The sequence below is a fragment of the Lissotriton helveticus genome, chromosome 9, assembly GCF_964261635.1.
Source record: "Lissotriton helveticus chromosome 9, aLisHel1.1, whole genome shotgun sequence".
Taxonomy (NCBI): domain Eukaryota; kingdom Metazoa; phylum Chordata; class Amphibia; order Caudata; family Salamandridae; genus Lissotriton; species Lissotriton helveticus.
The window spans coordinates 223,334,561-224,339,590 of NC_136070.1; the positions used below are offsets into that span (position 1 = coordinate 223,334,561).

Consider the following 1,005,030-nt stretch of genomic DNA (forward strand, 5'->3'; position numbering starts at 1 on the left):
ACAACCACACGTCTCAATTTTTTTCACTAAAAAGGGGCACGTGGCAGCGTTGTCCTCTGTCCCCCATATCTTCCACAGATGTTGGAACCACTAGCCTTGTGGGTGAAAAGGGATGTCATGCTGAGAGGGTGGAAATGGGAAGAAGGACATGATGACGGCATATCCTTATATGCGGATGGTATCCTATTGTATCTCGCCTCCCCATACAAGTCTCTATACTGTGTTCTCAACATATTCACTAACTTTGGGAAATACGCGGGGTATGCGATTAACTGGAGTAAGTCGGTGCTATTTGTCCGTCGGGCCCGGTTACCCGGCTCCCCACTGGGTGCAAGGTGGAGGTAGCCCTCGATGGCTTTTGTTACCTGGGAGTCTTCATAAGTCCGGATCCCCAACTCTCCTATGAGCATAACCTAGCCGCTCCCTTAGACAGACGGCGCAACAATGTTAAACACTGGCGGTCCTTGCCTCTATCACTAGTGGGCCGCGCCGCTCTAATTAAGATGTTGACCCTCCCATGTTTCCTCTACATCTTGCAGAACTGTCTCAATAGAGTCCAGATGTCTGTTTCGTGAGGGTGGAGAGTGAGGTCAGAACTTTACTATGGGATGGTGGATCCCAGCGTATAGCAATGAGCAAGTTAACCAAGGGGTGGTACGACAGGGGTATTGCCCTCCCTGACATTAGACATTACTATTGGGCATCACAGTTAAGGGCGGTAAACCACTGGATATAATGTTCTTCTGTGGATCCAGCCTATCTGCTGGACAGATATCAAATGTGTACAGAGGGGTATATGGAGGGGCTGTATTCGAAGGCCCGGAAGGGAAATTTATTTCGGCCCCAGAGCTCACACAGTTGCAATTTGGCACCAGGTGAACACCCGTTTGGGCTGGTCGAATGTACTGACCAAAGCCACACCACTGTGGTTTACCCAACGACTTGGATTACTGTGTCATCTGACTGGGTTTGATAAGTGGGACACCATCGGTATCTCCGTAATTGGGGACTTGGTGAGGAAGGGCACAATCCTTAAATTTGGGGATTTAAGAGAACAATACGAGAATGCTCCAGGGGAGGTATTTAGGTACCTACAGATTCGACATGCCCCTACCACAGCTCTTCCCGACATGAGCGACATACCAGAGTCGTCCCCCTTGGAGGATTGGCTGCTAGATGGGCCGTTGCTCACTAAAGCCACGTCACTTACATTAAAAAAAACTGTGCAACAACCTACCAGACATGTTTCACAAACTCCGAGGGAAATGGCAGATAGATATCGGGCCCTTTGATGACAAGGACTGGCAGGCGGCACTGATGTCCCCGAGGGAGGCGGCCATCATCCTTCGTTTCCGACTAATCCAACTTAAGATCCTACATAGATCATATCTCACCGGGATAATATTGGCGAAGATAGGCTCGAGACCTGATTCGCTCTTCTTATGGGGCTGCCATCAAGCCTCAACCTTTTACCATACAGGACTGTCCAGTGGTAAGACCCATATGGGAGGTGGCCAAAAGACATATCCAAGATGCACCGGGGAAGGGACTCACCTTCACACCATGACTGGGCCTTCTCAACGTATGGGAACAGACTGACCTCAATGAGGTGGAACAGCAACTAACCACACTAGGCTATACCTTTGTCAAATGTGAGATTGCGAAAAAATGGGGAGTGGCGGATAGGCCTTCCCATCGAATATGGGCAAAAAAGGTCGATAAGTGTATGATAGCTGAGAAGGAGGTATTTAAATCAAGGGGATGTCCAAAGAAGTGGGACAGAAAATGGGGCAAATGGATTGTATATAAGGGCGACATGTGTTTCCCCATCTGTAGAAATGGAACTGCAGAGCACGGGAGGGCGGTTTTTGGAGATGACGTCACTGCACCTCGTTTATTCTTCCTAATGACTCAATGTACTGTATAACCTGCTGAAATGTTGATCAAGTACTGTATGTGACTTTTAACACTGAAATTAATAAAAATATATATTAAAAAAAAACCTCTAAAGAGATAAATAAAATCATAAGAAAGAACTGGAAAATTCTGCAGATGGATGAAACTGTGGGGAAACTCGTAGAAAAACATCCAACGATCACATATCGAAGAGCCAGAAACTTGAAAGATCGTCTTGTATATAGTCACTATACAGGGAAAAAGAACACTCAATGGCTTAATACGAAAGGGTTAGTCAAATGTCACAACTGTAAGGTTTGTCAAATCGCCAAACCCACAACGGAAAGCAAACTAGCAAACAACAAAAGATGGAAAATCAAAGAATTAATTTCTTGCAAAAGCCAATTCACAGTATATTTCATAGAATGTCTGTGCCAACTAAAAAATGTCAGCAGCACAATTTGCGAACTCAAAAAACGAATATTAGAACATGTTCGGGCAACATCTAATAAGGACAAAACAAACACAGTGGCAAGCCACATGAGCAGTTGGAAACTCGTGAAATTCTATGGCATAGAAACAGTATCACTGAATGACAGGGGTGGCAATAGAGAAAGAACTCTATGCCAGAAGGAATCACACCACATCATAAACCTCAGAACGGGAACACCCAACGGGTTAAATCTAAGTGAGGAGCTGTATAGTCACCTCTGAGAAGAAAAGAAAAAAGAGATGAGAAAACAAGAAAGAAATAACCAAGCAGAGAATTTGTGTCAATCCTAAAGGCTTCGTGTACCAAATGAAGACTATGTGCAGTCAAAAACACCATGAACAAAACATGATCTCATTGGGACAAAATGGATATATGAACTAATTGGTATCACCCTACTGGAAGGGATAGTTTCTACCTATTTCATTTACTTTATTTATTTTTCTTTGGAGGTTGTGTTGAAAAAGAAAAAAAACAACTTTGAACTCATTCGTGTTTTAATGGATATGATTGCAGAACATCAAAATTATGGTTTATAAAGAATAATGATTTGTTCTCCTTTAAACCCCCCCCCCCCCAAAACCCGAAGGTTTCCTAAATAAAAGGATAAAAAGAATTGCCTCTTTTTGTGCTCACGTTCCTGTTTGCCAGAAGATCAAGCAGTCTCTGGCTCTTAAAAGAGGGAACAGCCAGGCAATGTGCAGGTCACCTGGTGGCACTGATTTTCACAGTCCCCCCCTCTCCTGTGGCCTCAGCCTCCAAGCCACTTTAGTCTGCCCTTAGCAGCACAAAATCACTCTGTGGGAGGCAGGATTCAACACTTTCTCCCAAAGTGGCAGTCCATTGCACCTGAGTGGGTCCTCCAGATCATCTAGCAGGGCTATGTACTTCCGTTTCTTTCTGGACCATCACAGCTTCCTCCCACATCACAGCGTCTTTCAGAGGAGTACCTACCTTTCTTTCAGCATGAGATTGAGCAGTACTGTTCAAATGTCAAAAGGTGCCCTCAAGAGGGTACTGGCCACAGAACTAGGGGCAATTTGTTACTGTTACTTCACTGTGCCAAAAAAGGATGGTAGCCTTCGTCTTATTTTAGATTTTCACCCACTAAATGCCTTCCTGCAAAAGGACAAATTCCAAATGCTCATACTCACCCAAGTTCTGTCTGCACTGGATCCGGGCAAATGGATTGTAGCCTGGACCTGCTGGATGTGTACTTTCATGCGCCTTCCCTGCAGAACCACAAACATTACCTATGGTTCAATGTTGGCCAACAGCATTTTCAGTATGCTGTGCTCCTCATCAGCCTTACAAGTGCCCCTCTGGTGTACATGAAAGTGATGTAGTGGTCGATGCCCATCATTGATGGTTGGAGATACCAGTTTGCCCTTACTGCAACATCTGGCAATTGAAGGCAAGCTTGCAAGTCAGAGACCACTACAAGCCAATGACAAACTACCTGCCATTGTTGAGGCTCTCAATCAACGATCCAAAGTCACATGACTCCTTCACAGAGGTTTCCATTTATAGGAGTTATTTATTTTTTTGATAATCAAATTTTATTAAAGTTTTAGATACATAGAAAATCATTGGCATTAAATCACACATTATATAAAAAACACCCCATTCCCTCCAGCAAAATCACAGCACTTAATAGACTTTTCTGAATAAAAACCAGCTCTCCTACAACCGACCAACATGGCGGACTTGGGCCCATCACGACGGAAGCAGGCCAAACCATTTGCCCCACATTTTGTTGAACATTTCCGGGCATCCTCCTGTATCCCACACCAGTCCACACCCCTCCGCTATTTCTGCAGTGTTGGAGCCTCGGCCTGGGCCCATCTAGCCGCTATATCTCGTTTTGCTACTGCTAGTGCAGTACCCAGGAAGCGTTTATCGGCCCGGGAGCCATCCAGGCCGTCGAACACACCCAACAGCAAGTGTCTCGGATCATGGGGAACCACCCATCCCAAAGCCTGCGTGAGCTCCCGCTACACCCCTCCCCAAAAGTGGTCCAGTGCCAGGCAGAGCCAAACCATATGGTAGAAGTCGGTAGGGGCACCAGAGCAGCGCGCACAGTCCGGGGAGGCTCGTATGCCCGCCCAAAAAAGGCGCGCCGGGGTGAGGTAGGCCGCGTGAAGGTAATATAGCTGGACCAGGCGTAGCTTGGAAGATGTGGTCAGGGTTTTGGGTGCCATAAGGGCATCCCGCCAGTCGGCCTCGTCTAAAGGGCCCGCCCATTCCTCCCACCTCTCCCTAAGCCGGTCCAGGGATGCGGGACAGTTGTTCACCAGGGCACGGTAAATACGGGACACCCTCCTCTCCCCAGTTTACCCATCATTACTTGAGTTTCAAGGGGGCTGAATTCCGGGAGGGAGGTGGGCGCAGGGAGGTGTATGTGAAGGGCATGGCAGAGTTGTAAGTATTTATAGAACTGGGAGTGTAGGAGAGCATGCCTGTGTTGTAGGTCAGAAAAGGAGCGCATGTGGTCCCCCACCCATACATCACCGAGTTGTGTTATCCCCACCAAGTACCAGCGACGGAATCCCTCCAGGGAGGAGACCTCATTCAGCCAGGTACCATGCCAAAGGGGTGTCTGTCTAGTCAGCTTCCGGTCCCAGGACACCAACCAGAGGGCAGCGCGCCAGGCTGTAAAAACCATTCTGGTGATAGGTGGCAGGGTTTGTGGTACCGGGGAGCCGTAAAGTAGGCTTTGAATCTGTGGGAAATCCAGGGCGGCGAGCTCCACCCGGTAGGCTGGGTCCGACCAACCGCCCGCAAACCAGTCATGGATCACTATGAGTTTGGTGGCTAAATAGTAGAAATGGAGATTGGTGACTCCCATACCACCATCGAAGGGGGGGATTCGGCAATGGGACAGGGACAAACGCGACCTTCCTCCACCCCATAAGAACCGGATGAGTGCGCCTTCCACTTCTCAAGACCAGCCACCGGAGCGGGGGATCGAGGTGTTCTGTAGGATATAAAGAAAACGAGGGAGGATCATCATTTTGAAAAGGGCACTTCTGCCCAGCGGGTTAAGGGGGAGAGATTGCCAGTTCCTAAGGTCTCGCTTCATCTGGGCGACCAGGGGAGTAATGTTAAGGGCCCATTCCAATTCTGGCAGGAGGGTCAGCCACACTCCCAGGTACTTAAATGATTGCCTCCGGAGGGGAATCATCTCTTGCCAATCGAAGCAATCCCGGGGGGGATGAAGGGGAATTAGGGTGGACTTTGCCGGGTTGAGACGAAGGCCAGAGACCTGTTCAAACTCAAGGAGAGCAGCTAGAGTCCTTGGGCCAGAGTGTTCCAGGTCGGCCAGGTAGAGCAGAACATCATCCGCATATAGGGCAATTTTATCCACCTGGCTCTGGTCCCACGCCCATCCCCGGATAAGGGAGTCCTGCCGGACAAACGCCGCCAGAGGCTCCATCGCCAGGGCGAAAAGGAGTGGGGAGAGGGGGCAGCCCTACCTAGTGCCTCGCCGGATCGGGAATGGATCGGAGAGAGCACCATTAACAAGGACACGGGCTCTAGGACGGTTGTAAAGGACCCGGATCAGGTGGCGGAAGGGGAGGCCGAAAGCCATACGCTCCAAGACATCCCCTAAGTATCCCCAGTCCACCGTGTCGAAGGCCTTTTCAAAGTCTACAAGGAGGAGGGCCAGGTACGGGGAAAGCCGGTGCCGGTGGGCGAGCGCCAGTTGGAGGCGGCAGATGCAGTGACGGGTGCCTCTGGCCAGCATGAACCCACACTGGTCAGGGTGGACCAGGTCGGGCAGATGGGGCCGAAGTCGCTGGGCTATAGCTGTAGCGAAGATCTTAATTTCGGTGTGCAGCAGTGAGATCGGGTGGTATTCAGAGCAGTCTAGGGAAGGTGGGCGCGTCTTGGGGATGACCACGATGGTCGCCACATCAGATTTGGTGGGGAAGGACCCGTCCTCCACCACCTGATGGAAGAGCTCTGTTAAGTGGGGGACAAGATCGTCGCGGAACGTGGAATAGTATTCTTGGGGGAATCCATCAGGTCCGGGCGTCTTGCCAGAGTGCAGTAGGGTGATAGCTCCATGGATTTCCTCCGGGGTGAGTGGGCCGTCTAGGGAATCCGCGAGTCCACGGGGAAGGCAGGGGAGACAAGTCCCAGAGCTCGTCAGCAAGGGAGGCTCCGGGGGGGCGCGACGCGTACAGGGCAGCGTAGTAGTGAGTGAAGGTCTGCGCGATAGCCGCTGAAGTCACCCGGCAGGTCTCGTCGGCCGTTCGAATCTCTGGAATAATGCGGTGGGCCATAGGGTAGGATATCAGATTGTGAAGTAGCTTGCCATTTTTGTCACCCCAGCCATAAATGCGGGCAACAGAGGAGCGCCACAGCATTTTGTCCGACTCCAGGGAGTGCCGCCGGATCTCATCCCGGACCAGCGCCTATTGCCTGGAGGAGTCAGAGCCGTCCCCGGTGAGTTGAGCCTGCTCCAAAAGAATAGTTCGGGACTCCAGCTGTACCAGTTGGGCGGCCTGAGCCGCACACCGGGCATGCACTAGCCCCCTGGCCACCCCACGCACCACCGCCTTACCCGCCTCCCAGAGCGTACCCTGCGAGGGGACCGAACCCGCGTTAGCGGAAAAGTAGTGGCGGAGCTCCTGGCCGAGGGACTCCACCAGCGCGGGATCTTGTAGGAACCAGGCGTTCAAGCACCAGGTAGACCTAGGGCCAGTAGGGGGAGACCTGAGATGGACTGAAAGGGGGGAGTGGTCGGAGATCCCCAGAGGGAGGATCTCGACCCCGGACACCAACTGGCAGTCTGTGGCAGGCATCAGAATGAGGTCTATGCGGGAGTGAGTATGGTGGGAGGCTGATGTGTGTGTGTGTATTGGTCTTTTCGGGGGTTCCACACATCGCAGAACCCCATGGCCGAGGTCCAGCCCGTAAGGCTCCTTGCAGAGGTCAACCGGTGTGTCGAGGGAGGCCCATCACATCCTGAAAGGGTTGCAAGACGGCATTGAAATCACCTCCAATGATAGTGAGGCCCGGTGGCTGGGAGGAGAGCGCCTGTGTAATTCGCCGAAGGGTGGAGGACAGGAGCGTGGGGGGAACATAAAAGCAGAGGAGATTAGGAGGATTGCCTTCCACCAACCCGGACAAGGCCACAAACGTCCCCTGCGGATCAGTGACAACGTCAACTACAGTGAATGGGAATCCTCCGCCTCAGAAGAATGGCCACCCTCCAGGAGCCTCTAGCAAAACCAGAGTGCCAAACTCGGTCAAACCCGTAACGGGCCAGGAAGTGGCATTGGGAGCCCAGAAGGTGTGTCTCCTGTAGAAACAGGGCATCGGGCGTGTGTCGGCGGGCTGCATGGAGCACCACAGTGCGTTTAATGCTGTCTAGGAGGCCATTCACGTTTCAGGAGAGGATGTGGAGGGGTGTATTAAATATGTGGGTCATTCGTGAAGGGGAGGAATGGCGTGAGGCAAGCGGGGAAGAAGAACCCCCCGCGGTCAGGAGGAGGGCCCGAATCAAGTCCGGTGCCACAGGGCATGGTTGAGTGAAGCTGGAGCGTAGGTGACAGCAGAGGGGGGCAATAGGACATGTGACTACCAATGCGGACAACACATAGCGGCCTGTGGGCGGCCAAAAAGAACAAACTCTGGAGAGACAACGGTCCCTCTTCCCTCCCGCTCCCCCCAACACCCCCACCCTATACTTCGAAACAGGAAGCATCTGTCACTCTTAAACTAAGCACAAACCCCTCACAGAGAGGCTAACAGCTAAACTAAACCAGTTAGCAACCACGAGATTGGGACATGGCTGAGTTGAACCCCCCTCCATGCGTTCGGATGAAATAGCAACTGCAGGTTAAAGGAAAAAAAAAACAGGATGAAACATGCATCGGTGGAGTAAAATAGTCAGAATCCAGAGTTACATTAATGTGAGGACCCCAACAGGTCAAGTTGGTGAGCTCCGTGTGAGCCTGATCACAGAGCCAAAGACGTGGCCATGAGCGGTGGATCCCGGGCCGGAGCACCTGGTACTGGCGATGAAGTCGGTCATGATCCGGAATCCCCATCTGAGCCGCGAATCAGCGGACTACCGGACAGGTCGGAGTCTGACATGGCACGTCGTAAAGTTTAAGTAGGTCCGGGGACGCTGCTCAGGTCAATCAGAGAGGACTCCGGCGGCGGGGGAGCAGGACCACGCTCCTGGGTCCGGAGCGAGGGTTGTTTGACTCGTGCCTCCGGCGAGTGAGAGCCCCCCCCCCCCTGGTGGGCAGCCCTCCACCGGGATCCAGTCCTGCGGCGCCTGGGCTTCGGCGCGGTGTCTTCCGCTCGTGCGGGGGCCCTCTAGGACGGGGAGCGAGCCGTCTGCAGCCGGAGGGGTCGCTCCTCCGTGAGCCAGGTCCACGCCGCCTGCGGGGAGTTGAAGAAGAGGGTCTTGCTCTGAAAAATCACTTCAAGCCGGGCCAGGAAGAGGAGCCCATAGCGAAGGCTCAATGCTCTAAGTTTCTGCTTGACTTCGTCGTATGAGTGACGCTGGGACTGAACTTCCCTCAAATAGTCCGGGAACACCATTATCTTGGAGTCTTGGTGGTGCAGCGGCCCCAGCTCCCTGGCCGCCCCCAAAATTGCATCCCGATCGCGGAAGTTAAGGACACGGAGGATGAAGGGACGGGCTGGGGCTCCCGGTGGCGGCTTAGGGGCAAGGGAGCGATGGGCTCGCTCCAGCACAAACGAGGGAGAGAGCCTCTCCTTGGGCATCCAGGAGCGGATCCACTTCTCCAAAAAGGTGGCGGTGTCGTTCTTCTCCACTCCCTCCGGGAAGCCCAGGAGGCGCAAGTTGTTCTGGCGCGCCCTGTTTTCCGCGTCCTCAGCCCGGCGGTGGAGCTCCGAGGTCTGCGACTGGAGACGGGCCAATTGAGACTTGAGGGTAGTGACGTCGTCCTCCATGGTGGAGATCCGGGATTCAGCCTCTGTGATGCGCTCCATGGCCTTGCGAAGATCCTGATGGATGAGAGCCACGTCGATGCGCACCTCCCCAATCTTGCTCTCCACAGATGTTTGGGATGCTGAAATCGCTTGAAGAATGGTCGATAGATCCTCCCCAGCTGGGCCAGAGCCAGGCACCACTCCGCCACCGGGTCCCTGATCCGATTTCGCAAACTGGTCTATTGTCGTTTGAGATGTGGTGCCCGGGGCCGGGAGTGCGCAGGGCTTGCCCATGGGTGCAGGGAGTCACTCAACACAAGGTGAGTAGGACGGGCGCAGGATAGGCGGCCCCGGCCACCCGGTACAATGAGCGGACCTTCTTCAGGACATCCGGCCCACCCGTATCAGAGTTCCGCAGGCAGGGGGAAGCAGAGATGTCGTACTATCGGGGGTTAGGGCACCCCAGCCCGCACCAGGTCGCCAAACGCTGAGGCGGCTGCCGCAGCACCCCGGGGAGGCGCGGGCCAATCAGACCACCAGTCGAGCCCATGAATTGAGCCACCCGCAGGCTCTCGGCCGAGGGAAACCTCAGCACGGGGGGGGAAAGCCCGCAGATCCACAGACCGCTGCTCGGTCGCAATGGTAATCCAATCACACCGCTGATCGAAGGGGGCGCGTAGGGGGAGGCGCAGCAGCACAGCCCGCCACCCGGTATGGTGGCCGAACCCCCAGCCCACTCCAGGGAAGACAGACCCGACTCACCAGTTCGCCGTCAGAGGAGCAGTCCCGGGGGCGGGCGTGTAGAGTCACCTGTGGTCGGGCGAAGGACAGGGCGGCTTCAGATATGCCTCTGGAGGAATCGAGGTGGCCAATGTTCGTATGATCCAAGCCTCCTGCAGGCTGGCCGCCGCACACTCTCCAGCCCGCGCGCACAAGATGGCGGTGAGCGTGGGAATCCCTAGCTGTAGAGACGGGGCCAGGCCACTCGGGGCAGCCCCCCCCGCTAGGCAAGGTGGGGGGAGCAGATGACCGGCAAGCCCCAGCACAGGCTCGCGGGCCCCCAGGGGGACAGACCTCCTTCCTCCTCCGCTCAGGCCCCCCTCGAGTGGAGATGACAGTGCCTGCAGTAGGTGTGAGCGGGGGCCAGAGAGGTAGCCCCAGGCCCGGCCGCCCCGCCGCTCCCCCGCAGGGTCAGAAGGCCCACACACGGCCCCACACCAGGTCAGCAGGAGACCGTCCACCCAATGGGCGGAACGGCACGTCCTGGGAGCAGTCTTGTCTTCTGGGCAGCCCGACCCGGCCGCCCCCCCCGTCCCTCAGGCAGCAGCTGCGCCCCCGGTGAGCACACTGGCCGCAATCAGCTCCAGGGGCAGCCGAGGATCTTCTCGTGGCCGTAGGTGCCCCGGGGGGACCAGCGCGGCGTCCTCCGCTGTCGTCTCCGCCACAGGTCTCCGGAGCCCGCAGCAGCCTCCGATGCACGTCCAGGTGGGTAGCGGCAGCAAGGCAGGGGAAGCGTTGGGCCACCAGACAGGCGAAGCAGAGCCCGGGAAGGAGCGCTCAGGGGGCCACCATCTTGGGGGCAAGAAGAGCCGCGGAAGGAGAGAGGTCCAACAGGGGCAGGGGAGGCATTGGGCAACCCCAGGGTGGAGTCGGTGCACCGCCGGGAGGGAGGTGAGCCTCAGCAGCGTACTATGGAGGCTCGATGGTGGCCGTGAGAGGCAGGAGCTAGGCGGATGACAGAGGGGGTCCAGGGCACTCTTAGAGTGCGACCGCCATCTTGACGCCTCAGCCGGAAGTGCCATTTATAGGAGTTATTGTGGCCAAGGTGCAGATCAGGGCCTTTCCTTCACCACAATGAGTCGAGGACGTTTGGGCTATGATGTTTCAGCCTCAATCCTGGATCTAGGTGGGAGCAGCTCTGAGACTTCTTGGCCTTATGCATCCTTCTTGCCCACTTCGCCAGATGGCATAGGCAGCTTCTGCACTGAAATCTGAAGTCTCGGTGAGCCCTGCACCAGGGAAACCTGTTGAAAGTCATCCAAGCTTCGGAGGAGACTGCATGAGATCACCAGTGGTAGCTGCTTGACCGCACCGGCCGGTGAGGATTATGCATTTAAACGAAGGCTGTAGATTTAGAGAGAAAAAAGTGGGGAAGCAAAGAGAGGATGTTGAGATCTAGTCCTTGTGTGAGTGTGAGGTGAGTCGGGCATGCATCTCATTTGTGAACCCAGTGATGAGCAGACAGTAATGACTTATTGCTGGGGGTGGAGGGAGCTAGTGAGGCAGAGCACTCGGAGGTACTTTGGGCAAGTGAGTTCTGTAAATTCATTGGACAAAAATTCTATGATGGACCCCCATGTTTTATTGAACTTAGGGAGGGAACGTGTGAGGCCTCCTGTGATCATTTCCATTCCCAGTAGTTACCACATATTATACGGCCAATCTAAGTGGGATGAAACCCCTTCAGTGCCCCATCTAGCAAGTAATACCTGCTTGGCTGCCCCTCATACCAACTCAATTGCTCTGCCTCGCCTTGATTTAAGGGGGTACATCAAAGCGTTAGGTAGTCCAGAAGAATAAAAGAAGGAAGTCTTGGCAGATCTGTATGATAAATTGAGTCTATGTCTCGGAGGGTTGCCTCCCAGAACATCTGTATTTTTGGGCAGAACCACAGAATGTGAGTAAGAGTGCCCAGCTGCCCACAGTTGTGCCAGTATTGAACAGTACCTTTTAGAAATGCAGGGTGTCGGCGACCTCTCGTTGAGCCTCTGAAGGCACGGCGTCCGCAGGCGTCGGTTCCGGAGGTCGATGGTCCTTGAAGTCACACGCGTTGCAGATTGAACTCCTCTCTGTTGAAGTCAGGAGAGCTGGCGTCGGATGCTGTGGTGCAAAGTGCAGCGGTGCGTTGCCCTCAGGTCGCGGTGCGAGCAGCGGCTTGTTGGTGGTGTCAGATGGCGTCGTAGGTGAGACCAGGGTCGCACTGCTGGCAGGTCGCAGTGCAAGCAGCGGCGGTGTTGTTGCTGAAGTGCTGTCGTCAGCTGACGAACTGGAGTCGATGGCGCTGGTGTCGGTAGGCCAAGGCTGCGGTGCGGGATGAGAGAAGTGCGTTGTGTAACTTTATGAGCGTTGCCCTCGAACCACGGTGCAAGCAGGGGCGTCAATTTTGGCACGAAGCGGCGGGGATACCAAGGCGTCGTCGTGAAGCAAGCCGGTGCGGAGTACGGGGCTCACAGGTCACTGTGCGAGCAGCGGCTCGGTGGCGGCATCAGCAGGTGTTGACGGTGAGACCAGGGTAGCGTTGGGATGGCGCCCTCTGCGCTGCCTTCAGGACACAGAGTCAGCAGCAACGTTGTTGAGTTGCTTTTTTGTTTTTGCTACAGCACAAAACACACAGTGCCCAGTGCTGAGGGCAGAAGAGCTTGAAGTATTTGCTGTTCCTGAGACTTCTTGAACAGGGGGCAAGCTCTACCTCAAGCACTTGGAGAATCTCACAAAAGTAGATTACAGAAAGTCCAGTCCAGTCTTTTCAGTGCCCAAGACAGAATCAGCCACTGCAGGCCAACACAGCAAAGCACACAGCACAGTGGTAGTTCCTCCTCACAGCTTCTCCAACTCTTCTTCTTGGCAGTCTTCCTTCTTGGCCCAAAAGAGTTCTAAAGTTCAGGGGTATGGGCCCCAATATTTATATCCCAAAATCATTTGATCTCTTAGGCAGAGAGTGTCTGTGCCCAGCCAGAACCAGTTCTGCCTTCTCTGGTGCGACTTCCTGGCAGGCGGTGGAGACTCCATTATCAGAGGCAGACTAGGTCCTTTGAGGTGCAAGAAAATCTCCTCCCCTTCCGTAATTGCAGCCCAGGTCTATTCAGCCCTTTCCTGCCCCACCTAGACTACCTGGAGCCACTCCCAATCCCCAGCCTTCTGTCATCCAAAACACAGACAGGCAATCCACATTCCAGCAGAGGCACACAGGTTGACTACCTTCCAAAAGTGGTATTTTCAGACACAGAAGGTAAAAATCACCTTCACTAAAAGATGCATCTTTAGATTCTGAGTCCAGGCATACTAAACGTTGCTTTCCTATCTAATTCCCCAGGCCAGTTATGTTTATAAGATGTTATAAACAAACTCCCCATTCTGTCCTATGGGGAACAGGTAGCCTTACAATACTGAAAAACGAAATTGGCCGTAATTCACTATCAGGACATGCCACACACACCAGGGCATGTCCTGCCTTTCACATACACTGCACCCTGCCCACAGGGGAACCTTGGGGAACCTTGCGCCTACCTTAGGGGTTGCTGACATGTAAGAAAAGGAGATGTTATGGACTGGCAAGTGTGTGCACTGGCCAAGTCGACATGGCTGTTACAAACTATTTATTTATTTATTTATTTAAGTTTTGTATAGCGCTAGCTAGACCCGAAGGTATCAGTGCTCTTCACAACGTATACAAATAAGCAACAACATAACAGGTAGGTCGAAGCAGGGTAGGAAGAGTATGAGAAAACATGGTAGCACGTAAAAGTCTATACAGTATCAGCATGAGGGCGACATGGCGGAGAACAAATGAGAGTCATCAGGTTTTCGCTAGGACCAGAGAGTGAACTAACAAAGTCATACGATGGTTCTCGTTATGGACCAACCCGCTCAAGAAAGAAGGCTTTGAGTAGTGTCTTGAATTTCAGGAAGGAGACGGTCAATCTGATGTGGGGGGGATAGAGTTCCGTATCTTAGGAGCATTTCCCGCAAAGGACCTGTTAGATCTTTTACGTTTCTGTGATTTCAGAGGTATGAGTAGTAGCGTGTTTGAGCTTCTGAGGGTCCTGGACTGACCGTCTCTCTTGAGTTTATTGGCCAGATATTCCGGTTTACCTGTATGCAGGGCTTTGTGTGTGAGGCAGGCTGTGCGGAAGTTTGCTCGTAGGTTAATAGGAAGCCACTTCAGGTCCTTGAGAGCCGGGGTGATGTGCTCATATTTCTTAGACTGCACGCAGACTATGCAATGGCAGGTCTGAGTTACCTTTTCAGGGCTACTCATGTGGGTGGCACAATCAGTTCTGCGGGTCCACTAGTAGCATTTGATTTACAGGCCCTGGCATACTCAGTGCACTTTACTAGGGACTTACAAGTAAATCAAGTATCCAATCATGGAAACACCAATCCATGACACAATTTACCACAGGAGCACTTGCATTTTACCACTGATCAGCAGTGAGAAAAGTGCGCAGAACCACTAAGCCAGCAAAAACAGAGTCAAAACCGGGAAGTCAGAAAGCAAAAACTTTGGGGAAACATGCCAAAAGATGCCAAGTCTAACAGTAGACTGGCCTAGAGTGGAGTAGATTGTGAGAGTGGAGTGGTGTAGCAAGGGGTAGTTTAGGACAGGGGAATGGTATGAAGTGGATTAGCCTGTTGTAAAGTTGAGTGGCGTTGAGTCTAGTGGAGTAGCATAGTCTGGTATAGTGAAGTAGAGTGGGGTAGTGTGGATGGGTAGAGTTTATTACTGCGATGTAGAATACAGTGGTGTAAAGTGCCATGATGTGCTATAGAGGGATTTGCGTAGAGTGTTGTTGAGTGGAGTTGTTTTGCAGTTTGGTAGAGGGTGAAATAGATTATTGTTGAGTTGAGCAGTATTGAGTGGTGTTGAGTGAGTGTTATAGAGTGGAGTAGAGTGTCACAGTGGTGTAAGGTTTAATCGATTTGAGCTTCATAGAGTGTAATTTTGTAGGTTTTTTTGGGGGGAGTGAATTTAGATTGGAGTTTTGTAGAGTGGAGTGTTGTAGTGTGGACTTAGGTAAATTTGTGTAAAGTATAGTGGTGCCAATGAGTAGTTTTGATTTGACTGACGTGGTGTTGAGTGCATTGTTTTTTAGTAAATCTGTAATAATAAATTTGACTTTTGTATTTTTGTACGACTCATGTTTTTTTCTCTTGGTTGTTTTATTGCATATAATTATATTATCATATTAAACATGCACATTTTTTTCATATGAATAATTTTTTTAATTTAAAATCCAAAATTATTTTATTTGTTTTGCTGGGCTAAACTAACTGCAACGTTAAATGTTGAGAAAGCTTTGAATACAATACCTCGAGACTGACAAAGCAATTAGGTGCATAGCTCTTATTGGTAGAGCAGGTGCAGTGGCACCGGGGAGCTGAGGTGTGAGGGCCCATCTCATGTCAATAGGTACTGTGTTTTACTTCCTCACAGGTAGGTGTAGGGCCTATTTACTCCTGCTTGCATTAGGGCCCATGGTGCCCTTGCTTCCCTTGGAAAGCAAAAAAACAGTAAAGAGCTATTGCAATAAAGTCATGAGTTTCAAAGCGCAGCCCAACTACAAGGGAAACAGTCCACCCTGGCGGATCAGAAAGTGGCCCAAAAGGGTCCAACATTAATGGACATACAACAAGGAACTCACCAAGAGGGTAACAGAGAGATCACACGGTACACAATAGTGTTAAATAAGAAAGTATAAAATCTTTATTTTCTTTCTTTTTGTCATATTTTATCAGTGCGACTTTAATCCATGGTATTTCATATCCAAATGTGTAATTAATTCAAAAAAGAAAGAGTCCCAGCAGCCCCATCCTCCACTTCAACAAACCCCACAGAAAATGATAGGCAGGCTGGGGTAGAGCGAGAGAGAAATCTTCCCACACACTCCAGACAGATGTTGTGTGAAAGAGGGGGAATTTTGTTATTTCCCCATGTATTTGCACCAGACTGAGAAATACTAATATTTGGTCAAAGAAAATATTACGGTTATACAAAACAAGCTGCCAGAAAAACAAGGAGTCCCATTCAATGCAAAGTGCTGCTTAGGATAAAATGGATTACGCAGGAGTTTGGAAATAGTTTTTGCCAGGCAACTTTAAGCAAACATGCTTTGATAGCCCACTGTAAGAGTGCAATGTCTTTTGAAGGACCACCCAAACACATACCCAATATTGACTGAAAGGAAACCTTGGGGGACAAGCCTTTGCCTCTACGTGACCTGGTGTGGTTGAACGAGCAGCCAGCATTATGCCAACAGACCTGGTTCTGGGGTCTCGAGAAGCCCCTACTGCCTGAACATTTCTGCTTCACCATCCAGTCTTCGATCCCCTTGTGAGCCAGGCAGACTTTTACCGCAAAACTGTCCCCTGTGAGGAAACAAAGAGACAGGCACTTCAGGACTTCGGTGAGGGAGACCATGAAAGCAGAAACACAACAGTGAAATGTAGCCCTCCAGCTGCAGACCTCGTGGCTCTCAATGAACCCACACTCTTTTTTTTTTTTTATTTTTTTTTATTGTTCAGCTTGACAACTTAATTGAAATATATCATAGAAAACTTACGGCAATCATAACACAGTATAAAGAAACAAAATGTTTACACTATGACAATATACAAAAATAATAAAAAGCAGAAGGAAAGAAAAAAAGAAAAAAGAGTCAAGTCAGAACAGCAAGGTCCTAACATTCAGTTATTCATCCAATGTACAAATGGAGCCCATATTTTCAACCCCCTCTCCCGCCTCCTCTTCCCCCCTCTTTGAAATACTGCTGATTCCAAGTTATGAAGGGCAAGAAACCTTGCTCTCCAATTAACAAAAGTTGGGGGAATGGGGTTAATCCATTCAGAAGTTATAGTTAATTGAATAACAGACATAACAATACACAGAAAAGCAGTTTCATGCGTTGATCTAGTAAACATGCAGTCATTTTCACACCCTGTTATGACTAACTCAGCTGAAATAACCACAGGGATCTTAAGAGCGCTAGAAATGAAGCATTGAACTTCTTGAAAAAAGCAACCCAATTTCGGACAGGTAAAGAACATATGCACGTCGTTAGCAGCTGATTGGCCACATCTTGGGCACACATGTCCCCTAGACCCCCCCCCCCCCATTTAGAGATCTTAGCCGGGGTGACGTAGAGGTCGAAAAGAGTCATGTAACTTTGAGAGCGTAAGCTCCCTGAAATTAAAACTGAGTTAGCTAACTCCAATATTGATGGAATATCGATGCCACTCTTACCAAACTTAACATCCAATCTCGTGTTTTGAGAAGAGAGATCATCTGGCAACCCTGTTAATAAATTCTGATACAAATCCCCAATGCGTGTTTTCCTGAGAATAAGTTCCATAAGTAAATTTTTACCAAGTACAGTGGGGGTATGTTGCAAAAGTTTTTCAATATAACTGCGTATCTGTAGGTATTTGAAAAATTCATGTATACCTAATCCATATTTTTCTTTTAAAAATGAAAAAGAAGCCATATTACCATCAACGGCTAAGTCCCCCAGAATACAAATTCCTTGCGCTCTCCACCTAATAGTGACACAATCCTGAAAAATTGCAGGTAGCAACCTGGCAGCCGCCAAAGGTGTATAAAAATTATAATTAGAAATTGCCCATTTCCGCCGTATTTTCCTCCAAACTGAATGCATTGTTTGAATCACCTTGAACTTTGTTTTTTTTGTAATAACTGGGTTCCACCACTGAAAGAAGAATCCCCTTAGCGTCATCACCCAACCCTATCTCAAAAATAGAGGGGGAACAAGCTATTGGAATTGAAGCTCTTGACCAAACAAAGGTAGAGTTAGATGTTGCAGCAATGCTGACCAGTTATAGAGCAGCAGATCGGGAACTGCCCAACCCCCCCCCCCTATTTAGTGGTAAATACATCCATTTGGCCGCCCTGCGAGTGGAATGATAACCCCAGAGAAACCTATTACAACAGCTTTGCGCTTGACTTATACTAGCCTGAGCAAATTCCAAAGGGATTGTCCTAAAAATATACAAAAACTTAGGTAAAACAAGCATTTTCAAAATGTTCCTCCTACGAAATAAAGAAAGATGCAACTTATCAAATCTGGTCAGAGTGGTATTAACTGTTTGAATAATTGACAAGATATTGAATTCCGGTAGGAGTTCCACTGCTGCTATAATTTCAATCCCCACGTACCACTGGGGCGTCCGAAGGGCCCATGTTAGCTGTTTGTATGACCTGAGTTTTCTGAATGTTTAACTTATATCCCGACAATTGACCATAAGAATCTGCCAAGCTCTTTAAAGCTGTAAATGCAGATGACATATTGGTGGTTAAAACAGCAATATCATTGGCATACACCAATGCTTTAAATTCGTGCACATTGACCTTAACAGGGGCTATATTTGAGCAAGACTCTATTTTATTAATAAACGGATCAATGTATAAGGCAAATAACAGAGGTGAACAGGGGCACCCCTGCCTGGTGCCCCTGCCTATGCCAAAAGACCTTGAAAGGAGACCTGATATAGATAACATTGCACGTGGAGTAATATACAATGATTGTAAGGCATATATGAAGCTTGAAGAGAAGCCCTTCCATTGGCGAACCCTCCACAGAAACCCCCAGGCAACCCTATCGAACGCCTTTTCGGCGTCCAATAGGATTAACCCTAAAGGAGAGTCTGTGACTTGGGCCCAATCCAGTAGAGCTATAACTCGACGTACATGGTCCGCCGTATCCCTGCCCGGGATGAAGCCATGTTGGCGGATTGACACCAAAGGGGATAATGCAAGCCTAGCAGCGAGAATTTTTGAAAATAGTTTACTGTCCGTATTAATTAATGAAATCAGACGTAATGAGGCTGGGTCCAAATCTGATTTGTCCTCTTTCTTGATCAAAATAATGGTTGTCAAGTGCCAAGAATCTGGAGTAGTCCCAAGCTGAGCTTGCCTCAAGGTTTTTAAGAGATCTTCGCGAATCTCTGCCCGGAATGTAGAATAAAATTCTAAAGGAATTAGGTCAGGACCAGCCGCTTTATCCTTAGCCAAAGAGTTCAAAGCTGATTCCACCTCATCCCACTCTATGGGAGCAGCGAGAAGGGAATTCTGAGAATCAGAGATTTTACTCGTATTGAGATCGGCCACAAAGGTGCCGAATTCCTGATCTATAATAAGGTTGCTAACTTCCTCAGTATATAAAGACTGATAAAATTCCACAAAAACAGATAGTACCCCTTCTGGAGTGTTGTGAATCTGCCCTCTAGTGTCTCGTATCTTAACAATACGGTTGACTAACCCCCGCTGCTGAAGCCGCTTGGCAAGGACCCTGCCTGATCTTTCCCCAAACTCAAACATTGTTGATCAGTACTGTAAATATTTAGCAGCGAGGTCATGGCCCAGAAATTCAAGAAGAGAGGACTTAATACGAGCAACAGACAGTTGAATAGACTCTATGTTGTGACCATTCCTAATCGTGTTAGTGAGCTGAATCTCTGCCTGACGTAATTTGTCAATACGGTCATTCATCTGTGCATGGACTGACTTCTGACGATGGAATGAGACACTCTTGGTCTCACCGCGAAGTGCGGCTTTAAATGAATCCCATTGGACCTGACTAGAAGCTGAGCCTCTATTAATATGAAAAAAATCTGTTATCCAGGACCTCATATGGTCAATATACAAATTGTCCAATAGCAATTTTCGTTCAAATGTCCATGATTTTGGAGTGCTTACTTGAATTTTTAAAGTACACCTAATTGTTAGCAAATTATGATCTGAAATGATTCTAGGCATCATTGTAATTGAAGTGGAGTCTGCAATTTGATCAGACACAAAAAAATAATCTAGCCAAACCATTTTTTTATGGGGAGCTGAGAAATAAGTTGTACCGTCAAAATTTTTACAATGATAGAACCAAAGGTCAACCATTGAGTGTTCTTGTACCACAGCTTGCAAGGCCCGAAAGACCCTAGGATTCAGGCCCACGTATTTCTGACCCTCAACCAAATTAAAACTAGCAGCTAAATTGATATTAAAATCCCCACAAAAATACACAGGATGCGGCCATAAGGCTAACTCTATATTTAAATAATCCAAAATCGTGGGATCGTCAGAGTTTGAGCTGTATACTGTACATACCGTAAAAGATGTACCATTAATCACTAGCTCTGCTACTGCCCATCTCCCCGCAGTGTCCTGTTTAGATCTTGTACAAATACCCACTCCATGTTTTAACAATATAGCTACCCCTCTTATCATGGAGGACTGTTGAGAACATGCTACTAAGTCATACCCAGGGAAATTTAAGCAACTTCGGTTATTCCATGGTACATGCGTTTCTTGTAAACAAACAACCTCCAAACGAAGACCCTGGATAATTCGAGAAAGCAAAGCCCGCTTCTTACCGTTATTCAGGCCACAGACATTTCATGAAGATATATTTATTTTACCTGACACCATTAAAGTACATATGCAATAGCATCACTATTAAAGATAATTGCTGTTTTAATACAAGATTGCCTACACAAAAAATAAATTTTTCAAGCTGATTTTTAGGTTTCGCCTGGCGTTTACTGCGCAAGCGAAAAACTTTTGTAAACAAGTATGGGGCTTCGTTCCGCCTCTCTGTCCCATTGGCTATCTCCATAAATGGAGGCTAGCCATTGGAACAGAGATGCGTCACTCATTCCCCGAGCAGATTCGTGGGCGTTCCCATGATTTTTACTCATCCCGCCCATTTTCGTGCGTCATTGCGGCGGTGGGCGGATGTTATTTTTTTTTTTCTCGTCCTGTTTTGGTCAGTTTCAAAGTGTCCTTTGCAGGAGTGGGCTGCGAGATTGAAGTTGCCAGGATGCGGTGGGCTGCGCGATTTCTTTCCTCGCAGGTAAGCGGCATTTTAAAATATTTTTTTATCTGGTTTTCGCCCCCCCCTCCCGCTGTCCGTGTGCCCGTTCCCGCCCCCTCCCGCTGTCCGTGTGCCTGTTCCCGCACCCCCCTCCCGCTGTCCGTGCTACCCCCTCCACACTTAGCTCCCCATGAGTGGCTTGGTGTTTGGGTAGATATTTTTCGGCCCTGATTAAAGTCTTCCCGACTGGGTCAGACCTGACCATTACCACCCGGCATTGGGGAAAACCTGTACTGCCCTTCCTCAAGCTTGAGAGACACGCAAGGGTTTCCCCCGTCACCCAGGTCCTTGGCGTTTCTGCCTTTGACTTAGTTTATAAGCCCCACTTGTACCCGGCTGTCCGTGTGACCGCCCCCCCTCCTGCTGTCCGTGAGCCCGCCCCCCCTCCCGCTGTCCGTGAGCCCGCCCCCCCTCCCGCTGTCCATGAGCCCGTGTGTGTGTGTGTGTGTGGGTGTGTCCATCCAACTGCCTGCAGCTTCCCCCTCCAGATCCTAAAACCTGTGGGGAGTGCTCTTGAACTCACTAGGCCGGAGCCCTGCTGCAGAACAGGACAGTGAATGCCTCAAAAGATGTGGCTGCCCCCCCCTACTTCCCCCCCCGCAGCACTCATTTCAGACCCCCCTCCACACTTAGCTCCCCATGAGTGGCTTGGTGTTTGGGCAGATATTTTTCGGGCCTGATAAAAGTCTTCCCGTCTGGGTCAGACCTGACCATTACCACCCGGCATTGGGGAAAACCTGTACTGCCCTTCCTCAAGCTTGAGAGGAACGCAAGGGTTCCCCCGTCACCCAGGTCCTTGGCGTTTCTGCCTTTGACTGAGTTTAGTCGCCCCACTTGTACCCGGCTGTCTGTGTGCCCGCCCCCCCTCCCGGCTGTCTGTGTGCCCGTGCCCCCCCCCAGGCTGTCTGTGTGCCCACCCCCCCTCCCGGCTGTCTGTGTGCCCGCCCCCCCTCCTGGCTCTCTGTGTGCCCGCCCCCCCTCCCGGCTGTCTGTGTGCCCGCCCCCCCTCCCGGCTGTCTGTGTGCCCGTCCCCCCTCCCGCTGTCCGTGAGCCCGTGTGTGTGTGTGTCCATCCAACTGCCTGCAGCTTCCCCCTCCAGATCCTAAAACCTGTGGGGAGTGCTCTTGAACTCACTAGGCCGGAGCCCTGCTGCAGAACAGGACAGTGAATGCCTCAAAAGATGTGGCTGCCCACCCCCGCCCCCCCCCCCCCCCGCAGCACTCATTTCAGACCCCCCTCCACACTTAGCTCCCCATGAGTGGCTTGGTGTTTGGGCAGATATTTTTCGGGCCTGATAAAAGTCTTCCCGCCTGGGTCAGACCTGACCATTACCACCCGGCATTGGGGAAAACCTGTACTGCCCTTCCTCAAGCTTGAGAGACACGCAAGGCTTCCCCCCGTCACCCAGGTCCTTGGCGTTTCTGCCTTTGACTGAGTTTAGTCGCCCCACTTGTACCCGGCTGTCTGTGTGCCCCCCCCTCCTGGCTGTCTGTGTGCCTGCCCCCCCTCCCGGCTGTCTGTGTGCCCGCCCCCCCTCCCGGCTGTCTGTGTGCCCGTCCCCCCTCCCACTGTCCGTGAGCCCGTGTGTGTGTGTGTCCATCCAACTGCCTGCAGCTTCCCCCTCCAGATCCTAAAACCTGTGGGGAGTGCTCTTGAACTCACGAGGCCGGAGCCCTGCTGCAGAACAGGACAGTGAATGCCTCAAAAGATGTGGCTGCCCACCCCCGCCCGCCCTCCCCCGCAGCACTCATTTCAGACCCCCTCCACACTTAGCTCCCCATGAGTGGCTTGGTGTTTGGGCAGATATTTTTCGGGCCTGATAAAAGTCTTCCCGCCTGGGTCAGACCTGACCATTACCACCCCGGCATTGGGGAAAACCTGTACTGCCCTTCCTCAAGCTTGAGAGACACGCAAAGGTTCCCCTGTCACCCAGGTCCTTGGTGTTTCTGCCTTTGACTGAGTTTAGTCGCCCCACTTGTACCCGGCTGTCTGTGTGCCCCCCCTCCTGGCTGTCTGTGTGCCTGCCCCCCCCTCCCGGCTGTCTGTGTGCCCGCCCCTCCCCTCCCGGCTGTCTGTGTGCCCGCCCCCCCCCCTCCCGGCTGTCTGTGTGCCCGTCCCCCCTCCCGCTGTCCGTGAGCCCTGTGTGTGTGTGTGTCCATTCAACTGCCTGCAGCTTCCCCCTCCAGATCCTAAAACCTGTGGGGAGTGCTCTTGAACTCACTAGGCCGGAGACCTGCTGCAGAACAGGACAGGGAATGCCTCAAAGATGTGGCTGCCCCCCCCGCCCCCCCCCGCAGCACTCATTTCAGACCCCCCTCCACACTTAGGCCCCCATGAGTGGCTTGGTGTTTGGGCAAGAGTTAACATGCAGCAATGTGTGTGTATGGTTGCATGTGCGACGAGTGGGTGTGTAGCTTCATGTGTGTGTTTGACAGTGTTGATACGAGTCAACGTGATGTTAAGTGTGTAACATTTGCAGTTTCTGTTGCCTGCTGTTGGTGGACCCGAGTAGCGCTTGGAGATTAGAACTTTCCCTTGATCTATGTCTTATTTATACCATCTACTTGCAGAATAATAGATCCACTTCCTTGTCTCCGTCAGGAGAATTTATTCAAAATCAATAAGGGAAAATAAATGTATATTTTAAATGTAAAACTCAAGTAAGTAAGCTTCATTCATCAAGTGCAAAGGCGTACCGCAGTCCTCCTGACATCCCACTCCGGCTATCAGCCTCTTCACAAATCCTCTTCCTGTCTTTCTTGTAGATCCCTCTTTCTGCCACTCACTCCTTTGCACTTTTCCCTGCACCCTCTCGTCTATCTTTTATCACTTTTCCCTATTAATCCTTTGCGACACTCCCTCTGTTCTTTATATCACTATTACATCTATTTCTTGTCTCTAATTTCCTCAAACTCATTATCTTTTGCTACTCCTAAATGTATGCTCCACAGCACACTACCCCTTTCTTTCGCCCTCTCTCTTACATCTATTTCTAACGTCACATTTATATCACTTTGTCCTATTTACTGTTTTTCATATTCCCATATCTCTTTTTTCTATATTAACATTTCTACAAGCTTTCTATTCTACTGCTCACTTTTACTTGCAATAGAGAAATATTACTGAACTAAATGTGTATATTCTGTTAATATCTCATATCAGCATGAAGAAGGAGGGGTTAGAGAGCCTGACAGCATTTTCATTTAATGGTTTATGAGTTTACATCATCGTCTACGTAGCCTTTCAGGAGCTAATATTCACATCTATAACAATCATCTGAGAGCCTACATAATGCATGGAACTGGCAATAATAGAAGCCATCCTTGCTGACAATTAGTGTTCAGACAAAGAACTCAGTAGGGATTTTGTTGGCTGACATCATGATTTTTGCAACATTTCAGGAGCTTACATTCACATAGATTTGAACTTACGTTATTAATTAATCAGCATTTCCGGAGCTTAGATTGTCATGGATCAAAGAATTTTAAAGCATCATTTGGGATCAGTAATCAAATTACCTATTTCAGTTTCAAGTCCTGTTAGTGTCACATGAGACTAGAGGAGAGAAGCAAAGGCATTTCTGTAGAAGGTGATTCTTCAGGCACCTTATGGTGGTTGAACGAGTGGTCTAGTCTTAAAGCGAAGGTTAGGGATATTCATAACTCTGGAGCCTCACCCGAGAATCTGAATTTATAGGTAATAATTACGTATGCTTCTTCTCAACCTTATATGGCCATGTTTTGGGATTTTATCCTATGGTTAAATATTTTTGTGCTTAAATATGTGGTAAAAGTACACCATGAGCATGCATAATTTGCCTTTCAGAAGTCCATGCTACACATTTAAACAGAAAAAAGGAAAACAATTACTAGTGTCTTCCATTCACTATGGGCCAGCTGTATGTATACATTTACTGGTCACAAACCTCGGCGATTGGTAAATTCTGTGGGCGTTTACTTTTTTTTCAGCCGCATATTTTACTCCCGTTCCAGCCCCCCTCCGCTTGAGCCCGCCCCCCCTCCCGGCTCTGTGTGCCCGTCCCCCCCTCCCGCTGTCCGTGTGCCCGTCCTCCCTCCCGCTGTCCGTGAGCCCGTGTGTAAATGCATCGTAAATGCTTGTTTATGTGTGCGTTTGTGTTTACATGCGCATCCGTCTTTGTGCGTGTATGTGTATTTCTAAGCACACAAGATGAGAGGTACGGTAAGGGTCTATTTTAATGTCTGTGCATCTTCCATCAAAACACCGGACAGTTTGGTGCTTAATCAAGGGATTTTCAGTGACTGCCCAACTCTAAATCAGGTTGAGTCTCTTTCGCTGGTACCAGCAAGGAGCAAATACATGAAAACATGCCATGATAAGTGACTTCAACTCAAAATGTTGCGGAATCCCCCAGTGCTCCTCAAATTTTTCAAAACAGTCTGGCTCTGTGTGTGTGTGCGGCTGGCTCTGTGTGTGTGGCTGCTGTGTGTGTGTGTGCTGGCTCTGTGTGTGTGTGTGCGGCTGGCTCTGTGTGTGTGTGTGCGGCTGGCTCTGTGTGTGTGTGTGCGCTGGCTCTGTGTGTGTGTGTGCGGCTGGGGGTGGCTGTGTGTGTGTGTGCTGGCTCTGTGTGTGTGTGGCTGGCTCTGTGTGTGTGTGGCTGGCTGCGTTGTGTGTGGCTGGCTCTGTGTGTGTGTGGCTGCTCTGTGTGTGTGTGTGGCTGGCTGCTCTGTGTGGTGTGCTCGGTGTGTGCTGTGTGTGTGTGCTTGTGTGTGTGTGGCTGGCTCTGTGTGTGTGTGTGGCTGGCTCTGTGTGTGTGTTGTGCCTTGTGTGTGTGGTGCTCTGTGTGTGTGTGCTGGCTCTGTGTGTGTGTGTGGCTGGCTCTGTGTGTGTGTGTGGCTGGCTCTTGTGTGCGGCTGGCTCTGTGTGTGTGCTTTGTGTGTGTGTGTGTGTGTGGCTCTGTGTGTATGTGTGGGTGCAAATGCAATAGGTCTCACATTTGTGAGAGATTTAGCTAATGGCAATGTAAATGACAATGCCATTTATTATCTGTTTTCAAAACCAACACCATAAATACAAATGTTGAATGGCAATGTAAATGACAATGCCATTTATTTATCTGTTTTCAAAACCAACACATAAATACAAATGTTGTCATTTACAATGCCAATAGCTCTAACTTTTCCAAAGGCGAAACCATTGCATTGTAAATGCTTGTTTTAGATGTGCCCCCGTCCCACCCCCCAGCCCCACCAACTCCCCCCTACCCCTACCACCTACCCCTCGCCCTCCCCACCCCCCCCACCCACCCCCAATCTAGGCAACAGGACCTAAGCCCAAGTGATGGAGAAACTGGTGTGAGCAAAAAAAAACACTCCTCAGAGTCGCCACCCAAAAAAGGACATTTTTGTTTTCCAAAAAAAAGTTGGGATATGCCCCATAGAAGTAAACATAGCAATACACTTAATTAACACTTCAAATACGATAATTTTCCCCTACAGAAACCCACACCCAGGCCCTCTAAAAAGAGAGAGAAAAGAAAGAGAGAAAAAAAAGAAATTATACTGTACAATCATACTCATACAATTGACAACATTGCATCAATTCACATTGAGTCCAAAAACAGTTTAGCCTGGATTTCAGATTTAAAAAATGTGGTCTTGGCTTGATGGATAACCTTCAATTTAGACGGGAAGAGCAGAAAAACATGCGCCCCCTTTGACTGAAAGGGGACAATAAGCTGACGGAGCTGCCACCTCCGTTCATCCGTAGTTGGGCAGAAATCCGGCCTAACAAAAAATTGGCAACCCTTTCCTGATCTCTGTTTGTCTGGCCTGACCAGATCATAGACTCTCTCTCTCTAGCAAGAAAATTTTGAAAACAAATTAAAATTGCACGAGGTCTGTTGGTAACTTGACCTGATCTTGGTTTAATTTTAAAAGGAAAACGATGGGCACGTTGGATCTCCAACTGCCAGTCCCAATCCTTCACTTCCTGGGGTGCGTCTACAAAGAGATCCACAACAAACTGCCGGATATCTGACCCTTCCGTGCCCTCGGGTACCCCCAAAATCCTTAGGTTGTTTCGTCGTGCACGATTTTCCATGCCCACTAATTTCATCTGGATGTCAAGCCTCTGGGACTGAATTGCGTCGATTGCTGATTTTTGCGTGACTACTTCGTCTTCAAGAGTCGAAATACGAGTTTCCGCCTCAGTAATCCTAGTTGCAATATCCATGCAAGTTTTTATCACTCTACGCAATTAATTTTGTACTCTGCGACATGATCCCCGTGCACGGGCACTCTCCTCCCGATGGGCCATTATCGTCTGATATAATACAGCTAATGTCATCTCGCCGGGGGGAGATTCGCGGTAGGATCCTGACTACTTAAGGCCGGGAAAGAAGAGTTCTCTTGTGCTCCAGGGTGACCGGAAAATGAATAGTCCCAAGCAAGGGGTCCAGAATTTAAAGAACTACCAGCCTCCTGCGGCAATTTGCGAACTGTAGGTAGCCCAATACTGTTCAATGCGTCATTTGTGAGCCAGTCCCCCATCTCACTGCCTTCCTCCTCCGACCAATCTTTATCCTGCCCAACTTCGTCAGCGGATGATTCGGTATGTTCAGAAAGAGAAAAAAAATTATCTATCTCTGATTCAGGAACATTGTTTGATGGAACAGGGACTACATCTCCCACAATCCCGCTGGAATGTAAGGTAGAGACCGGAATGGAGTCAGATAATGCGCCTTGCCCCCCTGCACCTACAGGCACCCCCTCTTCCTCTTCCTGAGCCAGTAGGCTTGGAGTACCCCCCCCCCGCGATAATTTTGGGGGTAGCACCAACTGAGGATACAATTAGCAAAGACTTATCAATCACTGGCACAGTGGTGTCCAACAGCGGAGCTGTGGGGGCACTTGCAGAGTTCAGCGGAGCCGGGTTCTGTTGACCTTTAGCTACCGAGCCTCCGCGAGCTTTAAACATCGCTGGTACCGGGGGAAGGAGAGCCTTTACATTCTTTGCTGGCTTGCTGGCAGCATCACCCTGGGGCTTCTTAATGGAATCCGCTTGCGGTGATAGTGAAGCCGCTGCTGCAGCTATTGTCGACTTGCTCTGCACCCTCGGAGCATTCCTCGGCGGATTCTGTTTGTTTGGCGGCATTGCTCCACCGTAGCAGCACTGAGGACGTTGTTGAAACTGGAGCTGCCAACGGGAAACTGACGCGCTGAAACCGGGGAGACACCGCGCTGATAGGAGCCAGAGCGGTAAGATATTCTGGTAGGTATACAGCCGCCAAAGCATCCTCCTTCAAAACAACCAACCAAGGTGGTGGAAAATGTAGCATGAACCACTACTCAGCCCCACGCAGGCTATATCACAACGGACAGCTCATTCCTGAGGAGTGCTTGCTGAGACCAGCTCACTCAGCCAGCGTTCTGGCCAGCTTTCTGGCCGCCATCTTGCCCCGCCTGCTGGCCCACCTGAGACCTTCCAACATGCCTTGAAACACAGCCCTATGCTCACCCCACTAGATGGACCCACACTCAACTTGCTAGTCACAAGTCACATTAAGAAACAAATCTGTAAAATTAACTATTATATCCTGCACAGATCATACCTTAGGCCTGAGACGATCAGGAGGTATTTTCAGGTGCATGAGGCAGCTTGCCCTAGAAGTGGGGAGAAAGAAGCGCACATATTGCTCATGTTTTGGGCGTGCCCCTTCATGCTCAATTTTTCAGAGGAGATCACAACAACGATGAAGACTGTCATTGAGATTTCCCTGTTCCCCGGGCCATTGCCTGCTAGGGTGGTTTACACATACAGCTATAACCAAAGTTACTGGCAAATTTGAGGACCTAGCCTACGTACTAGCCAAACATTAAATTGCAAGACACTGGAAGTCACCAGGTGGGCCCTGAATAACTGCATGGAGGAGGGATATGGAAAAATGGGTGAGATATGAGGGAAGGGTACTACTGAGGGAGGCTAGATGTGGCATTGGCACACTAGAGACAGCCAGTGCCTGGAAAGTGCTGGTGGACGGTTTTGTAACCCCGGATTCTGAAACACCCATGGCATTGCCTGCTCTCTGGCTGCTACTGTCCAAAAACTATTCTGGATAAAATAAATTCAGTGTATAAGTTTAAAAAATCGGTTAAACTATATACTGTAAAAAACTGTTTAAAAGATTGCCAGGATAATGCTATTAATGTAGTCACACAAATGGGTGCAAGTTCCCATGACCACGGGGTCATTCCTCCAGAGAAAATTGTATGGCTTAGCTACCATTTTCAGGTAAAATGACAATGTTACATCTTTGACAAGCGGGGAGCCAGCGTAGGAAATAGTGTTCTTAAAATGAGGACAGCAAAAAGGGGTAAAAAAAAAATCTAACTATTCTAAGCAAAAAGAAAAGTTTGCTAAGGTGAATAATAAAGATATTGTACTTTCAGGACTTTCTCTGGGTTTCCACACAATAGCTGCCCATCAGGTCCAATGGAAGAAGGTGTAGTGGTTGAGATATGCCAAAACAAAAAAGATGAGGGGGTATAGTTAAACTTGGTTTACTGAATCCATTATATGATGAAAGACAAGGGAGAAGACTGGTAAAACGAGAAAAAAACACTGACTATGCTTGAAATTAAGTTACCCCATGTCTCTGTAATGGTTCCCAGTTGAGAATTATTGGACACCTCTGCTGTGGATTATACAGTCAAGGATCCCTTCACTTTCCTTTCCCGCTTTGATTTCTTTCAGTTATCCATTTGGACTCCCTTCGTTCTGATCCAGCGAGATTACCAGCTTGGGTTATTCTAAAACACCAATCTCACCTGGGCCCATAAACACGCATACGATAAGCTGATAATCACCGCTGGTAATCAGGACTTGTGTTATCTTATAGTGAATTATACCTGTACACCATTTCTTACCAATACCTTATCACCTTAGTTCTCAATTTCCTCTGGTCAATAGACCATGTTGTTAGCATAATAGGTAGAAATTACATTTACCTTTATTTCTTTCAATGACTACAGACTCTTGAGAGTTTTAAAAATGTTATCTATGCAAAGATGTTGTGAGTCAAATGCCAATACACGTCAAACACCAATTTTTAAAGAGAAAATGATCAAATGAAACATACAGACTTAATAAGATCTCATGACGAAGATACCTGGGAAGGGTGGGAAAGGAAAACGGGAGAAGGACATACCACACAGATTTATACTTACCTAGAATGGTGTGAGGACCAACTCCGGGCCAAGGAGCTGGAAAAGGGACTCCGCTGTAGTCAGGAGCCAACGGTTCTTCTAAGTGTAACACCAGTGTTACACCACTTTCTTGTGCTACTCTTCTCGATTCTTCCCCCTTCTGGATGTACAGATTTTTCTCCTTCAGCAATCTCTCCGACTCTTCTCTCTCTCTCCTTTCTCGATTCTTATGTCAGAGTGCTCGAGCAGCGTCTCTGACCTCTGTGGCCTCCGCCGTCTTCTGCAGCACTGATGGGTCGGTGACAAGTCTGACAATCTAACTGACTGATCCTACCTTAGTTATACTATTCTCAGTGTATGTACCACACCCCCAAAGTTTCAATATTCTTAACATACTAAATTAATGTCATTTTCTTAGGCTTATTGTTCTATGTTCCCTTCCCTTATTTTCCCAAGCTTTATTTTCCCAAGATTTATTTTCCCACCCGCATTTCACATTAGGATTAATACATTGTATGCGAAATTTGACTTCTTCCCCTTCCCCTCTCCGGGTCAAGAGGTGGTGTTCCCAGGCGCGTCTTCTGGTCAACTGTACTTGGCAGAGTTTCAATGTCACAGTTCGAGGTTTTACAGAGTCCAACGCGCTTGCGCCCAACTAGGCAAGATGGAGATTTCAGTCACCCTCCAGGCCCAAATGTGAACTAATAACAAAGTCAAAGAAACACATATTAGAATATAAAAATAAATGAATTCACTGTATACCACTTATTCCTACTCTAATTCCCTTAATTTATTTTAGCTATTGCATTAGCAGTTTAGTAGGACATGTGAGGTTTAGTTTAACCATAGCCATGTGCTTTAGCATGTGAGGTTCAAGTGGCTATCTTAATACTACTGCGCAGCTGCAAAGAATTCCCACCATAGCGTAAGACGTCATACTAAGTAGATGTGACCACCAGGGAGGTCCGGGTGGGACCGGACCTCCCTGAAGCGAAACCACTCACCTGCAGGAGCAGCCCGTGGATGGGCTCCCTGAGCTGCCATGAATCCCCTGGGGGTCCGGGTGGGACCGGGGCCTCCAACGAGCCGCATCCAGTCACCTGGGGGTCCGGGTGTGGGCTTTAATGAATGCAGTCAAGGAGGGGGCGCGTCTGATGTCGATCGGGAGCTCGTCGGACGCTTCTCAGCACCTGAGCACCACCCGGGGGACTCCTGTAGTTGTCAAGTTCAAAGATGCTTTAATCGGTATGTAGAAATACAACCATATAGCAACATACATAAAAAATAAATACAAAATACATATGTATCAATATGGTTTGCCAAATACCTTGGTTGCTTGAATACATTATACATTAACAACACATATCCGACAACCTTTAAAGTGCTTTTTGGTACATTTGTCTCCTAATGTATGTGCAAGATTTGATAAATATGTCATCCTTACAGATGCATAGCTTCCATTTGAGTATATTTCCACTAGAACATGTGCAAAAAAATAGCAAGATAAAGTGCAAAGCAACTATACAGTTCTTTCTGTCTGCAATATACAATAGCAGCATTTGTCCGGCATTAGTAGATGTGCAAATTAGCATAATAAAGTGCGGAGTGACAATACCATCCTTCCTAAAGTGCGATATGCATTTGACAGTACAAGTCCGAATACTTTAAGAATCTAACTCACCACGTTCTATTAGCTGTAAGTGGTATAAGTGGTAAAAGTGTTCAATTTCAACATGTAGTTGTCATAATGGGGGTGCACTGGGCAGCGGATGGAGGCCCTCACCCACCCCAGGCCCCCAGAGATCACTCCTCATCGGAGCGGCCTGTCCGGCCACGGATCGGGGGGCGTAGACGTTCCCGGCGGAGGTGCCACCACCGAGGAGTCTAAGCACACAGCCCCCGCTTCCGGGACTGGAGGCGCAAGGACAGCTGAGCCTGGTCTTCTTTAAGCCCTTCTACCCCTGTGTGCCCCCTCTCCAACAACTTCTGTTGCAGTCAAAGTGCTGCTGCAGCCGGACAGGAGCGAGGAACCAGTGAACATTTCCCAGGTATGGGGGCGCGGGAGCCACGACCGGCTGATTCTGATTGTCGTCGACGTTACTCCAGTGGAACCGAGCCTACACGCCTCCTCTCCCTTCCTGACTTTGATTTTTGAATTATGTACCCCCTGACTTCTTTTAGCACTCTAATTCATACTCACTGGGTCACTCTCATGGACTTCTTTACTTTTGTCCTGCCCGCCATTTTGCTGCTGTTCTCGGCCGCTTTTCTCTGGACCCTGGCCCGCCATCTTGTCCATTCCCTTGTCCTTTACCCTTTTCCCTCATTTCCCTCTTCCCCTCTTCCCTCATTTCCCTCTTGACGATCCTCTGATTTGCCTTTTCTCAATACCCTTTATCCCTCCCACCCTCCCTTGGTGCTGTGACTGCGTGTCCCCTCTGACCCCACTTAATGGAACTCTGCTCTCCTGGTTTTTTGGGTCTTGACCTGAGAAAATCTACTATTTGTATATATGTGTATATAGAGATAACTCCAATCACTAGTATATGCAGTAGACCTTTGTACTCTCTGCCATTCCTATGTGACTCTTAAAGTATATCCATTCGTATCCCTTCCTTGAGTGACTTTACTACTTGTACATTTGCAATTTTTTCTGTTTATATCTCTTCCTTGAGTGACTTTTTAACTTGTACATTTGTAAAAAAAAAATCTGTTTGTATCTTTTATGTAACGCATGTAATCCTACATCCTTATGTATCGCAACTGGTTCTTATGTAAAGCGCTCTGACATCTTCGGGTAACGTTCGCGCTATATAAAATCGCATTAAATAAATAAAATAAAATATATACCGAGAGGTTTTTGGGTAGGCATACCCCGCCTCCTGCGCCATGAAGCCCTGCTATGCAGTCCTTCGTTCATTTCTTACGACGTCACAATTTCTATCATCCGGAAGTGAAGATCGCTTCATCGAACTGACGCTTGAGCTCCGACAAACAACAACACGCCCATCTACCAGGCCCAACCATGTCATCTCAGGGGAGGCGAGACAGATAGCCTGAAATTGAGCGCCTTGTTTCAGTACAGCGTACCAGGGTGCCTGGCACACATTTAGTGTAAATATTACTAAAGGAATTATGAAGGTAGCCGGTCGTGGAGTGCTTGGCAGAAGAGTAATTCTTATCTGAATCCTTCTGTCGTCCCCTCGGCTCTGAGTGGATGCGCCGACAGGGCAGAGAGGAAAGGCGGCCACGCCCCTCTTTGGCCGCTTGTCATTGAATGTTGTTGTTGTGCTCTCAGCCCGGAGCCCAGCGGCAGCAGGTTGTGGCAAAGCCGGGGGTGTGCGGCAGTCGCGGGGAGCCCATGGCCGCGCTGTGCGGGGAGGTGGGCGCCGCATCGCTGCCCAGCGAGCTGATTGTGCACATCTTTTCCTTCCTGTCTGCGCCCGACCGGCTTCGGGCCTCGGCCGCTTGTTCGCGCTGGCGGGACTGTCTCTTCTACCCGGCGCTTTGGCCCGAGCTGCAGCTCAGCTTGCGGGTGTCGCCAGCCGAGCGGCCGCGCCTGGAATACCTTATGCGCAAGTGCGGTTGGTTCGTGCGGGAGCTGCGGGTGGAGATCGCCGCTGAAAACTATCCGAACGCCACTTCCACGGGTGGCGGGGACCTCGCTGGCTCCGACCCGCAGCACAGCTCTCGTTGGATGGACGTGTTGCGCACCTACCTGGAGCTGGTGCTGTGCGTGCTGAGCAGCATCAGCAACAACAGGTAGGCACGATGCGGCTCGGTTGCCCCAAACCTATTATTGCCACACCTGTTACGTTTCCGTTTGATGTTACCTGAGTGTGTTTATCTCACGGTTCTGATTGCGTGCATTGTAATGTTAAATATACGTAGTTGTTTTTCTCAACGTTGTGACTGTTTTTTGCATTTGCGCTGAAATATTCTTCCTAGTAGGTTTACGAGGTGATACAGACGACAGGAATTCGATTATTGGTGTATTGGAAGCAAATGCGCCTGAAAGTGGGAACATTCTCCTGCCTGTGTCTGTCGCTGATGCTCTGGGTCCAGCTGAGCTGGGCCAAACCCTCTTGCTGCCAAGAGTAAACACCACATATATTCGATGGGACGAAGAGGCTTTTTAGCAATGATTATACTCGGCAGCCCTCAGCATCTTAGTTCTAACGAGGATCGGTACATACCCTCTGCCTCGCCTCCTACGTAAGACCTTCAAATGGATTCCCCTTGAACACAAAGACTGTCACTCACGCCCTGGTCACCAGCAGGCTCGATTACAGCAACGCACTCTCTGCCGGAATAAACAACCTCACCCGCAAACTACAGAACATCCAAAATGCCGCCGAAAGACTGGTCCTCAACCAGTCAAGACACTGCCACATCTCCCAGCACCTGCGCACACTCCACTGGCTCCCCATCGAAGCTAGAGTCACCTTCAAAATGCTAACCCACACTCACAAGGCCCTCGATGACACCGGACCATCATACCTGAACAGCCGACTCAAATTCCATGCATCCCAAAGGACCCTATGATCAGCCCAGCTCTCCTACACTGTGGTCCCCACACCAGAAAGCTTCCGTGCGACCAGAGCCTGGAACAACCTTCTGCTCCACCTCAAACAGATAACATCGCTCCCCATCTTCGCAAATAACCTCAAAACCTGGCTGGTCGACAGACCCCCCTCCTTGATGGACTGGAACCTGCGAAACCCCAGTGCCTTGAGACCCTTACGAGTGAGTAGTCACGCTTAACAAACACCTGATTGATTGATTGATTGATTGACTGATTGGAATGCAGGCTCACCCTCGACTCCTTTTTCATGAAAAACAATTTTTTGGATGCATTGTGAAGGGTAACAGGCACTAAATAGCAAGCATTTGAGAGAGTTTGAGTCATTAGCATTGTAAATGAAAAAGCCTTTTATTTTTGTTTTGAAAACCTGCAAGCAGTGCGTAAACGCGTACTTTGTTCTTATAGTTCTTTGTTACGAGAAGCAAGGCTTGTCAGTAACTGCGCCTCTTTTACTGTCAGCCTTGCCTCTTGTGAGCAAGGACTAAAAGTACAAAGTGAGTGTTTACGCATTTCTTGCAGGTTTTCAAAACCCATAAATAAAATTGGGGAGAGGAGTTGGCCTAACGGCTAGGGCGGTTGACCTCGGAGCTGGGGAACCAGGTTCGAGTCTCGGCAGGGACGCACAACATCCTGTGATTCTGGGCAAATCCCTTAATCTCCCCGTGCCTAACAAAAAATGAATGTGTCCTCATGTAACGCAACTGGTGCTCATGTAAAGCGCTCTGATACCCGATAACCTTCGGGTCCAGTTCGGGTTATATAAAACTGTGTAAAATAAAGAAGAAAAAAAAGATATGTCATTTACAATTCCAATAGCTCAAACGTTCGCAAATGCGAGACCTATTGCATTGCAAATCCCTTTTTGTTTGTTTTTCTCAGTGAGAAGCTCTAAATGTAACAGGTATACTTCGACCTTGGTCCAGTGCATTAGGACTCAAGTCGCAACCCACAGATGAGGCCTAACAAGGTGGAACAGGTCTGACCGGGTTTTTGTTCACTTTCGGGAGGAATGCCAGCTAGAATGCCAGTTTGCAATTTGGCTTGGCTAGATTTGTACCACTAAGTCTAGGCCATGGGAGGTTAGCCTAGTTACATAGGCGCAATGGAATGGAATGTATCCTATAGGAATTGCCAGTGGATGACCTTAATTTAAGAATTTTGCTCATAACATCCCTTTTAAGAAAACAAAATATTTTTCAGAGTTAAACAATGTGAGACTAGCATGTCCAAACATAGGTCATGGTCGCCGTTGTGCAGGGCTCAAAGAGTTTTTCACTGATGAAACCCACTAAGGGCGAAACTGGTCTGTGGTTCCTTTTTGTTCCCATTTAAGAAGGATATAGCCTGGTAGTTCAGGCTGGATATTCCCCACTGGAGAAGGATAAAGACTGATTTGCTGCAACCATGCCCCCGCGGATTTCTGTCATATGGTGTGGCAATGCCCTGCCATGGCTCACTTCTGGGCGGAAGTGGAGCTCTCACAGACCCTGGGGTGGATCATGCCCCATGACTCTTTGCGCCTGGTTTTAGATGTATTCGATGGTCTAGATGTCTCTCGGGCCGACAACGTTTCCTCGGGACAGCAGTGGCATTGGCAAAGCGGGACATAGCAGTGCTCTGGTCCCAGGCCAAGCCCACCCACTGTGCAGAGGTGGAGGCGGGGGGGGGGGGGGGTGGACTGGTGTGGGACTCAGGAGGAACCCCTCTTCGAAGCTCGGGGCTGCCCTGAACTTTTTCAAAAGATATGGGGCAAATGGTTCAACCTGTGCTCCTGAAGAGTGGGTACGGACTGGTTGTCTTCTGGGTTAACCCTCTGTATGAACTTACCCTGTTATTTGATTCGCCAATGTTTCTCGCTCTACTTATGTATGTACTGTATGATACTCTGCTTGATTGTGATGCCTTTATGAATTTGTGCTCTAAAATTTCAATAAATGTGATTATATAAAAAAGACTGATTTGCATATATCTAGGCCACTACTAATTACCAGTGCCTGAGATTATAAATACAATAGTTCACTCCTCAGTTTTTTGGTTTTCTTGTGCATGTTAGTGACACCTCGAACCAAGCCAGCCATGGTATTTTTCCAAATACGCTATTTAAGCTGGGTATTTTAAGTCTATATACAGTGCAACTTTAAGTCCTGGAGTACAAATCTGTTGGATAAAACGTCAGGAATGACTGAAGGTGTTATACTAAAGTTGGTAATGTTCATACTTCAATACACAATTCTGGAATAAACTGATTTGATGCGAGCTTTTTTAAATTGAAACGTATCAATGGTACCTGTATTTTCATACACGCTTTGCAGTGAAATGCTTTGTATCTCCATGCATGTTATGCTGTAGATTAAATGAAGAGCAGCGACGATAGCTAGGGATGTGAAGGAAATGTATTACAGCAAGAAGATGGTGGTGTAAAGAAGGGTAAGGATAGCTGCCATCAATCATTCATTCAGATCAGGAAGGGTAGGCCCGCTATTGTTAACCAGGAAGGAGTACCTTTCTAACTTTCCAAAACTTCCATTCTTGCCTCAGACATTTGCGACCACAGTATGCTTTTGTGCCTGTATCTCAACCAGGCTCCAAATTTAATAGAGGTGCCCATAAAATAACACCATAGCATACCTATATGGTACTTATTTCATGAGTCAGACACCGTATTGCGTGTGGCCGCCATTGCTTAAGGGCAGCGTTCCGTGAGTGGTGCGGGGTTGGCCACTGCCATTGTTAAACAAAAATGAAACTGAAAGCGGTGCGCAGAAAATAAAAAGAAGCGGCTGCCACAGCCATTGTGAAACAAATAAAGTGGGCTCAGTTTTATTTTCATTTATTAAAACAGGTTGACTTTTATAATCCTCCTGCTTGGCAGCAGCGCAGGTGAAATAATTTTTATTATATTAAATTGAGGGGGCGGCATAATAATGCGCGGTATGATGCCTACCCTGTCAGTTGTCCCAGGCTAGTGTTGTTGGCACGGGCCCGCCCTCAGACAGAGCACTGGGATGGCCGGGTTTAATGATTTCTAAAAAAAACAACAATGATCAAATTGGTGCTGCGTGCCTGTGCATATTAAATTATGAAAGCACTGTGATCATGTGTGGCACCAGTGCATATTAAATTAAGTGGGCGTCGTGATCATGCATTGCGCCTGTGCATATAAAATTAAGCGGGCGCCGTGATCAAGTGCGTTGCTCTTGCATGTTAAACTAAATTAAGTGGGCGCCATGATAATGCACGGCGCCCGGGCACACAAAAGTAAAGAGGGCGTCGTATTAATGATGATAAAGCACGGTCTGGCGTGTTGTGAATGAAAAACAATGTTTTACGTACGCATGGCCCCTCGCATCACATGTTATTCCTTGTGAGCGTTTGGAAACAGTGAAACAAGGCTGGGTTTAAAAGACGGTTGTGGGAGAGCCTGTCTTCCCTGCTTGCAACAGCTGGTAGGACAAAGTCCTTTAAGAAAATAGTGCCCACAGTCTGTAATTAAAACATCTGAGTAACAACACAAGTAAAAGGGCCAGTCCTCATGGGAGAATACAGAAGTAGAAAAGGCGGTCCTAAGGAGGGACTACTAAGCCTATTGACTAATCAAAAGCAACCATTTATATAAATATAACCTGGTATTTGTAAACTGCGAACTAATCACCCCCAAGGGTCCCAAGGCGCTTGGGGCCATTGGGGTGATTAAGCGAGCTATTGCCCAGAGTCACAGGGTGCTGGACTGAGCTGGCGCCAGCAATCGAACTGTGAGGCTCGTGCTCTGGAGTCAGCCACCCTGGCCGCTGCGCCACACCTCTCCTTGAGAAAGGACAGTTACAGGAGCCAATTGAAAAGATGTGCGGAGCTTCAAGTCCAAACCTGAATACAGGATGTCTCGAAGAGACATCGCAAGCGCTGCCTAGGCAAGATCTAAAAACTGTTCTTGACAGGCCAAATGAAGGACCGGTTGACTTGTGCACTGAATTCATGCAAGAACGTTGTGGCCTTTTATGTGTTCTTGCATAATGCATTGATACATACATTTTGTAACGAAGAACCTATGACTTGGAAATCCTTTAACTTTCTGTTAATCACTTCGCTTTTCCTTGTCGCCGTATTTACATATGAAGTATTGTTCATGTCTACAGAAAGGAGCTCTTGGTTCGAAGTTAAAGGGATGTGTTTTTTAACTTCATCAGTTTTAGAAGTACAAAAACACGTTTTGGTGTGCTTCTGCATAACAGACCTAGGTTTATTTTTGTTTTTTTCCCTCCAAATATGGATTACCAATTGAGCTGGCTATGGCATGGTCTTTACAGAGAAATGTTTGTTCATTCCAGTTTAGTGGCACTGCGGAAGGTTGTTATAGGTGCTGTATTTATGCTTTTAGATCCTTTTAGGGCTTGCTTGAATTTTCGACATTAAGAGTTGCTGGAGTGGGAGCTTTCATTGATGATAGCAATTAACATCTGTTTTCGGTGTCAAGAGAGCTTGAACATCATGATTCTCGTCTGGCTTTACGAGATGAAAGCATAGGTCTGCAGCAGAACGAAAGAAACTGTTGCCACTTCTCCAAACACAAGCTTGGGAAGTGGGTAATTGTAATATAATTTTAATGGGAAAACGTTTTAGATGGTTTTGGTTGGGCCTTAACCTGAAGCTTCTAAGAGGCCCAAACATATGATTTACCGTCTAGCCACTGGTCCTGCAGTCTAATCTCAAAAAGTACTGTGATATTATTCCTGGTGGCGAGGATGTTTCATTTGAGAGACATATATGTTCTATCCTATCAGTGAAGTTTACTGACGTATGTATGCTTCATCTGAAGCGATGATTGTTGTTTAACCTTGGGGCCGGTACATCCAGCTGTGGATATGGGAATTATTTCCAGTGGTGACCAGTATATGCTGAACCGTTCATTGTGTCATCGTTCCAAGCAAGCTGTGGGAACAGTATGTTTTCCATTGCTCTGGATCCAGTGTCTCCAATACTGACAGTGCTTGTCACACAAAGTTGCCTTCAGTTATAGAAGGATATAGCATTGCATATAAAACTGTTGGGAAATCTCGTTGTGTGTCCGTGAAATCCCTCATGTTTAGTTACACTCCGCTATCAGCAACTTGGTGTTTAATTCTCTGGTCTGGAACCGCTATCCCTTCATGGTGGAAGGCAGGACTGGGACCCAGACCTTGTGAAAAGTCAATTCAGAGTATATGTTTGTTAACCTGTGGTCCTTGGATTCTTTGGGGTGCCGCAATGCCTACTCAGTGGATCGATGACAGTTTAGAAAATGTAAATCATTTTAGTACAATAATGAATTGTAATTACATAAAGCAAAATGTAACACTGAAAATTGTAAACACTAGTTCTGAAGTAACTTAAAATTGGAGGCTAAAAATGAAGGGGCAGATGTACAAAATAACAATAGCAATTGTGACTCGCAATTAAGAAATCGATTATTCCTAATGCATGCAACTCTGGAGTTTAATTAGTTATTCGTAGTGGGTCGAAAATAGACCTATCTCATTAATATTAATCTGGTAGGTTGCGATTTGTGACCCAGTGGGATTCACTGCCAACCATGGGATGGTGGTATGCTGGGGTCAGCAGACGGTCATTTCTGTGATTATGTTTATTATTTATTAATATATATTTTTTTCCGCACAGCCCATTTTCCTTAAAGGAGAACAGGAAGCATTTAAGAAAAAAAAACTTAACTTTGAAGTTCAATTATTTTAGAGTAAGCAATAGTCACTTTATGCCACTACCTGCAGGTAAAAAAATTCTTCCATCCTTTCTCAAAGTGGATAGGGGTCCATTTGCGAAGGGGCTTCTACCAACTTTGAGTTAGCGGTAAATTGCAAAAGTTTTGCAAGTCCATTTTGGTCATAAAACATTGGTACATAACACTGTGATTCAATATTAGGAATGGACCCTTCAACACGTCTCTTCCAAATACCAAATTGCAAAACTCAAATTGCGTTTTGGTAACAAGTTACTGAATCGCAATTTGGGCTTCGTATATCAGAAAGAGCATGTTTGTGGTTTCAAACGGCCCGATTTCTGTGGATCGGGCCGCTGCACACTCAAAATTGCATATTACATCTAGCCCTAAGTTGGTATCTGTAGCTTGATTTGTGAGGCAGTGCAAGTACAGAAAACTGAATCTATTGAAGCATGGGTATACTCTGTCCAAAAAAAAGCATACATTAAGATAAAAAAAGGGCAGTGACATGCTAGTCTAATATCACTTCTTCCGTTAGAAATGAAACTACATTTTTAAAAGCTCCAACCTTTTTTTTACCTTCCTATTTAAATAAAAAGTTTGATTTTTTTGTGTGAATTAAATAATTAATTTTTATTGCTGTGAACTTTAAATTTTAGAACTTGTATAGTCTTGGCTTTTAATAGTGATTCATTAGGGGTCCTCTGGAGTCAAACATTTAAGAACTGCTGTGCTAGTCCTTTGATTCATTCAGTTGGTTGAAATTAGTACGTGTACCACACAGGTTTCTAGTCATCCATATTGTAACAAGCATTTGCAATGCAATAGGTCTCGCATTTGCGAGAGTTTAAGCTATTGGCATTGTAAATGACAATGCCTTTTATTTATCAGTTTTGCTAATTAGCACATAAATAAAAGGCAATGTCATTTGCAATGCCAATAGCTCATACTCTTGTAAATGTGAGACCTATTCAAAGAAGTGCCGCCATTGTCCCGGGCTGCTCAGAAAGTTAAAGCAGGCATGGCACACTGAATGTTGCAGGAAAGCATGTCGTGCCTGCATTAGGAGAAAATCCTTCAAGGAAATGGTGCTTATAGACTAAACAAGCATTTATAATACAACAGTCTCGCCTTCGGAAAAGTTGGAGCTATTGGCATTGTAAATGACAAACTTTTTATTTATGTGTTGGTTTTGAAAAAACAGATAAATAAATGGCATTTTCATTTACAATCCCAATAGCTTAATCTCTCACAAATACGAGACCTATTGCATTTGCACCACACCCAGAGAGCCACACACATACACACAGAGACACACACACACACACACACGCAGACACACACACACACAAAGCCACAGAGACACACACACACCCTCACCCCGGGGACTCTCCTTATTTACAAATGGGTCATTTGAGGCCCCCACCAACTCCAAGAGCTCATCCGTTGCTTCCCTCAGTCCAGGTCAGCCGGTGCGCTGGCGTCCATGCCCTTGGCACCCACTGCCCCTCACCACACGCCCACCTCTGCCCAGTAACGCCACGGTCGCCCCTTCACACTGGCGTGCCCTCTCTTCGCCTACCCGGTGTACACCTCGCCCCCATGCATCCCTTGTTGAGCCTTCCTTCTTCGCCCGTCATGCAGGCCCGGGGTGGCCAGTAGTGCAAACGGGCACTGCCCGACGGGCGGGTCTGTGCGTGGACCGGTTTTTGGGCTGTTTGAGGGCCTGCTCTGTGGTATGCTGTGTTTTTCTGTTCATTTCCCCAATAATGAAACAAACGTTGTTCGCTACAAGCTCAAACGTCTATAGCACAGGACGTATGCCTGGGCATACTTAAAGCACCTCATTACAAAAAAATATAGAAGTTGCCCCTCATCCTTGAGGCCAGAATTAGGTCAAACCCCTTCTGGAGTGTGTTGCTTTCCATTATAGAGGGAATTTAGCCAGTGCGTTTGGACTGAACTGTTGCTAATGGAGCAGAAGCAAGACTGGGCTCTGCTAAGAGCGGAATGGAGGCCAAAACTATGAACTGGAATACAGCCCTAAGTAATTTCCAGTGCGGAGTTTAATTCAAGCATTCCACACATCACCTTATATGTTTTCCTCAGCGTGCCCTGTACACCAGTAAAGGTATCAAGCTGATTTTCACTGATTAGGCCCCCTTTAAGCCAAAACCGGCCCACAAGTAGTAATACATATCTAAATACTTATAACACATTTAACATATATTTAGAAAACAAAACAAAATATGAACGTACTTTAAAGTATTCCCACAATCTGTCCATATTCCATGGGGCATCCTGTAGTCCGCTTTTAATAATGTTTTTAGTATACGTTCAATCTGTGCAACAACAAAACAAGCATTTGCAATGCAATAGGTCTCGCATTAGGAAAGTTTGAGCTATTGGTATTGTAAATGGCAAAGTTTTTATTTGTTTCTTTTTTTTAAAATAGCTAAATTAATAGCTTCGTCATTTACAATGCCAATAGTTATAACTTTCGCAAATGTGATGCAATATGTTTTGTATTTACAAACCGCGAGAGGACAAAAAAAAGCTCCGGACCACCGCCTTCTCCCAGGCCTTCAAAAGGGACCTCAAAGTTCTCCTCCTCCTCCAGAGACACCTCCAAAAGTAATTCACGTCCTCTTGCTATTTGTGAGGAAGACTTCCCACTACTGATAATTTCTACTTTCCATGACCATGGAAGTGCCTTCCCAGTGTATGCCTGTGATTGGAGGGTCTGCCTTTTTGCAGTATTTTCCATGTACTGGTGTTCGGTGCCCTTTTGTAACATGCACACACCACTCTGCCCTTGCAACACACGGCTGCTACCTCTCACATGTCTTTGCCTTTGATACTTGCACAAGTGCCACCTTGCCCATGTAACGCTTGTTCCTGAGCCTGAGTGTCTAGCACTTATTGCAGGACTATACCTCTAATTATACTCTGTTTTCTCTTATAACTGCACACTTGTCACTTTCATTTCCTCTTGTGCACTTTTGACTACCTCATGTATTTTGGTTGCTCACAATTTTTACTCAAGTATTTTGTTTGCTCACGATTGTCACTATTACCTTTACTACCTCATGTATTTTTGGTTGCTTATAGTTTTTACTACCTCATGTATTTTGTTTGCTCACAATTGCCACTATTACCTTATGTAAGTAACGTATGTTTTTGCAACCTGTTCTTTTGTAATGGTTCTCATTATGTTTAATTTCTGTTCCTAATGTGAAGCGCTCTGACGCCTTCGGGTAAAGTCCGCGCTATATAAAAATGCATAAATACATAAATAAATAAATACCGCCTTCGGGTAAAGTCCGCGCTATATAAAAATGCATAAATACATAAATAAATAAATACCGCCTTCGGGTAAAGTCCGCGCTATATAAAAATGCATAAATAACTAAATAATTAAATACCGCAAATCAAACATCCTCGTTACTCTGCCGGCCTGCGACCAGGAAGTCGGGCAGGCCGGCGCGACAACCGGAAACAGGAAGTAGGAGGGCGGGAGCCTACCCCGCCTCCCACGGAAGAGTCGCGAGTTGGAGCACCGGAGCAGGCAGGAGCCTACCCTGCGCCCCGGTGCCGAAGGAGGGAAGAAGAGTCCTGCTGCCGGGCCCTGCAGCTGAGGAGAGCCGCCGCACGAAGGAAGCCGGTGAGTGGGTTGCTGGGGGGGGGGGCAGCGCATGTGTGTGCGCGCGCGCATGCGGGGGGGGGGTGGGCTGTGTGTGTGTGTGTGTGTATGTGTCTTGGAGTGCGTGTGTGTGACTGTGGGGGAGGGGGGGTGTGAGCGAGTGTGTCTGCGCGCGCATGTGTACGGCGCGGGACACGACGTGCGCGTTCGCGCACACGAATCCAAGCTCGTACACCCTCTTGTCCTCCTTCCCCCCCAGACTGATCGCTATACGTCTCCAGCTGGACACATGCATCCGCTTGCGGATGCATTGCCAGCGAGACCCAAAAAGCAGCAGATATTTTGCCTCTGATTTTGTTGAAGAGTGAAATGGGCTTTGCCCCAAGCCTTTTCTGCTCCTCCCCTGAGGCAGACGCACACGGCCTAATTATGATATTGTGCAGACTTAAGTCTCCCGACACTGTTTGCCTCATTTCTACATTTCCCTTTTAGAGAATGCATTACGGTCATAAACCAGCCCTAATACATGCTTCCATAGTGAAATGGGAGGTGCTGTTCATTCCTGCAAACTGTCAAAACACAAAAAAATGACTGCCCCCAAGAATTAATTTTGCGGCTCAATTAATGTCCCAAATTTACAAAATGCAGAGGTGAGCTCACTGAAACCAGAAGCAGGAACACAATTTTAAGAAAGTACAAATATCATTTTATTTCTTTTTTGTACAAAACATTTTTTTCTTCAGTATGTTATTTTATTACAGAATGAATCCAAATCAAGCAATAAGGCAAATACAATAAATAATGGAATAAATACCCCACATACTTCTACATACCTTCAATCAAACAATACAACAAACACACGCCTTTCACACATTCTCTAGTGTCAAACATACCCAGACTTTCTTAATTTGTTACAGGCTCATCATGCTTCCAGAGTCAGATGTCGCACAAGTATTCTGTCCCAGTCGTCCTTCCTGTAAAAGAATGGGGGACCAGATAGTAAGAAATTGACGGGACAGACTACAAAACGCCAACGCGCGTTTCGGTGCAGTGCCAGGTCTAAGGCCACACCTTCATCAGGGCTATCAGAATGAGGAGGGGGGGAGAGAATGTGAGAACACGGCATACAGTCTGTAATAAGTGAAATAAAGATCAATTATAATTTTATATATACATTCAAAAAATATATTCCACAAAAGCATTTTATCAAACAATTCAATCCAAACCATTTTAAATAGCAATTCTGGTGAAAGACAGTGAGCTCCACAACATCCATCGAAAATAGTTTTCCAAGATATGGTTATATGTTACAACAAAAAACCTCATGGGCAGGAATCAAGATGGACCACACAGCAAAAGACAACAAAATATAGCTCACAACATGTATACTCCCATTCCATAAATATAGAACAAGAGGTGGGTATGCAGGTCACGATTGTCCAGAGCTAAAGACCCCACCATTCACTGTTCATAGACCCACACAAAAGCTTCATTAGCGATCTATTTCTCACGAACTAATGGACTGGCAACAAAGGGGTTTTAAACAGAACAAGGAAAAAATATGCATCATGTCACAATTTCCCATTTATCTCAATCCGGAGATACATCTAGATAGATTTACATAAGGAATGAGCAGATACTTACGGGCTAGGGAAAAGTACTAAATTTCCCAAACTCAGAAGATGGGGCTTGCTTTCAACAATCCAAGAATGTCGAGACAGTCGTAGGGATGGGACAGCAGCACGGGCTGTGTGTCGGAAAGGAAAAGAAATTATAAAAACACATAAAGCCAGTTTTTACTTTTCACAGTTCACTATTCCTCTATGCTTTAAAACGAGCTTGGGATGAAGTTTTCCGTTTCGAAATCAAAAGCCTGCTTACCCAAATTGCAAGCAGCTGCGTCTCAAGCGGTCTTCGCTATATTTCAAGGTCACAATAAGTTCTGTAGGATGGGACCCATCCGTTTGAGCAAACGGATGAGAGTCAAGCCGGATGCAATCACCAGTTCGCGTGTCAAAAAACAGAGTCTGGAACGACATAGCAGAGATATAGAGGGCAATAAGAAGATGTAAACTTCCCATAAGCGAGAACATTACCTCAAAACTGCCTATAAATTGCAGTCAGGGGCAAGATCACTTAATCGTGCTGCTAAGGGATATCGGGGCAATAGGAAGATATCAATTTCCCATAAGCCCTGCGAAACATGAGGCAAAACCAGCAATGGATCTACCTGTTTCAGTTCATAGCAACGCCGTCAGTTAGACAAGTTTCATGTCGGCAAGAATCTGCATTCGGAGCTTTTCACTCCTATAAAGCAACGAAAAGATGGAATTTCAGCATAACAATAACAGAGAATAACCAATTTGTAAAAACAGGCCTTTTTGTGCTCCAATCCGATCCTTAGTAGTTAAAGAAGATCGAATAGCAAAGAAAACAAAACAAGCGTGCAGTGATGGAATTACGTGCTGAATTTCGGGGGCTAGTCCATCTATAGATTATCCCTGCATTCTACATACACTGTATTTCCAAACCGCTCCGCCGAGAGAGGTAGGACAAAAAGGCTCATGCTCGCAAAGGATGCCAAATACACAGGGAACCGGATCAAGAAACCACTGAGAATCCCATTTTTATTTTTTTAAATTTTTTTATTTAAACAGTTTTTATTGCAATAGGTATGGTATACACAGCTGGTGATTGCCTACAACCCTGGGGCCGGCAGCTTATAGTAGCCACTGAAACACAGAATCGGACACAGCCCGCATGCCGACATCCCGGAGGCTCGGCGGCAAGTACAGGTCAAGACGTGATGATAAGACCAGGGATGCGATCGTAAGGCAGTATAATCAACTGTTCAGTATTTTCTATTATAAAAGCAACAACAACCACAGAAGTGAAACATGAAAATAAAATAAAAATGAAATGGAAAAAAACAAAAAAAAAAGCAGAGTCAAATAATAGTCACACTTGTAGTATCAAATAGGAAGGGACATCACAGTAAGGACGCAGCAATAATTAATGTCGAATCCTTCCCACCGGTCCAGCACGTAACATAGCCAGTTCAGCAGACGGAGAATCACACAGTTCGCCTCTGTATACATTCCAGTGCCCCCACTTCCTGTCCCACACCTTAGGGCAACCCCGTATCTTGTAGACAGTCTTCTCCGCTATCATGCATCAATCCATCTCAGCCACCCATCCCACCACTAAGGGTCTATCTCGGGAACCCCACTTCATTGCAATGGAGCGTTTGGCTAGTAGAAAACCCAGAGTCGCCCATTGCAGTTCTTGAACATTAAGGTCGTTGGCACCCCAGACAGAGAGGACACATGGTCTCGGCAGCGGTGGCAATGGTTTACCCAAAGAGTCGCTCATTTTCGTGAGAACGCGGCCCCAGAACTCCTGTATTCTTGGACAGTCCCACAGTATGTGAAAGAAGGTGCCAGGTAAGTTACAGCCTCGCAGGCACAAGGGGTCAGGGCGCCGTCCAATTTTTGCCAAAGTAAGAGAAGACATGTAAGCCCTATGCAACACCTTCAGTTGTATCAGGCGAAACCTATGGCAGATAGCCGCTTGTCTAGGGGACATGAGGGCCGAACGCCATTCTTCCTCATCGAAGGGGCCCAGGTCAGCTTCCCATTTGACTCGCAGTGACGGGAAAGAGTTGGGAATGTTATTACACAGTTTCCGATAAGTGTAGGAGATAGCCTTCTCAGGGAGCGGTTCTGATAACAATCTGTCTTCTTGGGGAGAAATAAGAGGAATCGAAGAGAGGTCTGGAATGGCGGACCGAATGGCAGGAGAAATTTGCAGATAACGAAAAAATTCAGTGGACGCCAAGGAGTACTTGGTCTGGAGAGCCTTAAAAGACAGAATAGAACCTTTGTGGACCAGATCCCCCCACCTCAGAAATCCCTATCATGTCCCAGTTACCGAATCCCTGGGAAAAGCAGAGGGATCCCAAGCGTTGTAACGACCACAAGGGGGTAGCTTTAGTAAGTGTGTCAGCCCACCCCAGATTCTTATTGGCTTTGTGCCACAGTGCAACTGTGTGGGCCATAGGGCCGACGTATCTATGTTTAGCGGGCTTGCTGTAGAGGGCTCCCAAGTAGCCCTCCCGTCCAGTTTGGATTCTATCAAGGAGGAAGGCCGGATTAAGGGGTGAGCCGTGTATCCAATGGTTGTCGGCCACCAACTGTGACGCCCAATAGTAGAGGCGGAGGTTGGGCAGGGCAATGCCTCCGTCGTACCAGCCCTGAAAAAGTTTAGACAGGGCAATCCGAGCGGCATCACCGTCCCACAGTAGAAGACGAAGCTCTCCCTCCACCATGCGAAAATAAGAGTCTGGGATCAAGAAGGGGCAGTTTTGCAGGGCATAGAGAAAGCGCGGAAGAGCTAGCATTTTAAACAGACCCGCTCTGCCCGGAAGAGACAGCGGGAGGGAGCGCCAATGTGCAACGTCGCTGTGGAGTCTGCGTAGGGGGCCTAGCAAATTCCGGTCATGAAATACCTTCGGGTCAGGTGTGATGAAGATACCAAGATATTGAAAGCCATCAGTGGCTATCGCGATGGAGAACCCCTGGGGCAGTCGGGGAGGAGGGCCATGCAACATATATAGCGTGGATTTAGTCCAGTTAATGGAATAACCCGAATATTTACCAAAATTAGTGAGGACGTGAAACAGGCTGTTGATGGAAGACCGTGGTGAGGACACATAAATCAAGATGTCGTCGGCATAAAGGGAGATTTTGTCCACCACTTCATCCCTCCACTGGAGACCCCTCATGGAGACGTCTGTGCGGACCCAATGCGCGAGGGGCTCGAGGGTAAGAGCGAAGAGTAACTGGGATAGAGGGCAGCCCTGCCTGGTGCCCCTATGGAGACGAAACTGGCGCGAAGTGTGGTCGTTGACCCTAACCTGGGCAAGGAGGTCCGTGTATAAAAGCTGTACCCAGCTGATAAATTGGGGCCCAAAGCCAAAGCGGGTTAGGACCTCGAAGAGGTAGGGCCATTCGATCGAATCAAACGCCATTGTAGCGTCAAGGGATAAAATGGCCGCATCCTGTTGGATAACCGATTGACGACTCATGACATTATTGACTCTACGCAGGTTCAATGCTGTGTTGCGGCCTGGAAGAAAACCAGATTGATCATCATGGATAAGGGAGGGGAGCACTAGAAGTAGACGAGTAGCCAACATCTTAGCCAGGACCTTCGCCTCTGCGCTAATCAAGGAGATAGGTCGATAAGATCCGCAACAATCGGGTGGTTTATTCGGTTTGAGGAGTACAACAATGGAGGCCAGCCGCTGAGCCAGTGGGAGGACACCATCGTCTCGACTTCGCAGAAACATATTTCTTAGATGTGGGGTAATCTCTCCGGCCATGCCTTTGAGGAATTCGATTGGGACTCCATCTGGGCCCATAGCTTTGCCGGAGTTAACGGCAAATAGTGCCGACGTAAGTTCTTCCACTGTAATGTCAGCGTCCAATGCTGCCCTATCTTCATCAGAAATAAGCGGAAGACGCATCTCCGCCAGGAGTTGTCTAGATTCTTCTGGTGTGTAGGAGGGACCCGCAGTATACACCTTCTCCAAGTGGTCTGCAAAAGCCTCCGCAATATCTTGCGGGTCATTAACTGTGATCCCATCCGGCCTAAGGATGGAGGGTGAGAATCCCATTTATTAATTAAACCCAGATGTCTTAAAAAGAGCCCAAATAGCCTGTGCCTCTCACCTAAGAATTACCCGCCCACACGGTGTCCAGAGTGTTCAAAAGACGGAGTCTAATCGTGCAGGTGGGAAATCATACCTGACGGATATAGAGCTGCAGCACAAGACTGGCATTCTCAGATTTCGGGCAGCACACAGGTCAAAAATATTCCCGGAAATGACCAACAAGCCAATTCGTGGGATTTAAATATATAATCGGAGGGCCAGAAGGAAAAAAGGCACAGACTCGATAAAGTAACGGGTAAGACCCGTGATGGACTATCAAGGCATGCAAGAAAGGCGTGCATATAATGCGCTAGCAGGAAAACCAGAATTCTATCAATAAAAGCACAAGAAACATGTGTCAACAGATATAGAGCAAAAACGGGGCATACAAAATTCCAAGGCCCAACATAGTGAACGAAGAGCTTCAGATCCGGACGGTACGACGGGGACGCCTAACGGGAACAGAACTTCCTGGGGTTCCAATAGGCGAATGTCAGAAAGGCGAAATACAGTCAGCTAAGCTCTCAGTATTTCAAAACTGAAAACCCAGGATCAGGAGATAGAGGCTAGGGCATGGGCCAATTTAGAGACGTCATATCAACCTCGGGGCAACCCATCCACAGGCTAGGACAGAAGAACGAACCGTAGAAGCGAAAGCTAGCGTGTCCAATCATTTTCAAAGCAGAAGTTTTTTCGTGTGATTGTGTTCTCCCAGGGGCAATGTTCATTTAGCCCCTTATTCACAGAATTGAGCACAATGATCTAAAATACCTCTTTTCTTTCTGACAGAGGTGCTATCCTTCCCTGCTGTGGCGCGTACCTTTTCGAGAATGGACCATTTAAGGTCTGATTCAGTATGTTTGGTAGTAATCCAGTGTTGGACCAGTGGGTCCCACTTTTCAAGTTCCTAATACTGGATTTGTGTTCGCCAATCTGATATCTACATTCACGCCCTGTCTCGCCCACATAGGGCAATCCGCAGGGGCACAGAATGACATAAACTGCATTCGTTGAGCGACAATTGCTCATTCCACTCAGTTTCACAGTGCGATTATCAATCACCAGGGTGTTTCCCACCAGTGCTTGTGGGCATGCCTGGCATGTACCACAGCGTTGGTGCCCCTCAACTGGGGGGGAGACCTAAAATTCCAGTCTGTCTCATGCTCCCCGGTGGTGTTACGACACCACGAACCAAGTGGTTACGTAAGTTTTTATTCCTGCGGAACGCGAAAAGGGGTTTGGGTATCATCTTTTCTTGATCTTCAATATTGAGAAGATACCAGAGCGAGTTGACTGTCTGTCTCAATTTATGATTGATGGTAGAGTGTTTGGTAATGCAAACCAGACGATCATTGACCACACGATTTCGGTCTTGGAACATACTTTCCCTGTTGAAGTATCTAGCGTGTTTAAAAGAATCGCGAATCAGTCGAGGGGGATACCCACGCAGGGCCAGTTTGTTTTTTAGCGTATCGGATTGAAGCAGGAAATCCCTGGTTTCCGTACAGTTCCTCCGGAGACGGAGGAACTGACTAAAGGGAATGGAGTCCCTTTGGCATCGCGGATGGAAACTTCCGTACTCGAGTAGGGTGTTTTTGGCCGTAGGTTTGGTGTAGAGTGACACCAATAATTCGCCCTCGGCATGTTTGACCCAAATGTCTAGGAACTCTATTTTGGGGTCACTAGAGTTCGCCGTGAACTTTTAGGTTCGGGTCAGCTAGATTTATCCATGACACAAATTCATTCAAGGATGCCTGGTCGCCGCTCCACACGAAGAAAATGTTATCGATGAAGCGCGACCAGGCATGCACGTTTTCAAAAAAAGGTGCCATTTCATTGTAAATGTTTATGTCCTCAAAATTGCCCATGTAAAGGCAGGCAACACTGGGGGCACAAGAGGCCCCCAAGATGACGCCTTGTATCTGGTGAAAGTATTCCTTGTTAAATTCGAAGTAGTTCTCACTCAGAACTATCCTGACACAGTTTAGGATTAGGGGAGCATTGGGGAGATCATTTTGGTTCATCAAGATCTCCTCTAGGACGGGGGCGTGGCTAAGCACGCAATGGCGACGGACGCTCTTGGGTAGAGCTCCGCTACCGGCTCCCCTTCCCTGAGCCAATTATCCGGCAATACTGAGCGAGGCCGCCCGAAACCTTGAGCGGACCCCCCCGGGACCCGCCACGGCGCATCTGGCGAACTTTTGTGTCCGAGCTCCGAAGGGCCCGACCCCGACCTCTCCCACAGCCCTCTTGCGGGGCGAGGCGCTCCCGGGCCGGCGACACAATCAAGGGAGACCGAGGCTTGGGCCCAGGGAACAGGCCCGCCAGCCCACCCTCTCCGAGCTGCCCGGACCTCACGAGCTGCCCGCTGCCTTGCCGGGTGGACCCGCCGGTGGCCCGGAAGACACCCTGAACTACTGCGGCCCGCCAGGGACGAGCCCAGACAGCGGGGAGACCAGGCGTCCCCCGTTCGCGCCGAGGACCCCAAGCGCGGCCTGCCCTGGACCGAGGTGAGGAGTGGCGGGGCAGTGGTCGACCCGGGGGGGACGCAGGGGAGGGCGGTTGCCCCAAACAGCGGACGGCCCCCCCCCAGAGGGACCACACAGCAACCGGCCCCACCCGGGGATCCCACCACGCTGAAGCGGATATCGAGGGGCCGGCAAGAGGCGGCAGCCCCCGCACTAGACGCTGAGGGCCTGGGACCCTGTCCGGGGGGCTGCGTTACCACCAAGAGCAGAGCGGCCGTCCCTCCACCCCTCACACTGTGGACACACGGAGGGGAGCACTTGCGGACCCCCCCCCATGGAGGCGAAGGCTACCAGAGTGGCAATGGGGCATGAGTGAAGTGAGGCCAGGGCCCAGACCAACCTGCCCAGATCGCACGGGCGTGCGTGTCACATACGCCCCCTCGGCCATTGCAGCATTCGGGTCGGTGTGGTGGGGCGACAAGGCGAAACACCCCCTGGTGGACCCCCTCCCCCCCCCACGGGGGCAACAACGACGGCCTAATCTGAGGGAATAGCTGACACCCGCAGAGTTCCCCACCCAGGAGTGCAGCGCATCCGGGGACACCATCACTGGAGCGGCACCGGGGACTACCCTGCTGGACAGGCGCCACCCGCACATGTCCGGGGGAGTGCGGACCCGCACCGGGACTGGTGGGGCCCTGCCGAAAGGGAAAACGGGCAGACCGATACACAAAATGGCCGCCGAGCAACTGGCTTCGAGGCTTGACAGCGTGCTGGCAGCGGTGGAACGAATGGAACAGTCCCTCCAGCAAACTAGAACCTCCCTGGAGTCCAAAATAGATGGGGTCGCAGTGGACCTGACCCTCCTGCGCGATGACCACAGGAAATTGTCCGACCGAACCAAGACCCTGGAAGGCGCAGTGAAGGAGATCGAGCCCAAAGTCACTCAGGCAGACAGGCAACTGCAGGACCTCCTGAACACAGTGGAGTTCCTGGAGGACAGGGCTGAGGACGCAGAAGGGAGGGCGAGGCGCAATAACATCCGCCTTGTGGGGGTTCCTGAAAAATGGGAGGGGGCCCGCCCGGCCCAACATGTGGAAGACTGGCTGCGGACACTATTGCCCGAGGGTTCGCTGTCGCCTCACTTTGTTGTGGAACGCGCACATCGGGTGCCAACGCGGCCCTACACCACCGGCGCCAACCCGAGGCCGCTACTCTTCAGGATACTGAATTACAGAGACAGAGACACGGTGCTGCGAGAGGCCCGGCGATTGGGTGAGGTACGCATAGACAATGCGTCGATCATGTTCTTCCCCGATTACACCCTCCAGGTACAGCGCCAGAGGCACGACTTCATGGAAGTGAAGAGGAGGTTGCGCACCGCAGGCCTCAAGTACTCCCTCCTATTCCCTGCCAAGCTGAGAGTAGTGGCGGGGGACAACACTTACTTCTTTAGCACGCCTGTGGAGGCCAGTGAGTGGCTGGACGGGGGCACGGACACGGCACCCAAACACTCTCGCGGGGGCGAGACGAGGACCAGGCTACGAGGACCGCGCCGCCGCCGCAGACACAGGACCCAACAGTCCCAACGCGAGGAGGAGGGGGCGAGACACTCTCCCCCACTGGACCAGATGCTCCGAGAACAACGCGATGCATTACAGGCGGTTTCTCAAATGAGCAACCCACCCTCCCAAGAGACAGCCCAGGAGGACGGCCAACCGCCGGTACCAAGCGACGACGACGAGGCCATATATGGGATCCCGAACTCACAGATCTCGGTGGAACTACCTATAGTCACGCCGCAAACCTCTGACTTGGTCCACTGATTCTGGAGGTACCGTTTGTTTTGACCTTGCCGAAACGAAGGGGGGGCTGGCGGAGGTCGGCTGGACGATGATGCGCGACTGGCGCCCGCCGCCGCTGGGGCCGTCTCCCTCCCCCCCCCCCCTGCCAGCTGACCGAACAGTGGACACCTGGAACAGTGAGTAATGCCCTTGTGGCACTGATGGTAAGCAGGGTGGGATATACAGGGGTGGTCATTCAGCACACAACCGCACCTGGCTACACGAAGGATGGGTTACTCGGAGTGTTGGACCGTAGTGGGCGGCCACTAACTCCCTGTATCGAGTGGCTCAGGGAAGAGACCTGCTTCCCCTAACTGACTATATATCCTTTTTTGCCGAACTTGTGCTTAGCACGCACTGCCCCTTAGATAAGTAAGACTGTTCCTCTCCCTTGAGAGCATGGACGGTGGCCCGTTCCGCCACTGCCCCTTTGGTATTTTAGTGGGGATAGCCCGCTGTTGGTTGTTGTTCTTCATTGTTTTTTTTCCCTGTCCTAATGTCTTCCTGAACTTTGCTGAGTGTGCTGCGAGGGGTGGGAACGGGAAAGCTGGGAGGGCCGCTGCTGGGACAATTGGTGGAGCCGCTCCTGCTGGGAATGTCAGGGAGGGATGTATATTGCCAAAATGTCTACCATAAAAATATGTACATGGAACATTAGAGGTATGCACACTCCCGCGCGCAGGTATCAGATCTATTCCTACTTGAAAAGGCAGAACGTGCAGGTCGCGCTATTGCAGGAAACACACCTGAGTGGGGCGGAGGTGACAGCGCTGAGGCGAAGATGGAGGGGACAACTGTACGCCACCGAGTACTCCTCGTATGCCCGCGGAGCACTGCTGTGGGTGAAGCCGGGAACTCCCTTCGTAATGTCAGAAGTACACTTGGATACGGAGGGGAGGTATGTCCTAGTGAAGGGTCGCATAGACGGGCAACCAGTGGTCCTGGCGTCCATTTACGCTCCAAACACGGATCAGGGCACCTTCCTAGCGCGCATCTCGGAGAGATTGGCGCCCTGGCACGGCGTCCCATGGATACTGGGAGGCGACTATAACACGGTGCTAGACTCAGTGTTGGACCGCTCGGTCCCGCCGAGGCCGGAGGCAACGTCCCAGGGGGCCACGAGAGCACTCACACAGTGGGCGGCACAGTGGGACCTGAGGGATGCATGGCGCGCGCACAATCCTGACGCTCAGGTGTACTCTTATTTCTCGGGAGCACATAAGTTACACGTACGCCTTGATAGGTACATGGTATCCACGGAACTGTTGCCGCACATTACTGACTCCCAATACCTGGGTCGGACGCACTCGGACCACAACCCCCATACACTACACTTGGCCTGGGAACGCCCGCGCCCACCTATCCCCACATGGCGACTGCAACCTGCATTACTGCTAGATGCCCCCTTTAGAGACTCCCTGCATGCCTGCGTAGCACAATACTTCACTGACAACTGAGATACAGCATCCTCCCCAAGAGTAGAGTGGGATGCATTCAAGGTGGTGGTAAGGGGACACTGCTTGAGCACCCAGGGGAGCATACGGTGGAAGTTGGAGGAGGACTTGCGCAGGGTGGAAGCGGACCTACTCGGTGGGGAACGGGAGGCGGTGGGGGGCGCAGGAGACCGGCTGCGGGCGGCCCGGGCGGAGCACGAAACACTACTGGAACGGCTGCGGCACGTTAACTTTGCGGCCCATTCGGCGCGGGTACATCAACACGGTGACAGGCCCGGTAGGCTATTGGCCTGGTTAGTCAGGCAGGAGGAACGCACGGAGCCAATATCCGTCATCCGCACGGCTGAGGGAGAGCTAGTGTACACCCAAAGCAGGATCCATCGAGCGTTTGTGGGGCACTATCAGGCCCTATACCAGTCGCACCTGAGAGTCTCCGCGGCCTACATAGCAGAATACCTGGCGGATATCCCGCTGCCCTCCCTTATCGGCTCGCAGCGGGACGCCCTGGGGGCGCCCTTCTCCCCGGAAGAAATGCGCGAGGCCATCTTCGCACTGTCCAACGGCAAATCGCCTGGCCCGGATGGACTACCCGCCGAATTCTTTAAGGCGTGTTCGGACGTGCTGGTTCCGGACTGCTCAAATTGTACCATACTGCGATGGAGGAATCAGCACTCCCGGACTCGCTCAACGAGGCAAACCTCGTCTCGCTGTTGAAGCCGGGCAGGGATGGCGCACTCATGGGATCCTATAGGCCGTTGGCCATGCTGAATACCGATTATAAAATATTCACCTCCCTCCTGGCCCGCCGCTTGGCCCTGGAGGTACCAACCCTGGTACATGAGGATCAAAACGGCTTCATGCCGGCGCGGAGCACGTCTCGTAACCTACGCCGCCTCTTCCGGATTCAGGAAGCAGCCTTGACACATTGGCCTAGATCGGGGTGTCTGGTCCTGGACCTGGAGAAGGCCTTCGATTCAGTTGAATGGCCATACCTGGGAGCAGTCTTGGACAGATTTGAGGTGGGAGATGCCTTTGCTGACATGGTCGGACTGCTCTACCAGAGGCCCAGTGTCCGAGTGAGGACGGGCGGGCTGTTGTCGGAGCAGATCAGAGTGCGCAGAGGCACCAGGCAAGGTTGCCCCCTGTCGCCCCTCCTTTTCTCATTGGCCATTGAACCACTGGCGGCTCTGCTGCGGGACAGGGGAGCGGAATGGGGGATCCCATTGGCTGACGGAACGCACACAGTCTCACTCTATGCAGACGACCTGCTGCTTTATGTGCGGGACCTCACCGCGGTACCGACCGAGCTATCGGATATCTTCCGAACCTTCGCGGAGGTCTCGGGCCTCAGGGTCAATTGGGCCAAGTCCGGAGTATACTCGTTCAGCCGAGACCAGGAGGAATGTGATGTGCACCTTGGAGGGGCCCGGCTCGCTTGGTACCCGACCACGTTTAAATACCTGGGGCTGCACATCTACAGAGACCCACAGGACATACTGGAGGGCAACCTGGTGCGCGCCATTTCCTCCCTGCGAGCCCAGATGTCCTTCTGGAAAACTCTGCCGCTGAACGTGCCCAGCCGAATAGCTCTTTCCAAAATGATAGCGCTCCCCAGGTTACTCTATCACTTCGCGAATATCCCTACTTATGTCCCCGCACGGATATTCCGCGACCTGGAATCGATGCTTCGCGGCTTGATCTGGAACGCGGGACGACCACGAGTGGCGCTGGCTAAACTGTACTCCCCGACTGCGGAGGGAGGATTGGCTGTCCCCAACATGGAGCTGTACTACCTGGCTGCACAGCTCCAATGGGTGACGTACTGGCTCAGTGATACGCATCTAGACGACACGGCCACTGCAGACCACCAATGGACCCACCCTCGGGTTTGCGCCTTGTTTCACCCATTAACCAAAGGACCCCGTCCTCTACCCTTGCATTTGGCCGTGGCCCGCAAATGCTTTCTCCGGAGCCTGAAACTGACACGAACTGCCAAACCATATGCTCCTGCCCTCCCCCTGCTGGGCACCCCAGGAGGAGTGGGATGGTCACGCAGCGCAATCTAGACCGCTGGGTCACAGCCGGGGTAGAGACCATGGGCGACCTTTATGCTGACGGGGCCCTTCTCCCATTTGCGGAACTATCGGAAACCACGGGACTGCCGGCTGGGCAATTCCTACTCCATGCGTCGGTACTGCGGGCATACACTGATTCCTGGGGAGACATCCGGGATGAGCCGCCGGTACACCACCTGCTCCAATATCTACATGTAATGGGCAGGGGCGCGCACATCACGCATTGGTTAGCACAGGCGCTTCTCATACACACGCAAAAACCCACAATACAGATTAGGGCTAAATGGGCGGTGCACCGAGGGAGGGAATGGACAGATAAGGAGTGGAACCTGATCCTAGCCAGTCCCGTGAACGTCCCCCGCAATTCCCGCTTTCGTGTCATTCAACTATACATATTGCACCAGGCATACCTAACGCCGGATAGAATAAACAGATACTTCGCGATTGACACTGCCGTTTGTCCCAGATGTGACCTGCTGGGTGCGGATATCCTACACATGCTTTGGCACTGCCCAACCCTGACCGCGTACTGGGGGGAGGTGACTTCACTCCTGAATCACAGCACAGGCCCGGGTCTGCCGGACACGTGGGAGGCGTGCGTTCTCGGACTCTATAAAAGAACCAAACTGAACAAACCACAGGCACGGTTCTGGGATCTGGGCCTCATCACGGCCAAGCGCCTGCTTACAAGGCATTGGAAACGGCGAGAACCGCCTACCCCGAAACACTGGTTCACATCCTTTACTAACTGGGCCGGGGCGGAGGGCACGGCGCTTCACAGGGAAGAAATAGCGGGCCTGCGGCAGTTCCCGATCGCACAGCTCTGGGATGGCTTCCTGGGGTCCCTGCGGGGGGAGGGCGCTGTCAGGGGGCTCACGTAGGATGGGCGACACCGGAGGTGAGCCACGGAGGCTCCAACTCTATTGCAGGGACCACCACCCACGGCAGCGTCCCCCCCACCCCCCGACACAGACATGGCTCACCCAGCGCGCAGGCCTCAGACACGGTTCGACGCCCACGCAGGCGCCCACTGGCGGTCATCGCCCAGCAATACGCCCACAGCACAGAGCTGCCGACATTGCCCCCGCAGGCGCACTCCACCCCCCCCCCCCCTCCCCCACCCCCTTCCTCATATTTGTTTACATGTTTGTAGTATCGGACCCCTGCTCACCGGTGGTGGCCTTTCCAACCCCCCATTTTACGGTGGGTGGAAACCGTCAACGGCGCCCCAGGTGGCGACTACAGGCGTAGACGCCGCTTGATACACCGACAGCGAGGCCACTACACCTGACTGCTACATGCTCCGCTAATCAGGCCGGCGACCGGCGAAATACCATGGCCCCAAAGGAGCTGTCCCACTTTAGGTCCGAGGACACTTGCACATGTACACCACTGTCCCCCGGCCGTACTGTAACATCATCGGCACATACCACACTGTTCAGAGGTGTCTCCTATCTCCACCGTGCGACTGGGACGGACCTGATGTGGGGAAGTCACGATAGGAAAGTTGGAACATGCCGATACGAACTGTTTTGTTTAGTTTGCTGTATTCATGGCTTAGTTCTAGAAAAACTGAAAAATAAGACGTCATTTATGGACCTATTCTTTTCTTGATTTCTGGCAATGTGACTATACTATTTATGACCTACTGTACCGGGGACAAATGGGGCGCAATGATACGCCCTCATATGCAGAATTGCACCCTCACGATTTACAGTTCCATTGCAGCCGGCCCGCAGGGTTGTAGGCTTTGCTATGTGTAATGCACCCTTGAGCATTAATAAACGTCTTCAAAAACAAAAAAAACAAAAAAAAGATCTCCTCTAGGACCCGGATCGCCCCATCCTGGGGGATGTTAGTATAAAGGGGCTCCAGGTGCATAGTTACCAATAGTTCAGTATGGCAATCAAAAGACATCTCCTCCACTTTAGAAATAAAGTGTCCCGTGTCTTTCACATATGATTTGAGTTGGCTTACCAGGGGTTTAAGGAACTGGTCAGCATATTTGGACAATGGCTCCGTGGCCGCCCCAATCGTAGATTCGATGGGTCGCATGGGCGGGTCCACGGTGTCCTTATGGACTTAAGGTAGTCCATAGATTATCGGCATTCTAGTAAATGTAGGGGTCAGGTATTCTGCTTCCTTTATGCAGATATATCCGTCCTCTACCGCCGAATTAACCAGAGTCAAGATGCGCTGTTTCAAAGCTTCCTCAGGACATATTATAATTCGCCGATAGTGGCTGTTCATCCCTGCACCCCGTGGCATTCACCTCAAGGTGTCTGTCACGAGGTGCAGGGATCATTAGAAGGGGCACCATAGGGTGCCTTCCGGCCATAGGCCGCACACACAGGGGGGCCCTTCTGGGGCCCCTAAACCCTCTTTCCAACAGACCAGCATGGAAACCATGCTGGAAACCGTGCATCATAATCCCAAGAGCGGAAATGCCCGCTGTTTGGGATTACGAGCCGGTTCCGACTGGCCGATGGGCTCCTCCATCATAATCGGCCCGCAATGTCTGTTTTTGTACCTGTGTGACTATGAATGGATATGCTCCATTAGTTGTTGCATTCCCCTGAGTGCCTATTTTAATGAACTTTAAAACAAACCCTAGTAATCAAGACTCGTGTCCAGCATGAAAAAAGTGTGTAGTGTCTTCTTGCTAACAATACTCTTCTACACTGTTAACTGTTTAATCTGGTTCTGTAGGCTAAAGTAGGCCTCTCAGGATAGTTGGTCAATTTATCATATTGTCCCTTCTTTATTTCCCCCTTTTGTCCTTCTATGTGTACACCTGCAATGAACTCTTTTCACCCATACTTTTTAGCCTGTACGTCTCCACTCTTTACTTAGCACCTTTAGGCTGGATACTGCAGAAACCACAAACCAGGATTAGTCATGGCTGCTTCAAGCTCTCTTGACGAAAAAATCTGTAACGGAAACCCAATATGGTATTCCTGGAAGAAAAAAAAAAATCCCTCAAGTTTATCACTCATAAAATCTGCCAAATTAACAGACTGCAAATCTGCTGTAATCGGCTCCATATTCATGAAGATACAGTAGCCTATTTATCAACATTTGATGTGATGCATCTTCAAGAAACAAGGACAATTGATGCTCCTTATTGGAGTAGGCCATGAAGTACTTAATATGCCAGCAGTAAAACTTTCACAATGTATAGGCCAGCAGGTTTCTGGCTATTCTGGTGTGAACTGATTTTATTATCAAAATCGACAAATTGCATCTAAATCTCCTGGTTTCGAGGAGCAAAATTGTACAGGGACTTAATTAGTGTGCACAGCACCCGACGAGCAAGTGGCGCATGCTAAGCAGGAACTTCCCCAAATGGGCAGTGAATCGGCAGTAAAGTGGTGAGCTGTGTGTGGCGTTCCCAACTGGGAGTGACACGGAGGTGGCCCATTTAAGTGTATGCTCCATATAGGGATATTCAATCCAAAGAACCTATCCGCTCCTCATTTCCCCGCTCCTACCATACTTCAGAGGCAGCACCAAAGATTAGAGGACCCCCCGCTGTCCCCCCCCCCCTTCCTCTCCTCCCACCTCCCTTACCCTGCTGTGGCAGCTATGAGACTGGGTGGGAGAATCACACCAGGGGTCCAAGATCATCAAAATCGGGTAAGTACTTTTTAAAATACCTGGTTTAGAAAAAGCAGGTTTTTGACACTTTAAATCGTAATTGAACCACTTCGCAGAAATGTTAACCTAGGAAGCAAACATACGCTGCATATGGTCACTTAACAGCAACTTGCAGGATCCTTCCCCGGGACTCAAGGTGAGTATGGGACAAGATCCAAGGCAGCCCCAACCTTGGAAGGCAATGGGGTGTCCAGGTATTGGATGTCCTGGTGCAGAGGTGTGTTTTTCAGCATTAGATGATTTTGCTACTTTAAATCGTGATTGAAGCACCTCGCTGTAATGTAACCTTTGGAGGAAACCATGTTTTGCATTCGGACACTCAACAGCGACTTATAGCCCAAGTTTTGGGACTTGAGGTGAATATGGGGCAAGGTCCAAGGCAGCACCAACGGTTCACTTCAGGCAGCACTGTGGCGGCCGGGTGTAGATGTGCCTTACAGCATCTGGCGCTCCATTCAAGTCCACAGAGATGGGTCACTTGGAAAAGAGGATGCAGGCTCGGACTAGGGGACCAGTCGGGCTGAACCAACAACGGAGCTCAGGCCTCACAATGCTTGGGGACACCTTCAGTCCTCTTCTCCATGGGCCAAGGGCAATGGGTGTACAGGTGTCCATAGGCGTTGGGTTTTTGTCACTGGTAGCAGTCGTGGTGGAGGGGGCCTGCGAACAGAGGCTGTCAGCGGTGTTGGGGAGTCCACAGTGGGCAAGTCCAAGGTAGCTTTGTCTCTGGAGTGCAAGGGTACCACGCTGGCACCGATTGCCCACTTCAGCTCGGGCTAGGAAGCGTGGGTGTAGTGGTGCTTTGCGGTGTTGGATTTTTGCATTTCCGGAATCTTACAGTGTTAGGGATGCATCCTGGATGGAAGGAAACAACTCGGCTGTTACATGTGGATGCATCCTGGATGGAAGGAAACAACTCGGCTGTTACATGTGAGTCTTTGGTTCTTTGTTGAAGGCATGCAGACCACCCAGGCTTTGGAGGCACAGCAGCTTCAGGATGAGACAACTTTTGGCTCACTCTGTCGTGGACAGCAGATTGGCATTAGGTCAGTTGTTTCTTTCACAGTCTGTGCTTTTTCCGGCTCTTCAGTGTCCTTCGTAGTTTAGCAGGAATCTGCTTCTCTGGTGGCAGGGTCTCCCCATAATACTGAATTACGTGGCTTTAGGGGAGTGTGGCATAGTAGCCAAGGGGCTACCTATCCTTGGGGTCAACACGCCCCCCTATATGAGCACTTCCTGTGGGAAGTGGGCATAAATCTGTCCCAGAATTCCTAAGTTTGCCATCGGCAAGATGTCCAACTTTTAAAAGTTGCCTCCACTTCAGGTAGCCCACCTGAGGGGTGGCAAAAGCCTAAGGGTGGACACGCCTATCTGAGTATCTAATTTCCTCCCCAGTACAGGTGCAAAGCACTGTGGACATAGGGGGGTCGTCTTCCTCTCCTGTGAGAAACCAGATTTGCATACCACAGGCGGTGGGCACTTTGAAGATCCCTGCCTTGAAATGCTAATCTGCAGCTCATCAGGCTTGGTTTCTGGCCTCCTGAGAGCAAAGGCCCTCACCCCTGGGAGTCAGAAACTTGTCTTTGGTGGCAGGCTGGTGAAAACCATTCATTCAGCACACCAGTAGCTGGTAGGTCTTCAGGGACTCTTCTAATGTGCCCTCTAAGTTCATGTATTACTATATCCAACTCTGGCATCAGCGTGGGTACATTAATATGAGATGTTTGATAACCAACGTCCCTATTGTCAATCAAGCCGTCATGTAGCTGGTGAACTCAGTTTTCACCAGTGTCCAGAACATGCCAAGACACACTACCTGCAGTGACAGGTTGCATGAGCTTGGTGAGGAGTCTCTTAGGGTGGCACAATTTGTGCTGCAGCCCTTGGGAACCCCTGTAGTACTGCAGGCCCTGGGTACCATTTACTAGGACTTACAGAGGGTTCTAAATATATCGTCAATTGGGGTAAACAATTGCAGCGTTTTGGGAAAGCGGGCTGGCCTGGGGACCTGGTTAGCAGGAACAATGTGCACTTCCAAGCAAAATCACATCATATACCAGGCAAAAAGTGGGGGTGGCCATGTCAAAAAGGGCACTTTACTACACAGGAGATCAAAGGAGTGCTGGAATCTAAAATAATCATTCTTGGTGGAAATGTCTCTTCTACCAGCAGAAGGCAACAAATCAATGACTGATTAAAAGACGCAGAGGCAGAGGTGACTGATTTCGCAAACTCCACCACTCTCGGCCAATTGGTGGATCGCTTACTGACAGACAATACAATACCCTAATGCACGCCAAGCTGGAAGACATTGAAGGGCAATCAAGGTGAAATAACTGGCACTTGGTGGGGGTGCCTGAGTTGGTGGAGGGCCCCAGGGTAGACCTTTTTGTGGAACACCTCATCCTGAACATCCTGCAACCCCGGGGCCTCCAAGTTTTTCTCTGTTAAAACCGCTCATACAATGTCTGGACCTCCTCCCAGACCAGGAGCACCCCCCAAAATCAATAATAGCTTGTATCTTCAACTATAGAGGCTGGGATGTCATCCCCCAGGCGTCCCGCCGGAAACCGGCACTAAAATTTTAAAACGCAATGATAAGCCTCTACCGTGACTTCCCCTCAGGGCGCAAAAACAAAGACGGAGCTTTGCAAAAGCGAAGAAAGAACTCCTCACCAGGTACTTAAACTATAATGCTCTTCCTGGCCAAGCTATGTGTTGTTGCGGAAGGTAAAACCTGGCACTTCCTTACCCCTGAGGATATTTGGGAATAGTTGGAGGGATGGCACCTAGCGCCTCACAAAAGCAAATGTCCTGAGCCAAGGGGTGCAGGGGAACGTGACGCTTCATGCCATCAAAAGTGCCTCACAGAGAGAAGCAACACAAGAGCAGCACCTGGGACGACTGCAACATGATCCAGAGGACAGTGGAGAGTAAGGGGCAAATGTGAGATCATTCATGCATATCTGTCTTATGGACTTCTTAGAGGGGGGAGTGAACTTGTCCAATTGGCACTGCCAACAAGACACGCCCTGAGTGGAGGCTAGCACTCACATTACTAGACATGGGCAAGGCCTTTTGGAGCCTTAGTCGAATTGGCTCAGCTCTACCCCAGTTAAAAGTTACACTACCAAGTTTATTGGGGCGACAGGTCCTCTGCAAGTTGAGGGAAGGTGGGCAGTTCTGAGCTCACTGTGCAGCGTGGCAGTGTGAGGATGTTCCTGGGAAAGTTTGAAATGTAAGAATACAGGCATACATGACCCATTCCACATATGTTCTTGCTTCGGAAAGGAAAGGAACCCACTAATGGAAAGCAATAGACAAACACGATGCAGAAAACTCAAATGCCCACAGCTTCACACCGCCCATCAATCAATTTGTATAGCGCGGCTAATCTCACCCCATAGTGTATCCAGGGGCTATGCTCTTGCTGGGATCAGAGGAAAAGCCAGACCTTGAGTTGCTTTCTGAATTCCGGGAGAGAGTTTGATGTTTGGAGGTGAAGGGGAAGGGGAAGGTCGTTCCAGGACATGGCGGCGAGTTATGAGAAGGAGCGTCCTCCAGTGTAGCTTCGGAGAATGCATGGGGAGTGGGTGAGGGTGAGGGAGGCAGAGCACAGGTTTCTGGAGGGTTGGTGGTAATTGATTCGGTGTTTGGTGAATGCTGGACTTTGGGTTGTGGAGGGCCTTGTTAGCATATATAAGGATCTTGAATCTCTTCTGGATGGGGAGCCGATGGAGATTCCTGAAGTGGGGGGTGATGTAGATCTGTTTGAAGAGGTCTAGGATTAGCCTGGTAGCAGGGTTCTGTGTGTCCTAAAGAGTTAGTTGGTGATTCCTGTGTAGAGTACGTTGCCGTAGACCAGCCGGCTGGTGACTTGGGCTAGAGTGACGGTTTTCCTGGTGTTGACTGTGATCCATCTAAAGTTCTTTCGAAGCATGCAAAGGGTGTGGAAGCAAGCGGAGGAGACTGCATTGATCTGTCATTTCATGATGGGTGTGCTGTTCAGGATGATGTAATGTTAGCGGGCGTGGTCTGCAGCCATCAATGTGGGTCTGAGTTTGGAGGGTCACCAGGTGCTGTTCCACTGGGAGGTGTTGTACCCAAAAAATCAGCAGTTCAGTGTTGAGCTTCAAGCAGTTGGTCTTTATTTAGTAGCTGACACTCGCCATGCAGTAAAGGAAGTGGAAGTAGTGTGAGTAACAGCCAGAGCCCATCCCCTGCCTAGAACGTCATCTGCCAGATGCTTAGAAATACGGTTAATACTGGCGAGAGGATGGGGGGATCAAAACCGCCGCCTGTCATTGGATGGGCAAAAGAGCTGGACAGACGCATGGTGGCAGAAACAGAAGTTTTTATGGCTAGGGGGGTGCCCGAAAAAGTGGGTTCGCAAGTGGTCCATGTGGAATAAGTACCGTGAAGATATTTGTGTCCCCTATGGTGAAATTTGGCGACGCGGAGACGTACTAACCGCGCTGACAGTTTGTGATGTATATTATGTATTAATGTTTTGCCGAAAACGATATATTGCTTGATTTGATAATGTCGTCAAATTGTATCTGTATGGTTATAAATGAACCAATAAACAAATAAAAAAAAAAGAAATACGGTTAATAGATGTGACAATTGTTATAATTTTTAGGTTTCGCCTGCGTGGGCTGCGCACATGCGCAGTCTTGCTGGCGAGATTTTATGTTTTTAGGTAGCTTTCAGTAACGGGCTTTAAGCCCAGCCCCTCTTTCCCATTGGCCGACGTCATTGGGAAAGAGATTCGTCTTACATAAACTTTTCTCTTTGTCAGACGGCCCACTTGGATGGGCTCGTCTGCCTTCCTTCTGCCGCAAAAGGTTTCTTATCTTTATGGGGCCAAATGCATGGTCCCATAAAGACAAGAAATCGGCATTCCGTGCTTGTTTAATTTTTGGAAGCACACCTCCCTCCTTACCAGCATTCTTTACTCTCTCCTTACTATGCTCTCCTCATAACGCCCCTGCAGGTTCTGAAAGCGAGAGTATGACCGGCAAGCCCCTAGAAATAGCTTGGAGAAATGGAGCTTGAAACAATGTGACAGCCTTCATAGTTGTCAGGGGAGGGAAACAAAACCTCGCCGCAGCAAGATAACTTCTAGCAAGCCTGGGCTGGCTAGGACAGAAGGCTGCTGAGCCTGCCGGCGCGTAATCATCAGCTAATGTGTTCCTTTCAGCAGTTTAAGTTCATATTTATTTCCAAAAGTGTACACTGCACATACCACGCAGCCCGTTGTTTTAGTTGTCATGTTTCTTGCAGAGCAAGGAATGCAGCAAATGTGAGCTATATGTTTATATTCACAAACAGATGCACATTTTACTGAGACTGGCTAACACAAGAGCCACCCACCACACTCCCTTCCGTAGCACCAGGCTGTACAGGCAGTATTCCTCCCAACGCACTAAAGTCATATTTACATTCCGAAGTGCTTCATAATTTATAAATGCATGCAAGTGATGAAAAGAGAGACACACATTCCAGATTTCTCAGTGAAGCTTCTTATAAATAGCGCTACCCGAGTTCAGCAATGCTTGAGTCTTTTAATCGGAACGGCGGAACCAGTGGTAATTAGAGTTCCTCCCCTTCCTGCTTGCAGTGGCAGAGACTTCATGCACACGTCAGGCCATGTCATAGGCCCCCGCTGCACGTGGCATCCCTCTGCCTCTTGCAGGTCCGTGGACAGACCAGGGGCATTGAATATCTCTCTGTGACGGTCAGCCTACATAAAATGTGATGGGTAGACCGCATCATTTTGCGTTTCATCCTGTCCAATAAGAACATGCGTTCTCTTTTAATCTCGGTAAGCCAGTGTTCACGTCAGAGCAAACACCACCTCTTGCGGCGTATACCTTGTTCGGAGCTGGAAACAAAAGATTGTGACTCTCCGTCGTCTATAATATGTGCAAACATACTGTTTATTCTTTTAAATAGAAACTATAAAACACAACCACTGACTTAAGAGGCCAAACCAATTCTAAATATAATAAAAGCTACTTACGCTATCCTAAATCACGGTAAGGCAGTAATTAAGTCGCTGTATAGAAAAGCAAAACAAAAAGGCTGTTTGTTATAGGTTTACTCCTAGGAAATTGTCAACTTTATATATTTTTAGACTAACAATTTTTAATAATATTACTCTCGTGGGAATTCCCCATTCCTGAACAAACCTGCCAGTGGCTGCAAAGTGTCTGAAGAACACCTATTTGGTATAGTAGGGCTACATTTTGGACCTCAAAGCTCGCTGGATGGAGTTGTGTCCCCGGAGGGATACCGCTCGGTCTGACTACAAGTGCATGGTGCTCCCTACCGATATTACGAGGTGCAGGAATACGGTTTCCACCTAAGTTTCACCTGGTTGAAACATTTCTGGTGTAATCACGAGCCCAGGCACAGGCGGTAGGTTCCCCTCCTAGAGCAACGGGGGAGCATCGAAAGCTCCACCCGCCTGTCATAGCCTTCTCTGGGTCCGGACGACCTTCTTGACCTTTGCTCACAACCTGTACTTACCCCCGTTTACCACCTGCTCAAAGTAAGTTGTAGCAGGAAAGGCTTGTAAAACCAGGGCGGTATATTATTCCCCATTCTGGGCGATATAACGAAACAATATCACTGTGCACCGGTCCTTTCACTGTGTGTGTTACATGTATTTTTGGCGTATTTGTATAGTGAATCTGGTTAATGTACATTTCCTAATTTTGCCGCTCCTACTCGAATGAGGGGTTTATGATAATCACTTGTACCTTTCCAATATGGCCACTGCCTGTTCATGCACGCTACTAATCATATGCGCATGCGTGAACCCTACGTGCGTATGTCTATCACTCTCTCGCAGTTGTTGATTGTAGACGCTGACTGAGGAAGACGAGGGAGGTTTCCCGTCGTGAGCGGAGCATACGAGTGAGTACCACTGTTGGGCACGAGTTTGCATTAAGTTTGCATTAGAGGTGTCTTTTGAAACCTGAGGTTGGTTCCACAATTATCTGATAGTGGACGCCCCTGTTTTTATCTTGTAGGTGAGATGGTATGCACATGAAATTATATAGCGGACTTATACCCGTTTGATCCGTACTACCCTGACAACACTGTGGAGGTAAGCCATGCTACCAGTATTATGGTGGTATCGTATGGGTAGACGTAAGCTGGTCTAAGGGCATACTGATCCGGCATACTTTGATTCTGTACTTATACAGGAGTACGTCTGAATTTGATTGGTCTTTATTGAGAAGCCTGAATTCGATCTGGAAGACTTGGGAGATTTATATCTGTTCAGTGAGTATTGGACACCCCGATGGGGCTGGATTTATGTAGATTAGTTTAGATTGTCACACTGGGTGTGGTGACGGTTAGTTTAATGTTAGCAGACAATCAATTATATTGGACATAAGTAGTAGGGTCTAATGTACTTATTGTGTATATATTGTATATTTTTGTAGATATCTTGTGCAACATATAGTCCTGAGGATGGTCTTGGTGAGAATTGTACGATAAAGACCGAAACGTCGACGCCTATATACCGTTTGGTTTACAATCACCAACAACAGGATCTGTAAAAAGAATTTATGGATTAGCTGACTGATGTTTCAGGAGCACTTTATGTATATATATGTTTAATACATATTGTACCAACGGTATAATGCACTACTAAAAGATGTATTGAATATAGTAGTGTTTTTTATTGCCTAGTCTTTGTATTAATTTTTGTAACAATTCGTGACATATATTTGTTCCAGGTGTGATATAAAGCCTAACAAAAGATACCACGTTTCTTATGTTCCTTTCAATCAATGTACATATATATGACTTGATATAAAATGAGTAATAATATGAAATAATTCCTCAAGGCGTGTTTTTTATTTTAAGCATGAATTTTCTCTTTTTGAAATATTGCGTTTCTTCTTCTTGAAGATGATTGTTTTGAACATACATTGATTTTATGACTAGTGCAGTTGTTGGCATAGAATTATTCTAGAGCTGAATATTCCTAGCTAGTTCTTCTAGCCAAGATTCCCCTTGATGCTGGTCTTTTTGTAGTCTTAGAGATGTAGGGGTTTTCAGACAGCGAGAGGATATATGAAATGATATAACCAGGATTTCTATAGAGCAGCAAATGCCCATAGGCGTCTAGGCTTGTTGTCTTCTGCGTAAGGCATGATGTTGAGGCCAAGAGCTCTGACGATGTTGGCCAGGGGTGTCATGTAAGTGTTGAACAGGATGGGGCTTGAGGGACGCTGTAGATGATGCTCTTGAGTTCTGAAGTGAAGGGTGGTTGATGCAGTCTCTGGTTTGTCCTGTGTGGTAGGATGCAATCCATTTGAGGGCGTATCCTTGGATCTCCCGATGTGGCGGAGTCTCTTGATGAGGTTGTGGTGGGATATGGTATTGAACGCTGCGGAGAGGTCGAGGAGGATTAGGGCAGTTTCTCCCTGGTCGAGAAAGATTCTGATATTGTCCGTGGCAGCTTAAGGTGATGTCCTGGAATGTTAAAGGCCTTGGCCATGAGCAGAAAAGAGGTATAGTCATGCAACACATCACGCGACAGAACCCCAATATCGTATTACTCATGAGAACCAGCAACTTCTGCAGTTCATGCTGGCCTCCCCTCTGACTCGCGAGGCTTAGCCATACTACTAAACCGCAAGGCCCTGTTCACGCCCTGTAAGACTTGAAAATACTGGCCCAGTTGGCCTCCTGGGATGGGGTCACTATCATTATTCACCTGATATATATCCCGCACTGCACACCAGATTACCTTTCGGACATTGAGTGCCTTTATACTGCAGTTGCCAGTGAGCATGTTAATTTTGGGGGGCGACTACAACGCAGTAATGTCCGAAGAGATGAATAAACACTCAATGACACAACAACCCCGGACTGCAACATCACTGGCTAAGTTTACAGGAGCTCTTGGTCTTGTAAACACCTGGCATCTCTTCCACCCAGAGGTATGTAAGTATATGTCCAATCGTAAGTAAACAATAGTTCCTCACACCTTGAACACATATTCACACAACACTCCGACATAACCCAAATAGCTGCAGTTAAACACCTACCCAGGGGCATATCTGCCCATTTGCCAGCATGGTTAGATCTATGGGGGGACTCAAGCCCAAGAACCATCAACACATGGTATTTGAAAGATCACAAGGTAATGACAATCTTAGGACAAGTGGCAGATGAATACTTCTCTAATGTGGGTTCGGTAGGGTCAGCCGTAAGTATTTGGAAAGCCTATAACATAGTGCTCCTGATCAACAATGCCCCAGAACATTACAACAGCTCAGGGCTAAATTGAAACCAGTGGTAATGGGAGCGTTGGGGATGTTGCCATCAAGTCAGGGTTCTGATTAGTGCAACTCCACATACTCCACAGCTCCTACTTCTTTCCAACTGCCATCCATTCCATAAGACGACTCCTGACGACATATGCTGATCGCGACTTGAACGCTAAATCGCTTATAGAGGAATATTGATTTACGCTGTGTGGGGGGTTATACAAAAGCGGAATTGCCATTCACTAATATTAGCCTAGTCCTCACCTGCTATACTCCCGCATTGAGCTGTGTTTATCTCGATCACAGTCTCAGAGAAGCGGTAACGTTTTAATTCTGTTTTATTGTGCACTGCGGCGACTGATCATTTTAAACATCACACTGTGTAAATTGCATGTACCTTTGTTCCTCTGCAACCCGATCCACCGCAAGCACTTGGCTTGTTAGTTGTGGCGGGTGCAGGGCGGTACTTACTTCCGGCTTCCCTCTGAGGCAGGCTCTCATTGGGCGAGTATGTAGAGGCAGTGCTGTTATGTTATGTTATTATAGGTCTTCTATAGCGCACGGCTACTCCAAAGGAGTGTCCCGGCGCTTTATGCTCCAGACCAAGAAAGAGAAAAGAAACATACACCACATAACAATAAAGAACAGAACAACAGGGTCAGAACAGGAGAATGAGAGACTCTAGCCAGTAAAGAGCCAGGTCTTTAAGCTCTTCCTAAAAGCAGATAGGTTGGACATGGAACGCAAGGACAGAGGTAGGGAGTTCCAGAGCTGAGGGGCCAACAGCCTAAAGGATCGCCCTCCGATACGGGCTTTCTTGATGCGGGGGACTACTGCTAATGCCAATGACTCTGATCTTAAAGATCGTGCCGGCAAGTAGAAAGCCATCCTCTTTTGTAAGTATTGGGCCCCCGCGCCATGCAAGGCTTTATGAGCCAATGTCATAGCCTTGAACATTAGCCGCTTCCGGATGGGGAGCCAATGTAAAGTTCACAGTAAGTTTGACGCCCTCACTCGCCGATGCAAGCCGAAGATGGCACGTGCGGCAGCATTCTGGGCCACCTGCATGCGCTGTAAGAGGTATTCCGGCAGGCCCAGATACAAAATATTGGCGTAGTCGAGTCTGGACCCGATGAGGGCCTGAACAATTATTCTCCTATGGTCCTCCGAGAGCAGCGGAAAAAACTTCCGCAACGTCCTGAGGATACCGAAACATGTTCCAGTAAGGGTCAGCACCTGGGATTTGAGAGTAAGCCCATTGTCTATTTTAATTCCCAGGTTCTTGGCTGACTCGGAGGAGTTAACTGGAGGGAACATGTCAGCCGGCCACCATCCCTGCCAGTCCGGTTCCGAGGGGCATCCGAAGAAAAGTATCTCAGATTTATCCGAGTTGCACTTGAGGCTGTTCAGTTGGAACCAGTTAAAAACAGCCCCAAGGCACTCACGGATACTATCGCCCTCGAAATCTTCGCCCTTCCGGCAGGTGAAGAGAAGCTGGGTGTCGTCAGCATAGGAAACGATCTGGGCCCCAAAGGATTCCAACAAAGCCGCCAATGGGGTCATAAAGATGTTAAAAAGAGTTGGGCTCAATACTGAGCCCTGAGGAACTCCGACTCCCAAAGGCGACATTTCGGCAGATCCAGGGGAGGCCCAGACCGTTTGTCGGCGGTTGGTCAGAAATGAACAAAACCAACTGAGCACAGACCCCCTCAGACCGATGGCATGTAGTCTTATGAGGAGATCCTCATGGGGGACGGTGTCGAAAGCCGCCGGCAGATCTAACATCACCAACATCACCCTGCCTCCGACATCCAACGCCTCCTTAACAATCTCTGAAACCTCAAGGAGTGCGGTTTCTGTACTTAGGTTAGGTCGAAAACCTGATTGAGACGCGTGCAGAAGCATGTTGGATTCCAAAAAATTGGAGAGTACGACATGAACATGTTTCTCCAAGATTTTCGTGAGAGCCGGGAGGAGCGAGATAGGCCTATAATTGGCGGGGATGTCTGGGGCAAGGCTGGGCTTTTTAAGAAGAGGGATGACCATAGCCTGTTTCCAGAGGTGTGGAAGGGCCCCCTGACTTAAATAAAGGTTTAAAATGGGGTTAGCCAGAGGGTTAACAACTTCTGCCATTCTGGCTAGAAATTTGGCAGGGCAAGGGTCACGTGGTGATCCAGATTTCAAACTCATCATAAGTGCTAGTGAAGAAGATTCCGTAAGAGGTGGGAAGGCCGCTAGCACAGGGCCGGGAGTAGGCAAATAAGCTGACTCTTCCAGTGAGAGCGGGATGACAGTTGTTGGCCTCGGGGGAAAGGAGTCCTGTATCTGCCTGATTTTGGTGGTGAAGAAATTGGCTATGGTGTCAGCCCAGGTGTCAGCAGGGGCTTCCTGTGCTAAGTTAGATCGCTGAGTAGTGAATTCTCTAACAACCGCGAAAATCTCCTTACAGGAATTGGCTGCTTCCTCGATTCTTTTAGCGAAGTAGCCTTTCTTTTCCTGGAGGACTAATCTATGGTAGGTTTTAATCATGGATCTATAGGTCAGTTTTGCCTCGGTCTCGTACTGTGCTCTCCATGTCCGTTCGGCAGCTTTACATAGCCTACGGGAATGAGCTAGTTCCACAGTAAACCATGGTGCTGAGACCCGTTTGATGGCGGTCCGTGGGGGCTGTGCAGGAGCAAGCTCATTCAATCTGGCTAAGAGCCAGGTCTGCAGGGTTTCAAGATCCTTATCCAGATCACCAGTATAGGACACGGGATGGTTCACGAGGGCCTGGGCAAGCAGGTCAGGAGTCACCCGATGGTATGCTCTAAAGGCAGAGCCCTGTTGTCTCAGAGCGGTGACTGCTGATTTCTCAGTGCCAAGTATTTGGAAATGGGCTAGTCGATGGTCGGACCATAGAACCGGCAGCATTGCAGTCACCTCAACCGGAAAGGTAGAAAAGATCTGGTCTAAGGTATGGCCCTTGTCGTGGGTCGGGCCGGAAAGATATGGGAACAGGCCCAAAGAGGATGTAATATCTAGCATCCTAATAGTATCCGGATCGTGGCTATCTTCCATATGGAAGTTAAAGTCCCCGGCAAGCACGCACCTCTCCGTTCTCAGCACTAAAATAGACATGACTTGTTGAAGTTCTTCAAAAAAGGACCCCACAGGCCCCGGAGGTCTATATACCAGGAGCCCCTTGACAGATTGTTGAGGAGACCGGGATAAGGAGAAGGCAAGGGATTCGGTGCCCGTGATAGATTCTGTGTGAATGGCTGAACACGCGATAGTTTTTTTCACAACGAGGGCCACTCCTCCCCCTCTACCCTTATCTCTGTCTTGTCTAAGAATGTTGTACTCAGGGGGGATAGCTGCAGCAATGTCAGGATGAGAGGACTCATTGAGCCATGTTCCAGTAAGCATCAGACAGGCAGGTTTGTCAATAGTCAGGAGATCAAAGATCTCCTGAGCGTGTCTGTGCATAGACCTAGTGTTGAGGAGTAGGCAGCGGTGTTTAGTATTACACTCCTTCATATGAGAAATAGGCGGACGTGCACTAGTAAGCTGCCAGTTGCACCCTGGACATTTATGCTTACCCCTATAACGTCCGGGAAAAACTGAGTGACAGGACTCCGCCGCTTTGTTGATAGAGTGGAGCTCCTGGGAAGTGTATGATATCATGATGATATGTGTAGGGGGAGAGTAGGGCCTAGAGGGCCTGCCGCGCCGGGCGCCTCCGGGACGCTGTCGGGTGCAGACGGGCAGACTCTGGCGCGACGCAGGCGCAGGTCAGGCGCATCCGCAATACGCGTCCGCATACGCGGAGGAAGAGGTGAGCATTTATAGCGCTACTAGAGCGCGAGGGCGGCGAGTCCTACCCCCAAGATGGCGGCCAAAATCAGATCCCAGCCCTCGGCGTCAATACTCGGCCGAGGGCGGTCTGAATACCCAGGCAGGGTGTGCACAGGCTGTGCACTAGCCCGTCCTCTACATAAGCCAAATGGCCTCTTAGACGCGCAGCGAATACGCGCTGCGACCGCGCCAAACCCGCGCCAAACCCGCGCCAAAGACATGCCTAAGACCTGCCCGTCTGGGCCCGTCCGGGCCAGACCGGGACTAGGGCCAGGAACCTATGCCTCACCAGCCCTACGTCGCCCAGGTATGTCTTCCCAGCTGCTTATGTCCCTGCGACCGAAGGCACACATAAAATGTAGTACATTGGCGCCATCGCAGAGAGACGAAAGTAGCTGCCCAAACTGCCACTTTGCCCCCATGAATTATCAACCGTACCCCGACCCTGACAACACCAACGCCTGTTATAGAAAGCGACCAAAGCAGGTAGACACTACCTTTACTTTCTATAGTATAAACTGCAGATCGTTTCCTCAACATAAATTGGATATTCTGAATGTTCTGTTGGATAACAAACCCAGTGCCATGTTTCTCACCGAAACTTGGCTAACAGAGAGTTCAGGACCTGATATAGCACTAGCCCTCCCACCTGACTACGCCATCGTTAAGAGAGACAGAGAGGGAAAAATAGGTGGGGGCATTGCTGTTATCTTTCGTAGATTGTTTACCTGCAGTCTGGAACCAATTAGTATCCCGGACTGTGAAGCTGCAATATTTAAGATTACACTAAATCCTAACTTTACATTCTCCGGTGTCCTGGTATACAGGCCCCCCTCCGGGAATCTTAACAATTGGGCAGCCGATTTGGCCAGTTTTATCACCCCCCTTCACCTCACTTCTAAAAATCTCACCTTGCTCGGTGATTTTAATTTGCACTTTGATGACCCTAACACAGCCTGCTCCAATTTACTGGAAGACTTAGCAGTACTGCAACTAAGACTACTAAACTCTGGCCCCACTCACAAGGCGGGACATTTACTAGATCCCATCATCTCAAACATCCCTGAACTTAGATGGAAGACCACGACTCCAGTTTGCTGGTCAGATCACCACCTTATACATTTCGACCTAACATTACCTACACCTACTCTAACAAACTCTGTATGGCCGGTTTCGTCCATGCGAAATTGGAAACAACTAGATGTTAGCAGACTTAACGAATTTCTGGCCATCAGTCCTCCGGCTCCTGCCTCAGACATGGAAGTTATAGCCAATGCAATGCAATCCTGGTTGGAAAAGGCCGTTGTTACCCGTCTCCCCCTTGCTCAAACTAAAAAAAATGTACATCGACCCCCAGCCCCCTGGTTTACTGAATGCCTGAGGATGGACAAATCAAGGTGTAAACACCTTGAGAGGCAATGGAGGAAGGATTATTCTACTGATAAAAAGAGGGAATATCAAATCGCTAGAAATAAATACCATTCTGCATGTACCAAAGCTCGCGCCCTCCACGTTGCCAATACCATCAATTCCGCATCGAGCAAGGCAAAACCACTTTTTAATACTGTTAAAGAACTCGCAGGTGCCAACACAACTGCCAACGCCCTCCCGTTGAACATCAAACAATGCCAAGACTTAGTGTCGTTTTTCACTGACAAAATTGAAAGCATTATTCATGTCATTAACTCTCAATCTCTCCCCAATGACCTTCCAGTCTTTCTGCCACCAAGCCCACCGGTTAAAAATATTCTCAAACATTGGCCTGAAATTACCTTGGACTCACTTAAGTCCTCTCTTAGGTCCATCAAATCCGGCTCCCCCCCGAGACCCCCTCCCGGTAGGTGTTTTAAAAACCCTTGACGACCCAGCCCTGACTATTGTTGCCAACACTCTCAACTCCTCCCTTACTCTTTCCACGGTACCTTCACTGTGGAAGCACGCCATGGTCAGTCCCTTATTGAAGAAACCCTCGGCAAACCCAGAGGTGCTGGCAAATTATCGGCCTATATCCCTTCTACCAGCTTGCTCTAAGCTTCTTGAGAGACATATTCACTCTGCTCTCACCCTATTTACCGAAAACAACGCCCTCCTCCATCCATCCCAGTCCGGTTTTCGTGCCGGTTTCTCAACTGAAACTGCTTTATTAGGTGTTACGGAAGCCATTAGGAAGCACCTAGATGGGGGCCAAACTGTCGCACTCATACTGTTGGATTTGACTGCGGCGTTTGATACCATCTCACATGCCAAACTGCTGACCACATTAGATAGAAATGGCATTCGAGGTGCAGCACTTGAATGGATTAGGTCTTTTCTAATGCACAGGACCTTTCAAATCACCTCATCCCTTGCCTGTTCCGACACCTTCAGTGCACCACATGGAGTCCCGCAGGGCTCCATTTTAAGCCCCCTGTTCTTCAACATCTACCTTCGGCCATTGGCCGACTTAGCGGACAGGTCTGGTCTTACCCTTATGACCTATGCTGATGATTCTCAAATCATCTTTTCTTTGTCCGAGCCAAAATCCCCAGCCCCTTCTCTCCTCAGACAGGGGCTCCTGAACATCTTCAGTTGGATGTCCAACAACCAACTGAAATTAAATGGAGATAAAACGGAGGTCATACTCTTAGGGAAAAACAAACATCTGTGGAACCCTTCCCACTGGCCAGCCGAGTTAGGGATCATCCCAACCCCAGTTGACCATGCAAGAAATCTGGGTGTCTGCCTTGACGACACTCTATCCATGAGGCAACAGGCCAACAAAGTAGTTGGCCTTTGCTTCACCATAATGAAATGGTTGAGGAAGATCCTCTGGATGCTGCCCCCTGCAACCCAAAAGACCGTAGTAAACGCACTGATAACCTCGCGTCTCGACTACGTAAATATTCTGTACATGGGATCAAATCAGGCCGTGATCAAAAGGCTGCAGCTTGCTCAAAACTCAGCGGCAAGACTTCTTTGTAATATCCCCAAATTCACCAGTATATCCAAACATCTGAAGGATTTACATTGGCTCAGGATTGAGCAACGCATTAGGTTCAAAGCTCTCACCTTTATGTTCAAAATTAAAAATCTCACGGCCCCCAAATATCTGCAAGCACTTGTCACCCCTTACACCCGTGGAAGGATGCTGCGCTCCCACTCAGGAGCATTTTTTGTGATCCCAGATACAACTTAGCAAGAATGGGGGGAAGATCTTTCTCCGTTCTGGGGCCCACTCTTTGGAATTCCCTCCCAGCCAATATCAGGACAGAGGAAAATTATGCCAGATTTAGAAAGAATATTAAGACCTGGCTTTTCAATAAATAATTCTCTGCAAGCCTTCCTGCGTAACTTCGTCCAGCAACATGTTGTCGGCGCCGGGAAACCCTTTTTGGGTAGCTGTGCGCCATACAAATGTAAAAAATAAAATAAATAAATAATAAAATAAACAGTTGCCTTGCAGTTACCTGCCTGAGGGGATGTGGGGACATTCCTTCATGTAGCGTGGAGCTGCCTCAGGGTACAAACATAGAGGACATCGCTTAGGGCAATGATGAGAACCGTAACAGAATTCCCCCATACCAGACACAGCTAAATGCTGTGTATTGAACATTTGGGGAGATGACCCTCCGCCCAGATACACAAACTATTGCTGTCCTTGGGCTGAGGAGTAGCAAAACGGAACATTGCACAAAAGTGGGGGGCGATGGAAGCCCTGGCATTGCAGGACTGTAAGAATTATATGGACTGATGCATGCTGGCTGAAAAGACAATCTACCAAAGCGGGGGATGCCCCTAAAAATGGGAGATGGAATGGTCTCCCTGGCAGGACTGCAGAGGGGTTTGTGGGTGGGGAGGGGAGCCCGAAGCATTTATTATGCCGAAGGCTATATTTTACCTTTTTGTTTGTGTTTAAAGCCAATAAAAATAATAACAACAAATTTACATTCAAATACAAGGGCACAGAAACTGCAATTAAATGTTTATATAACTTAGGATTGAAGCCGCATCAGCAGTGTGGACAGGCTTTTGGTGGAACCTCACGATTCAAAGTAGAGCTTGTTTTGGGGAGGTGTCGGTTGGAGCTGTAGTGACTGTTGGAGGCGGGGCCAGCCCCTACAAGCATGCGACATGCCTGTACAGGATGCCGACAGTGGTAACAGTGTTACCGGGGCTCGAACCATGTTCTGACCCTTTTAGGACCCATTGGTCACATTTCCTGCTACATCCCTTGCTGCATGCGCAGCCAATTTCTGCTTGGGCCCAGAGGCAGCAGGAGTGCTGAGCTCCCTACATGCCTTATTTGTTTTTCTCCGGCAGTCTTTGGTCTGCGCTTTTGTCGCCAGGAGGGCTACAGTGGTGAGCAGTAACTTTGCAGTGTCCCAGGAAGCGGCTGGCACCTGCTCTGCATGAGGAGCAGCTTGCTGCTCAATACATGGTTTATGCCTGGCCCGAGGAGGGATTTATGGACACAGTCATAGTGCAGGCCTGATGATTGTAGGCCCTAGTTTAAATCGGGGTAGTGACAGCAAGGACAGCCTCTAGTTTTTTCGAAGCACTGTTGTGGATGCTTTGTGAATGTGCCTTTAGTTGTCTGTTGAAGGAAGTTTTTGACCCACCTGAATAATACCTACTTAACTCCTACCCCCCTTCCATTGTGACTCAATTAAGTTTCAGAGAATAGAAGTGGGGGTTAGAGCAGAATTCAACACTTCTGCATGGCATAAGGGCAGGGAGCAGAGCTTGAGAAGACTGAGCAGATGCCTCAGATAATTACACTTATCTCTGAAGTGGCCAGGGGAGCTCATGCCATGGAATACACTGTCTGGTTTGGTGCTACCCAATCTTCAAAGTCAAGGCTCCTATCATTCTGTGAGGCTCAGGCTCAACCTGTGCTGCAAGTGAGCTCAAACCAGAAAAGAGGTTGGCAGCAGAAAGCTTGTGAATTGCAGGGAGCTTTAATTACCAGCTTGTGGGTTTGGAAGGGGAACCCAGGTGCTGCTTGAGATACCTTGTAAAGACATGCCATACCCTGTCCCCATTAAAGAACTGGGTTCATCATAGTTTTTCACATCATGTTTTGGACTCTACATTGACAACAAGAAAGCTGTGCTCCAGAAGATTAATATCAACAAGATCATGCAGTACGACAGATTAATCCACTTCGAAATAAATACCCTTGTTAAAATATTCTAAAAGGTATTGCGTCCATCACAGCCTACTTTTTTAAATCAGAAGAAAAAAATGGGTTCCCCCTGTACTCTGCTTTTTCTCAGCAAAACTCTGAAGTTAAACAATTTCAAGATCTTAAAAACTTAAATAATTTGGCTGTGATTAAGGAGCCTCCAATTGAAGAAATTTCTTTTTCTAAGTGTGGGACCATCAAACCATCTATTGCTGACTTTACACTGCCTGATATTGATATTAGCAGTGCCGCTCACTAGCCGCAACGTGACCAGGAGAAGCTCACCTTCTGACTCCCTCAGCCTCGGGACGCCTTTGGAGCATTTGGCAAGCGGTTTTGGTGATTTTGGACGGGCGCGGGACTGCGAGGTCCAGCATCCTCAGCGGCTTGACACTCGCCGCAGCTGGAGCCTCTTCCCGCCCCGCCTTCTTCTACTTAGCTCCACCCACATCCGCGCACCGCGGGACGTGCGCGGGCGTTCCAGACCGATCAAGACCGGACCGGGCCGCCCCTCTTGTGCGTAAACCCTTGTGGGACCAAAAACTGTATGTACTCTATATTAAATTATTGACTACGAGTGTCTGCATACTACTATAGATCAAGCGTTTTTCAGGATGGCCACTCATGAAAGTAGGAGCAAGGCAGCAAGGGGGGGGGGGTCAGCTAACGGGTACCCATGACAACTTCATTACCAGAGCTAACTCGGTAATAGATCAGGGCCTATGTTTAATGGAGCAAAGAGTGTCACTGGACCTAGCAGTGGCCAGCAGAATGTCACAAGACCCTGTAATGGCTAAAAGATCGTCCTTGGGTCACATAGCATCTGCCAGAACCCAAGAACACATTGACTGTCCTACTCTCATTGTGTTACAAGCAGATGTGCACCACACCCCTAGCTCACATACAAGGCCAGTTGCAGTGGACGATATTATAAACTGATCCATAGAGCTAGAGGTTCAGGAAGACGAGGCTCATACAAGACAGCTACGTGGGAGACGGGAGGGTGCCATATCGAAACGGAAACGCCCGACCGCTCCTGCTCATGCTAGGAAAAAAGTAAAAGTTACAAATGCACAGGGGAATATGGATACAGTGAACAAAGAGGGGGAGGAAATAGGGTTTGCTCCACAGAATGGGCGGGACGAGGATGATGCTCAATTCGTTGCTAATCTAGATATACTAGAGGAATCACATGATTCTTTAGTACGAGACGAGGTGGGAGACAGTAGAGCAGGGATGGCTGATGAGGGGACTGCAATCCTGCTAAAGAATATGGGGGAAATTTAAAAAAAACTTCTAACCCCACTGGAAACCAGATTGGCACGCATAGAAAACCAGTTACTAGAGGTTGAAAAAAGTATTATAACACTGGCTAGCCTCAGTATAGTTGGATTACCTTCTAAACCAACCGGGGGTGCTGCCTTAATGGCACCAGCACTAGATACGAACATACCCCAGCCTTTGCCCAAGGGAACGAGTGAGAACAATATAAATGCAACCATGGTAAATCCAGTAAGTTCTGTTGCAACAGTTAAGGAAACCCCAGCACAGGGCACTAATGTTATTAAGTCCAACCAGCAGGATCAGAAAGGGTACCAAACAGAGAGAAAACCGAGGGGAGGTTATATCAATTTACCACCAGATGTAAGCCCCTATGTAATTGTCCTGACAGGGGTCCCTGAGCTAGGCAATCAACAAGAAGTATCCTTTTGGACACTTAAAAATAAAGTATCTTATTGGCTAAATGAAAATAGGCCCTTACCCACTCACATAAAGAGTAAAACCTTAATGGTTTGAAGGGTCCCTTGGATAGGCCCCTCAAGAAAATCAACTACTGGTGATTGTGTGGTAGTTAACTTTGAAGACCCACAAACTGCGTATCACATATGTTCGTGGAACTCTCACGGAGGGAACTCCGCAATCGAAACCAGACCTCTTTCGTTTTTTTATCCACCCAGGACGTGTCCTGAAGGTGGCGGAAGTTGGATTAGGGCCAATTATCATGCTCGGAGCAGGATCCGTGATAGGGGCATGGGCAATCCAAACCAATGGGTAGGGGCACCAACTTCCATTAGATTTAGCTGCTTAGAAGCAGTAGATTGACTGAAGCCAATTGTGGGTTGTACATCTAGCACCAAAGGCAGACCATGTTTGCTGAGTCCTATGCTCAATCATGACCATGGGAAAGGACATACAGAAGTCCCTAGTATTACTAGCAGCAAAGGAGTAGCTGTGGCAGCTTGTGCCCAGGGGGACGGTCCACAGGACCCATCTACATATAAACCAGGGTATATAAATAGTGTCAACATACAGGGAGAGCGAACTGAACTCCTGGAAGGACAGAACTCCATGGGAGAGTTATCTATGGGAGCTATCGCTTTAAATATCAGGTCCCCAAACTTGGAGCTACTACCCACGAATAGCAGTAATGATAAGATCCTGAAATTAATATCATGGAATATAGCTGGTGTAATAAAAAGAACCTGAAGGATCCCGATTGGGCAAAGTATATAGATTCTGGTGATTTTTGCCTTCTTCAAGAATCATGGGCACTCGACACGCCTCATAGGGTAGGCTATAAGTCCTTTGGAATTGGTGCCATCCCCTCTGTAAGGGGAGGGCCATCAGGCGGTTTAATCACCTGGGTCAAAGTAACTTTGAGGATTAAGGTAGAAGTCATAGACACAAGCTCGCTGGACATACTGACACTAAAGATTACAACTAGCGAAGGGAAAACACTCTATTTAATTAATGTCTATTATAGACCCGCTCCAGTATTCAAGGAATCATTAACTTTGGTAAAGCTGGACTCCTTTTTAAGTAGAATAGTTGACAAAGAAGCTGTTATTATAGCTGGTGACCTAAATTGCAACTATGAATCAATCCTAGGGCTGAGTGATGTTTTTGATGAAGAAGATCAGGCAAACAACATTCCCTTGTTGGACAATAACGATCCTGTACATTGTTCAGCTCTGGCAGTTCAACTAGTGAAGTTGTCCGCGGAACATGGTCTTAGGGCCTGCAATGGTCGTCTCCCGTCGGATACGTCCAAAAAGCCAACATTCATTAGGAACAACTGCAAAAGCAACTTAGATTTTGTAATCGTTTCCTTGACTATTTTGCAGCATATGATCGACTTGGAGGTGAAGGAAAGGATAGAGAGTGATCACCGTCCCTTGGACTTACAGCTAGAAGCATGTTTGGTACAGGAGGCTTGGAGTGCAAAGATAACTGATCCACATAGCGGTTCACATGACTAGATTTTCGTTAGTAACAACAGACGAGCCCTAAAGTGGTCTCATATACTGGAGCATGGCGACATCCTTGCAGAAATTTATTTACAATTTGCAAGTTCATTGTCGGCCTTCATAGGTTCCCCACCTGAGGCCGATAATCCTGGATGCTTCATTGCACTTCACAATGAGCTTTTCACTACCCTGAAACTCCTAGTCACAAAAATGCCAAAAAAGAACCATCAGAAATTGCAAAATCTGTCCCATAGTAAGCCATGGTATGGCAAGACATGCAGGCAGTATAAAGAAAGGCACAAAAGAGAGAACTGGGAATCAGAGCATACTTCGCCTGCACTAGTCTTAGAGTCCCTGTCAGTTTTTGAAAAAAGGTGCAAACAACGGGCTGGAAGCACAATTCCCTATACTTCCATTAATTTAGAAGCCGATTCAGAAGAACCCAGCATTCATCAACCAAAAAAACACATAATAGCCCTGCACACTTTGAACACAAATTATAGCAAATTACACAGTTCAAAAGGAATCTGGTTCCATAGGCGAGTCGATGTTCGTTTTCAATTAATTCTTTATTTTTCAAGCTTTAAAAACTTTCAAACGCAACACTTTTGAAACCGCCAACGCGTTTCGTCCCATCCAGGGACTTCTTCAGGGCTTGAAAAAATAAATAAAGTTATGAATCTTCCAAAAGTACGTAATCCTTCGTGTATTACAAATGTTGATTCTTTGAAATTTAGTTTTTATGCGCCACCTTATGTATTCAGGGTAATTTTTTTCTCTCAGGTGACAAGACTTAATTACGGGTAATGTCCCGGATATTCTGGTACGAATTCCACCGAAAAGGTCCTCGATCACGTCCGCCTCACATGGTCGCCAAGGTGCATGTATAAAGAAAGCCTTTTGTTGGCGATCAAAACTAAATCTCCGGACGATGTTAGGCTAGCAAGAAAAGTTTATAAACAGGTGCAGGCTGATTCAAGGAAAGCTTGGGAGGAAAATAACTGGGCGGATATGCTGGTAGCTGCAAAGGCTAAGGACAATATAGGTTTCTGGAGGTTAGTTGCCAATGGGAACCACGGAGGGAGAGTTGTTAAAGATGTTTATCTTGACGAACTCACGTGGGTTAACCACTTTACTACCCTATATAAAAAATACAATGAAGTCACTAACGTTATTAGTGAGGAGGCTCCATGGTCCACACCTTCCAATGTTAACCTGGAATTCACAATAGAGGAAACTGAAACAGCCATTAACATTAATGCAGTGAAAAATGGTAAAGCACCTGGCTTAGATAAAATTCCTGGTGACCTCTACAAGCACGATCTAAAGGTATGGGCACCTTATATAAATCATTTGTGCAATATGCTGTCTTGTAGTGTAGATTTTCCGGAAAGTTGGCGGGGAGCTGAGATTGTTTTAATTTTCAAAAAAGGTGATCGGTCGAAACCCTCTAATTACCGACCAATTAGCCTAATGGATATTCTTCAGAAAATTTATTCTAGGCATATTTTATATCGTGTAAACTTGTGGTTGGAAGATAACTCGGTCCTCACGAAGTTTCAAGCTGGGTTTAGGAACAAAGTGAGCACCATCAACCAAGTGTTTAGATTTTGTTGCCTTTACTGGAAATATGTTCAGATTAAAAAGGGACATTTATACGTTGCTCTTGTAGATCTCAGAGCAGCTTTCGATCTAGTGCCACGAGATCTTTTATGGAGGTCCCTCCATAAGGCAGGGCTACCCAACTGCCTGTTGGTTCAGATAATCGGGTTGCAGGCCAAGAATTTTGCTAAAGTGAGATGGGGCCCCAATGGGAATTAACCCAGAATATACCTATTGAGCGTGGCGTTCGCCAAGGCTGCGTCCTGGCCCCCACCTTATTTTCCCTTTTTGTGAACGATATTCCTGCACACTTAGAGGGTTGTAAAAATGACACCCCAAAATTAAATGGGGAAAGGGTACCCGCGTTATTATTCGCGGATGATACCATTTTAATTTCTCAAACAAACAAAAAACTCAAAAAAAAAAAAAAAAAAAAAGGCCTACATTCATTTAGTGACTACTGTAATCTGAAAGGTTTGGAAATTAATGCCAAAAAAACTAAATGTATGGCCCTAAAACCTATCAAACCACAAAAAGGCTACCTAACATTAAAGGGCCAAAAATTGGAATCGGTCCAAAACATTTCCTACTTGGGGATCACCCTTGACTCTAACTTTTGGAGGCCCCAAATTAAGAAAAGCAAGCTAATATTTACTCGGAACACTATACCCATCCTAAGGAAGCAGGGTGCAAGCATCCGCAAAGCTGTGTAAGCAGCATTAGAACTATTCAAATTCAAAGTTCAATCGGCAGCTCTTTATGGTGCTGAAATTTGGGGGCCAATGTCAAAGGATGTTTTTGTAATTTTGGAGAACAAATTCATGAGAAGCCTTGTAAGGGCCCCAAAAGGCACTCCTTTAGTACCACTTCAGTTGGACCTAAATGTCAAAAGAACCGACCATCACACTATTGTTCGGCCTCTAATGTTCTGTGTGAGACTTTGGCAAACACCAGAATTGCTTGACTATAGAAATGGGTTAAGAGAGTTAATGGGTATGGATGTATCGAATTCCAATGTCTGGCTAAAACATGTTAGATTGTGGTTAACCAAGATAGGTTTATCTCAATTTTGGAAGAATCCGAAAAGGTTGCCGTATAATTCTAAAAAAATGGTGAAAATGGCTTTTTGGGGTTTTATCAATAACCAAATGATAAATGGAAATAGTGGTGGGACTTTAGTAAACAACTTTCTAAGCTTCAAGGATGAGCCTCTTTTTGAGAATTTCCTAGATGAAGTTGAGCCCCCGCTAGCTAAAACCCTTTTTATGAAACTAAGATATGGTAACCTTTTGACCAACTCAACCCTGGCACGCTGGTCTAGAAGGAGCAATGTTGTTGATGACCCAACGATCAGCGAAACATGTACTATGTGCGAGGGTAATTTCAAGGAGGATGATCAGCACATCCTTTTCTTCTGCCCAGCCTATGTGTCGGCCAGAAGAAAGTGGATCACACCTTTATGCAATCTTTTGGGAATAAGGTCATGTAAGACGGCACTAAGAATGATCAAATCTGACACAACTCAAACAATAGTATTTAGTGTCAGCAGATTTTTGCTTTCAATCCACTTTGTGCGCAGGAAAAAAGGCCTAAAGCTATAAGGTCAAAATTGTATACCACTTGTTCACTTGGTTTTATTTGTTTAGTGGCTTGATTGTATGTATTTGTATGGTAACTTTTTTTCTGCTCCATGTCCAAATGTTCATTAGCCAGGCATGCTACTATGTTTCATACTTGTCTTTTTTAAAAGTGTATTGATTTTATTAGCAATAATCGTAGGTTGTTTTAAAAATGGGGTTTGACATGTATTTCATTTATGAAATGTGTTGCTGTGCAAATCTTTTATGGCCATGTAGTGCCGAAATATCAATTGAATTGAATTGATATTAGCAGCAAAATGTTGTGCTTTCAAAATCAGCCACATATTACTCTTATAACCAGTGAAAAAACTTCAGTGAAACTGTTAAGCAGCACCCCTAGTTTTAAATAGTCTCTGGTTTTAGATATCTGATTCACCTGTTATTTGATCTGATATATATATTTTGAGGTTATAAATCTGTTTATTAAGTTTTACCCGACAAATACTGGCTTGGAGAAACCTACTGTAGTGTTGAGGCCCACTTTCACAGCCCAGGCCCTCCTTAATCCATGCACCTTCTTCACGAACAAATCTGAAGCAATCTGACACATCCAGCTCCCCCACCCTACACTCAAATCTAGCTTTTCAGTTGGCCGCAGTAGTAGTCAAGTAGTAGTCAAAATACTTTATTCGGTTTTACAAATAGCAAACCATAAAAGCAATGTTTCAGCAATAAACGGGACTATTATATAATTAAAAATATGTACATTAAACTTGTACAAGTAATAAAATGATTCATTCAAATGTTAATACAAAACGTGTTAAAAAGCTTTCATCCCTATGAGATGTAAAACTTGGGACTAAAATTTAATTGATACCATGACTAAAGTATGAGGGTCCATTAGTTCGGAAAGCTTTTTCTCAGTCTCAGTGCGTATTTTAAAAAACCAACCACAAATAAAGTGCTTTCTGAACTCAACATTTGCAGAAAGCAAAGAGCCGGACGAACCTGGGTAAAGTTCATCTTTTTTAATAGAGGTTTTAAAAAGAATCTACGGGGAGCATCATAATAGTGGCAAAAGAACATAAAGTGCATTAGGTCCTGTGGAGATGATACATCGCAGCCACAGGGCGGCAATACCTGCCCTTTATGGCTTCCCGTTGGGACAGTAAGTAAAAGGTGATAATAGTTAAACCTAAATCTAGTTAACAAGAACCGCTCATGGGAAGAGATGGACCACGTGAGATATGGTTCCAGCGAGGGGAAGTAACATAAAATTACGAACGCTGGGTTTAACCAATTCTGCCCCTTCTCTATTACATTTTTGCCATAGAGAGAAGGTTTTTTAACATAGGCCACGTCCCCGGTGGTGATCGTTTCAGGGCTTAAAAAAGGTCCAGTCGCCCAGGTCATTAAAGCAGGATTTTAGATATTTTAGCCAGGGGATTTTAAGCATGTTACCCAGAGTCAGGACCTCTTTAAGTAGCTGGTGATTAAGGGTGAGATCGTTGTTTAACCAGCATTTCAGCCAAAAAAGCAGAGGGCGCATAGCTAACGTGTCGCCGATGAATGGGAGCCCAGTTTCTTCATGAATGATTAGATTTGAAGTTCCCTTTGGTACTCCCAATAATTGTTTAAAAAAATTATTCTCTGCCACCTGGATGCCCTTCACTGCTGCATATCCCCATAGCTCACTGCCGTAGCTACCAATTGCAACGCTTTTTGCCTGGTATAACTTCAGCATTGCAGCAACTGGGCGTTTGCCCATTTTGCTTGCGAAGCTGAAGATGGCGGCATTCGCCCGTGTGATCTCCCCTCTTTTCCTCTCGACTAAAGCAGCCCAATTTAAATGGTCGTCAAACAGAACTCCAAAGTAAGAAAAAGTTGTGGTTATGGGCACTTTTCCGTTATTTATCATGAAGGGTTAGTTGCGTTTCAGGCGGGTCCCGACCTGCAGTATAAAGGATTTGGAGTTATTTATGGCAAAATCACGTTCAGCCATGAAGCTGCGGAAAGCATTCAGTAAAGATTGCAGGCCTCTGGCTGTTCTAGCCAGTAGGACTGCATCGTCCGCATAAAGGAGGACGGGAAGGCCCCTTCGCCCTACACAAGGGAAACCCACCCCGGTTTCAATCAGAGACTTCTCTAGCTCATTAATATATAGGTTAAAAAGAAAGGGCGCTAAAATGCACCCTTGCCTTACTCCCCGAGTAACTGTAAAATCCCTCAATACTCCAAGGTCTTGTGAAAATCTAATGTTTGCCCTGGTGTCCCTGTGTAGATCCCTTAGGAAGTTAACTAGAGTGACATCCACCCCCATGGCGTCCATGGACTGCCACAGTTTCCCCCGATTGACAGTCAAAAGCGGAGGAAAGGTCCATGAACGCCATGTAGATGGCACCCTTGCGGGCAACAGTATACTTCCCAAGGATCATATACAGGTTAAGGCATTGTGCCAAGGTAGAATGCCCAGGGCGGAACCCGTACTGAATATCAGAGATGACTCTATTTTCTTCAGCCCAAGTGGACAGTCTGTTCAGGACTACCCCTCCCACTACCTTGATAACAGAATCAATAAGGGAGATCGGTCTGTAGCAACCAGTGGTATTGCGGTCTCCCTTTTTTAAAACAGGGACGATCGTGGCGGTACCCCACGACTCTGGGCAGCCTTCCAACACCGCTGCATTGAGCACAGCGGTGAGGACTGGAGTCCAGAGAGTCTGATTTGATTTAAAGAGGTTTGGAGGCAGGCCATCCGGACCTGGAGCCTTGTTACAGGTCAGGCCGGAGATGCCTTCCTCAACCTCACACAGCGTAAACGGGGACAATGTTTCATTACTACTTCCCAATTTCGGGTATGACTTTGACGTGGTGCTGGTAAATATAGACCCAAAATGATGTACCCAGTCATCTTCTGTGATATTTGTGCCAATAGCGTCCGCCTCTTCTCTTTCAAATAGGGGTTTGTTAATTATTCCTCAGAATTTCAAGCTATTACTTAACGTGTCCGGTTCAAGGAGCTCTTTCCACATATTATCCTTAATTACGGATTTCCGAGATGCCAGAACCCGTTAATAATTAAGGCGGAGAAGCCTAATTCGAGATTGGTCTCTTGGAATGGACTTCAAACCCGCCTTTAACTCTCTCGCCGCTCTCGAGCAAGAAGTATCAAACCCCTTGGGGTCTCTGAGTAGCGATTTTTTTTGGGAGCGAATAGACAGCAGGGTTCCCGCTCTATTGACAATAGCCTCAAAGGCGTTAGGTACAACCTCTGGAGAAGAGTCAAGTGACATACATGCTGCTAAATCAGGGGCACAAGATTCCTGGATATTAATATAAAATGCTACACGGTCCACCTGGGACCACTTAAGCCGGCGCCTACCGTCCGTAAGTTTCAACACACCAGGCGCTGCTTTCTTCCCTTGTTGAATCATTAAATCACCCCCAAGACGTACACACACAGGGTTATGGTCGCTAAAAATGCTACATTTAATTTTAAACTTTGTAGGCCAGTAGATATAAGAATATGGTCAGTAAAAGAACCCCCATTATGACCTTTAAAAGAAGGAACAGGCTGTTTACTAGAGTCATCTACCAAGGACATAGCTGAAATCAGATCAAATTCATTGAGTAGGTTATTAAGCGCATCTCCCTGCATTGAGTGCTCAAAATGAAGACCCCCCCACATCTTTGCACAACCCAGTTCTCCCATGCGAGTCAATGCCGGGTCTCCGCATGGTCGCAAGTTAAAATCACCTAATACCATAAGGCAATAAAGAAAAGAACCGCAATGTTGTTTAACAAATTCGCCCAGTAGGGTGATCTTGCAGGATCCCACAGCATGTACTGCATTATAAAAGTCAATCAAACAGAGATTTGCATCCCCTTGCTTTAAAAGAATAGCTTGGAGATCTGGGTGGGGGGGAGCAGATTCCTTTATTTTACATTTCAGGGCTAAAGCTATATAAATAACCAAACCGCCCTTCGCTCTACCCCTCATCGAGGGTGATGCGGGGGCGATGAAAGCTTTTTAACCCTCTAGGAATAAATTACATTCCACCATCCAAGTCTCCTGTAGACAAATCACTGGGAATTGCTTAATAAACCGGACCCACTTTGGGTCAAGGAACTTCCCCGCCAATCCTGCAATATTCCAGGAGATGTTATGTACTGCTGTCTCTAGGGAATCCTCCAGGGGGACAAGCAATTGATCCTCTGGTGGCGCAGGGATACACACCCTTGGGGATGGCTGCCTATGGTGTGAAGATGGTGTAAGTAGCTGTCGATCCCGAGGTGCAGCCGAAAAATCGATCCCAGGACTCAGTCAGTCACACTCTTCTAGTCCTGAAAGGGCAGCAAATCTGTTTGACCCCTGGGGAATTGACGAGGGGGGGAACCCCTCCAGGGTAGGATCTCTTGGGATATGTGGTATTACGTGTGGTCTCTCATTATTCTCATTCTGGATATGTTGATAATTATGGCCATAGCGGTTATCATTATGAATTGACACAGGGTTGTAAAAACAGCCCAGAGGGAGAATCTGGATGTTTGATCCCCTATACGACTGGTCAGAACGAGATTCTCTCAGTATTCTTTCCGCTATCTTACAATCATTAAAATTTAGGATAATGCAGTCCCCCTCCCCTATTTTTCTGGTGTTGCCCACGCGGCGGACCATTAAGATGTTTCGGTCTACCGCCGGGCCCACAAAGGTGTTACCCGAGAGCCAATGTGTGACCTTATTCTTGAGCTGGCTAACTACTTCATTAGTGCCTCGGGGAAGAGGTGGAACGTTCCCTAAAATCACCACCAGAGGTGTCGATTCGGGGGGTAGATTGATGGATGTAAGGTTTGAGGAGGCAGCAGAGTGGTTACCTGCAACATTACTAGCATTGTCGCCCAGGCGTCGGGGAGCCTGGGCCTGTTGTGGGGCTGGAGGAGTCCTGGCCCTGACCCGACCTTCCCTAGATCCACCTGCTACTTGCCCTGTATGATTTGAGACCAGGTTTCTATGTCGGTTGGAGAGGGTTGAAATCCCCTGATCTACTGTGCGGTGTTGGGGACCTGCAGTAGGATCTAGACTAGTTGGGTCAATATTAGTGTTCTCGACAGTAACAGGTGGTGACACGGGTTTCATGTGGGCTGCTAAACTTTGCTCTATATCAATTAATTTAGACACAATAGGGGCCAATTTGTCCTCCAGTAATTTAATTAATAGAGATTTCATAGATTCTAATAGGGGGTGTATATCCGGCGGCACAGTTACCACCTGGGAGCGCCTTGTGGCTGGGGCTGGCGATGATGGATTATTGTTTTTTTTTGCTTGATTGGCAATAGCTTTACACTTTCTTTTTCTTGTCCCGATAGAGCTACAGTCATCCCTTAATCCCTTCGCAGTGATCAACCCATTATTGCCGTCATTAAGCATAGCAGTGTTCTCTTTGGTAAGGCCACCCTCCCCTGGCGTGTCGCTGAAAGAAGTGACCTGCTTGTTAATTATTGTCACTTCGGGGGATAGGGGTCTATGCAGTGGCTCCCCTGCACCCTCTATATCAGGGTGGGGGCCGCTCCACCACGGGGATGTCTCCTTCTGCAGCTAAGGGAAGTGAGGTACCACCTAGGATCAAGGAGGAATCTTTAGTGCCCTTGTTACCATCGTTAAACAAAGGAAACAGGGCACCTGTGGGAGACTTAGATAAACGCCTATTAACCATCTTGATTTCCTTATCGATGGCCAACGCGGCCCTCGAGAGGTCCATTGTTGTAACAGTGAATTTGGCAGCTGCTATGGGCCCTGTACAAGGTGCCTGGGTCTTTCTCTTCCCCATATCCGCACCGTTGAAGAAGTCACCTTACAAATTAGAAGTCAGGGAATTAAATCACAGCGGTCAATGGCAAATCAGGTTAAATGTACAGCTAGCGGGGGGTACAATAAATCACTAACAGTAGATGAATTATAATAACACGGACAGAAAGAAAATAAATTCAAATGACCTGGCCCAGCCTGGCCTCTTACGGCCCCTGACTGGCAGAGACGGGCCCGCCCTTGGCCCGGGCTTCGCCAGGGGAACAAACAGGTCAGCTACATCCTCCTAGTGGGAGTGAGGGAGGGGCTGACAGTCCACACAGCGCCCCGCTGGCTCCTGGGGCTTGATGTCCGTCGGTCTCAGCGCTGGCCCCCTGCTGCCACAACAAATAGCGCGGCGTTGGCCGCAGTAGCTCTACCCCTGCTACAGGCAATGTTACATCAGCGGGTCCTCAGCCCTGTCTCATTCCAAGTCATATTCTGCTGTTCCTCGAGGGGCGCCCACACCTTTTCAAATTTGTGGGGGTTTCCGCGGGCCAAATAGACCAACTCCTCAGACTTCATACACCAGTTAAATTTCTATTTCCACTCAGCAACCAACAGGACCGATGCCATCCTGCAGTATCGGACTATGTCCCACCTTACCACCATCCATTCTACTTTGCAGAAAGACCGTGTATATCTGCCCCGTGTTTTGTTATTCCCAAAAACCCAGCAATATTTGTTGGGGTGCCTGTTCTAAAGTGCCTTCATTAGCTGATGTTATTTTAATGGGGTCCGTACCGTCTCAGTATCCTTGTACCCTTGGGCAATCACATGTGGTGTGAAGCAGCATAGCTCAATGTCTACATCCCGTCAGACAATGGTGCATCATTCTCATCCTTAATAGCCTAGTTCTCATAAAATATTCCCTGTGGAGTATTTGTAAGTGCACTAGCTGGAATATTGCACATATAGCTACCTCCTAGGGGTACCACCCTCACCCCCCCCCCCCCCCCCCTATGCATCGTCTCTCAGTCTCTTTAGGTCCTGCTCCCAATTTCTCAGCTCAGCGAGAATGGTAGGGCATTTGGTAAATAGTGTGACATAGATCTGCAATATTGTGTACTGATCTGAACTCTATTTGTAATATTTCTGGTAATTATGCTCAATGTTTAGAGAGAATTTATCTACTATCTTAACTTTACTTAATGTTAGTCAATAATGCAGAACATATTTTAGATGAGCTTTTTGAGACCCTTCACAGTTTGGCCCATAAAGAGGGGAAGATCATGGACAATGACTCTCCTGAAGTTTAGAGGCAGAGGGATATTTAGTGGCTTGGCTAAAGTTCTTGAAGATCATTGCCAAATACCTCAGTTGAAGAAGAGTCTTTAAGATGCAAATAGGCCAGGCTAATAGTGTAAAAAGAAAGGAAAAGAGCACGGTCAATAAATAGGGGTCTCAAAGTTACTCTTTAAAACATCTATTTGAGGAACTCTCAGATGAAGTCCCTCGTTTTTTCAAGTTGTTCTCTTCCCGGAGTATTACCTCAGGATTTGTTGGCATTCTGCTTTTCCTATTTTACTTTCTGACCAGGAACTTTCTTTTAAATTGGTTGAGCGTTTCCCTGGCTCAGCGCGGCGCCTGTTAAGCTGTGCTTTATCTTTCACGGACACTCGCTGCACGTTGCTCTCATTTACAAAACTGTGCATAGGATTGATGTTGCTACACTGTTGGCGGATATTGAGCTGTTTTGCAGGTGGTGGGACACAGGGTGTTTTCGTCGCCACAGTCGCCCCCTCCTTGCTCTTCATGGTGCTGGACTCTTCTGCATTGTGGCTGCTGCCATGTAAACTTATCTGCTTCTCACCTGCGACTCAAATCCAGTCTGCAGCTATGGCACTTGCCAGGGTTACAGGGCTTTTCAGCTCCTGTGCCAGGCACAATGGTTTTCCCAAGATGGCCCCCATGTGGGTCCGTCTTCTATTTCTACCCAAGATGGCCCCCATGTGGGTCCGTCTTCTATTTCTATCCCAAGATGGCCCCCATGTGGGTCCGTCTTCTATTTCTATGCCCTGTCCTGTCCTCTCACTACCCTAAGATGGCACCTATGTTGGTCCGTCTTTTATTTCTATGCCCATTTCCTGGTCCAATCCGAACTAAGTATATTAGACCCTGGCTACCCTGCGTGCTGGACGCCAGGGAATCATTCTAGCCGACTGATCCGGTAAGTGGATCCTCCTCTAGCTCTTCGGCTGCGTGGTTATTTTATTTGATTATATTCTGTATATGACTGATGCGCCCCCCTCTTGCTAGGTATCCTGGCCAGCCGACGGAAATACTTTGTCCGCGGCTCCCGCATCCCGATTCTGGTAAGTGGCTGCACGCCTTGACAGAGCCCTCGCGGCTCGTCAATTTCAAACACCGCGCCTCCCGGGTCCTGACCACCTTTTTACCCTTGCAGGGCTCGCGGCTGTAACTGTTGCCTAGGAGTCAGCCTCTCCGTCTTGAGGCGACCCGGTAAGCCTGGAATCCCTCATGTATTCCGCCCACGCCCACACGGCCGACGCTACGGTTTACCATTCCCTTCACTTTTGACTCCTCGATGGAACCACGTGCGCCGTTATCTCCTCACGCCCGCATCTGGATCTATTTTCACCATTGGTTATTAATTCCTTCACTCATGACTTCCTCAAGACACCACTTGCGCCGATATCCCCTCACGCCTACGCGTTTTTAACCAATTTAACCACTTTTACAGACAATACAGTTATCAGTCACTGAAACACCTTCACTGTCCATATTAAGTCTCCACCGATTGGATCAGAGTTATTAGTGCACATCACCAGCACTGTAGTCCACGTGACTTGCTTGACCAATACGTCGTTGTTCACTGGTCTCACTCATGTCACCAAGTTTTTAAATCTTATTCATTGTATGTTTTGAATATCTTCTTTTTCTCCCCCCTTTTAGGCATTTAGAGGCTTAATTAATCTAAGGCTTTTCATTGTATTTGTCCTGATGATGGTCCCTGATACTTTATAGGGGTCCGAAACGCCGTCGACTATTTATGCACTTGAACTGAAATGTGATTACTACTGAAATGTCTAGTGCATTTATGTTATACTCTGTACAATTGTACTATTTATAGAGTAACGCTGTTTTGCCTTACGAAGCCCTTCTCTGCTGTCTACATCACCACTTGTACTCGCTCTGTCAGTACTGGACACAGGCTTGTTGTCCACTTTGGTTGATTGTTGGAAGGTATTCTCTATGTGATTTCAATACATAAATACTGAGTAAAATCTCTGGAAGACCCCTGTCCGGCTGGACATGTCTGTCCTATAAATATAGATTGACTCTGTCTATATGTTATTCGTTCATTATTACTTTTGCTTGGGACCATTGTTGTTTTTCAAAAGGCACAATGGTGTGGGTGCCCAGTTCTTGGGTAGCTGCTGGACCAGCTGTTGGTCAATGGAGACGGAGAGACCTTCTAGCCAGAGCCCGGTTCCATCGTGGTGCACGGTCTCTGCCGCTCTGCCTGGCGGCTTTTTTGGAAGCGTTGAAAAATGAGCTCCGACAATCCCCAGTTCTGCATGCCCCACTTGCACACTCCTGGTGTGTGAACGAAGTCATTCCTCCCTCTCTCGGTTCTGCGGGGCTGCCGAATCTGTTCAGTTGCGTGACATGATATGGGTGCTTCACTGCCCGCTTAGCAATGATTTCAAAACCTGCAGTGCATGCAGATTACCTATATCATCCCATGAACTATGTGGTTCATCTTGAAAGTTAAGCTGCGTTAGCAGACTGCAATATATGATCACACTACATGCTCACTGTGTTCTTTTGTTAATGTGTGTGTATTCACCATGTTTCAGGCTGCGGTTTGTTTAGTTTGAATGGAATGGCGGTTTGTTTAGTTGCCAATTGAAATAGAATTAATATGTTTATATCGCATGCGTGTCTTGTGATGCATTGGTGCCAAAGCTTCGTGCATGAGGCTCAGCTTCCCCTACTAAAACTATAAACTAGGAACCGGATCAGAGTGGGAGATTCTACCTCTGTTTACTTTTCAGCCCATGGCGCGGCAGAGCGTTTGAAACCAGGGCACACCCCTCGCCAGCATACATTGGTGGAATGCTGTTTGGACGCACACCCCCTCCATGGTGATTGGTAGTACAGATTGTTGTTCTTCTTCTACCCTAACCAACCATCACCCCCCTTTGCAGTTTTTTCCCTTCGTGAACAATAGCCGGGCAGAATGCAAGGTAGAAGAGTGTGACTATTTGTTACCCGTTCAGTAGATCTACGTATGTTCTTGGTGAATTTAGTAACGGACAAAGCTCACCCTAATGCCAAGAACGTCATCTGTCGGAGACTTAGAAATACAGTTAATAGATGTGACAATTGTTACCATTTTTTTATTTTAATCCTTCATTTTCTCTTTTAATGATATTGTGTACTTGTTGAAGCTGATTATTTTATACATTGATTTTATGACTAGTGCAGTGGTTGGCATAGAATTGTTCTAGACCTGAATATTTATTGCTAGTTCTTCTAGCCAAGATTCCCTTTGATGCTGGTCTTTTGCAGTGTTAGAGGTGTAGGGGTTTCAGACAGCGCGAGGATATATCAAATGATATGACCAGGATTTTTAAAGAGCAGCAAATACCCATAGGCGTCAAGGCTTGGTGTCGTCTGCGTAAGACATGATGTTGAGGACAAGGGCTCTGACAATGTTGGCCAGGGTTGTCATGTAAGTGTTGAACAGGATGGGGCTTGAGGGACGCTGCAGATGATGCTCTTGAGTTTTGAAGTGAAGGGTGGTAGATGCATTCTCTGGTTCGTCCTGTGGGGGAGGATGCCATCAATTTGAGGGCGTATCCCTGGATCACCCGATATGACGGAGTCTCTTGATGAGGGTGTGGTGGTAAATGGTATTGAACGCTGCATCCAACCCCTTCCCTTCGTTTCACCATAGGTGCAGTCCTCCTGTTCTTCCTCTTCAGCACCAGTGTAGTCTTCTTCATCCTCATGTTCCCTCTAGAGCAGCCCTACTCATCCATGACATTACCTTTGGTACACACAACTTCAGCCTTACCTTCACCTGAAATTCAGCCCTTCTCATATTCAGCACTAGTGGAGACCTCCTGTCTTCACTCTAGTGTGGCCTCTTTACCCAATCGGTCACCACAGGTGCACCCCTCTTAAGGTTTCCCTTCACCACTAGTGCAGCTCTAACCATCCTCACTTTCGCCCCATGGCAACCCTGAACAAATTCACCTTCACCTCTAGTGCAGCTGTACTCCACCTCATTTTCACCAGTAGGGCCGCACTACACTTCTTACCTTTTCCACTGCTGCAACCCCCTTCACCCTTGCCTCCGCCGCTTGTGCAGAAACAGACTGCAATTGGTTTGTAATAGGTAGAATATGCAAGCCTCACAACATTGTAACTGATTTTTATTTCTCAGATGCTAATTAGTTATTTACTGTTGGTTACCCACGAACAATAGCTTTAAAAAGAAAAAGAACATTAAGGTAAACACGAATTGACGTAGCTACATGGTCCTTAGCAGTGTATCTAGATGATCATGTTAACACTCTTGTGTTCAAAATAGGGCTCAGTTTGTTGAACCTTTTTGCCGTTAGTGATTATTTGTGTAGCTCTAGTGGATGGCATGTAGAAATACAGATGCAGATAAACAGGATAAAAGAATGAAAGACATTTTGTGATGTTTTCAAGTTTTTTATTGTCCCATAGCAAAAGTACTACAGATGAAAGCAGGAACATGAAAAGAAATAGTTAAAGAACTCAAATTTCCTTGTCTTCCTTTTTTCTTTTCTTTTTTATTTTTTTAACACCCAAAGACATTTGGAGGTTAGCTTCCACCTATATATATATTTTATTTCGGCACCATAAAGGCAAAGCTATCCAATCGATTCCATGCCACACAATTCAACTCCGCGCATTTCCAATCCACATCACACAATCCGACACCAAACCAAATAATTTAACTCGGCAACACAATTGCACAACATACCACCTACATCCAATCCCACCACAGAATTCCACATTATGCCACTAAATTCAACTAGAGTCAAGCTATCCTGGCTGATGAAGGCTGATAGCCAGAAACCGATCCTAGGATGCTTGATTTCAGTCCAGGGAAGACATGGCTTGGCAGTTCGGTCTGAACTGTTCCCATGAGGCACAGGGTCAAGACTGATTTGCCTATGGCCATGTCTGAACTGGGGTGGTTTGGTGAGCAAAATAACAATGGATTAAACCCAGATCTGTGACTGGGGGTGAATGTTTTGCCATTGTGCAACATTCCGTCCATCATCTTGTGTGTTTTGCTGTTCACCCTATGTGGGAAGGGTATACCCAGACGTGGGTCCCATGCTCACTAAGCCATTGGAGTCAAGCTATCCTGGCTGGTGAAGGCTGATAGCCAGAAACCGGTCCTAGGATGCTTGATTCCGGTCCAGGGAAGACATGGCTTGGTATTTCGGTCTGGACTGTTCCCATGAGGCACAGGGTCAATACTGATTTGCATATGGCCATGTCTGAACTGGGGTGGCTTGGTGAGCAAAATAACGATGGATTAAACCCAGATCTGTGACTGGGGGTGAATGTTTTGCCATTGTGCAACATTCCGTCCATCATCTTGTGTCTTTTGCTGTTAACCCTATGTGGGAAGGGTATGCCCAGACGTGGGCCCCCGTGCTCACTAAGCTACTGGAGTCAAGCTATCCTGGCTGATGAAGGCTGATAGCCAGAAACCGGTCCTAGGATGCTTGATTCTGGTCCAGGGAAGACATGGCTTGGCAGTTCGGTCTGGACTGTTCCCATGAGGCACAGGGTCAAGACTGATTTGCATATGGCCATGTCTGAACTGGCGTGGCTTGGTGAGCAAAATAACAATGGATTAAACCCAGATCTGTGACTGGGGGTGAATGTTTTGCCATTGTTCAACATTCCGTCCATCATCTTGTTTGTTTTATTCAAAGTTTTGCAGGAAGGGGAAAGGGAGGAAGGTGAAAGAAAGAATAAAGAAAATCACACAAGCGACAATTCCGCCAAGATCCCTCACAGGGGAAGCCTCAATAAGCACTCGAGGACATAAGTGGGAAGTTGCCGGGTGCGGTGGCAAGCATGATAACAGAGTTCAGATGGAAGTCCAAAGCATGCTTGGGAGTTCTGAGGCATAAATCCAGACGTGGCCCGATGGCTGGCAGAAGAAGGGTGCAGCAAATGACACATAATCCCAGCATCCCCTTAAAGGTAATTAGCGTCGCAACAGTTAACAAACCCCGTTCCCAACTAGGTCCCCCACCCCCCCCGATGGTCGCAACACAAACCCTCTCACGCCATACAGAGCTTCAGAAGCATGCAATCTGATTAAACTTGGAACAGGTGGAGCGCACGGAACGTAGGCGGGCACACCGCAGACGGCAGGCCACTAAAATTGCCCAGGAAGATGTCCGCCATTCTCTCCATGCTCAGTAAGCCCCAAAGTCTCGCATGCCACAATGACGTAGCCGGGGCATGTGGGTTCTTCCACGCTGCCGCCAACGTGAGTTTAGCGGCCCCCAGGCAAAGCCACAGAATGCGTTTATCCGCTTTAGTTTGATGCTCCAATATCGGATCTCGGAGACCCAACAGGACATGAGCCATGGAGTCCGAGATAGGGTACCCCAAGATATCCTTGATGTGGGAAAGAATTTCAGCCCAGAAAGGGCGAATGACCGGGCAGTCCCACCAGATGTGGTGGAAGTCCCCCAATAGGCCACAACCCCTCCAACACCTATCCGAAGAAGTTGGGAATATACGGTGGAGCTTAGACGGGTAAAGATACCAATCGTGCATGGTCTACAAGTGGGCTTCCCTAAGGTTCACCGAGTGATTGTGCGTCCTGATGTCACTCCAGAGATGCTTCCATTCATCGTCAGAGACGTCACGGCCCAGAAGGACCTCCCATTGTTCCATATAACGGGGGCGCGGGGAGACTGCAGTGGCCAGAAGCAGCCCGTACAAGAAGGAGATCGTCCCCCGCATAGTGGAGGTGCGGAGAAGAAAGGACTCAAAAGGGGAAAGCGGTCGGGTAGCGGCCTCACCATCTTGTGTGTTTTACTAAATTCAACAGCACACCACATAATTGACCACCACTACATACCTCTCTACAAAACAAAATACCATTCCACTCCATAGCACACAATCATACTCCACATATTTCCACTACCTTTAACACCACATAATTACTATCCACATATTTCTACAACACACCATGCCACATAGCACACCACAAATCCACTCCACACAATTCCATGCCGCAACTAACTAATCCAACCCACATAATTCCACCACACACACCACATAAAATAATGAAAGAACATTGCCATTTACAATGCCAATAGTTATAACTACAAAAAATGCGAGACCTATTGCCATTCCAATGCTTGTTTATTTTATAGCCAAGATGGTCAAAATGTAAAGTTTTCAAAATGTAGTCTTGATTGAAGATTTCAACGCAAATGCTCAATCGTTCTGTAAGAGTTTTTGTGGACACAGGAAGTTTTTAATATCCTCTCAGTGACACTTCCTGTTAATACGAAAACGGATTAACAAGCAAATATGCTCTTGAGAAAATATGAATGCCTGATTGCGAATGGAAGAATTGACTGTGATATTCCATTAAATTACACCAATATTTCCACCCCGGTTTCTTCTCTTAGTGATTATCTGACTGCTTCTTATTCCCTTTTTACCTCACTTTCTGACTTGAATGTGATAGCCCCTTTGAGTGACCACAAGTTGCTTTAATCTTGAATTGATTTCCCGTTGGTAGGATCATGGTCATGCAATGTCTAAGGGAGGGTTGTGAATTGTAATTGGTTAAATGGGAGAACTCATTCGAAAACCAACAAAAAAGTTATCTTAAAAGAAAAGCTCTATGTAAAAAATGAGGATATTCTAGCTTTATATCCAGTCCTTCTTTCACGTGAAGTCATTTGTGTGCACACCTGACTTCTTGTGCAATAAAAAACCTTGTAGGAAATGGTCATCAACTGTTGAATTCATAAATTGGGAGATTCATAGATTAGTTAGATTTGAAGACAGTTTCTGTATGATTACTTTGAGACCCGGGTCACTGTTTATTGCATTCATGGATCTGTCCTCTGCCTTTAACAGGGTGAACAGATCCAAGTTGTTGCCCATTTTGCTGCATATGGTAATGGAAGTAGGCATTGCCTACTTCCTTAGTGAGCTGCACTGGGTAGTCCTTTTTTTCCCCTCTTGAATCTATATTAAGCCACTTGGCGTATTGATAACGATTTAGCAGGCCAAATCGGTCTCAGTAGCCACATATGACAATAATGTATTGGGATATATAGATTCACTGGAGCTCCAGGTGGAGAAGAATGGGTTCTGTGGACGCCTTTTGGCAGTCTCAGCATCTACCCCTGCTTTGATGGTTCATGAGGAGCTGGGGCTGTGTTATTTGTCGGACCTCATTGCTCTGCGGCCCTTGATTAGGTGGCTTACCACCTGGAAAAGACCTGAGAATCACTTTAAAGAGGAGATACTTATTGATTATATGCAGCTTCAAGGGTGGCAGTTAATTAAATGGCTAGCATACATACGGGACGTTAAGCTAGGTAGAACAGCTTTGTTCGATTCTCAGCAAAATATTTTTGAGACAGACTTTTCTTGGACACAGAAACTTCCTGCCATGATGGGAAGCAGTGAGAGGGTGTAAAACGTGATAATCCTTCGGTGCGAGGATAGGCTCAGATCTTAACCGGGTCAGTTATTGAACCCTGTTTGCTTAATGTATCCATCAGTAATCATCTGTTTCTCACTAGATTTGGATTTAATCAATTTCATCTGTTACTGATTTTACCTCGGCGTATTACTGGGAACGCGCAGTTGAGACCCTGTACATGTGACACATTTTTTGCCTAGGATCTTGTGCATTTTATGTACTTGTATGGTTTTTATGATCTTGTAAAATGTTTTATGGTACCTTTTTGTTAAACATCTCTTAATTTGTCCAGGTTAATCCTTTTCTTTTGTATTTTAAGTTACTTCCAGACATTCACGTCTTAAGCTTTTGCATGTTCTTGGCCTTGTCGCTGAGTAAGGCGCTCGATTCGTGTCTGGGCTGACCTGATCTGTTATTTAGTACGCACTTTATTGTTGCCACAACATTTTTCATGACTGTTTTATGCCCTGTAAGGCTAGATGTACCCAAATGTCATGCACTTTAATGTGATTTGTTGCTTCTTTGATAGGTTTTAGGAGGTCTTCTTCAAGAATGTACTGTATTGGCCATTATTTGCCCGGATGGCATTTACATTTGGCTAATTTGCACAGTCAGTTTTGATTTTAACTATGTAAAGTACAGGAATAAATTGTCTTAACCTTTTATTTGATTGTACTGTCTTGTATTCATTTTTTTTATATTGACTTTGTTTCACAAATGTTGATGCACTTTGTTATTATTGTCTGATGAATTCAGTGATGTTATTGTGTACTTTTATGGTCCAGCTAATACCAAATAACGTTTTTTTAATGATATGGTAATAGCTAAATTAAGCATGAATTAGCAGAGCCCTCTCCTTTGTCACTGATAGTTAAAGGTTGTAAAACCTTGTGACACCATCGTTGACTGAAAGGTATGATGCAGTGTTTTGATTAATTTATGCTATTTTATAGATTTATCCCAGTTGCTTACCCTGTGCTCGGACTTTTGGCCTATTCCATTCCATTACAAAATGTTTGCTTCTGTTTAATATCTGCTTTCTGTGATTGAAAGCTGAAGGAGACTATTTTGGACATAAATGCATTTTAGATGTGAATTGTGGCTGCCTTGTCGCTTAAGATGTACTTCGTTGTGTTTCAGAAATCTTCAGAAGCTGAGTCTGTTTGGGGACATTGGCATTCTGCAGCAAAATGGTAACTTGACAAATTCTTACTTTAACAAGGTGGACCCCGGCAGCAAGAAAATTAAGCAGTAAGTATACGTTATATAGCGTCAAGTACGGGTCGGTGCAAAAGTAGTATGAAAACATACAGAATAGTTGAAGTGAAAATTAAACCTGTGGATTCACATAAACAGATGAAATCCGACTCTGCCTGTTGGTGTCACTATAGGTTGGACACCTACAAGCGTCGGTTATGGTACTGTTTAGAGCCATTTGACGTCTGAGGGAAAGTTGTGGCACATTTGCAGCAACAGTTGCAGCCACAGTGATGCATGTTAAACAACGCACATTTGAAGGTTTCTGCAGTTGGTACTTCAGCTGTCGATAAAGACACATGCTATGTTGTGGATGGTGAAAAAAGGCACTAAGATTCCCACAGTAGCTGCAAGACATGAGGAACAATACAGTATACTGGGTCTGAAACCAACAGGAGTAAATCAGAGTAATGCATCAAATAGATGTATATTGACTGATACGAATATGGTTGTGTTCATAATGAAGACATTGAACTGATCTGATGCAGTCGCTTGGCCTGATGACGGAGCCACCTGGTTGCCTTACTTACTGTTGCAATGCTAAATGTAAGTATGTTCACATGGTATTAGCATGAGGAGATTATCAGAATGTTTGAGGGTTTTTTGTTTTAAAAGCAGCACAAATTGTGTGTGTGTGTGTTTTTTTTTTTTTTTGCCATTTCCCTCCCCTTTTGCCATTTTTTTTCTCCCAGGTTTGATATATAGGTTTACGGTACATCTGCATCATTACATCGAGCAACAATTACTATAACTCTCAATAGAATTAGGATTGAACAGCAAGCCACGCTAGCTTCCTAGCCTCTGTGTCGAAGAGTGTGCAGTTCCTACCAGCCTTGTCGGTCGGGTAGCCAGCGGTCTGGTCTAGCCACCCTCAGCAGCTGCAGCCTTCCAACTTCCCTAAGCTGTAGATCACGAGCATCCAATTGGTGAACGGATCTGCCGTCACCTCCAGTACTGGCAGTCCCTTACATCGGACAGGTGGGTTCAGCAGATCGCCCGAAGGGGCTACTCCTTCCCTTTTGAGACTACCCCTACTTCTATACCTCCATCTTACGACTGGCTGACTGAGTATTATATGTCCCTGCTCTGTGAGGAAGTCATGCCTCCTTTGGGCAAGGGGGCCATAGAGAGGGTTCAAGTGCCAGAAGTAGGCTGTGGTTTCTATTCCCGCTACTTTCTGGTCCCGCAAAGGGACAGGGGCCTTCGTCCTATCCTAGATCTCCAAGCCCACAAATAATTCCTCATAAGGAGAAATTCAAGATACGCACATCAGCTCAGGTATTGTTTACCCTGGACCTAAGAGACTGGCTAGTAGCACTGGACTGGCAGGACACCTGTTTTCATGTTCCCCCTCCTGTCTGCCCATCGGTGTTAACTCCGGTTTACAGTAGGCCGGAAGCATTTTCAGTTCACTGTGCTCCCTTTTGGCCTTACCAGTGCTCCTCAAGTATTCATTAAGGTGAAGATAGTGGTTGCAGCTCATCTGCGTACATCAGGGGTGCCAGTCTTCCCCCATCTCGACGACTGGCTGCTGAAGGCAGGCTCGCACCAGGCTATCTTCTCCCACCCTCCAGGTTATGGCAGACCTCCTTCATTCGCGAGGGCCTCTTTCCTGCCACAGGTGGTAACACCATTTCATGTGAGCCAATCCCACTTTCCCACTTTCTACGTTTCTCCTTATCCGTCTAAAAGAGCATTGTCCTTCTACCTTGACCGCACAAGGGAGTCCCGGTTGATGACCAACTCTTTGTGGGGTGTTGGAGTGCCACACAGAGCCGATCAATGACACCTACCGTCACATGTGTGCTGCTCATGAAAAATCTTCTGCATCCAGTCTGATGCCTGGGGAAATTCAAAGGTCCTTATCTGGGGCTAGATATTGCCTCTACCAGATAAGGCGTTGGCGAAGGTAAATAAGTTGTTCAACTGTACCATAGTCCTCCAAAAATACAAATCTATTAATAAAAAGGATGACATTGCAGATGTTTTTATATTGATCATGTGAGATTTAAAGGACCCCATCTTAAGGTTCTGTGGCTCTACATATCTCGAGACTTCTAGCTGCATATTCCTTACCTTAGAATTATCCCCAGGAGTCAGACTGGATCCGGAAAGTTTTTTCACGAGCAGTACACCTGCGCGCCGGTACTTGACATCATTCGACACTGCATTATTTTGCATCGTCTGCACCTTAAGTGACATGTGTGTAGTGCCTAGCTCCTTGCCGCTTGATGTATGACAGTCTTGATTCCAGTCGAGAAGAAGGTCCTGGGATTGGCTACAAAGCCCAAGATCTTCATCACACTAGAAGTCATCCACAGGTAAGTCTCAAAGAAAAGTAAAAAGTTGAAGAGGGCTTTGACCCCCCAACCATCCCACACACACACGATTTCCCCCTTCCCTGTCTGGCGTAGTTATCTGACAAGGCGAGTAAGTGCGTAATTAGAGGTCTCCCTCCGTGGTTGATTCCGCGCCTGGGCTGGCTCCACACCTTCCGGAATTTCCGGGAGCAGCAGCGACCCCTCCCAACTTTGTGAGTTCTATGAGCTCATTCTACTCAACTTTGGGTAGCCTGTTCCCGCTGGCACACTTTTGGGCCCGGGGGTGGTTCGGGAGGTGCCCCCATTGGTTCTCTGCCAACAGCTCCGTCCCTGGCTGCAGCCTTGCCCCTTGGATCCACGGATGGTTCCCTCCTTGACCTTCCCCGGGACCTGCCCCGATTCTGACGCTCTCTGCTCCATCTGGTGGCAATGTCCCCATTCCAGACTCTGACATGGAGCCGGAGGGGCTTGGTGGACTGGAGCCATGCCTTCCAGGCTGGACCTCAAACCCTATTCCTATGGGCTAGGATTCTGGGAGAATTTAGAGGGGTACTTGGACCATGGCGAATACCAGCCCCTAACCCCAAAATGGCCAGATACTGGCATGGTCACTCCTCCTTATGTGTTTACAGAGGAGGGAGCCTCTTTTGCTATCATGGGGAAGAGGGCAGCCGAGGTGCAGGACTCCCTCAGTGGCAGTCAAGACTAACATCTTGACAGGGGTGCCCCCCCCCCCCGCTTCTCCCATTTAATGACTCCTTCACAGATGTCCTACTTGGGACTTGCCTGCCACCGCCCTGCACTAGTGGACCCCAATTTCTTTACACAACACCATACCTCTGAGAGCTTGGTGGTCCAAGCTCCACCTCCAGTGTAAATCCTGGCAGATTCCCTTCCACTCCACCAGATAGGGAATCCAAGAGGCCGGGCCCCTTACGAAAGAAAATAGGTGCTGCCCATGGTCCCGTAGGTAGCTCTGGCCCTACTTTCGCAAGCTATTGCAGATGGGAGAGATGCAGCCAAATTCATGATCCGATGTGGTCTGCATATAATCGCCACGCTGGCCAGTGGCCTTAGGGCGACACTTCTGGCTGAGAAACACTGACTTTTTCTGGGTATGTCCAAGTGTTGCTTATGGGTTTGCCTTTTGATGGCTCATGTCTCTTCGGAGACCAGATGGCATCACAGCTGGAGCACTTCAAAGATAGCAGGGCTGTTGTCAGGTCCTTGGGCCTTTCCATGGCCCCTCGTCAACCCCGGTCCGCCTTTCGATCATTTTTTGTCCACGTAAGGGACTTCCAGCCATGTCTTATCCACCCAGCCACGACAATGCGCACGCTCCCCATCCTCTGTGAGGATGCAGGACTAATCATACCTGTGATGGAATTTTCACTAATAATTCAGCAATAAAATTTGAGAAAGCATTACCTTTGACATGGACAGACCTCCGAGCAGTATTTTTTAAACTAGCTGTTCCAGCCAGCAAATCCTACCCTTTCAATTTGGGAAATCCATTAAAAATGCCCTTGGAGGATAATGTATAAACATGAGTACGAAACTGCCTTGAGAACTCACAGCCCAGTATTGGAAACTAATATTGAAACTGCTGTTTCTAACTTTTCTGGTTGGAGAGACTCTGGAGTTACTCAGCTAGCCCCTGAAATAAACATTAAACGCCATAGGAAAAGGCCATCTACTTCCTCTGAATTAAAAAACTGAAACACAAATGTAGGGCACAAGAACCGAGATAGAGGCAGGATTATGGCACAGAAGAGAAAAACAAATATACAAATATAAATCTGTTATTGAAGAGTACAAAGCATTAAATATTACAAAAAGATTAAATATTTTTCAGAAAAATTAAACACTGCTAAAAACCCTACAAGAGAGCTGTTTAAAACTATCAGGAGAAAAGCGATCCAAACCTGCCCGAAGCCGAGTCATCCCGAGCGCCGAGGGCCGGTGGCGAGCGAACCGGAAGTAAGGGGACTGCAAGGGCGCCATTGCCGGAAGTCTTCCCCGACTTCAGGCGGAAGGTGTGCAGGCAAGTGACCCGGAAGCGGAAAGACGACGGCCCGAAGGGGAGCAGACAGAAAGACGGAGAAACGCGAGCACCAGCCTAACAGAGAGGCAGGAGAGAGGGGTGGAGAGAGCAGCAACCGACCGACACACGCTGGAAGCGCAGCGAGGCACTCTAACCCCCAAGCAAAGGAGCAAGCAGGGCTGAGAATAAAAAACGCAGAGAATGAAACGGAGGCTAAAACTAACATAGAGCACCCGGGGCCGGCGTGCAGACCGCTGACTTTGAACAGAAAGAGAGCGGAGAGGGCAGCGGGCGCAACGTGTGTGTGGCTCTGAAGCCCCTAAGCAAAAGAGCACGGCGGGACACCGGAGAGGGGGGGCCAAACTGCCATATAGCACCCAGTGCAGAGGTGCTGATTTGAAGGCAACGCAGAAGGGGGGGAGCAAACGGGACAACAGACAGCGGAGACAGAGAGGCACGAAGCGAGCACCCCCCCAAGTACCCCGAGCCCAGGCGGCCACCAACACTCACACCTGCAGGCAAGCAAGCAACCCAGAGACCAAACAGCTCTCGTGCACAACCCCATATACCTCTTACCGAAGGCCGGTAAGATTAGAGAGCCAGTGGCTTGCAAGCCACGAACAGGACAAATCACACGCTGGCAGGACCTAAGGCAAAAACAAGAACAAGACATATCAGAGAGCCGAGCAGATATAGGCAAGCCACCCAACCACCTGCCCCAAAGGCGACAAACGCACCAAAGGTGGCACAAGCAGGTGGGAGGCTGGTCAACATCCTATCAAGAAGGGGCATTCGAACAATGGCAGGCAGCGATGGGAAGCCGGCAGGCGAGCAGCAGAAGAAGCCAAAAATAGACAACCAAGGGTCCCCGTCCAAAGCAAGAGGCGAACCCGTCACTCTGGAGACCATCCTGCGGAAAGTAAACGAAGGCAATGAGGTGGGGAGAGAGACGAAACTCAAGCTAGAGAACATGCAACTTGAGATGGCGGCTATAAGAGCGGACCTCCACAAAACAAACACAAGAATAGAGGCCGCAGAAAGCCGAATAAGCTCAGTGGAAGACAAAACAAGTAAGCACACCAAGGCCATAACAGAGCTGAGAACAGCCACAAATGCCATACAAAGGCAGCTAGCGGAGAAAGACGATAGGGCAAGAAGGGGCAATGTAAGGATCCTAGGTGTGCCGGAAGGGGCAGAGGATAAGGCAGGTTCCTGTGCCGCCATGCTGGAGGAGATGATCCCACAACTCACAGGCATCACTTTCCAGAGAGGTTTCGAGGTACAAAAGGCATACAGGGTACCAGCAGGAAAACCGACCACAGGCAGAGGCCCGAGAGCAATAATCTGCAACCCACTGAGATTAAACCAGACGGAAGCCATCTTCTCCTTCGCCAGGAAAAATCAGAATCTGACGTGGGCCGGAAACAAGATAGTACTGACACAGGACTACTCAAAGCCGACAGTTGAGTTAAGGAAAGGCTTCTTGGCGCAAAGAGATACTCTCCGTAGAAGGGGCGCCACCTTCAGCTTCGTCAGCCCAACCAAGTTCAAAGTAACAGACAAATGGAAGACGATGTTTTTTGAATGCCCAGGAGAGCTAAAACGGTATTTGCAAGGACCACCGGTGGAGGACATGGAGGAAAACAAAAGTCCAGGAGCAGCAAAGAGGAGCGCATCACCAGGACTGAGTGAGCAATCGGAGTAATAGACGCATGTAGAACTCCAGCGAGGGAACACAGAACAGCACATCTACCTCAACACACAATGCTTAGATTAAAGGAAGAGCCCCTGCAAGAAGAGAGACTGGAGGTCGAGCAGGAGACCCATGCAGAGAGGCGGACCAACAGCCAAAGAAAAAGAAGAAAACAAACTCTACCTCAGAGATGATGCGAGCAGAGGAACTTTGTCGTCGCACACCCACTTAGCGAGTAAGGGAGGGAGGGGGGCGGGAAGGAGGGAGGGGGGGAGCAGGGTGGGGGGGAAAGGGGGGGGGGAGGTTCTATACATGGGCTTACTGACTATCTTCTTCTTCTTTTCATCTTTTACTTCTCTTTCATCGCACTCACATATGGTAGGAGCAAAGGCACGCACAAAGACATGAAAAGGCACACAACACTAGGAACAAAAACACCTAGAGAAGGGCCACTGGCACAGCGAACGCATAGCAGCATTAATGACGTACAATAGCCAGAATAGCATAGCGTCGGACATCAAAATAGTTTCCCTAAATGTCAAGGGGCTCAACAGCCCGGTGAAAAGGCGGAAAGTGCTCGAACATCTCAAGAAACTTAAAAGCGACATATATGTGCTCCAAGAAACGAGACTAGAAGAGTCAGACATCCCAAGATTGAGAGCCAACTGGATAGGTGAGGTGGTGGGATCTCCAGCCCAGAACAAAAAGAATGGGGTAGTAACAATAATCAGCAAAAACTCGAACCTGGCAGTTGTTAATTACCAAGCAGACACCCAAGGCAGAACACTGGTGACCAGCCTCAGGAGAGCAGGAGAGACCTACCATGTCGCGAATATATACGGCCCTAACAGTGAGGATAAACAATTTTGGGAGGGGGTTGGAGCCCAGTTACACACCCTGCCACTGGACGATCTGCTGATCGTCGCCGGAGACATGAACCAAGTTCTCGACCCAGCGATTGACAAACACCCCAGTAAACGCCACTCAACAGCTAGCCCTAACATCCTTAAAAATCTATGCTCCAAACTGAGAATGAAGGACCCATGGCGCCTAAGTAACCCAGATGCCAGAGAGTATACTTTCTACTCCAACCGGCACAACTCCTACAGCCGAATAGACTATATACTAATGTCAGAAACACACACCCACCTCATAGACCACACAGAAATAGGACCCAGAACAATATCAGATCACGCACACATAAGTCTATCCCTATCGGGCAGACACAACGAAAAGCCAACCCGTAGGTGGCGATTCGACGACGGCCTTCTCCAACAAACATCAGCGAAGGCAGAGATAGAGACAGCGATCAAAGAATACCTGTCAATCAACGACACACCAGAGACACCCAGGGAGGTACTATGGGATGCTCTAAAAGCCACCATACGGGGCACAGTCATGTCAATCAAGGGCAAATTGAACAAAACAAGGAACAAGAGAATAGCCGACCTTGAGAAAGAGATCAAAACACTAGAGAACAGCCACATTGCTAGACTAGAAGACAACAATACACTCACAAACCTGACTAGACGGAAGTATGAGCTCAACAGAATACTGAGCGAAAGAGCGGGGACATGGATCAACAAATACAAATCAGTAAACCTATGCACTGCGAACAAAGCGGGGAAAAACCTAGCAACCTATCTAAGGGGGAAACAAAAACAGCACACAATAGGGGCAATCAAAGACAAACGCAACAAGGCCCAAACTGCTAACAAGGACATCCTGGAGGTCTTCAGGGACTTCTATGAGGGCCTATACACAAGAGATGAGGCGCTAAAAGAGGACGGGGCGATGAACTTCTAAGAGACATATCCACACCCACACTAACAGACCAAGAACGAGACAAGTTAGAGCTAACTGTAACGGAAGAAGAGATAAGGAAAGCCACGGCCGGTCTCAAGGAAAACAAAGCACCTGGACCAGACGGATTCACAGCAGGTTTTTATAAGCAATATCTAAACACGCTCCAACCCACAATGAAACAGGTATTTGAGGAATGCATCCAGAAAGGACGCATGACCCCCTCAATGGCTGAGGCAAACATAATAGTTATACCGAAGGAAGGGAAGGACACGACAGAGGCGAGGAACTTCAGGCCGATCTCACTAATAAATGTAGACTGCAAGATATACGCGAAAATACTGGCCAATAGACTCAATGCATATCTTCCCAAGCTCATACACAACTCCCAGGTAGGATATCTCAAAAACCGCATGTCCCACGATAACACCAGACTACTATGCCATATAATCAACCACTCAGCCCGAAGTAGCAACGCGGCTGTGATGATAGCCCTGGACGCTGAAAAAGCGTTCGATAGAGTCTCATGGCCCTTTTTAGATCGCTGCATGGGAAAGTTCGGGCTAGGACCTAACTACAGGAGGATGGTGATGGCGCTATACAACAGTCCCAAAGCGAGGGTGGTAGTAAACGGCGGCACCTCAAACATACTAAACCTAGGCAGAGGTACAAGACAAGGCTGCCCACTCTCACCTGGCCTATTCCTACTGGCAATAGAACCGCTCCTAACAATGATAAGAACGAACGACGACTTAGCAGGGGTCCCGATAGGGGGGGAAAACTTCAAGCTAGCAGCATATGCAGGCGATGTTTTAATAATGACAGAAGACCCAGAAAGATCCATCAAGGCACTGACAGACACCATCGAGAAGTACGCCCAGGTCTCAGGGTACAAACTCAACAAGGACAAATCAGAATGCAAACCTCTAAACATCCACACAACAAGCACAGTACTAGGAACGTCAGGCCTAACGTGGCAGCAGAAACCTATTAAGTATCTAGGCATCCTTTTTGAGAGAGACCTGAGAACAACACTAGAACATAATGAGCAAGCAACAATCCAGAAGATCAGGGACAAAGTAGACGGGTGGTCCCCCAAATTCACAACATGGTGGGGAAGGGTAGAAACAATAAAAATGATGCTCACACCAATGGTGAACTACATGCTAACCATGCTACCACTAACCAACACAGAAGACTTCCACAAAAAGGTAGACAAGATACTAAACAATTTCTTATGGAGAGGGAAGAAGCCCAGAATAAGCCTGCACAAGCTCAGACTATCAAAAGAACAGGGGGGTCTAAACATGACAAACTTCAAACGCTTCCACGAAGCGTGCATAGCCAGACAGGGACTGCACTGGCTAGACCCAAGACAGGACTACACCCCAGCGTGGCTATCACTTGAACAAGGGCTGCTAAAGGGCATGAAGCCCATCACCCTCCTAACAGCCACCAGACACCCAGCGATTAAAGACAACCCCGTCCTTAGAAACACAAAACGAGCTCTGCTGAAGGTAGACAAACTATTAGACACGAGCATCAGAGGGGGGGCTTTTGAATCCATCTGGCACAACCCCACCCTTAAATATAGGGGTAAGGTTCTAGACATGCACGATTGGTACAGCCAAGGGATATCCATAGCCAAGGACTTCAAGAACAAGGGCAAGGACATAACGTTTGACACCTTAAAGGGGAAACACAACCTACACAGCATAGAACTATACAACTTCCTGAAGATAAAAGTCGCAATAAGGAAGGCAAACCTCAACAGCCAGACACCATCGATAATACAGCTCGCTGCCAGCCTAAACGCACTAGGACACCAGATAGCACATCTATACAAGATCCTCCGTCCCAAAAACAGCAAACTTAATGACAAGGTCACAAACTTCTGGGGGGAGGCGGCAGGGAAAGAACTAAATGAGGGCGAGAAAGCCGAGCTATGGAGATCCACAACTAGGAAAAAGATAACGGCTACACTTAATCAGACGAAATTTTGGCTAGCACACAAGGCATACTGTTCACCGGCCCGACTAGCCACCCTGGGTATTAGAGACAGCGATGCATGCTGGAACTGCGACAAAGAGAGGGGAGACTTAGAACACCTCCTGCTAAAATGCCCAAAAATAAAGGACTTCTGGGGGAAAATCAGAATACTTATCCGCGAGATCACAGGCATAGACATACAAATAGACTTTGCGAGCCTGGCCCTAGGCTTCACATCCCAGGCCATCACAACGACAGAGGATCGTGACCTCATTGACCTTCTGCTGACGGCCGCAGTGAAAATAGTCCTAACTAACTGGAAGGACACATCGAAAGTGGCACCCCAAGCATGGCTCAACTGGGTCACGTTCCTAAGGGGGGCAGATAACATCACAGCGAAACACTCACCGAAAACGCACAAGCAGTCAACAATGTAGGGGTCTTTAGACCTCTACCTATCATCACACAAGCCGCCATAGACGTTTGAACAAGAAATACCTGAGGGCGCAGGCTGAGACCTATGCGTCAACAAAAAGCCCTGCACACCGCTTATCTCCTACTATATCTCTCTACTGTTCCCTTCGGGCCCGGGGCGAGGGGCAAAATACGGGCGATCACAGAGAGGTGACAAAATGCCGCGTGGGACATCATATACGATGGAATGCGAACTATGGAATAACGAACTATCGAACAACCTCAAGAATACGGACTATCGCCCACCCCCCCGCTCCCTCCCCCTCTTCCTTCCTCCTTTTTTCTTTTTTCTTTTTTCCTCCTTCGCCTGCTTTCTTCTTCCACTCATGTATAAGCCTTCAACATGTATGTAAATATATATTTTTTATATACAATAAAGAATTTCAGAAATAAAAAAAAAAAAAACTATCACTTTGCTTTTAAATTTTGACCAAAATAAATCCTTTACCCTGCATCAGGTTTTCTGTGATAAACTTGCTGATTTTTTCAGATGAAGGTAAACGGCTACTATGACAGATTTTCGCCCAATCAAAATGTGATCCTTGGAGTTAATTCTTTCAGCTCATCTTTTGTGGGGCTGTATGATAATTCCGTTGATGTTCCAAATGGTCTTGATAATTTTGCACCTCTAACTGAAGACAAAGTGTTAAAACTGCTAGAAACTACCAAATCTGGTTCTCCTTTGGACCCCTGCCCTCTGTATGCCTTACAAATTATTGCAATTACAGTACATCTGGTAAAACTCCTGAATATTTTGATTTCAGGCCAATTTACAGCAGCATGGAAAAAAGCATTGGTTCGTTTAATTTTTTTTTTTAAACCTTCTTAGGATTTGTTACCATCAAAAATGATCTGTCTATTCCCCGCTTACCGCATCCCTCAAAAATATTGGAAAATGCCCAAAATGAAGATCTGATGGCTTTTTTGGACACTTTTTTGGATCCATCACATGGTTTCAGACCGAAATATTGCTCTGAATCAGCCTTGGTTGTCTCCACTGAGGAGATTTGACTGTTGGTAGACAAGGGAGGAAGGGCTGTGCTTATCCTGTTTGACCTGTTGGCTGTGCTTGATTCCGTTAACCACTCAGTGCTTATTAACCGGCTAGGGAGGGTGGAGATTGAGGGGCGCAGCCCTTGCTATTCCAAGTTCCTTCCTATCCAACAGGGAACAAACCATTGAGTTTGGTGGTTGCACCTCAAATTCATTCTGTCTTCCATGTGCCCCAGGGATAATTGTTCTCTCCCACGCTGTTTAACATCTATGTCGCCCCCTGGTAAAACATATTCAATCACATGGTTTTTCTGCGATATCCAACGCCGACGATACTCAAATTGTTATATCAATCTCATCTGACGTAGACATTGTTGTCAAAGCTTTTAACAACTGTTTGGCTCATATTTCAATCTGGATGCAGGAAAATTGTTTTACGTAAAATACTTAGAAAACAGAGTCGCTTCTTTTTGGAAACCACTTTCTGTTTAGGAACGATTCGTGGTGGCCTGCTAATCTTGGCCCGCCACCACCCCCAGTTCGGAAGGTGAAAAACTTGGGGGTCATATTTAATAGGCATCTCTGCTTTCGGAACTAATAAATCACATAAACTCTTCTTGTTTTTATCAGCTTAAGACACTAAAAAAGTATTTCCATTTATTCCCTCTGGCATGCAATAAATCTACGATAGACCACTGCAACGCGCTTGACTTGGACATTCACAAACGTCTTCAATCACTGCAAAATGTGGCAGCCATCTTGCTCTTAAAAATGCCCAAATTTATTCCCATCTCCAAGAGTATACGTGACCTTCACTGGTTGCATGTCTCTGAAAGGGTAAAATTCAAGGCTTTGTGCATGGTTTAGAAAGCATTGTATGGAATTGCCCATCATTATTTTCAGAAAGCTTTTAAGTGATATATTCCACGTCGTGATTTAAGATCATCCTCATCTAGATTTGTAGACATACCTAAAATAAAAGACCAGTTGGGGAGGCAGAAGCTTTTCATACTTAGCTGGCAAATTCTGGAAGTCTTTGTCCTTGCCTATGAAATGTCAAACAAATCTGATATCTTTCAGGAAATCTGTGAAGACACGGCTCTTCATTTCTTGTACTAAGTTTGTCTTTTGTCCGCTAAATTGTAGTTCTCTAGCGCAAGACACCTCGGTATTTGCATGCTTTAGAAACTTTTTACCTATTCTATTCTAAGGTTAATAATCCTTGGTAATTTATCTCTGTCAGATGAACAAGTTTACCTTTGATAGACTCTCTAGCAGATAAGGCATTACCGATCTGAAGATTCCTTAGTGACCCACCCATCCTCCCCACTCTGTGTTCAGATTTCTAGGGACAGAGCTGTTCCCCTTTCAGGGCCCTAGTTTTCCACATCAGTGGTCAGTGTTCTTTGTAACTCCATGCTCCTGGTGTGGAAAGTCGCAAAAACTGACCTTTGCTTGTGGGGTGGCGCCTATATAGGGACCACATACGCCACTTCTAGCGTGGACGGCGGCATGCAGAGCTGAACGACGCCACCTACCAGCATGCAGTGGCACTGCTCACAAAAAAAATCCTGATCCAGTCTGAACCTGTGGTTAATTGTAAGGTAAGGAATCTGCGGCCAGATAGTCTCTACCAGATAAGGCTTCATCGAAGGTAAGTAATTTGTTCATTAAGCCATATCTGACATTAATCTAGACCCCACCAAGTCCTAATAGTAGATAAAACTAACCTCATTGACAAATAACTCTTACCAATGTCACATAGTCTTTAATTATTAAATAGAAAGATCGGCTGCATTCAGGAGTCTTGTGTGAAAAAGTGCACCCAGTGATTGAGTAACTTGTGAAATTCCCTCTTGTAGCAATACTTTCAAGTAGCTGTTTCATGTAAGTGATCATCATGTATTCACATTAATGAATTACAAAGTGAAATTTGTGTTTGCTCTTTGTCACAAATGGTTTTCGATTTTAATTACAGTTAGGATTAAATCAAAACTTGGTGAGGTTAATGTGTAAAATCATTCTAAGGCTGTGTACTTTCTTTTTTGCATCACGTTAGTTTCACATTCTTATTTCTCGGTTTCATGCCACACATGAATGTAATTGGGGAACTTGAGTACAGTTATAACAGCAAAAAAAATAAAAAATGTAGTACTCCAAAAGTAGTATAACAAATTAATATTCTGTATCCTAGGGTCTTACTAACAGATGAGATACCTGTGTCCATGTAGTTTTAGTCCGTATTTGTAGAGGTTTCCACACAATTGTCCCAAAATAACATCCAACATGTGCTTTGTTCCATACATTAACGTTTTGAACGCCCTTGTTGATTGAAAAGGAAGAGAACAGTTTTATTAACTAGCCTGATCTTAGTGGTATGTGAGCCTGTGGTTTCAAGAAGCCTGCTTCATTATTAGTAAACATGAGTAATTATATGCAGCAGTCCACTTTGAGGTATCAGTGTGTAAATAATATTGATCCGTGACAGGTTTGTACTATGTCCTAAAGCTCAGCAACATCTCACATAAGTAGTGTAGAGCGCTCGCAACAACAGTAGGTTCTGCTCTTTTTCCTGTCTGGTAAGGCCTTATTATGGTATTGTGTATTGCTCCAGATCACAGGTTGGTTAATCACTTGTGTTATTAATGGTATGCCTCCGTAATTGTGTAGTCGGCATGGAGCAGCTGTATGCTTGAGCCCTTGTTTAAACTTTGGTAACTGTGTTGGTGCAGCTCTGTCACAAAACTGGGCTGGGGGGAGAAGGTAGTGGATTTTTCCAACTTATATCGAGTCTGGCCTCAGGATATATCAAATGAATTTGTTATACCATTATTGGTCTTTCTACTTCTTTGGGAATTTTGGTTTATGCAGATGAAGTTATTGTTGCACTATAATTTTTGTCTAATGGAGACCCAAAGTTAGGGTGATTGCACCATTTATATACATGAGACTCTGTTTAGACATTAGGGACTTGGAAAACGAGTAGCTGTGTCTGAGAAGCTTTGTTTTTGAAATAGGAGTCCACCGTGTTTGATCTGAAAGAAGGTTGCTGTTTAATTGAAATGTTTTTTTAAAATTTTATTTGTAACCTTTAAATTGCAAGTTTGTAATGTAATATTGTCCTGCCCCCTTTGTTGCCAGCAAAGCTTCTTTACTTTGTAAGAATGATTACCAATGTAAAAGTTTATACTGTAAAGAAACTGCCTCATATATTCGTATGTTCAGTTGTATAGAACATGTCTATTTAAAATGTTATTTTCCACCAGGATATCTAATTTGATTATTTTATGCTTGCAGAATACAGCAATTGTTTGAAGAAATACTGGGTAACAGTAGGCAATTGAAATGGCTATCTTGTGGGTTCATGCTGGAAATTGTGACACCCACTTCAATGGCATCTCTGTCAAATCCCGTTGCCAGTACCATAGAACACTTAAGTTTACTTGACAATCACATCCCTGGCGACACCACTCTCATCACTGCAGTAGAATTGGAGCGATTTGTGAACCTCCGCTCTCTTGCCTTGGACTTCTGTGATTTCACTGCTGAAATGGCACGGGTCCTGGCCAATAGCAACCACGTGCCTTTGCATCGCCTGTCTCTGTTGGTTCACTATATTTCCCTTCAGAATAAGACTTTGGTCAGGATGCCAGAAGATGAGGACTGGAAGGCTTTAACACGAAACAGCACTAATCTTCGGGTCTACATGATGGCATTTGACATCAAGAGCGAAGACATGCTGAGAATTCTTAAGCCTAGCATTCCACTGGAGCGAATTCATTTTGATACCAACATCACTTGTGTGTCTGGGGCTGTTGTTGACCTTATTTCCAGACAGTACAAGACCCTCACTCATTTTATTTTGATGAATGACATGCTAGACGTGTCAGGATTTCCTGATCTCAATGACAACCGGACTGAAGATCCATTGGTTCTGTTATCTTGGAGGTGCACAAGGCTATCTCTGCTAGCGATTCATGGTAGGTACATTTTATATTTCAATGCATGTCGAAACTGATGTTTTGTAGTAGGTACTGCACTACATTTGAGGGTGGGATGTCTTTGCATTTCCAGAGTTTACTTTTTTATTGCATTCCTGTTCAGAAACTTTTTTGTATAGTAGTAGTAGCGTATGTGTATTGTCATGTCCATCGTGCGCATTTGCAGCATATCAGTGCTTTGTGTGTACACAGATTCTCCGTCTTATTGATGAGTTCTGTTGAAGTGCTGTGGGCAGGAAATTGTAAACCTTTTTGACCCAGAGGGGCTCTTCGATAGGAAGGTGAGGAGTAGCAGTCTGACAAAGAATGACATAGGGGAACAAAGTAAGCTCTGTTTCAGAGTTTAGGCCAACATATTGTATTTCCTTTCCGGGGCAGGGACCAGTGGTCTGATTTTGTTGTCATAGATACCAGAGATAAGGGCTGATGACCCTAAACTGATTGGAAAAACCTTGAACCGGGAAAGAGCTGTGCCCACAGTTTTAGGGGGGACTTCTGTCTGTGGGTTAATCACAGAGATATAAGACTGAGCTCGGCTCATGAGCTTTGCTCTTATTTCTCATCACATTTGTGCCATTGTCTTTTGTGTTCAATACGTTTGTGCAGAGTCATATTGGATTTTGTGTAGGTATTTCTATGCTAGCAACATTCCTCCATCATGATGCAAAGGAATCATCTGTACTGTGTGAGGGGAAGCAGCCTTGTACACATTCATATTCTGAAAATTCTTGGTAAATTGGAAGAGGTGCTGTGGTGAAGAGGCGATACCAAAAATGTTGTTTATATAGCTCTTTATCTATTTCTGAGTACTGTAAATATCCCGTGTACTCCAAGAGTTGCTGTTAATCGGTTTAGCTGTAGCCTTCTGGAGAGCCACTTGCAATGTCAGGGTTTCAGATAGCCTAACCAGGGCCACTGGACTTATGCAGCAGGAGAGGGCTAAATTATGCAGCTGGATTGACGGACTAATGCGGCAAGAAAAGGGAAAGTATGTGGCGTGATGCAGCACATTTTATGATAGTATCACTTCATTATTTTGTCATTTGTACACTTATTAACACTGTCTGGGCATAGGTTGCACCTCATTAGTGCCAGTGTAACCCCTAAACCTAGTCATAAGCAACAGAAAGGAGACCAACCAGCGTTTGCAAAGGTCCTTCCACTATACAGCAACGCGTGTCACTGCATTTTTTTAACCTTTGGACCATTTGAGCTAGAAACATAATGTTTTGTTGTTAAAATCTGCATGTTATGCAGTGGAAGATGGATTATGTGGCAAATGCAGCAGATCCATAACTATGCGAAAAACGCAGCGGCTGCATAAACACATATTTCCAGTGGCCCTGGCCTTAATCCACCCATGGGAATAACTCCTAAAGTCTGACGGTGAAACTGGGGGCGGGTCTGACTCGAGAAAACCTGCTCTAAGGGGCTAAGAGAGCCTTACACCACAATACTCCCTCCCTAGAGTCCCATACCTACAGTTTCTCTATCTGTCTCTAATGTTACTCACAAGGACCTCTCTGCCCTGGTTTGTGAGTGCCCTCTATACAAACACAGGTCCCTTAGCAGATTTAAGGACAGGGTGTCGGGGTCTACCTCCACTAACATGGTATTCACTGCAATGTGCAAGCCCTAACATGTACAAGATGAACGTATTGCTCTATTTAAAGTTGAAACAGGCTTATGCATCACCGCTGGGTGGCAGTTGTCGGAACAATTCCCAGGGGCCGAGGAGCAAGCAGGAGCCCTGGGCCACAACCGTGGGTTTTGAGGTTGTTGGTCTCCGATATGCCAGGGTCTGCCCTACAATGGATTTGCAAACTGGGCCAAGTACAGCCCCTCCGCATTTGACTCTGTGGCATCGTTCATGATCTGTCACACACAGACTTGGCTGGGATGTAGCGTTGGGGCGCTCAAGCGGGGTTAAGCGATTGTCCAACCAGGTGTTTTACTTTCAAGAAGAAACTTACTATTTTGTATACTAGAACTAAGTACTTGTGTGATTATGATTTTATTCCCGTTCCAAATCAGGTTTTGTATCTTCCTTGCTGTGGCGAAAATTGCTTCTGTGTGGTGGCTGCGTAGCGGTTTGCAGATGATTGGGCGCGGCCCTCGGCCATGCTGGGGTTTGTGGGCTGGTATTCTGCACGCCTTATCGATTTGAAATTGTCTATCAAACGTTATTCCTGTTAGTTGTGGCAGGAGTGTCTCTAATAGGGCTGAGCAGGACCCGGTTTGGTCCTCCTCTCCTTCCGGGACGCCCAGGAGGCATATGTTCCCCCTCCTGTTTCTGTCGTCTTGCTCTGCCATCATTTTCTGGAGGTGATCTGTGGTCTTTGCCACGCGTGTCAGCTCTCTACGCATTTGTCCGCTGTTGTCTTCTAGATTGCTGATCCTTTCCTCTGCTACTGTCAGCCTACCATTTGCTTTGCTCTGTTCCGCTCTTATGGCAGCTAATTCCATCTGCATAATGTCTATTGTCTTCTTTGTTGCTTTAGCGAGCTCATTCCCTTCAGTGATTTTTTTAACGAGTGTGTCTAGTGTGGTTTCGCTGTTCTGATTGTTCTTAAGCTTTGACGGGGATTCCAGTGTGTCTTTCCGCACCTTTTTGATGTCGTTGGAGGATTTGCCATCCTGCCCTGCCATCGTTGCGACCCCTCTTCTGGCTAGATATGTATGTAGCCTGTCGACCCTTTGTTGTGTTGAGCCTAGTCCTTCCAGCCGGAACCTGCAGGGCTCTCTTATTGTCCTTGTTCTCGTTTTTGCTCCCGCCAGTGCCACTTATGGGTGAGCGTCTATGTGGGCTTTGGTTGTGCTGGCCCGCGCTCTAGTTGTGGGTCTTTTTGATCGCTTTTGTGGGCAGACTTGCGTGCTTTGTTGACCCCTTTCACCTTCCTGCTTGCTTAGTTTTGCCGGAATTGGGGTGCCCTCGTTTCTGGGCACAGCCCCCGCTTGCAGCACACCTGCGCGGTATTTGAGGGTCTTGTGTTCTCACGGTTTCTAGCCTGTGTCTGGGCTTGTTTGTTGTGGTGGCTGGCGTTACCCTCTGTTGTGTCTCTCCGTTGCCACTCGCTCTCGTGTCAGCGCAAGGCTACTTCCTCCCGCTAAGTGGCTCCGCCTTGCTCTATGTGGCTTTGTGTGCTTGCTTTGTGCTGCAGTACTTGTTGTTTTGGGACGGGGTGGGGTGAGGCGCAAGATGGCCGCTCCCGTTTGTATTGGTTTCGGCTCTCCCTTTACGCTGCCCTCGCTTGCTGGCTGGCGCGTTTTTTTGGATGCGTTTACCCCTTTCGCCTCTTGTCGCCCCTGATTGTGTTGCTAGCAGTGATCTGCAGATCTGCGGAGCTTGTGATGCGGCTGAGCGCAAATGGCCGCTTCGGTTCTGTATGCCCCGTTAGTTGGCGGGGTAGAAGGAGGGGCGATGCGCAGGAAGGCAGCTTCTGTCAGCTTTCCTTGATCGCTGATGTTATTGGCCTCTAGTCAGCCTTTTGATTTCGCCCTCGCTGCTCTGTCCTAATAGCGCGGCTTCCTTACTTTTAGCCGTGGCGTTGTTGAGGAGCCCCTCGTCACACCAGTCATGTGCCGCCCTCCTGGGCTCTCCGCTGCGGTTCCTACTGATCTTCTTTATCCCTTCACTTTCGCTCTTTTGTTTCCTCTGATCGTGTTCCGCTCTACCTGTAGCTCTCACAGGCGTGTTAGTTTTGCGGAGGGGGAGGGGGCGGGAGCCGGCAGTGCGCAAAATGGCCGCTTGTTTTTCCCCGACTACACCGTTTTGGTTTCAGTTTCGATTTAGATCGGATCGATCGATCGATCTTCCTGACCTTGATTGGCTTTTTATCCTGCACCGCTTCCTGTATGGGTGCTCTTCCCGTCTTGCTCTGCGTTCTCCACCCCCCCCCCCCCCCCCCGCTGCCTCTCTCCTTACGCTTGCAGCGGTGTAGTTGAGCCTCCGTCTCCTCAGTAGAGTGTCGCCATCTCGGGCTCCTCCCGCTCTGCTCCTGCCCTCGCTTCGTCTGCTGCTGGTTACTCCTTTCTCCTGCTTCTTTGCCTTGGTTCGTGTCTGCCAACTTGTGCTCTGTGTCTTCGCACGCCGGATTCTGCCGCTTATTCCTTTTTCTTTTGTGTGCAGGACCATTGCTCGCCGTTATTTTGTCTCGGGGTGGCGGCGGTAATGGACTCAGGCGCCCGTCCTCATCACCGTCCAAGCCACGCCGGACACCTGGTAGACCTCCTCCTCACGGCAGCAGTCAAAACAATTCTAGCAAACTGGAAAAACACAGGGAAGGCCACTTTCAAGGGATGAGTCAACTGGATCACCTTTCTAAGAGGGGCCGACAACATAGCGGCAACACACGCTCCCAACCACACAGCGAGAGGCGAAATGTGGTCATCCCTAGACATACACCTGGGTACGTACAAACCTCCATGAGATGGTCCTATAGGAGTCTCCACTTCACCACCGACCACCTGTGCATGGCACAGCACAACCATGCGATAACTCATCTCTATCTCCACCTCATTTTCCTTTTCACCCTCTTCTCTTCATCTCTCACTCACCTTCTTTTTCAACAAGGGTGCAACAAGATTTTACAATGTGCCTACACTACCGATCTTGTGATATACGCTCCACCATGAAGCCCGCCAAGCCCGTTGTAACCCTTACAGAGTCCGCGAGGCAATGCATTCAGTGACAAAGTTATGGCATAAGTGTCAAGGGCAGATTTGCGAATCCCCCCCTCCCCCCTCCAAAAATATTGAAAGTGTGCTCAGTCTGTCAGTGTTGTAGGTTTGTTCGCACAGAGGGTGTCTTGGCAGCTGAATTTTAGTGCCTCCAGCATGGTTAGTTGCAGTCCAACTTTGTCTGTAAGCTGCCTCTCTGGTGAAGATGTTTCTCGGCTCCAGGCACCCATGAAGATGTTGCATCTTTGAGGTTGCTGCTGCCAAGTGGCGGTCTCACTTGGTGGTCTTTGCTGTTGTCAGCTTGTCCTCTGAATGGGTGAGCATATGTTTTGTTTGTGTCAGCCCTGCACTAGTGGTCTTGATGTACCTATGCAAAGACCTACTTCAAAGGCAGTAGGGCACTCACAGACCCTACATCTCTTGGCAAGGTGGCTTGATTTTCTCTTGGCAAAACAGTGTAAACCCAAGGTGAACATTAAAGCAAGGACTATACTTGTGATGTCTCCTCACCTCTGTGAAGCTGTCTGTCTGACAGACAGCAGCTTTGTTTGCACAGCAGTTCTGAGTACTCTGCCGTGCACTCCCTTCCTTGGTCATAGAGAACTTGGAACTGGAATAACAGCTCCACTCTATGCGTTGCTTTCTCTACTTGGCTGTTATGCCCCACACTGAACAGTAATCTGTAAAGAGACCGAGGGCAGATCTCTCGAAAGTGGCCTTGTTCATGCTGAACAGAGGCTGCATTCCCACCTTTGCCCTCAGCATCCCTCAAATAACAGTGCTACAGGAAGTTGAATCCGTGGTCATTCTCAGCAAAAAGGCTAATTTAGTTTCAAAAGGATCCTTGTCTCATTTGTCCCCACATCAGTGCGTAGGTCTCCTCCTTCCAACTTCAGGAATGTCAGGAGTGCACTTGCATTCGCTAATAAGGGTCATTCTAAAAATCGATCCCATAGGCCTCCATTAATCTGTTTTACTTGTACGTACCTGTATCACATAGACCGCATACATGAATGTGCACAACATACGGTTTCGATGTTAGCGATAGGATCTGGGTTATTGTATAGAAGTTGAAATTTACACGAGTTGGCCTGTAGACCACCGTTTCTGTGACCCAGATTATAAGGTCTGGCCACAACGATGAATGCACAAAACAAGGTACGCTGCCACCGCTGCTCTATTTACTTAACATAGTATAGGAACGGTAGTCCACTGTCAGTGCAAAAAAGGGCATGCTTGTTGTGTCCCTCCAAGTCACAAAACAGATCCCGAACCTCATTTATGTTAATGGCGAGCCTATGTCTCTGCAAACAGACTAGATTAGTGTGAGGTGAGGCCAAAAATAAAGATTAAAAAACAGGATAACTGATATACACAGTCGGGCATTCAGGGCAGCGGGACTCAGCTGTTCACCATGTAGGGAGCATTCCCATCCCAACCCAGCCAGACTTGCTTAGGTTTAGTTACAGCACCAGCAGAAATGGCAAACCAGTATTACCCTTGTTCTAGTGGGAGAAGATCATTAATCAAAATGTGTCTACCCTTGATAATGGGAGAATATGAAGGTATTAAACTATGTGAAGTAAATGATGACTGTGTGAGAGTAAGGGATTTTCAGTGACTGATTCCTCATAATTCAGTTCAGATATATAGCTTGGAGGTACATAAAGCATCCCTTATGCATATAAGATAATAAAATATTAGTTATTAAGGGAATATGTACGAAAGGAGTTAACATATAATGGACCGAATCGCAATTTTGGTTTAAGAAATGCTAAATTGCCTTTCCTAATATATACAGAGGCATATATGCGGTCGTAAAATTTGATTTCTATCCAGTAGAAATCGCATTTAGGGATTTCCTATCTGTGATGTACTAAGCACACGTACAAAGTAATTCCTAAATACAAAATGGTACCGATGGCCTTTAGGCCCATAGGTAGGAATGTTTTTGCATTTCCTAAATTGCGATTTCCTAATAGCGATTAGAACTCCATAGGAATCGATATTAGGACATCACAATTTTTGTACATTCCATTTTGCATTTCCTAAATAGGGATTCCTTAGGATTCGCTATTTAGGAAATGCAAAATGGAAATTTAAAAAACTCTACAGTCCGTAACACAAAAACTAAAAAAGAAGTTAAGTCACTGCTTAAAGTTAAAACAATTTACTGATCAGTTAACATAAGAAATATCAAAACAAACATACACGCAGCTTTGTTTAAATCATCAAAGCGATCAGGAGTTCGCTCACAAAGAGTGCACCCCCTTCCACATTCGTTAAAATAAAAAATAAAAATATGTTTTTCCTAAGTCCCAGGAGGGCTTTACAGATTCAGAACATGTTAATCCGAGAGGCATTTTCTTATAAGTTGCCTGGTTGACAAATTGATGCAACAGATAAATAACTTCCCCTCCACTTAAAATCTTAGTTGCCTTGCAATCTAAGATTCAAACGTTTCTGCCCAAGAATAGGTCTCAAACATCTCTGAGATATCTCTGTGGTTGGTGAAAACACAATGGGTCCAAAGGAAAAGCCATACAAGGGCACACCTTCTCAACCCAGGTTGGTGTAGAAAAGTAATCGTGACTGTACAGGGACCCTAAAAGGACCTCCTCAACCTCCCAAATGAGACTAAGATCCACATCATTAAAATGACGATTGTTGGGAAAATGAAAAGTCATAAGCTCAAAGTCAAAATGGGGGCGCATCTGAAGGGAGCAAAAAGGATTTTGACTAAGGTCACAAATTAACAACCAGGGAACAAGAGCAGTAACAACGTGAGCTTTAACCACATCCTATGTCTTGAACCCTAAGAGTAGGGACAGAAGGAATTCTACTAGGTGGAGAAACTTTTCGTTAACTCTGTGGCTTTCACAGCACAGGCCCTAGATACTTGGATGCTGGATGCAAAGAACTACAAGCACAGAGACTATCGCCAGTTGTAGTAAACAAATCGCATTATCAGTTCAAAGTACTGCCCTTTTGGATAAAGTCGGCATCAAGGTTATTCACAAAATGCCTCACGTTGGTGGCAGTTCACCTCACGAGGAAGGGATTATATGTGTACCCCTCATCTAGACGATTGGATCGTAAAGGCTAGCTCCATGCAGGAGTGCATGGACAACTTAAAGTACGTAAAAGACTTCAGTCTCTGGCACACTTCAACAAGCATTTACAATGCAACGGTTTCGCCTCTTGAAAAGTTAGAGCTATTGGCATTGTAAATGACAAAATTTTGATTTATGTGTTGGTTTTGAATACAGATAAATAAATGGCATTGTCACTTACATTGGCAATAGCTTAATCTCTCGCAAATGTGAGACCTATGGTACCCTACTGGACGAGCTCAGCAGGCAGCAATTACTTGCAGACGAGTTCTATAACACAACAGCGCTGTAAATGACAAGCGTTATTATCGCGGGCGGTTGTGGTACTCATTTTATCCAGTCAAGAACGGTTTGCTTTTGTATAAATAAAACAAACAAAGCCGTTGTAATTGTGTAGCAGATCTAAGCTACCAGACAGGACGCACTGGGAGAATAAACTTTGAAATAGTTTGAAACTTTAGTATGCCGTTGGCGCAAAGACAGCCAGCCCATCTGCAGATATGTTGTGTCTGTCGCGTTGTGTGCAACTGGAAATGACATGGCATGGATGTAACTTCTGCAGCAAGTATTCAAATCTCAATATATGTATGGATTATTCAGACATACAGAGAGGGGAGGCTGAGACTTACACCGAGTGTATATATAGCTATATAGGCGCATACACCTATAGATCTGAGTGGTAACCTATGTGCCCCATTAGCTAGTCAAACATCTCATTTATTTCCTGACTCGCGTCTCTCTATGATAATCGAGTCAATTTTACAGGTTCTGGCACGACAAAGACATTAGCGTTAAATACTTTGCGGCTACATTCGCCCCCTTGCCACGCAACCTGCTCGATCGAGATTAAGGAAGGGGAATTTCTAATGTTTTCCCCATGGAGGAAAAAAGCACAGGAGAAGTTACACGATTTATACTCTGGCAGAGAATTCTTCCACTAGGGAGAAATTCTGCGTGTGCCCGTTGTACACGTGTTGTCACACCTGGGAATATGAAACCAAGATATATTTTAGAAAATACTCCTTGAATAGCCTAAAAAAAAATCGGAAACAGGCTGAAAATATGAGAATCGTTCTCCGTTGGTACATTTCCAACTTGTTTCCCAAATCAATCAAATGAATAAAATCGAATATCAGAATAATCTATATGGCAAGAAACTGAGCGATGTAATGGAAATAAAAAAAACTGTGGAGCTACTGAGGTCAGCTTTTGCGGGCTCACATCAGATGAAAGAAGCCACATTGAGACATTGAAAAGATGTAATACTGAGAAACTATTATGCCAGGGGATTTTACCACTATTGTCACATACCGGTTGTAGGCCAACTACCTTTTATCCAAGACACAGAACAGAAAACAATTACGAGGAAAGAGCACAAAGCACACACAAAACACTTTCACGACGCTACAAAATGCAATCTAAATCAATGAAAGGGAAACAAATGGACAAAAAGAACAGACTGCTGCTCCTGGGAAGCAAAATAAAGCCGGTGTTCAAACGTTTCTGTATTTATTTAAAACACTGACCAGATGAAAAAATAACTTGCGGTTCCTACTGACAGCTGAAAATGTTTCCTTCAATCAAACTATATCAATGAGCTTTAAGTACTAAAGGCAAAAATCAGACAAAAGTAAAGCATATGTACAGTCTGATCCTCAGCGCGGAACAATGTTGAAGAATCCTCTATTTCTGGAGTCTGGAGGGAAAATATTTAATTGACATCAATGAGTGATACGGAAGAAGGCCAACGGCCATTGATCATAGCGACTGTTCTTTGAAAGAAGCTAAAAGAAGAATCATACTGTCACCTTGCACTCATATCCTGCATGAAAACACTATGGTGGCAACATCTAAAGCGTGAACTTTCTTAGGTTACTGCTTGAAAGCAATAGCAAACGCGTAACCAATTAAAAAATAAAATAGTGAATCAGGAGAACATCTCCCCAGTCCAGGAAACTAAATCTGCTTGTTAAATTAATGTCAGAAAGACTAAGAATAAGCTTGCATGGTCCCATTTCCGAAAATATACGTGCGGCTTTCTCCAAGGAGGCATTACATGCTGTGTACTCCACAACTATTCTAAAACGGACCTCATCTACTCAAATGAAGGCTTAAAATGAAACCCAACAACGCCGTTAGACCACACCAAATAGCAAGCCTGGGAAATGGATATTACAAAAGCCGCAGCTCGAATTGACTTTCTTGCTTGCATTGAGCGTACAGCAGAGTTCAGTTGCTGTTAGGTGCATAGGTGTAACATTGATTACATTACGAAAATGTATGAATACATTGTGATTAGAGCCTTATGCGCTCAATGAAAAGAATAGGAAGACATGCACAATGAAAAAGAAAGGTGAAGCTAAATAGAATGGATGAATGGTGGAGGGGTAGAGAATGTCAGAGAGATTGCCACATGGTTAGAACAGATCCTTTACGACAAGAGAATGTGGTGTCTAATTCAATTACACTGTCAAATAGACTGGCGGGTGAGTGTGGCCGTGTATCTCTGTGTGTGGCTGTCTCTTGGGCGTATCTGTATTTGTGCGGATGCCTCATGCATATCTGTATGTCTTTTGGGTGGCTATGTGTGTGGATGAGGTGGGTGGGGGCCAGCAGGGCGAGCTACAGTGCAGGGAGGATTTAGATGGAAATGAGGGAAGAGAGACGATCGAAAGAGGACGAGAGAAAGATGTGCCGAAACAGACTTCGAAAGAGGGGAACATGAAGGAGAGAGAGTGATTGGCGGAATGAGAGCCATCGAAAGGGGGGGGGCATGAGGGAAAGAGAGAGTGGCACAGGACGAGTGAATGGGGAAAGGGGTACTAGAAAGGGTATTAGGGGGACTCATTCTGAGAGAAGTGAAGGGAGAGGTGAGGGGCAGGAGAGAGTGGGTATCTCGAGACAGCGTTTCTCAAGCTGCTGATCCGGTCGCATAGCTGCCGGTGGTGCAGCGGCACTGGAGCCCCTCTGTGCACTAAACGATAATTCATACACTCATTCTTTGCTAAGGGAGATAGTAAACACGGCGAGTTGGAGCAATTTAAAGGCACTGTGCGACGGCGTAAACCTGGCACCATGCAATGTGCTACATTAAGGTTTGGCCAGATGTACATAAGCTTTCAGACGGGGGCACGGGGCAATGTCTGAGCAGTCTGTTTGTCCCTTACTGTGGAGAAATATCGAAGCGGACATCCCGGTCCTCCCAGAGCGCATCAAGCACGGACAGCAAAAGTGTTAGACGTCGTTTGGATCAGCTACATCAGTTTTAAACTGCTCGCGCTACAAGTCTCTTTCCTGGCTTGCTTGACAGGAAGAAAGCATAGAGTACTAAATCCCAGGAAAAAGAAACCAGTGGACACCATGAAAACAAGCACCTACGGGCACACGGGGAAGGGGGGGCGGGTACGGACAGCGGGAGGGGGGCGGGCGGGAACGGCGCATGGACAGCGGGAGGGGGGGGGGCGGGAAAGGAATGCACTCACCTGGACTTCTTGCGGCGGCCGTGGTCGGCATAATGACGGACACAAACACCCAAAAAAAAACGAAACTCCGCCCACCGCCCGATGACTACACAGAGGGAACGCCCAGGGAAAAAATCTCGGGAACGCCCCCGAATCTGGTCCGTGAATGACGGACAGATCTCTGTTCCAATGGCTAGCCTCCATTTATGGAGCTAGCCAATGGAACAGAGGGCGTATTCAAGTGTCCCTTACTGAAGACTACAGATTTCTCTGGAGGCGGAGCTAAAGCTCCGTGCTCCAGTCGAAACCTAAAAAGGAGGCCAAAACTTTCCTAATGGGCAAATTCCTCTCCTAACGCTCGCATTGCTATCACCTCAGTGACTCTGTTTCACATACTACTACGACATTACCCACAGCATTTCAGGATGATATTTGCCAGGCACTTCTGGGCATCCCACCCGGGAACTGAGACTGCCTCTCTTGCATAATGTTTTTATCTGTTTTTATCACAACATGTATCCGGGATTTGTTACTGCTTATTAATTTATTTAGTTTAATGCAGCTACCTGCTCGTCCTCAATTGTATCCACCCTTCCTAAGTCATGTATATCACCTGTCAATCCTGTAAAGCGTTCTGATACCCTCACGGGTTTGGTTTGCTCTCTATAAAACTCAAAATAGATAAGTAAATGCACCCTAAAAGGGTTAAGTGCCACTCTGAATATGGAGAAATCACCCCCAACACTGAGGAACTGAAGGTGTTCCTAGGGGCGTATGGCAACTCTAAAAATGGGAGGTATTTTCTGGTACAGTGGTGAATTGGTGATACAAAAAAACAGAACAAGCTCATCTTAACTGGAAAGGACAATCTCCAATAGAGAGAACAGAGACTCAATTGAATATGATAGCCCCTTCTCCAGGTTGCACATGAGACCAGTCCAGGAATAGTTACAAAGTCAGTGGTCGAGGGACTTGGAGGATCCAGTGGTTGTTACAGAGTTCGAAGGGAAATTCAGTTATGGAATGTTCAAAATATTGAAACAACCATCTTTCTCCGTGACCATCATGACCGATTCATCACACAAAGGATGAGTAGCACACAGTGGGATAGTAAACATCATTGGCTAGAGGACCTCTGAAGAGATAATCAAGCATATAAACATCATGGAACTCAGAACTGTGTTCCTTACTTTACAAGGCTTTTATATGAATATCAAGTGGAAGACAGCACTGCTCCATTTAGACAATACACAGCCATAGTTTACCTCAACAAGCAGGGAGGGCCGAAATCGTATGCCTTATGCAAGCTAGCACAATAGATTTGGTAATAGGATGTAATGTTATTAGCCACTCATCTGCCAGACATCCAAAAAAAGAGACAAACAGATCAAACGGGCCAGGAGACTTGTCATACGAGTAGAAACTTAAACAAGGTATTCAAAACATTTTCAAGAAAAGGTGCATGCCACTCATAGATTGTTTGCCACACTTCACCTGCAAGTATCAACACCACTAGTTTTAGGGAATGCCCTATCTACTGTTGGGTGAATAACATTTGCAGGCACTTACCCACCGGTTGAACTAATACCGTCAGTCACAAGCCAGTACAGACAGGCCTACATAACGATGATACTCGTAGCCACACAATGCACCAGACTGACATGGTATTCAGACTTGGTGGGAATAGCACAATAAGGAGTAAAAAGGCTGCTAGAAGGGGTCAGGTGTGTCACCCAGAACCAAAAAGCCTCCACTTAACAGCATGACTACTGAAGAAATAGTTTGGACATTGGGGCCTATCGCAGAAATGCAAGAAAGTGCTAAGGGAAGACAGTAAACCAATGGCGGCGAAACGTTACAGCGCCAGGTGAAACCGGTTTCAACACTGCTGGAACAAAAGGGACACCACAGTGATTAGGTACTTCACACGTTTATTCGTGAGAAAAATAAGCTACCCATCTTTAAAAGAACACCAGGTGCCATTGTGACAAACAGCAAGTTTTTTTTTACCTCGACAGTTGTCAAGATGTTCTTCAAAGGGGTGAAAATTCCACAGCCAAGGTGTGTACTCCCACATCCATGTGGAACCATAAGTTGGTATTCACAAAACTGCTGAAAACCCTATTTGAGCCTATCCAATTAAAATTACTACTCCTTGAAACATGTTTTCTATCCTGAATGAATAATCATCATTATTATCGGTTTCATTCTAGGTTATTTCTTTAGTTTTGTTTTCATTTTTTCTGGGATATTATGGCAGTACACAAACTAGTATGCAACACAACTAGTAAACACATTTAGAATATAGACTAAGTGTGAAAATGTAACTAAGTTAAGGTAAATATGGGAATCCTTTAATATCTATGAGTAAAGAGCAAGCGGTAAACTGCCTATAACCAGGAGTCTGGCAGTACTGTCAAATTCTGTGTTAACATTTAATTTAAAAAAAATGTGAATCCGTAGATGCTCATAGAGCCTAGCCTGTCCGTTTGACAATATTGCCTGATTCCCACACCATCTTTATACTGCCAATGTCCCCTCCCCCACCCCCCCCCACCCGACTCTCCCACCCTGCTTCAAAGACCCCAAAACGCCTCCCTTTCTCCATTAACCCTTCTGACTTTCCCAGATGGCAATCAGCTCTTTGTCTACCACTTGGAATTAGTCTTTGAACTTTAGGGGCAGCTACTTGTGTTTTCTTTCAACTTGATCTCGGTACTTTGTTGCCAGTCATTTTTTTTATGTGTCTTTTGGTCCATTTTTGTGGAATTAATCCTTTTAAAAAAAATAGCACCATGGTTCTAATAACCTGTTGCCCTTCTGTATTAACATGATTATTTCAGCTAGACACCTAAAGTTGTTTACATCCGTGGATGAATATTTGTCGTGTCTGAGCACCATGTCAATTTAGTGACTTTGGCTCATGAGGGGATATGGTAAGTAGACCTGCTTTCTCGTAGGTACCTGGTACCAGTAGACGAAGTCTGTTTCCCCAGCAGTGACCCAACTATGAAAGCACCCAGAACTGGGCAGGGAGTTGGGGTACTGGGATTCATATACATAATATGAAGCTCACTCAACAGGTGAGCTGCCAGCCTCTCTGATTGATGGGTCCACATAATATTATAATTAATGGCTGAAGACTCTCCTGTTGAGACTGAACACGACCTTGAAATAGTTTTCTTCGTTTCAATGTAGAAAAGTCAGTAGCAGTTAAATCCGGGGTCACCAACCTTTTCTGTAACAAGAGAAACTTGTTCAGTGATAATTATCTTGGTGACCATATCAGGTAAGATTATATTTGTGGCCATACCATGGCAGAGTACTGGCAGTGATCACCTTAGTGCATCAGGCAGGGTTGTCAGTAGTAACTTAAAGGTTTGTCAATTTTGAATCCGCTACATGATTTATCACTCAGCTTTCAAAAATATTTTGGAAATTCAGCCATTTTTCACAAATTATATTCTTCTGAGTTTTGGAAATACAAACATTTTCGTCTCAAACACTTTTGAATTTTGGTACAATTATATTACTTCTGCCAAGTAAAAGCTTCTTAATTAATAAGCTGGGCTGCTTACAGGAGAGCTACTCAAAGATCGCTGGAGAGCTACCAGTAGTTCAAGAGCTACTCTGAGAAGCAAGAGTTAGAACACTCTTCCCTTTGGGCTCTGTAAGCACCCTTGTTGCTCACAAACTGCCACATCAGTGGTAGTGTACCTGCTCAGGCTGGGGATCCAGCTCTACTCTTATTTGAAAAATTGTGTCACAGATGTGAAAACGCACTCACTCTTCAAGCCCCATGAAGGATACTTCGATAGACATACTCTTCCTGGAAATGTATCTCGACTTCTGGTTCATGCTTGTTATTGGCCCTTTGCCAGTGGTATCAAGTCACATATTTCACAGGAAAGAGGTATAACTGTAAATTAGCTGCAGTAATTCAATGTGCTGAATCCATATAAGTGATATTTATCTTTCCTAAACATATTAAAAAGTTAAACATAGCATTTCGTCTTTGTTTTAGTGATGGTAAAAGAACATAGGGCCAGATGTAGGTAGCCAAATACCGGTCGGTAACGGCCGATTTCGGCCGTTACCGACCGGTATTTGGCTTTTGAGATGTAGGGGGATTGCAACAGGCCATTTCGGTAATTTTACCGATTCGGTAAATATACCGGTCGGTAAATTTACCGACCGGTATTTTTACAGAATCGGTAAAATTGAGATGTAGGTGGGACTCTTCTGAGTCCCACAAGCCCTACAAATTCGGTATTTTACCATCAAATTCAATTTGATGGTAAAATACCGATTCAGGTGTGCATGCACATGTGTGCATGCACACCTGTGCCATATGACAGGCAGACCTGCCCTTAGGGAGGTATGCCTGCCACATGGCCCAAACCTTTTTTGGGGGTGCTAGAGGGTGTCAAAGTGACACCCCCTGCACCCTTGTCAAAATCGGTATTTACTGATTCGGTAAATACCGACCGGTAATGCCGGCTTCAAAGCCCATAGGAATGAATGGAGCATTACCGGTCGGTATTTATCGAATCGGTAAATACAGATATTTACCGATTCGGTAAATGGAACATCTGGATGTTCCTACATACCCCCCCTTCTTATTTACCGATTCTGTAATTAAGAATCGGTAAATAAGTTCTACCTACATCTGGGCCAAAATGCTTTCACAAGACCAGTGCTGCTTTGCTCTTAGAACATTTATTGGCACACCTGACAAGCTCACCCTTGCATGCTCATTCTTGATGCTTCCATCTACCATTGACCCTTCCCTTTTTTGTGTTGCATAAAATACATTTGAAATGTTAACACTTTCCCAACAAAATCACACATTTCTCAAAACATTTACTAACACACGTGCAGTCTGAGACAAATGATGAGTAGTAAATGGATAACACGTACGAAAATCGATTAATCATGTCATATTAAAAACATAATGAATAGATTTAATATGGGCCTAAATTGCCATCTTGGGGTTTAGGTTCTCTCTCTCTCTCTCTCTCTCTCTCTCTCTCTCTCTCTCTCTCCTCTCTTTCTCTCTTTCTCTCTTTCTCTCTTTCTCTCTTTCTCTCTTTCTCTCTTTCTCTCTTTCTCTCTTTCTCTCTTTCTCTCTTTCTCTCTTTCTCTCTTTCTCTCTTTCTCTCTTTCTCTCTTTCTCTCTTTCTCTCTTTCTCTCTCTTTCTCTCTTTCTCTCTTTCTCTCTTTCTCTCTTTCTCTCTTACTCTCTTTCTCTCTTTCTCTCTTTCTCTCTTTCTCTCTTACTCTCTTACTCTTTCTCTTTCTCTCTTACTCTTTCTCTCTTACTCTTTCTCTTTCACTCTTTCTCTCTCTCTCTCTTTCTCTCTCATTCATGCATTCAGTGTATTGACATTGCAATTTATAAATATGTATTCTACTAACACATGCCTACTTTCATTGATACTTAACTAGTATCTTGGGTGTCTCACCAGAGGCTTGAATCCAGTTTCATTTGTAATATGCAAGGAATGCTATCAATCCTGGTTTATCATGAGATTTAATTTAGATAACCTGCATGGGACTGCTCAAAATCTAAACTCAGTATGTTGATCCTTGGCGTGAAATTGTCTATCCCGGTGAGACTTTCGGACTACAATCTCATTATGATAATGTAAAGTACTGTACACAAGTCCACTGTGAGTGTAAGGTCATGTTCTCCTTCCCTTCCCCCGGAGCCTGCCTTTGCAGCTATATGTCCTTGTATATACAATGAGTTGATCACACAGGCTATGCTCTTTGGGATTTTGTGTACTAGGAGGATGTGTTCATTCATCCAGTCCAATCCTCCTGTAGTACATGAAGAGAGTCATGTCCCCTCTTTCTGAATGCAATATTCCAGTGAGATTCACCTTCCAGAGGTCTGTCCAAATCGTTTCACTGCAGGAGCATAGCTCCAGAACGTTGAGTGTTTGCGCATCCATGTGCTGAGATATGTGATCATCATACCTGTTCTGCTTTACTCTCCCATACAGAGACTATTAGAGTGACTGCGATCAGTCAATGGCCTGATACATACGCAGGTGAATTAAATAGTAGCTTGTTTTAATTGGGCACACCTATAAATGCTGTCCATGTGATTAATCCATAGCAGCCAGGCTGAGACATCGTCAATGGCATCACTCCTGCCAAAAGTAATCCTCCTTAACTTTGTGTTCACCCATGTTGCCGTATGATAAAGAATCAAGAGGCAATTCATGTCTCTGGAGAGTTTGCTACCCCTCTCTACAGGTAGCCTCTGTGCTGATTATGCTTTGTTGTATTTGCATGGTGGTATTGCAACGTTTCATGAAAAGCATTCACATTGCATATAGCTGATGGTTTGATGCTTTACCTACTTCTTTTGCCAAATTGTTGATTCTTTTTTTTCAATTACGAGCCTATTGAATTGCCAGTTACCCCTCCTGTATTGTGTACATTTTATAACTCTTTTTCTTTCCTCCCGGTTTCACTTTCTGGTTCAGGTATTTGATGTAAAAATGTAGCTCTTCTTCCCATATGCCTTTTAAATGCCTACACTTATCAGGCGTATTATGCATAGAAGAATTGAATGCTAGCAGTTGTATGTACATTAACCCATGTTAAAATATACAAGTGCTTGCTTCCTTAGACTGATCATGTCATTCTCTGACCAAACATCCATTACCATGCTTTTTATCATGGAGGGTACTGGTTCAAAGCAGTATAGCTATTTTCAAATATAGGTAGTTCTTGTTCCCGATCTGTCAGATGTCAGATTGTGAAGGTATATACCCTTCCTTTACATAATAAGCTACATATTTTTTTCATTTAACGAATCAAATCTGTGAGCCTTTGCTGTTGCCATGGGTACATCAGGTGAATTTGCTGTTACAGCAGTACACACTCAGAATAGACATGCAAACTACAGTGAAAATAGAAAAAGGTTTACATGTGCTGGAGTCCATTTTCTACTTATTTATTTATTTTATTTATTTATTTATTCAAAGTTTTATATAGCGCGAACAAGATCCTTACAGATATCAGAGCGCTTCACAAAGACAGGGAAGGGGCAACAGAGTAAACAGAGATAATGGGAACAGTATAATAATCAGTGACAAGGTAATAACATGGGTGATAAAAACAAACATAAAACCAATCCATATATGATCAGGTAGGTAACATGGTAACATGGTAATAACATGGTAATAACATGGTAAGTAACATGGTAATAACATGGATGAAAAAACAAACATAAAACCACTCCATATATGATCAGGTAAGGGAGTATTATATAGCAGCACAGGTCATTGATCCCACTACCATGGCGTACAGGTGGATCAGTAAACCAACGTGTATCATATCTTGGTCGGTAGTAATAGAGTAGCGTAATAGTGCCCCCAACAAGTCGAGGATAGGCAGAGCAGCGATACAAGCAATGCAGAGTCTCTGACCCAACATCTGTAGCGATCAGGAAATATTGGCCAGAAGCATTGTTTTCACCTCTTTCTTGAAGAGTGCAGTGGAGGTGATTAGCCTTGTTTCAGGAGGGAGCGCATTCCAGATCCTGGGTGCCATTCCTGAGAAGGAGCGTTTGTAAGTTTTCGCTTTCCGAAATCTACGAGGTTTCAGGAGTAGATTTTTAGTACTCCTATTGGATCTCGACCCTCCTGATATAGACAGCTTTTGAGCGAGGTAGTAGGGTGCCTTGTGGTGCACGGCCGCGTGTGTCATAGTTGCAATTTTTAGGTGTATTCTGGCTTCAAAAGGCAGCCATTTTAGAGACTTTAGGTCTGGGGATATGTGCGAGTGCTTTCTTGAGCCAGTAATGAGTCTCGCGGCAGCGTTCAGGGAGGCTCTTAAGGGTGCTGTTGTGGATAGCGGGAGACCGCTGAGGGTCGCAATTCCGTAGTCTATTCGAGGGATGACTAGAGCTTGTACAGCAGTTTGGAAGTCTTTGGCAGGGAGGAAGGGTTTAATTTTCCTCAGCGTGTTAATTTGGAAATTAGCTGCTTTTGTGGCTTTGCTGACGTGTTGCTGCATGTCGAGCTTGGCGTCGAGTGTGATGCCTAGGGATTTCGCCGAGTCCACGATGGTAGGTTGGACATTGAGTGCTGTTAGGTTGTTGAGCCAGGTTTGGGTGGTGGAGATTTTCGCCGGAGGTGAGATGAGTAGGAACTCAGTTTTTAGAGCATTTAGTTTGAGGTGATTATCGGCCAGCCAGGATTGGGCGTTAATAAGCGTGGAATTCAGCTGTTTGATATCTTCCGGGGACTGTAACTTTAGGTAGAGTTGCGTGTCATCAGCATACATATGGAATTGAACATTGGATGCTTGAAGCAAGGTGGCGAGGGGTTCCATAACGAGGTTGAACAGTGTAGGAGAGAGGGTGGATCCTTGTGGAACCCCAAGATCTGCAGGCACCGGTGTAGATAGTACATTGTCGATCTTGAACCTCTGAGACCGGTTGTGAAGGAAAGACGAAAACCATTTGAGAACAGTTCCCGATAGCCCCATCCTAGTACTTAGCAGCTCCAACAAGTTCTCATGTTTGACCGTGTCAAATGCTGACGAGAGATCAAGAAGGATGAGGAGGCAGGACTCATTACGATCCAGAATTTGGAGGGCGTCATCAATTATGTGTGTCATAGCTGTTTCCGTGCTATGTTTCGCTCTGAAACCTGATTGATGAGGGTTGAGGAGGTCAAATTTATCAATGTGTTTTGTTAGTTGGAGTTGGACACATTTCTCCAACAGTTTGGCCAGGGTGGGGATATTGGTGATGGGTCGATAATTGTTTAGGTCAGACGGATCAGCTGTAGGTTTTTTGAGTATAGGCGTGACTTGCCCCACCTTAAGGGAGTCTGGAATGTGTCCTTGTCGCAACGAGCTGTTAATGATCTTGGTCCAGAGAGGGAGGAGCAAGGGGATAAAGTCTTTTACCGCATTAGCAGGTAGAGGGTCTGTGAGGTGATTAGAGGGCTTCAAAGTGCAGAGCAGTTTGTGTATAGCTTCTTCCGAGTAGGTATCGAAGTACTGCCAAGATGCCTTGTTTTTAGGTTGAGTGTCAGCCATTCTGGTGTAGTTGGAGTATCTATTTACATCCATTATGAGGCCATTTCTTATGTTGTCAGTCTTATGTTTAAAGAAAGCAGAGAAGGCTTCACAGTGTGGAGTGTCGTTTGTTGTGCTATTTGCTTGTGTGGGTTGTGCCTTTGTTTGGGTCTTGATTAACTCGAACAGTTTTCTTGGCCTATTCTTCGCTTGGTCCAACTGGCGGCTGAAGAAGTCCGACTTTGTGCGCTTTATTTTCCTAAAGTAGGCATTTCTCTTGTTCTTGAGCTTTTTGAGATGCAGTGCTGAAGGGACCGATCTCCAGGTGCGCTCTGCCATTCGCATATTACGCCTTTCGTCATTGAGACTGTCATCATACCATGGGTTAGAGGTTTTGGTGGAGACTCTCTTCAGTTGCAGAGGGGCGACTTCATTGACTATTGTATTCATCGAGTCAAGGTAGTGGTCAGTCAGTGATTGAACATCTGAGGCACCTGAAGGGGGAAGGAGGAGGTTGCCGATGTGGGGAGGTAGGGTGGAGGGGTTAAGATTCTTCAGATCCCTTTTCAATGTTTTGGATTTGATTGGTTGAGTAGAGTTAGGTTTAACTTTTTCGTTGATAAAGAAGGTGATAATGTGGTGATCTGACCAGTCGCAGGGTAGAATCGCTTCCAATAGAATAGCGTTCTCTTTGGCAATGATGAGATCGAGTATCGCGCCTTTGTCGTGTGTTGGTTTATCGCATAATTGGGTGAGGTCAAGCGCGTTGAGGAAAGTTTTTAGACTATTCACTGCAGTGTCTTTCTGATCGTTCCAGTGGAGATTGAAGTCACCCAGGTAGACTTGAGTGGTCTGCCGACCGGCGTTGGAAGAGATCAGGTCCATGACTTGTTGGGTGAATACGAGATTGTCACCAGGCGGGTGATAAATGAGATGTAAAGTACATACTTGTTTGCCCTCACTGATGATGTCAAGGCAGAGAAGTTCACAGGAGGAAAGGGAGGGGGAGGTGACTTGAGTAACGGAGATGTTGCTCTTAACAATGCATGCGATTCCCCCGCCCGTCTTGCCAGGAGACCTGTCCAACCTAATGATGTGATAATTGGGGGGGACTAGTATGTCCATAATCGGGGTGGAGGCTTCAGTGAGCCATGTTTCCGTTAGAAAGGCTAGGTCTAGCTCCCTATTTGAGACAAGATCCGCGATGTCGGAGGAATGTCTCTGGGCCGATCTGCAGTTTAGTAGGATGCATTTGAGTTTGGGACAGAGAAGGGTGGACGAGCTTTCTAGTGTGATGGGAACTTTCCTGAGGTTGTTAGGGACGGAGCCTCTGTTGTTGAGTGTTGGGAGCCTCAGAGCGTTTGTGGGAATTGTGGGTATGGGGATGTGGGAATTGGAAAGACCTTTTACCGGACCTGGGCCATAAGAGTGTAGGAGAGAGCAAAGGTCGAGGTCCGACAAGGGGCTGAGAACACGACGGGGGCGGTGGGAGTTATTGCGAACGGGGATAGTGGACCATTGCTGGAGTCGTCGGGGGCGAGTGTATGTAGGAAGGGTGCGTCGTTTGTAGGGTAATGGGATGGTGGGAGGTAGACTGGGCTGTGAGGAGAGAAGGTCTTTGATTGCGTGGATGTCCTTTTTGATTTGTAAAATTTCTTCCTTGACTTGTTGGAGTGTGGATAAGGTCAAGTCAGGAGGGTTGTTGAGGCGTTCCGCGGTGCTAATGGGTGGGATGGTATTCAAGGTGTGGACGTGTTTGTGGGCGAGGGGTGTGAGTGGTGAAGGTGAGGCAGGCGGTGGGTGGGAAGCATAGATAGTGACTTCAGTGGGAGACGATACAGGTGAGTAGAAGAGTGAGTGAAGGTTGAAGACAGTGGGGGAGACAGGAGGGTAGTGAGGGCTAAGAATAGGAGGTGGGAGAGAGGGGGGTGCTAGGGTAAGGGAGGAGGTATGTTCTGTATCTTGTGTTGGGAGGGGGATGACGTTATGAGTGGGAGTGGGGAGGGAGCGGGGAAGGGAGAGGAGTCTGCCGTGGGGGGGATGGGGTTGTTGGGTGGATAAACTCCGCGTGATGGTGTGTGCAGATGTAGGCGTGTTGTGGGTGGGAGTTGTTGTGTCGGGTGTGAGAGATACGTGGGTGGGAGTGGAGAGAGAGATGGGGAGGGAAAGGTGTCTGTCGAGGGGGGGATGAGAGGGGGTGGATAAACTTTGGGCGATGGCTTGTTCAAATGGTGGAGTGTTGTGGGTGGGGGATGATCTGTCCGAGGGGAGATGGATGGAGGGGGTGTGGGTGGGGATAAGAAGTGTCGTGTTGGAGGGGCTACTAGTATGTGCGGCGGGGATATCCGTGACTGTCCTTGGGGAGTGGCGTGCGTTAACAGCAGGTGGGCCATTTACTGGGGTGCTGGGGGTAGAGGTGTAGTAGGTGGTGGCTGCGAGGTCGGGGGGGATAGCGCTGGCGGACTTCTGGGTTCGGGTCCGCAGCTTGGAGAGGTGCTCTTTGAACTTGGGGAACAGGTTGTCTAGTAGTTCCAGGTTCTTGTCCGTGGCTTGGATCAGGACAATCCCGGTATTATAGATTGTAATGGTAGACCTGCCAGGGAAGAGGTGGGAAGGTGTGATGGTGAGAGTTGAGCCATGGGCTGTTCTCTTGGTGATGGAGACTGTGAGTAGAGATAGGAAAGTTTTTCTCCATTGGGCTCTGCGTGAGGTGTGGAAGATGAAATCAGTATTCAGGGCTCCATTGCCCGATGAGAAGTAGGTGTCGGCAAAGGGTGTTTCCGGGTGCGCCCTCAAGAAGTTGTGTTTGAAACGTTTAGTGGCATTTTTGGAGAGAGGGGTGGAGGGGTAGTTAATTCTAAAAGTGTGCTTGCCGTTGAGCTCCATTTTAGAGAGGCTGTGGTGTTAGGTGTCTGAACTAGGGCGATAGTACACGCTGTCAGCCGCTAGTTACAAGGCCAGGGAGGACACTTGTGAGTGAGCATAGATGTAGGGGGTGGAGGTCAGTGTGATCCCCGAACAGCCAGTGCGTGGGAGCATCTTATCAGATGTATCCTATATACAAGGTAGCAGTCAACTTACACCGTATGACCAGCTATGCGAGGTAAGGCCTATTAGGTGGAGGCTTAGTTACATATCAGAGTGTACATGGTAGCAGCAATGTAGTCTGGGCTTAGAAAGTGGCTGGGCGCGGTTTGCCTACCAGAGAGAGTTGGATGAGGTAGTAATAATCAGTGCAATATCATGACGTAGCTTACAATGAAAACCCAATAAGAAAATAAATAAATGTGGAAGCGGACAGTGAATGATGGGGATAGAGGTGAGATATGTGCAGCTTGTCGCATATAAAATACAGGCTAGAATAGAGCTAGACTACTAAATAGTTACTAAGTCCCCTAAATGTGCATACTTATTGCAGTAATAACAATATAGCACTACAATAAAAAATACAATAACATACAGGCTGTAATAGGGCTAAACTACTAATGAGTTACTAAGTCCCATAAGAGTGCATATATATAGCAGCAATAACAATATAACACTAGAATATACGATGGCAGTGTGAAAGCAATGCCTAAAGCCTAAGGATGATCCAGTAAGTAATAGGACAGTAAGATAAAATACTTGAAATAAAATTGGAGCCAAGACTACACTGAATGGTAAGAGGTGTCTCCCACGGGCACTTATATTACCATGTATAGCCTGTACTCCAATATCTATATTTCAGGTTAACTGACACTGGGCCCTTCCTCACAAAACCACTGCTCTAGGCTCAAATAAAATATTGTGTAACTTCCCTCAGTAGATGAAGAACATTTCACCCCTCAAACTGGTGTATTTGTAAAGGAAAAACACAACTATTTCTATTCATTTCCCTGTTGTCCGTTTTCATTGCATATGGCACATACCCAAATAATGTTGCTTCTATCTTCATTTTCAGTGGTACTGTTATTTAATTAATGTTGCTTCAGTTTATTTAAGCTTGGCTAATATTTTTGGAAAGACAAGCAGAGAATTCAAATGTATATATTGTTTGCAGCTTACTGAACATTTGATTTTTTTATTTCATTTTTCACAACAGACGTTATTGGGTTTTTGCCAGCAAAGTAGTAAACAAACATCCTGAACGGACCACAGATAGCCCCAGGATTCTGTAGGATAATACCCCCAAACCGTATAAAACAGAAACATATGCACAGAATGCACTAGTGCCCCTACCCCTCCCACCCCAATGTAGCAGCTAAAATCTTATATAGTTGCATGTCTCGGTGCATCTTCCTGCTTGTCTCGGCCATATTATCTAAATTTGGCATCTAAATATAGTCTAACTGTGTGCACCAGCTCTAGGAACAGGCCGTGGTAATCTGCTCACCTCTGCCAAATTTTGGAATGTTTATAGGGACATCACCTGGCCGGGAACACCGCTATCTCCAACCCCAAGCAGAAGTCCATCCCGTGCTTCCATTCCCCCAAGGATGGTGGTGTGGTAGCCTTCCACTGTCTATCTCTCTTCGCTAATGTGAGCCCAAGAAATCATAAGTGACGTTTATAACGCCCCCTCCCTCCCACAACTTTCCTCCATCCTTTCAGTGCTGTGAAGGCGAAGCAGCTTTGGAGCAGACGGTATAACCCATGCCAGAACCTCACTCGAACAGGACACCACTCCTCTCCAGAATCGTGCCAATACACTGCAAATCCACACAGTATGCATAAATTTGCCTTCCCCAGCGCCAAACCGTAAGGATACGGGGTATTCGATGAGACCCATTCTCCACAATCATCCTCTCGTATAATATGCTCTATGTAGATATTTGAATTGGATTAATCTAAGGTGGCAAGAGATTGCGGTGTCTCGGGGAGAGGGGGGAGTTCTCCAAGGCCTCTGTCCAGTTATCGTTGTCTAAGTCATCAATGTCTGCTTGCCACGCCGCTCAGAGGGCAGGCAGTGTTGTTGAGCTATTCGTGACTAAGGATAAACGTTATGATTTTTAAGTTGAATTTGTTAACTAGCACCCTCGAGGTTCTCATTTGTAGCTTCATCAGTCTAAATTTTCTTTGCTCTCGTTTAAACTTTTAGATGGTCCATGACTGTATTGCATATAATGCCTCTTATGGCCGCAATACTGCTTTAATTACATAGACCCACTGCCTGCTACATTGTACAGTTAGTATGCATTTACTGTTCTTAATTTGTCTTGTACTTACCTTCCAGGGTAAGGATGAGTGGAGTTAACACTAGTAAATATAGACGTACCTTAAAATAAAGCAGTATCATGGAGGTCATGGCCAAGCAGGAGAGGAGTTGGCCTAACGGCTAGGGTGCTCGACCTCGAACCTGGGGAATTGGGTTTGAGTCTCGGTAATGACACTAAAAACATCCTGTTATTCTGGGCAAATCACTTAATCTCCCCTTGCCTAACAAAAATGAATGTGTGTCCTCATGTAACGTAACTGGTTCTATGTAAAGCGCTCTGATACCCGATTCGGATTTGGGTCAAGTTCGTGCTATATAAAACTCTGCAAAAAAAAAGCAAGATGGCCAACCGGACATAGAGCACTTTAGTGTGCCCCACGTTTAATCCTACAGTATTCTGCATGTGAATGAGACCCTACTCGAAGTCAATGACGGAGAAAAGGATCTGCTGGAGGAGATAAAAAAAATTGAGAGGGCAAGGGGCTGTTCTGACAAGGGTTGCCACCTTTCTGCAGTACTGCTCGGAGGACTTGGTGAACCGATCCAGGTGGAATAATCTCAGCTTCCTTGAGTTTCCAGGGGAGACCAAAGGAGCCAATGTGGAAGCGTTCCTAGAGGACTGGATAAGATGGGAGCTTAACCCAACAGGTCTGTTGCTCGTGTTTGCAGTGGAGAGGGCACATAGGGCTTTAGTGGCCCCGCCAGCCAAGAGCCTTAATAGCTCGTATCCTAAACTACAGAGACAAAATCCTCAGGGCAGAGCGACTCGCAATGCAGAAAAGATTTGAGAATCGCACCATTCGAGCCTACTCTGATTACACTCATAGAGGGTAAACCCAAAGAAAATCCTACCTAGAAGTCCAACAGAAACTGTGTGTGTTAGAGCTACAATATATGCTGCTGTTTCCTGCGTACCGCAGGATCCTGCTGCAAGGTAGGAGTCACTTTTTTGACAGTCCGGAGGAGATGTGGACCTGGCCAGGAGGAGGTGTGGACCTGGCAGGGTCTAATGGGCGTGGTGCATCTGGGTCTCACCCGGCTGGTGCTACTTGGAGCGTGCTCTGCAAGTGAAGGAGAACTGGCAAATGTCGACTGAGCTCATCCCGACAGCCCCACCGGATCACAATCTGGGAGGACGGGACAATGGTGAGGGCGGGGAAGTCCTCGTCAGAGGACTCTGTGGCGCTGTTTATGAGTTCGGTCCCATCCCCGAGGGATGATGTGGTCTCAACTGGGATGGGAGATGCCCTAGAGACAGTCTTGGCCCATAAGGACGAGTTGCATTGTTTTATGACGTTCTATGGTCTGGATGCTGCGGTATGTACTGCTAAAAGTGGGGGCTGCCCGGTATAGACAACTGGGGCCCGCTCCGCTATAAGCTCTAATCTGGGCCCCTAGACGTTTCCTTGAAGAGAGCAGACTTTACACAATCAATTGAGAGGATGTAGCCTTAAGGCTAGAGCTGTCGACCTCGAAGCGGGGGAACCGGGTTTGAGTCTCGGTTACGATGCTCAACATCCTGTGATTCTGGGCAAATCAATTAATCTCCCCGTACCCAACAAAAATTAACGTGCCCTTCTGTAACAAAATGGGTGCTCATGTAAAGCGCTCTGATACCGATTTCTTGGGTCTAGTTAGTGCTATAAACTCTAAAAAAAGAAAATATTAAAAAATTGCCCTCCGGGGTAAGCAGGCGGGTCTGACCTGCTGGGGAGTTCTGGCTCCTGCCGGACCTCTGGTGGTTCGGGTGATCCGTAGGAGCTGCATATTTGTGGACAACTTAAACCTTGGATGAGTTGCCTAGACCAATTTCATGCACCCATAGTATATGTTGACCTAGAAACCAGCTAGCTCACAGTACCCTATAAGTCCCCCTAACCCAAGCTGGGAGCGAATTCGTTCTGGCAACCACTGAACATGACAACCCTGACCCCTCCGGGATCGGGGTAACAGATCTAGAACCCTTTTGCTCAGTTACTTCTGCACTCTTATTCTCAGAGAATACACAATGGGACGTTTTCAATATATTTACTGAACCAACGTTATTCTTGTATAGAATACATGTGCTGCGATAATCAGTTGAGAAAAGCAGATGAAAGTGATTACAAACCCCAAAAGAGTAAATAGCAGATATAGGGCCAGATGTAGGTGGCCCAATACCGGTCGGTAACGGCCGAAATTACCGAATTTCGGCCGTTACCGACCAGTATTGGGCATTTGGGATGTAGGTGGCTACATTTCAGATTCGGTAATTTACCGAATCGGTAATTTAAGGAATCGGTAAATTACCGAATCTGAAATGTAGGGAGCACTCAAATGAGTGCTTTTCTCATTTTAGGATTCGTTATTTACCACCAACTATAAGTTGATGGTAAATAACGAATACCTTTGAAAATGCAAATCTGTGCATTTTCAACTGTGCCATGTGGCACACATACATGCCCTTAGGGCATGTATGTGTGCCACATGTGCACACAAACACGATTCAGGGGTGCAACAGGGTGTCAAAGGGACACCCTGGCACCCTTGAATGTGTTCCCCATTTTACCGAATCGGTATTTACCGATTCGGTAATTGCCATTCATTCCTATGGGCCTCCAGGCCCATAGGAATGAATGGCAATTACCGAATCTGTAAATACCGATTTGGTAAATACCGAATCTTACAGATTCGGTAATTGTTACCGAAAAATTATCTACATCCCATTTACCTATTCTTAAATACCGAATCGGTAAAATTCGGTATTTAAGATTAGGTAAATTGAGATTACCTACATCTGGCCCATAGTTCCACCATGGATATATGGAGGCATATTGTACAAGCTAGTAATCTGGCGTACTCCTACTATACAATACCTACTCTGTGTGTGTAGGTGCAGAGCCAGGAATCCCCCCCCATGGGATGATTCAACATCATTACCTGATGGCCAATAATGTAGGACCCCCCTCTTGGTCACGAATTGAACACCCCTCGCGGAGATGTTAGGCAGCTGCTTGGCGAAACCTCCGCATGCAGGGACCCCTCGACATCAGCTGAGGTGTCTCCTCTGCTAGCCTCCATACATTTTTCTTTATTATAAAATGCATCGTTGCTATCGTATGCGCAGATTAGCATTGTTATGGATATGTAGATAGCCCTGTGGCCCTGCGGATGTAAGTAGAACGACAAATGTAGATCGTGTGTAAAGGCCCTGTACGCCGTGTTCTAGGCATCACGATAATGTTATGCGTAGCCAGATGTATAAGTAAAGCAGTTTCAGAGAAGCTAATCCAACATTGTCACACACGAGAATATGTGCAAAAGGTCACAGCATAAATGTTATTGTGCTGTAAGAAGGCCGTGTAAGAAAATGCGCAGCTTAGCTACATGGGGCTCACTCGGGAACATAACACTGGTACTGGCTGCATTTTCCTTTTTTGAGATACGATCGTGTTTAACACTATCTCCAGTTGCATACAGTTGAATTCTGTATTTGGAGTTCTGTGGGGAGGGGATAGTTCAGTATGATGTGTTTGCTTGACAGAAGGGTGCAAAGGGAAAGAACTGGTTGTCCTGCCCTAGGTGGTGGGTTGGAGATGTTGAACAGGCAGTTTTGCAAGCATGTACAGAGAGTTGTGGGGGTCAGGGGGTCATTCCTCCAAGAGGGTGGGGGGAGACTGCCTCTGTTTACACATATATGAGATGAAGCATTCACTTATGTCCTGAAATGTTCATGGAATAAACGGCTGTCCTAAGCGCTACATAGTGCGTTCATATCTTAAGCACTACAGAGGAAACTCATCTGCTGGCTGCAGAAGTGACTTAAGATACAACAAAAATGGAGAGTGTCACTGTATGCTGCTACATTTTTAAAATATGCCAAGAGTGTTTTAACATGGATTGCTTCTCGTGTCCCCTTTTTGAAGAGAGAGGTGGTTAAGGACCCTAGCAGAATCTATCTGCGGGTGGCAGGGTTGTTGGATGGAATAGAGATCGGTTTGGTTAATATGTGTGCACTGAACATAGACTATAAAACCTTTTACTCTGAACTGGAAAAAAATATGGCCCCAAGATGAGACTTATCTTGGTGGGGGACTTTAACTGTGCGCTGGACTGGAGGATGGATCAACACCCCCTCAGACCGAACATCAAGACACATATAGCGATTGCCCTCCAGAAAGTGATACAGGTTTTACAGCTCTTTGACGTTTGGCGATTTCACAATCCAGGAGACCGGGTTTACTCCTATTACGCTCCGGTTCATAGGAGGGGGGGCATAGCTGGTTAGATTATGTGCAAGGAAGATGTGGAAATGTATCAACATTTGCTGTACTTGAACCACTACCTCTCTGATCACTCCCCGGTGCTTGTCACAGTGCTACCTAGGAGGTCCAGGTCCAAGATCCTGTTGTGGACGCTGCAAGCTGAGATTCTGACGGATGGTGAATTTTGAACTCGCACCCGGAGCTTTAAGACCCTGTTTTTCCAGGATAATTGGGAACTGCTGCAGATAGGGCCGTGGATTGGGAGGCCTATAAAGTGACACTGTGCGGAGAATGTATCACAAATGTGTTTGAAGTGCAACAGGAGTTAGAACAGGAATTGCAGGCACTAAAGGGGGAGCAGGCGGGCCTGGATACAAAAGCTGATCTGGAGTCATATGAGAGACTTCAGTTGATAGCTCTTAAGCAACGAATAGATGAGGTTTGAAGTAAACTGGAAAGATACACATATGTGACCTACCGCCAGGAGTTATTCCGCGAGAGAGATAAGGCGGGGAGGATGCTGGCGTGCCTGCTATGGCAGGAGCGCCCACAGACACACATCCGTAGCCTACGAGGGGTACAGGAGAAGATATTCTAGACCACAATAGAATAAATAGGGGTTTTGCACAGTATACTGACGCTGGGTTTGTCATGGCACCTGCTGTGATAGAGGAGACACTAGAGGAGTATCTTATAGAGGCTGAATTGTGAGGCCTGACAAAGGCAGAGCAACAATTAGAGGCACCGTTGGTGGAGCTGCAGTAAGGGCTTGAGACTCTGCTGCCGGATAAACCCTGGTATCAGATGGCTTCCCTGCAGCAATGTATCACTTAATGCTGATCAAACTCCTCGAAAGTCTGCTGGAAGATTACCTTGAGGCGCAGGAGACTGTGACACTGCCCCGAAGTAAGCGGGAGGCATTGATGGTGTTGATTCCAAAGGCAGGGCAAGACCCCACTGATCTGGCTTCCTACAGACCATTGTCTATGCTAAGTACTTATATTAAACTGCTCTGCAAGGTGCTAGCAAACACACTGCACAGGGTAGTGGGTACTCCTATACTCTTCGATCAGACTGAGTTTATACTCGGACAGAGCACAATATTCAATATCCAGAAATGCACGTTAAGGATTTTGCGGTACATAAAAGATATCGCCCCTTTTGCCATGTAGTTGTCCAGTAGTCTGTCCTCTAGGGGAGAGGATTCCGGGAGTTCCTCCCCGCTCTGCAACGCTCCCTTCAGCGTGTTGCTGGTCGGGAGATAGCAAAAGGCTTCTGATTTGTGCCAATTGGTAGTCTTTCTGGAGGTTCGTAAAGGGAATTCATCTGTGCATTTTTACGCGTCTACACACAGTCAGAGTGAGAATCTTTACCTAGTATTAATGTTGTTTTTGTTCAGGTTCTACATGCTTTTAAGATACAGAACACTTGTACAGAGGTCTTCTTAGGATAAATATCTACTGAGGCTTCAGTCACTTATGCACAAGGACAGTTCATAACCATTTGTTTCTCGTATTATCTAATAACCCGTTTTATTTTTATCTATATAAATCTTTTTATTGCTGTTTTATAGAACAAACCCGAGATATAATACATTCAATTGTCAGATACACTGGAGGTGAAAGTCAGGAGCAACCAACATCTCTACTGTAACTGCGACCAAACATACAAATTATCACAGTTTGACATAAAGGGTAGCAAGTCCGGCCCAAGTCAATTTACTGATGCACTATAGCGACTCCACTTTCGCCCTCAAATCCTATGCTACGTCTTTATACAGCCCCAGACCTTATAGTCTTGACTCCTCCTTTTGAACACCAATCCATTCCCCTGACCCAATCTTCCAGTGTTAAGGGCTTTTTAACTTTTCACATGCAGGCTATAGCTCTCTTAGCCACCAGCAATCCCTCTCCCAGGAGAGATCAGGCTGCTTTTGGTTCACTGATTCCGCCATTGTTCATAACTGAGCAACTTTGGGGGTAGGAGTGATAGACTGCAAAGTGCATCTGCCTGTAACTGGTGGACTGACTTCCAGTATTTTTTGTCAAACTTGCAGTCTCAAACCACATGCACAAAAATGTCAATTACTGTTTTACAACAGAAGCAGGTGGGTTTGGGTGTCCTACCCATTTGCCACAGCCTGCTGGGAGACAAGTCGGCTCTAAGTATTTAAGCTGCATTACTTGTATTCAGGCAGATATCGCTAAGGTGTGGGAGCCATCGGCTCCTTCTTCCAATCTCAATCGGCCTGTTTGCTCCCTTTTCTCCTGCAGATTCATTAAGGGATTGTGATTATTGATCATTGGAGACCTGTAGATACACTTCTTGCCCAGCCTCTCCTGTGTTATTTTTGTTTCTGAAAGACTGCATTCGGGAGCAGTGTTACTTTACTGTTCTGTCTCCAGGGTATGGCAGATTTTTCAGTTGTAGGAATGTGACATAGAGCTGAAACTCAGCGGACAACTGCTTGAATGATTTTAGGTAGTTAGAGGCCCACTTCTGAGAAACACACAAGATCCCCGGAATAGAAGCCCTGTTGTGTAACCTGTGCTACCGATGAACCGTGCCACATGGGGGGGATTCTCCAGTTAGGGTTTTAAACCACTTTCTGTACTGTTCTGCTGGCAGTAAAGCATCGGTAGCTTTGTAATATAAGGAAGTGGTTGGGGGAGTGTTGTCCCATAAAGTAGCGATAGCACTCTTGTGGTTCTAACCGTTCAAATTCCAATCTAATTACCAGATTCTCTTGGCTACCCATTAATCGGGACCGACTGGGAATCCCAGTAATATAACCTAATATTTGGGTCCCCAAACCACCATCGAACTATGATTTCAATTATTTCATGCATGAAACACTTGGTTTACCTCCATCTCATATATATATATATATATATATATATATATATATATATATATATATATATATCTTATCTTGAAGGGGTTTAGGAATGCCAGTATTGATGTAGAAGTCGGTCATATGGACGTCATGAATTAACCCCTAAGGAATAGATGTTCATGCATAATAAATGAGTTCTTGGAGAAATCAATATCCAAGCCAGGGAAAGTCCTAAAGGCTTAAGAGTCTGGTTTTCCAGGAACTCGTTGTGACGTAGATGAATGAATGTAAGTAGCCATGCCTGTATTTGGGTAGCATGGACTATGCCTAAATAAGGACTGGATTTCTATGCCTATATAAGGGCAATGTGAAATGTACCTATATAAGGGCATGAATCGGGAAATTCATACGGAATCTAAATCGATACACAACACCTTGTTGACAGCAAAGGCTGTCCTCAGGGAAGGTGTGAAGACCGTGTTCCCTGCGAAGGGCAAACACCCAGTGTGTCAGCAGTTAGTTAGTCTTCCTCTGGGATGTGGCTTTATCAGCAACAGGCTTAGGAAAGATGCAGCATCCGCCAAGTCTGGAACGCGTTGGCAGCAGGTGAGACCGTCTGTCAGAATCACAGGCGATAATCTGGGCAAATGACCTCTCCTAACAAGTGGTGAAGTGGCAGTCCTTATATTCTAAATCTTATCAGAAATTGGAATTCCTGACATAAGTTTAGGAATGTCTGACATAGATCTGAGGTGGGGCGCAGTGTTTAGTAATAACTTACGATTTAAAAGCAGCTGATGCAGAGTTCCTTATGCGTCTAGATTTCAGGCAGGAATAAAAATGTTAAGATAACTCCTGTGATTATTGTTCCTGCTAGAGAGGGAGAGTTTTGTCTAGTAGCAGTTTCGAATTACCATAAAGTGGCACAGACTGGTAATATGCCTGCTACAAAGAAAGAACAGAACTGCATTTAATATGGATAATTGAGTGGATTAGTAATGCCAGACTTTACCAGTACTTTGAAACAAATGAAATGTATGCGAGAGAGGGGATATGGAGAGAAGAGAGGCTCTTTTCCCTGCTGGTAGCGAGGGAATCTGTGGGGGGAGGGGTAGGTCTGGGGTGCTATAAAAAGATGGCCTCACCAGGCACCACCAGCACTAAAGCCATAGTCTCGGACTCTGAGATGAGGTCTCAAGGATTTGTGGAGTCCAAGACAACTGCTGCAGCAGGATCAAGTGCCACTGAGGCTCTCTTTAACTTTGCCAGCAATACTGTGGGTGAGATGTTGCCTTTCCCTTGACATGCACTGTTCCTCTTGGATCATGTTTTTTGCCAGTTCCCTGTGAAGAATGCCCGGAGCGAGCCAGTGGACTTTTCAGGGTCTTCCACTCCTCAACCCTTTTCCACAGCAGCTTCAGGTGTCTCAAAGTTAGTCTTGCCCTGGGAGATCACCCGGAGTTTGGCAGCAAGCATCTGAACATATTCTTGCTAAAGCACTCTGAGCTTTTGCTGGACTACCAGAAAGAAATAACTATGTTGTGGATCGAGGTGTTTTGAGGTCTGGGAAGATGGACATTTACAGGATATTGAATAGTACTGCATCTCTGGTACATGTTTCGCTCGAATATCATCTCTGTCAAAGTAATTCAGAAGGCTGGCAATAATGGGTTAGGCCGGGGCGCCTGGGCATCCAAGCGACGGGGCCTGTTCAGTCAGGAAGCACAATGAGCGAACTTGTTGGCAGGATTCCAGGTGTGGAGCTAGGTCGTAGGAAGCATTCTATCAACATACCCTCAGGAATGCCCAATATCCAGACTGATTCTACAGGGCTGTTCCCTCTGCCTCCTCCACCCTCTGTTCCATGTGCCTCAATACCTTCATTCATTGTGAAAGCAAGGTTTACATTAGCTGTGTTCTAATTCCACTGTTAAAATATGGGTTTCAGCCTCCATAACCCTTTCAGTTGCCTTGCGCAAGTAGTGTCACAAGAGTGAGATATCCCCTTGGAGCTGGCAATTTCTCATCCACCGTTCATCACGGATGACTCTCCACCTACACATCTTCTCTTGGGTTCCCGATATACCTCTCAATTTTGGCTCATGACTGGTGAGGTGCTCTACCCTGGTCTTTCACCATGTCCGCGTCATAAGGGGCTCCAGGTAGACCTCTGTGCCTTCAGAAGGCAGCTGTCAGAGAAGAGGAAAAAGGGGGGGAATCCCTGTGCAGAAATCCAATCAGGCCACAATAGCAGCCTTCCACCTTAGTGCAGAGGTCCACAGTAGTCAGGCGGAACGGTAAGGCCACTGTTGATGGAAGAACCAGATCTACACACCTGCTGGCTCACTGATGATCATGGGGAGGCGCCAGCAGGCGAGTTCTTAGTTTTTCCACAGGCAGGGCGTTAGTTGATGGGAATGTGACTGCACCCCCAACGTCTACCCCACTCTAGACATACTATTAGATCAGGTACTCATTGCTTCTGCTCAGTCTTGGCTGCTATTAGAACCAAGTTTGGGCTGGGTTGCTCCCCTCTGTGATGCCCATAAGTCCTCGGGAAGTGCGGGGGATTTTTCACGCCCTCCGCAGCGCTCTCCAGTCTGCTGTGACGTATAACCCTGAATTGGGTCCCATTCACCACCTCTCTGCCCTCCAGTGAAGGGATGAAGAAGGCCAGGTGTGCCCTCTGTCTTCCTGGTACCGGAACCTCCCTCGTCTCTCTGGTCCCTACTGGACTGATTCAGCAAAGTGGGGGAGCACCTGACTGCGCACAAGTGTGCCCACCAACGCAGAAAGAAGGCACGGGGTGTCTCCTGAAACTCCATACACAGGGGAACAGACTCCTACTCTACGTTGAGTGTTTTAATACACCAGAAACCATGCCAGTGTACTTTTGCAATAAAGGCGTACTTTATTGTGGCACAGAGAGTGTTTTGCATTAAACTACAAAACGATTGTTTATAGTGTTGCAGGTTAGTAAGGTTTTTCTGCTTGTAGCATGCATGTGTTCCTGTAGATCACATGGTGTGCACTGACTGACTGTAAAGCACAAACATCTCCCCTTTCGGGTGGCAATATGCACACAGAATCTGGAGAGGAAGCAAATTAAGCATTTACAACAGCCTGACCCACCTCTGCCTCCTTCCTAGCTTGTATATCCACATAGTAGTATCTTATAAATGTGTGGCCTGGCCTCCATGTGGCTATTCTGCAGTTACCAGGTTGTAGAATGTTACCTAAGAAAGCCAGTGTAGCTCATTTCTTATGATAGAATGAAGCCCGAGTCTCCTCTTTCCCAGCAAGATTGGCCCATGCACGCTACTCGGTCCGTCCAACACAGCCAAACAATCTGAGGAACCTTCATTGTCCAGCACGGCAGCAAACAAGCCCATTGGTCCACTTTGCCGTCTCTTGGACCATAGCAGTGCTGCTTGTTTAAGGCTGCATAATCACAAGGATGTCAACGGATGGTGAGGAAATCGGCGGTGACACAAGGTTATGCTTCTACCATCTTGGATATGAAAGCGATGACCTGTATTGTGACACACATTTACTATAGCAATCAAAACATTATGGTAATTTTGCTTCTTTCTTAAGTTGTTTTAGCTTTGCACAAACCATAAACTTCCTCGGCTGTTACTTAACAGAGGATCTCTGATGTTTTATGAAGTTGATGATGTATCTAATGTATTTTTATTGGATTTGTTATGATACATATTTGGGCAATTATTAAATAATGAAAACTCATAATGTATGGCCAGGTTGTCTAGAAGTACAGCGTGGTTGATTAGGACGAGATTCTCTTATTGTTAAAATGATAGAGCAAGTATGCATTTATTACACTCGATGTCAGTTTTTAGGAACACGTTTTTAAGTGGTTCTTTGCAGGCATCAATTATATATAGTAATGCGTTTAATAAAACCAAAGTCAGTTTCCCAAAGTAAAAGCAAAACTTAAAACAAAATTTCAGCTAAGTAAAAAAAAAAAAATAGTAAAAATCTTTGAACTTTCAAAGCATATTTGGCCTCAGGACTCGTCAGTTTGTGTTTGGGGGAGAGGAGTGTTAGGAAATCCATTCTTGGATATTAATTAGGTGACCACACACCTTCAGCATGGTGCTAACTTTTACAAAACTGTTGTCTTTATCATAAGTAGTGTAGTGTTTGTTATTAGCCCTAAGGTCAACCATTTTGTTCATATTTTTGACATTGATAACTGATGAGTAAATCGCCTCTATGCTGAACGATTTTTTTTGTATAAGTCAAAAAAGCTTCACGTTCCAAAAATCTGCTTGTAAAAAGGTTTGTTTTTTTCCTTCGTGAAAATGTCTTTTTCTCTCCGATCCCTTTCCGATTGTGCTTGCATTGCTCTGATGTGCTGTTTGACTCTTTCTTCCAGGTTACACGGTCTGGGCGCACAATCTGATTGCGATCGCCCGCCTCCGTGGCTCCGACCTGAAAGTGCTGGAGGTGACGGAAGACAGCATTGATTTCGACCAGGGGGAGCTGACCGACCAGGACGTGGACCCCGTGCACAACCTCATAGAGCAGGTGTCCCTGGGGCTGGGCCGGCCTTGGCACGCCGTCATGGACATCGAGCTGCTCGGCGTCTTTGCCGAGCCATTCCGGCACTTCTACAGGGAGATGCAAAGCTTCAGCGAAGGCATATAGCTTTCTTTGTTTTTTTGGTTTTTTTTAGTATTATTTAAAGTTCCTGTGGTTACATAAGCAAGTAGGGTCCTATTATGTTTTCTCAGTAGTGTGAAATAACCCTTTGTGCTGTGTTTATTCAGTATTAGCTATATAGAAATATATATGTATATTCTACTTCTTGATCAAAGAGTGTAGTCGGGTATTGGTTTAGAAGTCGAAAGTGACACTGTTTAGGGCTTTCACGGATAATGGACGTGTCCACCACACCTTTGGAGAGATCCACCTGAAGGTTGTCTGAGATTGTATTCTATTTTTTACCAAGTAATTACGCGTAAGCTGTGTTTTTACTATTATGTATCAGAATGCTGTGCTCAGGAGCCAAACCTTTTATTTTAATGAAAAGTAGTCCAGGAGGTTTATCTGCAATCCACTGTTGCCATGCATTCTAGTAGCATTTTATCAGCTTGGTGGAAACGACGACAGCACTTTGTAAGGACACATCTTGACCTCTGTTATCAAAGAGATATATATATCTTCCCTTTAATAATCAACTTTGGACAATTAGTTCCACCCTCCCAGTACTCTGATTCGGCCATTTGTTTTCACGCTATAACCTAAGAAGGTTAGGCAGCTTTTCAAATGCTTCCATTAAATTCCCAGCCTGTTGATTCTTAGGTTCGATTTTGTAGCATTATCAATTGATCCATTCAGATTAGCTCAGGACGTAGTCTTGATATATATAAACGTACAGATAGAAAGAAATACTCCGAGGGGGTATTCGTGTTATGTGAGCTGAAACGCACTTGCTAGCAGACATTAGTCGTGAAATCCCTAGCAACCAAGTCACTGGATTTTCTCTGTCAGCGCCTGTGTCAGCTGCCAAAGAATAGGTTAGACATGAAGAAGTGCCCACATGCTGGCAGGGAGGCGGGCCAACACCTGGCCAGCTGGATACTGCTGGATTGTATATTAGAAGGTCGACTTTCGACCTGTGGTACACAGCTGTGCTGTGGCTCAGTCACAACCTCAGAACTCTAAAACAAACATGCACCTGTTTCACTGTGACTAGTGAATGTAAGGAATCGAAAGAGGGAAGAAAAAAGCTTGTTCTATCACAGGTTTGAGCTGCTATGATGCATGAAGAACATTCCATGAAGTTTGTTTTAAAATCTCGTTATATCTGAGAGGCTTTAAAAGCCGATTTAACTGTTTCAGGGCAACCGCGGTACAGACGTGGTCTCTGTGAGACTTCCACCTGACCCCAGTTTTAAGTGGTACGAATGTTGTGCATTTAATGATAAAAGGACAGTCTGCAATAATAACAAAGTAAAAGTGGCCGACGTGGGTGCCCAGCAGTGCTGAGACCTGGCTGCTCTCTTGTAAGCTTTGGAAAACATTTATGCAACAGATGTCCAGATATGATTCTATTTATGGAAAAAGTTTATATGTGTTTTACAAATGGTTTTACCATCTTATATTAAAATAAAAGACCTTTGACAGGCGTGCGCTGTTTTGTCTCCAGTGAGCACATACCATGCGGGTTTTATATGTACATCAGTAGAGTGAAGCCACTGGCACAGAGTGTGAATATGCCAGATGTGGTGAGATTTTATCTAAATGTGATCAGATAGCGTAAACGAACTCCTGACAGAAATTATATGGATACCAGCTGAATGTTTGAAATGACTGATGCTGTATGGTTTATGTTAAATGTATATTTTAATCAATGAATAAAGCATTACAAAATGTCTGTTTGCTATATATTTTATTGTATGAGCAGAAGATTTTAGTTTAAAATAAAAAGTAGCAATCATGAACATTGTTTTTTTCGGCTTTCTTGCGTTTACCATAGAAAATCAAAAGGGAGAAGATGTGTTCTGGTGTCTGTGCTTGCCTTCCTTGTATTCTGGGGACCAGGGGTTCAATACCGACCTCAGAATGACAGAAAATTTTGTTTTTGGGCAAATGACTTAATCTCCCTGTGCCTGAAGTGTAAAAATGTCGGATACAGTTATACATAAGATGTAATTCAAATATATAAATCTCCACTTAAGGTACACAATTTTATTTCGTCTGTGAACACTCCCATAATGTAGAGCAGTGTATTGCTCACGAGTTACTTTTGTGTTATAGAAATACTTAATTTATTCAGCCAAGATCTAATGGTGCTTTACCCCACGTGTTTGTTTTGAATTCTGTCATGAAAACTAGTAGAGAGGCAAACATAGGTAGGAACTTACTGAGGAAGAGTGTTCTAACACAATAGGTTACCCTCTCGTAAAATGCGAGATTTAAACTACAATTTAGATTCCACCATCAGATGTATATCGCCCTGAAAATGTTGAAGAATATACCTAGGGGTGCAAAAGGTTTTTTCAAACCAACGCTTATTTTTATCATATGGCATGGCCGTGCCCAATCATATCGATATTGTGAGAGATGGTCAGAATTAATGGCGTTTTTGCTTTGTAGAGTGCCTAAGTGTGAACTGGTGAGGTATTTGCTGGGAATATTATCAATACCCAAGAGTGTTAAGGCCAAACTGAGATTTGTAGACTTTGGGTTCTTGCATTTCAATAGCCTGCTGGTTGCCAGTGCCCCTCAGCATCTGCTTATCTGGCACAAGATGCAAAAACAGGCAACAGGTAAGTGTTCTGTTGTGGAAAGTATGGCACCAACCCGCAGTAATGCAAAAACAACAGTTGATGGACAGACTGCAGAACAAAGTCATACATTCACCCCAGTACAGAGATCTGGGCCTAAATCCATCATATTTTTGCACTCCACACCACCCCAGTTCAGACATGGCCATGTGCAAATCAGCTTTGACCCTGTGCCTCATGGGAAAAGTCCAGCCCGAAGTGCCAAGCCATGTCTTTCCTGGACCGGAATCAAGCATCCTAGGACCGGTTTCTGGCTATCAGCCGTCTTCAGCCAGGATAGCTTGACTCCAGTGGTGTGGAGAGCATGGGACTCACATCTGAGCATACCCATCCCACTCGGGGTGATAAATGCAAAAACAACAGTTGATGGACAGAATGCAGAACAATGTCATACATTCACCCCAGTACAGAGATCTGGGCCTCAATCCATACTTTTTTGCACTCCACACCACCCCAGTTCAGACATGGCCATATGCAAATCAGCCTTGACCCTGTGCCTCATGGGAACAATCCAGCCCGAACTGCCAAGCCATGTCTTTCCTGGACCGGAATCAAGCATCCTAGGACCGGTTTCTGGCTATCAGCCGTCTTCTGCCAGGATAGCTTAACTCCAGTGGTGTGGAGAGCATGGGACTCACGTCTGAGCATACCCATCCCACTCGGGGTGATAAATGGCCTATATTGGCTACTGTGCCAGAGATAGTAACTTGCTTAAACCTGCAACTAGGTCTCACCTTCACCCAACCTGAATGACATGACACAATGATTTAATATTTCTGGAATGGTCAGTTTCTTAATTACATAAAGGTATTGCACTTCCAAATTAATTGTTTGCCGTTGGTACGATATTATTGTATGTCTGTTTCCCTTAATGCAAATAAAATTGACAGGTTATTTCTTGCAATTTGAGTTCACTGACAAAATAACACCATAGTTCTATAGGTGAAAGTTTGTTGTGAATATACTGTTTAGTTCATTAGCTCGATTACAATGATGCAGCATATTGTGTGAATTTCTGGTTCTTTATGGCAATAAAATGTAAGTAGTTTAAAATAAGGGTTGTTGGGTATTCTGGCTTTCCATAATTTTTCCAGCTTGGAAATTACCAGATGCTCATGGAGATAGGTAGCTTATGATAACACAGATGATCGAGTAGTATTTTTCCTGATCCCTACAAATGCAGTCTTTCATCAGAAGAAAAACTACTGCTTGTAGCACAAGCTGTTGCAGGCACACATGCTCTGTAAGCCTCTGCCATCTGGTGTTGGTTGCAGGATGTTTAGAAGTGTTTCTTCTTTAAATAAGTCTTAGGTCTCAAGAACGTATGACTCCTCCCTTAGCCCACAATGCACCATTGCAAAGTTACCCCCCTCCGCCCCCCCCCCCCCCCAAACACACACTATTCCGTTTGTATGTTTCAGCTCGAGCTCATGGACCGTTGACCACTACTCCTATTTTTTCGGTTCCAGTCTTTGAATATCCAGATCTGTCGTTGGAAGACGTATCAGAATCATAGTGGCTTTGAAGCCCAACTGCACTGGATGAGTTTCTTTGCATGAACTAAGGTCGAATGAGAAAGACTGTGTCTGTAAACAGGTATAGAGAATACTCCTTTCAAATTTTGTTCTAAGTGCAATGCAAATTCTTGTGGTCAAATCAACGAATGTTCTGCAACCTTTGACTTTCTCGAGACCACAAGGAATTTAAATACATCGGGTGCCGAAGAGAACATCGATGGGCACGCTACAAAATGCAACCCTGAGACACCACCAACATGCCTCCCATCTTGAAGACATAGAGGAAGCCTTCGAGGTATCCGAGTGTCTATGAGACATTCCACCAGCCTAGGAAGAACAGAGCCCCCAAGGTCTTTTCATCTGAGGGATCCAACGTTGAGCTTGTAACTCCTCATGCAACCACAGGACACAAAATATGCCCACATCCTCCGTTCCTCGACCCACACATGAGGATTTGACCCTTCGGTGTTTGACTTTGAAAGCGCTCTCAGCCAGAAGCCAAGCTTTGCTCCCGGAGGAGTCCGGCATCGTGCCTCAAAACTGCCCGTAAAAGGCACCAATTTTCAGGTGTCCCCTCCGGCTCGGAGCCCATTGTGCATTGAGAGCCTACTTTAGCTGCAGATAATCTTTGAGTCAAGGGCTCAAGCCTCGAACTTTGCTGCCTTCATCTGTATCTGTAGGGCAAGACCACCTGCCTTCAGAACTGATATTTGCTCTGAAGTCGATTTTGAAGCAAACATCCAAACTGGCAGTGAAGAAAGTCCCAACACCAAGATCAGAATCGAGTGAGCCTTCCCATTCTGTTAAGTTCCCAGAAGATACTTCAGCCAATACCCTAAAATAAAAGGGAGCTCTCCTTTGAAGAGGGGGTATCAGAGGGGCTATGGAGTTACACCATACCCAAGAAGAGCAGGACCCTTACCACTATTCATGGATCCAGCTTCTGTCATACTTCCTCTGTTATCACCAGCACTATGCCACCCCTCACCCCAACCCACTCACGACTCAAACAGCCCTAATCTGTACATTCATACCATACTGAATTATGTAATGAAAGCCAAAACGCCCTTCAGTATCCTTATTGATAACCTGCACCACTTGGGGATGACCTGTGGGAGGATTATCGTGTAGATCCACAGAAGGACACTATTGTAGAGCCTAACCCAGTTAAGGCCTCTTCCCCAGTGGATGATAGCACAGCATCCCATGCCATAATACAAAGGGCAGCTGACCGCCATTAGGTCTAACTTCATGTGGTGGAGAAAGACTGCTTTCTCATTGAAATACTATCCAAAATGGAAAGGGCAGTGCCGTATCTATACATGCTAAAATACATATGACCAAGTGTGTCACAGATATTTACAAGGAACCTGTCAAGGATCGGGTGGTGACACAAAGAGTGGAGAAATAAAAAGCATGTCAACTCCACATAATGCCAGCTAAGCCCCAACCCCCCAGCCCCAATTCAGTAAATTAGGGGTCGTGTTCTGCAATACTCTCTCCTTGGTCATCCACACACCCAGAGTTTCCGCACAGGGTATTGGGGATGCCTGTTCCCCTGACAAGAAGAGTAAAAATATCTATGCAGCTGGCAAGTATGTTGCTGTGGTGGACATCGACTCAATGGATGATTGCCAGTTCTATCTGGCTCCTTGCCCAGTACCACTGGAAGGGCATGGAGCAGCTGGTAAAGCACCTGCCTGAGGCACACTGAAATAGAAGGGGAAGTGCTGATCCAGGAAGACAAGATCTCCAATGCCAACTTTCGATGTGCAGTGGAGGTAGTGGCAAGCATCCAGGGAAGTCAACATGGGCATCATCCTCCAACATCATGCATGGCATAGGTGGCTGGATTCTGCACTGTGGTCCAACAGCACCCCATAATGTGGCTTTTGATGGAGAACACCTATTTGGACTCGGATGGATAGTGTGGAGAGAATAACAATACTGATACTGTTAAAGTTGTAGGCCCTTGCAATCCCAGTCACCCAACACTGGGATTCATAAACCTCAGCCTATAAGGGGAGCCAAGTCTGCCCAATGTAAAAACTGAGTAGCAGCTGTCCTTTCAGGCGGGTCACACCTTCCAGTCCTACGGTGAGGTGGCTTTTCTGAAAAAAGATACAAAGGTAGAGACTGCTCTAACAAGGCTGCTTCTTCTCAAAGCAGTGACTTGTCCTCCCTCCCCCTAGGTCACATAGCTCCCATTTCACAAAGCCCACATCTCCCACCGGCGACATCTCCCCCCGAACCTCTTCCACTACTACCAAGCACACTCCCCTCAGGGCTTCCACCAGTGTCATTTGAGTGCTCTGCGCTTTCCTACTCTGAGCTAGAGAGTCCTTATGGTACTCCTGACACCTATAACCAGCTCTGCTGGCTCACTGGTGATCCCTGTGATTTTAATGTTGACCGCCTTGGTGATTTGGACTTTGAGAACTCCCCAATAAAGACATCACACCCTAATGAAACGACAGCCTTTCATGAGGTTATACAAAGGCTTTCACAAGGTTGCTATACAGGTCACCCTTGAGGAAGATAACACATCTGCCAAAGAATATAAAAGTGGGGGATGTAATAGTGTCAGAGGGCAAGACGATCTCGAACGCCAGTATTTGCTGTGTATTAGATGGTGCGGCACAGCCTCTAGAGGCATAAATCCCAGTATCATTCTCCAGTACCACACTTTGCTTGACCTCTGTGCTGCCCAACCATCAACCTTCCTTTTAATAAGGAACATCTCTTTGGACCTCAGGTTGATGAGATACAGGAGAAAATAAAGATAAATGCGGAGTCGTTGAAATCTAAGAGGGTGCTGCAAACAATACCATACAGGGACTTTAAAATACATTTTTAAAAAACATCCCAAGGGGAGTAAAACTCACCTTGCCCAAACAGCCACACTCTTATCAGAGGCAGCAGCAGCCTTTCCTCCAGCCATATATGGGGGTGAGGGGGTGAGGGGGTGTTGGGTACAACAAAGACTCTTACAGGGATAAGAAAAGGAGTAAAGGCAGAGATGGCTTCCATAAAGAAGTTGCCACCTCCAGACAGCGACGCCCTCCCTCCCACCTGATCAAACCTCACCTGTAGTTTCCCACAATGCACTAGGCAATTTACTTTACTTTTGAATGATCCCTCAACAGGCCCGTTGGCCAGTGGTTCTTTGGTTCCAGGAGCATGCTTTACCTCTAGGCTGCCGGGACTAGTATCACTAGTCCAAAGCGAGTTCTGGAGTTGCCTTTGTGCCTTTGGCTCTTAAAGGTGTTCCTCTTTCCTTTGGAGCCAATTTCTGGTCTGGGACAAGTCGCAGTCGTGCAGTTGCTGGATGGTTGCCACAGGAGCAGGTTATCGCACCTTTGCTTTGTGCAGGTCCTGAGGTCGCAGACTCTGGTCTTCTCTTTGTCTTTGGTAGCAAGTGGATTCAGATTTGAGGGTCTGGTGTCAGTGGTACCCCTTAAATCCTAGATTTACAGGTGATAGGGGTGTGGATGCAAGTAGCCAATGCTGCTAGCCTCAGCAGTTAATCCGCCCCTGAGGGGACCACATCAGGGTGTGTTTGCCACCTTTCTACCCAGAACCCTCTATTTTGCCACTTTTAAAAATGATGTAAACCTTCCTTGGCTGTACAGACCAGGTAGCCCAACCTAGGGGTGTCGCTAGCCTTCTGGACGTGTACACCTCCTGACTACATCAGTTTCCCACCTGCTTGGGAGCAAATGTGCCTGGGGCTGTTTCCTCCTTTGGGAGGTAGCCTGGTTGCATATCAGAAACCGTGTAAGCTTTGAAGCTCACCTCCTTGATGTTCTGCAGGACAAACTCGAAGCCGGCCAGCAGCTCATCATGATCCACCCACATACAGAACAGATCCTTGCCCACCCACCAGCTCTCACCATGCACACATCTATCCGACAACCCTGTTTTGAGGAGGCTCTAGAACTTCCACCACCAAAATAGAAAAAGAGGCACGACAAGGCTACCAGCCTTCTTCCACAGCCTCAGTCACCTGTTCCCTCATTGCCTTTTCCCCAGCCGCAAAGCTCACCTTTCTACCTTCTCTCCCCACTGACCCCCTTCTTTACACATCAAGGCCCTTTAATTTATAGGGCGCACTTTCCCTGTTTTCGCCTGGCGCCCCTTACAACACGTGTGACGGGCTCAGAGAGGGAAAGTTCGCCCTATTACATCGAATGCGCAGATCCCAGGGCAGCTGCAAACTTGTGCTGCCCTAGGGGCAACGCAATCATGTGAAAAACAGAGCAGCTTTGAAGCCGCTGCTCCATCTTTCTCTCTGCAGGCGGAAACGCTTAAGCACTTTTAAGGGAGATTAGAGATCTCCTGACAGGTGTGTGCAGTGAATGACTGCACCCACCTGCAAGGGGATGTGATAGGGGTCCTATGGACCCCTTTACCCTCCAGAGTGCTACCATCTTTTAGGTGGTGCACTATCAGTGTGCCCACTAACCGCTTCTTTGCTTCTGTACCCGCGTCTATATTACGGCGTGTGCGCAGAGGCAAACGGATTCCCTTAATTGCATGGGGCCATGGCCCCATGCAAATGAGGGAATGCCCTTTTGAGAAAGCGCTGGCGGTGTATGTGTGCCAGCGGTTTCAGTATTATAGTAGGTGCCACACAAGCGTATGCGTCCCCTTCTAGAATAACAAAGTGCCCCAGGAGTGCGCAAAGAGGGCATTTTTGTGTACTACGACCCCACAGGGATCACCATACTGACTTTGGGGATAAACATACAAGGGATGCTTATGACATGCCCCACAGGATGACACCTGGGATTTGTATGATTTGGACCCTCCAGGGATCATGTACCCCAATCTTTTCCCCACTTGGCCCTCACCACGAGTTGAAACCACCATGAAGCCCTTGGTAGGGCTGCCCATTTCATAATGTAGGCATGCCTAGGGATTCCATTGAGGAGTATTTTCTGCTAGAAACCATATTCTTCTCGACGCTTCATGCAGTACCTCCCGATGCTCAAAGGCATGCTTAAACCGGCCTCAGACATCCTGGGGAAGAAATATTTCCTGGGTAGAGACGAGGTCTTTCTTGAAAAAACTTGGCAGACCTTAATAGGCTGCCAAGCCCACTCGTTCTCAAAGACTAATATCGTCCACAGCGAGTCCCCCGTGTCAAACGCCAACGTCTTCTTCAAGAATCCCATATTTTTGTTGCCTCAATACATTCCAATTGCTTTGGAACCTGATTCTACGCGAATTGGTCCTGATTGCGCTCAGTTCCTGCACTAACTTGTGTGCGATTCTCTTGACTTTGTTTACTGTATGTCTATTTGGACTCTGGCTGAGCTTTATACTGCCTGCTTGGCCTGGACCAGTATATTACCGCCTGTGTAATCTCTTTTATGACTTTGCCCTGACGAAGCTCCCAAGGTGGGGAGCGAAACGCGTTGGCTGTCCTGTGCACTCTTAAAATAAAAGATCAATAAAAAGAAGAACTTCCAGAATATTTTGCCTTTGTGAATTACTTCATAACTGGTGCTGCCTCTACACCCTTTTTTCCCCTCTACATGTAGTGTCGACTCCCTTCAGACTCTAGTGGTCCATATGGCTCGCAAACAAGACAACACACACAGTACCGGAAACGCTCCACTGCCGGACAAAGAAAGCCAGCGCATCAAAACTGTTCGTAGGTGCGTCGCAATAGGCCAACCAGTGGCACAGCACCAACTCCATCTGCCTGCTTTCCCGATACGACCAGGTCCACTGAGACAAGATGGAGCTCCTTCAAGATCTCACCGGAGTACCACAAAATTGGGTATGAGCTAGTGTTAAAAGGCCAGGGCATTTCTAACCCTACAATATGATGTACCTTTAATGCTGCTGACTTCACTGCTTGTGGCATCAATTCGAGCGTGCTTCTACGCAAAGACGATTGTCTCCATGTCTCTGGCTTCAAGCTGGACGTCCAACAGCATCTCCTCAACCTGCCCTTTGATGGGGGAGCACCTATTTGGCCACAGGTTGATGAGATGCTGAAAAAGAGAAATAACAAGCATTTGCAATGCAATAGGTCTCGCATTAATTAAGTTTGAGCTTTGCTAAATATTGCGACAAAGGTCTATAAATTGTATGCCAAAATGTTTTATTTATTTTTGTAGCAATTGTGGCATGCTGCGCTTTAGATGAATATGTTTAAAAGTAAAGTGCGCCATACTGCGATTGCTACAATAGTTAATTGTGGATGCTTTAACAATTGATGTGTGCACTGATGGCTGGTGGTGTGTGTGCCTGTAGAAATTGTGCACTGATGGCTGCTGGTGTGTGTGCCTGGTGGAAGTGTGCACTGCTGGCTGGTGGTGTGTGTGCCTGGTGGAAGCATGCACTGACGGCTGGTGGTGTGTGTGCCTGGTGAAAGCGTGCTCTGATGGCTGGTGGTGTGTACTAAGCATGCGCTGACGGCTGGTGGTGTGTGTGTGTGCCTGGTGAAAGCGTGCACTGACGGCTGGTTGTGTGTGTGTGCGCCTGGTATTTATTTTTGTAGCAATTGTGGCATGCTGCGCTTTAGATGAATATGTTTAAAAGTAAAGTGCGCCATACTGCGATTGCTACAATAGTTAATTGTGGATGCTTTAACAATTGATGTGTGCACTGATGGCTGGTGGTGTGTGTGCCTGTAGAAATTGTGCACTGATGGCTGCTGGTGTGTGTGCCTGGTGGAAGTGTGCACTGCTGGCTGGTGGTGTGTGTGCCTGGTGGAAGCATGCACTGACGGCTGCTGGTGTGTGTGCCTTGTGAAAGCGTGCTCTGATGGCTGGTGGTGTGTACTAAGCATGCGCTGACGGCTGGTGGTGTGTGTGTGTGTGCGCCTGGTGAAAGCGTGCACTGACGGCTGGTTGTGTGTGTGTGCGCCTGGTGAAAGCGTGCACTGACGGCTGGTTGTGTGTGTGTGTGCGCCTGGTGAAAGCGTGCACTGACGGCTGGTTGTGTGTCTGTGCCTGGTGAAAGCGTGCACTGACGGCTGGTTGTGTGTGTATCTGGTGAAAGCGTGCACTGACGGCTGGTGGTGTGTGTGTGCGCCTGGTGAAAGCGTACTCTGACGTCTGTTGATGTGTGCCTGGTGGAAGCGTGCACTGACGGCTGGTGGTGTTTGTGCCCGGTGAAAGCGTGCACTGCCGACTGATGGTGTCTGTGTCTGGTGAAAGTGTGCACTGACAGTGTGCTTGTGTGTGGGTGTGGTTGTGTGTGGGTGTGTTTGTGGTTGTGTCTGTGGTTGTGTGTTTGTGGTTGTGTGTGTGGGTGTGGGTGTGGTTGTGGGTGGTTGGGTGTGTTTGTGGTTGTGTGTGGGTGTGTGTGTGGTTGTGTGTGGGGTTGTGATTGTGTGTGTAACATTACAGTGCATTCATTATGTAAAGCAAATCACCACGCTGCAGTGCTATACACTGCAATGACAGCACTTTGTCTGGCAGCTATAGGGATTTGGCACAGGCTTGTCACTTTTGCTCCTCCTGGTCCCTAATTCTGCCAACATCCTGGCACTCTAAAGTTCACAGAAAATGACTTTTACACTCTGTTGTCCCCCAAAGAAACTGAACGCGAGGACATGCAGCAGGCCGAGAAGTAGAATAATTAGAGCTCAGCCCCCACTGAACTCTAGCCCTGCCCGCGGAAGTCAAAATATTCAGAAAAACAATATTCGCAGGGATATGGAGTGAGATCGAGCCAACACGAAAGCAGGAGCTTTTATTTCTACAGTCTAACTTAAATTGAAAAACGAACACGCATGGAAAGTGCGGGGTGGAGGGGACGGGGGAGAACAAAGAGAGGGGGAAACTGGCAGCAGGAGGAAAGGGAGGAGAATTAAGTGCGAGCTTTCTAAACACATGGAGAGAAGAGGAAATTAATGAAAGCTCTTTCCCAACACAAGCAGCGGTTTGTAAAAACAAATAAAATATTTTAGCTACAACATGGCCCCTCGCGTCATGCCGCTTCTTTTGCATGTTGGAAACTAAAAATCTACGCACTCAAATATTTACCAGTAGTGACTGAACAATTACAAACTGCAAATGCCTAAACATACTATTCTTTTGAAAATACATATGCTGCAGCTGCGAAGCCCTTACCTTGTAGGCGCCCATAGGACCTGTGCATGGGGGTGTTGGGAGCGAGGGAGGAGGTCGGGCAGAGCATGGCTGAGGATGGAAATGCCTACACATGCTACCTTTTTAAAAATAGAAATGCTGCTGTGAAGCCTGTACTTGTATGCGCTCGTGGGACCTATGCATAGGGGTGTTGGGATAGAGGGAGGAGGTCGGGCAGAGCTGGGAATGGCTGCGGGAGGAGGAATGAGGAAGAGTTGCAGTTTGATTGAGAAAGGCTCCGTTTGTGCTCAGAGGATGGGGGTGGGCTTATAATGCGAAGCAGGGGGGGCGCAAAGCTTCAATGAATGTGCTGCACCACGCAAAACAAAAGAAAGGCGGCGCGGCTCAATAAGTTTGTTTACCCACGCTTCTGTTGAAAGTGTGCGCCTGTGTTATAAATAAAGCACGGTATGAGTTCTGGGTAAAATAAAATGTTTTTTTTTAAAAAAAAGCAGTCGCAATGTTAAAGAAAAGCACGGTGTGCGGTTTGTAAAAACAAATAAAAGGTTTTAGCTACAAGATGGCCCCTTGCGTCATGCCGCTTCTTTTGCATGTTGGAAGCTGTAAAAATCTACGCACTCAAATATTTACCAGTAGTGACTGAAGCACCGTCGGTGCGTGTGCTGACATGACAGTCGTGTTTTTTTCTGCAACTGATCCAAGTTGCATTGGTAAAGAAAAAAGAAGCTAAGGTATTTTAAAAAAAAACAATTTTAAGTGAAAATAAACGGTAGCGTGGGGGGAAGCAATTGGCTAAAGGTATTAGGAACAGGGCAGCAAATGTAGGAGAGAGTGCAATGTAGAGCTTGGAGGAGAAGCATACAGGCAAGAAAACAAAGTAGGGGAAAAGCACACAAGGGCGAGCACATTACAGAGAGAAACACGTGTGCAGAGTAAGAGCAACACACCTCGAAAGAGCAGAATGTAATGGTAATTAAGGCAAGTGGTTCTGCGACTTACAGAATCCTTCGGATGGCAAATGGTGATCACTTTTGCGGCCGCTTTGATGTTCTCAGTGGCCACGCGGCTCACTGAGAACTTCAAAGCAGCCGTGAAAGTGATCACGCAGGCTGACAAATGGTGTGCGTGCCCGGCGCACATGCACTGTTCTCGATCCGCCTGCAGACTTTGGGAGCACTTTCAAAAGCCCCTTACTAAATATCTCGCATAGCATCGCTTACGAGATAGCTAGGCGAGACCTAAAAAGTAACAAAGAAACCGGGAAGGCCATGGGTGCCCTTCAGACACCTTCGCCTTGTGGGTCCTTTCGCATGTCAGCCCACCGAGACTGCTCCAAAGCCACCTCCCCAGACGCCTCCACTTTAGTTCCTTGTGAGCAGGCTCAGTATCTTTCCAAAAAAGGCTACTTCTGACGAGCATACTGGGGTAATAACTCCAAAGGTACAGGCGAGGCCAGCTCCCCTAAAATAATTACCCACACCAAGCGCTCACCTCACCTTCATCCCAACCACACAACACCTGTTGGGTGATGACTTCAGAGGTTCTTTCCCACGTGGCAACATGTCTCCTAAGACCATTGGGTATTGGGTATTGTTCAACAGAGTTAACTGTTTGGAGCTCACCTCCCAAAATACCACCACCTGTTTTTCCTCAGAACACCGTCTGCTCCTGGAAGAGGTTCAAGCACTCCTCACAGGGGGCATAGAGCCTGTGCTCACTCCTTGAACCCCTCTCGGTGTTCTGCGATCATTACCGTAAACCTTTAATACAGAACACCTCAACTTATCTCAAAGATACAAAAAACGTACTACAATTGCTGGAAAAATTTACCTTTGAGGAAGGCTCAATTATCCTTGTCACACTAGACATAGAAAGTCTATACACAAGCATCCCTCAGAATGACACTCTCAGAGTCCTTGGAACAGCTTTGGACTCAATTGTTTGGGAGTACGCAACACCCAAAGACTTCATTTTACAATGTGCTACTATGGCCCTGAAAGAAAACTACTTTGAGCACAAAGGAAAACTATACCTCCAGAGCACTGGGACTTTAATGGGCAGTACTTTCGCTCCTAGCGTAGCAGGACTGTACGTCCATGATTTTGAATCCAAGCACATCCTACCCACCAGTAATCAGTACTCATCCTCCATAGGACTATGGAGGAGGTACATTGATAGTAACAACAGAGAAAAACTAGGAGGTCTATTGGGTGAAAGAGAAGTGACCAACGAGAAACTGACACACACCACTGTCACGACTAACGGTGAGGGTCCATCAGTGATGAAAGAGTCCTATCGGCCCACCCATTTGGCGGAACCTCGTCATCTAGGACCTTATCAGCAGGTACTCATATGGCCAAGCTCAAATGTACTCGCTTGGTACCAACAGTTCCCATACTGAAAGAAGATGAGTCCTCACTGCGAGTGGTACTGATAGGGTGCAGTGCTCAAGAAAAAGTGCGTGGTTAAAATGGCGGTCAAGGTAGAATTTTTTTTTTTATTGGTATCTCCCTGGACGTCCGATTAAAACAGATGTGACAACAGTGTGACAATATCACTGTCAGGTAAGCATCTAAGAATTAGGCCAACATGTTTCTGCCTTAAGTGTATAATTTTACAGGCATTCGTCAGGGCCAAGCTGTAAAAAATGGCTACTGCAACATCTATTGTATTCACTATGTGAAAAAAAATTAGGAAATCAAAACAAACTATATGGCATGGTTTTTGAGGTAAGTTGAGTCATGTGGCTAGGTCAGCCACCCTACCGTATCTGGTAGATAAACCATGCAGAGACTAATCCTTTCCTGTGGAAGATAAAGAAAGAAAGAAAAGGCTGATATTGCATACATTGTACAAACTTCTGTATCAAAAAGGTGTGGAGATCAAGTACTCGTGGTGTTGGTACACTTCAAGCGACAGCTCAATGAGAGCCAGTCAGAAACGTGACTTAGATGAAGTCAAAATCAGGTAATCTGAGTGATACAATATTTAAAGAGAAGAACAACTCACCCAGCGCTGTGTGGGAGTCAAGCCTCACCTCACCCGGCAACGGCTCGGATAGAGAGGCCCCGCTCTGTGAGACATACGGAGAAAGACAGATTCAACATTGATAAATGTCAGACTCTGTGTATGTAATGATATCTTAAAGACAATCATAAAACTTGTTTTTTAATTTACAGGCTCCATGTCCCAACTCAGCGAAGGCATGAAGAAGGTAGGGTCACCCTCGACTATGGTATATGATATTCATTACCTCGGATCAACATGCTGGTAGACAGCGACTTAAGATAGAGTTTGTGGACAAGTGTATAATCCAGAACAACGGGGCTAACATATTTCAAAAGATGCTCCTGGCCCTGTTGTGATATCAGCCAAGGGGAGGGAGGGACATGCAGTGCCCTAGACCCTCCGCCTGATAATTATGCAGCGCAAGAAGTATGCTATTCTCAGTCATCTCTAACTGGAAAAAGACTGTCAATAAAGAAAACGTGACCACATATAGAAAGCACACGAGTAGAGCCCTGCACTAGGAATAGAGCCACAAGGGGATGTCCTTACCTGTCCGTCGGTACCTCCAAGTGTGACCGGAACCGAAGGGGAGGCGCCGACGGACAGGAAACACTGAACTTAAATACCCACGTTAATTGGGGAATAAGACGCTAATACAACACACCTGCGAGACAATCAGAGCGTCGGCGCAGTGCGTATCTGGCGTTGTAACGCATGACGCGAGAGAGGAGTATCACTGACTCGCGCATGCGCCCTGGGATCAAGGGCCGGAACCGTCATGCCCGGAGCACCAAGCTGAGGAGGCTTCACGCCTGCGTGAGTATGTATTGAAGCGTACAAACTCTGACGCATGCGTGACGGACGTAATGCACTACACTACGAATCTCTAGAGAGGGAAAATCGCGCTTGCGCGAGTCCAGAGACACTGCCAGAACCAGTCTCGGCCGATCTTCGTCTCTTGAAAAACAAATGCAGACTCCCAAGCGCCTACGTAATAAGACTCTAATGTGGCTACTCAGATAAGGGAACCAGAGGCGTGATGGTAATAAATTAAATGTATTCCTTCGTACACCCGTTAGGAGTCAAGTGAGTGCAAAAGTAGACTAACACAACCAGTGCTATTATATATACTCTGACCAGGCGTGTAACTGCCTAAAGTGTTGTTATATCTAGGATATATATACACTATTGATCTGTTGGCATTATGTTTCAGATAAAAACCATCTTTAATCTTATTGATCCGAGGTAATGAATATCATATACCATAGTCGAGGGTGACCCTACCTTCTTCATGCCTTCGCTGAGTTGGGACATGGAGCCTGTAAATTAAAAACCAAGTTTTATGATTGTCTTTAAGATATCATTACATACACAGAGTCTGACATTTATCAATGTTGAATCTGTCTTTCTCCGTATGTCTCACAGAGCGGGGCCTCTCTATCCGAGCTGTTGCCGGGTGAGGTGAGGCTTGACTCCCACACAGCGCTGGGGGAGTTGTTCTTCTCTTTAAATATTGTATCACTCAGATTACCTGATTTTGACTTCATCTAAGTCACGTTTCTGACTGGCTCTCATTGAGCTGTCGCTTGAAGTGTACCAACACCACGAGTACTTGATCTCCACACCTTTTTGATACAGAAGTTTGTACAATGTATGCAATATCAGCCTTTTCTTTCTTTCTTTATCTTCCACAGGAAAGGATTGGTCTCTGCATGGTTTATCTACCAGATACGGTAGGGTGGCTGACCTAGCCACATGACTCCACTTACCTCAAAAACCATGCCATATAGTTTGTTTTGATTTCCTAATTTTTTTTCACATAGTGAATACAATAGATGTTGCAGTAGCCATTTTTTACAGCTTGGCCCTGACGAATGCCTGTAAAATTATACACTTAAGGCAGAAACATGTTGGCCTAATTCTTAGATGCTTACCTGACAGTGATATTGTCACACTGTTATCACATCTGTTTTAATCTGACGTCCAGGGAGATACCAATAAAAAAAAAATTTCTACCTTGACCGCCATTTTAACCACGCACTTTTTCTTGAGCACTGCACCCTATCAGTACCACTCGCAGTGAGGACTCATCTTCTTTCAGTATGGGAACTGTTGGTACCAAGCGAGTATATTTGAGCTTGGCCATATGAATACCTGCTGATAAGGTCCTAGATGACGAGGTTCCGCCAAATGGGTGGGCTGATAGGACTCTTTCATCACTGATGGACCCTCACCGTTAGTCGTGACAGTGGTGTGTGTCAGTTTCTCGTTGGTCACTTCTCTTTCACCCAATAGACCTCCTAGTTTTTCTCTGTTGTTACTAATGATTCAGTTGGGGGTGTGGACTTGAGAGGTCGGTAAAAATTGTCCCCTTGACCCTTTTATAACAGTTGTTTTTCCGGAGGTACATTGATGACATTCTCCTCATCTGGAAGGGCAATGAATTGTAGTGTGTGCCATGTAACGACACACACCAAACAACTTACCCTGGAACCGGGTAGAACATGGACACAGAGAACACACACAAATTGCAATTCCATCAACGTGGTTTATCTCATCACGTGCCCCTGCCTGAAAAGATATGTGGGCATGACCACTCGCAAAATTAAACAGCGCATTTGCGAACACCGCAGTAACATCAGGTGTCGCAAGGTAACAACCAGAATGAGCGAGCGAGCATTTCCTCCAACAAAACCATACCCCAAATGATCTCCACTGGACAATCATCGAACAGATCCCCACTGGGAGACATACCACCAGTGTCCTTTTTGAAAAAGAACAACGCTGGGTGTACAGATTGGGGACACACCTCAATGGTTTAAACGATGTGATCCCTTGGTCGTCAGTACTGAAACGCTAAATACAGTTGTGCTGCTCAGGTCTGTAAAAGCACTGCCACTATATCAACCCCCATAGAACATCCTCTGTTTGCTAGCCACACTTTTGCGCTTTGAGACCAATTGTCATCTTAGCACCCATTTCTTACAATGACTAATGCTTACTGATCCTAATCAACCCGTGTGTACATATATATATATATCTATAGCTATATATATATACACATACATATCCATGTATTTATATTTTACTATGTCCTTGCGTTTTCCAAAATGCCCATACGGTCAATTTCTACAACAGCTTCCTTAGTTGACACCCGTCCGCTCCAAATTGAGCTCTTCTTAACCTTGTCCATCATCACAACCAATAAAGTTTTGAACAAGCCTCCTACTCGATACCAACATAGCTTATGTTTCAAGCCTCGATCACACCTCGACAGCTGATTGGACAATCTTCCCTTCCATGACGCTGCGCGAGAGAGCTTGAGTTCCAAGCCTCTCTCCCAACCCTTTGTTCTGATTGGCCACACGTCTACGGACTGAAGCGAGGCAACGCCCCCGCCGGCTCTCTACTTTAGCGTTTCTCCTTGCAACAAGCGCCATCCACGAGGTCCGGTTGAGGGAGAACCTAGGTGCTGAGCGGGTGCCAGGCGTCGCGGGCATAAGACTCGTTCCACTCACCTCTATACAGCTAAGTGCTTTGCGATGCCGCAGGCATCTTTTTCAACAATTATAACGCATTTGTGATTTTACTGTCCCCCCCTTACAGGGTGTGCCATTTTCGCATCCACCCCCCTCCCGAGACCTATGGGGTGTGGATCTTTTATCTAGCAAGTGAGAAATCCTTACTACATGTTATAATATTTGCCGGGTCAATTTACGATTATTTGCATTATGACTGGCCCTGCATTTTGGCCCATTGATCGCTAGCCACAAATGCTGTTCTACATGCCACCACCGCCGTGGAGAGCGACCAGCCACGCCTCCTTGTCATAGTGCATGTCCACGCATCTGTCTGGTATCCAGACCGGTGTTTTCCTGCACAAATCTACTTCCTATGACACCATGGTCACGCATATTGACTAGCCCTAAGCACATTTACTCAGAGATTGGTCTTGCAGAAAACTCAGTAGACTGATCTTATTAACTAAGTGTTAGACCTGTTAGCCCTTTGGGTGGTCCCTCCTATCTTTTGGTTTTTTTTTCTTTTACTCCCCTTTCTGCCTCCTACATTTTATTTCCCCCTTTTCGTCCACCATACTTTTTATTGGTGATGTCCTTAGAGCTCTGGGTGCCTCATTATTTTTACACCATGATGGGGCACAGGTGTTCTTTTAAAATGGAGGTGGTAGTGAGGTGATCCTTTACAAAATGGTGGCTTCCAACTGCCAAATAATTTTACCTCAGGAACTGGCCCATAGACTAGTGAGAGGGATCTAGAACCTTCTGGCCCATTCTAGTGACCTGGGTCCTGGGGTATATAAGGTCAGCACCTGGGCGGCCATTTTGTGTCATCAGAGAGCTAGCTGGAGTGCAGGCTGAAGCGTCAGGGGAGTGGAACACTTAGGGGGTTGACTTCCTTCAAGGGTTGCGTCCTTTCTGCTGTCATCACACCCGGCCTTAGACCTGACCCGGTGTAGACACACCTTTATCGAATTCTGCCCTGGGAACTCCACAGAATAGGAGAAACTGACACTTTCCCTGAATCAACTCAAGTGACTGCTGGGGCTCGTGCTGAATCAAGAGTACTGCCCCCTTGAGGTCCCTCAGTAAGAAGAGCCGTTCTTTTTCCGACCCTGAGAAACCCCCTCTAGAGAAGGAACGGTGAACCTCTGTCACCCCCCCGTTTCCTGAACGATCTGAAACCTGAAAAGAGCTGTCCCCTTACCTGCGCTGAGGAGCGCTGTTCGAGAGCCACTTCCCCCCTCCTTCCAGGGACGGGACTGCCGGGGACCTGTTGAGCGGCATCGGAGTTGGAGGTGCCCGGGTGGAAGTTGCGCCCCCTTTTCAGATAGGGAGGAGACTGTGTGAGAGGTGCCGCAGGAGCGGCTGCTGACTAGCTCCAAGGCGGCCGCATAGCTCAGAGACGTCACCCTCCCGCGCAGGCCCAGCAGGGATCTAGTCAGCGTGTCAGAGGGGCGGCGCCGCAGAACAGCCACTTCCCTCCCGCGCAGGCCCAGTGAAGCGAGGCTTTTACCCGAGAGGCGGAGGAAGTGTCTTGGGGGAGTGATCGTGCTGAGGAGGAGTCAGCTGGAAGGTGAAGTGGTAGCGTCTTCCCTCCCGCGCAGGCCTAGAGAGTAAGTCGGCCTGGCTGGGGAGAGAGCGGACGCTAAGAGAAGAGACTGCCTGTGGTGAGGTGACGACTCCGCTGCACGGGTTGGCTGAATCAGGACAAACATCAATTCTGCCATAAGTAAGCCGGGTTCTGGGAGCTGGGGAAGGACATCAAAACGGAGGCATCGCCACAGGGTATAATAAAGGAACTATTTCCTGGAAACCTGAAGGGAACTGACAAATAGGCCGGGGGAGCCTGTACTGGAAAGAATAACATTCTGGAACTAGCGAGCTACCATTAATAGCACTATTGCTGGCTCATTACTCGAGTAAACTGGTAGCCAGAACACCACGGGTGATCTACTTAAACGCCTGATCTTGCTGGAATTTAATGCCTGTTCTTATCTGCTTGAGGGTAAACCGACCTGATATTTGTCAATGCATTCTCTGAACTTATTATAAGGGAAGTGTCAAATGTTTTTCAAGGTCTAAGATTGTGCACTCTTGCTTCTCTGAATTGAGGGGGGGGGTGTGTTCTTACTGCTAACTTGAAATTCAAACCGCAAAAGTACGTACTGAAATATAGCGCATTGGAGGGGATTACTGAATTCTTGCCAATAGACAATAAGGCTCTAACACCAAATATAATGATGAATTTATAAGGATACTGGAAATCAAATGTGGAAATGCTTGCTATATGTAAACAACCCCTGGTTGACGGGGTAAGACCATTCAAAGAATTTTTATAAATTATTCCGTATTTTTCTAATCTGGTGTAGTGTCATTTTTAGTGGATGGGCGCTGGATTGCTGTGTGGAGTGGGACGCAAGCAGAACACAATTGCCTTTGAGAATAGACCTTCCTACTCTGTGCCAGGCTACCCTATGCAGACTGGTAATCCCAGGTCCAACATAATTGGTGTTCAGCGGTGGGATGAGAGCTTGTGCTTGCGTTCACTTAGCAGTAGCTTAGTGTCCACCACGTACCTACACCTGGAGTTTTCTCCTGGCAGACTCCCTAATTAGAAGTTTTGTTGGTCCAAATTCTTTTCTGGTGGTGGGTGGAGGTAGCCCTTAATTAATGTCTCTTCCTTGAATTTTTCAAAGTGACTGTCTGGGACCCTGTTGGCAAAATGGAATTTGAATTGGAGGAGTTGGAGACCTTTACTGCGGCCCAACTCAGGGAATTTTGCCAGAGAAAGGGGGTGTTCTTCAAGCGTGGTGCGAAAAAGGGGGTACTCCAAAGCAGATTGAGAGCATGGGTGGCAGCTCACCCAGATGTGAAGGAGGAGGAGGAAGAGGGGGATAGGGACACTGTCATTGGAATGGATGAACTGTACGAAACCGAAAGGTGGAACCTACTACAAGGTCCTAGGACACTTTCGAGGGAGGGCAGTAGTGTCTCTGTATGGAGCTTGACCGAAGCCGAATTAGCTGACCGGAGAGAGGAAAGGCAGTTGAAGTGGGAGTTAGCTAGGTTGGAGAAGGAGAGGGAGGAACAGAGGCTGGCCCATGAATTGAGTTTAAAAGAGTTGGACCTCAAGGCCCTGCAAATAGGGACTCCTAGTACTCCTGTTGGTGGCAGCATACCTAAAGAAATAGTCAGCGAACCCAGACCCTACTTGCCAAAAGACTTAGTCGCCAGTTACAGTGTAGGGGACGACATTGCTAAATGGTTGGCTGCCTATGAGGTCTCGCTAAGAGCCCATGGGATATCAGAAAGTCACTGGGGGGGTGGCCTGTACAAATATATGCCTCCAGTGGGGAGGGATGCACTTTTAGCCCTAGAGCAGGAGCAACAGACTAACTACCCCACTATGAAAGTGGCGCTGATCAGGAAGTTTGGGCTGACTCCTGAAAGGTTCAGACAGAAATTCAGGAACAGCCACAAACTGGCTACACAGAACTGGGTGGATTTCCTAGACTATGCCAAGAAGGCCCTAGAGGGTTGGGTGCAAGGCAGCGAGGTGGGGGACTACGAGGGGTTGTATGATCTAATCCTAAAGGAGCACCTACTCGAGAAATGTTTTCCAGAGCTGCGACAACACCTGGTGGACAGCAAGCTGACCAGTCCCAGGAAGCTTGCAGAGGAGGCGGACATCTGGGCTAGTACCCGGGTGTCCTCAAAGGGTACTGGAGGGGATTCCCAAAGGACTGGCCAGGGTACTCCCCAGAAGAAAGAAGGGGGAGATAAGAAGAGGGAGTTCTCAAAAGGCCCCAAAACAGTTTGCAAGGAAAGGGATCAGGATTCATTCCTAGGCCCAACCCGCCGAAAAACCCTCATCCTGACCATAGTCAGCAGCCAAGGGTTGTCCGCTGTTATGAATGTGGTGGGGTTGGGCACTATAAAGGAGATGTCAAGTGCCCAAAGAGACCACCCCCTCCCACTGGACGAAAAGCCCCGGGAGTAGCTAGTGTAGTGCTCGGGGAGGAGTTGCCCTTAGATAAGGGAGGGGAATGGGCGGGAGTCACCTTAGTGTCCCTGGGAGATCGGGAGATGGTTCCTAAGATCCAGGTGCCCCCAAATATCACCAAGTATGGGCAGTTGGTCACCATCAATGGCCAAAGAGGGGAAACTCTGAGGGACACAGGTGCCAGTATGACTATGGTAAGGAGTCATCTGGTGCCCCAGAGAAGGTGATCCCAAACGTACTCCACCCCGCCGCGATGGCTGACGGCAGACTAGGTCACTACCCTGTGGCTGAAGTTCCCTTTGAGTAGGAAGGGGTCGCAGGTCCTCTTTGAGTTGCCGTAAGCCCTGCCGTGCCAGTCGATTGTCTGTTGGGGAATGATATGGAGCACAATGCTTGGAAGGAGGTGGAATACCGGACCCATTCGGAGATGCTGGGTACACCTGATTGGGCTTGTGTAAGCACACGGTCCGTGACTACCCGGAGGGGGAGTTCGCAAGGGCTGGAGCCTGGAACAAAGGCACAGCCAGCTGCCAAAGAGGGAGAGATCCGGGGACAGGAGAATCCTGCCTCGGCATCCACACCCCGTGAGATGGATGGGCCACCTGTGGTGGTGGACCCGGAGTCCACGGAGGGGAATGTTGTCTCCCTGGAAAACCTACCTATCCCTGCCGAATGGCATGTGGAGGGGGCCTACCAGGGAAGAGTTCTGTCAGGGCCAGAAGGAGTGCTCTACCCTTGAGGGTCTGAGGCGTCAGGCCGAAGCCCAGGCAGCAGGTAACATTGAAGGGAACTTCCACATTTACTGGGAAGATGGTCTTCTCTACAGTGAACGCAAGGCACCAGTGCACGGGTCGTCACGGGCCTTGGTAGTCCCCCAACGTTACCGAGCCTTTCTTTTAAAATTGGCTCACGAAATACCCTTGGCAGGACACTTGGGTCAGGACAAGACCTTTGCCCGGCTTGTCCCCCATTTTTACTGGCCTCAAATGAGGGTGGCGTCCGACACTTACTGTAGGACGTGTGTGTCTTCCCAAGCCAGTGGGAAAACAGGGGTTAAGCTAAAAGCTCCCCTGGAACCACTACCTGTCGTTAGCACCCCCTTTGAAAGGGTGGGCATCGACATTGTTGGGCCATTGGATCCCCCACTTCAGCTGGTCACAGGTTTATCCTGGTTCTGGTGGATCATGCCACTCGGTACCCAGAGGCAATTCCTTTGAGGACCGTTACTGCACCTGCAGTGGCTAGGGTCCTGATGGGGATTTTTACCCGAGTGGGTTTCCCCAAGGAAGTTGTGTCCGACAGGGGGACCAACTTCATGTCAGCCTACATGCGGGCTATGTGGAAGGAGTGTGGGGTTACCTACCGGTTCTCCACCCCTTACCACCCCCAGACCAATGGTCTGGTGGAAAGGTTCAATAAAACCTTGAAGGGCATGATCAGAAGTCTGCCTGAGAGCCTGCGGAGGAAATGGGACGTCCTCCTACCCTGTCTGTTGTTCTCATACAGGTAAGTGCCACAGAAATGAGTGGGCTTTAGCCCCTTCGAACTTCTGTATGGGCACCCTGTTTGTGGACCTCTCAGCCTGGTGAAAGACGGATGGGAAAAGACTCCCAGGAAGCTTCCCAAGGATGTGGTGAGCTACATGCTGGCCTTCCGGAGCCAAATGGCTAAGTTGTGGAAGCAAGCTTCTGACAACTTGGAAGCCAGCCAGGCAGTAATGAAAGAATGGTATGACCACAATGCTCACCCAGTGGAGTTGGAGCCTGGCCAGAAAGTGTGGGTGATGGAGCCTGGAGAGCTTAGTGCCCTCCAGGATCGCTGGACAGGCCCCTTTGAGGTGATTGAGAAGAAGGGCAAGGCCACTTACTTAGTGGACCTTAAGAACCCCCGGCAACCCCATCGGGTACTTCATGCCAACAGCCCCAAACCCCACAATGAGAGGCCCGAGGTCATCTTGATGATGGTGACTGATGGAGCAGAGGAAGAGGAAAGTGAACCTCTCCCTGATCTATTTTCGTCTCAAGAAAAGGATGGGTCGGTGGAGGGAGTGATTCTCTCACCATCCCTAACTCCTGAACAGCGGAAGGACTGCCGCCAAGTCCTGGAGCAGTATTCCTCGCTGTTCTCCCTTATCCCGGGAAGGACCCATCTGTGTACCCATGATGTGGACACAAGAGACAGCCCACCTGTGAAGTCTAAGACCTACCGGCTGTCAGATAAGGTGAAGGCCAGCATCCACAGTGAAGTCACTAAGATGTTGGAGCTAGGAGTGATTGAACCTTCAAGTAGCCCCTGGTCCAGTCCGGTGGTTCTGGTACCAAAAGCTGCCCCACCGGGCACCACTCCGGAACTCAGGTTCTGTGTGGATTACCGGGGACTGAATTCAGTGACAAAAACTGATGCTCATCCAATCCCTAGGGCAGATGAGCTCATTGACCGGCTGGGAGCTGCCCAATATCTAAGTACTTTTGACCTCACATCAGGGTACTGGCAGATCTCCCTTACAGATGGAGCAAAGGAAAGGTCAGCCTTCTCCACGCCTGAGGGCCACTACCAGTTCTGTGTGATGCCCTTTGGGCTCAAGAATGCTCCTGCCACTTTTCAGCGGCTAGTGAACAAGGTCCTCTCCGGAATGGAGGCCTTTTCTGCTGCTTACCTAGACGACATTGCCGTCTTCAGCAGCAGCTGGGAGGACCCCTTGTGTCACTTACAGGCTGTTCTCCAAGCCCTGAAGCAGGCTGGCTTGACAATCAAAGCCAGCAAATGCCAGATTGGGCAGGGATCGGTAGTGTACCTAGGTCACTTGGTGGGCAGGGGAACGGTGCAGCCCCTCCAGGCCAAGATTGAGGCTATCATGGCCTGGGAGCCCCCCAAGACTCAAACCGAGGTCCAAGCATTCTTGGGCTTCACTGGATATTACCGTCGCTTTGTGAAGGGGTATGGCACAATTGTGGCACTCCTAACTGAACTCACTTCCAAGAAGCAACCTCGACGGGTAGTCTGGACGGAGGCCTGTCAACGAGCCTTTGATACCTTAAAGCAAGCAATGTGTGCAGCTCCGGTCCTAAGGGCTCCTGATTTTTCCAAGGAATTTATTGTCCAAACGGATGCATCGGAGCATGGCATTGGGGCAGTGTTATCGCAACTCAATGAAGAGGGTCTGGACCAACCTGTTGTCTTCTTGTCGAGGAGACTGCTTCCCCGGGAACAGAGGTGGAGTGCGATTGAGCGGGAAGCCTTTGCGGTGGTATGGGCTCTGAAGAAGTTGCGGCCATATTTGTTTGGCTCGCACTTCCTTGTACAGACTGACCACCGGCCCCTTCGTTGGCTAATGCAAATGAAGGGAGAGAATCCCAAGTTGTTGAGATGGTCCATCTCTCTACAGGGAATGGACTTCTGGGTGGAACATCGCCCTGGAGTGGACCACGCCAATACAGACGGTCTCTCAAGGTATTTACGCCTTAGTGATGAGAACTCCCAAGGGGTTGGGTAGCTCTCCCCACTTTCAGCTGGGGGGGACGCGTGTTAGACCTGTTAGCCCTTTGGGTGGTCCCTCCTATCTTTTGTTTTTTTTTCTTTTCCTCCCCTTTCTGCCTCCTACATTTTATTTCCCCCTTTTCGTCCACCATACTTTTTATTGGTGATGCTCTTAGAGCTCTGGGTGCCTCATTATTTTTACACCATGACGGGGCACAGGTGTTCTTTTAAAATGGAGGTGGTAGTGAGGTGATCCTTTACAAAATGGTGGCTTCCAACTGCCAAAGAATTTTACCTCAGGAACTGGCCCATAGACTAGTGAGAGGGATCTAGAACCTTCTGGCCCATTCTAGTGACCTGGGTCCAGGGGTATATAAGGTCAGCACCTGGGCGGCCATTTTGTGTCATCAGAGAGCTAGCTGAAGTGCAGGCTGAAGCGTCAGGGGAGTGGAACACTTAGGGGGTTGACTTCCTTCAAGGGTTGCGTCCTTTCTGCTGTCATCACCCCCGGCCTTAGACCTGACCCGGTGTAGACACACCTTTATCGAATTCTGCCCTGGGAACTCCACAGAAAAGGAGAAACTGACGCTTTCCCTGAATCAACTTAAGTGACTGCTGGGGCTCGTGCTGAATAAAGAGTACTGCCCCCTTGAGGTCCCTCAGTAAGAAGAGCCGTTCTTTTTCCGACCCTGAGAAACCCCCTCTAGAGAAGGAACGGTGAACCTCTGTCACCCCCCCGTTTCTGAACGATCTGAAACCTGAAAAGAGCTGTCCCCTTACCTGCACTGAGGAGCGCTGTTCGAGTGCCACTTCCCCCCTCCTCCCAGGGACGGGACTGCCGGGGACCTGTTGAGCGGCATCGGAGTTGGAGGTGCCCGGGTGTGAGTCGCGCCCCCTTTTCAGATAGGGAGGAGACTGTGTGAGAGGTGCCGCAGGAGCCGCTGCTGACTAGCTCCAAGGTGGCCACATAGCTCCGAGGCGCCACCCTCCCGCGCAGGCCCAGCAGGGATCTAGTCAGCGTGTCGGAGGGGCGGCGCCGCAGAACCGCCACTTCCCTCCCTCGCAGGCCCAGTGAAGTGAGGCTTTTACCCGAGAGGCGGAGGAAGTGTCTTGGGGGAGTGATCGTGCTGAGGAGGAGTCAGCTGGAAGGTGAAGCGGTCGCGTCTTCCCTCCCGCGCAGGCCCAGAGAGTAAGTCGGCCTGGCTGGGGAGAGAGCGCACGCTAAGAGAAGAGACTGCCTGTGGTGAGGTGACGACTCCGCTGCACGGGTTGGCTGAATCAGGACAAACATCAATTCTGCCATAAGTAAGCCGGGTTCTGGGAGCTGGGGAAGGACATCAAAACGGAGGCATCGCCACAGGGTATAATAAAGGAACTATTTCCTGGAAACCTGAAGGGAACTGACAAATAGGCCGGGGGAGCCTGTACTGGAAAGACTAACATTCTGGAACTAGCGAGCTATCATTAATAGCACTATTGCTGGCTCATTACTCGAGTAAACTGGTAGCCAGAACACCACGGGTGATCTACTTATACGCCTGATCTTGCTGGAATTTAATGCCTGTTCTTATCTGCTCGAGGGTAAACCGATCTGATATTTGTCAATGCATTCTCTGAACTTATTATAAGGGAAGTGTCAAATGTTTTTCAAGGTTTAAGATTGTGCACTCTTGCTTTTTTGAATTGAGGGGGGGTGTGTTCTTACTGCTAACTTGAAATTCAAACCGCAAAAGTATGTACTGAAATATAGCGCATTGGAGGGGATTACTGAATTCTTGCCAATAGACAATAAGGTTCTAAAACCAAATATAATGATGAATTTATAAGGATACTGGAAATCAAATGTGGAAATGTTTGCTATATGTAAACAACCCCTGGTTGACGGGGTAAGACCATTTTATAAAGTATTCCGTATTTTTCTAATCTGGTGTAGTGTAATTTTTAGTGGATGGGCGCTGGATTGCTGTGTGGAGTGTGACTCAAGCATAACACAATTGCCTTTGAGAATAGACCTTCCTACTCTGTGCCTGGCTACCCTATGTGGACTGGTAACCCCAGGTCCAACACTAAGTGTTTGTCTCTTTACATGTACGTGTGTCTTTTTCTCTCCAGACTATACAGGTTCCTCTGATTTTGAGGGAAATCCCACAACTTGTTGGTTTGTTTTTTGCACTTAAGGGTGGGCCTTAGCGTGCCCACACCGCCGAGGTACACTCCCCACGGTCCTGAAGAAAGCCCAGTAAATCACACATAACGGGCAAAAACATGTTGACCCCACTTTTTTTTTTTAATGTTCCAAGACCTTTATTGAGATAATACTTCAGTTTTACACGGCATTGTGCCTAACCCAACATGGGCCGGCAGCGTATCAATTCGTTGCAGAAATGGTACAGCGTAAAAGTGTCATTTAGTCATACAATATACACAGCAAGTCGCCTACAACCATCTCTGGCCGGCCGCGTTAACAGTGAAATTCGGTCTCAGCTTTTTGTGTTAGCTACTACAGAACTTTCTTAAACCAAAACTGGATCTTTCCACTACCGCACTCCTCTTCCCACCGACATGTAAGTGTAAATAAACATATAATGCCTTAGCTTGTCAATCATAAAGGGAGGTTAGCCTAAATAACTGTCTTATCAGATTCACTCAATCATCTATGTGTGCATTCAAATAGGTGGTAAGGTACACCCAGTAGTCCTTAGGTCTGGATCTAGGCGGTAATGTTTCTTCATAAGTACGGAGCGTGTCTTGACAGTGCGCCATGTCCTTCAGCCAGTGCTTAATCAATGGAACCCCAGTGCTCTCCCAGCACATGGAGATTCTCCGCTTAGCCAACAGCAAAGACACTGCGCAGAATTTACGTTTCGCTCAGGTATTTAAAATGTATTATACGCAAATTTCCATTAGGCGTGAGCATCTGAGTGAGTGAGCAGGCCATCTCCCAGTCTTTATCTGTGAGGGGTGTCTCCAGTACCACATTCCATCTATCCTGAGCCCTGGTCGCTTTACAGCCTATTTCAGCCTGTGCCTTTTTGTAGAGCCGTGAAACCAAGTGTGCGTTGTTGGGATTTGTCAGAAGGAACTGTAAGGTATCCATAGTGAGTGGTTCATTGGGAAAGGTTGGGTAATGCTGTTTGATCGCCCCCTTCAGCCTGTGGAATGTAAAGCGAAACAACAACGTTGGGTTCTGGATATAGGACAAGTCTTGTTCCGTGACGAATGTCCCGTCTGTATATAAGTCACCCATGGAGACTATCCCCACCTGTTTTAAAAGACCCACGGCCTCGGTCGTGACCGACAGGTTCGGATGATGGTGCAGTGGCAGAGCAGGAGCGTACATGGGTAACTTGTGCATCAGTTGCCCCAGTTGTTTCCATGCTGCGTTCGTGGCGTCAATCGTGTTAATGTCATTGCTGTGGAGTGGGGGCCTGGTATGTGTGATGATTGCGTTGAGTGGGACTGGGTCCGCATCCCCTTCCTCAACTGCTACGTGTGTCAAATATGGGGTTTTGTGATACCAGTGTGCAGCGTATTGGGCCTGAGCGCATAAGTAATAGAGCAAGAAGTCAGGCATTCCCCACCCACCCTTGTCATAGGGTAGCGTCATCATGGCCAGGGTAATACGCGCTTGCTTTCCCGCCCATATAAGCCTCAACACCATTGTGTTAAGTCGTTTAAAGACTTCCCTTGGTGGTTGGATGGGGATGTTATTGAAGAGGTAAAGGAGTTTGGGAAGCACTATCATTTTAACGACCGCAATTCTGTCGGCCAATGATAATGGGAGTTGAATCCACCGTTTGACTCTGTCCTCTAAGACATCTATTGTCCTGCCATAGTTCATGCGTATGACCAATTCCGGGTCCCTGTGGAACCAGATGCCCAGGTACCGTATTGGGTCTGTCTGCCACACTAGGGGGTATTCAACCGGGTGCGGTAAGGTAGTGTCAGTCAGTGGAAGTATAAAGGATTTGTCCCAGTTTATCTTTAGTCCCGAATACCCCCCAAATTTAATGTATGCGCGTAAAAGTGAGTCCAGGTGCTTAGCGGGGTCACGGACATAGAGCAACATATCGTCCGCATATAGGGATATATGCAGGGGACGACTCGAAAATTGGAGCGCCAAGTGATGATGGTTCTGCCGTATTATACAGGCCAAGGGTTCCAGGGCCAGAGCAAATAGGAGAGGGGACAGGGGGCAGCCCTGCCTTTTCCCTCTTCCTATATCAAAAGTCTCCGAGATATAACCATTGTTCTTTACCCTAGCCGTGGGTTGAGTATATAAGAGTCGAATCCATTGAATGAAAATTAATGGGAATCCCATTCTGTGTAGTATTGTGATTAGATAGGACCATTCAATTGAATCGAATGCCTTTGCGGCATCAAGCATTACCGCCACGGCTTTAGTGTTGGGGTTCAGGTAGTGGGAGACCGCGAAGAGCGTTCTGGTGTTGTGCGCGGTATTTCTAGAAGGTATGAACCCCGACTGATCCGGGAGGACCAGATTCACCATTAGTGGTTGCAAGCGCGTGGTAAGAGTTTTGGCGAGTATTTTCGAGTCCACATTTAACAGAGACAAGGGGCGATAAGAATTGCATCTGTCGGGGTCCTTGTCAGGTTTAAGAAGCGCAATTATCATTGCGTCGCGCAAGGTAGCTGGGAGTATCTGATCTTCATGGGCCACGCCAAACATTGCAACCAAACGGGGCGCCAGAATATCTTTATATGTTTTGTAGAATTCACAAGTGAATCCGTCAGGGCCCGGAGATTTTCCGTTTGGCAGTGACTGGATCACCTCCGTTACCTCTTCCACAGTTATCGGCTGAGAAAAGTATTGTCTCTGAGCATCTGACAGCCAGGCAATGGCAATGTCTTCTAGATAGCGTAGCGTGTCACTTTGTGTAGCTACCGGACGTGGTGTATACAAGTCTCTATAGTTGTGGACAAAGCTTCGCAGTATGTCCGTCTGGTTTGTGTGTGTAACACCGTCGTCCCCAGTGACCTGTAGAACAGTGTGAGTTTTGCGGCCAGCACAGATTTTAGCCGCCAGCACTCGCCCCGGTCGCCCTCCTTCCGCGTACGCTCTGGCTATGTGATGTTTAGTTAAGTATTTAAACTCATCGGTTGCAAAGGTCTGATGTTCCCTTAGTGTGCTTCTAATTTCGCTAAGTATCGACGGATGTGGTACTTGCTCGTATTGATGTTCTAGTGCGCTAAGTTTGGTCTCACAACGCGTCAACTGCGCCCTAATGTCACGTAGTATCCCTGCAGTCGTGCTAATGCAAACCCCACGGATTGTGGTTTTAAACTCTTCCCATAAGAGGCCAGCGTCATCCGTCGAGGTTTCATTTAGTTGAAAATATTCCTTAATTGCCTTTGCTATGGTATCCGCATAGAGTGCGTCAGTTAGTGCCGTGGCATTGAACCTCCAGCTATACGGCGGTGGTGCATAATTTGGAATTTGTAAGGACAGTTTAATGGGGTTGTGATCCGAGAGAGTTTTGGGAATGCGTGAGATTGCCTTGGTCCACAATAGCAATTCGTCTGAGCCCAGCCAGTAATCAATGCGCGACCAGCTGCTATGTGCCGCTGACGTGTGTGTCGCTTCTGTAATTCCCGGATTACGCGCTCTCCATATGTCTTTTATGTCCAGATCTGTCATGACATCTTGTAACGTAGCTCTAGCTTGCGTGTGGTGTTCGGTCGTGTTACCTGATCTGTCCAGCTTATCATCTAAGGCAATATTCAGGTCACCCCCCCCAAAGCAATAGCTGATCAGCAGTAGAGGTCAGTTTCAGTCCTAGGTCATGAAAGAAATCAGGGGCGTCCGTGTTTGGTCCATATGTGTTACCAAGTGTCAGTGGTCTACCTCGTAGTCTACCTCTCAATATTATGTACCGACCATTCTCATCGAGTCAATTTCGAAGTTCGTGCCTTTCTTTACTAATATGGAGACCCCTCTAGAGTAAGACGAGTATTTCGAGCAGTGTGTCGATTCCGCCCATCGCCGTCCCAGCTGTGAATATGCATGCGGAGCTTCATGTGTTTCCTGAAACATAACAATGTCAATGTGCCATCTATCTAGGCAAGCAAAAATCTGGCGAATCTTTCTAGGATTGGTATAACCTCTGATATTCCAGGTGAGGAAGTTTAACAATGGTGTAGTTAGTGTAGGCTGAGTCATTGTGTCCGTCTATGTGACTTGAAGACGTTTCCTGTCTGAGCCAGACAGTACCCCCTTGCGAAGTATAACAGAGAATACATTAAGGCACAAAAAAGCAAGCAGTAGGTGTATCCCGGTTGGGCGTAGGCAGTGCCTCCTAAGCAGTCTGATCCATAAACTAGAACATCAACCCCCCTTCCCCAATGTCGACCCCACTTTAAGTGGAAATACCCAAACAATTTATTTGGTAATTTCCCAACACATACTTTTAAATATGTCAGGTTGACCACTGAATAAACTTTTTGCGTGGCACACAACCTTGACATTTTTAAACTCACATTTTTTTCACATTACTGTCACGAAAAACCAGCTCCGCAGTATCCTGGCGTTGTAACACACCAGGGAGGCGTCCGGCTTCTCCTGGTGGGCCCGATGATGAAGCATGTCACCACCCAGGGTGGTGAGTGAGGGCTTCTTGTAAACTCCAATGTGATTTACTAGTTTCACCTATCTTTCGTATCTGTGCTCACACACTTAGTACGACTGACACTCTTTTGTTGTTTGATAAAGATTTACCCGGGGGACTGAGAGTGTTCCTATTTTTCCCCCTCTCTCTCCCCTATTGTTGAAACCTGCACTCAATCTCAGCCACCTACTCCCACAACCCCCATTCATTCAGTGCATCATCACTACCTCAAGTTTGTGGTAAGGTGTTGTTGTTAGGAGTTAAAACCACACCTCCGTACCTGGAGTGAATTGGCCGACGCAGCAGACACACGCAGCAGACACACACACAGACACACACACACAGACACACACACACACGCAGCAGACACAGACACACACACGCAGCAGACACACGCAGCAGACACACACACAGACACACACACAGAGAGCCACACACACAGAGAACAGAGACACAGAAAACCAATCACAAGCAGAATTTTCGCCTACATTTACAAAATCGCGTATGCTACCAGTAAACAAGAGCCGATATCATAGACCCGCTGGTGGGGGGGGGGGTCGCAGTTCATCACACCGCCATTGTGTGTCATGGCCACTGTTCCCTCTAACGTTCCCTCTATATCTCCTGGAGCGCGCACTGTAAAATATAAAGCGCGCACAGTCACCTGAGGACCGTGGCGCCACGACTTTCAAATTGCGTGCGGCGCAAAAAAGGTCCGATTAAGTTCCTTTGTTAAAGTAATCATGGCTCTGCGCCCGCCAAGCGCTGCAATTAACGTGATTACTTTAACAAAGGCACTCAACTGCCATGCAGATGTGCCCTATCAAGAAATCACAGTTATGCAGCAGTGTTTCGTCTTGAGATGGTCCGCAGCCCCAGCAACAGCCCAGAGACCAGGTTGGGTCGGAAGTGTCTGACTCCGACACCCAGAGCAGCTTCAGCTTCCCCAGCAGCCGAGGTCTGGACTCGTTTACCAAGCATATGATCGGAGACTGAAAAGCAGCAGTTCAATCTGCAGCCTGGGGGTGGCGACGTGTCTGTGATCCAACGAGCTGGGACTGGCACTTACAAACTGACACAGACAACCCCTGCCCTCGCCTCGCTCTGCTCTCGCCCCAGATGCCATCCCTGAGCTCGTAGTGGGCGGGAAGTTTCCCTTACATAAACAGATCAATCTGTGTAAACAAGGGGGCAGGCGAGTCCCAAGGGGACGGGGTCTGGGAGATACACCGGACCTGATTTGGGATCGTCTTCCCTGCCAGTCCCCTCGTCACTGGCAGATGGATGGGAGAGTGAGCGTCTGGCACCGTCTCATCAACTTTGTAACCCAACCGATCACCCACAGCTCACCCCTGGGGTGCTGTGTCCTCGGACCCATGGTCTAATGATTGCCCTCTGCAGCCACGGTCTTGGAGCCCTTGCATATACTCAGCCCTCTCACCCCATCTCAGGATCTTACTGCTGTCCCATGTACCCAGAGGGGGCCTCCGGGTGCGGGAGGACAGTCCTGCCCTCATGCTCTCAGCAGTGTCCACACAACCCATCCATGCCCTCTACCAGAAGGGACGGCGTGCTGCCCCATGACCTCACTGCTATCCTTCTGAACCCAGTGCTGCCCACACGACCCAGAGATGTAATCTGCCCCTGAAGCCATAACCGCTGCGATTTCTTTAAGATCAATGACCATCATGCAGCCCCTGATCCTGGCGCTGCCTCCCATCCTGGGGATCCTTGTGCTGCCACCTGACTCTAACATAACAGTTCTGTTCTTTGCTACCAGGGTTGTGGTGCAAACTTATGTGTACTTATCCAATGCTCTCACGTGGAGGTGTGGTTCCATATCCTCATGATTGCAGCGCACTCCATTGCAAAGTGAACCCCTCAAGCAGATAACCCCACGACCATAGTGATGTTTCCCACGTTCTCATGATCTCTGTAAAGCCTTTCACCCTCATAATTGTGTTTTTCCTCATATTCCCCTTGACATTGCGGAGGCTGTAAAGGGCGGAGATGTATCAGATATCTGCAGCCTGGCCCAGCTCATAACGAGCACCTTCTCCAGGTCTCAGAACCCTTCATTCACCCCAATAGATATTCGATAACCTGGGTGAAGGAATATCACCAAATTACAGAAAATAGCAGAACATCATATTCCAGTTGGTTGATGAATGCTGTAGCTGCTCATGGGACATAAAGCACCGGCTAGTCATTAGCAGATTGTAAATAAAGTTATCTGAACTTATTGTTCTCTTGATAAAAGGCGTAAAACCACCACAGTCACTCCTCTTTTCCACTAACTTAATGACCTGTCTTTATAGCGCTGCGTGTAAAACGCTCCTTCTGCATTTTAACTCTTAACATAATTAGTTTATTTTGTTTTGCGCCGAGCGATTGCGCTCTTTTATTTTACTTGCCGCGCCGCTTAGAGGGAATTTTAGGGAGCTCTTACCCACATTTAAAGTGTTGTACACCCACATTTTGTGGGATAGAAGGGACTCGGGGGCACTGCACAAGATTCGCGCCGGTTTCGAGCGCCATTTTGGAGTGGGGAGAAGGTCCTTCCACACTGAGCGCCATCTTAGGTGCCAGGATCCACGTGATACCCCCGCAGGCCATTTAAGATGGCCATTAAACAGGTGCGCAGCAACGGTGCGCAGCGGGTGCGCCGTAGGGGCGCCAGAGGTAAGCCCGTTTGCGCCCGTTCGCCCAACGGACGCGCATAGGGCCGCTACCTCTGGCCACCCGCTCTCCCCCCGCTTGGTTTATTCTCGGACGGATCTGCTGGTTTTGCGATCGTCCCGAGCTCCCTCGACACTGAGACCCACTGTTCCATCTCCGCCCCAATCTCTGTCGTGTGGACTACTTAATGTCCGGTCGCTCTGTAAGCACCACACGGAGATTGCCTTTTTGGTTGATTCATCTGGGTTGGACGTGCTGTTTTTAACGGAAACGTGGACTCGAGAGGATTGCCTAGTTGAACTAGGCTTGGCCTGTCCCCCGGGTTTTAAAATCATCCACACCCCTCGACCGAAGAATCGTGGCGGTGGAATTGGCATTATTTACCGCGAACAGCTGGACGTCTTCCAGCTTAAAATCTGTGAGGTCCCGGGTTTCGAGCTAATGGGGTTCTCCTTCAGAAATCTGGAGAGAACACTGATTTCGGGGGTGTTGTGCTATCGGCCGCCGGGCTCGGCCTCCTCTCTGCCAGAATTCCTGGACTTAGTATATGATCTATCAAACACTCACTCGAATCTGCTAGTCTTGGGTGACTTTAATCTATGGCAGGGGGGTCCTTTAGACGGAGCGTTTACTTCACTCTGTCAAGCCCTTGCTGACATTCAACTGCAGCAACTGGTCTGCTCGGCGACTCATAGGGGCGGTCATGTTTTGGACTTGATTTTCGCTGGCGTTCATTCGGCAGTGATTAACGACATCTTAGCCCAATGCTGGACCGACCACGCGCTCGCAGTCTTTTCCTTATGTTTAGGGGACTATTCTTCTGAGGCCGCCGGGGTGGGACTCTCGAAATTGGGTCGACCTTGGTCTCGACTGATCAGCGCATCCCCTTTGCCCTCCTTAATTCCTGCTAATTTCTGTCTGAGGAATTCAGTGGAAGAAAGCTATTCCTCCTTGTGCCGGTCCATTACCGACACGCTCGACAAAACGGTGCCCCTCCGTAGTGCGAGAGTGAGGGTGAACCGGGCGTTTCCTTGGTATACGGAAGAGCTACGACATCTGAAGCTGAGCTGTAAACGGGCGGAGAGAGGATGGAGAAGGGAGTACTCCTCCTCGGCTGAAGCCTCGTTCAGACTCGCATTGAGAGGTTATAAGGATCAGATCAAGCAGGCTAAGGCGACCTTTCTAGAAACCTCTCTGACGCAGGCGCCTAATAAATCTCAAGCCTTGTTCAAAATTGTCAAGGACCTGTCACACCCTGCCTGTGCGGTTAACTCGGTTCGGGCGTCTCAGGCTCTCTGTGACTCGTTGGCACTTGCTTTCGAGGAGAAGACCGCTACGATCTTGGAGGGCTTAACACACCCCCTACTTGCGGCTTCTGGTCTGGGTGCTCCGGTCGACATGCTTAATCGCCCTCGGACAAGTGTTGCTGACCCGGGTCTGGGAGCTCCGGATAGTTCACCCAGTCGACCCCAGCCGATCGGTGTGGGAGCTCCGGTGGAGCAGCCCAGTCGACCCCAGTCGGGCATTGCTGCCCTTGATCTGGGAGCTCCAGGCAGCTCACCCAGTCGACCCCAGCCGATCGGTGTGGGAGCTCCGGTGGATCTGCCCAGTCGACCCCAGACGGGTTTCGTCGCCCTTGGTCCGGGAGCCCCGGACAGTTCATCCAGTCGACCTCGGCTGAGCTGTTTTCCCTCTCCTTCCTTTGAGGATTTCTGTAAGGTGGCTCATTCGGTGTCCTCAGGGTCTCCGCTTGATCCGCTGCCCCCCAAGTTCTGGAAGGCCTTTCACGTAGAACTGTTTCCGCCTTTGTTCTCGATCTGCCTCCAATCCTTGGAGTTGGCGTCGGTGCCAGAGTGCTGGAAGCTAGCAGTAGTGTCACCTCTGCTAAAAAAGCCTACTTTGGATCCGGCCTGCCTTTCCAATTTTAGGCCGATCTCTCTGCTCCCTTTTCCAATTAAGATCCTGGAAAAGTGGGTGACTCGCTTACTCTCTGGCTTCCTGGAGAACATCGGGTGGTTCGATGAGGCCCAGTTTGGCTTCCGCCCTGGACACGGGACGGAGTCTGCGCTGGTGACCGTGTTGGACAATCTTCGTTCGCGTGTCGACAGTGGTCGGGCAGCCTTTTTAGTGCTGCTCGACATGTCGGCCGCGTTCGACACGGTCTGCCATCGGACCCTGGTCAGGAGGCTGGAGGAGTGCGGGGTCACCGAGGGGGCTAGAGACTGGTTAATATCCTATCTTGGTGGTAGGCAACAGTTGGTCTCACTTCCGCCATTTAGCTCCGAGCCAAGGAGTATAGGCCAGGGGGTTCCACAGGGCTCGGCCATCAGCCCTATACTGTTCAATCTGTACCTTCGGCCTTTAGTCCAGCTAATAAAATCCTTCTGTGTCTCGGCATGACACCCAGCTGGTCTTCTCTCTGGAAGGGAACAATGCGGTCTCGCTGGATACTTTCCATCGCTGCATGGCAGCCACAGCGGACTGGCTACGAGCTAACTCCCTGCAATTTAATAGCTCGAAGACGGAGGTGCTCCATTGTTCTACTGACCGGATTCCGCGGGTACTTCCTGAGAATTTTTGGCCCAGCACCTTCCTCGAGCCAGTGCTGGCATCGGAATCAGCTCGTAACCTGGGGGTAATGTTTGGCTCCAACCTACAACTCGACATACACGTCAATAAAACTACTGCGACGTGTATGATGCTGTTACGCATGCTTTGCAAAGTTCTGCCTCTTCTCCCCGCCCAAGCCAGGCCGGAAGTAGTCCGTGGGACCATACTAAGTCGTCTTGACTATTGCAACGGACTTCTTCTGGAGGCCCCAAAGAATTTGATAGGGAAGCTACAGCGGGTGCAGAACATGGCCGCCAAGCTGGCCCTTTCCCGCCCCAGGTCTAGCTCTTCCACTCTTGCTCTTCGAGATCTGCACTGGCTCCCGGTAGGTCTGCGGGTACAGTTCAAAGCGGCATGTTTAGTGTTTAAAGCTGTGCACCTTTTGGGCCCCATCCCTCTGCAAAATATGTTTGCGTGGTACTCGGCCCCACGGCTCCTGCGGTCTTCATCGGCTCACCTTTTGGTGGTGCCAAGGTTTCAAAGAGTGAGGATGGGCGGCTGCTCCCTTAGCGTGGCAGCAGCCAAATTGTGGAACTCCCTCCCTCTTTCTCTGAGGAGTCACAAGGACTATTTTCCGTTCAGGAAGGCTTTAAAAACGTATCTATTCCCTAAAAATGCTTGAGCGGATATAGCGGTCATAGTACATGGTTCCTTGATCAAAGCGCCAGGATGCCCTCCGGGTGACAGGTATGCGCTGTATAAATATATCAAATAAATAAATAATAGTAAAATGCCACTTAGTTACATTGGGCCTTGATGTAATTCAAATTGTCAACAGATCTTTCAAAGGAGGTGTAGTGCACAGTGCTAAAATCGAACAATGATTACACGTTTTGAACCACCAAACTGCCAATGCTGCTTGAGCTGTCTGAAAATTTCAAATGAGAAAGCTCCAAGCGGCTCAAAATATGCTGAAAGAGAGCTACATTATATGAAGTTATCAAGAAGCATTAAAATAATAACTTGGTTTCATATATAGTGCTTAATTTCACACATTTGTGGTTTCCAAAACCTGTAAGTGGCGGGGCTTACTCTTACTCAATTTAAAGTTTCTGAATTTGCAGATATGGGAGGGATGGAAGGCTGGATTGGTCTCGTTGGCATTTAAACATGTCATGAGCATTACCATCAGATGTCAGCAGCGCATATTTAACTCAGTGAACCATTTGCTGTCTGTGTGACACTAGTTTGGCTTCAAAGGGCGCTCTTTTCCTTCTTTCCAGGCTCAGACGTGCACAGATGACACTTTATCATACTCTGCTCCACATCAGATTCCAAGCCTTTGTACCCCCCCAACCAACTGGGGCAAGTAATTTACCCTGCTACCCAGCCAAGGGAACAAAGACCCCTCCACACAAAATGGTTGCTCTGAATTGCATTTCTTTATTGACAGCATTAATAATGAACAGTGCAATGCCTATACATTTTAAGAACACATTTCAAAATGTTTATTAATTCCATTGGTTTAAATTATGATACAAGGGTAAATCACAATATAATGCTATTTATAAACATGGTGAAATCGTGACATCGTGACAAACCTGTAGGCCTGCCTTCTACCTATTGACATCCCTTTTAATGTATAGCCTTTACACAGTATTACATGGTTACTGGTATTAATGTGGTAAAGGTAATAACCTGGTCATACCAGTCATCCTGCTTTATATATAATGATACTACCTTATAATGTGATATTATAACTGACACAAGTGGAGATGATTGTGATTATGTGGTTCAGTACCCACAAAGGTTAAAATGTGATGTGCGAATGTCACCACAGTTATTTTCATCAACCTGATGTATATATTCATCAGTTAATAGTTGCGTATGGTTGTGAAATAAGTGTACTTTTCCCTTTTAAAAGAAAAGGCACTAACTGGAATTTTCTTTTGAGTATTGTTGTTGCGTGCAAGAAAATTGGTATTTCTAGTCCACACCATCTCTTCTAAATAGGCCTTGAACTAATCAACATTGCTACCCTAGCCAAGTGCTACAATGGGGTAAAGGAAGGTGGCTGGGTATGTAGGCACACGCAGTTCACTCAGTACAGGTAGAATATATTCATAAGTGCCCGTTTCTTAAATGTCCATGTATCATTTGGTGCTCTGGAGGAGGGAGAGCCACCTAATCTTCCTCTATTGGAAAGAGAATTTTCCAAATTGAATTCAAAAGGGTTCTCGGAGCATTCAAAGAATTGATTCGAGGTTGCTGTGTCAACAGTTCATGCCCTGCAGGAACTAGGGGTGCATGGACACAGGGGCGCATAACATGTGCCCCCCTGCATGTGTCCCCAGTTATGCGATGCTGTATAGGCTCCCAACATTTCCCCACCCTATGAACAGACCTCTAGTTGAGAATCTTTAGTGAAATCTTATCTTTGTACCACCATTGGAGTCTTGTGCTTTTGCTAAAGCCAAAGTGAGCTTGCTTGTGTAACCAATTCATGTCATGGTGTGTGTATGTGAATTGCAAACCTGCCTTAAAACCCATCATGTGGCGCTTTATGTGCGGAAATGAACTGTATTTTAACTTTTTAAGCAAAATGTTTGGAGTGATTTTTGCACTGATATTTGTCGCTGCACCCACATGCGCGGTCTGGTTCTTGGCGCACATAGCATTGGCTGCAGCGCACAGAGACCTTACACTGCCGTACATAGAGGAAACAAATTAGAGGGAACATTGGTCATGGCTATGAATACATTACCGCTGTCTGCCAGGGCTCCGCGCGCAAATGGCCGCCCTTCGCGGCTGCCTTCCCGGGGTCTTTGAATTGGCCATTGTGTCGGCTGCTCAGGTTCTTCATCAACAACTCTTTTTCAATGTATTATTTCATTATTCAAGTAATGTTTCTGCCCTGTGCTATTTTGATCTAAAATTAACCAAGTGGTAACCTAACTGCTCCTGCTCCTGGAGTTACAACTCCCCCTTACCCTTGCTCACATGAAGTCCTTTTGTTTTCATACATGCAAAATGTGACCTTATTGCTTCAAGTGCCATTTCTTGTGCTCGTAGACTGTGTATAATCTGGTTTTAATTATGTATATATTGTGATGTATTTTTTATTGTCTGTATATGTTAGTATATGTTAATAATATATATGTATATCTCACGTTGTTTACAGCCCTGACGAAGCTCCCATGGTTGGGGAACGAAACGCGTTGGCTGTCTTTTGCACCTTGAAAAAACGAAAATAAAAAGAAAAATCTATTTTTGCAAAACTTTGGTCTCTTTCAATTTACTTTGCGACTGGTGCTGCCTCCATCTTTTCTTCAAGTCGTCTGCTCGGGTGGTCAAGCGGACCACGCCATGACACCACCATCTTTCACCGAGGCCATTCAGAAATGCCTCAGAGAAAGGCAGCGTCATTTTGGGATTCGGGGGCGTGTTTTTCTTTCTCTCCTCTTCCCATTAGCTGAAAGGTAAAATTCCAGCCAATGGGAAGAAGAGAGAAAGAGAAGAGAAAGAAAGTAAAAAACACCCCCCCCCCGAATCCCAAAAAGGGGAACCGACCCAAACCTCTTTGGAGGAAGTAAACCTGTAATACGCATCCTCCATATGTAAAACCAGTATAAAGATGGGAGCTCAAGATCCATCGTTGTTGTGGTCTCTTCTACTAAGGAGAGGGTACTCTGCAGAGGACTACTGTGCAGCCAAGTGTTGGTCTTGCACTGACAGTCAACTCCTCAGAGGTGAGAGAACATTGCCTGGTTTCGGATCTGAAGGAGAAATTACTGGACAGACCTGGGGGCCAAGATATTCTAGCTGTAAGCAAGGTAAAGAAGCGCCAACCCTGCAGGAGGGGGGTTGCTGGAATTGACACTGATGTAGGGTCCGTCTGACACAGATAGCTAGGAAAGTGTTTTGAAGCCACATGTGGTGCTGCCTGATTGGGCAGTGTGACGTCATATATCCCTTTTGTTGCCATCAGGCACCTAGAGCGGTGTTCCAATATGGTAGAATCGACTGAAGCCGGGATAGGTGCCTGCTGGTGGCCTGTGCGGTGCACAAGTGGACTATGTGACCACACCTTTGCCAAAAGTGTAGCTGGGTAGGAGCCAACTTGGAATATTAAGCAACCCAAGACACCTCATGAACTGAGGTTGTCACCTCGAGGCAGTGTGTGCTGAAGATAGCATCTGGTGTGCCAAAGAATTACCTGTGTCTCTGTGACCGTCACTCTCAAGAAGTGCTGCCTGGGTACTAAGACTTGACCGGGGTGGGGGGGACCGCCCCCTTGGTTCGAAGTAATGCAAAGCTGCACTCAGCACTGCTTTACGCTACTTTCAGGTGAGTTTCCAGTACATAACCTCACACAAAATCTTAATAAATAAACCCCTAAGACTCGCACCTGCAAAGCAGGTATTCGTGCATTAATAATTGAGTAGTGGAATTCTAGGTTTTCTGTGTAATAAAGTACTTCTCATTTCTACAAAGAGAAGCACTGGGGCATTATCTTGATCTTATTGCACTGCTGGGGGAGGGTAGTATTGATGTTTGAGTAAACCCCCCACCCCTGCCACCGCCACTCCTACCCTTCCCCAACCGACCTTTTTGGGAAACCTATGGTTTCTTTTCTTCACTACTACTGAGAGTCAAGTGTGGCAAGGGTTGTATTTGGCCCTGTCTCAGAGCCATGGCAGGCCACAGGACAACAGTGGTAACATGCCTAAACCCCTACAATTGTGGTCCAGTTACCCCTGATTTCCCAATGGCCTCCTGAATAAGAGGGTATGACTTCCTCCTTTCTCCGGTACTATCTTTATAGGGCACCTTTGGAAAGCTACAGGTGTATCTCCTATAGCAGGATGAACAGATGCTCTATTGAAATTCGGTCTGGTGTGGGAGAGATATTGGGCAGGGAGGAGACAAAGGGCAGGCATAGCCTTTCTGCACAGTTTGCAAGACCCATCTGTTGATCATGATGAACAGTCAACCTGGGAGGAAGTGCCGGATCCAGCCTTCCACTGGCTCAGCCTGCACCACCAAAGGAAACTAAAGCGGTTTGCTGGCCACCGTAGCAATTGAGGAGCAGTTGGATGACTGGTGTGCCTTCTGGCCCGCACACTGCTTGCCAGATTAGTGGCCCTGAAAGGACTAGGCTACATCACTCACTGTCTCGGTCTACATGACCACTCTACTGAGTGACCTCAAAATTTCCAAAACTGGTGTGGAAATTTTTGGACATGGGACAACAGTGTCTCTAGCAACATGTTGTAGCACTACTATCTTTAAAGTGTCCCAAAGCTGAATCATCCTCCTATGAGGAGGTGAGACCCATCGAAAGGTATGTTCACACTGCCGGAGAACCCAGTGGACGTCATCCAGGCATGTCTAAAACAGACAAGGTGGTTACTGGCCTCCCTGCCAAGGCAATCTGTGGTATCCAAACTTGTACTGATAACATACTTGGCCGTTTCCTGCTACTCATGTATCGTCTGGGACAAATAATCCTTTAGAGGCTGCAGGCAAATCTCACTGGCCATGTCCCAAAGGCCATGTGGATATCTGCCCAACTGCATTTTTTGATCGCAGTGTCAGACAGTTAGAAGAAAAAATATGTTTGAAAATGAGTTGGGATTCATCTTACTGGCTGAAGCTTGTACAATACATATGGGTCACCTGGCACTTGTTTATTAGGTCTGGCCGCTTACCTGTTCACAGGCAGGCAAGAATATGGTATGGACCAGGTAGTCACCAGAGAATATGTGAAGGCATCATTAAATAGAATTATTGGCTCCGATGCTGCTGCCCTACACTTCAGAAATTGTCGAAACATTTGTTTCAGTCTCAGGGGGGCAGTTCTAATTCTAGTACTTGAGCTGCACTCCAAAACCACTACTACAAATGAGGTACTTCCTGCAATTGGTGGCCCATGTGGCAAGTCAAGCTCTGAATCAGGTGAGATATCTGATCTTCTTTAAATTAAGGTATAAGGCACCATCTGTGGAATGAGGGGGCACTAGACACCCTCTTCACCATCATCATCAATCTCCTGGGATGCACTGAGCTCTGGCACAAGATCAGAGAACGAAAAGAGAGACAGCCTGTATAACAACTGATGATTTTGTAATTTGTAGAGTGACATTTGGTCGAGCTCGAGCCCATGTCTGTAATGGATCATCTACTGGGCTCCAGTGGCGTCGGGAACCAGCATGGATCCTTGACCAGGAAGGGAACTCTGTACGGCCTGCCAATGGGTCCCAATGCAGAAGGTGGTGTTGGGGAAGGACCTGCGGGGGTAACCTGACTGGAGCCCCTTCTGGTTTCGTGGGGCCGAAAGGCACAACAGAGGGAGAGGAGGTGCACTGAAGATTTTAACATGGCCTCTTTGAAGGCCTCGGTCTGCTTAGGGTCGATGGCGGCCCTCAGAACTCAGTGCATATCTAGACCAACTAAGGAATCGGTTAGATGGAGTGCAACTAACATCTTGAAACCCTTGCGCCTGCTCTTTGAAATATCTGTGGTGTGAATGGGTCAAGTACTGTGTTGCTTTTTTATGCTTAAATTTGAGCCTAGCAGAGAATTTACAGTGGGAAGTTGAATGGTCACTGAAATGGCCCCGAGACTGGGACGTAGTATGAGCTCACGACCTGGAGCAGGATCTACATTAACGCTGCAACATTATCTTGCGTTCAGTTAAAAATAACTTCACCTCCTGGTCTAGAATCTCCTTCGGGAGCATGAGAGTGCACTCGTCAAACAACTTAGTTGTATCTCAAGCCCAGCAACGAGGCTTACTTAGGATTCCAGCTGTCATGAATGTAGGAAGCAGGTTGTTTTTGGTGGTGGAATCGTTCCTTAGCACACTGAAAATGTTTATCTCTAGATTATGTGGGAATACAAAGAAAGAAAAAGGAACTTATTTCAGCACCAAGAGTTGGCACTTATATACAAGGTAGCGTGGAGCCACACTATTCCATCTAATGGCGTGTAGGAGCACTGCTACAAAATAATCTTCAAATACAGTCTGATGCCTTGGGGATTTTCTAAGTTGAGGAATCTGTAGTTAGAAGTAGTCATCAGAAAGGACGTATCATCTAGTGCTGAAGGTTTAATGGGTTAGGTCTTCAAAGATTGGTCATCTGGAGGGTCCACGTGGTAATCATGCCTAGGGCATCCTCATCATCAGTAGGCATTAGGTCTCCATACTGGTTTGTGATTTGACTATATGCATAGACTGTGCAGGTTCCCTTGTATTTTTCTTTGGAATTTTAAAGGAGGCAAGTTCCTGAAAACAGCCTCTTCAAAAGTCAGTCATTGTATTTTTGTTTTTTGCCAAGGACTGGTGTGATTCTGGAAGCTGTGCCAAGGTGTAGCCGAATACGGTGTGGATATAAGGAAAATGCTACTTACCAAGTAAGCATCTGTTTGTGGCACTACTGCTGTAGATTCACATGCTTAACATGAGTACGCCATCTAGTGTTGGGCTTGGAAGTGTACAAGTTGTTTTTCTTCAAAGAAGTCTTTCGAGTCACGAGGTATGAGGACTCCTCCTGTTGCTTGCAATGTGCACAGTCCTCAACTCTATTTAAATATTGTTTTCTGTATGGCAGGTGAGGATGGAGTGTGAGTATGATGTATCCTAGTCTGATGATCTTGCAAAATAATGTAATGTCGATATATATTTGTAATTGCAATCCATACTCGTATCGAGGGAAGAGGGTGGGCGCCTGTGAATCTCCAGCACTACATTTCACAAACAGATGCTTATTGGGCAAGTAACATTTTCCGTTTGAGGCATGTGTGGCTGTAGATACACATGTTTACCATAGACTGTAAACCCACCAGTTTTCCTTCATACATGGTTGCTAGCGTGTGAGTTGCAGTTGTTTGAAATAAAGTTCTTAGAACCTAATGGTCTTCATTGTCTTGTTGTCGGGCCATGTAATGTTTTGTAGATCCATGTAGCTGCCTTACATATGTCAGCCATGGGTATATTCTCTTAAAAAGCCATAGAAGCACCCTTTTTGCGAGTGGAGTGAGCTTTTGGAGGAAAAGGTAGATTTAGTTTCGCTCTAGCGTAACAAGTTTGGATACATTTTACAATTCAACGTGAAATACCTGATTTTGAAATGGCTTTTCCCTAGTGTGGTTTAGAGAGCACAATAAAGAGTTGTGTTTTCCTGAATGATCGTGTTCTGTCACTGTAGTACAGACGAGCTCGTTTCACATCCAGTGTGAGTAAAGCTCTTTCCGCAACTGAGTCTGGTTGGGGAAAAACACTGGTAACTCAATAGACTGATTTAAGTGGAAATGTGAAGCTCGAAAAAGGTTTTTCTAGAGTTAATGCCTGAAGCTCCCTGACACGTCTGAGTGACACACCTGAGTGAAGTGATTGGAATGATAAGCATCCTTTTCCAGGATAGAAACTAGAGAGGGCATGAGTATAAAGGCTCAAATGGGGGACCCATAGCCTTACTACCACAATGTTCCAGTCAAGAGTTTGGGGGTACCGTAGGTGGAATGACTCGTTTGAGGCCCTCCAAAAATGCTTTGATTACAGGGATTGTGAATATAGAGGTGTGCTCTCTATTTTGAATATATGCTGCTTCTTCTGCTAGATGTAAACTTATGGAAGTGAAAGCTAATTGAGAGGTCTGTAAGTGAAGTAAATAGCAGGCAGTGTTGAGGTTTTGCTGTTAAGGGGTCAATTTGTTTAGAATGGCAATAATGAATAACATGTTTCCATTTTGCCGCATAGCAAACCCTAGTAGTGGGTCTTCATGCTTCAGGAGCCAGATTGCAGGATTGAGAGATCTTGGGTTGGGATGCCTTAGTGCTCCCTGGTGTTGAGTCAAAAGCATTTGCCAGTTAAGAAGTGTTTGGTGTGGGATTACTGAGAGTTTCAGTAATGTGGTGAACCATGGTTGCCTTGCCCATGTGGGAGCTGCTAGGATACAGGTTAGAGATGTCTGCAAATTACAAACTGAGGCAGTGGGAGAGTTAGAAAACTGTAAGCAAATTTCCCTGATCAGCTCATCCATAGTGCATTGCCTTTGGACTTTGGAGATGCAAAGTTTTGGTATCTGAAAGAAACTGTTAGTTATAGATTCCTTACCTTAGAATTACCCCCAGGCGTCAGACTGGATCCGGAAAGTTTTTTGTCAGCAGTTGACCTGCGCGTCGGAAGGTTACGTCGGTCGACTCCGTGGTTGTCGTCGTGGTCGCCGGAATGACGATGTGATAGCTATATAGACGCCGCCCGCGCTTACGTCAGTTCTTTCTTTTTCCCTGCCAGCAAGCGCAGATCCGGAGACAGAGGTACCCCAGTCACTTTTTGACTCACTTTTTTGCGACTTTTGTCAACTTTGTTTTTGAGTTTCAACCAACACCTGGTGCACTAGGGATTCCCGGCTCTTCAAGGAATGTGGTTCCTCTACCCGACCGATGTTGGTGATGGATCCGCACCCCAAGTGCCCCTACTGCCTGGAGTGCGACCATGACCCAAGTCATGCTCCGACTGCCAAACCATGGCCCTGAAGTCTTTACGGGAGCGGTCCCGAAAGCTCCTCGAGGCCCGGCAGTCCGCTCTGTGTCGCTCAAGGTCCCGGTCGCGTGGGAGGTCGAGGGTCCGATCGCGGAGTCGTCATCATTACTCCTCTTCTAAGTCTTCGCACTCAGGGTCAAGTAATTTGAAGCACAAAAAGAGGTCGAAGAAGCATCGTCGCTCTTCGACTTCCCCTCGTCCGTCGGCCAATGCGACGAAGGGTGCGGGTGGTGCCCCTCCTGCGGCGCCGCATGCGGAGCCTTCAGGGTCGACTCCCTGGCCTTCCCTTCCTTCCCGGGACCAGGAGCAACCCCTGCCCAGCGTAGTCAATTTTACGAAGAGATGCACGCCATCTTTGGGCAGCCTGACTCTACCGGCGTGCCTTCAGAACCCGCACACTCGGCTGGGGGCCATAGGCCTTCAACTCCGGCAGCTTCGGCCTCGGCACCGCAGGGCCCCCTTGGATCCAGGCATGGATCCGAATCGGGGCCAGTTGACCTCGGTACACCTCCACCGACTCCACCGGCACCACGTCCGCAGCCAATGCAGGCTGGTCCCCCAGCCGGCGTCGACCCCGACTTCCGCCCCGATGTGGACACGGTGCCAGACGGCGCCGATGGGTACTTTTGTCCCTGTGTTCCACCCTAGCTATTTACAGCCAGATTGGCAGCCAGAGGAGGGTGAGGAAAACTGGGAGGGTCTGGTGACCTTTTAACGGACCAGTTAGAGTATGATCCTAACTGGAGAGAGGAACTGGGGGATGCCAGTGGTCTGGATACCTCCCCAGACCTAGTCATGTTTTCTCCTCCTACCTTGGCTACAGAGGAGGGGGCGTCATACACACTGGTGTTGCGCAGGGCGGTTGAGGGTCTCCACCTCGAGCTCCTCACGGTGGCAGTCAGGACTATCCTCCTGACAGAGGAGCTTCAGCTGGCAGCGAGCTCTTCGGAGCCTCTGTTGCCATTCAATGAAGCCTTAACAGCATCCTTTTGGGCACCAGGTCCCGGCCCAACACAGGGGCTCCTGTGGATAGGATGATTGCCCAATGCCATCGCCGAGCCCGGGCGACCCCACTTTCCTCTCCCAACACCCACCCCTGAGAGCTTGGTGGTCCAAGCCTCTACCTCCAAAGGCGCCTTCCCTACCGCTCCACCTGATAGGGAATCCATAAAGCTGGATCAACATGGGAAGAAGATGTTTTCTTCCTCCAGCTTGGGACTGTGGTCGGTAAACACCGCTTGGCTGTTGGGCCGCTATTCTCACTCTGTGTGGGATAAGGTGGCGCAAGTGCTGCCTTCATGCCCGGAGGAGGCCCAGGCCTTGCTCTCCCGTGCAGTTGCAGAGGGGAGAGACGCAGCAAAGTTTACCATTCTCTGTGGGCTGGATAACGCCGACGCACTTGGCAGGACAATTTCCACACCAGTAGCCCTTCAACGCTACGTCTGGTTGTGTTCGACTGGTTTTTCCAGGGGTGTCCAATCCAGCCTTATGGACATGCCCTTTGATGGCTGTTGCCTTTTCGGCGACAAGGCAGACAGTGCGCTAGAGCGCTTTAAGGACTCTCAGTCTATGGCCAGGTACTTGGGCCTCTCCACCATCCGCCCTGCGCTGTCTGCCTTTCGCAGCTATGGAAGGGGTGTCCCACTACGTCCCGCCCAGAGCCACAGGCCAGCACAGGCTATTTAGCCCTAGCGCGGCTGGGGATGTGGGAACCATCGGCGTGGTTGTGGGGGCCAGCGGGTGGCATAGCCCCCTCTGCATCAACCTCCAAACCCTCCTAGTCTGATCTTCCAGGGCCACCTAATGCCAGTGGGCGGCAGGATCCGCCATCACCTCCCCCACTGGCGCACCATCACGTCAGGCAGCTGGGTTTTGCAGATATTCTGAAGGGGCTACCCCTCCCTCCATGCCACATCAGTACCATCGCATGTCAGAGGATCACCTCCTTCCAACAGGAAGTTTCGGCACTCTTGGCCAAGGGTACCATTGAGCGCGTTCCTGCCCCAGAAGTAGGTTGTGGTTGCTATTCCCACTACTTTCTGGTGCCCAAGAAGGACAAAGGCCTGCGTCTTATCTTGGATCTCTGGAATGTCAACCGCTTCCTCCAGAAGGAGAAGTTCAAAAGGTTGACGCTTGCTCAGGTCCTGTCTGCCCTCAACCCTGGAGACTGGATCGTAGCATTGGACTTGCAGGGCGCTTACTTGCACATCCCCATCCTACCAGCCTACCGACGTTACCTACGGTTTACGGTAGGCCACAAGCACTTTCAGTTAACCGTGCTCCCCCTTGGCCTTACCAGCGCCCCTCGGGTGATCACGAAAGTGATGGCGGTGGTCGCAACTCATCTGCACAGATCAGGGGTTCCAGTCTTCCCTTATCTCAACGACTGGCTGTTGAAGGGGGGCTCGCCCCAGGATGTCGTCTTCCACCTCCAGGCTATGGCCGACCTCCTGCATTTGCTGGGGTTCTCCATCAAGGTACTGAAGTCACACCTGACCCCCTCCCAGAAGCACCTCTTCATTGCAGCAGTTTTGGATAACGCAGTTTTGGGTTTATCCTCCCGAACAACGATTTTGGGATATTTGGGCTATTATTCCGATCTTTCAGCCTCTATCACGGGTTTCGGTCAGGATGACCCTGAGGCTGCTGGGCCTCATGGCCTCTTGCATCCTGCTGGTCGATCATGCCAGTGGCATATGCGGGCTCTGCAGTGGGACCTGAAGTTCCAGTGGGCGCGGCATCAGGGGAATATGTCCGATTGTGTCCAGATCTCGGAGGGCACTGCACGACAATTGGAGTAGTGGCTCACGAACCAGGATTGGGCCAGCGGCATATCCCTCTCCCTTCCCCAATGAGAACACACAGTGGTGACCGATGCATCCCTTCCGGGATGGGGTGGTCACAGGGGAGAGGGGGAGATCAGAGGCCTCTGGTCTCCTTCGGAGTCTGGACTCCACATCAACCTTCTGGAGCTTCTGGCGATTTGTCTTGCACTCAAAGCATTCCTCCCCTCTGTCCGGGGGAGAGTAGTGCAGGTGTTCATGGACAACACCACCATGTGGTACTGCAACAAACGGGGTGGGGTGGGGCCATGGACCCTGTGTCAAGAGGCCCTCCACCTCTGGACATGGCTGGAACATCAGGGCATATCCCTGATGGTTCAGCACCTGGCAGGTTCACTGAACACCAGGGCGGACGAACTCAGCCGCAGGTGCATGATGGATCACAAATGGGGTCTTCACTTGGAGGTGGTGCAACGTCTCTTTCAACAGTGAGGAGAGCCTAGGTTAGATTCTCCACCGAAGAGAACGTGCAACCTCAGCAATTCTGCGCATTGGAATTTCCAAGGCGGCACTTGCTAGACAACGCTTTTCTTCACGAGTGGAGCTGCAGTCTTCTGTACACATTTCTGCCTATACCACTTCTGCCCCGAGTGCTGAAGAAGATCAAGCGCAACCGGGCCCAAGTGATTCTTGTGGCTCCGGATTGGGCACGAAGAGTCTGGTATCCCGAGATGCTCAACATGGTCATCGATCCTCCGATCAGACTGCCTCTTCGGGAGGATCTTCTGTCGCAGCAGCAGCAGGGGACGGTCCTCCACCCGAACCTGTCCAGCCTTCAACCTGCTTACGTGGAGATTGAGCGTCAGAAGTTGACGTAGTTTGCCCTGCCTCCCGAAGTCTGTGATGTAATCTTGGCAGTCAGGCGTGTCTCCACTAAGACGTTATATGCCTGCAGATGGAATACATTTGTGGCATGGTGCACAGTAAAGGCTGAGGATCCCGTTTCTGCCCCTCTTTCTGAGGTTCTCTTGTTCCTCCTATCTTTGGCCCAGCAGGGCTCTGCTCTGGGCACTCTTAAGGGCTACCTCTCAGTCATTTCAGCCTTCCTCAGGCTCCCTCATTAGCCTTCTCTTTTCAAGTCCCGTTGTGAATAATTTCTTAAGGGCATAACCCATCTGTTTCCTCCTGTTCCCTTCGTAATGCCCCAGTGGGACTTGAACTTGGTTCGGACATATCTTATGTGCGCTCCCTTTGAGCCACTACATAACTGTCCTCACAGACTCCTCACTTTGAAAACTGCTTTTCTGGTGGCCATCACCTCTGCGCGCAGGGTGAGTAAGCTACAAGCTCTGTCTTCCAAGCCTCCCTTTCTGGCTATCCATCCGGACAAGGTCGTGCTTAGAACTAGACCTTCCTTTCTTCCCAGGGTGGTTACTTCTTTCCACATTGACCAAGCCATCACTTTGCCCACCTTCTTTCCGCCTCCGCATCCTTTAAAAGAGGAAGAGAGGCTCCACCGTCTGGATCCAAAACGTGCGCTTTCTTTCTACTTGGATAACACCAAACAATTCCGGGTGGACGACCAGCTCTTTGTCAATTACGTGAGCGCTAAGAAACGTCGGGCCGTGCACAAACGGACCATCTGCAGGTGGGCCGTTCTGTGCTTCAAAGCCGGTTATCCTTAGGCTAAGAAGGAGCCTCCAGTGGAGCTGCGCGCCCATTATACCAGGGCGATGGCAGCTACTACTGCTTCGGGACGGGGAGTCCCCTTAATTGACATCTGTTATGCAGCTATGTGGGCATCGCTGCACATGTTTACGAGACACTACTGCCTGGACAGCCAAGACCGGAGAGAGAGCTTCTTTGGCTGTTCTGTTCTTCAGCACTTTCTGGCGTGAAGTTGATTCCAAGACCCACCTCCAGGGTGGGTATTGCTGGGGTATCTATTCTAAGGTAAGGAATCTATAACTTGATGTCAAGTTACTTACCTTTGTTAATGATATAGCTGTAAGAAGCACAAGTTAGTTATAGATTCCTTACCGCCCCACCCATCCTCCCCGTTCTGCGAACTGACGTCTAGCATTAAGGACATCCTTTCATGGCCCAAGTTTTGTGCACCAGTGGTCCATGTCTTGCATGACTCTGCACGTCTGGCGTGGAAAGTTGTGTACAGAACAAACGTGAGCGAGGGCGGCGTCTATGTTGCTCCGCGACGCCATTCCGGCGATCACGACGCCAAAGACGGACGCAGAGTCGACCAACGCCACCTTCCGACAGCCAGGGGTACTGCTGACGATAAACTTTCTGGATCCAGTCTGACGCCCGAGGGTAATTCTAAGGTAAGGAATCTATAACTAATCCTATGTTTCTTACAGATATATTGTTACTGAAGGTAAGTAACTTGTTCATTTGGCTTTTTTTGCTGTGGTGAAGAGGTCTACGTCTTAGTGACCCCATTGTTTGAAGAATGGGAGGGAGGAGTACTTGTGGGTTGAGCCCCCATTTGTGAACTTGTTCACACCTCTTACTAAGGAGAACTGTAAAGTTGTTGTCCGCTTCCAGTATGTACTCTGCTAATAGATGAATGTTGTGTTGAAGAGCTCATTTCCAAATGGTCTGGGCTAGATGAGATAGTTGAGGTGACCTGGTGCCCCTGTTTTTGCAGATAGTACATGGTAGTTATGTTGTCTGTTTTGATAAGAACCAAGCGCCTTGATGCCCTTGGGTTTAGTCTGCACTTAATACATCTCACATTCATTCATTCATTCAACTTGTTAATGAGGAGATGAGGAAGAAAAGCTTCAACAGCTAGCAGCTCAAGGTGACTGATATGGCGATGGGTTTGACTAGGCGTCCAGCGACTCTGTATAGTTAACTTCTGTGAGTGCCCCCCCAGCCGGTAAGTGATCGGTCTGTCATTATGGTTCTCTGTGGTCTGGGTTTAGGGACGGATGTCCTTTTAGAAGATTGTTGGTATTCCATCACTGCATAGTGGGAAACGTAATGGCTGAGCAACACTAGTTCTACTTGAGTCTATTGATGTGCTAGGCATTCCTGCAACTGGCGCATATTGAGTATGGCACGAGGTACTATGGCTTTGCATGATGCCTAGCAGACCCATGAAAAGCTCTTACTGTTATTTGCTGAAGAGGCTGGAATTGTGGAATTAGTGTTTGGGAGGACCGAATACTGGCTGTATTTGGGTAAGCTAACCCCGTCTATAAGTTGAGGATGGCTCTGAGTTAAGGTTGTATTTGAAGAGGTTGTAGATGGGAGTTGACTGCATTGACTGTGAAACATAATCGATCTAGCAAGTTTATGGTAGTTTGAGGGTGTTGAAACTGCTTTGATAGTTTGTGCTTTTGATGAGCCAGTTGTCCAGTTAGGGGAAAACATGAATGTTTTGTCCGAATAGTTGAGCTGCTACTACTCTTCTAGACATTCGGTGAACGCCCTGGGGGCTGTAGTGTCCCCAAAAAGGAAATACTTTTAATTGAAAGTGTTTTCAATTTAGTACAAATCTGAGGTACTGTCAATGTGCTGGTTGAATTGGAATGTGAAAGTACGCATCCTTTAGGTCCAATGCGGCCATGAAGACGCTTTGTTGTAGTAGTGGAATGATATCTAGTAGAGTGACCAGGTATGTGGAAGTGCTCTGATAAAATGTACCTGTTTAGGGGTCTGAGGTCTAGGATTGGATTTAGGGACCTGTCCTTCTTGGGAATGAGGAAGTAAAGTGAGTAAACTCATTTGCCCTGTTGGTGTAGTGGTGCAGGCACTCTTGCTCCCTTTTGTAGAAGAGCTTTTACTTCTTCTTTGAGCAGCTGTTGATGGTCTGTTGGCAGTCAGTGTGTGTGTGGGGGGAATGGTTGGAGGAGTTGAAGTGAGCTCCATGGAATAACCGTGTTGGATAATATCCAACACCCACTGGTCGGACAGGATATTCCACCACGCGATAAAGAACTGTTGTCTTCCCCACGACAGGTGTGGTTATGATCGGAGGAATGGGAAGTAAGTCAAGGCTCTTTTGTGGCATCTGTTGGTTTATTGAAACAACCTCTACCTCCGGAATTATTTCTTTTTATAGGAAATGCATAATATCCTCTCAGGGATGTATTTTGTGAAGGGGGACGCTGATATGAGGTGGAGGTGTCTGCGATGTATCTTGCTGCGCCACAATAGGTGGAGATACGAAAATTCCCTCTTTGCTTAATGTTTGTAAAACCCCTATAGCTTTGGCCGTTTTATTGTCTTTCTTAATTTTCTCAAGTAAGGTGTCTAGTTGAGGGCAATAGATTTTCACCATCAAAAGCAAGTGCAATGATATTTTGTTGCACTTCTGCCTTGAAGCCTGAAACCTTGAGCCAGGTATGTCTTCTTATGAGGACACTGGTGTTAATGCCTCCTGCTGCTGTATCAGCTGCATCTAGTGCACAGAGGATCAATGTGTTAGCTATTAGTTTGTCTGCTGAGGCAATCTCAAATGCTCGTTTCTTGTATTGTTCTGGGAGATGTTGGGGAAGTCCGTCCATTTCGTCCCAGTGGGCCAAAGTCGTAACAGGAAAGAGACCAAAGGAGTTGGCTATCGATCCTCCAATGGTTGGCTGATTGTGCTGTCACTCTTTTCCCCGCAGCAGCTATTTTCCTAGCCTCTTTGTCTGGTGGGGGTGCCTCACCTGATGTTTGTTAGTTCTCCCTCTTTGTTGCTGTGTTGCAACCATCAAGGAGTCTGGTAGTCTATTTAATTGGGTAACAATAAACATATGTTATTCAGCGCCAAAATGCCCACAGGTGAACATGTGCTTTACAAATACACACTGCTATTTTGGTAGTTGAACTTTTATGTATGTTGGGTTGGTAGGGGAAAGCTCTATTTTTTAGCCACTTTTACTAGGTCCTTAAAAATATCTGTTGTCTGTCTTCGCATACCTTTAAGCATCAGCAGGTATTGTGCTTTTGAGTGGATGAAAGTGTTTCAAATATGAAATCATCCTCCAGTGGTTCAGTGTGGAGCTGATCCATATACATAGCTGTCCTTGTGAATGAATGAATGAATGAATGAAATGATTCTTATATAGCGCATGGCTACCCGAAGGCATCCCAGCGCTTGCAGCTACGGACAGCGAGATGAAAAGAGGTTAGTTTATTGGATAAAGCCAGGTTTTTAATTTCTTGCGGAAAGAAAGATGGTTGGGTTCTTGTCTAAGGAAGGGGGGCAGAGAATTCCACAGCCTTGAGGTGTTGTGAGAGAATAGACGACCCCCTGAACGGGCCTTGTTGATTCTACTGACCTGTGCCAAGTTCTGGTCATTCGAGCGAAGGTTTCTGGGGGCTTTATAAGGTTTAATCAAGTTGGCCAGGATGGGAGGGCCTTTGCCCTGAAGGTTTTTATGGGCAATACAGAGGGCTTTGAAATGTACCCGTTCTTTAATGGGTAACCAGTGGAGTGATCTTAGTGCTGTCTTTGCTGAGGAGCGATGGCTAGTGCTCGTCAGTAGTCTGGCGGCAGAGTTCTGCACCACCTGTAGTTTCTGGGTTACTGAGACCAGAGCTCCCAGATAGAGCGCGTTACCATAATCCAGCCTCGGCAGGATGATGGCTTGTACCAAGATTTTTTTGGCTCCATCAGGGAGTAGAGGAATAATTTTTCGTAGAGATTTAAGTAAACCAAAACAGATCGCAGCGGTTTTTCTGGCTTGAACTTTAAATGTAAGATCGTCATCAAGCCAGAATCCAAGGCTCTTGATAGCGTTCTTAGGGGTCGGGCTAGCACCCATAGAGGGGGGGCCATAGCGCGGGGGAGTTAAAAGATGCCTTCCTGCCCAGTAACATCAGTTCAGTTTTTTGATTATTGAGCTTTAACTGGGATAAGCCCATCCATTGTGATACCTCTTCGAGACAGTTACTCAGACTCGGGTGAGACAGATCAGTCTGATTAAGAGAGACCACGAGCTGAGTATCGTCAGCATAGCTGACCAGTTCAATTCCGTAAGGGGCTACTATCTTGGCTAGAGGGGACATGTACACATTAAAAAGTGTGGGGCTGATGGAGGAGCCCTGTGGGACCCTACACTGCAAGGGGAGGGGCGAGGAGTGACAGTCACCTTCAAATACTTGTGAATGTTCAAGTACCGATTTCACAGTTTTGAAACTGGCCTTCAGTTTGGCTGATGTGGGTGTCTCTGGTCCAATGTACTTGGTTTCGGCTCCAGGACTCTTTATTCAGTCTCGACGCCAATGACCGGTGGGCATGGGCCTTGTGCTGTTGTTTCGGTGCCGCGGCATGGTGTCTTCAGAACAGCTGTTTGGTGCTGACCATGGCCCTAAGGCAGTTGTGGCCCATGCGTGGGTTTCAGACGGCCAAACCAGATGGTCAACCATTTGGGATGGTTGATGGATGGGGCACAGTACTTACGGTTTTCCCTGTGAAACGTCCTGGATTTTGAGCTTGGAACCCAAACTGTCACCATGTGAGAAGGAGCCCTCATCCGCTACTGAGGCCTGAGTGTGTGTGCCTCGTGATGGTAATGTTCGGATTAAAAAATGTCTGGACTGTCATCTACTGTGCGCCTGGACATTGTGAGGCATCTTTCATATCAATTGCACAGTCTTCTTTGAGTGGAAGGACTTACATGCCTCACAAATGGAATTTTGATGATAGAGAGAAAGACACAAGTTACACATCAGGTGATGGTCGGTGTGTGGGCAAAAACAAAAGGGTGTCCGTTCCATCACGAGATGGGCACGGTGTGAATGGAATTTGAAGAAGAAAGATCTTCCCTTAAGGGCGAAGGCCCTACAGGCCTCGGTCCGCTTGCACGGGTCGACGGTGACCGATGTAAGCTATGAGTAATCGCGATTGATGACAATACCAACGGTAAAGACCTAAATCTTAGTTTTTTGATGATGTCGAGATGAAGCAGAGAAGTCCACGACTGAACCCGACAGCGGAAAAAAAACTATCTTGTAACAATCAAGTAGAGGACAATGTGCATTGCAAGCAAGAGGAGTCACCATACCTCGTGACTCGAAAGACTTCAAAGAAAAACAACTTGAACACTTCCGAGCCCAACGCTAGATGGCAGACTTTTGCTAAGCAAGTATATCTACAGCCACCCAGGCCTCAAACATCCTCCTCTGCTATACATCTGTTTGAATCCCTACGTTTTCAAAAGGACTGGTCACTACACTGACCTCAGTGTGTCTACTCTACTTCAAATCAGAGTCAAGCTGGGCAGACTCGTGGTGCTCAGGTTTGGTATTTAAGCAGTGAGGCTACCGCTCTAGGGTCTCTTGGTGACTATGCTGTAGATCTTGCCCTCAAAGCTTGGTCTGTTGTGCATCCAGTATCGAAACCTTGTTTCAGGGCCAAACTGCCTCAGGAACAGTGGGCGGAGAGTCTGTTTCTTCTGGGTTGGGCTTAAGGCAGTGCTGTCTTTGGACCATCTACTCCAGTGCAAAGAATAGCACAACCGAGATTGAATATCCTTTGCGCATAGTCTGTGTAAACCTTAGTGTTGTCTTTCTCCTCTAAGTGGGTATAATAGAGGGCCCTAGAAATGGCTGCTCTCTGCGGCCAGAGTCATTAGTGGATACATACCCAGTGCTTTGCTCCCCACACATCTTCAGACGTCCCACCCCTTTCCCCATCTGAATTAAGTCCTCATGACACCTTGTCTAGACTGTGGCTCTGGAAAGCTTCAGTGCAGTATCCTGTAATGCACCCCTGTCTCTCTCTTCAGTGCTGGATAGTTTTCTTGCACCAAAAAGCCTTGCAATCCAACAGCAGACTTGTTGTCATCTCTCGTTAAACAAAGGTTCCAGATCTGCTGCTGGTATGACCACAGGAATTTGCTGTTAAAATCTGGACAAAATAGTTTTCTATACCCTCCCCCTGAAAGTGTTTGTGATTGTACGTGTCCTGCTGAAGTGGTTACTATCATTTACAACAAGGGGTGGTGATGGACAGAGAGAGGGGCAGTGAGATAAATAACGGTGATGGATCAAGCCCTGATCTTTGGACTGGGTAAGAGTGGTCTGCTTAATTCAGACACTCTGTTCATCACCACCCCCTTTTCTGTATCGTTTTTGGCCACTATAGGTGTGGCAGGGTATACTCAGACATGAGTCCCTTTCTCACTGCTCCATCAGGATTCAAGCAAGCCGGGCCGAAGAGGCTGAAATGCCAGAAACCGGTCCCCGGTAGCTTGTCTCCTTTCTGGTGAAGAATTGGCTTGGTAGTTTGGTCTGCCCTGTTCCCATGATGCACTGGGCCAGGGACAGACTAATTTGCATATAGCCAGGTTCTGAGCTGGGATGGGGCAGTGAGATAAATAACGGTGATGGATCAAGCCCTGATCTTTGGACTGGGTAAGAGTGGTCTGCTTAATTCAGACACTCTGTTCATCACCACCCCCTTTTCTGTATCGAAGTGGTTACTATCAGCACAAAAGTCTTGTATGTGGGAGTTTTTGGTTGTTGATGTTGGTTTTCTTGAGCTATTGTCCAAGAGAACTTGAAAATGTATGTATGGAGGTATTCCGCATGCCTTAGGGACACTCTTTAGAACGAACGTGTCTTTAGCACACATTCTTTCAGCACGCAAGTCGTTATAACGACTTGCTATAGGGGACGTTGTATTTTGGAATTGTTTCATTTACTATTCTAACTCCAGTATGCACAACAGTACAGAAGGTGTTTGACTTTAAATCCATTTCATCAATGCGCCTCCCTAAAGCAAGTCGTTGTAACAACTTGCGTGCTGAAGGAATGTGTGCAAAAGACGAGTTTGTTATATTGCCGGTGCTGTGAAGGCACAGCGTTATTCTGGCTTTGTCCTAAAGAACGTTTCCCCTTGAAAATGATGAAAATACATCTCAACCCAATAGCAGAAGAAAATAGTTTAAGGTATAGAAATCTATGTCGCTGTGCATTGTGGGTTTCATGGGAGGGATCACAAATCACCTCAAAAGCATTACCAAAACTAGCCAAGTCCACAACTAGCAGTAGATGGCTGGAGCACGCAAAGCATGTGATCTTCTGCAGCATATGCTCCAAGCATTTTTCTTAATATATTTAAAGTTATATTTTCAACAGTCCAGCAAGTGCTATGTACAGTAGGTCAAACACCTTTACGGACAAGTTACTTACCTTCGGTAATGCCTTATCGGGTAGAGACATGATCTAGCAGCAGATTTCTTACTTTTGAACTTTAAGGCGTAAGGCTGGATTCGGAAGATTTTTGCGTGCCGATAGGTGGCGTCAGTGGCCACCATGTGACGTCTTAAGAATCAGGTTTGTTGTGACGTCCGCGTCGTCTATATAGGTGCCACCCCGATTTTGACATCAGTACTTTTCGCAACTTTCCATGCCAGATGCGCGGAGCCATGAAGTCACAGACCATGGTGTGTCAAAAAACAACTAGGGCCCTGAAGGGGAAACAGCCCTGGCACTAAACCAATTTGCTGTGCGGGTGAATGGGTGGGTTGGTAAGGAATCTGCGGCTAGATCATATCTACCAGATAAGGCGTTACTGAAGGTAAGTACCTTGTCCATCTGATAGAGACATCTAGCCGTAGATTCCTTACCTTTGCAAAGATACCCACGCAATACCAGCCCCAGAGGAGGGACTGCAGAAAAGTTTCAGACTTAGAAATCCTGCAAGACAGAGTGGCCAAAGAGACCCTCCTAGTGAACCTGAGAATCCAGGCAGTAGTGTCTGACGAGCATGTGCAGAGATGCTGTGGTGGTTGCCTTTGGGCTGGTAGTATGGCCTTCAGGAGGTTGTTTCTTCGCCAAGGCGTAACATATTTTTATGCAGAGGATGACCCATTGTGAAATGGTCCTCTTATGAGCAGCTCGCCCCTTCTTTACTCCAACGTACCCTACGAAGAGTTGGTCGTCTATCCGGAACTCTACAGTGCGATCAAGGTAGAACGATGGCGCTCTTTTTGGGTCCAGATGGTGGAGACACTACTCTTCCCTAAAAGGAAGGATGCAGAGGTGCATAGAAGGTGGGCAGAGTAACATACTGGGCCAGATGGTAGGCAGAAAAGATGCCCTAGTGCAGAGGACTACACTGTCCAGAAAGATGATCAGGTAAGGAGGCTGAGATGACAGTGCCTGCAGTTGGCTCACCCTCCTGGCAGAAGTTATTGCCACTAAAAAGGCTGTTTTAATACTGAGCAGCCAGAGGGGGCAATTGTGCAGAGGTTCAAATGGGGCACATTAAAAGGAGAAGGGTAAACCGATGGGTAGGCCCCTCTCTGTACAAGAGGTGATTTAAAAAGCGATGGCTGATCTGGCAGCCGAAGAAAAGCAGACATCGCTGTAAGATACCTCTTCAGAGTGCCCAGAGCAGAGCCCTGCTGGGCCAAGGAGAGAATGAAAAAAAGAATATCTAACAGAGAGGTAGACAAAGGGTCAACAGAAGCTTGCACGGTACCGAAAGCCCATCCTGCTGGGGGAGTGGTACAGGGCTGCAATCCGCGAAATCCTTACAGACCGGACCAAGGACCCTTTCTGAGAAAACAGACAGACCCTCAAAATACGACAGACCCTGAGAGGCATAGTTGTTGCCGTCCTGCCTCTTGTTGTTGCCGTCGTGCCGCCGCAGAGAGCGCTACACTACGCGCAACGTTGGAGCGTCGTAGGAGCCCCGCCCACTCGAGAGCCCGAGCATCAGCTGCCGAGGTACGGGGGTACAAGGAACGCGAGCAGCTTGCTGCACTGCGTCGCACCGCACCCGCGCCCCCTTTTCCAGGTTTTGGGGAAAGTAAGCGAGCCTGGGGCCCCTGCGGGCTGTGACAGGTACAAAAGAATCGCGGCCCCGCGATACAGGAGGAGGGAGAGTGCCGCCTGATAAGGAGCAGGAGAAAGGAGCAATTATAGCCCCGGAAGTACAGGGACGAAGGGAACGTAGAGACTTTGCTAAAGCCTGATGCCTTAGTAACCACAAAAATAGCCAAGAATGTGATTCCGTTAAAAGTGAAATGTAAATGGCTTTTGGTATGCAGATTGTCCTTGCTGGTTTTAGATAAAAAACATATGAAAATGTAATTATTTTAAATGTGTACATGCAATGGCAGAATACTAAGGAGTATGAAAGTGAGTTGGAGCATTTTAAAGATGATCTAGACTCCCTATGCAGAAAGTATGAATCCGATTAATTTTTTATAATGGGGGATTTTAATCAAACTGTGCCCAAAGAAGATAAACCTCTTGTATAGGGATATACTGGAAGCATACGAGATAAAGGAGGCAACCTTTCCAGTCTGTGAACCATTAAGACGGGATGAAATGCTGGGAAACTACCTAGGGATGAAGGGTCTGTTCTGCTTGAATGGTAGATTAGATTCATATTGCCCAGCAAAGAAAACATTCAAAATAGACACTCAAAATTGCCCAATAGAATATCTTTTTCTGTTTGCATGGAACTTCCCTCTTATAAGTACATTTAAGATACTCCAGATAGAAGAGAGTGACCATAACCCCCTGCAGTTGACAATTAAAGGGGGAAGGCCGAAACTCCGTGATAAAGTAATCGCACAACAAGTTGAATACCCAAAAAGAATGACTACTAGATTAACAGAAGAATATATAGAAAAGATACCCTTGGTGGAAATAGGGGTCAAAAATCTGGAATGGTTTGAGAGAAAAATAGAGCAAGTGGTGCAATGTCTTCGATTCGAATTAAAAAGAGGAAAAGTAAATCAACAAATAGCCCCAGCAAGACTATCAAAATGGTTCTCGGTAGAATGTCAGAAGAAACAAAGGAATTTTGAAAAATTGAAAAGAGAATATAAAAAGTTAGTTGCAAACTCCAAAAAAACGTATAAAGATAAATGCTGGGAAAATCTATTGGAAGCTATCGAATCGAAGAACTTAAGACAGTGCTGGAAACTGGTAAAAGAAGCAGCAGACCACCCAGTTGGGGCAATGAATTGTGTGGTAGACGAGGCAGTATGGGAGAAGTATTGAAGGAAATGTACGGCCCACAGAGAGTGTTAGTAGAAGAAGTGCTAGAGCCATGGCAAGGGTTGATAGAAGATCTAAAACCTGACTTTACAGAATTAAATGTAAAAAATACAATAGCTAATTTAAAGTTAACACGAGTCGCTGGCCCAGACAATCTCCCAGTGATATTAATAAAATCAGAGATGAAGTGGTGGGCGATCTTCCTATCTCAGATGTTCCTGGTTATCCTTGAAGGAGGGAAAATACCTAAGAATTGGAAGGGGGCAGTAATAAGGCCAGTACACAAAAAGGGGATGTGAATGCATCACAAAACTATAGGTTAATTAACCTGTTAGATAAAGGGGTGAAGGTTTTTTCAAAAATAATCTTGAATAGAATAAATAACTGGGTAGAGGAGTTCGCAATTGTACCAACTGTACAGGGGGGCTTTAAGGAAGGCCACTCCACGGTTGACCATTGCTTTGCCCTGTGGGCAGCGGCACGCAAGTCAATGGAACAAAATGGTAAGCTGTGCTGTTGTTTTGTTGACTTTTGAGCCGCATTAGACTCAGTTGATCGGAACTGCCTCTGGGAAACTCTAGAAATTAAAAAAGATCCCTGCGGGTTTGCTGAGGATAATAAAAGAGCTACACAGTGGCAATTGGGCCTAAGTAATTAGGGACACAGAAGGGTCATTGACTCAAAAAATAGCTATAGAGAACAGCCTAAGACAGGGCTGTGTGCTAGCCCCTCTGCTTTTTGCTATATTTTTGGCTGATTTACCGGCAACCCAAGAGGTTGAAAGAAGTGCAAGCCCGAGAATGGATGGGAAGAAAATCTCCTGCCTGTTGTACGCAAATGATTTGGTGATTTTAGATCAGACTGAAATCGGTCTACAAAGGAAATTAAATGTTTTTAAGGAATACTTTGATGCGAAAATTTTAACGGTAAATATGGAAAAAACTAACATTTTATGTTTCGGGAAAAAAGAGACAAGTTTTAACTGGATGTTAGGAGATCTGAAACTGGAAATTGTAAATGAGTACCGTTATTTGGGGGTGTGGTTCGACAGGACGCTAAAGTGGCATATTCACTTAGAAGCTCAGAAGGCTAAGGCCTTCACATCGATCTGTGGTTTGAAGAAATGTAATCGAGATTATAGAGCGATGTCACACAGACCGTTGTTTAAGCCCTTTAGCGTAATGATTCCCCCGCAAATACTATATGGAGCCAAGGTACTTTACCTAAGTGGGAAACAAGCTTGGGATTCAGAGGAAGGAAAGTGTCTGAAAAAACTGCTGACACTACCTCCCTCATCGATGATACAAGCAATAAGAACTGAGGTAGGTACAACTGCTTGGAGTATACAGGCACAAATGATTTTACTTAGATTTTGGTAACGAATGGATATAGAGACAGGCCAGAAGGTGTCACAATGGTGTAGGAAAGAGATCCAATTAAGCAGCCTTAAATGGGCTAAAGAGATAAGGAAGAAAATATCACATGCCTGTGAAAACTTAAAGGTAAACATTTCCAATGATTCCCTGCAGGTAGAATTCTCTAAAAGTGAGCTCACGAAACAAGGACAAGAAGTCTCAAGAAGAGCAGATATGGTATACCTAGAGAAGAAAAAATAAAAAAATAAAATCGGTGCAACAAATGAGGGATTCTTGGCAAAAAGAAAATTGGTTTCCTTATCTGGACGTCTTACCTAATTACTGGTATAGACAGGATATCTTAAGACTGAGAATAGGTATAAACCCCTGGCTAGTAAATGAAGAATTAAAAAGGAAAATGTTGGGTGACGTGGCCAAGTAAGATGGCGGAGCAGTCGTGATCCTGCTCAGCTCCGCACACTACCGATCAGCTAATGAACTTACTTACTGCCTAGGGATGGTGTTCTTCGCCTCTTAAGTGTCCGATGCCTTTTGAGAGCTGTTTGGCCATCGTGTGATGTTTGCAGCGCTGGGGGACAGGAGCGGCGGGGCCCGAGAGTCGAGTCGGAGTGGTTCCTGGGCTTCGGGCACCATTTTGTAGGTGCCTGAGCCAGGGGTCCCGTGCCGGATCCGGAGCTCCGGTGAGGACAGGGGGGTCCCTGATTGACATCCGGGGGCCTCCCATCTGGGCGTGGAAGAGGTGACCGACCGCTAAGCTGATTGGCGCCGCCATTGAATAACAAAGCGGACAGAGGGACGCGAGCCAGCAATGACGCTTTCCCTGCCGTAACGTGCTGCGGCGGCTCTGCCGGGGTGAGGTGGCAGCGGAGAGATTCTCATGGGCTGGCAAGACATTGCACTTGTGCCCCCTCGACCCCCCTCCGTTTCAATACAGCGCAGCATAATGTCCTTCTCAGCGAGCTAGGAGCTCTGATTTAGTTTGCCTGACCTCAAGATGGCGGCGGTTTTGGATCCAGTAATGGTGGCGGCATGGGGAGCGTGTCCCAGACGGAGCAGCAATTGAAATAAGGCGTGAGGAGACGAGGCAACGGTCATTGCCAGAGGGTTAGTCCAATGTTTTAAAAGAGGACTGTGGTACCAGAGGGGGCTCCGGCGGGCTATGCTTTCCATGTGGGTGGCCCCATAGCGCTGTTTGCTTTGAAGTTCCCACCCAGTGCGTCCAATGAGGCTTTGAGCTACTTGACCATAGGGAGCTCCCCTCGAGCCATGGACTCCTCGTCATCTAATCCCCTGCCAGGGTTTGGGGTTCTCTGGGAAGCAGGCAGGTCTGGGGAGGGGGCCCTATGCCTCCTAAGAAACACTCCAACAAAGTTTCCCAATACTTAAGACCTCTGAGAAGACACCTCCCCTTTGGAACACCCGCCTGAAATGGCACTCACGTGAGACGACCTCCGTGATTTCAAGCTTGAGTTATGCCGGGAGTTCAAACAGGACCTTCGATCCTCTGTGGACCAATTGAAGGCCGATCTTAATGAGAAGCTCACCACTCTTCGGCAAGATGTGGACGCAGTGGGAACCTGAATCCTGGAGGTGGAGGGGCAAACGCAGGATTTGGTGGCGGCTCAGGCCAAAGTGCAGGATAAGCAACAGGCCCTTCAAGCCCAGCTCCAGCAAGTTATGCTTAGAGCGGAAGACTTGGAAAACAGAACTCGGAGGGAAAATATTCGAGGGGCCAGACCTGGAGGCCTTCTTGCACCTCAACAGCTCAAACCAAAATAGACAGAGTTCATCGTGTGGGATCGCTACAGGCTGTGAGTCGCAAGCGCCCTCGAAATGTCCTGGTCAAGCTCCATTCCTTCGGGGTGAAAGAGGCCATCCTCTCGGCCGCCAGGAAAAAGAAAGAGGTGTCCTTTCAGGGCCATAGTTGTTCTCTCTTCCAGGACCTGGCCTCTGCGACCCTGGCTCGCCGGCAGGCGCTGAGACCTATTACCGCCAAACAGCAAGAGGATAACATTCGATACAGATGGACCTTCCCCTTTGGTCTCATCTTTGAACACGGCAACAAAATTCACCACATTTCCGACCTTACAGAGGGGCTGCAGATTCTGGGGCTTCCCCTTCCTGAGGAGTCCCCTGATGCGGGGACTTCGGCAGCGGCAGCACCATCAAGGGGTAGCCCCAACCTTGGCACACCGTCACGAGAAATCGCAGAAGTTTCATTGCCCTTTGAGGAGCTCCTGGCCTCAGGGATGCCTGTTTTGTGATTGATGGGCTCTCCAGGTGGATTCTGGTGTCGGCAGACCCATGGATGGTTGGTTCGTCAGGTGGGGCCCTGGAGTTCACTGGAGACGCTGGATTTGCTTATCACGACCTCTGACGTTTCTCTCCCTGGGTCTGTCCTGGCCGGAGGGGGTTTCCGCTTTGATGTAGTCAACAGAGACTCAGCCAGAACTTCAGTTCTTGGCGCACGGCCTCGAAAACTCACTGTTGTATCCTACTCTCCTTGGGGTTTTGAGTTACCCTGCCTGCTCACCGCATGATTCTGAGGCTCTCCATGGCGCAGTGGAAGATGGCGGCGCCGCTGTTGGGCTCATCGGCAGGAAGGGCCACTGGGACGTTGGTGGCCGCCCAAACTGGTATACCAAGGACACTGAGGTTTTTATTTTTCTTGGTTACTTGTCACTATATTGTTCCCTAGTTTTCATGGCTTTACGGTCGGGAGGTGCGGGCCTTGTCTGTGTTACCCATCATTCCTCTCTTTGGGTTTGGGCCGTGGACCTCCGGGTCCTACGACTTTGGGTTTTTGGGTTTGTTAGGGGGGGGGTTGGGGAGGGGGAGGGATCCCGGTGGGGACTGTTGGGGGTGTTTTTTTGCAGCTTATAACCTTCTTGTGATGGGAGGGGTGGGCGGAGGGCTTTGGCAATGGAGTTGGTCCTGTGATCAGTGCAAAGCGGCTTGTTCGGAGGGGTGGTGGTCAATGAGACGGAGCGGGTTCTCTTTTTTGATGGTTAAAGTTGCCTCCTGAAATTTTAAGGGACTGAACTCCCCACAGAAAGGCCAAAAAATTAAGAAGTACTTGAATGAACGCAACTTGAGGTGGTAGCATTGCAAGAGACTCATCTCAAACGTGCAGAGGTCACTAGGTTGCGTCACAGAGGTTATCCGATGATCTATACCTCCTCGGCCGCAACGAAACACAATGGGGTGGCTCTGCTCTTTCATGTCTCAGCGAATTTCCAACTCGAGGCTGTCAAATCCGAGAGGGAGGGGAGGTTGCTGTTAGTTAAATGCCGATTGAGGGGCAAGCTCTGCACCTTTGTCTCCTTATACGCTCCTAACTCGGGGCAGTCTGTTTTCTTCTCACACGCTCTTGATCAAATAGGGGGATTTGCCGAAGGTCCCATTGTTCTTTTGGGGGATTTTAATCTTACATGGCAGGGGTCTCTTGATAGTTCTAGTACCAATAGGGCTTCCACTAGTACCTTCTCTAGCAAAGTGTGACGGAAAATCACTGACCTGGAGTTACTTGATGCTTGGCGTTCCCTACATCCAAATACCAAAGATTATACACATTTCTCCCATGTTCATAGGACGTACTTTAGAATTTACTATATTATTATTAGCCAATTCCTCTTAGAGTCTCTCCAGGCTGCCCAGATACTCCCGATAGCAGTCTCAGACCACAGCTTGATCACCCTGGGCCTTCATTGGAATGGGACCTCTCCAAGGTCTCCTCGGTGGTATTTTCCATTAGCTATCACCCGAGATCCGGTGGCCAGAGAGGGCATGAGTGCGGCCATCGCTGACTTTTTTGTGCAAAATGATCCGCAAGACACATCCCCACAGAACACCTGGGATGCCTTTAAGGCCGTGATTCGAGGGACTTGCATCCAACTTAATTCAACACTAAACAAACAAAGGACCACGGAAAGGGAGGCCTTGGAGAAAGAATTGGAGACTGTGGAACAAGCACACAAGGCCAACCCAACCAGAGTTCTTCAGAAACAACTCACTGCTCTTAGGGGCAAACTACGATCTATATATTCTAATCGGGCGGAATTCACTCTGCTAAAAATTCGTCAGTCTTTCTTCGCACAGAGCAATAAGGTAAGCTCGCACTTAGCACGCCAGCTTAGGGTACAAAGGGAAAGGGACTTCATTGGGGGTTTTTTAGACCGTCAGGGACATCTCACACACTCCGACACTGCTAGAGCAAACATATTTGGGGAGTTCTATGGCCAGCTCTATCAAGGCAACACTCCGGACACGGCACGGCACCAACAATTCTTAGATAACTTTGTCCTCCCGCAATTATCCAGGGCATCAGCTGCACAGTTAGATTCCCCCATAACGCAGGTGGAGGTCAGGGAGGCTATCTTGAGACTTAAATTGCATAAAGCCCCGGGGCCTAACCGCCTTACAGCACATTTTTACAGGTGTTTTTCGTCAGAGCTCCTTCCTCATCTTACAGCCTTATTTCAGGCTATTGCCTCCGATGCGCAGGTCTCCAGCTCCATGGCGGAGGCAGTAATTTCAGTAATCCCCAAACCTGGTAAGGATCTGCAACTCTGCGGCTCCTACAGACCCATCGCGCTCCTAAATTTAGATGCTAAGCTTTATTGCGCAATTTTAGCGGCGCGCTTGGAGAATCTGATGCCGGAATTGATCCAGCTCGATCAATTGGGCTTTATAAAAGGCTCGCTCAATCGGGCTTTATAAAAAGCAGGCAAACGCACGACAACATCAGGCGTACAGTCCATCTGATCGCGATGGCTTTGAGGTTTCGGATCCCCGCAGTATTAGTGGGCCTCGATGCGGAAAAGGCCTTCGATCGGGTGGACTGGGCCTTTCTCTTTTTAACCATGCGGAAGTTCTGGTTTGGAGACACTTTTCTTCATATGGTGAAGGCCAACTATCGCCATCCCTCCTCTCGCGTGATGGTAAACGGTTGCTCCTCCTCCCCCTTTGCTTTGAGCAGAGGCACCCGACAGGGGTGCCCCATCTTGCCCCTCTTGTTTGCCCTCAGTATCGAACCCTTGGCGGTCAGGTTCCGGTCTTACGACGAGATCCGGGGCATCCCTTTTGGAAGTGTTGAGCATAAATCCTCCTTGTTTGCCGATGACAGCCTCCTTTCGCATGTCCATCTGGTGAATTCGTTGCAGGCGGTACAGGGAGAGCTACGCAGCTTTGAACAGGTAGCTGGGTTCAAGATAAATTACACGAAATCCTTCATACTTAATCTTACCCTTTCTCCTGCTGAGGTGGTGCGCCTGAAACACCGGACGCCTTTTCAATGGGCTAAGCACTCTACTCTATCTGGGAGTCCGTCTCACGGCTAGACTGGGTGACCTATATAAAATGAATTTCCCTCCTTCGCTGACCCAACTTCAACAAGACTTTAAACGTTGGTTGCCCCTTTACATTTGTTGGCTGGGGCGAATTCATGCAATAAAAATGACGGTATTACCTACATTTTTATACTTATTCCAGGCACTCCATATTGAATTGGAGAGTACTATGTTGCCGTCCCTCCGCACTCTAATCACCAACTTCATCTGGCAGGGGGGGAAGGGCGCGCCTGCCCCACCATGTGCTCAGACGCCCTCGCAATAAAGGCGGATTAGCCCTGCCTGACTTTACTTTATATTATCAGGCTGCTCAATTACGAGTCTCAGCTGAGTGGTCGGCCAGGGAATCAGACAAGCATTGGCTCCACATGGACCGCTCCGTCGTGTGGCGCTATATACGGGATGTGCTGTGGAGAGCCAGGAGCGATCGTCCTCCCAATGCATATCTTAGCACCCCCACCCGCACAACTGATCATTTGGGACAAGGTTACACATAGAGAGAGGGCTGGACTTCATTCCCTTCCCCCGTACACGCCGAATTCATTTTAATCCGGATTTCCCTCCGGCGTTACACGAGGGGCCCTTTGACAGTTGGAGGAAGGGTGATTGCCTCAAGATATTTGATCTGTTCCGCTATGGGGAGGTCCTGATGTTTACTGAATGTAGGAAAGAATTTGCGCTCCCGCAGAGTGAACATTACCACTATCTTCAGCTCAAACATTGGCTCTCGACACCTCCCATTAGAGAGGCGGCTACTAAAGTGCTTACAAAAATGGAGAAGTTTGTGCCCCTTAAGGCGGGTTCCATGAAAGGCGCTATTTCGGCTCTCTGCGACATGTTGCTCCACAATACACATTCTCCACGGGCACGTTACGTGACTTTTTGGGAGCAAGTTTTAGGTAGGGACAATTCAGACGGGGAATGGGCACATATCTGGAGAGACATCTATAAGCACAACAAGTCCATGGCTCTCCGGGAAGCTCACTATAAAACCTTACATGATTGGTACCTATACCCTTCTAAGCTACGGCAAATTTTTCCCGACACCTCAGATCTCTGTTGGCGGGGATGTGGGCTACAAGGGGATTTCAGGCATATATGGTGGGATTGCCCTAAGATTCGACCTTTTTGGGACGAGATTTTATCTCATATCAAAGACATATTGGGTTACCCAATTCCGGTTACCATTGACTTTGCTCTCCTTGAACTTAGAGACACTATTCTGGTCAGGCAAACTAAGACTGATAAAGCGATTATGTGGATGTGTTTGGGGGCAGCCAAGCTCACTATAGCAGCCGCATGGAAGAAGACAGATGCCCCGGCGACATTATTGTGGCATGCCAGACTGTGGAAGATACTTTTCATGGAACGTCTCTTGCGGACATCTTCCGGGACAAAAAGATTTTGTGCTCCGCTGGGGTCCTCTGGTGGATTTTCTATCTCAGGGCCTGCCTTCTGCGGTTTGTCCTCCGACGGTGCGGGCCATGCACCTCTTCCAACTATAGGTTTTCCTTTTTGCCCCGTTGGCTCCAGGGGACTTCTAGACCATTTTGTTTTTTAGTCTGCCTTAGTCTCTGCACTTTTCAATATGCCGCTGTTAAAACTTGCCTTCGATGTATTATTCTTATATATTTTTTGGGCACCACCAGGTGGAGAGGGGGTTGGGGGGGGGGGGGGGGGACTTATATGTTCTTTAATCCAGCATCATTCATTCTGTGCAGGCCTGGGGATTTTGCAAAGCTAAACCCACCATAGCTATTTGTATAGCAACCCCGGACACTACAAGCCCTCTGGTGCCCTTGCGGTCACTATCCTCCATGTTATGCTTTGTTTGATGCTCAATAAAAAGAAAAAAATGTTTTAAAAAAAGGAAAATGTTACACTGTGATGGTCACTGTAAATGTAGTTTGGGCACCAAAGGAGATATATTGCACATTTTGCTAGACTGTGTAATACTACTAGAGCAGCGTAAATGTTATCTCCGCCCAATATTTTTAAAATACGATATAAGACATTGGATCAAGGCAGTAGAACTACTTACAGAAATGCCAAACCTTGACATAGCGATCGCAGTGGGGAACTACATGAAAGAAATCAAAAGTTTCCTTAGAGAAAATTAGCGGAAATCTGTAGTAATCTTAACTTTCTACTAGGCTAAAATTTAAAATAAGGAGGATTGTATTTGAAATGAATATTTTATATTGTAGTTTTATAATGTATTGTGCCTTCCCGAGTAAGAGCTCCGAATTATGCACCACTCATTGAAAACTTATCAACTTTCTTAACATTGAGAATGTATAAATTGTGATGTTTTAATCTGTGTAAATTGGTTTTATATCTGTTTAAAGGTTAAGGTCTAAATAAACATTGCTTTGACAGTGACTGTTCTGTACAGTTGTACAACATTTTTGCCATTGACAGGCGTATACCGATTTAGTGGAGGGACTCCCGGGTGCCAGAATAACCCTCACAGACTTCGGCAGGAAGGTCAAAAGCTGTTGACGGTTGCCGCTCAATCTCCACGCAAGGCGGCGGAGAGTAGACAGGTTCGGCTGAGTTTGTGTGCTCCGACGTTCAGAGAACCAGCGAGATGTTGAACCACCAGGGAACTGTCCTGCGGTTTCAGCCAGGTCCAGAGACACAGGGCCTCTTGACAGAGGGTACATGACTCCACTCTGCCCTGCTTGTTGCAGTACCACATGGTGGTAGTGTTGTTTGTGAACACCTGAACTAGCCTGAAGTTAAAGGCTTTCAGTGCCATTGGGATCACACAAATCTCCAACAGGTTAATAAGGAGCTTGGCTTCGGCCTGAGACCAGAAGCCTCTGATCTCCACCTCTCCCAGATGGCCACCCCACCCCAGAGGGGACGAATCCGTCACTACTGTGAGATCTGGGTGGGGAAGGGAGAGAGGTCTGTCTGACCCAATCGTGGTTTTTCAGCCATGACCACATGTCGTTGCTCTATGATATCTGAACTAGGTGGGTGAGATTTCTCCGGAACTTCAGGTCCCACTGCAGAGCCTGCATGTGCCATCTGGCATGGTTCACCAGCAGGATGCAGGAGGCCTTGAGGTCCAACAGCCTCAGTCATGCTCACCAAAATCTAGGATTGAGGCTGAAACATCTGTATCATAGCCTGAATATCCTGGACTCAGGAGAATACGCCCGAAACTGCATTGTGTCCACAACTACTCCGATGAAAGGGAGAGTGAGAGGGAGTCAGGTGTGACTTCGGCACATTGATAGTGAACCCCAGCGTATGCAGGTTTGGCGTGGTCTGATGGTGGGAGACGACTGCTTAGGACGAGCCCGTCTTCGACAACCACTCATGCGACCATAGCCATCACCTTGGTGCACACCATGGGGCACTGGTAAGGCCGAAGGGAAGCACGGTAAACTGAAAGTGCTCGTGGCCCACCGTAAACCGCAGATAGCGATGATGGGCTGGCGGCATGGGGCTATGCAAATAGGCTTCCTGCTAGTCCAACGCTACCATACAGTCTCCTGGGTCCAGAGCAGACAGGACCTGCATCTTAAACTCATCCTTTTTGAGGAAGTGGTTGAGGGCCCTGAGGTCAAGGATAGGACGAAGGCTGCTGTCTTTCTTTGGAACCAGAAAATAGTGGGAATAGCAACTACAGCCTATTTCTGGCCCGGGAACCCTCGCTATAGCTCCCTTGGCCAAGAGAGTCTTGACTTCCTCGCAGAGTAAGGCAAAGTGATCCTCTGTCAGTTGATTGTAAGTTGGAGGCATGGTTGAAGGGGTAGTCTCAAAGGAGAGGGAGTTACCTCTTCAGACTATTTGCAACACCCACCTATTCCAGGTGATAACTTGCCAGCGGTGGAGGTGATGGCGTATCCTGCCACCAAGTGGACGTCCATGATCCAGAGGGATAAGACTCGGAAGGTTTTTTTAGCTGGGGAGGGGTTTGTGGCTTGACTCGCTTCTGGCCACCCAACCCACGTGGTTGGGGTGAACCACGTCCGTGGCCCCACAAAGATTGCTGAACTTGCGGGGTCCTCTGTCTGGAAGGGATTTGGAACGGTTGGAAGCTCCTTCCGTAGCTACAAAAGGGCTGAAAAGCAGACACAGGCTAGGATGATGTGGTGAGGCCTAGGGACTTGGCCGTAGCTCACGAGTCCTTAAAGCGCTCAAGCGCTGCGTCTGCCTTGTCTCAGAAAAGACAGGAGCCATCAAAGGGCATGTCCAATACAGTAGCTCGGAGATCCCCTGAAAAACCAGACATCCTCAGCCAGGCTTTTAACCAGCGTTGAGGAAATCGCTTTACTTAGAGAGTCTGTCATGTCTAAGCCACAGCCTATGGCAAACCTTGCTGCATCTCTCCCATCTGAAATAGCTTGGAAGAGGATAAACCTGGTCCTCCTCCAAGGCTCTTGCCAGCATCTGCGCAACTGTATCCCATCTGCACAACCGTACCCCATATCAAGTGGGAATAACGGCCCAAGAGGCATGCGGTGCTTACCGACCGCAAAGCTAGGCTGACGGAAGAAAATATCTTCTCACCAAAGCTGTCCAGCCTTTTGAATTCCCTATCCCAGCGAGCGGAAGGGAACGCGCCATAGGAAGTGGATGCTTGAGCCACCAAGCTTTGTGGTATGGATGGAGAGGAAAGCTTAGTCGTCCAGTGCAAGGCGGTGGCAGCGGGCAATAGTTCTATTCACAGAAGCCCCTTTGCTGGGCTTGGACCAGGTGCCCAGTAGAACATCTCTCAAGGCCTCATTGAAAGGCAGCAAAGATTCCGAGCAGGAGACACCAGGCTCCAGGAACTCCGTCAGGAGTCTTGACTGCCATCGTAGTAATCTGCAGGTCCAAGACCTCCACAGCCCTATGCATCACCATTGCAAATAAGGCTCCTTTCTTCGTAGTCAGGAAGAGACAGCATGCAAGAATCTGGAGAAGTGTCCAGGCCGCTGGCATCCCCCAGGCCCTCACACCAGTCTAGGTCTTGATTGGGTTGCGGGACAACATCATACATTCCTAGCCCTTCAGAATAAGACAGATTGAACAGCATTAGTGTCCGACCAGCTCTGTGTCGTCTTAAAGGACGATTGGGGAGGTGGCGCTGGTGATGCCTAGACCCTCAATGTCGGATGCGACGCCCTGAAGGTTGCAGAGATACAACCAGCGCCGTTCCGGATCCAACAGGGGCCAAAGCCAAAGGCGCGGAACCTACAGGATCTCTTGAAGCTGAGCCTGCGGGGCTCAAAGGCAAGCCATCAGAGTTAGGCCGCCCAAATATGGCAAACATGGCATCATAAAATTCTTTTAATAGGGCAGGGGCCGCTCTTGGCCACGGAGAGGGACGAAAACGCGGAGCCATCCCAGACAGCGAGGCTTCGAACGCATAGGCACCTCCGTCTTGTTGCGCTGCACACAGGGTGAAGTTCTTGTGAATTTTATTGTGCTTCTTACCGGAGCGTGAGTACTTGCAGGAAAAAGACTTTGCCCCCCCGGAGAGGTGCTCGGACCTTCCTCTCGCCAGAGACTGGGACCGAGATCAACAAGGCGGTCTCCGTACGCCAGGCAGCGATTGGCAATAGGGACCACTCCCTCAAAGCCTTCGGTGCCATGGCCCAGCAATCGGACTATCTTGGTCATGCTAAGGGTACTAGAGACACACCAAATGGGGGTCCGTGACCGACATTGCACGGTGACAGGCGCCCCCTACAGCTTGAACCGTGGGGTCTTTTTGGATATCCCTACACACAAAGGACTCAACCAAAGTCATACCAAGTCTATCAAAAAGTGAAAATGCCTCCGCCCGACTGATTGTCAACGTTTGCTGCCGCAGCCACATCACTCCCCACCTGAGAGACCTACACTGCACTAGCTCCCCGTCGACAATAGGATCACCTTCAAGCTTCTCACCCACGCACACAAAGCACTCCACAACGCCGGACCAGCCTACCTGAACAGCAGACTCAGCTTCTACACCCCCACCCGCCAGCTCCGCTAGCCTCACACTCGCCGCTGTCCCCCGCATCCAACGAACGACCTCCGGCGGCAGATCCTTTTCCTACCTCGCCGACAAGACCTGGAACACCCTCCCTACCCACATACAACAGACCCAAGACCTACTCACCTTCAGAAGACTCCTCAAAACCTGGCTCTTCGAGCAGTAGCAGCACCCCCCCCCCCCCCCCTCCCCTCAGCGCCATGAGACCCTCACAGGTAAGTAGCGCCCTCTACAAGTACTCTGATTGATTGATTGATTGAAGGGGGTAGCTCTCGACAGATCTGCTCTGGCTGGCGAAGAAAGAAAAGAACTGTGAGCGCCGGAGTGGCGTCTATATAGAAGATGCGGATATCATGACGTCGACGAACCCAACACCTATAAAGTCATGCAGAGTTTACCGACGCCACCTACCGGCGTGCAGGGGTACTGCTATCAAAAATCTTCCGGACACAGCCTGACTCCTAGATGTTTATAGGTAAGGAATCTGCAGCTAGATGTCTGGATCAGATATTTCCAATCTAAGTTGTCATCTGTAGCTCAGGAACCAGATTTTGGAGTATTTATAATGTTACCAGAAAAAAAGAGAAAGGTTAAAGTAAAGGAAACTGAAAAATACTTTAAAATAGCATCGGTTTATTATTTTAAATACACTTTGTAAGTTGGGTATGTCGTAACCTATTCAATTACATGTTAACAATTTGTACAGAAATACAGCAGTTAGAATGCAGAGGAAACTCTCAGCAAGTATATTCAGAAATCAGCTTCCCATAAAACAAACTTGTTTTCTCTTTTTGTAAACTTCTTCGATCCTTTACTCAAAATAAATTAATTTTTAAATTTAAATTAATAAGCAACAGAAAACAACTTGTACAATAGAGATTATTTATTGACAATATTCACAATTAAATCACCCTTATGTACAAACTTCTATCCTGAGAAATATTCTATTTTAAGCTTCAATTTGAGCAAAAATATTTGAATTATATTTAAGTAAAATGTTACTTAAATTTAACAAAAGGCTTTTTAGAACTATAGAAAACTACTTTCTCAGTCTATTTTCTCTTTATAAAAAAAGTCAAGTTTCTTCCTGAGGCTTTGAGTCTTCTGCTTGTAGAGCTTCAGGTGGCTGCGTTAATCCAGCCATTGGCTCGCTTCGAGTCTCTGGAGGCAGTGGCGGTGGAAAATATCCAGGTCTTTGAAGAGGAAAAGGAAGATAAGGCCGAGGTGGGAAAGGAATCCTCACTATATAAAAAAAAGATCATAAACATATTTCAGTGTGAAACAGTATGACATTTAGCAATCATAGCAACTAACATAAAAATGAAACCTGCCTTTTCATAAGAGAACCCCGTTTTGTTCAGATTAACATTTCTTCCAATTGGGTATTGTATCAAACTGTGAAATGTTCTAGAATTACAAAAACTAAAACCGACATGACTGTTTGTTATCCCACACGAGCAGGAAGAAACCCTTCCTGCCATTCTAAATAGATCTGCCACATTAATCTGAATGATATTATTACACATCTGAAATTTCCTCGGCAATGGGTTATCCAGAACCACTGAGATGTTTTTATGTTTCACTTTTTTAGCACGTTACCGACGGTGTACAGTGGTCCCTCAAAGGTTTACACTCTCAGAATATCTAACCGTGAAGGTCTGCGAATACAAGAAGTACGGCTGGCACTGGAAAATGTTGCAGTGACCGCCATTACCCAATGTGAGACATCTGTGATAATGAAAAAATAAATGAATAGGAAGGGCTGTAAGTGGATGGGAGAGTATTCCCTGTATCCAGGAAAAAAGTTTTGAGCGGAACGGGAGAGGATTCATGGAAGGGCAGATCCAGCCTTGTTTTTTTGATTATTTTGTGTCAAGGGATCTAGTGATCCAAATTAGGAGAGGTCGATAGAAGTGCTGTCTGGGGGATCCCATGGATCGGTATCTTCCGGTGTATTCCAACAAACATGAGGCCACCATGTGGATCTTGGAAGTTGATTTACTGATGAAAAAAATTATCTAAACCCGTCCTGATGAAACAGGCACTGAGAGCAAGGAGACTGGCGGCCTTTAGCTGAAGGCCGAAGGTTGCATACAACACATTCAGGAGGCTCAGGGCTGCGTGCATGAGATGGCTGGAAGTCAGCTGTGCACAGACTGTCTGGGGCAAAAGGGGTATGTATAGTGCACAGATCCAGCGGACAGCCCACAAATTAAATTTAAAAAAACCACAGAAAAATCTTATTAAAGTTACACTATAGTTCTTTATTTAAAGATAAAATAAAGTCTATGGTTATTAAAACAAACTGAATTTATGCTACAAATCCTTCGTTGACCAGATTTAATGATTACAATGGTTAATGGCTACAATGAAATAATACAGAACTTCATCTGTTGCAGATAGCAGCACAACCACAACTCCACTGAATGCACGGCTCATGATGCGACTGAAGACATGCCATTGTTAACATGAAGTGAACTTCTATTGGGGCTCAGGCACACAGATCTTAGCCAAAGGATGAACACAGTGGGCTGGTGGGTAAAGAGGGATGAAGATTGTGCTTGAATGTACAATCTGCACCCTGAGCTCAGTGGGCAGAGCTTGATGCATTTAATCCTAGATTCTGAACACTCAAGCAACGCAGCCTCCTAAGAGGCTGCGCTTTGTTGCATGACAGGGAGAGAGCAGGAGAGCGTCATATTCACAGAGAAATGGTTCTCTTCTCCCCACTCACTGGTTTCAGCCACAGTGCGCCAAGCTCGCACCTTAGTGCCAAGGCTCTAGGGTGCGTTCCTGAGTCTAGCACAAGTTTTGTGCAAGAAGGGTACCTTTCCTGTACAAAATACTATGCCTAGACATGTCCAAAAGCATTTCCTACTTTGTATGTTTGCTGCACACTGCAAGACGCATACAAAGTCAGAAAGTCATAGAGAAATGTAAACATTTCTCCATATAAACGCCTGCTTTCAGCTGCGTTAATTTTTGGTGCTAAAACCTTTACACCAAAATTAGTTTATCGGGTTTAACATCCAAAACCAAAGGTGGCTGTATGGGAACCACCCATGTAACACGCAATTAATGCAAAGTCATGAAAAGTAGTGTATCACGCTGTTTTTGTTACTTTTGGTACAAACTAATGCAAATATTTTATTGCGTTGGGAAGTGAATCCCAAAACGGGTTTAGCGTTCAAAAAGTAACGCTAAACCTTTCAGATCTTTAGGCGCTGCAGTGGGTCAGATTTCTGCAAGCCACCAGGAGTAGTCCCAGGGAGCGATGTGTTTGCCGAAGAAGAGGATCAGCGGCTGAGGAGGTTGGAGGGAAGTGGTCGGTGAGCGCGTCACAGTTCCTGTCATGCGGGGATAATGTTTTCTGTATCAGACTGGCAGCTGAACTCCTTGATGGTGGTGAAGAGTTCCTTTGTCTTGGTTGGCGCTCTATCCAGAAGGATAAGGCCTCTTTTTTTACATCTTTGTTTTGTGTTTGGGAGTCTTTAAGGGCTGATTTGAGGGAGCTCCGCCTGTGAGATTCCTGCTAGTGCGCCATCTTCTTTCAAGTGGTTTGCTCCTGCATTTTGATGTGTGGAGTTCATAGGGTGTACCAGAAGGCTTGTTTGGAGGGTCTGTGTGTTTTGGCTGGTCTGGTGGGGGCGACTCAGTCGGTGGAACTGGTGATCCTGTGTTTCAAGTTCTGTACAGCCTGGTTAACGTTGGTGGTGTCTTTGGGCTGTGTGGTGCAGAGGGTGTCGATCCATTGTTGCTGGGTGACTTTTGACCAGCTGCAAAAGGGGGCACTGTGTCCTTAAGGGGGGTAAGGGCAGCTCTGGCGATGGTTAAGTGTACGATGAAATGGTCTGAAAAGGTTAATTCAGAGCTGTGGTGGTATTTGATTCTGTTGTTGAATGAGAAAATTGGGTCCAGTGTGTATCCTGCTTTGTGTGTGGGGTCCATGACCAGCTGCTTCAGTCGGAAGTTGTCCATCCTTTCCAGGAGGTCGGTGGCGCTAGTGTTGGTTGTGTCGTCCAGGTGGAAGTTGAGGTCTCCTAGGAAGATGTGTTCGGATTCAACGGCGAGCACAGTGATTAAGTCAGTGATGGCATTGCAGAGGTGGGTTTGTGGTCCTGGCGTTCTGTATGTGAGGGTGCCCTTGAAAGTGGTGTTATTGTCTGTGAGGAACTGGAAGTTTATGTGTTCCATGATTGGTGTGAGTTCATCATTGGAGATGGTGCACATGATTTATTTTCTTGTGTTCAATGGCAATGCCACCTCTGGGTCTGTTGGTGTGAAATTTCATTTCGTATCCGCAGCGATGTCTGGGTTGGCTGCGGGGGTGAGCCAGGTGTCTGTGATGAACATCATGTCGGGGGTGAGAGTGGAGATGGTGTCCCAGACTTCGGTGGTATGTTTGCATAACGATCTGGGGTTGAGCAGGTGAGTTCTGTCGGTGGGGTCTTCTGGTGCGGTGTGGTGCGGCGCTGGTTGCTGCGACTGGGATTGATGTTGGGATCGAAGTGAAAGGGCAGCGAAGGCAGGAGAAGGGCCACAATGCAGAGCAGGTTAAAGCGAGGCAGCAGTTGTTGTTGCATCCGGGTATCCAGTGTACGAAGATCAGTGGAGGAGTAAAGCTGGGAGTGCTAAGGTCCAGGGTTCCTGACACTGGGCGCAGTCCAAGAGCGGATTGGTGCACACAGGCTTGCCTTTGGCAGAGTGCAGATTAGTTTGCAGATTGGCAGGGAACAAAGGGCCAGATGTACAAAAAAGTCAGTTTGAGATTTTCGAATTGCTTATCTTTCCAGTTCGTAATTAGGAAATTGCAAACAGCTATATACAATAGTGTCTCAGACACAGTTTGCGATTTCCAATGGGTTGCAAATTGACCTGCCTCATCAATATTCATGAGGCAGGTCAGAATCTGCCACCCTTTGGGAATAGCTACAGTCACAGGGATGGTGGCCCGCCGAGGTCAGCAGACAACAAAGTCTGTGATTGCTTTTTAAATAAAGCGGTATTGTTTTGTAATGCAGCCTGTTTTCCTTAAAAGAGTAATTACAAAAAGGGGGTGGTGATGGACAGAGTATCTGAGTTAATCAGAACACTACTACCCAGTCAACAGATCAGGGCTTGATCCATCACCGTTTTTTAGCTCACTGCACCATCCCAGTTCAGAACCTGGCTATATGCAAATTAGTCTGTCCCTGGCCCAGTGCATCATGGGAACAGGGCAGACCAAACTACCAAGCCAATTCTTCACTGGAAAGGAAACAAGCTTCCGGGGACCGGTTTCTGGCATTACAGCCGTCTTCGGCCCGGCTTGCTTGAATCCTGATGGTGCAGTGAGCAAGGGACTCATGTCTGAGCATACCCTTCCACACTCATGGTGGCCAAAATAATTACAAAAAGGGGGTGGTGATGGACAGAGTATCTGAGTTAATCAGAACACTCCTACCCAGTCAACAGATCAGGGCTTGATCCATCACCGTTTTTTAGGTCACTGCACCATCCCAGTTCAGAACCTGGCTATATGCAAATTAGTCTGTCCCTGGCCCAGTGCATCATGGGAACAGGGCAGACCAAACTACTAAGCCAATTCTTCACTGGAAAGGAAACAAGCTTCTGGGGACCGATTTCTGGCATTACAGCCGTCTTCGGCCCGGCTTGCTTGAATCCTGATGGTGCAGTGAGCAAGGGACTCAGATGTGACTCAGATATGGCCCAAAGTGTTTGAGATGTATTGTTACTCATTCTTAACAAAGCATAACATCAGAACATCTAGGACATATCCGGTTACAATTCGGTTAGTTATTGTAATAGAGAGCACAAAAACAACTGTACAACAAGAACAGGGTTACTGGAGCCCAGGTCAAGGCCGGTAGTGTGCCTAGATGTTGTATCGTCAGTAAGGCAGCAGGGGGCAACATGAGTGCTTCCTACTACACAGCAATTCTGTGCTAAGCAGTTAATCAGGGCGCCATCGAGGGCGGGCCAGCAAAACAGCTGAAGTGCTCTCAGTTTTGGCAGATTAAAGCAGGTACATTCAATTCGGTTGAGGTACTGTATCAGGGGTCACTGCACAGATTGGAATTTGGATTTTGTTCTATCGCCATAGGCGAGAGAACCATTGTGCCAAGGAGGGGGGAGTGGTCTTCTTCCATGCTAGGTCTACAAGCTGTCTGACTGCCGGTAGCATATAATAAGTGTCCAATCAACATGGGCCATCACTTTTAAGTCTAGTGGTCGAATCCTCCAGGACGACCTTAGTAGAGGAAGTCAGGAGGGGGTTCTCCACAGTGGCTTTAATAGGACTCAACACTACCATCCAGAAGGGAGCAATGAGGGTGCAGGACCACCAAATATTACAGAAGTCTCCTTGGTCTGTTTTATAGCACCAGCATAGATAGGATGTGCCAGGATAGATAATGGAGAGTCAAGTAGGTGTGTAATACCATTGGAACATGGCCTTATATGCGGTCTCCCGGAGGGAGATGCTATATGTTTTGGGTATGTCCAGCCACAGTGTGTCTCATTGTTTCGGTGATATGCTCTCCGTGGTGGTTGACTGCCATGCGGTCTGGTAGGTGTGGGTGTGGGGTGGTGTTGCAGCGTACAATAGGTGTTGGAGATGCACTCTCGTGAGCCACACTGATGGGTGTAGTGCCTAGTGTCATAGCTGGAACTATTGTAGTCTGGCTGTCTCAGGAATGTTATATTCTTCTTTGCACTGCTCAAATGTTTTGATGGTGGTCTATGTGTAGGGGTCATGTAGAGTTCTGCAGTCACTTGCAGACCATACCTGAAAGGAGTGAGCAGGCAATGCCGGGGTAAAGTTAGGATTGCATAAGATTAGTGTGTTACGGAAGGGAAAGGTAGTCAGTCCTTTTGTAGTGGCCAATTTATCCCATATGTCCAGCACTGATTTTGTAGGGGTGGTGAGGTATGCGCAGCATGGCCTAGCATATTTGAGTAACCAGGGGAGGTCCCACAACGGTCTACAAGCCACTGCCGGGTACATATGGAACCAGTGCTTCTCGCTTTCCCTCACCACCCACTCGGATATGTAACGCAAATGTGTGGCCCAGTAATATTCTAGGAGCTTGTGGCACACAAGACTCCCTTTTATCCTGGGTTGCATCATAAGCGTGTTGGAGATTAGGGGTAGTTTCCTATTCCAAATAAAAGTGTGTATGCGCTCATTTTGATGACTGCAGCCTCCACAGCCACGAGATGTACAGGGGTTTCCACTGTCAAAGGTACTCAAAGATGGAGCGGCGGAGTGGGGGCCACTATGCCTATGTCCAGGTAGAGAGTGGAGGTTTGAGACTGAGGCCCAGATATCTAATGGTATCAGAGTACCAAAGGACGGATGCAAGCTCTTGCAAAGCAGTGAGGTCCTGGTCAGGAGTCGTCAAGTTGAGTGTACTCAACATTCATATATTGATCTTGAAGCCAGATACCGCTCCAAAGTGGTCAGACTACCTACCACGGCTGAGAATGAGGTGGCGGGTTTTGAAAGGGTAAGAGGTCATCGGCAAACAGACTGCTCTTAAGGGTCTAATCTCCAAAAGGAATCCCTTTTATTGCGGCCATGTGATAGATGGAAATAGCCAGGGGCACGACCCCTAGAGCAAACAGGGGCGACAGTGGACAGCCCTGCTGTGTGCACCCACAGATGGCTACGGGATCTGTGCGGAGTCAGTTGACCCGCAGTATGGCTACAGGGGCTGTATAGAAGCCTGTAATTTTGGCAATGATGCCTGGGCCCATCCCAACTTTGTGCAGAACAGTCCGGAGAAAGAGCCAATGTACTCGATCAAAGGCCTTCTCTACATCTAGTGAGAGAAGGCAAGCAGAGATGTGATAGCGGTGCAATTTCTCAACAAGGTTTGCTATGCGCCGTACGTTGTCCGCTCCCTGTCAATTACGGAGGAATCCCACTTGGTTGGGATCAATAAGTCTTTGGTGGTAGCTCCAGTCTAGATGCCAGGATCATGGTAAAGACTTTATTTAGGAGGGTGATGGAGTGGTACGATGAGCAAAGAGTTGGATCTTTGCCTGGCTGTGATATGAGGGATATCTCCACTGCTGCCCTAGTGGGTGTGAGGCCTGTGGTTTGTGTGAAAGAGTTAAATAAGTGCAGCAAGTGGTCTCGCAGTTCAGGCAAAAATAGGCACTAGAAGCTAACTGGAAGACCATCTGGTCCTGGGTTGAGGGTTTGAACCACGCTGCAGAGTTCCTCGAATGTGACTGGGACATCAAGGGCTTCCGAATGTTGAGGGTGTAGAGGGTCCCATTTGCATGCGGCCAGATAATTGTCTATCAAAACTGTTGAGTCCACTTCATCTTTGTAGAGGGTCGGATATTATATGTGCGGAAGATCCGCTGCTTATCGCGTTCCGTGTTCACCCGCTTACAGATTGGAGCTTTGCGATATGCGCCTTAGCATGGCCCTGGTGCAGTCTATGAGCCAAGAGCGTACCTACTTTGTTTCATCCCTTGTAACAGTGCTGCTGAAGCGCTAGGAGGGAGCGTTCAGCCTTATTTGTCCTCTGTGCCCGAAGTTGGCCTGTAAGGATAGAAAGATGTTGCTTATTTCAAGGACTGGATGCAAGTTAATCTTGCTACTTTAGAGCTTTAACTTCAGCTGTCAGCTTAGATTCAACCAGTTTGACTTCTATCCCCAGGCGATCCCCAATAAGGAGATAACCCCCTGGATTGTGGCCCTTAACCCGTGCCATCTTATGTGAGATGATATGTCCAGCAGAGAGTTAAGTGTGAAATATTCATTGATTCCCTTACAAATCTCCACTACATCCACTGGGTCGAAGAGGAGTCGCGGGGGTTAGAACCATCTCAGCAGCTGTGAGGAGAGGTCGTTAGACCATGTCGCTTCAATATGGACATGGTAAAAAAGAGATATCGGACTTCTCTACTAAAAGCTGATTTCGAAGGAGGGAATGAGTTAGACAAAGTCGATGAGCGAATATGATGTGGTACATGGGAATAGAAAGAGTAATCCAACGTATTGGGATGCTTATAATGCCAGGCGTTTAGGAGTCCCACCTCCGCTATGTCTTTCTTAAAATGCGGTGACATAGCCCCGGTGCATTGGTAAGTGGTAGTGCTTCTGTCCATTTCCAGGTCCCATACTAAGTTAAGGGCACCACAGACTACTGCATCACCCTCTACCCCTGCTAACTGTTCCTGTAAGATGAGCTGGAGATAATGATCTTGGGCGGTGTTTGGAGCATATATGTTAAGGAGAATGAGAGGTTGCTTGCCACGCAGCATACGCATTGACCGGTAGCGGCCTTCTATGTCCCTCACCACTTTGGTTATGTAAGTGCTAAAGCCTTCTTTACAGAGAATGCCACCCCAGTGTTTTTGTGTCTGTATATGCCAAATAGCGGGTGGGGTATTAAGAAGATGCCATTCTAGGTCTGTCTGCTCCCCTAAGGTGAGTTTCCTGTAGGAATAGGATGTCAGAATCATGTTGTAGGATGTACCTCCAGACTTCTTACGTAGATTCTGAGAGTTTTGGCCATGAACATTAAGAGAGAGTAATGTGAAGTCAGCCGTCTTGGTCAGGGATCACGGAGGTGTAGGACCATGGGCAGCGTGGCTCTCCCAGCCATGGAGGTCAGTGTTACCAGGGGAGCGAGACTGGGCTATCACCCCTCCATTCCACTCTGACCTAAGCGTGCAGGTATGTGGCCACTTTCCTATGAGGTGGAACCCCCGGTGATCAATAGCGAAGCTAGGTGTGGTATGCAGTTACTTCCCATTGTTGTGGAAATGTGTAAAACGACCTGCCTTCCAGTGATGCGTCTCTTGGTGGCAGTGATTAACCTGGAAGAAAAAGGGAGATAAAAACCATTTCAATAACATGGACCAACGGTCCCCAACAGTTTAGTCCGTTTCTCACGGTAACCGGCAACCCGCTGGAGGAGTTAACCTCCTGGGTTGTGCAGCGTGGGGGGTTGACCATAAGGCAATGTTCCAGTTCCAATGTAAGATGTTAGAGGAGTGTGCTCCTCCAGTCCCCCTCAGCCCCATCCAGCCAAAGGCATCTGGGCAGGTGAGCAGTCAACACCTGCGGCTGGGGAAGCAAGAGTGAGGGCATCTAAGTGTCCTCTCTGCTACAGGGTATCTACTGTAGAGGGTGCTGAGTATGTGTATTTGCCCTTGTTGCAAAGGCGTATTGCATTTAGTCTCCTGAGATAAGGTTTCAGCAGGTCGCTTGTCCATGCGATGCGAGCATACTGTTGTCCATTATGGCTTAAGTCCCTCCCTAGAAAGCCCTCGGGTCAGTGAAGGGTCCCTGTCCCGTGAGTCAATGTCCAGGCCCAATAGCTGCATCACTTACAGGAGATATGTCTTGGTACAAGTAGATTGTATGTCCCCGAAACACTAAGTCAGCTTTGGTCCTGACACCTTTGAGGATAGCCTCTTTTTCGGTGAAAAATTAGACGTGTGTCAAGATGTCAGGGAGGGTGGAGGTGCGTCATCATCCCCCCGAATGGTTTGGAGTTCTGCCATAAACGTCATGATGTCGCTCCGATGGAGCAGGGGCTGTCGGAGGTAAGGTAAGCTGTCCTTCCCTATTTAGAGTGGACCATCAGAAGGCTTTTTACTGTCCATCACCGTCAGATACACCATGGCGGTGAGGGATAGTGAAAAGAAAAAAAACCTCTACACCGTGGGATAAAACTTGATGGTGTGGGCAATCATTAGTTTTCTATTTTTCAAAAACACATTCCCACTTTGGCAGATAGTGTCTGAAAAATAATAAACTTTGGAAAGGTTTGACAGACGGCCATCATGTTTGATGGAGCTGTCCGTCAAACATTTCCTACGTTGACAGGAACCTCTATGACAATGATCCTGCCAATGTATAGAGATTTCTGTAGGGTGGACGGACATCTTAAAATTTGGAGGGACGAGTAAGGGCAGGGTGGCAGATGTAAAGTCCCCTGCCACACTGTCTTTACTCGATATACCAAACCTAATTTGCGACCTCTATCAAGTGAGGCACAGTCGGTGATAAACGTTGGGTTGGAATGCTATCCTGAGTGATTGCCTGTGGTTAGACTATTTGTAAGCATTCCTCCCATTACCTTTTGGGTGTTTGGTTGTGAATAGTATGCCCGGAAACCTAAGACTAGTGCAGCTTTTTCATAGCTTCTAATGACAATGTTTACGAATTCCAAAACAAGGAGTATATTTTCACCCATTTAAGGAGTAATTCTCTGGGTAATATTTAGTACTTTTTTCAAATAAAGTTAAAATCTCTTAGTGAAATCAGGACAACGAGATAAGACAACAGAGACTCGTCCCAGGGCCTCCCGACCTAACTACCAAGCGAAGAAATCAATTATTTGGGGGAGTCACGCCCCCCGATGTTACACCTTTGGACGCCAACCACCATCACCTTTGTGAACACCCATGGGAATCTGTTGAGGCCAAAAGGAAGCACAGCAAACTAAAAGTGCTCACAGTGAATCACAGGGAGTGCCTATACACCTGCAGGATGGAGATGTTAAAATAAGTGTCTTTCAGGTCTAAAACTACATTTAGCCTCTGGGATCAAGGGCATAAAGAACCTGGGCCAGGGTAGGTATTTCGAATTTATTCTTGTGCAGGAAGGCGTTGAAAGGCCAAAGATCTATGATAGGGCACAGGTCTCGGTCTTTCTTCGGCACAAGGATGTTGCGGGAATAACACCCATCCCCAACTTCTGAGGTCAGGATCTTTTTATGGCTGCACTTCCTAGTGTAAAACTGGCATACGGTCCTCTGAGAAGTGGTCTGTAGGTGGGATGGCAGGGCATAGCCTGATGACCAAGCTGCAGCTCCCATTTGACGGATATAATTTGTTGCCACTCCTGCAGGATGTGGCTGATCCTGCTACCCGATTGGCAGTGCACAGCTAAGAGTGCACTAATGGGCTTGGGAATTGTGACCAAAGAGGCAGAAGATTGAGGCAAAGGTTGCCCCAGGTGGCCAGGTTTTGTGGCCAGGTCACGTGGGTCTAGGCCTGAGCGGATAAGAAATTTCGCCACATCCTAACCATCTTGAATGGTTTGGGCTAAAAAAGCCTGCAAGTCTTTGGGGACTAGAGGTAAGATCTCACTCATGTCCCACAATGCGTGGTTGTAGTGACCTAGCACATGTCTTGCACGGACCGTCCACAAGGTGAAGGTAATGGAGAGCAATATATGCTTTCTAAACGGGTCAGTTAGTTTTGACTCTCTGTCAGTGTGTGTGGTTGGAAAGGTGTTAGGGTTGACTCTAAGACACCTGTACCACCATACTTTCAGGTGTTGGATGCTGCGTTAGAAAGTTCAGGCCTCTTGGAGCAGGTCTGTGGCAGGGGGGCCTGTTGGGTGACTTGGGGACTAGAACGTGGTTGACCCTAAGTGCCCAGCAGTCACTGAGGGCTTCTTTGAAGGGCAACAGAGGTTCTGTTGGTACTTGGCCAGGCTGTAGGACCTCTGTCAATATGTTTTTTTAACCTCTGTAGTGAGGATGTGAAGGTCCAGGAGCTCAGCAGCCCTCCTGATGACTTTAGAAAATGATATGCTTTCCTCTATTTGTGGCCCAGACTGTTAAACCAGCCCAGTAACAGGGGAGGTCGCCAGCCCACTGGCATCCTTCAGATGTAGCCATCATAAAGTGGGGGAAAACTCATCTCTGTCCCTACCATTGCCATCTCCATAAGGCTGGCCCTAGTCAGAGTCTGAGCCAAACTGTTAGTGTAATATCTGTGCTTAGCAGCGTGGCAAAGGAATTGTGTCTGAGTCAGATAGATTCAGTAGAGGCCAAGACACATCAAGATTTGACTGTCGTCTTGGTGAATGTGATGTCAACTCTGAGCCAGACACTACGATGGGTCGCTGCTCTTCATCTGGCACCAGTGGAGTCTGTGCCGGCATTGAACCAGAGCAGATATCAGCACTGTTCCTGTAACAAAACCTGAAGCAGGTTCAAGGGGCCCAGAAGGCACGTGAGCAAACCTGCCAACTGTAGCCAGATGGAGTCCCTGCGAATCCTTGGGCCCGAAAGGGCACCAAGCAGAGCTTGAAGCTTTTCCAAAGATGCGCATCACTGCCTCTCGAAAGACCGCGACACGGTGCGATGTTGCTCATGGACCAGGAAACCCGTGGTGCAACAGGACCAGAAATTAATTTGGCTCCTCATTGCAACAGGAGAAAGACCTTGAGGCATGGTGATGCCCTTAAGCCTTCCCTGCAGAACAAGAGTAGAAGGGAAAGAGCAGTGTCACGTTTGGATTTCTAATGTTTCTTGAACTTACCTGAAGACTTTGACTGGGAGGAAGATCTGCCTCAGGCAGGAGTTTCGGAGAGGGGTCCTCACCTTCAACTTCAAGTGGGATCGGCACAGAGCCTTCTGGTATTTCACAATGTACAGCTACGTCTAACGCACTCAAATCGCCTTGGGATTCATATGCACAGTCGTCGCAGACCTTGGAGTTGGTGAAGAACCTAAGCACCAGATGCACACCTAATGTCTATTCGTCACAGACATTCAGTAGTGGTTTCTGCAAACATTGTAGCAACCTAGAAAAAAGAGATCTGCTATCCTGAGAGTTAACAAGCCTCATTAATGGGATCTGTTGATATTCTTCTTAAGTCTTCCTCAGATGATAAAAGGGAATGGTGGATTCAAATCATTTGATTAAAGTGGTGAGAATGGGCAAAATGTTATTTGAAAGAGGAAAATGCTACTTACCAGTATGCATCTGTTTTTGGCATGTTGAGCTGCAGATTCCTACACTTTGCATTAGATCGCCACCTGTTGTTGGGCTCGGATGATTGCATTTTGTTGTCGTCTTGGAAGAAGTCTTTGTAGTCACGAGATAGGTGACTCCTCCCTTGGACGATAGTGCGCATGGGCATCGGCTCCATCCTTATATTGTTTTTCGCCATGATGGGAAATGATGGAGTTAGTAGAAATAAAGAAGGGATGTCCATGCGTGTATATCTAATTAAGATAAACTGGAACAGATACAGGTCCCGAGGAGGCGAGAGGGCGTGTAGGAATCTGAAGCTCTACGTGCCAAGAACAGATGCATACTGGTAAGTAGCATTTTCCATTCGAGGCATATGAGCTGCAGATCCTACACTTTGCATCGATTGTGCAGCAGTATCTCCCTAGCCGTGGTCACCTGTATCCGTTGCAGTAGTTTGAAAGAGAGTTTTGAGGAAAGCTTGGCCTACTGAAGCTTGCTGCTTCGCTTGCATATCAACACAATAGTGTTTAGTGAAGGTGTTTGTTGTAGACCACGTTGCTGCCTTGCAGATGTCTTCTAGGGGAATGTTCCCTAAGAAAGCAATGGAGGCACCTAGTTTGCGTGTGGAGTGCGCTCTAGGAGGAACTGTTAATGTGCGTTTTGCCTTGTGATAGCATATTTGTATACATTTAACAATCCACATTGCAATTCCTAATTTAACAAATGGGGTTGCCTTTATGTGGTGGAGAGAAAGCTACAAATAGTGGCTTTGTTTTGCGAAAGGATTTGGTCCTATCGATATAATAGAGAAGACCTCTTTTTACATCTAGTGTGTGTTGAGCTCTCTCTGCTACAGAGTCTGGGTTTTGAAAAAACACTGGTAACTCTACTGATTGGTTTAGATGAAAAAGACTCATTACTTTAGGAAGGAATTTAGGATTAGTCCTTAGAACCACTTTGTTACAGTGTAATTGTAAAAATAGTTCTTGTATAGTGAAAGCTCGAATCTCACTAACTCTACTAAGAGATGTAATAGCAATGAGGAAAGCTGTTTTCCATGTGAGAAATTGCAGTTCACACTTATGTAAAGGTTGAAAAGGAGGCCCCATGAGCCTGGTAAGAACAATGTTTAGGTTCCACTCTGGAGAGGATGGTAACCTAGGAGGAATAATTATTTTTAATCCTTCCATAAAAGCCTTTTTTGCTGGTACTCTAAACAAGGACATATGTTGTCTGTTTTGTAGATATGCCGCAATGGCTGCAAGATGTAAACGTATAGATGAATATGCTAGATTACATGTTTGTAAATGGAGAAGGTAACAGATAATATTTTGGATGGAAGCATCTAAAGGATCAATTTGATTATTAGTGCAGTAAATGGCAAATCTCTTCCATTTAGCAGCATAGCAAGCTCTAGTAGTCTAGTCTTCTAGCTTCTTTAATGATATTCATACAGTCTGGTGGCAGGTTAAGGTAACCAAACTCTAAGACTTCAGGAGCCAGATTGCCAGATTCAGTTAACTTGGATCTGGATGCCTGATGTCTCCATGGTTCTGCGATAGCATGGATGATGTCAGAGACAGTTTTTGGTGTGGAACTAGAGAGAGTTCCAGCAGTGTGGTGAACCACGGTTGGCGTGCCAATGTGGGAGCTACCAAGATCAGTTTGAGAAACTGTGGTCTGAGCTTGCGTACCACTAGTGGAAAAGCATACGCAAATCTGCCTGACCAGTTCATCCATCTTGCATTGCCCTTGGACAGCGGGTGTGGCAATCTGGCGGCGAAGTTTGGGCATTTTGCGTTTACGTGTGTGGCAAACAGGTTTATGTCTGGATGACCCCACTTGTGAAAGAATGGTTGAAGAACTTGCAGATGTAGTTCCCATTCGTGAATCTGTTGTGTCAGTCGACTTAACAGATCGGCTCTCTGATTATGAACTCCTGGAAGGTGTTCTGCAGGCAGATATATCTTTTGTGGACTGGCCCATCTCCAAATGTTTTGTGCGTGCTGGGACAGCTGCAGGGAATGTGTGCCTCCTTGTTTTAGTATGTAGTGCATGGCTGTCATGTTGTCTGTCCGGATTAAGACAGCTTTGTTCCGTATGTGCACTTGGAAGAATTTAGTGCTAGGAAAATCGCCAGCAACTCTAGGTGATTGATATGAAGCACCTTTTGTTGAGCGGTCCATCTTCCCTGAGTTGTGTGGTGGAGCAGATGTGCTCCCCATCCTGTCAGGGATGTGTCTTGTCAATACTATCTGTGGAACAGGCTCGAGAAACGCCCGCCCTCTGGACAAGTTTTTGGTGTTCCACCACTGCAGAGAGATGTGTGCAGCTGTCCACCAACACAAGGTCTGTCAATTATCCTTGTGCCTGATTCCTTTGATGTGCTAGACATTCCTGCAATGGGCGCATTTGCAGTCTTGCATATGGTACAATAAAAATGCAAGATACCATCATGCCTATTAATTGCATGAGCACTCGGAGAGAGTGTTGGTTTTAAAACCTTGTGACTAAGGCTTGAATGCTTTGTATCCTGGCTGGACTGGGATAAGCTAGAGCTGTATTGGTGTTTATGGTAGCCCCTATGTATTGATGTACATGAGAGGGCTGTAGATGTGACTTGGTGTGGTTTATTGTAAACCCCAATTTGTGCAGTGTCTGAATTGTTTGAGATGTGCGTTGAACACACTGGTTAAATGACTTGGCTTTTATGAGCCAATGGTCTAAGTATGGGAAGACATGGATATGTTGTCTTCTGAGATGTGCTGCTACTACTGCTAGGCACTTTGTGAACACTCGTGGTGCAGTTGTGACCCCGAATGGAAGGACTTTGAATTGATAGTGTTGTCCTTCTAGCACAAACCTGAGATACTTCCTGTGGGAAGGATGTATGGGAATGTGAAAGTATGCGTCTTTGAGGTCTAGTGTAGTGAGGAAAGCGCCTTGTTGCAACACTGGGAGCACTTGTTGTAAAGTGATCAGGTGAAAATGATCTGAGTGTATATACAGATTGAGAGGCCTTAAATCTAGAATTGGCCTTAGTGTCCCATCCTTTTCGGGTATTAGGAAGTAGAGTGAGTATACTTCTGTTCCTTGATGTTGCATAGGAATTAACTCTATTGCATCTTTTTGCAGCAATGAGAGAACCTCTTGTTGGAGCAGCATCAGATGTTCTGTGGAGATTGGACGCTGTCTGGGTGGTATATTTGGAGGGGTAGCTGTAAGCTCTAGGCAGTAACCATACTGAATAATCTGTCTTACCCACTTGTCTGTTGTGATGGAATTCCAGACAGGTAGGAACTGTGTTAATCTCCCCCCTACAGGAGTGGTATGCTGTTGGGGGAGCTGAAGGAAGTCACTGTTTAGTGGTGGAAGAGGATCGATTGTTGTTATTACCTCAACCTCTTCCCTTATTGTTATTACCTCTGTAGCCTCCTCTAAAATATCCTCTATTGGAGGATGTTTGCGTATTGTTTTTAAAGGAAGTTGAATTGTCTGCTCCTGTTTGTTTGGAGCCTCCTCTGTAATAGGAGCGACGAAAGGAGCCTCTTGCTTGAGAGGACTGCAGAGCTCCCATAGATTTTGCAGTATCAGTGTTTTCTTTCATTTTCTCAAGTGCGCGGTCTACCTCTGGACCAAACAAATGTTGTTGGTTGAATGGTTGATTTAAGATGGTTGTTTGCACCTCTTGCTTAAACCCTGAAATGCGTAGCCACGTCTGTCTTCTAAGGAGGACACTAGTGTTTATTGCTCTAGGTGCAGTGTCTGCTACATCAAGAGTGCACTTGAATGAGGCATTTGAAATGAGCTTACCCTCTTGTACAAGGTCATTTGCCTGTGCCTTATATTGGTCAGGTAGATGTTGTAAAAGGGTTTCTAACTGGTCATAATGAGCCCTGTTGTATCTTGCGAGGAGGGCTTGTGTGTTAGCTTTACGCCATGTATTGCTAGCTTGTGCAGCTACCCTTTTGCCTGAAGCATCTATTATTTTTGATTCCTTATCAAGAGGTGGTGCCTCATCTGATGTCTGTGAATTTGCTCTTTTTCGAGCGTTGGAAACGACTAGGGAATTTAAGTGTAGCTGTCCTTTAATGTAAGCAGGATCCCCAGGAGCGGACCTGTACTTTTTTTCTATTCTTGGGTTTATGATGCTAGCTCGTACAGGATCTTTAAACACTTCTGGGGCATGCTTAATGACCCCTTTAATCATGGGTAATATTTTAACAGACTTTTGTGAGTGTTCAAAAGTGTCTAACAAAAAATCTTTCTCTGCCTCATCTGAGTGCATTATTACATTATGATAGATGGCAGCCCTATTGAGTAGATGTCCAAACCCAATATTATCTTCAGGAGGAGATGGTTTGGATGGATATGTATGTGGGTCAGGGATATCCGGTATATCTTGTGGGTTTGGATATTCCCAATCTGGTACATCACTAGGGTATGGAAAGGGCTCATCTGGGTCTCCCCCATCCCCTATGTTATACTCATCATCATTCTGAGGAGGTGTTTGTGGAGGTGAAGATTGAGGTGGAGAATTTTGTGGTGAATGAGCAGGTGAAATTTGAGGTGAAATGTTAAAAGGAATAGGAGGTGAAAGAGGAGGTACAGGAGAAGAAGGGTGCATAGGTGATGTAGCAGAGTCCTCCTTCTTGACAGGCACTGGAGTTGAAGGTACTGTACCTAGCTTCCTCTTTCTATGTGGCATAGTGGAAACATGACCTGTTTTTGGATCTATGTGTATCCTTTTTTGCAAAGGATCAGGTCGAAATAGCTCTTCTTGAGAAATCGCTTTCGGCGCCGATTTCTTCGGCTCCGGGCCTGGTTTCTGCTTGTCTTTAGTCTTAGGAGTGGTTGTATAGTCATTTGGCGTAGTTTTTGGCACCAAAGGTAATGTTTTCTGAGTCGAGGCCTGGTTCAAGGGCTTGGAGGCATCAGAAGCAGGCTTTGTCGGTTTCGGCATAGAAGATTTTGGGCTGGAAGCTGTTTTGGTCGGGTTTTAAGCGTCCGAAACAGGCTTCATTGGTTTCGGTGCCGTCTTGTCTTTAGGAGTCAACGGTTTCTGAGTGTTCTTCGGAACCGGGACTACTTTCGGTTTCGCTACCGAGGGAGCTGGTAGTATCGGCACGTGCGGTTTGCTCGGTATGGAGCTACCGGAAGGCTGTAGTATTTTCTTCGGAGCTGGGCTCGATGGCGGGGCTTTCGAAGCAATGTTTCGGTCTCGACTGGGCCCCGAAGGTGAAGTTTTGACCTTAGCCTTTGGTTTAGGTGTTGGGGCTGGGGTTGGGGCAGTCGTACTCACGCGTTGACCTGATGGTATGGAGTCATCAGAGTCGTCTGCCTCAGATACGATTTGGAGATCATCGGAATCTTCCTCGGGGACACATGGACCTTCGTCGAAGATATCCACCGGTTCCGGAGCTGATCACTGCATGTCGCGTCGACAGGCCCTCCGATCTCGAATGGTCTTCTTGGATCGAAAGGATGCACAAGCTGTGCAGCTCGACTCGTCGTGTTCTGGTGATAAGCACAGGTTACACACCTCGTGATGGTCGCTGCGTGGAAATTTTGCTCAACACACGGGGCATTTTTTGAATGGCGTCCTTTCCATGAGTTGTAGGCCTCACCGCGTGGGTAGGCCCAACGGCCCGTGTCGACGACCAGAATCGAACTGATGAAGTCGAGTCTATGGATATTGATGTCGAAAGTTGTTTTTAGAAAGTTTTGCACGTCGAAGTCCTTGAAAAGTAGATTTCGAACCCGAGCGGAAAAGTTGCATCCAAACCCAGTGGGGGAAAAAAACGATCTAAGGATGGAACGGATGCCTATGCGCACTATCGTCCAAGGGAGGAGTCACCTATCTCGTGACTACAAAGACTTCTTTCAAGACGACAACAACATGCAATCATCCAAGCCCAAAACCAGGTGGCGATCTAATGCAAAGTTGAGGATATGCAGCTCATATGACTTGAACACATATTTCTTGATTCTTACTAGGGAGCCGGAATATTCAAAGTGAATTGAGATCTTCTGAACATAGCATGCACCTGCAAAAGAAACCGATGTGCTAGAAGAGAGGCACAATTTAAAGCAGGCACCAGATACCAGAATCAAATGGAAACCATTTACCTTGCACATAGACTCCATTCTATAAACAGTTGGTTGGTAACCTTCATATTGTCCTATAAAAGCATCTCATGGGTCAAGTGATTCAACAAAAAGAGCTTCACTTTTGTCCATCGATCCATTTACACTGAATAACTATTTTAAAATATCAGTAGGTCTCAATTTGGGAAAGTACAAACACTTCAATAATCTATTAAAGAATGTATACTATAGAGAACATATAAAAAAAGAAATCAAATATGAAATTAAATGGTGGATAGCCTCTAAAATTAGAGTCAGTAAAAATTAAGATACATTGTTCTAAAAATAAAGTACAGACTAATAAATGGAGAACTTACTTTCTGCTGGATGCCGTGGTATGCCAGAAAAATCTGGCAGTGGAAAATATTCCCGAGGCCCATACATGTCCATCATACGAGGAGGAAAAGGAGGAATTCTCATAAAAGGTCCTCTGGGATCCATTGGCAAAAGAGGGCCTCTCATAAGAGGGAGTGGAGGAGCAATACTGGACCTTACTGCCTCATTGTCAGGATGGAGAGAGTGATCAGCAATGTTTACCGGATTCTACAAAACAATAATTAACAATTAATACAATTAGAACCTGTTGGTTTTAGACTTTGGGAGTGAACCTCTCAACGCATGCTGAGGGTTTGACTTCCTAGAACACCTTGAGAGCAGTGAAATATTTCATGAATGTCCCTTCAGAATTGCATTTAAAAGCAGTGGCTTTTTCATTTCATTCAAATACACTATTTGCCCTTTTTCTCAAACCAGGTTCTGGATGGTGTGGATGGACTCAGGAGGGGTCGGGAGGGTAGGTGTGTTTGTTTGGGGATTTGTCATAGGACAGCGCTTCCAAACACTCCTGAGAAAAGTTGTACTCTGGTCCAGTTCAGGGCAGTTGATTGTTCAAAAGTCACCTCTCGTAAAGACTGAAGAATACAAAAAATAGATTCTACATATGACACATTTTGCGGAGCCATAGTCTATGTAAGCGAACCTAAAAACCTTAACAAGATACAATGGAATCCTGGTTGGTAATCATTATTTTTGTCAAATCACACCAAGATCTAGCCTATACCTTCCTACACTGGCATCAGCAGAACCTTAATACCTACGATAATCAGCAGTTCAGATGATTACAATTAACTGGATTCTGTTCTGTCACTGCAGGACTTATATCACCCTAGGAACTCAATGGATATTTCAGTCAAGTTTCCTTCCTTGCAGCTTGTAAAACATTTGAGAGTGTGGAAACAAGCAGGAATACATTATTAACAATGCATGATAAAAAAATATCCAAAGCGAAATGGAAGCCTTTGAACTCTTTTCTATCAGACGCATTTCCCCTACAAGTCATGAAGAACCTAGTAGTGCCACTGAATGTCTTGAAGAGGTCCCTGTAATATCACAGATCATCCCTTTCATTCTGCGTTGGGATTTCTTTGCCCTAAACATGCAGCTGTAGAAAGAAGACAAGTAGAAAGATGTTCTGTTTTAAATGGAAATATGCAGTGATTGCAAAGAGGTACAAACACCCATTATATCTGTGTGATTATAATAATTTCTCAACAGCATGATGAATTTTACAGGTCAATTACAACTTTACATAATTTTCCCTCTCAAAGACAGTTAAGAAACTATGTGTGTTAGAATGGAGTTTCTGGTTGGTTAAGGTATACACCTAAGCCAGGCAGACCTGACCTCTCTAGTGAGTGTAAGGGAGTTACACACCCAAGATAACCCCTGCTCACCCCCTTGGTAGCTTGGCAGAGCAGTCAGGCTTATCCCAGAGGCAATGTGTAAAGCGTTTGCGCAACACATTCACACACTAGTGAAACACAAAGCACATCACAAAAAGAGACTCCATACAAGGTTATATAAAATATCCTTTGCATTACTGATAAAAACACATTAGACCACAATCACCTAAATCACGGTGCCACTAGTCGCTTATCATATTTTCACATAAATCATAAATTACTTGGTAGTATGTAAAGCATATTTAAAACACCACTCACATAAATCACTGTGCCACTAGGCAGGTGTCATAATACATGTAGATCATATAAAACACGAAGGCAATTATCATAACATCACATTTAGAGAACTGAGGTAAGCATTCCTAACTTGCACAGGTCATAAAAACGTTTGTGAAAACATCATACAGGTCCTGAACATAATGTGCGTTATTTTGGCCAGTATAAGGCTTACACCATACCATTATGATCTGAAAATGTACAGTTACCCCACACATAATCCCCAGATACCATTGGGCAAGTATTACCATCTTGTACCTCCAAATATGCAGCTCCAGCGCTTCTTGTATAGGCTGTATAGTAACTGCCAAAGAGCATGAGCAGGATCAGGACCTCTGCTGAGGATTGCCACCCAGAACAGCTATCGGAGTTTGTTTGTCAAATGCCCCCAAAGGCAAGATTGCATGGTGCAGCTGAAGATTCAAGAACATGCACAAGACCTATCCCGGGATCCAGCACCCAACCCCGACAATGCCTGCCCACCTGTGAGGCAGCTGCCTGTGATTACACAGTGGGGCAGCTGCTACAGGGTAACACAGCCGCAGCCGGTGAGAGGACCTTCCCAGGTCCCACTTTCTTATAAAACAACCAGGCTCACCCACAATCCGGGCAAGTCGGAGTTGAGTGTGGTCGAGCAACACAGCATCAGGAGTCTCCTGTGCTTCTCCTGCTTCGTGGGTTTAGGCCTCTGTGGAGAAGGCTCCGGGGGGGCGACAAACAAGTAGCGCCAGTCAGCCGGGCATTGGCCTGCTGGGGTGACTGGTGATCTTTCCTGAAGTCTTTTGTATCCCTGACACTTCCAACAGGAGGCTAGAGCACACAAGCCCTTGGAGATTCTTCACAAGCAGGATACCACAGCAGGGCAAAAAGAGTCAGTCCTCTTCCTCCACAACAGACAGAAGCAGCAACTGCAGGCCAACCTACACCTCACTCAGAAAAGGCAGTGCTCCTCACACAGTCCTTCCGCTCTTCTTCTTGGCTGGGTCCTCTTGTTCCTTGAAGTAATCTAAAGTCCTGGGGTTCTAGGTGTAATAATTATACCCCAAACTGTCATTGTTCTCTTTGCTGTAAGGGTCTCTGAAACTAGTCCAGAACAGTCCGGTCTTCCCTGGTGCAGCATGACCACAGGGGGGTGGAGACAGCATTGTGAAAAAGGAGAAACAGCCTATTCAGGATCAAGCAAAACTCCTCCCATCACTCTAAATGCAGACCAAGTCTATTCAGCCCTGCGATGTGTCACCCAGGCGAGGCAGGGCACACCTCAACCCCCCAGTGACTGTCTAGAGTGAATGCACATCCGAGCTCCTGTTACTCAAACACCAGACGCTGAATACACAAACAGCCAAAGGCACTCAGAATGGTAAAGTAAGAAAATTCCCACTTTCTAAAAGTGCCCTTTTCAACCTCAGAATTTAAAAACCACCTTTACCAAAAGGTGCGTTAATAAATTCTAGTCTCTATTGAACGTTAAGCATGTAAAAAATATTACAGTACAAACCCAATGATAAGGCTATGGGACAGATGGCCTTTCAATAGTAAAAAAAAAAACGAAATACACAGTATTTCACTATCAGGACATGTCACACACACACCAGTACATGTCCTACCTTTCACATATACTGCACCCTGCCCATGGGGGTACCTCACATAGAAGGAAAGGGAAGGTATGGACCTGGTAAGTGGGTGCACTTGCCAGGAAAACATGGCAGTTTACAACTGTGCATGCAGACAATATAGTGGTAGGCCTCAGACATATTTACAGGTCTACTCATGTGGGTGGCACAACCAGTGCTGTAAGCCTGCTAGTAGAATACACACAATTGATGGATGGAATGCAGAACAAATCAAAACATTCACCACAGTCAAGAGATCTGAGTTAAATCCATCATTCTTTTGCTCAACGTGCCACCCTAGTTTAGACCTGGCCATATGCAAATCAGTCTTGACCATGTGCCTCATAGGAACAGTCCAGCCCGAACTGCCAAGCCAGGTCCTCCCTGGACCGTAGGCAAGCATCCTAGGACCGGTTTCGGGGTTTCACCCCTCATCAGCCAGGATAGCTTGAATCCAGTGGTACAGAGAGCCAGAGACCCACGTCTGGGCATACCCGGCGCACTTAGTACAAGAAAGCAAGAGACACAATGCTAGAAGCTTTTGATTTACAGGCCCTGGCAGACACTGCACTTTACTAGGGGCTTACCAGTAAATCAAATATGGCAATCATGGAGAACCAATCATATCACAATTTATAGATGCACTTTAGCACTGATCAGCAGTGGTAAAGTGCCCAGAATCCTAGAGCCAACGAAAACGGTGTCAGAAGAATAGAAGGTAATAGGCAAAACGTTTGGGGATGGCTTTGCGGAAAGGGCCAATTCTAACAATGTGTCATTGTAAAGTCCCATTTCCAATTGCAGCAAAAACAACTGTGGGTATGGGGGTCAAACTGCTCATACAGTAAGATCGCCACTGAATTCTATATGTACACTAGATTAAAGCTTCTGATTGGGTATTGTTGGTAAAGGATAGTCCTTGAAGTTGGGAAGGTATTATTCAAAGTTCATGATTAGGATATACATGGTTTACTTACAGTATTCACAATTTGATACTGCTTTATGTCCAAGTGGGCTGCAAATGCTCACTGACTAAAAGAGAGCTGGTGCAAGAGGACCTCAAGGTCACACATTTTGTACTAAATGGCTTGATTAGTGGCCCATATATTTTTAAGATGTACAGTTAGAGGCAAGATGAGACACAAAGCAACATCACTTGCTTGCTTACATTAACAAGTATGGCATCCAAGGGAATTTTCTGTAGGCGATGCGCCCAACCTTGAGATGGAGATGGGATAATCTTTGATTCAACCAGATTGGAGGTTTAGTCTTGGGTTGGCCGTCACTTGATGGCCCTGCAAGTACTGGATGCTACAATTGAATTCTGGGACGTCCTGGATCGACTAAGGTGATCTGAATTCTAGGAATACACTGCCAAGGCAACATGGTAAACCCGATGTCTGCTGGCAATTAATGATTTGTATTGAGGTCTTAAGATTGAAATCACATGCCTGTTGCTTCCAGAAGTCACATGCCAGGGCACTGGAAAACATCACATTTTTTTTTGGTATACTAGAAAGTGTTTTGTGTCCAACTTTTAATTATTTCACACAAATCGCAGTGATGACTACCTAGAAGTCTTGACTTCACCTAAATATCAAAGTCCTCAATAGGATCATGCTGGCTAATGAACGACTGCAAAATATAATAGAATTCGGCTTATCACTGGAATAAAAAGAAAAAAACAACAAAACAAAAACACCACTGTGCCCATATCGCCTACAGTTATTTCTACATCCCTGCACCGATTCCTGGCTCAATTATTTGGAGACGGAGGCTATAATAGTGGTATGGTCTTTGAACACATGGGAAACCCAAGGAATTGTGCATCATGTAAGCCACTCCCCACTTTAAAGCATGATAAAGATTTAGAGCGAGTTAATGGCTAATAGGATTTAATGGGTGGTTAGTGGTGTGGTCCCTCAAGACTGGATATCATCCACATAACAATTCCCACTGTGCTGTAGTCAACCGATCAGAGAACGAATCAGAAGTGCAAAAGGCAGTATATAATGAAAACCTGAATCTGATTGTAAACACTTTAAACCTGCTAATTTAGCCAGCCCCAAAAAGCCATTTCAGCTAAGGAATGGACAAGGAAAAAGCATTGATATCCTGAGCCATCGTATTTCTTCTTTTACCATGGCCAGGAAAGGAGACATTTTGTTTGAGAGACTCTCATTGATTCAGATGATATACAAATCACTAACTACTATAGTCAGGGCAGGATGGACATTCTTGGACTACTGGCTGATCCAGAGGGGCAGGTATCTGCCCTACATGGTCCGTTCTGGCAATGGAGTCACGTACAGAGGAAAAATAGTGGGAGCTGTATTAATTTAATTCATGTTTACACGGCAGTACAGATTAGAGGGTGACAGTGCTGAAAAAGAACCAAGTCTTAAGAAGGTGAGGAAAATTAAGTGGTTTGGTTGGTTAAGCAAGCAGAAAGGAGGAGGAGCCAAGCCGGCGACCGCGATGGCCGCCTAGTCCCTCGGCTCCGAGTACCATCTCCTCCGGTGCTTTCATCCTGCTTATTATCCTGACGCAAACTGGCACAAACGGATACATGAACACGACCGATCATCGATGGCGCAATCCCGAGAATTTTACCTGCTTTATAAAGGGAGAAACAGCCAACGACGTCTGCGGCCCGCAGCAGCGTTATGACAGGGGCCTCGATTGGACTGTAAGGCCGGTCACCAAGTGCACAACAGCGGCCACCGGAGGCTGGGAGGGACCGGTCGGCTCCGGTGTGGCAGGGAATGACCGATTTTCTCAGCGCTCGCACTGACCGATTGGAGGCACGAATCGAGTACCAGCCCGTCGTTGTGCCCCTGTGTGGACCAAGTGATTACTAATATTTTGATCGTTCGCCGCCGGGAAGTGCTTGAGACTCGTCCCGCTTTCGGCGAGAGGATCCCGAATTTGCACCGAGCCGCGATCGAGCAGGGCTGACTCCATCGGTGGCCGCGATCTGGTCACATTGAATCGGTCTTGGTGACCCTGACTGTGGTTACATGACGTCCGGTGCCCCATTGTGTGTGCCTCGGCCCCATTCCGGAGTAGTGCTGCCCCGGAGTATAGTGGGCAGGGAAGAGTGCAGCTTCTGGGAGATTGAGTCTCGACCTAATGCGGGACATATGAAGAGGGGGAGCATGTCAAAGGGGGGGCACGGGGCAGAGCTACACCTTGGCGATCTTGTGGCTGCCCTAACTGCCCTTCACGACTCCTTGGAGCAGGATGCCCGATCATTGGGGAGTAAGATGGATGATGTTATTCTCGCGGCTGGGCGAATGAGATCGGCTGGACCGTTGATACACAGCGAGATGCCTTACTCAATACCCAGATGCAACAAGATGGCGTCCGTCCTTGATACTGGAGGGCCAGAGACGCTGGTCTTCGTGCCATTTCAAGCCTGCGATGTCGGATGCCTTGGACAACCTGTAGGCTCTAGATTGGACCTGAGTGATGGAACCTCTCTCCACGTCATGTTGCTAATGACTTTGGTGCTACTCCAGCTGTGTTTGGACATTGAGACATTCTCCCCCTGCGCTACCCCGCCGAAGGAAGTGTGGAAGATCTGTTTCTGTGCCAGATTGGGTCCACCGTACCTGCAGGAAACGGGATTGGATGAGGTCCGGTTGCGTCAAAGTGTGGCAAATGTGTTGCTGCTTGGGCTTGCCTTGGCATTCCGATTCCCTACAGCCATGGACTTGGAGGATGGTAATTTGGTGGGCTTGGGCGGTATGAGCAAGACTGGACAAGGATAAAGGATGCTTCCTCCGTGTTGACATTTTCTGATTTTAGGGCTGTGGGGGATATGCGATACACTGTCTTGGGCTGAGTCTGTCCCTTGTAAATTGTTCTATTGTATTGGCTCTTGCTGTTGTAGGAACGTGAGGGTTGGGGTTAAACCTGAACAGACTTTGATGCAATGTTTCTTTTGTTTTTGCTGGATTATATCTGTGGGAGTGCAGGCCAGACGTGGTTCTAAGTATTTGATATTTAAGTGTCTGATGTGTTCGGGACGGGATTTGCTGCCTCTATAGTGCCGGGGATCGGGCGGGTTAGTCCTTCTTCTGCCTGCGGCTCCCCTGCGAAATGCCTCTTGATTTGCTATAATTTGCTTAACATTATGGCGGGGAATGTCTGCTCTTGGCGGGGGGATGGGACTTCGGGAGCTCGAATTGATTTGTTATATTCTCCTCCTCCACCCTTTTTCCCTTCCTTGGGGTGTAGTTTAGGGGGCGACAGGCACGCTGCTAGTGGGGTTAGGTCGTAGCCGTTGGCAGGGGTGTAGGGTGGGGGGTTGTGGGAGGGTTTTTTTATTTTTCCTTTGTTATTTTCTATGACCATTCTATCTCCCTTTTCCTATATTTTTCCCTACTTTGGGGCAGTTCCGGGGCGACAGGCACACTGTTAGTGGGTTAGGCCGTAGCCATTACAGGGGTGCAGGGTGGAGGGCGCGGGGGGGGTTTGTTATTTTAGTTTGTTTTGTTCTATGGTCCCTATCGCTCTTTTCCGGCTTTGGGAGGGTTCTTCCTCTTTAACAGGGTTGGCTGTCTCTGGGTCTCGCACCTTTTTTTCTTTTCTTTTCCTGCGTCTCAATTAACCTTTATTTCCTGTTTTTGGGGGTGGGCTCTCTGGGTTCATATTTGAAATTGTTGCTTTCTGTGATGCTGCTTATTATCCAGTCTTATTGTTGTGGCTGCTTATTGTATAGTTGCTGTATTCGTAGCCTATCTCCGATTGTACATGGGGTGCGTCCGCCTTGTTTCTTTTGTGTCCCTTTATGTAAGGTGTGTAGTCCTGGTTGTTGCAGCCCCCTCTCTTCTTCTACATTTAAAAATGAAAACCTCATATCCTGTGTTGCGCGCCCCGCAGTCACGTCTGGTGTACTTTGTAATATCCTGATTATAGATTGACCTACGGTTCTCCTGTTTCTATTGACTGTCTTTGCGGCCGGCCATGTTGGTTGTGGGCTTGCGCATGTATCTCCTATTTTTCTCAATAAAGGTTTTCAAAAAAAAAAAAAAAAGCAAGCAGAAAGGTAGGACATTCAAAAGTTTAGAAGACAAAAAAGGAATTGCCATCTATTCCAGCACAACAGGTGCCTAATTTAAATCAGACCAAAAAAAGACAGGAGAGAAAATCTAGGATTACAAACTCGAAATGATTTCTTGTAATTTAATTTCATTCTTTTACTAACATGAAACCAGTGTAGTCTACTTGATATGAGTGGACTTGATTACAAAAAGTAACCTGTCTGACGCACTATGTATACTTTGAAGGCTGCATAATAGATATTTTACATGTCTGTATTGTGAAAGGGGAAGGATTTCCCTCAACATTTAAATGCTAATTAAACAGGATGAAGTCAACTGTTTTGGGTAACAAGCTGAAACCAAACAGGATCACGAGTATTACAAGATGTTGGTGGAGATCCAAATGAAGGCTGCCACCAAGCCAAAGTGCCACTAAGGATGAGGATTTATATTTCAGTCTCATCAATCTCCAGTTTTAAAGAATTGGAATTCACATTGTCCTTGGATTTCAGTGTCGAAATCATCGTGTCTTTAGAATGTTTCAGCTCCGGAGCATGTTTGTGTTTTGAAGTGGAGGGTTAGGCTCCAACCAGATTTGTCCTTGGAGCCGGATGATTTCAGATCCGGTGGTAATTTCGGATGACTCGGTCCCGCGCCAGAAAGCTTGACGGTCTGTTTCGGTGCCGAGCCGGAAGGCGGGGAGTCAGAAACATTGTTTCGGTGCCGTTCTTGGCCAGAAGGCAGAGGTGGTGCCATAGCCTTATGAGTTTTCGAAGAGGATTTAGGGGGCAAGGAGTCTTTGGTACTCATGGCGCCCTGTTCCTGAGGCACATCTTCAGACTCCAGATTGATCTCTGAATCGGACTCTGGAACGGAGAGGGCCTCTTCTTCTGTGGCATACGCTTTGACCTCTCCTTGGTCGAAGATATCCAGAGAGTGTTGGATGCTTTGTCGCTGCATCTCTCATCATCGAGTTAAACGATCGCGTAGAGTCTTCCTGGACCAAAATGACTTACAAACATCACAAGCTTCCTCCATGTGCTCTGGAGGGAGGCACAAGTTACAAACTCGATGTAGGTCGGTGCGAGGGTACTTGGAGTGGCACCCAGGACAGAATTGGAATGGAGTCTGTTCCATCTGCAGAAGGCTGGCTCGACGCGCCAAGGCCCAACAGCCGCCCACAAAGTTTTCGATCGAATATGGAGTTTGTTGAGCGATCCGATATGCGGAGAACAGGGAAACCCGTACGGAAACAAACCATTGAGGGTAGAGTGGATTGCGCACCGAGGGGAACCCAAAGCACGGTTTTCGAATCAGAAAAAAACAATCTAACAAAAGAGTAAATGCTCATGCACACTTTCACTGAAAGGAGGAGTCACCTTACCTCGTGACTGGAAAGACTTCTTCGGAGAAAAATAACTTGCTAATATCTGGACCCAAAAGCCTGTGTATCTACAGCACACATGCCTCGAACACAAATTTAACCATTTTGAACAGTGCCTCTAACTATAATCTCAGAAAGACTGTCTAGGAGAATAGGGGCAGTGTGGGAGGCAGGAGGAACCAAAATAAAATTAGGGTGTTACTAAACCCCCATATCAAGCATTAGCCAAAGATAGGCAATGGCTGCCACTGCTGCGGAGTCCAGTATGTGGCGGGGACAAACCCCAACTTGCATAGAGTTGAGCAAATGTTTCTTGTCAATAAATCTACAGGCCTCTGTGTCTACAGAGATCTGAAGGATTGGAGATGTGCTGAGTAGAAACAAGACATATTGATAACTGGCCAGCCGGTGGGGTCTGCTTTGGGCTTCTGATGGAAAGGGCTAAAACCCACTTTTAAGCATTGGGCAAAAAATAATTCTCTTATGATAGGGGAAACAGTAATATCATATTTAAGATTGATGACCGAGCAGACTTCAAAGGTGGAGTGGTCTCTAATGTCTTAGGCTTACTTTCTGTAAAGATGACGGTGAGAGGAGAAAGATTCAAGAAGTAGAGGGAAAAGTGGGAATGGATAGCTAAGAGCAGGTGGGTGTGCAGAAGACAATGCTAGTGAAGAAATAAGGTAACTTCTAATCTTGTCCAGTTTAACAAAGATGAACACGGACAAACAGCCACATAGAGCTTGTGATCCCGGAACAGCAGATTGTCTATATGTCGAAAATGATAGTCCTTGACTACCTATAATATTTGGCTAGTAAAATTGCTTTTACTGGAGAGATGTATTTCTGATGTTGGCATTACAAATTTTGTAATTCATTTTGTAACCAGTCTTTTTGGCAGGATTAGCATAATATGTATGCCAAGTGAGACAATAATGATGTCTGGAAAGAAACTTGTGCCCCTTTTTGTAGAGGATGTGTTATGTGTCAGTAACCCTGGCAGCAGTGCTGTGAAGGAAGTGCAGTAATTTGGCAAGTTTTCTGGAAGAAGAATGAACTGGCAGGATTTATATAGTTTTTACACCAGGCGATCCAATTATGCTTTCTGGCAAGTAAATCTCTCCGTTGGTAGAGGATGCATTTAGCCCTGGCTGCAGTGTGGACATGCTGAGGAAGAAGTGCAGCAACAGAGTCTGCTTTGTGGAATAATAATCAAATGGGGTAAGTGATGTCTTTTCTTAGGTCTTGTTTGAGTATCGTTGAATGGGAAAAGCTGCCAATCCTCCAACTGTGCTGAGGCCAAATATCTGCCACTGCCTGGGTATACAGATATGCCATCTGGATGAGACGGTTGGATAATAACACCTGTTCAGAAGCATTTTGTAAATTAAGTTTGGTTGAGGTGGCCAGTGTCAATAAAGGGTAGAGGGTGATGCTCTTAAACAATACTACACACACATAACATAATTAGTTTCAAGTACAGATGGAGTAACTAATGACTGTGAAAAATGAAAGTGTGTGAAGTGCATCACTGGTGCACTTCTCTTACAGATTAGGGTTACTGAGAAAGTAGACATGTAAAGGTCATTGCAGCTCCCTGTATTACTCTCATCCTTCCTTTGTGGTTTCAGTAAATGAATGGCATTAGGAGCAAGAGCCATCTAAGCTAGCTACACTGTAAGCAAAGAGGCTGAGTAGGACATGAGAAACCCGGTTTCACATTTGCTGGAGTCATAACGGTTGTAGACTACCCTCACAGCCTCTGTTACCTTGTGGGTCTCTCAACTGGAAGCTCCTACAATTGTATAAGAGCTCTGTGTGGAGCAGGTCATGTGCAGTCAGCAGTCCTTCTGTACCAGTTAATCAGTTACAAATGGAAGCACAGAAGTAAAAGAGAATGAGATCAAAAGGCTGGAATCTCTTCAATTTATACTAGAGTACTTCAAATCAGAGCACTTACTATTCCCTCCCTCCTTACTTCCCTCAATTATTCTTTGTCTACCTCCCCTGTTCCTTTCCTGCCCCCTCCCCCCAAGTTTCTCTCCCCTTGCCTGTTCTTCTTTCTAATGTTTATACTACGCTTTGGTAACTCATGGAACTACGTTCCTTGCAACTGATGTAACTTTGTAACTATGTTCTGAAACAATGCTCTTTCTCATGTAAAGCGCTCCGATACCTCCGGGTCTAGCCAGCGCTGTATAAAACTTTTCAAATAAATAAATACTATCAGTTTGTGCCTGCTGAAGAGACTACTAGCATTTTTAATCATGTTCAAAATAAGTGAGAAAAGTATTTATTGTTCCTTTCGTATTATTGCTTTGTCTGGGTACTTACACTGTGGTTTTCATTGGCACCATTTCTATTTGAGTCATTTAATAAACTACTTTCCATAGACAACTGTCCATCTGTAAATAGAGAGAGAAAAAGAGACCATTTAAATGCACCTGTGTTTAAAATGAGCTCATGTATAGAAATACACAGTAAAAGCCATGCACCAGCCAATTTGTTGCCAGATTTAAATAGCGAACTGAATGCCGCACTTTAAGGTCATAGGACATAACGTGACCAGAACAGCTTTCCCAATTAAGTTTAAAATTCAATAATTTTTCATATGAAGCATAAAAGTGCCAGCTGAGATTATGGATGCACTACAGTTAACAAAAAGACCTAAATCTCAAAAAAAGAATCAGATTAATAACCAATCTAAGGTTGTTTTGATCACTGAAAAGAGAAATATCTTACCTGAAGATAAAAATGTTTTTGATCAATCCTCTGCACGCAGAGAGGTACAACAGAACCCAAAATCTCAATGGAGGAATCCACGGTGGCTCAACTTGCACCCCTGTTTTTTAAGAACCCCCAAAAGGCGCACCTATCAAACCCCCATTACTTTTCAAGTTTATTGCATAGTATTCATTGAAACAAAACCATCCAGAACAGAATGGAGGGAACCTTACATTAAAAATGCTATCTCAGCCAGACTAGGCTGGCTGTATGGGAAATACTCTGCGAGGCTGAGAGCATAGTGGGGTGTTTAAAGGTTTGAAGGATTCTCAGCCCATGCAGCCCTAAAACAGCATGTGGGACTGATGCACGACTTTACACAATGATAGGTACTTACTTGATTTGCTACTGCACAGAAATGATGCTGTCCAGTAATGTGGCAGGATTTGAAGTATTTGAATATTATAGTTTTCTCTTTAAAACGGAATGTAAAACATACAGCTTTCTAAAACTGGATTGTAAAATGGAGACACTATCTATCAATTTCTGCCAGTTCACATGTTCCGCCTCCAGTACTGATTGTATTTATGGATCTGAGTGTAGACAAGTTGTACTCTTCTTACAATTTTCACCTTTACTGTGTCAACAACATAATCCACTTACTTTGGAGATTATATATATATATATATATATATATATATATATATATATATATATATATATATATATATATATATATATATACACACACACACACACACACACACAACGAGGAAGACTGACAATGTGAATAATGGAACTACAACTGTCATTGTATCCTGCCTATGATTAAGATGCTGTTGCATTAAAACGCGTAAGGCAAGGAAGACGTTTTGTTGCACAGCGAGGGAAACGGATAATGACAGCCAGATGGCAGGAACCCAGCCGAGTGCCCTCCTAAGCTCTAGGGCAATTGGATAACAAAAGTATTCACAGCGGCCCCGTCGTAGAGGGGCTGAGGAGAGAAACCCTTCTCACCGAACAGCGCAGGGAGCTCTCTTTAATGGATTTTCCTCATTGTGCCAAAGCCTACAAAGGTGACAAGCTGATAAAGTTATTAAATGTTGCAGGACCCTACGAAGGGAACAATTAATGCTCATAAAGAAATACATGTCCCTTCATGCACAAGGAATGGACTGTGTTAAGCCCACTGTTGGCGGGTTATCAATTTGAATAATGAAAATAAAAAGAGCACTTCCTACAACTGTCATTATATAATGCCTATGATTAAGATGCTGTTGCATCGAGACGTGTAAGGCAAGGAAGAAGTTTTGTTGCACAACAAGGGCAACGGAAAATGACAGCCAGATGGCAGGAACCCAGCCGAGTGCCCTCCTAAGCTCTAGGGTATATATATATATATGCATATATCTGGAAATGTCCAGCTAACTATAACATGTGTGAAACCTATGGTTTTTTCAGTGAATATCTAAGGTTTTTTAAATGCTACTTCCTAACTATAACATGGCTGAAACCTATGGTTTTTTTCAGTGAATATATATATATATATATATATATATATATATATATATATATATATATATATATATATATATATATATATATATATATATATATATATATATTCACTGAAAAAACCATAGGTTTATATATATAATTTATTCACTGAAAAAATCATAGGTTTCAGCCACGTTATAGTACATACAAAACCATTGAAATTCCCCCGTTATAGTTAGTTCAGCCAACTATAACTCATGCGACCGCAATGCACTGCTGATGTCACATTAAATCACTCATGACATGGGCAGTGGCATCACTGATGACATCATCCTTGTGAAAGAGTGGCAGACCTCCTCTCACCGTACTATAAAAAGAAGCCCCGGGGGTGGCGGTCCCCGGGGCTGCGCCGGAGGGGGGAGGGGGGGGGGAACTGGGAGCCCTCCCGCATTCATCATGTTAAAGCCCCGGGGGTGGCGGTCCCTGGGGCTCGGGGGGCCTTAGAGGCCCCCCATCATTATACATTTAAGCCCCGGGGGGTGGCGGTCCCCGGGGCTGCCGTGTGCCCCCGCTATAATACATACTTTGCCCCGGGGGGTGGCGGTCCCTGGGGCAGTGTGGGGGGGGGATTGGGTCCCCCCCACACTTTATTTTTATAAAGCCCCCGGGATTTGCCCCCCCCCCCCGGGGTAGCGGTTCACGGGACTCGGGGGGCCTTAGAGGCCCTCATCATTATACAGTTAAGCCCCGGGGGGTGGCGGTCCCTGGGGCTGCCGTGTGCCCCCCCCCGCTATAATACATACTTTGCCCCGGGGGATGGCGGTCCCCGGGGCAGTGTGGGGGGAGGGATTGGGCCTCCCCACACTTTATTTTTATAAAGCCCCCTGGATTTGGTCCCCCCCCCCGGGGGCTAATTAACATTAAAGCGCAGGCTCGTTTTTTTGGGGGGGATTGGAAAGATACGCATACCCTACGCGCATCCCGTGATTTTTAAAAAAAAAGTACATTTTGTGGGGGGCCTTGGGAGTCCTTGTGGGACCCCCTAAGCAGGCCTAAGGGGGCAGGGTGTTTCTACCCTGCCCTGTTTACTTGTTTTTCGCGTTTCTTTTTCTGTTTTCTTGTGCCTCGGCTGCCAACACTTCCTGGTTTGGAGTGTTGACAGCCAATTAGCATAAAGCTCGTGCTCGGGAGGGTACACGTACCGTACTTCGTCCACAGATATATCTATGATTTTACTTTTGATTTTCTCAGGAACTACTGCACGGATTTACACCATTTAACAAAAAGCGTAATCTGCAAACCAAACTCTACCTTTTTGCCAAATTTGGTGTAATTCCGTTCAGCAGTTCGGGCTGTAGACGCGCTTAAAGGTCCCTATGGAAAAGTGCATGGGGAAAACCTGTTTTGGGACCCCCCCTTTTTTCTCGGCCCCCGCTTCACGAATCACCCTTCAGGGAAGGAGCGAAGTGGAGCAGGCCATCTTCTTGGAGAATTTCGCGAAGATTCGTCGACCGGCGCCAAAGTTATTCCAAATAGAATGTTGCGGATTTCCTATGGAAACTAGGTCCTAACTATAACTCAACAATCTAAGTAATGTTTTGGTTAGCCATGCAAAGAAGGAGTCCAGGGTTACATAGTGGTATTTTGCATCACATACAACAGCTGAATAATCATTTTAAAAATGGCTGCCCTCCCTAATATGGTGAGAGGAAGTGTATGTCATCTGTTTGAATGTCTTGTAGGACTACCTCCGGATTTTCTCCCAGAAAGTGTGCAGCATTTAATGTAATATTTATTCCCAGGTACCCAACTCCTTTATTGTAACAACAATGTCTACGGGGGCAACTATTAACATTATACAGGACTGACTTTCTCCAGTTTTTTTTAACCTAGCGTATTTTTTGAATTCTTTAAAAAAGGAGAGTACCGTAGGGACTGATCTCTTGGGATCTATTAGCTAGAACGGGACTTTTGGGCACATATGATGTCTACTCTAGCTCTCCGCATGCTTCACGGAACTCCCTTAGGTCTGAATGAGCTATAACCCACCATGCACGTGGAGCTACACAAATGGCTAATAGCAGATGCAAGAGAGTGTATCCCTGCTTTAACCTGTGGTGTAATGTTATTCCTACGTCTCTGCAATCTTAATTCCTCTAACTCGAAGTCTTTCTCATCATGTTACCTATGACAGAAAGCAAATCCTCATCCCAGTGATTGGCAACTCTCTTCCCCTTTATTAAGTTTATTCCATCTGGTTTGGTATATAAACCCACAAAAATCACTCAGTAATCCTGGTTAGAAAACAAAGCAGTACATCGAGAAACCTCACTTCTTGAGAGGAAAAGAATCTAAGGACTGTTGCGAGTATTAAGAGAGAATACAAGAAAGAAAAGCAAGTTACTTTGGTAACGCTTTTTCTGGTGGATACGCTATTTAACCAAGGATTCCTTATTGCTCGAATATCCCCTAGCGCCAGACTGGATCCGAAAGATTTTACAAGCATTGTTCTTGCACACCAGTAGATCGCGCTATGCAGCTCTGCGTTGACTTCGTATCACCCCGGAAGAGACAATGGAGCCACATATATGCACCATCCCTGCGCATCGATTTCAGTTTCTTTCTTGACCCGCTCAATTCTCTTGGAAGTGGAGACCAACAATATTCAGAGATACCAGTGTGCAGATCTCTAATATGGGACAGTTTTAGATTAAATATCAGATCATTCCACAGAACAGGGAGAAGGAAGGGTGGTAAGGAATCTGCGGTTAGATAGAGTATGGCCCAGACAGGGCATATACTTGTCACCACAGTACTTCTCAAGGTGGTGGACCTGTGTAATGGGTCTTTCCAAAAAGTCACGAAGGACCAAGTAGGAAAAATGCCCTACCTGGCAATCAAGGCATTAGTGCTTTGTCAAAATGTACCAACATCATGTTGTAGCCTGACAAATGTCAAGGACAGGCAATACATGTGCCAGTGCAGTGGTAGCAACATTGGTCCTGGTTAAATGACCCAATACCTCCTGAGGCTGCTTCTTGGCAAGTGCATAGCAGATTTTAATGCAGGGGACTATCCACCCTGATGGAGTCCATATTGCACTGCCTTGCCGTTCTTTGCCCCACAGAACCCCACGGAGAGAGGATTGCCCATCTGATGGTCTTTGGTACCGATGGATGTAAGGGGGTTGGGCAAAGAGAAAAACTTTGGAAAAGTGATTGATTGCCCACTATGAAATGCTATAACTATTTTTTGGCAAAAGTGCCACCCTGGTCCTCAACACCACTTCACCTGGGGAAAAGGTGGTGTAAGGAAGTTGCACCAAGAGAGTTTGGAGTTCAGTCACTCAGTAGGCTGAAGTTACCAAAAACACAGTCTTCAGTGTTAGGATTCGTAGTGGACAGCTGTGCATTGGTTCGAATTAAGTGCACATTAATAAAGTGAGGACCAAATTAAGATTCCATTGTGGCATCACAAAGAATTGTGGAAGAAACAAACAAGTCAAACATTTTAGAAACCTCATCACACAGGTGATTTGAACAAGGAGGTTTGGACTGGTAAAGGTTAAAAGGCTGTTAGGGCCAACAGAAAAACTTTAGAGAAGCCCACTGCAAGTGCTCGCTAGGCCAGCGATAAAATAAACAATAAGAAAACTAACAGTTTTGCCTGTAATGGATCAATACTGTGGTTGGCATACCAGATGACAAACTTGTACCAGTGCCCGGCGTGGTCAGATTTTGTAGAAGGATACCTGGCAGCCAGGATGACACACACAACTTTGAGAGGAAGATCAAATGTAGTCTACTGCTGCTGCTCAGTCTCCATGCCTGGAGGTGCAGATTTGGTTGCAGAACCCTGCTGCTGTGACATGAGGTCATCCCAAAGCAGTAGCCTGATCAGAGGATGAATGCTCATACTTAAAAGTTCAGGTACCACACTTTCCTTGCCCTAACCGGAGTCACTAGGAAGGCTTGGGCCTGGTTATTCCAGATCTTCTTCAGATCTCAAAGCAGGAGAGGTAGTGGTAGAAAGGTGTACAGGAGACCGTGCTCCACTTTATCCAGAGTGTGTTTCTTAAGAGAGCCTTCAGGGACACTTCAGCATTCATAGGTTTTGACATTGCACATTTTTAATGGTGGCGAAAAGGCCAAGCTATGGTGTTCCCCACCATTGGAAGATGCCCAGTGCCACCTTATATGTAATCGCAATTTGTGATCCACCAGCCATCTCCAACGGAGTTTATCCGCTCTCGCAATCAAAGACTGCACCAGGTGTTTCACAATCAGACCCTCCAGACATCTCCAACAACGAAATGCCTCCTGGCACAGGATCCGGGACCTCACCCACTCAGATTGTTGCAGTATCAGATGGTGGTGGTGTTGTCCACGAGAAGTTGAGCCCTTTGATGGAAGATAGGAAAACTCAGTGCCAGGTGAATGGCCCGAAACTCCAACAGGTTGATGTGGAGATAGGCCTCTGCTGAAGCCCAGAGTCCTCTGATCGGCACCTATCCCAGATCTTCGCATCCCGTAGTGGCACATCTGTCACCACTGCCAGCTCTGAGTGAAGAGGGTTTTGCCGCCAGTCAGACTGCAGCTGAGCTGACCAGGCTTTCTACTTTCTCCTCTAAAACCTGGATGGAATCAGACATGCTCTCCTGGGGCTGGTCCCACTGATATTTTAGATTCCACTGCAAATCCAGCATATGCCACATGGCATAGCCGACAAGCAAGTTGCAGGATGCCAAAAGGCCCATAATCCTCAGAGCATCTCTAATTGAGACGCAGGACCAATGCTGTAACATCAGGATAACAGCCCGAATGTCCTGGACTCGTAGTGACAGGCAAGGTGCAAAACTGCACAATATCCAGGATGGGTGCAATGAAGTGGAGTCTCTGCAAAGGAGTCAGACGTGGTTATGGAATCCCAGCGATGTCAGGAGGTTCACCATCATCTGTAGGTAATCCACGACTGACTGTGGTGAGCGAGTCTTCAACATTCAGTTATTGAGGTATGCGAAAACTGGAATCCCCAACCTCAGAAGGTATACTGCCATTCCTTTTATGAACATCAGTGGGGCACTGGAGAGACTGAAGGGGCGCACAGCAAATATTCCTGGTTCACTCTGAACCGCAAGTAGCATTTTTGGGTACATTAAAATTGGCATCCACACACACCATCCAGTCGCCTGAATCCAGTGCAGGCAGAACCTGGGCCACTGTTACAATCTTGAATTTTTTATTCTGCAAGAAGGTGGTCATTGGCCGGACATCTAAAATGAGTTGAAGGCCTCTGTCCTGCATAGGCATGAGGAAATAGCAGGACTAACAGTCAGTCTCTATTTCTGAGGCAAGAACCCAACTATTGGCTCCTTTGTCCAAAAGAGGCGGCATTTCTCAGAGCAAGAAGGACAGATGCTCCTCCGAAAGATGCTCTGATATGGGCTGGACATGATGTGCGTCTAAAAGTAATGGCAGGTCAAAGCCTTGCTGAACCATCTGAAAGACACACTTGTTGGATGTTATATTTTGTCACCCAGCGAAGAAATGTCTGTTCCTGCTTCCCACAGGATGGCCGTGTACCATTAATGGTAACTTAAAGTGGCTTGGAGGCTTAAGCTGCAGGGGCGGAGGACTGGGAAGTGTGCTGCTCCTGATGGACTGGGCATGGTCTGTTTAATCCCCGCCCCCCCAAAAGAATTGGGGTGCCCTGCATTTTTTAATGTGCTCTAATGCTGAATTGGCCTTCTCACCAAACAGGTGAGTTTCCATCGAACGGCATGTCCATTAAAAAGGCTTGCATGTCACCTGAGAAGCCTGTGGATCTCATCCAAGTGTGCCGCTGAAACACCACACCAGTGGCAACTGGTCTGCCTAAGCACTCTATAGTGTTCAGCCCTGACCAAATTATATACTTTGCAGAATCCTGACTGTCCTGGATGTTTTGAACCAGGTTGTCCTGAAAATCTTTTTGGGTAGCAAGATCTCGTCAACAATGTCTCATACAGCATGACAATATCTTCTCAGCAACCAGCTGGCAATGACTCATCAGAGAACTAAGCTGGCAGAGGAAAACACTTATTTCTGAATGAGTAGATTCATTTAGTGTGTCTGGGGAGTCTTAGGGTATGAGTTGGGGCTCACCCTACTAGTGGAAGCATAAACCACCAAACATTCTGGTGTAGGGTGCTGCATCAAGAAAATCAGAGTCACTTGGTGTGGGTTAGTGCTGCCAGAAAACCTGCCTGTTTACTGGAGGTCATGAACAAGGCTTAGATAAGGTGCCCATAAGAGTATCAGTCAGGATTTCATTAAATGGAAGTAAAGATTTGGATGCAGTTTGTCCAAGTTGCAAAACTTCTGTCAGTACATTAGTTTTGATTTCCTTAACTGGCAGTTGTAAATCTAAAAACTCTGCTGCCCGTCGCATTAACACAACAAAGGACACAATCTCTTCCATTATTGGTCCAGGGGACGAATAAAACCTAGTGTCCAGGGAAGTGTCACTCTTTATTTGATGGTCCAGGTGACAAACACAATCCAGTGCTCAGGGAAGTGTTTAACCCACTGGCCTCTTCTATGTTCATAAATAAATTGTCATCATCATAATATGGGTGGAAATAATCCCTTCATCTTCATTGTCATCTACAAGGGCTGGTTCACTAAGATCAGCTTGAACCAAAAAGTTGCTGGTGCATGGGTGTGCAGCTCCAAGACAGAGATATGGTTCTGTAAGAGTCAGACTGAGCTGCGGCCGGGTGCACTGGCACAGAGTCTGGGCAGGCCTCGGTTGAGGCCCAGATTAATTAATTGAGCTTGGAGTTAGAAAGGTCTAAGAAGAGGATCTTCTTCTGGAGGTGTCAGCGCCGGCATTGATGTCATGGGGACATTAGTGGATTTCGGTGCCAGATTGGAAGTCTGTTCCTGTAGGGAGCGGAACCTGAGATGGAGTCAAGGGCACAGTTGGCACTAATGGCAGACCTGCTTGCAGAAACCCGACTGGAGGACTAATTGGGTTCTTGGGGATTGAAGGCACACCAGAGGCAGCTGGAAGAGTACCAAAGATGAGCAGCATGGCTTCTTTAAAGGCATCTGTTGCGACAACCCAGGAAATTTGAGGTCATCGAGATCAGCTGTGGAATCAGCTACTTGGTGGGCGACCGGGGCAAGACCAAGAGGCACCCTGACATCCTCGCACTTTCTCCATCTTTCTGTGCTGTTGTGACTTCGCCTTACTGGAAGTCTTCGACCTCGACAAGGACTGGTCACGGAAGCAGCCCCAAGAGCGGAATAGGTTCTACGTCCTCTACTTCCATTACTTCTTTCGACGTTTGGCGACATACAGAACATTACCTAATTGCCTTGGGATTTATAAGGGTACACGCCTCACAGGACTTGGGAGCCAAGCCCAAAAGCCAAACACCAAAGGCACACTTCATGGGGACCCGTCACAGATATTAACTTGCAACAGTTCCTGCAATGCTTAAACTATGTCTTTTTAGGAGGGAGCATAGTTCCCTTGCACACTGGAAAAAGTAGTAATCTCAGAAGAAACTCATCAACTGATGGGGAGAAAGTTAGGCACAAGATCTGGATCTTCGTACGAAGGTTCAGAAAGAAAGTAGCTGCCATCAACTCTCAGGATAAGCAGCTGATAGTCACATAATCTGAAAGAAAATAGAATTAATAACCAAGACCACAATAGGCCTATTTGTATCAAATCCTGAAACTGGCAGAAAATAGCAGCATGAGCAATGATAAAGGCAAAAAGCACTTAAAGTGTCCACTGCCTCAGACAAAACCCAACTCCAAACACTCCAAATCTACTGGATGATTGAGAATCTGGGGTAATTCAATGACCCTGGTCAAAAACAAACAGATGGGAGGAACAAAAGATGGAGTCATGGCTATCTACATCTCTAGCCCTTTAGTTTGTTGTCTGTAAAGCACTGGATCAAGGAAGGAACAGATCTTCCCCCAAAAGAAACCTGGAAATAATGAGAAAATAACACTATCATTACAAAACGCCCTAAAATGCTAAATGTATGCCGGTGCCAGATAGAGGTCCTCTGAAAACGTTATGGGCCCAACTTTATATTGTCGTGTTAAAGTGCTTTGGGGGAAAGCAAGAAAAGTATCCTGATGGCTGCACCACATGGCTTGCAGGCCATCTTTCACAAGAAATGCCTATGTGTTTAAACGATGTTTTTAGGATGGGAAAAATTTCCGATATTCAATAACATGGTTATCCAGTAAAGCCTATGGTTCTGCCTAATAGTCTTAATAGTCCAGAGTGTGATTAGTAAATGGGAGGTCAAATCATAGCAAAAGGTGTAGCTGGTGGTGAGTCAAGGGCCATCTAGTCTCAAGTGTAGGTGTAGTCTGGGATGATTAAGAAAAGAGATGAGAAATCCTCATGTAGTGTTTTAAGATCTGGGTAAAGTGGAGTCAGGAGATGGAAACTGTCTGCCATTTTAGCTAGCAAGTGAAATCATTACAACCATGTTCACGGTATCTTGGTCTCTGCAGTTGCCAATGATGTTCTGTATAAGCACAAAAAAAAGGCATCCTATGAACGCATGCATGTTGGAGTGTGTCAAGACACTGTAGGTTATGTATGTACGTGTATGCTTATAGACTTCTACACATGCCGTGCATGCATTGCAACGCATGGACGCACATACGGAACAATGTAGGCACCATTTTGTTTATTTTATTAACCATTCCAGACGACACTTGGAGCACTGAATTTTATTTGGGGAAGGGGTGGGGAGGAGTCAATGCCGGGAAGGGAGAAAAGTAAATTGGGCGGGGAACCAATTGTGGAGCTTGAGGTGGGGCAATGGGAAGAAATTAATTTAAAGAAGAAGCCTGAGTGGAGGGAAATAATGGACAAGCTGGGTGGTGAGAGGAACACAGAGTGTTCTTGGTGGTGGAAGAAAGGTGCATGCAAGAGGGAGAGTCAGAAAACCCATGAACGTTCATAGAGTGCTTAAAAAAAATGTAGGTGGGCGGTGGAGGAACCAGGAATGTACAGTGGAAGGAGTGTGGGCCAGGAATGAACGCAAGCGAAACCAGAGGTAGCCAGCAGAAGTAGACCACAACAGCAATCGTTGTAAGGTAATCCCTTAGGCAGTTCCAAGGAAGCATTTGAGTCAAGGTGGAAAGTTTTACTTTATACTTTTCTAGGCCATTGTGAACTTAGTTTATAAAAGTATCTTACAGCCACTAATGGGGACGTACACCATGAAGTGTAACCGCAGTACCAATGATGATGTATGCACCATCATTCCACTCTGATCACCCACTGACATTGTTTCCAGTACAGTATTGTGAAATTGCATTAAAGGAATCAAGTTGGCCAGTTTATTTTACAGAAAGGATGATATTGGATAAATACCTGACCACCTTCCGACAATGGACGTATTGGGATGATTTGATCGCTTCATAAATGTTATGTGGTAAAATATTAAAAACAGCCATGAATACACGGCCACTGTAAATGTATGTAGTAAATTGAAAAATCTATAATCACTGAACTGGTTCCCTATAAACCGCAGCCAGCATCCCGAAGATGTGGTCTGTAGTATGGAAGGGAAGCTCCACAAACCAATCCACCTGAGCTGCTGCCTGTGCTCTGGTCATTCACCCAGAATGAAAAATACATGTTTAGTTAGGAGTCAGCGGCCTCCATAATAAATAGCTGGTGCAGTACAATATGGAGTTATTTGAGCTATTTTGCTACGCAATGCAGCAAACATATTGACACTCTTTGCAGATTAAGTTATTTTTATAGTTGAATAGAACATTGAGTGGAAGGCATTCATGTGGTGATCTTGGTGTTGATGGCACTTTGTGCACGGGCTAATGCCATACACAGTACGTCGCCTACTCAGACAGGCATGTATCATAATGGAGCATTGTGAACTGAGGGTTCTGCTGTGTAGCCTCTTGTCAGCAACCTTGTGTTTGCAAACGTGTCACAAAAAGCACCTGATCCAGTAACAAATGGTAGTCACAAGCTCAATTTAAAATGCCTCGTTATCACTTTCTCTGTACTGCTCGATGCGTTACCACGTTACTAAAGCCTAGCTGTTCTCTTAATGACATCCATTGACAGATCACCCTGCAGGCAGTACTGAGGAGTGAAAGCACACCATTTTGAATTGAGGGTTTTGTTGTTTAGCATCGCGTCAGCACCCTGTGTTCACAAACTTATGCCAATTTCAAATGTGAGCATCTTGCAAGTGCAGGGATTACATTAATTTTCACTTAATGCAGCTAGAATTGACATCAGGGACGAGGGCACCCTGAACTTCTCTTTATTCACAGCCCACAACTCCCCAGTTTTCCTTTATACAATAAGAACGTTTTGGGGGGGGGTTCCAATGAAGGACAATTTGAAAGAAAACTCTTGAAAAGCCTACTGTAGCCAATTTACACTAGGGCCCATTTGACCAAGGTCAGTACTTGTCATTCCAAGTGGAAGTTCATCTGCCTGTCTCCTCCTGGTGCCACATGCTAGAATATCATTATAACCAAAGGAACTGTAGCTCTAGCTATACAACTCTTCTGTCTTTCCTTCGCCCCTGGAAGGACACGGATATCTGGTTGGTCTTTGAGAAGACTGGCCACTGCCAAACCTTGGCTTCTGACCCCCCTCCTCACATCAAAAAAGGCATTTCTATTTAACACCCATTGAAAAACCAGATGTCTTAAGCTAAGTACAACTCCTTGCTGCTGTTGAGCTATCCATCTCTCTTGTAACAAATGAATTAGGTATCGAATAACTAAACATTACCACAGACTCAGAGTTCTCGCTTGATAATCAGGCACATATTTCACTGCTTTTTCAATTAGTTGCCACAATGAATATTGATACCAGGCCAAACCACTGAGCGCACTGAGAGATGGTTAAGCTAAAACAGCCAAATGCATCTATTTTTAGGCTCGCTATTAGAGGGCGTGCTCAGGAAAGCATTAGGCCCACCTGAGGCATGCACAACAACAGTCTATCATCAGGGGATTCAAAAGATAAAATGAATGACCTGTGATACACCGCAATTTCCTTAGCATTGCTCTTGACACAGTAGGTATTGATGCTTCACTTTCCAAAACATTGATCGTTAGACAGGTTGTGCAAAAATGTGGGTGATATCATTGTGGGACCGATTTTTCTGTGAAGATGGTGACTTCAAACTCAAAGTGGAAGACACTAAAGTGTCTAGTATGGTTCCAGCAGTCGCTTCACACTGCCCTGTTTAAAGATGCTCAGAGTTTGTTTGCTACCCTTCCTCTCACCAAAACACCAATGCCATAGTCATTCACCATTTGGTAAGACTCCTTATCAACTAGAATAAAAATCTCAGGCTCTGTTTTTGGCCCGGTACCAAAGATGATGCCATATCAATCAGCATGACTGGAGCTCCAACATAACGCTGTGGAACTATTAAGTCAAAGTCTCGGTCCTGGGAGTGTAGCGAGCAAGCGTGCTTCAAGCACCCAATTTCCTCTCAAATCTCTGGAAAACTTTCCAAGCTGTTAATTTCGATATCTCACCTACTACTCAGTAATTATATCTCATCATGAGTGGGCAGATGTGGTGGCAGCAGGAAAACAGTCTTTAGTATGTTGCCTCTTGCAAGGTTTGAGACATACAAAATAAGTTACCTTTGGTAACACTTTCTGGTGGAAAGACTACCTAACTGCAGAGAACTCAAATTTGAATATTCCCAGGCACCAGTAGTAGATCTAGCACTCGAATAGAGGTGCTGGCTCACTACATGACGACCTAGCACCCCCTCCTCAGTGACGGAGCAGAGTTTCTGCATTACTTTTCTTCTTCCGCACCTTCAGAAAAAGATCAACTCCGACAAAGTGAAGGTGAAAGTGAGCCGAAAATAAACTTGGGATAGTGTCAGGATGTGCAGATGTACACGCTACAGAACTGGAAGCTAGGAATCTGCGGTTAGACAGAGCATCCACCATTATTATTATTATTGTAGCGAGTAGAGAGCACGGCTACCTCAGACGGAGGTGTCCTGGCGCTAGTAGTGAAGTGGACCTAAGGCATGGAGTCAGGAGATCAAGATACTTAGGGAAAAACGAAAAGCCACGTTTTTAGAGCTTTCTTAAATATGGATTCACATTTGGTCTTTCTCAAATGTTCAGGCATGGAGTTTCAGAGTGTCGCAGTTTTAACCGAAAAGGCCCTGCCACCAGTCCTGGCATTTGCAAATCGTGGAATGACCAGAAGATTCTGGTCATTCGATCTGAGTGCTCTGTTCTTACTATATTTTTGAAGTCTTTGCCTCAAATACTGCGGACCAGTGTCATTTATTGATCTATGGGCCAAAGTAAGTGCTTTATATTCAAGTCTTCATTTCACGGGCAGCCAATGTAGACTGAGCAGATGGGGGGTTATGTGGTGACGCATTGGCACATTCTAAACAAGCCTAGCCACTGCATTTGGATAATCTGCAGCCTTCTGAGCAAATACTCAGGAAGCCCTAAATAGAGGCTGTTTGCATAGTCAAGCTGGGAGGTGACCAATGCGTGCACCACAGTCTTCCTACAGTCCATTGGCAGAAAGTGAAGGAAGCTCCGTAGAGCCTTCAGCTTCCAAAAGCATTGCCCAGAGACATGGGCGATTTGCACTTCGCCAGTCAGCTGCACATCAAACTTGAAGCCCAAATTCCTAGCCGAGGCAGCTGGAAGAGGAGGAGGATTTACTCAGCCGGCCACCAGAGCTCTGGACGTGGAGTGGTAGGTTGGTTAAAAAACAAGACCTACATTTTTTCTGTGTTCAGTTTTAAGCAGTTCTCCCTCATCCATGTCAAGATATTCAATAGACACTGCTTAAAGTTGACAAAGGCCGTCTCGCTGTGGTCTCTGAAAGAGAACACCAGTTGTGTATCATCAGCATACAAGACGACCTTCACCCCATAATGTTCAATAATTGCCGCAAGGGGGGTGAGGTATACATTAAAAATCGTTGGACTCAAGGCTGAGCCCCACGGGACCCCACACACAAGGGGGCTAGAGGTGGAAACAGGAGGATGAAGGGTCACCTGCTGTGTGCGCACCTCTAGAGAAGAGCGTAATCAGGTCCAAACCGTACCCGTCACCCCTAAACATTTAAGTTTATTTACGGGAATCCTGTGCGACACTATCAAAAGCTGCGGATAGGTCCAGCAGCACCAGCATCGCACAGCTTCCTTGATCTAAAGTTTCACGGATGGTTTCTGTGACTTCCATAAAGCAGTTTCCATGCTGTAACCGGATCTAAATCCATACTTAGAGTCATGGAAGTGATGGTTCTACTCTAAGAAGTCCCCTAGTTGTTTCTGGACTTCCTTTTCTAGAATTTGAGCCGGAAAAGGGAGAAGAGAAATTGGCCTAACATTTTTGGGCTCTGTTTGATCAGCATCTTCCTTCTTTAGAATTGGCTGAACAAATGCACTTTTCCAGCTGGTAGGGTAGATCCCCACCACCAACGAGAAATTCCAAATAGCGTTCAATGCAGGGTTGAGCCAAGGGGCTAATAGCTTAAAAAATCTAGCCGGACAGGTGTCTGCCGGGGGAGCCTGATTTTATTTCATTAAGTTCCCCAGAGATGCTTCTAGACCAAAGGGGCAAAAGACTGACTACATATTTGTCCGACAAAATATGTGAGATGGCAAATCTCGTGGTCCTAAGAGTGAGAAGGAGGAGTAGATATATATAGTACCATAAAGAATGTAACCAAAGATAAGTAGCTTGTTCATCTGATGATCACCGAAGATAAGTAACTTGTTTATCTGATGGATACTTCAAACTGCAGATTTCTCATGTTTAGAATAGATACCCAAGCAGTCCAAAAAGGTGGTATGAGGAGAGGACTCAAATCAAAAAGTCCTGCAGAATTGAGTGGGCAAATTGACCCTCTCTACAAACCTGGTTTTCAAGGTAATAATGCCTGGTTAATGTGTACACTGATGCTCGTACAGCAGCTTGATAGGTGTCTAAGACAAGAACTACTCTTGCTAATGCTGCCACCTCGACAATGTCCTCTCATCTTTGTGTTTTGGCAGTGGTTATCCCCCTGAGGGAACTGATCATCAACACGATACTCCCCATTGTGTTCAATGTAGAAACTTAGAGTTCTCTTGAGATCAAGCCAATGAGTCTCTCCTCATGCGTAAAAGGGAAATACCACTTTAGTCAGAAAAGCGGCCCGGGCCACACTAATTTGAAGGGAAAGGTGGAATTGTACAAAGGTTTCAGTTGTGGTGTCTACAGTTTTCGAACAATTGTGGGCAGGCTTTACAGCATTTAAACAAAAACAGTTGCGCGGGAAGCACGAACGGAGCAATCAAGACATTAAGAAGGGTTTAAAAGGAATTATATGCGTCAAGCATTTCAGAAAACACAATATAACGTGATTTAAAGAGGGGAGGCTGGTCTGACAGCCATAAAAAAAAGCAAAAAGGGCTGAAATGTAACCGTTAACTGTGTCCACTGCAAAGCTACAAACGTCTACCGGCACCTTGTGTATATGGATTTGGAGGAGTCTAGCTGCATGGATCACATCTACCACTTCAAATAGCAAATCATGGTAGGAAAATGTGTAGGAGGCCTGTGGCTCATCGCTGAAAGAATGTCTCCTAATGACCTTCCTGGTTGAAACGCCAGCACTAGACCTGCAAAGATAAGCTGTGACCACTCCCATCACTTTCCTGAACACCCAAGGGGTCGAGGTGTGGCCAAAGGGTAGAACAGCATATTGGAAGTGTTTCAAACCCACTGTGAACCACAATCAATGTCTGTAGGACTGCAGTAAGGGTATATGAAAATATGCATCGGGCAAAACTAAGGGTGCCATCCACTTTTGTGTGTCAAGAATAGGAAGATCCTGAGCAAAGAAAGCTTTTTGGATTTGCCCTTTCATAAAAAGTCATCAGGAGGATGGAGGTTCAGAAGGAAGCTGAGCACTCCATCCTTCCTGGGCATGAGAAAGCAGAATGAGTAATACCCCTCGCCTTTTTCCTAGTCCGGCGCGGTTTGGACGGCACGCTTGGCAAGGAGTAAATGAAGCAGCTCCATAAATACGGTAGCCTAGTCTCTTGAAACGTGAGCTGAGACTGGAGATGCATGGAGGGGATGAAATGAAAGGTAGGATGTAAATCCTTTGAATGATCAGCAGAACCCATTGATCCAAAGTGAAAGACATCAGCCAGGGATAAAAGTCAAAATTTGCCTCCTACCAGCTGAGTGAGCCCTGCAAAGGTAAACCAGAATGGATTACTGCCTGCAGCGGCTAGAGAGCAGGAAGCAGGCAATGGTGGTGTGTTTGTTGATCTCCATAGCTTTGGCTGCAACCATATCCCCTGGAGTCATAAAAGGGCAAACATGATAGCTGCACTGGCTGCGGGGGCTGCCAGTTAGAATATGCCATGCCCCACGAATAGCTCCTCAATTTCCTTACTGTTGATGGGACTGCTGGGCTTGTGAAAGCCGCTAATCAAACAAGCAAATGAGGCATCATGGAATTTTATTTTAAGTCCACTGAGAAGCTGGCTTCAGCATTGGTGGAAAAACTATAAATGATCATCATTTGGGCTGGCGGTCTTCCAAAAGATTTTTTATTTTCTATACCAATGTAAAAGACTGTAGTCTATTAAAGACACAGTGGTGCATATTATCTCGCTCTACAAATACTTTTTGACAGATAGAAATGCGACTGATAAACAGATATTTGTGGTATACATTTACGGATATATCTGTTTTAGATGAAGGTTCTGCAACTGTTGACTTCTGGGTTAGCAGAATATGTCAGCTGTTGCTTGGCTATGCTCATGGAGATCCTACCAAACATTTGATGCCTTGTGTGGCATATTTTATTTGAGAATCTAGGCAATGTGGTTTACAAGTTGACCAGTCTGATGCAAAGAAAAAGTTCTGGCAGGTGTGAACAGCCACAGAAATCAGATGAGGTCAGGTAGCATGTGGAGCTTGAGGAAAACGGTATGTAAGACTCTGATGGTGATGAGCTGGATACCATTTGTTTGCATCCCTAGTACTAACTGAATGTGTAATGTTTTGATTGTTAAAGTTTTCCTTTCAAGCTAGGGGTAAAAAAGAAACATAACACTCACTTTTGTGTCTGTAATAAAATACAAGCCTTCTACATTACATACATTAGTACACAAAGTGTCAATTAACGATGGCAGGAACCAGATTTAATATGACGGTGACTGCATCTAGGTAAACATCTTGAAATCCTTGTTTCATCAAAATCTAATTTTGGTTTCAGAATTATTGCATTCGGCCATAGAGAGGTGAGCTCTTAGTTGATGTAAACCTCCGCCACATTGGAAGCTTTTCTAGACCGGAAAAGCTTCTCAATTCAACATAAATTAAAAGAATGTACGTAAGTCTGGTCCTTTACAGGCAAGAAAACAATGTTTAGGTTAATAATGGTGTACAAAAAATGATGGTGACCTTTCTTCACTAGGTTCATATGCTGCACTTCAACTTACCTGCTCTGTCAAAAGAATGCATATTATAGCCTCTTGTAAGTTCTGCAGGTCCAGAGAACCTTCCAGAAATCGGGGGGTTGGCATAATATTTTTCTTGCCTTCCAGGGTGGATGGATGGACCAGGATAATGTGGCCCTGAAAGAAAAGAAATCAGTTAAGTAAATTATGCTGGAAAAACAGAATGACTTGGAGTACACTATGAACTACCACCAAATATCGTCCAAGTTGTAGCAAATTACTAAGGAGAGAGAAGGATATTTGTGTTTGCAATATCTACACCTGTTTTTAATAAAATGATATTGTTAGCAGATGAACATCATTAATTCAAGTTCAGTTTGCAAAGAATGGAAATAAATAGTTTATTAGGAAAGATCACCATTATGATTCCTTAGACACCCTTACTCTGTGTGATGAAGTCTATTAGGTGTGCCTCAGTTCTTTTAACCTTCAGTGATTCCACTGGCACAATACAATGCCAGCCGTAATGTCAACAGTAACACAGGGTTAAAGAGTAAAGTGGGCACATGAAACAGATGATAAAGAGCCTAGATAGTGCCTGAATGAGCTGACAACCAACCAAGGGCTGTTGAACTATGTACTCTTCAGCGAACTCTTGAAAACACACCCGAAGACGCAAGCTAGAGACTGGTTAGAACCTCAGGTTGGTGGGGCAAAATAATGTAATAAGGGTGATCTATCCTTTAGCCTGTGCTGAGCTGTACATACAGCTAGTTATTTGTTTCCTCACTTTATAATGACATTCCGCATTACTGTGACCTAACATTGGACCTTGGACTGATTCTACCTTCTACCTGAACCACATATATCAGTTAAGTACTGCCCTGGCCCCATTACCATAAGTTAACCACTATCCTAAATGTCATTCATCTGCTTACCTAACCCAGTGCTATTAGTGGCAAAGAGGAGCATAGCCATGCACTGTCGATTCCCCGCGGGCCCCCCCTTGGCGGCATGGGTGGGAGCAGTATGTAAGTGGGCGGAGGAGGATGCTTTATGCGAAGAAGAGGTTAAAGGGGCCCGGAAACGTCCCATCTCCATGGAATGGGCCATGCTAATGCACAACTTCAAACAGCTGACACAGGAGAAAGCCCCAGAAACTCCCCCGCCCAATTCCGCAACCCCTAGCCCCCCGGCGCAGTCATGATCCCAGTCCTTAGGCCCCCTCTCTGACAGCACTACGATTCCGCGATACAGCTAGTCACGTACGTCTCACCAGACCCGTACCGCCCCTTTCATATGCACACTTTGCACCCACATGCTTCTTTCCCTAGTTTATACCCCACACGTTTCTTGCTACTGCTAGCACACGGACCATACAGACCTGACCCACTCGCCACTGTTCCCCCATTCTCGACCTCCAATGCTGTTTGTGCACACTATTGCGTATATGTCTCATGATATGGTCTGTATTGTGCAATATCGAAATGCTAATAAAAACAAGTTTAAAAAAAAATATCTGCTTACCTAACCCAATTAGTACTTATTTCAAAATATTATGAAGAGGCCAAAAGGCAACATGATCAGTACCCCAAGTTGAATTTGGTCAGAAGACTAAATGTAACACTAGAAGATAATTCTAATTTACCTACTTTTACAAGAGATAACACTTACAGAAGCCAAAATTTCAGTGGTAGAAGTAATATAGGCAACATTATAAGCTCAAACATCCCCAAACCTTCGAACAGCTTATAAATACAACATTAGTGATAGCATATTTATAATGTTAAAGAAACTAATGTGCAGAACCAAACTGGGCCTCACTGGTAATTGGGATAACAGAAGAACACAGAATTACAATTCATCACCAATAATTTAGAAAAAATTAGATGTGAAATTTCTTCTTTTCCTTTACTGTCCGTGCTCACAAACTACTCCTTCGTACTATTAATGTAATGTTGGGTGTCTCTCTTTAATAGACTTTCTCTGTTAAACTCTGTTCCTGGATTATTGGAAAGCATTAAAGATTTGAAAAATAAATTCAAAAACAATAAGTATAGATATTAAGGTGGCAGAACTTCACCCTCACGCTGTACGGCAAGTACATTTGGTTACAATGTCTATTCTACCCAAGTTTTTATACTTATTTGACAATATACCTTTAGAGCTTAACAAGAAAGCGCTTACAAATATACAGGGGAGAATAACATCTTTTTTGGGGCCAATAAGGGGGTTAGACCCTCTTGGAAGAAGCTGAGAAGGAGAATAGGCAGTGAAGGTTTAGGGTGCCCGGACTTACAACTGTACTGTTGGGCGTATCAACGAAAGAATTGTAGAATGCTTATGCTCCACCCAGATAGCTCAATTGGTGGGTTTTATGTATAATGAAATGCTGAATGACCTGCCGAGATGAGGCTTTGTGCATAAGTTTGGAGATCCTAATTGTTTAAGAAAGTGCAGTTGACGTGCTTGAAGGCAGCAGTGAAAATGTGGTATGGGGCTCGGTTTACTATAGTAAATGGTCACCAGTGTGGGATTCACCGAGGACTCCGGAATGCTTGCTAGATGGTCTAGCAAGACCCGTGAGGGAGGCCGGTATATTGAACTGGAAGCAGATGGTGGAAAGGGGCAAGGCCCTCTCTTGGGACACTTGGCAACAATTGACCAACGGAACACTGTCTAAGTTTAAGTTCTACCAGATATCTGCTTGGCTTAAAAATCAGGGGAGAATTGATGCTGAGGTAAACTCTATGGAAAAGGATCTCAGGATCCAAACCCAAGAAAAAAGAAGGTTTCATGCTGGTATGGATAGATGGTGGCAGCAGCGGAAGAAAGCATGCAGCTCCCCCATCTGGCCTGGGAAGGATACTTGTCAAGTGCGGGGTTGGAAGAGCTATGAAAAGTATCTGTAAGCATGCTTTATTCTGTGATCAAATCTGTTGCTCTAAAGGGAAACCACTTCTTCACTTTGCATAGTCTACTAGACCTCGGTGAAGCTGAGGACCTAAATGTAAGCGGTGTGGAGCTCGCGAAGCGGATGACGTCCACCAGCAGCCTCACCCTTGAAAAAATCTGGAAGACTGTGGGTAAGACAATTTCTAACATCTTGGTATGGGATGCGGAGGTACGACCCACTTCGTCATGTTTGGCGTGGTGCAGCAAGGTTCCGGTTTTGGGAGCCTATCAAAACTCCAAAGCCTCCTAATATTTTACTTGATTCTTCTGGCACGGAGGGAGATATGTAAAGTGTGGTGCCAATCTCTACCTCCAATTGGGCGGGAGAGGTGGAACCCAGTGAGATACTTTAGGGAATTGAACAATAGGTCCAGTCGGCATAGGGAAAATGCAGAATCTGGGTCATTTTAGAATTTGTTTTAATCGGATGGACGTTCATGATGTCCGATGATTATACCTCTTGGTCAGCTTCCGGTGTATGGTGTTAGGTGGAGCCTCGACTCGGACATTACCTGAAAATAGACCCCGATATCAGCAAGAGGGGCAGACGGATCAAGAGGGTGCCTGCTTACCCGAGGCGATAGGAAGAAAATCAATAAATAAATATATTACATTTTAGTACTAATTGTTGGGCCCATCTAATGTTTCAAAAAAATCAATTTTGAGTTTCATCATTATCCGTGAAATATGGCAAAAAAGGCTTAATGGATACAGTGATGATACACACACAACGTTTACATGTGCTGAAATCAAGTGCTTCACGCAACTAATTTGAAATTGCAGCTCATGCAAACCTGTTTAGTATAATTGAACAACCATTTTTATTTATTCCCAATTAGTGACTAGTTGTAAAATGTATACTTGAATGGACTGTGAAAGGTAATCTTAGTGTCTGTAGTGTGCAAATCAATGCACTAGTGCCAAATGAACTGTAAGTAGGAAAAAAGCAGTGCAACCAGCAAACCCCTGAGGTTTTGTTCGCGAAGTACAGCTTGCAATCCCCAAAAACAGTGCTGAGATTTACCAACCAAATGAAAGCACAGGTACTGACAAATTATCTGTTTAGAAGAGCAGACCCAACTGCTGCCAGGTTCTGGATTCCCCCTTCCCTCATCTCTGAACAAGTAGTCAGTTCTACTCAAATAAAGGGTTTGAAAGCCTTGGCTCTAGGTTGACACTTTGTACTGTGTTGTGTTGTATGCACCTTTATTGAAATTTATAACCCAACATACCTAACCAAAACGAGGATTTCGGACCTTCACAATATTGCAGATGTAACTGAATGCAAGGGTTGTAACAAATTGCCATGCACCAATGATATGTAAAGCAGAAGCCTTGTATTTATTATATATAAAGCAGAAAATATTTCATAGCGCGAGCATATCCCATTGCATGACCAGCTCTAGCAACAGCCATGGAGCATCATGCCCAACTGAACAACCAGCTGAGATGCTTGGATTTCCGGGCCTATCAGGCCAAAATGCCTGCAGGAGACAAGTCAAGCCGCCAGCTATATGGCTACGGAGGAGCACAATGCAAGTCACCCCTATCACCATGATTAGGACAACACTGATACAACAGGTTACTAGCCAAGTGGACATACATGCAGCATTCACCACTCACTATCAAACCCTCTATGATTTTCCCCCTGTAGACCGGCCACGCCCACATCCAAGTCTTTCTCAACAGGGTCACAGTGCCGGTCATCGATCCCCTAGTGCAAGTCAATACGCCTATAGGGTCACTGCCACGAGTAAGACTCAAGGATTAGACGGTCTGCCCGTTGAGTTCTATAAAGCCTATGAGACCTACTGGCTTCTAGGATGTTGGAACTATATCGGGCTGCGTTAATGGAAGGCCGGCTTCTGCCAGCACTCCGTGAATCGTTATATTGACCATTGTCTATGCTCGAGACGATTACAAAATCATAATGGTACGACTTCTGGAGCGCCGTCCCCACCTGGTTCATTTGGACCAGCCTGGTTTTATCCCCGGCAGATCCATCATACTCAATGTCCATAGGCTGCACAGAGTGATAGAGCTGGCCCCTATCCACTGGCCCCATGCAGCATGTATAGTATTAGACCTAGAGAAGGCATTTGATACAGTAGACTGCAGAATGCTCTCAACATTAACATCCATGGGCATAACTGGCAGGCTCCAAAGATTATCACTCTTCTACACAGATTCCACTGCTTGAGTGAAGATCGGTAAATGCATTTCTGTCTGATTCTCAGTGAGCAGAGAAACGCATCAGGGATGCCATCTGTGTCCACTCCTCTTTGCCTTAGGGATGGAGCCCCTGGTGCAGAGGCTCCAACAGCAGGGCCAGGCGTAGGGCATACCGTTAGGAGAGACCCATATATTGTCTCCCTGTACGCAGACAACGTACTAACCTATGTCCGCGACATCTGAAGTGGTATATCGGAGATCAAGGACATCCTGATGGAATTCCAGACTGGTTCTGGCTTGGGAGTGAACTGGGCAAAGCCCTGTCTGTTCCTGATCCACCTAGAATGCCCGCCGCAGCACCTAAGGGTGGGCTCGCACCTCCTCCGCTGGGAGCCACGCACCTGTTGATATTTCGGCATTAATATTTATCATACCATACAAGATTTCATAGAATGCAATTTTACTAGGGCCATCACCTCGCTTCACCCCCAAATGGCATTCTGAAGCATGCTTCCATTCACTGTCCAAAGTAGGGTATCCCCGACTAAAATGGTGATGCTCCCACGTCTCCTATATTTTCCAGTGAACAAATCCCGAAGCACGTTCTGTGCCCTTCACGCTATGCTGAGGGCTTCCTCTGGATTAAAGGTAGGAGTTGAGTCACTCTGTACAAGTTGCCGACAAAGGGGGCCTCAGGCTCCTAACTTTGAAATTATTACTTAGCAGCACAACTACAATGCCCTGCCGGCTGGTTAGTGGTACGACTCCTGGAAGAACTGGGACTGCCATCAACCAACCACGCACAAGTGGTACGAGAGGCCTTCTTACCACAAGCGAGGATTCCACGAGAAGCCTACAATAGGCTGCTTGTAGCACATAATAGCTTTCGCAGGAACCGGAGTCTAATGCAGACTATATCACAGTATTACTCCCCGACATCTGCATCAGTTCCATCGGGCCTTTTCGGGAATTGGTCAGGAGGGGGGACTAACGACACGGAGGCTGCAGGTGTTGGCACCCTGAGCACTCTGTTCCGTAATGGCATACTCATACCCTTCAAGCAGTTATAGATGGAGTGTGAATTACCGGCAGGCCATTTCTTGGCCCATGTTTGTCTGTAGGCCGTGTTGGCCTGACTGTGGCAGACTGCCAACATGAAGCCGGAGCAGCACATACTGGTTCACATGCAGCACAGTATACACCTGGGTTTACGTGAGCCTTGGAATATACATCGTAGGACGCCTTGCTATCAACTCATAGGTGCTGGGGAAAATGACATAGGCCAAGAATAGACACAAAAGGAATGGAACAGGGTTCTGCTATGTCCACATTAACTTTCCCTTAATGCCAAGTTTCAATACATTCAGCATAACCTTTTACACAGAGCCTATCTCATCCCAGCACGGTTACACAGGGTATGTAGGTCTACTTCGCATTGCCCTTGGTGTCAGGCACCGGATGATGCAAATTGGGACAATCTGCTACATGAGTTGCAGGAGTTTAAAGAGGATCTTCCGGACTAAGGTGAGATAGTGCCCGACTTCTGCTCAACACCGAGCTCCGAGGGCCTAATGATTGTCCTATTTCCCTTATCTTGAACTTAAATGCCACAAAAATGAAGGAAACATCTTGTAGGGATGCTGTGAGACAGTGCCATTTTGCATGTATATAACATTATCCCTGTGTACAGGAGTGAGGATATATGAGGGAGGGAAACTTGACGGGGTGATAATAGTATTTCTCTTGAATCTTTCTATTTGAAAACACCACTTTTATTACCTAAAGTTACTTATTATGTTTACTTGTTTTTACTTTGGACCAGTTATTCCTGTTGGACCATATATATATTGCAATGCATGTGCAGGGACCATGATGAGATTACTAAAAATGGATATGTAACATGAATCTGTAGGTTTGCCATATGCCTATGTGATGCTAAGGTAAATCGCAATAAAAATAGGTTAAAAGAAAAAAAAAGAAGAATGTATTCTAAATCTCATGATGTATGAAGACTCGTGGCATATTATGTTTTTTAAATATATGGATTTAATGCCATTCAAAAGCAATCATACATGAAAACTAAATAACCACTTAAATGGGTGTTCTTTCAGATATACCTAGATACTGTTGATTTGTTAAGTTGGAGCAAATCATATGTTACTATTGTAGTGACTTAATCACTATTTCATGTGTGCTTTTCATGCTTCCGGCTACTAGGAAATACATTTCCAAGCAGATGTAGAACTTGGAACATACTTCCAGTCATGAAAGAAAGATAGTGTGCAGAACAACTTGGATAAAGACATAAAACATCTCTTGAATTTACCTGGAGCCAGTACCAGTTTGTTTCAGCCTCCTTTGAAATTTTGTGGATTTCATTCCTCTTGAGATATTGAGTTAGTGAGAAGAAAATACTTTAAAGCAGAATGAAGTGCCCTCAGCTCCAGTGCACTGATATGACAAGCCTTTACATCACTGATAAGGCCCCATGTGTGGTCCCACTCCAATTCTGGAATCATATGTCACTAATTATTGCAAACCCTCGTTTTTTAAAAGATATTCCCCCTTGGCATAATTTTCCCAGTTCTCACCAGTGGAGAATGTGAACAACTACTAAGATAAACATCAGAGATCACATTGGAAGTCAGGGCACTATCTATGTCCAACCTATCCCTCCTAGTTCTTTGACAAGCCTGGCATCCTGTAGCTCGGAGAGAGGTCTCAGAATTACATCCAGTACACTCAAATGGAACCCCAACCATGGCCAATGCCGGATTAATACCCCTCACTCTCCTGTGTGGAATTTTTTGGCAAATAAAATAGAAGGACTTTGAAGTAAACTGGCAGGTAAAATAGTTGTTTTACCTTGGCTCGTTTCCACTTGTCAAATTGTGACACCATGGAGACTAAAAGAATTGAAGACGTGAAAGAATTGAGAGGTAGAAAGTTTAAATCTACTGTGTCCACAAATAGTGCTTACTAAAGCGAAGGATCCTCAAACAATATTGAGATAAAAAAAAAGAAAACCTAAAATCTTACTGCATTGTGGAAATCTGGAGCAGCCTATCTCCCTTAGAGAAGCAGAGTCCACTATAATTTCTCTTCCCTTTTAAGAGTGGGAAAAAGCTGTTGCTTACAGATGTCAACTGACCGTTTAATAAAGAAATACTGTAATTTGTTCTAAGATCTCAAATACAGATGGAGATAATACATGTATATGAACATTAATAACAACTGCATGACTAAGAATGTCATTGTTTTTTCTTAATTCAACAAAGTAATAGTCAGCTACAAAGGCGTGCATACATAAGATTGCAAGTTGACCCAACAGATGAGATAAAATATTCACCTACTTTAAACACATTAACACCAAGGAAATTCTACATGCATACACATTTAGTGTGACCACTGAGTAAAGATTGGGACTGCTATTCTTATGCTCTCACTCTTCTCTCCTATAGTTTAACAAAATCTTAAATATCTGTTTATTTCCTCCTTCTCTGATGAATAAGTAACCCTAGCTGATACCTTTTTTGATGCAAACACTGGTATTTTTTAAGCAACATGATACTTTTTGGGTGAACAACTGCACTATATTAGAAACTATAAATAAAAACAAATAAAATAGTGAAGTGGGGACTTATATTTCTCCCAGCTACTGAAGAATACACACGAAAAGGATACAAAAACTTAATGACTCTAGAAAATATGCACCGAACACAACACAAAAGGTCTTGCGCTCCACATCATGTCATGATCTAGCAAGGCAGCTTTAGTCGCCATTCTTATGCACTGTAAAATACTTTACCCCATAAGTCCAATCACCTCATTTCCCAGTCATGACAAAAAGCAGAAGGTTGTTAGTCATGAAGTGTAGTAGAACAAGTGGGCGTGAAGAGACTTTTGAAAACTATGAATTAGATGGCGATGAAGGTTGTTATATAGTCTTCATTATCTTATGTTTAATTAGGGGCATGTAGTGCGTGGTGCTGAATAAGTGGACTAGTGGTGTGTGTAAGGTGTTTTGGCCTTTCTTTGTAAAGGGAAGTGTGTGGTTTCTGAGTTAGCGTAGAGATTGGCATATCATGGAAGACATTTTGGTTTTATCTGCATTCAGATAAAACACTTCAAAGTTAATACCCAACATTTTTATGATAGACCCTAAAGTTCTGCTGCTTAAAGTGTGATAGAACCCCTAAAAGATTATTTGGGCAACAAGGTTTTCATTAAGTAGAATACCATAATCTGCCTCTTCTTTTATCAATATTGGCCACGTATATAAATTATTCCCAGGTAACAAACTGTTTACTATCAGGAAAAGAAGCTTGTTAACATGTAATACAAATGTAATCCACTACTCATGTTAACTGTCTTCCCTCATAAAAAGGTATCCTTTGCAGGCTTCATATTTGGATCTCCGCCCCAACTCCTGATTACTTCAGTGCTCAAGTTCAAGCATTTTTGGACGGGTAACGGCGCCTCTTCCTTCCTGGATGCAAAAACTTGGAATTCTCTTTCCCTGCATTTAAAACAATTATCTATCCACTTTTACATTTGTTACCAGCTTAAAACCTGGTGCTTTAGACAGGACCACAGACTGACTGGGTTTACCATGGATCTTTTACAGCTAGAGTCTTCTTCAATAGCACCTGTTCTGTAGGATGAATACCTGAGCTCTATATAAGCTGACAGAGATAAAGGATTACCTGAAGTATGAAAATTTATTCTACGCTCTCTTTCCCAGGGAGGGGAGAGAGAGCCTGTATCAGAATGCGCTCCTTGATGATCAGAACCAGATTCTGTCCGTTCATGTGTAGTAGAATACTCTGCATTGTCTCCTGGGCTTCTGGAGGCTAAATGTAATGGAAAAAGCAAACATATAAGGTTAGGGTTATGATTTGAAAATTAATTAGTAAATGGCTGGTATAGACAGAATAAGTCTATGTACTTTATTCATATTAATACATATTAATAAAGATAATTCAAGCCAGCTAACTTAAATTCTGAAGTTACAAATAGTAACATGCACAGTCTGTGCAACATTTGGTGTTACTGCTTGGGGTAACGCCTGACAAAGTACAAAGAGTCCTCTAAACCTCCATACAGTGGGAAATGTGGGCGTTGGGTTTCACAGTACCATGCCTTTGCGGAAGACATTACTCTTTCATTATTGACCATGGCAGTAACAGAGATTGTATTGAAGTGAACACTTTTTCCTAATCAATATATAAGGAGCACACAGTAAACATTGTGTGCGATTGTTTTCTTCCATGGGTGTCTAGCACTTAGAGCTTTCATCAGTGATATCAATAACAAGACGGCCATGTGGCTCACTGATTTAAGCATTCGCTGCAGACATCTATGTGGGACTACCTCGTTATGCATTTGAATGCTGGCATGGCTAACTCAATATTTGGAAATGTATAAACAACATTCCATTAAATGGAAAAATAACACCTATTAGTAACAGTGCCCAGAAATACCACAGCCGTGGTATTCAGTGCAACATAAATACAGAAAAATACAATATAATTATTTAAATAGAGGGTGTGGGGGATTTGGTGTCTATACGTTAACAATTCCACATAAGGATTATTTTTTAAGAATACAAATTATTTTTTTAAGAATATGAGAGTTGGGCTGGGGTTTAAGGAAGTGTCTGTATTGAAGAAGGTACTGAAAGGGGAACAATAAGTTTTAGCAAAAAGAAGAGAATTCTTTATCTCTGGAGCTGAGACTATATTGTCTTGATTCTTTGGTTCATATATAGTGTTCAAATTAGGAGAAAACATATTGTTCTTTCATGGATTTTCTTACAGAAGCCAGATGATAAATATCCAGACTACGAGAAGATTCAATGAACACGGTACTGCTTTTCTACAATATTCTATAGGGTTTTAAATAATGAGCCATGCCCATACTACCAATGACAGACTCTGGCGGAATAATAGTGTTATGGATGCCTGACGGTCATGGTCACTAAGAAACACGCTGTTTGTGTGTTTGAGTATCTGGAATCACTGGGTTAGAATTATTAAATGCGATATCACATTTGTGCAGGGCAAAGAATTTTTTCTTGTTCAGAACTAAAAACATCTTTGCTAACAGTCCCAACCTTAGGGCTCCGCTATTTTACTTGGGGTGGCATTGCCACAGACAGGCTTGACCTATTATTTCTCTCAGGCAGCTGCTCCACTGATAATTTAAAAGCAGAAGAACACAAGAAAAGAGTGAACGTCTGTGGTATTAGTATAGTGCTAAATGGAACTCCTAGCATCAAGATCATAATCACTAATTGGAATGCCCCACTGAGTACACAGGGATGAGCTTCCACAGCGAGTCATATTTCATAATTACATGTAGAATGAAGACATGTCATTGGCCTGATAAAAGAACTGGCATTGGTAAAGCAGTCACAAGCATCAGTTTTAGTATGAGCTTATAATAAACATGTGTTTGTATAGTCATCTGATACAACAATGTGGAGAAGTGTGGCTCACTGGTTAGAGGAGGCAGACCTGGAAGCAGAGGTCAGCCGGGGACCAGGGTTCAATTCCCGGCTCGGCGGGGTCTTGAGTCCTAAAATGTCCATGGACTCGACAATTCTCGCTCCGGTGCCTACTCGATTCACGGGTTCACACTCTGCGACTCTGGGCAATAGCTTGCTTAATCTCCACAACGGCCCCTCGCGGCGGGATGCCTGGCTTTCACCTTGCGGATACCCTGCCGGGGTTATCTCACAGGGGAATACCAGGACGGGTTCCCTAAGCAAGCGCTTAGAAACCGCTCGGTGATTTGCGCTTTATAAATTCCTGTACATTTACATTTACAATATTTATAATAAAAATGTCTTTACTTCAATTATACAACATTTAGACACATGTTCTATATAGATATTAAAGAGGAGAGCCATAATCTCGAGTCCAGCTCTATGGGAGTGTCACCCTAAGAAGAAAATGTTTTGAAAACCTGGATATTTAAAGAACAAATCCCTGCAAACATTACATTTGGTAAATGCTCGGCCCTGCCTCGTCTTACTGGATCAGAAGAGAGCCAAGGGGGAACTTTTCCCTAAAAGCATTAAATATTAGTCACTGACATTAATAAAGAACTTGTTTGTTCTGAACTTGCAGGGTAACTCCCTCTCAATGCATGTGAAAGAAAATGTGAAACCTGTCCATCAAATTGAATCAGGCACTGTTCAGGGTCAGTGACTTTGAATACCCTTCACACTTGCATTTTTGCTACTCTATTAACTCCTCTGGGGTTCTAGCACAGTAATCGAGCATTGGCAAAATCAATAAGCCTGGAGTTGACTGCCTGATTGGATTTTTTTATTGCTTGTTTTTGCCATGATTTTGTCATTGTTTTTTTGCAACCTTTTGGTGGATGAGCTACAGTGACCTCGCCAATATAAAAATAAACTGTTAAAAGCAAAAAACTAATTTGGTCTTCAAATCCACTTTTCCACAACAGTCCTTGGCAAAAGGGCTTTATGTGCGGATGTGCTCCTTGTGAAAAATAGTAATGATGTAGATCTTGCCCTTGAGGAAGACCTTTCTTGGGACATTCCGCAACTATCCCTACCCCCCATCAAAAAGTGGACGGAAGCTGCATTGCAGCTCAAAGTATTATGCTTAGAACACAGGTTAAGGGCTGTGAATGGGAGGACAAAATCTGACAAGCAGGGCGCTCCCACATTCAGTAGCGGACAGTGTAGTAGTCGTATAGACTATATACTTTTTAATAAGGAACATTGGTCCTTCCTCAAGGACATGGTTGTCATGGAAAGGGTGGAAGTGACCATAACCCCCTAGTACTGTCCCTCCATTTGCTAGGAAGTTATGCCCCCTAAGTTTGTTCAGTGGGTATTGAAGTACAGCTCAGCAATGATACCTGGAGAGTAAAATGATCGAACTGCCTCAACAAAGAGGATCACCTAGTGGTTTTGAGCAAGTTGGTCTCCGAGGCTATAGTAGATCTTCAAAAATGTCTTACTCAGCAGGAAATTGAGTCTAAAGTCATTCCAATCCATACTAAACTTTTTAACAAGCTCATGGGCTTTTTTACAGCTAACGTACAAAATCCCAAGAACAGTGCCAAACCAGTGGTGGAAACATGGTATGGGAAATCCTGCAGGGAAGCATGTATAGCATTAGCCAGGGCGATAAGAACTAAAAACAGGGACAGAATTAAAAAAGCGAGGGTGGAATATAAGAAAGTGCAACACAAGGCTAAAAGGGAATGGGACGAGCAGTATTGGATTGAGCTGTACCATGCCAGTAAAGACCGGAATATGGTTGCATTCTGGAATTTGGTTAAATGGGGCAAGGGGAAGCCTAGTGGACCACCTTCCAACCATGTAGCACCGGAGTTGTGGGTTTCACATTTTATGACTCAGTTTGCCTCCCCGGTTCGAGATCCTGAGCCATCCCTTGGTCTTCCCAACATTCTTGTAGACAACCCTCCCTTACATTTCACCAAGCTGGAGGTCGAAACAGCACTTAACATGGCCTGAGGGGTAGAGGGCCCGGGTTGGACTGTGTACCAGCTGATCTGTTTTTACATAAGGAAGTATGGGTGACTTATATCCAGTCCCTGGCGAACGCTATTGCAAAAGGCTCCCTATACCTGATTCATGGAAGGGCGCTGGGATTATCCCGACTTTTAAAAAGGGGAATCGTTCAGATCCTGGTAATTACAGGCCCATAAGTTTAATTGATTGTATCCAGAAGGTGACTGCTAGGCTCGTGCTGAGCAGAATCCAAGGCTGGATCGACGAGTTCGATTTCCTGTCTTCTTTACAGGCTGGGTTCTGCTCACACACAAGCACCATCGATCAGGTTTTTAGATTTGTTTTAATTTACTGGCGTGTGGTGATCCTTAGAGGCGACACGCTGTATGTCGCATTTGTGGATCTTAAGTCGGCATTCGACTTAGTTCCGCGTGCCAAGATGTGGAGTGTTTTCGCGGAACAGAGTATGCCCCTTGACCTATTGGCTTTTCTAATCAAACTTTACGATGCGAAATTCGCACAAGTGCGATGGGGTCAGCAAGGGAGGGTAACAGATAGATTTCCAATTGCCAGAGGGGTTCGTTAAGGGTGTGTACTTGCACCAACACTCTTTTCCTTGTACAGCAACAGGGTGATCCAGTATTTTACGAATCATCCTACTGACGCCCCCACACTTGATGGCAGGAAGATCCCTCTGCTAATGTTTGCAGATGACACCCTGTTAATCTCTAAAATGCAACAAGGTCTCCAGAAGGAGATTGCGAGATTTGGGGTGTTTTCGAAGGACCATGGTCTTATTATTAATGTGAACAAGACAAAGTTCATGGTGTTACATAAGCATAAGTCTGTAAGAGAGAGGGTAGCTATGAACGAAGTTACCTTAGAGCAGTTTTCTCCTATCTCAGTATAACCCTAGGTTCCAAACTAGACTGGAAACCTCACATTGATCAACTGGCACTTAAACATGCACAACTGGCTGGTGCATTAATAAAGGAACAGCGCCTCTCACTTACAAAGCTGATTGCCCCCGTGCTTAAAATGTATAATACCAAAATCAGTGCTTCGTTCCTGTATGGAGCCGAACTTTGGGGGTTTAGCAATCTAGCGGCACTGACGAATTCTCAAAATAAGTTCATCCCTCAATCCACGCCACTACTGCCCCTCTTCTATGATCTGGGATGCCAGCGCGTAGAGGATGTGGCACGTTACAGACACGTGGCCTACTGGAGGAGATTGTGGGTTACCCCTGAGCTCTCCCAGTACGCCCGGGCTTTTCTGGAGGTTAGGGATGCCAATAGTGCGTGCAAAATCCCATGGCTGAAAGAGGCTAAGGCAACCTACAACGCAATGGGTCTAAACTCCCTGTGGCTAAATCCCGCAGTTAATGTTTTTCCACCTAGAAAGGTCTTTAAGGAGTTATACTGGAATATGGTCTCCAGGAAACGTTTTAGGATACTAACTAGTCCTTCTCTATCAAGAGATTTCTTGGAGATCAAACACGATAATGCTTATGAAGGGCACTGGGATTTTATTACGCTTCCTAGTAATAGGAAACGGTACCACCAATTTAGGGTGGGTGCACTCCCAGTTAATTCATTTACCGGTAAATGGCGCGCCAAGTCTAGCACAAGATGTCCATTCTGTCCGACACAGCCGGAAACTATAGCACATATTTTATTTATATGCCCAGTGTACAAACCTCCGAGGCACACATGGTTGAAGCCCATTTGCCTGTTGAAGGGCATCAAAACTGAGAAAGAGGCGCTAAGGATATTAAAAACAGATTGTATGGAACCTATAGCGATTGCTGTTGCCAAATTTTTACACTGGATGTGGGCAATCCATGCACATAAGCTAAGCTTGATATAAAGATTTTTAATGTAATTATTAACCTAGTCACATCAATTCTGTAGTACTTACTGTATTATGGGTTGGGATTCTTTAGGCTTTTTTATAGTTTTTTGTCTTGCTTTTTAGACTAAATTATTGTGTATATGGATGGAGTAACCTGTTTCACTTTTCTACTGTGCCAGTTTTGTCATCCCTATGAGAATGGAATGCTTAATACTTTTAATGTACTGTCTTTTATGATATGTGCATTCAAATAAAGACTTTTCGAATTGAAAAAGCAGTATGCCATAATTCACTGTGAACTGGGTTTGCTGTAGTGGGCAGAAGAAAAATGTAAATGACAACAACAGAGCAGTGGATCAAGCAAGCTGGCTGAAAGCCCTTATAAGGAAATATATTTTATATATAATGTTTGTAAACTGAAAAGGTCTTGGATAACGTCTGACCTAAACTTTATGCCATGTTTTTAACAAATATGCATGCATATACATCTGACACAGACATCTCTGAAGAATGCCACCAAAACCGCATTGGCTCTGGTTATGTGTGCTAGGACAACCAATGGAGGACTGTCCCATGAAGAGTGTTGCAGTGGTAGTTATCTGAACCGATCCATGGAGCAACGGCAGCCTCATCTGCAGGTCTACTGGTATTATTTGCAACCAAAAGTGATGGAAACGTGATTCATACAATGCAGAGTACTGGCTCTTCCTTAATAAACATGTAAGTTGAGAATGCGCTCCACATTGTAAATGTTCTCAGCTATGGAGCTATATAGGAAAAACATGTGTTATGAAATAGAAATCATACCGCATCTTGGTGACCAAAAAGAGGCGAGTCCTCTGTATCACCTTGTTCCAATAAAAGACAATGGGCCCGATTCACAAAGGTAAACATACTTTTGTGTAAGTTTATGATTTTTAGCAATTCACAAAGCAATTTTACGAGTAGTATCTTTACGACTGTGGAATCTCCCACTTGTGGCAGAGACACGGCACATAAAAAGATAGGCAGTTGTAAAGATACTACTCATAAAATCGCTTTGTTAATTGTACAAAATTGTAAAATTAAAAGTGTAAGTTTACCTTTGTCACTCAGGCTAGAGTGCGGCTATGTACTGCCGAGGGCCTACAGCTTGCTAATGTATCTGGGTGAATTTATAGTCACCAGGAAAAAACAAGTTACTTACCTGTACACTGTGGTACTCCAGTATTGATATCTTTCAGAGATTCACATGCTTGAATCTTCCCCGTCGTCATGGTGGGAGTCCCACAGTAATAATAAGCAGTGCTATATCTAAGCATTGAAAACCATTGAAAAGTCAAGTGGCATTGGTAACCAATTAACATTGTTTTATTAGAACCAAACTTCAACCAATCAGAACCCAGACCATGAAGCACTCATCCCCTGAGAGCCACCACACCTCAGATTTCGAGCACAAGGGTAAAATAAAAGAATATAAGAGGTATACTGAGAGATCTGTCAGCGGCCTTCAACACAGTCCCCCACACCAGGCTTTTAGCGGATCTCCAACCTATCTGGGTAAAAGGAAAGGCCTTGGAGTGTCTTGCTTCCTTCTTGGAGGGCAGAGTAGAGGAAGTATGGGTCCCTTCTTTTCTTCAAATTCCCTGGAGCAGGTAGTGGAGGTGCCTCAGGGCTAGGCCTTGAGCCCCACACTGTTTAACGTTAATTTCACACAAAAGCCCAGCTGGCGGAAGTCTTAGGGGCAAAAGTGATCTAATATGCTGATGACACATAGCTGTTCTCCTGAGAAAAGAGAGAAGTGATTGCAGGTGAATCCATCAGATCTTGTCCAGGAGGTGTATTTCATTGGATAACCACCAATCAACAAAAGTGCAACTCAGAGAAAACCCAAAATTCTTTTCTTCAGTCAAAATCCCCGGGAAACATGGCAGACCTGGCCTGAAGCACCCCCTCACCAGGCACTCGGCAGGGGGTGGGGGAACAGTCAAGAATCAGTGTGTCAAATTTGACAGCGTCTATCTTTCCAAACAAATTAATTTTGTGGTAGGAGCGTGCTTTGGTTTGCTGTTCATTTTAAAGACGTTCTTGCACTTCCACTCATATTCTGCTAGGAAGTTGGTTGGCCAAGGCCTCATAACTTCGAGGTTGAATTGGGGGAATGCCCTGCATCTACGACCTAACTACCGGATCAATAGACTGCAGGTGGTCCAGAACACGGCAGCCCAATTTCTTCTTAGCCTACCTCCAAGAACGCACGTGCCCTCTCACCTTTGTGCCTCCCACTGGCTTCCAATAAGGAAGACGATGCTGTTTAAAGTGCTGGTCCTATTTCACAAAGCACTCCATCACACAGGTACGGGCTACCAATGGGCAAGAGGCAGCTTTTACGTCCTCACTAGGAACTTTCGATCAGCCAACAGCCTCCAGGTCAGGATCCCCAAGATTCACCGTGCCAGAGCTTGGGGACGGGCCTTCTCTTATTTTGGGCCGTCCGCATGGCATAAGCGGTTTTTTGAGTTACGCTCTGTGGACTCTATTTCCCTGTTAAAAAAAGGTGGCAAACATGTATTTTTACACAAGAATACTTTGGCAAACATTATGTCCCCCCCCCCCCCCCCCCCCGCCTGATTGGCGAGACAGAAGGAGTAGTTTCTGTCCTGTAACTCCAGTTCTGTAGTAGGGGTATCTCTGTTATAGTCATAATCTAGTGAATAGTCCCGCCCATGTGCGAGGACCCCGCCAATCAAAAATATTCTCTTAAGTCGTCAGAAAATTGCAGAACTGCAAAGACACTTAAGAGAGAATTTAAAGACCACTAATGCAGCCTACGTCCACAGGCTACACTGTCCAGTACTTCAACTAGAAAATTCCACCAAAAATCCACAAACAGCAAAGCCTGTCCAGATTTCCCTTGCTTTAACAGCAAAAACCCTCTGAAATGATAGAGAGGAAGGCATGGACAGACAAGCCCCATAGGCTGCCATTATGTGGCTTAAATAGGATACTGTGCCTTTAAGAGAACCTTCCAGAAACTTCTCCCAGTATCCCAGAATGCATAGCAGGTCCCTCTCACTTTCAGTTCTTTTTGAAGGCGTAACACGCCAGATCTGTAGCATTCCTTACATGAACATCTCTCTCTCCACCGGGGAGGCGGGAGGGGGCTTATGACTATAACAGAGATACCCCTACTACAGAACTGGAGTTACAGGACAGAAACGACTCCTTCTGTAGTAGGGGATCTCTGTGTATAGTCATAATCTAGTGAATAGAATGGCAAGCCCATCCCCACACGAAAGCGGCGGTGGAGAAAAGAGAAATAACACCACTATTGTGCGAACAGATTTCGCAGCGAAGCCTGCCCAACCTGAGCGTCTGCCCTGGCATCAGTGTCCAGGCAGTAATGCTTAGCAAAGGTATGGACCGACTTCCAAGTGGCCGCCTTGCAGATTTCTGCAATTGCAACATTACGGAGCAGAGCTGTCGTATCAGCTTTGCCCCTGGTGGAATGAGCCTTAGGTTTACCCCCTAAGGTCTTATTTGCTTTCTGGTAACACAATTGAATGCAGGACACAATCCACCTAGAGATAGACTGCTTAGAGGTCGCAAGACCCGTCCTGACCGATCCATAATTAACAAACAATTGGTCAGACCTACGAATATCTTTGGTCTTATCCAGATAAAATTTCAATACCCTCCTAACATCCAGGGAATATAACAACCTTTCCGCTGAAGATGAAGGATTCTGAAAAAACGTAGGCAAAGTTATGGTCTGGTTGACATGAAAATCAGATATAACCTTGGGAAGAAATTTAGGGTGAGTACGCATAACAACCTTAGCAGCATGAAATACAGTATAAGGTTCTTGGCAACAACGCCTGAATTTCACTCACCCTGCGGGCCGATGTAATGGCCACGAGGAACGCCGCCTTCCAGGACAGGTGCTGCAACGAAGCCTTATGAATAGGTTCAAAAGGCTCCTTCATCAACCTGGACAGCACCACATTCATTTCCCATGAAGGCGAAGGAAGCCTGACAGGAGGGAACACTTTCGTCAAGCCTTCCAAAAAATCTTTGATCACAGGGATCTGGAAGAAGGAAGTCTGTGAAGGGCATTTCCTGTAGGCAGTCAAAGCAGCAAGATGAACCTTAATAGAATGGACATTAAGGCCAGACTGTGCCAACTGTAGAAGATAAGGAAGGATGACATCTTCCTCACACAGGTCATAGTTCTTGGACTTGCACCAGATACAAAATCTCTTCCACTTGTACGCATAAGAAGTCCTAGTGGAAGGTCTCTTAGACTCCTTCAGTATGTCCATACAATCTGCAGGGAGATTCAAATGGCCATATTGCACTATCTCAGGAGCCATGCCGCCAAACTCAAAGACGAGAGGTTGGGGTGCAACATCAGCCCCCCGAACTTCGTGAGAAGGTCCGGCCTGCACGGCAGCCGCATGTGAGGAAGGAGAGACCGGTGAAGCAGGTCCGTGAACCACCACTGTCTGGGCCATTCTGGGGGAATCAGTATCATCCGCGCCCTGGACTGGGACAGCTTGATGAGAACCGTCGGAATCAGGGGAATGGGTGGAAAAGCGTACAGAAAGCTGTTCGACCAGTTGATCCATAACGCATTCCCCAGCGTCCCCGGCTGGTAGTACCTGGAGGCGAAGTCTCGGCATTTGCTGTTTTCGGCGGTGGCGAACAGATCTATGTCTGGAGTCCCCCACCTTGCGAAGACTTCTCCTAGTACTTCGTCGTTTATGACCCATTCGTGGTTTTCCTGAATCAGTCTGCTCAGTGCGTCTGCCTGAACATTCTGCACACCTGGCAGATGGGTAGCCGTTATAGTCAGTCCTCGAGCCAGAAGCCAGTGCCAGATCGCCTGCGCCTCCTGCGACAGGGTGCGTGATCTCGAGCCCCCCTGCTTGTTGAGGTAATACATCGTGGTCGTATTGTCCGTCTGTACAAGCAGAGAGTTGGTCTGGAAGGACGGGTGAAAGGCCTTCAGCGCCAAGTGAACAGCTCTGAGTTCCAGGAAATTGATGTGGTACGTGGACTCCGTCGGGGACCACGTCCCTTGAATCTGCAGGTCTCCGGAGTGCGCTCCCCAGCCCTGGAGAGAAGCATCCGTCACGATAGTCTGAGTGGGAATGTCCTTGTGGAAGGGAACCCCTCTGAGGAGATTCTCCGCTAAACACCACCACTTCAGAGACTGAAGAGCATGCAGAGATAGACCTATCTTGTCGTCCCAAAATCCTCTCTTCTGATCCCACTGATCCTCCAAGCACTCTTGCAACGGTCTCATGTGCAGCCGTGCATGGGGCGTTAGGAAGATACACGAGGCCATCGATCCCAGTAGAGAAGACACCGTCCTCACTGTCGTGGATGGAGTGGTCATAAGAGCCTGAGCCTTCCGAAGCAGTGATAATCGTCGCTCCTCCGAAGGAGACACGCTTGCTGACAGCGTATCGATGGAGGCTCCCAAGTACTGTATGCACTGGACCGGGGTCGGGACAGACTTGGACATGTTGATGTGCAACCCCAGCTTGTTCAGCAGAACGCACGTGTTCTGGAAGTGTGCTTGCGCTTCCGTGAAGGAGGAGGCCTTGATCAACCAGTCGTCCAGGTACGGGTAGACAAACACCTTGTTCTTCCTTAGGTGTGCGGCTACCACTGCCATGCACTTTGAGAATGTTCTCGGCGCAGACTTCAGTCCGAATGGCAGTACTGTGTATTGATAGTGATTGGCGCCGACTTGGAACCGCAGGAACTTCCTGTGTTTGTGTGCAATGGGCACATGGAAGTATGCATCCTGGAGGTCTATGGCACACAGCCAGTCTCCCCGTTGCAGCTGAGGATAAATCTGATGCGACAGCATGCAAAACTTTTCTCTGCGAATCCACTTGTTTGCTTGTCGCAAATCCAGAATGGGCCTGAACTCGTTCTTGTCCTTTTTTAGAACCAGAAAGAACCGGGAGTACAGACCTCTTCCTCTCTGAGACAGAGGTACGTCTTCTATCGCCCTTTTCCTTAACAGGATATCGGCCTCCGCCTGGAGCTCGCGCAATTGATACTGCGAGCTGACCGGAGGAATTGATGGAGGCGGGCTGATGAACCGAAGACTGTATCCATTGCAAACAATATTCAGCACCCACTTGTCCTGAGTAATTTTTCTCCACTCTGCCAGAAAAGATTGAATGCTTCCCCCCATCGGAGCGGGTAACAGTTGCAGGGGAAGTAAGCGCTCAGGGCCTAGACCCGGCCTGGCCTTTAGACGCTGGAGCCGACTGGTGGCCGCCTCTGCCTCGCTGGCGCTTCTGGAACGGTCTTCTGAACTGCTGCTGTTGTTGTTGCTGCTGTTGTCCAGAAGACTGGCCACGCCCTCTGCCTTGACCACCGAACCGACGTTGGAACGGACGGTACGACTTCTTGGTCTCCTTGGGTTTCTCCAAACCCACCGCTGTGAGCGTTTCGGCCTCCGCCTTCATGCGGGCCATTCATCATCAGCGTGCTTCCCGAACAGGGTTTGGCCAGAGAAAGGGAGATTGGCCACCCTTTGTTGAGCGTCCGGTTTCAGAGACGTGAGGCGGAGCCATGCAAGTCTTCTCTGGTTAATCCCGTGACAGAAACCATGAGCCGCCAGCAGTGAAGTCGGCCGCAGCACTGATGACTTGATTCGCCACCAACATCCCTTCATTCAGCACCTCTTGGAAGTCTTCCCGCTTGTCACGCGGCAGGTGTTCCACAAACTGTTGCAGGGATTCCCAGAGGGCTCTGTCATACCGACCCAACAAGGCAGTGGCACTAGCGGCCTTCATGGAAGTCGCGGAAGTCCCACAAACTCTCCTCCCAGACGAATCCAACCACCTCGATTCCTTATCTGGTGGAACTGTGGAGGACGGCGTGGTGGCATGCTGTTTGCGCGCCGCCGTCACAATCACCAAATCTGGAGGGGGCTCCACCCTTAGAAAGGCCGGGTCCGAGTCAGGAGCCCGGTACTTCTTCTGCAGCCTCGAGGGTGCCGCCTTAGTCACCGCTGGGGTGAGAAAAAGGTCCATGGCCGGTTCTTCCAGACCCGGCACAAGTGGCAGCAACGGCCGAGACAAATGCTTCTGGTGTAGCGTCTCGAAGATGACCGATGTCTTGGGAGTGGGCACCGTCAAAGTAATGCCCAGCTTTGCCGCACCACGTAACAGTACGTCCTGGAAGGACACCAGATCATCAATCGGTGAAACCCTCGTTTCTGGCGAATCCGACAAGGTCGGAGAATAGTCCCTGGTCCCTGACGACCTGGTCCGGGAGCGAGACCTGTGCCTCCTGTGGCGCCGTCTGGACCGTGTGGAAGACCTGTTGCACGAACGTTCCCTCCTTCTTGAACGGGAGCGCGACCTCCCAGCACGCGGGCGCGCCACCGGTTTTCGGGGGGGCGTCTTCCGCGGTTTATCCTGGGGCCTCGGTTTAGGCGTCCCCGTAGGAGGTGTCGGGAGTAGGGGTAGCGACACCGACCTCGGTGGCCTGACAGGAGGTACCTCCGGTAAAGGAGCAGGCCCATGAGGTGGGACCGGCGGCGGAGGTGGAGGAGTGGCAGGCCTAGGTGGTGTATATACCACCGAGTACACCGAGCCCGGTGACTTCTTCGGGGGAGGAGCCTGTGACCCAGATCCTCCAGAGCGTGAGCGACGCCTCCGACGTCCTTCCCCAGATCCAGCGTGACCTTTTGCGCCAGAATCCCTCCTGCGCCGCTTAGGGGAGGTGGAGATCCTCGGGGACGCTGATCTCTTCCTGCTCGACGTCGAGCGTCGTTTGTCAGGCGTGGAACGGCGATCCCTCGACTCCGGCGTGCTTCTTCCTCGACGACGACCGTCGCCCCCTCGACGACGAACGGCCAGACCTCGACGGCGAGCGTCGACTCTCCCTCCTCGTCGACCGTTTTCTCACAGTCCTCGACGTCGAGGATCCCCTCCACGGCGACCTGCTCGACGGCGACCGGCGGTGTCGCCTCGACGGCGAGCGCCGGTGCCTCCTTCGTCGACGGTGATGCCTCGACGCCGACGTCGACGACGAAGACGCCGTCGGCGGTGACTTCGACGGCGGCCTACCCAGGCCTCTCGATGTCGATCTTCCACGCCGCCTCGACCCGGAGCCCCGGGGAGAAGGGGAACACACCGTCGTCATCCCTCTCGACGTCGTCGATGCAATCGACGTCGACTGAGACCGGGACCTTTTGCTGGTCTTCCTGCCTCTGGGGAGCCCCCCCAGAGGCCTCAGCAGGGGCAGAGGGAGCCTTCCCAGCCTGCCCAGACCCACCTGCAGCCACCTCTCTTCCAGGCCTTGGAGCCTAATTTTCAGCCTGTCCCTCAGGGTCCTTGTAGAAAAGGTCTGGCAGATCTCACAATCATCAGGGACATGCTCTTCAGGGAGGCAGAGAATGCAGACGTCGTGTGGATCAGTCTTGGCCTTCTTCCTTCCACATGCTGGGCATTTGTCGAATAGAGCAGGCATTATAGATCCCTAAAAGCCTGAACAAACACACAGAAGGGAAAGGAAACACCAAGTAACAACTGAAAACACTTTTAAAGCCAAAAAGTGTACAAAACTCCAATAAACCCTTGAAAAAGGGAGAGCTCAATGCACCAGGGTCCTGTTAGCAGGAGCCGGAAAAAAGAACTGAAAGTGAGAGGGACCTGCTATGCATTCTGGGATACTGGGAGATGTTTCTGGAAGGTTCTCTTAAAGGCACAGTATCCTATTTAAGCCACATAATGGCAGCCTATGGGGCTTGTCTGTCCATGCCTTCCTCTCTATCATTTCAGAGGGTTTTTGCTGTTAAAGCAAGGGAAATCTGGACAGGCTTTGCTGTTTGTGGATTTTTGGTGCAATTTTCTAGTTGAAGTACTGGACAGTGTAGCCTGTGGACATAGGCTGCATTAGTTGTCTTTAAATTCTCTCTTAAGTGTCTTTGCAGTTCTGCAATTTTCTGACGACTTAAGAGATTATTTTTGATTGCCGGGGTCCTCGCACATGGGCGGGACTATTCACTACATTATGACTATACACAGAGATCCCCTACTACAGAACATGGTTGTGGTATTGTACGTCCTTACCAAGGCAGAGGAATTGCGTATTCTGGGAAGAAAAGATTGCAGGTCTAAGAAGATGGCCTTTGAATACAGAAGATTGATATGAATCCTTCCTTCTTGAGACAGCCATTTTCCATGAATTTCTAGGCCCTGAAGGTGAGCTCCCCAACCCTTTAGAGAAACGTTGCTGTCATTACGATATGGGTCTGCACAGGAATGAAAGATAGGCCCTAAGAGATGTTTCATATTTTTCCCCACCAAGCCATTGCTAATTTCACAACTGTGGGAATTGTGGTTGGGTCTTTGCAATTTCCCTGGGCTTGAACCTATTGTGCATCCAATTGCTCTTGTAAGGGTCTCATGCGCAGATGGCAATTTGGGATTAAAGAAATACAAGGTGACATCATTCCCAACATTACCTTGAACGTACGAAAAGAAGTTAACTTTTTTCCTGAGAGGGAAGCTGTTATTGCTTTTATACATTGAATTCCTTTTGTAGTTGGGTATGCCTTAGAGATGGTCCTATCAGAATTGCCCAATGGAAATCCGATAATCTGGATGGAGTTAAGGCTGACATTTCTTTGTTCAGCTTTAGACCCAAAGTTCTGAATAGCCGAAGATGAGCGCATGTAACTCTTCTTACTGATGGCCATGTGAGGCCCATTGATAAGCCAGTCGTCCAGGTATGGGAACACCTGATGACCGATTAGTCTCAAGAGAGCTGCCACAGAGGCCATGTGTTTTGTGAAAGCTCTGGGAGCCGAACAGAGTCCAAATGGAAGCGGTTTGAATTGGTAATCACCCCATGCCCCCTCAAGCTTCCGATGTTTCAGATGCCCTTATTTTATCGCTTCTTGACTACGCTAATGCAGTTTACCTGGGCACACCTCAGGGAATCATCAAAATCCTACAGATTGTTCAGACCTGCGCTGCGCGACTTCTAATGGATGTCCCAAAGCGGAGCTCTGCTAAATCAGCCCTACGTCAGTTGCACTGGTTGCCAGTGCAGGAAAGTATTTGGTTTAAGGCCATGTGCACTGTTCATAAGTCCATTACTGACAACGGACCGGCTTTGATTCAGCCTATGTTTCAATTCTATCAGATCACCCGGACTCTTAGATAGAACCATAAAAAATTTCTGACAGTCCCTAGGATTAAACGGGCACAAATGGGTGGCCGACGCTTTTCACTTCATGCTGCAAAATTCTGGAATCAGCTCCCCGACTCCATTCGGTTGGAAGCGAACTATCTCCGTTTCAGGAAATTGCTGAAGACCTTTCTTTTTCCTTGAACAGTGAAGAATGATTAGGTGTCTTCAATGCGCTGGGACGCCCTCGGGTAGCCATGCGCTATATAAAGGCGCATTCATTCATATATGGTGATATGAAAATATGCATCAATGAGATCTAAAAATGTCATATAATCCCGGTGTTGAATAGATGTAAAGATATCATTCCTAAAGGTTGCTTCTTTAAGCATTTGTTCAACAGCCTCAGATCCATCACCATTTTCCTGACTTCTTTTTGAAGAGAAAGAAGTTGGAATAGAAGACTTTGTTGCAATCTATTGACAGAATTTCTTCTATCGCATCCTTGGAGATAAGCAAATAAATCTCCACCTTCAGCAGAGACAGAGGAGGATTAGACCTCTTGCGAGGAGGTTGACTTTTTAACAAATTCCAGGGTGTGGCCCTGTTGTATCATGTCGAACACCCATTTGTCTTAACAGATGCTCTTCCACTGATCATAAAAGTTGTAAAGATGTTTTCCTCGATGCCTTTGATGACAAAATGAGGCAGCTAGTGCCTGCAAGTTGTCACTGATGCCTGTAGGAGTAGTGGAGTTTCCCCCCAGCCGGACGTCTACGTGTAGGTTGTCTTGAATATGAAAAGGCTGAAGTGACCCTGCATTACTGTTGTGGTGCATATTGAGGATAATACCCCTGTTGGGAGTAGGGCTTCTATCTATACTGTTGGTAAGATGCTCGGACGTAAATTGGCCTCTTAATCTGCCTCTTCGAAAGGGTTGAAAACAACATTATTAAAATGTACCCAGAGAATGTGCCATTTTCGTCTTGATGGAATGAAGGGCGTCATCAACATGTTTCCCAAACAGATTCTCCCCAACAAAGGGAAAATCTAATATCTTTGCCTAAACTTCTGGCCGGAAGGCTGTGGCTTTCAGTCAACTGTGATGGTGTAGGACTGCTGCACCCGCCATTTGTCGAAAAGCTGTTGAGGAGAGATTCATCGCTGTTTCAATAATTTTAGAGGAAGCTCTCTCAACTTCTTGAATAATTTCTTTAACTTCTTTCCTCTTATCCTCCATCAAAAATTCTAGGAGGGCCTATATGTCGGTCCACATTGGTCTGTCATATCATCCTAAACTGCCTAGCACATTGGATGCCCTGATAGAAGTTGCTGCCATAGCTGAAAAGCACTTACCAATATTACCTAGCCATCTACCCTCCTTTTCCGGAGGAGCTGAACATGGGGCAGAAGGGTTTCTGGACTGCCTTTAGAATGCCTGTCTGAAAACAGCGGTCGGGTGTGGATGACCTATAAGACATGTAGGAGAATTTTTCCAGTGTCTTATACTTTTTATCCAGGCGAAGAACAACTGCTGCCACCATAGCTGGGGTCTTCATAAGCTTCGATCCTTCCTCTCCAATGTACTGTACAATGGGAATTAAGAGAATCGATTTTTTAGCTGAATCTTTAAAGTCGTACAGGAAACATTCAGAGAGTTTTGCTGATAGAGGTAAGTCAAAATGCTTAGAAGTCCGCCCCAACAGCTCATGAAAACCTCCTATGTCACCTGGAAGAGAGTTAGTAGGTGATTGTGTAGGCAAAGTAAACTACAAAAAAGCTTTATAACCATCCAATTCCAGGCTAGAACCTGTAGGGTCCGGAGTAATTTCACCTTCTTCCGGCGGTTACTCCACATCACGCTCAATATAGTCATCTCTTATTGTGATGGGAGGTAAAACTCGTTTTGCCTTTTGTTTGCGGGCCCAAAGGACTTTTATATGGAAGAGAAACTGCACCTGCAGTTTCAGAACGCCCTGAAGTAGGCTATACTGGAGCATTATCTTTAGGGAAGCTCCTGCAATAGTCGCTCAACATTTGGCATACATCAGTTACCAGTGATACATATAGGTACTGAAATAGTGTCTTCATATGAACTATGCTGTTCCTCATACTGCTCATCAAATGGATAATGTTTTTGAAAAGAGTCATAGCGATGAGCAGCAGATTGTTCTCCGTCTTGAAAAGAAAAATCCCCTTTCAAATATGTAGAAGTGTTCTTCCAGGGTCAACGTCCTCCGTATCTTGGCATTTGAAACTTAACTGATTGGGAGTACAGGCTGGCCCAAATGGCCCCTCATCACCTTACTTTTCCATCTCAAGGAGACACACAAGGGGAAGAGGAGACACCCTGACTCTTCCATCTCAAGGAGACTTACATAGGGTAAAGGAGACACTTTGCTTGGATCAGGTTGTAAAGCCACAGGAATTCCTTCTTTCGATATTAGAACTGTTTTATAATGGGTCGTCGATGGGTTTGTCGAGGTCAAGCAAAAAACTGACCTCTTCATAGGTATGAGAGCAGTAGGTATGATCGATGTCGAAGTGAAGGTTCCTGTTGACGGTAATGTCATCAACATTTTTGTTAGTATCTTCATTGACGAGGAAGATGTCGCAGTACTCTTCCTCGTTGGAGTTACCGATGCTGTAGTTGTCACCAGCAAGTTGGGCAAGATGTGTATCGATGACCTCCCCGTCAAGCTATGGACTAAATGATTCGAAGCAACATGGCTCAACTGACGGATTTTCTTAGCCGAAACAGTTCTGCAATGCTTACACTCCTTTAGTTTATGGTGAGGGTGTAAGCAGTAAAGGCGTTCTTTATGGGGATCCTCAGAAAATAATCTTGGTATCTATCTCATAAGATTTAAAGGCTTGAAAACCCTTTCTTAGATCCTCTGACATGGTGCTAACAAGGAAAAATAATCAAAATGTTGTTACTTTTGAGTTGCCTGAAGGTCAAAATATCACTTTTAAGAGAAGGAAAGGGCCAAAAGTTGATAAAAAGCACCTAGACTGAGCAGAGCTCAAGGAAACTCCATCACACACAACATATGGCTAGAAATCTGAGGTGTGGTGGCTCTGCAGGGGGAAAAGTGCTCTCGGGTCTGGGTTCTGATCAGTTATAGTTTGGTTCTAATAAAACAATGTGAACTGGTTACCAATGTCACTTCCAAGATCCATACCATCAAAAATGGGGTACCGCAGGGCTCAGCCTTGAGCCAAACACTGTTCAATTTATATGTTCAACCATTGGCAGTAGTGGCAAAAAGCAGAGGGCTCACAGCTGTGTCATATGCGGACGACAAACAGTTGGTAGTGGCACTCTTGGATGACTCCGGGCAGGACACATGCAAGTTTCAGAGAGATACGGAGATCTATGAGTGGATGACTGCCAACTGTCTCCAGCTTAACGCCAACAAGTCCGAGGTACTGCTGCTGATTGGGAGAGACACCGAGTTGTGGAGCGAGCGCTGGTGGCTTTCCAGGTTGGGCTGTGCACCCGTCCTTAAATAGGTGCTAAAAAATATGGGGATGTGGGTAGACTCCGCCCTTAGCTTTCAGACGCAAACAAAGAAAGTAGCAGGAACATGCTTTGGCAATCTACGGGGGCTCTAACTGGTGCTAGAGTTTTTTGACCCGTCTATTAGGCAGGTTATTGTCCAGGATTCCATTCGGTTTAGACTGGAATATGCCAATTCGCTCTATTTGGGAGCCAACAAGGCGGAAATTACAAGACTGCAAAGGGTCCAAAAGGCTGCAGCTAGAACTTATTGGGTCTGCCCAGGACATGCCCTACCTCTAGTGCTATTCGTCGGCTACATTGGCTGCCTGTGGCTAAACGCATGAAGTTTACGATTCTTTGCATGTCTTTCAAAATTTTGAATCTCTCCTCTCCAGACATCTTAGCCAATCTGCTTATATTCTACATCCCCATCCCCTTCCGCCAACTCCGGTCTATGGGCCAGCATCTGGCGGTTGTTCCGCCGGTGAGTAGGGTTCGTGCTGGTGGATGTTCCTTCTGTGTATTGGCAGCCAAACTATGGAATGTGCTCCCCAGCATGAAAAACTACTTGGCATTCCGTAAGGCGATCAAAACTCACCTCTTTCCTCCACTGTAGGCAGCTTCTGTTGTCTATATTTCTGCAGTTTTCTGCTATCAGTGCTGGGATGCCCCTTTGCCGGGGCAGCTGTGCGCTATATAAAATAGCATAACATGACATAACTTGGCTTCTCTATGGTTTTCAGTCTTTAGGTACAGCACGGTTTACTAGACAAGTTACTTACATTCAGAAACGCCTTATCTAGTAGAGACTATCTAGTTGCAGATTCCTTACCGTACAATTATCTCCAGGCATCAGTCTGGATCAGGAAGATTTTCGTAAGAAATACCCCTGCGTGCTGGTAGGAGCACAACGTCGTCCACAGTGCTTATATAGGCACCACCCCAGCGCGCTGACATCAGTTACTTTTTGCGACTTTCCACACCAGGAATGCAAAGTAACGAAGAACACGGACCACTGGTGTGGAAAACTAGGGCCCTAAAAGGGGAAAGCCCTGTTCCTACAAATCTATTCGCGGAGCAGAGTGGATGGGTGGGTCAGTAAGGAATCTGCGGCTAACAGATAAAGCAGTACCGAAGATAAGTAAATTGTCCATTTGATAGAAACTTCTAGCCGCAGATTCCCTACTTTAGATTAGATACGCAAGCGTCGCTCTGGCTCACAAAAACAGGGGAGGCGCGGAGTTGGACCTGGCATCGGCTCTGCAGAACCATGCCTGGAACATCGAAGTTCTCCACTCATCAGACGAGGTGAAGTCAAGTCTGTTTAGACTTCTTCTTGTGCCTCTTCCCCGTGTGTCCCAAGTACTTTGAGGGTGACTAGGACGACTTGGGGCTCCTGGAGCGGCCCAGTGACCTTTTTCTCGATCAGGACAGAGACCTCCTAGGAGTCGCACTAGACGGTGCAGAATGCTGGGCCGCAAGCAACTTTAGGGACTGCTCCCTCCAAGCTTTCCGCGCCATGATCCGGCAGTCCGAGCACGACTTTAAATCTTGGTCGCGCTCGAGACACCATAAGCACACAAGGTGCGAGTCGGTAACCGACATGGTGTGGTGACAGGCAACACAGAGCTTAAACTAACTTCCTAGATGACATTCTCGACACACAAGAAAAAATATTCGACAAAATGCAGAAAAAAAGTTTATCAAAAAGAGGTAGAGGGGTAGGTCTTCTCTGGATCAGTGCTAATTGATGCAGGAAAAAAATAACTGATGTTCATGTACGTAAGTGGTGCCTACATAGGTGACCGCAACATGACTTCCGGGGCCAATGACGACATTGCGGGATACCGAACAAAGCCACCCGAAGGCGCGCAAAGGTACTGCTTGTGAAAAAGTTTCTGGATCCAGTCGGACACCTAGGAAATTTAAAGGTAAGGAATCTGCAGCTAGAAGTCTCTATTGAATTGAATGATTAAAATACTTATTATGGAGCATGTCAGCAATATATGGTCAACAACCCATAACAGACTTGTCGAAATAATTTGCAGTTAATAATGTAATTAGTATAGATGCATTTGCTTACCCTGAACCAATAACAAATCAGCCAATGCTGGTTAAAAAACTATAGCAAACACAAGCAGATGATGGACAGAGAGCTGAAACTTTTCAGACACTCTCCCCAGTCACAGATCTGGCTTGAATCCATCATCGTTCTTTAGCTCACTTAGCCACCCCAGTTCTGACACAGCTATATGCAAATCAGTCTTGACCCTGTGCTGATGGGAACAGTCCAGCCGAACTGCCAAGCTAGGTCTTCCCTGGACCGGAAACAAGCATCCTGGGACCGGTTTCTGGCTAACAGCCCTCATCAGCCAGGCTAGCTTGAATCCAGTGGCAAAGTGAGCAAGGGACCCACGTCTGGGCATACCCTGCCAACTTAGGGCGAACAAATATAGGCCTTTGTGCAGCTGCTTTTAAGTCTTGATTGAGGATAAACAGTGAATGAAAAAACATGTGGCTAGTCAGCCGGTTCGGCTTCCAAGTGAGTAAATAAGGGTCATACCTCTTCACTGGCTTTCTGTGAGCTTAGCCAAACACTATGTCATCCTTTTGCCTTAATCAATGCGCTAGCACTTAGAGGCTGTCTCTGTTTATTTACAGAAATATACAAATATTATCATAACAAGTTTGACATATGTTTGCCAAATTCTTGCTAAAGGGGTGATGGCATGAATATCGCTTTGATGATTTGTTGTTAGTTACACTAATTCTGTTGGTAGATCGCCCTTTCATCAAAAGATTATTAATACCGAACAGAACCTGAAAGGGAACAATGAAAAATAAATAGCTGCATCAGACTTAACAGGGCAGAAACACACAGCGTGTACTTTTGCCACAAAAATGCCTCCTAAGCCCTTATTGAAACTTGGGTTATTTCACCTGGAGCGACAACGCTAGGTCAAATACCATAAGCTTCAGGTTCAAAGGCGTTTGGGCCCTTATTATCAAGTCTGAAATTCCAGAGATATTAATTCAAGGCTGGGAGGCGCCTAGCCTGTGTCAAACACAGCAGGGGCTGCAGGAAGCAGCATAGCCCAGTCTCTGCCCACCGTTTGCAGCAGTCTGAGGGGGAGAGGACAGTGCTCCCCCATGACAGGCCCAGCCTACTCCAAAGGACACTCTCGCTCACATATTCCACCTGCTCAGAGCAGACGCAAAATGTCAACTTTTTTTGTTTTATTCTTTTTTTAACCGAAAAAAGGAAAAACTCCACGGTAAAGTCCAATCTTAGCTCCGTGTCCACCTAGTTAGTCCCCATTTCGAGGGGAAAAGCTCGTAAAGGTCAAGTTTGGGTGTGGAAATAGCGCTCTCAAAATAAATTCCAGCTCCTCTATCTCCGCACCACACTCTAACCAAATAATTTTCTTGTCCAACCATTTGGTGCCTTTTAACAGAAAACTACAGAGAAAGGCACACTAGGAAGCGATAAAGGGAGCTACAATGCACAAGAGATAAACATGTTTGCAAACATACCCCGCTCTCCGCCTTGAAGCATCGGGGAAATCCTCAGTGGGCCTTCCATTAAGGTTGGAGGAGAAAGAAAGGCTCTAGTCTCAGGTGAGGGCCGGTTCAGAGAGGAAGGTCCATAGGGAGAGTTCTCTGCAATTATAGCACCAAAGAAAAATAACCAAGTAGAAGTCGAGGCAAACACAATAAAACTCCGTAAGGAATTGACAATCTCAAACAGAATACATAAAGCAAAAGATATCTTAATAATCACAATTAGTACCTCTTCCAAACATCCTGGGAACATCAAGGGCATAGGGATCTTTCTCCAGCAGTTCTAGTTTAAACTCCAATTCTGTTAATCTGTGTAATTAAAAAGATATGGTTTACACAAAATAATGAACAGCAAAGCTCCTAATTATGCTACACAGTCAACTTTCACAGTCTGCCTAAATGATTTATGCTTTTGAATGTGCAGGGACACCTAGTGGTCTAATGACAAATAATGATGCTACATTTGTGATACTAAAATGTTTTGAAAAGCACTGTTACCACTTATGATTGAAAGTGGAAAGTCTGCCACTGTATTTGCCGGAAGACATGTACATATCTTTAGGAAGATAGCACAGGATTGGTTTCCTGGAAATACAAAGAACAGCCAAAAACTCAAATTGCTGCAATCTGCTCTGATCTGTGCAGTTCTAATTCTGTCTGAGAGTAGATGTTGGAGAAGACGCATTCTGAGTCTCTCTTGAATAAAACAGAAGGACAATTAATTCCTATTGGTTCGATATCATATTCTTCAGTTTAAGAGAAGATCTTAAGTGCAAAAGCACCAACATTTGTATTTCAAAACAATTTAGCAAAGGAAAGTGTGGGAATCTGCTTAACTCTTTATATGCACCCTTAAAACCCTTCCCTTGCTGGTGTCAAACTTGAATCCATGAACTTCTAGCTTTCTGCATAAAAGAAACAAAGACTTAAAGAGACAGAGGTAATGAGCAAAAAGATCAAATTTAAAGTGAGGAGTTTAAGACCTGCAGCACTACACTGGAGGTGCAGTTTTCCTAAATCTTATGTTCGGCTCTCTGTTTCGTCAATATTTTGGGAAAAGATAGCAAAGCATTTTAATCCCTTGGGACTTGAGAGGTACTGTTGTGCTAACTTCTCTTCCAGTCACCGTCTTTCTCCTGCAAGGGTATTTTCCTCTGCTCTGACTTCCTCACCTGATTACAGCATTCATTTGAAACTTCCCAGTGTTCTTCGGCAGGCTACTTCTCTTTTGCCTCTTTGGTTGCAGCACCACCTGAAGGTGAGAACTTCCATGGGTCTGGGATGGCCTGACAGATTTTTAGGTCGAGCCTAGAGCTGCGCATGCGCTTCTTGCTCGACTATAGTAAGTGGGTTTTCAAAGTGCTACCCACAGGGTTTTGCTGGTCTAATGCCTGTGTTCACGAGAGCGTGCACGTGCACAGCTGGCCATCTGGGTTTTTCTAATGGCTCCTTTGCTCGCGCTCCCCCTCCCTTCTCGTCAGCTTTAATCAGGCTCCTTTGTTTGCATTACCCCCTCTCTTCTCATCAGCTTTATTGAGGCTCCTCTGCTTGCACTTCTCCCTCCATTATCCCCCAGCCCTTCTCGTCACCTCTGCTTGTTAGTAAATTTTCACTTTGCATTTTAGGTCTTCTAGTACAGCTTATCCCACTGTGAAATCTGGACTAGAGGTCCCAGAATGCAAAGTAAAAACCTAGGCAGGAGCAGCTGCTCACTGGTAGATCCAGGAAACTTGAGAGCTCCTCTTTAAGCTTGAGTATGTTTACGTATAAGAAGTCAGAGCGTTGGACTTTGACAATGCTTGTTTGTTTAGTCACGGCCTCCTTCAGCAGCAGCTGCGCCTTGGGTTTGTCTGGGCTGATTCCTCGCCAGCTGTTCGGCATCCAGGCAGATATTTGGGGCAGACAGTCTGTAGCCAGCGAGGCCGAGAAGCCATTAAGCGTAATTCTCTTAATTGGGTTCATGCATGACACACAATGTGCATCTTTGCACAGAGTTCATTGGAACCGAATACATTCTAAAGCAATCACGAGAAGACACAAAGTACCCCGCCATTATGAAGCAACCCCAAACCGGCTTTGAACTGTAAGGAGCCTTTCCATGCCCCCCAGAGCGCTTAAACAATAATAAATTGAATAATATAAAAAGAATGCGATATTCTTTGTTGGAACCAACAGTTCAGCCTTACAAAATTCCTACAAGAATGCAGACAGGCAGAAATACAGCTATAGGTGGTTGGACACTTGCGCTAACTCCCTAAGGGGTACTTTGCATGCAATTTTAACTTGAAAACAAAACAGCAGCCACAGAGCTCTTAAGATTCCGAGGTTGTGTTGTGATTTTATAATGGGATACACCGAACTACAAGTCCCAGAATGCAAAGCAATAACTTGGCTGCATGGGAATTCGAGAGCTCTGCATACATTCTCGCCCCCCCCATGTGCACCATATTTTTTTGTGCATATTTAGAGCCAACAAGCTTGACACAGCCTTGATTTTATTTTTTCTCTAAGACCAGAACAGTATAGCTCACCACTGGCAGTGAGTCATTGCGTGACTGAGCAGAATCAGGTTTTTCGGCCAACAGCAGTGAGCACGGTAGGACTTTTAGGCCTATGGTTGCAAAGGGTAAGTTAAACATGTATAATACTGTTGTCCGAAATCTTCACACATGTATAACAGTTCTGATATGACGAGTGTTTGTTTCTTATAATACCCCTAACTACAAGAAACACAAAGAATTGCCACGCAAACATCCAACAACATAGTTGCCAGGTTTCCTAGGTGTGACTAGTTACTTAAATCCAGTTTCTTTCTTAGAATTCTGAGACTTGTAGCCTGTTATAATAATGGGTTAAATAGGACTACACTTACCAGAATTCTACACATTGGCAAAGACTCTAGGTCTTGTCTATGAGAGCTATTGGTTTTGGCAATGTTTTGGAGCCATGCTGTAAAACAGTGCGAAGGCTTTGCAGTGTGACTAAAATTAAGTTTAAAAAGTGCAATGAGACAGCTAAGGCTAATGCACTTTTTTTCAAAGTGCTGTAGTGCTGGATGCATCATAGTCCTTTTTGAAAATGATCATTTTTAGCCATGCTGCACAGCAGCAACGCTGCTATACGGCATTATTACAAATAATTGTCGTAGTCGGCAATGCCCATGCTGTACAGCAGGAACAACAAGCATTGGCATAGCCAATAGGTCTCGCCTTTGGGACCTTATAAGTGTTTAGCCATGCAACAGTTGATGTTGTTGCACCAAGGATATTGTGCTGCATCACTAAATACTTATAAGGTCCCAAAGCGAGACCTATTGACTATGCGAATGCTTGTTCTCTTAGATATTTGTCTAGTCCCTTATGGAATTCATGGGCTCGTCCTTAAAGACTGTCATCATCTGATGCTTCTCTCTGCTGACTCCACTTCAGGAGCCACATCTTTGAGCCAGGGTCAGCGATTAAAACAAGAATCCTTACAGGGAACAAGGAGGAAGGAAAACTACTTACCTGTAGTCCTAGTTCTCCGTCCTCTGAATCTTTGTTAAAATCGTTAATACTGAAAAGTCCTACCCATGTGTAGAGAGGCTAATCATAGTGTATATATTTAGATAACAAAAATGTTAGTTACGGATTATTTAAGCAGCTGGAAGTTTTTAGACAAATTTATGGTGGCAGAACATCTACACTGCCAAACCTGAAAAGCATGAACATTTCCTGGTAGCTATTTAATTCTACCCCCCCCCCCCTTTTATGTAAATCATTAACGGCTCACACAACCCACCCATGAGCAACACCGAGAGGGTGGTATCACCACCTTCCCCACAGCCCTTAGATGTTACAAGAGATGAGGGACTGACTGGGTGGATGCCACATAGCCCTCCCAGATCTTGGGAAAGGCTAGGGAGAGTGGGGTGGGGTGGTGTGGCGGTTTGACATATTCTCCACTGGCAATGTGTGGAAGGATTTAGATTCAGAGCACCCAGAAACTTGGGCAAGGTCTGGATGCTTTCTTAAGTTCTCTTGGTTGTGGGCCACCACGATTGGCGGATGTGAAATCATGTATAAGCGAAAAGTGTGCAACACGCCAAAAGGGGCCCGTTGTGTTGCTGGTCTTTTTTAGGTCTCGGCCTGCGTAGGCTGCGCTTGCGCAGTCTAGCTCCGAGACTTTATGTCTTAGAGAGTGGGGCTTGAACCTGCCCCTCTTCTCCATTGGCTGGCTTCCTAAACGGAGGCCAGCCATTGGAGGAGAGGGGCGTCTGTCCGTTCAAGCCCAGTCTTTTTGGGATTAGGAGGTGTGTTTTTTCATTTCTTTCTGTTTTCTTTCTCTCTTCTTCCGATTGGCTGGAATTTTACATTCCAGCCAATGGGAAGAGGAGAGAACGAAAAACACGCCCCTCAATCCTGAAAATGACGGTGGTTTCTCCGAGGCATTCCTGATTCGCCTCGGAGAAACATGGTGGGGTTTCCTTGTTCATGGTGTGGGAGCGAGTGAGTGATCGGAGGACCCATCGCCAGGTAGGTCGATGCCACAGCTGGGGTGGGCTCCTGTGGGGGCGGCAGAGGTCCTGTGCTCCTCTCCTCCGTGAAGCCGAGCCGCGTTGCACCCACCTTGGCATCTGTGGGCCGGGCGGCCCCGCTTCCGCCCGTCACTGTTTACTTCCAGTTGGCTCTGGAGACCCGTCCCAGGCTCGGGGTCCCGGGTCAGCTGCGTCACTTTCGGCTGTTTTCGTCGACTTTGGAGAAGTTTGCGCTCTCGCGTTGGCCGGGACCTGACCAGGGGTTTCTGTTGGCGGCTGTGCGGTGGACGGGCGTCTCCTCCTTCTTGGGATGTTTTGAGCGCTGATAATCTTGCTGGCGCCAGACATTTCCCGGGGTGTACGAGGTTTGTGCTCGTGCCCCAATAGCGCACAGGCGCCTCTGGTACACCTCGTGTACCACCCGCGGGGCGCTTCCTCTGTGGAGCACATTTGCAGGCAATACTAAGTTGTTTTTTTAAAGTCAGGAGTTTTGATATGAAAGGGCCGATAAGGTGGCAGGGGTGGATTGGGTGCCTCATCACCAAAATTGTTAAATGATGAACGGGTTTTCATGCTTTTTGAAAGACTCATCTGAGAAGTAGAGCTTTTCACTAGCATTTTATAGAACATGGGTAGGAATGATCATTTGTGAATGAAATGACGCATGTTCATTTTGGTGCAATACTTTTGACGTTTTGTGTTACTGAAAGCAAAGGAGCCCCCCCCTTTCTATTATGGGGGGCCAAACATGCACATTTCTTTACGTTGCTGACTAGTGGTGTGCGCATTCCAGTCTTCCCCCCGCCGTACTTCGGCACTTTCTGGAGCTGCTCGGCTCTGTTCGCCTCCCCCACCTTCCCTCTGCCCGAAGCCCTCCTCTGTCCTGCTCTCGCCTCCCCCTTCCCTCTGCCTGCAGCCCTCCTCTGTCCCGCTCTCGCCTCACCCACACAATATGGGAGCAAACGGGCTTCAGGATGCACTCTCTCAGCGCTTCTTGTTCCCTCGTTGTGATTCTGCCCTCTGTTCCCTCGTTGTGATTCTGCCCTCTGTTCCCTTGTTGTGATTGTTTTTCTGCCCTCTGTTCCCTTGTTGCGATTGTTTTTCTGCCCTCTGTTCCCTCGTTGTGATTGTTTTTCGGCCCTCTGTTCCCTCGTTGTGATTGTTTTTCAGCCCTCTGTTCCCTGTGTGTGGCTCTGTGTGTGTGTGTCTGTGTGTGTGGCTCTGTGTGTGTGTGTGTGGCTCTGTGTGTGTGTGTGTGGCTCTGTGTGTGGCTGTGTGTGTGTGTGTGGCTCTGTGTGTCTGTGTGTGTGGCTCTGTGTGTGTGTGTGTGGCTCTGTGTGTGTGTGTGTGGCTCTGTGTGTGGCTGTGTGTGTGTGTGTGGCTCTGTGTGTGTGTGTGTGTGTGGCTCTGTGTGTGTGTGTGTGTGGCTCTGTGTGTGTGTGTGGCTTTGTGTGTGTGTGTGGCTCTGTGTGTGTGTGTGTGTGTGTGTGTGTGTGTGTGTGTGGCTGTGTGTGTGTGTGTGGCTCTGTGTGTGTGTGTGGCTCTGTGCGTGTGTGTGTGTGTGGCTGTGTGTGTGACTGTGTGTGTGTGTGTGTGTTGGGCTCTGTGTGTGTGTGTGTGCTCGGCTGTGTGTGTGTGTTGGGCTGTGTGTGTTGAGCTGTGTGTGTGTGTCTGTTGGGCTCTGTGTGTGTCTTGGACTCTGTGTGTGTGCGTGTTTTGGGCTGTGTGTGTGTGTTGGGCCGTGTGTGTGTTGGGCCGTGTGTTTGTGTGTGTGTGTGTTGGGCTCTGTGTGTGTGTGTGTGTGTATGTGTATGTGGCTCTGTGTGTGTGGCTCTTTCTGCTGTGTGTGTGTGGTTCTGTGTGTGTGGCTCTGTCTGTGTGTGTGGCTCTGTCTGTCTGTGTGTGTGGCTCTGTCTGTGTGTGTGGCTCTGTCTGTCTGTGTGGCCCTGTGTGTGTGGCTCTGTCTGTGTGTGTGTGGCTCTGTCTGTGTGTGTGTGGCTCTGTCTGTGTGGCTCGGTCTGTGTGTGGCTCTGTCTGTCTGTGTGTGTGTGTGGCTCTGTCTGGCTGTGGGTGTGGCTCTGTGTGTGTGTGTGTGTGTGGCTCTGTGTGTGTGGTTGTGTGTGTGTGTGTGGTTCTGTGTGTGTGTGGTTCTGTGTGTGTGTGTGGCTCTGTGTGTGTGTGGCTCTGTGTGTGTGTGGCTCTGTGTGTGTGTGGCTCTGTGTGTGTGTGGCTGTGTGTGTGTGTGTGTGGCTCTGTGTGTGTGTGGCTCTGTGTGTGTGTGGCTCTGTGTGTGTGTGGCTCTGTGTGTGTGTGGCAATGTGTGGGTAGCTTTTTTTGTAGGTGGCTCTATGTGTGGGTGGCCCCGTAGTGAGTGGTTGGCTCTGTCTGTGTGAGGGTGGCTCTGTGTGTGTGTAGGTGGCTGTGTGTGTGGGTGGGTGGCTCTGGGTGGGTGGCTCTGTGTGGGTGTGTGGGTGGCTTTGTGTGTGTGGCTCTGTGTGTGGGTGCAAATGCAATAGTTCTCGCATTTGCGAGTGATTAAGCTATTGGCATTGTAAATGACAATGCCATTTATTTATATGTTTTAAAAACAAAAACATAATTAAAAATAATGTCATGAGCAATGCCAATAGCTCTAACTTTAACAATGCTGAGACCATTTCATTGTAAATGCTTGTTTATTTATCCAAATGTTTGTGAATATAGGAAGTGTTTTCTTCCCAGCTTAAATTAAACATGATGGAGCAAGCACATCAACCATTTCTGACTGGGGTAGTCTGTATTTTTGTGGGAAAAGGAAAATATCAGCATTTCTCCTATGTGTTTTTTATTTATTTGGTAGGGAAATATCTTTGTGTCCGTGATCAAATTCACAGAGAATGAAATGGCTGTTAGCAACAATTGTTTCAGATGATTGCAACAATTCACTTTTGTTTCGGTTTGTGAAGGATCGGATGAATTTAACTAATTAGAGTAACAAATATAATTTTGTATAATCTGTACTGACCAGCTACAAACTAATATTCACCAAACCTGAAAAAAGCACAGATTGAAGCCAATTTTGGTGGATTTTCAAATCAGCCGTTTTGGCCGTTTAATTTCCCTTACACAGAGCAAAGTTCTGGGAATTACCCTCATCAGCACCCTTGGTAAATTTGGGCCATATTTTGCAACTTCGCATAGACAATTTGTTGCGCTACTGTTTTTTGGAAGGCCCGGTGCCCATTAGTCAAACAAAAAGGGACGAAGCTATTTGCAAAGAAAAACATGTTTTTCTACGTATTGTCAAGTCATCTCTACTGCCGGAGCACGAATGCAGTTTGGATACGGACAGGATCAAGTTTTAAGAGGTATTTTTTTGTTTGAATCTGTTTATTAATTAACCTTTTTTTTTGCCTCATGACTTTTTTGTTATGTTTACATTTTCCTTCGGTGTGGGTAGTTTGATCGTTATACAGTACGAACAGTTTACAATCATACACTACAAACATCATCATGTCGGGTTATACAACATTCAGCATGGCATAGAGTTTAAAGTATCCCAACTGTAATAAAAAATGAGAAAGATCCATGTATTGTATGTTTCCAACTTGTTCAGTCTTATGCAGAGGTGTGTCTATGAGTTAGAAAATAGGGTGTTACACGTTGAGGAAGGAAAGCTCTTATGCATTGGGTACTCATAATTACTACTGTTAGTTCTTCCACAGGGCAGCTCCCAACATGAGTGTTGCTGATGTAAAACATCACATAGATTTTAGCTTATAATTAAACATTGAACAATAAAACATTTTAAACCCTGGATGTTATAGACCTCGATGTCCAATCAATTCAATGTCTTGGGTTGCCTAACACAATAACGGGTTGTGTAGTGGTGTTGTGTCTGAAAGAGGAAGGGGATGGGCAGGGGGTACCATGTTAATGAGAAAAGGAATAAGGGCGGGAGATCCCAGTCCCTCTCATTGATGATCACCACTGGTCCGTGGTCAAGGTGTCAGTTGTCCCCGTCACTTACTCTGTGTGATCGTTGTGTAAGGCGAGGAGGATAGTGTCCTAGTATGTGGCGATAAGATATTTTTGTAGACCAAGCGTGTCCTCCCTATGTAAAGCCACACTTTCGGCGTGTGCCCTGTTGTTTATTGAGAGCTGCCAAGTCACAAATGTAGGGGGCGTGGGGGATTTCCATCTTCTAGGTATAAGACGTTTGGCTACAATGAACCCCAAGTCCCAAAACCGGAGGTCACCCTGTGTTTTTTACTCCTGCGAAATAAGCCAAGCAGTCAAGTTTCCCGAAGATGTAGGTCTGGGCGCACAGTGAGCCAGATAAGGCTGTCATGACGGCACTCCAATATGTATGTAGCGACGGGCAAGCACATAAAATGTGCAATAAGTTTGCATCAGCACATAGGCAACGTGCTCATGCAGCATCTGTTCTATGATAGTACCTACTGATATTACTAGGAGTAAGATATGCCCTATGTATTAGGTAAAGTGTATAGGTTTGAAGCGAGTGCTGCACGGGATATGCTGTGGGCCCTCCAGAAGTGGAGTCCATTCACTATTAGGGGTGGGTCAGATCTGCATCCCAGTGCTGTCGCAACTTGCAGAGATCGGGGCAAAGTGTGAGCGCATAGAATCTGTGAACCAGCGCATGAGGTGTTTACCACCCCCATCACCTGTAAATATTGTACTGTGAGGTGTACTGAGTGTTCTAGGGTCATATCCCCCAGTGATGCCGTAGTGTGGCTATCAACGACTGGTAGAGTCGGAGGTGACCCAGGAGTATTCCATCATTTTATAAGGAATTCATTATGCTGTTTCAGACCTGTGTGTTTAGTTTTAAAGGCAGAGTGCACAATTTTATTTGTGAGATTTATAGTGATCTCAAATTCACTGCACGCTCAAGATCTTGGTTAGAATTCTTTAATGTAGGGTTGGTTTTGGCATTTTCTCAACTTCCAACTGGAAGGATTGGATAGTGCACTGCACATATCATGGTTTGCACACATATCTGCTCAACACTACTTGCCTGGGATATGTTATTGTCCCATTTATGAGCACAGTAGAGATGAGCTGGGTAATGTGGCATGGGAGCCACTGCACCTCAATAAAACTGTGCTATCCACAGTTCAAATAGTATCTGCAACTCTGCCCTCACTTGGGACCCCGCTTTCTTTGCTATGGTGATTCAGGGTTCAGGAAACAGAGCAGCATTAATTAGCGGCATCAAACTCAGTATAGCGTAGCCTCAAAACACTCTATTTTGTAGCTGTGTAAAATTGTTGGGTGTTACTCCTCCAAATGTCTACGCAGTCATGGTACATGCATACCCACAAGGACCTGAACAGAGACCCCGAAACACAACTAAAATAGAATATGAAACAAACAATTGCCAAAGCTGAGATTTGTAACTAAAGGTGGCACACTTGTAACATATTAAATATTAATGTTGAGCTCGGTCTGTCCCCTAGACCCACACCATTTTTTTATAAGCAAATATGCTTTCACATTTTTCCTAATAGATGAACAGTACTTACTTCTGTCTACCGTGCGCATTTTCTTTTTTAATATCATTTAGGTGTCTTTCAGCTGCTCGAGCTGCAAGCTGGAAAGAAGAACAAACGTAAATAGCAATACTGAGGTTTTATTATGATGCCCCAAACCATTAGATCAAAGTGCATAATCAAAAACATAGATCTAGTCATGAAATGACATAATAAAAATCCATTCCCCCAGATTGTAATTTATCTGCCATTTTACACTGATAGCAGGCCTATATGGGGTACAAGGAGTCATAATATGGTGACTGTTTTGTCTAATATTCAGTAAAGGGCAGTTCATATTTCTCCACTCATTAACCCCTTGAATGCTGGTGACGGAACCACTCCGTCACCAGCCACAGATGCGCTGTGCTGGTGACGGAGTGGTTCTGTCACGGCCCGGCCGCCGCGCCTGCGCAGCATTAATTCCGCGCCTGCGCTGAACGTTCCATTGAGCGGGCGGGGCCGTGACGGAACCACTCCGTCACAAGCACAGCGAGCCTGTGGCTGGTGTCGGAGTGGTTCCGTCACCAGCATGGCGGCGCCTCGCGGCACCCCCTCGCCCCCAGCGGAATTACCGCCGCGGCCAAGGGGTTAATATTAGTGACCGAAATAAAGCACATTCTTTCCACAACTAAATTCTTTAACTTCTGCGGATATGGAAGAAAGAGAAAAACTAGAAAGGTAATTATAAGCATACTATATTTGTTTGAGCCATAGCTTATTTTAGTTACTTTTTCTCTAAAAGTTTGAAGGCTCTGAAGATCAAGCTAGGGAACCAGTACAATTCTGATACTAACATCGATAACTAACTATGATATTGATAAGATAAAAAAATATGTTTGTATGTCTGTAGCCGTCTGTTCCCTCTAAGTACAAATACAACTCTACTGCCCTTACCGACAAAGCTGATTATGCGGAGTCTGACCAAAGCGGATTATGCATAGTCTGACAATGTCTCGCATTGAACCTTAGAATCTGGGCGCTTATTGAAGTACACCAACAAACCCTCTGGAATATCATATTATAAGGTTCCTTTGAGTGGATCCCTTGGTTACACTAACACGATCAAACCAACTGCCATTGTGTTTTAGGATTAATTTAGACAAAAGTAAAAGATCTGGTGCAATACCAGTTACTGTGCAAGAGAACTTTTATAATTTTATTTGCCTGAATTCCCAATAGTATTGTACCATGTAGAAATTGTTAAGCAGTTTAAAATAATTTTTGAGACATTAGTCTCTCTGCAAGTAGCACCCCGCCCCTCTCCCCAAGAGAAGTATTGAGCATGGTTCAGTTCCCGTCCTGGCAAGGCCCAACTTCTTAAACACCTAAATGTTACTCTAATGACAACCCAGCTCAGTGGTGCTGGAACAATTTTCATAGTGGTGGTGCTACCATTAGTGTTGCTTCACTGAAGTTATAGTGATTGTGAAAAATCTAAGTGTCACACAAACAACAAGTGTACCAAATGTATTCAGTAGGAGTGTGGTAAGGGCGTGAAGTGCATTGCAGGTTGTGCTTTTTTGAGAACACGGTCACAAACATATTATTTAAGCATGGTATGGTGGCACAGTGTAATTTACTGACCACAAATCTTCTATTGCAACTGGCTCAGACAATCAGTTTTACTGATAAAAAGTGCACAAAAGATCATGTGTAGAAATCGGGTTTCAGGAAATTAGCGTGGTATGATCTCTTTTGATCCTATAAAATCTGTGTTTCATCACACTTCAAAATTGCAAAAAACGCAATGTGCTTCATTTCTGCTTGGCGAACTGCTGATATATTTTAAAACATTTGTACAATTCATTTACAGGTATTTACATTTTATAATGTGTTAGAAAAAAAACCAACATCTATCTTTGCAGTTAGACAACTTAAACACCCATCTCCTTGCTAAAAGAATAAACAGCCAATTCGCAGAAGATATTGCCTGACATTTGACCTCTGGTCTTTGAAGCACAAGAAAAGTTACCAGATAAAACAAATGTATGGCCATCTTAATTGCTCATTCACCTTCTGAACACCAGCATGGTTATTTTGGTGGGTGCTGCAACACCCCTACAAACCCTTCTTCCAGAGCTTATGACTCAGCTGCTAAATTAATGTCCGTAAACTAATCACACGACTACTGTTTACAACAAGAAAAAAAAATAGACATGTATTATAAGAGAAATCTTGTAAAAGAAATTTTAAGAGTATGAAATATTTTAGGTCTCCAGTGGTGGTTGTGTCATCCACTGGTTCAAGGCAGAAGATTTGTGTTTTTTTTAAGCTATAAAGTACCAAGATTATTACGGATTGTCAGGAAGAACAACCCTCTTGACTCACTTGTGATGAAATAGCCATAAATGTCTGAGAGCTTTCCTTGAATACTACCAGATGAACGGATATAGTATGTAGAAAGCAGATGGTGCAAGCTAACACAACACAAGAATTACAGGGATTTATTTCGCAATACCTCTCCCGTAGAACAATGGGTTACCCTATTGAATTTAATAAGTGACAACTTTTGTGTGCGAGCAGGTAGGAATGTCATGTTTGGAGTGACGTTCTGTAATTTAAAACCCTCTTTATCGGTAAAGTCGGATTTAAATTACAATTCTGAATATGCAACTTAAAAAAAAAAATTAAATGAAATTGTCCTAACAATTTGGTGCCTGCAGCCTTTATCCTGGTGCTTACACTCATTGGCACATTTAATTTACTTTACGTTGGGTACCATGCCACATGAGTATGTGTAGTTGGCCTATGTGTATTCCTTTCCGGCAGTACCACAATTGAGGGTTTGGGTACTGGCAGGATGGTTCATCCTGACTCAAGTGGGGGTGAGGGTAAAGATGTCATCTACTTCACTTGCACTTCAAAGTCACTGGCCCAGCACACTAAATAAGGGCTTCACACTAGCCAATTGTGCACCCAGACAGACTGGGACCTGGGTAGGAAGGCAGGAAATTCCAGACACCTCTTTAGGAGGAAACCTACAGAAGCTTCTCTCACGTCTAAGAGGACCCCAGGTATAATATTGAGAGCCTCGGACCCACTCTCAGTACTCTCCTGAGCCTATGGATATGACAAAAGGAGGACACCCTACTGCTTGAGGCCTGCCCTGCTTGCTGAGAAGGAATATGGGACCTTTACCCTTCATCCCAGGTTGAAGTGACCCCAAGCATCAAATGCAGTGGCGTAGCATTACTGGACCTGAAAGTGGACCTGCCTGAGCCCTGATGGTCTCTGCTGGAGTGAGTTTCTGATCGCCAAGAGGTGCCTTCCAGGTCCTGGACCCTTGGTGTGGCATCAGTGGTTTTCTTGAAAGAAAAGAAGAAATCCTGAAGTCTTGGCTCTTCATGACTGTGAACCGGGCTGTTCATGCCCCAATCTTGCCACCCACGCCGACCGCGAAGCTCCAGTTAACCAGACTGTTCATGCTACAGCAACCGGCCACGCAAGTTCTGTACATCATGCTACAGCATCAACAGCCCCTGGTATGAAGTGAAACATCTGGGACAGCTCCCTGCAACGACTAGGGAGGCTGTTATTATTCCAATGTAAAAACGTGGGAAACCAGCTTGGGACAGAGCTGCGTATCGCCCACTGTCAATGCTTAATACGGATTATAAGATCTGAGCCGTATTTTGGCAACTCGTCTCCTTCCCACAGGAACCAGTCTGGGTTTATCCCAATGAGGAATACAGCTATTAATGTGCACCAGCTCCAGCAGATCCTGGAAGCCGATTCCTATGCAGAGGATGTGGCAGCTGTCTTTGCAGTGGACATCGAGAAAGCTTTTGATAGCCTTGAATGGCCCTACTTGTTTCAAGTGATGCATACATCTGGACTTGGGGGTAGATTTATAGAATGGACAGCCCTGTTGTATAAACACTCTTCGGCAAGGGTTAAAACGGGCGGGTTAATTTCTGATGCCTGTGCATTTGGCCGGGGAACGAGACAGGGTTGCCAACTGTCCCCTCTCCTTTTTGCATTGACTATTTAGCCAGTAGCAGCTAAGGCCAGGACAGGACACCACTATCAAGGCTTCCAGGTCCACGATCAGTTACACCACATTGCACTTCATGCAGACGACCTTCTCATGTTCCTGGCAAATTCGGGTGAAGCGCTCTGTGGAGCGAAGGATCTACTTCATGACCTTGGCAGAGTGGCAGGGCTCAGGGTAAACTGGACAAAGTCCTGCCCATTCCCGGCTGTGGGTGATAAAAATGGCCTGCACAAGACTCCAGTGTGAACTGGAAATATAGCTGTCTCCCATACTTAGGGAGGGAAGGTAACATAGGTAGGGCAATAAGAGGTTCGAAAGGCAACTTTGACTTTTGTGGGACACTTCCTCTGTCAGTGGCTGGGCGGGTTGCTTACTTAAATGATGACCGTGCCAAGATTGTTATACTACTTTTGGACATTGCCGACCTGGATACCAGCAAGATATTTCAGTCAACTTAAATCCATGATCACGGAATTCCTGTGGGGCACTGGTAGGAGGAGGGTAGCATTGGGTGTTCTAATGAGGCCAAGGTCAGAGGGCGGTTGGCAGTTCCCGATTTGAGACCTATTATTTGGCAGCTCAGTTACAGAGGCTCACGCAGGCGGTAGCAGCCCGATTTCGAGGGGGAGGTACGGGATAGAGCGCCATCACTACGACTATTGTCCCAAATCGTCCTGAGGTTGCCTTTTTGAACAAATGTTCTTCCAGGGGACCTCACTGTAGCGAACGGGCTCGTATTGCAATTCCGTACGTGCCTGTCGTCCCTATGTCCATGTGCGAAGCACTACCGCATAGGGGAAACTGGAGGGGGCTGGCACATAGGAATGAAAAGGGCCTGACCACTATAAGGGATTTGTATGACAACAGTAATTTGCTTCCCTTCAACGACTTGCAGGGCTGTTATAACTTGAGTAGAGGGGACTTTTTATTGCACTCTGCTCTCACTGCAGCTATCCGTAAACACTGGAAGGAAGGACTCATTGAACTGCAGACAACAATGGGGTGTCAATATTTAGAGACAGTGGCAGGAACTTTTAAGGCGGTCACATGTCTCTATAGATGTATGACGCGGGAAATGTTGGTGTCCCTACATGGGCTGCAACTTAAGTGGGAGGCAGATGTGGGGAATGAGATTCCGGAAAAGACCTGGGCTGAGTTAGTGGAACGCACCTGGAAGAGTTCCAAGAATGCCCGATTTCAATTAGTGTACTTTTACATATTACACAGAGCCTACCTCACCACAGCAAACCTCAATAAATACTTGAACATCCACACGGCAGCATGCCCATGCTGCAACAGGGAAGATGCAGATTTTTACCACGTTTTGAGGTTGCAGGCAGTTAGATACATATTGGTTTGAAGTGGTTGCTTTACTGACCGAAATCACTGACCAAGAACTTGAGCCAACCATAGGGTTATGTATCTTACATTGGTCCCCCCACACTGCCAAAATAAGGTGACAAGTACATTTTTAGATTTGGGCCTCCTATTGGCTAATCGGGAAATCACCATGCATTGGAAAGTGCAGAGGGGCCCTAATATAGGTAGATGGAAGAAGGAATGAATTAAGTGGGTAGAGTGTGATGGACTAGTTCAGCTAGCAAAAAGAGCGGGCAGTGAGAGGCCCTGGAGGCGGCAAGGGCATGGGAGGTCTTGGTAACGCTCCTAAAGAATCCTGAGGATGCTGGCAACGACGCTCCCCTGACTGCAACACCTGAAGCCGTTTGTTTACTCCCATGCTCAGTATGCTATGGTGACCCGGAATAGTCTAAGTAGTGCGTCCCACCATCATTGCAGCTTCGATCACAACATGATTTTTGATGCATTTGTGCACCTAAAATGACAACAGATCCAAACTACAACTCACATGTTGATTGTATGCGACATGCCTGGTGGGAGAGGCTAGTTGGGGATGGGGGGGGGGGGGGGAATAGAATTGAATTAGGATAAGTAATAATATGGCAATGAGCGTTGACTGATTTTAGCATAATGGAGATTTTCGTTGGGTGAGTGGGAGAGGGTAATTCTCATGTGGTTTAGTTATACTGCATGTGCCACCACAGTGATGTTATTATCCATCTCATGTTCTGTAACCTGTTGTGCAGTTATTGTAAAGAGGTGTCAACCTATTTGAAAATAGCAATAACATCTGTTTAAAAAAGAAAAATCAACAGCCCGTGGTGACCATCTGTGACACCGGCTTGCTCTTCGCTGTACAGCAACGACCATTCAAAATGCTTTTCCTGCTCCTGGCACCCTCCTTCACTGCAAATGGAACTCTTCCTGCTGGACTTTAGAAGGTACCTCAGTGGGACTAACCTAGTCCCTGTATCTGGTCCATGCTCCATCATAGCTGGGCTGAACTTGTGACTTTCATTCTCACGTAACCAGATAGCTGTGAGTGGTGTTTTGTGCTTTTAGGCACGATACTTACCTGGCATCTTTAAAATTGCATTATCTAGTGATTGGATTTTTGTCATTTTGGTGTCAAATAATTTAAATTTTACTCTATTTCTCAAAATTGATGTGGAATATTATTGTGTTTTCACTTTATTTCTTTTTAAGTGCTGCTTAAACACTTTACCTATTGCCTCTAAGATAAACCTGAGTGCTTTTGTGCCAAGCTACCAGAGGGTTAATTACAGGTTATTTTATTGACTTTTTGTGGTTCATGCTGACAAGGATTGTGGCTGTTACTTGAGTAGGGTTTCACCCCCCTTAACCAACGACCCAATTTCTCACAGCATTCGGAAAGATTAATCAAGTGAGGGAGAATTTGTTATAAAGAAATGACATACTGAACAATAGACTGAATGATTGAGTGGGGTAACAAGAATGTCTTTGGCAGAGCTGTAAAAGCATAGGTCTGTTTTCTGGCAATCTCGCCAAAGCAAAAGAGCTGATCATAAGAGTAATGAAATCCAGCGGTAATAAGTGAAATATAATTTCTGGAAAGGCTACTCAAGTTGGGGGAAATGTACATGACTTCTAATATGCGATACAACACGAGTTGTTGGAGGAGCCCAAAGCTTAATCAAGGACATTGGAAGCTGACTCCGTGAGAACAGATTTGATCAGCTAGTTATCCATAAACAGAACAATCACTGGCAAAGCCAACAGTTTTACCTTGGCAAGATAGTACAACGGTTGATTGTCTTATTCCTTACTGAAAGCATATGTCATAAGAATAAAACCCAGAAAAAGCGAAACAAGGGAACATGCTGCCTAATTTGGCAGCAATGTAATTGCCATAAAAATGTAAAATAAAAAAAAATATTCACCTGCTTTCTAGTAGGTGGGTGTATTTCAGACATGTATAAAAGCCATGTGTGTTACTTGTGCAAAGAAAATACACTTTTTGTTTTAAATCATCATAACCTAAAGACATAGTCTACAAAACACACACACAAACACACACACACAATAATTAAAAAATATACGGTTGAAGAATGGAAATGTAAGGTACTGATCCTTCGTTCTGGCAATGAAGTCCTCTAAATTTTAGCCGGGCGTGCAGGTGTAATCAGGGAAAATACCATCACTCATTGCAAGAGAGCCAGTGGCTTAAATGAATTGGCCCATACAGAAGCAAAATGTTAATGAGAGCTGAACAGACTGATGTATGAAGAGGGGTGTCCTTAAACCCCTCTACATATACATATACAAATGTATGATCTATTATTTTTTTCAACATGAAGCTGATAAAATTAAAGCTGCCCCTATGCCACTCCTAAAATGTGCATACCAGCTCGCATGTGGAGCAAAAGAAGGATGGATTCATGTCCAGATCTCTGTACTGGGATGAATGTATGACATTGTTCTGCATTCTGGCCATCAATTGTTCTTTTTGCGCTTGTCACTCCGAGTGGGACGGGTATGCCGAGACGTGGGTCCTGTGCTCTCCATGCCACTAGAGTTAAGCTATCCTGGCTGATGATGGGTGAAACCCCAAAACTGGACTGTTGCCCTTGGGCGCAAGGTCCAGACTGATTTTCATATGGCTGGGTTCAAACTGGAATGGTATGGGGAGCAAAAAAATGACGGATTTAGATCCAGATCTCTGTATACTGCTCTGCATTCTGTCCATCAATTGTTTTTTTTTTTGCATTTTCAAGAGAGCTGGTGCAAGAACTAAATATATTTTGTTAACACACTCTGCGGCTAAAGGTAAGTAGTCTAACTATGACCTGAAAATGATGGTCGTCTGTCATAAATCACAAAATATCTGCATTAGAATGCGGAAGAAAGACTCTTGAACAAGTGGTGGTTTTTATCCATTAGTGATTACTATCGGAGTCTCTTAGTGTAAAATTAGGTATAGTGTTTTGTTTTTAAAGATTGGTGAACAGCTCAAAGGTTTTCATTCACAGGGAAGCAATGTGTAGAGTAATGTATAAAGCCCCTCAACATTAAAGGTTTTGATGGTCATATCACTAAGTTAATATCCTTGATGTAAAAAATGTATCCATGTCAGAAGCATCAATGCAGGGCACCTCAAAGTGGAAGAGGCCTGGAGTGAAAAACTTGCTTGGCAACAAAAAGACGTGAAGGAGCAGGTCTTATGGGGTAGAAAGTACGTGTCATGGTTCTGAAAGAACACACAAGATATCTTGATTACATTTCTTAAACATGAAAGGTGTGAATACTGTACCCCAATGTGAGATTCCAGTGAGGTAGTTCTGGGGCATTCTTAAATAAGGGCCTGTTCTCTGTCCACTAAATGAAACATGAACATGTGATCCTGGGAAGTGTAGAATGCTATTTTTGTTGTAGTTCAAGAGTCCTTGCACTGAAAGCCTCATAGTTTTTTTAGCTGATCTGCTAAGAAATTACAAGGTAAACTAGACACACAACGAGCACAGTGTACAGGAACAACTGACATTCTTTTACAGTCAGACTGGTTTATATGTTAAAGAACAAACTCAAAATATGAATTTACTCAATTATCATGGAACTTACCCAATTATCATGCCCTTTTTTCTCGTGGGAAACTATCTGTTATATAAAAGAAACATTTACTTTAGAGCAAACCTTGACAAAAATACATGATGCTTTCCTGATACACATTAATTTTATGGATGTCTGGTATATTTGCAAGAGAAGGATGAGTCACAAGAATAACTTTTTCCTATGGTGCGATCAAATCCGAATAGCTATTCTTAAGAACAAAAAGAGAGCCAGAGAGTGCAACAAAATCTTCTTTTGAATTAACAACATTTAAATAGGTCACTTTCAGATCATTACTTGCATACTTCTGAATCTTACAAGGAATAATAAGGAATATGCTACTTACCAGTATGCATCTGTTCTTGGCATGTAGGGCTGCTGACATTCATATCTTGTGCATAGATCGCCGCCTAGTGTTGGGTCCGGGTGATTGCACATTGTTGTCCTGGAAGAGTCTTCGAAGTATCACGAGATAGTTGGCTCCTCCCCTGGACTACAGTGTGCATGGGCATCCTATCCATCCTCCAATTGTTTTTTGCCATTGTGGCAGGGATGGAGTATGATACAGTAAGGGATGTCCATGCTAGAGATTAATTTTGAGTGCTACAGCTGCGACAGGCACCGGGGAGGAGGGAGGGCGATATGAATGTCAGCAGCCCTACATGCCAAGAACAGATGCATACTGGTAAGTAGCATATTCCGTTCGAGGCATGTGGGCTGCTGAATTCATATCTTAAGCATAGAATGTATAGCAGTCTCCCCCTAGCGGCAGTTGCCCGTGCCAGCTGCAGCAGTCTGAAAAAGAGTTTTGAGTACAGCCTGTCCTACAGCTGCTTGCTGTTTGGAGTGTACATCTACGCAGTAGTGTTTGGTAAATGTATGTATGGTAGTCCATGTGGCTGCTTTACATATGTCTTCTAGAGGAATGTTTCCTAGGAAAGCCATGGATGCCCCTAACTTGCGTGTTGAATGCGCTCTTGGGGGAACTGTTAATGTGCGTTTAGCTTTCTGATAACAAATTTGTATGCACTTAACAATCCATCTGGCTATACCCGATTTGGAAATGGGGTTGCCTTTGTGCTGTGGTGAAAAGGCAACAAACAGTTGCTTAATTTTTCTGAAAAGTTTTGTTCTGTCTATGTAGTGCAGGAGAGCTCTCTTAACGTCTAGGGTATGTAGAGCTCTTTCTGCCACTGAATCTGGATTTGGGAAGAACACTGGCAGTTCTATAGCTTGATTGATGTGAAACTGGGATACCACATTTGGCATAAATTTAGGGTTTGTTCGTAGCACTACCCTATTTGCGTGAATTTGTATGAATGGCTCCTGAATAGTTAGGGCTTGCAGCTCACTAACTCTTCTAAGTGATGTAATCGCCACTAGAAAAGCCACTTTCCACGTTGGGAATTGTATCTCACACGAGTGTAGAGGTTCAAAAGTTGGTCCCATTAGTCTCGTTAGAACCACGTTTAGGTTCCAGACAGGTGAAGGTGGGTGTCTTGGAGGAATGACTCGTTTGAGTCCCTCCAGGAAAGCTTTAATATCAGATACTCTGAAGAGTGAAAGGTGCTGCCTGTTTTGAAGATAAGCTGCCACCGCAGCTAAATGTATACATATGGAACTGTAAGCCAGATTGCATCTGTGTAAATGCAACAGGTAACATATGATGTTTTGAGTAGATGCATCTAGCGGATTTATGTCATTATTGTTACAATAGATGACAAATCGTTTCCACTTCGCCGCAATCCATGCTCTGGTTGTAGGTCTTCTTGCCTCTTTGATAATATTCATACAGTCAGGAGGCAAGTTCAGGTAACCAAACTCTGACTTCAGGAGCCAGATCGCAAGGTTCAACTGTTGCGGATCTGGGTGCTGAATGTCGCCATGGCTCTGCGTTAAAAGACTGGGTGTTAATCGCAGCCTTTGATGAGGCACCACGGAAAGTTCTAGGAACGTGGTGTACCATGGTTGCCGCGCCCACGTTGGAGCAACTAGGATGAGTGTCATTGAGTGTTGTCGCAGTTTGCTTGCCACTAGTGGTATGAGCGGGGCTGGGGGAAAAGCATACGCAAACTTGCCTGACCAGTTGATCCATATCGCATTGCCCTGAGACTGCAGATGTGGAAACCTGGCGGCGAAGCTTTGGCATTTTTCGTTTTCCTTTGTGGCGAACAGGTCTATTTCTGGGTGACCCCACTGCTGGAAGTACGGTTGCAGCACTGAGGGATGTATCTCCCACTCGTGCATCTGGTGGCTGTGTCTGCTGAGCAGATCCGCCATCTGGTTGTCTCTGCCTGGGAGGTGTTCCGCCATGAGGAAGATGTTTCTCTGAATGGCCCATTTCCACATGCTTTGTGCTAGATGGGACAACTGTGGAGAGTGTGTCCCTCCCTGCTTCTGTATGTAGTACATGGCAGTCATGTTGTCCGTCCGGATCAACACGACTTTGTTGCACAAATGTACTTTGAACGCCTTCATTGCCATTAAGATTGCCATCAGTTCTAGCAGGTTGATGTGCATCCTTTTTTGCTGTGTCGTCCATAGTCCCTGCACTGTGTAATGGAGGACATGAGCTCCCCATCCCAGGAGAGATGAGTCCGTTGTCAGCACTATTTGTGGTACAGGCTCTCGGAACGGTCGTCCCCTGCAAAGGTTTTGTGGGTTCCACCAATGCAGAGAGCTGTATGCGCGACCGGTCACCAACACCAGGGGCCAGATGTAGGTAGGGAAAATTTACCGATTCTTATTTACCGAATTTTACCGATTCGGTAAATAAGAATCGGTAAATAAGAAGGGGGGAGATGTAGGAACATCCAGATGTTCCTTTTACCGAATCGGTAAAAATCGGTATTTACCGATTCGGTAAATACCGACCGGTAATGCCCATTCATTCCTATGGGCTTTGAAGCCCATAGGAATGAATGGGCATTACCGGTCGGTATTTACCGAATCGGTAAATACCGATTTTGACAAGGGTGCAGGGGGTGTCACTTTGACACCCTCTAGCACCCCCAAAAAAGGTTCGGGGGCCATGTGGCAGGCATACCTGCCCTAAGGGCAGGTCTGCCTGTCATATGGCACAGGTGTGCATGCACACATGTGCATGCACACCTGAATCGGTATTTTACCATCAAATTGAATTTGATGGTAAAATACCGAATTTGTAGGGCTTGTGGGACTCAGAAGAGTCCCACCTACATCTCAATTTTACCGATTCTGTAAAAATACCGGTCGGTAAATTTACCGACCGGTATATTTACCGATTCGGTAAAATTACCGAATTGGCCTGTTTCCTTCCCCCTACATGTCAAAAGCCAAATACCGGTCGGTAACGGCCGAATTCGGCCGTTACCGACCGGTATTTGGCTACCTACATCTGGCCCCAGGTCTTTTAATTGTCCCTGAGCCTGGTTCCACTGCCTTGCTAAGCACTCCTGAAGCGGACGCATGTGTAGGCTCGCGTGAGGGACTATGAAGATGCAGGAGGCCATCATGCCTATCAACTGCATAAACACCCTTGCTGTGAGCGAGTGTTGGGGTCTGAATTTCTGAATCAGTAATAGAATGCTGTTGATCCTTGCTGAGTTTGGCTGCGCCTTTGCCGCCAGGGTGTCTATTGTTGCTCCCAGGTACTGTTGTACGTGGGCGGGTTGAAGATAAGACTTTGGATAGTTTAATGAGAATCCTAGGCTGTGTAGGAGGTGAATAGTGCGGGACATGTGGCTGGCACATTGCTGGGCTGACTTTGCTTGGATAAGCCAGTCGTCCAGATAGGGGTAGACGTGAATATGGTTTCTCTGTAGGTGCGCCGCCACTGTCGCTAGGCACTTGGTAAACACCCTGGGGGCTGTTGTCACCCCGAAAGGCAGTACCTTGAACTGGTAGTGCTGGATGTATTGATATGTGGAAATATGCATCCTTTAGGTCTAGTTTTGCGAGAAAGTCTCCCTGACGGAGTAATGGTAGAACCTGCTGTAAAGTGAGCATGTGAAAGTGTTCTGACAAGATGTATTGGGTTAGGGGCCTGAGGTCCAGTATTGGCCTGAAAGACCCGTCCTTTTTGGGGATTAAGAAGTACAGCGAGTACACCCCTGTACCCTGTTGCTGTATAGGGACGAGTTCTATGGCCCCTTTTTGCAGCATGCCGATGACTTCTTGCTGCAATAAGTTTATGTGCTCTGCGGACATAGGATGGTGTCTTGGGGGTATGTTGGGTGGAGTGGAGGTTGGCTCTAGACAATAGCCGTACTGAATAAGTTGTCTCACCCACCTGTCTGTGGTAATGCTCTCCCAGACTGGCAGGAACTGTTGTAATCTGCCCCGACCGGTGTTACATGGTCCGGGGGCAGTGACAAGGCGTCACTGTTTAGTATTGGCGGAGGATCTGGTGTTATTCCCTCGTCCTCTGCCCTTGCTGCTGTTGCCACGGTATCCACCTCTATTTGTTTTATTATAGGTGGTTTGCGTGCTCCCTTTATGGTATTGAGTCTGCTGGGATGCCTGGCCTCTTGTAGCTCCTCTGTTACCGGAGCGACGAAAGGAGCCTCCTCTGAATAGTTGTGACTGCAAGGCACCCATAGATTTGGCCGTCTCTGTGTCTTTTTTAATCTTTTCTAAGATTGTGTCCACATCAGGACCAAATAAAAAAAATCAGGGTTCACAGGCAGATTTAATAATGTGGTTTGAAACCCAGAGATGCGCAACCAAGCATGCCTTCTGAGCATGACACTTGTGTTGATGGCCCTGGCTGCGGTGTCTGCTGCGTCCAGCGCACATTTAATGGATGCATTGGATATTAGTTTCCCTTTTTGTATTAGTGTTTCTGCTCCCTCCTTGTAGGCATCAGGCAAATGTTGTAGCAGTTGCTCTAGTGTGTCATAATGCGCCCTATCGTATCTGGCTAATAGGGCCTGTGTATTGGAAATTCTCCAGATATTAGCCGCTTGAGCAGCTACCCTCTTCCCAGAAGCTTCTAATATTTTAGACTCCTTGTCTGGAGGAGGAGCATCACCAGTAGTTTGTGAGTTGGCACGTTTACGAGCATTTGATACCACCAAAGAGTCCAACGGCAGCTGTCCCTTAACGTATGCAGGGTCCACAGGTGCTGGCTTGTATTTTCTTTCAATTCTGGGGTTAACAACCCTTGCTCTTGTGGTTTCTTTGAAAATGTCTCCTGCGTGTTTAAGGACACCTTTTAACATTGGCAATGTTTTAACTGATTTCTCTGAAGTGGAGAAAGTGTCAAACAAGAAGTCCTCTTCAATTGGGTCAGCATGCATTTCCACATCATGATTTTGTGCTGCCCTTTCTATTAATGCGTTAAACGCAGCTGTATCTTCTGCTGGCGAAGTTTTGACAGGATAAGAAGGAGTATCAGGAATAGTCTGTGACTCCCCCGGGTCAATAGGGTCTGTCCAGGCTTGAGTCTGGTCATCCTGATCCGTGTCCGCAGGGTAATTATATTGTTCATCATAGTCATACCCCATATCCTCATTAGTGCGTGTGGGTGAGTATGCAGAAGTGTCCTGGCCATGGTACCTTACAGTCTCAAAAAGGATAGGCGATGTAGAAGAATCCCTTTTCTTTTTGAGTGGAATCCTATATGATTCCAGAGGATTTTCCGACCTGATCTTTCTTTGATAAATGGTAAGTCTGCCCGATTCGGAGTCGATATGTAGCTTCGACTGATCATCATAGGAGGGCTCTTGGTACATAATGTCCTCTTCCAGAGGATGACTCCTTTTTCCCATTGACACCTTTTTGGGTGTTTCGACCCCGGTTTTCGGATCGAGCGCCTTAGGGCGTGCAGCTGGGGGCAGTCCGAATTTTATCGGTGGCATAGCGTCTTTAGACAGACTGACCTTCTTCGGGGCCGGCGTCGATATAGGTCCGACCGACTTCGCCCTTTCCTCAATATGCTTTTGGCCTTTTGTCGACTTTGGTGCTTGTTGCGTTTGAGGCGCGCTCTTTTGCCTCGATTCGACGTGCTCCTTCGAGGCGCCTTTGGGTTTTGGCTCGAGGGCTTTGACGAGCTGTGGCCTGTCGACTCGTTGCTTCGGATCGAGAACCTTCCGAGACTCGAGTCCCTTGTTTGTGTCGCTGTCCGTCAACGTCGACCTCGACGGTTCGACGTGCTTGACTTTAGTGATGGACTTTAGCGCACTAATCTTTGGCTCGACACCCTTTATTTTTGACCCCGCAGGGTCGTCGACACTTTTTTCCTTCGTCGAATCCGATGTGTTCGAACTCTTCGATCCGAAGACTGTCTTCAGCAGTTTCGTTTTCGTTTTTGACTCGATGGCTTTCGGTTTCGCTTTCAGTAGTTCGACCGATGGCTCGTGTGATATATTCTTAGCCGGGCCGAGACGCGGGGCTATAGAATGTTCGTCATGATCTTGGCTAAGGCCTTTTGGCGATGCCTCGACCTGAGCCTTTGGAAGTCTTTCAGTGTCTGTTTTGGGCCCTGTACCCACTGCTGGGCCTGGTTCATCGCTCGAGTAGTCATCGACGGCTCCGATGGGGGATGCGTTGTCCCTTACCTCGTCGACGTTTTCATCATCGACGTTTTCTTCGTCGTCCTCATAATAGTTGGAGTCATGCTCCGAACCGGGATCCGACGGCTGTTCTGGATCCTCAGTCTCGACGACCTCATCGTCTACTTCATCGAAGATATTCACCGGGTCGGGCGCTGGCTTCGTCATTGTTTGCCTCGCTGCACGTTGGAGCCTAAGTGTCTTCTTTGACCTGAATCGAGCACAAGCTAGACAGGTGTCCTCATTGTGGTCTGGAGATAAGCACTTGTTGCACACCGGGTGTAAATCGATGTGTGGGTACTTAGAGTTACAAAGGGGGCATAGTTTGAACGGGCTCCGTTCCATCGACGATCGGGCCTCTGGTGTCGAAAAGGCCACGCGGCTCTCTTCGACGTCCTGCTGGGAAAGAACTGGAACAAATAACTCGGCACCGATCGAAATAACAATACCGACGACCCTGAAGGCCTTTTGGCCTTTAGAAAGTTTCCGAACTGGAGTAAAGAAAAGTACATCCGAACCCAATGGCGGAAAAAAACAATCTGAGGATGGATAGGATGCCCACGCGCACTGTAGTCCGGGGGAAGAGCCACCTATCTCGTGATACTTCGAAGACTCTTCCAGGACAACAATGTGCAATCATCCGGACCCAACACTAGGCAGCGATCTATGCACAAGATATGAATTCAGCAGCCCACATGCCTCGAACACTAAATGTATTGTTACTTTTGTAACTAGTGGTCCACTACTCATATTTCAGACGTGCAAGTGGTTGGTGAAAAAGAAAATGTGGGAATGCAGAAAGCTAAACTTTACTTTGTAGATTACCAAGTACTCACCATGCACAGTGTTGTCATCAATTAGGTTACTTCAGATGTCGCATTGATGTTGTCAATGACATCATAGACATGTAATGGGTGATGTAATATGTGAGGTAACAAGCATTGCATGGCAGGGGCGAGAGTTATATCGACTTCAATTAACTATAACGGATGACTTTCAGGCTTTTTTTAAAATTTCAAATGTTACATTTGAACTGACATTCACCTGACAATGTCAATTGAACATTAGTTTTTTTTCAGTTAATTTTTGAAGGTGTTTTTTTTATTAATGTAGAGTAAGATATTAATACTGCATCTAACTATAATGTTACTTTAACCTTTGTTATTTTTTCAGTGAATTTTTTGATTTTTTAAATGTAAATCCCTACTCAGGTGGCAAACATCCCGCTTTGTCATGGGGGGGGCATCATATAAATAAGTAAATAAATAAAAGGCCGAGCTATTGGCTTTGTCAAGAGGTGACTACATCAATATACAAGACAGCCTATTAGCTTTGTGAAGGAGCTATTACATTATTATATGAAGACCAGCCGATTGGCTTTGTTAAGTAGTCATCACATCAATATGTAAAGAGAAGCATATTGTCGTAACCAAGGGATTACTACCTTTGTGAAAAAAATTATGATTTTAGGATTCACCTGGTCCACTGTCTTATGTGACCCGTACAGGATCTGAAATGCCTGGCTCCATGGGCTCCATGTGACCTCTGTTGAATTCCTGCTTTTGCCTTATGCTGTGGAACCCCTAACTATTGTGCATAAGCTTCCTGGCCACCACCTCTCCGGCCTATCTGAGCACTGTAGCTGATGGGGGTTCTTTAGGGGAGAGCCTAGTCCACTGCTGGGACCCCCAGGACACTGCCCACAGTGGGGCCCGAAACTATGGCAGTGGCTAAAAACAAATGTGACCAATTAGTGCGAGTGATGTTCACCAGCGCCACTCCGACCCCTGCAAAAGAGAGCCCCCAACCTATAGCCTCTGTCGCAACCTGACGCCAGGGGATTCCCAGATCCAGACCAGGCCCCAGTGGCCTTCTTGGTCTCCCTTTTTGATTCCTTAAAAACTGTTATTCAAGACCTCAAGAGGGACCTCTCCCAGGTGATGAGAGAGTTGCAACGTTACTTGATCTCAGTAGGCGATCGGGGGTCAACCTGAAAGATAATTAAACCACGCAGGGGAAGAAGTGGAGCTGTTATGCCAGGAGATCATTTGCCTTGAAGAGCAGCATGATGACCTTAAAGCCTAGAGGGAGGATCTCAAAAACCGGCCCGGAGCAACAACAATTGCCTCTGAGGAGTCCCCAAGGCTGACTCAGAGGACCTATTGTCAAATCTACATTGTAGCCTGTGTACATGACTTTCAAATCCTAGAGGACATTCTTCAGGTAGAGAGAGACAAACAACCCATCCAGTTTCGTGGCCACACCATCGGACTTTTTCAGGACATTTCCCTTCTCACCCTTCAGCACCACAGGTACTTTAAACCAGTTATCGGCTATTTGAGCTCCAAGGAGGTGTCCTACAGTTTGGGTCATCCAGTTAGACTAGTTTTTCAATGAGAGGGTCAACTCCACCAAATCAAATCACTCACGGATGCCTGCCGGCACCGGTGGTACCACTTCATGAGACTCAACCTGCCTGTGGTATGTGCCTGTACCTCTATCACTGGATATGCCACCTATATCCTGCGGGATGTGCCTGGACGTCTTCAACCGCAATAGGCTACCCTATATCCCAGGGGCCCTAAGTTGGCACCGGAAGGAGAGTCCCATGCCCCTCTCCTAAAAAATAAATAACTAGCGCAAGGGCCTTCCCCACTCCAGGGGTTTGTAAATAAAAGGGGCAGCCCTTTTTTTTGTTTTCAAACTACGATCCTGTGAAATTGCAGTAAAAAAGATTTTTTATTTTTAACTTGTAGCTCCAACACTAGGCCACTGTATCTCTACATGCTCCCTTAAATATTTTTTTTAACGCGAAGGGTCACCTTTCAACTGTGATTGTGACCAACTGCTTTGACCCTGCCGGCCTATAGTCCCCATACTAACTGCCATGGACAATGGACTTTCCCAGTTTATAGTTCTGATCCCACAGCTCCTAGGGGATGCTCTTTGCTGGTTTTCACTACTTCTTCTCTGTAGGTCTACTTGTGGTCTCTAGTGCACGCTACAGTGGTCTGCACAATTTTAGGCCACTTCCCTGTATCATGCTCCTCACCTTGACTTCGTGATAACCCTCCACGCACTGTCCCCTTTACTTGCTCTCCTGGAGCTTAAGATGACAAGCCTTAATGTTCTAAACCTCAACAATCCTATTAAATGAGAGGTTATCCTTTCCCTTCTAGAGAAGTCCGGCAGTGACATATGCCTCTTACAAGAACCCCATCTACTTCCCACAGATATCCCTAGAATGTAATTCCGATGGTTCCAACGCCAGCTCTGATCCTCGGGCTCCTCTAAAAAGGGCAGCGTGGTGATTCCTTTGTCAAATGGTTTTAAACAGGTGATCCTATCTAAGGTAGCTGAAGTCAAGGGATTCCTAATGGCATACAAGCTTATGTTATGTTATTTTATTTTATATAGCGCGCAGATGCCGCAGCCAAGAGGCGTCCCGGCGCTTTAGGAGATAGTGAAACACAACACAGCAGAGGCAACCAGACAGGAATGGGACTAAACTACGGAAAATAGGAAGGTTTTTAATGCCTTCCTAAAAGGGAGCAGGTCAGGAATGGAACGGAGTGGGGCAGGCAAAGAGTTCCAGAGAGCTGCCGCCAACACTGAGAAAGAGCGTCCACCCATTCTAGCTTTTTTAAAACGTGGAACAATGGCTAGATTTAACCCTGAGGATCGAAGGGCTCTGGAAGGGGCATAGTGAAGGATTGTCTGTGAGAGGATAGGAGGGGAGGCTAACTTAAGAATTTTAAAGGTTAAGCAGAGAGCTTTAAACTTAATTCTTTGACCTACAGGTAACCAGTGGAGATCTTGAATGGTTCGACGAGCAGAGACGAACTTCGGAAGGCCGACCAGCATCCTGGCCGCCGCATTTTGAACCCGCTGAAGGCGAGCTAGTTCTGCCTGATTCACGCCCAAAAACAGAGAGCTGGCGTAGTCCAATCTGGTGAGAACCAAAGCTTGGACTATGATCTGTCTGGTGTCCGCATCAAAATATTTGAAGATAGGTCGGAGGCACTGCAGGGCACCAAAACATGTACCAGCTACACGTTTAGTGTGGGGAGTGAAGGAAAGTTTGTCGTCCAGCCACACCCCAAGATTTCTAATTTCAGCTACAGGAGTGGGAACGGGGCCCAACTCGGATGGCCACCATTGGCTTAGGGTAGGTGTCTTCCATTTTATCCTTGTTATTAATGCGCCCAATGAACACCAAAAGACATTTCTTACTGTGCTCCACTCCCCTGATGCTACCATTCTGATCTGTGGCAATATGAATTTAGTAATGGACACCGACATGGATCGCTCAGGCCAATGCTCCGACCACACTGGGGCCTTCTCAGCTCAGGGTCTACGCTAGTTAACTGACTATGGAATGTAGGATGTCTGGCAAAAATTACACCCCACCACAAGAGGCAACACATTCTTTTCCACGGAACACAAAACCTATGCCCATATGGACCACTTTCTAGCGACTCCAGCCATGCAAGCCCTAATATCAGATGTATACATTGCTCCCCGATCTTTATTGGACCATACACCTCTGTCCCTAGTGTTACGCCTCAACTCCAGCCATCCCAGGACATCATTCTGGTGCCTCAGGGACTCCCTGCTCCTTTCTCAGTCCATGGTGGACTATCTTCGCAGGGTGATCGCTGACTATCTCCACAATAATGACATAGGGAAGACATCTCTAACCTCCCTTTGGGAAGCTTTGAACTTAGTAGTAAGGGAGGAATTCATTGCTATCTCAGCAGCAGACAATATTGGCCGAAAAGAAAATAGACAGAGCTTGGAATAGACCATTTCAGAACTTGAAGCTATACACAAAAGAACTTGGGCCCCCAGGGTATGGAGAGAACTGGAAAAGGCATGGCTACTCCTCAAAATGCTTAGACCTCGACAGAGCAAAATATGCAATGGCACGCTTGAAACAAATTCTATCTAGGGAGCAATCGCTGTGGGCAAATGCTAGCACACTGCCTTCGGGCCAAAACCCATCTGGGTCAGTTTGGGTGATTTGAACTGGCCCAACAACTAAGGCATGCACCAACGCACAAATAGCATCTGCGTTTCAGACTTTATATGGCATTATATACGCAGGCTCCGATAGCCCCGGCGAGTACCACTCAAGCTACCTGCACCATGTCACACTCACCCCCCACCCCGACCGGTACTCCGAGGGACTACAGAACTTCATTACGATAAAATAGAGGAAGTGATCTCGGTCATCGCTCACTTAAAATCGATGAAGGCCCCTGCGCCCAACGGCTTCTCCCCACAATTCTGCAAAGTTTTTGCTTGGAGCTGGCTCCCTTGCTCATACACCTTTACAAGCCCTTGGCAACACAGTCTCCCTCTCTGACTCCATGCTCACAGCCGCAATTTCCATAATCCTGAAGCCTGGCAAGGAACCAGCACTTTGTGGGTCCTTAAGGATATACTTCCCTTCTGAATATAGATGCTAAACTATTCACTAGCATTTTGGCCCATCGCCTTAACCTTTAACCCCCAAATGCCTGGCCTGATTAAACCAGACTAAGCAGGCTTCATTCCCACTCGCCATTGTGGAGAAAACACAAAGCATCTGGCCAAATATGAATAAGACCCAAAGATCCCGGACAGAGGCTCTATTTCTCGAAATTTGCAGTTGGGACCGCTGCATCTACAGTGCCATGCGGGCTTCAGTGACATCCTTGACCTACCCTATCAGACAGGGTGCATATCAGGGAGGTCCCCTCTCCCCACTTCTTTTTGCCTTGTATATGGAGCCCCTAGCTCAACGGCTGTGGGACAGCTTATCCTGGGATTCCCTTTGACCACCATCTCATCAGCCTTTACGCTGTTTATGAAATATTATCTATCGTTGACCCAATGTCCTCACTCCATGCACTCGTGGACGAATTCCAGGCTTTTGGGGAAGTCGTTGGATTTAAAGTAAATATATGCAGAAGTTTACGATCTTGAATCTCTCGGTTACCGCACTTCATAAAGTTCATTCATGCTCACTGTTTCCTTTAGAATGGACAATTGACTCCATACCTTCCCTCAGTATCAAGCTGGCTTGATGTATTCCTAAGACCATATCCATCAACTATGTCACTCACCTGGCAAATCCGCGGGGACCAACTGGAGTCGCCTCCGCCTTTCATTGAAGGGCAGAATATCAGCGGTGAAAATTACAACGCTACCACATGTTCTCTATCTCTTTCAGACCCTTTGATTAACCCCACCAAAACACATTATCATGTTCCTTCCAACCAGAAATTAACAAATGTATTTGGGATGGGAAGAAACCACGTCTCCACAAACACCTACTCTATCGATCGACGCAAGAAGGCGGAAATGGCAGTGCCCATGCTATTGTGTTACTACCAGGCCTCCCAACTCAGTTTGCTAAGAGAAAGGACCCAACCGCTCCCTGGAAAGCATTGATGCTTCCTGGACCAAGTTGTAGTGGGCTCCAACATAAGGAAGGAACCCTTGTTTCCACATTAGCATCGCCTAGGGGCCTATATTCCTTGCAGGTAACTAACTCATCATTCAAAGTGCGGTGCGCTATAGCGATTAGGGCAGGCTTGACTACCTTCCCCTCCCCTGTGATCCTGATTCAGGCCGACACAGATTTTACATAAGGGATGCAACAGGATGAGTTCCGGCACTGGCGGGAGGGCAGTTGCAAATGCATAGGATACCTATTTGATGCCCAAGGGATAATCACCTTTGAAAAATTTAAATCTGACTACGTCTTAGACAAAATGGATCATATCCAATACCTCCAGGTACGACACTGGGTGATGCAACATGACATTAAGCCACAAGCAGGAAGAGCTCTGACCCCTCTGAAAAGTGGGTAGTCCTTCAGAAGGATAAGCGCCTTGATTCAGAACTTTATGCCCTACTGGGTAAGGGTTTTTACTGACCAAATACAGAGGGCAGATGAAATAGGAAGTTGAGCTGGGCAGAACTCTTCCTCCCAAAGAGTGAGAAGACATCTACTATAGAGTCTAACACATGGCACATAACCTGACAAGCACCGAAAAAGCATAGAATATAGTGGCATACTTGTATCTGTCCCCAGTGAGACTTCTGGAATGGGACGCTCAAAGGCATACTGGAGGGGTTGAGGGGACACTGGCACGTTAATCCATCTTCTGTGACACTGCCTGAAATTAACCAGTTACTGGGTTCAAATCCAGAATGACATTGACCACGCCTCTAAGACTTCAATTCTAAAATTCCGTGCCTACACAATACTGGGGCTTCCTAACCCCTTGTTCTATACGCTTTGCTCCATGCCAGAGCAGCAAATGGAACTAGCTCTGGGACCAGCTCATTAGGTGAGTCTTTCCCTATAAAGTACTGACAGAAACCCAGATTATATCAGTTGGCTCCACAAACTCTGGTTTTATCCTATGGAGAAACTGTCTTTAACGGTTGATCCAAAACACAACTCTTACCCCGAATTATGGGCACCTTTCATTCACAATCCTTCCTCCAAATTTTGCTAACGGATATGCCCGATCTACCTAAAGTTGCTTAGCCTGCTCCCGTAGCCACATCCACTGAAAGCTCGACCGTAACCCGACGTTGCAGAACACTCTATACCCATGAATCCATCTCGTTGATCCCAATATGCCACCACTACAGACCACTTAGCTATTTCTAAGGAAGGCTATTGGGGAGAGGGATTTTGTTTGAGGTATTTATGTTCAATTTTATAATGCCTAAGCGATGCTGCCGGCCCCAGGGTTGTAGGCGGATAGCTGTGTTGATGAAGATACTCCTGCCTCACTTAATACTGCCGCCCCCCTGGGTTGTTGGTGAGTAGGTGTGTATGTTACTGACCTGCTTTGCCCATAATAAACAGAATTGATCCATAAAGTTCACTATGGGGAAAATTGTGTTTTAAGAACTCCCCTTTTTCTCAGCCCTGCTTGTTGCATCATCCCAAAACCTTCACGGAAGAAGCTGAAGTGGATGAACTTTTTTTGTTGTAAAGTTTTGTGAGATACATCAAATGCAACAAAGTTATTGGCAAACTAAAAAATCATCCTATGGCAACTAGGTCCTAACTTGAGTAATATATATGGCAGCCATTTGCTGCAGAGGGAGTTTTGAAAGTATTTCTATGTTTCTACTGTTTAACTTAAGTAGCAGTCAGTGATACTATTACTTTTTCCAGATTTTTTTCTCCAGATATATCAAGCATCAGTCCAATAGAGGTTTGATCTAAAATTATTTGAAGAGTGTAAGAGCAGTGGATCATCGCACAAATATGATTTTGAGGCATGTTCAAGCTTAACCTATTATAAATGAGGAGCTTCCTGATTCTAAAAGTGTTCCAGATATGATAATATAATACTGCTGTCTGAAGATTACAGTGAGAGTACCCCGAATAAAGAAAACTTAGCATAATAGTTAAGCAGGAAAGCGATATTTATGTAAGCCATATAAATATGTATACCTGATTTTGGTATGATCGAATAGTTTTTTCAAGTTCTTCTTCGAGGTCTTTTGCTCGTGTTCTGCAAACACAAAAATAAGTCAAAACAAGATAATAACAAATTGCTTTGAAAAAATTCTGAGTTAGACAAGAAATACCTATAAGTGTGCAGCTCTTCAGCAGCATGATAAATCTTTTCATCAACTTTAGAAAGTTTTTCTTCCTTTCGTAAACGATCTTTTTCTTCCACTGTTAATTTCCTAAAAAAAATGGTTATAACTTAGACTCAATCATAATAAAGTTTTACCTTTGCTGTAATGCACTGCTCACCTTACATTTAAAACAGATAGTTAGTTTCTTTGCAATCATATTATAACACTAAGGTAGAATACTTCTTTGATGAACACTTTAAAATAAAAGGGCACTCCAGTGACAGGATCCAGGAAAAACTTGAAAAACGAGGTACGGAGCACCCATCATCCTGCTCAACATTAGTGGCAAATTAACACCATCTGGCACTGACCTAGCTTAGGTTCTGACTTTTCAGTTCCGAAGAATAAAACCATTTTAAAGCCTCAGACCTCAGATCAGGATGGATGCGGGTAGGTTGAATAGATTCTAGAGAACTACAGTGATAAAGTTACACTAGTAAATTTCTCCTGCCTCTAGACTCATGGGGTGCCCAGAGCAGCAAGGCCAAACTTCAGAACATATTTTGATAATCAGAACTAACATTTTTGGAGTCGTATTCATCGATGAATCTGCTCCCACAACTCAGACTTTCTCTCTTGGTCTATACCTAAAGATACAGACAGGTTGGAGAGAAGAATTGAAGAAAGGAATGGGTTTTGTCTAGAGTAAGGGATCTAAAATAAAGGGCCTGCAGTGAGCTGGTGGAACATATTAGTATGTCCAATCCCATTCACTAAATGAACAAGCATTGGCATACCCAATAGGTCTCGCCTTGGGGACCTTATAAGTGTTTAGCCAGAGTTATTGGCTTTGCCAATGTCTTTAAGCATGTTGAAATGTTCTAATAAAATGTGTTCTAAGCATTTTTGTTACCTTACATACACAACCAAAAAGATATTTTGTACAACTAAACGACCCTATTAAAAATAGAATTATCATAAAAAATGCTTTCTCGTTTTTTTCTCCTTGCAGTGCTAGCAAATTCTTCCCGACTATTCTAATGCTAGTTTATTAAAGGTTTTTTTTGTTATGGGGGGGGACATAAACTGCGCTGGTAGTGGGGTAGTGCTGCACTGGTACAGAGCAAATGCGAAGGTGGTGCTGCTGTGCTGGTGCTCAGATGGTGCTGCACTCGGGCTAAGAAATGCCGAGGTGGTGCTGTGCTGGGGTGTTTTGGTGGTGCTCAATTGCTGCTGAATGATGCTTAGGTTGTGCTGCAGTGGTGCTGCTGAGTGATGCTGAGGTTGTGCTGAGTGGTGCTGAAGTGACGCTGTGCTGATACAGAGGTAGTTGCTGAGGTGTTGTTGCACAGATGCACTGGACCTATAAGCTTTAAAATACTTTTATCACCGCATATGTTTGGCATTATATACCTCCATTATCCTAACCAAGCAGTGTATTGCGAAAGGTTGAGATCTGCAAATGCGGGTGACTTTCTTTGGCTGCCCAGGCCGAATTGTCACTCCTCAGCATCTCATTTAATCTGCCACGGTAACAGGGGCCAACTAAATGGGCATTCATTTTCAGAATCTATGGCAGGATTTGACTTCCTATTTTTTACACGGAATCAAGATTGACAAGACTTGTCCCCTAGAGCATTAGGCCAGAAAACAATAGATTTGCAGCTGAAGCTATTGCAGTTGTGATCTGCAATGGGCTGCTTCAAATAGAAAGAATATATACTAAGATGGGAGGAACAGATTTTAGGGAGCAGAGATGAATCGCTCTTAAAAGGAAAACAAACAAATAAAAAAGGTGAGGGGGAAAAAAGCGAGTGGAGTTAAAAAAAAGTACAAAAAGATGTAGCAAGAAAGGTGAAATAGAAATGGAATGGTGGAGCAGGAAAAACAGACTGAAACAAAGAATTAAATGCCAACAAGACAATAGTGGGGAATGGTAAAATACAATAAAGAAAAACTGTAAACGTACTAAAGAAAATCAGAGAAATTGACCAGGAAGGTTATTGAAAAATATTAGAGGACAAATGTGAATAGAAATGCGAACACACAATGAAACAGAGTTGCTGGACCCAGGCAAGAAGAGTGAGAGGAAGATCAAACAAGCATTTGCAATGCAATCAGTCTCGCCTTTGGGGCCTTATATATTAAGCTACGCAGCACATTAGCCTGGGTGCTGAAACATCTACTGTTCTTTAACATGGAGGGAAAGTAAGCACAAAAATGTGTGACACGCCAGGTATGGGAACACATGGAGAGAAATATTGCCTTTCAGCGGGAAATGGTATTGTCCAAAGCTCTGTTTTTAATGTAAAATCAGGGCCTTGGTTGGTCATATCACTGAAAATACAAGATTAGAAAAAAATATTATTGTCTACGGGTGCTCGTGGAAGACAATTTCAATGGACTGGAATCTAGAGAATGCTAAAGTAATACTGGTGTTTTTCTGACCTATGCTGGTCGCTTTCTATCAAGAAAGTTAAATATAGGCAGTTGCCAGAAAAATTTAAAAAAGAAAGTCCCTCAGCAGAAAGCAATTCGGTATTTTACTGACCTCTGCTGGTCGTTTTCTATCAAGACCGTTAAATAGAGGCAGTTGAACAGGAAAAAAAGTCCCTAAGCAGAAGCAGACAAGTCATACGGCTGATTTCCAGAGTCCACAAAGTACATACACATATATATATATATATATATATATATATATATATATATATATATATATATATATATATATATATATATATATATATATATATATATATTACCTACTGGCGGTCGCCAGTAGGTAGTTATAGTTAGGATTGATTTCCATAGGGAAATCGCAACATTCTATTGGGAATAACTTTGGCGCCGGTTGAGGAATCTGCCTGAATTTTTCAGCAACTTTGCCTCCGCTCCTTCCCTGAAAGTTTGGGGGGGATTCGTCAAGCGGGGGCCGAGATAAAAGGGGGGTCCCAAAACGTGTTTTTCCCATGTTAATTTCCATAGGGCGGCCTGTCGCACTTTTAGCTCGAACGGCTGAATGGATTTTCACCAAACTTGGCAAAATTGTAGGGACTGGTAGCCCGATGTGCCTTTGCTATGTCTCAAGATATGTGCTCCAGAGGATTTTGAGTAATTTAGGTTAAAAAAAATTTATATATCTATAGCCGCGGCCCGGTACGCGCACCGGGGAGCGCTCCGGGCGCGCCACGCGACTTGCGCACGGAAAGCTGATTGGCTCTCGGGTGTCTGTAAACATTCGAAACAGTCCGCAGCGGCCGCCATCTTCTGTCTCGATCCTACCGAGACACAAGAGGTGGCAAAAACAAAGGGGGAAATAACCAAAAGGGGGCAGGGTAGACCCCCCCTGACCCCCTAGGTTTGATGTGGGGGCCATAAAAGGGTCCCGCGGGTCAAAAAAAAAAAATCGACTTTTTTTTCGATTTTCGCGGGGGGAGCGCCCGGTACGCGCACCGGGGAGCGTACCAGGGAGCGTACTTTGGTGAAATTAAAAAAAAAAAAATTGACCCTAAGCACAAAAAATTGACAGAGATCCTTTAAAAATATAGGTTTAATTTTATAAATGTGAGGTAGTTCTGAAAAGAACTTTTTTTTTATTGTTTTTGTTGTTTTATATTTTTTTATTATTTTACTGAACATTTTTTTTTTTTTTTGAACAATTTTATATTTGTTTGTGTTTTTTAAGGGAACAAACAAAAAACAGGGAAGTGAAAATGGCTCAACAGGAGCAAAAAAAAGAAAAGAATTAGTGCTTCCTTTTCTTGTTGCATTGGTGGTTGTCCACTGCATAATTTATTAAGGTGACACTAAGTTCACCATAACAATGTTTTGCCACAGAAAATGCAAACATGTTTTATGGTGCCAAATTTTGGTTGTATATTTGGCACCATTTGGCGTGCTTCAGGACCAGAATGTGAGTTTTCAGTAGAGGAGGTGCTGGCCACAGGGGGTAGGTTGTTCTGAAGTTCCTGTAGTTCAGCGTGGGCTAAGTTATTTGGATGAAACCTCTCCATGTGGCGGATCATGGTAAAATTACCAAATTAATATTTCTTTAGGGGATTGCCCCTGGAGAGGACTGAGCCACAAATTAGACAGGTGACTTTGGGGGCGTTCACCTTTTTTTGGCCTTCAGGGATGGAAAAGAATTGCCAAACATAGTGCACTTTAACGTGCCTTTGCCTTGGTTGTTCAGGCAGGAAGTGCCTTGATTGTTGCTCCTCCTCCTCTTCTTCCTCTTCTTCTTCTTGTCCTCCAAGGAACTGTGGTGGTGGACCTTCTTTTCTTGGTGGTGGTGGTGGTGGGGGTGCACCAGCTGCAGCTACAAGTGATGCCATTGCAGTGATCAAAAATAGCTCTTGCTCTCTCAATAAAGAAAGTTAGAATGAGGAAAAAAGGAGGGGGCTTTCATCATTTGGAGAAAAAAAACTTATGAGAACCAATGAAAAGTGTTATTTTCAGGTCACATGACCTGACATGACCCGGTGCGCTTACGTTACGCGCTCCGGCGCGCTTACGCTACGCGCACCGGGCCGCGCAGCGCTTCCGGGTGCGTTTACGAAGCGCGTCATAAGACACATTGCGCGGCAACGCGATACGTCACGCTTACGCGGCGCATCAGGCGACTACGCGAAACGTCATGATGTTGTTTTCGTTCGCGGGAAAAGCGCTCTCGGGACGCTCCCCGGTACGCGCCCCGGGGCGCTCCATAGCATTACGCTCACCCGTACGTTCACCGGTACGCGCCCCGGAAGCGCCCCGGGGCGCGTACCGGTGCAAACAATAAAAAAAAATATTTACACAATTCAAAATTTGTTATAAAAATTATTACTTTCATACCTATAGATATTTGCTATTAAAAAACCTATGAAATTCACTGAAAAAACCATAGGTTTCACCCCAGTTATAGTTAGGAATTAGCATTTAAAAAACCTATTAAATTCACTGAAAAAACCATAGGTTTTACACCAGTTATAGTTAGCTGGAAGTTTTACTCGCATAAAACCATTGAAATTCCCACGTTATAGTTAGTTGGACTCACTATAACTTGCGCGTGCAATGCACTGCTGATGACGTCACATATTACATCACTCATGACATGGTCAGTGACATCACTCATGACATCACTGATGACACCATCCAGTGAATGTGTGGCTTTCTGAAAAATGAATATATGTTATATATGTATATGTTATTGAATATATTAGTGAATACATATATTAGTGAGTAATGTTTAAATATTTAAATATATGTATTAGTGTTTCAGTTTGTTTAAAAGTGGCTACATGGGTTAGTGAGTAGCTAAATTTGTATGTATATGGGTTATTAGATGTTTTTTTTAATATCAGTATGAGTGTCTATATGGTTTGGTGGGGGTATTAGCACATAGATGCATGAATGACTGACTCTCTCTTTGTATGTGTTTTGAAGACAGCATATATGCAGGACTGTATGGGTGGATGAGTGTGTATGTGTGTGTGTTAGTGAGTGAATGACTGTCTCACTAGTGTCTTTATCAATAACTACATATGTTTTAATGTACTATATGTGAATATTAATGTATATAAGTGAGTATATGTGAGACTGAGGCATTGTAAGAGTTCCTGTTTAAATAAGTATGTTTTTCTATAAGTGATTGTTTAACAGAGTAAATATATATATGTTTTCTTAGAAGTAAGGTGGTAGTGTGTGTATAGCTGTATATGGAAATAAATGGATGTTCAATAGTTTATTTGCATGTGTGAGTATGTGTGTGAGTAACTTTTGGATGACTGTCGGTGTGTAACAGGATATATAGGTGTATCACTACATATGATGAGTGAGTATATGTATGAGTGACTACATAGAACTGTTGGTGAATGAGTGGACGTGTATATAGATAGTGGAATTACTTAATTGGTTGTTGTAACTGATATGGGTATCTCCATTTTTTTGAAAAATGTAGTTTCTATTTTATAATATATGTTCACGGGTTAAATTACAGTGAAAGGAGATGGGTCACTCTGTCACTAGGATGGTGTCATCAGTGATGTCATGAGTGATGTCACTGACCATGTCATGAGTGATGTAATATGTGACGTCATCAGCAGTGCATTGCACGCGCAAGTTATAGTGAGTCCAACTAACTATAACGTGGGAATTTCAATGGTTTTATGCGAGTAAAACTTCCAGCTAACTATAAGAAAACAAGTTACTTACCTGTAACTTTGGTTCCCCAGTATTGGTAACTTTCATAGATTCCCATGCCTTGTATCATTCCCCGTCGTCGGAATGGGAGCCTCGGTAGTATAAAAACCATAGAAACAAAAGAGAAACCTAGGCCTAGGCCTCATCTCATTTTGTATTCTATCCACCTCCTTTTGTAAAAAGAGACCAAACTTTTGCCAGGACCAATCAGAGCAGCCTCACCCTCTAGAACCTTCCTGAGAGAGCTCAGAGCCTCAGATTTTCGTAGCCGTTGTGCAAACCGCCACAAACTCTGTAAAAAGACTGAGCTTTCCCAGGGGAGGCGGGCGGGCGCATGGGAATCTATGAAAGTTACCAATACTGGGGAACCAAAGTTACAGGTAAGTAACTTGTTTTCTTGCCCCAGTATTGGAACTTTCATAGATTCCCATGCTTTGTATCAGAATAGCTAGCAGTACAGCACCATGAACACATTTTGTAAATACATGGCATCACATAACCATAGAAAAATACATAAAGTACAGTAAAAACAAACAAAATGTGCTCACCAGGATGGAGGGATCGTAGGGAAAGCTCACCTCTCAATGAAACAGATTACGCAGGACTGCCTGACCAACAGCCGCATCATCTCGTCCTGCAGATTCCAGGCAGTAGTGTTTCGTGAAGGTATGAGTACTGCTCCACGTTGCTGCCCTGCAGATGTCCTTAATGGCAACTCCCGAAAAGAGAGCCACAGATGAAGCCACCGACCTCGTGGAATGTGCACGGACTCTGCCGTCCAGCGGCTTGCCCGCTTCCTGATGACAGAATTGAATCGCACTGGAGATCCAGCGGGAAATGCCAGTCTTTGCCAAAAGCAACCCCTTACGAGGTGCACTGTAGGACACAAACAACTGAGTAGACTTCCGAAAGGGACGTGTGCGCTCCAAGTAAAACTTTAAGCACCGTTGAATGTCCAAAGAATGGAGCGTACGCTCCGCAGGTGTAGAAGGATGTGGAAAGAAGGTTTTCAGAATCACCGGTTCATTCAAGTGGAACTCAGATGGCACTTTCGGGATGAATTTGGGATTAGTCCGAAGAACCAGACCTTGTTTTGTAAATTGCAGGAATGGATGCACTATGGAGAGTGCCTGAAGCTCACTCACTCGTCTAGCCGATGTTAGAGCTAAGAGGAGGGCTAGTTTCCAGGAGAGGAACTTTAAGTCTGCCTTGTGAACCGGCTCGAACGGAGCTTTCATGAGTTGAGCCAAGACAAGGTTGAGCTGCCACACTGGTGGAGGAGGACGAACTGGCGGATACATCCGGAATAGGCCCTTCAAGAATTGTTTAACCACCCTAGAGGACCATAAGAAAGGACCTGCCGAACTGCGTCGAAACCTTGATATGGCCGCTAGATGCACCTTTACTGATGAATGTGCCAAACCAGACTTAGCCAGAGATAGCAAATACGGCAGCAACTGATGAGGTTGGGAAGTGTAAGGATGGAGACCTTCCCGTTGACACCACAAGCAGAATCTCTTCCATTTTCCCGTGTATGTCTTGTTGGTACTTGGTGCTCTGGCATGAGCCAAGACCTCTCTGCATTCTTGAGACAAAGCTAGATGACTGAATTCTCTGTGTTCAGGAGCCACGCCGTCAAGTGGAGGGATCTCGGATCCGGGTGGAAAACCTGTCCCTGACTCCTGGACAAGAGGGACGGAATGGGCCTCAAGTGAATTGGAGGAGCTTGGGAGAGCCGCAGCAGTTCTGTGTACTAGAATTGTCTGGGCCACGCTGGAGCAATTAGAATCATCCTGCAGGGTTCCGCCTTCATTTTCTTGAGAACTCGAGGAATGAGGGGAATGGGAGGAAAAGCGTAAAAGACGCGCTGTACCAGGCCATCGAAAGAGCGTTCCCAAGGGACCCCCGATGGTGAACCTTGCTTGCGTAGAACCGGCATTTGGCGTTCTCCGGCGAAGCAAAGAGGTCGATGGTCGGCGTCCCCCAAACTGAGAACACTCCGTCGAGAATGGATTGATTCAACTCCCACTCGTGAGTCACTTCCGTCTGGCGACTCAAGGCGTCCGCCTTGACATTGAGAGTTCCCGCCAAGTGCTCGGCTCTCAGAGTGATGTTGTTGTGAATCGCGAAATCCCAAATCCGTTGAGCTTCTGCGGACAGAGTCTGCGATTTGGTGCCTCCTTGTTTGTTTACATAGTGCATGGCCGTCGTATTGTCCGTCCGGACCAGCACTGAGCGATTGCCCACTCTGGGTAGAAAAGCTTGCAAGGCCAACCGAATGGCTGTCAGCTCCAGGAAATTGATATGGCACTGCCGCTGTCCTGGACTCCAATGGCCACTGACTTGAAGCTCTCGGAGCACTGCACCCCAGCCTTCCAACGAGGCGTCCGTGGTCATCACCATGGGTGAAGGAGAAATCCTGAACGTTAGGCCTTGGGCGAGATTGCTTTTCTGAAGCCACCATTCGCTCGCTGTTCTCATTGCTGATGTTACGACAACCCTGTCGTTGAACGACCCCTCTGCTTGGCGCCATTGCTTGTCCAGCTCCTCCTGTAGAGGACGCATCCTTAGCCTGCAATGCGGTACTAATGGTATGCAGGAGGACATCGATCCGAGAAGGGATTTGTATTGGCGGACCGATAGGACCTTGCTGCGGCAGAGTAGTTGAGCCGAAACCATCAATTTTTGTTGTCGCTCTTCTGAGGGACGAGCCGTACAATGCGTGGTGTCCAGCACGGACCCCAGGAATCTGGCAGTTTTGGAAGGCAGGAGGACTGACTTGTGTTCGTTCAACTGAAGGCCCAGGCAGCGGAACAAATGGAGGCAAGTAGACACGGCTTGCGAAGCGTCCTGGAAAGATGGTGCCTTGACAAGCCAGTCGTCCATGTAAGGGAAAACTTCGAGAGATTGTCGTCGAAGGAAAGCTGCCACCGGTGCCAATACCTTGGTGAACACTCTCGGTGCCGATCGAAGGTCGAATGGAAGCACTTTGAACTGGAAATGGCTCTTTCCCACTGTAAAGCGAAGGTATTGTCTGTGAGCTGGGTGTATTGGAATATGGAAATATGCGTCTTCTAAATCCAGCGACGCCAAGTAGTCGCCTGGATTTAAGAGAGGAAGAATTTCCTGGAGAGTGACCATCCTGAAGGAGAGCTTTACGAGATAGGTGTTGAGCTCCCGAAGATCGAGGATGGGACGCCAAGTGTCTTTCGTCTTCCGCACTAGGAAGAATCTTGAATAGAACCCCCGGCCCCTCTGAGAGAGCGGGACCGGTTCTATTGCTCCTTTGAGGAACAACTGGTGGGCTTCTAGATGTAGTAATCCTAGATGTCCTGAGCGGATGGCGCCCGGAGCTCGTGTTGGAGGAAAGTTGTGAAACTCCAACGTATGGCCACTCTTCACGATGTTGAGGACCCATTGGTCCGATGTTATTGACATCCAACTGTCCAGACAAAGGGATATCCTGCCCCCCACTGATGTGATCGGGAGGGGAGGAACAGCAGGTAGAGCCGGGAGGCCGCTATTGTCGTTTGGTGTTGTCACGGCCTTGTCGCTGTTGACGGCCTCGCGGAGGGTTGCGAGAGAAAGATGCTGATTGCCCTTGTCGCTGATTCGAGTAATGGGGTTTATATGACTGGGAAGACTGCGAGGAAAAACGTTGTTGGTTTCCTCTGTAAGATGTAAATCCTCTCCCTCGTGCGCCCCTAAAGGGGACCTTGCGATAGGTGAGAGAGCCCAAGGACTTTGCTGTGTCTGTGTCCTTCTTGATATTCTGTAGGGTATCATCCACATGCTTCCCGAACAGCATCTCCCCATCAAAAGGGAGGTCTAGGACTCTGTTCTGGACCTCCTGACGAAACCAGGTGGCCTTCAGCCAACCCTGACGCCGTAAGACGGCGGAGCCGGCCAAGGCCCGGAAGGCCGTGGAAGCAATGTCCATTGCGCAGTCAATCACTTCTGCAGACGATTTCTCTCCTTCCGCCAGCACCTTCTTGGCGTCCTCCTTAGTGGGCTCAGGTAATAGGTCCACGAAGGGTTCCATGTCGCACCACATCTGGCGGTCGTAACGGCCTAAGATGGCAAGGGCATTCGCCGCTCGAACCAGTAAGCTGGCCATAGAGGAAAACCGTTTTCCAACATTATCCAGACGTCTGCCGTCTTTGTCCGGAGGAGTGGTCAACGGTGTGGACGGATTCTTTGACTTGCTTTGTGCCGCCTGAGAAATCACCGAGTCAGGCTTTGGCTGACCAATAAGGCAAGCTGGACTGCCTTCAGGAGCTTTATATTTCTTCTCCAGCCTGGGGAGGACTGGAATCACCGTGGCAGGACTCTGCATGATCTTCATGCCCTCCTCCCATACATGCTCTATAATGGGAATAGATTTGACAGAGCGTTGGTGTTGTTCCTTAAAGTCATAAAGGAAACATTCAGATTCCTCTCTTGAAATAGGTAGGCCAAACCTCTTAGCAGCCCGTTCCATCAGATGATGAAAACCCCCTATATCCACCGGAGGGGAGATGGAAGTGTCACGACCAGCAGCATTTGGGTCTTGCGGGTCATTGTCCCCCTGATCCGGGTCAGGGTCCTGTAAAGGATCCATCAAGGGATCCACTGGAACAACCTCCTCATCCGAAGAGGTATCCTGATGGGCATCGGGCAGTGGTACGGGATCTGGTGTGGGAACCCGGGCCCAAGGTGTCACTGGCGGTGGTGTGGAGGGTACCACCGGAACACTAGTAGCCGGCTGCACTTGCGGCTGTGGTGGAAGTGGAAAAAACGTAGTCTGTCCAGAAGGGTCTGACGGAAACCTTTTACGATAATCCTGAAGCATGTCCTGAAGATCCGAAATGAGAGAGGAGGGCATGGCTACCATGCCTTGTCCCAAACTCGGCGGATGTCGCTCTTCCACAACATAAGGATTGAGTTGTTGGCCACCTGCCTGGTCGAAATACTCCTCCGTGTCCGTCTCCTGCAACTTTACGTTCAAGTCCGAGGGACTATAGGCAGGTCCATAATTGTCCTGAAACTCATCCTCGTCAGACTCATCATCTAACAGCATTGTCGGTAGATGGGAAGAGACTCGTCGCGGAGACGTCATCTCCGGCGTGATTTTCATTCTCCGAACTGGAAAATGCACTTTTTGGACCGTCGACGGTCTCGTCGACGACGCCGTCGTTGTCGGAGCATCAGTTAATGTAACCGTCGACGGCACCACAGCCTTCGTCGACACAATCTTCGTCGTCGATGGGACCACCGTCGACGGTCTCGTCGACGAACTCGTCGTCATTATCATCGTCGTCGACGTGGAAGCCGTCGTCGACGACGTCGTCGACGTAGTCTTCGTCGTCGTTGCGGCCGTCGACAGCGGCCTGCTAGTCGCCGTCGACGTGGAAGCCATCATCGTCGACGAGCTCGGAACCTTGAACGTCGACGAAGTCGCCGTCGTGGACACCGCTACCGTCGACGAGCCCGTCGACGGAGCCACAGAAACAGCGGGAACTTTAGCCAAAGTCACAGTCGTCGACGTACCTGGTGTTCTCGTCGTCGACGGACGCTGTTTTTTCTCCGGCCCAGATCCTGAAGTGCCAGTAGAGTGTTTATCACTGGGCTTGATCTTTTTGGACGGAGGAGAAAGGATCACCACCTCCTTTTTGTCCTTTAAGGCTGGCACCACTGCTGTAGCCTGTCCCTGCCTCTCCTTTACACTTTCGTGAGGAGATTGAAGGGGACCAGCCCTCTCAGACCTGTCAGAGATCTTGTGAGGGGCTTTAAGAGGGGGCTCAGATGTCGAAGAACCAGGGGGAGACCTACCCCTCTTCTTTGATCTTTGCGAGGAAGCAGCAGACACGGAATCCTCCTCATCCGAAGAGAGCACCTCCTTGCATGTCTTCATCTTCTGAAGCCAGGTAAGTAGCCGGCCTTCTCTGTCCCGAAGAGTCTTGTTCGAGAAAGTCCTGCAGATCTTGCAGTCTGTGGCCTTGTGGTCAGGATATAAGCAATAAATGCAATTATCATGCTTATCCTCCACAAAAAGACGTTTTTGCCACAAGAGGCACAGGACCTGAATAAGGCCTTCTTCTCCTTGTCAGACATGACGATTTGAAGCAGAAACTTGAAGAAATAAGTAGAAAAACAGTGAAAACTGAGCAGAGCTCAGTGGAGACTCCCTAGCACAACGTGCGGTAGAAAAATCTGAGGCTCTGAGCTCTCTCAGGAAGGTTCTAGAGGGTGAGGCTGCTCCGATTGGTCCTGGCAAAAGTTTGGTCTCTTTTTACAAAAGGAGGTGGATAGAATACAAAATGAGATGAGGCCTAGGCCTAGGTTTCTCTTTTGTTTCTATGGTTTTTATACTACCGAGGCTCCCATTCCGACGACGGGGAATGATACAAAGCATGGGAATCTATGAAAGTTCCAATACTGGGGCAACTGGTGTAAAACCTATGGTTTTTTCAGTGAATATATATATATATATGTAGAAGCAAGCGTCCCGAGATGAGAGGAGCAACAAAGGCTGGTGCTGGCGGCGAGGTTCAGGACACCCTCGCAAAACAATGTTTGCAACAAGGATTCTTCAAAGAAGACGCCGCACACTACCTCGATTGTATTGACTTATATATTTATTTTCTGTAGGTTCCCCACCTACGCGTTTCGGACAGGCAGACTGTCCTTGATCACGGTTAACAAACCGTGATCAAGGACAGTCTGCCTGTCCGAAACGCGTAGGTGGGGAACCTACAGAAAATAAATTTATAAGTCAATACAATCGAGGTAGTGTGCGGCGTCTTCTTTGAAGAATCCTTGTTGCAAACATATATATACATATATATATACTATATATATATATATATATATATATATATATATATATACACACATATATATATATATATATATATACACATACACACTGATCCCTCTGCTGTCTTGGTCACATCACAAATGATTTCATCTAATTGGACTTGACCACGGGAAGGGTCATTCCTCTTACCTTCACTCTGTTTCAGTCAGAGGCAAAGTCCATTTAACATGAAGAACCACAGGTATCTGTTCTATCTCCTTTCAATGTGTATATGGTGCCTCTAGCCCATACTCTCTTATCTTCTTATCTTGGCTTATAAAGCGCATAGTTAGCCTAAGGCTTTCCAGTGCTGTGAGAGTCAGAGCGTGCACCTATGGTACTAAAGAATTACCCAAAACTACAGGGGGAATAGCTATCTTTTGAGACGCATTCTGAATCTGATCTCGCCCGACACCCTCAATTCAATGGATGCATTATTTTACAATTATGAAGGCAAAGCACAAATTATTTTCAGACTGGTAAACCGCAAATCTTCATCTACCAAAAAATGAAATTTCATCATGATTGAAACGGAAATGGATGGCCACAAACTTTCTAAACCTTAAACCCAATAAAACAGAGCTCTTAATACCTACACATACCATTAACAAATGGAACCCTAAATTATGCCGAAATACGATGGAGTGTCCATCACCCCAGTTAAAGTGGTGCACATCTTATGGATCATTACTGACTCGTACATTGTTGGAGACCCAGATTTACAGAGTCGTTATCTTTTACTTTTGGCACATCACATGATTGGGGAAATTATCCAATCACCATTTCAGATTGGTAATGGCCCTGATACAATCACACTTGAACTGTGGAAATTCCATATCTCTGGGTCTCCTTTACAATGGTTACATATTCAGCCTAAAGATAATGTCACAGCTAGGCTTGTAACATGAACCAAGCATCAAGATTATATTACTTCTATTCTAAGGTCCCTACTGTGGCTACCCATTAGGAAAAGAACGGTCTTCAAATATCGTGTCACACTGCATTATATCATCTATGTAAACACCCTTGAATTTAAGACTGCCACATTTCAGTTGTACATTTCTAAATGTGTACTGCGTTTCTCCAATTAATTCTTGCTAAGCATCCCTAGGACTAAATCTGCTTCAACTAGTAATAAGGCTTGGTCAGTTGCCACCGCTAAAGAATGAAACAACTTACCTCTTGAACTATGGATCAATCTCTTCTCTACTAATTTTCCTGAAAAAAAAAACCTAATAACTTTATTATTCAACCGACAATCATTTCCTGGTGTACTGTTTCTTTAAATCTCTTCCCTGACTATCTAATCTCCGTTTTTCTTATTCGCTGTTGTGTTGTTCAATAGGGCCAAGAAGTCTCAGTGTACGTGAGTTGATAAGTTCTAGCATAAAATACCATAAAGCCTCCAAAAGCCAGTTGTCCATGTAGACATAGATGCGCTTCAAAAATGCTGGCGATGGCCGCCAATACCTTGTCATGAACTTAATCACGCTATGCAGCGAGTTGAATCCCAAGTGAAAGGGGCCTGTGCTGGCATGTGGAAATATACATATATTTGGTGAACAGCACACAGTTGCTTTAAATCCTGAAGTGTAGTTTGAAAAGCTGAGAGGGTGTGGTCAGGATAGACACAAAGGAGTTGTTTGACAGAAAGAGAACAGAGGATGAGGTCCAGGGTAGTGAAAAATCCTCTTTTGCCTCTCAAAACTTGAATCATCTGTCAGTCCAACCCACCCAGATATCGCAATTTCTACAACTCCAAAAGGTGGTGTTGAGAGACTGTGCTAGTGTGAGAATGGGTAAAGGAAGAGTGAGTGAGAATCGGAATCCAGAATCATGATCTATTATGTCTATGTATCCTGAATAAAGACCTTGTAAACAGAAACATAGGAGGAAACAGGTTGGGCAAAGCAGGCTTATGGAGCAATCCTGAAGAAGCGTGCATTTTAATTTCACGGTCAGGATTGGTCAAATCTTTTAGGAGGCACAAGTTTGCCAACATCCAGAAAAGCTCATCCTCAATGATGAGTACATTATAGAATCCTTCCTGGGGCACTACCGCCATAGCCTCGCTACAGTAGAAAATCGATGTTTAAGATCACTGGTTGATTTCCCCGCCAGTACTCCCTTGGTGCCTCTTAAATCGATACAGCACATAAACAATTAAAGCATAAAGTAAATTATAAAATGTTATCATTCTGGCATATGCTTTGGAAGGTAGCAGAGTTGCACCCATTCGGGGAGGCTTTAAAGGACCTCTTAAGATCTCCCCAGGCAGGGACTTTGAGATGGTTCTCTTGCTTACGCGATTTACTTGGGAGGTTAAAGATGAACAGCTTTTGACATGAGTGGTATTTCGTGGGAAGGGCTGAAAGGAATGTACTGGAAACAAATATTCCATCTAGAACTAATAGGATATTCAACAGGGATAGCAAAAGATTTTTTGCTGCATAAATCAATTTCACTGTTTGAAGCATCAATAGAAGAAATTAATTAGGGTGCATAGGAAAATCTCTGGCATGGAGAGCAAGATGGCGGTCGGCTGAGACCGGAGTGCACGCAATGCTCCTACCAAGCTCCGAAATACTAATCTAAGAAATGCAGACATATGCTGATATGCCCTCGATGTAGCTATTCTACTAAATAATGAGCTCTTACACTGATCACCCGATCACCCCGATTACCCTGAGGAGGTCGTTACCAAAACTGAAAAGTGAGCTACCATCTATCACAGAGATAAGCATCACGGAAGATAAAAACCAGGAATTGGAAAGGCCGCTGTGTAAGAAACTGTCAGTGCTCACCTCTATTATTGGCCTGGCGGTGCTGCGATTTATCTATCAGTCTATTCCTAAGGCAGCAGTGGAAAAAGAAGGAAGGACCTACCGGACGGAGCGCAGCGTCTTCGAGGAGATGGCGCCCAAGGTAGCTGCAACACCAGCCTCTTCGACAGCGGCGGCTCGAGCTCGTGCGGCCAGACAAGCACACGCGCAGGCACTCCGTGAGAGCCAGGAGCAAGCCGGTAAAGTGGATGGAGCGGATACGGCTGCAACTCCGAAGCGTGGAGGAGCAGCGGCAGTAACCCGGAAGGGAATCCCGACCGGCCCGACAGTGGCTGATCTCTTAAACAGAGGCCCTGGATTGCTTCCGGAGCGAGGCGGGAAGTCAGTGCCAGCAGCCTTCGGGGCTGACAACCAGCAGCAACAGCAGCCCGCGATGTTGGGGAGAGCAGTTCCCGACGCAGGGGGGAGTACAGAATAAGCCTCAAGAACGAAAGGAGCATCTAGCCCCGAACCTTGTGGGGGAACACGTTACAGGAGATAAACAACACGGAAAATGAAGGTATGCAATCTCCTCTACATACAACAGGGGATGATGATACTGTCCTGGGGGTGACGTGGAGACAGGAACACATGATGCTAACATTCTAGAAGCTCAAACATTGCCCCAGGATATTGGTATTAATGATATTAATGGCTTGAAAGGGTCCCAATGTTCCCAGCACTCCCGGCCCATGACAGTTTGTGCTAGCGATGTGACAAAGGCAACGGATGGTGCTGATCTTGGGGGGGGTGCGACAACCACTCAAGGGGCTGGGAATATCAATAACACAACTGACAATGATACTGAAAAAGATCCCAGTGATTTTTATTCTCTCTTTGAGGGAGCAGAATGGTCTGATGATATTACTTCAGAAGTCTCACATGAGAGTGAAAGTAGCGCTAAAACAGACATGAAAGCCCAGAACTCTAGGGATAAAACGTCTGTCAGGCGGAAAAAGAAGCGGGCTGAATTAGACTGGGAGCATACACCAACCAATCTACTCCCGAGTCCAACATCTGCGCCTACTCCCGCAAGGCAACCAACTCAATCTGCTCAGGCTGACCCGCCGGCCACAACCCTTGACACAGTTTTACAAGCCATTCCCTCACAGCGCGAGGAAACCTCACAAGACAGCCGCAGGGCTCAGGCAGCACTACGCAAAGTTCAAGGGGTGGTTCGAAAATTAACAAAGACATGTAGTACCTTTGGGGATAGACTGACAGAACTGGAATCCAGGATAGTCTCTAATGAGGCAGAGATCACCTCGAACCAACAACGGGTAGAATCCCATGAGTCTGAGCTGGTAGACGTAAGGTGGAAGCTCGAAGAGTTCGAAAATCGACAGCGCAGAAACAACCTGCGCATACTTGGGGTTCCCGAGGCAGTGGAGGGGGACGATATTCGCCTGTTTGTGGTAAAACTTTTTCGAGACTCTCTCTCGGAACTTCCTAATTGGAACTTGGATGCAGAAGTCCAACGTGCCCATCGTATGCCGTTTACACTAAAGATGCCATTAAAACCTGGAGCATAACCTCGCGCTATTTTAGTATTTATCAGCAATTTTTTGCTCCGTCGGGCAATTTTTGAAAGAGCAAGGCCTGAAGCAAAGCGCACTTGTAATGATATTTCCTATTTTGTGCGTCCAGACTTCTGTCACTCCACTGTTGCGAGACGGTGGAGGTTACGTCAACTAATTAAGCCTTTTCAGGACAAAAAGGCACAGGCCTACCTCAATAATCCAGCAAGGCTGTAAGTAATTTTTGAGGGTCCAACGAAGTTCTTTATTTCAGAAATTAAAGCTAAGGAGTATAGAGATGGGCTAGGCTGAGCTAAGCTAGATAGCTAAACTATACTAAACTAAGCCCACTTTGATCTTAGCCGTAGCTATCTGAGTTATTTGTATAGAGTGACGCTAAAGGCACACTGAACTGAAACTGGAGGGGACAATGTCTAATTATCTGTTTAATTATGTGTATGAGGGGTAAACGAGGTGAAACTAAACTGTTGAACCGAGGAGCTACTTAGGCGAAGGGGGGGTGTTAGGTAATAGATTAACATTTTCTTTTTTTTTTTAAGGATAAATCGGCATTTCGAGTGTTGTTGAAAAATGACTACTAGGTAGGAGCTAGGAGCATGCGCGGCATGCCCATCACTACCAGACTCTAATTGGAGTCTGTTTGCCTCACTAAGGGGAGGGGGGAGAAGGCGGGGGGTGGGATGAGGGAGGGGGGTTGGGGTCGGGGGGAGTGCAGAGGGGGAAAAACATAAAATAAGCAATAACTCCAATTGGACAGTAAGACTGGTACAAAATGTCATTGATCTTAGACAACTGGAGCCTAGCTATTTAAAAAAAATGAAATTTAAAGTGATCAACAATGTAGGCAAAATGTGGGTGAGAATAGCGAAATATATGGAAATCCCTAAATTTACCAGGTATACGCCCCTATGGCGGCCCTCACTTTTACCTAAATAGGTTAATGATACTATCGTAAAAAAATGGGAAAATCTAGGAATTATTACAACAGGGGATTTTCTCGCTGGGGATCCTAGCACCAGATTCCTGAACCTTCAAAGAAGTTTTAAAGTTTCTAATTGCGACTATTTTAAATATATTCAACTGAATACAATCCTGAGCTTGAAAAGACCTAAAATTACATTAGATAAGATCCCTCTCCTAGAAACATTAAGCATTTATACGTCTAAAATTCGCACCTTCTATAGTTTACTTCTTGTGAAGCTTCTAGATGATCTCGAACATACCGAAGTCGCATGGGCTGACAAACTGGATAATTCCAATGTGGATATAGATATGAGCCTGTTATTATCATCACGGCTGCTCCTGAGCTCTAATCTCAGGGCTCAGATTTATAAGACTATCTATAATCTCTATTATACCCCGGCTAAACTCTACGCCTGGGGCAAAAGGGCGAATGATGAGTGTCCTAGGTGTGGAAGAGACCCGGCCACATTAATTCATATGTTTTATGAATGCAATAAATTAACATCCTTTAAAAAAATGGTGTTTGAATTTTGGGAAGAAGTGTTTGGACATAGACTCGCGGAATCTTCCACGCTGTATATTCTAGGGCATGATAGCTCTCTAGACTTAAGTACAGAAGTGGAATTATGTTTATTTATAGGAACAGCAGTATATAGAATTATACTAGCAGCAAGATGGAAAGAGGCTGATCCACCTACTTGTCAAATGTGGTTAGGCGGTTTCCTAGGTGTCTATAACCAGGAAAAAGCTATATATGCTACTAGAGGTAGGCATGCTAGAAGTCGTGGGGCTAGGATCTGGTCCCCTATAGATAGATGGAGTGTGTCTACTAGGAATGTTTGAACTATACCATATTCTTTATAATACATTTTTTCAGAAGGCTTATAATGATTGCATGCAATATTTGATCTGTCTATATGATTTTTGTAACTTATTGATGAACTCAAGATCTGTATCTGTCTCGATTACTACATTACTTTCTGTATTTGTATTATTGGAGTTGCTTAATAAAATATAAAATAATTAAAAAAAAGAAGAAATTACTCCTCCAGTGGCAAGAAAGCTCTTTTTACAGTTTAGTGATCAGACCTTACCTACCAAGGCATTTTGCTCAGGATGGAGTGTGACTCCTTTGGTAGATGATTTATGTCCTGCGTGCAAAGCCTGTACTGAATCTATTGTCCACATACTCTTTGGATAACACCTCTGTGCTGATCCATTGGTCCAGACCATTATTTAGAAATCTTGAGGTTGTTATCAACAGATTGTTAGTATTTGGTATTTCTCAGTTTCTTTTTGCCATGTGGATCAGGGGGGGGAAGTTAATGCAATGAATTTACTTTAGCCGTTTTTCTGTTAGCAAGACTATGTGAACTTGATAACAAATTGCTGCTACTTGGGTAGTGAAGAATTTAGTTTGATGTACAACTTTTTAGGATATTATGAATCTTGACCATGGGTTTTACATATGCTGCTAACTCGAAAATGAATTGTTATATTAAGTGTAGTGGAACTTTGATGAAATTTGGTGTTTTATGTATCTGTACTGTTATGCACTTTTTTGGATCTCCGAGATCGTAATAAAGTACTAAACTGAAATTGAGAATCCTTCCTGAATGATATCCAACCAACCTGGCAAGGAAATTATATATACAGTTTAGATTTGGGACTCTACAGCTCCGGGCCTTTTAGAATAAATGGTCCAAAACTCTACCTAGAGGGTGCCCTGCCTGTAATTATAAGGAAGAGACAGAGTTACATGTCTTTTTTTCTGCTCTAGCTATAAATTGCCCTTAAGTTGACTTATTCAACTCTGCAGGAATCTGGGTTTCGTACATTGTGCAGAGGCACTGAGAGTCCTAAAGTACAACACTCATGCCCCCATTGTCTTTGCTGTATCTCGTTTTCTAACTTCAATGTGGCGTGTATGTTAAATTTTTTAAACCAGCCATTACGGTCTTAGAAACTCGCATTGCCTGTATTCTTTTATCATTTATGTATCTATTCCTACCTTTCTTAAAGTTTTAATGATAATATCTTTTGATGAAGTAAGTTTTTAAACTCCTGACTGCATCGTACTATACATGTTCCTGTTCTAGTAATTCCCAGGCAGCTTGATTTGGATGGGTTGAGATATGATTTGCTTAGGCTTATCCCATCGAAGATTTCAAAATGCACATTATCGCCAAATGTGTCAAATTGTATAGTTATTTATTGGGACACTTTTTAGCTTGTTCTCTTTTATATGAACTAATTCTATGGCTATGTTTTACATATAGTTCACTTGTGTAAAGTCGCTCAGGAGAAATTTTATGACTATGTACTTTTATGGTCCATGAGATCAAAATAAAGTTAAGGAATGGAAAATAACCTATATTCTGCTGCAGACATGTAAATTAGGCCAGAGAAACCAATAGTGGAGTATGTCATCACAATAATAGCTCCTGCAAAAAGGGGTGTTATTTGCAGACATACCAAGCACTCTGTGCCTCTTCCCCTTCCAGTTCCTCTGAAGGCACCAATGTCATCACTATCATCCGATTGTGAAACCTTAAGAGTCTCTTGGTGTCAAATAATATCTTAGCTTAAAAAAAACGGAAGTTCATCTCAATGTCTAATGGTCTTTATGTTTGACAGACGTTCAGTTTACTGCTTTGAACTTGAGGCTTTTGATAGCGGTGGCTGGGAAAGATGCATCCGTAAAGCTAACCTCCCCTTTACTGTGACAAATACCAAGGCAATGTTAAGGTAGGGAATGAAACCCTTTGAAGCAGATGGCATCAGGACCTTCATGAATAAAGGTAAGAAAAATAGATACTGAGGAAATTGGCTTGGACAACGACACAGAGAAAAATATTTTCAAAGCAAAGATTCTGATCCTTAATGCAGTATTCAGACAGGTGGAACTGAAGAGCTTTAATTTCTTTGATGATACAGTCTCAAGCTATCTATTTACGTACAGTTCTCTATTATGATTATATGTGCCAACTTATCATCAGATCTGAGACCTCAACACTCAGCCTACAAATACGTATCTAAAGAAAAACAAAGTATACCCTCTCCTAATCTGAGTCTTTTGGACTTGAAGCTTTTCTGGCTTCACACTGATTCATGGTTAGATATCAGAGAGATGAAATCAGCATGCTTATTTAAAATCATGTCTCCCTCAAGCAAATGCTGCAAAACCAAAAAAGGAGGCAAAATAAAAGAACATTTAAAACATACCTCAAAATCTTCACCCACTTTTCAGACAGTTCATATACAATAATGTCTTAACCTCAAACCCCTAGGAAACTCTTATGCCTAATGGACAATATTTTAGGGTGCACATTGGGCAACATTTACAACAGATGCTCCTGTACTAAAAAACGTGACAAAAAGTGGATGGATTTAAGCGGCTTTCAAACTGATTAATTTCAAATGAACAAGTGGCATGGTTTATTAGATTATCCTCCTGATGTAATATGTGACTTAAGTGAAGATCTAAATTTGGAGACTATCAGCTGTATTAGTTTCTCTCAAGGTTCTGAAACATATAAATTAGTAGTGAAAGCACATTTTTAGAGTCATATTTACTGAAACTGTGGAAACAGAAAACACTTTCCAAGTAAGGATGTGCCCTAATAAATGAATTACCATAGTTAGAGCCCTGTGTTTAAAGCCAATAATCTGTAAAACACATCAAAAGGAGTAATCAAGTTTGTTAAAGATGAAGCTTTTGCACTACAGACATTTCTCTATAGGAATATCAAATTATTGAGATACAGTCTAAAGTAAGAAAATGCAAAAGTGTCATCACTTTCAAAGCGTCCTGAGGGGGATAGCAATAATCTATATTTTAGCACACTGTTTAATATTTCCATGTGAAATCACATTTTTCAGGCTATTTGTAGACAGACGATCATCCTCTGAAAGCTGCTCACAGTAACCAGAGTCATAATCGCATGGTGTTTATGGTGCAGTGTCCATTGTATGGTTGTTTGCTGACAGAATGTCATCAGCACTTACTCATGTCTTTTTTCATAGTCTCAGAGAACATACATTAAACTGATGTTAGGTCCAGATTCTCTTGCGAGGAATGAGTTGTTCTGGAGGGTTCTTTGCCTCATTTTAAGTAGCCAATCCAAAAGGCTTGTTGCAGCTCGGCTTAGATCTTTGGTGGTACTAACTCTGTAGTCATATTGTGTATACTTCCAGCAGATTGTGAGGTTCTAGGGCTTTTCAGTAGAAATCCTCACAATGACGAATTAATTATTTCTTTTTTTTCATGAACACATCTCCATGAACTAAGGCCATTATGTAACAAAAGTAGGCCGGCTGTACAAGCCATCCTCTGTATCCATTCCTCCATCATCAAAAAAAGTGAATAAGAAAGTAGATATGGGACACACTATTGACCGAATCATTACTAATCACCAAAAAGGCACCCACAGCTTGTATCACAGCACCATATCTGCACTATGCTCCAGTTAATCTATGTTTGGCATATGAAAAGCTTATCAGCCTAACGCGTAAGGTGATGATGGTCAGCAGGCAGTCAATGCATATAGGAGCTATGTTTGTCATTTCTGTTGTTTCGTATTAGCTCATAACAAGAAAACAATGTTTACTGCGGAGAATAAATCAGCTGAAAAAATAAAAAAACCAGAATGATATAATAATAAAATAAAATGTACCAAACTGCATGGAGTAAGCACACGTTTTAAGAAACAAAAAGACATAATAAAACAAATATGATGTAACTGTTATGTAACAAACAAACACAATGCACTAAGTGGGCAGCACATCTTAATACTGTGTACACTACAAACAACATCAAAAATATAAAATACAGTTTCAGCATCATAAGAACATAAAAACTAAGCCTGAAGTACAACTGAGATCAAAAAACAATTAAGAGGATGTGAAACCAAAATGCTGTGACAATGAAAACATGCCCCATACATGTTGTGGTACCTGTGAAGCTTCAATTCATTTTCTTGATACATTTCAGTCATGACTTTTAGCTTCTGCTGCAGCTTCTGAACATCAGACTCAAAATGGGAGTTTTCGGAGTCTAATGTGCTTTGCTCTTTTTGTAGTTGGTCAATGCGTTCTGCCAAAAAAAAAATAACTTTAATGTCACTTGATGTCAAGAAGAATTTGCTAGTTGTATAAATTCTGTACTATGCTTTTCTATGGGAATCGTCCTGGCCGAAGAGAATGTTGTATTTACCAGTAGAAGCTTCTGTTCTTCTGTTTAGTTTGTTTGACAATCCTGTATCTGTACATAAGGCTGATAAAATCACTGTGAAATGATTGTTTCTAGACAAATATTATATGAAACGGGAATGTCTAGAATTGAGTAAGCTTGTCTAGAGCCTTATTTAACGCTTTTGACCAATTGGGAAAGAGCTCTACTGTCAAAACTCAGGGCGGGTATTATGTGTTATATGTTGTGTTTTCTACTGTCTCATTATGACAGTTTAACTGATCAGAAATGTGCCTGTGATAATGCCTCCACTCAATCTTCATTACACTTTATGATATTTTGCATATTGTATAAACCTTTTAGGAAACTTTATCTACAACCTCTTTTTAAATCCTACAATTTTAAACAATAGTGTCGCCCTTAGGTTCCTACAATCATTGGCAAGTAGTGATGTCTGTTTTAGAGTAAGCAGTTTTCTTAAGGCAGCTGTGTTTTACCGGAACAAGTATTGACTTCAGTTAATGTATCTTTATATTGATCCTAATATTTGTCATGTAAGTTTGAAGAATCTTTTATGTTTACCTTTTATGATTGTCTTGGACATTCAAATAAAATGAATTTGAACTTCTGTACATATAAATACATTAATGAAGGGACAATTTGTTTGACTATTCATTTAAAATTCTATTCTGGAAGTTTCACCGTGAGCTCGGTTTACATTGCTCTATACCTCCCTCCAATTAAACCACAGCTGTTGACTCAAAAGTTAAAATCTCAAAACAGAATTTACATAATTCACCAATGATTTGTGAAAAATCTCTCCTCCTTTCCGCTATCCCCATCAAATAGGCAACTGTCACATGTTATGCTGTTGAGGGAATTGGTACGGCAAGGGGTATGTCATTCAAAGATAGCCAAGTGTAATACTGGCTCAGTGATGCATACCACTGGATTGCCAGCATCACTCAAACACCATACATTACAAACATCAGCAACAGTCACATGCACACATATCAGCTCACAGCTTGGTCTTTTCAAACAATTGAGCATTTGCAGTAGGAAAACAAGCATTTGCAATGCAATGTGTCTCGCATTTATGCGGGTTTGAGCTATTGGCATTATAAATGACAATGCCTTTTATTTAAGTTTTAAAAAACGAAAACCAAAAAAAAAAGGCATTGTCATTTACAATGTCAATAGCTCAAACTAGCGTAAATGCTATACCTATTGCATTGCAAATGTTTGTTAGTCAAGGTGACTCTGTGGTCCACAGGAGAGATGGACGCTGGGAGCTGGTGATTTCATCTCCTTAAAGGGAGCAGAGTTCTTGGTTTGTGTTTCACCTGTTTCCGTGTGAGCACTGTCTCCAAATGTGCTGTATTTTGTGCACCGGAAGTCAGGCACACCCTGGTGTGCTGAGGTGAAAAACTCCAGAGATAGACGCATCGGTGGGGGAACGTTACTGGAAAGATGCAAACCCCTGCTCTTTCCATAAAATATGCAATAAAGAACGGAGGGCCAATATTACAAGTTTCAACACTTACAGGTAATGTAAAGAATAACAGCGAGCCCTCGATGCCGCACCTCACACCAGTTCCGATAATTATTTCAGACAGTCGTGCAAACAACCCTTACACCAGCTGTTGGATGACGTAACTGTGCTCCAGATCAGAAGATAATTAAACAACGGTGGGGGTGCACAACTTACAAAGTCCAGTAGGCTAAAGGAGTATGGAAAAAGTCACTTCTTAATTAGATCAAAGTATTTCAATTTTAAAACCAGTTGAATCAGAGTATCAGCCAACGTGTTTCACTCCCACATTGAGAGCTTCCTCAGGGCTGGAAGCAGTGTCTGCGAGGAGATGGAGTCGGGGGGCCTGCTTCCAGCCCTGAGGAAGCTCTCAATGTGAGAGCAAAACGCGTTGGCTGATACTCTGATTCAACTGGTTTTAAAATTGAAATATTTTGATCTAATAAAGAAGTGACTTTTTCCATACTCCTTTGGTCTACTGGACTTTGTAAATTGTGCACCCCCACCGTTGTTTAATTAATTTACAGGTAATGTAATCTGTAGAAATTGCACATAGGAGACTTCTTTGCATCCCTGATGCGCTCGCGGCACTGACATATTTGCATGCGTGAATGTTATGAGCTGCAGCGGATGTCGGCAGACTTTCTACTGGCAGCTGATTACATTTTAGCAGCACCGGAAACCCTGATACGGGAGGAGAAGAGGTGATTTATTTAACTTTAGTACCTCTGTGATAACAACTGATAAACTTCACTATGGCCGGAATAATGGAAATCCGAGCACTGTGCTACTGGTGAGCAGCTCAAGGCGCAAAAAAAAATTCTGAAACTTCCACCACCCTTGAGCCCGGTTTATACTGCCAGAAAATAAAATATAACTGCGAAATGCTCTGGATGATACGTTCAGTCCCAGTGACTGTAGCTATTAGTATGACCTGTGACCCTGGAACAAAGTTCAGAAATATTTAATCTTCAGAAGATGGTGGCGGCACTGTCTGCTTCAGGGGATGAGAGATGACGGCCGCCACACAACCTTCCCTCTAGGTTCAGTCATGGGGGTGCACTATTGCTCGGTTTGTCGACAGACCTCCTTCACTGGCAAGGGACACTCCTACATCAAGAAGCACCTGCAGAAGTTGAAAGAGGGGTTAGGTGGCTTTCTGCTCAAGGTACAACGTATATGCTGGATTTTGAATGTACCGCTCATGTACAGGTGCGTGGTGTCTTGTGCACCCATTGTACGTGATTCGTCTGCTGTACAGGTATATCATCGCTGTACGTTTGGCTCAGAAGGCTGTGTGTTTATACTTAGTTGGCATGGGGGGCACTTTCAGGAATATTGATATGTCATTATGGCTCTAGTGCGGGGGTTCTATAACGTTCGTGACAAGCAGTTCCTTCTGGTTGCTGGACGTGTTGGTCTTTCCCACTTCAGTACTTGATTAAAGAATACATCCTGCAGGAATTACTTAGTTTTGGCGACGATTATACTTGCGCAGTGTTTTTGTTGTTCGTCTGCTTTTGCAGATTCCTCGGCAACAGTCTGCAAAATCAGCTTTAGTGACCCTGCACTGGCTGCCGAACAGAGAAAGGATCCAGTTTAAGGCCATGTGCCTAGCCCACAAAACTTTCTGAAAGCACGCCCTGCCATCATCCAATCCCTGGTCACCCCAACCAACCTAATAGGTCCCTCCGGTCAACTAATGCCTATCTTCTCCTACCACCTAAAGTAAAAAGAGCAATATGTGGTGGACGATCATTCACATATAATTCGGCTACCCTCTGGAATCTTCGCCCTATTTCTCTTCGTCAGGAGCCCAATTTGCTGTCTTTTCGTAGACTTTTAAAAACATTGCTCTTTAAGAACTGCATCTAATTCATCTTGATTACTGGCTGACGTTGTCCATAGGGCTGGGAGGCCTCAGGGCAGCCATCGCGCTTTACAAATAGTATTTCAATCATTCATTCATCTCGTATGCCTGCTGTATTCCTTTTCAAGCTTCAGTTTTGCTGCGTACCTGCGTGCACATCTCCTGTCTTCTGGGCGCGTGGACATGCATCGGGCTGTCCAGATGGGCGCCGCGAGCCGTGCACATCTCCTATCTTCTGGGCGCGTGAACATGTCCTGTCCTCCTTAGGCAAAGAAACCCACAACAATAGATCTCGTCAAGGCAAGCAGCGCATGTGCTGCGTCGCTAGGCGAGACCTAAACAGCAGGATGAGTACAAGACGAGGGAGATCATGCATAAGAGCCAGCCAGTGCTTTAGTTCATGGACTGACCAGACACATACCAGAAGTTAAGTGTCATAACGGTACTGGTGAGGAATTAAGCAATCTGGGGTGTATTACAGTAAGGGCGCACTGTCTCTGTTTGCACCGCGGCACACCTTTAACTAGGCGTGCAAACAGGGATAGCATGCCCTATTACTGACAATGTTTTGCCCCCTGGGCAGCTAAGAATGTGAGTTGCCCTGGGGGCAGCGCATTAGTAAAAGACAGACCGGATAATTAAAGTAGCCGGTCCATCTTTTACAGTGCAGGTGGCTCCCAGCTTACATTTTCATGGTTTGCAGAGATCTCCCTGAAGGCAGGTGCAGTTAGTGACTTCATCTGCCTGCAGGGAAAGGCCTTAGGGTGACCATTGGACCCCCTTCACCACTCAGTCTCAGTCAGTCAGTGTGCCTCCTGATGGCCTCTTTCTCTCAGCGCCAGAGTCGTCTAGTATATGGCACGGGAGCAGAGGAGAAGTGTTTCTCTCACTTAAATGGGTCCATTTAGGATAGTGCTGGTGTTCGATGTGCACTGGTTCTAGGGGCAGCACAAGCAACTGCGGACCCTTCTGTAATACCAACGTGCTCCAGGATTGTAGAAAGTGGTTGCACATCCCATTTGTGCCCTTGGGACACATTGTATAATGTGCGCGGGTGTCTGGGTTTATTGGGGATGTGGTGGAAGATCAGGGTGCAAGCTCTCTGGATAGAAAGAAAGGGATGGTCAGAAAGTATAGAATAAGAGGGTGCAGCACCCACTGGTGCTATGGAAAAGCAACAGCAACCACGGTAAGGAAGGGGGAAGAATGATTAGTGGTAAAAGAGGAGGGAGGACATCAGTGGGAGACAGTGGGGTCAGGAGTAATTTTAAGGAATTTAGTGAAATCCACTAGACTACAAGCTAACCATAAAAAGAAGTAAAAACTGAAGATTCCCACTCTACGCACTAACCTTGTAATAGAAGATGCTGTTTGTGTATAGTTTTACACTTGAGACAAGTGCAAGTAGTATACAAGTTCCTTCCACCGCCCACCTTGCTGTCCTGAGTATTTGGAACGTTTCTGAGACTCCTAACAATGTTCTGTGGGCTCTTTTCCGGGGTTTGGGGCTTATATCAGTGTACTCTGTTTTTTGTTATTGATGGGACTAAACAAAGACCTGTTTCTAGGACTTTTGTTTTTAATTCTTTCATCGTGCTGGCCTGGGTATGTTGGTGGAGAAAAATGTATGCCTTGGTAAAAAAAAATAGTTGTTCCATGCAATAGCACTCCTTGCATCTGGCACCCGGACAAAGGCCATATCAGAACTGCTGCACAACAACTACTGTTTTAAGAACTAGTGAAATCCTACTTATTCAATCAGTTTTCAACCCAGACCAAACATTCCAAATATTGCACTCCTCACGTCCAAACAACCACAACCAAGATTACTTTTAATTGCCAAGCCTCTCTTTCTCTTGCTTGCTGTGCTACCGCCTTACAATGTCTTGCAGCCTATCTTTGAGTTAACTGGCATCCTTACTATGCATTTCTCTCCCATTATACATTTCTAAATATAAATGAAATGTATAAAAAGACAAGAGCACCAAAGATATCTGTAAAAGAATTCTTGCATGAACATGTAAACCAACTGTCATACCTGCAAGTTCTTCCTTAGACTTCACTTCATCAGAGAGTTTGACATACAGCTGATTTCTTTCTTCTTCCAAGGTTTTCAAAGATGCATTTAGCTGTTAAAATATTTTTTATTAGTAATATCACAAGACATTTTTACATCCCCAAAGCCTTAAAATAATTTAGCTTTCTTATTTTAAAATTCTAAAGGCTATACTCAAACCTCACATATCACCAGATTAATAGGTTGGATGTGAAGATTTTGGCTCAGAAAGAAAAATGTATTAAGAATAGAGTAGAAAACTAAAGTGAGAGTTATAAGGATTACTATAATTCGCACTTGAGCAAAGACATAACTCACGCACTATTGAAATGATTTGACACTGCAATTGCAAGATGGATTTCACGCTATTCTGAAACAATTTCCAGTGAAATGCATTAAATGTCTATCAATTTACATGTGATCAGCTTAAGTGCAAAAGCACATCACCTGCATTAGCTTCCAAACAAAAAAAGAATCAGTTTTATCACATACAACTTAATTTACATTAAAATACGATAGTGTTTTGTCATCTTGAAACATTTAACATTTCACATTAAAATATAAGAAATGTTTGCGAGGTTATTTGAAAGATAGATCTCAACGCAATTACCTTTTCAGATAATTCTATACTGTGTTATTAGTAGTGGCATAGGCTTTTACTTTCATTTTTAAAAAGTTCATACTGTGATGTCACAAAATGCATTCTCAGTATAATGTTAACTACAGTTTACAGCATGTATACAAGACCACCGATTACTGCGTAGAGAGGAAAGCAAACTTTGAGACAAGGATACTAGACTGTAAAGTGCTTGTAACGCCATGAACAACTCAGATGCCTTCAGCGTTCTTCTCCTCACACTCATTTAAGTTATGCAAAATAGCTCTCACAGCCTGAACACTGCTAAAACCTGTTTTTTCCCAAGATCAGCAACTGTCATTCTGCCTGGAAATCCTACAGAAGCTTAGGGTCCTTCGGTCACTCAGTCCTTTTTACCTTCAAACTGGCTTTTTCCCTGGCAATGGTAAGGGTTGAATCAGGAAATAAAAGATGGGTCCATCTTCTATCATTACTTTTTCTGATGATCTACAGCCCATAGGATTCATTCCAGTTTTTAAAAGCTAATTATTATTTTCCAGAAACATTAAATCATTTATAAACTCATTTTAAACTAACTGCCACTTCAAGGTGATTCTACAAATACAATACAATTTAGTACAATATTTAGCAAAACATATGGCAAATAAGCAGATAAACATATTTTCCGTCATCTTTGTTCTCATATCTCATTCAGATTGTGGCAAAGCACTGCAGAACAGACACCATTGGAAATGACATCCTTTCTGTCCAGTGCTTCCATGTAAAGCAAATGTTTGAAACATCTCCCAAACGGTGGAAGAAAAGTCACAGTGCATGGAGAAGCATTACTTGCGCTACTACAGAAGAAGTACCCTTATCTGGAAAGAGAGCATGCTATATATTGTAGGTGGCATTAGGTCTACCATGATGCCAGCATTGCAGACTTTCTGTAAAGCACCATTTTAATCGCTAGTACCTCAACTGTCTGAGGGATCAATGCTTGTCCCAAGATTTACTAAACTATATGGACAATAGTTTCAACAAGAGAAACATATCACTCACCAATTCAGTTTGACCTTTCAGCCATAGAAGAAAAGACTTCAGATCCATCTTGTTAATGTATGACAATGTTTATAATGAAGATGTTTAAATTAAGCTAAAATAATAGTTAAGCTGATTAATGCTGGCTTAAGAGTTGACCAACAATGAAAAGGACAGAAACCAATCAAAGACTAGATCGTGAATTAAAATGTATACTAGCAGCGGAAATTATCATGCCAGCAGAAGCAAATGAGTACAAGTACATTAATTAACTGCACTTGTCATCTTGATTGGGAGTGAGATTCTTCATGTTGCCCTGCTGTCCTCCTGACGATAGTAAGGAGACTATACACAGTTGCTCCACAGGGATAGCTGTTTTGGGAGTGCCGCGGCTGCTGGGGACTGCAAGTCCCACAACTCTTGGTGCCTGGAAACACCTGAGGCTCATCTGGCCATTGCTACTTCTGGCGTGCTGCAGTCCCACATTGCTGGATGTGCATGTGCCGTCCGTATTTGATTTGCAACCAAGTTGGTTGTGCAACTGATAACTGAAATAGCTGATAAGGTTAAAGCCATTAAGAATGCAGGATTGAGACCAATCTTGGCACACCTTGAAATTATATAACAAGCCCAAAAGGCTACGTTAAACCCAATATCACAGGGGAATGGAACTAGTGAAGATGATTCCCCAAGCAACTCTAACAAGTTCATCAAAAGTCCCGACAAAAGATGCATTTGCAAGGGCCCTGCTCCCACTGCTTCTTTACCATTAACCAAAATGAACCAAGAATCTTCTAGTTAGCTTACTGTTGAGAACCAGGTGGAGACTCAAATGCAATGGACAGGAAGTAGACTGAGCACCCTGGAACTACGGTATAAGATACTTTTAAGGAATCAACAGTCATTAATTTACCACCCGAGTCTTGTCTATATGTGGTAATTCTGTCTGGTGCTCCCAAACTGCGAGGAGGCCAGACTGAAACACCGGAGGAACAAAAGTTTGGATTGGCTTGTGAAAAAAAGAAATTTCCCACACTCATTAGCACACAACATTCTTTTCTCATACAGAATGGGATGGATTTGGAAGAAAAGACCGATAGTCCAGGGGATTGTATCATCATTAATTTCAGGGACCCTAATATGGTGTGGAAATTGATGTTTGATGATGTACAGCGGAAAGATGGCCATTTAATTATTCTCTTGCCCCTAGGATAGTTTTATAAACCTAGGTCTAATGCCAATGGACTACTACCATCCTTTGCTAAAGTATTTGTAAACTAACATGCCCCTTTATAATGATCAACAATGATTCAGTAGGAATTTCACCATACCAGTCTCAAATCGCTATGATGCATTGGAAATGGTTGATTGACTGAGTGCTAAAGAAATCTCCCTGCACAGTCTGAGCCTTGAGGGGGAGGTTAAAGGATCTGATGTAGAATAGGTTACTTTCACTGTTGAAGGGGGAGGGGGAGGGCGGGGGGGGTGACACCCTCTAACTTGATGACAAATATAGCCCCGGCTCAAAGGCAGTTGTATGGTGAGCCAATGAGTATTCTTACAATTTCTGGTACTCTGTTGAAGGCACAGGAAATAAAACAAAGAGTGACCTCCCCTATTTGAAACTCTACTTCTAACGATCCTAAAAACAAATAAGATCCTCATATATATGCTGGTTTGACTCTGATGTCATGGAACCTGGCGGGATTACCTCTAAACTTTCCAACCCTGATTGGATTATGTTTATTGGAAAAAATAGCATATGTGCGTTCCAGGAGACATGGGCAGTGGATTAAATGTATGTAAATGGTTACTCTAAATAGAACGTTGAACCCAGACCTCCGGAAAAAGCTGGGAGAGTGATCGGTGGTTTAATGATTATAGTAAAAAATTAGATTGCCTATACTCACAAGCAGTTTCCCTGATTCCCCTGATATAATGGTGCTCCAGCTCAAGTTTCCTTACGGTTTAAAAAGGATTGTACTTAATGCTTATGCAAGATGAGTCTCTTCGAGTGTTGACTCATTCGTTTTGGCTGTTAGAAGATCTAGGTGTCTATCAGTAGCAGGATAAAATTGTGGTTGCAGGGGACTTCAATGTTTCATTTGAGCCATCTCCTTCAATTAATGCCTTGATAGAGGAGGAAGATGAGCTCTAGGGTATCCCTTATTGTCTGGTAAAGTTCAACATGTTTTCCATAATGCCATCCTTCAGCTGGCTTCCTTAGTGGTTGGGAGGAGCTTAAGGGCCTGTAATGCCCGGACTCGTTATGATCCAGATAGGCAGCCTACCTTCAAAAGAGGAACTAGTAGTAGTGTTATCGATTACACCCTGCTAGACATAAGACTCTGGCCACTACTTGGTGACATGGGAATTGTTTTTCGATCAGACAGCGACCACAACCCATTGCTCTTATGTCTGTCTGGTGACTCTCTCAAGAGTGGTTTGTTTCCTTGCTATGCTTTAGCTCAGGAGCCCATCCTAACAAATAATTTCAGAAGAATCACTTGACCCCGGATTTTAGCAGACTGTGGATTGCACTCTAGGATTTATCATTTGTTCTTGCAATTTCTTAATAGGTATAACAAATGCCACTCTTTCCCCTGCATCATTACCTGCTATTCATAGTGATTTTTTAAAAATGTTATGCCAGGTATTTCATAAGGAGGCAACCCAAAAGACACCAGCTCTCCGGAATGGGCATAGATGGTATAAGGCAGAGTGTAAGTTGGCAAGAATTGATCTCAAGAGGGCTATTAGAGAGAGTAGCCGCTTGGACATTTCAGCAGCTGGGCTTAGATATACTTGCCAAAGTAAAAAAGCAATGGGCTGCAAAAAACTGGCAGAAGTTTTTGATAGCAGCTAGGGTTAAGGATAACCGCTCCTTCTGGCACATTGTTTTGCACGGAAGTTTATATAGCATTAGTACCCTCCTTGCTACCATATTCTGCCAGAGAAGTGGGTTGATCATTTTTCTGCACTCTGAAACAAAAATGATACAATTGCTATTACACCTCAGTCTATAGTATTAAACACTCTTCCCCATGATAGATCTACTGATGTTGAACTAACTTTCAGCCTTGAAGATACATGCACGGCCATCAACTGATTAAAATAAGCAAAAGCTCCCGGCCAAGATCATATTCCTGGTAATCTGTTTAAGTCAGAGCCACTAATCTAGACACCGTATATTAATCTTACATCAAAAGCAGTAGCTGTGGGGGAGGAATTCTGGATTCTTGGAGAGGTGCGGGGATAATTGCAGAGTACAAGAAAGGTGATGCTTCCAGCCCAATACATTACAGAACCATTAGCTTAATCAACAATATTGAGAAACAAAATTCAAGCCAAGTACTGGATAAATTGCAGGCCTGGATGGACACAAACTGTGTTCTTTCACCTCTTCAGGCAGGCTTCTGTGCCAAAGCAAGTACTTGTGATCAAGCTTTTAGGTTCACTTTATTAAACTGGAAACATGTATTGTTAAACAACAAGCAACTGTATTGTGCTTTTGTTGACTTAAGATCAGCTTTTGATCTTGCGCCTCTATAAAGCTTATGAATGTACTTTTAAGCACGGGAGCCCCTATTAACCCTGATAGCTAGGATGCATGAAGCTAATTCGCTCAGGTTCAATGAAGGAAATACGGAGAGCTAACTGAAAGAATACCCATAAAGCGTGGAGTACGCCTGGGTGCGTTTTGGCACCAACGTTATTTACCCTGTATATAAATGGGGCGGTAAATGATCTTGCTGATTGTAGGAATGAATTGTCATGTCTGAATGGGAGGAAAATACAAATTCTGTTTGCTGATGATTCCTTATTAATATCCAAGACCCCTGATGGCTCCAGATACTATTAGATACATTCTTGAATTTTTGTGCATGTAGAGGACTGGAACTCAACACAAAAAAAGACAAACTTTATGGTGTTTGGAAAGGGTAGAAATTGACGGAAAGTCCCTGGAGCAGGTTCACAATTTGACTATTTTGGGTGTTAGGACGTTGAATGAGTTAAATTGGGAGCCACAATTCAGCAAAAGCCACCTGATTATAGTACAAAGATCAAAAGCTGAAATCTATTTTTTAAAGCAGAGCCAACTGGGTCCAAGAAGCCCAGCTCTGGAGGTTTATCATGCTAAATCCCAAGGTGCTGTAATCTTTGGAGTTGAGATATGGGGATATGTGGACTTTAATAAACTGGTAGTAAGGCAAAATAATTTTGTACGGTCTCTTGTTTCGGTCCCCACTAGTACCCCACTTGTCCCCTTGTTTTATGGTGTACGCATTAAAAGAATTGCCAATGTTGCCTCACTCAAACCATTGATGTACTGGTTATAGCAGAAACTACCTGACTTGGTTTAAATTACTTGGCCTGTCTATGGGATTACCTCGAGGGAATAAGTAAAGTAGTGCTACCTACTGTACAAACAAAATACTGGGAATATGTGCATGACAAATATACCTTGAGTACAAAGGCAGGATGTTTAACCAGTTAATTTCTGAGTAATAAGTTCAGATGCAAATAATTCTACCTTTTTTTTTATATGGTTTCCCCGCCATTAGCAAAGAGTTTGTACTTGAGATTTTGTTTGGGCTGCTTGCCACGAAGTGCCTTTGATGATTGGGTTAGAGAGCAAGCTTCAGATAAGTGTACAGAATGTGGCCTAGTGCCAGAAACAGAAGAACATGTCCTTTTTTTCTGCACTGTGTCTTATCATTTTCACAAGTGCTAGATACGCCCAATTTGTTTAAACTTAAAAATTACACGTTATTTGATTGCACACAGAATCCTAAAAACAGATATATATGGCCCAATTGTCTTTGCAGTAAGTCGTTTTTTTGCTGAATTTTACGGATTAAACGCCTGAAGATTAGGTCTTAAAAATACAGCGATATGTATGCTTTTGTAATAGATTATGACGTGGTCTTATTTTTTACAAAGAGTTTATCTGTTGGGTATTCGTTTTATGATAATCAATATGAACTTAAATGCAATTCTATTCTTGTATTTCAAATACTGGTTCTTTTAATGTATGAAGTTTTTAGATATTTTTTATTATCCAGTGTTTGCAGTTTTGAGGAGTGTTTAACCCAGTATCTTTTTATTAGATGTGTGTATTTTATCTGTATTTGTTTTTGCTAGAATCTATTTATTCACATTAAATTATATTATCAAAGCTGTTGTGTACTAATGCCAAATGCAATAATATAGTACGAAAATTCGGTCTGCTTTATGATTTTTTTAAAAGTTGTATTGAATGAATGAAGTACATTAATACACATCTGGACTGATTTCATGCAGTAAGTCCAGCAAGAACACAATGATGGTGTTTAAAGATCTCTTATTGCAAGGCACCTGCACTTGGGAGACCAGACTAGGTGAAATATCTAAAGCCACTGTAAAAAAAAAGGATACTATAAGAACATATAATATTATTATTAAATTTGTATTTGTTTGATTACTTAAAATCTTACAAAAAGCAGGTAAAACATTTACAGTTATAAAAATGCTAAAAACGATCCATATGTTCAAATAATTTTCATCAATCTGATATAAAAGTCAATGGATTAAAATTGGATTTTTGGTTAATTCAATAGGTTCATATTCACACATCTCATAAATTAATTAAGTACAAGCTTCCAACTTTTTTTGGACCATAAATAGAAATTTAACAAAAGCTGAGTTCATTGGCAAGTCATCAGGGTTTAAGCTTGCCACTAGTGCCTGCCTACAAGTCCTAACACCACGTTCATTGAACATTTTCTTGTGTACTTTTTCTTTCCACTTTCAAGTCAGGACAAAGACACAATAAGTGTAAAATAGCTTCTTGACCTGACTTACATAGTCTACATAAGCAGTTTTCGTCTGATCTTTTCCATGGTGCCAAGTGGCATAAGCCCGGAAAATGGCCAAACCTAGCATTGATAAATACTTGCTTGTTTTTTTTTTTACCATGAAGTTTCCAGGTAAGTTTGAATCTTCTTTTTTTTTTTAAACCATTCACAATTGGCCATGCGTGCTTTCGTTTAACAAAAATGTCTTTGTCCCTTATCAAGGAGAGATAACCGGTTAGTTTATTTACCGCTTTTTTTAAACTTTCCTGCGCAACAGTGGTGTTCCAGATAGGTGTTATACCAAACTCTTCAATTGCTAGATTTAAGTAAGAGCTGGCAGTTAGCGACCGGTTATTTTTTATTTCAAGCCACAGTAGACGAGACATTTCATTGTCATGATCGTTTTTTATTCTATTCCACACTTTCATTGTGTTCCCTTTCCTTGCACAACATTGGTTGTTTAGCCCAAATTCCAATCGCACTTGGGCTTGCGAAGCATTCTTAGGAAGAGAAAATAAGATTCTGTACGTTTTAGCAACTGAGGTGTTAATAATGTCTGCGTCTTTCCGTTGAACACCTCACTGCCATACGTTAGAGTTGGCAGTAATTTTGCTGCAATTGTTTTTAATAAAGGGCGATAGGACAAGACTCCAATGGTTCTCTGAATTGCTCTAAATGCACCAATGAGGGTGTTTGCTTTCCTTTTAATGTCGAGTTTTTGAGTATTAAACTTGCCGTTATCATTGAATGTTACTCCCAGGTATTTATAGTCCGCTACTCGCTCCAATTTTTTTCCTTGCAGGATCCATTTGTGTGCGTGTGTTGTTCGTTTGTTTTTTGTAATTACCATCACCTTGGTTTTGGCTTCGTTTATGTGCATACCATTTGCCTCAGAATACTTAGAGATGCCATCAATCAGTCGTTGCAAGAACATATGAAATGTAGCTACAATTTATGTGAACCTAGACAATATTTATATCATACTCTTATTAAGACTAATCACAGACATAAAGGTAAGATCACTTTCACCTAGCACACTTGTCCCACCGACATGTGAGGTACATAATCTCATCTATGATATGTAACTACCAATGTGAAAAGGATTCTTGAAAAAAAAAAAAAAGATACACCCAAAACAATTGTGACATCCGATTTATGTGGTATTGTTTCTTTGAAAGAGATTTAAGACATTGAACAAAACAGAAAGAATACCTTAGGACAGCATTCACATTTTGTCCTATGAGCTCTTTAAAAAGTAAATGAAAACCACATCAGAATATCAAGGTTAAAAACGGTTATGTTTGATGTGGTTGACAATTGCATTGCAAATTTTATCAGCCCAAGAAAAAACAGCCAAAAAAGTACTTGAATCAGGGGACTGCTATCTTGCAGAAAGGATTTTGCACTATGCAGCAGTCTTTTGGGGCTTTGTCCTCGATCTGGAGTTTCATAAGCCCAACTATGGAGAGCTGCAAAAACAACAATTGATGGACAGAATGCAGAACAATGTCATACATTCACCCCAGTACAGAGATCTGGGCTAAATCCATCCTTTTTGTGCTCACCATGCCATTCCAGTTTGGACCCAGCCATATGCTAATCAGTCTTGACCCTGCGCCCAATGGGAACAGTCCAACCCGAACTGCCAGGCAAGGTCCTCCCTGGACTGGAAACAAGCATCCTAGGACCGGTTTCGGGCTTTCAGCCAGGATAGCTTGACTCCAGTGGCATGGAGAGCACAGGACCCGCGTCTGGGCATACCCGTCCCACTCGGGATGACAAATGCAAAAAGAACAATTGACGGACAGAGTACAGAACAATGTCATACATTTGCCCCAGTAGAGATCTGGGAGTAAATCCATAGTTTTTTTGCTCACCATGCCATTCCAGTTTGGACCCAGCCATATGCAAATTAGTCTTGACCCTGCCCCCAATGGGAACAGTCCAGCCCGAACTGCCAGGCCAGGTCCTCCCTGTAAACAAGCATCCTAGGACAAGTTTCGGGCTTTCAGCCCAAATCAGCCTGGATAGCTTGACTCCAGTGGCAGGATCGCTTGACTGGAGGTGAATGTTTTGATTTGTTCTGCATTACGTCCATCAATTGTATGTCTTTAACTATGGAGAACGTCATCTTCCCAGCGAGCTAAAGAGAGACTACAGCATGCGAACATGGTAGAAAAGTTCCACTTTGATGCAGAATCTCTGACTTAAACATTACTGTTCATGGCCGACACGGACTAAACTATATCCATCACGCATGTGCAGGAACACGGACCACTATAAAAAAAAGAGCCCCCGCTTCAGTTAGACGCTTTGAAACTGGTTCCTCTGTTCAGAAGTTTTTACTGGTGGCATCTCCTTTAGCATGTAGCCCTGCTCACTATTTCCATTGACTATTCCTGTTATTTTTTGTTTTTTCTTCGTTCTTGTCTACTCGCCTTTTCACATGCCTGGACACTTCTCATTGCTTCATTCCACTTTTGCAATTTCTATTCTCACAATACCATTTCCACGGTCTTGTTACAGTCAATTATTTTATTTACTTTCTGTGTATTCAGCTGTGCTTTGTACTCCATCAATCATCAAACTTACTTTGCAACTACCTTCAATTTCGACTACAGTCTACTATACAACTACCTTTGATTATTCCAATAAAGGATCAATCAGGAGTAATTATAGCTGCCATAATATATGTTCCGCTCATAGGTCAAACCTACAGCCAGATAACAGCAGCAACCAACTTATTCATGCGCAGTAAAACTTCTGAAAAACAAAGAAAAGTGCTTCAGAGTAGGGCAGGCACTGCCACACAAGATCAGAACTTTGAATGCTCAAAAAATCCTGCCAAAATGATCCAGGTTTATGGGCAAACAGACTGCAGTCCTAAGGATTAAGCTACTTGAACAGAAAATACTTTAAAATTAAATTGTGGGCTGCTGAATTAACTAACGTAGCACTCCCTGTCATAGGCCTTTGGCCGAGGCCGGATAATATCCGCAGCTAAACACAGGAAAATGAAAAAATCACAGAAACAGCCTCCAGAACACATGCATTTGCACTGGTGGGAGACAGACCAAAGAAAAGGCATGGAGAGGAAAAGCCAACGTCACATACAAGGAAACAGTACATGCGAATCAATATACCTCCCAATAATGGAAAGTACACAAGAGAGCCTAAACCTTTCAAAGAGCAAAATTTCAAAAGAAGGACGTGATGGGTTATAAAGAGGATTTGGTTCCAATGCTCAGATGAAACGCATCATGCAGACTGGAAGTTTTCAGGTGGGTCAGATGGAACCCACGTGAGGGATAATTATTTACTATCACAAGTATAGTCTGTGATGATGAAGGCTAAACAAAGATGAAGAAGATTTCATGAAGTAGTTAAAAGTACATTTTTTAGGTGTCTCTGTGACTTACAGTTTTTTTGAGAATGTTGGGAACTCATAATATATGCTGTTTTGTTATTGTCATGTTGTTAATGCACAGATTGCGGGAACACAGACATGTAGAATATCGTGCCTGTTTGGAAACTCGGATAGGCAACATTTCTTTAACAAAATAGTGTCTGGCGAAGAACTTTAAGAAATGATTACCAGTATTGCAGGTGATGGGTGATATTTTTAGGGAAAAGTTCATGACATTAATTTTGACGCTGGCTGGTAAATAAACTGTTACAAAAAAGTTGTTGATAATTCAATTAAACCAAAGCCTTCCAACTGTGCGTCTGTGTGCATCATTCACACGATGCACATAAAGTCAAACAGATACTGCACAAAAAACATCTTTGTGGGAATGCTCTTTAGAATAACGTCTATAATAAATACCAGTTTTATGATTATACAGTTTCTTTTAAGTATCATACCTTAGCTGCGTAAATCAGCTTCTTTACAGTTCGCTTTTGATTATCATCTAAAAAGAGATATTAAGGGAAAATGAGTCAGGCAAAATAATGTTCAGTGAATAACAGCAAGCACTGGACTACAATGCCACTTCAGGGGTAGTAAGAGCTATATAATGCAAAATGCAATTTCAATATATCAACAATGCATAGATTTGGAATACTTAAATTTAACCTGGAATTTTGTTTATATGACAAAAATCCACTTCCCAATTTTTCCACACGTAATCAACATTGTGCACAGTGTTTTAATCACAAAGAAATTCAGACTATGGCACAATGGATTAAAGATCAAAGCCGTTACACGAAATTTAATACATAGCCTAATCCTTTAATATGCCCATTATCTCTGCTCTGTAGCACAATAATCTGTTAATCTGATTTAGATAGCATACCTTCCAAAATTCAAACATGGGAAGAATGTAAGTTTTAACAATTTGGAAACCTATTTGTAGTCATCTCTTTGTGGATCTTTCAAGCACATTAGAAGCACACTTTTGGTTTAAGCCCTTCTAGCAATTGAAGGTCTTTCCAGAAAGGCAAGAACATCAAGCAAAGTGACACTTTACGCCACCTCTGCTGCACTCACTAAGGATCAGACTCCGATTAAGTGGGCTCGGTAACTTGGATCTCATGAAAAATATCATTTTCACCTCAAAGAGGCACCATATGTCTTTGCAAGGATCGCTGCCATGACCCAGATATTCTGTTTTCCTTGTTCTCCCTTTTTTTACTTCCTTTTTCTGCTTCGTTAGTTACTCTAACATCATCTATAGTTCCTTAGGTCTTACTTTAAAAGTTTTTTTTATATCAATGAGATATATTTGGATCGTATTTTATTGATATTTTTACAGCACACTTATTATTACTGAAAAAAATAAAGGTTTCAATAAACATTCTGCATATAAAAATCCTGCCTATTTCAATATTAAAAACCGGCGATTTTCCGACAGACAATTCTAAAATGGCAGATTCATAATTAAATAGCAGTTACATACCTACCCTTCCTCTAGCAACAGAGTTCATTAATGGGTTGAGCATCTTGAGATAACTGCCTGAGATAGCTGCCTCATGAATAAGGTGTTGAGTGTTCTAATTGTTGTGAGCGTTTTAAATTAAAGGCTTTGATTTGTGAAGGTGTGTCTGTCATGGATGGATGTTGGCCCCCTTTTGTTTATTCTCTAAATCAGTCAGTAGCAGGGACATTTAAAATAAGCTGGACAGGGCACCCATATGGTAGGCTTCAAATGTGTTCCCTTTATATGCAGACAACACCGTTGTGATGTCACATACCGCTACTGGCTTAAAGAATCTGATAGAACGTAATTAGATTTTTATAGATGGCCACTATCTCACCACACATTTCTCCAAGACATTAATTTAAACCATTGAACCCAAGCCTAAAAGATTTAGGAGAAGGTCATCGAGAAGGCCGTCAACAAACAACTGACCAGCTTCCTCGAGGAGAACACCATCCTGGACCCGTCCCAGTCTGGGTTCTGCAGCAACCACAGCACCGAAACGGCCCTAATCAGCACCACCGATGACATCAGGACCCTACTAGACAACGGAGAAACCGTGGCCCTCATCCTCCTGGACCGGTCAGGCGCCTTCGACACAGTCTGCCACCACACACTACGAACTCGCCTCCATGACGCTGGGATCCAAGAGAAGGCCCTGGACTGGACCACCTCCTTCATCTCCGGCAGAACACAGAGCTTCCGTCTCCCCCCCTTTCGCTCCGAAGCCACCGAGATCATTTGCGACGTACCCCAGGGCTCATTCCTCAGCCCAACGCTGTTCAACATCTACATGGCACCGCTCGCCCGCGTCACCCAACTGCATGACCTCAATATTATCTCTTACGCCGATGACACCCAACTGATCCTCTCCCTCACCAAGGACCCCCACACCTCCAAAACCAACCTCCACGAAGGAATGAAGGCCATCGCCGACTGGATGAGAAACAGCAGACTGAAGCTCAATTCGGACAAGATGGAGGTTCTCATCCTCAGTTCCACCCCCTTGACCTGGGACGACTCCTGGTGCCCGACTGTACTAGGAACAGCTCCAACACCCACCGAGCACGCACGCAACCTATGGGTCATCCTAGACTCCACCCTCTCCAAGACGAAGCAGGTCAACGCCGTTTCTTCCTCCTGCTTCAACTCCCTCCGCAGGATCTACAAGTGGATCCCCACCGAAACAAGAAGGACGGTCACCCAGGCCCTCGTCAGCAGCAGACTGAACTACGGAAACGCCCTCTACGCAGGAGCCTCGGCCAAACTCCTGAAACAGCTCCAACGCATCCAGAACGCCTCTGCACGCCTGATCCTCGACATCCCTCGCCACAGCCACATTACACCCCACCTGAGAGACAAGTACTGGCTCATGTCAACAAGAGGATAACCGACAAGCTCCTCATCCACGCACACAAAACACTCCACAACACCGGACCAGCATACCTCAACAGCTGACTCAGGTTCTACACCCCCACTCGCCATCTCCGCTCCGCCGACCACACCCTCGCCACTGTCCCCCGCATCCGAAGAGCGACCTCGGCAGGAGATCCTTCTCCCACCTCGCCGCCAAGACGTGGAACACCCTCCCCATCCACTTACGGCAGACCCAGGACCTGCTGACCTTTAGGAGACTCCTCAAGACCTGGCTCTTCGAACAGTAGCGGCACCTCCCCTCCCTCCCCCCACCCCACGCGCCTGGAGACCCTCACGGGTATGTAGTGCGCTTTACAAATACTATGATTGATTGATAGAACTTTTAGTATGAATGATCACGACATTAAGAAAGGGCCATTGTTTTGTATCGAGGTGTACTGTTTGACAATACTAATACTAAGTATGCCAATCTCCTATAAGTCACAAGGGATCAGTTGATATGATCTGTTAGGGGCAGTCATTCATTTCTTGTCCAAAATAAAGAACAAACTCTTGCACAGTAAATGTGCATCATTTGCCTCGTGTGGCACAGGTGTCTGGGGTAGGTACCATTGAAACCAGCATGTGTTGGGTCATTCTCAAACCACACCGCATTTCACTTGCCACGAGGAACTGGGACTCCAGTATTTGGAGTATGCTTTTACATTTGCAACATCTTCCTTAAGGTTTTTAGTTTGGACCAATCCAGGGTCTACACTGGCAAATGTAGATTATCTGATTTATGTGCTTAGATTCCGCTAATAAAATTAAATGGTTAAGTAATGCCAATATATTTTTAGGGATTTATGCCATACTGAACAGTATGTGATCACTTGGAACATCAGTAAACCTAATAACACTAGTCAATAAGCATTTAAATAAAGAAGGGTTATGCTACAGGAAGGAACTAAAGTTGTTCCATCTATAACCAGGACTTTTGCTTCAATTAAATCTTCTTCTAGGATAATGCCGGATCTGAATCTGCTTTTTAAGATACAATAATATATGTATTATGTAGATTCAGAGTTGGAATTTCATATCATCTAATATCATTCCCAAATGGGTGGATGTTTGATCAATCAGTCCATGTGACAAATTATCTGTTCATACTATGATACATTTGATATTTTTTGCGACATTTATAGACCAGCCCTCATTAGACACCTCATTCGATTTCTTGTGGCAAGAAAGATTTACCATCAGCGGAACTGCCTTTTTATATTTACAATTGCTATCCTCACCTCTGACTGGTCATGCTGTCCCAAAAATATTTAGTGATTCTCTTGGTTCGAGTACCTTTTCTGTTAACCTCAAAATACAGTGCCGCCAAATCCAAAATTGCACTACCTGTTCTAATTTCCTTCTTTGGTTGAATTCTATACTAGGTTGTTTGGCAAAAGAGCTCTTTAATTAAGTTACAAAGACACACACCAGTTGAGAGATCATTGTCAGGGGGATGATGTTTCTAAAAAGTGTATGAAACCCAGTAAATTAAAATTCTGATGATTTAATTGATGGTTTGTTGTACACAGTTTTTTAACAAAATGTAATCCCAAACCTGGTTGACTTTAAGTTTAACAACACTGAACATTACCCAGGTGCTCTCCATTTTCAGTTTGGGTTGTTACATCTTCTTCCCAGTTGTTATTGTCCATGTTGTTCTCTTGGCCCAACTCTGCACTCCAATCTTTCATGGTCAGCAAACATTCAGTGAGGGACTACGAAGAAATAACAACATTACTGGCCATATTATCAATCTTGCATAGCAAAAGAAAATGTTCCAAATTTGACTTTTTGAAGCAGAACAACATATATGACGTATGGTGCAACGTAAAGCAAAATAACAAACCATCTAGTGTTTAGGTTTGAAATTATCCTTGAAGTAAAAGTTTATCTTTGATGCATCGAGCATAGGCTGTGTCAGAAAGAGTCTCGTAGACATCGACCACAAGTCTACAACAAACAGTTGTTTGTGTGATTAGCTACACTGGTTTGATTTGCCTTTCTTTTTTTATGTATGTACCGGTTTCATCTGAGTACTAACTCTCCTCCTTCACCACTTCACCATAGAGTGATGTTCATGTCAAAAAGTAATTCAGGCTGCAAAACTACTGTTAAAGGTAACTAGTTTCTTTTCCAGCTGCTTGGACCTATTCTAAATTCACATGCTGCGCATCGGTTAAGAAGTGGTATTTTCAACTTGTGGAGGACAGTTTGAAGGATGAGTGGTGCTAAACAAATATTTAATTACTGTCTGACCTACGGGAGTTTCTTTTTGAAAGAGAAAAGCAATAAAATTAAGCAGTAATGTTCAGTAAACATATGACTTGGGAGACCACGTTGTAGATGCACTAATGCCATTTAATAAAATATTAAATGCATATTAGCATGGCTCTTTGTTGTGCACAATGTGTCTTTGGTCTGACTACTGAAGTCTCATTAGATAGAGTAACAACATTAGATTGTTTGCACAGTTCATCTTACTATAAATCCCTCAGTATTTGGTGAACCCAAAACTTGTGACATAAGCGCAACAAAAATATTCAGTATTTCTTATTGGTTAAGTATCCTATATGTAATACATGACTGCTCTTCTACCATTTACAATATGTAACGCCCTTTAGCAGAAATCATTGGATTACAAAAAATAAGGTATGCGAAGAGTCTACAGTCAAAACAAAACTTGGATTTGTTTGCATGACTACCTTACCTTTATCTGTAACAAGGTACGGCCCTTGCATAGTACAATCCTGAATCTCACTAACTCTTAGTAATGTAAATGCTATTAAAAATGTAATCTTTAAAATATCTTAAAGTAGTTTTCTGCATTGGTTCAAAGGATTCATTTATAAGGCCTGCCAAGACCATCTTCAAATTTTATCTTGGTGCATGTGTACAGTACAGCCAACTTTGCTCTTTCCTGAAACCGTTTAAAACTAGTATTGCAAAATGTATTTTGGGTTTATAACCCTAAACTATATTGTACTCACTTTTAAGGGGACTAATAAAGAACACTTACTTAAATATATAATACAGAAGAGGAGATGTAGCACCATCAGCCTTTCTTGAGTTACTTCAACTTCCAAATGTCTCTACACCACTTTTAGTAGCAGGTCCATTTGATAGAATAACATTTTCCAGTAGATGTCTTTCTGACCTCTTTGACAACCTTCATACATTTCTCTAGTAAGTTTAGAAACTGACGATATGTGGACTAACATGTCATGCTGCCAGTTGCAGCCTTTTTTTATCTGAGTGATAAACCTTTCCTTTTACATGGTTAGCATGTTGAATGAGGCTTGCTCTGTTGTGTCATCCTTACTAGATGTGAGTATCATAGTTGTCTCACCCACTGTGGCGATATTTGAACAGTGGTCATGCTTAAGATAGTGCAATTGATGATTAGCAGAGGAACCAGTGGTAACAGTGGAAAAGCATACACAAGACAGTGGATTCCACAGAGGCTGTTGATACTTAAAGGAAAGGTATTGTGATTTGTTGAGTGTTCACCTGATGCCAAAAGTTTTATGCTTGGTGTTCCGTAATGTTTGAAGATGTTTACGATCAGTTTTTGTTTAAACTTCTATTTATGAGATATGCCCATTTGTGTGCTTAATACAACTGTCAGTGCATTTTCTTCTTCTGGGAAATGGTGTGATTCAAATACTTAGTAATGGACCAGTGCCAAATGTCTTGTTCGAGTCTTGGTAGCATGTAACACTTTGTGACGACTTGCTTGATAGAACAGAACACAGTCATATTTTCTGTTAGGATTCATACAACGTGTTTGTTTACTTACCTTGAACTGCTTTCAGGCCTACAAACCGCCCCCTGCGGTTTAATACGCTCATGTAAGCAGATACACCATGCACTAGCCAAGGCTCCTAATCTATCGCCCGTTTCCCCACAGCACCACCCGATAGAGTTGAAATATCGCCATCAAAAATACGAAGTGCTGCCATTTCCCTTCAACTCCACAGCGTCCACATTTGGAGGTAGGCAGTGATGTACAGTTGGGCAAAACTAAGCTAAAAAATACATTCAATAAGGTTGAATCATGATCGACCCGTTTTCTGTTTATTCACAGAATTTCCTTGTATTCCTGGCAAGCATGCACAACAGTGTTTGGAGAAAAAGACAACAGGTATCTTCAGGCACTACAGGTTGAGTCCGAGAGCTAAAGATAATACCCGAAGGGTCCAATAGTACTGACATCAATTCCATTATCATTTTATGTTTCATAGTGAAGGCCATTTCAGTCCACGTCCTGAGGAGAACCCCCAAATAATACAGTGGTTCGAAATGCGTTGACTCTGAGCTGGAGTAAGAAGGAAGGGGTGTTCCAGGGAATCAAGCACATAATTCAAACTTCCCCTTGAAATTTAACCCCATGTGAAGAATAGTCTCTGGCTCAGTAAACAAGCAGTGTGTATAGAATAGAGAGGTACCCCTTGAGAAACCAAGGGAATGGGGTTAACCAACCAGAGTAAATGAATTCCCTTGAGAGAGAATAAACCAGAGGTAGCTATACCAAACCTTACAAAGTCATGATAACATACAACAGAACATGAATAAAGTTAAAAAATTCATTTATTTTTTTAATAGGTTTAAAAAGAGGGAAAACAATTGTAGGGTTAACTAATCTAAATCCCTAGTCTTAAAATACAATTAAAACAATACATCCAATTGCGACCTGCACTATTAGGAAATTGACAGAACAAGTACAACAAAAAATTATTGAATACAGATTGTATATCCAGGCTCCGTTTCGATAACACCGGAATATATCGCTATCACTTCAGCAATTCAACTTAGGTGTTGGAGACTTGGATTATACCAGGTATTGCGTCGACGCGTTTCGGTGGGTTTTCCTTATAGTAACCACCTTTATCAAGACAAATGATATCTGTCACATGTAGGGGATGTATACAATTACCCTGCAATAGATTATATACAGAAAATTAAGTTCAGAAAAATAATTTTTCTTTCAGATAAGTTTTTACATCAAATTGCAATGATACACTTTTAACTTCACCGTGCTCTTTAGCATGTACACAGATTTTCAATAACTGGGACATTTATAATCAGGATATTCAATAGGGGGCCCTATGAGCCACTTCTTAACGGTAGCACTTTCTTATGACTCTAAAACATTGATTTGTTACTTATACCCTTCCCAAAGTCCACCTGGAGACAAAAAATCAATAAAGTCAATACAACACTTGTAGACACAGTGATTTATAAATAAACATTTCGGCCGTATGGTATAACTATAGAGGAAAGGTTCACAGGGCCGACTTATCGAGCTTGATTGCTGTTGGAGATGGAGCACCCAAAATTCATATTGGTTAGCTAGTGTAGGAGATATACTAGGTACTAACTTACCCTAGATATCCCAAGGTGAACTGTCCTTGTGGTTGCAAAGACTTCCTAAGCCAATAATGGACCACAGCTGGGGACTTGATAATGCCCTGTTACCAGCGATCTAACATGAGATACCAAGATAATTGGGTTAATATACTGCTAAGCAGTGTTATTATTAAACTATCAAAGCCAAAGTCTGTGCCTACCTGTTTCACTATGTGCAGCCTTGGTCGTTGTCCATCATATGATTATTCCAAGTTAAGTTTGTGAATGTTTAAAACCTCTTTTTAATAATTGGTTTCTAGACCAACGGTGACTAGAGAAAAAGGGAGAGAGGAAGTAGGATACAATCGAGAATGTGTATTCCTAATGGTATATCAAATTGTAGTCAAGCATGTGAAAATAATGAAAAAGTATACCATAAGTAGCATGCTTGCAGTCCGTTATGTGCAGTACTGTGGGGAATAGATGTTTATCGTGTTTGTCTCTGCCTTGGCCTTTATATGGAGAGCGATTACCTTGGAAATAAAGGTAGAAATAAAGGAAATGTTGATTTATTATTAGAAATGCCCTGCATATTCATTAAGGTTGGCTGGTAGACTCAGGGCAATGTCGATTTCCTCGCTCACCTGATTGATGATAGGTGATTCCTGTTGTTGCTGTAGGCTTCTTAACTTGCCTTTAAGTCAACTACCTAAACACAAATAATAATAATACAGCTAAGCGTCATTCTATGAGTTAAGGGAATCTATGTACCTATAAATTATCCCGGAGACATGGCCTAATGGATATCTCACCTGTAAGGCAGAGCAGAGAAGCGTTGTCTGTGGGGGTCCGCGTCGTATGCACGGACAATGCCGATTCCACACCAGCTTAAATCCTCGGGATTGGTCAACGTGAGATTACATCGCACCAATTACGAGATGCCTATTCGAAGACTGCATATGTTAATGGGGTCTTGGACTATGACAAAGCTCATTGGGGCTTGTAGGCCAATCAAAACCCTTTGCTGGATGGGACTGTGGAATGGCGATGGAGTTCTCTTTCTGGTCCGCCACCTGACTCCCTTCGATATTATTGACATATTGCTGCCAAGTGTGGGGCTGCTCTTATCGTATGAATCGAAGTTGGAAAGATGGGTGATAAGTACCTGGTCTGGAATAAAGGTGTCCAAAGTGCGGCACCGAGGGGACTACTTACTAAATATAAAGCAATTCCTGTGTTAAGTCTGCAAATAATCCTGATTCACGCAAGCCACAGTATTTATGATTGATTTGCGGATGTCGCCTTAAAAGTGGGGGAGTCATGCCGCGAGTCTGCGTGTCCAGCCATTTAACGTGCCTAATTCGTTGCTATAAGGAGCATTAGGCGGAAGTTGCTAAAGTACATTCATCTATCAAAACTATTATTTAAATGGGAGGACTTTTTGTAGGCTCAGATACGGCAATATCAAAAAGTAAATCGCAGTTATCTTTTACAATGTTATCTAAAGTGGCCTGCAAGAGACCGGTCCATTAGTTTATCAGTAATATCTCTGGTTCAGTACGAAAAACTCAATTGGACCCCCGTTAAGAGCTTACATTAAGAGTTAACAGTGGGGTCTCGATATAACTCACATGTTAGAGAATGGATTTATATCGTGAACAGGGTGAGTGATCAGCAGAAAACGTCTTGATAGGAAAGTACTGCCTCTTTCTTGAAAGTAAGTGTTGCTAGGTGTAGCGGGATGACCGATCTAATTACAGATACAGTTAGAGATTTCTAAAGCCATTTTGTCCAGTCCTCCCTTGTGTTGAGCCCATGGTGGATTGTGTTCAGGTGGCAGAAGTACCACTGTTCCCTTACTTTTCTTATTTTATCAATGTCACCCCCCCTTCGGTTGGTTCTGATTTTTTCTAAAATGAACCATCGCAGTTCCTCGCACGTGTGGTTGAACGCTTTAAAGTGTTCAGTCAGTGGAGCGTTGGGTTTGTTGGTCCGTATTGCTGATTTGTGCTCCAACACTCGAGTACGTAACTCTCTACCTGTTTCTCCAACATACCCATTTCAGAGGTTACAATCGGTCAGAACCATCTCGGAACCATCTACCTCAGAGCAACTCCAGGGAATACATTGCAACAAGGAGCAAACAATACTAGAGGCAATAGAGTTCCCAATCGTGAACCTATCTAATAGAGTTCTTACGAAGACAGAACAAGATGTTCTTCAAAAAGGGTTTCGTTTTGCGATGGTTCATTTTAGAAAAAATCAGAACCAACCGAAGGGGGGGTGACATTGATAAAATAAGAAAAGTAAGGGAACAGTGGTACTTCTGCCACCTGAACACAATCCACCATGGGCTCAACACAAGGGAGGACTGGACAAAATGCCTTTAGAAATCTCTAACTGTATCTGTAATTATATCGGTCATCCCGCTACACCTAGCAACACTTACTTTCAAGAAAGAGGCAGTACTTTCCTATCACGACGTTTTCTGCTGATCACTCACCCTGTTCACGATATAAATCCATTCTCTAACATGTGAATTATATCGAGACCCCGCTGTTAACTCTTAATGTAAGCTCTTAACGGGGGTCCAATTGAGTTTTTCGTACTGAACCAGAGATATTACTGATAAACTAATGGACCGGTCTCTTGCAGGCCACTTTAGATAACATTGTAAAAGATAACTGCGATTTACTTTTTGATATTGCCGTATCTGAGCCTACAAAAAGTCCTCCCATTTAAATAATAGTTTTGATAGATGAACGTACTTTAGCAACTTCCGCCTAATGCTCCTTATAGCAATGAATTAGGCACGTTAAATGGCTGGACACGCAGGCTCGCGGCATGACTCTCGCACTTTTAAGCCGACATCCGCAAATCAATCATAAATACTGTGGCTTGCGTGAATCAGTATTATTTGCAGACTTAACACGGGAATTGCTTTATATTTAGTAAGTAGTCCCCTCGGTGCCGCACTTTGGACACCTTTATTCCAGACCAGATACTTATCACTGGTCTTTCCAACTTCGATTCATACGATAAGAGCAGCCCCACACTTGGCAGCAATATGTCAATAATCTCGAAGGGAGTTAGGTGGCGGACCAGAAAGAGAACTCCATCGCCATTCCACAGTCCCATCCAGCAAAGGGTTTTGATTGGCCTACAAGCCCCAATGAGCTTCGTCATAGTCCAAGACCCCATTAACATATGCAGTCTTCGAATGGGCATCTCGTGATTGGTGCAATGTAATCTCACGTTGACCAATCACGAGGATTTAAGCTGGTCTTAAGGTGTGGAATCGGTATTGTCCGTGCATACGACGCGGACCCCCACAGACAACGCTTCTCTGCTCTGCCTTACAGGTGAGATATCCATTAGGCCATGTCTCCGGGATAATTTATAGGTACATAGATTCCCTTAACTCATAGAATGACGCTTAGCTGTATTATTATTATTTGTGTTTAGGTAGTTGACTTAAAGGCAATTTAAGAAGCCTACAGCAACAACAGGAATCACCTATCGTCAATCAGGTGAGCGAGGAAATCGACATTGCCCTGAGTCTACCAGCCAACCTTAATGAATATGCAGGGCATTTCTAATAATAAATCAACATTTCCTTTATTTCTACCTTTATTTCCAAGGTAATCGCTCTCCATATAAAGGCCAAGGCAGAGACAAACACGATAAACATCTATTCCCCACAGTACTGCACATAACGGACTGCAAGCATGCTACTTATGGTATATTTTTTCATTATTTTCACATGCTTGACTACAATTTGATATACCATTAGGAATACACATTCTCGATTGTATCCTACTTCCTCTCTCCCTTTTTCTCTAGTCACCGTTGGTCTAGAAACCAATTATTAAAAAGAGGTTTTAAACATTCACAAACTTAACTTGGAATAATCATATGATGGACAACGACCAAGGCTGCACATAGTGAAACAGGTAGGCACAGACTTTGGCTTTGATAGTTTAATAATAACACTGCTTAGCAGTATATTAACCCAATTATCTTGGTATCTCATGTTAGATCGCTGGTAACAGGGCATTATCAAGTCCCCAGCTGTGGTCCATTATTGGCTTAGGAAGTCTTTGCAACCACAAGGACAGTTCACCTTGGGATATCTAGGGTAAGTTAGTACCTAGTATATCTCCTACACTAGCTAACCAATATGAATTTGGGTGCTCCATCTCCAACAGCAATCAAGCTCGATAAGTCATCCCTGTGGACCTTTCCTCTATAGTTATACCATACGGCCGAAATGTTTATTTATAAATCACTGTGTCTACAAGTGTTGTATTGACTTTATTGATTTTTTGTCTTCAGGTGGACTTTGGGAAGGGTATAAGTAACAAATCAATGTTTTAGAGTCATAAGAAAGTGCTACCGTTAAGAAGTGGCTCATAGGGCCCCTATTGAATATCCGGATTATAAATGTCCCAGTTATTGAAAATCTGTGTACATGCTAAAGAGCACTGTGAAGTTAAAAGTGTATCATTGCAATTTGATGTAAAAACTTATCTGAAAGAAAAATTATTTTTCTGAACTTAATTTTCTGTATATAATCTATTGCAGGGTAATTGTATACATCCCCTACATGTGACAGATATCATTTGTCTTGATAAAGGTGGTTACTATAAGGAAAACCCACCGAAACGCATCAACGCAAAACCTGGTATAATCCAAGTCTCCAACACCTAAGTTGAATTGCTGAAGTGATAGTGATATATTCCGGTGTTATCGAAACGGAGACTGGATATACAATCTGTATTCAATAATTTTATGTTGTACTTGTTCTGTCAATTTCCTAATAGTGCAGGTCGCAATTGGATGTATTGTTTTAATTGTATTTTAAGACTAGGGATTTAGATTAGTTAACCCTACAATTGTTTTCCCTCTTTTTAAACCTATTCAAAAATAAATGAATTTTTTTTACTTTATTCATGTTCTGTTGTACGTTATCATGACGTTGTAAGGTTTGGTATAGCTACCTCTGTTTTATTCTCTCTCAAGGGAATTCATTTACTCTGGTCAGTAAACAAGCAGGCCCTTGTAATGTATGTAATGTCTGCTTGTTTTTGTATATATGTAATATCTAAGGACTGGTGCCTCAGAATGAATTAATTTGAGGCATTGTATATTTGTTTATATGGTGCTTATATGAATGTAGTACATTGATTTTGTGTATCTTGCGTTATTCTTTTGAATGTTTTCATGTATTAATGATGTTATTGTATGACAATATTGTTCTGTCTGTGACATGCTGAAAGATTTCCAGAAAAATATTTATAAAGTACAAATGACAAAATGAAAAAAGTCGTCCCGCCTAGGATCATTCGGCTAGTAGCGGTGCAGCGCATTTAAACAAAACCTGTCTGGCCTTTGTTCTTGTTTAATAAATGTAAATGTAAATGTATTTGAGCTTGTAAAGCGCACTGCTACCCGTCCGTAGGTTTCCTGGCGCTGTATAACTCTGGGGAACCCGTCCTGGCTTTCCCTATGGGATGGTCCCTGCTGGGAGTCCCCAAGGTGGAGCCAGGCATCCCTGGAATTGATGGGGCCGTTGTGGAGATTAGGCAAGCTAATGCCCAGAGTTGCCGAGTGGAACCCCTGATTAGAGTAAGCACCGAAGCGAGAATTATCGAGTCCGCTGACCCAAGTCCACGACCCTGCCGCGTCGGGAATTGAACCCTGGTCCCGGGTCGATTTCTGCTCCCGGGTCTGCCGCCTCTAACCAGTGAGCCACACTACTCCACAATACGTTTGAGTGGTCCAGGCCAGCCAGTGACAGGACCCAAGCCTTCTCTTTTGACCCTCTTCATGCCTACGAAGACAGCTTTTAGTACCAGATAACTGATATGTTTTATGTATCCCCTAATTTGTAATGCGCCTGGAGGTGGGTCTCATCCCCTGCGTGACTCATCTGTTGTGTTTATGAATGTAGGAACTGACTGTATGAAACTTCTTCCCTTTATCATGATGCTATTTGTCCACCATGATAACTATTTTTGCAACTAGTTTGTGACCATCAATATATCCTCACATTCAGCTGGTATTTGTAACCATTTAGTTGTATGTTTGGATCATCCCCAGCAATCTTATCACAGTTCTAAGATGTCAGAGACTGAAGGGTCTGGTAAAGTTAATTTTGTTACACAAATGCCAATGAGTTGGAAACATTACTGATTTCTCTGTATTCAGTTCTGCTTCCTAACAAACTTTGTGGAAAGTAGTGATGATATCTTCATCTTGACTTAAAACCCCAATCAAAACAGGTTCCTGTCTGATGAATGCATGTCTAACATTGTTGAAGCAAATTCCCATCTACCAGCCAGTTCTCCACGTATGGGTATACATGACTGAGCTACCACCTTAAATAGATCTTTTAAATCTGTTTAAATTTGTGGTCAAAGGCATGATCTTGAGAAGCAGTGCCTTCTGAAACTTGTGCGTCTTGTTCAGGATACACGAGTCCAAAACAAAGTTATGTTTCAGAAAGAGAATATATACATAGTATATTCCCTTAGAATATTTCTTGTTTTCTCTCTTTTTGAGGGACATCCTACTCTATCGCCCCTTTAGGTGTTAGCTCCTCTATCTCCTTATGTAATAGAGGTATATGTTCTCTTTTGTATACTTAGTTTTGGAGTCCAATCGTTGGTGAGGTCTTGATGAACTCAATACAGCATCCATGCATTATTAGAGCAATTTTTCTGTCGTTATCAACTGCCACTGTTTTAGATTGTTCCTTATTTTGCCGCCTAACCGTATTTGATGTAGACTCAAATGAGAAGAGCTTTTTTTGGGGCTGGTGAAGAACCTATTGAGCTCTTCCTCTCGCACATAAAGAGATATCTTGGTGGCACTGTTCGCTCCCTTGAGTGTGTGCTTGATAGGAAGCTGAAGATGGCTTTGTCTGAAACTGATTAGGCATGAAAGATTGACACATTTTTCCTCTTCCTTTATTAGTTGCATCTCTTCTAAAGCAGCCTCGTGTTTGTAATGTTCTCATTATTTTGGTGGTGATTTGCCTACATCTTGTGTTGAAGGAATCATTTCCACTCTAATCAAGTGAGTATTCCCTTCTAATTTGCATTACAATAACTTCAGGTTGCACTTCATGAAATATGAAATGTATATCCCTACATGTCTGTGTGACATTCTTCCTGCAGACAGACCTTTACTTGCTTAGTCATGTGATGATTTCAATCATGCACTGGTAAATGATGGATGAAGTAATCAATTTTCCCATACACCTGACAATCGTAAATTCTTGGTATAGCATTTGAACTAATTAACAATTCACTGCTGCTCTCTCCATATAGCTTCCCACTGACTTTTCCTGCTTCTCTTCCAACTATGTACCATATGTAACTCACTTTAAAAGTGCATAACCTATTGCTACATCGTCAAGAGGGGATGGCCTAAAAGAATAAACTTCTATTTAGTTTTTGTACGTGGAATCTGTGTCAGTATTGTGCCATGTGTTATAATCATCTCACTGCCACTGTGCGAATTATGTTTTATGGGATCCGGAGATTGACAATCTATTCCCCACTGCATATGTAGTGTATTCTTCTGACTCTTCATTTTGTTTTAAAGGGGCATGAGTAACCAGCTCTTCACTTTTTGTGTTAACGCTTCTGTATCCTATATATCCTCTTCAGTCATAATTTGTAAACAAGTGTAAGAAGAAAGAGCTGACAGTTTGTGAGTTGTCCTTATTGATTTCTTTTTTTTTTTTTTTTACTTAGAAGATTGCTGTGTTGACTTCAAAAGGCCTGCTGTGGACTTAGGTGCCATTTTCAGCTTTTATTGTCGTTTGTCATGAGGCACTGGTGGCTTTGGGTCTTGTGGCATAATTTTAAGAATTTCTTTAGGATTGAATCCAGGTCTAACTCCATCTTCTGATAAACCCATTTCTGTCATGGATGCTTGATGTTGTCGATCTGTGTGCTATTGATAGTGGCTCCTTTGACAGCTTTTAATGTGCCAATGCTACTTCTCTGGGTTTCTCTCAAGATTTTAGATTTAAATGACGAGCAAGCATTACAATCCTATGGCTTCTTGCCATTCGTTTATCAAAAAGTGCATACCAGAAGCTCCTCCTCTACAGTAAAGTTACAAGGGGACAATCCAGCAAGGAGCTTACCGGCCAGCACGCCATCACGCCGACAGCAGCTCCAGCGCCAGCTCCTGGGTGGGGAACGCTGTAGTCTCGCCGCCACAGCTCCAACCACGCGGCTGGAGACTACAGCTCCCAGCGAGCTTTGCGGGAACTTCCTGCCTCCCGCACTCTTTGCGCCCGGAGGCGCTACAAAGAGCAGACGCTCCCTCGGTGGAACAATCCAGCAAGGAGCTTATCGGCCAGCACGCCATCACGCCGACAGCAGCTCCAGCGCTAGCTCCTGGGTGGGGAACGCTGTAGTCTCGCCGCCACAGCTCCAACCACGCGGCTGGAGACTACAGCTCCCAGCGAGCTTTGCGGGCACTTCCTGCTTCCCGCACTCTTCGCGCCCGGAGGCGCTACAAAGAGCAGACGCTCCCTCGGTGGAGCGGGGGGACAATCCAGCAAGGAGCTTACCGGCCAGCACGCCATCACGCCGACAGCAGCTCCAGCGCCAGCTCCTGGGTGGGGAACGCTGTAGTCTCGCCGCCACAGCTCCAACCACGCGGCTGGAGACTACAGCTCCCAGCGAGCTTTGCGGGCACTTCCTGCCTCCCGCACTCTTCGCGCCCGGAGGCGCTACAAAGAGCAGACGCTCCCTCGGTGGAGCGGGGGGACAATCCAGCAAGGAGCTTACCGGCCAGCACGCCATCACGCCGACAGCAGCTCCAGCGCCAGCTCCTGGGTGGGGAACGCTGTAGTCTCGCCGCCACAGCTCCAACCACGCGGCTGGAGACTACAGCTCCCAGCGAGCTTTGCGGGCACTTCCTGCCTCCCGCACTCTTCGCGCCCAGAGGCGCTACAAAGAGCAGACGCTCCCTCGGTGGAGCGGGGGGACAATCCAGCAAGGAGCTTACCGGCCAGCACGCCATCACGCCGACAGCAGCACCAGCGCCAGCTCCTGGGTGGGGAACGCTGTAGTCTCGCCGCCACAGCTCCAACCACGCGGCTGGAGACTACAGCTCCCAGCGAGCTTTGCGGGCACTTCCTGCCTCCCGCACTCTTCGCGCCCGGAGGCGCTACAAAGAGCAGACGCTCCCTCCGCGTCGCGGGCGACGCCGGGCGGAGCCTGGGCAGAGGGCGGGCCGTCTTAGGCCGTCCAAGGAAGAGCAGACGCTCCCTCCGCGTCGCGGGCGACGCCGGGCGGAGCCTGGGCAGAGGGCGGGCCGTCTTAGGCCGTCCAAGGCCGCCCAGGGACGGGACGGGCCACATCTCTTACATCATGAGTAAGCGTAAACATATGACATCGGCGGTAGGCGAAGTAAAAGCTAAGGTTCCTAAGTATACTACCAGCATAATTACGTACCTGACTACGAAAGTGGATGAACTATCTACCCAGATTGCTGAGTCAGAGCGTGAGCTGGGTCTTGAAACTATCCCAGTGGGCGCTGATACACTAAACACCCCCATCATTAACTGTATCCCGTTGGAACCTAGGGTTATTATTGAGTCCTGCAGACCCATTCTGCCACAATCCCCTACTGTTCTCCCGATCCCGGTACTGTCTGAAACAGTGATACCTTCTATACCGGTGGTTGGGGGTGATCCAGGAAGCATAGCAAGCAGCCAGCCTGGGGCTCATCGTGCAGTGTATGTTACTGAGGAGGGTATCTCGTCTTTACTAGAAAAACTTTTTTCGGACAGGCTTGAATCCGCCCTAATCCAGATTGCCACTGATATTACTGAAACTTTGAAGGACTGTGTCAAGGACCTTTTGGCGAAATGTGAGCGCATCAATGACGTTCTAAATACCCGGGCCCTTTCTTCTGCTACACAAATGTCATCATGTCCAACAGTTGTACAGGTTTCTGCTCCTAAGGTTGGCGGTCCACCAACTAATACAGCCTTCATGGCTACAAAACTGGCCACTGATAACCCTGCCCAAAATAAAGGGAAAGTCAATAAGGGTATATCTACACCTATGATGGAGGCTGTACCTAGTGTAACCCCAATAGTAAGGTCTAAAGGTGCACAGAGGGGTGCACAGGGGGGTCGGGCGGGAATGGTACCCCCAGTAAATTTACCTCCTGATGCAACACCATTTGTAGCAATACTGGTAAATGTGCCTAAACTTGCTGACGGGGAGGTTGAACATCACGAAACCCTTCTTAAGCATATCAAAAAATGGTGCAATGCGAACTGTACGGGTGAAAGTAATATCGCAGACAACATTTTGACAGGAAGAAGGGTTAACTGGGTGGGCACAACTAAGAAAGGTGTAGCAGGAGACTGTGTAATAGTTAATTTTAAATCTAGAAATGTCTCCAGCCGTCTCTTTTGGGATGGTTCCCCACTGGACCCAGTAGGCAAGGGTGTACGCGCGATGCCCCTTGGCTATTTCTATCCCCCAGTATATAGGTCAGGTGGCGGAGAGAATACTATGTCACAGCATATTAATAATGTATGGGCTGAAGACAAACTTATTTCGCCTCTACAAGTTAACCAATGGATGACAAAGCAACCTAGGGTTGGTGGCACAGCTAATATTGTAAGGAATATCCCTACCAACGACTTATTCTTGTCGAATAGATTTTCGGCTCTAACAAATCAAATAGGTATTGACTGACTAGAGCATAAGCATAAAAGCTTGATAATGTTTTTATTGACCCATCATGTAACACAGCAACCGCACCCGATAATGACCCTTTAGATCTGGGCAGGGGGAATATCAGGCTACTTTCCTGGAACATTGCGGGTTTACGCGCTAAGCAGGATGACCCGATTTGGCTACAAAAGTTAAAAGAACATGATATAGTGGCCTTACAGGAAACTTGGGCAAGAGATAATGCTTTCTGGATGGACGGCTATATATCGTTCTTTGTCAAAGCGCAGAGTTCCACGGTGGGAAGGGATAGAGGGGGCCTGTTGTTTCTAGTTTCAGTCAACATAGCAGGTATTGTTAAAGAAATCCCCAGCTCCTCACATTATTTTCAGTTGGTGGAAATCAACCAGGCAGATAATAATAAGATAGTACTAATAAACTGCTACAATTCTATGCAGGGGGGTCCCCCAAACTTTGTTCTAGAAGGTTTATCTTCTTTTTTAACTAATTATATGTCAAAACAAACCACTTTTGTTCAACTCATACTGATGGGGGATTTTAATGTTCATTTGCGTGGGCTACATTGTCAGATCGAGGATGATACTGGCCCAGATCATACGACGTTGCCACATTTCGAGCACAGCCCTAAGGGTGTAGCAATGGAAGATTTGCTATCATCTAATGATTTATTCGAACCAGGGTTTTCAGACCTAAAGGATCGTGTGGTCACTTATAACGCGAGGGGAAGTGAATCGATCATTGATTATATTTTTATGTCCCCGGGTCTTCTCCGCTATGTATTGTTTTATAATGCCATAGTAAGCGGGTTCAGTGATCATAACCCGGTGTCGCTAGTCATGGACGCTTCCAATGGTCTAAGCAAAGGGGCCTTGAGGGCCACCTCTGTGAAGGATGTAAGGAGTAAAGACCAGGGAAGGCGTCTCAAATGGTGTAAAGTTTGCCCTGATGACTTTCTAGGCCTAATTGAGCAAAATATGGCAATGGAACTTGTGACATGTAGGGATTTAGATATGGGGGGGAAGGAGGTAGTTAGTGCTTTTGAGGCTATTTGTGCTAGAGTGGAAGAAGAGCTTACAGCTAGACCAAAGAGGGGTCCTGCCCCAGCTTTTGGTTGGTTTGATCACACATGCTCCAAGGCACACTCCGCTCTGTTGAAAGCGCTTAAACATTCCCCCAGAGACAAGGCACTGGTGGCACAATTGAGAAAGAATTATGCTGTGGGGGTTAAGACTCGGAAAAAGGTCATCAAAGAGGAAGCTTGGGATTCTATAATGGATTCTACTACCTTCAAACAAAGCTCTAAATTCTGGTCTATAATTAATAATCCCCTATTTGCCCAATCAAATAACATAGATCTTGAAGTAAATATCCCTGAAGCAGAGTGGCTTAAACATTTCTCTAACATATACGGGACAAATGAAATGGCTGAGACATCTTTTTCACCTTGTTTTTCAACTTCTCTACCCAAGCTAAATTTCAGTAAAACTGAAGTGGAGGTTACAATAAAAGGCTCACCTGTAAATAAAGCTCCCGGTCCAGACGGGGTTCCGTTGGATTTCTATAAATCAAATCCAGGGATGTGGGCAGAGATATTAGCCAATGTTTTTAACTGCGTACTTGAGGGGGGTTTGCCAAAAACCTGGGCTTGTTCAATCATAGTCCCTATTTTTAAAAAAGGTCAAAGAAGCGACCCCAAATGTTACCGACCCATATCCTTGTTGGATTCCTCCATGAAGGTCCTGGGCAAAGTCTTGCTGGTAAGAATTAACAAATGGACCTTGGAAAATGACATTTTAACAGATGCCCAGTATGGGTTCCGCACAGGAAGAGGTACAGAGGACCAATGTTTAAATCTTCATTTGATAATCTCAAAATATTCAACGGCAACAAAGGGGTCAATTTTTGTTGCATTTATGGACCTGTCCACGGTCTTTGATTTAGTCAACAGAGCTCGGCTGTGGTCCATGCTGTTAAAATTGGGACTTGATCCTCCTCTTGTACACTTTCTGGCTGAACTCCACAAAGACTTAAAGGCATCGATTAGGATGGACCAAGAAGGAAATCGCACAGCCTGGTTCAAATCGAGCAGGGGTGTACGGCAAGGCTGCATCCTTGCCCCCATGCTGTTCACTCTTTACATAAATTCATTGGAGAAAAACCTTTTAACTGCTACTTTGGACACACCGCGTGCAGGGGATACTCGCATCCCCGTTCTCCTGTACGCGGACGACGCTGCTTTAATAGCTCGGACACATACAGGCCTGCAGAGACTTTTAAATGCATTTAGCGAATTTATGTCCTCACTTGATTTAGTGGTAAACAATTCTAAATCTCATGTTATGGCATTCGGGGCTGTCAAAAACAATACCAAATCGTTTTATTGTAATGGTGAAGTGATCACTAATGTCAAAATTTTTACTTACCTTGGTGTAATTTTTGATACTAAGGGTAGCTGGTTCCCTCCAATTACAGCCAAAACCAAAGCGGTGAGGAGCTCGGCAAATGCAATTTTAAGTTTTTCTAGGAGACTCGGAGGTAAGCCGAGCGGTGCATTATTAAGCTTGTACAGGGCAAAAACTTTGGCAATAGCCAGGTACGGTTCAGGTCTGTGGGGATATGTGAATAGTGAAACCATCCAAAGGGAGGAAAATAAGTTCCTTAGGTCTATACTAGGGCTCTCCCAATCGACAGCCACATTCTCAGTTCATCAGGAGCTTGGTATAGGGTATATTACTGATAACCTTTCAATGGCACCTATTCTTTTATGGATTAGGATTTGGATCAATAACAACCTAGGTCTAAATCACAAAATACTGATGGACTGTTTAAAACTGGACAAATTTAAAGATATTGCTTGGCTGTCTTACATTCAAAAGTGTTCTTTGGAACTTGGACGTCCTGAGATATTCTCCGCCCCTCTGGGTTTGAAAAAATCTGATCTTGATTGGGTTAAGCTTAATTTCTCTAAAGTGAAGACCTTGGAGAGAGAGGAACACCAACTTATAAAGCCCACGGTTAGAGCCCATTATTTGACTATTACTTGCCTAACTTTACAACCGTATCTTGCCTTAGTAAACATCCCTTTTCATAGGTGGCTTCTGGTAAAATTCCGGTTTAACCAGATCTATACGGTTCTTTGTGACAGCCATGGTTGGTACAAGCAAGAGGATGCACCTGTGTGTAATTGTGACAATTTTTCACTGCAAGATAATATGCACCTAATGCTGTTCTGCCATTTTTACAATATGCCCAGACAGAAGTATTTGGTGCCTTTATTGAAGGACAAAGCTTTTCTTCAGGCAAAACGAGCTCTCCTGTATCTCCAAATGTTGGATTCACCTTTGGTTATGTTCAGCGTGGCTAACTATCTTGTTGCTGCTGTTAGGACTAGGTGGAGGCGATTGCAAATGTAATATGGGGGTTTGCTCTGGAGGATGAAATGTGTCTTTTGTACCTATAATTTTAGCTAATAAATTACTTTTTTCTTTCAGCTGTTTTTAAACTGTGTACCAAATTGTTATTGCTGTATGTAATTTTTTATGAAATCGAATTGCCTTTTTTAATTGATTGTAGTATGCTTTTATGATTTTTAACTAAATCGAATAAAGTGGTTTTTGACTTTACAAGGGCTATTTAGGCAAAAATTAAAAAGTGTATTTTACATAATTTAGTCCAGGAGTCTCCAACCTTTTCTGTAATAAGAGCTACTGTTGTTCACTGAAAATCATCCCAATCTACTTATATTAGTATTGTAATAGTGACCACATCAGACAAGATTACCTTGGTGGCCACCCTAAGCACGATTACTAACCGTGATCACCTCAGTAAAGTAGAAGGTTGCCAGCAGTAATAAAAAGGCTTGGTCAATTTGGAAAGCCTTAACATGGGTATTACATAAGAGCCATAACTGCAATGCGGGCACCAAGGTAATGATATTCGAAATAAGTCTCCCCAATACTACACACAACTTATCACTGAAATATCAGCTTTAAATGTTTTGGAAAACCAGCCATTTTCTCCAAATATCTGCTTAAAAGTTCTGAAAATACACATTTGTCTCAAATACACACTTTTCAACTTGTTTGTACATTTATTAATTCAACCAAGTAAAAGTTTCCCTAATTTAGTGGCCCAGGGTGTACACAGTATAACTACTTACAGATAAATGGAGAGCTACTAACAGCTCATGAGCTACTCGTTGGAGAAGCATGATATAGTCCGTCAAAGCAGAGCTGAAAACAAACAAACTCCCTGTAAATGTTTTTATTTGACTTAATCCAATACATTGGAAAAAACTGTGCCTTTTGATATGATTATGGTTGTTGTCAAACTTCTCTAGGGATGCAGCCTCTGTCCTCTATACTGTAATTACTGTTTTTCACTGACAGGGCTGCTTTCTTTCTTGTTGTGAACCAACTAGTGGAAAAACACAATCTAAAGATGGTGGTTGTGCACTGCTGACATAGAGGTCATAGTCAATGTCATAGTAACCCATAAAGACTCAGACAACAGCTGGCACTCAAAGATAAAACTAAAAACTCCACATCCAACCACTAGGCTGCCAATAAAAAGGCACACCTGGTGAATTCAAATTAGGTTTAAGCTGCAAAACAAGCAACATGTAAATCAGGCTGGCAATGCTGCTCGTACTGACATCAAGTTTATGTATAGGACATGCCCAAAACTGCTTTACATAATGATGCAATGAGACTTCTGGTGAAACAACTATGATTATATACCTTGAGAATGTGGATGCTTGTTCACAAAATAGAACATGGGTCTCCAAAGGGGGTGGCTTAGCCAGCAATGGAGCCAGACGAGTCGCTGTAGAGCTCCGTCATCGGCGCACGGCTCTGACCGAAATACTCAGTCAACAACCGACTTAAGGGGGCTGATGCCAGACGAGACTGCTCCTATGACAACCCAATGTCTCGGTGGCGGGTGTATGACGTTACAACGCATACTTTTACATCGCATGCCTTTACAACGCGGTTTTTACATCGCATACCTTTACAACGCATAGCGCTTTGGGGTGCTGGATAGTGAATAGTTTAATTTACTATTCCAACTCCAGTCCCCGTGGACACTAGGGAAGGTGTTGGACAGTAAATTAAACTTATTCCCTATCCTAGAGCGCCCCCCAGCGCAATGCGTTGTAATGGTTTGCGTTGTAAAAGTTGCGTCGTAAAGGCACTGCGTGGGAAAAGTTGCGTTGTAAAGGATGTTTCCCCTCGGTGGCAATAGCAAGTGGATGGCTACTGTGCAGCACTGTGTTGAACACCACAGCCTATAGCCTCACCGAGCGCACCACAATGGTGCTGAATGCTGCGAGGCACTCAAGGCCGGGAATTGGCTCCACCCCCTAGGCCCTGCCTAGGGGGTGGAGCCAATTTGACTGGCCATGCGTACTGCCCATAATCGCAGCTGACTCAAAATTGACATGGACAGTATCCAGCAGAGAGGGCTGGTGGCTAACTTCATTGCCCGTAGAGCTGCAGGAAGAGAGATGGAGGCGCCGGCGGCGGGCCCCCACGCAAGTCCAGGGATCGCCCCTGCCTACTGGGCCTGACTGCACGGAGCTGGTGAACTGTCGGGGATGTGATCGGCTACTGAATCCCAAGCCCGTCTGAATGACTAGGCAGTGAAGACGAGGATAGCCTATAGGTAGGCGACGACCTGATCCCCCGCTGTGAGGTGGGGAGTGATGCTGCAGCTGATTATTCGCCTGAGGCGCTTTGATGGTGGAAGCAGGTGAGCGGCTGCCCCGGGCTGTAGAGGAGTTACCCCCTGCTTGCAACCTTCCTGGACACAACATTCGGGGGCCGGGCACAGAAGTCTACGCGAGGCCGGGGATTGACTCCTTCCCCTCCCCTAGGCCTTGACGGAAGCTGTGGCCCGTCTTGCCTTGCGCACTGCCTGCAGCTGGTAAAAGCCCGCAACGGGCCCAGTTGACATCGAGGGACAGGGTCCGATGAAGTACCCCTCCACACACGAGGCTGCGGGGTGTGAGATGGCGACACCCGATGTGAGATTTCAAGGAAGGCTGAGGATGAGGTCCGCCCATTGGGCCTGACTGGAAGGTGCGAGACCGGAGTAGTGTGGAAACTGCAACCCACGGTTGAGGATGCAAGGTCACCGGTGAGTCCCTGTGGTGATGGCGAGGTTCGTCTATGTCCAAGAGCTGGCCCGCCCCCTGCCACAGAGTGAGATACAGCGCTGGGCCGTGGTGTCCGGAATAAGGCTGTGGTGAGGTATCTCTGCAAACATAGGGGCAGACTGCGCACGGCTCGTTAGCGCTGGTGAACGCAGCCTGGGGCACTGCGAGACTCACTACTGCCCGAACGCTACTTATACAACAGGGGTTGGCTCACCAGGTGCAGTCTGTTGGGAATAGCAGGAACTGGGGGACACTACACAGCTATTTGAGTCCTGCCATACTGGCCGCACCTTGCTGATGCACTTCTTATCTTGCCGTGCATTGCCACAACACGTGTTCATTCCCCCAATGCCTTCATCGGTTGGGGTGCTGCCTAATTAAGGCTGGCTGTCCATGAGGGTCTGTTAAGCACTGCACCCCTCGCTTTGTTGAGGCTGCAACATTGATAGATCGATTGCATGGTTCCTGAGGCGTGAGCCGGGAACAGTGGTTTATTTTAAAAACGAAACTTTTAAAAATTGTAAAAATTGTATTTTGTGTGTCATTTAACCGGAAACAACCCCCTGAGCACTCCCTACCTTTGCAGCGGGGGCCACAGCAGCAGATTCGACGCTGCACAGAGAAACACCGCTGCCATTTTGGGTGAGTGAGAGGGCGAGCAGATTACTTGCTCGGCCCTCCCACCCTGACCACTATAAAATGGCACCCCCTACCCAGAAGCGCAGCGGACGGGCACAGACGGGCTCGCCGACCGACCGGGACCAGGGGCCACCGACCCTGCGCCTTTTTAATGTACACTTCTGCGCAGCTCCTTGCCCTTCAGGGCAATTGGTCCATTAGCCCTCCAACGCTTGAATGTATAGTAGCCCTTGGAATTTCAACCCCCTCCCCCGTTCCCACTACTGTCTTACCGCTTAAGCCCAAGCCTGCACCTCACCCGGTGTGTCCTCCTACTCCCCCCTCCCCCTTGCCCACTTCGGCTCCCGCCTACCTTCTTAATACTCGCTCAGCTGGCAAACACCAACTGGAACTGTTCAATCTCCTCGACACCGAGTCCCCTGATTTTCTGTTCCTGACGGAAACTTGGTTTTCTACTGACTCCACGCCCGACGTTCTATCCACACTACCCGCTTCTTACTATGCCCTTCGGGCAGATCGCCCTGATGGGAAAAACGGTGGAGGTGTGGCCATGATTATCCGGTCTCACCTCCAGTTCCAACCCTTGGCCTATCCTCCTATACCTAATGTGGACTACCTAGTTGCCCGCTCAACGAATCTTCTAGCTCCCCTTACCATAGCTCTTCTCTACCGACCTCCCCAAACCATGCCCCACTTTGTACCCGCCTTGCAAGATTTGTTGGCCACTCTTGCTATTAACAATTCGTCTATTCTCTTACTGGGTGACTTCAACTATTGGCCTGGCGACCCCAGGGAAGATCAGACCTCCAAAGATTTCTCCGACACTCTCCGCTGCTTTAATTTCACCTCCCACATTCATGCCCCGACCCATGTCCATGGCCATATTCTTGATCAGATATGGTCGGTTGGTCGAACTATATCTCCCACTATCATTCTCCCCTGCACCTGGTCGGATCATTCGATCATCTCTTTTTCTATTGACCTCTCAGTCACTGACAGGCCCCCTCTGCCCAAGAACATCTTAGCACGGAATTGGAACCGGGTGGATTTTAACACCCTCCACTCTTCCCTGGCGACCTCTCTTCCCGATCTATCTGACCTTCCTCTCGATTCTCAAGTCGACGCCATTAATTCCTGGCTGTCCTCTTCCTGCGACCTGGTCGCCCTCCTCACAAGGGTCAAGGCTTGTCGCCTCCACAAAGCCAACAAATGGTTTTCCAGTGATCTTAAAGTCCTCAAACTGGTCCTCCGTCAGTCAGAGCGCCAGTGAAGGCGCAACTACTGCCCCCTTTTGAGGGACCGATACAGGTCTCTTCTCAAAAACTACAAGAGAGCTATTCTCTCAGCCAAGCTGGAATATTTTTCGGGTAAAATTCTATCAGCAGCTAACAAATCTAAGGAGATCTTCTCCATTGTTTATAACCTGGCCGCATCAGACAGAGTTAATCTCAATCCCGTCCCCTACCAATCTTTTAGCCTTTCCCTGAACGACTTTTTTCTTGAGAAGATTGCTAATATCAAACGGAACATTCCCCCTCCATCTTCTCTCTTTCCCACTGCTCCCCTTCCCCCTTTGCTTTCCTCCCTTGACCATTTTCCTCCCATCTCGAAGGAATCCTTCCTCGCCCTGCTCGGGAAGGTCAAGTCAGGCTCCCCTGCTGACTGTGGTCCGGCTCGTATATTAAGAGAGCTGTTCTCTGGTTGTCCTGACCCCCCCCCCCCCTATCCCTCCTTAATGCATCTATCTCCCAAAGTATAGTTCCATCTTTGTTTAAATCAGCTGCAGTCATCCCCATTTAAAAAAAAACAGGTTCTGACCCCACCCATCTTGCTAATTTCAGACCCATTTCCCTGCTCCCCTACCTAAGTAAGATCCTGGAGAGCCACATCCCTTCGTGCCTGTCGACCTATATAGAGGAAAATCATCTTTTAGCCTCCCATCAAGCTGGCTTTCGCCCGGTCCATTCGACCGAATCTGTGGTCATTTCTGTTCTTGATGAGCTGAAGAGCAAGACGGACTCCAACTCTCCCCAGGCCTTGGTGCTCCTTGATTTGTCCGCTGCCTTCGACACGGTCGACCATTCCATTCTCCTCGGCCGTGTCAGGGCAGCGGGCATGCCCTTTCTTGGCTCTCCTCATTCCTCCAGGGCAGGACGCAGGCCGTCCGTCTCTCCGGTTTTTCTGCCCCCCCCCACGCCCCCGGTCTGTGCCTTGGGGGGTTCCCCAAGGTTCCTCCCTTTCCCCTCTTCTTTTTAATCTTTATATCTATCCCCTCATCATTTCCCTGCTCAACATGGAGGTCTCTGTATATAATTACGCAGACGACCTTCAGCTTGTTTTTGATCTCTCCCCTGCCCCTGATTCTCTTCTTAAATTTCAATCTGTACTTATTTTTATTTCTGACTGGATGAATCAAAACCACCTCAAGCTTAACCCAGACAAAACGGAGTTGGTCCTGACTGGTGGTGCCATCAGCCCTTTTGGCCTTCCATCTTCGGCCCCCCTCCAGTTCCTTCGGTGACAGTCAGAACCCTGGGCATCAAAATCAGTCAGGACCTCTCCATGCGTCCCCAGGTTAGCTCTGTTGTATCATCCTGTTTTCTCTCCCTCAGGATTATTCGCAAGATCTCCCGGTTATTTTCCACTGATGCCCTTAAAATAATTGTTTTGGCCATGATCCTCTCACGGTTGGACTACGGGAACTGCCTGTACGTGGGCATCCCTGCCTATGAGCTCCGGCGCCTTCAGACCATCTAGAATCAGGCCGCCCGCCTTATCCATCGGCTTCCTAAGTCCCACCATACAACCCCCCTCCTCAAATCCCTTCATTGGCTTCCCATCCTGCAGAGAACTCTCTTCAAGATGGGATGCCTAGTTTTCATGGCCCGTGACCGCACTGCTCCCGTTTTCATTAATTCCATGATTACCCACTATCACCCTAGTCGCAATCTCTGTTCCTCCAGCCAGGCTCTCCTCAGTGTCCCCCGCTTCCGTAAATCCAGAACCGGCGGTACCAGATTTTCCATTCTCGCCCCCCGCTTCTGGAACAGTCTCCCACCCACCATCAGGTCCATCACTGTTTACTAGCACTTCCGTAAGGCGCTCAAAACCCACCGGTATGCCCAAGCCTTTACAAACCTATAATTCCCTGGCTGCCTCTTCCATCTGACACTATCAATCCTCTAGCGCCAGGAAACCGCTTGGTCACAGAGTGCTTTACAAATATTTTCAACTTCAACTTCAACACCTAATTCAGAGCCGGAAGGACCCATCTGGCACATCTCACACGACGATTGTTGCTGTGCAGTGGAGGGTGGCAATGGCAGACCCCGGCGGCCCAGCCCAGTTAATTCATTAACTTGATTACCACGGATGGTGAGTGTGAACTCCAAGGCTTCCTTCAGAGGCGACTGACGCTCACTAACCGCCACTCCATGTCATGAGGGGGCACTGGGGGTGCGACGACCCCTTACCCACAGACTCGGGCGCACGCAGGCAAGATGACAGAAGCAGAGACACAGGACCCCATGGCACACAAGCTCGACGCAGTGTTGGCAGCTGTTGGGAAGCTGGGAAAGACAATGAATCAAATCCGCACCTCCTTAGATGGCAAGATAGACAAGGTGGCACTAGATCTCACGTTATTACATGTAGACCATGAAAAACTCGCAGATCGCGCCTCCGCCACAGAAGGGGATGTTGCAGAGGTTTCGCCACGAGTAGCCACGGCTGAAAAGAACATCCGTGACTTATTGAATCGGGTGGAATTCTTGGAAGACAGAGCTGAGGATGCCGAAGGTAGGGCCCGCCGCAACAATGTACACGTCCTAGGTCTGCCGAAAGGAGTGGAAGGGAGAAATGCAGAGACGTATGCAGAAGACTGGATCCGATCGTTGATTCCGGCAGAGCCCTATCTCCACAATTTGTTGTTGAAAGAGCACACAGGGTGCCTGCCAAACCTCCACCTCCAGGTTCGAACCCGAGGCCATTTCTAATACGTTTACTGAACTACAGAGATCAGGATAACATTCTCCGAGAGACTCGGAAACTGCAGGACCTTCAAGTGGACAATCATAAAGTCATGATCTTCCCGGACTACACGTTCCAAGTCCGGAAACAGAGACACTCATATCTAGCGGTGAAAAGGCGCTTGCAACAATGTGATCTCAAAAACTCTGTTGTTTCCGGCGAAGTTGAGAGTCGTTGTGAATGGTAAGACTTCAATACCCCGGACAGCGCGGAAGAATGGTTAGAATCCTATACTTCAACGCCAATAGGATGAAGAGAGACACTCCCGGAGGCTGCACCGCGGCGGCGTAGGGAAAGGAGAAGGAAATCACATTCTTCGGTGTCTCAAACCTCTGGCCCCACACCAGAGTTGATGTTGAGCGGTCAACTTGAAGCGGTGCAAGCAGTGACAAGCATCAGTGGATCAACGGGAAGGGAATCAGATTCGGACTCCGATAGGTAAGGTCCGCAAAGTGATGAGGTATTCTCAGACATTCTTCCTGGCTCCAAGGACTCCTGCGCACTACCATATGTTACTCCGCAGAACTCCGATAATGTTGCTTGAACATTTGCCCGTACTGTATTCAATCCTCCCTCCACTTGTAGACAGAAAGCTGTGCGCGCTCGCCGGACATGCAAGTATAACAGACTCTAAGTGCTGTTAATGTATTATGTCGGTTGTATTTAGTAGTCATGCCGAAGTTGGGATTGTGCAGGGCTGGGCTTATAATCATTACCATGTTTTTCTTTTTAGCTTTTCAATTTATGGGAATATCATATATAGCAAACAGACAGCGGCCCCAGTTCACAGGTGACTGGCCAGAGCAGAGTTTAGCCACATTTGGCGGTCCCATCCTTTTCTTTACTTAATTTGTAGATTGCTGTGCACAATAGTATCCTCAGGACGTTAGTTGTGTGCCATTGCATTATTAGTTTGGGCGATTGCCTGTTGCAGATTTGCTCTTATGGAATTTTTGATTGTGTGCTGTTTAATTGCTTATTATGCCATTTTTTTTATCAACAAGGGTATGAGTATTAGCGAATGGATCTAAACAGAGGCGTGCGCTCTAGGATGATTATAAGCCTGCTGCTCCCCCCTCCTGACCTCTGGCCAGGCGGAACCATTTGTACCCCTGACACATACTGGTCATGGCTCCCATTAAGATAGGCACATGGAATGTGCGAGGTATACATGGCCCAGTGCGCCGCTATCTTATATACTCCTACCTTAAACGTCATCGCATACAAATAACGCTCCTTCAAGAGACGCATTTGGCTAAAGCAGAAATCACACACCTCCACAGGTGCTGGAGGGGGCAATTATATGCAACAGGATATTCTACATATGCACGAGGGTCCTAGTGTGGTTAAGACCGGGTACCCCATTTCAAGTGGTGGACACAATAATAGATGGGGAGGGCAGGTATGTTCTAGCTATGGGGATACTGGACGGCAAGCCGATAGTATTGGCATTACTTTATACACCCAACACTGAGCAGGTTGACTTTTTAGATCAGATGTCACAGAAACTGTCCATATGGCACGACACTCCCATGATCTTGGGTGGGGATTATAATTGTGTACTTGATGTCTCTTTAGATTGATCTTTTCCCCCCTTGCCAGGCACCATCACATACACTGCAGCGAAAGCGCTGGCAAATTGGGCCACGCAGTGGCGCTTCACAGATGTGAGGCGGCACAGAAATCTGCTAGACAGGGTGTACTCCTATTACTCTGGGGCCCATCAACTACATGTATGCCTAAACCTCTTCATGATGTCAGATGGTCTCTTACCATGCATCTCAGACTCTTTGTACATGGGACGCACACACTTTGATTATAACCCTCATGTCTTGAAACTCCAATGGGAGGTTGAACTGCCGCCACTTCTGATATTGCGCCTCTAACCGGATGTTCTCATTGATGCGCCAGTTCGTGACTCGCTGGCCACAGCTGTAGCACAATACTTTGAAAACAATGAGGGTACGGCAACTTCAGCGCTGGTGGAATGGGACGCCCTTAAGGTGGTGACCAGAGGGCATTGCCTGGGGACGCTGGCGGACATGCGTAGGCAACTAGAAAAAGACCTCACTAGTTTGGAACGGAGACTGGCCGCAAGTGAACAGACTGCCATAGATTGTGCTCAGGACCAGTTGGACCGACACACAGAGGAACATACGCGGTTGCTAGAACGGCTGCGTTGCCGCTATTACGCTGCACATTCAGCAAGAACGCATCACATGGGCGACAAAGCAGGCAGGCTGCTCACATGGCTTATTCGCCAGAGCGAGTCGTCGACACCGATAGCATTGGTGAAACTGGCTACCGGGGATATCGCGTATACCCAACGGAGCATTCATAGTGCGTTTGTAACGCACTACTGAGGCATGTATCGCTCGCATGTGTGGGTTACAGCTCTAGAGCTGCAGACTTACCTGGAAGACCTAGTTCTGCCAAAGCCCACACGCACTCAAAGTGATGAATTAAACGTTTCCCTTAACCCTGAGGAAATCCGAAACAGCATTTTCTCATTGTCTAATGGGAAGTTGCCGGGACCGAATGGTCTGCCGGTCTAATTTTACAAGGCATATGTGCACATATTGGTACCCCAAATGTGGAGAAGTGTGGCTCAATGGTTAGAGCGGCAGACCCTGATGCAGAGGTCTGGCCCGGACCAGGGTTCAATTCCCGCCTTGGTGGGTCTTGGGCTCAATTTCCCCGGACCTGATAATTCTCGCCTTGGTGCCTATTCTAAGCATGGGTCCCACTCTGCAACTCTGGGAAATAGCTTACTTAATCTCCACAACGGCCCCAACAGCGCTAGGATGCCTGGCTTCACCTTGGGGGTGCCCAGGAGTGGGCACTTCACAGGCAAAGGCCAGGAAGGGTTCCACAGCGGTATGTGTACAGCGCCTAGAGACCCCTTCGGGGGTGATACATGCGCTATATAAGCACTACATTTAATTTTTTTTACATTTTTTAAAGGTTACTAGACGGCACTGGATGACTCCACCCTCACTACTACACTAAATGAAGCCCTGCTGGTATCCCTCCTTAAGCCTGATAAAAACCCAGAGCTTTTGGGCTCTTATCGGCCGCTTGCGCTCCTTAACACAGACTACAAGATATCTGCATCATTATTGGCCAGACACATCTCGCCATTAGTGAAAACATTGGTGCACCCCGACCAGAATGGCTTTGTCCCAGCGCGGTGCACTTCTCTCAATATACGGAGCTTCTTTAGAGTTCAACAATATGCAGCGTACAGCTGGCCCTGATCAGGCTGCCTGGTATTAGATCTAGAAAAAGCATTCGACTCTTTGGAATGGCCCTACCTGGCAGCTGTGCTAGACAAATATGAAATAGGGGAACGTTATTTGAATATGGTTCGTCTATTGTATCAGCGACCTACTGTCCGGGTCCGCACCGGAAATCTGGTCTCCGATTGCATTAGGGTGAGACGCGGGACGCGCCAAGGCTGCCCGCTGTCTCCGTTGTTGTTCTCCCTAGCTATGGCTGCTCAGGAGAGATGGCGAGGACTGGGGTATACAGTTGGAGGATGGGCTACATGCCGTTTCCCTGTATGCAGACGAGTTATTGTTATATCTTCGGGATGTTACAGCGATCCCGGCATCCACTGCAGATATACTTCAGACATTTGAGGAGAAATCAGGTCTCCGGGTCAATTGGGCCAAATCAGGGATCTAATCATTCAATGCTGACATAGTAGAGGAGGATATCATTCTGAATGGATCGCTTCTCACATGGTATCCCACCACTTTCAGATACCTTGGTATTTTTATATATCGATCATCTGATGATTTATTGGAGGGTGATCATTTACGGGCTATTTCAGCCTTACGAGCCCAGGTGCAATTTTGGAAAACACTTCCACTGAATGTACCGAGCCGCATTGCCCTATTGAAACTTATTGTATTTCCCAAATTGCTCTATTATTTTTCAAATGTCCCTCTTTATGTCCAACATAGGATCTTTTGGGAGCTGGAACGATTGTTTCAAGATTTAATATGGAATAAGGGCAGATCACGAGTTGTTTTATGGAAGATGTATGTATGTATGTATGTATAGATATTCTTATATAGCGCTTGCTGTCACCCAACGGGCATCCTGGCGCTTAGATAGTCATGACATACAAGATGTTACCAGCATCCTATTGGCCAAGGTGGATCAGCCGTCCCAATAGGAATTTTATTATTTGGCTGCACAACGCCAGTGGGTGACGAAATGGTTGGACAGTAGATATTTGGAGGATACCGCAACTATGCATAAGTCCTGGACACACTCAAATTTACCATTTGTTCCACCCCATTGCTAAACCCCGCAGGCCAGCACAATTATATCTAGGACTGGCACATAAATGCTACAAACAGTGCTTATATCTTACCCGCACAACACTCCTGTATGCCCCGATCTTGCCACTATTGGGGACGCCAAGAGGAATGTTGGGCACATCAGATATAGCATTGGCAGCCTGGCATGTGGCAGACTTGCACACTCTGGGCGATTTATATAGAGACGGTACAATATTATCATTTGAGGCGTTGGTCGAGGAGTCAAGGTTGCCAGAGGGCCAATTCCTTTTGCATACCTCCCTTTTGAAGGCTCTGTCAACCGCCTGGGGAGATCTGGCAACCCAACCACCGACGCATCTAGTGTTGCAATATCTGCATGTTATAGGGGCGGGATCGCACGCAGTACACTGGCTAGTGGAGGTGTTGCTTGCACACACATTGAATCCGATGCAGCGTCTTCGCGTTAGATTGGAGACGGATAGGGGCCGACCTTGGACAGATAAGGAATGGGACGCCATTAAAGCGGGAGCCACGAACATACCGAGAAACTCTAAATTTAAGCTCATACAAACATATATCATACAAAGGGCATACCTCTCACCGGACATGATAAACAGATACTTTAACACCCCTGCCTCTGCATGTGCACAGTGTCAACAACTAGACGCAGACCTGCTTCACATGCTGTGGGCTTGCACATCTCTTCAGCATTACTGGCGAGAAGTAGTCACAACTTTGAACTCCTGCCCAGATATGCAGCTGCCAAGGTCATGGGAAGCCTGCCTCCTAGGGCTCTATGCCAGATCTAAAAAAAACAAAGTCGCCTTGAGATTTCACGATCTAGGAGTAATTACTGCAAAGTGCCTCATAACCAAGAATTGGAACAGCACACATCCTCCAGTAACAACTAACTGGCAGCGCTCATTTCTAACAAGGGCACAAGCGGAAAGAACAATACTGTACAGGGAAGAGACAGCGGGGCTCCGTAAATTCCCTATTGCGCAAGACTGGGACGCACTCCTCACTGCATTGCGTGCCACTACCACCATGACTGTAGATGACACCTTTGCCACTGATTCGTGAATACACCCCACGACTATTTCTCATATCCCTAGCTCAAAAATGGGAAGGTACACACACCCAAGCTGCCTCACTAGACATGAGGGTCCCCTCTGCTAGTTGGTAATTACACCTAGCTGCACGCACTGTCCCATTGTATTGTGAGAAATGGATCCAACAATAGCTCCTCGTACCCTACCAAGAGAAAATGATTTCCTTTGTATTTTGTTGATGGTAAACTTTCTCCCCCTTTTTTCCTTTATATATAATATAGGTCTAAGTTTGGTTTGTATAGTTTTAGATAATAAGATTTATTGGTAATTTTCAGTGATCTCTTTTTGTAAATTGTCACTGGACGGAAACTCTGTTCTTTTTCTGTAATGATGTGATGTTCGGTTCCGAAAAGCAGCAGATGTGTGTTGATGTTATATATGCATAAGAATATATCAGTATGTTCTTAGTCCAATGTGTCGGAAGCTGGATGTGTCTAGGACTTATTATAATTTCTAAACCAAGCTGTTGTAGTAATGTGAGCGATGGCACACTGGAATCCCAGAGTGCATACCTACCCGAGATGTAAACCATGTCATTAGCAAATGCAACGTCATCACCAACAATAATCTGCAGAAATGCAGGAAATACTCCGCTGTTTTTGTACTGTATGCACTATATATACATTTGGAAATGTTGTAAATGAATACGATGACAATTTTGTTTAAAAAAAAATGCAGAAAATACCAATAAAAAAAATAGAACAGGGGTCTCCAACCTTTTTAGTAATAAGAGCTACCTTTGTTACATGAAAACCATCCCAAGCTACTAAAATTAGTGTTGTAATAGTCACTACATTAGACAAGAATACCTTAGTGGTCACCCTATGCAAAATTGCCAGTAGTGATAACCTCATTACCTCCAGCTCGTTGCCAGCAGTAATGTAACAAATGTTTTGTCAGTTTGGACTGCTTCACATGGGTAATACATAACAGTCATAGCAGCAATTCCCTTGGCACCAAGGCAATTATATTAGTAATACGTCTTCCCCATCACCACAAGATGTATCACTCAAATATCAGCTTTAAATATATTTTGGAAATGTATCGATTTTTCTCCAAAAGTCAGCTTACGGGTTCCGAAAAATACACAGTTTTCAATTTTAGTATACATAAATTAATTCAATCAAGCAAAAGGTTATAATTTAGTAGGCTGGGCAGCAACCAGGGGAGCTAATGAGAGGTAGCTGAGAGCTACCAGCAGTTCACAAGCTACTCATTGGAGAAGCCTGGTATAAGATATTTCAAACCAGCTTTTGCAAACCTTTGATGGGCACACCAAAGAAGTTTTTCCTGCTTTTCCACAATGCAGACTTAAGTAAAACCACATTTCAAATGTATTCATCAACTTGGTACTTTTATCAGGCTGAACATGCCTCGAGGGGATTTCCGGAAACTAATGAATAAATTAACAAAATCACATACAAATGTTGAAAAAATCCAAATCACGTAGAATTGCCGACTAAAGAGTTAAAACGATTCAACTAACCCACCAATACAGAGTTTAGAATGTAAAGAAACTACTCGAATATTTTCTTCCTTATTTCACACCTCAGAGCTAAGTAATACAAAATCTTAAATTCTACTGATTTACCTTTACTTGACTTTCCTTATTGTGTAGGGCTTCCTCCAGGTCTCTCTTAGAGGACTCAAACATTTTAGTTTGTTCGGTAAGCTCGCTGAACCTTTCACCCCACCCTTCAGCTTCTTGTAGAAGCTAGAGAAAAAGAGGCACATAATACATTAATTACATTGTAAACTGAATAATTACAAAGGAATGTTTAAAGGCAGAGATGACAATCCATTAAAAGCAAGGGCCCTGCCCCCTCACCCCAACCAAAAGCAAGTCTTTGGCATTTTTACATGTGCATATTTAAACTTCAACAAATGTATTTTAAAATGTTATATAACCATATAAAGTGTATGTCCATTTCTATCCATACGATGTTTCAGGAGAGGGGTTATATCATTCATTTCACCTTTTGTTCACACTCATTATGGCCTGGTATCCTAAAGCATACTGTAAAACCACATCAGATCCTCGATCTAAAGAAAAAAAATCAAACTAAAACGAACATAATAGAACCCTTGTTCCCAATATACCCACACTGTTAATAGTGTAAATAGTGTCTCAAACAAGTCCAATTTCATAGATTAAAAGTTGGCTGAAGGTCAGAATCTCAGATACAAACTACCATCACCTCCGCGGTGTTTAAGAAACAACAAGATGAGTCCAACAAAAGCAATAAAGAATTCAAGGACTCCATATTACAAACCAAAATTGACAAATTTAAGAAAGATTTGGCCAAGTTCACACACGAAAGAGTGTACCCATACACTTACTCTCTTCCTGAATTCCGAAATAGTGGTAAAAGATATGGATCAAATTATTCTGGTTCCAGCACAGAAGGAAGTAGTGATTCAGATAGCTCAGGCACACCAGCCCAACTACACAGGGGTAGAGGCCGACCTAATAGGTACAATACCTATAGAGGACACCCTAACTCGCAATACCAACAATGGTGGCCACCATCTCCATGGGGTTATCCTCCCCATCCTAAGCATCCACCACATCCCTTTCAACCACCAATGGGTCCTTACCCAGGTTTTCAGAATGATTTTACCAACCAGTCTTTTTTAGGGTCTGGCCCACGCAGGTCACGACGGAGAAGACGGAACCCTCAACCACAGGTACATTGGGACGAGCAGTCAGGCCCGTTCACAGGGACCAGGAGTCACACAAAGAGGAATCCCCAACAACCGGGGACATCAGGGAATCAAGCCTCGTAGTGAATCTATCAACTAAAATACTTAGCCCATTAGAAGAACAGGTGCTTAGTAGAGGTTTAGGTTTCGTCATGACACATAATGGTGACCCTTTCCAGACTCAATGTGAATTGGCTCAGTTTTTTCGAAAACTGCGACTACATTATTTTTTCAAGGACAAAGAGAGCAGCCAACCAGATATTTCCATCCAAAATACTGGTCTGAAACCTAAATCGACTTTCTATCCAACAACACAGGGGGTACCTCCTCAAGTCTTGGTATTCGAACAAGCGGTCAAAGATGATATCGCTAAACTTTGGGATTCTAAGGCGAACACTTACAAGAATTTACCTAAGGCCGAACACCTGGCATTGCAGGCCTTGTCGCAGGATCAGTCGATCATGATCAAGCCGGCTGACAAAGGCGGGGCGATCGTGATCTCTAATACCACTGACTACAGGGCAGAGTGCCTTCGCCAGTTAGGAGATAGGCGGGCATATGAATCGCTCGCCCAAGATCCAACATTATGAGACAGATCAGTACACTTGTGGAGGAGGCTCTAGCTGAGGGGTGGATTACAGCACGGGAGGCTCAATTTTTACAGAAACAATATCCAGTGATGCCGTACTTTTATATCTTACCCAAAGTGCACAAGCCTCAGAGACCTCCTCCCGGTAGACCTATAATTTCTGGTCTGGGCTTGCTTCTCGAGCCTTTATCCACATTTGTGGATTATTTCCTGAGACCGATTGTCCAACTTATGCCTACCTATTTACAAGACACTAAAGAAATGCTTCGAGTGATTCCCGAAATTGAGTTTGATGCGGAGAGACTTTAGTCTCCTTTGATGTGGAGTCCTTATACACTTCGATCCCCCAGGATGAGACTTTGGAAGTCATAACATCCATCCTGGGTGAGGCGACTTTGGACACTATTACACCAGTGCCCTTCATTATGTCCCTAGCAAAACTAGCAATGAAAGACAATTTCTTTCGTTTTGAGGACACTATTTATCTTCAAACATCAGGGACCACCATGGGCAGCGTTTTCGCGCCAAGCCTAGCGAATCTTTATGTACACCGATTTGAACAGCAACATATACTCACTTCCACCAACCCCTTCTTTACATCTATTCGTTGGTGGAAACGCTATATTGATGATGTTTTAGTAATATGGCGGGGCAGTCATGAGTCTATTCTAGCTTTCCACGAGTGGCTGAACGCTAGGAATGAATATCTTAAATTCACGGTTGAGACGAGTAAAGAACGGTTGGCTATTTTGGATCTTTCCATATATGTCACACCTTCCGGCTTACAGAGTGAGCTTTACCGTAAGCAAATGGCTAGGAACTCGCTACTGCTATATGAGAGTCAACATCCTAAGGCACTTAGAGATAATATGCCTTATGGCCAATTTCTTCGATTACGAAGGAATTGTTCGACTGATGATACGTTCAGACAGCATGCAAAGATTTGTCTAGACAATTAGCAGAGAGACATTATCCACCACCTTTGATTAAGCGTTCATTGAAGAGAGCAAAGAACAACCATTAAGAAGCACTATTAGAACCTCCGGTACCTAAACCACCTATGGACAGATTGACCTTTCTGAGTACTTTTAGCTCCAAAGCAAACCATATCCAGAAAATAGTCCGGAGACATTGGCGCATTCTCAATCAGAGTAGGGACAAAATTGCACAACCTCTATTTTCCTTTAAGAGAGCCAACAGCATACTGGATTGTTTGGTACATTCACGTCCCAGGGAGGTGCCAAAAAGACCGATTGGCACTCTATGGGACTTACCCGCTGTAGTGGGGCACCACCCATGTGGGAATTGTTCGGTTTGTCCGCAAACGAGACATTCCACAACTGTCGATATAGGAACTGACCGTCCCTGGGAACAGAAACACTTTTCCAATTGTAACAGCACTAATCTGATCTATCTCCTTACCTATCCCTGTTCCACTAGATACGTGGGAATGACGACACGTAAAGTGCGTATTCGTATGCTTGAACACAAAAGTTCTTTTCGCTGTAAAAAAACAATGACGAGACTCACTAAACAGTTTGTGGAGAAACATCATGGTGAAGAGGATTTCCAATGGACTCTATTGGAAAAACCTGTGATCCCATCCCACATTAGTGATGTCTCCAGATATTTATTCATAAAAGAATGGAAATGGATTTTTAAACTTTGTTCAGATTCCTTGGGTCTCAATGATGATATACCACGGTCAAATTTTCAGACCTAACTTGAGTTGCGGACACAGTTAGATGGAATTAGACAATTTGCGATTAAATAGACCATTCCATTTCTATTGAATGGACTCCGGTCTTCCAAAACATGACATTATTTTGGTATATAAGAATAAACACTTATGTGGAGTTTTTACATGACGGACACACTGACATTTATGAGGATTTTTCATAGAGACTCTAAGTGCTGAACTAGAATGATCGAGAGTTCCCGTCATAGGAGTCCAATGTGTATATACATTATCATTTAAGCGAGATAGGCCTAGTACTATGCATACTACTTGACTTGCTAGTCTTCCCAAGCTGTGAGTCTAACTGTGAGACTAGGATAGTTCCCTATGGGCATAGGGCCTTACATACTTCTACCCGTATCACACTAGGCTGGTCCACATAATTACCACAGCTAGTCCATCTGCTCCCACCCATCTTTCATTTTTTTTAAACCAGCGTGTTGATAGACAGTGGTAACAGGTATGGGCCGGCGCGAGGCTTATAGTACCCAGACATCCAGCATTTGCTGTGACTGTACTCTCAAAATGCTCAGTGATAGTATATGATGCCATCCACTTAATACGCTGATCAGTACATGCCCATTTTTCAAAAACGATACTTTAATAATGCTATGATGGCCGCCAGAGATACTATTTAACATGCACATTGAATATACCACGCGTTTCTTTACTCTAGCCTTCGCATTAAGGAACTAAACTTCCTGGTATAAACTATGCCGCATTGCTAACATTTAAGGCAGGCATGCGTAGCGGGCACCGGTAAATGTAGATATCTAATCCTAACAAGATAGAACTACTTTCGTCCTTTTAATGACATCATTTTGTAGTCCATAAATAGGTCATGGGATTGGATACGACGACGTTCCAGCATGCATGACGGCGAATCAACCGAACTACAGACGCCATGTTTATTACGTAATTTTGTAGTCGGAAGATGCAGCGTTAGAGATGGTTTTAGGCAGCGATTAAGGTTTGAATGTAAGTATATTTTAAGTTATCTGAAAGTTTGGGTGCTTCGATGAAGTAATCACCGAATCTGCAGAATGCGGTGGAGGTTCAACAATAGTCAATCTATTGAGCAACGAAAAGTACCAGCCATACACACGTGACCGGCTGTATTTAGAGGAACTTACTATCCGTGTCGGTGCCTCCCCCTAGACTCAGTGAAGTGTCGAGGCACCGACGGATAGGTAGGTCTGGATGGGCAGTACGATGTGTATAAGCATTTGACATGGGTACAGAGGCAGTTGCTTATTAATGAGGGCACCTGTTTTTCCTTTTGGGCATGGTGTTTGAAGTTATGTTTTACAACCAGCAGAAGATATTTGGTATTATTAGATCGACACCTGGCATAGAGGCAGGGGCCTATGAATGAGGACATCTGTATTTCCTTCTAGGCATGGTTATCGAATTCTGTTAATTGTATAACCAGCAGATGATACATGTCATTATTAAATTGCCACCTGGCCAGTGATACTACAAAAGTTTGAATCTATCTGATTGCAGATGGTAGAGAGTTTTATTTTGAAATAGTGTAAAGAAAACTTGGTCCTGTTTGGCAGTGGGTGTTTGATGAGAAATCAGGGGTTGTCTCTGATGAGCTGTCTTCTGTACAGTCAGAACTGAATAATGGAGGTGTAAATTAACAGCCGTATGTCGGGATTAGTCAATATGTGCATTCACACTCTCTATATTCCGTAGTTCTCCATTGTGTCTTACTGTCCACAGAGCGGGGCCTCCATATTCTGAGCATGGTCCAGGTGAGGTGAGGTCTCGTCCCCAGTCAAGCTGGGTGAGCACATTTACATTTTTCATACCGGTTTGTTTTGAAGAGAAGGAACTGTACATAGGAACGCAGAGACTTAATGACATCTCATTTATCATTTATTATATATTTTTATTTATTGTAGATGCCAATTGCATTCATTGATATGGAGGATTATGTTTAAATGTATTCACAGCACTACATTGAATCATCACAGCAAGTATCTTGCATGATTAATTCTCACTAATATTCAACTAATAGATGCAGTAGCATATTGTAGAGAGCAGAGGCCCTGAAGAAAGCCTGGGGACAGTTGGCCCGTTAGGCTGAAACATGTTGGCCCATCTTTGCAGTTATGTGTTTATACTGCGTATTGCACTTTTCTGTTTTTAGTTAGGGGGTAGTGTCCGCAATCCGAATAAAGTCTGTTAATATGGGGCACACCACCCTATTTTAAACTCGCCACACACATCTTTTTGCACTGCTTTAACACTTTCTTAGTGATCTATCAGAGTACGGCTCACTGTACCTTGTAGAGTATATTTGGGCAAGATCCAGCCGTGTATATACAGGCATGGTGTTCTCTATGATCAAGAGGTACACCTGCCTTTAAACTGGATGACCAAATGATAAAACTGATCACTTTGAATAGTTGATGGTCATTCAGATTCTGTTATAGGCGGACTTTCCCTTCTATATCTTTTATTTCTTCTAAGTCCCTGTGTTATGTGTATTTGTTGTACAATTGAGACTACACACTACTAGGAGAGAGTGTTTTACTTGTCTGAATTGAGGCATTACAGACCCCCGGTTCTCTATGTTGTTTATATGTTATGAGTTGGGGATGTGAACCTCGGCTGGTCTTAAAACTTCCCTTTGACCCTTACCTCCCTGTTGTGTTATGATTGTTCTAGGTGAATAACAGTAATTTTGTTTTGGTGGGGTTGAGCTTCAGGTAGGTGCCCTACATAGAAGTCCAAATGAGTTACACGCAGTGTTTGAGGAGCTGGAAGTCTAATACGGAGGAGATTTTAAAGTTCAGCTGTAACATTGTTGGAGGTTCTTGACGTTAGAGCTTCTTTGGTATTTGGACCTTAAAACACTGCAACCAACCATACTGAAAACATTAAAAAGTTAGTTACAGTTATAAAGTGCAATAACATCAACTGATCAAAACGTGTCTTACTGATAAACATTATATCATCTGTTAAGTCATATAGTTTAGTTAAAATGCTAAATAATTAAAAAAGGAATAAGACATTTTGCTCTAATCACCAAGGAAGAATATATATATAGTGGCACAGAACAAACATCAAGGGAAATTATGTATCAGATTTAGATATGTGAAAACCAATCTTATGGCTCTGCATGCCCATATTCCAGAACATTGGGACAATCTATTACAGCCTGTGCTTGTCATAATGTGGGTAAAAGAACAACAAGTTTATTTCTGTATTTCCTGGCAATGGATTGAAATAAAATGTCTGTGAGCATATCGTGGGTAGTTTCCAACAATCTGCTCTGGTCTACTGACTCCCAGTAAGTTTTTTTTAATTCTCAGGATGAAGTAGTGGCTGTTGAGTCTGCAATGTTCCAGTAATGTGCAATGCCCAATCTCTCAAAACAAACCTGTGTGAAGAAAACAAGGTGCATTGCTCATGATCTGCACAGCTTGATGTCCTTCAGTACATAATTTTCCCTAAACCAATACAATAACAGCCTCAGTTGTGCAACAGGATTCATATTTCTGATCCCCTGGTGTGAATCTTAAAATTTCAAAACGTTTTTCACTACCTCCAGTTTTCCTAAATGAACTATCCACAACAGGTCAGAGCCATAAAGAGCTACTCTCTGTACCAGGGCTTTAGAACCCTCTATTGGAGGCGAAATGGCATGTAAACCTTGCCTATGGGCAAATCTCAGGGTAGCCTCAGCTTTATTATTCAATGACACAATTATCTTATATTCAAATAGCTGAATTCATTAAACTCTTCTAATTTACTGTTGTCTAATAAATGGTGCACTTAAAATATTTAGAGGATTCAAAACCATAAACTTTGTTTTCCCAGCATTAATTTCAAACAATCTCTTCACCAAATATCAAAACGCTATTCAGCAGATTTTGAAATTCCATTTCAGTGTCAGAGTTCAACAGAGTATCATCCACGAACAACAAAAGACATATTTTTCCTCAGTTAGAAAAGGGACATTCTGGCCAAACCCCAGCAGATGATCAATGACACCATTACCCAAAATGAGTGAACAGTGTGGGTGTTAGTACATACCCCTTGTCTAAATCTCTTTTTAGAAAAAAGAGCCATCGTTTCTACTCTTGGGCACAAATGCACTTTAGAATTGCTATTAAGGCTAAGGTGAAAGATTATGTTTAAGACATCATCAGAGCTAACCTTGTCACAAAGGACTTTCCATAATGTGTGTTGAGGTACAATGTTGAAAGGCAGATTTAAGATTGACAAAAGTCATGTACAGGCCTAGGGTTTCCATCCATGTGAGCAATACAAAAAACTAACAAGACATCTGAAGACGTGAGAGCATAATCAATGTCTATGCAGAGTTTTAGTTTGACCAGCACCATTTCTGAAAATATTTTTGCATAATATCAATCGGACTATAATTTCTGGAATCGTTCTGGCTGCCCTTTTTATAGATAATTTCAGCACCCAAACACGTAGGTGGCAAGGTACCCTTGTGCTATCGCCTTTGCCATGAGTTGGATATGTGGGTCCCATATCTAGATCTCTGTTTTAAAGAGTTCTGTGATTTTATCCAATTCTGATGCTTTACTCGATTTCTGAGCAACAGTAGCTTCATTTACTTCATCAATACAGAAGCGTACAAGGTTAGTGTCACAGACAGGCTCGGGTCCTAGATTTAAGACTTCACTGGCTTGACCAGTCACCCTCAGCACACAGTGATCATACAGTGAAGTACAATGTTGAAGCCATTTCTCATCCATTATATATGTTTCTGGTTTTCTAAAAGAAGCCCATCATCCCTTGTGATACCGTATGCCATAATGCTCAAGTGTCTTTGTCTCTTAGGGCAGAACTTAGCTCAGGCCATTGGTTCAACTCCCACAGTCACTTCTTTGCTCACGAGTTTGACTTGTAACATTTCCTTGCTACCAGTGTAGATTCATTTTTGTTTCCTTGAAGAACAGTTAACAAAGGTCGTAGGCCTCTTGTACCAAGGATGAGAAGGCAGTGTTTGCTTTTCTCAGTGCCCACATTTTTCATGAAGTAATCCACTAGTTTTGGAACATGGACAGATAGAAGCCCAGGGTGGAGTAATCACCGTAGCAGGGAATAATTGTGCTTTGAATGCCAGGCAAGACCTCTAGTTCCAACACTGGGCCTCCTTTTATCCTCTAACAATTGTTTCACAGACTGTGATCAGTATTACAGTGGCTTGGGGATAAGGTAAAGCTAACTTTTGTAAAGTTCTCTCATTTCAAGCTAAGTGCCAGGGGTTTGTGGGCGCTTTCAGGCAAAATGATAACCTCAAAACCTAAAACATCATGCCAAACATTAACGTGTGTAAAACAACAAGGTGATGGAAGGAATGTTTGAATTAATCTCATCCGCTGGAAATCGCTTGGGCCACATTCTGAATCATAGCTTTTCACCCACTATGCTATACTAGATGGAGACTGGCCTTATGCAAATCAGTCTTAGTCGTGCTCAAATGGGAACATTCCAGCCCTAATTGCCAGGCCCTGTCCCCTCAAGATGGGAAAACAAGAAACCCCAGATCTGATCAGGTCTCATCAGTGAGGTAAAGCTCGAGTCCTATGGCACATTAAGCAGAGGACTTACATTTGTACGTGTGGCATATACTGCAAAAAACAAGATCATGGAAGGAATGTTTGAAATAACCTCAGCCACTGGCGATCACTCGTGACGTCACAACATATATCAGTGCATAGTCAATTTGACTGGACCACCTATCATTCTTAAAGGTAGGTCGAAGGGGAACAACTAAAGAAGCTGGACTATTCCCAGAGGAAAGCAAGGCAAGTGGAAAGGCCAAATAATTTGTTCTATTCAACGAGAGTACAGAAAATTCAGGAATATCCTAAATTTCATAAAGTTCTTTTAAGATATATTGTATTATGGTAAAGGGTTTAAATGTAACACTGAAGTCTCCAGCAGCCTGTACAAAGGATGAGCAGCCCCTGTACTGGCCAACAAGTGTCCTGAGTTGCGGGACATACACCCAGTTCAAACTTGATTAATAAGTCTAGCATTAGCTTGATCCAAAGAACAAAGCCTCTGTTTTGGATAGAAGATTCAATGCTATATTTAGAATACCCAATCAAACGAATTGCTATCGTAGTTGAAGTCTCCTGGAATATGCAAATGTCAAATGTATTAATAAAAATCACCAAACTTCTACTTTATGCCTGACCCAGCTATATTACACAAAATAATCTTAAGTGATTGTATTTAGAAGCCTGCCAGTCACATGGGGATGGTAGAAATGGGAATCGGGGTAATTTGGGGGCCACTGATGAGTTCAAGAGGCCGTGGTCTCTCCGTGTTATGTGCCCAAGGAGATCTCAAGATCCCTTACAAATCGGGGTTAACAGGTCTTTGCAGCTCATTTCCAACAGGGTCTAGATTTTAATTGAATATTGGTGTCATCTCGTGAGATGGTTCTTATATGGAGCGCAATTATACCATTTCTAGATTACTGACTTTAGTCTCAATGGAATTCTAGAATGGGTATTGCTCAAAATGTCCATTACATAAGTGATATCTGATCATTGAGTTACACCATCCACTCCGGATCACCAACCGACCCTTGCCCCCACTACGTCTTCAACAAGGCCGACTCCGTCATCGCACCCCATCTCCGGAACATCATCAACTGCTCCTTCAACACCGCCACCTTCCCGGAGAGCTGGAAGCATGGCCAACTCAGCGCCCTACTGAAGAAACCATCAGCGGACCCCACCGACCACAAAAACTACCGCCCCATCTCGCTCCTCCCTTTTCCTGCCAAAGTCATCGAGAAGACCGTCAACAGACAGCTGGCCGCCTTCCTCGAGACGAATGGATCCCTCGACCACTCGCAAAACGGTTTCCGAGCCAACCACAGCACCGAGACCGCCCTCATCGCAGCCACTGACGACATCCGAGCCCTACTCGACAACGGGGAAACAGCGGCCCTCATCCTCCTGGACCTCTCCGCAGCGTTCGACACTGTCTGCCACCACACCCTAGTGCAGCGCCTCAACAACATCGGAATCCAAGAGAAGGCACTGGAGTGGATCATCTCGTTCCTCGCCGGAAGAACCCAGAGAGTCCGCCTCCCCCCGTTCAGATCCGAGGCCACCGAAGTCATCTGCGGCGTACCACAAGGATCATCTCTCAGCCCCACCCTCTTCAACATCTACATGAGCCCCCTCGCGGCCATCGCACGCCAACACAACCTCAACATCATCTCCTACGCCGACGACACCCAGCTGATCCTCTCTCTCACCAACAACCCCGTCACCGCCAGAACCAACCTACACGAAGGGATGAAAGACGTAGCCGAGTGGATGAAGAACAGCCGCCTGAAACTGAATTCAGACAAGACGGAAGTCCTCATCCTGGGATCATCACCCTCCGCCTGGGACGACTCCTGGTGGCCCCCTGCCCTGGGCAGCGCACCCAAACCAACGGACCACGCGCGCAAACTGGGCTTCATCCTGGACTCCTCCCTCTCGATGACCAGACAAGTCAACGCCGTCTCTTCGTCATGCTTCAACATCCTACGCATGCTCCGAAAGATCTTCCGATGGATCACCACCGAAACCAGGAAGACGGTCACCCAGGCACTCGTCACCAGCCGACTGGACTACGGAAACACCCTCTACGCCGGAACCACAGCCAAACTAAAGGAAAGACTCCAACGCATCCAGAACGCCTCAGCACGACTCATCCTGGACATTCCCCGACACAGCCACATCTCCGGACACCTGAGACCTACACTGGCTCCCAGTCAGCAAAAGATTCACGTTCCGACTCCTCACCCACGCACACAAAGCCCTCCACAACCTGAGACCCAGGTACCTCAACAACCGCCTGACCTTCTACACTCCCACTCGCAAGCTACGATCGACCAGCCTCGCCCCCGTTCCACGCATCCGAAGAGCCACCACGGGAGGAAGATCCTTCTCCTACCTGGCAGCCAAGACTTGGAACTCCCTCCCCATCCACCTCCGCCTGACCCCAGACCACCTCTCCTTCAGGAAGCAACTCAAGACCTGGCTGTTCGAGCAGTAGCGGACCCCCCCCCTACCCCAAGCGCCTTGAGACCCTCCGGGTGAGTAGCGCGCTATACAAATGTTATGATTGATTGATTGATTGATTGATTTACACTGTATATCTAGTGAATCACTTAAGTAGTCAGCGGGTTCCGAATTTTCAACGTACCACAAGTTAGCTTGAGAACCCCTGATCAATAGACCTATCATTCCTAGAATTAAGATTTCCAATTGGTTGGGTTGTTGTCACTACTTTAGCTGCCGCTCGTTCAGTTTAGATGCTGTGAGTTTTCCTTTGTGCAACCCATTTACTCTTACTCAAAGTTTTGAGTACCAGGTACATTTTTAATGTGCATAGACTGCGTCCCTCTTTCTCAGACAACTTACTAGCCATGTATTGGGTGTTAATGGGATTTTCATCTACTGCCAGGGCTAAGAAGCAATTACTACATTCAACATTATATACACTGAGTGGACTAGATTGACCTATACCTATTACTGAAACTTCAAACTTGGTAAGTGATATGCTCATCTTTAGCAGGTCCTTTGGGTCTAGAGGCTCTTTGTGTTGCTCTAGCTCTTTGCTTGACGTGAGGCTTAGATAAGTCTTGCTAGCTTTTTACTGCATGTCATTTTATTGGCCACTCCTCTTTCTTTTGGAATGCACCCCTCTGCCTTTATCCAAGAGGGTTCTGCACAGTGTAGGTTTTGCAGTGTTATTCAGATTACAGATTTAAGAGGCATCTGACTTCTTTTAATAAAGTAGACATTTTTGATAAATAGTTACAAATACGTCATTTTTTCACACTAGTTCCTGTTGTAGCACTCTGTTCCCCCATCTCGCTAGTGCTTACTTCCATCGACCAAAAACACAATACTGATGAAAGTTAAATCAATTTCGGTCACACAAATTTGATAAGAGCACATTCGAGATCAAGGTAACCATTAAGACAGTACAGCAATAAAATATTGAATATTTCCAAAGCAAAACAAGTTATAGTGCTCTGGGGCATCGCTTGATTGGCTTAGTGGGTTGGGCATAAAGAGTATACGAGGACCCTTCTCAACAGCTTGCATTTTCCTGATGTAGACTGAAAAAGGATCCAAGTAGAAAAATAGGCAGTCAGTATGTAGCACAAATTTAACAGAAGTCTGTGGCTTGGGGGGTGAGGTGGTAGAACGCCCAACTAGCTCGTTGGCCACTTTTAATCTAAGCTTGGATTTACTAAGGAGAAGGTGAAAAGGGAAAAGCCTAGATGTAAAACAAAACAGTCAAGAACAATGCTCTTTAATGGAGAAGACTTTGCAAATAATTAGAGAGTGTTCAAAACAAATATGAAAGGCACGGGACAGGAAAGTCAATCTCACTGATACTGGTCTACACAGTTGAAGCAGAGCAAAATGTACCTTGTGTGCTTCTGGGCGAAGAACCAAGGGAGAGGCACAGCCATCCTCTTCCAAGAGTAGACGGGCCTGCCCTTGACCTAGGCAGCAGCCATCCACACCGTTGCACTGTCAGCACAAGCAGGGGTGGTCGGCGTGTCTAAGAGTGTGTTCATTTTAAGGGTGAGGCCACATCTTAGAGAGGTCCTCTCAATGTCCCAGACTACTCATAAGCATCCTTGTGTTATCTTGAAATTAAATATGAATTGGAGCAGTAATATTGACAGTTGCCAGTGCCTTTGATAGGGAAACTCCCTAGGGCAAGGGTTGGTAGTATTGTTGTCTCAATATACAAGAAGGAAACCAGATGAAGCTACTTCTTAACAAATAATTAAATTGCTGAATGCGAGAGAATGCTTTTGGCAGCTTGATTGTGGTTCAGTTGCAAACATAAGGAAATGGTGATAAATTAACTACTTCCATCTTTTCAAGGAGGCTTTCGAAGTGAACATTTCAAACATGACCAGGCGAACATGACCAGACAGTAGTCAGGTTCAAGTTTCAAGTTTGACAGGTCGAACATCATGGTTCGTCGTCAAACGAATTATCAAAACGTACAAAAGAAAATATTACAAACATCAATACAAAGATAGATTAAATCAGGTTTAAAAAAAAGCTAAAATCATAAAATAGATAAAAAACAAGAAAAACATCCATTAAAATCATTAAAATATCAGGGCACTGCTAATAATATTCATCAAAATACCTTAGGCTTTAGGTAGAGTAGAGGTGGTTGCGCCCCTTTAAAGTCTAATAAACCATGCAGACAAAAAGGAATTTAGATACTGCAGTTACGACCACACTTGTAGAATTGCTTTTGCAAATTCTAAGAGCGTTACTACGGTGTGACATCCCCAATAAATTATACAAAGGCACAATCCACATAGCCACTGGTGTAGAATAAAGTTGGGCAAAAACAAAAAGCACATTTTGGTTCATCCGATAGCATGCATGACTGACGTAAAGTGGACCTCGCTTCTAGAGGGGCCCATGTAGCTATGAACACAGCTACCAGCAAGGTACCATACCAAAACTGTAAATAAAGCGAGCATGCATGTGCTAGACAAAATCTAAAACTTCCTCAGACTTGGGCACGCTCTTGCGTAATAGGAAAGGCCTTGTACAACTACCTATGGAATTGGACAATTCATTCTGGGCAGTAATTCTCTCCCAGTATCTAGCTTTAACAACAGTGGCCACAGTAGATGTAATTGAAGAATGATCTTCCCAAAAATGTCTTAGCCCCAGGTCACAGAGTGGTTTTATTAACATAGGCTAGTCAGCTGATCTTTTTGAAGCTGTGTAGGTTAAGGATATTCACAAGGCCCTCTCTTTGTAAGACTGTAGTTCCTTAATGGCCCATACGTGAGCCTTAAAAAAGTAATGGCTTTAATTAAGCCAATGGAGAGAGAGGTTTAACATCATGGTATAATCTAAGCAGAACTAGAGGGGTACACTTCTTACCATACCTGTAAGAGCTCTTATCAAATTGCTCTCAATGGTCCACAAGGGCCCCGTGGAACAATGTCCCCATAGGCCCGTAGCTCTGTGCCAAACAATGCTGCACTCCTTGGTTGAGATTTAGAACTATGCACTGCTGCAAGAATTGGATACCAAGGAGCCTTTTTAGCAAATCTAATAATGGATGCAGCTCTGTGGGTTGGCAACAGAGAGCTTCTAGAGGTCTGTGTGGCCCATGTTCCAATGTTCCCGTCAGCCACAAGAATCCTGAAGTATTATTGCTTTTTCATGCATTAATTTCAAGACCGTGTGGCATGCAAAATGTGTTCAATCTATCTACAAGATTTTGCAAACCAGCCCTGGTTTTGGTTAGCAGGAGAGTGTCGTCCGCAAAGAAGAGAGCACTCATTTTTAGGCCTGCTAGAATAGGGGAATTGTTTGCACAACGGGTCAGGAAGTTAACACAATAATTGATGTAAAAATGGAAAACGGTGGGAGCCAGGAGACAACTTTGGCGGACATCCTTATTAATAGCAATTTTATGATTTAGTTTGCCATTCCCACCACATCAAACCCCGGCAAAGTTCCCCTCAGGAAGATGCACAATGATGTTTAACAAGTTGCAAGGGATTTCCAGTCCACATAGAACCCCCCTTCCCCCAAGTGGTCTGTGGGAACCGTGTTCTTGGCCACAAAATGTTTGTGTTTTCTGGCCAGTGTGGCTGGTCGTGTAAACACGCAGTTGGAAGTCTCCATCCCCGTGGCCACGAAAGGGGCGCACGAAGGACCAGAGTTGGTGAGGGGCCATGGAGAGGCACAAGGACCTAGCTGTAACTCTGCTGTCCGTGAAGCGCTCGAGAGTGGAGTCCACCGTCTCTCAAAACAACAGAGAGCCATGGAAGAGCATGTTAATGAGCAAGGCCTTGACATTCAACAAAAAGCCAGTAGTTCTCAGCCAAGCGTAGCACTTAATGGCCACCAACAAGGAAATCGCTCTGTCCAGCAAGTCTGTTGTGTCCAGCCCACATTTTATGTTGAACTTGGCAGCATCCCTCTCATCAGGAATTGCTTGAGAGAGTATGGCTCAGGCCTCCTCCGACACCATGGGCAGCACTTGCGCAACAGACTCCCACATGGTATGGAAGTATCGGCTTAAGAGGCATAAGGTGTTCACCACCCATAGTGGGAGGCTGGTAGAAGAGAACATCCTCTTCCCAAAGGTATCCAGTCTTTTGGATTCCCTTCCAGTGGAGTAGAAGGGAAGGCGCAGGGGTGAACTTTCGAGGTGGAGGCCTGGGCCATCAAGCTCTCTGAAAAGAGTGCTGAGTGAGGAAACCGGGGTCCCCATGGCATGGCAATGGCGAAAGGCAATTGTCCTATGAACAGGAGCCCCTGTGCAGGGCATGGACCAGGCCCGAGTAGGACAGCAGTAAGGGCTTCATTAAATGGGAGAAATGGTTTGGTGGGGGCAACTCTGCCAAGACGTTCATCTTAACTGCCACTGAGGGTAGCGTAATGTCCAGAACCTCAGCTGCCCTCCACACCACCACTACGAAGGAGGCACCCTCCTCCATAGCCACGTTAGGGGGAAAGACAGGCACAGTGTCTAGGAAGGTGTCCATTCCACTGGTATCTGCCAGATCCTCATACCAGTTGTCCTCGGGATCTTCTAACTGGTATCCATATGGGTCCGAATAACCCTCCCATTCGTCTCCCTATCCAGGCCTGTCATATGAATAAGGCACCTCGTTGGTGAGTTCATGAAGCCCTCACCCACCAACCTGGTTGGTGGCATGCTTCATCATCGGGCCCACCCAGTGACACCTAATGTGTCCCGGGTGTGCTGCGACGCCTGATTACAGCGGAGCTGGTATTTTACTGAGAGTGCAGTGTGAGGTGTAAAATGAAGTGTGAGTTAAAACGGCTTGACGAGGGTCCCAGTACCCGAGGGTAAATTACATTTTAATAACTGGGCCCCCGTCAGCGGTTAAAATATGGCTTGGGGATGTTTAAGGGAGGCGAGTTACTACCTCCTACATCCATCAGTTGGTCGACATGTTTCAGCCAGTGCCTTAAACTAAATCTGGCTTTCCTCAGGACCTTTTTAAAATAGAGTGTAGTGCAGGTTAAAAAGGAGTGTAATCCAGGCTATGTGTTACACTCACTAAGGTGTTTCTCTAAGTGTGAGAGGGGGGATTCCCTTCTCATATATGCCTGTACCGACATTATTTCCCTACAGGGTCAACCCCTTACCGCTTCACTCCTGGAAGCATTGGCTGCAAAATCTAAGCGTAAGAGTGTTAACTTACGCCCCATCACACTTTGTATCTCATGCATATGTGTGATACCCGTGTTTTAGCGACACCACCCCCAATTATTTGCGATAATCACAATAATGGTACCTCCAGTGCCATTACACTTTTGCCGACTGTAGTCTACCCACAGAGCACTGTAGATTCGGCACTCTATGTATATGACTATGTGGCGAAGACGCCTATTTGACTCTCCTCTTCTTACATGTTTTGTCTATGTCTTCAATGTTGTCGGTACAGGCATATATGAGAAGGGAATCCCCCCTCTCACACTTAGAGAAACACCTTAGTGAGTGTAACACATAGCCTGGATTACACTCCTTTTTAACCTGCACTACACTCTATTTTAAAAAGGTCCTGAGGAAAGCCAGATTTAGTTTAAGGCACTGGCTGAAACATGTCGACTAACTGATGGATGTAGGAGGTAGTAACTCGCCTCCCTTAAACATCCCCAAGCCTTATTTTAACCGCTGACAGGGGCCCAGTTATTAAAATTTAATTTACCCTCGGGTACTGGGAGCCTCGCCAAGCCGTTTTAACTCACACTTCATTTTACACCTCACACTGCACTCTCAGTAAAATACCAGCTCCGCTGTAATCAGGCGTCGCAGCACACCCGGGACACATTAGGTGTCACTGGGTGGGCCCGATGATGAAGCATGCCACCAACCAGGTTGGTGGGTGAGGGCTTCATGAACTCACCAACAAGGTGCCCATGACAAATCAAATCAGAGTCCTAACAATATTGGTCATATTTAAGCTAGTCTCTTTTGATAACACATATAAACCACGGGGACTCTGACTAGCTTTGTAGTCCTCTCTCTCCCTCTCGATACGCGCATATGAATAAGGCACTCACTCTGTCATGCAGAGTCTGCCCCCCAGTTGGCGCCTGAGCCGGCGTCGGACAATACCTGTCCGACTTCGTGTTAGAGTCCGGGAGAACTATCGGGATAGTGCTGACCCATCAACAAATCCAAGGGGCAAACTGGCACAGAGGGAGAATCGGCCGGCGGAAGACCAGTAGAGGCTCCTTCCGAGTCAATGGATGCTGAAGGCGCTCCAGAGGGACAGGCTGCCCAAATAGGAGGCGCATGGCCTTATAAAATATGAGTAGCTGGGCCGGGGTCCCTCTAGCTCCTGAAAATACTGTGAGGAGCAGAGACAGCCCAGGTGCAGGCAACACCACAGAGCTACGCCTCGAATGCCGACACTTCCTCGTCTCATCTGATGACTTCGACGGACGTGGCGAAGTCGAAGATCTCTTCGACTACTTGTTCTCCTTATGCATGTGGAACTTAATAGATTTCCCCATTGTCGTAGACTGCGACAACAAGTTGCTCCGAGATCGATCTTGGAACCTTCTTCTTCTCAACCAAAATCATGAGCGTCGCACTTAGAGCGGCGAGCAGCTTGAGGGACTTCTCCCTTAAGGCCTTGGGGTGAATGGCATGCAACTGGCGCTGGTCCTGGCATTGTGGTCGCGCTCAAACACCAGAGGCACACCAAATTTGGGCCTATCACAGTCATCTGTTGATGAGGGGCGCCACATGGTTTGAAACCAGCTTTCCTAGCTGTCATCCTATTCACCTGCAGGCAAGGTCTCAAAAAAATCTTGTCAAAAAGGTCGGTAAAAAAAAAAAAGCCGTGAACTGGCACAGTGAGTCAAAGAGCACTTCGACTTCTTTAACTTCTTGTGGGACTTATCCGACGGCTCAGTGCGTGGTGACATGCTCCTGGAAAGGCTTCGCAATCGGGCTTGGGACCTTCCTCACAATCGAAACCTGGAACATCATGGAGGTAGCTAAAGCTGGGCAACAAGGAGCTTCAAAGAATGCTCCTGAAGCGCCCTGGGTTAATGGCGTGACAGTCCTCATAGGCCTTGGAGTAGTGGTTTGGCTCCAGGCACCAGAGAAAAAACAGATGGAGGTCTGTCACAGACATCTGTCTGTGACAGGAACCATATGGTTTATACCCCACAGGTTTATGGGTAACATCCCTCCCACACTGGGAGACAAAGTCTCAAAAAGAAGAAATGTTGAAAAAAGTTGTCCAAAAGTGGAAAGAGGTTGCTCTTCTTTGACTGGCATGGAAAGTAAAGAACAGATGTCAGTGCACAGGGATGGCGCCTATATAGGCACCGTTTACGTCACTTCCGGCGCTACTGATGCCCGCAGACCCAGGAGGAGCCAAATTACGCCACCTATTTGCTCGCAGGGGTACTGCTCATGAAAAATTTTATGGTCCAGCCTGATGCACTGGATTGTTTGAAGGTAAGGAATCTGCGGCTAGAAGTCTCTATCAGATATTGATCCGTAGCTCCCCCCCCTTCTGGAGTTCTTTATCGCTATCACAACCTGGGTCGGCCAAAATGCTGATACTCCTTTGATTATTATACTTTGTTGCGGCATTGCTGGTGGTCCCCATAAAACTAATTCTTCAAATGACTAAAGTCTTTTGTCTCAATTGATATAGGGGACTGGGAGGCTCAGGGCCGCTCTACTCAAACTTGAGTGCCCACTGGCAGAAGAGGGACTTGCCCCCAAATTATGAACTATGCTACGCTGCAGCACAACTTCAGTGGCCTATATGCTGGTTGGGTGATGCCATAAGCATGGAAAGTAGCTCCTGGCCATACCACAAGTTCTGAACCGTGGAACATATAATTACACTGATAGCACGCTACATCAAAATGACCCTTGGCGAACCCAACCTGATGCGAGTGGCAATGAAATGTGGCACAAGTGCATAGACTCAAAGGAGTTGCCCCCTACAAATGCCCCACAACTCCCACTCTGGGTGGTACCAGAATTACATGCTGTAATGCAGAGACATGATGTACACTCATGGGCAGAGGCGGGAGCGACACTGTTGGGAGACCTATACACAGAGGGCAGAGTATACACCTTCTAAGACATGTGTGACACATAAGGACTACAGACTGGTACATTTTTGACACACACATAGTGAATGCATGTTGGAGTAAGGGTACAACAGCATGAGACACATCAGCACTGCTGCAGACTGTAACATGTTAGTTGTCGGAAAGCCATAATCGCCTTATACAATTTACACACTACAATAAAACCATCATGGACAGTAGAAACCAATGGTCAATAGACCTGGTAAGGATGTCCCCATTAAACAGTGGAAGAGTATGGCACACCGTCACCAAGTAAAGAGGGTCCTACTTACATCAGACCTACCTAACGCATATAACGCATGTTACAAAGAGCACCTTCAGAGTGACCAAGATGCCACAAAACCAGGCGGATTTCTGCCATGTGGTATGGGATTGTCTAATAATCCACCGAGCATGGAAGGGAGGTGGTTGACAATGTCTCGGAGTTGGTGGATGGCACCATTACCCTAGCACCGGAAGTCTGCTTGCTGGGCCTGATGCACAGACCCGAACCTGATAAATATGCAGGTTCGTAGATCTAGGATTTGTATTGTTCAGACACCATATAGCCATGATATGGAAAGTCAGAGCGGTACTCTATATCAGGTGCTGGCTGTGTAATCTACACAACTGGGCGAACGCAGAAATGGATATGCTCATGCTCGCTAAATAGGATGTATATGTCACAAAACTGCTTAAAGCGACCTCAGACCACCCTGAAACCCAGATACGATGGGACAGGAACAGGTGATACTGCAGGTGCAAATTAGACACGTTAAAGCAGTGCATGTAAAGAGATGACGGCTTCTGCAAGAATACAAAATCACACATACATAGCCCATTGCGGACTTCATTGGATGCTATGTCAACCACCTACAACAGCTGGAATGATAAAGCCAATGCATCAACTGTACCTGAGGGGTCGACTCATTCCAAGAGACAATGAGAATATTGTCACACTGTAGTTTGATGTATATTGTGTTCTAATATAACTTCAGACAACTGCGACAGGGCTGGTCACCCGGCTATAGAGCACAGTCCAGGACAAGTGGAGGCCAAAGTCTCAAGCGTATGTCTGCAATGGACAGGAGGAACACCAGTCCCGCAGGGGGATGCAATAGTAAATGTAGAACCACACTATTATTGTACTTTGGGCTTGCATGCATGTACCTGCAAGGTTACCATTTTGTTAAAATGAAATAAAGAAATGTACAAAACAAAAAGTCCCTTTGTTTTGTACTGCACGATCACGCTTCACTATTTCTACAAAGATGGTTTTCATGTAATAATCCTGCATGGGCTCCTTGCTCCACAAGCACGGCTCTCCTCATGGTACCTAGATTCAAACATTCACGGTCCACTGGCCGCGCCTTGTCAGTGGCTATAGCCAGGTACAGTGGATTTATGAAATTGTGGGTCCACGCATTTTAGCACGATTATAGACTTGCGGCATTTGAAGCAAAGTCACTCATCTGCTGCATAATTTACAGATTTTAACCAAAAAATAGTTTCTATCACAAACAATACAAAAGTTATTCAAAAAGCAGCGACACGTGTTGCTGTGCAGTGGAAGGCCCTTAGCAAATGTTGACTCGACACCTTTCTGGTGCTTATAGCTATATTTGAATGTTAAACTGGTACTAATAAGTTGCAACCGATGCTCAGACAGTTAAGTATAAAAATTACAAAATAATCAAGCAAAATGTGCAGCATTACGCCACATAATTTGCCTTTTCTTGGCGCATAATTTACTCAATCCTACAACATATTTTGTCCCTCCTCTGCCGCATAATTCCAGTGACCCTGGCTATAGCTATGACCGGGAACAAACTTATTTTTACATTGCGTGCTCCGCACAACTGCGAATCTTTTCTGAAACTTTAAAAAACCTTTCTTCTCACCTCTACAAATCATTCGTCCATTCCGACCTGTTGGCTTTGCTAACGTTGGTTTTTAAAGGGACTGAAGAAAAGCAGAAGGGGGACAGCGTCCCTTTCTTAGACAAACCAGGACTCACATTCAAGTGTGCTTATGCTGCAGTGCACATGCAAAGTACAGGAAACTCGCTAACCTAATACTTTTTAAAATTGTGTGCACACACATGAACTCAACAGTTTAAGTAATGCGAGGAAGGGCATCTGAGCATCTGAGCATTATGATAAAATACAGCAATAACTTTGGTTCGAATTGCCATATCCGTATACTCATGCATTTGGATATTTTGTCTTTTTAGAAAGATAAATCCCATCATTGGTGTTACACACTGTGCATCGGTTACACAACTCGCGGGGATGATGCAGAGTATAACATACAATAAAAATGGAAAAGAACTAAAAGAACCAGCATAAAATGACATGTCTGTAAGCCAGAGAGCCTCCAGCACAGTGACACTTTACATTAACTTAAAACATGTTCACCCTAGAGAACCGTCAGACCACAACAACTACATAAAGAGGACGTTACCCATCGCGTACCTGTTCATTGCTCTCCTGAAAGCGGAGATGTTCCTCTTTTGCGTCTTGCAGGGCTGTCTCCAGCCTTCCTTTGTTTATCTGGAATACTTTCAATGTTGTTCTAGCCTGTATAAGAAATAACAGATCAGAAAAATGTGGCCCTCTTTCCTGGCTTCACCTGCTAACTCATGTAGACTATATTGACGCGAAGGTTTAAAAGTCTCTGCAATGGTGTACACGACTTCATCCTCATCAACACATCTATAATTGTGTATAATTTCATCTTCCTGGTCTAACATCCCTTTCAAGGCATAAAGGTTACTTATCAGCATTATTTCTGGTATTCTTTTTTTAAACACATTTTATAAAGTTTGCGGAGTTTTGTGGTAGAACACATACAGAGAAAAATAAAAAAACAGGCATAGATATAAAGAAACACTTGCAGATTCCGCCCCATCCCACCCCCACCCACACTCCAACACAAACGACACAGGGCAATTTCTGAAACCAAAGCACAAGGTTCATGCCCTCCAACCCCAACAGATCCCATGAACATTCGAATTTCATCATTCATCATGTGTCTCATAGAACAGACATGTCCTTACCAATTCTGGAATCGGCCCATGCCTGCCAAATCTTGGGTGCTTCTGCGGACAGCCTTGAGCTTTGTATACCTTCACCTCCAGGACCATGAAATTATCCATCCCCTTCTACCACACTACCAGCGACGGAGGGGGGGATGGGGGGGGGGGGGGGTGGGAGGAGAGGGGCGGCCTTCCACTCTTTTGCTGTGTCCTGTTTCACCAGGGACAGACCCAGAAACAACAAGATAATGTATATGTGTTACCATCCACAGTGTCCGTGACATGTACGTTTCGGGTCCATCTGGACCGACCAGGGCAGTACCCCACCATGGAATGACGTCCCCCCATGGCAGAACCTGTCATGTGCAGGACATCCCCATACCATGTGTAAAAATGCTCCCTCAGTCGCATCACAGCGGAGAAAGGTCAGGGAGGCAATCGCACCCATTCGCCCTAAACAAGGGCACATGAAATTCAACCTGTGGAAGTAATAAAATTGGATCAATCTAAGTTGGGCCACCACAGCGGCTGTTCGAGTTGTCCCCAGAGCTTCAGTCCAGTCCTCATTTTCCAAAACCTCTACATCTGCCTCCCATGCTCCCCAGAGAGTGGAGAAAGGGTCTGGGCAATTGGAGATAAGAGGCTAGTTGATCGTAGCAATCTTATGGTCTTCTAGATCACCCATGACTAGTTTAACCCCTAAGTGATTACATTCAGGGAGATCAGACAGTACCACAATTTATGGGGACAGGGCATGGCGGAGTTGAAGGTACCAATGGAACTAACTACGATGTAGCTGGTATTCTCCCTGTCGAGTATGAAAGGACTTGAGGACTGTCCCATCTTCTGGTATTATTGATCAGTAGGTCCACTTCCATTACGAACTGGTAGGACATATCCATCGCAGAGGGTAGCCTGACACCGTCAGTCCAGTAGATATGCAGAGAATCCATGATGAATAGTTCACCTCACTCTCTTACCTGATCCTAGTTTAGGGTACGAAGAGCCAGCTTAAGGAAACACCACAGCAAGAACCGAGAAGTTATGCATGGTGTTCCTTTGTGATATAAGGCAGTCTGTGGACCAAGGGTACCTTGGAGTATGGGACAGCTCAAGCCATGAATCGGGTTATGTAGACCAAAGGGCTTGGCTACAATGAGCAATTCAGAGGGGCGTGGCCAAGACCGTAGTGGAGTAGGAGCTCCTCAGCTCTGTGCTCAGCCTCCCCTAACTGTCCACATCTGTCCCTGTATCTGGAATACAGGCAGGAAGCGGCAGGTGGAGCACCGCCTCGGGCCCCATTAACCCTGCAGGTGGCTCATGTGGCCGATTGCAGTGCCGAATTAGCCTAGCAGCCCACATCTACCATCGCAGTGACAACACAGCCGACAATTGTGACACATGAATCTAAAATGGACTCCAGCTTAAAGGACATGCTATCAAGGGTGTCCTCAAGGACCTCCTTCGAGACTAGAACATTGTGTGTTGGGTGAGGTGGGGTGGGAAAAGCAGAGACCCCTCCCTACAAAGGTATACGCAACACCAAGGAGAATCCCCCGGACCACAGCGTTTATGAAGGACGTTTTGCCAAGCTTCAGCAGGATATCTCCTCTCTTAGGGAGGAATTGAGCAACGCCAAGGAGGAGGAACTGGATTCCTTTTGGAGGGAGGTGGTATATCTCAAGCAACAAAACCTCTCCCTACAGGAACACCTCGAGGACCTTGAAAACAGATCAAGAAGATCTAATATATGCATTCAGGAAATACCTGGTGGAGCGGAGATGGAGGTACAGAAAACTATGTGAAAACACTGTTTTATCATCTACTCTCTGGCCTGGCTATAGCGGACATACAATCGGATAGGACTCACAGGGTGGGCCGTTTGGTGGTTCCCGTGAGCGACTTGCCAGACATATCACCTGCATGCATCACTTCTGCTAGACAGAAGCTATCATGGAGGGAGCTCGGCAATCTGGCTCTCTCTACAAGGGAGCCTTGATTTGGCTCTACCAGGACCTCGTGCCTGTCACACTTGAAAGACGAAAGCAACTCAATCCCATCATCACCTTCCTGCAGAACAAAGAGGTGAAATATTGATTAGCCCACTCTTTTCACACGCTCTTCACATGGAATAGAGCGGGCACGCCATCCACACCATCAAGGAAGCAGCATAGATACTGAACTACCATATGTGGCAGGAACAACATCCTCTGCAGGGTCTTGCATGGGGAGCAATCCATCACCATGGCAGCCTGAAAGGTGGTCTATCGTTGGGGTGGGGGCGCGGCTTCACCGAGCTGAAGTATGGCCTCCTTCTAGAGGGGCTCTGCAAGCCAGGCCAAAATATTCTAAAATAACACTCTTCGCAAGTGGAATCCGCTACCACATACAAGGGGAACCTATTAACGACATCCCCAGCTACAATCGTGTGGATCTGCAGATGAGTGGGTGAGGCTGAAACTAAAACTATCGGACCCGATGCGCTGAGGCCCGACCTGAGACGCAACAGGTCCACCTTGGTGCAGTAGAGCGGAAAGGAAATATCTGAGCTTAACCGGGCTCCCCCTGCTCCGGCCGAGCTGCGGTGACTCAGTGGGAGACATACTGAGGCCAGAATGTCTACATCTGCGGCCTCCCCTTGCATGCAGTGGGGCTGTGGGCTGTCCTCCGTGCCCCTCCCAGTGCTGTGTAGTGGTGCGGTGAGGTTGGGGCGTGGGGCTGCCGAGTAGGCCCCAGGGATTGCTGTTGTGCTACCTGGTGTGGTGAGTGTGGGCTGGGGGTGCGCGTGGCCACGTGAGCATCCGCTGTCTGGGCCTAGTCTCCTTGGGGCATAAATTGCCAGTTGGGGCTGGGTTCGGTCTGGTGGGAGACACGTAGGGGCCCGTGCTCCGCCATGCACTGCTGGGTCATTGCGCTGGGTGGGTATGTGGACTGCGGCCTCACCTTGCAGTAGGGCTGTGGGCTGTCCTCCGTGCCCCTCCTCGTGCTGTGAAGTGGTGTGGTGAGGTGAGGTCGGGCGCGGGCTGCTCTCTCCTGTGGCTGCTGGGGGAGCGACTTGCATGTTGGACTCCTCTTGATTCTACTGTGTTGGGCTCACATTGTAAGTAAGGCCCAGAGCTCTCTTACACCCTGTACTGCACAGCGCCACATCTGGTGTAGGGTGCTGATAACCTGCTGTGAGAGGAGGCGGCGTCTGCGCCATATTGATCTCAAATTTCAACAGCCTGTCCTACTATTCACCACGAGAGAGGCATCACCTGCATTCTCTGGCCACTCTACACTCTAGTGGGATACCTGGCACAATGGGGAAAACCGACCCGACTGTCCAAACTTCCCTTCGAAAATAAGCGCTAGACCCCCACAACAGACACAGGTTCAGAACCGGACACCGATCATGGCGTCAAAGACTCAAGGGAACATCAAGAGGAAGACCTGCACACCATATTGTTAGATGTACGCTCAAGCATTAAAACAATCGACAATAAGATCAATGTCCTTACCTCGAACTTAGACAAGGTGAAAAAGAGTGTACACACTCATGAAGTCCGCAGACACCCTAGAGAATATACTTTCAGACACTCAAGACTCCCAAGCTGAATCTAGTGTACAGCTGCTAAACATGGAAAAGGTACTGGTGGTAATTAAAGCAAAAATGGAGGATTTGGAAGCGCGCTCACACACAATGACCTATTTATTTGAGCAATTTGTAAAGAGCACAAATACCCTTGGATGTCTCGGTGCTGCGGACTGTATAGAAGATCAAGCCAAGAGTAGGTGGCTATTGATTCAAAAGCCATGTTTTTGCAAGTTTCCTGAAGACAAGTAGAGTCGGGCAGGATTTAATATGCAGAGGGAGGGTGTTCCACAATTTGGCAGTGGCGACAGTGAATCTTCTGTCACTCCAGGAAACTTTTTTAGTGCGGGACACCTTCAAGAGGTTGGCCACTGATGAATGGAAGGGTCTATTGGGAGTGTAGACACAGAAAGCCTTCTTCAAGAAATCAGTTCCAATTTTGTGGATGGCCTTGAAGGCAATGCAGAGTGCTTTGAATTTATTTAGACTTATTATAGCTATCTAGTGAAGCTTTCGAACTACAGTTGAAATTGGTTGATACTTAGGGGTACCTGTTAACATTCTAGCGGCCGAGTTCTGCACCATCTGTGGACTATTAATGATCTTTTTCTGGGCGTTGAGGACGAGGCCATTACAGTAATACATTTTTTACATTAATAGGGTGCTGATAAGGGTTTTTCTGGTGCTGGATGGAAGGAAGGGTAGGAGTTTTTTTATCATCCTAAGAGTGTAGAAAGATGAAGAGACAACTGCATTGGCATGAGATGTAAAAGACAGCTTGTCGTCGAACAAAACCCCAAAGTTTCTAACTTTCGAAACCGGGGTGGGTGGTGGTCCCAAATTGGCTGGCCACCAAATAGAGGACCATACAGGAAAAAGATTACCAACAATCAATACCTCCGTTTTATCAGAGTATAACTTTAGGCAATTGTTGGCCATTCATGTACTGATGGCCAGCATTCCGTCTTGGAAGCTGGCCGCAATTGCTCCTCCATCGTTGTGGATTGCTAGCACCAATTGTGTGTCATCGGCGTAAGATGTAAGACCCATCCCGTGGGCTTTGATGACCCTGGCCAGGTCCGACACATAGATGTTAAACAAGGTCGGACTCAAGGATGAACCTTGTGGCACACCGCAAGGGAGGGTAAAAGGGGAGGACTTAAAATCGCCAAGACTCACTAGTAGTGTGCGGTTAGAAAGAAAGGAGGCCAGTAATTTTTTGCCCTTTGTTTGATACCTATGTTTGAGACACAGTTGATCAGCGTAGCGTGATCAACCGTGTCAAAGGCTGCTGAGAGATCTAGCAAAACTAGAACAGCAGCGCACCTTGGTCTAGTACTGTTCTGATTTCGTCTGATGCTTTGATGAGGGCAGTTTCTGTATCGTGGTCTTTCCTGAAGACAAATTGTGTCTCGTCCAGCAGGTTGTTATCTTCAATGTAATGGGCCAGTTGCGAGTTCATTATTTTCTCAAAACTTTTTGCTGGGAATGGAATGCTTGTTATAGGTCTGTAATTTTTTGTTTCTAAAGGATCGAGGTGCTGCTTCTTCAGCAGCGGCTGGATAATAGCCTTTTTCCATATAGAAGGGTAGATGCCTGTGTGAAATATGGCATTGCAGATATGTGTTAAATTAGGGGCTATTAGACCAGGGATCAGTTTTAAAATGGCAGAGGGACAGGGGTCAGTGGGGGAGCCTGATTCGATGGTGAGAATAAGGTCCTTGATCTTTTTTGGTGAGACTTGACTAACATTCGGAAAGTAAGGGGTATTTTCTTCCTTGTTAAGGGAGGCCATTAGATAGTCAACTTTAGGCTGGGCGGCGAAGTTGTCATATATGTTGCTAACCTTGTCTTGAAAAGTGCTAGCCAGTGCGTTGCAAAGGTCTTGGGTGGGAGCTATTGGAGGATTCGGTACCGACCCTGATAGTTTTGGGACAACCTGAAACAGCTGCTTGGTGGAAACTTGGGCAGATTCTATCTGACTGGGGTAGTATTTGCTTTTCTCTAAAATAATGAGATGCTTATACTTGGATATTGCTTCCTTGTAAAGGGTTTTGTCAGTAATATTATAGTCTCTGCGCTAGCGTCTCTCGAGTTTCCTGCATCGTTGTTCTTCCAAGTCTGAGTGACTCTGAAAACCAAGGGGTCGAAGGAGCAGTTATGTTTTTTGAGACATTTTTCAGTGGTACTAAAAAATTGAAGGCATTGTGGAGCCATTTGGAATAGTTGGATGAGGCGAGTACAGGGTCTGGTGTGGACTCATAGTTAGTGGATAACAAATATGTTTTAGGAGCTGCTGGTCAATGCTACTCCAAGCTTTAAATTGTGTGGGTGGAATTGGGCTAATGCGCGAAGGACTGGATCTTTTTATCTGAATATCGAACAGGACTGCCCAATGGTCAGTCCATACAAGGGGCATGGTGTTCTTTAGAGCTATTTACTTGTTGCTGGTAAAAAGCCCATCCAGCATATGACCGGCTGACTGAGTGGGGCAGTCTCCAACTGGAGGAGGTCCACTGCCTCCAGTTCTGCAATGATGGTTAAAGTGTCATTATCGTCGAGGGTTTCCAAGTGGAAATTAAAATCATCTAATGGTGAAATCAGATTCTCCTGCTAAAGGTTCCATTAAGCTACCTAAGGCAGAGAGAAATTCAGCTTGATGGCCAGGAGGACGATAAAGAAGGGTTCCTTTAAAGGTTTGTGAATGACTGAGCATTATTGTAAAAGTCACGGATTCACAGACCGTGGACTAAGTATCTGCCGAGGTAAATGATTGCTAGTCCTCCTCCTTTTTTGATGATTCTATCATATCTAAATACGCAATACCCTTCAGGGGTTGCGTTGCAAAAATCAGGTCCGGTTGATGGGTCATTGGGCTGCCGGAGGCCACTGCCATCCCAAAAATGGAGCCATAGATAGAGAACCTGCTATGTGAATTGTTTGGACCGGCGCTCGTCAATGTTGATTGGTGAACGTGCTCACAGCTCACTGGGTCCTAGGCCGCCGTTAGGAGCTGCACCTCATCCCATAATTGCACGCCTTCCAATTTATAGAGACATATGTGACATAAATAAAAGGATACTCACATTGACTGTGCACTGGGAGGCCCTGTACCCCACCGGCGGAGAGTGGGCCCATAGCAGGGGAACTGTGCAACGCAGGAAACGTCCTTGTCGGCCATATCCATTAATGGGCCCCCTCTGACCGGGGCAGCCACCGAACCGAAGAGGCGACTGGACACCCTGCACTTGCACCTGCTCCTACCAACAAAACGCACTCTGGATACCCCGGGAAGGACGCTAAGCAGAGCTCGTGCCACTACAGTGAGCCGCATTTGTAGTGAACAAGAGGGAGAACTTAAGCCGGCATAGCCATACCGGATCACAAGCAACACGACACTTGCACGTAATGAGCACCACAGGAGGCGGCCGCGGATTGTCGGCAGAGGACAAGATTGCCATGGGGCGCCAAAGGGCACAGTGCACAGTGCAAGCTTCAGGACCCCCCAAGACCAGCATCTCTGGTGCCCCACGTCATACCTCCGGGAGGAGAACCCGCAAGTGCAGTCACCATGTCACAGAAACTAGATAAAGTCTTAGCGGCGATCGAACACTCGAGAGAGACCATGGAGCACAAGTTCGGAGAGCTAGCAACAGATCTTAATCTACTCCGGGATGACCACAGGAAATTGGCCGACAAAGTAAAACAAGGGGAAGCTACACTGCATACTCTAGAACCACAAATGCAACGACAACAAGGCACCCTGAAAGATCTGCAATCACGGGTGAAGATTCTAGAGAGCAGAATGGATGACTTAGAAGGACGATCACGGAGGAGTAACATCCGCATTATCAATCTGCCAGAAGGAGTGGAATTTACCAACCCCCTCAATTACATCGCAACATTTACTCCAGCAAGAGAACTGACCCCATTTTTCTCCATAGAACGGGTGCACCGGGTGCTGGCCTGCAGACCACCACCGGGATCGCCGCCCCAACCATTTTTCCTGTAATTGCTCCATTACCAGGCCAGAGACACTATCCTCCGGGCCGCAAGGCGTCAGGGTGGAATCCGAGTGGAGGACAAGCAAGTCATGCTATTCCCGGACTACTCACGGGCAGTACAACAACAAAGGTCCACCTTTGTAGCGGTCAAACGTGCCCTACGTCAAAATAATGTTCAATATGCACTCCTATTCCCGGCTAGGCTCAAAATCATCCCCGACGGAACTGCGCACTTCTTCTCGGATCCCACGGAGGCCAGCGACTGGGTTGACCAACACCTGACGAACTTGACCGTCACTAGAACTGCGCAAACCCATTGCCCATCAGGTCGCCAATGACGGCAACAGCAAAAGATCACGCTCACCCACCTCAGTTCACGCTCGGACTCCTCCAGCAAGAACTCTCTGGACCTTGCCCAAATCATTGCTGAACGGCAGAAACCTCTCCAAGTGGCTGCAAAGGTGGGCCCCCGGGGGGAAACTCGGATGGCGACAGAGGCCCACACCTTTCCACGTCCAAAGAGGAAGACAGTGGCGGAAACACCCCTGGTGATGGATCTATAACCCCGCCAATTGTGACCCCCCAAACGGCAGACACTCTGATCTGACACTCCCGGGTTGGCACACCAGATGCCCACGGGGGACGACACTGGAATCATACACTCCACTCGAGGTGGCGCAGCTCGACTAGGCAGAGGCATCCTGGTGGTCACTCCGACATTCGTCAAAACTGATGGATAGCCCACGCATCAGACCCCACCGTATGGCGGTGGCAGCAGTACAACACAGACAACGAGCGGGCAGCTGCAGCGATGCTAGCAGACGGAGGCCGACGACCACTTTCCCCAAACTAACTAGAGTTAGCACATGTTGTGCAGTTTGACGTATCGCCCCACGGGATAGGTCCTTTTAGTTGGGACGGGTTCCGATGATTTACTTCACTTCCCCCCAGTTTTACATCCTTTCCACATTTCCTAGGGATCAAGCATGCGACATGCAAATATTAGCTCGATTATCAGAGGTCGTCAGTCAGACACAAGGGGGACACGGGAGAGGCAGTGACACCCAATACAGATCTGAAAGTTATAGCATTAAACGTCAGGGGCATGCACACAGCCAGTACGCGGTTTATGCCTATATAAAAAGGCAGCAAGCGCAGGTTGCACTCCTCTGGGAGACGCACCTCACAGGGACAGAGGTGCACCGCCTGCGCAAAAAATGGCAAGGAATTATCTGCGCCACGACATACTCCGCATTCGCTAGGGGCACTCTCATCTGGATCAGGCCTGGGATCCCCTTCAGAGAACAATCCAGGGTGGTGGATAAGGAGGGCCGGTACTCCCTAATAACAGGTTGTCTCGATGGAAAGGAGATATTGAATGGAAGCATTTATGCCCCCAATATAGAACAGGAACAGTACTGGGCCTGCCACACTGGAGCACTAGCACAATACACCGCAATGCTGTGGTTGCTGGGAGGGGATTACAATTGCACCCTGGACATCAGTTTAGACGGATCTCACCCCCCGCCGGCACATGCACCCGCGCTGAAACAGGCAGAACAGTTTAAAAACTGGGTAACCCACTGGACATTAGTAGATGCCTGGCGAGAAAAGAAACCAAACGTTAAGATCTATTCCTTTTTCTTTGCCCCCAACAATCTCAGAGTGAGACTCGATAGAATCCTAAGCTCAGTAGCTCCCCCAAATACAACACACTGACTAGCTAGGCAGGGTACTATCCAACCACGACATGCATACAGTGACCCTTCGATGGAGGCCACCCCACCCCCCAGTCCATACACGGAAGCTGCCCCGAGACTGCCTCACGGGCCAGGCTTTTTGCCATATACGTGGTGAGCACATTCAAGAATACTTCTCCCTTAACGCGGGCACAGCATCCTCCAGATCAGTAGAATGGATGCATTCAAGGTTGAGGCAAAGGGGAACTGCATTCAACACATAGTAGGGGTCCGACAGGTACTAGAGCAGTCACTGCAATCAGCGGAAATGCGACTGGCGGGCCTTACAAAAAACTAAACCAAGGGGAGGCTACTCCAGAACAGGTGGCGACAGCAAAAACAGCATATGCTGAGACCATGAGGGACCTCCACAAGTACAATTTTAGAGTATATGCCGCCCGAGTGCACCGCGAGGGAAACAGGGCAGGTACACTCCTCACCTGGCTCGCGAAACAAGACACAGACGTGACACCCGTCACAATACTGCAAGATAAAATTGGCACCCTTAAACAATCGTAGGTAGATATACTACACATTTTTCACGACTATTACACTGGAGTTTATCAAGCCCCACCACAGGTCTCACATCGAACGTTATCCCACTTCCTCCAATCCGTGCCTCTACCCAATATTCCACCGGCGGACGGGAAGGCGATAGATCCAATCCCCAGACGTCACCCAAGCCATTAGGGCACTGGCGTGCCGAAAAGCACCGGGAGCAGACGGCTTCCCCCTCAAATACTACACCGCTTTTTTCTGAGGCAGATGGCCTCGCACCCCGTAACCATGTACAACAAAGCGCTACACAAAGGCGTCCTACCCAGTTCACTTAGGGAGTCTACCCTGGTGACTTTTCTTAAACCTCACAGAGATCCGACTCTCCCGTCCTCGTATAGACCCATAACTTTGCTTAACACGGACTGTAAGATCTTAGGAAAAATACTGGTGGACAGGTACATACAGGTTCTCCCACAACTGAAACACCCAAACCAAAACAGTTTTCTCCCCTGACGCAACGTATCGCTGAATATACGTAGATTTTTTCACGTACAGGACAGAGCACAAGACCATTTCCCACGGGCCGCATGCCTAATTTTAGATCTTGAAAAGGCCTTCGACACACTCTTAAGGCCATATCTATTCGCAAAGTGCATGTCGGTCCGATCCTATTGGCATACACGTAGCTCCTTTATATGGACCTCACCACCAGGGTGAGAGTGGGTAAATATATTTCAGACCCACTTCGGGTGGAGCCAGGTACGAGGCAGGGGTATCCATTGTCACCCCTCCTCTTTGCCTTGGCAGTAGAGCCTTTAGACATCCGTCTGCGACAGGGGGTGAGGCCTGGGGTGTCCCAATCGCAGACACGGTTCATAGCGTATCGCTATATGCTGATGGTCTCCTGATTTATGTGCGGGATATCACAAACGACCTCACGCCAATCTGGGAAATATTGCAGACTTTTGCACAAGTCCCCGGACTTAAAGTCAATTGGGGTAAATTGACGATTTTCCCCCTTAGCCGACACTTGGCTCCCCTGAAGATCATGATAGGACCCCAGACACTTGGGTGGAACACTGCAGCACCCAGATATTTGGGGGTGAGACTATACCACTCACCTGAAGACCTCTACGAGGGAAACCACCGCAAAGCACTGTTGGGACTACGTGCGGCAGTAGCCTTCTGGAAGTCCCTGGTCCCCATAGGGCGTGTAGCATTAGCAAAAATGATTATGTTACCCAGACTGCTATATTCCTTCACCAATCTTCCGGTGATACCACCGCACTCCTTTTTTCAAGAGCTGGACACACTACTCACGACATTGATATGGGGAGGCGGTAGACACAGGGTAGCCTTACGCACCCTCTACTTGCCTACCATCAAGGGGGTTTAGGGGGCCCCTCCTTCGAAGCTTATTTCTTAGCGGCACAGCTCCAGTGGCTGTCCCATTGGACGGCGGAACGCCACATAGAGGAGACACTTACTAACGAAGGTTGGGTACCCCTCCCAGCCATCCGGAGACTGTTGATGCCGGGCACTAAGCCGACACGGAAACACCCCCTGCAGGTATCAATAGCCCGCAACTGTAGGATGCGTCTACACCGCATGTCAAGGGCCATACCCCTCTACTCCCCACTGCTCCCACTAGTGGGATTTCCGCAGAGAGAGAACTACTACACATCTGGAGCCCTCCGGACTTGGACGGAACACGAGGTGACGGAGATTGAAATGCTGTTTGAAGATGGGCAGCTGAAAACATATGCCCAAATGACAGACTGCTATGATCTCCTTCCTGGACAATTCCTAGTGCACCGACGATTAGTAGACAGTGCCCGGCAATGCTGGGATCTCACTGAAGGGAAACCACCGACACACCCGGTCCTCCACATAATCCTACGTATGGGCGGGGGCAGGCACTTAGTCACCTGGCATTACAAGGCAATTAGGGACCTGACCACGGCCCCTCTGCAGGCCTTACGCCAAAAGTGGGAGGATGAAATAGGACAGGTGCTGAATGGGAGAAGGCTCTGGAGCACCCAAAGAAAGTCTCAAGAAACGCACGATTCAAAAACATTCAATTCAATACATTACATCGCGCGTATTTAACATCGCACTAGCTTCACCGTTTTTACCCCGACACACACTTTGCATGCCCCAAGTGTCAACTGCCTGAGGCAAATTTCAAACACATGTTCTGGGACAGTTAAAAAATGGGGGGCAGCCGAGGAAACGCTGTTGCGGGAGGAGGAGGTGAAAGGGATTCGCAAACACCCCATCTCTATGGAAAGGGAGCAACGCCTGCTTCAGTTCACGCGAGAGACAACAAGACGACTAACCCGGCGCTACGCCATCCCAATCCCAGACTCCGCCCCTGTCCCCGATAGTGAGAGCAAATAGGTGCCCCCAGTAACCATGTCAGAGGGAGGTCTGACCCAGAAGGAGGGCCCTCCACACTAACACCCCGACCTATGGCAGGAGACATAATCTATCATAGCCATCCTTAGCCCCCCCACTTCCGATTCCGAAACTACAAACATCTGATAGACGAACTGACACCAATCACGCAACAGACACCGACTACAAGGCCTTATAAATGTGGACCCCCCCCAGGCCCCACTCCCCGTTTCCCCTACCCCTCCCATACTTCATTGTTTCAAGTTCTTCCTATAACACTGCAAAGTTGGCTTCTATACATTGGGAACGTAAACAGGGCCATCAACCAAAGTGATAGATGGGAATAGAGTGGGGGACTATATATCAACCCAGACCCTCGCGGGTACCCACACATACAGGCACATGGCATTGATCGACATACCGAAGATTCTATCACACCACTGAAAGGGGGATCCATGTAAAATCTTTGAATGTTTCTAAATTGACCTATGAGATACACGACGAGATGGATGCTCCATAATGTATGTTTCTTTTTTGATATCTATGCTATCTGAGTTCTGTAACATTATGTATGTTACCATGAAAATACAAATCCCAATAAAAAAAAATTTTTTTTTTAAACAAAACTCTGATCACACTGTCTTGTATACTTGGTTGTTTGAGATAACATAATAAGCATCTCATAAGAGCGCCTATGGCTCAATAGATGTAACACAATATTGTTTTGATATGGTCTACCATTGTGCACTGTGACGTTGTCACTCTGGAATGAAACTGTATGGTTTGATATTGTTTCCCCGTTTGTAACATGCATATGTCTGTACAAAATCTTTTTTTTAAAAAGGTAGTCTACCGTTCTTTTCGCGAAGCCCTCATCAAAACCCCCCATGGAGGAAATCCAGCATGAGAGGAAGGCGGTTCATGACAAACTGCAGACAGGCGATCCTGAGACTCTGGGCTGACCGGCCCACTTCATATGGCGGCTAATGAGGCGTCCTCTTTACTAATTATATTAGACTTCTACCGAGATTATGAGAGTCCACAATGAGGGGGCAGGCGGCATACAGCCATGCAGAGAGCGGGGAGGCTAGGATAGGGGAAGGGGCATGGCTATTGATAATCTTGTAAGACTGATCACGGTCCCGATGGGCTGGCACTTCCGTCCGGTTTTCCCTTCGAAAACCTCCAGCTGGGGGGGGGATGGTTACAATGGTTTTTATCAAGAGAGTTGAGGGCGGGGGGCACTCCGACATATAGCACAATCCCTAACAAACTCCACACACTGGCACCAATAGTACACGGGGGACTAACGGCCAGCACACACGCATGTATCAAGGCCCTAAAGTGAGTTTCAAGTTCCTGGTCAGTAAAGGTCCTTAGCCTTAATGTCGGGGGACTCAACACCCTCCTCCCACCACCCTTCCAAGCGCATATCAGAGCCCATTACACTTAGGGAATCGGACTGTTGCAAAAGACCCATCTTTTGAAGAAGGATTGGAGACACTTATGATCCCACTGGTTTACCAAGCAGCTCTTATCATTCGATCCCAGCAAAAGAGGTGGAATAGCTATTTGGATAGCCAATAAATTCAAGGGTAAGGTTTTCTCCTCATTTTCTCAAATAATGATCAGAATGTTGGCTGTGTGGATGGAGCTACAAACACCTCTTTACAGATGCCAACGTATACACCTTAAATGATAATCAGGAGAGGTTCCTGCAGAACGCACTCTCGCAAATCATGAAGTCCCCTGAATTGGAGATTCTGATTGGAGGGGGATTTTAATATGGTAATGGATTCAGACTTGGACCGCTCAGACCAACACGTGAGATAAACAGGGGCATTCCCTCAAGTTGGACTAAATTGGTTGAAAGACCTAGGTCTATCCGACATCTGGCAGACTCAACACCCTGAGAATGAATATATGAATTTTATCTGATATTATCTTAAAAGGTATGTCAACAGGCTTCCATAGTAATGTATAACAGGAGGACTGGTTTTCTAAAAAAATGGGATTTATAAAGATCTTGCAGATAGGCTTAGTGTCAAGATTTAGGACACGCAACAGAAACACAAAAGATAGCACGTTGATAACAGAAAAGATGCAATCTGTATTAGACATCGTATTTCAATACCTAGAGTCAAATAGGACAATAGGGAAGCCTGCAATGCGAGGCTATAGGGCTTTTTAGAAATGAACTGTTGGACCAAGCGTTAATAAATACTCCAAATTGAATATGTTGCTAATGCATGAAAATAGGCTTGATGTTGTTAATGCATAAAAATAGACTTGATGATAACTTATGGATAACAAATTTTAATAAAGATATAACACGATGGGTAGAATATTGTGGAAATATGAGATTTAATATGTTATGTTAGGATGCTTGCACTACATCTGTTGTAAAAAGTGACATGAACTTTTTTTAACTTTAGACTTGATATAATTATTTTAGTCCTGAAGAAGGTGGAACCATTCAAGAGATCACCGAAACGCTGCGTCGACTTGTTTTGTGATTAGATTGTAACCTATTTTGGGAGGAATGACAATATGGTTTAGATTGAGTACAATGACTGTCCTGGAAAAGATTCTTTTTATCCTTTTAAATTAAATAAATATATTTTTAACTCCATCCTTTGAATTGTTTACAATACTTTGTATTTGATACAGTTGTTGACTATTACATTGGTCTTAGTGCATGTTTTGGAATAATACATGACCGTAGGTCAGTTGGGGTAAAATTGGTCTAAAAGAATTGCACTTGGTCTAGGACACAACAGTTAGCCCTTTCTCTGATATTATAGGGACTTGTTTGTTACTGTTAGACTCAACACCCTGCCAGTAGAAATGTCACATTCTATTTGGCCTCCCATCAGACATATTCCAGATTAGACTACTTTCTGGGTACACCACAGACCTTAGCAAAAACACTTCTCATTGACATTGGAGTCTCCCCCCTCTCTAACCACTCAACTGTGGATCTCACACTTTGGGCCCCTCACAAGTCCCTCCGACTGAGTATCTGGCAGCTAGAAGTCAACCTCTTGAAGCATCTAGATATAATCAAGTCAGTCCACGGGTGGATTGCCACATTCCTCCAAGATAATGAGGAAGTGGTCACTCCGATAGCTACTTTAGGATAAGAGATATTATCTCTTTAACGGTGAACTGTAAAGCAGTGAGGAGGGCCAAGTGACGGGAACTGGAGGACTGGGAGCATAACTTAAAGTGACAAAATAAAACTTCTAGGTCGCAAAAAATCTGGTGCCAACTTACACTGAGACAACCAAAGGGCTTCCCCATACATTTATTTAGGTGCAAGAAAAGGGGGAATTAACATAACCATGAATAAAAAATATAAACTATTGCTGAACCTGTATTTCTTCCAGTTTTTAATAAATCAAACAGTCACCGATCCGACATACTGTCACATATATTTATTAAATTCTCATTTATTTTATAGTATTTGTCAAATGTTTGCATAAAGTACACCATGCAATCACAGGATTTTGAGGACGTCGTCATATACAGTTCAAAATTGTAAAAAGATATAATTTTAACAACCAACACAAGACAGAATATAAAATAATATTTCCCCATCACAAACACCCCTCTATCCAACACTTCTCACCCAAACACCCATCTATCCAACACTTCTCACCCATACCATTCGGTCACACACAGACAACCTTAAACACATTGATAGCATACAAGACATGACAGCTAGTCACCATCAGATAACTGACCATACTTATGTGTTTGGGTGAATGCTTTCGATATTGATAGCCAAGAACAGACCCCCCCCAAACATTGTCTGGAAGGAAGATGATCGGCATTAGGCCCTAAAGAAGGTGGTTGTAAAATACTGTCTCCACCAAAATGTGTGTTAACTGTGATCTTTTGTGGAATCCCCTAGACACAATCCAACAGAGGAAGAAATATTTATCTTGTTGCTAGATCGAGAAGGACAGGAGTGTTTGAGGTTGTCCGAGTGTGAATGAATGGTTATGGATGAGAACTGTAAAAGTGCTCCTCTGCATATCTTTAGAGACAAACATTTCAAGACAGTGCAGGAAGAAGTAATGGATCTACTAGTAACCTACCTCTTTGAAATACAGAAAAAAATACACTTATCAACAGGCAAAGTATGAACTCCACTACGGCCCTCATTAAGAGTTAACTGGCACAGTAGCCTTAGGGGATATTGCCCTGGCTGATTCAGCTACCAGATGTGCTCAAATTTGGGATTACTAGATGCAAGAATACCAGAGCCTGTATTACTGGAAGGGCACACTTTCCCTGTTTGTGCAATAGTGCACCTTCAAACAAGCGCACCATGTCCAAACAGGGTAATTACTCCCTATTATGAAGAATGTGCTACCCTCAGGGCAGCCACGAACTCGCACTGTACCCATGCAGCGCATCCAAGAGAAATAAGCAGCAGCTGTTTTTAAGCTGCACCGTCTTTATCTGTACAGGCGGCAACCCGCCTGCATTTTCAAAGGGTTATAGAGATCCGATTACAGGCGGGTGCAGTGAGTTACTGCACCCGCCTGCACAGGGATATCTGGGAGATGGGGGGGGGGGGGGGTTCACGGCACCCTTTAATTCTTCAAGAGGGCTGCCCTCCAGGAGCACACTGACAGTGTGCCACCTTTTTGCAGTGCACTTTTAGTGCACTTCCTAAGTGCATGTTTGCCTCTACAACCAAGTTGGTAATACTGCGCAGGCGAAGAGACAAAGGGATTCTCTCATTTGCATGTGGCCAACCCCTCCTGCAAATGAGGGAACGCTACATGTGTATTACAGAAGAGGCTGCATGGGAATGAATGGGAAACCATTCGCAATTTGCGATTACCTTTGGTAATCGCAAATTGCGCATGCAATTTCATGGGTGCTAGGGGGCCAAAAGGCCACTCTGATGCACCACCAAAATTGGCTTGGGTGCACATGTGGCACACATATATGTCCTAAGGGCATGTGTGTGAGCCGCATGGCACCTTGAAAAATGCACTTTTGTGCGTTTTTCAAAATTACCATCAACTTGCAGATGATGGTAATTAACGTTTCCTAAATGCAAAGTCGCATTTAGGATATGCTTGCTGCATCCCAAATAGGGAATCGCAATTTGCGATTCCCTAAAAGCATTTGCAATTTAGGTAATCACATTTAATTGCAATTACCTATTTTGCAAATGCAATGCCTTTGATGCATCTGAAAAGGCATTTTACCGTTCGCAAACGGGCCGATTCTGCTAATTCGCCCATTTGCGACCAGTAAAATGCTTGATGCATGTGGCCCTTAGAGACTTATTACAAGATGAGGCCCAGACCGAATAATTGGCCTCGTAGAGATGTCTTTATAGGGTCAGAGATAAGGCGGGCAAGCTGTTGGCCTGGCACAGTACATGTAAGAGGGGCCTCAACCAAGTGGTGTCACTCAGGGAGGCAAATGAAAACTTAATGTTGGAAAACCATGAGATTATCGACATGTTCACAGAGCTCTCTAGAACCTTCTACTGATCCACGACAGGCAAGGGGGTGGTGGAGGCCCAGGAGTTTTTGAAAAACGTACCATTTCCCAGCTACCCCAGGATGACAGGTTGGCCCATTAAGCTCTCTTGACTGAGAGGGAAGTAGGCAAGGCCTTTACAGAGCAGCAATTTGGCAAAGCCGCTTGGTCTAATGGATTCCATGCAGAATTTTATACGGGTATGACAAGTAATGACTGATCTTCCTACCAGGTTCAAGGGTGCACGAGATATAGGAGTGTTGCCATACAATCTTCATGTGGCAACGATCATGCTAGTGTTCAAGAAGGACCAGGAGTTGGATGACTATGGCTACTACCAACCAATAGCGCGCCTTAATATGGAGCCAAAAAAAACTAGCGAAAATACTAGTCCTCTGACGTAGACGAATTACCATGACACTAATCCATCCAGATGAAACGGGCTTCATGCCTGATTGGAGCACTCGTCTCAATTTCAGGCGACTGTTTGGCTGTGTCGCCTATACTGAGGACAAACGGAAGTCGTTTCTCTCGGTAAATCCCACCAAAGCGGTTGATAAGATGGAATGGGCATATATGTGTGAGGTACAGAAACACATGGTCTTTGGGCCCCAGTACTTCTCGTTGGTGGATCTGCTTACCAGAGTAAGACTGAATGGGACTGCAGGAAAGTAGCATCTACTTTCATGGTTACCCCCGCTTTTTGCTTGAAGTCGGTATGTTTCTGACCTAGTCTCACTGGGATCCTGCTAATCAGGACCCCAGTCCCTGTACTTTCTCCCTAAATTGACCATGGTAAGTACTTCTGTACATCCACAATTGGCTACTGATTTACCTTTGTAAGTCCTGAGTATACGGTATTAAGGTACCCGGGGCATGGGTACACCAGGGATCTCCCATGGCTACAGCATGTATAGTGCCACCCATAGGAGTCCACTCAAACTGTGACATCAGGCCTGCCATTGCAGCCTGTGTGAGTTGGTGGTTGCACCTCTCATGACAGATATACGTTTCCTTATGTCTAAGGTCACTACACTTAAAACCTATAAGTCACCCCTGCGGCAGGCTCTTCAGTCCTGAGAGCAGGGTGCTTGGTTATAAGTGTGAGGGTGCCCCTGCATGAGCAGGACACCCCTGCAAAGCCCAGAGTCAATTCTTCAGGCTTTGTAAGTGCGGTCACCCATTTTAATACATAGAGTGGACATCAGTCATTACGAGATGTTTAACTATATAGTGGCTGTACTAAACCCTGTCATGTTTGATATCAAACATGTTGGAATCATACCCCAACACCGATTCAAGGGTTGGAAGTATGATCCCATATAATAGGGGGCTCCCTTGGGGTATCCCCCTGTAAATCCGGTAACAACCTTTCAGGGTCTGACAGCAAGCTAGTGCCGCTGCGGACCACAGACCCAATTCTTCCCTCCTGCTGCTGAGCCAAGCTCGAGCAGAGGAAGGTAGAACAATAGGATTCCTATCAGAGGGAGGGGTGACCACCTCCCAGATAGGACTTAGTGTATTGGGCTGGGGGCGCTTGCCAGCGCCACCAGACTGCTCTGAAGGGCACATTTGGTGCCTTCTTGCACACTCCAGTTTTAGCCAGTTCGGGGAGCCCTTGGCTCTCGCTCTGGCGCAAAACTGGACAAAGGGCATGGTATATACTTCCCTCTGTCCATCCCCTTCTCTGGGAGGGACCCCTGAGTTGTTCCAACCCTTCCGATAGGGTACTCAAGGACTTACTTGTGGGTGGATCCTCAGATTTGTTGTGAGACAAGACTCAAGACTGAAACTATGTCATTCTTCGACCGTCTGGACACTTGGACTTTGCCTGGAACCGAGACTGCACAAAGGAAGACTCCTACTGCTTCTGGCCTCACTGTTCTGCAAGTCTTCTTTGTCGTCTGTATCTGTGCTTCATCTAGGTTCTTCGACAGACCTGTGGGCATAAAGGATACCCAAAGTTATCTCCCTTGGAGTGAAGGAGTCACTCCGCTGCAGAAGCGGACCGGTCTGCTGCTCCCGTCGTCCTACGGGCTTCACGAGGCTCAGCAACACTGGTGGTGGTTCTTCAATTCCCTCGAAGCCTGATCTGCATATTGAGGCCAGTATCCCTAATCGGAACCGCTGGGACCGACCCCATATGCACCACATCGACTTGCCGTTGCCAAGTCTTGTTGGGTCTGCACTCCCGAGATCTTTAGGCTACAAGAAGCTCCAGCCTCCATCATTTCTTCCCTCCCAGCTCATTGTACTCACCACATCCTCTGCACCGTGGGTCTTTCTTCTTGGTGAGCTGCTTGAGGTCCTCTTGCAACACCTGTGCCTTGGGACTGTGGGTTCTTCTTATGGTCTTCTCCTGCTTCAGTGGGCTCCTTTGCTTGCTCACGGCACGCGCTGACTATCCTGCAGTTGGTGAGACCCTTGGACCTTGCTGGTCCCAAAGTTGGTCCTTCTTCACTCTCCATGCCAGTTGCAGCTACCAAGGCTTGTTGGTGCTCTCACTGGACAGCGACCGCCTAGTCACAGACATCTGACTTCGGACAGCTTGTGCACAGCTCCTGGTCTCCCTCAGCATTGCCTGGTCCTCACAGCTGCAGCAACTAGGTCACTGTCAAATCGTCTGAACTTTCCGACATCGGTGGCCATTGCTCTTCCGTGCCTCCTGGTCACTCCTGATTGGCATCCACCCTTGGATTCCATTGGAAATCTTCACCTTCTTCTCCAAAGTCACTTTCTTCCAAGTCTTCCATTGTCGCCTGCAGAATCTTCTGACATCTCTTCACCCATATGCGCCTGGCTTCCCTGGTGCAGGTAACCTGCTCTTCGTGGCATCTACGGGTGGGGTGGCTCTCCAACCTTCCATCCACTAAGGGAATTTTTCCAGGTCATCTGGAGTTCACATTCCACTTTCTTAGTATATGGTTTGGTCTCCCCCTGGCGGCCACTGTATTTCGTGCTACTTATTGCATTTGAAGTATTATTGTGTATTTGTGTCTCTGGGTAGGAGATATACAAATGTCTTAGTGAGTGTTTTGTAATAAATAAAAGTATTTTTATATAAACATTCGGTGGTTCTCTTTAATTTAACTTACACCCTGAGGTTAAACTGGTAAAACAAGCTGCTAAACCCTCCTTCAAGATAAGCCTGAAGGCTGCTCTCCACAGCTACCACTTTTGAGAGCTTTCCATGGTTATCAAGGACCACTAAAATCACCATAAGGGTTGCCTGGATTAGTGCAAGGTGCATCACTTAAGTAAGTGTGCACCATATACTAAGCCAGCCTCCTACAGGAACAGTCTCCAAACCTTTCCACTTGGAAAGGGGAAGCAGACAGAGGTGCCTCCTATTCCCAATGATATTTGTCCTAGAACTCTTGCTGGCTGGCTGGCTGAAAAGCCATCCCTCGGTGAGCGGGCAGGAAACAGCACCTTGAAGGAAGGTTTATCCTTGTATAGTGACCGTGTCCTATTGTACATAGCGTTCCCTGAGCTGACTGCTTCACATGTTGGATCTGTGGAACTGTCTGGGGCACATCCTGTTTAGGGCATAGTCCAGCTTCCGTGTTAACTGTATCCACATTCTGAGTGACTTGCAATTAGAACCCTCAGGTGACCAATCCCTGCTGACGCGGGGCATTTAAATACTTAGGGATATATATATATATATATATATTACCAGAGACAGAGAGGAATTTTTCTGTAGGAAACGCTATGTAATCTTAAACCGATTCCATAATGACATCAAGCACTAGTGCAGCCTGCCTCTCTTAGGTAGGGCTGCAATATTTAAAATGATTTGATTACGCTCCCTAAATTCTCTTATGTACTCTACAACACTCCCTACTGGATACCTGCAGAGGTCTTTAGGCAGGTACAGGCGCATGGTCAGACTCTGCTCTAGGATGAATAACCGGCTAGAATCACCCATGGCAAATTGATTAAGGGAGTGTATGCAGCAGGGCTAGCCCTCCCAGATGTACAGGTGTACTACTGGGCCTCTGCCCTTCAGGAAGAGCCCTCCCTGAGAACTGACAGACATGCAATGGGGAGACAGAGGCAATTCGGCAGTAATATAAAAGAAGGGAAGCCATGCTTCACTTCCACAGCACACACTACCAGTGGCCCGGTATTTGGACTGGGCACCATGCCACCGAGAGAAACACCGATTTGGGAAAGAACTTACTCAGGGAGGATCAGGGAGGACTCTGCAGAGGATCAGATTGGGATCAGCAAAGTATGAGATGTGTTGGGTGGTGATGAACCAAAAACCCTGGGGGACCTACTGGAGGAATTCGACCTGGATAGTACTGAGGCATTTAGTCTCCTACAGCTGCCCCCTCCCGCCCCCTGGCTAATGCGTCCCCACTTCAGGGCTTCATAAATGGAATTCCACTGAAAACATATATATTGCACGATTATCACCAACACCCAAGACCTACTGGTTGACCTTAAGGTTAAATGCAAGGAAGACGTGGGTGCCTTCAAAGAAGGGGAACGGGTGAAAGTAGTTATAGCACAGAGAGGTGGTCATACGGTCGGGCTTCAGACAAGTGCAGCTAAAGATCCAGCCCATCTCAAGAAATCCCTCCTGGCCAAAACAGGAGGTGCTCCAAGTGATTGATGCCTGCACAGCTGTAATCAGAGGGGGACCCTACTACACACACTGTGGGACTCCCTGGTACCGAAGACATTCTGGACTGGGGAGGAGCACTGTCTTACAGGAATCACTGGGTTGGAAGATTCCCTCACAGCCAAAACCGGGATACTTGACATATGGGGAGATGTAACCCTACAAAAATATGCAAAAATACTTGACAGGGTGGGCCTGATCGTCGCCATAAAAAAATATATTTTTTTGAATGGGGGTTCTCAGAACCCACCAGATCTTTATCAATGGATTAAGGAAAAGTACTTGTGTTCCAAGCATGACAAACAAATCTGTAAGAGTCGTTGTTGCCTAAAAAAGTGGGAGCAAATATGGCAATGATGAACTTCTTAACTGCCTGTGACTTGACAAGGTTGGACCATATGCTCAGGGAGTCCGGGGTGAGGGTTGGCGAGGGTTCTCTTCAGACAAAGGACAAACACAATGTCATATCTGCATGTGATATATGGGTATCGGGCCTAACCCCTGTGAAGTGGGGCAAGATGTGGTCTTTTCGTTTGTCTTCGATAGCTTCAATTAAAAAAATATATATTTTTAAATGTCAATAGCAGATTGAAGTCCCATTGGGGGTTTACTGCAAATGCCGAACAATGCATGTCATAACAACGCAGTCGTTACAACGACTGCGTTGTTATTTCGCATACCGTAACAACGCAAGTCGAAACCACGACTTGCGTTAGGGGGGAGAAGGTGTTGGATTTAAAATCCAACACCTTCCCTAGTGCAAAGACTGGCGTTGGAATAGTAAATTATACTATTCCAACATCCAGCACCCCCTAAAAGCAAGTCATGGGTTTGACTTGCGTTGTAACGGTGTGCGAAATAACACCGCGGTCGTTGTGACGACCGCGTTATGGCATGCGTTGTAAATGCATGCGAAAAAAAGGCACATATTCCCCATTGGGACATGATGAAGGGTTTTGGAGGGAACATACGTTGCGACTCGTTTCCTCAAAAGACTGCAACAGGTGACTTAAACAAACAGGGTGATCCAGAAACCACAAGAACACCGATATGGCCAAAAGATACCCTTTAACTGTGTTCAACACAAAGCCTTGCTGGGCGACCAGATAACAAAACCTCAGGTAAAAGTGCAGCAATGGGTTCAACATTTTTGGAAGCACTTCAAGCCACACATTTGTCCCAATGTCAGGTGTGTACTGACTTGGATGAGGGAGGCATGGCTGCCAGAATGACATCACAGACTTCTGAAGGGAGGTCAAAAACTGTCAACTGCCACCAATCTATCTCAATGCATGAAGGCAGAACATGTGCAGGTTTGGGTGCAGGACCCTGCTCTGTTGCTGCAACAGTAGATTTTTCGCAGGGGCAGTCTTATCGGAGGACCGATGCTCATGGTCAGGAGTTTAGGATACCATACTCTCTGTGCCCAATCCGGAGCTACAAGAAGAACTTGGGCCCGGTCGTTCCTGATCTTCTTGAGAAATCATGGCAGGAGTGGTATCGGTGGAAAGGCGAACAGGAGGAATGAGCTCCACTCTAGAGAGACAAAACGCATCTCTGAGCGTGAGTCGCCTTGAAAACTCCAGCGCGCTGAAATGCTGACATTGTGCATTCTCGGTAGTGGTGAGTAAATCTAACCAAGGTTCTCCCCAATCTGCGAAGAGACCTTGAACCACCTCCAGATGGAGAAGCCAGCTGTGATCTGCGAGGTGTTAACGGCTGACTTTGTCTGCTCTGGCGTTCCGGGATATGTTTAAGCACCAGGATTATGACCTGACTTTCTAGTCATGTCCAGAGATACAGGGCCTCTTGACACAGGTTCCACAACCACATCTCTCCCTGCTTGTTGCAATACCGCATGATGGTGGCGTTGTCCGTGAACACCTGGATCAGCCTTCCCTTGATGGAAGAAAGAAAGGCTTTCAATGAGAGTTGGATCGTTCTCAACTCCAACAGGTTAATGTGGAGCAGAGACTCCACCAGAACCAGAGTCCCCTGATCTCCACCTCTCACAGATGACAGCCCCAACCCAGGAGTGACTCATCAGTCACTACTGTGAGTTCTGAGTGGGGAAAGGAGAGGGGTCTTTAGCTGACCCATCACAGCTCATCAGCCACCATGCAGATCCTTTACAGTTCCCTCAGATATCTTGACCAGGTCGGAGAGATTTCCCTGATGCTGCGACCACTTTAACTTCAGGTTCTACTGCAGAGTTCGCAAATGCCAGCAAGCATGTATTGCCAACAGGATGCAGAAGGGTATGCTGCCCACCAGCCTCACAGTCAGTCGCAAAAAAATCCAGGATAGAGGCTGAAACATCGGAATCATAGCCTGAATATCCTAGACTCGCCACTTCAGAAGACAGGCCCGAAACTGCACTGTGTCCAGAAAGGCTCTTATGAAAGGCAGCATCTGAGAGGGAGTCATTTGTCACTTTGGCACGTTGATAATGAACCCCAGCAAATGGTCCACTATAGTCTGGAGATGGGAGATGACTGTCTGGGACAGCCTGCCTTCAACAGCCAGTCGTCAAGGTAGCTGGACTGAAACCCATGACCTCGTAGATGACAACCACCATCACCTTGGCGAACACCTAAGGGGTACTGGTGAGGCCAAAAGACAATCTAGTTAATTGAAAATGCTTGTGGCCCACAGTGAACCACAGGCAATGCCTATGGGCAGGCAGGATGAGGATGTTGAAGTAGGCGTCAAGCCCAGCACTGCCATCCAGTCTCCAGGATCCAGGGCAGAAAGAACCTGAGCCAACGTGAGGACCTTGAATTTCTCCTTCAGAAAGAAGTTGAGAGGGTACTCGTCTAATATGGGGAGGAGGCCTCTATCCTTTTTGGGTACCAGAATGGAATGGGAATAGGAACCACAACATGCTTCTTATGCGGTCACTCTCTTGATGGTTCCTCCTGTCACAAGAGCCTGTAACTCCTGACGGAGCAGGGAGAGGTGGTCATTTTAGGGTGGCGGGGTTTCTAAAAAAGGGATGGAATTACCCGCTAAACAATTTAAAGTACCTACTTATATGATGTTATAGACTGAGAGCAGGACAGGCGATGTTGGATTCAACAGCCCACTGGGTGCCCGTGACAGACTAGGTTGACCTCTGGCTGTGTGTACCACAAGGTTTCTTGGAGCTGCGGCCACAAAAGGACTGGGATATTTGTGAACCTTGGTAGCTGGGCAGGAATGTATGTGGCTGGTAGCCCCTACTGTAGCCCCTAAAGGGGAGAAAGTCAGAATGAGGTTGACATGTGGCCATGGAGAACCCCAGGGACAGGGTAGTGGCCAGACTGTCCTTAAAGCGCTCCTGTGCGAAATGTGCCTTATCGCAGAAGAGGCAGATGCCATCAAAGAGCATGTCCATAATGGATGTCTGAACATCCCCCAAGCAGCCAGTAGATTTCAACCAGACATCAAATCTGAGTGCTACTGAGGACGCAATCGCTCTGCCTAGCAAGTCAGTTGTATCCAGTCCGTACCAATTGGTGAACTTTGCTGCATCTGGGTCAGTTTGGCTCAGGCCACCTCTGAGACCATGCTCAGCACCTGCGCAACTGAATCCCAGACTGTGTGGGTGTATCAGACCAAAAGGCACATGGTGTTCACCGACAGCAGTGCTAGTCTTGTGGAAGAGAACGTCCTCTTGCCAAAAGTATCAAGCCTCTTGGAGTCCCCATCTAGTGATGTGGTAGGGAATGTGCCAAGGTTGACTTTGGAGGTGGGAGCCTTGGCAACCAGAATCTCTGGAGTGGTGTGCTGGGTGAGGGAAATTGGGTCCCCCAAGACAGCGGGCAATTGTCCTGTGCACAGGAACCCCTGTGCAGGGCTTGGACCATACCCCGAGCAGGACATCTGTGAGGGCTTCATTGAAGGGGAAGAGAGGTTCTGAGAGGACGACTCCCGGCTGAAGCACCTATGTCAAGATGCTCATCTTGACTGCCACTCAGGGCAGCATAAGGTCCAGGACCTCAGCTTCCCTCCTCACCACCACGGCAAAGGAAGCCCTTTTCTCTGTAGCCACCCTAGGAGAAGAGACTACGGCAGTGTCTGGTGAGGAGGCCTGATCACTGGGGCCTCCGTCAGTTCCTCATACGCATACCAGTTATCCATGGTCTCTTCAAAGGGGTTCTGGTAACCATAAGGTTTCTCATAGCTGCCCCAGTCATAATCCCTGGAGGGCCAGTTGCAGAAAGGAGGCTTGGCTCCAACTCAGAAGTCGATGTCTGACAACGCCGATCCAGCTGCATATCAGACTTGGGTATGACAATGGGGTCGGCGCTAAAGTGGGTCTTCGACGATGCTGGGAACACCATCACTGGAACGGGTTCAGGGGCAGGTCACAATGTGATCTGAGCCGTTCCGATTCAGAATTGGATCCAGGGGGCCTCAATGGCCAGAGGACAGACTCGCCGGGAGAAATCCAGTGGGGGCACCCACTGAACTCACAGGGCCTGAAGGCACTAGAGAGTGGTAGGCCCACACAAAAATGAGATGCATGGCCTGATAAAACGCATATAATTGTGTGGGATTTGCTCTGCCTCAGGGAGGCGTGGAATGGATTCCAATGCAGGCTTTGCATGGGAGAAAAGCCTAGAGTGAGAGCATTCCCACGCATCATCCAATTACTTGGACTGGCACGGTGAAGTCGAAGAGCACTTAGACTACTTTAACTTCTTTGACTTCTTGTGGAACTTACCAGACTACTTCGAGTGTGGTGACTAGCACCTTGAACGACTCCACAAACGGGCCCAGGACATTATTAGTGACCGGGACCTGGAACATTGTGGAGGTGACCAGCATCGAGCAATAATGAGCTTCTAAAAAGGCTCCTGCAGCACCCTGGGGTTAATGGCCTAACATTCCTCACAGGCGTTGGAGTCGTAGACCAGCTCCAGGCACCAGAGACAAACCAGATGGGGTCAGTCACAGACATCTGTCCGTGACAGGAACCACAGGGTTTATACCGTACTGGTTATTTGAGTAACATCCCTTACACACTGGGAGACAAAGTCTCACAAATCTCGACGAAATGTTGAAAAAAGTTGCCCAAAAAGTGGACAGAGGTTGCTCACTCCCGATCTGTGCTGATGGCATGGAAAGAAAAGAACAGATGTTAGTGCGCTGTGGTTGTGCACCCAGCCACTGCTTGAAAAGTTTCAAGATCCAGTCAGATGCCTGGGGAATATTCTAATTTAAGGAATCTGCAGCTAGAAGTCTCTATCAGATAAAGGAAATACAACAGGTCTATGGTTCACACATAAGTAAAGAAACAGATTCCTTCGAGGACTTAAAATGTATTGCTCAAATGCTGATTTGACATCTTCATTTCATTTAAGTGAGGGGTTGGAGAAGTCCAAAATTATTCTGCTTCAACTTAACAGGCAGAGTGCTTGAGACGTTGCCATTGTTATCATTCAAGCTGGATAGCCAACAATAGATACAGTAATCATTAATATCACCATTTTACATTTTTCATTGGTCACTTACATGCCTCTTGAACAGCTTTCCTCCTTCGTGTTGTCAAAAAGAGGATTCAAGTGATTCAAAAAACTGATGATCAATGCCAATCAGGAAAACAAAGGGCATTTAAGATGGCTGCTAGGACATAATCTGTACAAGCTCCGTCCCAAAGTAGGTCATTAAATAATTAAGCTCATTTTAAAACAGTAGGTGTGCAGGTTCCTGCAGGGATTGGGATACATGCATAGAGTGGGGAGCGGGATCTGTGCACCTTGTGGACAGAGACAGCATCATTGGTGGCTTTGAGAGAGAACAAATTAACCTGGGCAGGGTGGGGCCTATAAGTGACGAAAAATCTGAAACCCGCTAAGGCACTCAAGAAGCAAAGTAGAGAGGCTTCTGAGTAACTGTTGATGTAAGTAAAAAAAAAAGTAGAAGAATGGAACATGATAGAAATACGTACCACTAGGTGGTTGAAACCTGAGGCCGATTACCACCTCTGAAAGTGAGGTATTGAGCAGAAACATGATGTTGCCCTAACACCTGAATGGAGAACTTGATCAGAATGAGACACTAACCTTTAGCTTGGTAAATAAGTGAGCAATCCCCCACGGCGTCCCTTTGCTGGGCTCGCGCCCATGCAAGCACTTGCCTCAGCCCGCAAGAGCTACAGCAGTGGCCCATAAGTATCCCCTCTCAGCTGTGAGAGCCCCGGAGGCTGCTTTCTACTTGGAGGGCTCCGACACTCCACTGGCGGCCTCCTATAATCCTCTGGTCGCTCTGGACCATTTATCATGCAGTTTTGTGCAAGGGGCTCTGGCGCTACTCATTTCAGTGCTCTGGAGCACCCCTACCCCCATGGTTCACACAACATCACTGTTGACCAGCTCTGAGCTTGACTCGCCGTGGCTTGGGAGGCTCTCCTTTCTACGGATGGCATGTCGATGCCTAACCCATTTGCGCTGAAGGTGTCTAGGTTTTCATTAAGTATAGTGGGATCTTAATGAGCTTGCTGCATCTCTTGGCTTGCTCTTCATTTTGGGTGTCGTTTCCCCCCTCCCAAAAGTCCCTTCCTAACTTAAAATGGAGGCACTACCATCAGAATAGGAACCGACATGGGGCATGGTCGAACCATTTCATTGACAGTAAAGAAAGACTCAGGGGCTCAATAGCAGATCGATAACTCCAAGGGGGCAGTCATCTTAGAATGGTGCAGTTTCCTAATCTCTTGGGCATCTATGACGTGACTAGGCCTGGGCGGTAAATTCCGTTCCGGTCCCGGAATTTGGGTAATTTCACGTTCCGCGGAGAACGCAAAATTGCCCAAAATTCTACGTTCCGTGGCTTCGCGGAATTTTTTGCATGTTCGCGTTCTCAAAATGCGTGTTCGCGAGATATTTCCCCCCGAGCAGGCAAACAGCGATAGCAAACAAGAAACCAGCAATTCCGCGTGTTCGCGGAATTTTTGCGTGTTCGCGGAGATTTGTTACTGTTTTGCAGAATTTCGCGTAGCGCGACTACGCAAATTCCACCCACCCCTAGATGTGACAGACTATGGAGTGTCCCGGCTTGTTTCTACACACACTCCCTCCTTCCATCCTAAATCATTTACTGCCACAAGATCCTTTTCCTCTCACAAAATCGTAGTCAACCTCGCCTGATTACCATACAATTTTTGTTTGATTGAAAAAGAGCCACTACTCTGTCAGTTCCTGTAAGGGTAGGAGGTCCCCCTTCCCCTCCAGTACAGCTGATTTCCATAGATTATAGAGAGTCATGAGATTCAAATCTTTTGGAAACCAGAAACAGAAAGAGAACCCGATCTCTCTGGACAGACATGGATCCTACTTTAAAGAGAGTACTTGACACCAAGCTGTAGCCGGTGGGTCACTATGCTTTAAATACCAACATAACCTACCAAAAAATGCATCCAAATGCCTCAAACACAGACTTCTTAAATCTTATCCAGAAACCCTAATCTCTGATCCATACTTCTGTTTCAAAAAGGAACTACAATAAGTGATCTCATCTGCTACATAAAAAGAAGAGCTCAATGGAGGAAAGCACTCCCCTAAATACTCCTGATCACTACCTCCAAAAAATTCCCACATGGTCTAAGACAATCAGTAGCCCCTTCACCCACCTACAGAGCAGATGTTACCATCTCCATATATAACAGGATCATCCTAATCCAAGCCTCAAACTGCAACCTAGGGGTTTTTCATGAAATGTTCTCCATTATCAAGAACTCCATAGCAAACAATGACCCCGACACATCGAATAGGTGGCCTAGCTCTTCATTCAATCCACAGGATCCTCAAGCAACTTCCTTACATAGCAGCACCTACTTAAGCAATTCACCACTCCCCCCCTTAACTCCTCCATAACGAGCAGCACACATAATCCCAACACCCCCCCACTCAGGGGGTATCTAAATGTACCAACGTGATCTGACAGCCTCATCTCAGAGCTTGCTAATGATTGATGTTCAAACAGGTTGTCAGAGATAGACAGACACAATCAAGCACTATCTACTTCTTATCACACTAAGCTGGCATCTCCTCCTCCTGCTAAGGTGATCCCCCCTAACTCTGCGACTCCCCTCCTGAGTTGGAGAACCACCCCCTACCCGAACGCCACCTCTAGAACCTTTAGACTGAAGGATTCCCTAATAGTTACTCCCTCTTCCTTGAATACAATCCACACACATAGGCAAGCATATATAAGCGGGACCATATACAAACAGTCACTATTATAACATACATTAGGGAAAAGCAATAATATTTTTTGTCCCAAAAGCACACTTTGCCACAGTAGTCCCTGGCAATGAACAAAAATACTTTGTGTGTCAATATGCTCCTTGTGAAAGAGCAGAAGTCAGTCGATAGATAAAGACAGAGTTAGAATTTTAATAAAAACAAAAGGTCTTAGTTAACTCGAGACCTAATTAAAGGCCCAATTCTTAAAGGAAGTCACAAAATTGTACCCATGGTATATGTCCTTTCTTTAATGCACTTTAAAGATTTCATGAATTCACAAGAATTTACAGAACTAGGCAGGAAATCGTGAGCCTAGAAAATAATTGTGAACTGCCCTTTAATATGAGCAAATATGCAGGTATAGATTTTCTCATGTGAAAATCTGTTGAGTGTTTACAAATTTACTTTCCCTCCAACCACTTTTTTCCCCCAACCCTGGAAGTTTTGCTTCTGTCATTGTCAGGAGTACATTTCCAACCTTTCTCATTATGGGAAAAAGTTAGAGAACAGCTGTCGAAAACCCCTAAAACAAGCAATTTAGTAGGGTTGCACACACTTATAAGGGCATTCCAATCCTAGAACTTTTGCTTTACTCTACCTACACAGCCCCAGTATGTAGATCTGTGGAAAGAAGACAAATATTGAAATTGCTAGAATTCAAGTTTGAGCATGGCATAGTCAGATAGGATAATATCAGAACTTTTAAAAAGGAGATTTCTGCCATAATTTGTCACTGCACTAGGTGGCACCAAAGAGACAAGAAGATTGTTTTGCAGGACAAGTGGATTTATGGAGCAACCTGTCCCAAGGACAACTCGATATGTGGTTAAATTCCACACCTCTGACTCTGCATCATATTCCCTCTGGTCTAGGATGGGTCCTATTTCAGGTCCATTTCAGGCAAATGCAATTTCGTAAGACGCTGAAGGTTCTACATTAGTAGACGTACCATCACAATTGTTAGGGCTCGCAATGGAATGGATGGTAGCCATTAATAGTGTGACAGCAGGCACAACATGAAGACATCCTCAGAAGCTGGGCCCTTAACAAAGATTCTCAAGTCAACTGTTGAGCCTACTCGAAAATGTTGATATGAAAAATAAATACATGGCACTAGTGCACATAGGTGGTCAGGTGTTAATTGTATATCAATGTCTTTTATATGGGCTGGAAGGCACCCCCAAAATAAAGCTGTCCATCATTCAGCTTACTTACGAACTTAGAAGACTTCGAGTCCTATTTAACCTCACAAAGGCAACATCCAGTAATATAGCTTGAAGGCTCAGCTAACTAGGAGAGATCCATGCTGAGTGGATACCAGAGTTGATTCTTTGTAGGTCCAGTTTTTTGTTTCCGAGGTAGATATGCCCAGCAACTGTACTAAATGGCCTTCATGTTCAAAGTAAGATATAAGACAGTGAAGAGGGTGATGAGGAGAACAGTGTTTTCGTTTGAGACTATGCTCTGGGATTTACCTCACTTTTGGAAAGAGATGTATGCAGTGACATAGAAGGAGGTAGTCGAGTACTGGGCAACATTTTTAATGGAGGTGTTTTTGTTACATCTAAGGAGGCACAAGCTTTCTTTGTGATTGCAAGCATGCTAACCAGGGCGGTACTTTTTACATGGGAAACTTTTTCTGGGAGACTACATGACTCAATCACTTTAGTTACATTTTATTTGTTAATAATGTTAGGGGCAGAGCAATATCAACACTTAATAGAGCACTCTGTGTTGATCGTTATTGGATGCCACTTCAGTTTAAAGAAAAAAGTGAGAGACATTAGCAGACCAATATCCGAAGTTAACTGGCAAAGAATACTGTCTTACACGAAAGTGACTAGTACTGCTTGATTCCAGTACATGCAATATAAATTTACTTCTAGGGTATATGTTACTCCCCTGATTGTGCACAAAACGTAACCCTAGTTGACGAATGCCCTAGATCCAATAATGAAATGGCAGATTTAATACATTTGATATGGTTGTACCCAATAGTGAAGGAATTTTGGAAGCGAGTGGTAGCACAAATTTCAATGACAGCGGACGGTGCAGTAACTTATAATTTTAAGCAGTATATACTGGGTCTACACTTGAGACCTAAGAATAGAAAGACACAATACAAATGAGTAACACTGTCTCCCATTCTTGCAAAAAAAAAAAGAGGCATATTGCAACACACTTGGTACACAGCACTGGCTGTTCATTCGACATGTGGAAGACGGATTTAAGATAATGGCTTTTGGCAGAGAAGATACATATGTTCTCAGTTAAACTAACAATGGATTAATGGAAGATTTGCAAGATTTGAGAGAGATAACCGGTGGGCTGAATCAATGCAAGAATATGACACCATCTTCACATTAAATGGGTTATGAAAATAAAGACTTTTACCATTGAAAACTACTTGTAAAATGTAAGTGGAAAATGAGAGACTGAATGGAGTAGCAGAAGGCCACATTGGCCTTAAATGTTAACTTCTGCAAAACATGTTAACATTGCAATTTATTCTGGAGTTGTAGATGTCTTTGCTTGATATAGGGATGCATTTGTTTGTTGTTTATTAACAAGAACAACTTGTTTTAATTAAAAAACAGGGGAAAAATGAAAATCATTTAAAACCATTAATACAAGCAGGTGAGAGCAGCTACCCTGGTATAATGGAAACTAGAAGAAGACATGTGTATAAACCTTCAGCAACCCTTACTCCTTGATGATCAAGAACCCTACCTCTGAATATTCCAACTATTTTAACTATGGGAATGCATTCGTAAATCAATAGAGAACCCACATTTTACACAAATAACAAAAATCTTATCAATGACAAATAGCACAGAGATTGTGCTTTCAATGAAAACGTATTACAAAATATTTCACATTATTAAACCTCGTATTAGTAAGAGAACTACAGGCTCAAATAATCAGATACACTTACTTCGTCTGCCTGAGATTTGATTGTCTTTACTTCTATTTCCAGTGTCTCCATTCGTTTCTGAATTTCATCAATCTGCAAAGTGGAATACAATGGAGCACAAGTTTAGCACAAAAATGGTATTGTGTTTAAAAGTTCTAAGTGAGTTTATTTTCGAAACAAAGCAGAGTATCAAAATGAATAAAGCAGCATTGACTCTTGCCACAAAAGTTTCAAAGGTGTGGTTTTCAGTCAGGAAATTAAAGGAGTTATGATTTTTGGATCAAGTCAATAGTTTGGCTGCAAGAAGATGACTTCAAGTGCTGGTTCTTTAATAAAACATTGGGGAGATTCATAAATCCATCTGGCTCCCATATAAATTTAACTAACACATGCGAGTGACTCGAGGTAACTGTAATAGAAATTCACGAAGGCTAAACTTGCTGCCATAAAATGATATACCAATGAGTAAGATTATCATACAAATATGTAATTTTATGCATGAGTAAATGATTCGACAGAAGAGTACTGCAGCAGGGATGCCTTGAAAAGTTTGGTTACACCCATAACTCGAGTGTCACAAACATTTTCTCAACGTATTCTCATCCTGGAAATAGTTGGAGGTATACTTCTGTCAAGGACAGAAATAAATCCCCTTAAGCACAAGAATGTGAAGGGAACACTCCCAGAATTGGGAGGGTACAAGATCAGGGTTTCTCCAGAGGGAAAGATATTTTCTCTGACAAGAAATAAGAAAATCAGAAAAGGGTGTTTTTGCAGTATTATGGTGCCACTTCCCTCCGCATTATTGTAAAGCATATACATACAGGCACGCCTAAGCCTTTAGGAACCCTCAAAACGTTTCCATGAGTACATCTGGAAACTAGTGACTGTTACGAATACCTTTGAGTCTAGGGTCTGCTGTCTTTGGGGGTTTCAGTAACTTGGCTATTTTAAGTGGAATCACTTTTGAAATGTAGTTAAGAGAAAATGATCGAATATTGTCACAACAAAGGGATTCAGGATTAAAGATCAGGGACCAATGACTGGGTAGTTAAAAGGAGACAAGATGGGAATGTCTGCATCACCAACAAAAACATTAAGCTTGGTTTTAGGAAGTGTACAAAGAACGAGATGTATTAGAAAAAGAACAACTATAAAAAGACATGCACACCAAGCAAAATGCCTTATCGGGGAACTTCAGAAGCTTAAGCGACCTGCCTCAGCTTAAAAACGACTATAACTTCCCTAAAAAATAAATCTGAAATGAAGCAAATGTAAATTCACTTGCTAGGTGAGCATGTGGAAATGAAATAACTATTTACAAATCTTCTAAATCAAAGCATGAAAACCAGGATATTATGACCTCTACAAATCAGCGATTTTAGAAGAAAGGGAAACCAAGTGAAGCAATAGAAAGCTTCCCCACAAACATGGCAAAATAAATAAATGTTTTCTCAAAACGGTCTTATTGATTTTCAAACACAAATGTAGCAGGATTCCATAGCATCATCTGAACAATATTACACAACAATGCCACAGTAAGAAACAGATTTGGGTAAAATGGGTACTGCAAAGTTATTACAATGCTTGCCCCTACGCTAGAACATCCTACTGCCTACACACTTTCCCACCCTGCAACATTCGCCGAGAAAAAAAAGAAAAAACTTGTGGGAACAGTAAGGAATAACGTGAAAAAGAATGCATGCACAGATCGAGCTTCGATAATCCTGACAGGTACAAGGTGGGTATACATTGCGATCATCAAATTACAGTTGTCAATAGCTGACTCAGGTGTGTCAAACCTGGGGAAAGTGCAGGGCTCTTGTACATGGGTGGCAAGAGAATAACGGCAAGCCTACCAAGAGGTATCTCACCAAGGGAACCCATATACATTCAAACATTTTCCGTGATTCTGTACGTTTATCGGTTAGACATTCCATAGTGAGATATTGCCATAGTCGAGCATGCCACTGCGATGTCGAGGGGGCTAGTGGCTTCTTCTAAGCAGCGGCAACGTCATCTTGGCAGTCCCCAAGCACAGCCACAATCTGATATTTTAAAGATGGATCCCGAAGTCCCAGCAGAACAAAGTCAGGTGTCTGTGGAATGTGGTATCCCAAAATCTCCTTAATTTGAGCCAGGATTTCTCTCCAATAAGGTTTAATTGAGGGGCAATCCCACCATATAGGTCTAAAATTGCCCAGGAGCCCAGCCCCCTCCAACATCGATCAGATGTATTGGGATATATCTTGTGGAGTTTTGAGGGGTAGAGATACCAGTCGTGTAAAACTTTATGTTGAGCCTCTCTTAGACCCAAGCGGCAGTCGTATCAAGGGATATCACTCAGCAATCTATTCCATTGTTTTGTATTAACCAAATCTGATCCCATAAGCCCCTGTGTCTTGAGATATGTGTAGCGGAAACTGTGTTAAGCAGAGTGTATAGAAAGGAAATATTCCCCTTAGGACCCTGTGCCTGACAGACACATTTCTCAACAGGGAGCAATTCTCTGGTGGCTGCCTGTCTGTTCTCAGGTTGCGCTACCCAGTTTATTAGTTTATTGTAATGAAACCTCTCCGTGTTTCGGGAAGTTTAAAATCTCTACAACAGTTGTCAAATGTGCATATAGACCAGTTGTGATACAGATCTGAGATAGTGAGGCACCTCCCTTCTTGCCAAAAGCCAAAGGGCCAATGTGTGAGGGTAGGCAGGAAATCTTTATTGTCGTGAATGGGGGTGTATGGAGAAGGAAGGTCTTCAGTCCAGTCCTGCGGGTCACTTTTATCGTACTTCTAGTGGGTGTACTCAGATAGGCAATGGGGGGGCCTAGCCTCCTTGTGCTTCCATATTACATCCCAAATTGTCCATCCAACTCTTGCCCATCCATATGGAGCCAGTGTTTATCGGACTCCCTCATGGACCATTCTGAGATTCCCCTAAATTGTGCTGCTTTATAATATAACAAGAAGTTTGGAAGTGCAAGTCCTCCCTCACCTCACAGCATCGTCAGTACTTTATTAGAGAGACAAGCTCTGCGTTTCTGCCAGATGAAAGAAGTGAGTTGGGAGCGGAAAGTGGCAAAGAATTGTTTGTCCCCTTCCACTGGAAGGCCTTGAAAGAGATAAAGCACTTGTGGAAGCACCAACATTTTAATGGCGTTTATTCTACCCAGCCAGGTTAAATACAGGGGGGGGACCATCTCTTCAGGACTTATTGTAGTTGACGAAGTAGAGGTGGGTAGTTGGCTTTGTAGAGATCAGTGACCCAGGGTGTGATCTTGATACCTATATATGTAATCTTTTTGTGTGTTATCCGAAGGGAGTATTAGCGGCAATAGCTCCCATTTCCCCTGTTGGGATTGTCAAATTAAGAAGAAATGATTTGTCCAAGGTCACCTTAAACCCCACCAGGGGTTCAAACTCTCACAGTTCCTGTTGTAGGGCTAACAGTGAAGTCTGTGGGGAGGTGAGCGTCAAAAGCACATCGTCTGCAAACAATGAGATCTTGTGATGGACTGACCCAAAGGGAATCCCTTGTATATCCAGAGAGGCTCTTATGCTCACCACCAAGTGTTCAATCCTGAGTGCAAAAAGAAGAGGAGGCACCCCTGTCGTGTCCCTCTTCCCAATGGAAAGAAATCTGAGATCGTTCCATTGACCATAACTTGTTAGCGGGGAGTGGCATAGTTTGCTTGAATCATTGTAATGTATTTGTCTTTAAAACCGAATCGGTGTAGAGTGAAGAAGAGGAAGGACCAATCCACTCGGTCGAATGCTTTTATGCCATCTAATACCACTGGTATCTTCCTCTTCTCCACCTTTTAATCAGGTGGACCACCCGTCGTAGTTTATCATGGATCTGCCTCCCCTTAAAAAATCTCGATTGATCAGGGTGTATCGGATCTGGCATGACTTCTTCTAGTCTATTAGCCAAGACTTTGGTATACAACTTTGCATGGAGATTGAGCAAGGCAATCTGACAGTATGAGGAGCGGGTTTTGGAATCACTGTAATGAGTGCCTCCTCCATGGATGGAGTGACAGCCTTAGTGTCTACGAATGAATTAAACCATGTTGTCAAGTGGGGAGTCAACTAAATGTTTTGTAAAACTGAGCTTGTTAGCCCATCTAGGCCTGGGGACATCTGCAATTTTAACGAATTTATTGATGACTGGATTTCCTCTGCACAAATTGGTTTGTTTAACAGTTCTTGTTGGGCCGCCGAGTTTATGGGTAACTTGGATTCTGCCAAATACTTCCACTGCGAGGAGGTGCATCTTTAGCACACAGAGTTTTATAGAATCCTCCAAAAGCCTTCACCATGCCTCCTTCAATATGAATCAAAGTCCCCTCTGCTTCCCGAATGAAACCTATATATTATTTTTCTTGCTTTGCCCGCGGTTGTCAGGCTAAGTGGGATCCCACCTTACTATCCCTCCCACTTATAGACTGCTTAAGTCGTAGAAGGGTGAGTTCCAATCTATTAGAGTATAATGCTGTCAGTTTACCCTGGAGAGCAGCCACCTTCCAATGCATCTGAAATGTGGGTGAGTCCTTGTGGGCCCTTTCGACTCGCGTTAGATCGGCTTCTAGTGTCCGACATTTCTTAGTTTTTTTGCCACATAAGTGTAGTCATCAGAGATGTGCATTTCCCTCACACTACCGCCTTAAAGACATCCCAGTGCGTAACATAATTAGTTTCCTGGGGTTGGTATGTATGAAAGTTATCTCTAATTGTTGACCTTAGTTAGTCTCTAAATGTACGATCTCATGTCAGAGTATTTGGAAAAAAACATCTACGGAATGATGACTTTGGGCGTGGTCAGTTTAGCACTATTTCCAACATAGCATGGTCCGAGGTGGAGACTGGGTGCCTTTAGTGGAGACAATGTTTGGCTGTAGTTCCTGGCTCAAAAACATATGGTCTATTCAGGAATATGTCTTATGTGTGTGGGAGAAAAAAATATAATCTTTGGTATTGGGATTGAACATGCGTCATGCATCAACCAGACCCAACTGTGTTATTGCTTACTTCTCCTGTTGGGGAAAAAACCCTGGTGTGTTGGGGGTGCATGCTATCTAGAACCGGGTCCCAAAGAGATTAAAGTCGCCCAAGACAACTATTTCGCCCTCTGCCAATCCTCCCTGTTGGTCGAAAAAGGAAAGGAGAAAGGCCTGCTGATTTGAATGTAGGGAACAGACCATAGCAAAGGTCCATTTGCGTTATATGGAGATTCCCTTTGACCATTAGCATCCTACCTTCCTTATCAGATTAACCTCCGTAATCTGAAATTTAAGATAAGAATGAAATATTAGTGCCACCCATTGTGTTTAGAGGTTGTAGATGACTTGTAAATCAATGGATAGGACCTATGCCACAGTTTGTGCTCTTCAGTACGTTTCAGATGGGTTTCTTGTAAGGCCACTATCCCAAGCCCATGATCCCTAATGTATTTCCATAATGTACCTCTTTTGTGGGGGAATTGAGACCGTTAAGATTCCACGTACCCAATCTAACTGAGATGAGGGTACTTACCAGTTATTGATGTAAAAAAATTCCAACACCTATCACCATACAGTCCCGCCCTCCTGAACATCTTGGCCTCCCTGAGCCCTTTCCTTTCCCTGCCCAGGCCTCCTGCCAATAAACACTGGAACTTAGGGGATTTCGCCCCTTTAAAAGGTCCAAACACTTATCTAAAGGTACATTGATCTGGATAATGTGGCTCAGTTCCGCAGTCCCACTGCGTTACATCTTTTGCAAGATTATAGAATGCAGACTTGTAGAGAAGACCAGACCAAGCTGCCCAGGGGTCATCCAGAGATCCTTTCCCCGTGAGCGCAGCACCCCTCCATCCCCAAGCCAGAATGGGTCCATATTCTGTGGAAAATTATCAGAGCAAGGTCTCAACGATTTCCAGGCAAAATCTGGTAATATCTTTACATAGTCCTTCTTCAAAACACTCATCCCTGTCAAGGAACTTCAAAACGTTACAGACCGTCTCACTTCCCAGCACAGCGGCCCTTGTGTTGGTGTTGCCACTGCCATCCCCCCGGCCCAGCACAAGACAGATCTGCAGTGGTTTCGTTCCTTTTACCTGTATCATCTTGCAGAGTAGAGATTTCTATCCACAATGGTTCAGCCGCACCTTCCAGCTCTGTAAAATGCTGTGATTTGTCTTGATTTTCAAAAGATATGCTAAAGGGGTAGGTCCATCTATAGCTAACCTGATTATTCTGTAGGTGTTCGGTGACCGGCCTAAGATGCATTTGCCTCGCCAGAGTAGCAGGGGTCACATCTTGATAAAGGGTACGTAGCCTCCTGGAACTATATGGGTTCCTGTTTATGGGCCTCTAGAAGGATCTTCCGCTTTACCTTAAATTACTGCAACTTGGCTAACACATCTCTAGCATGAACGTTGATTCCAGAATTCTGTGGTCCCACTCTATGGACCCTTTCCAGGCGCACATCTGGGTGCTGGTTTCTCAGGATGTTTGAGAACAGACCCACCATGAAGGCCTCCAGGTCCGGACCTTCTGCCCCCTCAGCCAAGCCCCTTATGTGGATATTGTCTTGTCTGGAACGATTTCCCAAATCTTCACATTTAAGTATTATGCTATGTAGCTAGGAGCAAAGATTACCTGCTTCAGTTTCCAGAGGGGTCAGCCTGTTCTCCAGATCAAGGTGTTTCGTTCCAAGTTCTAAGGCTTGGAGAGAGGACAGGTGAGACTATGTCGCTACTCAAGGCCTCCAATGATGTGGCGAGATCGGCTTTCCACTCCTTCCATAGCTCTTTTTTAAAGTCCCTTAGGGATGTGAGTAGGCCCTCCTTTGTGAGTGCCATGTCGCTTCCAGTGTTCACCTGCATGGCCCCGGCTGGTTGTGTAAAGTAACTAGTGACTCAATCAATCAATCAATCAATCAATCAGGGGTTTGTAAAGCGCAGACTACTCCCCCGGAAGGGTCTCAAGGTGCTGAGGGAAGGGGAGGAAAATAGGGGGGGGGGGCTCGCAGATCCTGGGAGATCACGGAGTTCGGTCGAAGAGCCAGGTCTTGAAGTCCTTCAATAACTTGGGGAGTGATGGAGTCTGTCGGAGGTGGAGAGGGAGGGAGTTCCATGCCTTGACAGCAAGGAGGGAGAAGGAGGGTCCTCCTGCTATGGTTTTCTTGATGCGCAGTTCCATCGCGATGGAGAGCTGGGCCGAGTGGAGGGAACGTTGGGGAGCATGGAACATGAGGCGGTGGTTCAAGATGGCGGGTTTGATGTTGTGAAGAGCATTGTGAGCGTCGGTGAGAAGCTTGAAGGTGATTCTCTTCTTGACAGGGAGCCAGTGTCGTGTGCGTAGGTGTTGGCTGATGTGGTAGTTCAGCGGTACGTTGAGGACCAGACTAGCAGCGGTGTTCTAGACGTTCTGGAGTTTGTGGATGAGGTTCTTGTTGATCCCGGCGTAGTGTGCGTTGCCGTATTCCAGTCTGCTGCTGATGAGTGATGAGGGCGTGAGTGACTGTTTTCCTGTGTTCGGAGGGATCCAGTTGAAGGTCTTTCGGGGTAGGCGGAGGGTGTGGTAGCAGGAAGAGGTGATGGCGATGCTCTGGCAGTCCATTTTGAGTTCGGAGTCCAGGGTGATTCCGAGGTTGCGTGCGTGGTCTGTGGTGGGGGTCCTGAGGGCGGGGGCCACCAGGTGTCGTTCCAGGCGTTGAGGTGTGGGCCCATGATGACCACCTCAGTTTTATCCTTGTAGACCGTAGGCAGCTGTTCTTCATCCACCTGTTGACAGCTTCCATTCCCTCTTGGAAATTGCGTTTGGTGAGGTTGGGTTCGTTGGATAGGGAGAGGATGAGTTTGGTTATGTCTGCGTACGATGTGATGTGGAGTCCATGTGACCGGACGATGGATACGAGCGGGGGCATGTAGATATTGAACAGGGTCGGGCTGATGGGGGATCCTTGTGGGACTCCATAGGTGGTCGGTGTGGGTTCTGAGAGAAAAGGAGGGAGTCTGACCTGTTGCGTTCTGCCAGAGAGAAGAGAGAGGATCCAGTCAAGGGCCTTGTTCCGGATTCCAGTGTCATGGAGTCTGCGGGATAGGGTGGGATGAGAGACTGTGTCGAAGGACGCGGAGAGGTCCAGGAGGAAGAGGGCCACAGTCTCTCCTTTATTGAGGAGAGAGTGGATGTCGCCTGTTGCTGCGAGAAGAGTGGTTTTGGTGCTGTGGTTCTTCCTGAAGCCTGATTGGGAGGAATCGATGATGTTGTTTTCTTCTATGAAGGCGGCGCGTTGACTGTTAACAGCTTTTTTCATGACTTTGGCTGGATATGAGAGTAGGGAGATTGGTCTGAAATTCTTGAGGTCGGTGGGGTCCGCCAAGGTTTTTTTTTTAGGAGGGTTGATCTTGGCGTGTTTCCAGTTGTTGGGGAAGGAGGCAGTCTCGAAGGAGAAGTTGATGATTTGTTGGAGCTCGGGCGATGATATCTGCGGCTCTGTGGTAGATGTGGTGGGGGCAGGGGTCCGCGGGGGCCCCTCTATTCGGTTGAGCCTTTTTGGGTGGCATAGAAGCTACTGGGGTGGTATGGCACCCCTCCACTTTTATACACCACAGAGGCGTCCACTAGACCGGCCACGCATCAGAGTAGGGAACCAGCTGTGACGCTTCTCAGTCAAGAGGGCTCCTCTCCATAGCGCCAGCTATTAAGGCCAAAGTTCACTGGGGCAGGTTGCCCTGAAATCCACAGTAGCCGGAGCCCCCTGTAACCAAACCATGGCGGTCCTGTTCGCGTGTTTCCGTGGTGTCCCCCCCGAAGGTTCAGCGGGGGTGTTATTGTAGCTTCACTATAGACCGCCCGGTCCACCTCGCACTCCTCCAGCCCCCCAGCGGGCCCACCAGTGATCTGATGATGGTGCGTAGACTGATGGAGTGCCTCCCCACCACTCACATCAAGAACAAGTCACTCTGGGCTTCGTTTATGGCCTCTCCTTCTCTGTCCCCGCTGAAAAGCCTCTAAAAGACACTGAACATATGGGGAAGGGGAGACAGCATCTCGTGTTGCAGGCAACTCAGCATCTCATCTTCCCTGCACTGAGGGTCATCAAAGGTTTTAGACAGGGGTTCCCAGGTGCCATGAGTTCTGATTCCATTGATTTAGTAACGAGGCAAACTCACGGTACACCAATCTGAGCTCCGCTCATGTGGGTTGTGTGTGGTTCCACAGGTCTCTTCAGTGCCACCTCACTTACGGCTCAATTTTGAGAACAAGCACGGGCTCGGCTATGATCTGGTTCGGCATTCCTCCCTGTTGTACCACACCGCGTCGGGGGATGGAGCCTTCGATGGTCGGCTTCCACCCCTGGACGCTCTCTGGGCGAACAGCATCTCCCGCCGGTCCTCTCCACCGGAGCCGCGCGTTCACAGCCAACAGTCTCAGCTACAAGGTCCGAGCGCTGTTTCATGATGTCTCTTGTGGTTTCACAGGCAGCATATGCACTTCTTATTGCCCTCAACTGCAGTTCCAGCAGATTCTCTCGATTCCACCTAGCGCGGAGTCCTCCAACAGCCTGTTAGAGGTAAAACACAGTAGGAAAGCGCGGAACCTCAGCGAATTACATCCAATCGGCCATGACGGTTGGCCACGCCCCTCAAAATAAATTACATTTTTTAACTTTCCTTCAGATCTGCAATGCAAACTGCTTAGATGAAGGAAATTAAGGCCTCAATGGGCACTAGAGCAGCTACCAAGATATAGAGATAATTTGATAATTTAGGTACCCTAGCTGGCTGATGTGCCAGGCTGTAAATCTTCTCAGCATGAAAGGATAGCTCACATTCAGGCAACAACAATGTATCTGTATTATTGATAATTAAAATGAAAATCCAAAACTGATAGTGTGGAAGAATGCAAGATTCAATTTCTTCTGAAAGCATCGTAGCGCTGCTCCAAGATAGAAATAAGTGATAGAAATACCTCATAACCACGAGACTGGCATTTTCACTTCTTTTGTTTTTCCAACAATGGTGTACAGAGCAGTAAGTTCCAGACAACGGATCTGGATTGGAACCTAACTTATCACCTTTGAAATGGGTGCAGAAGAAAGGCAAATGAAGGACAATCCAATAGTAAGTACTATTACTAGATTGCTTCTAAGGGAGTTGGCAATATGTGTTCTAAAAGACTGCTGTGATATGTGTGCCTCTAAGGCATATGTATAGGTTCTCCTACCTATCCAACAAGGTTTTTTTTAAATTTTCCTCAAAACAAGCAGTTTTTATTTTGAGTAAAAAAGGTGTTAGTGCCCAATGCCGAGGTGCTGCAAAGTTTGATGTCACTTCATACCTCTTTATCCCACCATGCTACACTCGCCATCTATCTCATGCAGGTTATTTTTATCCCGTTTTTGTTCTTTTGTCATACCTTTCCTATCTTACTCATCCTTCTTCTTGTTTCTCCCTTTTTTGCCTTTCTCGGTCTTACTCTGGGTGAAAGTCTGATAAATATGTCTCAGACCCCACAATCAGTACCCATCACCTACCATCACCATTAAATATCAAGCAATGACTTTACTTACATATTTGAGATTTCCCAATCTAACTCTATGTGCAGGGGAATAAATACAATCTCAATGAATACCTATTCACACACAGCTCACCTGTACCCTTTCAAATTCTCACTGGGGAATAACGTGACAATGAAAATTAAAGATGATTCAATTCTATTTACTATAACCTGGCAACAAATTCAAACAACTGTGCTGTTTCACCACCATAGTCTGTCAAAATGTTTCCTGGTTGCCCAGTGTCTTCTACTAATGCCTCAAAACCGCATATCACAGACAGAGTGCTGCCCGATGCAGGTTGCCCAGCGTACAAACAACCCACTTCTAACAAGTACAAGAAGCGTGATATTCCCATCACTCGGGAGATGGATGTTAAAAGAACATAAACTAAAGATTTTGTAACATCAATATTCCTCAAATACAGCTTCTACCCTAGCTGAATATAGATTAGCTCCATGTACAATTGTAGGCCTATGAAGGATTTTTTTTTTTAAATCAGTCAAAACGGACCATCCTCTTCTGTATAAAAATGTTTCCAAATGCTATAACATTACATTTAAAGATTGTTAGGCGACCTTCTCAAATATTTATGAATAAAGGCAAATGAAGCTGAAAAACGCTTACAAAATCATCCTGCTGTGATCGCACAGATTTCTCTTCTTCCAGTTCTTTTTCAAGGTTTTCAATTTCTTCGCTGAGCAGAGAGTTTGATCGATTCAGCTCTTGGCATTTTTCCTAGGGGAATACAATTCATAGAAGAGCAAGTTAGTCCGAAACCTATTGAAGGGGAGATATACATGAAGGAACACAGTACTTTCATTGCCGTTTCTCAAGGTTTACTAATACCCTGACATAACACTCAGAGGGTCTTGCAGAGATGTTTCTCGCTTCTACATCTGGTGTCTCTGCACTGTCCTTCACCCATGGCCTGTAGTACGAGTATGTAATTGCCCCCTTACCAGGTTCAAAGGGTCACAAACAAGTTTTATAAAAACCTTTCTATTGGGGTGCTGTTTAGTTGGCTCAAGTAGGTGCTCTGATTTTGATACCATCATAAACTTCTTTCCACGTCTTACAATTTCTGCGATATTGCAATTTGAAGTCGTGGTTGATCCATAATCTTGAGTTAAGTCCCCAGTTGCAAATGGTGAACAAAGGGTGTCTAGTGAGTGCCCTGTCCTACATGTGCTTATAGCCCTCCTCTAGAAATGCAATAATAATTGCAGGAAGCCGCTAATTACATTATGGGTCTTGTAATTACTGGTATGTCCAACACACAACGAACCATTGATGGATGCCATTCTGCCTCGGTTATGCAGGACTGGCTGTATGTTTTACTATCTTGAGCAACATAAGGGCCACGTCGAAGTGCAAGTGACTATGTCACTATACTCACATAACAACACAAACATGTATGTTGCAGTGCGGTTGGTTATATGGCAGGCGAAACTTCCATGGCCATTTAAATGTTGCACACTTAAAGAAATCATTTCATGTCTTGATGAATTAGAACCACTTTAATACATATGTCCCAAAAAAATTAAAAGCTAATTAATCATACGAAAACTCAAGAGGACTTGAAATATTTGGAAGGACATCTGGCCTAACAGCCAGACTTGACAACTTTGGAACTAAGAGGAACAAGGTTCGAGTCCCGTCGCAGTGCAAAAAAGCATTTAACAAGTTGAAAATATTTATAGGAAACATTTGTGTAAGTGGCTAATCAGAATAAAATATGTGGCGGGTTCTATCAACGGTGCCCAAAAGAGCACTTTTGGCCAGCTCCGTTCAAACTCCACATTTGCATTATTACTCCAGTCATAGGGCAGTTCGAATATCAAGTTTGTGAATGGGATCCTTAGCTCACTTTACTAGCCATAATGAAGACAAGGTTTGAAAGCCAATTGTTAACTTTGCTGATAAAAAATAGCTAATAAGATGTATCTCATGTTTTAGTAGGTTGTGATAGATCCAATAGTCAATGGTAACAAATCAATGTATCAGTTTATTTCTAGCACGCCGGAAACATAAAAGGGCGATTAGGAGCATGCGGTCTTAAAGTTCCTTGATATTTGTTTCATTATCCAATTGAAGTAGGGTCTGACTATATCGTCAGCAAGAAAAGTCCAGCTGAACACACCATAATATTGGCTCATTGCTGGTTAATTACTGGTTAACGTTTATATCTTTCATCTACAACACCATGTGAATAAGAGCTAGTGGAGAAATGATCATATCCCTGAATTTACCTTTGCAAAGCCCCATGTTTCACTTGTATGCAATGCTGCACAAACTGGTTTTATGTTCTGATTATTATGTTCTGCTTTGGCTGACTACCATTGGGTTGGTATTGTTGAATTAGTAAGCAAAATACAATTTATTTTTCAGTTTAGCTTGCTTCGGGGCTCTTTTTTCGACTCAGGGTGTGTGTTAAAATGAATCTTTTGGAGACTAGCAGTGGTAGTAATAACTAAGAGCGCTATAGCACTTGCTAATGACAAACTCTGCCAGCCACTAAGTGCACCCTACAGCCACACCTTTAGAACCCACTCCTACATTGGTTTGTCCGCATCAGACAGAATAGACGGACAAGGACACAGCATGAGACAACACACACACATGCGACAAGCCACACAGGGAATATGAAATAAGTCACAAGCACAGGTAACTGAGCACAAGCATGAAGTTAAGGACACGCATCTGACTCTTCAACTGAAAACAGGAAAAACCATGAGGAATTTGACGAAGGTGTTCTTTAGCAAACATATAATTTAGCACGTCTTTCATTAGTTAAATACTTTTGCTCAACTTTAGAAAGCACTGTGGGAGGAAATGAAACAATATTTTCCCCTCTACACTCTTGTGTGAGTGCAGCATCTAGCCCAACACCAATGACATCAGCTGGGAGAATGCTTTTGACTTCTTCGTTAAAAGACGTAAGCAGGGCAATCATTAACATGAATCATTTGTCATCCGTTGCGCCCATATCAAATTTAGCATTCTGTTTCATGAGTACTCTCATAGATGCTGCTAACTTAGAAAAGTCTAAATAAAACCCAAGTAATGTTTTCATAAACCGAAAAACAAAGCTAGCAGTTCTTTTGATAAAGTGATGGGTATCACTGGTAGTCTTAGTAGGGGATTCCTTAGGTATAAATACCATCTCCAGTTATAGTGTCCCAAATACTCCACTACCTTGCAAAGGAATTTACATTTCCCCATAAGGAGTGCCACACCTTCATCCTGCAAAATGCTCAAGACTTTACACAATCTCATGATAATTTCTTCCAGAGATGTTCCAAAAACAGCACGGTCATTCTGAAAAGCAATCTAGCTTCTGTGTTTCAAAAAGATTGTCAGTAAGTCTCTAGAAAGCGACAGATGCCAAACCAAAAGGCATGCACAAGTAACAAAAGGCACCAGTTAGGAGTGACAGTGGTCAGATGTCTAAAATTGGGAGTTCACTGACTATAGTAGAAAGCTGTACACAAATCAAGGGTTGAAAAGTCCCCGTCCCTTTCCTTCTCCCTCCCCCCTTTTTTCCCCCTTTCTTCCTCCCCTTTTCTCTCTTTCTATTACCTATGATTTTCTATTTACATTGTTTTGGACAGTAATACTGTATATTATTTTTTATTGCATTCTTTGTGTCCAATAAAGTTTTGCTTTAAACTAAAAAATAAAAAGGGTTGAAAAGTATTTGGTCTCACTTATGACTGCGCATAATTCTTGGATCTTGGATAAGGAATGGTAATCCACCAGAACCTGTTTGCTGAGGGATCTGAAATAAGCACAATGTCAACTTGGCCTTCTTTTTTAAGCACCAGAACTACAGGAGAGACCCATTACGCAGATAATACTGGTCTGATTACACCTTCTTTGCACGCCTTTCAGCATGCTTGATCATCTTGTCTAATGTTTAAATGTTTCTCACTGTACGCTTTACTGGCATGGTACTCTTTAAATGTAATCTTATGTGAGAAACGTTTCACACTTACTAATTTATCCTTTAAACACCTTCCATATTATTTGATAATAAGAGATCAATTATTATTTTGATCAGAAATACAAGAAAGAGGGTCTGAAGTGCCTGTCATAGAAGTCATGAGGATATATTCAAAACAAAGGAATACCCAATACTTCAACCAGAACCGGGAGTAATATAGACATTAGACTGATTCCTGTAGTAGCACTGGAGAGCAACACTGTGAACTAAATGCTTAGTCACACATTCTAGGGATACCCTAGGACACATAGCATACATTTATCAATAGAAACAAAAATGTTCATAATGATGTAATTCTTGGTTCCTTCATCTTTTTTTATTGCAAGGATTCAAAGTTACTTAAACATGGGAGATTAGTAAATATTAATTGTATGAAAAAAGTGATTAGATGGATTTACATTGAAGAACAGAAAAAAATGATGGATGGAAAACTTGAAATAATCTAGGCCACTGGTAAATACTGGGACCGCCTCCTAGTACATATTTTGCACATCAGGCCGCCGCCGTCTAGACCCCGTCATGATTCACATTGAAGTACACAAATATTAGATTAATGGAATGCTTGAATTAATCTGAACCACTGGTAAATATTCGGACTGCATCGCAGGCCAAATTTTGCACACTATGCCACCGCAGTTTGGACCCAGCCATATGCAAATCAGTCTTGACCCTTCTCTAATGGGAACTGATCGTTCTGACCTCTCTGACTCACGACCGGTTTTGCCTTATTAGGGCCATCATCTGAGTACAGCCAGGTTCCCATGGCAGAGGGATCCCAGTGCAGTAGTCGATGAAGCAGGAAATGTCTAAGTGGGTGAAGTCTCTGCCCAGGAAATCCTTAATGTCGAATGAATGCTGCTCTGCGTTGCTCACAGCAAAGGCCTCAATGTTCAGACTTTGAAAGGTTTCTTAAAGTCAGATTTCCTTCAGTGATGCAAACCAGTAAGTTAGCCCAACTTGCAAAATTCAACGTCAGAGGCTGAGGGTTCTGCAGCAACTCCTAGCTCTGTTGGTTCTTCAGGCAGAAAGTTGGCAAAACAGTTTTAAAGTCCCAGCTTTTGCAGTTAGGGCTGGAGGAGTATACTCTAAAAACCCTACAAGGGTTCCAGGACTGCAGGGGCAGCTTTTACGGGCCAGGACTCGCTCCAACTGAAGCAACCAGCAGGTCCAGTTGAAACTGACCAGTAGGGCTCTTGCAGGAAAGTTGTCTTCTTGCAGCTTTGGTGTAACTATAGTGTAATAGGTCAGCCAACTGACCCTCGGAGCCCACTTCTTTGACCTTGGCAAAAGTGGGAGCAGGCTTAGCCCTTAGGGTTCTCCTCACAAGTCTCCACAGTACGTGCAGTCATTCTTCTGTCTTCCACAGGTCCAGTAGAGATCTGAAGAAGGTACCCAGGGGTGGCAAAATTATACCTAGCCTGGCACTAGACTGTTGGTTGGGGTGACTCCTGGCCGCTCCCTAACTAATAGGGAGAAAGTTCCCACAGGTTCCTCTACGAACCTTTGCAGTATTTCAAGTGTGCCGTACTGCAAACAATCCCACAGTGACGCCCCCTCTCCCCCTTTACCTAACTTAAACATGGAAGAATCTTTCCTTCCTTGTGCAGAGCCCCTGTGCCCAATGTAGAGGGATATAAGCAAATACTCCCCTGTGGTCAGTCAAAACCGGTTCAGGGGCAGCTCCTATCCCAACTGGATTGGTGCCTGGCAGGCAAGGAGGGCACTAAAGGTGTAGCCCAAGTGTGAGCTACATTTGCTAGTGATAAGGAAGGCATCCTTTGAATATATGCAAGGAGTTGGGTACAGCCTCAGGTCATCCGTTCAAGGGAAGGTCAACTTCTCCCCACAGCCAAGGACTTTATCCCAGTTCCAGGAGCACATGTGCATCTAATCAAGGAGCAATTCAGCTCCTAGGTGATAGATAGAAGCTCAGGCAAATTGGCTTCTATGGGCTCTAGGCTGGCTAAAGGTAACTTTTTTTAAAGTGCCTTGTGTAAAATATTTGCTACAAATCTGACTTTACCAATAAATTGTGTGTGTAAGAAATATTTTAATAAGCCCACAAATTAACTTTTTAGTTGGCTCCTAGGTGGAAATAACTTTGTCAACTTTAATAAAGAATCTCAATGCTATCTATGGAATAACTAATCCTACTACAGTGAAAATAGCGTTTAGGGCATTATCACTGTAAGAACATGTTTAACATTAAACTTTTACATGTCCTACTTTTAAATACCATGCACCCTGAATTATGAGCTTGTAATGGCTACTTATTGGTGACCTATTAATATTTAAAAAGAGGACAGTCCGAATGTGGTGGTCTTGAACCTGCACATTAAAGCTTGCCAGAAGAGAAACATGCAATAAGGAGAAATAATTGGAATCATCAACTGCTTGCCCTTTAAATTCAATCAGACGATCTGGTCACCTTTAGTCGGATCTTTCACATTAAATAGTAACCCACCATCTTGAAATGTTGGTAAAGAAGCCATTCATTGAACTTGATTATGTTTATTATGACTAAATGGAATGCTTTGTCCTACTTTTTAAAAGCATATGCTGCTGAGGAAAACTGTAAGATGTCGAAGAGTAGAGCTCATAGCAGTCCCCTTACCAATTCTATGATTTATCTGCCTACTATTGACAAGCATAACATAAGGGGCCAGGGTTGGTTGGTTGAATTGAATTTTCAAAACCTTTTATATGGAACCCTTGTACTTTCTGGAATACAAGGCGTTGTAAGTTAAGTCCCACCAGCTGTGGACAAATTTCCCCTAATTCACCTAAATACTTATCAGTGAAACTGTTCGTTCTGGGTGACTGCCTGCAGCCATCTTTGGACCATGATGGAACAAAGTTTGCAATCCAGCTCTGGTCTTTCCAATTATTTATTTTAAGAGTCAAGTGAAAATGTGGGCTTTGCTGGTAAAAAGGGCTGACTATGCCCCTCAGCCTTCACCATAATTTAAACAGCCAAAAGTCACTGAGCTGTATACTTTATTCATTGAGTTTTGGGCTTTATCTAACACTGTGAAAATCTGCTTCACTATTCAATGAAAGAAAAGTAAGCAATAGGTCTTCCTTCCAAAGAAGCTAAATTGCCCAGTTTCTTAGGCACTTGTAGGAAAACAGATCATTATATCTCACTGAAACGGCACAATTGGCACTACCTAAAAGGCGTGCCTCTCTCTGCATCCACTCTGGTAAAGTGTTTAGGTCACTCTGTGCCTCTCTCTCTTTCTGGGGGGTCCTGTATTGTCGTAATAGGACCTGCCATACACAAAAATGTGTTCTGACAAGAATTCTGTGACTGGTCTACTCCTTTGTTTGGGACTCTCAAACATTTGCCCATTGAGGTCATAATTTTGAGGTCCATTTTAGGCACTATGGTAAAACTGTCCCCAGACAGAGTCTGAGCCAATCAGTCTGAAAGAGATTACGCATCTCCTTGTCAAATATTTTTCTTAAGTGCGCAGCATGAATATGGCCTGGTAATGTGATGGAACCCAAGCTGAGGACAAGGGTGAAAAGTGTTGTCAGAGTTAAATATATGGTCAAGGATGGTCTTAGAACCTGCATTTGGGAATTTATGAGACTCAAGGTAATCTCTGAACCTCATTTTCTAGGCTTTTTCTCTCTGTGGGAGAGGTGTGGCGCCGCGGCCAGGGCGACTGACGCTGGAATCTGGGGATCAGGGTTCGATCCCCGGGTCCGGCGGCAGGTTAGCCCAGCACCGTGCGACTCTGGGCAATAGCTTGCTTAATCTTCCCGACGGCCCCCAGCGCCTAGAGACCCTAACGGGTGATTGTGCGCTATACAAATGTGGATTATTAGAGCCAACATGACTTATGCATTGTTTCATACCCATCATCAGATTTAAAGGAAGTGTCACCATCAATATGTTTTTCATTTGGAGTGGAGAGAGCATCCTCTCTCTCTCTCATCAAGGATATGGTCTAGTCTGACAATGATGAGTAATGAAATGGCACTTCTGTTCCAGAGGAGGCAGTTACTCAGTTGACTTGTTCATGGCAAGGTAGGCCCTCTTAAGTATTTTCAAAAGTATCAGATTGTACTAGTTGTAGTTTTTTGTCTTTGCCTTGGTATGTGGTGGTCTCTCCGACTTCTTAGGATACGCTAGGGTTCTGACCCATACTTTCTCTTTTCCTTCTGAATGAGGGGTGACAGTGGGTTCGAAGTAGACAACTGCTAATCCGTTGATTAAAGTTTAGATGCATATTGAATAGTTGGGGTCTGTTCAACAATGACCAAAATCATTGTGTTCAACAGCACGGGGAAAGAACGGTTGTAGGAGACAAGGTGCTCTTTTACATGATCTCTACTGGAAATGTTGGCTAAATTAGCCTGCAACAGCTCATGAAGTGAAAATATCCCTTTTCTGCAAAATAAGAGGTTTGAAGTTAAATCTTGTGGTGAATCGGATGTACATTGGGGTACCCATCACCCAGTATGACTGTACGGTGAGTGAGGTCTTTGAACCTCAAAGAAGACAGAGCAGGCAGAGTGAAGAATTAGTGGCAGAACAGAAACTTCCTTCTGTGTTGCTGGTACAATCCTAAATGGCAGATTGCCACAGCAGAAAGAGAGAGTGAGGTAGAGAGAGAGGATCTCTGACTAGGGCATCCCCTTTAACTCCACCTTCATGCTGGTTCAGTATTCAAGTCTGCTATTATGACGACAAATTCTCAGGGATTCAAGGACATATGGAAGATTAAGAGGTTTCAGGTAAGTCCCAGACATTTCGGAACAGACTTATTTTCGCATCCAAAAAGCTCAGGTGGATAACACTAACAAACATAACCATCTGCATGGACATGCTGCACTAGCTAGTGTATGGTCAGGCATAATGATCCAGAGGTAAAAGGCAGGTGTTATAAATATTATCAATTTGTTCTCAAAGTTAGCCAATTAAATATTTGTTCAAAGGAGAGTAAGCCTGTACAGAGCAGCTACCTGACAAGGCTGTGCCCCTCACTGAGTTGCACCACTTGGGACCACTACATAGAGTGAAAACGTTTAAAGGGAACTAGATTAATAGTTTCTCTGAAACCAGTGTATGCCAACATACTTTTCTGCTTCATGAAGGAATGGTCATCAAATCAAGATATGTCCAGGAAACAAGTATCAACTTTGTAACATATTATGTAGCTGAGTGACAGGGGTCTGTATTCTAGAAGTGGATCCTTATTACAGAAGGAGTAGTGCTGATCATCCACAGACGAACTAAATCTAGTACTTGCTCTTAAGCTTACTCAAGTTTAGTTTTCTTGAGAAAATATATATATATATATATATATATATATATATATATATATATATATATATATATATATATATATATATATAAAAACTGCTGGTGAAATATGCGTCCAAAGAATGTGATAAACTAACACTGGAAATTGATGAATTAACAACTAAACTCAAAGAGCTTTATGATAATAGCGGCGAATTTGATACTGAGATGGCCAAAATGGAGGCCAAACTCGAGAAATTAGAAAAAGATATCTACGAGAAAAAAGAAAGTAAATTCACAAGAGACCAGGTTGACTACGAAAGCGGTTAAGTACTGACATTCCCAAAGAAATATGATCATTCGCGTAATACGTCAAAGATGCCTACCATACAAACAACAATATGTAGTACCGTAGGAGAACCAGATGAAGCTACAACGAGTATGCAACAGAACAGCTCACACGGGATGTCAAAGGAAGCTCAACAACCTAAGAGCCCGGGTCTACTCAGCCCAAAAGAACAAATTTTAATGGAGTTCGCGCTGGTTGCACAAGGTATGTTATCTGCCAAGAGCAAAGCCAACACCGGAGGAACAAGAGGACGAGGACGTGGCGGAAGAGGCATAGGGAGACCGAATATAAGCAACACAAGCGAAATTTCAAGCCCCGTGGGATCCAGGACAAGGGGCCAGAAGAGAGGGAAATGATTGATTCAAAAACAGTCATCAACTTATCAGCCAGAGAACTTAATCGAGCTGAAATTGAGGTACTGTCCCTCAGTTTGTCTTTTTGTCCGTCTTCAACTTTTGACTACACCAAAAGCAAAATTGACCTGTTCTATTTTACACGTAAACTTCATTTACACAAATGGTTTGCCACCAAAGTTATTACTGACACAAGGGAAAGTGCTAATGAACCAAGTAACATTGCCATTGAAGATGCAGAAACGCTGCATCTACTACATGACTTGGGTGGCAACCCAAATATCATTGACAATCCTATTGAAAACCTTATCAGTGAAAATGTTAGACTTGATATGAATTACCAAAGTGGTTTTAGACCCAAGTCTGTTTTTCTTCAGCAGATCACCAATGAAGCTATAGACATCTTTGAGAAGGGTGTAATAAAAGAGTTTGACAAAATGTCAGAAAGATCTAAATAAGTTAGAACTAACCTCACTAAAAGACAATTTGAGGCAATACAGAAACTAAGCCAGGACAACACTATTGTCATTAAGAAGTCAGATAAAGGGGGAAATATTGTGGTTTTACCTCGAGATATGTACATCAATGAAGGTCTTTCCCAATTGAATGACACTAGCAAATATGAGAAAAGCAACAGAAAAACATATAACTCAAATACTGCTAAATATCAGGATCAATTGAAAGACTGGAAGGATAGAGGTCTGATTGAAACTAATGAATGGAATTTTTTAAAATGTAAACATTCCAAAATTCCAGCCCTCTATCTCCTTCCTAAAATGCATGAAAGTTTGACTGAACCGCCAGGGAGGCCTATAGTCTCTTCCCGGGGCAGTTGTTGGGAAAATACGTCAAGGTACGTTGATTTTTTCCTTCAACCGTTAGTACAAGAACTGCCATCCTATTTAAAAGTCTCTGGAGATTTTATACACAAAATCGAAGGTGTAGGATGGAAACCCGAATGGCTTCTCATGACACTTGATGTCAATAGTCTCTACACGTGTATCCCCCATGAACTAGGGATAGAGGCTTGCAGACATTTCCTTAGGAAGCGATCTATTTCCTATCTGTCACATACAGATATGTTACTTGACATGGCACTTCTGTGTTTGACACAAAATGTCTTTATATTTAACGGAGAGATATACCATCAGCTCCTGGGGACTGGGTTGGGCACTTGCTTTGCCCCCAGTTTTGCCGGGTTGTACCTGGGCTGGTGGGAGGAGCAGGTGGTCCACCAGTCCCCCCAGTACCAGACTAATGTCATTAAATGGCTAAGATAGATTGATGACATTTTTGTCATCTGGGAGGGATCTGTAGAAGAGGCGGCAGGATTTGTGAAAACATTAACACCTTTAATCTCTCATTCACAAGTCCGATAGATAAGGATCTCATTGATTTCCTTGATTTAAGAGTGAAAGTTGAAGGTGAATCGTTAACCACCACTTTGTTCAGAAAGGAGACGGCGGGCAATAGCCTCCTTCATGCCCAAAGTTGTCACCCGAGAAACCTCATTGACTCAATACCTGTTGGCGAATTTCTTCGTGCCAAACGTAATTGCTCCAAGGACGAAGATTATGCCAAAGAGGTACTCCTCATGACTGAACGTTTTAAACAAAGAGGATACAGTAACAAATGTATCAACTCAGCCATTAAAATGGTCAATGCAAGAAAAAGAGAAAGCCTCATTAAGGAGAAAGATTAACAGAGACCAACCAGTAGCTTTTAATCCTAGGTTTATCACTGATTACCACCAACAAGCAGGGAGTGTCAAAAAAGCTATAAGGAAATTCTGGGATGCCCTAAAATTAGATAAAGATTTGGTCAAGGGAATTAGTGAACACCCCCAAATCACTTACCGAAGACCTAAATCACTCAAAGATATGGTATGTTCCACACTCATTATGGGTCCTACTAAGAAAAATCCAGTTAGAGGTTTTTATGTATGTGGGAAATGTAAAGCCTGTCGACACAGTACCAGCACTAAAGAAGTAAAGCTCTCCACTAACTGTGAAACCTTTCAAATCACAAAACATGTGACATGCTTAACTGACTACGCAGTATATGCCTTGAAATGTCCATGCAAATTGTACTACATAGGCAGTACCATACACCCAGCTAAGAAGAGAGTGTTAGAACACATGCGAGGCATCACGAAGGGAGATAAGCAATACCCTATAGCGAGACATTTTGCAACACACTACAAGAGTAATGCCTCCCTATTGTCTTTCTGTGTTCTTGAAAGTATCCCGAGCAGAGAAAGAGGTGGAGATAGAATTCAGGAACACAGGAGGCTTTTTTTTTTTTTTTTAACTCTTTATTCATGACTGGATCAGGTAGTACAATGTGCAGAACATCTTTTAACATACTGTCAGTCTTTTCCGTTTTCCAAAACATAACTTTAGCGCAGTACTTCATATGTCAGTCCCTGCATCACAGTTCGTGAAATTCCAAACATCAAATCCAAGTGTTCCTTTATTACATGACAAATAGAGTACTGAGTCGCCCAACCGTGTCCCGTTCCCTCCCAGCTCCCCCCACCCCGTTCCCGTCCTCTGGTCTTTCCTTGTACATCATGTAGAACTTTCATCCAACAGGTATGTGACTGCAGGGATGGACATTACAGGTCATAGGCATGGTCACCAGTGTGTCGAGGCCGGTCGGCTTTACATAGTGTCTCCCCCCATAGCTGGTGTGTAATCAAGCACCCTCCTCCCGGGGCTATTCCAGGTCCACATCCTCCAGTTCCAACAGCATGCGGTCCCAGTCTTGCGCTACAGGATATTTCCGGTGGCCCCTCTCTTCCTCCCTGCGCAATTCCGCCGCCTCCGCCTTCCCCCATTTCAGCATATCGGATCTCCACACCTCTATGTCCGGGGGTCTAAGGGACTTCCATCGCATAGTGAGGGTCCGGAGTGCTAGCAAGAGGGCTATGTCCGTAAATTTCAGTTGTGCCTTACAGGCCTTGGGTCTCTTCCTATTACCTATCAGGCAGGGTAATACGCCCCCCGGGACCTGCATACCCGTTATAGTGTGTAGTGTGTTTCAAATTGTCTCCCAGTATGTGCGCAGTCTCGGGCACGCCCACATCATGTGAGGAACACAGGAGGCTTGAATCGAAACTCATTACATTTCATACCATGCAACTCGAGGCTCATAATCTTGATGAAGAGTTGGCTGTGCACCTTGGCTAAGGACACTCCCAACTCATTTTAATGTCATTACTGCCGCTCTTTCCGACTTTTAAATGTTGTATTTTCGATGTTTTGTTTTGTTATCACTATTACTGAGTCACATGCTATATTTTTTATTTTACAGATCTCTGTGAAGTTTCAATAGGAGAGTTCAGGCACAGGACGCCGGCAGCTGTATATATGAAGCACCTATGAAAGATGGAATGGTTTTTTCCTGTTGTTGGATGACAAAGTGCCCACTGGGGAGGCATTGGATTCAAAACTATGGTATATGCCCACTGGGGCTGAACACAATGGTGACACTGACAAACTTTATTTAAAAATATTTTGTTGATGCTATAGCATTAGGCATTAGTCTTGCCTTATGTTTTTGTCAGATGAGGGGGCGCCCCTTGACAATTTGGTTCGGTATTGCACTTGACTCAAGGGCAACTGAATGATTCACTGCCGCCCTAAAGATAATGTAATTATTTCGGCATATTTAGAGTGAACGTCTAATTTTGCTGTCTATGACATGGTTACATCTTATGATTATTTTTGAGATACCGCAAGCCTTTCATGTGACTGCATGAAATGAAATCAGTCATGATGTTTTTGTTTCTTTTGGATATATGATGCTTTAGTAAATCAATATAACGCACAATGTCTAATTTAACAATGTCACCCCAAAATAAGAGCGTTCATCAACGGTGCTATTTTTGATACTCTTTACTCATGTGACTACGTAGAAACGAGAGCAGTCACGATGCTTTGTTTTATGTTGTCTTTTGAAATACGATGCTTTATTGACAAACACAACATACAATGTCTAATCCAACAATGTCACCTCATAACCAGCGCGTTTATAAACGTGCTATTTTTGATTCCCTTTATTAATATGCAAGTGCTTTATGAATATATACTGCTTTGCCAAAATCGATAACTGTAGCTCCGCAAAACATTAACTCCAGCAAAGTATATTTTTTATGTTCTTGTTTACCAGTATGACGTTTGAATATCAAGTGACATGTACTTAAGCAAACTTTGACATACTCGCACTCGTGAGAAAGAAGGTTTCACCCTTCGAAACGTGTCGAGTGAAGCAATTTATTAAATAAACACGCATTGTTGAATTGCTGGCCTGGACAGTCCTTTCTTTCACCAAGCGGAGGCGAAGATATATATATGATGTCCAGAACCATTAAACCATTAAAGTGTATGATGAGTCCCATGGGACTCATCATACACTTTAATGGTTCTGGACATCACAAGCCGTTACACTTGTATAGAACATTCACAGGGTTTGAAGGCAGTGGAATATTTTCTTGGAAAAAGACCTTTGAAATTTACCGGACATAGTATCATGTTAATAGAACTGACCAAATTCTGCCTATTGAATAACATCTTTCTTTTTCAGGGCGACCCTTATAGACAGGTCTCAGGGACCACGATGGGCACCTGCTTCGCCCCCAGCTACGCGAATTTATTCACGGGCTGGTGGGAGGAGCAGGTGGCCTGGTCCTCCGAAAATTCAACTTGGACAGACAAAATCGTAACCTGGCATAGATACATCGACGAACTCTTCCTGGTTTGGAGGGGGTCGGTCGAGAGTGCAAAGCAGTACGTAGACCATCTAAATGACAATGTCAATCTTCATTTCTCAGGCAAGATTAGCTCAGTGGCAGTGAGCTACCTCGACTTGAGGATTGAAATTAGGGACAACAAAATTACTACAGCCCTATACCGTAAACCGACTGCTGGTAACAGCATTTTGCATGCTGCCAGCAGCCACCCGGTTAAATTAAAACAAAGTATCCACTATGGGGAGCTGTTACGCCTCAAACGGAATTGCTCTTGTGAGTGTGATTTCAAGAAAGCATCTAAAGAAAGCCTTGAGAGGTTCACTGCCAGGGGTTACGATTCTAAACATCTTGACAACACTTTAAGAAAGCGGTACAAAAGGGGGTGGTGATGGACGGAGCATCCAAAACCGGTCCCAGGATGCTTGTTTCCGGCCCAGGGAAGACATGGCATGGTAGTTCGGGCTGGACTGTTCCCATGAGGCACAGGGTCAGACTGATTTGCATATTACCATGTCTGAACCGGGGGGGCCGAGTGAGCTAAAGAATGGTGATGGATTAAACCCAGATCAGTTGACTGGGGGTGAGTGTTTGATTTGCTCAAACGCTCCGTCCATCATCCCCTTTTGTATCGCTTTGTTCGCCCTAAGTGTGGCAGGGTATGCTCAGACGTGAGTCTCTTGATCACTTGGCCACTGGATTCAAGATAGCCTGGCTGATGAGGATTATGAATCCGAAACCGGTCCCAGGATGCTTGTTTCCGGTCCAGGGAAGACATGGCATGGCAGTTCGGGCTGGACTGTTCCCATGAGGCACAGGGTCAGACTGATTTGCATATTGCCATGTCTGAACTGGGGTGGCCGAGTTAGCTAAAGAATGGTGATGGATTAAACCCAGATCAGTTGACTGGGGGTGAGTGTTTGATTTGCTCAAACGCTCCGTCCATCATCCCCTTTTGTAACACTTTAAGAAAGGTCAATAGGATACCAAGAAAACATTTACTTGAGAATGAAAGTCATAAGAATGCAAATGAAGGAATGTTCCGCCTAATAACTACATACTCTGAAGATACCAATTTTATAAGGGCGACTCTGCGAAAAAATTGGCACGTTTTGAAAACCGATCCAAGTCAAGTCAAGTCAATACAAGCTTTATTCGATTAATTAAAATCATAAAAGCAGATCCATCACAATTATACAAATGACAGTTCATATGTTAAAAACCATACATGTAAACAATTTAGTTTAAAAAAACAGTTAAGAGAACAATTTCATATATTTACATGGGATAGTGCAATTCATCGGTACAACTAATGGTCAATAATTATGATCATATATCAGGGAACATTTAACTTTGTTTGTTTAGACTTAATATGTGTAGCAGCAACCAAAAAACTTGCGACCCCAAATATTACTTTGGTACTACTTAGAAGCTGTAGGTAACTTGTATAAACCCTGCTTCTCTCAAAATGGGTAATAAAAACTGTTTCCTACATTCCTCGTAATGGCCACAAAACATAATAAAATGCATCAGGGTCTGTTCAGAGAAATTGTCACAGCTACAGGGAATAGAAAACCGATCTGATCATTGGTATGGATATTCCACCAGTGCCACAAACAACCTTTAGAAAAGCTAGGTCCCTCAGAGACAAACTGGTTCACAGCCATTTAGATACCCCAGCTGTAAAATCGAACACACTCGCCAAGATGAAAGGTTTCTTCCCTTGCGGAAGATGCAAGGCGTGTGCGTTCAGTAAAAGAGTATTAGGCTTTGATGTTCCGGGATTGAAAGATCGAAAAACCATCAACAAATTCATTTCATGTCAAACAACACATGTAGTTTATTGTTTAAACTGCCCCTGTAAATTAAAATATATAGGGAGCACTATCAACTGCGTCAAATTAAGGATCTTGGAACACATGCGCGCCATTGCAAACAAAGATATGACCTATCCGGTGGCAAGACACTTTGCCATCAAACATCAAAGTAACAGAGATCTACTCCAATACTTTGGATTAGATCACATTCCAACACATGTCAGAGGGGGGGATAGGACATTGAAACTAAGAAGGTTAGAATCTAGATTTATTATCGATTTGCAAACTAAAAGCCCTAAAGGTTTGAACAGCAGCAGTTCACCTAGGGAGCTAGGCCAAGCCGTCCTTAGAAACATCTTTAATACATGTCTAAAGTTATTACACAATCAATTTCAAAAATAAGATAGCATGTGTAACATGCCGATACACGGCATTATAGAAGAGGTTCAGAGGCGGTTCTTAGCATAAGAATCCCCAATTGCAGTGGTGTGCAGATTAACCGACCTTCGGCATTTAGCTGAATTTTATGAATATTATTTTGAGAGTAAATTTAATATAAATATATTCGTGTATATAATGTAAATAACGATGTATATATTGTATATATGTATATTGGTTACTGCGGTTTTTGCACATTATATATATATATATATATATATATATATATATATATATATATATATATATATATATATATATATATATATATAATCTCTCTCCCAGCCGGGAAGGAAGTGGCAGCACTCGCGGGATTGTTTGTCAGATTAAGTTTATTTTCTCAACGCCTCACAAACGCGTTTCGGGTTTATATATATGTTTTTTTATTTTTTTTGTTCTTTGGTGAATCGATCTGTTTGAGTCACTTCTTTCTTGGATATTTTATTTCTTTGTGACTCATTGTATCCTTTGGGATCCAGATTTTTGCCCTGGCTGGCTGTTGTTTTCTTGTGATTTTTCATCCTCAAGTATATATACAAAAAGCATCAGGAGTGAAGATTCCATTTGGAATGTGGAATCAATGCAGTCCTGAGAGTTCTTGAGATATGCAGTAATCAGGTTGTATTGTCAGTAATGATCAGTCCTTCTGGATGCAATGATTTTAAACGGTACATCCAGAAGTTTTCCCTGGAGTCCGGTAGTTCTTCCTTTGAGACATGTTCCACAGGGAAAATCTTCAAATCGGATAGTGAATGATCCACAAGGTTAAAATGATTGGCTACAAGCTGGTCAATGTTCTTATTAATCATTGCTGATTTGTGGTTCCTGAATCGTGTGCGGAGGTCATTCACTGTTTGGCCTACATATTGTTTTTTACAGCTTTGCCGTTGGCACTGATTCACATAAATAATGCATGTTGAGCGACATGTAAGATGCTGCCTTATTGCATAGGTCCTTCTGGTAACGTAACTAGTAACTGATGATGTTTGTAAAAGGTATTCACACGTGATGCACCTTTTAGAGTCACAGCAATGAACCCCTGCATTTGTTACAGGTTGCTTGAGTTCAGCTCTCACAATAAGAGATCGTAAATTTGGAGCTCTGCGGTAAGCAATGACTGGCGGTTTTGGAAAAACCTTTTGCAATTTTTCACAAGTGGACAGTAAGGGAAATGTTTTTTGCATTATATTTATGTATTGGGAGCTGATGGATGATAGTCAACTACAAATGGAGTTCTGTCACTTTTGTTTCTCGCGTTGGTATTCCAAATAAGTGCTTCTCTGGGTAACTGCAAAGACTTGTCAATTTGTTGCTGTATGATATGCAGAGGATAGCCTCACCTTCTAAATAATGTAGCAAGCTCCTGTAGATGGTCTTTACAGGTTTCCTCATTGCTGCAGATGCGTCTTATTCTGAGTGCTTGGCTGTAGATGATAGAAAGTATACTGTTCTCTAGTTTTCCCATGAAGATATTTGCATAGGATGGAGCCATCCGAGTACCCATGGAAGTACCTTGTATCTGCAGATAGTGTTTACCATTGAATGTAAAATTGTTGGATTTAAGGATAACTCTAGCAAAGTTGGTAAGCACATTTGTTGATGGTTTTTTCACAGTTCTTTTACTAAGAGCTTCAGATAACGCCATAAGCCCATCCTCATGTGGTATATTGGTGTATAATGATGTAACATCAAATGTAGCCAGAAGAGTATCATCATCAAATGTGTAGGTTTGGTTTAATTTTTCAATAATCTGAAGGAAGTGACTGGTATCTTTAACAAATGATGGAAGTTCCTGTACAACGGGCTGGAGGTGCAGGTCAACAAATAAAGATAGTCTCCCAGTGGGGTTTCATTGCCAGAGATGATGGGACGGCCAGGATTGTTCACTTTGTGAATTTTGGGAAGCATATAAAATCTCCCAGGTCTTTTGTTTGGGATGAACTAATATATCTGCTGTTGTTTCATCAATGAGGTTTAAGTACCTGTACCTTACAACCATGTTTTTAATTTCTTTGTTCAAATCTTCAGTGGGATCAGTTTCTAAAGGTTTGTAAGTGATGGTATCCATTAGTTGTCTCATTCCTTCCTCAATATAATCACTTACTTTCATGGCAACCACTGTACCACCTTTGTCTGCCGGTTTTATAATGACATCCATTCTCTGTTGAAGGAGGTGGAGAGCGTTTCTTTCTTCTTTGCTAATGTTCTCAAAAATCCTTTTAGGTGTTGATTCCTTGATGAGTTTGTTGATAGATAAAATGTATGTATCAAGAACAGGATTGCTACCACATTGAGGAGTCCATGATTTGGGATGGTGGAACTTCTTAAATGGATCTGAACATTACTGACAATACAACCTGATTACTGCATATCTCAAGAACTCTCAGGACTGCATTGATTCCACATTCCAAATTGAATCTTCACTCATGATGCTTTTTGAAAATTCAGCTGTGTCATCTGTGCAGCCACTGAGCTTACCATCTTGAAACTACCTGAGGAAGGCGGAAGCTGAAACGTTGTAGTGGAAATATATTTTTGTTCTTTGGTGAATCTATCTGTTTGAGTCACTTCTTTCTTGGAGATAGATATATATAGATATATATATATATATATATATATATATATATATATATATATATATATATATATATATATATATATATTGTGATCATATGTTTGAAGGCCTATGTGACTTAACTAGGAGATTCAGAAACAGGAAGCCACTCTTCAGCTTTCTCTACATAGCTGGTACAATGGTTTAATCGGATCATGTCAGAAGCAAGTATTGACACTACCAGATTTGGCACCCTATTACTCAGAGGGTAAATGACAACCAAATCCTTTGCCTTACAGGCCAGACTGCAAGACATTGCAAAATCAACTGGATTTCCTGCAACAGAAAATAAAATTTTCTAACTTTTAGAGAAAGTTTTCAATTCTATTAAAGATACTGAGGTGAGAATTGTGCCACCCTATATATGTACTACTGGCTTAAGTATAATTTGTAACTGCCCTACACAGCGAATGAATATATTATAACAATTTTTTCATAATTAAATTACAAGGGAACGAGAAGAGGTTAGCAACACAGTACAATTAGGACCGAAACATTGGGAATTAAATCAATTTTGGACGAATAGATCTGAAAGCGATCAGGAAAGTAACAGAAAATAGATTTTGGGTCAATCTAAAAAAATATAAATTAAAAGTAGGAAAAGGTAAATAATATTTTAAAATACAGGTAACACAATCAAAATTATATTAGGGAATGCACAACTCAGTAGATGAAGTAACACTGAAATCTACAGTTTAAAGAAAATAAAAGGATTATCTGTGAGAAAGAGATTGTGGGCTGTGTGGGGTGTTAACCCTGCTCAAGCAACAGCTACAATCCCAGATAGAGTGAAACACAAAAGTCACTAGATTAACTTGTGCTCAGCCCTCTGCTGGACTGGCACAAAAACAGTGAAGCTCAACTTAGCAGCAGTGTGTAATGTATTTATGCAGCATACAAACAGTAATAAAGTGGAAACACAAAACAAAGAAAAATCCCACCCGGATTTAGAAAACCAGAATTTTTAAAGTTTAAGGTAAAAACTAGCACATAAAAGATAAAAGGGCCAAACACGGACATCTAGTCATGCAAGATCGGCTCAAAGTCAAAAACTATGAGCGTGAGTCAGATACAAGAAGTGGATTGGGCCTGGTCAGTGCTTAGCTTCGGACTTAGAAGAAATTTAGGCAAAAAGTGACTGAGAAGGTAAAAGTTCAGCGAGGCAAGGCCGAAGCGGTGCCAGAGGAGAAGGCGGTGTTGTGCTGAAGATCGCCACATTAAGACTTAGTCTCTTTTTCAGCAGTTGAAAATCTCCGGCAGGATGAGAAGAAGGCTGTAGCCAACAAGGGCACTAAGAGGCTGGATACCCCTGTTCCAAAGGACCAGTAAACAGGATTTGCTGTTGCACAGAAGAACGTAGTGGGAGCAGCTGCGAAGTAAGGCCAACCAGCGAAGCACCTTGGGTGGATAGCCGAGGAGGTTGGTCCCAGTCGCCTCTCGGTTCTCAGAGCAGTTTCTCAAAGCAGGATTCAGGCAGATGGAGGAGCGTCGCACCACAGCTCGCGCCAGAAGAGGGTAAATAAAGTGACAATAACACAGTTCTTTTCATTTTATTGATGCGGTCTGTCCGAGCCCCGCAATGAGTATAGGGAGTGTCAAAGAGGAGTAGAGTGCACTCATAAGTGTGCATGTGTGAAGGCTGGCCAAGCACACATGCTAAATTATGTTTCTCCAACATGTTACACAGCAGGGTTGGAGAAAAGGCACGGGCTTCAATGCACCGTCTGAGCGGCTAATTAGGGCGCTCAGACCAATCCTGGTGCTGCTCTCATGTGAGAGCAGTGTCTGTGTTGGGTGTGGAGCCTGTGCCCTGAAGGCTCATCCCCTTCCGGCCCGGCGGCAAGGAGAGGAGCAATGAGGCAGCCGGCTGAGCGGAAGGTAAGTCTTTTATTATTGTAACACTCTCCCCCATCTCACCAAACCCCTGCCCTCCTCCCGCTGCGGCTGCCCTACCACTCAAGATAGGCGGTGGCACACCTAATCCCTCTATGGTATTATCATAATAAAATGCGTTTCCCTAGGTTATGATGAAAAGACAATAGTGGTATGGCTTGAAACATGTTAACCTTTTAGGAAATCAGGTACATTATACCCTTCTTTCCTAAATCCCCCCCTTTTTAGGTCTCGCCTAAGCCAATGCGCTTGCGCATTGCTCCGGCGAGATTATAGTAAGGGGAAAAGAACAGTCTACCAAAACGGCGGATTAGACACAGTTCATGTGATCTATGCGCGTGCACAAACCAGCCACGTCACACACCACCATTTGTCTGTGCCTCGCATCAGACTTCAAAGGCTGCCGCTCCCCCGCATCAGACTTCAAAGGAATGCGCTCCCGCTCCCCAGCCCCCTGCCACAGCAATGCCGAGAGCTTGTTTTGCTTGTGTGCTTGCATCTTCCTTCCTTGACCCTCGGTGTTTTCCGTGTTCTCCTATTCAGTGCCTTCTCAACCCCGTACTTGATTGCTGTCCAAGCACCAGCTCTCGCTGCCTCTATCATTAGACACTCTCCCTGTGTTTTCCTGTTTCCCCTTGCTTTTTCCCGGCTCCATCATTCTGTGCTTTGAAACTGAATGCGCTTTGTAGCACTCAACCCTGGGTGTTCTTAGCGTCAGTCTCTGTGCTGCTGCACCACATCACTCAGGGACACAACCACATCACTCAGGGACACCACCACATCACTCAGGGACACCACCACATAACTCAGGGACACCACCACATTACTCAGGGGCACCACCACATCACTCACAGACACCACCACATCACTCACAGACACCACCACATCACTCACAGACACCACCACATCACTCACAGACACCACCACATCACTCACAGACACCACCACATCACTCACAGACACCACCACATCACTCACAGACACCACCACATCACTCACAGACACCACCACATCACTCACAGACACCACCACATCACTCACAGATACCACCACATCACACAGACACCACCACATCACTCACAGACACCACCACATCACTCACAGACACCACCACATCACTCACAGGCACCACCACATCACTCAGGGGCACCACCACATCACTCAGGGGCACCACATCACATCACTCAGGAACACCACATCACATCACTCAGGAACACCACATCACATCACTCAGGAACACCACATCACATCACTCAGGAACACCACATCACTCAGGAACACCACATCACTCAGGAACACCACATCACTCAGGAACACCACATCACATCACTCAGGGACACCACATCACATCACTCAGGGTCACCACATCACATCACTCAGGGGCATCACCACATCACATCACTCAGGGGCATCACCACATCACTCAGGGGCATCACCACATCACTCAGGGGCATCACCACATCACTCAGGGACACCACCACATCACTCAGGGACACCACCACATCACTCAGGGACACCACCACATCACTCAGGGACACCACCACATCACTCAGGGACACCACCACATCACTCAGGGACACCACCACATCACTCAGGGACACCACCACATCACTCAGGGACACCACCACATCACTCAGGGACACCACCACATCACTCTAATATACCACCACATCACTCAGCCCAACCACATCATCACTCAGCACCACAACAGCACTGTCCTTGCTTGCTACCAATAAGCATCATTGCCATAGCCAATAGGACTCGCATTAGGAAAGTGTAAGCTATTGGCTTTGTGAATAAGAATGCTATTAATTTATATATTTTCAAAGCCAACACATATTAAATAAATGTGTCATTTACAATACCAATAGCTCACACTTTCCTAATGCGAGACCTATTGCATTGCAAATGCTTGTTTATTCATACTAACTAGAGGTCAGAATAAATAGGATGAACCCAATAGCCAGGTATTTTTAAAATTCACTCCAGCACACCAACCCCCCCCCCCCATTCCTATATTTTATATCATCTCCTTCATCATTGTATAATCATTCAAGTGCTCCCTCTTGACCCATATTGTCACAGCACGCCCCACTCTGAAACGGAACAGGATGGACCCGATGATGAAGTATGCCACCAATTGGTAACGCAGTGGGTGAGGGTTTAACAAGAAAACTCAGTTTTCTCCAGTGGAGGGTTAGTCTCCTCTGTATAGCTGGATTATTGTCTTTTTGTTGTGAATATGATTTGAAAGATGAACCAAGTACACTGACAAGACCGAAATGCTGTTCTTTGGCAATCACACCTCCCCCTTAACGCCATCTGGTGGCACGAACCAAGCACACTGACAAGACCAAAATGCTGATCTTTGGCAATCACACCTCCCCCTGGAACGCCATCTGGTGGCACACCGAACTCTGACCCATTCCCACACCAACAAACCACACCCGCAACCTCTGCATCGTTCTGGACAGCAAATTCACCATGAAAAGACAGGTCAAGGTAGTCTCCTCCACCTGCTTCCACACTCTACGCATGCTCCAAAGACTCTTCAAATGGCTCCCTATCAACACGAGAAGAACAATCACCCTAGATAATCTCTAACCGGCTGGACTACGGCAACGCACTGTACGCAGGGACCACCACCGAACTCATGAGAAGGATCCACAAGATACCAAACTCAGTGGCCAGACTGATCCTCAACCTACCCAAACAGACCCACAACACCTCACACCTTAGAACCCTCCACTGGCTCCCAGTCCAGAAAAGATGCCATTTCAAGATACTGACAAACGAATATAAAGCCCTCCACCAGCAAGGACCAGCATACATGAACCACCACATGAACTTCCTCCAACCGTACAGAAAGCTTTACTTTGCCACCCTCACCCTCGCGCAGAGGCCGCGGACCCGCCGTAGTCACAATGGAGCCCGTTCTTTCTCCCACCGCGCCAAGTCCTGGAATGACCTTCCTCTCCACCTCCAAACATCACCATAGCTGGCAGACTTCAGAAGAAACTCATGGCCTGGCTTTTACACTGAGCACAGCAACAAAGCGTCTGAATACTGACGGATTGACACAATAATTCTGCAGGCCCACTAGTAGCATTTAATTGATCAGCCCTAGGTATGTATGTGGTAAACGTTTTTATTAGGGTCTTATAAGTAAATTAAATATGCCGATCAGTTGTAAGCCAATTTTACCACGTTTTAGGGAGTGAGCACATGCACTTTTGCACTGGTTAGCAGTGGTAAAGTGCACAGAGTCCGAAGGTCAACAAAAATGATTTCAGCAAAAGTAGGAGGGGTGAAGTGAAAAGGTTTGAGGTGACCCTGCGAGAGTCCAATAGACTGAAATTATTTATTCAATAGTAATGCAAACAAAACAATAAAATAGGTTCCAGATTGCTCTGACATGAATCTCAAAGCAACTACTGTATAAAACAAAAAAAATCACATGGAACCTAGTAATGCATTTATTTTTTAGGCAATGAACACAAACAGCATTAAAGACTTAGAGACCAAAAGAGGGGAAACAAGTCATCCTGGCTCAAAATAAGTGGCTGTCATAGAAGTCTGAATGGGTGTTATTGAAGGAGCCTTGATGTGGAAATATTTCCAATCACAAGTGGCCAAATGAACCTTTGAGGGTTGCTTCTGGAGAGAAAAAAACTCTTACACTCATCCCATCTATATTAATGTGGGTTCAATCATATTAAAGATGATAACTTTTGTAAAGGAAGTTCAAAGCACAATTATTGCCTCTGGGTCCTTAATCTAATAAGAAGCTTTGTCATGAAAGCTAAGAAATATTTACATTTCAGGTTAAAACATCTTCTGAAGAACAAATCCTTCGCTTCACCATCCATCTTTTCTGGTGACAGTGTGCCAATAAAGAGCAGGCCTTGACATCTTAAAACTTTGGATTTCCTATTGGATTTGTATGCTATACAGTAAGCTAAGGGGCAGGCTATTAGTGTGGATGAGGTGTCTGTGCAGTATGAACAGGAAGCGGATAGGTTACTTGATACCCTTACCTACAGACCTCCATCAGGGAAGGAGATAGCTGGTTTCAATTGAAGAGTAAGATACTTAGTTTTAATGAGACGTGACCAAATTACTAAAGTGATGGTGAAAAAAATCCTGATCTGCAGGGCACATTCCTTGACCCTCTGTTTCACCACTGCTTTATGATGGAGTGTGTTTGGTAGTATTATCTTCCCCTGTACAAAAAGTGCCCAAGAAATGCAGATAGAAGTCGTCATCAAATATCCCCATCAAAGAATGGGGCAAAGTTTCGGCAAAACCGCCACTGAGCACCTTCTTTTTTTTATTTTTTTTATTTTTTTTTATTTAAAACTTTTATTGGCATACAAAAACCATACAAAAAAAAAATATATATATATAGGTGGAGCGTACAATAGCGGGTTTTTCTTATAACAGTCCATTTCCCTCAATTACAAGAAGGGGAGAAAGAGAAAGAGAGAAAGAGGGGGGGAGAGAGGGGGGGGGGGTGTTTACTGGGGTTTCCTCAGGTGGTCATCGAGTGGGCGCCACATGTGTGGCTTGGCGTTGTGTTCTTTCGAGAAGTTGCCTGTGATGTTGTCTGCTCCTCTCAGGAAAGTGACCCAATTAATCCATGTTTTAAAGTTTGCTTTGGCTGTGTTCTTCCAGTTGGTTAGGATTATTTTAAGGGCTGCTGTGAGGAGTAGGTCTAGGAGTTCTCTCTCTTCTCTATTTTTTAGGTTCGCGGTTAGATGTTCTGTAGCCAGGCTTGCGAAGCTGATTGTTAGGTCGGTTTTGAGCATATCGTTCAAGAAGGTGTTGATCTGTGTCCAGAACCTCTTGACTTTCACGCAGGTGAAAATGAGGTGTTCGAGGGTGCCTTCTTTCTGGCAGTTCCAGCATTTGTCTGACTCTGCGATGCCGACCTTGTGGAGCTTGGATGGCGTCCAGTAGGCCTTGTGGAGAAGCCAATACTTTGTTTGCGCTAGTTGTGGGGTGACTTTGTTTGTTGTTGCTGAGCTCCACATTTTTGCCCGTTCTATTTCGTTCAGTTGCCTGCCCAGGAGCGTCTCCCATGCGTTGGTGGCTTTCTTGTTCTGCGCCAGCGTGGAGGGGCTTAGGAGCTTGTAGATCTTTGCAGTTTGGTGACCTGCTGAGTTGAGGAGTTGCAGGTACTTGATGATGCCTGGCTCCTCTCTGCATAGGTTAGCTTTCGTTATTGCTGTCTTCATCTTTAGGAAGTTGTAGAGCTCTTGGTTTGGGAGGTCGTGTAGCTGCTGTAGGTTCTGGAACGTCAGCGGTCCTTGCTTGGTTTCTGTCTGGTTGGGGAGGCTGATGCCTTTCTCGATCCATATGTCATTCTGCAATGTCGCTCCACGATAGGTTACTTTTGTGTTGAACCAGATAGATTCCCATGCCGTGCTTTTCAGCTTCTGCGCCATGCGTCTGTCTACTTTCATCAGTGCCTCCCTCGTGTGTTTCAGTATGGCGTTGGACTTTAGTGGGTGCCTGTTTGCTGTTAGAAGGGCTATTGGCTTGAGCCCTCCCAGGATGTCTTGTTCGACCTCCAGCCATACTGGTTTGTATGTTTGTGTGCTGTCTATCCAGGCAATACCCTGTCTCGCCAGGCATGCCGTTTGGTATATTTTGAAGTTCGCCAGGTTGAGGCCTCCAAGGTCCCTTGCCAGTCTTAGTTTTTGTAGGCTTATCCTTGGTTTTTTGTTTTTCCATAGGAAGATGTTTATGAGTTGGTCTAGTTTTTTGTGGAAAGTCTCTGTCATTGGGAGTGGTAGCATTGTCAGCGTGTAGTTTATCGCCGGGGTTATCATCATTTTGATGGTTTCAATTCGTCCCCACCAGCTTATGTACTTTGGCGACCATAGCTCCAGCCTTTCTTTTATTTTTTTCAGTGTGAGGTCCTCGTTATGTTGTAGTGTTGATGTGAGGTCTCTTCCAAAGTGGAGTCCTAGATATTTTAGTGGTTTCGTCTGCCATGCCAGTCCGGATTCGCCTAGGACCTCTCTTGTGGTGTGGACATTCATTGGCTTGCACTCCGATTTCTCCTTATTGAGTTTGTAGCCTGAGGCTTTCGCGTATTCTCTTATTGTGACCATTAGCGCTTTTATTGACGTGGCGGGGTTTGCTGTTGTGATTAGGATGTCGTCTGCGTATGCCGCTTCTTGATCTTGACGCCTGTTATACCCGTGTTGTCCCTTATTCTGGCTAGCAGGGGTTCTAGAGCGAGCAAGAAGAGGCCGGGGGAGAGGGGGCATCCTTGTCTGGTGCCTCTTCCCAGCGTGAGCGTTTCAGATGCACTGCCGTTTACCACTATTTTTGCTTTCGGTTTGTTGTAGAGGGCCATGACCATTGCCGTGTATTTTTCCCCCAGTCCGAAACTTCCCATGCAGTTTCTCAGGAAGGGCCACGAGACTCTGTCAAAGGCCTTCTCCGCATCCAGCGCTATCATGACTGCTTGTTCATTGCTACTTGCTGTGTGGTTGATTAGGTGGCACAGTAGCCTTGTGTTGTCCTGCGATAGTCTGTTTTTAATGTATCCCACTTGGGAGGTGTGGATGAAGTCTGGCAGGATTCTGTTTAGTCTGTTGGCGAAGACCTTCGCGTAGATTTTGCAGTCGACATTTATTAGCGATATTGGTCTGTAGTTCTGGGGATATTGTGGATCTTTCCCCTCCTTGGGGATTATGGTGATATTGGCCTCGCACATGGACTCCGTCATCTTCCCGTTCTGGATGCATGTCGAGTACGTTTGTGCCATTAGCGTTTTGATGTGTTCGCTGAAAGTTTTGTAGAACGCTGCGGAGTATCCATCTGGTCCTGGCGCTTTGTTCTGTTTCAGTTGGCTTATGGCTGTTCCAATCTCTTCTTCCGTTATGTCGGCTTCGAGCGACTCCCTCTCCTCCTCCTTGAGTTTTGGCAGATTGGTGTCATTGAGCAGATCTAGTCCTGCATCTTTGCTCAGGGTCTGATCCTCGGTGTACAGCTCTTGGTAGAATTGTCTGAAGACTTCTAGTATTCCTTTGTTCGTTGTTTGAGACTTGTTCGTTCGATCTGTTATTGCTGCTATCGTGTGCTGCCTCTGTTTTGCCTTTAGGTAGGATGCCAGCTGTTTCCCTGCTTTGTTTGCTGCGCATAGGTTGACTGATTTGAACTTCGTTAGCCAGGACCCCGCTCTCTCGCTTAAGATCTTGTTCAGTTCGTATTTCTTTTTTGTGAGCAGGGTGAGCGTGTTCTTGTCGGTTATGTTTGCGCAGTGGCCTCTCTCCAGTGCTGTTATCTCCTCCTCGAGCTCAGAGATTTTCTTGTTTCTGCTTCTGTTCATCCTGGATTTGATGTTTATTAGTTTCCCCCTCAGTGTCGCTTTGAGGGCGTCCCAAATGATGTCTTTGCCTACCTCACCATTATCATTGTGCTCGAGGTACTCTTTAATTGTGGCTTCGATTTCTTTAATGTTCTCTCTGTTTTGGAGGATGTCGTCCTGATCTGCAGGGCACATTCCTTGACCCTCTGTTTCACCACTGCTTTATGATGGAGTGTGTTTGGTAGTATTATCTTCCCCTGTACAAAAAGTGCCCAAGAAATGCAGATAGAAGTCGTCATCAAATATCCCCATCAAAGAATGGGGCAAAGTTTCGGCAAAACCGCCACTGAGCACCTTCAGTCTTAATATATGGAATTCACAATTATATTGTGTGAGCAGTCAGGCTTCAAAGTCAATGATTCCATATTGAACAACAAATCTGCTGTACAATCAATCCTGAAAAGATATGCAATAGTCAGGAAACAACCTGTATATGTGGTATTCATAATTTTCTCAATAACGTTTGATAGAGTTAATCGACATACTCGCTGCAGAAAGTTAGCAACCTTGGAGAATCCACCGGACTCAAGAAACTGATTATTGTATTCCTTTCTTCTATCTGGTGTAATGTGCACACGACTGAGGAAAGAGAACTGTCCCTGAACACTTGGACTCAAAAAGTGTTAAATCTGGACTGCTTATTAACTCCACTTCTCTTTTCATTGCATTCATAAGATCTCCCTAACTGCCAATTTACTAGTCTTCCACCGAAATTAGGGTTTTTCCCGTTCTGCACCTTAATGTATGCTAATGATGTGATCCTTTTTGATCTTACAGCAAGGGGTCTCCAAAGATGTGTGGATGAAATTTTTTTTTTTAATTTTTTTTTTTTTTTTAAACCTTTATTGTACAATGAAGCTCACAAATACGGGCCTACAACCCACCGGGGCTGGCCACCACATGGTAGAAAACTTAACAACCGAAAATGCGTTCTTTACAGGATACGATATCAGGAGCACAGGTAAAACAATAAAAGACATCGAGCAATCAGAAAGAACAGGATAATAAAAGGTTAATTTTCTAATGCGGGGCGGGGTACAGAATAACAACGGGCCATGTAGGAAACAACCAGGGAGGAGGGGCCACGGCAAGCCGCCATCTTAGGAACACAGAATAAAAAGAAGCCATACAAACATCGCTATCCAAAATAGAAACAAATTCAGAATATAAGGAAACGAGAATGGCAATAATCAAACCGCGCCCATCCATCACCGCCCCCACCCAAAGTGAGGAGGCATGATCAAAGGGCCCGCAGTGTAAAAACAATACGAAACGCACCCCGACAGAAATAAAAGGACCCTCATAAAGGAGGAAAAAGGGAGAGAGAAAAAGGGATAAAAGAAGGGACTCCCACCAAACCATGCACCCCCAGGAGATAAAACAGGATAATAGAATCCGGCCAGCAACGTATCAAAAATCGATACCGAATAACCCAGCGAGCCACAATCAGACACCCACCGGATTACAAAGGTCACAGAAACTCCCCAGGGGGACACAGGCGGAAACGGAGTCCCGAAAAAGTGAACACACAAGAGCCATAGAACAGAAAAAGGGAAAATAAGGGAGGAAAAAGACCCCCCAATGCAGACAGACCCCCCCACCCCACCCCGAAAGCCCACCCTGCACCCCTGCAGAAGGCTACGGCCAACCCCCCGGCAGCGTGCCTGTCGCCCTAAATAGAACCCGAAATATAGCGGAGCAAAGTGAAGTCGGAATCAAAAGACAAAAATGGGAAGGAAGGGAGGGGAACAGGGGATGGGAGACACACACACACACATATACGGGGGAGGGCCGGGGGAGGGCCGGGAGACAGAAGTAAACGTACCCCATCACCCGCCTGAATGAAGAACCAGGTACCCGGGAAGCCAAAAATCATCGGGTAAAGTCCAGGAGCACTAGCCAGTCATACAGAACCATACCGGGACATGTTGACCCTCCAAATCAGTGCAAGACTACCGCACACAGACTCAGGCATACATCAGCCCTGTCCTTGTTTGTCCAAAGCGGAAACTTCCCGATCCAGCGAGGACCAGGCCACGAAGAACAGGAGACAGACAGCAGGAAGATCCGACGGCAGTCCAGAAAAGGAACGGGAAATGAGACACGGAAGATCCAGGAAAGTCACCAAGTGGAGCAAACGATGCAGGCACAAGTCCAAGGATATGTCCAGAGAAACCGACCCATCTGGGCCAGAACAGGAGACATCGCCGGGCAGCGGCGGCCGAAAGGAAGCGGGAGAGTCATGAAGGTCAGGCCAAACAAGATCCAGCTCCCGGGCCCGAGAAAAAGGAGAGAGCGCAGGAGGAGGGGGCGCCATTAAGTCCCACACATCCGCAGACGCGGTCGTGACCGGAGCCAATCCCGCCAGGATAATTCCAGCCGCACCCCGCGGCGGCGAAGTCGCAGTCAGCCGTGGGGGCCCCAGAGGCCCGTCGTGGGGAACCACCTCCGAAGCCATAACAGTCGCGGTTGTACAGAGTCGCCAGGAGAGCAAGGCGTCCAGGATCTCATTAAGTGTAGAAAAACCTGTACAGTGTCCGGCACCCGGGTCATGCGGCGGGCCCCCAGCGCTCGCCCAGGCCCGGCCAGGACACCCGGGGCCGGCCGCCATTTTGAGAGTCCAACAAGGCCGCTCGGTCGACAAACTCCGCCGGGGCGGCAGCAAGGCAAGTGAAGTCCCGCCGACCGGCAACAGAGCACCCCAGGCAAGAAGGAGGGCCACCAGAAGAAAGGGGTGCGCCGGCCGCCCAACGCCGCCGGTCCCGTTCTCCGAGCCCGGGCGGTAAAATCAAAATGGCCGGACCGGAGAACAATGGGAGAGCAAGCCGGACACACAAGGAGCTCCGACAACGGAAGGCAGCGCCTCCAACATAGGTCTCCCTCCAACGGGATGCGGCCAGTAAGGACCTCCGGCCCACACGAACAACGGGCTTCCGACCACCTCCACAGCGCCCCGAAGGGGAGATCCGCAGGCTCTGTCCGGCCCGGGAGCCGGGAAGAAGATCCAGGCCAGTCCGCCCTCCACTCCCCAAGACAATCGGGGAGGCACTGCACCGGAACCACAGCAGCCAGGACAACCGGAGCAAGAGGTAAGTGCCTGCAGAGCGTTGTAGCACCAGCACACAGCAAAAGGGGCTTCCCGGGGCAGGATAACAACAGGATAAGTGTGAAAACACAGGCGGGCGAACGGAGCCGAGTTAAGGCGCGGCCATCACGGTCGCGAGCTAGGCTCCTCCCCGTGGATGAAATTAATGTTTGTACATCCACTCATTCTCTGAGAATCGATGTGCAAGAAAGCAAGGTAGTGATGTTTAAAGGTAAAAATAAGAAGAGTAGTTGGGTCACCTGGAAACTAAGTCAGGAGCTAATGTAAAATCATATCCTTATTTAGGAAGAATCCTGTCCTTTGACTCACCCACTGTACATCAAGCGACTGAGTAAGGGGCTGATGCACTAGCCCATCGGAGAGCTTTGGCTCCCTCTATAAATGCTTAGAAGGAAGACACTTTAAACATCTAATTTCCATCTATACGGTTAAGATCTCTGCTGTGCTACTCTATCCAATAAACATACACATGCCATAGTCTTACCTAAATAAAGTGGATATAGAACCTTACGTAAATTGTGTGGCTAAGTCCTAGCTCATGTCGAAAGGCTGTAGATCAAATTTTGTTGAGTGCTTTTTTCACCCTGGCTCTGGCCAGGGTCATTTGCTGGGGTGATCGACTATTACACTACCCAAATGGCTTCCTTTCTTTCAGCTTCTTTTGAAGCAAGGTCTTTTTGAAGGGACTACAAAACCTTGCTTATGCTCTGCCACTGGGACTAAAAGACCCGACCATCAGACATTTCAGATACAGACCATTTATAAAAGTTTCAAAAGACACAGGACCAAGAATAAGCTTTGATAAGGATAAGGAACATTGCTCAAAACTATGGAACGATAGTGGAATTGGCACCAGTTAACTGAATCCAACCCTATATAGACTTAGAGTTATTATGTTAAGATTTAATGGTCTCCTATTGAGTGCCACAACAGAGGCATGGACAGGCACCCCTCTTGAAACATTTGCATGAGATGCATTCAGGATTTTAATTATGTGATTTTTATTTGCAAGACCATAACACAGCCTAGAGCTTTCGGTTATGTTATTTGTTTTTAAAATATAATACTAAGTCATTAACGTTTATACAGGCCCCGATAAATGATCAAATTTGTTAAGGTATTTTTAATTTTTTCAAACGCTTTCTGAATTTGCATTGGTTTCTTGAGTTTTATTTGGTATGGACTACATTATGTTAGTGATTTGATCTCAAGTGAGGTCTACACAAATACAGAGTTTAGATACCTTAAAACATTTGCCAGACCTGCAGGCATGAAGTATAAACTATTCACTTAACCGAAGCATAATGTACTGAACGCTTGAAGTGGAGACAATATTTTTCTAATGAAAGTCACAGTAAATCAGCCTGGCAGTGGCCATGCCTAAAGTCGCTGATTAAATAAAAGGATACCATACTCTTGGTGGGAACCATCGAATGTTTTCTACAAAAAAAAACTAAAATATAAAGAATTAGGCTCTACCTCATTTCAGACAGCTATTATCGAAGACCTTCACAACAATATTTGGGGCAGTTGAGCCATTTATCCAGAAAATGGGGTGCATGAGTTTAGACCTATGTTCATAACGGACTTCTGGCTGGTTGAATCTGTGTAATGAGGCAAAGTCAGACCAGTAATTCTGATCAACAATGAAGCAGAGAAAGGGAAACATTACTTACCTTTAACACCTTGGGCACTATGGAAAAGACCTCCACGTTCATAGCGCTCCCAGTCAGGCGCTATGGACATGGAGGTCACGTACATAGGATTACCACTGGAGCAGCAGCCACTGTGTGCTTATCAAGTGAACCCGCATTGTTACTGCCCGCTGTATCGGGACCAGTAATTCACATGCATCTCATTTAACAATAATAGCCTTTTTTTACAGTGAAGTCACTGCAAACAGTCAATGCATAATCACAAAATACAGGTACTAATTGCAGAGAATGATTTAGTACAGCATAAATCAAACACAGACCATGTTCTATGATCAGGTAAGTGCAGAGTGACCCGACTGAAAAGAATAACCACAATAGGAAGCAGTGAGTTAAAGTAAGGGAGAAAGCAATTATGTGTGGCTATAAAAACACCGTAATTTTTTTAATCCAATGTGACATGCAGGAAATCGCCTGTATTCGGGTCAGATCGAGAGTGGAAACAAGTTTGTTTGCATTTTAGTGTCAATGACGTTAGGAGCCCTAAAAATAATCACGTGGTCCCATCAGGACATGAAGGTAGCTGGGGGACCCACCTGCAAGAAATACATTTCTTTTTGCTTCGCATTTCTTAGGTATTTAAAAGAGAAATGAAACAACATTGAAATCAACAATTAGAAAAAGTACAAATTATATATGTCGCCAGTTCTTTCTTTATACTTCATTTTGGTTAGTCATAACCATAAAAGTACATAAAATTCACATATGAAAAATAATCACAAGCCATGTACTTCCAGTATGACATTATCTACATGTAAGCACTTGTGCAATATAAAACTCATTCCAATCAGCAAAAACCTCGTGAATGGGTCCGTCAGGCTCATAGTGAGGGACTAGGCGATCTTCACTGCTGGTGCATACATATGTTGCCTGTTATATTAAGGGTTTCCCTCCCAGGGGAGACAGACAGACAACTGTCACCATTGATTAAAACTAGAGCACACCCAGACTACAGTCAGCATCCGAGCTCGAGTGGCCCACGCCTCACAGGCAAACTGAATCAGAGCTTCAGATATTGTACAACAACATAGAAGATATAATATGAAAGAAAAGAGTGAAAAGAGAAATGAAAAGAAAAAACAACCCTAATTACTTTCAATGAGACGACGATGCATAGAGTTTAGCACAAAAAAAGAAACAATAACTAGCAGCTGATAAGCGAATAGCCCATCACATGCGAGGCATCAGGTAACCAGTAACAAATAATCTTCGAAAAGTATCAATGTGGTCTATCAATCTGTTATGTACGGGTATACTATGACCTTACAGGTTGGTACAGAAGGTATCACAGCATACACTCACAATTTTCTACCAAGTCTCATTGTGTGTCAGTAATGTGTTTCAGGCCTAAGCTCAGAAAGTACCTCTGTTGCGAACTTGCACTACACCCCCTCATACTGGGGAGTCTATCAATTATTTTACAGATCAGTTTTTTGAAGGTCACCATATCATGTATACCCTCCAGCCACTCTCGAAATGCAGGAATTTGCTTCATTTTCCAGCACTGTAAGATCCTCATCCTTTCGACCCTTAAGGCAGTGGCTAAATATAGTGTAAAGTGAGAGGGCAGATTAAAAAGGTCACTTGTATCGGGAAGTAGAGCAAGTCTTCCACTGAAGTCACTTGTGACCATCAGATCAACTTTCGTACATGTCCAGAGTTGCCCTCTGTATCTGTGCACATTTGAGCCTGACCACAGAATATGTACGATGTCACAATCTTGTTCCCCACATCTCCAAAATTTAGAATCAGATTTTTTAAATATTATATATAGATATATATTTTTCAATAAAATACTTTGTACTACAGATTGAAACATCTGTAAAAGATAGTATAATTCTAATGTCAACATGCTGGTGACATTAGAAATAGAATGTATGTACACCAACATAGCCCAAAAAGAGAGCATTGAGGTCATTCGAAAGATTCTGAACACATATCCAAACCTCCCCAATAGATCTTTTGACAACTTTGCATTGAATAATGATCACTACTAGCAGTGCAGCAGCACCTCCATGCTCTGAATCTAGTGAACCTGAACGTGGATGCTTTTCAACAGTTCGCACTCACCAGCGATGACTCCTCCGTTATGGTGAAGGAGCGTCGCCTCTCCTGCCAGCACTTTCCAAAATTTGAAAAATAAAATCCACAATAAAACAACGGGTTTAAAACCGGTTTTATTTTTCTTGTGTCGAGTCTTTGGGGCCGGGCTAGGGTGGTGGCACGCTAGAGGGAGAGTAGTGGGCACTGCCTTCACTGCACATGCAGGTAGTCCGGCCATCAAAGGCCGGCCAACCCACATGCCCATTGACACGCTCTCTCGAACCCCAGATGCATTGCTAGGGTTGGAGAGAGCAGTCACAGGCTCCCAGTCTGTCCTGGAATGCAAATCATCAGTGCTCAAGACAATCCTAAAGCTGCTCTCATTCCAGTGGCGTAACGAAACTTGAGGGAGCCCTCCTGCAAGGTACGGAGAGGGGGGCCCCTCCTGCAGTGGCGGCTGGTGACATTTGAAAGTGGTAGGTGTAAAATTAGTTTTGTAACGCAGCGAGCGAGCCCGAAAAACTTAAGGGGGTCTAAAATTTTCCATTGACCTAATGTTACAATTGGATTCCATAACTTCCGCTTAGCTTGCTTCACATGTGGATTTGTGAAAGCTGCAGTTAAAATCAAAAAGCATTTGCAATGCAATAGGTCTCGCATTTGCGAGAGTTAGAGCTCTTGGCGTTGTAAATTACAATGTCTTTTACCTATGTGTTTTGGCATGGAGCGTGATGGGTACATGTAAGGTTGTGACTAAATCAGTTACCTATACAATAGTTTGGGTGAAGCAGCCAGTGTTAAAGGCCATACATCACTGTGTCTGCAAGAATAGTTAACCATGTGTTAGATGTTAATGGTAGACTGATAGATGATAGGCTTGGCTTGGGTAGATAATCATACCTGCGACTGCAGAATAAGAGCCTTATTTGTGTTAATATACTTAGTAAAAAACAATGTTGAGAGCAACAGAAAATACACAAATTCACGTATGTGCACTGTGAGCACCTGAAAGCAATTTTATTATTGGTAAATCCAATCAACAAGTACTGTATTACCCAATAAATGCAAATATGAAATATATGAAAAAATGGAGTTTGAAAAGGGTGGAGGACAAAAAGCAATGAGGGTTGTCAGTTCAAGGGTGCTAGTGGCGATTCGAGGAGGTCTTGAGAGATATGAAGGCAAAAAAATGGAAGGAAAATAGTTGAATAGAGGATGGAAGGGAGATTTAACAAAAACATTGGATGCTGGATGGCAATGAGGACTGGATTCAGAGTGGGTGAAAAAGCAGATGTGTGGATGCAGGATCAAATACAAAAAGTTTTGAAAATATTCAAGGAAGACTAATTTTTTGATTAAACAAAAAGGCATGCACGTAGTCAAAAGTTGAGGGTGGCCGGAGAAAAAAGTAGATAGAATTCAAAGATGAAAGAGTGTAGGGTGGTTGGCGTGGAGAAGCATGAACAATGGTAAAGAACTGACAGGGTTATAAATGTATTCTTATCAAAGGCAGCATATAAAAATGCCCACAATGTGCCTTTCCTTTAAAATGTGCCTTTCCACTCTTGGGTGAATGCAGGTCTAAGTCTTTCCTGAAGGTATTCAGACCATATCCAGTAGGTTTAATGCAGTGTTCTACTGATACTTTAACCCACTAAGTTACCCTACAAGAAAAGCAAGGGACACCTGGAGTTCTGGTGACACCTAATTCAAAATGGAGCCAATATGTCTGTAGCGTTACACAAGCATGCCCCTGGAAGGAAATCATTAAGTGTTACATGACACCACCTAAAACACAAGCACAAGTATCAGAACTAGAAAAAATGCACCATTGCAGGGATTTTCAGCTTTAGTGTGAAATGTTTTTCGGAGCACTGCCTCCCAAATTGCTTCAGTCCAGGAGCGATTTTTAACACAGCGAGTGGTTTGGCAGATGGGAGGAGGAGGTGTGCCATGGTAGAGATTGTATGTGTAATGTAACTGGTGCTCATAAAGCGTTCTATTACTTCAGGTCGAGTTTGCGGTATATAAAAACTGCAAAAAGAGGTTGAAAACAAAGCCTTAACATAATGAATGACAAATAGATACTCATTTAGTGGCCGATGTGTACAAAGCGAAACCAGAAATTATTGATAAATCATGGCTACCCCTCTTAAATGGTGTGATCTTAGGAAAATATTTTATTTTACCAAAACTCAATTTTTTTCATTATCACGTATGCATGCACTTTTAAATACTTGAGTTCAGAATATCAGTTGTACAAAAGGTGTGGCTAAGAAAGCCAAAATGTCATGAAAACTTTACCATCAGGTAGCGCTACACAAAATAACTTGCAACTTAAATGATTTTTTTTTTTTTTAAATGATAGTGGCAAATGCACTGTAGTACATTATGGCAGTCTATTAGTTAATATACTGCAGAGGTCTGTGTGTAACCAGATGTTGCCAGGTGTGGGTGTCTCATCAGAACAGTCCACGGTACTTCCTTTCAATGAGGTCCAGCTGCAAATCCTGAAATCACCTCTCAATCACAGCCCAAAACAGAATACAAGAGGCACGGAAGCATGCGCCGTGTAACTGTTTAGAGCACATGACCGCTCTGACGTCAGGCCATTTTCCAAATGCTGCAACCCCTCCCTTTCAAAGACGCCACACTGTGACAACTTAGCCTGACGTCGGTCGACTCTTTTGATATAATTTAAAACAGGATGATAATTGCTTTTATAATTACCATCTACATCCATATAGTGCATCATAGCTGCCAAAGTTTCAGATTGCTATGTGTGACATTTTCATAATTTCAGCGGAATCATGAGTTACATTTCAGCAACTATGAGTGACACTTTCCCATGTGAAAAGTCACGCAATTAGGACAAGTGAAACATATTAATTAAACCAATTTGAGCAATGAGAAACTTTAAGAAGATTTTAAAACTGCTGCAAAGCACCATAAATAGAGGGGCACTTAGGAAGCAAAGATGTGGCAAGGGGCATGCGGAGTGGGAAAGAAGCATTCCACCTCCCTGGTGGAAAGACTGAGCAGCATGAATAATGCACGACATAGAGTGCCTGTTTCTAAGCACTAACATGATCATCGGACACAAAAAAACAGACCAGAGCCTGGGAAGTGTAAGGCGACCGGAAATAGCAGTTTTTAGAGGTATATTTAAAAAATATATATTTATTGAATTGGTGGGACTCAGCTGAGAGGTGCGCAAATGGGCAATTAGTGGTAAATCTGCTGCGCTCGTGTATGAGAATAACATGGATAATTTTAAAATACATTTTGTAAAACATGTGTCTGGTGTGAATACCCATTTAGAACACACGTTTGCAATAGCAGATTAGGGTTGGCAAATATGTTGCGCTCCGGATTGAAAATCAAAAGGAAATAAATATAATTTTACAGGTGTGTTGTGTGTTTTTTCGACATATACACTGAAACAGTTCCCTCTCCTGATAAGTGGTACAAATGACGCTTGCATATGGCTTTACATAGAAAACCATGTATTATGTTGCATAATTTGTGTTTTTATTTCACACTTCTCAGTGGTTCCAAGGCTTCTATTTCATGAGATTGAAGCCATACCCATGAGGTATGGGTTTTGAAACCACTGGGAAACTGATAAAACCTCTGTAAGAAGCACTTGCAGAGTAAATGTGTATTGGCGCCTTCTAAGTTTTCCGAGTTTGACATTTGCAAGCCATTGAAGATGAGGTTTTGTATTTTTTATTGTCATAAAAACTCCTCAGTGGCAGTCGCGAATCATAATAAAAGGCTTCTGGCATGAATTTTCTGCAAAAACAACAACAACAAAAAACAATGCAGTGCACTTACTTGTTTCAAAGCGGCCCCCGGCAAAGAAGAACAAAGCATTAACATAAGAGCTGCCTAAATCGTTTCACCGTCCTGGATGATGGATGCAATGTGAAGGTGTCTCCGTCTGCTTTAGTCTGTGGTGGCGACCCTCTTGCCGGCGGTGAATTTCGATTTTTGGGTGTGGCGGGACCGCGGAGTCTTCGGTTTGGTGTGCTTCACTCAAGGAGGCTGGATGCTTCTCCCTCGTCCATTCAATGAATGGACGAGGCAGACGGAGACACCTTCAGCCGCAGCGGCCCCGCCGCGCAGTACTAAGTGGCACTCTAAACTCAGTTGCAAGAGGAAGCCTGGCCCACAAGGCAAGTGACAATTTTGGTCCTGAGGAGAACCCCGGTTACTAACGGGGTTTGAAACGCGTAGACCAACCTGATCTCGGGTCATTTAAGCATCTATTTCTAAACAGAGCTTTTGTAAAAATTGAGAGACTATTTTTCTCCAAATTTCATTTACAACTTTGCTGACTACAAAAGAATCGCATATTGTACTACAACAAGAAATATTTTTCTATATGACATGTTTAAAGGGACATTGATACCGAGATCATAGTATGTATGTTTGTCTGAATGGAGTATGATTGATTGGCCAAGAGTGTGTGAATTGTATATAAGGTCAAATGTTTCTGTTTAATTGTGGCGTTTATATTTTTGTGTATATTTTGTATATAAACATTTTTGTATTTCCATGCACAAAAGAAGTATATGGTCTAAACATTGAAGCACTGAAAAAAAATTATTAAAAACTCAGTTGCAATTTATAAAGCAGGTTGTTTGTTACATTCATAATAACCACTTCCGTTTCAGATTGAAATCCTAAAAGATAGGTCCTCAGCACTGGCAGTTGTTATTGTTTTGTTTATTCAAATTTGGCTCAGCCTTGCTGAGTTTAGAGTCAAGGCCCTTTGTGTTTTTTGACCTGTCTCATTCATGGCAGCAGCTTCAGGATTGGCCGCAGGGCTGGCCTGGGAGCATGTGCCTGCCTGGAGAAGAGAGGAGCAGAAGAGTGCGAAGCGATGCTGGAGGGCAAAGGTAAGTTCTTTTTATTATTTTTTCCTATTTGTCTCCTTCATCCACCATTCCCCCACCATCCCAACTTCCTCCCCACCTCTTTTCCCCGACACAAGCCGCTCCTGGCACTGACTGACAATAACCCTGTAAGAATGTTTAATAAATGTTGGAAATGGTATACAGGTGACATTTTTATGATCTGGACTGACTCACAAACTTTGCTGGAGAGTTTTGCTAACTAACTAAATCAGACACTTCTGAAAACTAGACACCAAGGGGAGTCTAGCTGGAATGCCTAGTGTGCATCCTACAATGTTTTCTTACCTACAATTCCCTGCAAATCTCAAATGTTGCCTAAAATAATAAATTTTCCTTGTATTTCCATGATGTAAGCTTTTGTAATTCACAGGGATCCACACTATTTCTACCACCCAGCATAAACCCACTTGTCCTGTTAAAACACTACCTCACTTGCGTGTGGGGGCCAAGTCACGCACCCCGTCCTGGACTCCGCCGGGTTTCTAGTTTTTAGAAATCTCTGGGTGCTGGCTAAGCCAGGGCACAAATTCACACACGGGCATGCACACTTCAGAAAACTGCCATTTTTAAGTGAAAAAATTGATCAGCGTATGTTTTATTTGGGACCCTTTCCTGTTGTGGATGCAAGGCCCTATAGGAGGGGACCCCTCTAGCATTACTTTAAGGTCAGGGAAAAGAGGGGAAAGAAAAATAACCAGTACTGAAAAAATTCCCTCGAGACCTATATACTTTTCATTATAAACATGGTTTACATATATATACTTTGTTCATGCACAACAATAACAATAAGAACTAATGAATTTCATTTTAGTATTTTATTTCATCATTCTTTTGTTTTTCATTTGTATTGCTTATGAATTCATCATTCTTGGTTTATTCATTTTCATTTCTTAAAAATATTTTTATCTTTTTTTTGGGTATATATCATTTCGTGAAAAATACATATTGCAACAAATACTAACAACGTTATTACAAAAAAGGAAAGAAAGAACCCTGGATTATACAAACACAATAAATACAATACCACTCATACACTCACATTCATTCTAATCCTATTGCCATCCACACATTCCATACAAAATGCAGTATCTGAACAAATCTAGACATAATCAGGCAGAGTTAGAATGTTTGCTGCCTAAATTTATGACCATTGGATGTAAAATATGGGTTCCACGCAAGGGTTTCTAGTTTTTAGAAATGTCTGGGTTTGGTAGGTTTCACTGGGTGCTGGCTAAGCCAGGGCACAAATTCACACACGGGCATGCACACTGCAGAAAACTGCCATTTTTAACCCCTTCGAGGATGATGACGAGCTCAGCTCGTCATGAGTTTTACCTGCGGTGCGCTCATGACGAGCTGAGCTCGTCATGAACCGCGGGGTTTTTAAAACTTCAGCGCGCAGCGGGAAAAACCGCCGCGCGTATGAGGTTAAGTGAAAAAATTGAACAGCGTATGTTGCATTTGGGGCCCTTTCCTGTTGTGGATGCAAGGCCCACCCGCACAATTAGGGTACCTTTTTAATTTGGAGACGTGTGGGAATCCAGGGTGGTAGGAAATGTGTGGCTCCTTGCAGATTTTGGAACAGTGTTTTTTTTAGCAAAGTTTGATGTTCGCAAGGGGTTCTAGGTAAGAAAACCTGGTTAGAACCACACAAGTGGACTGAGAGCGAGCAAACACACACTCCCCTATGCATGAACAAACCAGCCAAGATTCTGAGTGCAAAAGCAAGCATCACCACTGAGGCCACCAGCCATGTCCATAAGACCTCAAACATGCACTAAGAGGAGAGTGCCACTGAGACAGTAGACGTCATCTCCGACAAAAGAGATCAGCTTCAAAGTTTACCTAGACGTCTTTCAAACAAGAAGCCTGCAGCTCTGAAAATGATGTTTCTGAGGGCCAAGTTTGAGGAGTGTTACAAACTGAGTCTTAAAAATGCGGAGCCCAAGTCAGTGATATTAGTACGGATAATGGCAAACATCAAATGAGCTCAAACACAATATGTGAAGTTTGAGTGTGACACCAGCACCACAGCGTCTACGGAAGCCGAAGGAGCTAGACTGTAAAAGGAAATCCAAGCTGCAATCATCCGTATCGTAGTTTTTGCATCTTTAGATTGTTATATGTGTATGTACTCGAACGGCAGCCTGGAAAGACTTAAACAGCTAAAGACCAAGAGAGTCCAAGAGAGGCAGGCAGAATAATATGTATAGAGCTGTAGGACGGCGCACTCAGAGTGAATGCAGAAGCAATTCAAACACAAAGGTGTGATTATGTAATTGTTCCCGGATACAAGTCCTGAAACAGTGCTGGGACAAAGGGACTGCAAATATGAACAATCAGTCCGAGATACAGGCTTCCATGTGGCAGGCAGGGGCGGACTGGTCTTTAGGGAAATCTTGGAGCGCCCGAAGGGGTTGGTCTGACAGGTCAGTGTGGGGACAGGTTTTGGCTATTTGTCGGCCTGCTCTATGATCTACTGGGCCGGTTTGTACTGTAAATGTCCCCAGTATTAAAACAAGCATTGCATGCAGCAATTTTAAATCCAAGCCGTCTTTTATGCCTTGCAAAGCACTTGGGTTTGTGCAAGTTCAAAGAGTCCCCCCCCAACTTGCAAACATGGGTCCGGGACTATTTCTGTCCCAGTCCGACCCTGGTGGCAGGCAGCCAGCCAAGCTCCCGTCCAACAGAAAGAAATCACGCACAGAAGATAGAAGCTGCATTGCACCCCCTATTCGAGCAGAACTCACACATGTTCATGAAACAAAGGGCGTGCTAAAGTCTGAGGTCTTACAGCCTTCGTCCAGTTAATTATGTATCCGACTTTCTCTCTAGGACTTCCATTTTTCAGTTATCAGAAATGGGACCGTTTAATGTGTTCAGAACTTGTCACCTGTAAGCAGTGGTCAAAATGCATTAAAAAAAAAAAAAAGGATGGGGACTATGATGCTGTGCGCAAAGAGGGCAGGGTGAGGGAGAAGGGGACGGGGTCAAAGTCGGAACTATATACACAAAAATTGATGTAACTTTTTCGGTCTTTCACCTTCAGGTAACTACATTAAAATAAGGCACAGATTCAATTAAAAATAAAGGCAAATGGTCAATCAGTGGGAAATGCACTATCGTACATATTTAACACTCTAATGATGCACTGTAGCGATCTATATCTGTAACCAAGAGCCTAAGAATTGAAACCCGGGTGACGCAGTGGCGAACAGTTACTTGCGAATGTTTAGTGCTACGAGGTCCCAGTCGGTGACAAAAAGCACTGAGAATATGCAAGTCATTACATTAAACTTGCATTACACGCAGTATAACATAGGCTGCGACAAAATGCGCAAAAAAAGTTTAAGATAAAGTGCTTCCAAAATATAGATTTTAGTAATACCCAGAGTGTATGTACATAGCACAATTTTTTTTGTAACTGCCCATTAAAAGCACACACACAGGGGCGTGGCTTAGGTGCCGCGCAAGATGGACGGCTAGGCGAGGAGCTCCTCAGCGCCGGAACACCTCCGTATGTTTTTCCCGATGTGAAGGGGACCGTTCTTGCTGCAAAACACCGGATTTCGGAACCGGAGCATGCCGTGAGCAGAGGGTGCGTCTTTCCGGCTTTCATTTCCCATCTTCAGAGACTTTCCCAGGGCTCTGAACATCGAGCTGCCAGGACCCGCCATTTTGGGACTCGCCTCAGCGATAGCGGTTTCTTCACGGGTCTGTTGCCCTTCCACTTCTTGGTGACACCTCCTTCACACCATCACCTATTCTTCGCCCTCGGACCTTGGAGGTGAGCTTTTGGGGCTATTTCAAGACTATTTATGCCCTACTTTCACCTCAGGTCATATTTCTGACAGACTATTATGCAGCCGCCATTTTACGGTCACCGCGGCTGATTTGCGAGCCGCGGTTTCTGTTTTTCACAATTTACTACCTTCTGCATTGTCCCTATGCTGCCTCACGCCTCCTGCCCTACTCTGATATCTGCCTCTGACATGCAGGATTGCCACATGTTACTCTTTATGGTGTGTGCTTCTCCAGCGTGAACACGTTATTTCTGCGGCATAGCTGTGGTGCTGTCACTTCAGGATATGACACTTTTTCTTCTTCAAGGGCCATATTTATCAATTTTCAATTATAGTGAATGTATTCTCGTCTGTGGGCTCTAGCATAGACTTGTCAGCATGGTAGCACTGTCGTAGCCATCGACTTGGTCCTATTCCTGGTATTAATGTCTGATATTGCCGTTTTTGTACCATGGTAAAGCAATTCTCCATCGGATATTTCTGGAATGTTAGTTTAATCCAAACAGACACAACGGAATACAGTGCTCACGCAACCTTGATACCGTCCTTCCAAGTATCAGTTACTATTACAGTGATTTTGTAGTGCCTTCTCAACAGTAATGTGCAGAACATTCTAGGTAGATCACTCAGCGTCACCAAACCACTCTCGTTGCCAGTAGCTCAAGCTCTCTACTCTTCACTGCGCATAATCCTCCACAGGTACCTCTGCCAACAGTGCTATTATTGACCTACTTTCTCCTATGGTGAATTTGCGCAAGCTCAAATTTGTGTTCACAGCCTCTACAGATATTCCTGTGAGTTCCTCGAACTTGGGTGCCTCCTCACGGTCCGTCGAGATGGCGACCTCCTCTTTTCAACGCTCCTCCTCAGGTCACCCGCCATCAAATAAAACCTCACCTTCTGCATCGACTCCCAAAAGGCTGAAGCAGAACTCTCCTACACCAGACTCTCCTCCGTCGCCTTCCATTGATTTAATTCTAGAAGAAATCCGTGCGTTGCGCCCTTTCATTGAGGAAACAAGCAGGGATATGCAACTCTTGAAGGACAAGTGGGAGGTCATGGATACTCGCATCTCCTCCATAGAACAGCAGATTCCTGAGGTTCATTCCAACTCACGACGCATTGAATCTTTAGAAAAGACTGTTCTTTCTTTACAGCGCCACACAGAGGACTTGGAAAATCGAAATAGACGGAACAACCTACATGTTTATGGTTTGCCGGAAACTCTTGAGGGGGATGACCCAGTCACTTTCTTTTCCTCTTTCCTTCCGAAATTATTGGACATGCCACCTTCCACATCCCTCAGCATTCAAAGGGCACATGGACTTGGGTCACGCTTGTCAACCTCTACAAAACCTCGTGGTGTTATCATCCTTTTTTTGAGATTCACGGACCTGTTGTCCATTCTTTCTGCAGCTAGAGCCAAACGACAACTATCTTGGCAGGGTCAACGTGTTTATATCTCCCAGGATGTTTCTAATGCCACCGCTTCTAGACGTAAGGAATTCCTGGCTCTTCACCCCTCTCTGCGCTCTCTTGGAGCCCGATATGGCTTGTTCCATCCATGTACCCTCAGAGTCACTCACCAAAACAAGTCTTGGTCTTTTCAAGAACCTGGCGAACTCCGTAATTTCCTTCTTCTTCACAACAACGATGGAATGGATTCTTGGCCTTCACATAGTGGCTGATAAATACTGTTCTATCTCTTGAGTAACTGTTCTTGTTTCCTCTAGGAACGGTCTTTCAATGTTTTTCCTTTATTTTTTTTTATTTTTTTTCTTTCTCAATTGACTTTCCGGTATTTGGCTCTTGCAATATTTATGTCCTGTTTTATAGTAAATAGCAGATATGTCATGTACTCCTAATTAACTGTTTTCTTTCTTCCCTTATACAGATGTGTCTTGGTTAACCCCCTCACCATGTATCATCCTTTGTAATTCTGTGAGGTTTCGGTGCGATTGTGCGATTGTGCTCCTGATCCTAGTCTACCCGTCTTGTTACGCATCACCACTTCCCCATCTCCCTTTGTGTATCTTCCCCTTCAGGTATGTTTTTTGCAGTCATCCTTCTGGATTTGTACTGTCTTCTATGCATTCTCTCTTTTCTTCCTTCTCTCCCCTTTGCAGAACCTTTTCCTCTTCCTTTATTCTCTCTCCTTCCCTTTTTCCTATTCCTTTTCCTTTCTCCTTTTCTTCTTCTTTTTTCCACTATTCTTCCTTCTGTTCTTTTAATGGTTGGCTTTTTTTCTAATTCTTTAATGTTTCGCTTATTGCTAGTACAGTATGTTTTTGCACTTTTCAATTTTGAACAGTTTAATATGTTTTGATTTTCAAAGTTGTTTCATGGAATGTGAAAGGATTTAATCATCCGATTAAGCGGCAGAGAGTACTTTCCCACCTCTCCTCCTATAATCCGGATATTGTTCTCATTCAGGAAACCCATCTTTCAGATATTGAATCTTTGAAACTAAAAAGATTATGGGTTGGTACTGTCTTGTTTTCTCCGGCCTCTCATAAAAAGAATGGTGTTGCCATTTTGATCCACAAACGTCTCAAGTGTACGGTAATTCTTGAGGAAAAGGATGATGAAGGTCGTTGGATTCTTGCCAAGTTACTTATTAATGCCATCCCAATTACCTTGTTCAATGTTTATGGTCCTACATGTTTTGATTCCTCTTTTTGACCCTCGATTACTGCAAAATGTATTCAACATAAAGATGATTCCTTCCTATTGGGTGGAGATTGTAATCAGATCATAGATCCCTTTTTAGATCGTAAATCCTCTGTTCGTTTTACCCCTCACAAACAGTTTCTTGATACTATTACACAGGCTCATCTTGTGGATTCATGGAGGCTTACCCACCCGGACACTGTAGATTTTTCTTTTTTCTCTCCTCCCCATGCCTCTTTCTCTCGTTTAGACTATATCTTTCTTTCTCCCTCTTTATCTCAAACCCTTATATCTTCTTCTATTGAACCTATTGTCATCTCTGATCATGCCCCTATCATCACTGATTTTGATCTTCTTCCCCCTCTTCCTAAATCCTCTCGCTGGCGCTTTAATTCTTCTCTTCTCATAGATCCTCTCTTCTCTTCCTCTTTTCGCTCTTTCACCTCTGAATTCTTCCAAATTAACTCTGATCCTGCTACTCCCCCCCATGTTCTTTGGGATTCTTTCAAAGCCACAGCTCGCGGATTTATTATTGACTTTGTCTCAAAAAAAAAAAAAAAAAATGTATCCACAAACGTAAGGTTGCTCTTGCACATATTAAGTCATTAGAACACCAATTTTATACCTCCTCTCCAAATCATATGTCCCCTGAACTTCTTCAAGCGAAAATTGCATTTAACAAACTTACTACGGACTCCGCCTCTTCCTTTCTTCTTCGGGGTAGTGCACGGTATTATGGGGGCCGTAACAAATCGGGTAAATTACTTGCTAACTATCTAAAATCGCGTAAAGAGCGAACTCTCATTGACTATCTATTCTCCGTCTAATGTCCTCTTACATACAGATAGAGAAATTTTGGAGCAATTTCACTCCTTTTATGAGTCTTTGTACTCCCCTGAGAACCCCCCTACCTCAGAACTCCTCCAAACATATTTTGAGAATTTGCCCAAGCCAGACACCTCCCAACTTAATTTCTCGAACATTGATTCAGATCTTACCCTTTCTGAGTTATCCACTGCTCTATCTTCTCTCACCAAGGGTAAGACTCCAGGACCTGACGGATTTCCAGTTGAATTTTACTTACACTTTTCTGATCTTCTCTTACCTAAACTTCTCTTCCTTTTTCAATCTTTACGTTCTGCTGGTTTAGCTCAAGGCTCATTTCAAGAAGCTACCATATGCCTCATCCCTAAAGAGGGACGGGATCCCAAATTCTGTAAGAATTACCGGCCAATATCTTTAGTTAACGTGGATTATAAAATTTTTGCGAAATTGTTGGCTCTTCGTCTTGATCCATTCCTGCCACATCTCATTGGGAAAGAACAATGTGGTTTTGTTAAGGGCCGTCTTACCTCAGATAATTCCAGACTCCTTCTCAATGTCCTAAATAAGGGCCCCTCCCTTTCTATTCCCCTTGCAGCTATCTCGGTTGATGCTGAAAAAGCCTTTGATCGGGTTGATTGGTCCTTTCTGATAGCTTCCCTGAAATGGCATGGCTTTGGTCCGAAATTTATTTCTTACATCTCTTTAATTTACTCTATGCCCAAAGCATCAGTTCTCGTCAATGGTCAACTTACCTCCCCTTTCACACTTAAACGTGGAGTGCGTCAAGGCTGCCCTCTTTCCCCCCTTCTTTTTATTTTAGCACTTGAACCCTTCATATCCTCTATTCGTAACAATTCTTCCATTTCTGGTCTTCCGTACGGTCCTCATCAGCTGAAACTATCTGCCTATGCAGATGACATACTTTTATTCATTTCAGATCCAGTTACCTCTGTTCCTTCCTTATTAGATGAATTTGAGAAATTTTCCCTGGTTTCCGGATATAAAATAAATTCGGATAAAACGGAGATTCTTCCTTTAACTAAATTTTGCCTCCCACACTTCTTTGCCTCCACTGGCTTTGCTTGGAACAGTAAGAAAATAAAATATCTTGGCGTTCTCTTCTCTAACTCTCTTTCATCCTCTATCCAACTTAACATGTCTGCAGTCATCTCTAGAATTGATTCTTTGCTCTCTTCTTGGAACCCCCTATACCTTTCCTGGTGGGGTCGTCTTGACTCGATCAAGATGATGATTGCTCCGATCCTGATTTATTTACTCTCTATGCTTCCAATCCATATCCCGGCTCTCTACTTCCGTCGTATTGACTCAGTTTTGTCTAAGTTTCTCTGGAAACAGAAGAAAGCTCGTATTTCTCTCTTAGCCCTTCGTCAATCAAAATCTAATGCTGGGGTTAATTTTCAAGATTTTCGACTTTACCATAAGTCTTTCTCTCTTCGTCAGGCTTCTCGCTGGCTATCGCACGACATAGGCCCTTTTTCTCCCCTTTGGCTCTCTGTTGAACGTGAATTATTGTTTCCTTACTCTTTTCAAGATGCAATTCGCTTCACTGCTAAGGCTCCATGTCTTAATCCCCCATTATTCAAACACACTTCTTCTCTTTTGAGGCCCTTGGTATCCACAGTCTCGGTCTCTCGCAAATCCTTTTTATTATCACCCATTTGGTATAACTCACTCATCCTCATATGAAATAGACCTATTGCTTGGACTTCATGAAGATCGAAAGGTATCATCTGGGTTCACCATCTTTTTGACGGGTCCACTCCTTGTTCCTTTCCTCAATTTCAATCCCAATTTCGATGCCGTTCCTCGTTTGCAAACAAATACTATCTCCTTATGGAAACCGCTCTTGATCGATACTATTCTCTACCTTCGGATGTAACACCCACTTCACCTTCCTCTCTACTTACCATTCTTTCTACTATTCCTAAGGCTTCTCTTATTTATCGATATTTTTCAGCTCCTGATCCTGCTCGTCCCAATTCAAAATTGGAACTCTCTTGGGAAAAGGACTTTGGTTGCTCATGGCCGACCTCTCTGTGGGACAAACTTTAGGCTAAATCCTTGAAGACCTCCCGTACTGCATCTCTCACTCAATCCCTATTTTTCTTCTATCACAGATTATACCTTTCTCCCCTCTCTCTTTCTCGCTTTCTCTCTTCTTCTACTGCTAACTGCTGGACCTGTAATGCTCCCAACGCTGATCTTTTTCATCTTTTCTTTCTCTGTCCTTCAGTCCGACTTTTCTGGACGCAGGTCTGGTCTTGCATTTCCCGTATTTTTAATCTTTCTATTTCTTTTTCTACTTCTTTGGTGTTTTTGGGTAGCCTTTCAGTCTTTTGACCTTCCCCCACATTCCCATGGTCTTTTTGACCTTATGCTAGCTCTTGCACTCCAACATATCGCTTCCAATTGGAAATCTTTGACCAAACTCTCCATAATTTGTTAGTGGAACCTCCTATGTCACTCTCATAGATTGGATGTTGCATTCGCATCCAGCTGTAAACCTTCTCGCAATGTTGAACTCTATTGGTTGCCTCTTACCCTATATTTAGATCAATCCGCCAAAAAGTCATATACCCCGCTTTCCTGTGACAATTTTAGGCCTCCTTGAGCAGTTGTACTCCTGCTTGTAGTTTCATGTTTTAGATTTCACTAATGTAGTTCTTTTCTTTACTTGTGTTTTTTGATAAGGTTCTTATTCCACATATTTTCTAAGTATTTGTGCATCTACTGTACTTTATTGCCACCAATTAACATGCGTATCTTTATTTTATTCTTAACTGTATTAGCATTGTTTCTCATCCCCTTCCCTCCCTCTCCTCCCCAAAAAAGTTCTCTAAAAATGCTTAGATTTTTTCAATGTGCCACCAGCTGCCTATGTTTTATTTCTCCCATGAATGCCCCTTTTGCATTTTGTTTTGCTGATGTCACCTTACTGTATTAACAATTTTTTCTCAATAAAGCTTTCAAACATAAAAAAAAAGCACACACACTTCATAGCTCAGCTGGTAACTCCCTTGCAATAAAACTGCGACCAGGAAGCTTCAAGTGATTAAGGGCCATATGTATCAACACATTTCTCCCATAGACACAGAATGGGCAAAACCCTTTGATACATCTGGCCCTTAATCTTCTGAAGCCAATACCGGCTTCCAAGCACCCTGTAGATTTGCATATTAACCAGTTGTGTACATTTCATTTCGATCAGGCAAGCAGGCACCCTGACAAGAAGGCTTGTTTAGCAGTCTGCCCGTCCCTCGGTTTCAAAGCACAGGAGACTGCATTACACGCGAGCTGCGCTCCTCATATGAGGGCCTACTTCAGGTTCCCAGGGTCAAAAGAGCCCGTATGGGCGGACACTCCTTCCGTTATCTGGCAGCGAAAAGCTGGAATTCCCTCCCTCTCCATCTCCGTCTGGATCCATCCGAATCCAGCTTCCGCAAGAACCTAAAAACACACCTGTTCTCTAGATAAAGGATCACTGATCTCCACCTCGGATAGAGTTCTTCAGTTGCAGCGCGGGGACACGCTTTGGCGTAACCAAGCGCTCTATAAGCTACCCTTATTATTATTATTACTTCTGCTCAAGTATTCCAACTGAACTCTAGGAATTAAGTGCTCGGGAACGGTTCTCTTGTCTCTAAAAGTATGGGAACGGTTTTACTTCGATTAGAAACGTATTGGCTCGCCGTGCCCTTCTGATCCCGCCCACTTCGATCACCCCCTGTAAATATGACTTAAGAAAAGGGACAGAGAGACGTTAAAGACCATCGGATAATCCATTGTTTAGCTACAGATAAAATGTAAATTCAATAACATTTTGTATTTATTGACTTTGAAGCTGTAATCTAACTCATCCACACACGCTGAAATAAAGAAAAATCTATGTGTGAAATGGATTGGAATGCAGATTTGAACATGCTCGTGAGGAATAACAATAATGGACAATTCTCTTAACCCAACATGCACACGCGCAGGTTCTACAGAGGCTGCCACCGACATTCGTACAGAATGGGATTCCCCACTTGCCTCAGACTGCTGAGAAATTCACAAATAGAAAATGGAATGCTCCAAGTCACGTGCCCCCGCCGGAGGACGGTGCCTTTCATCAGTTTAATATAAAAGAATGGTGATGTCCTTCAAGTAAATTTGGTTGTGGAAATGTCAGGCACCGATCACTGCTGCAGCAATGACGACACACATCTACAGCCACCTCCATTTTCAAAAGTGAAGCACAAGTACAGATGTGCTAAAGTTATCTGAGACATATTAACACTATGTCAATGGAAGGAGTAGGCACACATCCACAGACAGGTTTCCTACTTCAGCATCAATTTTGACACATTTCAGAGATACAGGAAAGGTTTTACGAATTATAATTTTAATTAAGGTAATCGCCAAAGAAAGCCAAATTTCATAAATGTATCATTAAGTGGGTGTAACATTTTAAATAGAAAGCCTCTAAATCAGTTTTCTATTTAATTTAATTAAATTTAATTGTGGGTTTATATAGCGCTAGGAATCGACTCCCGGAGGAGTATCTCCACGCTTCGACCGCTGGGGAACCCGTCCTGGCTCACCCTGAGAGATGGTCCCAGATGGGTATCTCTAAGGTGCGACCAAGCATCCCCGGCGATCTGGGGGGGCCGTTGTGAAGATGAGGCAAGCTGATGCCCAGAGTTGCCGCGTGTGGTCTCTGACTAGAGTAGGCACCGAGGCGAGAATTATCGAGTCCGCTGACCCTGGTCCACGACCCTGCCGCGTCGGGAATCGAACCCTGGTCCTGGGCCGTTCTCTGCTTACGGGTCTGCCGCCTCTAACCAGTGAGCCACACTTCTCCACTATGATGCTTCCTCTATACCACTATCCACCATAATAACAAAGTCCTCTGAATTTAGTACATAATACAGGGCCATCAACTTTCCCACACCAAAGTAGCGAGTCTCATCTTGGAAGATGACACTAGTGAACATTTAAAAATTAAACTGAGGGGGGGCGTGGCTAGCAGCCGATCATGGCGGCAGCATAAGGGACAAGCTCCGCGGCTGAAGCAGTCTCTTCGTCGATCCAACATACAATCCGTCAGTTTTACAAGCCCTTCAGGCGGGTGCCGGAACCCAGGACCGGGTGGAGTGAGCAGCGACAAGCGGCGACGAGATCCGACGTCTGCTGCCCGAGATACACCGGGGCCTCGGATCGGCCTCCCACCATCTCCTGAGCCGGGACCTCTCCTGGTTGTGGACCCAGCAGGAAGTGTGTGTCGACCGGGGCACCAAGACCGGAAGTGCCCGCGAGGTGCTGGAGCCGGCAGACTGGCAGAGAGCTGAACGATCGGAGGTGGGGATCCGTGCGGATCAGAGGAGCGGTGACTGAGGAAGCGCTGTCTGGCGCTCCGACCATCTCTGCGGGAGCTAATAGCGGCACCGGGAACTGGGGAGACGGGGACGGAGAGGACATCCGCCATCTTCTGGCTTGTGGTAGTGGATAAGCGGCCGGCGCTGCATAACCGCCTCTCGCCATCCGGCCTGCTCCGTTAAGGCCTGATCTCGGCAGAGTTGGACTGGGCAGGGTGTCCACACCACTCCACGCATCCTGGGGCGTAGGGGCACGAGAAGCGCGACACCTCACGGTATGGCGGGGAGAGGCTCCAAGGGCGGCGTCACACAGACCCGCATTGAACGCTATGCCTCCGACAAGCAAACCGTCTCCCCCATGGGGAAGGAGCAAGGTGGAAAGACACCCGACACAGGCAAGAAAGCGACTTTGGACGATGTCATGCTCGCCCTGGCCCAACTACAAGCGACCGTCGGCGCCATATCCACGGATGTTTCCCTACTCAGAGCAGACCTCCACAAAATGTCGGAGAAAGTGAAGGACATGGAGGTGGTCACCAAGTCTCTTGTGGAGGACGTTTCGGAACTTCAGCGGGAAATGGGAAAGATGGCGCAGGACAATAGAATGCTCCGGGAGAAGCTGGATGAGCAGGAGGGACGCTCAAGGCGCAACAACATCCGCCTTATAGGAGTGCCGGAGTCGGAAGGTGTACAGGCCATGGATCTTTTTGTGGAGAACCTGATAACGGAGGAACTGAAGCCGAAGGGACTGTCCACATTTTTTTCAGTGGAGCGGGCGCATCGGGTCCCGGGAGGTCAACCGAAACCCGGGGCTTCCCCACGACCTATAGTGGCACGTTTGTTCAATTTCCGAGACCGAGACGCGGTCTTACAGGCGGCCAGAACCTCCCCTCCTCTCAAGATTCAAAATGCCACCGTCGCCGTCTTCCCCGACTACACTGCGGAGGTCGCCCGTCGGCGACGAACGTTCTTTGAGGTGAAGAAAGAACTGAGATCCAGATGCCATATTCAATGCTCTTTCCTGCGAGACTACGGGTGGTGGCGGAGAACAAAACGTGGTTCTTCGACAACCCTGAAACCGTGCTGGAGTGGCTGGAGGGCTGGAGACCGGGACAGAACCAAAGACGGACGAATCGTCCCAAAAAAGATCGAGCTGGAGAACACCGCCAGGATTCCCGGGCCTCGGGAGGTGGACCGGGCACCGATGACTCTGTGGGTGCTGAGGGTGGCAGGGAGGAGATCGAGGAACAATGACCATCTGACAATCATTTTGCAAAGGTGACTTTATTGCTGCGTAAGCGCTTCCCGCCATTGGACACTGAGTGAAGGACCTCCGGGGGTGTGAATGAGAGACTGCCGGCGGCGGAGAGTCCCTCACCCCAACGCGCAAGTACACTGGTTTGGGAAGGGGATATGCACTCTGCTCAGTTGGGGGGGCGGGCAGTTTTGAGTCCGTGCAGCAGGGGGGCAGGGTGGGGGGTGGAACGGGAGTTGGGTAAGTTTGAGACATGGGTCTTTTTGATCCTGCAGGTCCTTGTTTTAAGCACACATAGGTCTATAGGCATGTTTCACATCACTGAGGCATTCTGGTCTAGTAGGGACACTGGGAATGTGGTATATTGGCTACGGTCCCGCCTGCCTTGCGCTGGCCTCCGCGGGCCGCCTCGCCAACGGCGGGGGGGGCCCGGTGGATGTTCCCTGTCTTTCTTATGGCTGGAACAGATAAACGCACCATACCGAACCCGTTGCTTGTCATGTCATGGAACGTCAGAGGTCTAGGAGATAAGATTAAGAGAGGGTTAGTGCTGCAGGGGATTAGAAGACAGGGACCTGCTCTCATTCTCCTGCAAGAGACACACTTGACTGGGGCGGCCACGAAGGCCCTAGATAGGAGAGGATACCACATGATAGTACACGCTGCATTTACTTCGGGGTCTCGCGGCACGGGTATCCTGCAGAAAAAATCATCCCAGTTTATTGTTAAGTCTACAGCGACCGATGCTCATGGCCGCTTTGCTGCAGTTCATGGTCAGTGGGAGGGTAAACTGTTAAACGTAGTTTCTGTGTACATACCACCAGCGCTACACTCTGAGGCACTGCCGGATCTGGGGAAATTTGTACTGACGCTCCCCGATGGGGACCTACTCATAGGTGGGGATTTTAACATGACACTCACGGACACCTTGGACCGGTTCCCTGCGCGCGCGCACACAGAAGGGCCTAGCAGGCTCCAGACCTTTTTGGATGCACAGGGGTTGGTGGACATATGGCGCACACTACACCCTAACCAGCGACAATATTCGTACTATTCGGCCACACACAACAGCCTCTCTAGGATAGATTATTTCTTCGCATTGTCCAACGGGTATCTTACAGTAGGCGAGACGAATATTCAGCCACGGGGCATATCGGATCACTCACCACTCACCTTGACGATCACCACCACGAACTCGACACAACGGAGGGTATTCCCGATCTTCCCTGGTTATCTTAAGGTTCCCCGGATCACTAAAGACCTGAAGAAGGCTACGCGGCTATACTTCGAGGAAAACCGATCCTCGGTGGACTCTCCCTCTACGGTCTGGGAAGCGTATAAGACCGTATTTAGGGGTCAGGCCATTGCCGTGATTGCGAACCATAAACAGGCACACAGACGCGAGGCCCTTGACTTGGAGTTGGGCCTTGAGAGGGCCAATACCGCCCATATGGCGAACCCCTCGGAGGACACACTCCATGAGCTCCAGGTCCATCAGCGCCGCCTTACTGACCACTTGAGGAGGATTACGGTGTCGGACATAGCGGCAACGCAACACAGGGTCTACGACATCGGGGACAAAGCCAGCAAACTTCTGGCGTGGTTAGATAAGAGGCAAGGGGGGGGAAGGAACATCCTACAACTTACTGACCCGCATGGTAACGTTCATACACGCCCCGACGAGATAGTGGAAGTCCTCGCGGATTATTTTGAGGGGGTATACACCCCTGAGACTGTGGTGGGGGAGGACGAGGTCCGGGTTGCCCTCGAACACACCCCCCTGCGGGAATTGACGGCAGAGACGTCGAATGACATAGACGCGCCACTGACGGTAGAAGAGATCCAACTGGCTATTGGCGCCCTCCATCCGGGTAAGGCAATGGGCCCCAACGGGATCCCCATTGAATGGTTTAAAACTGAATCTGAGTTCCTGAGCACGCCCCTACTTCATATGTACGATGAATCTAGAGTGATAGGTAGGCTGCCACCGGACCAACGGATGGCGTCCATCGTTGCAATACCGAAACCAGGTAAACCCCCCAGCGACTGCTCGTCGTACAGACCTATTTCCTTGCTGAACCCAGAGGCCAAAGTTATTGCTAAGGTGTTGGCGAGCAGGCTCCTGCCGTGCCTACCTCAACTGATTCACCCAGACCAATCCGGCTTCATGCCACATCGTAGTACTGCTTTGAATCTCCGCAGGGTACATGGGGTGGTGGCGCGAATCCCTCTGCTACAGCGCCCGGCCGCAATCCTGTCATTGGACGCCAAGATGGCGTTCGACATGGTGGAGTGGAACTATCTTTTTGCAGTGCTCGCGCGCATGGGTTTTGGCCCGGTGTTTATCTCCTGGATACGCATGCTATACAGGGATCCCATAGCCAGAGTGGTGGCAAATGGCCACATTTCCAGGACTATATCTCTAGGCCGTGGCACAAGGCAGGGGTGCCCGCTTTCACCCCTCCTTTTCGCTTTGGTTTTGGAACCGTTGGCGGTTACGATTCGTACCACACAACTCCTGAAAGGTATTCAGTGGACTCCGCACTGGGAGGATAGAGTGTCCCTCTATGCGGACGATATGTTAATTTACCTCACAGACCTGGGGGAAAGCCTTCCTAACCTCCTGGCCCTCTGTACCGCACATGGGCGGATCTCGGGTTACACCATTAACTGGGCGGAGTCCATAATTTTCGAGCTACGGGGACCGCTCCCGCCACTCCCGGACTCCTGTCCGCTAGAACTAGCGCGCACGTCCTTCAAATATCTGGGGATTCATATCACCCGGGACGAGGCTGAGTTCGCACGACTGAACTTGCAGCCCCCCTTAATCCGCCTCCGTGGTGATGTGCAGTATTGGAAAGAACTCCCCTTGACGTTACTAGGACGGGCAGCGCTCTTTAAAATGATGGCTCTGCCACGCTTCCTTTATGTCCTTGAAAATGCTCCATATTTGGTGCCAGATAGCTTCCTTCAGAAGATAACGGCGCAGATCTCAGGCCTGCTCTGGGGCAGCCAGCCAGCCAGGATCGCACACACGAAATTGAACAAGGGATGGTACGACGGTGGCATTGCGCTACCCAACGTACAGCTATACTACTGGGCGGCTCAGCTGAAAATTCTCAACCAGTGGATACACGCCCCGCAAGAGGATCCGGCGTTTAAGGCAGACAGGGAGCAATTGGGCACGAACAGTCTGTTGACCCCACTGTACCATCGTGGTGTCGCGGCGAAGCTGACGGGGCCTACGAAACACACAGTGCGTCTCTGGTATAAGGCACAGGCGAAGTTGAAATGGGATGGAATCATCACTAAACTTACACCTTTATGGGACACGAAGGCGTTGGGCCACTTGCGGCGCTACAAGGGCTTTGAACAGTGGGATAATATCGGCATTTCGACAGTGGGGGACATGTGGGCGGGGGATGGAGTAATCTCCTTTACAACCCTACAGGAGCAATATGAATTGAGGGAAACAGAACTCTACAGATACACTCAGATCAGACATGCATTGCGAGCGGCGATCCCGCCTGACACATCCCCGCCCGAGTCCTCCCCTCTGGAGGACCGTCTGCTCACGGACTACTTGCAGGAAGGGGCGACTTCGATGACATACCGTAAATTAATCAACAACATGCCTGATCCACTGGGGAAACTGAAAGACAAATGGGTGTTGGAGGTGGGCGATCTGGATGAAACTGAATGGAACGCAGCCATGGCGTCCCCGCGCGAAGCAGGCATTTCTTCCAAATTCCGCCTTGTACAGTTGAAAATCCTACACCGGATTTACTACACTCGCACGACACTGCACAAGTTGCACAGGGCTGAGCATCCTTATTGTCTCAGGGGTTGCAGGGCAGAAGGCTCGTTCATACACACGATCTGGGGCTGTCCACTGCTGGTTAGTTACTGGCGAAGAGTATTGCGCACCTTGGCCCAAGCACTACATACCACCCTTGCTCTGGACCCGCGGTTATGCCTGCTGAATGTCTGGGGGCCGACTGACCTCACCTTTTATGCAAGGACCTGGGTAACGGTGGGGTTGGTGACGGCGAAACGAGACATAGCACAGAAATGGGGATCGGCTGACCTACCCACGCTGGCCCAGTGGATCCGTAACATGGATATGCTCATGCTGACGGAGAGGGCGGTATATAAACTGAGGGGTAACCCGCGCAAGTGGAATGGGGTGTGGCAAACATGGAACTCCTACAGGGGGGACATATGCGACCCACTGGAAGAGGATGATCTCGAAGGATCTGAGAGCGAGGGGGACCTCTGATTGAATGTGAGAATGACTGTTGGGTGCTTTACGCGGGTGCGGGTTGGACTTGCCTGAGGGAGGGTGGTGTGCGGGGAAGTGAGGGGGCAGGGGGAACGGGAACACTGGATAAGTCCCTAGCAGATAGACTGGGATGCAGGGTACAGGAGATATTGCCTCACCTAAATGCAGAACTATGTGTGCAGTTTTTCTTGTTTAAGTTGTTTATAAGCAAACCACGTTAAAAACCTGAAAAAGCAACCGGTATCTTCCACGATGTATGTATATTCCCTTTCATCATGTCACTTGAATTGCCGAATTTTCATTTGGAATCCGAAGGGCCCTTACACCTTTTGACACTCTCCGTTTCTTGTGTTCTTCATTGGTGCCCTACGAATGTATGTGTCCATGTGACTGATGGTGTTCAAATGTACTATCTGTGTTTTGCAACAAAAATAAAACTATAAAAAAAAAAATTAAACTGAGCAGAACTGAAAGGAAGCTGGGGGTGGAAAGAAGGTGGCAGACTACCTCTTATCGCAAGCAAATCTGTGATACTGTGCTTTGTTCATTCCTAAGGAGAATGACACAATCGTATCAGAAGTCTTGGAGAACTTGGTTTGGTTTGAGATATTGATTTATGTGCAAGTTTTTCTTCACACCTACAAGATCATCTCTTTGCAGAGAGTGCCAAATGCTGTGGACTGGCTGGTTTTTAGGCAATGAAACATCAACCAATGACTATTCTGTTTTGAGAGAGTTATTAATTCCCTTTTAAGTCAAGGGAGGCTGTTATATTATTCTTTGAACTACAAATAACACCACAGTATTACATTAGGATGAGCATCTGTTCTCAGTACCAAGATCAAGGCTTGTGACGTGAGCTGTCAAGACCTTTTGAGTACTGGCTACAGGACTACGAAACAATCTCCCAGTGTATATTTGAACTGTTCTTTTCTTTTTGTGACTCCATAAAACTCTAACAACTCATTTAAGATCATTTTTTTTCCTTTCTTGGTCATTTTCAGCACCTATAAACGAAAGGTGTTTTAGGGTGTGTGATGCAAGAGTCGAAAGCGTAATCACAAACATCACAAATCGCAACTTCTATTGGGTAGCCATTATCAAAAAGCTTACTGAGATAAAAACCTTATGTCCCTATCCAACACATTCCAGTCTAAGGGATTTTCAAAATAATTTGATTGCTTGGTCTTAAATGTTGCTTTAGTATTTACCTGATCTTTGCCAAGGGAGGGTTTGCAGAGGTTGACTTTTTCAAATTAATACCTAAATGGGAATGGGTTCACATTCATAATTTTCTTAATATTTTACACCTTATAACCAAGCCACTGAACACACCATGCCAGTGTTTGCTAACACCTTTTAAAGTCTTCTGCTACACCTGCTTAGAAACAGACTTTGAGCAGGAAGATGTTGGATTTCACCGAGTTAACTCTGCAGTCACCCTGGTTGCTCCCTCTTTTGTCCTAAACTTTTAGAGCTACCAGTAAACATGATTCTTACCACTTTAAGCTCCAACAGCAAGCAGAAGCACTGTTCCTCTGCTTTTTAGGCAAAGGAAATGAGGTACAAATGTAGTGAGAACAGCTTCATAATTGTGAAAGAAAAACCTTTGAATCACATAACTCATTTGACCCAAGGACATCATCAAAGGGACCTGTACAACACAATCCATTGTTAATATGGTTTGGTGTATGTCCTTATGGAAGGGTTTGTGTATGTAGGTTTGTGGTATTTATAGAGCCTGAATTTAGTCGAAAGGCAGCACAGCTCTTAATAGGGTCTAAGACAAAGGCACAGTCAACGTATGATTGGAGCGGTAGCACATTTCTAGAAGCAAAAGTGGTTTGTTACTGGTGTGTGTCTTCAGCTCATTTACATTGAAGTTCAGATGGGGAAGCCCTGATGAATTTGGAGAGGTTGTTCGAGGTCCCAATTACATAGATGGATGAGGCCTGTTGCCTTGTTCGTTAAATTGTTTACACTTCATCTCCAGTCTATTGGTGTCCCAGTTGTGGATATGCAGAGAGCTGTCAGAAATAGTGTGACTGAGCCAGAAAAGCTAGGGTGCCAGTTGTATTGGAACTGTTGATGATGCAGCGGACTTTAAAGATGGTGCAGGATGTCAGGAACGGCCAGAGGAGTTACATCAGGGTGGGTGCGATGTGGTCGTATTGCATCAGGCCCTTGATGCTGTAATCCTGATACCCCTAATAGGGGGGCATCAGGGTGGAGCCTGGGAGCCCGTGGGGCAGGGCATCGCCACCAAGGAGATGCAAGAGTACAATGGTTTGATCAACAGTTCTGAAGTCGCTTTCTGGGAGGGATGGTTTCACTTTCCTTATGAGAGAGTGCTCAGACTAGGCCATCTTGGTTTTCTTGGCAATATGTTCCTTGAGGGTGAGACTAGTGTTCAAGGTGAAAATAAGAGACTTGGCTTTGTGTGAAAGTAGGGTTTGAAACCATCCAAGTTCAAGTCACGGAGCCAGGTTTGGACTAGTTGTAACTTCTTATTTTTGGCCAACAGCAAGAACTGGTTTTGATTGGGTTAAACTTCAAGTAGAGGTCAGACATCTAGGAACAAATGGGATGCAATCATTGTTTGAGGGACTGGAGGGTCCAAGGCAGTGTAGACCATAAAATACAGTTGTGTTTCAGAGCATTGGTGAAATTATATATTGTTATCTGTGAGTAGAGCCGCATGTATATGTTGAACATGAGAGCATAGGTTGAACACGAGAGCATAAGCTCCAGTGGAGCTTATCTCCACTGGAGATAAGGAACTTCTGAGACTGGAGGTGCCCATGTGAACAAATTGGCGTTAGTTGGCTAGGTAGGAGGAAAATTAGTGATGGATGTTTCCTGTGAATCCCATTTAAGACTTCAGGGTGTGGATGAGAGTAGGGTGGTCAACAATCAAATACATATGGCCATGTCTGAACTGGGGTGGCGGAGTGAGCTAAAGAATGGTGATGGATTAAACCCAGATCAGTTGACTGGGGGTGAGTGTTTGTATTGTCAACGCTCCGTCCATCACCACCTTTGGTTTTTCTTTGTTCGCCCTAAGTTGGCAGGGTATGCTCAGACGTGAGTCCCTTGCTCACTCTGCCACTGGAGTCAAGCAAGCCCGGCTGAAGACGGCTGTAATGCCAGAAACCGGTCCTGGGAAGCTGGATTCCGGTCCAGGGAAGACATGGCTTGGCAGTTCAGGCTGGACTGTTCCCATGAGGCACAGGGTCAGACTGATTTGCATATGACCATGTCTGAACTGGGGTGGCGGAGTGAGCTAAAGAATGGTGATGGATTAAACCCAGATCAGTTGACTGGGGGTGAGTGTTTGTATTGTCAACGCTCCGTCCATCACCACCTTTGGTTTTTCAACAATCAAATGCAGCCAGAAGAATCAGTAAGAGATGAAGTCAGGCCCATCTATATCTGTGGCTAGGAGGGAATCATCTACGATCTGTTAATGTGATATCGATGTTGTGTATAGACCACTTTCTTTCAATGATCTGGCTGAGGAAGGGTAGATGAGTGATTGGCTGGTAGTTGGTAAGGTCGTCAGAATGGTTACTTCAGCAGTGGGACCAGTTGGCCTGTCTTGAGAGCTTCCAGATAGAGGCCTGGAGTCATGGAGGTGTTGGCAATGGTAAGTGGGAGTGAGAGCTTCTCCAGAGAGCAATTATAGGTGGTGGCTTTGGGGGGACTAGGAAGTCTCACAAACGTTTTTGACAGACAGGGTTGAAGAACGACCACTGTGAAATGCAGTGGGAAGGAGTGCGTGTCAGAGGAGAAACCATTTTGGTTTTGTTAATGAGCTGTTAAATTGCTGTATTTTTTCAATAAAGTAGTAGTTGATAGGGTGGGTTGATGGAGTGCTTGATTAGTTTGAAGAGCATTCTGTTTGGGGTTGTCAGTATCATTAAAAATCCTGTTATAGGGGCGTGGCCAGCAGCCGATGATGGCGGCAGCTTAGAGGGCAAGCTCCGTAGTTGAAGCGGCCTCTTTGCTAAATCCGGCAATTAATCCGTCACAAACCTATCATTGACGGGTAGGTTCTGAAGCCCGGGACCGGGCGGCGCGTCTGGGGATCGGCGATTTCCTGATCCGTGGCTGAAAAGTGCAGTTCGAGCGACGACCTGGAAGGCCGCTGAGGTGCCCGTGAGCCGGGGTGTGGTCTGAGGCAGGGAGCGGACCGGAAGTGCGGTGATCCGGGAGAGGCGGCGCAGGAAGCGCCCGCTCGGATCCGTGGGCCCGTAAAACTTTTTCCTCCCCGGGCGGAGACACCACCGGAGACACTGCCGAACGGGAAGAGGTCACTTGTGGGAATCGCCTGCACCACCCAGCCGGATTGAGCCTGCGGAGGTGTCCTGGTCGCCGCGAGGATCGCGGGCGCCATCTTGCCGACGATTGCTGGGGAACCCCGGGTCCCGAAGGGCTTGAGGGCGGAGTGAGCTGCTAAGAGGTCCGGACACTGCTCGGCCCGCGAGGGCTGCACGTCGGAGCCAGGAACCACCGGTGAGAGGAGGAGCCGAGGTGAGACGGCTTGCCAGGTGGGGACGCGAGAGTGAGAGGCCTCGCACAGCCGGCTGAATATTTCTGATACTTGTGAATAGCACGCAGCCCTTTGGGCCCGGACTGGCAGGCTGGGTGCCCCGCATATTATTCACTCCGCGAGACTTCACCTGTACCCTAGCACTGCCTAATGGAGCGGGCACCACGCTTCGCACTGCGCGGGGTGTGGCGAATTGCCCGGCACCGTTTCAGTGGATTGTGGTGACATAGCGAAGGTCCCAATTGTGGCGCACAAAGGCCCGCGAAGTTTACCCACAACACCACGGGTTCTGAATGCTGAGGGAGAACGGACCTGAAGATCCCGGGGGGTTCACTGCCTCTTTACGCCCTGCCTTAGCCGCCTCCATATAGAGGCTTCACATACTGCTGGCTCCTTGGTACTGTAGCTGTGTTTGTGCGCCACACGCAATTCAGGAGTGCTCTACGTGGGTGTGATCTCCCTTTGGCCTGAGTGTCTGTTGTGACATTGTCCACCAAGCTCTTCCCCCGAGTGCCGGGACAGGGGTCGCCACTGAGATGGCCGGGAAGGGATCGAAAGGAGGAGCCGCACAGGCCCGGCTGGAAAAATATGCCTATGATAGAGCCCCCTCCTCTTCGCCTGATGCGAAATCGATACAGGGCAAAACGGTGGAGTCGACGGGGGGCAAGAAGGCGACGATAGATGACGTCATGAAGGCCCTGGCTCAGGTGCAGGTGACGGTTGGAACAATATCGACTGATATCACACTCCTGCGAGCAGATCTCCATAAAATCTCTGAGAAAGTGCAGTCGATGGAGATAGTAACTAATTCTTTGGTGGAGGATGTCTCGGAGCTACAGGTCAACATGGAGCGGATCACGAAGGAGAACAAGGACCTACGTGATAAACTGGACGATCAAGAGGGACGCTCCAGGCGGAATAACATCCGTATTATTGGGATTCCGGAGTCGGAGGGCACGGGAGCCATGGACCTCTACGTCGAGGAGCTGATTAAACAACAATTGAGGCCGAAGGGTCTTTCGGACTTTTTCTCTGTGGAAAGGGCACACCGGGTACCAGGAGGCCGCCCGAAACAAGGGGCGAACCCACGGCCAGTCATAGCGCGCCTCTTCAACTTTAGAGACAGAGATGCGATTTTGCAGACGGCGCGGAAATCACCACCTGTTCGCATCCAAAACTCCACACTGGCGTTCTTTCCGGACTATACGGCGGAGGTGGCACGAAGGAGAAGAACCTTCTTTGAGGTGAAAAAAGAACTCAGGGCCAGAGAACTGCCTTACTCAATGCTCTTTCCGGCCAAGCTCAGGGTGGTAGCGGATGGTAAGACATGGTTTTTCGAGACCCCGGATTCTGCGCAGGATTGGTTGGAGGGGTGGAGAACAGCAGCGCGGCCACGCCGTTCCAATAGACCGACCGGACACCGAACCGGAGAGGCACAACGAAGCTCCCAAACGTCTGGGGAGGAACTGAGTCAACGCTCGCCTTTGCACGACCTTCAGGAAGGGGAAGAAATGGCAGACCTGTGATCGCTACCAACTGCCATTGGGAAACACTTGTGACGCTGCCCGGGCGTGCCGCCGTGGATACTGGGCGGAGGGCCTCCGTGACTGAGAAGAGGGGCCGCTGACTCCGGAGGGTCCCTCACCCCAGCGCGCAAGTACTATGTTTGGGGATGGGTTCAGGCACTCTGCTGAGTTGGGGGGGCGGGCAGTTTGGAGTCCGTTGAGCAGGGGGGCAGGGTGGGGGGGAGTTGGGAGAGGGGGGGTTTTGATTGTTTCGAGTTACTTTGCAGGTGTAGATTGGAACGATGAGGCATACACATTACCTATGGCGGGCTCATGTCGAGTTTTTAGATCGCAATTGTTATTGTGCATAGACTTTCTCAACCACAGATGCCATGACACACACCACACGGAGTGACGTCGGGAGGGGGGTGAGCGGGGTGGGGCACATGACACCTCTGCAACTTATGTCCTGGAACGTGAGAGGTCTGGGGGACAAGGTCAAACGAGGATTGGTGCTCCACAGTATAAAAAGGTCCAACCCAGCCCTAGTCCTGCTGCAGGAGACACATCTCACAGGTACAGCCACACACGCCTTAGACAGGAAGGGCTACCGTATGATCGCTCATTCGGAATTTACAAGGGGATCCCGTGGGACGGGAATACTGATGCATAGATCCTCCCGTTTTATACTTCAGTCCACAAAGGTAGATACACAGGGCCGTTTCGCAGCAGCGCTCGGACAATGGGAAGGGAGACAGTTGAATATAGTTTCAGTATACATTCCACCGGCACTACACACGGTAGTTCTCCCAGAGCTTGGAAAATTTCTGTTGGAACTCCCAGACGGGGACCTCATTGTAGGGGGGGATTTCAATGCGGTGGCACATAACACACTAGATAGGTTCCCGACGCGAAAGCAGGCCCCAGGGCCCTCCCGGCTGCATGACTTCCTAGAGGCACAAGGCCTGATAGATCTTTGGAGGCGATTACACCCGACTGACCGGCACTACTCCTACCACTCAGCGGTCCACGACAGTCTATCACGAATAGACTATTTCCTGGCACCGGGGCGTGGGCGGCTCACGGTTGAAGATGTACAAATTAAACCGAGGGGTGTCTCGGACCACTCCCCGTTGACGCTCACCCTTTCCAACCCGGAACGGTCCCAAGAACGCATATACCCGATATACCCGGGGTTCCTTAGGGTCCCACAGGTGTCCAAGGCCCTTAAAGCGGCGACAACATGCTACCTCACGGAGAATGCTGGCTCGGTCTCATCCCCATCGGTCCTATGGGAAGCATATAAAACGGTCCTCCGAGGCCAAGCCATCTCCACAATAACGAGTTATAAGCGCTCCCAGAAGAAGGAACTATTAGACCTAGAGGGCAGACTAGCCGAGGCAAATGAAGTCCATATGGCTGACCCGACCGGGGACACGCTCCATGCACTAAGGCTGTGTCAGCAACGTCATACTGATTTTCTACGTGGTAGAGTGCTTGAACACATGACGGCCGTTACCAATAGGATCTATGACGTAGGGGACAAGGCAAGTAAACTCCTTGCCTGGCTAGAGAAAAAGCGGGAGGGACAGAGGACTATCTTGCAACTGAAGGACTCTGTGGGGGTGATGCACACCCGCCCGGCACGGATAGTTGAACTCCTTGCTGATCACTTCCAAGCGGTGTATACCTCTGACATAGAGGTTACCCGGGAAATGGCGGAGACGGCGCTCGTGGGAGTGCCCACCCGCACACTACTGCAGAATAGCGTTGAGGACCTTGAGTCAGATTTGTCGGCCGAGGAGATAGCATCGGCTATTGCGGCATTGCACCCGGGAAAAGCCATGGGCCCCAACGGAATCCCGATTGAGTGGTATAAGACCATGTCCGAAACGCTCGCAACGCCGCTACTCAATATGTACGTAGACAGTCTTGACCGAGGACACTTGCCACCTGATCAGTGCTTGGCCACCATAGTGGCGATCCTGAAACCTGGCAAGCCCCCAGAGGATTGCGGCTCCTATAGACCGATTTCCCTCCTTAATGCAGAAAGCAAAATACTGGCGAAGTTACTGGCCAGCAGGCTATTACCTCACCTTAGCCACCTCATCCATCCGGACTAATCGGGATTCATGCCGCACAGGAATACAGCGCTGAATCTCAGGCGCCTACATGGTGTTCTGGCGAAAGCCCCGTCACTGACAACAGATGCAGCGATCCTCTCCTTGGACGCCACAATGGCGTTCGACTTGGTTGAGTGGCGGTACCTTTTTGCAGTCCTGGACCATATGGGCTTTGGCCCGAAATTCATAGGGTGGGTCAGATTACTGTACGAACGCCCGATGGCGCGGGTGACCGCGAACGGGCATGTTTCGAGAGTCATTTCATTAGCAAGGGGCACGAGACAAGGTTGCCCGCTCTCGCCACTACTGTTCGCCCTGGTATTGGAACCATTGGCAACTATCATTAGAACCACGCCACTGATGCGGGGTATCGACTGGGGTGATGGTTGGGAGGACAGAGTGTCCTTGTATGCTGATGATATGCTGGTATACCTGACTGACCCGGCAGAAGGGATTCCAATCTTGCTGGCATTGTGTGAGCGGCAGGGTGTTGCGTCGGGTTACAAAATTAACTGGAGGAAATCGGTGCTCTACATGCTGCGTGGCACCCCGCCACGTCTGGAGGTGGATTGCCCCTTGGCGGTGGAGGAAGTTTCCTTCAAATATTTAGGAATTCAGATCACCCGCGATCACGTGACCTTTCAGGAACTGAATCTGAAACCACTGCTCGACAGACTGAAAGCGGACGTGCGCCACTGGAAGACACTCCCGCTGACGTTATTGGGCAGAGCGGCGCTTTTCAAAATGATGGCGCTGCCCCGGTTCCTCTATGTTTTGGAGAATACACCGACACTAGTTCCGCCTTCCTTCTTCAAACAGGTATCGGGCAACTGTCGGGACTGTTGTGGGGAGATAGTCCGGCAAGGATAGCGCAGGTGAAACTGATTAGAGATTGGTACAGCGGAGGGATTGCACTCCCGAACCTGGAATTATACTATTGGGCGGCTCACCTCAAGGTGATTAACCAATGGTTGCACGCACCGCAGGAGGACCCGGCGTACTTAGCGGACAGACGGCAGCTCGGCATTAACACACTTCTGGCCCCGCTCTACAACAAAGGCCTAATGGCAAAACTGGTTGGCCCAACTAAGCACACCGTAACGCTCTGGCATAAGGCTCAATCCCGTCTGAAGTGGGGGGGGTGATTACACAACTCACACCCTTGTGGGATTCTGGGGTGCTGGGAAACTTGAGACGTAGTAAAGGATTTGACCGCTGGGACGCTATAGGGATTTCCACGGTAGGAGATCTATGGACAAAGGAGGGGGTGGTTCCATTTGCTACTCTGAGAGAACAGTATGACCTGCACACCACTGAGACATACCGATACATACAGATTAGACACGCATTAATGGGCGCACTGACACCAGGTACTCAAGTCCCGGATTCGGCCCCTTTAGAGGACCGACTACTCACTGATTTCATGGAAGCTAGCGCTACATCCCTCACGTATCGTAAGTTAGTGAATAATTTGCCTGACCCATTACAGAAATTGAAAGAGAAATGGGAGGAGGATGTAGGTGCACTGGACGAGGGGGAATGGAATGCCGCACTGGCATCGCCTAGGGAGGCGGGTATATCAGCAAGATTCCGATTAGTGCAGGTCAAGGTACTGCACCGAGTGTACTACACACGCACTACACTACACAAAATTCAGAGGGCAGATCACCCATATTGTCTACGGAACTGTGGGGAGGAGGGGACGCTGTTCCATACCCTTTGGTCATGTCCGACTATACTAGATTACTGGAAGCGTGTGGTACGCACGATCGCCCAGACGCTACAGCTCCCGTTCACTCCTGACCCTAGAATTTGCTTGTTGAATGTGTGGGGCCCGAACGACCTGACGTCATACGGGCGGAAATGGGTGGTCATAGGGGTGATGGTAGCGAAGCGAGACATTGCACAAAGATGGGGGGCGACAGAGACACCGACATTGACACAGTGGTGCAAGAATATGGATATGCTCATGATGGTGGAACGGGCAGTGTATCAACAGAGGGCTAATCCACGTAAATGGAACAAACTATGGTTGCCGTGGAATGCCTACAGGGGGGAGCCTTGTGCACCTCTACAGGAAGAAGAAGATGTAGATAGTTCGGAGGAGGAGGAAGATGTAGCATAAAATTGGGACTGCGGGTGGGATGGGGTGGCAGGGGCGCGGATTGCCTAGATACTGTCTCGCCCTCCTGGCGTAAGGGATGTTAAGGATATGTGTGGGGGTTGAGGACCGACAGCCTGCCTGGCACAACTAGGAAGCTTACATATTCCTACCTTGCCTCTGTGAGATCAAGATATACACCTGAATGTTGTTTGTTGTTTAATGTTAAGGAAAAGAAATGTTGCGATTCGAACTGGATGTGGCGGAATGTTGACGCCAAGTATCTGAATGCTTGAACCAGTACATGTGCTGACATGGTGCAACAATAAAAAATTTTAACAAAAAAAAAAATCCTGTTATAAAGGGATAACATTTGGCTGATATGATGAATTGTCTGCATGTTATGAGAAGGTATTTCAGTAGAATGAGGTTGTTGGGTTCGGTTTTCATTCCATTTTTTCCTGGCAGTGCAGTGTACCGTTTGTTGTCAACAAGTGCTTCGGAATACCAGGGTGCTGAAGGTTTCAGCCTGCATATTAGTTGCAGCATAGGTATTCAAATCATTTTCCAGAAATGCATAGTAGAGTGATGACGTCAGACCTGAAGGTAGCAGAGCAAGGAAGGAGTTTGATCTTTAGGTTGTCTGTGGAGACGTCTTTGAAGGATATGAAGGTTTGCGGTTTTCTTTTGGGTTGACCCTCATGTATTGTTTGGAATCTGAGCAAGGGATGCCAATGAGGACAGTACAGTCTTTTAGTATTGGAAGCGCTTGCAATAGAAGATGGTTGGTATTGTTGAGAAGACCAAGTGCAGCATGTGTACTTTGTAATGTATTGATGATGTAGCATACTGTACTTAGTGGAGTGTACCGATGAGATTGAGGGTGGTGTCTCTTGTAATTTTAATGCGTCAGTTATCAGAGAGGCTGTGACGAACAGATGAGGTCATAAAGAGGTATGAGAAAAAATTCATCAGTGAATACCTTATTCTGCCCAGGAAGCCAGTAGATGAGATGGAATGCAGAAAAGAGACTGAGGTGGGGAGAGAGGAAATTGGCATGTGAGGAGCTCTATGAAATATAGTATTGCTTACACATGGTGCAGACTAGGAGGACGTTTGGATGATGATGGTGAGGCTTCATTCATTTTATGAGCCCCACCCACATGCTGGATGCTGTGAGACGAAGGACATCTAGGTTGATGAAGGATGTGGCAATGAGCCATGTTTCTGTGATGAAGAATGCATCAAGATTGTAATATGTTACAAGGGCTAAAGCACGGTGTTCTGTAGACCATTGATTCAGGAGTATGAGATGGAGTATGTGCCTGATACTTTCAGGGTGTGCAGCGGTATGAGGGGTGTCTATGAGGTTGGGTTTGTGTAATGTAAAGATGCTAAGTGAGTGTTTTGAGGTCTAGGTCTCATGTGATTGTTGGGATTGGCAATGCAGGTGTTTGGTGAGGCACATGAAAGGATCTTACCTCATAGGTCGCAGTGATGCAGGAGTTCTAGCCCAAGCCCCTAACAGGAATAAATCTTGTTTGTGGTTTCCATTTGTTGGAGATTACCAGGCAGGAGGATGCCAGAGGAGTGGACAGAAGTAAGGAAAAGGCATGAAGTTATGCAGCGGCATGATACCCAATGGAGGAGCTGTAACACTTCTCCACACAACATAAACTTGGGGACAACAGAAGATACATCGAAGTCATCCTCTAAGGATACCTAGGATACCAAGCTGCAAACATAACTGCCTTTCCAGTACATCCCAATGTCTTGAAAAATAAATACCCCCGCACAAATAATAGGAAAAAAGAGAAAGCAAACTCATAATTGGGCAAGGAACTAAATACAACATATAACATCCAGGCACGTTTTTTTATTTGAAAATAATTGTTTTAATAAACAATTTTCATATAGGACATCTAAACAAAGTAGAGGGAAAATAAAATAAGTGAAAGGTTTAAGGGCATCCCGAATGTTGCAAGCTAGCAGGAACTATTTTCAAGACTAGACAACACTTGCCTGGTAAAATACAGTAATACAAGAGTAATAAATAGGGCATCTGAAATACAAATATATCTGTAACACGAAGACAAAAAAAGTTATTTCTGGTGAACATACCTCAAGACAACTCGTTTCACAGGACTCTTTCAAAAGGTTGGCATCATTTAAGGACTGCTCAAGCTCTTCATACTGAAAACATAAGTGTATAAGTTAACAAAAATATATGATAAAACACAGCATTTTGCAAATCAAAGAGCTCAATCTGCAACTTCTGCTAAAGTAATGTTAACAATACAAAGGTGTCCTGATCTAAAATTGCACCATTCTAAAAGCATTTGTGGGCTGTTTTAATCAACCAGAAATAAAATAGCAGATCAGAACATATCTTGTTGTGCCCCTCGCCTAACATGCGCACTTTATATCCCTTGAGGGTGCTGAAATGAACCTAAAGAAAATAACACTGTGTTCTAAGTTCATAAGAGTTTGGGCCATATGTACGAACACCTTTTCCCCAAGATTCCGAGGCTTGTCATATGTGTGCAGTGAAACTAGATCTGCCATTCTTCTGTCGCTTCAATCAATGTGGACATCGGGTGTAGTTGACCGCTTGTTTGAAACCTCGGTTTTCAGGAGTTTCCTCAAAGAGAGGTAATCTGCTTCTAATCGGAGAATGGGGCTTTGGACTTTGAACACCTAGGAATCTTCAGCAACGTTTAAGTCTCCTGAATAGGTGTTTGATCTGGTGTATAGAGAAGGAATATGGATTTCTGGTTGGAGCGTATTGGCATTGTAGCAGGGCTATTTTCCCAAAAATGCATTGTGTGTGACACTTTTGAACTTGATCCTGAATTCAACATACAGCAATACAGCGTTTTCAGGATTGGCTTGATGTGATTCAATTTACTAGGATGAAAGGACATTCTGGCGGCTCGGCTTTGTAGTCTTTGTAACCTGGTGACAAGATTTTGAATAGGCAACTATAGATTATGTTGCAGTACTACAGACCGGGCATTTATATACTCAATTCAGTGATCAGTTTGTCAGTGTAGAATAATTTTATGGAAGAGAAAATTGGAATTTAGGTAAGGATCGAAAGTAATACCTACATTTCTCAAAATTTCATTTCTGATTTGTTGTTACAAGGTGTAGGGGGGTGCAGTGTGAAATACCAGCTGAAAGGAAGCGATTTGCAGCTGCCCATCCTACGAGTAGAACTTCCGATTTTGATCAATTCAAAGAAAGGAAATATTCCTTCATCCAGAAGAGGAACAGGTATAGACAATCCCCAATGCCAGTATGCTTTTCCACAATGTTTTCAAAATGGATGAGTTTCTGGATATCATTTGCTTACATTTGAAATTTTACCTAAAGATGGTCAAGTATTTGAGCGGAGGGTACACAGAAAGGTGGGTTGGGTGAAAGACGCAACTTATTACGACAATGTGGTGGATACACTTGTTACCAGTCTTCAACTTCTCATCCAAGGTATATCTGGGTTCCTCTTCAAAGTAATTGCTTGACCACTGCTGATGTGGGATTCTGGAATGGGAAAGCTTGGTGATTACATCCCCGTCTTTCTAGAAGAGTGTCTTTAAGGTCGAAGCCTAACAGACAGCACAGCTGTCTGGTTTGTTAACAACATTTCGGGGATATTCGGAAAGCTTCCCTGGGAATGCATTTTACCCATTACTTACCATTGGATTTGTAAATCGCACGTGCTTCCTTTCCATCTGCTGGCTTGATTTGTTTTAGGCTGTACAGTTTGAATTCATCCCTCCCGTGGACAATAGCCTAGTTACTGAATTCTACCACAGTGCTCGATTTTCGCAAACAAGCCTTTACATCTTGTTCTTATCTTGCCAGTTGAGCTGTGCATTTAAAGAAGGAACTAAAATGCCAGGCGCAGTCTTCCGAGGGAGCTCGTATTTTCTTATCTTCCTCTGACTTCAAAGTGACTGGATTTGTGAGTCAATCTTGCTGTGACAGGATGGACTTTTTTCTAGCACACAACCACATTTAAATGTCTGTAAATTAACTGTGCTGATATTTCAGAATATATCACAATAAGGAAAGCATGAATGAAGCACTTTTTTTTAATTCTGAAGAGTGGTGGAAACAAATATTTTAATACTATCAAAACAAATCAATACACTAGGTTTTGACATTTCCACACATTATCGTTTGTGCGCTCTATACTTTTATCAGTAAAACTGTATGTCTGTGCAAATGTAATGGCCTTTTCCAATGGAAATGTGCGGTCTGTAATGGCAGTGCACTACCATTCCATGCATACTCCACACTAAGCCACTTCACTCTACACCACTTCCCTACCTTCAATGCCACACCACTCCATTGTACGCCACTCCATGACACGCTACTCCATGACACACCACTCTACAACATGCCACTGCACTCTACGCACCTCCACTCAAAGACACTCTATGTCACTCCATTCTATGACACGTCCCTCCACTCTATGACCCTCCAATCAATACCCCTCGCCTCTACAACACTCCACTTTACGCAACGACCTCTATGCCACTCCACACCATTTTACTCCTCTCTACTCTATGACACACTAATTCACTCTACTTCACTTTACACCACTGCACTCTATTCCACTCCACGACAATTCATTCTACAACACTCACTCTCCACTCAATGACTTTCCAGTCGATAACACTCCACGACATACTTTCCCATTGTACTCTACTCCACTCCATGCCACTCCACAACACTCAACTTGACGACACTCTACGACACTCCACAAAATTCTATGAAACTCCCTCTAAGCCACTCCACAACTCTCTACACCTCTCCACTCTATGCCATTCGCCTCCCTTCACAACACTCTAGGCTACTCCATTCTATAACACCCGTACTCCACTTTACGACAATCTACTCCACTCCACAACACTCTACTCACTCTATTCCACTCCACTCTCCTCTATTCCATGCCACTCTACGACACTCAGCTCGAATCTACCCCACTCCACGATACTCCACTGTAAGCCACTCCACACCACTCTCCTCTATGCCACTAACTTTAAGCCATGCTGAACAGCAGCCACACTGGTGTACAACATGACTAAAATACATTGGCAAAGCTAATAGCTCTTACATAGGCAAGATCTATTGGCTTTGTTGCTAGGTGTCAGCCTTGACATGTTGGCTGCATTTACATACCAATGTCTATTTGACTATTACACTGCTGCACACTGCAGATTACAACTTGTGGCTGCAAATTATATTTTTTCTAACTCCTGTGATTGTTGATATGTATACGTTGATATGTATATGTTATTTAGAAAAGCAAATGAAGTTTTTCATTCTTTTTAAAAAGTCCCAGAGCTAGGGAAATTATTAAATGTTATATAGTAGCAGGGAGATTAAGATCCCATAGGCGACTATGAATTGTACCTCACAGGAGAATGAAACAAAGGACTATCAGTATAGTTGTTTCCAAAAATTAACACAAACACCGTCCCTGATAACCCCACCCACTCCTTCCACCCGCTCAGCAGGGTGGAGAGTTTAACGGTATCGCAGACAGCTGAGAGGTTGAGGAGGATCAAGTTTGTGTGTTGGCCTGAGGTGGTCTCCTCTACTATTTGCCAGTGCTGTTTCTGTGCAACAAGAAGGTCTGAAGTCAGACTGCTGATCTTTTAAAAGAAGTTCTGCACCACATGAACGGTGTCAGGCCTGCCCAAGCCTTTTCAATGTAAATGAACAGAACAGGCAGGACTTGCACTTCTCTGTGAGGTTGGAAAAATATATGCTCGAAAATGTGTTGCCTTCAAATATAAAACATGCTGCTTTTGTTAGAATGTGTTACTTCAATTTTCATTAAGAAGCTACATGCTTAAATTTAAATTGTATTGGTGAAAAGAAACTCTTCTGACCATTGCCATTCCAAACATATTTGATAAGTTCTAATAGGTTTTCCACCAAAGGTCCATCATACTCCACTCGTCGCCAACATACAATTAGCAGCAACACAAGCTCTTATCTATGTGAAGGGTTCAAAACGGTCTCATGTTTTTGCCAACGCGAGCTTGCTAACAATGAAGAAAATCGAAGTCTTGAGGCAAACAACTCGCATATGTACCTCTATTTGGACACCCATGCTATCCCACCATTCTACATGCGAATGAGAATTCTCTTGCCCTGCCTTAAGAGCTCACAAGTCGCCCATATGCTTCCATTTGACCGGCTTCATTTTTAATGAAGCAGTTTTCATGGCCAGTGCTTTCAATATGAGTCAATACCTGCTTGGGTCAAATGTCTGAGAAGGGGGAAGGAAGACAGAACGGTGGAAAGTAGTTAGAAAGACGTTGTGGAGCTATAGCAGAGACTCGGTTTGATACCACAAAAAAATATAATATTTAACAGCAAAGAGGATTAAATGTGACATACACGATAAAGGACGATAACAGACAAAATCAAAAGTGCAACGGCTTAACTACAAGAAGAACATTACAATAAAGAGCTAACAAAGTTCTCCCTTGTCTCATCTTTGCTCATGGTCACAATGAAGTCCTCCTGCATCCTTGAAAACGTGAAAGCACACGATCTGAATTAAACAGCCTTTTTGCTAGTGCAGCTATGGCGAGAGCAGATTTATACCGTGACCCATGATACTCTGATTATTTTTTACAGTTCATCTTAACACAAGAAAGTCGGCCATAAATGTTTCTTAAAACAATAAGGGTCAACTCAACAGGAATATTAGAAATGTGAGTAAATTACTGCATGTTTAAATTATGCTCGCTAAATGTTATAATTGACTTATTTTTACTAGTCTGCATACTTTTTTTGGATAACATGTACATGTGGTATTAACTGCTCATACAAATGCAAAGTCATTTCACATACACAAACATCGACACTACAGGCACATGCAACTAGGGGAGTTTAGGTTACTGTGTAAGTGGGGGGAGTGTGTGGAAAGGATGTGTGTGTTTATGTGTGCATGTGTTGGTGTATATGTATGTAAAGGTTGTGTGTGTTTGTGAGAGAAGCAGTGCATGAAGGGTGAGTGTGCATTTTAGTTTTGTTTTTCTTTCGTTCATTCATGTAGTGGCTTGGTCTGGGGGTACGAGACAGGATGTCCGCTCTCTCCATTGTTATTTGCCCTAGCCATTGAACCTCTGGCTTCCCATGCCCGGTCGGGGACACATTATCCAGGGTTGTACCTACGTGGGGACATGCAGTTTATTTCCCTTTATGCGTATGATTTGCTGATATTTGTCACGGACACGGATGCGGCATTGTAGGGCACGAGACACTTGCTGCAGGTGTTTGACCGGTTCTCGGGGCTGTGTGTAAATTGGGCAAAGACCTGCTTGTTCCCAGTGGCGCCGGCTGTGCTGAATCCTCCATAGGTGGCGGATATCTGATGGGAGCCCCACTGTTTGCCTTATTTATTTAGGCACCAACATTTATCATACCCCCGAGGATTTATTGGAGGGCAATTTGGCCGGGCCATGCGCGGACTTAGAGGCAGTACTGGATTTTGGAGCACGTTACCACTATCGGTAGCGGATCGGGTGGCGCTTCCGCGCTTATTGTATTATTTCCAGACGTAGCCGATTTGGGTGCCGGGCTCCGTCTTTCAACAGCTCCGCTCCATGGCTATAGGATTTATTTGGGGGTCTGGCAGACGGCGGGTTGCAATGGCTAAAATGATACGCCCGAGAGCTGATGAGGGGCTGGCAGTACCAGACTTCGAATGGTACTATTTAGCAGCACAGTTGCAGTGGTTCACCCACACGGTGGCTCGGAAGTCCCTGGGCCCGGATGGCCCTGAGGGGCGTCGGATCCCTCGCTATATCTTGACTTCATAGTGCTTCAGCAGAAGATGCGTCTTGAGCCACTTACCGCAGAGGAGAGGACGCTGCGGCTGTGTTGGAATCGGAGCCAACGTCGGGCCGGATTCACTCGCCTGTATGCTCCAGAGATACCGCTGGGTATGAGCACGGCCTTCCACATGGTGGGGATTGGACGGTTCTAGCTAAGTGGGAGGACATGGGGATACAAATGCTAGGAGACCTCTATGAGAACGAAACCCTGTTGACATTTCAGGCCCTACAGCATAAAGACGACCTCCCGCGTGGGGATTATGTGCGGCATTCAGCGCTTGCCTCAGCAATACAGTGCTATTGGGGGGGTGGGTCTGTCGGAACCACGGACTTCAATGGTATGCCAGTATGTGGTAATGGCAGCGGGAACTGTTAAAGCCATTACGTGCCTTTACAGGCGCATGATGACGGAGGCTTTGGAGCCATTGAGTGCGTTGCGAGGGAAGTGACAGGGAAATCCCAGAAAAAGGGTGGGCCCAATTGATCCAAAGGGCTTGGAAGAGCACGAGGAATGCAGGTACAGTTTTATGTCCTGCACAGGGCGTACCTGACACCGGCCAAGCTTAATCAATATTTCAGTGCAGCGTCAGCGCAATGCCAGAGATGTAGTTTGGAGGGAGCTGACTTCCAGCATATGATGTGGGGATGTATGACTTTGGGGACATATTGGAAAGAGGTGATGTAACTAGTCTGTCATATAACTGATCGTATAATGGAACCGGAACTGGGCGCTTGTTTGTTGCATTGGTTCCTGCATACAGCTAAAATGAAAGTGATAAGTAAATTTATAGATCTGGGCCTTCTATTAGGCAAGAGGGAAATCACTATGCATTGGAAGTCAGCGAGGGGGCCGGATGTGGGGAGATGGAGGGCGGAACTGCTTAAGTGCGCTCGGAACGAAGCTACGCTTAGGCTACAGCAGGCCCTACGTGCTAATAATGAAAAGGCACAGGAGGCGGTAAGGGCATGGAAGGCCTTGGTTGCAATATTACAGGCTCCAGTGCCAGGTTCAGAGGAGGGTTCGGACTTGGGGAACAGACAGGAGCCAGTTGGCACCTTAGCGCAAGGAGAATGACCTGGGGTGGGATCAATGGACTAAATGGTGATCTTTAAGGTATATATAAGCCCTGTACTGTATTACTGTTGTTCACGATTACTATTGTATTGGATTCTGATGCACCTTACTTGTTTAACGACCATGCTCTTGAGGCACACCGGTGGAAGGGGGAGGGATGGGGATGAGGGACACCGCGCGAAGCAACTTGTAATTTATCACACTGTCATTCATCTGCTTCTTACTGTATTGATTCTCAAGGTGTTGGGGGCTTAAAAATCAATGCCTTGGTCTGGGCATGTTTGTGAGTGTGACGGGTGTGGTGACTGTTCTTGCACTCTGCGACTTCTGCCTGCCAGAAACCCCTGGCATCAATAATTGTCCTATCTGGTGCTTCATCTGTACACAGACGTCGATCTCTGGCAAAATGAAACAATTCCTGGCATAATGTCGAACCCCCCTTGGAGAAGGAAGATCCTGGCAAAATGGTTAAGCCTTCTTTAACACGTTGAGCTTTTGAGACATAATCATTCCCCTTCTGTTGCATAGCAGTAGTCATCCATAGCATATTCTGAACATTCTTGGGCTAACCATGGCACCTTCTAGCACAATGGTGGCCACTAATGGTATAATTACGTACAGCCCTGTCATTATAGCTACACTAGTGATGGTGGCCATTCTTGGCCTAGCTGAGGCCGTATGCTGTATAGTGATGGTCATCATTAGCATTATGGTATCCACTCCTAACACAATAGAGGCTCTGGCATACTGCTGAGCTACACTGGCATTTTCTGATCTTTCTCGTCATTAGGTTGGCCACCCTTTTTATAATTCTGACTAGCAGTGGCATGTGATGGCAAGATATGGAAGGTAGAATTTGCCCACGTGAGGCACATGTACATGTGAGTATTTGTGTGTGAACATAAGCTGGTCTCGGGGAACCAAATGTGACATATGAAAAACGGTATTTGTGGCAAAAATGAAATTTTCCCTAAAATTAGTGATAGTAAAATGTGTGTATTGTCAGAAACTGATAAACTGATGTTTTGGGGAAAAATGTTTTCCATGACTACAACACCTTATAATGCAAGCATCATGGCACAGCTTTTATTATGGAATATAGGTCTGTAGTTAAAATATTTTTTTCCATTTACTCAATTAAATGTAACAGGTGGAAAGATGAGGCAGATAGTTCTGGGTTTAAGCCGAGGTACTCATTGGTCAGTGAACATTTTCTAGCTAGGTTTGCTACCACTGAGATGTGAAGTAGAAAGACTGCTTAGTATTCGTTTGAAGTAAAAGTGGAGGGTCCCTGGACAACGTGGTTAACAGAAATGGAGTTAGCCTCTCAGCTTGCCAATTCACAATATATACCTTAATTGCAAATGGAATTTTAAACAGGTATATCTACTAGAATTCTGGAAGAGTTAAAATGACCAACTTAGAAACCAGATGGTCAAAAATAAATGTTTCGGGAGCAAGATTCTGGGCAATATAGTTTGAAATAGTTCTAAATCTACCTTGGTCAATATAGATTACAATAGTTCTATATCTAGCTTGTGTCTGCAATAATGATCTAGAATGCAGTAGACTGTGACAGCTATTTGAAGACTATAATCCGTAAACTCTAAGAATAAAATAGGACCCTGAGACAATGGTAGATGAAATACCTTCTGTATTAAGGGAGTTATCCAATGTTCTCTCATTGTATAATGAAACTTAACCGTCGGATTAGTGGAGATTTATATCTTGGCTCTGTCCAAAATATCTTGATCAAAGGCATTTTTTAATATCAGTTTCAAAATACATGGTATTGGAAGCAGGTTAGGTGCATAGTCATTTCTATTACTGAAAAAGTGCTGTACAGAGATGTATAGGTAGCAATTACATTTATTGAAGTGATAGTGTAAGGGTGTGTGAATCTATTGGATTTTATACATTTGAAGTGAAGGCCAATACTCCACAATTAGTAGAAATATATAGCCAAAGGCCAGGGCTGCTCGCCATTATGTTTTCATTGAGGTTTTATGTAAACATGCTTTACCTTTCTTTCTTTGTTTTTATTAGTTTGTTTTTACTTCATGAGTTTTGTGTTTAGGTGAGTCTCTCTGTCCTCTAGGGATCCTCTATATGAAGAGCTTCTACTCTGCAAATAATGCAACCAATTAGCTGGGAAGGAAACGGTCAACCAAGCATATTTCAGAAGCTCTACTATTTGAACTAAACCACACGAAGAAATGTGTATTCCCTGAGCTGTCATGTCTTTGAAACAACTATTTGTGGTTTGATTTACATACCTCCTTTGCTACCTATAATATTAACTGACAACAGAGTTGTCTCTTGGAGCTCGCAAATTAGGCGTCATTACTAAATTACTTTCTAGGAAGGGAGAGAGCTGCAAGGAGATGTTGCAGGGGCATATCTCACATAAATAGGTGACTGGGAAAGTTAAGATTTGGGGTTCTTATTCTTGTATTGTGCTGTGGATTTTTACAAGAGTTTAGATGGTCATAGTTCTGCTTAAAATGCATCAGCAAAAGGTCCTAGATACATAGCTGATTCCAAAAAACGCATACACCAAGAAAGGAGATTGGGTGATTTAAGTCTAGCATTTACAACCGCCAATTCCTCAAAAGCTACTAATAAAACAGGCAAGTTTGCTATTCTTTTTCACAATGGATTCCAAGTCACACTGCCTAACTCACTTACAGTTGAGGAAGGGTGGCAACCCTGAATAATGGCACAAGTGGCCAGGCCACTGCGACCTTTGTGGCCATCTATGCTCCAAACCAAGGATAGAACAAATCCCCTTTGTGAATCCTCAGAAATGTGGCAAGATTATCATAGGTGAGCTGGTCATGAATCTACTACTAGATATATCTGGTGGTTGGTGAGCCTTTACGAATGTGACATCCCTGTAATTTGGAGAGGGGATGTTGGCCTTGACCTTAATAGATATCTTGAGGGAACAACATGAAGGGAAGAGAGACTACAGTTTATTTCACGCCTGAAGACCACTTTCTAGCATTAACTATATTTTGATTTCAACCAGCCCCTTGTGGAAACGAATGGACCTTGTATAGGGTAGTTTCGATATTTGACCATGCTCTAGCAATGGTACCAAGGAAAGTCTTGCAGGCTGTGCCTAAAGCTCTTTGGTGGAAATTGAACAGATACCTTCTGGAAAAGGCTGTTTGCACAGCTGAGGTCTCAAGTGCAACACTACGGGACACCAGAGAGGCCGTCATATGGGGTAACTTGATTTCATTAGTATCTGTCATGAAAAGTACACTGGTTCAGGAGAAACTGAGGTTCTGAAAATCTGGATCCGTGTAATAGTTCTGGACTCGAGAATTAAAACTTCGTCGAAACATGACGAATTTGGTATCAAAAGACCGAGAATGACGAGTACATCATGTACATGTATTTTCAGCATATTCGAGTGACGATTTCACCTCGAAATCGCCACTTACATTCTGAACCCTTGGCTTCCATTTATGTGTTGCCCTTTACATAGGCCTTAATCCAGTTGAATTCAACTCCACAAGGACACATACTCCTTAATCGACTTTTCCATGACCTGTACAAGTTGGAACCATTGCCCCAGGCCGAACTCGTTAGGTCAGTTCCCTCCCAGTGGCCGAGTAAGATAGCATCTAGGCTCAACAAACCATAAAACCATTTCAGCGCGCGCACCTGCCATATCTCGCTCACATCTATCTCCATTCTTTTCACTTCACTTACTTTATGGTGGGGAGGTGCCCGTTTTTATTAGGGGTCCAGTGATATCTGATGAAATGTTGGGCCTTGCCAAATGATTTGTTGTAAACAGCACGAAGTGAAATATGGACATGTCATCATGACTCTGCTTTTTCTTTGTACTAAAAATATGTTAACGATTTACTTTACAACCAAGAATGTTTTGCCTGAAGCCTAAAATTGTGTATAAGAAGAGAAGCCTGACTTTGTAAAAGTGTGCAGTCTCCTGAGAATATACCCGTATTGTACTTCTAGGACACTTGTTACCTTGGTTGCAGCCAATAAACTAATCTTTGACTTCACCTAGAAGACTCTAAGTTTCTGTGGTCTGGATCAGGAAGAACCCGAGGTCTCTGGGTGTGTATTCCCTGGCACCGCTGGGTTACCGGTGTCTGTGCCGGTTCTTAAAAACCCAGTACCGCAGCTGGCGCCCAACGTTTGGGGCGATTCCAGTGGTACCAGTCAGCCTGAAGATCGTGAGGAGCTTTGTGTGGAAATTCCGGAGGACGGCCAACCACCTCATCGACCCCTGCATGTCGACGAGGTCCGAAGGTCTTTGCTGCGAGGTTCCCCGCTTCCCGACGGCTACAAGGACTGCTGCCCTGGCTATCGCCCTGATTTGGACCCTTGAAGTTTGGTAGAGCGAAACACTAAGACGAGTCTTCTGGCGACGTCATCGATATTTCAGTTAAGTATAAGTGGAGCGTATCCCAGTCCTTAGTTGGACTTAGTTTTGGTATCTTTGGGATACAAAGTTTTGTATTGGTACTTGCAAGCACCAAAACCGAAGGACTCGTGTATTCACGAGAAATATCGTAATCGATAATCCTTTGAAGTTTGGAACTAGACTAGAGAGCGAAGATGCCTAGTCCTAGACTTGGGAATTTGTTTTGTCTTGGTAGTAATAATAGGGACTCCCGATTGGAGGACTCATGTCCGGTTCCTCCAGTTGGAACTCCGACTTACAAACTATATGTGAAACATGGGGTAGGCCCCATCACCTACAACGAAGTATGGATTAAATACACCAGGAAAGATGGTGTTCTAAAATTGCCCCAATATGGTAGCTTTGATTCCGAAATCTTAGACAACCTTGAAGTGAAACTATTTAAAAAGAAAGCCCGGCCGGCGATGTTTGACTCTTTCGGCTTATGGCGTAAAGAAGCCAAACAAAAAGAAATTAAATTAGCTAAGAAAAATAAGGGAGAAGGGGGACTTTCAGTAATGCAAGCTGCTGTGCAGTTTAAAGATAATGAAGAAGAGCAGATGAATGAGCAGTTGCACAGGCAACGTAAAATGGCAATAGATAAGTGTTATCCAGTTTTGCCGTCTCTTCAGAAAGAGGCAGCAAAAGAGCATGAAAAAGACCAATTAATGTCGCATTTACTAAATTCACCACCCCCCTATGCGCAGAATGCCACAGCACCCCCGCAACCTTTAGTTGCGCAAACTACGCCTCCTGCTCCTCCACAGCACCCACCAGCTGTTCTTCAGCCGGCTCCTACTTCTTCGGTGCAGCCTCCTTCGGGCCCACCGACCACCTCTGTTTCACCTGTGTTTTCTACGATTTTGCCTACTGTACTTTTCACGTCTCCTAATGCCCCCTCTACGATTTTGCCTAGCGCCCCCTCTATTTCCCCTGATACCTCTTCTGCTATCTCTACCCCTGCCTTATCTCACCCCGTTTCTCCATCTGTTGGTCCTTCAGTTTCACCTTCCATTCGGCAGAAAATGGCCAGCACTGTTACTAACCTTCTTTTACCTCTTTTTGGGTCACCTACCACGACCCCTAACATGGGAAGAAGACAGTTGCGAAGTCAACTACCTGATTATCAAGAGAGAGATTCACTGAATAGTTTAGCACGGAAATGGGTCACGGACACCGTAAAATATGATGTACAGTCTGTCATGGAAGTCTTCCATCAATGGGAAGCAGCGACACAGAGATATGTTTTCGAACAGATGTGTGTTTTCCTTTGCGAGGATTTAGAAGACAATGATCAGGAATGCATCCCACGAGAGATGTGTCGTGTACGGTTTAAGTTCGGAGAAGGTATGATTGTAGGTCCAGATGTGGAGAAAGCAGTTGAAATGTTGTTATCATATCGGAGTAAGGGAAGCAGTTCTGGGTCACCATCTGAATCTAATACATCCAGTAGGAAAAAGGCGCGACAATACCCTATGAGAGAAGTTCCCCCACAATGGAGAGAGGGTGACACGACTGCTGTCCCACCTATTCTGCCACACTTTCAGCGTGTATGGGTACATGTCCCATGGAAGCGAGCTGAAGTTTTAGCACTCAAACAAACATTACCAGATACGCGTAAAAATCCTGCAGGGTATTATAAAGAGTTGTCGCAAACTGCTGGGTCATGTATAATGAATTTAGCCGATATCGATATGTTATTTGGGAATGTTGTTCCACAGCCTCTATGGGGTAAAATTCGTCATATAGATCATGACCAGGAATTAGGTGACACATGGGCTAATATTACTGCTGCAGATGCCCGACAAGTTGGTGGTGCCAAGCCTGAGCCTTTGATAGCAGAACTCCCTGGTAAAATAGTAGATTACATGAAAACGATAATGCCTGCAATACGCGTAAATTGGGATAAGTTGTCTGCATGCAAGCAGAAGAAAGAAGAAACAGTCTCAGACTTCTTCACCCGATTTGAAGAAACATTCGTTGACCACAGCGGTCAAGATATGACCACAGAAGGTGGTCAGAGATTATTTGTCGATAAATTCGTGCACAATCTGCTTCCAGAATTGTGTAAAAAATTAAAAGATTCAGAAAGTTCTTGGGCAGTCTCATCTTCAGCCCAGATATTGGCTACTGCACAATACTACGAGAATAGAGACAAAGATGAGAAAGATAGAGTAGAAAAGAAAACTAGGGAACTGAAAACGAAGGTTTTGCTACAGCAAGCCTATCCGCCACGTGGTGGTGGTAATCAAAATAATAATGGTCAGAATCACTACCAAAATACTTTTCAGCAGCCTCAACAGTATCAGAGAAACTCGCAAAGATTCGAGTATAGTCAACCCCGTGTACCTATAGACCCCAACCAGTGTTTATATTGCAAACAAGAGGGTCATTTCAAGTATAATTGTCCTATTCTATTACAACGTGCAAATGGAGTTTCTGGTGTTAGAGGTCGTGGCAGTCAGCAAGCACCTAGAGGTAGAGGGCGTGGAAACGCCCCTCAGAACGCACGTCCCCTTCCACCACAAAACTCTATGAACAGGTTTGATCAGCAAAATAACGCATCTGATAGGACAGCTCAATACTACGTTGAATATTACACAGAAGATGAGCAGTGGGAAGATAATGATTGCTAGGACAGCCATAGACAAAGAGAGGGAGTTGTTTCAGTTCCAGTAGATCAGAATGGACCTTACGTTGAGGTGATTACATCAGGTGTGTCAGAACCTTTTCTGTTGGATACTGGTGCTACAAAGAGTTCTATTATGCACTCCAAACTCCCTGGCGCACCTTTGTCTGGCGAAATGAACGTTTCTGAAGGTGTTTCCGGCGCCACAGTTAGAAATCCGATTTCTGACCCTTTATCACTTTCTGTTGGTCCTTGTGAAATCGAAGCACCCCTTATTCTGACGACAGGTTGTGGTGAAAATTTGCTAGGATTAGATTTGCTAAAAAGATTGTATGCGACTTTGTACTGTTCTCCTTCAGGAGTACAACTTACTTTAGGTAAGAAAGTGGTTTCTCCCATGTATTTGTCGAGAGATGCACTTCCAGCAGAATTGTCACTGCTCCCAGATATTCTTTGGGCCACTGGTCCTAATGATGTAGGTCTTTTAGAAATTCCACCATATGTTGTAACATTGAAGTCCAATGTCAAAATGCCACGAATTCCCCAATACAAAATATCTAATGAGGGTGAAAAGGCTTTGCTAGCGATCGTTTACGAATTGATTGAAAAGGATGTGATTGAGGAAACACGAGGCAATGTTTGCAATAGTCCTGTTCTGCCTGTTTTAAAACGAACTGACCCTTCTCAGCCACCTGTGTACAGATTCGTGATTGATCTTCGAGAAGTAAATAAGATAGTTGTGCCACAATTCCTAGTTGTCCCCGACATTACCACATTATTGACTATGATTCCAGCTTCTGCTTCGTGGTTTTCGGTGATTGACCTAAAGAATGCTTTCTTCAGCATCCCAATTGCTGAGGAGAGCAGGGATATCTTTTCCTTCAGTTTAGGACGTCGAAGTTTCCGCTTTAAACGCGCTCCTCAAGGCTACTGTGAAAGCCCATCAATATACAGTCAAGCTCTGAAAGCACAGCTTGACACGATTGTTTTACCAAAAGATGCTACTCTTGTACAATATGTGGATGATCTGCTCATTGCTGCAGACACTGAGAAAATTTGTAAAAAGGCCACGTTGACATTATTGCGTCATCTGTGTGATCTGCATCACAAGGTGTCACTTTCCAAGCTTCAATATTGCCGACAAGAAGTGACCTACTTAGGTCACCTCTTATCGAAGGAGGGAAGGAAACTGACCCCAGAAAGAATTCAGGCAATAGCAAAATTGAATGTGCCAAGACCACAGAGAGAAGTGCGTGCTTTCTTGGGCATTACATCGTACTGTAGACAGTGGATTCCAAATTTTTCGTTATTAGCCAAACCCTTGGTGGCATTAACGTGTAAAAATACACCCAATCCCATTCCTTGGTCTGAAGAGTGTCAGAAAAGTTTTCTCGAATTACGCACAGCATTATGTTCGGCTCCTGTGTTAGGTACCCCCAACTACAGTAAGCCTTTCACATTGTATGTCCACGAGAAGGAAGGCTGTGCATTGTCTGTGTTGACTCAGTTATTTGGAGGTAGACAGCGGCCATGCGCCTATTTTTCGTCAACTTTGGATCTGGTAGCACAAGCATTGCCAAGTTGTTTGGGCCACAGCAGCAGCAGCTGTTTCTATTCGACAGTCTGCTGGTCTAGTAATGAATAATACACTAATCGTGATGGTCCCGCATGCAGTAGACACATTGTTAAATAGGACCAAGACACAGCACTTTAGTGCTCGACTGTCCAGTTACGAATTGACGCTGCTAGCGAGCCATGTGCACATAAAAAGGTGCAGTACCTTGAATCTAGCCACGTTGTTACCAATTGCAGAGGAATCAGATGCTTTAGAACAGCACGATTGTTTCCTCACAACAGAGGAAGAGACAAAAGGGAGAGTGGATTTATTTGACACTCCTCTTGCTGAATGTGATGGTACATTATGGGTGGATGGTTCATGCTTTAAGCTCCCAAATGGGAACGTGACTGCAGCATATGCTGTCACGACTTTGCACACAGTTGTTGAAACTGCACGAATACCACATGGTTCAGCCCAAGCCGCAGAATTAGTTGCACTAACGAGAGCATGTGTATTGTCTAAAGGAATGAGAGTGACTGTCTACACTGATAGTCAGTATGCTTTTGGCGTGGCTCACAGTTTTGGACGATTGTGGAGAGAACGTGGGTTCCTGACTTCGCATGGAGCTAAGATTCAGCATGGTCAGTTGGTGAATGAGCTTCTTGAATCACTGACCTTGCCTCTGCAAATGGCGATTGTGAAATGTAGTGCTCACAAGAAGGTGACTGATGATGTTGGTCGTGGAAACGCATTTGCTGATGAGATCGCTAAAGAAACGGCAAAGAATGTGATGAGCCGAATGTATGTTGCAGGCCCTGAAAGATGGACTGGTGATGTTGGAATATGTGAGGACACGATAGAGAGTGTGAAGTCCATCCAAGCTGAGGCCACAGAGGAAGAGTTGAGCACGTGGAGAGAGAGTATAGGTAGAATGGATGCAAATGGTTGTTGGGTTGAATTGACAGAGCATCAGAGATGGTTGTTACCCGATGCATATGTGCTTGCAGTGGTTACAATGGCTCATGGAATGGCTCATATCAGCGTGAAAGGGATTTGCGAGTTGTTGGCCCCAGTATGGAAGAATTCAGGGATTCCCAAGTGTGCAGAGAATGTTGTCAAGAATTGCATGGTATGTCTGAAGCACAATCCTGGTAGGGGAACCCCAACTCCAGCTGGTCATTTTGCACCTCCTACGTATCCGTTCGAGGTTTTGCAGCTAGATTTCATACACATGGAGAGGTGCAACAACTTAAAATACGTGCTCGTTGTTGTTTGTGCCTTCTCAAGATGGGTAGAAGCCTATCCCCTAAAAGACAATACTGCCTTGTCCACAGCAAAAGCCCTTGTAAAAGAGTACTTCCCCAGGTTTGGAATGCCTAGAATGGTCTGGTCTGACAACGGAAGTGAATTTGTGGGTCGTGTGATGAAAAGAGTGTGTGAAGGGCTAGGCATTAGGCAGAAGTTCCACGCTGCAAACCACCCCCAATCAGCTGGATTAGTAGAATGTTACAATGGCACTTTAAAACTTAAATTGGCCAAAATCCAAGCGAGCACAGGTCTCAAATGGCCTGACGCTCTACCCTTAGCACTCCTATCCACCAGAATGACTGTGCATTCGCGAGTGAAACTCAGCCCTTATGAAATTGTCTTTGGCCGGCCAGCCAACATATGGGGAGTGCCTAGACCCACGAAGTTCAGCGAGCTAGAACACCCTATTTTGCTTGATTACTTGTATGAATTGACGGCTAAATTGCGTGTTTTGCATCAACAGGTCCACAACACCCTGCCTCCGGTCTCTGAGACTCCAGGTCACTCCATTGTCCCTGGCTCCTGGATTCTCGTGAAAAACTTTCAGAGGACAAAGAACGACCAGCCCAGGTGGACCGGGCCGCATCTCGTCCTTCTTTCCACAAGGTCAGCCGTTCGAGTGGAGGGGAAGGCCAACTGGATCCACGGGGTCCACTGCAAAAGAATCCCTTCACCTCCGCCACATGACCAGTGGGTCCAGAAGGGTGTCACTGACTCAGAGCTTACAACTGTGCCACGTGTCATACCTTTCAGCGATGACCGTGTAAAAGAAACTAACCCTGAATGTGAAAGCGAGGACATGTTACAAGAGACTGTGCCACCATCAGAACAATTGAACTTTTTGGAGCCTGAACTCCTGTTTCAGGACCAGACAGTACCAGGAAAAAGACGCTACAATTTGCGACCGTGAAAAACGAACTAATACAAGTGATTCCTTTTTATGATTTGAGACCAAGACCTATGGACAGATAAATATATCCTTTTTCCCTCCCAAATACCCTTTTTGAAAGTGCAGCTCTCCCATTTAGGAAACTTGCTTATTTTTGTTTTTCGAACCGCCATCCGGGTTCCGCTGCTAGGGCCGCGGTTGATTAAAGTCTTTTGGGTGCAGCTGACGACGTTAGGTCGGTAGTTCTGGTTGGTCCAAGGGAGTTGCCCTAGACTGACGGAAGCATCCTTTAGCAGAGGCAACCTCCCACCGCGGGCAGCACTTTAGAGAGGATGGAGTTTCCTGATGTGGAGAGACCTGCCAAACAAATGAACTTTAAGCAGAGACTGTGTAACACGATGACAAAGAAAAGTTTTATAATATTGTGTATTTTTATGCTATCCAGCGTAATGATTTTTTTGATAAGTTATGTTTTATTCTCTTTCCATGTAACATTTGCGCCCACTGCATCACCCATACCTCCTCCTACTGTTTCCTCTCATTCTTTCCACCCTCTGCCTGACCACGAATCAAATAGGAGATTAGAGTTCGTTAATAACTCCTTTGTTCAGTTATTACACCAACACCAACTTGTAATGAACACAACTAACTGTTGGGTGTGCGGTCTCATGCCTCACACAACGGATAAAGGTATCCCCTATTTGGTCCTGCCATTTAGTCACAATGGTTCAGTATGGGCATATAGGACAATGTTCATATATGCACGAGAAGTCCAACCCCTACGTTCTGTAAAAGACAACCTCAAGACTAGCGCCCTAGTCAAAGGTATAGTTGACATGATCAAGGAAGTAACTTCTTATGAAGATACTCCGGATGATGAGATACTTGCATATGTAGGTTGGAACGTGACCGGATATGGCACTACTCTAAGTGAGAAACAGAAAGCCAAAAGATCGTCCCCCTATCTGGATCGTACCCCATCAGGGTCACCTGTGTCTGCAAGGTATTGGCAAGAATCCCAGAGCTCAGCTAGGGAAGAGTATCTGTACAGAAACGTATGTTTTTGGATCTCAGACTTCCCCTGCGTTTTTAGCCGCTAAGGGTACTTATTTCATCTGCCATGATAGAGCCTACACATGGTTGCCCCCTGACTTCTCGGGCTCATGTTTTGTTTCATTCCTGTTGCCTCCCACCTACACAGCAGCGGCGGATTACCACTGGACAAGGGTGGTTAGAGGTGTTTTGAGTAAAGAAGACACTGCAGGTCAAGAATTTGGGGACTTTGCAAAGGGTTTTCTGCCGTTCTGGGGATCCATGGCCAACAGCAGAAACATAAGGCAATTAACAAGGGTAGTTGAATCCACCGTGACTGAAACTGCCGGTGCCCTTAGTAACTTGACTGCTGAGCTCCAGTCGGATCGACTTATGACCCTTCAGAACCGGGTCGCTTTGGATGTTATACTTGCAGACCGAGGTGGAGTATGCAAATTGATCCAGTCTAGTTGTTGCATTTTCATCCCAGATAATGCCCCAACAGTGTACAGGGCCATCTCCAAACTGCATAAGATTTCCGAATCTATTCATGTGGATAAAGGAGACTGGTCGTTAATGGGATGGTTCTGGGAACTGATATCTGCCTGGGGATGGAAAATTCTAATGGTCATTGGGATGGTCTTAGCCATTCTTTTCATGTTCTGTCTGTGCATACAGTGTGCTCCTGCAATATGTGGCCTCTGTGTTACATCATGTGTAAGGAAGCCTGTGTCAAAAGATGAACTAAGTACTAGAATGATGTTACAGCAACATCTCAATGACTTTAGGAATATAGACCTGGACTCAGACTAACATGAGGATAGATTAATTGCCTATGTAAGGGCAAAAGGAGGGATTGAGGTTCTGAAAATCTGGATCCGTGTAATAGTTCTGGACTCGAGAATTAAAACTTCGTCGAAACATGACGAATTTGGTATCAAAAGACCGAGAATGACGAGTACATCATGTACATGTATTTTCAGCATATTCGAGTGACGATTTCACCTCGAAATCGCCACTTACATTCTGAACCCTTGGCTTCCATTTATGTGTTGCCCTTTACATAGGCCTTAATCCAGTTGAATTCAACTCCACAAGGACACATACTCCTTAATCGACTTTTCCATGACCTGTACAAGTTGGAACCATTGCCCCAGGCCGAACTCGTTAGGTCAGTTCCCTCCCAGTGGCCGAGCAAGATAGCATCTAGGCTCAACAAACCATAAAACCATTTCAGCGCGCACACCTGCCATATCTCGCTCACATCTATCTCCACTCTTTTCACTTCACTTACTTTATGGTGGGGAGGTGCCCGTTTTTATTAGGGGTCCATTGATATCTGATGAAATGTTGGGCCTTGCCAAATGATTTGTTGTAGGCAGCACGAAGTGAAATATGGACATGTCATCATGACTCTGCTTTTTCTTTGTACTAAAAATATGTTAACGATTTACTTTACAACCAAGAATGTTTTGCCTGAAGCCTAAAATTGTGTATAAGAAGAGAAGCCTGACTTTGTAAAAGTGTGCAGTCTCCTGAGAATATACCCGTATTGTACTTCTAGGACACTTGTTACCTTGGTTGCAGCCAATAAACTAATCTTTGACTTCACCTAGAAGACTCTAAGTTTCTGTGGTCTGGATCAGGAGGAACCCAAGGTCTCTGGGTGTGTATTCCCTGGCACCGCTGGGTTACCGGTGTCTGTGCCGGTTCTTAAAAACCCAGTACCTCAAAACTGGAAAACAAAGTGCCTTAGAATAGGATCATCTATGAGGTGTTGGGTGGAAGGGACCAAGGAAAGATGAGGAGCAATATAGGCCAACTTAAAAAGCAGTTAATCAGTAAATCAAGGCAAACACTCCATACATTAGGTCAGAAATGTTATGACAAAGTCCACAAACTGCATGGACCGCTAGCTACAAAATTAAAAGCTAAATTTACCAGAGTGTATATTAATGCCATAGTCTCAACTGAGGGAGAAACGATACACTGTTAAAGGTGAACAGCTGACAACTTCCAACAACTACTATGCACCTTTTTACTGAGTTGGAAATGAGCAGGACGAACAAGTAAGCAGAAGTCTCAAGCTAGCCAGTGACGGAAGCCAAGCGTGAAACCCTAGAGGCCCCTTTGACACACGAATGGTTCCTTTAGATCAGTGGTTCCCAAACGTTTGACTCCTGAGGACCCCCATTGAGTCACCACTGGAAGCAGGGGACCCCCAAGCAATTTGTATGAGTTAAATTTTAAACATTAAAACAGTAATTCGAAAAAAAATACACACGTGTGCACACAAAACAAATTCTCAAAGTACTAAGGATTTAGGGGCCCGATGTACGACCATTTCATTTAGCGTCTCGCAATTGGCAACACATTGCGAGTGACAAATTGCGAGTCGCTAAATGAAATGTACAACAGTGTGTTCAACACTGTTTGGGATTCCCAATGGGGTCGCAAATTGCGAGGGTCATTAATAATAATGAGCCTCTCGCAATTTGCGAGCCCATTGGGAATGCCAGCCCTCCCAGTGATGGTGGCCTGCTGGGCTCTGCAGGCCACCATGTCTCGGACTGCTTTTAAATAAAGCAGTTTTTAACAAAAAAATGCAGCCTGTTTACCATGCATTTAAAAAAAAAAAATGAAATGTTTTCATTTCATTTTCTAAGGGCAGGCAGAGGTCCCTGGGACCACTGCCTGACCTAAAAAAATAATTTTGCATGCATTTGCAGAGGGGAAGGGGTCCCCGGGGACCCCTTCCCATTTGGAATGCATTACCATCTACTTGAAGTAGGTGGTAATTGTGACTGTTTTGCGACCGCAAAACATTTGTACATGGTTTTGAGACTCTCTATTTGGAAGGGAATGCTCCTTCCAAATAGCAAGTTGCAAAACCTATTTAGAGAGTCAAAAACAAATTGCGACTCGCAAAATAGGCTATGTACATGGCCCAATAGCTTTTTGCATGCGCAAACGGGTTAGCGAACCCGTTCGTGCATATAAAAACAGATCATACATCTGGCCCTTAGTATTTTATATTGAAGTTATAGCCCCTTTGTCACATGTATTTAATTTGTTTTGCAGCATCTCTCATACCATTGTAGGATGTCAGAGCACTTTACATCACACAGATATATAGACATTGAATCATACATGTAAATCTGTGTGTATATAAAATGTTTAAAGAGTGCTTGATCTGGAAAAGCACAAACTCAGGATTCAGAGCATAACACAGTGGCTAGCATTGACTTTAACATTAAAAATTTATTTCCAACCAAATATATCTTTTTAGCAGCATCAGGATAATGAATAACTGGGACAAAATATAAGTCACTACTTGGTACCATGCAGTTTGCAAGCCGCTCTTTGATGACAGTTTATAGGTCCCTCTGCTAGATTACGATGGTCACTTATGAAGTGCACAGTAACAAAAGAATCTCTGTGACAAAAGCAGTAACCACGAACCTAGGCACATAAAAAGCTGATTTTAAGATGCATATTACACGTTCTTTGCAGTAGGCACATTAACCCTCTGTGCTACATTAGTTAAATCAAAGCTGCCACTGAACAAAAATCTCGCTCTCCAGCAGGTACATTAATCACTGGCATTCTCTTGACACTTTTATTGTTGCTGGAAAGCTGCTGATTATACAAGATATGTTTCTGTGCTTTTAAAACTGTTGCCTACGGACCCCCTGGGAATGTGTCACGGACCCCTGGGGGTCCGCGGACCACAGTTTGGGAAACACTGCTTTAGATGATAAAGGGTCTTAATCAAAGTACTGGGCCCTCAAGGTTATTAGTTGAACTCTAAAAGATCTTAAACAGTGATCTGGTCCCAAAGCTGACATTACTTTACAACTACTTTATGCCCAAAAACCAAATGATTCCCAGGAAGTAAAGTGCTGATGTAGTGTTGATTCACAAATAGTGCAAGGAACAAACACTATATGATTAGGCCAATAACACTGATAAATGTTGATAATAAAATCGAGTGTTGCAGCCTATCTTGTTAGATTACCCTTATTTTCTTTAATTCTTTATTTAAAAAAAAACTTTGGAGGGGGGCAACTTGGGAACCAAATAAATACACCCCCACTTCCCTTTGATCCAACCAGCAACATTACAGTGCTACCTCTTCCGGTGAGAATGGTGGGAAGAAAAACAAGGCAAAGGGTATTTAGAACATGACAGTCCCTAATTTGCAGACCAAGTGACCAAAGACTCAAATTTACCAGATCTGAAAGAGTCAAAGGGAACTAAAGTAAAGGTCAGAAGACTAGAAAAGAAAGTGCTGCAGACAGATAAAAAAAACATGTTGCCAAATTAAATAAATCAAGCATAAAAGACGGATGTGAAAGAGAACAGGTGACACCCACATGACATACTGAAAGGCGCAAATGAGAGGGCCAAGGCAAATGGCAGACAGACAACATGATAAAGAACATGGTGTCCAAAGTGCTCACACAAATGCAAGTGAGGATCACGTCAGGGAGGGTGGGCATATTCCAACTGGTGACAACGAAGAACCCATCACAAACCAGTATCTGTAAAAGCTATTCAAGGAGAACTGGAAAGACTTCACTGCACTTCAAACTAACCTGACTAGGGAAATCTCAGAGATTAAATAATATGTTAATGACCTGATGCATATTTTTTGTAATTCAGAAGTGTGATGGAAACAACGATTTTAACATGACCAAAACAAATCAAGACATTTTTACTTGGTGATGTGAAAATGATGAATATTTACTGAAATCCAAATTTTACACATTAACATTTGTGTACAATATAGTTTTATCAGTAAAACTGAATGTCTGTTCAAATTTGGTGGCCACTTCAATGGAAAATGTGTGGTCTGTAAATGACTGTGCGCTATCACAAGATGCTTTAGTTCCATTTAAAAAATGCCCTACCTGATGTCCATTAAAGCTAGTTGGGTCACAAGCGTTTGTCATGCTAAAAAAGTAGTTTGTGGTTCTAAAAAGTTTGGGAAGCACTGATTTAATGACATGCTTCACAATGAGAGTAGGCGAAAGGGAACACATGAAATGTAGAGAATGGATACATGTAAGATAACTAAGATAATAAATCTAAATGTGCGGGGACTTAACTTCCCATTGAAACTTCTGGCAATATTAAACTCACTATACACCCATGGAGGGAGATATTCCCCCTGCTACAAGAAATGCATTTACTCAACTGTAACTAGGCTAGGATGAGATCAAAGTTATTTCCTGCACAATTTTACTCTTAGGGCAAGGTAAAGCAGGAGTAGTGCGGTTGCCCCTCGGGTGAAACTTTAAAGGAGAGGTACATCATGTTTAGACGGGCTTGGAGAAGAGCGGTTGCAATGGTGAATTAAGAGGAGTCAGACCCTTACACAACTATCAAAATTTGGTGAAAACTTACCTTGCTCAGCGTGCAAGTCAGGATGCTTGATACAGACCATGTGGAATACGCATTCATTCAGGCTAAGCAAAAATATTATGATGATGAATCAAGACTGGGAGGTTACTTACCTGCAAGAAGAGAGCAAAAATAATAGTAGAAAGGGTCACTCTGATTTAAAACCATGGGTGCTACGGGAAGATTAGGGCATTGCCAGGAGCACTCCCTAAGTTTTAACAAACTATAAACAGCAGATAAAATGCCATGTATTCAAATACAGAAACTCCCAGAGGACCAAAGGCAGGAATTTAGATAAACCCATACAGATGGAAGTATAATAGGTATCATGAGATTAAAGGCAAATAAATCACCTGGCCCAGATGTGTTCACATCACTGTTTTATAAGAGGTTTGTGTGCAACATGCCCCAATACTGACAAGCCTATTCAATTATTTATTAAAGAGGAAGGGACTAAAGAAACAATGGCATAAACCGTGGCATCAGTCAGACCCAAACCAGGAAAAGAAAATTATTCTGCGATTAATTATAGACTGTCACTAGGTGCCCTACGGGACCCCGCCTGAGGAGGAGGACTTCGAACTGTTCCCCCCTTTTATCTCTCCTCTTCTCCATTTTCAGTCCCCTTCGGTGTCAGCTCTGAGAAACCGTCACGGCTCCTTTGAAGATGTGGCAACGGTAGATGAAACTTCCGCCCACGTGAGGTGTTCACATGCCCCAAAGGACGCAGGGCCTCTGACGGGAAGTAATTCAAATTGGGAGTGCTCTCGTCAACAGCCCCTGGAGACGCCAGACTAGAGGCTCATCGACCAACTGGAAGAAGAACGGAAGACGAGCCCCGGAGAAAACAAGGTATCCTGCTCACTCCTGAAGGCAGAGTGAGTCTACAGCTCCAGCGGAGACGAGTACCGAGAACCCCGTAGCGGAGGCAAAGAGTGAGTCGGACCCTTTCAAACACCGCAAGTTGGCCACCGTGTCTTTCTCAGGTACGAGCACGCCTCAGAGGCATCTGGAGAAGGGAGTCCTGGTTAAGCTCTGGGAATGGGATAAACTTAGAGCTGAGAAATGCTGGAAAGGTCGTGGATAAAGGAATATGTTAGTACACCTATTATTTCATTGTCCCAGCTGGCAAACATGTTAGAAGACAGTTCTGAATATGATAGATGACATTTTCTTTTACCTCTATCCCAATTTTAACAACAGGGTAATTTGGGGATTTGGCTAATAAGCGGACCTATCCCTCGATTCTAGGAGAGGCAGAAGCAAAGTATTACTGCGCTATGGGAAAAAGAGTGGACGCCACATTACAAAGAATGGATATCTAGGATATAGGACACAATGGGTACGGAGGAAATCTGAGATGCCATATCAAAGTAAAAAAATCTGGGCCTCATTCTTAGCCATTCTTGCTAAGGAATTCACTGAAAATGAATGTCCAATATATGCAAGACATGTACTAATCACTTCTAAGAAGGAGTAGAATCAAATGGCCACAGAGTTAGCAATGAAATACGGTCTAATCTGTCGATCCGACTCTGAACTAGAAAGACACACTCATCGACACTAGTGTGGCAGTGGGGAGAGGGGTATATTGGAGTAGTAAATTAAACCAAATTGAGTCTGGCTAAATTCATTTCCAGCCAGTGGCCGTAGGCAAGGTTTATTTAATACCTTTGAAAACAAATGGATAATTACAGACCCTTGGCAATACAAGGAGAGTCGACACAGGAAGTCCGCGAGTTTAAATTTAAGTATCACGTATCCCTGTGGATAGGTCACATCTTAGCGTGCGTGGACCACAGGGGGATATTATATGGTCCTGATGAATGCTGAGCGTAGATAGCTCATACTAGCAGAAACATGTTGACCACGGTTATTAGATAGGACACATTGGTTCAAATTCACTTAGCCACTAGTTGTCCACTTGCACTTTGTTATTACTGAAGGTCGACTATCCCTTTATTAAAATGGGTATAGGGAACAGTTGGCTCTTCTTTTAACTTCACTGACACCTTTTTGGGCATATTCACTAGCCCTCAAAAATGAACCCAATGATGAAGCTAGTCACCAACTTTGTTGGTGCATGAATGTTCTTTTTGATTCACAGTTTCTCCTCCAATCACCTTCAGATTTGGGCTATAAGGTAAAGATATCTTTTGCTCTCAGTTTGTATTGCATCTTTAGTGTCACTCTTTTGTTGTTCGTAAAGACTTTCTTTTTAGATCAGAAGGTTTTTGATGAATAAAACAAGCAAAATCAGGGCAATACAGCTAGAACATACACTACTAAAAATGTATTTTGCGGGGGGTTTCTTTCAAATGTTCAGGATATTGGGTCACTTGGCAGCGACGTTGGCAGTAGGCAGATTGATAGCATAAAGGCTGGGTCAGGTAATCGCTGTTGGTCATGGGACATTACAAAATCATAACATGGAATGTGAGAGGGCTACATTTGTTTGTGAAGCGCTAGAGAATACAGACATACTTACGGCGACAGGGCACTCATGTGGCTAAGACACCAGCCGGGACCGCCGGTACCAGATTCAGGTTACCAGGCAGAGGACTCTTCTTTACCAAATCGGTTGCAAGTTGAGCCTCTCACCCCCGAGCCCCGATTTACGGTGAAAAACCTATAGCATTGAATATTTTTCTGCCTATTTGAAGTGTCAGTGAGAACGCCGACACTTTTTTCACATTTCTTACCACACACCTTAGCGCGTGTGGAGGTACCACATTGGTTTTGTCACGTAGCTTCATTCACCTTTCGCCACTCACGTATCACATTATTGGTCCTGAATAAAGCCCCGTTAATCACGCAGCGGGGGATGAAACATGTAGACCGCCACAAATAGTCAACTGATGGGTAATTAATCCTTACTAGTTGCACTACACATTTTAATACATATCCTGAGCAACCAATAATAAAATTAAGGCAAGGATTCTCAGAGGTATTTTTAACTGTAGAACTTCACATCACCTTTACGCACCACCACCAGCTCCTCTGTAATCAGGCGTCGTAGCACAACTGGGGGGCATTCGGCCAACCGGTTGGGACCCCAGTGATGAAGAAGGACACCAACCAGGTTGGTGTGAGAGGGGTCTTTTAACAACACCCAATGGGTCCCAGCTCATGCCACAAACAGGGACGACAAGTAATCACATACACATAGTGGGCCCGTCCACATTGTTTAAGTATTATGTTACAGGAGACTCACCTACTAGACACTGAAACACAGAAACTCCACAGAAAATGGAGAGGGCAATTGCTCGCATCCACCTTCTCTTTCAGGGGGTAGCTATACGGATAACTCCACAGGTCCCGTTTAAACTGCGCAGTTATGAAGCTGATATTGTGGTTAGATACATAATAGTGCATGGCGATATAGATGGGATGGAAGTGTGTCTGGTGAATGTCTATGCCCAACATACAGATGACGCAGACTTTTTTTTTTTTTATGAGATGGAGAACCGGTTACTGCCACATATCGGGATACCAGTGGTATGGACGGGGACGTTAATTGCGTGCTAGATGGGACATTAGATAGTCATCCTTCGAAGGAAACACCACACTAAGCCGAACATGTCAATGGCCCTGCGAGGTGATGGATAGGCTTCATTATCTGGACTTCTGGCGTGAAACGCACTGTGTAGAGAGGCAGTAGACATGCTATACACCGGCCCGCGAGGTCTACAGTAGACTTGATCGTTTGTTACTCTCCAGAGAGTTGTGTGGCAGTGTGGGCGGGACTGCAGTGCTGGGCCGTTTGCTATCGGATCATGCCCCTGTGTTGCTAGAATGGGGGCCTGTGAGGAGCAGGCCGAGAGTCCCGATATAGCGACTGCAATCATCCGCACTACAAGACCAAGTATTTAAAGAAGAACTTAGGAAAACCATAATAGATTACTTTGATGAGAATTGGTCCACTACTGAAACCAAAAGTAATGAATGGGGTACATTCAAAGTGGTCACTAGAGGGGACTGCCTGTACAGAGTGGGTGGCACTAGGAGGCGACTAGAGTTGGAACTGACGAGCGGAGGATACGCTGACCAACTGCAACACAAGGGCGGCACGGCGGATCAGCCTTTCGGATGCTCCCTCACAGACGCAACGTGCAGTTGGGGAGACCTGGGATAGACTGGATTGTTTGACCCGCAGGGAATATCGGTAATTGCTACATAAGGATGGCGACAGATCAGATCGGCTGCTGGCTACTGCGACGAGAGGGGGTAGATTGTGGGCAGTGGCACTGCCCGGACTGCCCGCGTTGCCCTGCCCTCAAAGCGCGATTGAGGTATGTGAGCCCCCGCCGACTGAAAACACCCGAGGCTGTTCACCCCGCCGCTGAATATATGTCCGCCGGGAGACGACTGGGTGAGGCTGGGGCCCCTGTTGGACCGTCTGCTCGTCTTCACTGCGCGGCTGTTGTGGTCCCGGAAGGAGGGTGGCGGGTGCGAACGCCGCCCGGATCGCTAGCGCTGCCGTTGCTCTTACGGCAAGATCGCGGTGGGAGAGTCCCGCGAGCGGAAAAGAACTGCGGCTGCCCACCCTGCCGCCGACCCATTTGATACCCACCGATGAGCGGCGAGGCGCGGCTGGGGCTCCTGCTGAACCACCTATGTGTGGCCGCTGCATGAGACCCCCAGACAGGTTAATGGCTATTGCTGAAATAGAAGGGGGTTAGCGGGTGAAGACGCTGTCTGGATTGCCAGCACCGCCGTTGCCCTCACGGCATGATTTAACGGGGTGAGCCCCCACTGCAGAGCTGCCTGCTGCAAACCACAGATCCGTTCAGAGATGTTAATGCCTCCTGTGATGCCACTTAAGGCATCGCTAGCTGCGGCGCAGACGTGTTGAGATATACCCATGACTGTGTGATGAGGAGCGGACTGCTGGCGCCCCTGTGAGAGCTGTGTGGCAATATATGGAAGAGGTTTCAATCGGTCCCACCTGATGCCTAAGAGCGACAGCGCTGGTAACCCCCATTGAGCCGTCTCTGTGCAGGCAACTAGGCGCCATTTGGGTACATGACACCCTGAAGTCTATGGCAGCAATGAGACACACGCTGTTACCCTGGCAGTTACTGTACTGTTGGCACGGGCACGTTTCTGCTCTGGTGTGCCACACCTGAACGACCCCGTGCAGGTTGCCTGGGTGGTGTCCGATGGTGGGTCTTGCTGGCGCCTGCAGACAGTTACGCCGTTGACGCAGGCTGTACCTGGCTCCTTACTGAGGTGAGATATGCACCACTGCCTGGCGCGACCTAAATGACTGAGGTGTGGATGGTGGTTGTACTGCGGAGGAGATACCTGTGCGTGGCGGAGGTGCCCTGCCACTAAAGTATCAGGCTGTGAAGAAGTCATTGCTCGCGACCCACTAACGTGGACGCCGTCCACGCTGTGAAATTCGCGCTCTGGAGACATCGTCTTGGGGTCCTGCCTACACGAAACAGCATAGGCGTGCAAACTCACGACTCATGTCGGGTGGCAACTGAGCAGGGTCCAGAACGGGAGGAACACAGGACCCACCGCTGCCGCCCAAGCCTAAATCAGACAAAATGGCGAAGCAAGGACCAGTGTTCCCTTTAATTTTTTTCCTCTGTGTGCGGCAGTGTGAGGTCTCTGTGCGCTCCAGCCACGGCAATGTGCGCCAAGAATCCGACCACATGTGTGGGTGTAGCAACAGGGGTTCTGACACTGGGGTTCCTGCTTGATTGTGCAGATAAATAATCTAATTACTGGAAGTGAGGAGGCCTGTTTGATGGGGCAGGCAGGGCCGGACTGGGAACCCAAAGGAGCCCTGGTAATTTTGCCGCATTGGCACCCACCAGGGGTGAGGCGGAGGGGGGTGCGGGCAAGTGTCAAGCACTACTGCTTAAAACCGGTCGCCGCAACTGGTGCTTTTGTTACCGAGTGCCCATATTGCAGCATCGCTGCAAAACTGCCCCCAGTAACAAAACTGGCCCCACTGCTCCAAAACTGACCCCCACCCTTCCAGCCTACCAGGCAAAGGCCGGTCCAGTCAGGGGGTGGGAGGATTGTGTCATGTTAGAAATGAGAACGTGCAGTGCAGAGCATCTGCAACCACAGCAAAGCTACCCTAATATATGTTAGGAAACCAGGGCAAACGGCCTCCTTCCACAGTGCTAGAGAATGGTAGGCTGTGGGATAGGAGAGGGAAAGAGGTTTCTATTTATATAGTGCCTGATACCCCTGATGTGGGTTTTGAAGTGCTTTTTTTGGCGAGTAGCACACTACTCTAGAACCCATAAAGGATTAGTGGTGAATTAATATAGTGGAATATGAAATTTGAATGGATGAAGAGGGCCGGATTAATGATGCCCCTACAACTAAATACATTATCTATCTTGTTTTGCATTATATACATAGTATTAAAAACAAATGGTCTTGGCAAACAGCAGACACAGCAGACACAAAAATAATTATTTCATGGTAGATCTTGTAGGGCTGTAACTGAGAAACCCATGGCTTCCTACCAACAGTGTTTTTGCCAGGTGCGGCATTACCAGTTAAAATAGTGTAACACTCACAGTGAGGCCCTAAACGTGTGAATGCTATTACAAGCCTCTCTCCTATTCTGTTGCTAACAGCCCACATGTTGAAGCTCCACAGCAAGAGGCTGGAAGGAGGCGTCATACCCAGAGATTAATAACATAACTTAGACTAATGTCTCTCTAGTAATTGATGCTTGCTCCCTTGATAGTACGTACTTGGAAGAACATCCTGCCATCCTTCGTCTATGGTGGAAGCATTACGCACCCTTGTCAAGTGACATGTCAGAAAACCCCCTTCCCCTTAACTTTGAGTTTGGCTTTATAAGGAAGGGTTCTTACAATCTCGCAAATGCTCATTTTTGTGGAAGCCAAGTAACTCTCGCTGTGGTTATCTACCGTTCTCTTCACTTCTTCTGCCCACCAAACCTCCTCCATACACCCTCACCTCACTTCCTTACCTATTACTCTTTGGAACTCTCTCTCCACTCTCCAAAACCTATACTGTCTTTAATGCCCCTGTTAAGTCTACCTCTGCCTGTATCACGCATTTATTTATCCTCCACTTGTACCCCCTTCCTCATCCGAGTGTCAAACGCTTAACATAATCCGCTCACCATCCCTACTAAGGCCACTAGGGCTTTATGCTCAAATATCCGCTTTCTCGTAACTCAACTTTCTTGCTGATTCCATTTTTTCCAGACGCCTGCAGTCGACACTGCTCCACCTATTACCCCGTCTTTTATAATCTCTTCTTAAGTTTCCTTCTCATGATCATCTTTACCCACTAGCTATACTCTTTCACTGCTTCCTTTAAGGGCCACCCCTGCCACTCTTCTGGCTCCCTCCCCACGGTACACTTTTCTCCCTCTCCGAGCTACCTTACGTCTTTCCTTACATATCACTGAGCTCATTCCCCTCCAATGGCCATTGTCCAGCTCCCTAGCCATAACATGTTAACGTGTCCCTCTACGTTCACGCCTCTTATGAGTTTCTCTACTGTCCCCTCTATTCTATGTTTTTACATCCAAAGCGAGTTCCAATGAGGCGACCTAGAACTATTGGCTATGCCAATGCTTGTTTTATTTTACATATTGTACTTAATCTTTCATTCCGTAAGAGTGCAAGCCAATTCCAGGGTGTTGTTTTTTGTAGTTTTTCAGTGTAGCAGATTACTTTTCTATAATGCATACTTTGAACGGAGTTCTCCATGTTCTCATAATGCACAACAATTGATAAGTCTGGATTAGAGGCTGAATGCAGTACTTGTTTTGACAGTGCTTTTCAGTGGGTTAAACAGGTGTTCAGAATGCGTGGTCATCCAATCCTTGGCCCCTCTGCAGGGCACACAGACAATGGTCACATATTCTTGTTGCAATTGTGATTCAGTCCAAATGTGTGTGATGGAGGTATACAGTTGTTAAAATATTGCATATGTTGAAAGCAAAAGAAATGGCAGTGTTTCCAGGTGAGTGGGTGAGTTGTGTTTGGAGTGGTGAAGTGAAGAAGATGTGAGGAAGTGCCTTTAGTAAAGACTGAAAAGAGGGTGGTGAAGAGGAAATAGATGGGGACAAGATATGCAGATGAAGGAGGTGGAATAAGGGTATACACCTCCAACACACAGTGAACAGAACAGAAGTGACCGAGTCACTCTGAAGACGACTACCCCTTCCACAGTCCTCAGTAATGTTGAATTCAGTCTCACAATTTCAGGATTTAAATATTTCCAATATTAATTAATGAGAACAGAATAATTGCTATTACGAATTCATCTTAAACGTCAAATTACCACTGACAATGCCAGAAGTCTTGGCTGGTTTTAGGTGTATGTCAGTTGTAGTCTTGGATATCTGAATGCAATAACTGAAAGCTCTGAGAGGCTCCAAAATACTGGTTGACTGACACACTATGATAATCACAGAAATGTTGTTTACGTGTATAAGCCATTCCATTGATTAGGTGGGCCACTTTTAGATGCCCCCACTTATTAAATCCCACTTAAAGTTCAGGGTAAGCCATGTGTGCATGGCCGGTGCCCAACAGGAACACAGAGTCCAGGGCATGGCACAAGGAAAGAGCCCGAAGAGGATATAAACTGTAGTGGAACGGACAAAAGTAACCAAGGCATACCAGAGGTTCAAAATCCACACTTGACTAATGAGTCACAGCATGTGAGAGGGCAGAGCCGATGGCATGCCACAAGGACAGTGGACCCCGCATGCCAACGTACACAGGTAGAACCGTCTAGCAACATGGAGGTCAAGGCATGTCCATAGGCATTCCAAATGAGGCATTGGCCGAAAGAAACATGGGATGGGCGGACGCTGTGCCGGGCAGAACGAATGTTTTACAGACATTCCAGAGGTGCAAAAGCCTTACACGGGCAATGAAAAAGACTCACATCCACATTAAAGCCATGACATGGGAGAGGGAAGAGGCCCAGTATGGAAAATGTTGTCATGTGATGTCCCATACTCTTCCCTTGAGTCTCTTTTGTCCTCCTTCCACGTCCCATTCCATTGCTCTCTAGCATTCATCTGCAAAATTTCCCTAAAATAGCCCCGATAAGGTTCCAATCCTGTTTGTCATTATTCCAATACACCAAATACGTTTCCGCTCTCAGACTTATCACATGAAAAAACAGAAGTGAAGGTTGGCAACTCTATTGTTTTTTGTAAACTTGTACAAGACTCAGCACTGTAAATGCTGGGCGCACTGCTCTAAAGTGGAAAAGACACAGGCTTTATTTTTCCAGTGCTGGCGGGGGTGAGGTGAAAAGGTTTACTGATTTCGTAAGGCACTTCCTATCTTAAACTATCACCAGCGCACAACAACAGCAGCAACAGCCTAGGGTGGAGGGGGGGATAGGGGAGGAGGTCAGGGGGTGTGTGCTTCCTGGGTGTGAATTAAAACACTGCCTCAATATGCCAGACCTGCCCTGTGTAGCGCTGCACTTATAAGGACATTTCTGGTATATGGCGTGTCCTTAAATGTCTGTTTCATAACCACCATGAGACCATGAGTCACGGCATTTTACCTCCGCTGCTTTTCGTGTGACACTGAAACCTAGCAACCAAAACTGTGCTTGTTTAGTGTGCAAAGAAAGTTTCCATTCAAGGTTAAAAGTTTGTCCATGGGATGGCCAAAGCGTGCAACATTCCTAGAGCCAGATTAGCAGTGACAGCTAGAGTTATCTCTTTACAAACCTGGGCCATGTAATTTATCCAGTACCTTATTAGCCTGCTGTTGGTGGGCCATTGTGAACATATTTGTTAATTGCAGCGCCGTAATGCGGTGCAGTTAACAAACATTTTCACAATGGCCCACAATCAGCCCGCAGCCGCGCTCCTTTAAGAGAAGACATGCATGAAGTCCAAAAAAGACGTGTAAAGCAAAATGTTTATGTTAACTGCAGCGCATTACGGCGCTGCAATTAACAAATATGTTCACAATGGCCCACCAACAGACCCCTGCGGCGCTCCATTAAGGATTAAATACAGCCAGTGCAGGAGCCACCACAGCAACCAGGAAATCATCATTTTTCACACCGCTCGCATTATAAAAGCGGCGGCGCGAATGATCTCCCGGGATATGCTGTGGGTGCGTGCTCCACACGCAGCACTGCGCGTTCAGGGGATCAGTCGTGCGCGCACGTTGCTGGGAACACTGGCAAGGACACGCGGATCAAACTGCGAATAAACTGGATGCGGTGCTTGCGCAATGGAGCGGCTGGAAGAATCCATCAATCAAGTCCTGCTCTCCAATTAGAGGTGACGGTATGCGTGGGCTGTTGACACCCATGCTAATCTACAAATGCAAGTCAACTCCTGTGATGCAGATGCAAACTACGCTATGACTGTAAGATGGGAATACCTAGACTTGTGTATACGGTGGCACAGCAACAATGATCTTGTCAAAAGTGCGACATGTACCAATGCTTAGTTTATATGTATCAGACAAAATGCAATAAAGATATAAAATTTTTTTTTTAAAAAGGACCGAGACTGCTCGCGTGGTTGCTAAAACGTGAACGCCCACCCCGATGATTCTGACATTACTTGCGTAACTATGCCGACGACACACAGCTCCTCTTCTCCTGCGAGAGGGGAGGAGATTTCAATGGAGAGAGCATCCGGGATTGCCTTGGGGCTGTCTTCAGATGGTTTCATCTGAGTGGCCTCAAGTGCAATTCTGAGAAGTCTGAGGTGCTCTTCTTTGGGTGTACGTCGGACCCTGACTGGCATGGCTGGTGGCCTATCAATATGTTTCCACCTTCCTCCCCATCTTTAGTTGCCAAGATTCTGGGGGTCAAGATGGACAAGGGCTTGACGATGAGAGCTCAGATTCTGGGGGTGACGGGCACCTGTTTCGGTCTCCTTAAGGTACTAAGGAAGTTTCTACCTCTTTTGTCGGAAGAACACCGGAAACTGACTGTGCAGGCTCTGATCGGGTCCAGGCTGGACTATGCCAATGTCCTCTACCTGGGCCTGCCGGAGTATCTGCTACAGCGCCTCCAGGTGACGCAGAACGCTGCGGCAAGAGCCATTTATGGCTTAAATAGGCGAGCCAGTGTGGCGGGTCTCTTGCAGGCCTTACACTGGCTGCCTATCCGCAAGCGCATTATTTTCAAGACGCTGACTTTGGCCTATAAGGCCCTTCACTCTGGAGGCGCAAAGTACCTTCAAAGGAGACTGTCCTTTTACCACCCGGCCCGGGCTCTCAGATCGGAGTCACAGTTCCTGGCTGTGGTGCCACGCGTGGAAAGAGCTCGTATTGGAGGTCGCTCCTTTGGACTGCGGGCACCTCAGCTGTGGAACTCTCTGCCGCTGACACTCCGGGGCGCTACCAGCCTGTTGGCTTTTAGGAAGGGTCTAAAGACCTGGCTGTTTACTCTATAGGCCTTTCTTCCCCTTTTTATTACTGCATTCCCTTCTCTGTTTTTATTGCCGTGTTATGTTATTCTGCCGTAGGTCTCGCTGTTAAAGCGCCGGGATACTCTTTTTGAGTCGCCGCGCGCTATATAAAAAGAAATATAACATAACGGCTAACACACAGGTCAGTTGGGAGTGATTTTCTTCAGGGGGTTCCACTGTCGCGGCTTTCGGATGAGCAGAGGTAAGAACTGGAGGCAGTACTCCAACTGGAGCACCTACACAGGAAGCCCTTCGGGGGATGGCCTCGTCCAAGGCGTCTAGCCTAGACGGTATGCCAGCTGAACTCTATCAGGCGTATGCTGATATACTCCTTCCGCGTTTATTAGACACTTTGCAGGAGGTTAAACAGGCTGGAATTCTCCCCCCATGTATGCGAGCGGTGCAGATTGTCATGCTACACAAGCCTGACAGAAACCCAGACGACCTGGTTGCATATAGGCCTCTGTCCATGCTGGGAGTGGACTCTAAACTACTGGTCAAGGGAGAGGAACACATGAATTTACGCAGATTATCACACGTCCTGCACTCGGTAGCAGACACAGACCTCAGGGCGGCAGTAGTCATCCTGAATATTGAAAAAGCCTTTGGTACTCTCCGATGGGACTATCTCTGGGAAGTACTGCAGAGAATGGGGTTTGGAAGAGAGTTCATAGCCTGGGTCAAACTGCTATACTGCAAACAGATTGCCAGAGTGCGGAATGAGAGGCAGGTGTCTGAAATCATAGAGATAGGAAGGGGCACGAGGCAGGGGTGCCCACTGTCCCCACTGCTTTTCGATCTGGCCATGGAGCCTCTGGCGGTAAGATTGTGTAGGGATATGGAACCATGGGGTATAGAGGTGGACGGTTGTACGCATGTGGTGTCCATGTATGCAGATGATGCTCTTCTATATGTGAGTGAGCCGGAAGGGGCTATCCCAGAGGATTGGGAAATACTAGATGCATTTGGGGCTTCCTTTAGCCTCCGAATTGTCAGAAAAGCACAAGTTACTACTTGTGTAACGATATATCTGTAAGAGACATTAGTTAGTGATAGATTCCTTACCTTAGAATATCCCCAAGCGTCAGACTGGATCCGGAAAGTTTTGCTTAGCAGTACCCCTGCACGTCAGTAGGTGGCGTCCTGCAGCTCCGCATTCGTCACTGGCGTCGCCAGCGCCGAGATGACATCACAGAGTACTTAGGCGCCACCCATGCGCGCTGATGTCAGTTCTGTACACGATTTTCCGCATCAGAAACGTGAGCCATGCAAGATACTGACCATTGGTGCATAAAACTAGGGCCCTAAAAGGGATGACCTTAACCTTAGTAATCAGTTTGCAGAACGGGGAGGATCGGTGGGGTGGTAAGGAATCTATCACTAACTAATGTCTCTAGTAACTGTGCATCTGAAAGAGACACGTTAGTGATAGATTCCTTACCTTAGAATAGATACCACAGCAATACCAACCCCGGTGGTGGGTCTGCGAACAAGATTGCACCAGAAAGTCACGGAGCACAGAACGGCCAAAGAAGAAGTCTCTCCGGACCACATTGTCAAGGCAGTAATGCTTCGTAAACGTGTGCATCGAGGCCCACTTAGCTCCCTGACCAATGTCCTGCAAGGGAACGCCACGTCCCAAGGCAGTAGTGGCTGTAGTTGCCCTGGTCGAATGGTCATGCAGCCCCACGGGAGGCTCCTTCTTGGCCAAGGAGAAACATGCTTTGATGCACAGAACGCCCCACCGGGAGATGGTCCGTTTGTGCACAGCCCGACCTTTTTTGGCGCCCACGTAGCCAATAAAGAGCTGATCATCCACCCGGAAATGTTGTGTACGCTGCAGATAGAAAGCGAGCGCATGTTTTGGCTCCAGACAGTGGAGCCTCTCCTCCTCCCTGGAAGGATGCGGAGGCAGAAAGAAGGTGGGCAAAGTGATGATCTGCCCGATGTGGAAGGGCGTGACAACCTTTAGCAGGAAAGAAGGACGGGTCCTTACAACCACCTTGTCCGGAAGTGCAGAAAGGAAAGGAGGTTTGGAAGAAAGAGCCTGGCGCTCACTCAATCTTCTGGCAGAGGTGATAGCTACCAGGAAGGCCGTTTTCAAGGTGAGAAGACGTAAGGGACAGTTACGAAGGGGCTCAAAGGGAGCGCACAATAAGTCAAGACCAGATTCACGTCCCACTGAAGCATTATGAAAGGCACAGGAGGAAACGTGTGTGTGCAATGCCTTTGAGGAAACGGTTAACAACCGGGGACTTAAAAATAGACGGATGATCAGGAAGCCTTAGAAAGGCGGAGATAGCAGAAAGATAGCCCTTGATAGTGCCCAGAGCAGAGCCCTGGTGGGCCAAAGACAGAAGAAACAGAAAAACCTCAGAAAGAGGGGCAGAAAGGGGATCCACAGCCTTTGCTGTGCACCATGCCACAAATCTGTTCCATCTGCAGGCGTATATTGTTTTAGTGGAAGGGCGCCTTCCTGCCAGAATGACATTACAGACTTCAGGAAGAAGGTCGAAGGCTGTCAACTGTCGCCGCTCAATCTCCACTCTTTGAGGTAGAGGCTGGACAGGTTCGGGTGGAGTACTGTCCCCTGCTGCTGCGACAGAAGATCCTCCCGAAGAGGCAGACGGATCAGAGGATCGTAGCTCATACGGAGTAGCTCGGGATACCATACTCTTCAAACCCAGTCTGGAGCCACAAGAATGACTTGGGCCCAGTCGCATCTGATCTTCTTCAGCACTCTTGCCAGAAGTGGTATAGGCGGAAAGGCGTTCAACAGACCGCAACTCCACGAAAAGCGTCTCCGAGCGAGTGCCGCCTTGGAAATTCCAACCCGCAGAACTGATGACATCGTGCGTTTTCTTTGGTGGCGAATAGATCTAACCAAGGCTCTCCCCACTGCAGAAAGAGACCTTGCGCCACGTCCCAGTTCAGACGCCATTCGCAATCCATCATGCACCGGCGGCTGAGTTTGTACACCCTGGCGTTCAGAGAACCAGACAGGTGTTGAACCACAAGGCTCTCCCCACTGCAGAAAGAGACCTTGCGCCACGTCCCAGTTCAGACGCCATTCGCAATCCATCATGCACCGGCGGCTGAGTTTGTGCACCCTGGCGTTCAGAGAATCAGCCAGGTGTTGAACCACCAAGGTAATGCCTTGATGTTCCAGCCATGTCCAGAAGAGCAGAGCCTCTTGACATAGGGTCCAGGACCCCACCCGCCATATTTGTTGCAATACCACATGGCGGTGGTGTTGTCCGTGAACACCTGCACCACGCTCCCCCAGACAGAGGGAAGGAATGCCTTCAGTGCAAGCCGGATCGCCTGCAGCTCCAAATGGTTGATATGGAGCCGGGACTCCGCCAGAGGCCTCTGATCTCCGCCTCTCCCAAGTGGCCTCCCCATCCCAGGAGGGACGCATCTATCACCACAGTGTGCTCCGGTTGGGGAAGGGAGAGGGACCTGCCACTGACCCAATCGTCATAGAGTTCGCCTGCATCTACCAGGTCGTCCACCCAATCTTGCTCAGAATCACACTGCCGGGCAAGAGGGTCCTCGGACCTGTCCCAGTCGTCGTCCGCCTCTGGCGTAGAGGGAGCCAATCGCGGCGACAGAGCCGGAGCCGGTGAAGGGATGAACGGCGCCGTCCGGAACCGCCTACCAATGCGGATCTCAGGCCGGAACAAAATGGTCCTGGAACTGGGGTGGAGCAGAGGGCGGCCCCGTAGCCGGCAGCGCTGCACCTCGTGGCGCCAAGGCCTGAGCCAGCGGCGCAGGATCCTGTGTCGCCGGGGCCGGAGACAGTGGTGGAGCCGCCGTGCCAACAGGATCTGGACACGGTACCGCAGGGCCCGAAGGCGCGCCGGCGGGATCCCGGGGCCTAAAAAGGCAGTTCATGGCAGCAAGAAACTCTTGCACCTGTTCGAGAGTCGCCGACAGACCCGGGTATGGCGGGTAGATCCGTAGGACTCCCAGGCTCCAGAGGAGCCGCAGGGACTGAACCCCTGTCCCTCTCGTCCGCCTCCGAGGAGCGACAGGGGGACGTCGGAGAGCGAACACGCTTCTTCGACTTCCTTTTATGGCGTCGCTTACCGGAATCTGAGGGCGAAGACTTGGAGCCCGAGGAGCGACGGCTCCGATCCCGCAAGCGGTTGCGGGAACGGCCCCTGGACCCAGAGCGACGGTTCAACGAATGTCGAACTTCCTGCGTTCTCCGCCGCCGCTCACACAAGGCTTTGGGGGCCATGGCTCGACAGTCCCGGCAGGCCAGGGAGTCGTGATCTGTCTCCAGGCAGTAGAGGCACACATCGTGGGGGTCCGCCACCGACATATTACGGCGGCACGTCCCACAAGACTTAAAGCCGGGCATCCCTAGGTGCACCAGGAGAAAAAAAGAGGAGACAAAAGTCTCAAAAGAGTAGTCCAAAAGTCACTAAGGTACGTGCTCAATCCGGATCTGCGCTTCAATCCGGATCTGCGCTTGCTGGCACGGAAAAAGAAAGAACGGACGTCAGCGTGCATAGGTGGCGCCCAAGTACTCTCTGTGACGTCATCTCGGCGCTGGTGACGCCAATGACGGACGCGGAGCCGCAGGACGCCCCCTACTGACGCACAGGGTTACTGCTAAGCAAAACCTACTGGATCCAGTCTGATGCCTGGGGATATTCTTAGGTAAGGAATCTATCACTAACGTGTCTCTTTCAGATCCATACTGTTCCCGCTTGCTGCCCTGGAGCGAGCAACACCTCACAATCTTCCCACAGTTGGCATGGACTGGAGGTGCAATCAATTCCGTTAACTCGGAATGCAGATTGCCCATCAGCCGGAATACCAGTTTGAATTAAACACGGGAAGATCCTTACTGGACTGAGGGCATCGATAACGTGCTGGAACAGGTTGCCATTGTCGGTCATGGGGAGAGTGGTAGTATCCAAAATGGTGCTCTTGCCTCGCTGCCTTAAATACTCCAAAACTCCTTCAGCAAAATCCCCAAGTCTATATTTGACACATTGAATGATCTCCTGACCTCCCTGGTATGAGCTGGTAAGCGGAGCAAGGCCAAGCTGGAAACACTCAAATTGGACATGGATGGAGGTGGCCTAGGACTGCCAAACTTAAGATTATATTATATGGCTGTACTATTGCAATATGCTGCGCAATGGTTCATGGGGGAACGCACAGTCGAGACAAACCTGTTAGGGATATGGAACGATGGGACGTAATTGCAGCGGTTCCTAATGATGAGTTCTAGGGTTCCTAAAGATTGCCCATATATAATTTGGCAGGTTACATTAGTCTGGGAGCAAGCAGTAAGACCGGTTCTCCGAAAGGCCCCGTATGCTAGCACACTGTCTCTCCGCTGGCTGAAAGGTTTCCAAAATATCCAGGAGACCATGGATATTTCGAGATGGTATGAGGGGGGGTGTGAGACTAGGGGATCTCTATACCAGAATGGTACGTTTGTGACCTTTCAGGTGGCTCAGGACTGGTTCAGGGTTCCATCGGGGCATTTCCTATAGTATGCCAAAATATCATGCACTGCGTATGAGCTGTGGACCATATTCCCTAATGAGCCGCATGAGTCCTGCACAGTGACGACAATGCTAGACCCATGCTCGAGTCGAGGTCTTAACCCACGCAAATATAAATCATTAAAGGAGGACCAGGGGTCTAATCTCAACATGACTAGGGCCTGCCGGTCCCACTAACGGATGGCGAATGGAGGAGAGCTCAGGCACAGGTAGCAGATGCTATAAGTAATGCGCGCTTCTATATGTTCCAGCAAACGGCCAAGACCAAAGTTACCGCCAAGTTTTAGGACCTGCCTCATATTAGCCACGCGGGAAATCACCAGCAGGTGGCAGGCACCAGATGGCTCTAGCATCACTAGGTGGAGGCGGAGGGTGAAGAGATGGGCGGGCTGCGAGAGCAGCATCCTGATGAGAAATGCGAGACGAGGCATAGGCAGAATAGAGAGGGCCCAAGCATGGGAGACACTGGTGGAGGAGATGAAACGTAATGGTCAAGAATCTGGCAACACCTCCGTAATGGCGGTATCCAGACAGGGGAGCCTCCAAAACAGGGTCCTGAACCTGACCCAGAGCTGGGACCTGGAGGAAATGGGCCACAGAATTAGCAACGCGAACTGGACCAAACATGACTAGGAGATGTAGACATGAAGACTACACAGCCCGCTAAAGATTAATAGAGCAAAGTGGCAAACAATGGAAGGCAGGGTCTGCGATGTCGTGCAGTGCGAGGGAGGGAGGGGTATTTGTGGGGGGCGGGGGGGAGGTTGGGGGGAGTAGTTTGAATGAACTCAACCAATTTGAAGATACCAAGACTGTAACTGAGTTACTAAGAAAACCTGAATGTAATTAAATACCAGATGGCTATGTAATGTATGTTATGTAATCTAAATTGATGACAGTATGGGAACGTGTGTCAAACCAAAATTCAATACAATATATTTTTATAAAAGTAATGCGCAGTTCAAACTCATCCAGTTCTATTATTTGCATTGCACGTACTTGCCCCCACAACGACGTGCACGGTTCATCCCAGGGTCATCTTCAGCGTGCCCGTGCTGCGGCATTGATCCCGCCACATTCTTACATAGGACCTGGAGCTCTCTACGGCTACAACAGTACTGGAACCAGGTGGTGCAATACCTTCGCACAGCAACAACCGTGCGAATCGACCCCTCCATAAAACACTGCATTTTGGGCATACGTCCAGCACCCATGAAAGGGAATAGGATGCAATACAAATTTGCACGGTTAGGGCTGGTCCTAGCAAAACGGTGGATAAAAATCCACTAGATACACTTGGCCCCTTCCAAATGGTATAAATGGAGGGATGACCTGCGGGAGTGGGGGGGTGGCTGAAGAATGCTGCCTCAGAGCAGTACAATCAGATGAGAATGAGGAGAGCGATCTCCTGGACGGACTGGGGACAAATGATGACTGCAGCGTCTACAGTAACATCTCAGGGAGAGAATGGAAGCACGCATAGTTCACTTTCCACTGGGCCCACTTCTCCGGCTAATGCAACAACACCGTAACGTCCTCTCACACCATAAACACATGAATCACAAAACAACTCACAGATACATTGCCAGATTACCCGCATTAGAAAACAGTAACACCTGACAGTCGCTGCCAAGGGGGTGGGGAGGGGATAGAAAGGGGGACTCCAGCTTCCCTACTTTGATTATCGTTATTGTTTTATTGGTTTTCTCTTCTTTTATGATTCAGTCAAGTAAAAAATGCACTGTTCGTTAAAAAAAAAATGTGTAACTAGCCTCACGGGTAGTGAGATCGAGGAAAAAAGTGATGTTGTCATTAATCTAGTATAATGAAACAACTATTGTGGATGTGAATATACATGCAAGACAATTGTTACTGATAACGCGGAACCAGTGCCTAATAAAAACAAGTTTTAAAAAATATATATCATGTATTTTGTTTTCTTGTTTCGAAAATTGGCCTTCTAAGGAAAGGTTATACATATTATATTATTTTATCATAAGCGAGTGACAGAAAATTCAGTGCTTATGTCTAGCAACGATCAACCTTTCAAAAGGGACTTTCAATTTCACCTGCTTGGATGTTGGATTATGGGAAGCTGCAGTTGGAAAGTGTAGTGCAAATATTGTAAGAGGCAGGCAGCATTTTTTTTCCACGCATCAAGGACATCTACAGGGCCAATAAGATAAGACATGGGAACGTTACCAGCTGATATAAACAGCATCTACAGACAATTTAAACTGTGGCTTTCAGATGTAGCTATGCAACAGACAAATAACCCAGAGCACAAAAAGATGGACTAACTGATACAGGTCACAATAAAATGGCACAAAACGGCCAATTGTTTGGAGTCAGCAAAACAAGGGGGCTGCAATAAAGGTGTGCAAGGGATGATAATATAGAAGAAGGTAAAATATATTAGATAGCCCCCAGTATGACACTACCATAACATTTAAAGAATGAAAAAACGGTTGGGGTCAGTTTCACCCTAGTGTGGGATAAGGTTTCACCCCCTTTTAGGTTCATCATTCACTGCCTACACATACATAGGTGGTGGGAGAAGGCCCAACCATCTTACAGGCTCAACCTTACTTAAACCTAGACCCACTGAGTAAATCACACTTGGCAAGAGATAAGCAGGTGTTCGTGAAGGTCGCAAAATGGGATCCTCTATATTGATCTCACCATATGCTACTAGCATTGCTGCATGTTGCAAACAGACACAGCTGCAAACAGAAGCAGCTGCTGGCTTAAAAACTGGTATAGGTTAGAAAGAGGTACGAGATAAACCCAGTTCACAAGCTTTCAAGATCAACTTTATGAGAAAAACTGTCCAATAATGACTCACCTGCTTTTGGTAGATGCTAAGTTGTTCAAGTTCTTTGCATTTGCTTTCTACTAGCTCTGCAACTTTACTTGCAAGTTCTTTTTCTCTTCCTAAAAATACAATACACATTTTAGAAATTAATAAGGCCTTCTGCAAACAAAGAATGCTGGACACAAAGCTGTAGTTCAGTACTCTAAAGGTCTAAGTCGATAGATATTTACTTTTGTAATTTGACCACAAGACCTTTTAAGCATTGTGGGACTACAAAATGAAAAAACTAACAGAAAAGCAGGACAACACATGGTAAACGTATTACCTCGTTTGCTTTCTTATGCGGCATTTATTTTGTAACTCAGAAGCAGCAGCTATCTAGAGTACTGTAGCCTTTGAAGGCTTGCTGACCTTTGAGAAGTTTGGTTCAATTAACCAGTTAAGACAAATATTGATTGAGTGTGGCTGCTACATTAAAGAATGAACAGTATTTACCACAGGAAAAGACTGGACATCTTTAGAGCTGTGTAACCAACACATGAGTTGCACAGGCAGTCTTAACAGGCAAAGCACAGAACTGACAGCCTAGCTATGAGAAAATTATTTCTTGGCATAGGAATCAGACTTCTTTTTGATTGTACTCAAAGCATATTTGACTTACAAGTCCATGATAAAATTTACACCTTGCACATATTGTCTAAAAGTCAAATACCCAAAGTGGGAAAGAGCAGCAGATGGAATTAAAAAATGGGAAATGGGCTGACAGACTGTCCAATAACAATGCAGTCAATGCCCCACTGCTAACATGAGAAACAAATAATTCATTTTAGATACTTAATGAAGAAACTGGACTTAAAAGTATGTTAACTTAAGTGTGCACATAAACTGTACCGGGAGACCCAAAATAAATTTTAAAAATGAATAATAAATGAGAAGGAAGAGACACTCTTAATATTCACTGCTCCTAGGAAGGAGATCCCCATAATCTCCTAGGGTGTTTTTAATATTTATTTATACAATATTTCTATATTTGTGGTGCCCCTAGAAGAGGTTGGGTCACCCCAAAGCGTTTTTCTAATGTTGTGGGGGCTGCAGGAAGTAAAATAGCCCGGGCAACATTAAAAAAATAAACCAGTATGTCTCCTATGTCATTAAATCCATGACCCCATGAGAACTTACCATATTTTTTAGAAGCACTCTCAGCTGAAGCTCTGTGCTCTTCAGCTGGGATGCAAGACCCTCTTGTGATTGATTTTATGATTGCATTTTGTGGGCTATAAAAAGAAAGATTCAGACATGTTGGTTTTTTTTTTAAATGGCAGTCTTCCTTTCAATATTTTTCAGCCCACAAAATGGAATCATAAAAACAATGTTAACCCCTTCGCTGTGGGGGTTAATTCCCCCGCTGTGCTGGGGGGGTGAGGGGGGCGCGCACAGCGCCCGCATACTCATGAAGAGCTCAGCTCGTCATGAGCCACTGCGCTCCTGTGCTCATGACGAGCTGAGCTCGTCATGAGCACCGGAGCACCGTGCCTCATGACGAGCTCAGCTCGTCATGAGCATGCAAAGTGTTAAGAGAAAGATTCACAGACTTGTTAATTGCTTTTTTATTAAAGCTTTATGAAACATGTGTATAATAATAAGTTTTGAATTACTGTCCTACACATGTGATTTTGGAGAAAGATTATAGATCTGCTAATGTATATTAATATGCTTACCTCTTGAGAAAGCAAATAGGCTCCCCTTTTATTAGATTTTGGTTTTGTGACTCTTTGATATAGTCAATAAGTCTCCCTCAGTGTGGCCAGGACCTGGGAGAGCAACTGCACGCTGAGCCTGCCAGATGGCCGTGCATGGCGCACAAGTTACTTACCTTCGGTAACGATATATCTGTAAGAAACAGTAGTTAGTATTAGATTTCTTACCTTAGAATATCCCCAGGCATCAGTCTGGATCCAGAAACTTTTGCGTAGCAGTACCCCTGCACGTCGCTATGCGTCGTCTGCGAGTCCGTCGTCGGCGTCGTTGGCGCAGGGATGACGTCGCCGGAGTACTTAGATGCCGCCCTCGCGCGCTGACGTCAGTTCTTATACACAGCCAGAAACGCAGAGCAATGATAAAAACTAACACTGGTGCCATAAAACTAGGGCCCTGAAAAAGGATGACCTTAACCCTAGATATCGGTTCGCAGAACGGGGAGGATGGGTGGGGCAGGAAGGAATCTAATACTAACTACTGTTTCTTACAGATATATCGTTCCCGAAGATAAGTAACTTGTGCATCTGAAAGAAACAGGTTAGTATTAGATTCCTTACCTTAGAATAGATACCCCAGCCATACCAACCCCGGAGGTGGGCCTGCAAACCAATAATCACACCAGAAAGTCCTGGAGAACGGAACGGCCGAAAAAGCCATCTCTCCGGACTTGGCTGTCCAGGCAGTAGTGTCTTGCGAACGTGTGCATGTAGCTGCCTGACAGATGTCCTGCGAGGGGACTCCCCGACCCAGGGCAGTAGTAGCCACCGTGGCCCGAGTGGAATGGGCACGCAGCCCACAGGAGGCTCCTTTTTAGCCAGTGAATAAAAAGCCTTGATGCACAAAACGACCCATCGAGAAATGGTCAGTTTGTGTACCGTCCCTTCTTAGAGCACACGTAACCAACAAAGAGTTGGTCACCCACCCGGAACTGGCGTCTGCGATCCAGATAGTATGAGCGCACGTTTTGGGTCCAGAAGGTGGAGCCTCTCTTCCTCTTTCGAGGGATGCGGAGGCGGAAAGAAGGTGGGCAAGATGATGGACTGCCCGATGTGGAAGGCTGTGACGGCCTTGGGCAGGAAAGAGGGACGTGTCCGTAAGACAACTTTGTCCAGATGGACAGAAAGGAAAGGAGGTTTAGAAGAAAGAGCCTGGAGCTCACTCACTCTCCTGGCAGAGGTGATGGCAACCAGGAATGCAGTCTTAAGAGTGAGAAGATGAAGAGGACAGTTATGAAGTGGCTCAAAGGGGAGCGCACATCAAATAAGTCAGAACAAGATTCAAGTCCCACTGAGGCATCATGAAAAGAACAGGGGGAGACCTATGAGTGATGCCCTTCAAGAACCTATTTACAACTGGGGACTTGAAAAGAGAGGGCTGATCAGGGGGCCTTAAGAAGGCAGAAATGGCACAGAGAGGTAGCCCTTAAGAGTGCCCAGAGCAGAGCCCTGCTGGGCAAGAGAAAGAAGAAAGAGGAGAACCTCAGAAAGGGGGGCAGAGAGGAGATCCACAGCCTTTGCTGTGCACCATGCCACAATTTTGTTCCACTTGCAGAGGTATACAGATTTTGTGGAGGGACGCCTGGCTGCCTGAATCACATCGCAGACTTCAGGAGGCAAGTTAAATGGCCTCAACTGCTGCCGCTCAATCTCCACGCATGGAGGTGGAGGCTGGACAGGTTCGGGTGGAGGACCGTCCCCTGCTGCTGCGACAGAAGGTCCTCCTGAAGAGGCAGACGAATCGGGGGATCGACTGACATGCTGAGTAGCTCGGGATACCAGTATCTTCGTGCCCAGTCCGGAGCCACAAGGATGACTTGGGCCCGGGCGCGCCTGATCTTCTTCAGCACTCTGGGCAGAAGTGGTATAGGCGGAAAGGCGTACAACAGACCGCAGCTCCATTCGCGACGAAAAACGTCTCCGAGCGAGTGCCGCCTTGGAAATTCCAACGCACAGAACTGATGACATTGCGCGTTCTCTTGTGTGGCGAATAGATCTAACCAAGGCTCTCCCCTCTGCTGAAAGAGACCTTGCGCCACGTCCGAGTTCAGACGCCATTAGTGAACCATCATGCACCGACGGCGGAGTTCGTCCGCCCGGGCATTCAGGGAACCTGCCAGATGTTGAACCACCAGGGTCACGCCCTGATGTTCCAGCCATTGCCAGAGACACAGAGCCTCCTGGCATAGGGTCCACGACCCCACCCCGCCCTGTTAGTTGGAGTACCACATGGCGTTGGTGTTGTCCGTGAACACCTGCACCACACTCCCCCGGACAGAGGGGAGGAATGCCTTCAGTGCAAGCCGGATCGCCCGCAGCTCCAGAAGGTTGATGTGGAGCCGGGACTCCGCCGGAGACCAGAGGCCTCTGATTTCCGCCTCTTCCATGTGGCCCCCCCAGCCCAGGAGGAACGCGTCTGTCACAACTACATGCTCCGGTTGGGGAAGGGAGAGGGATCTGCAGCTGACCCAATCGCGGTCCGTGAACCACCATTGCAACTGTCTTGCAGTGCCCTCCGAGATCAAGTCATGGTCGGACAAGTTGCCCTGATGCTGGGCCCACTGAAACTTTAGGTCCCACTGCAGAGCCCGCATCCGCCACCTGGCGTGATGCACCAGAAGGATGCAGGAGGCCATCAGCCCCAGAAGCCACAGCGTCAACCTGACCGAGACTCGGGATAAAGGCTGAAAGATCGGAATCAGAGCCTGAATATCCCAAACCCGCTGTTCGGGAGGATAAACCCGAAACTGCGCCGAGTCTAGAACCGCTCTGATGAAGAGGAGCTTCTGAGAGGGGCAAAGGTGTGACTTTGGCACATTGATGGAGAACCCCAGCAGGTGTAGGAGGTCGGCCGTAGTCTGGAGGTGGCTGAAGACTGTCTGGGGCTAGCCCGGCTTAAACAACCAGTCGTCAATATAGGGGAAGACTGACACCCCTAATCTGCGCAGATGAGCTGCGACCACCGCCATCACTTTCATGAACACACGAGGGGCGCTGGTAAGGCCGAAGGGGAGCACGGTAAACTGAAAGTGCTCATGGCCTACCGTGAACCGCAGGTAGCGCCGGTGGGCCGGCAGGACAGGGATGTGAAAATAAGCGTCCTGCAAGTCCAACACTACCATCCAGTCTCCCGGGTCCAGGGCAGCTAAGACCTGAGCCAGAGTCAGCATCTTGAATTTCCCCTTCCGGAGGAAGCCGTTGACGTTCCGCAGGTCCAAGATAGGACCTAGGCCCCCTTTGCCCTTCTTGGGTACCAGAAAGTAGTGAGAGTAACAACCACACCCTACTTCTGGCCCAGGAACGCGCTTGATGGCCCCCTTGGCCAAGAGGGCCGTAACTTCCTCTTGCAGAAGTTGCAAGTGATCCCCCGACACGCGGTGGTATTGCGGTGGCATGGCTGGAGGGGTCGTCTTGAAGTGGAGGGAGTAGCCCCTTCGGACAATTTGCAGCACCCACCTGTCCGATGTGATGTCGCGCCAGTCGAGGAGGTGATGGCGAACCCTGCCCCCCACTGGCGTTAAATGGGCCTGAAAGCTCGGACTAGGAGGGCTTGGAGGCGGATGCTGCGGGAGTGGATGTGGACTGGCCTCGCCGTAGTCCCCTGGCACCGCCACGGCGGTTACCACATCCGCCACCGCGCTGGATGTTAGTCTGCGGCCCGTGGATGGCAGGACGTGTGGGGGCGCCCCTTCCTTGGCCACAAAAGGAGCGAAAGGCAGCAGTTTGCTGCGCGGGGCCGACAGGCCCAAGGACTTGGCCGTAGCCCTGGAGTCCTTAAAGCGCTCAAGCGCACTGTCTACCTTGTCGCCAAAGAGGCGACGGCAATCAAACGGCATGTCCATAAGGGTGTTCTGGACATCAGCCGAAACATTGGCGGACCTCAGTCAGGTGTGGCGGCGAGCCGCCACCGTCGTTGCAATCGCCCTGCCTAGCGAGTCCGTGGTATCCAGCCCACATCGAATAGAATACCGTGCAGCATCGCGCCCCTCCGCAAGGGCTTGGGCGAGTTTAACCTGGGCTTCCTCCGGGCATTGTGGCAGCACGTCCGTGACCGTGTCCCACAGAGAGTGGGTATAACGGCCCAAAAGGCAAGCGGTGTTGACCGACCGCAACCCCAAACTAAGTGAGGAGAACATCTTTTTTCCGTACTGTTCATACCTTTTAGATTCCAGATCAGGGGGAGCTGTCGGGAATGCAGTTTGGGAATTGGAGGCCTGGATAACCAAGCTCTCGGGGTGGGGTGGGTGGACAGGAAACAAGAGTCACCCAGGGCCGGGCGGTGGCGTCTGGCCACGTTCCTATTTACAGGGGGACCTGTAGCGGGAAAATCGGGGACGACGTCGGGGCAACACCCTAGGAGCGGACGCCAGCGGAGGGGTCGTTAGGTCGACCAGCGGCGACCCGGATCCGGCAGGGCCTAGCGGCGTCGGGACCAAAGTCACAGACGGCGCCGGGGCCGAAGCACCCGGCCCGCTTGGGCTCCCTGTCGGGACCGCGGGGCCCAAAGGCACCGCGGAACCAGACGGAGGAGTGAGCGACCTCATGGCCATGAGGAAGGCATTGATCTCCTCCGGCGTCACGTTCTGCCCAGGGACTGGCGGGTATGGAGCAGGCCGCGACGCCTGCGGCTCCGGCGGAGTCACCCGAACCCGCGTTGCGCGAGCGTCAGGGGGAGTCAGAAGAGCGGTGTCGCTTCTTCGACTTCTTGTGCCGCTTATCTGAGGACTTGCAGCCCGACGAGTGGTGTCGACTCGCAAAGCTGTGATGACTCCGGCCCCGCAACCGGTCCCTCGACCTCCTCCTGGACCGGGACCTCGAGCGGCGCGGGGCCGACTGACGGAGCTCGAGGCGCTTAAGGGACCGCTCCCACCTAGCTTTCGATGTCAAGGCCCGGCAGTCGGGGCACGACTTGTCATCGTGGTCGGCCCCTAAGCAATACAGGCACCGGCGAAGGGGGTCGGTAACTGACATCAGTCGGTTGCAGTCGGCAACAGATCAAAAAGGATCGAAAAAGTTTAGTCAAAAAATGACTAAAGGGTACCACTTTTTCCAGATCGGCGCTTGCTGGCGCGGAAAAAAGAAGAACTGACAGCGCGCGAGGGCAGCGTCTAAGTACTCCGGCGATGTCATCCCGGCGCCGACGACGGACGCGGAGCCGCAGACGACGCCTAGAGACGCGCAGGGGTACTGCTACGCAAATGTTTCCGGATCCAAACTGACGCCTGGGGATATTCTGAGGTAAGGAATCTTATACTAACCTGTTTCTTTCAGATATGTGGTTGCAGCTCACAATGGGTTGGATGCAGGGCCTGACTGCAGGCCATGCCCTGCATCCAACCCCATGCAGCGCACTGCCAAACACTGTGCACAGCGAGGGTTGACTGCTGGGCTTGCTAGCAGGCATGGGGTTGCTTGTGTCGCGATAACCAGCATGCCGCTAGATAGAAGGGGTAGATCAGGTATAAAACACACAACACCCTTCTCTTCTTTGAATAAGCCATTGATTTCACCCAGGTACCTCCATGGGACTACTACTCCCAGAAGGCTTAGGGGCGCGGTAACGGAATCAGGTGACCCATCCGGGACGCCTACGATAAAGCACCGCCTCAGGAAGTGAACGGTGCTTGACAACTTTCTCTGTAGCCTAGTGCGGAGGGCGTTTCTCGCTGAAGATTCCGCTTCGCTATTCCCCTGTGACGCGGAGTTTCCTTGCCGTGGCAGAAAGTCGTCGCCGGTGCTAACTTGGATTTCCTTCAAGTGACAGGTATTCTTTCGCCATTCCGAGAGTGGAAGACTGCTCCTGGCTTGAGCTCTCCTCTCGGAATGGTTTCCGGATCCTGCAGCGATGCGGATTGGCTCGCCTTGAGGGGTTTACGTATTTGCTGTTTGTGCCGAGTTTTGCTTTACCCGTTTTCCTGCCTCTGCTGTATTTAAGAGGTGTTCCGAGGAGCTCCTGGAAGTAAGAGGCATGAAATGATATTTCTTTAATTCCGTTTGAGACTTCTGTTCCGTTTTTTTTTCCTTTCTGCAGTACACTCAAAGGATGTTTGGTTTTTTTCTGCCATATTATTTGTGCCCAGTAGCGTACTAAGGAACTATTAAGGAAACTTTGAGCTTAACACTATTAAAGAGCAGTCTGCTGATACTGTTTTTCTTATGGTGCACTTATCCACAATGACTTGCTTTCATTGGCCGGAGAACAGTGGATTCTCTAAGTGTCTATTGCTGTTATTGAAGTCTTGGGAGTCTGCTATTTGATGTGAGTGTGACAGTCCTGTATTTCTATTGCGGTGACCTGGGTGAATGCATACTGTGTTACTTACTGTCTTCTCGCTTTTTTCATACACACAGTGTTACCAGATGAAGGCAAGCGCCTTAGACCAGACCTGTGAAGCAACAGGACTTCTTTATTATTTTGTCCCCTTCCCTTTTCCCTTGGGTGCTCCTTTTTTCCGCTTTGTCATTTTAGCAATGTGGTAGAAGGAGTAGTTTCTGTCCTGTAACTCCAGTTCTGTAGTAGGGGTATCTCTGTTATAGTCATAATCTAGTGAATAGTCCCGCCCATGTGCGTGGACCCCGGAGCAATCAAAAATAATCTCTTACAGTGTCAAAAAATGCAGAAATGCATAGACACTTAAGAGAGAATTTAAAGACAGATAATGCAGCCAAAAAAAAGGCTACACTGTCCAGTACTTCAACTAGAAATTCCACCACAAAATCCACAAAACAGCAAAGCCTGTACAGATTTCCCTTGCTTAACAGCAAAATCCCTCAGGAATGATAGAGAGAAGAACCTGGACAGACAAGCCCCATAGGCTGCCATTATGTGGCTTAAATAGGATACTGTGCCTTTAAGGAACCTTCCAGAACCTTCTCCCAGTATCCCAGAATGCATAGCAGGTCCAACTTAGTTTCAGTTCTTTTTGAAGGCGTAAAAAACGCCAGACCTGTAGCATTATGCACCTGAACAAATCTCCACCGGGGAGGCGGGAGGGCGCTTATGACTATAACAGAGATACCCCTACTGCAGAACTGGAGTTACAGGACAGAAACTACTCCTTCTGTAGTAGGGGATCTCTGTGTATAGTCATAATCTAGTGAATAGAATGGCAAGCCCATCCCCACATCAAGCGGCGGTGGAGAGTATGAAATTACGCCACTATTGTGCGAACAAATTCCGCAGCGAAGCCTGCCCAACCTGAGCGTCTGCCCTGGCATCAGTGTCCAGGCAGTAATGCTTAGCAAAGGTATGGACCGACTTCCAAGTGGCCGCCTTGCAGATCTCTGCAAAGGGAACATTACGAAGCATAGCTGTCGTGGCAGCTTTGCCTCTGGTGGAATGAGCCTTAGGTTTACCCCCTAAGGTCTTATTAGCTTTGCAGTAACACAATTGTATGCAGGACACAATCCACCTCGAGATGGACTGTTTAGAGGTAGCAAGACCTGTCCTGACCGAGCCATAATTAATGAACAATTGATCTGACCTACGAATATCTTTAGTCTTATCAAGATAAAACTTCAGCACCCTCCTCACATCCAGGGAATGTAAAGACCTTTCCGCTGGAGATGACGGATTCTGAAAGAACGTAGGCAAAGTGATAGTCTGATTGATATGAAAATCAGAAACAACCTTGGGAAGAAACTTAGGGTGAGTACGCATAACAACCTTAGCAGCATGAAATACAGTATAAGGTTCCTGGCAACACAACGCCTGAATTTCACTCACCCTGCGGGCCGATGTAATGGCCACGAGGAACGCCGCCTTCCAGGACAGGTGCTGCAACGAAGCCTTATGAATAGGTTCAAAAGGCTCCTTCATCAATCTGGACAGCACCACATTCAAGTCCCACGAAGGCGAAGGAAGCCTGACAGGAGGGAATACTTTCTTCAATCCTTCCAAAAAATCTTTGATCACAGGGATCTGGAAGAAGGAAGTCTGTGAAGGGCCTTTCCTGTAGGCAGTCAAAGCAGCCAGATGAACCTTAATGGAATGGACATTAAGGCCCGACTGCGCCAGATGTAGTAGATATGGAAGGATGACATCTTCCTTGCATGTCGTAGGGTTAAAGTTCTTAGACTTGCACCAGATGCAAAACCTCTTCCACTTGTAAGCATAAGAAGTCCTAGTGGAAGGGCGTTTAGCCTCCTTCAGTATGTCCATACAATCCTCTGGGAGATTCAGATGGCCATATTGCACTATTTCAGGAGCCATGCCGCCAAACTCAAAGACGAGAGGTTGGGGTGCACCATCCGCCCCCCGAACTTCGTGAGAAGGTCCGGCCTGCACGGCAGCTTCATGTGAGGAAGGAGAGACCGGTGAAGCAGGTCCGTGAACCACCACTGTCTGGGCCATTCCGGGGCAATCAGAATCATTCTCGCCCTGGATTGGGACAGCTTGATGAGAACCGCCGGAATCAGGGGAATTGGCGGAAAAGCGTACAGAAAGCTGTTCGACCAGTTGATCCATAACGCGTTCCCCAGCGTCCCCGGCTGGTAGTACCTGGAGGCGAAGCCTCGGCATTTTCTGTTTTCGGCGGTGGCGAACAGATCTACGTCTGGAGTCCCCCACCTTGCGAAGACTTCCCCCAGAACTTGGTCGCTTATGACCCATTTGTGGTTTTCCTGAATGAGTCTGCTCAGTTCGTCTGCCTGAACATTCTGCACACCTGGCAGGTGGGTGGCCGTTATCGACAGTCCTCGAGCCAGAAGCCAGTGCCAGATCGCCTGCGCCTCCTGCGACAGAGTGCGCGATCTCGAGCCCCCCTGCTTGTTGAGGTAATACATTGTTGTCGTGTTGTCTGTCTGAACAAGCAGAGAGTTGGTCTGAAAGGACGGGTGAAAAGCCTTCAGCGCCAAGTGCACAGCCCTGAGTTCCAGGAAATTGATGTGGTACGTGGCCTCCGTCTGGGATCACGTCCCTTGAATCTGCAGGTTTTCGGAGTGCGTTCCCCAGCCCTGGAGAGAAGCATCCGTCACGATAGTCTGTGTGGGAATGTCCTTGTGGAAGGGAACCCCTCTGAGAAGATTCTCCTTCGAGCACCACCACTTCAGAGACTGAAGAGCATGTAGAGACAGTCTTATCTTGTCGTCCCAAGATCCTCTCCTCTGGTCCCATTGATCCTCCAAGCACTCCTGCAGCAGTCTCATGTGCAGCCGCGCATGTGGCGTCAGGAAGATACACGAGGCCATCGATCCCAGCAGAGAAGACACCGTCCTCACTGTCGTGGATGAGTAGACATGAGAGCCTGAGCCTTCCGAAGGAGTGATAAACGTCGCTCCTCCGAAGGAGACACGCTTGCTGATAGCGTGTTGGAGGCTCCCAAGTACTGGATGCACTGGACCGGAGTCGGGACAGACTTGGACATGTTGATGTGCAACCCCAGCTTGTTCAAGAGAACGCACGTCTTCCGGAAGTGTGCTTGAGTTTCCGAGAAGGAGGAGGCCTTGATCAACCAATCGTCCAGGTACGGGTAGACAAACACCTTGTTCTTCCTCAGGTGTGCCGCTACCACTGCCATGCATTTCGAAAATGTCCTGGGTGCAGACTTCAGCCCAAAGGGAAGCACCGTGTACTGATAGTGATTGGTGCCGACTTGAAAGCGCAGAAACTTCCTGTGTTTGCATGCAATAGGCACATGGAAGTATGCATCCTGTAGATCTATGGCACACATCCAATCTCCTCGTTGCAGCTGAGGGTAGATCTGATGCAACGACAGCATGCGAAACTTTTCTCTGCGAATCCACTTGTTTGCCTGTCGCAAGTCCAGAATAGGCCTGAACTCGTTCTTGTCCTTCTTGCGGACAAGAAAGAACTGAGAGTAAAGACCTCTTCCTCTTTGAGACGGAGGTACGTCTTCTATCGCCCTTTTCCTTAGCAGGATGTCTGCCTCCGCCTGGAGCTCGCGCAGTTGGTACTGCGAGCTGACCGGAGGGATCGATGGAGGCGGGCTGATGAACCGAAGACTGTATCCATTGCAAACAATATTCAGCACCCACTTGTCCCGAGTAATTTTTCTCCACTCTGCCAGAAAAAATTGAACGCTTCCCCCCACCGGAGCGGGTAACGGACGAGGGGGAAGTAACAGCTTAGGGTCGAGACCCGGCCGGGCCCTTGGTCGCGGCAGAGGACTGCTGAGTCCCTCTACCCCTCTGACGCTCCTGGAAGGGTCTTCTGTACTGCTGCTGTTGTTGCTGCTGCTGATGCTGCCCAGAAGACTGTCCCCTTCCACGACCCTGTGACCCGAACCGCCGTTGGAACTGGCGGTAGGGTTTCTTTTCCTTGGGCTTCTCCAAGCCCACCGCCGTCAGGGTCTCCGCCTCGGCCTTCATCCTGGCCATCTCGTCATCAGCGTGTTTTCCGAAGAGGGTGTCTCCAGAAAACGGAAGATTCGCCACACGTTGTTGCGCTTCTGGTTTAAGTGACGTCAATCTGAGCCAAGCATGGCGCCTCTGATTAATCCCGTGGCAGTATCCATGCGCAGACAGCAAGGAGATATCTGCCGCGGCCCTGATGGCCTGGTTAGAGACCAGCATCCCCTCCTGGACGATCTCCATGAAGTCCTCTCTGCGGTCTCGAGGAACAAGGTCCGCAAACTGCTCCATAGAGTCCCACAGTGCGCGGTCGTATCGTCCCAACAACGCCGAGTCACTGGCGGCCTTCATCGAGGAGGAGGACGTACCACACGCTTTCCGTCCCGCAGAGTCAATCCAGCGGCTCTCCTTATCCGGAGGCACAGTGGATGCAGGGGAGGTGGCATGAAGCTTTCGAGCCGCCGTCACAATTACCGAATCCGGTACCGGGTCCTTTCTCAAGAAAGCTGGGTCCGAGTCTGGAGCTCTGTATTTCTTGAGGAGCCTGGAAGGCACGGACTTCACCACTGCCGGTGTTAGGAAGAGCTGTTCAGCCGGCTCGAGGAGTCCTGGCACCAAAGGCAGTAGGGGGCGAGACATGTGTTTCTTATGTAATGTCTCAAAGATCACAGAAGTAGAAGGCGCAGGCGCTTCAACCTTGATCCCCAACTTCGCCGCCCCTCGCAGGAGGACCTCCTGGAATGTGCCAATATCGTCTATCGGAGACACCCTAGTCTCCGGCGAATCAGACAGCGTAGGCGAGTAAGAACCGGTCCCAGAGGCAGAACGTGACCTGGACCTACGCCTCCTATGGCGATGCCTGGATCTCGAGGAAGATCCGCGTCCACTCCTAGATCTGTCTCTTCTACCCGAGCGAGACCTCGATCTCTTGGGCCTGGGACGTTCCGTCGGCCTCCCCGGTTCGGAAGCCTTAGGCTTCGGAGGCTTCGACTTAGGAGTCTTCTTCGGCGGAGTCGGAAACTTGGGCATCGACACCGCTCTCGGTGGAACCGGGGGAGGGGGAGTAACCGGAACCGGGGCCTGCGGAGCCGGCAAAGGAGGCAACGGAGGAGGAGGGGTCGGGGCCCTCGGAGGTGGACCCCTGGGTAAAGGAGGCAGAGGAGGAGGTGCAGAAGGCTTCTTCGGGGTATATACCTCGGAATATGCCGTTCCCGGCGAACCATCATCCCGTCCGGACTGTGGGGAGCCCCCCACAGTCCTGGGCCTGGCCTTACGACCTCCTGACGCCGACGATCGGTGCTCAGACGACGACCGTGGGTCCTTCGACGTCGAGCGGCCTTTCGGCGTCGACCGTTCCACACTCCTCGACGTCGACCGGTGTCTACGTCTCGACGTCGACCCCGACCAGATGGACGAACCACGAAATCTCGACGACGGGCGATGGTGCCTCGACGGCGACCTCGACCTCTTCGTACGTCTCGACGTCGACCTCTTGGAACGCCTCGACGTCGATCTCTTTGAATGTCTTGACGTCGACGTCTTCGGCGCCGGAGACTTCTCCCGTCTCGACGGCGACCTCGACGACGAGGATCCCCTCGACGACGATGACTTCGACGGCGAACGGCGGTGTCGCCTCGACGGCGAGCGCCGACGCCGGGTCCTCCGATGTCGACCACTCGACGCCGACGACGAGGAGATCGACACCGGCTTCGACGGCGGCCTGTAAACGTCCCTCGACGTCGACGGACGACGTTTTCTCAACCCAGAGCCCTGGGGAGACCGGGAACTGGCCGTGGACCTTCCTCTCGACGTCGTGGTCATCGCAACTGACCCAGACGGAGAGCTTGGGCGTGAGCTGGACTTCCTGCCCCTGGGGAGCCCCCCAGAGGCCACAGCATGGGCAGTAGAAGCCCCTCCAGACCCACCTCGAGCCTTCAATCTTCTTTCTTCAAGTCCCTGAAGTCTGATCTTCCGCCTGTCCTTCAGGGTCCTGCCAGAGAAGCCTCCACAGATCACACAATCCTCAGGGATGTGGGAAGAGGGAAGGCAGAGAATACAGACCTCATGGGGGTCTGATTTGGCCTTCTTCCTGGAGCACTCCGGGCATTTGTCAAATAATGCTGGCATTATGGACAACAAAAGAGTGCAGAACCCAAGAAGAAAGTCACCAAAGTACTTTAAAAGTACAAAAAAATCGAATTTAGTGAAAAAACACCAACAAAACCCTTGAAAAGGGAGAGCTCAATGCTCCAGGGTCCTGCTTGCAGGAGCCGGAAAAAAGAACTGAAACTAAGTTGGACCTGCTATGCATTCTGGGATACTGGGAGAAGGTTCTGGAAGGTTCCTTAAAGGCACAGTATCCTATTTAAGCCACATAATGGCAGCCTATGGGGCTTGTCTGTCCAGGTTCTTCTCTCTATCATTCCTGAGGGATTTTGCTGTTAAGCAAGGGAAATCTGTACAGGCTTTGCTGTTTTGTGGATTTTGTGGTGGAATTTCTAGTTGAAGTACTGGACAGTGTAGCCTTTTTTTGGCTGCATTATCTGTCTTTAAATTCTCTCTTAAGTGTCTATGCATTTCTGCATTTTTTGACACTGTAAGAGATTATTTTTGATTGCTCCGGCGTCCACGCACATGGGCGGGACTATTCACTAGATTATGACTATACACAGAGATCCCCTACTACAGAAGTAGTGTTTAGGGTAAGAGGGAGGCTACTCTTCCTGGCATCGTTCCTGCTGACTGTTAATGACAGGTTGGTGGCGTACACCTTACCTGTTGCTGCTGACAACCCGACAGCTTGCCTGCGAGGGGTTGACTTTATGTATGGTAATAAAATATTAGTTTACATTAAAAAATGCCTGGAAATTCACGAACAAAAACAAAGGTTAAAGTGGCGTTTTAGTTAGGTAAAACTTTCAGTCAAAACAATGTTTAATATTTTTTTAAAACACTGAAATTCACCAGTTATAATTATCTCAATTAACTAGAATTCGTACCCCAAAGTAACTATTAATTCACAACCTCGACATGCATAGCTAATTACCCCACATATCACATCACTTATGAAATGTACTACAACAGCATTGATAACCTTACTGCAACATCTGAAATGAAATCTTTGATGTCCTTGGCGAGGGGGGCTAGTTATAGTTACTTTGCGGCATGAGTGTGCTTTTCGTGATTTGGTGTAAATCTGTTTTTAAGAAATGAAATTTCAAAATATTTGTATACTTCACAATATGGAGGATCCAACAGGTCTCAAGATAACGTGATTGGTTGCAACAAAGTCAACAAAGATGTGGTGAAAGCCATTTTAGGACTTGGTGGGCCAGAGCCTTATAGAGGCTGCTCAGACCCCACCCCCTACGGCCCTTATTGTCAAATAGGTGAAGGGGGTATGTTAGCTCCTCCTCCAAGCGGCATATAGGCTTCAGGGACCCTATCCTCTGAGGCTGACTTTACAATTTAGAGGAAGGGACTTGTGCCCCCCTTCCCAAACCGTATATTATCCCCGGGGACCCATATCCCGGGGCCTGATAAGAGCAGCGCCTTGGGGGATATATCTGCACTCTCCTGTGCGGGGAACATAATTCTGTCTCTGCACGGGCAAGAGCAGAGAAAAGTTGATCTGCCCAGGCAGGAGCAAAGGAATGTAGCCATCACCCATTGATATCCAGGAATGGTGCTGAATGGTGTCCTGGGCTTCTCCCCCTGCACTCTCAATGATGGGACATGTTGTGGATGCCATGGCTGGGGGTTTGGCACACACGGGGGATGACTTTAATCAGGAGAGAGCTGTTCAAGCTGAGTATGAGAAAACGTGGGTGTAAACCTAGGGAGCCCAAGGAGGGAATACTGGTTTAGACTCTCTGCCACCATTTCGCAAACTAAGAAACGGTGCATCATGGGATTGATTTTATAGTACAGGAGGTGCTGAAGAAAATCAGTTAAGGTAGCATAAGAGTTTTCCTTTAGGTATCAAGAGAAATGTACCAATCACTAGTGTGTTACACATATAAAGTGTGGCTTTTTTCTGTGAAGTTGAAATAGTGCTGTAGAACAGACGGTGCCTGCAAGAAGGACTTCTTAACTCCTTGGAAGATGACTTGCCGTGACTGAATTCAGCTCTCCTGTGAATCTCTGATTAGTAAAGCTGCTCTCAATACAACTCTGCCATGATGCACCGACTAACTCTCAGGGGGGACAAAATGATAAACCTTATTTCACTAGTGGCTAATGGCCCGACAGCACCATTGTTTTGCTCACAGCAGGAAAAGGCAGTCAAACAGGTTCGGATATGCCCAGCTAGCACTTTAATGGACTGCTTGTTTAGCCGATGCTGTGGGTTCTATAAGAACTTTTTAACACGCCTACAGCTTTTATAGCAATCGTGCTTGCTTTTAGCCGACCCCAAGCGTTTTCATACTCTTTTAAACCTGTTCATAACCTCTCATAAATTTTGTTGCAAGATGTCAAATCCTCTCAAAATGATGCGCATCCCAGCTCTTCCCCACAATGGGAACTATGGATCTTTTTGCCACTCAATGTTTTACTGTGGTTAAGGGTGGTAAAATCCACTTTGCATCCCTCGATCTGTTAGCACATCAGCTGATGATAAAGATTTATTGAAGCTTAAACTCGCTCCACGTCACTGCAAGTATCTGTGCAAGCTCTTATATTCTTTGATGGATATGTATGTTTTTTATTGCTTATTTAACTTTATTACAAGGGTTTTAAGTAAATAATTGATTTAAATACACTTGAACTTAGTCACCAAAAAGGTTCTCCAACTTATCCATAAAAGCCTACTGCAGTTAATCAACTCACCATCAGGCTGTGAAGAAGGAAAGGTCACATGACTAAAATATACATTGCTAATCGGAAGAAAGAAAAAACAGCAGGGCCAGCAGAAACAACATCTTTGGCTGTAGTGAGAAGACAGGGGATGGAAAGGATTTTGATTACTGCAACCTTTAACTAGGTACCCAAGGAACTGTTCATGAAAGTCTGATACCAAAAGACATGACAGAAAGAAGTTATTCAATATTCATAAAAGTTAGGACTTAGAGGTCCAGAACAAGCCCCAAGACTATTAAAAAAAAAAAAAGACTGAGCTCCGAAAATCTAAGTCAGAAGCTAAATATGCTGGCTTGGTCAAACAACAGGCCTTACCGGACACTTCGCAGTCAATCAGGAAAGGTGCCAAGCACCCGGTCTACCCCACTCCATAAAATAACATTGACTTTTATGTTCCCCCAAAAACAAGGACATGTCTAAAATGTGACCTCCCCCATTTTAATACCCATACTTTTTCCATTTTCTCTCTGGTACAGAAAACAAATTCAGAACAGAATTAAATCAAACTTTTAACAAAAGTAAAACTTCATTCAAGAAACTGCCTTTACCTGGTTTGGCGTAAATTCGTTTAGCAGTTTTTGAAAAAGTTGGCTTAAAAAATATTACATGGTGGGCTTGAAAGAGTTATAAAGTTATAGATGGCTATACTGTTAGTCCAAGGATGGTCCGTAAACACAGGTTAGTGAACCATATATTGACTCATTACATTTTTTTTTTACCAGTGGCCTATTTCCGTCCACAAACCTTATGACTTGCTGGATACAATATAGAATAGCCAGCCGAAGCTGCAAATTACAGGATACAAGGCATGGGCCTCACATCCTGAATAAAATAATTGAAGAAGCCAAGAGGGGGCAGTCCCGAAATGTCGGACTTAGTTAGGGGTGGGGTGGAGAGTGGGGGGGATTGGACAGAAAAAGGACTCCCTACTTAGGTTAAAATAAAAAAAAATACATTTTGTTAAGGGGATCACGGAACTCAGTGCTGTTCCAGGATCTGTAAGCCTCTTGCATTCTGAAACTTCTCTTGTGTATGTGAACCCTGGCTACCGGTCCTAGCTGACTGAAGGTGATGGGAGTGGACTACGGCAGTGCGCTCTACGCCGGAATCAACAAGAAACTCCTTTGCAGACTCCAGACCGTCCAAAACGCCACGGCCAGACTGATCCTCGGCCCAACACCTCCGCAATCTCCACTGGCTTCCAGTCAAAAGAAGAATAACCTTCAAAACCCTCACCCACGCATCCAAGGCCCTTCATAACACTGGACCAACATACCTGAACAACCGCCTCTCCTTCCACGCACCCAAGAGACACCTCAGATCAGCCGACCTCTCTGGCCACCGTCCCACGTACTTCTCCTACTTTGCAGCCAAGGCCTGGAACGACCTCCTCCTACACCTCCTGCATGCCCCTACACTGCACAGGTTCAGGATGGACCTCAAGACCTGGCTCTTCGGATGACCCCAGCACTCAACGGATCTGTCCCCCCCCCACCCCAGCGCCTTGAGACCCTCACGAGTGAGTAGCTGCACTTTACCAACCCTGATTGACTGACTGAGGGCACCTTACTTACGAGAAAGCCCTAAAACATTTTTAACGCTTCAAAAAACAAGGTCCAATATTGAATATGCTACTTACCAGTATGCATCTGTTCTTGGCATGTAGGGCTGCTAACATTCATATCTTAGCATTAGATCGCCGCCTAGTGTTGGGTCCGGATGATCGCACATTGTTGTCCTGGAAGAGTCTTCGAAGTATCCTGAGATAGGTGGCTCCTCCCCTGGACTACAGTGCGCATGGGCATCGGCTCCATCCCCAGATTGTTTTTCGCCATTGTGGCAGAAGATGGAGTGAAAAGTGTAAAGGATGTCCATGCTAATGACTGAATACAATAGTACATCTGCAGCTGCGACAGGCACCGGGGAGGAGGGTGGGCGATATGAATGTTAGCAGCCCTACATGCCAAGAACAGATGCATACTGGTAAGTAGCATATTCAGTTCGAGGCATGTGGGCTGCTAAATTCATATCTTAGCATAGAATACATAGCAGTCCCTCCATCAGCGGCGGTTGCCCGTGCCAGCTGCAGAAACCTGAAAAAGTGTCTTGAGAACAGCCTGCCCTACAGCAGCTTGCTGCTTGGAATGCACATCAACACAGTAGTGTTTTGTAAAGGTATGTGGTGTAACCCACGTGGCTGCTCTGCAAATGTCCTCTAAAGGAATGTTCCCTAGGAAAGCCATGGATGCCCCCAATTTGCGTGTGGAGTGCGCCCTTGGGGGTATCGTTAAAGTGCGCTTGGCCTTTTGATAACAGATTTGGATGCACTTAACAATCCACCTGGCTATTCCTGCTTTGGAAATAGGGTTGCCTTTGTGTTGTGGTGCGAAGGCAACAAAAAGTTGTTTTGTTTTCCTAAAGGGTTGTGTCCTGTCTATGTAGTACATCAACGCCCTCCGTACATCTAAGGTATGGAGCATTCTTTCCGCCACCGTTTGTGGGTTTTGGAAGAATGCCGGCAAGTCAATAGTTTGGTTGAGATGAAACTGTGACACCACCTTCGGAAGGAATTTGGGGTTAGTGCGTAGCACTACCCTATTTGGATGAATTTGAATGAAAGGCTCTTGGATTGTGAGCGCTTGTAGCTCACTAACACGCCTCAGTGACGTAATAGCTATCAGGAAAGCTACTTTCCACGTTAGGAACTGGAGTTCACACGAGTGCAGTGGCTCAAATGGTGGTCCCATCAGTCTGGTGAGGACCACATTGAGGTTCCACACCGGAGCTGGTGGTGTTCTTGGGGGAATGACTCGTTTCAGACCTTCAAGGAAAGCTTTAATGGCAGGCACCCTGAAGACAGAGAGATGCTGCCTGTTCTGAAGATAAGCTGCTATGGCGGATAGATGTATCCAAATGGAAGTGTACGCTAGATTGCACTTGTAAAGATGCAACAGATAGCAAATGATGTTAGGGATAGATGCATCTAGCGGGTTGATGTCATTGGCTGTACAATAAATGACAAAGCGCTTCCATTTTGCAGCATAGCATGCTCTGGTAGTTGGCCTCCTTGCCTCCTTGATGATGTTCATGCATTCTGGAGGCAGGTTAAGGTATCCAAACTCTAGGACTTCAGGAGCCAGATCGCCAGGTTGAGCTGTTGCGGATCTGGATGCTGAATTTCTCCATGATTCTGCGTCAAAAGTCTGGGCGTGAGGCGCAGTCTCTAATGCGGCACCACTGAGAGTTCGAGGAACGTGGTGTACCACGCTTGGCGCGCCCACGTTGGAGCAACCAGGATGAGAGTCATTGCGTGCTGCCTTAGCTTTCTTGCCACCAGCGGTATCAGAGGGGCTGGCGGAAAAGCGTACGCAAATTTGCCTGACCAGTTCATCCATATCGCATTCCCCTGCGACTGTGGGTGAGGAAACCTGGCGGCAAAGTGTTGGCATTTTGCGTTTTCTTTTGTGGCAAACAGGTCTATCTCCGGATGACCCCACTGCTGGAAGTACGGGTGGAGTACAGATGGGTGTAACTCCCACTCGTGCATTTGATGGCTGTATCTGCTGAGCAGATCCGCCATCTGATTGTCCTTGCCCGGGAGGTGTTCTGCCATGAGGAAGATGTTCCTCTGAATGGCCCACCGCCACATGCCCTGAGCCAAATGAGACAGCTGTGGCGAGTGGGTGCCCCCCTGCTTTTGAATGTAGTACATCGCGGTCATGTTGTCCGTCCGGACTAACACTACCTTGTTGCACAGATGTACAATGAAGGACTTGAGCGCCATGAAGATTGCCATCAGTTCCAGATAGTTGATGTGCATCTTCTGTTGCTGCGTCGTCCATAGTCCCTGCACTGTGTAAGTGAGCAGATGAGCTCCCCATCCCTGGAGAGATGCGTCCGTTGTCAGGATAATCTGTGGCACTGGCTCCTGGAACAGTCGGCCCTTGCAAAGGTTGTGTGGAGTCCACCAATGCAGAGAGTCGTATGCCCGACTGGTAACCAACACTAGGTCTGTTAATTGTCCTTGAGCCTGTGTCCACTGATTTGCTAAGCACTCCTGGAGCGGGCGCATATGTAACCGTGCGTGAGGGACTATGAAGATGCAGGAGGCCATCATGCCTATCAACTGCATGAACACTCTCGCTGGAAGCGAGTGTTGTGGTCTGAATTTCTGGATTAGAGACTGCATGCTGTCTATCCTGACTTGGTTTGGTTGAGCCATGGCCGTCAGGGTATTGATCGTCGCACCTAGAAACTGCCGGACATGTGCCGGCTGAAGATGCGACTTTGGGTAGTTCAACGAGAAACCTAGATTGTGAAGGAGGTGAATGGTAGTCGACATGTCCGCGGCGCACTGTTGTTCCGACTTGGCTTGAACGAGCCAGTCGTCCAGGTAGGGGTAGACATGGATGTTCTGCCTCCTGAGGTGCGCTGCTACTGTCGCCAGACACTTGGTAAACACCCTTGGGGCTGTGGTGACTCCGAAGGGTAGGACCTTGAACTGGTAATGCTTGCCTTGGATAGTGAACCTGAGGTATTTCCTGTGGGACGGGTGTAGTGGAATGTGGAAATAAGCATCCTTGAGATCTAAGGTTGCTAAGAAGTCCCCTTGGTTTAACAAGGGAAGAATCTGTTGCAGTGTAAGCATATGGAAATGTTCTGACAGTATATACAGGTTGAGGAGACGTAGATCTAGAATGGGTCTGAGAGATCCGTCCTTCTTTGGAATAAGGAAGTACAGGGAATATACCCCTGTGCCTTCCTGTCCCACTGGCACGAGCTCGATTGCGCCTTTTTGCAGCATCGCCACTACTTCCTGCTGCAATAAGTGCAAGTGCTCTGCGGACATAGGCCTTTGCCTTGGTGGAATGTTGGGTGGAGTGGATTTCAGCTCTAGACAATAACCGTACTGGACTAGTTGTCGCACCCACCTGTCTGTGGTGATGTTTCTCCAGACGGGCAGGAACTGCTGCAGTCTCCCCCCGACAGGTGTCAAGTGGTCGGGGGGTAGTGACAGAGAGTCACTGTTTGCTTGGGGTAGAGGAGCGGGAGTTGTTGTTCCCTCTGCCGCGTCCTCTGGTGCTGTTTCCTCGGTAACCCCCCTTGTTCTGTTTGGTGTACGAGGATTGTGCTCCACCTCTAGAGAATTGCGATTGTTGACCCATCTGTCCTCTGGTGACTCCACGCGCACCTGAGCGGCGAAAATTATTGCCACGAAACTGTTGTGACTGTAGGGCCCCCATTGACTTAGCAGTTTCGGTGTCTTTTTTAATTTTTTCTAGGGTGGTGTCAACATCTGGACCAAACAGTCTATCAGGATTGACTGGCTGATTAAGTATGGTTGTCTGGATATCTGGTTTAAACCCTGATATGCGGAGCCAAGCTTGTCGTCTTAGCATGACGCTAGTGTTGATAGCCCTAGCTGCTGTGTCTGCGGCGTCAAGTGCACACTTGATGGCTGCGTTGGAGATCAGTTTTCCCTCCTCTATAAGCAGTTTGGTGCCCTCTTGAAACTGCGGAGGCAGGTGTTGTATAATCTGTTCTAGGGTGTCGTAATGCGCCCTATCGTAACGTGCTAAGAGTGCTTGTGTATTTGCAATACGCCAAAAATTGGCAGCTTGTGCAGCTACTCTTTTGCCTCCTGCCTCTAGCACCTTGGACTCTTTGTCCGGGGGAGGAGCTTCACCCGTCGTCTGGGAGTTGGCCCGTTTCCTGGCATTTGCGACCACAAGAGAGTCCAGTGGCAACTGTCCCCGAATGTATGCAGGGTCTGCAGGTGCTGGTCTGTACTTTTTTTCGATACGTGGATTGACCACTCTCGCTCTGGTAGGCTCTTTAAAGATGTCCGCAGCATGCTTGAGGACCCCTTTGAGCATAGGCAGCGTCTTCACTGATCTTTCAGAGACTGAAAAAGTGTCAAATAGAAAGTCTTCTTCAACTGGGTCAGCATGCATGTCCACATCATGATTAGCAGCTGCCCTCTCAATGAGTGCATGAAAACCTGCAGAGTCCTCTGTTGGGGATGCACGTGCACTGAAAGGCTGAGGGTCTTGCCCCACACTTTGGGTGCCTTGGTCACCAATGTCATCATATGAATCTGGCTGTGCATCTGGTTCATTGATGGGGAAGGTGTATTGGTCATCCTCATCATATCCCTCACCCTCAGAGTGATCTGGTGAGGGTGTAGGGCTCCTCCTTGGAGGAGGCTGGATAGGTTCTATGAGGCTTGAAGCGTCTTGAGGAAGCCTTTTCTTCTTCAGGGGGATGACATAGGAGTCCACTGGCTCTGAAGTGATCCTCCTCTTGTAAAGGGTCAATTTGCCTGTGTCGGCGTCGATAAAACGCTCAGAATCCTCTTCTGAGTCGAGCACCCGACTTGAAAGTGCCCCTGCCGTTGAAGAATCCGACTTCTTTGGCGTCGATTTCGTTGAAAAGGCCTTCGGCGCCTCTTTTGGCGGCAGAAGGAAAAGAAGTTTACCCGCAGGCTTTGCCGGAGTGTCCCTCTGTGTCTGTGGCGATGGCATCGGAGCCGACGCAGCAGAGGCCTTCTCCCTGATTCTCTGTAGTGAAGAGGCGATGAGGGACGCTTCACTTGCAGTGGCCTTTTGCGCCGACGAGGATGGCTTGACTTTCCCCTCGGATCCGACGTCTTGTTGGCCCTTCTGAGTCTTGGACGAAGATGCTGCCGCCGCCGACCCAGAGTCCTTGGACCGATGCGCAGATGTGCCAGCCTTCGATCCGTGTGCTTGTGTCGCCTCCGTGTCCACCACGCGTCCGACTAACGAAGTCCCAGTCGGAACCGGAGCCGTGCCGCTGGCTTTGGCGTGCTTGGACGGTGTCGCAGCGGTTGACCCGTGCCGACCACCCTTCTTAGAGGATCCCTCCTCTGGCGCCGATTTCGACCCTGTGGAATCGACCGATTTCTTTGACTTCTGTGGACCGGAGGCCGACGGAGTCGATGAAGTAGCCGGTGCGGTAGCTTTCATTGGTACGGCCGCCATTTTAGGGACGCTCGAGTCCATAAGTTTCGGTTTCGTTTTCGGGTCGGCCATTTTAGGTGTTGTCGATACCGTAGGTTTCGGTTTCGTTTTCGAAACGGGCAGCGCAGCAAGTGTGTCCGTGGCCGGGCCTGAAGGCGGGGCCGTGGCTTGCGGTACGGGGTCTTGGGTAAGGCCAACAGGCGATCCCGTGACCCGATCGTGATCTTCGTAACCTTCGGGGCATAGCTCGTCCCCTGAGCTATCTTCCGCGGCCCCATAAATCTCTTCGACGTCCCCTACCTCGTCGACGTATTCAAGGCCTTGACCCACGACTCCGTCGTCGTCTACTGAATCCGCCTCGACCTCCGTCTCGGGCGGGGAGATTTGGAGATGATGACTCTGGTCCTCCTCTTCTTGGTCGCCGAAAATGTTTTCTGGATCCGGGGCCTCTTGTCTGGCCTCCAGGCGCACCGCGCGCCGAAGCTTGAGAGTCTTCTTAGACCTGAATTGTGCGCAGGCCTTGCACTTTCCGTCGTCATGGTCTGGTGAAAGGCATTTGTTACAGACGGGGTGCAAATCTATATGTGGGTATTTGGACCCACAGAGCGGACAGAACTTAAACGGACTCCGCTCCATGTTGGAAAGTTGCAGTCGTGTCGCGATGAGAAAGCCTCGATGTCCGAAGAGTGAAAAAACTCCGCTGAATCCGACTCCAAGAGACGGAAGAACTCGAGACCGTGCGCAAACAATACCGACGCTATGAAAACAAGGCCTTTTGGCCTTAAAAAGTTAGTTTTTCTCGGTTCCGACAGAGAGAGGTCGAGACCGCATCCGAACCCAATGGCGGAAAAAAACAATCTGGGGATGGAGCCGATGCCCATGCGCACTGTAGTCCAGGGGAGGAGCCACCTATCTCAGGATACTTCGAAGACTCTTCCAGGACAACAATGTGCGATCATCCGGACTCAACACTAGGCGGCGATCTAATGCTAAGATATGAATTTAGCAGCCCACATGCCTCGAACAGGAATATACTGGTGACCACATAAGAATGGGTACCATCTGGGGATCAATGTTTAGTCCATTACACGATGTTGACAAGAAAGACACGCTTGAGGAAATGTGATTTTTTTTCACCACAGCAATTATTTTGTTTACAAAGGCTTACAAGAGAAACAATACAATTAAAACCAGCAATATGCAAGGTCCGTAAGCTCAGTACAGCACCAAACTATAATTGTCTGCTAGGTGTGTGCTCAAAGATAATTGAAGCTTCTTAAAAAGATTAGTCATAGCAAAAAGGCAACGTCAAGAAAAAATGCCCTTATTCCTGAGTAGCCAGTCTCCATTAAAGTGCAGCCTGCTTTCACATAAAAATAAAATCAAACATTCATTCATTACAAAGAGAGGGTAGCTGAAGTCCTCAACACATAATAACTAATTGCTTAAAGGTTGGGCAGGAGGACGTTATAAAAGACTTCCGCACGTCTAGTCTGATATTGGAGTATGTACTTGTGTCCTTTAAGGGCACCATTAATAGGTGCAGCACTCAGTAGTGAATTGGGGAAGCAGGAAACCAAAGTTTTGTAGTCTCAGTTTCCCCAAATGACCATCTCTTCAGTCGCTTTGGCTCAGTTCCCAAAATGCCAAAATTGGAGCATTGTGTGGCTACACTAAAAGAGGTGGTTTACCTGGGTACCACAAATAATCGTAAATTGAGTGATGTAAAGATTTTTATGAAAATACTGGCCCGTTGACTGGTGCCAGGTGGGCTTTGTTAGGAACAGAGAAACCGGTATTAACATTAGGGAAGAGGATGCAGCCTAACAGCTAGGGCGGTTGACCTCAAATCTGGGGAACCGGGTTCGCATCTCGGCAACGACGCTCAAAATCCTGTGATTCTGGGCAAATCACTTAATTTCCTTGAGCCTAAAAATAATGAATGTGTCCTCATGTAATGTAACTAGTTCTCATGTGTTGGACTTTGGCCCTTAGGGCAGGTTCACCCCTAGACTTTTTGCTTGAAAGGGTGACCTGGAGATGGTGATTTTGGGATTCTGCGCACTTTCACTGTGTCCCAGTGGAAAGTGCGTGCGCACTCTGAGTGCATGTGCTGAGCTAGGCCTGCCCGCCCATAGGAATGCATGGGGAATGTATGTGTCCCTGGTAGTTCCTGATGCGTGGGGTGTACAGGCTTGAGTCTGGTATGTGTGAACTCGTGAGAGTGGATGCTGCGAGATGGTGTATGCAGCATGTATGTGTCTAGTAGCGAAGCGCCATTTCTAGACATGGCTGTACGTGTGCTGTGAGGGTGCTGGCGTGTGATTGGCTGGAGCTGGGTGGCATGCCAGGCTCCAGGAAGTCTGGATGGGTCTGCCCGGTGGTGAGTGGGAGATTAGCATGAGTGATGTGTGGGAGGAGTGTACCTGTGTCCTGGATGGGCTGGGTTTTCCCCACACAATGCTGGCTCCGCCCCCCTGTGGTGTGTCTAATGACCCAAGCCCTGCCAGTGAATAGAGAGGGTGGTTGAGGTAAACAGAGTACTCAAGAACCAGCTGCGACTGGTTCCGCCCCCACTCTGCACGCTTGAACAAAGGAATGCACTGTATAAAAATGGGGCTGTGTCCCCACAGAAGTTGTTCTCTTCCAGGATCCTGAGGGGGCTGTTGTTGCTGCTGCTGGGCCAGAGGACCGCCACTTGGGGTGTCTCCCTGCCTGGAGACCCAGTGTGCTGGCTCTGGGCCCAGCCTTGTCCCCCCCTGCCTGCCCAAGGACTGCTGGGAATCTGCCCTGCTTGCTGAGGGCACCTGGGAGCGCTTTATTTGGCTTGTAGCGCTTGGGAGCGCTGTGCCTTCACCCCAGCGCTGAGAGCGCTTTATTTTGAATTATAGCGCTTGGAGCGCTGTGATTATCTGCCTAGCGCTTGGGAGCGCGCCAATTGCTGTGCAGGTGCCCACCCTGCTCGTGCTGGCCAGATCGAGTGCCCACCTCGATTGGAGTGTTTATTTAAGAAAGCCGGTGCCCACCCGGCATTGCCCCGGTGATTTGCCGCTGTTCCTAGAATTTAACTCGAGGGAGCCCGGTAAACTCACCCCCCGCCTGGAAGTGCCGAAAACGGGCCGCCGCGCTGCCCGCGACGACCCGGAAGTGGTTGGCCGGCCGGCCAATCAGGGAGCTCGCCGACGGAAGTCCCGCCCCCGCAGCCGCGACCCGGAAGTCAGGCAGGCCGGGGGCAGGACAGAGTGAAGCCAGAAGCCGGCGTCTTTCCGTGTCCCCCCAGGCTCCCAAAGCGAGGGAGAGCCCAGGAGAGAGCGGGGAGAAGTGCTGCAGGGAGCGAGGCTCCCGTGTGAAGAGGAGAGCCCCGCCCGTCCGGAGGAAGCCGGTGAGTGGGGCCCCGGGGGCATTTCCTTGTTCGAGTCCCGAGTGGGGCCCCGACGTTGCCGGCAGTTCCTGGGACCAGTGGGAGATAGAGTCCCCCGTGAAGGACTCCACTGTCCGGCTGCATTTTCTTGCGAGCCCTGAGAGGCTCAAAGATGGCACAATTGTTCTATGAGCCCTGAGAGGCTCAGGGGGCACCAGTTGTTACAGAGCCCCGAGAGGCTCGAGCTGCCCCTTTGGTTTGTGTGGAGCCCAAGAGGCTCCTGGCCCACATCTGTTGCAAAGAGCCCAGAGAGGCTCAGGGGCAGTCCATTTGTTTAGAGCCCAGTGAGGCTCTGGAGGGCCACATTCATTTCTTAGGGCCCGGAGAGAGGCTCCAGGCGCCAAAGTTGTGTTGAAGAGCCCAGAGAGGCTCAGGGGGACATTTTGTTTCTGCAGAGCCTGTGAGGCTCCCCCATTGGCCCCACTGTTGTTCTTGAGCCCTGGCAGGCTCAAACATTGTTGCACCAGTTGCCCAGCACTTTGTGGGCAACTGCTACGTTTAGGCCCCCCTGACTTTGGACACAGGGCGTCCTAGCCCCAGAGAGGCCAGTTGGCCTAGGGACAGTCACAGGTGGTGACTTACGTGAGTTTGGCGCAACTGTACTTTTTCTGCACCTCTGAATGTATTGTGATGCATCATGTGTTTTCCTCCCTTACACCTCTGAATGAATGTTATGCATTGCATCATGTGTTATGTGCTTCCACCCCCACAGGTATTGTGATGTGTAGGTGGTTGTTTTCTCCCTAGTACAGGTGGTGCTAGTGAGGTCCTGGTTACCAGTGATTACTGGTTGTGTGCTATTTTGTGCTATATTCTATGTACTAAGTGCTATTTCTGAAAGTGCTACTTCTGATTCCTGACAGTGGTCCAGGTGGCCCTGTCTTGTAAATAATCCCTTGTAAATTCTGCCCGTGCCTCTGGCACATTGTAAAGTGTGTGTTTTATCTAATGTGTTTTGGTGTAATACAAAGGCTATTTTTATATAACCTTGTGTGGAGTTTACTTTGTGGTGGGCCTGGGTGTTGCTGGGGTGCATGCGCAAATACTTAACTTACATCGCCTCCAAGTTTAGCCTTGCTGCTCGCGCCACGTTACCTAGAGGGTGAGTACGGGTTATCTTGGCGTGTAACTCCCTTGCCCTGACTTGGGAGTGGTGGTCTCTGACTGACTTTGGCGAAAGCCCTGGCCAGCCGGGGATCCCATTTCCAACATCATGTAAAGCGCTCTGCTACCCAATACCTTTGGGTCATGTTCGCGCTATATAAAACTCCGGGGAAAAAATAAAAATAAAACATCAGATTGGTCCTCAACTATGTTGATTAAGTGCAGGTTACTGGAACAGTATTTTTTCTCTCCCTTAATGCAGAGAAGGCCTTCGACCATGCTGACTGATCATTTTTGATGAAGACTCTTGGCAAGACAACTATGGAACCTGGGATGAAAACGTTTACATTGGCTAATTATGCCGAATGCTCGACGAAGCTCTGAATACATTTTCGCTTCTCTGACTCTAACCCAGCAGGGCTGCCTCCTTTCGACCCCAATCCTTTCCCTCATGAAGGAACCCCTATAACACAGAATAATGGCCAAAATGCTGATTACAAGCGTCCCAACTAACCAAGGACTGCAGAAACTGATGCTTTTTGAAGATCACGTTCTATGTTTTTTTGACAAATCCTGAGAGCTTACAATAGTCACTCTTAGAAGAACTGGGGCGTTTTTCACCTTGCAGCTGGATTCCAGGTGAACTGTCAGAAGTCAACAGTTGTGGGGTGGAGATGCTTGCCATATCCTCGATAAGAGCATGCTGAAATAGGGGCTGCGGTGTTCTCCAAGAGGGATTATGCCTAGGGCAACCATGTTATTTAAGACCCGCGATCAGTGTGCCAATGACTTTTTGCTAGGCTCTAAGGACTTGCATCGGATTACTGTAGGGGTGACAGCCACACGTCCACACACTAGGGACACGTAACACCACCAAAATTGAAGATATGTTCATGGAGGGGAACACTACCAAAGTGTTATCCTGTGTATACAGAGAGCTAGACAATCCAACCCCAACGCTACAACGTTCATACATGCAAAAATGGGCTGATGACTTTGGCCTAGAACGGACTGAGGAAGATTGCATTCTCCCATGAAGACAAGCCGCACACTCCTCACTCTGCCTCCAACATAGGACAAATGTCTTTAAAATAATGCTAGGTTGGTACTCAGCACCAGTCCAATTAAAAGCCATGGTAAATGCTGCTGATGTGCATTGGAGGGGTTGTGGAGCAAGAGGTACAAACTTCCATATGTGGTGGGAGTGCTAGTATACACAGAAGTTCTGGAGTCAGTTGATGGAGGTTGCAAGAGATATTACTAATGTATCCCTGCTGATAACGTGGGTGGTGATTGAGGGAGAGCTCGGTGCGGAAAGGAGGCTGAGATCTGGAACTTTTTTTGGGTGAATGTTTCTATGTTACTACTGGAGGGTCTAGCTTTGTGGTTGATGGTTGGGAGGAGGGCTCAAATTTTAATAAAGTGCTGCCTGCCTGTACCTGTAATCTGAAAATGTTAAAGTGATTAAAAGAAGAATCGTAAATTGCAATGCCTTGCCATCATGGAAGTGATTACATTTTACCTGTACCACCTAGGGGTCTTTCATACTCTCAAACATAGCGAGTGTTCACATCCTACTTCATGTCTGAAACAACACAAAGTACACGGATGTTGGTAAAATATGTATTGTTCAGCAACAACTAGTTGGTAGACAATTGATGGATCCAATAGATCCTTCTGGTTCAATCATCCCATCCTCTTTGCCAACGTAAATAAATGTAAGGCAAGGCAAAGCTCAACACAGCTCAGTATGACCAACAGACGCTACCTTACTGGGTGTCCTCATTGATTCCTTATTAAAAACAACAAATAATTAGTATCGGAGTCTATTCTACAGGCCATCATCTGCAGAACATGAAATATTGGAGACGACGGGTCCCTCTGGGACTGTGGGACAGTTGCGGGCTGATCTCTTGTGACGCAGTATGCCGGGTGCGCTGATGAAATAAACTTTGTATTCTCCTCTACAACATTGGACTTGGATCCTAGTTACCCCCTTCACACTGCTCTTTCACACTGCTCCTCCATGGCATCACATTTCTGTCCCCAGGCCCACACCCAATTTATCCATAATTAAAACCCCTGAGGATACCGCAGCATGGAGTGGCTAATTTTGCGGCACCATATGTGGAAATTTTGCAGCATAACATTATGTTTTTTGCTGAGTTGTTGTGTCACTATGTTGACCCATATCTGGTTGTCCTATCCCCAGAAACACTGAAGAGCTAGTCAATCCACTTAATGTTTTTGCTTGCCCCCTCCTGCCCTCCAACCGTTTTTTGTGCTTGTTGCTTGTCCCACCAGTCCTCTGTTGTCCATGATGACCTTCCCACCATCTCTCCCTTTGTTGTTCAAGTTACCCCCTCCCACTAATCCACTCTCCCCCCTCCCTCCCCTGTCCGTGTTATCCCGTCCTCCACCCGCCATAACAAAATACAGACGCTGACGGCTGACACCTGTAACCACATCATTGTTGTTTATTTCTTCACACCGTACATTGTCTGTGTTGCCCCATACATGCTAAAGATTACCACTACCCTGACTCCCCCCTCCCGGCATAATCCCTAAAATCCTATCCTTCTACCTCGCCCCCTGCCCGAGGCCTAAAACCCTGCCCCCCACCAAAAACTATTCTGACCCCAGCCCCTCCACCCTGAGCCCTAAAACCATGCGCTGTCCTTAAAACGACCTTTTACCCTTCATCTGCCATGAGGCCTACTACGTATCTATTACCTATTACGTACCTATTCTTGTATCGTTTCATTGTTAAGCCTATTTTTTGTTTTTTGTTTTGTAGTATCAAAATATTAGGAAAACTCGCTTTCTATCACTTACGATGTAATAAATTACTTTATTGTTTCTACTCAATAAAAAAAGATCTTGAATGGGTGGATGAAATATGGCTCACATATAAACATCTAAATAGAAAATCATACTTGCATGTTGTTCGTCTGTGGCATCCAACTTATAACAATTATTAAATGATCTTTGTAGAAATGATCCAATCTGCCTTGAAGCTGTGCTTCCTTTGGAGTGTGGCTTGCACAAATAAAACTGCAAAAATGTTTAAAATAAAAATAGTGCATTCGATTTTGAGACCCCACACATATGAAGTCCCTACTACAGATGTAGAAGATTTACATGAATAGGACCAGTGTATCTCTTGTTGCAGTCAGTCTTGGTGCTTTTTTTATTGGTGCACATTTAGAGTCTCATATAAAATGAATCCATAAGGCCTCAGGCTTACATATCCACCCTATTACGTTTCTCCTCATAGCAAGTGGCAAAGCTAATTGAATCATCCTAACCAATATAACACTAAATAATAATAACTAATGCCAGAAGGAATACATCAGGCCCTAGGGGGCCCTTGGGGTAGTCACTCCTGGAGCCTTTATCAATCACTCAATATCATGAAACCTTTGCCCTCAGTGGGACTCCTTGGAGCCTTTAATTGGCAGTTGAGACGTCTGGTCTAGTTAGAAGCTTCTGAAACGGTGGTAATGAGCAGAGATGTCCCTTTCAAGGTTATCTAAAGAGATTTCCGACAATATGTGGATCTGCCTTTGAGCACACGAGCAAAGGGCTGAGAACTGCCCTGTTTTTTAAGGTTTAAACTGGGTGCCCTTTATGGCTCAGCAGAACTGCTTTGCGATGCAGAGCTGTGAACGTCGAGAATGTTTTCACATGTGAACATGCAAGGCATGCAGATTGTTTCTTCCCGGATAATACTCCATTCAGATAGATGAAGTTTTGCGTGATGCCGGAAAACATATATTTACAGCGCAAATATTTACTTCTGGCTGACGATGCCGGAAGGCCACAAGCGCCTTGACTTTGCTGAGTTTAATACATAAACTGCATATGGAAAACTCACTTACAGAGACAGTGACTTTACTAAAAATTGTGATTACGACTCCAATGACAACAGCCGAAGCTGAACGATGTTTTTCAGCCTTAAAGCGCATTAAGACACTCCTCAGGAACACCATGCTAGAGGAAAGACTCAATGCTTTGGCGATGCTCTCTGTAGAGAGCAAGCTAGTCCAAAAAATACCGGACTTCAACATGACAAGTTTGCTACAGTGAAAGAGACGTGCTGATTTCATTTACAAAAAGTGAATGCTGCTACTTGTTTGTTGAATAAAAAAAATACTGATTGAGGTACTCAGAAATGCATTGTTATCTCCGTTTTTAAAAGTTTTGTAGTGTTTGTTCTATTTGGAGACTACACAGATTTTATTGATCAAATGGCATATTAAGTACATTTTGTTTTACCTTAACACTATCATCTGTGTGGAAAGACATGTGTGATAGTCACATGCGTTCTAATGGTAAAGGTAAGGAGTGGTTCCCAATGCTTTCTGAAGGCTGTTTCCCAACTGCTGTGCAACTTCTACTACTCTTAGAGCTGAGATTTTCATGAAAGCCTTATAGTCTGAATTCAGCACCTGAGCGTAATAGGACGGAATGTATGAAGCTCTGTGGTTATACTGAATAAGCAGCTACCTATGTTATGCCATCTATTAATGTAATAACTGCACTTTCACAATTGCTTTATTAATCTTCCTGCTTTCTCAAATTTGCTTGAAAATGCACGATTTTTCTTCTTTTTTTTCAAAATTTTCTTGGGGTGGTTACACCCCCAAACCCCCCTTCTGGGATTCGGGCTCGCTCGCTGCGCTCGCTCGCTACGGTGCAGTATGCAAATCACTTTGCGCGCCACCACTTTCAAATGTCACCAGCCGCCCCGGATTAAATTCACTGTACAGATTAGAGCGGTAGTTCTTAAGTTGTGGTTTGCAGACCCCTGGGAGTCTGCAACGCCTTCTCAGGCATCCGCAACAGTTTAGAAATGAAATAGTAAGAGATTAATGAAGTATATATAAAGAAGTAAAATGTCAAATTTGAAAACGTTCCGTAGGTGAGAAGAAATTTGACAATGGAGACTAAAAATTAAGTTGGTTGCCTCAGATTGATTAGTGAGAGCTGTGCACGTACATCAAACAGAATATAGTATGGACAATGGCTAGTCTCATAGAAATTAAAAAAGTTCCAGACTTTCCATTTATATTTGTTTGTGAATTAAATAAATACATTATTTAATAACTTGTGTGATGAATGCTTGTTTTTACATTTGCGCATTGCTTTGAGGTTCACTCATTGAAACTGCTTAGACCAGAGTCCACGGCTTCCTGTTATACATCTGTGGTGGTTCCCAGCTTCCAGGAACGATTAAGTGGGGATCCACAAAAGTCAAAACGTTAAGAACCACTCTGAGCCCTAACATACTAGTTAATTATATTACACAAGTAAACAACACAGGGTAGAATTATTCCCCTCTGAGCCGATTCAACTTTTACACAGCAGATGGGAGCTTGCTTTACGCCATCCTCAAACTGAGATTAGGATACGTCTGTCACAAGGACAGCTGCAGGTGTGTTGTCTGACTGGGTCAGAACATGTTCTGAGAAACATCTCAGAGGGGTAATAGGTCAGTACAGTGGTCAAGCTGTATGCATATGAACTTGTAATTTCAATGTATGTAGATGATGGTTATTTAAGTCCTCAAGAGCATGATCATACTATATTTGAGCTGGATCAGGATGAGCATCTAAATAATTTGTAGAATTTCATTTATTATTCTTGTGTCACAAGGTGATGATGATGAGGGGCGTGGCCAAGTAAGATAGCGGAGTAGACTTGCCTGTGAAGAGTTCCCGTCATCAGAGCACCCGCTCACCATCCTTGTGTAGGACTACGAGACACCTGCTTTTTTTGGCCGAGGACCCAGTCTGACGGCAAAACGCAGACTAGACCAGTGGACTGCCGGAGCCGTCGGCTATCTTCCCGGCCTTCCCGCTACAGCGTGGGTGGCCGGATCTAGCGTCTGGAGACTGCTGAGCGAGGTATCCTGCTGGGATTGCCGCGCCGGAGGTCCGGAATAGTGTCGCTGCCTTCGCTTGCTCAACTACTGAAGGGAGTCGCGTGCTGGCCGGTGAGTGAACTCGGGGCAATCTGTGCCTGAAGCCCAGCCTATGTGGCGTGAATTAAGGTATCCTGTTGAGGGGAAAGAACCGTCTCGCTGCGTCTGCTGCCCTGCGAGGTTGATTTCGGGCCATATTGCAATGATGCGGGCTCTGCGGCGCTCCATGGTCCGTCGTGGCATGTGCTGGAGCCGCACGGATTGAACTTGCAGTGTGCCCAGAGATCTGAGGTCTGATAACTGAACACCCGCGCTGCGTGGGAGGCCCCTGTACTGCAGACTGGACCCGGGGCGATTTCCCGGATGGGCCCTGCCTAAGGAGCTACAGATTACTATCAATGACCCTCGGCCTGCAGGCTTTACATTTGAATTCACCCCATCTGACTCATTACTATGCTGAGGCTTGGTGGTATTGTGAATGGGTGAGACGCAGAGTCGAGACTGTCATTGCCTACACTAAGACAGAGGGCTGGTGGTGGCCGGGCTTGTGCTTCTGTGAAGGACTTCCGTTGCTATTGGGGCACTGCCTGCTGCTATCCATACTGTAACAGGGGATATTAGTGCGACTGCTCACACTGGATGGGCTGCACTGCGGTGTGATGCCAGAGGAGGCACTGAGGTGTGAAAAAGTTTGGCTGATGGTGCTTGCGACCCTGCAATATAACACCAATCAGCGCTGTGGAAGAGGGCACTGAGACTGTATTCTAATCTCCGTCCTATGCACCTGCTCGCATAATGGCAAAGGATAAAGGAAACAAGTCGACCCAATCCAACAAAATATCAAACTACGCCCAGCCACTTAATGTGGAACAGGGGGCCTCAGCGATGCCACACCCCACGGAAACCGCTGACCCATCGTCAACAGCTGATTGACCCCCATATATTGCAGAAATACTTACAGCTAGCCACGATACCAGCAGTGAAATGAAAAACAGAATTGAAGCGGTCACCATCGATGTTAATTTACACCGCTGCGACTTGTAAAAAATCTCGGATAGGGTTACCACAACAGAACGTACGGTGGACACGATGCAAACGGAGCTGCATAGTCTACGGAACACTGTCATTACTCTCCAGAAAAAAAACTGGTATATCTGGATGACCGGGGCGAGGACGCACAGGGACGTTCCCGGCGGAATAATCTTCGCCTCATTGACTTTCCCAAAAAGGCGGAAGGACCTTCGACAGAACTATTCCTTGAGAAGTGGCTGATGGAGATCACAGCCCCCATGGGCTTTTTCGAAGATCTTTACAATAGAGAGGGCGCATAGGGCGCTGGTGCCTCCTCCCAAACCAGGGGAACCTCCCAGAGCCATAATAGCCAGTTTCTTCAATTTCTGGAATAGGGATTACACACTACAACTAGTGCGCACAAAGAGGCAACTTCTTTTTGAGGGACATCAAATTGCGATTTATCCTGATTATACCCAACGGGTTCAAGAACAGAGATACTCTTTTTTGGCTGTGAGGAGACGCCTGCGTGACTTAAATCTCAAATATAGTCTATTCTAACCGGCCAAGCTGAGGGTAGAGCACAATGGAAAGGCTCTATTTTTCTTTATAGCAGGAGAAGCGACCGACTGGCTGGTTGCAAGTAGCTCTCTGGACCATGTTTTGTTCCCTCCAAGCCCGGTCCTAGTGATCAGTCTAGGAGCCAGCGATTGCAGAAATCCTCTCCGGGACCACCGGATATTGCAGTCCTAGCAGAATAACGGTCTGCCCGGATGGCACGCTGCGTCCCTTGGAGGTTCTAACAGACTCGAGGGCTTCGTCGCCAGGACTAACAGGGACGCTAATGAGGACTCGGATGCCTAAAATGGCCCCCTATCTGGGAGATTTGTTACGCTTTGTGATGAACACATCTGATTGGAAGACCGACCTAATATGGGGGTTCGAGGTGTACCGCAGGGGGAATTCACTGATGCACTGACTTTCTTTTCCTGCGCAATGATTTCTATGACGGTGGCATGCCCCCCAAGTGACTGGTACCTACCGATGGAGTTGGAGGTTCGGCCTCCCACCTCAGTGGCATGCCACTCACTACTGTGGAATGGGGTGGGGTGGGGTGTGTAAATTGCCAGAGGTTACACGACCTGGGGACACCACGTACTGTCTTGCAAGATGGGCGGAATTCTTCCAGGAGGAGTGTTGAAAGTGGAATGGTATGGCATCCACCATGACTAAATTCCTTACCTGGAATGTACGCAGTATCGCTACATTAGATAAACGTAGACAAATATTTGCTTACCTGAAGAGGTACAGGGTGTCGGTGGCGTGTCTTCAGGAAACCCATGTCTGGAGTGATTCCATAACATGTCTGAAGAAGATGTGGCAAGGGCAGATTAATACCACCTCTTATTCCGGGTTTGCAAGGGGTGCCCTCATATGGGTAGCACCAGGAGTCCCGTTCCAACATCTACATCACGTGGTTGATGTGGATGGCTGGTATGTTATTTTGCATGGGAGGCTTGATGGCTCTGAAATTTGCTTCGTCAATGTGTATGCCCCGAACGATGACAGTCCCTCATTTTTAGTGACCTTTTAGAAGCGGCTTCTCCATATCTTGGGGCTCCAATATTGCTCACTGGGGACTTTAACTGAGTGCTGGATGGTGCGCTGGATAGGGAACCCTCCAAAATGCAAACAAAACCGAGAATGACATTAGCGCTCCATCGCCTACTGCAGTACATCTGCTTAACTCCTGCTGGGCGCATTTCCAGTAGATTAGACTACTGTTTTTTTATCCTCTGAGCTGGGTCCCCTGGTTGAGGGTATAACATATCAGACGAGATATCTGTCGGACCACTCCCCGGTATTACTGGAGATGGGGACTAGTAGGGTCCGATCGCAGATACCTTTATGGTGCTTAAAAAGTGAGGCGTTAACTGATCCCCCTTTTTTGGCCATGGTCAGAATTGAGTAATTACGTCCGAGAAAATTGGGAAACAGCCCCCAGCCGGGCTACTGAATGGGACGCGATGAAGGTTATCAGAGGTGTTTGTGTAAAAACTACGTATTCAGTGCAGACCCAATTGGAAAGAGATGTTGCTCTTCATGAATCTAGACTTGGAAAATTGCAGACGGAACCGAGTTAAGATCCCCAGAAACTGAAAGAGTGGACTGACGCTAAGGAAGCACTCATGACGGACCTCCGCAGACTGTAGAAATATGTCTATACGATGTATCAACATCGATTATACAGGGAGGGGGATAACACTCGAGCCTTACTGGCTCACATGGTACGACAGGAGACACCAGTTACTCCTACCCTACCGATATGTGCTGCAGACGGAACACTACACTTCACTCAGAGGTTCGTAGCAGACACCCTAGTGACGCATTTACAAAACGTCTATAGGAACCGGGTAGACCCACCCCACCGGAGAGCAGGAAACAGACCTACCTGCTAGACGCGCTGGAAGCTAATGGCCATGTGACAGAATATTTAGACACGGTTCAGTTGTACTCTGTCACCAACGACGAGCGGGAAGCGCTGAACTCTCCAAGCCGGCGAAAAGTCCGAGATCAGACGGACTCCCGACAGAATTTTATAAGAGTTTTGCGCCGCTATTAGTAGATAGATTACTTGCAGTTAATAATGAGCAAGGCACTGGTGGCTATGATTCCCAAAAAGGACAAAGATCCTGTTCTGCCGAGCTCTTATAGGCCTATTTCCTTATTGAACATAGATGTCAAGATACTGAGTGGATTATGGCTCAACGCCTTCTCCCCTATACGAGACCTTTAATTCACACAGACAAGGCAGGGTTTATCCCTGGACGGAATACTACCTATAATCTACGACGTCTGGCGCATGTGTGGCATGCCCCCAGCCTAGCAGATTCGTATAGTGCGGCAGTATCCCTAGATATTGAGCAGGCATTCGACTCTTCAATGGGCACAACTGCTTTATGTGGCCCCAAAGGCCTGAGTGCGGATGGGCAGGACGATGTCCAGACAGATAACATTACACCGAGGAACGAGGCAGGGATGCCCACTCTCGCCCCTGCTCTTTGAGATTGCCTTGGAACCATTGGCAAGTCGCATACGGGCAGTTATGGACAATTGGGGAATACAGTTGGGTAACACCAACCATGTAATTTCGTTATACGCAGACGATACGCTATTGTATCTGCTTGAGCCAGGAACATCCATCCCGCTGCTCTTACGGTGAAACTAGGGCAATTTGGAGACATCTCAGGCTGCGTATTAACCCCAGTAAATCAAGGGTAAATCGAGGGTGATACCGTTGGGTAGGATGGCCGCTGGCCAACCAGAAGTGCGACCAAATATAGACCTTGCTTGGACCACTGAAGGGGAAAGATATCTGGGAACCCGCCTGGCTTATTTTGGGGACATCTTTTATGCAGCCAATATGGGATGGGTCCTTGAGGGGCTACAGGGCTCTGTACGTGTCTGGGCAGATTTACCCCCATCGCTTATGGGATTATTAGCAATTGTTAAAATGATTATTCTCCCACGGTGTCTATCTTTTACAACACTCTTTCTACGTGATACAGAGATCGTGTTTGGTCCCCCTGGACACCCTCATTGGCACGCTTTTGTGGGGGGAAAAGCAAAGAAGGGTCTGTCAACACTGCAAAGAACATGGGAGGGAGCTGGCCTAGAGGTTCCATAGTGGATATGTATTATATGGCATCCCAATTGCAATATGTGGTTCGCTGGTTCGACGATGAAGATAACTGGGAGAAAAACGTGTTGTTTTTTTTTTAAAGATGATGATGATATGAGCTGCTTATTGAAATCACAGCATAGACCTTACTTCACTAAGTGACAGAAATGGAAGTATTTTGTAAAGTAGCTGGCTGACACATGGCAGCTCTAATGGCAATAAAATTGACTCTGAACAAACATAAGCCACTGACAATTGGAGCAGTTACTTCATTACTTAATAGCCATCAAGGACCATGAGGGTTTACTAGCTGTCTTCCTATTATGGCCCCAGTTCTTGGCTGTTGCTGGGTCTCTCATGGTACCTGTTTTATCAACAATTGTATTCAGTTCATAAATGGCATCATTTGGGTGTTCTAGAGTACCACGGATATTAGGATCCAGCAGTATGCAAACAGCCACCAATTATACCTTCTAATGTTGTATTTGGAGGAGATCAAGCATCTGGCATATCCCTCAAAGTAGGAAATACACAAAGATGGGGGCTAGAGGAAATTTAGAGGGTATACTCCCCTTACTCAATTAATCAAACACACAAGAGCCCTTGGGTCTAGAGCTCTAAGAGGGTATATACTAATCACCCAATTGGTGTCACGGGCTGAAACATGTTTATCTCCAAGCAACACAAGCGGATCTAATGGTTCCCACTGTGCTCCTTTGCTTTTGTTTTTAATCCTAGCACAAAGTATCCTGAATAAAGACAAGTGCCGAACCCCGTAGCAAGTTTTAAACTCACTTCACTTTCTGCACTGCGCCCTCCAGCTCGCATTAGGTAATTAGTAAATACCCTCTTCGCAACTAAAACACCCCTGTGGTTCTCCCTCTCAGTGAGTGGATTGAAGCCTGCAGCATGACTAGGCTTCATGGTGCGAGTTGGTTTCCCAATGATGGAGCATGCCACCTTTGGTGGGTGAGGGAAACCGTCCTTTAAAGGGATGCCTTTTTTCGGTCTTGGTGTTGAAACAATGAGAAGGAAGGGTAAAATACAGAGGAGTTATCTCTTCCCATTCAGGTCAGCCTATAGCTAGCTCCCAGTAGGCATTTTTCACATCTATTCAAAGCTGAGCACAGGCTTGGAGCAGGCAGAGACTTAGGTTAATTAGCCTTCTGACAGTTTAGGCAGGTAAACTTTCTAAGTTACTTCTCCTCAATATTTATTAAAATCCAACGTGACCACTGAATTGGATTTTTAATAACTATTAAATATAGCTGTTTAGATATCTTTTAGATAGCCCCATTCCAGAGATACAGTATTAGAGTTTTTAATCTGTACTCGGATTTTCAAAGGACAGTTAGGTCTGCCACAGCGAAAACAGCTTTTAGGATCTTGTCAATGACAGAACACGGTAATATTATTTTTTAAATACCATACTCCCTACATTGTGGGTCATATGGTTCATATAGACCAGGGAGGTTTACTAATATTTAAAAGGCAGGTTTTTACCTGTCAACAGGGTTTATTTCGACAGGTAGCAGAGCATGTTTTGCATTGTTACAGTAGTCTACACTGGTAGGCCTGCAGCCATGTTTGCACTGCCACTACAGTGGAAAGTACAATAGGTGCTGCAGTCCAATAGGGACATTTAACTTCCAATCCCTGGGTATATTTATCACCATACACTAGGGACTTCTAGGCAAATTAAATATACCAACTGGGAGCATGCCAGTTAGATCATGTTTGAAGGAGAGCACAGGTGTTTTAATAACTGATTAGCAGAGCAAAAATATAGTGTCCAGCCAATAATGAAACATCTGGGGTGACCATACAGAAAAGGCAATTTGCTATGCTTTATAACTTAAGATCCATCTGGAGCCAGCTGCAAGTTATGCGGAACGTGCCTAGAGGTTTAGGTCAGGGTTTCGAGTGCCCCTACACATAAAATGTCACATATGCAAACACAACCTAACAGAAAGGGTTTCGAGTGCCCCTACACATAAAATGTCACATATGGAAACACAACCTAACAGACATAACCTCAGAACTTTGCTCAACAAAGCTTTAATGTTAAATTCCGCATGGTACTGTCCCGGCTTCTTAGGCTGGAATTCTATGAGGTAACTCAGTCTTTCGCCAAGATCATTTGAACAACAAGAGGTCCTTTAAACAACAAACAGCAATAAAGAACATAAATACACTGTAGAAACAACTGAGTCAGAATAATTATGCATAAAAAATACAGAGTTAAACAAAGACTTACCCACATAACGCCGGCTTCTGATCTGAAATAAATAAAATGTATATGTTGAAGAAATATCTAATTTGTGCACACTTTCGACAATTAATTTTCATTGTAAGACTACTTTTACGGGGCGATACGGTAATAATTGATTGCTACAATTGTTTATATTCACCGACAGATAGCAGTGGCAGGCACTCTGCAAAATGTCAGATATAAAATATGCTGTATTTTTCACATCTGATGCGATTCAAACATCGTTCATAATTTACAATAAGGGCCCGATTACAAGCAGCCCACTTTGGCTGCGATATCATCCAAAATCCAAGGTGTCTGAAATGTATCAGATATCATTTCTATCTCCTATTATGGCTTTTTGGAGAAAACCATACAATTTTGGTGCTTATCACAACAAAATCTACCTCATGGTAAAAACCAGGGCTTTCTCCCATGTTAAATTCAGGCAGACTTGGCATCTTGAAATTTAATGAAGACTGAGAACTTATCGGAATCGCCGGATGCGATAAACATCACACCACTTAGAACTGCGAACTCTGCGCAAAGAGGTGAGTGCCTAATTATTGCAATTTAAAAGGCCACTTGTAATTAGGCCTTTTGAGTGTGCTACAGTTAGCCATGACTGATGTTTTTGACTATCAATCATCTCTTTTCAAAATGTGCCTTTCTTCTTTGGCTAATAAGTATTATATGAAAATGATCAGAATTGTGGCACAATTATTGGATAGCAAATAAGGACTGGGAGTCTCCAAATCAAAGTCTTGACTTTACTCTTCGATTGTGATTTTTATATTTTTCCAGTTCACAACAATTAGTTATCATTTAAGAAAGTGATAGTCTTACTTCCACATCAATAGAACAAAATGTTAATTAAAAAAACATTAAACATATAATATATAGTTATCAGAAATATGTGAGGTGCAAAATATTCCTGTAGAATAAAATACAAACAGGAATGGGAAAAACGTATATTACAATGTCTGATAGGAATATTTTAAAAAGATAATCAAAGAACAAATTGGAGAGTGGTACTCCAAACAACTCTTTCCTTGGGGCCCCTCACTTTACCATCTAATGTAATCTTTTTAGGTTGAGGCTGCGACAGTGCATGCACTCTCACTTGCAAAACATCATTGTTAACAAAAAAGGGTTTGCAACCCGTCCATTGCTTATCATTTGATGGCTTCAGTGTCACTCTTCTATGCTGCCTCCTAATAGGTCAGCGCAGGCCAAGCTTCACTTCTTTTCCTTTCTTTGGAGCATGGACCAAGCACAGATGATTTCACTTGATCAGTGCCCATCCGCTGCTAGCATTATGATTAAGATACTATTTCTTCTTTCCCCTCCCACCCAGTGGTGCTGCCCAGTCTGGTCTGGTGCTCCCTTCCTCCTTCCTAATTTGTTTTACAACATATTACACAGCAGAAAAGGCTGCTGTGCAACATGGCTAAAAAAAGCGATATGGCTCAGTTAACTATTAAAAACAGCTCTCCTATACAGCCAACCGGTCATATCCTGAGGTCCCAGGAGATGCAAACTACGTGCCAAGGTATAACTAGTCCCGCTCTCGTGAGGTCGACGTAGGCTGCTAACCCATTATTACTTAGCCTCATCTGTTGAAAAGGCCCCCCATTGAGAAAATACCACAATCGCAATAAAAGTACAACTGGTGAAACCAAAGAGAAGAAGTACTCCCCATGGTATATGCACGACCCAAGTGGGAAACCTTTTCAAGCCTCCCCAGCCCCAGGGCACCTAAGCCCACTGGGTAATCGATTGAAGAATGTGACTGGGCTAAGTGATTGCACGGGGGACACAACAGACTCAAAGCTTTGGGGAAACATTTTGGACACAATATAGGTAACAGTGAAAGTGATTAAACATCACGCAGAGAAGATAGATACACAGGTTGACCGGCTAAATACTTTAGCAGTGTTTGTCTCAGGTATTGATGACAAACTGCAGAATCTTAACAAATCTAATATCATGGGTACAGGCCAGCAAAGGCACGAACTGCACGATGTGTACATGCAGAGAGGTTATCAACAAATTGGCACAATTACCATCATTACTAAATGAAATTTTAACAAAAGTTAAAAACCACAGCAAAGAAGGAGGATAAGATGATGCCAACAACCACAAGCACATGGGAGCCCAGCAACGGAGCGAAAGTCACAACTATTGGAGTAGGTAGCCTGGACCAGATTGTTGCAGAAGAAGTAGCACCAGGAGTGGGCACATCCCAGTGCCAAGGTTGCGCTGGTTCCATCTACGGAGGAGTCAGAGTGGAAGACTGATGGCCAAAAGACAACTGACGGCATGTCAAGCAGAAACTGAACGGCCTAAGAGGAGATTACCCTATTAAAACTTTTGGTGGGCTTGCAAGCTCGAAGTTCATACCTCGCTCACAGCAGCCTCCAAGAGGGATAGAAAAGGCAGCAAATGAAATACCGCTAGGATGCGTAGTACAAGGTTTATAAAAGGAGGTAAGACTGGGAGTAGGGGTGGGTGTGGTTTTGTCCTTGAATCTTGAAGCTCATGGTCCTTGAATCTTTGCCCATTGCAACCTCCCCAAGGAGAATGGATGTGCGCTGATTTTGTCACGGCTGGACTATGCCAATGCCCTTTATGCTGGTATCCTGGGCTACCTGCTGAAGAAGTTACAGGAAGTTCAAAATATTGCAGCCAGACTTTTATTGGGCCTGTCGGCTAGGGACAGTGTTCGTCAACAGCTGCGCTCTTTCCACTGGCTCCCCAAGGTGGATAGAGTTAAATTTAAACTTTTGGCTCTGGTCCACCGTGCTCTCCACGTTTGTGGTCGTCTTTATTTGCAGAGGCGTCTCTCCTTTTATGTTTCTGCACGCTCCCTGTGTTCTTATGTTATGCTCAGGTCCCTCGTTTTTTGCTTCAGAGGTTAGGTGGTAGTTAATTTGCAGTGAAAGCAGCGGTGGCTTGAAATACTCTTCTTCTTGCCCTGCGCACCATCCAGTACCCAGTTGTGTTCAAGAGGAAACTGAAAACACATCTATTTACCTGAAGCCCACTGCACATACCCCGTTTGGCATCGCGCCGGGACACTCATGAGTAGCCGTGCGCGCTATAAACTCAGAACATAACATAACATGTGATAGTCACAGAAACATCTTTATGGTAGTACAGCATATGGAAGTAGGAGGCTGGGTGGAACCATTCCAACCCAAGTACCTCGAAACCTTGCTCTGTCTAAATAGGAGAATACACGACCACAGAAAAGCCAGAATGAGGCCCCCTATCAGATGGTTCCAAAAGATCAAAGAACAAGGATACCAGTAGGCCCATGATGCAGGTGGATAAGGACTTCTCTGCCAATGCACCGGAAGTGCCAAATACGTACAAATCAAGCCTGCTGTGGGTTCCTGGATATCTCCCGAGCAGGTATTATGATATTTCAAACCGTTCAATCATATTAAGGTTGATCAAAGAGCTACCAGGCCTGTCCTAGGTAGAACTCATCTGATATCTTCTCAATAAAATTCCTCTCATCCCGTAGAAACCAAGTCGAGGAGCCCACCTTAGTCACGTTTAATGAGCCAAGATTACACACAGAAATCCTATTGAGAAAACAGCAGCTGGGAAGCTGGGACATTAAAGTGACATTATTCCAGGAACAACTCTACTCAAATGTACTGCTGAAACAAAACAAGTAGTTAAAGGGGAAGAGACCAGCCTCCTTAATACTCCGAGATGCAGTAGGTAGGGCTCAAATCATGTGGGAGGCAGGGCCTAACAATTAAAATAAATGCTGATCCAGTAGTGGAGACACAAAGGACTGTCGTTAGAAAGGACAAACTGGCAAATTTGAGCTGGCTCCCTCTGGCCCTGTCAAGGGTGCGAGCCCAGAAGATTGATGCTCAGTGGAGCCCATGAACACTATGTCAGAGCATAGCAAATGAGTATGTTCCTGGAATGTGGGGGTCTCGCAGCAAAGAACGAGGACATGGAACTGACACAGTATTGGAAGAACTTTGACATAATACTTCTTCAGGAGACATGGGCCCCAACGTGCATTACCCTTATTGGATTTGTGGAATTTTGGACACCCGTTCAAAAAACAAGTAAATATGGAAGGGCCAAGGGTTGATTATCAGTATATTAGTTCAGACTCCTTGATAAAAGTAAAAATGCTGGAGCTGCAAGAACTATGGATATTGGCCCTGCTTCTGGAAGGCTGTTCCTGGCACGTGAGCTCCTCTCTAATATTCATAAACATGTACATCAAGCCTGAGATAAGAAAGCCATGGTGGAAAAGTTGTCAGACTACCTATTAGACCTAAAAAGTTTGAATGCAGCATCCAACATAATAATTACTGCTGATTTCAACCGTAACCTTTTCCAGACACCAGAAGTGGCCCCGGAGGGCCCCTTTGCTGGGCTATACCAGAGCAAGTACGCCCCAATAAGGTGCGGCCAGATAAAATAGACAAGAGATTATCAAGAATTTGTAAATATGCAGGGCTGATAACACTGAATGGGAGATTTCAGAGCGAGATTCCTCCATCCTAGACAAGGGCCTCAGCCAACACTATACTATGGTGAGCACTAGTATATATAACAACGTAATTGATTTTAGGACTGGTAACCATAAAAAAACAACCATCAGCCCCAGAAAATATGGCTATGGGCCGAGCCAGACAGGCTAGGCCCTGCAAAAAATCTGCTTCAGCTAGCAAACACAGAAAATGTAAAGTTTTTAACATGGGGCTCAGATGACATCCAAGAAGTAGTTAAAACATCTCTAGAATCTCTGAAAGTTGCCTTCAAGAATGACCGAAATCCTTTAACAGCATGGGCATCCTTCACAAAGCGAATACTGGAAAAGAACCCACTTAAACACTCTCTGAAAGGCACGAACATCCTTGGAACAAGGAGTGCCAGTTTGCCTAAAATATATTCCTTGTAAAGTCGAAGATCAATAGAACCGTGCTACAAAAAAAGCGCAGACCGCAAAATCCTGTGCTACTCAGACCTTTGAGGAAGGATCACAGAAGTCTTAAAAGAGAGGTATGGGCTTTAAAAAGAAGTAGAGATGAGAGCTTTTGGGCAAGGCTCCTATGCGCCTCTACTGACAGTGACCTGAGGAGGTTCTGGAGGATCATTAACTACCTAGAAAAAGGCCCACAAGTGGCTAACAATGGCAATATCAGCAAGGCCGTTTGGGCAGATAACCTCAAAGCTCACTTCCAGGGAGCAGGGCAAACCCAGAAGCGACGAGACCTAAAATATCCATGGGGAGCGATAATCCGCACAAAGCTGAAGTATTAGAATATCCAACTGAAGCTATTATAAGAGTGATAGAGGGCTCACGTCCCAACTGCGCACCAGGCCCAACGGCATCCCACAAAACCTGCTGAAATGCAGCTCCTCAGTTTGGTCAAAGTATTTAACAATAATGTTCAATAAAATCCTACAAGTAGGGATAATCCTGGAGAATTGGCAAGGCTCTACAGTCCATCCCATCTTCAAAGGTGGTAAGGCATCCTCCCCAAGCAGCTACCATTTCATAGCCCTGCTAGGTGAGGAACTAAAATATTTTTCTGCCCCATTATTAAACAACCTCTCTGACTGGGCAATCAGCACGTGAAGAATCCCATTAAATCAAACAGGGTTCACAAAGAAGCAAGTCACCCTCACAAATGTAAATGCTACCATTTCATAGCCCTGCTAGATGAGGAACTAAAATATTTTTCAGCCCCATTATTAAACAACCTCTCTGACTGGGCAATCCGCACGTGAAGAATCCCATTAAATCAAACAGGGTTAACAAAGAAGCAAGGCACCCTCACAAATGTAATGACAGTTGGGCTACTAATGGAAAAATCATGGGACTACAGCTCGCCCTTGTTCATGTGTTTTGTTGACTTCCAAGCTGCCTTTGACCAAGTGGAAAGCTGTGGGCTAATCAGTGTCTGGCATACCACAGAAGCTATTGAAGGCCATTAGGATGTTTTTTTACCAAAATAATGGATTACGATCAAGGTAGGTGATGGAAGGCATCTGCCAAGGGAAATAACAACATGAATGGGGCTGAAACAGTGATGTGTGCTTGCGCCACTCCTGTTTAATTTATACATCTCTGATCTTTCAACTGACCTTGACATGGTGGCCTCCAATGCACCCAACCTGGGAAGTCGAGCTGCATCAAAAGTTTCTGCGTGGACGACCTACTCCTGATGAGCAAAACTCAATTGGGCCTACAAAGACGAATTACCAAGCTTACAGAGTACACAATGGGTAACTCCCTGGAATTTAACCTCAACAAGACTAAGGTGATTTCGCTCCGGAAGCATATCGCAAAACAGGGCAAGTACCTACTCAATGTTTGGCCCATAGAAGAAATATCCACCTACAATTACTTTAGTTTAACTCTAGATGCATGGGCATCGTTTGTCCCACAGAACGAAATAATTAAGAGAAAGGCCTCAGCCCTAACCTTTGCATTTATACTCCAGTAACCTACTCTGAGCCCACTTATAGCTGTGGTAAAATCTACATTCTTACCTGGTATATCCTATGGAAGTAAATTGATGCTTAGGTGGGGTACTTAACTTCTGGAGACCCCTCCGATAAAGATGTACAAACGTATATTTCATTTGCCCAGATCTGCCTTCACAGCAAAACTAAGGCTTGAGTTTGCCATGGCTAAACAAAACCTGCCCAGAAAGGGGACTTTTTTAAAATTCTGCCATAAGGTCCGGACCGCCACAAACGATACTCTGGATTATTATATCTGGGCAGAAATTAACATGCAGAAAGGAAAGACACGTTATAATAGTATTTGAAAGAGGCCATTGAAAATGTAGGTCTTGGGGAAGATGTGGCCCCCATCAACAAGCCAATCTGTGTTTAAAAAAGAAGCGATAAGCTAGTTGGAGGACAACAGGGACCTTGAAAAGCAGGTCATGGTTAGTTGGTCTTAAACTTTTATACAGACAAGTTGGAGCAACCACACTTGGAGGCCTGTTACTTCATACATATTAAATGAAAACTCATGGCTCTGCTGCGATTAGGGTCCATCCCAACCCTGGACTGCCCTCCAAAGTGGCTGGAAGAAGGGAGTCTTGTGAATAAATGATGTCGGCTATAAAAGCTCACAGAGGAAACCATCCTAATATTCTGCATCTGTCCTTGTATGTTGATTAATCAGAGGTCAATGCCATGCAAAGTACTATTGGCCCTGTGGGTGCGCTCATTGAGTCATTAAACCTACGGAACTTTATGTTGAATATCCAAACAGTGCAATTTTTAGGTCGCAGTTGTCGCTCCACAGGCTCCTATGGTGGGGGCTATAGAGTGCTATATTGGACCACCCATCATAAATCCTCCCTGCCCTTTAATAGCTTACTGCACCTGTTTTATCCACAGGGGTCAGGCTGTTAAGAGGACTGTTTTTTATTTGGGTCACACCGTCCTTTATAATGAACTCTTTTGGTTATTATCTATGTTTTATTCCTAGGGACCAGCCTGCTAGAGGACTGCTTTATAGCCGGTTCATTGCTACCCCCTAAATATGTAACCACATATGTGATTATCCACAGGGGCCAGGCTGCTAGAGGACGGTCTTTTATCTGGGTCATGCTGTCCTCTATTCTGACACCTTTTGGTTATTACCCACGCTTTATTCCTATATCATTTTAACGTGGTTTGGGGGCTTCCGCCTCAAAAGGAATGGGCTGTTGGGGGATTGTCTCCCTGGCCTATGGTTTCAAATGGCCCGATATGAAATTTGCTTTCTAATACTGGGAGGGGGTATGGTGGGATTTAACTTCACTGAATCATGTTTCCTTTTTAAATTTAGGGATTAAGCATGTAGGGATTTTTTAAGAATTGTTTATTGACAATGCTGCATTTTTCTTTCCTTTTATATTTTGCAATTGTTGTTTACGGTTATAATGAACTAATAAACTATATATACACTAGTCGTTTTTTTTATTGACTTACTGTCTAAAAAAAAAATAGAGAAAGACCACTGATCTCCGACCTGTTGGGTTTGTTCAACTTGTGGCTGGAGAAAAGTGCTTTTGGGGCCGTTACTATTTAGCTTGGGCCTCCATCTGATGCTAGAGAGACTTCAGTGAAATTAACTGATCCAGACCTCGCTGGCACACTTTTGTTGGTGTGTTAATCCTCTTTTAAAGTTTTAAACAAATATCGCTATCCCTGCACAAATCCATTTCATGCAAGTATCACAATTTTGTGGCCTCCTGAGCCGGATAGGTGTGACTACTGCCTGATGTTTTTAGGGATCACGCTGGCACAGCTTGGCCTGACCTCCATGAGGATAGACTCCCTGACAGTGGGATCCCCACAACATTTTCAGGATCCCACGGTGTGCCCACCTGCCCAGCACTTAATTGCTTCAGAAGCTCTCAGTATCGACAACGGGTCAGCTGGGTCCTAGGGCTGCTCAGGAACTCCGCCAAAGGTCTCTGGGTGTGGTAGGGCCCAACGCGACGCTGATTCAACCCACAGCTATTTTTCATGACAAGCAAGGTTCCAACTGAGCACCAACCCGGAGTGCAGAGCGCCATGTGTCTGGTTTCAGGTCACAGATGGTCAATTCTTGCAATATGCAAAAATAGCACGTACGGTCCAGGAGATCTGGACGTCGTTCCCAGACGAACCGGTGGAATCCCACACATTGTCATGGATTCTCGATCCAGGTTCCACCAGAGGATTGATATTGCGTCTCTTTAAGCCCCTAAAGGCGAACTTACTCAAATTAACGATAAATGGAGGGCAGACTTGCCTGTCCCACTTACGGAGGATGAGTGGACCAGAGCAGTTACGCAGGTTCGTGAAGTAGCCAGTAAAAGCAGATTTAAGCTGACTCAATTTTATTATCTACATCGCGCATATCTGACCCCTCAGCGACTGGCACTTTTTATTCCTGGCAGATCGGCAGCATGCCCTAGGTGCAGCTACGATCCAGCCACATTTCTCCATATGGTCTGGAGTTGCGTCCGCCTCCAGGCCTATTTGGAAGAAGTGAGACGGGAGATAGGTACAGCCACAGCAATACATGTGGAAACCTCCCAAAAACATTGTATACTGGGGGTGCTTCAGGTTCCCTAAAAGAGGGATGCGAATGAGACACAAATTTGTACTTCTGGGCCTGGTCGCGGCAAAACGCAGAATTGCAATTAACTGGACCCATGGTGCCCCCGGATATAGATAAATGGAGAGCAGATATGCAGAAGTGGGGAGTGGCTGAGGAAATTCACTTAAAAATGGTGCATACAGATGAGAACGCAGAGAGAGAGATCTGGATGAGTGGAAGCATATGTTAGAAAACCTCCATCGGGAGCCAACCAATCCTTAGACAGGGAGGACACAATTAAGACATCAGATAGTCTGACATCCACACAAAGTCTAGATGATACAGATGCCCAACGCTCCTCTCCTGTAGATACACAGACAACCTGAAGCCCACGCTCCTCTCCTATATGTACATAGACAATCAGTCTGCCATTATATAAGGTTTCCGCTATGAGTGCCTAAGGCCTGAGCCTCAGATTAATCTTAGTGGTTAACATAGGAAGATGCCTGGATCGACCGCTGCCTCTGCCCTACCCCTCCCCTTCTTTTGTTTTTCACCAGTACCCTTATTCCTTCCCTTTTTTTCATCACTTCTATGTAAGAAATTGTAGTTCTTTTATTATTTCAGTACACTAGATATAAAATAGTTGCACTCAAATTCCGAGTTGAATCGCTTCCCAATTACTGTTGTTTGCTCTCTGAGCATTTTAAGTGAAGGCTATTGTATTCACATACGAAGGATTCAGAGCTGTAATGCACAATGTAAAATGGGATGTAACGTTGATGTAAATCCTTTAAGTGCAATCTTTTCAATAAAGATCAGTTTTAAAAAAAAGTGTCAACAGCAATGGCTTGAAGAAAAGCTGCAGCACCTATAAGGGTATGAATTCCTCCCTGGGGTGCTCTGAATTAACTGAGAGATGGGCAGTGTACTTGACAATGGATGGACGGACGGATGGATGGCAAACGTCTCAACTCACACTAGTTAGACAGGTATCACCCACTTGAAATAACGTTAACCTGGATACTGACCTGGTCTCCCGGATACACAGACTCTGCATTACCATGAAACCCAACACCACAGAGTCAGAGAGGCTTAGGGTGTGGACCTGGGGTCCCCACTCACTCACAATGTGTGGTCCTACTGTTGTTCACACACCCAACATATTTCGGTCAACCACAGACATAAATTGCTGCAATTCAATTTTCTCCACCGAGCATACCTCTCCCCCTTCAGACAGTGCAAAATGTGACCCTACTCGATCTGACCAGTGCCCCAAATGTTCAGCCCTGAATGCAGATTTTGCGCACTTGACATGCCCAAAGTAGCAGTTGCACCCGACGCCCTCATGGCACTCCTAGGCTACACTGCCGATATTCCCAAGCCTGCTCACTGGCTTGTGTTTGTTAAATGCGCTATCGTGGTGCATTGGGCAGTGGTCGGGTCCCTACTGCCACAGCGTGGCTCAAAAGTATTTGCGATGGCATCGGCAGGGACTATGCACAGCTACAGCTACAGCCACTCACATCTTGGCCAAAATATTTGTGGCAGTACAAAAAGCAATTGGTCACAGTAGCAACAATTTAACAATACAAAAGAAATAGTGGCATTCACAACACCAAATTTGCAAAATTGCAAAATTCGCAGTGAATGCGATTTATTTTCAAAGCAATAATCACTTCTTATAGACAACGATGTGAATGCTCATACTGAAAATATTAATTACCTAATCTGGCAAACAGCACGTAGAATCAGGCTGTGAAATCAAGGAGAGTGGGCTCCGTGAAGCTCCTATGTCAGAGAAGACGAAATATTAGATTGTGAGCGTCACTTACTAGGTTCTCAGATTAGGTAATATCTTTCAGTATGAGCATTCACATCCTGTCCACCCTTTTAATATGGAGTATCCAATTGTTTTCAGGTGCTCTTTTCGCACTGTCCTGATGAAGACCTCACACTAACGATTGAATCACCTTGAATTTCTAAGGGGTTGAAACGTTGACTACTACATACCAATAAACAAGCTCTGACGACTGAAATTAATTATCAGTGTCTTTAAATGCTATGTGTACTTACTGGAATATTTGGCCTGTGCTAGGCCGGACAGGTTTCACTATGTAAATGTAATGTACATATGTCACATTACCTCTCCCTTGTCAATTACCCTCACTCACTAACTTTGATCCAGACTACCCCTACTCTTTTTCCCCCACACTAGAGCACCTTTGTTGCAAATATACGTAAGATTCTATATGCATGAACAACTGCGTTGTCTATACGAAGTGATTAATGCTTTGAAAATAAATCGCATTCACTGCGAATTTTGCAAATTTGGTGTTGTGAATGCCACTATTTCGTTCGCATTGTTAAATTGTAGCTACTGTGACCAATTGCTTTTTGTATTGCAGTTTTGACCCAGGTAAGGTAGCATTTTGGGTAACCCTATTAATACTAAATATTTTTGGCAGCCACTTTGGGACTACCTTCTCATCCTAGAACCCACAGCTCCAGATTTATCAGTGCCCCCTACCTAATCATTTTACTGCCCACTCCCTTCCGGTCTGCATACTATGCCCTTATTTGCGATGTGATGATGTTCCTTTATTTTTATGTATGCAATGTATATGCTGATGTTGTCATACCTCTAACTGTGTTGTGTTCATGACGGTGCACTTTGCACCCTACTACACCCTTGATGTATCTCTGTATGATGTGTTTCATTGGGGTTATGCCTTTGCTGACCTGGCTCTTCTTGTGTGAAGACCCAACAAATAATTAAAAAAAAAAAATGTTTACCTTCCCTACAAGCTGCATGTTTTCCATACACTTCAATGGGGTCACCCACCCCTTAAATTTCCTCGCCCTTCAGAAAATTAATAACTTCCCCTACCTTCAGTAGGACCACCCTCGACAAACTCCTGGGAGACTCAATAGTGTGAAATGGAAAAGAGCAGATGGATGAATGCATGGATGGATAGCGTATGGATAACTGATGGATTATAAAATGAATGATATACTTGAGCTGATAAGCAGCATTGAGAACTTTGTTTTCACAAACTCATCAGCTACCGCACACCCTTTGCACCCCACGTATGTGAAGCAGCTTAGTCAGACATCCATACTCACTGTAAGTTTGACTGCCTCATTCCCCTCCAGATCTGGTATCACTGCAGGGGCTTCTCTCTTTTTTTTAAACCCACGTGTGAACCACTGGGACTGATGGATGGATTCCCGTGATGTCATCATCCATAGACTCTCCTTCTGAGACTGAGGGGCTGGAGGGCGCGCCATTCCACCCAGGTATTCCACCCAGGTGTTAGAGACTTCCCCACCTCCTTTCTCAACACAGATCCTCCTTGTGAGACTGTGAGGGGCTAAAGGCAATATTTTAACCCCAGATGTCAGACACTTCCCAAAATGTGACGTTACCATCAATAGACCCACCTTTTGAGACTGTGTTAGATGCCCCCTAAAACTATGATGTCACCACAGATATTCCTTCAGAGATCTTGTTGGAGCATCGGAAACTAGTCTGCTTTCTCTTTTCTGCTATACCTGAAGTAGAAATAGGATCGCAGTGGTCGCACAGTGGCAGTAAGAGACAAGGGAGTGACACATTTTCCCTTATGTTTTGTTCACTCCCCTTCACCTCAGCAGGTACGGTCAGTTTGAATATATAATGAAAATGTGTAGGAAGATGCACTATTTTTGCAATTTTTTCCAAAATTCTTTTGGTGGGGTGAGGGGGGAACCCATTGCAGTGGTCAGGCTCCCTATGCATGGGGACTGGTCTGTATTAGTTTTTGTGTTCTCTGGTTCTCTACTCTCCAGTATGTCTTTTTTGGCGTTCTCTGTAAGAAGGTCTTTGGGTAAGACAGGATTTCCTGGCGCACTGTGAGGTCAACATTTAGAAAGCTTTCAAAGCCAATGCATTTGAATATATAATGAAAACGAATGTTGCAAAATTCACAATTCTTTCCAAATTTGTTTGGTGGGGTCAGGCTCGCTCGATGCACTCGCTAAGCACCATACAGAGGCTGTTCTGACAAATGTTGCCAGGGCTACCTTGGGTTTCCAGTCCGGCCCTGCAGGAAGGTGATTCCTCAACATGCCTTTACATCTCAAAACTGAACTGGCTAATTTGAATTACTCCCTCGGTCAAAAGGAACAAATGGACTAGAGCTAATCATAAGGAACTCTCCCCTTGCAGGAATCAAAACTAATACAAAGTTCCTCATATTTTGAGCAACGAGGAGTCTGAGTTAGGTGCCAATCTGTGGATCAAAGGATGAAGTATGAATGACTGTCAGTTCAACATTACTCAGCACAACCAAATAAATCACATTTCTTGTAAGTCTCCCTGTGAAACCTTATCTATATGAGACTACGATTCTTGCTTGAGACAAACCACTTGAATACTTACCACTTTACTGGCTTGGCACAGAAACACGAAAATAGTAAAGGCTCCAACAAAAGCAGCACATATCACCATTTCCCACGAGATTCCGTAAAGGTCTGGGCCAGGTCTGACATCCTCAGGGAGAAAGGCCACAGCCTAGAACAAAAGGAAAATAAACAGCTTCACTAAAGCACTCACAGGAGAAGGCATGCCAAGCAGCTGAGAATGATTTGTAATTATCGATGCTTTCATTAAATACAACAGAAAATATCTCCGGCGATATGTGGGACTATAGAACATTTTTTTACAAAGAGAAATATCTCTCAGCAAAAAATGTTGCATGCTGGTCGGAAAGAACATTTCAAGGCAGCCAAACTAGAATAAAAAGAAAATAAAAACAAGAGAACTAGTCTGGCTTTAGTCCTTCATACTATTCTACCTCTTTAAAGGACAACGCAACAAATGAAATCCTAGAAGGAAAGGTTTTCCAGGAAGAAAAGTAAAGTAGTAGACCATCCTGAGGGAATCTGGTAGCCCTAGGGCACCCATAAGGCTCAACAATGGCTGCTAGCCTGAAGATTATTTTGACACATAAACCGTAAAGACCTTAAATATTTTTGCTGAATCTACTCTCCTAGCATTTAGGGATGCAGGGGTTATTTGTGAATTTAATCAAGATATCCTACAATTACAAGCAAGTTTTCATTTATGAAATCACCATTAGAGTTAAAGACTTCAAAAGAATAGCAAAGCAAATCCCAAATAAAGGGTACTGAGAAAGAAAACTAAGAATAGGAATAGAGAAAGATAGTTGGGAATTCAAATAAAACAGGATTTCATACAGTCCTGTAAAAAGTGCTTGTCTACTATAAAGTCTGGGTTCATGCAATACCATTTAACAAATGAATAGATCAATGTCCGTCGCAAATTTAGTTCATTTTCTTTTCCCGTTTTGAATAGCACAGTCATGATGCCCTGTGGACCAGTTTAAGGACTAGAAACATTCAGAAACATTTCAAAGTACTGAGAAGAGCAGCAGTAGCGGATTAACCTCTGGTGGAGTAGGCACTCTGCCTACTCAAAACAAGCAATGGCATAGCCAATAGGTCTCGTCTTTGGGACCTTATTAGTGTTTAGCCATGCAACAGTTGATTTTGTTGCACCAAGGATATTGTGCTGCATAACTAAATACTTATAAGGTCCCAAAAGCGAGACCTATTGGCTATGCCAATGCTTGGTTTTTTTTTAGTAACGAAAAAGTCATACTTACACATACCAAGGCAGGTTCTTTCTTGCAATGCTCTACTATGAGATATTGTCCAGTCGTGTACGTGCTGTGTATGAACCCAAGTACTGCACAGCTTGGGCCGCCCTCTCTGTTCTGGTCACACTGTGATATATGGCGAGCCACTGTTACAATTTCCTCGTGTGTCACAATCTGGCACACAGAAGAGGCCCGTTGCGGAGCTGGTTGCGAGAGAGTGTCCCCGGGTGTCCGCCCTCCTCGTGTTATTGCAGCCTTCAGTTCCATTCATAGGCTCGCGTTCCCTGCTACTCTGCATAGTGTACACTTGGAGCCGAGCCTGGCTGCACTCCAGGATAGCAGGGGGCCTCCAGGGCAGGCTCGGTATAATCTGTACTGTCTCTTACAACAAAGACAGCGCCACAGGAAGTGTGAGAGTGAGCATAAAAAGGCCTTTGTACAGAGAGCAGCGCCATGGATCGGAACTGCCAGGGTCGTGGTGCTCACACAGGACCAGGAGGACGGCAAGGTGACCCGGGCGACGGTGGCGCAGCCAGGGGACAGGTTATCCAGTATCAATGCACTTCTCTGTGCACTTGCAGGGATGTTTAATCTACTATCTGCCCCCGTGGAAGGCATCGGGCTGATGCAAATCTCCAAAGACACTCCCTGCATGCAAGGCCCATTGGTGTCTAAGACTTTGCCAAATAAGACAGACAATTACTGAGGCAGAGGCGATGCAAGGGCAGCCTCTTTGGGAATGCCCGGCTGCCTCAAGAAATTCATGGATATTTATTTATTTCCAGGGCAGCGGGGAGGACTTCGGGTCCTTACACTTTTAGAGAGTCTGGTAACGTGGTGCTTTTTTCAACTCTAGTACTACTGGTCAGCTTGTCTGCGCGTGAAGATGGACCAGGAGGACTGTCAGAAGGGTTTAGGGTGCAGGGGGGTAAATGTCATGCAGGTCCCTCTTGCAAAATAAAAATATAGTTCTGTGACACATTTCAAGGTACCTCGAGCATAAGTGCCACCACCTACTATCAGTTGGCATTCCCTGCCTCAAAGTGTAAATCTAACAAGCACAAGCGCTCGCGCGGGAGCATGGGGAGGGGGGCCTGTGCGATTCCCTTGCAGGAGCGAGCAACAAGGCGATATAACATAACATATGGCGCCAGCTGCTCGCTCCCACAAGGGAATCGCTAAACGTGCGCGCGTTGCCATTGAAGGTAATGGAACTCGTGCACATTTTTAGCCACAAAAGGGAACCGATTGCTAAAGGTCTCCTTCCTATGCAGCACATGCGCACTGCGTAGGCGAGACCTAAAAAGATATTAACCCCTTCAGCGCGGCACGAATTGTCGCGCTGTGCTGAAGGTTCTATTGGGCCTATGGACTCATGACGGAACGGTTCCGTCATGAGCACAGGCCAACCGACGCTCATGACGGAACCGTTCAGTCATGAGCATCGAAGGGGTTAAAGCATCTAACAGCATGTGGCGATCGACAACTTTCTATCTGGCTATTAACGGCTTAGTGGTTGCATCCCTTTACAAACTGCCCCGGAGTTAAGCTGATTGTTTGTTTTAATTATGAAGTCTCCAACATTTTCTGTAATAAGAGCTTGCTCAATGAAAATCACTACGTTATTTATATTAGAGTTGGGATAGTGACCACGTCAGAAAATATTACCATCAGTGGTCACCTAAGAACATCAGGCCCAGTTGGCAGAAGTAATGCCCACAGCATAAGTATTTTAAACAGGACGTTTTAACTATAACTTGAGTGAGGTTTACAGGATCACTCATGTAATGTTCTGCTGGTGGGTGCATAATTTACGTTTGGCCTACATCATGCTACTGTGCAGCATGCTTGTGTTTGTGTGTGCGCTGTGATGTATGTGTGGCTTGGAGTACTACAATACATGGAGGCCTGTGGCTGGTGCCCTATTGGAAACCCTTGGCCTTGGATTGGCATGTGGAGGTGGACGAGCCCTCTAGATTTGGGGACGGGGACTGCCACATTCCTAAGACCTGGTTGGGACACACACTGGAGGATGAGAGAGCCAGGCTTCCAAGTAAACTTCAAAAGGACTCTTTGATTATAGATAGGTCACTGATCAGAGGGCATGGCAACACCTCAAAAAGAGGACGGGGCTGTTAAGGGGAAACGCAATAGGGAATCATCAAGAGCAGGGCTGGGACTTTTGTAACACTTTGTTAGGCATATACAAGTGAAGATGATATATTGAGGTGTGATCCTTGAGGCACTCCCACGGCCTGTGTTGTGGGGCTATCAAGGTTAAGTCACTCCTGCTGTGACAAACTACTTCCTGGATAATTGACAGAACAGAGGAGAAGGCACTTGAAATGAAGCAACACCCACCACACAAATTTCAAAGCGAAGGAAACTAAATCAAATCGGTGACTGGAAATGGATTATAAAAAGGGAACCTGAGTCTCCTACATTGTCAACTGTCAAGCAATCATCTGTGGCTGTAAGTAGACTTGGAGATGCTCAGCAAGACTTCTGCCTTTTGAGACCAGGACAGGGAACCAAGGTCTACTAGTCTCCTTGCTGGGTGAAGGGACTCACCCAGGACAATCAAGACCACTTGACCTGGAGCACTAACATCTCTGCCTGTCTGTCTAGACCAGGGGACACTCTGAGGAGGAGGCGAGTGCCTGGAGGGAGCTAGGTACAATGGGTATCCTTTCGAGTGGACCCCTAAAGCTAAGTATTAGGTTCACTGTCCAGACAAGAACTCCTCCACCAATCAAGCCGTACACCCATGTACTAAGTCAGCAAACACCTATGCCAGAGGGAGCAGACGTGAAGATTAGCATTGTCTCACCAATCGAATCGTCTGCCCGTGCGCTGCTTAAGTCAGCAACTCCATATGTCAGAGGTGACCTCCATGAAGATCCGGTCACGTACTGCCCAAGTAGGTGACCCTTGTATGACAAAAGGGGATGTTGTGAAGTCAAAGCAAAGCCGCACTATTGGGCCAGTTGCCCGTGTGCCACCCAAGTTGGGCGACCAGGTGAAGAGCAAGTGTTGTTAGCGCTGTGAACAGTGAGGGCTGTTACCCAGGTGCAGAGTAAAACTAAGAAGTGCTGCTCAAGACCCAATGTCGGAATCAGGGGAACTTACCGCATCTCCATAGGAGCGGCGTGGATGCCCAGCTTCCTTGCCACCAGCGACAAGACTACAGCACTATGTCAGCTTCTGCCACAGTCTCCACAAAGCCGGACTGTTGGGCACGCCCGGGGTCTTTCGTACAGCAACACCAGCGGGAGCTGATAAGACTGATTTCTGAGCCACAGAGTCCGAGGAGGGGAATAGGGGTATACTTGCTCCAACTAATAGAGCAATAGTGCTGAGACACTTTCACTTCTCACTTTTCATAAGATTGGAGCCCCCCCCTACCTTAGGGAAAGATTTCAACCTTATATTCCACAGCGTTCCCTGAGATCTTCTTCTCAGCTTCTGATCTCAACTCCGAAGGTCTTGCTCTCCCGGGTAGGGGGTAGATCTTTCCAAGCAGTGGCTTCCCGGCTGTGGAACAGCCTAACCTTCTCTCTTAGACAGATTCCAGACCTACTTATTTTTAGGAGGAGTCTGAAAACATGGTTCTTTCAGCTGTGAGCTTTGCTGTAGTGGAATGCTTTGTTTGATGTTGTGTGATCTCTGTTCCTTAGCGCCTAGACACTCCTGGTAGAAGCCATGCGCTTTAGAAATATTAGATAACATAACTTCTAAAAATCCATCATAGAACTTATAAGACTCGTACTCACTAGCGAAGCCTAAACTGAATGTTTTCTCACACAAAAGGGGACTAACCTCCACCAGTAGACAGGGAGGGGGACTCAGAACCTTGCAGCACAACGCTAGAGTGCCAGCCTTACAAAGAGTGTGTATATTGCTTGTGTGTGCCGTATTTCAGATTGTGTTTGTATATAAATACTACTTTCGTCATAAAAGCGAGGCTGGACATTCGTTTATTGGGTTGCAGGACGTTTGAGTCTTGTGCATGTGTTCACCTTGCACCTACCTCCCCAAACCCACACCCCTCGAGAAGCCTTAGACTGCTTGAATCGTGCTACCAAAGAGTGTCAAGTACTGAAGGGGTAGTACTTAGCACAGTTGCTCAGGAACCATAGTAGGCCAGGCCCTGGACATCAAGAGCAAAGGGCCTCAAAGCCCACAATTAGGTCCGGTAGCTCCTGCTTGCACTGTGGCCCTCTGAAAGTGGTTCTGACACAACCATTGTTCTCAAATTAAATAATAACCGTCCTGTGCACTTGAATTCTCAAATTACATGATCACTTCCCTAAATAAGCATTTGCAATGCAATAGGTCTCGCATTTGCGAGAGTTTAAGCTATTGGAATTGTAAATGACAACGCCTTTCATTTATGTTTTAAAAATCAACATATAAATAAAAGGCATTGTAATTTTTCAATGCCAATAACTCGAACTCTCGACAATGCAAGACCTATTGCATTGCAACTGCTTGTTTAACCCCTTGCGTGCTGCCGTCGTCCACTACCTCGCTAGTGCTGCCGTCGGCCAACGGCCGACGCGGCCCAGCCCATTTTGCAGAAGTGCCGCACTGCCGCAAAATCGCAGCCGCGGCAAAGGGGTTAATAAAATCCTGATACACAAATTTAGTTCACTCCCATAATAATTTTAGAAAATTTCCTAGTCAGGACATTGATGCGGATTAAGGATGAGCAATACTTAATTTGAGCCTGTGGGTTCTGGTGCTTGGCACTGGCCTGTAATTGGCTAAACCTGCACTTACGAGAGTCTACCACATGGTGGTGCGGTCTAATTTAGAAATGAGCACAACAACAGCAAATTTTTAATTCAGTATAGAGTAAAAATGATTAATACTTTCCACCCAGGCAATTCTGATAGTGTTGGACGCCTGGAATAGTTTGAATTGTCACCCTTGTAGGAGTGTGATGGTTAGTAGTTGTGTTGGTACTGTCAAAGGCAGCGCTTGCAGGGGCAGTGGGTGGTGCAAGCTCCAGTGGTCTCCTGACGAGGGCACTGGCACTTTTCTTTTTTTACAGATTAAGCACTGAATAAGAGGTCTTCATAGTGCACCAAAGCAATTTGGACCTTTTTGTCAAAAATTTGAAAACATTCTCAATTGCTGCTGAACATGAAAGTTGATGGTACAGATGTACCTAAAAGTTGAAAACAGAGTGCATTGTACATTGTATATTATGTGGATGGACATGTGTTGATCTACTAAAAGCTGAAGGACAGCTTCTACATGGGTGACATCCTTTGTTATCATCACAGTGTATGATGTTTTGCAACTGCTAACTATATCAGTTAAGTTGTGCCCAGGGTATGTCAGTGTTCAGGCCTTTGGTGTCAATTTGTAGTCCATATATATCCAATGTTGCCCAAGGTGTAAGAGTGATGCTGTCATGTATGTATGCAATGGTTTTAGCCTCTCAACAACTGCAAGTAATTCTCAGTGTGCTTCTCCTCGAAGTAGTGTTTTGTCAGTCTGGTGTTGTCTATCTTACATCGTACAGTACTTTGATGCGAATTTGTTTTGATGCTCACTTTTCTTATCATTATGCCTATGCATTTTAACTGGGACAGGCAGAATATTACTTACTCTACGTGTGTCGAATTACAGTTGATGAACTGATTCAATTGCCATGGGTCCGTATACCCATATTTATTTCCTCAGGTTTTAGTGTTAGGCAGCAAATGACATATTTTCCACATGTGTGATGTCCTTCTAAGGGCCAAGTTCCATTAGGTCCTTGCTTTGTCACTGGATTTACCTTCTGGGATCATATGTGCACAAAAATGTCATGTAGACTCTCTCCTTACCTAAAGGAGAACATTGGTTTTCTGGGATGTTGGATGATAAGTTGTGAGCCTGCTGTTTAAGCAGTTCTCTCCAGTAGACATTCTAATTCTCTAACCCATTGTACCAGAAAGAGTGGATTGCTTTATAACCCAACTAAAACCTGTTGATTTGAATGACAATTTTAAAGTGCTGTTAGTGTCACAGCACAGAGATGTCCTTATATACTCTAATTAAGGACAGTGGAGCTTGGGAGAGACTGGTATAAGAGTAAGTTTGCAAATGAGAACTGGGATGCACTTTGAGAGCTCTGTGGATGTGTCATTAACAGGTGCAAGTTGGTAGAAAGGTACTTTTTAAGAGCTTAATGAATGTCTCGGTTTTGAGATATGAATCAAAGGGGCTCCAGCATGAGAGCCCTGGTGTATTGATGCGGTCCCAATGGATGTTGGGGAGGAGCATCCAACAATACCTATGGCATTTTTTTTTTTAAATCAGCTGCAGAAATACTATTGAAACCTGGCTCCTTCTGTGATTGGTGATTTGGAGCTGCAGGGCAGCAGGGGAGCAGTTGAAACCGGCATTTCAGCTGGAAGGTCTAGGGCAATGCCCTATTTTTCCCTGCCTTGATGCTCTGTAGCGGACTCCTGGACCTGTGGCCTGAAATCCTTTCCTATTTGAGCCTCTCACGATAGAGATGTCATGTATGTCAAAAGGATTCCTTCGGGGGCAGTCATTGCCTTTTCCAGTGGCCTCCATAAACCTGCTGGACACCTAAACAGCAGGTTGAGAGAGTTACTTAATACAGCTCGGTTATAGACTGTTCTTCATAGATGCCTTAGATGTGATAATTATTTTCACAGAGATTGTGTACACTTGTCCTGCCAAGGTAATGAGATGTTTGTGGACTCACTGCTGAGTTCCACTATGCAGCACATTTCGTTAGCCTGATAGGAGGGCCTTGCAGGGGGCACAGATGGTCAATTAACCATTTGAGCCTGTGTCAGGGTAGACCCATGGTTGGCCACAATGCAGGTAGATATCTAGGTGTTAAACGTTCAAAAATCCAAGTGAATTCTGGATTTGGCTCAAATGTTTACCCTAAGCATGGGCAGTGATACCGGGATGATCAAGGGTAGTTAGTGTGGGTGCTACAGTTACTATCCCTAGCCCTTCACTGTGTATTCCATACCAATGCCATGGGGAGATAGGGTAGATGGTGCTTGCTCCAGGGGGCCATTATATTACCCTTTGCCCAGACCCATCTCCCACAGGGTGCCAGGAGGAATCCTCTTTAGGGTTTAATCTGGAATGGTGTTTTTTTTGGGGGGGGGGGGGGGCTTTCCTTACTAGTTTGCCCAGGCTCCCTTTGTAGTGGGGAGCAGGTGAGTTTGTCCTAAGAAAGATTAAGCAGGTCCTCAGCAGGTATTGGAAGGGCCCCCGGATTCAATTAGTGGATGTTGGAAACACCTGCTAAGTAGCCAACCATGATTTAGGAAAAAATGATGATTAGGTGATAAAATGTCTCGTTTTGGAATGAAGAATGTAAATAATAATGCAATATTTCCTTTTTGCAATGTTTGCATTAATCTTACTTGTAAATATGGAGTAAATGGTCTTGTTCTTGGGTTTCACAACCCTATCTTGGGGAGTTCTCACCTATTAATGTATGATGCAAGTCAAAAAAAAGTTGCCTTATCTATGTGTCCTCAATCTTCTTATAAGGAAACCCCACTTCATCTAAGTGTGTAGATGAAATGTAATACCGTTTTAAATTCTAGGGCATCAAATGGCCCCAGATGCATGTATTTACACTATATGAATTGTCTTTGGACAATGCTAGTTTCTGAAGCTTTGACTCGTTTTCAATTTTTACAATTTCCTGTAAATATGGCAATGCCTTATGATGAAATTAAGTTGTTGTAGGTATAGGGAAACGTCTTCTTTCTACAGCATCACAACTACCACCACTCCTCCCTACCACTCTCCTGAGCATGGTAATTGTGATCAGGGCTCAGTTCTCACTTGCACATGAGGCTCGGGTAAGAACAAATGCACACTTGTCTTTTGAGAGGTTTTATTTCTGGAAATATCCGTAGTTCGGGTGTCCCAACCCCCCTACCCCCTATTTGCAAGTCTTATATTTCTTACTTGTTTTATTTTGCTCCTTACCTCTGGAGTTGACTGAAGGCAGCAGTTGAGTTGTGCAGTAGAAGAGACTGCACATACCCTGCGGTGAAGCCATTTGTAATGTTAAGGTCCGCAGCTTCACCCTTTCCAGTGAAAGAAGATACATCTTTTTCCTGCCACGCATGCCATATAAATCCGGGCTCTGCTACTGCGAGTTGTTCAGAGCAGTAGGGCCACAAAACGCAGGCCAGTTAAATGAGAGTGTAAACGTTTTCATTGAGCGTCACGTTTGTTATAGCACGAGTTTCTTGCCAAAACACTGTATTCTGTGGCAAACTGGCCCCTGCAAAGCACGCGCTGTGATGTCTTTACCGACTGCAGCAGCTCGAGCTGGCTTGAATGGCTCTGCGGCCTTTGCATCTGAATTCTTTGACATGCAAATGCAGTTATGCCAGACCACCTTGCATATCAGAACTGTCAATCAGACGCCATCAATAAGCATCATGTACAGAACTGCTCGATTGTGCTGCAGTGCTTTCAGAGTAATTTCCCAACAATTGATAAAGTATGGCGGTAAAAGGACAACTCGGGTTGCCCGGTACCTTGTTATAGTTAGCTTAGCTTGTACCGAATGTGAAGCACTTGCATGAAATGGAACTCGATACATGCAGAGCTTTATAATAAAGGCAGGCTTATTTTTGCCTTCATCTACTGTGCTTATGAGGAATGGGTCTGTGGCTTCCCCATTTTCCACTACAATGACGATTGTAGAATATACCTTTCCATCATATTATGGTATCTTGAGCCCAGTTATTGTTGGTAAAGGACCACGTCCATTAAAAACAAGCAGCCGCAAAAGTGAAGTGACTACTACGAAAGGGAAAAAAAAGCCAGGGCGAGCAAAATTTGTTTTCAATTAACGCAAGAAGCGGGCGTGAGAATTGGAAACAGATGGTCTGATGCTCGCTCTCGCAAGCCATAGGCCAGGGGAGAGAGAAGGCGGGACATGCACCCGCCTTTGGCCAATTGCGTGCTGTCTTTCTTAGAAAGACAGCATGCAAAGGCCAATAGCGGGTGATAAAAAAAAAAAAGCGTGTATTCCAAGTTTAAAGCCCCTACTAAAAGTCTCGCAGAGCAGCGCATGCGCGCAGGCTCAGGCAAAACCTAAACAGGGTTATGAACTGGTCTTTTATAAAATCAGGTTTTAAACAAGCATTTACAATGCAATGGTCTCGGCATTGTTAAAGTTAGAGCTATTGGCATTGCTCATGACATTATTTTTATTTATGTTTTTGTTTTTAAAACATATAAATAAATGGCATTGTCATTTACACTGCCAATAGCTTAATCTCTCACAAATGCAAGACCTATTGCATTTGCACCCACACACAGAGCCACCCACACACACACACAGAGCCACACACACAGATAGAGCCACACACAGACAGAGCCACACACAGACAGACAGAGCCACACACACACAGACAGAGCCACACACACACAGACAGAGCCACACACACACAGAGCCACACACACACACAGACAGAGCCACACGCACACACAGACAGAGCCACACACACACACAGACACAGACAGAGCCACACACACACACAGACACAGACAGAGCCACACACACACAGACACAGACAGAGCCACACACACACAGACACAGACAGAGCCACACACACACAGACACAGACAGAGCCACACACACACACACACACAGACAGAGCCACACACACACAGACAGAGCCACACACACTCACACACAGACAGAGTCACACACAGACAGAGTCACACACAGACAGAGTCACACACAGACAGAGCCACACACAGACAGACAGAGCCACACACACACACACACAGAGCCACACACACAGACAGAGCCACACAGACAGACAGAGCCACACAGACAGACAGAGCCACACAGACAGAGCCACACAGACACACAGACAGAGCCACACACACACACAGACAGAGCCACACACACACACAGACAGAGCCACACACACACACAGACAGAGCCACACACACACACAGAGCCACACACACACACAGAGCCACACACACACAGAGCCACACACAGACAGAGCCACACACAGACAGAGCCACACACACACACAGAGCCACACACACACACAGAGCCACACACACACACAGAGCCACACACACACACACAGAGAAAGAGCCACACACACAGAGCCACACACACACACACAGACAGAGCCACACACACACACACAGACAGAGCCACACACACACACACACACACAGAGCCACACACACACACACAGAGCCACACACACAGAGCCACACACACACACACACACAGAGTCACACACAGAGCCACACACACACACACACAGAGTCACACACACACACAGAGCCACACACACACACACACACACACACAGAGTCACACACACAGACAGAGCCACACACACACACAGACAGAGCCACACACACATAGACAGAGCCACACACACACACACACACACATAGACAGAGCCACACACACACACACACACACACACACACACACACACACAGAGTCACACACACAGACAGAGCCACACACAGACAGAGTCACACACAGACAGAGTCACACACAGACAGAGCCACACACAGACAGAGCCACACACAGACAGAGCCACACACAGACAGAGCCACACACAGACAGAGCCACACACACCCTCACCCCTGGGAGTCTCCGTATTGACAAATGGGTTATTCGAGGCCCCCACCAACTCCCAGAGCTCACCCGTTGCTTCCCTCAGTCTAGGTCAGCCACACGCCCATCTCTGCCCAGTAACGCCCCAGGGAAAAGAGGCAAGAAAAAACGATCACAAGCAGGGAACAGAGGCAAGAAAAAACGATCACAAGCAGGGAACAGAGGCAAGGAAAATCGAGCACAAGCAGGGAACAGAGGCAAGGAAAATCGAGCACAAGCAGGGAACAGAGGCATTGTGCAGGTGCTTTCAGGTGCTGAGCACTGGCACTTATTTCTCAGGGCCGGGTCTATTGTAGGGGTGGGCAAAATTAATAATTCAACATGGGAAATCCAATTTGATGCACACCAAATGTTTTAAATGTAATCCAGTCTCCTCGTTGTGTGGGGCCTGACTTGTTTTGGGCTCTTCTGGTAAGTCTTGCGCTTGTTTTTACTTTATATCAGGCATGGGAGGGGTTAAAGAAACACTGGATGACTGAGGCAGGAGGAGTGGCAGCACCCATGCTTTGCGTGCAGAACACTAACACCTACACGAGCCGAGCGACTGAGGCCCTGCACTGGAGTTGCCAAGAACTATACAAGTGAAGCAAGAGCGAAAAAACAGACACCCCACTGCCGAGAACCATGCACACACAGAAGTGTACATGTGCGACTGCAGAGCCGGCCCTCTACCCAGAGGCTGGGCTGGGAGTTCCTGCGGTGCCTCCTAAGCTCTGCTCTGCACTCACCCGAAGTTCACAGTTGTTGCAGGGTTTCTGTACTCACACAGAACTGTGCACAGAGGAGTGGAACCTCGGCAAATTAGGATGTCCCAAAACTTACCTTAGCAACCAACTCACCCCTTACCTAGCTAGCTACAGTGTCTCATTGGACATATCAAACACCCAATGTTTAGACAAACCAGAACATGAACTTACAGTACCTCAGGGTACGTGGGACTCATGAACACTCTTTCGTTATATTATCATTACAAACCAGAACATGGAGTAAAGAAGACACATGTGCATTTGAAATGTTTATTTACTAATGCCGTCTTCTCAGGCGCAGTATCTTTGATAATACAAGTATACTTATTATCAGTAGCAAAATTATCAGCATAGTTACTAAGACATAAAAAGCGAATGGTGACAGCATGTTAACATGCTATAATGAATAAGAGTTAACAACACTTATATCTCACCCTCCCTAACACATATATTATATTATTATCTAAGAAGGTCTCTTTGGGTTGTTTTAGGGCGGGCCCATACCTTAGTGTCCTAGCATGAAGGAATCACATCAGCATACACCAGCTCTCTCTGCATGTGCACCGCATCAAGTGTGTTAACAATTCTCGTGCAAAGCAATATCAATCCCGCCTCAAGTCCAAGTTGGCAAAGGCTGCACTTGTGTTATGACTATGAAGGCGTGAAGATCAGACCTCATAACAATTCCATATCGTGTTGCTCCTGAAACTTCAGCACTCTCCGTGCAGACATGTTTTATTAAACAAAGCAGATATCAGAGCAATAACATATTATTCTCACATTCACCACGGCAAACTACTAGGTTGAAAGCTAAGTCAACAAATGAGGGTCGTGTGCAGAAGTTGCAAGAAAGGAAAAATGGCGTTTAAATCTCAAATGTACCTATGCTAACTTAACACGATATAAGGATATATAGGAGCTATACAACACCCCCCCATGATCCGAGAACGGACTAAATAAGATAACAGAAGTGCCATCACATGAGAGCAGAATCCATTTATAAACGAGCATGAATAAAAATTCAATTATAAAAACTAATGCTAAAAAATAGCCCACAAGTATAATGTGGCTCAAGCCAATAGGCAAGCAAAAAATAAAATGTCTTGACCAAAAGTCAATAAAATCAAGGAAATGCTATCAATCAGCATGTCAGTTTGAGGCAGTGTCTATGATAAGACTGTATATGAAAAGTAAGCTGCAACAGCCTCCAGGAGGAAGTCACTGTCCTCATCCGAAAACAGTTCAGCCATCCAATTTAAAAGATGAAAGGAACATACGTGATCTTCCAGCACCGCATCCTCTATAACCATCAGAGGACAGCTCGGTGGGTTTTCAAGAAAACTTCGTTCCAAGAAATTTTGCGCTGCCGACAACACATCCCAGGGACCCATTAGTCCATGTGCCACCGCCAAGGCCATAATCCTTTCGTCAGAACAAACCAACTCGTGAGCAATGATAGGACTCATCAGTTGATCAAAAGCGACGTCAGAAGATATTGGTCCGCAGAGACACAAATCAATGGCCCAAAGGAAATCACAGGTCAGGCAGTGAAATACAGGCTGGACACAGGTGAAATAGGAGAACCGAAAAGATAATCCAAACGCCGTGCTTAGAGTCGCTAACGGCAGTGTGCCATAGTAATCAAGCATGCGGTTGCGGAACCGCGTCAGTAGTAGCTGTGCGTGGCCTTGCACAGGAAGGGCATCCATATTTAAAAAGGCAGAAAACCACCAATGCGCCAGCCGCTAATGCAAGCAAAAACGGAAATCCTCCAAACAAGGATGAAAAAATAGAATGGAAGAAAGCAGGGATGACTCCAAAAATCTTCTCAAAGGAAGTCACGAGACCACCGCTAACAACTTTAAAAAAATGTGCTAGGCCCGTCGTGGAGGACGCGTTAAAGATAGAACGGACCATGGCTCCGAAATGCAAGGGCAAATCAGTGTTTAAAAGAGCCTGAACCTCCGTGCGGGTGTTAGCAATGTGAAGCACGAAAGTTTCACGGGCCGAGCTCAAGGCCACCTCTTTCTGGGACAATAGAGCTCTTATTCTAGCCATGCCGCTGAATTCTGCTCCCAAGGTCGGTATCTGTGGCCAAATGGAAGACTCCCTATGTTCACGTGTGGGAGGATAAAGAACATTTCTGCAGCAAATAACTCGCTCACTAACCGTTACTATGAAAGCTATACCTTTAATTAAACCACAGCAGTTTTCATTATTGAGCATTAAATAACTACCATTCTCTAACAATTTAAACGTGGGGATGATAGCAGGAACTGGCGTGCCCTGTAAAACGCAAGCCATATTCGGTCGGTCCTTGTTACATGAACCGTGTAACTATGTGTCTGCACATTAAAGAATGATCTGGCGTCTCAGTACACTCATCCCCTGTTAGATAAACTTCTTGTTCATCCTTGAAACATCTGTATGTGTATGGGAGTGACCAGACCTCATGAAGAAAACCGCTACCTAAGGGTTCAAAACGACCTATTGGAACATATTTCATACAATTTGAAAACTTATATAAAGCAAAAGGCAGCGTTATTAAACCGTGGATAAGCCACGTAGCAGCAGTGGTCTCAGCCACAGAAAAAGGTAAAGATTCCAATCTTTCAATATGGAGCATAGAAAAGGAAGCATCACGCATTGAAAGCAAGCGTTGTTTGTCTGTCAAATTAAAAGGTGCAAATAAAGAGGAAACGTTCATGTATCCCCAGGGAACTTTACCCATTTTTAGAGTCTGTAGTGTCCATGCAAACTGCATGATTGAACGTAATTGATTTTGACCATGGTATAATACAGACACTTCATCATGCACAATATCAACAACAGACTACACAATATTATCTAATGTGTAAATTCTAGAGGAAAGCACGTTAATGCTATTGTCAACCACTGCAAGCACTTTCTCAAGATTTGCCTGATCAATAGCCCTAAGGCGTGAAGCAGCCTCAATCTGTGAGAGTTTCCAAATTTCATTGTAAACTCCATATAACCACCTTTTCGACCTGCCACTAGCTGGGCCCTTAATGAAATCATTCAAATCCACGTCTGCATTCAGTTTGGAAAGGTGATACTTAACCGCAGGTAAAGTTGAATGTTTCAGCCAAGCTTGACACAACTTGCCCACAGAGTAAGAGGTGACAGTATGACTCAAATCAAAACGGGGATCAGATCTAACAGCCTTAAAACCGTCAGTCATATTTAAAAATCTTTTTTGGCAAGAATCAGCACCACGGTGCCAAAGCAGCCAACCCTTGGGATTCATACTGGAAATGTTAAAGGAGGAATTCAGAAGCAGAGCCTGTATATCTTTAATGGACAATTTAGTAAAATTACTCCAATTCTCATATTCCTCCAACTCCGGGAAAGACGGGGTGTTTAACCTTTTAGATGTAGCCAATCCAAAGCATGTGGTTTGGGAAATGGTTTCATTCAAAAACCACATATGATTTGGGATGAGACATGCACGGTGCAAAGCCTCAGTGCCTCGTACCTGCCAGGCCCTTGAGCCCCAAACTGATTTAAGGTCTATGGTATCCTTCCATAACTCATACCCCCCAGTAACTAATTCATCTAGGAAGGCCTTCGAATACAACAATTTTGTATTTGTAAGTCGAACCTTGGACAGTGGCTGTTTCTGAAATTTAAAATAAAAGGACTCAGGATTGGACTGATTAAAGTCAGTGAAATAAGTATACTTTTTAAGAAACGTTTCTGAACTCCCTTGTGTAGGTGCTGGGCAATGTTCCCACTGAGTAAAATTAACCGCATCCCTTCGGGAAGATGTCTTGTGTAAGAAGTGATTGCCATAATGTTGGTAACAGAACAATTCACCATAATTAGCAGATTCTAAATATAAATCCTCAGCATCAAAGGCAGCATAGTATTTCAAATCAGAAAACAAACTTTCCACAGCATTAACATCCCAATCATCAGAACGAATGTTTTGTTTCACCACATCCCCCATATTAACTCTCAGTACATTAGGAACATTAACGACTTCCGTTGGACCATGAATCTGAAAACGAACAGCATCCCACGCGATTCCATCCAGAACAGGCCAAGCTGTGATGTTAACCAAAGTCAAGTCTCTTTTTAATCTGTGTGTAGAATGTGAAGAGGAAAGTGGGGCCAAAGTTCCATTCAAATGAGTAATGCAAGTTCTCTCCTCGACATAGTGTCCATTCATAATCCGAAAAAAATAAAACACAAAACCAATTGACATAAAAAGGTAAACTGAAAAAAGGACCAGCCAAATGTATATCCAAGGAGGTATCAAAAAAACAGGCTAGCATATAATGCAATTTTAGAGGGTTTTTTCGAGGCAAGGGAAGCAGAGTCAAATGAAAATCTGGATTCCGTGGCTAAACGAGCTTGCAGGTCAGGCATGGACAAATCAGTGGGGTATGTATAGTCTGTCTCATCAAGGTTAGTTCCTGGTAAATTATTCAATAATGGAGTGGAAACAGCAGGTAATTCGATGGCCACCTCAGGTTCATTATTAGAAGCAGTGGGCATAATTGAATTTCTCACAATGGAAGGACAGGAAACAGCCGGTGTCATGCTAAGAAGAATCGGCCACTCTGTGTATCTTGACATTGTCAATAGAAATAAACCTGTTTTCCTTACGACCTGGAAGTGGTGGTAAAATGACTGTTCTTGTGCCCTTCACTCCAAGCACTGGGACCGGAGCTCGATAGGAGGGACCAAACTCTTTCTTGTTGTCGATCTTCTCTCGAACCAGTTCTCCAACTTGGGGTAGCCAGCCAACTACCGGGATCTGCAACGCATCATCCGATGTGGAGGGCAAATGTTCCTTTGCAAGAGCGTCTCTCGTCTTTTGTAGATTCTGTAAAACATTGCAATGTTCATCTGCGTCAAAGGAAGTGGCGCGAACCACCGAGTCTAGACCGTCAAGGTCAGGGACGAACATCTTGATGCCAAAGAGCATTTCGTATGGGGTCCGCCCACCCAGAGACCTTCTAGGGAGATTATTAAGAGCACGCTGCACGCCATAGAGGTGAGCCAGCCAATTTCTGCCAGTGCCTATAACTCGGGCTGTCAAAGATTGCTTTAAATCACGGTTCATTCGTTCAACTACACTATTACCCTCGGGTCTGTAGGGTGACGAAAACTTGACTTGGACCCCCATCGAAGTCATGGCATCCTTATACGCCTTAGAGGCGAAAGCCGGACCCAGATCCGAATGGAAGGTACCACAGGCAAAAATCCCTATAAAGATACGCAAATCTCTGATGACAGTCCGGGAATCAGCGCTGCGATGTGGCCATAACCACACAAAGCGTGTGCATGAGTCAACTGCTACTAAGATGTATTTATACGCAGTATCAGATGAAAATGGACCGCAGTGATCTAAATAAACACAGCCTAGTGGTTTATTAGAAATGTACAACTGAGTCTGAGGCGGACGCGTAGCAGTTGAAGGTTTAATCTGCTGGCATATGTCACAAAGAAGGACATAATCACGCGTCTGTTTGTACAGTCCCCGCCACCAGAAACGTTGTTGTAGTTGCGTTACAGTGGCTGAGACGCCCGCATGCGCAGACGCCACACCTTCATGAGCCGCTGCAATCAAGTCTGTTCTGCGATCCGAGTTGGGAATCAGCCGTTCCCCAACATCAGGAATTGTCACAAAAGGAACCTTTTCGGGACTTAAGTGGTATTTATACTTCGAAGGGAATCCCGAAGGATGTTTACTTCCCTTCTCAGAGGCAGCAATCGCTGCCAAGATGTCGCTATCAATCTTGGTTTTAGACCTAGTAACTGCTGCAACTAAGTATGTAGATACTGCTGATTTCGCTGCTTCATCAGCAAGCGAGTTGCCAAAAGCGTGAACTCCCACGCGCTGATGACCGAGAGTATGAATCACATAAACGAGTGGCAACATAGCCTTAAGCTCTGCCACTCGAACCCAGATCATTTTATGTTTTATTGTGCTACCCTTGGAATCATGAAAATCATTTTGAATCCAAAAGAACAAGTTTTCATTGTAAGACTGAACACAGTAGTAAGAATCACTTACAATTAGAGTAGTAACACTTGGATCTGCGTACTCCAAAGCTAGTAAGAGAGCACGAAGCTCTGCCAATTGTGCGGTGCAATCGCCCAGGGGCAACGTGTGTACCTCCCTGGAAATGAACTCATCATTCAACATAGCACCGACCACAATGGCGCATGCGGAAACGTAGGCATGTTTAGAGCCATGCGCAACCTGCGCCGACCCATCAGTGTAAATGATGCAATGGAAGTCCTCCAAAGGTCGCATCGCCAGAGGAGCAGGGTGAACGAATTCATACTGCAAGAACTCCTGCGACCGTAAGGTAGCGTCAAAAATAAACATGACATCCGAGGATGACAATGACGCAGCCCACTGAATCCACCGAGGGTGCAAAGCTTTTGAATTTGGTACACTGGCTTTCGTGACTGCCTCCAAATGAGGACAGGGTGTTACCACTAGCATGCGTTTCCCCTGTGACAGAGCTCGTTCCTTTAGAATAGCCATCTGTACAGCAGTTAAAACCTTTTCTATGGTGGGAAACCGCATCTCAGCCGAGGTGTACAAGTGTGACTTGTAAGCAATAGGTACTGTGTCACCTTCATTAAAAGTGAGGTAAGTGAAACCCACCGTCCCAGGAATTATTCTTATGACCAGGTTGGTGTGGTTATCACGAGTCAGTAAATATTTAGAAGCGAGCAGATCAGCCTGCAAGGATTGCAAAATGGCTGAATGCTCAGGCAGCCAGCATGATTTTGAGAAAGTTGGTTGTATCAAAGCATACAAAGGCTTGATACGCTGGGCATATTCCGGAATGTAAGTTCTGCCGAAATTCAAAAAGCCCAGTAAGGATTGTAATTTTTTCAGAGTTGTTGGTGCGCGCAATTGTGCGCACTTCTCCAAGAAGTGAGGAGCCAAACCTCTACCTTCATTGTTGAGCTCATAGCCCAAAAACAACACTGTGTGTTCAGCAATGTGCGATTTTGCAAAGTTGAATTTGTAACCCATGTCTGCGAAGTTGCAAACAAGAGAATTTACACGACACAGATGCTCCCAAATATCGTCGTCTGTGAGATATATGTCATCCACATACGAAAAAGCATCAGGGTCGAGTGCCTCCAGAATAGAGACAATTCGAGCGGTAAATACACCAGGACTATTCTTGTAGCCCATTGGAAGACGCCGGAATTGCTTTTGGACTCCAGCGCTTGTAAAACTGGTCCATTGGGAGCTAAAGCTGTCCAATCTGTGGGCATAAAAACCATTGGATATGTCAAGCGTTGTCTTGAAACGCTTACGCACGAGACTATCCACTAGGGCAGAGCCGTGGGTATTCTGTACTGCACAGTTACGGCAATGCGAGTTTAAATGCCGGTAATCCAAAACCAAACGATATGATCCGTCAGGTTTATTCACAGTAAAAAGGGGATTATTCATCGGTGACACACACGTTTCAATAACTCCCTGATATTCCAATTGTTCAAGGATTTCCGCGACGGAAGATTTTGCTTCACGCCGAATGGGATATTGAGGTTGAGGCTGCGGCTGAGACCGCAACGGAATTTCGTGGCAAGGCGACAATTTATCCCAACCACATTGGTTACGGTACAGAGCCGGCGCGAGAGCCCGAGCCCACTCTTCTGCAAAATGCTGCGCATGCTCTTTCGAGACAGTGTTCGCGAAACTGGGTAGGATTACCTCCTCCCCTCGCGGCGCCGCGAGCACAAAAGGTGGGGGCCAGTCAGCCTCCGAAAGTAAAATATCATATGTGGAAGACAGATTCTCCCAAAATACACCTCTAACGGTACGCTGTATGTCACCTTCAATTAACAGGACAATTTCATATAGTCTTTCAGGGGGAGCAAGTCTCGTATCCGCTGTTTCTATCACAACGTAGACATCAGTCGCTGTCACCCTCAGTAGTGGACGCAGCGCCTCTCTGACTATGGTTATCTCCGCCGCGCTGTCCAGCAACGTCAGAGCCCAAGTCAGATTCCGAAGCCGCGTTCTCACTATCTGTGGCATATCGATGCGCTGTTAAGGCTGCGACTTTCTTTTTCGCAAACTGCGGACGCCTAGGCGTAGAATCCTCCTGCTTCACCGCGCCGTCCGTCTGGCGGGACTGACCACGTCCTTGTTGGCCACCACGTCCACGTCCACCCCCTCCTCCTCCACCGGTCTTCGGGGCCGATGTGTCCTGAAAGGAACGAGGAGAGCGTTGATCAGAACCCTGAAAACGATCAGGTGATTTAATCATCGCGCGGTCGCGCAAATCATAAACTTTTTCGGATGGCGCAGGAGCTTCTATTGCAGGAAAAGTACTCTGAGTCTGCATTGTCTGCTTCCCCTGTGTCTGTTTTTTAGGCCAATTTTGTTTCTTGGACTTGGGCTGGGCATCTGTCACTGCAGATTGTCCCTGTGGTTGTTTTTTCTCCTTCACTGGAAAATATTTCAGACCTCTACTTGTGCGGCCAATCGTTTTGTAAGCGGCCACCACAATCTTTGCTAACTGGCGGGGTTTGTCGGCATCGGGCAGAGCAGCCAAAGCATTCGACACCTGAAAGTTAACTGCATCTCCTTTAACATTGGAGAGAATGAGATCACTTACAATCTCAAAAGAACCACACAGGCGCATACCCAATTCAACCGCTGCCTCTGGACCGTGATCATTCTGAACACGTCTAACGATTTCAGGCAGGGCAGTCATAGACGGGGTGCCGAAGCACCTTGTATAAACTGCCGCAAATGTTTTTCCCCAGCTGTCACAGTCAGCAAGTTCAGGAGTAATATCCTTCGGTAGAGTAATCGTCAACATTCTATGTTTATCAGCAGGAGTAGAATTCGGAAAAACCGCCTCCAGTTGATCAAACTTCTCTGCTAGCCAGAATGGGAAGTCATCGTTGTCAACAGGACGCGCACCAAAAACCGAATTTACCATCACTGGATTGAGACGCATACCGCCTCGTTCCATGGGAGCGGCCGCACCCCCCTGGGGACCACCAGGAAGATGTCGACCGATGTATTGCACTAAAGCACGAATCACGGAAATGGAAACTACATGCAGCCTGCGGATTTCAGCCAGGGTGCAAGCCCCGTGATTCGGGTGCGGGGTAAAGCCAACCAACGCAGGCCAATTAGTACCTGGAATTGAGAGTGGACCTAACCTCGCACGGGACATAGAGTGGGGGAGGGCGCCATCAAACCAAACTCGATGCTGCCAATGATCAATAGGTATTTCCAATGCCCTGTATGGCGTATATTCAGCCGGGACATCCGAGGCGGTGTAGGAGTGGTACAAACCAGAATTAGCGTCCACAGCCGGAAACGTAACCCAAGAGTAAAACAACTCGTAAGGAAACGCCGGATCTGCACTTACCACGAAAATCACAGCCATCCCATCTACTGGGACCTGGTACGTCTGAAGATGGTTGCGTATCGCTACGCGACTATGCTGTGCAATAGCCACCGCAGCCGCCATCACAGAATTGGAAACAAGAAAACACAAAGAACACTTTGTAGCACAACTGGGTAGTAATTCAAAGAAACCGTTTAAGTAAGAATCAAGCTTGAATAAAGACCTATTTCAAAAAATAGGTAGGTTTCACCAACACCCCGTTTTCCGGAAACGGACGTGAAGGGGTTAAGGCATGAACGATAAACTACTCGAGTGTCATGATATAAGACCACCGAAACCGTTGGGCGCCATGTTGCAGGGTTTCTGTACTCACACAGAACTGTGCACAGAGGAGTGGAACCTCGGCAAATTAGGATGTCCCAAAACTTACCTTAGCAACCAACTCACCCCTTACCTAGCTAGCTACAGTGTCTCATTGGACATATCAAACACCCAATGTTTAGACAAACCAGAACATGAACTTACAGTACCTCAGGGTACGTGGGACTCATGAACACTCTTTCGTTATATTATCATTACAAACCAGAACATGGAGTAAAGAAGACACATGTGCATTTGAAATGTTTATTTACTAATGCCGTCTTCTCAGGCGCAGTATCTTTGATAATACAAGTATACTTATTATCAGTAGCAAAATTATCAGCATAGTTACTAAGACATAAAAAGCGAATGGTGACAGCATGTTAACATGCTATAATGAATAAGAGTTAACAACACTTATATCTCACCCTCCCTAACACATATATTATATTATTATCTAAGAAGGTCTCTTTGGGTTGTTTTAGGGCGGGCCCATACCTTAGTGTCCTAGCATGAAGGAATCACATCAGCATACACCAGCTCTCTCTGCATGTGCACCGCATCAAGTGTGTTAACAATTCTCGTGCAAAGCAATATCAATCCCGCCTCAAGTCCAAGTTGGCAAAGGCTGCACTTGTGTTATGACTATGAAGGCGTGAAGATCAGACCTCATAACAATTCCATATCGTGTTGCTCCTGAAACTTCAGCACTCTCCGTGCAGACATGTTTTATTAAACAAAGCAGATATCAGAGCAATAACATATTATTCTCACATTCACCACGGCAAACTACTAGGTTGAAAGCTAAGTCAACAAATGAGGGTCGTGTGCAGAAGTTGCAAGAAAGGAAAAATGGCGTTTAAATCTCAAATGTACCTATGCTAACTTAACACGATATAAGGATATATAGGAGCTATACAACACAGTCACCTGACCTGATTCAGCGCAGATCCCAAACACCGGCAGGTCTGAGATTATTTTATTTACGTTGCCCTGGACAGTGCATGCAGTGAGAAGGGAACAGCAGAAAACAGAATCTGAAACTGTTTTGCGCAAGTGCTCACTCGCACCTGGCATTAAATGCTGATCACTGCTGGCATGCTCCTCTGCACAGACACCAATATTGCCTAGCCAGGGAAACCCATGTAAAGTGCTCCAATATCTTCAGTCAAGATAGCGCTATATAAAACTGCATGGGAAAATAACGTGATGCAGGTTTTGAGCCTGAATCCCTTATTTCCACCCCCTCCCATCCTCCACAACATGCCCAGCGTCCTCTGAGACACAACGGCATGCTTCTTAAGAGCTGTACGGTCCGGGGTACCGTTTCATGCCAGGTGCACAAGTTTGAAGCTGTACTAGCAAATATGTCATTCTCATAGCGCTATACGGTTTAAATGGCAGACCGCGTCAAGAGTGTTGCTTATAAGGTGATATATATTGGTGGTAAATGGGCAATGGGATCGTCCAACAACTGCCATGTCAGTGTACTGCGTGGAGGGATGGTGTTTTTCCTTCTTTTCATGCAAGTGTCGCAGAGGGTCCACACACAGTCTTTTCATGGTTGCTGGGTTGTTCTTTGGCCTGGTGTGGAAGGTGCACAAGCAGGGCACATACCACACAGGAGAATGCGCTGTACCTTCTATTTGAATCAAAACTTTCAAAATCTGTGAAACTTAGTGTAGGCTGCAATGCTTTCAACTTTTGGAAGGGTGAGCTTCAAAAACCCAGAGAAGTAATAGAAAAGATTAAACACCTCAGATAGGTGGCTTGGGGAGGGAAATCTAGAGATAAGAGGTGGTATTTCCATTAGCCTAAAATAATTCCAGGCACTGTTGAGAAAATAACAGAAAAGTCAGCAATTTAAAATTTATATGATGATGGAGAGAGTGTCTGGATGCAGGGTCTGGTGAGTCAGTGGAGTAGTACATTCATTGCATCGTTCTGAGTTTGGCCTCATAGCATAAGTTTGAAACCAGGCAAGTCCATGCAGGCTTTCCTCCTCAAGACAATATGAGTATTCTTGAGTTGTAAACACAGGAGTGAACGTACGTTTCACAAAAAAACACATTATGAACGGGAAGCAAGCATACAAAACAGTGAGGAACAGAAGCAAGAAAAGGTGGTTCTAATGAATGATAGCAGGGGAATAGTGGCCATTAGTACAGCCGGTAAAATGCACCAGAGCCCAAAGGTGGGAGGGGCCCAGTCTGGCTTGCACCAAGTGATAATATTTCAGAGGGTGTCTGTGCCCAGGATGTGAAGTCCTGGTCTCATCTGTGGCCTTTAATGCTGCAGCTTAATTTAGGAACCTACACAACACTGCTGAAAAAATGTTGGAAGGCCTTGCCGAGCTCAGCTCTACTGCTCTCCTCCGGCAGCCACAGCATAATAAACCTACACAGGTGTTCTGCTATTTCCAGAGCATCAGAGAATCCCCATGTCTCTGCCAGTGCTGCTCTCTCCTAATCCGTTAGTTCTCACTGGCTGGGCAGTGGCCCTTCACTCACAGCTCTGCTGTGCCACCTCAGCCCTGAACGTGGGCCTTTAACTGACACTTTGAGGATTACCAATTGTGATGCCACAAAACATCTTTTGATGGCATGAAAACTTAACACAGTTAAAGAATTGCTATTGTGTGTCTTGGACAGCACAGCTATGCACTGATGAGACAGGCCAAGAATGATACAGCCCTGTCACCCCTCAACTTTACATAATGAATTACTGTGTAGGTAATAAAGCAGAGGTGTACTCTTTTAGTGCTCTCCTTCCGTATCTGCTTTTCTTTCTCCCATTCACACCGCACTCCTTCCTTTCTCTCCATTATTCCTTCACTATCTGCTCGACGTCCATCTTTCCCCTTAATCTCCACCTTTTCACCTTCCCCTCTTTCACTTCCACTTTCCTTTCACATCTGTCTGCTCTTCTTCCCTTGCCTTTTTCCTCTTTCCACTTTTCATTCTCATCATGTTCAACTTCAATCTTGCACTCTCAATCTCCGCTTTCCCCACTTCTCTTCATATTATTTGTGTACTACATCTATCTTTGCCTTCAGACCTCTCCTCCTTCCACACACTCCCTTTTATGTTTTTCCTTCTTGAGCATATATATCGATATCCACTCCAGGAATCTCTTTTTGATGTCAGGGTAATGAATTTAAATCTTGGTGGGCCACTCAATCCTTTTTCTTTCTGAGGTCAATAAAATTAGTGCCATTGAGCTGGATAACATTTGTATTCGGTGTCAAGGCCCCCTCTGGTGAATATGTGCTTTACAAACATAATTGGTGTGTTAAGGACACACATATGTATTTTAATATTTTGTTTTTCAATTTCTTTGCAATATTACCCAGCTATTATTCCCAATCTTCTTCCGTGACACAGTACCTTTCAAACACTTTTCCATTCCCCTGAACTCCTTTCGTTCCTTCGTGCCATCTTTTTTTTTTCCTTGTTCTCATCCTCAGAACATGCAGCCATGCCTCCTTTCATATTTCCATTCTTGCTTCCTTACACCCTCATTCATCCCCCATCGTCCCTCCCTTGGTGCATTTCTTCCCTCTTCCTCCTTTCATTCTTTACTTTCTTTTTTTCCTGCTCTTTCATTCATCCCTTCTTTAATTTCTTCTTTTCTTATCTTTAACCCTTCCTTCTGCTTTTCTTTATCATTTCCTTTCGTCTTTCAGTTCATCCATCACACATCGTCCACTTCCTTTCTCCCTCATTTCTTCTATCCCTTCATGTCTTCCTTTCTTTTTTCTTATTTTCTTTTCTTATTTCCACCACTAGTTATTTAAATGCTCACTCCAGTACTCACCTTCCTGCATTTGTTGCCATCTTCTTTAATGTATTCCTTCCTTCACACCTTCAAATCTTTTAAATAGCACAGTACAAGCACATTCTCTTTAGTTTATAAAGCTGCCTCTGGCCCTCAAATGATCCCACTAATGTTTCATTTTGAGATTTACACACATTCTCTAATTTGAGTTCCCTTTTAAGTTGTTATCATAGGCTTCTTAAATTCTAAAATATGTTATGTTGATTCGTATAGCACACTAATCACCCAAGAGGGTATCCAGTCCCTTAGGCAGGTGTGTACGTGTAATGTCTTCGATATGCTTATGTGAAGAACTAGGTCCTTCAGCTTCTTGCAAAACTCAAGACGTGAGGAGGTAGCTCTAACGTGTTTAGGCTTGTGGATGTGGGTGGGGCCAATAAAGGAAGTGGGTGGAGCCACTGGAAGTTGTGGGTGGAGCCTTTTAAAAATGTGAGCACCTGCACTTTATATTTTAAAAATTAAGCACTGGTTACATCTATGCCATCTAAATACTGCTACCACCCAGGGTTTAAAATCACACGATGTCCCTGGGTCGCAGTCGACTTAGGTTAAACGAACAGATTCCGTCTGTTATTCAGGGTTTCTTTTTTAAACCAGGAACAAGTTCAAGTGACGAGCTCGACTGAGAAAGGATCACATTAGGTGTGTTTTTCAACAAAGGTGTTATTGGTGAGATATACGAAATAATTCCTGTTACACTGGTTGCGCTGCTAAGCAGTGGTACCCGATATTCTTTGCCTCATAAAGGTACACCCATGACAGGGACACCAAATGCAGCACATCACCCAAAAGCCCCGTGTAATTTCGGCACAACCTTAAAAAAAAAAAAAACACTTCCATTTACAACACTTTTCAGCACACCTAAAACATGATGCAATGCAACTGTCACCACTGACACGTAGGATCTTGACTGTTACTGTGCGAAGTGTATAACCCGTTCGTTAATTGTACATTTGTAATATTTTCCTGTACATTCCTCACCCTTGTTTGCTGTTTGATATTGTGTTCTTGCCTTCTATGGTTTTACCCTACCTCTTCAAGTCTCCTGTTTATTTTTGTAAATTTGTATTTTGTAACATTTCTCTAATGCAACGTAAGTGGTCCTACTGTACAGCGCTGACACCTTCGAGTAAAGTCAGACCTATATAAAAATACATTATTAAATACATAAATAAACCCAAGTGCCTGCTATCTGTACAAAACCCATCAAAGTAACGGAGACACTGCAAACCAGCAGCAACACTATTAGCTACCACTGAAAGGACAGTCATCTTGGATTCCAGATGTATACAAGTACCACTCAATACTCTTTATAAATGCACTGAACGTGGCGGCATAAGTACGTTTTCAGCCAGCTTCAAGGACTTCTAATTAACTAAACAAAACTAAAAAAAAGTCCCAAGACTAACCAACCAAAGGAAGTTCGCCCGACTCCCCTGCATCTGAATCAGCCAAAAATAGAAGCGTGCAGTCAACTCTCTACACAAGAGCAGATCACGGACGCGACGTTTCTCTGTTACGACCACAGCACGTTGCACTCGGGCGTATATGACGTGCCTCGGTGATGAGACATCATCCGAACAACACCCACATGTCATCACAGCTTCGGCTGGAATGCCGTTTCCACTTAAAAAATGCAGGGAACGAGTTTGCGTTGACGGTTCTAATACAGCTCTTCGATAAATACCACGCCAAACTTTTTATGTCCTAGCACACTGGGACCCCTGGCAGCCTTGAACCCGCTCCCTCCTTACCACCGCATGAACGCAGAGCTCCGCTTTCCCCCCTCCCAGAGCTCCCCCAGGTTGCACGCGCTCCCAATCACCAGTGAGTCATCGCTGTAGCAATTAAAATAAATTCTTCAACGTGCATGCGCACCACGGTTATACACATCCCGGCCCACCCGAGATCAATCGGATTCGCCGTAGTCCCTAAACACACGGTTTACCACGTCGGTGACGAGGCGTTGGTTACAATCCACTGTGCGGTGACCATCCAGAGCCCAGCCATCAAACACCATGTCCTCGTGTGCCTAACACGGAAATTGTAACCGGAAAGTGGGAGGAGAGGGTCGCTTGTGGTCGAAGCACGGATAAGTGCGTCAGAGTACACACCCCATCAGTAGGAACGCGCGCGGCCGCCATATTGCGCAGCCGCCATTTCCCCCAAAAGGACGTGTCACTGGCATCCTACGAGCGGTGTAGCTGCCATGCAGCTGTGAGTGCCGCAGGAGAGTCCTGAGGGAAAATGGCGCCTGCGTCCTGGCATCCCAAAACAGCTGCCCATTGCCTGCACTTCAGCCCATCTGGCGCGCCAAATCAGCACTCACCGTTTTCGTCAAATAAAGACATAAACACAACACTGCTCGCCCTGGATGAACTGAAGGGTTGAGTTGTGTTTTAAACAAGGGATACCAGAGAAACGAGCGCTCGCCATTAGAGGAGCGCTCCGCACCACCATGTTTCTCCGAGGTCATGCAGAAATGCCTAGGAGAAACGCACGTCATTTTCGGGATTGAGGAGCGTGTTTTTCGTTCTCTCCTATTCCCATTGGCTGGAATGTAAAATTCCAGCCAATGGGAGGAGGAGAGAAAGAACCTAAAAAAACACGCCCCTCAATCCCAAAAACACGGGGCTTAAATGGACAGACGCCCCTCTCCTCCAATGGCTGGCCTCCGTTTAGGAAGCCAGCCAATGGAGAAGAGGGGCGGGTTCAAGCCCCACACTGAAAAACATAAGATCTCGCCGGCGAGACTGCGCAAGCGCAGCCTACGCAGGCCGAGACCTAAAAAGATCTTATATCTTGACAACAACAACAACTGTATGGAATGCTATCTCCACCCTATGCTCTTCAATGACCCCCTTACCAACTCACAGTGTTTATATACCCTACTCCAGAAGGAACCATCTCACCCGGAGTAATCCTTACCAAAGGCACCTTGTTCTCCCCTGAGCACTTCAGTTAGACGCAGCACTCTCCAGTCCCTTCACCTTCATGTACTATCCGATCCTGCAGTACTTGCACAATAACTCCTGCTGCTCTTCTCTCTCCCAGCTTATCCCTTGTTGACTCAATCAAAGATGGTATCCCTACACCTTAGGCACCCCTTACCATATCACGGTCACACAACTCAAATGCACATCAGCATTTGGCATCCTTCGTATCTGCCCTGTGAACATAGCAGCAAACGGTGTAACATTCACACCATGGAATACCAGACTTCATCAAAACTGTACTTTATTTCTTGAGTTCTATATCTTCACCATTAACCAAGACTAATTATTTAACTTTGAAACCCTTATCTCTTTCCAGCACTCATGCTATTGAGGGCTCTTCAAATTGTCATTGCTGTATGCTCTTTCAGACATCAGTGATTTCACGCTTTTTTTCAAAAACCTGTTTTCCAATCCATGCAGGCAATACCATGGGAGCGCAGTCATACAGAGTATGTACTTTGCATAAAATAATATATTATAGTATTAGGTCTCAATACATTTTAGCATTGGATACAGAAACCGAACAGATCTCCCTTTAGGAATACAGGTGTCAAGGACCTACATTGTGTCTACCCACCGCCACCATATCTTTTCAATATTCTGTGGGCCTTCCCTTGTCATTTGACAGGCTGAGCCTGTAACGAGGCGAGGTCGCCCCCACACACCCCTGCTACTGCCGCCTTCAGCTGTGACCTTGGTACCCTTTGCTGCCTCGTTTCTCTCGCTCGTTTTCTGTTCTCTCTGGCCTCTGCTGCCTTCGTTTTTTCTCTCGCTCGCTTTTCGCTCTCCCTGCCCTTTGCTGCCTTCGTTTCGCTAATCGTTTTTTTTCCACTCTTTCGCCTGCTGCCTTCATTTAATTTCTCTCGTTTTTTAGCGTTTTATTCCACAGGGCGACCCAGCCGCCGCTGAGCCGCCCCCTGCCCTCCTTCCCGCCGCTGCCTCCCTGCGGCACCGCCCCCCCCTGCCCATTCACCGCCCCGCTCCCGCCACCCAGCTGCCCCTCCCTCCCGGCTCCTTCTTATGCCGCCCATGCACACGCGCAGCGGGCGCGCCAAAGGCAAGCCCGTCTGCGCCCGTCCGCGCCTGGCCCGCGCCCAGCGCCAGGACCCCTGGCTCCCGCCGCCGATGCAAGACTACCCGACTGACCTACGACGACGCCACTCTCAACGCACTCAATGCCGGCCGGAACCCCGCCTGCTGCCGAGCCACCCCGAGACGCACCCACGGACCCTTCACCTGCTGTACCTGCAAGTTCACCTGCCTCCGTACCTGCACCGCACCCGCCAAGCCAAGCACCAGCAGCAAGCACCTCAAGTGCATCCTGATCAACACCCGCTCCGTCCACAGACACGCCGTGGAACTCTGGAACCTCCTCGACGCAACATCACCGGACGTCGCCTTCCTCACGGAAACCTGGATGAACGCCTCCTCTGCACCCGACATCGCCATCGCCATCCCGGACGGGTACAAGATCATCAGGAGGGACCGCGTCAACCAGACCGGAGGAGGCATCGCCATCGTCCACAGAAACACCATCCGCATCACGACCGACTCCAACGACACCTTCGCCGCAGCCGAACATCTCCACTTCCAGATTCACACCGACCCAAAGACCACCCTCAGAGGCACCCTCATCTACAGACCCCCGGGACAACGCACACAATTCAGCGAAGACATCACAGACTTCATCAGCCCGCACACCCTCCCTTCCGCTGACTACATCCTCCTTGGAGACCTCAACTTTCACCTGGAGAACAACAAGGACCGCAACACCGCCGCCCTGCTGGACAACCTCGCCAACCTCGGACTCAAGCAACTGGTCAACACCCCCACCCACTACGCCGGCCACACGCTTGATCCCGTCTTCTCATCCAGCAAGCACATCACCTTCAGCCACTCCACCGGACTCCACTGGACCGACCACAGCTGCGTCCACTTCAGCTTCAGAAGAACCACGACCCACCACCACCCGCTTCAGATTCCCCACAGAAGCTGGAGTAAGATCACCACCGAGCAGCTCACCACCTCTCTCAGCCAGAACCCACCCGCCAGCGCAACGGACCCCAACGAAGCAGCCCGGAACTTCACACAGTGGCTGACCGCCTGCTCCGACGACCTCGCACCACTGAAGAACCCTCCCAGCAGACCCAGAAGCAAGAAGACATCCTGGTTCACCGACGAACTCAAGGACTCCAAGAAGACCTGCCGCACCCTCGAGAAAGCCTGGCTCCACGACCGGACCACCGACAACATGACCGCCCTCAAACACGCCACCCGCAAGCACCACCAGCTTATCCGCACCACCAAGAAGAAATCCCTAAAGGAACGACTGGACAACAATACCCACGACAGCAAGGAACTCTTCAGCATCGTCAAGGAGTTCTCCAACCCCGGCACCAACGACATCACTCCGTCAAAAGACCTCTGCGACTCCCTCGCCTCATTCTTCCACCGCAAGATCGCCGACATCCACAACAGCTTCAGCGCACCATCCATGCACCCCACCGTCGAACCAACACCCCCCACCACCACCACCACCCTCCGCACCTGGACCACGGTGACCACCGAGGACACAGCCCGCACGATGAACACCATCCACTCCGGATCACCGACCGACCCCTGCTCACACCACGTCTTCAACAAGGCAGACTCCACCATCGCACCCCAACTCCGGAACATCATCAACACCTCCTTCAACACCGCCACCTTCCCGGAGAGCTGGAAGCACGCCGAGCTCAGCGCCCTCCTGAAGAAACCAACAGCGGACCCCACCGACCTCAAAAACCTCCACCCGATCTCGCTCCTCCCTTTTCCTGCTAAAGTCATCGAGAAGATCGTCAACAGACAGCTGGCCGCCTTCCTCGAGACGAACGGATCCCTCGACCCCTCGCAGTCCGGCTTCAGAGCCAACCACAGCACCGAGACCGCCCTCATCGCAGCCACCGACGACATCCAGACCCTGCTCGACAAGGGGGAAACAGTGGCCCTCATCCTCCTGGACCTCTCCGCTGCGTTCGACACTGTCTGCCACCGCACCCTAGTCCAGCGCCTCAGCAACATCGAAATCCAAGAGAAGGCACTGGAGTGGATCATCTCGTTCCTCGCCGGAAGAATACAAAAAGTCCGCCTCCCCCCGTTTCGCTCCGAGGCCACCGAAGTCATCTGCGGCGTTCCGCAAGGATCTTCACTCAGCCCCACCCTCTTCAAAGTCTACATGAGACCTCTTGCAGCCATCGCACGCCAGCACAACCTCAACATCATCTCTTACGCCGACGACACCCAGCTGATCCTCTCCCTCACCAGAGACCCCGACACCGCCAGAACCTGCCTACACGAAGGGATGAAAGACGTCACAGAGTGGATGAAGGACAGCCGCCTGAAACTGAACTCGGACAAGACGGAAGTCCTCATCTTGGGATCTTCGCCCTCCGCCTGGGACGACTCCTGGTGGCCCCCAGCCCTGGGCACCGCACCCAAGCTAACCGACCACACACGCAACCTGGGCTTCATCCTGGACTCCTCCCTCTCGATGACCAGACAAGTCAACGCCGTCTCCTCATCGTGCTTCAACACCCTGCGCATGCTTCGCAAGATCTTCCGCTGGATCCCGACCGAGACCAGGAAGACAGTCACCCAGGCACTCGTCACCAGCCGACTGGACTACGGAAATGCCCTCTACGCCGGAACCACAGCCAAGCTACAGAAAAGACTCCAGCGCATCCAGAACGCCTCCGCCCGACTCATCCTGGATGTCCCCCGACGCAGCCACATCTCCAGCCACCTGAGGAACCTGCACTGGCTCCCCGTCAACAAGAGGATCACGTTCCGGCTCCTCACCCACGCACACAAGTCTCTCCACGACCTGGGCCCCAAGTACCTCAACGACCGCATGACCTTCTACACGCCCACCCGCCAGCTACGGTCCACCAGCCTCGCCCTCGCCGCCGTACCACGCATCCAAAGAGCCACCGCCTGAGGAAGATCCTTCTCTTACCTGGCTGCCAAGACATGGAACTCCCTCCCCATCCACCTTAGGCTGACCCAGGACCATCTCGCCTTCAGGAGACAACTCAAGACCTGGCTGTTCGAGCAGTAGCATACCCCTTCCCCTAAGCGCCTTGAGACCCTCCCGGGTGAGTAGTGCGCTATACAAATGGTAGGATTGATCGATCGATTGATTTGATTTGATTTATAGTTTTGTAAAGCGCACATATGCCCTTGGGCGTCTTAGCGTGTTTTTAACGGGACTTAAACAGCCAGGTTTTCACTGCTTTCCTAAAAGACAGTAAGGAGGTGCTGTTCTTGATATCCAGAGGGAGTCGATTCCAGTCCTTAGCTGCATGCAGTAGGAAGCTCCTGCCCCCGAATCTGCCCTGTTTGAATCTAGGAACCTGTATCAGTTTCGCTTGGCTGGACCTTAGCTCTCTTGAGGGGACATATGGCTTGAGATGGGTTTGCAAGAACCTGGGTCCCAAGCCCTGGAGCGCTTTATAAGTCAGGCATAATGATTTAAACCGGATTCTTTTTGCCAGAGGAAGCCAGTGCAGTGATTCCAGGTGATACGATATATGTTCCGACCTCGGGATATTCAGAATCAGCCTAGCCGCTGAATTCTGTAGACGTTGGAGTTTGGTCAAATGCTGAGCCTGCATCCCGGCATATAGCGCATTCCCGTAATCAAGTCTTGATAGGGCTAGTGAGGTGACCACAGTTTAACGGGTGTCTATGGGGATGTACGGCAGTATTTTCCTAATAACTTTTAGAACAAACCACATTGTGGCTACTAGTTTGTTAGTTTGGGCTTCGAATGTTAGTCTATTGTCTAGCATAATTCCTAAGTTTCTCACTTTATCCACCGGTGATGGACAGTTACCTAGTTCTTCGGGCCACCAGTCTGGGGACCAAATCCCTGAGCCTGTTCCCAGAATCATAACCTCGCTTTTATCACCGTTAAGTTTCAGGCAATTTTGCTCTATCCACACACCGACCTGCTTCATGCAGTTCTTGAACTTATCTGCGGTGTTTACGGTGTCATTTTTAATTGCGACCACGATCTGCGTGTCGTCTGCGTATGACACTGGGAGGAAACCATATTGCCTAATTATTCCCTCTAGCAGTGCTACATACACGTTAAAAAGCGTTGGGCTTAACGATGCCCCTTGTGGCACCCCACACGGGGAACTGAAGGATTTCGATTTTGTCTCTCCTAATTCCACTGTGAAGGTTCTGTTACTCAGAAATGAAGCCAGTAATTTTCTTGCCTCTCGGTGGACCCCTGCTGTTGTTAGTCGGGCCAGGAGTGCATCATGGTTTACCGTATCGAAGGCCGCCGACAGATCTAGTAGGATCAGGGTGGCCTTCCCCCCGGCATCCAGTACACTCCCGAGTTCTTCTACCGCCATCAACAAGGCTGTTTCTGTGCCATGGCCCTCACGGAAACCATACTGTGAGGGGTCCAGGGTGTCTGTATCCGCAATAAATTGTGCAAGTTGTTTATTTAATAGTTTCTCAAATACCTTGGCCCCAAAAGGGATCCTAGCTATTGGCCTGTAATTGCCAGGTTCTGCTGGGTCTAAGTTAGATTTTTTTAGAAGGGGTAGAACTGATGTTGATTTCCAGAGTGTTGGATAGGTACCTGATTTCACTATATGGTCCATAAGCCCTACCAATTGTTCGCTGAGAATCTCCGGGAAGAGATGAAAAATTTTCTGCGGGCATGGATCTACTAATGCCCCTGATTTGGTTGCCATTAGACCTGTTCCAGTTCTGGGGAGCAGAAGTTAAATGTGGGTTTTGGCTCTGTGCTCGGGCCTAGTTCCTTAATTTGGTCCATATATTCTGAGGGGGGGGGTTGGAATTTTGGCCGCCTTAAAGGAATCATAGACCGAAGTAACTTTATCAATAAAGAATTGCCCTAGAGTATTACAAAAATTTGCGTCGACTGACAATTAGTGTTTGTTTTTATTTTGGATAGTTTTTTTACCGTAGAGAAGAGTTCTCAGCTAGAGTTTTTATCCTCCTCTATTTTCTGAGTGAAGTATTGGCTTTTGGCTACAAAAATCCGTTTTTTATATATATTCAAAGAAGCTCTGTATTCAGTTTTACTGTCTGTCCGTCTGTCTCCATATCCTTTCATGTTTTCTGCATGATCGTTTCTGGGCTCTCAGATGTTCAGAAAACCAGGGTTGGGATGGCTGTTTTTTCTTAAAGGTCGCCTTTTTTTCTGGAACCGCCGTTTGTAAAGCTGCTGTAATCCATTTTGATATTTGGCCAGTCGCTAAATTGCTTTCCCGACTTAATGTTGGTCTATGGGAAGCCAGATGTTCTTGTAATTTATTTGTGTCTATTCTAGACCAATCTGGATATGAGGTGGGCGGATCGTGTATAGAGGGGGTTGGTATCACTTCTGCGGTCCCTAAATTCAACGTGAAGATGACCACTTTGTGGTCAGACCAGGTAACAGGGAGACAGTCAATTACTTCAATGTTTTTATTGGAGGAAAAGATTCCATCAAGGGTATGCCCTGCTTTATGGGTGTGCTTGAGCACTAACTGTTCTAAGGCCAGATTGGCCAGTGTATCGATCAGCCCTACTGCCCCTATATTGTTGTTATTTTCGAGGTGAAGATTAAAATCCCCCAAGATAGTGAACTCTTGGTAATGCACGCTTGATTCTAGAAACGGATTTAGAGACAGTGATAGGTTGGCTTTGGCTTAAGGTGGTCTATAAACCAGAAGACCATTAAATGTGTAGTTCTGTGTTAGTTTAATGTGAAACAACAGAGTTTCGCAGTCTGGCGTGCTGCCCAGTTCGCAGCCCTTCATCTACAGTGCACTTCTGGCAATAATGGCTAAACCCCCTCCCCGTTTCTTTTTCCTATCTGCTCTGATCATATTGTATCCCTCTGGGATTGCCAGTAGTAGGTCTGTGTCGGAGGCTTCATCAGCCCAGGTCTCAGTAATGAAGATGAGATCTAGTCTTTTGGCATCAATGAGGTCCGCCATTTCAGAATTATGTTTCACTAGCGAACGCGCGTTGATTAGACCTGCTCTAAAAGATTTTGTTTCTTGTTTAACGGGCATAGAGCCTATTGACATACTGTGACAAGGCGAATATTCAAACTTCACCTGGCACTTCATGCAATGTTTTAATTCCAATAAAGGCGAGAGCTGACAGCAACATGGTCTAGGTCTCAACAAGAGTAGATCCTCCTTGGAGTATCTTACCTTCCCCGTGTCATCACTAATATTTGGGGCAGAAATTATGGCCCTAGGCCCGGTCCCGGCGTGGACGGGTGCAGACGGGCTTGCCAGCGGCGCGCCAGCGGCGCGCCCGCAGCGCGGTCTAGCTTTGTTCATAATATGTACGGGGAAGGCGGTGTGTCTGGCTCTACCCGGTCCGCCCTCCACTCAAACAGCGTCAGCTGCGGTGGACCGGGGTCGGAGTGGGAGGCGTGGGGCGCAGGTAAGGAGTGCGAGATAGCTTTTAGTCAGCTTTAAAGTTAAAAAACACCAAGTGTTTACAGAGGTTCTAAAATGGTAAAACAAAACGTAACAGAAACATAAACATCCACAAGGGTACAGCCACACACAGCGCGAACTCACGTCCGTGTCTTCTCGCGTCTGAGGGAGCTATTATGAATATGAAAGCCATTTTTTCCTATTGATGCCTTGTTTCCGTTTGTGAGTTGTGTGGGCAGCCTTAGCTCTCCGTTTCCTAGCCATGTCCCTTTTGGGGACTACAAATCCAACTAAGTGCTGCTCTGGTGTCATCCATCTCTTCCATACTTCCCAGCAGTGCAACTTAAGGTGTCAATTCTACCCATGTTTTGTCAAGACCCCACTGGCCTGCCCTCCAATACTCAGGATATCGGGGTAGTTCCACACTATATGCTTTAGGGTACCCCTCACCCCAAGGCATCTAATACAATTTGCGGAGGAACATGCATTTATTTCCCACAGGCACTCAGGCATATTGCAAATTCTGTATAAGTATTTCAATTGAATTAGCCTCGGACAAGAGGAGTTTGCCAAAATTTGAGGGGCCATCTTAGCAGTGGCAGTTCCTCCACTAAGGCGGAGGAGCGTTGCCCCTCTGCCAGAAAGCAGCAAAGAAAGGAAAAAAATAAATATAATGATAATAACGTTGGTATTATCATTTTATTTTGTCCTCTTGCTGCTGCAGCTTGCGTGAGGGGGCGGGTCGGGGCTGAAGAGCAGGGGAGGAGTGTACAACCCTCCTAAGTGCGCAATGACTGCTTGGTCAGCCCTCACAGACCGCCTAAAACAGTAATGCGCATTTTCCCCTTTCTTCATTCAGGTTACGTTACAGCCTGCATGGAGAACTTGCCCACCCCTACAGGCCCTGGCTGAGGGGCATGTCAAGGCTCTCGGAGCAGTCACAATGCTGTATTGCAGCCCTGTGATTGGTTCCGGGGAGCGTAGGAGCCCTGGAGATTCCTGCTTCCTCACAAGAAGCCAGGAAGAGGACGGGACACAGGAGAGGCAGCGGTGGCTGGCTGGCTGGGGAGGTAAATTATTTACATTTTTACCCGATTTTCCCCTCCCCAAACCCCCCCCCCCTTTACACCCACCCACCCACTGCTGCTTTTAGGTAGCAGCCGTGACTGCATCTTAGCCTCTCTCATAATCACCCAGTGTGCCAATATCTACTTCCCAGATGGCTTTTAACTGGGCCAGAGGATCTGGCGTTTTGATGGCCAAGGAGCGGTATACTCTCCAAACGCAACCCTTGCCCAGATGCTCCATTGTCAGTTTAGCTTCTAAAGTACTGAATTATGGGAGAGAGGGGTTTACCAACTAGGCCGTTAGTGGGTCTAAAGTGTATTAGAGTAAGAGAAATCAAAAAAAATTGGGATTTGTGCATTTGATATTCTTCACATAAGTGTGTGAATGGTTTTATCTATTCCACTTTACAAATATTTCCCAACTTTGAAATTCGTATGTAGTCCCACGCTTTAAATTCATACAACTTTGCTGCTAAATTTCCATGCCAAAAAAGGGTCTCCAAAGTAGGTCGTTTTTTCCATCAGATGTGGCACATGGCTTTGCGCCATGCAATTAAGTGTTGTGACGCTCGGGAGATATGTAGGTTGTTCAGATTACTATAGGAAATGTGAGGGGTTAGTATCTTGGAAGCATTCAACTCCAGCTGCTAAGCAAGGTTGTCACGCTCCCCAAAAATCCATTCATTAAGGATTGTAAGGTGAGCTGTCCAATAATATAACTGGACATCTGCCATGCATAATCCTCCATCATATGTGGCCTGCGTGTGATGGAGCAGGGGAGAGACAAACATTTTTGTGTCCCCCTTGTAAAGTCATTCTCTCATAACCGTAATAATATTAATTATGTGAAGTATGTAAACTAATCAACCAAAAGCACCTGAATTTGACACAACACGCTGGAAAACTAACTGCTGTTTTGCAAAACATTAATTTGCTAATAAAAACAATGAGTCATACTAACAGAGCTGTGATATTGTAGATATAACTGAATAAACTTACGTGTTTTGTCTTTATGTTAGAAATTTTTGTGCCAAAAAGAATGCAGATGGTAAGTAAACAACGCCTATTTGTTTGCTTTGCTAGGTAACACCTAACATGGGAAGATTAGAATAGTGGGAGGTGAACAGAAGGGTTACATTTCTATATCTAATTTCTGTTGTGTTTTTTTTATATTAGTTCCCATTCTGACCTGCTTGGGGGACTTGGCGCAGCGTCCATTCACCTTTCACCTGCCTGACCGCTAGCCTCGGCTGTCCTCCCTCCCGCCGCCGCTACACCTACACAGCGGCCGCCGAGGGGAGGAACTACCAGCCCCAGACTCCTCAGCGGCATTGCCACCAGCCGCCACCGCCAATCACGCGCCCGGAGGCGTTTGAAATCACCGGCTCGGCCCCGGTGGAGCGGGGGCCATTCTGACCTGCTTGGGGGACTTGGCGCAGCGTCCATCCACCTTTCACCTGCCTGACCGCTAGCCTCGGCTGTCCTCCCTCCCGCCGCCGCTACACCTACACAGCGGCCGCCGAGTGGAGGGGAGGAACTACCAGCCCCAGACTCCTCCGCGGCATTGCCACCAGCCGCCACCGCCAATCAGGCGCCCGGAGGCGTTTGAAATCACCGGCTCGGGACGCGCGCGGGCATCGCCGGGCTAAGCCCGGGCAAAGGGCGGGCCGTCTGTGGCCGTCCGGGGACGACCAGGGACGGGACGGGCCACATCCCGTGGTTCTGATGAAAGGTACTGTAAAAGCCGTTCGCCAAAGATTGTGAGGACCCGGTCAAATTCATTAAGACTGACATGGAAGCCTAACAACTGTTAGGGGGGAAAGCAGACAGATTATTGCTATTGTTTTGTTTACTATTTTTGTCCAAAGTGTTTTATACAAAACAGGAAGAAGGTTCATATTACTGACACTGTATCCTGAAAAACTATGGCAACTAATCCTAAAACCCGCTCGACTAAGAGCAAAGTAGGAACCCCTCTTAAACCAAAGAACCCTGGCCCAGGTCCTGGTGATGTATCCACCCATAAAGCCACTCCTACCGTCATTGATTTAATGTTAAAAAAGGTCGCAGGGGACATTGAGCGTGCAGAGAGACGCATATCAATGACCTTAACCTCCCTGCCACTGACACCAACTTTAACTGAGGATGTAACCCAAGTTGATATATCACCTGAAGGGAGCCGTGAAAACTCACTAGACACTATCCCCTGTGCACAAGTAGCAGTAGAGGACCAAGCATCCATAAACATAGAAACAAACGTAACACCGAAACTACCTACTAAAAAACGCCATAACAGAAACAGACAAACAAGGGCGAAGAAAAAGATCAATAAGTGTAGTAAGTCCAAGGATATAGAGGATGAAGTCCTAATAATAGAACCCAAAGCCGCCCCAATTCCCCCGAGGTGGCTTGACCCTATAATTCTAGAGCTACAAAAGCACCTGGAGACATTTATTACTAGTTTAATCAAACCACTAGTGAGTAAGATAGATAAAATAGCTAGCGAATTACAAAGACAGGGCAAGGCAAGGGAATCCCCAACACCCACACAAAATGCTAAGGGGACTTCATTAAATAACGCCCCAGCACAACGACCAGTAACATCTAATAATTGCGTTAGCTACGAACAATGCACCATTGCTCAGGTGCATGCTGCGACTGCAGGGGCAACTGTAGACAGGGGCGGGAGTACCAACACACATGGAAATTCGCTTAGAAATAACACTCAAAGACAGGGTGTGGGAGGGCCAATGCAGCCAGATAACACCGGCACCTCACACCAGGCAAAAAAACAACAATATCTTACTGAGCATAATGCTAGAGTACAAGGCCCACTCCCATGTGTAAACCTACCCCCGGAAGCAAGCCCTTTTGTCGTGATCTTCACGGGGGTCCCAGGGTTAGGACGGGGGCAGAGAGAAACGTTCATAGAATTAAAACAAAAAATTACAACCTGGCTAAACATTCATAGACCTTTACAGGGTGGAAGAGGGGGGGGAGATTCTACATCTAAGGAGAGTACAATGGGTGGGAACCAGAAAGAAAGAAATAGAGGGGAATTGTATTATTGCCAATTTCAGGGATCCGAATCTTGTGGAGTATATACTAGCTAATGACAATAGAAATACCACCAGCACAGTAAGGACCCTGCCACTAGCATACTTCTATCCCAGGAAATTGGTGACACGCCAAACAAACTTTCATTTCCCGGGAAGGAACAGATTCATAGATGGACCTGGTCCTAGGCCCATGGAGTATGGCGGGCAAACTACAGCACACCAGGGAGGGCCCCAATGGACAAATAGATTCAGCCCCTTACAATCCATGGATGAAAATGACTGACTAAGGGAAGCTGAGAAGGATACGGGAGAAAAGGCTGCAACGCTGGCTAGAGGGGTGGAAGTGGAGGGATGCGAAGGCACCCAATACACGGCAGAAAATCTAAACAATAAAACATCAGAAATAGCGAGAGCTGGCAACAAAATGCTAATAGATCCAAACCCTGTTTTAGGGGACACGATCAGTGGGGAAGCACATATAAGAAAAATGAACATCCTGACTTGGAATGTAGCGGGTTTAGCAGGCAAATTGGATAACCCTGAATGGAGGAATGAGATACAGAGATATCATATCCTGGCATTTCAAGAGACATGGGCAGTCAATGCAGCAATATATCAAATAGAGGGCTATAAGTGCTTTTTTGTGCCCGCACAAAAAGGCAGGGCGGGAAGAGCGAGAGGAGGGTTGGCGCTCTATGTCGATCTAACATTGGAAGGGAAATGGACTGTTCCATCTTAGTCCTCACATACCCTGCAAACCGCAACATTCCAGAGTAGAGGGCTGAGGGTGCAGTTTTTCAATTTTTACAACCCCGGTCCCATAAAGGGAATAAATGGCGCACTCAGTGAATTAGATGAGAAACTCACATATGAGGCTGAGTTGAAGAAGGGAGGGGGGGTACCAATGACAATAGTATTGGGCGACTTTAACTGTCACCTCTGCCCAGACCTGTTTCATGATCATCTATATTGGGACACCTGCCCCCTTATTGAGGGACCCCATTGGGAACATAACCAGGAGGGCATACAATTAAACGCAATGTTAGAAGCCCATTCACTAGTACATACGATAGACTTAATAGTCCTAGAGGCAGAGGGTACATATGTTCCAACCTTCAAAGGCAGAGGGAGTTCTACTATAATAGATTATATACTAATATCCTCCTTTGCTAAAAGCAGAATTGCCAGGGTCAAAACTAAATGGAGTTCCTTTAGTGACCATAACCCTCTTTTTCTAGAAATTAAAGATGTATGTGGGGTCGGCAAATCCAAAGGGAGGGGGGGGGGGAATTAGCCTCCAGGTCAGGGTAGGCGTCTCAAGTGGGCAAGGGTAAACTCTGACGAGTTTTATAAATCGCTTGTCCAAAATGGTAGAAAAGAGATAGAAGACTGTCTGGACCCCCTGAAAGAAGGTCTAGAACTAATGGAATCCTTCACAATTCTCACAAACAAACAGAGTGGATAAAATGCTGAAAGTCAAAAGGTCCGAGGAAAGAGCAGAAGAACCCACGTTGGTTCGACAAGAGCTGCTCCAAAGCCTTAAGGGAGCTAAAAGCCTGTCTTAAAGTTAAACCAAGGAATAAGACAGAAGTGGCCTCTTGCAGATTAAACTATAGAACCAAAGTAAAAGAGCGGAAGAAGCTGCTACAGGCAGAAGTGTGGGCAGACCTGAGAGAGGCGGGAGAAAACAAGGATTTTGCAGAATTCTGGAGATCGTAAATCGGCCCTGTTTTAACGAGAATTCTGCCCCGGTGATTAGTAGTAACATTCTCCCAGAGGAATGGGTCAATCACTTCCAAGGGCTATATAATAAGTTACACTTAGCAATCCAGGAGGGCGAATGGCAGGGCACACCGAGTGATAGAATCTCCCTCTCGCTAGTGGAGATAACAAATGCAATCAGCGGGCTGACACCAAACAAGGCCCCTGGTCCAGATGGTACTCCACCGGATCTATATAGAAGCAATATAGACTTATGGGCACCAATCTTAACGAGGGTCTTAAATGCAGCCATTAAATTCGGCCTACCCCGTTCCTGGTCCACGGCACTGATTGTACCGATTTTTAAAAAAGGATCCAGGGATGATCCTAAATGTTATAGGCCGATCTCGCTTATTGATGTTTCTGCTAAAATTCTGGGGCGAGTGATCTTAAACAGGCTTATGGAGTGGACTGAGGAACACCATATCCTGGCTGAAATACAATATGGGTTCAGGGAGGGCAGATCGACAAGTGACCAGTGCCTAAATTTGTATCTTTTGACAGCTAAGTATACGAAAGCAGGCAGGAGCACGGTCTACATGGCATTTATGGACCTAGCCGCGGCCTTTGACAATGTCAATAGGTCTAAACTGTGGTCCATGATGCTTAACCTAGGGATAGAGGAGGGGCTGATTAACATCCTGAAAGAGCTGCACTGGAACACCACGGCCAAGGTCCGCTTCAGCCCAGAGGGGGGGCAAACTGATCAATTTTTATGTTCAGGGGGAGTAAGACAAGGGTGCATATTAGCCCCTTTTCTTTTCTCCCTTTACATTAATGCCCTAGAGAGTGCCCTTATTGCTCTTGAAGTTGACTCTCCTAAAGTAGGACCGCGTCATATCCCAGTACTACTGTACACGGATGACGCGGTCCTGCTGGCCAGGACCCCAAGGGCTTTGCAACTCTTGGTGGACGGATTTGTTGAGTTCATGGGGGACTTGGATCTGTCTGTCAATCTAACAAAATCTTTTGTTATGGTGGCCGGCAAAAAACCCGCCAGCAAGAGCGTGTTCAAAATTGGGTCACACACCCTGGGCAAAGTAAAGACCTTTCCCTATCTAGGGCTGTTAATGGACGGGGACATGCAGTTTAATCACCTGCTTGAGGCCCATTGCACCAAGCTTGTCTCCTCTAATGGGGCCATCTCGAGCTTTGCCCGGAGATTGGGACGTTGGTGCCCATAACAGATAATGGCACTATATGGCTCAATCAGCACAGCAAAGGCCTTGTATGGTGCTGAGGTATGGGGCTTCAGGGACTGTAAGCAACTCCAACAGCATGAAGATAAATTATTTCGAAGAATTTTTAAAATCCCGCAAACCATCCCTGCAGAAATTGCCCATGACGAACTGGGGATGCCATATATCTCTGACACTGTTAAACTAAGGCCAACCATGGCATGGATGAGAATTTGGACCAATCCGGAGGCAGCCCTGACCAGGGAAATAGTCACAGACTGTTTACAAAGAGACAAGGCCCTACAAATCCCTTGGCTGAAATATGTGAAAGACTCTCTAACAAGTATTGACCAGTGCCAACTTTTTAATGATCCTTCTTCTATTGTATATAGCTGTAAACTGAAGGTGAAAACATTGCTTCTAGAAAAATTCGCCTCCGATAGAAGAAGTCGTGGCCTGGCAAAGAAATCATTAGCAGCCTATGATCTTGTGAGAAACTGGGAGGGAATGGAACCATATATGTTTCTGATGTATAGCCAAAATGATCGTTTTTTAATGTGCCGTTTTAGGCTCAATTGGTTACCAAACATTTTAGCTTACCCTGCTGGTTTTCCTGTAACAATTGAGCAAAAGGGTGCCTGCGGCTGCGACAATAGGTCTCCGCAGGACACCCTTCATTTTGTACTTTTATGTCCTTTTTATAGCAATCCTAGACGTTTGTTTTTGGTAGACATTTTAAAGAAACAAATTCCGCCAAGCAAAAACTGCATTGTTGTTCTTACAGAAAGCTACTGATCCCCACACCCTATTCGCCATTTTAGGCTTTTTAAAAGTAGCAGTAAGATTGAGGAATACAAGAAATGAATTTGTTTTATAAAATTATACCTGCCTCGGGAATTATATCCTCTCTTTGTAAATGTTGTTTTTAATATAAGAAGTTCAGTAAGGAAATGTAATGATATTTAATGAAATTTTATAATGTAATGTGTTTTTATGAGGAATTTTTATTCTTCGAAATAAAGATTTACTGAACTGAACTGAATAAACGTACGTTTTTGTCCTTATGTTAGAAATTTTTGTGCCAAAAAGAATGCAGATGGTAAGTAAACAACGCCTATTTGTTTGCTTTGCTAGGTAACACCTAACATGGGAAGATTAGAATAGTGGGAGGTGAACAGAAGGGTTACATTTCTATATATAATTTCTGTTGTGTTTTTTTTATATTAGTTCCCATTGTGGCCTGCGCTACCTAGTCTGAAAGTGGCTGTTTAAACGCGATGGTGGAATTGGATTCCAAAGATGGCCCCCACGCATGCGCGATACAAATAACAACCTACGAGTGCATGGCCTATGCCCAGAGTAAGAGATGTCAAGGCCAGCCTGGCCTATGAACGGGAGTTGTGCCAAAGTTGCCTGCATTTAAAAGTCTGGGAAAGGAAGAATTGGAAACTAGAATGCTTGGAATGGTTACATGACAATGAACGGCAAGTACAAATGTGAACATTAAGTCATGAGAAAGCCTTGAAAACGACTGTGCAAATTCACGAACTGGTTCGAACAAGGAGGACAGGAGGTGATCATCACCATCCCTCTAATGCACCAATGAGAAGGTGGGGACCCTAAAAGTTTCAATTTTGAGTTTAGATAGTTAGTGAAAAGGGTATAAAAGAGCCTCTGCGAATGAGGTGTCAAGTTTTTGGTTCCGTGAACTTTATTTTGCACCACGACATGCTGTCGGTTTGAACAATTTTATGGTGCAAGAGACTTCGAAATATTTTGGATTTTAAGTTTTGATGGGGAAAAGAAACGAGATCGGTTGCGGAGATTTTATGTTGGGAGGGAGACATCGAGGAGGTTAGAAAGACAGTCAGCTTGGGAACCTGTTCTATGCAGTCCTGTCATCTTCTTATGGCAGATTGGTAATGCTTTTTCTAAATTTTCATTTCTTAAAATGTATTCAATAATGTTTTAAAATGTGCTTGTCTAATAAGATTTTGCAATATAAAAATGTTCTTCCTAAATGAATCTAGATAAAACTCTATAAAATATAAACTTGAGCCTTTTTTTATTTAGAATAAAAAGTCATGACAATCAAATGTTAATAAGTTATGGGAATATTGTGATTGAACTGGACTTAATCGCCATCAACTGACTCCTACTAGTTGGTCCACCGACCAAGTGGCGGAGTGCCTTGATGTTTTATTCCTTATGACTGTTGAGTATTTGAACCCCCCTCCCCCCCTCCTGTCCTCCCCCCCCATTCCACGCGGCCCCCCCCCTCCCATCCCCCCCTCCTCCCCCGAGGACTGAGGCCTTTCACGACGGAGACGTCCCTTGCCACGTTAGCCTCCCTACCGCTCGTTCCCTCCCCCCCCTCCCTTGCCATACAGCCGCGACAGCGCCGCCTCCTCACTCGTCCCCGCCCCCGCGTGTCCCACATCGGATGCACCACACACAGTTAGGGTCCTAGGTACACTGCCACACGCACGAATGCTAGTCCAACAGTTATTGAAATGTTTCTTCCCCCCCCCTGTATTGGACTACCCAGTTAACTCTTTTGGTTGACACAGAGGCCGATCATACTGTGCCCTTGATCATGCCCGGCCACACTTCCTCGTCCGCATCTCACATGCGGCTGCTTCGATGCGCCCAGGACCAGGAAGCGGACACCCAGCGATCCATGCGACGTCGGAGGGTATCCTGTTGCCTCTATCCTCTGCTACTTGGCTCAGGGGACTCCATTTCACACAATGACTGTTGACTTTTCTTTTTGAACACGCTGGTCCCTTTTTGCAGTGCTGCGATCTGCGGGCACTGCACCATGAGTCACTTCCTGGCACAGTCACTTATGTACTAATGCACCTCTACCAGCAACTGTTTATTTTCACTCATGTGTAACTGCTGTGTCGACATGTGCCATCTGCTGGGTACTGTTTGTGGCAATAATCCGCTGTTATGACACTGTATGAATAACTACTGGTTTATCTGTGAAATTAAATAAAGTTTGAGACCGTTGGTCTTTAAAAAAAAAAAAAAAAATGACTGTTGAGTATTTGAAATGTATATAATGTATAGAAATAGAGTATAGGTTAATGAGGTACCCCGCTTATCCTGCAGCCCGCCCTCTTTTCACTGATTCAGGGGCAGTGTGTTCTTGTGTCTGAATGTGTGACTTGCTGTGCTATGGGCCCCACCGTCAAGTAAAATTAAGTGCTCCTGAGTTAGCGAGATGAGTTTGAGGGTGGTTTGAAAGCCGCGCTACTACACGTGCATTTACCCCAAGACAACCTCAACTGCTTAACCAACTATAGATATTTAAACAGTGTTATTTTGAGTTTATTGCAAAACGACTGTAAAACAACCAGTGGAATGCCGGGCAGAACATAGAGAAGCCTCTAGAGAGCGGTCATTTTGACTAATGTAATCATCCCAGTGATCGCTGCGGGAACGTTTTTCCATTTATTGAGGTTTTTGTTGAGTTGGGTTATGACAGGTGGATATTAATGTCCCATGCCTTTTGATATGTTCAGTGCTAAGTACAGTCCTAGATATTTAAAACTCCCTGTGTGAACCTGAAGATGGGCTGCCACGCTATAATGTTTCCCACCTCATGCAGCGGTATCAGTGTTAATCTGGTCCAATTTACGACAATCTGGAAGCATCTCCGTGAAGTCGCAGTATTTGTATTATATATGCTCCCATCATTACAGAGTAACATAGGAAGAGAAGTGCATCGTCCGCATACATGAAGATGCTTTGGTCTGCCCAATCCACCTGAAGGCCTCTGCCAGCACAACCCTTCTGATCCATTCCGCAAGAAGTCAATTATAAGTCAATGGACAGCCTTATTTAGGGTCTCCTTCTATAGAAAAAGGCTCTGAGAGAATCCAATTGGCTCTAACATGTACCCAGGGCGAAGAGAACAATGTTGTAAAATTTGATATATAACGAGAACCAAAGTTAACTGAATTCACACTTGCACACACACACACACACACAAACACACTTACATCCAACAACTTTACAACCTACTTCCCTTTAAAAAAATATTAATCCTTGGCTCAATGTAAAAAAAAAGCTCAATTCAAAATAATGTGGGTAAGAAATAAAGAACCATAAATGTAGGTCAAAAATAAAATAATGAAATTCTGATGTATAACAAACTAAACTACACTAAAAATGAGATTGGAAAAATAAATTCAACATTATAAATACTCAACAGCTTTTTTTATACAAACATTTCTTCGGTCAATATTTCTGCTATTCTCCACACCGTAAATGAAAGTTTGCCTGTTACCTTTAGAACAAAAAGGAAACTACTCCTGCAGTACACGTATTTTCTCGGAAACGGATTCTCTGTTTTATTATGGTCCTACTTTAAGAACCTCGCATAAATATACAATAAATAATTTAATATCAACTAACAAAAATCAATGCAACTAATGTTATTTACTTTAAAATTCCAAAGCTTCAGAAACGGCACTAAGCAATTATAGAACAAGTCAACAGCATCCATAAGCATATGTGTTTATTTTATGAACCGGAGTAATGGAGTCCGTGTCAGTTTACATAATTTTTGCATAACGCCTAATTAAAGGTGACAGGTTCCCTTTACAAGCACGGTTGTCTCCGGACACCCCGAGCACACAAGCAAAAATGGGTACACCAAGGAGCAGTTTATCAGTGATTGCTTTATGCTCAATTAAAAAATATATATATTGTTCAGTGGTTGTAATGGACTGCTTGGACCTAGCTCAAAAGACCATTAGCAGCACTTATAAAAAAAAAAACCACGAGATATCCAAATGATTCGTTTTGAATGTTGGAATATCAGACGCCAGAAAAATGTTGGATTATTGCAGTTGATATTTAAAATCTATATAGGGAATAGCTTCCTGAAAAAATCATCTAGGAAATTAAAGGCTTCACGTTCACAAGCAAGTTTATGAATTACAAGAAAGTGAAAGTCCATTATGTCCTTCGGCAAATTAGGGAATGTAACTTTTAAATCTGTGACAAATATTAATACATAACCATTACATGTAAACTCAGTCTCTAACCCTGCTCTGAACTGTAGAAGTGATACTGGTATGGTATTCCATAAATCAAAACACTTCCTAGGAACCCTCTACAAACACCTTCCATGCAAGGTTCCCAGTGGCCTACAGTGGGACTCTGCAACTGGTTAATGGGCCAACTTTGGTCTAGTACACTTTAAATAATTAGGGCTAAAATATCTTATCTCCTCGTTACAACATATATTCAAGTCACTATTTTATGGGATGTTTTGCGCTTGAGCTGAAACAGGACGATACAATTTTAGATATTCTGAGAATGTAATTCCCAGGTAACAAAAGTATTTTGTAGTTGCAAAGGAACCCTACTGGAAGCTTAAACAGCTTCCTAGTTAATTTGTTTGTTGTTGCATCCAAACTGCGCTCAATCGCAAATTGCTGCGAAATCATCCTACATTAATGCAGACACATAAGGTGAACAATCCTAGATGGAAACAACAAAGCGGTCACCAAAAACTCAAAAATATATTTCTCAGGTACAAATTAAAGACAGGAGGTGCGATTATACATCACTGAAGAACAGTAGTTTTAATTATTTTCCTTGCCATGGATCCATCCTTTGTATTCTTTACTCAACACTAAGCCTAAGGATGAAAGTACATTGGAATCTGCAGTAGAGAGATCCACCGCACTAGTTTTGAGCATGTAACTCAGCAGTAGTCTTCTCATTTTTTAATTTTTTTCCAAATGCTTTGGGTCTTGTTTTTTATTTGTTTTGCAGGGAAGGCGGAGGTCCCGTTTGATTTTATTCAGAAACATAGGCGAATACACAGTCTCTTTTCGCCTGATCCCCAGACCCCTCTGCACAGGGCACTGGGGATCCCTCCTGCCAAGCGGGGAAACAGTACTGAACTCGCACAACCAGTCTTTCAGAGGTAAATCGGTCACACAGCTGAACCTGATTCAGCCCTACAGGAGTCTCAGTAGCTATCCTGACATGTGATCCACTATTGCTCAGGCACGCCAGCCAATCAATAATAATGCCGACATTAAATATTCTCTGTTCCCATCCCACCTGCCTTTGAAAAGCAGTGGTTCTCATTGGCATCATTCAAATTTAATTTCAATAATCAAACAAAATTGCGATCTGCAATAAATGCCATGAAAATCAATAAATCCAAGGCCCCGTTATATGCAAAGGAATTTATATACAACAGTTATTATACAATAATCAACGTCCAACATTGGGTTACCATTCAATTAACATCATCAGTACGGTGTGTACCAGTGAGAAATGAAGACCATAACGAAAATTAACAGAAAGTGACCAGGATATAAAGATCTCTTTGTGTGTTTATAACAACAAAACAAAAATCAACAGATAGGACAATGTTGGGTTTTTATTATTATGCATGTAGGCGACGTTCCGACCCTCAACGTGATAATGGGGTTGCATCAGGACAAGGCAACAACCATTAATAGAAAGACAAGAAAAAGGTAAGAAAAAACATGTATGCCCCGAACTTCATGTACGCATGCTTACTGAGTATTTTAAGGCGGGTATTATTCCTCTCGGCCAAAGGTGAGAAAACTACGAGGCATATTTAGAGAATGTAAAAAGTCCAGAATGGTACCACGACGATGGCCCTGAGAATTGAGACTGTCCTAAACCATGCGAAAGAAAAATTAAACGCGATTGCAGAGTTAGTCAAATAACTGCTAGGGACTGATGCCATGCTAGAAGCTCACAAGGTATTAGACAATTGAAATACAGCAATAGCAGAATTCATAGCACAGAATTAAAGAACAAGCATTGGAAATGCAATAGGTCTCGCACCATTAGAGTTAGTGCTTTTAGAATTGTTTATGGGTTTTTTTTGTAAATGTTTAGCATTTTTGTTTCCTGTAGCCAATGCTAAAGTATTACAAATAAAAAAAAGCCATAAACATTTCTAAAAGCTCTAACTGAAATGGTCTGAGAACTATTGCACTGTGTGAGGGTGAGGGTGAGTGAGGGTGAGTGAGGGTGAGGGTGAGGGTGAGGGTGAGGGTGAGGGTGAGGGTGAGTGAGGGTGAGTGAGGGTGAGTGAGGGTGAGTGAGGGTGAGTGAGGGTGAGTGAGGGTGAGTGAGGGTGAGTGAGGGTGAGTGAGGGTGAGTGAGGGTGAGTGAGGGTGAGTGAGGGTGAGTGAGGGTGAGTGAGGGTGAGTGAGGGTGAGTGAGGTTGAGTGAGGTGTTGAGTGAGGTGTTGAGTGAGGTGTTGAGGGTGAGTGAGGGTGAGGGTGAGTGAGGGTGAGGGTGGGTGAGGGTGAGTGAGGGATTTTGGGTGAGTGAGGGTGAGGGGGAGTAGTTGAGGCTGAGTGAGAGTGAGGGTGAGTGAGGGGTTGAGGGTGAGGGGTTGAGGGTGAGTGAGTGAGGGTGAGGGGTTGAGGGTGAGTGAGGATGAGTGAGAGTGAGGGTGAGTGAGGATGAGTGAGAGTGAGGGTGAGTGAGGGGTTGAGGGTGAGGGGTTGAGGGTGAGTGAGGGGTTGAGGGTGAGTGAGGGTGAGTGAGGGTGAGGGGTTGAGGGGGAGGGGTTGAGGGTGAGTGAGGGTGAGTGAGTGAGAGTGAGGGGTTGAGGGTGAGTGAGTGAGGGTGAGGGGTTGAGGGTGGGTGAGGGTTTGAGGGTGAGGGGTTGAGGGTGAGTGAGTGAGGGTGAGGTGTTGAGGGTGAGGGGTTGGCGATTCTAAGGTGGCCCCTTACTGCAAAACTGGTTGCGGAAATCCTGGTGCATGAGCTGGACTGCTGCTGGGGCGCATTGGTGCTGTTATAAGGGTGTAAGTGCAGCAAAATCACCCGATTGAGCGCTGGGCGCTGCGCATCTAAAATGACGGCAGCGCACTGAGGGGGAGACTTCCACCGGCTGCGGCAACGGGAGATGTGCACTCTGTTTGTGAGCGGCTGGGAGGCGATTCGGCGTGCAGACTCACAGCGGAAAACTGTGGAGGCGGCAGTCCTGGGGGAGAAGTCTGGAGGGCGAGATCGCCTTAACCTTCCTGTGGTGCACTACGCTCCCAAGATGGCAGTTATGGGATGCGGGCGGAGGCCTGATGCCGACGAAGGTGAGAGGCAGACCGAGGCGGTGAGGCGAGGAGGTGCTGAATGCTGGAGTTTCTTTGTAGCTCGGGACCTGGTTCAAGCAGCTGTAGGGACCACCAGCAACCAGGTTTGATGTCCTTGCGTGGCAGGCCGCGTTGTTTGGGGGAGCACGTTTGGGTGAGGTGGCGAGCCTGCGAGTATATTGAAGTTACAGTAGGAGAACGGGTGCGTTTGCCTGTGCTGGATTTTATTCATGCAGTCAGGATTAGCACGGTCGGGCAACTCATGTGTGGGATAAGAGAAGGGCGATCCAGCACCGGGCTAAGGGGGAGCGTGGCAATTACAGCACCGGGCTAACGAGGACAGATCCAGCACCGGGCTATGGCAGAGAACGATATATCAAGCACTGGAGGTAAAAAGGGGGAAACATCGCGAAGGTTAAAAGGGTAAGATTTAGTAAAAGCGGTGCAAGTTTGAGTAAGAATAGATCATCCAGGGCAGCTAAAGGAAACAAGACGGAGGGAAGAGAGGGGAGGGGGGAGGAGAAATGCGTCTCGGCCGGAGCAGGGGGCGGAGCAGGGAGAGCGGGCTTTGGAATGTAATTGACACGGCCGGCCGGTCGTGAAACTGAAAGCATGGCCGGCCGGCCGTGAAAGCCTTTGATGCGGCAGGGGAAATGCGAGACGGCGGGAAGGGGAGGGGGCGGAGCGGGTAAACAAAGACGGACGTGCACGCGCTTTTAAGCTCAATGCGCATGCGCATTGAGCTTAAAAGTCACGGGCACTGCAAGGAATCGCCACGATTCCTTGCAGTGTGGATAAAGAGTGGATAAGTCCCAATACTCTCGCTTGCTCGATGCGCATGCGCATCGACAGGCGAGACCTAAAAAAGCAGACAAGTTATATAAAGATATCTAGAATTTTTCAAAAGAAAATGCATACCCCTATCTACAGGACAAGCTTTACATGCAGAACTACCAACAAAATAGGACATACACTTGGGACAGATTAAAAAAAAATGCTAGGCAGTTACCTTTTTGAATCATCAGTGGAATCACAAGATCCTGACACACAGGAAGGTCTAACCCGCTTGGCACCCATCTTTACAGGGATCAGAGGCAACAAGGGGAAGAAATGAAATCAGACACAGGGATCGCCAAATGAGGCAACAATAGTACAGATGAAATATAGTGGGCCCATAAATTTGGATTTTAATGAGTCCCTCAATTTACAAGATAATCAGTCATTTCCGATCTTCAGTTTGTCCAAACATTTTCTTTCATCAGCAGAGATATCCCTCTTAAATCAGGGATAATCACTTGTTATTGAGGAGAGAACAGATTTTTTTTCATTGCAGACAGAACTGCATTTTTTCCGTAAACTAAAAGTTTAAATAAATGTTTTTGCAGACAAAACTATCACTACAGATGAATCAATTAAGGGGTTGAGACTACCGTCCACAATCTATCCTCTCACATCAAGTTACCCTCCTGAATTTGACAATTTGAGAAATTGGTATTGAGAGATGCTGGATGCATGAAGAATGAGAAGCCTTCTGAAGTCTTAAATCTCACTAGCAGAACCAAGAGCGCGGCAAGATTCGAAATGAAACGCATCCTTAATCATAAAACTAGCTGACAAAGGGAGAGAAACTGTGATACAAGATGCACAAACTATAACACTAAGATTATGAAGCAGTAAACAATAGTCAACATTATACGAAACTGACAGGTAACCCTTTAGGACAAATACAAAAAAGATCCCATAAATGACAACACGGGGCAAAGAATGTGGTTTCCTCAGCCAGAATGAATTTGAATTACTCAATAAAAGCATCCAAGAATACCAATATTATATACATTACCCAGGCTTAAAAACTAGACCCTTCACCCAGGAGATCTATCCTGTCAGGGGGAGGCAAGGTCTTGGAGCTACTGGGACAATATATTAATATATTTAATAAGCATTTTGTCCCTGAATTGGAGTCTCATGTAAGGTATAGCACATACATGATTAATTTAGTGGAGGCCCTGCCCTTTCACCCAGAGGCCGGTTTGCTAGTTCCACTATATATCATGTCATTGTACACAACTATAACTCGGGTTGAGACAAATACTTGATACACCCCAGCACCAACTCATATCTTTACTGAATTCATTATTGAACTCCTGACTCTTGTCTTGACAATTATGTCAAATACAATAACCAATATTATCAACACTGTGGTGGTACATCAATGGGAGCAGTTTTTGGCCCAAATCGAAAACATTTATGTTGATTCTTTGATGTTCTGCATACTTACTAACAGGAATTCACACACAGCATCCATTAGATGAAGAAAAAGATATATAGACGATATATTTTTTTGCTGGGAAGAACACTGAATCGAGATTAACAGACTTGTGGCTTATTTACATCAATTACAAAACAACCCGCAGGTCACCTGTCAGCAAAACAAGCCAGACATTGCATTTTTGGACCTCCTAATAAAACATGATCAAGGGAAACTAATACAAGCCTCTTTAGAAAATCTCCTGAGAGAAACATGCTTCTTACATACTAGAGTTTTCGCCCTCATAACCTGATGGTTGGCCTCCATATGGTCAATTCCTCAGGCTACGACGCAATTGCACATACAGAGCTCAATATTTGAGAGAGACACACACACTACAAATTAACCTACTTGAGTGGGAGCATCCTGGTAAAATATTAAAAGCAACACTCAAAAGGGTGTGGTACAATCCTAGGTAGGAACAGTTAAGAACCAGAACTTTTAAGAACCAAGCAAGAAAAGTCAAAAGAGAAATTAGTGCCTCGGATATTATATATTGACTCAGTACTTTTTGAGATCTCATTATTTTTCTGACATAATTCTATTGTGGTGTCTGTATTTTCTTTAATGCTTTACTTGTCTTTTGACCATTCTACTCTTTTGTATTGCACTTTATTATAACTGTATGAATTCTTACTTTTTAAAATAACAAAGATATTGAAAACAAAAAAAAGAAATAAATTCTGTGTGTTACAACGATCGGACCCCATACGAAAAAGGTCACAGAGTCCATGAAAAAAGCATTGGCACCTCCTGCAGGGTATTGATATATTCCATGCCTCTAAAAGAGGCAAGAACATTAAAGATCACATTTTCCATTCATCCAACAACCAGACATACATCCATACACCTGGAGACGCTTAGGGACTAGAACCAATAACGGGCTACTGTGAGTGTGGAAATTGCACCGCCTGTAAGTTCACTCAGAGAACCTAACTTTTCGTTTATGATGCGATAAGTGTTGAATTTATGCATCTTCCAAACTGTAATACATCAAATGTGATTTACTGGGTTTGGGCCCATACAATTACATCTTCATTAGACAAACAGCGCAGCAGATAAAAGCATGGATTGGCCAGCATCAAAGTAGGATCACATGTAAAGTAATGAATGCTCCATTGGTCCTACATTATGTGGAAAAAATCACTTTTCAGATGAAATCAAGTGGGAAGTGATTGATGAGGCACAAACACGAGAGAGAGGTGGAGATAAATCACTGATCCTACAGAGGCTTGAATGTAACTGGACTGCCATATGTGATTCAATAGTGAAAGGACTGAATACTGTTGAAGAATGGCAGAATTATGTGTCACTATCTGGTGACTGAACAATGGTACAATGGACTTACTATCCTTAAGGATTGTCTGAAAATGTTTTGAGTACTAAAGTGCGGTTGGTTGGAACAATGATTGGGGATACGAATAAATACAATGGTGCATCTCTGTTTAATACTTACTGTAAACCATTGTGCAGTACTTTTAATTCATATTGATAAAACTCTGATATGATTTTTGTACAGTAATTGTTACGTTAACTTGTGAATTAGACCTACTGTTTAATGTTTGACATACATATACCAGCAGATCTCCGGTATTAACTTTTGGTGTATTTTAACAGATAGGAATTATTGTTGAATTTTCTCCAAACCTCAGCCCCTGACAAACCCCCTTACGCCCCAAACAGACACCACACCCCCGCCCTCTATTCTCCATCATGAATGCTAGGTGGTGTACTCATCCTTTGATCGCCAGAGACAGTAACAATGTAACTTCCGAAATACACTTTTGTGCTCCAAGCCTCCTTTTGGAGGCAGCCATCTTAACATGCGCAGCTTCGCACCTCATGCTATGCATCCTAACAAGACAGTGATATGTATCCTTCCCGCACAGTTAGAGCCGTGCCAACTTATACTGAAAGAGGGGACGGCTCCCTCCTACCCAGTTGTAGTACCTCCATTTGGTTGCACATACACTCTTCAAGGATAAGTGTGTTAAGAGTTGTGTAGAATTTCCGAACTGTACATAAATTAACTTGAGACGGTAATTGATTTACATCAACCTAGGTATCCACTACATTCTGAGAGATTGCATATTTTTTATTAAGTTACACTGGTGATCGCTATCACGTGACACCCCACTTTTGAACCAGCACTAATCTTGTAGGTTATCCTATAAGCCATTCCTTTACTCAATGTCACGGCCTATACCGTATAGTCCCTAACATATATCAATTATCCTTTACAGATCTCCTATCATGTTCTTTGTCCTGATGAGAACCCAGTATCACATTGAGAGTTGAAACACTGTCGAAATACAGAATACCAAGCCACATTGTAACACTGTCCTATCAGTTGATTTTGTTTCAGAGAGGCACACATACATAAACAATGTTTGCTATAAACAAACAAAGAAGTCTTTATATCATAGTCACTTTCTTTCAGGTACTTTTGGTTGCGATTTTCATTTTAACTAGGACACACTGTACTGAATTTGTTAACTCAATGTTATACCAATGTTGGACGCTTATTATTGCATAACTGTTGAATATAAATTATTTGCATTTAAGGGGTTCTGGCCGTTTACTTCATTGTTTTGACTGCACTCATTGCAGATAGCATGTTTGGATGATTACTGAAATGAGATTTGAATGATACCAATGAGAACCACTGTTTAGGAAGAATTATAAATTGTCCAGGGCCCCAGGGGTCTACGGGTGGCTCTTGTTTTGTAAATGCATGAGTTTTTCAGTTCGGACCTTAACAGGTGACTTCAATGCTATCCTCTTTGACACTTACAGCCAGTCCGAGCTTTTTATTCAGCAGTACTCTCCCTTAGGGGCAGTGGTCTTCATACCCTTATGCTGAGCCCTCCTGAGCACAACATTTTGGGATTGGCCCCCTCAAACTTTCAAATAGCGTGGATGGAGTCAGGTGTAAGGATTACTAAATAGTCTGCACATTGGGAATTCCATCGGGGCAAAAGTCACATTCAGGTCCTCACCAAAGCCAAATCTAGCCCTCTTATGAAAAGTGCCTTCATGGCCTTTCCCCACAAAGTCGTACTCTGAACGCTCTATAAATTCCCAGCCAACAATAATCTACAAAGCCCTTTAGCAAATTCCTGTGCAAAGCATTACCCAGACACCACCGGTAAATCCCTTCCCTGGCCACATTCTACAAGCACCATTCCGCCACCACGCTCCAAGACGCCATTTAGGGCCCATCCAAATCTCCCCAAAAAAACCTCAAACTATAACTCCCCATGTAGGAGTCTTCTTTGAAGCCATAACCAATCTCTATCTTCAGACTTCTTTAACTTGATTGGCAAAGTACCAGCACTTCTCATTAGAGAATAGTTCCTTTGGGAAGTGCATACCTGCACTTTTATATTTCCATTTTAATCTGTGCCAGTCCTGAAATCCCATTCTTGAAATTCTGATCCAGCATCCTCCCCCTCTAAGTCCTATCCAGTCTCTTTCTTGAAAGATGTGGTTGTGCCTCTCTTCAAGGCTACCCAGAACCTCGCAAAAAACATCCCAAAACTAGAGCTACCAACTGCACTTTTTTTTACCTGCATGACTACTATTTTAACATCCGGACCGGTACAAAATTGAGCAAAATCATCAAAATCTGGTATTTTCCCCTTTTATCATTACATATTTAAAACAGTAAATAGAATAAATCACTTCATTAAAATATATTCTAGAGCACCCTTAACGTTCCATGACTGATAACTAAAGTAAACAAAAGACAGAAAAGCCATGTTGAAAATGAATACAGGCGATTTTATGTAAAGTTCTTTTTCAGAATCATGTCCAAGCCTTTTCTGATTCTTAAAACAATCATTTGGCCGGTATTGTACATTGAGAAAGATTGCATCTCAACCCAAATGAAAGCCCTACCTCAATTCCAGCCCCAGAAGTACGCCCTCTGCACACACATTGACCTGACCCACAGTAATGTTACTCTGTGTTATGTTTTTCAGATGTTTTTTCCAATGGGCACGTACGCATCCTAAATGTGCACACTACAATACAATCCCAACTACCTTAAAAAAAACATGATAATAACAATATATTATATCAAAACCACAAAAAAAGTGTTTGCGATTTTCCATTGATGCTGCCAGGCCTTCTCCTAACAAACGCTCTTGTAAAAGAGCACCCACTAGCTCTTCTTTTACATTGGTAAAGGCAAGAGCTCTGTCTTAAAATCAGCATATCTACCTTGATTTCACCACCTGGCAGTTCTTAGAGGGTCCAAATCAGAACCTCATTTTTACTGCAGCGTGTGGGATTAAAAACATATCCAGAAACTCTTGCGACCCCACTATGGAACTCGGAGAAGCTGGGCAGTCTATGGAAAACAAAGGGATTTAACAAATGGGATCTCATCGGGATTACGCAAATTGGGGATATTTGGGGAAAAGACACGGTTCTCTCGTTCAGGGCCCTCCAAGACAAGTATCATCTACGTGAGAATGAGCAATATCGATATCTCCAGGTCAGGCATGCACTACTCACACATGTTCCCAGAGACGCCACGCTTCCAGGCGCCTCACCCTTGGGGGATCAAGCGTTAGACGGTCACCTTCCGAAAAAGACCATTTCATTAATCTATAAAAAACTCATTAACAATATGGGGGACCCGCTGGCAACCATTAGGGCACAATGGGGCACAGATGGTTTGGAACTAGACGATGAAGACTGGAGGGAGGCAGTCTCCTCTCCCAAGGTGGTGGCAATTCAAATGACTCAGACTTGTGCAATTAAAAATTCCTCACAGGTCATATGTTACGGGTCCCCGGCTGTGCACATGGGTCGGGAGGAGACCGAGGAGTGTCGTAGGGGGTGTGGGGAGCTTGGAACTCTTATGCATATTTTGTGGCACTGTGCAGAAATACAGCAATATTGGGTTAAAATTCATGACAAGATGTGCAAGAGGTGCTAGGGGTGGAGATAATACTGGAAGCTCGAAGGTGTATCCTAAACGTCTGGGAGTCTACGGACTTTAATACATATGGGCGGCAGGGGGTGACGCTGGCGTGTATGATCGCCAAACGCAATATTGCTCAGCTGTGGGGCGCTAGCCAACCGCCCTGGGTCGAGAAGTGGATGGAAGACTTGGATTGGTGCATGTACAGGGAGAGATCGGTATATGTTGCCAGAGGTTGCCCTGCCAAGTGGGGGGCGGTTTGGGGCGCCTAGAATAGCTACCGTGGGGATATTTGTACTCCTCCAGTTGCTTCAGAAGAAGTGGCAGCGCATGAGTCCCTGTGATCCCTAAATTTAACCCTGTGTGTATTATTTTGTAGTATGGAAATGTATCTATGTCAAACCCTGTGTGTATTATTTTGTAGTATGGAAATGTATCTATGTCAAACTTTATAGTGGTATATGTCACCTGATGTCTTTTTTTGTTTGGTTTTGTTAATAAAAAGATTTTTTTATTTTAAACGTATCCAGAATCACAATCTTGACATTTTCGAGAAGTGTGTTAAGTATACTGAATAGTAGTAATTGGTAGGGAGGACATCCACAACCTCCCTTTCATGTAGAACATTCGGCCTTCTCTCTGCCCGACTCTTAGATTGGATTATTCCTTCCTGCTCTCAGCCAGACCTCCACAAACCCTGCACCAGTCATCTACCTCTACTCCCTGGTTCTACTGGAATGTTTTACTAACCAAACACTGTCCTGCCTTGCTCTCCATCATGTCTTTCTTAAAGCTCTTCTTTCACAAACCATTTCCCCCAAGTCAGGTTGTTTAAATATTCAAACGTGCAGAGCTACCAGCATAGTTGGGCCAGATCTTAACATGCTCCCTAAATCAACATAAATGACCTTCTGCTTGACCCTTGGACAAGCATGGGGATCATAAGTGGACACAACCCTAATTTGCATTTTAAAGACCGCCATGTAAATGGGTCATTGCTCCATTATGTCATTCAGCATTCTCAAATCGACAGCCAGCTATCCATCCACCTTCCACAACAGTACCACTGTCTACCTGCATTACAAAATGTGATTTGATTTTATTTCAAACCCAGAGGTACACAAACAAAGATTTTTGATTGTGTCTCAAGCACACACAGGCCAAACCATGTTACAGGTGCTGCCAAAAAGAATTCATAGTATGCATGAACCTTAGTGTCCTTTCTTACCCCTGAAGTGAAGGCCCACCCTTTACAGGCTTGAAGGCCACGTGCTGTACAAGTTCTCCAGTTATTATGTAGCAATGTCTGTTATGTAAGCATTCTTTACATGCAAGAATTTCGCCTCTGTGTACACCTCATCATGTATCAGAGCATCAACAACTTTTGTGTTGCTGTTAATCATTCAAATACCTACTACCTTATGAATCTCTTACTATTGGATACAACACTTATGTTCAGACATTTACTCAAATAAACGCAAAAACAAGGAGAATTACCAAGTAAATTTGTAATCAGTCATCAGCATCAGAATACCTGACAAGATTACTTAGTATGCTGCAGTAAGGTAACCTTGTGGAAAAAAGAATTGACAACCCATTACCGCTGATTTGTACCTACTCACAAATACTGAGCGTTGTACTGCTCTTTCAATATCACAGAAAAACCCTAGACTTAATTTAGAACGTGCTGGCTATACACGAAATGGTTAAAGAGCCTAAAGGTACCACATATTTATCACTTTCCTCCATTTCATTGATTACATTAAAGCAATACCCGAGTAATGGCTTAGCGGACAACTAGAAACTGAAGATGCAAATTTTACCAGGTGTAAACTCATCATCACGAGTTGTTTCAAAGCTTTTCCAGCAAACCTCTAACAGTGAAACAATGCCTCAAGGTATTTTTTGTTACCACTTTACGAAAAAACGAGTTCTTGAAATAGAATTTTAAAAGAGTAGAGCAGTGGCTTGCTAAACAGGAGTTAATTTATTTTGATTTATTCTATAGCTCAGCTTAACCCACGCTGGGTCTCAGTGCACTTACAAATGCAACAGCTTTGGATATCTGAAATCTCTTTACAGAGAAATCGGAGAGTACTGAAAACGAAGTGCTAAAAAAAATGGAAATCATAAGTAGACTGTGTGTAAAAAATATTAATACTCAGTGCTGCTCATGCGGATACTCTCCCAGTAAAAAGAGTGCGTTCCTGAGGAAACGTGTGTGTACTTTCTCTTTTATATTGAAGAATTGCAGGAAAACAGCCCTCATCGCCACAAAAGATGACTTCCGCATGACTCTGGACAGAGGACACACAGCGGCCCTCATCCTACTGGACCTCTCCGCAGCATTTGACAAAGTCTCCCACCCCATCCTCATCCAACACCTCCACGACATCGGAATCCAATGATGCACTGGATCTGCTCCTTCCTGACTGGAAAGACCCAGTCAGTCAGTTACCCTGGCACCTTAGATGCATGCGACCTCATTTGCGGAATCCACAAGGGTCCACCCTAAAGCCGTCCCTGTTCAATTCATACATGGTCCCTCTAGTCTGCATTCTCTGTTGTCACAACATCAACATCCTCTCCTACGCCAACGACACACTACCACGGACATGACACCCAGTATCCGGTTTAAGTTCAATGTCTTCATGACTAAATCGCCCACTGGATGAAGACTAAGGGGCCCATTAGAATGTCGGGCAGATTGCCCCCGCCAGGCTGGCGGTAGCAATCCGCTCGACATCCTCACTCGTTTCCCCCCCCACCATATTAATATGGCGGGGGGGACCTCGGCGGACGGAAAGACCGTCCGCCGCTTTTACGCCCCAGTCGCCTTGCGGCCGGGGCGGAAAAGGAATAATATGGTGGCGGTGTCTAACAGACACCGCCAGCCATATTACAATGGGCATTTTACAATGCCTTTCCGTGGTGGCAATGCCGCCACGGAAAGGCATGCGGTCTTCACTCTGGGGGCCCCTTGCGGGCCCCCAGAGTGAAGGAGGGGTGGGGGCTGCACACGGGGGTACCTTTGGTACCCCCCCCCACATTTGCATAAACAAAGTGGCAGGCACTGCGCGGTGCCTGCCGCTTTGTTTATGCAAATGCTGAAATGCATTTCTAGCATTGTGGCGGGCGGTGCTGAGAGCACCGCCCGCCACAATGCTAGAAATGCAGGATGTGCCCTCCACTGTGGCGGGCACATCCTAATGCTCCCCACGGGACCCCCACACTTATGGCGGGCGGTCCCAATCCCCGTCAGGATGGCGGGCGGGCAAAGTCCGCCCACCATCCTAATGACCCCCCAAGTCAATAAAGCTGAACACCAACAAGACCAATATCGTGATCTACGGGAACAGCATATCACCATGGGACTCCACCTGGTGGCCAACAGAGCTAGGACCGACACCCACCTCCACCACCCATGCCAAGTACTTCGTGATCAACAGCAAACCTAAAAGGACAGCAAAACAATACCATCATCGCCTCATGTTTCCATATCCTGAAGGTGCTAAGGAAGATTTTCAAATGCAGCACCCTGGTGAAATGCAAGCTGGACTTCTGAAACACCCTCTTATGTCGGGCTCAACAAAAAAACTCACCAGAAAGCTTCAGAGCATTCAGAACTCAGCAACCAGAATCACTCCAACCTCCCACACCGCACTCATAACACACCACACCTGAAGGCAGTCCACTGGTTCCCCATTCACAAACAAGCACAATTCAAACTCCTCACACACACACTTTCAAGGCACTACATAATAGTGGCCCAGCATTCTTAATCAGTTGCATCTGCTTTCACAAACCTTCCAGACATCTCCACTCGTCTAGGCTCCTACTTGCACAAATTCCACAAATACAAAAAAACAGATCAGTCAGTCGAAAAGTCTCCTACATCACTCCTAAAGCACGACCTGCTGCTACACAGAAGAGCCTCCTCACTTCTTGAATTCCGCAAGAAGCTGAAGACCTGGCTTTTCAAGTAGTCCCATTAGGCCCTAGGTGTGGCTAGACTCACACCTGCTCAGCTCCAAGATACCCTACCCTACCAGGCGATATGCACTGTACAAATCTACTTAACATAACAGGTAGTTGAATACCTGAAAGTATCTGCCCATTTAAATCACTTATGACAACTACTAAATGACGACGGATAGGATCGCTGGGAAAGAGGCTATTGTGAGCCATCCTCCAGGAGAGCAGTCGACACTGCCGCCCAAGTTACCAGCCCCTGGGAATGCTTCCTCGGTCGCCTCCCAGGCTGGTCCAAGGCAGGCAACGCCGAATGTCTCCACTCATGCTGCCCAAATGCATGCCATTCCACCCCCAGTTGTAACACCCCCTGCGTCCAATCCAGGTAATAAGAAACCCCAGAAGGGAGGGATGGGATCAACTTTACAACCCAGGGCCGCTTCACACGCCAATACTGGCGGTACAGCGACAATTTCTAAGATCAAACCCACCACCCTTCCGCCCATAAACCCTTCTCCACTGGCTATTCCGCAGAAACCAACACGTAAGTGTCCCCCAGTCAACCTTCCCCCTGAGTGCCACCCGTTTGTTGTTGTCCTTACTAAAGTCCCCCCTATTAAGGATACCCAGCAGGAAAATCACCAGGCGCTAAAGAACAAGGTCATCCACTGGCTGAAAATCAACAGGCCCCTCCCTTCGGGAATGGATGGCCTAATTCTTGGAGTACGCAGGGTGGGTTGGATCGGACACGGGAAAAAATCTTTTGATGGGGACTGTGTGGTGGTTAATTTCCAAGACGCAAGAGCTGCCCATTTGATATGCTCTCAAGGGCGATCCGCGCCTGGAACGGGTGTTGATGCAGTCGACTTAACATTCTTTTACCCACGGACTATCCCGACCACTCCTTCTATCCATCTTGGACAACTCCCCTATAATAGCTCCCCTCTGGGTCAATTCTTCTTAGGTAATACCGCAACGCAGGCATGTACACGCCCCATTCCACCCTTTTGGGGTGCGGGGGGTCGCTGACTTTGTGAGGCCGCCCACGAGTTTTCCGCGAATAGGGGGGCCGGAGCTGCTCCCCCTGTTTCTGCAAAAACTCTTAGCCTTTCGCCAGTATTAGATGATCTGGTGGATGACGAAACTCCAGGGGAATCTGGGGAGGTGAGGGCGCTACCAGACCTTTCAGTCGGGTTATCACCCGCTGGTGCGAGAGGTTCTCTAGCTCTTGTCGAGACCCGCGGCTTTGCAGCTGTGATGGACCCACTTGTCAGGGTTCTCAGCTGGAACGTAGCAGGCCTTGAGAGAAAGTTGGCACTGCCCAACTGGGACTCGCTTGTGGAGCAATACTCCATATGCCTGTTCCAGGAAACATGGAGTAAGGAGCCCCTACACAAGGCAGGATATTTGACCTACTACTTACCAGCTGTCCTCTCGGCATCTGGTAAGGGGCGCCCCTCTGGTGGGCTTCTCATTTGGGTGGCCTCCGAACTTAATTGCAGGGTGGTGGTGCGGGATACCAAATGCCCGGATTTGCTTAATATCTCCCTGAAAAACCCACAGGGTCGAGTCATTCTAAACATCTTTAATATTTATGCCCGAGGTACAAAGGGGGGTAGAGAATCCCCAATTATAGCTTGCCTGGAAGCCCTGTTGCGCTCGTCCCCTTATAAACATTGCACTCTGGTGGCAGGCGACTTAAACTGTACATTTGAGCCCCTAGGCCTCGAAATCTCGCAAGACCAAGAGGCACTTGACACCAGGTGGGGGATACCGCCCCTAGAACTCAGCCCCATTAAAAAGTGGACAGAGGTGGCCCTCCAGTTAAACTCCATAACCATGGAGTTTGGACTTAGGGCCGCTAATGGTAGGACAGGCTCTGATAAAGCCGGAGCCCATACTTACAACAGGCCTGGACACTCGTCTAGAATTGATTATTTTCTTCTAGACGTTAATCTGTGGAGCATGGTCAAAGACATGGCGATTTTATCCTCTATTGAGAGTGATCACAACCTCCTCTCACTCACACTGTCTGATAGATGGCTACTTGGCACTGTGAGTAGAACTTTCTGTAACTCCATCCCGGACTCGACAGCAGTTTCTAATTGCGGTCGCCGACTTAAATGGGCAAAACTGTCCCTCTCTGAGGAGAAGACTAATGCCATAAGGCAACTTCTCACTACAGCTTTAGACAACCCAGTCCCTTGCGAGGCCGGTTGTCTTTCGGATGCAACAGCTAGGTTCTGTGCCCTAACGCAGGCTATCAGTGACCTCTTCATAGTCCCGGCTAGCATCAATAGGAGGAATCCCCGCCTAAGGGCTAGACAGGGCTGGTTTAATGATAAGTGCAGGGAGGCGAAGTCGCTTCTCATCGAAGCAGTTAAATCCAAAAAGCCCATCAGGACCAGGGTGGCCAGAAGACACTATTCCCTCTGTCAGAAAAACGCAAAGAAGGAGTGGGAGGACAACTACTGGCAGGACCTCCTAGTAGCGAGTAAAAGGAGAGATGCCAAAGGCTTCTGGGACTTGGTGGGTAACAGGAGTCGTCCCGATGACACACTGAGGACCTGCAGCATTAATGCCCAGACCTGGTTCACCCACTTCCAAGCACTCTATTCAGCCATCGAAGGCCAGCTTAATGATCCTTTCATTCTCCCACCACACATCCTAGACAGAGACCTGGTCTTGTTCTCTGCACGGGATATTACAAACCAAATTAAAACCCTGGCGCCATTAAAAGCTGCTGGCCCGGATGGCCTCCCAGGAGATATCCTCCGAGCCTATGCAGACGAATGGGGGGTACTGATTTCGGACCTTCTTAATGCCATTATTATGGGTGGTGTTGTCCCAGATTCCTGGAAAGGGTCCGTGGTAGTACCAATTTTCAAAAAGGGGTGCAGGGCCCTTCCTGGGAACTATAGGCCCATAAGCCTAATAGACTCGAGTCAGAAACTGGCGGGGAAAGTTATCCTGGGGAGAATCTTAGAATGGGTGGATGACAACCACGTCTTGTCCAACATGCAAGCCGGTTTTCGGTCAGGCACCGGAACCATAGAACAAGCGTTTAGGCTTATGGTACTGTACTGGAAGGTGGTGGAGCTAGGCAAAGGCAGTCTTTACCTGGCCTTTATAGACCTAAAGACTGCCTTTGACCTGGTTCCGAGGGAGGAACTCTGGAGGGTGTTGCACGGTTTAGGGATGCCCCCGTATTTACTCAACCTGCTCATCAAACTGCATAATGCCACCTTTGCTCAGGTTAGATGGGGCCTAAACGGGGAAATGACCGATAAGATCAGGGTCGAGAGGGGAGTTCGGCAGGGCTGTGTGTTGGCTCCCACCCTATTTTCCCTTTACATTAATGGGGTGGTAGAGCACCTGCTCGGCGAACCAGCAGACGCCCCCACTCTGGGAGGCGTAAAAATTCCAACACTGCTGTTCGCGGACGACACCCTCCTCATCTCAAAGACGCCCCAAGGTCTTCAGAAACTCTTGAATCGCTTCCAGCACTTCTGTACCACCAGAGGCCTCGTCATTAACGTGGACAAGACTAAATACTTGGTCATGCACCCTCCCCGCAAACTAGGATGTCCCCCTGTTTTGAACTCAATCCCCCTTGAAAGAGTGGCAGAATTTGACTACCTGGGAATCCGCCTAAGTGATTCAATGAACTGGACCGCTCACATCAACAAAATGATAATTGGCCACAAAAGGGTGGGAGGGGCCCTCCTTAAGGAGTTCAACAGTTCTACCAAACATTGTGTTGCCCCACTGATCGACATTTATAAAGCACGAGCTGTCTCCACGTCACTTTAAGGAGCCGAACTGTGGGGACAAGGCAAACTGGACTCCTTGAGCAAGGCCGAGAACAAATTCATCAAAGATCTTCTTGCTATCCCGTCGAGCACTCCAACTGTTCCGGTACTAATGGACGTAGGCTGCAAAGCAATTGGGGACCAGGCTCGACTTCGCCCTCTCCTGCTCTGGGCCCGTCTGTGGAGGGTTCCGGAACTGAAATCCTATGCTGACGGGTTAGATGAGGTGATGCGCTCCACTAGTTGGCGGAGGATCAAATGGCTTAGGGATACCAACCAACTTCTAAGGGACCTAGGCTTGGAATCCTGTTGGCTTACCCGCTCAGCCCCCCCAAAGGACTCCCTAAAAAAATTGTATTGGGAATGGGTCTCTGCGAAGCGCACTAGTAACCAGCAGCACTGCAAAGCCACTGCAGCTTTTCTGCTTATAAAAGATGTTGTTGCACTCGAGCCCTACATGGACCTAATCACCATCGCCATGGACCGGTCCCTGTATATCAAATTCCGACTGGGAACTTTACCCCTCGCCGACCTTTGCTCTAGGTGGAACAAGTCAGTGTCTGCATCACGCCACTGCACTTTATGCCCTGACAAACCAGAGACTGTGCCACATTTTCTATTTGAATGTCCGGATTATGGGCGCCCTAGATCACGATGGCTCAAACCGATTTGCAGAGAACTGGGCACCCGCCAGCACACAGTCGCCCTCCGGATTCTTTTAACTAATACAGCCCCTAACATTGTTTGTGCTGTTTCTAAATTTTTTAAATGGGCTTGGTTGATTCGACTTAAAAGACTGGCCGTATCAATTTAATGCTGTTTTAGATAATTTATTCTACTTAACTATGTTCTTATCTCTTTTAAATCTAAATGTACAGTCTTCTTTTTTGACATGCTGTTTTATTTTTTGTAATGCTTTTATGATATATGCATATCGAAATAAAGCAATCAATCAATCAATCAAATGACGACATACCTTCAGATCGTCATCTTTTTTCCTAATGATCAGACAAACTGGGAATTGAACCTGTAACCACGGGCGACCTTCCCCTCCCCGAAAAAAGTGCATTAATGCACGGAGATATTTTACCTGCTGATGCCCATATTTTATGACTCTCAAAACGCAGCAAGGACGTGTTTCTATGAACCAGAACCAAAAGGGCCAGTGCTAGGGGTGATGGACAGCCAGGGTGCACGCTTGGAGGGTGAGACATAAGGTAAGAGGCATCCAGCCACACAGCAGAGGTTGCTCGTGTACCTGCCATGTCAGGACTCGGTCCCAAGCACCCATCACAGGACCACCTCCCACACTAGCCACTCAGGAGGCCCCTCTGCGGAGGACCGTCTAACGGTTCCCCTCGGAGCCTTGACCCGCTTACCGCTTTCGTCCTCTCGGCGGCCAGAAAGTAGAAGCGCTTGGCAGTCCTCTCCAGCCCCGCGGCCATTTTCCGCTCTTTCGATGGTCAGCCTTGGGGAGAGAGGAGTATGTTGCCATCAGCTCTCGCCGGCTGCGTCTAAACCGGCCACGGGCATCTCCTGTCACTACTAGCAGCAGACCCACTGCCGGGAAATACCATTATGCGCTGACAGGGGGGGCGGTGAAGAGCTATGGTATACGCAGCAACAGTCAGCCCGTGTACAACCAGGCACTAATGGAATTATGGTTGGGATACCGACTAATTATCAGTGTTTTCGAACGACTGTCTGCGCTGTAGTCTGCAATTTCTAAATTATAAAAGTACTGTTCTCCTGCTGGCCCTTTAAATTCCGCAGAGCGTAAAGCACGTCGTCGCTGGACGGCGAGAGAGATGGAAGATACCAATGCAACGGGAAAGGGGGTTGCGGTTGCCAGGGCACACTGTCCAGAGTCTCTAGTCTGTCAGCATCCGTGTACTACTCTTTGGCTCTGTCCTCTAAAGCCATCAATCAGCCTGAGCTTGTGTTCGCTGGTCAATCATCAATTTCCTACGCCCGAACCCCGCCACCAACTATCACGCAGTTCTTTAAGGAATCGGAGCACCCCATTTAGCAAACTTGTATTTCTTTTCTACGTAAGGCTATTGAGCTCATTTGTAAACCTGCTGGTGAGTGTTTTGGAATAAACCCACATCCGGATAAGGCAAGAACACGATGGTGAAAAAGGTACCCCTTCTGCTTTGACTGCGATTCTTCATTCAGGCGCTAACATTTTTCACGGCAAGGAAAGGCCAAAAGTTCAGAGGTTTCAAGATAATAGTCTCCAAATGTCCCAGAATTTGATGCGGTTTATAAATAATACAAGAGATGAAACCGTTTCCGCTTTCCGCAAATCTTGCCAACATCTCAGTAGAACTAGGGACACGGGGAGCCACGAGCTGCCGACAGTGGAATAAGGGACATCAAGCCCGAATGTCGGCCTCGGCTCAACACAGTGTGGTTCTGGACAAATCACTCCGTCTTCCTGTGGTCGAAAAAAGTAAACAACGAGTTCGGTTGTAAAGCGTCCTCTGTTCGCGCTATTAAAAAAAATACATTAAAAGGCACAGATATCCCCAAGTTTGAAGGTCATACCCCCTTGAATCTCCTTGGCATGAATGAGTGCCGTCCCTCCTAGTTTTCCCCAAATATCCCCCATATGTTATTGAAAGGCACTACAACATATTAGATCTCCCCCAAATGAATGTTTGAAAAGTCACTACATTTCACGACAGTGCCCATAAATATTTTTGAAACATATGACTATGTCTCTGAACTGTCTGAAATGCATGCTGACGAATAGCCCCACATCTCCCTCAAATGTATTGACTGACACCCGGCAGGCGAACATACACATTATGCAAAGACGTTTATTTGCCAGTTTCCTCCCCTTCCCGGATTCAGCAGCACGAAGCGGAGTTCTCTGCGATTTACTATCTGCTTTGAAGCAGCCCTGCGGTTATTTTGCAATGCTCTCTGCCAAATTCGAGGCTGCAGGCAGGCGGAAAAGCAACTGTCACTTTCTCCTAGTCGAAGGCGACAGGTGCAGGGGCTGCAGCAGGGCCCATCACTTCGAGATTCAGCTACACACTGCAGTTTCACTAGTAAAACGTTTTCAAATTGGCTAAGCGCACAAGAAGACTAGGAGTAAAGCATATATCACCGTATGTTGTAGTTCAGAATGCTTGTACTCAGACCAGAAGTCTGGGGTCTTTGACCCATACTAAGGGAGCCCACGGGAGTTTAGAACATTAAATAGATTTCGCAGATTAATAAAGTACACATAAAATTAAAACAGAAAATAGAAAGTTTTAAAACGCTCTGTAAATGGTAAGGAATTCTAAAATGGAAGCTAAAGATTAAGTTGGAAACTTTACCTTGATTTGTGGGAGCAGTGCAAGTCTTGCAAACAGACTCTAGTTTGGACTCGATAGATGGACTATTAGGCCTCAAATGAAACAGGTGCTTACACAACAAAAAGAAAGATTGGGTTTGGAGCAAAAGGGTAAATTGTATGCTACAATCTAGAATACTGCTTCATCTTTTATTAATAAAACGACATTTTGAACGTTTCCATTAAAATAAAAAATAATTTCACATACTATGTACCGCGTGATGAGAACTGAAGTTACAGACGAGCGCACTGTCTGCTGTGCAACGCTCACATGGATTCAATCTGGTGCGGTGCCTTGCATCAACAGTAAGGTAAAACTTTCACCCAACAATCATGGGCTTTCTGAATGTCAGATGCTGTGGGGGGCAGTCGAAGGGGCAGTGATCGGGACCCCTCAGACTGCATGAGGAGAACACCTGCCCCACCTGCCTGGTACTCTTCCAGGACCTGGTGTTACAGGAGTGCGGTCACAGGCCTCTTCCGTGGTCCTGCATCAACCAGACCTGGTGGAGCTTCCACTCAAATTTCTGTGTCTGCAGGGCTTCAAGGTATTCCAGAGGAAGGAGCTACAGCCTAACCAGGACCTGGACAACATAGTGTGTTTCTGAATTAGAGCAGCTGGAGGGGTAGGAGGCAGATTGCTTCCCAAGCCACCACAAGCTGTTTCACTGCGAGTAGGCCCTTTGTCTGGTGAGTCAAAGAGTCCTGGAACCACCAGGGCCACATCTTTGTGCCCGTAAAGGAAAGCAGCACCAAAGAGTACAAGGTAACAGCACTTCTAGTTTATATTTTCATCTTTATCATAAACTTTGTTTCGATCACCAAGATCATAAAAGTACATCACAAATAAATATTACACATAAATATAGATCCAATCATTCTAAAATGTCTCACAAGTACATAAGTACAGCAAAAAAAATCTCAAGACAACCACACAAAGGAATAAAAGTCAAATAACATTAGCGGCAGAATAAGTGTATAGTATCAGTACTCGATCTCAGACCTATGCTATAGGTTAATCCTACTCATGCGTTTAATAAAGACACAAACAAAATCCTTAATAGAGCCACAAAAAAATAGCAGCATACAATAGATTGACTCTATGTTACATGCCCTGTGTAATTACAACTAATATCGATTAATGACACAGGCCGTTCAAACAACAGCAACATACATTAGACAATCATGATTTAAAGTAACCTGTGCAATTATAACTTCTGTTGTTCAATAACACTCGCCTTTCGATCAAAATATATATAAAATCCGAGGTAGACAATGGCAACATACATTAGATTGGCTCAAGATAAAGTCACCCGTGCAGTATCAGCTTATTCCAGTAGATGAACTGAGGTAGAAAACAAACAGATTTGCATTCCTCAAGTCATTATTTCAATATATTGTAACCACTAAAAAAAATACATTAAAAATTATCTCGATATAAATTGATCATACAGTTGCATCGTAATTTCAGCACAGACCACAGAAAAGTGTGAAATGGAAAAGAAACTCGAACCCAGAACAGGGTCGTTCATTCATCCAACTTGTTAGTTTGAAAAGGGACAACCTAACAGTAAAAATGTATAAAAATCAAGGAAAGCAATATCAGCAAAGACTGAATTATCTTTATATAGAGTGGCTCATACAATTGCAGCGTAAAACAATTAGTGAGATAAGGAGGAGGACTGGTAGATTCTCAGTCCCCACATCAATTAGTCACTTTCTTAAAATACACTTTGAACACCTAATCCACAAAGCCATCAAGTATTTGTCCACGCAAAAGACCACCACTCTACTTGAATCAGTGCTAAGTATTCTGTAGGCTTGTAACCGCCCAAAGACTGTAATAACTTGGGCAAAAAAATAAGATGTGGATTAGTGTTTCAGATCCCCCTAAACAGGCTGGACAGATTCGCTGATATTTCCTTCTCTTGCCATTTACTACAGAACCTTTTAATGGGAAGAGTTCTATATCTAAATTGGAGATACAATTTCCGTGCAAGAGGAGGAGCAATTTCGTCAATCGTTGGTTCATACCATGGGCAAGTTTATATTTTCACAATACATAATTTATTACCTAGACCGTGTAAAGCACTGTAACAATTGGTATAATGACTTCTGTAAGGTCACGGAGTTGTGTAGAACAAGAAATTAAACTACTTAGGACCGAATGCCACCCATCTACATGTATCCAGCAGTTTTATTTTGGGTAAATCCATTTCTTTCAAACTTAGGGAGCACTGTTAATTTATCAGAAATCCAAAAAACAAATTTCCAGCATTATTCCTCCTTACCAGCTGCAGATGATTTGATCTCATTCTTTTCTAAGAAAGTGCACTTAATTTACATTATTATTAAAAGTCTCACTGGTCTCCATTCTTCTACATCTGTAGTTGAAGCTTCATCCATGCCAGGGGTCAAATACCAGTTTACATATTATACCAGTCATTCTGAACTCTCTTGAACACTATCCTCCCCTTTACTACTTCTCCCACTGTCTGCCTATTTGCGCCTTTTGTACAGCGGCGGTTCCTTCGCTAAGGTGGAGGAGCATTGCCCCCCACCAGCAGCCTAAAAACATGAAAAACAAAACAACAATAAAACGTGTTTATTATTGTTTTATTTTTTCATTCCCATGCCAAGTCTTTGGGGGCAAGGCCTTCAGGGTAACAGTGACAGAGGGGGAGTGGTGGGCACTGTCGTCAGTGCGCATGTTGGTTTGGCGGGCCGTCTTAGGATGGCTAAACTGACATGAACACTGAGCTGTCTCCAAATGGAGCGGCATTGCCAGGTTGGAGACAGCAGGCATAGGCTTCCAGTCTCCCTGGGAGCTCAAATTGAGGGCATTCAGGCCAATCCAGACACTGCTCTCATGCTGGGCAGCATCTGCATTGGCCGCAGGGGAGTCTGGATGCCTGTGCCTGCAGTCGAGAGGAGAAGAGGAGCGCGATACAGCGGGCAACAGGTAAGTTCTTTTTATATTTTTTTTAATTTTTGTCCGTCACCCCCTTCATCCTCGCCTCGCAACTCTTCCCTGACACCAGCAGCTGCTTCTTTCGTAATACAGTAGTACTTTGCCCACTTCCCCTTGTTATCCTGTCACCAGCTTTATCCATTTCCACAATAAAAATCTTTGCCGCGCTCAATCACTTGAATCCAGGGATCTAGCATCCATTGGTACAGCAGGTCAGTGTTACTGGGGCAGAGAGGCCCACTGAACCCAGATTATTGATGTATTTTGCAATTCAAACAGAAACCAGGGGCCAATTTCCTTCCTTGCACTGGGGTACATGACATTCTGTCTACACCACTACTTGAATCCTTGCCATGTCTTTCTGTCTTTCCTGCAGTGTGGCATCCCCACTCTCTTTAATCCCTCTACCCCTGTTTACCCATATCTCTTCTTTGCTCGGTATTTACTTTCCCTCATCTGTGCCACTCCACATTTTCACTCCTTTTTTGGCCCTTTTCATATTTTCCCTTGTCACATTTGCCCTCCTCTTGTGGTTACTCCCTACGTTGGCCATTTCTTCCCCTTCAGCTCGTCAAATCTTTGCCCATTTTTTCACATTGCATTCCCGCCCACTCTCTTCAGATTTACTTCTTTTTGCAGTATTCCCACTCTCTGACAATATGTACTCCTTTGGTCAACTTTGAGCATCCTCCTGCTCAAATCAAAACAGTTCTCGGTCTCTCTAGCTCAGAAAACGGCTGGAATCAAGAGCTAGGTATCCTTTCAAGCTAAACAGACAAATGTACTCAACCAACATGTCATGTCGGCCCATTGATAGTGAACAGAAAGATGAGCACATAGTGAAAGAAAAAATGGAAATAGGGAAGAATAAATTCAACAATTCATACATGGCAACATTTTGACATTAAAAATAGGAAGATTTTTTTTTTAAATCAGAGGACTTCATTTTCCCCATTGATGCAAATGCAAATTTAGGCGGGAGACAGGTAAAATAAAGCAGTTTTTGGCTTTTACAAAACTCGGGAGTCACCCGTCTGAATCGGATTCGTAGACATGTCTGCATAAGTCCAGAATAATTTATAATGGTAGATTTGCATGTGTAAATTCCTGGGCGAGCATGCTAGGAAAGTATTTTTATTATTGTTTTTTTAAGCAATATAGGTGTCTATCAAATGTTTTAAAGCTATTTCTAAACCTTTGTATTGTGCAGAACGTGGTTATTTCTATTTTGCATCTCATTACATGGCTATAACTGCTTTGTCCTCCTTGCGACAAAGTGTCACTCGAAGTGTCACACATAAGGCCTTGCAAGGTCACACCTAAGGACACTATAAACATGGAAATATCACACATAAGCTAAAGACAAACTTGGCAGTTATGCAGTAGACTCGAAGTCTGTTCAGCTGAACTCCGTGGGTAGTAAAATGTTTTCTAACTACAGTCAAACAGGCATCGTTTACCGGGGGACGTTCCCTTTAACTGCATTACATTTCCCTTGTTCGGGCTGTGTTGTCCTTTCACCAAAGAAGTTGTTTCCATATTTGATTGGTGGGAAGTCCCACTCACGTATATGCGACACCTGAGCGCTCCATTATTGTGGTATTTATTTATAAAGTTTTATATAGCGCAAATATGACCCACAAGGTTATCAGAGCGCTTTACAGTATAAGAACATAAATAGTTGAGGTGGTATACATGCATTCAAATGTGTCAATCTGTACAAAGAAATATAAAATCTATGAATAATAAACATAGAGGACTGTGATTCTGCAGAAAATTGTAAAATAGACAATTAATGAACATTAGGCGATTATGCTAGCAAACATACATATAATAACTTCTATCGATTCTCTGTGGGTATAAAATGTATAGCTGACCAAGGGGGACCCACAGCCAACTAAGCTTTAGACTACATACAATTATTGAGCAAAAAGGGCTGTGATATAAGTCTTACATACAATAGAATCATCCAGTCCATCTGAGATAAGCAATGGTAATAGGATCTTAAAGATGACTCGGTGATATCCTATAATTCAAATTTAGGACATTAATTTGTTAATTAGTAGTCTTTTTACTTCCTTTTTTTAATGCAGTTTTGTCTGTATTCTCATGCCTGGCTATGCAGTCTGTCTGCGCTGCTCTGAAAACGTCATTGCCAATGCTTGCACAACCTATCTGCGTGTTGTCTGAGACAACCACTTGTAGTGCTTTGACAAGTACAAATCTTTAAAACATACATCCACTGGTTGTAAAGACCTGTGCTGTTGCCAATACATATTTCCGAAAATGTAACCGAAACAGCAAGCCAGCTAGCACGTGACAAAGGGCGCACTGTGTTTGCGACATTGCTGCTTCAAAACAGGAAGTTAAACACTGTCAGGCAGAGGAGAAAATAGAAAGAAAAAAAAACTGCCGGCACAAGACAAGTGAATCCCAGACAGAGCCACGTAGGACTAAAGGCTGCGTGTGCAGAGAGCCAGGAGCCTGTCCCGTGTCCTTACCTCCTCCTCCCCGGCGGCGGAGTCCATTCTTCGGGCACCTGCGAGGGGGCACAGCAGGTCTGAGGCCGGCCGGGGGCCTCTGACCTCCACGGGCAGAGTCAGGCCCCCTGGGACAGAGCTTTCCAGCTTCCTTTAAGCTGCCAACTGGAGAGTGAGCCTGTGAGGACAGGCACTGTGAGCAGACGGGGTGCCAGCGGTGGATTCATGACTGTCAACCGAGCGGCTGCTTTCATTGCCCTCTCCGTCTTGTCCACAGGGAGCGCACGAAACAATGCCTATTTGTTTTCAAGCTTAGTGAAACATTTCTCTTTTTAAATGGACACAATAAAGTAGTTTCATAAACTAGCATTGCTGCCGGAAACACATATGCATCTTTTATTTATTTCATTTCATTTTATTTTATTTAGTGCATTTTTATAAAGCGCGGACCTTACCCGAAGGTGTCAGAGCGCTGTACAATAGAGCCAGTTACGTTACAAGAGAACAGTGGAACACAATAAAACATTACAAAGAAAAAACAGGAGACTAAAAGTGAAGGTTACATAGACACAACATCCAACACTCTTTTCACTGCCAGGACGGGTTGAACACAGAAAATGTCGGAAAAGTGAATTTGTCATCAAGAAAGCACCATTTTATTATTTTTGTACTCATTTCTAGCCTTTGCTAAGCACCCGGCATATAAGACTGGTAGGTAGCTATGTATGTATGGCAAGTTCTATACGCATAGGTCGGGTGACCATATTGCTCCATGTTACCCAGACACTACTTTTCCATGCCTCGACTTTGCTTTTACATATATATCATTGTTATCAGATGTGTTGGTTCAATTGGTGTAATTACAATGAACCAAGACAACAACTCCCAGGGTGCACTGATATCTAAAAGCATTGGGCAGACATTCAAAAATGGTATCCCGGCGACATGGGGCAATCGGATCAACCTAGCACCAGTGTCGGATTGGGATCACAATTAGGCCCGGGCACTCCCAGAAAAAAATGGTCCACAATCCAGTTGTAATTTTTTTTGTAGTGTTACCCAGAGTGGACTCGGTCTCCGTCAAGAAACGGAGGAGAACAACAGAGGCTAATTTATGCCCCCCTCTCTCCCGGCTTTCAATGGGGTTAGGGGGACACAAATAGCCTGATGGCCCTAACCAGCCCCCCTCCTTCTCCCACCCTAACCTTCAAGTCCTCCTCTCTACCCCCCCCCCCCTTCACGCTACTCTGCAAAGGGAGTGCTAATGGCTTCTCATCAGCAGCTCCTTGAGGCCACTGTCACACCTGGAGGGAGCCAGGGGGCGGGGACACCTCATGCTGTGACAGAAGGCACCGAGGTGGGTCACGCTCAGTATATGTGACGAAAGGCTGTAATAACAGCCTTTTACCTCCTGCACTTGCAGTGCACAGTGGAAAAAGTGACAGCCAGGGCTTATTGGACTGCTTAGTCCACCCAAAAAATGGCCCACCAACTGGCCTTAGCAGCAGGCCCATCGGCCCATGTCCGATTGCCCGCCTTGCCAGTCCAAGCCTAGGGCCCATGGTGTCATCTAAAAATATTAGTTAAAAGTCAAAGTAAGTTTTATTGTTTGGTCAGTTAAAACCTTAACAAGATAAAATACATTTAAAATATCAATAACATTTGTAAGATTTTAGCACTTTACATCAATATGTAGCTGCTAAAATATTACACACTATTAATTAAACATACTCTAATTGTTATACCAGATTCCTGTCCATTTGCACTGGCAAATCATCTAACCTTTCAACGGTCTTGATTTTTAAAACATTTTTTTAAAGGTTTTTTAAAATGTTAGGTTTTGAGGAGAAGTCTTGAGAAAAACTTTTAGGCTACTGTGGCCCTATACCAAGCTAGCCCTTTGGTTCTCGACTCTGTGTGCAGTCACATCTAGACACTCAGACCCCGAATCCAACAGAAAGCATGTCTCTTCCCAAAACAAAAAGTTGTTTAAAAAACGATTTTCACTTTCTGTGTTTACTGTCTATGCCTGTGGTTGTTACAGTTAAGAATTGCAGTTTTAGCCTGCCTGTAATTGCATATTTTATCACCTGTGTTGTGTTTAAAATTTGTGGTTTTCCCTGCCCATGATTGCCTCCATTTAGTGTGTTGAATTGTGGGATTTGCAGTCCAACCTCTGTAGTTTGTCCCTCTCATTCCTTGGTGACAATTCTGTTTCCCTCCAAATTTCTCCTTTGCTCTGTGCTAAGACCTGTATGTTAAAACAGTGCACTCCCAGCCACCATTTTGTGTTCACAAGCCAGTGAAACCAGCCCCACTGCCTCCCCTCTCCCCAAAACAGGGATTTTTTCTACATCAGAGGGTGCTTCTATGAGCTGTTTAAACTGTGTTTTACTAGGGCCTGTGCACTTCGTTTTTTGGCCAGCAGGGGGAGTAAAGTTTAATTCAAACAGTATTGTTAGATTTCAAGTTAGTAATGTACTTGCATGTTTCACTATACTAATTCAACACTAATCCTCTATGGGTCCCGGAGTAGCGTGCTACTCGCCGACAAAGCGCTTCGACGCCTCGCCAGGGGTAGTAAGCGCTATATAAATGCAATTACAATTACAATGTATCACTGCCCCAAAACAGCACTCCCTTCCGAGAAAAACCACAGAAGCACCCAACACAACACCTAGCACTGTACCCTGCACACCCATCCAACACAGTTCAGATATTCCATATTTATATATAGCATTTAATATGGCGATCATTGCCCTCAAAGGGTAAACAGGCTGCAGCACAGTGCCCTGTCACTCCTAACCATACTCTCCATACTTCTTCAATGCTTGACTAAATAGGCCCAGCACAACCTCTGTATAGAGAAACTGCCCTAAAGAGGAATGGGCATTACACATCAACATCTAGGTTCACCAGCACAACATATAAGTGGCTAGACTGTAGGCAGAGCCAAGACCCCAACAACAAAGGAACGCTCCTTTCATTCATGCATCAGGTACAACAGCACCGGGGCCCTGGAGGCTATCTATCATTTAATATCCAAGCACAGGCCTGCGAGACCATTGCTTGCATTAGGGCCCATAAGAAACTTGCTACACACCGCCAGGACATTACTAACTGGTCCTGTGCCATGTTTTGCTAGCAGTAGAGAAGCAGAGACCTGGCTGCTAATTGATTCTACACTTATGAACCACAGTCTTTCAGTAATCATACACTTGACATACGCCATGGACAAAACTTTGAAAACTTTCAGAAGTATCAATCTGACAGGTGACTGATTGTTCCCGTGTCCTGATAGTTACCTGCGGGGAGCAATATGACATAACTGGCTTCTTTGTAACATACTAACCTAGAATAGACACAATGGGTCACAAGATTGTTCATCCAATCTCCTAAAGAGAGCAAATATCACAGATTTTTCGCCACTTATATTGTTTGCCAGTCCAATGCAGGATCCTTTTTAATAATATGACCATTGTTCATAGGGAAGTGTACTAATATACCGCACAATTTTTGACCAATACATTCTCCTTTCATATTCCAAAGAGATTATTACGCTCAACTTATGCCTTCCACCTGACAATTCCCCAAATCCAGACCTGCAAATTCGGAGACTTTTCAGTAGTTGCGGCTAAAGACTGGAGCGCTCTTCCTCTTAATTCTGGCTGATCTAATTTTCAAATGTACCATAAAGGAGATAAGTAGGGGTCAATAGTCACAAAATTGGAATTTCAAGAAAAAATTTGTGCATATGAAGAAACAGACTCAGAAAACCTAGAAGGAAAGGTAAGCCTTCCAAACGGCACTGACAGAATAGGCAGCCTTGTTGAACACGAATCAAGGAGTTCAGAACACTGCTATATTGCACCTAACAGATGATTTCAATTGCACAGGGGCACCCTAATGTCCCGGGTTCAGTCCTAAAGGAGTATCAGGAAGGGGATGACCCAGACTATTTCTTCATAAATTTTGAACAGGTGGCAACAACTGCAACATAGCAAACACAAGGAGATGATTGAGGGGGAGCTGAAACGTTTCAGACTCTCACCCCCAGTAACAGATCTGAGTTGAATCCATCATTGTTCTTTAGCTCACTTGTCACCCCAGTTCAGACCCAGCCATATGCAAATCAGTCTTGACCCTCTTCCTCCTGGGAACAGTCTGGCCCGAAATGCCAAGCCAGGTCTTCCTTGTACCTGAAACAAGCATCCTGGGACCGGTTCAGGGTAACACCCCTAATCAGCCAGTCTAGCTTGAATCCAGTGGCAAAGCGAGCAAGTGACCCAGGTCTCGGTATACCCTGTCAACTTAGGGCGAACAAAGCAAACACAAGGAGATGATGGACGGAGCGCTGAAACTTTTCAGAAACTCATCCCCAGTCACAGATCTGAGTTGAATCTAGCATCGTTCTTTAGCTCACTTCGCCACCCCAGTTCAGACCCAGCCCTATGCATCAGTCTTGACCCTGTTCCTCCTAGGAACAGTCCAGCCCGAACTTCCAAGCCAGGTGTTCTCTGGACCAGGAACAAGTATCCTGGGACTTATGATGAGATTCAACCCAGATCTGTGACTGGGGGTGAGTGTCTGACAACTTTCAGCACTCCGTCCATCATCTCCTTGTGTTTGACAACAGTAACATAGCTACAAGAGAGATGGTGTCAGTTTATAGCACCCCTACTATCTGGGGAGCTGCAGCCTGCCTACCAAGCTGAGAATCCTGATGGAACCAGTGACAACATCGACATTGAGCATGCCATCCTAGAACACCTGCATTGCGATCTGGAATATTACTGGAGAAAGTTCTACAAAGAAAAGTGGGGCACCGGGGACACCCCAGTTCAGACCCAGCCCTATGCATCAGTCTTGACCCTGTTCCTCCTAGGAGCAGTCCAGCCCGAACTTCCAAGCCAGGTGTTCTCTGGACCAGGAACAAGTATCCTGGGACTTATGATGAGATTCAACCCAGATCTGTGACTGGGGGTGAGTGTCTGAAAACTTTCAGCACTCCGTCCATCATCTCCTTGTGTTTGACAACAGTAACATAGCTACAAGAGAGATGGTGTCAGTTTATAGCACCCCTACTATCTGGGGAGCTACAGCCTGCCTACCAAGCTGAGAATCCTGATGGAACCAGTGACAACATCGACATTGAGCATGCCATCCTAGAACACCTGCATTGCGATCTGGAATATTACTGGAGAAAGATCTACAAAGAAAAGTGGGGCACCGGGGACAACCCCAGAGCCTTATACTATCTGATCTGGGATTTGGGAAATCAGTGGTTACAAGCAAGCACTTCCACAGCAGAAAATATAACAGAGAGAATGTACCTGGAGCAATATCTAGAAGCCCTACCTCCCCATACCAGATCCTGGGTGAAACAACATCCCAACTGGACTGCAGGGTCGACAATAGACCTGGCTTGTACATTCCACAGCTAACCTGAGTTCAGAGTACAACCCCAGCATCCTCTTGGTGGGAATATGAAGGATCCAAGTAGGGGAGGAAGTCCCCCAGTGGAGACCACCTAAATTTCCAGCCAGAGCCCCCGTGGGAGAGTGTGGGTTGCCCCAGGGACCCCAGTGCTTCCATTGTGCTGTATAGGCTCATATCGCCTGCCACTGTCCTCAGAAGGTTAATACTGATGAACCTATGGAAATAGTTGGTAGTCAAGGCAGGGTGTTGTATACAGGGAAGAAGAAGAAATATATAGGAAGAAAATACACCGAAATGGCAAACCTATTGACGCCTTATTGGACACAGGGTGTCACTATACTGTAGTAAGTGCCAAGTTTGTTTCCCCAACTCAGATTAGGCCAGGTGAGTTTGTACAGGTGACCTTTGTACCTAGTGATTAAAAGGCCTATCCACTGCCGAAAGTGTTTCTGGAAGTGGAAGGAGACCAGCAACTAAGAAAGGTGGGGATGGTACTTGCTTAACCTGAGAAAGTGATTTTAGGTCAATACATACCCCACTTTGACAAGTATCTATGCAATCTGACTCAACCGACAATAGCTATAAATTGGTTATGAGAAGCCCCATTTAGTGAGCTAGAACTAGACACCTCAAAGCCCCAGCAAATTATAAACAAAGACAAAGGAAAGGGGGGAGAGAAGAAACAATTTCACTTAACCTCTCTTCCTGTAAATGTTTGTGCCCTCGCCTCACCAGATGATCTGCAGACTCCCCCTCAGAGCTTCTGGTCAGCCCAAAGAGATGATGGCTCGGTGCAGGCGTGGGAGCACGCTTTGGAGCAGAGACCCAGACAGGGAGGCCCCTATTTATTTGTTAAGAATGGGCTGTTATATAGGATAAAACAAAATGGGGAGAAGGACACGGAACAATTAGTTGTACCCATGGCCTTCCGGGAACAAGTCCTACACCTTGAACACAGTCAGAGAGGGGGAGGTCATTACTGTCAGAAATACATCTTAAAGTACCTATTGGAAAAAGTCTACTGGCCAAGGGTGTATAAAGAAGTGGCCACATTTTGTACTGCCTCTCCTCACTGTCAGCTTGTGAACCCTGCAGGGATAGCCAAGGTGCCCCTTTGGCCTCTCCTTTTATTGAAAAGCCTTTTCGGTGGGTTGGTATGGACCTTGTAAGTCCCCCAACCCCCTCTGCTCATGGCCACCAGTACATACTGGTTTTGGTGGGCTACGCTATACGTTACCCCTAAGCAGAGCCTTAACCAGTATGACTACTCAGTCAGTGGTGCAAGCCATGGTCTCCTTTTTTTCTCGGGTAGGGTTTCCCCTCGAGATTTTAACTGACCAAGGCACTCCATCTATGTTCCGCCTAATGAACCAAGTGTTAACACCTCCAGCAAATTAGCATGGCAGTGTATCACCCTCAGACTGATGGGCTGGTGGAGCGCTATAACAGAACCATCAAAACAATGTTGAAAAAGATCTTAAACGAAAAGGGGAAAGACATCCAACAAATTAGCATGGCAGCGTACTATGAGGCCAGGATCTTGGAGGCAAATAACAAGCAAAAAGAAACATTCAAAATTCTGAATGAACTGAGGCAAAAGCAGGTGCAAGAAACAGTCGCTAGCCCGTAACACTGCAACAGGTTTATGATCTTTTTCTTAAATAAAGGGAAGGACATCCTTACCAACATAAACACCAGCCACACCAGCCTGAACCCTTTGGGTATGGATGAGGTACAAGGTGACGGTAGGGAGCCCGCACCTCCTTTCCTAGGCTAGACCATGCCTTGCTGTCTCACATTGTGGCTCAAATTAAATCAGGTTCACCAGCAGATCCATGACCAACAAGAATATTTAAAATGGCCCTACCAGTAATTGGGGTAGAGATCCTTGCTCCGCTCAATCGATCACTGGAAAAGGGCAGTGTTCCCAGTAACTTCAAGAAAGCCAGAGTAACACCCCTACTGAAAAAGGCAGGGGCATACGTTACCAACCTAAAACATTATAGACCCATATCACAACTTCCTTTCTTGGCCAAAATACTGGAACTGCACGTCCTTAAAAACCTGTCCCTATTTATCCAGAAAGGTCAGCTGCCCGAGGATCGGCAGGCAGGATTTAGGGCTCATCACAGTACAGATCTGGTGATGCTGTCGGTCTTGGATGAACTTAGGCTCACGGCTGACAGCGAGAAGCTGTGTGCCCTGATTCGACTTGATCTCACGGCGGCGTTCAACATGGTCAACCACAGCCAACTCCTAACACGAATGGGAGACATGGGCATTAGCGGGATGGTGCATCAATGGATCGCCTCCTTTCTGACAGCCCGGGCGTAAAGGATCCAGATGGGGGACTGCGTCTCCAATAAAGGGACATTAACATGTGAAGTCACTCAACAGTCTGCACTATCCCCACTCTTGTTCAATATCTATTTCAGACCATTAGTGGGGCCCTAGCACGTATGAACTGCCAGGTATTTAATTACGCCGATGACACCCAACCAATTCTTCAAATTGACAACATGCCTCAAGCACACCTATGCATGCAAAACACCCTTAGATACGTGATCAACTGGATAACAGCTAATTCACTCAAAGTAAATCCAGACAAAACTGAGGTCCTAGCTATCACCAATGGAACCACAATAACAGTGTATCACCCCAAAATTAATGGGCTGGTGGAGCGCTATAAAAGAACCATCAAGACCATGTTGAAAAAGTTCATAAACAAAACAGGGAAAGACTGGGATAGGAAACTCCCTTCAGTTTTGTGTGCCATAAGAACACACAAACAGAGGTCTATGGGTTTTTCTCCCTTCATATTGTTGTTTGGGAGAAAACCACGTGCCCTTCTGGATTTGGCAGTAGAGCAGTGGACTCATGAGGCGGATGAAGGTAGACCTTTGCTAAGCTATTGCTCAAGGCTAAAAGAAACAGTGTCCACACTATGGTAGGAGGTGCATGCTGATAGAGGGGCCAAGTTACGAGAGCTCACCATTGTGCGGCGTACTCCAAGAGACCAGCCATATAATATAGTTTTAGGTCTCGCACTCCTAGGCCACCCCATCCATGTCCAATTTGAGTATTACCAACTTGGCTTTGCTCCGCTTTCCAGCTCATACCAGGAGAGCAGGAGACTGTTCAATATGCAGCCGGGTCCTCAGGGTTCTTGTCAGGCTTGGGGAGAATGGCAATCTATGCCTCTTGCATGGACTGGGGGAGAATTCCAGTCTGTTTAGCCTCCTGCTAGGTATCTAACAGAGGCGGAATGAGTATATCAGTGTATGCCTGATAGAGTTCAACGGGCATACCGTCTGGGCCAGGTGCCCTGCACTGGACCATCCCCTGTGGGCTTCCTGTAGGACCTCCAGCTGGAGTGCTGCCTCCAGTTCCACCCGCTGTTTGTACGAAACCGCGGCAGTGAAACCTCTCAAAGGAAGTCACCCGCATCTGACCTCTCATCGCCCATGGTCCCGCAGTAGGTATCAGCCAAGTGAGCACATAGAACTGCATTGACACCGATATGCGTGTTAGCTGTCCGTTCCTCGGGGTGATGCAGTGTAAGAATCATTGGGGGTGGGTGCTCACGTTTTAACAACCACGCAAGTAGTCTCGCTGATCTGTCCCCTTCTTTGTGCAGTAATTGCCAATATTCCCTGCGGATCAAGCAATCCAGTCTATCCCAGGACTCCCCCACTACAGGTTGCGCCTGTAAGAGGGCATCTGAAGGCTGGTCCATCGCGCGGCCCTTGCGTTGTAGCCTAGCCAACGTGTCCTCCGCCCCCCTCAGTTCCATCTCTCGTCGTCTCCTGGTGCTCCCCACTCTGGACAAAGAGTCCCCTCTGGTGATCACTTTGAATGTATCCCATTCATTACTTTTAGCTTAAGTAGTGGACCGATTCTCATCAAAGTAATTTATTATGGTTTTCCTAAGTTCTTGTCTGAATGCTTGGTCACGTAGCGTGGATCATTGCAATCGCCATATCGGGACTCTTGGCCTAGTCTTCTCAGGGGCATGATCTGATAGGAAGTGACCCAGTACCGCAGTCTCACCCACATTGCCATACAACTCTCTGGAGAGCATAAATTGCTCAAGCCGAATGTAGACCGCACGGGCCGGCATATAGCACGTATACTGACGCTCTTGAGGGCATGTTTCACGCCAGATGTCTACACACTGAAGCCTAGCCATCACCCCTCTCAGCGCCGCCGACATATTCGGCTTGGTGTGTGTAGTGGTGCCTGCCTAATGTACCATCTGACACGCAATTGATGTCATCCACCCATACTACTGGTGTCCCAATATAAGGAAGTAACCGATTCCCCAACTCACCAAAGAAGACAGCATCATCTATATTTGGGGCATAAACGCTCACCAGACACACCTCCATCCCATCCACATCGCCATGCACTATTACGTATCTACTCACTACATCAGCTTCATAGCTGCGGAGCTTAAACGGGACCTGTGGAGCTATCCATATAGCTCCCCCCGGCATAGGAAGAGAAGGTTAATGCGAACAATCGACACCTCCATTTTCTTTGAAGTTTCTGTATTTCAGTGTCTAGTAAGTGAGTCTCCTGCAACATAGCCACATGTGTGCCCTGCTGCCGCAAGTATGTCTGTACTCTATAACACGTCACAAACGAGTTTGGCCCTCTCACATTCCATGTTATAATTTTATAGTGCCCCGTTGACTAACAGTAAACACCAGCCCCAGCATATATGTTATTGACCTGCCTTCCGCCACTGTCGCTGCCAAATAACCCCATACCCTGGACATTGGAAACACCCAACCTCCCGGGTAGACACTATATTAAACCAACGTGCATCCCCATATGATCCCCAAACATCAAACCCCCCCCGCCCCAATCGTACACCTCATTAACAATAGTCAAATTTACATCTGTACAATAAAAATTGGCAACAAAATCAAAAACACACATGCACTCCACTCAAACATCATGCCACTCATACCACCGCAGCCACTACCCATTGACACTTCTGATTGTCTCCACTATCGGGACAAAGGGTTGTGCCCTGCACGGATAACCAGGGTGTCCATCAGCCAAGCCCACCCAAGCCCATTCGGCACTGACTCCCATGAATACCTAAGTCATCCATAATCAATCATTCGGGCCACGGCAGCGAAAGGCTAGGTTGCCAGAGGGGAGTCGCCTGCTAGACATTTGCACGCCGTGAAGAAAAAAAACCCTGCCGTGTCCGCCCATGCTGCGCGGAAATTAAGCGCCATGTGTATTTGGCCCCAGTAAATTACTGAGCGTGCCTATACGGTTAAAGCCGTGAGTAATTTATTACATTTTAAATTTTTTCACACTAATATCCTCACGGTTGGGTGCGCCTTAGTGCGTGCACACCGCCGGAGGATCACACTGATGGTCCTGACGAATGCTGAGCGATTTTGGCTCTGATAGCTGAAACATGTTGACCAAATCTATTTAGGACTAAGGGTTTCCAAATAAATAAACCATTCTTTGAGTCCAATTATCAGCTGTTTTTAACTAATGCGGGTTGGACTATTAATAAGTAGTTGACAGTCACAACTATGCATTTTTTAACTTTTTCGCACTCACTTAGCACAATTGGGTTTTCTCACCATATCAACACACAAAAGAACCAGCTGCGCTGTAAACAGGCGTTGAAGCACACTGGAAGGACAGTAGGTCCTTCCAGTGGGAACCCAATGCTGAAGCATGTCACCACTAGGTTGGTGAGTGAGGGTTCTTTTTACAATTAACTTTTGTGTTTTTTCACCAGGTTCCACGTTTTTCCCTCATAGGAGCTTTCGCTTGAGGTGTTATACATTTTTTTTCACTCTTCTGTTGTTTATTATTATCCATAATCAATCACCACAATAGTGCGCCCATAGTAAAGCAATGCCTCCTCCTAGAGAGAAGGGAGATAGAACAAAGGTTGAGAGATAAGAAAAATAATAGGGATAAAGGAATAGAGAGGGAGCGGATATGGAGAAAAAGAGAGGATACAGGGGGGGTAAGAGACAATGCCTACCTGCACCATTGCATTGACCATACGGATTCCCCACATTGCTACGGGAGGAGGAAAAAGCGGAGGGGGGGGGGGGGGAAGAAAGAAAGCGACCCCTTCATATTTCAATCCTACGCACCCCCAATAGGGCCAAGGCATGAGTTGTTTCCCCAGGAACACCCATATCGGGGTTACTCTGTTCGCCACTATGTCCTCTTATTATGCACTCAAGCAGGATCTGCTTGCTGCAGAGTATCCTCGACAACCTCACCCATGCTTGTGTCCGAACCTGTAGCCGTCACCACCTCGACCAGAGCTCTGGCAGCATCCTGTTCAGCCCGCTGAGTCTCCTGCCCTTGCCCCTGTGTCAGCCCCTCCAGTTCCAAAGACCCATCTTGCTGCACCACCATCTTCTGTGTTGATCTAGAGTTTTTACTGGGTTTACCAGCGCGGCCTCTGCCACTTCCACTTCTTGCCACCACTCACCCCCTTCGCAGAATTCTTCCTTTGCCATGGACCTCCAACCAGACCCACGCTTCCTCCGGTGTTGTAAAAAAGTGTGCATGACCTGCATGGAGGACTTTCAACTTTGCTGGGTACAGAAGCATGTACTGAAGATTCATGGCACGCAACTTTTGCTTGACTCCGAGGAAGGACACTGTTGTGCTAATAAATCATTTCTGGATTTTGCCGAGTGGTTTTTGACAGGAAGCTTGTGGTGTTTGGAGAAGGATATCAATCAGCACTTCAACTGAACAAGTTTCCCTCGGAAGGTTTAATTGGTACATTTTCACAGCTGAGTGACTTTTATCTACGAAATAACTGTTTAACTTCTGTCACATTTTGCAGCATTTTAAGCCTCACGGTGCAGCCAGTATTTCTCCCTTACAATTTTTAGCTCACTGTTGTTTTGTACAAATTGTTTGAGTATTCTGTCTTCCAATATTTTCTTTTCATATACAATTTTATTGTGGGGTTTCCTTTTCTCCTTGCTGAAATGGAATGATGCATTTCTGATGTTTTCTCTAGTGTAATGCACTGTTAATTGAGGAACTCATGTTCAAATACATTTTGTTCACTCTCTGTCCTGTGTTATGCTGCCGTCTAGTGGGCATTTCTTTTTACACTTTTAGTCCACTACTGCTTGTACTGCTTGTTTCTTATTCTACATAGTACGATGTTTGATAAATGTAGTTTCATGCTCCGTGTTAATAGGGATACTTAGGATTAGCATTCACTGACTTGGTTATTGTTTTTCTAATATTAACTAAGTTTTTTTTGCTAGTTAGTTTATCTTCAATTATGCAATCTGTTAACCCTCCACCTCCATTTCTGGAGAGCCCAGGTACACCTCAGATACAATGGAGGCCTTGGTTTGATGCATTTGAAACGTATATAGGGGCCATTGGCGCTTCACGATATAGGGCGGAAAGAAAAAAAAATCTTCTTCTCAATTCTTTAGGGTTTGAATGAAGGGAGGTCTTCAAACACTTTCCTGACATTGTGTAGGCGGAGGGAGTAGTCGACGAATACCAAGAAGCAGTTAAGAAACTAGTGATCAAATTCGATGTACCACCCAGTTTAGTAGTTTTGAGACACACATTTTTTAAGGGTGCACAACTTCAGAGTGAGAATTAGAAGGCTATATTGAGGATTTGTTGGAGTTTAAAGGACGTAGGATTCAGGGTAAAATCTACGTTGCTGTTCGCGGCTTGAACGTCCTTGGGTGGTATCACCAAGGCCTTTTTGGCATGGTGCTGCAGCCTGGTACAAGTGAACAAGTCTTAGTTGTATGAGACATGCCCGAGTCCCTTTGTTTAGAACAAGAATTTCCAAAAGTGTTTTCTGACACCCTTGGGAAAATGGCAGGTTTCAAGCACAGAATCAAAATTAAAAAGGATGCTGTGCCTGTGAAGCACAAGGTCAGGTCAGTCCCATTTAGCCTCAGGGGTGATCTCAAGTTGGAATTAGACAGCTTGGAGGAGTCTGGGATCATTGAGCCAGTGGAATCCAGTTTATGGTTAAATCTATTGGTGGTCGCACGAAAACGAAATGGGGAGATTTGTTTGTGCATCGACCTGAGAAGCCTTAACAAAGAAATCTGGGTTGATGCCCATCCTCTACCCAAACTTGGTGATCTGTTAGAGGAATTGAGGGATGCACAATGGTTCTCCAAGATTGATTTAGCATCCGCATACTACCAAATCTTGTTGGAGGATGAATCACGTCATTATACTGCTTTTAATTCTCCTTTTGGATCCTTCCAATTTTGTAGGATGCCGTTTGGTCTCGCGTCCGCGGCCTCGGTTTTCCAAAGTGTCATGCAGTCAGTGCTACGAGATGTGAAGGGCGTTGTCATCTTCCAAGATGATGTTCTCATTTTTGCAAAACATTTAGAGGAACATGATAAGATTTTGAGAACTGTGCTTGGAATTTTTGAGGAAAAAGGTATTGTTGTGAAAAAAAATAAGTATGAGTTTTGGAAAAGAGAGATTGAATTTCTAGGACATCTAGTTACTGCTGATGGTGTAAGTCCCAGACCTGGTTTGGTAAGAGCGGGAGTTGAGTGCCCTTGTCCAAAAAATAAGGATGAACTACGTTCCTTTTTGGAATTGTGTGAGTTTTACTCACGGTTTATTCCTGACTATGCTAGCAAGATGAAGGTACTATCCAATATGTTGAGGACGAATGTTTCATTTGTATAGGATAGCAATTATCAGGAAACTTTTGAGCTGGTCAAATTCGAAATGGTAAATACCAAAACACTCAGAGCATATGATCTGGCAGTTCCTTGTACCATCACTGTTGACGCTAGCAATTATGGTCTAGGGGCAGTGCTTACACAATCTACAGGTATGAATGAGGTTACAATTAGCTATGCATTTAGAGTTCTGAGAGACCCTGAACTGAACTATTCAGTGATAGAAAAGGAGCTTTTGGCTTGTTATTGGGCATGTGAAAAATTCAGAGCGTACATTTGGGGCAGGAAGTTTGTCATACAAACTGATCATAAACCCCTAATGTACATATTGGGGGGGAAATGTCTCAAGTATGCTACGCCTCGTATTGCACGTTTAACTACCAAACTCCTGCAGTATGATTTTATGGTTAAGCATATTCCTGGAAAGCAGAATGTGAGGGCTGACATGTTGTCAAGACTTCCCTTAAGTGAAGATGACACTATGGATGTGGAGGAAGAGAAGGAGGATTGTTTTATTGCTGTTGTGGATGCTGTTGAAAGCAAAGCTTGCAGTGAGACAGAATGGAAGGAGGCGTTGAGTCAAGATTCCTGTCTAGCTTAAGTCAAAGATTACATTGTGAAAGGTTGGCCCAGGGAGAGGTGTGTGTCCCTGGCTACTCAGCCTTTTTGGAAAGTGGCTGAAGAATTGTCCATTGAAGACGGAGTAGTCATGAGAGATGGTAGATGCGTTCCACCGATGAATGTTCGGATTAAGTTGGTTGACTGCGCACATGATGGCCATCTGGGGGCAACCATGACTAAAAAGCGGGTCAGACTACATTATTGGTGGCCCCCCATGGACAAGGAAATAGAGGAAAGGGTCAAGGAATGTGTTGTTTGTAGTGGCACAGAAAAGGGGATGAAAGTTGTTACTCCTCCCCTTCAGCCCATCCCTTTCCCCACCAAGCCATGGCTTAAGGTGGGCATTGATATGGTTGGCCCTTTCAATTTTCTCCCTCACAACTTACGCTTTGTGTTTGTTCTTATGGATTTCCATAGCAAGTGGCCTGAAGTCAAGTTCTGCTCCTCTCCCACAGATGCCATTCTTTTTCTCAAAGAGATTTTCATGAGGGAAGGATTCCCAGAGGCCCTTATCTTGGATAACGGGGTGCAGTTTGTCAATCAGGAAATTAGTGTGTTTTTGAATGAATCTGGCATGAAGCATCTTCAAAGCTCTGTTGGACACCCACAAACCAACGGTTTAGTAGAGAGGATGAACAGAGTGATGGTAGAATGCATTAAGTGGGCAAAGAGTTATTGTTATGATGTTGAAGGTGCAGTCAGATCCATGCTGTGGTATTACCGACTACGCCATATTCACTTACTAAAGTGGCGCCTTTCATATCACTCAAAGGTAGAGTACCCACATCTGCACTTTATCCTGCTTGGCTCTTAAGAACTGTTAGTGATAAAGTGTCATGTTGGGTTGACAATGATGCACTGAAAACTCGAGTTAAAACTGCACAAAAGAATATGTCTGATAGGTACAATCAAAAGATGTCGGTTAAGACAGTCCACGTGTCTCCTATGGACTGGGTTCGTATTAAAAGCTCCAGTTTTGTTAAAAAAAGGTGGTAGGTCCTTTGGTGAACCAGTTTGTGTAGAAAAGGTTTGTAGGGGTGCTGTCATGGTTTGTGGCGGACATTGGTGGAACCTAGCAAAGGTTGTGAAAGTTCAATCTGCAGGGGATAATTGCAATGGCACCAGAAGTGTTGAGCTTGTAGGTAATTCTCCTTCTGGTTCAGCCATTGTATCCTCAAGACTCTTAAGCCTACATAACGCTTAGCGCTTTTTAGCGCGCTGTTTTTAAAACTTCCTTTCTAACTATTTTATTTCATAATTTGGTTCCATTTATCCCTTGATCTTAATTGCTCATACCTAGGGCCCCTTACCTGCACTTTAAAGGTGATTTCACCGCGTTTTTCGCGGGTCCGGTTTCCGGGTGATGGGGTGAGAACGGGCGCCATCTTGGAGTGGTCTGGACGCCGAGGAACTACAGGAGGGAGCGGTCTAGCGCTCCTCACGCCCTGAGGGAGACCTATTTAAGGCGAGCACTCGAGGGAAAGCCCTTGATGAAGACTCTTAAGCCTACATAACGCTTAGCGCTTTTTAGCGCGCTGTTTTTAAAACTTCCTTTCTAACTATTTTATTTCATAATTTGGTTCCATTTATCCCTTGATCTTAATTGCTCATACCTAGGGCCCCTTACCTGCACTTTAAAGGTGATTTCACCGCGTTTTTCGCGGGTCCGGTTTCCGGGTGGTGGGGTGAGAACGGGCGCCATCTTGGAGTGGTCGGGACGCCGAGGAACTACAGGAGGGAGCAGTCTAGCGCTCCTCACGTCCTGAGGGAGACCTATTTAAGGTGAGCACTCGAGGGAAAGCCCTTGATGAAGACTCTTAAGCCTACATAACGCTTAGCGCTTTTTAGCGCGCTGTTTTTAAAACTTCCTTTCTAACTATTTTATTTCATAATTTGGTTCCATTTATCCCTTGATCTTAATTGCTCATACCTAGGGCCCCTTACCTGCACTTTAAAGGTGATTTCACCGCGTTTTTCGCGGGTCCGGTTTCCGGGTGGTGGGGTGAGAACGGGCGCCATCTTGGAGTGGTCTGGACGCCGAGGAACTACAGGAGGGAGCGGTCTAGCGCTCCTCACGCCCTGAGGGAGACCTATTTAAAGCTCCCACTTTCCACGCAGAGGAATCGCGCAGCGGACGAGCCTTTCGCTGTGCCTGAGTCGTGCCAGAGTCCTGCCCGTCTGCGCCCGTCAGCGTCCCGGTGGCGGCCGGGGCGTGACGGTAGGACCTGGCTCGTTGTCACTACTGCCACAGTAAGTATGTTATGTTATGTTATGTTATTTAAAATTTGTAAAGCGCGCGTACGCCCAAAAGCTTCTTGGCGCTGAAGAGAGGATAAAAAAAACATAACAGAGAAGTACCAAAAAGAGTCGCTATTTCAGATAGGCCTGTGCGAAAAGGTAAGTCTTGAATGCCTTCCTAAAGGCGAGGAGGTCGCTACTCTGTCTCAGGGTCAAAGGGAGGGAGTTCCACAAAGAGGCAGCTAAAAAATGAAAACAGCTGCCACCCTGTCGTTTTTTCTTAAAACAGGGAACCTCAAGTAAATCTTTATGAGCTGATCTCAGATTACGTAGGGGACTGTATCTCCCGATAAGCTGTCTGATAAACATTGGGCCCTTGCCCTGCAAGGCCTTAAAAATAATACAGCCAGCCTTAAATGTGGCTCTCTGTGCCACAGGCAGCCAGTGTAAATTCTCAAGGCCAGATCTAATTGACTCCCATTTAGGCACCTTGCAAATCAGTCTGGCAGCTTGATTTTGCAAGTGTTGCAGTCTTCTAAGTTGACCAATCGGTAAACCCAGATAAAGACTGTTTGAGAAGTCAATATGAGAAAGAACTAGGGCGTTGACTACCTGAATTAAGGCCGAATCAGTCAGGAGATGTGCGATTTTTCTAATTTTCCTCAATTGGAAAAAACCAGAAGAAACTACAGTTCCAATCTGAGATTTTAAAGTGAGGTCCTCATTAATGGGCACTCCCAAGCTCTTTACTGTTAGGGATTTTTTTGGAGGAGAGCCCATGTCAGAAGGCCAGAAATGTGGGCTCCAACTAATCTCGCTCTTCCCAGGCAAGATCAGTTCAGTTTTCCCTGGATTTAATTTAAGATGGTTTAGGGACATCCAACTTTGAATAAAGATCATGGTTGCTTGAAAATTCTCTGCAGCATTGGTTGAGTTTAATGCAAAAACCAGCTGCAGATCATCTGCATAATTATATACAGTAACTTTATGCTCTCTTAAAGAGAACAAAAGAGGCCGCATATATAAGTTAAATAATAGGGGGGACAAGGAAGAACCTTGAGGAACCCCACAGAAGGAATTATTTTTGGGGGCTGTAAAAGATCCTAGTCGGACAGACTGGGTGTGTTCGGATATAAAGGATTTCATCCAGGCCAATGCCGAGTCCCGAAGGCCGGCCTGTTCGACACGGTTGACCAGGACGGTATAGTCAACCGTGTCGAACGCCGCAGACAAGTCCAGAAGCACCAAAGCTTGATGTAGATCTTTATCGGCATTAGACCTTAAAGTATTTTGAACGGCCAATATTACTGCCTCAGTGGAGTGACTAGGCCGAAAGCCTGCCTGGTTAGGTTGTAAATAACCAGAGTCTTCCACAAAGTTTGAGAGGTTATTGGTGACATGAGCCTCCAAGATCTTAGATAGGTAGGGCAGAAGTGATATAGGCCGGTAATTAGAAAGGTCTGATGGATCAATACCTGATTTTTTTGTCAGGGGAATCAAAAGGGCCTGTTTGAAACTGTTGGGAACTATCCCCGAGGTAAGGGAGTTGTTAAGCAATGGAATCATACTGTCCGGAATTGTCAGGCCAATTTCTCTCATTATTTGAGAGGGGCAAACATCCTCAGGGGATCCTGACTTGACTCTAGTTAGTAAGTCTAAAAAATTGTTTTTATCAATTAAAGGAAAAGAGTGTAGTGTTAAAGGATTAAAGAAAATATCATCCAAAGGGGCGCAAGCTGGAAGTTTGGATATATCATCCTTAATCAATAGTATCTTTTCCCTGAAAAAATAATTCAAGGAGTTACAGTATGCTTTCTTATTCCCCGGTGGATCTCTTTTCCTTAAGGAACCTGCGAGGTTCCTGTCACCACATCTTCCCCGGGAGGCGGGCTTTCAGGAAGGGATGTATGGAGTGCGGTTGGCGTCCCCTCAGTTTTGCGTGATTCCTTGCTGCTTACTCCTCAGTGCCACTACCACTGTCTCCTTCTCAATACCAGATCACTAAGCTGCCACTCCCGCAACATTTGGAATCTCCTGAAGGAAACAAATCCATCTTGTTTTTTCCTTACCGAGACCTGGTTGGGGGAAGGCTCCGCCCCGGATTTGGCGAATGCTTTACCTCCTAATTATAACATCTTTAGGAGGGACAGAGTGACTGGTCGAGGAGGAGGTGTGGCTTTGATTGTGGACAATCGCTTTCGTTGCACGACCTTTCCTGTAAACAATATTCAGGGTTGTGAATCCTTAGGTTTTACCCTTCACCTTTCCCCCTCCCAAGCCTGTACCGGGATCCTTCTTTACAGAACACCGGGACCCCTCGGAACCTTTTTTGATGATCTGCAAGCGGCACTCTCTGTGCCATGTCTTAGATCCGAGCAGTGTATTCTGCTTGGTGATCTTAACTTGCATATGGACAACAATTTAGACCCCGAGGTTCTAAAGCTTGTTGATATTACGGCTTCGTTGGGGCTGGCACCTTTTGTTCTGGGACCGACTCACAATAAAGGTCACACCTTGGACCAGGTCTTTTCTACAAAACCAATAAATATGTCTCCCCCCCAGCCTGTCCTGTGGTCTGATCATTTTTTAATTAAATTTGCGCTGCTCTCCACCACTATATTTCGGACGAGGCCTTCTATAAACATCACGAGGACCTCGCGGCCTTTCCATCTGATTTCTGCCGATATGCTATCCGAAGCTCTTCTCAGTTTCCCCTGCCAATTTTCTGGCAATGTGGAGGAGGATCTTGCTCTCTTCCAAAACTGGTTCTCGGCCAGATTGGAGGTATTAGCTCCGGAGAAGAAGACTAAATCTACTGAGAGACGCAGCTCCGCTCCCTGGTTTACTCCGCATCTAAAAGCTCTATGTCAGGAGTGTAAGAAGGCGGAAAGGGCCTGGCGGCGAGGCTACGATCCAGCTGAGAAATTGCGATATAGAGTGGTGACAAGATCATACCACAAGCAAATCTGGATGGGGAAAAAGGAGTTTTTGGAGCGAAGAATAGATGAGGCCGACAACGCGAGTAGAGAGATTTTTAAAATTGTCAAGGACTTTACGTCTCCCTCATTATATACCCCCTCTCACACGCACTCAGAAACTTGGATTAAGCAATTGGCCGAGTTCTTTGTGGATAAAATTAAATCTATCCAGGACTCCCTCCGTCCTGCTTGCTCTTTGTCGGCTGTCAGCTGTCGCTCGCCCTTGCCTCTTTTGGATGGTGATGGGCCTATTATGTCTGAATTTCCACCCATGACCCTTAGCAATTCTTTGGACCTTCTGTCCAGCTTGAAATCTGGCTCTCCGCTGGACCTTTGACCGGCGAAGTGTCTGGGGAGAGTGGCGTCAGCTGTTAACATCTTGCTGAACCCACTTCTTAACTCCTCTATGTCCACCGGTGTGGTCCCTCAGCCATGGAAACGGGCTTTGATCCTACCATTGATCAAAAAGCCAAACCTTGACCCTCTCACTCATGCCAACAACAGGCCGATCTCTCTCCTCCCGGCGCTGGCTAAAGTAACCGAGAAGCATGTACATCGGTCGATCTCCAATTTCATCGAAGAGAACGACCTTCTTCATATGTCTCAATCTGGTTTCCGTGCGAATTTTAGCACGGAGACTGCTCTTCTCGAGGTTACCGACGCCATTAGGGAGGTTTTAGACTCTGGTGGTAAGGCCGTGTTGGTCATGCTTGATTTGTCAGCGGCTTTTGACACCGTCCCCCATGAAGGCCTCCTGTTAAGACTCTGGGAAATCGGCCTAAGGGGGACGGTGTTGAGTTGGTTTAAATCCTTTCTGACCGGCCGCCGGCAAATGATCTGGGCGCCTCCTTTCTCCGCTGATATGCCGCCGCTAGAGGTGGGGGTACCTCAGGGTTCCATTCTTAGCCCCATGCTGTTTAACATCTTTTTGGCCCCTCTGGCGGCGGTTGCGGAATCTTTTGGCGCCCAGATCATATCCTATGCTGACGATACCCAGCTTCTGTTCACGTGTCACAGAGGCGGGATTTTCGATGGCATACGGATTAGGGACTGTCTCGAGGCGGTTTTCGAGTGGTTCCGCTGTGAGGGTCTTAAATGCAACTCCGACAAATCGGAGTTGCTTTTCTTTGGCTGCACTCCTGTTTCCAACTGGAAGACCTGGTGGCCACAGGACATGTTTCCCCCGGACACTGCCTCTGTGAAGGCAAAGAATTTAGGAATTCTGATTGATTGTGACCTATCCTTTCGGCCCCATGTCATCGGGCTCTCAGGGAAATGCTTTGGCATTCTTAGGATGCTTAGGAAATTTCTTCCTTTGCTGTCACTTCACCACAAAAGAACCATCGTGCAGGCATTAATAGGGTCGCGTTTAGACTATGCGAACGCCCTCTATTTGGGTCTACCCAAATATCTTTTGACCCGCCTGCAAGTGGTGCAGAATTCTGCGGCCCGAGCTATTTATGGACTTTCGAGACGGGCCAACGCTGCTGAGCTTTTAAAAGCTTTGCATTGGTTGCCCATCTCTAAGAGGATCCTTTTTAAAAGCCTCACTCTTGTTTTCAAAGCCCTTCATGGTATTGGTCCCAAGTATATCGGGAAACGTTTTTCTTTTTACCAGCCTAGCAGGGCTCTACGTTCTGCTTCATTGGCCAAAGTGGCTGTGCCGGTCATTAAGCGCTCCAGAACTGGAGGCCGGGCATTTCGTTACCTGGCCTCGCGGGGCTGGAATGAGCTCCCTTTGGCTTTAAGAAGGGCTAGTAATCTTCTTGTTTTCAGGAAGGAATTAAAGACCTGGCTTTTTTCTGTATAGGGTTTTCTATTTTGGTTTCTTTTCTTCTTTCAGCTTTTAGTTGTTATGTTTGTCACTCTGCATAAGTTTTCTTCGCTAAAGCGCCGGGATGCTCCTTTGGAGTAGCTGTGCGCTATAGAAGAAATAAATAACATAACATAACATAACAGATACTGTCTCTAAAACCAATGTGACATGCCAAGTACCAAGGTAGTCTATTCGTGCTAGACGTCTTCCTTGGAAATTACGCTGAATTCGCAGTATTGTCACATTTTACACAATGTTTACTCTGTGCTGATCGTAATGTATTAGATATTCTCATTTTTGTTTTATTCCTTTTGTTTTCTTTTGGTTTCTCATTTTTGTTTCTTTGTACACTTTTGTATTTAACTCTGTTTGTATTTCTGTAAAAAAAAGAGGTAATATGTTGTGCTTACATATGCTTGTTTAAGGTTTCACATAGAACCTTTATGTGTTGTCATGGTGCTCTGTGGTGCATGTTCTAAGAAGAGTCAGTTGGTGCCTCTCTTCTGTGCTGAGAGAAGCGGTGGCTTGTTGTACCCACGAATAAAGGCCTGTGACCTTACTACTGTGTCCTGAGGTTTAAAGGCAACCCTTGGGACACAAAAGACACCCTCTGCTGTTGAACCATACAGGTGTAATCTAGAAAAATACAAATTTTCTGTTTCTCGAATGTCGGATCCCTGTGTTGGCTAACCGCCCTAACGATACTGTCTCTAGCTCTATAATTGAGGATCCTGGCGATGAGTGTCCTGGGCGGAGCACCCAGCGGTGGTGGCGCAGCGAGCTCAAGGTGTGCGCGCTCTATTATGAAGACTGAGGAGGGTTCGGCCATAGGTAGTGCCTCCTTGATCTATTTTTCTAGGAAGGTTCCAGCTCCCTCCGTTCGACCCTCTCCGGAAAACTAACAAACCGCAGGTTACATCTGCAAGACCGTCCCTACGCATCCTCTGCCCGGCACTCCAAGGACATTGTTTTTTGAGAGCTCGGTGAGTGTCACCTTCAGGGCCGAAACCTCAAAGGAGATTCTGAACAGGAGAAGCAGCTGCCCAGCCCCAACCCCCAGGCCAGCAGATCATTGGCTATTCAGCTACCAGACAAGTCTGAGCCCTCCTCTCACACCTGCCCAGGCCCCTTAAGGCCTTGCAGGGTGAACCCCAAATCATTGAGTAACAAGGGAAGTGCAGAAGACAGAGGGAGAAGGACCAGCAGGACTATGGGCGACAGAGGAGGAATGCAGGACCGGTGAGAGCCAGCACAGGAGACACCACTGTCGGCGAGACCAGCAGGCGCAAAGCAGAGGAACAACGCCTCAGAAGACTGCATTGCTCCCAATCACCCCAGCAGCCCTGGGACACAGGAGCACACTGAGGGTCCCGGAGGGCCGTGGCAGAAGGCAAGTACAGGGAGGCACAGGAGGCATTTGGAGGTGGTGGGCGGGACTCCAGGCACAGCCCGAGGCAAATGTAAAAAATTAATCACTGATAATATTAGCAAACCCCACAGCACTATAAACCTGAGCACGGTGACGAGCACCATAAGGATAGGGTACTCATCCTCTGTTGTACAGATAACTGACCCCTGCCATAACATTCTTCTGAGGGCCACTTTACTCCTGATCTTCGGCTCACAAGATGGGAACGGACAAGACCCAGAGGAGACGACCTGGGAGAGACGGCGCATGATTTACCTAGGCAAACCAGAGGTAGAGAAACTGTACTAAGCATTCTCCTCATTGTCCACAGACTAATGCAATAAATCACAATACCAAGATCTGTGCCTCTGTACAAATATACCTACATTACTAGGGGCAGGACCTCCAAGGGTGACTTCTATAAGTATTACAGACCCATTTTGAATCGACTGTACTTGATTCAGTGGTGTAGTTAGGGAAGCCATATATAGCATTCCTATATTTTAACCTGAACTGAACCAAGGCATTTACAGTTGTAATGTGGGAGTCTAACTTTATAACTGCTAAAAAGGATTATTGCTTTTTTGACTGCCAAAAACATGTCTTCACTAAATGATTTACCTGAGGTTTCATTGTCAATTGCCTAAGTTGGGGACCAGCTGGGAAGATAAGGGACAACTTTCCATAGTTTCCAGCTATGAAAAAGGGATTTATGATGTCATATTGTTTGATAACAAGAGTACTTCAGTTTTGTCAGGATTCATTTTCATATAATTGACAGCCAATCACCAGCAAACAATGGATAGGGAATTAGACAATGCAGCTGGGCCGTCCGTCCAGGTCGAAGCTGGGTTTGACAGCTGAACAATCAGTTGTGTGCCATCAGCATACATGTAGAAAGAGGTTCCAAAAGCAAACAGTTTGCTAACTGAAGCATGTAGATTTTAAGTAATAAAGATGATAATATGGACTCTTGAAGGACACTGCAGCTGAGACTTCTTGGCTTTGATACAGAAGGTGGGTTCGCAGTAATCTGAGTTCGATCAGACAAATAATTATCATAAGCGTCTTCATCAAACATGCAGGTGCTTTATCATCTGAGGATCCCGAGGCATGCATAGAATGTTGTCAGTGGGCACTGCTCTGTAACCAACGGACATTGCTGAAATAAACATGTTTGTGTCCTTTTTTGTAGGCTTTGAGGAAGACAAGAAGGTTCTGATATCAGGACCTTTTTCAGTTCACATCTAATTTTGTGGATTTTATTCTCAAAATGGATTGCAAATTTTTCACATAATTTATAGGAAGTTCGAATTGAAGACATATCAAAAGTAGGTTATTAGCGTTTATTTGGGACATGAAAGAGCTCTTTCGAGAAGTTTGGGGCTTTTAGCAGCCGATCATAGTAATAAACATATTTTTCCACTTTCATCTGAGGAGGATCTGGCCTAGCAGTTCGGGCTGGACTGTTTCCATGAGGAGCAGGGTCAAGACTGATTTGCATATGGCTGGGTCCAACCTGGAATGGCATGGTGAGCAAAAAAAAACCAATGGATTTATGCCCAGATCTTTGTGCTGGGGTGAATGTTTGACATTGTCCAGCATTCCGTCTATCAATTGTTTTTTTTGCATTCCTTTTACAGTGGCAGAAATAAATGCATTTTTTAAACAACATGAACGTTCTTTCTACATGAATGTTTCTCCTCTGTATCGTTCCATTTCAGAACATAACAAAATAGAATACAATTCACGCTGAAATGTGTACATTTGGGTTTCTCAAAAAGAAAGTTATGTATAGAATGTTTATGTATTTGTCATAAATTCAAGGCTGTTTGTCCGAGTCTATTCTAAGAATTGTTCATCAGTTGTACTGTCTATGGTTTTTATCTGTTGCGCAAATGTCAAGTTATTTCCTTTATAAGTACAGCCCTATCATGTCAGATTTCACCATAGCAAATGTGTGGCTTTCACTGCCTGAAACCTATAAAATGTGCCCTTTTTGGGAGATGTGCCAGACGTATTGCTTACTTTCTGAAAGGTAGATGCCACATGATTTATATTCAGACTTATCGTGCTTTCCAAACTTTGCAGACTCTGTGCTAGTCTGTCTTTTGAGTTATACTTAGACTTTCATTGACTTTTGAAAATTACCAGATTTGATGTTAGTCCTCTTGCTGACCTATACTTTGTTTCTGGCTATTTACTTTCTGTGGATGTTGACCATATGTTAATCCCCTTGCCATTTGTACTATTTGATACGTTATGGAGGCTGATCTGAATTTAAATAACTAACTACTTTTTGCCTTCTGTAATGATTCGTAAATGTTAATAAACCTTTATGGTTTTGACTTTGATTTTTTTCTGAAAAGGTTTTATTTTTTTAGCACAAGGGCCATCATCTTATGAGACTCACACATCCTTGGTCCTGTGTCTCAACCCCTTTAATTTATTAATTAAAAGCTTTGACAAACATTTAATGGTCTTAAAGATTACCACCACTGGTGTAGAAGGGCAGTTGTTAGAGCAACGGTGATCTTGATATCTGCAGGGAAAGGCTTAATCAGCAAAAAAATAATTGGTGAGGCATCACCTAGAATATTGTGTCCAATTACAAGAGTCACATCAGCATGTGAAACCCTATGAAATAAGGTACACATATGTAGGCCTTATTCAGAGAATGGTGATAACATATAATCTTCCAATAACCAGTTGCATCATAATTTCCTCCAAAGGTTTACATTTTAACAGAGGATTCCCACCTGGAGGAATTGTCGTCACTGATTATGTTACCACTGTTTTCTAGAGAATTATACGTAATCACTCTTCTATAAGTCCGGTACTTTAGTTCTGTATACACAGTAAGACAGACAGGAGAGAAGTAATGTGATACAGAAATTTCAAAGTCTCCGAAGTTTCAATTCAGTCGTAACACAGAAAATAAATTTGGTGGAATTGTGTTTCTATAATAACATAGGATTTTTTGGGAGAAGCGTGGGAGTTACCTAAGTAAGCTTTATTTTATAAAAAAGATTTGTGAATACATGTAACTTTTTACACTTGAGCGTGTATGTGTAAAATCAGTGGCACAATTCTATAACACCATTGAAAGATATGGGGTTGATTGTAATCATAGTGCAATATAAAACGGGGTTGATTGTAATATTAGAGAAATATATAAAAAAGTCTGCTAAGGGGCACTTTGAAATCCTGTGAAAAAACAGGTGTGATAATAGTGCTAAAACAGTCTGAAATACCAGTGAGTGTGGTATTTCACAGGTGTGCCATTACCGCTCCATTCTGATTTTCACTCTCGAAATGGAACATAATGCGGTAATTGTCAGTGTTTGCACCAATTCTGAGGTACATGAGCTCAGAATGTTTGCCAGCAAATGTTTTACCACATTTTACCTTGTCATTTTTTGTAGGTGAACAGCAAAGGTTGCAGTTACTGTTGCAAACCTTCATATCCCAAATCAGACACAACTCCATTTTGAGTCCAGATATGAGATTTGATTACACGAGGGTCGGAACGCAGATGTGAGTAAAGTATTATGTTACAATAAAAAACTAAGTAAATTAGAGTGTTGCAGTCAAAAGCTGCATGTCCTGACTTTGAGAATCCTCTGTTAAAACATAAACCTATGGAGGAAATTATAATGCAAATGCTTATTGGAGATCTGAAGATAAACTGAAGAATGTCATTGAGCACAGTCCTGAGAGTACAGCGGAGAAGAAATTGAGAACAAGGAAAAGAAATAAATGTCCAGCCCCTGAAAAGACCTATATAGGAAGATGCCTTTTCAATTGAATCCCCATACTAGTTCCAAGAACGAAGGAAGTAGAGTCAGCACAGAGAATGATCCCCAAAAATAAGTAGGACAGTCTGGAAAGTGAGGATTAGTGCACCTACAAAACACCTTGAGAAGACATTAGAAGGAAACATATTGTGCAAAGAGAGCTGCACAGTGAGATGAGCAGAGGTGCAATTTTTATTGAGAAATTGGAGAATATTGTGGAAGAACCTCGTGTGACTTGTGCTTACTTGTCAACAAAGAGGTTTAACACATTTCATTAAAATACACATATCACTAATGAAACAACTTCACCTCAATTGAGGTAGGAACTCTCTCAGGTAAAGGCCACTGAGAAACAAGTGTGACAGAAGGAAGACACGTTGTCATGGGAAGTGAATATCGATAACAGAGCTGCACAAGAACACACAGGGAGTCAGAGAAGAAATATGTTCAAATGGGGAAGCTTTGCACAAGGTAGCACAGACTCTTTAAGCTTAAGAGGGACAGGAACACAGGGGGACATCCAGCACACAGAATAACTACCACCCAGTGACCCAGCTCAGGCAAGACTACCACATAATAACATTTAGGGGATGTTGGGTAAAGCACTCAGGAATGTCAAACGGTATTGCTGAAGCTCAGTTTGTTTCTCGCCCACAATTGAAGTTAGCGATACTGACTGCAAAATATATACATATAGGACAACCTGAAAGCAGAATCTATAGACCTGACACTTATGGTGATAAATAAGACAATTCTCACAGTGGGCGAGAAACACCACCAAGGTGGTTAGTTGTGCCCACGAATCCTAGCGATCAGTCATGAACATGCAAGAAGATAATAACAAGAGTGGAGTACTAAACATACTGCCACAAAGGACAATGCATTAGAGAGGAACAGTGTTTATAAAAAAGATTAGAAAACAATGGAACACTTTTTTATGAACATATTTTATTGGCTTTTTCAATTTTCATATTAAACCATCACGTTACATATCATGTATCGTCTTAAATGTAGCAATTTTAATAGTCCACATATTATCATCGAAATATTGATCACTGCTGATGATCATATTCTAACATATTAATTCAGCAAACTGTTCCCAACTCCCTCCACCCATCCCTCCCCGGTCTCACGCGTACTTCTTATTTTCATGTATGTGTATTATTCGTTGTAGGCTTGTGACATATTCATGGGTGCATATCTAAAAACTCCCTGTTGTTGCGTCGTTTACAGGATATGGTTACCTCTCCACGCATTCAGTTATACACCTTACGTCAGTCCCTAAACATCATCCATTGTCTTTATGGTTTCTAGCATCCCATCCCATTCCAATGCTATTGGTATTTTTCTTAAGCCCTTGAGGTCTTCTCTACGCAGTGCTGCGCTCTCAGCAGTATCCCAGCACAGTAATTCCGTGTGCCAGGTCAGTACATCCAGGGGTTTCCGCGACTTCCATCTCATAGTAATGTTTCGTATAGCTAATATGAGTGGTAGATCTATAAAACGGTATTGCACTTTGTACTTGGATGTTTGCTTATGCAACCCTAAAATGCACTCCTCTACTGTGTTCTGCACTTCCCGGTTTACCGCTTCTCCTGTTCTGTGTCTGACGGTGGCCCAATATCCCCTCACTTTTGGGCAGGTCGAAAAACAATGGAACACTTGATACAAAACAAGCAAACACATCACACTTGAAACCGGCAAATAAAGCAGCAAGAATAAAATACTAGGAAACACTAAAATACAATGCAGAATCAGGGAAAAAGAATAGCGCTAACTGGGAAATCTGGCATCTCTGAAAACAGGTAAGAAAATAAGAAACACTGCTACAATGACCTTTGCTGTCTGGAGGAAACAGAGGCTTAAAAAGCAAACTAATTATCATGTGCCACGGTTGGAATCCAGTTAGCACCTGCCAGCTATAAGTGTACTTATTCCTTAATTCATCCTGGGCCAGCAAGTGTGGAGGTGTGCAGATGAAACAGTGAGCACTGATTTCTACAAATGGGGGGCTTTGACGAAGAAGCATACCGGCAGCCACAAAACTCTGCATGAATCCAGAATGTGAAATAAATCCAGAATGCATATGGAAGCTGTAAACCAAAACCGGAATATGCCACAAGGACAAGAATTCTGGAACACGTGGTATTTGTGAGAAACAGCATGCAGGCTATCAAAACATCAGACATGGTCCAAAATGGGTGTGAAGTCCAGAATAATGACCAGGAGGTGAAAAGTCAGTACAACAAGGTCTAGGAACTTAACTGAGCACTGGAAATTACACGACACAAGTCCTAGTGGTAGGCAGAGAGTACAGAAAGCAGATACTGACATCTAAAGACCAAAAGAGATGTTTCAAAATCAGGAAGGGTGATAAAAGTAGATGGTTGCAAACCTACAATCAAGATAAATGGCCCAGTGAAGTTACTGTCAGAACAGAATTTGTAATTTACTTATGTTATTCTCAAGGTGACCATGCTCTTATTGACCTCCATTTGTGTTGTAGATTCTACTCCCTGGTCACTATAGCCATGCATGTGTAGAGTTAAGGACACAACTAAAGATCGTAGCAACACGTATAATCCAAAATATTTGTAGGATGATCCTTCCTACGAGGAGCAGCAGAGAACCTTCCAAAGAACATTTTTTTTGTAGCAGGCCCATCTCAAACAGTAGGTACTGTATGTAGACCAGTATGGTGTGGGATCTGGTTGACACCAGAGTACAGAAATGTGATGTAATTCTAAAGGTAATACCAAGTAATTGGAACTTCACAGTGCACATGATCTTACATATTCATATTACAAATTATTTACACATTTTTATGTTACACACTAACTTATTTATCTGTTTAAGACACAGGGAGGTAAAGTGTTTAGTCCACAATGTTTTGGGTAACATAAGTAACATAGGATAAGAACTGGGGTCATGAAGTTCCAAAATCAGAAATGTATCCCCTAGAACATATTTTGTAATGTACTTCAACAAGCCTGCTATCTCTCGTCTGTGATTTATCAAGTTATAGCTCATATTTTCTTCAATAAGAGCAAATCCTATTAATTAAAGTAGGAATTTGCAATAGTGCAATACCATTGTGCCGAGAAGAAGCTTTGGCAAATTGAATAAAAGAAGTCATTTTCTAATCCATCGTCCACATTCCAGTGTCTTACAATTAACCATTGTAGATTTAACAAGTTCTGACTACGACATGTACTTTCAGAATATGGTTCTCTTCGAAGTTACACAACTTTAGAAATCCTTACCTTGTGACCGACAGCTGTCAATGTTGCCCAGATAGCATTCAGGTGACTGGGTATATCTTGTGCTTGCAAATGCTGAATTATTCCAAAGTAAAGTACATTTTCTGCTAGAAAGAGGAAAGATACACTACATTAACATTTCACGTCATTCATAGCAGATGTAGTACAGAAACACTGTAAAACAGAGAGAATGCCATACTTCATGGATAAAAAGAGGTGCTCATCGGAGTAGAAGGCCAATCTGAGACTTATGTTGTAGGGAGAAATAAAAACGAAATGAAGGAAATATTTTGACGTGAGAGTTACACCCAAGTTAATTTGTACTGCTAGTGGTCCCCTATAATGAAGAGAGGTGTCCTGTTGTGTACTGCTTGTGTCACTCAAAAATGGATCTGCATGTCCTAGTCAGATTGCATTTGCAGTTCTTGAATGCTTTGACAACTGGCCTTTGGATTGCTCCTGTAATTTGAATTGAAAGAGGAGGCAGTGGAAGGAAGCCATTTTGAGTAGACTGTACAGGGTCAGCCGAGGGCTGGAAGGTTTCCAGGGCAATGCATGGTTCAGAAAGGGTAACTGCTTTGTCTCCTTCAAGCCTGATCCCTCATGAAACCTTTCCTGTCGCATTGCCATGAGGGACTGCAATGAGAAGAGCTACCAAAAGTACTGCAGCACCATGGTTCGGAATTTAGATCGCCTACTTCCAAGGTGCAAAATTAAAAATAAGGATAAGAATTCAGCTCCCTGGTATAATGCGGAGTTAAAAGAACTCCGCCGTCTGAACAGAAAGGCAAAAAGGAGCTGGAGGGGTATACAACCTTTACAACGCAACTTTTACAACGCACTACCATTACAACGAAACTTTTACAACGCAAAATCCATTACAACGCATGCATTTACAACGCAGTCATTACAGCGCATGACACTACAACGAACACCACTACAACGCATACCATTACAACGCAGTCATTACAACGCATACCATTACAACGCATAACTTACCATCCAACACTTACCCTACTGTTGCACCCCCTGGAGTTAGAATAGTAATTTTTACCCCTACACTATCCAACACTTACCTTACTGTTGCACCCCCTGGAGTTAGAATAGTAATTTTTACCCCTACACTATCCAACACTTACCTTATATGCAATGTAATGTAATGCATTGTAATGGTATGCGTTGTAAATGTAGTATGCGTTGTAGTGGAATGCGTTGTAAAGGTAGTTTCAAAGAATTCGTTGTAATGGTATGCGTTGAAATGGTGTGCGTTGTTATGGATGTTGCGGTGTAAAAAATGCGTTGTAAAGGTATGCGTTGTAAAAGTATGCGTTGTAACGTCATACATCCGCTGGAGGAGATGTAGATAGAAATCTTTTTAAGCTAGCCCAACTCCAATATAAAACAGCAATTGCTAAAACAAAAGCCAATTTCTATGCCACCACGATCCTGAACTCCACGAATAGCACTAAAACTCTTTTTAAAATCTATAAGGACATCACCCTGCCCCCCAGCCAATGCAACAAGACAGTTGCTTCACAACAGCTCTGTGATGACATCTCAGGCTATTTTCAGGATAAAATGTATAATATTGTCGGGAACTTAGTCCCCCATAATATCCAGCCTGTAGACACTGAACAGAAGGAGCCAAGTATCGAGTTGAATGCTAACTCTTTATTAACCTCGTTCCAACTATTTACAGAGGATTCCTTTGTTAATATGGCTCTTAGTGTTACTTCAGGAACCCCGGCTGATCCTATTTCCCACAGATACTGGAAACAATTTGGTAAAATATTATTTCCTCAGCTTCTTAGTATCTGCAATCAGTCCCTGGAAGAAGGTACAGTGCCAGCTGCATGGAAGCAAGCGATGGTCTCTCCGCTGCTAAAGAAGCCGTCGCTGGATCCTGCACTACCTGCCAGCTTTAGGCCGATTTCCCTCCTCCCGCTCCCAATAAAGATCCTGGAAAAGACAGTCAGTAGAACCCTTTCTAAGCATCTAGATGATAATCGTCTCCTGGATGCATTCCAATTTGGGTTCCGACCTGCACACGGGACGGAAACGGCATTGACCACAGTGATGGACAATCTTTGACTGCGCGCCGACAGAGGGGACGCGTCGATTCTTGTCCTTCTAGATATGTCGGCGGCTTTCGACACTGAGTCATGCAGTACTGCTGCAAAGATTGTGGAACAATGGAGTGAGAGGAAGAGCCTTTGAGTGGCTACAGTCGTACCTCCAAGACCGCCAACAGACGGTGACCCTAGGCCAGTTTGCATCAGAAGCTTCTCCCGTCCCGCATGGGGTCCCACAGGGGTCTTCAGTTAGTCCCATTCTATTTAATGTGTACCTGAAACCCCTTTTGTCCATCATTAAATCCTTTGGTATCAGCATTATAAACTACGCGGACGATACTCAATTGTTTTTTTCCCTGGAGGGCAAGCAAGAGACCTCAGTAGAGGCCTTCCAGGAGTGCATGCGGAAAACGGCGGGCTGGCTCAGGGCCAACTCGCTCCAACTAAATGGAGTGAAAACGGAGGTGATGTACTGCTCAGCTGCAAAAATTTTAAAGCACCCCATGTCAGAATTTAGGCTTACCCCGGAAGAAGACTCTCTGAATCTGACCAACACCGTGCGTAATTTAGGGGTGCAAATGGACGCCAACCTTCAAATGGTGTCACAGGCCAACAAAACCATCCATGGCTTTAAACTAATTTGCATGCTGAGAAAGATCCTCCCGCTATTACCAATCGCCTCACAAGCCTTGGTAGTGAGGAGCTTAGTGTTGAGCAGGCTGGATTACTGCAACGCCCTGTACCTGGGTGCCCCTAAGTACATCTTTCAGGGGCTCCAAAGGGTGCAGTCGGCGGCAGCCAAGGTGGCTCTTAATTGACCATGAAGCTCCTCAACATCCTTGGCACTGAGAGACCTTCACTGGTTACCAATCAAAGAACTGGTCAGTTTTAAATCACTATGCATCGTCTTTAGGGCGGTTCATGGACAGGGCAGGATAAATTTAATTGGTACGAGTCCCCTAGACAGTTACGGTCTGCTAACACTGGCCTAATCCTGGTCCCTAGATTTAAACGGTCTAGAATGGGAGGTAGGGCCTTCAGTGTGGCAGCTGCACAATTATGGAATGGGCTGCCTCAGGGCCTCAGGGTGGCGATCTGTCTGCTGGAATTTAGGAAGGAATTGAAGACCTTACTATTCCCTAGGGGCTAGTTGATTTTGTCTAATCTAGAACTATAGGATAACCGTTGATTCTTGTCTGAGCGCCAAGATACCCGTAGGGTGATAGCAGCGCTATATAGGAACACAATACAATACAATACTACAATACTAGTCTTTTCTCCCTCTTTTTAAATCTACCTCTGTGGAGATTTTAAATATCGAAAAATACGCTGCCTCCCTGTTACTCGAAACACACTTGGTTTCTCTTTATTGTTTCTTGTCTGGGGCGAGAGCTCCTTACCACAGTCCCTGCCAGTGATCCCCAACCTGTTAGTTTCCCAGGAGAGACAGACCAAGAGAGAAGCGGTCTGTAATGCCATCTCTGTGTACAGACACACTACAAGACCAGAAGCTACCCGCTTCAAGCCTATCCATGACAGGAGCTTGCGAGGACCATCTGGCCACACATTTGAGGTTTAAAATGTAAAAAAAAGAGTTACAGCGTTGGATGAGTTTTTGCTGCCTCTCCACACTCTTGTGTTGGCTTACCGCTAAATTCTCAACAATTCTTGAAGGTACGCCTTAAAAAAAGAATGGATTTTCTGTGCCATTTAGACCTTATTGTGACTGGAAGTGACCCCCACATGGAGCGAACTCTGTACAGTCACACCAGATTTTGGCACATTACCCCACAGACAAGTATATGCCTATCTATTGATAATGCGCGTGGCACAGTTCAGCTGTGTGGCAGTGTACAGCTGGGGCACCGTTTTACCAGGGGCGTATAGCTTCTGGAGGGGTATTACACCCCCTGATAAATTTATTTTCTGGTGAATAGTTGGGTACAGGTACTTTCAGTCGGGCATGGGAGGTGTCTGTAGGATTTCACCTTGGATTTTCTTATGCACACATTGACAAAAACACACACACATTCTCTCGTTTCTCTCGAAATCCCTAAAATAGGTTGATTATTTAACAAAATATTGTTTCTCTCGGTTAGTACTCCTAGCAATCCACATTCCTCTCCCTTTCCACTGCATTTTAGGCCCCTCTCATGCGCCCTGCTTGTCTTATAATACAAATCAAACTTCTCAGGTCCCAAAGTGTAAGTAGGGATACACTCTTGCATTTCCTAAAGTTTAATAAGGTAAACACTCCTTACTGCCAGTATTCATAAAGAGAGGCTCCTCTCTCCTAGAGTACTGTGTCCTTCTCGTCGCCACTGTAGTTTGCCCAGATGTTGATCTCTCCCCAGCTATCTCTACTTCTGTTTCTATGGGTATACATTCTACACTTGCGACAGCGCCTGTTCTCTGACCCACCCACAATTCCCTGCTCCAAATAGTACTCATCTGTATTAGGTGGAGTGGAGTGGTGTGGCTCACTGGTTAGAGGCGGCAGACCCGGGAGCCACAACGGCCCCATCAACGCCGGGGATGCCTGGCTCCACCTTGGGGATTCCCAGTAGGGACCATCCCACAGGGAAAGCCAGGACGGGTTCCCCAGCGGTATACAGCGCCGGGACGCCCCTTTGCTGGGGCAGCTGTGCGCTTTACAAGTATACAACATTTAACATTTAACATTATTAAAGAACACATAAGCCGGCCGGTTACACATAAAATTCCTCCAGTGCACTTATTGCACGCCTGTTGCCCTGCAGAGAGGATGGGCCTTGCCCAGGGCGCGAGATGGGAGCATTGCAGTGTCGCGGGTGGCGACTTTCCTCTCCTTGCATGGGTATGCGCCAGACCCGTTGAATACTGAATGCTTGCTAGCTTCAGTTCCCTGGACTAGATGATCGATAGTCTGATGCCCCAGAACTCTGCTCATGACCCTGTTGAGGTATGTCAAAGATATTTCAGCAGGCATGCAGCGCCAGAAAATAATGCCGCTGAAAGGGTGGCGATGCGCTGTGGAAGGCGCTAAAGCCCCAAGCATGACTACTGGCTGAGGGGTGCATCATATTGTCAAGAAAGACTGGAGGACTATTGTGCATTGATGCTGGTGAAACCCCGCACCAAAGGCATTTGGAGCCCCCTCAGGTCCTATTTGTCACTTCGGGCAGATGGAAATACCCCCTCCTCGATGCCCTCATAAATACTGCTATATCAGCATGTATATTTTGCATATGATGTCCCCTTCTTTATTTGTAGCGGAGTACTAGCACGTTACTTGTGTATTGTAAGACTATCGAATGTGACGTGAGACTTCTAATGTGATTATTGCAATTTCAAAGGGTACCTAAAGTGTTTTTAAAATCTTTTTCTGTTGTACATTATTGCAAAACTCAATAAACCCCCCTAAAAATGAAAAGCACTTGGGCGATGGACAGCCAAGGCTGTTGTGTCATATAACAAGCACACTTCTCCAACATCTGTGAACACTTTCAAATGTCATACCAAAGCAGCTATCCCATGGTAATTGGCATTGTTAATTTTAACTAACAAATTTAACCAGATCATTATCTTGTAGAATGATGATTAGTGTGCCCATAACAAGATAGAGAGGAATTCAACGTGTTAGCAGGATAGTAATTTAATCTTAAGGCTTAAACCTGCTGGACAGACATAGCTGGGCAACGGCTTCACCCTAAAGCATGCAAATACTGCACTGGAAAGGGAAGGAGCAAGTCAGGGGAGCCAGGGCTACAGCAAGAAAAGCAGTACACATTGGAAGGCGAGGGCTGAAATCTGGACAAGAAGAATCCGCTGAGTCAAGAGAGCAAACCAGAGGCACAGTAACATAATGAGCCAGGACAACCTATGTATCTCCAAGCTAGAAACTGACTGACTGGGTACAACGCCCTCTCACTTATTTTCTCCTTCTCTTTTAATCAAATTCTAGTGACTTTCGTTACTATCTTGCTTTCACTTACATTGGTCAAGGGCCCAACCGGGTCGGAAGTATCACCGGCAGAGCGGTGAGCATCTTGTTAACCACTCCCAATAAGTGTAACATAATAAATAGCGATTGGCAGTTAGACCTGCAACTTATCTACCCCCTTTTTTCGATTCTCTTCCCCTCTTTTCCGCTTCCCTTGTCCTTCTTCCTATTCCCATTTTCTCGATTCTGTACCCTTAGACCTCCCTGACGTATACAGTAGCGCTCGAGGTATGTCTCGATTTACACAATTGGTGCAAGTGGCACTCACTTTGCTAGTACCACCTTCTTCTTCTTTACATGGATTCTGTGACTTTGCTGGGGGCTAGTATTATTCTGGACTGGTTTACTCACCTTATTCACTTGTGCTGTACACCCTCTTTCGTAGGAGCACGATAACCCACTCGCACTTTTTATTTTTATTTTTTGAGTTAATCTGCACTATATGGGTGGTATTTTTGAGGACTATGATTTCGGACATATGATGTCAACTTGTGGTACAGCAATTCACGGTTACTCGCCTTATAGTATCTAATCATGATGACTCACCTTATTCATTTCAGTCTCACCAAATGGATGAACTTGTTTTTGATTTAATGATTACGCTACTGGCTGCACGGCCGTTGTGCATGGAATACGGACATCTTATATGGATAGTGATATGTCTGTTAAAGAAAAAATCTTTCTGTTATTCCCAGCCCTGAAGATTCGCGTGAGCGATGAAACACGTGTCGGCTGGCTGCTGTTTCTCTGTCATGAAAATAAAGAACTGAGGATTTCAGTCTACACAAGACTCCTTCATCTCTCTGCCACCTTACCTTTTGTAATTTTGTACTTATCTAATGATATGACTTTTGCATGTACTATCTATGTGTGTGCATAGGGTATCTGTTCTATTAGTCTGGATCTTGCCGGCTCTCTGGTTAGACCTTTCGAGTGGTTTCATAGGTTTTCCACTCACCCAGTTGCACCACCATCTTACGAATGCTTATTTTGCACACTCATGCGCGTTTGATCTCTAGCAGTGCGCCCATTGTTTACTGATATCCATACCTTTCTTTGTTTCAAATCAGTTTGGATGTTTACAAATGGGGATTTATATTTTGAATTTCCCAGGCTGCCATCAGGATCTTCAATGTATAGAAGTTCAGCAGCCCTAGTGAGCCACTTGACCATGTTGCTCTTACAATTCCATATGCTCTTGGTCTAGTTTTCGAATGAGTTCCACATTTGCAATGGTGAGCAGATGGCAGTCTTCCTTAGGATTCCCAGATTCTTCACTTCTAGGTTTCAACTTTATGTCAGCTCTTGTGACTCATAGTTACTGACTTTGATTCTATTGACCAAGAGAGTAGTTTGTTGAAGGCTGATGATGAGAAGTAGCTGGTTCCACCTACTCCAGGGACTATGCACTTAAATCAGAGTTGCTTGCTGCACCAGATACAGCTGCTGCAAAACTCTGGCGCTCAGATGCCTGTGGTCAGCTGCCGTCTCATCACTGTGGATGACCTTAGCTGAAAACAGTAATCTACAGCTTGATATTTGCCTCCTGGAGGGTAAGGTTTCTTTTGCGCATAGCAGATCTAGGTGCCATGTCATTGTTTCTCCTGCCATTTGATGGTCATATGCCCTTGACCTGCTGGTACTCCCCTCTATCTGCCTGGCACAATGAATAGCCGTAGCCATCTGGAAATGCCTCGAGAGACTGGGAGGCATTCTGCAGCCGTTGTCTAGGTCTTGGCGTGCATGTAATCTGAGGGAGTGCAAACTTAATCATACTCCACTTTCTCATGTTTGCAGAGTATGCATCTTGTTGATGCCTGTGTTATTGTAGGCTCTCCTTTTATGAACTTATTTAACACTACTTTAATATTACCATTATTCTACGTTTCTGATTTGATTTGGGGAAAAATTGAAGCGCCCAGAAACTGATGCATAAAATATACTTGTATGTAAATACAGAAACATACCAAATATACTTAGGAACCAAACAAAGATGCCACAAGGGTAGACAGGTTTGGAATATCAGGTCATAAAGAAAGTAACCTCCCGACTTCCTCCACTGTTTCCCTGCAACCCATATGTTTGATTATCTACAACAGCATGTGTCATTCATGTATTGCCCTAAAATGGGTATGCCCAGATGTGGGTTCCATGCTCACTGTGTCACTGGAACCAAGCTATACATGGCTGATGAGCCCATAACTAGGGCAAAACCTGTCCTGGGATGTTTGTGTTACGGTTCAGGGAGGACCTGGCTTAGCCGTTCGGGCTGGACTGTTCCCATGAGGAGCTGGGTCAATACTAGTTTGCATATGGCTGGGTCCAAACAGAAATGGCATGGTGAGCAACGGAATGATGGGTGGAGTGCTATACTGAGCTGATGCCATAGTTAGACTTATTGCAAGAAGCCTCCCATTATGCTTTGTGTGTTTTATAAACTACAGAACACTACATTGGGAGAGTGGAATCCTGGCTTCAGCAGTTTACTTAGAACCCCCTTTATCACCTCAAAAGGTGATAAGTGGAGAGGGCTGGGGTACCATCCCTTCAGGTGAGACAGAATAAGCCAAAACATTTCAGTAATTCCATAACGGAAGGAGATGCTATCTCAATAATGCAGAAGCCCTCAGGAGTAAAAAAAAAAGCAGCAGAGGGAATAGAAGTGGGTGAGAGGGTAAAGAGGGACCAGAAATAGTAGAGGGCTCCCCTACTGTGCAATCCTTGATCAGACCGTACTATGTAGACTGTTGGGTTGTAGGGTGGTGGCGTCACCTAATGGGCTCCTCTAAAATGAAATCTATCTCCATGTCATCAGAAATGCACACTTTGAGTCCTGCTGCCACTTCTTTCTGCTCCTCTGTTCATTAAAACGTGCAATTCTCCATGTTTTTTTTATACTGCCCTCCACTTGACTCTTCCTTAACTGCTAGCTGCGAATTAACCATCAGGAAGCAGCTCGGTGCCTGGTAACCTCAGCGTTGTCCAGCTGGGCTGTTGGGCTACTGCCAGATGCCCGAGATTCACGGTGGGCCATCACACAGCCTCCACATTAAGGGGCTATCTGTTGGTAGGTAGAGCAGGGCACACAATGCTCAATGGGAGGGCCGAGTCCAGGGGTGGGATCCGTGCCTGCTTATGAAGTCATCAATCACCTCGACTGCTTAACTAAAACTGACAAACGTTAACCGTGCAACTGGACCACATAAATGTCTTCTGCCCAGGGTCAACAACACATCAGTTCCATCCAGGGTTTGACTGGGACACAAAAGATGCCCAGGCACCAAAATGAAGATAGGCTAAAAAGTGGCCCACATTTGCATATTGGGGTCGTTTTGAACTTTTAAATACACTCTTTATAAATGTTTTGCAAGGTATGGGAGACTGCATGCATTTTTGCTTGATGCAGGCAATGTTTATTGTAATATCAGGGAAATCAACAGTACAAAACGGTACGAGACGGCCCACCAGACTATAAAACAAGCCCACAAACAGCCTAACAATCAGCACACATGCTTACCTGTCAGACCAGCCCTTTGGCCACTGCCAGTTTGCCCAATAGGGCAGTTAGACCCTGGTTCTATCTAATACAGATGGTCTGTGACTGTGTGCCTTTTGGTAGGTGCCTTGGATTATAAGGCTAATTACTGAAATCCTAGAGTCAAGGATAGTTAAGAATGTACTAGATGGAGAAGACTACTTCACGACCTGAAAGATGTTCAGCCATAGAGTACTCCTCGATTACACACGCTTGCGGAGGTACTCTTGACCCAGGATATATACTCATTATTAGATTTTCAGATTTATATGCGGTATGTGCCATTTCATGAAGACTCTTACGCATACTATCACCTGGACTGTGTGGGTGGAACGGAAGGGATGTGTCTGATGAAACCTCTCTTCTATGTCCTTGATTGTTTGTTAATGACATGTATGTGTCTTCTTGGTCCTCCACAGCTGCAGTGAGGTCTTCCTTTGTCTGTTGACCCATCTGCTCGTTTTCCACAAACGAATGTTCATTTGCGTCCCGTTTATGCATTGGTTCATCATGGGTAGTGTTTGAAGAGAGCTGAAAAGTTGAGTCATTTGTTTTTTCTGCTCCATCCTCTGGCAAAACCATGTTCACTTCCTGGGATTGTTCATTCGTCTGGTCAATCTCCCCGCTGGGAAATACGTTTTTTTCACTGCTAGTCTTTCGAGGAGCTTCACCTGTAACTGGAAACAGAAATGGATATTGAACACAATATTTACATTTTAAACATATTATCATGTAAAATATTTCAGTACCAGTAAATGAGATACCACAAGAATTTATGAATAAATTCACGCAGATATTTATAGTATGTAATGTTACTCTGCCAGGTGCTCCCTATACTGCTAGGATTTTCAATTATTTTATATAGTTACAAATATAAATACATTTAACACAATGTTAAAAAATTATTTTAAAATAGAACATACTAACTCTTTATTTTTAAAGAGTTTAACAACCATTTGTGAATATAAAAATAATGTAACATTTTGTTCTATAATTAAAGTTCTTAGAATTAATTTTATACATCACTTTGAATAACTCTTATTATTAAAAATATTATTTTTTTATTTATGGGGAATTTAAACTTCAGCAAAATAATTTTAATTTGGTGCATGAATCCAGATAATAGCAGGAACACAACATACAGGTGAAAGAAACTGCCAGCAAAAATAAAAAAGGGCCACATTGCTAAAAGGTATGAAGGAGTTCCCATTCAGATAAAGGAAGCACAAGCCAACGTCCTACTAGAGAGGACACATAAAATAGGACAATTCTAAGTAGGTGAGTTTCTTTGTAGGCACATCAGAAGGTAGTGAAACCTGTTTTCTTTTAAGTAGATAGGTATGGGTACATCTTATATTTAAGTACTGGGATGAGAAAGTCATTAAAAGGTAATGGTACCTTGTCTGCCACTTAACAATAAGATTGTGTGGTCTGATACATATAAAGCCATAAAGTGTGAGGGCACTCATGCTAGCAAAGTGTTGCTCAGCTCTACACTCTGTACCCAGATGTGTACAATAGAAGTGACATGGTGCATAACTTTCTGAGATTTGAACTTCACTGTGGCATAAACTCTGAGGAATTACCATGCCACTGGAGGCAGTCACACTAGATATGATCTTAACATGGTGCTTAGCTGAGCTGCCGCTGGAGCCAAGGATCGAACCGTGAGCCCTGTGCTCCGAAGTCAGCTGCCCTGGCCGCTACACCACACCTCTCCACCTAAATCTATTTTCTTTCGCTGCTCATTGATTATGACCTCGATTGAGGAGCTCATTCGGGCTGACAAAGGAGAGAGAGAAAGCTCTTATTGACAGAGAGTCCTATCTTCTTAAAGTAGAGGTATATATTACACTGTTTTAAAGGTGAGTAAAAAGGCTTAAGAATACACCAACAGAAGTATTCCTTTCCTCTTTATAGGAAGAAGCTGGGGCCCTCTAATTCTATAATAGGTGTGGATCTTGAAGACTTTCCTGTTTCCCTGATCAAGGAGATGAGAAAAGCTGTTCTCACTTGTACCATTCTCTTCTGAACTTGAACACCCTTTGGACCAGTGAGTAGCATCACCTGATGTTGGTGCCCTGCCTACCTGGTATTACAGACACACAAGCCAGAAACCAGGATGGTTTGGAAGTTGTGGAGTCCTTGACAAACTGAGGATCCAAAGACTGCTGTGGGGCCTCTAGGCAGCTGATTACCTGGCTCCTCTTAGCATTGGCTGGTGCCGTTTATGACAGTTTAATGATTCTCCAATGGCTAAAAACTGAATCTCATAGATTTTCATGTTTACATTCACTCCCCTCCAAGTGATTAATATTGAATAAGTAAACTATTTTCCACTTTCCCTTTATCATTTTTTTAAATCATTTTACTTCAGTTGTTTTTGCCGTTGGCAGTGATGACACACGCATGCATTATTAATACTGTGCTGAACAATGAAACTCTCAAATTTACATGTGTATACTGACTTTGAGCTATTGCAGTTGAAACATATGACCTGTCGAAGTGTGTTTCCTGGTTTATGCTAACTAGGCCTCAGTTAAGCCGCAACATCATCTTGTCCATAATGGATGTCAAAACATCGCCTTAATCTTCTGTTCATAATTCTGCTGCACGGAGTCAAGCAAGATGTTGAGTTCTTTATTTCTAAATGATCGATTTTTTTTCGAAGAGAGCCTGCTAGAGGAACTAGTGTACCATTTTCTCAAGAACCTTACGCTTACATGAGACATTGCATTCATTCAAATGGTTTACTGTTGTATATGTAACTAGTTTGTTCTGACAGCCCTGGATTTACATAAGGCCAGAGTGGCTGGATCAATATTCATATAGTGGATTAGTGCTAAGGTGCAAGGCTTATGTGACATTTTGTATTCCTATGATTTTATTTGTTGAAAATGTAATTCTTTGCTCACATAACTCTGACTTTGAAGTTCTAGTGAAATACAAAAAAATAAAAAACATATATGGAGAAAATGGCTATATAAACTCTTGAAATTGGGATTGAAGCAGAACTCTTGAGAGACATTTTCTGTGCCACTAGGGATGCTGTCCAATTTCTTACTGATTTTGCTGCAAATTTGAGTGTTAGCCTACTATTCATTTTGCCTATAATTCTGCATTCTTCCTATTACTAAGTCTTCATGGCAATTATTTTATGCATTTCAATGAGATTGGCTACATTTGCACTGTATTGTACTCTATTGAATCTTGTAATAAACCATGTTTTTCCTAAATTCCACTGTGGAACCTAGTTTTGAGCCAGTCCGTTCTTTACTTACTGTATTTTGAAATTATGCTTTGTACCTTGTCTCTGGAACACATTGCCTCTTGAAATTGGGGTTAACACTGTCCTGATCCACCCTACTCATGGGTGTGCTATTGAGCTGCAAAATGTTAGGGGTTCTGCGCATATTTTAACCATAGTCCTTATTTCAGTTGTTGATAACTGCACACACCCTTTAAGGATTTGCCTTACGCTTGGTTCATGTTACTAAAGTGTGAGACGATGATTCCTAAGTTTCAAAGGAGTTGGATGGTTTGTCGGTATGATGCCTTTTTCAGAATGCTGTTGTGAAAGTGTAGCCACAACACATGGAATATATTTAGCTGCTCTCCCCCTTCAGTCCATCTGGGTGTTTTTTCCACCGTTTAGGTTGATTGAGGCTAAGAGTAATGAACCTTAAGGTTGACAAGCAACCTTAACTCCTTTCATAATGCACATCTAGTGATAGTGTATATGAGATTATAAAATTACCTAATTGATTTCATGGATTGCCTCGTATAGGACATCTTTAATTACAGCATCATTCAGGCATGTAGTCTTACATCCATACAACAACTGCCCCATCCACTCACAGTGGCCCAGAGACATAATCTATATCCAAATGCAAGTGGATGAGAGCTTGCATGGTGGTTTTGAGTTCAGCTGAGCTGGCACCAGACAGTGTGTGTGTGTTTTCTTTGTGATCTTTGTAATAAAAGCCAGGTCTAATTCAAGGATAAAACAAAGGGACTTTGTGTTCAAATGTCAATGACTACCAAACATGTAAAATACCTTAGATGCACTGGAACATTCTCATTTCTGAATGTAAATGCTGTGCCTTCCTTGCCACTTTACTCCATAGGATACACAGGTTTGGTTGTAGGTAACAATATTGAGGTCAACAAAATATTGCATTCACTATTGTGCTTTCCATTACTGTTCATAACTCTACATCCACTTACAATAAGTTTACCATGTGATGTATTAGTTAGGTGGATGTAGTGGTCGCAAAATATTTGTCATGCCATATAGTGACCGTCTACCCACAGGATGAATAGCCACTCAGCATGGCACTGCTGAGGCTACATAAAGTTGAAGGTCAAGGTCAGGGGGAGGTAACTTACAGCAGAAGATTTAAAGACATCAACTACACTGACATTATTAACCAGCAACACATATCCCCGGTTACAAGTGAGCTGTAAAATTCCGATCCCTGCGCTACTCTCTGGTGGCTCAACGATAAGAATTCTGAGTAATGTAGAGTTTGCCACACCCCTTAATCACCAAGCATTGTAGGGATTTACCAAGTCTGGTAAATACCTCATGCTTCTTTGCCCTGTTTGCGATTGGGATCACAGCCAGCACGAGCATACTGTTTTGACAAATCAACTTTTTAAAGCAGAAATCTACCCTTTTAATTTAACAGGTGACAGCACAGTTGATATTGGGCTGGTAGAATTGGCGGACACAAAATGAAAATCCGGCCATATGGGCCACCACGCTGAAAGTGGATAGTGAATAAAATCTAACCAATGCAAATGAAATTCTGACTTCAATAAAAACTACCAAAGAGTCAATCTATCAGTTATAATAAATTATAAATTGTCTGTACCTCCTAATTGTAATAAATACGTTATGACAGAGAGACTCCTGAGGCGGAAAGCCGGGAGTGTGGGCTCAGAAACCACTCAATTTTAAAAATTGTATCTGTGTTTTTAAACTGTTTAGTAGAAGAAGCTCTCCCGCCTAGGGAGAGAACAACCCAACGCACTACTTTCAAAGGACCAAAGGTCTGATTCATTACTTCAACTGTGAGGATATTCGTACTCAAGATGAAAGAATGTTCAAATGTGTGATTTATTCATATCCATATCAGGATTTCAATATAGATGGTACATGTCAATAATCTGTATTCCACACGTATGTTCGGGTGTGTTATCACATCACACAACCCAATGCATTTCGGGCATGGCCCGTCGTCAGGGGAATTACTCTACAAACAAAAACATACAAGAACCAAATGTAATACGCATGTAACAATATCAGCAAAAACCAAACTAGAATCCAATCCCAGTAAACGTGTGTTTGAAAAATGAGAAGTGCTCGACTACGTGAACGTGACAGAGAAGCGAGAGTATGTGACCCTGTAAATGAAATTATAGCCTTAGAACCAAAAGTCACAACCGAACCATAAACCATAGTGAAACGCTATATATAGTGACTACTTCAATCAAACGGGTGCACAAGATAGAATATATCTTCAGTAATCCAGTAACCACCACCAATCATGCAATAAGAAAACGAGTCCCCGATCGTGGGTACTTACTCGTGTGAATGTAACAGCGGGACTCCGAAGAGTTCCACGAGGTGAACGCGCAGTGAGAAAGCAGGAAGTCAGAATATACACGACAGTGAACATAGAGATAGGACTAAACGTAATGAATAGAGTGTGGGCGCCATCTTGAAAGGTGCAAACCAGTAAGGCAAAAGTAAAGTAGACAGATCAGAGATAATTCAACAAAACGGGATGACAAAAAGAATCACAAATAACATAAAAATTCAATGCGATCATTGAGACCCAACGGGGCCATCGTGGAAAGGTACCGGATCCAAAAGTTCTCTCTCTTTAGTAGGTGGTTCTTATTGTTGCATGTGATAGGAACTTGTTCCAATATTTGGAATTTAAGCTGAGCCACTGTATGTCTGTGCTCAAGGAAGTGGGTGGCAACACTAAGTGAGAGAACTTTTGGATCCGGTACCTTTCCACGATGGCCCCGTTGGGTCTCAATGATCGCATTGAATTTTTATGTTATTTGTGATTCTTTTTGTCATCCCGTTTTGTTGAATTATCTCTGATCTGTCTACTTTACTTTTGCCTTACTGGTTTGCACCTTTCAAGATGGCGCCCACACTCTATTCATTACGTTTAGTCCTATCTCTATGTTCACTGTCGTGTATATTCTGACTTCCTGCTTTCTCACTGCGCGTTCACCTCGTGGAACTCTTCGGAGTCCCGCTGTTACATTCACACGAGTAAGTACCCACGATCGGGGACTCGTTTTCTTATTGCATGATTGGTGGTGGTTACTGGATTACTGAAGATATATTCTATCTTGTGCACCCGTTTGATTGAAGTAGTCACTATATATAGCGTTTCACTATGGTTTATGGTTCGGTTGTGACTTTTGGTTCTAAGGCTATAATTTCATTTACAGGGTCACATACTCTCGCTTCTCTGTCACGTTCACGTAGTCGAGCACTTCTCATTTTTCAAACACACGTTTACTGGGATTGGATTCTAGTTTGGTTTTTGCTGATATTGTTACATGCGTATTACATTTGGTTCTTGTATGTTTTTGTTTGTAGAGTAATTCCCCTGACGACGGGCCATGCCCGAAATGCATTGGGTTGTGTGATGTGATAACACACCCGAACATACGTGTGGAATACAGATTATTGACATGTACCATCTATATTGAAATCCTGATATGGATATGAATAAATCACACATTTGAACATTCTTTCATCTTGAGTACGAATATCCTCACAGTTGAAGTAATGAATCAGACCTTTGGTCCTTTGAAAGTAGTGCGTTGGGTTGTTCTCTCCCTAGGCGGGAGAGCTTCTTCTACTATGTCCATTGACACACTGCAAGGCTAGACAGTGTTTTCCACCCTCCTGCACACGAAAACTCTTTACAAGTCTTCATTTTCAAGGAATACCCTGCTGTGCGAGTACCACTTTCTTCAACATTTTTAAACTGTTTGCCATACTTTGCACTGACCCCTGGCACCCACCTCTACAGCGCCGAGCAGCAGATTCACTTGCTGTCTTGGGCAAAAACGCTGGTTCACCGCCGCCATTACCTCGTCCAAGGGAGCCACGAGGCACGCCCACCTCGGCTGGCCACGCCCCCTCCCAGTGTTATAAATAGAGCGCGCTGAATTCTAGCGCTGCTCTACTGACAGAGAGACTCCTGAGGCGGAAAGCCGGGAGTGTGGGCTCAGAAACCACTCGATTTTAAAAATTTTATCTGTGTTTTTAAACTGTTTGCCATACTTTGCACTGACCCCTGGCACCCACCTCTACAGCGCCGAGCAGTAGATTCACTTGCTGTCTTGGGCAAAAACGCTGGTTCACCGCCGCCATTACCTCGTCCAAGGGAGCCACGAGGCACGCCCACCTCGGCTGGCCACGCCCCCACTCTGACGCCCGAACATCTACTATAAACATGAGTCAAGGCCGGAAGCGCAGCGGACGAGCGCAGCGGGCGCGCCGATGGCGCGCCAAAGGCGCGCTTAAGGCAAGCTCGTCTGCGCTCGTCAGCGCCGAGGCAGCGCCAGACGCCAGACACCATGCCTCTCTTCATTGTGGTAAGCCCGCCTACTCTAGAACTGAGTTACTTAGCTTACGACACCTCAGGCAGGGATGCGCTATCCTCAACCCCTCCCTCATGCACTCTCCCCGAGTATGTTCATGCGGGTTCTCCCTTCCAATCCCCCACCGGCAAACCCCCCACGCCAGAGCTGAATGCTCAAAAATTTAAATTGGCCACTTAAATGTCCGATCCATGCCCAAACACCATGCTGAAATCTGCGACTTGGTCACTAACCATGCCCTGGACATATTATTTCTTACGGAGACGTGGCTCCATGACGATATGGACTCTGTACTGAACCTGGCAACCCCTACAGGCTACACTATCCACACTCTCAACAGAAATTCCAGAGGCGGTGGGATCGCTGTGATGACCAAAGCTAATTTTACGTGTCAGCTTACTAAAGCTTGCATTTCAGATAGCGAATGCACTCGCTACAATATTAAAATTAATTCTCAGCTCAGCCTGGTAGGTTTTCTGATTTATAGACCCCCAGGAAATGATGGTAAATTCATCGCCTCACTCCTTAAGAGCCTCTGCTCCCAGATTACGGATACCGCCAACTTCACTGTAATTGGGGACTTGAACATTCATTTTGATCAAACTGGAGACTCTAAAATTAACACTCTATTAGCAGACTTAGGTGCGCTACAATTAGACCAACTCATAAAGGGCCCCACGCACACAGGTGGTCACCTCCTAGACCCCATCTTTTCGAACATCACCAATGCAATGGTCGAAATGCCTATCCCCATGACCTGGACTGACCATTATCTAGTATCCATGTCAATTCCCTGTAAAAACCTCTTGCTTAATGTACCCTCCCAGCAGATCCAGAAAAGACCCTGGAGGAAGCTCCGCCTGGAGGACTTCCACGGTCTCCTCTCTATGTGTCCTCCCCAATTTAGCGAAAACCCTGATCATGGTTACGACCAATTCTGCAACTGGATCAGCCAAGCCCTGGATACTCTGATCCCCACTAAATGGATCAAAGCACGTACTCATGAATCCAGTCCGTGGTATAACAAACAACTGGCAGCACTAAAAAAAGAATGCAAAAAAGCTGAAAGATGCTGGAGAAAGGACTATGAGCCTGCCCTCAAGGTCCTATATACAAAAGCCCAAAAAATTTACCACCGGAGCATATGCAAGACCAGGGCAACCTACTACGCCTCGGAGATTAAAAACAGCAATAACGCATCAAAAACCATCTTCAAAATTCTTAAAGAACTGAGCTCCAAAAAAACAAGGGCTAACCCGAACTCCTCACCTACGCTATGCGAGAATTTGGCCTCCTACTTCTTAGAAAAATTCGGAAAATCTACAGCACTTTTCCCCCTATCCCAGAACTCACTCCCTCTGATGATCCCAATAAACCCAGCCTCGCTCACATTCCGCCTCTCAGCCTAGAAGACTTTTCTAAAATCTGTAATAAAATAAAATCCGGCTCACCAGCAGACCCTCTCAAACCTGATACCTTTAGAGAAGCAGATGAAATCGTTCTAGGCCCTTTGCGGGGGATCATTAACAAACCCTTTTCCACTGGTATAATCCCCTCCAAGTGGAAACAGGCCCGGATATCACCTATTATCAAAAAGCCCACACTTGACCCCAATAAACCAGAAAACCTTAGGCCAATATCCCTCCTCCCTTGGCCAGCCAAGGTAGCAGAAGCTCATGTGAACAACATCCTGACCAATCATCTGACATCTAATAACATCTTAGACTGGTCCCAACATGGCTTCCGGGCTGGCCATAGCACTGAGACAGCTCTACTAAGTGTAACTGAACATCTCCGCACCATTCTAGATTCTGGTGGAACGGCAGCACTGATCCTCCTCGATCTCAGTGCTGCCTTCGACACGGTGTCACACGAGGTTTTGTTGCTCAGGCTAAAAGAGGCCGGGATAACAGGGCTAGCACTTGAATGGTTCAGAGACTTCCTTTCGGGCCGGTCCTTCCGAGTCTCCACCCCCCCCACCTCTCCAGGGAATGTCCCATTGAACAGGGTGTACCCCAGGGCTCTGCTCTTAGCCCCACCCTGTTCAATGTGTATGTTCAGCCCCTGGCGGAGGTGGCTAGAAGGCACGGACTGTTGCTCGTTTCCTACGCTGACGACACTCAGCTGGTGGTGGCACTGAATGATGAAAGTGGACTTAGTAACCAAAAATTCCAACGCACCCTAGTGGACATCACAGATTGGATGACAAAGAACTACCTTCAGCTCAATGCCGGTAAAACCGAGGTGCTGGTGGCAGGAAAAAACACTACAGCCTGGGGGGATAACTGGTGGCCAGTAGATCTAGGTCAACCACCGGAACCCAAGGACTGTGTCAAAAATTTGGGAGTCTGGGTAGACTCTGCCCTTAAATTCACTCAACATACAAAAAAAGTGGCAGCAACCTGCTTCGGTATTTTAAGAAATCTCAGACCCATCCTTGGTTTCTTTGACAACCAAACCCGTCAGACGATAGTACAGGCAGCCATCCTCTCCAGGTTGGACTATGCCAATTCCCTTCTCCTAGGGACTAACGTAGCTGAAAAAGCCAGACTTCAACGAGTACAGAACGCTGCCGCCAGGGCGCTGGTAGGCATCCCCCGCTATGCGTCTGTAACCAGTACTCTCACCAAACTCCACTGGCTCCCAATGGAGAAACGAATTCAGTTCAAAACACTCTGCCTAGCTTATAAAATTCTGAAAATGGCTTCCCCACCCATGCTCAGCCCCCTTCTGTCCAATTACGTCCCTCGACGTACTCAACGCTCAGAAGGTCAAAATCTGGCAATAGTACCTCGTATCAAACTATCCAGGATGGGCGGCCGCTCCTTCAAATACTTGGCCGCAAAACTCTGGAACAACCTCCCTGACCCTATCAGAGAGATACAGGACTTGCAGTCCTTTAGGAAAGCTATAAAAACTCACCTCTTCTGCTAAAATTCTTCTCCCCCCCCTTTCCTTCCGATCCCATTTCCTGCCCATTCCTCTGACAGTAAGCGCCGGGACGCCACTTGGCTGGGGCAGCTGCGCGCTATACAAGTTCTTTTAACATTAACATTAACATTAACATTAACATTTATCAATTATTTTGAAAACAAAAACAATTTTTAAGAAACGTATAAGTAGCTTTTACAATGTTACTAAAACAAAATTAAGATGGATCAGACAATATTTATAATTAAATTAAAATAGCAATTACATTTTATAAATGTTTTTCAATAGATCTCTAGGTTTTTTGTATGTTAAAAACAGAAGTCTAATATCTATTCTAACAATAACCACATTGTGCCACATTGTTTTTTCAAAACCCCTAGTACCTATATTAATGGAAAAGCACGTTTAAAGTGGGTTGCCAAACATGTATAAATACATTTTAACATTGGGCTCAACATTGTTTAAACTAATAAAAGTTATGCATATTTTTGGCCCATGTTGTATAAAGAAAAGTACTGCCAATGAGAAGCAATTCTTTCAAAGAAATTTGGACTCTCTCCTACAAAGGAGAATGAGGGAAGTCAAACATTCACCCTTTTCGTTTTGAAACAGTAATTTTTTTTTGCTTCCTGATAATCTATTCTGATTTGATATTGGTGATGTTCAAAGCCACTGTACTTCTCTAGGCTAGGTTTGGGTACGTCGCATAAAAGCTCAAGATATGATTTACAAATTTTGTGCTGAGAATATATGTGACTTACTCTTGTAGTAAAGGTTGTCTGGCAGAGTATTGAAGACAAAAATATTGTGTGGGCAGAATATCAATCAAAAAATATTATAGAGCAAAATATCATGAAGTAAAGTGCAAATAGAATAGGTAAGTATGGATTTACTACGCTTAACCCAACATCTACGTACTTTGAAGATGTATATATCATCAAGGTACATAGATATGGAGTTAAGTATAGTAAAACCTACCCATAAAGACGTACTTTACTTGAATTCAGAAATAAGCCAAGAGTACAATAAAAAAAAATCACAGCAATCATATCCACTATTGGTTAACAATAAAGTGGGACACTACAAAAGAAGGAAAGCACAATATGTGCTACTTTTAATATCTCTGCAAAACCTTGATCTAAATGTAAACAAATGTGCTTGGTTTCCATTCTGCTTCCTCTTAAATTATTGTATCAAATGTGTTGATACATTTTGCAAGGTCAATGTAACCTGTCTAACAAGTTATTTTAAAGTTTTTTCAGACTGTTTCCGTAACTCAAGCTTCTTTTGAGATCAGCCCTCTGACCTAATAGCATTTTTCACAGTGGTATGTAAAGACTTGATAACAATTGCCACAAATAAGTGACAGCATGATTCTCAAAGCTTTTTAAAGAGCAGTACTTTCAAACGAACACCGTAAAATGTGATAATACACTATTACTACACTCCAACTTTAGTTTACATAGGTATACAACCACATCTCACATACAACATTGATTTCAGTACACTGCCCTGCATGTTTATTAAGTAAATTGATGTGTTCAGTACCTGATTCTGCGTTTGACAGGCTTTCTTGAGCTGCACATTTGAGTTTTATGTCAGACAAAAAGTTTTGGCACGTTTGAAACCATTTCATTTCCTCGGCCTTCCATCTCTCACAGGCTGTTTCCCAGATGTTTCCGTATGCAGCAAACACAGTTCCCTGAGTGGTTGCCATGAAACCACTTCCACATGAAAAAGTGGTAATTTCTTCTTGCACATTTTCAAGATTTTGTTCGTGTATCTCTAGTTTATTCTCTTTACAGAGACTCCAAAAATTTGCCAACTCTATATTTGTCATCTCCGAATGCAGTTGCTGCACCAATCTGAACACTGTGATTACTTCTGGACTAGCCTGATTCAATATTACACTTTGTCCAATTATCTCAGCAGCAGCCTTGCATGGAATTGCATCATCTTTTTCTGCATCTTTCAAAGTCTCTTTCATTGTCACTTTTTCATGGAAGTTAATCAATCCCACAGGTAAGTTGTCATTGGTCATTTTTAACACATTGCTCTTGGGTAAGTTTTCTGTGTATGCCAGTTTAATGTCAGGGTCGATGAAAGCAGGTTCATCATGTACATCAGTACGTTCTCTCATTTGTTGGATATCATTGTCATCTTTCTTGTTTAACTGATTGTCAGATATCTCTGTTTCCGAACTTGTGCTAGAAACTTTTGCTTCCGTATTTTTTCTAAATAAATTGCCCAAAAATCCAGATGTGTCAGAAATTATGCTACCTAGAATTCCCTTTTTTGAGACATGTATTTGATGTGCTAAACTATGGAGTTCTAGCCTTTCTTGTGTTTCCACATTACTTTCACTACCATCTATATTTTCTGAAGTACCTGTCATAATTTGATCATGCTGATGTACAGGGGTTAAAACATCTTTTTGTTCAGCATTTGTCATTATAACATCAACTTCATGTAAACTTTCTAGATCTCGATCCATTTTCAATTCTTGTTTGCGACTAGGTAGTGAAGGATGATTTAGAATGTCACTTTCCTGAGCATCGGATATTGACTGTTCATGTAAGTCAGCAAACCATATTGTGTCTGAATCAGAATCTTCCATCAGTCTTTGAGCATTTTCAAATCTTATATCTTCCTGGGTGAAATGTTCTTTGTGTTGCAGGGAGGGCTGTCCACTAGCTTCCACTACTGCTGGTACACCATCCTCTACAAATGTATCATAGTAAAGGCCATCCTCCTCCTTTAAATTAGTGTTACCTTGTTGAGGATGGAAATGCTCATTCTGGAGCTCTGGTAATATGTGGAGTTGTTCCAATACTTTTGTTTCAGTGACGATAAAAATACTGTGGTCTAAGGCATAGTCCTCTGATTGAGGATCTGCAGTGTATTGTTCACTAGGGCTACTATTGTCAATAAGATTTGAAATGTCATCTGGGGGATACTTTGATGCTTCTAGACACTCATCTGAGTACTTGGTAGCATCTTCCTTGTTGGGCATGTCCTGGGATGATCTCACATTGCTGTCTGAAAAGTCTTCTACAGACTCTCTACTAAAAACATCAACTCTTTTTGATATGATGCTTTCCATGTATTCATGGTGACTACAATGTCCAAACTGTGGCTTATCTAAATCTGATGGCATACAAGTGTCCTTTATATGGCTGGTTTGCTTCTGAATCTCTTCTTCTTTAACACTGCATTTAATATGCGTTTTGATGCTAACATCAGATCTCTCCTTGGATGGCAAAAGGTCTACTGTTGTGACCAAATCATTCAAACTACTTTCTTTCTGGATGCTATCTTTGTTCAGGATTCCATCAGTATACTGTCTTTCAATTTGTTTTTCCAGTCTCAATTCTTCCTCTCCAAGAGGTGGTTCAAGTTCTATGTCAGGTTTTTGTGATTTATGGTCAACCAAGGTGTCACCGAAACCCAAAATATCTCTAACTGTTGAATCCTCAAAATAATGCTCCTTTGCATTTGATTTGAAAAGATCTTCTTCTGGGATGGGTATGGTTTGCAATCCCTTTTCTACAAATGTCTGTAAAGATTGTGTTACACTTATTGCATCAGGATCCTGATTTAATACATCATCATGAACAGAAGGAGGGGTGTCATAAGGGGAAGATCCCTGCGTTTGAACTATGTCTATGAAGCTGGACTCTTTGGTAGTTGGTGCAGTCAAAAGTGCTTCATTTAATTCTTCTGTACTTTCATTACATTCCACAATTTCTGCTTTGGACTTCAGTAGGTCATCCTTTGTCTCTAAAGCATCGGTGGAAGGATTAACACTGTAGTTTGATTTCATCTTTTCAATATGAAAAGCTTCTTCGATAAGTACTTCCTCATTCATGTTTGTGGCTTGAGCAAATGTGCTGTTCAGTGCTGAGCACTGGAGGGAATTGTCACTGTTTTCTGTTAACAGTCCATTAGATTGTAAGGGAGAAGCTGTCACTTCTTTAAAAACGACCATTTTATTTTCAATTACAGCATCTTCATGGTTAGCTAAATCTAGTTTGGGAATATTCCCGAAAGAAGAAGTTGCAGCTGCAGGTTCTTGATGATTTGAGCTTTCATTATCGCTGAGTTCCTTATTCGAAGATACTCTTTCAGGCGTGTTATGCTGGGTAGCCAAGTCATCAGCATTTGTAGAAGTATGATGTTCCTGGTTATTTGAACCATGATCACCACCATTGACAATATTTACCTGATACACACCCTGCCTTTCATTAATGCTAAGATGAGGCTCCCTGAGATATAACGGTGTCAGGGTAGCTACTGGCTGCCTATCAACATATGCTTTATGGAAGGCAGGTGATTCTAGAGGTATACTGGAAATAGAAACCACATCTTTTACTGGTGTGTTTTCTACTGTTTGTCTTTCTCTATCTTTGTCAGTTTGGATGTCTACTATAAAGGAGGAGTCCTTATATTTCGAAAGGTCAATATGATTAGGTGCAATCATGTGTAAATGGCTGACTGGTGGCATTTTCAAGCCATTTCCATTATGATTTTGTAAAACTTTTCTTCCATTGTCAAACTGGAATTTTACTTCAGATATATCACCCAAGGTTTGCTTTTTGGTATAGCCCGCAGATTTTGATGTAAAACTTTGGGCAATCCAAAAAGTCTTTAAATGATTTATAGATACAAGAGAAGGTAGCATTCCCACCTCACTCTGAACCTGCTCCTTGTTTCCTTCTGTGTCGGTTGTAACCATTCTCTGGGAATGCCCAACAGGTGAGGATTGGGAAGCCTCAAATTGTCCTTCTTTGGCCTCAGTATTAATAGACTGTTGACCACTACCTCGATCAGACGGGTGCCTGTGAAAACCAATGATGTTACCATACATATTGTCATACCAACCTGGTTTATTCCATTTGCTTTCTGCTTCTTTAGTTAGTTCCTCCACTGCGGCATGTTGTGTCACATGACTTTCCAAAGATGTTTCACCATTGTACACTTCTGTAGGCTGCTTAGTATAGGTAATGTCAATGGCTGATGGCAACTCATCTGTTCCTGCAGAGATCTTGACATCCAAAATGTTTTCTAAATTGTTTGAAAACAACTCAGATGTGGAAGGGTTATTTTCAGGGTTTGTAGACTCTTTTAGGAGTTGATCTCTCTGGTCGTTCAATGTGTCTTCTGTCACTGCACTTCCTATTTCAGCTGTGTCCTCACTGACTGGGCCTAAATCTCCTTCTTCTGGTATTGACTCCAGAGGTGCTTCTTTCATTCCCATGTTTGCTTCAGTTTGTTTCTGTTGCAAAACAGTTCTGTCTTTGCTACTTTCCTGGACGTTAAAAATCTTATCAATGCCCAATTTAAACCAGCTAGGTGTGGGAAGCTCCTCAACCCCCTTTTTAGGTTCATATTCTTCTGATGAACTATTTTCTTTAGAAATGCTGGCTTGATCAGAATACAATAATTCATTGTAGATACTGCCTGCCTCTCCATTTTGCATTTTGTCTGCTCCCAACCCATCTATTTTTAGATTTCTCTCATGATTTCTGCTAATTTCAGATTCCAATGTGTCTAAGATCAGGTTTGTTTCACTATCTGTCTGATCTGTGTTTTCATCTTTTTGGTTTTCTTCTTTGCTAATTGTTCCTTTGATTATCTGACCCAAGTTAAAAACATTATCTAAACCCAAGCCTAACCAGTTTGACCCAGGAGCTGCATTATCACTTTCCTTATTTGTTTCCGTTTCTGTGAAGGGGTCAGTTTCTACAGAAACTGCATCATTTCCTGAATCACCATCCATGGTTTTTTCTTGGATTTCTGTTTCAGTGATAATGCGTTTTTCCTCTAATATATGTTCTGTTTCCGTTTTCCCAAACGGAAGATAGTCGCTGAAACCACTACCAAACCAACTGGATTCCTTTTCCCCTCGGTCATCTAGGTTGATCTCTTCACTTATTGCAATTTTTCTACTGTGGAATGAGTTCTCTTGCATAGGATCTTCAGTTGGATCCAGTTCTTTCAATTCTTGTTTGCCACCCATACCAAGCCATCCAGTAAAGCTTGAAACACTCCATGCATCATTGATTGGTTCTTGCAAAATAGCTTCACCTATACTCCCAATGTCCTCTGTTTCTTCAATGGGATCATGTTCAGAATTCTTTGTAGCTACCCTTGAGCTTTCTGAGCTTTGTGATTTGTCCTGTGTGACCTCATGGTTATTTCTTTCTGTAGTGGGATGAATTACTTCTTTCATTTGGAGAGACATACTTGACGGCTGTAGAAGCTCACCCTCTGCCATTGTAAGATATGGCTCCATATCTGGGTACATATAGTCCATTTCCGGATCATTATCGTGTAACACACTATCTTCATTTTCAAAAATGTATTCCCCTCCATCAAGGCATATGAAGTCTGTTTCCTAGAACAAGAAATGGTTGTATTAATGTCAGCAATATTAGTAACTAATAAAAAAGCATACCTGCAACAGTAATTATATTTTCTTCTGGAACAAACTGAAGCAAAAATGTCATTGGCTGTTAGCTAGCTACCATGGCAAAATGCAAACAGTTAAAGTGCAAATGCCTTGTTACAAGTTGCACACAGAGGTGTCCACATAGAGGGGCTATGGGGTACATTAATACTCTGACTAATTCCAAGTGCCCTGGTGTATCTGGACCCGCTTATCCCAGGTTCAAAAACACTAGATGATTCCTGGCAGAGCCTATGTCACAACCAGGCCCACAGTCACCCAGATAATTCTCCCCCTAGCATTGCCTTGTTTGCCCTCATTGCCCCAGATATGCAGGACATCTTCGATGGCCATCTACCACCTGCTAAAAGCAGTTGGTAAACGGTGTTGTTAATAGGCATCCATTATTTGACCTTGAATTAGGAATGAGATACAGACAAGGACCCATATTACCAGGTCTGCATGTTTTATTCCCATTTAGAGGTCAATCACTAGTAATTCCTATTAATTTGGTGAAGGTATAGCTACCAAAATGGGAGATTCCAGCCCTGCAATATCTCTGCCTGTAATGAGGCCCGAATTTCCCAGTTCTGCAGTGTGAGAAAGTGCCCTCTTTCTGCATGGTTGCCCCCACTTTTTGCTGACTTGCTGATGTACTTTGACTGAGTATGCCTGGGCTCCTGCTAATCAGGTACCCACGGCCGATGTTCTTTCCCTAAAACTGCATTGAAGCCTAAACCCAGTTGGCATCTCTGGCTACATGTCAGCCGCTGGTGAATGGTACCACAGTTACCCAGGGCACTGTGACCAGAGAAGGCCTCTAAGGGCTGCAGCACTTATTGTGCCACCCTTAGAGGTCCTGTACCCTGATACTCACACACTGCCTTTGCAGGCTGCGTGTCTTGTTGCAGAACAAAGTGAAGAGTTGACTTGGCCCACATCCCTGTGAGCCATGCCTGCAACCCACTGCCCTGGCATAGATCAAGCACCCCTCTAGCTGGGTGCACTATACCAGTGGTGAGGGTACAGGTGCCTGAGCCCTGTACCCCTACAGTGTCTAAGTCCATTCTTAGACATTGTATGTGCAGTGCTGCCATTAAGAGTATATGGTGCTGGGAGTGGGTCATTTCGAACTCCACAGGACCATAATGGCTACACTGAAAACGGAGAAGTTTGGTATCAAACTTCTCAGCACATTAAACCCACACTGGTGCCAGTGTGGGATTTAATGAAAAATGCACACAGAGGGCATTGTAGAGATGCCCCTGTAAACTAACCTACCACTAGTGTCCAGGCTAAGTGGCTGCTTTCAGCTGCTACTACCAGACATGTTTCTGGACCCCTGGGTCGAGAGCCAGCTGCTCTCTGGAGCCTGAAACAATGCACATCCTGGGATGAGGTGCCAAGCCTCCTCCCCCAGGATAGGCAGGGTTCATGAAGGGGAAGCTTCAAAGGCTTGCCGCCTTTGTGAGCTTCCCCAGGCCACTTGCTGATCTCAGCAACTGGTCCCCACTGATTCTGACCCCCACTTTGGGTGGGAGAAACGGCGGTAACAAGTGAGGAAGAGAGGTGTGCCCACCTCTGCCAACTCCATCCCTCAGGTGGGGGAGGCGAGGTGAGGCACAACTCTCAGTACACTCCATCTTGAAGATGGGGGTACTCAGCCAACCAGCAACAGGTTCATGCCCCCTCCCACTGGAGGGTGGCATAATAGGAAGTGTACCCACCCCAGGGAAGGGACCCATTGGTCCCTGCCTTTTACCTACCTGTAACGCCCCTAAATCTAATATTTAGGGGCACCCCTGAACTTTGCTTCCTCAGACAAGAACCTGCAACAAGAAAAGAAGAAGGACTGAACAGCCGTGCCAAAGCAAACAAGAGGACGACGCCCACTGACTAGGCGCTAGCCCTACCGGCCTGTCTCCACCTTGAACCTACTCCTGCAAAATCCCGGTTTGTCTAGCAGCCAGCAACCTCGTAAACCCTGGAGGACCTGCCTGCCTTCAAGCACAAAGACTTTATCTCCAGAGAACACCGGGTTTTTTGACCTGCAACCTCTGGCTCGGGCCGGACACTGGGAATTCGCCCCACTCTGCACCCGGCGCCAACGGCCTGAGCTCGAGTGGGTGAACACCACGAGGAGGTCACCCCGGCGATCCTGACCCGAGATCCGGCAACCCCTGAACTGTCTCAAGCCTTCAGCCCTGAGTCTACCCCCAGAACCTCAACTCCCACTACCAAATACTTACCTCAAAACTGGTAACACTATTTTCCTCCGTAGGATAACATTGACTGTTTTTCTGTGAAAAGTTTCTAAGTGCGGAGTTTGAGGAACTAAAGAAATTCTTTAAAATTGCATAATCTAACAAAAACAATTTTACTTACCTGTTTTCAGGAAATGTCCCAGAGTAGTATCTAGGTGTACTACTCTGTGTAAGCCTAGTAATCTCAAAAGTTACTTACCTGCTATTTTACTGAAAGCCTATTAAAGCCTATGTACTGCATTTCATAAGTGTTGCATTTCTCTGTATCCATACTGTAAATCAAATCAAAGTGCATATACAATTATCATTCAAACTGTATTTCAATTACATTACCACTGTAAAGTACTTATTGCTTACACGTGCCAGGCTTGCTTGGTTCTAGAAAATAAAATAACTAAAAGAATATTTTTATACAAAAACAATTGGTCTGAAAAGCCTATTCAAGTCTATGTACTGCATTTACTAAGTGTTGCATTTATCTGATTCCATACTGTAAATCAAACCAAAGTGCAAATACAATTATCATTCAAACTGTATTTCAATTGCATTACTACTGTAAATTACGTATTGCTTACATGTGCCAGGCTTGCTTGGTTCTAGAAAATAAAATAACTAAAAGAATATTTTTATACAAAAACAATTGGTCTGAAGATCAGTCTTTGAGTGTGTAAATTCCTTTGCTGACTGAGAGTGTACAACAAATGATTAACACTGTCCTCTGATACTGCCTTACTGCTCGACCACACGACCACAAATAGAGAGTAAGGTTCTATCTAACTTTACCTCTGCCTACCTTTGTGGTTCCACTGGACTCTGTGCACACTATACCTCACTTTGGTATAGTAATACAGATCCAGCTTCCTACATCCAGCCTTTGTCCAGTGGCTAGCCTGGTGAATATTTTGTCCACAGGCAGCTCATCACTGGTTCATGAGTATGTTGTGTACATTAAAAAGTAGGAATTATGTGGGCGGATTACAGGGGCTTGACACTGGTGCTTTAGCCAGTGATCTCCAGTTCAATAGATGCCAAAATCAGATCATATGGTTAGAATACACGACATGATGTATACGTTCATAATTGGGGCGGACGGGGCTGCTGGGAGGAGGAGGTGGATCCACAGAGAAGTAATAGCCCAGTATTTTGTATTGTTTTATGTTTTAAATAACAGACAAAAGGCCATGGTGACGTCTGCATATACAATAGTATTAACATGTGGCTCATTAGGGCCAGCTGTGGGAAGAAAATTCAATAAAGTTTGTTGGAAAAAAAAAGTAGTCATTATGAATAGTTTACATCTATATCAATAAATACAATTTCTGAACTCTCTATGTTGCTGGGAATGCTCATGCCATTGGTCCTGGATAATCTGTTTACTCCAGTAAACAATGGCAGTCTCTCTATTGCATTTCTGGAAATATTAATTTTTATTCAGTGATTTAATCCCCAACGCAGGTGCTTCCTTTCTCTTTACATTTTAGGTGTGAATTCCAATCGAGTGAAACTGCTGATGTGGTAATTTTGCACTCAGAACTCCCGATATCACATGGATTGGTAAATCTGCAATACAGAGTTGCTGCAGTGTTCTCCTTTTTCCCCTATGGAATAGGGAATCACGGTTTGTTAAGAAAACATGTAAAGAAACTACTTGATGCTGAAAACGTTTTTGACTGTCTGACTGGTCTTTCTACAATGATGAAAAAGTTTATATCTGCAAACTATGAAACACTCACATCCAAAGTATTAATTAACAGAGAGAGGAGTCATGGACTTTGTCAGAAAGCAAGATGACCGCCATGTGAGGATGGCTGTTTTCTGCCCTCCTCCCTGTCGAGCCTACTGTATTGCTAAAAACTCTTCAGCACTCTTTATGCCTGATGAGAGTGGGGAGTGGATTAGTTAGCATTTTGTTAGCTGAGTGGTTGTTTACAGCAAAAGGATCATACCTGCTGCATTGTGTTTGGAGGCTGGCCTAGCGAGCGGCTCGCTATGCATCCGCAACTAAAAGACACTGGGCAGAGCGGAGGTTGCAATGACTCCGAAAGCTGTGAGAGACACAAAAGCCTGCGGTGGCAGTGGAGCGGAAATAAGACCAGAGATAGGACGGTGGTGTTCGGATAAGCCTTCAGTGAAAAAGTCGGCAGAGAAACGGAGTCCGGAGACCAGGGCCCATGGGTCTGCAAAAGCGATAGTTACTGTGGGCTCTGCAGGCTCTAAAGCAGATTTTTTTCAAAAGCCTATGCAATCTTCAGGCTCAACTACAAGCGTGTGGTCAGATAGCATTGGCTCCTGCTTCTGGTTTACTAGTGTGTTCTCACCCCCTTTTCCCTGAGCTTGGAGCTTAATTTGACTGGTTAAAACTCCACGGAAGGGGACACGGAGTCACCCTCTTCTCTAGAAAAACTGGAATTATCGATGCAGAGCCCAGATGGAGTAATTGAGCTAACAACTAAAGAAGGTATGGCTGCTGCAATTTCTGTAACTGTGGTAAATGTGCATACCACTTTGGACGGGCAGGCTATAACTCAGAACCCGAAAATAGAACCATATGTAGATGGCAAATTATCTGTGAACACCTTAAGACTTCAGCAGTTGTCCTTCTGCAGCCTTACTAAGGTGTGCATGGATACGGACTCAAGGGATAATTGTTTTTCACTCTCAGATCTCTCTGACTGGTCAGATGAGGAGAGCCAGGGATTAGCTGGAGGGTGCTCTAGGGTGAACTCGCTGGACAGCATGCTGAGTAATATAAGCAGTCAGGATGAGAGACGGGGGCCTCACATCTTGAGGAAGGCATCGACAGTACAGTCAGGAAGAAAAAGGCACTGCAGAAGGAGAGGTTTAAAGTGGAGGCAAAGGGACTTCTCTGGGACTACTCTGTTTGCCCCGCCTATATGAGGATGCCTTGGGAGGTGGGAATTCTACTCAGGGTGCTTGGGAGGCGGCATCACTTGAGTCAATCTATCAGAGCATAAAGGCGCAACACAAGGAGACGCGCACAGAAGGCCGCAAAACTCAGTCACAATGCCGTAAACTACAAGGTGCCATCCGAAGGGTTACAAGGACGTGCACCGAATTCTCGGAAAGGATGGCTAAAGCCGAGAACACGATTGTGACACTGGAGAGTGAAGCTCTGACGTAAAAGAAAGCGATTGAAACGCTGGAAGCTCAAATGGCAGATACACTGTGGAAATTGGAAGACTTTGAGAACAGACTTAGAATAAATAATCTTAGAGTTCTGGGTATCCCCGAAGGACTGGAGGGAGTGTACATCCACAAATACATAGTAAGGCTCTTGAGGGGAGCCTTCCCGGAACTATCTAAGTGGGATTGGGACCAGGAGGTGCAGCGGACTCATACGTTCCCCTTTAGGCAGAGCTCCCAGGGTACACAGGAAGGAGCAAAACCCAGGGCAATATCGATCCATCTTGGAAATTTCTTGGTGCGCCAGGCAGTGTCAAATCTGGCGCACACAGATCAAAAACGGTCAGCAGAGATGTACATATTTTATTATCCTGGATTTTCAAATAGCTGTTGAAAGAAGGTGGCGTCTCATCACCTGACACAACCCTTCAAAGCTAAAGGAGCGCGAGCGTATATCTAATGAATCTGGTTAAGCTTAAAGTGGGCTGGTAAGATAAATGTAATGTTTTTACGTTAGACATTACATTAGAAGCTAAGGTGAAGGAGTTTCCTCAATTCATGCTAAGGTATTCTAGTCCGAAGATACTATTGTAGAAATTCTATTTTGATGGTGTTTCAGTCTGTCCTTAGTAATTTTCTTGAGGGAGTATCAGTATGCCTGGGGAGGGGGTTTGTTCATATTTATACATGCCATTGGGGGGGGGCATTGGGTTTGGTTTATGGGCACCGGGATTGTTATTTCTTGTGTATATCTGTGCTGGGGTGTAGGCTGATTACTGTTTGAGGATTTGCAATTAGGGCTTGGTATGGGAGAAGGGGGGAAAACCCCATCAGCGGACATGGTTGGTCGAACTTCTTTCAGGAGTTGACAGGGGAGGGGTGGACTGGTGGGAGGGCTGGGGTGTGGGGGATGGTGGGGCTTCTGAGGGGAAGGCATTTCATGGCCTAATGGTGAAAAAGTGGGAATCTCATTGTAGAATATCACAGTCGACAAGATCAACTAAAAAGTAAGATGTGGTCAGTAATGGTTAAGATAAGGTTTTCATTGAGCAGATACAGCAGCAGAGGCAGCAGGACACTGATTGTAGGAGGCTGAATGGCAGGTTGTAAGTTACGTATCTGTACTATTAATATTTGTGTCCTAAATAATAGGGCCAAGAGAGGCAGGACTGCACTGGGTTTGAGGTTTATGAAGTCAGATCTGGTTTGCATACAGGAGATGGGATAAGCGGGGGTAGTTGCAGGATCTAGATCTGTCACTTTTGGCATATATATGGCAAGGGTTAACATCCAGGGGGTGGCGGTTTTAGCAAATACATCTATTTGTTCCTGTAATTGTGTAGAGGTGGACAAATTAGGTCGCTGGGCCAATGCTGAGTGTGGTGTTGGCAACGGCCGATTTACGGTCTGCTCATTATATGGCTCTAATATCGATGAGGTGGCAGTGTTTGATTTTCTGAATGTAGAACTGGCTTGGTGGCCTCTGCCTCTTATCTTCTGTGGGGGTTTAAATATCTATTTGGATCTGCGTGATGATTTAAGTAGGAACCAATCGTATTTAGGGAGGAAACCCGGGGTATGCAGGGCTTCTCAGCGTTTGGTGAAGGATCATGGTCATATAGATGTATGAGCTAAGTGTAAGGCCCCAGATCCAGGCTTTACATTTTATTCATTCCTGCATAATAAATTAGTCTGGTTGAACAATTTTTTTGTATCTACTGCTCTGGTTAGCCAGGCTGGGACAGAGATGTTTCAATAAGCCCTGTCGGATCATAGTCCTCTGATTCATGAAATTCAAGTAGCAGGTATCACTAGGCATAGGAGGGATTGGACCTTCGACAGGAAGCTTCTGTTAGATATAATGTATCGGGATTATAAGTGTAAATGGATTCAACAGTTCCTATAAATGTATAGATGGATGGCTCTGATGGGCATGGTGTAGGATACTCTTAAGGCAGTTGTTAGGATAGAGACCCTCAGTTTTAACGTGCACCAACAAAAGCTGAGACAGGGTGAGAATTAGAGTCTATATAATCAGCTGTAGCCAAAGAAGAACTTACTTAAGGGGCTGGATGCTCAGGAATCGCAGCAAGAGACAGCAATTTTAAAATCAAAGATTAAATGTCACTTAGGTATCGAGTAGCTCTAAAGTTCATTACTACAGGTCACAATGCTATGAATTTGGAGAGAGTGCCAGGCGGCTTTTAGCCAAGCAGATTAGGCAGAAGGAGGTTGAAAATTAGATACTTGCTATAATGAATCAGGGAGGACAGACCTTTGAGTCGCACGCCGATATCCTTATGATTTTTAGGGAGTTTTATGAAGCACTCTATATGGAAGAGCTTTAACCACTGACAGATTGGTATGAATATTTTTTTACGGGCCTAGATACAGTCAGGTTAAATAAGGAGGGCCAAGCCATTCTGGATGCCCCAATAACTCTGGAGGAGATATATCTCCCACTAGAATTTTTGAAGTGCTGCAACAAGACATGTTGCTGACTTTTTGGGAAGCACAAGGAGGGACAATTCCACCATCTTGGGAGACCACAAATATAATTGTTTAAAAAAAAAAAAAAAGGTATGCCAGCAAAGTATTTGGCAAATAGGTTGGGGAAAGTCATCTCGCCATTAGTCTCACTTCGACAACATGGTTTTATTCCTGGACGTAGCACAGTTGACCAAGTTAGACGGGTCATCACCCCACTGAATATGGGTGTGAAGCCTCAAAGTCACTGCCATCGCCGACTTTATGGCAGAGCGACTGGTGCGACTGCAATGGGTGCTGACCTTTGAAGGGTGGCGCTGACCTCAGGAGGTACAATGTGTTTAGCAATAACTTATGATTGGGGAGCTGAGGGGCACTTTTGCCCGGTGGTAGTGAAAGAATCTGAGGAGGAGGTCATGTGGGTGAGGTCACCAAAAATTATGTTTGAACTGGGCGCCACCATCGCTAAAGCTAGCCCTGGTCACCGCTGAACGTAGCCTTACTAGATGCCGTAAAGGTTTTTGACTGTGTGTCTTTCAGATTTCTGTGGGCAGTGTTAGAGTGGAAGGGCTTTGGCAACAGCTCTATTCAGGCCAGTAAGGCCCTGTATAAGAATCCGAGGGCTATTGTGAGAATAATGGGGCAAGAGTCCGATGATATACAAATTTTGAGGATCACTAGGCAAAGCTGCCCATGCTCGCCTTTATTATTCGCATTAGATCTGGACCCCTTTATAGGAAAACTGGAGAGGAATCCACGCATTAAACCTGTTATTGACAACCAAGTGGAATATAAGGTCCTCGTATATGTAGACGACATTGCAGTGGTAACCATCGATCCATTTACTGTGCTACCTGAAATAGAAGATTTAGCTAAGCAATTTGGGGTGCGCACAGGATATAAATTAAATGAGGGCAAAACCCAGGTATTATGCACTGGGGGAATGGGATTCAATGATCCATGGGTAGTGGCTGATGCAGTGTATTTTGGTGTTAAACTTACTGTAGCCCTGGATAAGTTGGTAGAATTGAATATGGAATAAATACTAGCTAACATTAAGCGAGATCTGGATAGAATGGATCACTTGCACTTGTATTTGGAAGGTGCAATGTGTTGAAAATAGCCATCTTACCAAATGTGCTATATATTTTCAGGACTGTCCCATTGGAAATGAACAAACTCTGGCTGTACAGTTTGAAAAGTGCTCATTTGAGCTTTTTGTGGGGTTATCGGAGACTAAGGAGGGCAGCCAAATATAGGATTCTGCAGAGGCAGCATGGTGGTTGGTCGGTCCTCAATGTCACACTTTACTACTAGGCATGTATGTTACAACACATGAGTATATTTGTTTCAGATAGCTCAGGTAGGGTATACATGAAAGAAACTCCAACAATATATTAGTTGATCCTGGGGAGTGAAGCTAAAGGTTGTCTTGATAAAAAGTGGAACGTAGCTACTACACGAAAACAAGGTTTAAGATCTTAAAAGCAGTATATAAGGTCTGGGTTCAAGTCAAGCGAAAAATGGGTAACCCCAAGATCAATCTGTACACATCTATGATGGCTTCATCAGTTCTCCCTTCTGTGTTTCAGGATGCAATAACGTCTAGATGAGCACAGAGGGGTCTTACAGCTGTGGGGGGTGGGGGTTATGTATTCTGATAGACAACTTTACTCCTTTGCAAGAGACATTTGGACTGGCATGGGGAGACTTTTTTTTTAATGTCTGCAACTTCAAGGCTTTCTTTTTAAAAACATGAGGGATGCAAAGGCAGTGGCAAGGATCCCTGTAGTTGAGGGGATGAGGCGAAAGGATAGGATTGGCATAATCTATGAGTTATTGATACAAGGTTTACCAGATGATGTAGTGTTGCAAAACTCTAAGTGGGAGGCTAGATTTGGTGTGGAGGGGCTTTATATCCAGGATTCATTGAAACTAGGTAATAGAGTGCTGTTGGCGGCCAGTTTGAGAAGCTAGCATTTTAAGATGATTTTTAATTTATATCACATCCCCCAAAGGTAGCAAAGTGAGGCAGTAGGTTTGGTGGCAAATGTAATAGGTGTGGTTTGAGTGCGCTGAAATTATCCATTGAGGAAGCTACACTGGCTTCCGGTAGCAGCCAGGATACAATTCAAATCTATGTGCCTGGCTCAGAAGGCCCTTCGCAAGACAGGCCCATCCATAATGTTTCCCTGGGCCATTCCCTATTCCCCTTCTAGAGCCCTACGATCCAGCGTGTAGCACCTGGCCACTACGACCAAAATAAACAAAGCCCGCTTGAGTGGTCGCTCATTTTCGCACAATGCCGCCAGAATGTGGAACTCCCTCCCGCTTGCCCTGAGAGAGAACAACAATCTGCTGACTTTCAGGAGACAACTAAAAACTCATCTGTTTGCAAAAGCTTATTAGCGCCCTATCCTGTTGTCAGAACGGTCCTGGCTAAAGCGCTGCGAGGCCTCAGGGTAGTTACGCGCTATATAAGTTTAATTTTCATTTCATTTCATTTCATTCATTCATTTCATTCATGTTTATCTCATGCCCCAAATTAAATGTATTTCTGCTTGACATTGAGAGGTTTGTGAGGTTAATTCTTGGTTTGCAGATTCCAATTACCCCAGCATTGATGATTTTAGGTGTGATTGATAGCACAATGATGCTTTGAGGCGAGAGGCATATTTATTATTTGTGGCTGTGACAATGGCTAAGTCCTGACCCTCCAACTTTTTTTATGTGGAGGTTAAGGTGGTTAGCAATCTACCATATGGAAATCTCCCTGTATAAATGAAAGGGGTGTAAGAAACAGTAACGGGGGTCCAAGTTATGGGCCCTGGTTACTACTTGGATGAAGGGGCCAGCAGGGCAGCAGTGAAGGGGCGACGGGTAATAATGGTGGTGGCTTTTGGGCTGCTCTAGGTTCTCATCTGTTGGTATCTGCTGGAGTGTTCAATTCTTTGCTATCACTGTCAATATGGGATTTTTTGGGGTCCCACTGAACATTTTTATTTATTATGCACTTGCACTTTATAGATCTATTAGTATTTAAAGGGATGATGAAAACGATGCTTCTATGTAAGAACATCTATGCATTTATGACCTTGCACTTTACGAACATCCACATGCACTTTTGATGTAGCTTAAGAATTTGTTTTTAAACTTCTGGGGTACTTTGATTCTGAATTTTAATCCATTGTTGGAGCTATTCTCATTGATAATGATGGAAGAGGTAGTTTTATTTCTGCTGCTGCTTATGAACTATATATTAATAGTATGAATTGGTATTTTATACTACTATTTCTAAGTTTGCTGCTAAAAATGTATCGGACTGATCATGAATTTGAATTGAATGTAGTTATGGGCATTAGGAATGTGCTGTTTAGATCATGTAGTTGATGTGCTTTGTATAACCTATTGAAATGTCTGCTGGGTGTAATGATGACATATATGAGTAAAATCAATAAAAAAAAATGTTTTAAATGAAGAGAGAGAGCTCTACAGCCTTTCCTCTAGGGGTGCCCCGCTCTCCCACCCTTTTTGTTACGACAGTGGAAAGCTTGCTCTTAAAGATCAGAGGGGCAGGTATATAGAAGGAATGGCCTTTGGAACACACAATTGAGTTATTTATTCTAGGATAGAAGCAGGGGATGCTTTACCTAGAAATTGTACTGTCACTACCTTCCCCTCGCTTTGCACACCAGTGCATCACAATACAGATTTCACTTTGGCATTCAAGTGTGATATATTTCTGTTTTGGAACTCTACTTAAGTTTTACAACTTCGAAAATATGCAATTTTACGCATTATGAATTAAGCATATCCAGACACATTGTATATCTTCAAAGTAGAGTAATAACAATAATTAAATGATACTTGACTCACGTTGTACAGATGATTGACTTCATATATGGACTAGCTAGCACATTGCAACATTTTGGCAAAGGCATCAAAAATCAACTACTCAATTCACTTCATTATCTCTACCCTAACTGCAAGATATCTTCTTGTAAACATTTAGGTGCTTAACTACCACTTGCATAAATCGTCCCTTATCTATCACACTCCCTTCGTTCTTAGCGTATGTCCGGAAGGCAGCCCATAAACATTTCCTGTTTATATAATTTGTCTCTAACGAAAGGCTTTCAACCTTTCCATAGAATAAATCTTCCAATTTTTTGTGCAGCACATGTTTATCAGAGGTGGGTTTGGAAGTTCCCAGGATTGTGCTTTAACTAATGTGATTGCTAACATCTTTTGTAATATTAATCTGCCTAATATTGTTGTAAAACAGTAGGCTTTCTCCACACCAGTATTCCCTCTAAGAAGCAACAGATGGCTCATCCTTGGTTCAACGCCTGTAAATAGCCCCTATGTTTGAGGTAACTGCTCTTCAGTGTAACAAAGTGCATTGTGCTGCACAACCCTTCCTGCATAAGTGTGAACTATTGAACATAGATTTAACATGAGTTGGGGTTAGGTACCAACAAGTGATTATCTTGTATGCATTTTCTTTGTATAGGAAACAAATCAATATCTGTATTACCTGTACCCAGATCACTGACCAGGACTCTTCTGTAATCTCACAACCTAGATCGCTCTCCCATCTCACCATATATGTGTGCTTAATGGAGATTTTGACTTATTTAATATCAAATAATTCCAGTTTGTTTTGAAATCAGTTGGTTCAATTGCGTTTTTCTCAGATTGTTTGTTTTTACACCCTGTTGTAGCACCGCAATATATTATTTAGATTATGCAATAACTGTCCATTAGATTCAAGTTGAACCTTTATTTACAAGTTTCTACATCAATACGTTGTCCATTTCAGAAGAACTCTTCTAAAAGAGGGGGACTATTGTGTTTCTAACATTTAAACCCATGGTCTATTGACCAGAGACAAAGCCTGGATTGCACACTGTAGGCCTCATGGTGGAAGAAGTAAGTTGTAACTTCACCTGATCTAACTGCCTCCTTACAGTAACCATACAGCAACAGGGATGATGATGATAAAAGTGGAATGCTAGAACTGTGATGGGTCCACAGTGTACATTCCAGAGGAATAATTGTTCATCCAATAGCCCATGCTTCAAATAGAGTGTTGCTGGCCAGTTAAATGCATGACAAAGTTTCGCAACTTGAATATATTTCTGTACGTTTGAGAGGCCCATTCCTCCCACTTGAAAGACCTGATGTAGCGCATCCCTCACTATTCTAGGGAAGTTTTGATTCCATGCAAATGCTAACAGCTTCTTGTGGATGTCGTCAACTGCTTGTTTTGTGAAAAGCATGGGCAAAGTTTGTGTTCTGTATAATAGTCTTGGAAACATTTCATTGTGTTACTTGCAATCCCTCCGAACCAGGAGATTTGCAACATTCTCCAACCTTATAAATCTTTGTAAAGGATGTCAAGCAAGCGTGGAATGTTGGATACATAAATGTGTTTGGTTTTATTAAGACTATTTACGCCCTTCACGTCCTCATACTCTCATTCGAGGCTCACTATAAATTGAACAATCCCCACCCCCGTACCATTGATTTATTTAAATTTATCATGGATTCTGAGACTTTAGGAAACCTTGTCGAGTTCACAAAGTAGGGAAGGCAAGGACCGATTTGGGTTTGTAAGAAAACACATTATGTTGTCTGTAAAGAGAGGTAAATTGTAATGGTGAGGGATGAATCTTTTGTCTGATATATCTTGGTTGGCATTGGTAGCCAAGCTTAACAGATACATTATAAGGGAGATAGGGCACCCCTGTATCATCCCCCTCTTAAGTGCGACCAGCACTTGAATTATCTTTATCCTAGTTGAGGGGTTTGCAAAATTTGAAGTGATAGAGGTTTTAGTGTTGGACCATGATTGAATTTGTATTCGGTCCACAATGTTTAACACTTTCTCAGCATTGAGGGCTACAAAAAGAAAACCTTCTTTCCTATGTTCAACTATTACACATAAAATTACTGTCATGAGAGTATTATGTTAATTAGGCTGGATTGACTGGGCGATATTATTTTGTGCCATATGTGTGATGATCTGGAAATTGTGACTTTCGTAAATATCTAAATATTATGGTTCAGCAAGGCATTATGCCTATACATGCTATATGATGGTGGGTCTCACTCTGGCTTTAGGCGTAGTGTTATAATGAACTTTTGCATTGTGTTAGCTATTGTTTTAGATGAAGGAAAATATCTCACTACTTTTGATAGCCAGCAGGATATCTAAAAGCTCTTGGTAAGTTTTGTAAAATGATGGAGTGAAGCCATCGGGGTATATATATAAAACAATGCTCCTTCCCAAAGACGTTAACCCCTGCCCTTTGCCCTTTTGGGGTGATACATATACATGGGTTTTAGACTCCCAACATGGATCTGCAAAATGATTTAAATTGTGGGCAACAGACCTGATGCAATTCGGCTCCTCTACAGCCTTGTTCACGGATGTATGCCATTTTGCATCATTAATCTTTATGTAAAGTGTGATAACAAACTGTGAAGACAGATGCAGTTTCACAGTCTTTCTTATGGTTTACATGATATTTCATTCACAGCCTTTGGTCTTGCAGGACTGGTTCCTGTCCCACAGGACCAGCCAATCAGAGTGCTTCTTTTTCCCCCCCTCTGTTCTCCCTCTGTAGTACTGTGTCACTAGATATCTATTAACCTCAAAGCTTAATTTTTCTAAAATAGCTGAACAGATTTCCATCAAATCACAAAAGGCAAGCTTTCTGGGGAAAGAGCTAGCTTTCTGCCAAATGTTGTGTCATTCCATTCAGCTAATAGTAGCGGTGTCTAAAGTTCCCATGTGAAATTGCATGGGGAAATGCGCTTTGGGACCCACCCTTTTTCTCAGCCCCCGCTTGTTAGGTCACCCCAAACTTTTCCAGGCAGAAGCTTCGGAGGATGAACCTCTTTTTGGAACGTTTTATGAAGATTCATCAACGGCGCCAAAGTTATTAGAAAAACAAAACAGTGGAGAAAAGTCCCCTTCTTGACCTATTAATGCAATAGCCAGATTGCTGCGATAGCAAAGCCTGCTATTTCAGAGATGGCCTTCAAAGTTTCTTCCCAGTGCATGTAAAACATCTGCGCACTTTGCTACAGGCCCAAGGCCCATTCTGTGCAAGGATTCAGGGGTATAATACACTTTGAATAAATTTCAAATATGTTAATCTAAGTCTATAGTGGGGTGACAAAGCACCTGCCTGTTTGCAGCAGGATGTTCACTGGTCACCAGTGAGGGGCAGGTGTATGTCAGACACCCATTTGTGCCTCACTGAAGAGGGGCATATTGGGGCCTCCTGTTGCATAGCTGTATATATTATACAAATTAACCTCCTTGGTGAAGGAGATGAGATTATGTTCTCTAGTGGTCGAAACGTCAACCGGGGGGGGGGGGGGGATTGGGGCGGGGGACAGTGTATTTGTGGTCTGGCCGACCGCTCTCATTCTGTAGTACAGGAGGACATATAAGGCTGCATGACCAACGGAGGAAATGTATAATTCGAAGAAATATCTCCTAATGTCTTCAGTTGCAGTGATTCAAGCTGTCTGCATGCTTTCAGGTCTCATGTCGAGGGTAGATAGGGGTTAAGCGCAAATCACTGGCTCGGGCATACATATAATTAGACTTCCCTTTGCACTGAAGGTCATCCCCTGCCCCCATCATGCATTTTGTTGTGTCAGTTACACTAGTGGGGGCTCTGCCAATGGAATGGAACCTTCTTGGCTGATACTGCAGGGTTGTCACAGACCTCTCCATCTCAGATGAAAATTTGAATATTTAAGGGTCATTTTGTGCCACGTCAGAGCCTAGTTCATGCAGCTCAGCAGGGAAATGATGTGTCAGATCCTCACGAAGGACATGACCCCTGAGCTATTTCTTCAATGGGAGAAGGCAGAATGTTGCTTACTATGGGTTCTATTTCATATGGGAATGTAATTTGACTTCTATATGAGAGACTTTTTTGTTGATCAGACAGAGAAATTATGTTATCTCCAATTACGTTACGGGGCTCTTTGCAACACCAACAGGGAAGATGGGATCTTACACCATTTTACAAACTTTTGTATCATCAACAAGTCTAATCTGAAGCATATTTGTGGTATTAAATGCAGCACAAAGCTTCTTAAAATGAAATAGGTTGTTAAACCATTAGGGGGTAACAGTGGCAACCCCTATGGTCATGCCTCCCAAGAACAACATATAGTATACAAAACTATGAACATTTTATAAGGGAATGTATAAATGTTACATTTCTCTAAGTAAACTCAAACAAATGCACCCTAATGCAGATGGCAAATGTACTGGAAGGAGATCTTAAGTCATCTTAAAGGAGCTCTTGGTTACCCAATTCCAGCTGATATTAGTCATCCTACTGGTACTGAGACCGCCTATCTTGGAGGGTATAACGAAAAAGTATTGGAATTTACTGACCATATGCTCTTGCACCCCATACAAACAATAGTGGTGAACTGGAAAAAAAACTCTGTCCATCGTCCTTGAGTGTATGCTCACTGTAGATCTGATCAGAGATGGCTCTGGAAATATTAACTTTTGACTTGCAGGGTAAATACATTTGAAGCATTCTGAAATCCCGGATGAATCCCCTATGGGGAGAATCTCTTACTTTGTCATGTCCAAGAACATTAACAGTGTTACACTTTCTCTGGACTGGACTTTGATGATTACATATGGTGATGTGTCCTAACATTGTATATATGAAATGTAAGGTGCCTGTTGATACACGTGTAATTCATTGGCTAAGTTTGGGTCTATAACTCCTCTGTTTTACAGGGTAGAGTTGTGGGGGAGGGGAACATGTGGGGTACTATCAATGTCATTGTGTACACATGAAAGTGTGTTAACAGCAACCTAGCTTGCTGTGGTTGTACAGATAAAAGGGTTGGCGTGGTCCTCTGCTTGATTTTCCCTCTGGCTGCATGTACTAGTCAACAGCCACACTGAAGGAGTTCTAATCTTCTATTTTGCCCTGGCTTGACTATGCTGATTGAGCTTATATTGACCTACCTCACACTCTTAATCAGACACCCAACCCGCCTACTGAAATATGGTCTTAAATTGGAAGACTTATATCACTCAGGTACTAAAATCCCTCCAAAGACTGCTGGTGAATGGAGGATCCTTTTTACGGCACTCAGTGTTGCTCACCAGAGCAGGAAGGGGCCCTGTTAACCTGGGAGTGAAGCTGTAGTGAAACTTCTGAGTAAAGTAATACAATGGGACTTAGGTACATCCCGGTAAGTAACTGGGGAAGGGAGAAAGAATATTCTCAGCCCATGCGAACCAAGCCAGAAAAGCTCTACTAATGCATCTCAGAGCAATGCCGGAGCACTTTACTTTCTGAAAAGAGCTTAAAATACATCTATTTTGGGGCACAAAGATGATGACATGCCCATATAATGCTCAGGAGCAGGAAGATGGCAATGTTTGTATAGGGGGAAATTGGAGCCTAATGGAGGAATGGATAGGGGCAGTGGTAAAGTTATGTTGATTTTTTATAGCATCATAATGTAGTTCTTTACAAGAAATATGTAATATACAACAACATACTGCTCATGCGATACAATCTCTGAGGTACAACGAGCAGCGCTGGTTGAGTAAATGAGGATAAACCGGAATAACAATTAATTATTAACCACACACTACACTGTGCTGAGCAGCACCACAGATTATGCCAGGAAATTAATGCAAATTCCCCTATAATAATAAGTGTACCAGATGTTCAGTATAGTTCAATGCAGTGCTAAAAAGCACACAACTCATGCCACAAACAATGATAGCCTTTACTTTAAACACCTGTTATCCAAGGTTTATCAAAGATGACCCATGGATGATTATGGCTTAAAAGTGTGTATTCGAGGGCACATTTGACCTGAGAGAACGTGCTTGACATCAATAACAGACCATTAACATGCCAAACCTTGACGTGACAATCTATTTTCCAGCATCCTTAGCAAAGTGAACTATTATCATCACTATTTGGTGCCGGCCCTAATAGACCGGACATCAATTGACTATGAATATTTGTCAAGCTATCTATCTATGTTGACCAGTAGCCCACCTTGCAGTTATTTTGGGTTCCATTGCACTTTTGAGTGGCAGATTTTTGGTTGAATTGGGCATCCCAGTTTTGGCTGAGACCCGCTGGAGAATCTTTCCAACACTCAAAACTGCAGAAACTAGCACATAGCGCAGCCAGGCATTGCCACATTGATTTCCCGGGTCTGGTACCCAGACTCCACTGATTAGAAACTTAAGCTTGTAAACCCAACTAGACCAAAGGAGTATGTTTACTCTATGTGTTTGCGATCCCTATATAGAGATTAATATGACCAATTAGGTTCAAATGTAAAACTGATTATTACGTATTTGTGCTAAAGTATTATAAAAAAGGGGGTCGAATCTTGGGCTGAGACATGGCTACGACCTTTTTTTCCTATGTTGTTCATCCTTTAACTACCCTACCATTCCTTTCTGTAAAAAAGATAGATTTTTTAAAAAGAATAGTTCTGACGATTCTATGAGTTGTAGACTGTGCAATTACTCTGTAATATTATATCTGATTTTTTTTTTGTAAAACGATTTTTATTGCAGAGTTACACACTTCATAAACCAATCCACTTACAATCATGTTCCTCAGAGTCTTTTCAATCTTGTTCTCAACCATAATTTTGTACACAGCCATTGAGCCCACATCCCGGGGGTCGGGCGGCGGTACTCGTGGTCCTGTTATTCTCCCAAGCGTGCTGGCTCGTGTAGGGAATGATTGGTTCGTTCGCCCTCTGCTTTATATCTTTAACTTGCCCCCCCCACCCCTACCATTGGTCGTCTAACTACGTCAATACCCCTGCTGTCGCTCTGCCCCCCCCCCCATGTGTCTACGCCTATGCCTGGTGCTAGAACATGTAGTCGTGGTGTTGGACGAAGGAGGTTTATGTACTACTCTGTATGTGTGTGTCTGGTGTTAGTGCTGGGTCAACAGAGGGTGTCTATGGGGTTAATGGGTCCTCAATCTCCTCCCCCTCTAATTCCTCCATTGTGCTGTCCCTCAGAGCCTGAACCAACATCTCCCACGCCATCGCAGCATCCTGCGCTTTCTCATCCGAACTTCGGCGAGCTAGTTGGTATCTAATCGTGCTCTCAGCCGTTGCCCACCTCAAGAATTCGTTCAGCCACCTCTTGTGTGTCGGCCCTGATTTCGATTTCCACCCCTTGGTCAGTTCCCGTTTGGCTATAAGCAGGCCCATGTCTATGAATTTGCTTGTAAGCTTGTTTTTGCGTGTGTGTGGGAACCAGTGTAGAATTGTGACCGCACTGTCGTACTGTAGCTCCCTGTCCGTCACTGTATTCAGTGTGTCTCCTATCTTTCTCCAATATTCCCGTATGTGGTGGCAATCCCTTAGCATATGGAGTAGGTCCGCCTCTAGTAGGTTGCATCTGGGGCACTCTGCGTCTGCCACTCCGAAATATGTTGCTATTTTGCTCAGGGTTAAGTAGGCTCTATGGAGGATGTACAGGTGAATGAGTTGGAAGCGCGCATTTCTGGTGCTCTTCCTAGCTCTTCGTACCAGTTGGGACCACGTTGCGTCAGGGATTTCCTTCTGTAGGTCCACTTCCCACTTAGTTTTAAGCGGTGTGAGGGGTGGTATGTTTTCGGATGACATTCTGGAGTAGAGGCACGTGACTGCTTTGAAAGTCCCCACCGCCATCATCGTATATTGGCACGCCAGAGTTGTCTTTGGTTCGATCAGCCCCTCCCCCCAGTGTGTTTGTATGGCTCTCACCACTGCCGCGTGTGTTAAGTAATCGCCCCTTGGGAGGCCGTAGCGCTCCTGAAGGGTCTGGTACGGTACTAGCACTCCGTCATCATAGAGGTCCCCTAGCATTTGTAAACCTGCCTCCTCCCATCCCTGCAGCCCCGACCAGTCTCCACCATGCGGTAGCGCCGTCACCATACCCAATGGGATTTCGGGCGCATACGGGTGCACGGGCCCAGCTCGCTTATGTGATCGGTTCCAGCACAATCGAAGCGTCCGTTCTTCTAGAGATAGTCCTCTGAGTACCAGTTTTTGTTGCAGGGTAATGTATGCCAGGACATGCCGAGGAATACCAATATCCCTCTCCTGCTCTGGACCTCGGTAGGCCCTCGCAACCTCTTGTGTGAAGTATTGTAGTTGGGCCGCCAAGTAGTACAATTCAAAGTCTGGGACCGCCAGGCCCCCCTCATCTTTCGGGCGGGTTAGCGTCGCCAATGCAATTCTACGCCTGCCCGATCCCCACAAGAAGGACACAACTAGTGACTTCAGCCGTTTAAAGGTTGCTCCAGGTATCCATACCGGGAGGGTCCGGAAAAAGTATAACAGCCTTGGTAGGGCGATCATTTTTAGTAGCGATACTCGGCCCGTCATGGATAGGGGCAGGGTTGCCCAGAAGGTCATACTGCTCTGCAAGGCTCGGATGCAGCGTCCGATGTTGCCGTCGAGCAGGTCAGCAGGCTCATGGTATATGTGCACCCCTAGGTAGCTTAGGCAGTCGGGCTCCCATCTCATCCTCGAGTGGGTTGGGGGACGCGCCTCATTTCTCCGCAGGGGGAAGAGGCAGGTTTTAGTCCAGTTCACCCGTAATCCAGAGACGTCGCCAAAGCGTGCCAACAGTCTCTCGGCTCCTTCTACCGCCTCCTCGGCATTCTCTAGGAAGAGGAGTAGGTCGTCTGCGTACAAGGAGATAAAGTGGCGGGTTCCTCCGGAATCCAATCCGCTGCAGTGGTCGCCCCGCCTAGCCATTGCCGCCAGGGGTTCCACCGCGAGTGAAAATAGTAGGGGGGAAAGTGCACATCCCTGTCTGGTTCCCCGGCCCACATCGTATTGGTCTGACACCAAGGGTCCGACCCTCACTCTGGCTGTCGCTGAGGTGTACAGCACCTTCGTCCACCCAATATATCCCTCTCCTAACCCAAAAGTCTCCATTACTCTATAGAGATAATCCCATTCCAGGCTATCGAACGCTTTCTCTATGTCGACCGCTAGTACCAGGGGAGTCCGTGCTTCGGGCGGAGGGTCATCTATCAGTCTGAGTAGTCTGCGGATGTTGTGCGTTGTATTTCTTGTGGGTATAAATCCCGATTGGTCTTTGTGGACCAGGCCTCTCACGTGGGTCAACAACCTAGTAGCCAGTATTGTACTCAGGATCTTATAATCCGTCGTCAACATAGACAGCGGCCGGTAGGACGCTGGGTCTGTGCGGTCTCTTCGTGGCTTTAAGAGGGGAATCATTATGGCTTCGCGCATTGAGCAAGGAAGTCTGCCCGTTTCTTTGGCCTCATTATATATTATTCGAAGTCGTGGGGCCAGCTGATCAAGGTATTTTATATAGAATTCAATGGGCAGTCCGTCTAGTCCCGGCGTTTTATTATGCGCCATATGTTTTATCGCTCCTTTTATTTCCGTCAAGTCTATCGGGCCGCCCAGGGATTCAGCGTCTTCTTGTTCCAGGTGGGGCAAATGCAAGTCAGCTAGGAAGGCATCCGTTGCTGCACCCTGATCTACTAGCCCGCTCTGATATAGTCTCTCGTAATAGGAACGGAAACAGTCTAGTATATCCGGCTGTGTCTGGTAAGAGTCGCCTCCACTCCCCTTAAGGGACATAATTGGCTGACTGTTTCGGCTGGGGCTCGCTAGCCAGGCCAGTAGTGTGCCGGTTTTATCTCCCTCCGCCAGGGTTCTTGTTAGGTATGTTTTATAGTCAAAGCTGCGGAGGCGCTCCACTTCCACCGCCACTGCCTCACGCACCTCACTGACCTTACCCTGAAGCTCAGGGTGGCTGGGGCGCTCTCGCTCTGCTTCTCTCAGTCTCTGTTCGGCTTTATCCAAATCATCTATTAGCGTCCTGCGCGCCCCCGCAAATTTGCCTATACAGTGTCCCCTCACCACTATATTAAAAGCATCCCACTCCATGGCTCTAGATGAGGCAGTATCCTCGTTCTCCACGAAGTACTGTGTGATCCTCTCTCCCAATGCCTCGCGAAATGGCGGGTCGTCTAGCGTGTCCGGCCTTAGTCGCCATGTTGGGATTCGTGCGATTTCATTCATCCAGTTTAGTGTTAGGAGTAGGGGGTTGTGATCGGAGATCGTTCGCGCTAGGTATTCTGTCCGGGCTATCGTCGGGAGTACCGTCTGTGAGCATAGAAAGGCGTCGAGGCGGACATGGAGGTCATGTATGCTGGAGTAGAACGAGTAGTCTCGCTCCCTCGGATGTTGTACCCGCCAGACATCTGAGAAGTCCCATCTCCCCTGCCAGTCGGCTCTGTGCTTCGCTAGTCTATGCACCGGGGAGGCCTGCAGTGGTGGGTGTGACCTGTCCAGGACGGTGTCTACAATTGAGTTGAAGTCTCCCCCTATCAGCACGGGACTAGTGAAGTAGCTGGCCAGTGTTCTAGAGAGTGTCGCAAAGTACGTCGCCTGATCTACATTTGGCGCATAAATGCTGGTAAGCGCTATGTGTCGGCCTCTAAGCAGGCCCTCAACCGCTACATATCTCCCATCTGGGTCCACAGTGTGTCTAGTGACTTGGAAAGGGGTGCCCGCTCTAATCCAGATTAGTACCCCCCTAGCGAAGGCAGAGTATGTAGTGTAATAGAGGTGGCCCCTCCATCTACGCTGCAGCGCCACTCCCTCCTTCCGTGTCAGGTGAGTTTCTTGTAGGAATGCTATGTGCACTCCCCTGCGGACTAAATAGGAGTGAATTTTGTGCCTCCTAGTCATCGTGTTTAGCCCCCGCACATTCCAGGACACACATTTCAATGAATCCACATTAGCCATAGTCCCATTGCGTTCGATCCAGTTCAATCATGATTGGCACCCAGACAGTAGGTTTGACACCATTCCCACCCCCCCAACATTCCCTCCATGTCCCCCCCCTGAACAGTGCCCTGAGTTCCCCCAACTACTCCAGGCTCCCTCCCCCCCCAGAACAGGACCTAACTGCAGTAGAGTTGTTCCCATCCAAACAGGTGAGCAAACGTGCTCTGAACTTCTTCGTAATCCGTGACTAGCACCACGGAAGCCTTATGGGCTCTGGGAAGCGTGAGCTAGTTACTGGTACTTTCCAATGCCGTCCCCATAGTCCCATCCCGCCATATACAGTGTAACTTACGACATTTCAGTCTAACAGCGTCCTGCTCAAGTGTTCATAGAGGCCGTCCGACGAGCCATCGCCAGAATCAAGTAGCCGTGTCCGAGATTTTTAGCTTCCAATTATCACCTCCGATGTCTGCGGCGTGATTCTCGGGCCTCCTGCTTTTCCCATTTCTGACAACTCAGTCTCCGAGCACGATCCCCGCTCCTCCGAACCCGATTCTTTCTCCGATCGGAGCAGTGCCGATCCCGAAACTTCTTTCACTGCTTGCAGTGCTGCTTTCCGCTCGCCTACCGTTTGAGATTGCGTCAGTTTCCTGGATCTGTGTCTCAGCCTTCGGAGCCTCCTCGATTTCCTCACCGGTTGATTCTGGCGCTCCTCTTCAGCCTTAAATCGTGCACCATCCGTGCCTGCCTTGTAAGTGTCCCACCATGTCCACGCCTCCGCCGCCGTTGTAAAGAACTGAGCTTTTCCATCCACCACTATTCGGAGCCTGGCTGGGAACAGCAGAGAGTATTGAATGCCTTTCGTGCGTAGTTCTTTTTTGATGGAGAGGAAAGAGGCGCGCATTTTTTGCGTTTCAAACGTATAGTCCGGAAACAGGGTCACTTTGCTGTTGTCTACTTGGAAGGGTCCCGCGTCCCTGGCCCATTGCAATAGCCAGTCTCTGTCTTTGTAGTGCAGCAGCTTGATGACCACCGGGCAAGGCGGCAGTCCCGGTTTCGGGGGTCTGGACGGGACTCGGTGCGCTCTTTCCAGCATGAAGAAGGGGGAAAGGCCCTCTGGGGCTACCACATTTCTTAGCCAGTTATCCAGGTAGCCCACCATGTCCGTACCTTCTGTTTTCTCTGGAAGACCCACTAGGCGCACGTTGTTCCTGCGGCTGCGGTTTTCAGCATCCTCTGCCCGCCTTTCTAAAGCCTGTATGCGGTCCAGCGCGTCCGTGAGTCGTCCCTCCATCGATTTGTGTGCTGGTACCATGACCTTTATTGCGTCCTCCGTCTCCTTGACTCTGTCCGTTAGTTTTGCATGGTCCGCCCGAAGGAGTCCAAGTCCCGTTGACACTTGTGCAATATCGTGGTGCAAGGCATCTTTCGTGGCTGCGATCGCTTGAAGGATCATATCCTGCATTTGCAGTAGGTCTGTTGTTGGTGGGGGAGCATCCTCCGGTGTTTCTGTAGCGGGGCTGGCATCTCCTCTCACTCCTTTTGTTTTCCCCATGTCGGTGTGATGTCGGTGGACCGGGGTATCGGTGAGAGAATAAGGCGTCTGGCGCTCTCGGCGTGGTTTGGCAGCGGGGGCCCTTTGGGAGATTACCCAGAGCGTCCGATCGTGTCTTTTGCCGCCCCAGGGTCAGCTAGCTCCCAGTTTTCGCTGCAGGAGTCGGGCCTATTCCGGTCGGCCACGCGGCCGAACTGCTGCGTGCTGGGCAGGGCCGCCCACGGCCTTCTGCAGGATCTCTCCCCGCCTCACTGTTAGGCTTCGGGCGCTCGTTGCAGCTCCCGGGTCTATTCGGAGGTACCTCCCAGTCCCTGTCTGTGGACGCAGGGGTCCGCAATCTTCGGCTCTTCCAGGATATTTCAGGCCCGGCCTGGAGCCCTCACGTCGGGCTGGGGGTCTCCGCGAGGGCTCCCACCAAGTTGGGTCTCGTGCGGGCCGGCTGCCCTGTGGGGAGCACCTCCTTCAGGATGAGCGAGGGTGCGGGGTCCGGCACGGGCCTCCAGGCCCCTTATCGGGTACGCCAAGACGCTCCCCAGGGCCCCCAGCAGGCGCGGGCCTCAGTGAGGCCGGAGCGTCGTATCACCAGGCGTAGCCCCTATGCGCTCAGGGCCGGAGACTGCCGGGTCAATTCGCAGTAATATTATATCTGATGTCTAGCACCTCTAGAAATTGAGTCCTTGGCTATGAGTAGTATCCCAGGCCCTTGGACAACAATGTACCCACCAAGAGTACTGCCATTTAACCCTCAACGCTCGAAGACCAAGAGAAAAGACATTCAATATGACAGAAAGTGTATTTGAAAATAGTGTTTAATGAAAAACAGCATGTTCGGCATCTGTGGTCATAAACTGAAATACAGCGTTTTTAGAATACAAGTGCACTAAAATACAGTATTTAAATCCACCACTGTACCTGTACATAAGTACAAGAGTAAACCATGTTTAGATGCTTGTTCATGTCTAGTCTGATGTTACTTACCATAGCTGGTACCTCCACTTCTTTTGAAATGAATACTTCTTCAACTTTAACTGCATCCTTTGGAAAATATCCATATTTCTTTCCTTGCTTTAAAAAATAAAGGAAACAAAATAAATAAACACATTTGTTATATTTTTCTATGATGTTGTGATTTAATTTAAGGGAGTTACTTTCAACTTTCTATGTAACATTTTCAACATTTCTCAAACAATTTTGGATACCATTCTTTCTTAAATCGGAATAACTCATTTGCTACCCACGAAAAAACGGAAAGAATTATGTAAGAGAAAATTTGAAAGAGAGATTTACTTTGCATTGCTAGGCTTTGGCAAAGTGAGTGTAGATTTGTGGAAATATGAGCAGTGACATGCTAACGTCACGAAACAAAGTAAAATAGATGTGATGTACACATTGTGGCCATACTGGAGTGGACAATCTGATATTACAGGAGAAATGCAGTTGTTGGTAGGTGGGATCGAAAAGGGGAAAACAAATGTTTATTTTGTAAGTTAGGAAACAATCTTAAAGCAGGTTAGAATCATCCCGACCCTTGTGACGCTCCTACATGAAGCATAAGTGAGCGTGAAAGCTTATGCATTGTTTTATGCTCGCACATTATGTTCTATTTTGGCAGATCCTACAAATGCAGGCATATCTCTCAATTATTGTAGTAGTTCAGTGTTAATGCTATTACGATGACGTGTTGCCCTCTGAAATACTCACACTCCCTTGCCACAGATCATCTCGTTTTCCAGAGAGCTTATAATACACAAGTATTTCTTCTCCAGACTTGAAGTTCAGGTATCTGCAGTCAGGACCCTTATAGTCACGAGAAGCTTGAGCTCTGATCATCAAACCTGCGTCATGACATGAAGAAGAACAGAGTGAATATTCAACCATTGCCATAACCATCTGAAGTCACAAAGGTGATCGCTTTGCAAAAGGCCAGCTAGAAATGTAGTGACATGTAATCAACATTCCAAAAAAGTATTATACCACGTACATTTGATGTATGTCATGATATTGACAACAACCGCAAGATCAGAAATAGACATGAAAATATGTAAAAAGAAGTGTATTTGATTACGATAAGAAGTGTATTTGATTACAAGGCTTTCTGGTTTTTCCAGTACCCCCTGCGTTCACACTCTGTCTATTCCTTTCATTTGGTAAATACTTTTACTGCCACACTGGGAGAATGCATTTCCTAAAAAGTAACATTAGGCACATATGTTTTATCACCTGCAGGGTTTTCTGGTATTTTGATATCCCTGCAAAAATAAGGAAAAATCACCTAACGCCTGTTTTTTTGGCCCCTATCTGTACATACTTAAAGTAGCAAATATAAACAGAAAGCACTTTCCAGAGTGTTCTAGAGTTGCTTTGATGACCCTTGACTAATAATTAAACATGGGCAGGAAAATCATCTGACAAATTAATACATACAATTTTGTTCCAATTTAGTTTAATTTCCAGGCCTTGCAGACTCTTAAAATTACAACAAATGGCCAGTATATTTACATGCTGCACAGCAGCCACACTGCTCTACTACATAGCTTAAAAACAAAGGTCAAGCCAAAACCTCTGGCTAAGCACTTATAAGGTCCCAAAGGCGAGACCTATTGGCTATGCCAATTCTTGTTTTGGTTTGCTCCTACTTCCAGCCAATGGGATCTCCTGCTGCAGTGAAGCATGAGGTGCTTCTTAAATCCATTAAAAACCTTAGCTGTGGGCGGCTATGACACATTTGTACAACTGATGGCGACTCTGGCCGATCCCCTGCTAGTTCAGCTTTAGTCCCATCTCAGCTCGCTTTTCTCCATTAGACCACGTAGACTGCTACCTGTTTCATACCCTCATGATGAATAGGGTGTTATTACCCCACTTTTAGCAAGCATGTTGACCAGGATACCCTGGTCTTCCTTAAACAACCCTGGAATTTTTATTTTTTTTAACGGCAGAACAAGTACTTAGGGCCCCCAAGCTATTCTGGCAGGTATTATCACAACCATTAGATACTACAGGATGTGATATTTACTAGGTTTAATATTATCGATTTATTCCAATATCTACGTCTTGAAAATGGAAGCTCACAAGGTACGTTGTGTTTTTCCCTTTCTTAGTGGTCTGAACATTTGGCGTTTGTGTAAACAAAACGTGGCAGGTTTTATCTGCAGAAAATGGTGATGGACAAAACGTTAATGGTCTGGCATTTCACGCAAAAAGGGATGCCTTTAAAAAAGAAAAATGAAACGTTTCTGTTTAATTTTTTAAGAGTAGTTTTCCTACCAGTCCCAAAGGGGAAGGGGTGCCTTGGCTCACCACTTCCTAATAGCGAGTCACAAACCCAATTTTGCGAGTCAGTAATAGGTTACCGACTTGCAAAATAGGGTTTGTACATAGGGTAGGCCTAATTTGCGGTCGCAAACAGGCCAATTTCTCGTTTGCGACTGCAAAAAACGGTAGTACATCTGACCCTAACTCTTTTGCCCAGCCTTTGGCACAATTAAAAAGAAATTAAAGGGGCGTGGCCAAGATGGCGACGGAGTAGGACGTGCATTTGTCCCCTCCGGCGCCGGGCCCTGAAATAGCTTTGTCTAGCACTGTCCCCGGGTGCCTACCTGGGGTTTTGGGCTGCTCCGGAGCCTCATCACTGAAGCGGCCGACGGAGGAGTGCTTTCCGGCGGTCTCTGAGCCCGCGGTGGCGAGGCGGGGACGGCGGCGGTGTCCGGGGCCTGGGTGACGCCGAGGCCGGACCACGGAGAGGCGGAGTGGGGACCCTGGCGGGGACCCGACGGCCCATCGCAGCTGGGGGCATCGAGACCGGGTGCCACGGAGTGGAGGGGAACCAGCGGAGACGAGAGGAGGCCGGCTCGGCGCATCAGTCTCGGCGCCGGGGAGGGGGCGGAGCCTCCTGGCCAAGCACCCGGCATTGCGCTACGGCTGTCGGCGCACTCGAGGCCGGGGTCTGAGGCCTAGCTGCCGGACGTGCTGACCTGCTGCCGGGGGCCTCGTCCGGACCCCCCGATCTGCGGAGAGTGGTGGTGGCGGCCTGTGGGGACTGTGGTGGGCCCCCCCCATGATCATTGGCTGAGTCGGGTCCCTCGTCTGGGGCCCACGGGGTGTGGCTGGCCGGACCTGAGGCCTGAAGATCGCGGCGAAGACGTGGGACGTCGTGACTGTGGGGCCCCTTGAGGTGAGAGACATAGCGGTGAGGAGGCGGATGAGCAGTGGGCCCTTCACTTGGGTGAACAGTCGCTGAGAGCCCTGGGGAGGCTGCGGATTGACCATACAGCTCCGGTGTGGCCCCCCCTGCGTGTTGGGGACTGGTTTACGAGACTGAACCTGAGGGGCCGGCAGGGAGGGGAGAGGTGGACCCCCCGAGCGATCAGCGCAGCTGAGGTTGTGGATAGCTGCGGGCGTTGCGGTGGGAGCTGGAGCTGCGGGGGCTTCCCTTACAGTTGTGGACCTGCTTGCGGTGAGGGCACATCTGGAGCTAGTTGCTGCGGCTGGGGCTTTGGGTGCACAGAGTGAGATCGAGGTGGTGGCACCGGCTTGCCCAGCGTCTGCAGCATTCCTGAAGTGGCCGCCTTGAGACTGCCTTGGGATCTTGGAGCGGTGAGAGACAACTGGCGCACTTGTGATTGCCCTGCCTGTCCTCCATCCTTCTGCGGGACGCTCTTCCGACTCTTGGGAGCAAGGCAGTGGAGCAGTGATGGCCAATAATCCCCGCAAAGTGAAGGCTGGGAAAGAGGGGGCTGCCAAGAACTCTCAGGCTCCGGCCTCCCCTGGCCAGAGTTCATCATCGGGGAGATCTGACGATGAGGCCCCCGCAACTAAGGCCTTCATGAAGGAACTTTTTACCTCCATCAAAGATGATATATCGGAGCTTCGCGCCCAGCTGACGTCGGATCTTCGCGAGGTGCGGCGGGACGTCGACGGCATTGGGGAAAGAGTGGCCACCCTGGAAGATCACGACCTTAGCATGGCCAATGATGTGCACTTGCTGCAGCAGGACGTGCTCCGCCTGATGGAACAGAATATAGACTTGCAGGCCCATGCGGAAGACCTGGAGAACCGTTCCCGCCGGAACAACATTCGCATTCGGGCGGTTCCCTGGAACGGTGAGGCGGGGGATCTCCGGGAATATGTGCAGGCGCTCTTTCTTCAGATTCTGGATGAGGAAGACGTGCTGGAGATCAGAATGGATCGGGTTCATAGAGTGGGCCTGCCCCGGCGGAACGGAGGTCCCCCCCCTGATATACTGGTGTGCGTCCACGACTTACAGGTCAAGGAAAGGATTCTGAGGAAGGCGCGAGACATACCCTCCCTACAATTTAGAGATCATCGCCCTCAGCTTTACCAGGACTTGGCCGCGACGACGCTCCAGAAGAGGCGCGAGTTCCGTCCTGTCACTACCTACCTCCGAGAGCACAATGTCTCCTATTCCTGGGGGCACCCTTTCCGGATCATCTTTCGATGGCAGAACAGGTTGGCTCAGATTCGCTCTCTCCGGGAAGCAAAAGAGCTGTTGGGACTTGAGGATGAGACCCCGACACCCGACCGTCGGAGCTCCTCACCGCGGAGAAGGCGCCGTTCATCGTCCTGGCACAGGGTGGGCCCGGAGAATCGCAGGAGGCCCGACCACACGACTAGCCTTCAGGAACGAGGAAATGCTGTGGCCTCTGTGGCCTCCGCCACGCTTCCGCCGTCGCAGCAGAGCTCTGGGGCGGCCTGATCTTCGTCCTGCTTGCCTTGGTGCCGGAGGGGCACGCACCTACAGGTAACGGGGCGATGAATGTACTTTCCGAGAAGACACCCCGGTCTTTGGCCCTGGGAGACTCGTTCTTGGGTCTCCGACTACGCCCCCTGGGAGACTTACTACGGGGACTGTCCACCTTGGGACTCATTCTGTTTGTGTGTTGGGTAGTTGGGGAGTTGAGGGGTAGGTGGGGGGCAGAATGGGGAAAGGAGGGGTGCTGTTGGGTGGATGGGGGCTGGGGGATGGGGGGGGAGGGGTGGTGACGACGGGTGGTCGGTTGTGCGTGTCTGGGCTGGTGTGAGGGGAGACTTCCTGGGCCTGGGAGGTGTCTGGAGAGGGGGATTGCCGAGAGGAAGGGGGTTTACTGGATTTAGCTGCTGGAGAGCTGGGAGGCCCGAACTACCCACATGCCTATTAGTTTGGGTACCTGGAATATAAAAGGCCTTAACTCGCCGCAGAAGCGCCTGAAATTGTGGAAATACCTCTTGGATCACCAATTAGATGTGGTGGGGCTCCAGGAGACCCACCTGGCCCGTAGGGATGAGCTCCGGCTCCGACATAAGCAATTCCCCCTCATATACAGGTCTTCCGCTTCTACTAAGCATAGAGGGGTGGCCCTTCTGTTTCGGTCCTCTATACAGTTCCAGCCTCTAGGAGTGAATAGCGATAAGGATGGCAGGTGGCTGATGGTTAAAGGGGTGCTTCATGGGCGCTTGTGTACGTTTGTAGTGGTGTATGTGCCGAATGCCCAGCAAAATAATTTTCTTCAGGGACTGTTGGATGCGGTGGGGGCCTTCGTCGAGGGTCACCTGGTGGTTATGGGGGACTTTAATATGGTATGGGATCAGGTTGTGGATAGCTCCCGTGCCCAGAGGTCGGACTCTGGCGTATTCTCTGCTGTGACTAAGCAAAGGATGGAGGAGCTGGGCCTTCTAGATGGGTGGCGTGCGGTGAATATGCAGTCCAGGGACTATACGTTTTTTTCTCATGTGCACCACACCTACTCACGCATTGACCATATTTTTGTGAATCAGGCCCTTAGGGGAGATGTCCGGGCCTCTACGATCTTTCCTCTCTCTGTCTCAGATCATGGCCTCTTGACACTCCAGCTTCAGTGGTCAGTGAGGGGGGATGGGTATCGGAAGTGGTACTTTCCGGCGGCTTTGGTGCGTGATGAGGCATCCTGTAAGGAACTCAGGAAAGCCATTAGGGAGTTCTTGAAGCTTAACCCGAGATCGGACACCTCGGTGTTTAATACCTGGGATGCTTGTAAGGCCTCACTGAGGGGCACCTGCATAGGGCCTAATGCAGCTCTTAATCGCCTGCGTAGGGAGGAGAGAGAGACCTTGGAGGCTGAGCTTGAGAGACTTGAGCGGGCCCACAAACTGAATCCTTCTCGCATGACACTCCGGCCTCTGACGGCTATTAGGGGGAAGTTGAAGGCGCATTACACCAACCGCTCTGAACTAACCCTCTTGCGGTTGCGCCGGGGTTCGTATGCTCAGGGGAACAAGGTGGGCCGCCATTTGGCTCGCCAGCTTCGAGAAAAAAGGGAGAGGGAATATATAGGGGGAGTCCGGGACCCGGGAGGCACGATTCATCATCGGGACGGGGATAAGGCGGATATTTTTGGGCGGTTCTACGAGACGCTTTATACAGGCGATTCTGTAGGTGCGGAGGCGCAAGACGCCTTTTTATCCGGCCTCCCCCTCCCACAGGTCTCTGCCGTCAGCAATGACCAATTGGCTGCCCCCTTTACTAGGGAGGAAGTCCTTGAAGCGATCAAGGCCCTGAAACCCAATAAAGCCCCGGGGCCTGATGGGTACACGGCTTATTTTTACCAGTCGTTTGCCTCGGAACTTGTCGATTGCCTGGTCTCCCTTTTCAATAGCATGGCGACAGCCGGGGAGACCACGGGCACTATGGCTGAGGCCCTGATATCTGTGATCCCCAAATCGGGGAAGGATCCCGCCAGCTGTACCTCGTACCGCCCAATAGCCTTATTAAATGTGGATGCCAAGCTGTATTCCTCTCTCGTCGCCCGCCGGTTGCAAGATCTGATGCCGGCCCTTATACATCCGGACCAATCTGGTTTCATTAAGGGACGGCAGACTCACGACAACTTACGGAGAGTGATCCACCTGATTGAGAAGGCCTCTAGGTTCCGGATTCCTGCGGTGTTGGTAGGTCTGGATGCTGAAAAGGCCTTTGACCGAGTCGATTGGGGCTTCTTGTTCCGCACCCTGACTGCTTTCGGATTCTCCCACCAATTCCTTACAATGCTGCAGGCTAATTTCCATCGTCCTACCTCGAGGGTACTGATTAACGGGCACCGATCGGCTGCCTTCCCCCACTCTAGAGGTACGAGGCAGGGGTGCCCTCTTTCCCCTCTCCTCTTTGCCTTGAGTATTGAACCTCTGGCATTAGCGATTCGGGAGAATGACCGCATCAAAGGCATACCCTTCACGGGGGAGCAACACAAAATCTCTCTTTTTGCAGACGATGTCCTGCTGTCTTTAGGTGACCCCGCTCAGTCCCTGCCGCCTGTCCATGAGGAGCTATCCAGGTTTGAAGCAGTGGCGGGATTTCGAGTCAACTTTGACAAGTCGCATGTCCTGAATTTGACCCTCTCCTCAGCGGAGGTGGACCGACTACGCGTAATGACGACTTTGTCTTGGACCCCCTCGTCCTTACTGTACCTGGGGGTACGCCTCACGCCAACTGTGGGCTCCCTCTTTGCGGCGAATTTCCCCCCCCTGTTGGCCTCGGTGCGCAATGACCTTGACCGGTGGAAGCCAAAGTTCCTTTCATGGCTCGGTCGGATACATGCGCTTAAAATGGTCCTCCTCCCCAAGTTCCTTTACCTTTTCCAGGCCCTACCTATACCTTTGGATGCGGATTTCTTTCGCCGCCTGAAGACGATGATGCTGAAGTTTGTTTGGCAGGGGGGCCGGGCTCGGATACCCTTTACGACGCTTCGTCGGCCTAGGGAGGAGGGGGGAGTTGGACTCCCGGACATGCTACTGTATTACAAGGCCGCACAGCTGCGGGTGATAGTTGAGTGGACCCAGCAGCTTTCTGAGAAGCATTGGCTACATATGGACCGGGCAGTGGCAGGTAGGTCAATCTGGGACCTGGCGTGGAAGCCTAAGATAGATCGCCCAAAGAATGCTTACATTAGCACACCCACTAGCACGGTTTTAAAGGTGTGGGATACGGTCACTGGTGACGATCGGTGGACCACTTTCCCATCTCCCTTCACTCCTATCCACTTTAATCCGGCCTTTCCGCCGGCCGCTCGGGAGGGTCCCTATCGCCAGTGGCGTGAGGGTGGATGTCGGGCGCTTACGCACTTGTTTCATGGGAACGTACCCCTCACCTTCCATAATTGTATGCGTGATTATGGTCTCTTACCCACAGAGAGCTATCGCCATGCCCAGCTTCTTCACTGGGCGACCACAGAGGGGGTGCGTGAGGCGGCTACTCATCCACTCTCTCTCTTCGAATCCTTCTTACTTCGCACTTCGACGATGCGGGGAGCGATTTCTTTTTTATACAGCCTGCTCCTGCGCACGGCGATTGCTCCGCGCCCTCGATATATGGAACGATGGGAGAGCATTTTGGAGCGGGACATTTCTGACACGGAATGGAAACACCTCTGGAGGGATGTGGCAGCACACAATCACTCTGTGAGCCTTCGGGAAGCCCATCTGAAAACGATGTATGATTGGTACCTGTACCCCTCCAGGCTCCATCGCATCTTTCCTACGTCATCGGACCGTTGCTGGAGAGGGTGTGGCCTGTTGGGTGATTTCCACCATATTTGGTGGGATTGCCCGATCATCCGCCCCTTTTGGTCGGAGATTCTCTCCCACATCAAGGAGATATTGGGGTACCCGATCTCAGACTCGGTGGCTCATGTCCTGTTGGGTCTTCGAGACCCATTGTTGGAACACCAGACTAAGGCTGATAAGCGTATTCAGTGGTTATGTCTCGGGGCGGCTAAGCTCACCCTGGCGGCGGCGTGGAAAAAGCCGCAAGCACCGGCTGTATCATTATGGCACTCGAGGTTGTGGGGCCTTCTGAGCATGGAGAGAATGTCGGACATCTTCCTGGGGGACTTTAAGAATTTCCACTTTCGATGGGGTCCACTAGTCCGCTTTTTGTCATCTGGACTCCCGTCTGCTGTATGCCCGCCCACGCTAGGAGCTTTGCACTTGTTCCAAGTATGATTGGTTTGTGTGTCCTGCCTCCGGGATAGGTGGGAGCATGGCTGTGTCGTCACCACCGGGGAGGGGTGGGGGGTGGGGGGGAGATCCAGTTGGGGTTTTCTTTTTGGTTACTGTTTATTGTTGCGACTCTGCTTAGCTTGGTGCCTAGGAACTGCTATGGCTTCAAGCACCTTTCCTTGATTGCTTCTGGACAGTGTTTCTTTTGTCCATTGGGAAGGCACGAGCGTTGTGTCTGTCCGTACCTGATGTAGCGTGTACTATCGTGGACTGCTTACAGCATTTTCGTTACAGCTTATTACACTCCCCTGTGTGGGATTTGTGGCGGGGTTGTCGCCTATTCCCTTTCTTTTCCCCCTTTCCTCCCTTCCCCTTTTTCCTCTGAATAAATACAATAAAAATATATTTTACAAAAAAAAAAAAAGAAATTAAACAGATTAAACCAAAAACAGATTAATAAAAAATGATCATGGTTGGACATATTTAACAATAAATAAGGCTCAATCAACGGGGTAGTTTAAGCTTATGACTCCTTCTCATCCTTTTTCCAGGACAAAAAAGCCATTTTAATCCAAGCTACGTCTGTCTTTACAACAGATTTAGGATGGCCATAAATGTCTGGTCGCCCCGAGTTTTTAAAAGCAAGATTCGACATAGCTCTGCCGAAGTATTATTGAGGCAAGATCATGGCTCAGACAATCTTTAATAATACGACGGGTGAGACCAGCTTCAGGTTACAACTGGACTGAGAGCCACAGGATTAGTGGTTACAACTGCAGGATATCAGATCGATACCCTATCCTCAATTACTGATGGGTGATAAATGAGGGTATGATCTGACAGAGCAATAGAAGTTTCAAAAACAAATTTTTCACTACTTGTAATGTGGGAAAAAGTACATATCCCCAGATGTCACTACCATAAACTGCAATAGTAGTACATTTATCTTTATACATCTTCAACATAGCATCCAAGGACATGTGACCAAGCCTAGTGGCAAAATCAAAAGTGATGCAATGCTCCTTCCAAGGCTTGTCTCTTAGACATTAGCAGAGAGGACCAATGAAGAGCGGAATCAAACATCACTCCCGAGAATGGGAATGAGTCAACCTTGCTAATACAATGACCCTTAATGAAATAAGCCCTCGATTTAGTGTCTCATCGGCTGACCACCATGAGATGACATTTCTTAACATTAGTACTAAGGTCCAACCTATCCATAAAACATCCTTGAGTTAGTGTCTCAGCGGCTGACCACCATGAGATGACATTTCTTAAAATTAGTACTAAGGTCCAACCTATCCATAAAACATCCTTGAGTTAGTGTCTCATCGGCTGACCACCATGAGATGACATTTCTTAACATTAGTACTAAGGTCCAACCTATCCATAAAACATCCTTGAGTTAGTGTCTCAGCGGCTGACCACCATGAGATGACATTTCTTAAAATTAGTACTAAGGTCCAACCTATCCATAAAACATCCTTGAGTTAGTGTCTCAGTGGCTGACCACCATGAGATGACATTTCTTAAAATTAGTACTGAGGTCCAACCTATCCATAAAACATCCTTGAGTTAGTGTCTCAGCGGCTGACCACCATGAGATGACATTTCTTAAAATTAGTACTAAGGTCCAACCTATCTATAAAACATCCTTGAGTTAGTGTCTCAGCGGCTGACCACCATGAGATGACATTTCTTAACATTAGTACTAAGGTCCAACCTATCCATAAAACATCCTTGAGTTAGTGTCTCAGCGGCTGACCACCCTGAGATGAGATTTCTTAAAATTAGTACTAAGGTCTAACCTATCCATACAACATCCTTGAGTTAGTGTCTCAGCGGCTGACCACCATGAGATGACATTCCTTACAATTAGTACCAAGCGCCAACCTATCCATAAAACATCCTTGAGTTAGTGTCTCTGCGGCTGACCACCCTGAGATGAGATTTATTAAAATTAGTACTAAGGTCCAACCTATCCATACAACATACAAATGAGTCAAAAAGACGCTGTAGTTCTAGTGCTGCTCTTGATAGTAGACCAGCATCATCAGCATACAATAAAGTTGGCAATGATTACCTACCTACCAGGGGCATATCTTGCCCACCACCAACCAGCGCCTGCTCCAGGTTAATAATATAAAATGTATTTATTTATTTATAGGCTTTTTTATAGCACAAACTCGACCTGAAGGTATCAGAGCTCTTTACCTAGATGGCAAACCTAACAGCTACATGAGTTACACATGGGTTAAATACCATTACATGTATAGGCACAATACATAGCCACGGTATACATGAGAAGTATATGGTAAACCATAGCAGTTGCACAAGTTGCCCTTTGGAGAAAATGCATAGCCAACTATATACACAAGAAGTATATGGTAGACAGTGCCAATAGCAGGAGTTATATATGGAGTGAATGTAGTTATATGGGGGTACATACAGATACAAGGCAAAAGAGTATATAGGACGTAAACGGTGGACAGTAGATGTAGTCTGTATAGTTCTGAGGAAGTTATGCTAGGGTGTGTTGACTTAGGAAACAGTGTATACAACATTGGACACAGGAGGTACACAATAGGCAGTTGTACAATTCACATATAGAGTGGGAGTGTAATGTGCAAGAGTGCATGTAGTCACAAATACATAGCTACGGTATACACATGGAGTATACAGTGCACAGTAGCAGTTACACAAGTTACATCTGCAGTAGGTGTCATTACATTTAGTAAGCTCAGATACATGGCACCAGAGTAAATAAGAAATATACTTTGGACAGTAGGAAATGTGGGCTGTAAAGATTTGAGGTAGCTATGCTAGGGTGTGTCACTTAGGAAACAGTGAAGAGGTATGCAATGGACCATAGCAGTTGCACGATTTACAAATGGAGTAGGCGTATAATGAACAAAAAAGCGTACAGGCATAGAGTCACATATAGGCATAGAATAACTTTGTAGCCCAGCGTAGACATAGGATGAGCAAACAAACCTATGGGCATAGAGTAACAGTGAGGTCCCAAACATATGGCAGTCCCTTGGTCAGCAGTCATTGAGGACAGTGCTTTGGGTGCCTACCAGATTAGAGCTAAACCAGGGGTAAAGTCAAGGGAGCCACAGGAGGATTAGGAGCAGGGGACCCCTGCAGGTTCATCTTGTGTTGATGTTATCCCTTTTAGATGCCACAGTCTCACAATTTCCCCGACCTAGGGTCCAACAAGGCGGGTACATCAAGGGGGTTGGCAGGGTGTGGGCGAGGGGACGTCTGCTTGCTTGTGTAGATATGTACCTAGCCCAGGTTAGATTTCTGAGATGCGACCGGGGCCAGTCATACTTATCGGGGGTCTTCGTCAAACACTTGTTGTTGCCTGGGATACCACAGGAGCGCTGGGGAGACCGGGTAGGACTCCCATGATTTTGGGAAGTATGTTGGTCACACAACCCGGGGCTGGCAGGGAGGGAGCCACCAGTCCAGGCGGCAGCAGACCTGCTTTATAGTGCACGCGTCCACCTTACCTCATTGCACCCACACCGGGGAAGTGTAGTTCCTAGGAGTCCCGCAGGACCTGCGTGTTTTGGATTACCTAAACTGAAGGCTTGGCATCCCAAGCGATTTCGGACACCCCCACAGAATATGTCAGCCATTAGACCACCTAGCTCTACAGTGCCACAATCACCCCCCTGGATTCTACAGTGGAGTAGGTCGTCTCTGGCAACCACTGAACATGAAAACCCTGATTCCTCAGGGATCGTGGAAAACAGTGCAGTACGTTTTGCTAAGTATATCTAACAAAGAGGTTCAGGGAAAGAAAACATTAAAATTGGGGATACATCCAATAATTTGTGAAACGAAAAAGTGAAATAGTGATAAAGAAGCCCTTCTAGACAAATTGCTAGTAACAAAATCAGATATTTATTATAACAAGTTTCAGTAAATATTAAAAAATTCATAAACATACAAATCAGCTCAAGACAAAAGGACGCTGGTGTACAAAAGGGAAAAACATACAAACCAGACGTGTGGCAACAGAACTACACATCAAAATAAAGGAACAACATAAACATAAATACTGTGTCCTTAGTACATTTTAAGCCACAGAAAAGCGTTGACGGCGTTTCGACCGATACATTATTTTACGGTCATCTTCAGGACTTGAGTTTTTCTTGAGAAATAATTATCTTCAATTTAAAAGAGGGAAGACCAATCTTTAATTGAGGTCGACCGGAAATACTTTAAATGGCGCACAAAGCGGATATAGACAGCACTTCTATAACTGGATTCAATTTATAAGTGTAGTGGTCACAGAGCTTCAACCAACTGTTCGCCTCATAATTTGGCTCTTTTTGGCGTTAGAGCGGACTGGTCCTCACACAGCTCCCTCCTCAGCTGGCCTTTGACGTTTTGCTCAGACACTCGTGCTTGCTTTCTCTCAGAAAACACACACAATGGCAAATAGGAGTTTTAAATAAGAATGTATTGGTCAAGAGACAGCCTCGTGTAAAACATATGTGCTGCAACAACCAGGAGACAGAAGCATACAAAAGAGATTTCTAGTACCAATATAGTGAATAGTAGATACATTTCTACCATAGTGCTAATAAGATTAACAGAAAAATTTCTGATAAAAAAGTAGCACTAGCATATTCCTAAAATGCGCGTCCTAAGTAATTTGCTAAAATGTACCTAGCTTAACCTAGATGTGTTGGTGTATGTATGGGCAGCCAAGAAACCCTTAGGGATGAATCAGACCCCTAACCTGATGGTTTGGAATGAAGGACCCTGTTTCTGCGTCGAGGATGACAACCCGCAAGGGCAGTTAGACTGCTGCTTGTCGGAGATTCGGCATGCAGGACCCCATTCTCAGCTTGGAAGGAATTCTCTTCTAATTTGTAGGGGGGAGTGAGAGTCTGTTATACTAAGGTGGTCACTCCAGGGTTTTCACTAGAATCGATATGTTTTTAAAACAACCATGGATGTTTTGAAAACAATCATAAATGTTTTGAAAAGCATCCCTGATGCTTTTCTAAACAAGTGCAATCATGCACAGCTGGCTGTTGGACAAGGATGAAAAAAAGTAGTGACCCTTATACAACATAAATCTGCGTGCCTGGGGACATGTTTATGTATGCCATGTACAGGGATTCTCATAGAAGACATACAGCTAGATTCATGAACGAAAAATCGGCTCGCAAAGGGCCAGATTCTCGGAATCTGGCCCTTCGCGAGCGCATTTTTTGCATTGGGGATTCATCATCCCAAATGCAAAAATCGCTATTTGCGAAATCGCATATTTGCGAGGAATTGCATTTAAGGAATCTCTATTTGAGATTCCTTAAATGCAATTCATTAACCATTTTTAAATTGCGAATTCGCAATTTTTGGCCGCTATTTACCACAAAGTCTGACTTCGTGGTAAATAGCGAAAAAATAGAAATAAGCACTTTAGTGCATTTTTCTCAGTTGCATGTTACACACACACATGTCCTTTGGACATGTGTGTGCGCAACACCTGTGTAAATTTGCATTTCAGGGGTGCTACAGGGTGTCCTTTGGACACCCCTGGCTCCCTTGAAATCGCATCCTTATTTGCGATTAGCAAATTGCTAATCGCAAATAAGGAATAACTCCCCATTCATTCCTATGGGTCTGTAGGCCCATAGGAATGAATGGGAAGTTATTCCTTATTTGCGATTAGCAATTTGCTAAACGCAAATAAGGAAGATGTAGGAATCGCAATATTTTTTGCAATTCCTACATGAATCCCGTTTTGCAAGTCCTTAATAGCGATTCCTTATGAATCGCTATTAAGGACTCGCAAAACGGGATAATGATGAATCTAGCTGTAAGAGCCTGGTGTCGAAGAGACAGGAGCAAGCTATTAGGTAGAAGGTCACCTGTTTAGAATTTGTCTAGTTGTGTGGATGGGATGTTGTATGTATAATGGAGTATACATAACAGGGCTATCCTAAAGGACATGAGAAACCTATGTTTCGGGGTCAGGGAGTGTAAACCAAGGCACAATAGATGGGTTTTGTTGGGGATTTACGCAATATGGCAATCCCTAGCCTGAGAGCTCCCAGCAGTAGCTCCTTAACAGTCGGCCATTTAATGTAAATAAAAAGGGTGTATCAATGCAATCCTGACTCACACCCCGCTTAAGGTTAAAGTGCTTAATGCATTAGCCATTTTCGCCATATCTACCAAAGGCAGATAAATCCAAGTGCAAAATACACAAACAGTGAACAATGTTGACCTCAACACTCAAGTTCAGCATAATAATCCAGATAAATAGTTCCTATTAACCTGATCAAAGGCAGCACTTAGATCCATAAAAGCCATATGTAGGGGACCTTTAGTAGCCACTGTATATTAATTAACAATTAAATGCAAATTCAAATACTGATCCACAGCTCCTGAACACACTCTAAAACTGTACTGTGCATCGGATAATATGTGCCACCGTTTGTCCAGGTTATCAGTCAATTGCGAATGTATCCTCAATAACCAAAAGGGTCTTCTCTATGACTCTTTTTTGAAGATGGGAATGATTGTTGATTTATACCAGGAATGTCGTAGATCATTCTTGCTAATGTCTTGTGGAATGCCAGCTTTAAAGATATGCAATTGGGGGCGTGGCCAAGACGGCAAGCATGGCGGACGTGGCTTAAACGAGCTCCGTCCCGCCGCTAACCATCCTTGAAGCTATCCTGCGTTCCCCGACCTGATTCTGCCCCAAAGTGTGTGGCTGTCCGCGGGAGCAGAAGGGGACGACTCGACGGCGGTTTGAGCGCCCTAGCTTGCTGTCTTCTGCCTCCTTCGGCGGTGTGGAGCTGTGGCGGCGGTGAGGCCTACACGGAACATCCGGAGCCGGGGCCTAGATTTTGAGAGCGGCCCGCCCGGAAGTGAGGCGACGCCGGGGAGGCCGGGGCAACAAGTGCCGCCCCTGCCGAGAGACCGGCGACTGGCGTGCGCGCAGTGTGGAGGCCGATGAGGCTGCGGGACCAGTGATTTGCGGGCGGAGCGCCCGGAGCACGGACGGTGCTCGAACAAGTAAGGGGTGATGGCGTGGTGTGAGGCCTAGTGGGGGAGGGGACGCTCCGGAGGCCGACCCCGGCCCCGTTCGGCGGCTGACTCGGACCGCGGGGCTTGGGGGCCTTGGAGCACCAGGGGGCGGCTGCCCTTCCGTCCCTCGCTTTCCCCTCCCCCCCCGCTCCCCCCTCTCTGCATCGTTTGGCTGTCCTGTGCCGGTTCCCGGGGGCACCGGTCCTGGAGGGACAGGACTCATCCTTCGGCGGTTGTGCCGGGCCGCGGTGGCCTACACTGGCAGGGAGGGACGGTCCTTAGGAGCGTCTGGCTACTACTTAGCGAACGCCTTGGCATCTCCTCCGGGAAGTGCGGTGTGCAACCTGGGCAGCGGCTGGAGATACATGAGGCTGAGGACATTGCCGCGCTCCGCCCGCTGGCTCTAACACGAGGTTGGCTTGATTCTTGGGACTGTGAGGGCAGTGACATTGGAGCAATCGTCGGGGTGCCTTGGTCCGCGCCGGCCTGACTGGGAGGTGCCTATCCTTGGCCTCCACGTGGACGGTTGGGGCTGCCATTGGATCCCGGTCTCCCTAGCGAATCGTCGAGGGCCCGGAGTGCGCCATGACTAGGGGAGACAACAGCGGGGGCCCTTCGAAGCAGGGCCCGGTGGATAAATTCGCTGGGCCGAGTGGGGGTGCCGGGGCCACCGGGGGTCACCAGGGCTCCGGACCCGACAATGCGGCATTGATGGCGGCAATCACGCAATCAAGGGACATGTTGGACGCTAAGATAGGGGCGGTCGGAGCAGATGTTACCCTGCTTCAACAGGATCTACGCAACGCGGTGGCCCGTATCACCGAAACTGAGACCAGGATTACGGAAGTGGAAGACGACGTGGTGATCCTCAAGAAGAAGGTAGCCGCCATGGAGGGGATCCAAAAAGGCCTGGCGCTACGAGTGGAGGACGCGGAAGGACGGGCCAGAAGAAATAACTTGCGCTTTGTAGGCTTTCCGGAGGACTGCGAGAAGGGGAACATGGAGGTGTTTTTGACTCAGTGGCTGGAGGGTTGGCTTCCGCCGGACTCCATGTCGCGCTGCTTCGTCATAGAGCGAGCGCATCGTGCTTTACTCCCGAAGCCGCCTACCGGTGCTCGTCCCCGCGCGGTGATAGCCAAACTGCTCAACTATCACGACAGGGACACTATCTTGCGACAGGCCCGCGCCAAGGACCCTCTCATGTTCGATAACCACAAAATCCTCATCTTCCCCGACTACACTAGACTGGTCCAGCAGCAGCGGCAATCTTTCACTGCAGCGAAGGCACGCCTACGGGAATTGCAAATCCCCTATGCCCTGCTCTATCCGGCCCGGCTGAGAGTGGTATTTCAATCTCGCACTCAATTTTTTAATTCTCCGTAGGAAGTATTTGAGTGGACAGATGAAACAGTGCGTGTTAAGGTGCATACCCCGCCGAGACGGGGCTCGGACTCGTCATCCACGACGGAACCTAAGAAGACGCCACGCAGATCACGCAGCAGGAGCAACTGGAGGTCGCGTTCCAAGAAGCGCCCGCCTCCCCAAGAGGAGCCGGAGGAGGAGGCAGATGCGCCAACCTCCTCCCCCCTGAAATCTTGAGACCCTGTGCCGCATTATACTTGGCTACTGTTAAGGCCCGAAGGGGCCGAGAAGGCTCCATGGTGGTGAGGGGGGGGCAGATGCGGATTACGGACATGCCACTTGAACTGTTTCTACATGATAGTTTGTAGGTGGGTGGATTGTGGGTCGGGAGACGCTCGAGAGAGAGCGGGCCCTCTCCCGGAGTTCGTTCCCTCGCGTTGGGTGGGAGTTGTTTGACGCTTAGTGGGTAGTTGGGAGGGATCCATTGGAGCAGTGAGTATCTGGCCTCCCGTTGGGGGTTCGACACTGCCTGCGCCGCGACAGGTACTTCAATGTTGCTGAGGTATGGGGTGGGGGTGGGAGGGGGGTTGTTGTCACAGTTTGAGGAAGGGGGGGTGGGTTGGGGGGTAGGTAGGGGGGGAGGGGGTGGGGGGGCGTTGGGGGGGGTAGAATTAGTTTATGCACGGTGTCTACGGAAGTCGGGAGGTTGGTGTCTGTAAGTGTGTGGCCTCTGATGCCCGACAGTTTGCAGTTCTGGCCTATTGATGGCGGTTGATGGTCAGGAGATGGAACCCCCTCGAGCTTCATTACGCATTTTGAGCTGGAATGTGCGAGGGGTGCTCGATAAAATTAAGAGGGGTGCGGTGCTACGAATGGGGAAGAAAGAGAAGGCGGATGTTTTGCTCCTTCAGGAAACCCACCTTATGGGCACCAAAACCCTTAGCCTGCGTAGATATGGATTCGACCAGGTGTTCCACGCGGGGTTTGCGAGGGGGTCCAGAGGGGTTGCGATTTTGATTCACCGCAGAGTACGATATACACACGAGACACAGTGGCTGGATGCGCATGGTCGGTTTGCTTTGGTCAAGGGTATGGTGGGTGATGAGCCCATGGTGTTTGGCAGTGTTTATGCCCCACCCCCGCTGCAAGAGGCCCTGATAGAGCGACTGTTTGATGTTTGGGCCGAAATTCCACATGTGTTGACTATCATGGGTGGGGACTGGAATGATGTGATGAATGGAAGATTGGACCGTTATAGGCCTGGGGTGGGTCTGCTGCCTGAGGCTGCCACGAAACTGAGCAGAATGGTGCAGGGGATGGGTTGGATAGATGCTTGGCGATACCAGCATGCATGTAGTCGTGAGTACACATTTGTCTCTGCAGTCCATAAATCCTTCTCTCGCCTCGACTACCTCTTTGTCCCCCAGCCCTGGATAGGGAGAGTGGGCTCTACCTCAATACTTCCGAGGGGCCTGTCCGACCATTCTCCGATTTCCTTGACGCTGCTTTTAGATGCGAAGCGGCAGTCGTTTCGTTGGCGCCTCTCTACGTGGCACCTGCAGCGTGATGACTACCAGTCTCACATGAGGGAGGCGATAGCGCATTACTGGACTGAGAATGATGGCCCGGAAACGGACGCCATGACCCAGTGGGAGGCCCTGAAGCCGGTGCTCCGCGGAGTAGACATCGCGTGGTGCGCAGCGAACCGTAGGGCCCACAAGTTGGCCCTCGCGGAGGCGGCAAGTCGGGTCCGTAGCCGAGAAGCGGAAAGCACGTCGGGTGGTAGTGATGACGCAGTGGGGGAGTTGCTCTATCATCAGCAGGTGTACTCCTCCTTATTATTGGATGAGGCCCGCCAGGTTTCGCTAGCTACACAGAGTAGAATTTATCAATGGGGGACAAATCCAGCACGATGCTCTACAGGCTGTGCCAGGGTACCTTTCAGGCCCAACCCCTGCCGGGGCTCCGGGACGAAATGGGTGGTCCTATTGTGGCCCCTACGGTCCTGGCCGAAACCTTTGCGCAGTACTACGCGACACTATATGCCCCCCGGGAGTCTCTCCCGGCGGAAGAGATTGACAAATTCCTGGCAGACCTCCCGCCCCGGGCGCTCTCGGACGAAGATCGTGCCCGTCTGGATCTCCCGTTGTCGGCTGGGGGAGGCTCTGGGTGAGCTGAAGTCTGGAAAGGCCCCTGGGCCTAACGGCTTCCCATGTGAATTCATGAAAACGTTTAATCTCCAACTGGGGATGCGTTACAGGAAGGCTCTGGAGGCGGCAAGGGACTGTGGGTGTCTGCCGACAGACTGGCGACACGTGGTGGTCTTTTGCAAACCGGGGAGGCCGCCGGATCGCCCTGAGTCGTATCGTCCGATCTCCTTGCTTAACTTTGAGGCGAAGGTGTTGGCCAAGGCCTTGGCAAAGCACCTTCTCCCCTACATTACGGACCTGGTTCACCCCGACCAGGCTGGTTTTATGCCCCATAGAGCGACGCGACATAACATCCGACGTGCGCAGTTAGTGGAGGAGGCGGCGGGTATCCCAGCGGCCCTTTTACTAGCAGATATAGATAGGGCGTTTGACTCCCTGAGCTGGCAGTATCTCCGGGCGCTCCTTCTCCGCCTCAATTTGGGCCCGCGTTTCCTGTCCTACATTCATTTACTATATACTGACTTGACGGCGGCGGTGAGGGTAGCGGGAGTAGTATCCGGTTCATTTCTGATAGGCAGGGGTACCCGGCAGGGATGCCCCCTCTCACCGTACCTGTTTGCTCTGGCGATGGAGCCACTGGCGGCGTGGGTGAGAGTGGATGCACAGCTGCGTGGGGTTGAATGGACGGGGGGCCCGTCCGACAGAATTGCGCTTTATGCGGACGATGTCCTCTTCTTTATTACGGACCTGAACAGATCCGGTCCTAGAGTCCTGGAGATCATGCGCATCTTCGGCGAGGTGTCCGGTCTCACGCTCAATGTGCAGAAGTCGAAACTGTGGGCCCTGGGAGGTGGCGGCGCCCTGGGTCCTTGGGCTTCGGCCCTCCAGGTGGCGACGGGAGGCCTGAAATATCTCGGAGTCTTTCTGACTGATGTGCCGGGAGTCTCGTGGACCCGCAATGTGCTCCCCGTGTGGGATAAAATACGGTCGGATATGCTCATATGGTCCAGGATGCCCCTTAATGTCTATGGACGCTTGGCCATCTTTAAGATGGTAGCTCTGCCCCGTATCCTGTACCAACTTCAGAATCACCCGTATCCTATTTCGCCGCAATGGTTTCGACAAGTGAACTCGGCTCTGGGTCGGTTCTTATGGACAGGGGGGACAGTGAGGGTGGCACTCCGCACCTGCTTCCTCTCAACATATTGTGGGGGGCTGGCTACTTCAGACGTCCAGTCTTATTACCAAGCTTCGCACCTGCTGGTCCTCAATGACTGGTGGTATGGGGATCGGGGCGACCCGACCTATGCTCTGGAGAGATACCTGATGGATCCGCACACGCTCCATACTGTCTTATACTCGGCGGCCCTCAGGAGAAGACTCCCGGCGGTCACCCAGACGGTGTTTCGGGTGTGGCACGAGGCGCTCAAACGCATGGGATGGTGGAACAAGCTGACGGGGGAGACCCCGCTGTGGCACAATGGGAGATTGCCGGCTCTAGCGTCCCTGCGTGGCTTTGAGGGCTGGGACGCTATCGGCGTCTCTGCGCTGGGCCACGTCATGAAGGGTTCGGTCCTTAAATCCTTTCAGGCTCTGCGAGACGAATATGATATGCCTCAGTCTCAATTTTTTCGATACCTACAGCTCCGACACGCCCTGACCCCCGCTATAGCGGACTTGATCTCTCTACCGGAGTTCAGTCCCCTGGAAGCTAAACTATTCATGGGGGAATTGGAAACCAAAAAAATATCTAGCATATATCAAACGTTGGTTACCCACTGTTCCCCGTCCCTTGATAAACTGCGACTGTTGTGGGAGGGAGAGCTGGGGAGGTTGGAGGAGAAGGACTGGAGAGAAGCCCTTGAGGCCCCCAGGGGTGCTTCGATTGCGATGCGCTTGCGTTTTATTCAATTTAAGTACCTCCATAGGGCATATTATACGAGGGAACGACTGTGGAAGGCGGGGCTGATAGACTCCCCGGAGTGCCTGCGATGTGGAAGTGAGACGGGTTCCTTTCTTCATACGGTGTGGGAGTGTGTGCGACTGCAGAGATTCTGGTCCGGAGTGTGGGATTGCCTGGAGGAGGTGCTGGGCTGGGAGCTTTCCCGTTCACCGAAGTTGGGCCTCCTGCATGTTATGGAACGAGTGGGGGGGAATGTGTATAAACGCCATCTGCTCCTATTGGGCCTAGTCGTGGCCAAAAGAGATATCGCCCGGGCCTGGAAGGCACCTCGAGCCCCGTTGCTGGAAGTATGGAAACGGGGCTTAGACTATAATATGGGATTGGAACGCCCAATATTTGAGGCTAGGGGGCGCCCTACGAAACATTTTAAGGTCTGGAAGAAGTGGGCGGAATACCGGGGCCTACGGCTGGACCCCCCGGCGCCTCGGGCCACCGACATAGATCGTGCCCGACCTGACTCTGGGTGAAGAGGTACACATGAGGCTCTTCTAATTGCTAAGTTCCTCTTGATGGACACTGTTGACACCGTGCGGGGAGGTGGGAGGGTACCGGGTGGGGTGGCGGAGGGTGGGACACGGGGGGAATGTTGACTGAATATATCTGAACAAGATCCTTTTATGAACGCACTGCCTCTCTGATTCTTAGGGAGCGGTGATCTATTTCCTGTATTCTGTCAGCTTATAAAAACTAATAAAATTTTGTTCTGAAAAAAAAAAAAAAAGATATGCAATTTAACAATTTTGAGCAAACCCCAAAATGTCGGTGTAAAATATTCTGGCCTCAAAGGATGACTGTCCCAGATGCCAAGAAAGGCAGGGCACTTTTTGGCACATTGAGAGAATATTACCTTTTTGGTAGAATGTCTATGCCTGCTAAGAGAAAGCTGGCATGTAGATTTGATGGTCTTTCTTTTCTTCTGGCCAAAAGACTAATTGCAATGACTTGGAAATCCCCCAATGCAGCACTTGTGGTATCCTTGGTTGAGGAAGTTGAAAATGCTCTGATGGTTATGCAACAGAGATGTCTATGGAACAAGCATTGTCAAAGCCAATAGGTTTTCTTTTTCAATAGTTTTACTTTGCATTTTGGCTTTGCCAGTGCTTTCTGTTGATGTTGTTGTGCATCAGCAAAAAGCACAAAAAAAATGAAGGGCCTTATTTACAAAGAATTGATGCAGCGCGGTGCTGCAAGCCATTTGCCTGCGCCTCGTTAAGTCCGAAGCACAAGGATGTGTCATAACTACAACAATATGACGGAGCCCTTTGCTCTCCCCTGCACTGGCGCACAATTAGCTGCCATACCCTGACGCAGGCCCCCTTGAACCAAGGTGCAAGGATGCCTGCCTCAAGGGAATGATTGTTTACGTGCAGGAAGGTGTCCCTTCCTGCACATAATCAATCAGAAATGGCGTTTTGAATCGTCTGTGTGCTGCATTAGCACACATAGAAACTACAAAACGTCATTTTTTTTAATGATTGTTTTTGTGCAGTAAGGTGTTCCTTACTGCACATAAACTATTACAAGAGGGGATTTCCTCGTTTTATGTGTGCTGCAGAATGCCGCATGCATAGAAAGAGGAAATAAACGATGAGAAATGAATACATTTCTCCTCAGTGCGCCTCGCTATGCCTCCCCTTGGGAGGCATAGCATTCTGACTAATTTCCAGGTTTATGATTTCTCGTAAATCTGGAAATGCAGCAAAAGAATGGGTGTTGCGTGGGAACTCCGACAGCAACACCCATTGCACGCCCCTTTCACGCAAAGTGTTGGTTGTAAAGTGGCCATATTTACAAGGATACGAAAAGCCATGCAGAGTGGCTTTAAGTGTCCTTCTAAATATGGGGCAGTAGGTTGCACCGCCGTTGCGTCACAAAAAAGTGACGAACCAGCAGCGCAAGGGGCTTGTAAATAAGCTCCAAAATGCAAGTTTGCTGACGCAAAACAGCATTGGCAAAATGAAAATAAAACAATGAGAACTACAAATACGTGTGTTTCCAGGAAAGCATGAGTTGCGTCATGATGGTACTGTGGACACAATGTCATAGTGTCATGCCAGGGCAGCAATTTTATTTTTTGTTCAGTTTATTATTGCAAGATGGAGGACACCCATGTTGGAGCGACAAAATTAAAAAGTATGAAAAGTGTGCCACAGGGCATTTATTTTTTCAGATGAGAAAGGAGCGAACTGGCCACAAATTGAAGCTTGATGGTCCTCCAAATAATATTTTATTTTATTTAAAAGGAAAGAGTCGTGGAGAGGACGTGAAATAGTGGCACAGGTGGGCAGGACTAATTCTAAGAGGTGATGAATAGGGGAAACAATAGACAAGCTTATTTGGGAGAGTGGGTGTAAAAATGTTAAAACGACAGAAATCCAAGAGTGATGGGGTAGCAATGGTCCAGCTGGGTTGGGAGGAAGGATCAATATAGAGAGCGGGGTGGGGCGGGTTTCTGTGGGGAAGCAGCACCGAAGAGAAAGCGAGACAACACATACTCACATGGAGTGTTGCATGAAAAAGTTAAAGCAAAAAACAGTGCACAAAATGTAAGCAGGGCACAATACAAGTCATCCAATCAAAAAGAAGGTAAACAAGCTACAATCCAGGGGAGAGACAAACCTAAGGTAAATGTTGCACAACTTTATCAGTGTGCTCTTTTTGTGATGGTAACTGAAAAAAAAAAACATATTTTATAAAACAGTTGTTCTATGGACTGGCGTACTTGTAGAAATCAGTAACTTCTTAGGAGAGAAATACATTGAAAAGGGCACATGAGGCATGGTGTTTCCTATGCTCTTTTCCAAGCCCAGACCAGGGAACCGTTTATTGAAGGGAATTTCATTGAAACGGTTTCAAATTAAGTTGGCATGAGCTAGCAGACCACCACTGTAAAGAAAAAGGATATCTGAAAATTATTAGATGGTATCAATGCTCCAGGTACAAATCCATCAGCTGGAAGAATAACCTTGGAGCACATGCCAACTGAAGCACCTATGTAAATACTGATGCCCTGAGACATTAGCAGTAAAATGATCTTTGTGATGCAAAATAAATATTAAATATTATTCTTGAATTGTTATGTGAGGATGCTAAAGGTTCAGTAAATAAAAAGGCAACGGGTTGAGGTGTCAATTGGCCAAAGCCTACTAACGTTGGCTAGTTCCCTAGTCAAATCCCTTCCTTTGGGCTGCAATCATCATTCAGTGCCTACATACCAAAAGGCCACCACCAGCTCTCCTCCTCAGTGTTTTCCTCGGCACAGCAACTCTCCATCTCGTTTCGGCTTGTTCAACCGTTTTCTTTCTATCTTGGTCTTCCCCCACCTCAATGTGTAAAGTGCCTTGAGCCTCTCTTACTCGCTGTACAATAAAGTACACCTATCCAGAAAGTCTGAGAATTGAGCAATATTTAACATGAGTTTTATTTTCAGACAAACACCATATTTGGTGGTATTTCTTGTGGTGTATATCACTGAAAGACAGTTAAAAAAGTAAATTTCTCCCTCGATCTTACACTTTTGTTTGCCAGTGCTCTTATAAAGAGGATCTTCATGCTGGTGCCCAGAAGTACTCCCTTTTGACCTTCAATGTTACCTGTGACATTTAACTCATCATGGTTTTATTCAGAGGATCTCCTAGGCATCCTCGCAATGGCTTCTTACATGGACATAAGTAGCAGCAGTTCATGTGGCATTATAAATGTCTATCTAGAATGCATGTACTTGGATACTACATTCTTCTCTCCTACCAGCCCAAAAGGATTACCCGACCATCATTCATTCCTTAGTTGTCATATCACCTACCCTTTTTACCTCCAAACAAGGGGTCTACTTTGTCAATGATCAAATCTTTATGACCAAGGCTTTATTAACGAGCTGCATACGTATTGACTCCACATTAGCAATTTGCCCCACATTGTCAAGGTAAACAGATGTGGAATAACCCTGTCCTTCTCTATATATTCTTACCTTGATAACATAGTAATAGACGATATAGTGGAGCCTCTCTATTTAGGGCAGATATGGCGCCGTTGCGCAGCTGACAAAAAGGTTAGAGTTGCGAGCTCTGCGACCATTTAAATCTAATTTCTGGTACTTCGGAGCTTTTTAATCTTTAAACGCTGCCATTCTGAAAGTAATTCCACTACTGCTGCTATCTTTCAGCCCCCGTTTTCATTGTTTTTAATATTGTGCTCATTGTTCTTAAAAATGACATGCTGCTACTGTTTTTACCTGTATTTGCACTCCGGTCCTCTCTCCCGGTCCACCGCAGCTTCCCTGTAGCTGTTTGAGTGGAGGAGAGGAGCGGAGGATTTCTTGGGTGGAATACTCACTTCCGGCGGTACTGAGGCAGGTGCTCTAGTGGCTGGCCTTTCCTCTGATAGAATTCCAGCCTTATTCTATTTAGGGCAGATATGGCGCAGTCGCGCAGCGGACGCGCCAAAGGCAATGGACTGGGCTCAGGGCCAGTCCCCCTGAATCTTCTGTCCTAGGGAAGATACATTATACCAGACACCCTAATGAATCTTGACCCTCTGAGGGGGAAGGCGAAGTGCCCCAGACTTTCACCTAATATCCACCTTCAAGGTCAAGTACCCCCCTGCATAAATTGCCAGTCAGCTCTTCCACAGATTACGTCTTTTCCCAGCAAATTGTTGCCTACTTCAACTGGAAGAAGTGACAGGCAAAATGATGGTGCGCAAAGTAAACTGCCGTTAGCTACAGAGAAAGGACAGCATGAACTGTGGTCTGCTTAATGTAAGATCGCTTCCTAAGCACTCCACAGAGATACAGTTAATGATAGAGACACATAACCTAGATGTCGTATTTATGACAGAGACATGGACCAAGATAGGACTAGAGCTAGAACTGGAATCGGCCTGTCCAGTGGGATACAAGGCCTTTCATAAGCCAAGATCCAGGAGTCGGGGAGGTGGAACTGGAATCATTTTTAAAGAAATATTGAAGATCTCTCCGTTAGATATTGACGAAATAGCCTGCGCAGAAATACTGGGCTTCTTTGTTAAAGATCAGACAGGACACTCTTTTACGGGTATGATCTGCTATAGGCCACCGGGGGCAATTAATGTACAACAACAGCAAGAACTGATTGATGTAATTAATAACATGGCCCTTACCCACACCAGGCTCCTGGTCTTGGGAGACTTCAATCTGTGGGCCAATGGCAAAATGGATACGGCATTTAATAACCTTATTCAGTCCTGTGCAAACCTGAGCCTGACACAATGGGTGACAGACCCAACGCACATCGAAGGTCATATCTTAGATATGATATTTGCGGAGGAAGGGTTCATTACGATGGGGGAAACTCTGCCAGTGGGATGGTCGGACCACCATCTAGCCAATTTTAGTATGTCAATCTTATGTAAAACAAGGCCTTTGAATAAGCAAGAAAGGACCTTTTGTGGCAGGAACTGGAAAGGATTACTAAGAAAGGCAAATACGGGCCCTATATTTCAGACAGGGACCCTATTTAACCCGGGGAAACAGGTAACAGAGAATTATACAGCTCTCTGTGAGTTACTCACCAGGAAGATTGACCAGCTTGCTCCGGTGAAAGATATCAGGAAAAGAGGTAGTCCCTCAGCCCCATGGTATACAGAGAATCTAAGGAGTCTTAAGTTGCCTTGTGAAGTGGCAGAAAGACAGTGGAGAAATAACTATGCGGAAAAGGACAAAGCAAACTGGAGGATCACTTTAATAAAATATAAAAAAGAAATAGCCACTGCTAAAGCAGAATACTTTGCCTCCACCATACTCAAATCATCCAATAAATCTAGGGACGTATTTAGGATAGTTAGAGACATGACCCACCCTGACTGTGTTAACAGTGAAATTAAACCCACTCAGTGGCTATGTGATGGGTTGGCTCTCTTCTTCAAAGAAAACATTAAGAAGATTGTGGATGGCCTGAAAGATGTGCCTCCATCTGGTCCCCAAGAGCAGGAAAAGGGGGAGACTTATGAGAACAACCTTAATTCGGATAGTGACTCTAACTTTGCTGAACCTAAGGTTGTCATGGATGGTTTCAAGATACCATCGGAAGAGGAGTTTGCCCGAATAGCCCTGGGAATTTCCTCCGGGTCACATTTGGATCCTATCCCCCACAAGATAGTGAAGGAATTCAAATTAGAGATCTTTGCTATTTTATATCAGCTGTGTTGCCAATCCCTTAACAGCAGAGAGGTGCCACTCAGCTGGAAGCAGGCCATAATCACGCCGCTATTGAAAAAACCTACACTAGACCCAAGCTGCCACAAGAACTACAGGCCTATTTCCCTCTTACCTAATCCAGTTAAGATTCTGGAATGTCTAGTTAGTAGGGTGTTGTCCCTCTTTCTAGAGACAAAGAACGAACTGGAAGAGGAGCAATTTGGTTTCAGACCTGGTCACGGAACGGAGACTGCCTTGGTGACCGTCTTAGGCACTCTTCGAATGCGGGCAGGCAGGGGTCAATCGGCAACTTTAATACTGCTAGACCTGTCTGCCGCATTCGATACTGTCAACCATGGTATTCTTCTCTCGATGCTGGAAAGCCTAAGGGTGACAGGGGGGTATTGAAGTGGATGCACTCTTACCTTTCAGATAGATGGCAAGCCGTAGCGATCCCTCCGTATCAATAGGAGTTTGTAAAAAGCAAACATGGGGTACCCCAGGGTCATCAATAAGCCCTATCTTGTTTAACACATATATGCGACCACTGCTGGAGATTATAAAAACGCACATCAGCGTGGTTAACTACGCTGATGACACTCAGCTCATGGTGTCCCTGGATGGTGATCAGGCTGATCCCCTGGAAAGGTTTCATGCCTGTATGCTTGAAATGGTGAAATGGCTGAAGAACAACTCGCTTCAATTCAATAGTGAAAAAACTGAAATTTTAGACTGTAAGGTGAGAAGGATCCCACGAGGACAGCCAACTGATTTTTGGCCAATAACCACGGATGGCCCTCTGACACCAGTGAGCACAGTACGTAATCTGGGGGTCAGCTTTAATGAAAAGTTGAATCTGGAGTCCCACGTTAACAAACTGGTGGGAGGTTGTTACACTCTCATCCGAGGACTCCGTAAAGTACTACCATTGCTACCAGTCCAGGTTAGAACGATGGTAGTCAGGAGTATTATACTGAGCCGCCTGTATTATTGTAATGCCTTGCTCTTAGAATCTCCAGGATATCTGATTGCCAGACTCCAGAGTATTCAGGCGGCAGCAGCAAAGCTGGCTCTGTCTCGAGCACACGTTCCTCGACGCCGGAAGCATTGATGGAACTGCACAGGCTCCCAGTTACTCAAAGGATTTTATTTAAATCTTTATGTATAGTGTTCAAAGCACTTCATGGATAGGGACCAAGACTGCTTCAAGATAGGTTCAAATGGCATGAACCTGCACGCAACATTCGCTCATCCACTGCCAGCCTTGCCAGGATTCCCAGGATAAAGAGAGTAACCATGGGGAAAGAGCCTTTGGCGTGGTGGCTGCCTGCCTCTGGAACCGCCTTCCCCTGGAAATCAGGGGCACACAGAATGTAATGCTTTTTCGCAAGAGAATTAAGACATGGCTCTTTCCCAAAGCTTGAGCCCTGATCCAGTTACATGTTTCTCGCATTAGCTGCCTTCATTTTCTTTTTTCTGCCCAGTCTTTCTTTCTTCTTTGTCTCTGCGCCAAGATGCCCGTAGGGTTGCCGTGCGCTATACAAATGTTAAAAATAAAATAAAATAAATATCTGCCTGATTTATAGTTAGGCAGTCAGAGTAAATTTTAATGCACTTGCAAAAAGGTAGGCAGAATATGTGTCACATTTTTGATGGTGTAACCCATCCGCCAAATTCTAAATCAGACCCTATAAGTCTGTTGGTTCATATTTCTGTCCTCGATATTGTGACATGCAGCCTTACTCATTTATCACCAGTGTAGCCGTGAAGTGTGACTCATTCTACTCAACATCTTGAAGATCTGACCCTTCTAGTCCAGTAAAGAAAATTCATGATCAATGCACTATTCACCACCACACCCGATTATTCCTAAATCTCTCCTAAGCCTAGTCATAACTCACCTTTACTACTTTCAGCCACAGGGAAAAGTCCACAACTTCATCATCTGCATGCATTCCAACCTTCTAAGATCCATCTCACATTCACGTACTACAACCAGGCAGCCTAGCTATTGATGGGAATAATATTCATTACCTTTATACAGTTTTACGTTTCTTTGAAATACAATATAGACTTAATCTGATTTAAATTATGAATACTTGTTTTCGCTTTTTTATAATTATTGGAGCTATACTGAATTATAGCCTCAATGAAGCTGCTCTGATTTCTACTCTTGGATCTGGTGGTCTGGCTTCTAGGCTACTCTAACAATCACCCAAAAGCTGATGGGAGGAATGCTTCCAAACAGTCTAACCACTAGCAATCGTTCCAACCTGTTGTTTTTCACCCAATGTGCCACTCTGGACAAAGGACCACCTTATGGAATTCAGCCCTGACCCGGCTCCTCCTTGGAACAGTCCATCGCAAACTTCCAGGTGAGGCCGCCTTCAGAAGGGAACACAAGCAATCTCAGATCGGTAAACAACCATTACAATGCAGTCATTACATCACACTGCCTTTACAACGCAGTCATTACAACGCAACATCCTTTACATCGCATGCCATTACAACGCAGCCATTACATCGCATGTCACTACAACGCATGTCATTACAACGCATGTCACTTCAACGCATGTCATTAGAATGCAATATAAGGTAAGTAATGAGGAACAGTCATTTTTATCCCTCCCCTATCTAACACTTACCCTACTGTTGCACTCACTGGAGTGGGAATAGTAATTTTTACCCCTACACTATCCACCACTTACCCAACTGCTGCACTCACTTGAGTTGGAATAGTAATTTTACCCCTACACTATTCAACACCTACCCTACTATTGCCACAGAAGTAATATGCGTTGTAATGGTATCCGTTGTAAATGTAGTCTCTAAAAAGGCATTGTGATGGCATGTGATGTAAAAACATGCATTTTAAAGGATGTTGCGATGTAAAAACTGCGTTGTAAAGGAATGCATTGCAAATGTGTGCATTGTATCATCATACATTCCTCAGATCAGTCTTGGCTTGTTGGTCTTTGTCACTGAGTTATAGCTTGGATCCTGTGGCACACTGAGCAAGGGACACACATATGGGTACACCCTTGGCCACTTAGATTGTTATACAGTCACCCAAAAGATGATTTGAGGAAGGCTTCCAAATGGACTAACCACCTACAATCGCTCGAGCAGCATTCCCATCCATTGTTTTTCACCTACTGTGCCACTGTATAAAAAGTCAGCACTGACTATGCTCCTCATGGGAACAGTCCATCTGGAACTGTCAGGCAAAACCCCCTCAGGAAGGGAAAACAAGCAATTCCAGACTGGCTTCTGCCTTGTTAGTAAGTGAGACCTCAAAAATGAGGTTAATGAAATCTGCAATATGGTTATTTTACTATTTCAACAAACACTTTCAAATGTGTCATACGTTTGTAAATTTTGATTGTTTCGACCCCGGTCACCTTATCTGCATCCTAGACTGCCCGTGCCTCCCTTTCTACATAGCTGATTAACTAGTCTCGTCAGAAGCTTCTATAACCTGTGGACCAACTTATCGATATTACTGCTCCTATTGACACAATACGTAAATTCAATGTTATGATTTTCTTAGTTACGTTGTGTTATGTTATGTTAGGCTATTGATTGATTATTTGTACTTACTGTCTCACATTTAATTGTCAATGTTATAACCACTACTTTAATCCCATGTATCACAGCCACTTATTCTTTGCTTTTATGTACCCCTTGTATGCATTTTACGACATCTTTCCTCTTGTTTATTTTGAAACTACCAATAAAAACCTTTGAATAAAAAAAATGAATGTAATATTATGTGATTGATACGTTAATATTTAAGTTATGATGTCCAAAATGGTGTCGACATAACCAAATTAGCAAACCAATTAAATCTATTAATTTAAAAAATACCCTAAAGTGTTTATGAAGCAACAATTTCACCAAGGTCTGAATTTCTGGTTCACTTTGTGGTAGCTGCACCATAAGTTAACATAAGCCATGCTTGTTGCACTTAGTAGATATACACAATAATGAGAACTTGATCAGTAGTACTTAAGGTCAAATGAAGTGTTCTCAAGGAAATCGCTTGAGACTTTTGTTTAGATGCAGCCGGTGGCCTCATTCACATTAAGCACTGACAAAGCAAATTAATCTAGCATGTAAATAAATGAAATGTGTCTTCAGTCATTTATGGATTTAGGCACTAAATGAGTTACCATATATGGAATCTGTCAATGATCTTTGCACTCATGCTTCAATTCATCCACCCACTTACTAATTCTTACATCCACTCACTTACACAACCATAATAAAACATACACACAAACTCAACAACATATTCAAAATTACATTTAAAAAATCAAAGTAGAAAAAAGAAAATATGCTGCAGCCTAAACATAGCTGGCATATACTTGTAATAACAAATACAATTAAACATAGCAGTGGGTTACCATCTTGCAGTGGTCTTGTACATGGTGCATTCTTGTTAAAGAATTTCACCATGACTGCTAATTTAGAACAAATGTAAAACAATGATACACTATGGACAATATATTCCATGCTGGTCACCTGGTTTAGAGTCAGTGGCTGCATGGGATGGGAAATGGATAGCAAGCAAGAGACCCATTAGCCCTGTGTGGGGAGCGTTAGGATGCTCTAAAAAAATTTAAATAAAAAGAGAAGAAAATAAATGAAAGGGGACCTATAAAGGGTGAAAAAGATAAAACAAAAGACTGGCCCACCGGCCCTAGAAATGAAGCACACTAATTTTCAGGCGGAAGTACACATGTGAGTAGACAAATGCCATCACTCACTGGCAGTAGAACCACTGGCGGCTGAGGTTGGCTGATCCATTGCCCATGCTGTTATGTACCAAAACAGAGTGGAAATTAGCCTCACACAGACCTATGGCAGAAGAGACGCAACCCAACCCCCCCATACATATAAATTGTGTGTTGTGTGTGTGGTGTGTATGGTGTGGGGTGTGTGTGTATGTATGTGGTGTGTGTGTATGGTGTGTGTATGTGTGTGTGTGGGTATGTGTGTGTGTGTGTGTGTGTGTGTGTGTGTGTGCTATTACAATATTGACAACGCTGCTGGGACTTCTAGCTAGAATGATTACATTGCAAATCTTCTAACTCCAGGGTTGATTAAAGGGCCTATTGGCTTCAACATCTGTGTTTCATAATAAATCAATCACACCTAATGCTTTTGTCATCATTTTTCATAATAAACAGATCAGACCTATGGCATCTGATATAACTTTTATCAATGAATCAATTTGGCTATAGTCTTTATCACTGGCTTCTCATTATAACCAATTCAGACCTACTGAATTGAGTAAATCTGGCATACTCAGGCACACAGTTATACAATTGTAAATATGAGCAAATGTTACACCTTAGCAAGAAATATACAACCCTTCCCAAAAGTACCTAACAACGAATATAACAGTGAAAATCTTCCACCCCCAGGATTTGTCAGACGAAGAACCAATAACAAAACCCTTCCCTACAGTGGTAATGTGTGATACTCCATAAAGCAAAATACCGGTCTATAGCCTGTAACACAGTTTAACAACAATACAAAAATACCCTCTTTAAGGAACATGGTCTTTAACAAATTATTTGACTTTAAATAAATAAGCCCTGCTGTCTTTATCATAACTTTACACAATACACAAATCAAACGTATGTCATTTGAAATAACTTTTCCCGGTGAACCAATAAGGTCTTTAGCCTTTATCATTGGTTGGTCATCACAACCAAATTCAGGCTACCTGTATTGAGTGTAAGCTGTCCCACAAGGCAACCATCAGGTATACAGCTCTAAAATTACATATATATACACGCACACACACAATTACACCTGTCAATCAATATAATATCTCTCCTAAGAAGACCTACCAAGGATTGTTAAAGTGCAAATATTCTATCCCTACTGTTTGCCAGAGGGGGTAACCACTACCATAGTCCTTGCCTTGCCAGATCTCTTGACTGGGGGTGAATGTTTTGATTTGTTCTGCATTCCGTCCATCAATTGTGTGTCTTTTGCTTTTTCACCCTAAGTCCGCAGTGTATGCCCAGACGTGGGTCCCAGGCTCACTGTGCCACTGGATTCAAGCTATCCTGGCTGATGAGGGGTGAAACCCGAAACCGGTTCTAGGATGCTTGTTTCCAGTCCAGAGAGGACCTGGCCGGGCAGTTTGGGCTGTACTGTTCCCATTGGGCACAGGGTCAAGACTGATTTGCATATGGCTGGGTTCAAACTGTAATGGCATGGTGAGCAAAAAAATTACGGATTTAGACCCAGATCTCTGTACTGGGACGAATGTATGACATTATTCTGCATTCTGTCCATCAATTGTTCTTTTTGCATTTGTCACCCTGAATGGGACGAGTATGCCCAAAAGTGGGTCCGTTGTGCTCCATGACACTGGAGTCAAGCTATCCTGGATGAAAACTGATCCTAAGCTGCTAGTTTCCAGGCCAGGGAGAACGTGGCCTGGCAGTTTGGGCTGGACTGTTCCCATTGGGTACAGGGTCAAGAATGATTTGCATTTGGCTGGGTTCAAACTGGAATGGCATGGTGAGCCAAAAAACTGCGGATTTAGATCCAGATCTCTGTACTGGGGTGAATGTATGACATTGTTCTCCGTTCTGTCCATCAATTGTTATTTTTTGCATTTGTCACCCCGAGTGGGACAGGTATGCCCAGATGTGGGTCCCGTACTCTCCATGCCACTGGAGTTAAGCTATCCTGGCTGATAAGGAGTGAAACCTCGAAACCAGACCTAGGATGCTTGTTTCCAGTTCAGGGAAGACCTGGCCTGGTAGTTTGGGCTGGACTGTTCCCATTGGGCACAGGGTCAAGACTGATGTGCATAGGGCTGGGTTCAAACTAGAATGGCATGGTGAGCAAATAAATGATGGATTTAGAGCCAGATCTCTGTACTGGGGTGAATGTATGACATTGTTCTACATTCTGTCCATCAATTGTTCTTTTTGCATTTGTCACCCCGAGGGGGATGGATATGCCCAGACGTCGGTCCCGTGTTCTCCATGCCACTGGAGTCAAGCTATCCTGGGTGATGAGGGGTGAAACCCCCAAAACAGTCCTAGGATGCTTGTTTCCATTCCAGGGAGGACCTGGCCTGGCAATTTGGGCTGGACTGTTTCCATTAGGCACAGGGTCAACACTGTTTGCATATGGCTGGGTTCAAGCTGGAATGGCATGGTGAGCAAAAAAACGATGGATGTAGGCCCAGATCTCAGTACTGAGATGAATGTATGACATTGTTCTGCATTCTGTCCATCAATTATTCTTTTTGCATTTGCCACCCCGAGTGGGACGAGTATGCCCAAACATGGGTCCTGTGTTCTCCATGCCATTGGAGTCAAGCTATACTGGCTGATGAGAGGTGAAACCCCAAAACCATTCCTAGGATTCTTGTTTCAACCCCGAAACCATTCCTAGGATGCTTGTTTCCAGTCCAGGGAGGACCTGGCCTGGCAGTTCGGGCTGGACTGTTACCATGAGCACAGGGTCAAGACTGATTTGCATATGGCTGGGTTCAAACTGGAATGCATGGTGAGCAGAAAAACAATGGATCTAGTCCCAGACTTCTGTATTGGGGTGAATGTATGACATTGTGCTGCATTCTGTCTATCATTTGTACTTTTTGCATCTAACAATACAAACGTCAGGTTACCGCCTGATGTAACTTTTCATAGTGCACATTTCAGGCCTCTAGCTTTGATCAGTAGCTTACCACCATACCCAACTCAGTTCTACTGTATTTGGTGTAAAATTCCCTACAAGACAGAAAGTGCAAGTATTGTTTTTCAGTGAAAGTAGACAATTTCTATCCATTGAATTGCTGTACTCAAAAATATTGACTTGTATGCAGGCAAAGCCCAAGACGTTCTCTCAGTAGCACTTATGTTAACTCTTTTTCTGTTGATCACATAAGATCTGACATCAGCCTTACAAACCGTACATCGTAAAGTTGCCACTATTTTGGAATTCACTACAACCCCACATGCCATGAACCAAAATCTATGAAAGTGTAAATCAGAGGATTTACCACAGGCAAATAACATGGTAGTTTAGGGTTAGGAAAAAGATACAGGTGAACTGAAACCTGCTAATATTGGGCTGTTACGAAATATTTGCAGACATATTCCAACAAATATTCTAACCTGGTTTGTCTCATTAATAGACTGATGTAAACAGTAGGTGCAAAAATACTAAAGGCTTGATTACGAGTTTGGTGGTGTGGGAGCGGGCCGACGCCACACCGCCAAACCCAACCACAGGCCGCCCACCATATTACGAGTAATTTCCTTGTCTCATAGTGAGCCTTATAACTGCACCGGCGCAGGACTGCCAATGGGCATTCCTGCACGGCATGGACTGAGGAGTCCATGCCTTGCAGGAACACAGGGGGCACATGCAACCCCAGGCACAGGGGCAACCGGGGGGGCCTGTAGGGCCTCCCTTTGTTTCTTCACCGCCAGCCTTTTCATGGCGAGCTCATCTCCATGAAAAGGCTGGCAGGGAGGAAACTTGTAATATGCATGGCGGTACTGCAACAGCACCGCCATGCATACTGCTTACCCAGACTATCCCACCACTGCCAGGAATCGCGTATCCCTGGCAGTTGCACGAGTCCCAAAGCGCTCCGACCACCATACTCATAATACGGACTGCCACCGCACCTCCACCACAGGTTTGACGGTCCGATGGACCGCCAAACTCGTAATCAGGCCCTAAGATGCAAACACAATTGCTCAAAATGTTCTCTGAATTTTTACCCCTGATATTATTATTGCTGTAAACATGCCTGTGATTTCCAATGTTTTTCCCTTGTGGTAATCAACAGGGCAAGCCTAGTGGTAGAGTGAATGCAAAACATGAACAAAAGCTATTTCCTCTCAAGACTCAGGGCGTTATTCACAAACTGACTTTGTAGTGCATTTTGTAGTACAACAAAACATACTACAAAGAGTTATTCACCAACAACGTGCAGAGTTTACATCTCTAAAATTACATACATTAATGTGTGCAGAGTTTTACTCCTCGACTGTAGAGACCCCACACATAAATATACGTTTTAGTAGTTAATGTGGGTGGGACACAGGGAAGTGTCTTTCAAAAGTGGCAGACTTACTCCAAAAGGGGATGGGATTAGGGAGGAGCAAAGGGGTCTAGGGAGGGTAAGGTAGGGATTTAGGGAGGGACATCACCCACCCAGTGGCCGCCCCTGTGCCTGGCTCAGAGCTGGCTAATGAAAAATAAAACAAAGTTCTAGCATTTATTTTTCATTTGTCGGCTCTGAGCCAATTTGTGCAGGAAGGGCAGGGCATGGGAGGAGGAGTGCTATGTGCATCTTTTCAGCCCGCTCAGGCCAATCCCTGTGCTGTCCTCATAGCATGACAGTCTATCCCAGGGGCTGCTGGGACCAGCAAGAGCACAGGAGGCGCAACACAGAAGGTAGCCGGCATGTTAAGGTAAGTTATTTTTAAAAATTATTATTATTATTAACACCCGCCCACCCTGCGCTCCCTCCATCCACCCGCCACCCTTTGTTTATGGCGCCAGCCACTGCACCCACCCACACAAGAGAAAGCAAGTTGCTATACTCCATTGTTGGAGACATGCAACTTACAATATTGTTTTAAATTAACACTTGCAGTTTGTGAATACCGAAAAGTAGTACATTTATCCATATTGTAAATTACTCAAAAGTGTAAGTTACCTTTGTAAATCAGGCCATAAGAGTCTTGTGTATGGAGGTAAATTGAAGTCCGTAATTATGGATGAATCCCTAACTACAGAATACAATTTATTGGTTGAATTTCCTTCACAATAATATTGCTTTGGTAATCAAATATCACATGTGAATTATACAGTTATTATTTAGATTTTCCTCCTGAATTGAAGATTTTTAGTTCCCTTGCAGCCCTATATCCTGTTTGCAACACATTGTGAGGGCTGCACCAACATAATATGATGAATTAAGTGCAGGTGCTCAAATCAAATGTCTTAGTCCATTGGAAATGTTATTACATAACCTCAAATTTACATCTGTTACCCCATCACAAGTGAGACAAAGAGACAGGAAGCGTAGGGTGGTGAAAGAAAGAGGCAGGAGGTGGAATTGCAGCTTGAGTTCGAAAGCAGAGGGCCCCTAGAGAAAACATTAGTGCACCTACATTTCATTTATTCTTATTTTTTTTGTATACAAATTAAACATGTCCTGGCACATCATGCATTGCAATACATGCAGTGGCTTGGCTTTTAGGTATACGCTGAGTCATTCCGCTTTACTTTGAAAACAAATCAAGTCGCATCCCTGTGCTGTACTTGTAAAAAAAAAGTGATTAACTTACTTTCGCACCCCGGATCCCCGCATCGTTTTGTCTCCGACAGGATCTTTTCACTTCGGAAACCTGCTACAAATAGCAGGACTGACGCCAGAAGCCGGACGCCCAGACTTCTGGTGAAGTTTCGAGTAGCCATCGGTGCTCCCAGAAAGATCCGACAGGTCCCACGCAGTGTCCTGCGTCCTGTTTTTTTGTTCACTTTAGAGCGCCCGGTAGGCCGCTGATTTTACGACGGAATCGACCACATATTCCAATGTCTGCAAACACAGGTTTCAAACGCTGTTCGTGATTTCATCTCGATGTGAGGGAGAATCGTGGGGGAATTATCTTGCCTGAGGTACTGTGAGACTACAACTCACAGGGTCAGTTTACCACATCACAAAATGTAATGATTAGCCAGTTCTTGCAGACTTTGCCCCAGTTCACAGAACGGCAGACATGTTTGAATTCATCAGGTGTGCTTTAGCAGCTTCTCCAGTTACGTGTAATCACAGACATTCATAGATAAAAATAAACACACATATATATATATATATATATATATATATTACCTACTGGCGGTCGCCAGTAGGTATATATAGTTAGGATTTTTTCTCTATGGGTTTTTTGAAAATTCTATGTCTAATAACTTTGGCGTTTGTGGACGGAATTGGCTGAAAGTTTCAGGAAAATGGCACATTTTGTTTCTGAGCAGCCCTTGAAAATTTGGGGGGGGTTCGTCCAGTGGGGGCCGAGAAAAAAGGGGGGTCCCAAAACGTGTTTTTAACATTGAGTTTTCCATAGGGCGGTTGGCCTCACTTTTAGCCCGAACGGCTGAATGGATTTGCACGAAACTTGGCAAAATTGTAGGGACTGGTAGCCCGATGTGCCTTTTGTAGGTCTCAATATATGTGCTCCAGTGGATTTTGAGAAATTAACGTTTAAAAAAAGATATATATCTGTAACAGCGGACCGGGCAGCGCACTGGTTCGCGGACTTTTCGCGCAACGGAGCTTTGTGAAGCGAAGCTGATTGGTTCTCCGGCGTCTGTCAACATTCCAAACAGTCCGTAGCGGCCGCCATCTTGTCTCTCGGTAGGATCGAGAGACAAGAGGAGGTCAAAACAAAGGGGGAAATAACTATAAGAGGGCATAGTAGATCCTCGCTGACCCCCTAGGTTTGATGTGGAGGTTTTAAAAGGGCCCCGCGGGGCAAAAAAAAAAAATAATAATAATAATTGAACGGCTGAATGGATTTGCACGAAACTTGGCAAAATATTAGGGACTGGTAGCCCGATGTGCCTTTGCTAGGTCTCAATATATGTGCTCCAGTGGATTTTGAGAAATTAACGTTCAAAAAAAGATATATATCTGTAACAGCGCTCCGCTTCGCGTAACGGAGGTTTGCGAAGCTGATTGGTCATTCTGTCACTGGGCTATAGTTGGGCTACATCTGGCTGATATTTGGGCTACATTTGTTTTTTTGTGTGTCTGGCGGCCATCTTTGGGCTACATTGGGCTACATTGGGCTTCATTGGGCTACATTCGGCTAATTAGCAAATAGCTCATCGCAAACTAGGAATGGTAAAGAATCGCTATTTATTCCTTAAAGTTCGCTATTTAGGAAATGCAAATAACTTTGATGATACATATGGCGGTTCATCTCTAACAAGATAAGAAGCATAGGGATACATTTATGATGACTGGCGCATCACCAGGGATGTGTTAGTCATTTTGTGCCGCTGTTCCGTCACCTATGGTGTGCTGCATTTACAATGCGGCGCATCATGGGGCAAAAACAGCACAGATGCGTGATGTATCTGTGCCGTAAAGGTGGCGCATTGCTGGAGTTGTATCGCAAGTGTGATGAAGCTCCAGCAAGGGTCGGGGGTGCCCCTGTCGCAGGGTTTCTGTTCTCACACAGAACTGTGGACAGAGGATTGGAACCTCGGCGAATTAGGGTGTCCCAAAACTCACGTTAGTAATCAAAAACTCCTTAGCAAGCTAGGTACAGTGTCACATTGGATATAACAAACTCTCAATGTTTAGACAATCCAGAATATGAACTTATAGTACCTCAGGATACGTGGAACTCATGAACAGTCGGTAGTTATAGATTTCTTAGAAACCAGAACATGGAGTTAAGAAGAACAGATGTGTATTTGAAATGTTTATTTACTAATGCCGTCTTCTCAGGCGTAGTACCTTAGATAATAAAAGTACACATATTATCAGTAGCAAAATTACCAGCATAGTTACTAGTACATAAAAAGTGAATGGTGATAGTATGTTAACATGCTGTAAATGAATAAGAGTTAGCAACACTTATAAGCAGCCGCGGGCCGTGGAGGGAGTTACGGTGAGGCAGGGAGGCGGGGAGGGGGAGAAGCAGGGTGGAGAATACAAGTACACATATTATCAGTAGCAAAATTACCAGCATAGTTACTAGTACATAAAAAGCGAATGGTGACAGTATGTTAACATGCTGTAAATGAATAAGAGTTAGCAACACTTATAAGCAGCCGCGGGCCGTGGAGGGAGTTACGGTGGGGCAGGGAGGCGGGGAGGGGGAGGGGCAAGGTAGAGAGGGCTCCACCCTGCTTCTCCCCCTCCCCGCCTCCCTGCCCCATCGTAACTCCCTCCACGGCCCGCGGCTGCTTATATCTCACCCTCCCTAATACACATATTATATTATTTGCTAAGAAGGTCTCTTTGTGTTGGTTTAGGGCGTGCCCATACTTTAGTGTCTTAGATTTGAAGGAATCACATCAGCATACACCAGCTCTCTCTTCATGTGAACCGCATCAACTGTTGTGTATGTGTGTTCGGCAAAGCAATATAAAACCCGCCTCATGCCCAGAATTGGCAGAAGTTGCACTTATGTTATGAGTATGAAGTCGTGGAGATCAGACCTCATAACAATTCTGTATCGTGTTGTTCTTGAAACTTTAGCACTCGCTGTACAGATATAGTTTAACAAGTAAAGCAGATAGTAGACCAATAACATATTATTCTCATGTAAACCACGATGAACTACTAGGTGGAAAGCTAAAGCAACAACTAAGTGTCGTGTGCAGAAGTTGCAAAAAAGGAAAAATGGCGTTTAAACCGGTAATAAGCCCATGCTAACTTAACACGGTGTAAAGATATCCAGGACCTAGATGACACCTCCTCATGATCCGGAAACGAACTGAATAAGATAATAGAAGTGCCATCTCATGAGAGCAGATTGCAAGTTTATATGTGGACGGTCCGCAAGGTAAAGCATTAAAAACTAGGAAAATTTAATGCTAAAGAAAAATAAAACAGCCAAGTACTTTATCGAGTCTTAAGCCAATAGGCAAGGTAAATAATAAAAACTTGACAAATAAGTCAATGAATTGTCAATGAAATGCTAGTACTCAGCATATCAAACATGAAAAAGGTCTATGACATAACTGTGTATGCAAAATAAGCTGCAACAGCCTCCAATAGGAAGTCACCGTCTTCATCCGAAAACAGTTCAGCCATCCAATTTAAAAGCGGAAAAGAACATACGTGCTCTCCCAGCACCGGATCCTCTATCACCATCAGAGGACAGCTCGGTGGGTTTTCAAGAAAGCTCTGTTCCAAGAAAGACTGTGCTGCCGCCAGTAAATTCCAGGGACCAAGTAGTCCATGCATCAATGCCACAGCCATAATCCTTTCGCCAGGACAAACCAACTCGTGAGTAATGATAGGAGTCATCAGCTGATTAAAGTCGACGTCAGGAGAAACCGGTCCGCAGAGACACAAATCAATGGCCCAATCGAAATCACAGGTCAGGCAGTGAAATACAGGCTGGACACAGGTGAAGTAGGAGAACCGAAAAGATAATCCATATGCCGTGCTTAATATCGCCAACGGCATTGTGCCATAATATTCTAGCATGCGATTGCGGAACAGTGTCAGCAGCTGCAGGGTCGGAGGTTGCATAGGAGGGACATCCATATTTAAAAATGTAAAAAAGCACAAGAGCGTCCGCTGGTAATGCAAGTAAAAATGCCAATCTACGAACCAGAGTGCAGAAAATACAATGAAAGGAAGCAGGGATGACTCCAAAGATTTTCTCAAATGAAGTCACGAGACCACTGGTAACAACTTTAAAAAAGTGTGCCAGGGACTTTGTGGAGGATGCGTTAAGGATAGTCGGAAACATGTTGCTGAAATTGAAAGGCAAATCTTAATTGAAAAGGGTGTGCACCTCTGTATGGGTGTTCGCTATGTGAAGTACGAAAGTTTCACGGGCCGAACTCAAGGCCACCTCTCTCTGAGACAAAAGAGCTCTTATTCTTGCCATGCCGTTGAAACGTGTCCCAAGGTTGGTATTTGTGGCCAGATTGAAAACTCCCTATGTTCATGTGTGGGAGGAAATAGAACATTTCTGCAGCAAATAACCCGTTCACTTACTGTTACGATAAAAGGAATACTTTTAATTAACTCAGAACAATCTTCATTATTGAGCATCAAATAACTACCATTTTCCAACAACTTGAACGTGGGGATGATAGCAGGAACTGGCGTGCCTTGCAACACGCAAGCCATATTTGGTCGGTGTTTGTTGCATGAACCGTGTAACTGTATGTGCCTACACATTAGTGAATGATCTGGCGTCTCAGTGCATTCCTCTCCATTCAGATAAACTTCTTGATCATCTTTGAAACATCTGTATGTGTATGGAAGCGACCAGACCTCATGAAGAAAAGCACTACCTAAAGGTTCATAACGACCTATTGGTATATATTTCATACAATTTGAAAACTTATATAAAGCAAAAGGCAGCGTTATTAAACCGTGGATAAGGCATGTTGCCAAAAAACCCGCAATCCTCTGCTGATGATGTCACTGAGCATGTCATGAATGATGTAATATGTGACATCATCAGCAGTGGATTACGGGTAATGGTATCTCTAGTTTACTCCCTTATAGCTGTGTTTCTTTTAACATAAGTGTCTGTTTCCTTCCCTTATACTTACTGTTTTTGGTTCGCTTCCGGTTCGCGTACCAGCGAGCGAACTAGGAAGCGAACTAAGAGAAATAGAGGTTGGCACAATTCCAAATATTGTACCAATTTTTTAATAACGGGGAGGTAGTTCTGAAAAGAACTTTTTTTTTTATTTTTCTGAACATTTTTTTACTGTTTTTGAATTTTTCGGAACAGTTTTATATTTTTTTGGGTTTTTCTTGGAGGGGGCAATGAAAACGATTCATTGTAAAGGGCTCAACAGGAGCAACAAAACAAAAAAAAGAAGTATTTATTATTTTGGGCGTTTCGGACAAACTTGCATATGATAGTCAATAGCTCTGTTGATCAGAGTGATGCTTTTTTCTCCGTAGGAAATGAATCCATCGCAAAATGCGCAGATGTGTTTTACATCACCAAATCTCATTTGTATATTTGGCACCATCTCCCTGCCCTCTGGTCCCGTTACTTCCGGTACAACAGATCTTCTGGCCATAATAGGGAGATTATCTAGGTCGTTCCGAAACTGTGCAGCACTGTAGTTGTTAGGATGCCACCTAGTCATATGGCGATGCATTGTGTAGTTTCCGAAACTGTATTTTTTGTCGGTCCCTCTGGACAGTCTATCTTGACATATAAGGCAAGTTACGTATCTTGCATTTACTTTTTTCTGACCTTTGGGAATTTAAAAAAATTGCCAAATGAAGTTTTCTTTCCGGTGAGACGTCCTGGGCTGCTCAGGCAAAAACTGCCTCTCTTCGTGCTCGTCCTCCTGTTCCTCTTCTTCTTCTTCTTGTTGAATTAGAACTTGAGCAGGTGGTCCACTCTTCCTTGGATGTGGTGGAGGTGGTGGGGAAGCACCAGCTGAAGCTACTAAAGAAGCCATTGCTCAGTGATCACAAAGGGTCTTTCTCTCACAATGATGAAAGTCAGAGTGAGGAAAGAAGGAGGGATTTTCATCATTTGGGAAAAACAAGAGTTCTCAACCAATCAAAAGTGTTCATTTTAGATTATATGACCTAGTCTTACATCATTAGGAAACCAAAAGTGAAATGAACCAATGAAAAGTGTTATTACCAAGTCACATGACTTGCTGTGTTTACGTTAAGCGCTTTGCAGGGCCTCCCGGTTTGCTTCCAGAAACCTGCGCTTTGCGACTCGCTTCGCGTACCAGTTCGCTAACGTAGCACGTCATATGACGTATCACGCGACAACGTGAAACGTCATGCGGACGGGAGGCGTCACGATGTTGTTTTCTAACGCGGCACTTGTGGTAAAGAAACGTTTACCGGCTCGCGGTCTATTTCGCGGCATCAAGGTCAGCTAACGGGAAGCTTCCCGATTCGCGAAGCGGGAACGAAGAAAAAAAAATATTTAAAAAAAAAATTATTCATAAACATATAAAATATATTTTTGGATTTAAAGAAGAATACATTTTACAGCTACAGATATTAGCTGTTAAAAAACCAATGAAATTCACAGAAAAAACCATAGGTTATAGACCATATATAGTTAGGAATTAGCATTTACAAAACCTTGAAAATTCACTGAAAAAACCATAGGTTATAGACCATATATAGTTAGGAATTAGCATTTAGAAAACCTTATTTTACTCACACAAAACCATTGAAATTCCATATATAGTTAGTTGCACTAACTATATATCGCGCACCCGCAATCCACTGCTGATGATGTCACATATTACATCATTCATGACATGGTCAGTGACATCACTGATGACATCACTGATGACATCTCAAATGACATCACTGATGACATCACTGATGACGTCTCATTTGGCATCATTCTTGTGCTAATACGATAAACCTCTTCAGACTCTAATATAACCTTAGATACACTCAGTGTATACAGACACTCACACACTGCCACTCATCCATGGAGTTACTCACACACCCAGTCAGTCATGCAAAGAAACAATCTCACCTCCATTTCTTCAACTATACAGTTATACACACCTTACTTATTGAAACATATACTAACACATATTTACTCTCTTATACAATCCCTGATACAAGTTCACAATGATCGATACAACCACTCACTCAGTGGCTCTCATGCACAGTTATTTATATATGCCAACTCTCACATGTACTGTGTTTTACATATGTACTTACTATGACATGTAGCATTGAGATATCCATTCACTCATCAATACACTCATGCACACAGTCAACTGCCCATGTAGCTGTTTCCACATGCACTCTTGAACTCATACACCTAGTGAATAAACTGCTCACACATCTATGCACAGAGTCACACACCTTCCAGCCACCCCCACACAAACTCAATCTCCCATAGAAATACTTGGGCAACCAATTAATAACACATATAGCCTCTCGTATAGCTAATGATCAACACATGCAGCAGTTTACATCACAACAGACATAATGATGCACAAATTAAGACAGTTTAGTCACTAACCCATGCATTCAGTGAGACACATTTAATCACTCACTCATACAGTCAGTCACGCACCTACTAAATCCTTCATCCAGACACTTATACATCCACTCATTCTTCAATATCTAAGACATATTTTAACTTTACAGAAACATACAGTCACTGGATGTTGTCATCAGTGATGTCATTTGAGATGTCATCAGTGATGTCATCAGTGATGTCACTGACCATGTCATGAATGATGTAATATGTGACATCATCAGCAGTGGATTGCGGGTGCGCGATATATAGTTAGTGCAACTAACTATATATGGAATTTCAATGGTTTTGTGTGAGTAAAATAAGGTTTTCTAAATGCTAATTCCTAACTATATATGGTCTATAACCTATGGTTTTTTCAGTGAATTTTCAAGGTTTTGTAAATGCTAATTCCTAACTATATATGGTCTATAACCTATGGTTTTTTCTGTGAATATATATATATATATATATATATATATATATATATATATATATATATATATATATATATATATATATGATACAGCATTCACAACGTGGCGTGAACCATGCATGAACGAAAGCATTACCACGCAGTCTTTACAGCGCATATACCTTTACCACACATGCCTTTACCAAGAAACATGTAAGTATTATAATGGCAGGGGTGTTTTAGGGTTTAGGTTAGGTGTCGTTTTTTAGGTGGCAATGGTATTTTTTTAGTTTAGGTTTGGTATGGGATTTTGGATAGCAAGGGTATTTTAGGGTCAAGGATGTGTATGGGATTTAGGATGGTAAGGGAAGTTTTACAGTTTAGTTTGCGTATGAGATTTTGGGTAGCAAGGGTATTTTTCGGGGTTAGGCTGGGTATGAGTTTCTGGGAGTCAAGGGGAGTTTTAGGGTGAATTTGGATTTTTTGGTGGCAAGGGATTTTTTAGGGTTTAGGGTGGGTTTGGGGTTTTGGGTAGCAAGGGAATTTTTAGGGTTTAGGGTGTGTTTTGGGTAGCAAGGGAATTTTTAGGATTAAAGGTGGTTTGGGTTTTTAGGTGGTAAGGGAAGCTTAAGGGTTTAGGGTGGATTTGGGGTTTTGAGTGGTAAGGGAATTTTTAGGGTGGTTTTGGTGTTTTGGGTGGTAAGAGAATTTTTAGGGTTTAGGAAATGTTTGGGTTTTTGTGTGGTAAGGGGAATTGTAGAGTTTAAGGTTGGTTTGGGGTTTTGGGGTGGTAAAGATATTTTTAAGGTGTAGGGTATGTTTGAGGTTTTGGGAGGCAAGGGAATTTGTAGGGTTTAGGGAGGGTTTGAGTTTTTGGGTGTCAAGGGAATTTGTAGGGTTTAAGGTGGAGTTGGGTTTTTGGGTTGTATGGGAATTTTTAGGGTTTAGGGTGGGTTCAGGTTTTTGGGTGGTGAGGGAATTTATAGGGTTTAGGGTGGGTTTTGGTTTTTGTGTGTCAAAGGAATTTTTAACGTTTAAGGTGGGATTGGGTTTTTGGGTGGTAAAGACTTTTTAGGGCTGAGGGTGGGTTTGGTGTTTTGGGTGGTTAGGGATTTTTTAGGGTTTAGGGTGGATATGGGGTAAGGGATGGGGTTGTTAAAAAAAATATATATATATTTTTATACATAAAGATACTCATAAATGTTATTATATATATATATACACACGTCTAATTAAAAAAATATGTATTTTAAATATATATATGTAAAAATCTATACACTCATACATACATATGTGATGTGTATATGTGTATACATATAAATATATATATATTTTTCAAAATGCATATGCCTTTACCATGCATCTTTATACAATGAAAATGTAAGTATTTCACAGGTAACTATAATGCCTCCAAATATACACACCGAAATATAAATATATATATATTATGTACTGGCGGATGCCTGTAGGTAGTCATAGTTAGGAACTAGTTTCCATAGGAAATGCGTTTTTTGATTTGTCAATATCTTTGGCGAAGTTTGACGAATCTTCGTGAAATTTTCAAAACTAATGGGGCAGACCTGTCAGCTCCTGTCTTGAAAGTTTCGGGGTGATTCGTCAAGCAGAGGCAGAGAAAAAAGGGGGTTCCAAAACACGTTTTCCCCATGTTAATTTCGAAAGGAATTTTGAAACAGATTACAGCCAAAACTGCTGAACGGAATTACGCCAAATTTGGCAAAACGGTAGGTCTTGATCTAGAAAGTGTTTTTTTTTTTTAAATAGTGTAAATCCGTTCATCTGGGCGGAGCCTAACCACTCATGTGATTGTGAGATCTGATTGGCTGTCAGCACTCCAAACCAGGAAGTGTTGGCAGCCATCTTAGAAAACAGTGGAAAAAGATAAAAAACAAGAAAAGGTCGCAGGGTAAAAACACCCTGACCCCCTAGGCCTGCTCAGGGGGTCCCACAGGGACCCCAGGCCCTAAAAAAAGCATTAATGGAAAAAACAAAAAACAGCAGAATTCATGCTGGGTGCGCAAATCCCGCTGAGAACTATTTTTAAAATGAAGCACGCGCTCCCGCCCTTCGTTATTTGTAGGCCCCTGGGTGGGCCAGGTACCAGGGACTATGCATAGTATATTAGCGGGGGCCACGGGGGCCCCTGCAGCCCCGAGGACCACCACCTCCCCAGGGCTTTCTTTAATTGTATGCGGGGGCACACAGGCCCCCTCCGCAGCCCGAGGCCGCCATCTCCCCGGAGCTTTGTTTTATAAATGTATGGGGGGGCTCCTGCCCCCCACACTGCCCCGGGTACCACCACCTTCTCGGGGCACTGTTTAGTTATATGTGGGGGCCACCCTAAGCCCCAGGGACCACCACCTCCCCGGGACTTAATTAAACAAATTAAAGTGAGGGGGGTCTCCTGCCCCCCCCACACTGTCCTGGGGACCACCATCTCCCCGGGGCACAAATTATTTGAATGCGGGGGTCCGTTGCGGACCCCCGGCCCTAGGGACAACCACCTTCCTGGGACTTTGAAAATGTAGGGAGGGGAGCCGCACACGGACCCCCTCCTGGAGCCCTCGATGGCCCTGGGGACCTCCCAGGGCCGGCTCCTGCAATGTCCCGGGGTGCCCACCGCCGGGACATTGCTGTTTGCTATGGCAGGGCGGGAGCACGCCTCTCGCCCTGCCATAGTGCTCTCGCTTCAACAAAGCAAAGCAGGATTGCTTTTGAGCAAGGGGAGCTGCATGTCAGCAGCTCCCCATGCCCCACAGCAATGCCAGCTCCCGCAGGAGGCGGGGACCTGGCAGGGACCGTGGGGGCATTGGGGCTCCCCCCACGGTCCCCAATGCAAAGGGCCGGCCAGGGGGAAGGGGTCCCAGGGCCGAAATCTGCCTGGGGAGGGGGGCCACGTGGCACCCTTCCTCAAAAAGTTATAATTTTAATAATGGCCAAGCCCCGGGGGATGGGGTCCCCGGGGGCAATAGTGGCCCAGGGAAGGGGAGCCATGCGGCCCCCCCCTTCCCTGTAAATATTTTTAAAAAGAAGAGGCCATGCACCAGGTGATGGGGTTCCCAGGGCCAAAAGTGGCCCAAGGAAGGGTGGCCATGAGGCGCTCCTTCGCTATCAATATGTAAAAAAAAAAAAAAATAGGAGACCATGCCCTGGGGGATGGGGTCTCCGGGGCCCCAAAATATTAAAAGAAGGGGGCCGCACTGCCCCTTCTATAAAAAAAAAGGCAGCAATGTACCACTCTGCAAACGCGCCTCCTGCCGAGTTCTGAGTTGGAGCGATTAAGTCCCCTTAAATACTGAGGGTCCCCGTAGGCCAACTAGCCCTACAGGTCCCTCCAATAAGCGCCACACGGATGGATTGGAGAGAGGTGGTCCATGGCCATGTCCCTTTTTACACCACTCTGAAAATGCGCCTCTTGGCGCACTACTGGTGGGGTGATGTGGTCCTCTTGTGTCCTGAGGACCTCAGGACACAAGTGGACTTCATCCCCTGAGCAGCAGTGCCCCAGGAGGCACGTTTGCAGAGTGGTGTGAAAAGGGGATGTGGCCGCGGACCACCTCTCTGCAGTCCAGCTGTGTGGCACTTATTGGAGGTACCTGGTGGGCTAATTGGCCCCCAGGGACCCTCAGGAGGCAAGGGGACTTTATCCCCCAAACAAGACCGTGCCAGGAGGCGCGTTTACTGAGTGGTGGAGAAAGGGGGCGTGGCCTGTGTTCACTCTCAGCAATCCCACTCCACTATCTGGAGCTTACTGGAGGTGTCAGGTAGGACAGTCGGCCCCTAACGACTCCCAGCAGCGAAGGGAACTTCTAACCCCATCTAAGAGCGCACCAGGGAGCACGTTTGCAGACTGGTGGGCAAAGGGGGCGAGGTATGCTTTGAGAACTTACTATTGATGCTTTATGGGACTTACTGGAGGTAATAGGAGGGGTAGTTGGCCCCTAAGGTTGTCCTTGGGGGCCAACTACCCCTTCTATTGCCTCCAGTAAGTCCCACACAGTGGTGTTGCTAAGAGGTTTTCGGAGGCCACACCCCCTTTCCCCAGCACTCTGCAAATGCACCTCTGGGCACACTATGGGTTGGGGTATGAAGTCCACTTTACTCCTAAGGGACTTTAGGGGCCAAGAAACCCTCCTGGTACTTCCTGTAAGTCCTTCGCAGCGGAATTCCTGAGCGCTGGTCAGCGGCCCAGCCCCCTTTCTCCATCACTCTGAAAACGCGACTAGTAGTTAAAGAAGCATTTGCAATGTAATAGGTTTCGCATTAGCGAGAATTAGAGCTATTGACGTGGTAAATGTAAAAGATTTTTCCTAATGTTTTTGGGAGTGGAGTGAATGTACGTTGTGTGTAGGGGAATTATGTGGTATGTTGTGCAGTGAAATTATGTGGATAGAAAGTACGTGGTATTTAGTGTATAGGAATTATGTAGAGTGGGATTATGTGTTAAAGTGAGTAATTATGTGGTATCGTAGTCTGTGTTGTGGAGTGGTAACCTCAGGTTTAGTCTTCCTCGTCTCTATAGAAGTTAAACTATAAACTCAATTAGACAAAAAAAGAAGGAACCACTGAGGAGCACTTCTGGACCTAGTCAGAGGTATTAGCAAGGCCACTGGAATTATGCGACTGTTTGGATTCACTGATTTTCGCATAATTATACATTTTCTGCATTTGTCGCATGATTCATAATCTGCAGTATAATCTGCAGACTTGAACAAAAAAATCTTGTTTCTAGCTCAAAGAGCTCAAACGTTACCAAAAATGCAGCGACAAGTGTTACAGCATGGTGCAAGGTCCTTTGCAAAGCTGGAATGGACAACTGTTACTTATTGCTAAATGTGAGTGTTAAATTTGTACTAATGGTGCACAAATCACTTTTGCTTCTTTCTGCGCCTCTCTTACCTCTTTCTGCACTTCACTTGCCTCTGTCTGCACCTCACTTCCCTCTATCTGCACCTCTCATGCTGCTTTCTGCACCTCACGTGCCTCTTTCTGCATTTCTCTTGCCTCTTTCTGCACCTCTCTTGCCTCTTTTGTACCTCTCTTGCCTCCTTCTGCACGTCGCTTGACTCTTTCTATACCTCTTTCGAGCCTCACGTGCCTCTTTCCGCACTTCTCTTGCCTCTTTCTGCACCTCTCTTGCCTCTTTCTGCACTACACTTGCTTCTTTCTGCACTTCTCTTACTTCTTTCTGCGCTTCTCTTGCCTCTTTTTGCACTTCCCTTGCTTCCTACTGCAATTCTCTTGGCTCTTTCTGCACTTCTATTTCCTCTTTCTGCACTTCTGTTCCTTCTTTCTGTGCTTCTCTTGCCTTTTTGTGTGCATCTCTTGCCTGTTCCTGTACTTCATTTGCCTCTTTCTCCACTTCTCTTACCTCTTTCTGCACTTCTCTTGCCTCTTTCTGCACATGTCTTACTCTTTCTGCACTTCTCTTGTTTTTTTCTGCACTTCTCTTACCTCTTTCTGTACTTTTCTTGCCTCTTTCTGCACCTCACTTGCCTCTTTCTACAGTTCTCTTGCCTCTATCTGCCCCTCAATCTCTTCTTTCTGCACCTCTCTTGCCTCTTTCTGCATTTCTCTTTCTCTTTTCTATACTTTTCATGCTTCTTTTTGCACCTCTCTTGCCTCTTTCGGCACTTCTCTTGCCTCTTTCTGCACTTCTCTTCCTTCTTTCTGTGCTGCTTTTGCATCTTTTTGCACTTCTCTTGCTTCTGTCTGCACATCTCTTGGCTCTTTCTGCACCTTACTTGCCTCTTTCTCTATCTCTCTTGCCTCTCTCTGCATTTCTTTTACCTCTTTCAGCATTTCTTTTGCCTCTTTCTGCACTTCTCTTGCCTCTTCCTGTAATTCTTTTACCTATTTCTGCACCTCACTTGCCTCTTTCTGCAGTTCTCCTGCCTCTATCTGCAACTCACTCTCTTGTTTTTGCACCTCTCTTGCCTGTTTCTGCACTTCTCTTGCCTCTTTCTGCACTTCTCTTCCTTCTTTCTGCTCATCTCTTGCCTCTTTTTTCACTTCTTTTGCTTCTTTCTGCACTTCTCTTCCTTCTTTCTGTGCTGCTTTTGCATCTTTTTGCACTTCTCTTGCTTCTGTCTGCACATCTCTTGGCTCTTTCTGCACCTTACTTGCCTCTTTCTCTATCTCTCTTGCCTCTCTCTGCATTTCTTTTACCTCTTTCAGCATTTCTTTTGCCTCTTTCTGCACTTCTCTTGCCTCTTCCTGTAATTCTTTTACCTATTTCTGCACCTCACTTGCCTCTTTCTGCAGTTCTCCTGCCTCTATCTGCAACTCACTCTCTTGTTTTTGCACCTCTCTTGCCTGTTTCTGCACTTCTCTTTGCCTCTTTCTGCACTTCTCTTCCTTCTTTCTGCTCATCTCTTGCCTCTTTTTTCACTTCTTTTGCTTCTTTCTGCACCTCTCTTGCCTATTTCTGCACGTTAATTGCCTCTTTATGTAACTCTCTTGCCTCTTTCTGCACCTCACTTGCCTCTTTCTCTACTTCTTTTAGCCTCTTTCTGCACTTGTCTTGCCTCTTTCTGCACTTCTCTTGCTTCTTTCTGCACTCCTCTTGCCTCTTTCTGCACTTCTCTTGCCTCTTTCTGCACAAGTCTTGCTTTTTTCTGCACATCTCTTGCCTTTTGTACGCATCTCTTGCCTGTTTCTGCATTTCTTTTGCCTCTTTCTGCACTTCTCTTGCCCCTCTTGCTGCACTTCTCTTGGATCTTTCTGCACATCTCTTGCCTTTTTGTGCGCATCTTTTGCTGTTTCTGCATTTGTGTTGCCTCATTCTCTGCTTCTCTTGCATGTTTCTCTACTTCTATTGCCTATTTCTGTACATTTCTTACTCTTTCTGCACCTCTGTTGCTTCTTTCTGCACTTTTCTTGTCTCTTTCTGCACCCCTGTTGTTTCTATCTGCACTTTCCATCCTTCTTTCGGTATCTGTTTTGCTTCTTTCTGCACCCCTGTTGGCTCTTTCTGCACTCATCTTCACTATTTCTCTACCTTTCGTGCCTGTGTCTGCATCTCACTTGCTTTTTTCTACACCTCTGTTGCTTCTTTGAGCAATTCTCTTGCCTCTTTCTGCAGTTCTCTTGCCTCTTTCTGCACCCGTCTTCCCTCTTTTTGCAACTCTCTAGCCTCTTTCTACACCTCTCTTCCTTCTTTCTGCACCTCTGTTGCTTCTTTCTGTACTTTTCTTGACTCTTTCTGTACCCTTCACACCTCTGTTGCTTCTTGTTGCACTTCTCTTCCTTCTTTCTGAAGCCCTCCTGCTTCTTTATATACCCCTCTTGCCTCTTTCTGCACCTCCCCTACCTAATTTCTGTACCCCTCTTGCCTCTTTTGTGCACCTCTGTTGGTTCTTTCTGTACTTCTCTTGCTTCTTTCTGTACCTCTTTTGCAAATTTCTGCATCCCTCATGCCTCTTTCTGCACCACTTCCCTATTTCTCCACCTCTCTTCCTTCTTCCTGCACTTTTCTTGCTTCTTTCTGCACTGCTCTTGCTTCTTTCTATACCTCTCGTGCAAATTTCTGTATCCCTCATACCTCTTTCTGCACCCCTGTTCCTTCTTTCTGTGCCTTTCTTGCCTGTTTGTGCACCTCGCTTGTCTCTTTTGGCACCTCTGTTGCTTCGTTCTGCACTTCTCTTGCCTCTTTTGCACCTCTGTTGTACATTTCTGTATCCCTCTAGCCTCTTTCTGTGCCCCTCTTCCCTCTTTCTGCACCTCTCTTGCCTCTGTCTACGCACCTGTTCCCTCTTTCTGAACTCCTTTTACCTGTTTCTGCAACTCTCTTGCATCTTTCCGTAGTTCTCTTGCCTCCTTCTGCATCTCACGTGCCTCTTTCTGCACTTCTCTTGTTCCTTTCTGCAACCTTCTTCCTTTTTCTGCACATCTCTTGTGTCTTTCTGCACTGCTCTTGCCACTTTCTGCATCCCTCTAGCCTCTTTGTGCACCTCTTTTGCTTCTTTCTGCACTTCTCTCTCCTCTTTCTGCTTTGTGCACCTCTTTTGCTTCTTTCTGCACTTCTCTCTCCTCTTTCTGTACCTCTAGCCTCTTGTTGCACCTCTGTTGGTTCTTTCTACACCTCTGTTGCATCTTTCAGCAATTCTCTTGGCTCTTGTTGCACCTCTGTTGGTTCTTTCTACACCTCTGTTCCTTCTTTCAGCAATTCTCTTGCGTCTTTCAGTAATTCTCTTGCCTCTTTCTGCACTTCTCTTGCTTGTTTCTGCACCTCTCTGGTGTCTTTCTGCACCTCTGTTGCCTCTTTTTGTACTTCACTTGCTGCTTCCTGCACCTGTCTTACCTCTTTCGGCATCTCTGTTGCTTTTTTCTGTACTTCTCTTGCCTCTTTCTGCACCCTTCGCGCCTCTTTCAGCACCTGTTACTTCTTTCAGCACTCCACCTGCCACTTTCTGTACTTCTCTTTGTGCACCCTTCCTACCTTTTTCTGCACCCCTCTTGTCCTCTTTTTGCACCTCTGTTGGTTCATTCTGCACCGCTCTTGTTTCTTTCTGTACTTCTCTTGCTTCTTGTGGCACATCGGTTGCTTCTTTCTGCACTTATCTTGCCTCTTTCTGCAACTCTGACTTAGAGGTAGTTTTAATCCCCCTGCCCTATTATGTACTAGGGCCTTAAGGGGAGTTCATGCCAATCACAAGGGTAGCCCAACCCATAGTGTACCCTAGTGTATGTAGGTGTTTTCACCGTATTCTAAGTGTCTTTCAGCATAGCACTGGCTCCGGGCCAGGTTATTCAGAGTCAGTTACCACCAGTACCAGTCAGCAAAAAGTTGGGGGCACAGGATTACTTTGCAAAAGGTCCTCTTTCTGCACCCCTGTTGGTTCTTTCTGCATATCTCCTGCTTCTTTCTGCAACTTTCTTCGTCTTGTTGGACTTCTGTTGCCTCTTTCTGCATTTCTCCTGCTTCTTTCTGCTCTTTCCTTCCCCTTTCTGCACATGTCATACCTCTGTAGGAATAGTTAGAAATTAGCATTTAAAAAGCCTTCAAAATTCACTGAAAAAAACATAGGTTTCAGGGATGTTATGGTTAGAAATTATCATTTAAAAAAACCTTTGAAATTCACTGAATAAAACATCGGTTCCTGGGACGCTATAGTTAGAAATTAGCATTTAAGAAACCTTAGAAATTCACTGAAAAAATCACAGGTTTCCGGGATGTTATAGTTAGTTAGACATTTCACGCGTACAAAACCAGAGAAAGTCTGCCGTTATAGTTAGTTCAGCTAACTATAACTCGTGCACTGCTGATGGCGTCACATTTGGTCGACTGCGCCATATCCACGCCAGTACAGACCCTGCATCCATTTTATTAGAAACTTGAGCATTCAGCAGATCAGCCAATTTTTATTTCAACTCGAAGTTCGTCACTCTATCGTGACGATTTGAAAAGTTCGGCATATAGTCTCACCTTCTCCCTTTTTAAAAAGATTTTAACCAATTGAAGAAAACCTGAAAGAGAAGTTCCTTCCATCGGTTCCCTTATTAAAATCGCTATCCGGTTCCTAAAAAGTGAGATCGCTTTATCACATCCAGAGGTTCCTTACTAGAAGATTAAACTCAGAAATAATTTTTAAAGACAAGTGTATGGGTTGCAACTCCTGACGAAGGCACTCACAGTGCCGAAACGCGCGTTGAAGAATTTATCTCAGCCACTTATCATTATTGTTGTTTTTTAATTATAATACAATCCTATGAAATATGGATCTATTGATGACATCAAATAATGTCTTTTTAACAGATTGTTAATGTATATGTGTTTTATTTGATTAAAAATTGCTGTTTTTATTTTACCCCTTGAACTCATATCTTGTACATCTGTAATTTTATGACCACACATTGCCTGGGTACTATACTTTCTATTGTGATGATGTCACATATTACATCATTCATGACTTGGTTAGTGGCATCACTAATGACATCACTGATGATATCACTGATGACATCAGCCAGAAACTGTGTGTTTCTGAAAAGCTTAAATATGTTATATATATATATATATATATATATATATATATATATATTACCTACTGGCGGTCGCCAGTGGGTATATATAGTTAGGATTTTTTTCCTGTGGGATTTTTGAAAATTCTATGCCGAATAACTTTGGCGTTTGAGGACGAAAATGGCACATTTTGTTTCTGAGCAGCCCCTGAAAATTTGGGGGGGTTTCGTCAAGGGGGGGCCGAGAAAAAAGGGGGGTCCCAAAACGCGTTTTTCCCTTTCATTTTTCCATAGGGCGGTTGGACTCACTTTTAGCTCGAACGGCTGAATGGATTTCCATGAAACTTGGCAAAATTGTAGATATTGTTTGCCCGATGTGCCTTTGCTAGGTCTCAATATATGTGCTCCAGTGGATTTTGATAAATTAACGTTCAAAAAAATATATATATATCTGTAACAGCGCTCCGGTTCGCGTACCTGACGCGTAACGGAACTTCGCGAAGCGAAGCTGATTGGCTCTCCGGTGTCTGTCAACATTCTAAACAGTCCGGAGCGGCCGCCATCTTGTCTCTCGGTAGGATCGAGAGACAAGAGGAGGCCAAAACAAAGGGGGAAAGGACCATAAGGGGGCATAGTAGATCCTCCCTGACCCCCTAGGTTTGATGTGGAGGCTTTAAAAGGGCCCCGCGGGGCAAAAAAATAAATTTAAAAAATAGTTTTTTTTGCATGGGGAGCGCCCGGTACGCGCACAGGGAAGCGGTCCGGGGAGCGTAGTATGAGGAAAAAAGAATTATAGACTTTTTAAATATTGTATGTTTATTGATTGTTCGTTTTGTTGGTTTTTTTTTTTTTTTGATTATTAAATATAAATTTATTTTTGTGATTGTTTTTCAAAATTTAATAGAACGTCTAACATTTGACTGTCCGAAATGTCGTCATTTTCAGTGAACATAACTTCCAACATTTGAGTGTCCGAAATGTCCTTATTTTGAGTGAACATAGCTTGCAACATTTGAGTGTCTGAAATGTCCTCATTTTGAAGGAGGAAATCTACAGATTGTACACATTGTAGTAGTTCATGGTCCCGTGATTCATCCATGAATTCAATGTCATTTGGTTCAATGTTTTCTTGATTGGTCTCTGCAAGGACAATTTCAAATGACACTTTTTGTTCTCCTTCCATTTTGCCTGAAATTTGCATAAAAAAATATATATATCAGTAGAGATAGGGCACTGTTGGGATTAATTTTAGATAGGTAGTTTTTTTGTTGTTGTTTTTTTTAAAAACCTTTATTAATACAGAAAGGATATACAAAGCAGGGCCTACAACCGATCTGGCCGGCCACGATACGATAAAGCAGTCAAAAAGTCCAAATGAGAAATCGCAGAATCAGACGTGAAGAAGTGCGTGCAATACAATCATAAAAAGGGGGGGGGAGGTAAGAGAATCTAGACGGCCAGCAATCAGGAGGAAAATAAGGTTCATTTTATATTATAGTAATGAGGCGTATGACAGGCTCAGCGACAACAAAGAAGTAGCCGGATACCCAAAACAGATCATTAGCAACAAAAGGATAAAGGGCAGTAATGCAGAAGTGTCAACACTGTATACATCGGTATAAAAACAGATGTGGTGAACACAAATCAATATGCAATTAACAACAACTTTGCATTCCCACCGCCCAATAGCACATCGGATACAGAACAGGGGGGCCGGAATAGCGACATCGACAAAACCAGCCCGTCATACTAACCTTGGGAGAGAAGGAAAAGGGGAATAGGGGAGAGGGGAGAGGAAAGAAGAGGGGGAAGGAAAACACAGACTAAAAGAGAAGAATGCCGCGCTGAAACAGGCGCCCCGTAGCGATGAGCATATACAAGAACAGGAATAGTAGCAGCGAGGGGGGCCTGGGAGTCGCAATGGAAAGCAGTAGAACTATAAAGGAAGAACAGCGATGTTACAGACCCCACCCTAATCATACCACGGAAGGCGAGGACAGACGCGGCACTCCCATTAAGATACACAAAAGGGCCATAGAACTAAGAAAAATAAAACAACAAAGAAGACCCGACCCACCCATCCCACCCAGCACCCCTGCAGAAGGCTACAGCCTACCCTCCAAACAGCGCGCCTGTCGCCCTAAACCAGAACCCGAAATGTAGTAGAGACAAAAGAGAAAGGAAAGAAAAAGACAAAAAGAAGATATGAAAACAAGGTAGTAAAGAGGAGGGAGGAGCATGAGGGCAAAAATTAAGACGGTCGGCTACAGCCCTCCGCCCAACCATACAATCATAATACGTGTGCACCAGAACGACACTAACTCGAGCGCCACAGAACTTACAGAGGGGTCTCCCATAGCTCTATGGAAATGAGCCACCTCGTCACGAATCCGTTTATCAATAATCCAACGGGAACCATGCATCTTACCCCAATCCCTTCTTCACCGCAATTACCACCCACCAAATAACAGTGGGAAGTGAGCAATACGATGTGAGGCAAGCACACAAATTAAAAAAATTACAAGAAAGACGCAGGTCAGAGAGGTCAATCAATAAGCAAGTGAACAAAAGGTCAAATAAGCAGTCCAAATGTCTCAGCAACAGCAACAGGGGCAGTAAAAGACAAGAGTTCAGTCCCGCAGATCGAAAAGGCGGGGGTGTGCTAGCAAAATGTGAACAAGACCTCATCAAGGCAGAAACAAGCATCAGTCCGCCATTTTTCTCAGGCACCCGGGGACGATCGGGCCTCCGCATGACGTCCAAGTCCCCAAGTTCCAGACATCGAGGGGCCGGAGGTTCCAAAGCCGTCGGCCTGTAAATCCGTCGATGGATAGTAGCAGCATCCGTCGGAGCTACCAAGGGGGGTGAAGCAATAACATCACCAAGGCAAGCGGGGACCATGAAGAAGCGCCCACCCAATATGGCGGCGGGTCGCAACGAGCCTCCAGGAGCACCGGGGGCCAAGGTCGCGTGCAAAGATCGCAAAGCATCAAGAACGTCGCCAATCGTAGGCTCATGCCCACATGACCATGTTCCCGTGCAATCCAGCAACCGAAGACCGCCATCAAGAGGAAATCCACCTTTCAAGTCATCGGCAGCCATTTTGTAGGATCAGCCCCCACACTTCTCTCCGCCACCCCCGGAGCAGTTCACAAATGTAGGACTTTACAGATGTCCGGGGGGTCCCGGTCACGGTCGCTTCGGTGCAGAAAGGAGAGCCGCCCGAGGCGGAGGGTCGTCTATACGAAAGCCGGCGCCCTTCAACGGCAGAGCCCGAGCGCGAGGGTCCAGGCTCGATGGACGGAGCAGCGGCGGGGGGACCCCTTCACACGGTCAGTCCACGGAGCACCGCGCCCCACACCAGCTTCACGGCCGCCAAGGCAGGCCCGGTTCAGGGTCACCGGGAAGTTCTCACAGTGGCTCTCTCCAGTGGTGCAGTCTCTCGGCCGGGGCCAACGGGTACCACAACGCCGGGCCGGATCCAATAGGCGACGCCCCGGCCTCAGCTCCACGAAGGCCCCGGTCCCCCCGGGGGGCACAGCTCCGGAGCCGCTGCAAGCAGGAGCCTCCAGGACAAACGGTGAGTGAGAGCGAAATGTTGCGGTTTCATGTCTTTGAAAATCTGTCGTCTCTGGGCAGGATATGCAGCAGGATATGTGAGTCAGGCCGGAGGGCTGACGGAGCCGAGCTAAAAGGCGACCATTTCGCTCGCGAGCTTGGCTCCTCCCTAGATAGGTAGTTTTTAACAGTGAATTTATCTTTGGGCAGTGTATGGTATCAGACTGGAAGTAGAAATATAAAAAAGTGTATGTGATGAAACCTAAGTAAATTCATAATTATACAAGACAAGCCTAAATCCATCCATAACTATAACAGAGAAGTCTATCTAAATCTATAACTATTACAGAGGGATAGTATATAACTATCAGAAAAAGTTTTCCATATTAACTTAAAGTGCACAATATACTTCAGTTTTCAAAATAACATCTTACCTTTTAAAAACAAGTTTAAGTTGTCAGTGAAAATGCTCTTGCAATGTACTTCAGGAAGTAGTAGTCAAAATGGCTGTGTTTCTCTCTCTTTCTTTATATATATTCAGGTACATAACCAATCAAATGTCAGGTAAAAAAAGTAGAAAATGAAAGTAACATTTTAATTGGTTGGTAATTCCAACACTTCAGATGTGTTTTGTGAAGTAATTTACCTCAGGGTATTTAGAGAGGTCTACAGGCTAAATGGCTAAATGGAATTCCAATCAAATTTGTGAAAATGGTAGGGATTGGTATGTAGTATGAGCTAATCTATATTTGGTGAAAGTGTCTCCAGTGGTTTTTCTGTGAATTACTTTCCCACCTTTTTTAAGCGAGCGCTTCCCGGTGCGCGCCCCGGTACGCGAACCGGCAGTGTTACGGGAGTCCTCCATTTTGTGTTTCGGTAGAATTGAGATACAAGATGGAGGGCAAATAATGTTCAGAATGGGTAGAAGGGGGCACGGTAGACGTATCCTGACCCCCTAGGTTTTCTGAGGGTGGCTGAGGAGGCCCATATGTGCGAAACAAAAATTTTCACGCGGTTAGCGTCCGGTGCGCGTACCGGGTAGCGCTCCGGAAAGCGTAAATTGTGAAAATTAGTAAAAAAAAAGTTACATTTAAAATTTGTTTATAGTGATCATAGTTAGGGTAGCTCTGAGAAGAGCTTTTGGGTCTGTGGTAGATTTAGGTACTTATAAGTAGGTACCAATACATAGTCTTAAATTCAGGATGAAAACTCGGTTCCCATCATCTGAGAAGTGAACTCCATCTTCTCTGTAGATATCTTGCATGTAGTAACGCAAGTTATTGTTGTAGATGGAGCCCATTCCATGGTCTCTCATGTAAGCTGAAACAGACTTATTTACATTCTTCCTCGACTTCTCAATTTGTGGACAAAATTTGTTTGACCACCTCCATTTCTGTCTTTGGCATATATTTGAATATACCAAGGCAGTTTGAGGAAAAAGTGCCATCAATTGCTCAAAGGTGTCCTTTAAAAGCATTTCCAGACCTACCCCAGTCAAAGTGCCCAAGTCATTTCCTCCACAGTGCACAATTAACAGGTCAGGTTTTGGCAAATGCAAAAAGGTTTTCACCAATGGTATCAATTGGTGACATCTTAATCCTCTGTGGCCAATCCAGTTGATTTCCACATTTTGTAAATTGAGGTTGTGTAAATTTCTGTTATCAGCATACCTTTGAGCCCAGTGGATGTAACTATGTCCAACAATCCAGACAGAAAACTTGGTGAGAGGAGGTTCTGCTGCAGTCAGATGAAGTGTGGTAATGAAATGGCAGTTGAAACAGTAGGAGTATGTAATGGAAAAAAATGTGGAGTTTCTGTGCTAATGAATCAGTAGCAGTGATTGGTGGATTTTGATTGCTGAAAACAGAAAGTTAGGGTGCATGGATGAGTTCTTTGAAAGATGTAATTTGAATGGTCAAGAAAAAATCATTTTATGAAAGATTGCACTGGATACGCAGGTGTACTGAGAGTTCAGAGTTCAATTGAAACATTGTTGTGTGAACTTGTAAACATGAGAGGTCTTTCAGGAGGTGGTTGCTATGGAAAAAAGGCATAAAGGGCAGAGGGGGGAAGGGTGTTGATTTGAAAAAAGTGAGGGAAGAGTTTTGATTGGGTGACATGAGAGATATGTGTGATGAATAACAGCATTTCTGTGCCATTGTTGGTTGCAGCCTCTGGAGTGCATACCCTTTGCTCTGCTAAAGAAAAATTGGTGTGTGTCTGAGACTGTTTTGAAACTCAAAATGTATTTGCTAAGGTGAGAAAAGATTCATTTAATTTAGATAGAGAATAGTATGCTTTAGGGATAAATTTATGAAGAAAGTTGTGTATTTAAAATGTTGCTTTGTGTCAAGTGTTTTACAAATAGATTTAGTTTCTTTGAGTTTCATAGCCATGTTAAAAGTGACGCAAAAGTGGTGGAAGGGCCTTAAAAATACGCTTTCATGTGTGTTAGGGCATTTTAAGTCACTTCCCCATGAATGTGGGTAAATAAGTGATTTACTTGAAGTGTTTAAAAACGTTTTTTGAAATCAATTAGGTTTCTTGATATGTACTGCTAGAGTTTCATAGGCTGCTTGAGGCATATTTACAAGGCCTTTGAGTCACTTTGATGTTATTTTCCCCATTTTAATTTAAGACATTTCCCCGTGGTGCAAAGTCCTTGTAAATACGCCCCCATGTGTGCTTGGCAAATTTAGACTTTGTTTCTTTGAGTTACATAGCCATGTTAAAAGTGACGCAAAAATGCTGCAAGGGCCTTAAAAATACGCTTTCATGTGTGTTAGGGCATTTTAAGTCACTTCCTCATGAATGTGGGAAAATAATTGGTTTATTTGATGTGTTTAAAAACATTTTTTGAAGTCAATTAGGTTTCTTGATATGTACTGCTAGAGTTTCATAGGCTGCCTGGGGCATATTTAGAAGGACTTTGAGGCACTTTGATGTTATTTTTCCCATTTTAATTTAAGACATTTCTCTGTGGTGCAAGGTCCTTGTAAATACGCCCCCATGTGTGCTTGGCAAATTTAGATTTTGTTTCTTTGAGTTACATAGCCATGTTAAAAGTGACGCAAAAATGGTGCAAGGGCCTTAAAAATACGCTTTCATGTGTGTTAGGGCATTTTAAGTCACTTCCCCATGAATGTGGTTGAATAATTGGTTTACTTGATGTGTTTAAAAACGTTTCTTGAAGTCATTTAAGTTTCTTGATATGTACTGCTAGAGTTTCATAGGCTGCTTGGGGCATATTTACAAGGCCTTTGAGTCACTTTGATGTTATTTTCCCCATTTTAATTTAAGTCATTTTCCCGTGGTGCAAGGTCCTTGTAAATACGCCCCCATGTGTCCTTGGCAAATTTAGATTTTGTTTCTTTGAGTTACATAGCCATGTTAAAAGTGACGCAAAAATGGTGCAAGGCCCTTAAAAATACGCTTTCATGTGTGTTAGGGCATTTTAAGTCACTTCCACATGAATGTGGGTGAATAATTAGTTTACTTCATGTGTTTAAAAACGTTTCTTGAAGTCAATTAGGTTTCTTGAAATGTACTGCTAGAGTTTCATAGGCTGCTTGGGGCATATTTACAAGGCCTTTGAGTCACTTTGACGTTATTTTCCCCATTTGAATTTAAGTCATTTTCTCGTGGTGCAAGGTCCTTGTAAATACGCCCCCATGTGTCCTTGGCAAATTTAGATTTTGTTTCTTTGAGTTACATAGCCATGTTAAAAGTGACGAAAAAATGGTGCAAGGCCCTTAAAAATACGCTTTCATGTGTGTTAGGGCATTTTAAGTCACTTCCCCATGAATGTGGGTGAATAATTAGTTTACGTCATGTGTTTAAAAACGTTTCTTGAAGTCAATTAGGTTTCTTGAAATGTACTGCTAGAGTTTCATAGGCTGCTTGGGGCATATTTACAAGGCCTTTGAGTCACTTTGACGTTATTTTCCCCATTTTAATTTAAGTCATTTCCCCGTGGTGCAAGGTCCTTGTAAATACGCCCCCATGTGTGCTTGGCAAATTTAGATTTTGTTTCTTTGAGTTACATAGCCATGTTAAAAGTGACGCAAAAATGGTGCAAGGGCCTTAAAAATACGCTTTCATGTGTGTTAGGGTATTTTAAGTCACTTCCCCATGAATGTGGTTGAATAATTGGTTTACTTGATGTGTTTAAAAACGTTTCTTGAAGTCATTTAGGTTTCTTGATATGTACTGCTAGAGTTTCATAGGCTGCTTGGGGCATATTTACAAGGCCTTTGAGTCACTTTGATGTTATTGTCCCCATTTTAATTTAAGTCATTTTCCCGTGGTGCATGGTCCTTGTAAATACGCCCCCATGTGTCCTTGGCAAATTTAGATTTTGTTTCTTTGAGTTACATAGCCATGTTAAAAGTGACGCAAAAATGGTGCAAGGCCCTTAAAAATACGCTTTCATGTGTGTTAGGGCATTTTAAGTCACTTCCCCATGAATGTGGGTGAATAATTAGTTTACTTCATGTGTTTAAAAACATTTCTTGAAGTCAATTAGGTTTCTTGAAATGTACTGCTAGAGTTTCATAGGCTGCTTGGGGCATATTTACAAGGCCTTTGAGTCACTTTGACGTTATTTTCCCCATTTTAATTTAAGTCATTTTCCCGTGGTGCAAGGTCCTTGTAAATACGCCCCCATGTGTCCTTGGCAAATTTAGATTTTGTTTCTTTGAGTTACATAGCCATGTTAAAAGTGACGCAAAAATGGTGCAAGGCCCTTAAAAATACGCTTTCATGTGTGTTAGGGCATTTTAAGTCACTTCCCCATGAATGTGGGTGAATAATTAGTTTACTTCATGTGTTTAAAAACGTTTCTTGAAGTCAATTAGGTTTCTTGAAATGTACTGCTAGAGTTTCATAGGCTGCTTGGGGCATATTTACAAGGCCTTTGAGTCACTTTGACGTTATTTTCCCCATTTTAATTTAAGTCATTTCCCCGTGGTGCAAGGTCCTTGTAAATACGCCCCCATGTGTGCTTGGCAAATTTAGATTTTGTTTCTTTGAGTTACATAGCCATGTTAAAAGTGACGCAAAAATGGTGCAAGGGCCTTAAAAATACGCTTTCATGTGTGTTAGGGCATTTTAAGTCACTTCCCCATGAATGTGGTTGAATAATTGGTTTACTTGATGTGTTTAAAAACGTTTCTTGAAGTCATTTAGGTTTCTTGATATATACTGCTAGAGTTTCATAGGCTGCTTGGGGCATATTTACAAGGCCTTTGAGTCACTTTGATGTTATTTTCCCCATTTTAATTTAAGTCATTTCCCCGTGGTGCAAGGTCCTTGTAAATACGCCCCCATGTGTGCTTGGCAAATTTAAGTACTGACAGGGTGTGCTTCTACATAGGACCTGTGTTGTGTTTTCAAATTATGACCAGAAAATCGTTTTTTTAAAAAAAGAAATGCTTTTCACATTTATGACAAGGTCATATTGGTGTCTGCTTCTTTAAATAAATATTTCACATTCCACCATGAATATGTGAGAATAATTTTCCTTGTTTGCTGGTTTAAAAACACGTTTCTTGAAGTCATTAAGGTTTCACAATATGTTCTGAAAGAGTTTCATAGTCACTATGATGATAATGATATACATTTAGAACTGTGTAGGAGGCATGGAGAAACTGAAGCTTCTGTAAGTGTCAAGGGAGGTGAGTAATGTACATTGCTCCTTATCTTCTGCGTACTCTTGGATATGCTAGACTACATCTGCACAATGAGATACCTAAGCTGAGGAAATACAGGTGATGTGATTGTGAAATGAGCAAAAATATTGGCACGTTTTTCAATTACATCACCTGTGTTTCCTAACATTACGAATCACATTGTGCAGATGAGGTTTAGGCCTGTCCAGGGAGACAGAGGAGGTCTGGCCTTTGTTCAAGAGTGCAGTGGACATGACTTACTTCATTGGTAGGCCTGCACATGTATTATCTCCTCTGTACTCTTCAACAAGCCTACATTTCATCTGTAACCCTGAGTAGGCCTCACCTCAAACAAACCTCTGGATAGGCCACACCTTATCGGCATCCTGAATCATTCATTTAAAATGTTAGGGGCAGATTTATGATGGCCGTGTGCCTCTTTTGCGCCGCTGTTGCGTCACTTTTGTGACGCAGCAGTGGTGGAAAAGATGCACCATGTTGCAAGATAGGCCTCACTTCATCTGCAACAACATACCGTCAGTTTAAACTGTATACATTTAGGACAGTGTAGGGGGCATGGAGAAGCTGAGGTTTCTGTAAGTGTCAAGGTTGTTGCATACAGTTCTCACCTTCTACGTACTCTTTCATATGCTAGACTACATCTGCACAATGAGATACCTAAGCAAAGGAAACACAGGTGATGTGATTGTGATATGAGCAAAAGAAATTGCACGTTTTTCAATTACATCACCTGTGTTTCCTAACATTACGAATCACATTGTGCAGATGAGGTTTAGGCCTGTCCAGGGACACAGAGGAGGTCTGGCCTTTGTTCAAGAGTGCAGTGGACATGACTCACTTAATTGGTAGGCCAGCACATGTACTATCTCCTCTGTACTCTTCAACAAGCCTAAATTTCATCTGTAACCCTGAGTAGGCCTCACCTCAAACAAACCTCTGGATAGGCCACACCTTATCGGCATCCTGAATCAATCATTTAAAATGTTAGGGGCAGATTTATGATGGCCGTGCGCCTCTTTTGCGCCGCTGTGCGTCACTTTTGTGACGCACAGCGGCGCAAAAGATGCGCTATGTTGCGACATATTTACAACTTGATGCATCTAGGCAGATGTGTCACGGTGTAAAGTCCTGTGCCACATGAAACCTGCGTCAGGTTTCATGTGGGCGTTTTGTTGCAGGGTGGGCATTCACTTGCATGAAAGCCCTGTAAAACTAACACAGTGAAATTTACAAGATTTCACTGAGTCAGCTTTATGGCATTGCTGAATCAAATCCTTACGCCTGTTTGAAACAGGCATAAGGAGTGACGCACCATGCAATGTGTGGCTTGCCCCTGTGCATTGCAGTAGACATGTCGCGCTTACGACGTGATTCCTGCAATGCGCCGCTTTTGTGGCACAGATGCGTGACGCATCTGTGCTGTTTTTGCTCAATGGTGCACTGCATTGTAAATGCGGCACATCATGGGTGGCAGAGCAGCAGCGCACGTTAACTGGTGCATCCCTGGGGATGCGCCAGTTAACATAAATCTGCCTCTTTACATTTAAGTATGAGCAGGGGACACAGAGTCAGTGAGGCTTATCCAAGGTTAAGAAGAGATGAGTTCTGTTCACTGAAAACTTGGACACAGGCCTCACCTCCTCAGCATCGCTGGACATGGTTAAATAATATCTGCAAAATGTTACTGTTGTTAAACAATTTTACTATTATATTCTCTGAGATTTGTCTCTTACTCTGCAACATCTCATTGTTGTTCTCTTTTTTTAAAGATAACGACAACATCAAGCATGAGTGATAATGAGCAAACTGTTGATCTCGATCTTATCATTGAACTTGTCATTGAAACATCAGTGGCAGTAGATCCCTTGGATGATTTAAATCCTGTGGATGATGAAGAATATGATGAGGATGCCGATTTGTCAGAATTGTATGACATAGGGTGGGAAGCTGACCTGCTCGAGCCTATGGAAATATAAAGACTTATTTTTAAAAGTTACTGGAAATGAAAAGTAACCATGTTAACCGTTTCATTTAAAATTAAACACAACTTCAAAAACAGCTTGTGTGAAGCATTCCATTTCTTTGCTACTATTTGTGAGTTTTAAATTTGCCAATGCACTAAAAATTATTGTATGTAGAATTGACAAGTAGTGTGTTAATTTTTTGACGACTGTTATTGATTTACTGTTTGGTAATAGTGGTTAATAACATTTTTTATTATATTTTACCACAGATTCAACTGCAGATCATTTCAAAATTACACAATGCCTTCGAAGCAAAGAAGGAGAAAGGCTACAAAACGTCAAACACAGCAGCTTACTACATGCTTGCAGCAGTCCTCTACAATAAAAACTTGTCAAGTCACCAAAAAAGGTCCGGGTAAGAGAACGAAATCTTTCCTAAGAAACATTTCCAGAAAAAAAAGTATCACTACAGAACATGTTTTAGTCCAGAAAAAGAGAGCCAATTTAAACGGAAAGGAAAGGCCACTCAAAAATGTTACTGCTAGAGCAGGAGATAACTCTGTGGATGGTAGTAGAAGGAAAAATCAGTTTAGGGACATTCGTAGACGAATGTTCCGCAACAGGATAATTGGCAATTTGTTAAACAATGTTAAGAAACGTCAACAGAAAGTGGCTTTTTATAAGAGAAAGAGAAACATTGAGAAAATTATTGATCAGGCATTCGAAATTAAGCGAAAGTTATTTATTTTGATAATCAATAGAATTAGGAAACTAAACAAGGTAATTTATGATTTCAAAACAAATAGTAGATGGAAGAGAACAGTTAATCGTAGTAACTTTTGTGAAGTTTTTTCAGGAGAATGGATGCATAGTTCAAGTTGTGAGGCATTTTTTAATGAGGAGAGTTATTTCCAGGATAATGATTTGGTGCATGCAGTTGACACCAGTGGTCGAGCATATGAGGTGAAAGATGGTTGTCCGGTTGAAAAAGAAAAACTTGTGTCAACAGAGGCAGAAGAGGTGTTAGGTAATGAGGTTTTAGGAAGACGTCCTAAGGGACCAGTGTACACCTGGAAGTGTAGTAGTATTTGCAGTGTGCGACAGGATTCCATCAATTTGCTTTGTGATTTTGTACGGACATTTAATAAGAAAACTTTAAAACAGAAAATGAAGTTGTTGCAAGAATTAGATCCTTGCAGAGTGAGAGAAGTGACAGGTTTGCATGGTCATTCACTTGCTTGTCTTTCCAGGAGAGTATGCCAGAGTGTTTTTCATCATTTCAGGATGCTAGCAGTGCATCATAATAAAGTGAGGAAATTAGTTAGAATGTTGTATTATGCTAAGAGTCCAGCAATTATGCTTAAACAATTATGCACTGCTCTTTTGCATGGTTCTGAAGTAGATGTGAAGAATATTTGTGAAGAAATTGAGTTTTGTTACTTTGCAAGTAAAGAGAAGAATGTTGAAATTGACCCAGAAGAAGAAGGTAATGTGGAAGAGAGTGTACAGGTTTCCAGTACAGATAATTTTCAGAAGGAAATTGCCACGTTTCAGGTGAAATCAAGTGAGAGGCCTAATTTCACTTGTGTGTGTTGTCGACGCACTTATTATAAGAATCAGACTAAGTTAGTGGATTTATATGCAAAAAGTGAAAGGGAAAATAATAGTGAATGGAAGGATTTCGCAACATACTTGATGGTAGAAAGTTTTGATTTGGGATCGGATCAACGTGTGTGTACTTATTTTTGTAACAAATTAAATCAAAACCAGATGCCTGCTAGAGCGGTTCATAATAATCTGGAATTGGTTGAGATTCCTTCTGAATTGAAGGATTTAAATACTTATGAATCTATTTAGATTCAAAGTGTCCATCCCTTTCAGGCTATTGTACGAATGGAGCCAAAGACAGGGAAATTGCCTCCATCAGATTTACAGAGAGGATTAAAGGGAAGAGTTGTTTATTTGCCTCTAGATTTGAAGAAAAACATTAATACAATTGGAGTAGAGAAAGTGGAAGAGGAACCTCTGGTTATCTTAGTTAATGGGGTTCCAACAAAGAGTAAGAAAATCTGGCAAGATTTAGTGGATGTTAGGAAAGTCAAAAAGGCAACATTGTATTTGAAGAAAAACAATAAGTACTACAAGAATGTATATGTTGCAGAAGAGGAAGTAAGTGAAGAAGAGGACAGCGATTTGTGTGCTGGACAAATTGAGAAAGTAGAAGCCTCTAAAAATGAAGAAATATATGAACATTATAGTGTTCATCCTTTGCATTCCAAGGAAGTCATGGGGAATGCTATTGAGTTGTTTCAAATGAAACAAGCCAAAGGGAGTCCCATTAGTGTTTGGGAGGAAAGTTTGGAAGCTCGGTGTTTCCTACAACTATTTCCAACAGGTCAAGGAGGAAGATATGATGAGCGACCTGATCAAATTCCTGCTTCTGAATACCGGACTTTACGATTGTATGCAGAAGATCCTAGGTTTCGTCAATGCATTCCCTATTTGTTTCATCTACTGTTTGAAAGCGATCTGTCTGGACTGTCATATGCAGTGAACCACATCTTGAAAAGTGGTATACAGATGCAAAATATCTCAGCAAGGGACTTTATGGATAAAGTTAATGTGCAAGACAGTATTTTGGATTCTCACCTGATTAATCTCATGGCATGTCAGCGTGGTACTAATGAGTACTGGTACCGTCGACATGGAGATTTAAAATGTATGCTGAGGAACTTAGGAACTCCCACATGGTTCCTCACTCTCAGCTGTGCCGAGTATGGCTGGGAAGACTTACTTGAATTTCTACGAGAGGCAAATGGAAACATTGAAAATATCGAATTCAAGACACCCGGAGAACTGTGCTCTTTGGATCCAGTGAATGTATGCAGGTACTTCAATCATAGATTTGAAGCTATGATGTCTTTCATCATGAACAAGAAAAATCCACCTCTTGGAGAGGTGTTGGATTTCTTCTGGAGAAAGGAGTACCAAGCAAGAGGTGCTCCTCATATACATATGCTGCTATGGATCAAAGATTCATCCAAATTTGGAACAGATCCGGATGACTTAGTGATGAGTTTCATAGAACAGTATTCTACATGTGCTGTTCCAAAGACAAAGGAAGACAAAAGCCTAAGAAAACAAGTTTTACGCTTCCAAAGCCATCGTTGTGGAAAGTACTGTCGTCGTAAATTCAGAAACAAGGACAAGTTCTACACAAAATGTCGTTTCAGCTTTCCACGACCGGTGATTTCTAAAGGAAGAGTGAACAGTTTGATGTCTTCGCTGCGACATAATGTGACGAGGAAATCACCCAAAAATACATACAATTTGAAAAGAAACGAAGAGTCCAAGTACATCAACGACTACAACCCAGTGATTTTGTCCATGTGGAATGCTAACATGGATATACAGTTTGTGGTTGATAACTGTATGGCTGTGGCTCGGTATGTGACATCTTACATCACAAAAAAAGAAAAGACAGAATTGAAGGATATGTGGGAGGACATTTCCCATGAAAAGAGCCTCAGTAAGAAGTTGTACAGTTTCAGTCTGAAGATGTTGTCGCATCGAGAAATCGGAGCTTACGAATGTTCTGACCGGTTATCTTCAGCAAGTCTCTATGCCAAATCTAGGAGTATCATTTGGGCGAGTCTTGGTCTTGCTGCAACACGTAATCGAGTTCTGAAACCTGTACGGGAAATTGAGTATTTGGCGGAAAAGGAGCCAAACAGTACAGATATTTTGAAGACCAACATGTTGGATACATATTATCCAAATAGAAGCAGTCACCTCGAGAATGTTTGTCTGTATGAGGTTCTACAAAATTACATATTCAAGAGGAACATCAAAGAAGATATTGATAAAGGAGTGTATGCTGTAATTGGAAGTGAGGGATGTCTGGTCAAGCAAAGAAAATGCCAATTGGTAAATCATCGAAAATTGAGTGGCGAATCTCCTGAAAGAAAAGAGTTTTTCTATTTAGCTCTTTTGCAACTTTTCAAGCCTTGGCGTGCAGAAGAGGAACTGCTTGGAGATTTCCTCTGTTACGAAGACTCTTTCAATGCCGCCAAGGAGACCATAGAATGTCCTGTTTTTCCAAAATATCTAGAAATGTTGAATGCGGAAATCGAGCAGGAAGCAACAATTGCAGCCGAGATTGCTAGAGACAGTTCTCAGGACAGTCAGAGTTCTGTTTCATTGAGTCAGGATCCACTAGGAGGACCAGTTAATGAAAATGAAGCTGCCACTGCCATGATTGAAGTGGAAAGAGCCATGGCACATGCTCAGGAGGATGCGGTTAACTTAGAAGATTTGGAAAGACAACTCAACGTTGAGCAGAGGAAAATATATGACGAAGTTACCAACCAAATTGATCATGGATTAAGTCATGAGAAGAAAGAGTGCTCATGTATGTTGTTGAAGCCCGTCCGACTGTACGTGAGTGGAGAAGCAGGAACTGGAAAAAGTTTCCTCATTAAAGCAATTTCATGTTATTTGCAGAAAAGGACTGAGTCATCGCTGTCTTGTGTTGTCACCGCTCCAACTGGACTGGCAGCACATAACATTAAAGGTATTACTTTGCATCGTCTACTGATGCTGCCAGTGGAGCATGATAACAAATTACAATACCACAAGTTATCTGGAGATGCTTGTTGTGAAGTTTCAAGAGTCTTGAGGAAAATGAAACTTCTTATCATTGACGAAGTAAGCATGGTTTCCAATGTCATGCTTGCCTTTGTGCATTTGAGAATGCAAGAAGTTCTTAAAACAGAGTATGATGTGTTATTTGGTGGCAAACACATCATTGTTTTCGGTGATCTTCTGCAGCTGACACCAGTGAAAGGACAACCAGTGTTTAAACTACTTACACATGAAGATACCAGGAAGTGCCGAGGGAGCATTGGCAACGTTAATATATGGTTAAACTTCAATTATGCTGAACTGCGTGAAAATATGCGTCAAGCGAAGGATGAAGATTATAAGAATATTCTACAAGATGTTAGAATCGGAAAAGTAACCGAGCATGGGAAAGAAGCTTTACATGCACGATTACTGTCAAATTTGTATCCAGAAGAAGACGTTGTGCCAGAGAATATTTTTTGGAAAATTACTGAGAAGAAATCTGCAATATGTTTGATGCCAACTCTTGCAGAATGTGCCATCTTCAACAACAAAATGTTGAATTTAGAAAACCAAGAGATTGTGAAACTGGAAGCTATTGACAGAATAGAGCATATGGGAGCAACAATGATTTTGTCTGAGAATTTGAAATCAAAATTGGATTCATTATAGAAGACTATATCTAAAACTGCTGGTTTTAAAAAGACCCTGAATGTGTGCTTAAATTGCCGTATTATTTTGAGAAGGAATTTACATGTTGAAAGAGGTCTGGTAAATGGATCAATGGGTAATGTTGTTGATTTTGAGAAATACAGAAATAGAGATGGAATTGAATTTTTAAAAATTAAATTTGATGGCATTGAGGAAGTACAGTTAATTGGTCGTTGCTCTTCTAGATTTTTGCTTGTAAAAGACTTATATGTTCGCCGTAAGCAGTTTCCTGTTTGCTTGGCATATGCGGTGACAATCCATAAATCGCAAGGTTTAAGTGTAGACAGTGCATTGGTGAATATTGGCAGTTCTATGTTCAAGGAGGGAATGGCATATGTGGCATTGTCACGAGTCAGAACTTTATCGGGATTATACTTGATTGACTGTGATGTCACAAACATTTGTGCGGATCTAGATTGTGTTAAGGAATACAATAGGTTAAGAAGAGAGTATGCGCCACATTTGCCACAATATCCTTTGTTTGAGAAACGTGTGGTAGGCCAGAAACGAAGAAATGTGACCAATAGTAGGGAGGTTGTAGCAAAAAGACGAAAAGTCGATGAACCCGAAATTATAAGCAGAAAGAAAATGGATTCTGTTGAAGATGTTGTTGGTTTTCAATTTGAAAATAGTTCTGGTGTCAACTGCTACGCTAATGTAGTGGAGAAGTGTGGCTCACTGGTTAGAGGAGGCAGACCTGGAAGCAGAGGTCAGCCCGGGACCAGGGTTCAATTCCCGGCTCGGCTGGGTCTTGAGTCCTAAAATGTCCATGGACTCGACAATTCTCGCTCCGGTGCCTACTCGATTCATGGGTTCACACTCTGCGACTCTGGGCAATAGTTTGCTTAATCTCCACAACGGCCCCTCGCGGCGGGATGCCTGGCTTTCACCTTGCGGATACCCTGCCGGGGTTATCTCACAGGGGAATACCAGGACGGGTTCCCTAAGCAAGCGCTTAGAGACCGCTTGGTGATTTGCGCTATATAAATTCCTGTACATTTACATTTACAGTTAATGTTGTCTTTTCTCTAGAAACTTTAAAAGAGCAGATTGTGATCAATTCGGATCAAAGTTTTTGCTGTTTACTGAACTCTGTGTTAGAGAAATGTAGCACTGATAGAACAAAAATAGAAAGTGTGTCTGAAATTCGAAATCTGTTAGACAAATGTTCAGGTGAAACGCAATTCTCTCAAAATATTCAGCAAGATTGTCAGGAGTTTTTAATGTATATTCTTGATGTACTGCAAGATGAAGGTGTAGATGTAGATCACCTGTTTGGCCTTTCTTATCAATGGCAGCATGACTGTGAGAACTGTAGGGTATCAAGTACTACTAGTGTAGACTCAGAAAGATTTATATATTTAACTTTGCCAGACAGTAAATCAGTGTCCTTTAGTAAGCTAGTAAAAGCAGCCGATCACAACATGGAGTGTAGCCAATGTAAGTCTGCAATGTTGTCCACATTATTTATACGAACATATGGCCAGTATGTCATTTTAATGTTCCAACGATGTAGGCCTGATGGAACAAAATTGACAACTTTAATTAAAAATGTTGTGGCTTCGCAGTTGTCAATATCAGGAAGGACTTTTGTAACTACAGCAATTATATATCATGACGGTCCTTCAACAACATCAGGACATTACACAGCTTATTTGAAGTCTAGAAACGGCTGGTCATTCTGCAATGATTCTGTTTTAACTTAAAAAAAAAAATTGCCTTTTGACCTTAAAAATTCTTATCTGGTGTTTTTACAACCAAAATTTTAGGGAAAGAATCTCGGGATTTGCTCTGAGGAAATTCAAGAGGTTCTAATGGCTCCTACACTATTTGGCCTTGAGGATAAGTGTAGTACAGAGTAAAAAGTTATTTTTGAGTTTTAAGTAGTTCCTGAAAAAAAAGAAGGTTTTCTTACAGAAAGTGGTGGGCACGGATTAGTTAAAGGACAACAGAGTATTTCCCAAAGCAAACGGTGTTCTTACCATAGCACTTGACGTCATGGAAAAATAACTGCACTTTGAATGAGTTCAGAAAAACTGTTTCTTTTAATAAGCTAATTCAAGCAGCCAATCAAAACATGGAGTAGAGGTAATGTAAGTCTGCAATGCTGTACACATTATTTGTACAAACTTTTGGTTATACTGTCATTTTAAAATTCCAACTATATAAACCTGATGAAAGTAAGTTTTCAACTTTAATTACAGATGTTGTGGCTACACAGTCATTGATTTTAGGAAGAACATTTGTAACTGCAGCTATTATATGACATAATGGTCTTTTGACAACATCCGCTTATTACACAGCTTATTTAAAATGTAAAAAAAGCTGATGTTTCGGAAATGATTCACATTTGACTATGAAACAATGTTGCCTTTTGACTTAAAAATATTCTTACTTTCTGTTTTCAGAAGAGAGAATTTTGGGTAGGTAACTGGCCTATAATGATTCTAGGAGTTGATATAATTTTATGTACTGTTTTAAATTGCTTTGTGATTAAAAGTGATGTAGAGAATTAAATAATTGTAGTAGTCATAGAGGTAGTGTAAGTGTGCCTCATAGTAAGCAGTATCAGTGTCATAGGAAATGTGGAACATGAGTGAGCAAGAAGGGTGAGATATTACTAGTACAGGATTGTGAAAGTGATCTTCAACGTTTTCTTTCTGAAAGTTGCGGAAAAAGAAAATGACGGGATTTGCTTAGAAGAATTCCAAGAGTTATAAATGGCTCTTACACGATTTGGCCTTGAGGAGAAGTGTGGTAGAGAGCGAGAAGTCATTTATTGTATGTAACATATTTGTCAAAACGATGGAGCTTTTCTTTCAGAAAGTGGCGGGCTGAAAATAATAACAGCACAACAGAGTATAAGCTGTTCATAGGACATCCTTCGACGTCATGGAAAGTAAGTTACTTTTAAGGAGTTCTGATTTCTGATTGGTTATGTTATATGGGTTTTTTAAACACAATCATTTTGATTGTGTTTTTTTCCCCCCACTGTTATATGATGAATACCTTCAACTCACTGTTTTTAGTGAAATTTGATATATTCTGAGAACAGCAAAAATAAACCATTTAACATGTATAATTAATACTGTACTTTGTATAGTGAATTTTAATTTGTACTCGTCTTATCTCATGCTCACTCATCTTTTACTACCTTCTATCAATCCTCCTTACATACTCACATTGCCTTTTGTTTTATTCTCTTTCACCCTTGCTATCTAACTCCACTTATCTTTCAACCTTTGTTTCCCTAATCCAACTCTGCTTTTTTCTTTTCTCCCTTGCACCATTTTTCAGCTTTTAGACCTTGTGCTTTGCTTGTCTTTTCCATCTTTCCTCCCTTTGTTTTCTAAATTAAATATTTTTGGGTTCTCCTTTTTTGGTGCAATCAGTTAGTATAACTCACCCTCACTCATTTATCTTTCTTTGTTGCCTCACTCAGTCTGTATCTGACACTCTTTCCTTCACTTCCTCTGTCTCCTCTCTCCCTCTCTCTCTTTTCCTTTATCACCCTTTCCTTATATAGTTTACCTTACTCACTTTCTTTTAGTAGCTTACACAACTTCAATTTAGTTTTCTCTTTTATCCTTCTTTTCTGTCACTGAAAGTATCTTCCTTTTTTTTCTCTTACTAATTTACTCTATTACAATTTCTTTTTGTCTCTGACTGTCTATCACTGTTTCTTTCTCTTTTTTTCTGCATGTTTATCTCTAACTTTATTTCTTTGTAAAATTGGATGATTTTCAATCTTTTCCGTCTTTTCTAATTTTTAAATACATGTTTTAATATTTTTCAAATTTTTGTTCTTTCTTTCACAGATTGAAAGTATAAAAATAACAAGTGACTAAGTTAACGACAATTATAAGGTAAGTGTTTTGTACTCTTTTCGTTACATTTCTATCACATTTAACTTCTATTAGTTCCACTGCTTCATTTTTTTAACCCTCAGTTTCCTGCCTTTGCTACTTCCCTCATTCCTTTCTCTATTACTTACTCACTCTAGTCCTTCCACTCCTTTTCTCAGTCCCTCTGTTCTCATAGTTCCTCACTCCTGTTCACTCACTCCGTCTCTATTACTCTTACTGTCTCTGACTGATCACTCTTTCACTACTTGTTCATTATGCTTTCTCCCTGTAGTTCAAGCACACTATGTTATTTACATTTCTTTGCTGTTTCAATTATTCCTTTTCTCTCACTTCTGCTTTTCTGCTTTCTGTTTTTTCTCTCTGTTATTCCACATGTTTTAACCTTAGTCACAGTCATACATCTTGTTTTATTCCTATTTACTTTCACTCACTCTTTTCTTAACACTTTCCCTCAGGGTTGTTCTTTTAGTCCGGTTCTATCCCTACCTCTCATTCCACATCCTTTACTGTTTTTCTTCTTAATTTGAACATTCACTCATATTCTCCAAGAAACTCTTGTTTATTATTCTTCTACTCTCCTTTTTTTCTTTCACTTCCTTATCTATTTTGTGTTTCTCAATTATACCCTCTTACATCTTTTCTTTGGTAAATAGATGTATTAAACAGTATCTCTGTGTTACTCCCTCTAGCTGTCTTTCTTTTAACATTACTCTCTGTTTCCTTCCCTTATACTCACTCTTCCTTTTTTAAATTTTTTTTTTTTGTTTCGCTTCCGGTTCGCGTACCGGCGCGCGAACCGGGAAGCGAATCAAAAGAAATAGAGGTTGCCAGAGTGCTAAACATTCTAGCAATTTTTTATAAAGGGGAGGTAGTTCTGAAAAGAACTTTTTTTAAATTATTTTTGTTGTTTTATATTTTTTTTATTATTTTCCTGAACATTTTTTTACTTTTTTTGTATTTTTTTAACGGTTTTATATATTTTTTGTTTTTTTTGGGAGGGGGGGAACGAAAATGATTCATTATAAAGGGCTCAACAGGAGCAACAAAAAAAAAAGATAATTTATTTTCTGGGGCGTTTTGGACAATTATGATTGTCAATAGCAACGTTGATTAAATTTATGCTACTCTCCCTGTAGCAAATCAATTGGCCGCAATAAACGCACACTTGTTTCACATTCCCAAACTTTAGCTGGATATTTGAGACCGTCTCCCTCGCCTCTGGTCCCGTCACTGCCTCTTCATTTGATGTTCTGGCCACAGGAGGGGGGTTATCCTGCAGGTGACGTACCTGCGCAGCACTATAATTAATAGGGTGCCACCTCTCCATGTGGCGATGCATGGTGAAATTGCCATAGCTGTATTTCTTATCAGTCCCTCTGGACAAATCTTTTTTGCAGATGAGACAAGTAACATAGCGGGCATTTACTTTCTTTTGGCCCCGGGGAAATGAATAAAATTGCCAGATGTAATTCTCTTTTACATGGGACCTCCTTGGTTCTTCAGGCAAAAACTGCCTCTCCCCTTGCTCCTCTTCCTCTTCTTCCTCTTCTTCCTCCTCTTGCTGAAGGATAACCTGAGGAGGTGGTCCTCTCTTCCTAGGAGGTGGTGGTGGTGGTGGGGGTGCACCAGCTGCAGCTACTACTGAAGCCATTTCTAAGTAAGCTAAATAGGTCTTCCTCTCACAAAGTTGAAAGTCAGAGTGAGAAAAAAGGTGTGGGCTTTCATCATTTTGGAAAAAAAATAGTTCTAAACCAATGAAAAGTGTTATTTTTAGGTCACATGACCTAGCCTTACATCATTAGGAAACCAAAAGTGAAATGAACCAATGAAAAGTTTTAATAACAAGTCACATGACCTGTTACGCTTACGTTACGCGCTGCGCGCCGCGCCCCGGATCGCTTCCGGGGAGCTGCGCTTTGCGCCTCGGTTCGCGCTCCGGAGCACTTCCGGGTGCGCTAACGCGGCGCGTCATAAGACGCATTATGCGAGAACGCCATACGTCGCGATTACGCGACGCGTCACGATGTTGTTTTCTAACGCGGCAGTTGCGCAAATGGAACATTTACCGGTTCGCGGACCGGGTCGCGGCACCAAATTGAGCTAACAGGAAGCTACCCGGTTCGCGGACCGGGAGCGAAACAAAAAAAAATAATTAAAAAAAAATACATAAAAAAATTGTATTAAAAACATATAAAATATATTTTTCGAATTAAAGAAGAATACATTTTAAAGCTTTTGATATTTTCTATTAAAAAACCATTGAAATTCACTGAAAAAACCATAGGTTATAGACCATATATAGTTAGGAATTAGCATTTACAAAACCTTGAAAATTCACTGAAAAAACCATAGGTTATAGACCATATATAGTTAGGAATTAGCATTTACAAAACTTTGAAAATTCACTGAAAAAAACATAGGTTATAGACCATATATAGTTAGGAATTAGCATTTGCAAAACCTTATTTTACTCACACAAAACCATAGAAATTCGCATATATAGTTAGTTGTACGAACTATATATCGCGCACCCGCAATCCACTGCTGATCATGTCACATATTACATCATTCATGACATGGTCAGTGACATCACTGATGACATCTCAAATGACATCACTGATGACATCACTGATGACATCTCAAATGACATCACTGATGACATCACTGATGACAACATCCAGTGACTGTGTATTTCTGTAAAGTTAAAATATGTCTTACATATTGAAGAATGAGTGGATGTATAAGTGTCTGGATGAAGGATTTAGTAGGTGCATGACTGACTGTATGAGTGAGTGATTAAATGTGTCTCACTGAGTGCATGGGTTAGTGACTAAACTGTCTTAATTTGTGCATCATTATGTCTGTTGTTCTGTAAACTGCTGCATGTGTTGATCAGTAGCTATATGAGTAACTATATGGGTTATTGATTGGTTGCCCAAGTATTTGTATGGGAGACTGAGTGTGTGTGGGTGGCTGGGAGGTGTATGACTCTGTGCATAGATGTGTGAGCAGTTGATTCACTAGATGTATGGGTTCAAAAGTGCATGTGGAAACAGCTGTATGGGCGGTTGACTGTGTGCATGAGTGTATTGGTGAGTGAATGGATATCTCAGTGCTACATGTCAAAGTAAGTACATATGTAAAACACAGTACATGTGAGAGTTGACATATATAAATAACTGTGCATAAGAGCTAGTGAATGTGTGAGTGGCTGTATGGATCATTGTGAACTTGTATCAGGGTTTGTATAAGAGAGTAAATATGTGTTAGTATATGTTTGAATAAGTAACGTGTGTATAACTGTATAGTTGAGAAAATGGAGGTGTGATTGATTCTTTGCATGACTGAGTAGGTGTGTGAGTAACTCCATGGATGAGTGACAGTCTGTGAGTGTCTGTTTACACTGAGTTTATCTAAGGTTATATTAGAGTCTGAAGAGGTTCATCGTATTATCACATGAATATTGTCATCAGTGATGTGCTCAGTAATGTCACCAGTGATGTCATTTGAGATGTCATCAGTGATGTCATTTGAGATGTCATCAGTGATGTCACTGACCATGTCATGAATGATGTAATGTGTGACATGATCAGCAGTGGATTGCGGGTGCGCGATATATAGTTAGTACAACTAACTATATATGCGAATTTCAATGGTTTTGTGTGAGTAAAATAAGGTTTTGTAAATGCTAATTCCTAACTATATATGGTCTATAACCTATGGTTTTTTCAGTGAATTTTCAAGGTTTTGTAAATGCTAATTCCTAACTATATATGGTCTATAACCTATGTTTTTTTCAGTGAATATATATATATATATATATATATACATATATACACGAAGGTGTAAGCTACTGCATAATTTAAATTACTATTCTTTTTGTACTACAGAGTGATACTGTTTCTAATATATGTCATTTCAGTGGCACTGTGACTGTATTAGTGTGGGAGTGGGTATCTGGTTGGCTGTATGGATGTGTGAGTGGCTGTATAGGTGAATACGTGGGTGTATTAGTAGCTTTATGGGTGAGTGAGTGAGTGAGTGACTGTGTGAGTAGCTGTATGGGTGTGTGAATGGCCGTATCTGTGACTGTGGTGGCAGTGTGAGTGGCTCTATGGGTGAATGAGAGTGTGTGTGAGTGGCTGTATGGGTAACTGAGTAGCTGTGTGAATGGCTATGAGTGTGTAAGTGGATGTATGGGCGAGTGGCTGTTTGGGTGTATGGGCGAGTGGCTGTTTGGGTGTATGGGTGAGTGGCTGTTTTGCACAGTATGTATTTGTGTGAGTGGCTGTATAGATGAGTGATCGAGTGAGTGATCGCGTGAGTGATTGTAGTGATGTGTGAATGGGTGTGTAATGGTTTTGTGGATGAGTTAATGGATGTGTGAGTGGCTGTATGGGTGAGTGAGTAGCTCTTTTAGTGGAGCGGCTATATGGGTGAGTGTATGAGTATGTGAGTGGTTGTATGGGTGTGTGAGTGACTGTATGGTTCTGAGTGTGTGAGTGGTTTAGTGGGTGTGTGAGTAGCTGCATGGGTCTGAGTGGCTGTATACGTGAGTGAGTGGTTGTGTGAGTGGCTGTGTGAGTGTGTGTGTCAGTAGTTACATGGGTCTGTGAATGGTTTATGTGAGTGGGTATACGAGAGGTTGTATGGAATGTGAGTGGTTCTGTAGGTGCTGTCATTTGAGATGTCATCAGTGATGTCACTGACAATGTCATGAGTGATGTAATATGTGAAGGTCATAAGCAGTGCATTGCGGGGGCATAAGTTATAGTTAGCTTAGGTAACTATAAGTGCGAGTTTTTGTACAAGTGAAATCTGAGCCTAACTATAACATCACTGTAACCTCTGTTTTTTCAGTGAATTTCTAAGGTTTTTAAAATTCTATTTCCTAACTATAGCGTCCCTGTAACCTTTGGTTTTTTTCAATTAATTTCTTTGTTTTTTAAATTCTATTTCCGAACTATAACACCGCTGTAACCTTTGTTTTTTTAGTGTATTTGCTATGTTATGTTATGTTACTATATTTTTGTATAGCGCAAATCACCACTGGTCTCTAAGCGCTTTCAAAGAAAGAGTACACAACACACTGCAACCGGTGGACCACCCGCAACCATATAGATGGTTAGAGTATTGATGTTATCTTTTTAAACAGGTGGGTCTTTAACTCCTTTCTGAAAGATAGTAGCGCTGGCTCCCCTTGCAAGGCTGCAGGTAGCTCGTTCCAAATTTGCAGGAGGAGGACCGGCAAAGCTCTACCACCCTTCGATTTAAGGTTAAATCTCTGTGGAGTTATTTTGCATGCTTTGGCGGAGCGCAAGGCTCTGCCCGGGGTGTACTTTCTCAGACGGTCTTTGATGTATTGAGGGGCTTCTCCATAGATGGCTTTATGGGCTATGCAGAGACACTTGAACTGCACTCAATGTTCGATGGGCAGCCAGTGCAGCTTCTGTAGAAGGGGGGTCGCTCGTGTTCTCCTCGGTAGAGAAAAGATCAGCCTCGCCGCATCATTCTGCACCACTTGCAATTTTCTGAGGAGCTTCCGCGGAAGACCCAAATAGAGAGCATTACCATAGTCCAGCCGCGAGATGACTGTGGCGGACACAATAGATTGCAGTGTTGGAACAGAGAGGATAGGTACCAGTTTTCGGAGTTGCCTGAGCAGGCCTATACAGGAGCCTACCACCGCGGAAACTTGAGGGGCCATGGACAGATCTGCATCAATTTTTAGTCCCAAACTTTTAACTACTCTTCCCGGAGTTGGCACCTCCCCTAATTCGGGGGGCCAGAAAAGCTCGCACCAGGGGCTATCTTGTTTAGTGATGACCAGCACTTCCGTTTTATCTGCGTTAACCTTCAGAAGATTGTTTGTCATCCAGTTAACCGTAAATCTAAGAAGATTCTTTACTGAGTCTTGCGCCTGGCTGGTGTTCTCGAGTTGGACTAACAGCTGAGTGTCGTCAGCATAGTTAAAAACTTGACAGTTTCTGTGCGTAAGTTCCTCCACTAGGGGTTGAAGATAAATATTAAATAGCAGAGGAGACAATGCAGATCCCTGGGGAACGCCACATGTCACAGCACTAGCAGCGGATAGTTGATCTCCCATTTGCACTCTCTGAGTGCGACCAGTTAGGAAAGATTTGAGCCATTTGAATGCTTGCCCTGTTATTCCTAGTTTCGATACACGGTACAGCAGGTTAGCATGGCTGACCGTATCGAAAACTGCTGACAGATCCAAGAGAATCAGGGCACAAGGCTGTTTATTATCAGCCCTGATTCTCAGATCGTCAACAACAGTGGCCATCACCAGCTCCGTGATGTGCTAAGCCTGCCTGTCTGGGGTGGAGAAGTCCATGTTCCTCCAGGTAGCAGGCCAGAGTATTCAAGACCTGCTTTTCCAAGACCTTTGCTAAAAAAAGGAGTTGGGAAATGGGCCTATAGTTTTTTAAAGCCTTAGTATCCACTCCTGCTTTTTTCAGGAGGGGGATAACCCTGGCTTCCTTCAGATTCACTGGCAGGTGCCCTGATTCCATTGACTCATTCAGTAAATTCAGCAGCTGCCTTTCCAAACCTGGCAAGGCCATTTGGAATATTCTCGGAGGGCAAGGGTCTATTCTGGAGCCTGATTTAATTTGGCGAGCAATTGCCGCCAGACTCCCTTCATCCAAACGTGGAAAGCTGTTCAGGTTCCAGGCAAAGTCCTGGGGAATGGATGGATCTAGTATCCTGAGGTCGGCCGGAATTCTAGTAATGTCCGTGATGATATCCTGCACTTTCTGAAGAAAGAACTTCTGGAAGGTGTCACAGTCCGGGTGATCCTTTAATGGGACTTTACCTTCCATCTGAGTGAGTTCCTTCAGGATGGAGAAAATTTCTTTTTGCTTATTCCCAGCACGGCCAACTCTGTCCTCATAAAAAGCTGCCTTCCTCAAAAGGATATCAGCCTTATATTTAGACAGAAGTGCCTTATAGGTTTCAGACTCTGCCAGGCTATAGTTGAGTCCCCACCTTCTCTCTGCTTGGCGCAGAGCTTGTTTTTCCTCTCTTAGAGAGTCATTGAACCAGGGGGCTCCTTTCCCTTTCGCTCTGGTCCGCTCTATCCGTTCAGGGGCAAGAGTGCCAATTACAGCCTGCAGCCAAGACATTAATGCTGCACTTTGATGGTCTAGGTTTCCCTCACTCATATTTGGGGGTGGGATAGAGAGAAGTATAGAGACCAGAGGGTCAGCCTCCACCTTCTTCCAAGATCTAACTTTCCTCCATAGAGGATCAGACGATAAAGGTGAACAGTCACACGGAACCCAACATTTAATCAAGGAGTGGTCTGACTAAATACAAGGGCTAATATCAGTTATCTCTACCCGAGGCATAGAAGACCAAATCAGGTCCAGAGTGTGGCCCTTAACATGGGTAGGGCCTGTGACCAGTTGTGACAGGATGAGAGAGGACAGGTTAATTTCGAACCCTGCCTCTACTGAGTCTCTGGGTGACTTATCCCAGTGATAGTTGAAATCCCCTACCACCAGGAGATATTTATATCTTGATCCCAGATCTGTTTAAAACTCCAGAAAGGCTTCAGTAAAATCTGGGGAGCCTTTAGGTGGGCGATACACTACTAACAGCATGAAGCAAGAGGATTTCAGGGAGATTTTTATTCCCAGAAGCTCTGCGCTGTCGCAGTTTTCGGCGACAATTTGGGTCACCATAATATTTTTTTTAAATAAGATTGCAACTCCCCCGCCTCTGCAATCCCCGTGTCGGTTATACCACAGCGCATCATACAATGTCTTTTGTAATGTTATTTCATAATTGTAACCCGTAACCTTTCAAAAGTGAGTGTGTTAGTGGCTGTGTAGGTAGGTGAGTGGGTGTGTGAGTGAGTGGCTGTATGTGTCTGTGAGTGGGTGTGTGAGTGACTATATGGGTGTGTATATAGCTGTGTAAATGGGTGAAGGAGTGCCTATATGGATCTGAGTTGGTGCATGAGTGTCTGAGTTGGTCTGTGAGTAGGTGCATGAGTGTCTGAGTGGGACTGTGACTGGATGCATGAGTGTCTGAGTGGGTATTTGAGGGAGTACATGAGTGTCTGAGTTGGTCTGTTAGGTAGTGTGTGTACATATGTCTCTGAGTGGGTGTGTGATTGAGAGCATGAGTATCTGAGTAGGTCTGTGAGTGAATGTATGAGTGTCTGCATAAATCTGTGAGTAGGTGCATGAGTGTCTGAGTAGGTCTGTGAGTGTCAGGATGCCTCTTTCTGCTCATTTCTGCCCTCTTATTTTGCCTCTTTCCGCTCCTTGCTGACCTTTATTTTGTCTCTTACTGCTCGTTTCTCAACTTTATCTTGCCTCTTTCTGCTCTTGCTGACCATCGTCCGCCTCTTTCTACTCATTTCTGACCTTTATTCTTCCTCTTTCTGTTAGTTACTGACATTTATTCAGCCTCTTGCTGCTAGATTCTCGCCTTCTTTTGCCTCTTTCTTCTCATTGCTGTCTCTCTCTGCTCATTTCTCACCTTTATTTTGTCTCTTTTTGCTTGTTACTGACCTTTATTCTGCCTCTTGCTGCTCATTTCTGACCTCTATTTTGCCTCTTTCCACTCACTGCTGACCTTTATTTTGCCTCTTTCTGCTTGTTTCTGACCTTTATTCTGCCTCTTTCTTCTGGTTTCTCACCTTTATTTTTCCTCTTTCTGTTCGTTGCTGACCTTTACTGTGCCTTTCTGCTAGTTTCTGACCTTTATCATGCCACTTTCTGCTAGTTCCTCATTTTTATCTTGCCTCTTTCTTATTCGTTGCTGACCTTAATTCTTCCTGTTTCTGCTCGTTTCTGACCTTTATTCAGCCTTTTTCAGCTAGTTTCTCACATTTGTCTTGCCATTTTCTGCTCATTGCTAACCCTATTCTGCCTCTTTCTGCTTATTTCGCCCTTTTTATTGCCTTTTTCTGCTCTTTTTCCCCAAAACCACTTGGGGGAGCCTCGGGGACCCCGCAGTCTCTGCTGGCTCCAGACAGTTCTGTCATGAGAATCGTGACTCTTCTGAAGATTACTGGAGTCCCGGGCAATTGGTGCTGAATTCTGGACCAGAGGGATAAACCTCCTTCAAGAGATTCCAGTAATGTTCCATAGCTTTACAGGTGCTTTTGAGGAGCACAAAGAATTAAACTTGCCTCCTCATTGGGAGTTTCAGCCATTCCTATTGAGCCCTGAACAACCATTCCTTTTGGAAGAAACTATTCTTTTTCTGAATCCAAGAAGGACGCTTTTGCTTCGATACTCTCTTTCATGTCTGATGTTGACCTAATCTCTGTTTGAAACTCTGATAGGATCCCGGTCAAGTCTCATATAATGTTCTGTGATATTTGTAGGATTTCTTATGTTTTCAAGTCTATACCACCTCCCTTGTCTGCAGGCTTTATTATAAGTGATGTTTCATGCTTAAATGTTTCTAGTGCTGAGCGTTTCTGTATTATAAGATGTAAAGACCTTCCTCTGTTGTAAGATTTGGATGTCCTTCCAAACAAGATTCGGCAGGAATACCACTGACTGGAGGGGAGAAAGTGGATTGCGGGCAGAGGCCCGTCACAACTATATGATTGTTGATCTTGCTATTTCTTGTTTCCTTACTATATAACTTTTCTTTATTTCAGCATGATTCTCGGGCTCAGTTATATCTAGAGTACTGTTATCTCCTTCAGGATCGAAACGTTGACTGACATTGCAGACCCTTTTCTATATTGTTGATTAGCCAAGAACGGGCCGTGCTATTCTTGTTTTTAGATGTGCACTTTGTATCACTATTGTCATGAGAGTGCAACAGCTAAGAGAGAACACCAAACATGTTTTTTCGTTCACACCCCCTGCGTTTATTACAATGCTTTTTTAAACAATAATTCTTGATTATTGCTTGGAATAAATAACCATTTGGTTGTTAGCATTGTTGTATTCATATGTCTAAGGGCCATTGTGTTGTATAGTAGTGTTTACCCAAAGTCCACGAAAACTCTCAGGTTCCCTTGTTATGTAAAAACGTGCTACACTGTGTGGCTTCTGGTATTTTCATTTATTAACAGCAGACTCGAAAACAACAAACTCTTTAATATTTGAAGAAATTGCCGGAACAAGTCCTGATGGCAGAGAAAACGCCTTTATCCTCTGGACCAGTGAAAGGAATATGTTTTTGTTTTTCCGTTTCTATGGGTACTAGACAGTTTCATTTGACTTCACTGCTTCTTCTAACTATGCCATTATATTTGGTCTGACGTGACTTGACTAGACAAAACTCCTTCAATAAACTACGTGGCTTGACTATTATTACTCTGTCTTTAATCTCAGTTGGTTCAAGACAATTGTAACATTTCTGGTTCACACTTGTCACTGGTAAAAAAAAAACAAGCATTGGCATTGCCAATAGGTCTCGCTTGTGGGACCTTATAAGTATTTAGTTTTGCAGCACAATATCCTTGTTGCATAATCGGATATTGTGCTGCAAAACTAAATACTTATAAGGTCCCACAAGCGAGACCTATTGGCAATGCCAATGCTTGTTGTTGTTTGGTGGTGGGGTATGAATGGGAGGATGGCACATTAGGAAAGGGTATTTTTTTTTTAGACGAGTGTAGAAAAACAGAAGGCGGTGTTTATTGTTGTAGTTTTATTATGGACCGATCCGGTCAAGTGGGCATCTCGACTCTATTCAGAACAAGCTCTCTGCATTGCGTAGGGGGAGCGGAGCGGACCCTTTGAAGTCTGGTGGCGAGGCTCAGACAACAAATGGTATGGGATGTGGCTGGTGACGTGCACGCGCCAGTGTGCTGAAGCGCTTCCAAAAAGAGCGGATTGCATGGCGGCACGATGCGCGTGGTTGGGCGCGTTCTCGCCATGCAATTCGCTTTTTGGGATTACTTTGAAATGCCCCTTTACTATAGTCTCGCATAGCGATTGCTTACGCAATAGCTAGGACGAGACCTAAAAAGGAGGAAGGTTGGTTTGGCATAAACTAGTGGTTTAAAGTTTTTAAACCCTATAAATAATGTAAGGATTCAACCTATGTACAGCGCACTGATACCCGTGGGTCATGTGCACGCTTTCTGAAACACTCTAAATAAAATTAAAATAAATAAGAATGCCGACCCTACAAAAAAAATGGTATCCAGTTTCTAGGAGTGCATTACATTTTGGACTGTTGGAGGTTTCTTGGGTGCTTCTGGAAAATAATGTGAAGTCCTGAAAGTCGTAAATATGCTCCCATTTGAGGCTGTCGACCTGTAGGTGCAGATGTATGACTTTCTTTGAGGAAACAAGAACCCATGAACAGAATGTTATTTTGCTATAATCTCACCTGGTTTCTTTCTCGAAAGTTGCCCTCCCTTGTATTGGTTATTATTCACAGCATGTTGACGCACAACTTTGCACTTATTTCGCTGAGTGGTACAAGCAACCGTTTTTCAGAAATCCCATTTCCTAGGTCTTAGCATCTTTATTCAACTTGCACGCAGAATGATAGCACTTTGTGGAGCACTTATTTTTCAATAAGGCACAGGTGTGCCAATGAACATTAAAAAATGCCTGCAGTCAGCATGAAAGCTGACCCCACTTCCTGTGGACTGCATTGATTTGTTGTTGAATTAGCAAGTCGAGTGCATTGAAAATACTCCACATAAAGCGCAAACGCTTTTAAAAAGAATTCCCGATTCAGCACTTGTGCTACGTATTTAACTGCATACTACAATGCTATTATGCTCACCCGTGTATAGCTTTCTGACATGATGGCCGCTTCGCAGATGAATATGTGGAAAACAACTTAAAAGGCTCCGTATTTGCTGTGGAACAAAATGGGTGCTGGAGAGATGGTAAACAAAATACAGACGCATCGAGCGGAAAAGGCCTCTCGCTCTCAAATTTTACAGGGGCTCCTATGAGGCCACAGATAAACTGATGGGGGGCCGGTGTTTACGGTCGGAGGGGAGATTAACACCCAGGCGGCAGAAGAAGAAAGCGGAGAAACTTCGGGGGTGGGGGTGGGGGGGAATTGGTGGCCACGAAAAGTGGAAAGTAAAGGAACATGCACGCACGCACACACACACACAAACGCTTTGACATACACAGGCAAACACACACAGATGCTTTCACATACATAGGCAAACATACACAAGCATGCACACACAGATACACACACACACACACCCCCAGGCACGCACACAGACACAGATGCGCATACACGCCCAGGCATGCACACACAGGCCAAGGTACGCACACGCACAGATTTATTTATTTATTTTATTTTTAAAGTTGTTTATAGCGCTAGATTGACCCGTAGATGCGCACACCTATACAGGCACACACACATTGGGACGCACACGTCCCAGAGTGCGCACACACACACACACACTGGTGCACACACAAACACAGATGCGCACACATACACAGGCACAACACTGAGCTTTGATGTTCGCTACAGAGATGTTTTCCAATTACTGAAAACTGGTTAAATACTCGTTACAATCAACAAGTAGAAACCCTTAGTGCACAATTTGCACCACAGCTGGGATTCCGTCTTGGATGCAAATTTCTTTTGCAGCACATCGGGATGTCGTGCGCCTAAGATGGAACGGAGAAGGGGGTCGTCTCTGCGTCTAAAATGCAGTGGGCAGCCTTGCGCCTTAGTGAGAGAGAGTAACCCGTTCTGTGTCCGGGATGTCGAAAGGAGCACTGCGAGAGAGCGTGTTTAAGTGTCTTTTGAATGCTGTTCTCAGCCCAGCCCACCAAAGGGCAAGCATGACCTTATTATTAATGCTTGGCATCGGAAATTCAATTACAGAGCTGGAAAAGGGACACGAACCTCGCCTCGGTAAAGGAAAGGAACAATGATACAACAAGCATTGTCGCATTGAGTAAAAGTGTTTTGTGTTCTTTGAAAGCAGGTGGGGGAAGCAGAAGCAACACAGGGTGGAGCGTGAATGGTAAATTTTCCAGGGGAATGGTGGGATGGGGGAATACCAAAGGAACAAAGGAAGGGGATGCAAAAGCAAGAGGTTAGGGTTGGAGGGGATAGGAAAACAACGGGTGTGGGGGCGGGGGGCGGGGAGCAAAGGCAACACTGGTTGAGGGAAAGCAACACGGAAGATGCATGTGAAAGAGAGCAACACGAGGTGAACTGGCAGAGTTGTACTCTAGGTGGATGTCTCAAACACACACACACTTTAATGGAGTGCTTCATACAAACGAGAAAAGGGAAACTGAAAGTACGGCCGGCAATGATTCAATTAGGGGAGGAGAAGCCAAATGCAGAGCGGGAAACTGAAAGTACGGCCGGCCTGCGGCCGGCCATGATTCAATTAGGGGAGGAGAAGCCGCAGAGCGCACGCTGGGCGAAGCCCTTTGATGTGCTGTGCGGCAAATGGAGGGAGGCTGATGCGCGTTCATGTTTGAACACGTGGTTCACATGAACTGCATGAAAACGCCAGCAAAAAGCTGGTGGTTTCATGATGTTTTCGCCACTTGAATTCTCGCTCCGCTCGATGCGCATGCGCACATCGATAGGTCGCGAGACCTAAAAACTGTTTACAGGAGGCTTAGCACTCTTCCATTATTGCTATTTTGGCACATATTGCAAAACAGGTTCTTGAAGTTCTGGGTGAAGTCCAAAATCCAACTATATTCTTCTTTCTTCCAAATAGGGAGTTTGTCTACGCTATACCCACTGTGCCTTGAACCTTCTTTTCCTTATGGGTATATTAATTCCCTATCAGAAAAGCATGCCCTCAAAATATCTTGAGGAAAATCTGCAGAGTGGTCTTACTGTTCACTCCACCTCTCCAGCTGCGGCCTCCCCATTTTTATGCCCAATAAAATCCAGAGTTACAATCTTGTATTGATTACCAAAGTTTAAATAAGTTGACTATTAATGACTGATATCCCTTGCCTTTCATCAAACATGTCCAGGAGTATGTCCGGTGCGCTACAGTAGTCCCTAAATTGCAGAGCCTTTATCTCCTTTGTATTAGGGCCAGTGATGAGTGGAAGCTGGCTTTTTGTAGCCCATTTCATCACTTTGAATATAGACTGATGTTGTTTGGGTTGGGCAGTGCTCCATCTTTCAAAGATTCATGGACCATATTTTTCCTGATTTTCTTTATTATGCTCTTTTCTACCTCATTGGCGATAAGATCTTCTCCCAGAATTTGGCGGCACACAAATAGCTTTTCGAGTTAGTTATTGTTAGACTGTGTTAACACCAGCTGTACTGTAAAATTGAGAAATGTGAGTTTGGGACGGATTATGTTGAATACCTTGGCTATTCTCTACCTTCTCAAGGATTATCAATTGACTCTCAAAATATATCAGCCATCACAGATTGGCCTTCCCAACTTCTATACGTGTTTCCTTGACTTACTAAGTTTTCATTAACAATTTATTCAAGATGTTTCCTATAAGATATTCTACATTTCTCATACCTTAAAAAAGAAAATACAACCCATGGATTCCATTGGCCCCCGAAAAGCTGAAGTAGCATACCACAAAATGAAGAAGGCATTCACCCAAGCTCCTGCCTATGACATCCTCACCCCCAAAACAACACTTTATTGTTGAGACTGATGCTTCTGAAAGAAGAGCTGAGGAGGTTCTTCTGATGGTTTAGCATGGTGAAGAATTGGAATACTTGTATTTTATCTATCTCATGTCTTCACACTCTGGGATTGAGTAATTCTGTTAGGTGTTAACATCTAGCCATAAAACATGCCTGTATTGAATGGTGGCAGATTTTTATATTCAGTATATTCCCAGATCTCAGGAAATAGAAGTCGATGCTTTATCAAACAACATAATTAAGACCAAGTTGTCAGAAGCAGCCATCTTCTCTATCCAAGATGAGCAATTAGCATTGTACAATCCTACCTTCAGAGCTTAAGAAACATTCACACTCTAATGGACAAGTGAGAGCTGGAAGAATGACTTTGTAAAGCACCTTTGACTTACCATCATTATCTTGATTTCCTACAAAAGGCTTTATATTTTCCAACCCGCTCCTTACAAAAAAACGTTCTATACATGTGTCGAGACTTTGCAATTTTAGGTCACTGCGGTATCATATCTACTGTAGACCTAATTCATCATTCCCTTGGCTAGTCTTCAGTCAACCAGGATGTGGAAGTATATGTCACAGCTTGCCCAGTTATACTTAGAGAAAATCTACTCATCTAAAGTTTTTTTAGATATTTGCAGTCATTTATCATTACACCTCAACCATAGCTTACAACAACCACTGACTTTATTCTTGATCTTTCTCCATCTGGTTGCAGTTGAGGAATCAAGGTTGCTGTATATACGTTTTCAAACAATGCCCATTTCTCCTCTTTCCAGTCCATTCGTTTTGCTACTGAAATGGCTAAGCAATTAATTATTGATAGCTCTCAACTTCATGGGTTGAATCATACCATTATCTCTGATTAAGGTACTCAGTATATTTATCATGTTTCTGGATGGTCCCTTGTTTTTGCTCTGGAACAAACCAGTCAATATTTTCTGGGTGATTTTGTTCTCAGACTAATGATCAAATGAAATGTGTGAACAGATATGTGGAACAATGTCTTCGATGCTAAAGTCATGCCCCTCATAATACCTGGTTTAAATATCTGCAATTGTATGATTATAACACCAACTCTGCAACCAACGTTTCACCTTTCTTCTGCTTACAGGGTTTATAGCAGGGATTCTGCTCCGACACAGAACTGTGCATAGAGACTTGAAACCTCTGTGAATTAGGGTGTGCCAAAATCCCCTACCAGACTAGCAATCAGTGTCCAATTGGTTCTTCCATAACCCCAATGATTAGACAACCCAGAACATGGAACTTAGATTACCTCAGGCAATGTGGAACACATGAACACTGTTTCGTTATTCTCTCATACCAGTCCAAAACAGGGAGTAAAAAGAGACACAAGCAAGTTGGAAATATTTATTTCTAATGCCGTGTTCTCATGCGCAGTATTTTAGCTAATACAAGCAGACATATTATAAGCAACAAGATTATCAGCATAGTTACTATTCCATAATATACAAAGGGAGAAACAGGTTTAGACTATATCTATATTTCACCCTCCCTTGCTAGTAGGTTATTTTATATCTACAGAAGGTCTCTTGGGATTACAAGGGCGGCCCCATACCTCTGGTCCTAGCAGAAATGGATCACATCAGTTTCTGCAACAGCTCTCTGCATGCGAATGTTCTCCAAGTGTGTGTGATCATGCCTACGCAGTGCATCATTAAACGCGCCAAAATCAGAGGTGGCCGCAGCTGCCTATATGTTATGTCTAGAAAGTGCGCTGATCAGTCCGAACAGCAACCACTGTGTTGAAATAACCTTGAAGGCCTTGGCACTCACTGTTCAGACAAAGCTTACCAAGCAAGGCTGCTAGTATAGAAATACATATTATTCTCGTGTGAAGCAAAACACTTAGCTTAACTCTAAACATTTATAATAATGTGTGCCGTGTCCAAAGAGGCTGCAGAAAGGAAAAAATGGCGTTTAAACTTCTAATAAGCTCATGTCAACTTAACACAGTGTAAAGGCAAGGCTCATCCCCATGACAGGTTTTCATCCCAGAACATTTCCTTCAACACTTTGGTTGTATACTCTGGTTGCAAGAGCTGACGATTTCCTAAAATAGTCACAAGAACAAGGACAAATCATACCAAATAATCTACACGCTACCAAACAAACCATGAAAGTTCAAGCTGATAGCATTAGAAGGGCTACAACTTAATTTTCATCCTGGAGATAAGGTTTGGTTGTCTTCCTGTTTTGTACCAGCCAGTTGAATAGCAATTATACCAAAACCATGCTATTTTGGTCTTCCTTTTCAAGCTTCCTGCATCTAAGAAAATGCATTCTACGTTTACTATTTACCAACGGTAGGTATATGTGAATGATCCTTTTCACCAACCTTCACCTACTCATCGTCCTCCTTGCTTTATGGTGAATGATCATCTTGAATATGAACTTGAAGAAATGTGTAACTCATATTTTTTGCAACCAATCTGAGTTTCTATATTCTTTGTAAAGTCTATCCTCCCATTGATTGATCTTGGGTTCCTACCCCAACTCTGGTCTGTCTTTTTTTGACACTTTCTCAGAGAAACAGGGTGCACCAGGGAGGGCACACTGTTGTGCCTGTCAGATGGAGACCTGTGTTCTGTATTTAGGTGTTAAACTGGTGCTAATGAGATGCAACCAACGGCCATACAGTGTTACCTAGTTTATAAATGCCGAAATAATGAAGTAATACTATTAGAAAATGTGCAGCATTATGCTGCATAACTAGCATTTTCTTGCCGCATAATTTAATCAACCCTCCCGCATAAATTGCCCATCTCCTGAACATTATTGCATTGGCCATGGTAATACAACAGTACATTGCAAACATTGCTTTAGTAGGTAGGTGTGAGAAGGTAAAAATAAAAAAACAAGATCATTTATACCTCTTCAGGGTAACAACTTGGCAAAATTTAACAGACATATACAGCGCTTTCGAATTTCCAGAGGTACAAAAAAAAGCAACTTGTCATTTAGTGACTGGAACTGGCAAATAAAGCACACTTTCAAATGTTTGGTAATCATTTTTTGTTTTGGTGTGCCAGATTAAGATATTTCTGCACGAAACTGAAATATGTGCGTCATGGATGAGCAAGCAGGATCATGCTAGGCAGTCATTATTTGAAGTGAAAAGTGCACAGTTAGGTTCACGGCTGGGAAGTCCGACTACAAGGCCCACCTGCCTCCTTACCCTCATGAAGCTCTAAATAGGACGCTTCTAAAGAAATGCGACCATAGGGACCAAATGGGTTGGTATGTATGGCTATTTTAAAATTATGATCCCATCCATTAACCAAAGCCTTGCTTTGGCTACCAATGTTGAGCCCGCCCAGATAGGTATCTTGACGAGGACTTTATGATGAAGCATGCCACTTGGAATTCCAGTGGGTGAGAGTCCTTTTAATACCCTAAGGGGATCCCTTTGGGCTGATATGGAGGGATAGGCTAAGTACAGTTGGGGTTCCCTCCTGTTGTTCTTAGGTGTTTGGGAACTAGAGTGAACCATGTATCACTTCTCACTTCCTCCTTCTTGGAATATAGTAATAATAATCTAGGCCACATATAGGATGCATTTGACACTTGACTTTCATGTGGCTTCTGTCTGGCAGCCACACTCTAAAGTCATCAGCCAAGAATTAAAGACAAAACATTAACCTTTGATGTGAAATAGAAGAAATAAAGAGATGTCCATTTAGCGACTGTATTGCACAAAGTGAATGCAGAAAACCTGTCTGTTGCCCATCACCTCCATTTGCCATGTGAGGGCTTCAGTGATGATTGAGGGCTGTCATCCTGGTGCATTACTAGATCGAGAAGAGGGCCGTCGCCCTGTGCAATGCTGTGACCTGAATATTTGTTTCCCTGTGTGCACTGTCACAAACCGTGTATGCCCGGAGGGGGCCATGGTGAAGTGAAAGGACTGTCACCCTGGAGCAGGGTGCAGCTGTGAAGGAGAACCAAGCTATTACCCATGGAGGAAGAGAAACTATTCAACTACCCAACAATCCAGGTGAACTCAAGACCTGTCGCTGGATTCAGGGAGGTTTACCGCAGAGGAGCGTATGGACACCAGCCGCCTCTGTCTTAGCATCCAGTCTTCTGCTCACCGCCAGGCCAAAGATGCACTCCAGAGAGCTCCGAACCACCACTACAGGAGAGTGGGTTAGACTGAATATTCGGCTGCCAATACTGAGCTTACTCGGACTGACACTAGAGCGCGGAGGCACTTCAACTTTCTCAAAGCCATCATGGAACGTCTGAGACTGGAACTCGCAAGCACGGCCAAGCTTGAATGTTGCCATACATAAATAGGGAATAACTACGATTACAGGGAATTGGAAATCGAGAGCTGATCCAAGGAAAGCTAGGGTGCCTGCTTAAGAAGACTGTGTATAAGATTTGTATACAAAATACATGGGTGGATGTACAGGACAGCTAATGCACCACCCATGTAATGCATACCTGATGCACAGTAAGGAAAGGCAGCGCAATGCCCTGTTTTGCGTTAAGCGTTGGTTTGTTTTTTGTTTTTACAAAGCAACGCAAAAACTATCCAATTAGGCTATTTCCTCTTTTATGTGTGCTTAAGAATACAGCATGCATCCAAAAAGGAAATAGCGAGGAGAAATGAAGATATTTCTCCTTGTTACACAACCTCAGGTAAACTCACCAGTTTGGTGCAAACCTAAGTTTACAAGTCTTTGTAAATAGGGCATTCCATCAAAATACCTGGGTGGATGAACAGGAATGCCCAAGCACCACCCATGTAATACCTACCTGGATTTGTGGATTTATTGACTGTGTGCATGCAAAAAAATGCTTAAGACTTCCACAAACCTAAGCTGCTCGACCACACTACCACAAATAGAGCACTTTGGATTATTATTTAAGCCCTGTAAACCAATAATGGTTGTCTGGACTTTTTGCATGGTGTGCCTTTACATACGCACTACCATATAAAAGGCCAGGTTCCTACAGCTATGAAGGGTGATTTGTGACTTCTACACCTTGTAATTTCCTCTGCCTAATGTAACATATCCTGTACATTGATTTACAAACATATATGATTTATTGTATATGTAGTGTGTACATGTGATGTAAAGCACTCCGATGCCCTGGATTGAGATGAGTAGCTCTATAAAAGTAAAAAATAGTGGTATTTAATTTTTTTTACCGCCTAGTCAGGGGTAGCAAGTGCTGTAGAAATGCACTTTATTTTGTGTAAATACTGGGAAAGACCAACACATCTGACATTCTTACAGTGCCTGCGTAGCTCACATACAGAGACTGAACGAAGTCAAAAGAATGCATCTCCTAAGTATGCATGAAGTCTTTCTTTTTTTAATTTTTTTTAAAGCGCACAATCACCCGTTAGGGTCTCTAGGCGCTGGGGGCCGTCGGGAAGATTAAGCAAGCTATTGCCCAGAGTCACATGGTGCTGGGCTAATCTGCCGCCGGTGCTGGGGATCGAACCGTGATCCCCAGATTCCGGAGTCAGTCGCCCTGGCCGCGGCGCCACACCTCTTCCTTGCTATGGTGTGTTCATTACTTCCCTGCCACTGCATTTGCATCTAGGTGAATCTAAGTGTGAGGCTTCTGCCTTTGTCATTGGACCAGCTGGAGTCTGAAATAAGAAAACCCCCTTCCCGCACGTTTTTGTAGAATGAGTTGTTTCGGGATTAAAGCAGACAACATGCAGGTGCTGCTGATTTTATCCCGGTGTTAGAAGATTACACCAGGATGAGTCTAGCATATTTTACAGTGCGGAGTCCATTTTGTGAAAATAGTAGGTGGATGCCGTCAACACGCATGTACCCCCAACTTGTGCCCTGGTATCAATGGTCTATGGCTCTGCGTGTCTTGGAGCAGCAATAGAGGACTTAGTGGGCTGAATCCCAAACTGTTGAGTTTCCATCAAAAACAGCGGAAATACCTTAGCCAAAAAAACACCACCTAAACCACTGAAGCCCCACCCAAGTTAAATCTCTTGGGTCACTTCAAGGTGGGCAGTAATGGGGCATCCATCAATAATTTGCGGTTTATGCCCACCTTCCACTAACTGTCTCATTTAGAGGTCATCAGATGGCCGTCTGCCCCAGTGGTCGAGCCACTACCAGCTCTGCAGTTGGGAAGACCTTCAATCACAGGTGGGTGTGGAGTCTTCCAATGCCAGGTCTGCAGTCTTTTTAGGTCAAGCCTGGGCAGCGCATGTGCTGCTCTGCGAGGCATGCTGTATTCAGGTAGGGACTTGAAGCTCCGCCCACTCTCCGCCCATATTTTTTATTGACTTGTGTCATTGTTCACTGTAAACCGTGGCTGTTCATTAGTCAATAAGCTTAGCAGTCCCTCCTTAGAACCGCCTTGTCTCATTTTGTAACCTCCCATTGCGACACCCCCTGTTACGTGTGTTGTTACTCAGTAGGCTTTAATTACAGCCTCCGAGCACTATTTTCTCAAATAGCTTTGTCCTGCCTGCTGTTGCAGGCAGGGCACGCTCTCTCCTAACACTTTATTTTGTTGTTTTTATAGCACAAACACATTTGCAATGCAATAGGTCTCGCATTTGTGAGAGTTTAAGCTATTGGCATTGTAAATGACAATGCCTTTTATTTACCCGTTTTAAAAATAACACATAAAGCCATTGTCATTTACAATTCCAATAGCATAAACTCTTGTAAATGCGAGACCTATTGCATTGAAATGCTTGTTTCACGTCATTTCATAGATTAGCTAGCAGGCAGTGCCACTGGCAATTCTGGTAGACAAGGGCATGGGAAACTGGGTCTGCAAGTCAGGACGGAAATAAACCTCACCAAGAAGAAAAGACGTTTGGGTACTAACCAATCAGAGACAAGCATGCACCAGCGCTTTCCGTGGTACCATGGGCCGTAGTAGACACATAAGACAAGACTCCGCTCAGTAGACTGTGTAGCAAGCCAGTTAGGCCTTGGGCATTCGGTGAGGTTTCACCCCACAGGACCCCCCCCCTGCCCAAAAAAGAATACACACGCACACTGTGGTTGTATTATTGGCAATACTCTTGAGCGACCATGTGCCCTTATATTTAACACCTCACACCGAATTTGGACCTCGGCGTGAGGAAATGGATACTTTGTAGTGTAGAGGCTATTTGGTCTACACAGACTGTACCTGGCAAGAGCAACAGAATGGCTACTCTTGTGCTCGACAGTTCGCACCATTTGCGTCCCGGCTCCTTTGTTATTTTGATCCTTGTCAGGATCCTTGTGGTTAATTATTGTAGTGTAGCCGCTTTACCTGTTGACTCCTTACAGCTCTTACTAGATGACCTTTTGGAACCAACAATTTGTCTCCTAAGTGAGTGACCATTTCTTGACTGATTCCAGGTAGCCTGGGGACTAGTCACAACACTCCTTTACCAGTCTATAAGACTTCCCCTTTTTCCCCAGCTAGCCACTCAGAGGCTTTTCCTCATTAAGTTTAACGAGTGGTCTTGACTTGGAAGGAGTGCAGGTCAACAGCCGAGTCCTGTGGCATACTCGAAAAACCAGAATATCGCACAGTGGCGTTTTGAGCTCCGCGCTCCTCCAGCTTAAGCAGGGGCTGGTTAACTCTTACCGAACCCTCTAGGCTGGTTACAGGCGGAAAGGACCAGGCACAAAATTGAGCAACACTTCCAGTGGCAATTAGGGTTGCACCTCTGAGTGACTGGAGACCCGTTGCTCTATTGGAACTGTATTCTACAAGCAGAACAACATCCATCAGAGTTCCCCTTATGAATGGGGGTGCAGCAGTGGCTAGCCCCGCTTCTCACATTACATGCCACTTCACACCGGATGTGAGCAACACTCATTTGTCCAATGTTTTCTCTCCTTTTGATGAAAATTAAAACTTAATTATTGGCATAACTAGGCATACATCTACTGCTGCATAACTGAACCCCTTCACATATATGGCTGAATTTACAGTGAACTGTTATTTTTTTCTTCTTCCTCGATTTTGCAGTTGAAGTTAAATGCCCAGCAGATTGTAGAACTTTGCTGTGTAAGCTTGTTACCAGAAAGCAACATGATTCTTGAAAACCCGAATTCCCGCTTCAACAACTCACTGACTTGAACAGTTAACAAAGGGAAGATATTGGTCTTCAACAATACTTTTACCCAGGATATTTAGTTACTGATAAGTAACATAATAATTTGATGTACCCTGGTTGCTGCATCTCAAACTTGTAAAAAAGTAAATACGAAAACTGTAGTGGATGATAGCAGATTAGATGTGTGATCCGGATAAATTGATGAGATGCAACATTTGGATGTTTTGGAGTTATAGGCATCACCACTTTCTTGGAAGCAATCCATTAAAAAAAAAACCTGTAGAATGTGAGACTCAGTAAACAGACTAAGTTTGTTGCTACTCCTACGGAAATATGTGGAAAACATGTAGCTTTTCTTTCGAAATTCTTCAATATTTATCCTGAAATTGCCTAGATAAATTTGTGGTTGCACAATTCACATGTTCTCACTCAAGGTCATGCCAAACGTAGGTCAAAGTGGGGGGTATTTATTATTTTCTAGAAACTCCCCTGATCTCACACCAAGCATCTGGTAACTGGTGCCCAGTGTAAAATGTTCGGTTCGTTCAGAGACCTGTTATGTACTCACTTAGCTTCCAAATCCCTTGACTGGAAGCCGATCAGTATCCATTAGGAAGTCTCCCGAGGATACAAAACTTTAGGGACCCATATCTCACAACCAGGAAGCCACAATCAAGGTTTTCTGGTGATGGTGGGCCCTGAGCTGCAACACAAGGTAAGCACTTTTTCGCAATACTAAATTATTACTTTTCGACCCTTTCGTAAAATACCAGGCTTTAAAAAAAAAATCTTACAGCAAAGCACCAGACTACACCACTTTTACCACCCAAAAGACACAACCCCAAACTTAATGCCAAAATTACTAGACCATATGGCCACACTGGACCAAATCCAGAACCGTTTTATTACCTCAGCAATGGGGTCAACAGTCCTGCCAGTTTATATACCATTGCCTTCTTTAATATGGGCAGACTACTGCTGGGTTTCCCTCCCAAGAAAAACTAAAGTACCTCCTTCCCCCCAAAAAACGTACATCTTCACAGTAACCCTAACGATGTTTTAACCTTAACAAACGTATCCCCCCAATATATTTAAAGTCTGCCAATGGTTCTAAAACCTCGGAGCTACTTGTCTATGATTGATTCCACTTCAGATTTAGACTCCATCTCCCATCTGCGGAGATAGAAGCTCGAAAATAATGGGCACTTATCCTCCTGCATATAAAGGAAGAAATAAGCAGAAAGGTGATGACATGCAGAAATTTAAAATCACCAGAAGAAAAGCCAACAAAAGGCACATACAGGCTATTTTCATACAACGAAAAAACTATTCACAAGGTGCTCGAACTCAAAGCCTGTACTTCATTCTCTGTACAGGAGGGGGTAAAACGTAGGTTTTACCCCCAAAGTAAGGAAGCAGAACCAAAGTGCAATCTGAGCACCACAAAAGTAAAGTGAACCTCCTCGGACAGAAGTACCAAGAAAGACACAGGGACAAGTGAACTAGTGCTCAACTTTGACTCACTGTAATGGTTGCATGCCTTGGAATACATAAATACTTCTCCTGGGTTGACATGATATGACATTTATCCCAGCTGACTGTAATTAGTGCGTGGGGGGTTCTTTTATCTCCAAGCCCACATCCACCACCCCCTTCTTGCTGGGATGGTCCTGCAGAAAAGTCCATAACCCGTAATCAGGATATGTACAGGATGAGCCTATATTTGTAACCACACACCACAGCTGAGCCAGTCTCATTTATTACTGAGGGCATTCTCCCATGGAATGAAGTAATCTGTCCCACCAATTGGACACAGTTAAACATGATCAACTCCATCTTTACATAAAGGCTTATATCATTGTAATACAGTTAATCCCTTTCCTGTGTCTCAGTAACCCCTACAGGGTCATACATAGCACCTGTCTTTACTGCTGTATCCAGCACATGACAGGGGTTGGTGACTAGATATTTTAGCTGATAATATCTATAAGGGACCGAATAAGGTTTTCACAGCAACCCATTAATATTACTACCACTCCAATACTTCCCACCACTTCACTATTAAGTGCTGCACCCCAAGATAGCATAATAGCACCACTGTAGTCACTCACACACAACACACTAAAATGCTTCCCACCTAGAAAACAAAACCGGACAACAACCTTGCGACCACACACTCCCTCAAAGTGCATAAGAGAGAACAGTCCGATAATGGGTCCAAGAACCTCCTCAGGGGTATGAAGTGGTATATAAATGTAATCACAATACAACACTTAGCAAGCTCCTCCTGTCACACTTTCAAAAGACTAAGGCTTGAAACTCGACTTTCTTTCCACCAAATATCCACAAGATAAACACCTCCGTTTTTATTAAGTTAAACCACCTTTCAACAGATCACAAACACAACTTTCAAGGCTTCCTCCATTCTATACTAAGCAAACCATCACAGAACTTAAGTCCTTCAGCTCCCCAGACGCCTGCTGCTCCCACTTTCCTCGCCCCACCGATAGCGGCCTGGATCAGACCCAGACTGGTCACCCAGTACACACCTCTCTTGATCACAATATCCTTATGAACATTCTCAAAACAGAGGTCCTTCCATTCACATCAGAGATTATTAATTACCAACAACTCTGGATTACACAACGACACATGCAAAAGGCAGTTTACAGGTTAGCCTTCTGGGCACCAGTACCAGCTAGTTTGACAGCAGCTAGTTAAAATAATAAAAACGTGGATTAATAAAATGCTCTGCACAGAGATCACCAAAAATGTGACAGACAGTAGATGTGGGCACAGTTTTGCCACTAAAAACCCGAATGTACAAATGGTCTTGATCTCAACAAAAATAACCAACTATCAACAAAGTTAAAAGCTTGATTTGCGCCACCTATCATTCAAATAGCACATTAGCTCAATTGCTTCATCTGCAAACTTCACCATCAAAAGTGCACATAAACTGAAACATCTATCAAGTGATAATCACAACAAAAAAAAACTGGACTAATAAAATGCCCAATGTCTATACAATTATACACTGCGAATATTACCCATTGCCAACCGCATGCCCACGAACAGACTGAAAGCCACCCGCCAGTTCCCAGTAATATATCTCTGCTGCAAACGGCATCTGATTTTAACTCAAGAAATCCCTTACCAGCATACTGCTAAACATTCCACACAAGGCCACAATAGTCTTTTTAAAGATACATTTACACTGGGCTTTTTAGGAGCACCTTGGATGAAAGCAGCACTCTCCTCCAGTCTTCTCCCAGGCCATTCTGTACAGCGCCTTGACTTAGGGGAAAATGTTGCTTGGTATAGGTTTCCAAATTGGATAATTAGTCTGTAGTGTGTGGCCCTGAAGAGTTCTTAAGCAGAGTTGTCCCCCTTTACGACACAGGACAGAACATACGATGTATTTATATTAATGGAGGGTATGTTTGCCACTGCATCAGTGAGTGACTGAAGCAAACTGTGTAAGCAGCACAGTGGTGTGACTTTTTCCCATCATCCTTTGAATGCTTTATCAAATTCAGACAGCAGAGTCCTATTTGTCCTCAGGTTTTAACGAAATGGGCTTCTCTATTGTTATGGAGACACCATGCCAGTATCTGGAGAGATGTCATTTTCATTAGGGATGGCCTGTAAGAGGTATATTTGTGCAGTGGCTCCAAGTAGGGGAACACCTGAAGATGGTGGTCTGTCCTGTTACTTTTTAGGTGTCTTATCCTTTGTATAAACGCTACAATCAATAACACTGTTAGTTTGTGAGGAAGACAGCAAGTATGCGTTATTACGCTCTGCAAGAGCTGTCTTGCTTGCGGACCTTGGTACCAATTTAATTATGAATGCTGAAATGTATATTGGCAAGGTCTGGCTAGCAAATGGGCAGGTGCCCAAGGAAAGATCTAGAATATGGGAGAAGATATGGTCATGGACATATCCCGTTCTGTGGGATGCCTGTAGACCAATTGGTAACAAGGTTACTTGTTTTCTTGGCCACCCATTAGGCTCATAACATTGAATTCTCAGCCACCAACATATGTTCACTGAAAATACATTTGGTGGGACTGACAGCAAGTATTTTGGCCCATGTCCCAAAAGGGACAGTCCAGACCAAACTACCTCGTCTCCTCATAACAGGAACATAGGGAATTCTAGAACGGTTTCAACCTTGTTGCTGTTGAAGGTTTTTGTTTTGAATTTTTTTTTTTTTATTGGTTTCCATAACAGATAAACTATCTCACCTTCACATGTATGTAGCCATTACGCAGATGGCCTATCGAATCGTACGTATATCCTTCAAAACTGTACAGATGAGAGTCTAGCCCAACTTCCCTAACCCCCTCCCTCCTACCCCCACCCCTCCTGTCAGTGTGCCTCAGCCCAATAAGTCCCTCCAATATCTCCCTGCTCCTCCTACAATGAACAACTCCACACCAAAACATAAAAGAGAACAGGTTGGTAGTTCCGATAGTCAAGCATTACTGCCCTATGTCTCCGCAGGGATCCGCTAGCACCTCATACTTGGAAAGGGAAAAAAACAAAAACGTCCTCCTCTCTCAGCCAATGAGCCCTATCACCCCACCTTTATCCCTCATAGGTCAGTCTCCCTTGTTCCCTCCCCCTGATCTAACTCTACAACTTCTTCCTCCCCCTCCTCCTCTCTATCTGAAACCTGGAGCTCTGCCACCAGCGCACCCCACATCCTCGCGGTCTCCAACGCCTTATCATTAGCAGTACGCCTAGCAAGCTGCATGCGGAGTGTCCCCTCGCTGCCCGCCCAATGTAAGAAACTTGCCCTCCATCTCAAATTTGTTGCTGTTGAAGGTTAACCAGAAGTCATCAGGTGGACAGCCTAGTCACACTTTTCAAAGAAAATTTCATTTTTGAAGGCTTTGCAGCATTTCAAATGATTACTTTCATTTCGGAGGCAAAGGAACAAGAGTTAACAGGTACTCATGGAAGGCAATGACAGCCAATAGAATTTTAGATGCTTATTTCAGATAAGAAAATGTAAATTACTTAAAATTTGGTGTCGTTAAGTTCTTAGATGCTGTTTTGGAAAGTTGGAACCCAATGGGTTAGCTCTAGCTCGAATTCATTTGTGACTTTTAATCCCTTGACTTGTGGGAGCCAGTTGTCAAGTAAGGACATGCATGAATTTGATGAGTTTTCAGAGCACTTGGGAATACCAAAGATTCTTAGGTTCCCTCTTCTGTTTCGATTTTGGTGTTTGGCAATTTCTTTTTTCATGAATTTCGTAGCGTTCGAGCATTTTTATCTCCTTGGTTGTTAGGAAGGTTGAGTCTTCATCTGCACCGATAATTTGTTCTGCATTTCTTGTTTATGGTGTTTATGTCAGCTCTTATCGCATTCATTTTCTAGTTGCATAGTCTGTATTTTGTTTCGTAGACCATGCACTTCTGCCAACTTTTTAGTATCATGTCCATTGTGCTGTTCATGTCCGTTTTGTTTTTGATAGAAGAATCTGGACTGGTTGGTTCAGCCTTTGATAATTTGAAATGAGGTCTGGACTCTTTCTGACATTTTGATTCTTTTGGTAAACAGTTGTTCTTTTGAGTACTGATGAGATTTTATTCTAGGGTAGGTTGTGCGCTGTAGTTTATATTATATAGATTGTCACTAGCAGCTTTCAGTTGCCTCCCAATTTAACTCCATTTTGTTTTGATGTGGCATTATGACGCTGATGGGTTCTTGGTGGGGGACTGTTGTACGTTCACTGGTGTGCGTTCAGTTTGTTACCGAACCTGAAAAGTTCTGGAGTTTGTGTTGAACATTTGTTATATTGTCCCAGAGGGTCCTGATGTGCGATGGAGTTGCTTTTGAATGATGATTGAAGAATTACACTGGCTATCCTTAGTAATTCCCCAACTTTTATTCAGCTTCCATACAGACCGTTTTAGAAGGTTTTGTGACAATATCTGGAGGATTAATTAGACGGTTGATTTCTTTGGTTTGTAGTGTAGGCAAATTAGTGCAGATTGTAGCAGGACATGCATGTTTAAACACAGGTGTGTATTTAAGACATTCAGACAAGTCAGGATGAAGGGATAAAACATATTTCAAGCTTGGCAGGGCATGTGGTAGCAACTACAACAGAGCAAGGATGCCAGATTGTGTTTTGAATCGCTGCCGAATAATATAGATGGTCAAACAAGTGCTTTAGGCACTTTTGAAAACTGTGTGTGCCATTTTGTGTGAATTTGTAACTCAGCAGATGGCGGGGAAGCTTAATTGCGTCCATGAAATTGCTAGTTAATCTCTCAAGGAACAGCTAGAGAAAGTCAGCAGTTTCCTTTTAGTGGCAATGAAGTATGCAAGGCTATCTACCCGCCCTGGTCACTGTAGGGGCATACCCTCACGTCCAGAGAGGCAGACATTGGGGGCATTTGACCAGTGCGCTACATTGCGGTGTAAAAACCTCAACTGAGGACCCCGATGGCCCTAAGAAATGGGCCACAATTCAGCAACCACTGTAACCTTACTAAAAGGAGCGCAGGTGCATTGTCCTAAGCATCATTATATGTCGTTTTGTGCCTTATAATGGTCGGGATAACGAGTACTATATCATGGGGCTACTTTATATGCACAGTAATGTTTTTCATGCTGTATGAACTTAGTTTTCACGTATTTTTATTTATTGTGATAGTTGATCAGGGCTTAATTGGTCTGTGAAAAAGAAAAATACTAGACCGAAGGTAACAAAATGCACGAAAAAATTGAACAATGGGCGTGAGAATACAGTTTCATTATGGGCCAAAGACCCCTCTGTGGATAGCCCCCTCCGATGTTGGGTTCAAGCAAAGGGGGGAGAGGGGGTTAAGACAATAATATCGCGTCTATCAAGTGCCAGCTCACTAGATGCTGGGGGTAATATAGCAAAGGTTGAAGCAGACACGGAGACTTCGCAATTAGAGACTCTACTTAGTACTCCTCGTATATTTCTACAGGCGCTGCAACAGACGGGGAAAGATCTGCTGGAGAAAGTGCAAGAATCAGAGCAGCCATCACTCTTTGATCCTCCAATCTTTAGGTGATCAAAGAGCAGAGACACAGGTTTATTATGATCAGGCTAGAGCAGACAACTATAGCATCCAGCAATCACTTAAAGAGGTAAATACTAAGGTGGGGGCACTTACGAGCAACATTATGGAATTGCAACAGAGGGTTGCAACTACCGAGGCGAATACTACACAATTGGCTAGTTCGCTGCAGAGGCATGAGGACAGCATTATAGCTATGCAGCGTAAAATAGAGGGTTTAGAGAATCGCCAGCGGCGACAGAATTTAGACTGGTGTCACTGAGTGGGAGAAAGGGTCGGACCCAAGAGCATTTATTGTGCAGCTTCTTCAGAAGGCTTTTCTGGATCTGGGAGAATGTGATTGGGACTGCCAGCTGCAAAGGGTGCATAGGCTTCCGCTGGTTAAGAATAAACAGGGGTCTCCTTACCCAAGGCCATTTTTGATTTTTTTTTGGAGAACTTTCTGCTTTGGCATGCGGTGTCTCTAAAAGCTCGCCCTAGTTCTCCTGTGACTGTCGATTCCTATACTATTTTCGTACGATCTGATCTCTGCAAAGAGACTATGGATAGATGGTGGAAGTTACGCCAATTGATTGATCCGCTTAAAGCTACTGGGGCACAGGTTTTTCTACAGGAACCTACATGTTTGAAAGTGCTGCGTGGGGGTCAATCATATTTTTTTCTGACTGAACAGGAAGCAAAAGAAGCAATTGGCAGATTGCAAAAAGGGACTACAGATACTATTTAGACAGTTCCAATTTGGACTGGTTGTAGGATACAGCTAAAAAAAAAGGGGGAGGGGGAGAATGGGGCTTGGTTTAGATACAAATTATGAATTACTGTGTTTCTGTTGTTCTCGGGCCTCTTCTTCTCATTCTTCCACCCCTTATTTCTGGGTTATTTCCTTCTTATTATCTTTTACGTACTTTGTTCCTATTTTTATTAGGCTCGGTCTCAATTGGAAAGTAATAAATGTGTTTTTGAATAAAGGTGTGGGTTAGCTTGGAAGCTACCGTTTGGGTCGATGTCTTGAGGAGCTGCCAATCAGCGGCAGCCGGTAGGAGGGGATGATTCTCCTCTACGATACAGGGAGGGGGTGGTGGTTCCAAGGGGTTCGGGGTTCGGAGAGGGATGACAAGGAGCAGAAAAAAGTAAACAAGAGGGTATATAAGAAAGCTAGAGGCAAATTCGTCAAATTTGTTAAAATAATACATGAAAATGGAATGTAAGTGGGGTTGGGCAGTACTAAACTGAAAGAGGAAAAAAGTTTTTTACATGGATAAAATTAAGTGCCTTGCTTGGAATGTCGCAGGCCTTAATAGCAGAATCAAGCAACAACTTGTTTATGAGGAGTTGAAAATGTATAATCCCCAATTAGTTTTGTTAACAGAGATGCGTTTATCATATAAAGATCATAGCCTTCTCAAACATTTGGGGTATGAAACAATAGTATGCACAACTCAAGGTACTTCAACAAGGGGAACTGCTATACTAAGACAAACGGTTTACATGTACGATTTTTAAGATATTGGCTGACCAGAGTGGAAGATGGACAATTGCGCAATTAGGCATCAGGGGTAAGAAATGTTTTTTGTTCACTATATGGCCTGAACATTGACTATCCCACTATCATTGATGCTCTAAATATAGAAATGGTAAATTGAGAGGGGGAGCGGGTGGTAATGGGGGATTTTAATTGTGTGATGGATTATAGTATAGATACAACTAGACAAGGGGCTACTCACAGAATGCAGAAGTTCCATACAGCAATTATAGAATTAGGACGGCTTCAATCTATTAAAGATGCTTGGAGAAAATTAAAACCAACTGCCCCAGGGTACACATACTATTCTGCTCCACATAGATTGTATTCCAGAATGTATATGGCATGAGTGTCTGACCATATAATGAGGTCATCGGATATAGACGTTTGCCCACGAGTTACTTCGGATCATAATCCCATATTATTATCATTTAGGCTAGAACCCGAAGTCAAGATACTTGGACCTTTCTCCTTTCCTAGATATCTGCTTTCAGACAATGGCTATTTGGATAATACCAGGAAACATCTTGATCGATTTCTTAAGGAGAACATAGGTAGAGCACGGTTGTCTCGACCCGCCTGACCCCAGGGTGGCGGGCGACATCCCTCGCACAGGAGAAGTGCAGGAAGCTTCCCTTCAGTCCCATGAGGGCCCAGATGACGAAGCATGGCTCCCTGTTATGTTCTAGGCAGATGGGAAGGAAGGCTCAGGATCAGTGATACACAGGAGCACGTAGCCACACCCTGACCTCAAGATGGCCGCCCTGTAATATTATTTCCCCATATCGGGTCCTCTATTTCAGGCACTAATTGAACAGAATAGACGCTCTTTGTTAATCTATATCCCTTTTCAGCCATATGGCCTTGGGCTGACACTGACGGGATGGAGCCATGCGGAGGGGCCCGATGTACTGGAGCTGATGCAAGACTCTGAAGTTACTGTACTCTACCCCCAATCTTCCTAAAGTATTTTGCCTGGCCTCCTCATCTTAAAGACTCCCCCTAGCACCCATTTTCAAGCAATTTCTAATAAGACGCTAATATAACCCAGCACGGTGACTGAAGTTTGGCACTGGACTTCGTGACTGTTTGATACCACCTGGTTTTTGGACCCGCTTCCTCAACTTGTTTGGCCCCCATGAGGTACTTTTCTGCCACTGCCGGTCCACCAGAACCGATCAGCCTCCCATCCCAATGTTCCTTCTCCCCTCCCCCATTCCCTCTGTCCTCTATTGGTGACTTGTTCTATGTTTGTTTATGCAACTGTAACTATGCAAACTGTTGCTCTTGTTGTTTATCCCTCACCGTGGTGACCTGAGCAACTTGGCTGATGTCCGGTGGAGCTGCTAGTCAGCTACAGAGGAGATCGGCCCTGGTTCACCCCCACAGACGTCACCTACCCAGCCAGACATTGGGCACAGTTCTCCTCGTCTTCCTGCTATTGTCTCCTGCCTCCTCCTCCCTCTGACGAATTTTCCGTAACATTGTTTTCCTGTCCTATGTTTTGACTATTATCTTGTAACAGATGTAACTTGTAATCTCACCTATCCTCATGTAAAGCGCTCTGATACTTCCGGGTCTAGCCAGCGCTATACAAAACTTAAATAAATTAAAATAAATAAATTAAAATACATAGCTTGTATCCGTCGTTTAAATTGCCCTTTAACTCCAAACACATCAAGTACAGCCCATAAAAAACCCCATCCTACTCTATCAAAGGCCTTCTCAGCAGCTAAAAGAATCATCCCCAAGGGAATTGCCATCGTTCGAGCCATATCAAGAACTCCCACTGTCAAATTGACATGCGCTGTAGTGACCCTGCTTTGGATAAAACCATTTGATGAGACGGTACCAACCCAGGCATGACTGGCAACAGACGGATTGCAAAAATCTTTGCAAAGATTTTAGGATCTACGTTAATAAGCGAGATTGGACTATAAAAGCCACACTCATCAGATGGCTTACCTTTTTTAAGGAAAAAGACCATATGTATAGTATTCCAAGATTCTGATACCTTTCCCGTAGTAACTATACTCTGCATGACTAATCTAAATAATGGAATTAATAGGTCTTTAAAAAATGTATAGGATTCGATAGGTAAGGAATCTTCTCCAGCTGCCTTTCCAGATGGTAGGGAAGCTATTGCCAAATCTATTTCTTCCCTGGTAACTTCTCTCTCCAATAGAGCAGATGTCTCTTCACTCACTATTGGACATGTTCTATCCTGAAGGTACCGCCATATATCCTCTTTCGGGTCTATCGTTGGAGTATATAACTCCTAATAAAACGTAGAAAATTGTTCCAGTATCTCCTGTGGGTTAGAATACAGAGTATGTAGATTAGCGTTATCCTGATCCTGAATAACGTCCCCAAATGCTCTCAGGATGACAATTCGGTCAATTCGTTTAATCAAAATAATTTACTGTTCTTTTGATAAGGTTCATAAGATATTTTATTTCTTTTCCAATTGGGTTTTCATATTGATGTTAGATTCACATCATGCTTCATTCCATTTCAATTGATTGCCCAATGCATTTCGGGCCCTTAGCCCTTCTTCAGGGGCTTCACAATCTGATAACGAAAATGTACACTTCATTAAGGAATATGCAATAGTAGAATGTTCAGATACATAACATAAATGTAACTCAATAATATTAAGGTATAAGTTTGTAACCAAGGTTGTTTCACTTGTGAACAAGGTGCTCCTGTGGAAAGTGACTGTGAAAGTATCGTGATGGGATAGAATCGAGTGTTTTAGGTGTACGCCAGGTTTATACTGAAGTGAATGGCGGGAGACAAGACATGCGATCCCCGTGTTTAGACGTGAAATCAGGTGAAGTAGGAACGTCATTTCGAGGTGAACGGAGTGAAACGTGCTGTTACCCAACAAAAGTAGCAATATTAATACTCAGTCGTACCTTGCGATATAAAGTGGCGGCTATAGCCAACTTTCAAAATTGATGAAATACAGAGAGTGACTGCCTTTATTCATGATATCTGTTAGATATGGAGGTTAAACGCAAGGGTATTAGAGATATTACAGATTTACAAAAGGTACAAAGACCTAGATGGCAGTGAAAACACTTACGGGTTAAGAGAATATCCGTATCGTCAAAGTGCCGGTTCCTCGATCTAAACGAGAATAACAGCGGTGGTATGTGGATGGACTCCACATGAACTACAACAAGGGGTGAAATATTAAACCGGACGGGGTGCATAAATGAGTTTCTTACCCCAAGAATGAGCTTGGCGTTTCTTTCCGCGTGTACCTGGTATTCCTCAATTTCCGGGTTTAAGATAGCACGCGTATGGATAACGCATTAAGAAGTGCGACTGGTAATAGATAGTGAATAAATACTCCGAATGATTGAAAGTGTTCTCTAAGAGTATAATCACGCGAGAAATACACATGTATGCAAAATAAATTCCGTAAAGGGAAAAAAGGTCAATTCCAGAGTAGGTGATGGATGTCAATGTGTTCTGGTGTGCGTTACAATAAATAATTAAATAATGGTGTTTGGATAAATCAAGAGCAAAGTGCTTAGAAACAACAATTGTTGTAAATGTCACTCAAGGGTAATATCAAGTAAGAGCCATAAATCAAAGAAGAGTATAATCAAATGCATAATGAACGCGAAATAATTTTCATGTTAACAGTAATATCAAGAGGTATCCATTCATAAGAAGCATTTCAGATCCATCCAATCATTTAGTCCCTTCGGGTGCACTGTGTTAAGAAAGTGGATCCCAAAAATTTCTCGCCTCAATAAATATTGTGAATTATCCCTTCCTGGGAGAATTTGCGGTTGCTCTAATACCAGAAATCTGATTTGGCTGGGTGTATGACTGTGCGTGTTGCAATGTACTGCCAAAGGTGATTTTCTGTTTTTTCAACAAAACAGGAGTGCGGGTGCTTCCCTTGTGGGAACTTCCTTCATTAGAATACAGAGTACCATTTGCTCCCTTTAGGTTTCTTATTTGAGTATTAGCTTTGTTTTCTACCACTTTGTAAGCCAAAACCCTGCCTATTTGCACTCCATATTCATATTTTGTGAAACGAGACTTATGGTACCTAAACACAATTTTTTCCCTAAATGTCTTCTTTACAGCCAGTCTAGTATCCATCAACAAAAGGAGCTGTTCCTGATCAGTAGTGAAACCGCCGCTGAGTGTAGTTCCTCAGCTCTACATACTGCTTGGATAGCCTCCTTAGCTATTTCCCTAACCTTATTCTGTTGCCACACAAATTGCTGAGTCGTAGCTCTTACCTTCAAAGTATCCCAAACCATAGGTAACAAAGCTGTACTTATTTTTAAGTTAATTTATTTGAATATTATATAGCGCTGGCTAGACCAGGAGGTGTCAGAGCGCTTTACATGAGGATAGGTGAGATTACAAGTTACCCCGGTTACAAGATCATAGTCAAAACATAGGACAGGAAAACAATGTAACAGAAAATTCGTCAGAGGGAGGAGGAGGCAGGAGACGAGGGAGGAGGAGGCAGGAGACAATAGCAGGGAGACGAGGAGAACTGTGCCCAATATCCGTCTGGGCAAGTGACGCCCGTGGGGGTGAACCAGGGCCAATCTCTGTAGCTGACTAGCAGCTCCACCGGTCCTCAGCCAAGTTGCTCAGGTCACCACGGTGAGGGATAAACAAGTGCAACAGTTAGCAGAGTTATATTAGTTACAATTGCATAAACAGACATAGAACAAATCACGAATAGAGGATAGAGGGAATGGGGGAGGGGAGAAGGAACAGTGGGATGGAAGGCTGATCGGTTCTGGTGGATCAGCAGTGGCAGAAAAGTACCTCATGGGGGGGCAAACTAGTTTGAGTAAGCGGGTCCAAAAACTAGGTGGGATCAAACAGTCACAAAGTCCAGTGCCAAAATTCAGTCACCGTGCTGGGTTATATCGGCGTCTTATTAGAAATTGCTTGAAAATGGGTCCTAATGGGGAAGTCTTTAAGATGAGAAGGCCAGGCAAAATACTTTAGGAGGATTGGGGGTACAGTACAGCAACTTCATTCAGAGTCTTGCATAAGCTCCAATACATCGGGCCCCCCGCATGGCTCCATCCTGTCAGTGTCAGCCCAAGGCTATATGGCTGAAAAGGGATGGAGATTAACAAAGAGCGTCTATCGGTTCAATTAGTGCCTGAAATAGAGGATCCCATTTGAGGAAATAATATTACAGGGCGGCCATCTTACGGTCAGGCAGTGGCTCCGTGCTCCTGTGTATCACTGATCCTGAGCCTTCCTTCCCATCTGCCTAGAACATAACAGGGAGCCATGCTTCGTCATCTGGACCCTCATGGGACTGAAGGGAAGCTTCCTGCACTTCTCCTGTGCGAGGGATGTCGCCCGCCACCCTGGGGTCAGGCGGGTCGAGACAACCGTGCTCCTCCTCTATTATGGCAATGTTGCAGCATCCTCTGCTCTCCGGATGAACATGCCCAGTGCTGGTGAGATTCAGGGGTCCCAGAAACCAACCCACCCCTCCAGGAACAACTCCATTCACGGCTGACCATTGCTCGAAATGCAGGACACCCAGCACTCACACGGAGCGGAGAGCCACCATCTCAAGGTCAGGCAGTGATCATGGTTGATGAGCCGACCAGGGGCCACATCTGGTAAACATTAAAAAGATCAGCACCCTGAGAGAACACTGGAAGTCCGCAGAAGTCGCAAGTTCTCTGGTCTGGCCGGGGTTCAATCAACCCGACTCAGCCCAGATAGTCTCATGAGCATCACCCCGTGCTGCCCGCGGCAGTTTTGCGACCCCTTGTTTGGAACAGACAAGCTGTTGGTGGCGTCAGGACCATTTTCACCGCCCCCGGCTGCCTATTTCTGCTCCAGTCGGTGCTTCCCAGTGCCGACCAGGCACACGAATCTCCAGCAATGCGAGCAGTGGGCCGGCGGCTTGAATCGGAGTAGTCCTCCGTCTCTTGAGCGGCTCTGCCCTGCTGCAATTCACAATATCCCGATCCCTCCTCGAGACAGGAGTTCCCCAGGGTGCCTGGGACGCGCTAATATTCACTCATTGGCACAAATAAAGAGTGACTTGCCATTTAGTGAAGCAGGGTGTACTCTTCTAGGAGTCAGCGTGCAATAGTAGGGCGGCTTCGTTAATTGCTTCGGTGATAACAGGCACCATTTTATCTTCCACTCAGCCCATGTAGCTTCGGGTGATTTCCTTGGCTTTGCCGCGGTTATGCTCAGGCATCTCTTCCTCATCCGCTGTTTCAGCTATTCCTCTTGCCAAATCGGGATGCTTATAAGGGTTTACAGGCAGTTACCAGCCGCTTTGAGTTAATGCGCCCGTAGCCTCCACGGAGCTGCAGCTCCACGCGGCCATCATGGCCGAGGCCATGGCCCAAGCCTTATTAAGCCCCAAGCTAAATTGTCATATTGGGCTTGCGGTCACCAACTTTTACAATTCTCTCTGGAACTAGGCAGAGGTGTCCCCTTTTACCTTTGTTTGCTTTATATATTGAGCCATTTATTTATGCTTTACATTATAGCCCCCGAATTCTGCCATTTGTGTCAAGGGATGCATCGCTTCAGGCAGACGATATTGCAATTTTAACAACTGAACCAGCCAAATCTATTAAGGGTATTGATGTTGATGTTGGGGTTATTTATATAGCGTGCTGTCGCTCCAAGGAGCATCCTGGCGCTGCGATTTCATTGCTGGTAAGTTGATAAAGTTTAGCTGATTGTAGATGTTCTGTATACAAGGGGATCAGACAAGTGATTTGTAAACTGATTCGGCTAGGCCATAGATCCATGTTTTAAGAGATTTTTTGAAGGTCTGTTCTGATGTAATTGTGCGAAGATGGGCGGGCAGTTTGTTCCATGCTTTAGCTCCTAAGACTGCCAAAGACTTTCCTCCCTTTGTGGCAAGTCTGAACTTGGGGACAGTCATCAGATTAGCAGTGGCTGATCTGAGTGCTCTTGTGGGATGATATCTGTGGAACTTGTTGAACAGATATTGTGGACCACGCTTGTGAAAAGCTCTAAAAGTGATCACAAGAATTTTGAACAATATACGCTTCTGAATAGGAAGCCAGTGCAACATGTCCAAGGCGGCCGATGCTGATGATATTCTGGGCCACCTTAGAACCAGCCGCGCCACCGAATTCTGTACCATCTGTAATTTGTGCAGGGTAGATTTTGCCACTCCTGCATACAGACTGTTACAGTAATCAATTTTTGATGTAACTAATGCAATTGCTACTGTGCGGCGAGCTGATAGAGGCAGGAAATCAAAGAATTTTCGGAGGCCTTTTATGATATTAAAACAAAAGGCGGCCACTTCTTTAGATTGTTGTTTGAAAGAGAGCATCTCATCAAATTTTATTCCCAGATTTCGTGTTGCACGGATGGTGTTTGGTGGGGCTTCCGCATCAGATGGCCAGCAGGTATGTGGAGAGAAGAAGTTATTTTTCCCAAATGGTAAAATCTCTGTTTTAGCAGAGTTACATTTAAGATGGTTATCATGCATCCAGTTGAAAGTCGCAGTCAGACACTCTTTCAGAACCTGTTCTGCTTTATCTTTGTTGTCATCCAGAACCAGGACCAATTGAGTGTCGTCTGCGTACGCTATAGTACTGACATCATAGGAAGCAATAAGGTTGATCAGGGGCGCCATATAAAGATTGAACAGAGTAGGGCTCAAACTTGAGCCCTGTGGCACCCCTGAACCAATCTTCTTCTCTTCTGAATGGAATTGTCCGAGCATGGTTATCTGTTTTCTGTGCAACAGGAAGTTTTTAAACCATTTTACCACGGTGCCCCTTATGCCAGCCCTAACAAGGCGATGTCATAAAATGGCATGGGACACCGTGTCAAATGCTGCGGATAGATCAAGGAGGATTAGAACTGCCCTCTTGCCTAGATCGAGTGCAGCTCTTATGGTTTCCGTTGTTGACAGAAGTGCCGATTCCGTAGAATGGTTTGCTCTAAACCCTGCCTGATTTGGGTGGAGGATGTTATTTGTTTCCAAGAATGTTGAGAGCTGCTTATTAACGAGGGTTTCAGCACATTTACATATGGCAGGTAGTTGTGATATGGGCCGCAGATTTGATAAGACAGATGGATCATGTAGAGTCTTTTTTTGCAGTGGTTTTACTATGGCAGTCTTCCATGAGGTAGGGACATCTCCAGATTGGAGTGATGTATTAAGAATGGCATTGATCACAGGGTTTACATCTTCTTTAAGTGCGTGAAGCAATGAGGGGGGACAGGGATCGAGTGGCGAGCCGGATTTAATTTTTGAGATGGTTTGTGAAGAATCTGCAAGACCAATCATGGCAAAGGTGTTCCAGCTGGCTGACCCAGACTTATTATCTTGTACAGTGTCTTCATCAGTTTGAGGGATTTGAGGAAAATCTTTGGTAAGATTTATAATTTTTTGTTCGAAATTATTTGCAATCTCGTTGCAAAAAGTCTGTGAGGGTGGAATTTCCTGGGATAGAAATTTTGGATTTCGAAAATTGTTCACAATTCGGAAAATTTCCTTTTGATTGTTCTGAGAGGCTTCAATCCGATTTGTGAAATAATTTGTTTTGGTACGTTTGATTTGTGCATGGTATTTCCGTCTGGCTGTCTTAAAAATTTCCTGGTCGTCGTTGTTATAGTGCCTACGCCATTTTCGTTCTAATCTTCGCACTATTTGCAGTGTATCTTTTAATTCGCTGGTGAACCAAGGAGCTGAGACTTTCCCTTGTCTCGATTTTAAGCTTCTAGCTCCCCCGGAGGTCAGTCTCTCCCCTATGGATCTCATCCATCTCTCGTAGCTAAGATTATCAGCAACAACTTCCCCGTACAAAGATGGTTTATTTTCTTTTGTCCAATTTGGTAGGTCTGGGTGATCAATAATTTTCGCCCAACATGGAATCGGTTTCTCGTTTCTCACTGTATCTGGTTTTACGACCTTAGTTTCTTCTGTTTTAAGATTGAATGCGATAAATTTATGATCGGTCTAAGTTAGGGGCAGGGGGGTAGAAACCCTAATTGTATTGAGATTGGAACAGATACAATCTAAAACATGCCCGGCTATGTGTGTAGGATCAGTCGTGAGTATTGTCAGTCCCAACACATGCATGATATCTTTAAAACACAGCACATTTGGGTTGCTAATACTGTCAAGGTGCAGGTTTAGGTCTCCCAGTAAGGTAAAATTGGAGGCCTTTAACGTTAGATTGGTGAGGACTTCACCCATACTTTCCAAAAAGTGGCTCGCTTGTCCTGGTGGGCGATATATTAATGCTCCAGAGAACGTAAAGGAGTCATGGGCCTGTAGATTAAAAGCTAGACATTCTGCACCTTTGATGTCGGATAATTCCGAGATATTGCATTTAAGGGTGTCTCGATGTATGATAGCAACCCCCCCCCTCTCTGTAGGGGTCTATCTAGTCTCTGTATCCGATATCCGGGTGGCAGTGTCTGGACTGGACCAGTCTCTGAGCCACGTTTCAGTGACTAAGAGGCAGTCCAGTTTGGTCTCCGAGATTAAGTCGTACATGTGTAGTGCATTCTTGCACATGGAGTGGGCATTAATTAGCCCTCCATTAATGACCCTGTATATAGTTTTCTTAGACTGCCTTAGGTGGGGTTGTAACGTTTGTTTACATGTAATACAACAAATGGGCCCTAGCCAATTATCTACATTTATGGCATGATGACATTGTGAGCGACTGTGGTTCAGCGACAGTAACTTTAATCTAGATATCTGACCTGGAATACGTTTTGGAACAGAAGAAGCAGCCCCCCCCCTTAGCGCGGACGGGCGCAGATGGGCTGGACTTAGGCTCGACTCCGGCGCGACTCCGGCGCGCCCGCTGACCGCGTCCGCTGCACGGAGGCATCCCCGTATGTTTTTATAGTCGAGCCTCGAGTGCTAGAGCGCTGGGGCTGTGTCTACACCCAATATGGCCGCTGAAATGCCGCCTCCCACTCAGCACCTCAATCGGCTGAATATGGGGCGATTCTGGCAATAGGGTTAATGCAAGTTGCACTGTGCAGGAATCTTATTAAAATACAAAGCTTGGCGGCGCAAAATAGATTTTCAAAACACAAACTGATATAATTATAAAAAGCGCTGGTAATGCTAAGGTCTATCTCCCGCCTCAGGAGAGCTATGAAATCTCACGAGCAGATGTATTCTCTGTTTTTATAGTCGAGCCTCGAGTGCTAGAGCGCTGGGGCTGTGTCTACACCCAATATGGCTGCTGAAATGCCGCCTCCCACTCAGCACCTCAATCGGCTGACTATGGGGCGATTCTGGCAATAGGGTTAATGCAAGTTGCACTGTGCAGGAATCTTATTAAAATACAAAGCTTGGCGGCGCAAAATAGATTTTCAAAACACAAACTGATATAATTATAAAAAGCGCTGGTAATGCGAAGGTCTATCTCCTGGCTTCCGTCTCAGGAGAGCTATGAAGCACTTGAGTTTGGCTCGATTTCAGGGTATAAAATAAATGCTAAGGAACCACAAATACTACTTAATTTTGAGTCGGAGAAACCAACTTTAGGTGTGTGCTCTGTGGTCACTTATTTGGGGGTAAGACCATCTGTGCAGATAGATAAGATATTCTCTCTAAACTACGATTCTTTATTGAAGGATACAGCTAAAATATTAAGGAAGTGGCATAAACTTCCTATAGGTATTATAGCCAGATGGGCTATGGATTTGTTAAAGCTTCCATTTTCTTTATTGAAGGATACAGCTAAAATATAAGTGGCATAAACTTCCTATAGGTATTATAGCCAGATGGGCTATGGATTTGTTAAAGCTTCCATATGAACAGGGTGGCCTTACCTTTCCTGATTTTCAAGAAATATTTTTGTGCTGCTTTTGTTGGGCGTTTTCACAGCCTTTTAAATCCGGAGTTTAAAATGTTTTCCCAACAATTTATCTTAGGAGAAGACAGTAATAAGTATTTATACAGTATTAATGACCCACATTATTTTAAAAGGGTTAAGTTTAAGACCATAAGGGACTGCATATTTATATGGCTTGCTATATTTACAAGATGTAATCTGTCATTGTAACCCGATTTTCCCGGAAATATTTCAGGATGTGGTTTGCAAACGCTGGGATTACCTGTTTGGGAGATGTTTATGACCATAATGGCTTCGCTCCCTTTAAGAATTTGCAGATGCAGTATAAACTGACTGATTGCATGTTTTTGAAATTCTTACAGATTGGGGACTATTTGGTGAGGCATTTAAGCTTGACTAAAGTATTTAGCTCTGAAATCTGGGATTGTCTTTATAGTGAGAAAGTAAAATCTGTTATAAGCCAAATGTACAAATGCATCCCAAATGCTAGGCAAAACTATATTGGAAGACTCACAGATAGTTGGAGTAAGACTATGGGGATGGAAGTAACAACTACCGTTATCCAACATGCACTAAGCACTATAAAGAAGTCAGTGCACTCAGTCAATATGCGATTGCAGTAATTTCTGTACTATATGCTTGCTCTACTATACGCTGGAAACAATTTCTAAATGGTCTAAGTCCGGCCGGGATAGTGATCGGACAAAATGCCCTACGTGCAATTTGTATGCAGCAAGCATTATACATATAGCACAAGTTACTTACCTTCGTAACGATATATCTGTAAGAAACAGTAGTTAGTGTTAGATTCCTTACCTTAGAATATCCCTAGGCGTCAGGCTGGATCCGGAAAGTTTTCGTCAGCAGGTCCCTTGCGTGTCGGTAGGCTTCGTCTGCTGCTCCGCGTCAGTCATCGGCATCGTGATCGCCGGAATGACGTCGAAGTACTTAGACGCCGCCCTCGCACGCTGGTGTCAGGTCTGTACATCGCTTTCCGCGCCAGGAAGGCAGAGCCATGATAGAAATCGGAACGTGTGTGATGCCTTTCAAGAATCTATTTACAACCGGGGACTTGAAAAGAGAAGGCTGATCAGGAAGCCTTAAGAAGGCTGAAATGGCCGAGAGATAGCCTTTGATAGTGCCCAGAGCAGAGCCCTGCTGAGCAAGAGAAGGAAGAGGAGAACCTCTGAAAGGGGGGCAGAAAGTGGATCCACAGCCTTTGCTGTGCCCCATGCCACAGATTTGTTCCACCTGCAGGTGTATACCGATTTTGTGAAGGGACGCCTGGCTGCCAGAATCACATCACAGACTCCAGGAGGCAAGTCAAATGGCCTCAACTGTCGCCGCTCAATCTCCACGCATGTAGGTTGGGACTGGACAGGTTCGGTGGAGGACTGTCCCATGCTGCTGTGACAGAAGGTCCTCCTGAAGACGCAGACGAATCGGGGGAATCGACTGACATGCTGAGTAGCTCGGGATACCAGTATCTTCGTGCCCAGTCCGGAGCCACAAAGTTGACTTGGGCCCGGTCTTGCCTGATCTTTAGCACTCTGGGCAGAAGTGGTATAGGCAGAAAGGCGTAAACAGACCGCAGCTCCATTCGCGACGAAAAGCGTCTCTGAGCAAGTGCCGCCTTGGAAACTCCAACGCGCAGAACTGATGACTTTGCATGTTCGCTTCGGTGGCGAATAGATCTAACCAAGGCTCTCCCTACTGCCAAAAGAGACCTTGCGCCACGTCAAGTTCAGATGCCATTCGTGAGCCATCATGCACCGGTGGCTGAGTTCATCCGCCCTGGCATTCAGAGAACCTGCCAGGTGTTGAACCACCAGGGTGATGCCCTGGTGTTCCAGCCATGTCCAGAGGCGCAGATCGTCTCCGGTTGGGGTAGGGAGAGGGATCTGCTGCCGACCCAATAGCGGTCCGTGAGCCACCACTGCAACTGTCTCGCAGTGCCCTCCGAGATCAGGATGTGGTCGGACAGGTTGCCCTGATACTGTGCCCACTGAAACTTCAGGTCCCACTGCAGAGCCCGCCTCCGCCCCCTGGTGTGATGCACCAGTAGGATGCAGGAGGCCATGAGCCCCAGGAACCGCGGCGTCAACCTGACCGAATCTCTGGTTAAAGGCTAAAAGATCGGAATCAGAGCCTGAATATCCCGAACCCGTTGCTCGGGATGATAAACGCAAAACTGCGCAGAGTCTAGAACCGCTCTGATGAAAAGGAGCTTCTGAGAGGGGCACAGGTGTGACTTCGGCACGTTGATGGAGAACCCCAAAGAGTGCAGGAGTCGGCCGTAGTCTGGAGGCCTGAGATGACTGTCTGGGGCAAGCCTGCCTTCAACAACCAGTCGTCAAGATAGGGGAAGACTGAAACCCCTGATCTGCGCAGATGAGCTGCAACAACCACCATCACTTTCGTGAACACCCAAGGGGCACTGGTGAGACCAAAGGGGAGCACGGTAAATTGAAAGTGCTCGTGACCTACCGTGAACCGCAGGTAGCGCCGGTGGGCCGGCAGGACCAGGATTTGGAAATATGCATCCTGCAGGTCCAACTCTACCATCCAGTCTCCAGGGTCTAGAGCAGTCAGGACCTGAGCTTAAGACAGCATCTTGAACTTCACCCGGAGGAAGCAGTTGACGCTCCGGAGGTCCAAGATAGGGCGTAGGACTCCCTTGCCCTTCTTGGGTACCAGAAAGTAGTGGGAGTAGCAACCATGTCCTACTTCTGGCCCAGGAACGCGCTCGATGGCCCCCTTGGCCAAGAGGGCCATAACTTCCTCCTGCAGAAGTTGCAAGTGATCCCCCAACATGCGGTGGTACTGCAGTGGCATGGCTGGAGGGGTCACCTCGAAGGGGAGGGAGTAGTCCCTTCGGACGATTTGCAGCACCCACCTGTCCGACGTGATAGAGTGCCAGTGGAGGAGGTGATGGCGGACCCTGCACCCCACTGGTGTTGAATGGGCCTGAAAGCTCGGACTAGGAAGGCATTGAGGCAGATGCTGCGGGAGCAGATGTGGACTGACCTTTCCATTGTCCTCCCGGCACCGCCACGGCGGTTACCACATCCGCGTTGAGGCTGGTTCTGCGGCCTGTGGCTGGCAGGATGTGTGGGGGCACCCCTTCCTTGGCCACGAAAGGGGCGAAAGGCAGAAGCTTGCTGGCGCTGGCCCGAGAAGCCCAAGGACTTGGCCGTAGCCCTGGAGTCCTTGAAACGCTCAAGCGCACTGTCTGCTTTGTTGCCAAAGAGGCGAGGGCCATCGAAGGGCATGTCCATGAGCGTGGCCTGGACATCGCCAGAGAAACTGGCGGACCTCAGCCAGGCGTGGCGGCGAACCGCCACCGTCGTGGAAATCGACCTTCCCAGCGAGTCCGTGGTATCCAGTCCACACCTGATGGAGTAACTCGCCGCATCCCGCCCACCCGCAAGGGCTTGGGCGAGCCGGGCCCAGGCCTCCTCCGGGCACTGGGGCAGCACGTCCGCAACCGTGTCCCACAAAGAGTGGGTATAACGGCCCAAAAGGCAAGCGGTGTTGATAGACTGTACCCCAAACTCAATGAGAACAGTTTTTTCCCAAACTGATCAAACCTTTTGGATTCCCGATCCGGGGGAGCGGTCAGAAATGCGGTCTGGGACGTAGATGTCTGGATCACCAGGCTCTCGGGGTGGGGTGCACAGACAGAAAGCTAGGGTCGCCCGGAGCTGGGCGGTGGCGTTGGGCCACGTTCCGATCCACAGGGGGCACTGTGGAGGGCTTGGACCAGGTGCCCATCAGAACGTCTGTGAGGGCCTCATTGAACAGCAGAAGAGGCTCCAAGGAGCTTACTGGCGGCTGAAGCACCTCAGTGAGGAGGTTAGTCATCACTGCCGCAATAGGGAGCTCAAGAGCCAAGGCCTTGGCCGCCCTGCGCAACACCACACCATACGTAGCACCCTCCTACGTAGCCATGGCGGGAGGAGAGATGAAGCCAGTGTCGGGCGATGTGTCCAAACCACTGGCCTCCCCTAGCTAATCTGCCCAGTCCTGGCTCAACTGGCACTGCTGTGCCAGAGGGTCCTCAGACCCCTCCCAATCCTCCTCTTCATGTGTGTCCTGGTAAACTGGCTGGAATGACGGAGCCGGGTCGTAGGTGAAGGCCTCACCTATCGATGCCGGAGAGGGCGCGAGCAGCACCGTTCCGATGCCGTACACGTACTGGGGCTGAAACTGGGGCCGACGTCGTCCGAGGACGGCGCCGGGAGCAACACAATTGTGGTCGGCGCCAGCGGAGTCGTAAGGTCAACTGGCGTGAAACGGGATCCAGGCATGGATCCCACGGGGGGCGGCGGCGTCGGGACTGTAGTCGACGACGGCGCCGAAACACCCGACAGTGCCCGTGCCGGAGCCACCGGCCCGCCAAGGCCCCCAGTCGGGTCTGCGGGGCCCGAAGGCGCACCGGCAGGCCTCAACGGAGGGAAGTGAGTCCTCATGGCAATGAGGAAATCACGAATCTCCTCCGGCGTCGCACGCAGGCCAGGGACCGGAGGGTATGGAACTGGAGGCTGCGGCTCGGGCGATGTCGCCCAAACCCTCAGGAGTCTGAAGAGCGATGATGCCTCTTCGACGACTTCTTTGAGTGCTTTGACTTATGGAGGACTTGGAGCCAGACGACTGATGGTGATGTCTCGACGAGCGATGACTGCGGCTTCGCGATTGGTCCCTCGACTTCCTCCTCGACCGGGACCTCGAGCGGCGCGGAGACGACTGCAGTATCTAGAGTAGCTTGCGGGACCACTCCTGCCTAGCTTTCGAGGTCAAGGCCCGGCATCGGGGCACGACTTGTTGTCGTGGTCGGTCCCAAGGCAGTAGAGACACCGATGGTGGGGGTGGGTCACCGACATCAGGCTGTGACAGGCGTCGAACGGCTTGAAGCCAGGCATCCTTATGGCACCAGGAGTCGAAGTCGACTCGGAAAAAGATCCAAAATGTTAGTCAAAAAATGACTAAGAGTACTGCTCTTCCCGGATTTGCGCTAGCTGGGGTGGAAAAAAGAAGAACTGACATCTGCGCGCGAGGGCGGTGTCTAAGTACTCCGACAACGTCATTCCGGCGATCATGACACCGACAACCGATGCGCAAGGGTACTCCTGACGAAAACTTTCCGCAACCAGCCTGATGCCTGGGGATATTCTAAGGTAAGGTATCGAACACTAACCCGTTTCTTTCAGATTTTTTAAATTGCCCTGAATTAACAACATATTGGCAGAAGATCAACCACGTTTTTTCCCCCCCAAGGTTGGGGATAGAAACATCAGCGACGGTTATAGAAAATATGATGGGTCTTAAGATAGTGGGTCAACAACTTACCCAGCTACTTCTCTGTATTTATTTTCTAAGATATTGATAAATGTCAAGCTTTGATTACTTTTTTGCTGATGTATTATTTATATGTTGTTTACTTGTGATTGCCCAGAGTTATCCAATCTTGCTTTAATGTAGCTTTCTTTTGCCGAGGGAACATTGTGTAAAAATTGTGCCCTGCTTGTTGACTATAAAAAAGATTATTTTTGTTAAAGATAGTTGATCATTGCCTGTTTGGCAAAGTATTTACTGATGTGTCGTTTTGGCCAACGGTTTATGTATAATATACTCTATAATTTCATATAACATTGTGTGGAAGAGAATTCGAGAGCTTTGCAGAATTAAGCCTGAATGATCGACCAACCATTCCAGCTCCTTTAATAACAGGGGCTGTTGCCAAATTAAGGTTCGAAGATGGAACTGATCTGTTGGGAGTATAGGAGGTGATGAACTGGCATACAATAAATGGACCTTGACCCTGGAAAGCTCGGTGGGCAATACATAGTGAATTAAATTCTACTATTTGGGCAATGGGAAGATCATGGCGGTCTCTCAGTCCTAGCCTAACTGACTATGATCTGGGAATTCCAAGCAGCTTGTGCAGCTGCATTTTGCACAACCTGCAATTTGCAGGTAACTCATTTAGGAGACCCCAGGTACAGTGAGTTGCCATAGGCCGGGCAGGATAAGACGAGGGCTTGAACCACCACTTATCTTGAGATCGGGGAAAGGAACGGTAGGGTCTTGTGCGACATCCACAAACATTCTAAAACAACTGGTAGAGGTTTTGGTGGCCTGGACTTCCATTGTCAAAGCTTTTTATAACTGCTTTAGGTGTTAGCGGAGGTGGGCTGTCCAAGACCAGTAGGCCAACCCCGACCTTGTTGGAATCATTAGTTCTGTTTTAGCTCAATTAAGCTTCAGACAGGAACTTATTTATCCAGCTCACTATCAGCTCCAGAAAGGGTCCCAGAATAGATGCTGGAGGATTCAAGTCTGGGGCAAGAAGAAAAAACAGCTAAGTGTCATCCTCTATACAGATCCTAAAGGGGGCTGCAATATCTGCCAGTGGTTGTAAGTATATATTAATGTGGGACTAAGTGAGGACCCTGCTGCACCCTACAAGCCATGGGCAGAATTTCCAAGGAACAATCATCTCTGTCAATGACCTGGAATGTTATTTCCTTTAAGGAGCTCACCAATCCAGGGCTTTCCCTGCAACTTCAGCCTTACCACCTTATGTAAAAGTGTAGGGTGGTCCACAGTATTAAAGGCTGCACTATGAGAGCACAATGGCCACTAAGGTCCCCAGATCCAGTCTTTTTTGCTCCTTCACCACCACCAATAGGACAGTATCCGTACTGTGCTTAGGTCGGAAGCCAATTAGCGTGTGATGGAGCATCAAATTAATTTCCAGAAAATCTGACGAAAATCTATTCATATGTTTTTCTGCTACTTTGCTTGAAACTGAAAGCAAAGAAATCGGACAAAAGTTATCTAAGCAGGTAGCGTCAAGGGTTTTTTCTTTTTCTTTTAAGGGTCAGTTCTGATTATCACATGCTTCCATGGTGTAGCATCACACCTGTCCAGAGGGGATCCAGTTTGAATTTTCCCAAAAAGAGCAATAAAGTTGTCCAGGGAAAGGGAGGGGGGGAATTGGGAAAGGATAGGTTAACGTCCATACCCATTAATCATCTGTTGAATGGACATATCGCTTTCAATGATTTCTTGAAACAACAGATGTTCATCATTTTGGTACTAAGTCATTGGCCAAGGCCTGACATTGGTATGTAGAGGTTTCCACCACAGGAGTCTTAGTGGTAGATTCCAACAGGGACGATGTGATTCTGAACATCTATCTAGGTGAATTAGCAGCATCATTGATTTTAGTTTAAAAACAAAAAAGGAATCATTCTGGATGGTTTATCTGCTGGGATTAAGGTGTGCGTCTGATAAGTTGAAATGGAGTCTTATTCAAAGGAAAGGAGAAATATAGTATCCCAGGCAGCAAGCTGGTGCAGTAATCAATTTGCTGATCACAAATGTTAGCAAATGGTTTAGGCGTTTCGACCTCAAAGGACCATCGTGGAAGGATTGTCCATATATTGAGAAATGAATATGCTACTTACCAGTATGCATCTGTTCTTGGCATGTAGGGCTGCTGACATTCATATCTATAGCATAGATCGCCGCCTAGTGTTGGGTCCGGATGATTGCACATTGTTGTCCTGGAAGAGTCTAAGTATCACGAGATAGGTGGCTCCTCCCCTGGACTACAGTGCGCATGGGCATCGACTCCATCCCCAGATTGTTTTTAGCCATTGTGGCGAAGATGGAGTGTAACAGTGTGAGCGATGACCATGCTATGAATAAGTGTAAATTCTGCAGCCGCTACAGGCGCCGGGGAGGAGGGTGGGCGATATGAATGTCAGCAGCCCTACATGCCAAGAACAGATGCATACTGGTAAGTAGCATATTCAGTTCGAGGCATGTGGGCTGCTGAATTCATATCTATAGCATAGAATAAATAGCAGTCCCTTCATTAACGGCGGCCGCCTGTGCCAGCTGCAGATGTCTGAAAAAGTGTCTTTAGAACAGCCTGCCCTACAGCTGCTTGGAGTGCACATCTACACAGTAGTGTTTAGTAAATGTGTGTGGGGTAGACCATTTGGCTGCTCCACAAATGTCTTCCAAAGGGATATTACCAAGGAAAGCCATGGAGGCCCCCAACTTGCAGGTGGAGTGGGCTCTAGGGGGGACCGTTAAAGTGCGCTTAGCCTTGTGATAGCAAATCTGAATACACTTAACGATCCACCTGGCTATCCCTGCCTTGGAAATGGGGTTGCCTTTGTGATGGGCTGAAAAGGCAACAAAGAGTTGTTGTGTGTCTTCCTAAAATCCTTTGTCCTATCGATGTAGTACATCAAAGCTCGTTTGACATCAAGAGTGTGGAGCATTCTTTCTGCCACTGTCTCTGGGTTTTGAAAGAACGCGGGCAGCTCAATGGTCTGATTGACATGGAACTGCGAAACCACTTTAGGGTTAGTGCGCAGCACCACCCTGTTGGAGTGAATCTGTATGAATGGCTCTTGTACAGTGAGCGCCTGCAGCTCACTAACACGGCGCAGAGACGTAATGGCAATGAGAAACGCCACTTTCCATGTTAAGAACTGAATCTCACAGGAATGCAGAGGCTCAAAAGGTGGGCCCATCAACCTGGTGAGGACCACATTGAGGTTCCATACAGGAGCTGGAGGGGTCCTGGGAGGGATGACCCGTTTAAGTCCTTCTAGGAAGGCTTTGATGGCAGGCACACTGAAAACGGAGAGGTGCTGCCTGTTTTGGAGATAAGCCGCTATGGCGGATAAGTGTATCCCGATGGAAGCGTATGCCAGATTGCATTTGTAAAGATGTAACAAATAACAGATGATGTTGGGAATGGATGCATCTAGCGGGTTGATGTTGTGTTCAGTACAGTAAATGACAAACCGCTTCCATTTCGCTGCATAGCAGGCCCTGGTGGTGGGCTTTCTAGCCTCTCGTATGATATACATGCATTCAGGAGGCAAGTCAAGGTAGCCAAACTCTAAGACTTCAGGAGCCAGATCGCCAGGTTGAGCTGTTGCGGGTCTGGATGCTGAATGTCGCCACGGCTCTGCGTCAAAAGCCTGGGTGAGGTGCAGCCTTTGATGCGGTACCACGGAGAGTTCTAGAAACGTGGTGTACCATGGTTGGCGTGCCCACGTTGGAGCAACCAGGATGAGTGTCATCGAGTGTTACTTTAGCTTTCGTGCCACCAGCGGTATGAGAGGTGCGGGGGAAAAGCGTACGCAAATTTGCCTGACCAGTTCATCCATATCACATTGCCCTGCGACTGTGGGTGAGGGAACCTGGCGGCAAAGCTTTGGCATTTTGCGTTTTCCCTTGTGGCAAACAGGTCTATCTCTGGATGACCCCACTGCTGGAAGTACGGGCGGAGTACTGATGGATGTATCTCCCACTCGTGCATCTGGTGGCTGTACCTGCTGAGCAGATCCGCCATCTGATTGTCCTTGCCCGGGAGGTGTTCCGCCATGAGGAAGATGTTCCTCTGAATGGCCCACTTCCACATGCTCTGAGCCAGATGAGACAACTGCGGAGAGTGCGTATCTCCCTGCTTTTGAATGTAGTACATGGCCGTCATGTTGTCCTTCCGGATCAACACGACTTTGTTGCACAGATGTACTTTGAATGCCTTCAATGCCATGAAGATTGCCATCAGTTCTAGGTAGTTGATGTGCATTTTCTTTTGCTGTGTTGTCCATAGTCCCTGCACTGTGTAGTGGAGCACATGAGCTCCCCATCCCTGGAGAGATGAGTCTGTCGTCAGGATAATCTGTGGCACAGGCTCTTGGAACGGTCGGCCCTTGCAAAGTTTGTGTGGATTCCACCAATGCAGAGAGCTGTATGCCCGACCGGTCACCAACACTAGGTCGTTCAACTGTCCCTGAGCCTGAGTCCACTGATGAGCCAAGCATTCTTGGAGCGGACGCATATGTAGTCTCGCGTGCGGGACTATGAAGATGCAGGAGGCCATCATGCCTATCAACTGCATGAACACTCTTGCTGGAAGCGAGTGTTGCGGTTTGAACTTCTGGATGAGCGACTGAATGCTGTCAATCCTCACAGAAGTTGGCTGAGCCGTGGCTGCCAGAGTATTGATCGTCGCACCCAGATATTGCCGCACATGGGCCGGTTGAAGGTGCGACTTTGGATAATTTACTGAGAATCCCAGATCGTGAAGGAGGTGAATGGTGTGGGACATGTCGGCGGCGCACTGCTGGGCCGACTTTGCTTGGACAAGCCAGTCGTCCAGATAAGGGTAAACGTGAACGTTCTGCCTCCTGAGGTGCGCAGCTACTGTCGCCAGACATTTTGTGAACACCCTGGGTGCTGTGGTCACCCCGAAAGGCAGGACCTTGAACTGATAATGCCGACCCTGAATAGTGAACCGGAGGTATTTTCTGTGTGATGGATGCAGTGGAATGTGGAAATAGGCATCCTTGAGATCCAAGGTTGCGAGGAAGTCTCCCTGATTGAGCAACGGGAGAACCTGCTGCAGTGTGAGCATATGAAAGTGTTCTGATAGAATGTACTGATTCAGGGGTCTGAGGTCCAGTATGGGTCTGAGGGATCCGTCCTTCTTTGGGATTAGGAAGTACAGGGAGTACACTCCCGTGTCTTCTTCCTCCACCGGCACGTGCTCGATTGCCCCTTTTTGCAGCATGACTAGTACCTCCTGCTGCAATAAGTGCAAATGCTCTGTGGACATAGGACGGTGTTTTGGTGGCATGTTGGGTGGAGTGGTGTTAACTCCAAACAATAACCGAGCTGGATAAGTTTCCTGACCCACCTGTCTGTGGTGATGGATTTCCAGATGGGCAGGAACTGCTGTAGTCTCCCCCCGACAGGTGTAGTATGGTCGGGGGGCAGCGACAGGGCGTCACTGTTTGTTGGTGGCGGAGGAGCGGGAGTTGTTGTTTCCACGACCTCTGCCCTTGGTGCTGTTGCCCCGATAGCCGCCTCTACTCTGATTGGTGTAAGAGGACTGCGCCCCACCTTTATTGTATTGCGTTTGCTGGGACATCTGGCCTCTGGAAACACCGCTATTGCCTGAGCGACGAAAAGTGCTGCCCCGAAACTGCTGGGACTGGAGAGCCCCCATGGATTTAGCAGTTTCAGTATCCTTTTTTATCTTTTCTAAGGTTGTATCCACCTCAGGACCAAATAACCTATCGGGGTTTACTGGCTGATTGAGGATGGTAGTTTGTATCTCCGGCTTGAAACCGGAGATTCTGAGCCAGGCCTGACGTCTCAACATGACACTGGTGTTAATGGCTCTGGACGCGGTGTCCGCCACGTCCAGTGCACACTTAATGGAAGCGTTGGAGATAAGCTTTCCTTCCTGAATAAGCATCTCAGCTGCCTCTTTATGCTGATCTGGAAGATGTTGCAACAGGGTCTCTAGTGTGTCATAGTGCGCCCTGTCATATCTGGCTAGTAGCGCCCGAGTGTTAGAGATACGCCAGATATTGGCCGCTTGAGCCGCCACCCTCTTCCCTGATGCCTCCAGCACTTTAGATTCCTTGTCGGGGGGAGGAGCATCACCAGTGGTTTGTGAGTTCGCCCTCTTTCGGGCATTAGAGACGACCAGAGAGTCCAATGGCAACTGGCCTCTGATGTAGGTGGGGTCGCCAGGCGCCGGCCTATATTTTTTTTCAATCCTAGGGTTGACCACCCTGGCCCGTGTGGGTTCCTTAAAAATGTCTGCAGCATGTTTGAGAACCCCCTTCAGCATGGGGAGAGTCTTGACAGTCTTTTCTGCAGTGGAAAAGGTATCAAAAAGGAAGTCCACTTCGATAGGGTCAGTGTGGAGGTCCACGTCGTGGTTTTTAGCCACCCTCTCAATTAGAGCATTAAATGCAGCTGAATCCTCGGTAAGAGGTCTTGACAGCGTACACTTGAGGGTCCTGGGCAGTTTGCGGATCCCCTGGGTCACCTGCAACTGTCCATGAGTCGTTGTGATCCTCAGGAACAGTGTTGGCAGGAAAGCCATACTCCTCGTCATCACCATCCCCACCCTCCACATCCGAATAAGTGGGTGAGGGTGTAGCCACTCGTGGAGTCGGTGTAGCAAGAGGCTCCACCAGAACAGGGGATTCCGCAGCAGGCTTCTTGCGCTTCAACGGAATCGTGTAGGACTCCAAAGGCTGGGTTGCCGTGATCTTCCTCTTGTAGAGGGTGAGTTTCCCGGTGTCGGCGTCGATATAGTGTTCCGACTGCTCCTCCACCAAGGGTTGTCGAGGTTTCAAGCTTCCAAGCGGCTGCAAAGGCTTCTGCGCCGTGGACACTGGTACAGGCGCTTCGGTGACCGACCGTGGAGCGAAGGCCTTTGGTGCTACCTTTGGCGGCAACGTAAACAGGAGTGGCGCCGAAGACTTTGGCGTCGTGGCAGCTGGCTTCGCGGCCGAAGCATCCTTCGGTGCGGAAGCCTTGTTCCTGCTTCGTAAAGGAAGCGGACGGTTTCGTCAATCCGACAGACGTCTTCGGTCCACCAGCGAGTGAAGACTCGAGCGTCGATGCCTTATGTTTATCCGTTACCGGATCAGCCTGTTTCTGCGCGCTGTGTCCCCCTGCCGGTCCGACGGCCTTCTGCGTTGACGGCTTCGTGCCGGCGGCCTTGACTACGGGGTGCGGGGCCCCAGTCTTCGGCTCGACGCCCTTAGCCGATTTTGGGTCGACGGCCTTGACCGACTTCGACTCGGCGCCCTTGGCCGACTTCCCCGGGTCGACAGCCTTCTTCGGCTTCGGCTGCCCTGACGTGTCCAAAGACGAGGAGGCGGCCGGGGGGGGGGGGCAGACGTCTTCAGTTTCGATGGCGTCTCAATTACTTTCGCTTTCGTCGACACCGAAGGTTTCGGTTTCGTTTTGACCAACGTCGGCTCCGCAGAAGTGTCCGTAGCCGGGCCCATAGGTGAGGCTGTGGATCTGGGTGGAAGGTCTTGGGTAAGGCCGCGTGGCGATCCCTCGACCTGAGCCGTAATAATTGTTCGTTCGGGGCCTAGCTCTTCACACGAGCTATCTTCCGTGGCCCCGTAGGCCTCATTGTCGTCTCCTACCTCGTCGACGACTTCTGCTGCCTCTACCAACTCTACGTCTGCGTTGTATCCGTAGTCGATCTCCTCCGTTGGAGGGGAAACTTGCAGATGAACCTCCTGCTCGTCTGCTTCTTCTCTGTCAAAGATGTCCACCGGTGCCGGGGCCGACTGCCGGGCCTCCTGGCGAGCCACGCGCCGAAGTCGAATCGTCTTCTTCGATCTAAACCTGGAACAAGCCATACAGTTGGCTTCATCGTGGTCCGGCGACAGGCACTTGTTGCACACAAGGTGGACGTCGATGTGCGGGTACTTAGATCCGCACACGGGACATTTCTTGAACGGACTCCGTTCCATGATGTCGTCGTAAGTCTTGCTGCGTCGACTGGGCCCCGAGTACCGAAGAGCCACGCGACTCCTCTGGACGTCCGACTCGGGAACTGAGCCGGAACAGAATTGGGACCGAACGCAAACAATACCGACGTATAAGATAAGGCCTTCGGGCCGTAAGAAAGTCTATATCGATTCCGAACTGGAGATGTCGAATATACATCCGAACCCAATGGCGGGAAAAAACAATCTGGGGATGGAGTCGATGCCCATGCGCACTGTAGTCCAGGGGAGGAGCCACCTATCTCGTGATACTTCGAAGACTCTTCCAGGACAACAATGTGCAATCATCCGGACCCAACACTAGGTGGCGATCTATTCTATAGATATGAATTCAGCAGCCCACATGCCTCAAACTGAATGACTCCCATACTCCATGTTGAAAGGGCTTCTGTGTAAATTGGGTCATAAAAGAAGAAGAACAAGATTGAAGAGAACAAGATTTGGGAAGCAGCTGCGTAAATATAGTAGGAGAAGTAAACGAAAAATACGTTCAAGTGATGTTTTGAATAGAGGATGGGGACAGGTACTGATCTCCGAGGAGGATGCTTACTGGAAATGAGGCGAGAGGAGACAGTAAGAAACACCTGGATATACAGAGAACAAGCAGTCAGCGATACAAAACACAAACTGTTTTACTGCTGTATACACAATGCCTAAAAAGAAATGGCCGATGGGGGTAAGGTTATCAACAATGCGAAATAAAGTTGAACAAGAATACAACAGATGGCTGTTGTGGGGTAAACTGATCACATAAGTAAAGACTCACTAAGGAGTCGATCTGCCAATTAATTGGTTGACTGGAAAGGAAATTGAAGGATGAGGTGGATGCTAAAGAGCAGCTGCAAAGGGTTTTTGAGAAAAAGCTAAGCCATAGTACAGCAGAGCAGAGGGTAGATGGACAGGTAGGAGGGATCTGTAGCACAGGGAAGACCACAACAGGATTGAAGAAGTCTAGAAGTTCAGAAGGAAGAATGATTGAAGGAGGGGAAGTGATATGAGGACAGCCGATTATATAGTAAATGGATTGGAGAGCTGCAGACAGAAAGGAACAGAGGGGCACAGGGTGTGCTAACGGGTTGTAGAACTTATCAATTCAGAGGGGAAAGTGAGAGCAAAGGATTGCATAACAGTTGAGAATGAAGTGCTAAAGTGAGGCATGCTATGTAAGTGCTTAGTGAGTTTGCGGAGAATCTGTAGAATAAGGCTCCAAGTGCTAGTTAGGACTTAAAGAGGGGGACACAGGATATGGAAGGAAGAAGAGAGAGTGTAGGTTGCAGGGGAGGTCACATGAAAGCGGTTGCATTAAAGAAGAGATTTACATACTATTTGGATTAAGCATTTAAGAGTTGCAGTCAATTTGCAAGCATCTTTCTACTCCTGGAGGTATTTCACAGCGGCAGATTTAATCTTTCTAGGAAGTGTGTGAATACAAAGTGATACCTGTGGTTGAGAATGAGACGAGGATTGTTGGTTTGTACCAGTTACTGGCTGCCTCGTGCTGCTTTAAATATGGTTTTGAAGTCATCAGGGGAGATGCTGAGGCTCCAAGATTACTGCGAGTCTGATCTAGATTTAAGTTGTGTGATTTTTTGGGGGGTTTGAAATAGAAACCTTGACCAAAGGGCCGTAGGGAGACAGGGGTTTTGGGAGATGCATCTATACTAAACTGGGTGCATATACCAAGTCTATGTATGCTTGAAAGGAATACATTATCTAAGATTTAGTGCTTTGCAGTGTGTACGCAATTAAAGCATGTGCTGGGTGTATGTGTGCTTTTGAAAAGTATAATACATGAAGGTTAAAGTGTTGTGCAACACATGCATAGTGAGTGTTTGGGTGCTGGCAGCATGTTTTTGCAAACAACATATCATGGCACAATACATAAAGGATACAGTACTGAGCAGTGTGATTGCATGTGCTAGATATATGTGTGCCTGGGGCAGCAAAATACATAGAGATGACAGTACTGCACAATATGTGTGCTGTGTATGTAAACTGAGTATAAATGTGCATGCAATGGTACATTGAATGGAGGCCATTGGGATTAATTTTGGAAAGCCTTCTTGGTAAAGACATGAGGAGTAGGGGAATCTGGATTTGTATATTGCCGGATTCCTGAGAGCTCGGAGACAAGAGAGAGCGAGAGGTAGAGAGAAGTGCGAGGTAGAGAGAAGAGCGAGAGGTAGAGAGAAGAGCGAGAGGTAGAGAGAAGAGAGAGACGAGAGGGAGACAGACGAGAGACGAGAGAGGGAGAGATGAGCAGGAGAGACTAGCAGGAGAGTCGAAAGGGAGGGACGAGAGCCATGACAGAGACACAAGAGAGGAGACATGCGAGAGAGAGACAGGAGAGAGAAAGACAAGGGAAGAGACACGAGAGGGAAGAGGGGAGAGATGCATGAGGGAAGACGACGAGAAGGGAGAAAGAAGAGAAGGGTCAAAGAGGTGAGAGGAGTGGAGAGAGATTCCCTCTGCACACTTTAAAATGGTGCTCTTTGATTCAATGATAGATCACAAGAAAGAGGCCTGGGCACATCTTAGGAAGGAGAGGGGGCTGATAAAAGAATCAGAGTAGGGCTTTGAGCCCTGGATTAACCTTAAGGAACACATCATTGTGGCTGATATCTATGTGTGAACTCTATTCACTCCCACAGACTGCTGTGGGACTATCAGATTCCAAGTCTCTCCTGCTGTGACAGACCACTTACAATAGGAAGAAGAGAGAAATGTGTAGACTTCGAAAGCAGAACCCCCAAAATAAAACTTCAAAGACCCAGATCCTAAATCAAATTTGGGGTCTGGAAATGGACTATAAGAAGGGATGGTTTAAGAATTCAAAATTCGTTATCTGCCAAGCAGCCAGACAGGCTGTGTGAGAATAGGGGAAGCTCTACAAGACTTCTGCCTGTGACCAGGACTATTGGGTCAAAGCCTGCTGGTTTCCGTGCTGGGGAAGGGGGGGCATCACCCAGAGAAACCAAGCCCACCGGCCTGCTTGCCAAGACCAGTGTGCCCCGCGAGGAAGAGGAGAGCGTTGAAGGGAGCGAGGTCCAGTGGGGAGCTCTAAAGGACGGCCCATGTGAGGAGACAGCTGTGCACTGCCTGGGTCATTGCAAGTGAACACAGCCATGCATTGAGTGCTGTGCAGGGAGCACCAATCTCATACAACCTTGTTGCTGAGCCCCCATATGCAAGAGGAAGGCCACCATAAAAGGGACTGTGCTGACAAAGAGCCAATGCATGTGTGAGCCTTTGTAGCTACCCAGTATGCCAGGAGGGGGTGCAGTCGTATCAGTGATTTCACAGAAGTATGTGCCTTGCCAGCAAGAATCACAGTAACCTGTATGCCAGGAAGGACTGCTGGTACTGACTTTTGGCAAGGTTAGGCTGTCACCCCAGGAAAATGAAAGCGGCGACCTATGGGTCGAACTTGTGTATTGAAACCAGCCCCTATGCACTAAGGACAATGCAGAGAGGACCTCGCTCGGTTGCTGGGATCTGGTTGGTGGTACAAAAGGGGAAGGCGTGGCTTGGCAGTTCGGGCTGGACTGTTCCCATGAGGCACAGGGTCAGACTGATTTGCATATAGCCATGTCTGAACTGGGGTGGCAGAGTGGGCTAAAGAACGGTGATGGATCAAACCCAGATCTTTTGACTGGGTGTGAGTGTTTGATTGGTTCAGATGCTCCGTCCATCACCACCCCCTTTTGTACCGGGATCTGGTTGGTAGCACCCTTCCCTCGTATGGAGAAAACTGAACTTACAGTGTTGATGGAAGTCGGGAGCACCTAGGATCGCTGTTTAGGTAGAAAGGGCTGCCCCGGAGAGAGCCTGCCCCAGTCAGCTGCAATTGCATGTACCACAAGCAACCAGACTCCTCTGAACAGGACCATAGCTTGCAAATGCCTGTGGTCAGGGAACATGCTAAAAACTTTGATGCTGCTGAAGCAGGTAAGACTTGAAACAAGCCTGCGGGGCCAAGGACTTGTTGCTGAAGGTGATTCGGAACACTTTTGACTATTTCCTTTGACACAAATGGGACTCCAACCCCCCGCCACCACTGCCCCTCAGCTTCACAGTCTCACAACACTTTCAAACTTATAGGCCATATTTTCAGGACTTGCCTTGTCCGTTGTTGGTTATTTTATTCTAAGGGGGCCATACATATTGAAGCTTGCTACCCCACTCCCTCCGGGACAATACCATGCTCTAGCATACGAGCGATATGGGCCCCATATGTCTTTAGGACAGGAAGAACTGGGCATTACACTAGCATAGTTCACGCTATTAATATTACAGTAGGCCAAGCTGCTCAGCCAGCCCCTTACTGTAGGTAGTGATTTGCAGCCCCAATGTATTGCTACCTCCCGCTTCGCCAGTAACAGACCCAGTGATGCGAACCATCTGACCTTTTTGGGGAAGTTAACTGTGTATTCCAGAAGGGCCACTTCCGGAGTTGGAATAAGGGGCAGATTTATTCATTTTCCCTAGAGTACTGTGTATGCGTACCCAGTAGGGCTGTAGCTTAGGACATGTCCAGGTAAGATGTGGAAAGTGAGCATGGGGTGCTGCGTATTTCCGACAGTTGTGTGGTCTGGATAGATCTATTCTGTGCGCTTTAGCAGGAGTGAAATAAATGCGGCATAAAAATGTGAAATGCAGGATCTTGTGCTTGCTGTTGAGCGAGACATCTTTTGTAACTGCACAACACTTGGTCCAATGATCATCGGTTATTGGACAGCCCAAGTCCATTTCCAAGTCATTGCGGATCTTGTCGTCGTTTACAGACCTCATATTAGCACGTTTTATATAATTTGGAAATTAAAAGCGCGCTGTTCGTGCTCTCTATTTGTAGTAAGGCTTATAGGTCCATTGTCGAAAATTCCTAAATTAGCATGAGTTTTGCTGCCATGAGACTGCTTTTGCGCACGACACTGCAGGCATCTATTTCGCAATACTTATTTGTGCTCCTTTTTACACATGAGAACTGTCTACTTGGCAGGTTCTTTGCTGTGCTCTGAGGTTTAGTCTGCACATGATGTTCAAGGTTAAAGTCCCTTATTATTCTGTTCTGATCAGTACCTCGCACCTAGACATAACAGGCTTCACACAGCTGCACCTCTGGAAATCGTGTACTTTAATATTGCAAACACATGCTGTTTTCACACACACGAAGAGACACCTTTCCAGAGAGAAGACCTGTGCTCGTCCTGCAATGTGAACATTGCATCTAGGCCGTGTGGTTTGGAGGATCTGCCGACAAAGCTAAGAGGTCTACAGTTTTATAATAAACAATTTCTTGTCACGGGGAGGGTGGTTAGGTAGTTTCGTCCTTTTCCTCTGTTTTCTATAACATGCCTTACCCGTTTGTATTCAATGGAATTAGAACAATGCTGACTATATTATGTTTATGCATTCTGCTACTAGTATTGGCACATATACTGCACTATAGAGCACGTTAGTTGAAATAAACATTTTAAACTATACTGCGTCTTATTACTTGCGTTGTGGACAAGTATGAGTGGCTGAACAAAAGAGCGTCTGGCTCCCGCTATTCCCAAGATAGGGTTACATGTTCTGGGTTGTCTAATCATTGGTAGCTTCGCTGTAGACTGAGAACGAATGAGACACTACAGTTAGTCTGCAAGGGATTTTGGGTACAGATGTGGTAGGTGTGTACACCCCCTATTCACAGAGGTCCAGTTTTCCTGTGCATAGTTCAGTGGATGTGCAAAATCCCCGCAACATATCATCATGAGAGGGAAGAACGTTTCTGGTTCGATCAGGAAGGTAGGCAGAGTGGGGTGTAATGTTGACCGGATGCAGCCTAGGAAAACTCTATCCATAAAGCCACTGTCTTGGTAACAGGCATCGTCCGCGAGTGAGAAGATGTGACCCCCGGGATAAAAATCGCCCAGTTTGGAAATTTCGAATGTTGGCAGAGTGCGCTGTACCAAACGTTCACCTGAGATCGGGAACCAGCGAGCGTTTGGAATTGGCAAAGTAGAGGAATATAATATTAAGGCGCTAGTCAATCGTCTTAGTTTATCTCATGCCCAACTTGTAGTGGAAACCGTTTAGATGTCATGGGGGCCCCTAGGAACGCCCTTGGGTAGGACAGTGCCGAGCCTCTCTGGAAGAACAAAGTCAGCTTCAGGTCGAAGATATGGTATCCTGGCGTCTGGATGAAACCAGGCGTGTGCGTAACAGCATTGAGCAACTAAAAAATACAATTGTAAATCTGGGACACCATCGTACCCCCACCCCCCCCCACCCACCACCCTCCCCTCTCTGTCATATGGTAATGTGAGCCCTGACCACCGGACATGTGCCTGCTTCCCAGACCAGACTTGTAAGGAGTGTGCGTAATGTCCCAAATTAGTGAGGGGTTTGGGGATATTGTTAAAAAGGTATAAGAATTTGGGAAGTACCACCATCTTTAGGATCGCCGCTCGGCCCACAAACGATAAAGGCAATCGCAGCCACTTTTCCACCTAATAGCCCAACCATACTTTAAGTGGATGATCTGTGCAGCGTTTAGGTGAATATGGATCCCTAGATACTTGACCGAGTCAGCGCACCATTCCAGTGGGAATTCACACTCCCATGGCTTTGTGCTTGAAGTTAAAGGAAGTATTACTGAATTGTGCCAATTAATGCCAAGGTCAGAGAAACGGCCGGATCTGAGAATTTCTCCAATTAGTGGTTCTAAATTTACCTGGGGATCCCTAACATAGAGGATGAAAACAAGTTACTTACCTGTAACTTTGGTTCCCCAGTATTGGTAACTTTCATAGATTCCCATGCTTTTGTATCATTCCCCGTCGTCGGAATGGGAGTCTCGGTAATAAAAAATACTATAGTAGTAGGTACAAAAGAGAAAGGAAAGGCCCAGGCCTCATTCCCTTTTGAAACATATCGAATAGTTTCTTACCTGTCGGTGTAGTTTTGCAGCTTGAAGATCTTTCTGGATTCACTATGCTGTGCATATTCCGCAATCTGGTGGTTGGGTCCGGAATCGTAGTCTTTTTTCTCTTTTTTTTTTTGTCGTAGCCCAGGTGGCCGTCGACGTCCCACCATTTGGTGTACCTTCGGTGACGTCGGCGTGCTTCCGGCGGAAGCTACCACCCTTGGGCGCCATCTTCGGATTCTTTTTTCTGTCTCTTTTCCTTTTCTGTCTTTGTAGTGAATCCATGGCTATGTTTGTTAATCGTTTTTTCAACGTTAGTCTTTCCACGTATCTTGTAATTGTTCTAACTTGCTTTCTTTTCCATGTTTTTCCACCCTCTTTTCAAGCCTCATCTTTCTGGCGGAGGCGGGTGGGTTCGCTAGTGAATCCAGAAAGATCTTCAAGCTGCAAAACTACACCGACAGGTAAGAAACTATTCGTTTTGCAGCGCGAATCTTTCTGGATTGACTATGCTGTGCATAGATTTTGTAGCGGTTTTCTTTACATTTGTGGCGGTTGGGTGGAAGATGAGCGTTGGTTGTTAAAAATATGTTGAAGCACTTTTTGTCCTACTTGTGCTTCCTTGTTCATCTGTACATCCACGCAGTAGTGCTTCTGAAAGTGTGCACTGAAGGTAATGTATGCCAAGATCCACTTGCCCAGCTCTAGCCTCCATCGAGGGCGGTACAGTTTCGGAGGCCATTGGCGGGTACAGTGGCTGTGCGCCCTTGATGTTGTTACCCTATCGGGTGTACCCCATGCTCATTGTTAACCTGTTGAAATCAGGTGTTTGGGGGGGTGGTGGGGAGGGACTGGGGGTGGGATTGACTGGCTACAGACATGATTGGGATGCTGTAGTGGGAGGGGGGGGGTTTGTTGGGGGGGTGAAGCCTACACGCCGGATGATGTTCTGGATTTTGACACACTTTGTTGCTTTGATTGTCATGCGCGCTTTGAGAATTACTGCCTTATTCTGCTCAGAGAGAGATGTACTGCTGTTCTATTCTCCATGGCGGTCTTAGGGTCTGATGAACAGTTACATTGCATGTCGTGGAATGTTCGTGGGCTTAATAATGCCAAGAAATGTCGTGATGTGCTAGCTTACCTCACTAGGCATAATGTACATGTTGCCATGCTCCAAGAAACGCATCTGTCGCCACAAGTACAGACTACCTTTGCATGTAAGTGGGCTTGTACCCGCTTATTCTCATCCTATTCCACATATGCCAGGGGAGTTGCCATCCTGCTGCGGGGTACTGTACCGTTTCAGAAATGTGGGGAACTGTCGGATAGGGAGGGCCGTTACGCTTTATTGTGGGGGAGAATGGGGCGAGATACCTTCATAAACTGCTATGCACCTAATGTAGACACGCCCACTTTCTTCACTACACTCTGGGGCAAAATCATGGACGTTGGCTCCCGCCATGTGATCTGGGGTGGGGACTTCAACTTGGCACTAGTGCCTAACCTGGATAGAGCGGATGGGGCTTGTCATTACAAGCCCAGAACAAGGGAGGCCCTAGAGGGCATTATCGCTGAGGGGACCCTGGTGGACATATGGCGATACTTGCAACCGGCTGGACGGGAAGGCACTCACTTCACATCACAGACTGGCACATGGGCGCGGTTGGACTATTTCCTTGTCACCAATGGGGTTGCACCGGAGGTACTGAAAGTCACACACCTGCCGAGAACATATTCTGACCACAGCCCTGTCCTGATGCATACTCTGATACCCGGGTGGGAATGCCCTAGGCCCCAATGGCGGCTGCAGCCGGCGGCCTTGTTGGATGCATTGTTCCGGTCTGAGCTGGGGGAGGAAATTGCAGACTTCTTTCCAAGAAACAAGGGATCAGTTGACTCGGTGGAACATATTTGGGAAGCATTCAAGGTCACTGTCAGGGGATATTGCATGGCTAAGAGTTTTGGGGTCCTTCGAGACATTCAAGCCACCATCCGTAGGCTGCATGGAGAGCTGCGGGCATTGGAAATTCGGATGGTGGCTGAGGATGACCCTACACTGCATGCCGAGTTTAGGGACACACTGACTAAATATGAAGAGGAAGCTGACAGGGAAGCTAAATTTAGGGGCAAGCACTGGCAGGCTAGGAGATACTGTGAGGGAGACCGACCGGGGAGGGCTCTTGCTGTGTTGACGCGAACTCCCCGTGATCGTAACACCGTCCTCGAACTCACTGATGACCAGGGGCACAGAATCAGGGATTCAGACGCACTACTAGCCACCTTCACTTCACATTACCATACCCTTTACACTACCAGTGCTCCAGCTGATCTACCTTATGCTGATTATTTAGGCGACGTGGCGCTCTGTTGGGTTAGCGACGGAGACAGGGCCTTCTTGGCGGCTCCGTTTGAACTGGACGAAATCCGTGAGGCCATCATGTCCCTTAAGAATGGCAAAGCGCCTGGGCTAGACGGTCTTCCGGCCGAGTTCTATAAAACGTATATCGACGTCATGGCCCCAGTCCTTCGGGAGGTCTACGAGGAATCGCTCGTGGATGGAGTCCTTCCGGGCTCCATGCGAGAGGTGGTTATCACCTCCCTCCTTAAACCCGGTAAAGACCCCGGCTCTTGTGGCTCCTACCGTCCTCTGTCCCTCCTGAATTGTGACGTGAAAATACTAGCTAAACTCCTAGCCACCAGGCTATCCCTACTCATGACCAGGATCGTGTTGCCCGACCAGTCGGGGTTCGTCCCGGGCCGTTCCACCTCTCACAACCTGCGCACTTTATTTTCACTTCTCCGCACGGTTCATCAAGATCTCCCGGTGGCTGCTGTATTCTTAGACGCTACCAAAGCATTCGACTCCGTCGAATGGCCCTACTTGTTCTCAGTGCTGGCGAGCATGGGGTTCCCCAGACTTTTTCTTTCCTGGATACAACTCCTCTATACACAGCCGACGGCGAGAGTCCTCATCAATGGCTGCCTCTCACTCAGTAGCCATCACTAGAGGCACGCGTCAGGGATGCCCCTTGTCCCCCCTCCTCTTCGCGATTGCAGTCGAGCCCCTGGCCTGTCGGCTCAGTCAGCTGCACCGCGAAAGTGCTGTGCAATGCCTGCAGCGCCAAATAGATGTATCACTGTATGCAGACGATATAACGCTTTATGTTAAACACCCGCACCTTTACCTCAATCCCTTATTGAGAGAATTTGTGGCCTTCGGAGGTATGTCGGGGATACACATAAATTGGTCCAAATCACAGTTCTTCCCCCTCACCGACTCAGTAGTGGACTTCCCTCTCGACTACCCACTGGAGTGGTGTCGCTCTGAACTCCGATATCTAGGCATACAAATCTTGCGGGATAGAGAGGAGACTATTCGCTCCAACTATGGGGTGGCGATCTCGACCCTTACTGCCTCGGTCGATCGTTGGATTACATTGCCGCTATCCATGGCTGGTAGAGCTTCCCTTATCAAGATGGTGGTGCAGCCCCGCTTCCTGTACCTCTTTCTTAATATCCCGTATTACCCGGGTGCTTTTTTCTTCAAGACTTTGAAGTTGGAGCTCTGTCGCCTGTTTTGGGGGGGGCAAGGCCCCGCGACTGAAATGGTCCACTCTCATACTACCTTACGAATCTGGAGGCTTTGACGTTCCTGACCTTGAGGCCTATTATCTTTGCGCGCAGGCCCACTACGCATTCCACTGGATGGTCCCCACACCATTTATGCCACAGCTTGCTGTGGAGGACTGGATAGTACACCCTGTACCGCTCAATGGGTTACTCCATTGTCCGGAGTCGATGATCCAGACTCCTAACACGTCCGTCTCCTGCACTCTGGACGCATGGCGTCGCCTGGCTAAGAGGCTGTCTTGCTTCTTCCCTTATTCCCCCCGTCTCCCCCTGACATACCATCCTACACTCGCATTATTGCAGGAGCGAGGCTTTCGATTGCTTTGCGAACGGTTAAATCTAGTCTCCTGGGGTGATCTGTTCGCGAACAAAACTTTCAAGTCCATGGAGGTACTCTTTGCTACGCACGATCGCTCACCGCTTGACGTGTTCTATTATCTTCGCCTCTGACAGGGGATGAAAGATATCCTGCCTGATTACCCAAATGAACCAGAGCTGCTTCGCCCGTTGCACTTTCTGCTTAGTTCGCGGGACGGTGCACATCTGGTCTCTGGCCTCTATCGCCAACTTCGATCGGACGCTGACCCTCCTGTGACGGGTGCTAGGGCATCCTGGAATACAGACCTGTCCTCCACGCTTACTGATGAGCAGTGGCAATACTGTTGTTCCCTCACGGCCAGGATATCAGCCAGTAGCAGACTAAAGATGATACACTACAAGTTCCTTCATCGGCTATATTATACTCCGGTCAGAAAATTCAGGTTCCACCTGGCTGATAATGACAGATGTGAGCGATGCCGAGCTGACCATGCTGGCTTTCTGCACCTGGCCTGGGAGTGCCCCGCTGTTCAAACGTACTGGCAACAGGTAACCGTTGCTCTTACAGCAATGACCAAGGTCACCATTGAGGCGGAACCGCTTCTCACACTCCTGGGGCACACACCGCACATTCCGAAAGCCAGCAGGAAATTAGTTGATACTGCTCTGCTCTTAGCTAAGCGACATGTGGCATGTCGCTGGGGCTGAGGAAGGGCACCGAAGTTTAAGGACTGGATCTCGGACATGACTTACTGTCAGGCCCAACACATCACTTATTCCGAATTGTTACCGCTCCCTAACAGGCCGAAAGACATCTGGAGCCCGCTCGTTTCCTACCTGCTTGCTCAGGAGGATGATGACGTGGCCCCGGAGCAGTAGCTGGGGGATGACTAACTGTGCTATCAATCTCGGGAACTGTTCCCGACACATGCATATACTACATCCCAGATCTGTCGCACCTCCCCCGCTAGTTCTACTATCGGTATTGACCTCACACTTGGCGCGTACACAAGCTACTTCACCATTCGATGCACATCACGGTCCCTCGATTCCACATACTATTACTCCCTTGGGACACAGCACACGAGCCTTCTCCTATTTCTATTCATGACTGTCCAACACTACGACCGCTACTGCGGTGCCATGTAACTTCCTATGAGTACTCTCACATAAACAACCATATAGATCTGGTTTTTCTCATCTAGGCGCGTGTATGAGGCCTTCTTGTATTGTTCACTGTTGGGGATTGACAAAAACTGGGGAAAAACAAAAAAAAACATAAAACCTGTTCTGCTGCAGTAAATCCTAGAATGTACGTATTTCCTCTCCCTTTCTCCCTCCCCTTCCCCCCCCTTTTTTTTTTCTCTTTCTCCTACTCTAGTTCACTCCTTGGCTCCACTATTTTCATTTCCTACTCCCTTCCTTCTTTAATGCTTGCCACCAGGCAAACCTTCACTGCTACGGTTTGTCGCCACCGGGCCTCCGGGATGCCGGTTTCAGGGCTGTGTATATCTCTACCTACTGTCGTTTCATATTTCTCTTGCCGTGATGCTGCCAGCCTCCGGGTTGTAGGCGACAACAGCAGTGTACTCTCCGAAGTATGCAATAAAGCAGTTTGAACATTAAAAAAAAAAAAAAAAAAAAAAAAAAAAGTGTGCACTGAAGCCCATGTTGCCGCCAGGCATATGTCCTGAATCGGTGTGTTGGACAGAAAGGCAATTGTTGCTCCTTTCTTCCTGGTGGAGTGGGCTTGTGCCCCTCCTGTTAGCTCCTGGCCAGCTTGTTTGTGGCAGAATTGTATTGTCTGTGCGATCCATCGCGCTATGGTGTTTTTAGTAACTGGTTTGCCCATGTAACTGTTGGCGAAGGACACGAAGAACTGTTTCGTCTTCCCGTGTTCCTTCGTTCTTTCAATGTAGTGCATCACAGCCCTTCTTGCGTCTAAGGTGTGGAGCGACCTCTCAGCGCTTGTAGTGGGGTTTTGGAAGAAGCTAGGGATCTGAATACTCCGATTCATGTGGAACCTTGACAGCTCCTTTGGCATGAAGTGTGGGTCAGTTCTCATCACGACCCTGTCACTGTGTATCTGGATGTAGGGTTCCTGCAGTGTGAGTGCCTGTAGTTCGCTCACCCTTCGTAGTGAGGTGATTGCCACCAGGAAGGCCGTCTTCATTGTCAACATTTGCAGTGATGCTTTGTGGATGGGTTCGAAAGGTGCTTTCATGAGCTCCGTCAGTACCACATTTAGGTTCCAGGCCGGTGGCGGCATTCTCTTTGGCGGCGCTATTCTTTTAGCCCCTTCCAGGAATCTTTTCACAACTTGAGATGTGAAGAAGCTTCTCCCTGTTTCTCCTCTTGTGTATGCCACAATCGCTGCTAGGTGCACTCTCAGTGAGGATGAGCTTAGCTTTGCCTTAATTAGGTGTGTGAGGTACCTTAGCACCGTGGACTCCTTGGTCAGCCTCCTTTGGAGCTGTTTCTTGCAACACCATTGAGTGAATATTTTCCATTTTTCCCCATAGCACTTGCTTGTGCTGGGCCTTCTTGCCTCTCGCAGCACCCGCAGGGTGCTCTCTGGTAGTTTTAGGTGTGCAAATTCTAAGTCCTCAAGAGCCAGGCTGAGAGGTTGAGGCTCTCTGGCTCTGGGTGTAGAATTCCTCCGTTTTCCATGGAGAGTAGGTCTCTTCTTTTTGAGAACTTGTGGGGGGGCCCCTGCGCCATCTCCATTACCTGAGAATACCACGTCTGTCTGGCCCATTGTGATGCCACAAGGATGAGCGTCATGTTGCTCTTCATGCATTTGTTGAGAACCCTGGGGATCAGTGGTATCGGGGGAAAAGCGTAGGCAAATGTTTTTGACCAGCTTATCCATAGGGCATTCCCCTGGGACCGTGCCTCTGGTTGCCTGGATGCAAAGTATTGGCATTTTGCATTCCGGTGTGTTGCAAATAGGTCTATTGTTGGGGTGCCCCACTTCCTGAATAGACTGTTTCCTGACTGTTGAGTTCCCACTCATGGGATGCTGAAGTCTGCCTGCTGAGCCAATCTGCTTCTACATTGTCCTTCCCTGGCAGGTGTATGGCTAGCAAGTCTATTTTTTGTGGTATAGCCCATTTCCAGATCTCCTGTGCCAAGTTTGACAGAAGGAACGATTGAGTTCCCCCCTGTTTGTTTATATAAAACATCGTTGTGGTGTTGTCTGTTTGTATTAGCACCTTCTGGTTGTACAGGTGTTTCTGAAAGGCCTTGAGGGCTAGCAACACAGTTTTCAGTTCCAGGTAGTTGATGTGCCTGACTGCATCTGTAGGGCTCCACAGACCCCTCACTCTGAGCCTGTTCATGTGTGCGCCCCACCCCTTCTGGGATGTGTCTGTGGTGATGGTCACTGTTGGGTCCGGTGGTGTTAGAGGTTTCCCTTCTGTTCTTCTCTCCTTGCTCCACCGCCTTATCTCTTCCTGCACCCTGTGCGTTACAACCACTAGATCCTCCCAACTTCCTGTGGCTTGTGACCATTGTTGTTGCAGCCACTCTTGGAGTGGTCTCATTTGTAGGCGTACATTGGGGACCAGGTGAATGCATGATGCCATCATCCCCAGGATCTTGCTCACAGTCCTCACTGTCAGAGATCGCCCCTTCTGGTAGTGACGTTTCTCCCTCAGTAGGCTGAGCGTTCTCTTTTCGCTCGGTAAGACTCTGCATTGTATGGTGTCGATCTGGGCTCCCAGGAAGATCTTCACTTGCTCTGGTTCCATCGAGCTTTTGCCCCAGTGTATGGAGAAACCCAGGTTTGCTAGCGTTCTTGTCACCTGTTCTGCATGCTCTTTGCATGTCCTGTAGCAGTTTGCCTTCACCAGCCAGTCGTCGAGGTTGGGGTACACGTGTATCCCCTTTCTCCTTAGGTGTGCGGCCACTGCCGCGAGGCATTTGGTGAACACCCTTGGTGCGGACTTTAGGCCGAAAGCTAGGGTCGTGAATTGGTAGTGATCCTTGTTTACAGTGAACCTTAGCATGTGCTTGTGCTGCCTGTTCATGGGGATGTGCAGGTATGCATCCTTGAGGTCTATGGTGGACAAGAAGTCCCCTGCTTTTATCTGAGGAATGACCTCTTGTAGGGACGTCATTTTGAATTTTTGGGTTTTGACGTATTTGTTTAGGAACCGTAGGTCCAGGATGGGTCTTAGACTTTCGTCCACCTTTGGCACTAGGAAGTAGTTTGAGTACACTCCCATGTTACGTTCTTTGAAGGGGACCCTTTCTATGGCCGCTTTGAGGAGGAGTTCTTGGGCTTCCTCTTGCAGTAGTTGCAGCTCTATTCCTGAGTGCTGTCTTTTCTTTGGTTTTCTGTTTGGTGGCCTTTTTTCCAACTCTATGCAGTACCCAAACTGCATAATATTGAGTATCCACCTGTCTGTTATTTTTCTCCACTCTTGGAGAAAAAATCTCAATCTTCCTCCTACTGGCGTTGCATGTTCCTTTGTGTCTTGTCCGTGTAGCCCTCTCCTCTTTGTTTTTCCGTGCTCCTCCCCCGGAGGGTGTGGGTGGTGGAGCACCTTCTCTCGTGTGAAGTCACTTAGAGGGGGGCTGTTCACCGCCTCTCCTTCTCTGGCCCCGTCCATTTCCTCTCGACCTAAAGGACTGGCCTCTGCCTTGGTAGTTCCAGTTTTGCCTCTGCTGGCCCTGGTGGCCTTGGCTGTCACTCTGTTGCCCCTGGTGGAAACTCTGGTGAGAATCTCCTCGCTGGCTTCCACCTCTGCCGTTCGGCCTCCGTGAAGGAGTGCCCCTTCTCATCCCTCTGAACTGCAGGGCTCCCATGGACCTTGCCGTCTCGTTGTCCTTCTTCAGTTGGGTGAGCTTATCATCAACTGGGGCTCCGAACAATGTTTCACCGCTGAAGGGTGTGTTCAGGATGTTGTTCTGGACTTCAGCCTTGAATCCAGAGATCCTGAGCCATGCTTGCCTTCTTTCTGTGATGCCTATAGCCATCAGTCTGCTGGATGTTTCTGCCCCATCCAAGGCTGTCTTCAGGCATGAGTTGGCGATGCTCTTCCCTTCCTCCACCAGGTGTGCTGCTCTCTCACGGTATTGTTCCGGGAGGTGCTTGAGCAACTGTCCCATCTCATCCCAGTGCTGGTATTGGTGCCTATTCAGGAGGGCGTTGGAATTCGCCATCCGCCAGTGCATTGCAGCGTTCCTCTCAATCTTCCTGCCAGTTAGATCCATCCTCCTGCTTTCTTTGTCAGGTGGTGGTCCGGACGTTGTTGGGACGTTTGCCCTTTTTCTGGCCGTTGCAGCGATGATAGAATCTGCTGTGACGGATCCCTTGATGTAAGCTGGGTCTTCGGAGGAGAATTTGTATTTCTTCTCGGTCCTCGGCGTTACAGATCTGCATGTAGCCGGGTCCTTGAAGGCCTCCTTTCCCTGGTCTGTGATACTCTTGAGCATGGGCAGGAACTGGCTCCTTGTCTGTATGGGGAGCAATGTCTGGAGCAGGAAGTCTGCTTTTGGCTTCTCCTCTTCCAGCTTAATCCCATAAGCTGTAGCCGCTTTTCTTACCACCTCATTGTATGCCCCAATGTCATCCGGTGGCGAAGGCCTCAAGGGGTATGTTTCCACCGCCTCCTCTGGGTTTTCGGCCTCGATGTCCTGCCATTCCTGGTCTTGGGCCGTCGAGGAACCTGACCGTAGCTTGACTGCTGTTCCCCGTAATCCCCCTCTGTGTAGTAGAGGTCATCCTCTTCGTGCTCCGAAGGTTCCGGCGGCTCTTCGACGTCGAACTCCTCGAGCTCCTGTACCTCAGCGACTGTCGTTGCCGGCTTCGGTGGGATCTTGTAACTTTTCATCTTTTCGTCGAAGTCCTTCTTTGTCTGAAGGATGTTCTCCATTTCGGCCTCGAGCCTTCTCTTCTTTCTCTGCATTTCTGCGGCCTGTTCGTCGTCGAGCCTTTGGGCCGCTCTTTTCGGCGTCGTCGTCGAAGCTTTCTTCGGCTCTTTTTCTTTCGGCGTCGAAGTCGAAGGCCCTTTTTCGGGGGCTTGCTTCGATGACCTTTGCTTTTCGCTGGTCTTCTGCCTCCGGGAGTCCTTCTCGGAGGATCCGCTGGGCTCTTTTTCGGAGGATGCAGCTTCGGTCGTCGATTTGCTCGGCGCCGGTGCTCCTTTCGAGGCTCTGTGCTCTGACTTTCGAGAGTCTGCCTCAGGTTTGAGGCCCTGTGGGAGTTTTCGGGGTCGTAGACTCTCCTACCTTATCAGGCGTATTCTTATCGGTCTCAGCGACCGTGAAGTCATCTGGTCCTTCGGCGATGTTGTCCTCATCGTCGGTGGAGAGGCCAAGTTCATAAGGCGTCAGGGCTTGGCCCTTGCCCTGCATCGTGTGGTGAGCCGTCCTCTGTCCTTCTCGAATTCGGAGTGTCTTCGGCTTGAAGACGGAGCAGGCGTTGCAGTCTCTGCTCTCGTGGTCGATTGGCAGGCAGAGGTTGCAGACTGGGTGCTGGTCCTTCTGTGCGAACTTGTGGTGGTAGTTCTTGTAGAATTTAAACGGCGTCTTGTACATCCCTGCGCTCAGGGGGCCCCCTGTGTGCGCATTCCTTCAAGGACGTTGAAGATTTCGAAGTTCTCTCCTTTCTTCGTCGTCTCCTCTCTAAAGGTCCTCTTCCGTCGATGTTCTCAGGTCTTCACCTGTGAATATTTGCTGTATTTTCTTCTTTCCTCCTCCAAAAACTTCTGGAGCTTCATGCGACGATCCAGACCCAACGGCGGAAAAAATAATCTGAAGATGGCGCCCAAGGGTGGTAGCTTCCGCCGGAAGCACGCCGACGTCACCGAAGGTACACCAAATGGTGGGACGTCGACGCCCACCTGGGCTACGACAAAAAAAAAAAAAGAAAAAAAAAAAAAAAAAAAAGAAAAAAGACTACGATTCCGGACCCAACCACCAGATTGCGGAATATGCACAGCATAGTGAATCCAGAAAGATTCACGCTGCAAAACAGCCTCTTTTTGTAAAAGAGACCAAATTTTAGGCATCAGCCAATCAGAAGAGCCTCACCCCTGGAACCTTCCTGAAGGAACTTCAGAGCCTCAGATTTCCGCACCCTACTTGCTGAAGGCTGAGCTTTCCCCGGGGAGGTGGGTGGGCGCATGGGAATCTATGAAAGTTACCAATACTGGGGAACCAAAGTTACAGGTAAGTAACTTGTTTTCTTGCCCCAGTATTGGAACTTTCATAGATTCCCATGCTTTTGTATCAGAATAGCAAGCAGTAAACCATCATAAACACATTTTGTAAATAAGTACCTTATAACATACAAAAAAAGGAAATCACAAAATGTGTTACCAATGGAAGGTGGGATAGAAAGGAAAGCTCACCAATCACTTGAAGAGGTTCCTCAGGACAGCCTGGCCCACCGCCGCATCATCCTGCTGCAACGACTCTAAGCAGTAATGCTTAGTGAAAGTGTGCACGCTGCTCCAGGTAGCAGCCCTGCAAATGTCCTTTATATGTACCCCCGCAAAGAGGGCTGTTGAGGATGCCACTGATCTCGTTGAGTGAGCACGGATCCTGCCCCCAGAGGTTTTCCTGCTATGTTGTGGCAATGCAGAATAGCACTCGAAATCCATCTTGAGATCCCCTGTTTGGACAGAGGGAGACCTTTGCTTGGACCACCAAAGGCAATGAACAATTGCGAAGTCTTTCTAAATTCCTTGGTACGGTCTAAGTAGAATTTTAGACATCGTTGTAAATCCAGAGTGTGCAATGTCTTCTCCGCTGGAGTGACTGGGTTTGGAAAAAATGTCTTTAGAATTACTGGTTCATTTAAGTGAAAGTCTGTAGGAACTTTAGGAATGAATCTTGGGTTCGTCCGCAAGATGACCGTGTTCCTTTTGAACTGTAAAAACGGCTCTTGGATAGTAAGGGCCTGCAACTCCCCCACTCGCCTAGCCGATGTCAGGGCTAAGAGTAGAGCCAATTTCCATGACAAGTATTTCAAGTCTGAGCGGTGAATCGGCTCAAATGGTTCCTTCATCAGTTGAGCCAGGACCAAGTTTAAATGCCAAGTTGGAGGAGGAGGTCTCACTGGTGGATAGACCCTGAACAGGCCTTTGAGGACTTGCTTGACAATTCTTGAAGACCATAATGAAGGACCAGAGTCAGATCTCCTGAATCTTGAAATTGCCGCCAAATGGACCTTGATCGTAGAATGGGTCAGATTAGACTTTGCTAGCGAGAGTAGATAAGGCAGGAGTTGATGAGGTTTTGAAGTAAAAGGATCAACCTTTTCCTTTTTACACCAAATACAAAACCTTTTCCATTTTAATCTGTATGTCTTGTTTGTTGAAGGTGCTCTTGCCTGAGACAGGATGTCCTTGATCTCCTTGGAAAGAGGGACATACATGAATTCTCGCTGGTCAGGAGCCATGCAGTCAGGTGTAATGATTTTGGGTCTGGATGCCAAACCTGTCCTCCGGACATTGTCAGAAGATCCGGAACCTCCTCCAGCAGGAATGGAGGAACTAGCGACAGCAGATTTAGTTCTGTGTACCAAAATTGTCTCGGCCATGCTGAGGCTATTAGGAGTATTTTGCATGGTTCAGTCTTCATCTTCCTGATGAGGCGTGGAATCAGGGGAATTGGTGGAAACGCATAAAGAAACCTCCCCGTCCAGGCTATCGACAGGGCATTGCCCAATGAGCCTTGATGGTGGAACCTGCTGGCGTATGACAGGCATTTCTTGTTGGTTGGCGTTACAAATAGGTCCACCTCCGGTGTGCCCCATGTCTGAAATAGTAGATCCAGAACCTGCTGTTTTAGTTACCACTCGTGACTGACTGAGGATAACCTGCTCAGTCTGTTGGCGCCTTCGTTCAGCACTCCTGGTAAGTGCTCCGCCTTTAGTGAAATTCTCTGAAGAATTGACCATTCCCATATCTGTTGAGCTTCTCGCGACAAGAGGAGTGATCTCGTTCCTCCTTCTTTGTTCACATAGTGCATAGCTGTGGTGTTGTCCGTCCTGATGAGCACTTGTGAACCCTGGAGTCGCGGAAGAAAGGCTTGAAGAGCTAGCCTGATCGCTCTCAGCTCCAACAGATTGATATGCAGTTTTTGCTCGCGAGGAGACCAATGGCCGCTGACCTGCAGATCCTGCATCACTGCTCCCCATCCCTCCAATGACGCATCCGTCGTTAGTATTTGAGGCGATGGTACGCTTGCGAAGGATAGACCGTGGCACAAATTGTCTTGATGCGACCACCAAATCACTGCCTCTTTCATCTCCCGAGTGACAACCACCTTGTCCTCGAACGATCCGTGCGCTTGTTTCCATTGGAGGTCCAGTTGTTCCTGCAGGGGACGCATCCGCAGTGTGGAATTAAGGGAATACATGACGACATCACCCCTAGCAGCGACTTGTAGCTGCGTACAGAAAGACACCTTTTTCCCCGAAGGTTTCGTGCCAACCGTTGCAGTTTCTCTATCCTCTCTTGAGTAGGAAACGCCCTCGAGAGCCTTGAATCTAACACTGCTCCTAGGATCCGTGCTCTTCTTGAGGGCATCAGCCTGGATTTTTCTCTGTTCAAAGTGAGCCCCAGATTCTGGAACAGATTGGTGCAAGCCTGCACAGCGTCCTGCGCTAACCTTCTGGACGGGGCCTTCAGTAACCAATCGTCCAGATAAGGGAAGACCTGGAAGTGGTTCTTTCGCAGAAATGCTGCCACCGGTGCCAGCACCTTCGTGAAAATCCTTGGGGCAGAGCGAAGACCGAACGGCAGAACCCTGAACTGAAAATGGCTCTTGGCTACTGTGAAGCGTAGGAACCTTCTGTGTGCTGGGTGAATCGGGACATGGAAGTACGCGTCCCCCAGATCGAGCGTGGCCATGAAAACCCCGGGCTGATCATCTTCAATATGTCCTGTAGGGATACCATCCGGAAGGATAGGGAGACGAGATAGGTATTTAGCTCCCTGAGGTCTAAGATGGGGCGCCATTTTTCCAGCGTCTTTCTCACCAGGAAGAACCTGGAATAGAAACCCTGGCCCTGTTGTTTGGAGGGGACCGGCTCTATCGCCCCTTTGCGGAGCATTTGTTGTACTTCGAGCCTTAGGAGACGCAGATGTTTCGATGGAATGGCTGCCGGGGGCCTGGGTGGAGGGACTTCTATAAATTCCAAAGTATGTCCTCGCCTTATGATGTTGATCACCCAACGGTCCGATGTTATTTTGGACCAATTTTGAAGGAATTTTGACACCCTGCCTCCAACTGATGATTTCTTGGAGGAGGGAACAGGAGGCCGCTATTGGCGCTTGTACGTGTCTCGTCCACGGGCAGCCTGCTTGCCCTTGTTGTAAGGCCTTGAGTAACCCGAAGATTGGCCCTGCCTTTGCTGGTATGACTGGCGGTTTTGCTGGTATCCTGAGCTGTTTGAAGAATAGCGTTGCTGCTGTTGTTGGTATGAACCTCTATAACCACCTCCTCTGCCTCTCGAACCTCTGAAGGGAGATTTGCAATACTGGAGGGTACCTAGCGACCTGGCTGTTTCTGTGTCCTTTTTGATCTCTTGAAGAGTATCATCTATTAATTTCCCGAATAGGGCCTCGCCATCGAAGGGCAGATCAAGGACCTTGTTCTGAATTTCCGTTCTAAACCAAGTCGGCTTCAGTCACCCTTGGCGTCTTAACACTGCCGCTCCTGCCAACGCCCGAAAGGACGTCGTGGCAATGTCCATGGCACAGTCTATAATTTCCATAGAGACCGCCTCACCCTCTTGTAAAGTCTTCTTTGCTTCCGCCACTGACCCCGGTGGAAGCTGTTCCAGATATGGAGCTACATCACACCATAATTGGCGATCATATCGTCCTAATATCGCCAAAGCATTGGCGGCACGTATTAGCAGGCTAGCCATCGATGAAAACCGCTTGCCCGTGTTATCTAGTCGTCCATCCTTGTCAGGAGGGGCCGTTAAGGGAGCAGAGGGGTTCCGCAACTTCCTCTGTGCTGCCTGTGAGATGACAGAGTCAGGTTTTGGATGGCCCGTTAGCGCTGCAGGTCCATCATCTGGTGCTTTATACTTTTTATCCAGACGCGGTAGCACAGGGACCACCGTCGCTGGGTTTTTCATAGCTTTCAAACCTTCCTCCCACAAATGATCTACAATTGGAATCGACCTTGTTGTCTTTCGGTGTGTTTCTTTGAAATCATATAAGAAACAGTCCGTGGTTTGAGCGGGCTTTACCAGTTTAAATCTCCCAGCTGCACGTTCCATCAGCTGGTGAAAACTGCCGATGTCAGCAGGCGGTGAATCTACCAAGACTTGATGAGGCGAAGCTTGGTCTGGGATGATGTAGTCATCATATTCATCCCCATCATGATCCGACTCTTGGTTATCATTGGATGATTCATCATCATCACCATCCCCATCCGGGTCATCGGCTGGCTCTGACGGAGCCTGAGGCACCGGCCGTTGAGGTTGAGGTGGCGTCTGTATCGGAAGTACCGGAGTAGGGGTTCCTCACTGGTGTCGAAGGAGCAGACCTACGTGGTGTTGGTCTTTCTGCTTTTGACTTATGGTCCTGCAACATCTTGTGGAGGTCATGCAGGAATGTTGTAGGAACCGAAGTCATGTCTTGTGGCACATAGCCCTTAGAGTGGGCCATTTGATGATATTCTCCTTCCCCTTGGTCATATGCCCCTTCTGAATCTGTCTCTTGATTAGTAGCTGAGACGGGCTATTGGCATAGTCATAAGCATCCTATCCTGTCAGTCTTCCTCAGATTCTCCCTGGTCCAACAACAAAGTTGGCGGTAAAAGGGTCACCCTTCTCGGGGATGTCATCTCAGGAGTGATTCTCGTTAAAGAAACTGTCACTCGTCTCTCCGTAGCCAGTATCGTCGATGGTTCCGTCGACACCGGAGATATCCTCGCCGACGATATTGGAATTACAGAGGTCGTCGTCGACGAGCTCGCCGACGTTGTAGATATTGTTGTAGTCGTCGATGCACTCGTCGACGACACCACCGTCGTAGATACCGTCGTCGACACCTTCGTCGTCACTGCCGTCGACGAAGGTTTCCTCGTCGACGATGTTAATGAAGCCGTCGACGACGTCTTCGTCGACGATGTCGTCGGCACATCTCCCGTCGACGCTGCCGTCGATACCTTCTTCGACGACAAAGCTTTCGTCGACGATCCTCCCGCCGACGAGCCCATCGACGGGACCATTTGGATTTTGGGCTTCATTTTCTTCGTCGACGGACCCACCGTCGACGATGTCTTCGTCGTAGAGGACTTAGAACTCCTCTCTGAAGAATGTGAGGAGGGTTTTTTGAAGGCTGGGTCTGTCTTCTCACCCTTAGGAGGCGAAACCAGTTCTGCCTTATCCTTCCCACTGCGGTGGGGGGAACTTCCTGAACCCCGGCTATCAGACTCTCTGGGGGTCTTTTTTGAAGCCTTTGAGGGGCGCCCAACAGAGGAAGATGGGGAACCTCTACCCCTTTTCACTGACCTTTTTGAGGAAGCAAATGAAGACTATTCCTCCTCATCACTGGAAACTCCATGTTTCCTCTCCTTCTGCCTCTGTAGCCATGTAAGCAGTCTTCCAGCACGATCTCTCAAGGTCTTGGTGGAGAGAGTGCGGCAAATTTTGCAGTCCTCTGCCTTGTGATCCGGATAAAGGCAGTAAATGCAATCCTTGTGTTTGTCCTCCACAAACAGCCTTTTCTTTCCACAGGTGGAACAGGGCTTGAAAAGGGCTTTCTTTTTCTCAACTTCAGACATCCTGATGAAAAGTAGAGATTTCTGAAGTAAAACCTGAAGAAATCCTGAAGAAAAAACTGTAGAAATCTACTTGAAAGTGTTGAAAATAGAGCAGAGCTCAATGGAGACTCCCTAGCACAACGTGCGGTAGAAAATCTGAGGCTCTGAGGTTCCTTCAGGAAGGTTCCAGGGGTGAGGCTCTTCTGATTGGCTGATGCCTAAAATGTGGTCTCTTTTACAAAAAGAGGCTGATATGTTACAAAAGGGACCTACTACTATGGTATTTTTTATTACCTAGACTCCCATTCCGACAACGGGGAATGATACAAAAGCATGGGAATCTATGAAAGTTCCAATACTGGGGCAACGTATCGTCCACGTAAAGTGAGAGCAAGAGAGGGGCGATATTGAATTGTAGCCCCCGCTGCAAATGTTGCTCCTGAAAATGGTGTATTAACGGATCCATGGCCAGGATGAACAATAAAGGGGACAGGGGGTAGCCCTGGCGTGTACCACGGGAAAGCCGAAAGGGCCAGGAGAGCGTGCCATTCAAGCGAAGTCTCGCCGTGGGCTTGCTGTATAACAATGCAGTGGTAGCAATAAATCCCACGGGCATGCCCATTCAGCGCATTACTGAAATAAAGAAGGGCCACTTCAAGGAGTCGAAGGCCTTTTCCGCATCTAGGAGGATTGCCACTGCAGGGACATCAGGAAGAATCCTGTGCAATACTGCAAAGAGTGTCCTAAAAATAAGCGAAGTGGACCGGTGAGGGACAAAGCCAGATTGGGCCTGGGATATTATAAACTCCATTAATTGGGACAGGCGATTGGATATGACCTTGGCTAAGATTATATGGTCCAGATTTTGGAAGGACAGTGGTCTGTATGATCCACACAGCATGGGATCTTTACCAGGATTTGGGGAGAAGGATTATAACAGCCTCTCAAAGCGTAGGAGGAAGCAGTTGTTTCTCCAGGGCTTCCACATATACCTCATTCAGCTGCGGTGCGAGCAGGTCCTTGTATCCCTTATAGAAGTTTCCAGTGAAGCGGTCTAACCCAGGGGCCGAAGAGAGTGTGAATGGCTCCAAGCAGGTCTGCAACTAAATCTGCTAAAAAATCTTGCATGTGTTTTTCGTGATATACTAGTGCGATCTCGGCCTGGTAGTCGTCCTGTGCCACGAGGTCGCTCCCGAATTTAGTGGTGTATAGTGCTGAGCAATAGTCCAGGAATTCCTTACAAATTTCCGATGTGGAGGTGAGAGTACGATCGTCAGTGGAGCGCACCTTGGTGATGTAAGCCTCGTTGTATGGTGGCCTCAGCATCGGTGCCAGTACCCTGCCCGGCGGTTTACCCTCCCCGTATCGCCGAGCTGTCTGGTATTTGCCCATATACAATATTTCCCGATCTGCTGTTTCCCTGTATTCGGCCAGCAGGGCCAGGCACTGTAACTGCGCAGCAGTGTTTATCGAGTGAGTAGTAGCCCCATCCATTGCCGCAAGTACGCGTTCAATGCGCGACAACGTGTTGGAGATCTTTGAGTACCCCGGCATGTTTGGAAAAACAAGCGCCCCTGTTAACTGCTTTAAAGCCCTCCCATAGGACTGCCCATGAGTCTACAGAGCCAGTGTTAGTGGCAAAGTAGTCCTCAATAGCCTCGCGTATTTCCACCTTAAACAGGTCATCGTTAAGGGTATGACTCGGGAAGCGCAACTGACGTTCAAATTCCTCGAGGTGGGGGAATTTCAGTTGTAGAAGGACCGGGGAGTGATCGGAGTGTGTCCGAGGGAGTGCCTCAAGTGAGCTGAACCAGCCCGAAACATCTGGGGAAATCAGCAAAAAATCTATTCTCGTCCAGGTGTTGTGCTGGCCAGAGTAATGTGTGTAGAATTCTAAGGGTAGGGTTACGCTTGCGCCAAATGTCCAGAAGCGCAAACTGTTCGCAGAGTTGTAAAAGGGCACGCCGCGCACGTGGTTTAGTGTCGGGAGCCGTGGAAGAGCTATCTAACCTGGGGTTCAGCAGCATGTTGAAATCCCCGCCCACTAATAGGATCTACAGTTCCAACTTCGCCAGCTGGGCGTGTAAAGTGTGAAAAAAGTCAGGGGAGTCAGTGTTCGGAGCATACACGCACAGCAGGACCGCTCTGTAACTCATTAGAGAGCCTGTTACAATTAGGTGTCTACCCTCACCATCCCAGACAATGGAACCAAAACTAAAGGGGACCCTTTTATGGATCAGAATGGCTGTTCCCCTGGCATAATTGCTAAAATTGTCTAAGTATCTATGCGCGCACCAGCTGGCACCAAAGCGTGCCGTTCTGTTCTGGACATGTCTCCTGCAAGTAGGCGATGTTCACATTATGTCTCCGAAGATAATGGACCACCTGCCTTCTCTTGCGATTATCGTTGAGACCTCTTACGTTCCAGGACACCAGGGACAGGCCAGAGGGTCCCTCTATATTACCCAGCCGAGCCATCAGAAGAACGCGTCCAAAATGCCATAGGAAGATGGCGACAAATGGAAAGGATTTGCAACAGTAAACATTTCTTCCAACAACAAACGCATATGTAATCACGATCAATCCCCTCCACCCAGACTCACCCCAAACCGAGTGGGGTCAATCACCAACGAAAGGCAGAACATGAAGTATCAATCAACTTTGTACTTAAATGACAATCTCCAAAAATGGCAGCCCAGTGCGAGCAAAAACAAATCCAAGGGATACACCATGGGGGGTGGCAAATCAAAGGCAATCAACCAGCTATTTCAAACAACATAACAGGATGTATAACGTTATCCTAGTACTGTATTGCAGCAGCGAAACATGAGCACTGCAGTAATGTTAACCAGTGCCAGAGCTGGAGAAGAGATCTGCACTGGCATCCGAGCCACTATGTGGGGGAGAAGGCCCCCCTCTGCCCACTGTGGCCTGATTGTTATTCTGTTTATAAACCTGACAAAATTCCTGGACGTCGATAAGAGTGTCAAAAATGCAGGCCCTACCTCCCACATCAACTTTCAATCTGGCGGGGTACAGCATATCATATCTTAAACCCAAGTTCCGGAGGATGGCCTTAACCCCATTGTATTTGTGACTGGCATCCTGTACCATTGCAGTGAAGTCTGGATAAAATGACAATTTTAGAGCCCTGCCAACCAATGTCCCCATGCTCTCTAGCAAGCCTCAGGGCCGTGTCTCGGTCGCGAAAGTTCATAAATCCTTGCAATGATGAATCTGGGTGGGAGACCAGGATTTGGCCAGGGCCCCAACGATCTGTACGCTATACTACCACAAAGCCAGAGGTGAATGATTCTTTGCCAAACAGATCACATAACAGAGTCTCCATAAAAAGGGCCATGCAGCCAGTGGTGACTCCGGAACCCCTAGGTTGCGGATGTTGTTGCGTCAACAGCGTGCTTAGAGGTCCTCATTTTTGACAGCCACTTCTTTGAGGACACACTACATGCTCCAGTCTTTTTTATGGATTGAGCAGTTCCATCCTCAATCTCAGAGATGCGAGCCTCTGCCACATCAAGTCTCCTGTCGTGCCCCTGTAACTTGGCCCCTAAGCTGGCAATACTTTTGTCAAGCAAATCAAATCTACTGTCCAACACTTTGAAGCCAGCCCTCATCTCCTGGAGCATAGAGGTGGACACAGGGGAGGAATCAGCTGTGTGGTCCATGCCGTGTGCACTTTCCGCCATGCTGGTGCTGTCCAATGGAGCCCTGTCCACAAGCTTTTCAAAGGGGAGTGTCTTTTATTTGGGGTCTTTGTGGCTCATGCCGCGGATAAGCAGGACAGATGATCAAGCGTGGCAGAAGTCCTCCAGACAGTGCAACAGGATCTCTGCACACAGCCACCAAGTCACCCAACAGCAAAGGATGAAGGTCAAGGGTGGAAGGCTCTAATTGAAGGAGCTTCGATCTCAGGCGATTCAGTGGAGATGCAATAGCTAATGTGTACAAGTGGCAAGAACAAGAGACCAGTGCATTGCTCCAGAGGGGAAGACCATGCAGGCCTAGCCTAGCCTGTCTGTTGCGGTCGCTCTGCGGAGCTGTAGATAGCTTGATGGATCACAAGCCCAGGTTCTGTGTGCACATAAGACTCAACCAGTGTATCGGCTTGGTGACTTTTCAGCAAGCACTGTCACAGCCCAGGCCTCGTGCACCGGAAGGAGGGGGCCCCGCAATGCAGCGTGCTTGTGTCAGCCCAGCACCGGCATGCTCTGTAAGAGGCCGGCGATTAGGCAGAGGGTATGCCCTGGGGGTGCAGGCGCCAAGTCACGCAACCCTTCAACGGATATCACTTGGGCCGGGGATGGTGGGGAAAAAGTCAACCATCCCGCTGATGTTGTGAGTGAGGAGTCGGGTGGGCGTGGTCTCTCCCTGTAGGACTGCCAGGTACAGCCAGTCTAAACCACCCCCCTCCCCCATCTCGTGCCTGAACATGCCCAGGAGTTTGGAAGGCACGAGCAGTCTGTCCAGATCTGGAGCAGACTGATGTGGCCGCTCCAGTCTCAGGCGATAAGGGGGGGGGGGGGATTATATACCCGTCCCGCATCCAGCGGCCGCTCACTGCAATCTTGGCCTCGCTCACCTCAGTCCGCTGCGTTTTGGAGTCCTCAGGCCCGCCAGTGCGCGCCGCTGTAGGCCGCACCCCTAAGCCCCTCGCAGAGCTGTATCTCGAGTTAAAGGGCTCCCTGCCGTCCTGTTCTCAGACCAACCGGGGCAGGAAATATTCGGCACTTCGTGTCTTGGGGGATTGTTCCGGCTTAAATCAAGGGAAAACGTCAACTAGCTGGAGTGCCCGGTGGAGCTTCAATGCCAGGCGGCCATCTTAGTTGCCAGCTCGGCCACTCCCCCTATGAATGTGTATAGTTAGAAGTAAAAATACTTCTTACATATACAAGCAAGTTTTTGAACGGACATTGATTTGTTGACATTACGGAGTGCTTTCTACACTTCCACACCCCAAACCCACAGGGGGCCTTTGACTGCTCGTCTACAGCTACCACAGACTGACGTGCAGAAAGGGTACTTGGTCCAGTTGCTTAGGATGCATTGTAAGTCGGGGCCCGATCCTCAACCACCACGGTTAGGCCCAGTATCCCCTTCGTGCCCTCTGCCCAATTGGATGTGTCCTAACCCCTTTCAGAGCAGCTGTGCCACCAAATAGTACTAGGTTCAGCTCCCGTGTCTCCCCCTCTAGTGGTTGCATGACTTCTGCTCCGACACCAATTTTATCGTTTGTCTCCAAATTAAATATGATAGTAGGCTATTAAGTTCCGCAAAAAAGGCTCTTAAGAATTTTGGGGAAGACTACAAAATATTACCAGTCTGAGGAGTATTAGCATCTTTTCTATTTACACACTCTAGACCACTCTCAATATGTGCAACTAAGCACAACCAGAGAGGCAACACGCCTGAAATTTACACCAGGGACAACGCAAGCATACACAAATCTCGCCATTGTTGCACGTTGACAACTTAATGAAAGCTCTCCACTTGTACCAGTCATATACCCACATGCAGTTTAAACTGGTCTTCACATTTCAAGCCATTTGCAACACACACTACCCGAGACCTAGCTAAAAAGCTCAAGCCTGGTGCTACAAAAGTACTGTGTGAATGCTGAAAAGTAATATGAAGCTTAACCAGTAACTAACTGTTGGCAGTGTTGTAGATTTATATGCTCTTCATATCTTTGCCATCAAGTGTTGGGCTCGAACGATGCAAGTTGTTAATGTTCAAAAAAGTGTTTTCAGTCACTGGGTGCCTTGCAATTCGTTCCTTATTTGGGAATGCACATAAGCTCAGACTCCACAGTTTCCTCAGTTTGAAACAAAGGCTTGAAAATCCGCTCCTCAAAACAATTATATATTTAGAGACAGCAAAACTTTGAAATAGCATTTAACTGAATCATTAAGCAACCATATTTTGTTTTGCTTTCCATAACTTTTTGAAGGTAGTTTTACAATTGCCTTTGGCACCCGTCCCCCTGACAAACTACTCAATGGGGCAAGTGATGCAGGAAGGTTGGAGTTCCAAATGAGGCAGCTCTCCATGGAGTTGAAATTAAAGACATTTTTCACAAATAAGATTTCAGAGGTCCATCTCTAGTGCATATTGCGCAAAGGGTAAATGGGGAATAAGAAACTAGTGAGTTACTTGTAAAAATATTTTTGCATCTTGAATCTATTAATGCAACTAGCCCAAGAGGTAGCTGACTTGCGATTATATTTAGATCCCAATGCAAGTGAAGGGTCCTGGCTGGAGCAGTGGGGTAGTTATGGAAGATCAGTGTAAGGGACCATCCAGCTAAAGGACAAGTTACTTACCTTCGGTAACGTCTTATCTGGTAGAGGCATGATTTAGCTGCAGGTTTCGGACCTTTGAATTTCCCAGGCGTCCGACTGGAGCCGGTAGATTTCTCTTCTAGCAATACCCTTGCGCACCAATAGGTGGCTTTGGGCAGCTCTGCGCGACGTTGGCAGTCCGCGTCACCTCGGCACGGAGATGTCAGTTACTTTTCACAACTGTCCACGCCAGGAGCGCGGAGCCATGAGGTGCACTAACAGTGGTGTGCTTCTGAACAACAACTAGGGCCCTGAAAGGGGGCAGCTGTGACCCTAGGAGCCTGTCTGCAGTGCAGGGAGGATGGGTGGGTTGGTAAGGAATCTCTAGCTAGATCATATCTCTACCAGGTAAGGCATTACCGAAGGTAAGTAACTTGTACATCTGATAGAGACATCTAGCTGCAGATTACTTACCTTTGAATAGATGCTCAAGCAATGTAATCCCTGGAGGAAGGACTGCAGATACGTTCTACCAGGAAGTCCTGCAGGACAGAGCATCCAAAAAGGCCATCCCCTGCAGACTTGACCGTCCAGGCACTAGTGCTCAGTGAACTTGTGCAGAGATGCCCACGTTACTACTGCCTGACAATGTTGAGGACTTGGACATCACATTGCAACACCAAAGTAGCAGCCTTAGCTCTGGTAGAATGAGCCCTTAAGCCTTCAGGAGGCTGCTTTTTAGCCAAAGCAGATTTTGATGCAAAGACAGTTTTTTTTGCACCGCATGCCCCTTCTTTGCTCCTACATACCCAACGAAGAGGTGATCATCCACCCGTAACTCTTTAATTAAGTCCAGTTAGAACTATACTCTCTTTGGGTCCAGACGGTGGAGTCGCTCCTCTTCTTCAGAAGGATGCACAGGAGCCTCGAAAGGGGGCAGGGTGACAGATTGCCCAACATGGAATGGTGTAACCACTATTGGTAAGAAAGAGGCCCTAGTGCGAAGCACCAACTTGCCAGGAAAGAGGGCAAGGTAAGGAGGCTTGGATGACCGGGCCTGCAATTTGCTCACCCTACTGGCAGATGTAATTGCCACTAAAAAGGCTGTTTTGATGGTAAGCAGCTAGCGTGGGCAATTGTGCAAGGGTTCAAATGGAGCACACATTAGGTGGAAGGATGTTACTCTGTATGGATTCGCATGCTTTGCATAAGACCCCAACTAGTGTTGGGCTCAGATGATTACAAGCTGTTTTTGTTCGAAGAAATTTTCTTTGAGTCACAAGGCTGTAACACTCCTCTTGGGAATACCGCACATGGTCATCAACACCATCTTCAGATTGTTTTGCCTTGGCTAGGTGAGAATGTAAGAATGCTGTATATGAAAGCAATGAGATGTCCATGCGTTAGTATGAAATAAAGTGTATAAACTGCAACTTACAAAAGATTTATTGGGGAGGAGGGTTGGGGCATGTGATTCTACAGCACTACGTGCCAAGAACGGATGCTTACAGGCTAACATAATCCGTTTGAGGCATGTGTGTTGTAGATACACATGTTTTGCATAGACTGTAAAGCAGTCTCTCCTAGGCAGTGATTAACTTGATGGGGCAGCAGTTGTTTGAAAAAAAGAGTCTTAAGTACTGCCTGACCAATGTTTGCTTGTTGTGCAAATACAGCCACAGTATGTTTTGCAAAGGTGTGTGGAGCAGACAATGTTGGAGCTTTACAAATATCATGAATGAGAATGTTCGCTAAGAAAGCCATGGAAGCTACGATCTTTCTAGTGGAGTGAGCTTTTGGGGGAAGAGGTAAAAGTAGTTTGGCTTTTGCATTGCATGTGTGGATGCATTTAACTATCCATTTTGAAAAGCGCGATTTTGAAACTGCCTCCATATGTTATGTTATAGGAGCTTATATCGCGCACAGCTGCTCCAGCGAAGGGGTGTCCTGGCGCTTGACAAGGTAATCAACACAACTGACAAGCAGAAAAATAAAAGACTTACAAGCTAAGGAAATAAAAAGGTCTTAATGGCCCTACGAGATGAAAGAAGATCATCCAGTGCACTGATCTTTAAAGGAAGGGAGTTCCACAGGGCCGCAGCTCGCACTCGGAAAGAGCGTCCGCCCGCACGGCTAAGCTTGAACCGGGGAACCACTGCCAGTTCCTGACCCAAAGATCGCAAAGAGCGGGCAGGAACATACAGAGACAGAAGGTTCATAAGGATCTGGGCAGAGGAGCCCTTAAGGATTTTGTAGGTCAAGCAAAGCACCTTGAACTGAATCCTCTGCTTGACCGGCAGCCAGTGAAGGGAGTGCAGGGTGTTGGTGACTGAGCAGAACCTAGGCAGCCCTACCACTGCTCTGGCTGCCGCGTTCTGAACCCGTTGCAGATTAACCCCTACCAAGAGGGAACTGGCGTAATCAAGCCGCGAGATCACCGTCGCCTGCACCACTAGCTGCCTAGTCGAGGCATCGAAGAATTTTAAGACTGGTTTTAGCCCACGCAGAATGCCAAAACAGCACGCAGCAGTTTTTTTAGTGTGGCAGACAAAGTTAAGGGCCGGATCTAACCACACCCCGAGATTTTTTATCTCCGTGACCGGAGTCGGGGTGGTCCCAAGTTCAGGTGGCCACCACATATGAGGCGGTGCAAAGGCAACAAACAATTGTTTTGTTTTTCTAAATGATTTAGTCATGTCAATGTCCAATCTGGGTTCAGACCTGGGCACAGCACGGAAACTACTATTCTCCATATTGTGGATGTTGCTCTCTAAGCCCTGGACCACAGCAAAACATGCCTCATAATTCTACTGGATTTATCCTCGGCATTCGACAAAGTCAACCACGAGAAACAACTTGAACGCCTCGGATTCTAAATGGGAGTAAGGAGAACCGTTCGCGAATGGTTTAGATCGTTACTCTGGAACCGCACCCAGAGATTTAGTCAACAGTAATCTTCTGTTCCTTCCCCAATAACGATCGGAGTCCCCCAAGGATCAACTGTTTCTCCAAACCTCGGCAATCTCATCTTTGAACCGTTAGCTGAATTACTACATACCGCCAACAACTCCTTCCACATGTATGTGGATGATACCCAGATCTACATCAAAATCTCATCACTAGAGCAGATGTACTCTTTGAATGAGGCCATAAAGCTGACTGTTCAATGGCTCTCCTGTACACAGCTCAAACTAAATGCACAAAAAAACAGAGTTCCTTCTAATTCCCCCCTAAAAGTAACACGGGACATCCAGGAATGGACCCAATGGATCAAAGCTCTAAACTGCACAGAGACCATAGTGGAATCTGCCAAATCTCTTGGCATAACTCTGGACAGTAACCTGAATATGCAAGACCACATCAACTCACTGACTAAAACTGCAAGGTTACACCTGAGCTACCTGAGGAAACTAAAACCTTTCCTTGATGTTTCAGACCTAAAAATGAAAGTCCAGGCATTAGTTATCGCGAGAATCAAATACGGATGCTCAACCCTTTCAGGCCTGCCCCAGATCTCCTAGCCCCCCTAAAAGCTAAAACCTTCCCAATGGGCAAGTTTCTCCCATAAATCATGCATTGCACATGCCCCTCAGTAGCTTTGCTTATTTCTGTTGCCGCTAGAGTTTGGACTGACTGGCTATCCATCTTGTACTGACCTTGTACTCCCAAACGTGTATTTGCTGGATTTCTCTTATGATCTGAACATTGTATATACCCTGTTATTCTCAGATGTTTCACCTCATTCTACTCATGTATTTTTTTTTCTTTGCGTTGACTATTTCAAATGTTGTATAAAACATGTTATCCCTGTAAAGCGCTCTGATACCCTAACAGGGCACTTTCATGCTCTATAAAACACTAGATAAAATTAAATAAATAAAATGTAATTAATACATTAGGTCCCTTTTGACATCGAAAGTCTGTAATGCCCTTTCTGCATTTAAGTGTCTGGTTGCGGAAAAAAGACCGCTAGATCAATCGATTAAATATAAAAATTGGAAGCTTTTTGGTTACTTCTGAGCACTACTCTTATTACGTTTTACATGTGGACATTGGTAAATTGTTTAAGGTCCTCTCACCTGCCCTGCGACCGCTCCTCTCTCCCCGGTCCACCACAGCTCTAAGGGGCTGATTGAGTGGGAGGGAGGGAAGGCGGGGGTAACTTTCTCCTCTCTCATCACCCTCTTCGGGAACTAGGGAGGTTGGCGGTGAAGTAGCTGGGCTCGGCCAGGAACTTCCGCCACCTCCATATAAGCACAAGGTGCCGCCGCGGAATGGGTGCACAGCCGGCGCGACAAAGGCAAGCCTGTCTGTGCTTGGACCACCCTGAGAACAAGGACTCCTGGCCATTGTCGGATAGGAATGCCAACAGGTTTTATATCCCATACAAGTCAGCAGCTTAGGGCTATTGACAAGGATGGTAATCAGGGCAACCAAGCATGTGCCCACCTCAATCTAGTGGACCACCTGTACAGGGCCACAGTTTTGTGACCTACATGTGAGTATAGAGTGGAGGCCCGGAGACGGTACACACTAACCAGATAGAAACTGCACTCAGTAACACAGCCTAAAAAGCTTAGGAAAAAGGACAACTTCCATTCTGCCATGATCAATGCACGTTCACTTCCCAAACACAAATGAAATAGCGGAATTCCTTGATAATCACCACCTCGACCTTCTATTCATCACAGAAACTTGGGCTGATCCCTCAGCTGGTCCAGATTTCTTGTATTGCCACCCGGACGGCTTCTCTGCATACAGATGAGATAGAGTAAATAAGAGAGGGGGAGGACTGGCTCTAATACATCAAAATGACTTTAGTCAAGATAGACACGATTACCTCCATGGAATGTGAGGTTTTTAATTTTAACATAATGCTCACTGATCTTCAGTCATTTAAGGGAACTCTCCTATACCGTCCACCAGGCCCCAGGGGAAACTTTCTATCATCTATGGGAAACTTACTAGAACCCATTGCTGGTGAAGGTAATTTCACCATCTTTGGGAACTTCAACTCATCTGGAAGACAAGGATTCCATAGCCCTTATTTCGTAGCTGGCGATGGTACGACTCAAAAGGTCATAAGCCCTACTCACTCGGCAGGACACACTCTAGATGGCCTGTTCATAAACAAGCAGATCTCTATAAAGGAGATCCTCCCTCTCACATGGTCTGACCATTTGGCAGTTTTATTTGATATTAAGATATTGCATCCTACACCCACTCATCCTAGTTCCATCGACCCCCCCCCCCCCCCCCCCCCCCCCCCACACCTCCCCCAAACAGTTTAAGGATTGTAAGAATACAGATCAGGCCCCTTTTAAACAGCATCTCATGAATACCCAGTCTGAAGATGTGTCAAACCCAGAACTGGCCTCCATTAATTATACAGAATGGCTCCAAAATGCTTTTACAAAACTAGTGCTGCACAAAACAGTATCCAAAAACAGGAAGAGTCCCTCTGCCCCTTGGTTCTCTGAGGCACTGAGACTGGAAAACCAAAGTTGTAGTAGAACAGAAAGGTGCTGGAGCCAAGAGTATGACAGCGAGAAGAAATCCCGCTACAGGATGGCACTAGCAAAGTACAAACGTCTCATAATTACAGAAAAAAGTAATTACTACACTAGAAAAATAGAGACAGCACAAGACTCCTCTAAACAACTGTTTCAGGTAGTCTCGAAGCAGGCAGAACCAGCAGATAGCACCATTAAGTTGGCATCCTAATCACTCTAACTCTCTGGCTAGCTACTTTCAAGATCAGGTGGGACAAATCTATTCTAATTTCACTGCCCCCGCGGTGGGCTGGAATCAGATCGTTGGAATCAGCGAGAGCAGAGAGTCCCAACTTCATGGAATTTAGGCCAGTATCCGTGGAACAGATGTCAGTTTTGATCAATATAGTTAAATCAGGGTCTCAGTCCGATCCATGCCCCCCCCTTCAGTCCTGAAACCGAGTCCAGATACAATAAGCATCAACCTGACTAGCATCTGCAATTCTATGTTCTGTACAGGCATTATCCCTCCATATGAAAAAAGGACATAATTGTGCCACTATTAAAGAAATCTAATCTTGACCCAGGATAAACTAAACACTATAGACCAATTGCACATCTCCCCTTTCCAAGTAAACTTACTGAAAAGATTATGAATACACAGCTGGCTCAATTCATTGAGGAAAATAAAACTGCTGGATGACACGCAGTTTGGCTTCCGTAAAAATCATGGCACTGAAACCGCACTCAAAGCATCTGATGAAATTAGGTTTTTGCTTGGTAACGGTGGTGCTGCAGTACTGTTACTACTGGATCTATCGGCCGCATTTGACACGGTTGATCATGCCACACTTCTCAATCGTGTCTCTATTGGGCACAAGGCCAAAGCCATTCTGTCCCCTTTTCCATCTAACCGCACCCAGTCAGTTTGGGCACCTTCAATTCACCAGTTCTCTCACTCCTGTGCGGAGTTCCACAAGGGTCAGCGCCAAGTCCGACGTTGTTCAATATTTACGTGACTGAACTTGGCACAAGTAATTAAATCTTTTGGGATGGGACTTTCGTCATGTGTGGACGATTCACAACTGGTGTTGGCGGTGCATAAAAATGGAGACAGTTGCAGCCAGCTTTCATGATGGCATGTTGGCCATTAGTTCCTGGAGGTCTAACCATTGCCTTAAATTAATGACAGACAAGGCTGAGGTAATGATCTTTGGTAACCCCGCCCCAGGATGGTCCCCTACCTAGTGGCCAGAGAATTTGGGAGTAGCCCCAACCCCTGTAAAAAAGGACAGAAATTTGGGCATCATCTTTGATGATAAACTATCTTTCATAAATCGTCAATGCAGCAGTCTCCTCGTCCTTTTATGTTTTAAGAATAAAGAAACTAATACCTTTCGTCCCAGCTAGTAGCGGGAGAAAGCTAATCTGTGCTCTAGTTATGTCGAAGGATGACTACTGCAACAGCCTTTTAATCAATGCCCAAGAAAGAGTCCTGGGAAGACTACTATCGGGGACTCCCAAGTTCAAGCCCATATCCAATGTGGTGCGAAAGCTCCACTGGCTGCCCATAAGTAGAAGGAAATTCAAGGCTCTTTGCATTGCCTATAAAGCAATTCACACATAGGACCAGAATGTCCAAGTAGAGACAGCCTTGTGAGCCTATACACAAGCAGACCTTTACGCTCAGCAGATGCCAGTCTGCTGTTCCCAGAACTAGGAAAGCCAACTGGGGTGACCGAAGTTTCATAGTGGCTACATCTAAACTATGGAATTCTCTCCCCCTTCAGATTAAGACTAGTCCCGCGCTGATATTCAAAAAACAAATTAAAACTTGGCTTTTAACCAATAAGTTTCCCGCCAGCATCTGCGTACCTCCAGCTCACAGCGCAGAGACGCCTATGGGTATTTGTGCGCATTACAAGTTAGTAAAATATTAATAAATAAATAGTAATAGAGATTAAAAAGTCAAGTGTCCATGAAAGGTATTGCAATTGGCAAGATGTAATGGTTCCAAAGGAGGACCCATTAGTGTTAGGACAATGTTTAAGTTCCTTGCTGGGGAAGGTGGAAGTCTAGGAGGAATTATCCTTTTGAGCCCCTCCATTAAGGCTTTGATAACTGGAATTTTAAACATATATGCATTGTCTATTTTGCATATATGCTGCAATAGCTGCAAGATGTAGTCATATAGATGTGTATGCCAACCCTGCAGTTTGTACATGCAACAGGTAAAAATAATGGCTCGTACATTTGCATGAAGAGGGAGGGTTGACTCGTTTGTGGCAGAACATAACGGCACAGGTTCCTTTGGACAGGAGACATTGGACCTCTTGCTGAAGTAGATGTAAATGTTCTGGTGACATTTTGTGAGAACGTGGTGGAATATTTTGAGGATTGTTGGTAAGCTCCAGGCAATACCCATGTTGGATAATTCCTAACACACATTTGTCTGTGGTGATAGATTGCCAAATGGGGAAGAATCGTAGAACACGTCCCTCAACATGTGTTAAATGATCGGGGGAAGTGTAGAAAACTGCTTGTTGGGGAGGGGCCTCCCCCTGACTCAGTCACGGCCTGAGACAACGACGGACAGAGCGGGGTCTCACATATCCTGAGCCAGGTCCAGGAAGAGGTGAGGTCCACTCCCCGGACACCCTGGTATATTTGCAACCAGGTGCCGAAGAGAGGAGTTGACACAGTTTATGGAATACTATATCCTTTACTGGTTTTCACTTGTGTGTGTTTTTTTGTATATTTTTTCACACTTTATCCACTTGTAAGCAGTAGTATATTATTTGAACAGAGACCCTGACGAAAGCCAGAGGAGTTAACCTTTATTGGCTGAAACATGTTGGTCTCCTCGCAGCTATTTGCTTGTACTGCGATGATGATACTATACTGTTCTTGTTTTTATTAGGGAAGGGGCCAACAATCATTAAAATTTACCTTGGTTGAGCTCCCTATCCTTTTTTAGACCACCACATACATATATTTTTACACTGCACTTCCCATCACATCAACATCATGTGGTAGTACCGAGGGATTGTGGGTCGCTACCCCATATCTGGTTATCTGGGTATGCCGGTCTCAATGATCTAGAGACATAATACCCGATAAGGATTACCAAATGATAACATTGATCATTACAAGACCGTTGATGGGAATCCTGAACCAGGGGTGACTCACGTTATTGGTTCTTCACATTTTGTGATTTGGTCTGTGAGTGTCACTGTCATCGTACCCTTGTACTATTGATGAGGTTACCTTGAGTAGAGGATCACTTTTGGATCCCTTAATAGACCCCTAAGTTTGTAGTTGATCGTTGATTTCCATGGGGGATAATACTTAGGCTTGGTCTATAAACATCCCTCTAGCCCTGTAAGACAGTGTGTTTTTCCAAGCTCCAGGCAATACCCATGTTGGATAATTCCTAACACACATTTGTCTGTGGTGATAGATTGCCAAATGGGGAAGAATCGTAGAACACGTCCCTCAACATGTGTTAAATGATCGGGGGAAGTGTAGAAAACTGCTTGTTGGGGAGGGGGAATTAAGTGGTGTGGAACCCCTGCCTCAACCTTTGTTGTTAATGCCTCTGTATGGGGAGACAAAAAACCTACCGCCGCCACCGCCGAGAGTCTGTTGCAGGCACCAGCCGCCACCGCCAAGAGTCACCAAATCCACAAAGACCGCGCCGCCGCTCCGGGGACTACAACACCCGGCAGGCCACGCGGCGGCGCACAACACGTGACCAAGAACGTGGGGAGAACGCGCCAGGAGGCGCTACAAATTCCCCGACATCCCGGCAGAGCGGGGGAGACAAAAAACCTACCGCCGCCACCGCCGAGAGTCTGTTGCAGGCACCAGCCGCCAAGAGTCACCAAATCCACAAAGACCGCGCCGCCGCTCCGGGGACTACAACACCCGGCAGGCCACGCGGCGGCGCACAACACGTGACCAAGAACGCGGGGAGAACGCGCCAGGAGGCGCTACAAATTCCCCGACATCTCCACGTCGCGGGACGCCCGGGGCGAAGCCCGGGCAAAGGGCGGGCCCTCTACGGCCCTCATCGGCAGGAGGAGGCAGGGGCAGGGCCAGAAACGCTGCAGGATATTTCTTGTGGCCCATATCTCAAGTAAGACTATTTGCTGTAAGACTTTGTTATTTGATATTTTATACGTACATTTGAGAGTTTGTGTGTATTCTGAAACATGCCTAAAAAACCAGAGGAAGTCCCGCTAAATACTATTGACAATTATCTCGTCCAGACTGTTAAAAAGATAAACATGCATAGGAGAGACTCTTTGGGGCTGAGTCAATCCCCAGACTTACGATGTTTGTCCCCATCTGCATCTTCTCTGATCGACTATACCATACTGCAGGAAGCCCATCATATGGTCATAACTAGTGGCCCTATTTCTCAGGAAGTAAGTGGCATACCTGCTAACTTAGCCTTGGCCTCTGAGGTACCCAATGTAGAGGCTGAGAGCGATATTGATATAGGCTCTGAACAGGAGAAACAGACCTGCATTTCATCTGATGGGCAGTCGCCTATAGAGCATGCCACTAGGCCAAGACGACTATGTACTAAAAATCCATCAAAACGGGGTGGGCTACGATCAGGGACATGATGGAAGAGAGCAACTACCCCAAAGTCTAAGCAAACGAACATTGTTGAGGAAAAATTAAATCATACAAGTGAGGACGCCCTGTTTGAAAAAATTGCTGATTTCCTGGAGTTAAAAATCAACGCTGTTATTAAACCCCTAATATCCAAAATTGATAAACTGCAAGCGGAGGTCAAGAAGTTGGGTGGTCATCATACTATGGTTGCAGGAGGGATAGAAAACATAACTACGTTAGTCACAAATCTGAGTAATAACGTAGGGGGAAATGCTGTTAGAGAGTTTGTGGGTGAAGGTGTAGGAAGTCAATTGTTAGAAGAGAATTCACCACCTCATCCACCAACATTGACTGTTGATAGCGAAGGTCCTGCATTACCTGACATCACAACAGACAGAATCCCTTTAGCCAATATCCCCCCAGTACAAGCTTACTCAATGGACCCCCTACAGTTCATAGTAGAAGCCACACCCGTGGTTTTAGTTTTAGCAAACATGCCTCTTCTGGAAGGGGGTACAGTAGAATCCCCGACTTCTCTCACAAGTAAGGCCTTACACTGGCTAACCAGCAACACGGCTAGCACCAGGGGGAAAGCACCATATGGCAAGCGTAATCAAGTCAGCAACTAGGGTCCCCTGGCTGGGAAACCGGACGAAAAAGTTTAAAGGGGACTGCGTGACAGTGAGTTTCTCTAATCATGACGTCCTCCCAAATATTCTTGCTAATATACTCCCCCCTCAACGCAGACAGGGCACTGTTGTTCCCTTAACTCTGAAGTTCTTGTATGGTGAACAGCAGGATGTTACTTATCCAAGGACCCCTGCGCTGGGGTGGGGTAGAAATTGGGACTCGAACCTTGGATGGGACCAGGACCCAAGGTCTAATGTAGCAACTCACCATTCCCATTCAGTACAGCATAATTCTTTTGTACATCCCCTTCAATTGTTCAATCGCTATGCCCCGCTATCTTTTATGGACCATAACGATTGACTTTCCCCTAGACATGTCAGTATTGGCGAGGGCTCCCAGCCTGCCCCCAGTTCATTGGTTCGGAATCCTGCAGGTATTAGGTCCTGTAGAATCATGAGCAGGAATATCGCTGGTCTTAAAGCCAAACAGAATGATCAGAATTGGCTGGACAAAATTAGATCCTATGATGTCCTCGCCTTTCAAGAAACTTGGGAAACGTCAGACAGAATAGTTTTGGATGGCTTTTCTCATTTCATTGTACCTGCCGTTCCTAGTAAAGCAGGAAGGGCAAAGGGGGGCTTGGCTATATACATTTCATTAGATATTCAAGGAAAGTCAAGACACATTAAATCTAATTCAAAAAATTGTTTAGCGGTAGAACTAACTACACCAAACTCTCAGCCCATACTACTTGTTAATTTTTATAATTCTCCCGTCAGTCAAACACCAAACGAGCATTTGGTAATTCTAGAGGAATTCCTGTCTACCCACAGCGAGAACAGTGCCTATGGGTATGATATTATCCTTATAGGCGATTTTAACATTCATCCATGCCCTACGGATTGCCACGCGGAATACGAGTAATCTCTCTTCTACTCCTCCACACCGCATTTCGAGCACTCACCACGTGGTGAGGCTTTGGAATTGCTCCTAGCCACTTTTAATCTCTATGAATCAAACAGTTGTCCTATAGGCCTGAGGTTACCAACGTATGTTGGTAACGATACAGGCACAATCAATGATTACATCTTTTTATCCTCTAGTATTCTGCCTGAAGTGATTAACTGTAAGGTAGAAACTACAGTTTTTAGTGACCATAACCCTGTGATTATAGAGATCATATCACAAGGAGTCTTGGCAAAAAGGGAGATTGATGTTTTATGTGCGACAGAATTAGTCCCGAGAGACCAGAATCGTAGACTGAAGTGGGACCAAGTAACCCCAATCACCTTTTTACAAGATACTCTGGCTAAAGTTAAGGAGGAAGTAGCCATTTGTTTGGATAATAATAACTCTGGTACTACCATGATAGAGGCTTTTAATGTTATCTGCTGCCAGGTCAATTTAGACCTGACCGTAAAGATAAAATACAATAGGCCTAGGTGTCCCAAGTGGTTTGATTCAAATTGTTCCAAGGCTCACTCAATCCTCCTAAAGGCTCTAAAAAATAAACCTAGAGATAAAGAGCAGATAGCATCACTGAGAAAACAATACAGTTATGCTGTCAGGGTGAGGAAATCTGAGATTAAAAAGGAGGCCTGGAATGATTTATTATCGCCCAATATACAGAGAGACAGTGCCAAATTTTGGGCAATAATAAACCACCCATACTTTGTGGGACTAGAAAATCAAAGAGCAGATTGTATCATACCAGACGAACAGTGGGTGACACATTTTAGTAACATCTATAGTTGTCCTGATACCATTCCAGACTGAGATGCCGCTCACACAAGTAGTAACTACTATCTCTCCTTTTAGTCTAGAGGAGGTGAAAAAAGCAATTAATGACACACTCTATAAAAAGGCACCGGGCCCCGATGGGGTTCCCGCAGACTTTTTTAAGAGTGCCCCTGAATTAAGTGCTAAGATTCTCACAAACATTTTTAATGCTACTAGGGATCTTATTTTTCCTACTAGTTGGGCCAAGTCTACGATAGTTCCAATTTTTAAAAAGGGACAGAGGACAGATCCGGCCTGTTATAGGCCAATCTCTCTCATTGATTCCAGCGTTAAAATCTTGGGAAGAGTCCTTTTAGGAAGATTGACTCATTTTTTTTAGAAGGGAAGGGTGTCCTGTCAGACGCGCAATACGGTTTTAGAGCCAAAAGAGGAACTTTAGACCAGTGCCTAAACCTAAACTGATTATAAACAAATATGTAATTGCCAAGGGGGGTTCTCTGTACATGGCCTTTATGGACCTCTCCTCAGCTTTTGACCTGGTCAACAGGGCTAAGCTGTGGAGGGTCCTCTTGACTATGGGCATTGACCCCCCCCTGTGGTTAGCTATCTGGCTGAGCTACATAGGGACCTTATGACCTCGGTCAGAGTGACTAGGGAAGGGAGATGCACTTGCCACTTTAATTCAGAGAGGGGGGTCAGGCAAGGTGTATCCTTGCCCCCCTCCTCTTTACCCTCTATATAAACGATCTTGAGGTAGTCTTGGCATCATCCCATACTGATATCCCGCGTGCAGGTGAGACAAAGATACCTGTCCTCCTGTACGCGGATGACGCAGTTCTTTTGGCACGCTCCGGAGTGGCTTTAAATAAACTCCTTTCATCTTTTGGGGATTTCATGTCCTCGTTGGACATGAACGAATACAGACAAATCTCATGTAATGATTGTAGGAGCTGCAGGCAGGAAAAGAAAGTCGAAAACATTTTACTGTACTGGGAAAGAGGTCAGGAGAGTTTCATCTTTTCCATACTTAGGGGTGACCTTTGATGAAAAGGGCACTTGGGGCCCCCAGCAATCCGTTAAAAGCAATGCTGTTGCAAGAGCGGCAGCAGGGTTGCTTGGTTTTGCTAAAAAACTTGGAGCCCGCCCCATGGAAAGCATTATAAAGGTTTATAAAGCGAAATGTTTGTCTGTTGCCCAGTACGGTTCTGTTATCTGGGGGTACACTAACCATGAAAAAATCCAGAAAGTAGAAAATAAATTTTTGAGAACCCTGCTTTCTGTCCCCCAATCAACTCCCACCTATGTAATACACACAGAGCTAGGATTGGGCTATATAACTGACATTTTAAAACTAGCCCCAGTTATAGGATGGTTGAAAACTTGGCTTAACCAGGAGCTTACATTAAATCACATCATCTTAAAAGACTGCTTAGCCCTGGACAGAGCCCAAAACATCCCGTGGGTAAAATATATACAAATGCAGCTAATTTTAGCCGGTCGACCAGAGCTTTTCTCATCCCCAGATCTGATAAGACAGGAAGATCTTAAATTTGTAAAAAATACCTTGACACATTTATATGTTCTGGAGGGAAGCCATAGAGCTAAAAAATAACCATGGTTAGGAAACACTGTTTGTTGACATCTGTCCCAGGAATGGAACTGTATCTTCTCCTGGTAACAAAACCATACCATCGTTTCCTTTTAACGAGATTTCGTTTTGATCCATCTCATTCTGGGTAATTTTAAAATATGGAATAGACCCGAAAATGCCGAACCATGTGACTGTGACCACTTTTCTACCCAGGACACGACTCACTTTATCATGTTCTGCTGCCATTATACTGAGATTAGAAAAAGATATTTGTCTCCAATTTTGCCCAATTTAGGCTTTACCCAGGTTAAACCAGCTCTGATGTACCTGCAACTCCTTCCCAATGAAAGAGTAGCTTTCCATGTTGCTAGCTTCTTAGTTGCAGGAGCACGTATAAATAAGCATCGTACAAGAAATAGGCACCTTATTCCTGAACATTGATTCCCCTTTTTAAAAAAAAACAACAACAAAAAAACGTTTTTTTAAATATTTTTAATACTTTTGTATAACTCACTTTGTATATTGTGGTTTTAGAGTTTTTAAAATTTGAATGTTTGTTGTAATTATGAATTAACTTGTGTTTTGATGAAATGTGGCTATGTAATAATGCTCGTCTTTTTATGATTTTTAATAATCGAATAAAGATAATTGACTGACTGGCCTCTGTATAATCCTCTAAAGAAACCACTTGTAGAGGAAGATTGATTGTTGGCCTTGTGGGAGGCTGCATTATTGTCAGAGGACATGGTTTTCGACCCTTCCCTGTAGAATGAGCGACTAAAGGAACCCCGATTAGAGGGAGAAGGCAGAGCTCCCATAGACTTGGCTACTTCTGTGGCTTTTTTAATTTTTTCTATTATTTATCTACTTCGGGCCCGAAGAGATATCCCTTCTCAAAAGGAGTATTTAAAATAGACTGTTATACTTCAGGTTTGTAACCAGAAATCCTCAACCATGCAGGTCTCCTTAATAACACACTAGAGTTGATCTCTCAAGCTGCTTTGTCTGCAGCATCTAAACCGCCTATAATTGAGGAATTGGACATGAGCTTACCTTCCTGGACTAAATCCGGGGCTTTTGCTTTTTGCTCATCTGGGAAGTGTTGTAGCAATTGCTCCATTTCACCTCAGTGTGCCCTATAATATATGGATATCAGGGCCCGCGTGTTGGAAATGCGCCAATGATTTCTGCTTGGCAGCTACTCGTTTACCGGAGGCGTCTAAAAGTTTTGACTTTGTCTGGAGGGGGAACATCCCCTATAGTCAGTGACATGGCCCGTTTACGAGCATTAGAGACCACCAAAGAGACTAGTGGTAACTGTACTTTAATAAAGACTGTATCGGAGGGAGCAGGGTCATATTTTGTACCAACTCTGGGGGTGATAATGCGAGCACGCACTGGATCTTTAAGGATATCGTCAGCATGTCTCATCATACCTTTAAGCATAGGTAGAGTGTGGCTAGCCCTTTGTGTGCTACTGAGCGTTTCAAATAAGAAATCTTCCTCTAGAGATTCCTTTTGTAACTGTACCCCATGACATTCTGCAGCTCTAGCAAGTAATTCTAGATATCCTACATTGTCTTGGAGGGGAAGGCTATGCAGGGTAAATATCTGGGTCATTATCTGTAGGTGAATCCGTGGTATAATCCTTCCAGGGGTCTATGGTAAAATATTGTGCCCCATCTCCTCCATCATCATCAAATCATCATCAAGTGGTGGTGGAGAGTTAGTTGGTGTAATTAGTAAATGCTGCAAAGGTGGAGGAGTTGGTGTAGGGGAACGTGGCGGAGGAGGGGAGGGGTTAGAACCGACATGCTTCCTCCTCAGAGGAATATGGTAACGGGTGTACTCTGACTCAGGTTTGCGTTTCTGAGGTGATTTAGTCAGTGTCCTGTATCTGGATTTATATAAAGTTCCTTTTGTTTTGGGTCCGATATGGGTGTTGGGGCGTTGAAAATCAGATCCTGCAGCTTCGGAGGAACAGTTTTAGGTTAGACACATTGGGGTAACCCAGTATCCCTCAGAACCTGGGCAGTAGTAACAAGGTACACAAGTGGTACTGTCGGGTGCGTATTATCTCTTCAAATATTTCTGACTATTCAGCAAATTGTTCATTTCCAAACCAATTTTTTCAAAGAATAAATGACAAGAAATGCAAAACCAAACCGACTAGGGTATGACAAGAAATTTTTAAATGCATTGCTTCATTTATAAATACCCTTATTCAAATACATACTTGGCCGTCAACAATACATGCTGGCACATCATTTGTGAAAGAATTGTGACATTCGGTGCTCAGTGATATTCGTGAAAGTGTATTATATACAGTGATAAGGAAAGAAGGTTGAATCGGCCAGTAGTACAAGGTTCTCCAGATAGTTCTGCGGACCACGAGTGTTAATCTCAGTGCAGAATCCATAAACTGGTCCAGATAGTTCTAAAGTCAATGTTTCAACCCTGGTTAAGCACTCTTAAAGTGTCATTGCGGGTCTTCATCAGGACTAGGCAAGGAGTTTTTATTTTTTCCCCCCAGACAGCCTGTTGATTAAAATGAACTGGGGTCAGGTTTGGATTTAATGCAGATTAGCCAGAAAGTTAGTGTAATACTTATGGTGGTAAAGACTCACCTCAAGGGGTGGGGCCAGGTGAGCTTCCGTGGGACTGGCTCAAGCAGGGCCGCTTGTAATTCTGTGGCAGGCTAGGGTAATCACTCCCTTAGTTCGGTGAATCAACAGGAAGAAATGGGCGTAGGAATTAGGATCAGATTCTCCACCCATGCAAATATCTCTAGGAGAGGACACGAGGTTGAGAGGACACTCACCTCCACTGTCAATGGCGCTTTAGTAATGTAATCCACTTGTGTGTTTTATCATCAAGGGGGAAGACAGATAGCGCTTTTCCCAGAACTATTCTGCCAAGAGGAGAGTTATAATTAATAAACAGTTTCTCAATTAGTTAAGTTGCAGAAGCATACAGTAGAGCGTGGGATTAAGTTGCTACACTGCGCTCACCTCGAGGATCCACATTTTCTGTTTCAAGGCCGTTCGGGTGCCGTAATTACTTGCTGCCCCGTCCACGATAGCTAGGATTTTCAAGTGTGGACCTGTATATACCGGTTAGACAAGCGTGAAGACGCTCTGCTTGCAACCGCGCGTAGATCTGTTCCCTAGCAACCAAACCGGCGTGATAGTATCACGCCTCTTGATGTGCCCGGCGAACCGCGGTTCTAGCCGGCAGTCAGCCATGAAAGTCTGTGGGGGGGATTGTTGTTGAAGTGTAGATTATAATTCTGAACATCCCTCAATGTGCCATAAAAATCAAATTAATCATGGCGGCATGCGTCCATTTCCAAGCGCTAGCGTTTGGCACAAAATGTCATTGTGATATCTCGCTCGTGAGGGCAGGTAGCCCCGCTCTGAGTTGGTTGATTTAGAATGAAGTGATTTAGGAAGTGCATGCAGTGACAAATTGAGGACACATCTTGTGCAGTGTAAAATGTATGAAATCATTTCAAACAATCACGAATAATCGAGCACTCCCCTATTGCCAGATTTGGAACAGGGATTACATTATGTGTAAATCATTGTTTTAAAGCAGAACAAGGTAGTGCCACCCAGCTATATGCACGATATTTAAACCATTCTTATTTTTATTTATTTATTTTTATTTATTTTAAAAGTTTTATATAGCGCTGGCTAGACCCGGAGTTATCAGAGCGCTTTACATGAGCCTCAGATCATAGTTACAGGTTACATCGTTACAAAAGTTACACAGTTCTTAGAGCATGGCAACATAGTTACTTGTAAGGTCGAGATAAACAATAAGCACAAATACGTAAGGGGAAAAGAAGGCAAGGTGAGAGATTCAGGGGGGGTTGGAGTAGGGGAAATAGACAGATAATGAAGGTGGGAAAGAGGAGGGGAGGGGAGGGGGAGAGTCACAGCATGGGGAGAAGAGGGGAAGGGTGACGGGGACACAAACTGGTAGACGAGTCAAGGCAACGTCCAAAGTCCAGTAAGCTGTGATCCCAGGGGAAGTGGTATCCCTTTCCTATCTCTATTGCGAGAGGCTCTCTTTACGCAGTGGACTCTCTCAGAGAGGTCTCTGAGACTCCAAGGCCTACATACTGGATCCTTCCCCAAAAAGGGGAGAGGGAGTGCTTTGGCAAGGGGTGCCATACCATACCTCAAGTGTGAGTGGCTCCCTTGGTGCAGTGGACTCACTCAGCGGGTTCGCTGAGACTCCAGAGTATAAATATTGGATCTTTCCCCAACAAGGGGAGAAGGAGTGCTTAGTCAAAGGGCACAAAGGACAGGGGGTGGGCAGAGTAGCAGGCAAGGGGTGAGATTCAGGGGAGAGAGGATAGGAGCTAGGGAAGAGACAATAAGGAGAGCCGAAAAGAAGTCTGACTAAAGACTGACTGGGTAGGTGACGACCAAGGAGGGAATCCAAGGCCCATCTCTCCTATAGCTAAACCAAGTAGCTCCATTGGGCATCAGACAAAATAGTTCAGTCTCAAAACATTGAGAGAGGAGGGAGGGAGAGACAAATAGAGGGAGGATGCGTTAGGAGACAATAGGAGAGACGACAGGAAGTGCAACAATGTGGTTCAACAATATACTAGAAGAAAATCAACAAGTAAACATTAAATAAAACAATCAGCAATACAATTAGGGGAGGAGTGAAAGGCAAGAGAAAGTAGTGGGGGGTAGGGGACGAGAGGGAGTGAGGATAAGGGAATAGACAACCATAGAGACGAAAGGAAGTCTGTCTAAGGATCACAGAAAAACCGGGTGGGGACAAAGGGCAAGGGCATGTGAGGGCAGAGGACAGAAGCTGGAAAGACTAGGAGCGGAGAGGGGGAAGGTTGCATGAGGTGCATAAGGTTTGAACAGAGGCACGTATCTCCTGCCTGGGGGCTGTATTGTTGGGACCATGTTTAGATAGAGAAAGGTCCTGGGTGGGGGAAGGGAAATTGAGAGCAGGAGTATTGGGCAAAGAAAGAGAATCAGATAGTCACGTGAGAAGTCAAGGGAGGGCAGTGTGTTGAAGCTGTGGAGGGAGAGACGTGGAAAGGGAGGAGTGGAAGGACGCGGTGTTGGGAAAGGGTAGGGGAGGATTCGGCAGAGGAGAAGAAAAAAAGAGAGGGAATGTGGTCACATGATGATATGAGAGAAGGAGGCCAGAGACATGAGAATATGAGTCATGTAAATAGGTACGAAGGAAGCGGTAGTCAATTCATCATAAGAATTAACCAATACAATTCATTGAGCTCAATTCCACGAGAGTGCAGACTTTGTTCTTTAGTAATGCCACCTAACTTCAGGTACGATATTCTCTAAACATTCAATGTGAGATGTGAGCATATTGACGATATTCCTAGATCATTCCAAGTCTATTTTCCTAAAGTGAACAGATCATAATTGTTAGCAGAAATTCAAATGCATTAGGTGCAAGATGCATGCATATTGGCAATTTCCTGTCCCTGCACATATCGCTTGATCAAGCTCCCACACATCCTGGAAATGTGTGGTGGAGTTAGCGATAATGAGCATGGGTGTCACGAAGTTCTGGTGTGTCATGTGGTCCAACGGTAGACATGAATGTTACATAGAGCTACAGTTGTCCCATTTGTCTGGAAATGCCCTCCATTTCTTTCAACCCATTCTGGACTGAGTTGAGGAATTGTATCCATCTACACTTTGTAGTTGAGTGATGTGGTGATGGACACCCCCTCCCTCCCCCCGGGCATTTGGGCAAATCTTTTCTAGAACCCACCATTTGCGGTCATCAAATTCTGCACTCTCGTGGAATTGAGCTGAATTGTATCTGTTCATTCTGATGATACATAGAATGGTTTAAATATCGTGCATATAGCTGGGTGGCACTACCTTGTTCTGCTTTTAAAACAATGATTTACACACAATGTAATCCCTGTTCCAAAGCTGGCAATAGGTGAGTGCTCGATTATTCGTGATTGTTTGAAATGATTTCATACATTTTACACTGCACAAGATGTGTCCTTAATTTGTCACTGCATGCACTTCCTAAATCACTTCATTCTGAACCAACAAACTCGGAGCGGGGCTACCTGCCCTCACGAGCGAGATATCACAATGACATTTTGTGCCAAACGCTAGCGCTTGGAAATGGACGCATGCCGCCATGATTAATTTGATTTTCATGGCACATTGATGGATGTTTAGAATTATAATCTACATTTCAGCAATCCCCCCCACAGACTTTCATGGCTGACTGCCGGCTAGAACCGCGGTTCGCCGGGCACATCAGGAGACGTGATACTATTACGCCGGTTTGGTTGCGAGGCAACAGATCAACGCGCAGTTGCAAGCGGAGCGTCCTCGCGCTTGTCTAACCGGTATATACAGGTCCACGCTTGGAAATCCTAGCGATCGTGGACGGGGCAGCAAGTAATTACGGCACCCGAACGACCATGAAACAGAAAACGTGGATCCTCGAGGTGAGCGCAGTGTAACAGCTTAATCCCACGCTCAACTGTATGCTTCTGCAACTTAACTGGCGCCCAACGTTTGGGGCGATTCCAGTGGTACCAGTCAGCCAGAGGATCGTGAGGAGCTTCGTGTGAAAATTACAGAGGACGGCCAACCACCTCATCGACCCCTGCATGTCGACGTGGTCCGAAGGTCTTTGCTGCGAGGTTCCCCGCTTCCAGACGGCTACAAGGACTGCTGCCCTGGCTATCGCCCTGATTTGGACCCTTGAAGTTTGGTAGAGCGAAACACTAAGACGAGTCTTCTGGTGACGTCATCGATATTTCAGTTAAGTATAGTGGAGCGTCTCCCAGTCCTTAGTTGGTCTTAGTCTTGGGTATCCTTTGGGATAATTTGTTGGTACTTGCAAGCACCAAAACCGAAGGACTCGTGTATTCACGAGAAATATCGTAATCGATAATCCTTTGACGTTTGGAACTAGACTAGAGAGCGAAGATGCCTAGTCTTAGACTTGGAAATTTGTTTTGTCTTGGTTTTAATAATAGGGACTTCCGATTGGAGGACTCATGTCCGGTTCCTCCAGTTGGAACTCCAACTTACGAGCTATATGTGAAACATGGGGTAGGCCCCATCACCTAAAACGAAGTATGGATTAAATACACCAGGAAAGATGGTGTTTTAAAATGGCCCCAATATGGTAGTTTTGATTCCGAAATCTTAGACAACCTTGAAGTTAAAATCTTTAAAAAGAAAGCCCGGCCGGCGATGTTTGACTCTTTCCGCTTATGGCGTAAAGAAGCCAAACAAAAAGAAATCAAATTAGCTAAGAAAAATAAGAGAGAAGAGGGAATTTCAGTAATGAAAGCTGCTATATAAAAAATAAATAAATAAAATAAACTAATTGAGAAACGGTTTATTAATTATAACTCTCTTCTTGGCAGATTACTTCTGGGCCACGCATTATCGGTCTTCCCCCTTGATGATAAAACACACAAGTGGATTGCATTACTAAAGCGCCATTGACAGTGGAGGTGAGTGTCCTCTCAACCTCATGTCATCTCTTAGAGATATTTGCATGGGTGGAGAATCTGATCCTAATTCCTACGCCCATTTCTTCCTGTAGAATCACTAAACTAAGGGAGTGATTACCCTTAGCCTGCCACAGAATTACAAGTGGCCCTGCTCGAGCCAGTCCCAGGTAAGCTCACCTGGCCCCACCCCTTAAGGTGAGTCTTTACCACCATAAATATTACACTAACTTTCTGGCTAATCTGCCTTAAATCCAAACCTGACCCCAGTTCATTTTAATCAACAGGCTGTCTGAACCACCCCCCTCCCTCCTTACCTTGAGGTGATGAAGACCTGCAATTACATTTTAAGAGTGCTTACCCATGGTTGAAATGTCGACTTTAGAACTATCTGGACCAGTTTTATGGATTCTGCGCCGAGACCAACACTTGTGGTCTGCAGAACTATCTGGAGAACTTTGTACTACTGGCCGATTCAACCTTGTTCCTTCCCTTATCCCAAATTATCACTGTATATAGTTAACTTTCACGAATATCACTGAGCACCGAATGTCACAATTCTTTCACAAATGATGCGTCAGCATGTATTATTGACAGCTATGTATATATTTGAATAACGGTATTGATAAATGAAGCAATCTATATAAACATTTGTCATACTCTAGTCGGTTTGGTTTTGCATTTCTTGTAATTTATTCTTTGAAAAAATTGATTTGGAAATTAACAATTGGCTGAATAGTCAGAAACATTTGAAGAGATAATACACACCCGACAGAACCATTTGTGTACCTTGTTGCAGTTTTAGGTTACGGCACTGAGGTTCCGGTTCCGGGGTAGAATGACTTTTCGGCACAGAAAGTTTCGGTGTTGAAGAAGGCTTCGTTTTTGGTGTCAATGATTTCAGCTCCAAAGCGGTTTTTGGCTTTGGGCCTAAAGGTTTTGGCCCGGTGCCACTTTGGCCGGCTTGATCCAGAGCTGGAAGGCTTAGTGACGTGTTTCAGTGCTGAGCAGGAGGGCAGGATGTCAGAAACATCTTGGTGCACACCGTGGCCCAAAGGCAGGGGTGGGACCGAAGCCTTTTGTTTTGGCCCAGTTGGAGTTTGGGTCAAGGGGCGTTCGGTACTTGTGGCAAGTCTTTCATCTCGGAGTCTGATTCTGGAATAGAAACTAGTTCTTCTGCTCCTTGTGCGTTGAATTCGCGCTCTGATCCTCGCCGAAGATGTCCAGCGTGTATTCGACGTTTAGACTACAATTTGCAACATCGAGCCGGACGATCAGAGTGTTTTCTTCAATCGGAACGATCTGCACACGTCGCAGTCCTGTTCGTTGAGCTCCGGAGACTAGCACAAGTTGAACAATTCGTGTGAGTTGGTGCAAGAATACTTGGCGTGGCACCGACGACAGAATTTGAATGGAGTCTGTTCCATCGACTGCGAAGTGGACCGATTCGGTTAGGTCGGACGGCCATTCCAAAGATCTTCAATCGAAATAGAGGTTTTCTTCTATGAATACGATACACGGGTAAGTGGGATATGCGTTTGAAACAATACTGACGTGAGTAGAGTATATTGTGCACCGAGGGGAACCTGAAGAACCTGCTTCGAAGCGGAGAGCAGCAATACACGTACGAACCTGATGGTGGATTTTTTTTTTATACAAAAATTCAATGTAGTCGATCCCCATGCGTACTATCACCGGAAGAAGGAGTCTCCTACCTCGTGCCTGGAAAGACTTCTTCAAAGAAAAACAACTTGCAAACATCCGGACCCCACACTAGAGTATCCAAACCATCCAAAGCATGTGATCTACAGCTCACATGCCTCGAACAGATTTTCTTACTCCCACTAGCCAGTCTCTTGGGGTTGCAGAAGGAAACACAGCTTATGAGGTAGAAGCTTGGAGCTCCACACTCTCAGGGGAATGGAATTTGGGTTGCTCGGTGCAGGGCACCGATCCTGCTCCGGGTCGTCCGGGATAAGAATGGGGTTGGTGCTGGCAGAAGTGTAAGGGCCGGCACCAGGGTTGTTTTCAGTGGCACAACAGTTGTTGGTCCGGATCCATGGGTCGGTCATCGATGCCAGTGCTGGAGCCGCCAGCTCGGAACCTAATTGGGTCTTCTATGAGCCTGCGGGGCCTGAAGGCATGCCATGAGTTTCAGGTCCGCCCAAATTTGAGGCATATGGCGTCATAAAATTCCTTGAGTCGGGCGGCGGTCACTCCGGCTACAGGGAATCGCGGAGCCAACCCAGGCACAGGTTCAGCCGAACGAGGCCTAGAACACAGACTTCTCTGTCTACTCTAGTACTTTTTGTGCTTCTTACCTGACTGACTCAAGGACTTGAAGGAGGACGAAGACTTGGGGCTCCCGGAGTGGCCTTCATCTCGACCGGGACCAAGAAAGACCTCCTGGGCAAATGGCACAGCGCTGAGCCGCAAGTAGCTTAAGGGACCGCGCTCCCACAAAGCTTTAGGAGGCATGGCCCAGTAGTCGGAGCACGACTTTGAATTCTAGTCACTCTTCATGCACCAAAGGAACACCAGGTGTGGATCCGTTACGCAGTGACAGGCGCCACAAGGCTTGAATCTGGAAGCCTTTAAAAAACAACAACAAAAAAATGTCAAAAGGAGAGTAGCTCTCTTTGCGGATCAGCTCTAATTGGCACGGAAAGAAAAGAACTGACACCAACGCAACAAAGTGGCTCATATAGGTAGCACAATGTCACAATGGT

At 45.8% G+C, this 1,005,030-nt stretch overlaps 2 protein-coding genes and 1 long non-coding RNA gene across 9 annotated transcripts; 1 reads left to right on the forward strand and 2 right to left on the reverse strand.

The window, feature by feature from the left end:
* Positions 1 to 15,768: 15,768 nt before the first annotated feature.
* LOC144782698 (uncharacterized) lies at positions 15,769 to 33,115 on the reverse strand. The gene is made up of 4 exons (XR_013601213.1): positions 33,000 to 33,115; positions 31,154 to 31,361; positions 30,171 to 30,850; positions 15,769 to 16,450 (listed from the first exon to the last, which is right to left on the reverse strand). It is a non-coding gene; the product is annotated as an uncharacterized LOC144782698 (long non-coding RNA).
* Positions 33,116 to 33,141: 26 nt separating this feature from the next.
* On the forward strand, positions 33,142 to 157,206 carry FBXO33 (F-box protein 33). Its single transcript, XM_078659753.1, has 4 exons — positions 33,142 to 33,911; positions 102,729 to 102,839; positions 117,460 to 118,142; positions 155,136 to 157,206. The coding sequence occupies exons 1-4, from the start codon at positions 33,427 to 33,429 to the stop codon at positions 155,405 to 155,407; spliced, it is 1,551 nt and encodes a 516-aa protein (XP_078515879.1). The 5' UTR covers positions 33,142 to 33,426; the 3' UTR covers positions 155,408 to 157,206.
* Positions 157,207 to 231,132: 73,926 nt separating this feature from the next.
* MIA2 (MIA SH3 domain ER export factor 2) lies at positions 231,133 to 857,535 on the reverse strand. Of its 7 annotated transcripts, none has more exons than XM_078659761.1 (29): positions 857,152 to 857,535; positions 819,823 to 819,956; positions 819,100 to 819,186; positions 792,288 to 793,803; positions 777,146 to 777,508; positions 767,246 to 767,346; positions 661,286 to 661,417; positions 647,790 to 647,811; positions 606,514 to 606,602; positions 562,631 to 562,702; positions 492,005 to 492,115; positions 480,855 to 480,926; positions 446,770 to 446,874; positions 424,700 to 424,822; positions 392,386 to 392,509; positions 388,321 to 388,367; positions 376,984 to 377,074; positions 371,310 to 371,448; positions 348,016 to 348,117; positions 347,879 to 347,939; positions 332,888 to 332,923; positions 323,926 to 323,993; positions 314,108 to 314,187; positions 313,852 to 313,977; positions 291,001 to 291,147; positions 281,210 to 281,344; positions 262,804 to 262,874; positions 250,724 to 250,949; positions 231,133 to 231,758 (listed from the first exon to the last, which is right to left on the reverse strand). In XM_078659761.1, the coding sequence occupies exons 1-29, from the start codon at positions 857,279 to 857,281 to the stop codon at positions 231,592 to 231,594; spliced, it is 4,677 nt and encodes a 1,558-aa protein (XP_078515887.1). In that variant the 5' UTR covers positions 857,282 to 857,535; the 3' UTR covers positions 231,133 to 231,591. The 7 variants fall into 7 exon arrangements, with proteins under 7 accessions (XP_078515887.1, XP_078515886.1, XP_078515885.1 ...); XM_078659760.1 differs by having other exon boundaries at positions 767,246 to 767,349; XM_078659759.1 differs by having other exon boundaries at positions 767,246 to 767,349; positions 777,140 to 777,508.
* Between the last annotated feature and the right edge of the window lie 147,495 nt (positions 857,536 to 1,005,030).

Coding starts and splice junctions, on each gene's coding strand:
- FBXO33 (XM_078659753.1), top strand. CDS start 33,427: ATGTTGTTGTTGTGCTCTCAGCCCGGAGCCCAGCGGCAGCAGGTTGTG. Junction 102,840..117,459: donor GGCAGCAAGAAAATTAAGCA/GTAAGTATACGT, acceptor TTATGCTTGCAG/AATACAGCAATTGTTTGAAG. Junction 118,143..155,135: donor ATCTCTGCTAGCGATTCATG/GTAGGTACATTT, acceptor TCTTTCTTCCAG/GTTACACGGTCTGGGCGCAC.
- MIA2 (XM_078659755.1), bottom strand. CDS start 857,281: ATGGCTACTCGAAACTTCACCAGAAGTCTGGGCGTCCGGCTTCTGGCG. Junction 767,350..777,139: donor CCCACACAGTCCAGGTGATA/GTATGCGTAAGA, acceptor TCCTCTTTCTAG/CAGAAAATGTACTTTACTTT. Junction 606,603..647,789: donor CAGAAGCCGGCGTTATGTGG/GTAAGTCTTTGT, acceptor TTGTATTTTTAG/GAAGAGAAAAAGAACTTGCA.